General features: G+C 41.7%; 10 protein-coding genes, 1 long non-coding RNA gene and 1 pseudogene across 51 annotated transcripts; 7 read left to right on the top strand and 5 right to left on the bottom strand.

Annotated features, from left to right (window-relative positions):
- Window positions 1-11,033: 11,033 nt before the first annotated feature.
- Window positions 11,034-123,593, bottom strand: TAPT1 (transmembrane anterior posterior transformation 1). Of its 4 annotated transcripts, XM_005296156.5 has the most exons (16): window positions 123,311-123,575; window positions 100,815-100,945; window positions 80,127-80,245; window positions 75,046-75,113; window positions 74,147-74,170; window positions 62,758-62,920; window positions 56,959-57,094; window positions 54,826-54,923; window positions 54,462-54,531; window positions 46,817-46,897; window positions 45,490-45,599; window positions 36,226-36,285; window positions 34,592-34,660; window positions 25,387-25,463; window positions 16,765-16,925; window positions 11,034-13,663 (listed from the first exon to the last, which is right to left on the bottom strand). In XM_005296156.5, the coding sequence occupies exons 2-16, from the start codon at window positions 100,843-100,845 to the stop codon at window positions 13,434-13,436; spliced, it is 1,497 nt and encodes a 498-aa protein (XP_005296213.1). In that variant the 5' UTR covers window positions 100,846-100,945; window positions 123,311-123,575; the 3' UTR covers window positions 11,034-13,433. The 4 variants fall into 4 exon arrangements, with proteins under 4 accessions (XP_005296213.1, XP_005296214.3, XP_008172360.1 ...); XM_005296157.5 differs by lacking the exon at window positions 75,046-75,113 and having other exon boundaries at window positions 123,311-123,593; XM_008174138.4 differs by lacking the exon at window positions 74,147-74,170.
- On the top strand, window positions 105,615-110,611 carry LOC135983761 (uncharacterized). Its single transcript, XM_065597046.1, has 2 exons — window positions 105,615-106,225; window positions 110,042-110,611. The coding sequence occupies exons 1-2, from the start codon at window positions 105,751-105,753 to the stop codon at window positions 110,515-110,517; spliced, it is 951 nt and encodes a 316-aa protein (XP_065453118.1). The 5' UTR covers window positions 105,615-105,750; the 3' UTR covers window positions 110,518-110,611.
- Window positions 123,594-246,497: 122,904 nt separating the features above from the next.
- On the bottom strand, window positions 246,498-726,052 carry LDB2 (LIM domain binding 2). Of its 17 annotated transcripts, none has more exons than XM_065597033.1 (9): window positions 725,892-726,052; window positions 518,296-518,371; window positions 406,989-407,091; window positions 307,154-307,326; window positions 301,293-301,415; window positions 299,818-299,901; window positions 258,982-259,105; window positions 256,126-256,277; window positions 246,498-247,781 (listed from the first exon to the last, which is right to left on the bottom strand). In XM_065597033.1, the coding sequence occupies exons 1-9, from the start codon at window positions 725,909-725,911 to the stop codon at window positions 247,770-247,772; spliced, it is 867 nt and encodes a 288-aa protein (XP_065453105.1). In that variant the 5' UTR covers window positions 725,912-726,052; the 3' UTR covers window positions 246,498-247,769. The 17 variants fall into 17 exon arrangements, with proteins under 17 accessions (XP_065453105.1, XP_008172363.1, XP_008172364.1 ...); XM_008174141.4 differs by having other exon boundaries at window positions 246,498-247,746; window positions 725,892-726,010; XM_008174142.4 differs by lacking the exon at window positions 725,892-726,052 and adding an exon at window positions 518,608-518,700 and having other exon boundaries at window positions 246,498-247,746.
- LOC101940115 (uncharacterized) lies at window positions 539,891-602,014 on the top strand. 2 transcript variants are annotated; one of them, XR_006175686.2, is made up of 6 exons: window positions 540,055-540,186; window positions 548,270-548,329; window positions 557,872-557,993; window positions 598,119-598,200; window positions 599,294-599,427; window positions 600,135-602,014. It is a non-coding gene; the product is annotated as an uncharacterized LOC101940115 (long non-coding RNA). The 2 variants fall into 2 exon arrangements; XR_255918.5 differs by lacking the exon at window positions 548,270-548,329 and having other exon boundaries at window positions 539,891-540,186.
- Window positions 726,053-778,620: 52,568 nt separating the features above from the next.
- Window positions 778,621-793,701, bottom strand: QDPR (quinoid dihydropteridine reductase). Of its 2 annotated transcripts, XM_005296167.5 has the most exons (7): window positions 793,566-793,701; window positions 792,939-793,031; window positions 790,167-790,263; window positions 787,248-787,388; window positions 784,088-784,196; window positions 782,552-782,635; window positions 778,621-779,543 (listed from the first exon to the last, which is right to left on the bottom strand). In XM_005296167.5, exons 1-7 carry the CDS (start codon window positions 793,659-793,661, stop codon window positions 779,438-779,440), a joined length of 726 nt encoding a protein of 241 aa, XP_005296224.2. In that variant the 5' UTR covers window positions 793,662-793,701; the 3' UTR covers window positions 778,621-779,437. The 2 variants fall into 2 exon arrangements, with proteins under 2 accessions (XP_005296224.2, XP_023966458.2); XM_024110690.3 differs by lacking the exon at window positions 787,248-787,388.
- Window positions 793,400-800,873, top strand: CLRN2 (clarin 2). The gene is made up of 3 exons (XM_005296168.4): window positions 793,400-796,003; window positions 799,689-799,868; window positions 800,354-800,873. The coding sequence occupies exons 1-3, from the start codon at window positions 795,751-795,753 to the stop codon at window positions 800,617-800,619; spliced, it is 699 nt and encodes a 232-aa protein (XP_005296225.1). The 5' UTR covers window positions 793,400-795,750; the 3' UTR covers window positions 800,620-800,873.
- Window positions 800,874-812,436: 11,563 nt separating this feature from the next.
- On the top strand, window positions 812,437-838,679 carry LAP3 (leucine aminopeptidase 3). Its single transcript, XM_005296169.4, has 13 exons — window positions 812,437-812,652; window positions 813,712-813,827; window positions 814,182-814,236; window positions 815,781-815,886; window positions 820,057-820,216; window positions 822,040-822,204; window positions 822,988-823,146; window positions 825,958-826,082; window positions 828,677-828,765; window positions 830,940-831,042; window positions 834,665-834,744; window positions 835,471-835,583; window positions 837,575-838,679. Exons 1-13 carry the CDS (start codon window positions 812,521-812,523, stop codon window positions 837,768-837,770), a joined length of 1,599 nt encoding a protein of 532 aa, XP_005296226.2. The 5' UTR covers window positions 812,437-812,520; the 3' UTR covers window positions 837,771-838,679.
- Window positions 838,680-842,869: 4,190 nt separating this feature from the next.
- On the top strand, window positions 842,870-849,906 carry MED28 (mediator complex subunit 28). The gene is made up of 4 exons (XM_005296170.4): window positions 842,870-843,094; window positions 843,665-843,731; window positions 845,921-846,033; window positions 847,009-849,906. Exons 1-4 carry the CDS (start codon window positions 842,933-842,935, stop codon window positions 847,204-847,206), a joined length of 540 nt encoding a protein of 179 aa, XP_005296227.1. The 5' UTR covers window positions 842,870-842,932; the 3' UTR covers window positions 847,207-849,906.
- A 3,879-nt stretch (window positions 849,907-853,785) lies between these two features.
- On the bottom strand, window positions 853,786-935,488 carry FAM184B (family with sequence similarity 184 member B). Of its 4 annotated transcripts, none has more exons than XM_008174144.4 (18): window positions 935,006-935,488; window positions 897,369-898,139; window positions 894,688-894,823; window positions 894,432-894,580; window positions 893,163-893,369; window positions 887,293-887,403; window positions 885,748-885,885; window positions 876,431-876,537; window positions 875,619-875,751; window positions 874,399-874,611; window positions 872,596-872,749; window positions 866,780-866,892; window positions 864,472-864,647; window positions 858,958-859,104; window positions 857,170-857,287; window positions 856,546-856,650; window positions 855,030-855,232; window positions 853,786-854,629 (listed from the first exon to the last, which is right to left on the bottom strand). In XM_008174144.4, the coding sequence occupies exons 1-18, from the start codon at window positions 935,138-935,140 to the stop codon at window positions 854,539-854,541; spliced, it is 3,207 nt and encodes a 1,068-aa protein (XP_008172366.1). In that variant the 5' UTR covers window positions 935,141-935,488; the 3' UTR covers window positions 853,786-854,538. The 4 variants fall into 4 exon arrangements, with proteins under 4 accessions (XP_008172366.1, XP_042711370.1, XP_042711371.1 ...); XM_042855436.2 differs by having other exon boundaries at window positions 855,030-855,229; XM_042855437.2 differs by having other exon boundaries at window positions 885,754-885,885.
- An 8,436-nt stretch (window positions 935,489-943,924) lies between these two features.
- On the top strand, window positions 943,925-982,113 carry NCAPG (non-SMC condensin I complex subunit G). Its single transcript, XM_005296174.5, has 22 exons — window positions 943,925-944,195; window positions 945,251-945,363; window positions 946,194-946,400; window positions 947,425-947,653; window positions 948,484-948,629; window positions 950,102-950,186; window positions 952,104-952,296; window positions 958,195-958,344; window positions 962,442-962,582; window positions 963,574-963,697; window positions 964,342-964,431; window positions 964,606-964,785; window positions 965,339-965,449; window positions 966,029-966,148; window positions 967,784-968,023; window positions 969,642-969,823; window positions 974,326-974,500; window positions 974,911-975,072; window positions 978,428-978,572; window positions 980,233-980,325; window positions 980,777-980,855; window positions 981,747-982,113. The coding sequence occupies exons 2-22, from the start codon at window positions 945,253-945,255 to the stop codon at window positions 981,871-981,873; spliced, it is 3,090 nt and encodes a 1,029-aa protein (XP_005296231.1). The 5' UTR covers window positions 943,925-944,195; window positions 945,251-945,252; the 3' UTR covers window positions 981,874-982,113.
- Window positions 982,114-983,790: 1,677 nt separating this feature from the next.
- Window positions 983,791-1,152,999, bottom strand: LCORL (ligand dependent nuclear receptor corepressor like). Of its 17 annotated transcripts, none has more exons than XM_024110698.3 (9): window positions 1,152,679-1,152,846; window positions 1,113,165-1,113,289; window positions 1,096,540-1,096,605; window positions 1,070,411-1,070,490; window positions 1,070,042-1,070,171; window positions 1,050,972-1,051,226; window positions 1,021,735-1,021,825; window positions 1,006,973-1,011,858; window positions 991,687-991,947 (listed from the first exon to the last, which is right to left on the bottom strand). In XM_024110698.3, the coding sequence occupies exons 2-9, from the start codon at window positions 1,113,166-1,113,168 to the stop codon at window positions 991,838-991,840; spliced, it is 5,622 nt and encodes a 1,873-aa protein (XP_023966466.1). In that variant the 5' UTR covers window positions 1,113,169-1,113,289; window positions 1,152,679-1,152,846; the 3' UTR covers window positions 991,687-991,837. The 17 variants fall into 17 exon arrangements, 16 of the variants coding, with proteins under 16 accessions (XP_023966464.1, XP_005296238.1, XP_042711368.1 ...); XM_042855430.2 differs by having other exon boundaries at window positions 1,152,683-1,152,822; XR_010601536.1 differs by lacking the exons at window positions 991,687-991,947; window positions 1,006,973-1,011,858; window positions 1,113,165-1,113,289 and adding exons at window positions 983,791-984,691; window positions 1,049,028-1,049,218 and having other exon boundaries at window positions 1,152,679-1,152,928.
- LOC135983856 (DNA (cytosine-5)-methyltransferase 3B-like) lies at window positions 1,097,299-1,100,065 on the top strand (annotated as a pseudogene).
- Window positions 1,153,000-1,153,433: the final 434 nt, after the last annotated feature.

Below are 1,153,433 nucleotides of genomic sequence, written 5' to 3'. Positions count from 1 at the left end.
TCTGTGTCATACCAGCGCAGACCAGTCCTGTGTCTTTACAAGCTTCATTGTGGTGATCACAAAATGAGAGTGAACAATGACCCAAGATTTGACACTCTCTTTTGAAGATACTTACCCAAAGAGAACGGCTGCTGTTATCTACCAGACTGTTCTATCTAAATTCTTTGGAAGCTGGGGATGTTACTTATGCGCTGTATGTTCTATATATTCATTAGCCAGGTCGTCTAGAAAGCTCCAGTGGTGCAAGGGTTAAAGATTTGCTTACATGTAGGAAAATCTTGAAACCCCCCTAAGATGTTGGGTTTTACAATGGGATTTGGAGCAGAACAGTTCTTCAATAGCTCATATTTTTGTATACAAGTTTCCCACACTCCATGTCACAAATCTATCCCATTCAAGAAGAAATCAGTGGAATAGCTGAGACTAGCTTCTTTCTTTGTCATCAAACAGCATCATTATCACAGGAAACAAGCTGGGCTCTCAGTCATTGGCATGAGACATGATAGAACATTCTCTAAAATGAATCTCTGGATGTAACTGGACCGTTTATTTATTACAACACGAGGGCAAGTGAATAGGAAACTTCTGTGCTGGGATACAAAGGTTCATTATTTATAGTTACAAAAAGAATTTTGAGTGAGGCCATTTTCTGTTCGCCGCTCTATGCTCAAGCTACATTTAGAATTAGTCCCAGTTTATTTGGGGCCATGTCTCACCTTCATATCCATGAGCTAAGGGACACCAAACCTGGTTAAAATCAGCGAAGAGGCAGAACAGGGCCTGGGGGTGAGTGAGGATCCTTAGTTGCTCAGTATGCACCCAATCACAAGAAAGCCTACTCACAGGTACACACCATCTCAGGGGTCTGCATGGATCCATGGATGAGAGAAGCCACCTTGTTGCCACCTAGCTTCAGAGCGAGCAAGACTTGCTGGTGGGAACTAGGTGTTAGGTCTCCAATACAACAACCAGCCTCTCACTCAAGCATTATTCTCTGGGCTATACACACTGCCAGTTGACAATAGATGTACCTCACCCCCCCCCCCCCCCCGAGTCCATTCAAAGTGCCCCCATGGTATTCAGCCCCTGATTGGTGGATACCCACAGAAATCCCAGCTCCTCCATTTCCAAATGAAGAGTGAGTTTACCAGTTTTACCTTAGCCCACTGCTCCTGTATCACACATAGCACTGGGGGGTCAATTGTAGTAAAACAAAAGGACATTAAGAAAGACTAGAGATTCAAAGAGAAACAAGGGTGAGCAATGGAAACAAACGGTTACATCCAAAACAAAATAATCAAACACAAACTAGGGCCTACACTTGTTACCTTCCTATCCAGTAAAGATGAGTCTCACCCCAAAGTTGTCTTTTGCTGCATGTGCTGGCCCCCAAGGAGCTATGACTCTGTCTTTCAGGAGAAAGCAACAGAGGGTCCTGTGGCACCTTTAAGACTAACAGAAATATTGGGAGCATAAGCTTTCGTGGGTAAGAACCTCAGTTCTTCAGATGCAAGACGTGAGGTTCTTACCGACGAAAGCTTATGCTCCCAATACTTCTGTTAGTCTTAAAGGTACCACAGGACCCTCTGTTGCTTTTTACAGATTCAGACTAACACGGCTACCCCTCTGATACCTGTCTTTCAGGAAGCTCCCCCACACTCAATGTTCCTTAGTTAATAGATCTAGAGTGTCTTTCTCCACCCTGTGATATACTGAATCAGCCTTCATTTCCAGCCAGGGTGTTCCCCTTGCTGTCATAGCATTCCTTTTCCTTCCGAGGGGTTTTGCTGTTGATAGTTTATCCTTGCTGGTTTTCCATTGACTTTTCTGGGTTGGTGCAAAGGTAGACAATTGAGTAATACGTTATATAATCCCCTAGCCAGGAAAGGGTGAAAGTTCCCTCCCACTTGAATGGGCCATCACCGAGACCTATTTTCCCACAGTGACTTGCTTTCTCTCCAAGACCATAAGGGCATAATTTTCAATATAGTCACTTTGTTCCTTATATATTATCCATATACATGATTTTATGACTATCAATAAGTTACAAGCTGTCAGTAGAGACCTCACATGCTACTCATTATGGAATAAATACCATGAAAGCAGTGTATTAGGTGTTTTGAGTTTGTTAGGTCTCAGACAGAAGTTGTTTGTAAAGAAGAGTGAGCCCTCTGCCAGTTGGCGCTAACAGGCCTCAGAGTCACAGGAAATTGTTGCCGCCACCAGCAGCACTAACTTCCATTCGATCTGGTGTGTAGGTGCTGTTGTTCAACTGTGGGGGTGAGGAAGCCCATAGCATCATGGCTCCTGAAGGAGCAGCACTTCCAAAGTGGGGTGTGATGGGTCACCTGTGTAGAGGCAGTTGGCTGCCTGCAGAGCTTGGGATGTTCCCTAGCTAATGGGACCTAACCCCATCCTTTCCCTGGTGGAATGGGTGAGTAAAACCTACCTCCTCATTGAACAGTGATGAGAAAACTCCTTTACTAGAACTGCATGGAGTTTCCTAGACCCCACATGGGCTTTTCCTGTGTATTTTATGGCACTAATTTTAGATCTTCTTGTGGGGTGAGGGGAAAAAGGCAAACAAAAAGATGCTGACTAGTTCAAAGGGGATGACTATATTAGGACCAGTTTCTCCTTTCCAGATTATGTATTGCACACACTCCTGCTATACTCCGCTCTTCAAATGAGAATCAGGGGGTATCTTTCCTAAAGCAATGTTGGTAAAGAATCAGTGTCACGCACTGCAATACTGCTGTCCCATACTCTTATGAAGGCATTTAGTAACATATTGGGCTGAGTTTGTTGCTGGCATAACTCCATTGACTTCAGTGGCCAGACAATATAGCCCATTGTTTAAAAGGAGACAAGTGACACAATATCTAGTCCACATGTGTGCGCCCAGAATGAAAAAACAAAACTGGTTTCCTATTACATATTGCTTCCACCAGATTAAACAATACAGCCTCTCTCTGTCTTTCTCTCTTGAAATGCGTGTCTTTAGTCAGGCTACACGTATTGCTATGTTCAGTGTATGAAGTTGTACATTTGCATGGACTCATTTTCATATCAGTGATATTTTCTTTTCTGGAGCTATCAAGCTCAGTTTATTTTTGTCTATAAATCAAACTTTTTTGGGGAGATAATTATATTAGTATTACTGTCCTGAGCATAATTAAATCCTTATTGTCTCCTAAGAGCCAGATAAATGGCCCAGTTTTCTCAGGCTCCAGCCTGCTTAAGGAAGCACTCTATTCCCTGAAATTTACTTGTGGTTTTATACATGATGAAATTACCCTATACAATATTTGAGAGATTGGGGAAGACATTAAAATAATGTACTTAGAGCCTAAATACAAGATAACATTTTCCACATGCCTTTCAGGCCTCCTCTTAGCTGATCCAGGATTGAAACCGTACTGGTGACTATTCGACAGCCCAAAAATATTCATGGCGACAGGTTACCAGAAACAGAGTAAATGTCTTTATGGCAAAACCAAGCTAGAACAGTTAGGTTTTGAGGAGGAAAAACTCACTAAAACACACAAATCAGTATTAATAACTTAGCCAACAATTTTCTGGATTGCCTCAGAACAATTTTGTGCTCATTTCTTTTCCTCATGCAGTTTTGTTCCTGTGTGAAAATCCTCCTTTACAAACAAGATGTGTAAAGGAATGCTCATTTTGGTATCATCAGAAGACCCAGAGAATATAGCCTAGATGAGGAGGATATTAGTCATGGAAAAACTCACATATCAAATGACAGCAAGAAGGAGACGGACTTGAAATCTGGCTCCCTTTCTTAGAATATTTGAATGAGTCAACGCCAATACCTAGAGTTAAAAAGATGGCACAGTGGCTGCTTCTACAAAATAAGAACAACACAGAGCACATAATATTTAAAGTGACCCGTCAGTATTTCCCTCTATTGGAAGTGTGGCATTTTCTCTCCTTCATGCTGGGAGTTGTGGTTTGGTTGATTTGGTTTGACTACTAAAGGTTCAGTTCATCTGTTGTGTTTAAAAATATTGGAAGGAAGAAACAAAACGCTCATTGAATACAGTGAAAGGGCATTGTAATTGTAAAGGCGCTTATGACCATTAGACAGTTTGTCAGATCAATGAAACAAATGGAATAAATACAATAAAAAGGCACAGAGCAGAAGGTCAAACTCATGTTGCACACTTCACCATTTTCAACAGCAGACCCACAATCCCCCAAAGCAATCAGTTGCATGTAGTGGGAATAGGAACAGGACTACTCCTGGACTCAGTTATGCACATGCTTAAGTGCTTTGCTGGACCAGGGCCAGACATGGGCAGGTGCAGCTGGACATAGATACCTACTGTACGAAATTGACTACTAGAAATACTCCATGGTTTCAGCCTTTGCTTTAGGGAAAAGCCGGGCCAGTGAGAAAATCCAAGGCTTCATCTATTTAAGAATTTTCTGTCATCTCCCATGTGCAGCCCAGGCAGTAGATCCAAATGCAACCCTGGTGTAGGCAGGCACAACAGATTTGCGGTACCAGACACATGACAGACAAGCACAGAATGTCATGCTAGTTCTGCTGCTGCCATGTGGCTTAAGCTGTATTGCCAACACAAATTCTCCCTCATGAAACATTCTGCCGAATCTGGAGCCTAAGGACAGCTCAGAAGATGGTTGTTGGATCAGCCTAGTTGTAGTTGTCAGGTCCTTTGTTTTTACAATGTTTTCAGCATCAACTACTAATACAAGATTAAGTTCCAGTGCAAGACTCATTGTCTCATTACAGCTGCTGGTTTTGGATGTTCAGAAAGGTGGAAGATATTAACTAATCTGGAGGTCCCATTGCTTAGAGGTGAGAAAATCTGTTTTGTACTGGTCTGTGCCTGGCAACCAGCTATAACGAACTGCCTGGTCTGATTTTTGCATATGAGTTTACAGATGCAGTAGGCAGTTTGGGAAGAGCAGTATAAAGTGCCTAATATTTCCCTCTTCCCAATGAGCTGAAGGTCCCACTTCTGGGGATGAGCAAGCAGTTCAGTAACACGACCTAACTGCAGCTACGATGTTGTGCTGAGCCACCTCAACTCCTGTTGAAGGTCCATGGGCCTGGGGACACTCAGCATCTCACGGGATCCAGTCATTGCACTCTCAGCCTGCTTCAGTGGGGCCAAGCATAATCCGAGGGCAGGAAGTTCACCATCACCCTGACTGGATGGAATAAACTTTGAGCACTTGTAGGGAGGACACTTTTCAAACTGGTATTTTAGCTCCTACTGCAGGAGAGCCAATGGCTGTAGAAGAGCAGAATTGGGGCAGGATTAGGGCTTGAGTTGTATGAAGTTGCGTAGTGTCCGTCTTCCCTGAGCAACAAAATAGCTCCATTTTAAAAAGAAACTTTGTTAGTAACATCCTTTGATCCAAGATACACATTCCCATCGCAGGTCCTGTCATATGATCCCAGCACAGCTGGTCTGAGGTATTTGGACAAGAACTTGTTTGTTGTATAAAAATGTGCTGTTCATAGCATATGCAGATTTAAAGCTTGTGATTAATAAATATTGAATAAGCTACTACTACGAAGTATGTTTGCCTATACAAACATACGAGGATTAATTTTCTATTTCACAATGTTTGCTTGGTGCTTTACATCATCGTCCCTAACAGAATTCACCATCTAAGGAGTCAATCCTGCAGACTAAGTCTCTGTGTCTGCATGGAATCCTGCCTATGCAGGATAGCTTGCAGGACTGAGGCCTAAGATGCGTCTTCAACTTCCCTTGGTGCTCAGTATCTCATGGGCTTAGGTGAACAGACCACCACAGATAAAACTGCCCTTGGTGATCAGGTTAGCAGAGTACTGGGAATTATTTATCGGTGCTTTTCCTTGTATGGAAAGGAATACAACGAACTAGGGGTGGAATCCTGGCCTTATTAGGTATGTCTACACTGCATTTTAAAACCCCACAACAGCTGGTCTCAGAGCCCAAGTCTACAGACTCTGGTTCACACTACAGCACTAAAAACAGCTGCATTGACATTTGGTTCTGAAGGCAGGGGAGGGAGGTGGGCTTCAGAGCCCGAGCTCCAGCCCGAGCCACAACGCCTACACTGCTATTTTTAGGGCCTTAGTATGAGCCCTGAGAGCCTGAGTGTGTAGACTCGGGCTCTGAGACTTGTGGTGGCACGTTTTAAAATGCAGTGTAGACATACCTATCAAAGTCAGTAGCAACATTACCACCATCTAAAGTCATCTCTGAATGACAGAGATTATCTAGTGGACATCAGGTTGATGGATTGTTTGAAGTGTGAAATGAAAGACCAAATAACTTGGAAATTAATTTCTTTCACATTGTTACAAAAATGAAAATGGGCCCAATATTGCCCTCCCCCTACCCCCAGGCCCCAACCATTTTTAGATTTACCTATAGATCCATCACTAGATCTGGAACAAGTTTAACAATCTTCAGTTTCCGCTTACATATTCAAACAGCTCAATTTTAGATCCTCTCTGGTTGCAGGTTCTGTTGTTTGTGATGGGGAAAACACAACATGCTACCAAGGAACAAAGAATTAACAAGCTCAAATTTACAAGGTGGATAAATTTGTTGCTTTGCTAGAGATAAGAGACAAATGGAAAAGAATTCTTTAGCTTCATTAGGAAATCTCCACACCATTCACTTGTGATAAACTGCTTAACTTCACCCTCCCATGAATCATGTTCATGCAACTCCTCCTAATATGCAGAGGTACCTTTTAGGTTTCATAACTATGAGACATGGTCTAGCTGTGTAAGTTAATAAGTCAGTTAAGGCCCTTCTAGTGAAAATAAATTTCAGATAGCTGCTTAGAAGTCATAAGGTAATTTGTTTCTTGAAGTCAATAGAATGAACACAGTCAAGCCCTCTAATATGCAAACAGTAGCTATTTAAAAGGACATTATGAGAAGGAAAGATCCCTCCATTGAATATCTCGGAAGAAGTCAATTCCAACACAACCAGGATTTCATCAGCTGATTAAAAGTGTGCTTGAGACTAGTTTGCTCACTTAAATTAGAGTGTGTCCTGATTTGTAAGGCAGAAATATGTCCCTCTTTTGCACTCAATTTTAGTAACATTCATGTGGCAGAACAATTTCAGTTGTATAACTTTTACATAGGACATGAGCAGTTATGAATAAAGTCTATTTGTTTCACTTGTGTCCTCCCCTTCCACCAAAAATAAATAAATTCAAATTTCCTATTTATAAGACTGAACAGCTGTGAATTAGCATTTGAAGTTTGCCATAATAAAGTGAGTACTTACTTCATTAAGACGGGATTTACTGGCATGACAAAAAACAAGTTGCTTTATTAAAACTGCAATTGAAAAAATATATAGATATTTACAGTAAAGGAAACTTCTTAACAAAATCAAACCACTAAAGATGAGAAATTTACACAATACATAAACCCTAAATTATGATTGACAAATAAATTAACAGAAAACTCATGATTATAAAACCCACTTTGCCTTGAGGGGAAATTCTGCTTGGTCTGATGAATGTTTGAAAGACTGCATAACCTTTCATAGCTTAATAAAATATTCCCATGGAAAAAGTTTGGTAGTTAAAGACCAACAAAATGCATCTTGTGTGCACACTATCAGTTTTCTAAGTGTGCTTTTAAAATTCATTTGGCAATTCATTTTAGCTTAAAGACAGCGGGGGCAATCTGGTTTCAATTCTTTTTGGGATACATGGATTCCACATGCCCATTTATTCATTCATTCATTTCTCAATAATCTGAAATAAAACGAGACAGGATGACTGAAATTTGCAAGCAAAGAGAATGACATCCATATAAATGTAAATAAATGGGATGCACAATGCATAGCTGGGCCTGGCTGGTATTTGCAACTGTGCTTCCCCTGACTTCAGCAAATCACCTCTGGGGTTATACAGAGGAAGATGGTAGACTGTAACTGTACTAAGATTACAAAGGATGTAGTGCTCTTTCCTTCAAGGTGCAGACTAAATGTTCAAAGAATCAAAGCGTGCAGCCAGGGAACTAACAATTTAAGAGAGCCTGGTGCAATGGGAACCAATGTACCTTACATCCCAATTTGGTGCCTATAATACCAGATATTCAAACAGTCCAACAAAAAGTTTGTGTGCTTACAATTGCCCTCTGATCAACAACCCTTTCTCAAATACATCTTTGTATTACTCTGATGCAGCAAAGCACTTAAGCATGTTTGTAACTGAGAGAGTGAGTAGTCCCACTAGTCATTCACTTCTCACATGCTTAAATCATGCATGACTTACTGTTTTGCTGGACTGAAGCCCAGGTAAGCATCTTCTAATAGCTCCTTTCACTATCATTGGCTCCAGTTAACTTTGTCATTCACACTGTAGCCTTTTGTAACACCCCTACCCCCCAAAAGTCTGATTTTACTATTGCTGAAGCCAAACTATTACCTTTTCATTTCTCTCTCAAAATCCACAGGTATTAATTTGTAAAACATGAGCTAAAAAGTTAAACCTCTAACATTTTACTTATTTCTAATAAAATACATAAAAGGGGGCTACCTATTAAAACATCTTTCCTCTTTTTCCTAGGGCAGTTGAAAATGAGACCCATTTAGAGGTGCCAGCCTAATTAAAATTACAATTTGAAATCACATCTAAAGATATCATTTAGCTAAATAAAAACTTGCTACCGGATCAGTCCTGGGTAAGGTATATTTATAATTTGAGTATATTGTTTTACAAGTTCTTGCTCATTTTTTAATCTTTATTTTTGCTATATATTCTCTCAGTTACTATTTTTACATGGTTATCTACTTCTTCCTTCATTTCCCTTTGTAATAAAGCTTCACGGGAACTAAGGAGCACTTTTTAATACATCAGATTTGCACATACTGATCGATTATGTTAAGTATCTGACAAACGTGCTCCTGCATGAATAAAGAAATGGCCATAACATGACATGCATATTTGGTAGTCACATTTAGGCAATTAAGTTTTATACATCTGCTGAAACTGTTGAACTGTATGCAAGTTAGGAAGGAGATACAGGAACCTCATTTTATAAACTTACCCGTGGCTCTACATAATTTCCTGCCCATCTCTTGAGTTATATGAAGTTCCTTGAGTGGCAAGTAACTACATCTTAGAAATGCACAAACAGCATTTTGACCTCCCCCCTTACAAATCTAGGCGGGAGAGAGATTTAAATATAAGGCACCTATGAGTGCTTTGTAATCATTTTGTAAATATTTTATAAATATTATTCTATTTAAATAATGTCTTATTTATTCCTTCTCACAAGTCAAGCAATGGCAGATGCTGCATTGCGCCAGGTAATAAGCCTACCTCCAGTAAACCGCTTGGTACAGTACAAATTACAAGAACACAACTTGTGGCAAAATGGTGCAGTCACTGTCCATTTAAACAACTGATTGGCTGATCGTTCAGTAGTAACATAAGCCCATACGGTGCTGTGGTTCAGAACTCGATTAAAGACCATCCAGGGAAAATATTTGCTAGTTAGTTATAAAGACTCGTCACTTCTCCCTCCCCAACTGCATATCTACCCTGTAAAACAGGTTGGCCAAACTACAACCTTTAGCACATTTGACTTTCCCCTGCTTGTCTAAGTCCATCCATCAGAAACATGCTCTTCCTCACCAACTCTAGGAAAAGCACCAAGAGCAGACAGACTAGGAAGAGAAAGGATGAAGAGGGGACAATGCAGAAGGGGAAAAAAATAGCAAATAAACTGTAGGAGACGCCTACAGTGTCAGGTGGGCTTGCAAAGCCTAAGCCACACATCCATACTGCTATTTTTAACATGCAGCTCGAGTCCCGCTAGTGCAAGTTTGTCTACCAAGCTGGGAGGCAGGCTCCCAGCTGCAATGCAGACAGGTTTATCTACCTGGAGACACTCAGGAAAATTACTGTGAATTAATGAAAACTGTGAATTTAAATCAGATTAGTTAAACTGCATTAAACCCCAGTGTGGAGACACACATTCAGAATTGAAGTGACCTTAAAACCAAGTGGGGGCCACAGATCACACACTGCCCCCTTTTCATTCTTCTGTACATGCTACTTTACCACATTATATATTCCCCAACACTAATAAAGTTTGGTGCAGTAGTCTATCATGTTTGGAGAGGGTAATCTAATAAAGGATTCGGAGTAGAAGGGCAGTTAGAGAGGTGATGGAAGGCTGGCAGTTCTAGGGAGCTGTGAAATTTGCAGAACATGGTCTGTAGTGTATAGTAGTAGTGATATGTGCCTGCAGGTGGAGGAATAGAGAGTCTTGATAGGTAGGCATTAATATTTACTTCTCATTTCTTTGCTTTTGTGGGGAGATTTGTCAGGTATATTGTGCGTAGCAACCTTAAGTGCTTTGCAATGAAGTTTTCTGTTTATTAGTTTCCTAGGTTTTTTTAATGCTTGGAAGGGAGTGGGAAAGCCAAACCTGTGCGGTAGTAGAAATGCAGCAATCCTGTTGTAGGCTAAAATCTGACATAAATGGGTAGTTACTGAAAGCGAGTTGGCGGCCTACCACAGTCAGTCAGGTTTGGATTGTCTAGTTCTCATCAATCAGATTTGCATTTGCACCAGTTCTAGTTAGCATACCTCTCGAAAAAGTTTTATGTGGATAGACAGTGTTCAGTACAAACTAGGATGACAAGGAAAAATTTCAGCAAGCGCCCTATTTCAAAGACTTCCTATTAACATTCTGAAGAGAAATCAAGTATGTATGGTTTGTATGAAGTACATAAATAATCCAGATATCATACAAACTAACCCTGTGTGATATTTTAGAGGAAAAAAAGGAATGTATCCCATTTTAAGCCCCGTTAGAACACAACCCTATGTAGTTGCTACAAGTCACCTGCAAAGTGTGTTCACAGAATAAATGGAAATACAATATATTTAATAGGTTGCATTTTAAATGGTCACATATTTACAAATCACATTTCTACAGGAAGTTTTTTTTAAAAAAACCCTGCTATTACTGCAACTAACTTTTCTATCACGAAGAGTTGGGCTTTTTTTTTTTTTTTTTTTTTTACTTTTGCATTTGACAATACTTTGTACAGTCAGTTCCCCTTGTTTGTGTAGGTCTTTCTTACAGTAAGGGAGGAAAGACACTACGAATAGGAACATGGAATGTAAAACCACAAAAATTAACAGGATGATATAAGGGCAATTGAAATAAAAAAAGCCTACTTTAAAAAAAATGGACTGGATTTCAATTTGATTCTGTCTCTAAACAATTAGCATTCGATTAACAGTAGGCTGACATTAGTACTTCCTGTGGGTTTGACATAGTGATGAATACACAAGAACAAAACCAGTATTAAAACCAGGTCTAAAGTAGGCTGCTTGTCCTATGCTTGCAAAAAATAAGTTCTTCATTGTGAAACCAGAATATGCAGAAATCACATTGCAGTATTCAAAATTGATAACTGTTGCAAAGAAATCCAGTCCATTCTTTTCCTTTTTTTAAACAAAGATTACGAAATTGAAGTTTATTGAGTTTCACACAAGATGCACTTATAAAATTGGTACAGAAAGTCATTTAACAGATGAAAATCATTCCAAGCTTCCTTTAGCAACTGTTAAATAACTGAAAAATTCACAGATGATCTGAATTGAATTTGAATGTGTAAATTTCTCAAGGAGCATAAAATACACCCAAAATAAAAGCATTTTAGACTCTCCTCTCGCCCTCACCCCCAGCCATTTCAATTGATTCTGGACACTACTGCAGCTGCTGTTGGTGGGGGAGGAGAAGGGGCAGCAAGAGGCTCCCTTTAGAGCAGATGATGTTGACTTGTATGGTAAAGCCATTTTTCATGACAACTTCACATTCTGATCTGTTTCACAACATTATTTCTGTACATTTCTCTGTTCTGTCATATTAATACAATTCTGCAGATTTTAGGAATTAGCATGTGTTCTTCCACATTTCCTATTCATAAATCAAACATTAAACTTTGGCTTTTCAACTCCAATAGATTACAAATTAGTTAATAAAAGAAATCCTGTGGTTTGTTCATCACTGAAATATCTGTATCATATCAAAAAACCAAAATAAAATTCCAAGGGAAATAATTTAGCAGACATCAACTTAAATCTTTTGAAAGGTTTTGAGAGAGAAAATAGAGGTTAATGTTACATTTTAACAGCAAATGTAGGATTCATCACTGGATGAAAGATTGTCTTTTGATTCACTTCTCTAACCTAGTTATTGAGCTGAAATGCAGTTAATTCTTGAGGGATTCAACATGCCTTTCATCAATTCCCCCAACCTTGCCACACACACCAGAAATTAAGATGCATTATACTTCATAAAACCAAGCGTTTCATAACAAAGCTATTCATAGCTACTTAAGTTTGCTTAAAATCCATCAATTAAAATGAACACTTCTGATTTTCTGTATAACTATTCTATGGGCAATTTTTCCAGCTAAGTTAATATATGGATGCCATTTTTATCAACTTGTTTAAACCAAAATGTAATGAGGAATTATTTCTTCAATTGCATTGGAATTATCTGGAATTAATGCAACACTGGTGTTGCTGGCTGCAGTTCGCACTACCTTTTCTCAATATAAAGAAGTGTCACTTTGTAACAAAATGCTTCCCATTGCAAAAAACAAGCCTCGGCTTTTTTTTTAAAAAGCCTTTCATATAGCATTTATAAATGTATATAGTTTGCCTTGCAGAACACATTGTAATTGAACAGAATAATGATGAAGCTGAGTTTGCCCAGTTATGCGGAACCTTCACTGTATTTCTTTGTATTTGTGATCCATTTCCCTCGCTGGTTTAGATTTTAGATAAAATACTATGCAGTAGGTCTTTCATTTAAGATACTGTAGTATTTTATTCTGATTAGTTCTGATACATCTTCAAAGATTTTTCTGGTGACAAGAATAATTATCTTGACTTACTGTTTAATCTACCAGTGCTTTTTTATGTGTTCGCTGATAAGTACAAGTTTTGAAATCTGCAGCTGTTTATGAAAACAACATGAGACTGGAAAGATGAGCTTCCTATTAAAGTTGTCACATATTTCCAGGTATATCCTTATACTGGAGAGACCTTGATGAAAAATGATATGTTCTGGAAGCATGGTTTCAAAAAGCAAAACAGGATTTTGATTTTTTCAGTCTATTTCGAAGACAGCGATACTGTAGCTCTGCCAAATAGACAAGAGACTCTCACAATCCATTATATTTTCCAAAGAGACAAGTTAAAGATTTCTGTTACTTGATCTGACCAGCTACCAAGCCTAGTTACTTGTAAAAATTAATATCTGTTTGCCATTAATAATTTAAGTTTTTAAATAAATATTTAAGTGCCTTTTTTGGCAACTGTCCATTCTGGTAGCATTTGCTGTCCCAATAGCTCAGTATCCTAAGCACATCTATTCAGAAAACTTAGTCAATTCTGTTTCCACAAATAGTAAACCTGTCTATCTCCAACAAATCTTTCTTTGAAGATCTGTGTTTTAATTCTGAATTGTCTTGGCTTATATCTTTATCTTCTCCATCAGGAGTCGTCAGGAATTGATCAGAGTTGCTTGTCACAAGTAAAGACGTAGGATTTTCCTTCTGATGTACAGGCTGATTGGTAACTGATGCAGAGAAACTTTCGTCTGTGGGAATTCCTATTGGAAGAGCAGAAAATTAGAATTTAAAAAAAACGTGTTAATTGTATAAGCACATCAATGAATTTGAAATTGACAGATCTGTCCATCATCAAAGCTGCACTGAGGGCTGAGAAAGTTAGCCATGCGAACAATAAAAGTAGTACAAAATAAATGAACCAATTTTGGAAACCAGATACTTCTAAATATCCTGTCAAACCACTTCACTTTTTGTTACCACTGCCAGTAAGAACCTAGAATGCTTACTAATGCAATAAAATATTGTGTATGAATTTCCATTAATGTTGTGATACAAATCCAGCAAAATAAAGAAGTCCAGGAAAGCCAGGAATATACCATATGTCATCCAATATTAAAGAACAATGGGATGCAATAAAACAAGCAGATAAAGGTCATGGTCATTGTGGCATGTTACAGAAAGCCATATGGTATGTTTCTGGTTTACTTGCCTGTTTTTGATGGTTTGTGTAATAAGTTTGTTTTTTCCATCCATCCCATCTGAAGCCAGTTGAAATGATCCCAATCAACAGTAGTAACAGATCTGATTTCTGTGAAAGAATCTACCTATGTTACCAGTGACAGGATTGTATCCCTAACTATCTGCATAGGAAAGCTGGATGCCCTAAGTTTTATCCCACTGAGAAGGTTCAGATACGGTAAAATAATTAACGTGTGTATTTTTATAGCATTGGATCCCCAAATAACTATGAACCGCCTGATTTGTCAGGATTCCTTCTTTTTGTTTCCATAGAACTGAACATTGGGTTTATTAATACAATTTTAAAAAGGCAGTTATGTATGAACACTTAACACATTTCTATGCTGTATTAAAATATAATTTTTGAAACAGCTGAAAATTCATGATTTTCCCCATCCCAAAGGGCAACAAGTTATTTTTTTTCCTTCTCTTAGAAACAAGATAACCAACATATTTTAAGGGAGTTTTTGAAAAACATCTGGCTTGGTCTGAGAAGCTGTTGTAAGACCCAACTAAAAGAACATTATCTGACAAAAGTAATAAACATCAAAATAGGGGTTTACAACAGAAATATTGCAGCAATGTGTAAGACCATATCATTACTAGTTCCAGACAACTACTTTATAAAGCAGCTTCTCTATCATATCACCTCTTCCAGTCATTTGTATATTTTTTAGGAAAATAACCAATCTTTGGAGTAATTTAATAAGTCCTGTGTAAGTAAAACATACTGCACCCACCAGGGAAGAACAATCATAACAAGGTTCAATGTAGAGCTTCAATATGTAGGTAAGTATCTTTCCATTGAACAATTTCCAGAGGAAACCACTGTTCAATTTAAAAATGATTACCAGTCTAATTAGTGAGCTTATTCTTCAAGAGTAGTTTCAAACTTTACCCAGGGTAATTGCAACTGTGTACATTGCTATGAGAAAGGTGCAAACTCTCAGGAAAATAAACTACCCTTATACTATAGGCTGAAGGAAAGTAGGTTAGATGAATTCATTGACACCGGTGATTATATTGCTAGCAATAGATGCTGTGCTGTTCAAGCCTATAATTGGGACACAGGGATTAATCAATAATGCAGAATTCTACAATAATAATGAATAGACAGGAGTGAAGACAAGCTAGAAAAATTCTTACGTATGATCTGGCTTTACAGGGAAACAATTGTTGTTAAGAGTGACTGTATTTATAAAACGAAGTGATGGCATTGAAGAATTAAGCTTCTTCCACCTTTGAGGATTTTATAGAAGCCGAGAATATTTTTTAAGTGACATTCACAGAAATATATAGGTCTCTGCTTCTTATAAAATTGTGTCATTTGAGGCATAAGCTCTCTGCTGGACTGACCTGGTAAGCTTACTGCTGCTTCAGCTAAAAATAGTCTTCAGGGTGTATTTACTGGGAACTGTTGGTAAGTTTTAATGGTCAACCCTTAAAACACGAATTATTAAGTCCCACATCAAAATTAAGTATTAAAATATTTTATAATTTAAGAAAAAATTAGTACTGTAATACTGCAACATTTTCTAGTGAAAGCGTGGAAAAAGCATCCAGACCTACTGTACGTAAGTTTTTTCACCATATAACCAAAACCACCAATGTTATGGATTTAAGCCATTTTAAAATAAATGTATGCACTAAGTTCAGCTCAATGTGATTTGACACAGTTGAGATATGGGGTTTTATAACTGAAATGCTGACAGACTCTTAACTCTACTATTGCTGGCGAGACACTATGATGTCTGATAAACACCTTACATTTCATGCTGTTCAAGTCTTTGGCAAACAGAGTAGAACACAATAAAGCCTCACTGTTAAATTCTCAGGGGCTTCCACTGGATTCTTCCCAGAGATGATATACACTCCAACTTTGTTGATCAGAACAGTGAAGGTTTCTGTTTTCCACCATATTATGTCAAAGAGGGATATAAAAAAACTAATACACCATTACAATTATTTATTAGTAACAGAGGTTTTTTTTAACACTGATGTTAAAGGTGCTATAGAAAACCACCTTATATACTACAAAACAAAAAACAAGGAGGCAAATATCAGACCAGGAGAATTAACGTTAATCTCACTTAGAGAATGAAAAGCTGCCTGAAATCTTCCTATCTTCATTACAATTTTAAATAATTGTACCTGCTGCATGTCATATTTTGCCTGCATTTCTGTAAGAATTCAATGGAACATTCCTTATGAAATGACAATATTGTCAGAGCTCAAGCCAAATGTGAAATATCAGCATTTACAAGAAGGTGCTCCTCTAAATGCGCACAGACGTGCACACAAAGTCAGTACTAGTTCTCATTTTGCTTCCCTACCTCCTTTCCCATACCCTGGTGGAATTTTATTGTAGTGGAGAATATTTACGTCTGTGAAGGATGAAGCACTGAATAATGGAATATAATTATTTTGTTTACAGAACTGTGCTCCAGCTGCTAGGTGTAGGCTCACAGTCCTAACATGTGAACCAAAGCATAGTTATCATGTGGTACAGTTTGTGGTAAAGGTACTGTTGAACAGCAGAGAGGGGAACAGCTGACTGAATATTAAGTTTAATCTGGAAACAGTTTCCTTTTCACTGATCATCAGAACAAGCAGTTAAACTTACCGTGAGGAGATTTAAATTTGCTTTGGGGTTTGCTGAGTGGTTTGCCTGGGGTGCTAGTAGGGGGAGGATTGAACAACTTCTCTTCCATTTTTGCCTCCTTTACATATTGGCATGACTTGCCCAACAACACAATGCTGTTAAGGACTTTTAGTGAAATTAACCTGAAAGATAAAAGGGTACATTTACATATTTGCATTAGTGGATGTTCATATAAAAACAAGTATCAGAGGGGTAGCCGTGTTAGTCTGAATCTGTAAAAAGCAACAGAGGGTCCTGTGGCACCTTTAAGACTAACAGAAGTATTGGAGCATAAGCTTTTGTGGGTGAATGCCCACTTCATCAGACGCAAGACATATAAAAACAGTTTCATGTATGGTTTCTGATGTTTGGAAGGGATTTAATTTGTTAGCTAATCCTTCCAACTGTAAGGCTCTTTCTTATGGCCTATAGACATCCCCCCCCCCCCCCCCAAAAAACAAAGAAACAAACAAACAAACAAACCCAGCACACTAATTTGGTTTCAGGCTCAATGTTTTAACGTAAAGAGTTTCATAGGGTAAAAATTTCAAATGTTACTAGAAGTCATTTGGATCCTAATATTAGTATTTTAGTTACTTAATATCAGTGTTTACTTCATGGAGCACCTATGGGAATTTCAGTAAATTTTCAATACATTCGGTATATAAACATCTACTTTCAAGAGCGTATCAAAAATAACAGCAGGTCTGTGATAGCTTTGAAGCATCTCTAATAATAATAATGTGGAGCTCTCAAACTTTGAACAACCATGGGCCACATAAGGAGTTCAAAGACTACATCTAATTTCCATAAAATGGCCAAATTGCAGTAGCCCTCAGCTTTAATACTGAGGTGTGTGGTCCAGAGAGTCTACAAATCCCATCATGCAATATTCCACTTCTATCTGAGAAGGCTGGGAGTAACATGACCCAGTAGATAGTGGACACCTAAATTCTTTTCCTGCCTCTGCCACTGATTTACTGTGTGAACTTCGGCACGTCACTTTAGTTCTCTCTACCTCAGTTTTCCCATCTGTAAAATGGGAAAGAGGCTTTTCTACCTTTGTAAAGTGCTTTAAGATTTATAGATTAAAAGAACTTTATAAAAGCTAATTACTACTACTACTGACAGAACATCAAATGCTAGGATCTTAAATATTTTTAGACTACGTCTCCATATTGAAGATGAAGGCAGCTGTGATTTAGAGCTTTGATTTACAGGCTAGTTTGATGGTTCTATGCTATTCTGGGCTCAGAATTTGGGTCTCCTGAACTTGTTTCTCACTCAAGGAGCTGCAAGAGTACCTTTTATTTCTCTCATTAGATAGCCCTGCAGCAGTTGTGATAGAGTTTGGATGGAGCCCTATATCCCTGCTCAACATTAGGATAGTAAATAGGTAGAGAAGAATGTGGGAACCCACTGATTATGGAAATCTCAATAGACATTGTGATGATAATCTAAATTCAGAAAAAGTGAATGTTTTCAAATTAAAAGCCTTAGAGCAGGTTTGATTTGTGCATTATAAAAATACCAAAGTATACTTCAGTAGCAACTCAACTATCACACAATGCATTAACACAAATCATGTCAAAAAGAGAAAAATGTAGCATAAAAATACTTTTGAGAGAGAAATGTTGTATGTAATAAATTTTCCTATAAAAGTAAGTCTGTTAGAGGGATAGGAGGATATGCAGAGCAGACCATCTTCAGTATTTAAAAAGGAACCTCTCACTTTGGTACCCAAGCAACCACAAACTAGACAAAATTAGATTCCCCCGGGTCTGTAACTGTGGTTCTATAAGGTCCCTTCTATTAGGGTAAGAGAACAGGGTGATGTCGTGGTGTCTGCTATAGACCACCAGACCAGGAGGATGAGGTAGACTAGGCTTTTTTTTTGGACAACTAACAGAAGTTTGCGGATCACAGGCCCTCGTTCTCATAAGGGCCTTCAAACACCCTGACATCTGCTGGGAGAGCAATACAGAAGTGCACAGACAATCCAGGAAGTTTTTGGAGAGTGTTGGGGACAACTTCCTGGTGCAAGTGCTGGAGGAACCAGCTAGGGGCCGTGCTCCTCTTGACCTACTGCTCACAAACAGGGAAAAATTGGTAGGGGAAGTAGAAGTGGGTAGCAACCTGCACAGCAGTGACCATGAGATGGTAGAGTTCAGGATCCTGCCAAAAGGAAGGAAGGAAGGAGAGCTGCAGAATACAGACCCTGGACTTCAGACTGACTCCCTCAGGGCACTGATAACCTCCCAGGGGATCCTGCCTAATATGAGGGGGAAAGGAGTCCAGGAGAGCTGGCTGTATTTTAAAAAAGTCTTATTGAGGGCACAGGAACAAATCATCCCGATGTGAAGAAAGAATAGCAAATATGGCAGGCGATCAGCTTGGCTTAACAGAAAAATCTTTGGTGAGCTTAAACACAAAAAGAAAGCATACAAGACGTGGAAACTTGGACAGATGACTAGGGAGGAGTATAAAAATATTGCTCGAGCATGTAAGGGTGTAATCAGGAAGGCCAAAGCACAATTGGAGTTGCAGCTAGCAAGGGACGTGAAGGGTAACAAGGGTTTCTACAGGTATGTTAGCAACAAGGTGGTCAGGGAAAAGTGTGGGACCCTTATTGAATGGGGGAGGCAACCTAGTGACAGATTATGTGGGAAAAGCTGAAGTACTCAATTTTTTTTTGCCTAGGTCTTCACAGACAGGGTCAGCTCCCAGACTACTGCACTGGGCAGCAAAGTATGAGGAGGAGGTGAGCAGCCCTCAGTGGTGAAAGAACAGGTTAAGGAGTATTTAGAAAAGCTGGACATGCACAAGTCCATTGGTCTGGATCTAATGCATCCGAGTGTGCTGAGGGAGATGGCTGATGTGATTGCAGAGCCACTGGCCATTATCTTTGAAAACTCATGGTGATCGGGGGAGGTCCTCATCTCAGTCCCTGGAAAAATCACAGAGCAGATCCTCAAGGAATCCATTTGAAGCAGTTGGGAACAATCAATATGGATTCACCAAGGGCAAGTCATGCCTGACCAACCTGATTGCCTTCTATGGATGAGATAACTGGCTTTGTGGATATGGGGAAAGCGGTGGACGTAATATATCTTGACTTTAGCAAAGCTTTTGATACGGGCTCCCACAGTATTCTTGCCAGCAAGTATGGATTGGATGAATGGATTATAAGGTGGATAGAAAGCTGGCTAGATCGTCGGACTCAACAGGTAATGATCAATGGCTCGATGTCTAGTTGGCAGTTGGTATCAAGCGGAGTGCCCCAGGGGTTGGTCCTGAGGCCAGTTTTGTTCAACATCTTCTTTAATGATCTGGATGATGGAATGGATTGCACCCTCAGCAAGTTCGCGGATGACACTGAGCTGGGGGGAGAGGTAGGTACACTGGGGTGTAGGGATAGGGTCCAGAGTGACCTACCCAAATTGATGGATTGGGCCAAAAGAAATCTGATGAGGTTCAACAAGGACAAGTGTAGAGTCCTGCACTGAGGACGGAAGAATCCCATGTGCTGCTGCAGGCTGGGGACTGAATGGCTAAGCGGCAGTTCTGCAGAAAAGGACCTGGGGATTACAGTGGACGAGAAGCTGGATATGAGTTAACAGTGTGCCCTTGTTGCATATTGTGCTGCATTAGAAGGAGCATTGCCAGCAGATGGAGGGAAGTGATTATTCCCTTCTATTCGGCACTGGTGAGGCCACATCTGGAGTATTGCGTCCAGTTTTGGGCCCCTCACTACAGAAAGGATGTGGACAAATTGGAGAGAGTCCAGTGGAGGGCAAAAAAAATGATTAGGGGGCTGGGACACATGACTCATGAGGAGAGGCTGAGGGAACTGGGCTTATTTAGTCGGCAGAAGAGAGGAGTCGGGGGGATTTGATAGTAGCCTTCAACTACCTGAAAGGGGGCGGGGGAGTTCCAAAGAGGATGGAGCTAGGCCGTTCTCAATGGTAGCAGATGACAGAACAAGAAGCAATGGTCTCAAGTTGCAGTGGGGGAGGTCTAGGTTGGATATTAGAAAAAATTATTTCACTAGGAGGGTGGTGAAGCACTGGAATAGGTTACCCAGGGAGGTGGTGGAATCTCCATCCTTAGAGGTTTTTAAGGCCCGGCCTGACAAAGCCCTGGCTGGTATGATTTAGTTGGGGTTGGTCCTGCTTTGAACAGGGGGTTGGACTAGATGACCTCCTGAGGTCTCTCTGGCCCTAGTCTTCTATGATAATAGTTTTTCTTTCTACGAAGACATGTTTTCTTTCCCCACACCACCTTTCCAAAAAGGCCTTCAGGAGTTTTTTCCAAAACAAGATACTTTCACAGATATGTACTATTATTTCAAAAAATGAAGGTTTCATGGCCTAATCCAATTCAATGATTGTTGGATCAGGATGTTGGTGGGTTACAACTCACCCATCTGATGTATTAATACCAGATTTTCATCCTGGATTACATAAGAGCTCCCAAAAAATTTTCTGTCACAGGGCTTTGAGTTTCTAACTACTGGGAGGGCAGAAGTGGGTCAGATTAGTTTACTGTGAACAGCTCAACATCATATAAAATTAAATCAAAACGCAAATTACAAATCTTGGGCAAAACTTAATATTTTTTATTACATTTAATAATGTAACTTAATAAAGAATTATTGTTGCACCCCATCAAAACAATTTCCTCCTTATTTTAATCTAAATCCTTTGTGATAAAATCTTAAAGCTTTATCTAGGCAGTGTTTCTCACATCTGTATTATACCTAAATTCTCTCACATTGCAGATAATTCCACTTATGTAGATTATAATTACAGACACTGAAAGCAGTGTGCAGAACTTGGAATTACTCAGAGGATTTAGGAGATGTACTAATTCTAAACCTGAGATCACAGCAAAAGAATAAGGTCCATTCTCACTTTGAAATTCATATAGTATGACAAAATCTAATCTAAAACTAAATCCAAAGAAGAAACAGGTCACAGTTGTCTTTATTCATATATACTTAACACATCACTACAGACTCTGTCTCCTGCCATTTTGAAGGTCAATGTCCCATTTGGAGCAGAATTGGTGAGTTGGAGTCAGGTGTTTTATTGGTGTAATTTTTTTATTTACAAAATGTGCACAGGCCCCGTTTCTTTGAACTGGGGTGGTAACAAACAACACACAGACAACTCCCTTCCTGCAGAAACCTCAGACCAGGCACTTCTGCCCTGGACCCAGGATTCCTGCACTTTGTTTCTCTCTAAGGCCATACCCAAGTCTTATTGCTCAACACAGAGGGTATGTCTTTGAGTATGTCTACACAGCAAAGGAAAACCTGTGTCTGGCCTGTGCCAGCTGACTTGGGCTCTTGATCTGTGGGCCTGTTTCACTGCTGTGTAGACTTCCGGGCTTGGGCTGAAGCCTGAGCTCTGGGATCCTCCCACCTCGCAGGGTCCTAGAGTCCGGGCTCCAGCCCGAGCCCAGATGTCTACACAGCAGTGAAACGGCTCCGCAGCCTGATCCGTAATTGGCCAGCTGTGGTACAGGCCAGCTATGGGTTTCTCTTTGCTGTGTAGAAATGTCCTTTGTGATCCTGGGAGCCCTTCAACGCCAGCTGGCTGAGGGGTCTCACCCCATACTGTAACTCACATCAGGCCTGACACACACACTGCATCAACACACTGTTGTCATAATATATATCTAAAAAGTGTCACATAAATTGTATATAAACTGGTGAAACGCAGGTCCTGGAAATCATTGTATGATGCACGTATGGGTTGGGTACAAAGTTATAGATGTGTGTTGGAAATGTGTTCTTAAAATATGTGTTGGAAGACAGAGCATAAAACTTAGTCTGCCCTAGACAAAGGAATGTGTATTCACCAGTCTGATTGGCTTGGTTACCAGCAGAAGACAATGGAAGTACATTTACATATAAGGTAAACAAAGCCATCAAGCTAAATGAGCAGGGGAGAAGAGTGTTTAACAATGATACTGAGGGACAAAATCTGCACCCCAGGAAGACTTCCTGGCTCTTGAGACAGACAATGGAGTTTGAGTAATATAAGGGGAGAAAAAAGATTTTTTAGTTATCCATCACTGAGGGGACAACAGGGTACAGCACCTAGGAAAGCTGGATCCTCGTGGTCTGAAAGGCAAGAACTGCTGGAAACTTTATATAGTGAGAAACTGCTTAGGCAAAATTTGTAACTTGCTAAAGTTAAGTTTTAGTCACTAGAAAGCTTGTTTTGTTTTGTTTGTAACCAGACCAATATCTTTTATTCTTGCCTAGTATCACTTAAATCTCTGTACTCAAACTTCTTCTTATTTTGTTACAAAACTATCTCAGTTCTGGTATATTAAAGTGAAGTGGGAGTCTTCAGCTAAACCAATTGGCAGAGTCCTGAAGAGTTTGCTGGCCTGATACACAGCTGAGCAACAGCAAAACTCTCATTTGCTGAGGCTGAAGGATAACACAGTGGCTCACAATTCTGGGTGTCCTGAGCAGGATGTCAGTCTTCTCTGCAGTTAACTTGGTTTTGCCTAGCCTGGGTGTGAGCAGACACATTGAAAAGACACACTCAAGTTACAATATCCTCACTGGTGCTGCACTCACTAGTGAGAGTTGGTAGGATTTCAGTGGGCGTATCCCATAGTCTTGTGCTGCACTAAGCTGAGATGCTAACTGTTGGAGAATTTTTAGAAGGCACTGAAGGACTATCAGCATTCAAAGGGTTTATCTTGCATCCTCACAGCAAAGTGGGCTGGTAACCAGCCCATCTGAAAGCAGCACCCAGACTTTAGTCTATGCCACCGGACAGGCCAACTAGCTGGGGCTGAAAGCACCACTCAGCTTGGGACAGAGGATTTTATATGTGGATGTAAGAATCTGGGTTAATGTTATAGTGAAAACATGCCCAGATATTCTTCTCAACTTGCCCCAGCCCCTGAGTTTTATATCTGGCAAACCTCTAGCCCAAGCATAGACGCCGACTTTCCAAAGTTCAGGGGGGCGGGGGGGTGCGGCTCGGGGTTGACCCAAGCCCCACCCCACCCCTTCACCCAAGGCCCCAACCCTGCCCCGCCTTTTTCCACCCAGTTCTGCCCCCTCCCCTGAGCGCGCCACATGCTCGCTCTCTCCTCCCTCAGACCCTTCTGCCTGCATGCCGTGAAACAGCTGATAAAATGGCGGGTAGGAGGCGCTGATCCACGGGGCCCGCCAGTGGGCGGGAGGCACTGGGAGTGGGGTGGGGAGCTGATAGAGGGGCTGCTGGTGGGTGCTCATTACCTACCACTTTCCCCCAGGTGTGCTCCAGGCCCGGAGCACCCATGGAGTTGGCACCTATGAGCCCAAGGCTACTTACTGAGACCACATGGCCTAGAAAGGAGAGTCTGGGCATCTACCCTCCTTCTGTGCAGCAGCTTTGCAATAGGTAGGAACCTTAAGGCTTCACCCATACAATACCCTTAATGATTCTCTGGGTGTGGTTACTGCTTGACATCTTTAGCTCTTTCCAGAGGGAGTTTATCCAGGAAGGCATATGCTTCAATACCACCCAATGTGCAAGGCGGCACTGTCATATGATCTTTCAATTTAAAATCTTTTTTTCCAAGTTCTTCAGTTTACCAGTTGAGTGGTATAAGTATTCAGTCACTGAATACAATCGTGGTCATTAGCAGTTACATGAGTCTACTTTGCACACTATAAAAATCTATTTCAATTTTAGTTTTTAAATGCACTAGCATTTTGTATTTACTTGCAGTCTTATTTGTTAATTAGTTAAAAACTGTTTCAGGTGGGGAATGAGCCAAAATGTCCCCTTAAGCCCAAATGAGGCATGCAATTACCTTATTATGAATCATAAATACGGCACAGAAAAACTACAGATATCCACCTCCACTTGGATTTAGATTAAATGTATGTGAGGACCTATTTTTTCTAAGGGCAGCACTTGTGTGCTCCAGATCAGGGTGACTACCATCTGCTCCATTCTATCCAAATTTGATGTCGTCCTCGAGCTCCTGGCCAACTGCCAAAGTTAACTTTTCTCAGCTGGGGGTTTTATGCCTCTGGTTTAAGCAAACACAGCATTATTAATTATTGTACAAGATTCTGTGAGGTCGTATGATAAGCTAATCACTATATTAAATAGCTAGGATTACATACAACCTCAGGAAATGTAAAATAACACACGTTTAATTCAAATAAGAAATATATAAAACACTCCTTATACCCTATTTGACCCAGTCATATCTGGTCTCATTTTGTTGACCGTAATCATAACTTCTCACTAATTGAAAAGGAAGGCTCTGAAACTGATGCAAAAGTTTATCCGCAAATTGCTCAGGGGCTGTTATTTTTATTCTCCCATGCCTCAGCCAAAGCATGTACTTTTGTGAAGAGTGTGAGCTCCATACAGGTAATCTCAGCTTCTGCTGCTAGATCCAACTATGACTGTTCTGCAATGCATTTTATGTAAATTTCACACCTATTGGGCTCCATGGAGAAGAGACTGTATTATGACTGTACCTTGAAACATCAACAGAGCAAATTATTTCTTACAATCTTTTAGTTAAACAACAGTAAATACCGTTCAATAATTGCTTTTGTGTTCCGCTTACCCACAATAGAAGAGCACAACACAGGCATAAGCCAAGACTCCTTGTACTTTTATTGAGCTTGTTACGACTCTGATGAGCTGTTTAAAAATAAAAGTTCAACAGTTCAGGCACATAGATTAATAATTAATAGAATATTTAAAGAGGGCATTTACATTGAGTGAAGTTTGACAAAAATGAGAATATTTATACTAAGGACAATTAACTTTGTAATGTTCTGTATTCCTCTTGATATTGCTAATTATTCAAGAATTATCTGAATAAATATTACACGAGTATCTGCTATTACTTGACTTGCAATAGAGTTGTAATTCTAGTAGGGCTGTTGATTAATCGTAGTTAACTCAAGCAATTAACTCAAAAAATTAATTGTGATTAATCGCAGCTTTAATCGCACTGTTAAGCAAGAGAATACCAATTGAAATTTATTAAATATTGCTGGATGTCTTTCTACATTTTCATATGTATTGTATTCTATGTTGTAACTGAAATCAACGTGTATATTATTTTTGATTACAAATATTTGCAATGTAAAAATGAAACAAAAGAAATAGTATTTTTCAGTTCACCTCATACAAGTACTGTAGTGCAATCTTTGTCGTGAAAGCGCAACTTAGAAATGTAGATTTTTTTTGTTACATAACTGCACTCAAAAACAAAATAGTGTGATTAATCACGCGATTAATCACCTGACAGCTCTAAATTCTAGTAATAACTCTATACTCTGTTGCTATATAAATGATTGATATCAAGTTCAGCATTATGACTTCTTGACAGAATCAAGAAAGAAATGATGGGCTGGAAGAGGATTCCAGTTATTGATACAAATATCTGAGGCAACTACCCAATATATATGTGTGGAAATCACATTAAAGATATTGATGTAGTGAACCAGAAAAGACGGTTACTCACCGTTGTAACTGTTGTTCTTCGAGATGTGTTGCTCATATCCATTCCATTAGGTGTGCGCGCGCCGCGTGCACGATCGTCAGAAGATTTTTACCCTAGCAACACCGGCGGGTCGGCTGTGGAGCCCCCTAGAGTGGCGCCTTCATGGCGCTGAATATATACCCCAGCCGACCCGGCGCCCCCTCAGTTCCTTCTTGCCGGCTACTCCGACAGTGGGGACGGGGGGCGGGTTTGGAATGGATATGAGCAACACATCTCGAAGAACAACAGTTACAACGGTGAGTAACCGTCTTTTCTTCTTCGAGTGCTTGCTCATATCCATTCCATTAGGTGACTCCCAAGCCCAACTTAGGTGGTGGGGTCGGAGTGAGACATTGCTGTGTGCAAAACCGCTGATCCGAAGGCAGCATCGTCCCTGGACTGCTGTACTAGTGCATAGTGTTCTGTAAACGTGTGGACTGATGACCAAACCGCAGCTCTACAAATGTCCTGGATCGGAACTTGCGCCAGGAAAGCCGTCGAGGAAGCTTGGGCCCTCGTGGAGTGAGCGGTGAGGTGCGGTGCTGAGACACCTGCCAAGTCATAGCAAGTCCGGATGCAAGACGTAATCCAGGAGGATAGGCGTTGTGATGAGACCGGTGAGCCTTTCATTCGGTCGGCCACTGCAACGAAGAGTTGCGTCATCTTTCTAAAGTGCCTTGTGCGGTCAATATAGAAGGCCAAGGCCCTGCGTACGTCCAGAGAATGCAAACGTTGATCCTGGCGAGTAGCATGTGGTTTAGGATGAAAGACCGGGAGAAATATATCCTGGTTGATATGAAATGGAGAAACCACCTTAGGGAGAAAGGCAGGATGTGGGCGGAGCTGCACTTTATCCTTATGGAAAACTGTGTAAGGGGGCTCGGATGTAAGCGCCCTGAGTTCAGAAACGCGCCTTGCTGAGGTGATGGCTACGAGGAAGGCTGTCTTCCAGGATAGGTACAAAAGTGAACAGGTGGCCAGTGGCTCGAATGGAGGACCTGTGAGCTTGGAGAGAACCAGGTTGAGGTCCCACGTCGGAACGGGCTGACGTTGTTGTGGGTACATCCGGTCTAAGCCCTTGAGGAATCTAACGACCATCGGGTTAGAGAATACCGAGGACGCGAGTTCCCCTGGGTGAAAGGCCGATATAGCGGCCAGGTGAACTCTAATTGAAGATATCGCCAACCCTTGCTGTTTTAGGGAGAGGAGATATTCCAAAATGAGAGGGATAGGTGCCTGTAACGGGGACGTGGCTCGTTGTTCGCACCAACAGGAGAACCGCTTCCACTTGGCCAAGTATGTGGTCCGTGTTGAGGGCTTCCTACTGCTCAGCAGAATCTGTTGGACAGAGTGCGAGCACTGCTGCTCTGCCTGGGTGAACCATGGAGCAGCCACGCCGTGAGGTGGAGTGATTGCAGGTCGGGGTGACGCAGGCGACCGTGGTCCTGAGAGATGAGATCCGGGCATAATGGAAGCGGGATCGGTGTCCGAACCGAGAGTTCCAACAGCGTGGTGTACCAATGTTGTCTCGGCCACGCTGGGGCGATCAGAATCACCTGTGCCTGGTCTCTGCGCAATTTGAGCAGTACCTTGTGGACCAGAGGAAACGGAGGGAAGGCATAAAACAGGTGGTCCTTCCAGGGAAGGAGAAACGCATCCGAGAGGGAGCCCGGAGCTCGACCTTGCAGGGAGCAGAACACGTGGCACTTCCTGTTGTCTCGAGATGCAAACAGGTCTATCTGGGGAAACCCCCACTTCTGGAAGACAGAATGTATGATGTCCGGACGGATAGACCACTCGTGCGTTTGAAAGGACCTGCTGAGTCGGTCCGCTAAAGTGTTCTGGACTCCAGGGAGGAACGATGCCGTGAGATGTATTGAGTGGGCGATGCAGAAGTCCCACAGACGAATGGCCTCTTGGCATAGAATTGATGAACGTGCTCCTCCCTGCTTGTTGATGTAAAACATGGCCGTGGTGTTGTCGATGAGAACTAACACACAACGACCACGCAGGAGATTGAGAAATGCCTGGCACGCCAGGCGCACCGCCATCAGTTCCCGAACATTGATGTGCAGGGCTAGCTGGGGTGCAGTCCACAGGCCCTGGGTATGGTGCTCGTTGAGATGGGCGCCCCAACCCAGAGATGAAGCGTCTGTGACCAGGTGGAGAGAGGGTTGTGGGGCGTGAAATGGCATCCCCTCGCAAACCACATTGCGATCTAGCCACCAGGTGAGGGAGGTCAGGACCGAGTTCGGGACCGTGACCACCATGTTCAGGCTGTCCCGATGTGGGCGGTATATTGATGACACCCAGGTCTGGAGTGGGCGAAGCCGAAGTCTGGCATGCCTGGTTACGTACGTGCAGGAAGCCATGTGACCCAGCAGGGTAAGGCACGACCTCACCGTGGTAGTTGGGAAGGCCTTGAGCCCTTGAATGAGGCTCGTGATGGTGCAAAAGCGATTGTCTGGCAGGATGGCTTGTGCGCGTCTGGAGTCTAGAACCGCGCCGATGAATTCTATTCTCTGGGTAGGTTCTAGAGTGGATTTGTCCTTGTTGAGTAGGATACCCAACTTGTTGAATGTGTGCACTATTATGTGGACGTGAACTCGAACTTGTTCTTTGGTGCGACCGCGCACTAGCCAGTCGTCTAGGTACGGGAACACCTGTATCCCTTGCCGACGAAGGTACGCTGCCACGACAGCCATACATTTCGTGAACACCCGTGGGGCCGAGGATAGGCCGAAGGGAAGGACTGCAAATTGGTAGTGCACCCTGTTTACCACGAATCGCAGGAAGCGTCTGTGAGGTGGGTAAATTGAGATGTGAAAGTATGCGTCTTTCATGTCGAGGGCGGCGAACCAGTCTCCAGGATCGAGGGAAGGGATAATGGCCCCCAGAGAGACCATGCGGAACTTCAACTTTACCACGAATTTGTTGAGTCCGCGCAAGTCCAAGATGGGTCGCAGACCTCCTTTGGACTTGGGAATGAGGAAGTAACGGGAATAGAATCCCCTGCCCTTTAACTCCACTGGAACCTCCTCTATGGCCCCCATAGCAAGGAGCGTGGAAACTTCCTGTATAAGAAGTTGCTCGTGAGAAGGGTCCCTGAAGAGGGACGGGGAAGGGGGGGAGGAGGGGGGGATTGCAGAAAACTGGATAGCATATCCCCTGTCCACCGTGCGAAGGACCCAACGGTCCGAGGTTATAAGGGACCAGGCACGGTGGAAATGGGAAAGGCGATCCCGAAAGGAGGGGGCTGGATCCTGGGGGATGACTGGGGCGCCGTCCTCGACCGCACCTTCAAAAGTTCTGCCTGGGGCCTGAAGGTGGTCTAGGTGGCCCCTGGTTCTGGCCGGGTTGAGGGCCGGTCCACCTTCTTCTACCACCTCGCCCTCTCCTCCGGGCCGAGTCCTGTCTCTGACGAGGCGGGGGGGGGGGGGTAGAAGCGCTGAGGCTGCGGCCTAAATGGCCTGCGCTGAGGGCCCACGACATGCATCCCCAGGGAGCGCATGATTGTTCTCGAGTCCTTGAGGCTCTGCAGGCGAGAGTCCGTCTTATCTGAGAACAATCCATGACCCTCAAAGGGCAGATCTTGTAGGGTTTGCTGCAGCTCCGGAGGCAAACCCGAAACCTGAAGCCAGGAGATTCTGCGCATAGCGATACCCGAAGCCAGGGTCCTCGCAGCTGAGTCTGCAATGTCCAAGGAGGCCTGCAAGGAGGTCCGAGCCACCTTCTTGCCCTCCTCTACCATGGCTCCAAACTCTTCCCTGGACTCTTGGGGAATCAACTCCTTAAACTTCCCCATAGAGTTCCAGGAGTTGAAATTGTAGCGGCTCAGTAGCGCCTGTTGGTTCGCCGCTCTAAGTTGTAACCCTCCGGCTGAGTAAACCTTACGGCCAAACAGATCGAGCCGCTTAGCCTCTTTTGATTTAGGCGCTGCAGCCTGCTGGCCGTGGCGCTCTCGTGCATTCACGGATTCCACCACCAGTGAACACGGTTGGGGGTGGGTATATAAGTACCCATAGTCCTTAGACGGGACAAAGTATTTCCTTTCCACCCCTCTCGCTGTGGGTGGAATAGAGGCAGGAGTTTGCCATATCGTATCCGCATTCGTTTGGATCGTGCGGATCAGGGGTAACGCCACCCTCGATGGGGCATCCGCTCCAAGGATATTCACGATCGGGTCGTGCACCTCCACTATCTCCTCCGCCTGCAGGTCCATATTACGGGCCATCCTACGCAGGAGATCCTGGTGAGCCCGAAGATCTATCGGAGGGGGACCCGTACATGAAGTGCCCGCCACTGCCTCATCCGGAGAGGAGGAGGAGGATGCCTCTGGTGGTACTGGATCCAAGGGGGGGTCCTGATCCCCCTGCTCTTGGGCCGGAGCATCACCTGCACTTGGGTCCATGGTGTCGGGTGGCGTGGACACGGAAGCCTCCATGCCTCCTGGCGGAGGCCGAGAGATGGTGGATTCTGGGGCCCTTCTGACCGAGTGACCCGAGCGAGAGGTCGATGGTATTGGAGCCCCTTGCTCCTGGTGGTACGCCCACGGGGTCCAAAACGACCAGCGAGATGGTCCATGAGAGTGGTCCTCTGCCATCTCCTGCCAATGGCCCAAGTTTTGTTCCTCGGCTTGCCCTTGAGGGGGGTATGCCGATCTCGACAGGTCCTCCGAGGAGCGAGACACCGATCTTGACGGCCATGGCGGTGCCGAGAGAGATGAAACGATCCCCGTGGGCTGTGGTGCCGCACGGTGCCGGTCTGGAGATGACCTATCTCTGCGCGGTGCCGGCGATCGGTGCCGGGACCGCGACCGGTGCCGATGACCTCGTCGGTGCCGGGAGTCGGACCTGGACCTCGACGAGGACCTGGAGTATGCCCGGTGCCGGGAGCGGCCCCTCGACGTCGAGCGTCGACCGTAGCGGTGCCGAGAACTACGTCTCGACGTTGATCGGTGCCGACGATCATATCGGTGCCGAGACGTAGAGCGGTGCCGCGAAGAAGATCTTGGCCGCGAGTACGACCGGTGCCGAGACGATATTCGGTGCCGGGACTGCGAGCGGCGTGGGGACCTGCTTCGGGACCTGGATCGGTGCCGAGGTTCCAGCCCTTGTGATGGAGGGCGCATCAAGGCAGGTTTCCCCCTCGACTGGACTGGGCGAGTCAACGGTGCAGTCGGTGCCGGTGGTTGAGGCGGTGCCGGCTCCGTGAGAGCTATTAAGTCTCTCGCCGCCTCGAAGGTCTCCGGAGTCGACGGGAGACACTGTATCACCGCCGGCCTCGGTGGAGACGCTATTTGCACCGGACTCAACGGCCTGAGGCACCTGTTTCCGTTGCTCCACCGGCGGACGCGGCTCTACCCCCGGCACTGGGGGAGCCGGCGTCTTCGGCACGGATGTCCCCGTCTTATGGGCTTTTTTATGCCCCGGGGATAATGACCGGCGCCGAGGCACTTGCTGTGCTTGCGGTGCCGACGAGGTCCGGTGCCGGGGAGGCTTGTCTGACGCCACTCGCGTGGTCGTCATAGCCGGTGCCGCTGGGGCACTGCGCACCGAGGTGCTAGGCGCCGTGGCCTGGCCCGTAGAAGGAGTGTCCGGGCTAAGTGCCGCCTCCATCAGGAGTTGCCTGAGCCGAAAGTCCTGCTCCTTCTTGGTCCTTGGTTTGAAGGCCTTACAGATCTTGCACTTATCTGTTTGGTGGGACTCTCCCAGGCACTTCAGACAGGAGTCGTGCGGGTCGCTCGTGGGCATAGGCTTAGCGCAGGAGGCGCACTGCTTGAAGCCGGGAGCGTTGGGCATGAGCCCGGCCCCGCGGCCGGGGGAGAAAGGGGGAGACGACCCCCTTAATCCCCTGGACTACTTAGAACAACTTTAAAACTACTTAACTAATTTACTACAAACACTAGAACTATAACTATAACTATAACTGTGATACAACGAAATACGCTAGGGAGAGTGGAGGACAGCTATGCCGCGCTCCACAGTTCCAACGACCGTCAGGGGCGGTAAGAAGGAACTGAGGGGGCGCCGGGTCGGCTGGGGTATATATTCAGCGCCATGAAGGCGCCACTCTAGGGGGCTCCACAGCCGACCCGCCGGTGTTGCTAGGGTAAAAATCTTCCGACGATCGTGCACGCGGCGCGCGCACACCTAATGGAATGGATATGAGCAAGCACTCGAAGAAGAATTGTAATGTATCACTCTGCACTAAAGAAAACTTGAGACAGCTATTTTGTGGACTCAGCATGTTATGGAACCTATCTGCTTGCAAAGTTTGAACACCAAGAAATCACAAGTTCGTTTTCAGTGTATCAGTTAAGGCCCAAATTCAGGAAAACACTTAAGCTTGGGCTTAAGTCCCATCCTTGTTAAGGACAGCATTTCAGCACATGCTGAACTTCAGACATGTACTTAAGTCCCATCTTGAATAGGGATGCGTTCCATAATTGAAGTCTAAGTAGATAACTGTAATTTTGACCATAGTAGATGTTGGTCCCTGCTGAACTTAACTAGACAAAGTTATCAGTAACATTTTTGCTGGATCCCTGTGGGACAGTATTGCAACAAAAAAATGAAAAATGTTACATCACTAATCACTCTACCAGTAACATTATGGAACTCTGATGGCAGAGTTGGTGCTTCTGTCCAATGCCATTATGACTAAGGGCTCGTCTACACAGAGATATTGACCAGAACAATGATTGCAGAATATGGTATTCCAGAATAGCTCCCTTTGTAGTCACTAGTTCAGAATAAAAGTCACTTTATTTTGGAATAATTTATGTGCTCAGAAATCACAAAATGCACTAATTATTCCAAAATAAAGTGCCTTTAATTCTGGAATAGCATGCCGACATGGGCTGGGGGGTTGGAGGAAGGGAGGGGAGAGGAAACACAGGGAGCTAATCCAGAACAGTTTATACCACAATAGTTATTCTGGTCCCCTCCCCTGTGCAGACAAGCCCTAAGCCACTGAACATACCAGTGCAGGGAAGGTCATGATAAGAAAACACTGAAGGTGTTTTATAAAATTTTTCCTACCAAGAGCCTTCGAAACCTGCACAACTGTCAGCTTCCTGGCAGCCAGCTGCTTTTGCTATTCTGACTGAACAATCAGGATACTTGCCAAAAGGAATAAATGTTCAATCAGTATGGCGGTAGCCTGTTCCACTATAATGGTCCAAGTCATTATAAATTCCATAGTAGTAATCTGCATTTAATCCTCTATGCTGGGAGGATAAAAAACACTAACACATACATCAAGTCATGACTCTGTATCAAGTGGTATAGATTTCCTTATGTTGAGTGCTAAGTCAGACGTGTAGCATCATTTAGAGGTGTTAAAATATAAAGAAGTGCTCATTTCACATTCACATAATTTTTTCAACACAATGAGCTGTGCAGCCTACTAACAACTATACTTACATCAAACCTCTCCACAGAAGTAACAATCAAGCCCTCTAACCCTTAGCTCACTTCCCACATAACGGGGGGTAGGGTGGGAAAGAAGGGTGTTCCAGCATGTCCAAAAGAAAGAAACTAAGCCTTTTTTGGACCAAGGAGTGGACTGAATTCTGAAGTTGAGGGACCCTCATGTAGAACAATCTTGTGGTTAAGGCACTGAACCTGAGTTTAAGAGATGTAGGTTCAACTCCTGGCTCTGCCAGAGACTTCCTATGTGACTTTAGTCAAGTCACTTAATCTCTGTGCCTCATTCTTATATATAAAAAGAAGATAATGCTTCCCTACCTCACACAGGGTTGTGAGGATCAATTAATTGTTTGTGACCCACTCAGATATTAGGGTGATTGTGGCCATATAACCAAATAGACAGCCCCCTCTCCGTTATATGAAGAAAACTCCAACAAATATGTGTATGTTGACCTCAACTGTGGCAGCAATGGAAAGAGACAGAGAGCATTTCTTAGGCAATCAGGTTCCTAACTCATTTACAGGTTAAAACCCAACACCATGAACTCTACCAGGAAACTTAGCAGGAGCCTGTATAAATCCTGGGGCATTTATGCTCCTGGCGTGAAGTTACATCTAATAATCATTCACTTTATTCTGCTGCAGCTTCAGTTTCTATGTGGCCTTAAAATAGAGCACCATGTCTCCTGGTGGCAAAGACATGGGTCCTCATCTATTTCACACAGAGTTTCTTCAGAAAAATAAAGCATTTTTCTATGACCTTGAATTAATCTTTTATCCCTAAGCAGAATTCTTACTAACCACTGAGAGATTTTTGGTCTGAAAAATGAAAATACATGACTTACTAAAACAGCCAATGGGAGAGGAATAAAACCCATTCTCCTGGAAACAGAATCGCTGTAATCTGTGTATGCCTGCAAAAAAAGAATTGGAATTTGAGGCATCTCTCCCCTATTTTGGCTTGGCACACATTCTAGGAAGGTAGCAATCACTACTAGCATACATATTACATTGATAAAGAAGTAACTATTTAAATCTGGTAAACAACTGCTTTCACAGAAATCTACATGGATATGCAAATGTAAATATCTGTTTGTGTGAATACAATTAACACTAACATGACTGTTAAAATTAGCCACAGAGCTCTAAATCAAGAGCAATTAGGAAATTATACCTCAAACCATGCCAAAGCATTTCAAAAGTGCACTACTGCCACTTCACTTAGAGATATTTTTGTTATCAATTCAGTTTTGATCCCTAAATATAACATGCAAAAATCCACATTGCAAAAAAAGAAGAAGAAAAAAAGAAAAAGAAAAAAGAAAAAGAAAATGTGATTATCTAAAGCACCATAGTAGCAATTTAAATAGTCATTCCAAGTTCCTCTGTAATTAGGCTCAAGATAACACCTCTCCTTACCTCTTTTTAAAAAACCAATTAAAGGCTTTGTTCTCATTGGTACTATAAAAGTGGTCTACTTTGCCTGAGAATTCTCATGTGGTACTGAAAATTCTCTGATGCTGAAGAACAGTTATATCATATTAGCATTCATTTTCCTCAAGCCACCCTCACAAAAAGAAATATAAAATATACGACTTTTCAGAATCATCCAGTTTATTCCTAAAATTTGTAATATGAAGATTCCATTAGTATTCCAGGTAATTTAGCCCCTCTTGTCCATGGCAAGGTATGAAAGATTTTTACTTATGTTTCTTCATTCATAAGCTTGATAAAGGAAGATTGCTTACCAGTAATCTCAGTTCTCTGAATGTACTGCCTCTGCAGATCCACGATGTAGGAGTAACAAGCATGGCATGAGAGATTTACATAGGGAATTCATATGGTAGTAGGAAAATTACCAATGAATGTTGTACAAATAACTATAGTAGGTCACCAAACTATGCTAAGATTAAATGGGAAGGAAGAGTAGATCTATTTTATGAAAGGCTGCAGGTAGTTCAAAATTACTTCAGGAAAACCCTGTTAAACTTGTTTAGCCAGTTTACTTCCAACATATCACATACACCTCTACCTCGATATAACGCTGTCCTTGAGAGCCAAAAAATCTTACCACGTTATAGGTGAAACCGTGTTATATTGAACTTGCTTTGATCCACCGGACTGCGCAGCCCTGCCCTCCCCCGCCCCCGAGCACTGCTTTACCACGTTATATCCGAATTCGTGTTATATTGGGTCGCATTATACCGAGGTAGCAGTGTAATTAAACCTGTGCAAGCATAGTTTGCTCTTAAAAATCAAAGGCAATTTACTGCAAGAAATTTGAAGAACTGAACAGAAGTTATGTGACTAGATCATGGTTTAATATTAATTTCATTTTGCACGTGCACAATAGCAGGATATAATTTCAGTGTTATAGAAGAGAACATTTTCTGAATATCTGTTGGCATTGACATTTACTTTACTGAAAACAAGGACATCAGTTAATAAAAGAACATGGCCTTTTAATTTTCACGCTTACATTTTTCTGTCGACTGCTAACAAGGTCAAATGCCAGGCTGGCTCTGTACTCACTGTAGACCTGGAAAAAAAAATCCGGCACATTGGATGTGTGATTCATTTACATGAGATCACAATTTACAGCAGCAACAGGATTTCATTGATAAAATATTTATCAGAAAGAGATTTATAAGGCTTGTGCAGGAACTGATGCATTCACTCTTGCCCTTTCATGGAGGTACATACTGCTGTATAAGTAAGGACAACTATTGTATACGCAAGAGCAAACAGAAGCCAATTTTCTAAAATATACAACTGTGCATGATACAATTAGATTACAGTATATACATTTACTTTTGGATTTTAGATTCACCAATACAGTATTAACAACTGTGTTAAGCCAACTGGCCATGTATATTTTGCCAGGATGATTAACGTGGCCACTAAAACCCAAGTGGGATATCTGGAAGAGGATTTAGAAATGAGGAACCCCATGTTCTGGCCAAATTCCAAATAGGAAGTTATATTGGCCTGGATACAAAAAAAGGAGTTAGCTTCAGCAGGATAGAGGTCTGTTGCATTCTGGATAAATAATTAGTGTCTCTTTTGGGCCACAGAGAGACAGACAGGGAAAACAAGCATGAAAAGGATTCTATAGGTTGGCGATTAGAGCACTCACCCAGGATGTGGAAGATCCAGAATCTAGCCCCCTGCACCAATGAATTTTTAATATATAGACAGATAGATATTAATATAGATAGATAGATATTCATAGTGGAACAGCTTCAACAAGAGAGACTGAGGGAGCCCCCATATCAGAATATCCTATAATTCAATGGTAGAGTACTCACCTGAGAGGTAGCAGATCCCTGTTTAAATCCCTTCCCCCCCCTCAGTTGGAGGGGGGGTACTTAAACCAGGGACCCCCCACATCCCAGATGACTACCCTAATCACTGGGCCAAAAGTTATAATGGAGGTTTTCCCTCCTCCCCATCCTGGTCTATTTTGTGTTAACTCACCTGAGAGGCCAGTCCAGCAGGCAAGCTCAGAAGGCACCTACTAGATTGGGCCCCAAATGCCTATCTTCCCCTGGTTTGTGAATCGCTCTGGGGCTTAGGTGAGAGAAAGATGTCCAGACACCTAGAGTGGGGCTGTGTGCATGTTCAGAGGCAGAAACATAGGTATATAGGGAACTTTTACAGCAAAAATTTAGGTGCCAGTTAAGTTAAAACACCTACAGGGTATGGAGGGAGTGTTTTGTACATTGCAGAGGTCCTGAAACCGGGACTTATGCATCTAACTCCTTTTGTGCATCCAGCCATTCTACCTATCCAAAATGTCCTCAACAATGTCAATTTGATATAGTGCCCTTCATTTTCTTGCGTTAAGTGTTGTGATGCATTGCTGCATCCTGCTTAATGATTGTGCCTTGCACCTTGTGGTGACTGCATTTCAGTGATGGAATTATTTTTGTGTGTGTATATATATATATATATATATACACACATACATATACACACACACACACTGTTTTGGGGGTCCCTTTATGAAAGACCCTATGTAAATGTCAGATATTGGTTACCTAAATAATTCTTGTAAACGATTAGCAGCACCACAAAGTAATACAAGACAATCTCTATAGTCTTAATATTATTCATTTACATTGCAGATCTTTTTGAGTTAAGACCAATAGCACAAAGTAAAAAGGATGTAGTAGTTTGAAGGTACTATGATTTTTACATTTAGTTAGTTTAAATTAGAAGCTGCATGAAAGCATTAGACTCAAGTGAAACAAATAACTGAACTTGTAATCATATGCTGACCTAGTGATCCCATAAAATATTATATGAGGCAGCTGGGAAGGAAAACAGGAAAGCTACTTAGACAATACTTTCAGATACTAAGGAAAACATAGTTATTTTAAGGATAAGGGGGCTGATCCCCTGCTACTCCAGTAAACTTCAGTTAGCACTGCATGTGCTCAGCACCTCTGAAAATTAGGCGCAATGGCTACAAATCTTTAGAATCTACGTGTAATATGGTAAAGGAGTGTGTTAAATAATAAACCTTGCAGGACGGTCTATAACTGATTCAGCACATTGAAACATGTATTTCTGGCTATCATTTCATTATTCCTGTTTTCCCTACTCTTTACATGAAAGTAGGGCATGCATAAATGCCTCTGGCATAAGGGAGCTTACTAAGTGCATCTATTAAACTTGTTTCTACACCATATACTGTAGTTACTTTAGGAAGATGCTGAAAGTGATAGAACTTCCAAGTTTTGACCTCATTTCTTGAAAAGGGGATTTAGGTAGTGAGAAGAAAATGCTAATACATCTTCTCTCAAATTTACAAAGAGCACTTGAGTCCACACGTCAGTTTCTAAGGGCTTGTCTACAATTTAAATGATACAGCAACACAATTGCACTGCTGTAGTGCTTCAGTGTAGACACTACTGTGACAAAGTTCCTCCTCTATCTTGGTGGGTCCTGCGCTTATTGGCGGATTTTCTTGCCTCAGAGATTCACCATGTGGGTTGGGGAACAGCCCAGAAACCTTCCCCTCTGGAAGAACCCACAGTCCAGGTCAATTGGGAGGTTTGGGGGGAACCCAGGCCCGCCCTCTACTCCGAGTTCCAGCACAGGGCCCTGTGGACTGTAGCGGTCTATAGTGCCTCCTGTAACAGCTGCATGACAGATACAACTTCCTGGGCTACTTCCCCAGGGCCTCTTCCAAACACCTTCCTTAGTCTCACCACAGGACCTTCCTCCTGGTGTCTATTAACGCTTGTGCTCCTCAGTCCTCCAGCAGCACACCCTCTCACTCTCAGGTCCTTGCGCCTCTTGCTCCCAGCTCCTCACACTCACACCACAAACTGAAGTGAGCTCCTTTTTAAAGCCCAGGTGCTCTGATTAGCCTGCCTTAATTGATTCTAGCAGCTTCTTCTTAATTGACTCCAGGTGTCCTAATTAGCCTGCCTGCATTAACTGGTTCTAGTAGCAGGTTCCTGATTACTCTAGTGCAGTCCCTGCTCTGGTCACTCAGGGAACAGAAAACTACTCATCCAGTGACCAGTATATTTGCCCTCTACCAGACTCCTGTACCCCACTGATCTGGGTCTGTCAGACTACCTATACTGACGGGAAGGGTTCTCTCATCAGAATAGGTAATCCACCTCCTCAGTAGGCTGGTTGGACAGAAGAGAAGGTTACTCACCTTGTGGAGTAACTGAGATTCTTCGAGATGGTTGTCCCTGTGGGTTCTCCATTTTAGGTGTCTTGATGCCTTGCGCTTGCAATCAGAGATTTGTGGTAGCAGTGCCCAGTTGAGGCGCGCATGCGCTGTAGCCGACTCATGCTGGTCTGAGTGTGCAGCCAACCATTCTCCTGTTCCTTCTCTACCTCAGAGAATCCGCCTGAAACTCCGAAGTAGAGGGAAGGAGGGATAGTAGTGGAGCACCCACAGGAACAACCATCTTGAAAAACATCAGTTATTGCACAAGGTGAGTAATCTCCTCCTCTTCTTCGAGGAGTGTTCCTGTGGGTGCTCCACTTTAGGTGGCTGTTGAGCAGTGCCCTTCAGTGGAGGAGCGGAATTTCGGAGTTGGTCTATGATGGTGGATAACGCTTAAGTCCAAAGTGAGCACCTGATGCTCATTGTTGTTCTAAAGCATAGTGTTTAGTGAAAGTATGGAGTGATGCCCAGGTAGCTGCTCTGCAAATGTCAGTGACAGGCTACAGATGCTGCCAGTGCACACTAGTGGAGTGTATGCGAACTTCCGGTGGAGGTTGTAGACTGTTGTTCTGGTAGCACAAATGGATACATCCAGATAGCCATTTGGATAGTCTGATTTTGAAACAGTTTGACCCATTGAGTGTTCTGTTATGAAAACAAAGTGTCCAGGTCATTTTCTAAATGTTTTTGTTCTTTCAAACATCCAGCGTCTGGAGTGAGGCCTCCATCCCAACCGCATGTGGCTTCAGACAAAATATAGGTAAGTAAATGAGTTGATTTAAATGAAAGGGGGAGGTGACTTTGGGTATGAACTTAGGACGCGGTCCTAGAATTACTTTATATTTAAAGAATGTTGTACAAGGTGGGTGTGCCATTAAGGCACCTAATTCTCCCGCCCGTCTTGTGGACGTGATGGCAATGAGGAAAGCCACCTTCATGGATAAGTGCAACAAAGAGGAAGTTGGAAGGGGTTCAAACGGTTTTCCCATGAGTCTGCGTAGAACAAAGCTGAGTTCCCACATGAGGGGATAAGTGTTTTCAATGCCTTTAAGGAAGCATTTAATCATCAGGTGAGCAAATATAGTGACCCTGTCCATCTTGTCATGGAAAGAGGTAATAGCAGCCAAGTGTACTCTGATGGAGCTTGTGGATAGCCCTGAATTTTTAAGTCCTAGTATATAGTTGAGGATCCTCGGTAAGGGGGACAACTGTGGTAAGATCCATTTGTCTTGGCACCATGTTCAGAATCGTTTCCACTTACGGATATGTGTTTTTCTTGTATTTAAGTCTCCGACTGTTCAGTAATATATCTTTTACTTCCTCAGAACAGGCCTTCTCGACCCCAGTCTGCCATGTTGTAACCAGGACTTGACGTGGAGTACTGCAAGGTTGGGGTGACGGACGCATCCCACAACTTGTGATAGAAGGTGAGGTACTAAGGGAAGGGTTCAAGGTGGTTTCACTGTCATCTGATGCAGCTATGGGAACCACTTTTGCCTGGGCCATGTGGGCCCAATGAGAATGACCCTAGACTTGTCCTGCCCGATCTTGTGAATGACTCGGCTTAGAAGTACAGTTGGAGGAAATGCATACATCAGTGGCGCCTCCCATTTTATGAGGAGAGCGTCGCCTAGAGAGTAAAGTCCCAATCCCACTCTGGAACAATATTTTGGGCATTTGGCATTCTGAGCTGTGGCTAATAGATCTATGGTGGGGATCCCCCATAGTTTGAATATGAATTTGACAATTCCTTGATCCATCTCCCACTTGTGGGTTTGTGAAAAATCCCTGCTTAGTAGATCCACTGTTGTATTCTGACATCCTGGCAGATAGGATGCCGATATCTCCATATTGTTGGTGATGCACCAATTCCAAAGGTGTATTGCTTCTGTACATAGGGAGTATGATTGTGCTCCCCCTTGGCAGTTTACATAAAACATGCATGCTCTATTGTCCATGAGGATCTTGATAGCATTGTTCTTGATTAGAGGGAGAAAGTGGTCGCATGCATTTCGGACTGCCCTTAGCTCCAGTAAGTTTATGTGCAGGTTGGACTCTGCTGAGGACCAGTGGCCTTGGATCATATTGTTGAGTAGATGTGCCCCCCAACTTATTAGGAAAGCATCTGTCATGATTGTCATGGTTGAAGTTCTTTGTTGGAAAGGGACTCCCTGAGCACATGTTCTTTGGTTGTGTCCACCATGTTAATGAGTCTTTTACTCTGTGTGGCATTGTGAGGAGTCTACTGAGTGTGTGTCTGTGTGGTATATATACTGTTCGAAGCCAAGCCTGCAAACATCTCATGTGGAGTCTGGCATGTTTTACAACAAACGTTGTCGCTGACATATGCCCAAAGAGTTGCAAACATTTTCTGGCAGATGTTTGTAAGCTGTCCATCATCGTTGAATTTAGATTTACTAGAGTGAAGAAGCATAGTTGGGGTAACATTGCTGTTGCTGTGAGACAATCGAGGTAGGCTCCTATGAATTCTAACTTTTGGACAGGAACCAGTGTGGACTTTTGTACATTTATTTGCAACCATAGGTCCGTGAACAGGGTTATCATGCTCTGTGTGGCGTTTATTGTTTCTTGCTGCGTTGGTGCCCTTATAAGGCAATCATTTAAGTATGGAAATATCATCACTCCTCGTCTACAGAGCTGAACTGCAATGACAGCGAGAACCTTGGAAAAAAACCCTGGGGACAGTGTAAAGGCTGAAGGATAGTACTCTGTATTGGAAATGCTGTTTCCCTAGGGTGAATCTCAGGAATCTTCTGTGTGATGGGTGGATTGTAATATGAAAATAAGTGTCCTGAAGGTCGAGGGCCAAGAGCCAAGCTCCCTTCTCTAATGCCGGAATTACTGTGGTTAGAGTCACTATTTTGAAACGTTGCATTCTCACGAATTTGCTGAGTTTTCGTAAATCCAGGATGGGTCTCCACCCAACAGTCTTTTTATGAGTTAGTAAAAAAAATAATGTGTATAAAAACCTCTCCCCTTGTGTTGCACTGGTATGGGTTCCATGGTACCTAATTGGACAAGGTGGTTTACTTCCTGTTGTAACGGGTGCTCGTAAGAGTGGTCCCTGAAGGAGGACGGGAAGTGGGGTGGGTAGGTGAGATAGAAGTAAAGGGACTGGAGCAGCCCTTCTGGATAATCTCTAAAACCCATTTGTCTGTTGTGATGGTGTTCCAGACTGGGTAGTATGGTGAGAGGTGGCCTCCGAAAGGGTGGCGGACTGTTTCCGATTCCGGAGTCAGAGAGTGTGGAGGGTCTCAAGCCCATGACCACACCTTCAAAATGATTGTCTAGAGGTGGATGGTTGAGATGTCAAAGGTTGATCTTGGTTCTGCCAATGTCTATGCTGTCTTTGTTTACGCAGTTGGTTGTACGGTCTTTGGGGCTGAGAGTATGGGGTAGCCTGGAAACTCTGGTTGTAAAACCTGCCTTATTTTTGTTTGCAGGTACGTAGATGCCCAGGGTTTTTAAGGTTGCCCTGGAATACTTTAAGGTCTGTAAGGACACATCAGTTTTGTCAGCTAATAGTTTTTGACCCTAGAAGGGTAAGTCCTCAACCGTTGCCTGGACCTCCCTTGAGAATCCAGAAACATGGAGCCAGGATGCACAGCGCATGATCACGGATGTGGCAATGGATTATGCTGCCGTGTCTGCAGAGTCAAGGGAGTCCTGTAGGGCTGTCCTGGCAATGAGACACCCCTCAGAAATGTTTGCCTTATATTTTTCTTTTTTATCATCTGGCAAATTTTCAATAAATTCTGACATTTTGGAGAACAGATTGTGTGTATAGTTAGCCAGCAGGGCTATGTGGAACTAAAGTATAGATGAGGAATAGGCTTTCCACCCAAAAAGGTCTAGCCTTTTCCATTCCTTATCCTATGGGGTCGTTCGGGACTGGTGTTGTTTCCCCTCTTGATTGACTGCCTCCACCACTAAGGAGTTTGGAGTGAGGTGTGTAAATAAAAATTCAGCTCCTTTTGCGAGCACATAATAGGGAGTAGTCAGCTGGGTTAGTATTGATCTGGATGGGGTGCCCTTGGTGTCGAGTAGAGGAAATTCAGGCATTGAGGCCACTATTAGGTCTGCATGCCTCAGGAATTGCTGCGGTACCGTGAGGCTCGGTGCTGTAGATGGCATGGTGGACGGCCCAGGAGCATGATTGGAAACTGCCGGTGCCGAGGATTTATAGCTGTGCAGCATAGGTACAGCAGGTGGTGCCATTGTACTGCTTGGGCAGAGATCTCGGTGGATGCCGAGTTGGAAGGTTTCACTTTAGCGTGTGAACCTCCATAAGAGCTTGCCCACATAGTGTCTTTAGCTTGTCGGGAACGCTCGGTGCCAGACGTTCCCAGTGCCTTGCGGTCCGGCGCTCTTGGTGCTGTCAGTACTGGGGCAGATTTTTCAGTTGGAGATCACTTTCTTTTGGGCAACTCTTGGTGTGGGGATGTCTATGACCACTTTTTTGTAGCCTTTCTAGGAGCAGGCTCCTTAGCAACAGGCTCCTGTTGTTGGAGCAGAGCTCCTGTCAGAGGCTGCTGCTGGCAACTGTTGGCCAGGGAGTGACTTGGACTCAGGGTTGGGGGCTGGCCTGAGGAATTTCTCCATCACGAGGAGCTTCACTTGGAGATCCCTGGCTTTTCTTGTCTTAGTTGCCAGCTTTCTGCAGTGTGGTCACTTTTGAGTAATGTGTGTCTTGCAGAGGCAGCAGACACACCGAGCGTGGCTGTCAGAGACCAGTATTGAGAGTCTGCAAGTCAGGCAGCATTTAAAACCAGCTGAGCGTGGCATGCCTGAGAGAATTGGTTCTTAGAGAAAAACAGGGGTAAACCCTGTTTGAGGCTAAGGCTGTAGGCCTGCTGGAGAGATGGGTGGATAGGGAAGGTAGACTGGAAAAAAAACTTGTTTTTGATGAAATTAAAGAAATTAGAGTAGGGCAAGGGGATAGGGAAGCTAACTACAACTAAGCTAACATTACCACGATGAATTATCTACTATACATTTTTTCTGAACTAAGAGAGGGCGCTGCTGATCACTCTGACTCAAGCCAAAGACGGTAGAGAAGAAACTGGGGTAAGGTTGCCTGCGCACCACTATGTAACTGCTTGGAGCGGTGTGAGATGGCTACGGCGCATGCGTGGCCCAACCAGGCACTGTTACCACAAATCTCCAATTACAATCACGGGGCATCAAGACACCTAAAGTGGAGCACCCACAGGGTCACTTCTCGAAGAACAATTCTTTTGTTAACCTAGCAGCCTACACTACAGGTTAGATTGGCTTAAATACACCACTCAGAGGTGTGGATTTTTCACAATGCTGAGTGACGTATTTAAGCAGAAAATTTTCTAGTGCAGACCAGGCCTAAGACAAATATATCATGTGTAGTCATGCTAGCATACAACATAACACAATTTCATCTAGTACATTAAAGAAGGCCTACATACCATATATGCCCCAAGAAATTACAGGAATGGGAAACCAACATTAACCTACTTTATATTCTGTGCTGCAGGGACAGAAGAGAAAAAAAAAATTTCTGATCTTAGTTTCCATCTTTAAAAATACACTGAAACAGAAAGATTCAATAGTCCCACAGAGAAATAGATTTTTCTAAAACATGAATTGTATCTCACAATCCATTTTGTTTAGAAAAACGTACATGCTCTGGGTGACTAAAGTAAAATATAAACATTACCTTTATGTTTTCTTGACCTAGCAACTGCCCCAAAAATGATCTGCAAATTATGTGAATTGTGGCTGTTACACAACAGTCAAGTTTAATTTATGGATCTGGAACTATAAATTTAGAAGCAGAGGTGTTTCAGGCACATTAAATTCATCCTCAGAAGTGCACTGTTAACAAGAAAATAATTACTGGAGTTTTATTAAATGGCTTTTTAAACTCTAATAACAAAAAAAAATCCATATTTTCTGCATTAGACAATCTTTTTCTACATCTTATAGCTGTCTTAAAAACAGAGTAAATCACAACTAGAGCAAACATGTTTAGAAGTCCAATAGTATACCTACATCTGCTGTAATGTCATTGAATTTTGTTATAAATGCATGTTTCACAATATCCACTGCAATTTCTGATGCAATGACCATGCAAACATCTGGAAACAACACCCAGAGGTGATCTGAAGGTTAGGAAAAAATTAAAAATCAGTTATACTGTACAATTTGATCCCATAAGTAAAGAAAACTTGCAATTACTGCTTAGCACAGCAGTCAAACTTTCAAAGGTACAAAGCATTATATATATATCTATATTTATAATCTCAAATGAATGGGTGCCTTGCAGAGATGAATTCCCACCACAGTATCTACTCTGGAGAATTATTTGCATTAGGCCGTGGCTACACTCGAAACTTCAAAGCGCTGCCGCGAGAGCGCTCCCACGGCAGCGCTTTGAAATGCGAGTGTGGTCGCGTGCCAGCTCTGGGAGAGAGCTCTCCCAGTGCTGCAGGTACTCCACCTCCACAAGGTATTTACACTGGAGCTTTACAGCACTGTAACTTGCTGTGCTCAGGGGGATGTTGTTTCACACCCGAGTGAGGCAGTTGCAGCGCTGTAAAGCACCGGTGTAGCCATAGCCTTAGCCTTAGCATAGCATACAAAGACCCTAAGGAGGACCAGGCTCTGTTGTGCTAGACCCTGCACTGTAAGGCCTTATCTTCACTAGGACAAAAGGTATGTTTTTTAACATGTGCTAGCTATCATGGGTTAAAACTTAGTGTAGACAAAGCAGTTGCAGTTTAACATGTTATCAGGTTAATGTAAATCCATTGGCCAACATGCGTTAAAAAACACCTTTTGTCCTAGAGAAAAAGGCACAGAATCAGGCCCTACATCACTAAATACATTTCCAACCTGCTACAGTAGAACAAACACCAATGTTTATTTGAATTAAGCATTTAAAAAATAACAAAGTTTAATTAATATTAAAATCAAGATGGAAACATATTTTCAGTTTTATACTTGGTTCCTTTCTTGCCAGCATAAGAAAATAACTACACTTTTCTAACAGGATTTCTTACTGGTAGATACAAAAATATAAAAAAATGTAACTCAAAACTCTGCAAAACACATCAATGTTTATTTACAGTGCAAGGGGATAAGCTATCAATGGAATCACAATCCACAGAAAATGGAATAGTTTACAGATTATTCAGGTCTTGTGATCTGAGGTCATAGGAGTCTGATTTTAAGAGTACTGCTTGCTTTTTGACTTTCAGATTGCTGTGTTGAGCAAAGGGGTACGTATGATTGTCTTACATGTGTACCTGTAGTATTGTAATTACATACTAACAAGTGTATAATTTAAAAATTACATGTTTTTCAATAGCGTCATTACCTGGATTCCATGAGAACTGTTCCATATTTCTTAGACATACTATCAATAATAGCACATAGTTGGTGAATCTCTCCTTTATATCTGAAAAAAAAAAATCAACTGTCAACTCCAAATAAAATAGTTATTTATATGTATTATGGTAGTGCCATTGTACTAGGCACTGGACACACAGTAAGAGCCAATATTTGCCCGAAATTGCTCAATCAGATTCAGAAGGACAAAACACAGTTTGTCACTTCAAGTAATTTGCAGCTCAAACTCCTGCTTCCTCTAGAGTAGGCAGAGATCAGACACATCAAAGGGGTGATATGGACTCGGTGCTCCAGTGAAACTGAATGGCCTTAAGTGAATTGATTGCACCATATTTAGAAGATCTCTAGTAGTCTGTCCCGAAGCAGCATTAAAAGCAAGCTGGAAGAAGCTGTCAGTTCTCGTCTCATTAAGGTAAAATATGGTGCAAAAAGGCAATCAAAGCTTGATATTGAATCATTTGCCATGCCGGATCAGATCATGTGTCCTCCACTTTGATAACCTGCCTAAGGCAACAATTAATAGTAATAAGTTACATGATAAGGCCAAGTTTATGAGGTCTTCTACTCAGCTTGCTAGCACTTCTGTTTGGATGTAACACAATAACTTTGGAACACTGCATCCAATCAATTCCAACACTTCAGCGAAATTTTCTAAGCATCAGTGGGCAGAACCCTACTGATTTTGGTGAAAGAAAAAAAAATCGGAAAAACAGAAGGGGGAAATGGATGACACCTGGAGACCCTGGCACACATCTGGTTAGCAGAGATAGCAGCTTCAACTGCCTCAGTAATGATCCATAGATCGAAGAACTTGAAAGCAGCCATTATCACATTCCAGCTTAATACCCCTCATTTCAGCTCTTCCTAGCCTGCCAATAAAGTTTCAAAATACTCACGCCTTGAAGGAGAGAGAGAGAGATAAGCATGGTGAGGTAGAAGGAGAGGAAATGGAGAGGTATGGTGGAAGGGAATGCACACAGAACTCCTGGCATGGGGGACACTGACACACAGAGCCTCTGGTATGGGGGAAGAATTGAGGACAGAGGGAAGTGGGGCTACACACAGCCCCTGGCATGGGGATACTGGAGGACACAGAATCCCTTTCACAGGAGAGAGAGACAGAGAGTTGGAAGGGGTTGTAGCGAGTCCCTGAAGTAGAGATGGAAGGGATGACGCTTGTGGGGGAATGCATGAAGCCATTAGTGTGTACAATGATTTTGGCCCACAGAAGTAACGAAGGGTGCAAATGCCTAGTTTCTAAACTGCTTGAGTCAAGAGACCATTCCAATTAAGACCAGGTAAAAAGCATACTTTTTATGTACAGTTCAATATACCAGGTATTATAGCAGGACCAGCATCTAAATGATGTAAGTTTTTCCAAGGACAATTCTACAAGAAAGCTTAGGAATAACCAGGCACCATTAGTGTTCATGTGCATTCTGATGTACTTTGGCTTATATTTGATACATCAGCACCACAAAAATGATCCTGCAGTTTTCAAGCGACCATTAAATAAATACTCTCTCTTTTACTGAACAAAAGAATTATGAAATCCTTTGCTCTCTGTCTCGTATGTTGTGTAGGAACATTTGATCAATATGTAATGTTTCATTAAAATACAACATTGTAAAAAACGATACTCAAGACTCCACCATTGATATTACAAAAATATATGAAAACTGTGAAGGGAAAAATTCCAAAATTTGAGAAAGCATTCTAAAATATGGATCCTCAATGAAATCTGAAGTGGCCACAACAGGTCCCATGCACACCCTCCACCCCAAATTGTGTTCAATATGTGATGGCGCCCCATACCCTGTGTTAGGGGACACAGGAGAAGAGGTAGGCAGTGATCCTAAAGATCTGCTATTTTTGTTGTTCTTGTAGATGGACACTGTCCCACTTTCTGTCTCTCCCTGAGTTCTTCCTCTGCTCAAGGTGCCTTCTCTTCTTATCCTTTCCCTCTTAACTGCCACAACTGTTGAAGGGACAAGATGGGTAAGGTAATATCTTTTATTGGACCAACTTCTGTTGGTGAGAGACACACAAGCTTTCGAGCTTACACAGAGGTCTTCTTCAGGTCTGGGAAATGAAGGCCATGTCTACACTATAAAATTAAGCTGACTTAACTTATGTCGGCATACAGCTGCCACAGTAATCACATCGCTTGCATGTGTCTACACTTTACTCCTTGTGTCTTCAGTGTGCATACTCACCAGGAGTGCTTTTATTGATTGTACTGTTGGCGTGGGACATTGTGGAATGGCTCCTGAAAGCCAGTAACAAACATAAGCAATGAGGTGTCTACACTGACACTGCATCAACCTAGACACTACGCTGCTTATGGAGGTAGAGTTATTAAGTTGGCATAGCGGGGCAGTTACGTTGGTCAAGTGAAATTTTAATAGTAGATGCTTCCTTAGTTGAGTCAACATAAGCTGCCTTGCATCGACCTAACTCTGGAGTGTACAGCAGACCTCAAATAGGTCTACCTGGGAAGTTCCACAGAGCAGTAAGATGGACTTGGCAATATCCAGAAATAGAGACCACTCATGGTGATTGGAGAAAGTCCTGCTCAGTCAACCCACCAATGTGTTCTGCTTCCCTGGAAGGTAAACAACTCTGAGATGAACTGGTTATGCAAAAGATCCGGAGGCAGATTGCTGCCTGTCAGAGCTGTCTCGAGTGTGCCCCTTCTCTGTCTGTTTATGTAAAACATGGTTGCAAAGTTGTTTGTTAGAATCAGCAAACTCTTTCTTGGAGGACGGCTGAACAGATCTTAACTCTCTGATATTTCTGAGAGTCATTAGATCCTGAGGTGCCCAGAGACCATCAGTCTGCAGGGACCCTCCAACTCAGGTCTGATGCATCTGTAACTAAAATGGAGGGCTGGTAGGGAGGAGAGGGGTAAAGTTACCCGACACAGGACTTGAAGGGGTTAAGGTGGCTAGGTAGGCCAATTAAATGCCCAGGCTTCCCCTGGAGGAGGAGCCAGGGGGCAGCAATTAATCAGATGAGGCTCAGCTGGACAGGAACAGGAGGGGCCTATAGAAAGCTCAGGAGCCGAGAACAGCTGGGGGACTGCAGGGAAGGAGTCTGCAGTCACTCCCTGGGAAAAGGAAGGTGTGTTCGGGTCTATACAAGCAAGTACCCTACAGTTACTCTCTGGTAGGAGGGAGTTTGGGCTGGCAAATGCAGAAAAGTAGAAATTGCTCAGGGGAAAAGGAGCAAGGGACAGGATAGGGCAGACTTTGGCTGCTAATGAAAGGGCCCGAGTTGGAACCCAGAGCAGAGGGTGGGTCCAGGTTCACCTACCAGCCACTGGGGAAGTGGCACAGACCAATTAGTGGAAAGTGGACTCTTGGGACAGTTTGATACCTCGGAAGGGGGAAACATGCAGTGACCCGGCCTGAGGGCCAAGTCGTGAAGGAGCACCTAGAGTTGCAGAGATGGGTAGAAAGACCCCCATAGCTTCAGTGTATACGTAAACTGAAGCCAGGAAAAGTTGTCACTGTTTATGATCATGTTTGCTGGGAGGGTAGGGGAAAAGGAACTACCCTGACAGGGCACTTACTTTTTCAAGCTAATGATAGCTGTGTGTATGTTAAAGCCACCACATTGCAAGACATACATTTTAATCTCACTACAGCTGCAGGCAATCATATTATTTACTGGCCTGCAGAGAGAATTTTGCAAGTAGCCCTTAGGTTCCAGATACCCTTTAATTGGACCAGCTTAGTGCCTGATCGATTTTAAAATTTGCTTTCACTGTTACCAGAGGTTCAAAGAATCTCTGAAATACAAGGGCAAATTCACATGCTTCAAAATATATATCAAGTTGAAAAGTATGCCTTTCAGACAGCTTAGAGTGTGTCTACTTTATGTACTAAGTATGATGCATTGTGCTTTATGACTAAAACTGTACAACAATCCCATCATATTATTGCTATGGGAATGTTATTGCTTGTATTGTTATCAGTTAGCTTAGGATTATGTTATTGTTGTTGTAAAGGACGTACTAATAGTAATACCTTTCATGTCCATGCTAATCATGCATTGTCAATACATCCAATCAAAACCCCTAAGGCTGAAGCATCTGATGTAGCATCTGAATTCCAAGACTTAATGCAAATAGAGATTTGAGAATGTTTGTTGTACAGTAGTACAAAAGGGGCGGGGGGTGGAAGCAGAGGAAGAACTGACAGGAAGGGGATTGCAATGCATGATAGTTTGTTAGCAAGAGTCAGGCTAACTGTAACCCTAATAACGTGAGATTTGTAGAAGCGAGGATTGTGTGAGGCGAGTGGGAAAGAACTGTGTGAGAAGTTGTTGCAACCTTGTGTAGATAATGTGCAGACAATATGGAATGTAGACTAAGAGTCTACATAAGTGAGAAAAACAAGATATCAGAATGACCTATGTATAAACAAAATGCAGCTGTTGCTTTTCATTGTCTGTAACAAAAGGTATAAATGCTTGCTGTAATTGTTTACCTGTTGAGAGACCTGCCCAGGAGGGGGAGACCCTGTGTCCTGGTGCACTCTCTCCCTTTATGTAGCTGCTTAAGAGAATAAAGTATCTGACTTTGCTGTACCCAACAAAAGAGTGAGAACGCTCTCCCACCAACATAGCGCTATCTACACGTTCGGGTTCGGTCAGTATAACTATGTTGCTCAGGGGTGTGGATTTTTCACACCCCTGAGCGATTCAGTTATACCGATATAGGTATGTAGTATAGACCAGACTTGAGAGATATAGCTATACTGACCTAACCCCCAGAGTAGATAGCTACAGCCTCCTGGGGAGGTGGATTACTTATGTAGACAGGAGAACTCCTCCCATTGGCATAGGCAGTGTCTACACTGAAGCACTGCAGCTATGCTGCTGTAGCATTTTAAGTGCAGACATACCCGTTGATGTTTTAATACTTTGGTGATACAAGTCAGAATTTCCACAGTAAGCTAACACAAAATGTGCTACTGTTTCACTGCATGCAATTGAAGCTATCGAACCACAAGTGGAAAGGGGCTAATACCAAATATACAAACAATCTTACAAATTGATTTGCCAGACAGTAAGTGCAAATTGCAGTGCTTAATTTAGTGCTCTCTATACTGTTGGAAAAGTATTATGGTACATCTGAAACTCTAAACACACATGGAGAGCTTAGAAAACTTGCTTTTTTCTCTTTTTAGGCATACAATATGTGGTGATTCATTAAAGTTCTATGAATCATTTCAGGAAAAGTTAGCTATCAATTTGAAGAGAATAAACTCACTTGTTTTGTGCACTCTTGCATGCACTCATCTGTTTCTATACCCATCTGGCATAATGCATGGCCTCACTTCGCCCCATGGCTAGGAGCGAAACTTGACATTGCCATTACAGATCATTGCTAACAGTGCCCAACAATAAAACAGAATAAATGAGAAATGGTTGATAATCATAGCCTCTAATCTATTTTAAGTAGAACTCCACTAACTTAAGAACCATGATTGGGACCCTGAAAATCATAAGACCAAACAAAAACCGAGCTGGGTGAATATTACAAATAAACTTGAGTGAATACTCAGAAATTAAGAGAGAATTTGTTTTGGCCTTGCTCAGGCCCGTTTTTATGTTCACTTTGTGAACATTCCAGCAATCCAGTTTTACTTGCACAAAGACTCGCATTAAGCAGATTTTAATTACACGTCACATTTCATTCTTTAAAGTTGATATTTAAAATTGGCCACCAGAAATTATCACCACTAGCACTGGATAAGAGTTCCTTCCAACATGGCTGAAGAGTATCAATTTTTTAGCTTTCACAGACTTCTAATAAAAAAGACAAGTTTAATATAATACGAGAATTATTTAAATTTATTGTTTTATTATTCTACTATGTTTACTCATGTATCACCTCTTATCCAAGAATTTAAAGATACCATGAAAACAAACATTAACTGAAGTAGTATCACACCGATTTTCCAGAGGGATAAAGTCACTGAAGCAGACACAAATCATCTTGTTCAGAGTCAAAAAGCAAGTAATTGGCAGACCTAAGAACCCAGTCACCTGCACTAGACATATTCCCCTCCAGAAGTGAAGATTGTGACAGAGCTGTGATCTTAGTGTCTCACATACACAAGTCAGATATTCAAATGATAAAGCAGTTTGCTAAAATCTAACTCTTGGAACACTTCAAATGATCCATTTTACATTAAGTTTTACAGTTAATCATTGGTTTAGTTTCTTTACTAAAGCCTGATTTAAAGGAAAGTATCTTCTTCATTTAAAAGTTGAGAGAGTGTCAAAGAGAAAATTAAAGCTTTTTATTTAATGTGTGATTGTGTGCATCTGTGCACTCATATATAATTTTTAATTTTAACTCTTGCGTATCACATATGCATGAAATGAAGAACTGATAGACAAAAGATTCTTTTTTCTAAGGTTAATGCACTGCACCTGTATGAGGAGATACCAGGAATAAAGAGCCCCTTAACATCACTTCAACATCATACTATATCTCAAAGCATCAAAAAAATATTTTTCCTAACTAGGTACTGAAATTAATATGAAAATTTCTACTGTCCACCTGAAATATTATGACAAAAGTACTTAAGTCAAAGGATAGTTGAGACTTCTCTTCCCGGGACAATCTTTCTAATCTAGAGAGTTTCCAAATTTCAATACATTCAGCAACATAATCATGAACCCCAGATGCACAGTTTGTGTTCTTTAGCGGCTTGTCTATACAGTGTGTTAGTTTGCACTAGAGGGGTGTAAATTAGTGTACGCTAGCATGTCGTGTACTAACTGGCCTGAGTTGACCTTGCTGGCTTACACTAAAAATTCTAGTGAGCGTTTGAAACAGGACTACATTAACATCCAGTAGGAAACTTTTAGTGTGTGTTAGCAGGGTCCGCACAGGTCAATTGGTGAGCAACATACTAGTGTGCACTAGAATTTACATCCCTCTAGCACGGACTAACATACCATATAGACAAGACCTAAGCCTCCTGTGGTCTTAATTTTATCTAACGTGCAGATCTACGGTTCTTTCTGACATGCTCTAAAAACTACCATGATTTCATAATATACTCTCAAAATACATTTATTTCACTACATTGTTTGCTCATCAGAATAAAACATGATATTGTGCTATGCACATAAGCCCCAGTGATCGCTAACATAGCAGAGGTGTCAGGATACTTGCTAACAAGGGATATATTAAGTGGTATTTAATAATGTTGTGGTCTACCAGTGGTTTCTGAATTTGGCAATAATCTTAAATGGTGTTTGAGTAGGTTAAATGTGTGAATTTTGGAGTGTATTTAAGTAGACAGACAATGCATAGACAGATTCCTGGCATATTTAGGTACTAAAGTGCAAACACAGTTATTTGTGCAAATACAATGTTCCTAAAACTGAATTCTTGGTTTAGTCCTATTAAACAAAGCAGTAATGAAGTGATCTAGAATTCAGGTCTACATTAACAGAAATACAGAGTGCTCAACAGCTACTTCAAGATAATAGCTGTTGTATCAATACCATAAACATAATGGAAGACTATACTTGAAATAACAAATTTGAATTAGTAATATTTTTCTGACCTATGTAAATATACATACCACTGTTTGACATTTGAAAAAGATTGTTCTTCTCAAACTTCTTGAAAACACTTCCTTTTATTTCAACGAACTGTAATTTTAAACACAAACAGTTAGCTTCATTACAGATTATTCATGTGCTATGGAATGTTAATTTTTTTTAATTGAAAGCCAAAGATGATCCAACAATTAATTTATTCAGATGCTATGTTTAGGATAACTGAGGGTATATATACAATTATGAAGTTATACTACTCTCTAGGCATTAAAAATTTGTCCTGTGGAACAATGATGCTAAAATGCACTGTGTCGCTCATAAATGAACGAGATGAACAAGTATTTGCTTATTACTCTGAGGTAAAAATCAAATTTACTTCATACTTACATTATTAGACATCATGATGGTAAGCAGTGACTTGTTGTGGGAGTTGAAGGCTACGTTAAGTGTTGTTGCTTGGACCATTATAAGAATAGCATGCAAGACTGAAAATAGCAGTGTTAAAGAAAATGACATTTGAAAAGTACATTTCTGTACTGTGTTATATTAGCATCATCCAAAACTTTGAAAAAAAATTCAGACAAAGATATTATTTTGTCCTCAAAATTAATAGAAAATACAAAAATATTTCATGCATCACTGAAAAATTAATTCCTGGAGTAGATTAGTAGTTATATAGTACTTGTGGAGGTAAAATTCTCATGGACTTCAATGGGGCCAGGATTTCATCACTGTGTTGATATGCTTTTTACATGAGCACTGTAATAAGATTCTAAGTTATAGCAATTTCTTACACTCAAACCTGTGAGTTTCAGAACTGCTTATATTTCCACAGCATGCTTGTAATATACCACAGCGTTTTACAACGTTAATCACATAATATTAAGTTAAGGCACTGAAGTCCTCTACTAGGCAGTTCATTCTACTCTGATAGAAACAGCATTCTTTTGCAGGTCATGTTCCAGGCTGCATCAAGGTTTCCTGTTTTGAAAGAGCCTAATGTCATCACGTAAGAGAAATGTTAATATAGCCTGAAAGTACTTGAGATGATGGAGTCTGAGTGTGTAACAACTGCTTTGCACACTGTAACTGGCATGTAGTAATTCTGGATCTAGCATTACTGCTGCTGGTTTCTGTACCTCTTGTTGATCTAAGTTAGAGACACCACATCTTGTCAGTCACAGAGAAAAACTGTCACCAGAAGAGCTGCCACAAAAGCACGCCAGTGAAATAGCAGAAGCAGTAATAAATTTAAGTCTAATAAATAAAGCAATGAGGAAAAATAAGCAGGAGAGGGCTCTCCCCTTACTTTCCCTCCCCAAGAAACATTCCAGGAAAAACTCTCTAAGTATAAGGATAGTTAAGCACTTGAATAGGCTTCCAAGGTTGGTTGGGGAACCTCCATCACCAGAGGTTTTTAAGAACAGGTTAGACAAACACCTATCAGGGACAGTCTGATATATGTGGTCCTGCCTCTGTGCAGAGGAATGGATTAGAAGACTTCTTGAGGTTCCTTCCAGCCCTCCATTTCTATGGCTCTATGATTCTTTCCTCTCTGGTAGTTGAGCAAGAGACTGAAATGGGCCCATAGCCATGCATTTTTCCCTATTGAATTCTAAGTGGCAGACAACACTGCACTTAATTATTTTTGAAGAGACAAACATCTATTGGACTCCCAATTCATCATATATCAACAAACGAAAGTCTAGGAACCCATCTGCATGCAATAAGAAAATCTTCTGCCTTGATTTACTTAACATGGCAAAGAAATAAGAACCATTCCCATTGTTTATTGACATTAGAAGACACTACCATAAAGAAGATATGAATTTCCGCCTTATAAAGTTTCTTGCTTCTATAACCCAATTGGGAAGTCAAAGAAGATTGACAGACAAGCTTCTCTGACGGGCACCTCAAGCCAACCTCCACAGTTAAAGAACAACACTGTGTTGCGCGGCTGCATGGGGCAACATCAGGAGAAATACAATATATGAATGTATTTAATCTAGTGACAAACTAGAAAAAAAACCCTAGAGCTGGAGGAGGGAAGCAAAAATAATTGTTAAAGAGTTATCATATTTTTTCAAATATTTTCAAATTAGGAGGGCAATTATGCTGTACCGAAGATAGTAAAATTGATATTTTAAAACCTCTTGTGAGAAAATAATCAATGTAAGCACAACCAATATTCATTCATAGTCCATTTGTTTCCATTTGCTTCACTTTTGGTGTTAGCAAGATCATCAATTGCTGCAAGAGAAATACAACTCTTAACTCACATCTTGGCACGTTAAAAGCGTTTCAATTCACTTTTAAAAAATGAAATACTGTAAATCTTATTCTGAAAATGAATGTGAATATGTAATTTCAGGCAAGCTCAGAAACGTATTCAAATAATTTTACACAATTCTGTTTTAAAATTATTCTTATTTTAATTTATTGAGAAACTCTTTAACCTAATGTACAACAAGCTAAAGAAAATTGTTGCAATTAATTCTGACAAAAAGCAAGGAAGGATACAGACATACAGCACTGCCATGAAAAAGTGTGGAATCACACCTATATGAGCTCTTTTTCTCTCCTTAGGTTCAGTAGCTGTCCAATAAAGGGCATCCAAAATATCTTGCCCAAAAGAGGAAAACAGGCGATCGGCCACCTAAAGAGAGAGACCTTTTAATATTTTAAAACAGTGCTTCTCCTATTAAAATAAGTCATTTAAATACATTGCAATAGTTAAAGCTCAACCCACAAAAAGGGCCTTAGAGGCACAATTTTTTTCATATGATTTTCCTTTTTTGGACACATCATTCCACTGCAAAGCTTTCCCAATGCTATGTTACAGTTGCTTTGTTTATATTCCTAACTGGTCTACTCAACCCTACCATACCTCTCTTTGAGCAGGACTTAATCAGGCACTAGACACCTATTTGATAAGTGCAAAGTAATGCACATTGGAAAAAATAATCCCAACTATAAATACAAAATGATGGGGTCTAAATTAGCTGTTACCACTCAAGAAAGATCTTGGAGACATCATGGCAGTCAAAAAAGCTAACAGAACATTAGGAACCATTAGGAAAGGGAAACATAAAACAGAAAATATCATAATGCCACTATATAAATCCATGGTACACCCACACCTTGGATACTGCATGCAGTTCTGATTGCCTCATCTCTAAAAAGATAGATCCGAATTGGAAAAGTTACAGAGAAAGGCAACAAAAATTATTAGGGGGTATGGAACAACTGCCATACCAGGAGAGATTAAAAAGACTGGGAACATTCAGTTTAGAAAAGACATGACTAAGGGGGGATATGATAGGGGTCTGTAAAATCATGAATGTTGTGGAGAAAGAGAATAAGGAAGTGTTATTTACCCTTTCATATAACACAAGAATCAGTGGTTACCTAATTAAATTAATACACAGCATGTTTAAAACAAAAGGAAGTACTTCTCCACACAATGCACAGTCAACCTGTGGAACATGTTGCCATGGGATGTTGTGAAGGCCAAACATATAACTGGATCAAAAATAATTAGGTAAGTTCATAGAGGATAGGTCCATCAATGACTATTAGCCAAGGTGGTCAGAGATGCAACTCCATGCTCTGGATGTCCCTAAACCTCCAATTGCCAGAAGCTGAGACTGGACGACCAGGGATGGATGATCGACATTGCCCTGTTCTGTTCATCCCCTCTGAAGCATCTTGCTCTGGCCACTGTCAGAAGATAAGATACTGGGCTAGATGGACCTGACCCAGTATGGCTGTTCTTATGTACTTATGACATGAAATCCTGGGCCCTGGCAACAAACTTCAGCTATGGCAGCCTGTGGTTAGTTAATTCAAACTTCTTTCACAAAACAACCTGTTCACTATCATGCCACAAAGTCAGCCTGCATCTCATTTTTTCCAAATATTTTAAAAGAATGAAGGAAAAGGTACTGATAAACAGCAAAGTATCAAGTTGGGAGAAAGAGGGAGGAGATGTCTAGTGGGGTACTGCAAAGATTGTCATTTGGTCTGTTCGTATAACATCTTCACTAATGCCCTCGAGCACAGAATAAACGGCACAAATTCAGATAATATTTAAAGGAATTACAAATACCAAAGAGGACAGAAAAATGATACAAAGGGATCTAGAGGGATTAGAAAAATGGGCAGAATATAACATGAGAATTGATTTGGAAAACTGCAGACATCTTAGGAAATGCAATCCGAAATATATATGCAATGGGGGAGGGAGAACCCAGAAAGCAACAATTCTGAAAGGAATGCAGAAATAATCACGTATAGCAAATTACACAAATTTGCTATTCAATACAGCAGCAAGAAAGGTCAAGGTAATTAAATTTAGTTCTCAGCAACTGGAGATAATGCCAAATGGAAGGCACTTCAGAAGAGAAGTGATGGAACCTCTTCCTCCAGCACATACATACAAGTCTGGAATATTTAAAATTAAAATGAACAAAGCATTGGAAGATGTACTTTAGAGAACAATTCTATATTTATAGAGCATGTCTGGATGAATTAATAAGTATTTTCCATCTCTTACGAGTCTGACCCAAGTAAACAGATAAATACAACAACACTAATACATTACCATTCCTTATTAAACTGCAGTAATAAGATCATGATATAAAACACAAACATTGTCGTAAAATGTATTAAGATTAATGCTTCATTCAGCTGTTCTTTTGTAAACTAAAAATGACAACTTTAGACAAGTAAAGGCTATAAGCAGTAATATCAGAGTAGAACAGAAGAGATACAAGCAAGTCCTGCCACATTAACTAAAAGGTTTTTCATAGAACAAGGTAAAGTCAGCCAGGGCTCAATGCTTTTTTTTTTTTTTTTTTTTTTTTTAAGCTGTTACTCAAATTTTAAAAAGTTATTGAAGAACAACTTCTGACAGAAATTAGAAAAGTTCAACAAACTCTCAAGCTAACATTCATTATTTAGTACCACTAAAAAACTTAAAGGTGAAGATTTGACCAAAACAGCAAATGGTACAGTTAAATGCTGAATGTCCCAAAGAAGACACTTAAGAGTAGCATTTCGTATTAACTGGCTACCCTCACAGCATTATGATAACAGAATCGCCGACTCTGAGTTATTTCAAATTTAGCAGCTTGAAATTTTAAATTAGAAAAAGAATTAGGTTAATTCAAAAGGATATTTACAATGGCACTGTTTTCGGCTTTTTTACTTCTCAGTGAAGGTGGTCAACAACCCCTAGCTCCAGCTCCGTGTGATGCCCCATCATGTACTTTACTAAAGTGGCACCCAATATAGAATACTTAAGGAGTCAGGTAAGTTTGGTTTCGTGCACAATATTGCGGGGGGTTTAAAAGGTATTTTTTTTCTTTTAACATTTTAATATTTTATATCCCTTAGGGTATAAAACAAGGAAACACCACGCAATATTGTTGGGGTTTTTTTAAAGTGGACTTACCTAAACCCTATATGCCGGCTCCAGGCTCCAGTAGAGTTCCATGGTGAATGTTGTGACACCAGCATAACACACGCTGGGGCTTCATAAGGAGCAGGAGCCGGTGGGTCTGAATCTAAAAAAAGAAAAGCGTCATTTTAAGCCAACTGGGCTGAACGCATCCCTCAGCCTAGTTATTGGGGCGGCATTCAGCACATTATTTGGAAGTTTTTTATTTCTATCAAATTCATTTGCAGGACAATTTTCTCTGACCCAGAGACAGCCGAAAACATCATTGTAAACATCTTTGTCAGACTAATCATTTCTCCAAATTAAAATTTCAAAATGAGAAATCTGAGTTAAGTATATTTTGATACAAATGTAAGTCTGGTTATTGCTTTTTTAAAAAAAATTAAAAAGTGTCTATTCTTATACATGAAAGGTGTACTACTAGTGGCAGATCTGTGTTTGGGTAAAATGGAAACATGCTCCCAGCAAGTATGCTGAGTGGGACCTAGGACCCTCTGTTTTCTGCTGTGATGTAGGCTTGTAAAAAGCCTGCAGAAATCACTTTTCCTGCTCTGCCAGGCATGAAAGTTATTCATGGCAGATCAAAGAAATCCAATACACTTTCTAGTTGGATCCTTCTCCACTGAAATTAAAGGGAGTGTGCTTTGCTAACTACAGTAGTTATATGAGCAGTATCAGAACACAGAATTCAGATCAGGAGAAACTATTTCCTTGCTCTAGAGCAGGGAAGTGCACTATTGGTTCTGCTTGGATTCAGATAAAGCCACTCTCAAATTCTCTCCCTGTTAACTCAGTGAGGAGATGACACACGCCTTCTGCTTCGCTGAGCAAAATACTGTAATAAGTAGCCATCACTGTATTTGGTCAGTGTTTTGAAACAGTTAAACTGAAATGAAAAACTATTTTGAGCATTAATAAATTGTACCATACTTGGATTTACTTACTAAATCATGATCACTCATACCGTCAGAGATTAAGAAACTGTATGTGGATGAATGTCTCCTAGAATGTCTCAGTCCACATGATGTCAGAGTGCTGAATTTTGCATTTTGATTTCCAGATTATTTAAAAGTAGTAATAAAAAAAAATCACTTGCAAGGCAAGAAAGCCTTAACAACTAAACATCCAAGGTGACTCTCACACATCGCTTATTTCAGGAAGTGTATTAATATTGTGGTTCTGAAATGTGCTTCTTATTCATTATTTTCAAACAGCAGTAGGGAATAATTCATGTCTAGAACTAAAATCTCCAGATTTTGGATAAACCACAGCCCAATCTCAATAATCCTCAAAGGTTTGTTAGACATCTGTATCATACTAATTATTCAAGGACGATTAGGAACACTGTAGTATCCTGGCAGAACAACAGGGGCTGTAGTAGCCCCTTAAACACGTTATGCTATTTACATGCTACAGAAATGCAGATCGAAGGTCAGACTCAAGCCTTATCCAATTACATTTTCTTAAATGTTATTTACTATTGTTCATTACATTTTAGTGATAAGAAAATCACAGTTGTAAAAGCACAGTTGTCCAAAAGCTTTGAATAATAATAATGAATAATACAAAAACAGATTGTGATGGGGCGCCTGCCCCACACCGGGCTCTAAGGGGTTAATAGAGCCCTAAGGAGGCTATGCAGGAGTCAGCCAATCAGAGAAGGGCTGAAAGGAGCAGCCAATCAGGGCCAAGCAGACCCATATAAAAAGGGAGCTGCAGGGCAGAGGAGGGCAGTTCTCTGCTAGGAGCCCAGGGAGGAAGGACTGTGCCTCTGGAGTGCTGAGAGAACTGCCAGCACCCAGGACAGAGCAGTGCTGTGAGCAGGGACCGGGGGGAGCGAGAGACAGCTCCTGGCTGACTGCTGGGGTTTGCAGGAGGAGTCCCTGAGGCAAGGGCAAAGAGGATGCTGGGGCCATGAGGAGGTGGCCAGACAATATGCTGCAGTAGCCACTAATGGAAGTGGCTGAACAGCAGACTGCAGGTCCCCCGGAAGGGGGTAGCAAAGTATGTGGCACTGCCAGAGGGCTGTGTGACTGAAGAGGATGCCACGGTCCTTGAAGAGACGTGGATCCTAGAGCAGGAATGATGGTGGTGAGACACCACCTGAAGAGGGCACTGAGCTAATTCCCAAGACAGCCAGCAGCAGGTGCCAATGGTGCATGAACCCCGTTACACAAATACTTTGAGTTTTTACAGGACTTCCCTTTACCTCACAGACCTTCTCTCTCTCTGCTTCCCTCGCCTGTTTCTTTAACACTCCTCTAAACTCTATCCATGCACTCAGACTTTTCTCTGATGGTATGGATTGGGAGAGGTTGAAAGTACTGATTTTGGTTTTTGTAGGCAAGCCTAAGCATACTAAAAGGCACATTTTTTAAAAGAAAATGTAAACAGATAAATTTCATCTACCTTTTGCCTTTTCTTTGTTCTTCTATAGGATTTTGCCACTAGTGGGCAAAACCTTCTCAGTAGCTCTTCCTATTTCAAATATTAATTTTTTCAAACTATTATAATCTCTGACTCTTGCATTTCAAGTTTCAGTCTCTTCTCCGTTTTCTATTTCTCACTTTCTCATTTTTTTTATTAACATTTATTTTAATTAACTCTGACTGCATTACAGGAAACAGATTTATGAAAGAGGATGTATATCAAAGTTGTTGCACCCTTTTTTATGGAAGCATCTCAGAGATATTTTCATGTCCATGTCTATTTTACTATATGTTAAAGTCCACCTTGAGGTTTAACATCTTTCTACTTACTATATTGGAGAGATGTACAAAGTACAAAAGTCATAACAATATTAGATATTCTGAAAGAAAGCATACTTTGACATTTCCTTTTGATGCCAATGCCCTTACCTCCAGCATGTTGTAGATGATGTAGAGTTTTATGACAGACTGTCCTCTTATCAGATGGTACATCATAGAGTAGTCAACATAGTGCATCATGAAGTAGCAGATGACCAATATAACTCCTTTGAAAATGTCACATACCTGAGCAGGTTGTAGCAAACGTCTATCACTGAAATATAAAGCACAAAATAATTCTACTACACCTCTACCCAGATATGTGACCCGATATAACACGAATTCGGATATAACGCAGTAAAGCAGTGCTCCGGGGGGGAGGGGGGGGGCTGTGCACTCCGGCGGATCAAAGCAAGTTCAATACAACGCGGTTTCACCTATAACGTGGTAAGATTTTTTTGGCTCCCGAGGACAGAGTTATATCGGGGTAGAGGTGTATATGTTATACATCCACAAAATACAAATGCCACTAGTTGATATGCACTGACAGAGACTGTTGGTTACGAATACATAGTATTTGAAACAGAGTTTACTGCTGAGCTAAAAATCCAAGAAGCAGGGCACTAGCAAAAATTATACAAAATTACAGCTCAGTCTTGAATAGGATTGCTTCTCTGCTAGCTGTCAAGACTCCAGGCATTCAAATAAAATCTCATTTGTCCCAAGCTTGACAAGAGCCTTGTGCACATAGGTATACTTTCTTTTACTTAACCCTTTATTGTGGGCCATTTTACATATCAATTTAATCTTCTCCCTTACAGAAGTAGCCATGCTTGTTTCACTCTTTGAGAAGGAAATGAAGCAGCCTTCTCTGAGACTGCAGTACAAAGAATGAGATGCTGAGGGACGGAGCACAAACCCCTAATATACTATTCAATATCTCTTTTTAGTACTAAGATTCTGCAGCTTTCTCAAAAGCACACAGCCTGAAATGTGCAAGTCCTATGGTAGCTCCCAAACACATGTAGCCATGTAAAAATACACAGCGTAACACTTTCCAGGCATATTCTTCTGCCTTAGTAGTATGACTACCAACCATTCAATGTACTTTAACTAAAACCATACAAAGCATGCCAACTTGCCCCACTTGCATCTGAAGAAGTGAGGTTCTTACCCATGAAAGCTTATGCTCCCAATACTTCTGTTAGTCTTAAAGGTGCCACAGGACCCTCTGTTGCTTTTTACAGATTCAGACTAACACGGCTACCCCTCTGATACTTGACAACTTGCCCCAAGACACCCACACTTCATATTTAGCACGATGAAATTCCAAGGAAGACACTTACCTATGAATGCTTATAAACAACTACTTAGCACTAATCGGATGCTGAACACTTAAAATTCTTACAGATTGGGTCAAAGGATTAAAGCACCATAGTGCCAAATATCAAAAGCACATGGCAAACATTAGTGAAGTAAGCTTCATAACATTCTTGTGAGGTACTGTACATAAGCATGTCTACATTTGAATTAAAAATTGTTTTAACACGTGTTTACTAACAAATGAAAGCTTTAGTATATACAAGGACACTACAGTTAACTTTGACCAGTTAAAATGATTATTACTATGACTGTGTTCTTGTCTACACTAGAACTTTCTGATGCATTCACAAGTGTTAAAACATGATCATTAATTCCGGTGTAGATCAGCCCAGAATGATAATGCATCTTTGCTCCAGCTGGAGTAGACGTGAAACTTCCTGGAAGCTGGATACAGAGTATGTTCCTTTATCTTCAGGGTTGTCTACATTTGGACATTTTCGGGAATAGTTATTTTGGTCTAAGCCTCTGTGTGAATACTCGTTCTGGAATAAATGAATTAAAAAGGCACTCATAGATGAGAGTGTGTGTAAATGGGGGCTTATACCAAAATAACTACTCTGGAATAATTATTCCGGAACAGCTATTTCAGTACATTTGCAAGTGTGAACAAGCCCTCATTTTCTACCAGCCTAAGGAAATTAAAAAATGACTGGCAAGAGAGAAACTGCCTGGACAGATACATACACATAATGAAATCACTCTATGTAGAAATTATAAAATATGGCAGAGATGCTATGAGTGATACATTTAAAGGACGAGCCATAATCAGATTTAACTGGTACCTTATCAGAACATAAAATGTAGACAAACCCCTCTACATTTTAGTACATTCCCAAAGCTCATTTCTTGCAAAAAAACCCAAAAAACAAACAAAAAAACCCCACACACACATGGTTGCTGGTGTTTGAACCAACTGTTCATATGGATTCACACTCTTGAGGAGTGTGTCATATTTGTCCCAAGCAATTATATGTACCTATGTTGAGGTGTATAATTTCTGCTTCTGTCTTCACTAAAAAGGGAAATGGTTACCAGATACTCAACACAATTAATATTAAACACAAGGGGAAGGAGCATAAGCCAAAATAGGGAAAGTACAGGTTCAAGAATATTTAGATAAACTAGATGTATTCAAATTGGCAGGGGCCATCCTAAGGTACTTAATGAACTAGCTGAAGCAATCTTGAAACTATTAGTAATTATCTTCAAGAAGACAGGTGAGGTGCCAGAAGACTGAAGAATGGCAAATGGACTACCTATCTTTAAAAAGGATAACAAAGAGGACCCAGGGAATTACAGACCAGTCAGCCTAACATCGATACCTGGAAAGATACTGGAAAAAATTAAACAATTTGCAAGTACCTAGAGGATAATAGGGTTATAAGTAATAGCCAGAATAGACTTGTCAAGAACAAATCATGCCAAGCCAACCTAATTTCCTTCATTGACAGAGTTACTGGCCTAGTAGATGGGGGAGAAGGGAGAGCAGTAGATGATATATCTTGATTTTAGTAAGGACTCTGACATAGTCCCATAGTCCCACAGTCCCACATGACATTCTCATAAGCAAACTAGGGAAATGTGGTCTAGATGAAATTACTCTGAGGTGAGTGCACAACTGGTTGAAAGACAGTACTCAAAGTATAGTTATCAATGGTTTGCTGTTAAACTGGAAGGGCATATTTTGGGTCTGGTATGATTCGATATTTTCATTCATGTCTTGGATAATGGAGTTTATAAAATTTGTGGATAACAAGAAGCTGGGAGAGGTTGCAAGCACTTTGGAGGACAGAACTAGAATTTAAAATGACCTTGACAAATTGGAGCATTTGTCTAAATTCAACAAGATGAAATTCAATAAAGAAAAGTGCAAAGTATTTCACGTAACAAGGAAAATCTCAGATGCATAACTACAAAATACAGAGTAACTGGCTAGATGGTTGTACTGCTCAAAAGGCTCTGGGGGCTATCGTGCATCACAAATTGCATCAACAATGTGATGCAGTTGCAACAAAGGCTAATATTCTGGGGTATATTTAACAGGAGTGTCATATGTAAGACAAGGGAGGTAATTGTCCGACTCGACTCGGAACAGGTGAGGCCTCAGCTGGAGTACTCTGTCCAGTTCTAGGCGCCACACTTTCAGAAAGATGTGGGCAAATTGAAGACCGCTCAGAGAAGAGCAACAAAAATGATAAAAGGTTCAGAAAACCTGAACTATAAGGAAAAGTTATAACTATTGGGTATGTTTAGTCTTGAAAAAAGAAGACTGAGGTGGGACCTGATAGTCTTTATAACAGCCCTTAACATTTTGGAAGAGGATGGTAAACAAGTGTTCTCTATGTCCTCTAGAGGCAGGACAAGAAATGGATTTAATCTTCAGCAAGGGAGATTTATATTAAACATTGGGAAAAGCTTTCTAAAATAAGGATAGTTAAGCACTGGAATAGGCTTCCAAGGGAGGTTGTGGAAGCCCCATCATTGGGAATTTTTAAGAACAGGTTAGAGACAGCTGTCAGGGATGGTCTAGGTTTACTTTGTTCTCCCTCAGCACAGAGGGCTGGCCTTGATGACTTCCAGGTCCTTGCCAGCCCTACATTTCTATTGTTCTGCGATTCCTAGTTCAAAATGTCACAGCACAATTATCATCTAGCACATTTAATCACCAGGTAAGGAAGGTGAGTTTCAAGAGCTGTTGTGTATTTAATATGGGATAGGAGAAATGTATTATCCATGCAATTAACTGCTTCAGTGTAAGATCTTTCACAGGGCAACTTGGGGGACAAAGTGCTGTCTTAACCGACCCATCAATATACATTTCATATATCTCCTATGTTCACTTATTCAATATACTTGTCCCAAAAATAAAAGTAGCCATACAAGTAGACTACGGAGGTGAATTAAGTGGATATCACAGCTACTAGCTGAGTAAGAGGCGTAATAGGTTTTCTTTAGATTTTCCTGGGAAAAGATTAGGGGTTTAGCAGAGGAAAGCACATTTTGAAATTATCAGAAAGATTCCTGCCTACCCATTCCCAGTTCCCTGATCCCCTTGAGAGGGATGGGGTGGGATTTTTTTAATTGACAATTGAACGTTGATTGTATGTATGTAGTTTCATAGTTTCTGTAGTCACCAAAAAAGTCATGATAGGATGCCTATGAGAAAAAGGTGGCCAGAATTACTGCCATTCCAACTATACATATAAAACGATGGGGTCTAAATTAGCTGAAAGAGATCTTGGAGTCCATGAAAGAGATCTTGGAGTCACTGTGGATAGTTCTCTGAAAACATCCACTCAATGTGCAGCGGCAGTCAAAAAAGCGAACAGAATATTGGGAATCATTAAGAAAGGGATAGATAATTAGACAGAAAATATCATATTGTCTCTATATAACTCCGTGGTATGCCCACATCTTGAATACTGCATGCAGATGTGGTGACCCCATCTCAAAAAAGATACACTGGAATTGGAAAAGGTTCAGAAAAGGGAAACAAAAATGATTAGGGGTATGGAATGGCTGCCATAAGAGGAAAGGTTAAAAAGACTGGGACTTTTCAGCTTGGAAAAGAGACGACGGGGGGGGGGGGGGGAAGAAGGAGAGGAGATATTATAGAGATATATAAAATCATGACTGGTGTGGAGAAAGTAAATAAGGAAGTGTTATTTACTCCTTCTCAAACACAAGAACTAGGGGTCACCAAATGAAATTAATAGGCAGCAGGTTTAAAACAAACAAAAAAGAAAATATTCCTTCACACAGCACACAGAGCTCCTCGCCAGATGATGTTGTGAAGGCCAAGACTATAACAGGGTTAAAAACAGAACGATATAAATTCATGGAGGATAGGTCCATCGATGGCTCTTAGCCAGGTTAGCAGGGATGGTATCCCTAGCCTCGGTTTTGCCAGAAGCTGGGAATGGGCGACAGGATGGATCACTTGATTACCTTTTCTATTCATTCCCTCTGAAGCACCTAGCATTGGCCATTGTCGGAAGACAGGATACTGGTCGAGATGGTCAATTGGTCTGACCCAGTATGGCCATTCTTATGTTCTCACAAGTCAGTAATGCATGAACTGTGTGCTCGTGGCTGTCCTTCAAGTGATCTTTATTCCAGTGGAAAGACTATAAAATTCTTGCCTTTTCCTCTACTTGCTCTTTCTACTATTTAGTGTATTATATTACAACACTTCCATAACATGTCTTGCTCCTTAAAGCTGATCATTTCAAGGCTTCGTAACTGATCTGATTATGCTGCACTTGTACTACTTATACTTAACCTTAATTATAGACAGGACTAATTAGTAACAAAGTTTTAATTCAAATTGATTAAAAACTGTAACTAATTCCCTTCAGTGAAGAGAAGAGCAATTTGTTTTCTCCATAATCCACTGCACAGAAGTTTCAATTTACTTTATTATTGTTTATGAGCGATGGTATGTTAGTGTCCACGAACTGTAACTCTTTTTGCATTTGCAAAAGTCTTATGACTTTACGTTTCATTGAGTTTGTATCAAGCTCCCTGGCACAGCCCTACCTTCCCAAATAGCAACTATTCGGGGGAGAGGGGGTAATGAGAAAGAGCTTTTTAATTGTGGGCCACATGTCGCAAGCTGGACAACCGAAGAGATACACATCAGAAAGACCTGGAAACCTGCTGATTCCATTTGTCAGCAAAAAAGAGGATAATCTTGGGGCATTCACCAGCTCACTCTCCATTGAACATCCATAGATGTTTGAACAGACCAAAGAACTTAATCTCTCAAGGCTCTACCCAGGCAGCAAATCTGTAAGTGAGGCTACCCTCTTAAGAGCACACAAGAGGCCAACCTTCATTTGGGGTTTTTGTCCTACCAAACTATTTTGTTCATCACTTTGTTATGGTACTTAAAAGAATATTGTGGTGCCAGAGATGTATAGTGGCAATATATCAAAGTCTAGGAACGGTTACCATGATGTTAATGTCAGATCAATTAAATATATCTTTCCAGTTGTCAAGAATGTAAAGGTTATTTTAACCACAACTTTATTTTGCTTTAAATATGAGCTAATGGGAAAAAAATTATCAACTTTTAAACATTATTATATTTCTGACATAAGAAAAGCCACTTTTTAAGACCTACATGAGTACCTGCTTCCTGGCCCTCAGTTAAACATCCCTGACTATTGCAATATAATGCAAAACTATAGAAAACGAACAATGTTTGACCAATGAAAAGGAACAAATCAGGGGAAAATTTCTTTTCTTCAGAAGTTTTTTTTAAATTCCATTTTTGAAAAAATCATAAGTCAATGACTTGACCATGTGCAAGTTTTATACCCATGCTATTCTAAACAAATTTCTTACATGCATCTCATACAGTAGGAAGGAGTTCTGTCTCCATCTATTGTTTGGGAGAAACAAAGCCCAAGTGTCTAAACTTGTGCAAAAGATCAGAAACACAAATATCATTATGAAGAAAACAATTACAAATGCTCACACTTCAGGAGTATTTGTTTCGACAGTATCTGTACGTTATTCTAGGAGAAGAAAAATAGCTTCAGGCTCATACTGCATTGCCATCTGTCCTTGCCAAACCCTTCTTTGTTCTAACAGCTGTACCATTAAAGTTATTTAACAATTGGTAGAGCATGAGTAAAATGAACCACAATAAAACCCTGGTTTACTGGTATCCAGAATAACTAACCCACAAGTCAATTAAATGTATAAAGCTGATGAGATTCTGGCATCCAAAACCTGTAATCTGGGTAGTGCATTTTTAGCTATCTTTATCCCACATATAAAGGATCCATAATATAATGATATAATAAACTTATTCACAATTTTACTCAGTGCAGCCAATATTTTGAAGAGAAGCCAGGCTACTGATTTTTACCAAATTTATCCCACAGAGAATCAGTGACAGCATTTCTTCTATGGGCCCACCACAAAAAAACAAAAGCCAAACTAAAAACAAGGCGGCAACAAAGACACCTAAGAATAAACATGAGGGCTTTCTGTTGTTGTGTTTTAAGCATCAGCTCACAAGAGACAGCAGGTTTCTTATATACAGTTTTTTGTTTGTAAGTAAAGGGCCATCTGGATAAAATACCCTTGGCCTAGAGGCTCTTACACAGTAGAGGTGGCAACGAATTGCAAAACAAAAAGAACAGAAGCACAAAATTTATCCATCTTCCCTCCCTAATTCTAATATCATTGTACATTTACTTTGCATTGCATTAAATTGCAACATCTAGGTACTTTTCTAAATTTTTTAGATTATAAATTAAAGATGTATCATGACTATACAAAAAGATGACATAAAAACAGACAGCCATATTCGATCCAGTTAAACTGTCCATCTAGTCCAGCATCTTGTTGTCTCAAATACTGATTAATGCTTCAGAGGATAAATCCTCACGATGGAAAAATATTCAATAATATGCCCAGGAGGGAAGTTTCTTTCCAATATTAGTAAATGATTGGTTTTTATTCCAGGATTATATTAAAGTAATCCTTTTTGAATCTAAGTCTATCTTTTGGTTCAATATTCTTTGGCAGTGAGTTATGAATTATGCAATAACTGATTATCAATTTTAAAATTTGTTGCCTTTTAATGTCATTACTGTTTATAATTTTATCATGCTGTTGCATATGTGAAAGAGGGTAAAAAGAAGCACCCAATTTATTCTCTGTATAGCCTTGTTCTTGAAAAACAGTTAAACTGTCCCCAAAACATCATACCTGCTAATAATTATGCTTTGAGATCTACGAGGTTGTCTTTTTGATATATTGATTTGGTATAGGGCTTTTTTTTAAAAATCAGAATGTTATGCACTACCAAGTCTAATGCCTTACAAAAGTCTAAGTATACAGTATCAACACAATTACCTTTATTAACAAAAAAGTTATAATCACACCCAAGAATCAGACAAGTTAAATTATGCCAAATGGCACATTACTGTCCTTTGATTTTTTTAAAAGAAAGGTTGTTTTGGGATGCAATCATTTTCCAAGGATCAATGTAAAATCCATCAGCCCATAATTACTAGTTCATCCCTCTTGTCTTTTTTTAAGATGAGGATAACATAGCAGTCCTTCCCTATTTTTCAAGATTTACAAAAGATCATCAATTGTCTGGAGTGTCTCTCAGACAACTTTTAAAACTTTAAGTGCATGTAATCTAGACCTGCTGATTTAAAAATATTTAGCTTTAGCAGATTCTGCTTAACATACTCCTTAGTTGCTATGATGATAGCAAGTATATAATTATTCTACTACTAGCTTAAAGCCCATGCTGTGACACGGGTGTAATTTGTGAAGTCGTGTGGGTAAAAATGCCAAAAATGGCTGAAAACAAACTGAATGGTAACAGACCACAAATCTCAGTGGTGACTGAACCTGGTGATATTCTAAACAAAAACAGCTCTCAACCATGTTTGTAGCTGTTTTCATAATTTTACAATAACCTCAAACATCAGTCTGAAGCGTAGAATGTTGTTGAGTCATTGTGTGTACTGGTTGTGTTCATTTATGCCTGGGTGGCGTTGTGCGGATCTGTATGGATGGTGAATGAGGGGTGTGTGCTGCAGTGAAAGGTTTATGTTTCAGGTTACTGCGTATGCTGGCTGTGTTGTGTGAATGGTTGTGTGGATTTGTGTCTGGAGCATTGTGCTGGGAGATTTGTGATGATTTGTGCAGGTGGTCTGCTGCAGTGAGGAGCTCTGTGTGTCTGGGGTTATTGTGCAAACTGATAATGTTGTGTTGGGCTGGGAGAGTTGTTTTGATTTTTTGACTATTGATTTATATGGATGGTGAACAAGGGGTGTGTGCTGCAGTGAGGAGCTATGTGTATTTGGGGTGCAGATTTGTGCAACTGAGCCAAGAAATCCATCACCCTATGCAGTCTCCTTCATACAAACAATGAAATTGTTGCATGCAAATTAGCTGTAGAGTAAGGTGGTGATTGGCTGGGTTACCTCTGAAATCACAATGGTCTAGGACCCTTGCCATTGCTTAGATACATGCCTTCCGATAGCTGAACATGGAAGTAATTCATAACATCAAAATGGTTGAGAACTTAAAAACTGGATGGTGACAGACCATGAAACTCAGTAATGATTCAACCTAGTGATATTCTGAACAAAAAGAGTTCTAAACCACACTTGTAACTGCTTCCAGTACTTCACACTGACCCAACAGTCATTTTAGGGTTCAGAGCTACATTCCTGGAACCTTATTATATAGATAATACAAACCCAGGTTCCTCCAAATACAGACAAATATTACTGAATATTTTCTGCATCAGTAGAAAAGTGGGGCTAAAGTTGAGTTACTTGGATCCCAGACTGGTATACTATCCCCATAAGGACATTTTGATCAGTAGAAATATTTGTTTTGCCTATGTCCCCTCCAGAAGTTTCCTTGTGTGGCTGCTTCAAAAGACGAGAGGTTTGGGTACAGTCAGAATGTTCAAACACTTAAGGAGCAAGTTCCGAGTGTGTGCAAATTGCAGTTTTCAGTCAATGATAACTCAGTCAAATCTGGGTGGCTACTCCAGAGGGAAAGCAAAAGGCACCTCTCCGACTTCATGACTACCAACTGATCCCCTGCCAAATTTTGAATTACTGTTCCAGAGCTCTGAGGCACTAGAGCCATTCCAAAAGTCTCAAACTCTTTTTAATAAATTCTGGTAAAACTATTTATTTTTCACTAGTCTTGTTACTGAAAAACAGTTGAACTATTTTTGCTCAAACTTTCAAAAACAAAACAATCTGAGGCAGACACTAAGCATGGAATATTTCAACCAAAGCAGTTAAAAATTAACAAAGTTATAAGCAAATGAAGACAGGCTGTTATAAGGGAAGTGTTAGACAACCTTATTATTGGTATTCCTACTGTCCTCACGTCACAGCTGCTGTAGGCGAGGCTGCTAGTGTGCAGCAACCACAGTCTTTCATGATGATCAATAAATATCTTGTTGTTTACTTGTACTCCCTGTCTGTTGACATTCATCTGCTGTCTCTTGTTCTATACTTAGATGGTAAGCCCCTTGGAGCAGGGACTGACGTTTTGTTGTGTTTGTATAGCACCTAGCACAATAGGGCTTGTAGTGCTATTGTTATACAAATAAATACACAGTAATACACACTATAGATTACACAAAAATATAAGATAATTGTTACAATTGAAATCCTTTTAAAAATATCTAGTTATTAATGAACACATTACCTTATTAATACTATCGTAGATTAAGCCAGATTTTATTATAAAATCTAATTTACTTAATTATATAGAGTACTTATTGCATTTCCCTGAGCTTACATAATGCAACAGGCTAGTTAGTTGTACTGTCTGGTTCATGCATTAAAAACACTTCAAATTTCGGTCACAAAACTAAGTGAATTTTTCAGTCCAAACAAAAATCCTTTTTCATTTGAATTTTTACAAATATTCATTACAACTTTTCCATTAAATATTAAGCATTGTACATTTAAAAATAAATCATCACTAAGTTTTGGGCCTCAGTGTATTGATCACATCTCTCTTTAAAGTCAAAGAACATTCAATTTAAACAACTATTGCTAACAGATTAAAATCTGTTTTTGTTTCTCCTTTTTTATAACTACTAACGATATTTACATGAAAACCAGACTGTTAAATTTCTCTCTCCTTAATATATATTTTTCCTCAACTGAAGTCTTAATCCTTCACGTGTAGCATCATAATTATATCAAAATTACTGCACTAGAGGATTATGACTTTAAATGAGGCATCAATAGGAATGAGCAGGCTACTGCTTAAAAACAATGCTTTTATTTGTCATAAAAATATCTTTACTAATTAAAATGTCAGGGAAAACAAAACCAAAATGAGTTTGCTATAAGCATACCTGTGTATAGACTGAAATCAGTGTCAGTTTTTGTTTTGGAAAAGGTGTGTGTGCACGTGTGCAGTTCTCAACTGGTTTCTAATATTAGGGTACAGTATTGCTCATACACCTCCATTTGAAATATAGGACAAAACGGGGCTAAGTTTATCAATATTAAATGGCACTTCATTTTTCAAACACCACAAAAACTACATGCAAACAACACAGCACGAGACCATGCTAAGAATGTAACATAAAACCAACCTGATTCCTAGGCCCTGATGAGAGCTGTCTCAGAATAAATGTAAAATAAGATTTCATGTGAGATCAAAAAATTCACTTAATAAATTTACTTTTTAAATAACAAGCAGCAGTAATATTAAAAGTCAACAAATGAACATAGCACAATTTTAATAAATTTAATAAATCTATTTTATCTTGCAAATAAGTCTAAAAAGTTTTCACAATATCTATAACTTTCTTTCTGAAAAACAAAACAATTAGCTTAGTTTTTTACACCTGATGAAATGCAGATATATTTTCAAAAATCCAGAGACTAAAGTTGGTCTTGTGGTCACCCAGAGACAAAGTAATTTCACTCTGTTAAATGAGTTACAGTTTTTATAAATCTCCTGTAGTTTTAATTATAAAATTTGGTTAAAAAATAAAGTACAAGCAAAAATATAACTATGATGGTGCAGAGAAGCATTCGGAATACAATGTATTACAATACAAAGTAAAAACAGACCATGTGCGATGCTAGATAATTAATCAAAACAGAGCAAGGGCTATGATGTTAAGAATGTTTTATATGTTGGTTGAAGTGGTGGTGCACATACACTGTACCTACAACATTTTTAAAACCTAGTGATTTTTAATATCACACTATATTTCCATAGCCAAGAAAAGTCACATAAGATTATGTGAGTCTTATGTGACTTACACAAGTCTATTACTAACAGCAAGGGATAGCCTTTATGTTTTCCTATAAAGAGCCATACATCCGTGGGCAATGTATAATAAGTGCCAGACTTTTTATCCAGGAATGTTAATTAATAATCTACCTATGTTGTCCATTTATGTATTGTGATCAGTCAGTATACTGAATACAAGTAGATGTGAATTTGGCTGATAGCATAAAAGGAAAATCAGGATTTACTCACCATGGAGAAGTTCCCTGTGACACCACATTCCATCCTATAAAGGAAGTGAAAGTGCTCTTCCCTTCAGTCTGATTTACAAGAGAGAAAGAAAGAGAGAAGGTTGTAATGTCGCTACACTACGTAGTTATGGAAAGGAAAGATGGACGTCTGCGCTGACACTGATAAGCTTTTCTAACGTAGCATATACAGAATGCACATGGACAGGTTTTTGATTTTTTGTTTAGAAGGAATAACTTAGAATATATCCTGATGGAAGACGACACACATGTGCCTTCTCAGTGATTTCATCAGACAGTGAAGAATCTGTGAGTACAAGGGCTGGCACTAGTCCTTAGCACAAAAAACACCCTCCCAAAAAAATTAAAAAAAAAAAAAAAAAGGCTGGGGACTAAGTCTGTATGTAATGGAAACTCCAATTTATGTTTTTAAAAAAGTCTGACAATATAACAAAGAAACAAGATCCATAGAGGAAAAGTATGTTTGGTTTTTCTAGACGGTTCTCTCTGCTATAGTTCTTTCTTTGAAGTAAAGCAATAACATTTGTTTATTTCCTACTGAAAGGACGGAAGCCCAACAAGGGTAATGGGGAATTTTATAGTTATAGCCACTACAACTAGGCCTAGAAGGGAGCTAAATTTATTATACACGGACCTAGTTCTACTTATTCCTTTTAGGAAGAAATGAGCAGAGCAATAACATACCCTGTATGCCAAGTGTATTTAAAAGATAAATCTGTTGATTTCCACATAACAGAACAAGTTTGAACATGTTAGGGAAACACTCCAACGATTTAATACTTAGATACTGACATTTCTTCCCACATAAGAAAATTTATAATCTAGTTCAGTATTTTCTAGAATGCTGCTTTAAAAAAAAAAAGTCTGAGATCATAGAAAAACCTCACTTTCAGGAAAGAACAAAGATGTAATTTAATCTAGTTTTTATTCATTCTATGGCTTAATTATAGAATTAGTTTTACTGGATAGGATCCTCTTTAGTCCCAATATCTAAGAAACTGTCTTGGATAATGTGCAATTTTAAGACTTCATCCTATGACTCTTTGTACTACTAATATTATTATGAACAAAGATCTTGCTATCACTTCTTCATGGGCCTTTAGCTATGCTAGGCTGAAAATAAATGATCAATATCCTTATAAAATTCTACAAGCAAAAGATTAAGATGCTTAAGAAATCTGTTGTCTAAACTAATCATATCTGGCTCAGTTGTCAAGGAAACATCTAGTACTTTTCTCAGAAGTACAGTTTAAGAATCTACTCTTGAGAAGCATCTTAAGAGATTTATTCCAACAAATTTTCAGAACTGGTGTTTCAGCATAGCATGATTGAGTGGTTAAAGAATATCTTGGTTAGTATCCTGAATTTAGTTAATAGTAAGAATAGCAAAAAAAGATTTATTGAATTTAGGAGAATTTTTTCCTTCCTTGGAGGAAGACATACTGGAATTATTTGAGTTAAGAGTTCTGTAAGATTGTCTTACTAATTCTACTTAACTTCCTAAACTGTTTGTCAAATCTTTAGAGACACCCACTCTATGTTTGGAACACAGACTTAAGAAAATTAGGCCTGCCAAACTACCAAAATACACACTATCACTCACTCCCAAGGGAAACAGCACCAAAGTCCTGCCAGTTTTGCTGTGCAAGATTGACAGGCAGTTTACACTTAGTGACAGACTCTTTAATTGCTCCAGCTACGAATGTACTGTAGATAAGCTGTAGCCGCAGTAATTCTGAGCATCTGTGAAGATCTAGCTATCTACATTAACATTAATGTTGCTCTAACAAATATAATGAACTGGAATTTGCACAACAGATTTAAATCTAGACCAAAGAAAGTGACCTAGAATGACTTAGTGGTCAAATTGTTGAAGAGCTTATATTGTCTAACCTGTAAAGTAGGTATGTCAAAACCTGACAATACACAAGTAGAATAGCGACAGGAAATTTATCCTAGATCTGGGAATCTCCTTGTTCAAGGTTTCAGCTAATTTGTTTCATGGGGATATTAAAATATACACATAAGAAACTTATGTGCAGTTCCCTCTTTGCATTTAAGCACCATGCGTGTTACCATGAATACAGATTAGCCTAACATAAAAGAAAAAGCTTTAAGTCCTTCCAAGAAAGAGGAAGGGAAATACAATCCCTTTCTATTTTATAAAGAACAGTAAAGTTACAAGGAAATAGAATAAATGAAGAGCAAAAGGAGAAGGGACACAGAACGCTAATCAACTTCTCTAATGAGAGCTTGAGAAAAAAAGTCCAAGTGAAGGGAGGAGCACTTTTATTTACTATACAGAATGGAATACGATGTTACAGGTTATAGCTATAAGGAAGATTTAGTCAAATCTTTCCAACCAAAGGGGAGAATACCTACTTGAACTGTGTGAGGAAGAGAAAGTTAATCAGCCATTCGCTTTGTCAATAACTTCAGTAATTATAGATATGCTTTACCTACTGACATGGTATTTAGCTATACATAAGTGTATATTGATAATTTTGGGAATCAAAGCCCAAGTTTTATTTTTTGCTATACCAAATCAAATCAGTGGCTATTAAGTAACAAAAGTAAAATGAAGAACTCAGAATGCCTAAGAACAGCATCATCATGTCATGCTAAACAAAATTACAGTGTATTGTAAACATGAATTAAGTGTGAACATTATATAAAGTCATCACATTTAAAACATCCATGAATTCGACAATGTATGATAATCTACTCTAATGAAGAGTCTACCTACCTAAATATATTTGGAAAGGTGTGTTTCGAGTGAAGTTGTTTTGAAAAGTGATGAACAAAACTGAACTTACTCACTGAAAAGATCTGCTCCTTAGGTATAATGAAATCATAGCTGTTGATATTAGCAATGAAAATGGTTTTTACTACTACTTACTTCTTTTAGCCCTGTATAGCCAAAATAGTAGAATGAGTTGGATTCTGGCTCAAACATTAAAAAAGAAAGTTAAATTAGTGGACCAAATTGTTAAATTACTGGCTCTTGGCTACATCTGTAAAACCTGACTGAAGACAACGGGGTTGCCAATGTGCATCTAAAAACCCAATGTTTAGTCTATAGATACTTATTACAGATTACTATGCACAGCAGAAAAGGCTTGTTTTCCTGACCCCAGGCTAGCTCTGCAAGGCTGGCATCAAGGAAAACATTTTACTTGCAAACTGTGTAAAAAGAAAGGAAGTAACTGTAAGAATAAATCCCCACAATACCATTTTTAAATTACAGTTTTAGAGTTGAACCCCATTTTAATATTTTGGTAATTATATCTCCTCTTGTAAGAATCTGTATGGATGTTGTTTAATTGGTGATGAAGAAACAAGTTAAAATTGATAAACTGTAGTACTGTGCTACACTACAGATGTACATGGTAAGAAAATCTTTATTTTGCATTATGAAAAACTCCCAGATTAATCTCATGAAACAGCAAAATAAGATACACCAAAGGCTGCCACCTAGTGTCCATTTTTAATAGTTTTAAACATTTCCCAAATTTGTGCACACATTTCACAACACAAAACAGAAGACACTTCAAAAGCTATGGTGGTCTTTGTCATGTAATCACACTAGTTTTCCCTCTATTAAAAAATATGTTCTAAAACAAAACATTTCAAACCCACAAAACATTGTCTATATAATAGAAATGCAAGCTGCCTTTTTATTATTAGGTCAACACAGTGCTTATGAAAGTGCAGATCGCAGCCGCACAATATTCTATTAATTCAAATAAATAGTACAGCATAGACACCAGTACTGCAATCTCTCAAGTTTAATACACTCAAGGGTTTGCATAAAGTCTAAATGGAGATACCATCTTTTCAGGATTAAACTAAATTTAATCTATGCATCCATTCAGGGTTTGCAGGGGGGGAAGGGAATGGGGGACAATTGTACCAGGAGCCCGAGATCAGGGGGCACACCAAAAGGGCAATAACTTCTGTGTAAACAAAGTGAAAAAGGAGAGGGAGGGGCCCCAGTGAGCATGATGTACCAAGACTCCACATTTCTCTGGACAGGTCTGCATCCCTTCAATCTTTGTTCTCTCAACCAGAGAGGCAAAAAAAGAAAGAACACTATCAGCTGGTAATAACTTCTATGCATTAACAATCAGAACTATTGATCTAGGAGTGAAAGTCTCTATACTCATTACCAATCCCCCAAATCAGTCAGATTCCTTAAATAATTTTAGTAAGGCAGTGGCTCTCAACCTTTCCAGACTACTGTACCACTTTCAGGAGTCTGATTTGTCTTGCGTACCCCCAAGTTACACCTCACTTAAAAACTACTTGCTTACAAAAAATCTGACAAAAATACAAAAGTATCACAGCACAATATTACTGAAAAATTGTTTACTTTCTCATTTTTACCATAGAATCATAAAATGGAATATAAATACTGTACTTACATTTCAGTGTAAAGTATATAGAGCAGTATAAACAAGCGTCTGTTTGAAATTTTAGTTTGTAATGACTTGGCTAGTGCTTTTTATGTAGCCTGTTGAAAAACTAGACAATTCTCTAGATGAGTTGATGTACCCCCTGGAAGAGCTCTACATAGCTCCAGGTATATGCGTACCTCTGGTTGTTGAAGTAAGGTACCCACTCCACCCAGAATTTACTTCCTTATCGAAGTAAAATCATGCTTTTTACATAGGCAAATGGGTAACCTTTGATTTCACAGCAAAGTGTTTATTTCAACACAAAGCCACAATGTATAAAGGTGCCCATCAACGAGAATTGAATTAAAAGGGCTATTTAATTCAACCCTTTAAAAACATGTGTCTGCACGACGTTATGGGTAACATGTGGGCAACCAAAGGGGTGAGTTAGTGAGGAGTGTTAAGACTAATTTGACTTTTTTTTTCCTGTTTTGGTAGGTTTAAATGAGACCTTCTGTTCACAACACTGAAATCCATTATCAATATGAGTCTAAGCCAAAAGGGCCATAAAATTAAATAGGCCAATAACAAAAAGTTAACCATGTAGCTGAAATATTATTTAAAGATAGTAATATTTTATTTTTTTAAAAACAAAACAAAAACTTACCGTAAGCCATAGCAAGGCAGAGTGATGAACTGGAACAATGCCAGAAAAACTCGCAAAGGAAGCAGGGTGAACACGTAGAGAAAAGCATCCAGGCACAAAAAGATTCCAAAAAACATCAACTAGATTATAAAAACAAAACGACAAACATGTCATCCCTTTCACACAACTGTCTATATTGTAATAATTTCACATATAAGACGTCAGTCAACAAAAATATCAAATAGTAAAACCCAGTTATGCACAATACTTCCATTTATTTAGACAGCTGAACTGTAGGAAGCAACATGTGGTAAACTTGGAAATCTATTCAGCAAATATTCTGTTCCAGGAGGTCCAAATGGTAGAAGCTTTGCAGGCTTCCGCAGCTCACTAGTCTCAATGTTTATTCAATAGGTGAACTGCCCTTGGATGAAGCTGCAGATCACCAGCTCTCACTTCCACTCAGGTTACACAATTCAAGTTGAAGTTTGTAGGTTTTAAAATATAAAAGTAGCCATCCTTTGCAGACATTCCCCATCATTGTGAAATATATGGATACAAAGTCAGTTTTTAAAATATTGTTCTACTACCATATCAGGCCAGGGCCAAGGTTAATTTTATTTGAGGGGTATCACCCACTTTTTTTGTCAAATCTCATGGGAGAGAACTTATATAGGAAGTTAATCTTTTAAATTAAAGGTAACAAAACCTTTAAATTGGGTGTAAGTTAGCACACAAGATACTTAAGGCTAGAAGACAGCTTTTTTTTTTTTTTTCCCCAGCCAAGTTCACAGGTACTCTGTGGTAACTAAATGGATGAAGATTCTGTAAGTAAGGCAGCCTGGAAATACTGTGACGAACTCAGGTAAACTTTAAAAAAAAAATGGATCTTATTCAATTAAAGATGAAAATGAATAATCCAATTGGTAAAGTGTCTCATTGTTGGCTATTATATCCAAAATTTCAATTATGTGCAGGTTTTTGAACAGTCAATGAATATCTATTGTAGAAACTGTCAGGGAGAAAGCTAAATGTTTTGTCAGCTGGGTAGGAAATTGTTAAGCGTTTGGGGGTTGTGAAATAAGCATACTAGGTAACATTTTGCGAAAGGATGAAACCCCATCTCCATTTTTGGGGGTGCAATTAGTGCCTGAAAAATGTACACCCATATTTTATATCAGTTTAACATTAAATGGCTTCTGCCACTTGAGTTGAAAAAAATCAAATCGCATACACTTTCATTTCAAACTGTAACCATTTACTTGATTTAAAATATTTGATTTTGATTTACCAAAGTTACAACCATTTCAAAAGTATGTGCTAAGAATCCACAGTAGCAAGTGTCATCAAGTCTGTATGTATACAGAGATTCGCTGCTCATGACCATCTAGTTTAGTGCACTCTTTCCCAGACTTGCCCACTCTCAGTATTTCACAACTTCAAGGCTACTAAAGCTACACACACTGCTTGCTTTGCAGCTCTTCATAAGAATTAAATATTAAGCCAAGTTTGAAGAACTGTGCTGGGGAGAAATGTCTTTGTTTTTGGTGGATACACCTTAAAACAGACATGTTCTCCTGTCAGTAATCTACAGGGATCTTTTCAGCTGCTTTTATGTACTCCTTTCTGGTTACAAAATGTTCACTAAACTGCATCCTGAAAAAGGCTAAATGGACCTCATGGGCCTGCGATTATGTGGCAAGTCACAGTTTGAAAGGGAAAAGCTCATTCCTGCCTATTCTTTCTAAAAAGCGATTGTTCGAAGTGTAAAGTAAATTTAATTTATATGTTGTGCCTTTCTAACTGGAAACTGAATAAATGAACATTAAGGCAGGAAGACAACCAGTCAGGAATTCATTTTCTCCCTTCTCAGTAAGTTTCACCCCTTCTCAGTCCCGACGTGTAGCTTCCAAAGCTGAAATTCCCACTTCTTTAAACTGAACCTTCAATCATAAGCTCTGGAATCTGCACTAACACATGGGCTACGTCTACACTTGGAACTGGGGGATAGGGGGAGGGAGAGAGAGAGAATTCCCAGCTCGAGCCGACATACTGACACTAGAGGGTCCTGTGGCACCTTTGAGACTAACAGAAGTACTGGGAGCATAAGCTTTCGTGGGTAAGAACCTCACTTCTTCAGATGCAAGTAATGGAAATCTCCAGAGGCAGGTATATATCAGTGTGGAGATAACGAGGTTAGTTCAATCAGGGAGGGTGAGGTGCTCTGCTAGCAGTTGAGGTGTGAACACCAAGGGAGGAGAAACTGTTTCTGTAGTTGGATAGCCATTCACAGTCTCTGTTTAATCCTGATCTGATGGTGTCAAATTTGCAAATGAACTGGAGCTCAGCAGTTTCTCTTTGGAGTCTGGTCCTGAAGCTTTTTTGCTGTAAGATGGCTACCTTTACATCTGCTATTGTGTGGCCAGGGAGGTTGAAGTGTTCTCCTACAGGTTTTTGTATATTGCCATTCCTGATATCTGACTTGTGTCCATTTATCCTCTTGCGTAGTGACTGTCCAGTTTGGCCAATGTACATAGCAGAGGGGCATTGCTGGCATATGATGGCATATATAACATTGGTGGACGTGCAGGTGAATAAGCCGGTGATGTTGTAGCTGATCTGGTTAGGTCCAGTGATGGTGTTGCTGGTGTAGATATGTGGGCAAAGTTGGCATCGAGGTTTGTTGCATGGGTTGGTTCCTGAGTTAGAGTTGTTATGGTGCGGTGCGTGGTTGCTGGTGAGAATATGCTTGAGGTTGGCAGGTTGTCTGTGGGCGAGGACTGGCTGATCACTGATGATGCGTTGGAGAGGGCCTGTCTTGTAGCAGGAGGCTTCTGGGTACACGTCTGGCTCTGTTGATTTGTTTCTTTATTTGATCTACATCATTGTCCAGGATGGGTTGTAGATCAAATAAAGAAACAAATCAACAGAGCCAGACGTGTACCCAGAAGCCTCCTGCTACAAGACAGGCCCAGAAGAGAAACCAACAGAACTCCACTGGCCATCACCTACAGTCCTCAGCTTAAACCTCTCCAACGCATCATCAGTGATCTACACCCATCCTGGACAATGATCCCTCACTTTCACAGACCTTGGGAGGCAGGCCAGTCCTCGCCCACAGACAACCTGCCAACCTCAAGCATATTCTCACCAGCAACCACGCACCGCACCATAACAACTCTAACTCAGGAACCAACCCATGCAACAAACCTCGATGCCAACTCTGCCCACATATCTACACCAGCAACACCATCACTGGACCTAACCAGATCAGCTACAACATCACCGGCTCATTCACCTGCACGTCCACCAATGTTATATATGCCATCATATGCCAGCAATGCCCCTCTGCTATGTACATTGGCCAAACTGGACAGTCACTACGCAAGAGGATAAATGGACACAAGTCAGATATCAGGAATGGCAATATACAAAAACCTGTAGGAGAACACTTCAACCTCCCTGGCCACACAATAGCAGATGTAAAGGTAGCCATCTTACAGCAAAAAAACTTCAGGACCAGACTCCAAAGAGAAACTGCTGAGCTCCAGTTCATTTGCAAATTTGACACCATCAGATCAGGATTAAACAAAGACTGTGAATGGCTATCCAACTACAGAAACAGTTTCTCCTCCCTTGGTGTTCACACCTCAACTGCTAGCAGAGCACCTCACCCTCCCTGATTGAACTAACCTCGTTATCTCCACACTGATATATACCTGCCTCTGGAGATTTCCATTACTTGCATCTGAAGAAGTGAGGTTCTTACCCACGAAAGCTTATGCTCCCAGTACTTCTGTTAGTCTCAAAGGTGCCACAGGACCCTCTGTTGCTTTTTACAGATTCAGACTAACACGGCTACCCCTCTGATACTGACACTAGTTCTCATAAAGCCAGAGTGCTAAAAACCATAGCGTCGCCACAACAGCATGGCCCCGGGCACAGACTAGCCACTCATGGTATGTCTACATTGCAATTGTGGAAGCAGAGAAAGAACTGACAGGAAGGGGATGCAATGCATGACAGTTCGTTAGCAAGAGTTAGGCTAACTGTAACCCTAATAACGCGAGATTTGTAGAAGCGAGGAATGTGTGAGGCAAGTGGGAAAGAACTGTGTGAGAAGTTGCTGCGACCTTGTGTAGATAATATGGAATGTAGACTAAGAGTCTACATTAGTGAGCAAAACAAGATATCAGAATGACCTATGTATAAACAAAATGCAACTGTTGCTCATTATTGTCTGTAACAAAAGGTATAAATGCTTGCTGTAATTGTTTACCTGTTGAGAGACCTGCTTAGCTCTCTCCCTCTGCGCAATTGTGAGAGTTAATAAAGCATCTGACTTGTTGTACCTAAACAAATAGTGAGAACTCTGTTTTTCTCCGACAATTTGGGGGCTCGTCCGGGATGGCAACGCCCGCAGAGGCACCGGCAGCTGCTACGGATCGTTCCCCTTCGAACCCCATGGCGCCACAATAGAGGTAGGAGACCTTTTGAAATCTCTATTGGGGTGTCGGAGGAGGACTGTCCGTGGGGCCGTCTGTCCCTGTTGGGCTCACGCCATCCGAACTTATTGACTGTGCAGCAAGGTCAGATGCTGAGCGGCGTAATAGGGGAATTGTTTGCCGCCCCCTGTATGCATATGCTAGGTGTATAGGGTATGCACCGGTGTTGAGGGGTTGTTACCGCCTCAGGAGGGGTTTTTACCGCCTCGAGTGATGCATCGAGGTACTTGGGAATAGTACCTGGAATAAGGCCTTGGTGTGTGTGTGTGTGTGTGTGTGTGTGTGTGTGTGTGTGTGTGTATTCACACACCAGTGTGAATTGAGTGTTACCGGAAGACGCCCAGAGTACTCTGCGAAGTCTTTTGGCTCGTGACCAGAACTACTCTAACGCAAGCCCGGTAACTAGAGGATCTTTTAGGAGATCCGACCCACGGTGGGCTAACTCGGCCTGGCATCGTCCGGCGAGGAGGCTACCTGGGTCTAGGAGTGTGTGAACACATCTTCCCTCCCCTTTTCCTCTCCGTGTGAGCCACTGACAGTCTGATCATCTCACTGGATGCAACAGAGTAAGCGGCGCCGTCTCTCTGAGACTAGCCGACGCTCTTTGCTGAAAGGAGGTGTAGGAGGGTCGTGGCCATCCTCGTTAGTCTCTCCTGTGTGAATACCCTGTAGGGAGAGATCCTTAGTTTATGTGCCGCTAGCGCGGACAGGGCATCCTCCTCCCTGTGTGTGTGATTGGAAAATGGGTGTGGGACAGTCTAAGGATTCCCTCTCACCCACTAAGGGTACCCCAGCTTATTTCATGTACGTACATTATGGTACTAAAACCTGCAGGTATTTAGAGAATTGAAATCATTACACGCGTGAAAAATTCATCTAAACAATGCCCACTAGAAGGTACCTTCAATCTAGATAAGATCATACATCTCAGAGGAGCTTTTAATCACAAAAAAGCCTCTGACACACAATGGGAGCAATTTGTCTATTGAGGAAAGGAACGGGTTAATTTGAAATTCAGCTTGGTCCAGAGATAAAGAGAGAGTTAATCTGCGTTCAAGGTCAAGAATCAATGCAGACCAGGCTAAGTACAAAGAAAAACTGCTTTCGGCCTCAGCTGACTGTGAAAAAATATAGACATAGTCAAACCAAAGGCAATACAAGTTACAGTGCTGAGATTACATTTGCAAAGCTTAACTGTCCAGTGAGATCCAACAGTCTGCCTTTGCGACCCTGGAGCCGGCGTGGTTTGGGGACGCTGAAGAAGCCACAGGCAGCCGGCCTGGACTAGAATCACTGAAAAGACGCCCCAGGAGACCTCAGGGTGTAAAAGAACTGCCCTCCCAAGAGAGGAAGCAAGTTGGAGATTGCACAGCACCTTCTCTGAACGTTATACACAGACGTGGCCAGTCTGGACGTACGTGTGTGAGTATGAAAGTGTGCCTACTCTCAGCCGCAGTAAGTCTGAGAACCGGAGAGGGATTTAGCATTCCTCTTTCCACCCCGGCTGACCGGGAAGGGTGTCAGGTGGATCTACCCCAGTTGTAGCAGGACTGGGCAATAGAGAAGTTGGAGAAAAGGGAAGAGTTGTGTACTTGATAACTAGAATTGAGCAATTAAGAGCATAGATCATGAACCAGACAGCAACTCAAACCTACGCCCAGGGCAAGTTGCAAGCCTTGAGACAGGACTTCCAGGCAGAAAAGGAAGCACTGGCTAAGCAAGTACCGGTCCTTCAGGGATTTGTCAGAATTTAACCATTTGTGTTTGCATATGCTGTAAGAGCAGTGTGTTTGCCACAAGAGAAAATTGAATAGTTAAACGCCAATGGGCCATGCGTTTTGCCCAAGTGGCAAGCCTCACGAGGGAGGACTCTGGTAGCCTTGTGAGTAAGAATGTTTAAGAGAAGAGACCAGGAAGGGTGGGGGCTAGTTGAGAAGCCCACCCTCCTATCTAAATTGGTAGTGAAAAAGCCGGTGCCCATGGAAGGGACGGTTCAGCAAGAAAAGCAGATACTTGTTTTATTCAACTTGGAATACAAAAAGTGTTTGGATAAATCAGGAAAATGTGATATACTAAAGTCTAATACAGTTGCTTAAGTAAGAAAAAGAAACTTCATTGGCCAGATTTTTTTAATTGAAAAAATTGTTGTTAAAATTTGCATACCAACAGTCTTTGGAAGCAAGGACATGGAAGGTTAACCCACTCCCCATGGGATCCTTCTGGCTACTTCAGATTTCTAGCCAGAGGGCTGGGGAGGGAGGAAAGCTATTGGACACCTGAGGTTGTACCGAGTGGACTCCTCAAAAGTGGGTGTGCTTGTCCTGGTTTGTTGCTCCAAAGCTCTGTAATAAAGTTATTTTACTGGAAGGGTGTACATGGCATACATTGAATAATAAGACTAATGTACTGTATAATGGCAATGTGTATGTGTTCATTGTTGGGAAAAGGTGTATGAGTGAAAAGTGGAAGTTTCCTTTGTAGGTTAAAAGAAGCCAAGAAGGGGAGAAGGAAAAAGAACAGAACGAGTTAACTGAGGAAAAATAGCTAGCAAGCTCAGTCCAAAGATAAGATGCTGGCACTATCCAAGGACACTGCCCACAGCTAAGACTTGGCTGATAGCCAAGAAAAGGGGGGCCTGAATGTGCCCAAGCAACTATGAGATCTGCCAAACACGGTCAGGCATTAATGAAATGTGTTAGGTTTCTTTTCTCACAGATAAAAGAAGTGCTACCCAAAGACCCTAGCAGCCCTGCCATTCATTGAAACAAGGAGACTGAGTCTACGTAAAGTCCATCAACGAAAGACTGCTTTGGCTCCACACTGGAAAGGCCCTTTCCAAGTCCTGTCAACCACCACCACCACCACTGTGAAGTGCCAAGGACTACCTGCCTGGACCCATGCTTCTCACTGTAAAAAGACCCCTCCACCTCGGGAGGACTCTCCGACTGATGATAAGCCTATTTCTCCTTCTAGCTCTGCTGTGTCTTCTGGACAGCAGGAAAAAGAAAGAAAGAAAAAAAAAAGACAAGGTGAAGTGCTAGTAACCTCTCCCTTGTCCACTGACAGACCTACTGTGCCTTTGGATTTTTCTAGAAGAAGCAAAACCATTACAGGGTGATGTGCTAGTAACCTCTCCCCTGTATGATGCTAAACCACACTGTTTCAGGAAAAGAGAAGAAGGAACACTTACTTCACTGAAACCACAAAGTCCAGGGATTCCTGACTACAAGAGACATTAAGAACTGACCCTGGTGAAGAAACAAAGAATTATACACTGGCAGGAAGAAACTTGTGGGACCCATGCTTAGGAACGTGGTATTGATTGGATTTTGGGGTTTATTCTACAGGCTGCGCCCTGTGTTTTGGATAAGTCCTTCAGCATGTATTGCCCTCCCTAATTGGATTTTAAATGATAAGTACCAAAGGCACCTTGTTGCCATTGCCCCTGCCATCTCCTCCATTACACTATTACCCCTGTAACACATCCAAATACAGACAATGCCATATATTTGATAAAACCAGTGACTAAGGCCTTCACACTTTAGTGATTTATTTAAATATTGTTTGAAAAAATATATTTTTAAGGTTCAGGATATCCCATATAAGCGAACAATTGAATGGATCAGTGGAGATAAAAGTATATGATATCACTACCAGTGAACCCCAAGAATTTATAATTGCTCACAGGGGGCTGCCATTAGATTAGCACAACAGAGGGCTTGGGTTATTTCCTCTAGAAAGAAGAGAGACTTGACCGGATCCCTTTGGGATGGGGCCAATAATGCAGCAGCAGTTTGGAATATTTTTAAGAACCAAGAACATGATGAGAAATTGGGGCAACTAGAGAAAGCCATTGGCCTTGTTTCTGGAGCACAACTAACCCAGGTACAGGCTGGAGTTGGTGAGTTACATGTTATTTCTGCCCTTAGTTCAATGACCCAGAAGTTGCTGACAGAGATGGTATTGAATATCACTGAGGCTGGGAAGGCATTGCAGTGGGATCTAGCATGTTCAGAAATTCAGGATTTCCTGAATGACCAGCTAATGGCCATTCGGAATGATCTAGAGCATCAGGCTTGGCCCACTGCCCTTACAGACACATCAGGAGTACCATCTGATCTGTGGCCATGGAGACATACTTGGAAACTTTCTGGGTGGAAGTGTGGACGTTCTCAGTGCTCCTTCCAAGCATATGGACCGGTTCAGGGGGTGTGGGCTCCCACATACCCAATCCTGCCGGGTCCATGGGGAGGATGCATGTGGGATTGGGTAATTCACCGAGACATCTGGGAAATTAGACCTCCTGGTATGCCCAATCGATTTTTAGTCAGTGCTCCTGGGATTACATCTGACATTTGGATGGGGTTAGGGAGTCAATGGACATTTTGGCCGTTACAACCCCCACAGCTTCAGTGTATCCGTAAACTGAAGCCAGGAGAAGTTGTTACTCTTCATGACTACATTTGCTGGGAGGGTAGGGGACAAGGAACTACCCTGACAGGACACTTATTTTTTTAAGCTAATGATAGCTGTGTGTATGTTAAAGCCACCACATTGCAAGACATACATTTTAATCTCATTACCACTGCAGGCAATCATATTATTTACTGCCCTGCAGATAGAATTTTGCAAGTAGTCCTTAGGTTCCAGATACCCTTTCATTGGACTAGTTTAGTACCTGATCGATTTCAAAATTTGCTTTCACTGTTACCAGAGATTCAGAAAATCTCTGAAGTACAAGGGCAAATTCACATGCTTCAAAATATGTATCAAGTTAAAAAGTATGCCTTTCAGACAGCTTATAGAGTATCCACCTTATGTACTAAGTATGATGTATTGTGTTATATGACTAAGATTGTACAACAACCCCATCATATTATTGCTATGGGAATGTTATTGCTTGTGTTGTGCAGGAGTATGTTATTGTTGTTGTAAAGGACGTAATAATAGTAATACCTTTCATGTCTATGCTCATCATGCATTGTCATTACATCCAATCAAAACCCCTAAGGTTGAAGCATCTGATGTAGAATCTGAATTCCGAGATTTAATGCAAATAGAGATTTGAAAATGTTTGTTGTACTAGTAGTACAAAAGGGGGGGTTGTGGAAGCAGAGAAAGAACTGACAGGAAGGGGATGCAATGCATGACAGTTCGTTAGCAAGAGTTAGGCTAACTGTAACCCTAATAACGCGAGATTTGTAGAAGCGAGGAATGTGTGAGGCAAGTGGGAAAGAACTGTGTGAGAAGTTGCTGCGACCTTGTGTAGATAATATGGAATGTAGACTAAGTCTACATTAGTGAGCAAAACAAGATATCAGAATGACCTATGTATAAACAAAATGCAACTGTTGCTCATTATTGTCTGTAACAAAAGGTATAAATGCTTGCTGTAATTGTTTACCTGTTGAGAGACCTGCTTAGCTCTCTCCCTCTGCGCAATTGTGAGAGTTAATAAAGCATCTGACTTGTTGTACCTAAACAAATAGTGAGAACTCTGTTTTTCTCCGACACAATTAAAAACACGTAACTGGCCTGTGCCAGCTGACTTGGACTCATCGGACTTGGGCTAAAGAGCTGTTTAACTGCAGTGCAAACATTCGGGCTCAGGCTGGGACCCAGGCTCTAGGACCCTGCAACATGGCAGGGTTCCAGAGCTCGGGCTGCAACAATTAAACAGCCCTTTAGCCTGAGCCCTCCATCTGAGTCAGCTGGCATGGGCCAGCTGCAGATGTCTAATTCCAGCGTAGGCATACCCTATGAGTACAAATCCACCAATGTGTATGTTCTTGGGGTGGTTAGCCATACTCCGCACTTGCTATAACCATCACACTATTATTTTTAGTGCACTGTCTCAATGACAGCTAGTGCGAATAGGTCTAATCAAGTTGGGAATCATACCCCCAACTCCAAGCCTAGACATAGCCACTGTCATAGGTAACCTGCCAGTTAGTCAGCCTCTGCTATGCATGACCTGATCAACCCAGCTGGCACAAACCAAGAGGCGAAATAGACCTCTTCTGTCCTTCACAGGGTGAATAAAAATCAATTTTTATTTTTTTTTACATTATAGCTCAAAGATATCTCATCGTGGAATGGGGATTATAAATTATAATTCTATAGTATGAGACAATATATTCATATAATGTTTAAGAAAAGTTTTGTAAATGAGTTCCGATAGTTCATGGATTAGAGACCCAATCTTATGGGGTTCCACAGGCTTCTGTATAGATTATTTAGGTTAATCTTTCTATCTACCCAATGGGACTCAGTGCTCAGTCTAGAAGATACCATCAGAGATGCTTAGTTTTGCAGGTCTCAAACTGTGGATTTGTGTCTCCAGAGGTAACATGCTTGTTAACAGCAAAAATGTATTTAAATAAATAAATATATAGAAGTGAGAAGTAACCGACCTCAGCCCTATTGTCCCTCTGCAAATTTGTGTACACAGAGTCAATCCCTTACCTCTCTCTAAAAGTGCAACGTTTCAAAAAGTTCAATGAATAGAAGATTGTTGGGGGGGGAATAGATCTGGACAAGGCAAGAAGTCTGGAGATAAATGTGAAAAGGGAGAGACAGGCAGTAGAAACAAAAATGAAACTGTTTGAGCAGCATATTCCGGAAGTCTTGAGGTCTTTCTGAGTGTAGCCTTCACTGATTTGGAATCTACCATACCATTCTCTCACTAGAAGGGAAAACCTATAATGGCAGAAGGACGAAAGAGAGGCCCAGTGTGGGAATATTTTAATGAAGTTCCTCTACCTGTGGGTAAGACAGGCACGCGTGCAAAATGCAAACAGCACAACAAAGAAATGCAAGGCCTGGTTGCCCAAATGAAACAACATCATGAGACGTGTTTCTCAGTAAGAAGCTGCATTGAAGATGATGAAAGGAACATGTCTGAACATGCAGGATCTTCAGGTTGGTAAACTTTTTTATTTCATATTTCTTTCTTAAGGACCGCCTATCTTACTTCTTGACTATTCTTGAATTCTCATGTTTGAGCAAAAAATATAGCTGTTACTCTATGGTACTATCATTTTAGATGCAGTTGTGATAAAAAATAAATAGCTGAAATAGGCAGATTTTCTTTTTACAATTTCACCTTTAAAGTAGTACTGTCAGTGAATGCAATGAGTCATACTAAATGAGCAGTATGGTAATAATAATTAAATAACTGCATTGACTTATTTTGTTTAGGAGAATCCATCCTCAACATACAGGATTCTGAAGACTATCCACTTTCAAGATCACCCTCATTTTCTATAGTTTCAGAGTTGTCTGCCAATGATAGTGTTTCAATCACATCATGTATGTCACTAGGCCACATTATATCACCTGTAGCAAAAAGAAAAAGAAAAAAAATCTCCATCATCCAGAAACAACCATAGATAAGTTTGTGATAAGAATCAGCAGATTACAAGAAGAGGTAATTGATGAAAAAATTACCCGGTTTGCTTATGCAACAAACTCTCCTTTCCGTATGATTGAGAACCCACACTTCATTAACATGGTTCAGTCATTAAGACCAGGATAAAGTCCCCCCAATAGAGCAGATGTCGCAGGCAAATTGCTGGATAAAGTCTACGAAAGAGAAATTGAGCAGCGTGCAAAAGGTCTAGAGGGTGAAATTGTTAATCTGAGTCTTGATGGGTGGAGCAATGTCTTCCTTACAGAAACAATTGATACATCAGGAAATGCGCACACAGCAGAATACTTACAAGAAGTAGCAGTAAAAGCTATAACAAACTGTGAAAAAGAATTCAAATGTCTAGTATGCAGTTTGGTCACAGACAATGCTGCAAATGTATCCAAGATGAGAAGAAATTATTTAGAAGAGTCCCAAGCTAACAACATACGGTTACAGTGCTCATTTGATGCACCTCCTAGTAGACCTGTAGTGGACTGTTTTGAGCACTATATCAAGAACTTGCCTAATCTGATGACAGTTTGTGAACAAAATTCTGAAAAAATAGATGGCACTGTCCCAGCCAAAGTTCTCAACATTGGTCTTAAGAGAAATGTTGAACACATGCTGAGTACCCTGAAGCCTATTTCTGTAGCCTTGAACAAAATGCAGGGAAACAGCTGTTTTATTGCTGACACTGTTGAAATTTGGAAGGATCTGAGTGAGATCTTAAAAAGAGAAATATGCAATGACCAAGTTAAATTACAAGCATTAAAAAAATGAATGGGACAAGCACTATCTCCAGCTCATTTTCTTGAAAATATTCTCAATACTCGGTACCAGGGTCAAGCCTTGACTGCTAAAGAAGAGGAGTTGGCTACGACATGGACATCCGGCAATCATCCCTCCATAATGCCAACTATAAAAACTTCAGAGCTAAGGGTGAACCATTCAAGAAATATGTTTGCTGATGTTTTAAAGAAAGTCACACCAGTGAACTGGTGAAAGTCATTTAAGCACTTGGATTCAGAGACTGTTGAAGTGATAGTCTCACTTTTAACAGCAGTAGCTTCTTCTGCTGGTGTAGAAAGAATATTTTCTTCCTTTGGACTAATTCATTCCAAATTGAGAAATTGTTTGGGACCTGAAAAAGCAGGAAAGCTTCTTTTTCTTTTCCAGATTATGAACAAACAGGAAAATGAAGGTGAAGACGATTGAGTTAGCTGCAGAAGCCAATATTTCAAGTTTCTCGTGTTGACCTAGATGACAGTTGATTTAATTTCTGTTTTTTTTTTTAATATTTCATTTAACTATTTTAGTTAAAAACAATTAACAAAAACAAACCTGATTTTAAAAAACTTGAATGTTTAACTACATTAAAAAATTCATATTCTTGTTTTGTTAAAATATTATATGCTTGCTGTTGAAGAAAAAAATCCAGAATACATAACGTTGTTGTTTTAGTTAAATAAAACAATTTAAATGTCTGTCTGGTGATGTTCTCCTCCTAATACAGCATGGCAAGAAAATCGTCGAAATATTAATGATTAACCTATTGAACTGAGATAGTTCACCTCCCAATGACTTCATAAATATCTGCTTCAATTACCTTTGGTAAATTAAATAACCAAATAATCATTCATTTGCTAATATAGCTGTAAAACTAATCTGAAAAATTTTTTAAAAAACCACTTTAAAAATGTATAGTGTGTACCTTCTAAAAATGAAACCTACATCTATCTCTGAGTTGTGAAGAATATGTATTAAGGTTATAACAACCAACAAGAATGCACTTTTATGTAGAAATCCATGATTAAATCGAGTCTTCCTGACTAGTGATTTAAATCAAATCCACCCTGCTAAATTTTCACACACCCGCCCCCCTACATAAAGGTATATATTTTTAAAATTAGTTTTAGCTGTTAGTGCACGTTACGATGCTTTTTCAAGACTTTCAAAAGTTAACTGTTTGCTAAAATAAAATTTAAAAAGAAAATATAGGGGGAAATGGCAACTATGAATGGTTTACTGCAAATCCCGAATACATATTATTAGTCTGAGAGCATTCCGATATTTAGTTTCCCTCTCAATGATGAAAGAGAGGGGAAGAGAACTGTCCCTTCCACCTCACCTCTTTAAGGATAAGAGGGGACCTGGTCAGGTAATTCACAAAAATCCACTCTCCCTCTTCTCCTAAATTGAAGTTGGTCATGTCTGTCTCTAGATTTTTGTGTCATCTACTTCCTGTGTTGGTATTGTCTCCTTTCTATCGGTCTCTCCTTATTTTCTGTCTGAATTCTTTCTAATGCCCTCCCCCCCGCATATATATATTTTTTTTTGCACAAAGGCATCTTCTGGGATAGTCCTTCACTTCTCCTCATTTTCATAAATAGCAAGTAGCCCCATTTAGAAGGGACAATTCATTTTTTGCAAATTGTTTCCTATTTTCCTTGGTCAGTGGAATTTCAATAAAATTGAGAGATGAATCCATATTTCTCTCCAAATGTATCTATTTTTAGCTTTCAAATGTTGGCAAGTATTTGACAACTGCATTGCAGCTACTCCCTTTCCAACTAAGCGCTGGAGACTGCTCCCTTCAGAACCAGTCAGCCTTGTTTCTTCAGATGCTCAAAGTAAGATACTTCCTTTTCTCTGCAGACTTACTCATGGTCTACACTAGAAAATTAGGTCAACATAACTACATTGCTCCACATTCTTCTGTTGACCTAGCTACCACCTCTCGGGGAGGTGGATTATCTACATCACTGTAGTGTTCTAGGTGTAGACATACCCTTAGTGTGTTACTTCTATAGCCTCCCAAGCCCCACAGCCTGAGGAACAAAGGACAAAGTTTGGTCACAGCTGAGGTAACACTAATTTTTACCAATCCACCCAGTCTTTCCCCTCCCCCCTTCTCCAGTCCCCAACAGTTTGGGTCATCTTAAAATGCTCCCTGGACTAGCACATGTTCATTCCTTTGTTAATGAACAAGGTGTTCATGTAAAGATGCCAGTAGGAGCAGAACAAACTCATTGCTGACTACTTTAGCACCATTGTGAAAGAGCAGAAACAGCTGGTAAGAACACAAGGAGAAAGGGGATTTCTCACCCCTCCTTTGCGCATGGAACCAGGACTCTGAAGGCACATGACTGCACGGTCCACTCAAGGCATGACCCGTTAATGAGAGAAAGGCTTATCCCAATAGCTTCTAACTTCTTGTCCTGCATCCCTCTCATTCCCTCTCTCTTACCGACGGACAAGTTAGAATTGTAGTCACTGTTAAACAAGGAAAGTTCAGGAGACAAAAGTTCTAGGTAATGATGTGTCATAAAGGAATTTAGAAGAGCAGGCAGTTTCTCAAGGAGAATATAAAAGGCACAACTGCAAACTATTCTGATGCGAAGGAAAGATAAGAATAATAAGAGGCCACTATGGCTCCATAAGTAGCTCTTTAATGACCTGAAAATCAAAAAGGATTCCTACAAATAGCGGAAACATGGACAAATTGCTCAGGAGTACAAAAAATTAGCACAAGAACATGGGGACAAAATCAGAAAGGCTAAGGCACAAAATGAGTTACACCCATCAGTTGACATTAAAAGCAATGACAAAACTTTTTTAATACACTAAAAGCAAGAGAAAGATGAAGTAAAGTATGGGTCCTTTACTTATCAGGGAAGAAGAGCTAACAACTGATTACATCAAGAAGGCTGAGATGTTTAATGCCTGTTTTACTTCAGTCTCCACTAAAAAAGTTATGGTAACCAGGTACTCAACAAAATTAATATAAATAACAAGGGAGAAGGAACAAAAGCCAAAATAGGGAAAGAACGGGTTAAAGAATATTTAGATAAGTTAGATGTATTCACGTTGGCACGGCATGATGAAATTCATCCCAGAGTACTTAAGGAACTAGCTGAAGTGATCTCAAAACTGTTATCAATTATCTTCAAGAATTCCTGGAGGATGGGTGAAGTTCCAGAGGACTGGAGATGGGCAAACATAGTACCTATCTTTAAAAAGAGGAAAAGAAGAACAAGGGAATTATAGGCCAGTATGCCTAACATTGATACCTGGAAAGATACTGAAGCAAATTATTAAACAATACATTTGTAAGCACCTAGAGGATAATAGGGTTATACAGAATAGCCAGAATGGATTTGTCATGTCAAGAACAAATTGTGCCAAACCAAGCTTATTTCCTTCTTTGACAGAGTTAATGATCTAGTAGATGGGGGAGAGGAGGGGAGGAGTGGTAGACTTGATATATCTTGCTTTCAGTAAGGCTTTGGACACAGGCCCACATAACATTCTCATGAGCAAACTAGGGAAACGTGGTCTAGTTGAAATTACTATAAGGTGGATGCACATCTGGTTGAAAGACCATACTCAAAGAGTAGTTATCAATGGTTTGCTGTCAAACTGGGAAGGCATATCTAGTGGAGTCTCGCAAGGGTCAGTCTTGGGTCTGATACCAGTCAATATTTTCATTAATGACTTGAATAATGGAGTAGAGAGTATGCTTATAATATTTGCTGACGACACCAAGTTGGGAGGGATTGCAAGGACTTTGGAGGACAGCGTTACAATTCAAAATAACCTTCACAAATTAGAGAATTGGTCTGAATTCAATGAGATAAAATGTAATGGAGAACATTCTACACTTTTGAAGGAAAAAGCAAAAGCATAATTACAAGATGGGGAATAACTGGCTAGGTGGGAGTACTGCTGAAAAAGATCTGGGGGATAAAGTGGTTCACAAATTGAATAGGAATCAACAATGTGACGCAATTGCAAAAAAAGGTTAATATTCTGCGGTGTTGTGACCCAGGAACCTTTTGGCACCAACTGGTAGAGGGTGCAGGGGGCATATGGAATTTTACAGGGATACTGTGGGTTTTATATATGCATAATAATTTACTAAAGGGTGACATGTGAGATTTCTACCATAATAGCCCAACGTAGCTATGAATAGTATTTAAGAAGTTATATATCTATACCAAAAAGTATGTTCTTATGGCAGGAAACCAGGAGGTGACATGTCTTGGACAGATTCCTTTCTTCAGGGGTCTTCTCTTCCTGTTTGGTCATTGTGTATTATGTGTCCCAACATATGACTATTTGCATTCTGAATCAGATGCTTATTAAGGATAGAGCTACACTGTTTCTTTCAGCTGTGTGTAGAGCACGTAATACAGGTACCTCCTCACCCCCCCCCGCCCTCCCCAGCACGAGTATAAATAGCGGCATATAGGACAAGGCACAGCTTACGCGAGAAAAGACACTGAACTGAAGGGGGTGGGTATATACCCGAGTACATAACCTACATGGCTCTTTATTTGCCCAAGCCGTGCCTTCCTGCCTACCCTGCTATTTTTAGCAGCACAATGTTCTGCTGCCTCCCTGCTGCTGGAGCCTTTCCTGCCACAGGGAAAGACTTTGGCAGAGGCAAAAGGCTCCATGGCTACACTTATCCTACAGGCCATCGCCAGTGATAGTGTAGACACGGCCTAAGGGCTGGTCTACACTGGGGGAGGGTGCGGGGGGGGGGGGGAAATCGATCTAAGATACGCAACTTCAGCTACGCAAATAGCGTAGCTGAAGTCGAAGTATCTTAGATCGAATTACCTGGGGTCCACACGGCGTGGGATCGACGACTGCGGCTCCCCCATCGACTGCGCTACCGCCGCTCGCTCTGGTGGAGTTCCGGAGTCGACGGTGAGCGCGTTTGGGGATCGATATAGCGCGTCTTAACAAGACGCGATATATCGATCCTGGATAAATCGATTGCTACCCGCCGATACGGCGGGTAGTGAAGACGTACCCTAAGAGATTGCAAAATCTACACAAAAGGAGTACATGTGAAAAAACAACCAGCAGGGGGGTGTCCTACTTATCAATGATAATGGATTGTTTGGTTATATCTAGGTCTTTCACTAAGGAGGCAAACTGACAGCATGACTTCTCTCATGAATGGAAGATCACAGCCAAACCTGGCTGTAAAATACTGGATGGACTTTGGGTGAGCATTGCTCTGTAAGGCATGAAAATATCTAATTAAGTAAGTCTAGGTTCTAAAATGCATGTTATAATTTTATGTTATATGTAACCATTTGTTTTCAATACTTCTACTGGCTACCACTTGAATCTCTATATTTTGCTAAATAAGCTTTTACTTGTTTTTACTATAAATGTATCTAAGAAAAGTGTGTTAAATGGAACAGTGATCTGAGGCGTAACTGGTAAGTTGGGGTGAACTGTTCTTCGTCACTTTTGAGGGCTGAGGCTGGGGCCGTAGCTGGGTATGGAACTGCGGCCGGGCACCAGGGGGCAAAGCTGGAGCCATAGCTGGGGGCGGGAGCAGAGCTGTGGCTAGGAGCTAGGGCTGTGGCTGGACTGGAGCAGAGCGGGGCTGGATGGTGCTCCCTCCACAGTCCCCGAGGAGGCTAGCCCAGGCCCTGCCACACCCCCACAAACGTTCCTCCCACTGGCCTACTGCTGACAAGTAGAGGGGCAGCAGGGCCTATGTAGACCTAGTATTGAGTGCTCGTGTTGTCCATGGAGTTGGGGAGTTGACCACCGGTAGGCAACCCCCTCCCTAGGCTTCAAAGCCAAATCTACAACTTCAAAACACCACCTACAAAGCTATTTTCAGAGGGCTAGCACAAGCCCTACCAGAAGCAAGTCTGTCGTCACAGACTGTGTAGATATACGCAGTGCTTTCTCTTTTTTACTGGTCAAACTTTAAATCCTCCTCACCCCTCAGCTCTCTCTGGCTGTTGGAAGGGAGCAACAGTATTCTCTCCCCCAGTCACTTTCCTAATGTGAGTTGTTTACGTCTTCACTGTTCACTCTTGGCTGTATGAATAATATCTGAGAATGTCTCTAAATGTAATTATGCTCATGTGTAATTCAAGACTATGACCTAACTTAAAAATGAAATGGAACTACATACTGTTCCAGCATCACAAGAATCCCAGGAGAGAAAAGCCAGCTGCTAAGAGACATCACAGTTTAACCTAGACTTGGAGAGAAATATATAGCTTTCTTCTCCATATATAATATAGCTTTGCTTAAGGCAAATGAGTGATCACAGAAATATAGTGGGTAATGAGGAGATCAGTATTAAAAGGTGCTGATGTCATTATTCCAAAAACATCACCTTACTAAGTAGCTAAAAAAGGAAACAGTAAGGGAATAAGGGAGACTGGCATGGTTAAACAGGCAGTTTACACACTTATGCTCATACTTTTGCATGTTTGGGTTTCTTTTAAGTTTAACCTTAGCACAGTATTTCTTTGCTTTTTAAGATTGTTGCTAACCACTATTCTAAGAACTTTTACCCTTAAGTTACTGATATGTAAACTGAATTTTAGTTTCATCTTCTAGGTGATCTGCAAAGAACTTTAGAAAAACTGGAATTCTGCCCTTTTTTTGTTTATAATATATAAAAGATTTTTAAAAAATATGTCAAGTTTGGTATGCCCTGTTTTTTCTAGAGGACATCCAGGTAATCTCAGGAATATTTATTGTGAACTCCAACAAATTAGATGAAGAGATTTGAGTGCTGAATCTTTAACCAAATTTCATTTATTTAAATATTTGTCAGTCACTGGTAGTAAATAGGGGCCAACAGAAATATGAAAACAGAATTTTGTACAGTTGGACAAATAAAGATTTCCCTTCAACTGCTCAATTTTCATTCTTGGGATGTCATTAGTTCACTCTAGCAGATCTTGGGAGACGCACGAGAAGAAAAAGAATGGCCCTCAATCTCTTCTGCTACTCCTCTCTACCTATGATTGGTGCTCAGGAGCAAACACTCAAAAGGAAGTTGAGAAAGCGGGAACCCAGCAAAACTTCCTTTTTTCTACACTCTGTGCAGGAGATTTGGAGAGTAAACAACCTCTTCCCTTAGCTGTCACCTGCTTCCCAACTTGGTGCCTGGGGCTGCCTACAAGCCATAGTTACTGCAGCAGGTTCTGATCTTGCTATTTAAAAAATTATAAACTAAAATTTGATCGCATGCAGCAGATGCTAATTAGATGACTTCAGTGAATTAAATTTACCTTACTCTTTTTGGGGGGGGGGGGAAGAGGGGGAGCTACAGAGTGACAAAACAGTTTGAAGACTTTCTGAACATACCATTATGTCAGATCAGGAATCCTTTGCCCTAATTTATTTTAAATTTGGCCAAAAAAATTTTTTCCCTAGGCCCCAGACTATCAATTGTGAAGATTGGGGGGGGGGCAAATGGGGGTGGACCTCATGAAAATTCAACTACATTGTTATTAATGGCGTATCCAGCCACAGTGCCATACTTTTAAAGAGCTGGTATCATTTTCACCCCAATATGCTTTTAGATTAGGAAGGGCTTAAAAAAAAAAAAAAAAAGACACTGGTGTTTTACTGTAAAAGCAGAAGTGAATTTTGGGATCAAATGCATTTTCTCCAATACCTGCTTTCATTTTCTGATTGCAGGTAGCAGATGAATTTTGTTTCATTTGTTGATGCTCGGGACTTGCAATTAGGTTAGTTCAATTGCCTTCTAGCTTCTGCTAATGATATCATCAGCATGTGACCACCATCCACGGACTGCAAGTTGGAATCAGAGGGAGTAGGAGGAGCAGCAAGTTTGATCACAAAATAATAAATTAACTACCACCACAATTGGGGTTTATAAACAAAGCTCAATTTAAAAATTTGTTTTGAAGAATTAAATGACTCTAAATACCTTAACATGACAGCCATGGTTTGAATGTGTAAACCAAAATAAACATCTTAAGAATACTTCACCTTTTCCAATTCTCTTGGTATTCGCATACATGTGTATACTCTCTCTCGCCGTTCCGTGTATTTTGCTTCATTATGTTCAAGGAAGTAACCTCTTGTTAGTTCAGCACTGATGAACCTCAGCAATGAAAGGTCTGCACAGAGGAAAACATAAAAACAAGTAAAACCTGTACAGAAGACATATCAAACATTAACTCCTAGTGTGGATACAGCTGGAATAAGCCCCTGAGTAAAATAAGCTATATTTGCAAAGTGCAGTTTTGCTGGTATAACTGCATCTACACTAGGTACTTTTGGGAGCACAGCTAGGTCAGTGAGAGATCACACCTCATCACACCCTTGACAGGCACAGGTATGCTAGCAAAAGCTTGTAGTGTAGACCTGGCCTTAGTCTTTAAGAAATTTCTAAAACAAATGTAGTGTTACTGAAAGCTTTCAAATATTTAACATTTTCCTTCTCAGGGACACTGACAGTTTGTTCTTCATGCTTTATTAAAATCTTGGCTGATACCCATATTAAAATGTTCATAAATACATGACCAACTAATTCAATGCACAAAAATTATCACCACAAATCAGACATACTTGAGACCATTTGAAGAAACCTAGACCTCTCAATGGCACATAGATCTGATATGGCAATGATAAGAGCAGTTTTTGTTTTTTTTAAATGTGGTACAAACATTCACAGTAACTTCTGTTTTGATGGCATGTAGTAGTACTCAACACTTTTTTTTGGCCAAACTGGACAGTCACTACGCAAGAGGATAAATGGAGACAAGTCAGATATCAGGAATGGCAATATACAAAAACCTGTAGGAGAACACTTCAACCTCCCTGGCCACAGAATAGCAGATGTAAAGGTAGCCATCTTACAGCAAAAAAACTTCAGGACCAGACTTCCAAAGAGAAACTGCTGAGCTCCAGTTCATTTGCAAATTTGACACCATCAGATCAGGATTAAACGAAGACTGTGAATGGCTATCCAACTACAGAAGCAGTTTCTCCTCCCTTGGTGTTCACACCTCAACTGCTAGCAGAGCACCTCACCCTCCCTGATTGAACTAACCTCGTTATCTCCATACTGATTTATACCTGCCTCTGGAAATTTCCATTGCATCTGAAGAAGTGAGGTTCTTACCCACGAAAGCTTATGCTCCCAATACTTCTGTTAATCTTAAAGGTGCCACAGGACCCTCTGTTGCTTTTTTACAGGGCATAAAACTTCCCTATAGACTTAGACTGGTCTACATTACAAAGTTAGGCTGACCTAAGTTGCTTTGCATCGACCTATTTGTGCACGTCTATGCTTCAATTTGTCTTTGGCCAACGTAAGTGCCCTATTGCAGCAACACGCTACAATCACTTCCCTGAACAACACAGAGACAACTGAAATTGACGCAGTGCGAGTGTATACACTGCATGCCCTGTGTCACCTCAAACAGTCCTCCAGCAGTTGTCCCACTGCAGCAGTGACCAGTCTAGTCACAATTTTATACTCCACTGCCGGGGTTACAGAGACCGGAAGCCACCATCCCCTTTAAAATTCCCTGCATGTTTTTGAAGTGACTTCCTAATTGCCCACGTTGGCAAGCACACCTACCAGCTTGCCCTCGTTGTGTGCAACGGCCCAAACAACCATGCCAGCTCCATGTGCTAGAAGTGCTTCTGCCTGGACTAGACAGGAGGTGTTAGATCTCCTGGGCCTGCAGGGACAAGAGACTGTGCAACAACAGGCAAGGACCAGCCATACAAACACAGACATCTAAGATCATATTGCATGAGGGATGCAGCAAGGGGTATGACAGGGAACAGCAGCACTGCCATATTAAAGTGAAGGGATTTTGCCAGGAAGCGCAACAATAGATCTGGTGCTACACTGCAGACCAGCAGCTTCTACAAGGAACTGTATGTCATATTTGGCAGAGATCCTACCAGCATCCTAAAGACAGTTGTGGATACCTCAGAGGAGCTTGAGACTGAGACCATTGCCATGAACAATGAGGAGGAGGAAGATGCAGCAGAGAACTCGAGCCATGCCACAAGCCAGGCCCTGTTTGAGACTCTGCCACAGTATAGCCAGTCCCATCAGGTGAGCATGGATGAGCATGCATTTCTCTTTACAAAGTTTAAATTTAAAGATGTTGCTAGTTATCACGAGAAAGGTACAGACTTTTCATTGTTTTATTCATACAAGAAGAGGCAGAGATACCAAAGCAGAGGTAGAGTTAGCATCTGTTTTTCATTCCCGTTGGATTGCAGGGGGTGGGGGCTGGAGATGAGAAGGAAGCTGCGCAGGACTCCGACTATGTGTCTAGGTATGTCCATTTTAGTCTCCTGAGAGATCTTGGTGAAAGTTTCATGGAGGTACTCTGCAATTCTCTCCTGAAGTTTTCTAGGGACAGCTGCTTTATTTCCTCTACCACAGTAGGACGCTTTCCCATGCCGCTCTGTGATGAGTTAGGCTGTCACCAGCTTCAGGACACCAGTAGCAGCTGTGTTCTCTGTGCCATTGTGACCCTCAGGAGTGAGATATCAGCTAAAAATCACCACTACCTATGGAAAACAGTGCTAATATTCAGTGCCATTACCCCATGCTCGTATGCATGGAATAGGGACTGAAATTTTATAGCTTCATGCAACAGAAAATTCTCCCACGGTGGGCCATACCCACCATGGCTGAGGCTGGAGAGCGGTGCTGAACTGAGGTGGTCCAAAGCTGAAACGTCAATAAGCATTTCCTATCTGAAGTATTTATGGGACTATGGAAAGGGAGTTTTGAAACTAATCTTTCCCTTTTCTTTCTGACTCTAAATCCAATGGTACATCTATCTGTTTTTATCAGCAGCTTCTGGTATGGCAGCCTTAAGGGTGCCCTATCCATGCCTGCAGAACATCTGACCCTGATGAGGAGAGAGAATAGGACTAGAGAGGATACGGTCTGTGGGATCCTGCAAGTCAGTGCTGCATCAGACCATGAACAAAGGGCTTGGAGGCCCAATATGACTGACAGGATGGAGAAAGGCAGAGTGGACAGGTGAAAGGCTCAGAGTTCCAGAAGGAAAGGAGAAGGAAATGCAACAGGAAATAATGTGTCTACAGCATTGGGTTTGTTGCTTGAGTAGACCCTGGTTGACCTATATGTCCCAAAATCCCAGACTTTCCACCCACTGCAAATATTTGAGATCTCCATGGTTACTACTCCCTATACCCTGCAACATACTACGTACATCGTATCACAGGTCACACCCTTACCTTACCACTCCATGCCCGGGACACCAAGGAAAACCACAGCTCTACCTACCCTGACATGAAAAAAAACAGTTTTTGTACTTGTAGCCAATGACTAAATCCTAATTTTAAAGTTTCACTCTGTTAATTTAAATAAAATAAAATTATATTTTAAATAAATTGTATTATATTGCCCTTTTTTTTGCATACTGTTTTTCCAACTCAATAAAGTTCTGTTTTTGGAGAATGAAGTTGCCTTTATTAGTTCACACCTAATATTTCAGAATGCACAACAGTACCCAAAGCAAAGAGCACTTGTAAATGCACAACAAGCACCACATAATTCTTGGTTCAGGAAAATACCCAGTCACATTTATAAATGTAAAGCAAGCACTCACTACGCGATTTTTAGCAGCACTCAAATCTCCAGGCCCAGAAAACACTACTGTGGATGACCGTTAGAATGCTCTTTCAAAGTCTCCCTCACCTGTATAGCTCCACATTGAGCTCTTGTAATGGCCCTTGCATCTGACTGTTCAAATTCAACAGACAGCCGCTCTATCTCTGCCCTCAACTTGGCAACAGCTTTTCTCCCTTTGCCTCACAAATATTATGCAGGCAAGTGCACGGATATGAAAGATTTTGAGCTGCTCTATTCTGTTTCCTAAGCACAGCACTGAAAACATTGACTTGCCACCATTAACCGAAAAATAAGAGAAGAACTAAAATAAAATTAACTAGGTTGGTAAGAAATAGGGTGGCAACAGCAGGCCTTAGCATTAGGATGCATAAATTAACAATTGGATACAGATTAAAAGGGATGAGGTAATTGTTTACAGTTTAATAGTTTTGGTAAATTGGTGTGAGTAAAATGTTGGCACACAGCCAAGAAGAGTGAAATAGCAGTTTTGGGTTCCCCTATGGCTAGCATGTTGGCAGGCAGACAAATGAGACTTTGGCTAAGTAAAGGTCACTCCAACACTGCAGGGAGAGGTCAGTCAGGCATACTTCTCCAAAACTAGGTGAGGGTCACCAGACCATAAAAGTAAACAGACGATAATACTAAGACTTATTATGTAACAGCTTTGATTGACAGTTAGATTTAGCAGTTGTGATTGGACTAAGTACAGACCAATCAGAAAGGGTCTAAATTTCATTGGAGGATAAGGAAGGAGTGAAAGAATAACCAATCAGAGCAGGCCAAAATATGGCCTGGTCTACACTAGGCGTTTATGTCGAAGTTAGCGCCGTTACATCGAATTAACCCTGCACCCGTCCACACTGCAATGGTATTTAGTTCGACATAGAGGTCTCTTTAATTCGACTTCTGTACTCCTCCCCGACGAGGGGAGTAGCGCTAAATTCGACATGGCCATGTCGAATTAGGCTAGGTGTGGATGGAAATCGACGTTAATAGCTCCGGGAGCTATCCCACAGTGCACCACTCTGTTGACGCTCTGGACAGCAGTGCGAGCTCGGATGCTCTGACCAGCCACACAGGAAAAGCCCCGGGAAAATTTGAATTTGAATTCCTTTTCCTGTCTGGCCAGTTTGAATCTCATTTCCTGTCTGGACATCGTGGCGAGCACAGCAGCACTGGCAACGATGCAGAGCTCTCCAGCAGTGATGGCCGTGCAGTCTGGGAATAGAAAGAGAGCCCCAGCATGGACTGATCGTGAAGTCTTGGATCTCATCGCTGTGTGGGGCGATGAGTCCGTGCTTTCCGAGCTGCGATCCAAAAGAAGGAATGCAAAGATCTACGAGAAGATCTCTAAAGACATGGCAGAGAGAGGATACAGCCGGGATGCAACGCAGTGCCGGCGTGAAAATCAAGGAGCTGAGACAAGGCTACCAGAAGACCAAAGAGGCAAACGGACGCTCCGGATCCCATCCCCAGACATCCCGTTTCTACGAGGCACTGCATTCCATCCTCGGTGCGGCCGCCACCACTACCCCACCAGTGACCGTGGACTCTGAGGATGGGATACTGTCCACGGCCGGTTCCTCGGACATGTTAGGGGACGGGGAAGATGAGGAAGGAGATGAGGAGGACGAGGCAGTCGGCAGCGCTCACAACGCTGATTTCCCTGACAGCCAGGATCTCTTCATCACCCTTACAGAGATCCCCTACGAAGCGTCCCCAGCCGTTACCCCGGACACAGAATCTGGTGAAGGATCAGCCAGTAAGTGTTGTAAACATCTAAACATTTATTTTTAACAAAACAGGAATATTAACAATTAAAAGAATGGGTTGTTCATGATTAGTGTGCCCTAGGCGCTTAACGGTTTAGTAATGGGCAGTGCAAGTTTTGAAAAGAAATCTAGCAATGTCCGGTTTTCAGTGATTGTCCTGCACAAGCCGCTCTACTGTTTATTCCCTGCTACTGCAGCTACAGTAAAATGCGGTCTATGTGTCCGGGGATAGAGCAGTAATCCTCCTGGGACATCTCGATGAAGCTCTCCTGGAGGTAATTTGAAAGCCGTTGCATGAGGTTCTTGGGGAGAGCGGCCTTATTGGGTCCTCCGAAGTACGACACGTTGCCGCGCCACGAGATTATCAAGTACTCGGGGATCATTGCTCTGCACAGCAGGGCGGCATACGGCCCTGGTCTTTGGAGGCTTTCCCGGAGCACTCTCTCTTTGTCGCTCTCGGAGATCCTCATCAGGGTGATGTCGGCCATGGTGACCTGCTTTTAATTAGGTAGGGGAATGTTAGTGTTGGGACTGCTTTCCCGTTCCTTTACAGAACTGTAACCGCTGGTTTGCAGACACGCGGTGGAGGCGGGAGAGGGGCAGCCGAAAGGGATCGTTCCCGGGGACAGCCGCGAGGGGGTGGGACAGGGGCAGAGTTCCCGCTTGCCGGATTGCTGGCAGCAGGGACTGACATTGCTTTAAATGTGAAATGAGGCCAGTGGTAATATAAAAGTTTTAAGAAGAACAGGAGGACTTGTGGCACCTTAGAGACTAACAAATTTATTAGAGCATAAGCTTTCGTGGACTATAGCCCACTTCTTCGGATGCATATAGAATGGAACATATATTGAGGAGATATATATACACACATACAGAGAGCATAAACAGGTGGGAGTTGTCTTACCACCTCTGAGAGGCCAATTAATTAAGAGAAAAAAACTTTTGAAGTGATAATCAAGCTAGCCCAGCACAGACAGACAGTTAGATAACAAGTGTGAGAATACTTACAAGGGGAGATAGATTTCAATGTTTGTAATGGCCCAACCATTCCCAGTCCTTATTCAAACCGGAGTTGATTGTGTCTAGTTTGCATATCAATTCTAGCTCAGCAGTTTCTCGTTGGAGTCTGTTTTTGAAGTTTTTCTGTTGTAATATAGCCACCCGCAGGTCTGTCACTGAATGACCAGACAGGTTAAAGTGTTCTCCCACTGGTTTTTGAGTATTTTGATTCCTGATGTCAGATTTGTGTCCATTAATTCTTTTGCGTAGAGACTGTCCGGTTTGGCCAATGTACATGGCAGAGGGGCATTGCTGGCACATGATGGCATATATCACATTGGTAGATGTGCAGGTGAACGAGCCCCTGATGGTATGGCTGATGTGATTAGGTCCTATGATGATGTCACTGGAATAGATATGTGGACAGAGTTGACATCGGGGTTTGTTACAAGGATAGGTTCCTGGGTTAGTGGTTTTGTTCAGTGATGTGTGGTTGCTGGTGAGTATTTGCTTTAGGTTGGGGGGTTGTCTGTAAGCGAGGACAGGTCTGTCTCCCAAGATCTGTGAGAGTAAAGGATCATCTTTCAGGATAGGTTGTAGATCTCTGATGATGCGCTGGAGAGGTTTTAGTTGGGGGCTGAAGGTGACAGCTAGTGGTGTTCTGTTATTTTCTTTGTTGGGCCTGTCTTGTAGGAGGTGACTTCTGGGTACTCGTCTGGCTCTGTCAATCTGTTTTTTCACTTCAGCAGGTGGGTATTGTAGTTTTAAGAATGCTTGATAGAGATCTTGTAGGTGCTTGTCTCTATCCGAGGGATTGGAGCAAATGCGGTTATATCTTAGAGCTTGGCTGTAGACAATGGATCGTGTGGTGTGTCCTGGATGGAAGCTGGAGGCATGTAGGTAAGTGTAGCGGTCAGTAGGTTTCCGGTATAGGGTGGTATTTATGTGACCATCGCTTATTAGCACAGTAGTGTCCAGGAAATGGACCACTTGTGTGGATTGATCTAGGCTGAGGTTGATGGTGGGATGGAAATTATTGAAATCATGGTGAAATTCCTCAAGGGCTTCTTTTCCATGGGTCCAGATGATGAAGATGTCATCAATGTAGCGCAAGTAGAGTAGGGGCGTTAGGGGACGAGAGCTAAGGAAGCGTTGTTCTAAGTCAGCCATAAAAATGTTGGCATATTGTGGGGCCATGCGGGTACCCATAGCAGTGCCGCTGACTTGAAGGTATATATTGTCCCCAAATGTGAAATAGTTGTGGGTGAGGACAAAATCACAAAGTTCAGCCACCAGGTTAGCTGTGATATTATCAGGGATACTGTTCCTGATAGCTTGTAGTCCATCTTTGTGTGGAATATTGGTGTAGAGGGCTTCTACGTCCATAGTGGCCAGGATGGTGTTTTCTGGAAGATCACCGATGGATTGTAGTTTCCTCAGGAAGTCAGTGGTGTCTCGAAGATAGCTGGGAGTGCTGGTAGCGTAGGGTCTGAGGAGAGAGTCTACATAACCAGACAAGCCTGATGTTAGGGTGCCAATGCCTGAGATGATGGGGCGTCCAGGATATCCAGGTTTATGGATCTTGGGTAGCAAATAGAATACCCCTGGTCGGGGTTCTAGGCATGTGTCTGTACAGATTTGTTCCTGTGCTTTGTCAGGGAGTTTTTTTAGCAGATGGTGTAGTTTCTTTAGGTAATCCTCAGTGGGATCAGAGGATAATGGCCTGTAGAATGTGGTGTTAGAGAGCTGTCTAGCAGCCTCCTGGTCATATTCCAATTTATTAATGATGACGACAGCACCTCCTTTGTCAGCCTTTTTGATTATGATGTCAGGGTTGTTTCTGAGGCTGTAGATGGCGTTGTGTTCTGCATGGCTGAGGTTATGTGGCAAGTGATGTTGCTTTTCCACAATTTCAGCCTTTGCACGTCGACGGAAGCACTCTATGTAGAAATCCAGTCTGTTGTTTCGACCGTCCGGAGGAGTCCACGCAGAATCCTTTTTTTTGTAGTGCTGGTAGGGAGGATTCTGTGGGTTAGTATGCTGTTCAGAGGTATGTTGGAAATATTCTTTGAGTCGGAGACGTCGAAAGTAGGATTCTAGGTCACCGCAGAACTGTATCATATTCATGGGTCTGGAGGGACAAAAGGAGAGGCCCCGAGATAGGACAGACTCTTCTGCTGGGCTAAGAGTATAGCTGGAAAGATTAACAATATTGCTGGGTGGGTTAAGGGAACTACTGTTGTGGCTGCTTGTGGCATGTAGCAGTTTAGATAGTTTAGTGTCCTTTTTCCTTTGTAGAGAGGCAAAGTTTGTCTTGTAAATGGCTTGTCTAGTTTTTGTAAAGTCTATCCATATATATCTCCTCAATATATGTTCCATTCTATATATCTCCTCAATATATGTTCCATTCTATATGCATCCGAAGAAGTGGGCTATAGTCCACGAAAGCTTATGCTCTAATAAATTTGTTAGTCTCTAAGGTGCCACAAGTCCTCCTGTTCTTCTTTTTGCGGATACAGACTAACACGGCTGCTACTCTGAAACCTTTCATAAAAGTTTTAAACTGCCACAAGTGTACGGCTTATCATGTCTGCCTGCAACAGAAATTCCGTTGTGCTGCCTCGCTTCTCAAATGTGCTGTTCAAGACCCCAGGCACTGAACGCGAAGGCCGAGAATTCGACCTTGTGCTGAGTGCGCATGTGAAAGGTGCTGTGCATGGTCTTGTTCACAGAGAAAGACTATGTTCTTTGTTCACAACTACATTTATCTTTCTGAGGAATTCACTCCCTTTTTCCCATTTCCACAGCCCCGTCTGCGACTGTCTCACAACCTAGCCTGGAATCACACTCCCAGAGGCTAGCGCGGATTAGGCGTAGGAAGAAGAGGACACGGGAGGACATGTTCTCTGAGCTTATGGCCTGTTCCCAAGCCCAGGCAGCACAGCAGACCCAGTGGCGGGAGAACTTGACCCGAATGCACCAAGCCAACATGGATCGGGAGGAGAGGTGGCGGCAGGAAGACCAGCAGGCGACTCAAACGCTGCTTGGACTACTGAGGGAGCAAACGGACACGCTCCGGCGCCTTGTGGATGTTCTGCAGGAACGGAGGCAGGAGGACAGAGCCCCGCTGCAGTCCATCTCTAACCGCCCTCCCCCGCCACCAAGTCCCATACCCACCTCACCCAAAGTGCAAAGAAGGAGAGGCGGCAGAGTCCCTGCTAAGTCTCACTCCACCCCTGCAGAGAGCTCTAGTAGCAGAAGGCTCTCATTTCCCAAAATTTGAAAAGTTCTTTCCTTCCCGCCTGACACAAGCCCACGTCCAAGTTTCACCTCCCAATGCCATGTGTAGTTGATAATAAAAAATTCGTTTCTGTTAACTACTGTTTCAATCATGTTCTTTTGGAGGAGGAGGGGAAAGGGGGTTGGTAATTGGACAGGACAGTCTCCTTTGGCAGGGTACATAGTCGAGGGCAGGCACAGCAGCAGGGCACATACACAGTGCAGTGATGCAGTGACTAGTTACCCCGGTTAGTCTGGGAGGTTGTTTTGATGTAATGTGGGGGGGGGGGTGGGTTGCTCTGTGACTTTGTGGCGGGGGAGGGCAGTTACAGATCTTAAGCGCCGGTCCTTAGGCAGGATCACAGAGCCACACAGCATGGGATCTGTAACCGTCCTCCCCCTGCCACAAAGTCACATAGACCCCCCATACACACAGTCCCGATCAGAAAGGGTGACAGGCTCCGTTGAAACAAGCATCCCACCGCAGCGGAGCCTGTCAATCCTTGAGTTTAGAAGCTGCATTCGCGTCACAACACTACACCCGCTCCGCACCACAGTCTGCGTCCCAGTTTTAAAAAATTCCCGCGAAAACAGTATTAAAGAAAACGGTGTGCTTTAACAAAGTAGAACTATTTTTATTTCGACACGTGTGTTGGAGGGGGGGTGAAGGGGGTATGTAACTGGATAGGATAGTCAACATTAACTGGGTAAAGAAACGGGGGCAGGTTTAGCTTCTCAGTAACACAAACTTTAAAGTCACAGGTTACCCTGCTCACTCAGGAACTTTGCTTTCAAAGCCTCACGGACGCACAGCGCTTCCCGCTGGTCTCTTCTAATCGCCCGGCTGTCTGGCTGTGAGTAATCAGCAGCCAGGCTATTTTCCTCAACCTCCCACCCCGCCATAAAGGTCTTCCCCTTGCTCTCACAGAGATTGTGGAGCACACAGCAAGCTGCTATAACAATGGGGATATTGGTTTCGCTGAGATCACAGCGAGTCAGTAAGCTTCTCCATCTCCCCTTGAGACGGCCAAAAGCACACTCCACCACCATTCTGCACTTGCTCAGCCGGTAGTTGAAGAGTTCTTTTTCAGTGTCCAGGGCGCCAGTATAGGGCTTCATGAGCCAGGGCATTAGCGGGTAGGCTGGGTCCCCGAGGATGACTATAGGCATCTCCACATCCCCAACAGTTATTTTGTGGTCCGGGAAGTAAATACCTTGTTGCAGCCGTCTAAACAGACCAGAGTTCCTGAAAACACGAGCGTCATGAACCTTGCCCGGCCATCCGACGTAGATGTTGGTAAAACGTCCCCTGTGGTCCACCAGTGCTTGCAGCACCATGGAAAAGTAGCCCTTTCGGTTAATGTACTGGGTGGCCTGGTGGTCCGGTGCCAGGATAGGGATGTGAGTTCCATCTATGGCCCCACCGCAGTTTGGGAATCCCATCGCTGCGAAGCCATCTATGATCGCCTCCACGTTTCCCAGGGTCACTACCTTTGGCAGCAGTACATCAACGATTGCCTTCGCTACTTGCATCACAACAACCCCCACGGTAGATTTGCCCACCCCAAACTGGTTCGCGACTGACCGGTAGCTGTCTGGCGTTGCAAGCTTCCAGAGGGCTATGGCCACTCGCTTCTGTACACTCAGTGCAGCTCGCAATCGGGTGTCACTGCGCTTCAGGGCAGGGGACAGCAACTCACAAAGTTCCAGGAAAGTTCCCTTCCGCATGCGAAAGTTTCGCAGCCACTGGGATTCATCCCAGACCTGCAGCACTATGCGGTCCCACCACTCAGTGCTTGTTTCCCGTGCCCAGAATCGCCGTTCCACGGCATCAACATGACCCATTGCCACTGTGATGTCCTCGGCGCTGGGTCCCCTGCTTTCTGACAGGTCTGTGCTACTCTCAGACTTCAGGACATCACCGCGGTGCCGTAGCCTCCTCGCCTGACTTTTCTGCATCTGCCTCAGGGAAACCTTTAAGATAAGCTGCGAGGCGTTGAGAGCGGCCACAACTGCAGCGACGGTCGCAGCGGGCTCCATGCTCGGAGTACAGTGGCGTCCGCGCTGTCAATGACTGGAAAAGTGCGCGAACTGATTTCCCGCCGGCGCTTTCAGGGAGGGAGGGCGGGAGTGATGGACAGATGACGACAGTTTCCCAAAAGCACCCTGGACTCATTTTGTTACCCAGAAGGCATTGCCGGCTACACCCAGAATTCCAATGGGCAGAGGGGACTGCGGGAACTGTGGGATAGCTGACCACAGTGCACCGCTTCGAATGTCGACGCTTTCACCGTTAGTGTGGACGCACAAAGTCGAATTACTGTCCTTAGTGTGGACACACACGTTCGACTTTGCAATATCGATTACAAAAATTCGATGCAAGTAAAATCGAACTACTCTCGTAGTGTAGACAAGGCCTATGAACATAAGGCAGACAGTCAGCAGGCAAAAGTGTGTGGTTGTCAGTCAGTCGAATGGTCAGGAGCAGCGAGAAGCAGCAGCAGCACTGCTGGGACAGAGCAGAAGGACCTTGACAGAGCAGAAGAAGAGACATCTACAGAGAATAAGCATGCTAGCTATAGTGTAAATGTAGAATAAAAATAGGATTAATAAATATGTGTGTTTGTATGTTTGGGTTAATAAAGATGTGTGTTTGTGTTATGAACGTTACATTGTTCTATATGTATAAAGTTTAAGGGCTTGTCTACACTACCGCTTAAGTTGATATAACTTAGGCTGCTCAGGGGTGTGAAAAAACACAGTCCCCTGAGCAACGCAAGTTACATCGACTTAAAATGTTATCCAGACTGCGCTACGTCAGCAGGAGATGCTCCTGCCGACATAGCTTCTGCCTCTCATTGAGGTGGAGTAATTATGCCGACGAGAGAGTGCTCTCCCATCGGCACAGTGCATCTATACCAGGCACTACAGCAGTGAAGCTGATGTAGCACGGTAGTGTAGACTTGCCTTAGATACAAGATTGTTGTCAGTGACTGCAGGTGACTGATCACCACATGCATAATACAGTCACTTAGTATTGCTTTAACTATATGTTTATGGTTCAGGTATTTTTAACCTGACCCTAAGAGTGTGCTAATGGATTTATGTTTTGATTTATGTTTAGATGAATTGGATCAGGGAAAATTGGTAAAATAAAGAAAATACTTTGTTTTGGAAAGTGTACTGCCTGGATGTCAATTCTTTGAGTGGAGGGCTGTATCAGTGTCCTCCCACAGGTAAACAGATCTAGTCTGTTCTGAGGAGTTTCCTGAAGGGTATAGGGAGATTCTTGGTAAACCTTGGCAATTTCACTAGGGCAGCTCCCCTCCTTTCACCTTGCAGGAACAGATTAATAAATCAGCATCTGGGGAACCTGAAAATAACAAATAGAAGGGCTACTCTGGAATCCCTGAGTCTGTTCTTGGGGTAAATGTACAGCTTCATAAGCCAGCAGCAAGGGGTAGGCTAGGCGCCCCAGAATAGCTATTGACATTTCAATACCACCATTGGTAATCTGTTGGCCAGGAAAGAACATCCCTGCTTGCAGCTTTCTGAATAGTCCTATGTTCTTAAAGATGCAAGCGCCAGGCACCTTCCCTGACCAACCCACACTGATATCAGTGAAGTGTTCCCAGTGATCCACCAATGCTTGCATAACCATAGAAAAGTAGCCCTTTGTGTTGATGTACTTGGTGGAAAGGTGGGCTAGGGCCAAAATATGGATATGCATTCCATCTATCCCCCACTGCAGTTTGGGAACCCCACTGCTAAAAGTCCTCCACCAGAGTTAGTCCTGCATAGCAGGAGATGATTAATGGTGCTATACACTTGCAGGAGAACATGAACACGCGCACACACATGATTTTTCTACTCCAAAATGATTTCCAACTGACAGGTAGCAATCCAGCACTGCAAGCTTCCAGAGTGTGACCACCAGTCCCTTCTCCCCTATCAGTGCAGTTCTCATTCTGCACTACAGAACTGAGTTGAGCTTGGCACACAGAGCCAGGAATGTGGCTTTCATGTTCAAAAGTTCTGCAGCTACCACACATCATCCCAAGCTTGCATTACAATGCAATCCCACCAGTCAATGCTCATTTTTCAGGCTCCATCATCTGCAGTTCCTCTGTAAACACCAACAACCTTGAATTCTTTTTCATCTGTCCCTTAGAAAACTGTCTAAGAAATCATCATGACCCCCATTGCTGCAGTATTTCCCAAGGATCTGCAAATACAGAAGAATCGTGTCCTGAATTTGCAACATTTATGAGAATAGTGAATAGCCTTGCAGGCTTTATGCATCTGTCAGAGATGGCAGACATCAAAAAGTCCCATGCAGGTGCGTGGGACTTTTTAAAAAAAGGTGAGAAAATTATGGGACATGGACGGGGATAGTTGCATGCTGGGAACTTGACTTGTGGCTCCCAGAAAAACCTGGGTAAGTCATTTCTATTTCAGAACACATTGTAAACATTTCCCAAAAAGGGAGCAAGCCAGATTGTGGCACGTAGCACACTGGGATACCTTCCTGTGGTGTACCACACTTTGCATTAATACAAGCACTCTTGGTGAGTATGCACAGTGCTGGCCCATGCAGCCAAGTAGGCATGTGACTGTGAAATACACAAACTTCAGTGGCTGTGCGCCAATGTAACTTGCATTGACCAAAGTTTGTAGTGTAGACACAGGCAAGGCATTAAATGTAGCACTTCCTTTACAAGCATTATTCCAGTATTTCCCAAATTTTTCATGCTGAGCATCAGGAAAATGAAACCAATTACTGCCCCATACTTGTCTCTGCAACCCTGCCATGTGTGCATACAGCCTACACATCTTAATTTATACATCTTCCACCTTCTTGCTCTACTTTACTAAATGAAAGTGTAGATAATGATACTTCTCCTTTCTTATATGCTTTGAAGAGAGGCGAAAGAGTTAACAATGTTGACATTTAAGATATCACCACTGGCACCTGAATTAGTACCCACTGAAATGAAAGGGGCAATTCACACCACACAGCTATTGTTTCTGGCTCTCTACAAATTCAGGGCAGGTCTACACTTAAAACGCTGCACCAGTGCAGCTGTGCCACTGTAGCGCTTCAGTGAAGATGCTACTATCCGAGAGGAGAGTTTCTTCTGTCAGTGTAGTTAAATATCTCTCAGATAGAGGCAGTAGCTATGCTGATGGGAGAAGCCCTTCCATCTATGTAACGCTATCTACACTGGGGGGGTTAGGTCAGTATAACTGTGTCACTCAGGGATGTGGATTTTTCACCCCTAAGTGGCATAGTTATACAGATGTAAGTTTATAGTGTAAACGTGGCTTCAGGTATTGGTTATAAACTTCATATTCTGAAGGTTTTCTTTGCAACAATAACAGCTATACTTTATTATTATTATTATTATTATTAATGAAAGCTGACACTTTAGTGAAGCATAGAGAGGTCTGTCTATGCCCGCCACTGGCTTGTCCTTCACCTTGGCCAAGTGAGGCCTGGTATATGCTTAAAATATAGGTTGAGCCAGCTACAGTGTGAAAAATCCACACTCCTGAGAACTGTAGTTATGCCGACCTATTCCCTGGTGTAGACACAGCTAGGTCAATGGAAGGATATTTCCATTGACCCAGCTACTCTTGCTCTTGGAGACGGTGTTCCTACACCGACAGAAAAACCCCTTCCATTGGTGTAGGCTGTGTCCACATTATGCGACTATGCCAGCAGAGCTATGGCACCATAGCTATGCTGCTATAGTCATTATAGCATAGATATGGCCTGAGACATGCCCCACAAGTTGGGAAACACTGCATTAATCAATCCTCCTGTCTGATGCAGAAAATTACCACCACCACTTAAACAGCGAAACAGAGGTTAAATCCCCTGCCCAAGATCACAGAAGCAAATCAGGGGCAGAGTGTATAAGAACTCCAGGTCCTGGGCTCTGATAACTAGGTCACATTGCCATGGACATCAATCTATACTTGTTTCCACAGTTTGGGTAAGAGTTTTTAAAACAAGTGTTTGATAGGCATTAAAACAACACAATTCAACCCACCAAATTAAATCTTAGACTAATCAGATCGTTTTCTATCTCATTAAGACCAATACCCTATATTTCAATGGTGATAAAACAAATGTGCAAGATAGTGGTTAACAGGATAAGGAAACTGTATCTACAAATCATGGAAGTGGTAGCATCAATGTGGCAACTACTCTCAGAATGGAATGTTCCTTTTAGCTTAAACCTGTAATGGAATGGAACGCCATCTAAAAACAATGTCGGATTTCTTTCAGTTTAAGAACAACAAAAGCCGTTGTTTCAATTGAAAACTTTCAGTGGCTTGAATTTCATCTTTATTGCAGGATGGAGAAAGAGAGAAAATCTGCCCCCATTCTTTCAATGGAGAGATTCAAATATTTGAACAGGGAGGGTATTTTAAGGTTTCCTGTTCTTTTGGGTTGTTTATTTGGTGAGTTAACTGATCAGTGGAACACTAGACTTAAAAAAAAAAAAAAATCACGTGTGTCTGGAAATATTGTACCTACTATTGCTACAAACAACTCCTTGAATTCCTGTAGCTGAAAGATTAGAGAAAAATATTTATCGGGGGATTAAGGGGCAAGTGTAGCACATGAAATTAATCACATTTTTTCCTCCACTTGATTAACTTTCAAGCTGACATTCTCCCTTTAAGCAATTTGCTTTCAATTTTCTCTCTCCACAACTCTCACCATCCCTAAAATCTGTTTCTGGGTCCCCAAACCTGTGATTCCTTTGGGAACTGAGGGGGGATCCACATCTCCTGGTGCTCTCATCCCAACCTCATATACGTACAAAGTTTCTGAGCAGAACACTGAAGGAAGATGGGTTTTATAAGACCACATCTTCCTTTAGTGCTCCATTGTGGAGCCTAATAGGAATATAGGACTGGAGTGAAGTCTGGGCCCGTCATATAACCCCATTGATAAATTTATCAAGATCCATCTTAAAACTAGTTAGATTGTTTGTTCCCACTACTCCTGTTGGAAGGCTATTCCAGAGCCTGTGATGGTTAGAAAATTTGTAACTTTGAGCCTAAAAATGTCCCACTTCATGGCCACCCCAGTTCTGCCCCATCCATCTGCATCAATTGTAGTCTGGACTAGGACAGCAGTGCCTTCAGAGTTTGGCCTACTGAACTGGGGATTTAGTTCCATCCTCAATGAGTTCATCAATCAATAAGGTCCGTAACTGATGATTTGAGAGCAGGGAATAATTTGAGAAATAGTGCTCTCACCCAGGATTTATATTGCCACTGATTGGTCAAAGTACTGAGGACAGTCAGAGATGAAGTTCCAGCTCAGTAAATCCAATTGCACAGTGGGAATCTCATAACTGAAAAGAACATTTATGGAGGCATCATTAAAAATGTGCAATCCTGGCAAATAAGCAAATTTAAAGAGCTATTTTTAAATGTGACCGCCTAGATTTTCTGTGCTACCATCCAGAGAAGCTAATAAGCAAGGTCATTAGTAAAAAATATTTGATGCTACCAGTTGTTGACCTGGGTTGGAATGCTTGAACCTTGGCAAAGAAGACATTAGAAAAGCTGCAGAGTTGACTTCCTCAGTCTCTAAAAGATGAAGTCAGGGATTCTTCACACTAGGAGCATCTCCTCCCATCTGCAAGAATATGTTATGTGTAAACTCATCCAGCCCAAGAGAAGAAGAGACACACCCCTGTCAAGGTTGAGGCACTTTGGTAGGCCAGCAAGAAGAGACTTATCCTATTCTATACCAGTTACTGTCAACAGATACTACACTTGGACCACAGCTCAAAGAAGGCTAGAAGAGAACTCTGTAATAATGTAGTCTGACCTCCTGCATAACACAGGCCATAGACGACTTCCCTTTCTTCGTCGGGTAGATATTAAACAGATGCTTTAGACACCCTGATAAGATATATATTTTGATCCACCGAAACATCAGACTATGCTATTCCTGCCTGAACTCCTGTAACAATCTCACCATGATTGGTAAAAATTAATTTGAGAACATTAAGATTCAGAATAAAAGCAACAATATACAACTATTATGGTCTAACTGAAATTCCAATAATACTGGAATCACTGCATAGGGACTTAAATGAGTTGAACTGAAAACTTTCTAATGCAAAAAAGGAAAGTTACTTGCCATTTCATTTTGTTTATCTTAAGATACCATCACATAGGATTCTCACTCCTGGGTCTTAGCCTTTTTAAGATAAAAATACAGCTTTTATATTTAATCCATGGAGGGGTGCCGTAAATGGTGAGCTACATGTACTACTGGTTATCATTAAGGCAAAGATTTTTGTCACAGATATTTTTAGTAACAGTCACAGACAGGTCACAGGCAATACAGAAAAATTCACGGAAGCCTGTGACCTGAAAATATCTCTCTTTTTACTAAAAACATCACTGACAAAATGAGGAGCCGCTGGGCAGCTGGCTGAGAGTTCCGGGGACCCCTCCACCAGGTATTGGGCTCGGAGGTCCAGGGGCCCCCTCTGCCCGCTTAGAGCTGGGGTCCCCCTCCGCTCAAGGCAGCCAGGACCTGCGGGGTACTCCCTGTAGTGGCCAGGAGCTGTGGGGTACCCCATGCAACAGCTGGGATATTTGGGGTACCCCTTGTCGCCCATGGCGACTCAGTCACTGATTCCGTGACTTCCGCGACCTCCATGACAAAATCTTAGCTTTAGCTATCATGCATCACCCCGCCAACTACGAGTCTCCTCATAATATTCTAGTCTGTTCCTCCTTGCAGGAGGCAAATCTCCCAAAACAATGTAAATATAAGATAGAAATGTGCCTCAAAAATAAGTGCAAAGCATTTTGCAAGACAAAAAACCCCACTTCAACAAATACCCTCGAAACTGAGGGAAGGTGGGCAGGTGAGTGGGAATCCTGCAAGATGTTAGTTTGAGAGAAGCAAAAAATACAAGCAAGCAATTTTCCTTCTCCAAAGGTATCTATGCAGAATTCTCCCTCCCAGAAAGAAAGAAGCCTCAGGGATAGCTGAAAAGAAAATGAGAACAAATAAGCAATGAGGGCAAGGTTCACAGTTAACAAATAGGTTTATATATATTTTAAAATCTACATCACAAGGAGGACTAAGATTCTTCTCAAAACTCAGAATCAAGCACAACATACAAGACTGTAGAATGAGCAAATGGGGGAGAGGGGCATTTAGAAATTTAGTCAACTGAAAATAATGGACATCCTAAAGCAAAACAAAACCTCTTTTGGTAAATGGGGAGAAGAACTTTTAGCTGCTTTGCAGATGTCTATGATAATGGAAACATCACTAAAACAGGCTGGTGCAATAACCTTGGCTCAGGCAGAGTGACATAGCTGTCTAGTTCAGACCAAATACGTCAAAGCAATGTGAAATACAATCAGATAGTCATGTAGACATGGTCCTCTTGGTAACAGTATTCCCCAATGAACTAGTGTGAACTGAAAAAAGTACTTGGGTGGACTTTATAAGGGCTCTAGTCTGCTCCAAATAGGACCCCAAGGATCTTTAACATTGAGTATATAGAGAAGGGCCTCATCAAGATGGCCAGGCACGTGGATGCAGGGGGAAAATTTTGGCAGGATCATAGGCTTAAGGTGGAACTCTGACATCACCCTGGAAAGGAATCAAACTAGTCTACACTACCACTTTATCTTTGTAAAATCTGATATACCATGGATAAGAGACTGGGAGCCAAAGCTAATGTATTTTGAAAGCTAGAGGTATTGCCATCCAGAAAATGACCTTCTGTATAAAAAACCCAAAATCATAGGAATGGAGAGGAAGTTCAAAAGGAACTTTCATCAGTGTTGTCAGGACCATATCAATAATCCATTACAGAAGACCTCTTGACGCGGATTTTCAAGTTTATGAAGAGCTTGACAAAGGCACTGGTCTACTTTTGACTAGTTCGGGATATGCCAAAACACAAAATATCTCCAACAGGAGTTTGGTATCACACCACCATACCTTCTCACAAGAAACATTCTATTCCCAAGCCTTCCCCTAGGCCAAACCCTCTCCATGGGCTGGAAAAGTACCTCTTTCCTTCACAAATGCAGCCTTCTCATGATCTGAATGGTAACTACCAACTGTATGCCAGTTCTATCCTCATCCTGACTGTCTAAAATACATGCTGTGTCCCTACTGCCATTTCCCAACCTGAGGCAAGAATTGAAAACTGGCAGCAGTAGAAAGGAAAACAAGGACTCAGTGGACAAATACAGACTGAAGAACTTTGTGCTTTATTTGTTTTGAGTATAATCTCCCTCAAAATGTAAGAAGTTAAAACAGACTTTTTTAAAGGACAAAGATACTGATTTACCTAAGGTATACTGCAACATGTAGATACTCGCATGAAAAATATAATATAAAGCACTAAGTAGAAAAGGAGAAACCCATTTATAAGAATGTAAACACAACCTTATCTATGGCTCACTCTATGCTCCCATTACATATAAATTGCTCTGTCATTTCCAAAATGCCAAGCTACTACCTTCTCGTCACTTGAAATAAGTATATGTTTAAGCTGGATTCAAAAGTCCCAGAAGTGAATCAATATGACAATACAAGCTTCAGAAAAATCAGTTATTTCCTCTTGTGGCCTCCCCAGAACATCCTGTCTATGCTAACTTGCTTATATTATAACAGAAGGAACTATTTTTAATTTTGGGAACTTGTACAATTTGAGCATATTGCTAGAGCCAGATATAAGTGAAGTTCTTTTAGTTTTTATATCAAGGTAAGTAAACATTAAGCAAAGACAGTTTATTGTATTTTTTTTCTAAATAAAGGTTTTTTTATTCTTGAAATCCATTATGAACTATTGGCTCTTATATACCTGAATTTAAATATTATTTATTCAAAACTAATGTTAAAATATATGTTTTGTATTTTTTCTACATAGGAAGACATTTTAGAAAGATACCTAAACATATTATTTACTCAACAACTTTTTGGGTACATCAGTATAAATCCTAAATATAACATTCCATTTCCATTTTACTATAAAAAATTTGTAATATCGTAATCAAGCGAAATCAGTAGTTGTGGTGATTTAACGTTAATGCAGTTTCATTAATACCACAAAGGCAAAATGATCCTATAAATCTTATGACATAACACAGTTGTCAGGAATGCGGTAGAATTTGAGGCTGATATAACACTAGTAAAGCTTGAATGGAAATAATTCAGCTTTTAGTAAACAGTTCAATGAAAATCATACCTACTCTGTTTTCTATTCTAATGTAAACTTATGCTCAAATCCATAAAGCGGTAGATGAACAGTCTCAAAGTTTGATTTCTTCTTCAAACCTGTTTTCAAAAGCCATTTTTAGCAAGGTATTATGTTAACAGTTCTAATATCATATATAATAAATATCAATATTTAGAATCTTAAGAGTTAAATCAGAACCACCAACACAATAAACTACACTAATTTTATTTTTTTTAAACGATAAAAGATTTATCTGTTTCTTCTAAAGATGACAGAATACAGGACTTGGAAACAGCAGCAATTCAAGTGCAAGTCTGCATACAATTGTAGCTTGATGGCAAAAATTATTACATTTTCCTTACATTATTTTCCTCTTACAAATGGTCATTTAAACTAAATGTAGCTAAACTGAAGACCACATATAACAATGCATAATTACATTTTTGGAGGCTTATACAATATACAATACTTATATTTCGTTCTAGAGACTAAATAGATTTCTCAAATTACAATATTCTGTATTAAGCAAATTCATTTATCAAAAACTGTTTATTCAGTAAGTGTTTTCTGTGCCTCAGTGACAGAACACTGGACAAACACACCCAAATAGTTCAAAACAGTATAACAGACAAAACACAGTACCTATCTACATCTGAAACTCTGTAAAATTAGTTTGGAATACAGTACACTATTTTGTGGAATCGTTTTCTTAGCTGAAGTCATAGCAATAAATTACCCACTGACTTCTCCTAACATTGATTTATAATACTTATTGATTACAGTTGATCTTTTTATCATTGTACACATTACATGAAACTACATGGAAATGCCACTATTCTGGTCCCCTTTATTGAACACAACTGTAAATTTGATTTAAAGATATAAATCACTTAGACCTTTTTTAAAGGTACATCACTTACCAAATCTAAGCATAAGGAGAAAATAAGCAGATGTAATGACTAATAAGACATTGTTAACTAGTTCACAAAGACTTCTGACGTCACTTAAGCTACCACAGATGCTACATACCACCCATATTTGAACTATGTTGCACAGTTTTTAAAGTCTCTGGCCAAAATTTTCAACCATAGGTGCCTAAAATGCTCTTAAACGGATATGCAGAATTTAGGAGCTGTGGATTTACCAGGCCACGTTCACTTAGTAGCCTAAAACCAAATGTAAGAGGCTGACTTTAGGCCCCCACGTTGAACACTTTTGGTCGCAGACTTTAAACAGAGTGTTTGCTGAGTGCATCAGTGAGACACTTACTATCGCAGCACTCACATGACCACCGCTTTGACAGCCCGGAACCAAACTCCCTCTCTGAAAGGCCCTGCTTCAGCGCCCGCTGCTCTCGGGGTCCCGGGCTGTCCGGAAGGCTCCCCCAGTCCAGCCAGCTGGAAGGGACAGCTCCACTCCCGGCCTCCCTGGGGACCCCCCTCCCCAGCACGCTCCTCACCCCCAGCCAGCCTCTCTCCTCGCTAACTTCAACCCCACCCTTCCCGGCGCCTCACCCCGAGCCCCAGCCGGGCCCCTGCCCCTCACCTGAGACGCTTCTCTTCTTTTTCCGCTCCCGGTCGCTCTCGTAGAAGCCCAGGGTTTCGGTTCGCTGCGGCGGCTGCCCGGAGCCGCCGGCCGGCGGCCAGGACTCACCGCTCGAACAGCTGCTTTTCTGCTCCCCCCTTCCCGCGTCCTGCTGCTGCTGCTCCGGGGCGCCGCCTCGCCTCCCGTCCCCGCTGCTGCCGGGAGCGGCGGCATCAGCGACGCCCGCCATGTTCGCCTCCAGCAGCGCAACAAACTCCACTACCCCGCGCCCCCAATGTGCGTCACCGCCGTGCGACGCTCCCGCACGATCCTGACCGCCTCTCACGTCCCAGGGAGGGAGGAGAGAACTCCGGGCGCCATCTTGCGATAGGCAAAGCCATTGTTAACCATTTACTTTCCACGGGCCTCCTACTGAACTAGAGCTAACGTTTCAGCTCTCTCAGGCCTCACACAAACCTGCCCAGGGCCTGAGCGGGTCTGGCGCTCAATCTACTCTAGGTCCGGCTCTTTAGATGCTATTAAGTCTGGGGAGAGGATTTAATACAGAACGGACCTAATGGGTCATTCTAGCCTGATATCCTCTGGGAAGCGGCACGGGCAAGGGATGTGCCGGCCACGGCTTCCCGCCGCCCCCATTGGCCTGGGGCTAGGGTCACTAGATAACAAGTGTGAAAAATCTGGAACAGGGGGTGGCGGGGTAATAGGGGCCTATATAAGAAAAAGCCCCAAATATCGGGACTGTCCATATAAAATCCGGACATCTGGTCACCCTACCTGGGACGGTGAACGGCGGCCAGTGGGAGCCGTGATTGGCCGAACCTGCCAACGCGGCAGGTAAACACACTGGCCCGGCCCGCCAGGATGCTTACCAGAGGTTGCCGACCCCGGGCCTATACTATACAGATGTCATGGGGAAGACCAGCCTTTCTCAAATTTCAGGGGGATTGTGTTATTGCCACCATTACTTCTGCGCTTAGGGTGACCAGACAGCAAATGTGAAAAATCCAGCAGCCTCCATTCTCCAGCTGCCCAGCTCTGAAGGCAGTGCCACTGCCAACTACGCAGAAGTAAGAGTAGCAGTACCACAACCGCTCCCCTCTACAATAACTTTGTGACATCCCCCCCCAAAACTCCTTTGGGCTCAGAACCGCTACAATTACAACACCATGAAATTTCAGATTTAAATAGCTGAAATCATGAAATTTACTATTTTTAAAATCCTATGACTGTGAAATTGACCAAAATGGACCATTAATATGGTAGGGCCCTACCTATCTGGTATACATTTGTGAAAGTTGGTAACACTGTCAATGTTGCATGCATATATACTGGGGCATAGGGAGATCAAATCACAAGTCAGACCAAAGAACACGATTCAATTTTATTTAAAATCTCATAATTCTAAAATGTTGGGGTTGGCAATACTGTTATTTATTTGTATCAAGGGAGCATCTAAGGTCCCCCATCAGGGATCAGCACCTCATTGTGTGAGGCACTGTACACACACATAATGAAGAAATGGTCCAGGCCCCAATGTGCTTACAATTTAAGTATAAGACAAGAGACAACAGGTAACTGCAACAAACAGTTGTGGGGAGCACAATGTAACAGCAAAACAATTAGTGTGATAAACAACCTAACTGGTATAAAGGGATGACAGGACAATAACAAATAGGATCAAGAAGTAGCCAAAGAATCACTAATTAATGGAGATAACCTATCTCCTAGAACTGGAAGGGACCACTAAGCTCTTGCAGTTCAGAAATAGTAGTTATTGACAAGTGTCCAATAAATGAATGGGGATCCAGTTGTGTATCCTGATTTCCATTTTAAATTTCTCCTTTTGTATGTTTTATTAATTGACGATGTTGGTTCATGCTGATTGGTTTTGGTTGATATGTTTTATTTGGATTTGATTATAAAAAGTAAGATGGCCATTGCATTCAGTGCATAGTAATCTCTCTCCCTCCACACTTTATGACAAGGTACATAATCTTTTGTAACTCTGGCCTATATCAATGATTTTATAAGGCTGTCATTGAGCGATTTTTAGGTTTGAATTTAATTCAGTACACTGGATTTAGCACTTACAAACCATGCCATGGGATCTTTATTGACAATGACCTTGATCTTATATGAAAGAAGGCAACTGCAGCAGCAGAGTACTACCTGGCACTCTGTTTGTTTTCCAACTCAGTACTGGCTCCCATGCTATCTAGTGAATCACTAGCACCAATACCTGTGGCACATGAATTTCCTAAGGACTGACCCAGTCTAGCTGTGCCTAATTTATGAGATGAAACACTCTCACTGCTTGAAGTGGTATGGCTCCAGGCATGATAGCATTATAATACATACTAATATCTCATTCACATTTTTGACTGCTGGACACAGAGTGAGCAGATATCCTAATTTTGCCATCCATAATGACATATCTTTTTCCCTAGAGATTACAGCTAATGCAAAGCCCATCAGTTTATAATAGCTTAACTTGTCCATTCCACATGCAAAGATTTTTGTGTTTTAATTATTATATTTGAGATTTTGAAGACTAGTGGTCACTACCCTAGCAAACTAAATTGAAGCCAACATTAGGGTATTCAGAGCCCTGGCATGAAAAAGTTTAGATTTTAATACTTATCAAAGATGCCATAGGAAGAAGTTTTAGAATTGTAGTAATGCCTCATTACTATGGTCCCAATCAGGACTTAACTAAGAGTATCTCCTGTTTTCAGAACAGCAGCTCCTTCATGCTGCATCATGCAATTTATTTGGATTGAAATGTGCTGTTGAGTGCCACTGCCCAGAGAAAGAATCCAGTTTCAAGCAGTCATCCAGTGTCATATCCATGTTCAGATATTTTCGTTGCAGTTGTGGCATCAGGGCACGTCACTGCCATGAATGCATTCCAACAGTTGTGCTAAGAGCATGACAGCAGAACACCCTGTTGCATATGCTAACAGGGTACACGTGGACCGAATCACCTCCCCTCCCCCCCCCAGTGGTATTCACAGTAGCAAGCAGAGTGTTTTGAATGATGCCCCTTCAACAGAAGGATTGAATGTTGGAATCAGAAGGTTCTGTGGCAGTTGGGAGTGACAATTGCCTCCTCGGAGGTGGATGTGAAGAGCTGCTCTTCAGGGACCCTTCTGGAGGAACAGAAAATGTGCGGTTACATTATCGGAGGAAATGGTTGTTTCCAATGTTTTTAACTACTGGAGTTTCACTTTATTTCTTTTCTGTGAGACAGTTGGCAGCATGGGAAAGAGGGATGAGACAGGGATTATTTCAAAGTAGTCACTCTTCCAACCAAAGAAAGGTTTATTTGTATATTAGCGAGTGTAGTGTGAGCCCAAAACTGGGAATCTCCTGAATTTTAATATCTGCTCTCACACTGCAGCTCTATGGTTTAAGTACACAACTTATTTCACCTCTCTGCCAGTTTTCTCATCTGTATAATAGCAATGGTGATACCAATTTATCTACGGCAGAGAGGGTGCATTAGTTGATGTTTGTAAATAGGGGCGGCGGGTTTGTAGAAATTTTGGTGGTGCCCAGAATGCCCAGAGCCCGCCCCACCCCAAACTCCCCCCGCACCTGCCTAAGGCTCTGGGAGGGAGTTTGGGTGGGGGGAGGAGGTCTGGGGTGCAGACCCTAGGCTGGGGCAGGGGATTGGGGTGCAGGAGGGATGCAGACTATGGGAGGGAGTTTGGGTGCAGAAGGGGTGAGAGGTGGGCTTTGGGAGGGAGTTTGTGTGGGGGGAGGAGGCCTGGGGTGCAGGCTCTGGGATGGAGTTTGGGTGCTGGGTGCAGGCTTCATGCTGGGGCAGGGGGATGGGGTACAGGAGGGGGTGAGAGGTGCAGGCTTTGGGACAGAGTTTGGGTGCAGGCTCTGGGCTGGGGTGGGGGTGCAGGCTCTGGGAGGGAGTTTGGGGACAGGAGGAGGTGCAGAGGGAGGGGGTGCAGGCTCTGGGAGGGAGTTTGAGTACTGGGTGCAGACTCCAGGCAGGGGCAGGGGGTGGAGGTGTAGGAGGGGGTGAGGGGTGCAGGCTCTGGGCTGGGGTGAGGGTGCAGGCTCTGGGAGGGAGTTTGGGTGCTGGGTGCAGGCTCTGAGCTGCGGCAGGGGGTGGAGGTGCAGTAGGGGGGTGAGGGGTGCAGGCTCCAGGCTGGGGCAGGGGTGCAGGAGGGGGTGAAGGTGCAGGCTCCGGGGTGGGGCAGGGGTGCAGGAGGAGGGTTGAGGAGTGCAGGCTCTGGGACGGAGTTTGGGTGCAGGCTCTGGGCTGGGGTGGGGGTGCAGGCTCTGGGAGGGAGTTTGGGGGCAGGAGGGGGTATGTGGGAAGGGCGTGAGGGTGCAGACTCTGGGAGGGGTGGGGGGATGCAGCGCTTACCTGGGGCTCCTAGGCAGGATGAGCCAGGGGGCCTCCATGTGCTGCTACCCCCAGGCACTGCCCCAGCAGCTTCCTATTGGCCGCAGGGATGAGAGCAGCACGCATCACAGACCCGACCCACCCCACCCAGGGGCCATAGGGAGAGGCCGGTAGCCACGTGGAGCAAGCAGGCAGAAGCCACTCAGCTCCGCTGTGCTACCGGTGGTGGGTAGTGGCCCCGGGGCCGTTTTAATTCCCCGGGGGATGCGTGGTGGAGAGTGTCCGGGGTTGGAAGACAGGGCCGAGGGAGAGACCTGTCCTCAAAGAGTGCTGGAGCTGGGCCCCGGGCCAGGAATATTCCTGGTGCCCAGGCACCACGGGCCCATAGAACTTGCCGCCTATGTTTGTAAAGTGTTGTACAAATCATTACTGCCAGAAGGAATTCTGGTGATTGGATCCCAGGACAGTTTCCCTCATCACTTTAATTATTTAGACTTTTACCATGGTATCCAGATGTCCATCTCATTCGCATTCCAGTCACAAAATGTCCAGTGCTGCAATGACTCCGTCTCCTGACTAGGATGACTTGTTTGTAAACACCATCTCTAGCACCCAATGTTTTTTCCAATAGATACAAAGTGAAAGCATACAATGACACAAAATTTGTCTCTGAGCCCTCACAAAGCGCTACTAATTTCCTGTAAGAAAAGGAGCTAGAAAAAGGGCCATTACCCTTTGAAATCCATCTTGATGGCAGATCCTCATGGTCCTTTTTAGGCCTCTGTTTCTATCACTCACCTCTGTTAGATCAGCTACTTAGTCTGAAGATGAGACTCTCATTATCCAAAAACATTATTACAAAAAGCAAGGAAATACTTTGTCCCTCAAAGAAGCATCATAGATGGTCTATCAAGGAAAATGAGTTAACCATAAGTTAAGTAACAGATTCTGTTCAGAGATCCAGAAAAATAAATAGGAATGGGAAACTTATCAACAGAATGATAATTAAGCAATAAGAAAACAGTTATGGACACAGATGCTAAGACATGGACATGTCTATACTACAAACTTTTGCCGATTTGTTACGTTGACATAAAGCTGACACAGTCAGCTGAACAGCTCTGCACTATTGTCATGAGCATGGCAAGCACACAATGCACGATTCTCCAGTATTTGTAGAGCTGCAAGAAGAGCCACTGGGAACATGGTTTCCCGGAGAGCAGATCACTGTGGAACATAGCGAGAACCAATTCAAGGTTGTTGGGGGCATTTATGGAGCAGCTGCAAACAGTGAAGTGCCGATTCTGGGCCCGACAAATGAGCACAGACTGGTGGGATTGCATCGTAATGCAAGCTTGGGATGACGAGCAGTGGCTATGGCATTTTCCTGGATCTGTGTGCCTAACTCACCCCAGCCCTCCAGCAAAGGGACACCAAAATGAGAGCTACACTGATAGTGGAGAAGCAAGTGGTGATCACACTATGGTAACTTCCACCATGGGATTGCTACTCATAGAGTCATAGACTTTAAGGTCAGAAGGGACCATCATGATCGTCTAGTCTGACCTCTTGCACAACACAGGCCACAGAATCTCACCCACCCACTCCTGTAATAAACCCCTAATCTATGTCTGAGCTATTGAAGTCCTCAAATCATGGTTTAAAGACTTCAAGGTGCAGAGAATCCTCCAGCAAGTGACCTGTGCCCCACGCTGCAGAGGAAGGCGAAAAACCCTCAGGGCCTCTGCCAATCTGCCCTGGAGGAAAATTCCTTCCCGACCCCAAATATGGCCATCAGCTAAACCCTGAGCATGTGGGCAAGACTCACCAACCAGACACCCAGGAAAGAATTCTCTGTAGTAACTCAGATCCCACTCCATCTAACATCCCATCACAGGCCATTGGGCATATTTACCGCTAATAATCAAAGATCAATTAATTGCCAAAATTAGGCTATCCCATCATACCATCCCCTCCATAAACTTATCAAGCTTAGTCTCGAAGCCAGATATGTCTTTTGCCCCCACTTCTCCCCTTGGAAGGCTGTTTCAGAACTTCACTCCTCTGATGGTTAGAAACCTTCGTCTAATTTCAAGTCTAAACTTCCTGATGGCCAGTTTATAGCCATTTGTTCTTGTGTCCACATTGGTACTGAGCTTAAATAATTCCTCTCCCTCCCTGGTATTTATCTCTCTGATATATTTATAGAGCGCAATCATATCTCCCCTCAGCCTTCTTTTGGTTAGGCTAAACAAGCCTTTGAATCTCCTGTCATAAGACAGGTTTTCCGTTCCTCAGATCATCCTAGCAGCCCTTCTCTGTACCTGTTCCAGTTTGAATTCATCCTTCTTAAACATGGGAGACCAGAACTGCACACAGTATTCCAGATGAGGTCTCACCAGTGCCTTCTATAACAGTACTAACACTTCCCTATCTCTACTGGAAATACCTCGCCTGATGCATCCCAAGACCGCATTAGCTTTTTTCACGGCCCTATCACATTGGCGGCTAATAGTCATCCTGTGATCAACCAATAATCCGAGGTCCTTCTCCTCCTCTGTTACTTCCAACTGATGAGTTCCCAGTTTACAACAAAAATTCTTGTTATTAATCCCTAAATGCATGACCTTGCACTTTTCACTATTAAATTTCATCCTATTACTATTACTCCAATTTACAAGGTCATCCAGATCTTCCTGTATGATACCTGGTCCTTCTCTGTATTGGCAATACCTCCCAGCTTTGTGTCATCCGCAAACTTTATTAGCACACTCCCACTTTTTGTGCCAAGGTCAGTAATAAAAAGATTAAATAAGATTGGTCCCAAAACCGATCCCTGAGGAACTCCACTAGTAACCTCTCTCCAGCCTGACAGTTCATCTTTCAGTATGACCTGTTGTAGTCTCCCCTTTAACCAGTTCCTTATCCACCTTTCAATTTTCATATTGATTCCCACCTTTTCCAATTTAACTAATAATTCCCCATGTGGAACTGTATCAAATGCCTTACTGAAATTGAGGTAAATTAGATCCACTGTGTTTCCTTTTCTAAAAAAATCTGTTACCGTCTCAAAGAAGATCAGGTTGGTTTGGCATGATCTACCTTTTGTAAAACCATGTTGTATTTTGTCCCAATTACCATTGACCTCAATGTCCTTAACTACTTTCTCCTTCAATTTTTTTCCAAAGGCCTTGCATACTACAGATGTCAAACTAACAGGCTTGTAGTTACACGGATCACTTTTTTTTCCTTTCTTAAAAATAGGAACTATGTTAGCAATTCTCCAGTCATACGGTACAACCCCTGAGTTTACAGATTCATTAAAAATTCTTGCTAATGGGCTTGCAATTTCATGTGCCAGTTCCTTTAATATTCTTGGATGAAGATTATCTGGGTCCCCTGATTTAGTCCCATTAAGCTGGTCGAGTTTGGCTTCTACCTTGTATGTAGTAATATCTACCTCCATATCCTTATTCCCATTTGTCATCCTGCCATTATCCCTAAGCTCCTCATTAGCCTCATTAAAGACTGAGGTAAAGTATTTGTTTAGATATTGGGCCATGCCTAGATTATCCTTAACCTCCACTCCATCCTCAGTGTTTAGCAGTCCCACTTCTTTCTTTGTTTTCTTCTTATTTATATGGCTATAGAACCTTTTACTATTGGTTTTAATTCTCTTTGCAAGGTCCAACTCTCCATGGCTTTTGGCCTTTCTCACTTTATCCCTACATGTTCTGACCTCAATAAGTAGCTTTCCTTGCTGATCCCTCCCATCTTCCACTCCTTGTAGGCTTTCTGCTTTTTCTTAATCACCTCTCTGAAATGCTTGCTCATCCAGCTTGGTCTACAACTCCTGCCTATGAATTTTTTCCCCTTTCTTGGGATGCAGGCTTCTGATAGTTTCTGCAACTTTGACTTGAAGTAATTCCAGGCCTCCTCCGCCTTTAGATCCACAAGTTCTTCAGTCCAATCCACTTCCCTAACTAATTTCCTTAATTTTTTAAAGTTAGCCCTTTTGAAATAAAAAACCCTAGTCACAGATCTATTTTTGTTTATCCTTCCATTTAGTTTGAACTGAATTAACCCATGATCGCTTGAACCAAGGTTGTCCCCTACAACCATTTCTTCTATGAGGTCTTCACTACTCACCGAAACCAAATCTAAAATGGCATCCCCTCTTGTTGGTTAGACAACTACTTGGTGAAGGAATCCATCAGCTATCACATCCAGGAAACTCTGAGCCCTATTATTATTACTAGCACTTTTCCTTCATTCTATATCTGGGAAGTTAAAGTCTCCCGTGATCACACAATTCCCATTAGTATTTACTTCATTAAAAACATTAAAGAGGTCTCTATCCATATCCAAATCAGATCCCGGTGGTCTATAGCACACCCCAAGACCTATCCCAGGGGAGGCTCTGGTAGCTTTCTTCCCCGATGTGATTTTTGTCCAGACAGACTCTGTCTTATCCATTCCATCACTTCTTATTTCTTTACAGTTTACCTCATCATTGATATACAATGCTACTCTACCACCTTTACCTTTATTTATGTCTTTCCTAAACAGCACATACCCTTCAATACCTGTACTCCAGTCATGACTACTATTCCACCATGTTTCTGTTATCCCTATAATATCTGGTTTCACTTTCTGCACCAGTAACTCTAGTTCCTCCATTTTGTTACCTAGGCTCCTCGCATTGGTGTACAAACATCTTAATTTTTGCTGTTTGGCCTCGCTCACATTCTTTACCTGATTAGGCACTGACATTCTACCACCAGTATCCCATATTAGACTGGTATCTACACTACCCTTCCTCCTTATGTCCATTCTCCTACTGTATCCTTTCTTACTTCATTTTCTTCCCTCTCAATGTTAAAATCCAGAGTGGAGATTACCTGGACATCTCCCAACCATCTCCTACAAATTCCTAGTTTAAAGCTCTCTTTATCAGTTGTGCCAGCCTCCATCCTAGAAGTCTATTTCCCTCCCTACTCAGGTGAAGTCCATCCCGAGAGAACAGTCCTCTGTCCATGAGTGCCTCCCAGTGGCCATACATCCCAAAGCCCTCCTTATAGCGCTACTGCCTGAGCCATCTGTTGATCTTCATAATCTTGTCACACCTCTGTTGCCCTTCTCTAGGAACAGGTAGAATCCCACTGAAGATCACTTGAGCCTCGATTTCCTTAGGTGTCTTCCCCAGCCTGGCATAGTCTTCCTTGATACGTTCCAGCGAGAATCTAGCCGTATCATTTGTTCCCACATGAAGGACAATCAGTGGATTCTTTCCTGCTCCTGTTAGGATCCCCTTCAGCCTCAGGTCCACATCCCGTATCTTAGCACCCGGCAGACAGCACACCCTTCTGTTCTCTGGATCAGCTCTGGTTACAGGCCTGTCTATTCTTCTCAATAAGGAGTCCCCAATCATGTAGACCTGCCTTTTCCTGGTGATGGTGCAATTTTCTCCGGTCTATCCCCTGTTCCCTCTGGCTGCAAGTCCTCTCGATTCCTATTCTCCCTTGCAATCCTCTGCAACCCATCCCATATCCTCCTGGGGCTCATATTTGGTGTTGTTATCTCCATTGACTCTTTCCCTCTTCCTAAAGAACCAGCTGCTCTTCTCTTCTTCCTTGCCCTCCCACCTTCAGTGACCACCTACTGTGCCCCTTCTTCATTTTCCAACTCCGCAAACGTGTTCCTGAGCTCTGTTTCTCCTTCACTAGCCCGTCTTTTCCTCTGCCTGGTTCTCTTAGTCACATGCTTCCACTGTCCACTTTCCTCACCCAGCAGCCTCCCCTTGGAGTTCTTTGGTCCTGCTTCCATCCGCAAGTTTGAGCTTTTCCCTTCAGCCTACTCATGTCTTTGCTCCATCATCTGCTCGAACCCCCTTCTAATCCTTGGCTCTTTTCTTCCATCAGCTCTATCAGGCGGCACTTCATGCAGACAAAACTCTTTTCAGGTACCCCCTCGAGGATCATGTACATACCACAGCTTCCACATCCAGTCATCTTCATTGTGTCTTCCACTGCTTGGGTCACTACCACAGCTGCCTCTGCATCTGTCGTAGCCTTCCCACCTAAGTCCTGTTAGTCCGGGAAACACAAACCAAACCAAAACACCACCATCCACAGCAAAACAAACCCCCAACGAGCACCACAACACTGCCAGACCACCACACATTCCCTTCACTAGCCTGTCTGTTCCTCTGCCTGGTTCTTCTAGTCTTCCCCCAAACTCTTCCAACAGAACTTCCACTCAAACTCCTCTGTTTACAGCTCTGTTTGCTGGCTCCTGTGCCGCGGCAGCTGTCTGCTACTGGTGAGTAGAAAGTAATTTTGTAGCCAGAAAATCCACTGTGGGGACCATTGTCATGCAAGTGTGTAGGGTCAGTTATTCTCTCCTGCTACACAGGATTGTGACTCTCAACAATGTGCAGGACATAATGGATGAATTTGCAGCAATGGGGTTTCCAAACCATGGTGGAGTGATAGATTGCATGCAGCCCACTTTGCCACAGACTATATCAACAGAAAAGGCTATTTTTCTGTGGTTATGCAAGCACTGGTGGATCACTGGGGATGCTTCTTTCACATCAATATTGGCTGGTCAGGGAAGGTGCATGACGCTTGCATCTTTAAGAACACAGGGGTGTTCAGAAAGTTACAAGCAGGGACACTTTCTCGACCAACAGATTGCCGTTGGTGATGTTGAAATGCAAGTAGTGACCCTGGGGGACCCAGCCTACCCCTTACTCCTCTGGCTCATGAAGCCGTACTCAGGACACCTCAATAGCACTAAACAACAATTCAACTACAGTTCAGCAGGCGCAGAATGACGGTTGAATGTGCTTCTGGTAGACTGAAGAGGCGCTGGCATTCTTTACTCACAAGATTGGATCTCACTGAGGAAAATATCCCAATGGTGATAGCTGCCTATTGTGTCCTGCTATCTGTGCAACAAAAGGGGAAAAGTTGCCACAGTGTTGGATGGTAGAGGTGGAGTGGCTGACTGCTGAGTTTAAATAGACAAATACACGGCTATTAGAAGAGCTCAACCTGGAGCTATATGGCTCAAAGAGGCTGTGAAAGAGCACTTTGACAGCAAGCCCCAGTACGGTGTTGTGGTGTACTATGCTCTACCTGACCCTGCAGTTTGGGGATCTGTTAGGAACTGTGTGGTGCTTGGTGTACATGGAGGAATAGAACACTGACAATGCATATATTAATTTTGTGGTGTTTGCTGTACATTTATGGCTATTACACTGTGTTTATCACTGATTCTATAAGTTGTGTTACAGTATACAATAACAAGTAAAAAGAAGAACAGGAGTACTTGTGGCACCTTAATGACAGGTTTCAGAATAACAGCCGTGTTAGTCTGTATCCGCAAAAAGAAGAACCACGAAAGCTTATGCTCTAATAAATTTGTTAGTCTCTAAGGTGCCACAAGTACTCCTGTTCTTCTTTTTGTGGCACCTTAGAGACTAACAAATTTATTAGAGCATAAGCTTTCGTGGACTACAGCCCACTTCTTCGGATGCATAAGTGGGCTGTAGTCCACGAAAGCTTATGCTCTAATAAATTTGTTAGTCTCTAAGGTGCCACAAGTACTCCTGTTCTTCTTTTTGCGGATACAGACTAACACGGCTGCTACTCTGAAACCTGTCAAAATAACAAGTAAGTGGCAGCATATGTTGGGCACGAATAAAGATCAATTATTTTCCAAACAATACAGTTTTATTGACTAATGAAAACACTTCAAAAAATTCTGTGCAAGTTAAAAGCAAATATGTTAAAATCTTAATACATTTATGGAAAGAAAGAAAGGGAAGGAACATTCATGCCCATTTTAGCTACACATATATCAACTGTAACACTCACATGTCAGTGTATGTGAAGCTGTGGTTGTCCATGAGTGTGGAGTGATAAGGGTAGGGATGCAGTCCTGACATCATGTGGAATGTTGGGGGAGGCATGTAGGGAGGTGCTATACTGAAGTTCTCCATGGACTGCAAAAGGAGGCAAACCCATGATTTCTGTGTCCACAAGAATCTGCAGCATATGTGTTTGCTGCCAGAGAAGTCCCATTACATCTCCCTCTTCTTTTCCTGCTGGGATTCCTGAGCCTGCGTGCTGTTGGGTCTTTCTTTCTCCAAGCAATATTCATCCTCCAGGCCTCTGTTCATGGTATGATGCAGCATTGGTTTACAGGATTTCACTTAATGGATGACATGATCCATAGGCCCTGACTTCCCCTCTACCGGGTCGGTGCTCGACCTCCCCCACACCCCTATCCCGCCTCTTCCCGCCCCTGCACCACCCTCACCCTGCCCCCATTCCACCCCTTCCCCAAAGTCCCCACCCCCTTCCCGCCTCATTCCACCCCCTTCCTCCAAGTCCCCACCCCTTCTCCGCCTCCTCCCCTGAGCATGCCGCATCCCCACTCCTCCCCCTCCCTCCAGGAAAGTCCTAAGCGTCGCCAAACAGCTATTAGGTGGCAGGGGGAGGGGGCGGGAAGCGCTGGGAGGGAGGGGGAGGAGCAGGGACACCGTGCGCTTGGGAGGGGAGGAGGAGGTGAGGCAGGAGGAGCTTGGCTGCCGGTGGGTGCCGAGCACACACTAATTTTTCCCCGTGGGTGCTCCAGTCCCGGAGCACCCACAGAGTTGGCAACTATGATATCATCCCAAGTCCTCTTGTTTCTCCTCCTTATTTGACTCAGGCATTCTGGGGCAGCAGCTACAGATAAAACACACAAAGGTACCATTGTCAGTGTAGTCAGAACAGAAAGCAAAAGTTACGATTCCCCTCCCTTGCTCCCCTAAAGTTTTAAAGGCATGCTTATTGATGCTTCTGCTTTGGAGTGCTTGTGCCCTAGACAGCACCAGCCATGGTGAGTATGGCACACCAGGGTGAGGGAAATGAAGAGGGAATTGCTTGGTTGCACAAAACTATGAATATAGGGCAATGGCACTGAATAGTGGCTCCATTTTCCACAGACAATGATGATTTTAGTTGATATATCACTCTTAAGGGTAACAAAGGTAGAAAGAGGACAGCTGCTACTGGTGTCCCAAAGCTACCCGGGCCCATATACTGCTAGCCCATTTACTGCAATGCTAACTGGTGTGGGAAAGTGTCCTACCATGGAGGAAGAAATAAGACTGCCATCCCTTGAAACCTTTGGGAGAGCATTGCAGAATACCTCTGTGAAAGGTTCATCAAGATCTCTCAGGCTCCAATTTTTATGGTTACTTGCCTTTTCAAAAGCTTAGGCATATTAGAATATATGTAGTTAAATAGTTTAGTTTCTTGGCTCTTCTATAAGAATTTGTATCAAGTAGTAGAAGATAAAATTGGAGAGTATCATCCTTCATTTATTAAAAAAATTGCATTATAACCCATGCACTTCTGAAGGATCAAAGGCTGTAAAGTCAACAAACTCATGATAAGTGAATGCAGTAGTGCTGAATTTTTGCCACAGGTAAAATTGATTCAGGCTCTGTCCTAATACAAATAGTAAATTCTTTTACAGTGGTAATGTAAGTTTTAGCTCATCTATCCATTTAGTTCATGTAGGCTCATTCTCATTCTGCCATTGAAAAGTAATGCATCACTTTGCTTATTGCTAAGTGATATTAACAAATTTAGTTTGAAATCTTTCCCAATCATAGCTGTCATATATTTTGCAAAATCCAAAGGGCTAGTATGGAAGCAAAATCTAACTCAGTTTCAGTCAATGCTGTTCGTAGTTGGTTGTTAAAAATACTTCTTTACGCCCCTGGGACAAAATCATGGAAAGATTCTTTCCTTCATCTTATGTCTCTGACATTTGAGTGGTGTATTAATTTTTATATGCAATCTTTACATGTGAAGAACACTCTGTACAATAAATTACCTATGACAGAAACTAACTAGCACAGACAGTCTGCTAGTCGGCGGTTGCACATTGCCTAGAATGGTGAAGGCCCATTCTTGGTTAGCCATGAGGCACTACCATAATAAAAGTGATTAAAGCTGGATGACATTTTTGGATGAATAATTTCCTCAATGACAAGTCCAGCCAAACTAAAAGTTCTTGCTAATATGACAAAAATGCGCCAAATAGTTTTCAGCAACTTTTTGGGGCAGGGGGGTGATAGAGTCATCAGAGGATTTAGGTGTCATTCACACTCTTGCAGGAGCAGAAAGTGGTACCCTGCTTGTAACTTTAGCCCAGTGGTTAGGATGCTCATCTGGGATGTGGGAGACCTGATTCAGTTCCCCCCTCTGCCTCATATGGAGCAGAGATGTGAACTTAGGTCTCCCTTCTCACAGGAGAGTACCTTAACCACTGAGGTATAACTCTCTCAATCTTGCTTGTTGAAGCTGTTGTACTTCAATGTACTTCAGTAAATATTGCTTGGAGCAGGGATTTGGGGCTCTCAAATCCCAGGTGAATGCACCAGCCACTGGGCTATAGAGTCATTCTCACTCTCTATTTGGCCCAATAACTATTCAAGTAGTTTATGCAAAGTGGAACAGCTTCAACAGGAGAGATTTGATAAAGACCTGCCTCAGAATACCCCATAAGCTAGGGTATCCATTGTGAAATAGAAGAGACAACTTCAACTTCAAATCCCTGCTCTACATCAAGCAGAGAAGGAAACTGAACCTGGGTTTTCTACATCCTCACTAAGTACCCTAATAACTGGGCTAAGAGTTTGCTTTTGACAAACAAAATATATTGTTCAATCCCAAATGGATGTTTTCAATTCCCCATTTTTTTTTGAAATTTTCTGATTCAGTTCGACCCAAACCAAAATTTGGTTTTGATTTTTCGGACCCGTCAATGAACCTGAAATCAGTTATTCACCCAGCTTTAACATTAATCTAACACGATTAAGAAGAATAAAACCAATATGCATTATTAAATGTTCCTTTTACTATCTGTTCCAAAGAGGTAACATAAAATTTACAACAGGTTCAGTGGCAGATTAACACACAGGCCTACGTGGCCCACGCCTACGAGCCCTGACCAATTTGGGGGCCCCCGCAGGAGTGCCAGAACCTGTGTAGAAGTTGAGGGGGGACCACCAGTGCTGGAACTGTGGCCCCATCCCCTGCTGCTCCTCTTCCCCCCAGAGGCCCTGCCCCCTGGCCAGGCCAGAAGCCGGAGCCCAAGAGCAGCCCCCGGCCTGTGTCTCCGCTCCCAAGGCATGCTGCCCAGAGCAATTGGAGGGGCTGGGGCTCCCCACAGCAGCCCAGACTCCCTGGATGGCTTTTACCACAGCAGCAGTAGGAACATCACCATCTGCTGGATGAGTCCCTGTTGTTGCTCCTGTTGTTGCATCACCATTTCTTTAATCAGCTGCTGTTTCTGCTGCTAATGTTAGGCTGCCTAGTGCTGCTGTTGGGCAGCAAGCTGCTGGAGTAGTTGGTTCTGCTACTGCTGTTGCTGATTCTTCAGTACCCACTTCAGCAGCTTCTCAAAATCCATCTCTACTCCCTCCTCCCCCCAATTGCTCACTCTCTTTCCTCCTCCCCCCCCCATTCTCTGGCCTACCTTCAGGCCTGGGATACTATATCATCCACATTCTACACCACATGTGATAGCTTGCTCAGAGGGCCTAATAGTTAGCACAACTGACCTTCACCCTCTCTTTCTTGGGGGGTGATAGTGCTGCCTGGTTCCTGACCCCAGGCCAGGAGTGTTTGGGTCTCCCCTCAGTATCTGTGCCTTTGTCCTTAAGTGGGGCATGGTAGGGGGATCCAGGCCATGCATCCCCATCAGGTCCCAGCCCAGGGCCCTGTGGGAAGTAACAAAATCAAATTCCTCCCTGTAGAGAGTCTAAGTCTACCACCTGGGGTTACTTCCTACCTATGTGCTTCTTCAGTTTGGGGTGTGGACCCTATAGCCCACAGTCAATAGCTTCACATATATCTAAATGAGCAGGACCTGCTGATTCACAAAGTGCATGGTGGTTAGAGAAGGCACTGCCTTGGGGTCTTACCTGCTCTGTGACCTCTACTCAGGCTCCACTTTTGGTCTAGCTTCCGGAGAAAAGGATTCTTCTTTTCAGCTTCCTGTCCATCACACATTGGATGGCCTTCTGAGCTCCTTTTAACCTGCTCCTTCAGCTACAGCATGCTCAGCAGGTCAGAAGGTGGCTCTATCTGGACCCAGTATTGCCTTTTAACCCCTTCTGGCCCAATGTGGGGTTTATATACCCCATCACACGTCTGTTTTTGAAAATCTTTGCCTAATTGTGTAATTTTAAGAACATAAAAATGGCCATCCTGGGTCAGACCAATGGTCCATCTAGCCCAGTATCCTGTCTTCTGACCAATAGCCAATGCCAGATGCTTCAGAGCCGATGAACAGAACAGGGCAATCATTGAGTGATCCATCCCCTGTCACCCACTCCTAGCTTCTAGCAATCAGACGGTAGGGAAACCTGAAGCATGGGGTTGCATTCCTGACCATCTTGGCTAACAGCTATTGATGGACCTATATTGGTACATGAATTTATCTAATTCTTTTTTGAATCCCATTATAGTTTTGGCAACGAGTTACACAGGTTGAGTGTGCATTGTGTGAAGAAGTACTTTTGTTTTTTTCAAACCTGCTGCCTATTAATTTCATTAGGTGACTCCTGATTCTTGTGTTACGTGAAGGAGTAAATAACATTTCCCTGGTGTCAAGTATCAGAGCGGTAGCCGTGTTAGTTTGAATCTGTAAAAAGCAACAGAGGGTCCTGTGGCACCTTTAAGACTAACAGAAGTATTGGGAGCATAAGCTTTCGTGAGTAAGAACCTCACAGTCTTGCATCTGAAAAAGTGAGGTTCTTACCCACGAAAGCTTATGCTCCCAATACTTCTGTTAGTCTTAAAGGTGCCACAGGACCCTCTGTTGCTTTTAACATTTCTTTATTCACTTTCTCCACACAATTCATGATTTTATAGACCTCTATCATATCCCCTCTAGTTGGCTCTTTTCCAGGCTGAAAAGTCCCAGTGTTATTAATCTCTTCTCATACAGAAGCTGTTCCATATCCTTAATCATTTTAAATGCCCTTTTCTGTACCTTTTCCAATTCTAATATATCTTTTTTGAGATGGGATGACCAGAATTGCACACAGTATTCAAGGTGTGGGTGTACCATAGATTTATAGAGTGGCATTATATTTTCTGTTTTATCTGTCTCTTTCCGAATGGTTTCTAATGTTCTGTTAGCTTTTTTGACTGACATTGCACACTGAGTGGTTGTTTTCAGAGGCCTATCCCTAATGACTACAAGATCTTTTTCTTAAGTGGTAACAGCTAATTTACATCCCATCATTTGTATGTATAGTTGGGATTATGTTTTCCAATGTGCATTCCTTTGTATTTATCAACAGTGAATTTCATCTGCCATTTTGTTGCCCAGTCACCCAGTTTTGTGAGATCCCATTGTAAGTCTTCACAGTCTGCTTTGGACTTAACTATCCTGAGTAATTTTTCTATCATCTGCAAATTTTACTACTTCACTGTTTACCCTTTTTTCCAGATTGTTTATGAATATTTTGAACAGCACTGGTTCCAGTACAGATCCCTTGGGGACACCCCTATTTACCTCTTTCCATTCTGAAAACTGACCATTTATTCTTACCCTTTGTTTCCTAGCTCTTAACTAATTACTGATCCATGAAGGACTTTCCCTCTTGTCCCATGACTGCTTGCTTTGGTTAAAAGCCTTTGGTAAGCCTGTCAAAGGCTTTGTGAAAGTCCAGGTAAAATTATAATGACACACAAATTATATATACTAATACATACAGAAAACGTGGCAAAAATGATGTTGATATGTATCCAGGAACCCTACAATTAACAGATGTTGATTCAGGCCATTAGATGGTATAAATCAGTATAACTTTATTGACTGCAATAGACCTATGCCAATTTCCATCAGAGGAGGATCTGGCCCAATCGCTTCTCAGTCATTCAAAGCTTAGTACAACAGAAGCTGTATTATTTATTTGTACTTATATTCTGAATAATACTACAACACAAGCAGATTGTCTAATCCATTGTGCATGGTACTGAAAGCCTCAACCCACCCCTTGCACTACAGGATTAAAATCAGAAGAGAAAGTAAGGGGGGAAATTGTGTTTCAGAATCACATGTCCTATCTCTGCTCTGATATTCTGCTCCTCCTCCATGCATGGAGCTAGAGACTCCACATACATAAGGAGACAAGAATATTGGTGTTGGGATCAACTCCTAGCGCTGCGTATTGCTTTAAGACTGGCTGAGTTATAGTTAAGGCTATGATTTAGTCACGGGCCTTTTTAGCAAAAAAACAAAAAGTCACAGCACATGACCTGTACATGATTTGTACTATATAAATACCTGTAACTAAAACTTAGGTGCTCCTGCGGCTGCTGCTTGGGGAGGGGGGAAGGAGGTCCCGGCTGCTGTTGCTGCTGGGGTGGGGCGGCCTGGGGCCCTGCCGCCGCTGCTGCGGGAGGGGGAGTGCCGGGGTCCCGACGCCGCTGCTGGGGGAGCGGGAGGGGGCATCCTAGGGCCCCACCACCGCTGCTGCTGCTGGGGGAGGGGACGGCCCGGGGCCCCACTGCTGCTGCTCCCAGACTGCTGCTCTGGGGCAGCTGTTGGTACGGCTGACCCTGGGGCCGGCCTGAGAAACAACTAGTGTGGTTGACCCCCAGGATGCCTCAGCTGCTCAGGTGGCCTGATCAGTCACATCGGCCACTTCAGAAGCCCTGGAGGTCCCGGAAAGGCACAGAATCCATGACTTCGGTGACCTCCGTGAAGACTCACAGCCTTAGTTATAGTGAATTTCTATTTTTTTCTAGACAAGAATTCTCAGCTACTTTTGTGAACATGCATCTTTCCCACAGGTCAGTGTTTCCAGAGTTATTTCCTTTTGATGGGCATGTACAATCTAATTGTAAAATTCACGTTGCCCACAACAGGATTTGGGCCAAATTAAACCCTGATTTTAACCCCACTGAGGTCAAAGTAGTCTACCTTATGTTTTATATATTACTGTACAAACATAAAAAAGTGTTCCATGCTCAGTAGTTCCAATTGTTCTCAGCGCCAAGCATTTTTGAAAATCTGGCCTCTTTTTGTAGGTCCCTAAATGGAAATTGCTGGATGCTGAGCTCTATAAAAAAATCTGTCCCAAAGCATATCTGCTTACAAAAGCATAGCTACAGGAATCAGGGTAGTGATTTATGCTTTATTCTAACCCTCTGCAGTAGCGGGATGAGGTAAGGATGGAATATCAACTTTAACTCTCAAATTCTGGTCCTTTGTCTGTTCAAGTCAGACCCTTATCATTATTTTAATGCAGGCAATTTTACTTTGGCAGCCTCTGTATAATTCTAATTAGTATTTGGAATGCCATGCGGATTTTTGTAGGCTGATGAGACCCAAGATGCAGTGAAATGTATTTGTGATTGCCCTTTCAGCTGTGGCCGACTATAAAGGAAGGCACTTAGGCTGAAATGTTTGATATTCCTGAGAAGTAACCCTTCGTGCCCTACCTTTGTATCAACTAGGACAGCATTACCTACATGCTTTCCATTTTGAAATTGTTACTGTTGTTAATCTCTGTATCCTACAACAAATTACACAATACTAAAGTAACGTCATAGATTGACAAACCCATGGAGGTATGCAGTATTGTTGTAGCCATGTCGGTACCAGGATATTAGAGAGACAAGGTGGGTGAGATAATATCTTTTATTGGACCAACTTCTGTTGGTGAGACAGACAGGCTTTTGAGCTACACAGAGCTCTTCTTCAGGTCTGGGAAAGGTACTAAGAGTGTCACAGCTAAATACAAAAATCAAACAAATAGAATATGTACTAATTATTTATGCTAAGCTATCTGTTTGATTTTGTATTTAGTAGGGCTGTCAATTAACTGCAGTTAACTCAAGCGAGTAACGCAAAACAAATTAACTAGATTTAAAAAAATTAGTTGTGATTAATTACAGTTAAACAATAATAGAATATCAATTTAAATTTATTTAGCTGTGAGACCCTTAGTATCTTTCCCAGACCTGAAGAAGAGCTCTGTGTAGCTCAAAAGCTTATCTGTCTCACCAACAGAAGTTGGTCCAATAAAAGATATTACCTCACCCACCTTGTCTGTCTAATTCCATAGAGGCACATTCAGAGTGAAAGCTGAGACTCCCTTCTTTCTTAACTCATGTCCTTGAGCTTGGGTATCACAGCACATATGTTCTGAGGAACCACCAATTGTTTAAAGAGCTCTGTAATTTAGTAAAAAAAAAAAAAAATTAAGAATGATATCCCAGTCCGACTCATCTTATGACACCACACATTCAAACACTGGCAGCTGACTAAGGAAAAGCCTTATAAATGATGGCTGCTAATACTATTTTGCTTAAGGTTCTGTCAGCATTTCTATTATAGGGATTTATAGTAGAGAGCTGGATTAACCATTAACCCAGTCATAAAAATTGCTTCTGCCAAACCTAGTGGTGGACTTACTCTTGTAAAACATATACACATCCACACTGACATTCATGTGTATATTTAGAGTGATTGCATGTGCAAATGGTTATTTGCATGCACAACTACCTGTATGTGCCATAGAAATGCCTACAAAATAAATCTGCACAAGCAATTACCCTACTTGCATGGATAAACGTGCACTTTTTTGTGGGCACTAAGCTGCTGGGTTATGAAAATTTGTCCCCAAGTGTCATTCTGGAACTATTTTTATGACTGAGTTATACATTATTTTAGTTCTCCATTATAAATTCCTATAATAGAATTGCTGACAGAACCTTTAGCAAAATGGTTCTAGCAGGACCATTTATGATAAATGTCTGTTCATTCAACCCAGGATTAGATGCTAGATACATATTGTGACTATAAATTTCAAGGAGTTGCAGTCCTGAAGTCCTGCAGTCATGAAGACCCCTTTATTGATAGGGCTCATGAAGGTTATGAGAGTCACCTCTCTTGTACACTTGCCATTTATACACCCAGTCCCTTCTTAACTCTACATTTTTCATGGTCTTAAGTAAAGATAGTTGAATGGAAGTTAAACAAAAGCTACAAATTAACATAAAAGCAACGAAGTATCTAAATACTGCACCTTAGGATGAACACATTATAGACCCAGAATTGTCATCATAAATATATGCAGCATTGCTTACATAGCCCACCTCACTAAACCAAACTCCATATAACAAGTCAAACTTTTGCTGTCTTTCTGGGCCCTGGTCTACACTACAGAATTACTTCAGTACAACTATGCCGCTCAGGGGTGTGAATAATCCACACTCCGATAGACATGGTTAAATTGACCTAAGCACCGGTGTAGACAGTGCTATGTCAGTGAGAGAAAGCTTCAACTACTGACATAGCTACCACTGCTCACAGAGGTGGATTAACTATGACAATGAGAGAAGCTCTCTCCTGTCACTTTACAGCATCTTCATTAAAGCACTGCAGCTGTGCCAATGAAGCATTTTACATGAAGACCTGCCCTGGAATTGAGACACATTATTGCATTCCCTGGTTTAATTGCATCACATAAGAATACATTAAAAATCATGGACTTAATAAAGGCACTGGATTTATGGCTTATTACAACAATCTGTAACACACCAACCCACCTCTTTTGTCCTATGACTTCAGGAATGTTAATGGGTCACTTCACCTTGAATGGTCCCTTTGAATATGTGCTACCTACTTATGCTAAACAATCAGTTCCACTTTGTATTTAGCTGTGACAGGTTGAGTAGCTTTCCCAGACCTGAAAAAGAGCTCAAAAGCTTGTCTCTTTCACCAAAAAAAGTTGATCCAATAAAAGGTATTAACTCACCTACCTAGGCTCTCTAAGGGTATGTCTTCTCTGGCAACATTAAAGCGCTGCCATGGAAGCACTTTAACGTGGCTTGAGTAGTCATGGCATAGCGCTGGGAGAGACCCTCCTCCACCCTCCACCCAGCTCCCAGCACTGGTGCTCGGTCTACAATGGCACTTTACAGCGCTGAAACTTGCAGCGCTCAGGGGGGTGTTTTTTCACACCCCTGAGCGAGAAAGTTCCAGCACTGTAAAGTGCCAGTGTAGACAAGCCCTAATATCCTGGGACCAACATGTCTACAACATATAAGAATAGACTAATTTCAGTTTGAACCAATAATGTGGTCAAATTGTATTGCAATTAACAAGACTAATGAGTTTTTTATGTAATTTAAAAACACGCCTATGAATTAGAAATAAAGGCTTTGAGAATTTCAGGCTTTTGTTCTGACTCTCCCCTTTTGCCAGCATTTTTCTGGCTTCTGATGTTGCCACTTGTGACTGCTGGTTCTACCAGTTCACCTTTCCTGGCTCCAAGGTAGCTCTTGCACTTGTCTCCTTAGCCACATTTGACTCCTCTCCTCAGTTGGCAAGTTTCAACCAGAACCTGGCGGGAGATGTGAGGCCCTTAGCTCTTTCAAACAAACCCATACATGTTGCTCATATCACACTGCTGAAAAATGCAGTGAAAGCAGGTTGGTATCAGTGATGCAACATCCACATGTTGGACATTACACACCGGACAATAGAAAGTAACAGTCACATGTGTTTATAGTGGCAGTTCATATACTTGAACCCCAAAGACCAGCAGCTGTGGAAAGTTAAGAAGGGACTAGAACAAGGTTGACCCAAATCTTTCCATGCATCAAATCCTGACTTCAATGGAGTTGCAGGAATGTAATGGAGGATTTGGCACCAAGAAGTAATGAGTGCTTGCAAATCCCACTGAAATCAATGGCAGCTGCTGGCACAGGCGCCGGCTTCTTCCGGGCCCCTCAACACCCTGCTCCACCCCAGGCCCTGCCCCCACCTGCCAGGTTCCCCCAAACTCCCATCCTGCCCCGCCTCTTCCTGCCCTTGCTCTGCCCCAGACCACATCCCCACACCACTCCTTCTCCCAAGCCCACACACCTGCTTTGCCTCTTCCCACCCCCGTTCTCCTCTTCCCACCCAGTTCCGCCCCCTCCTGCAAGCGTGCCCCATCCCCACTCCTTCCCTCCCCCTAGCACATGCTGCAGAACAGCTGATCATGGCGGGTGGGAGGCGCTAGGACAGAGGGCGGGAGTTGGCTGCCAGTGGGTGCTAAGCACCCACTAATTTTTTTCCATGAGTGCTCCAGCTCTGGAGCACCCACAGAGACAGCACCTATGGCTGCAGGTAACCAGCACCTTGGTTTGAGCATTGGCCTGCTAAACCCAGGGTTGTGAGTTCAATCCTTGAGGGGGCTGCTTAGGGATCTGGGGCAAAATGGGTACTTGGTCCTGCCTAGTGAAGGCAGGGGGCTGGACTCAATGACCTTTCAGGGTCCCTTCCAGTTCTATGAGATAGGTGTATCTCCAAATGACGATACTTATTTTAGAGCCTAGTTTTAGGCATCTAGGTTTGAAAATTTTGGCTGTGGTTCTTTACTCAAGGTGGGGCATAAGCCCCAAAATTCAAGAATAGAGTAAGAGCTGAACTTCTTATGTTTGTGAGGAATTCAAACCTAGGTTTTCATTTCAGGCCCATCTCTAGCTCTTAAGCAGATTGACTTAGTATAGTCAATCATTTTAATTTGAAGATATGTGAGTATCCAATTACATTAAAAGCAACATATCGATTAATATAGTGAAGTAATTAGTTGGATGAGGAAATGACATTAAAATTAGTGCAAATGTTTTGAGCCAACAAGCAAAGTACTAAAATCTGGATGCTAAATGCCTGAGGGAGTTAAATGTACAGAGCAAAAAGAAAAGTAGATCTTCTTAATAAAAAGTTATCTCAGCACGTTTGAACAAATCAAAAGCACATCTGCTTCTCCACCAGAGTGGGGTCAAGGGGATTCTGTTTCTTAGAAGGGCCATACATGATCATGAAAAACATATGGGGAATAAATGATTTCATGACTAAAGCACGGGGAGTCAGCAAATCTGAGTTCTACTTCTGGTTCTGGTTCAATCTTCTTATGTGACTGGAGGTTAGCCTCTCTGTGCCTCAGTTTCCTTATAGGTAAAATGAGGATAATACTACTTACCTCCTTCATGGTGGAGTTGTGAAGCTTAATTAAATGATGTCTATAAATGGCTTTGATATTCTCAGATGGAAAGTGCTATAGAACTGCAATTATTATTATAACTATTACACATCTTGATATTCCTTTGCACTATTATGAGTATTATTTATAGAGCATGATAGACACACAGTTTTACATACAATAGAGAAGACAGAAACCTACTATGATGATTTTCAATCTAAATGAGACATACAGTAATAAATCAACATCTAACAATAAAAAGATGGGTGAGTGTGATACTTCTCAGGGACCCATGGCTGTGCATCATCTTATTGCCACCAGCCTCAAATGTGAGGGAGCCTTGCTTATGACAGCTGGGTGTTAGCTCTTGTGATGAGGTTTACTCACCACTCTGGTGCCTCCTGATGGCTGTCATGGGAATTAGCTCTACTCACCAAGGCGCCCTCCTCTGGTGGTGCCTTGCCACCGTCACTTTTGTTCCAGGACCCACACCACTCCCACGACTGTGGCATTCTCTTCAGTGACACTGCCATCCAGCTATGCCACACTCTCTGTTCCCTGCCTTCTCCTGAGGGGGCAGTGCCTTTTGATATGGCCCTCTTAATGGCACCAGAAGCAAACCTTTTTTCCCTCCTTGGCCATGGGACTCTCATTGTCCTTTCCTTGCTCAGCCCCTTCCCCTGGGCTAGCCTTAACCCTACAACTCATGTAAGGGCACTCCCTCTGCTGGTGTTCCTGTTGCCCGTAGGCCCGTCCCCTCCCTGTTCTCCTCACAGGGGGGACTCTCTTGGGTAGGGGGACCAGATGTCCCAATTTTATAGGGACAGTCCTGATTTTTGGGTCTTTTTCTTATATAGGCTCCTATTACCCTCCACCCCCTGTCCTGATTTTTCACACTTGCTGTCTGGTCACCCTACTCTTGGGCTCTTTCTTCTTTCTGTTTTCAGAGTGAGGCTTCTGTTTCCCATTCCGGTAGGGGCATGCTCCCTTCCAATGTCCCTGTCACCTGCAGGCATAACATTCATCCAACCCAGCCACCGGCCTCCTGGTCCTGGCTTCCCCTCTCTCTTTCTACGGACCCACTCCCGCAGCAGCTTAAGTATACAGAGCTGCTGCTCAGCTAGCAGAGACATGCATGTCTGCAAGCACTCCTGTGCCTCCCTCTGTCTCTGTTGGGGCCTGAGTACCTGCAGAAGCAGGACCTGGAGCTGCCCTTGCTGCTTGTCAGCCCCTTTTCGCAGCGGCACTGCCTTTGGAGTCTAGTCCAGGAGGGTATATAAGCCCTCAGCAAAACATGCTTTTCTGCATATTGCGGCTCCAATGTCTCTCCGGCTCCACCGTCTCTCAGATAGTCTCTGCAAGCTCTGTGACTGGCAATCGTCCCCACCATCCTCTATCTTCCCCTTATATCATTCTCCACCATATGTGATGGGGTTCACTCACCACTCTCTAAGGGTATGCCCACATTTTGAGCTGAGGGTGTGATTCCCAAATCACCAAGAGCTAGTGGTTAGAGGTAGGATTCATAAAGGTATTTAGCACCTAACTCCCAGGGATTTTGGTGATGAGTTACCTTTGTGTGAGTTAGGTGATGAATTACCTTTGTGAATGCCACCCTAGGTGTTGCTTGGAGGTCTTTCACTTAGCTACTCACCTGGTCCAAGCTTGTGAGATCTGATACTATCACAGAAGGTTTCAGAGTAGCAGCCCTGTTAGTCTGTATCCGCAAAAAGAACAGGAGTACTTGTGGCACCTTAGAGACTAATAAATTTATTTGAGCATAAGCTTTCATGGGCTACAGTCCACTTCATCAGATGCATAGAATAGAACATATAGTAAGAAGGTATATATACATACAGAGAACATGAAAAGGTGGAAGTAGCCTCTTACAGTTGGTATGGCTACATCCACTTTTTCATGTTCTCTGTATGTACACCTCTACCCCGATATAACACGACCCGATATAACACGAATTCGGATATAATGCGGTAAAGCAGTGCTCTGGGGGGCAGGGCTGTACACTCCAGCAGATCAAAGCAAGTTCGATATAATGCGGTTTCACCTATAATGCGGTAAGATTTTTTGGCTCCAAGGACAGCGTTATATTGGGGTAGAGGTGTATATATATCTTCTTACTATATGTTCCATTCTATGCCTCTGATGAAGTGGCTGTAGCCCACGAAAGTTTATGCTCAAATAAATTTGTTAGTCTCTAATGTGCCACAAGTACTCCTGTTCTTATCACAGAAGGAGCTGTCACATTTTTGAAGAAACAGGAGAAAAAATTAATAGAGGGAAAAATAAAGAAGATATTGTAAATGAGTACAAATATAAATTAGCTTATCTGTTACTGATTTTATAAGCATATATGTATTTAACAGATACATTTGAAACAAACCCTGTTGTGTATGAATTGACACACATCTGTAGCATTTATTGCAAACTGGTCATTTAGATTGATTTTAAAAGGATGGTTTCCAGTGTAGCCTCTTTTGAAATAATAAATTGTTGTGAACAATCTAACAGTCAAGCATTCTGAAAAGAAGTCTTCGGTATCCTGTAGCTAGATTGGTGCCAAGGGGATGCAAAGCAAAGACACCAGGAAGGGGGCAGGGAATACCTCCTGGTGCAGAGAGCATCCCTGGTAGACTAAACAGCCAGTATACCACCACCAGGGCCGGCTTTAGGCCAATTCCACCAATTCCCCCGAATTGGGCCCCGCGCCCAAGGGGGCCCCGCGCCCAGTGGCAGGGCCGCCCAGAGTGGCGGGCAAGTGGCAGAGTATCCCTTCTCTGGCAAGAGGTGCCTTTTTAATTTTTACTCACCTGGCAGCGCTCCGGGTCTTTGGCGGCGAATCCTTCACTCGCTCCGGGTCTTTGGCAGCACTTTGGCGGCAGGTCCTTCAGTACCACCGAAGACCCAAAGCGAGTGAAGGACCCACTGCCAAAGACTAAGAGCGTGGCCTGGTGAGTACAAGCCCCATGTGTTTTTTTTACGTGTTTTTTTTTTTAGTCATCTCTGTCAGGGCCCCGTCGAACCTGTTCGAATCGGGCCCCGCACTTCCTAAAGCCGGCCCTGACCACCACTCTGCAAAAGCCCTGGGGGATGGGGAGGAGCATTCTGAGACATGTCAGAGGGTGCTTTACAGCAGTGTTTTCCAAAGTTCGGGTCGCAACCCAGTACCGGGTTGCAGCATGTAAGCCATTGAGTTGCCTTGCTCAGGACCCAGGGACCCTGGTGGCTCTGGTCAGCACCACCGACCAGGACATTAAAAGTCCTGTCGGCGATGCTGCCCAGCTAAGGCAGGCTAGTGCCTACCTGTTCCGACACCGTGCTGCACCTCAGAAGCAGCCAGCAGCAGGTCCGGCTTCTAGGCGGGGGGGCCGAGGGGCTCTGCGCGCTGCCCCCACCCCGAGCACTGGCTCCACAATCCCAATGGGAGCTAGGGGGGAGGGTGCCTGCAGGCGAGAACTGCATTCTTCCGCCTAGGAGTCGGCCTGCTGCTGGCCACTTCAGGCATGCAGTGCGGTCCGCGGTGCCAGGACAGGCGGGAAGCCTACCTCTGCACCCTGGCTGCGCCAATGACCGGGAGCCGCTGGAGGTAAGTCCGCGCCACAACTCCGCATCCCAATCCCCTGCCCCAGCCCTGAGCCCCTCCGAACCTGGAACCCCTTCCTGCACTCCAATCCCTTCATCCCCAGCCCCACCCCAGAGCTTGCACCCTCAGCCCAGAGCCCTGACCCCCTCCTGCACCCCAACCCCCTGACCCAGCCTTGAGCCCCCCTAAACCTGGAGCCCCTCCTGCACCCCAAACTCCTCATACCTGGCCTCACCCCAGAGCCTGCACCCTCAGCCCAGAGCCCCCTCCCACACCCTGAACCCCTCATTCCCGTCCCCACCCTGCAGCTCTTCCCCGCGCACCCCAACCCTCAGCCCCAGCCCAGAGCCCCTCCCACACCCCAAATCCCTCATCTCCAGTTCCGTTGGGTCGCGGACATCAACAGTTTTCTTCAACTGGGTCCCCAGAAAAAAAGTTTGAAAACCACTGCTCTATAGAGGGATGTGAATATATGGGCAGGGCAGTCCTGCACCCTGCTTATTTCCTGGCTGCTGCAAAACCTATATGGACTTTCCATTCCGGAATGCCATGCGTAAGTCGAATTTTGCGTAAGTCGGGAAAGTATCTCTGACAATTACGCCTTTCCCCCCCCCCAAAAAAAGCTTACAGAACTTTTTCCGTACGTCCGGATTTCTGTAACTCTGGATTTCCGTAAGTCGGGTTTGCGTAACCTGGGGAGCGTTTGTATTGAGTTACATTGTTCATTTATGCCCAAGCATTTGGCTTTTTAAAATATTCACTCCATTGTAATTTGTATTAATTTTATATGCACAGTCTGCTTAGTGACTGGTCTATATAGCTGGCAATTACTAGAACTTCCCAGCAGCTGAATTGTTATACTGCACTATAGCTTTGATGTGATTGTTAATTGTCCACATTTAGTTGCCTCCAAAATAAACCCATCTGGAGTGGATGAAACCCCCCATCAATGATAGACTTGTTACAAAGGAAATCCAAGGATAACCAGCAAAAAATGCAAGAAAGGTCCAGAAATGTATAGGAAAATATGTAGCATGGAAAGGGAGTAGTGCTGATAAAAATATTTAAGTAATTTACATACCAGGAAGAATGAGGAAAAATTGTACTGTTTAACTTAACTTCTTCCATCAAGCTGGTGAATCAGAATGCAACATGCAATTTTAAAGCACTATTAACAATACAGTATAGTGCTATTATTTTCTATTCCATGCTGCCATCTTGTGTCTACAAATATATACTGCACTTATAATGGCTACAGTGCTAATCGGGTAATTTAATGCAGTTGCTATGCAATTGGCAGAGCCGGCTCCAGGCACCAGCAAAGGAAGCAGGTGCTTGGGGCGACCAATGGAAAACGGCGGCACGTCTAGGTCTTCGGCGGCAATTCAGTGGCGGGTCTCTCAGACCCTCTTGGTGGGAAGGACCCGCCGTCGAATTGCCGCTGAAGAATGAAGCGGCGCGGTAGAGCTGCCGCCAAAGTGCCGCCGATCGCGGCTTTATCTTTTTTTCTTTGCTTCGCCGCTTGGGGTGGCAAAAAAGCTGGAGCTGGCCCTGGCAATTGGAGTGGCCGTTATATTGAAATGATCTTCCCTTTGTGCACAGCCCATTATGTGTGACTGCTACGTACTAAATACATGACAGGAAAAGAATAGAAGCAAATGTTGCCGGGGCATATTGCTAATACCATCACCAATGAGGCTGACATAAGCATAGTCAATCAACTGGATGGAATATACTTGCTGAAAGAACAATGAGGAATACTGGTGGCACCTTAGAGACTACCAATGTGATATATGCCATCATGTGCCAGCAATGCCCCTCTGCCATGTACATTGGCCAAACCAGACAGTCTCTACACAAAAGAATAAATGGACACAAATCTGACATTAGGAATTATAACATTAAAAAACCAATAGGAGAACACTTCAATCTCCCTGGACACTCAATAACAGTCTTAAAAGTGGCAATTCTTCAACAAAAAAACTTGAATAACAGACTCCAACAAGAAACTGCAGAACTGGAATTAATTTGCAAACTGGACACCGTCAGATTAGGCCTGAATAAAGACTGGGAGTGGTTGGGTCATTACAAAACCTAAACCTAATTTCCCCATTTCCCCCTACTGTTACTCACACCTTCTTGTCAACTATCAGAAATGGGCCACTCTCATTACCACTACAAAAGTTATTTTTCCTCACTTGGTATCCTGCTGTTAATTGAATTGTCTCATTAGACTGACCTCACACTTGGTAAGGCAACTCCCATCCTTTCATGTATTTATGCCTGCTCCTGTATTTTCCACTCCATGCATCTGATGAAGTGGGTTCTAGCCCATGAAAGCTTATGCCCAAATAAATTTGTTAGTCTCTAAGGTGACACAAGTACTCCACATTGTTTTTACTGATACAGACTAACATGGCTACCACTCTGAAACTTGCTGAAAGCTTCATGAAATAATGCACACAGTAAGAAACCATTGCTCAGACAGTTTCTGAAAAGTAGGCTTCTGCAGTGGTTCATTAAATGAACTGGGAAAACACAGAACCACCAACAGCCATGACTGCCAATGAATTTTACTATGGCCCCTAGAATTCAGTGGCACATCAGAAGTTATACTCATGATTGACAGCTCACTCAAATGCTCAGTTCTAAATGACACAGTAGTAAGGTTACCTAGAAGAATGGCTAAAAATTGATATTTTTATTTAAATTAGATTTTTGTATTTAAAATAAAGCATTTTCTTTTTTAACATATACCTATTTCAAATTAAAATTGAAATTATGACAATCTATGTTCAGGCCAAAAGGTACTATATTTTATTAAAGACATTTAAATTAAAAAAATATTAAGCAGTACTTGTTTGCTGCCAAAGTTTTAAAGAAATTCAAACCACTGAACTGGTGGAAGTCACTGGCTAAGCACCTGGAACCAGAGTTTGTTAAAAGTGCTAAACTGCTTTTGACTGTAGTAGCTCTTCTGCACTTGTAGAGAGTATTTTCTTAATGTCAGTTTATTCAGTTACTTCAGTTTAGTGATGAGTTCACTCGAAGTTAAGAAACAGAATAGGAGCTGAAAAAGCAGGAAATCTTTTCCTCTTCCAGTCTATGAATAACAACTAGGTTTGAGAGGATAAGCTCTATTCATTCTAAAATCTTGAAAGACATGGTGACCAAAAACAATTACTTCAGTTTAGTAACTGTAGATAATACTTCCTTTACTTAATACATCAGTTTTACATGCAAAACATGTTTTGATAAACTCTTTTCCCCCTTACATATCCAGCACATTTAAAGCAGCTTTATTTAACTAATAACAAATTTAAAATGCTGATTCTGTGCATTTTTAATTGAATTCTGATTTCCATCCAAATAAAACTTGACACACATCACAAGTAAAAATTAATCTAGTAAATAAGAAATGTATCATTCCCCTATTTTCTAACATAATAAAAATGTAAAAGTTACTAATCAGAATAAATGTGTGTTATATAGCTTAACATACATTTATTCCAAAGGACAGGAAAAGGGCAAATATAGTACCTGTCAATAAAAAGGGGAATAAGGACAACTCAGAGCATTATAGATCAGTCAGCTTAACTTGGGTACCTGGAAGACAATTAGGTGATATGTAACACTCAACATGGATTTATCAAGAACAAATCATGTCAAATCAATGTAATATCCTTCTTTGACAGGGTAACAAGCCTTGCGGAGAGGGGGCACCAGTAGATGTGATATATCTCGACTTTAGTAAAGCTTTTGATGCAGTCTCCCATGACCTTCTCAAAAACAAACTAGAGAAATATAGCCTAGGTGAACCTACTATAAGGTGGGTGCACAACTAGTTGGAAAACCATACTGAAACAGTAGTTATCAATGGTTGACAGTCAAACTGGAAGGCCATATCAAGTGGGACCCGCAAGGATCTGTCCTGGGTTTGATTCTAGTCAATATCTTCATCAATGATTTGGATAATGGCATAGAAGTACACTTATCAAGTTTGCAGATGAAAGCAAGCTGGAAGGGGTAGCAAACATTTTGGACAGGATTAACATTCAGAATGAACTTGACAAACTGGATAAATGGGTCTGAAATAAATAGGATGAAATTCAATAAGCACAACCTCAAAGTACTACACTTAGGAAGGTACTTGTCAGGTGTTTGTTTACTGGTTCCAACAATTGTCTGTACAGGTGCCCCAGACAACTTACACAAAATTTGCTGACCCAAAGAGCCCCCCATTTCTATTGCTTACTAAGAGACAAAATCCTTTTCCCAAGCCAAAACCCCCACAAAACCACAAACCTAATGACACTGGAATTATATTATCATCCTTCTCACCATAGTGCCTAGGAGTCCTAGTCATGGACAGGAAGCTGCTGTGTTGGGTGCTATACAAGACACAGAATAAATATAAGAAGCCAAGAATGGCCAGACCGAGTCCATCTGACCAAGAATCCTGTCTGAGGACAGTGGACAGTGCCAGATGCCTCAGAGGGAATAAACAGAACAGAGCAATTATTGAGTGATCCATCCCCTATTGTCCAATCTTAGCAGTGGCAATGGGAGGTTTAGGGACACCTGGAGCATGGGCTTGTGTCCCTCACTGTCTTGGCTAATAACCATAGACCTATCTTCCATGAACTGATCTAATTTTTTAATCCAGTTATATTTCTGGCCTTCACAATATCCCCTGGCAAAGAGTTCCACAGTTGAGTGTGTTTTGTGTGTACAAATACTACTTTATGTTAGTTTTAAACCTGCTGCCTATTAATTTAATTCGGTGATCCCTGGTTCTTGGGTTATGTGAAAGGGTAAATAGCACTTTGCTATTCACTTTCTCCACACCATTCCTGATTTTATAAATCTCGGTCATATCCCCTCTTAGCTGTCTCTTTTCTAAGCTGAACAGTCTCAGTCTTTTTAATCTTTTCTCAGATGGAAGCTGTTCCAGACTACTAATGAATTTTTCACATCCATCTCTGTATCTTTTCCAGTTCTAATATTCCAATTCTTTTTGAGATGGCATAACAAGAACTGGAGGATAGGTGCATCAGTGGCTATTAGCCAAGATGGTCAAGAATGCAACCCCATGCTCCAGGTGTCCCTAAACCTCCTATTGCCAGAAGCTGGAATTGAACAACAGGAGATGGATCACTCACTAATTGCACTGTTCTGTTCATTCCCTCTGAAGAATCTGGCACTGTCCTCAGACAGGATAGTGGGTCAGATGGACCATTGGTCTGGTACAGTATGGCCATTCTTAGGTTCTTAACTGCATGCAATATTCAGCTGGAAGGAAGGAACTGGTTAAAGGGGAGACTACAAGAAGTCAGACTGAAAGGTGAACTGTCAGGCAGGAGACAGATTACTAGTGGAGTTTGTCAGGGATTGGTCTTGGGACCCATCTTATTTAACATTTTCATTAATGACCTTGGTACAAAAAAGTGGGAATGTGCTAATAAAATTTGCAGATGACAAAGTTGGGAGGTACTGCCAATATGGAGGAGGACCAGAATATCATACAAGAAGATACGGATGATCTTGAAAACTGGAGTAATAGAAATGGGATGAAATTTAATAATGCAGTCACACAGAGACTAAGAACAAAAATATTTGCTATCAGCTGGGGACTTATCTATTGGAAGCAACACAAAAGGAGAAAGACCTGGGTGTATTGGTTGATCTCCGATGACGATCGGCTACCAACATGATCTGGCCATGAAAAAGGCTCATGTAATCCTAAAATGCATCAGGCGAGGTATTGCCAGTAGAGACAGAGAAGTGTTAGTACCATTATACAAAGCACTGGTGAGACCTCATTTGGAATACTATGTGCAATTCTAGTCTCCCATGTTTAAGAAAGATGAATTCAAGCTGGAACAGGTGCAGAGAAGGCTACTAGGAAGATCTGTGGAATGGACAATCTACCTTATGAAAGAAGATTCCAAGAACTTGGGGGGAGGGATAGCTCAGTGGTTTGAGCATTAGCCTACTAAACCCAGGATTATGAGCTCAGTCCTTGAGGGGGACCACTTAGGGATCTGGGGCAAAATCAGTACTTGGTCCTAGTGAAGGCAGGGGGCTGGACTCAATGACTTTTCAAGGTCCCTTCCAGTTCTAGGAGATAGAACATCTCCATTAATTTATTTATAATTTGTTTAGCCTAACCAAAAGAAGGCTGAGGGGACATATGATTGTTCTCTATAAATACATCAAAGGAATAAATACCAGGGAGGGAGAGGAGTTATTTACATTAAGCAACAATGTTGACACAAGAGCAAATGTATATAAACTGGCCATCAACAAGTTTAAGCTTGAAAATAGACAAACGTTTCTAACTATCAGAAGAGTGAAGTTCTGGAACAGTCTTCCAAGGGGAGCAGTCGGGGCTTAAAACCCAACTGGTTTCAAGGTTGAGATTGGTAAATTTAGAGAGAGGATGGTATGATGAGACTGCCTACAGTAGCATGTAACTATTCATAGACTCTTAGAATATCAGGGTTGGAAGGGACCTCAGGAGGTCATCTAGTCCAACCCCCTGCTCAAAGCAGGACCAATTTCCAACTAAATTGTCCCAGCTAGGGCTTTGTCAAGCCTGACCTTAAAAACCTCTAAGGAAGGAGATTCCACCACCTCCCTAGGTAACCCATTCCAGTGCTTCCTAGTGAAAAAGTTTTTCCTAATATCCAACCTAAACCTCCCCCACTGCAACTTGAGACCATTACTCCTTGTTCTGTCATCTGGTACCACTGAGAACAGTCTAGATCCATCCTCTTTGGAACCCCCTTTCAGGTAGTTGAAAGCAGCTATCAAATCCACCCTCATTCTTCTCTTCTGCAGACTAAAGAATCCCTCCGCTGGACTCTTTCCAATTTTTCCACATCCTTCTTGTAGTGTGGGGCCCAAAACTGGACACAGTACTCCAGATGAGGCCTCACCAATGTCGAATAGAGGGGAATAATCATGTCCCTCGATCTGCTGGCAATGCCCCTACTTATACAGCCCAAAATGCTGTTAGCCTTCTTGGCAACAAGAGCACACTCTTGACTCATATCCAGCTTCTCGTCCACTGTGACCCCTAGGTCCTTTTCTGCAGAACTGCTTCCTAGTCATTCGGTCCCTAGCCTGTAACAGTGAATGGGATTCTTCCGTCCTAAGTGCAGGACTCTGCACTTATCCTTGTAGAACCTCATCAGGTTTCTTTTGGCCCAATCCTCTAATTTGTCTAGGTCCCTCTGTATCCTATCCCTACCCTCCAGAGTATCTACCACTCCTCCCAGTTTAGTGTCATCTGCAAACTTGCTGAGAGTGCAGTCCATGCCATCCTCCAGATCATTAATGAAGTTATTGAACAAAACCGGCCCCAGGACCGACCCTTGGGGCACTCTGCTTGATACCAGCTGCCAACTAGACATGGAGCCATTGATCACTACCCGACGATCTAGCCAGCTTTCTATCCACCTTATAGTCCATTCATCCAGCCAGCCCATACTTCTTTAACTTGCTGGCAAGAATACTGTGGGAGTCCATATCAAAAGCTTTGCTAAAGTCAAGGAATAAAACATCCACTGCTTTCCCCTCATCCACAGACCCAGTTATCTCCTCATAGAAGGCAATTAGGTTAGTCAGGCATGACTTGCCCTTGGTGAATCCATGCTGACTGTTCCTGATCACTTTCCTCTCCTCTAAGTGCTTCAGAATTGATTCCTTGAAGACCTGCTCCATGATTTTTCCAGGGACTGCAGCCTTAAGATCAACATATGCTACGTGCAGGGTTTCCTGAACTCACAATGTATCTCCGACAACAAGCGAAGGGCCAAAATGGCATCTAATGTGGACTTATTCCTCTTAAAGCCTGACTGTTGGGGACGACACTTCCGATGTAGCAAAGGCTCCAGGCATGCAAGGAAAACATGTGCTAAGACCTTCCCTGGAACAGAGAGCAAGGTGATTGGCCTGTAGCTCTTACATTCACTGTGCGGTCCCTTGTCGTTATAGAGTGAGATCACAATACTGTCCTTCCAGGCGGTTGGCAGGGTTCCAGTTCTCCACACCAGATGAAAGAGAGCCAGAAGTGATTCTGCTACAGGATCAATAGCACATTTTAGCCGGTCTGAAGGGATGCCATCAGCACCGTCTGCATGCTGTTTTTCAGTTTAGAGATAGCACACTTCACTTCATCCAGTGTTGGTTCATCAGTTCAAATGTCTGGATCCGGAACCGCAGTGACTGCCAGATCATCCATCTCTGAACAAGCGGCAGCTAGAGGATGGTTCAGGACACTGTAATAATGTTCCATCCAGTATGAGACAATGTCATCATCCGATTTACATGGATGGCCTTGGCTGTCGTTCAAGATGCCGTTTGTAATGACTACCTCTTGACCGCCGAGATTACGAATGGCACGGAATGTTGGCTTCATGTCGCCCCTGGCTAAGGCAAATTCGACATCATCCACCACTTGGTTATAATATGCCTCACGATTGCGGAGTGCCAGGGTGTTAAATTTTCACTTCAGCTGATTATGAGTGTGCTTATCACCACGCTGGCGGGTTACAGCCTTCAATTTAATTATCTGGAAGGCGTTCTCTGATAGCCCTGGTCGGCATGCTGGAAGCCTATAGCCAATCGTCTGCTCAGCAGATTGGTTGACGGTAGAAGTGAACAGGGACCAGGCAACCTCCACATCGTCTGGCAGATTAGCTAGAGCTGAGAATCTGTTGCTGATGTCAATACAAAACCTGTTGGCTAAACCTGGCACATAGATGTCAAACTTCTTCATCACCGCAGAAGGCTTAAATGCTCTTTGGAGCATCAAAACCATACGGGCGACCACTAGCTGTTGATCTGTGTTTGCCGTGCATTCCACACCACGATATACTCTACAGGAGGTGAAGAGACGCCTATCACTAGCAATGATGTGGTCTAACTCCTTCTGAGTGACGCCATCATGAGAGATCCATGACATCTGATGTATGCATCGCCACTTGAACCATGACCCAAGAATGGAAAGATTCTGGGAGGCACAGAATGGAAGCAAGCAGCGAGAGTTATCACTGGGTGTGCCTGAACCATAATGACCAATGACCTGTTCAAACCCAGTTCGTAGAGAGCCAGTAACTGCATTTAGGTCACCCAGGATCATGAGAGATTGTGCATACTAGATGTTCCAATTGATCGTAGAAATGATCTTTAACTGAGTCAACAGATTCCCCTGTCGGCGCATAGACTACTATGACAGTGAGATAACCGTGCCGATGTTTAAGACATGCAATAAGTAAATGAGGAGACACGGGCATCCAGGTTGTCAGGGAGAACTTGGCCTCACCTTGCAGTAGTAGTGCTACCCCATATAAATGGTTGGGAGCACTAGAATACAGAAGTAAAGAATCTTCCACCTTGTGATGTTAGCCATCATTTTCAGAGTTCACTTTGGATCTGTCCACCTCGCATAATGCCCAAGGCGATATTTCTGACAAGCCTTCATTGCTGATGGCATAGCTCCAATGAGCAATCCCCTACTTCAGATGTTACACCCCCTCGACCACGATAAGGTACAGGTCGGACGGGGCGGGGGGGGAGGGGGACTTGTAGCTATTGGTGATTGCTAATAGCAAATATACCCAACCACCAGTGATGGGACACTAGATGGGGAGGGCTCTGAGTTACTACAGAGAATTCTTTCCCAGGTATCTGTCCAATGGGTCTTGCCCACATGCTCAGAATCTAACTGATCGCCATATTTGGAGTTAGGAGGGAATTTTTCCCTGGGTCAGGCTGGCAGAGATCCTGGTTTTTTTTTGCCTTCCTCTGCAGCATAGGGCACAGATCACTGGCAGGTTTAAACTAGTGTAAATGGTGCATTCTCTGTAACTTGGAGTCTTTAAATCATGATTTGAGAACTTCAGTAACTCAGCCAGAGTTGATAGGTCTATTATAGGAGTGAGTGGATGAAGTTCTGTGGCCTGCAATGTGCGGGTGATCAGACTAGATGATCACAATGGTCCCTTGTGGCTTTAAAGTCTATGAGTCTCATTTCATATTTAATTTCCTTCAGCACTCTTGGGTGAATACCATCTGGTCCTTGTGAGTTATTGCTGTTGAATTGATTGATTTGTTCCAAAACCTCCTCCACTGACACCTCAGTCTAGCATGGTTCCTCAGATTTGTCACCTAAAAAGAATGACTCAGGTGTGTGAATCTCCCTCACATCCTTTGCAGTGAAGACCAATGCAAAGAATTCATTTAGCTTCTCTGCAACGGCTTTGTCTTCTTTGAGTGCTCCTTTAACACCTCAATGATGTTATGTTCTTATTTCATCAAGTTTTTTGTAGGCTTCACTGCAAATGAAATTTTTAAAGGAGAGATTTGAAGGACAATAATGAAATAGGTTTGTGGATGTTCATGGAAGCTCATCCCAAGTGTGAGGCGCAGCATGGGAGAAAGTATGAAAGTGCTTGTTTGAAAATTTAACAAGTGGGCAATGAAAGCTGGCATTACTGGCTAATCAGAGGGAGTCAACATTTAGCTGTGTGAATGGTTAGGAAAGGCCATAACTTAAAGACATTATGAAGAAACAATAGGCAAGATAAGCATAGCCTGGATGTGAGGACTAAGAGAGAAGTCTGAGTTGAAGATGATGCCTGAAGGCCTAGCTTGACATGAGTAATTAAATATGTGGGAAGCCTCATTTCTTGGAAGACAGGATTAGGGAGGTAACTAGGTTAGCAGGCTGAAAATGGAATGTTTGTGCTAAAATAAGTAAACGGGTCAGTAAGACAAAAGACAGAATGTTTGAGCTAGCTAAGATAAGAGGAGGAACACTGCGGGGACCATTTGCTAAGAAGATGATAACAATGGATAAGCGAAGTTGGCAGCATAAAGGTGAGGTAAAGAGTGAAGTTGAACATGGACAGTTTATGCTGTACAGAGATTGATTCTTGAAAAATCCCCAAACCAGTCCCAAAACATGTGATGCAATGTATAGCGAATGTAATGAGATATGTAAATGTATATAGAGGAAGGGGGTTTCTGAATAAGGGTACATCCACACTTCCCAATCGCTCTGCTGTCGACTCCTGTACTCCACCATGGCGAGAGGCAGAAGCAGAGTCGACGGGGGAGCGGCGGCAATGGACGGGGGGGCAGCGGCAGTTGACCCCATGCCGTGAGGATGCGAGGTAAGTTGACCTAAGATACGTCGACTTCAGCTACGCTATTCTCGTATCTGAAGTTGCGTATCTTAGGTCGATCCCCCCCGCAGTGTAGACCAGGCCTAACTTTGAATGTGTGGTATGCCCTGTACCCATCTGTGATGGGGTTGGGACTCACCACCCGGCGCCTCCTGTTGGTCGTCTCGGGAATTAGCTCTCCAGTCATTGGAGCGCCCTCTGCAGGCTGGTGTCCCGCTGCTGCTTGGCCCCCGTGTCCCTCTCGGACCCAGTGCCCCATTATCTGGGGTGCTGCCCCCTGGCAGGAACCCCTTACTCTCAGGGCCTCCCCTCTCTGGGGAACCCCAACCCTCTAATCCCCACCTTGCCTCAGTCATGGGCTACTACCAGTCACCATCTAGCCCCCGCTCACTGGGGCAGACTGCAGTGTAAAAGCCACTCATCATAGGCAAGGTTGGGTTTGGACCTGCTGCCTTTGCCTATCCCTGGGCTGCCCTCTGCAACCCCCAGTACCCGTTGGCTTTTGGCTAGGTCGCAGCCTGGGGCTTTCCAGGCTGGAGCTTCCCCAGCTCCTCCGCCTTTCACCAGCCCTGCTCCACTAAGGTACTCTGCTCAGGTCCTTGCAGCCAAGTCTGTCTCCCTCTACAGCTAGAGAGAGACTGCTGAGCTCCTGGCTCCCAGCCTCTTATATAGGGCCAGCTGAGGCCTGATTGGGGCATGGCCCAGCTGCAGCTACTTCCCCAATCAGCCTAGTAGCTTCTTTCTCTGCCACAGCCCTCTCCCCGGGCTGTTTTAAACCCATCAGGGCAGAAGCGGGGTAACCACCCCGCTACACCATCCCACTACTCTTGAGCCTGGTCAACTCAAGTGTAGCTTGATTCCATGCCAATAAAGAAACCTCAGTGACAAGTTCAGAGTTGAGCTGAGTTCTTGGGAACCGAGTGTAGAGGATACTTAGTGGATAAGGTCTTAGGGGCTACCCCAAAAACACCCCAGTTACAGACCTGGGCACCAGGCACCATGGTGGTGCTGTCCACAGTAATCAAGAAAGGAGGCTGGGGGAGGACTTGGAGGAAACATTAAGAGCTCTGTTTTAGCCATGTTGAGCTTGAGTTGATGGCTAGACACCCAAGAGCAGATGATAGAGATAGGTTGAGATTTTAGTTTGGATAGAAGGAGACCGGTCTGTAGTAGAGCAGTAGATCTCTGAGTCAACAGCACAGAAAGGGTAGTTGAATTGGTGTTTGCAGATGAAATTACCCAGAGAAAAGGTGTGGAGTGAGAAGACAAAGGGTGAAGAATAGAGCCATCTGAAACCCCCATAAGAATCTGGGGGGAATGAGGAGGATCCTCCAGAGGACAAGCTGAAGGAGTAGTTAGAGAGGTAGGAGAATGACCAGGAGAGGACAGAGTCATGGAAACCAAAGGAGAAGATTTCAAGAGGAAGAGCATTGTCTGGGATAGCTCCCGGTGTGGACACTTTATTCTGAAATAAAAGTGACTTTATTCCAGAATAATTATTCTGCTTGAAAAGTGGAGTAATTTGCAGATTAAGATAACTCCAAAGTCCCTCAAGGTTTGAGCTTTTTCCCTGCCCAACTATGTGTTAGCCTATTGGGGGTCTGGAAGGTTCAAAGGATGGCTCTAATTTTGTCTAAATTCAACTCTAACACTGATCAGATCTGGCTGATTCTCATTCTCTCAGGAAATTGCACCTGTAGCAAGAGGAAGGAAAGGACGGTTCAGTACAGTTGAATGTGTTTAACTGTATTTGAAGATTTGTGTAGCCAGGCTTGAAAAGCAAATTCCAGTTGCAACAACCCCATTATGTGATTAAGTAACCGTTTCTGTTCTAAAATATTGTGCACTCACAGTAATACGCAGCCAGTGATTGTATCTGTGAGTTAGGTAACACTACTTAGCAATTAGGTAGAGCTATTTGTTTCAGTGTTAACTCCTTTTCTGTATTTTTCTGAGGAAGAGCCTGGGCAGTAGGAAAGCTTGTGTTTGTGTGTTTCTATCCAAAAGAGAAGAGTTTTTCCTTTGAATTCTTTGTTCCATGCCCTAGATCATAGCTGCCAATGTTTGTGCAGATCCATGTGTGACACTTTATGCAAATTATTTGCAGATATGAAAACAACTGAATTAGATAATGTGCATACTTGTTAATTTGCATAAGACCATAAACTTTAGCTTAAGGTCAATATACTATTTCTCAATCAGTGGCAGGGGTAAGACATGGAGCTGCATAAAACACAGCAGTTATGGCAGGTGGAGGGTGTCTGGGGAGTAGTTTGTTGTTGAGTAGTGATTCTCTGAGAGGTGGGAGAAGCTGAGGGTATTGGGGTAGTCGGAGAAAGCTAGGTTTGTGGGGATGTTCAAGTGAAAGCTGGGAACTGGGGTCTGGAAGATAGCTAGGGAATCTAGGTTTATGGGGGTGGATGGGGAGATGGGGCTGCTCAGTGACTGGGGGATAGAAATGCGGCGAGAGAAGCTGGTATATCTGGTTTGTAGAATTAGCCAGGGAACAGGTGAGTGGCTGAGAGGTAGCTGGGGATAACTAGATTTGGGGATATTCAAGGGGGTAGCTACATGGATTTGGGGAGAAGCCAGGGACAGCTGGGTTTGTGGGGTGGAAGATGAGTACTGCTGGATTAGATGGTGGGGAGGGACTTTGCGGCAGTTGTGTGGAAGCTATTATATGAGATGTGTGATATTCACCAGGCCTGTTAATTATTTCTCCAGGCAGCACAGACAATAATGAAGCTGGATCAGCTGCTCCCTGCGACTTCTAGGAGAGGAAATTGAAGACCAACACAGGGCCAGATTAACCTTTTGTGGGCCTGGTGCCAAACATATTTATGTACCCCCTTGGGGGCAATGGAGCATGGCTGGCCAGGGGAAATGGGACATGGCATGGTGGGGGCGGCCCTGCTCCACCCAGCCCAGTGTGCGGGCACTGTTTACAAACCAGCAGATACTGGCTCAATGCTGCCAGCATGCCCCTTCCTCTTGGGGGCGGGCCCATTCTGCACCACACAGCCCCCCATGCCCAACACCCCCCGACGCCCTATGCCTAGTGTCCCCGGACCCGCTATGACTAGTGCCATCCCTCACAGACACCCCCACACACAAATACACTGCACCCTGCACACCACCACCCCTGCCCAGCGGCCGCCCACAACCCCACCATAACTGCCCAGCACCGCACACAGTACCCCCACTCCCTAGCACCCCACACACAGATCTCCTCACCCCACCCCACCCCTATTCACCACTGCCCAGCGTCCTTCCCCACCAACACAACTACACAGTGCCCCACACAGACCTCCCACTGCCCAGCACTCCACACACATAGACCTCCCCCACTGCCAAGCTCACCCGCCCCCTCATAGCCCAGCACACCCCCACAGCCATGGCCGAGGGACGGGGGGAGCCAGTGGGCGGGGACAGGGGGTGGAGAGAAGCCCTGGACAGGCTGGCCAGCCGAGAGGAGCGAGCGGTGGCGGGGAGGGGCTGAGGGGGGAGAGGAGCCAGCAGCTCGGGGCGCAGCTCAAGGGTAGCGGGCCAGGCCACTGGCACCATTGTAAACCTGGTACTGGACAAACACACAATGACTGGCTAACTGATAGGTCTCAAAATGTAATTGTAAAACAGGGAATCATCACCACGCAGGTGTGTTTCTAGTGAGTTCCCACAGGGATCGGTTCTTGGCCATATACTATTAACAGTTTTATCAATAACTTGGAAGAAAACAAAATCACTACTGATAAAGTTTGTAGATGACACAATGTTGGGGAAGTGTTAAATAAGAAAGAGGACTGATCACTGATACAAGGCAATCTGGATTGGTTGGTAAACTGAATGCAAGCAAACAATATATGTTTCAATGTGGCCAAATGTAAAGTAGTACATGCAGGAACAAAGAATGTAGGCAGGCTTGGAAGGATTAGATTTTTTAATCAATAAATGGCTATTTCACAGTACACACACAAAACCAACGAAAAAATATTTCAATTGAAAATGTCAAAATTTACCAATAGGAAAAGTAAGAAAAACGCTGCTTGAAAACTTAGATTTTGATTTAAAGATTATTTACTTTGTGTATTTTAACATGTGAGGTTGACAATGTGTATTTTAACTCTTTAAATCTCAACATCTACTGTCATTAAAAAAATATCTGCCCCCATAATTTCCCACAACTGTGAAAACGTAAATTGATAAAAGTAAAAAATGTTGAAACCCATAATTTTGCACAATTGTGAAAAATCAATAAAAGTTAAAAAATGTTTAAAAATAAACATTATGCATTGAAATTATATATATACAAAAATTGAATTCTGCCAAGCCTAAATGTAGGCCATACTTACAGGCTGGATGATTCTATCCTGGGAAACAATAGCTCTGAAAAAACACTCAGGATTCAGGGTGGAAAATCAGCTGAACATGGGCTCCCAGTGCAGTGCTGTAGTTAAAAGGGTCCAAGTGATCACTGGGACTACAGTGTGCAATTCTTCAAGGATGTGGATAAATTGGAGAGGGATTTGAGAAGAGCCACAAGAATGATTTAAGGACTAGAAAACATGCATTGTTGTGAAAGACTCAACAAGCTCAATATGTTTAGTTTAGCAGAGAGAAAGTTAAAGGGTAACTTGATCACAGTCTGTAAGTACCTAAGTGGAAACAGAAATTTGATAATAGAAGGCTCTTCAGACACTCTAACCCATGCCATGGATAGGGTTAAGGCAGAGAATCAGGGATCCAGTTACCTTTCCTGCTTTCCTAAGAAGCTGAGAGCAGCCAAGAATCTGGCCCTCTATGTGTCTTTTTCCATTGCCTTTTGTAGCCTTATCTATAGTTATGGGCTACTTTCACCAATTACCCACCCCAAGGTGAGGGTTTGCATCTACTTTAATTTGTGAGTGTTCAGCCCTAAGACTGACTATAATAGAGAGGTTATCAATAGAAGAGGGACCCCCTGGTACACAATAGGGACAACACTGAGCTCTTTTTATAATAATTACTTTAGCCAAAAAATACATGTACTGCAATCTGTTAAAGGAGAGCGCTCCCAATACAGAACACATAACATTTGCATTGCTCACACAAAGCCTTGCAGAAGTATTAGTCCTCATCATCCTCACCACCATCAGTGGTTGTTACCCTGGCGTGTTTCCTTCCACAATACCAATCGCACACATACATCAGGATACAGTTTTTATCAGATGTTATGCTGGTGCCCACTAGGGCTCATATATACTTATGAAGGTTTTAACCCTTTTACCTTGTTTGAGCTTCCACACCCCACTACTTTTGGGGTGCCCCATTTTCCATAGGTGAATTTGTTAGTTCCATTGGTATTTATTAATATTTACATCACTTTATAACCATAGTAACAGGAAGTTACCTTATGTTACCAATGATCAGCTTGTGAGGTGTCTACTGATCTCTCCCAGACATCATCCAAACTCAGCAGTTATTTTCAAAACATCAGTATATCATAAACATAGACACAAGTTTATTATTAACTTATTTATGCTAATTTAATATAGCTAACTTATCCTAACTCCTAAGGCCTAATATTGTTAAGCTAAATATTTTACAAGTCTGAGGCCTGTAAGCCTCGAATTACAACATGAATTCATACTTATATTTCACCTCTAAATATACTTGATATCTCATCCTTGATTACACTTTGAAAAAAAACACTCCTAGCTGAATTTTAACAGCAGTAGCTAGTTCAGCCACCAGATGGGGCTCCACTACCTGGTTAAACCAGCTGTTGTGTCAATCACCCAGGTGGTAGATACAAGAGTATGTATTTATTTATAAAAGCCTTCTAACATAAAGGTATATCAGTGCTATAAAAATAAACTACAGGTCTGTCGCATCTTACGTGCATTTAACATGTGTGATTTCAGCTTTACACGGTTGGCAAAAACAAAAACAAAAAAGAGAAAAAACGCAATTTTAATACTGTACCTTGAGTGTGGGCAATTCCGCTCGCCATTCAACTCAATGTAATTTTGACTATATGCGGTTTTCGCTTTACGCGCTAACCGCGGAACGGAACCCCTGCGTAAGATAAGACTCGCCTGTAGTCACAAAAGCAACATGACATCATCAAATAAATTACCCAACAATCAACATAAAAAAAATCTCAAACTTAGGGACTCGTTCTGATCGCACTGAATCCAAAGAAAGCAGGTTTGGACCAGTATACAACTAACATGCACCAATCCAGACCCCAGCCCAACCAAAAAGGAAACACAAACATTTCCAGGGTCACGTGGAAGCAGGGCCGGCTTTAGGCACTGCGGGGCCAGATTTGAAGGAGCTGCCACCGAAGTCCCGCCGCTGTCTTCGGCGGCAGCTCAATCGCTGCCACGGAGGAAGGACCCTCCACTAAAACGCCGCCGAAGACAGCGGCAATGATTGAGCTGCCAATGACGACAGTGCCAGGACTTCGGTGGCAGCTCAATTGGCTGCCGGTTCCTTCGGTGGCACTTCGGCGGAGGGACCTTCCTCCGCGGCAGCGACAGCGGCGAGACTTCGGCGGCAGCTCCTTCGGGATGTTGCAGGGCCCTCTTAGGGGCGCGGGGCTCAATTTTGGGGAATCAGCTGAATCGCCCTAAAGCCGGCCCTGCCTGGAAGTAGGACATAGACTGTGGTATGCAGGATAGAGAGCCTTCAGAAATCATAGATCCTTCATGCAGAGAACCCTGGTGTTTCATATATCATGTGCTGAATAATAAAATGAGAGGACTCCATAGTTCTGTAACTGGCTCTTTTAAAAAAGAATTATTTACAGAGATGGTGCAAAAGCAGCTAGCATTCCAGCCATGTGCACACAGACTGCCTTCCTAGTGCCTCCTCCAAACTCTTCCCTCCTGCAACTTGCATTTTCCCCTCCAAGTTCCATGAAGGTTGCTACATCCTATGTCCCAGCCTCTTGAAGTTACAAAAATAGGGCAGATCAGCAGATTCATCTTATCTGAGGTGGAAAGGGGAGGTAGAGCAGTTGCTGATTGCACAAATACTTTGGATCAATATTATTTAAGGCTTTATATATGAAAGTAAAACACAAACATACTGTAGGTGGTAGTGATCAGTAAAGTTCAGTAAGAGTCATCTCCTCTCTCTTTATGTCACCCAGATATAAAACCTAATTTTTCAGCAGGATATTATTTTATATCTGTTCATTTTAATTGTTCAGATTATAATAGATAATGACATTAGTACTGTACATTTCTACATGGTTAGGTGTATTTAGCTAAAGACGCTCACTAGTTATTAGCTAGATGAAACCTGATAAGCTTGACTTTGTTTAATTACTAATATTATTTATCCTGTGATAACTAACTAACCTCAATTAATATTATTAATTGTTTGTCCTGTAATGGCCAGATATTCCATTACATTATGTAAATTGTTTGCATAGTGATTATGATGTAATGTTATTGATAATTCTAATTATTTGACAGCTGGTAATGCTGTATAAATGATCTCTCATTAATCACAGATCATACCTTCCCAGGAGTCCTAATGAGGAAAGCAGTAATAGAATGTCATTAAATTATTGGTCACTGCTAGACTCTTGTTTTACATTGCAGGCAAATGTTTTCAATATTTGTTAAGCCACTTGCTGATCATTACAATAGGAGTGTGTTTTTGTAAATGTGGTTTTTTTTTATATTGGACTGTAATAAATCAGCCTAGAGTTTGGTAAAATGCTAATATGTAGCTGCCAAAATTTAAATCTGCTAGTCATTTTCCTACAATATATTTGAAACTTGAGGTCAAATGTTATCCTCTTGCAGAAGGGTAAAACACGTACTTCAAACTTCGTAAGTTAGCACTCACTCAGTTAGATGCACAACTTCCCTCACAGGGGAGAAGTGTGGAAAGCACAGAAAGGATAGCACACACAGCTGATAAAACCAGCATAGCTAGATCCTTAATTGAGGACAAGAAACTTCCCCTTTCCTCCTCACCAGGAGGATTCCAGCTGAGAGAAGGCAGCTCTCATTCTTTCTAGATTCTTCACTGGCCTGAACACTCCAGAAAGCACACTCCATTTCCTGTGCACTTTTTCTATGCCTTTTGCTTCCACACAGCAAGACCACCAATGTCCTCTGGCTTCTAATTGTTGAGAGATGTGACCTTTTGTGCATGCCAGTCTTGTCACTTCCAGACTTGATTTGGTGTCTGTTGTGTTTTGATAAACTGTGCTGTTTTTATTGTTTGAGCAGAAAATACTGAAATCCTTGGAAAGTTCTGAATGCCAAAATGAAAAGAATAAACTAATAGACATTGAAAACCTACTAGAAATCGATAAATATGTTGATATCCAGTTGATGGCTGGATATGCATGAGATGTCCAAAAGAAAATGCAGTTGTATAATTCTAATTGTAAGGAGTTGTGTTACGGCCAGGCTCTCTGCAATTGAACAGGCATCCCAGACTAAGAGAAAACCCATTCTGGTTTTTCAGGTTTATTTAGATTTTTTGAATACAAATAACAACAACAAAAATCACACTAGCAACACTTCTGGTGTCATCCTTCTCATGCACATGGAGAGTCTATAGAAACCAAAGCAGAACAGTATATTAAGGGAAATTCCTGCAGCTCTCCAGGACTCCTGTTCTTCTCTTGCTGTTAGGCTTCACTACCTCCTCTCTTTCTTCACTGAAGGGAGACCAGCACTCTAAAATGTATTATTTGTATTACATAGGGTTACCATACGTCCGGATTTTCCCGGACATGTCCGGCTTTTGGGGGTTCAAATCCCCGTCCGGGGGGAAATCCCCAAAAGCCGGGCATGTCCGGGAAAATCGGGAGGGAGGGATGGAGGGCTCGGCCGGGGCCTCTTTGGCCGGGGCCGGTGCGGTGCCGGGCCGGGGTCGCGGGGCCGGGGGCATGGTGCCGGGCCGGGTGCGGGGCCGGGCGGTGCGCCGGGCCGCGGTAGCGGGGGGGTGCGCCGGGCCGCGGGGCCTGGCGGGGAGCCGGGCCGGGGCCAGCGGGGGGGTGCGCCGGGCCGCGGGGCCGGGCGGGGAGCCGGGGGCGCGGGGCCGGGCCGCGGTAGCGGGGGGGTGCGCCGGGCCGCGGGCCGGGGTAGCGGGGGGGTGCGCCGGGCTGCGGGGCCAGGCGGGGAGCCGGTCCAGGGTAGCAGGGGGGTGCGCGGGGCCGCGGGCCGGTCCGGGGTAGCGGGGGGGGGGTGCGCGGGGCCGCGGAGCCGGTCGGGGATGGGGGGGGTGCGCCGGGCCGCCGGGGGCCGGCAGTGCTGGGCGGGCCGGGGGTGGTCGGCCGGGGCCGGCACCCCAGGGCCCGAGCCGACCCAGGCTGGAGCCGCGGGGGGCCAGCCTGGGCCGCGCCTCCTCCCCCCACACTCCCCCTTACCTGCTTCAGGCTTCCCGCGAATTAAATGTTCGCGGGAAGCAGGGGAGGGGGCGGAGACTTTGGGGAGGGGGCGGAGTTGGGGCGGGGCCGGGGGCGGGGCTGGGGGCAGGGCCGGGGCCCCGTGGAGTGTCCTCCATTTGGAGGCACAAAATATGGTAACCCTATATTACAGTAGCAACTAGAGGCAGGACCAAACCACACTGTACATAGACATACAAAAAGAAAGTCCTTGACTTGAAGATTTTATAATCTAAATAGACATGGCGGACAAAGGAAGTAGTATTATCCAGATTTTACAGATAGGAAACTGAAGCACAGATAGATTAAGGCCTGGATCCACAAGGGAATTTAAATGTTGCAATGTTCAGCATCCTGGCACCTAGAAAATCATAGGGACAACACTGTAATCCACAAAATCTGAGTTAGGTGCTTAGGCTCTTTATACAATGAATGGGAAGAGATGTGCCTTACACTGCAACCCACAAAAGCCAGCATGGGAAGCGGGGAGCTGCCTAATCTAGCCAATGGGGGATGCCGATGATAGGGGTATAACCTAAGCTTCACGCCTCTCATAGAAATTGGCATCTATGCGTGGGTAGTAGCAAGGCACTTACTCTGCTTAGTGCAGGGGTGCTGGAAGTAGGCGTGCAGCAGCACCCCCTGGTTTGAAATAGTTTCCATCATATACAGTTTTGTTCAATGACTTTCGGCACCTCCACCATAAAACTTGTTCCAACCCAGGGTCCAGTCCCCCTGCTCCAATCACTGTTTCATTATTTATCCACAGTGGAACAGCTTCAACAGGAGAGACTGAGGGAGTTGCACATCAGAACATCCCATAGTGCAGTGATAAGAGCACTGTCCTAAGAGGTGGGAGATCCCTGTTCAAATCCTTTCTCCCCGTTTGGCAGATGGGGGGAATTGAACCAGGGTTGCCTACATCCCAGAGGAGTGTTCTAATCATTGACTAGAAGTTTCCTCCTCCAGCCAGATTTTGAATGCGACCTGATCCTGCAGGTGGCCTCTGAGGATGCCTACCAGATTGGGTAACTCATGTGATTTAGGAGGAGAAATACCTATCTTCTCCTGCTTCATAAATCACTCTAGGTCTTAGGCAGGAGAGAGGAGTCAGGATGCCTAGAGTGAGGTAGCAGTGCATATGCACAGACTCAAGGGAACTTTTACCCTGAAAGCTTAGGTGCCAAGTGAGTTTAGGCACCTACATTGTTCAGCAGTTTTGTGGATCACAGGGGAGCCTAAATCTGGAACGTAAGCACCTAAACCTGAAACTGAGGGCAGGTCTAAACTACGGGGTTAAGTGGACCTAAATTACACAACTCCAGCTACCTGAATAATGTAGCTGGAGTCGATGTACCCTAGGTTGACTTATTGCGGTGTCTACACCATGCTGGGTCAACAGAAGAAACTCTTCCATTAACTTACCTTATGCTTCTTGCTCTGTTGGAATACTGGAGTTGATGGGAGAGCCATCGATAGTCGATTTAATAGGTGTTCACTAGACCTACTAAATCGACCCCGGTGGATTGATCGCCGCAGCGTCGATCCACAGTAAGTGGAGACAAGCCCTAAGAGTTTATCCACACACCCCTGAGTGTGGACTACAGGGACATGAACTGAAGCATTCCCTAGCATGCTGTGCTGTAACTCCCCTGGGTAGATGGTGCTGCTGTGAACTAAAAGGTACTTCATTTGCACTGACTGGTCCTGATTGAAAGAGCATCCAAACTGCAGGGCTGTGTAGACTAACCCATAGGAGCTTAAATACTTTTGTGGATTCCACTCTAAGTGACTTGGCAAAGATCACACAGGAAGTTTGTGGTAGAGCAGAGAACTGAATCCAGATCTCCTTAGGTTCTAATCCAGTGCCTAAACCCCAAGAACATCCCTCCTCTCCTTTAAGCCTCTGAACCAAATTAAGATCAGATGTACCTGATTACAAGGCAGATATCTAATGCTTCCCCCTGTTAATCTCAGCTGAGGGTGGCATTCTGAGATGAGAGTCACAAAACTTGGTTCAGAACTCTTGCTAGGATTTAATTGCTAATTTTTTTATTGTAGATGAACCTTGAGTCCTGACACATTATATTAGCCAGGACAAGAACCATGGTAACAACCTTATAAAGTTTCTACTTAATGCAGCCTTTATTTAGATGCTGCTATAATATTTAAGTTAGACCTATCAGTCATAGAATCATAGAATCATAGAATATCAGAGTTGGAAGGGACCTCAAGAGGTCATCTAGTCCAACCCCCTGCTCAAAGCAGGACCAATTCCCAGCTAAATCATCCCAGCCAGGGCTGTGTCAAGCCGGGCCTTAAAAACCTCCAAGGAAGGAGACTCCACCACCTCCCTAGGTAACGCATTCCAGTGTTTCACCACCCTCCTAGTGAAATAGTTTTTCCTGATATCCAACCTGGACTTCCCCCACTGCAACTTGAGACCATTGCTCCTTGTTCTGTCATCTGCCACCACTGAGAACAGCCGAGCTCCATCCTCTTTGGAACCCCCCTTCAGGTAGTTGAAGGCTGCTATCAAATCCCCCCTCATTCTTCTCTTCTGGAGACTAAACAATCCCAGTTCTCTCAGCCTCTCCTCATAAGTCATATGCTCCAGACCCCTAATCATTTTTGTTGCCCTCCGCTGGACTCTTTCCAATTTTTCCACATCCTTCTTGTAGTGTGGGGCCCAAAACTGGACACAGTATTCCAGATGAGGCCTCACCAATGTCGAATAAAGGGGAACGATCACGTTCCTCGATCTGCTGGCAATGCCCCTACTTATACAGCCCAAAATGCCGTTAGCCTTCTTGGCAACAAGAGCACACTGTTGACTCATATCCAGCTTCTCGTCCACTGTGACCCCTAGGTCCTTTTCAGCAGAACTGCTACCTAGCCATTCGGTCCCTAGTCTGTAGCAGTGCATGGGATTCTTCCGTCCTAAGTGCAGGACTCTGCACTTGTCCTTGTTGAACCTCATCTGGTTTTTTTCTGCCCAATCCTCTAATTTGTCTAGGTCCCTCTGTATCCGATCCCTACCCTCTAGTGTATCTACCACGCCTCCTAGTTTAGTGTCATCTGCAAACTTGCTGAGAGTGCAGTCCACACCATCCTCCAGATCATTAATAAAGATATTAAACAAAACCGGCCCCAGGACCGACCCTTGGGGCACTCCACTTGAAACCGGCTGCCAACTAGACATGGAGCCATTGATCACTACCCGTTGAGCCCGACGATCTAGCCAGCTTTCTATCCACCTTACAGTCCATTCATCCAGCCCATACTTCTTTAACTTGGTGGCAAGAATACTGTGGGAGACAGTATCAAAAGCTTTGCTAAAGTCAAGAAATAACACATCCACTGCTTTCCCCTCATCCACAGAGCCAGTTATCTCATCATAGAAGGCAATTAGGTTAGTCAGGCACGACTTCCCCTTCGTGAATCCATGCTGACTGTTCCTGATCACTTTCCTTTCCTCTAAATGTTTCATAATTGATTCCTTGAGGACCTGCTCCATAATTTTTCCAGGGACTGAGGTGAGGCTGACTGGCCTGTAGTTCCCCGGATCCTCCTTCTTCCCTTTTTAAAAGATGGGCACTACATTAGCCTTTTTCCAGTCATCTGGGACCTCCCCCGATCGCCATGAGTTTTCAAAAATAATGGCTAATGGCTCTGCAATCTCACCCGCCAACTCCTTTAGCACCCTCGGATGCAGCGCATCCGGCCCCACGGACTTGTGCACGTCCAGCTTTTCTAAATAGTCCCGAACCACTTCTTTCTCCACAGAGGGCTGGTCACCTTCTCCCCATGCTGTACTGCCCAGTGCAGCAATCTGGGAGCTGACCTTGTGCGTGAAGACAGAGGCAAAAAAATCATTGAGTACATTAGCTTTTTCCACATCCTCGGTCACTAGGTTGCCTCCCTCATTCAGTAAGGGGCCCACACTTTCCTTGATTTTCTTCTTGTTGCTAACATACCTGAAGAAACCCTTCTTGTTACTCTTAACATCTCTTGCTAACTGCAACTCCAAGTGTGATTTGGCCTTCCTGATTTCACTCCTGCACGCCTGAGCAATATTTTTATACTCCTCCCTGGTCAATTGTCCAATCTTCCACTTCTTATAAGCCTCTTTTTTGCGGGTCACCCTGACTTGACTCCTACTTCAAATACGCACAACATTAAACATCAACAGTACCCCCTTTTCCCTACACTGAGAGAAGCCCTATTTATTCCTAAACCCGGAAGAGATGCCATATTACATTCCAATTATAGGCCAATTTCACTTATTAATGGTGATGTCAAAATATTGGCAGGAGTTCTGGCAATGAGACTGGAGAAGGTTTTGGATTCTGTCATACGCCCAAATCAAGTCGGGTTTGTTACAGCTCTGATATCAATAAATTATCAAAGGTACAGAAGTTAAATATGATGACCCATATTTAACTTCACAAGCCTTAGATGCAAAAGCACCTAGTTGGTGTAACACATATTTGCAAACTGGGGGAAAAACCCTATAATTTGGAAGAACTGGCTGAGCAAAGGCATCACATGGATTGCCCAATTAGTCAAGAATGAGGGCTTTGTCTCCTTTCTAACACTAAAGCAACCACATGGCCTGCCACCCTCAGCAGACTGGCAGTACTTACATTAGCAAGTGTTTTTAGTTGTATCTGTCTGATCTGCATGCCCCAGGATTGCCAGGGGCCCCAGAGCTACTGGAAGACTTGGAAATGCTTCATAACCTCCCCATGCCCATGTCCACTATGTGTACCTTGCTGAGGAAGAGGAAATCCATTGGTCTTTGTGAACGAATGGAAAGATGAGCTGAAAGACTCCCAATGGCAGAGCATATTAACGAATGTTAAAAATGCTTCTGTGGATCTCTGGTGATGTCTAATACAGCAAAAGATTCTATTCCAAATATATTGGATGCCACAAATGTTGTGCAAGAAGAGGGTCTTGTCCTCTGATGTTTGTTGGCAGTGTAATAAAGAAAAAGGAACCCTGATGCATATGCTATGGGACTGTCCGACAGACAGGCAGCTGTGGAAAGAGTTGGATACAAGAGTGAAAATAATACTTGGCTTCAGCAACCAAACGTCAGCTAACTATACCTACTGCACTAGGTTTAACTCCACCACAAAGATTTTGTTTCTTGAGGGCTGCTCTGATTATCAAGTGCATAATTTTACAAAAATGGAGGAATAGGCTGGTGCTCATAATAGAGCAATGGCATTTGATCCTGTCTGAGTTAGCAGCAAAAGAAAGAACAGCTTATTGAGGTTGAGAGAATTTATATTAATTTGACAACATTTCTTGATACATTTGGATAAAAAATGAGATAGCTCAAATAACGCCAGACTTCCACTCAACCTGACTTCTCTCCTTTTCCCCTTCCCTCTTCCCGTCCCCTCTCTTTCCCTTTGACTATTTGTCTGTCTTTTTTTTTTAATTTTTTAATTTTCACTCCCACCCTAACATGTTATGTTTGTAACATTGTCTGATTTTGTATTAGCTGCTCTTGCATCTTTGACATGGTGTAAAGATGTGTAATTTCATAATTTTATTGAGTAGCCTATGAAATGTGCAGTATCTGGTAACATATACAAGCTGTAAGTCTTTAACCTTTTTGTATTTTTGTTTCTTTATGAAAATTAATAAAAAAGTTAGTAAAAACCAGGCCCAATAATTTAAAATGCAACAAGCAAATGAAATGATATAATTACATTGACTCAAATAACCAACAGTACTGAGAATGTCCCTAAAACAAAAATGCACATATACCTTTACCATTACTTGAAACTCAGAAAATGACAGAAACTGAATACAACAGCTGGAAATGAATCAGCTGGAAATGGAAACTAGGACAGATTACAAAGGATGAATATAGGCAAACAACACAGGAATGCAGGGGCAAGATTAGAAAGGCAAAGGCACAAAATGAGCTCAAACTAGCTACGGGAATAAAAGGAAACAAGAAGACTTTTTATCAATACATTAGAAGCAAGAGGAAGACCAAAGACAGGGTAGGCCCACTGCTTAGTGAAGAGGGAGAAACAGTAACAGGAAACTTGGAAATGGCAGAGATGCTTAATGACTTCTTTGTTTCGGTCTTCACCGAGAAGTCTGAAGGAATGCCTAACATAGTGAATACTAATGGGAAGGGGGTAGGTTTAGCGGATAAAATAAAAAAAGAACAAGTTAAAAATCACTTAGAAAAGTTAGATGCCTGCAAGTCACCCGGGCCTGATGAAATGCATCCTAGAATACTCAAGGAGCTAATAGAGGAGGTATCTGAGCCTCTAGCTATTATCTTTGGAAAGTCATGGGAGACGGGAGAGATTCCAGAAGACTGGAAAAGGGCAAATATAGTGCCCATCTATAAAAAGGGAAATAAAAACAACCCAGGAAACTACACACCAGTTAGTTTAACTTCTGTGCCAGGGAAGATAATGGAGCAAGTAATTAAGGAAATCATCTGCAAACACTTGGAAGGTGGTAAGGTGATAGGGAACAGCCAGCATGGATTTGTGAAGAACAAATCATGTCAAACCAATCTGATAGCTTTCTTTGATAGGATAATGAGCCTTGTGGATAAGGGTGAAGCGGTGGATGTGGTATACCTAGACTTTAGTAAGGCATTTGATACGGTCTCGCATGATATTCTTATCGATAAACTAGGCAAATACAATTTAGATGGGGCTACTATAAGGTGGGTGCATAACTGGCTGGATAACCGTACTCAGAGAGTTGTTATTAATGGTTCCCAATCCTGCTGGAAAGGCGTAATGAGTGGGGTACCGCAGGGGTCTGTTTTGGGACCAGCTCTGTTCAATATCTTCATCAACGACTTAGATATTGGCATAGAAAGTACGCTTATTAAGTTTGCGGATGATACCAAACTGGGAGGGATTGCAACTACTTTGGAGGACAGGGTCATAATTCAAAATGATCTGGACAAATTGGAGAAATGGTCTGAGTTAAACAGGATGAAGTTTAACAAAGACAAATGCAAAGTGCTCCACTTAGGAAGGAAAAATCAATTTCACACATACAGAATGGGAAAAGACTGTCTAGGTAGGAGTACGGCAGAAAGGGATCTAGGGGTTATAGTGGACCACAAGCTAAATATGAGTCAACAGTGTGATGCTGTTGCAAAAAAAGCAAACATGATTCTGGGATGTATTAACAGGTGTGTTGTGAGCAAGACACGAGAAGTCATTCTTCCGCTCTACTCTGCTCTGGTTAGGCCTCAGCTGGAGTATTGTGTCCAGTTCTGGGCGCCGCATTTTAAAAAAGATGTGGAGAAATTGGAAAGGGTCCAAAGAAGAGCAACAAGAATGATTAAAGGTCTTGAGAACATGACCTATGAAGGAAGGCTTAAAGAATTGGGTTTGTTTAGTTTGGAAAAGAGAAGACTGAGAGGGGACATGATAGCAGTTTACAGGTATCTAAAAGAGTGTCATAAGGAGGAGGGAGAGAACTTGTTCACCTTAGCCTCTAAGGACAGAACCAGAAACAATGGGTTTAAACTGCAGCAAGGGAGGTCTAGGTTGGACATTAGGAAAAAGTTCCTAACTGTCAGGGTGGTTAAACACTGGAACAAATTGCCTAGGGAGGTTGTGGAATCTCCGTCTCTGGAGATATTTAAGAGTAGGTTAGATAAATGTCTATCAGGGATGGTCTAGACAGTATTTGGTCCTGCCATGCGGGCAGGGGACTGGACTCGATGACCTCTCGAGGTCCCTTCCAGTCCTATAATCTATGAATCTATGAATCTATGTTCTGAAATTTTGTGGGGGTGAGGACTTGTTTTACATAGGTAACGATTCAGTTAAATTGTATTATCTATTTACCCAAACCAAATATTTTGATTAATCTCTTATGTACCAGTGGTAGTAAAAACTTTTACCTAAGAATCAAAAAGAAAATTGGCTGAAGCCTATTGAACCAGAAGATGTTTTCAAAGGAAGATCAAATGTGAATAAAAGATCTTTTAATATTTTACTAAAGAAAACATATTTTTTAATTTTGGATACCTGAAAGATATGAACAAGCTTGGTTTTCATCCCAGAAAATTAAACGAAGAGCAATCAGTTATATTAGGGAGAAATGGATAATAGTGGAACAGTTTAACATGAAGGATTTAATATATTTAAAAGGCTAATTGATCATTGATTAATGCCAATAAATATAGAACAATGAGTCTTTATCACACAGCTTGTGTGCTTCATAAAATCGGAACTATAAAAAGTCTAGTAAAAGATTAGAAGATGAACCTGCATGTATTATTAATGAAATTACGAGGAACAGAGAAGGAGGGAAATGAATTTCAATGTATCGGATGATGAATCTTTCACACAAACTGGTATACGTCATAAAATGTGAAGAATGATTAGTTAATCTGGCAAACGATAGGATTGTGCATATTGTGATACATTGGTAACTTGACAGCCTGCACTGGCTACGCAAAAAATAATAATCCTGTTGTATAGCCAGTTATACCCTAATGAGTGCTTGGTCCATCAACAACATCACTTCGTTTATACACACATGCAGTATAAGTTTTAAACAAACAATTTAATACTGGTACACAGCGATGATGATTGTGAAGCTGGGTTGAGGTGGTGAAGTCAGAGGGTGGGATATTTTGGGAGGAATGCCTTACTGCTAAATGATGAACTAGCATTTGGCTGAGCCCTCAAGGATTAACTGATTGTTAATGTAGCCTCACCTCTACAAGGCAGCAGGCATGGAGGGAGGGGAGAGAGCATAGCAGACAGAGACACACACCTTGTGTCTGAGAGCGATAGATGCACATTTCCCCTTTATTAGCTGACCCCAATCTTATGTACACTGCCTTGTTAATTAGATCAGCTTGCTGAGATGGCAGCTGCTGCCTGGAAGCTCCCTTTGTCCTGAACCCTGTGGTGTGTCCCCCCTGCTCTATGGAAATGGGGTAAGCGGGGTGCAGGAGCGGGGAGAGGGGGACACCCTGACATTAGCCCCCCAATTCCCCCCTCCCCCTGCACAGCAAGCAGGAATCTCTGGGAGCAGCTCCAAGGCAGAGGGCAGGAACAGGACATGGCAGTGGGGGAGGGACAGCTCAATGCCGGCAATTGCTAGCCTGCTGGGCAGCTGCAGCACAGGGAACTTAGGAGAGTGGGGAGCTAATAGGGGGGCTACCAGTCCACCCTGATTACAAGCCCCCACCAGCTAGCTCCAATGGGCTGCTCTTCCTGCAAGCAGTGGACAAAGCAGGCAGCTGCCAAACGACGTTAGAAGGGAGCATTGCACAACTTTAAACGAACATGTTTCCTAATTGATCAGCAACGTAACAACGAAACAACGTTAACTGGGACGACTTTAAGTGAAGAGTTACTGTACTAGCTTTATCCAAGTTTGGAGTGGTCAGATTTGGTCCATTATAGAGACTGACTGGAGCTGTGAATTTTTATTTCCGTGCATGGTTAGATATGGGATTTTGGTTTGGAGAAGAGTCCTGAATCGTCATTATACTCCTTAGTGAATGCCATCCCTGAAGCATGAGACTCCTAGATGCATTAAGGAGAAGTCAGACAGAATAACTGAAAATAAACTAATTGGAGTTGAGTGAAGAAATGCAACTCTCATGCTTGTACTGCAGCAATTGATTATATTTTTAAGTCTAAAGAGGGCAGACAAGCTGTGGGGAAGGAGACATGGATTTTTGTTGAATCTTCTGTGTCTTTACAAATATGCAGAGAACAGAACAGGACACTTAGTCAGCAGGTCTCAGAGGCATGTAGAGGAGGGCATGTGGTGTTTACTTGACATGATCTGTAGCTGCCTCTGCAGCTGTGTGGAGGGTTTCCATTAAGGGCAAGGAGCCTAGCAAGTTCCACATATTCACATTGCTGACTCACAATTTATCATGATTCTGTTAAAAATTTATCTGTTAAAAAAAAAAATCCCGTCTCATGAAGACATGATGAAAAGGCTGCCAGCTCATGAATTTTCCCTTAAAAGGCCACCATCGCTAATTACTGCCAGCAAGATGGCCACCATTTCCTTACTCTCTATCTGCATGTGGAAGTGAGACTGCCTTTAATAAAGTTATCTGCCACCTCCCACAGTTTTCAATGAGATTGACACCATGCCGACAGGGAAAATGGCTGTCCCTCTGTGGCTCGGGGCTAGACAGGAACAGGAACAGCAGAGACAGAGTGAAAAGTGAGGGGGAACAGAGGACTGAGGGGAGCAGGAGGCAGCTTTAGGAGTTGTAGAGGACTGAGGTACAAGGGATAGAATGCCCAGTGCCCCAGCCTGGGGGGATGGTGGCTAAGATGAGTCTCCTCCAAGCAGCCAGGGGAAGGACATATTGCCAGATCTCATGAACTGATCACAAATCATGGGATTTTGAAGCCTGCAGGAGGATCTTTTATGATGAGGCAAAAAGCTTCTCTGATGTCACAGTTTTTAAGACTGGGCACAGCTGTATACAAAAGCCCCAGGACTAAGGGACAGACCTGCCCAACCTTTGATGTATGGTCCTATAGCCGTGAAAGGATCTTGGGGCAGCCAGAAGCAATGAATGGGAGAGTTGGGAAAAAGCTGCAGCAGCAAAACTTGTCTGCCTCCTGCTGCCTTGGGACTTCTCTAATTTGGACCAACAGAGGAAAAACACGGGAGGGTGGGGAGAAGCAAGGCCAGGGAAGTGGGGGAGTCAAGACAATAGGAAATGGATAGCAGTTGCCTGATCTTAGGGGTAAGGATAAGGTAAGTGGAGTCTCCAACTGAGCAGCTAGGGAGAGGCATCCATTTGTGTGTTCTGTAAATAGGGAAAGAAGTTTTTGTTGTGAGGCCTACATCCAAAAGCCAGTATATTGGATCCAGATAACAGTCTCCCTGTCAGCTAAGGTGATGGCCAGTTACTGATTCTGGGACTGGAATTGTTGATAGCTGTGAGGATCAAACTGCTTTTGCTGAGGAGTTTGGAAAGGAACTGTCAGGCTACTATTCTCCATAGGTGCTGAGCAATCCCTCTGCTGCTGCCACCTCTACAGTAGGCTCACAGCTGCTGCTGTCTCTCTTCTGCCGCTGCTGCAGCACATCAAGTTCTGAGGTTCCACCACTTACCCCAGCTCTCAGTGATTTCAGCAGGTAGTGAGGAACCTCACCGCCAGCACAGTTTGTGTTGCCTTTTGCTGCAACACTGTCCCCATGCAAGGTCTAAGACTTAGCCCCTAAATCTGCTCAGCAGTGATATCAGCTCCAGGAATCGTCAACTGGAAACAAGGACTCTTAATTGAATTGAATCAGCTCTGTCATTAAACACTGGAGAGGGGCAGGACTCATTGGGCAGACTCCATGGGTGAGTCTACACTGCAATTAGACACCCATGGCCAGCCCGTGCCACCTGGCTCAGGCTAAGGGGCTGTTTAATTGCAGTGTAGGCTTTCCAGCGTGGTCTGCCCCATGCTCTGGGACCCTTCCCCCTCACAGGGTCCTAGAGCCCAGGCTCCAGCCCAAGCCCCAAAAGTCACCTGGCATGGGGCAGTCTTGGGTTTTTAATTGCACTGTAGACATATCGCACACCACCAGGCAAAAACCCCTGTCCCCACCCACTCTTCTCTTCACTGGGATTTGGCATCTGTACCCCCCACTTACCAAGTGAGATTCAGTTTAGGGTGACTCCCTCAATCAGGGCAGGCTAAGCACAGTTCTGCTGCCCTCCACTCGTACAATCATTATTCCCGCATTCAAATAGAGTGAATTGTAATCTAAAACCAGCCACAACTGATCTCTCTGGCAAAGCTGCTATACCTGCTGCGCAGGTAGGGAGAGTAGGCATGTCAGTGCAAACACGATGTGCTCCTGAAGTCTTTTCCCCCACTCATCACTAGATGTCAGGGGAGAGCAGTTTAACTCTGGTAATGCTTTTTTTAAATCCTGAAAAGACCGAACAGTGGTCTGTGCTTCAGCAGAGAAGCAGGCTGAGGTGCAGGAAAAAGAGGAGTGTATTAGAGTTATAAATAATATTACTCAGACTCCCCATCCTGTTACCAAAGCATATGTATTTACAGAACTGTGCCTTCATCACTGCAGCAAGGTAGCATATACTCTGTGGTTGACGTACTGTCCAAACAGAAGTTGATGTTCTTCATTAAAGTAACACAATCCACTAAATTGTATTTTGTATCTTTTTCCTGTTCAGGTGCAAGTTTATAGCACAGTAATTAACCCTTTCATTTCCTTCTCCCATTCCGGAATCTGTATTTCCTTTCATGCTGCCACTCTCTATGGAGATGCTGGAACAAATTTTAGTGGGGGTGCTATAACGGAAACCACTTCAAGTCAGGGGTGCAGCAGCATCCCCAGGATCCCTAGTTCCAGCACCTACGACCCCCTGATGCATTGAACACACTCTCAATTTCTGATCACCAAGCAACCACCTCTTGCAGATTCAAAGCTTGCTTAAAATCTCAATTCTGCCATGTTGTAGAAGAGTAGAGTTAATACATACACTACGTGCAAAACCATCACAATGAATCCTTGATCTTTTCATTGTACCCCCATCTTACTCCACTCCTTCCCTCATTTTATTATGCTCTCTTTTGCTGCACCTAAAATTTAGATTTTAAAGCTCTTTGATGTATGCACTTCTGGTCATGATCCTTGTGTCTGGCTATGCTCCATCTGCAACAGGACTTGAAGTGGAAAGGAGAAGGTGGGTATGATGTATACCCACCTTCTCCTTTCTCTGTCATCATCTCTGTCCTCCCCAAAATTCCTGAGTTAGCTGGGATGCAGGAAGAGGTGTGGCAGTTCAGACTTGCTGCTATAAGTTATATCAATGGCAAGCATGCTAAAAGGATTCTCAGCTACCCTTTTAGGGCAGCTTTACAATCTCTTTGCAACTCCAGTGGCAATAGGGGTGAATAGTGTTGGCCAAGATCTAGTGCCTGGTGTCTTACAAGTTATCTTTTGAGAGAAAATGGCTGTGTTCTTGTCACATCCCTGGTAACACAGCTGTTGTGGAAAAGCCATTTACTTGCTCATCCTAATGATTTCTCTTTTTCCTTTGAGGTCTGCTTTGTCACTTGGGATTCTGTTTTATACCTGAGATACCTCAATGTCCTCTCATTCTCAATATATTCTTCTTGTTCTTGAATCCCCTTTTTGTTCCAATCCACAATTTTTAAACAGACAACATAAGGGCCCTCATTTTTATTAATAGCCAGCCTTCTGACAATGTAGCAGCTTGTTCCTTTTGATATATTAGAGCAAAATATTGCTACATAATTTATACAGTACTTTTCATAATTGCCTGCAACAAAGCTTTTTTTGTTGGATAATGGTGTCTAGTAAGTAATGTTAGATTTAAAGAGTCTCATATTATGAGTGTGTGGAAGACAAGATGAGCACTAAGAAATCTTATTTACTTAATGCTTACATCATCTGTCTTGGTAAGAGAATGGAGGCTATATTGGAATGGTGATCATGCTCCAGAGGTAGTACTGCCTTACAGGAAGTGTTGAGGACTGGAAGAGAGGGACTATAATTAGGAATAATGGGATGAAACTAAGTAATAATACTAATCATGTATATGGGGCACAGTGGGGCTTACTCCCATCACCTTTTAGGGAAGGTGTTAAGAGCCAGGTAATTTATGTGTGATTGGTGGATTGATTGCCTCCTTGCCAGAGGGGGTGGAGCTAGGGAAGGATTATTAGGCTCCTGGACCTTATGAGGAAGTGGAGGAAATGGGATTGACTTGGGAGAGAAATTCACAGATAGCAGGTCAGACTCTTGTGGAGGGGAGCCCGGAGATAGGACTTAAACAGGCAAGAAGCCAGGCAGGAAAATCCATAGGGAACAGGTTATGTTCCTGTGCAGGAGCCCCTGAGGTAGGGCAAGTTAGGCACTTCAGTGGAGTCCAAGATGGTACAAAAGTGGTTAGTTCAGCAAAGAAAGGATCTAGGGGAAAGCCAGAGGCCTGAGAACCAAACAGAGGCTGTGTAAAGCACAGGCTGCAAGGAAACAATGCAAGAAGGTTTAGAGGTAGGGGTGTATGGGGGACTATGGAGGGGTAGTACCTCTGTTGGAGGAACACGTTGTGCTCTTTTGGGAGTAATTCATCTGCTCTGGTCCCCACCTACACCCGGCTCTCACCTATGGCTCCAAGTAGCTGTTTGCATGGGACAGCGGCCATGCCCTGGGAAACCGCTTCGATGAACGGGCCAAACTAGGTGCGGGTAGCCGATGGGTCTTTTGCCCTCGGCGAGATAGGGAAACTGCCTTTCTCTAGCATATGAAGACTGTTCTGGTGGACTGGGTGGAGGAAATCAATTTGTGATTCAATGTCCAGGAAGGTGGTTCAGCAATGTGTTGTGGGCCACGGGGAGCATGACAAGGTATGGAAGATGTCTTGGTCACTCACTGCAGCTAAGGAAATCCCCAGTCGTAATGATTCTTTGTGCCGCTGGAATCTGGCTTCCATAGCCAAGAGAGTGGGACTGCCCCTGTGCAATGGCTTTCTCACTCAAAAATTTCCTGAACAAGTTTTATATTTTATTATTATATATCATCATAATCGTCAGCAATGGACTACAAATAGTAACACAGGAAAACAGCAGAATGCCTGAAGAAGCCGACTTAGCTGCTTAATACAGGGTTCCTGGGCTGGAATCCAGAGTAGACAGTGGGGCTGGGTTCCACTACCAACCCCCTGAGGAAGGGGCATGGATGCTCAACAGAAGGAAATATTGAGCCCAGAGTAGGGCTGAAGACTGACCGAAGGATGTACTGAGGAATAGCCCAAAAGGGATGGGGGGAGTGAAGGTTCTTTTGTGCACTTTTATTGGGACCTTCTTGTTACCTCAGAAGGGGTCTGAACTTTGTGACTTGGCTGAAGGGCTGAACCACAGAAGACTCAGTCAGAGGCAGCTGGCCAGTAGGAAGTGCTGGAGACTGACAAAGGAACCTTTGCAGTGGTGTGCCCTGACACAAGGCTTACATATGGCTTTTTTATCCATAATGTCCTTTACAAATATTAATTAATGCAAAAGAAAATATAGTCTTGGGGGGAAAAGATTCTTATCAGCAAGATCTGTTCGTGGATGATTTCCTAAGTAGAGCTGAGTGAATAACTGATTTGTTTGTTTGCTATGAGCTAAAAAACCCCCTCATTTTTGGATTTTGGGTCAACCCCAAACTTAAATGGTTCAGAATTTTTGGTGAATCTGAAAGTTGGAAAAAGCTTAATTTTAGCTTAAGCAAAAACATTGTGTTATGTGGATTCATAAGAAGGAGGCACATTCTGGACTCTTAGAAAGCTTTATTAGAACTAAAACAGTTACAGAAAACAAAAGAAATGCATGAGCTCCTAACTGTGTATCTGGTGAAGGTGACACCAGACTGCTTCCAGCTAGCTTTTTCTAGCATATGTTCTGCTCTTAAAGAGAGTACGTACTCCTACCATCTCAACAATAACATATATGCCCAGAGCCATAACTAGGCATTTTAGCGCCCAGGGCAAGCAAGCATATTTGTGACCCCACTGGTTTTTATTATTGTATTTTCCACCTGGAGGCAACACATGGGGGGATCATGTGCCCACCTAGATGTTTTTGTTGCAGCTCCCCGCCCCCCAACCCAGACAGGCTGGGTGGCCCGCTGAGGCAAGTCGGGGTGGAGGTGGCGCAGGGCTGGCCTGACTGAGCCCTACCACGTGGGGCTTTGTGTCACCTCTATTTCTATTCCATTTTTCTGCCCTCACGGCTTTGCGCCTTGGGTGGCTGCCCTGCTCGCCCCACCCAATATATACCAACTGTTTTTTTTACAAATACCATAATATACTCAACTTTATTGAGCACTGCTAACGAGTCTTTCAGGTGCTCTGCTCAGTCTATTAGATCTATGAGGCAACACTGCAATGCTTGCACTAGCAGACTGCTCTATTTGCTGATCTGAAGGATCCTCAGTGGTTCCTTCAGTGCTTTGTCCTGTAGCTATCTGTAAAGTATCTGCCTCCTTATCTCCATTCTTCTTTAGAAAGATATTACAGATGTCTCCTGTTCCTCCAAAACAGATGTACTTCAGGAGCCTGTACTTCATTAGATCATGCAGCAACTTCATGAGTCACTCTTGTCCTCTGTGCCCAGCAAGTACCATTGTGAAGCTGTACAGCTTCTTTGGGCTTTAAAGGCTCCACAACATTGGACCCTCAGTCATAATACATCTTTTTTTTACAATTTGTTGCTTATATATGTAACCCTTCTGCCCTTGTGAGTTGGCAGCAACAAGGGCTGGGTTCAGTATCTAGGGGTTCCATTTCAATAATGCAATGCAAAACCGGCTCAAGCCCCCACCCAGTGACCTGGGACAATTACATACCACCCCCCGGGTGCCTCTAGGAGGCAATACTTCCCCTCTCGCATGCATGGAGTCTGAGTGTAGCAAAAGCTTTTTAATAAAGGAGGGAAACAATGCGGCATTATGTTGGGGAAACACCACAAACAGGATTCATAACACAAACCATGAGCAAAAGACCCACTTCCAAGTAAGTTTAGCAGTGTCCTTTTCCCTTCAGGGTCTTAAGTCCAATCACCCCAAAGTCCAACAACCCCAAAGTTGGTCAGTGCGGCCCCAGAGTTCAAAAGTTTATCTGCAAAGTTTTACCCCCCCCCAGCCTGGGCAGAAATGGGGGTGGGGGCACACGGGATGTTAAGGGCACCTTACGTGGTCCAAGGCCGACTGCCCCACCTCTCCGTGGAGTTCTGCTGCACCCTTGACCACAAATGGCTCCGCTCTACCAGCTGCGCCGCATTGCTCCGCTCCTCCAGCCGTCCCCGCAAACTGCTCAGCTCTGCCAGCCGCTCCACTCCACCAGCCGTCCCATGAACCGCTCCAGCTTCCCCGCAAAAATGGCTCAGCTCCACTCTACTCGCTGTTCCATGGGCTGCTCCAACCGTCCCACAAACTGCTCGGCTCTGCCAGCTGCTTAGCAATATATCTTCAGGCTCCCCCACTGGTGAGCACTCAGTGATCTCAGTGATCTCAGCTCAGCAATTTTAGCTCTTTTAGTGATTTCAGCTCTTAGTGATTTCAGCTTGTAGTAGGGGAGCCCCAGTGCTGGTGCACCATTGGCCCAAAGTGAATTCAGTTCAGTGATTTCTAGCTAGACTCCTAATAGAAGCAAACTTAGCTCTGCTATTCAACAGTGGAGAGAGGGGGTAATATAATTGGTGTCCCAGGCCCTCAAAAGGGGGCCCATATCATCAGGTACACATACCTGTCACCAACCTCTCTCCATTCACTGGGTTTTGTAACCCATGCCCCTAGTCGGGTGGGTGTGCCTATGCAAACAAGATCAGCCCCTGAAGTTCTTTTCCACCCTCACCATAATTCACCACCAGATGTCAGGGTAGAGCTTATCCTGACTCTGCTTACATATACATCTAGGTCACTATTGCCATTAGGGCTTACTATTAAATTATGAGTCTAGTTCTCAACTTCCTGCCAAACAGTCTCTCTGCGGGCTCCAGTCCATGATTCATTGGTGCTGCTCTTTGGTTCAGCATAGCCAAATTAGGGTTGCCAATTTTGGTTGGATGTATTCCTGGAGGTTTCATCACATGACATAAGTTTTAATTAAAGATTAATCTTTAATTCCTGGAGACTCCAGGACAATCCTGGATGGGTGGCAACCATAAGCCAAATATGGATCAGTTTATGAGTCAGTGGCCTTTTTCAAAAAAAGTCTTAATTTTTACACCATTTTCTACAGGACTGTTGGATTGAGGATACCTGGGACTCAGTCACATGCTTAAACCCATACTCTCTAGCAAATTTAAATTTACGTCCATCAAATGACAGACCATTATCAGACATACAACCTTCAGGGATTCCCTACCTGGGAAATATATATTTCATGAACATTACATGTTTTGATGCGATATTTTCTAATAATCTCTGGGTAATGAGACTACTCCTATAACATCAAAACAGTCTTTACTGGCATATGCAAATAAATACACCAACTTTAGATCATGTGCTAACTGTTCATTGTTTATCAACAGAGGTTGTTTTCTGTTTAGGTGGATTTTTGACATGTTTCATGCACAGTACTTACTAACAATTTTGTTGGACTTGAAATCAGTTGATTTTGAGCATTGAACCATTTTTTAAAATAAAAGCAAAGGGCTAGATTCACAAGGGGATTTAGACACCACCGGTATTCACACAACCAAGGAGGCAGTAATGGTGCCCCCACTGGTTAGGGTGCTCTTCTGGTATGTAGGAAATACAAATTTGAATCCCTGCTCTGGAATGTTGATTCAAGTCTCCCCCACTCCCAGGTGAATGCCCTGGCCACCATGCTATTAGGTATTCTGGAGTGGGTCACACTCAATCTCTCCTAACCCACTTTGTATAAATAAATAGAGCGTTGACAAATGTTCTATAAGGAACAATTTTGTACTGGCACCAGTACCTAAGTAAGAACAGAATTTGGCCCAGAGGTCTTAATGAAAGGCTTGGTCTAAAGCTCATTGAAGTCAATAGGAGTTTTTCCATTACTTCAATGGGCTTAGAGTCAGGCCCTAAGCCTAATAACTATATTCAAGACAATGAAGTTCTACATACTTAAACTGGTGTAACAGAGTAAAACATGAGATGTTGATGAGACTTGATTCATGAGATGCAGATTCAAAGTGGATCACTAGCTACAATACACAAGTTGTCTAGGTTACAACTATCACCGAGGAGAATGTACTGTACTGTTTCTAATGGGAGAAAGCTGAAAGGTATGCATGGTAGTAACAGTGTCGGTCTAGGCAGGTTGAGCAAGTCAGACAAGAAAGTTATATATTCTTGGTGGTTGTGCTCTGGTATTACTAGTTTCATTCTGAAGCTCTTCACTGAAGATGGCTTACACTCTGATACACGTTTTTTAAATAAATTGCAAAATCAAAACATCGTGGCAGACAGAAAAATGAAACCACATATATATAATCCTCCACAAGATGGAGCTCTGAGCTAGAGCCATAGAGGATGTTCTTTGTGGAATCAAAAAACATTTTTACTTTCACCCATCTCTAATTTTTATCCTTTGCTAATATAATGCAGCTTGGTTTTATACATTATTCACGGAGCAGAGGGCTGGTGCTCATTTTAATGATTTAGATGTTTTTTATTATTATTGTGCTGTGTAGACTTTGGAAGACGTTCATTTAGATTCTATTTAGAATACAGGAAGTTGCCCAAAACTTGGATGTGAACCCTAATTTACTGAAATCCTTGTAAGGCTGAAAATATTTATTGCTGGCATTTATTGCTCCTGAGAGAGTTGGAGAGAGAAAGAAAAAGAAGACAACCATAACTTGAGCCAAAAGAACAAGTAACATATGTTGTAGTCATGATCAGCTTGCTGTGAGAGTGCAACAGCAGGATAATCTGCCTATGATCAGTTCTGCCTGCATTAGAAGGTACCTCATTGTCTTGGAGATTTAGTAGAAAACAATTTACAAAGAAAGGGTTTGATTCTGTAAGGTGCTGAGCCCTTCCTATAAGAAGGATTTCAGTGGTAGTTGAGGTGACAGTACCATGAATAACATAGAAGATTATGCCCATCTTTTTGCAGCAAAATTAGAGCTGGATAAAAAAAGATTCAACAAATAGAAATATCACTGAAAAATGCATTTTTTTTTCAGGGCTCAAGCTATTCATGAACTTGGGTTGGGTTTGACATAGTTTTGGCTGGGGAAAAAACTGGAAAATATTTCAAGAGTTGAAATGTTTGATTCTGAAGTGGCATTTTGTTCTCACATGTGGCCAGTTAAAAACCACACACACAATAAGGTTGAAAAGACACCCTACCCCAAACCCAGCCAAACTGAAATGAAAAACTCAAACTCATTTTGCGTCAAACCAAAATGTTTTTGTTAATTGAAAAGGAAATGAGAATTTTGATAAAAATGAAATTTCAGAATAATTGGTTTTGGTTCAAATTGAACAGGATTTTTTAGTTTATCCCCTGGAAAAAAAATCCATTATTTGCTTAGTTCTAAACAAGACAGCTTCCCTTGAGGGCCTTCAGCTGTGCACTGCGAGCAAAGATCATATAAATATTAAAAACTCAGGTCTTGCCCCATCACCTAGAATTCCAGTTTTGTTAAAAGGCAGTGTACAGTAAGAAGTCAGTCATGTCTTGGTTTGTTTAACTCGTATAGCAGAAGTGGAGGAAATAGTCACAGAGGTTCAGCCTACAAGAGGGGGTGTTTTGTAAGAATTAGGTCTTCCAAAGAAACTCAAGTCTGTACTTTAGAAAGGATGAGTTACTCCTGGGGGAATTCTGTGCCAAAATATAAACAAAATCTGCAAAATTCTGCATATTTTATTTGTCAAAATAATAATATAATCATCCTGGTTTCAATTATTTTGGTAATTTATTTAAACTACAATACAATGGATGGAGAATGGGAGTGGGGAGCATTGGAGGAAATCCCCAAACCCTCTCTGACAAATAGTAATGTAGCTAGGTTTGACCCTTTATTTCTAGTTATTAGTCAACAAATATAGGCAGCCATATGCTCAGTGTTACATCATAGGCAACTGAAGAGCAAGTGCGGGCTGGGAAATCAAACTCGCGGTTTATATTGGCTATGATTATCTCCAGAAATGTCAGTAGCAAACAGTTCATGGAGCACATTTTGATAGGAAATATTTTCAGTCCAAAAATTCAGACCAGTTCTAATCACTAAAGCATCATAAGCAAGCACGCCGCATTCCTTCTCCTCACCCCTCCCTCCCAGGCTTGCGCTGATCAGCTGTATGGCAGCGCAAGCGCTGGAGGGACAGGGGAGAAGCAGGTCACGGCTTTTTTTTTTTTTTCCTGCTCCACCGGCCGCCCCGGATGTTGCGGGGCCCTCTTAGGCACAGGGCCCCATTCCGGGGAATTGGCCGAATCAGCTTAAAGCCGGCCCTGGAGGTAGGTGCTTATACCCAATCAGGATTCATAGCCATGAACCTTCCCCTGGAGTGAGGGCTGACCTGGTTTAGGCACCTTTCTCACAAAAAGCCAGAGACAGAGTCTGAGCCTCAGCCCACTATACCTAATAGCTCAGTGTGCTCACCTGGGATGTGGAAGACCCAAGTTCACATTGGCTCTGTACCTGATCTGGAGTAAGGACTTGAAGCCAGGTCTCCCACCTCCCAGATGAATGCTCTACCCATTGGGCATAATGACACCTGCCCCCAGCTGTCTTTTGTGTAGGTTGGGGCATAGGCACTGGGCTTGTAAAATTCTTGATGGGGCCCAGAGATCGGGGGTAAAGCCCCAGCAGTGTAAGTGGGGTCTGGAGTGAAGCACCCTCAGTAGGCATGTCATGATGGAGGATGACCGGGCCAAATTTGAATCACACATTGCAACATCACTCAAATTTGGCCTAGTTACCCCGCCGTCTGGTGTTCCTGTGCACCATGTCAAATATGGGGCAGCCGAGCAGGTAATCTGAGCACCCTCATTAGCAAAATTCTGGTTACGCCCTGGCTCAAATATTGGAAGGGATCGGCTGACTTTGTAGAATATTGGTGGGGCCTGGGGCCATATAGCCCAGCACCTATGGTTAGGGGTGCTCAGGGCACACCTATCGGATCAAGTGAAGTAGATGCAGGGGGAACTCCTAATTTGAGAATCCCTCCAGGGCATAGGCATGAGCTCAGGTGCTGAGCAGCCCAGTTGCAGCAGGACTTAAGTGGTTTTGTTTATACCCACCAGCAGTCACTTTGGTGCCTATGGAATTCGGACACTTACAGGGTTAGGCAGCAGATGAGTGGCGGGTTTGTGAATGTCAGTGGTGCCTAGAAGGCCTCTCAAGGTCCATTCCAGTCCTACATTTTTATTATTCCTCTACATTAGTGTAAATTATAACTATGGAAGTACATTTGATTACATTAATGTAAAATTGTTGTGGAGGAAGAATCAGGCTCATAATGTTTACATTTAAATATAACATTCTGTACAAGCTGTGTTGTTACAAAGCAGACATGTAATACAAGGGCCTTATTCTTGCCCTTTTTGTACGTATTTTGCTTCTGCCATACTATGTTCCACAAACTTTGATAAAATGAGCCGTATGATTGCAGACAGACCTTAAATATTTCAAAAGGGCATGAGATACAGTGATATCTATTGCCCTTAAGTGAAATGAGGGGGGCTAATTTCTAACCTGTCCATTTATGGAAATAAACCACCTTAGCTCTGCCCTGTAGTGTCACCATGCAGTGAACATGATTATGAGTAAGGCATTTTAGTGTATTAGTTTCAGATTAGATTAAACTGATTTTTAATTATACAGATTTTTTTCATAATTTTTTCTTTCATGGTGTCACTATAAGATAGAGTTAAAATTGTTTGGGTGCCTTCACTGTGAGTTTTCTTACCTTAACATGTTTGGATTTATTTTCAGTGTAATCTTAACTATGAATTTCCAGAATTTATAACACTCGGGTTGGGGATAATTACAACATCCATGTAATTTTTACCCACAAATCACTGATATTGCTCTCAACTGTCACCTCATTTTAATAGATTTTTGTCCAGGAATTTTCTTGGTGTTTGAGAGTAGTTAAAAATGTCATGCATAAACACTATACAAGAAACCCAAAGAGAATGCTACCATGAGGGATTTATGAAGAATTTGATATGTAGTATAATCCTTAAAGCATTTTTTAAAATGTTAGCTTGAGGGCAGATTTGCTGGTACCCAAGAATAGTGCAAACCAGCCAGAAAGCACTGACCAATTATGCTGGGTTTTCAGCTGATTTGCATTGCCAGAGCCGCACAAAGCAGCCTAAAAGTACTGGTGAATCTGTCCCTTAATTTGCAATTAATGTATTGGTTTAGAGGGCTGGCTTAATAGGACTGGTGCTATGTGAAGAGGGGCAGGTAGAATCCAGCCATTGAGTCTGAATGTCTGTGCTTTAAGGGATTCCCCTGTGCTCTTGCCTCAGTTGCCCTGGTAGTGCTTCCTAAATGTGCAGTGGAGTAGAGACAACAGCGCCATAGAGATAGGGTGACCAGATGTCCCTTTTTTAAAGGGACAGTCCTGTTTTGGGGGACTTTTTCCTTATAGTCACCTATTAGCCCCCACCCCCGTCCCGTTTTTTCACAGTTGCTATCTGGTAACCCTACATAGAGAACCTTTCACGCATTGATGCCCAAACTAGCATGCAGCCACAGAACCTTTTAAAGAGCAGTGACAACAACACCAAAGTGATCTACTAATGAGAACTCTTGACATGTGTCTAGTCTTCCTCACAGCACCGAATCGTTTCAACCAACAGAATTCTTACAAGCAAATTAACTATAGAGGCTAGACAGTGATTGGTTGAATTACTTCTGGTGTCACAATAGCACCACTTAAGAATGACCTGAGCTCTTCACCTGACTCTCTGTTGATCCAATATAATCATAACAATTAGATAAAATGATAATTAGTAACTTAGCTTAATTACAACCTAATTTCTTTAAGAATAGCTTGTGCCTAAGATTCCAGTTAATTTCAATATATGGAGAGTTTGAAGAATGTGTTATTTTGTTAGGATCATTCAATACAAAAGAGAGTGACATAGATGCCAAATTTTTTTTAAAGGACTAAGTTTAATTTTAACTCAAACAAATAAATGAACTTACTTGTTCATTTTACAGAAAACTCACTCTATTCAGGATAGCCTTAACAATGGAGTCGTGACCAGGGCCTCCGTAATAATAACCACATCAAGGATAATAAGCCTCAAAAAGAACAGGAGTACTTATGGCACCCTAGAGACTAACAAATTTATTTGAGCATAAGCTTTCGTGGGGTACAGCCCACTTCATCAGATGCATTGAATGGAACATATAGTGTGGAGATATATATACATACAGAGAACATGAAAAGATGGGAGTTACCCTGATGACAATCAGGAGACAGATTGCACTAGGTCCTGTATGAATGCTCAAGGAGGTTGAGGTTGGTAGCGCACAAGGAGGCTTCCTCAATTTATCCTCCTGCTCATGGCTGGGCATAATCATAGTCTCAGTATTGGCAGTTTTCATGATGATGTTGCAATTTTTGAGATATTATGGGGTTTTCCAAGGGTTCTCACAGTTTTTTTCTGATTTTTGGCCTTCCAATTTGAACAGTTTAGCCCTCATCCAAAACAGCCACCATCTCCTGTTACTGCCAATGGAACTGAAGTCATGAGCAGTTCTCAGCAAGATGGCCACAATTATCCTGGTAGCCTTTGTGGGTGAAAATGAGGCTGCCTCCAACAAAGATGGCCAACTTCTTCCATTACTGCCAATAGGACTGAAGCTACAGTTTGTTCTTAGCAAAATCACTGACATACCTCTTTAATCTTTGGAGATTAAAGTGAGTCTGTTCCTAGCAAAAGGGACATCTAATAGATTCATGGACTTTACGGTCAGACAGGACCCTCATGATCATCTAGTTTGACCTCCTGCACATTGCAGGCCACTGAACCTCAGCCACTCCTGAAATAGACCTCTAGCCTCTGGCTGAATTACTGAAGTCCTCAAGTCATGGTTAAAAGACTAAGTTACAGAGAATTCACCATTTACACTAGTTTAAACCTGCAAGTGACCCAAGTCCCATGCTTCAGAGGAAGGTGCAAAACTGCAGGGTCTCTGCCAATCTGACCTGGGGGAAAATTCCTTCCCGACCCCAAATATGGCAATCAGTTAGACCCTGAGCGTTTTTCAGAGTTTCCAATGGGATTGAAGCCAAGCTGCTTTCAGATAAGATGGTGGCCGTTAGTCACCATATAAAGGCCAAATGGGATAGGAGACTGTAGAGATGCAAGGAATGAAACTGCAGGGTCAGCAGGGAGGGAAAATGTGTTTGGAAACAGGACAGGAAATTGAGGATTTAGAGGAATGTTGGGGAGCAGGAGGAAGACAGAGGGTATTCCAGGGAGTAGGGTATGACAGAGAAGATGTGAGGGATAGGAGGTTGGGGGAAATATGGGCAAGAAAATGTAGAAGGAAAATGTGGGGCAGAGACTAGGAAGGAGAATGACCGGGACAGCGGTCTATATTGTCAAGGGCAGGAGGGAAATAGAATGGCAGACCTCCACATCCTAATGGATGGGAAAGGGTCAACAATGAGCAGTGAACTGGGAGGCTGCATTTTTGTGTGCATATTTAAGTTTGCATTTTGACCTTGAGATGAATTGACACAAACTGCGGGACAAGTGTCTTCCCCCAAAAGAGGGATGTGTGTGTGGTGGGGGGGAAAAATCAGTAGGCCGGCACACAGTTGTGAATCTCACAATTTTTGGAGTCTGACACAATCTTTGAATGCTTGGGGTTGGGAATGCTGACCTTGTGCTCAGGTCTGTAAGGGCGCTGTATAGCTTGTGCCAACAGTGGCAGTAGCCTCTCCCGAGGGAAGATCTAGCTATTAATGTTCTTATGTGACTGTGGCAAACCTCAGCCCACCAGAGGCCAACAGAATTGGCCTCCCAGGTGGGGTTGGGGACATGCTTCAGCCTTTTAAGGATGTCACTTCAGCAGGCATTGTGTTTGCCTGAGGCACAGTGACTCTAGGAACTCCAGCTGGGATGCTGGGGCAGGTGTGACTCCATTTAATGCTACAATGCATCTTTGTTTCCTTGTACAGCTTGTTCTGCCCTGATATTAGGTCTCCTTCAAGTACTCTGGCCACCACAAGCTGACTTTAACCTATGAAATTATATCACATTATATAATATTGCCGGCCCAAGCCTCGGCCCCCCCATTGCCCCTGTCTTCCCCTCCCCCCCCCGAGACATGGCCCTGCTCCTGGCCCCAGCTCTGGGTTGGGGGGCGCGGACAAGGGTAAGGGGGCTGGCTTTCAGGACCCACACTATTAAAAAGTGTTTCAGCACCACTGCTCCTGAATGTGCGTAAAATGTGAACATCAAATGTTCTGATTATATCAACACTTATCAGAAACACTGATCTTTGGTACTCAGTGGGCATACATTCATGAGATTTAATTGGCTGAGTGAAATTTGAGATTTATACTGGTGCTCTGCTAGAACCCATGCATAATTTGTGCCAAAGGTTTGCTTTAACCACTATAAAAGCCCCATGGGTTAGGCCTTTCAGAATAAGGAAAACCCACTTCTGAACCTTTTGCCACAGTTGGATACTCACTCATAGAATAGTCTTCATACTGCCACTACTGTCACAATGTAAACGTTTTCTTTTCAAGGTCAGCGTTTTAAAGCGCTAGGCTGCTATTGAAACTGTAGGGGCAGAGCTTGAACAATTCTACTGGCTTTCTAAAAATAAGAGCTTTAGATCTAAACTGCAGGATGTATTTTAAAAGAAAGAGTCTGAACATTTTTCTTTTTACTGCTACTCTTATCCCATCTCTACCAATTTTTTCCTGCTACCTTCAAAGGCACATCTATTGCCAAGAACTTTGTAAAATCAACACTCTTGATCTAGCAGTTAAGCCCAGTTTTGCTGTGTTTGTGAGATGCATTGTGTTCATGATAGTTGATTCTCAAATGCATTAGCACACAATCTGAAATATCAGAGGGAATAAAGCTCTAAAAAATAAACTTACTGTACTTGAGAATGTCAGCTTGGTTAAATTCAGACCTTATAGCTACAGCTATTGGTACTGTTTCAGATTTTAAAATTTAATATTCTAGTTTCAAAGACTCAGCCATGGTGCCACATTGCAGATTGTCATGAATAAAGATGCCTAAATCACCTGCCTAGTAACAGGAGATCCTGGGTTCAACTTCCAGTGGTACCTCAGTGAGCTGACCTTGTGTCCCTTTGTTGCTTTTTATGAGGCTAGGTAGGCTAGTGGTTAGAGCACTGGACTGTGGGAGACCAAGGTTCACTTCCTCTGCTAAAAAAACATCCTGTGTAACCCTGGGCAAGTCACTGATGCCTCTTTGTGCCTCAGTTCCCCATCTATAAAATGGGTATAACCTCACAGGGATGTTGGGAGAATAAGAACACTAAAAACTGTGAGGTGCTTAGATAATACAGTGATGGGGGGCAATAGAAGTAATGACAACCCAAAATACATTTACCATGAAGAGAACTAAATATTTCTCTTCTTTACAATAATCCCTGAAGAGAAAACTCAGTTAAAACCTATCCATTTTAAAGTCCCATCTGAGAGATACAATATGTAGGAAGGAATTAAGAAATTGCCTATATCACCTCTGAGAACTGGGTGAAGAAGTTAGATACCAGGCTCAGAAACTGACTTGCTTAGGTAATATGCTCTCATATGTGAGTGTAGAGTTGTACCTTGGTATTGATTTTTTTTTTAATTAAGGTAAAAGAGAAAATGCTGCTTGCTTTGGAACCAGAAATGCACACAGCAGAGTGTTTGGATACATGTCTAGACAGAAACGACCTTCCTATGTCCTTTTATGGGAAGGTGGGGAAAGGAGTATTTTATGTGTTTTAAGTTCTGCTGGCTCGTGAAGACATTCTACAGTGGAAATTATGTCAGCAACCTCTTTATGTTCAGCTGCACTGAGCTACGTGCATTGTTAGTGCGGTGCCTAAATAAGTAGCACTGAATGCCATTGCCATCTGGTAAATCCGAGCAGAATGGTAATAGCAGGAGGAGGACTAAAACCTTGACTTTTCCACGTGAGTCACTTAATTGATGTGTGTCACAGTGGCTCTTTTCTACTCTGACCTCATGGGTAAAAGGTGATTCTTCGCTAGTGGAGCAGTGGGATATTACTGTACATCTATTTGCATTCTGCTTTGTATGTGCATCTATGCACTAAACTGGTTACAGCCCAGTTCTTCATCCCATCTATCTTATATTCCAATAGGAGTGTGTGTGTGTGGGGGGGGACGACAATCTAACTAGTTTTAAGACAGAGTTTAGATCTTACAGTGCTTGAAAGTTTGTATTGACTGAGAGTGAGATTATTTGATTTCCTCTGACTGGAAGTTATACTATTTGCCACAAATAGTATCCTCTCCAAAAATGCTGAGGGCTAGATTCTGGCCAGCCTACAGGTAGGTGTGCAGTGGTGAAGTGGAAGTAAGGCGCTTCCCCCACTTGTCTAGCCTGCCTATAAGTTAGCCACAATGACAGCACATCTCAGTAGCAGCCCTGTGTTCCCTAGGGTGCACCTGGAGCTGAAGAGGTGGAGGGTGGAGTGAGATAAGGGTTTATCCCTTAAAGAGTGCCTTACCATTTGTCTTGGTATCTCTGGTGACTTGTTCTTTCAAGGTAGCCATTTTAATCACAATCTAGCTGTACACCTTACCTGCCACAGTTCCTGAAAGAGTTTGTGTTCTTTAAAGCCCCAAAACTACAGTATTGTGCTAGGGTACAAGAAGCAGAGCAAGGGAAATGCAGACAGTAAGGCAGCCTGATTAGTGAAAGGTAGATTAGGGTGAAATCCTGGCCTCAGTGAAATCAATGGCTAATCTCACATTGATTGGGGCCAGGATTTCATCCCTAGGTTTTTAGGGCCAGATCCTCTGAGGAGCTGAATACCTCAATTTTTATCAACTTCAGTTTTATACACATGACATGATCAAGTCCATTCCATTTTAACAGATGGTGGTGTTAGTAGTATAAGCAAGGACAGTTATATAGAAAAAAAAATCAGGCTCATGTATATTGTATATATATTTAAGATGGTCTGTTTTTATCCATCATTTTACCATTTGGATAAAGGAATGCTGAACTCATAAGCATTTGGAGAAAATCAGTTTAGACATCACAATCTAAGTACAAGTGAAAAGTGTTAACTTTAGCTTTAATTCTGCTTGAGCTTTGAAAAATTATTTGCTGGGGGTATATTATGGAGACACACACATAGACCATGGCTTTTTTTTTTAAACCACACACACACACACACACACACACACACACACACACACACACACACACACACACACACACACTGTTGATACTAAGTTTTACCTAGTAAGTATAACAAGATATGCCAATGAAACTGAGTGCTTTTTCTGTTCTCCAAGCTTACAGTTCTAAAAATAAAGCAGCTCTTTTTCACATATCCTAATCCTTTATCCAGAACTACAACTTTGATGGCACCACACAAAGCTTGGACATTCAGCAGCTTCATGAGATATACTCTAAGCAATTCCCAAGTGAATTTAGGTACTGGATCATAAAGCTTCATTGTTCTTTCATGAGGTATCTTCAATTGCATTTATAATTGACGTCCAACATACAAAGTAGCAGAAGAGCTCAAAGTATTTTAGTTTTGCAAAGAACACTTAATAAAATGATGCAAATGTAGCAATTCTTGCTGCAGCAGCAAAATTGTATTTGTGGAAATTTGGGGGGAATTTAGGACTAAAAGTACTAAATATTTCTAACAATTTTACACAATGAGGATAGTGGAGTCCTGTAGCTAATTATCAACAGTCAAGTGTTTATGATTTTAGGATATAAAATGCATTAGACAGCTACGCTCCATGTACTTTGACTTCTATCCTACCTGAGTCATGCTTACTAGGAAGACTAATTACGGTATTTGTCCTGATTAGATTGTAATCTTGTGACTGGGCTACCTTCCATTGGCCAAACTTCATTATCTACTTTGAGGATGCTGTCTACATAGACTCTCCAAGCTCTTCTATTACTGAGCACAACAGTGGATGAAGCTGATTGTATACTAACTTTTCCTCAGCCAGAATTTGGGAATATTGGACTAGGGTTAGGAAAGTGGTAGAATCTCCATCCTTAGAGGTTACAAAGCCCTGGCTGGAATGATTTAGTTGGGGGTTGGTCCTGCTTTGAGCAGGAGACTGGACTAGATGACCTCCTGAGGTCTCTTCCAACCCTAATCTTCTATGATTCTATTGTTTGATTAATTGTTGCTATTCTTAACTGAGAAGCTAGAGGCAACACTATGATTAAAACACAATGTGTGAATCCTGGTCCCACTGAAGTCAATAGCAAAATTCCCATTGACTTCTGTGTGGCCAAGATTTCACTCAGTATAGAATCATAGGTCTGGAAGGGACCTCGAGAGGTCATCTAGTCCCGTCCCCTGCACTTATGGCAGGACTAAGTATTATTTAGACCATTCCTGATAGGTATTTTGTCTAACCTGTTCTTAAAAATTCCCAGTGATGGAGATTCCACAACCTCCCTAAGCAATTTATTCCAGTGCTTAACCATCCTGACAGTCAGGAAGTTTTTCCTAATGTCCAACCTAAACCTTCCTTCCCGCAATTTAAGCCATTGCTTCTCATCCTATCCTCAGAGGTTAAGAAAAACAATTATTCTCCCTCCTCCTTGTAACCTTTTACGTACTTGAAAACTGATATGTCCCCTCTCAGTCTTCTCTTTTCCAGACTAAACAAACCCAATTTTTTTCAATCTTCCCTCATAGGTCGTGTTTTCTTGACCTTTAATCATTTTTGTTGCTCTTCTCTGGACTCTCTCCAATTTGTCCACATCCTTCCTGAAATGTGGTGCCCAGAACTGGACACAATACTCTAGTTGAGGCCTAATGAGCGCAGAGTAGAGCTGAAGAATTACTTCATGTCTTGCTTACAACACTCCTGCTAATACATCCCAGAAGAATGTTTGCTTTTTTTGCAACAGTTGTTACACTGTTGACTCATATTTAGCTTGTGGTCCACTATGACCCCCAGATCCCTTTCTGCAGTACTCCTTCCTAGGCAGTCATTTCCCATTTTGTATGTTTGCAACTGATTGTTCCTTCTCTTGTGGAATACTTTTAAGTTGTCCTTATTGACTTTCAACCTATTTACTTCAGACCACTTCTCCAGTTTGTCCAGATCATTTTGAATTTTAATCCTATCCTCCAAAGCTCTTGCAACCGCTCACAGCTCAGTATCATCTGCAAACTTTATAAGTGTATTCTCTATGCCATTATCTAAATCACTGATGAAGATATTGAACAGAACTGATCCCAGCAGGACCACACTCATTAAGCCTTTCCAGCATGACTATGAACCACTGATAACTACTCTATGGGAACAGTTTTCCAACCAGTTTTGCACCCACCTTATAGTAGCTCCATCTTGGTTGCATTTCCCTAGTTTGTTTATGAGAAGGTCATGTGAGACAGTATCAAAAGCTTTACCAAAGACAAGATATACCACATCTACTGCTTCCCCCTATCCACAAGGCTAGTTATCCTGTGAAAGAAAGCTATCAGGTTGGTTTGACATGATTTGTTGTTGACGAATCTATGCTGACTGTTACTTACCACCTTATTATCTTTTAGATGTTTACAAATATGCTCTTCAGTTGGAACAGTTTTGTGCTTGAGTTTAACATGATGATATATCTGAAATCATTTGGAAGCTCAGACTTAAATGTTTCCACCAAAAGCCCTGTCTATGTAAGCATATAAACCATGCTTATCACCATGGTAACTCAGCTTCTAATCAACAGGAGTTTGTGTAGGAAAGGAATATGGGCTTGTTTTGTGTTTTTGATGCCTGAAGATCTTACACAGCTATACAACACATATTGTACCAAAATATGGAATCTGTTGAATAGCATGGGGCAGAATGAACAAAAGAACAAGGTGTATCTCAAATTTTTAGCAAGTAAATAAGAGTTCTCTGTTCAAACCGGAAAACACACCCATCAATAATACTAGTGATAATGTATTGCATTTCAATAGCTGCAGAAAACTAGCACTTCATAACTACTGAATTTTGCTATTATAGTAACTGTATGTACCACTTTACTGTAAATATTCAAGTTTGTTAATTACCACTAAGGCTTATTTATTTGACACCTTTCTAATTTTAAGAAATGAAACTGCAATTGGCTGTTAGTGAGGGGAGGGATAGCTCAGTGGTTTGAGCATTGGCCTGCTAAATCCAGGGTTGTAAGCTCAATCCTTAAGGAGGCCACTTAGGGATCTGGGGCAAAATCAGTACTTGGTCCTGTAAGTGAAGACAGGGGGCTGGACTCGACTCAATGACCTTTCAGAGTCCCTTCCAGCTCTATGAGATAGGTATAGGTTTGTAAGATACCTAAACATTATCCCCTTGATGAACTTGACCCATAGCTGTCTTTATAAGTACACATCCCTGCAGAAGCTATCTGATGGAGACTAGGAAAGAGGAAGTGGTGAGGAGCAAAACACAGGATGTTTTGTTCTATGGGAAGTAGAACAAAAAAAGCTGTTAATAGCACAAATTTTCCTCTTGGGAAAGGGACTACTCTTGTGAGAAAGTACTGCCCAAGATGCCTAAAGGGGTCAGAATATGGCCAGTATGGCAACCGACTGCCTGAGAAAGACGGTGGAGAAGTATGTGCGCATAGGGTTGTCTTCAAGCAGGACATCTGCCCCCTCCCCCCCCACTTAGGCCACTGTCTCCCCATCCCACCCACAGGAGAGGGTACCAGCTCCAAGGGCTGCCTTAGGCACTGACCTTGCCAAGCAGGATGCGGTGCCAGCTCCTGTCCAGCTAATACCTGTGCAGTGGTGACTGGGTGCTGCCAGCCCCAAGCTCCCTGTTGTGCTTGCTGCTCATGAGCCATCCTGTCCCTGTGGCTCCCAGATGCAGAACTCCCATTGCACAGATACTTCTGCCCCATGGTTCCTCCCAGCCATTAAGGGCTGGGAGAGTCAGCAGGGCCTGACTGCCAAAAAACAGGATTTTTAATGTCCCAGGAAGATGTACAGATTTCCTGGGCCAGCTACCTTAAAAAGGACAATCCTGAAAAAACCAAGACAGGTAGCAACCTTAGGCTACACAGGGAACACATACACAGGGAGGAGCTCTGAGACCAAACCAGCTCCTCCTGCAGGATCTGCAGCTCAACACGAAGGCCTCAGCATAGTATCACATCAGCATCTGATGCCATCTATTTCTCCGTGGCCACTGGAAGAGTTCCAGTCACACCTAGAGGGGAAGAAACAGGCACCGCTCCCTCATTCCAGATCCATCTCATTCAAAGCATTCATGGGTTGAAGGCTGCTCTCAGCCATGTGATGTTGCCACCATCGCCATCTGCCTCCATGTCTGATATGAACTCACTAGCTGCCAGAAATTCAGAGGTGCCACCTCCTCCTGCCTCACCTATGGACCTGTCAGGTGCTTCTGAACATATCACTCTGTGAGAGGGTACTGAGGGCAGGGCAAGTAAAGGGGTGGGGGCAGGAACAATTTAAAAAGCATAGAGTAAAAATGGGGGGGAAGAGTGTTTTGTCACATGACACCCCATCTGACACATTAGTGTCTTTAGAGTTTTAACTAGGACACCTATTTTAAGGCTGTTTTCTCACTGTGTGAGCCAAATAGACAAGTTTTATAATTTGATTCATAGAGAAAATATCCTTAGAAGCAGATTTATAGTGAAAAATCATGATCTGTTAATTATGGCACAATGCACAACAAAGCCCAGATGTTCCACATTCTGATCATTTGTCCCACGTTACAGTTGCTGTGTTTGGAAGCTGAGGGGTCTGATTATTCTAGCCCAGTGGTTCTCAACCAGGGTACATGTACCTCTGGAGGTACACAGAGGTCTTCTGAGGGTACATCAACACATCTAGGCTACATAAAAAACTACTTGCTTACAAAATAAGATAAAAATACAGAAGTCTCACAGCACACTATTACTGAAATTACTTATATGGTAAAAATGTAGGGTTACCATACGTCCGGATTTTCCCGGACATGTCCGGCTTTTTGGGCTCCAAATCCCCGTCCGGGGGGAAATCCCAAAAAGCCGGACATGTCCGGGAAAATCGGACATGCGGTCGGCGGCTCGGGTGCCGGGCCGGGGGCTCGGGGGCTCCGCCGGCGGTGCTCGGGGGGGCCCGGTGCGGGGCCGGGGGCTCGGGGGGCCTGGCCGGCGGTGCTGGGCCGGGGGCTCGGCCGGCGGTGCTCGGGGGGACCCGGGGGCTCGGCCGGCGGCTCGGGTGCTGGGCCGGGTGCTGGGCCGGGGGCTCGGCCAGCGGTGCTCGGGGGGGCCGGGCCGGGGGGCTCGGCCGGCGGCTCGGGTGCCGGGTGCCGGCGGTGCTCGGGGGGGCCGGGTGCCGGGCCGGGTGCCGGCGGTGCTCGGGGGGGCCGGGCCGGGGGGCTCGGCCGGCGGCTCGGGTGCCGGGTGCCGGGCCGGGTGCCGGCGGTGCTCGGGGGGGCCGGGTGCTGGGCCGGGCCGGGGGCTCGGCCGGCGGTGCTCGGGGGGGCCCGGTGCCGGGCCGGGGGGTTCGGCCGGCGGCTCGGGTGCCGGGCCGGGTGCCGGCGGTGCTCGGGGGGGGCGGGTGCTGGGCTGGGCCGGGGGCTCGGCCGGCGGTGCTTGGGGGTCCCAGTGCCGGGCCAGGCCGGGGGGCTCGGCTGGCGGCTCGGGTGCCGGGTGCCGGGCCGGGTGCCGGCGGTGCTCGGGGGGGCCTGGTGCCGTGCCGTGCCGGGGACTCGGGGGACGGGCTGGGGAGCTGCGGTGCCGGGGGTGGGCCGCGCCTCCTCCCCCCACACCCCCCCTTACCTGCTTCAGGCTTCCCGCGACTCAAATGTTCGCGGGAAGCAGGGGAGGGGGCGGAGACTTTGGGGAGGGGGCGGGGTTGGGGCGGGGCAGGGGCGGGGCTGGGGGCGGGGTTGGGGCCCCTTTAAAGTGTCCTCCTTTCGGAGGCACTAAATATGGTAACCCTAAAAAATGAGAAGGTAAGCAATTTCCTGTGTGCTGTGAGATTTCTGTATTTTTGTCTTATTTTGTAAGCAAGTAGTTTTTAAGTGAGGTGAAACTTGGGGATACGCAAGACAGACTCCTGAAAGGGGTACAGTGGTCTGGAAAGGTTGAGAGCCACTGATTCTAGCTTACAGGCTGAGATAGTCATGGCTGCTCCATGCTTTCCTCTTTCCACTCCTGTGTAGACCTGCTCAATGGCTTCTATGGACAAAGGGACATGCCCGCTATGCTGGAGTTAGCAATAGTGAAACTAAGTTGTTTGACAATAGCTCTTTACAACTTCCTTTCCTATCAGAAAAACAGACTCCCCAGGAAAAACCCAACCCCTGATCTAAATCCTAATTAGATACAAATTGAAGCTCAATTTGCAAATGCAAATTAAATAACGCATCTCCTGATGTTATTGCATTCATTCCAGTGTTGTACAGCCTTCTCCTGTTAAACAGGGATTAATAATTCTATAGAATGCTTATGGAACTCCATAAAAATTGTGCAGGTTGGTTTGTTTACAGGTCTCCCCCCACCGCCCTGTTCAGCAACTATTTCCTTTCTCAGTTTTCTAATGATTTTGTGACCTACTAAGCATGAATATTGTGCAATGCATCTGGGAGGCGTAGTTCACTATGCATGCTTTTGCTCAAAGGCACTTTAATGAAAATATTTGGTTCACCTTATAAATGTCTGAAGTATTTTATTGGCATCAATGTTACTAAAATTATTTAAATCCAGGGGAACCAATAATGTATGTGGAAAATAAGGAACACTTGTGAAACTATTTGATACTGGGAAAGAATACATGAGCCCATTGGCTGATATATTGTACTTTCAGAGTGTGTTGTAACTGCAGTAAGTCTTTTAGATTCACTGGCAAGACTCCCAAAATAGAAGGTTTAATAACTTACACTGCTGAGAATTGTGTATTTACCTCCCACACGCTAAATGCCAATAAGAGGTGTGAGTGCTGAGCAACTCTGAAAATGTTTCTGTAATTAAGGCCCAATCCCCAACACACCTCACTCATGTAAAAATTCCCCATTGATATCAGTTTTTACCTCAGTAACAGGTATATGATTAGGCCCTTATAATAATGGGTGAGCTGTTACTTTTGCTGATGCTCAGTTAATTTTTTATGTTTTTAGGAACAAATACATTATTGCGTGTTTTACCAAGATATCCACTTTTATTTCACTGTGTAAATATATTTTTAAAAAACCCTCTGTGTGGCTTCACAGTTCACGCCAAAGGGCTATATAGGAGTGTGTGTGTATTATATATATTATAATATAATACACACACATAATATAATATATTATAATATATATAATACACACACACACACACACACACACACACACGTATGTACGTACAGAGTAAGTGATACCAAGCAATAAAAACTGGCATGGAAAAAATTACCTCATGTACAAGTTAAAATGATTATTAAGAAGTGCTTTGTACAGTACATACACCATGTTTATAATTGATAGAAAATGCTAGTGTGGACCAGTATTGATGCTTTTGACCATTTTATTTAGCTTGTTGTTTCATAGCATACATCAAAGAAGTTAGATAACATACAATACTCTTGCTGGAAGTTTGCAGTGTAAACACTATTTTTTCTTAGAATACAGAACACACAAGAACTCCAGACCAGAGAGACAGACAGATCAGGCTGCTCCCTAAAACAGGCACAACTCAACCCTTTCTTACTCTTAGGCTGTCTGTCTGAAAATTAAGTCAGGTACGCCCAGATTGTATGCTTCCCTACTGAGCCCCCTAGTCTGCAAGTAGGACCAGGAAAAACATCATAACATTTAAAAGTGATATCATTCGTTAATTTTCAATACACTGCAGTTTATACACCATGAGCTAGATCCTCCCTAAAGCAAATTGGCATAGATCTATACACTTCAATAGATTGGTTATACCTAGAGTTAGGCCAGAACCCAACTCCTGATCTAAATCCTAATTTAGATACAAATTGAAGCTCAAATCTTCTTTATCAATAGGCCAAATCAAAACACTGAAGCTGAACCTTGTGAACTTTGGGAAATTTGAATCAGAACTTTAGGGATGTTCAGATCTAGGATTTTAGGCTGCTACAAACAAACAGAACTCAGCAAATTCTGAGTCTAATGGCTTTGAGGTTCAAACCCCCAAGGTATGCCACTGCCATAAGTCTTAAACAGAGGTCTATTTAGTCTCCGATTTCTGTCTACAAAATGTGCCTCCTTCAAAGGCCTAAAACAGCATACACCCAATCTCATTCTCCATTCTGTTCCACACGGAACCTTGCAGTCTTAGTCTGGATCCAAGCAGTGTGTGTTCCTGCTTGGGTGCTATGGTCCACACCTCACCTTTTAAAGGCCTACTTCTCACCAACACACAGCTGTCACACCTTGCTTCCTTCCAGGACTGACAACTTGCAGTCTTTGGACTGGGGATGCTTCTCTTTTGGTGAAATGTAACTACTTCCACCCTTTTCTAGGGATGAGATATTAGTATTTTGTCACACTGTTACAGAGATATGAAGCTCAAAATCTAGAACTGAGTTTGGATTAGAGATTCTGGTTTGAGACCATTGAGATAAATAACATGCTAGTTATGTAGCTGGCAAAGAAGACATAGACAAAGAAGAGGAACAATTGCCTAGCACTATCCTCTAGTGAGTAAACCTACTAAAAAGGCACTCCATCCACTCCCACAAATAAGTCAATACTTCGTTGTCCATGGTATCAAAGCCAGACCTAGTAGAATCAGTGTAAACACCATATCCTCATTCACCTACCCCAACTGTACTTATTTAATCATTTAATAACAACAACAAAAAGACAATGCAATATGCATGATATACATTAATGGACTGTCATGCCATATACTATTCAGTGTTGTTGTAGCTGTGTTTGTCCCAGGATATTAGAGACACAAAATTTTATTGGACCAACTTCTGTTTGTGAGAGAGACAAGCTTTTGAGCTACACAGAGATCTGTTTTTCCAGACTGGAGGAAGAGCTGTGTGTAGCTTATTATATGGAGATATACCCATCTCATAGAACTGTAAGGGACCTTGAAAGGTTATTGAGTCCAGTGTAGTCCCCAACCTTCACAGCAGAACCAACTATTGTTCCTGACAGATTTTTTGCCCCAGATCTCTAAATGGCCCCCTCAGGATTGAACTCACAACCCGGGGTTTAGCAGGCCAATGTGCAAGCCACTGAGCTATACCTTCTCCCCTAAAAGAGCTTGGAGATGCTGGGGAATGAACCCAGGGACTCGTGCATGCTTTGCATGCACTTGACCACTGAACTACATCCCCAGATGAAAGCTTGTGTCTCAAACCAACAGAAGTTGATCCAATAAAGGATATTACCTCACTCACCTTGTTTCTCTCATGCCATATACTTTCATTTCCACTTTCACATAGATTTTGTAAAGTCATCTACTTCTCATACTTACATCTTCTATTTATGGGAAATATACTAATTTGTAACTATGGGTTTTAGGTGGACGTAGTTTTGTGCAAGCCCACTTTTTGCTTTGCAAAATTCATCACCTACTCACTGCCATTATATATACACAAACACACACATAGAAGCCATGTAGTTCTTGTAGGCCTGACTTGACATGAGTAATTGGACATGCGTGAGGTCTTATTTCTTGAGAGACAGGATTAGGGAAGTAAATGGATCAGCAGGCTGGAAACAGAATGTCTCTACTAATTAAGATAAGGGAAAAACTCAGGTAACCATTTACAATGGACAAGATAACAATGGAATGGTGGTTGAAGCATGAAGGGACATATGAATCTTTAGCACATCTGGCAGGTAAATATCTTGTGATGTCGACTACAACTGTGCCATGCCATATACTATTCAGTGTTGTTGTATCTGTGTTTGTCTGCTCTCACTTTCAGGTGACATTGTAAACAAAAAGCAGACAGCATTATCTCCTGCAAATGTAAACAAACTTGTTTGTCTGAGCAATTGGCTGAACAAGAAGTAGGACTGAGTGGACTTGCAGGCTCTAAAATTTTACATTGCTTTATTTTTGAATGAAGTTATTTTTTGTACGTAATTCTATGTACAACTTTCATGATAAAGAGATTGCACTACAGTACTTGTATTAGGTGAATTGAAAAATACTATTTCTTTTGTTTATCATTTTACAGTGCAATACTTGTAATCAAAAATATAAAGTGAACGCTGTTCTTTGTTATATTCTGTGTTGTCATTGAAATCACTACATTTGAAAATGTAGAAAACATCCAAAAATATTTAAATAAATTGTGTTCTATTGTTCAATCGCACAATTAATTGTGATTAATATTTTTAAGTGCTTGACAGCCTAGTTTCAATATATATTCTTAGTATAATTTTTGGATTTTTATCGTCTTAACTCCAAATATCAATTTTTTTTCTCTGGTGGATGTGTAGTTATCACAACCTAATTTCATATGGACTTTAAAAATTCATTTTTTTAAAGCTCCTTAGATTCCATTTTGCATGGTTGTTGGATTATAGCTTCTTAGTTTTAATGTCTATTTTTGAATGCTGTTTTGGGGTCAATAGTTAGAAACTCTGAGTATCATCTTTAGTGCTGAAATATACTTTTGATTTCTATGTCTGAAGCGACAAAACCTCTTATCATTTTTGAAAAATTGCCAAGCTATAACCAAATCTTTCACTGCCTGCTACAGAAAGCTAGTTCTTGCCTTTGTCTCATGTACTGTAGAATTCATTATTGTAATGCCTTGTTTACTTACATTTCTTTCTGGTTCTAATAGGCTTTTCAGCCTTCAAGGCCCTTGTCCACAGAGAGAAGGAAAAGAAAAATAAAGGCAAAATATCAGTCTCTTTCATCAAGCTTTTCACAACAGATGTAAAAGTTTGCTGTTAACCATTTGGGTGTCACATCATATGAAGAAAATCTATTGTTGTAATGTTTCCAGATTCAGCAACTGCACTAAAATTGGGAGTTTATGGAAATAACTTTTATTCATGGATTCATTTTCTGATAATTTGTGGAAGTAATGCCACACATCAAAACAAAACATGTCCCACATTTCATAGTTAGTAGTGTAATGCTGCAAGATAGTAATACTTCTGAAAACTTTTAGGCAAGCCAGAAAAACAACATGGTGGCATCAAAAAAATATTATGATATGGTAATTCATTTACCATAGTTCCAAATCTAACTACTGGTTCACCTATATCTATGTACAGAGTTTCTTATACCATGCCCATTACAGTGGTATCCAGTGTTTCAGGTGGCCCAGAATTCATAAAGGCTTGCTGAAATTTTTTGAATGTGCTTCTCAATATCAAAAGGGATTTTTTTAAAGATATGACAGTGTTTTCTTTTTGTGAAAACTTGTGAGAATATTTTAACTGAAAAATATTAAAAATTTCTGGAGAACCAAGTTTCAAACAATTTAATTTTTGTAAAACTAAGTCAATTTCAAATATCTGAAACTAAAACAACTTCAAAATTTCTTCACAAAAATGGGATTTGAATGCTCAACTAGTTCTAACTTACATATGTAATGGGCAGGGCTGATAGCCCCACCTATTAAGGTTGCCTGATACAAGACATAGTTTTTAGTTATTTTGCCAAACTTTAACCATTAGGCCTGAAATTGTCTATGTTGGGCATCTGCTTCAGACTGAATCTTTTTGAACTATTGCAGACAGAGTTGTTCAGCCTCTCTTTTTGCCTCTGTTAAATTCTAATGACTGTTTCTTTGACAAGCTCTAGTGAGGTCATGCTTTGCAGGAAGGACTTGAAAGTTGGCATATGCCTTTTGACCATTTTATGCCAAATGTCCTCCAACCTGTCCCAGTCCTGTCTCTTTGCTATCCCTGGTTTCAGAGTAGCAGCCGTGTTAGTCTGTATCCGCAAAAAGAAGAACAGGAGTACTTGTGGCACCTAAGGTGCCACAAGTACTCCTGTTCTTCTTTTTGCTATCCCTGGTTTCTCATAAAAGTCCCATTCTGGGATATGCATTGCCCTCCCAATTAAAATCCATTCAAATGTGGCCAAATTATAAACTTTAAAAAGTCATAATTAGCACATGCTCAGTAGAGACCTGCTAGAATTTTGCAACTAAATTTCTTGAAGATTCCCTCTCTGAGCATGTAGGTAGCCGAGCAGGACTTTCCCTGCAATTGTAGCTCCCAACTGCTCTGGGCTAGTCGAAGTCTGGGCACTAGGAATGAAAGTAGGGACCGTCTCCCCTGAGCTCTCAATGCCCTTCTATGCTGGGCCCAAACAGCCTGGAAGAGGAAGCCATGGGAACCAAATGCAGAGGGGACAAGAGCCAGACCTGGGAGGAGGAGTAGGGGAAAGATGGAAAGTCTGACTGGAAATTGGGGTCTGAGGAGATACTGGGACTGGCTAGGCAAAGGGAATGGGGTCAAGGAGCTGGGAGTGGGGAAACTGGAGTTGGCTAGGCAAGGAAACTGGGAGGAGGAGTGCAGAAAAGAGAATGAGCCTGAGCTGGGGAGCAGGGCCAGCTCCAGGCACCAGCTGACCAAGCATGTGCTTAGGGTGGCACCTTGTAAGGGGCAGCCAATCTTGGGGTGATGGGGGGCGCTCGGGTTTTTTGTTGTTGTTGTTTTTGTTTCAGCCAGGTGGCGCTTGGGGGGTGTGGGTTGTTTGTGTTTCGGTGGCGTGGCGCTGGGGTGGTGGTCTTTCAGCGGTGCAGTGCTCATTTTTTGTTTTGTTTTTCCCCAGTGGCGTGGCGCTTGGGGGTGGGTCTTTTGGCGGCACGGCGCTCGTGGGGGGGGGGTGTTTCGGTGGGGCAGGGCAGCGTGTTTCGGCAGGGCAGCGCATTTCGGTGGGGTGGGGCTCTTTTTTTTTTGCTTGGGGTGGCAAAAAAGTTAGAGCCAGCCCTGCTGAGGAGAGTGTGTATGTGGCGGGGGGAGGTGAGACTAGTACTGGCTGAGCAAGGAGACAGGGACTGGAATGAGAAGCCTGAAGAGTGAAGACCGATACTGGCTACTTGAAAAGGAAGGGACTGGGAGGAGGAGACAGGGTTGGGAAAGAGACAGGTTGGTGGGGACAAGGCAGAAGGGGTCAAGTTTGTGGGCAAATGGGCAGACAGTTTCTGCCCACTAGAGTACACTCCCTTCAAGAGCCTGGGATGGAATTTAAGAATCCTGAATCTCACCATTGCTCTGCTTTCAGCAAATACCTATGAAATCCTCTGGCATAGTGTCTTACCCCTTCTAGTGGTGGTCCCTAGAGAAGATAGGGCCATAGAACTTCCCCAAAATAATTCCTAGAGCACATCTTTTAGAAAAGCCACCCAATCTTGATTTAAAAATTGTCACTGAAAAATAATTCACCATGACTCTTGGTAAATTGTTCCAATGGTTAATTACCCTCACTGTCAAAAAAAAAAAAAAAAGTCTTATTGCCAGTCTAAATTTCTCTAGCTTCAACTTCAAGCCCCTGGATTGTGTTATACCCTTCTCTTCTAGACTGAAGAGAGACTATTAAATATTTGTTCCCCGTGTAGATACCTTATAGATTTTAATCAAGTCACCCATTAACCTTCTCTTTGTTAAGCTAATTAGATGGAGTTCTTTCAGTCTATCACTATGAGGCATGTTTTCCAAGTCATGAATCATTCTTGTGGCTATGTACAAAGCTTCTTCTATATGGGTATAGCCAAAGTCCATGAAGTAAATGGCGTTCCAGGCTCAATTGCTTCTTAATTGCTGGTCCACCGCTGGGCTGCTATTCCTTCTCCTGCACATGGGGGTGGGGAGTGGGTGGGCAGGGTTTTTCCTATGAATCACTTTCAAGTTATGTTTCAAGTTACTTTTCAACTGATTCCCTAAAGATACAGTATATGCTTTTTCCTCATGGAATAGCTCCACTTGTGCTGAGCACAAGTGGAAGACTTAATTATGAACATTCTGAAAGGCCCTTATAAGCAGGAGTGCTGCCAGCTTTTCTGCCGCCCTAGGTGGCGGAAGGTCCCGCCCTGAAATGCTGCCCCCCCCCCCCGAGGCGGTGGAAGATCCCGCCACCGAAATACTGCCGCGGTCGCCGCCCGCCAAATTGTAGTGCCCTAGGCAACCGCCTAGGATGCCTAATGGATTGCACCGGCCCGGCTTATAAGCAGCTCTCAGTCACACTCTCTCTATAAAAATTAATTCACTAGCAGGCCTAAGTGTGAGTGCAAGGGTAAACACGGTTAAAGAAAATATTTGACTATGCATGTTACATGGGTCCCTGATCCTGCAATGAGCTCCGAATAGGCAGACTAGAAGGGAATCACAGATACAAAGCATAGACAGCATAAGGTCCTGATTCTGCAAAATATCTCAGAAAGAATGACAGACAGCCATTGATCTATAAGTTTAAGCCAAAATTTTCAAATATGACTATTAATTATGAGTGGCTACTTTTGAAAAAACTTGATTTTATTCTTTCCATGTTTTATTTTGTACTGACAAGAGCCCCAGTTCAAAACACGTAAGTGAGGGTAACTCAGTGGGACTTAAAAGCAGGCTTAAGGGCTTTGTCGATTTGGGGCCAGTGTTACTGCCATGGAGGATATTAGTACATATCAACTAAATCAACTTATCGATAAACTAGGCAAATACAATTTAGATGGGGCTACTATAAGGTGGGTGCATAACTGGCTGGATAACCGTACTCAGAGAGTTGTTATTAATGGTTCCCAATCCTGCTGGAAAGGCATAACGAGTGGGGTACCGCAGGGGTCTGTTTTGGGACCGGCGCTGTTCAATATCTTCATCAACGACTTAGATATTGGCATAGAAAGTACGCTTATTAAGTTTGCGGATGATACCAAACTGGGAGGGATTGCAACTGCTTTGGAGGACAGGGTCATAATTCAAAATGATCTGGACAAATTGGAGAAATGGGCTGAGGTAAACAGGATGAAGTTTAACAAAGACAAATGCAAAGTGCTCCACTTAGGAAGGAAAAATCAGTTTCACACATACAGAATGGGAAGAGACTGTCTAGGAAGGAGTACGGCAGAAAGGGATCTAGGGGTTATAGTGGACCACAAGCTAAATATGAGTCAACAGTGTGATGCTATTGCAAAAAAAAGCAAACATGATTCTGAGATGTATTAACAGGTGTGTTGTGAGCAAGACACGAGAAGTCATTCTTCCGCTCTACTCTGCTCTGGTTAGGCCTCAGCTGGAGTATTGTGTCCAGTTCTGGGCACCGCATTTTAAAAAAGATGTGGAGAAATTGGAAAGGGTCCAGAGAAGAGCAACAAGAATGATTAAAGGTCTTGAGAACATGACCTATGAAGGAAGGCTGAAAGAATTGGGTTTGTTTAGTTTGGAAAAGAGAAGACTGAGAGGGGACATGATAGCAGTTTTCAGGTATTTAAAAGGGTGTCATAAGGAGGAGGGAGAAAACTTGTTCACCTTAGCCTCTAAGGATAGAACCAGAAGCAATGGGTTTAAACTGCAGCAAGGGTGGTCTAGGTTGGACATTAGGAAAAAGTTCCTAACTGTCAGGGTGGTTAAACACTGCCTAGGGAGGTTGTGGAATCTCCATCTCTGGAGATATTTAAGAGTAGGTTAGATAAATGTCTATCAGGGATGGTCTAGACGGTATTTGGTCCTGCCATGCGGGCAGGGGACTGGACTCGATGACCTCTCGAGGTCCCTTCCAGTCCTAGAATCTATGAATCTATGAAAATATTAAGGACAACTAGTAAATTATTATCACATATGATAAAATTAGATTAAGGTTTTATCTGGATATCAAAAGCCAGAGGAAGGCATATATGTGGGATTTTAAATGAGCACTGTCAAGTACTTTAATTGTTTTTAATTTTTCTTTCTGTGATATGCTGTCTCCTTGGTGCATGTTTGGTGTATCTGTGTGTTTGGGGTTGTTTTTTTTAAACTGTAGTGTGTTTAAATTATAACAACAATTTTAAAATCTCTTGCTTTGAGGCACTCAGGGTGCTGTTCAAGATAAAACTAACTTAAAATACAACCAAAACAATTAAAAATAACTTTTGATTGGAGAAGAAGACAATTAAACAATACATTAAAATAAAAACGTTATAGGATTCTGTTCTGCAAACACTTAGTCACGGGAAAAGCTTTCACATTTAAAGTCCCATTGACTCAAATAGGACTATTCTTAAGAGAAAGGACAATTTGCTTGCAGAGGAGTATAAGAGGTAATGTAGAATCAAGCTCTGGTTGTTTTTCCATAATCTCATGTTTGCCCATTTGACTTAAAATAAGCAACATGTTGAAAATATGTGAATTCCATTGTATTTGTGCAATTAATATCTCTGCATTAGACATGAATTAGCTCTGATAATTGCCATTGGTGCTAGGATTCATAAACTCAATGCCAGTCATGGTAATAAAAAAGGAATTATAATTTCTTGTTGTACAAAGTAATGATCAGCTCCAATCAGCAGCAATTTCAATCAAAACATACTGACAGTCAAACATAAGCTTGTAAAATAGAATAACTGTTCTTGTCTGACAAGTTATGAGTATTGCAAACAATTGTAAGTGGTGAGCATAAGGAAGTATAGGCACCATATGCTTACCTATACAAGAGTGTCAGGAACCAGTGCTTGAATATCATATGATTTATAAGAACTATTTTGTGTTTTATCGCTAACAAAATAATTTGGTATTAACTAGAATTGAGACAGGGAAATACGGCCATCATCAACAGTTTATTGCAGTTATTTTATTGTCATCTTTGGACAAAGGTGAGAATAGAATGTTCTCTTTACTGACCTACATGTCAATAAGGTATTATTAGGGGTTCAGTCCTGAGGCTTACTTGAAGGGTAACCTGAAATGGCTTTTATTAAAGAATTAAAAAGCTGTTTTTAGGATTCAATTCTGCTCCCAATTAATACAATAGCAGAACTCGCACTGACTTCAGGGGCAGGATCAGGCCTTGAAACAATCAGTAGACATGTTCACCTTGTAGACTTAAATTTATAATTTTAAAATAAATTCTTTACAGATGGGGCAGGGCCAAAACCAAAACCCTGGCTCTGAACCAGCCCAAACTCTACCAGTTTCAAACAAAGAAAGAAACAAAAACACACCACACATCAAAACCTTGCTTCTCCCTCCCCCCCACCCCCATTACACTAGTGTAGAATTGCATCAGTGTAAAACTAGCATACATTTCTCTCCTGACTTACTGTATCAGACTCAAAGCTGCTCCAGAGCTTTTGGTCCATTTTTTTTTTAAATCTAGAAACAGGAGCAAAGTGAATTTGAGGAGCCCACACACTTGCCCTCTCCCCCTATATTATTTGAAGGAGGAAAAGATGACTAGGCTCTCACAACTGACTTTTTCTGGTCCCATCTAGATGGCTGGTCCCAGACCTTCAAAGGGCTAGCTGATATGGATCATTCCTTCCCCCACATTGCCGTTTCTGCTACAACAAAAAGTCTGCTCATGTTGCAACTGCCTACTCCACTGTACTATGGGGCAGAGAGCCTAGTTACAGCGTCAGTGGCTCTTACAGCAGCTCTCCCATTGGGATTTGGAAAGTCTCATCCTAACCAAAGTTCAATCAAGTTTGATGTAACATTTTGGTTTGGGCCAGCTCTGTCATGCATTGCTGCTGTCTTTATGTGTTAGATGTCATCAACTCCTCTAGTGATAACACCTACTTCTCAACTCAGGTCTTGACCTTTAAGACATGTTTATTTGCTTTGTTTAAGTCTGCATTACACATGTTCTCTGTAATGACTTGGAATCTCAAGATCCCATTTTTTAAAGGGTACTTATTTCTTTTTAAGAGATAATTAAGAGATGCATTTTTGTTCATGTCTGTTCAGGGTTAGTCACATTGTTGTATGCCATATAGTTGGAGCCCTGTTGGTCCCAGAATATTAGAGATACAAGGTATGTGAGAGAACATCTTTTATTTGACCAACTTCTGTTGGTGAGAAAGACAAGCTTTCTAGCCACACAGAGCTCTTCTTCAGGTCTGGGAAAGGTACTCCAAGCATCACAGATAAATGCAAAGTGTAATAGATTGTTTAGCATAAGCAGTTAGCACATATTCAAGGGTCCCTTAGAATAGGTTCTCTCTCTTTGATCTTTCATTTAGCCATGACCTGGGATGGGGCTGTAGCGCCAAGGCTTCCTCCCTGGAGGCACTGCCTTCTTCAACAGCCCAACAGGGGCCCATCTCAGTACCCTCAGTTGGTGTCCTTTCAGCTGCCCTCACCTGGGCTCAGTCTTCAACCAGACCAGCAGGGCCCATCACAGTACCCTCGCCTGGTCTGGTTAGGTTCTGGGCTCACTCCCTCTGTCCTGCCTGCAGTGAGCTGTCCCCTTCTGTTACTAGCTGTATAAATATTCATATAAGTCTGTCAGATCTTCCTCCTGAAATTAGTCCATCTTTTTTTAGGACCCTGAGAAAAGTCTCTTTAAAAACATATTATGCACATTTTTCATTGTTAGATAGACTGGATATGGCCTTATAAATTACAGGCTTTCCTATACTCATGCAGTCATGGGGCCAAATCTCCAAGTTAACTTTAATGGGATTTTGGCTCGGCAAGGATGGAGGAAAAATTTAGCCTATGATTTATACTGCTTTCAAATCTCTCAGTGAGAAAAAAATACAGAAATAGTCCTTATGTAATACACTTGCGTGCAATTGATTTTCTGCATAACCCATATAAAATGTAATAGGGTATAATAAAGTCACATTTCACTGAAGTCTTACAAATTCTAGCCTTAGTGAAAATAACTGCTGGCTTCTCCAATCAGTTGACCAAGTCACGTTAAAAAAAAAAAAAAAAAAAAAAAAAGCTGTATTCATTGCGTTGTGTGGTTTGATTTCTTTTTACTTTGAAAAAGAATGAAATTGCTTTGAGAAAAGCACACCAACGTATGACAAAAATTAGGAAATGTGCTGTACAGTAACTCCTTGCTTAACATTGTAATTATGTTCCTGAAAAATGTGACTTTAACCGAAATGATGTTAAGCGAATCCAATTTCCCCATAAGAATTAATGTAAATGGGGGGGGGGGGGGTTGGTTCCAGGGAAATTTTTTTCACCAGACAAAAAACCTATATATTAAATAGATATACACACAGTATATGTTTTAAAAACAAACAGTTTAATACTGTTCACAGCTATGATGATTGTGAAGCTTAGTTGAGGTGGTGAAGTTAGAGGGTGGAAGAGTGTGGGATATTTCCCAGGGAATACCTTGCTGCTAAATGATGAACTAGCACTTGACTGAGCCCTCAAGGTTAACACATTGTTAACACGAAGGAGGGGAGACAGCATAGCGGACAGAGAGACACACCTTGTGTGTGGAAGTGAGAGAGAGAGAGAGAGATGCACACTGCCCCTTTAAGTAAGCTAACCCACTCTTAAATGCATTGTCTTTAAGTGGATCAGGAAGTTGAGACAGCAGCTGCTGCCCCAAGCTCTCTATGTCTCTCTCTTTCCGTGTCCCCTCCCTGTTCTATATGGAGAAGGGGTAAGCGGGGTGCAGGAGCAGGGGGGGAGGGGGACACCCTGACATTAGCCCCCCCCCTTCCCCTCCACCCCTGCATAGAAAGCAGGAGTCTCTGGGAGCAGCTCCAAGGCAGAGGGCAGGAGCAGCACATGGCAGTGGGGGACGGACAGCTGACATGCCCGGCAATTGATAGCCTGCTGGGCGGCTGCAGCACAGGGAATTTAGGGGAGCAGGGAGCTGATAGGCAGAGCTGATAGGGGGCTGTCTGTCCACCCTGGTTCCAAGCCCCCACCAGCTAGCTGCAACGGGCTGCTCTTCCTGCAATCAGTGGACAAAGCAGGCGGCTGCCAAACGACGTTATAAGGGAGCATCGCACAACTTTAAATGAGCATGTTCCCTAATTGATCAGCAACGTAACAATGAAACAACGTTAGCCGGGACGACTTTAAGTGAGGAGTTACTGTATCATGTTGTTCTCAGCAGGAATGAGAGATGAGAATGCATTGATGATTAGGAACAAAATTTTCAAATTTGTGGGCCTTGAACTGTATTAGACACTTAATTAAGTGGCCTGATTTTCCATGGAAGTCGGTGGTAGCTCCAGATGCTCAGAACCTCTGCAAATGTTTTATGGGTTTAAAAAGCTTAACTGTAGCCTGTTCATTTTGAAAATTTGGGGCCAGGCATTTTTTTAAATAAGACTAATAAAGGATGTCATGATGGGCAAGTCCTCAGCATTGAAGATATTTCCATAGAACTGTACAATACTTTTAGGTAAATAATCTACACATCAAGTTTGAAATGCCTAGATTTGCCAATTCAGATTCTGGCAGTTTTGATGAAGTCAATGCTTTCAGGATAGATAAACTGACTTCAGTACAGATTACTGTATTATTTAGCACTTGTATTACTGTAGTGCTATGTGGGTCTTTTGGATGAGATCTTTAAAACCCAGGTGCTATCTGCTCTGCATGTACATTAAAGACTCCATGTCAATTTTTGTGAGAGCAGAGGTTTGCTCTACTGTGATGGCTGGTTGCCCTTCTACCACCCAAGAGGTGCTGCATTCCAGCAGTGGTCTGGTGTGTGTAAGCTTTGCGAATAACTACCCCTCCTTTGGGATGAAAGGTGATATATATATATATATATATATATATATATATATATATATATATATATATATATATATGCATGCACATTTGGCACTGATTTTTAGTTAGGGTCTGATTGAATAGTAATTCTACTTGTGGAACACCTGCTGATGTCAATGGGACTTCTCTGGGAGTTCCATGGGTAGAATGACTGCAAGATCAGGCACTACTTTTACTAAAGATCTTGAATTGCCACTAATTTGTGAAAACTCATTCCTCACACTACCTGGGCTAATATCTACTTATTTAGACAAGTACATACTACTATTTTTGACAGAGGCATATTTAATATTTGTTCATTTTAAAAACAGCCAACTTACGCTTAAATTGAAAATTTATCCAAATGATTTACTCTTAATAGGGGTCTTAATTCTACTGATCAATTTTTTTTAAATGAACTATTTCCCCAAAAGCAAAATACATAATCACAAGGTACTGTTTGACTGAAAAGCAATTCCATAATCACACATAGCAGAGATTTATATAGAACATTTGGAGCTCCACTGACAGAGTAAAAAATGTTTCTTTCATCCTCTCTTTGAAGAAATGAGGTCAAGCATTACTCAGTCCCTGGCAACAAAATTTTGACTCATTATTCTACCATAAAGCATCCAGAATCCCCCTCGGGTCCCTGTCAAATTGTTCAGATCCTTTGGAAAAAGTCTTTGACATCATGAGAAAGGGAATATAGAAAAGATGTCCTCACTGCATGAAAGTATTTAGAGTTGGTCTGAGATTTGAATTAGAATGCCTGCACTTTCCAGGATATTATTATCTATTAATTCATCAAATGCATTTCATAAGCACTCAGGTACTTTATAGTAAAATTTTGTAAAGACACTTACAGTACAGGTATCCCTTCATTATACCATTACTGAAATGCAGCTATTTCTGCTGTGGGATCCAGCAACTATCATAAAGAATCCTCAACTCAGCAAAACAATTTTTGGACAGGAAGTAAAGAATAGTACCACATTCATTTGAAGCAACTGGGAAATTTAGCTAGGCAGAAGGCAATACTTGGCATCCCTGATGAACTGAAGAAAAATGCAGAGCCCAACAAAACAAAAACTAAGAAATATCCAATATATTTTCTACAGCTAAGAGAACAGGTCAGCTCCTCTGCCCTGTTAAGTACTAAAAAGCAGCCTTAAAGCCAATTTAACTGGTAAGTGGAAGATTCTTTCATAGTGGAATCTCCCAATGGTGTAGAGATGCCAAAACAGCCCCTTCATCAGTCTTCTCCCATCCTCCTGCATATCGAGTACATCTGGAGACAAGGGGCCAAGGCAAGGTGTTTCTAATTCTCTGGCTATTCCCAGCTTCCAGAACAGCACCTTGGGAATCTAAGCCCTGATCCCACAAGACATTTAAGTGTCTGTTTAACTTGATTCATGAGTAGACCTATTGAAATCAATGGAACTGCTCATGTTCTTAAAATTCAGCAGATGCTTAAGTGCCTTGCTGCATCACAGCCATAGGTAACAGGGTATAAAACAGAGAAATCCTGAAACTGCTCTACTTCCTGGAGGATGCCAGCTTTGTGGCCAGACAACCCCAGGATTAGAAGGCATGAAGGTGACTTAAAGCACCTTACAACTCTGTCCTGAGATGAGCATATAGATCTCTGCCAACCTAATTAATTTTATTATGTATATTATAGGCAACTTCTGATGTATGTTGGTTTAGATTATAAATATTAGGTAATGTGAATATATTTTCTGTCTGGTTTAAAATAGGAATCATTTAATATTTTTCTTGTGTTTACATAAGAATTCAATACGCTTACTCATTCTCTCACCCTTTCCTGAATATTGTCAACTCTGTCACACATTATGAAAATATTTATTTGGTGACTTTGATCCTATTTGTGCTAAGGTCTCATCTGCTGTTGACAAATCTGTTCTTGTAATCAGTGGTAATAGTGCAGATGTGTTGTACAATCAGTGACAGATATTTAAGGGCCAGATGCAGCCACTCTAAGTGTGCTGGGCTCCCACTGATTAAAATGGGAGTAAAATATATTTAAGGGCATCAGGATCTGAACAAGTCAAAATAACAACTTCTTCCTGAATTGACTTAGGAGGAAGTAAAAATTCTTGACTTTTTAAAACTGAGCTTGAATTATTACTGCATCCTAGACCATAGTTTTCATGACCATTTGTTTGTGCAACCAATGAACATTGTAATAAATGAAGTGCTTGGCTCTGTTTTCATTCATGAAGGCCCGGGAAAAAGTGAGAATGCAATTCTGAGTAGTGCTGAGTGCATCTTGGGCTGTTACTGGGAGCTGAGTACGTTCAGCAATATACAAGATCAAATTCTAAGTGTTCTCTTTGGTGGAATTTTGAGAAGAATAAAAAGATTGGCACTGTGCCTAGAAATAGGAGCTGTATATTTTATATCTTAGACCTAAACTGGATCTAGTTTTTATCTAGTTTTTTTTAACCCTGTCAGTCTTGGCCTTCACAACATCTTCTGGCAAGGAGTTCCACAGCTTGACTGTGTTGTGTGTGTGGGGGCGGGGGAGGAAAACTTGCTTTTGTTTGTTTTAAACCTGCTGCTTATTAGTTTCATTGGGTGTCCCCTGGTTTGTGTGTTACGAAAAGGAGTAACTAACACTTCCTTATTTACTTTCTCCACAACAGTCATGATTTTATAGACATCCATCATATCCCCCCTTAGTCATCTCTTTTCCAAGCTGAAAAGTCCCAATCTTATTAATCTCGCCTCATATGGCAGCCATTCCATACCCAGAGTCATTTTTGTTGCCCTTTTCTGAACCTTTTCCAATTCCTGTATTTTTATTTATTTATTTATTTATTTAGAGATGTGGTGACCACATCTGTACACAGTATTCAAGATGTGGGTATACCATGGATTTATAGAGAGGCAATATAATATTTTTGGTCTTATTATCTATCCCTTTCTTAATAAAGGGACAGAACATTGGGAATCGTGATTGCCACTGCACATTGAGTGGATGTTTTCAGAGAATTATCCACAATGACTCCAAGATCTTTCTTGAGTGGTAACAGCTAATTTAGACCCCATCATTTTATATGTATAGTTGCTCTAACTTACTCTGGTAAAATATGCCTTTCAGTATCTCAGATCTCAAAATAGCCTTATATTCCAGTCCATCTTGGGATCCCTGAAAAAAGCTTCTATTCCCAAGCCTTTGTTCATCTCCAGTCCACCTGTAGTATGGAAAGGTAATATACCATATTGAATTATTAATGGGTTGGTTGTGAAGCTTGAGACTCAAGCCCACAAGTGGAATTTTGTGCTTAGTTTCTTGTATTTATTTCAGTAAAAACTGGATCCTATTTAACACATCACTTATGATAAAGCAAAAGAATTCTGGGAGTGTGGGGGTCACAGTTGTTCTGTTTTTCCCACAGAGATGGTATTTCTGCAAACCACAGCTCTTGAAATTTTTTCAGCTGATAAAGGATGCCAGCCCAGAAAAGCATGGGTTCATTGTGCACACTATATCATATTGTTGCCATAATTCATTAATAGCCTGGGACATGACGTGTCCTGTGATGTTGCACCCTACAATCTCCGCTTTTAGCTTTCATAAATAAGTGTTGTATGAGCAGATTTAAAAGAAAAAATCTGAACAGTGTATGTACATAGAAAGAAAATCTGGGTTAGCTGTGGGTCACCAATGATTTATCAGGTATTATTAGCTATGCCAAAGGGATGTTTGCATAATCTGAGGTTATTAAGAGAGAACCATATAGTCAATAGTGATTTCTTTACTAATAATTAGAATAATAGACATGTGAAGCCTGGCTTCATCATACCTTTGTAAAGAAAATACAGTTGTGAAGATGGGCTCCCCCCCCACTATTTATAATCAAAAAGTTATTTAATAGTAAAATCACTCTAATTATAACAGAGGTTGTGGACTTTGGGAGTTGGTTGAGCTAGCTGCTCAGAGCCAGTCTTTTTGATCTTCATATTAAATGGTTTCCTTTGATCACCTAGACAATAGCTCATAAAAGAACAGAGCCTTTACCCATATCTCCCTAAATTTCCAGGTAAATAATGAGATGGTTTGAACTGAGGTAGGAGTGGATGATTGTTTATTAAAAAAATTCTCCTCTTTGAAGTAGAGAGTAAAATTAGCATACAAGGATACAAGGCTGAAGAAGAGGGATAATTGAACTTGCTAGTTCCTAAATGACCAGTAGTTAGGCTACAGGTGTATTCATTTGAAGACTTTGATACAATATTTTAACAGTGGAAGATGTTTAGATTGGGCAACACAAGCAGGTCTGAGGAGTTCTCTGTAGCCTATAAGGCCAGGACAAACTTGAATCTGAGAGAGAGAAAATGGAAAACACTGAATATGAAACATTCCACCCTAAGTTGTGCCTCTTATGAGAATAGAGATTCATTTAGGATAACTCAAGTCTGACCATGGTCCATGATGTCTGTAAATCTAATAGTCTTTAAACATATAATTTTATACAATATGGTCTATTAATTAACTCCTCTTTACCTGTAGCTATATGCAGAATGAGCCACATTAGTGACATTTATGAATTAAGGAACATAGTCTATAGGACAGTCAGATGTGAGGCCATAAACAGCTTCAGCAAGTGATTAAATAAAAAGGCAAAGTTAGGGCTTTTGAGAACTACAAAAATCTGTGTATTGCATGTTTATATCAATGTCATAAACATTTCCTTTCAGTGACAGTATAAGAGAAGATTCAATAAATCACAACATAGCTGGAATTACAATTTTTGTTTAGTCCAGGCGTGGGAGCTCTGCTGCTTTCTTGGTCTCTCTGATGTCTAGGGCTTAGTGAAAAAAAAGTGTTGGAGTGAAGGTTTTAAAGATAGGAATACGTGTTTGAAAGAGTGGTCTGTAGCACATGGCTACAGGAGAAGAAATGGTGGGAGTATACATATGTGGTGTCCAAGATTTCACTGTTGTGACAGACTGACAATATCCTGCAATATTCTAGACAAACCCTTATGGAATTAAGATCAACTTGACTGAATTACATTAAATCTTATAGAATTTGGTTTAATATCTTTGGGGTCCAATGTAGTAAAAATGCAAGTGTATGTGTTATTGTGGCCTTGTACGCAACTCCTCTAAGAGGGGGATGCTAATGTACTGCCTCTGGTATCAATCCTCTGAAGCCACCCTGGAGAGGCCTTGAAGTTAAAGGCAAGTCACCTAGAGGTGACATGCCTTAAGACAGGTTCCACCAGACAGGAGTTAGGAATCGCTGGCTGACAGTGTGTGTCTTACAATGGAAATCTATTTGCATTCCAAGTCAAATGCTTATGAAGAGATTGCAGGTACTGCAGGAGGAGAAATTCACCTCTTCCTGTTAGCCAGGGGTGAGGGTAAAGGAGAGAGAAGAAGAATCCTGTTTACAAGAAAAGAAAGAACCAGTCTAGTATATTTAAGGGTACTCCTTCTTCCAGGGAGGAAAGCTGCCAGGGGGCTTGATCTGAAAAAGGAGTGTCTCAGTCATCTTGGTTGAAAAAACAAAACACAAAAAACAGAGTTTGGGTAAGCAGTACCTGATTTGACAAGAGGGCATCTTGTTAGTTGTGTTTAGGCTCCAGAATGGGGGTTATGACTGTTTTATATGTAACCATTTGTTTCTTGCTATACCAGAATCTAGGCTTTGTTTAATAAAGTTATTCTGGTTTGTTATAAGCAAATCTAAGTGCATTGCATTAAGCAGACCTGTGATTGAGGGTATAACTGGTAAGCAGAAGTGTACTCTTCCTTTGTGAGCAGAAGATCTGGGAATCCTGTGAGTGTCTGGTGGATAAGAAACTGAGTACTCCAGGAGGATGACACAGGACTCAGGGGTTGGAGTGTATCTACTGCTAACCTGCAAAGGGACAGCAGCGTCTATGGAGGCTGAGAGGAGAGTGATTATGTTGCCTGTGGCTGGGGGAGTCAGGAAGTCAACCTCTGGCAGGCACAGACAAGGCTTCCTCATGTTAATTGGCTTACAACCCTAAATACCCCTGGAAAGAGTCTCAGTTGTTTGTTCTGAGCGGCCACTTGCTTTTTGCTTTGAATCTCAATCAGAAATTCTGTGATGATGGCACTGATGCACACTGAAGCTAACATGAAGAAAAAAAAAAAAAAAAGAGTACACCAGTGTACTTCACTGTTCAGTGCCTCTGATGTCTGCTTTGAAGTGGTGTCCTGTGTCAACGCAACATCGTGTTGAGCATTGCAAGATCTGTGGTCAATAAACCTTTAATGATGAGTCGCCGGTCTGATCTGTATCATGCAAACCAGCCTGGCTGGCTGTACGGGACTGCTATTAGTTCACCTTCTGCCCATCATACTATATTCACTAGAGACCTAGGCCCAGGGAGGTCAGATCTAGAGGCAGAGTGGCCATTCTATTCTTTGTTGGGCTCCAATGGAAGAGAGGTTCACACAAACCAAACTCCTTCAGTTCAAAGCCAAGAATAACATGAGTAGCCTGCTAATCTGTAAGCCATCAGACACCAAAGACTTTTCAGAGGAGTTGACAGACACTGCCTGGTCTAGTGATGAAATTCACAAGATTCCTTGTTTTGAGAGACTTCAGCATCCCATGCTGATGCTGCCTCTAATGAGATAGCCCCAAAACTCCTAACTGAAGCCTTCATTTTAGGTTCCTCACAAGTAATCTCCAGACCTACACATCCAGCCAGCCACACCCTGAACTGGATCATCAGGATGCATGTGAACATAAGAGGTGGAAGAACCAAGCAGTATCCTGGTCAGACCTCTCCAAACAAGAAATCATCATTACTAGCATCTGCCCCAAAAAACTCAGAGACCCTTTCAAATTATAAATCTTTCTTATAGAAACTAGCATCTAAGCATAAAAGTGAAGAATTCGAGGACTTGAGGTAATTGCTCTAGACATGGCCACTGCTCTGGACAATAACACCCAAACACACTCTCCCATCCCACTATTCATGATTCTCAAATGTGACAGAAAAAGCAGGAAGGAAAAAAAAAACCTTTCACATCAGAGGTGGAAAGTTCAATCTTCTGCAGACAATGTACCTACTTTTCCTCTGCCATAGGAGCAGTAAAGCCAAGTTCTGTGGGACTTTTCCAGATAGTTCACTGTTTTATTAAACCTGGGTTGCCTCTGCACAACTCCTGCTATGGAAGATTATCTTTCACAGAGATTGCCTGCATCTGAAATGGTTTCACAAGCTACCAAGAACTGCAAGCCAAGATCAGGACCAGAAATACAACATCCTGCATCCAAGAAATAACATACTTACACATTAATATAGGATGCTGTTGAAACATAGATGTCACCAGGGCCACTTTCTGTGACTGTGTCCCTCCACTTTGTAGATGGTAAGAGAAAGCAAAGAATCCCTGGAATACCCTGTTAATGGAAACTGTCAACAACTGCTTTGATGAGGGAAACCCACCATCCTCTACTCTAAAACCAGCACTAGTCTCCTTAGTGCTAGACATCATTGCTCCACATTAGTGACCACACAAACTGCTGCTCACTTCTAACCTCCCTTTTTTAAGCATTCTAAATGAAAAGCTACTGTGTACACACACACACAACCAACAGCACTTGCTAGGTAGTTTGACGAGGAACACTCACCTCTTGTAAGCATCTCCTGTTGGCTCCATGTGAACCTGCACTCCCTCTCTTTGCTTGCAGTGCCCCATCAGCTGTTGCCCTTATCAGGCAGGTCTTCAGTGGCTCAGCCTTCCAGCTAAGTCACACATCATCTAAAATGGATGAACCCCTTCCGGGGTAACAAAGGTCCAACAAGGACTATCACTGTGCCCTGGTTAGTATCTCTGACCCTGCCTCTGGGATTGAGTTCTCAGCTACTTCTAGGCTAGCTTTAAGTCTGTCATTGCCCTGACACAGAGCAGTGCCCGAAGGGCTTTCTCCAGGGAGACTCTGCCTTTGGCAGTTCTGTGGAGTCCCAGCTCTTCAGCGAGGTGACTTAACTTCAGTCCCCTTCCAGGAGGGTAACAAAGTTCAGGAAAGAGTTGGCCCTCTCCAGGGTCTTTAGCCCCATCCTTGGGCCTTTTAAAACTTCCAACCTCTTTCTTGGGCTTTTAATACATAGTCTTAGCCACTTTTCCAGTGGCAGGGACCCAGGCCTGCCTACCACTCCATGTCCCAACCTATCTCACTATAGATAGCAGCTACATACCGCTTTCTTTTACTTGGTTGCATGTGCTATTCCCTGGGCCACTTCCCACTCAGCCCCATCACCTTCACCCATTACCTTAGGTTCTCTGTCTCATTCCCTGTTTGCACAGGGCCACCCCCAAGCTTCCTTGCCCAGCGAGTTTCTCCATATTCCAGAACTTCCTCACCCTTTTGGTCCAAGCCAAGAACTAACTTATTCAGGCCCCGTAGCTCCTTTTAACTGAGCCTGCTGGGCTCTGATTGGCTGCTTCCCTGTAGCCTTTCTAGGCAAGCCTGGAGGACTCGCCTTCACTGCTCCTTTTCTAGGGCAGGGTCTGGGAGAACCCCATCCTTCAGCATGGGGCCTCAAAGGGCCCAGTACTCCCATATCACACTGCTAGTATCCTGGATCACTCTGGCAGGCTTCAGGCCAGGACATAGGGTTGCCAACTTTCTAATCGCACAAAACCGAACACCCTTGCCCCGCCCCCTGCCCCACCACTTCCCTGAGGCCCCTTCCCAGCTCACTATATCCCCTGTCCCTCTGTCACTCATCACCCACCCTCACTCACACGCTCATTTTCGCCGGGCTGGGGCAGGGTGTGGGAGCGGGGTGCAGGCTCCAGGGTGGGGCCAGAAATGAGGGGTTCAGGGTGCGGGAGCGGGTTCAGGGTGCGGGAGGGGGCTCTGGGCAAGGGGTTGGCATTTGGGGGAGGAAGGTGAGGGGTCCGGCTGTGGGTGTGGGCTCTGGGCAAAGGGGTTTGGAGTGCAGGAGGGGGCTCTGGAATGGGGCAGAGTGTTGGGATGCGGGAGGGGGTTCAGGCTCCAGGTGGTGCTTACCTCAGCTGGCTCCCGGGAAGCGACCTGCATATCCCTTGGCTCCTAGGGGGAAGCGCAGCCAGGCGGCTCTGTGCGCTGCCCCCGTATGCAGGTGCCGCCCCTGTAGCTCCTATTGGCTGCAGTTCCCAGTCAGTGGGAGCTGCATACCCAGTGCTCGGGGCAGGGACAGTGCACGGAGCCCTGCTGGCCATCCCTCCGCTGAGGGGCTGCAGGGACATGTTGCCGCTTCTGGGGAGCCATGCAGAGCCAGGAAGGGAACCTGCCTTAGCCCTATGCCAACCGGACATTTAATGGTTCGGTCAGCACCCTTTTTGACCAGGTAACCCTAACAGGACATGGTTCTGAGGCACCACTTGTAGTTCTGGGATTGATCTCCTGCTCCCCTTGCAGAGGGAAAATACATCTTCACTCATTGTGCTTCTTTGCAGCATTTACTATTGTTGATAAGCTACTCTTGTCCTGTCTCCAAGATGCTGTCAGGGTAAATGAAAATACTCTGAAAGGGATCAGGTCCTCTCTCTCACATCAAACCCAGGAGACTGCTATGGGTAACTGTTTCTCTTATTCAAAGATGGCTTAACTGGGTACTTGAGGATTTCCCCATCCTACAGAAAACCTCCAGTAATGGAGAGTCACCACCGTGGGCTCTATGGCTGTTGGAACACTTTCTTGGGGCCATATGCAGCCAGCATAAATTAAATCAAATCAAGCTAATAAGATATCTCTAATTAAACATTAGCTGAAGAATAACTCCCCAAAATTGGCTGATTACACTAATTGACATTAACTGAATGGGCAGAGAGAGCTATCACCATAGTGATTCCTCTTTTAAAATCTAATTCAGCCAAATTAAGACTACGTTGGACATGTAATGCTACAGCTTGATCTGGGGATGGCTGGGCATCAGAAAGGGTCCCCTGAAGTTTTCCAGATGACTCAGCCAAAAGTTTGCTGAGGGAGCTGGAAATAGGGCATCGGACAGTAGGAACCTACCATCTCTTGAAAGGGTGGTCATGTTCTCGTTCCACTTTTCATGCCATTGCATCTGATGATCTTGCTCTGTACCAGCAGTGACACAAGACTCGTAAGGTATTTTTACTATATATTGTGGGTTGTGGCTCACCACTGCACCAGAGGGACTGGGGAGGGTTTCTTGCACATTCTCCCCAAGCCTCACTCATTCATACAGAGCCAATTGCTGGCTGTACATTCTGGATGAAGGATAGTGATGCTAAGACTTTATGCCATACTTCCCTATGTGCCACATGGGGGATTTAGCTACAAAGTTCCCATTAAAATCAACGGAAGCGTGGGGGGCAGTGATCCCCTCAAGTCCCAGCTTCAGGTGCTTATACTATCTTTTTCTACCACCAGTGGGAGACACCAAAGGGGTCCTGGGTGCAAACAAACAAACAAAACAAAACATACAAACAAACAAAAGAAAAGTCCTCTCCCCTCTTCCTTCCCTTATGGGAGAGAGGAGTCTGTGAGAAAATAAAGAGAGGTAAGGGTGACCTGGTCTACCTCCAGCCCTTCATCATGGGGCATACCACTCTGAGGTCAGATATCACATTTTTGGGAGCAGTGAGGCTTGTTTCTGTCTGCCTCTCACCAAGCCTATCTTGGCTGTCTGAGTTGGGGCAGTCTTTTCCCTGTTCACCACCCCTTCCTGTGGCAGGTTTTCCCTTTTAAAATCTGTCCCTCTTCCCCCGCATTCTCCAGGCAGAACAAGCTTTGCAGGTACACCTCACTGATGTCGAACGGGCACACAGAAGCACGTTAGTCTCCTCTCTGCCGGTGTGAGGGCAAAGCCCTTTACAGGGAGTCACACAAATAAAATCTATGCACAACCCTTTGAAACTGTACCAATTTATGTCCATAAATGACCAAAACTAAAAAATAAATTGTAGGCAATGCCTTTCTTGTGGTATTTAGTATAATGAATGTACATTCTAAAATCAGATTCTCTTCATCATCGGGCCCTGGGAAGAAAATGAGTCAGAACTACAGATGTAGTGGCAGAGCATCAGTTCAGATCTCCAAATTAATTGCTCCTAGACTAGCACAATTACCATTTCTATTGTGTATTTTATATGGCAACAGATACTCCAACCATATTAATGTGCTACCTTGCAACTCTTAGACAGAAATTCCAGCTGATCAGTTAATTACCTCTACAAAACATGAAGTCAGTGGTCATCAAGAAACACTGACAAATCATGTGTTTTGTATGTCAAAAATAGCAGGTTTTTTATTGGGCAGTGGTGATAGGACTCATTTGATTTTCTGCCTCAAGAGATTTGCGCTGATCCATCTTTGAGTACAAAGCAGTTTCAAAACCTGCCTCCCTATGTCAGATGCCTGCCCCTTCCTATCTCCACCATTAGAACACCCACAGGTATAAATCACATCTATATTTAAAGACTGCATAGCTCAGCATTTTAAAAAATAGTTTTCAGTTCGTGTGAAATATTGTTTAGCTTGGTGCCTGTGAAAGGTGCTGCATTAAAAGTCCTCTCCCTTAGCCAAGCTTTCCTCAAGTTGTCCTGCCTGTGTGTCTCAGCCCTGACCTGGAGGCACTACCTATAGGGCAGATGTCAAGCTGTCTGGAGTGGCTCAGGAGCATGGGTACCAACCTCAGGGCAGACTGTTAAGAAGCAGGGCACACACCCAAATTAGTTGTGAGTTCTATAGTTGGATTTCACCAACCAAGTATCAGGTTCATGCTGTTTGTAACATTATCCCTTGAGGTTTTAATATGTTGACTATCCCACTTGGTACCATTCAGAGCCTCAGGTTTCCAGCACATACCAATTTCTTTTATTCCCAGCTTTAAGAATCAGGTGTGAACTCCTCAGGCACTAAACAGCCTCAACATGGAGCCACAGACAGTCCCCTTGGGTACGCTGATCCATCTTGCCACCCAGGTAAGCTTGCTTTTGTGATAGGTGGTCCCTTACACCAACCATTACAACAATATTAAGGTTACTCTCAGTCCCAAAGAACTGGTCACTTACCCCAGGTTAATTACACCTCAGATCTCACACCAAAGACACACTTGCAGCCAGTCTTACAATAAATTACCTAAAGATTTATTAACTAAGAAAAAGAAATGAGAATTATTTATAAGGTCAAAGTAGGTAAACATACACACACAAATGAATTACAGTCTTAGATTCCAAAGGCAATAGAGGCTGCTGTAATATGCAAGCTCTATATATCCTGTAGGGCTAACCCAGGCTAAGCAGCTGGGGAATCTCTTGCTTATGCTTAGAAATCTTGCCCTCCCAAAATCCAAGCAGTTTCTTCTGGTTGCGGATTTTTATTTCTTCCCCACCAGAGTTCAAGTTGATGGGACGAGTCCACAATCACACCTCCCCTTCATGGTTGTGTGAGGGGCGGGGAGCAATCAACAAAGTCTTTTGTCCTTTGATGTTCCACCAGGGCTTGGCTGGTGTCTGTGGGCCTTCTTTTGTTGGGCAGGAGATAACAACACCTCACATGGCAAACTAGTATTTCACACTTGGCAATGCTTCTCTCCTACTGTTAGTGAGTTACATAGTTACAGAGGTTTGCAATACAAAAACTTAATATAACCTTATAACATAGGGTACAAATGGTATAAGTGAGACTAGTTTCCAGCAGTGTGCAGCTGAGGCCTAGGGGCCTTGGCATGAGCTGGCAGCTGATCTGCCAGCGTCACAACAGATATTGCTCCATGAAGCTGTACACAATTTCTAGCAAGCTAACATCATACAGGCACTAGCTATAGCAGTGGAACTTGGAGTATTTCCCTCCATTGACAATTCTCAATTTGAAGGGTGGGGTAGAAGCCCTAAAAGCTGATAAATTGGAGCAGCTACTCAAATGAGTGCAGGGACTGAGTGTGACGCTCTAATAGGTAGCATTGCATCACAAGACCAGCAGCAGAGGTAAAGTTTGGGGTGGGTGCTCCTGAGTCTGAAGGACCTGAGCAGTTGGGGAACACATGGTGCAGAGTTTCCTTGGACAACTAAAAGAAGGAAAAATATTGGTGCTTCAGTGCAATCTATTTAAGATTGACAAATCATGCAACACCTGGTTAGAATGGATTTGGGGTTTCCCAAAGCCAGAAATCATATCCAGGAAAGTGAAGATACAGAGGGAAATGACTACAAGAGATTTTTTTTCCCCTGAGGAGGGATGCAGTCAGGGTGTTAAGAGGAAAGAGTTGATCATCGGACAATAGGATTAATTATGAAGGGAGGATTATAGAGGGAGTAGGAGTGGCTAGCTTCCAGAACTTTGGTCTCCCAACCCACTCCTCGCAGACTGGAGGAGGCTGTTGAGGGAAAGGAAAATCACTGGGGACTCTGAAAAATTACCTGAACAAAATTATATTCTCCATGGTGTAAGCAATTGCACAAAACACACAGAAAATCATCTTGATTTTAAAAATTATCATCGTGCCTGGGTTGCTCAAATAATCCCTGTCCATTTTATGCAGATGTTGTCTATTAATAACCAAATACATTATAACCCTGGACATGTCCTCTATATGGAATAATCCTGCTACCAAAATTGAGAATGAAAGAATGTGCTGAATGACTAGCACTTAAGCAATTGTTCAAAGGTGTGTCATTTGCATCCTATGCTCTACTTCCATAGAAGTTTGTTGGATTCCCAGCTGTGGGAATACCTGCACCTATGGAATTTAATATTTCTAATAAATAGATCCAAACTGCCAGACCTCCGCAGAAGACTCACTAGTCTTGAAATATACAGCTATCTTGGGTTGTGCAAAATGTTGAGTGGCTTCAATATATAATTATATATGTTAAAATATTACTGTGGACACATAATGAAGACTACCATGGGGCAAAGCATTAAAAAGGAATATCTACTCTATCTAGATATTAACTGCACACTCCTCATCAATGGCAGCTGAACACAACAGATGGGGGATGAACTATGTGCCATTAATCCAACAAAAATAATTTATGATTGGTATGGTCAAAAAGCACAGCTGGGAATAACAGGGCCACCCAGAGGATTCAGGGGGCCTGGGCCAAAGCAATTTCGGGGGCCCCTTCCATGAAAAAACTTGCAATACTATAGAATACTATATTCTCGTGGGGGCCCCTGCAGGGCCAGGGGCCTGGGGAAAATTGCCCCACTTGCCCCCCAGCTCTGGGCAGCCCTGGAGAATAAAAGAAATTGGTATGTGCTGGAAACCTGAGGCTCTGACTGGTACAAAAGTGGGATAGTCAACATATTAAAACCTCAAGGGATAATGTTACAAACAGAATGATCCTTAACACTGATAAACCCTGAGTCCCAGTGTTGTTAATTCTTGGTGTTCTAGTTATCAGAAAGTATAGTTCAACAGAAGTTTCTTTTAGGTGTTTCAGGTGTTTTGTTAGGATGAGCTATCTCCTAAAGAATAATAGAAAAGAAAAACACAATAGTAATTAATACTACTTACCAGATTGAAAGGGAGGAAAAGCAACAAGTCCAACCAACTGTAAATGGCCACTCTAAAACCACAGCTGTTTGTTCCTGCCAAACTTAAATGGCCAGTTACAAGAAAAGCATGCTGGCATAGGTTCCTGTAAAATGGTGACCCAGATCTGATAACCCTTATGAGTTTTATTATGTCTCACAATATTTGGTGTTTTTCTTAAAGACTCAGCTGCTGGAGCTGGGAGAATCTCGGTGTTCATTTAAAGAAAAAAAAAACACGAGTCTATAGCTCTCATGGTAGCAGAAAAAAAGCTGGAAAATGTGACCAAGGTATAACTGAAAACTCAAGAGGCAAATGAAAAAAATCTAGTATTTCTTATTTTCAAGCCAATCTCATGATTTTGAGGGGCCTGAACCATGATGTTTGAATGCTTGGCATTGTCTATACTGGTGACTCTACACTACTGAGTTTCAGTAGTAAGCATGCAATCAGACTGAAGGGGATGAACTCTCCCCTTTCTGAGTGTGAGGGATTTGGCTAAAAGACACACCAAGATTTTCAAAACTGGTTTGGAATAATAATTAGAACTTCTTAGAAAAAGTTTGGGGTTTTTTTGTTTTCCCATGGAAAATTTCAACCCCCCAAATATCTGATTCTGAAATGCTCCCACAATGCCTCTTGGGAGTTGTAGTTCAGATGCCTCATGCCCCCATCCTCCTTTATGGGCTGGACTCCCTGGTCAGATTAGCTCCGAAGATGCACTGTAATGCATAATGGCAGTTGCCTGGCCATGGTCCCTCAGGGAAGATGAAGTCCAGCTGGGGAGTCCGTCCCATAATGAAGATTAAACATATGAAGCACTGCAACTATAACTCCCAGGAGGCATTGTGATGGCATTTCAGAATCAAACTATTTTTGGTCCAAAAATGGAAGTTTTTCCATGGCAAGCAGACACTTATGAAAAATTTCCCATCAAAATATTTTGATGGGAAATTTTCAAAAAGCCCTAAAATTATGCCTATTTATCTTCTTTTGATATATTATTGCTGTAAACTGAAAGCCTTCTATGGTTGGTGTCTCAGCTCAGTGTGGGGATGTTGGTAAAGAAAGTATTGACAGGAAGCCTGCATTGACAAACAAATGAGGAGAAGACCCCTTCATATACATGTCTTACTGCAAAAAGACAATCTGCAAAAATAATCAGTCCCCACTACATATTTCACACTGAACTAATGGGCATTATTGCTGAATGGCCAGTATAGAGAAAAGAACTCAGGGCTTGTCTACAAGGGAATGTTATACCGGTATAAGCTAAGATGTGAATTTAAATCAGTACAGTTATGCTGGTATAACCCCATATGTAGACACTCTTATTTTGGTATAAGACTGCATCTTTTGGGTTTAGCTTATTAAGCGAAACTGAAAAAAAAGAAAAAAGAAAAAAACTCGTATAGTGGAATAGTGTCCACACAGGGTGGAGGGCAAGGGTGTTATACTGATATCACTATATTGGTATAACTGGTAAAACTTTCCAGTGTACACAAAGTCTCAGTGTTACAAAATGACTTCATTGACATCTGGTTAGGGATTTGAGTCAATTTTTTGACTTGGAGGGTTATGGCTAATTAATTCATTATTGCATTACAGCATTGGCTAATAGAGATGGTGTAATTGAGACTGCAAAACATATTATTATGCCCCCATTATCATAGAGCAAATTAAAAACAACAACAACATCTTTTTCCATTTCCTTCTTAAGTTCTGGCCCTGCAATGATTTGCACACATTCACAGGCTCTGCCTGCCTGGAGCTCGTTCCAGGAATGGAGGCTCAATTATTAGTTGTTTGGGCTTTTTCCTCTATGTAGGTTTTTCTTAGCAATTCCATTCTTGTAGTTAAAGAAAAAAAGAAGAAGAAGAAGTTAAAACTCTCTACCAACTTTAAAAGTGTTGGATTGTGCCAAGGTTTTATGAGTGATGTCTATTATGTGTCTTTGAACTTAAAACTGTTAAGTCGCTGTGGACTTTTAATGTTCACATCACAGCATCCGGACTTCTTATAAATTGGTGACTAGCTGTTCTTTTCTGCTGGAATACAACTGGCATCCACAATATTGCCAACCCCAAGTGCTCAACATTCCTGAGTCAGACCCACTAAGCATGATATGTCATTTTTAAAAAAAAAGTTTAATTTGAGTTTTTTCTTGCTTTTCTTCTGGTTTCGGAGTCCTTAAAGTGCACATTTTCAATCTCTACACTAGATCATGAGGGCTAAATAATTACTTTTTAAAAATAGTGAAACCTGAGATTCCTGTTCAGAGTTTATATAAAGAGCAGCCAAAGGAAGCTATTTGCAGTGCACGCCCAAGCAATTTTATTCATCCTACAAAACCCAGGAACTATGCTACATATTTTTGAGCACCATCTACTGGCACCTTTTTCTAATAACTGTTTACATATATAGAGGACTCCTGTAACAATTCCTAAGTAATCACATGTCAAAACAAAAGGTACAGAAATAAGAATTCATAGCTGTTTTTTTCCCCTTCCAAAGTTCTCTTGCTGAGAATTCATGTGCCAGATTACAGCTCAAAGGGTAAAATTCACCCATGTGCATTGGACCACTGCCAGGCCTGTGTAGAGGTATGAATTTCACCCAAAGTGAATTTAAGGGGTTGGGCTTGCAGTTCCTTCATAAAGAAGGTGTAAAATAGAAATGATAATTTAGCCACAATTTATACATGGTCAACAGAGGGAGAGGCTTAAAAAATAATAATATAATAATGATATATGGAGATATACCTATCTCATAGAGCTGGAAGGGACCCTGAAAGGTCATTGAGTCCAGCCCCCTGCCTTTACTAGCAGGACCAAGTACTGATTTTGCCCCAGATCCCTAAGTGGTCTCCTCAAGGATTGAACTCACAACCTAGGTTTAGCAGGCCAATGCTCAAACCACTGAGCTATCCCCCCGAAAAATGTTGGGCAAAACAGCAAATGAGTTTTTAAAAAGCCATCAGGAAGATTAGAGAGACAGTTTTAAAAATCAGCTGTAAAAATAAAGAACACAGTTCATAAAAGCATTTCCAGTACTCAGACCCCCCAGAGATCACTCAAGGAAGACGAAACTTTATGTGATGAAATGAGAGTGGGAGTTGAATACGATAAAAAGTAAGTGTTAAATGACTGTTTCGTATTTAATTTTTGTAAATGTCTCCTAAATGCACTTACAAAGGAGACACAAGCTATACATTATAACTGCCCAATATTGAAGTGTACACGCTATCTCAGATGAATTCAGAATTGTTGAGGCAGAGCTATTAATTAAACTAGGCAGATACAAAACTTGGGGATCTCCAGTCATTAGACAGAATTCATGTTAGCATGTTATAAAATACTTAAGAGAAAGTTGTAGTCTAATGGCATTTGTGCTTGCCAGTTCACAACTTATAAGCAGCTGAAAATAATTAAATATGATATAATTAAAAAACAAAACAAAAAAACCAAAGCACTTCCCCCCCAAACCAAACCAAGCCAAACCAAAAAACACCTCTGGCCCAGGATGCACCTCAGGTATAAATACGTATTTAAATGATGCCCAGGATGAACAAGTGCACTGTATATATGGCACTTTGAACATAAGCTGTGTTTTCTGACATACGATTTACAAGAAAGGACTTGCCTCCTTAAAAAGCATGGCTCTGATGTGTTTACAGTATCACCATAAGCTCTGAGAGCAGCCCTGAAGAAAAAGGCCCCAAGTTGTGATGATTTTCAGACCAGGAGATAGCCCTTAGTTTACAAGCTCAGTTCAGCAAGGCATTTTAGCAAATGCATAACTGACCAGGGATAAGATTACAGACATGCTTAAAGTTAAGCATATGCTTAAGTGCTTTGCTAAATTGAGGCTTATGGGCCTGATCCAGTTCCCATTGAATTCGATGGAAATGCACACACTGACTTCAGTAGGATTTACTTCAGGCCACCTAAGTCATATGTCTGGCATATTGGAATGGCACAATGTCTTTCTATGACTTTAGATTCTGTAAACATAGGTGCATTGCTTGCTAGCTTGTAAAGTCATCTGTTGTATTTGTGCCTGTGTGGAGACTGGCTTTGTATAAGTACTTTTACAAAAGCAGAGAGGATTAAACATTTACATGGATATGAGAACATCTACAGTTACATTAAGACCAAAATATATTTTTATAAGGGATATAAAACTTTATGTTTCAGAGCACAAGCCAACAGCTGACTGACAGGGTCAGGAACAAATGTTCCATAAATCCAGATTATTCCATAACTGTCCTCAATGGGGCATCTTCCTCTGAAGCATCTGGTACCGGCCACTGTCAGAGACATGATGCTGAATTACATGGCTCTGGTATAGTAAGTCCTATGTAAATCTGAGTACAATATTGAGTTCTTCAATGGAAACTACAATCCGTTGGTATGGCACAGCAGTATTGTGGATAAATTTAGAGAATTAACTAAAAAAATTCTTTCTGTCCAGGGGATACAATTAAAATTTCAACATTTCTCACTCTGCAATATTGTGGTACCACAGTATTTCCTAATCTTAGCACAGGAATATATCAATGTTACTTCAGCTATATGCAGTGCTGAATGTTAAATGACTGATGGGGCCTATTGTATACTGGAAACCTCAGTGTCTTAGGCATCTGGCAAGTAAACACAAAGCTATTTAAACCATAAGTGTCATTAGGCCCCACTCTTGCAAAGTTATGCTGGCAGTGGGAATATTTTAAAAGTTGAAAAATTAACTTCCAGGATTAGCTGTGCCCTAAGGCAGGTTTCTAATTCACCAGAGTTGCACTATCATGGCATATTTTCAGGAAGAGAATACAATTTCAATTAGCAATTTCTCTAGGATTGTTCAGGCACAAACAGGTTTTTCTTCAACATAATCAGGCATGTTTTCCCTTTCAACCTGTCTTTTCTAAAATAGGCATATCAGGTAAGGCCATTAAAATAGAAGTCAAGTGGCTCTGATGGCTGGGCTCCTCCTTTTCTGCTCTTTTACAGTGTCTTAGAGTGAGGATGGAGTAAAGGACCTTGCAGTACACTCAGATCATATAGCACCCTCTATGTTATTACACTTTTCCATCAGTTGTTTCATTCTTGTTTGCATGATCAAGACTGATTATCCACAGTTTGGCATCAGTGCTGCAAGTGAAGGCCATTGCCCAGTTCCCCAAGTATGGGAATTGATTAGGAGAAAAGGGTATGAAGGTATCAGCTTCTCCACTACAGGGTTTACAGATTAAGTTGTTCAAGATGTTCAGTGAGGCTCTTTGGTGCTACCAGAATACAAATATGTAATACATATTATATTGCCAAATCTTTTGTTGTTTGACAGGGTAGTCAGAACAGAGCATGCCTTCTTTCTAGAAGTGTTAGAAAGGAGCCAATAGTGCATCGTTCTGTACATTGTGAAGGATGGAAAGATGAGGCTTTGTGAATGACAAAAAGACTACTCAGTCCATATCATGCTCAAATTTCCACACTCAAACTTCTGATCAGCCCCCGTACAACTCATATTTGCACTATGTGCATAAAAGAAAGAAGGGGCCCTGGTGTGGATAGAGAGGGCCTCCTTGCACTTGATATTGGAAGCCATTTTGTTCAAAAATTGTCACACTTACTTAGTAACAGGTGTACAGTAACTGGAGATACTTACCTAGTCAATTTAATGGTTGGCACGAGGGGGATTTGGCCTGTACTCAGGTGCCATAACTTCACTCTCTGCATGGTCACAATTGCCCCTGTTTTGGGCCAGTGCAGGATTTAGCCCAAGAAGTATATACATCGCAGAGCTGATCAGATTCTCATTAAAGTTAATAGCAAAACTCTTACAAATTTCAGTGGGTGAATGATCATGCCCTGTGTGTTGACTTGAGCAGTTCCCTTGTATGTTCAAAAAGCATTTCTGTGTCCATATTTAAAATCTGTTGTGAAAAATGTTGCTGTGAAATCCAGGGCTGACTGACAGGAGGGTAACATAATTCCGATGCTATTTGAATAGGATACCATGAAGTAACCTGCAGAAATAAAGCAAAATGAAAAATACATACAAGTCAAAAGTCCCAGGATGGAGCCCATTGCCTATGATTCCTGCCTGACCACAGTCCTTTGGAACTGCAGCTAGCTCAGTTATCAGATCTCTTAGTTGGTCCACTAACTAATTATATGATTCTGCTTTTCTAAGCAAGCTCCTGGAATTTCCACCTCCTGATTTGGCAGAACGCTTCTTGCGGTTAGTGCTTCCCTCCAGTTAGGTAAAACAAACGTCTTTCTCTTTGTAAACTTTTTCAACACTTTGAGATAAGTTTCCTTCCTCCTTTAATAACTGCATGGCTCCATAGAAGAAAGCTTTGACAACAATTATTTCCTTCCAAATTCTAAAACAATTACGCAATGTTCTCCTCGGTGGCAAGATTAGATTACAGTAAAATTATTTCTTAATTTTAAACACTCATTTTTCAGACAGCTATATTAACTCCCATGATCTTGTTCCTTTAACTCTCCAGTGATTTTTCTTCCCCTCTCCCGCTTCTTTACATATTTGTTGGAAAAGCACAAGTAAATCGATGGCGCCACATTGTCAATGGCCCTCCTTAACTGCACCCGCAATATTTATATGAAAATCTGTTCGCGTGTGCAAAAGCCAGGATTTACTTGACTTATATATACAGGTTGTTGCACCTACAAGCTGATGTACCCAAGAATACAGCAGGAGCAATTAAGCAATGGCCAGGTTGTTGAAAGAGCATTTTCAGAAGCTTGATGCCAGCATTCCCAACACCAGAGTGGAGCACTTGTTTAGTACTGACTTAGAAGCATGCTACTGAGTAATCAGTGCCATTTCCTACACATACAGGTGTGTTTTGGATGTCTCCAGTCCGAATACTGATCCAGGTCAAACCTGCTTATCTGGGAGATTTGATGTGCTCACACCACAAAACAGTATGATTCGTAAGGCAAGTCAACTCAACTCAAGTTTGTCATGTTTTTCTGGTAGGCCTTGATGATAGTAAGGCAAATGGTGTATCATGTGGGTTGAACCTAGAAAGATAAATAAATTATTTACTTATTATTTAAGTTGTGATAACATTCATATACCCCAAGTAGATTAAAGCCTACTCTACAAACACACAGAAAGGCACAGAAGCTCTTTAACGACCTGAAAATGAAAAAGGAATCCTACAAAAAGTGGAAACATGGATGAATTACTCAGGAGCACAAAAGAACAGCACGAATATATAGGGATAAATCAGAAAGGCTAAGGCACAAAATGTGTTACACATAGCAAGGGACATAAAAACAATAGGAAGAGTGCTTTAAATACCTTAGGAGCAAAAGAAAGATGAAGGAAAGTAAGGCTGCTCAGTGGGTAAGGTGGGCTAATAACTGGTGACATCAAGAGGTGTTTAATGGCTATTTTGCTTAAGTTGTCACTAAAAAGGTTAATGGTCCACCCTGAGCACAGGGGGCTGGCCTTTGACTTGGTAGTGGCCTTTCCAGCCCTACATTTCTACGATGCTAGACCAGCTAATCGGAAACAAGATCCAAAGAGTGAATTTAACAAATTAGACGAGGGAAGTGGGGGTAATAAAAAGATCATATTTACATAACTAGGTATTGCATAATTTAATTGGTCCAAATCATCTGAAAGTTTTCTTTCATAGACAGCTAATTTTACCTATGCACCTATCTATCTCCATCTCCCATTCAACCTATCTTTGTTGGACTGTTACCTTGTTGGGAGGGTTTTGAGGTTGTTTGGGGCACTAGTCTAGTTCAAAAAGGACATTCCAAGGAGTGTGTTTTCCATTTTTCAAATGTTCTTATGTTTATTTACTGTAATGACAAGAGTGATATCACATTATACATTTTTTATGAATTAAAATGGTAGCACCAGCCTTAAAAGATTAATAATAAGGAACGCCTTTTAAGTGTGCTTATGGAAATATAACACAAATGATTAGGGTTTTAGAATTAGAATTACAGTGTGTAATTGTAATGTTTCTGTGGTTATATAGGAGCCAGTAATCCCTTAATGGAATACAGCGTGCATTTAATTATTTACAGGGAAAAAATAATTGCTGATAAAGTCATTGATTGATAGACCCACTGTCTCGACATGCTGAATGTGCTATAAAAGAGCAACTCCACTATTTCTGCAGCCATACTCAATCCAGGCTTTCTTACATTATACCACACTTAATACATCAGATATTGATACACTTTTGTAACGAGAGCTGGGATCTGAGTGCACAAGTACTCCCGTAGGATCGTGGAGATCACAGGGGGAACTATTCTTTACTCAGAGGCAGTTGTGTACTTTCCAAGAGGTGCACAGTGCATATAATTAAATGATCGTAGGAAGATGAGATTATTGACATTAGATTGTTTCTACCGTGCTAGTTACTGAAACATTGAGCCAATATATGAGTTCCCTTAGCTCAGGCTAGCAAAGGTTTTCTGGTGAGAGAAACTGTATTTTTAACACAAATAGTATTATGAAGTCAGCAGCTCCCGAGTTAAGGTTGCACTGGGTTTTGCATGTAAGGCCTGAGCCAAAGTCCATTAACGTAATGGGAAGTTTTCCATTAACTACAATAGATTTTGGATTAGGTCTTCATGTTCCTATTCAATAAGATACAAAAGGCCATGCTTAAATCCATCTGTGTTCAGCAAAGCGGTTAACCGTGGGCTTATGTGTTTTGCTGAATAGGATGCTTTCCTGAATTGGAACCTTAAAGTGGGGATTCAATCCCTTAATTATACCTGAAAATTCACACAAAGGGGTCAAACATAAACTTATTCAAATGAGGAAAAACTTTAGTGTTCTAGGTGCTTTTAACACTCATTTTATTGTATTTTCAGAATTCAAAAGGTTTCAAAATCACTCCTTTAAAAAAACGTTCCTATGCCAGAGACTCCAGCCACTAGTAGGAGCAGCTACAGATGCAGCCAAAGTAGTAGTGCCTTTACAGTGCACTTGGGCCATATTTTCAAACTCTTCTCTACAACAGGAGGGCTAGCAATATACTTTTTTTAAATGTAAATTGAAATTCTCACTTAATCACTTGCCTCCAGGAGCTCGGGCTTCAAGTACAACATCCACTATTAACAAGACTCACAATAAAATCATGAGAGTTGGCAACACTGCAATCTACAAATCTGTCACTGTCCTAGAAAGATTGTTTTCCAAACTTCTGACAGTCTAACTCCACAATAAAAACATATATGTCACCACAAGTTAGTAGAATCCCCAGGTTTGACCTTTTTTGTATTATATAATGTTTATTTCGATGGCTGACTCAGTAGCCTGTCTAAAATCTGTACCTCTCTGGGTTTAAAAAAAATAAGTGTTGTTAATGAAAAATTCTAAAATGAAAAGGTTACCAAGAAAGAAGGAAACACAATAATTAGACAGATAGATAGGGGCAAGCCCTAAACTTTTTAGACTGAGAAAATACTTGCAAATTAAAAAAGAGAAAAGTTTGCAATTTCATTATTGAATAACTGATTTACAGGTGCATTAAATCACATGAGCCATGAGTCTATATCTTAGGGAGGACCAGATCCTTGTCTGGTGTAAATTGGCATAGCCTCACTGACATTAATTTATATCTATTAATGATCTGGCTTATAGTGTAGAAATTACTTTCATTTTTTTCCTGTTTATCTCAATACTGCTGTGTTTCAGGATCTCTTGAGTACCAAAGATTCCAACAATCACACTTTACTCAACTTGCTGTGTTTAGCTAAGAGCTCAGCTTACTGTAGCTCAATTACAGTAACTTTCATGTTGGGCCAATTGTTTATAACATATTTCTTTTATCAGCTTTAACAGTTTGCAGTCTTTAATCAATCAGTGCAAATCAGGAATCAGGAACTGCTGCATTAACTTCACATATTGCTTAAGCTGTGGGATCTCTCAGTAAACTGGTGCAGTGTTAGTGATGTGGCTACTACAGTAGCAGACATTCAAAAGTGGTGTGCCCAGGAGATATTGTGTGATCCTCTATGCACTAAAAAAAGTATTATGAAGTACATTGACCTTGAGAATCTTGCGCAATACTCTCCCTGAAGGATTGCACATTTTAATGGTGTTCACAGTAGTCTTCTGACATTCTCAGCAATTCCTGTTCTGTCTGAAACAAATTTTGTTACAATTTCCCAGAATGCATTGCTCTGGTATCATGTGCATCAAGTTGTTCAGTGCTATTTAAAATGTTGTAGGTTCCTGTTAACGTTGCAAATCGGAATTTTTGAATACTGTATTTGATAGCAAAAGAAGAAGAAATGATAACTTCCAATCCTTTTGTCAAGAGTCTATGGAACCCTATCACACAGAATTCAGCAGAGTGGGCTGCCTCTGCTCAAGTGACTCCCCGGACCAGAAGATCAGAGGTATGTAGCTCAATACTGGGCTGCTTTGGCCTAGGTAGTTCAGTGCTATTCCTGCTATACTATACTTCTTTGGGCTTGGTGCTAGCCACTGCTATTGGCCCCTCAGTGACACAAACACTTAATGAGAGAAGATATAAACCAATTAAAATGTGAATGTTATATACCTTTAAATACAGCCTTCCCTTTGTGCTAGAAACAGTTGATGATGGTGATCGTAGGTGAAACACTGATTTCAAGAAATGAAATCGACAAAGGGATTCAGATCAACTGCACCTATCATTTCTGTTACATGATCCGTCCAAGTTGGTATGTTTCTTGTCTGTAAGGAACTATAAAAGTACTATGTAGGAGCACATTTGTTAACACAGTTTATTGGCACACTTATTGGCAAAGCATACATAAAATACAGTTGTATTATATAACACACTGACTCACTGTGTCTTTACATGATGAATTGAACATATTAATATGGAAATGAAAAAAATTAGTTTCTTTTATAAAGTTTCACATAAATACACCAGAATAATAATAAAAAAATTAACTGGTTTGAGGGCTCCAGGGCTTTACAAAAATATGATACAAGAAATATACTATGAAAAGAAATAACAACAAAGCCAACTCAGATACAATAATAAACACAAAAGTTTTAGATTTATTAAGCTGCCCACAAAATTAATGGATTACATGGCTTTAAAATATCTGGATCAACAGCAATTTTACAAAGCATAAACTCTCAGAGGACAGGGCATCTTTCTCCACATAAAAATATTTTTCATGTCTTTGATGAAAAAAAAGACATTTCTTGTTTCAGCACTTTTGATAAATGACAGAAGGACTATTGGCATCAGCTACAATATAAATTAAAAATGCTGGATCCTTTAAATGATTAACCAATGAAAAAAAGAGTTAAAGAAAGAACTAAGGTTACTTTAAATTACTTTTAAAAAGCTGATTTTTCTGAAACAAGAAATTGTAGGTGCAAGTTGAAAAGCAGAAAATATTTTACAATTTTAAAAAAGTTTTCCATAGTTATGTTAACGAGATCCTGAGCACTGAAGACTTGTTAAATATGGCCTTTGTTTGATGAGGAAAAAAGACCCCTCCAACAAAATGTTTTGTTTGAAATTTGCCATGAGGTGCTATTTAATTTTCAATTATTTTAATTGAGGTCAGTGCCAGTATCGTGTCATGTGTGAAAGCTTCCAAGAAAGGTACATGAAAGCTTATATATGATTTTCTCTAATTAAAAAAAATCAGATAGCTGTAGTTTAGAAATAGATACTGTATCTGGAAAGGATTTTTTTAAAGAATGGTGTAAAATAGTAATTATAATCCACTGACATACATAACAGTGGATAATGCTGCAGAATAACCTATTGGGAAGCTTGTGGCGTGGGATTTTCAGATTTGGTCTCCTGGTTAGCAGGAGGTTTGCTGTTCCATGGGCTGTTATTTCCCAATGCAGGTGAATTGTTGAAGTCTTCTTCATCATCCATGCCATTTGCTGCATCATACTGTGTGTTCTCTAGTCTAGTGATAAGCCTTTCATCTTCATCCCCAAATTCTCCTCCCATCAGCGTTGGTTCTCCTACCACCATCACATCCTGTGAACAGCACCCAACATTTGTTATATGGAAACCTTGAGAGAGAAAAAACCAACTTAAAATAGCCATATTAGAGGATTTGAATCTGTTAATTTTGTGACATTCACACAATGGAATCAGATGCTCCTATATGGTTAGAGCCATGATGCAAACTTACACTTGCATTTTAATTTATAAAATAAAACACTGTAAAACCCTCATCTATTTGTATATTCAAGGCACTGGGTCTCAAAACCCCAAAAATAGATAAAGCAAGAAGAATGAAATATACATTTAAAAAATAATCAGACTACAAAAGTGGAGACTGTTAGAAAGTTTTAAATGGTTGGTTTAACCTTCTCCTTGGTATTTTTACCCTCTATAAATTATTTTCATTTCCAGGCCATAAATTATTTTGTTTACAAAGACTGCTCAGGATGCAAATGAGTTGCAGTTTTGTAACATTCATGCAGTAAATCTAGTACATGACACAGTACTTCTCACACTCAGGCTGTTGAAAAAAAGAACATAGTGCAAAGACGGTAACTCTCTTATCCCTAGCCAGCCAAGCCCTTTTGCACATCCAATATACTTGACATTCTGCCACTTAATTATGGTAATTAATTTAGGTAAAGTTTTTGATAAAAACAATGTTCACGCTGATTTGACAATTTGCAGAGTTAATTAAGTCATTAGCAAAAACCTGCTGATTGCCAACAAGCCCTGAATTTACCATCTGTTATTTCATGGTGCCTGTCACCTATCTTTGCGTAGGCAACCCTGCCGCCAATCTGTGCAGTAAGAGGACCAATCTGTCCAGCTGGTACCATCAAAGGAAGATGAAGAGTGCTAATTATAATTATACTGATGAAGCTAGTAGTCATCAAAAACTGAAGCATTCAAGAAGGAAAGAATCCATCTAATCACTGCTTTAACTACAAATTGTCTTTCCACGAAAACAAGTAAACCACCTACTGTACTACAGTGCATCACAGATTTGTTGCTGAACGCTAACCAGCATGGAGTAGAAAGGTGCAAAGCCAGACTGGAAAACAGAGTGCTCTCTTGTTTTCTCTGTTTTAAGGAAAATCAGGTTGCTGTGCAAACCACTGCACTGGGGAAGGAAATATATGGAATGAATCTTTTGATGCAGCTGGACTGGCGGGGCTTCAGATAACATATTTGGTGAAAGTGCAATAATTCCAGATTTGTACCTGCTGATTTAACCAGGATGTATTTCTATTCATGAATATAAAGCATCTGTAAAGTGCAAACAGAAGACTATTGCATTTACTAAGATTTTTAGCACATAGGTACTTCACTCTCCATGAAATAAAACAAGCTATTGCCTATAAATATTTACACTGTTTAATCATATTCCTTAACAAAAGCTGACATGTTATAGAAGAAAGTGTATATGGTAATTTCAAACTGTACTCCGTGAGGAACTGTGGAATAGAGGAAATGTATTACATAATTTCTTCTTTATATTGTCTTATGTTACTCTCAATATTAATAAAATATTTCTTAAATCAACCATCACACAGCTTTGCAACATAAGAGTTTAAAGCAACAAAGGTGTTTATAATCAAAAGTTTGTTCTAATTTAGTCGTATGCCTTTAAAGCACAGACCACATTTATTTTGCAGTGCTGAACCAGGACTGACCCCATTGTGTAGGGAAAACAGTAAAGAGGACAGCAAATTAGATTTGAGCTTGCAATGTGATATGGCAGCCAAAAAAGACCAGCGTGACATTGAGCTGGATATTGAATCACAGACTAAGGCAGTGATAGTTCATCTCTATAAAACACTGGCGAAACTGTACCTTGACTTCTGCATCACATTCTGGGCACTTCAATATTAGAAAGATGTCAGCAATTTGGATGAAGTTCAGAAAAGTACATCAAAAATTACTAAGAGGCTAGAGGCCCAATTTAAGAGGACAATTAAAAGAACAAAATATGTACACATTTTACCAAATTACTGCTACAGGGACATATGCTAAATGGGTAGATGGATTAAAGGGAGAGGAATTGTGTAGGGTGGTCCAAGGAGGTATAACCAGGACTACCAAGATGAAACTAAGTAAAGGACAATATAACTCACATTGGAAGGACATTTTTCCTAATACTTAGACGAGCAAACTATGGAATTATATCTGAAAGGAATCAGTAATAGCCACATCACTCGAGTCACCTCAGTATGATGTAGGAAACATTCATGCACTGGCATGGGATAAACTAAGGGCTTGTCTTCACTACGGGGGAGACCAATGCTGCTGCAATCGATGCAGCAGGTGTCGCTAATCAGTGGCAGAGCACTTTCCAGTCAACTTGGGTGCTCCACCTCTCCGAGAAGAGTAAGGTAAGTCGACCGGAGAGTATCTCCCGTTGACGCAGTGCAGTGAAGACACTGGAGTAAGTTGACCTAAGCTATGTCGACTCCAGCTATGTTAGTCACGTAGCTGGAGTAGCGTAACTTAAGTCGACTTACCCCAGTAGTGAAGACGAGCCCAAGTGACCTAGTAAGTATGTCCCATCTCCAATCTCTATGATCCTTTGCAGATCATTTTTTATTCTTTCAGTATAACAACACCCACAAGACAGAACAGCTTGCTTATCTTTCTCCTCACCATATTCAGTATATAATTTCTGTCTGGGAGCTAAACTACAATTTTATTGAGTTTAGTGGGGTTTCCCTGATCTTACTTACAAGATACCACAGCATTAGCTAGAGGGCACATATTCTTTACATTCTTGCTCTTTGTAGTGTATTATATCAGGCAATAAATAATTTCTCAGGTAGCACACATGCTATCTTCCCCCCATAGTGGGTTCTCTGCTCCTCAGATGGAATGCTGAAGATCCCCACCAATTTAACCCCATTTAACCTCCACTCACTAGTTCCACCAACCTCTGAGGAGGACTGGAAGTGACTCCTTTTAGAGCCCCTCAACGCTTCTCCTTAAATTGGCCAGTGGGGGTCACTGTTCTTGAATGACACAAGGCTCCATCCCTCCCAGGGTTGAGGCTGCAGCTCTGGAGTACTCCTAGCTCCTGCTCATGGAGTGAGAAGCAGAATCCAAGAATTAAACCCTAGTGTGTTGCATGGCTGCACATACTGCTCTGGGCTAGTTACAGTAGCACATATTGGACTAGATTATTTAAATAAAGATTCAGGCTATAGTCACTCTTATTAATTTACTTTGTGATTAGAAACATTTTTAGTGATAGCAAAATATCTTTGCAGTGAAGCTCTGTAAATAAAGCAGTGGATGTTTTACACACTGTGATAGAAAATTATCATTTAATAATATAATTATAACAGCAGCTTACATATATTTAGTGCCTTTCACTGAAAAATCCCTAACTGACCCCAAATTTAAATATATATAAATAAATTAATTAATGGAGATATCCTGTCTCCTAAAACTGGAAGGGATCTTGAAAGGTCATTGAGTCCAGCCCCCTGCCTTCACTAGCAGGACCAAGTACTGATTTTGCCCCAGATCCCTAAGTGGCCCCCTCAAGGATTGAACTCACAACCCTGGGTTTAGGAGGCCAATTCTCAAACCACTGAGCTATCCCATCCTCCCTGTAAACAATAAGACCATTATTCCCTGTGTTACTTCCCGTGATATTAGATTCACTTAATTTAAGCCGTCCTCAAGTTTTGATTTGCTACAATTTCTGTATTTCTAATGCGTAAATGTAGGCGTTTTCATGCGCAAGCAGCTCCTGGTTTTGACAATTTGGCACTGGTTTTGACAACTTTTGGCACTCAGGAGTATCTACTGATACTGGGGTGAGGATGTAGCTCTCTTTCCTTCAGGGTGAATGGAGTTGGAGATGATTATATTGAGGGGCTTGAACTCTTGACTTCCCACCACAGCAACCATGAACAATCCCCTGCCCCAGTGCTTCCACCCCAATATCTGAGATTACATCCAGTGAAGAAGGATAGTCACATCAAGCTTGACAATTCTGCTAAAATGATGGGCAGCGATAGAGTTGTCATTTAAATTAGGTTTCAGGCTTATCAGACCCTTGAGATGCATAGGTAGTGTACACTTCTCAGTTTCAGCTGCCCATCAGGTTGACAATCTATTCTTGTTTGTTTAGCCATCATGGTTGAGAAAAAATTCTCAACTGACTTGCACACCTCCATTCCCTTAAAACTAAGGGAATTGTTGAGTCATCAAGAAGTCTCTGGGTGTCCTACAGGGTTCTGATGGCATGATACTATTCTGTCAGGTGTCACACGGGTGACATCCTGGCACATGCAGGAAGTTCTGATCTAGAACTAAAATGGTTAATGGATGTGCTGGAGTGGCTTGGCAAGCAATCCTGAAACTTAACCTTGTGAAGGGCAAGTTCTTCTAGAGGGGAATGGTGTTTCTGGGGCAGCTCTGCCAACTTAGGAAAGTGACTGCAATGTTAGGCTTTGGAATCTCAGCATTCTGCCAGCTACAGGAGTCCCTTTGTGCTAGAAGTTCATCACTGCCCACCGTACAGTTTGACATAGAAGGGATCACTATTCTGGAGGACCGCTAAGTGTAGTCAGGCTTTCCAGAAGCTGAAGGAGAGTTTGATCAGAACATCATTCAGGGTATATCTGGAATGAGATGCTCTTTTGCATTGGGCAAAGCTGCCAGTGAGAGAAAGGAGCATCTGACGAAGTGGGTATTCACCCATGAAAGCTTATGCTCCAATACATCTGTTAGTCTATAAGGTGCCACAGGACTCTTTGTTGCTTTTTACAGATCCAGATTAACATGGCTACCCCTTTGATACTTGAGAATGGACAGTGGTCTTCTATAGCCTGATCTTCAGAAAACTGGAATGAAACTACTGTATGACCCACAAGGAATTACTGGCAGAGATATTTCACCCATAATGTGGGCATCACTGCATAGCGTGCTCATAATTCCTACAAACTCTGTCAAACTTCAGGAAATGCAAAGAACCAAAAGCTTATAGGCCGGATAAGCTGGAGCAGTACAATTCTAGGGTGTAGCATCAAGCAGGGCCCCAGCATGGAAATACAGTCACCTTATCTCACTGTGTGTGCTTGTAACTGAATTGTCAATATTGTCACTGCCAGAAGAATCGGTCAGAATGGAAGCAGGTCGAGGAGACAGCATCCGTACTATTATTGTAGCAGGAGGGGGAGAAGGCTACTTAGGCAAATAGTGTTTCAAGTAGTGCACTGATAAAGTTTTTGTTGTCCCAGTGGGTTTGGATAGAATCCTGGATGAAGTTTATGAAGAAAGTGTCAGACCCAGTGTGGTTTCAATGTCTGTGCTAGCTGATGGTGCTGACTGCACTATGACCACCTGTGTTGAAGATGAAATATCATATGCCTATAGCAGAGTACTGTGGAATGTTGGAGACCTCATTCTGGGTTCTGAAAAGATTCTGCTGGCTCAGGTGACAAATGTGGACATTTAGTGCTAGGGGTGTGATATCTTGTACAGCATACAGAGCACAGGCAGTACCAATGTACGGGCAACATTGGAGTGGAGAAAGAAGAACAGGAGTACTTGTGGCACCTTAGAGACTAACAAATTTATTGGAGTGGAGAGTTACTGATACTCTGTAACAGGAATGATCTTATTGGAGAGAGGCCACAGAAACATTCTTTAACCTGGAAGACAGGATGAGTTTATTTACTAGAGAGAAACTGAGATAGAAGCACGGCATTCACTAGAAATGATTGCACCCCACAGGAGAGAGGTCTTTGCTGGGTGGAGTTGTATCACTGGAGAAAAAGGGAAACCTCATATTAACCCAATATGGGTCTGGATATGAGCTCACCATTGGGGTCCTGCAGAGAAATGATGTGGAGGAAAATGGGACAGGAGCTGGTGCTGCTTAGTTGAGTCACCTGGAGACAGAAGTTGGGATCATCTAATTTCTGTTAGCTAATGACAGCAGGAAGAAAGGAGAAGTTCCTCACTTGTCTGGTGCCTTCAACATTTGCAGAATTGTTTAGTTCCAAGTTGTTTATGTCCCATGAGCAGAGAAATGACAGGTCTAGTCACAGAGAGTGCCATGACAAACAGGGACTTCAGTTTAGTGGCAAACTGTAGCCTGAAACTTGTGAAGTGAGGGCATTGTATTGAGGATGAACACATGCAAGGGTGAAGAAATGTAGTGTGTTTCCCTCCCTCACTGCATATAGGCGAAGGCAAGTGTAATAAATTTCACCTTTGCTATTGATCAGTTTGCTTGTGGATGAAGTTAAAAAGGGCAAACTGAAAGCGAGATTGCTGCGACCTGTAGCCAGCTTTAGAGAATACAAGCTCTTCTGAAATGAAGATCCTGGCCTGTATTGTTTTAAAGAAATATGGTCTTGCCTCATTCACTCACATGCCCTAGACACTTCACAGTATGTTTAGGTGAAAGGTATATTTAATTTAAAGAAAAAATATTTGAATAGGTTTACACCGGAATGTCCTATAGCTGAAAACACATTAGATTCTGTCTGTCCTATATAATAGCATTTTTTTCTACAAAAGACAAACAATAATTAAAATATGTTCTCTATAAAGCACTATGAAATACACTGAAGACTGAAAGGCAACCTACATGACTTGGAAAAAGCATATGGAATATATTGTACTCTTGTGTGCATCAGAATAGTTGTACAACAATCATTACCATCAATGGAAGGTGCACTATAATAATTCTTTAATTAATGAGATATAAAGAAAACTCTCTCACCCTTGCGTATAACTGGGTGAAGCTTACTATTAGAGGGCTTGATTGTCCAATAAGATGTGAGTGCCAACTTCCACTGCAGTCAATGAGAGTTGCATGAACAGATCTCCTGGGATGGGGAGGCCTAAAGGATGTGTATGCAGGGGGACAGATTCTGGTTCAGCTGAATTGAGCTCACTAAAGGAGGAGGGAGAAATGAAGTGGCACTAGCCGCCTTTACTATCCCTTGATCCTGGAGACAGGTGGGGAGCAATCTGGATGCTCTACCTACAACTGAAGGTTGCTTTTTCTTAGACATGGTTTCTCACAGCTGCGAAGGCATCATTCTGGCAGCCAGGAATAGCCAGACATAACAGCATGTGGCACCTGGGGATGGAAGGAATATCCAGGGTAGCCAGTTATGCCAGCTTTCTGGCTGCTTTGTGCCACCAGAATAGTAGAAGAGCAGCCAGAGTTGGGGTGAAAATCTTCTCCTTGGATGAAGGATCCACATGAAAAGTTTGATTTGACAGAACGAAAATAGGAACTTAATATACTGAAGCCAAAAGCTGTAGTAATCTAGTAATCTTGGTCAATCAGTTGTTGAATCAGTCCATTTCATATCTTATGGTATTGCTTTTAGATAGTCCACTCCTCTTTTTTACCTAAAAAGTCAGGCTTTCTGGGAGCCACCTCCAGTTGGTTATCAATGGCCTACATCCTTTGTTACGATCCACAAAGGACCCACCATTTTGTATATGGTTATCAAAAATACAATAAAAGTCACTGCATGTTATTCTCTTAGTTCCCATATTGTCAAATTAATTTCTGTAGCTTTCAAATGCATGCACTACCCTCTCTGGATATAAAAGACAATTCACGCACAGTCTGGGGGCTGATTACTCATATATAGTGATTAAGACAATAAATTTAACACTGGAAGAGGAAATATTATTTTGTATGCTGCATAATTAACCCATGGAACTACTGCCACAAGATGCCACTGAGATCAAGATTTTAGTGTGGTTCAAAAAAGAATTAGCTGTTAATATGTACCATAAGATCATTAATAGTTACACATAACAGGATAAAAATTTGTAAGGGGCAGCAGTTCTCATGCTTCAGGGCATAAGTCAACTGCTAACTGATAGGGGTTATGAGGAAATAACGTCTACTCTCAGCTTATTCCATACTTGTTCAGTGTGGGGTTTCTTACAGCTTCCACTGAAGCATCTGACAAAGATCACTCACTTCTGGAGACAGGAGAGCAGCCTAGAGAGACCACTTGTCTGGTTTGGTCTGGCAATCCCCACGATCCTATTATGACTCAGGTTAATGTGTTCATCTGCCCTGTGATGGACTGAAGTCTGAAAGAATCTATCAGCATTGCTACTACTGATAACCAAAAGCCCAGCCCAACTTCAGCTGAAGGCAGTGGAAAGACTCCCATTGACCTGAATGGGATTTGGATCATGCCTCCCAAAATTACATCCCCTGCTTGAGGATCATTTATTAAAATTGCACAGTGGCACAGATTACTCACAATTCATCTCTATTTTCCCCGTATCCACACCATATTGTGTAAGGTCTCTTCATGCTTGTGATAATTTTGGCTCAAGAATACACCTTCGTTAAAATGTTAGGGACAGCTTAAAGTATTGTAAGTGATTCAGGCCTAAAAGGAAAATGAGACTTACAGGTACCTGACTTGACAAGCTCAGGTTTGCAGCTGCTGTTTTTTTCTTGCTATTGGTACTATTTGCATTGTTCCCAGCACTGCTGTTTGAAGTGCTGCTGGTTGAATTTTTCCTTTTTCTCCGTTTGGTTGTCGGTTGTCTTGTGGGCTCTGCTATAATACAAATGTAAGAGGCAAAGCAAATTACAGATATTTTAAAGCCCATAGAAGAATTAACTACAAAGAGAAGTGCTAAAAATCTGTTTCTTCTCAGCTATTTAAAAATTCATGGGTAATTATTAATTTATTAAATTATTATTAATTATTATTATTATTATTATCATTATTTGGGAGCAAACCCATGAGTTTGTGAATTCTGCATAGAACAAAAAGAAATGGAATCTTGTTTCAGTTTAAGTAGTAATTAATTTTACATCACTATCCATCCATGAATCTCAAAGTGCTTTACAAAGAAACAAGTATCATTAGAGAAAACTGAGGCACCAACAGGTGAAGTGGATTGCTGAAGGTCAGATAATAGGTCAGGCACAGAACTAACAACTGAACCCAACTCTCCTTTCTCCAAGCCCACTGCATCTAACCTTTGGACTATTTGCCTACGTCAAACATGTTTTATAGATAAGAGCAGCTTTCTAAAGTACTGTCAGTATCCAATGGCAATCAAGTGAAAGATTACATCATTTTCTGCTACTTCAGTTACAGACCTCACCTTTGGTAGATCCTCATATTAGAATATATCAACCTGTGCTAACATATGTTTCTCTACTAGTTTTCCAAATATATACCAAGTCAAGACTATTACATTCACTTGACTTAAGACCTTTGGCCACAAAAAACCAAAAGTGATAACTGTACAGCTCACTCAGATTGTGGTATGTGCATTTACTTTCTGTGACATTGTACCCCACAAGGCTTTATGGAAATATGCTTATAAATGTATATATGACATAACTGGAATGTGTTTTATGCTACATATGCCATGTAACATATCTCTGTAAAGGTTATGATCTACTGCATCTATTCCTCCTATTTGTATGCATGTATCATTTTTGTGTTCGAAGTTATGAATATTGGCTTTGTACTTGCTTGATTTCTAAGTAGCCTTAGTAAAGCATTTGGTCAGTTTCTTGAGAAAGGAATGTGCAAGTTAAGTGCCCAATCAAGAAACACTTAACAGACAATGGATCTTGGAAGGTTCCAATCCACATAAGAAGTCTACTTGAGGATGTTCAAGGTAGCATGTGAACCATGGCTGCTACCTGTAAGTTCTGAGATATGCATGGACATGTGACTTGCCCATGTGACTCCAAAACTCCATCTTGTAGCTGGGATTGTACACAGGGGGAGGGAGGGGTGTCCACCCACAAGAGAAAGTCTATTTAACCCTCTGGGAGATCCCTCCATTTTGTCTTCAGCTGGCTCAAGAGATAGCCTCTCCACCCCCAAGGATACCTGAAAGAAACTGGAACAAAGGACTGTAACTACAGAGGGTGTAAGTGATTGCTGGACCCAGACTAGAAGGAGGCTAGTCTGTAAAAGGAAGCTCACTGGAACATCTCTGAGGGTGAGGTTTCATCTGTAATCACTTTCTTATTGTATTAGGCATAGACTTGCGTGTTTTATTTTATTTTGCTTGGTAATTCACTTTGTTCTGTCTGTTACTACTTGGAACCACTTAAATGCTACTTTTTGTATTTAATAAAATCACTTTTTACTTAGCAATTAACCCAGAATATGCATTAATACCTTGGGGGGGGGGGGGCAGAGAAACAGATGTGCATATCCCTCTATCAATGTTATAGAGGGCAAACAATTTATGAATTTATCCTGTATAAGCTTTATACAGGGCAAAATGGATTTATTTTGGGATTTGGACCCCATTGGGAGCTGGGCATCTGGGTGTTAAAGACAGGAACACTGCTTTCGGTTAAGCCTGCAGTTTGTGGGACGTGGTTCAGACCTGGATCTATGTTTGTAGCCGGCAAGCGTGTCTGGCACAACCAGGCAGGGTTCCGGAGTCCCAAGCTGGCAGGGAAGACAGGGGAAGAAGGAATCTTGGCACATCAGTTGGTTTCTGTGATCCAACCGGTCACACTTTCAATTTTAATTTTTTTTTTTGGTATTTAAATTTAATTTGGTATTTTTGTGTTTCTGATCAATGAAGTAAAATTCAGGCCTAGAAGTAAAAATTTATTAGACTAGAAGACTATTAATTATGACTTGAAGTTGTAATTCCAGAGTCACAGCAGGAAGCTGTAATATATAAACTATGAATTCTAATGGAACCAGTGGGCATTTCATATATTATGTATAATCTTTTACTTATGCTGAATTATATCTCACACATTGTAAAACTATTTGAATGTGTATACATCTAAAACTTGTTTCATATTATGTAGCATCAGAGTCAGATTACATGCCATTAGATTATATCTAAGGCCTTGTCTATAAAGCCGGGGTAAATTGACCTAAGTTACGCTACTTCAGCTACGTGAATAATGTAGCTGGAGTTGACGTAGCTTAGGTTGACTTACTGCAGTGTCTACACCATGCTGCGCCAATGGGAGATGCTCTCCCGTTGACTTACCTTAATCTTCTCATTCCAGTGGAGTGAGAGAGCACTCTGTGGTCAATTTAGCAGGTCTTCACTATACCTGCTAAATTAACCCCTGCTGCATTGACTGTAGCAGCGTCGATCCCCGGTAAGTGTAGAGATGGCCTAAGGTTATGTTTAGAATAGTGCTTAACTTAGTTGTGTTATTTCCTTTACTAGGGGATTGTCAGCAAAGTTTTTCAGTGTTTCTATATTCATTCAATAATAACAACAAGTGCAATAAAAATATAGAGAAAAACATACCTGGTGGTGCCACCATTCTCTGCCATTTTTGAAACAAGCATGTCTTCAGGCAGTCCCGAGGACTTAGATTGTAAGTTTTATGTCTTGACATCAGTTCTTGCATTGGCTCCAATATTACACACAACTGAAAGAATCAGAAAGAATGATTGAATCTAAAAACAACTTAGCATTAAAGTGTTTGCAGAGTTTGAAACTCAGTCATTACTTTCCTGGTTTTTGTTTTGACTTTTCCTAGTTAGCTAATAGAGAGTGTCCAATACAGTATAGTTCTGTCTGTGTTGAGACCAGCCTAAATTTGGCCTCCAGGACCTCTCTCCTCCTTTCCCTATGACACTGGGACTTACACGTGCCATGACTACCTGCTCCTCCCTACCACTGCACATAAGTCTATCTAGATGTCTCGAAAGGTCCACAACCTTCGCACCCAGCAGGAATACACTATGCGGTTCTCCTAGTCATCACAAACCCCACTATCTATAGTTCTAGTAATCGAATCCCCCATTACTGTTATCTGTCTCTTCTTAATAACTGGAATCCCCTCCCCAGGAGGGGTATCCTCAGTGCGAGAGGATACCATGACATCATCTGGAAGGAGGGTCCCAGCTATGGAATCGTCTTCCTCTGTGCCAATTTGATGTTGTTCCCCAAGAGTTTCATCCTCCTCAACAGCACAGAGGCTGTCAGACTTGGGGTGGGTCCAGTCTACTGTGTCCTGGAATGTCTTGTCTATGTATCTCTCTGTCTCCTTTAGTTCCTCCAATTCAGCCACTCTGGTTTCAAGAGCCCATAGAGCCATGAATTGCTTGCACCGAATGTACACCTATGCCCCTGCCTACAAGGCAGATAATCACACATGCTGCATTCAGTGCAATAAACTGGATAGCACCCACTTACTGCTGGCCATGCACAAGTACAATTTCTCCTGTGTCATATGGGTTTATGCTGCCCGTATTGTAACTAGGGAAAACTACAGAGTCACTACTATCTATAGATCTCTTAAATGATAATTCTGTCTGTAATCTATTTAATTTCACACAGAAATTATAACTGGATAAGAAACACAGAAGAAGGTAGAGATGCCTGCAGGACTGGTCATAAGCACAAGCATTCAAAGTGGTTCCTTGTTGCCCTCATGTACTGATTGATTTAGCAACTCAGTCTAGCTTGAACAACCCCTCTGGTTCTGGAATCAGGACATTCTCAGCACATTTCTCTCTCCAGAGCCTTGGACCCTGCAAAGCATGAGGTCAGTTCTGGATGCCTCAGGAATAACAGGTACCGTGCTCTGCAGTGACAAGTTCATTTTAAATGCATCTAGCTTGCTGTGAATTGGACACATGTAAAAAGAACTGGATTAACAATGATTGATATTAAATCTTTCAGTCTTTCTTGGTGACCTTTGAGACCCTTTTGAAATCTGAAGTGACTCAAAGAACAAATCCCTGAAAGAGGAAGGGATCATGGTCCAATTATCCTAAGTCTGAAGAATCTGCCAGCAACAATCAGTATCTTGGTCCAAGCAAAGAGCTGGATTAAAAACGTAAGGATAAGATGCATTTAATACAGGGGCAGATGCAGACCTAAAGCACCTGTCACCCTGACTTACAAGTGAGTAGTCTAAATGGCAGTCCAGATTTAACCACACCATTTTATGAAGTGATTTTTCTCAAATAATTGTTTGATATTCTCCTGACTTTATCAGATAATCTCATTCTTTTAGTTATCTTTTTAAAAAAATTATTAACTTTCTACAAAGGTTTAGATCATGCTTAATGGCAACAATCCTTACTTAAGTATCATTATGCTAATCATTTATGATTAATTAATATTATTATTAATAATACAATAATAACAATAATACATAATTATCTTCTCTATAAGCATTTTCTAGATAGCCCAATACAAATTTTATTGATGGGGAAAGATACACACATTAAATATTCTACTGCAGTGATGTATGAGTCTGTAAGTAATATAGCAGTAGGGATCTATTACTGACCACCTGATCAGGTTGGGGATAGTGACTGTGAAATGCTCAGGGAGATTAGAGAGGCTATTAAAATAAACAACTCAATAATAATGGGAGATTTCAACTCTCCCCGTATTGACTAGGTACATATCACCTCAGGACGGGATGCAGAGATAAAATTTCTTGACATCTTAAATGACTGCTTCTTGGAGCAGCTACTCCTGGAACCCACAAGAGGAGAGGCAATTCTTGATTTAGTCCGAAGTGGAGCACAGGATCAGGTCCACGTAGTGAATATAGCTGGACTGCTTGGTAATAGTGACCATAATAAAATTAAATTTAACATCTCTGTGGTGGGGAAAACACCCAACACTGTAGCATTTAATTTCAGGAAGGGGAAGTACACAAAAATGAGGAAGTTAGTTAAACAGAAAAAAATCTCCCTGCATTACTAAAACACCCCCAAAAGTACCATACATTTCACTTACTATTCTAGTATTATTATAATTAGTCTCCACCTAGGTTTTTATAGTGCACCTCTGACCATGGGATTTGACTATTTCTACTACTACAATACTACTAGGAGTACCAATAGAATCTATGTGCCGTAAGTGAGCATGGCCCTTTAAAGCCACAGAAAAACCCACTGTGCTGATAAGCTTACATTCTAGGTGTTAATCATGCAACTGGATCCTCATGGTTTGACCCTCACACCTGTGTGGAGTCCTAATGACTTCAACGGCACTACAAGTGGGCCCTATGGTGCACCCACACTGATCCAATGATCAGATTAGAATGTAAGATCAAATATGAGAGAATATGCAGCAATATGCCTTTGGAGCTCGGAGAAGGGAAGGTATATTGCCTAGCACAACGGGGTCCTGGTCCATGACTATTGCTACTAGACACTATGGTGAAAGAAAAGAAAGAAAGAAAGGCAAGGATAAGAACGAGAAGATCACATTGAGTTAAACATGCACATATCTTGAAGGCTCTGCTTTTTTTTATTACATTTTTTTTACACAGAAGGCTATTGTTTATGGGCTTCAGAGAAAGAATACTGTTTTAAGGAGGGAGTTGGTGACATAGCAGACAGGGTCAAGAATGTTTCCAAGTGTTTGGGGCAGTATGGAAGCTCCTGTAGTCCTTCAATCATCGATAGATAGATAATAGATAATACAAGGCCAAAATCTGCTTTCACAGACAATGGTCCAAATCCAGCCCTGGAGGTTCACTGTCGTAACACCAAGGATGGATTTGGCCCCTCGATTTTTGTTCTAACACTGATTTTCTATACTCACTTGAGAACATCAGTGCATAGTGATAGCACCACAGTTTAGAGGAAATTCTCTTTCACACTACCGTGTAAGAAGTTTATGTCTCTTGTTTCTAACTTTGATTCCCAAACATTCTCTTCAGCCACTCTTCTTTTCTCCACCAGAGTTGCTACAGCTCATATAATCTAGGCTTATTTTTCCATGAATAAGATTGTTTCTTTTAAAAGCTATTGTAGCTCTGCCAGTTATGAGCTGCAGATGGCAGAACTAACTCAGCTAAGAAACTTTTCCCACTACTTAAATGCTATGGAGCACAAAAGAACTGCATTCATTTCTGTCAATCAATGCTTTTTGCATTTTAAAGAGAATGCAGTGGGACTTGGAATCATGCAGTACTTATGTGTGGTAAGAAGGATCACAATCAGCAAGCCAATATCTTTACAGCAAGAAACCCATTTAGTCAGTATGTGTCATAAAAACAACTCCAAAATTTCCACCCAAAGCAGTAGGTTTAGCGGGAGACTGCCTCTGTCTATGGCTCATTGCTTTCACCCCTCAAAAGGAAAAGCTACATTCATCACCATGGACTTTTTAAATATTTCATTGGAGATGACACCTAGACAATGATGTGGAATATGATGACGTAATATTATTTCGTCTGAGACAAGAGTGAGAAATTCACCAGCAGCTAGAGACTTCCTTGAAGTTTTATTATAATTCAGCTTTTACTCTCCAATATCTGGCATCTTTTTCCAACTGAGAGCCTGTATCAGCCACTTGGAAAATGGAGGAAACTGTGGAACAGTTGCAGCTCAGATTTACAACTCTTCATAAAAATGACAGCCTTCCCCCCCCCCCCCCCCCCCCCCCCCCCCCCCCGCCACATTTCAAGCTGAGTATTGTTCACCAGTTTAGATTCAGTGAAATTATACCTGGAATAGGCTGTTCAATCTTGATACGGTTCAATGCTTTGTTTTACAGCTCTTTCGTTCTCCTCAAAGGTTCTGACTTAATAACAAACAAAGCTGAACACACAAATTTTTGCTTTAATTTTTAGGTTGAACTGTCACATTCCAGCGTGTACTTTGCAATGGCACTGTGTGTATATTCTATACAGAATGCTTTAATTTCAATTAACACAGTGAATGAAATCCTGGCCCCATTAAATTCCATGGCAAAACTCCCACTGACTTCAGTGGAGCAAGATTTCACCAAAGAAATTGAAATTTGAACGTCAGGTCGGGTACAGCCAATCACTGTGTTTTTCAGAGGCCCACAGGTATTTTTACATATCGTTATGGATACCCCCGTGAACAGCTGATTGACACAATATGGATACTATTATATCACACTGGGAAGAACTAGCCTTGAAAGCTTGACCTCTGTTGTGCCCTCAAAGCACTGTATAATAGCATATGGCAGTAATGTATTGAAACAGTATCACCTCTCAGCAGCTCTGAATATGGTGTACCCTTAGGTGAGGTAGATAAAAGGAAGGAAGGGTTTGGGATCACTTTAAACCTCTCTGCTGATGACTTTTTCAAAATTAGTCTAATTATTCTTCTGTAGAACAGAATGGAAACGTCCCAGGAGCATGCAACATATTGCTGCGTCTTTCATTAGCCAGGCTGCAAAATGCATGACACAAAATAGTTTGTGCTTTGTGAGTATTCACATGTGAATATAGATTTTCACCTTAAAAACTGCCTTTAATGGGTTCCATTAAAAAGATTTAAGCATGCATGAAAAAAGTATTTAGATTTTTCAGGACCCCAAATAAATGTGCTTTTTTAGTACTAATTTTACCCACAGTGGTTTTACTGTTTGGTTGGTTTTTTTACTTTGCTCTAAGCACTTGCCTGGTTTTGTCACCTCTACTATGACTCGCTTGCATCACTGTGTTTTTAGTGGGTCATTCTTCCTACATATTGAACACTACACCAAAATTAGTATTTTGGTAGATTTCTGCTGCCACAAAACACAATTAAGCTCAACTCCTTGGTACCTAACTGCATCTTCTTCAGCACCCACAATACATTCTCTGTACCATGGTATATTTGTTCAGATTTTGGAAACTAACTAGACCTTTTCAAGATATAGTCAAGGCCCTGCATGCCCCACAGCCAGCTGAACCTAAATTCTAGATTTCTGGACTCTCTGGCACTTTGATGTGGCAGACAGGAAATTCTGCAGGAGTTTTATTTCAATTAAAAAGTAGTGAATACAATCTGAAAATTAATAATTCAATCAGTACAGTATTTATTCTTTGCATTGTAGTAGTGCGTAGGAGACCCAGTCCTAGACACGAATCCCATTGTGCTAGGGGCTGTACAAACACAAAACTAAAAAATGGTCACTGCCTAAAATCTAAGTAGTCCAGTAACCTGGTAGTCCCTGAGTCATTTATTTTTATATTCATTTCCATTTATTTGTTACTGTCCCTATATTTTCTGTTTTTTCCATGCAAAGACTGACAGTGTTGCTGTGCATAACTGCTCTGTAGCCTCTGTCAAAGGTTAAGGTGGCACTTTTGGCACCTGGTTAGGAAGCAGTTTGAACTTCTGGTACCTGGAGGTGGGCATGGGAGGCAGTTTAGGAATGTGGGATAAGCACAGCAGCTGGAGGTTTCCACTAAAAAGACTGAGCTATTGGTTTAGGTTTTCTGAAGACTCTGCAAGATGTATCTCTGCATCAGGTTACATTTGGCTCACATTTTCAAGTACTTCACGACCATATGAAAAATGGAAGCTGAGATTCCAGAGCACAATTCTGCAGCAAGAGGCAGATTCTGTGACAATTTTCAGAGCTGTGGAGTAGACTGCCATATACCCTGGATCCCTGGCCCTGGATATCGTTAATGACCCCCCCCCATTCCATACTGGGTATGGCTTTGATTCATGTGATGACCTGTCACAGTGAGCATCTATACTCGTGATTATCTAATAGGCTAAGAACTGGAGTTTTCAATGAACACTTACAATATTAATGATTATTATAATCTAGAGGTTATTATTTATTACTTGTATAGCATTACAGGTATGAATGGTGACTTACAAATCACGGAGCCCCTGCTCTGAAGAGATTACTATTTCAGTGAAGACAAGAAGGAAATGTCAGAGACAGGAGAGATTTGGGGATGGGGGGGATGAAGAGATGGGTGAAGACAATAATTCGATGAGGTCACCTGCATGCCTCTTGAGTGTTGCACAGATTTGTTTAGATGCTCCTGGAGTGTTGCCTCTGGCAGCTTTGAAGGAATATGGCTGTTTTGCCCATGCAGCTTGCCTGCTGCACATTAAACAAGTTGTTATTCTTTTCTTTCATTGTTTGGCTATATGAGAAACTCGATACAATTTACAGCAGAAAGCTCCTGAAATTTAGGGTCACCTTACCTTGAGTTTCCAACCCTGTAGTATTCCACTGGCCAATTTGGGACTACTGAATCTCCATCCTGGATTTACCAGTAAATACTCAGTGCTCGGTTATGTTTATTCATCCTATGCTCTGCCCTGAATGTCAGTCTAGGGCTCTCCAGTTTCTGCCTAACACCCAGGTAAGGAATGATTTCTCAATAATGCAGTATTCAGTTGCTAAATTGTTCCCAAGTTACAGAGCTCATCATGTTTTTACACCGCTCTGTATCAGCAGCCATTTCAACTCCCAGTAACTGTGAGAATGGAAAAGAAGATGCAACATTTCAGGGGGGGCAAAGCTTTTACAAATTAAATATTTTCTATACTTATATTATGGACATCTAGAAAATAAAATTAACTCCTAATATATCACTGACCAAGGCTGCTACTAATCCTTTTTAGTGTTTTGTATTGCAGTATTTCTAAATATCTGCCAGCTATTGGCATCCAGTTACTGCCCTTCCCTCCACTGTGCTCAAGACCAATGCAGGGGTATGTGACTACATTGCCAGACCTTCTTCTTCTTAATCCTGCCCTATCTGAGTAGTGGCAGGAGCAAAGACAACAGCAGCATGAGCCTAGGTGGGCAAGGATTTTACTGTCCTTGAAGACACAAGAACCTCCTCCCTCAAAAGTTAGGGCTCATGTTTATGGCAATTAGCCTGCTCATACTAACAAAAGGGCTTGGCATTTCAGTACTCCTGTGGTCAAGAGGGCACTGCTTGGATGGTTATATAACTGCTGTTGTAATGCTCTGTGAACATCCAAGCACACCAGCTCCCATTTAAAGTCTTCCTCAGGAGTCGTACTGCGTTTTTTGCTCCTCTTTGTATGCCTCTAACCGCATTGCACTGAGTTTAGCATTCGTTTTGCTGGACATATGCAATCCTATTTGAATCTTTGGTTTACACAGGCAGGGGTGTGTGAACCTTTTAAATGTATGCCACGCTAGCCAGCTATGCCCTCCTTTCTCCATTTCAGGTGAAGCATTCATGCTGGAGCTGTTTCTGGAGATGGGGTTGACATCTGCCTAATCTATCTGTTTTGCAGTATGCTCTTCATGATGTTATGACATGGGTAGGGAGGGATCCTGCTTTGCAAGAGCCTTTCTCTTGAGGTTTTATAAAAAGCTTTAGACCTACCAATTTTTCACTGCTAAGCCCATTTGAGACTTGTTTTCCCTTAGGCTTTTTGAAAATGTAGCTTTTTTTTCTTTCCTTGTTATTATGCTTAATCACTCTATTTTAATGCATAGTTTATATGTTTATAAAGGTACTTTTATTGCTTATGTTTAGTGTTTCTCCCTTTGAAGTTTTTATATTGTTTTTCTAATAGATTTATATTATTTTTAGACTTCTGTACAGTGGACAAATGATTCTTAAAGCCCTTCCTCGGGAGGCACCATCTTATTTGTCTGAGCTTTTCAAATAGTTTACTCCTGCCAGGCTCATACCTCGTTTTACTCCCTATACCAAAACTCAACGCTGTAGGTGACCTGGGCCTTTTCTTTATTCCCAGATGATGATCGTGGATGGATGCAGATCCAAATTTTATATCTAAAGCCCTGCAAATCTGTGGATATTCGCTTTATCTCTGCAGATCATTTTTGTGGATCGCGGATTGAATGCAGGACTCTACAGATGACAAACCAGGTGAACTGAGGGTGCTTGGTTCCCAGGGAATAAGATACAATTTTGGATTCCGAACTGCAAAGGCAAACTGCATCTTATAGGCATAGTTTAACAAACAAAGGCAAAAGCCCTTCTTTCAGCCAAAGGCTTATCTCATCTTTGGCTGGGTCTGATTCTCAGATCTGTGAAGACCCAGAGTGTGATTAATTCAACATCTAACTCTTCTTATGGTCCCTCCAGATGAACTCTATCCTCATCCCTCCCATGCTGGGTTTCCTGGTATTCTCTACAACCAACACTTTCAGCCTTCTCCTTTAGCAGAGAGGATAATCACAAAGTAGGGTTAATATAGCCATTTTAAGCCCTATCGTAAGGCATAGCCTCCTGCAGACCATCAGACACAGCACGTGTCTCATCTCAGACACACTTGCACTTAGGCAATGGCCAATACACAATGATCAGTATCTTGCACGTCTGAGATCCGCTCTTCATGATTTTAAGAGCGAGCATAAAAATGATCTTTGCAATTTAATTTAGCATTAGTTTTAGACTATATTGAGGTGCAACACATTGACTGGATGATAAGATCCCCTGCAAATTATATTATGCTGAGTATCAATTTGAAAGAACTTGTCATAAATCAAGTCACTGGAAAAAATTCAACCTTAACGTAAGGTACAACTCCATTGGACTTTGATGGAGATGCATCATTATGCCATGGATAAGGTTGGCCCACAATATTTAGGAGAGGACCTCTGCACCTTGACCCTAATATTTTTGATCCAAACCTCATCCTATGATCTGATCTCTCTCAATTCAATTATGCGATATGAATCAATGCAACTACCCCATATCTGTTGATCTATCTTATTATGACCTGATGAAAAGTGTGTGACATTTGAAAGCTTCTTTAATTCAATTTTTTCTAAATTGTCCAAAACCACTATTGCTTACAGCTTTATTATTGTATCCAGCACTAATACAATGCCCAATTTTATTTCTTGCATCGTACTGAATTAAAGTTAAAACACTCAATGATGTGCACTTCAAAAGATGTTCTATTATTCTTCGCAAAGTGCAGATTTTTACTAATCAGAATTTCTTAGTAAACTGCTGGCAAACTCAATCCAAACAGTATCTTTAGGAAACAGCATGAGAAAGGTCTATTTCCCTGCTTGCCATCTCCCATCACTATCATGTGTGATGTTGCTGCATGACATTTCCTTCCTCTCAATTTCTCCAAAAGGCAAACAAGCTACTATACGGCAGTTCTGAGTCAAATCCTACCACCTGATATTTCTGATATGCAAACTCTTAGCTTTTTCTATTTGTGCAACAATGAGACCTTATCAGTTTTTCTGCTTTTCATTTGGACTATAAAATGCATCCACTATCTCTCTTCACCTGTGTCCTTGGCAGCTCCCTTAGGTTCAGATGGATTCTAGGATGTTGTTTGTCTTGTTCAAACTATTGCTGATCCCAAACAAATCACAGGGTGTATAGATTGCATTTGAGTGCTGACAATTTTAAGTATGCAGGTATATTAAAACTTGCAAATAAGTTTAGGAATGTTTTCTTGGTGAAATGTTCTTCAGACAGCAAATGGAACTTTAGAAATACTTAAGACAGAAGAATGACTAGATCACACCTGACAAGAACATGGGTCTATAATTTAGCAGCACCCTAAAGATTTTAATATGGTATATAATTTACTGTTTAATTTTAGATGGCAGTTCAGAACATACAGCACATATGTAATCACTTTCTTTATACTGGAAATCAAAACATCATACTATGCTTTTTGTTTTAAAAGCACATTTTCTTATATCCAGGTTTCCTGTACCAGAAGTCATAACCCCCCTTTACTTATATACACGCACACATGCATGCCCGCACAATCATCCACACAAACTGAGTCAATATCAAAAATGAAGCACATCCATCTGCAGAAGGTTACATGTACATAGCAACTATAATCTTATTTACAACCATGTAAAAAGGAAGCTTTTTCCAGGGTGTAACCAGCTAACTGTTTCTCTGTCATGAATCTCTTCCCGTGTCCACATAAAATCATCTTGTTTCTATACTGCAGCTCAGGCACATATGCAGTATTTTTCACATAACCAGTTCTATTTTTAGACTGAATTGTAGGAAGTCTGCAGCACTAATAAATGGAAGAGAAATACAGAACTACACCACGTGGTAATGTGCCAATGCAAAAGCTACTTTGGCCTATAGCCAATGAACTGTGGTTAGATGTTAGAGAAATGAAAGTAGAAACACTACTTATAATGGAATGATTAATAAGCTGACAAACTTTCATGCATTTATTTCATACTTTTTGCATGCCAGCTGTATTAATACCAACATTTTCAATTTTGTTAGTCATATTTCTCAGCCTGATTCTATTATGTTTACGTTACTGAGGCCCTCTTAATTCTACTTGCAAACAGAATGGAACAATATGAATAGCAGATGATATTTTACCGTGCAAAGTCTGAAAAGCAGGAAAACATGAGAGCTTTGAAAAAATGTATAGTAAAACAACATGTCTGGCCACTAAATCCAGGGTTTGTGATTCTCTCATCTATTGATTCTGCAATTCACATGTTTATGAAAATTATGAAAGCAAAAATCCTCCAGAGCCTTTATACATAGGGGAAGAGTTCAGAGTTCTTTCAGGGACACAGATTCTTCCCTAATCTCCCCACTTCTCACCCAACCTACAGTACTTGTCCCAGCCACTGTTACCCTGTGGACAGATGGATGTTTATATAAAAGACCTTGTGCCTCAATAAAATTCCATTTTGGAGTTACATAAAAACAGCAATTACTGGAAAATGGAGCTTTTTAATTAAATGCATTTGAAGGAAGTAGGGATTAATGACTTTAAAGTAGGAGAGTATTTAATGCTTACAGTCATAGATCATCCCCTACTGAAGCTATATTATTGCTGTCTGCCAACGATGCTTTTAAGTATTGATATTGCCTGCATTAATAATGCTCTAAACTATGTTCATAACAATATAATTAGTAACACAATATTATATACTGTACCCAAAACTTTGCATTACCAATTATAGCACAGTAAATATAGTTTATAGCAACATGCTCTAATTTGAGTTATCAAATTAAAGGAATATAAACGTTGAGTAAGAGCTTTCCATAGATCCTGGGGTTTGTGTATCTGACACATTTCAAATCTCCCTGATAAATGCTGAAATAACAGGGCTTTGGTTTGTAACATTTGCATATCTATCTATCTAATTTGCAGGTACAGTCTGGTAAGTAGATATGTAACTGTTATTGTCTGCACCCACAGTTAACTGCAGTCATCAAATATTGGACAAAATTATTTGCAGACCCAAAATTGTGACTGCAAAAATCAGTGTCCAGGTTGCATCTCTTGTGAAATTCAGGCCCTGTGTCTGTACCCTACAATGGATGAAGAGCTATATGGCGAATGTGGAAAGCCATCCACAAAAGTCAGAAGGGAAACAACCATTAAGTTTGTGTTTCCATTAAGCATTCCAGTCAGGTACACCAAATCAATATTTTACCCCTGCCTGTACTCAAGCTGTTCTGTGAAGATCTATACAAAATCAGATATGGGATTTAGGGTGTGTGGGGGGGTCTAGCATCAAATATCAGTACAACGTGCTAGCATATGTGGGTCTAGACTCCCAGAATGGCAGGATGAGAGAGTGCTATCGGGCCATTACACTATGCTTGGGGGTTGGACTATGCCACACAGTTACTTGGTGCCTTTCTAACCATCTGTCACAGAGCTGTGGATAGACTCTGTTGGGACTTGCATCCAGCTTGTCTTGCAAGGAGGAAGACTGCCAGAATATGGGGCCTTTGAGAGAGAGAGAAAGGTCTCCCTTCCTCCCTCATGTAAAAATAGCAGAAATGCCAGATCAGGCTCAGAATCACTGGATATCTATGAATAATCAGATAGTACAATCTGCTTGGTACCTTAATAGGTTAAGTGTTGGTGCGTTTTGTAGCCACAAAATATCTGATATTGCATCAAACATTGGCCTCATCAGCATTCAGTACTAATGCCATAGAATGACTGAATGCGGTCCACTGCTTTCCCCTTTCCTAGAAGCATTAAGGAGTTGAGATTAAATGAAAATGAGTAGTAAGAAAAACATCTTCTCACCTGTTTTACTACTTCTCTTCCTTCCCTTCTCCTATCAACCTACTGAAAGGTTCTATAGCTAGATTAGCAGCACCATACATACTACTTAGCATACCTGGCACATAGTATTTTTTTGTTTTGTAGTTGTGGGTTAGTTGTTGCTAGTTATTGCTGATGGAATGGGGAGGGGAAAGACAATCCACAGTTGTCTTATGGAAAGAAAACATTTCACTCTTTAAATTACTTAATTCACATGACTATCAAGAAGAATAATTTGAGCTGCAAGTTGAAGGGCAGATGTGTTATCTGAGATGCTTTTCAAATTCATCCATTAATGTTAGGATCTCAACAGTGGCAATACTGAGAAAGGTCTTTCTGTATCAATGTCACCATCTGCATTGAAGCAGCACTCTTCATACTGCTAAATGTGGGCATGTCAGAGAGAAAGTTTTACCAGAATCATCTTTCAGTTGAGGACAGCTGCAGATCTGATGACAGGGAGTGCCACTTGTACTGCAATGAAAACAGCCTGAGTTTTCACTAGGGGGTGGAAAGAAAAGATCTACATTTTCCTTATGCCACACAGCTAAGTTACTACAGTAGACTGACAGTATGTCATGATGTACTCTGTTTAACAGAACAAATTTTTAGCAATTTGGATCTTCTGGGGGAAGGAGGGTAGTGTGAATTCTGCCTTTGGCATGTGGATCAAGCATTATCGCCAGTGCCAACATATTCTTCCTCTTCAGACAGTCCACTGATTCCAGAAATTGAGGGCAACTTTTAAGCTGTTTTCTGTTGTGATCACAGTTACGTATCCTTTATTTTCAAATGTGCTTTTAATTTGTTCCAGAAGCTTAGATAATATCACAAAGCAAAGCACAATTGTCGAATTCTCATTGTCACCACTGGGGTCAGAAGTAGCCAGCTAGTCACAGGGTTACAGTGATAAGAAGCAAGGACAGCATTTTCCTTTTCTTCTTGTACATGAATTCCTGATGGATCACACGTTCACACTACCTCAGCTAGAAAATATCTCCAATGGTGTGGTTCCACTCTCTTCCTGTCTTGAAGACCCTATCCCAATCTACCTACATGCACTCATGTTTCCCTGTACCCTGCCTCCTCTTTCCACAGTATTGGTTTTAGGGTCTTCCCAGTTCTCTACTCTATCATTTCCTCTCTCTACACCATCTCCAGTGCGCCAGCTATCTGGAACAGTTTGCCTGCCCCCTTACACCTCACTGAGTCCCCAATAAAGAGCTAAAGTAAGAAGCGGGGTATGGCAAGGAATGGCAGCTCACTAGATGCTGCTAAAAGTGGAAGGGAGCTCTCCTTCCTCTCACTGGCTTGGGGTAGCAGTGCTTGCTCTCAGCTCTCCCTGCTCTGGGGCAGTTGTGCTGAGAGTCCCACCTCCTTTTTCAATCTACGTTAACCTCTGCCCATCCCTATTTATAATATAACTCTAGCCCTCCAGTTCTTCTTCACTACCTACTGCCAACAAGGATGCTTACCATTTCCAGTCCACTGCAGGCCTCTTCTTGCCTACGTCTCCACCTACTCTCAAACGTTCTTACTGTATTACTATTGCTTTGCTATTACTATTATGGGTGTGCATTGAGGGATACTTGTATAAATGGCCTCAACCACAAATCATCCTTCCTCCCATAAGCTAAAGCCCTGGACTGGACTAAACTTGGGAAATTTGGGTTCAGTTCCCAGCTTTGCCAAAAACTTGCTATGTGACCTGGGGCAAGTCACTTTAGCCTCGATGTGCCTCCGTTCCCCATCTGTAAAATTGGAACAATAATATGTCCATACCTCAAATGGATACTCTGAGGTTAGATTATACTTTATCCAAACACAAGTCATTGCGCCTCAATACAAGGGTAACTGGGTGAATTTCAATAGCCTATGATATATACAGGAGATTAGACTAGATCAGTGATACTCCAACTGAGGCTCGTGAGCAGCAAGTGGCTCTTTAATGTGTCTCCTGTGGCTCTTTGCAGCACTTGATATTCAAACACTGTGTGATTTAATTATCAGCCAATCTAAATTATTCACCAATCCAGACGCTTTTACTATGTTATTAACCAATTGCAGTTGATAAAAGAATACTTAGCCAGTCATTCTGCTGTGAGAATGTTATATATATATTATATATGAAACAATTAATTCACACTATTGTGGCTTCTGAACCACTGAGGTCTGAGTATCACTGGACTAGATGATCTAATAGTCCCTTCTGGACTTTAAGTCTATGAATCTATGAATTTATGAATCTATGACTCTTTCATCAATTATTGTGAAGGGCTCAGATATTACACATATGGGGGCCATTTAAGTAGCTAAACAGTTATAAAATTACATTGTGTTGCACTTGTTGTTTTAGTAGCCTCTCCAATATATACAACATTGTGTTCCAAAACGTTATCATATTCAACTGCAGTGGATATTTTTTAAGCAAGCTCCTTTCTTGCTGCAGCTGAGTCAGAATTTTTCAAGGCTTCATGGTTGGGGCACAGTGTTTGCAGTTCTTGCATGTCATCTCACAAAGGAAGTCATTTATCAGCAAGTTAAACCAGTGTGCAAGACCTTTTTTGCTTGTATAGCCACCATCCTTTGTAGCATAGATTTAGTTTAATTATGATAAATTTAAATGCAATTCAATTACATTTCATATAACAAAAACAATGAATAAATTATACTTTCCAATATTCAGACTATCTGAATAATAGAGCTTCCCAATCACTGGATATAATTATACAGTCCAAATTAAGACCCTTATTTGATGCAATAATCTAGAAGGCCAGAATAAAGGACCCAAATTTAGGTCATTCAATATGACAAACAGAATGCACTCCTATTGGACCACTGGGTTAAACTTTCTGAAATACTCTGACCCATTGTATCCAATTTATATACACTCCCACCATGAAGTGCATTGAAGATTGAAAAATTTGGGTTTGTTTAGTCTGAAAAAGAGAAGACTGAGGGGGGACATGATAACAGTTTTCAAGTACATAAAAGGTTGTTACAAGGAGGAGGGAGAAAAATTGTTTTTCTTAACCTCTGAGGCTAGGACAAGAAGCAATAGGCTTAAATTGCAGCAAGGGAGGTTTAGGTTGGACATTAGGAAAAACTTCCTAACTGTCAAGGTGGTTAAGCACTGGAATAAATTGCCTAGCGAGGTTGTGGAATCTCCATCATTGCAAATATTTAAAAGCAGGCTAGACAAACACCTGTCAGGGATGGTCTAGATCAGTGGATCTCAAAGCCGGTCTGCCGCTTGTTCAGGGAAAGCCCCTGGCGGGCTAGGCCAGTTTGTTTACCTGCCACGTCCGCAAGTTCGGTCGATCGCGGATCCCACTGGCCGCGGTTCGCTGCTCCAGGCCAATGGGGGCTGTGGGAAGGGTGGCCAGCACATCCCTCGGCCCGCGCCGCTTCCCGCAGCCCCCATTGGCCTGGAGCAGCGAACCGTGGCCAGTGGGATCCGTGATCGACTGAACCTGCAGACGTGGCAGGTAAACAAACTGGCCTAGCCCACCAGGGGCTTTCCCTGAACAAGTGGCGGACCGGCTTTGAGAACCACTGGTCTAGATAATACTTAGTCCTGCCATGAGTGCATGGGACTGGACTCTCAAGGTCCCTTCTAGTCCTATGATTCTATGATTGACACACAGGCATATGTGTCCAAACCCCCAACCTGCACGAGTGCACTGGCACTGTCCATACATGTCTGAAAAATCTGTACATCTTATTATCGCCATTTCTTGGGCTAGTTTAATTCACATTATCACTCCTGCTATAATGCATTCATGCTGGAGATAATGTCTTTTCTCTTATGTTTCAAATTTTTTTTCCTACTCATATAGGTGGTATAGAAGAAAGTCAAGTAACTTTCTAAGACTCAGAAACGGTACCACTGGGGTTTGCTTTTACTTCTCTCAACAAGCATCAGCTTCTTAAACACACAGGATTTTAGTTTTCATGGCCTTGTGAACCAATTTTCTTTTTCCAAATGGCATTTCAACACATATTCCCAAGTGTCTGCCATCCTGTCCTCTACCGACACTTGGTCCAGCAGATAGTGCAAATGGACTGGCATACAAAGCATTTGTGGAATCAAGGTCAGAAACCTACTAATCTTTGTTTCTTTGCCCAGTGGCATCACATTCTACTTGGAGAGTGATGGTGTTTGCTTATTATTGTGATTTTGCATTTTGGGGTGTTTCTGAATTGTATTACAGGCTTATCTTTTTTGTTTGATTTTTGTTGTTGTTCCCCTTTCCCCCCATCCCCAAGAATATCTGCTGTCAGGGGGCTTGATTCTCCACTACCTTGCAGCTCCTATAGTTTTTATACCTATTCAAAGTGAGTGGGAAATGCTTTCACTTTGCATAAGGGTAAATGACTACATGAGGTGAAGAGCAGAGAAGAATCAGAACCAGAGACTTTTTTTTTATCATTAAATGTAGTTTAACAATTAAGAGAAAATCAGAGTGATAATATTTATTGTGGCATGAGTCAATTGATCAGGAAACACTGATGAGTCAGTGTGCTGATGTAACATAGGCTTTACCGATGTGGGGAAATTGACCAGCATAGCTTTTGTGGAGTAAACTATTCCACAACAGGTATTCTGGTATAGCTCCCCATATGGACACTTTATTCTGGAATAATTACTATTGCTTTGCCAATCAATTTCCCTGCATAGACGAGGCCCTACATCAAGAAGATAAAAGGAGAGAGTATAGCAGCAAAAAGAACTAACGTAAGTACATAAGTAGCTCCTCCTATTTTATTTTACACCCTTCTATTTTTCTAAGAGTACATGGGGTCTCAGATGGGCACTGCTCAGGGCAGCTAGCCCATCCCACAGCTCACGCAGCTCTGGCTACATTCTATTTTTAGTGTGCTAGCTCGTTGAGAGCTAGAGCAAGAACGTCTCCATTCAGGAGTTAGATTAGATGACCCTTGTGCTCCCTTCTAACCCTATGGTTCTGTGCTGGGATCAAAGTGTAGACATACACAAAAACTGTTGCTTTCTCCTGTTTGTTCTACCTCTCACTAGAACAGGTCACAGAACCATTTTTTCCCTGTTTCTCTACCTCCTTTTAAGGGTTATCAGATCTTCCACAGTTTGTAACACTACGGTATATGGGAGGCTATGCACCAGTATATGACAGTTTGGGGTGACAACAGATAGCACTGAGCACCTGCAAGTTCTTTAGTTCTTTTTATGTGGATATGCTTTTCCCATTTTGCTCTGTGGTCTAGTGTGATGGAAAAGAGAGAGTAGTTTCCTGATGGTATTTGAAAGTCTGATCATTTATCTTAGGTTGGCAGGCAAGGCTAAATCTGTATTTTTCTTCTCATTTTGATGGATGCTGGCCCATGACCCAGGGGACAATAGCAACATGGTTGGTCGTTGAACCAAACCAAACAAAAAACGGAGTTCTGGGTGTGGTGTAGCTCACTTTCTATTCTCTGATTTCCCTCTCTCATTATGTTTTTAATTGAGCCTTTGTTTCAAGGCACTTGATAACAGTAGGCTGAAGAAATAATTCATCACTGAAATACTGTATATAACACAAAGCGTTGAGAGGAAGATACAGGCATAATTAAATTAAGGATCAGATTTTTAATTTCATGAAAATATATTGTGGCCTGTTTACCCATTTCAGATTCAAAACCTTGGGTCAAATTATTCCTTGAGCCTTGATATTTTATGTCAGTGGTCCCCAATTGTGGGGCATGCCCCCCTAAGGAGGCGAGGAGGAACATTCGGGGGGGGGGGGTGCAGCCTGGGCCAGCCCCTACGGGGGGCGGAGAGGGAGTGCTACCTAGCTCTGCTTGGGCCCCCTTACTCCTGTCCATATCCCCACCTCCCGGAGCCATGGCCCTGCTCCCAGCCCCGGCTCTGGGGAAGGGCGCAGAGCTTAAGGAAGTTCTATTCTAGAGAAAACATGAGAAAAGGCTACATGTAGGCACAGGTAAGCTTAAATGTCTGTCTTAGCTTTCCATGCTGAGCAGTCACCTCAAGCCTGTCATACATCCGCTCCCTTATTGTCACAACTGCGAGTTAAAACAGGTGTGGGAGGAGAATGGGCTTGTCCGAGGAGGCAGAGGCTTTATGGTGACCACAGCACGCAGATGAGGAGATAACAGCACACTCCCCTCTCAGACTTTACTTCTGCTACAAGGCAGGAATAACTTGGCAGCTATGCAGCAGCGTCTCATTAACATGGGACTGGGTTGCCCTGTCCCGCTTATCACTTTTTACCTTGTGTCCCTATGTACAACACTCTGCAGGTGCACTGGACAGAATCAAATCCCTGATGTAACACCATGTGGCAGGGCTCACTCATCCTCAGAGTGCCCCCTAGTGTTGGTGTGGGATGTTGCCATTATATTTGTCCCCAGCACCTCCTGCCAGCTGCCAGCCTCTGGCCCCAAGTCTTCTGTGGTTCAGCCTCTGACCACGTCACCACAGTTTACACCTTCCGGGTAGTCATAAACAAGTCCAAATAAAACTATATAGTTCTCCTACCCTCTTGGGCTGCTGACATCTTTTCTTCTCTACTTACAACCTGTATCTTAGGGCTTCCCTTGCAGAATCCTATGTTGTCCATATGGTGCACTGCTGCTGTTGTCTCTGTCTTGTGTACCCTAACCTTGGGTTTTTCTCAGTCAGAGACACCTATCTCTCCGCTTCGGCTGGACTCTTCAGTCTACTTACTAGCCAGGAGCCAATTATCTACTCACCTCCCCCAGGTGCAAAGGCATGACTCCTTCGGTGCGTTGTAGCCTAGGGGTTAAGCCCCATCACACACCACTAAAGTCAAAGGAGTTACATCAGAGATTACCTGGCTTTTGAAAAGGTCTGCACAGTTCAGTTAGCTTGTGCAGAGGTAGTTGCCATCATTGGGCTCAATTTTACCATGTGAGCAATTCCGCTTGTTACCTCCCTCCATCCGCAAGGACAGCTCCATAAAGAATTTCTGGATCTCTCCCACCCCACCGCTTCAGCAGGTGCTGCATACTCCCCCTATGTGATTGCCACTCCGCTGACTAGTAGAGGCAGGGAGATATGGCCATAGCCCACATACTCCCTTACCCTTTTGGGAGGTCTTAAACTCCATGGGTGCAAAGATTCCTGAATGTGAAATTTGCACCTCCACTCCAGCCCTTGCCTCTGCATCTCTGAAGAAGCTGTCCTGTCCCGTTGTCATATAGTCAATCAAAAAATGTGCACAGGGAGTCTAGATAAAATTTTCAGGCAAGAATCAATATCAAACATATTCCCCCTCATCTTATCATCATTTGTGCAAATGGGGGATAACTCTTTACTCTCAGTGCAACTTGTGGTGAGAAAGCAAGATAATCTGTATTCCATGTACCTAGATAGAATACCTGGTGGTTGAAGTCCTATTATTAAAAAGGGGCTGGATTACTTTATTTTGACTTTCTTTTTAAGGACAATTTGTGAAATAGCCTAGTGTCATGAATGAGCAAAATAAAGGATCAAAACAACAACTATATGTTGTTTCCAAGCTTAAAACAAAAGTTTAAATTAGGGCTGTCAAGCAATTAAAAAAATTAATTGTGATTATTCACACTGATAAACATAATAGAATACCATGTATTTAAATATTTTTGGATGTTTTCTACATTTTCAAATATATTGATTTCAATTACAACACAGAATACAAAGTGTACAGTGCTCACTTTATATTTATTTTTTATTACAAATATTTGCACTGTAAAAAACTAAAGAAATAGTATTTTTCAATTAATCTAATACAAGTACTGTAGTACAAACTCTTTAACATGAAAGTTTAACTTACAAATGTAGAATCATGTACAAAAAATAATTTCATCCAAAAATAAAACAAAGTAAAATTTTCGAGCCTATAAGTCCACTCAGTCCTACTTCTTGTTCAGCCAATTGCTTAGACTAACAAGTTTGCTTACGTTTGCAGGAGATAATGCTACCCGCTTCTTGTTTACAATGTCACCTGAAAGTCAGAACAGCCATTCTCATGGCACTGTTGTAGCCGGCGTCACAAGATATTTATGTGCCAGATGCGCTAAAGATTCATGTCTCTTCATGCTTCAACCACCATTCCAGAGGATATACGTCCATGCTGATGATGGGTTCTGCTCGATAACGATCCAAAGCAGCACAGACCGATGCATGTTCATTTTCATCATTTGAGACAGATGCCACCAGCAGAAGGTTGATTTTCTTTTTTGGTGGTTCAGGTTCTGTAGTTTCCGCATCGGAGTGCTGCTCTTTTAAGACTTCTAAAGCATGCTCCACATCTCGTCCCTCTCAGATTTTGGAAGGCACTTCAGATTGTTTAACCTTGAGTGCTGTAGCTATCTTTATTAATCTCACATTGGTACCTACTTTGTGTTTTGTCAAATCTGCAGTGAAAGTGTTCTTAAAATGAACAACATGTGCTGGGTCATCATCCGAGACTGCTATAACATGAAATATATGGCAGAATGCGGGTAAAATAGAGCCAGAGACATACAATTCTCCCCCACGGGGTTGAGTCATAAATTTAATTAACACATTATTTTTTAACAAGCGTCATCAGCATGGAAGCATGTCTTCTGGAATGGTGGCCAAACATGAAGGGACATATGAATGTTTAGCATGTATGGCACTTAGATGCATAAGAACATAAGAACGGTTGTACCGGGTCAGACCAAAGGTCCATCTAGCCCAGTATCCTGTCTACCGACAGTGGCCAATGCCAGGTGCCCCAGAGGGAGTGAACCTAACAGGCAATGATCAAGTGATCTCTCTCCTGCCATCCATCTCCACCCTCTGACAAACAGGCTAGGGACACCATTCCTTACCCATCCTGGCTAATAGAAATTAATGGACTTATCCACCATGAATTTATGCAGTTCTCTTTTAAACGCTGTTATAGTCATAAGTTGAATAGGATTGGTCCAAGGACTGACCCTTGGGGAACACCACTAGTTACCCATCTCCATTCTGAGAATTTACCATTAATTCCTACCCTTTGTTCCCTGTCTTTTAACCGGTTCTCAATTCATGAAAGGATCTTCCCTCTTATCCCATGGCAACTTAATTTACTTAAGAGCCTTTGGTGAGGGACCTTGTCAAAGGCTTTCTGTAAATCTAAGTACACTATGTCCACTGGATCCCCCTTGTCCACATGTTTGTTGACCGCTTCAAAGAACTCTAATAGATTAGTAAGACACGATTTCCCTTTACAGAAACCATGTTGACTATTGCTCAACAGTTTATGTTTTTCTATGTGTCTGACAATTTTATTCTTAACTATTGTTTCGACTAATTTGCCCAGTACCGACGTTAGACTTACCGGTCTGTAATTGCCGGGATCACCTCTAGAGCCTTTTTTAAATATTGGCGTTACAGTAGCTAACTTCCAGTCACTGGGTACAGAAGACGATTTAAATGACAGGTTACAAACCTTAGTTAATAGTTCGCAACTTCACATTTGAGTTCTTTCAGAACTCTTGGGTGATGCCATCTGGTCCCGGTGATTTGTTAATGTTAAGTTTATCAATTAATTCCAAAACCTCCTCTAGTGACACCTCAATCTGTGACAGTTCCTCAGATTTGTCACCTACAAAAGCCGGCTCAGGTTTGGGAATCTCCCTAACATTCTCAGCCGTGAAGACTGAAGCAAAGAATCTATTTAGTTTCTCTGCAATGACTTTATCATCTTTAAGCACTCCTTTTGTATCTCGATCATCAAGGGGCCCCACTGGTTGTTTAGCAATTTAGAAATGCCTTGCAATTCCGGCTACAACAGTGCCATGAGAATGCCTATTTTCACTTTCTGGTGACGTTGTAAATAAGAAGTGGGCAGCATTATCTCCTGTAAATGTAAACAAACTTGTTTGGCTGAACAAGAATTAGGACTGAGTGGCTCTAAAGTTTTGCATTGTTTTGTTTTTGAGTGGTTGTTTTTTGTACATAATTCTACATTTTTAAGTTCAATTTTCATGATAAAGAGATTGCACTACAGTACTTGTATTAGGTGAACTGAAAAATACTATTTCTTTTGTTTATCATTTTTACAGTGCAAATATTTGTAATCCAAATAATATAAACTGAGCACTGAACACTTTGTGCTTTGTGTTGTAATTGAAATCAATATATCTGAAAATGTAGGAAAAACATCCAATTCTTTTAAATACATTTCAATTAGTAGTCTATTGTTTAACAGTACAATTAAAACTGCAATTAATCATGATTAATTTTTTAAAACACAATTAATTTTTTTTATTTATTCACAAGAATTAACTGCGATTAATTGACAGGCCTAATTAAAATCATACTCAAACACTGGTTTGGAATCATATCTGTCCTTACCAGGCTGCATATGACAAATATGAAAGAAACAGCATCCAGGAAAAAAAGTGCTCCTCTGCTAAGGGTAAAAACAACAACATTACAACCATTTCTTTGGAGGGAAATAATCTTTACTTCCTCCTTTAAAAAACAGACCATCGGACCTATTATTAGCATTTTGTACAAAGCTTCACACAAGAAGGTCCTTAAATTGTTAGGCTCATTAAGTCACTCCATAAAATAGCATGACGGAGCTCCAAGCTTATTATCTCAGGGTGACTTCCAGAAAAAAGTTTACATGTAAAAATATTTCCCCACTAAATTTCTGGAATCTGAGAGTCAAGCTGTGTTCTTTCTGACTCATATATCACCATCATAACAATTCTGCAACCAGAACTTAGCTAACAATATTGTTGCTGAAGTGCAAGTCAGAATGAAATCTAGCCCAGTCTCTCCTCGTTGCATTGGCTCTATAGTGTTGGCAAGAAGTAATAAAAAATAGCAAATCCTTATTTTACTCAGAAATACATACAAGGAGCAGATCCACTGAAAAAGGTCTCATTTTTCTGACAACAATCATATTTCAAGCAAATTGAGAAGACTCATATTTTAATGTATAACAACCCAGGATTCTCCATGGGGATTGGGGATTCTCCATGGGGATTGGGGATTCTCCCCAGATCACAGAGCAGCACAGTCCTGCCAAGTGTCATGCATCTCATATTGGACTCAGACATTTGGCAGCTCTGTCATGCCTGCCTGCAGCTCAGGTGGCTGGCCTCTTTCCGGTAGGCAAAGAGAAGCTGCTGCTCTTGCTGCCGGACATTCCGGTGAGTTGGGGATAAAAATGAGTTATTTCTACTGCAAGTTGGGGCAGCGAAGAGCTGCTTCCAGCCATGGTCCTATACTTCAGGGGAGTAGAAGTAGCTCTTACCTGCGATGATAAATAGCATCATGTGTGGAAAATAATGGCAGACAGGCGGTATGGTCCCATGATTAGTGCCCAAGCCTAGAATTTAGGAGACCTATGGTCAAAGTCCCTACTCTACCACAACCTTCCTGGGTGATCTTGGGCAAGTCATTTAGTCTCCCTGTGCCTCATCTCCTCCTGTGAGACTAGCACTTCCCCACCTCACAGGGCTGTTTACCAAAAAATAAATTAAAAATTGTGCAATGCTCAGATATCATAGTAATGGAGGCCACATAAATGCCATAGATAGTTCAAGATTTTCGGAGTCCAGAGTATATAGAAGCAGGCATAGCAAGATTTACATAATGAAATAGCTTTAGTACGCCAGACACAAATGGAACTTTCGGCCATGTTGTCCATGATGTCATAGGCATATGCTCTAGTAAAATGTATATGTATGAACTTTTCCCTCTTTATTATTATTTCCTTTTTATAATAGCAACAACAGCCCGCAGGCAATGCATTTTCTTGGGTGGTTGAAGTCACCTGGCCTTCCTGATGCCACACAATACATTCAAGGTGTTCAGTACTGATAACCAACCACTGATGCACTTCCTGGACTTTCCTGCATCAATAACACACTGCCGATACTTGCTAGCTAGTGTAACTTTTATGTGTATAAAAATATCTATGTGATCAGCACCAATAAGTCACCCTAAATATATCCAGTCTAGTTTCATATTTAATTTTTTTGAGCATTCCCAAATGGAAGGTTTAATTTTTTGTTACCAAAGGCATTTTCTACATGATCATGATGCCTATGATATCCCATAGATTCATGCAGCTTTATTTATTAATAGGCAGAGAGCTAAGTGTTAGTAAGTGCATGCTTCTGACAGTCCCTGCAGTTACGAATAAAGCAGCTAATGAGAAGAAAAACTGCCCATATTGCCCTAATTCCCAAGGCTCAAGCCATCTTTAAGATAGAATGCAATAACAAATGATACTTTTCACCTTTATATACATCATCTTTCCGAGATTATAGATTGAGATGGATAGTTTTTTAGAATAACACTACCACAAGCATTAGACACAGATCAAACGTTTGCCTCCAGCATGAATGCTATACAATGCAGCAAAAATGTTCCAGAATAAAATGAAATGCGCTAATTGTTAGACAGAAAGTATGTAGTTATATTCTTAAAGCAAATTAACATCCAGTAATTTAAAAAATCCAAGGAGTAAAGCTCATTGATAAATTTCTCTAAGTCTTCCTTGAAAAGAAACTCTGCTAACAATAAGTACAGGTATTTTCTTCTAAGATTTCTCACCTTTTGGTGTAAATAATTATACCTCCACTGAAGTCAACAGATCTATACCAATTTACACCAGTTGAGGATCTGGCCCAACTTGTCGTTGTTCAGGAGAAGCCCACATAATAAGCAACCTTTGGATAATTAAAGCAAAATATTCTAAGATAGAAATGTAGTCATCCTTGTAGCTGTGTTTGCACAATCCTGTAAGATGCTGAAAACTCTCTCTTGAGAGGCACTGAGCAGCCATAACTTCCACTGAAATTTAGTGAGCTCAGCATCTTGCAAAATTGGGCTCAAAATTACATTGTTAGCAAGTATTTAAAAAGTCCTACAATATCAGCTTGGTTTCTCCTTACATCACTTCATTTTAGGGAAGAGCAGACATTGAGAGAAAACAATCTCAAATAATTGCCAAAAACTAGAGAGACAAGGTGGGTGAGGTAATATCTTTTATCGCTTGTCTCTCTCACCAACAGAAGTTGGTCCAATAAAAGATATTACCTCACCTACCTTATCTCTCTAATATCCTGGGACCAACACGGCTACAACAACATATGCCAAAAACTAGGCAGCACAATATATTTTTCTTCTATATTTTAACCCTTTTTCTTACTTTCTTTCTTCTTTCAGGCAACAATTGTGAGCATAATTTTGGTGGCAGAAAGAAATACAGGAAGGAGTTAGCAGAAAAGTAAAAGTATCTGGAGGGAGGGCAACTTGTTTATGCATCTCTGGGTGGCATAATTCACTCCTGTGGCTAGGTTCTGCTTCTGTTTCTTTCCCCCTCCTGCTTCACATATTTCTAATCCCTACTGCAGTAAACAGTGAAAAATAATGAAAGCTCTCAAAGCTTCCGTGTTTCCCTATCCAACTATCTTCTCCTTCTCAGTTAAAATCAGAGAAAAGCTTTTCCTCTGTGAACCAGAGTTGTACTTTTGGGGCCAAATCCTCCATAGTTGCAAATGAGGATAGCACCATTGACCTCAACAGAGCCATGCTGATTTACACAGCTGAAGATAATGGACTTTGTATCCAATACTGTTGTAAATTAAATTATTACAATCTTCACATTTTTTTTGTTGCTTCTCTGAGGCTCCTCAAGTTGTTATTTTTATGATTAATTGTTACCGTTCATGCATTACATCTTGAAAGCAATGTGTCATACAAGGATGAAACTCTGCTTCCAATTATATCACAGTAAATCTGAAGTAATGCCATTGGTTTCTGAGGAGTTACTCCATTTTATATACTGATGTAACTGCAAGCAGAATTTGGGTTCTATATATTATTTAGCATGCTTATTGAATGACTTTCCAAGGGAGTTAAGCGGCAATATGAGCCAAAATGTTAAAAGACGACTAATTGAGCCAGTCTTCCCAGAAACAGAGCCAGAAAGAACTGATGGAGCTGGCACACAAGGAGTCCAGATGGCCTTCAAGGTACTGTAAACTACCCAGAAGATGCAAAAAATAAGGTGTCATGAACATTTGTTATTTTGCTGCTAAACGTTTGTAAAGCAAAAACTGGCACTTTCCTCCCAAGTGAAATCTTAATATGGAAAAAGTGAAATTTACCAGGAAGAGGGATTTCCAGTTACTGTTTCAATTTGGTGTGGGTCTAACAAGTTTACAGTTTTTTTCGCATCTGTATTTCAGACTCTCAACCACACTCTTCTGTGTTCTAAATTCTTCTTTATGTTTTACTCTTCACCAAGAAGAGAATTACAGGAATGTAGATTTTGGACTGTACCATTCTTCATTCTACTTACGATCTTCGTCATCAGAATGGATGAGTTTTGTTCCATGTTCTGTTTCTTACTGCAACTGTTCTCACAGAATTTATTGTGGAATTTCAAAACTACTATACCTCTACCTCGATATAACGCTGTCCTCGGGAGCCAAAAAATCTTACCGCGTTATAGGTGAAACCACATTATATTGAACTTGCTTTGATCCACTGGAGTGCACAGCCCCGCTCCCCCCGAGCATTGCTTTACCGCGTTATATCCGAATTTGTGTTATATCGGGTCGCGTTATATCGAGGTAGGGGTGTATATTTAAGGGAACATAATAATAGTATATACAATATTCTGTCCTTTACGTGGCTGGACATTTCACCTCCACATCACAGGTTAATTAATCTATCAGGGATGCAATGGAATATCAGTCATAATATAGCACATGGAAGAGTTATAAAATACAGAAGCATAATACTAAACACTAAAATAATATTTTAAAGTGGCATTAATGCTTTGATACCTCTTGCCAAAAACCAATACACTGAAGTGTCCAGTGGCATCTATTGAGGATGTTGAGCCTTTGTTTGAGCCTCACACTCAGCAGATTATTTGGTTTAATAATGTACTTCTTTAGAACGGGTTGTCTCTTCCAATAAGTTTGGATCATGTATTATGTACAAATAATAAATAATAACAATCCTCCTCCCACTGAAGTCAGTGGGAGTTCTGCACCTGAGCAACATGTTGGGACAATGATTGATCCAGAGGGAAGAACAACCTCTGCTTAATCATCAGCATCATTTTCTAGAGCACTTGTGTTTTTCTTGGAGGTCTTCCATTCAACTACTGATCAGAACAAATCTTGCTTAGTTTATGAGATCCAATGATATCACAGCCTTAGGATATAGCTGCAGGCCTCATGCATGTGCTTAATACTTACTCGATGTAACACAATTTTATCTTGAGCAGAAATGGTACACGGTCCTTTAATTAAGTCAGCCCTAAATTTTGCCAGGATCATTAATAAAATGAGACTATTCTCTGTTTTCCTATTAAAAACTATTATTTTGTATTTTTTTTACTTTTATAGTCTAAACTTTTTCTTCAAATCAGATCCCCAAGTTGATATTTGCTCCTTTGGGCTCATCTAAGAACTACAATCTGTGACTAAATCAAATTCATTTTCTCTTGGCACAAAAAGTATCCACAATAAAAATAACCATTTATTTTTTTGTTCATGAAGCATGGCATGTTCATGGCTAGGAATTGCCCAAGGGAATGGGAAAATTAATTTCAAGAAAGTGGATTTTATAGGTACAAAAGCCCTCTGAATAAATGCAAAAATATGCAACTACATTTGGATAAAAGGAAATATACACTTGGATTTCAGTGAAGGTTGAATTAAAATGCAACAAAGTACAGTATTAAGGATTCCATTTTGGGGGACATTTGCAGCGTTGCACAGAGTTTTAGCTGTGCAGCTCCCGGTACTAGAAGTGAAACAACTCAGCTGAAACTGTGCAACACTCTGAAAATGCACCCTTTTCCCAAAACTCAACCCACAAAAAGCCTCAGGTAGGCATTGCTGCACACATTATTCAAAATACCTACTCATAGCTATCACCTCCACACTAGCCAGGCTAGGGTGTAATCAGGAAGGCCTAAATGCAACTGGAGTTGCAGCTAGCAAGGGATGTGAAGGGTAACAAGAAGGGTTTCTACAGATATGTTAGAAACAAGAAAAAGGTCAGGGAAAGTGAGGGACGCTTAATGAATGGGGGAGGCAACCTAGTGACAGATGATGTGGAAAAAGCTGAAGTACTCAATGCTTTTTTTTGCCTCGGTCTTCACAGACAAGGTCAGCTCCCACACTGCTGTCCTGGGCAACACAGTATGGGGAGGAGGTGAGCAGCCCTCAGTGGTGAAAGAACAGGTTAAGGACTATTTAGAAAAGCTGGACATGCACAAGTCCATGGGTCCGGATCTAATGCATCCAAAGGTGCTGAGGGAGTTGGCTGATGTGATTGCAGAGCCATTGGCCATTATCTTTGAAAACTTGTTGCGATTGGGGGATAATTGGAAACAGGCAAATTATAGTGCCCATCTTTAAAAAAGGGAAGAAGGAGAACCCAGGGAACTACAGACCAGTCAGCCTCACCTCAATCCCTGGAAAAATCATGGAGCAGGTCCTCAAAGAAACAATTTTGAAGCACTTGGAGGAGAGGAAGGTGATCAGGAACAGTCAACATGGATTCACCAAAGGCAAGTTATGCATGACCAATCTGATTGCCTTCTATGATGAGATAACTGGCTCTGTGGATATGGGGAAAGCAGTGGATGTGATACATCTTGACTTTAGCAAAGCTTTTGATATGGTCTCCCACAGTATTCTCGCCAGGATGTTAAAAAAGTATGGATTGGATGCATGGACTATAAGGTGGATAGAAAGCTGGCTAGATCGTAGGGCTCAACGGGTAGTGATCAACGGCTCGATGTCTAGTTGGAAGCCGGTATCAAGCGGAGTGCCCCAGAGGTCTGTCCTGGGACCGGTTTTGTTCAACATCTTTATTGATGATCTGGATGATGGGATGGATTGCACACTCAGCAAGTTCGCAGATGACACTAAGCTGGGGGGAGAGAGATAGGGTCCAGAGTGACCTAGATAAATTGGAGGATTGGGCCAAAAGAAATCTGATGAGGTTCAACGAGGACAAGTGCAGAGTCCTGCACTTGGGACGGAAGAATCCCATGCACCGCTACAGGCCGGGGACTGACTGGCTAAACAGCAGTTCTGCAGAAAAGGACCTGGGGATTACAGTGGATGAGAAGCTGAATATGAGTCAGCAGTGTGCCCTTGTTGCCAAGAAGGCTAAATGGCATATTGGGCTGCATTAGTAGGAGCATTGCCAGCAGATCCAGGGAAGTGATTATTCCCCTCTGTTCGGCACTGGTGAGGCCACCCACCTGGAGTATTGCATCCAGTTTTGGTCTCTCCACTATAGAAAGGATGTGACAAATTGCAGAGAGTCCAGCGGAGGGCAACGAAAATGATCAGGGGTTGGGGCTCATTACTTATGAGGAGAGGCTGAGGGAACTGGGCTTGTTTAGTCTGCAGAAGAGAAGAGTGAGGGGGGTTTTGATAGCAGCCTTCAACTACCTGAAGGGGGCTCCAAAGAGGATGGAGCTAGGCTGTTCTCAGTGGTGGCAGATGACAGAATGAGGAGCTATGGTCTCAAATTGCAGTTGGGGAGGTCTAGGTTGGATATTAGGAAACACTATTTCACTGGGAGGGTGGTGAAGCCCTGGAATGGGTTACCTAGGGAGGCGGTGGAATCTCCATCCTTAAAGGTTTTTAAGGCCTGGCTTGAGAAAGTCCTGGCTGGGATGATTTAGTTGATGTTGGTCCTGCTTTGAGCAGGGGGTTGGACTAGATGACCACCTGAGGTCCCTTCCAACCTTAATCTTCTATGATTCTAAACAAGGTTTTCCAGCTATTATATAAGGTAAACACAAGCTTACAGCTATTTATTTACTGTCCTTGATCCATGTGCTGAAATTTCACTAACTTCAATAGAAGCTTTGCATGGAAACCAAAGGCAATTTACAAAAACACTTAGATATAAATAAAAGAGACAAGGGGGTGAGGTAATATCTTTTACTGGACCAACTTTTTTGGTAAGAGAGACAAACTTTTGAGCTACACAGAGCTCTTCTTCAGGTCTAGGAAAGGTATTGAGAGTGTCACAGCTAAATACAAGATCAAAGTGATAGTTCAGCATACGTAGTTTGCACATATTCTAAAGCAGTATTTCTCAACCTTTTTGATATCAGGGACAGGCTTGCTGCCTTCCTAAACTGTGTCAGGGAGATCTCAGGGACTGGTGCCAGTGTTGATCATTGTAGCAGTGGAGCTATGTCTGCATCCTGAAAGAAATCTTTCCTGAACTCTCTCTTCTGGCCTTCAAGCAACCCTCCAACTGCTCCAAGCTCATCATCAGAAGCCAGCTCCCCACAGACCAGGACATGCCTATCACAACATGTGCTGTACTTCATCCAATGCACTAAATGCCCCAATAACAACTATGGGGGTGAAACCTGACAATCACTACTCTCTTGAATGAATTTACACAGGAAAATGATAAAAATCAAAAACACCCTATCACCTGTGGGTGAGCACTTTTCACAAAGTGATCACTCTGTATCTGACCTCTCACTCCTCATCCTCAAAGTAAACCTGCACAACACTTTCAAAAGATGAGCCTGGGAGCATAAACTCATTACTCTGCTAGACACTAAAAATCATGGACTGAACAGAAATACTGGATTTACAGCTCATTATAACAATCTGCAACCCATTAACCCCCCATTTAGTCCTATGACTACAGGGGTCTTAGTGGGCCACTTCACCTTGAATGGTCCCTTAGAATATATACTAACTACTTATCTATGCATAACAGGTTAAATACGTTTGAAGAGAATATTTTATATTAGCCCAACAGGCTGTTAAAACCCTGACACCTAAGATACCCATCATGATTTTTAAACATGTTTGTGAATCATACATATTTATATGCAAGCTCAAATGAAATGGAGTCACAAAGCAACCCTGTGTTTACAAACTTATTTCAGCATTGGCTTGACATTCTCAGTTAAATACCATAAAATACGGTAAATTCTCAATGGGCCAGTTTCTGCTCTCACAACCATATAAATCAGCAGTAAATCCACTAAAGTCAACAGTTACAACAATGTACAGCTGGTGTATGAGAGATCAAAATCAGACCCAATTGCTGTAATTTTCTTAGATTCGTAGATAAAGACTGGAAAACTTACAGCCCAGAATAAGACTGGGTATTCAGCACTTTCTAACAATCAGGCCTCTTCAAGTTGTCTCAGGTTGGGTATCTCAGAGCTGAGAAACCCAAAATAGCTAGTCACTTTTGAAAATCTTGGCTTACATTTTTATTTAGGGCCCATTGCTATTTTTTCTAATAGAAAGTGGTGAGACTACTTTCCAGTTTTGGGAACATTTGGGTGTACAAGACAAAGCAAACTCAAAACAAGAGCTACAAAGCTACTCGAACCCAAAACAACGGTTAGTTTTGTAACTACAACTGTTATATGTGCTTTCTCACTTCAGTTAATAGTCACATCAAAGTACAATCGCCTTGTCTGTCTCCTTAGCTGTTCTTGAGTGGATTCACAGAGTTTAACCAAATCACCATAAAGAGAAAGTTAAACTACAAGAAATACAATAGTTACATTTGCGGCTAAGGATCCTTTTGGCTGCTCAGGCTTTGGTCCTTCGCGAAACAGGAAAAACATACTGATGCTGAGTTTTTTACATTAATTCATGCTATTTACACAGTCTGCCATTTAATATTAGTGAATGGTGGCTGTTCACTTATAGTGAAATTCACTCCTGCCTACATAAAGCTAGAGTAATCAGGCTTTGTGCAAGAATATAAACACAGGTGGAGGGGATGGAATTTGTCTTCCCAGCTTGCCAGCAGACCATGTAACTGCAATGCAGCTCTTTTGCAGCTAATGATTCAGACTATGGAATACCCTATGCAGACCTAGTGCAGTGATTTTAAGCCATTGGATTTGCATCAGTATCTATTTCTTGACCCCCTTCGAATATACATCCCTCTCTGCACATTCCTATTTGCATCAGGCACACCACTGGTATTTGATAAACAACAAATCATTCTGCCATTCTGACTGCCTAGAACAAAATGTTGGGATTGGCACTGCCAGGTCCTCATATAAATCCTACTTCCCTAATTCTCATGTATTAGTACTATTTATGATTGTATTGCATTCTAGTATAGGTTTTTCATCCTGTCCTCTAAAAACTGCCCTAAGGCTCTATTCTTGGCCCTCTTACTTGTTCTCCTTCTATCTTATCTCCCAAGATAACATTCCTAACATTCTCTCTTCCATCTTTCTGTCTTTTTCTAAACTGCCCACATCATGCTATACCCTGATTTCCCACTCCTGAATGCTTCAGAGACTGAAGACCTCTTTGTCTCAATCTCTCTGTCATCCTCTCATTCTCTTTAATCTAGACCTTAATTTTGCTCCCAAGGTAATGTGTTTGTATGTCCACAGTGCACCAATAGTCAGTTTGAATTCATGCACAATATATCTTGCCTTTCGGATTCTCTTAAACTAAGAGCCAAGAGCCCATCACAGTGTCCTGTATGTGAAAATTTGCCTTCACTACTTCTGCAATATTGCTAGAATTTGTCTTTGCCTCACTTGAAATTTTTAATGCTTTAATCACTTATTCCCTTGCTGCCACCTTTTTTCTCTTGTTTATTGTCTTCCTAAATTCCTATTATCTAGAGAAACAAATACTATGCCAAGAAACAGAATTGATCATCCATATCTATACTATTGGCATCTGCACTGGCTTCCTATACATCTCAAAATCCCATTAAAAATTGTCTTCCTAGTTTTCAAAATTCTTGAGACACTTGCTCCAGCCTACTTTTCCTCTATCTGCCTAAGCTTCCCCATCTACAAAATATGTATCCCTTTTTATAAAGTGCTTTGAGATTGATGGATGAAAAGTGTTACACAAGGGACAATTATTATTAACAACAACTTTATGACCTTGTATCCATCTCTTGACTCTGTTACCCCAGATTTGGTCTCCTCTTTACAATATTGCTTAGTTGGATCTTCATCTTTTACTTGAGCTGGCCCATTTTTCTGGAACTGATTTGCCCTCTGTCCCCCTATCCCTTTCATCTTGATCACTTCTTTTCTATAAACTGTTTCTTAAGAACTTATTTTCCCCTTTCTCTTCAGCTTATGATAGATGGATTCTTGCTGTAAAGCATTTTGTGATGTATATTAGAGGATGTTATATTTTTAAAAAACTACCTTGTATTTGATTGTCAAAGACGCACACTTCATCAAATTTTCCATTCAGAAAGTACCAGCCTATTTTATCCTACAAAGAGATAGACACACAAAAGGGAGGGATGCAAGCTACTGTGATTGCCACTAAAATAAACACTTCCTGCAATATAGTGTTTGCCTCACTAGAAATTCCATGGCAGGATCACCTGACTAAGAACATAAGAACGGCCATACTGGGTCAGACCAAAGGTCCATCAAGCCCAGTATCCTGTCTTCCGACAGTGGCCAATGCCAGGTGCTTCAGAGGGTATGAACAGAACAGGTAATTATCAAGTGATCCATCCCCTGTAGCCCATTCGCAGCTTCTGGCAGACAGATTATAGGCAGCACAGGTAGACTGTAGATTCCTCTGGCTAACTTGTCTGGCATTTTCAATTATAATATCCTCCTTTCAGTTGCTTATAACTTTGCCAAACTCAATCCATTTGGACCGAAATTTCTCATAGACAGTGCGTTTCTCTCAGGCTGAAGGTTTCTGGAAAGTTTCAGGTAAAATGATTTAGCCATTTCTGACAATGAGATTAAGGGGAAATAAATTTGTTTTGCACATGTTAAAAAATAAAACTATCATAACTGATTTGTTGAAAAGTTCTGGCACCTCCATGCTTTGGAGCAGTGACTAAACATTTGGCAGGAAGGTCACCTAGTGTCAGGGCTGTGCCTTTTGCTGTCCCCATGAAAAATCACCCAAATTTGGCCAAATTATAAATCTCAGTTTGTATGTGCTCTGCAGAGACTTGTTAGCTCATCAGCTAAATCAGTGGTTTCCAAACTTGTTCCGCTGCTTGTGCAGGGAAAGCCCCTGGCGGGCCGGGCCGGTTTGTTTACCTGCCGCGTCCGCAGGTTTGGCCGATCGCGGCTTCCAGTGGCCGCGGTTCGCTGCTCCAGGCCAATGGGAGCTGCTGGAAGTGGCGGCCAGTATCTCCTTCGGTACATGCCATTTCCAGCAGCTCCCATTGGCCTGGAGCAGTGAACCGCGGCCACTGGGAGCAACGATCGGCCAAACCTGTGGACGCGGCAGGTAAACAAACTGGCCCGGCCCGCCAGGGGGTTTCCCTACACAAGTGGTGGAACGAGTTTGGGAACCACTGAGCTAAATCTCTGGAGATTTCATCTGCATTGGGCATGCTCCATCCCCTCATTGCTCCTACCTGTAACTGAGCTGTGCATTCCCATCTCCACAGATCAACTGAGCATGCTCCATCCTGGGCCTGGAGGGGCTGAGCCAGACTTTCCTTGAAATTGCTCCTCCCAGCTGCATGGGGCTGTGGCAATGGAACTTCGAGCAGGCAGACTGTCTCTCCTGTGTTCCCAGTGCCCCCTGATGGTGCCCAGGCAGTGAGGAGGAGGAGGAAACAGCCTGACTGGGATTCAGAGGAGGGAGGGGAGGGAGGGAAGGTAGGAGTGGGAAAGGGAGGAGGCATGGGAAGGACTCAGGAGGAGCAGGGGCATGAACTGGGTGGAGAATATCAGCTGGAGCAGGACAGGAGCCAAGCAGCAGGCAGGTAGGAGGGAGTCAGAGGAGACAGACATGTATGGTAGGAGCAGAAGGGAACAGGAAGAGGTTGAGGTGGGGGGAAGAGGCAGAAGGATCTGTAACCATTAGAGCACAATCCCCTACAGAACATGGAGTTGAACCCAAGAGTCCTGAGTCTCAACACTCCTTCACTGTCTAGGAAATTGCTGTGACACCACTGGCGCTTTGTATCTCATCCCCTTCTAGTGGTGGGTCCACCTTCCACGGCTACCAGTTAAGTTACTCTCTTAGCTCATGTGGAGCTTCAGTAGTAGAGAACCGTGCTGTGAATCTAAAGATTCCAAACTACCTGATGACCCATGCTGTAAGCTGGCATGGTTCCACATTATTGAACTTTTGTTTTTTCAATTTCTACTTTTATTAAAAACACAGGAAATGACATCCAAAAATATTACAGTTGCAAAGTCAAGCTCTCAGAAGTTAGGAAATGCCAGAAATAAAGTTGGTGTGCTCCCTCTACTTCACCTGTGCGTATACATTCTGACAGTGTTTAATTACATGATCACATACTATTGTTTCTACAGGATCCCTCTTTCAGGGCACAGGATGGACTTGCTCTGGGAATATTAGGACCCCTCCCTCATTTATTGCAAAAGTTTGAACTCAGGTGGTGAATGAGGCAGGGAACTCCAGGAAAACAAAGAATGGCCTCAAGGCTAAGGCAACTGAATTCTCCAGACTTTCCGGAGAAAAATTCTATCCCTGCTTCTGCCACAGAGTGGGCCAGTCACTTAGGGGAGGGCTACACTGCGCAGTTGTCACCAAAACTTGTGTCTTTCGCGGGTACTTAAAGCTCCCTCCCCCCCGCCCCCGTGAAAGACAAAAGTTTTGCCGATGCAAGAGGCAGTGTGAACGCGGCAGGATTGCTCTCCTGCCGACAAAGCTTATGCCACTCGCAAAAGTGCCAACAAAATACTGCAAAAGAGCGTTCACACTTGCTGACTTTTAGGGACAAGGCTGTGTCGACAGCCTAAAAGTTCTGAAGTGTAGGCAAGCCCAGAAACTAAACTTTTTGCATGGGGAAACAGTGTGTTCCTCATTTTCTTTTGATTTGCAAAAGTGCTCAGCACTCCCAATTACAGAACCTCTGCTCTGAATATATGAAGTGTTATAACATTCTAAGTACTCTGAAAAATCAGGCCCTAAATCTCTGAAATTGGGCACCCAGAATTAGTTGACACTTTTGACAGTTTTGGCCTTAATCCTTGGCTTCCCCTCATAGGGGTGTTGTGAATATAAATTCATTAACATTTGTAAAGGACTAAGATCCTACGATGAAAGCACCATAGAAAAGCCCAGGAGGAAATTAATAATTCTGTGTTCAGTGTGGGGTTTAGATGGTGTGCAGTAAATAATACATGGGACCACACACTGAATTATGAGGATAAAAAGAAATATTGAATAGCTACCCATTCAATGAGGACCATCTACCATGCGCACTAAATGAGGCAGAAGTTCTGTGGGAAAAAGTAACATGTGAACATATAATTAAGGACTATATCATAATGCACAAGGGGGAACAATTAAGAGGGAAACCTTAATTCTGGCACCTAACTTTTGAGTGCTTGACTTTGCAACCTTAACATTCTTTTAATATATATATATTTGGGTTCAATATAACAGTGAAATACTGACCAGATAGTACCACAGATAATTGCAGAACTAGGGCCAAACTTCCTGAGCAGAACCCCTAAATGACACTCAAATATTTTGTCCTAATACCCATATTTATACATGCAAACTCCTTAATGGCACATTAAAAGGAATAATTGCATACATAAGTGTATATTTTGCATGTACAAATGAAAAATGTGCATGCATAACAGGTATGCATATAAACGGGGTGGATGCAATTTAAGTGTCCCCTTTCGAAATGTTATCCCATTATATAATTTATTATGTTAGCCTTCTAAGACTAGAAGACTGAAAATGTCTAGTGAGAAACTAATTAAGTAAAAAGTGGGCTCCAGAGGTTATTGACCCCCAAACTGACATTTGCAATGGTGACATTTTGTTACTGGGGTGCATAATAGAGAATTGGCTACTTTGTAATTAAGGCTCAGATCATGGCTGGGCTTAACACACTCATGCAGGGACATAAGGGGGAAAAAGACCTCTCCGTTCCCTCTCTGGCCTGCCTGGATCATTACCCAGACATTGGGTGGAGAGAGCTGACTTTACAGAGCTGGTTCTTCCTGTGCAGGGGTGGGTGGTGGCTGGGGAATGGGCAGAGCTCACCCTAACACACAAGTGAGTAGAGCTGAATTGGCTTGAGGGGAAGATGGAATATCTACACCTGGTAAAGGGCTGTAACAAACTACTCCATTCCCTTCCTTCCCCAGAGCAAGGGAGAAGCAGAGGAGGAATTCTGGGCTCCTGCTGGACAGCATAGGGCTGTGCCTAAAGGTTCCATCTAGCTGCAACTGCTTTACAATGCTGGAGTGACCTTTTTTTAAACTTCCTGTATGTGAGAAATGTAGCTTTGTTTTTTTGGAATATGAAATTCTATGGCACAGGGACAGAGAGGAATTTGAGCTCTAAAATATAAAGGAATGGTACTCCAAGTATATCCCTATTGTTCAGACTTGGTTCAAGTCCATTGTAAAGTAGGTGTATCTAAATTCACACCTAAGGGGAGTAGCTAAGTATCTAACAAAGCACACAGGTAACAATTTACCTATCTAAAATTCTTACAATCTGATAGGTTCTGTTCTACGGATTGTCATGTTCATCCTCTCTCTCTGTATAGGGCTCCTATTCATTACCTCGAGTGTTGTTTGAGCGCAAGATATAGTTCTTAGCCTTAATATCTGATTTTTTACAATATCCATCACTTGCTAAGAAACAAAATAAAAACAATGGTTAATATTAATTTAAAACCTATGAGATATCGTTCACTGTTTCTCAGAGGACCAACAGTAACTAACGAATCCTATGCAAGAGCTACAGCAAAGCATGCTGACCCCACTGATGAGCTAATCAATTATGCTAGTACAAAACAAGGTAATAACCAAAGCAAAAGAAAACCTATGTTCTTTACAGAACCAGGAAGGAGTGGGGAGAAAGCACATTTGCCAAATCCAACATGGCAAAACTGGTAGGGCAGTAAATTTTGTTTCACGTTTCCAAGAAAATATTTTTAAGATTTCTACCTCCCTCCAGCCTTTAACAAAATTAATGTTCCTCTAAGCACAGCAACTTTATTTCCACCAACTCAAAGTGAATGAAGAAAAAACAGAGTATACAGGTAGAAGGTTTGAATAGTAGAAATGGTAATTATCCCAAATAATAGGGATATGCCATACTATAGTGTTTTTTCAGAGTACAATATACATGCTACACCTTTATATCAGCAGTATCTTAAATCAAGGTTTAAATTCTGCTTTTAAAAAGACTGCAGCATAGCTCGCTGCTGTGTGTGCTTTGGAGAATAAAAATGATTAATTCTGCCCATCAATGAAGTTTTTTCTTATGATTATCACAAGCCTTTGCAGCATGCAGCAAAAGAAAAATGGAAATCATTTATAGGCTCATGTTTAAAGCCTTATTTAAAAACACATAACAATACTAATTATTAAACACCAGAAAGGTTTAAATAAAAATCAGGTAAAATGCTGACTTTAAAAAATTTAAACATAGCTGCATTACAGAGATTTTTTTTTCAATGAACGATTTTACAGCTCTGGGTTAAGAAGGAATTTTTATTTCAAAATTAAAAGAAGAAAACGATGGGAAAACAAGTAAATCAAACGGGAAGTGTATCATCTCATGTGAGCGCCAATGATGAGCTGCACATCTGAAAAGAGCAGAATGATCAATTCATCACTACAAAGCAGAAAGAAGCAGAGAGTGCCTTGAAAAAGATTTCCTTTTGGAATCACCATGGCCAAGAGTCAGCAAAAGCTTTGTACCCAGGGACCTAATGTTGTCTTTTAAACTAACAAAACTAGACTACTCTGGAAGAAAAAAAAAAAAAAGGTAAGACTTCATCATTTAATCCCTTTCCACTTTACTGTGTATCTTCTCAGTGCTTATCTTGATACCATTTTTCTTCCCCCCCCCCCCCCCGACAGTATGATACCAGCATGGATAGTTCATGCCAAATGTGCACTAATCTGTATCTCAGAGTTTCTGCCTATCTCATTAGTCTGTCTCACATTCAACAGTTAGAGAACATGTAGCAAAGGAATTGCAAGGTGTTGGCAGTTGCTAGAGTGACAGAGTGTTGCGAATTCAAAATGGCACTCCCTGAACCATCTAAGATTGCACACGGAACACCACAACACATACATCTGATTGTAATATTTCTACTGGCAACAATTCTAATATGCTGTTTTATTTCACCTCAGGTTTTGTGCCAAATTCTTCTCTCAGTTCCATTGGGGGTAAACCTGCCCTGTATAACTGAGAGTAGCATTTGAGCTACTGTTTTTAATCTGATGCTAAATAAGTAATTAGCAATGACCAACTAGTCAACTGGGGGAACAAGGGCATAGCCATAGAGACGTCTTGGTGAAATCTCACCTTAGTCCTGCAAGTTATCCCTGTGCTCACATAGAGCCCCACTAATTTCAGTGGGGTTCTGCTTGGTGCAGGTCTCTGTCTACCTGGAACATTTTGTAGAATCATGACCCCCTCTGAATTGCAGCTGATTTAACTGCTATTCTGTGCAGCTCTGCATTGGGCTGATAACATTTTCATCTTTCAGAATACTCTTGTTTTTCTAAAAGCCCAAACATTTTGAATAACTATTCACTTAATTAAAAGGAAAAATAAACAGTTACTGGTGTCCACCTTGGCTTGGTGCATTGTTAGGTACCTTGCCTCATTTTAAAACTAGAAACGATTTGCATTTTAACCATAAAAATATTAACTTTCCGGACTCTTATTTCAGTGTGTGCACTGTGAACCCACACAGGAGAATACTTTGAGAAAATAAAAATAAACGTACAAACTTTGAATGCACTTCAAGGTTCAGAAAGCAATGGGAACAAATGCATTATTTAATCATAAAAAAAAATACAGACAATGTAGTGCAAAGCTGAGGAAAGAACTCAGGCTCCCAGAGGCAAAGCAGGGTGGGAGCATGGAGGGTATGACTGCTTTCAGAGCTGGACCTGTGCCTTCTGCTAATACTGCTTCTTATTATGGAAGTGGAAAGGAAGCTGAGACCACTGGATGGTGGTAAGAACTAGCTGCAGTTTTCTCAGAAACAGTGATTTAGAGACAAGAGAAAACAAATAAGAAATCTTAGCAAAACAGGATGGAAAACTTTTAGTTTACAAACAATAAATCCTGTTAAATTATGAAAAGTTGAAAAGAAAGCCCAGGAAAAACACAAAGGACAGATCCAGCTTCCATTCAAGTCAATAGCAAATTTTCTATTCACTTCAATGGGGCAGGTTTGAGCCCCAACATTGCTATGTGCTGCTTTTGTTACCCTAATTCCAATCACAATATTACTCCCTCACCCTCATTAAGGGCTGGTTCCAACCTTACTTGACTGGCTCATACCCTGTTTTTGTTATGTTGGCTCAACAATGCTTGTAACCTTTTAAAATTACTCACAATAACTGCCAAGTGCAGTAGCGCTTACCCTGAGGTAGTTGAGGGTGAAGTTAGTCAGACCCATTCGGGTGATGTTTTTGGACAGCTGCTCCAGCACCTGAGGGTCTTGTGCCTAAGTAGGAAGGAAACAAGGAAATTGGCACTTTGCTTTTGGTTTGTTTTTTGAGGGGGGAAATCACTCTTGTGGAAAAATTACATTTCAAGGCTAGAATTAAAATTTAAATAAATAAAACCACTCCAGAGGTCTTTTACTGGATTTGTAATATTAAGCAATACTAATTTGTTGTTAGACAAAGTCCATTTCAGATGGTCTTTCTATAACTCCCTCCACTAGTCCAGCTCACCTTAAAAGCTAAATGCATTTATATAAAATTACTATTATATATATTATATTAGCACTTGGAGACCCTAACTGAGATTGGGACCCTAGTGTGGTAGACACTGTACAAAAGATATAGTATGAGATAGTGACCATCCCCAAGTCTGTAATCTTTTTGTATCACATTTTTCTAAATACACAACTCTTGCTTTAAGTGATTAAACCAGTTGTGCAAACTCTCATTTACTTTCATGAGGGTTCTATGTTGGAGGGCTTGTAGGATCAGGCCACAGACTAGAAGATCTTCTGGTAGGGACTGTGGGTTAGATTTTCAGGTGGGCTATGGGGGGGAGGGGGTTGTGGGAGTCTGACTCCATCCTGTGGGGAGGGAGGAAAACAGGAACTGGGTTGTCATTGGGGTTTCTTTAACTCTCTTCTCCTGGGGGGATTTTTGTGTGTGTCTGTATTGTTACAGACATACTTGCTGACAGGTATTTTGAAACAAATTACCAAAATAATTGAAACTGGTGTGATTAGGTAGTGTTATTTTGACAAATAAGATTTTCAAATTTTTGCAGAATTTTAAAATAATGTGCACAACATTTTTAATTTTTTGGTGCAGAATTTTTATTTTTTTGGTGCAGAATGCCCCCAGGAGTAACAATGTAAAAGTACTCTGGAATTCTGGTTCATGTCATTACAGAGAAGGGGCTTTCAATGTGAAAATAAGATCTGGAATCAGGTTCCAAAGTTTTGGTTTGTGTATGTATGTATTTGCTATCTCCTGTGAGTATAAAAATCAGCTTTCACATTTAAGGGCCAAATTCTTCTCTCAGCTACAGTGATGAAAGCCCACTGACTTCAGTGGAGTTGCATCAATATAAATGAAAGCGGATTTTGGCCCCAAATCTTTGTCATGCAACCCACAACGACAAAATGGGATTCAAGAAAAAATGTATTAGAGCGAAGTGAAAAATAACTGTGAAAATATAGTTACAATATAGCCTTACACGAAACACTGAGAACCAGGGGAGAGTGATGAAAGAAGGGCTTATAAATTAATGCGGTTGCAGTCAGAACAAAATATTTATAGTTAATTGCCTGGGCTGTGAAATTTGCTGGAGTTCTTTAAAAATATAATCTCATCTCTTTGCATTAGGTCAAATGAAAAAAGGATTACTTACATGCATCGCTAGAATGCTGCGTGGGACTAATTCTCTGTACTGTCTAATGGTAAAGTGCCATGTTTTTATTCTCATAAGATCATCAAAGGTAAACTCCAAGATAAGACGCCCTTCTGTGCATACCTAGGATTAATAAAACACATGAAATAAAATCTTCCAGGAAATCTGTGCAGAATTACAGTATTCTGACTCATTTAAACTAAACACCAAAATATCATTTGTATTTTAGTGTTCATTGTCATTGGGTTAATTGTTTCCCCTTCTCTAGAAAAAGAATTAGGGAAAGTAACTTCACGGTGGAGACAATAACTTATTATACTCTAGATTTTATAGCATTGTGTGTACTAAATCTTATTTATTGCACCATTTTTGTTTCCCTTTTTAATCACCACTGCTAATTAATGATACTAAACCTTTCAGCATAGGTGACTGTTGTGCATACTTGATGTCAAGCTGCTGAACCAGTCATTCCCAACCTTTTAAAGTTTGATCCTCCCTACTAATGGATTAATGTATAAATGCTCCATTTGCATCCACTAGCAGTGCATAATGCCCCAGCATGGTTGCTGTCAATACTAATTTTTCTGTTCTTTTTTTCTTATTGTCCTTTTCCAAGTGCTTCCTCCCCACATATACACCCCCTTTTTATTTTTAATCGGTTTTCTTCTCTCTTTTTCTTTCTCTTTTATCAGCTGCCTATCCCACACATTTGCCACTAAACAGAAAGCTACATGCAGGTGTCCCTGGGTCTGCACTGGGAGCTCCATGGGGCTGACTCTCATGCGATATTGAAGCTGAGTGTCGTGGGGGCAAAAAAGAGACACTTAGACCAGTATGCCAATGCCTGATCTTGTAGCTCTGTACATGTGAGTTACCCCCCACAGTCAAATAATTCATATCGTACTGTGAAGGATGCTGTATTAGAAAAGCAAGGGGGTGGGTGGGCAGGTAGAAGGATGGGTAAATGCAGTTGGGCACTGCAGGGGAAGGGAGAGGAAGTGGCTGGCTTTCGTAGAGCTGCCCACAGCTTTATCTGTGAGCAGTGAAGTATCTGAGTATCATGCGGCTGTCATGGATTCAGTCTTCTTGAGGGTGCCAAATGCACTCCTTGCATGGTGCCCTGGCTAGTGGATCCCTGAAACATTGTACACATTAGCAGCACTGGAAACTCTTTTTAAAAACCTGGTTATGAATTTAGTCTCAAAGCTCCTGTTAGGAGTTAGTATGACTGAGGGAACCTGCAGTGAAAGAAATAATGAAAGGAGAGAGAAGTAATTAGTGAAATGTTCTTACAGGACTGTGCACAGACAATTAGATAACAATCTTCCATTAAAAAAGAGACACTTATTGCAACTTTAATCAAATAATAGCAGAATGAAATAAAACAAATTGTAATGCTAGTTTACTAGTTAGTCTGTTTGCACGTTGGTGTGACCACCAAACCCAGATTTATTTAGTTTGTGGTTTTGCAGTGTGTATTTTTTCTGATTAACTACTTATTTGATGTTGGTGTCTCCTCACAGTTTGACCTGCTTTAGCATAGTGTTCAAAACCACTTAGACTAGGCTACCAGGCATATTGTGCAGGCAAAATATTGTAGGCCTAGAAAAGAGAGACTTGTTAATAAGTTTTGGGTTCTCTTATTCACTGTACCTCAGTCATGCATTCAGTTTTTCTATAGCTGATGGCCTATATGCAGGATTCATTCCCTCACTTGACTCTTTGATGTTCTCATTATTTTCATACTAAGATTAAAAATTTCACACACACGACTCTAATACTCCAATGTGAGGTAGCTGAGCCTATCAATATTACTGTACTGAAGTGAAGGATCCTGGTTATTGCCCAGTTTATAATAATTTCTTATAATAATATCTCATACGCTCCCAAATATGTCTTCTATGAAATGTTAAGAAATATAGCTCTCAATAGACTTTATTTTATGAACACATGTTAACAAATGGTCACAGAAAAGCTGGAACACATACCTCATATCATTGGCAAAATTTTACACATTTTATAAAGGAATTTAATTTTCCCCTGTCCAAGAGAATTTCAGGTATTGCTTCTAATCAATAAAATTAATGTAGTTCTTATTTGAAGTTGGCCTCTTTTTTTTAAGAAAAGGTGCCTTTCCCACAGAATCCAAAATCAAAAGGGTCTCCAATTAAGAAAACATTTTCTGTTGTGCTGAATTCATGTTACCTTACTGTGAGCTCTGACATTTTGTTTCTGTGGTAACCAAAATCAGCTGATTAGTTGGCATGGTAACAGAAAAGATGTAATCCCAGCAGACACACTCTAATCAATGCCCCCAGCACAGATGGTCTCCGGAGGATCAACAAGAAAGAGGCTGGCAGGCATTCAGTATATCACGTGGCAGCTCTAGACTAGGCCAGGAAAAAGAAAACTAAAAAAGAACATTTCTCAAACTAACCAATAGCTTTTTAACCCCTTCCTTGCATTGATTAATTGTAGGCTATTCAACGGGTTGCACCCATGAAAAATGACCTCAAAATTGCTTTCTATTGGATAAAATGTAGTTTTTCTAAAATAAAAAATCTTTTCTTCCCTTTTCAGCCCATATTAATAGATCATTTCTCAAACCTGTTCCTTTACTTGAAAAGCAGTCTAAAGCTTTTATGAATACATACAATTAGTAAGATTATTTACTCAGTAAGACTTAAAAAAGATAAAGTGAACTTTAGTGTTATACTTGTGAAGTATGGATGAGTGAGTCATTGTCAACTGCAGAGAAAAATGTATTTTTATTATAACGATACATGCATGTAGGCTATGACCATTTTTAGTAGCACTGATCTCTGTAAAGTTCATTTATGTGAGGCTATTGGGAAATATAAAAATCACTAGCACTAAAAAACAGCTCAACTACCATATAAAGTTTGAGTATAAGTAAATTAGAAGAGTTTGGGTTAATTCTGTGAGAGCATTGCTTCCACTGTGTGAAGGGGGAAAAAATCTAAAATCCAAACACCATGGTGAATTAACATGGTAGCTTGGATGTTTAGAACCTGATTTTACTATCACAGAAGTCAGTGGCAAAACTGTTAACTGGGACCTTTAATCCTGAACATGAATTTCCCTTCTTTTATTAGTTTTAATTCACACCCTGAACCTTATTAAATATTTCTATTAATTTATTTCTTTTGGATTTTATTAAAAATGTAGCGTTGACTTCTTAGTTCAGTAAGATATTTAAGTACTTGGGTAACTTTAAGCACGTGAATAACCCCATTGAAGTCAATTTTGACTACTTGCACTTAAAGTCAGGTATATGCTTAAGTACCTTGCTTAAAAAAGAAAAAAATATACTAATCTCATATTTACTCAGTACTATCTAATAAGTTGAGCTAAGCAGGAAAATATAAAAATGCATAGCATTGATGCAACAGATGATCAAACCTCTATCAGGACTGTTCCAGACTATTGTATTAAAACTACTTAGACAATTTTTAGCTTACAGACTGTTCATCAGACCAAAGTGGGTGCTAAACAACAGCAGTGTGCTTGATGTGTTTGAATACTAAAAATGTTTACAACAGAGTCACTAAAGGAAGGAAAAACCTGACTTGACCAAATTCTGACATAGTGTTAAGTGGGTGAATTAAATTTAATGTAGTTACACATGTTACATGAGGTTTGAATTTTGTCAATTCAAAATTGACCCAGGCTGCAAGGGCACAGTTCTGCCATTACATGTGCTGGGTCCTTATGGACGTCACTGGGAGTTGTGCATGCACCTTAGAGGGCAAAGTTTGGTTCTAACTCACTTTCGAACATGCCAAGCAATGTTACTCTTTTCTCCCTTATTCTACATTCTAAAGGAGTTTTAGTAAGAAAAATAATGTTTTAATTGTAAAAACATATAAAAACAATTTAATTTTTTTCCTGAAGCTAAATTGTATCCCTGAGTGAACTGTCTATTGAAGTATAGAGATTTACATTAGACTCCTCAACAGAACCTTCACTATGGAGGGATAGCTCAGTGGTTTGAGCATTGGCCTGCTTAAACCCAGGTTTGTGAGTTCAATCCTTGAGGGGGCCATTTAGGGATCGGGGGCAAAAATCTGTCTGAGGATTAGTCCTGCTTTGAGCAGGGGGTTGGACTAGATGACCTCTTGAGGTCCGTTCCAACCCTGATATTCTATGATCTATTGGAGTGTGTATGGTGTCACTAAGACTCCAATTTTGCGAATCTTTGCAAGACTGAGACCATTCACTGTTGTTTCAAAATTATTGAATACTAGAGATTCCAAAGAAAGGGTTCCAAAAAACTGCTTCTCTGTGTAATATTGCATTAAACCAACTGACCCATGTTCTGCCCTTTAGCCAAGTGCATCAAAAAGGGGAGAAAAATCATGGAAATGACACAAATGTTGTTCGAGTACCATGCAGAAGGGACAAGTAGCTACACTATAGCTTCCCTTCCACTGCACATAGCCAAACATCTAGCCGTGGCTGCAATATGCAAGCTCTTCATTGGCCAGGTGGTGAGGAGGGGTCATCTAGGAACAGCTGGTTTACTTGGCACACTTCCTTCTCTTTGGGGGGCAAATTTTTGATGCAATACATGCATCATAAACTCAGAGGAGCCCCAGTAACTTGAGTTGGTTGGAATGTTTCAGTAAAGCCTTTGAGTTGTTTTTTGTTTTGTTTTGTTTTCATTCCATGGAATAGACCCAAATGTTGAAACCTCAATTTTTTTCTCAAAACAAAATTCTTGTTTTCTGGCCAACCCTACCAGTAACTCAATCTCAATGTCCTTTAAATACTGTGAAAGAGGTATGTGAATATGGCAGGCAAAAAGTCAATGCAATCTGATGGAACAAGTTCTACATGATCAGACCATGCCAAGAATACCCTAGAAATGCTCAGTCATCACAAATGCCAGCGGCCTATATTCTCTGCCTACACTAGAACCTCATCAGTACCACATGCCAGTGAGGAACATAGAACAGGTTTGACTGTTCCCTAAAAGCTCGGATACATTTAATCAGTCCCCTCCCTCTTGTACTTTTCTCCATTCAAAGAGTGGGATTTAGCCATCTGAGGATGCATAAAAATGAGAATAAAGGAGGATGACCTCAGCTAAATAAGCAAAGCATGTATTTCCATTCTCACTAACCACAGTTTGTTGTAATTTTTCATTTCAAGTGTCATTTAAATCCATACAATTGTTATTTTATTTTAATTTGGTATATCTAATTGCTTTTCTGCCTGTTTGGTCTTGTTTATATAAGTATAATGCATCCTATCTAATGATGTGATTTAGCTGCAAGACTGGAAGGGGCCAAAGCATGAACAAAATTCAATCTTCAATCAGACGTGGTGGACACCTACTTAGAGCCTTAGCCAAAGACTGCTGAAATCACTGTGAATCATTCCTTTGATTTCAATGCATTTTGGATCAGGCTCTATTGTATTAAAGCACCAGCTGTACTGAGACTTCCCAGTCTCCAATGGGTAAAATATCTAAATAAAGTATGTTAACCAAAATGTATCAAGAATGTAATCATTCACTGTTGTTTCAAAATTAAGCTGAGATAAAGTACACAGGCAGCTGAAACTTAGTTCCTATAAGATTGGTGGCTGTGATGGCTTAGTTTTATGTGCCTTCTCTTGCAAAACTTCCTATGAAGACTGCAAAAGGTGCCCACAAAGCTTTCCAGTCATGTAACAAATAATAATAATACAAAATATAAAGGGATGAAAGTGGTTGAGGTATTAGAAATCAACAAAGCCTTTCAGAAAAACACAGTAATAATTATCCTTCAATACTCCCTGAAAAACACACACACATACACAAAACACAATATATTTTACGGAGTCTTTCCTGTTACCTTGGTAAACATGGGTTTTCCATGCTGGGTGACCATGGTGCATTGATCACAGTCCACTGTGATAGATGAGTTGTGGTATGACTCTTTTGAGTGCTTGAGAATGTAATACAGGTCTGTTACACCTCCTTCAAAGACAGTGCTAAAATAACGAGGAATTAGGGTCCTTCCAATGGCTGTGAAGAAAATACAAAGCAAAAATCAACAAATACTCTAGGTTATAACAAACACAACATCAATGTTTTTAAGTGAAACTTTCCTTTAAAGAATGTAATACATATTCTCAGAGAGCTACAGAACTAGAGTCTTCCTGCTCCCATTGAAATCAATGGAAAAAAGCCTATTCTCTTCAGTAGGTAAGGACCTCAGTTTGTATAGTTTTTTTATACAGTTGGTGAACTAGCTTCTTTCTTCCTGAAGGTTTGGAGATTCTTGTAGATGTTCAAAGGTTATTACTACACAGGAGCTATGCTGGGTAAATCTTGTCTGAAACTTGGATGCTATATCCCATTTCCATAAATAAATGTGTAAATAAAACCAGAGCATACCTGTGCTTATGCAAATACACGCATGCACAGAAACATATAACTCTTTATGCATAGAGTACATACACATATATATTAATACAGTATATACAATATATATGTATACCTAATACAGTCTGTTGAATGGAGTGAGAACTATAGGAGGAAAACAAAAACCCTGCCATTGAAAGAAGCCTGACAGTGGAATGCAATATATAAATCCACAGGCTAATAGCACAGAGATCTCTTTTTCAATTCAAATGGAAATAGTTGCCTATATACGGTAATCTAAAATGGCTGAAGATGCACATGGGGTAAGACTGCACTGTGTTCCACACCTGCGCTGCGGCTGGCTCAGGTCAGCTGACTTGGGCTTGTGGGGCTTGGGCTGCAGGGTTATAAAATTGCAGTGCAGATGCTCCAGCTCTGGCTGGAACCCAGGCTCTGAGACCCCAGCTGAGGTGACGCATGGTTCTGAGACTCGGTGACGCAGGGTTTTTACTGCAGTGTAGATATACCCTGACCAAGGATATGGGCTGTATACGAAGAAAGATTTGACCAATAGAGCAGCCTGCATTTGTTTTTTAAAACCCCAATTCATAGACTTCAAGGGACAAACCCTGCAATCCTTGGAAAAAATTCCCAGTGAATTCACATCACTGAAATCAATGGCAGTTTTCAAGAAGGACTGCAGGACTTAACTCACAATAAATAAATAAATAAATAAATAAATAAAATGAGTTCTGAATGTTTTTCAGTTGCACAGAGTAGTAGCAGTAATAGACATCAAAGGGAAATGTGTTATGTGCGATTGATGTTTTCCTGCTCCATTTTTGCAGACCGTTAGGCTGCCATCAACAACTTAAAACACCAAGACAACATTTTAGGAATAGGTACTTTATGAACAGATCAATATTGTATTTTTAGAATGACTTAATAATACTTGGAACTTACAATATATTATGTTTTTCACCTGAAAAATGTTTTGCAAATATTAATTAATCCTCAACATTCCTGTGTCTATACTCCTGTGTGGCAGTAGGTAAAGATTGACTCCATTATATAGAGGGAAAATCAAGGCAGATAGGTGAAGTGACTTAGTCTAAGCCAATAGAGGAGTCAGTATCAGAGCCCAGATTAGAACTCATTAATTCCTAGCTCAGACCACTGAGTTCATGTCTCTCTGTCTTGTTCTGTATGTTTTGAGGGTAATTTTAAAAAATTTACTTCCTTTGGAGTTCTGCCTGCATAAGAACTAAGGAATCTGTCCTATTTATATATTTGAGAGTGGGGCTTGGGAATTAAAAAGTATGACACTTTATAGATGAGCAGTTTTGTGGAAGTAGTTTAGGTCTTTCTACATTAGTTTCAAAAATATCATCTATAGCTGTCTCAGTCAATTGAATTGTGCCAGAAAATCCCAGGGTTTAATAAATCTCTCTTTTTTATTTTCTATATTATAATAATATAACAGTACAATAGATAGACAAATATAGAAAATATACAAGGGTTTGCTAAAAGATTTTGCTGAGATATGGAACTTTAACATGGCTATGAATGCCTTATATTACATTGAAGTTTTACGTGTAATTTATAAATCTATACTGAAGTCTCTGGATATAGCTGACAAGTCAATGTATAATTTGCACAATTATTCTACCATACAAGCCCCCATAAAAAACTCACCCACGCATCAAGTATGCATTAATTTACTATAGTCTTTTAATTTAATTAGAGAAACTAAAGTCCAGTGAATCCGCAGAAGACTTTTCTAAAGCTTTAAGTAACAATTTCCTATGTTGCTCAGTATGGTATATTGTAAAATGAGAAATTTATCCATCAAGTTAATTTCTCGCTCCCCTAAGGCTAATTAGGACAAATTAAGTTTCCTGCTAATCATCCTGAGCAGTTACTGCCTGATATGAAAATCCAGGATTTCTACTGATTGCAATAAATGTATATTCACGTTACTTGTGCAATGCATGAATATCATGAACATATTTTAAATGCAGTTTAAAATAGTTTGATAGGTGGTTCCCAAAATGGTCTGGTCACATGGTGCTGGCTTTCCTCCTTGTTTCTAGCTGCTGCAACACATTAAAGAAAGCTAAAAATGTATTGAATACTTTCCTGTAATTACTTTTACACATAAGCAATGGCTGTGATTGCCACAGAGATATTATGCAGCTGTGTATGGAAGAGTGGGGGTTTCCACAATCATGAATGGGAAGGGAGGTGTCTCCATGACTATCTCTCTATAAAGATGTGCCCCATGCTGTGAAGGAGCATGAAAACACTTTTGCAGTATGGTGTCTGTATTTAAACACATCACGCATGCACGCACACACACCCACACACACCCACACACACATTTCACATCTATAAAACCAAAACTAACCAACATGAATGCCCAAATTGAACAAAAATCCTAAATAGGTTTTCACCACTTGGGAAGGTGCACCTAGAATTGGGGTGCATCGAGATGGTCAATACAAACAATTAATTGAGCACCATCCATACTGTGCACTGAGTGAGGCAGGAGTTCTGTGGAAAAAATAGTATGTGATCATGTAATTAAAGACAAGGGGGATGAATAAAGGTTGCACAGGCAACCTTAATTCTGACATTTCCTAAGTTTCAAGTGCTTCATTTTGCACCTTGATTAATGTTCTTTTAATGTAGGTTTTTGTGCATAATTTCCTAGGTTTTTAATAAAGCAAACTGAAAAAACAGAAATTCCATTATGTGGCATCATACTGACAGCCAGATGGTTCACCCAAAGGTCCTAGTTTACTTGCTCAGCCAGTATCAGTTCCCCCACTCCTTCCCCCCCAGTCTCCTTATCCAGCCTGTCCCAGGTTCCCCTTTGTGGCTCCTTATCCCATCTGTCTCTCTCCCTGTCCCCCACTGGCTCCCAGTCTCCCTACCTGGGGTCATCCTCCAATCTCAGCCTCACTCCTCATCCCAACAGCTCCTTGTCCCAGTCTCTTTGCCCAGCCAAATTTCTCCCTCACTCTGTACACTAACTGTTTGTCAGATTTCTCTCCTGCCCTCTTCTCATGTCCCCACACCCCAATTAGTTCCTTGTTTAGGCAGTCCCAGTTTCCCAGTTCATCTTCCCCAGCTCTTCATCTGATCTCAGTGTTTTCCCCTACCCAGCGAACTGGCTCCCAGTCCTCTCCACATACACATATTCCCCATCATCTCCCAGTCCCAGTCTCCCCTCCACAGATCTCAGACACAGCCTCCTTGCCCAACTAGTCCCAGCTTTCCTTTCCACACAGCGACCAATCCCATCTTCCTTGCCTAACCAGTCACAGCCTGCCCTACTGGGTCCTAATCCCAATCTCCTTGCTGAGTCTGGCGGTGTACGGGGGGGCAGGGGGAAGGGTCCCACTGCCTGAGTCCCATTGTAGCTTCATGGCCCTCTCCATTAGGTTCTTCCTAAGGCGAAGTTCACACCATTCCCAGGTATGGCTGGGGAACGAATGGCAGATACTGCACTTTGCCGCAGCGTGGGCTTCCCTGAGGTAGTACAAGCAGCATTGGTGGTCGTTGCTGACTGAGAAGGATTGCAGGCAGGAAGCACAAATTTTGAAGGCTGGGGTCCTGGGCATAATCCAGTACCCAAACTGGGTATAATCCACTACTGGCAGGGGGAAGGGGCAGGAGCTCCCCAGGTCAGGGAGACTAATGATAAAACACTAAAACTATTAAATAAAAACTTTAATACTCAGAATATAAAAATTATTTACAGCTATTTAAACATATCCACAGATAAAGAAGAAAGCCGAAGCTTCAGACACAGGAGGTTCTGACCCTGACCATGTGGGGGTGACAAGGAACTGGGGAGAGGCAGTCTGCCAACCCTTTATCTCCTCGGACGGAGGCATAAGGTGAGCCAATGCAAATGTGCAGACCAACGGACACCGCTTTCAAAATTCTCCAGCTCTGGGCACATGGAGCGCATGCCTACCCACAGTGGAATACACTTGAAGAAGATCAAGATCTTTCTTAGAGTTAACCACCACTGCCTTCATCAGTGACTGCACATTCTGTAGCCAAGAAGATGACTCTTTTCCCTCTCTTTCACTACCATTTAAGCATGCATTGATCTCCAGAATTTTGTTTTAAGTTATGCATTTAGGAATGGATACCGGACTCCACACTTAACTGAGTAACTGTTCCCATCCTGTTATTTCCCATGAAGGGCAGGTCACTGTGGCTTAAATGTGATAGCAAAAGAGGTGTGAACTGACAAAAAGCAGCTGGATTTAGAATCAAGTAAACGCTATTTATATGACAATAGCTACAAAAAAGGTATAGCTGAAATCAGGTATTTTTAGCGTAATTTTATGCCAACATTAGCTAGAATAATGTACAATTTTTTTAGCCTATGCAGATGTGTAACCAATAGGGAGCTATCTAGCTATGTGCTATTTTGTATACTTTTCAGTGAATCAAATATCTAAATGCAAATTCTAGAACTCAAGAAAATCATGTGGATTTATGACAGTCCCAGAGTACTGGGATCCAGAAATCAATTAACTGATGTTTATACTCTTCCAGAAAAGTGAGTGACAAACACCATACTGTTAGTGATCTTCATATTACAGAACCTTTATAAAACAACATGCATGGAAAACTCAAAAGAATGGAAATTTTACATGCACTGTTTGAGAAGGGCTGAAGCATTTCATGGCATGTAGTCTGCTTCCCAGTGAAGTGAAAAGCATGTCACATACTAGCTTTTTGGCTTTGGCGTGCCATTGTCACTTAGCAGAGCTGTTTGTGCAGTACTATCATACCGATACTAGTTAAAATTATGTTCATATGTCTTTTCAGTTATTTCTCTCTTAAATAGAACAGAATACCCATAAATTCCCAGCAACTTTTCCCTTGTTTTCCCCGAAAATACTGTCATTTATCTATCTAGGTTTTTATGCTGTGCTTTCATATTGAAGTATCCAGGAGATACCCTTACTTTCCAAACTACCTTATAAAAAATTACAAATCAAATTCCTATGAATCCCTTATAAAATGAAGGGGGTGGGTTTTTTTTTTGTTTGTTTCTGTTTTTCTTTGGAGGCAGTTGATTCTGCAAGTTTTCCATGTACAATACTCCTATTTACTTGAGTGAGAGTTCTGCATGCTGTATAACCACAAAAATTAGACTTTCCATTACATTCTTCGTCGTTCATCACTATTGCAACAAACTATCTGCCATGTTGTTGGCTGGCTAAATGAAAATCTCTGTTTTAAAAATATCTCTTTGTAGTTGAAAGGAAGTATATGGGAATCCAATTCTTTGTTGATGGCCAACAATGTGGTTAGCACTATACAAGATACAAAGGAATAAAAAAGAGCCCGATTCTTACTGGCTTTGCGCTTTGTGTCGTCATTTACACCCTTTCAAGTGAGTTCAAAAGGGTGTAAATAGTGACCACTGAGGTGAATGAGTGAGGAATTCTGATTTGGTGGTATTTTACACCACATACGCACACATGTAAATGACAACAAAAGATGATGGCAGTGGAGCCTCTGCCCCAAGCTATACAGATAGATAAGAATAAGATTTAACAACCCTGCATTAGACAACCCAGATACGATTTTGTTTTGTTTATATGCAGCAGGTCAGTGACAGCTTTTTTATTGGTAAGCATTTAGTGTTTGTGAGCTTTGCAAAGAAGTGAGTTTTAAGAAGGGATTTGACTAAACAGAGGGTGGGGTGGTTGGCACCCTGGGATACAGAGGGAGCCGAACTTGTTGGGAAGTATAAAAGAAGGCACAGCAACAAAGCTAAAGGTTAATTCTAAATACAACCAAAGTGTCTGAAGTTCAGGATTTGAAGCTGACTGTAAGAATTTTATTTTTTAATTATTTTATTTGAAAGATGTACAGAAAAAAAATCCAATAGTACCAACAAGAGGGTGGCTGTATGAACAGGTCAGCCACATGAGAAGCATGGTCCATGTAATGTATAACAGTCTGTCTATTCTTCCCATGGGATAAAAACCCCTAGTAATGTGTGAAGCTTGTGGGGTTCAGGGTTTGCAAACCTTGGGAATTTTCAAAATTAGTTTGCATTTGTGACTCCATGATTTTTTTCAAGAGAGAGTCAAGTAAAAGAAAAAATAAACATGTTTTCTAGTTAATGGGAAGCCTCTATTTGTGATATTAGAGATAAAAGAACACATCTTCCCTTTATGTCCCAAAGGTAGGCTGGCAAAATATTCATGGTACGTGTATTATATATGTGGAGCTATCGTCTTTCCTCTCACCAAACCTGCTTGTTTGTCTGATGCATCTGTAGTGTCTTGTCTTTTAGCCGATAAGCCCTCTGAGACAGAGACTGTCATTTACTACATGTTTATATAGAATCACAAATGGCAACCTGGTTGAGACCTATAGGCACTAACACAATATAAATATTAAATAATAAAAAAAAGACTCATGCCTTTGTCACTTCTAGATTGGACAGCACTGCATGCTGTGTGGGGCTATGTCTTAGATTAGATCTATTTGGAAGCTGAAGTTAGTGCAAAATGCAGCAGCTCACTTAATAAGAGCATCTTGTGAGCACTTTACACCTGTGCTCCACTATCTGCACTGGTTGCCTATTGACCTCCAGGTGGAGTGTAAGGTGTTGGTTTCACCTATAAAACCCTAGACAGATTAGGACCTTCCTATTTTAAATACCACTTCTCTCCCCAACCTGAATGCCACAGTTGTGATCAGTGGAGGTGCTTTAGGTTGATTCTCCCTCAGTATGTGCCTGATTTAAGTCAACAGGAGTCTACTGTCCTTCCATTGATTTCAACTGGCTTTGGCTCAGGCACCATATCATAAAGATGGGACTGCTGGGAAGGCATTCTGTGAGGACCCTCTTGTTGGAAATCTGCTCTCATTCCCTTTGGTCCAGAATCTCTTGATTGTCCAGGCATGTGCAGAGCCCATCTCTTGAGGTGAGTATTCAGGCAGGGCTGAGGCTGGCCTTGGTGAAGTCTCTGCATGGGGTGGGACCTTCAATAACCCTGCTGAGTGGAGACTGTTATGTGATTGGGCAGAAGGGTAGGATCCTGCTAGCTTGGGTCTTCTTTATAATAACTTTTATATTGTAGGTTTAAATGAGGTCAATGTTGCCCAGAGCCTGGGATGGGTGTTCTTTTATGTTCTGTTTTTGTAACTGGAATAAATAAACTAACATATATAATACATGACATGATAAGCCAGTGTGATACATAAATTTTATTGGCACTCATCTGGGGTGAACTATGAACTTAAGAGTAGTGTGCCCATCCCAAATTCATGTCACTTAGACACACACACACACACACACACTCTGTTTCGGGTTTTAAAACAAAAAAATATGATTTTGCTTATCCCTAGAAGAAGCTACCATCAGATCAGGCAGGCATGCAGGGCAGTCAAAAGACAGAATCTCACAGACGTTCCATTGACCTTATAAATCCAAATTCTGCTATCAAATATATACCATTAATCAACCCACATGCTGCACCTGCAGGCAGAATTTTGCACACAGACCTTTCAAAGTCTTTAGTGTCCACACTTGTTTCCTCTAATGGATAAAAATTGGCCATGGTCATTTAGGCATTTTTTAAATGCATCATTTATTTAAAATATATTATTAGTTTTATAATTATTTTACGTTGTGTGTTTATCAGATTTTTTCATTAACTGGATAAATTTAAATGCAAGATTAAATCTATAATTCTATTACATAGACTATATTTACATGTCTTTGAAAAATCTATATAATGTACCAACATTACAGAAATGCTACTAAAGGAAAATATTAATTTAAAAATGTATATATCCTGTAGATTAGAATAGATTCTTACACAGTAAAATGCTTTGTTTCCCAAACTTTAGCATTTCCATTTGGGAGACCAGGTAGTTTACGGTCACACTAGCAACCCTATTATTACCAGGTATATAAGTTTCCTACTTCTGTTTAATGTTGATTCCACCTATCCTTGCTCATCTACATCACATCATTTCAGTTGAAATGCAAATAACTCGTTTGGAAACAACACATTCTTAGATTCAGTTTAGTACTTCAGGCTCAATATGGTTTGGATGAAAACTCAAGAGCACCGTAACAATTTATTAAGGGTGCTTGATTTATTAAGCAAAACAAAACTATTTCTCTTCCTAGAGAATTAATGATCCTTAAAGATTTTCATCTATGGAAATGAAGGAAGTCTGAGGATTAGAGACTCCATCCACTTTGCTCTTGTATTAAGTTTTGTTATGTGACTGCGCTGTGTCTTCCTTTCTGATTCCTTGAAATCTTTGATAGGGTTACTGGCGAAGTGGATGTGGGGAAACTGTATATGTGATATATCTTGCTTTTAGTAAGGCTTTCAACAGAGTCCCACATGACATTTTCATAAGCAAACTAGGGAAATGTGGTCTAGATGAAATTGCTATAAAGTAGGTGCATACTCAGATGAGAGACCGTACACAAATAGTAGTTATCAGTGGTTTACTGTCAAACAGGGAGAACATATCCAGTGGGGTCTCGCAGGGGTCTGTCCTTGGTCCAGTACTATTCAATATTTTCATTAATGACTTGGACATGGTCTCTCAGCTTGTTATGAACTCACTTTATAGTAATTTCGTCTAGACCACATTTCCCTAGTTTGCTTATGAAAATGTCATGTAGACTCTGTTGAAAGCCTTACTAAAAGCAAGATATATCACATATATAGTTTCACATATATCACATCTCCACTGAGTAGTGAGTATACTTATAAAATCTGCAGATGACACTAAGCTGGGAGGAATGGCTAGTACTTTGGAGGACAGGATTCAAATTCAAGATAACTTTGAGAAATTAGAGAATTGGACTGAAATCAATAAGATGAAATTCAATAAAGACAAGTTCCAAGTACTACACTTAAGAATGAAAAATCAAATACACAAATACAAAATGGGGAATAACTACTAGGTGGGAATGTTGAAAAAGATCAGGGGTTATAGTTGATCACAAACTGTTCAACAGTTGTGAAAAAGGCTGATATTCTGGGTTGTGTCCTATGTAAGATATGGGAGGTAATTGTCCCACTCTTCTTGGCATTGATCTGGCCTCAGCTGGAGTAGTGTGTCCAGTTCTGGGCATTACTCTTTAGGGAAGATGTGGATAAACTGGCAAGAGTCCAGAGGAGAGCTAAAACTATGATAAGAGGTTTAGAGCTCCTAACCTATGAGGAAAGATTAAAAAACTGGGCATGTTTAGTCTTGAGAAAAGATGACTGAGGAACCTGATAGTCTTCAAATACGTTAATCAATTGTTCTCTATATCCACTGAAGGTGGAATGTGATGAACAGTGCTCACTGGAGGTGTTGCCCAGTGGTTAGGGTACTAGGTCTCTCCTAGCCCCGCCTCGAATGTCTCTCACTGGCCACTGTCAGATCGATGGTGGTCTGCTTTTTGCTGGGTGTCGACCCAACCCTTCAGTCAGGTCACCTCTCTGGTGTGAAGCAGCCTTCTCTGGTGTAAAAGAGTCCCAAAGAAAACATCGGGTCCCATGCCCTCCCAAAGGTGGCAAGGGGAAGATCTTCAATCTGTTTTGTGACCCCTGACAGTGTTCAATGAGAGCCATGGAGTTTGCAAAGTCTTTTCCCTCTCCAGATTTCCCCAAGAGGGAGCCTGGAAGAGACTCTTGCACACCCTCTGTTACAAGGTGGTTGGTAGGCGAGCCCGGACTCTCCCACTCCACTGGGCTCTGGCCTAGAATCCTGTGAGAAGCAATCATGTCTGGCCTTAAGGCTGCCTCCCTGGGCCACTTTCTACCACTTAATACCCCAACAGTCTTACAAACTTTGACACAGTAGCAAAGAAAAGGAGTATAACTCCTGGGATCAGGAGGCAGGCTCATTCGCCAAGGGAAAGGTTTCTGTAGCATCCTTCTCAGGGTAGTCTCTCTCCTTGCTTTGTTAGGCTCCTTCTGAGGTGTCTGGCTCCCTTTTAAGCTCCACCTCCAGCTGGAGCATGCTCTGTCCAGAGTTGCTCCTTGACCCCTTCAGTTCCAGTGTGGGGTTATATCTCCCATCATATAGGACAAGAAGTAATCAGATTAATCTTCAGCAAAGAAGATTTAGGTCAGATATTAGGACAGCAAAGTATTGGAATAGGCTTCCAAGAAAGGTTGTGGAACCCCCGTCTGTGGAGGTTTTAAAAAATAGGTTAGACAAACATCTGTCAGAGATGATCTAGGTGTGCTTGGGTCCTGCCTCAGTGCAGGGGGCTGGACTGATGACCTCTCAAGGTCCCTGCCAGCCCTACATTTCTATGATTCTGTGAATACCATACAGCATAATGATTAATTTAATCTTTTCTGCCTATTTTCAAATATGGTCAGGTTGCTTGCAAGTGTCTTTTTTCTACAGTAATTAAGTATACTGCCAGGTTTGAGAGTTTGCTAAGCTACAGTTTACACTGGTTTCTCCAAAAGTTTTGCCCAAGCTGTTTTGATTCAGCAGGTAATATATTCCTTTCCCATCAAAAGTTTGTAACATCTTCACCAGCTTTGATGTCCTTTCTTTGCAAAACTCTTAAATAAGGAACAAATGATGGTTTACTCTTCATGAAAATGAGATCTCTCTTTAACTCTTTATGGCTGGCTCTAAACACTCGTTCTCATAAACACATTCTCTGAAGAAAACCTGGCAGCCCAATCTTAATTCCACCGTCTCTCAGAAAAAATCCAATATTTTATTCATTTGGATTTAAATAATAAAAAGAGGTCTATACAAAGCTCTTGGGACCTGGAGACATAATGAGTACTACAACAAAACCCCAGTAGCATTAAAATAAATATTCATTAATGAACTTTGCAAACCTGCCACCTACCAAAAATAAAAAGTCTCCTTTCCACCCTTTTATCATTCTGGGAAACATACCCTCAGCCCCTTCCAAAACAGGTGTCTTTTGCAACATACTTGGAAAGTCACCATATATGGGGTATTTCAGAACAAGGGTCCCAGAGCCCTGGCAGAAAAAGCCATACCAAATGCCTCTTCTCTTTTATACTGAGGGGATCAACTTGCCCAGTAGTTCTGACCGTGGCTGTGGCAGTGTGGCCGGAGTGAGAAGCAATCTCTCAGAGAGGCCAGTCCCAGGCCATTTACCAAAGCTTAGGTCATAACCAACACCTTGAACTCCATTTAGAGACCATACGCAGCCAGTACTGGCAATGTATGCTCCTAGTAACATCTCCGCTCAGTAAGTAACCGCTGCATTCTGCACCAGCTTCAAGTTTCTGACTGGTTTTAAGTGCCCCATGTAAAGTGTATTACAATAGACTAATATAAGGTTGCAGTGTTTTTTATTAGGCTTACCAATCATAAAAGGATGATAGAACAGCTCACATAGCCTGGCGTTCGAACAGCTGAACTAGGTTTCTGGAAGCTCACAATAGACCACTCTGTACTCCAAATACAGAATTCAAGACTTCTAATTGAAGATGGATGTAGGTTTATAGTCTGCAACTGTTCCAGGAAGAATTATGAACTAATCATTTGCCCACTTTCATTTTTTTAAAAAAATTACTGTCAATTATTAATTTTACATAAACAGAAAACCTATCTGTGATAAAGAATCTTTAGTTTTAACATATAAACATCCACATTTGGAAAACCAAAACCATCACTCCCCAGTGAAGACCTAATATCTCAAGTTTCAGCTTTGGGATCAGTAAAAGGCACAAATATATGTACTTTTAACAGTGTGCAAATATAACTAACAAATGTGTTGCCTTAGTATAATCACAGTTACAGTTTGGTCTGTGAGTATTGTCTGTATTAATTATTTTAGCTGACTTGGTCCAGCAACTGCACAGAAGTTTCAAAGGCAAGCCAAAGCAGTTATCCACAGCTTTATGACACTGTACTGTCAAAACATAACAAACCACAACCAAGCTCAAGCAAAAAAACAACAAAATGCAAGACCATAAAAATGATGGAGATTGTGCAGGACAGGCATTATAGAGGAGCAAATGCAATCCATGCCAGCACATAGTACCACAACAGCATAGAAAATGATACCCAGATAAATGGTCTGAAGAAATAAGGACAAACACATAAAATTCAAATGACAGCCCAACCAAAAGGGATAAACAAAAGACAGGCAAACAATCCACTTTTACTAGATCAAACAGACATCTAACCCTCTGACTTTAGTTGACTTTGGCAGTATATTGAAGATTGTATTACACAAAAATTATGTGCATGAACAAAGTGACATTAAGTCAAAGTGATAGCAGTCATACACTCTCTGGTGCCATGATCCTGTCATATATCACAAGCTAATTGGAGTTGGGCTGGGTCAGAACTTAGATGGCAGACCTCAGAATCAATACTTGGTTGCTGCAGGAAATGGTGTGCTGTACTTCTAGACACTACTAAAAGGCTACTGAATTTCGGTGATGGGTTAAGTGACCCATGTACACATTTCATTTTCATTATACTGGGCCAGATCATCATCTGGTGTAAACTGACACAGTTCCATTGAAAGCAATGGAGCTATGCCAATTTACACAAGCTAAAGATCTAGCCATTATGTTTGGGAGCCTTCCAGATGAAAAGCAATATAAACATTCAATTTATGACTATGAGAGCAGGCAATCAAGCAACAAGATCCCTTCTGCCAGATTCACTGGAGCAAACATGTTCTGGAACTCATTTACTATAGTCTGTCTCCAAACATAGTTCCCTCAGTTATTAATTCCCAGTGTCCACTCGAAGCCATGCTGATATGCTCTGGAAGCTGGAGGGCCATGGATAAAAGATCCTTAACTCTGCTCTAAATAAGTCCTCAACATTTATAGCCTTTGTGTGGGAAGATGTACTCCTGATACAGTATTACTCTGAATGGAAAGACAGAGATCTCTCTCTCACCAATGCATACCCTTAGAAATATCAAAAAACAAGTCGAGGGGTATTGAGCCAGAGGGTTGTGAACACCTCTGACACTTTCGTTTACAACATATCAAGTCAGTATCAACCCATCTTTATCAGCTGCTCATTGTTCAGGAGCCTTTGTGAACTGTGTTTCTGGTCACAGTCCATTCCATAGCAGACAGATGTGCATATCACAAAATCACCACCACTTGCACTAAACTTTCCAGTAGACCCAAGAGAGCTCAAAGACTGAACGGACACTCAGACTGGATGACCTCTTCAACCCTAAAAGACATCTTTTCAGGTCAGGACTGAGGTGTATTAGCAGGCAGTGTGGGAGGGGAAGCTTGCCTATTCTGTGAACAGATAACTTCATGTTCAGGATTGTCAATCCAGCATCTCAATCAGCTCCACATTCAGTTTACAAATACTAGCAGAAAAACATACGTCCATAGCTGCAACAAAGGCTACTTTATAGTGAGAACCATGTATGGAGAATTTGTGGGAGGTGAGGGGTTTAGAGCAATATGATAAAAGATCTGCAAGAAATTCTCAAATTCATAAGACTGCAGTGAGCATATGTGGATTGATAACCAGTGTGATTTTTCTGGTAATTTTATACTGTAGACATATGAACAATATCTCACCAGTGGATAACATCAGTTGTCAGTCACATATATGTTTTATAATAACCAGAACACTTTTTTTCCACCCACAAAACGGTTGGTGGTTAGCTTTGATTTCTTTTTCTACTGCAAAGCATTTTTTCTTTTTCTTTTATTCTTTTTCTTTTTAAAATGTTAATGGAAGTTAACTACAGAGAAAGTTAAAAACAGTATTCAAGAGCTTAGACCAAATAATTAGAAAAAATATTCCATAGTTTTAAAATGTTCTGTTTGTTTTAAATATGAAGATTGTTTATTACTTAGAGAACTAGTGCACTGCTTTCAGCAATACAAATCAGATTTCTGACAAAACTGTATGAAAACCATTTTCAACAAAGAGCAAGAAATGTAGCAAGCTTCCATGCTTCAGTCAGAACATATATTGTACACCGTTTCCAATAAAATCTTACTCAATTATACAGAAATAAATGTACGCCAATAATGAGCGTGTATTGTAGGTTCTGTAACAAATCTGTACGGATGAGGAAATGACCCCTTCCTATGATTTTCTTTCCCTTCAACTGTGGGATATTTTCCATGTTTCATATAATCATTGTGCTATCTTTTCTATATATATTTGCCACAACAATTGACTACAATTTTTAGAACTGATATATGTAAGGAACAGTGACTGACAGTTTTAAAAAAACAGTGGATAGACAACTTCAGGAACCTGTTATGCTCATGATTTCAAACGATCAGAAAGTTATTTTAATTAAAGAAATATTTTTACTAATATATTTTGGTCCGAGACTTGGAACATTTCATTACGAATTCCTATCAGAACACACTTCCTCGAAGAACTGGAGAAATTCAAGATGGTAGATTCCCAAATAGATGGGAACAAAAGCCGTCTATTTTTCAAGGGTGTGATATGGACATAGGACTTGATACAACTCCCAAAGCAACTAATGGGCAGCTTTGTTGACTTCAATTGGAATTGAATCACATCCAGAATTTGTAGAGCTCCGCGTGGATACAAAAAGGTGTATCTGCATCTGATCCACTATTCTCAAAAATTGTCTGTGGATATCCTCATTCACAGACTTGCAGGGCTCTAAACAGCTCCACAGGTCATTGTGGAGCAGTGACAAGAGGCCGTGTCAAGCCTCCAACAGCTCCCCCAGCCCCACTTCTCCCCAGAGACCTCCCGCCCTGCCACCACTCTGCCCCTGCAGTACCTCCTTCTCCACTCTGGGCAGGGAGGCTACAATGCTGGGTCCTTCTATGCAACACCGTCCTCCCCATCGGGGACTTGGACACCCCTACACAGTTGCAGCGGCTCTAATGCACGCGATCATTGATGCCTGCTCATTTAAAGAACAATCCCACCTTCAAAATGGTGCTTGGCTCACTCCCTTTTGAGCAAGCTGGGGACTACTAGTCCCAGAATGCTCAGCACGCGCCTGCGTGAATTCAGAGAACCGAGCTGGAGTCCGCAGCGTGGGTGACAGCCGCTCCATTCGGGTAAGTGTGTGCTGCAGAGACCTGTTCAGATACAAAATTTGCATCTGCATCCACACTGCGATCCGCAAAAATGGTCTGCAGATATCCACATCCCAGGATACAAAGCAGATACCTGCAGATTTGCAGGGTTCTAATAATTTGACCTGGAGGGGCCCCCATGTGGGATGAAATGAGAGAGACAAAAATATTATCATGCAGGAATTTTAAACTGCTGTGGGACTCATTCCTCGGGTGTAAATAACTCTTTCTATAACATCTGTTCCATAATTCTTTATTTCCGATGTAACTAACTTACAACCATAAAAGTGAGGGGACACCAAATTTGTGTGGAACATAAGTGACTTTGGGACAATAGTGAGAGATTACCTTGAAATTAGGTACACTTGAGAGGTATTCTCAGACCATAGTGAGGCCATTGACTCAGCCTGAGTGGGACAGTGGTGACAGAATGTGTTTACTGCATAATACCTACATGGTTTAAAACCATTCTGCAGATGCTCTCTGCTATTCAGACTGACACAGTAACTAGAATATGAGCATCTAAGGATTTGTCCACATGGTTGGGTAATGTGGAGTATGGGGGTGTGACTTCTAAAGTGCATTAATGTGGTGAAACATTAATTGGTCTTTATAGTATTGAGTCAAAGAATATTTTAGGGTCAAATCCTGAAGTCCCTACAGGGTCCTCCCTTAGGCAATGGGAGTTTCCTTGAATTAAGGGACTGCAAGATTTGGCTCTTAATATCATTGTCCTTTCCAATGATGAATAAGGAAGAGCATATTTATCTTGGGGATGATTTGCTTTTGTTAAAATTTACTGATAGCAGTCAAAGTCTCACTCTTTCTTCCCCCCTGTTCAGCACTGATCAGTCTGCTACACACATTGACTTCATCCCACAACAAAACTCATGCCATTCAACTGCAAAGAGGGCTTCTTTGTTACGTTTTGTTTGTTTGAGTAGTTGAGTCTCTCATGTTACTAAGGATGGAACAATAATTTCCCCAAGTCATGTGCAATGTGATTAAAGCTTCAGAAACACAAAAATGATGTTCTGCCATGGCTGTATTTGTGTGCATCTATTCAGGGCACAACTAAATATTTAACAGAAGTGACTGCTCATTTCTTCAGTACCCTCCTATGGACAAAACTTGAAGGAGGGGAAATGAGGATTTTCCCCACAGATCATTCTATATTGGGCCCTCAAAAAGCCTGAGGTCCAATTTGCATGAGGTAATATGTTAATTTGCATATATTTACAGATCGAGACTGTTGGCAAATTACCTTTATTTTTTAAAAAAAATTTTAAAGAAAAAATTCCTCTTCTTCAGGGACAGATGTTTCCCCATGAGGCAACTTCAGGGGCAGTTCCCCTCTGTCTGGTGGGGGTGAGCTGTTCCTTCTCTCGCTCTGTTATTTCCATCTGTCTCATGACTGAGTGCCTTAATTTCTGTCTCCACCTGCATTTTCCTCCCCTACAGTCCAGTCTCCAATCACCCTCCTTCAAATTCATGTTTCTCTTTTAAAATCACAAAACCCATTTCCTGAAGAATATGTGCTTGTGACAATTTGTTCAGTATTTAAATATGCTAAATAAATATGGCATAATTAGTTGTGCTCTGGAAACTCTTAATAATAATAGTATTTTGGTATGTGCAAAATAACAGATTCCTGGGAGAACTGCTGTTCAAGATCCAAGAAAAGGCGGCATTTCAAAACTTCAGTGACTGTGCTGAAGTGGTGAAGACAGCTGGCAGCAAATGATATCCCATAACAGTGGCATTGGAACAATTTTAAAATGGGGGGTGCTAAAAGCCATTGAACAAAACTGTAAACCCCTTTAAGCTTAGCACCCCCTACACACCTAGTTCCAGCACCCCGGTTCCATAACGAAACATTTTGTTAACTGCAACAAGAGCAATAGTCAAAGTATTAATTTGATGAACAGGTTTATTTTTTAAACATATAACACTCTGTGGGGAAATTAAATACAGGAAAAAGAAATGCTCTAAAAAAATTACACCGTGAATAAAGGGTAGACATGATCCATATCATTATGTCAGTGTTTCTCTATGATACGTTGAACCCTAAAATGGAATCACAAACCTTTGATGCTCCCCAAAGTATTACTCAATCTATCATCATCTTTCTCTGAAGAGCTTCAGCATGAATTGGAAAGTACCTACTATGTTTTCCATCCTGTCCTATGGTGCGTAGCAAAATGGGGGCAATCATTCATCAAGAAGCAGTTAATTGTTTTCACTGATGTTGCAAAGACAGGTTGCTTATGATGTTAAGAAAAATCCTGAAGGATTACTGAAGATACACTCTTTATTCTCACAGCCTAAGGCCTGGTGTACACACAGTTTTGAACCAGTATAAGTATGCTAATTAGTTTTACTTAGAACAACCCCTAGAGTGGATGTGGTTATACTAGGGTGACCAGATAGCAACTGTGAAAAAACAGGACAGGGGGTGGGGGGAAATAGGCACCTATATAAGAAAAAGTCCCAAAAAACGGGACTGTCCCTTTAAAAACAGGACATCTGGTCACCCTAGGTTATACCAATATAAACATGCTTTATACTAGTACAACTTATTCCCCTTCTTGCAAAGGAATAGCTACAGTATAACTGTATCCACACTAGAGGATATATGGTATAGTTAAAGCGATAACTTTTGTCTGTAGATAAGTCCTAACACTATAGTTTACAAAGGTTATTTATTGTTCTGATTTCAGCAGACTTTTCTGGCAACTAATAGGACTTGAAGGAATCAAAAATAAAATTTAAATTTTACAGCAGGATATATGGCTAAATAATTATACTCTGTTTGTACCTCTTCTCAACCTGGGATTCACCCCCATGGCTGATATAGTTGACTGTACAATTGATTTTTCATAAATTTAATCTCAACGTCCGATTACTATTCTGAGGCTGGAATATGCACATTAAAAGTAGGCATTTTATTAGCCCACATATAGTCTGTGCTGGGTCATCATCTGAGACTGCTATAACATGAAATATATGGCACAATGTGGGTAAAACAGAGCAAGAGACATACAATTCTTCCCCAAGTCACAAATTTAATTAATGCATTATTTTTTTAACGAGCGTTATCAGCACGGAAGCATGTCTTCTGGAATGGTGGCCGAAGCATGAAGGGACATACGAATGTTTAGCATATCTGGTATGTAAATATCTTGCAATGCCAACTACAAAAGTGCCATGCAAATGCCTGTTCTCACATTCAGGTGACATTGTAAATAAGAAGTGGGCGGTATTATCTCCCGTAAATGAAAACAAACTTGTTTGTCTTAAGTATCAGAGGGGTAGCCGTGTTAGTCTGGATCTGTAAAAAGCAACAAATGTGCGTCTGACGAAGTGGGTACTCACCCAAGAAAGCTTATGCTCCAATACATTTGTTAGTCTGTAAGGTGCCACAGGACTCTTTGTTGCTTGTTTGTCTTAGCAATTGGCTGAACAAGGAGTAGAACTGAGTGGACTTGTAGGCTCTGAAGTTTTAAATGGTTTTGTTTTTGAGTGCAGTTACATAACAAAAAAAATCTACATTTGTAAGTTGCACTTTCACGACAAAGAGATTGCACTACAGTACTTGTATGAAGCGAACTGAAAAATACTATTTTTTTATCATTTTTACAGTTCAAATATTTATGTACTTTGATTTCAATTACAACACAGAATACAATATATATAAAAATGTAGAAAACCATCTGAAATATTTAAGAAATTTCAACTGGTATTCTATTGTTTAACAGTGCAATTAAAACTGCGATTAATCACAATTAATTTTTTTGAGTTAATCAGTTAACTGCAATTAATTGACAGACCTACTAATAATAGAAGGGCTTTGACACAGGGAAAGGAGAAGGCAACTGCTTTAAACCTGGAGGCAGTAACAGTGCCAAATACTGTTCCCAAAAACTTTGGGAGAAAAAGTGTTTAGATGTTGCTTAATACTGCTACATTTTTCTATTTATCCAGTTAAAAGATACAGTTCTAGTACCTTCCCTCTTACATTTGGAAAATATTCTTTTTGCTACAATATGTATTGAGTACAATTATATTTTCATTTAGCAATATTTGCTAAATTTAAGCAATACATTTAGCAATAAGTGGCTTGCCATATTATCACAATAACCAAAGCCATTCAATAATAAATAAGAATAACTTCATCTTAATTTTTATGCTATCTTTCATCTTGAAAAATCACAAAGCACTTTATTACTTTATGACCAACTTTTAGCACCTTAAAAATCTATGAATTCAGTGGGACTACTCACATGAGTAAGTGTTTTCAAGATAGAGTCCATAACTTATACACAGGGACAGTTTTCGCTGCAAGAAATTAGACTGACAATATTGCTTCTCAGGAGGCAACCACTTCAAGGAATAAAAGATATTGCCAGACAAATAACCAGATAGCTAGTGTGGGCCATCCTGAAGTTCTAACATGGCAGTGTTTTCAGACAATCCCTTAACTTCCTTTAGCAGTGACCATTATGAATGTCTTCAGTGCCCCAGCAAACACAAAGCAGCAGATTATTATTGAGTGCCTCATGCTGTACAATGTCCTGAATTATTTTTGAAATAATATGCTGCTGTTTGATTAAATGAATAATTTCCAAGTAAAAAGATTTTATCTTCCTTTTTTATTGTTGATTTTTGGGGCATATGCAATACAAGGCCTATGTACCATGACCCCGAATCAGCAAAGTACTTGAGCACCAACTTTAAACATCTTAGTAGTCAATTGATGTAAACTCACATGTTTAAAAACAGGCACATGATTAAGTACTTTGCTGAATTGGGGCTCAGCCTGGTACTACCTCCAATACTTTAGCCCATTTAGGGCTTTACAGATCCACTCCACCATCTTAAGTTTCACCAAGAGCATATCACAAAGCACAGCTGAGTGCTCATGGTGAGTGTCGCGGAGCGTGGGGGAGTCAGGGCCCTGCACCCCTCTTCCTGAGATTCACTGTGACTCTCAACCGGCCAGTAAAGCAGAAGGTTTATTTAAGGACAGGAACACAGTCTCAAGCAGAGTGTGTAGGTACGACCAGACCCCCTCAATTAGGTCCCTCTGGGAGGTTCAGGGAGCTTAGACCCCAGCTTGGGGTTCCCTGCGTTGCACCACCCAGCCCAAACTGAAACCAAACCCAAACTCCTCCTGCAGCTCCTCTCTTCCCCCTCCCCCCAGCTCCTCCTCTCCTTTGTTCAGTCTCCCGGGCAGAAGGTGTTAATTCTCCCCACCCCCGTTCCTGGCTCAGGTTACAGCTCAGGTAGCTTCCTTCAAGGGAAGTCCCACATCCCCACTGCAACCCCCCTGCAACATTCCCAGGTCAAATCTGCCCCGCTCCCTGCTCCGTCACAGTGAGACACTCTGCTATGTAAGTGAACTATCACACCCTGTACCAGCTTCTATTTAGTCTGGTTTTAGGCCTAGCCCTTTGTACAGCACACTGAAGTAGTGTAACCGCAAGGCAACAAAAGCATGGATGACAGTTGCAAGATTTGCTCTTGGCTGTATGTAAAAGATAAAAAGGTAACCAGGCTGCTACTGCTACCTGCAACTGGGACTCCAACAGACACCTAGACTGTGAACCTGACAAACAAATGGCAGACACACACACTCAGTTTAAGGGGAAAAGAATTATTCTTACCATCCTCTATGGCTGCTCTCCTCCCAAGCCAAACAACATCACCTCAGTCTTGTCTTGATTCAGTCTTAGCCAGGTGGCTCTCATGCATGTGCCATTCTCACCCAGACACTGACTAAGGTCACTGAATGTTTTGCATGGGTCAAATGAAATGGAGACTAGACTAAAAAGAGTAAATTCGATGACCCGGGTCATTATAGGCCTATCAATCTGACACTGATCCCTAGCAAGATAATGGAACAGCTGATACGGGACTTGATTAATAAGGAATTAAAGGAGGGTAATAAAATTAATGCCAATCAAGATGGGTTTATGGAAAACAGATCCTGTCAAACTGGATTTTTTTATGAGATTACAAATTTGGTTGATAAAGGTGTGATGCTGGCAGACCCGGTCATGCAAGAGTTCTATTCAGGTCAATTCACTTGTGTATTAGTACAGATCAAAGTAATGGTTAGACGTATAAGAGTGTTTTGGGTGTTTAAATGTCATGAAAACTAATGGGATATTATTTGCATAGTTTTCAGTTATCTGTTCCTGTTGTAATGTAATAGCAAACATTTACATTACATTTCACTATCCCTGCCCATATCCCTGTAACTAAATAACTCATCAAATAAATATTGTGAAATACTAATTAAGGACTTAAGGACTTTAACTGAAAATATTAATTACAAAGTAAGTGGCCATTATGTATGAGTGCCTTTCTCACTCATTGTCGTCAAAGGAAAAACCCACATAGGTAGAGACATTGTCAGCTTGTCTTCTGTTCAAAGAAGCTATAAATATGGGATTTATGGAAATATCCTTTATCTCTAACTGTTTGGACTCTTACGGGGAAGTGTACCAGATGCAAAGCCAAGATCCCAGAGACAATCTGGATACCCTGAAAGGACTTTTGGGAAACTGGCAGTTTATTACATCACTGCCACCATTTGGAATTACAAACTGTAACTCATCTCTTATTACATTTTACCTGCTTTAGCCTCTCAATAACTCTCATTTCCTTTTTCTTAGCTAATAAACCTATAGTGAATTTACTATAGAATTGGCTGCCAGCATCGTCTTTGGTGTAAGATCTGGAGTACCAATTGATCTGGGGTAAGTAACCAGTCTTTTGGGACTGAGAGCAACCTGATGTGCTGTGATTTTTGGTTTAAATAACCTTTTATTGCAAAATTCAGTTTGTCTGGGTGGCAAGATAGACTGGAGAGTCTAAAGGGACTGTCTGTGGCTCCATGGTAAGACTGTTATAGTGATCCAGGAGTTCACATTTGTTACTGGCTTGGTGAAATCTAATTGCAGAACACACCATTAGCTTAGGGTATTTGCTCTGTTTTCTGACAGTCTGCCCTGAGGAAGGCACTCACAGTGGTGAGCTACTCCAGACATTGTGACAAAAGGTAATAGTGTTGATGTAACAGACTTAGATTTCTGCAATGCATTTGACTTGGCACTGCATGACATTTTGTTTAAACAACTAGAATATAAAATTAACATGGCACACATTAAATGGATTAAAACTGGCTAAGTGATAGTTCTCAAAATGCAACTGTAAATGGGGAATAGTCATTGATTGGTATGCTTCCAGTGGGGTCCCACAGGGATTGGTTCTTGGCCCTATTCTATTTAACATTTTCATCAATGAAGAAAACAAAAAATCATTGATAAAATTTGTAGATGACACAAAAATTAGGTTTCAGAGTAGCAGCCGTGTTAGTCTGTATCCGCAAAAAGAAGAACAGGAGTACTTGTGGCACCTTAGAGACTAACAAATTTATTAGAGCATAAGCTTTCGTGGACTACAGCATCCGAAGAAGTGGGCTGTAGTCCACGAAAGCTTATAGATATATAAGACTGTTATAGTGCTTATATATAGTACTCCTGTTCTTCTTTTTACAAAAATTAGGGGAGTGGTAAATAATAAAGAGGACAGGTCATTGATTCAGAGCAATATGGATCACTTGTTAAACTGGGAGCAGGCAAACAGTATCTGTTGTAGTATGGCTAAATGTAAATGTATACATCTAGGGACAAAGAACCTAGGCAAGGGTGGACTCTATCCTGGAAAGCAGTGACTCTGAAAAAGATTTGCTTGTGGTCGATAATCATGTCAACATGAGTTCCCACTGTGACGCTGTGGTCAAAAGAGTGAATGTGATCCTGGGATGCATAAACAGGGGAATTTTGAGTAGGAGTAGAGAGTCTATTTCACCACTGTATTTGGCGCTGGTGTGGCTGCTGCTTTAATACTGTTTCTAGTTCTGGTGCCCAAAATTCAAGAAGGATGTTGATTAATTGGAGAGGGTTCAGAAAAGAGCCAAGAGAATGATTAAAGGATTACAAACATGTTGCATAGTGATAGACTTTAAGAACTCAATCTATTTAGCTTAACAAAGAGAAGATTAAGGGGTGATTTGATTACAGTTTACAAGCATCTACATGGTAAACAAATACTTAATAATGGACTCTTCAATCTAGCAGAGAAAGGTATAACACAAACCCCAATGGCTTGAAGTTAAAGCTAGACAAAATCAGACTAGAAATAAGATGTACATTTTTAACAGTGAGAATAATTAACCTTTGGAATAATTTCCCCAAGGTTGTGGTGGATTCTCCATCACTGGCTATTTTTAAATCAAGCCTGGATGTTTTTCTAAAAGACATGGTCTGGGAATTTGGGGGGGGGGGAGGGGAGAGTTCTATGGTCCCTATTACATAGGTGGTCAGGCTATATGATCAGCATGATCCCTTCTGGCCTTGGAATCTATGACATTTCACTATCCTTGCCCATATGCACCTAAAAATAATCTGGGATAATATATTAGGCTGCAAGTGCTCATATAAAGTATGAACTAAAAGATATGAGAAATATTATACAGTGACCAGAAATGCAAAATTAAAATTGATGCAATTCAAGTGACATCATAGGCTATATTTTATCATTGCTCAGTAATATGAGCCTATTGTAGGGCTATGCAATGACATCCTTTTTTGGAAATTGTTGGACAAAATGGATAACTATGGACTTATCTTCTGGGAACGTGCTAAATTCAGGAAAATGTTGATTCCCTGTTTTCACCATAAATAGTATAAGTCTGCTTCATGCACGTTAGCAGACTATACACAAAAAGATGATGGGGATAAATGGATTAATGGTGGCAGAAGAAAAGTAAGCTAAAGGCACTTGAAAGATCTCTGAGAGTCAACAATTAAGGAAGGAGCCTGGGTAACAAAATTGAGGAACTAGATCTACTGGTGCAGAAAGTGAAGCTAGATATTATAGGGATAACAGAAACATGGTGGAATAGTGGTCATGACTGGAGTACAGGTATTGAAGATATTGAAGACAGAAATAAAGGCAAACGTGGCAGAGTAGCATTGTATATTAACAATGAGGTAGACTAAAGAAACTAGAAGTGATGGAATAGATAAAACAGCCTGTGAACAGTAATCAGGATGAAATACAACATGGTTTTACAAAAGGTAGATCATGTCAGACCAACCTCATCTCTTTCTTTGAGAAGAAAACAGATTTTTTAGACACTGCAGATCAAATCTACCAGGATTTCAGTAAGTTATTTGATACAGTTCCACCTGGGAAATTATTAAATTGGAGAAGATGGGGATTAATATGAGAATTGTAAGGTGGATAAGGAACTGGTTAAAGGAGAGACTACAATGGGTCATACTGAAAGAACTGTCAGGCTGGAGAGAGGTTACTAGTGGAGTCCCTCAGGGATCAGACTTGAGACCAATCTTATTTAACATTTTTATTAATAACCTTGGCACAAAAAGTGGGAGTGTGCTAATAAAATTTGCAGATGACACAAAGCTGGGAGGTATTTCCAATACGGAGGAGGACTGGAATATCATACAAGATGATCTGGGTGACCTTGTAAACTGGTGTAATAAAAATAGGATGAATTTTAATGATGCAAAGTGCAAGGTCATACATTTAGGGAATAGCAACAAAAATTTTTGCTATGAGTTGGGGACTTATCAGTTGGAAGTGACAGAGGCGGAGAAAGACCTCGGTGTATTGGCTGATCACAGGATGACTATGAGCCATCTATGTGATACAACTGTGAAAAAGGCTAATGCAGTCCTAGGATGCATCAAGCAAGGTATTTCCAGTAGAGATAAGGAGTTGATAGTATCATTATACAAGACACTGGTGAGACCTCATCTGGAATACTGTATGCAATTCTAGTCTCCCATGTTTAAGAAAGATGAATTCAAACTGGAATAGGTGCAAAGAAGGGCTACTGGAATGATCCGAGGAATGGAAAACCTACCTTATGAAAGGAGACTCAAAGAGCTTGGCTTGTTTAGCCTAACCAAAAGATATGATTGCTCTCTATAAGCACATCAGAGGGATAAATACCAGTGAGGGAGAGGAGTTATTTAAGTTAAGCGCCAATGTGGACACAAGAACAAATGGATATAAACTGGCCATCAATAAGTGTAGGCTTGAAATTAGTCTAAGGTATCTAACCATCAGAGGAGAGATGTTCTGGAACAGCCTTCCAAGGGAAGCAGTGGGGACAAAAAAACTAACTGGCTTCAAGACTGAGCTTGATAAATTTATGGAGGGGAGGGAATGATGAGACTGCCTACAATGGCATGTGGCCCATCAGCGACTGCTCAATGGCTGGACACAGGACACTAGATGGGAACGGCTCTGAGTTACTACAGAGAATTCTTTCCCAGGTATCTGTCTGGTGGGTCTTGCTCACATGCTCAGAGTCTAACTGAAAGTCATATTTGGGGTTGGGAAGGAATTTCCCCCCAGGTCAGATTGTCAGAGACCCTGAGGGTTTTTCACCTTTCTTTGCAGCATGAGGCCTGGGTCACTTGCAGGTTTAAACTAGTGTAAATGGTGAATTCTCTATAACTTGGAGTCTTTATACCATGATTTGAACAGTTCAGCAACTCAGGCAGAGGTTAGGGATCTATTTCTGGAGTTGCTGGGTGAGGTTCTGTGGCCTGCAATGTGCAAGAGGTTAGACTAGATCAGGGGTCTCAAACACACAGCCCACGGGGTGATTTTCTGCGGCCCGCGAGCCCCTCGCAGCCCCCCTCCCCCCAGCCCTCACCCAGTGTTTACCAGAGCGGCGGCCGGATGTGCACCGGGAACAGGGCAGACTCCCTGCCTGCCTGCTCTGCCCCCCACGCCGCTCCGGGAAGAGGCTGGAAAGTGGGGAAGGGGGCGGGGGGGAGGGGCTGTGTGTTTCTGTTGCTTGAGGCAGCGCCCCCAGCAGCTCCCATTAGCCGGGAACGGGGATCCACAGCCAATGGGAGCTGCTGGCGGCAGTGCCTCAAGCAACAGAAACACACAGCCCCTCCGACCCCCCTTCCCCACGTTCCAGCCTCTTGCGGGGACAGGGCAGACAGGCAGGCAGGCAGGGAGCCTGCCCTGCCCCCGATACGCGCTGGGCTAGATCCTGCCCTCCCGAACTCCTCCTGCAGCCGAACCCCCTGCCGCACCCTGCACCCCGACCCCCTGCCATACCCTGCACCCCTCCTGCACCCGACCCCCTGCCTCACCCCTCACTCTTCCTGCATCCCGACCCACTGCCCTGAGCCCCATGCCGCACCCCTCCTGCGCCCTGACCCCCTGCCGAATCCTGCACCCCTCCTGCACCCTGACCCCCTGCCACGAGCCCCCTGCCACACCCTGCACCCCTCCTGCGCCCTGACCCCCTGCCGAATCCTGCACCCCTCCTGCACCCTGACCTCCTGCCCAGAGCCCCCTGCCACACCCTGCACCCCGACCCCCTGCCCTGAGCCCCCTGCCGCACCCTGCACCCCGACCCCCTGCCCTGAACCCCTGCCACACCCCGCACTCCTCTTGCACCCCAACCCACTGCCCTGATCCCCCTGCTGCACCCCACACTCCTCTTGCACCCTGACCCCCTGCCCTGAACCCCCTGCTGCACCCTGCACCCTGACCCCTTGCTGTGCCCCTCACCCCTCCTGCACCCCAAACCCCAACTCCCTGCCCCCACCACACCCCACACCCCTCCTGCACTCCCTGGGGGCAGGGAAGGGGCAGAGTTGGGGTGGGGATTTCGGGGAAGGGGTTGGAATGGGGGCAGGGAAGGGGTGGGAAGAGGCGGGGCCTCATGGAAGGGGTGGAGTGGGGGCGGGGCCGAGGGCGGCGGTGGGGGTGGGGAGGTGTCAGTAATGCGGCCCTCGGGCCAATGTACTAGTCCTCATGTGGCCCTTATGGTCATTTGAGTTTGAGACCCCTGGAATAGATGATCACGATAGTCTCTTCTGACCTTAAAGTCTATGAGTCTATGAGAATGTATTGCAGATAACAGCCAGCAAACAAGCAAAACAAAAACAAAAACAAAACAAACTATGATCTGGGAAATGAACCAGACCACTTTAATGATAATATGGACAGAAATATGAGCTAGACTCTAAAAGGGAAATTTTACTTTCTCCTATAATTTGTATGTCTGAAATTAACATTTCAAGATCAAACCAGTAAATGCAATTGTTAAGAGACAGCTACAAGTATTTGGGGGAGATTAGCTGTTGCCTAAAATGTGTTAAAATCAGAGAATCATAGAAGATTAGGGTTGGAAGAGAGGTCATCTAGTCCAACCCCCTGTTCAAAGAAGGACCAACCCCCACTAAATCATCCCAGCCAGGGCCTTGTCAAGCCGGGCCTTAAAAACCTCTAAGTATGGAGATTCCACCACCTCCCTAGGTAACCCATTCCAGTGTTTCGCCATCCTCCTAGTGAAATAGGTTTTCCTAATATCCAACCTAGACCTTCCCCACCGTAACTTGAGACCATTGCTCCTTGTTCTGTCATCTGCCACCACTGAGAAAATGCCTAGCTCCATCCTCTTTGGAACCCCCCTTCAGGTAGTTGAAGGCTGCTATCAAATCACCCCTCACTCTTCTTTTCTACAGACTAAATAAGCCCAGTTCCCTCAGCCTCTACTCATAAATCATGTGCCCCAGCCCCCTAATCATTTTCATTACTCTGCACTGGATGCTCTCCAATTTGTCCACATCCTTTCTGTAGTGGGGGGCCCAAAACTGGATGCAATACTCCAGATGTGGCCTCACCAGTGCCGAATAGAGGGGAATAATCACGTCCCTCAATCTGCTGGCAATGCTCCTACTAATGCAGCCCAATATACCATTAGTCTTCTTGGCAACAAGGGCACACTGTTGACTCCTATCCAGTTTCTCATCCACTGTAATCCCCAGGTCCTTTTCTGCAGAACTGCTGCTTAGCCAGTCCGTCCCCAGCCTGTAGCAGTGCATGGGATTCTTCCGTCCTAAGTGCAGGATTCTGCACTTCTCTTTCTTGAACCTCATCAGATTTCTTTTGGCCCAATCCTCCAATTTCTCTAGGTCACTCTGGCCCCTATCTCTACCCTTCAGCATATCTACCTCTACCCCCAGTTTAGTGTTATCTGCGAACTTGCTGAGGGTGCAATCCATCCCTTCATCCAGATCTTTAATGAAGATGTTGAACAAAACTGGCCCCAGGATAGACCCTTGGGCCATTTCGCTTGATACCGGCTGCCAACTAGACATCGAGCCATTGATCACTACCCTTTGAGCTCAACGATCTAGCCAGCTTTCTATCCACTTTATAGTCCATTCATCCAATCTGTACTTCTTTAACTTGCTGGCAAGAATACTGTGGGAGACTGTATCGAAAGCTTTGCTAAAGTCAAGATATATCATGTCCACCGCTTTCCCGATATCCACAAAGCCAGTTATCTCATCATAGAAGGCAATCAGGTTGGTCAGGCATGACTTGCCTTTGGTGAATCCATGTTGACTGTTCCTGATCACTTTCCTCTCCTCCAAGTGCTTCAAAATGGATTCCTTGAGGACCTGCTTCATGATTTTTCCAGGGACTGAGATGAGACTGAACAGTCTGTAGTTCCCCGGATTCTCCTTCTTCCCTTTTTAAAAGATGGGCACTATATTTGCCTTTTTCCAGTTGTCCAGGACCTCCCCCGATCGTGACAAATTTTCAAAGATAACGGCCAATGGCTCTGCAATCACATCAGCCAACTCCCTCAGCACCCTTGGATGCATTAGATCCGGACCCATGAACTTGTACATGTCCAGCTTTTCTAAATAGTCCTTAACCTGTTCTTTCACCACTGAGGGCTGCTCACTTCCTCCCCATACTGTGCTGCCCAGTGCAGGAGTCTAGGAGCTGACCTTGTTTGTGAAGACTAAGGCAAAAAAAACATTGAGTACTTCAGCTTTTTCCACATCATCTGTCACTAGGTTGCCTCCCCCATTCAGTAAGTGTTCCACATATTTTCCCTGACCTTCTTCTTGTTGCTAACATACCTGTAGAAACCCTTCTGGTTACCCTTCACATCCCTTGCTAGCTGCAACTCCAAGTGTGCTTTGGCCTTCCTGCATGCTCGAGCAATATTTTTATACTCCTCCTTTAAGCTCACTGAAGATTTGTCTATTAAGCCAAACTGGTCACCTGCCATATTTGCTATTCTTTCTGAACTTCTGGACAGTTTGTTCCTGCGCCCCCAATAAGGCTTCTTTAAAATACACCTCTACCCCAATATAGCGCGACCCGATATAACATGAATTCGGATATAACGTGGTAAAGCAGCGTTCCGGGGGGGCGGGGCTGCGCACTCCGGCGGATCAAAGCAAGTTCGATATAACGCGGTTTCACCTATAACGTGGTAAGATTTTTTGGCTCCCGGGGACAGCGTTATATCGAGGTAGAGGTGTACAGCCAGCTCTCCTGGACTCCTTTCCCCCTCATATTATTTATAATAGCTTCTTTAATTTTGTATTAAAATATGCTACAAGTCAGTAACAATTTATACAGCACTTATTACTTAAATGCTTCATAAGACAAGCACATCATTTCCTCTGTTATAGTTTCCTTTATAACTATGGGACTAACCCTCCTCTTATTATTATTATTGTGAGTAGCTCTATTGATTTAAACTGCACTTCTCCTAGCAGTAAGGCAAGCAAGAGTTGGCTCTGCATGTTGTTCGTTATGGTTGCATAAGATATTGACAAAAATAAAGCAAAAAAAAAAAAAATCAAATGGAACCCATTCCTGAATACTATTGGAAGATCTATAGCAGGTGTACTTGAAAAGATCATTCTGTCTTTAGAAAATGTATGGATGCTACCATTATTTCCCATTTTAGTATAGGGAACATCTGGAACTTGTACTGTCTCTAACACCGCCATGAGCAATTTTAAATTGTGCCCAGTGAACACACAAATTTTGCAAATATGTCACAGTGAAGATAATGCAGAATGTCTTGTTTGTTTTTAAAGAAATGAGAAACAAAACCAGACCCAAACAGTCCCCTCTGTGAATAGACAGAAGCAGAAGCCTGTTTGTCATGTGAGCAAGGCACGGAAGAGGACAGGAGTCAGCTGTGTGATAGGCCCCCGTGATCTCATGGCAGTGTCTGCCCCAGGGGCTCCAGGGATCCCAAAGGACAGAAAAGACAAAGTCACTCCTCAACCTACAAGCCAACTTGGCAGAAGGTAATGTGAGCCAAGATCCTGATCCTGTAGCTTCAGTGAGGGTCTCTCTACAAAGAACTACTTGCTGGATGGGAGTATTAATTTGAAATGGCTCCCCCTTTGAGTTGTGCAGTCCGCAGTGGGGTTTCCTAGGGCAGCTAGTAGCAGGGAAATAACATTGGATCTTTTATTTGTAATTTAGTTTATTGGGCAAAATTTTACACTAGTCAATTACACTAGTTTAAATCCATGGTAATTCCACTGATCTCCATTGGAGTTACAATTCCACTGACCTAATGGAGTTACTTCAGATTCCTACCAGGATAACTGACAGCAGAATTTGTCTCACACAGTTTTACTTTTTTAAAATTATTATTTCTATTTTTATCGATCTCTTTGTTTTAAGCATGTATTATTTCTTCATTTGTTACAGAGGAGGGCAAATTCATATTTTTGATGTACTCTGATATTAAGGTGACAAAGAGCATAAAAACTTATAAATAAGAAATACAACATTACTAGCTCACTACAGCATGGCCTGTTATATCATGTTATTTTTGAAAACAATTGCAATAAAAAATAAATATTACCAACACCAGAGCCTACAAATCTCAATTATTGGGAGTTTTCCGATTACAAAACAAAGAAAAACCTTTAAAAATGAAGTAACTACCTCCACATAAATAATTCATATACACAGAGGACCAAAGTGTCAAATGGTTGGCTTAATGTTTTATGTTTAGTATTGATATTATGTGCACCTTGTGCTTGATAGCTCAGGACTTAGTTTATACCGACTGCTTTTCATATTTTTAAGCATTACATAGTGCAATGCACACTCTAAATTATAGCTCTTTCTCCAGGGGCATTTAACACCTTGGTGACACCCCCAAAATAAATAGCATAGATAAGTGGCTGATTTGCAGATTCACCATTTGCTGGGCTCTCTGGATACACCTTACTTACTCTCCTTAAATTCAGACACAATATATAGACACACATAGTAAGCAGGTCCAACAACATTTTTAAAGGGTTCTCATCTCTCAAAGAGGCTAAGGTTCAAGTAGCCCTCAGGACTCAAGCTTCATATTTTTTCAATGAAAATCTGATGTCTGCTCCCAATTATGCAGTCCCAATTTAAATGACCGAAATAAATTGTCTCTGGAAGTCATAGGCACTAAAGTAGCCATAAATAAATATGAATAATAAAAGTAGAAACCGAAGTAGAAACTGTGTGCATACTGTGTCCATACTGTGCGCACATTTTGTGCAGTCTTTCACTGTTAAATCTGCAGACTTTTCTGAGAGAGAAACAGTTCCTATTGGGATGTTATTAAATATGGTAGACAGATTCTATCAAGCTGTTCTGTTTACATCCAGGAAAGCAGAAAATACCTTGGAGATTTGTCACAGCCACTTTTGCAAATTCATATTTTGAAAGAGCTGCTTATAATACAGAAAACAGCCTAGCACTTCTTTAATGAATGGCATACATAGCATAATATTTCATCTTACAGTCAAGGTATATTTTCAGTAGAAAAGCAGTTATGTTACAACCAGACTAGAAAATTAAATATACTACTCAGAGAGAAGAAAACCTCCACACAGTCTACAAAGTTTAAACAACCAAGTGAATGATACAGCAGGTATCCTGTTCAAAAGTAGATTGTTTTCATTATTTGTAAATCATAATTAGACACTGTATTGTCATATGCATCAGTTTCATTTTAATTATATAGCATCTCTAAATTAAAACAGGCAAGGGCAAGTAAATTTAATTTAAGACAAAATAACTAAAAACATACACTGATCTGCAGCAAAAAGGTATGTGTTTTATAGCCAAAAGATTTAAATTATGAAGATTCAAGTGTGTTTGACTATCATAATTTTTTGAATGTTAAAGGCAATGTTAAGTATCATAAATATTATATTGTATGCCATGGGTCAAATTCTACTCCCAGCCACACCCTAAAATTTGACCCACGTGTTAATGAACATTAACATCACTATTGAAAATATCTGACTTATACGTATGTAACAACCCTATTTGGCTACACATCTTTGTAGTTTAACAAAATTCTTTACAAAATAGCAAAAGATACATGATTGACTATTGGCATGAACGGTGTAATACTTGAATTTAGCAAATGTATTTGAGTTTAGATTTTCAATGGGGAAAGGAAGAACCATTATTTTGATTTTATTAGGCAACCATATAAATACTAGCAGACACCTATGCTATTTCCTCTTTTAAAAAGGACCATCACTGAAGCAGGCTTGAGTAGTATAGATGAGCTAGAAAACAGGTTACCTTCATATTATAGCACAAGAAAACATACCCACAGTTTGTTGATTCTGATTACTTTGATCCTCTTACAAATCTTTAAATGAAATTAAAAGTTAGAAAATTCAAAAACAATAAAAGGAAATACTTTTTCTTACAATGTGTAATGAAGCTGTGGAACTCACTGCTACTGTATGTTGCTGAAGCCAAGAATTTAGCAAGATTCAAAAAGGGTTCAGACATTTATATGGTTAACAAGAATAGCAAGAATTAAAAGAGTTAGTGCTAACATAAATTTTATACGAGATATTATAAAATCAGAAGCCAATCTCTAATTGAAGTGATTAGGATGAGATTTAATTTGGGGGCAGATTATCCCACACCAATCTACTGCGAGGTTTCTTGCATCTTTCTCTGATGCTTTTGGTGCTGGCCATTCTGGGAGACTGGAGACTAATGGACCGTGGATTTGATCCAGTATGGCAGTTCCTCCTATGTTCACACTAGAGAATCAACTTTTTCAAAATATATCACTATGGATGTCACCCACCATAGATTTTCAAGGCAGGGAACAAGGAGCAACTTCTAAGTCCTTATAGTTCAAGAAAAGTAAAAGTTAAATAAAATAACTAGTGATGAAAATCTTAGGCTGGACTATCCTGATAAAATTCATGCACAGATCTGTCCCCTTCTGTGTAGACTGAGGATTTATCTGCCTTTGTGGCATTTTCCCCTCACACTGGATATCGCAAAGAGTGCTATGTGGGTCTGGGGTCTGTGGTGGGTGCCCAATAGCCCTTTGGTGATTTCCCTGATAAAGTAACACAGGAAGTATTACCCTTACTGAATGGGGGAGGTCAATCTAGTGACAGATGATGTGGAAAAAGCTGAAGTACTCAATACTTTTTTTGCCTCGGTCAAGTGAGGGGTGATTTGACAGCAGCCTTCAACTACCTGAAGGGGGGTACCAAAGAGGATGGAGCTAGGCTGTTCTCAGTGGTGGCAGATGACTGAACAGGGAGCAATGGTCTCAAGTTGCAGTCGGGGAGGTGTTGGATATTAAGAAAAACTATTTAACTACGAAGATGGTGAAGCACTGGAATGGGTTACCTAGGGAGGTGGTGGAATCTCCATCCTTAGAGGTTTTTAAGGCCCGGCTTGACAAAGCCCTGGCTGGGATGATTTAGTTGGGGTTGGTCCTGCTTTGAGCAGGGGGTTGGACTAGATGACCTCCTGAAGTCTCTTCCAACTCTAATCTTCTATGATTCTAAGTACAGCCTGGAGCATGGCAGTTGATAACCTTTAACCAAAATAAACAGATTTTTCTTTTAAAAAATTGGTGAGAAAAGTTACATGCATCCCTGTATGTTGATGGAAATCGGATTTGTACTTAAAACAACGGAGAAGTTCAATATATAAATAACAGTATTTAAAACTTAGGTTTTGATCTTGAATGTACTTCACAAACATTTACTAATTTAGTTTTGCTTTAGGATGTTACAATACCTCACAGTTCTGCCAAATCCCGGGTGGATCCGCTGAAGGGTTGGGCTAATATGGATGACTGACTTTTCAGAGAACTTTCTAACTTTTGCGAAAACAGATGAGTGTAGTCTGTTGGTCATTCATTCATGGCAACTGAACCTGCTGGTTTATCCTAATAAAAATCTAGCACATCTTGTCCAATTTTAGCTCACTGCTGATGAAAAAGCTTTATAAGGCCTTGTGGGGAGGTAGGGGATAGATTGTTTGGTCTATGAAGAGATGACGAGTGTCATGTGGCTCATAATGAGTGAGAGTCTAAGGCTCATGGGTGAAAATCACAAGCCTCCTCCCACCTTTGCTAAGGTCAAGTAAAGACTGCAGGCACACACTAGTGTTTTGAGTGTATTTTACCTTTTAAGGAAATTAGAAGTTAAAAAGTTAGTTTTTTTTTAAAAGGTAGAAACACAGGAAATTCAGAGATAAGGTTACACCTTCCACAACAAGCCACACAATCCTAGTCAAATGAACCATCTCCATAACCTTAACTCTGCCCGAGTAGAGACAACAAAAGACACAACTCATACCTGAGGAACAAAAATAATAGCATTCCATTGCATTAAAAAGTCAAAAGGAAGTGCAAGTAAAGTGCTTGTAGTGCTATAGCGGGGATGGGGCTGTAATAAAATTACTTCAAAATGTCCTCCACTGTGAATTTAAGTTCCATACACATCCAAAATTGTAGGTTTATACTGTGCACACCAGGAACATCAGTTTTAAATTTAAAAGAGTCATGTGCTCTCTCTCTTTCAAGAGTTAGAAGTTCAACTGTAGAAGCACTGCATATTGTTAACTACATATGTACTTACATTTCAAGCCATTTTCAAAATACAAGGTTTGAGTATGTAAATGCATGGCTAAGATGAACACTAAGACAAAAATGGATTATGGTTCCATTTCTTCATTAGTACATGTTAAAAATTACATCTGTCCATAGCCATAGCCTGTGGACTTCATTGTGCTAGTATTTGACAATAGAAAACAATTTAAAATAAACTTGCAGGCCAGACATCTATGAACTACAGCTGGATAGTAGGCGATATAAGTCACCTACGTTACCAACACACTCCTGACATCTCTCACTGCGTGGCTTGAAAGCTGGTCTCTCTCACCAACAGAAGTTGGTTCAATAAAAGATACTACTTCACCCACCTTTTGTCTGTAATCTCTCACTTGAAGATGTTTAAGTGAACAGACCAGGGATCGGCAACCTTTGGCATATGGCCCGCCAGGGTAAACCCCATGGCGGGCCAGGCTGGTTTGTTTACCTACCACGTCCGCAGGTTCAGCCAATTGCGGATCCCACTGGCCGCGGTTCGCCGCTCCAGGCCAATGGGGGCTGTGGGAAGCCGCAGCCCGCACATTCCTCAGCCCGCGCTGCTTCCCGCAGCCCCCATTGGCCTGGAGCGGTGAACCGCGGCCAGTGGGAGCCGTGATCGGCCAAACCTGTGGATGTGGAAGGTAAGCAAACCGGCCCGGCCCAGCCCACCAGGAGGCTTATCCTGGTGGGCCACGTGCCAAAGGTTGCCGATCCAAGGAACAGACAGACAAATTGCAACAACATTATGCAATCATTTCAAAATCCATAAGAGAATATAACATTGCTGCAACTCTACTGGGGCAGAGTTAAGGTTTTGGTTTTCATCTTACTGTGACTTTGACTTGTTGTACAATTGCAACTTTCACTCAGAGGTTTTGGGGTGTTGTCTACATTAGCATTCCTGAAGGGCAACATATGCTCAAAAGACTGATGTGCACTTGCAACTTGACCTTCACCTTCATTAGGTTGTGAAGTCTTGACTTTAGTGGCAGTTGGATCAGGCTGTATGGCCTGGCTGTACAAAAGGAGTTAGGAACCCCACTTAAGTCCCTCTTTTAGGTGCCTAAATCCTAGTTGGCTCTACTGAGGTGCACAAAACATCTGAACTCTGTAGGCACCTAAACTCTGCACCTAAGTTTTTGTGGTCCTAAGTTCCCTAGGTGTGTATGTTTCTGCCTCTGGCCAGAGACACTCAAGGCACCTGAGAGCCATTCTCCTGCCTAAACCCTGGAGTGAATGGAAGTCAAAGTTATAGCCCCAACTTGTTGTAGGTTTCCAAAATGCTGTAGGTTTAAATCAGACTCTTAAAGTCACATCAACAAGGGCTTTATAAGGCAGCAGCAATAATACTTCAAGCTGTGATCTCATGAGATCTCAAACCAAGCATGGCTGGGTTCACAGGCGCTAAGTTCTTGCGTTCCCGGGGGGGGTACTCGATCCCCGCTCCACACCAGGCCCCACCCCCGCTCTACCCCATCCCCGAACTCCCACCCCACCTTGCCTCTTCCCACCCCCACACTGCCCCTTCCCCTGAGCACGCGCTGCCCTTTTTCCTCTCCCAACCCCTCAGCGCCTCCTGCACACTGCTGAACAGCTGATCCATGGCAGGTGGGAGGCGCTGCGAGAGAGGGGGAGAAGCTGATCAGTGGGGCTGCCAGTAGGTGCTGAGCACCCACTATTTTTTTCCCATGGATGCTCCATCCCTGGAGCACCCCTGGAGTCAGTGCCTATGGCTGGGTTGGATCTGAGACTTCGAGTGAAGCACTGTAGAATATAGTGATGGTAGAAAATAAAGCTCACTTGCCTCTCCGTATTGGTACTGAATCAGTGCCGAGAATGGTGTTAGGACTTAGAAGCACCATACTGTTTGTTGGGGGTGCCATCTTCAGATGTAAAGCTGAAGTGCTCACCATTTATATTCCGTGAAGATCCCATGGCACTTTTCTTAAGTGTCAAGGTTTGTTAACCTTGGTACCTGAAAATTTCAGTTTTGGCAATTATATTCTGTCTGCTGGTTGCTAAATTTCCCCTCTAATTTCTTATTCACATTTAATTCTAAGCCGTTTTGGAAGCACTGTTGTGCACTATTGTTTTGCATTATTGAGGGTCACTTCATTGTGCATGACTGAGCAATAGCTTTGTTTCCTCCTTCACAGGCAGCTGCACTGCAGTGATAGGTACAAAGATTTCCGGACACCATATTTAGATTTCCACAATCAGTCTGTAAGGAACTTTAGTAGGCATCCGCCTGCAGGTGATATGTAAATGTAAGATCATTATTATTAGAGCTAGTTAGATATTTTCAAATTTTCAGTAATTTTGTGTAAAAATGTTTCAAATTATATTGCAAACAATTTTTGCTGTTTTTGACCAGCTTACAGATTTGAAATTTTTGAAAACTCAAAATCCTGACAAAATTTACTGATGTACATTGTCTTTGTAAGCTCTTTGCTAAGTTTCTTTTAAAAGGTGGGTTTCAAATAATGTTTGAAATGTTTGAAAATAACGTGCTCAGAGTATGCCATGTTCTTTACCGATGTAAGCATGTTCTTTCAGCACCAAATTCTGATCATGGTTACACATCCACTCAATATTCAGAATTAGGCTCTTTGTAAGTGGGCGTATTAAATAACAGTATACAGAGTGACAATCACACAAAATTGCACAAAATTGAACCTGAATGTACCATGCAATACATTCAAACAACATTCAGTGGTAACAAGTACCTGATCTACCCATCGGGACAAGTCTTGGACCAACCCAGCAGCTGCTAAAGAATCCTGATCATAGCTTCTCACCTTCACTTGACAAGCTCCCACTCTCTCACCGTAGGAAAAAGTAGTTTTCAAGGATAGAATAATTATTGTTAATTTAGTTACAGAGTTAAATAGTTCAGTTAGGACCCTAAGGTCAAAGCAGCAAAAAAGGTGAACAAGGAAATAGGAGTGAGACTCCTGGGGTTGTTAACTGAACATAAGTGGAGGGAATCATTGGGTTTTTCCTGTAACTGAACAAGAAATATGTTTTAGTAAATCAGACAGTTTGTTTCAAGAACGGAGGGCCAAATTTTCTTCTGGCATAACTCTCTTGACTTCAGTGGAGCTATTCCCAGAATTTGACCCAGAGTGTCTTCTTGCACCTCACCCATCTAACGAATCCACTGCAACAAACTTGGATTCAATATTGTACTCACTGATATAGGATTCATGCACCCAGTTGACCTTCCCTTGTCAGTCAAAAGGTTAAATGTTCACGTTTCCATGTGATAGTGGATCTTCATACAAACAGTTTTCAATTTTTAATTTTTTTGCTTGAATATAATGTCCCATTCCCCACTTTTTAGGAGAAAATGTGTCCATAAAGCCAAAAATTAATATATTTTTCTACAAAAAGATTGACATTTTTACAGGTTTTTCAATAAAACACATTTGATTGTACAAAATAACCAGAGTCTGAAAACCTAAAATTTGGAGATTTTTTTAAAATTTCATTGCAAATATCTATATAGCCCTACTTTAAAAAAGGCCTGACTTTCATGCATGTAAATCCATAATTTTAATGTTGCATTAATGGAATAGAACCCGATTCTGCAAAGAAGTAAATATACGTTCCCCTTTACCAATGCACAATCCCATTGAATTCAGGTCTGGCCTGATATATTTATACATATGTGTGTGTGTGTGTGTGTGTATAACGTAAACATATGCATATACACACAAATTTTCATTACAGGTAATGCTGGTAGCTACACCTCCAGTTACGCTGGCCTAATATTTTCCAGCATAAGATCATGTTTTCACTTGCTTATAACTTTGCCAAACTTTAACCATTTTGGCTGATATTTTCCATAATGGGCATCTGGCCTCAGACTAAGGGTTTTTATTGTTGTTTTTTAAGTTTCAGCAAATATAGTTCGGCTGCTTCTTAGAAAGCAGTTAGTGAAATATATGCTGTTTTGCACATGTTAAAAAATTCTTGAAACCATTTCACTGAGAAGCTTGAACACCTTCAAGTTTTGGTGCCAGGCCTGTAAATTTGGCAGCAGGAGGGGTAAGAGTTGAAAGATCCCACCCAGTATCAGGCTGTAATGATTGTTGTCCCTGTGAAAATCTACCCAAATCTGCCAAGTTACAAGCTTCTGACTGAAGCCAAAAACCAGACTGTAAAACCCAGATGGCTAGCAACCCTAAGGCAGGAGGAGAGGTGTATAGGATCAGAGGAGGGCAGGGAGTCCCTGACAGAGACATGGGGGAATAGAGGCAGAAGGGGCTATAACCAGTAGAACACACTCCCCTCTAGAACCTGGAATTGAATGAACTCATCATTCTGCGGTCACCAAACAGCCGTGAATCCCACTGGCAAAATGGGATCTTAACTTCCCCCTCTAACGGCTGGTCCACATAGAGAATAACAGCCTATTACTGCTACCAGTTACTCAGCTCAAGTAGCAGAGGTCAGTGCTGTGCATCTAAAGGTCCCAAACCCACTGATGACACAGGTGGGGGTCAATATGGTTCCATATCATGGAATTTCTACTTTTTCAATTTTTTAAAATTAGGATATTGCATAGAAAAAAAATGACTTGAAAGAACATTAAAGGTGTCAAACCAAACACTCAAAAATTAAGCAATGGCAGAATTAAGATTGCCCCTACAACTATAATTTGGCCCTCAAACATATAAGCACTGTAAAAGAAATTACTACCTACAAAAGCAGTTACTAAATGTTTCTGAAGGTAACTCACTACCTTAGTTGCTCATTTCATTATATGCTATAGTTCATGCATTCCCTTAGGACACTATTTTTATTTTTAGAGAAGCCTCTATTTGCTGAGTGTTGTGAAAGGAGCACTCAGGAGATGCGATTAGCAGTCACTTGTTTCAGTAAACACTGAGTATAACATATGCCTCTCAAGTAATGTGTATCCAAACATGCAATTTACAAATAATTAACATCATGTTAATTAGTCACATTAATTTATGCCACTTTGTGGAATTATTTCCTCAGAGTCTTTAGGAATGCTGCCAGCAGTGTGAGCCAAAGAGTGTGAAAATTTGCTTGAAGTAACTGTTGTGACTGGCTGTGACACACAGCTTGAACAACAGGCAACTAAGGGCCATAAAGACTGATTGAAGATCACGAAGTCTTAGAGGTGGGTTATTGCTGACACTGCACATACTGTGTAGCAGCTAGAGAATATTTCATATAAATAGCTCCCTGACACACACGCCCTCCACCCTCACTCTCCCTCAGTCTCTCATTGAAAAACATGTGCATACGGTAATCTACAATACCATGACAAATCCATGTAATTACCGTAGGTTATTTCATATGATGGATCTTACAAAAAAGCTGTTGAAAACAAACATAACGTCAAATCTGAGAAATGCCAAAAATTAAGCTTTAACTTCTCAAAAACAAAGGAGAAGCCATTTGCAATATTGGCTCAGTCTCAAAAAAAATCTATCCTTAAATGTGTGAGAATGGGACTTCTAAACACAGCTGTACCTTTCAGTAATACAATATGAACTGTGCCTGGGATAAAAGAAGGAAAGAATTGCCCTCTGTGATAGAAATAGTCAGGCCACATGCAATTAAGAAAAAAAGTGGAAAAAAAAGGCACAGCAAAGTAATGGATAGGACATGGACTATATCATCAATTTGTGTTAAGGTATCAGAATTTCAAATTGTGCGGATATTAAAAACACCTCAGCTTGAAAGAATTAGTCAGTTTCTTGCTAAAAGACGTGGTATGAAAAAAATAAGATGCAATGACAGAAAAAGAAAGAAAGAAAGAAAGAAAGAAAGAAAGAAAGAAAGAAAGAAAGAAAGAAAGATTATTGTAAAATCTTACAGCTTTTGAAAAATTTTTAAAACTATATTTTCATCCTTCCCCGATAGTGAGATATATAGAGACACACATCTCATGCCAACACAATTTCATATAAACATTCATTGAAAAAACTACACTTTTGGCCCAGCAACGTGGTTTTAATGCAGGAAAAACTTCCATTGGCATCAATGGATGTCTGGCAGCCTAAGGACTGCAGCATCAGGTCTTTACATAAACACACTAATACAAAGCATATGAGTTGCTTTAACTGTTTGTTAGGAATAACACGTTACTTTCAGCATTTGTAAACATTTTCACAAATGCCTGGCTGTTGTCTAAATACTAACGAATGATGAATGATATGGGCCTGACTCAATGCCCACTGAAGTAAATGGAAAAACTCCTACTGACTTCAGTGGGCATTGGATTAAGCCTTATAAATCAGCTACCCACCTCTGAAAACAAAGACAATTGAATGTGACACTTTTACTTATGAATATATTTGCAAATTAGTTATTTTAATATTCAACAAGCTCTACAAAGAATTACACAGTAAGTACTAAGTACATTTACACATATACAACACTGTATGTGACATATATATCATATAGAGTTCTCTATCTGTACACACATATATATAATAGAGATTTTCACATACACTATGGTGCATATTCTAAAACTTCCTTTCTACCCCCAGTTAGAAAAGAAAGCCCTTTTCTAACAGTGCCGGGATCATTTTAGGTTATCTAGCAAAGCCAATTAAGTTAATAACACTATATTCCAAGCACTACAACTTACATTTTATTTAGGATTATTTGACTCATTTTGGATTTTATTCTTTGTATCCTTTTAAAATATTTACCCAGTATGTGGCAGAACGCAGAGTGTCTGAATACATGAAAGGTAGTCACTAATGCCCAGCACACTATTGAGAATTTGAAAGCAGTGAATCCATCCTGGGGTTTAGGTACAGCCTGCACTTCAAAATGATTTGAAAGGAAACTGTAGCCATTTTTCTCAATCTGAAATTTCACATGGTACAAGCAGCACTTCTCACCATGTGTAACGTTTCAAATATACCATGTATTTGAAAGAAGAGCCCGGTCCTTCCTTCACAGAAATGAATGCTAAATCTCCCATGGGCCTCAGTGGGTGCAGGATCAGGGCCAGTGTTTTTAATTAAAAGCATCTATCTCTAGATGCTAGTTAGGCCCTCAGAGTGGAAATGCCTACCCTAGAGCTCTTGACTGTATTCCTATGAATTAAGTACTTTCAAGGTGAGCTGTCTGTAATGATCATGATGGACCTGCTCTCACACGTTCATGCACTCTGCATTCACTGGTGAAGTGTCTCATTTTTTTCTATGCTGATACCGTTTCTGTGCCAATTCAATAAAACCTTTCCTTTTTTGAAAGTGCCATTTCTGAGCCTTCTGCTGGAGCAGACTTGCTGAAAAATGTCTACAAAACACTCAACAATGGCTAGGCAGATGGTATGCTTGTTATATTCAACACACTCATCTCTCTGCTACCCTGTTCTACCTTCTTTCCTTCCATAGGTGCTGGAACTAGGGGTGCTGCCACACCCCCAGGCTTGAAGTAGCAATAACAACCCAAATACATGGTTTCCGCCTTCAGCACCACCCCCTATAAAAATTGTTCCAGCACCACTGTTTCTGTCCCCCTTCTGTTTGTTTGCTGTATTCACCTGCTGTCTCTCATCATACACTTAGGGTGCTACCTGTTTGGGGCAGGAACTGTCTTCATTACATGTGAATAGAGTACCTAGCATAATGGGAATGTGACTGCCAATTGGGACTTATATATGCAACCTTATTACAAATATATCAAATCAATAATAACAATGGCAGTTACAATGGGGACACCACAAGCCAGGCAGTAAAGTCTGATCCCAGAGATAGTAAACCGGTTTCTATCTTGCCTTAGTTGTACCGTGGTTTTCCAAAAATGTTAAGGTTTAATTCTTCCCTTGATGCCTGCACAGAACTCACAGTCTTAAGTGGAGTTATGTGAGGAAAATCCTGTCCCTGTAAATCCCTGTAGAAAGCGTAGAACCAGTGTGATTCCACTGAATGGATGGGATGGGATGGGATGGGATGGGATAAGAGGCAGAAGGGGATTGGTTGTGCTCCTCCTCCCTGTGATTCCACCTCCCCTGTGGATGCTAAGTGTACTGTTGAGCAATGCGGAGCCCAGTGTCCAGGCCAGTGATGGGAAGAGGACTGGGCCCATATTAAGAAGTAAGGGATGGATAACATTTAATAAATCATCCAGACTACTCCTCTGCCACTATAAGATCAGTCCCTGGAGTACATTTTCTAGTGCTTTGTCCAATCTAGTTTTAAAAAACCAAAGCAATGGTGCTTTCACTACTTCCTTGTGGAAAATATTTTACAGCCTAATACATCTCATTCTTGAGATTTCTTCCCTTGACATGCAGTCTGAACTTTCCCTTCCTTAATACCATGCCATTACTCCTATGGTAGTTATATTCCCATAGTTCACACTAAATAATTCCAGGTTTCGGAGTAGCAGCCGTGTTAGTCTGTATCTGCAAAAAGAACAGGAGTACTTGTGGCACCTTAGAGACTAACACATTTATTTGAGCATAAGCATTTGTGGGCTACAGCCGAAGAAGTGGTCTGTAGCCCACGAAAGCTTATGCTCAAATAAATTTGTTAGTCTCTAAGGTGCCATAAGTACTACTGTTCTTTTTACTAAATAATTCCTCTCCCTCTTTGGTTTTTACACCTTTTAGATATTTGCAGACAATTCAGACCCCTCTTATCCAATATTTAGTTCTTGAAATCTTTCCTTATAAATTAGTCCCTTCCTGGTCACAGATCCTTTAGGGCTCCTTTGTGGCAACCAGTGTCAGCAGCCCCATCTCAGGACCAGGCAGAGACACATTACCCCAGTGAAAACTCTGAGACACACTGGGGGCACAGTGGATGTAGTCACTGTGCCAGCCTTGGAGAGGAAACAGTGCCCATTTGCTGCTTTGTCTGGCCCATGCCACTACGCCTGGGTCCCTGAGGGCGTGTGTGGAAGCTGGGGGAGGGGTAGGGGGGTGGGAGCTTTTAACTCTCGCATGTAAACCTGTGCTGGAGATTGGCCCAATCTGGCCATTAATTTTAAAAGGTCAGATATGAGCTCTTTGCTCACATTGGCAAGCAACACCTCACCAATGTCAGGGGTTCACATTCTGGCCCCCAATCCAAGCAAAAGTTAAATATCTCCTAGGAAGTGGATGAGGGTTTAGATGACAGGATCGTAATATCTCCATCCATCATAGGGATACACAAGTGTGTGCAAAAACACAGTTATATAAATAAGTTTAATTTACCCAGCTGTTACGGTTGTATATAATTTGTGAAATGGGCATTATTTGATAAGGATATAAAACAAATATAATACTTAAAAGCTTCTTCTGTGCTCCAAAGCAGACATTTGGAATGGTGTTGCATTACTCTGTCAATCCACAGTATATACTGTTCAGCAACGTACAGAAAAAGTTAGTATTCAGAGGTAGAAGCTGATTTTCAAATGTTACTAATAAGTGGATGGTTTGATTTTATTTTTTGTTTGTTTGCTTAAGAAAATGGACCTCATTTTATATTAGCATTTTACTACCTGCAAGTTTGCATCTTAGGATGGGATAGAACTCATCAAAACTTGTCTGGAAGAAAAAAAAAAAAAGGTTGCCCTTTTCTTTGTGCATGTTTATAGTTTAAAATGTCCAAAACTGATGTTAGATCCTGGGCTCCTTATCAAGTTCTCTTTGTACATTCTCACAGCCAAGTTATAAATCCCTAAAATTAGATTATAATAGAAACAGACGTAACCTCTCAGTAAAATCAGCTGTGAGTGCGAGATCAGTAATGACCAAGACAAACAGAAATGTCTTGCATGCATAGGACCCAATTCTACCATGAACTGAAGTCACATGCACAGAAACCCAAGGGCAGAGTTTGAGCCTTGTTATTTAATAAATAAGTACAGGAGAGGAAATATACTTAAAACAAAAATGCATTTAAGATGTCATGTTTTCATTCTGTTTTGCTTGCATATGAAAGCTAAGCTTTAAATAGTGAAACTAGGGAGGCTAGCAAGGATTTGAGGGGAACTTGGCAGTTTTAGTTTTTCATCCTAGTTTTGAAAACACTTATCCCTTAAACATATGTTTTTGCTTAGAAATGCAGAGAGGTGAATAAATCAGTTGATCAGCATTCACCTAGAGCTGGCTGTATTAACTTCCTTGGAATGATCTCACCACTTAAGTCAATATGACTTAAAAGTCTCTCTAACAGTTTATTTGCCTTTAATTCCATATATTTCCTGAATCGGGGGGGAAAAAGAGAGTGTTTGCAGGATTCAGAGAGTCCAAAGTTTTAACATCTTAAGACGCAGACAGAGAGGAGGAGATCCTCACTGTCAGTACTGAATGAACAACCTGCTGCAGAAATCTAGCTATCTTGTTTTCTGACATAAAGGACCACCACATGGTCAGTGTTCTGGGCTGTGCTTTAGAAAGAGAAGACATTTTAAAAGAAAATAAATCTGTACATTATCATCATAGTCCTGTAGCTCTATTACTAAACTATGCATTTTCTCTCTCTTCTTTATAGACTTCTCGGCAATTCATTCTGCTTAAAGGCCAGTTGGCACTTGCAGCCATCAATTAAAAAAAAAGTAATAATGGTGGCCTAAGAGATGGCATCCCTGGTGAAGTTGGAGGCACTGAGCCCTATTGAACACATGTGAACATATTCTGCACATAATCAGATGTATGTATGCAAATAACCAATTTGCACGCATACATGGTTAGATATGGGCCTATTTTGCCATGGGAGTGCATAAATTGTGTCTAATACAAAGATACATCATGTTCTCATAGTAAGGAGATGTTTGGAGACTTGTGCATATAGAACAAGTTTTGGCAGTATCAATTATCTGCTATCCGTAGGGAAAGGCTAGATTGTGTATGGCTCTGCATGGGGTGCTCAAGGGACCGGGGGGCACAAGAATCTCCCTTTCAAAATTTGCATAGTGGATAGCTACCATCCCAATCCTTATCTCCCCAAGTGTGAGGAGTAGAAGAGTCAGCAGAAGTGCCATGGCTAGAAACTCCAGAGAAGCTGGGAAGGAACATGGCCAGCAGAACTAAGCCAGCACAGAAAGGAAGCCAGGCTGCACTGTCAGAAGGAAGAGATGATGATGCATTATGCAGAGTGTCAGGACTGCTGGAAGCACTGGGCTAGATGCTCAGCTGGGACATATTGGTGTAGCCAATGGAGCAAAACTAGCTGAGGATCTGGTCCATTGTGTTTTCCCAGACATACTGCCTTTGGGAGCTGCAGCCAGATGATGCAGAACCACACGCCGCCTACCATGGACTGTGACTGAAAAGCTATAGTTAGTCTGGATTACAAGACCGAACCAGCCATGGGGACTTATCACAAGAAGAGAATTTCTGCTTCAGTAAACAAGCTCCCTTTCTACAAAACCGCTCCTTGCAATGGTTGATTTTACCACCAGTGCTGTTTCAGTTTGTCTCTAACCAGCTGTGAGATAGGCAACATCATGCCAGCTGTGCAGTCTCCAAGGAACTGTGTCCTCGCAACAATAACAGGACATTTAAAAAAAATAAATAGTTTGTTTTAAAGCTGCACATATCATGCTATGAAGGCTGCTTAAATGAAATGCCTGTGCTGAAGCATTATGACAGAGCCAACACACTGTAATCCCCTCTGCCCAAGGTGACAGGAAGAAGTACATGGAAAAGGGATAATTTTCTTCCTATAAGCTCCAGCAAGCTGTCTCCTGTGGGAGAGGGATGGGACTAATACAATGTAAAAATATAAGAATCTCTAATCAAATATACATTTTAGCATTCACTCAAAGTGGCCAACTGCTTCCTTCTCTCATTGGGTTTTCATAGCAGGGCACAGCATTTTTCAGAACTACATAGAGATTTTGATTTCATTTGTTTCCCAAGCACATAGCCTTAGCCTATACTCATATAATCGAAGTCGTTACAGGTCATTTTTGTTGTTTGAGCTTTTTTCTCTCGTCTGTTAATTCATATTATTGCTGCTGGATATGCCATGTTTCTTATGGGAGGTCAATTTGAGGTCCTGATCATGTGTGGTCTCTAAAGATCCCACAGCACTTTGAGGTGTTGGCTTTGGTATCTTTACCGAAGCCTAATTTGGGTTGTTATATTGTGTTTCCCTACGTATCCCTTGCAGTTTTAACTGGTTCTGCCATTTATCTTCACTGTTCTAAAATGCTCTGAAGAGCTGCAACATGGCATTCTCAATGTGGCTGCATTCCAGTGGCAGGTAAAGCGAATCCACTACAGATAGAACTTCAGGACTTGACCTCTCTCAGTTTTTACTCAATTCTTACCCAGGCAAAAACCTTATTGCTTTCAAGGGTAGTTTTACCTCACCTATGAGTCTATAAAAACTGAATAGGAATGTCAGGATTTAGATCAGGAGGACTTGTGGCACCTTAGATCCTGAGTCAGAAAAGCACTTAAGCAGGTGCTTAACTTTAAGCATGTGCTTAATGGCTTTGAACAATTGGGGTATCGGTCCAGAGTTTGTAAAGAGCTTTGGGAGCCTTTGGGATGAAATGCCTTTTTATGCATTTAGGCTATTGTTATTATTACTACTACATTGTTAAAAGACTAAAGCTGAAGTAAAAATAACAAATGCTTAGCCTCATGGCATTACTTCTACCTATCTAATTCCAGCTCAAACTATATGCCATCTAGTTGTGGTAAAGAACAGAGAATTTGATCAGGACTCAGAGCTGGGAAGGAAAGTGAGAACAGCTTTGGCTCACGCACTGAGTCCGTTAAGGAAGATTAGTGACAGTGGATTATTCTAACTCTCTGTACAACTGTTTCAGATTCCCCACTTGCCCCCACCCAAGAGAAAGGGAAAAACACACATACACAATCTGGTGGATGTTTAGCAAATGCAGACTAAAACTATACAATATATATGGGTTTGCCACTGTTGATCCAGCCATGCCACATGCTAGTTTTAAGGTTCCAGTTCAGCAATAATAATAAAAAAATCCATCTGGCTTCTGCAGCAGGGATTCTGGAGGGAAGCAGACTTTTGAGCTTTCCTGGCTGCACACAGGGAACCGTGCCGCAGGAGTTGGATGGAGTTTTAACTGAAATGGGTCCTTAGAGAGGAATTGCACAAGACAATGTAAGTGAACACTAAGGAGAAGAGACAGTAGGTAGCATGTATTTCCACATCAGCCCATCGCTAATTGGTCTGTAGAAAGCCAACACAGAAAGCATATTTCTAAACTTAAATAAAATTGAAATAGCAAATTCTCTTACTTATTTATAAGTTGTAATTACAGGGTTTAAAGGATCATGTAATCAGCTGTTATGTTCTGCAACTGTCAAATGGAAGAGCACTACTTGTACTAATTAAAACCAATAGTTGAATATCAAGGTATAGCAAATCAAGATCACATAAATATATTTTTTTAAAATAGCAGCAGGGATTTCAGTTTAATAGAACCAAGACAGAGAATTACAGAATCAAATGAAATTAAAGATGACCAAGATCTATTTGACCATCTAGTCCATCCACTCACAAATGCAGAATTGTTTCCTAAAAGAGAGCTATGTGCAATATGATGTGTTGTGGTATCTGTGAGGATTTTCACAGTGTGGGGGAGGCTTTCATGAGCTCCCAACCAGACATGCCAAACCCGCGGAAAAAAACGCAGAAATTGGGATGTTTTTTGGCTTAATTAGCTTGTGAGTTGTTTGTTGGCTAGTTTTTGGTTGTAGCTTGTTGCTTTTTGGCTTGTAGCTTGTTGTAGCCTGTTGCTTCTTGGGGCAAGCAGGGGCAACGGACAAGCAGGGGCAAGGGGGAGAGAGTCAGTGGTGTACAGCGGCCCCACCACAGTCCCAGACTGCACGCCGGGGCATCTAGTCACATAGAGTGTCGGGGTTCTTAGGGATTGGCTTGTTTTGGTCTTGTTTTGAAATGGGATTAGCTTGATTTTTGTTTTATCGTGAAAGTCAGGGTGCTTATTTACCATGTGAAAGTTGGCAACTGTGCTCCTCACCCCAATAAACTGTAATCTACAAACTTGGCCCATTACTGTAGCTGTAGTTTGTACTATTGCAGTTTTGTTCAGAATTACATCTCTGGTGTCTGGACATGGGCTTGGAAAGGGCCCTATCATTTTCAAATTGTTCTACGGGATTTTTGTTTTGCATTATCCCCAGTAAATATCATGGGGGTTATGCAGCTAAAATACCACAGATGTTTTGGAAATGTACCCTTCAATGTCAGACTGATGTTGCACCTTTTAGTTTACATTTCTGACCTTTCTTTTTCCACATTTCAATTTATATGTACCAATGTATCCCTTAGAGACAGCAAAACATTTTCCTTTAGGTCTAAAAAACACCTAGGACACATTAAAGTCTGATCATCTGGTAACATTCCTTTTTGGTTCAGAATAAAATATATATAGCTGTTGTCTAGAGCAAAACAGGACAGCAAAAAGTAATTATAATACAAATAGGGGTACAAATATTCAAGCTATGGGGCCACATTTGAGGCTGCAACAAAGAGTGCACAACTCCTCCCTCTATCTCCTAAATGTTTCCAAACACAGTAAGAAATAGACTAGAGTGGACTTATGCATCCGAAGAAGTGGGCTGTAGCCCACGAAAGCTTATGCTCTAATAAATTTGTTAGTCTCTAAGGTGCCACAAAAGTACTCCTGTTCTTTTTGTGGATACAGACTAACATGGCTGCTACTCTGAAGACTAGAGTGGATATTTCTAAAAGTGCCTAAGAGACCACAGAGCACTTTGAAAGTAATGATGAAACTGCCCTCTATTTAGCAGGTATTCAGAAAAAAGATAACCACACGTACGCGCATGATGTGGAAACATATTTTGCATGTAGGTGTTTGCACTGCTGCTCGTGTAGATTAGTAGTTGTTCTTTGAAGCCTCTTTCCATTCACACCCACCTCTAGTTTGTATAAAACATAGGCCTCTAATCATCAGCTTTACTCTTGACATTGACTTCACTGTGCAAATAAAATCTCAGAAGTTTTCCAGGTTAATATTCATAGGCAGATGAGTCACTACACGTATCTGGAACCAGAAAGAGTTCTAGTTCGTCAGTGTAATAAGCCCACCTACAACAGTGCTGCACTCAGGCTAACATTTTATGCAAGGAAGGTCATACAAAAAACCTGCAGTTTCTACAAAACTTGGTTGTAGCTGCCTTCTAATTTAAATGAAAACTTCTTGCCAGCTAGATGAATGCAAGAGGAAGATGCATACAGGCCACTTCAGCACTCTGAGGGTTAAAGGCTCTTCCTTTGTAGTTACTGAACTATCTACCAAAAAGTATCCTTCAGCAAAAATAGGAAGTGGCTGATTCCATGCTGTTCAGATTCTCTCACATTCCTTGTTCTTGCAGTGCTGTCTCAGGTTGTGATCCCTTTAAATTCCATATGCTAAATGGGGTCAGGTAATATCAGCACATGGATAGGAGACCTTCAAGGAAAATTAAGGTGCTGCAGGAAGCTGGGTTAGTAATTTCACAGGTGGTGCTTCTTCCCCTTGAATCATTACTGAGCTCATACCCCACTATAGTGTTGTGGGTCACCAAGTTGCTGGACATGCCATTTTTCAGACAAGTTGCAACACCAAGGTTGTGACCATCTGGGATAATTACAGATCCCACATCACTCATTGGAAGAGAAGGAGTTTTACCCAGGTGTCCTGAATAAATTCCACCTTGTGCAATTACACTATTTTACCTGAAATGCTTGTGGATTTTCAGTGGGGGAAGATACTTTTCATTATTTCCTGAACTATGCTGCTGTGTTACTTTACTGGGCACTGTTAAACAGCTACTATGTTTCACTCCTATGCTGGCTACAGTGAACCTGTTTCTTCTCTTATCAAAATAACCCTTTAGTATTCGCCAATAATGTCCCAAATCACTTCAGTAACACCAATGTAAGCTGTAGTGTTCTGGACCATTACTCAGAACACTGCCGTTTTGTTCTGTTTTATAAGGGTAGTTTATATAATGGTTTACATTTGTAAATCATCTCTGGATCCTTTGTGATGAAAGACACTATAGAAACTCAAATTATTATTATTCCTACATACCAGTGCTCCATGAGTGAGAGAGATACAGAGGCAGCATGGGCCTGTGATACGTTTGTGATCATATCATCCTCTATGTCCAACATTTCATTTTTACTGGAATCTGTGATTAACATGAACGTTTCCCAGCCCTTTGTTAGATATGGATTTCATGCACGGCAACATAGCACTGCCTTTCTCTAAACCATTTCAGGGGAGCCAGAGAGGGGCAATTAAATTGGCTACTGGAGCCCAAAGTCAGCATAGCCTCCACCTGGCAAATCTATCTTGAGAACACAGCACTGTGAGCTCTGTTCCATTTTTCAAAAGGCTTAGAGAACACGGCAAAGTGTGGCAGAGCTTTCGCAAAGAGCTCCTTTACAAACAACGGGGTGATTTAAGTTATAATTACTTTACAGGGGCAAAAGTTCAGGAAATCTTTGCTGCTTTCTACATATGATGCAAAACAGGCTGCAACAGAGTCTTGTTTTCTTTTCTTTTATGCTTCAGAAAGTTCTCTTTCACCGGCGCAATGCTGAAGTGATCCCCCTTAGACACACTTTGCAGTTCGCCCTCCTCTTTGATACATTATAGTGATTTGAAGAAGCCAGTAGTAGAAGCAGATAACTTGCTGTAACAAATAAAAGGTGGCAAGATACCAAAATCACTTGGAGGCTGCCATTTGATGTTTGAGGGAGGAAGGGTGAGAAATGGAAGCACAACTGAAAATTATATTAGTAAATTAAATCAAGGAAAGGAGGCAAGAGCAATGAAAGAGTTAAAGGAATCTAATCTCTGCCCTAGTTTGCTCGTGTATTCTGGTTTCTTTCTTAAACTACACTACAGGGATGGACCACAAGACTTCCCTTCTCCTTATTAAAAAAAAAAAGCAAAAACTGCTTATGCAGCAAGGCACTGTTGTTAGCAGATTGTAAGGGCATATGGAGATGAGCATCAGCATCAGTACCAATGGAGACATTTACAGGGAAAGGAATCATTCTGTGAGAACCACAAATTCTGGTTGCAATTAAACATTAATCTCTCATTCTTCTGTGGGGGGAGGGAAGAAATTATTCTCCTGTTATTTGCATCAGGATATGCTGCTCTGTTCTGACAGCAATGAACCCGGAGGGTTACGCAGACTGAAGGCAATAATTACAGCCTTTTGAATGGACGCTGCATCTCCCCCACTGTCCCCAAAAAAGTGTAAATCCTGCAGTGTTTTAGTCACTAAACTACGTCTGTCACTACAGACGTGCTCCATTCGTATCTGGGCTTTCCAGTCCTTAAAACATGCTTGCAGATAGGCAGAGGAAGAATGAAGCAAAGAAACCAAAGTAGACAGCTGAGGTGTTTCCCATGTGCCCGCAGTTCTTTCATAGTGGAAGGCTTCATAATTTCCTACTTTCAGATGCGGCAGGTATCATGTATCCCAAAGTTTTCTAGGGCCAGAAATCATGGTATATCAAGAAAATTATGACTTAATTGGCATTACAGAGACTTGGTGGGACAACTCCCATGATTGGAGTATCAGCATGAGGGATATAGCTTGTTGCAGAAGGATAGGTCTGGGAAAAAAGGAGGTGGTGTTTCACTGTACATCAAAAATGCATACACTTGCTCCGAGGTCCAAGAGGAAGTGAGCAACAGAGCTACTGAGAGTCATAGCTAACACATATGAATTAGTATTGATGGAGGATTTTAACTTCCCTGATATCTGTTTGAAGACTATTACAAGAAAACATAATATGTCCTGCAAGTTCTTAGCATATGTAGGGGACAACTTTCTGAATCAGAAAGTTGAGGAAACAGCTAGATCTTCATTCATTTTGGATCTGCTGTTGACCAACAGGGATGAGTTAGTTGCAAATCTGAAGGTGGTCAGGAACTTGCGAGGAAGTGATCATGATCTGAAAGAATTCAGGATCCTAAGGAAAGGAGGACATGAGAACAGCAAAACAAGGACACTGGACTTCAGAAAGGCAGATTTCAAACAACTCAGAGAAATAGGAGGCAAGGAAAGACCAATTAGGAAGAAAAGGAGTTGAAGAGGCCTGGCAGTTCCTAAAATACATAATATTAGAGGCTCAACATCAAGCTATTCCGACACAGAGGAAAAATAAGAAGAGCCACAGGAGGCCAATGTGGCTGCACAAGGAGCTTTTTAGTTATCTAAAAACCAAAAGGGATACATGGAAGGAGGGGCATGTCACCAACAAAGTATACATGGGAATAATATGAGTGTGTAGGGACAAAATCAGGAAAACCAAGGCAAAGAGTAAGTTACAGCTGGCAAGAAATGCTAGAGACAACAAGAAGGGGTTCTTCAAATATGTCAGACAAGAAAGAAAGATCAGAGATGGTGTGAGTCCGCTGCTCAATGGAGAAGGTGAACTGGCAACAGAAGATGATAGGAAGGCAGAGCTACTCAATGCCTATTTTCCTTCAGTCTTCTTACACGCACAAAAAATAACGTGACCAGACAATTAGCAACATTACCACAGACAATAAAGGGGAAGGAATGCAGATCAGGATAAGTAAAGAACACGTCAGAGATCTTCTGACCATTTGAATGAATTCAAGTCAGCAGGACCTGATGCTATTCACCCGAGGGTACTGATGGAATTAGCTGAAGAAATCTCAAAGCCACTGGCAATAATATTTGCAAACTCGTGGATAACAGGAGAGGTTCCAGAAGACTGGAGAAGGGCTAATGTAGTGTCTATCTTTAAAAGGGGGGGAAAGGAGGAGCTGGGGAACTACAAACCAGTCAGCCAGACTTCAATAGCTGGGAAGCTACTAGAGCAATGTCTAAAACATTCAATTTGTGAATACCTGGAGGATGAAGGGGTAATCACTAGCAGCCAATATGGCTTTACTAAAAATAATCATGCCAAACCAGCTTGATTTCCTTCTTTGACAGGGTAACTGATTTGGTGGACAGGGGAATGCAGTGGACATAATATACCTGGACTTCAACAAGGCTTTGGATACAGTCCCATGTGACATTCTGACAAGTAAGCTGGAGAAATGTGGGCTTGGTGGAACCAGATTAAGTGGATTCGTAATTGGTTAAACAGCTGCAAACAAAGACTATTAAAGGAATGATGTCAGATTGGAGGAAGGTCTCAAGTGGGGTTCCACAGGGATCTGTTCTGGGTCTGGTGTTGTTTAACATCTTTATTAATGACCTGGATGTAGGAACAGAGAGCATACTGATCAAATTTGCAAATGACACAAAGCTAGGGGGGTTGCTTACACTTTGGAGGATATAGCTAAAATTCAGAGGGATCTTGATAAATTGGAGAACTGGGCTATAGACAACAAAATGTAATTCAACATAGACAAGGTAGGTGAGGAGAGTTGTGTGTAGCTTGAAAGCTTGTCTCTCTCACCAACAGAAATTGATCCAATAAAAGATATTACCTCACCCATGGTGTCTCTGTAATGATTTAAGATATAAGTTTAAATTGTTTAATTCAGTGCTCCTTGCAATTCTTTACCACAGTTTTTGGTTTGTGATCAGACTATTACTATCACTTCATTGTGGAACTTCAGTAGACAGCTTTAGACTACCTCACTTCTCAAAGATTTGTTGAAGAAATGTATATTCAAACTATGTGAATACATTTGTATTTATAGGTTTCTTTCAATTTAGTAGTGTAAGGCAGAATTTTTTCACCCACATGCTAAGAAAGACTATGGTTTTCTGCAAAATGTTACCAGAAAGACTTATCCTATCTACATCTTCTGATATAAGATAAAGGGGCACAATACTGCACCTTTGTTTTGCATTGGAATTATTTACTCCCTATCCTAAATGTTTGTGTCATTACTGGGCACTTAAGAGCCCCATCCTGCAACCCTTACTCCAGTGAATAACCCTTACTCCTAAGTATCAGAGGGGTAGCCGTGTTAGTCTGAATCTGTAAAAAGCAACAGAGGGTCCTGTGGCACCTTTGAGACTAACAGAAGTACTGGGAGCATAAGCTTTCGTGGGTAAGAACCTCACTTCTGAATCTGAAGAAGTGCATCTGAAGAAGTGAGGTTCTTACCCACGAAAGCTTATGCTCCCAGTACTTCTGTTAGTCTCAAAGGTGCCACAGGACCCTCTGTTCCTTACTCCTAAGAGTACCCACTCGGTTAGGCTTCATGGAAGGGCAACATGTGGTAAGCCAACAGCCCCCTAAATTCATCAAGGTCTTCAAAGACAGCAGGAAGCGCCTGTATCTCCCTTAAGGGAGCAAAAGTGAGAAAAGACTCTCCTTTCAGCATTGTTAAGTGGTAAGAGCAGACAGCACCCTTTAAGATTTACCATGGTAGAGAGGCAATCCGCTCCCTTCCATCAACCACAGTCTAACAGCCATTCAGTGTTGTTTTTATTATATTGGTGTAGGAGCGCCACTATAGTTAAGGTTGCTAATTGACATCTGTTTAAAGGTGGACTTTCTAAGTCCTCTAAAATTGATATGATCAGATTTCAAAGAAATAGAACTAATGTGCCTCAGAATAGTGACTGATTTATGGCCATTTTAAAAAAGTTTCTAGGTGGGTTTACCCCCCCCACCACCTCCCGAGCTATAGATCAAACTATTGATGCAATGTGGGTCAAAATGGTCTCAATCTGTTGAGTTTACTGAGAATGGTATTTAAGAAAATGTACATTTTTTACATTGTGCACACCCCAATACAGAAAAATGGCTAGAGGGTTTCCATTCCTGCCATGTTATATACTTTAAAGCTTGACTCATGTAAGTGCTCTAAAATCCAAATGGTTAATTGGACAGCTTTGAAATTTCCTGTGCCACATAGGGGCACAGGATAGCATCAGTGATCTAAATTTTCACCCTTTTGATCAAGGGGTTCCCAAATTACAGACTCCACTCAAAAAAAGTTCCATCTGCTGCCCTGTACTGTTAAACTGAGAGGTTTAATGACTGGATGAATCCAGCCCGAGTGTCTAAACTGCAGTTTTACAGCCTCGCAGCTCGAGCCCCATGAGCCCGAGTCAGCTGATCCCAGCCTGCTGCAGATATGCTATGGGACTTCTCTTGCACTGCAGACGTGCCCTAGGCTTGCAGTTTAATGCACATCTTTCTCTCTCTCTCACCATCCCTCCCCAAAAATTCTATGAAGGTTGTGACTTTTCATGTCATCTGAGGTCTGCCTGCCACAGTTACCCAAACTTATATCGCTCATGATGAATTCACAAGTTGACAAACCTTATAAGAGTGATTTCAAACATAAACTTTCTACTACCCTGGAAGACCCTAGTGGATAGTGAGGCAGTAACTAAACCCTAACCCACACCTGAAACAAAATGATAGAGAATCAGAGCTGAGAAATAGGCTCTGGTCTTCAGGTGTTTCCCTGAGAACAACAGATGTTAGAGAGAATAATTGCATCATAGCTCAAATTTCCATAAGCTTGAGGACCTTCAGTGGTTGTCCACAGTGGGATAGAATCTGCAAACAACCAGATTTTGAATTGGTGGAGTTTTATAGCTGATCAATTGCACAACCTCATAACACTTTAAATTGTATCATGTTTGTGTGATGTGAACATCAGAACCTTAGCTTCCATATAAATGAGCAGGAGTTGATTCATACTGTGACGTTGCATTTGGTCAGCTTCTTAAGAAAGGAATTTGCAAGTTAAGTGCCCAGTCAAGAAACACTTAACAGACAAGGGAACCTTGGAAGACTCCAATCCACATAAGAAGTCTACCTGGGGATGTTCAGGTAGCATGTAAGCAATGGCTGCCACTTGTAAGGAACTGAGTCATGCATGGACATGTGACTTGCCCATGTGACTCCAAAACTCCATCTTGGAGCTGGATTCTGCATAGGAGAGAGGAGAAGGTCTCCACTCAGAAGAGAAAGTCTATTTAAGCCCCTGGGAGACCTCTCCATTTTGTCTTCATCAGGCTCAAGAGATAGTCTCTCCACCTCCGAAGGATACATGGAAGAAACTGAAACAAAGGACAGTAACCACAGGGATGTGAGTGATTGCTGGACTCAGACTAGAAGGAGGCTAGTCTGTAAAAGAAGCTTACTGGAACATCTCTGAGGGTGAGATTTCATCTGTAATCACTTTCTTACTTGCTTGTTTTATTTTATTTTGCTTAGTAATTCACTTTGTTCTGCCTATTACTTGGAACCTCTTAAATCCTACTTTTTGTATTTAATAAAAAATCACTTTTTACTTATTAATTAACCAACCCACAGTATGAATTAATACCGGGGGGAGGGGGGCAAACAGCTGTGCATATCTCTCTATCAGTGTTATAGAGGGTGAATAATTTATGAGTTTACCCTATACAAGCTTTATACAGGGTAAAACGGATTTATTTGGGGTTTGGACCCCATTGGAAGCTGGGTACCTGAGTGTTGGAGACAGGAACACTTCTTAAGCCGTTTTCAGTTAAGCCTGCAGCTTCTAGGGGATGTGGTTCAGACCTGGGTCTGTGTTTGCAGCAGGCAAGCGTGTCTGGCTCAAACAAGGCAAGGTTCTGGAGAACCAAGCTGGCAGGGAAAATGGGCTCAGAGGTAGTCTCAGCACATCAGATGGCAGTCCCAAGGGGGTCTCTGTGATCCAACCCATCACACATACCATTGCCAGTCTTGCAAACATATCCTTCAGGGTCTGGTTTGTGTAACCTGCCTGAATTAAATGCTGCAGGGTTTGTTCCATTCTATCCAATTGTCATTTTCCATTCAACAAAGGTCCGGGTTTAGAATAGCATGGATGTTAATCATCAGCGGTGAAATCTTGACTCCACGGAAGTCAACAGCAAAACTCCCACTGACTTCACTAAGGCCAGGATTTCACCCTGGGAGAGTTGAGCTCTATTTACACAGCCTCTATTTACGAAGCTTGGTCACAGTATGTATTTCTAGCAGTAGTCCACATCTATGAAAACCAAATTCAAATTCAATTTAAAAACAAACAAACATAACAATAGTAGCTAAGTTTTGTGGTGTGCTTTAGATTTAAACTAAACTAAGTCACACCTGGCCATTCAAATACATGTACATGATTAGCTGGGTTAATATCTATTCCATATTGCATTTTTCCAAGTGACTCCAAACTCCCTTTGTCTCCTATTAAGTAACAGCCATTTGTCACATAAAAATACATTCACCATCAGCAATCATATCTAAAATGTGTTTGGTTAACAGTGCTATTGCAATACTTTTGCTTAACATTATAACATAATTTCTATTGTTCTGAACTCCTCTGAAAAATAACTGAGGGTTATCCATACTGAGAAGGATTCCTGTCCCTTTTAGGATATCAAAACTTTTACTGGAAGTCGGAAAATATGGTTATTATCAAGGATGTATTTAGCATGTGTGAGCTGCAGATGTGAAAAATAGCTTTGCAATGTGTGAATACTTTAAAGAATGGTCTACATACTAGGGAAACGTTTAAAAAATACCATATAGGTGGAAAAGTTTACTTTACACGTTTTCTCCTTGTTTGTGTCTGCTTACTAAATATTAAAGCTATTTGTGCTTATTCAAAATTGTGCTCCTCCTCATAGCTTATTGACTCCTACTTGACTCTGCAATAAAGACAGGATGGTGAATTTGTGTGACTCCATTAATTTCCATAAAAACGGATAACGATACCATAGGCACAATGGATCAATCCTGAAGCCCTAACACACACAACTTTTATTGAAGTTTTGGGTGCTTTACCTGAGTAAAGACTAGAAAATTTATTATTGTTACTGTTTTTATTTACTACTATTTATTTACACTAGCACTGACTAGCCCACAATTTACTAGAGACTTTACAAACACCAAAGGACAGTCTTTGCTCTAAGCAGCTTATGCTGTAAAAAATACAGATAGGCAGACCAAGGTTACAGTAGGCAATTTATGTAAAAGTCAATTTGCCATTCACCATAAGTAGCACATCCGAAGTGGGTCTTTAAGAGGGAGTTAACAGGGGCAGGGTAAAATTTGATCCAACGAGAGTAAAGTCACAGCAGAACCAAGCAAGTGGAGAAGCAGAAATGTAAAAGGAGAAATGGGTTTTTCAGAAACAAATTCTAAAATAACAGAAAAGGAAATGCAACAAAATACATTCCAACACCACAGAGTTTTCTATAAATATTCTGTTTTCAACTTTGGTTTAGCATGGAAGTCCTCTTTAAATTTATTATATATTACTTTATTGATTGTATGGGCTAAATTACAGATAGTCTTACATGTGTACATTTTTGGGGGTGGGGTGGGGATGGAATGAAGGTAATGAGAACCTCTGTCCCTACTCCAAGAGCCAGGCACAAAGCTGGTGTTGAGCATTCCCTGAGTGCTCAAGGAACCTGGTAGCATTCCATCACCTGAAGGGGTTGTACTCATCTAAGTTTGAGGGTATAGCCAGGTGCCTTCCATGCAACTGCTGCTGCCTGGAAGTTAGTTCTATAGGGAAGTGTACAACTCTTTTCTGAAGTAGAACAGGCTGGTTTTGAGCACACATCTCTCACACTTCTGAGACATTTTCCTTTTATTTGCCCTGCACAGTCAGAATGCGTCAGCCAGGGAACTTGGCTGCTACAGCTTCATTTCCCCTTTCCGCACTCCTCCCACAGCAACTATCAGAAGTTGTTCCTAAGTGTGACTAAGAAATAGGGCTGAAAACTGGTCTTAGTTGCTGAGAAATTCAATTAAAGTCTCAACATATTTGCTGAATTTTACTAGTGTTGAGAACAAAGGAGTCGTAATCTGGGACCAAATCCTGTACTCATGAACACAATCCACCACCCCATTTACTGCAGTAAGGTTGCAGGGAGTATACATCACCACACAATTTGAGTTCAAGAGATTAGGGTTCTGTTCTTGGCTCTGCCAATGACCTCCTAAGTACATTTGGCCAAATCATTATGCCTCATTGCCTCAGTTTCCACATCTGTAAAATAGGGATAATCATGCCCATGGAAGATGTCTATAAATGCAAACAACTATTATTACTCATATGAATGCATCTGTAAGATAGGACAAGCCATCCCAACACACCCAATGTAAGAACTGATGGTATGTGAATGTTTATATACTTTATCCCCCAAACCTGAGTCCTATTAAAGGGTTAATTCTAAAACACCCTCTGAAACCAGAGAACTACAGGTACTCTTGATACCCTGAACATGTAATATTTATAACAGTCATACAACTTTAATTTTTCTTCCTTGACTTAGAAAGAAAGAGTGCAATTTTTCTAAGCACAGCACTGCAGAAAAAAAAAATCGAAACGCTCGTTACTTTGGAATTTTCCATTCCTTTTTGCTTCTGCCTGAAAGGCAGAGGACTGTGGGGGTTTCATAGCAGAAAGAATTTAGATCTGTCTCCCTTTGACTTGCAAATTTTAGAAACAGTGTACTATCTATCTATATGACTGGCAAGGATTTAAGGTGACTTACTATCCCCATAGCTAGCCATGAAGAATTGTACAGCAGCATCACTTTTCCCCCCTCCTTCAAATTGAGTATAATAGCACAGCACATGTAGAATTTATACATATCACAGTGGTGGTCACTGGTGTTCTTATAAAGTGTAATGACAGCAGTTAAAGATCTGCCTATGTTACTATCATAAACTCCGTATTTTTTCAGGGGAGGTTATAACTTGGTTATTACATCTCACTTTGCACTGAAATTGGCATTAAATATTTTTAAAAATCATGTTTTCACAATACAGATTAGACAAGCCACGAGAATCTTTCCCATTTTAAATATTGTGTCAATATGTATTTAAGATAAGCAATCTCGATTTGCAAATTATACTGTTAGGTGTTCAGATAACTAAGAGAGACCCCAAAACTAATAAATGTAAACTACTAATGTATATTGAGGGCATTCCCTTATTCTTCTTTTATTAAACTCTTGATGACTAACCCCCTAAAGTTTTCCTCCTATGAAGATCACTTCCCACTCTATCTTTGCTCTGTTTTCTTTTCTTTTTTATTGTACTGATATGTACTTTTAAATTCTGAGCTCTGTGGGGTAGCAACTAATTTATTTGACACACTTACCCATTCCACAGTGCTGTGTACATCTGTGGTGCTATATAAACAGTCATCATAACAATGGGTGTTCTTGAAAATGCTCACATACCTGTTGTGCTCACAAAACCCTGCTTTCCCATCTGGAAATCCAAGCAATCATTTGCACACACAGCTCCCTGAACTAAACATGCCAATATTCCTTTTTATGTGCAAATGCTGTTTTTTGAGTATGCATGCATTATTTCCCTCATTTGCAAATTTAGGGCTATTTATCATACCATCAACCTCAAAGCCGAACTTACAACTGAAATCAAAGTTAACACCCCACTGAGATGAATAAAAGAGTTCACACGTTTCTTAGAGCTATTATTTTAGGCCGCCTGTAAACTCAGGGAGAGAAAAGTCCATCACTTTGCATTTGGAAGATTATCCTAACAACCAGAAGGACTAGAAACTTAAATTCTGCAGAAGATGATGGGGCCACCAGGGAAATACCAGTACAGTGTTTCACTGTAACTGAGCATGGGCTCAATCCAGCCCCTGGTTTTATCATAGACCGGTCTATCATAAAATACAAGTAAAATACTATCAAACAGCAGAATTCAGTGTGTAATCTGATTATAATCTAAATATAGACATCAGCAGTGGTAATAGCATTATCAGTACCTCAGAGTTCACATTATCTCTGCTTCTGAAGTACCCTAGCATCTTAGACACATCTAATTGTTCTAAAGTCGGTTAAGCTATTTAGTATAGTTCATAACTTAAGGAAAACAACATCTGAAACATGCAATACATTTCACTTATATGAAAGCACATGGTGACCTATGGAATACACATTACAATCGCTCTCACTGAACACTCCTCACAGATTTTTTCAAGTTGGAAGTGGATGAAATTAATAAAATCAAAGTAGATCCAAACTCAGTGTTCTGTTCCATTTTGCAATCATGTTATTAACAATGTACCGCAAATCAGCAATGGAACAAATCTAGTAAATGGCTTCCTCAATCCCAAATAAAACCCTTTTGAAGTGCTGTCTGCAATACGTGAAGAATTGCATGAGATCTTTATATCAACACATGAACTAGTCTCTAAGTCTGAGAAATAAAAGATGGTTTTTAATAAAGTGCCATATATACAATTACATTGCAAACAAGACTGAGTTACATGAGTGTGTAGGTGATAACCTGCCCTCTCTTGACAACCACAGCAAGTAAGGGAATGACAACAAAACCATACTGCCTTGGGGAAAACTCTTTCATTACTGAGGTACTATTTATTCCTCCATATGGATCAAAGTGGGAAGTCTTCTCTTCTATGTTTCATTACTAGAGAAGAATTATTCTTAAATTGCATCAACTACTTATTTATTTACTTACACTTTCTGTTTTTGTGTAACGCAATTTGGGCAATTAAAGAAAGTTTAATAATTAATGGAGATATTCCATCTCCTAGAACTGGAAGGGACCTTGAAAGGTCATCAAGTCCAGCCCCTGCCTTCACTAGCAGGACCATGTACTGATTTTGCTCCAGATCCCCAAGTGGCTCCCTCAAGGATTGAACTCATAACCCTGGGTTTAGGAGGCCAATGCTCAAACCACTGAGCTATCCCAAAGTTTGCTGCACTTTGCTATGGTCTGAAGGCTACTGGTTTCTGGGCGTTTCACAGATTTTTTTTTCTAGTAGTCTTTTCATTGTGGTATCTTCTCCCATTTCTAAAATTGTATTTATCAACTACAGTGATGCATTGCAGGCTTGGTTTTTCCAGATACTGTCATTGATTTCATTTGGCCTAACTGGGATATCTATTTAAGATGTACCACATTCCATACAAAAACTACACTAAGAGAATGTTAAGACTGCACAGTTAAGCACACGTGCCAAAATTAGGGTTGCAGCGATGCCAGCCATGCACAGGAAAGGGGTCTCAGGTGAGCGGCTTGGGCCAGCCCTGCATAGGGCAGTGGGGAGAGACCTTGGGCTAGCCCCACATGGTGTCCTGTTTTCCCTTTGGGAAATATGGTCACCCTAGCCCTGTGCCATCAGGGCAAAGGGACTGTTTGAACCTGGGGAGAGCTGTAAAGGACCGTAGCGCCCTGGAGGGAGGGCTGCAAGGTCGGTGAAGACTTGGGGAAGGGCTGGAACTATTGGATCCGGACAAGAGGGATGGAAGATTTGCTTTGAGTTAGACTGTTAATGAATCAGACCTCATAAGAGTTAATTTCAATGCCTTCCTTGTGAGGTATTTTTATTGACTGGAAAGAAAGTAAATTGAGGCGGTGAACATCCTTGCTGCTAGACTGGGTAAATTGCTGCTACAAGGCCCTTTATGTGTAGCATGACAGGTCTGCAGGATTTTCTGTAGTGCTATCACAATGGCATCTAAGCTCTGCACAAGTTCAAAGAGCAAAGACGCCTAGAACAAAAGGTTCTTTTCTCTCTATGTTCCTCTGGGGCAGAGAAGCGTGACTTTGTGTGTAGGTAGCACTGTTTGTTTGTGTTATGAGCATCAATTATGAGATCTGTAGGAGCTGAGGAAAGGGCTCCGAGGAAGCCCTTGGCTTAGTCCCTGTGCATCTTACAAACTTACAGCAGTTCTTTTCACATCCCCTACACACCAGACAAGGTCCCAGCCCCTTGTGAATTTACTGGTATTCAGAAATATATTCCATTAAACTTTTCACTTTTAGCTAAATTAACCAAGTGCACAGTGATTCCTTCTGCTGTGTAAGCTTGGTGGGGGAAAAAAAGGCCTTTTTGCTTGCTCAAAGGCTTATATAAGTCAAATCAATACCAATTTTCTCTAGAAAAAGCAAAAACACCTTAATGAGAACCATTTCTATTCCAAATTTCGACTTTCTGGCCTCGGTCAGTTTGGCTATAGAGCTATTCAAAAAAGGCCACAAGAATTCTCTTTATAATCGGAAAAGTATATACTTCGTCTCTCTCCTCTTACTAAAAAGTGGCTGAATCATTTTTACTTAAACTTCAAAAAAAATCACCTTTAGCAGATATAATGCATGAAATATTTCAGCTCAAAAGTGAACATTTCAGCAACTTATGAGTGATTGACAACCAGGAGTTAAAACAGAAACCACTATACACATTCAACTCGTCATGTAATCTTAAAAAGGGCACAGTCAACTTCAAAACTACAATTGTGCCTCTCAGTTTCGTAACCATTCTTACTACAAATAACACCTGCAATAGAAATGGGTTAGAGAAAAAAAAATTGTTTTCCCTTCCCCCAGTGGTTTACTCTGTGCAGAACTTTTATATGGTCAGTTTCGCTGTATGTTCTGTAGTCAGTTTGGTAGTCAGTTTTACCTGTTTATGATGGCCTTTCACATAACAACCAAAGAGAGGAAAAATTTTATGTTTAAAATCCTATGTTTAATATCTAATGCCCATCCAAAACTCTGTGAATTGATAACTCGGAAACCAAAGAACTTCAATTACAACTATACCCAAATCAACAGATACAGAAACAAGAGTTCATAAGGAGCCCTCAGACAGTTGTTTGTATATGATAATCATGTTATTTATTTCTGTTAGCGATATGCTCCATGGGGCCCCTCTGTGACCCAGAGCCCAAGACATAATTCTATCAGATGTGACCTGACAGAATCCATGAATCATCCTTTCCTGATCAAACAGCCAGAAAGATGGTTATAACCTTTCTTGTTTTGTCATCTTTTCTCTTTACTTCTGATGGTACTGAAAGCTGTACTAATATTGCGACCTACATTATGCACACTTATACCAAACCTGCTAACCTACAGAAATATCTGAATTAAATTTGCATGCCAGAAATAATCAAATGGTCTTTATAAAAAACAAAATAAAAATTGTACAATAAAAATTAAATTGCTCCTACATTAAGACTTGTTTTTATCATTAAAAATGTATATTTTATGTCTAGATGCTCACACCTAACAAAATGTATATCATATATGTGCATGCACATGAAAATATACATAAAATTTGTATTTACACACCTAAGAATTTAATCAACCCTTTAACCATCGACAGTTAACAGAATTTGGCGGACTGGTTATTTTCAATATCGAGTTCAAATCATTTTCACAATAATTTCTAGGGTTAATTGTTGTAGCGTATTCAATGCAATCTTCTTCACCAGCTTTATTTTATCTGCCAGAACACCAATACACCATGATTAGCATAAATTAAGCTAAATGAATTCTGTGGGTTACTAAATTATTTTATACTGATCCCTTTATTTATTTATTTATTTAAAACATTTAAAGGTTATGGATGGGTGAAGAGTTTGATGGTGAATTCTTGTTTGATTCAGAGCTGCATAAAAACTGGCTGATTGCTTTTCTGGAATGTTTGGGAGGAAAAATACAACTTGAGAAATGTCATCACATAAGCTGCTGTATCATTATATACTAATATTTTACAGGAGTACCCATGGCATGGTACTGTGAGGCAAGGATCTCAACATGTATATTTGAGTAACACAGGACAAGAGAATGAGAAGCACCTCGCAATTTGTTTGCATGTTTCAAATGAGAAGTAACTCTGGTGTTAAAAATGATATGGCCTGCCTGCTCCAGACAATGTTTTCTTCACCAATATTAGAAAGGAGTTTGCTCATCTCAAACACTTGGTTTATGCCTGTTTCCCATGCCAATAACCACAACGGCTTTCCCAGTAAATCTGCTAACTACACGTACATCAAATGAACAGATGTGGTTGGGGTACTGTTTAGGGTGGGGGACAGACACAACAACACATTGTTTCTAAACTGGCAAACATCACACAAGATCTCCAATATAAAAAAAGAGCTCCTCTTTTCCCAGAAGTGTTTTGACTTTATTTCTGAAGAACAAGAATAATGTGTATATTGCTGAATGAATCTCGCTCTGCAGGAAGAGATCAAAACCACAAACGCAGCCATCTCATGCTGGGTAGGTTTATAGTTGTTGAAGCTGTAGTATGTATTCTCCATTTTATCTGTCAGCACATCTGGTGCAAATCTACACATTCTGTATCACACCATGTAGAAATAAAACTAGAAGTGAGAGTCACAAAACGGCTTCGTTTGCTGTTTGCCACATGAGAGCACAGTAAAGCTGTACATTATTCTAGTTTGTTTCAATGATACAATGACACAAGAGGTGGCTGTTGCAGAAGTAGATCTTAAGGGGGATAGAAACCCAGTATCAAATTTTCATCTGGAGAATGTTGATGGCAGAAGTAAGGGAATTTAAACAGCTGTTGTGATGGGGAAAAGTGTTGATTATCAACTTTGCAATGACAATATTTTTTAATTCAGCAAATGTTGCTAAAGCTATGCTTGGTAATAAAAAGTCACTTTTACAAACATTTGTTGTTTGAGTGTAAATATGATATATTATCATTCATTACTTATTCCTGTGACAAAAGAAAGGAGCTGGGGAATGGTCATCTGTAATTACAGTACAAATGTAGATGAAGATGGTCCAGGCTCCCTGGGGAAGTGAACCAGGTGTCTGGTCAATTATTTAACCACAAAATACTGAAATGAAAAAAACCATAATGATGAAGAGGGATGCAACCACTGATGGAGAGATTCAGCTGACTGTTCCATACACACAATGGTAGCAGAAAGACACACTAGGAAGCAAAAAAAAAAAAACTAGAAGCAGTAGGCAGCAGTGTTCCCCACACAATAACTTTTATGAGGCTGAACTGTAGACCAAAGATGGGCCAAAACCACAAACTTTCATTTATTTTATGCCCTTTACCATAAGACTGGGACTTGTATTCAAATCGCAAATCCGTGAGGTTTTGCAAAGCCAAAACCAAATCCATATCCCACCTTATCCTGTCTTTAGCTAGAACCAGTTACCTACAGTATTCTGATCAACAAGGCTACAGTAAAAATGTTCTGCCAATTTGAGAGATGTCACTGTTTCTTTCACTGTTCTTCATCATATGTTCAGGAAATCTCTGTCAGTAACAACTTTGAAATGGTAGAAACATGTTAAGTCAGACAAGGACAAAGAGGAGACAAATGGCTGATAATTTCATACAAAAACATTTCAAGTCGCTGTCTTTGCTACCTTTCTGCTGGAAACAGAAGAGCCTTTGATACCTAGTCCCACGCCTGCCCAACTATGTGCCTCTCCTCTACAAGGACAGACCTACTAAGCAAAAGTGATGACCAAGCCATGGAAGTCGTGTTAGCATATCATGACTGTAAAGATCACAAGGGAAGGGGAGCTCATGTGCCTGATATATTGTATTCTCAGGATCAATGAAGACATTCCTCATTTTACATCAAAAGAGAGTAAGTACTTTTCCCAGACTTGGCACTCTGTGCCCAATTCTAGGGGTTCATCCACAACAAGATAAAAATACATATCAGTGGCTGGACAGCAGTTGTGACCCGCTGGGTACCAAACTTAAAAAAAAAAAAAAAAAGGTACTAGCACCAACAACTACATGGGCTCCTGTTCAGTTTGATTAACAATACGGCCTTACTTTTTTAATATTTGTTTTAAATCAACTGTGCTTTAGCGGTCAACATGGCTGTACGTCAGCTGCCTCACTACGAGTTGATGATGTTACTTCATCCCTGCATAATGGCAAGGAATTCACCAATAAACTTAGTGGAACCCCCTTTTGTTACCGCGAAAGGCCACATACCAAGTATAACTTATCACTGAAGGCCTCTAGTTTGTAAGTTGGAGTGGGTGATGACTGGGAACAGAGACTCCAAACAAGTTCCCAGCATTTTCCTGGGCTCAAATGAAATTTATGTCACGTCCCAGGGAGGTTTTGTATTTCAATAGCCTTTGAGTTAATTTTTGCTGATATCCAGCACTTGGGACTGTATCCTGCACTCTAGTCCTGTGCTCAATGAAATCAATGGGACTACTCATATGTGGTTAAAGTGAAGCCTGTGCTTCAGTGCTTTGTAAGATCAAGGCTAGAGTGCTCACCTCCTTGCAGGTCAAGCCCTTGGTGAATTATATCTTTGTAGGAAAAGTCTCATCAGTTGTCTACATAAGCCTATTTAAAAACACCTATGCACTTAAAACTCTCTCAAATAAGGACCATCTTTAAAAAGAAGACACAGAGCACATTCCAGTTGTATTTGGTCATACATACAACAGCAGCCTTGCTGCATAATGATTTTCAAGATGGTATCTTAAAGGCAATTGATCAAAAACAAGAAGAATTGAGGTGGGTTTTCAGATGCTGAAAGCCATCTCAATCCCTCTTTCATTCTGAAGAAATTATTGCATCCCATTTTCAAATGGTTAAAATGGACACTGGATAAAAAACTAAGCGAGCTGGAACCTCTCTTTTTCTCTGGATTCTCTGCATGTTTTCATAATGGCCTACTACAAGCATTCCAAATGGAAATCACATCAGTGTGTGGTTACGTTACAGGCAGCTTTGCTTCACAAATGCTGTAACTTAACTGTTTAACAGTAAATTAAATTTAGAGTTTGTAATATAAATAAATTGTTGTTTTTGATTGGAAATAATATATAATATGTGTATAATAGAAGTTTGATTTAGCAACAGACCGTTTTCACAACAGTTAAAATTTACTTTATTTATTGCTGAGCAATCCCACAATGACAGAGGTTGTTTTCAAGTATAAATGTTGTGTTAAAACATTTAACTTTAATAGTAAACTCTTGTCAAATTGATGTACAGTAACAGAATGTCATAAAAGCTTATTTCAAACTATAAACTTAAGCATTAAAAATTAACAGTGTCACCATTATAGACTTGGAAAGAAAGGTTTAAATTGTTGTTATACATTTAGAAAGTGCAGTTAAGAAAGAAGTACAGGTTAGAAAAGGATCACAATTAACAAACTGACAAACAGTGTTAATTCCAAAAATTCCTTGACATTAGCAAGTAGGGAGCAACTATCTACCATTTCTCTAGTTAATCAAAAATTATTTAGGCCTCAATTCTTCAAGCTGAGCAGCACCAGCAGATCTTTGTACTTCTGTGGTATATGAGGCATATGAGCTTGCAAGATTGGAACCTTAAATCACAATATCCATGGGAAGGGACAATATTTTGAAGAACGTTGAACATGTTGTTGGTACTCAACAAATCATACTGTAAATTAGCAGAGGTTACTTAGGCCACATCTACACTATGGCGACTACAGCAGCAAAAGTACATTGCTTTTAGCTATGCCGGCATAATTCCATCATGTAGATGCAGCCTTCAGCAATGGAAAGGATTTTTCCATTGCTGTAAGAACACCACTTCCCTGTGTGATGGTAGCTACATCCTCACCAGGAATTAGGTCAACATAGTTACAGTGCTCAGAAGTGTGGATTCTTCACATCATTGAGTATTCTGACCTAAGTTTTCAGTTTAGACCAGGCCTGAGAAGTAACTTGTACTTCAGGAGTTGTCTCTCTAACCTTGATTATCAATATTCAGTGTTATGAGTGGTTGTGTATGCATCCCTCAGCCAACATGGCTGTGAATAGGATTCAGCAGGTCTTTGTCCAACATCTGAGCTCTTCATGCCAACCCTTCTCTATTTTAATCCTAATTGGCTGGATGGCAAATGAGGTTGCTAGAGATTTTTGTGATTTTAGCACTCATGAAACTAAATAGAGTCAAATGTGGTTGGGGACAATCACTGTCCATGTCATGAACATATCACCTATCTTTGCCAATATCTAGCAAAACACCCTACAATTCCAGCCCTTGATCTCACTTCAGCAGAGACTGCCAACTGGGTCAGGCTGTAACAATGGTTTTGTTATGTAAACAAACATCCACAAGAGAAGCAAATGTGATTTGAACTTTACAGCTTGGTATAATCTCAAAAGAACATCTATAAGTATAGCATACTTTTAGACAATTTTGAAAATGCATTTATCCAATAGGCATTAATGGCTTTTTACAAAGAGCTAACCTTTTAATTGCATTTTCTTCACAGGTTCTTGTTTGTGTGTAGCAGGATCTTCGTAAAGCACAGATTATTCTGAAAGATTTAGTGTCAATTTATTTAGGGAGAGAGTCAGATAACCTTATTCAATCTTAATAAGACTTATTCCAAACACAGTCCTGCTGAAATCAATGTGGAATTAGACGCTACCTAGTATCAGTTTGGACATCAGAATCTGGCCCTTAGATTGTACTATTACAGTGAACAAGAGCACGTTAAACCCAAAAGGATCCCAAAGTACCTTATAAAAAGTGTATACAGAGATTGGTCACTCACCCCTAGTTTTCCTTGGAGGCCTCTCAGAGTACTAGTCAGGCCCAGCCCTGATTCACATCTGAGATATGATGAGATTACAGCAAAAAGTGGTATAAGGGCTGCAGATACAACATAAATTATGGCTTTGCAAACACACTCCAAAAAAGTCTGAGTGCCTCCCAAAAATTGGTGCAACCAAGCTATTTAGAACAAATTCAGCTCTTGTCTCTTCATGTCAAATAACCGAGAGTCAGAGGGCTTAATCTTATTAAACAGTTTTGGTTTATTTCAGTTTTAGAGGGTTCTGCCTTTGCCCATTTTCACTCTGCCTAGTTGTTGGAAAATGAGTGGTAGCTATATAAAAAAATTAAAGGGACAACAAAAGACAAACTGTTTTATTCAAACAGATGTTCCTGCCTGTGTTACTAAAAATGAAATAATTTAACCATATATTAACATTTTTCACTATTATTATTTATGTTACTGCAGTGGGGATGCTCCAACAGAGATTGGAGGCTAACGGCATTTTAGGATGTATAAGTAGGAGCATTGCCAGCAGATCAAGGGACGTGATCATTCCCCTCTATTCAGCATTGGTGAGGCCTCACTGGAGTACTATATCCAGTTTTGGGCCCCACACTACAAGAAGGATGTGGAAAAATTAGAAAGAGTCCAGCGGAGGGCAACAAAAATGATTAAGGGGCTGGAGCACATTACTTATGAGGAGAGGCTGAGGGAACTGGGATTATTTAGTCTGTAGAAGACAAGAATGAGAGGAGATTTGATAGCTGCTTTCAACTACCAGAAAGGGGGTTCCAAAGAGGATGGCTCTAGACTGTTCTCACTGGTAGCAAATGACAGAACAAGGAGTAGTGGTCTCAAGTTGCAGTGGGAGAGGTTTAGCTTGGATATTAGGAAAAACTTGTTCACTAGGAGGGTGGTGAAGCACTGGAACGTTACCTAGGGAGGTGGTGGAATCTCCTTCCTTAGAGATTTTTAAGGCTTGACACAGGTAAGGTTTTTAAGGTAAGGCTGGGATGATTTAGTTGGGGATTGCTCCTGCTTTGAGCAGGGGGTTGGACTAGATGACCTCCTGAGGTCCCTTCTAACCCTGATATTCTATGATTCTATGATTGGGGTAACATTGTCATAGGCACTGTACAAACACAGAAGAGTTTACAATCTAAACAGACAAGACAAGGAGTACCGCAGAGAAAGGAAATGATTTGCCCTAGGTCACACAGCAGGTCGGGGTAGAGCTGGGAACAGAACACAAGTCTCCTGAATCTCATTCTAGTGTCCTACCCACTAGAAGACACTGCCTTCAGTAATGTTGATTTCCGTTTTGCACTTTTCCCAGCTTGGACAGCAAAAACAGGGCAGCTCCAATTCACTGCAATTTCATTTTGTTTAGTCAAATTCTAGTCAACTTCATTTCCAGATTCTCCTGCATTAGGAAGATGGAGCAGTGTTTGGGTTGCAAATACTGAAGGTTTTTAAAAACCCTGTTTCCATCAGAATTTAAAAACAATTAAACTATCAATCTGAGATTTTGTAAAACCTAAATTTTAGACCGAGTTAGTAATGAATTAAAGAAAAAGCATAAGTCCTCTTCTAATACTCAATGAGAAACTTTATTAGAATAAGGAAAATTGTATTATCTCTGAAGCTACTCTATCTATGTGTCTTTCCTTCACTGTAGAGCTTCTGCCTTGACTCTTACATGGGCACTCTCTGCCCCCACCTAGCTTCCTGCTACACATTTAAAGAAACAATATCTATACCCCTCACATCTAGTACCTCAGTGATGTTTACTAAACTGGTCTGGCCCATTGCTCCTCTACCATGCACCCTTGCTCTGCACTGCCATGCAGGAGACCTCTGTTCAGTTGTGAAGGCCATTTGTTCAGCCCTTTAGGAAATAGAGCTGTGAACTATGTAGCCAGTGAACTATATAGTCGCACTGATGGGACTTTACCTCAACTCCCATTCAGCTAAGAGCACTGCCAGCTTTTTTGCCGCCCTATGTGGCAGAAGGTCCCACCCCTGAAATACCGCCCCCGACAGAGGCAGCGGATGGTCCCGCCCCCGAAATACCGATGACGACCGGGGCGGCCGAAGATCCGGCCGCCGCAGTTGCCGCCCCCCAAATGTTAGCGCCCTAGGCGACTGCCTAGGTCGCCTAATGGGTTGCGCCGGCCCTGCACTCAGCAATGCTTGGACAGAAAGCACCCTATGCCCTGAACCCCAGCTACAAAATAAACACCCCTGAACAGAAGTTCAAAGGGAAAAGAAAAAAAATACCATGTCTGCTTGGACTGAAAAGCTGTTAGAATCTCTCTATATCCCTGTCCTACACAGTAGATGATGTAGGTTGAGTTTCATCAGGTTTTTGAATTGTGGCATGGCGAAACTGTGAATGTGCCTCGGTTTTATTCACCTTTGCAGTTAACACTAATGCTCAGCCCACCTCCTGTTTGGCTACAAGAATTTAGAAGGAAATAAATAATATCTTTCACAGAAACATTTTTAAACCCTCTTGTTTAGCAGTGGAAATTGTGCCTTCTAATATTAGAGTCTAAGTTCAAATTCTGTTTATCATAAGTGCAGCAGTTCGTATGCATGACACATTCTTACATACAAAGAGTGCTGGCTACGGTCATAGAGCTGGGTTTGATGAAGTTCTGTCACAAATTCCTATTTAAAATTTCCCATTCTCAGGAAAACCATGCAGTATGGCAAAAAACTAACAATTTTTTGAAAAAATAAAGCTGCATAATCTGCTGTATTTCAGTTGGTCTTTATCCTCAAAATCCCAGATCTTTGTTTAAGCTACAAACGGACTATAAAAATCAGCTCACTGGCCTCTCCTTATTATCCACATCCCTGCACAAATAAAATGAAGCTTTTGCTGTAAAGCTGATAAAAAAATACCACACACATGAGCAAGCTGATGTATTTAAAAAGTGGTTATCATTTCTAATCCTTTCCTCTCTCTCCAGGGAATATCATCTTTCCAAGGAATACACAAAACTCCACCACTGAGCACACATCAGCACTTATACTTGTTTTGATTAGAGATTTTCTAAAATAACAATGAACAAAGTACTCTAGCATTATCATTGATTTTTAGCACCTAGGGAGGCAATATGACATTAGCGCGGCTGTTTAAAATCAGTGACTAGCCAAGACTAGGCCCTACAAATATTTGCACTCATATAAGCTATTTCAGAGACCTTGTGAAATGAACTGCTATACCTATTTTGATAGCTTTTGGATGCAATTGTCACTTCTTTGTAGGTAGCCCAGATCCCTGTGTATACTCCAGAGCAAGAGAAGCAGCAGTGGGTCCTGACAATAAATTCGTGTCTGAACTATCCTAATGGACACTGGAGAGATTCATTTCGGATTTTGTGTATGCACTTCGGTTCTACCCACTTTCAGTTCTATGTTAATTGTTCCAGGAAAACAAAACAATTTTATCATCAAATTTAGGCAGATCCAAATGAGTTTTCTTAACCCAGTCAGTTACCTTTCTACATAATCAGGTTTAGGATTTGGACACAAAGTGACTAATGGTAATTTCATGCTGGTGTAAATCAGGTGTAAATTCACTCAAACCAATAAAGTTATACCAAAGTAAAACTATTGTGAGACCAGGGTCAGGCACAAAATATTACAATTCACAGTAATTCTTTTTTAAAAAGGGAACCTGTCCCTATGGGAAGCAACTCCCTGTAAAAGATTAAACTATCCATATTGACTTGCCTGATTTCAACCTGACTTGTTATACAGTTGAACCAGATACTAAATAGTTTGTCTTGCTAGCTAAATGGTATATAGATAGAAACAGATTTATGCTTTACCTCCAGATCTGTACTGTGAGTCTTTGTCCTTTCAAGGACCTTTCTTTACAAGTGCAACTACAGTTATGAGCTATGCATTTAGGTATGCCCTAAAAAAATAAAGAACTAAATTACAGAATTCCCTTATAATAATAATACATGGATTTCTGCCCCCCTGCAGGGTTGCAAGTGTTGCTTAATTAATGTGGATTTTAGCACAATGCTTCTTGCATCCATAGTTGCTATTCCTATACCAGAAGAAGCTGTACATTTCACATAGCATATGATTATTAAACAACATCATGAATATCACACAGATTTCACTATAGGGTTTGACTTGTACTAATTTAGTCCCTCCTTAATAAGCTCAATTATTATGCAAAGGTAGCACACAATTTACGTAATATGAACAGCTTAAAATTACAATATAAAGGTCACTACCAATCAACAGCAATTGTTTTTAAACAGAGAAAGGATTGGAAATCTACATGAGTCTGCCAGTCGAAAATGTTTGGATTTTTTAAAATATAAAATATCAGGATTTTAGATTTTTAAGATCTTCAAGTGCAGATAAATTATTATTGTAACAAAATTTTAGAAGCAGCAGATCCAAATGGCTGAAAATTCGGATATATAAAAATAAAATCAGTTCAATTGATTTAAGCCATTTACATTTGTACTGATTTTTTTTTTTTAAATAAGGACTTGTAATTTCAGTTCTCCCTGACTCGGTCTTCTTTGGTGGAAGGATAGAATTAGCTAGCTGTTTGGGAAAATTAAACTTGATTGAGTATGGATACATGTTTTAAACTACTAAGATGTGTAACAAAAGCTACATTAAGGAAAATTAAATATAGCATGCCAGCAAATTCTGCTCCCTCCAGCTAAATTAGATTGTCAGTTATTTTATTTGGCTATTTCTATTAAATGAATAATCAGATAAAACTAAACTAACACCTGATTAGACTGAAGTGATCCCAGAAGTGAAACAGCCGCCCAAGAATGCTTCAAGAGTCATTGCGAGATAATGCATCCAGTGTTAGGCTAATTTTCAATGGACTTCAGTCTATTCAACGTTTGATAAAAGCCTTTTGGACCATCAAATACCAGACTGCAGAAGGTACAGAAAATAGTGAACACATATAAGCCAGATCAGTATAAATGATAGATCTACCTTCTATCTGCCTGGCTTTTTTGGTACTGTTTTTAACGGCTATGCACATTCCTTTTTCAACAGAGCTAAAAAGCATAAGCCCTATCTGTATGGCATTTTTGATTCACATCTGCCCAAATGTCATGGTATTTCTCTAGGGAAAAAAGATGTAGAATGGACTTTTTGTGTCAGTTAATAAAATTATTTTACAATTCATTCAATTACTTTTCCTGATCTATAGATAAGAGCATCTAACAGTTACAAGGCAGATGACAGACAAGGACAGAATGATGCAGCCGCCTCTGAAGTTGTCATACTAAGGTATGAATGAGAAATGATGTAAAGAACTCTCAATTTCTCATAGAGACCAAAGTGCTCCTCTCCACAACCCAAATTATGACAGCAGGTATGCCCAGGTAACACATACAATTTGGTCTTAGAAATTTGACATACAACTGCAATGTGCTGAACAAGTTTTGCTCTTTTTCTTTTCTGATCAGACGTTTAACAGGGGATATAGGTATTCAAGTTTATTTTCTTTTTGTAATATCTGTGCTTACCTACATGTTGTGGGCCATGGATTAACAAGCCTATGGTGTTTGGGATGTTAAAAGCATCCCAGCTTACCTGGTAGAAGCTGTGAGCTTCTAACCAAGTTTTGAAATCTAGAAGCCTCTGTTCATTGGCTGAGCTTTAGTCAGAGGGCGGGGCTATCAGGAAGCCCAGGGCTTTATAAAGCAGTGAGCAAGTGACTAGGGAGCTTTGCAACCAGGGGCTGCTAACAGGGAGGTACGAGAGGGAGTTTGGAACGGGAGTGGGAAGGGGGCAAGGTACACTTGCCATTCTTTAAAACCTTTAACCGAAACTATAATCAAATCTTCTTGATTTAAACAAAAACCCTACCATCAAGTACCTGTAGGAGAGAATGCAGGCAGAAGCCCAGCAGCAGAGAGGGGGCTATCCAATTTATTGCGCCGAGTGCAGCATGTATGATTACCTGCCCTGTGGGTGGGTGGCGTATGTATGCATTCGGTGCAGGGAGCTCCTGCCCTCAGAGACCGCGTACAGGCTTTGGACGCCAGGGTGGCAGAACTGGAAGAGCTAAGGGAGGCAGAGAGGCTTTCCAGGACACTGTAGATTTGTCCCACCTCCGGTCAGACAGCCCCTGTGCTGTTAAGGATGAAAGGCTCAGAGAAGGAGAGCAGTCAACAGGAGCAGAGGGAAACCTTCCCATAGTTGGGACCCTCCTTCCAAATGATGTTGGGATATCCTCTCGCACTGAGGTTACCTCTCCGGGGGAGGGAACTCCAGTCATTAGGAAAAGGCAGGTGTTAGTAATGGGAGGTTCGATCATTAGAAACATAGATAGCTGGGTTTGTGATGACCAGGAGAACCGTATGGTGACTTGCCTGCCTGGTGTGAAGGTTGCGGATCTCTCAAGGCATCTAGACTTATGTCTAGTGCTGGGGTGGAACTGGTGGTCGTGGTACATGTAGGTACCAATGACATAAGGAAGGGTAGGAGAGATGTCCTGGAGGCCAAATTTAGGCTTCTAGGAAAGAGACTGAAATCCAGGACCTCTATGGTAGCATTCTCAGAAATGCTTCCAGTTCCATGCGCAGGGCCAGGTAGACAGGCAGAGCTTCAGAGTCTCAATGCGTGGATGAGACAATGATGTAGAGAGGAGGGGTTTAGAATTATTAGGAACTGGGGAAACTTTTGGGATAGGGGGAGCCTATACAGGAGAGATGGGCTCCACCTAAAACAAAGTGGATCCAGAGCAGTTTTTAAACTAAGAGATGGGGAAAAGCGGATTGCTGCAGCGGAGCACATGGATCGGATGGAGACTTCTCTTAGAGGAGAGTCTATTGATAGAGATTCTCTAGGTTCTAGTCAGGAGGAGAGGATGGGAGAGGATAAAGTATGGGCCAGATCAGATGATAAACATTCACATAAAAAAGAATCCGACACATCAGAAAAGGGCAGACAAATAAACAGTGACAAGTTTTTAAAGTGCTTGTACACAAATGCTAGAAGTCTAAATAATAAGAGGGTGAACTAAAGTGCCTCGTGATAAAGGAGGATATTGATATAAGAGGTATGACAGAAACCTGGTGGAGTGGGGACAATCAATGGGACACAATCATTCTGGGGTACAAAATATATCGGAAGGACAGAACAGGTCGTGCAGGAGGTGGGGGGAATGGCACTATATGTGAAAGAAAATGTAGAATCAAATGAAGTAAAAATCTTAAATGAATCCACATGTTCCATAGAATCTCTATGGATAGTAATTTCATGCTCTAATAAGAATATAACAATAGGGATCTATTATCGATCACCTGACCAGGACAGTGATAGTGGGGGATTTCAATTATCCCCATATTGATTGGGTACATGTCACCTCAGGACGAAATGCAGAGACAAAATTTCTCGATACTTTAAATGACTGCTTCTTAGAGCAGCTGGTACAGGAACCCACAAGGGGAAAGGCAATTCTCGATTTAGTCCTGAGTGGAGCGCAAGATCTGGTCCAAGAGGTAACTATAACAGGACGGCTTGGAAATAGTGACCATAATATAACAACATTTAACATTCCTGTGGTGGGAAGAACACCTCAACAACCCAACACTGTGGCATTTAATTTCAGAAAGGAACTATGCAAAAATGAGGAGGTTAGTTAAACAGAAATTAAAAGGTACAGTGGCTAGAGTGAAATCCCTGCAAGCTGCATGGACACTTTTCAAAGAGGCCCAACTTACAGGTATACCCGAAATTAAAAAACACAGTAAAAGATCTAAAAAAGAGCCACCATGGCTTAGCAACCATGTAAAAAAAGCAGTAAGAATAAAAAGGCATCTTTTAAAAAGTGGAAGTCAAATCCTAGTGAGGTAAATAGAAAGGAGTATAAAGACTGCCAATTAAGTGTAAAAATGTAATAAGAAAAGCCAAAAAAGAGTTTGAAGAACAGCTAGCCAAAAACTCAAAAGGTAATAACAAAATGGTTTTTAAGTACATCAGAAGCAGGAAGCCTGCTAAACAACCAGTGGGGCCCCTGGATGATCGAGATACAAAGGGAGCGCTTAAAGACGATGAAGTAATTGCAGAGAAACTAAATGAATTCTTTGCTTCAGTCTTCACGGCTGAGGATGTAAGGGAGATTCCCAAACCTGAGCCATCCTTTGTAGATGAAAAATCTGAGGAATTGTCACAGATTGAAGTGTCACTAGAGGAGATTTTGGAATTAATTCATAAACTTAACATTAACAAGTCACCGGGACCAGATGGCATTCACCCAAGAGTTCTGAAAGAACTCAAATGTGAAATTGCGGAACTATTAACTATGGTTTGTAAGCTGTCCTTTAAATCAGCTTTTATACCCAATGACTGGAAGATAGCTAATGTAATGCCAATATTTAAAAAGGGCTCTAGAGGTTATCCCAGCAATTACAGACCGGTAAGTCTAACGTCAGTACCGGGCAAATTAGTTGAAACAATAGTAAAGAATAAAATTGTCAGACACATAAAAGAACATAACTTGTTGGGCAAAAGTCAACATGGTTTCTGTAAAGGGAAATCATGTCTTACTAATCTATTAGAGTTCTTTGAAGGGGTCAACAAACATGTGGACAAGGGGGATCCAGTGGACATAGTGTACTTAGATTTACAGAAAGCCTTTGACAAGGTCCCTCACCAAAGGCTCTTAAGTAAATTAAGTTGCCATGGGATAAGAGGGAAGATCCTTTCATGAATTGAGAACTGGTTAAAAGACAGGGAACAAAGGGTAGGAATAAATGGTACATTTTCAGAATGGAGAGGGGTAACTAGTGGTGTTCCCCAAGGGTCAGTCCTAGGACCAATTCTATTCAACTTATTCATAAATGATCTGGAGAAAGGGGTAAACAGTGAGGTGGCAAAGTTTGCAGATGATACTAAACTGCTCAAGATAGTTATGACCAAAGCAGACTGAAGAACTTCAAAAAGATCTCACAAAACTAAGTGATTGGGCAACAAAATGGCAAATGAAATTTAATGTGGATAAATGTAAAGTAATGCACATTGGAAAAAATAACCCCAACTATACATACAATATGATGGGGGCTAATTTAGCTACAACTAATCAGGAAAGAGATCTTGGCGTCATCGTGGATAGTTCTCTGAAGACGTCCACGCAGTGTGCAGCGGCAGTCAAAAAAGCAAACAGGATGTTAAGAATCATTAAAAAAGGGATAGAGAATAAGACTGAGAATATCTTATTGCCCTTATATAAATCCATGATACGCCCACATCTTGAATACTGCATACAGATGTGGTTTCCTCATCTCAAAAAAGATATACTGGCATTAGAAAAAGTTCAGAAAAGGGCTACTAAAATGATTAGGGGTTTGGAACGGGTCCCATATGAGGAGAGATTAAAGAGGCTAGGACTAAAAAGCTTGGAAAAGAGGAGACTAAGGGGGGATATGATGGAGGTTTATAAAATCATGAGTGGTGTGAAAAAAGTGAATAAGGAAAAGTTATTTACTTGTTCCCATAATATAAGAACTAGGGGCCACCAAATGAAATTAATGGGCAGCAGGTTTAAAACAAATAAAAGAAAGTTCTTCTTCACACAGCGCACAGTCAACCTGTGGAACTCCTTGCCTGAGGAGGTTGTGAAGATTAGGACTATAACGGGGTTTAAAAGAGAACTACATAAATTCATGGAGGTTAAGTCCATTAATGGCTATTAGGCAGGATGGGCAAGGAATGGTGTCCCAAGCCTCTGTATGTCAGAGGGTGGAGATGGATGGCAGGAGAGAGATCACTTGATCATAACCTGTTAGGTTCACTCCCTCTGGGGCACCTGGCATTGGCCACTGTCAGAAGACAAGATACTGGGCTGGATGGACCTTTGGTCTGACCCAGTATGACCGTTCTTATGTTAAAGGCCTCTTATAAGACAGGCTTCTTCTATTCCCAAAGGCTTTGAAAATCAGACAGTTATTTAGATGCCTAAACATACTGGTAGGAGCCTAATTTTAGAAACCCACTTCTTTAAAACCTTGGCCCAGCTCTCCTGGGTGTCTTTTCCCCTCATCTAACCACTAGACAGCACAGTCTCAATCTTAAAGAATGCAGATGAAAGAAAGAAAACATTACACAAATGTAAATAAGAATTGTGGCAAGTAAAAACACTCTATTGTGAACATAACAATCCAAGTTGTACTGCCAGAGTTAGTGTTCACACTCTGAAGAGATAAATAATGAGCTAATTTCTAGCTAGCAAAACCCTATAGACTCTTTCCAGTAGTTGAGATGTAGTTTCAGTCACAAACTTACCCAAAAGTCAGCAGTTTTATTTAGCACCTACAATAGGCTGTGAATACAGTATTACCTTCAGTAGATTTTGGTTATAAATTCAAGAGGAAAAACCTTGCTCAAGAAACAATATAAGAGCACAAATTCTTACAGCAGCCACTGGACAGGAATCATTGGATTATACAGATTTTTTTATCTGTGCTGCTTTTATAATTTTGCAGACGAAATAAATGAGAGCATGGTAATTTCCCCACAAAAACAGGTTATATGATAAAAATCTGAGAAAGTCTGTGTGCTGAAATGGAAACTATCCTTTCTGCAGCTCTAATGTGATGCAGTCAGACATGCTGTAGAAGATTAGAAGCAACCTGCAAGGTTTTATTACCTTTGATTTTTAGCTCTGCGGTACATAAAATTAATTTGTATTTTGCTGAACAAAATTCAGGATTAATGATGGCAGCATAGAAGAGATATTTTGCCTGTGCATGTTCTATCAACTCTTAGGAGTCAAGCAACATTTACAGCAGAAGAAAAATATCTGCTGTGTGTCTGTTGTGTGTGATGGACAAATCTCAAGAAATTCAGTTCATATAAGCCTTCAAACGTTTGAATATCTATCTGAGGCTTTTCTAAATCACTTTGATCTTAAAATCAGAGTAGATATCTCACATGAATACCCCATTTCAGAAGGTTTTTGATATCTTCTGTGGTCCTGGCTAGGTTACAAATGCTATGCGAATAGCCCGTCCTATTTCAGTACCTCCACTTCCAATATTAGGCAAAACCAGGAAGTGGTGAGAAGCACAAAAACAAAGAAAAGAGATTTAAAAAAAAAAAAACCTAGGTTAACTACAAAAATGGTTTTGTGCTTGGACTACATTTTGGCCAAAATTTCCAAAAATGTGGTTTGAGGAAGAAAGATGATCTTGTGGTTAAGGGACCAGGGATTGAGAGTCAGAAGACCTAGGTTCTAGTCTCAGCTTTTTCACAGATCAAGAGCAAGTCACTTCACTTTGGATTCACCCACCTCTGTTTTTTTCATATATGAAATCAGAATAATACAGATTGCTGCAGCATTACCAGTCATAAGAGATCAGTAATCATGGGCTGGTCTACACTGGGGCGGGGGGGGGAAATCGATCTAAGATACGCAACTTCAGCTACGTGAATAGCGTAGCTGAAGTCGAAGTATCTTAGATCGATTTACCTTGGGTTCTCACGGCGCAGGATCGATGGCCGCGGCTCCCCCGTCAACTCCGCTACTGCCGCTCGCTCCGGTGGAGTTCCGGAGACGACGGGGAGCGCGTTCGGGGATCTTAACGAGACGCAATATATCGATCCCCGATAAACCCGTATCGGCGGGTAGTCTGGACGTACCCCATGACTCAGAAACAAAAAAAAATCAGGAGATTGCCATTAAAATCACAATATTGTTTTTTTATTTTTTTAATGGATTGTGTTTTTTGGACACTAATGTTTTCTATTTTTTGAACTCTCTCTGCCCACCCCCAATATGTGTAACAGTTACAGGATGAAAATTCAAGTTTAAATGCAAATTAAATATGAGCACACTAAAGTGTATGCCATGGTCTCCCTGTTCCCCGACCCCTCTTCTCCTGTCCTTCCCTTTGTCCAGAGCCCTCCCAGCTTCTTGAGCCCTTCCCCCTACACTGGAAGGGTCCTGCATCCACTCCCCTCCAACCCCACTACTACCCAGAGGTTTGTCCAGCAGTGTCCCACAGTCCCCTACTCCCTGCCACATTCCTCCAAATCTCCTGGGCTCCCTCCCACATTCTTCCCAATCTCCTGGCAGGCTCCAGCAGGGAAAAGGCTGCCCCTAGGCTCTTGCCTCCATTAACGTCCACTTCCTGCACTGTAGTATGGGGCCAGAGCAGTTCTGCTCAGCTTAGGGTGACCAGACAGCAAGTGTGAAAAATAGGGACGAGGTTGGGGGGTAATAGGAGCCTAGATAAGAAAAAGACCCAAAAATCGGGACAGTCCCTATAAAATGGGGACATCTGGTCACCCTAGCTCAGCTTAGGGTGGGAGGTCAGCTCTGCTGCATGGTGTCTGCTGCAGAGACAGAGACACCCCAACTCTGCAGGAAGCAGTGCAGAAAATGTTAACATTTGTATTTTCTATAATTTAATCATATGAACCATGACATTTTCTAAATGAGGCTCCAGTATGTGGCTGCCCTACAATTCTGAGAGAGAGAGTTCTGCACAACAGAGCTGCTCCTAGCTGGCAGCTTGCCTGGAGATGCTTCTTTACGTACACAAAAATAATACTGATGGATGCCAGGGCCCTACCAGACTTAAAAGAAGTGGCAAGTGGCCTTCAGTGCAACTCTTCGCTTCAATAAGGTTGCCAACTGAAGGGGGAAGTACGTTTCACACAGTACAGAGATTCAGCCAATATAGGGGCAAACACACAATGTGGTATTCTCCAATTCATTCCAAGGACGCTTCTGACTCCAAGTGACAGAACCCATATAATATTTGCCCTGTTTGTGTTTGATGAGACAGAAAGGTCATAGCGGGAAAGAAAGGTCTAGGTAAAAGATAGGCAGGATATTTTTAGAGATAAATCCCTCTCATCCTTGCACAGATGTCCAAAGCCTGAGAATCAGCTGACCCACTACAAAAAGAAGAACAGGAGTACTTGTGGCACCTTAGAGACTAACAAATTTATTAGAGCATAAGCATCGGATGCATCCGAAGAAGTGGGCTGTAGTCCACGAAAGCTTATGCTCTAATAAATTTGTTAGTCTCTAAGGTGCCACAAGTACTCCTGTTGTTCTTTTTGCGGATACAGACTAATACGGTTGCTACTCTGAAACCTGACCCACTACAGTTCTATTGGGGCAGGAAGGGCAGGTTGTAAAGAAGCCTGCAAGGCTATATGCAGGGACTGCTGGGTGGCAGGTAAAGTCAGTGAGTTTATTACTATGCTGATCCACTGGCCATAGGCCCCTGTAGTAGATGGAGTGACAGGCTGTTGTGTTGGGTCATTCTCTCATTCCGATATTATTTAGCCTTTGCACAAGGGACAAGGATTAAAGTCCATGGGTGTGATTTTAAAAAGCACATAAGGAAGTTAGACACCCACCTTCCTCTCAAAGTCCTTGTAAGTTTAGCACCTAACTCCATGAGAGGCTTTTAAAAAAATCATACTCTTAGGCCTTGGCTACACTTACCCGCAAGTTCGACGGCTGGAAATCGAACTTCTGGGTTCGACTTATCGCGTCTAGTCTGGACGCGATAAGTCGAACCCGGAAGTGCTCGCCGTCGACTGCGGTACTCCAGCTCGCCGAGAGGAGTACCGCGGAGTCGACGGGGGAGCCTGCCTGCCGAGTGTGGACCAAGGTAAGTTTGAACTAATTCGAACTAAGGTACTTCGAACTTCAGCTACGTTATTCACGTAGCTGAAGTTGCGTACCTTAGTTCGAATTAGGGGGGGTAGTGTAGACCAAGCCTTAGGAAATGAGGATTTCTTACAGCAAATAAGGACATTGGTTCCAGAGACAAAGAACTAGGAGAATGAGAAAAGTTGAAACCTAATTTCTGGGAGCTTCCTATTCTTGGAAAGAACACATGGTAGAAGCTTCCACTGAGATTCACCTTTAGCAAATCATTTTGAGATAATTAAGTCAATCAGAAATCATTTTTGTTGCACTTTTGACACGGACTAAAATTCAGGGGTTAATTTTAAGTATGAGAAAGCTCTCATGAGGTCTGTGGGCAAAATGAATAAGGACTTAGCCAATCCTGACATATGTCCTGAGGAATCCAAGGTGCCACATTTAATAGCCTATATTAAATATGTTGTCTAAGATATCTTTTGGCAGCTTTGAAGAGTTTGAGAAAATGCTATGAACTGGAAACTTGAGGAAGATCATCTTTAGCGCTGCTGCTATCGTAAATAGTAATGGTGGTAGACAGATGAAAGCTTCTATGTTGTTTAGAAAGAGAAATAAATTTCAGAAGTCCTTATTGCATCTTCTGTGGCAACAAAAGAATCCATACAAAAGCACTGTAACATTAAATAAGATACTAACTGAGATTTATTATTTCTATCTTTGATGATATCTATTATCTAGGTTGGTTTTGAAACAGCACAAATTCCTTTTCTGCTGTTGCCTTCCCCCCCGAGCAGGAAACATGAAGGATCTGGATCTGGAACAGGGAGTTTGACTTCTTCTAGAGGAAGAGAAGAAAGAAGCTGGAACTTTTAAGGAAAGGTTTCTGTTGATCCAAATTCATCAATAGCTCACAGCAACCTTATGAAACAGATTTTGGCTACTTCTGAAATATCAAAGAAAAGAAGGGGTTCCCTTTGATGATTTATAGCTTCTCTCGCATCATATAGAAACACAGAATCATAGAAGTGTAGATCTGGAAGGCACCTTAATATGTCATCTAGTCCAGTCTGTTACACTCAAGACAGGACTAAGTAATAACTAGACTATTCCTGACAGGTGTTTGTCTAACCTGTTCTTAAAAATCCTCCAATGATGGAGACTCTACAACTTTCCTATGCAATTTGTTCCAAAACGTAATGACCCTGACAGGAAGTTTTCCCTAATCTCCAACCTAAATGTCCATTGCTGCAGTTTAAACCCATTGCTTCTTGTCCTATCCTATCATCCAAGGAAACTTTTACATGTTTTGTTAAGATGGTAGATTTACTGCCTGTCTCATTTGGCCTCTATGCAACACAGACCAAGTCTCTCCCCAGCCCGCAAAATATGTGAGAAAACAGAGAGAACAAGAGACAGAGGCAAAGATGATAAATAAAATTCTAAAGCTCTCTCTCCCCCTCTCTCAAAAAAAGAGGGAAATATCACACACTTTTTCTATTTTTACAGGGACAGGTAGCCTTCTCTTCCATTCCTGTGGGCACTGTATATAACTCAGATAGATATGGCCAATTAAACATACCATAGGTTGTTGTATAGGCCTGGAGCTAAGAATAAGAATGCATGATCAAACAGACCGTCAAAGGATCCAGTGGAGCTTTGAGAAGATGCTGGTTACTTCTCATCAGAAAATCTTAAACTGAGTTAATCTTCCAAACCAAAAATTTGAAGCACAATGCTGGAGTTCTGCCTGGATTTGGTGAGCTGACCATTTTCTCAAATGAGATATAGAGCTAGTTGGATATTACTTTAACAAGGTAATTCCAAGTGAAAAATAGCTGCTGCACTGCTATGAACCTGAATAATAACTAAATTAATGGAGATGTCCTATCTCCTAGAACTGGAAGGGATCTTGAAAGGTCATTGAGTCCAGCCCCCTGCCTTCACTAGCAGGACCAAGTACTGATTTTGCCCCAGATCCCTAAGTGTCCCCCTCAAGGATTGAACTCACAACTCTGGGTTGAGCAGACCAATACTCAAACCACTGAGCTATCCCTCCCCCTAACTCTTGTAATTACTGATATTTTGGCCTATCTTTATTTAAAAAGAATAATGCAGTTTTGCATATTAAAGTTTTTGTATAAAACATATTCAGGTACAATGTGTAAAATTGTAGGTTTACTCATATATAATCAAACATTATTTATCTTCCCTAGACTGTCTTTGAACAGGAAAGTAAACATGTAGGAAAATCTGCAAGCTCTATCATTGCCAGTCACCTTGAAAAAATTGGTTATTATATGAAAAAGTACTAAAGTTTAACTTTTGTGAATGCCTTGGTAGCAAACTGAAAAAATGCACTTAACTTTAACAAATGGTGGTAAGACTTCAAATACATGGCATAATAGATCTTTTCAAAGAGAATTTTGCATGGGCAAATACTTCTCTCAGGTAGCATTATGGAACACCAACTTTTAGGATGTTTTCAAAGAGAACTTTTCCTGAATACTTATGTAAAAACCTTTCACCTTAGGCATCCCTTGTTTGTGAAAATGATTACTCTTTTTCCCCTTTACGCAACCATGCATAGGCATAACATGTTGTGCGCTTGAGGTAAGACTTTCCCAAGCTTTGATTATCATTGGCTTTCTGGGAGGTTATATTCTCATTGTTCCTAATATAACTAACCTAACCTGACATATCAAATGGAGTGTTTTGTAAAGCAGAACAACGACAAACAATCAAAACAGAAATTTGATTTTACATAGGGGAAAACATAGAAAGACAAGCATTTTTGAAAGGCTTGTAAAGGAAATGTAATTTTCTTCTTCCTGAGTAATATTAAGATCAGATATTAATGTGTACATGAAAAGCAGCATCCCGTCTTAACAGGGATGCCTGTTTTCTGCCCCAGGCTCCCAACTCTTTTTGTCTAATATCAGAATTCATTATTTGAGAACTGCATGTAAAGGGTACTCATTGTTGTCCCTTTCAAATCCCACTGACTTGTGCTTGAAAATTCAAAGCCACACACACACATACAAAACCCATAGTTCACCTCCTATCAACAAGTCTGGGGAAATACGCCATGGTCTGGAGGGTAGTTGTATCAGTTTCACAAAAATAAACTACGAGTGCTGCAAAATTGTGATACCTTTTATTTTAGAATTAGGGTGATAAAAGTGGAACACACAGATAGACAGCCAGCTCAGAGCTTTTGAATTCAAACATACATTCATTATAATGTGGATTAAATAGTGGTTTGAGCCTGAACCCCATAAATAATAGTCTTGTACACTCTTTTTATTTACTATCACTTACAGTATGTACTAAAAGGCCTTTAAATTTAATCATTCACTTCGTCTAGCCTGTACTCATCAACTCATCACCTTACAATAAATAAATTAAATAAACAAGAAAAGTTTAAAAACTATTGACCTTTTATTCTTTCCCTCCTTTCTATGAGCACATAACATGAGGACCCTGTTTTCTTTACCTCCAGCATCACCTGTGTCGTAGGGTATGTGGATGGGGGGGAAGAGGTAGACATGGTATATCTTGACTTTAGTAAAGCTTTTGATACTGTCTCACATGACCTTTTCATAAACAAACTAGGGAAATGCAACCTAGAAGGAGCTTGGGTGCATAACTGATTGGAAAACCGTTCCCAGAGAGTAGTTATCAGTGGTTCACCGTCATGCTGGAAGGTCATAAAGAGTGGGGTCCCCCAGGGATCAGTTCTGGGTTCAGTTCTGTTTAATATCTTCATGAATGATTTAGATAATGGCATAGAGAGCACACTTATAAAGTTTGCCAATGATGCCAAGATGGGAGTGGTTGCAAGTGCTTTGGAGGATAGGATTAAAATTCAAAATCATCTGGACAAACTGGAGAAATGGTCTGAAGTAAATAGGATGAAATTCAATAAGGACAAATGCAAAGTACAAAAACAACAAGGAGTCTGGTGGCACCTTAAAGACTAACAGATTTATTTGGGCATAAGTTTTCGTGGGTAAAAACCTCACTTCTTCAGATGCATAGAGTGAAAGTTACAGATGCAGGCATTATATACTGACACATGGAGAGCAGGGAGTTACTTCGCAAGTGGAGAACCAGTGTTGACAGGGCCAATTCAATCAGGGTGGATGTAGTCCACTCCCAATAATAGATGAGGAGGTGTCAATTCTAGGAGAGGAAAAGCTGCTTCTGTAATGAGCCAGCCACTCCCAGGCTCTATTCAAGCCCACATTAATGGTGTTGAATTTGCAAATGAATTTTAGTTCTGCTGTTTCTCTTTGAAGTCTGTTTCTGAAGGTTTTTTGTTCAATGATAGTGACTATTAAATCTGTAATAGAATGACCAGGGAGATTGAAGTGTTCACTCACTGGCGTATGTATGTTACCATTCCTGATGTCTGATTTGTGTCCATTTATTCTTTTGCGGAGGGACTGTCCGGTTTGGCCAATGTACATGGCAGAGGGGCATTGCTGGCACATGATGGCATATATAACATTAGTGGATGTGCAAGTGAATGAGCCCTTGATGGTGTGGCTGATGTGGTTGGGTCCTCTGATGATGTCGCCAGAGTAGATATGGGGACAGAGTAGGCAACGAGGTTTGCTACAGGGATTGGTTCCTGGGTTGGTGTTTATGTGGTGAACAGCAACTGGTGAACTACACACCACACCACAGAAACACCAACCCAGGAATCAATCCCAACCACATCACCTCCTCATCTATTATTGGGAGTGGACTACATCCACCCTGATTGAATTGGCCCTGTCAACACTGGTTCTCCACTTGCGAAGTAACTCCCTGCTCTCCATGTGTCAGTATATAATGCCTGCATCTGTAACTTTCACTCTATGCATCTGAAGAAGTGAAAGTTTTACCCACAAAAGCTTATGCCCAATTAAATCGGTTAGTCTTTAAGGTGCCACCAGACTCCTTGTTGTTTTTGTAGATACATACTAACACGGTTACCCCCTGATAAATGCAAGTACACCACTTCGGAAGGAACGATCAGTTGCACACATACAAAATGAGAAATGATTGCCTAGGAAGGAGTACGTGAAAAGGGATCTGGGGGTCATAGTGGATCCCAGGCTAAATATGAGTGAACAGTGTAACACTGTTGCAAAAAAAGCTAACATCATTCTGGGATGTATTAGCAGGAGTGTGGTAAGCAAGACATGAGAAGTAATTCATCCGCTCTACTCTGCGCTGACTAGGCCTCAACTGGAGTATTATGTCCAGTTCTGGGTGCCACATTTCAGGTAGGATGTGGACAAATTGGAGAAAGTCCAGAGAAAAGCAGCAAAAATGATTAAAGGTCTAGAACACATGACCTATGAGGGAAGATTGAAAAAATTGGGTTTGTTTAGTTTGGAAAAGAGAAGACTGAGGGGGAACATGATAACAGTTTTCAAGTACATAAAAGGTTGTTACAAGGATGAGGGAGAAAAATTGTTCTTCTTAATCTCTGAGGACAGGACAAGAAGCAATGGGCATAAATTGCAGCAAGGGAGGTTTAGGTTGGACATTAGGAAAAACTTCCTGTCAGGATGGTTAAGCACTGAAATAAATTGCCTAGGAAGGGTGTGGAATCTCCATCATTGGAAATATTTAAGAGCAGGTTAGACAAACACATGTCAGGGATGGCCTATATCAATGGTGAGCAACCTGCGGCCCATCAGAATAATCTGCTGGCAGGCCGTGAGACAGTGTTTACATTGACTGTCCGCAGGCATGGCCACCCACAGCTCCCAGTGGCCGCAGTTCACCATTCCCAACCAATGGGAGCTGTGGGAAGCGGCAGCCCGCATGTCCCTAAGGCCCGCGCCGCTTCCCCCAACTTCCATTAGTCGGGAACGGCAAACCATAGCCACTGGGAGCTGAGGACAGCTGTGCTTGCGGATGGTCAATATAAACACTGTCTTATGGCCCACCAGCGGATTACCCTGATGGGCTGCGTGCAGCCCACAGGCTGCAGGTTGCCCACCACTGGTCTAGATAATAATTAGTCCTGTCATGAGTGCAGGGGACTGGACTAAATGACTTCTGGAGGTCCCTTCCAATCCTATGATCACTTATATTTTCTCAAATTACAACTATAAAATAGTATACCATTTTCTCTATTATGTGGATATACATTTACCTTCTACAATCTAGAGACACTCATAGCAGTTTAAAATATTTTATTGATGTTTATTTAAGCTGATATATCATAATGGTCCAATATATTTTTATTGGTGTTGGGATAAAATTTTCAAAAGTGCCTAAGTGATAGTCACTTCGGTGCTTTTGACAATGTTACCCCTAGGACCAATAAAAGATAAATTTCCTTTTGTTTGAGTTCTATAAAGTACAGTTTGACGGATTTGGTCACAGAGACTCCCCTCGAGACTGTCACTCGATGAGCTGGAATACCACTTAGAACAACCCTCCTGCCAGAATAGATGCCCGTCCACTCCCGTCCTGCTGAGTTAGACACTCCAGTCAGCTCCAGCACAGACCCAAAAGTTGGACCACGCCTCTCTGCAGTTCACTGAAACTGAGATTTGCTCAGCCCAGGGGCTTCTCAGTTAACAGGGACTTTCCCAGCACCAAGAGTTCAGCCTTTCTGGGATCCTGAACCCCAAGAAAATCTTTACTCCGTATAAAGCATTTCCCTGAGCACAAACTCCTCTTCTTGCACACTGCCTGGGGCCCTTATCTTAGTCACTGAACATTTCTCATGCTGCATGGAAGCCCACTCCACATCCCCTGCATACCTTACTAAATTGTTTGGAGCTCCTGCGCCTCAGCACCTCTACAAATACACAAGATCTCTTGCCTCATCTTCAACCCAAAGTTACTAGCCAGTCCATTATGAAGCCAATATAGCTCTTCATGCATGATTGTGAAATGCAGAAAATCATTATGGTCAGTCAGTGGAAAAAGTCAGAAGATTTTTATGCATTTGCCAGAGTTGCATTATGTGAGATTGTATATGATAATGTTTAGGAGGGAATGGAAGCAGTAATGGATTTTTAAAAGACATAACTAAATGGTCAACATATTCATGCAGCCACTAGGTGAACTGGTCAGGCCACATGGATTCAAGTGCCAGCAATATGCAGATGACAGAGAGCTCTACTTATCCTTCATCACACCACTGCCACCAAGATGGCCCCATGCTTGGATCAGCTCAGCTCATGGATGAAGAAGAGCTGTCTGAAGCTGAGCCCAATCAAGACAGAGGTGGAAAGAGGTTGCAGGTACAGTGCATTTCAAAGAGGTTGCAGGTACAGTGCAGTCTCCTTTGGCTGAAAACACACATCCACAATTGGTCAATTCAACCTATTGTTTCAGAGTGCTCCTGAACTCCTTACGGATGCTAAGCTCTCATGTAGCAGCATCTATGAGTAATACTTTCCACCATCCTGGTTGGCTAGGAGATTTCGTCCCATCCTAGTGAATGATGGCCTTGCCTCAGTTATTCATACCTTCTTCACCTCTGAGCTACAGCAAGGCAATATCCCTGGGCATGAAGCCTTTGATATGGAAACTCCAACTGATATAGAATTCTGCAGCCTGTCACCTTAGCAACACAGGTTACCACAAACACATCAAACCTGTCCGCCACTCCCTACACTGGATTTGCATAGAATGGAATCAGGTTCAAAGTCTTGATCCTTATCTTCATACTCCATGGCCTGCGCCCAGGATAGCTCCTAAAAATCCAGGGTGAAGATTGGGCTTGACAGCTTTAGTCGTCAGGCCCAGCAGAACTACAATAGGCTTGTCTGTGCAGGAGACAGAGCTTTCTCAGGGGCGGCCCAACACTGTCAATGAACTCCCCCAGAACAGAGGACCAATCCCACCAAAACCAAACCCTCCACTGCACATACAATTCTTCCCCTGATGTGAAAACAAACAACAAGTGACAGATATTAGTCGTGTTGCTTAATGCACTACTGGAAGGCACTAAGATACTCTGGTGATGAGAGCAATAAAATAGAATAGAATAGAATGCAGAAGCCGACCGTGGATAGCAATGGCACTGCCAGCATCAATTTAAAGGATGAATGGATATATATATATACACACACACACACACACACACACTCAAACATCCATCGTGCTATCTAAATTGTCATACCACAACAGATCACAAGTCCATCTAGCCTAGTATTCTGAGTCATCAGCACCTGATGTTTCAAAAAGGAAGGGGGGGAATATCATAATACACCTGTTCAGTTGTACAGTGCTTTATAATGGAGAGAGGAAGGAATTATTTTTTGAAGCCTGCAGGCGATCACAATTCCCTGAAACATTACTGTTTATACTACTGCTGGATAAAACTCAAAAACGTTCAGAGGTTTGGATTGGTGTCTATCTGAATCTCTTTGGTCCAGAAATCAGGATGAAAATCTCATAAGAATAGTCTCTCTAATGAGATTACCAGCCTCTTCTGGTTCTGCTTATGTCTCTTATAGAATTTGGTGTTTCTACTTCTAAAACCAGACAAAGCATAGGCAAATGAAGATGGAAAATAAAAAACAAACAAGCAGAGAAAAAAATATATTTTTGACCACTAGAAAGTATACAGTTCAGTTGTGGTTGACGATTCAAGCTGAATCTTATTTCTTATAGGGACTGATTAATCTGTCCTTTGTCATGTGTATTAGTACAAGTGTAAGCAATCTGAGGATATGTAAGATATAGATAAAAATTGATATTAATACACAGTGAAACCTGTATTAAGTGGCCACCCCAGGGACTGACAAAAAGTAGTTTGATCTTTTGATAAAGGTAACTGATAGCTTTATTTTAAAGGCTGAAGGTGATTCTATAAAATAATAGATCTTACTAACTTGAGACCAAAATTATTTAAAAATATTTAAGTACATTAATATTTATCTTTTAATCAGAACTAGAATACCTAATATAAACAGATATTTAATGCAGTAATGCCATTTGCAGCTAAAACATGGATCTCTCTGGCAGATACCCTAGACCTATACAAAATAAAAATGTGTGGCCCAGTTCCACTCTCAAGTATGCGAGTGCAACTCTTATTATGTAAATAAGGTGAGAATTTAGCCTATTACATTCATTATATTTAATACCTGTTTGGTGTTTCTGTATTAAAAAATATACTGAAACATAGGTACTGCCACTATTTTCTCTTTTTGTTAATTAAAAAAAGAAAGAAATGACTGAAAACCATCTAATTGGAGACATAAGGTCTGACCCAAATTCCAGTAAAGTCAGTGGTAGGCTTCCCACTGGGCTTTGGAGCAGGCCCATAAATAACTATGTGATCCTGTCATTGTTAAGCTTGTCTTCGCTCCCTATGTCTCTCTGATGGTGTGTGGCACTCACATGTTGTGTCCTATCTTAAATTAGACTGTAAATTCTTCTGGGTAGGGATTGTGTCTTACTATTATGTGTGTGTATAGCATCCAGTAGAATGGGTCCTGATCCCAAGTGGCAACTTTCTAGGTGTTAATGCAAGGCAAGTAATAAATAATAACTGTGCAATTGCAGCATCACCATTTTTGAAATAATTGCCTAGAAGTGTGGAAGTTGTTTTCAGAAGTACCATCTTCCAGGGATAGAATTGGTCCAGAAATCAGGATGGAAATCTCATAAGACGGATGCTAGATGTGTAATATATCAGAATGGCAAAGATATGTCTAAAATACTTTGCCTACTGGCATTTTCCTACCTTCACATGTGTACTAAAGTTTAAGTCAATGTGAGTTTTATAAAATATATGAAAGAGGAAAGAAGCATCTTACATTGGTTCACCCAAAATGCTTAAAATGGTCTTTTAAAAAATTTCTCAAAAAAACAGCTTCTTTTGATTTAAAAATAAATAATTATAAAAGAGCTAACAGATATGGGGTATCAGCAAAAGGAAGGGCATTCCTGGAACTGTATGCATGCCACCTACAAAGACAGGCCATCAGAAGAGCCACTGGTTGATCAACGTTACTGCAAAGGACAAGTGCAATGAAAGTAATGGAGAGATTCTCACTCTGCTCTACCTATGTGATGCCAAAGAAATACTCACAGCCTTAAGGGAATCTAGTCAAAACACTGTATCTAAAACATATTGCAGAATATTGAAGAAATTAGTAAATATCTCAGCCCACAAGCAAAGGAAGAGGGGGAAAGAAAATGGGTTAGTAAAAAGAAAAAGAAAATGGACTCAAGGGACAAGAGAGATGTTGTATTCCAATGTACTTGAATTATCAAATCATGTTTAATGACTGGGATTTCTCAGGAAAAAATAGGAATAAGAGAGAGTATACTTTGAAACATCAGCAAACTGTTTCGTTTGGTAAATATATTTTTTTCTCTATAAATTATGTGAGAGAAGTCAGATAACAGTTTTATGAAACAGGGTATAAAGACAGAGTGCCAGCATCTGATAACAATCTTTCTGACAACAGTTGAGCACATGAGTAAAATGTGACAGATGGTCACTGTGTATTCCTGGGGGCAGAGTCCCAAAATACACGTCTTTGTTTGAGGAAAACACCCAATACATCTCAACCTTCTGCTGTTAGATTGCCAGAAAGTATCCAACCAAAGTCTGAGAGATTAATAGACGATCACAGGGCGTAAACAAGGCAAATGATAGAGTGAATGTGGCTCAGAAATATAAGCAGCATTTGTAATATGCTTGTCTGATGTATTCACAAAGAGCATAATTTGAAATATGGTCTAAAATACACAGAAACAAACGATTCTTTGTAAAGGCATGGGCAGTACCTACTTAATCACTTTAAAACCAAAACCATGTGCTATTTAGTCCATTGTTGGCTGCATATTACATTACTGTAAAATCACTTCTACAACATGCCAAGATAAATCCAGAATGAAGAGAAAAATACAAAACATATTTCATGCACCAAACAATAAGTAAACGAATCACAGTGCATAATGCGCACAGTATATTTCACCCACAAAAAACAATAGCAGCTATAATATAGAATGTATATTCACATATCTAAAGATTTAGAACAGCAATGAAACTAATAAAACAGTATATTTTTCTAGGAAATCACGAAGCAATCTAGCGGAACTTGATCTTTCTGAAATTTCTACCTTTCTAAACTGTGTAAAGTTATACAAAGATATATACAGTACGATGATGTAAGCTCATAAAACAGTGCCTGAAATCCACAATATTTTCTATGTATAAGCTTTGGATTGTAAAGCTTAGATAAGCCCACTCTGAAGTGTCTATCTTTACCTAATATAAATGTAATTTAGGTAATTTGTTACAGCTATAAATGTAAGAACTAATCCCTATGTTCCTTATAGTACCTATTTCTCCCGTAAATACGAAGCTCTCAGCTAACTAGACAGTAACCTAGACATGTCCGATTCCGGTACAGTGGCAGATACATCTATTATGTGTTACAATGTCACTTGGCTCTGAAAGAGTTAACTTTCTAGCTCCTATTTTCTGCAGTGCTGCATAAACACTGCACATTATTCTTACTGAGCATGCTTCATCTTCCCTGTCTCCACAGTCTTGGGCTGTCAATCAACTGTCAGTTCCTACCACATCAGCACAGTGTGCATCATCAGGCTGTCAGCGCAGCAGCTGATGAGACTCTGCTAAGGGCTGTCAATCAAACTTGTTTCTCTTATCTGTTCTGGAAATATTTTGTCTCAGAGAAACAAAGAACCTGGGCAACAATGGATCAGAGTCTAGTATTTACTCTTTTACAAGGATACAAGGCTCTTAACAGGAAACGCACATGTTTTATCCACAACCAGGAAAAAAATCTGTTTTATTATGCTAAGTTGCAAATTTTCTTGTCTTGCATAAATCCTATTGTGGTCTTGACCCAGTAAACAGGGCGTAATAAATTAAACCAAATTCAATTTTGATTACATTGTAAAATGTATTTCACAGGTTTCCTTGTTCAATTACTTTGTTCAGTGAAATTCAGCAAACACTGTGCAGTGCTTTCAGTTTAAAATTAAGTAACATCTCTTTGACTGGTATAAGGGGGCTTTTCCTCTCCTTCAGGCACTGGAATGTGGGGTCTTACTGTGTCTATCTCCAGCCTAAAGGCCAGTCTACAGAATACACTTAGGAGTCCTACACACCTTTATTACATAACAATGTACATTAATTTTGTATGGCATTTGTCCTGAAACTGAATTGCAAGATGTTACACATAGTTCAACAACATATGGATAGAGTTCATAATAATTAATAGCAGAGGGATAGGGGCGTTAAGGGATATATGCAAGGGAGAAAATATACATTTCCAAATGAGGTTTGAAAGACTATGGTAATCTCCCTGGAATTCTGTACCAGGAGCTAAAGAGGCTAAGGGCTGGTCTACACTGGGGGGGGGGGGGGTGTCAATCTAAGATATGCAACTTCAGCTACATGAATAGCGTAGCTGAAGTTGAAGTATCTTAGATCGATTTACCTTGGGTCCTCACGGCGCGGGATCGATGGCCACGGCTCCCCCGTCGACTCCGCTACCGCCTCTCGCTCGGGTGGAGTTCCGGAGTCGACGGGGAGCGCATTCGGGGATCGATTTATCACGTCTAGACGAGACGCGATAAATCGATCCCCGATAGATCGATTACTACCCGCCGATCCGAAGGGTAGTGAAGATGTACCCTAAGGCTCTTGCTCCTACAATGATAAGAATATGAGAAGGGACAGCAGAAACCAGGTCTGACTGATAGGTTGTGTTACAGGTTGAGCTGGGCCTTTAAGAGGAGTTCAGCTCCCAGCTCTGAGCCAAGTCTGGTTTTCCTCACAGATCAAGGGAATTCTGGAACTTGTGGTCCAGACCATTAGAGTGATAGGCCTGGAGAGAGGCAGTGTTATCTTGGCAAGCAACTTTTCTCAGTGTAGAGAGGAATGTTGGAAACTGTAGTGATTTAATTGTGAGTCTCACCAAATTTGGTGTTTTTCTTAAAACCTCAGTCTCCTGGAGTCGTGTGATTAAATGAACAATTTCCATTTTTTTAAAAAGTGAGTTTACAACCCTCACCATTGCCAAGAAAATCTTTAAAACATTTGTGCGAAAAGTTTAAAAATCAGAAGGCAAAAAGAATAAAAAAAAGTATTTTTTTGAAAATCATAATTTTTCAGACAGTCTCATGATTTTGGGGCCTAAGTTATGATTTTTGAATACTTGGGATTGGCAGTACATGAGAGAGAGAGCTGAAGAAAGCTGGTGGAGCCCTCCATTGAGGAGGTGGATATATTGTCAAAGGAAAGCTCAGACAGAGGTAGGTGTCACATTTAGTTCTGAATGTTGTGAGGTCACTAGACATTTTTTATTTCATCTGCCAGCAAATTCCATACTCTTGGTCCAGCTGCTGTGATGGTCCTGTCCCCCATGATATGAGCCTCTTGCTATTAGTCAACAGTTCGTTGTTCCCAGGGAATAAAGCTATTGTAGTAGGTCATGGTCCCTGAGAGAAAGAGTGTCTCAGGTAACAAGGACTGATCCTACACATGGCTTTGACATTCAGGAAAGAGACCTTGAACGGAACTCTGTGTTCTGTGCGGAGTCCCTGCAAAGAGTGGTGAATTGTCCTGATGACTTGTATTGCTGGCAAAGTGGACTGCTCTGTTCTAAACTAGCTGGAGCCTTTTCAGGACACGAAGCTTCATTCCTAGATAGAGAGAACTGCAGTAAACTATGAGCCTAGAGAGCCTGTCCATCTCCTCCCATTCCTTCTCATACACTATCTGAGAAGGTCATAACTGGGACAACTCATGCTCCATCCACCCAGGAAGGTTGCTCTTGAATCCAGATAATATTTAGGGAACAGTCACTGGCCTAGCTGTTTGACAGGTCAGGAGACACTTAAAAGAGATTTTACAGAAATAATGAATATAAATAGGGCTAGTACTGAAAACATCAATATTACTTCATGACAGAATTATGCAAATATTTGCTAATGAAAGTAGAGAAATAAAAAAGTACTGAAAAAACCTCTATATGATCAACTTTAATCATATTGTTAAGGAGTATCATAACAAAAACTACAATAACAATAGTTTGTTCAGAGGTCACCAATTTTTTTTAAAATCATGCATACTGGACAAGTTTGAAGTGTACTCACAGTAATTTGATCTTTCAATCACATTTATCAACAGCAATGCTGAGAATTACAGCCCTGGCCCGCACTGAGCTACCCACACTTATAGATAGCACAACCATTATCAAGCGTTTGTGACAACCAGAATATTTTACCCTGCGACAAATTATTTCATATGTGGTACTGTTTTCCAGAAACACAACTCCCTCTGATCTAACTGGACATTAATTGCTTTTTGGCTGATGTATCTGTGTCTTCTCGACTGATAACACGACTAGGAAATCTGATATCTGACAAGTTGACTCAACCTAATCAGGACAGATCAGCTGTTACCAATGTTGCTACAGGCTGTAATTTCAGGACCTTTACAGAGTTATCACTCGCTTTGAAAGGCAAGAAACTGTAATTCTGTCAACACTAATCCCAAAATGTGCGTTCAACGTGACTGCTATATTTTTTCTTTAGAAAAGGTAACACTTGTCAAATAAATACCTGAGATAATTGATAAAATGAATTAGAAGTATGTGAGTGATACACTGACAATCAGTCAATCTCAAGAAAAATAAGAACCTTGCAAGATTCAGAACATTAAGCACAGAGCACAAGCTGTCACAGAGAAGCCGGGGTCACTCAGAATGGATTGAAACAATTTGCAATGCAGTTTTTCAATGTTTATGTATCTCTGTGTTGCCTGGTGCTAGAGTAGAGTGAATAATTCACTGGAAACAATTTGTTCGATTACTTTTAGCCCTTTCTCCTGCTCATGGAACATGGGCAAATGGATCATAGTATTGTCAGATGTGTTTGTTACTCAAATTTATTCATGGATTGATTGACCATATTCTAAATTTCAGCATCGTTGCTTAGTTGTGATTGGTCAGTTAACATCCAATGGCAGATCTTCAGCTGGTATAGATCAGAATAGCTCTGTGATGTTGATTGGGTGGTGCCAATTTACACTAGGCAAGGATCTGTTTCTTGGTATTTGTTCTGAGCTCTGAGTGAATGTGGAAGCTCTTCCATCAGGAATACTGCAATTTCCCACAAAATTCCCTTTCTGTGAATATTTTTGCCAACAAAACTGCATCATTTGAAAGTTAATGGAAAGTGAACATATAAAAAGTGCAAACACAGCCAAAGCCAAATTTAAAAATTCCAGTGAATATTAGCAGAATGTTTCGCATTATTTGCCCAGGTCAGCTTGCATCTCACATACTTATATTCCAAGTATAGAAGTACACAGAAATTTCAAAACTTAAATTTCTTTCTTTGAGAAAGCCAACCAGTGCATTTTGTTTATGGAACTTGATGGTAGCTTCACGTGTTGTAGCAAGCATTCCACTATCACCAGCTCTTAGTTCTGTATTGCTTTTATAGAATAAATGCACAGAAACTAAGGCATAAAATTATAACAATAAATTTGTCTCTTACTGTATCGCTTTGGTCCATCTTCCAAACAAAATGAAAGGGTTAAGGTTGCATCATCTTCAAAAAACTCAGTTGCAAAGGCATCCCACCAGAGGTTGTCACTATCCTAGGAAGAGAAAGATTATTCATTTAACATATGGCAAAAAGAAAAGAATCTCTTTTAAAAGAAGAAATTCAAAGGACCCCATTCTTGGTTTGGGATCTGTCTGTGTGGAAGGGTGGATGTCCAGGCGGTCATATTTCAAATTAATTTACTCATGTAAGGGTTTGGTTCTGATTTAAGGAAACAGATAACATATTATTAATAAATTATAATTTATTTTTTGTATTACAAGATCTTCCATTAAGCTAGGCACTGTTCAAACATATAAAATAACATAGTGTTGTCCATACAAATGAATATTTATACACGTTTTGTTAAATCTTAAAAAAATTTTAGAAATCATTTGGTACTTAATATACTGTAATATTTTTTTTTCTTTTAATGTGCTACCTATATGGTACGATTGGTCTTGAGGGTGAGAAGGAACCTTACTTTATTCTGTAATCCTATGTAATGTGATCATTATTAGCATGCACCTACATATAAGTTATTTTGAAACTAAATATAATAGCTATTGGACTTAGATGCATGTATTATAACTATGACAGTCCTGTAGGTTAATTAAATATCAGCTAGTTATTTAAATGCACTTGTTGAGAGAATTCTTTACTTTTCAATAGGACACAGAAGATGAAACCAGCATTTAAAGCCCCCCGCCTGCTTTCTGAAACATTCACTGCTCTACACTAATAGACTATAATAATTATTAACACAAGGTAAAATATACAGCATATTACAAATAAAATACTAATGCTGGATTGATGATCTTGGAAATTGAACCAAAATTTTTCAAATCTGGGTGCTTAAATTTGAGCATTAAAATCTATAGTTAGGCACCTAAATAATTATTCTGATTTTCAAAGGTACTCAGTACCCACAGTTCTTCATGAAGTCAATGGGAACTTGAAAATCAAGCGCTTTATTTAGGTGGCTGCTGTTCAGTTTAGTAAAGAGATGATTAAGGGGGAATGTAAAAGAGACCTATAAAATCATGAATGGTGTGGGAAAAGTCAATAGAGAAGTGTTATTTACCTTTTTCCACAATATAAAAACCAGGGGGTCACCCGATTAAATTGATAGGCAGCTGGTAATACTTTTTCACACAATGTACAATTACCCTAAGGAACTCATTGCTGTAGAATGGTGTGATGGCCAAAAGTATGAGTGGGTTTTGAAAAAGAACTAGATAAGTACACAGAGGACAGGTCTATCTATTGTTATTAGACAAGATGGTCAGGGATGCAACCCCATGCTGGGGGGGACCCTACATCTCTGATTGCCAGAAGCTGGGAGGGGAAGACAGCTTATATCTATGCACTCTCCTTGAAGCTCTGGTACCAGTCACTGTTGGAGACAGATACTGGGCTAGACAGACCATTGGTCTGACTCAGTATGGTAGTTCTTATGTTCAGTCTCCATTCATCTTGGCTTCTGTGCTGAAAATATACATCAAGGATTCCAATCAACATTTATTTTTTACAACATACCTGTATCCTTGCCTAAACCCATCCACACATTGACACACACCAGCATAAATGATGCACATGCTCTTAATGTTCTGAGGACAACAAGAGTAGGGAAAGAAAACTATTTGTGGTTTAACAAACACAAATGAAAGAAAATCTAGTTAGGCAGCTCGTTCCAAAATGTGGAGGGCATATCTGCAACATGGATGGATATACCAAGGCACTGAGATTTAAATGACCTGCTGAAGCTCACAACGTGACTCAGTGGCAAACCTGGGAATATAAATCAGGAATCCCATGTATTGTAACCACTCTACAACAATCATACCAGCAGTCTACCCAATGGGTGACTAGATGCAATTTGGTGAGCTATAGGCAGACACAGTGGTGCAAGCTTAATTAATTTCTTATTGGTACACTGCACCAGCTAAAGGGGAGGGACACATGACCTCCCCACGTGACCCCCCCATGTGACTCATCATGTGACTCCACCCCACCCTGCCCCCAGCCTGGGGCCCCGCACTCTCCCCTCTCCCTCCCCCATGATCTATTCCATGTTGCCTGGGGGGCGGGGGGACTCTGTCCTCCTCCCACTGCGCCGGAGACTTCTGAACTGCAGGGCTCTCCAGAACCGCAGTGGTGAAAGGAACAGGGAACCACAGCAGCAAAAGGAGCAAAACGAGGGGCCACTGGGTGGCCCCACGCCAGCAGTTCCTCTGGCGCAGCTGTACCGCCCACAACTCTGTCCTCCGGCGGGGCTGCTGTACAGATCCCAGACAGAATTCAGGAGACGCAGCTGCATGAAAGGGCTGGGAGCGGAGCTGGGGGCGGTACAGCTGCACTGGAGGAGCTGCCGGTGTGGGTTCGCCCAGCAGCTCCACATTCTGCTCCTCCTGTCTCTTTCCGGTACGGCATATCGGCTATAAATACCTCACTGGTACGGTGTACCATATCATACCGCCCTATATGCGCCACCGGGCAGACCTCATATATCCTCAAAAATATGTATCACAGGCAGCAAGCACTTATCACCTTGATCTAAGTAAACAAATAAAACTTGGGATAAAATGCTAATATAAGTAAAATATGCATATATCATATCAATTATATGTACACAAACTGATAAATAACTACATGGTCTTTTTAGACACTCCTCCTCCTGCCTTTCTTTTCTTAAGAACCATGTTATAGGCTTGCTCTCAATTGCGTTTCAACAGCTCCTTTTTGTTGACATTTAATAAAGTAATAAGAGCACTTCATAACATTCGAGTTGTTGTTATGATAATACAAGAGCTTTCTTGGCTGGCTGACAGCCTTTGTTATTCACTGTTCCTCATCAATGCTTATTCCTGCTTTTAGCAGCGTCACCAACAGGAGGCAGTGTGATCAGGAACAGAGCCGTTTGGGAGTGCCTGAGAAATAATTCAGTCATGCGCTCAAAAAAGATGAAACAAGATTTTAAAATAAATAAATACTGACCCCACTTTTCAAAAGTCTATTGTCAGTGAGAGATTCCTGCTCTCTCCTGCGTGGCTGTGTAACTTATGGGGGTGTGCACATGCACACACCGTTGTATTTATTAGCTGAGGCGCAACGGTGACAAGCACGGAATAGATAGACAGATATTCCAAAACAGCACAGCACATGGGCTTCCAACAGCTCCCCTCTGTATTCTGAGCACTAATGCTTCCCTCATGGCAATCTGGTGGGTTGCTATCATAAGTACATATAATAGTTTATTGCCCAGCCAATAATTATGGGCTACCACTTTCAATCGCTTGCCACCCCATTCTACCTAATTCTTTTGCACATGTTTCTTGTACCTGAGAAGGGGATGGAGGGTTAAGGAAAGTCACATATCACATTTACAGTTCTGCAGTGGAAAAGCTCCTGTTAGTTCTGTATTTTAGTATGATCACAGCTACTAATGAAAATCCAACAATGAGAGAGGCGAAAGGGAAGCATCACACAATTGTAATGCACACATAAAACAAAGCGAAGAGTATAGGAAAAAGAGCAGAGCTTCAGTTCAAACCGCACATACTTTCATTCCCTCTCATTTCCACTAATTCTAAAGGCTAGGAAAGTGTAGCAACTACATTATTGTAGATTGTCTCTAAGGATAAATAAAAACATCCAGCTTCTATTGCAGTTTGAACACTGTCCAAAGTCTTTTTCTGGTGTTTTTTGCATACTTAAATTCAGGAATAAAAAAAAACAACCACCCAGTGGAATGTACACATTGTGCATAAAGAATTAGATACACTTTCCTGATTAATCCTCTTGTCCAACCTCCTCACAAGGGGGTCCATCCGCACTCATAGTCAAATGGTGAACAAAACCAAGGGAGATATCCCCAGTCAAATTGCAGAAAATGGATATAATTATTATGAAAAAAATGGAAGAAAAATCCCTTTCCCCACAAAAAAAGAAGGATATTGAAGTCAAGGCTGCCCCCAGGCATCTTTAACTTATGCGCTGACAGGTTACGTGGGATTTTGCCAGAGTAATTATTTTTCTATTCAACAATAATGAGAAATTACCATGGCAACCTCCCTTTCACATAGTGCACTCACACACTGGAAAACTGAAATAATGGACCAAATGTAACAAAAAAATTAATATTTGGAAAACTATTTTCATTAAAATAAACTTAAAGAATAGGTCAAAGGGGATGAAAGGACAAACGGAAACCAATATTTAGGTCAGTGAAAGAAACAACTTCTCTAGAAGCAAAATGTTACCTAGAAGCAAAATGTGCCTCAGTCACGACTGTCACTGTTCCTTCTTATCACCTCCACCCTATTGTTAATTGCATTTTGAAGTGTGGTTCAATTCTGAACAGTGTTCATGAATTGTGGGGCTCCACTTTTATTTTCTCTCACTGATTTCCATGTCAAGTGGGCTCAGTTTTAAAGATATTTTTTTTTCCGACAGTCCTACAAATTCACTCTGAGATCTGGAAGTCAAGCAGGATTCTTTCCTCCTTACATACCTGCATCCATAGTAGTCTGCAGACCAAACAATGCCTTCCCTCTTGCCTGCAATGGGGACTGCTGGACAGGGGAGCTGACTCTGCAATTGGAACTTAAGGCCAAATTGCCCCTCTCCAGTGAGGTGAAATATCTACAATGTTATCCTGTGGTTTTCTCCTAGTTCTTCTATTGGATGGAAGTGGGGTTTGCTCCCTACTCCCACTCTGAAACAGGGAATCTAAAGCCCAAATGTCACAGGAGGTACATGGTCCTTTGCCTCCACACAGCTCCCTACCAAGCTGTTGCTCTTCCCTTCCTCCTGTAAGTGTGGCCCCAGTAGAGCTGTGCTGACATGTTTCTACTGTGGAGATTGTTGGGATTCCCTCCAGGCCTACAGGGTTCAGCACCTGCAATTCCCCACTTAAATAAGAGAGTTCCACAGCACAGAGGACAGGTCTGTGACAAAATCATTACAACCTCAGGCTGTATCACCTTTACTAATTATTCCTCTCTCCAAGTGTGAGTTTCAGGAGAAGGAATGACATGCACCCCCAGTCCTCCTTCCTACTCTCAGATTACCAGTCTGGCAGAGTACAATAGAGATATACACTTATCTCAGAACTGCTTTTACTAGCAGGACCACATATTGATTTTGCCCCAGAGCCCTAAGTGGCCCTCTCAAGGCTTGAACTCACAACCCTGGGCTTAACAGGCCAATACTTAAACCACTGAGCTATCCTTAGTCTGAGAATCTTCTGCAGGTCCAGGACATGGGTGTGGGGAAATAGTGGCCTAAAGATGGCTGCCTCCATTTGACCAAAAAGTGGGGAGACATGTATAGAGGATCCCCACTGCCTATGACTCTCTGGGGAACAAGCTGGCCTTAGTTAAAAAAAAATCTGTTGATGACGCAGCTGAATCCTGTTCATTTCTCAGTTGTCTGTGCATGTATCAGAGGTGTACAAGGTATTGTAAAACAGCGGTTACTGGAGCTAGTAAATGTGACTCTGAATGCTCACAGGAAGCACATCTCTTGTGAAAAGGGACCATTTTTACATAGTCATTTTCAGAGAAGAACTGCATTGTAAATACCAACCTATGTGCTCAGCACTGTATGAGCCCTGGGGAGCTTAAATTTTAGTTCTGCCCTGCAATAATTCTTTATTGACCCTTATTATTTTCAATACTATGTAAATCCTCACTCCTTTTGGCAACATGTACCCTTCTCACTTCCTTTCAAGTTAACTCTGCACAAGGAAACTATTGTCTCTTAAGGGAAAGAATTCCCCTCTCCCCCAAACACGCACACAAAAGCTATAGCTGAAGTTTCTAAGTGCAATACAACAGAAGATTTGACTTTAAATACATCTGTAAAAATTGACAAACTTTAAAAATTATGGAAGTCAGAAGATAAGATTTGCAAAAAACTCTGACACCAATTTTATACCCAATTTACACATGTAGACCATGAAACATAAAAATTCTCATTGACTAATAACCCAACTCTGCCCTTGGATTTGCCCCAACTTTAACTCTGCCTACAATATTTAAGGGCCTGCTACAACTTCCACCAAAGTCAGTAGCAGTCTCGCTTTTTACTTAATTGGAAATTAGATCAGACTCATATATGCTTTTTAATACTATAAATGTTGATAATTGATATATTTATCTATTTCTACCTATATCTACCTATATCTATATATTCTGTAATGGATAATATTTTTACAATGTGGTATAAATTGTGTTGTTGTCTGTCTTTGTTACTATTGGTACATCTGAGACAGAATATTGATATTTGAATTATTTGATTTTGTTTGTGTACAGTTGTAAGAAAAGCCAAACTTGTATGAATAAGAGTAAGAACATAAGAACTGCCAAACTGTGTCACACCAATGATCCATCTAGCCTAACATCCTGTCTCCAACAGTGGTAAGTACCAGATCTTCAGGGGTGTGTGTACAGAACAAGGTGATTTTAGAGAGAGCCACCCCTGTCTAGACACAGTATTGAAGGTATAGGTGCAACATGGATTTACATAGTGACATGATATTTTCTATCCCTTTCCTAATAGTTCCTCACATTTTGTCAGCCTTTTTGACCACTGCTGCCTACTGACCTGAAGTTTTCAGACAACTATCCACAATGACTCCAAGATCTTTCTTGAGTGGTAACAGCAAATTTAGAGCCCATTCATTATATGTGTAGTTGGGATTATTTTTTTCAATGTCCATTATTTTGTACTTATCAGTGTTGAATTTCATCTAACATTTTGTCATCCAGTCAACCAGTTTTATGAGATCCCCTGTAACTTAAATATCATGAATAATTTTGTATCATCTGCAAACTGTGTCACTGTTCATTCCCTTTTTCAGATAATTAATGAACATGTTAACAGCACAAGTCCTAGTACAGATCCAAGGGTGACCCCAATGTTTATCACTCTCCATTATGAAAACTGCCCATTTATTCCTACCCTATCTTTTTACCAGCTATTGATCCATGAAGACCTTCCCTATTATCCCATAACTACCTAGTTTCCTTAAGATCCTTAGATATTAGAATGTTTATGTAAAGTTCTGAGAGAAACCTAAATGATTAATGCATACAATTCAGTTAAACTTCGTATTTGCATTTTGATATAGGGCAGAGTTAAGGTCATTTGGCTGTTGTACATTGTGAATTTTTCCGTTTAAATGAAATCTCTGGGTGAATTGTATGTTAAGTAGTTGGCAAATATCCAATCTACTATGACAAAGACTGTTAGTAACCTTTTTATGCCCAAATCAAAGTTTTAATAAGCTATATTATGCAAAGAGTTTATACATATATACCTATATTTGAATTTTGGAGTTAATGGAGTATTCCATTTTAAAGTTTTAAGTGGTTAAAGAATCCTGAGAACATTCTGTTTTACATTGCAAAAAGTGCTCATCTTTCCACATTTGAAAAGTTTTTATCCTACATTTATAAAAATATTTCAAAAGTCTCCTTTATCACAATTATTTTCATAGCAATAGCACCTTTCTATGAAAAGTCAGGGTGGAGTTTGTCAAAATATGGCTTATAGTCTACATCTATGGAACAAGTATCGAAGGGGTAGCTGTGTTTGTTGCTTTTTACAGATCCAGACTAAGAGTCCCGTGGCACCTTATAGACTAACAGACGTATTGAAGCATAAGCTTTCATGGGTGAATACCCACTTCGTCAGACACAAGTGGGTATTCACCCACGAAAGCTTATGCTCTAATACGTCTGTTAATCTATAAGGTGCCACAGGACTCTTTGTTGCATCTATGGAACAGTCACCAGTGCCTCTATAAATACTATATTATTTGTTTGGTGCCAACAATTTGGTTGGTATTTCACAGCATGCAAAATAAGAGTCAGTCTGTGCCCAGAAGCGTTTCCAATGCATGATTCCTTCTTTTGCCCTGAACAAAGATATGTGTGAGAGCCATGATAACATTCCCTGCCTACCCTCCATTCCCTTCTTTCCCCATAATCCCCTTCTCTGCCCCACTCAGAGATGGGCACATAAGGCAAAAGTCACTTCAAAAGAAAATCTCATATGCTTCTCTTTGGCAAGAGTTCACATGTACGATGATGTGGGACCTTTTCTTCCTCTTAGGGCCCTTTTAGGTAAAGCACACACAAATTTAATCCTACTATCATTTCTCCAAGGTTTCTGCACCTCTTAAATGACCTTCTTTATCTGAAATAATGTAGCAATCAAAGGTATATCTGACGGTGAGATACAACCTCTTCTTCCATTCAGAACAATGGTCCTAACAATACCTGGTAACTTTGCCAGACTAATACTTGGGCCTTTATGTCGTACACCTTTCTCAGATGCAGCCAAATGGAATAATATAAAACATGGTCTGGTACAAGATGATTCTGCATCAGCTGTTGACCATGATGCATGATGAGACTTGGCAGGGAGAAGAAAATTTGATCATTCCTACATTCTCTCTTCTTCCTTGGATATGATTTGTTAGGTGTAGTACACCAGCCTTCATTTTTTAAACTGACCCTTAACACTCCTGTTGCTACTTTTGCTTTTCAGCCTCTTTTTTTTTTTTTTTTTTTTTTGGTGTCTTATAGACAGTGTTCAACAATAAGAATACAAAGCTTTATGACTGCCATTTGTTATTTCACACATATGATCAGTTTACTTTCATGGCATTGCTTATTTTAGTTCCCTTACTAGCATGGCTGGATGCCAACTCTGGAACAAGGTGATGTAAAACTGGCACAAAGATTTGAAGACTTGGCATTTGTCATATTCTCCAATTTCTTGCCAACAACCTATTTAGTAGCCAAAGCATATCAGTTTCTTCAGCTGAGTTAATAATTAATTAAATCACTGTTTACATTCCAATTTGGAACTCATCTTAGTTTCTGGAGTAAAGACGGTCCCAGGTTTTATCTGTATTGTAACTATAGTATATGATTACATCACCAATGCACACACAGATATAATTTCAAAGAGAAAATGCCTTCTAACTCATATGTAAAGAAAAAAAGAGCCTGATTCTTTCTACTCATGATTTGAATCAGAAGTAACGCCACTGAAATATATGGAATTACACCAGTGAGTGAGACCCCTCTCACAAATAATTTTTTCATGGGCTATGAAGCACCAAGAGTCATAGATTTATTGCTCTAACATCATGCCACATTGACATGCAATAAGGGACACCATCATATAATACAATGCATTTCTAAAATGGGCATGCTGTGAAATCAGATATTTATTCTTTGATCCAAAAAAAAATCCGGTAAACTGAAAAATAATCCATTAGGGAGGATTTGTAAGAGGCACAGATTGATTAATGTCAATTTCATGGTATGCCCCACTTATGTTTAGGTAGCTAAAGGCTTGTATACATGGGAGAAATTGATCGGCATAACTATAGAGATACCAACATCCCTATTCTTTATTCCAGAATAGAGTATCTACATGGGGAAGCTATACCGGCATAGCAATAACAGTATAATTACTCCGCTACCGGCTACAGCTACATTGGTCAATTTCTCCATGTAGACAAACTCTAAATATATTTCAAGTAGGACATCTCTTTAGAATGAAGGAGGAAAAACCCATGTATCCTGTAGGTTTGCTAACTTTAGTAGTCAGGAAAAGCAGAAAGAGACAAACTATCTGATTTAGTATAATAACAGAACTGAAAGGAAAAAAAAGCTCTTGTCCAAAACCTATTATTTGCCATTTGTTTACATTTCAATGCAGCTTGTGGGCAAAAGAGAAATGAATCCTTAAGTATCCACTCTCTGGGTAACCCATTAGCCACCTATGGTAATTATACCTGGATTGCAATGTTTAATATCATGCTGTAGCTCTTGCAGTAAATAAATAAATAAAACCCTGACAATTTATGAGGTATGTCACTTTACCCGTGGATTTAATCCAAACTCACCATTTATATTCCTCCGTGCGATTTTTCAGCTATGAAGAAGGGTCATGGGTACGAAAGGAAGGAAAAAGGGCAGAGGAAGCTGGGGTCAAAAGGAATCTCCCATTGCCACACGGTATTCTCTAGCAAAATTGCCCAGAATTATTATGGGATGTTTTTTGTCCTTTTTTTGAAGTATCTGGTATAGGTCACCTTTGGGGATAGCTCAACCATTAGACTCCATAGTAATTTCTGGATTCCCGGGGAGCGGACAGACAGACAGGTCAGTAAGGAGCTAAAATTATTATCATTTTGCAGCTGTTAATAGAGCTAGATCTTTCCATCTTTCATATAGCATCCATTTGGCCTTGCCACACTCTACTTGGTATATATGGCATTTGATAAATCTATATTCTTCAAAGTTGTTTGAAACTTTAAGGAAGTTGGCCCTCTTTATAGCAGACTAAAGGAGGCCTCTGCCTGCCTGACAGCAGTATAGAATTTCTTTAAGAGCACTCTTCACCCATGACTATTGCAGATAAATCATAGACTTGGGTTTGTGCTTAGCCCAAATGAATTGTGGTTACATTCCTGTGCTCTGCACTAGAATATGCAATGGCCTTAGCCTTTGAGAATGGTTTATAGAAACGGAATACAATATTAAGTGTATGTGCGTTACCTTGTCTATTATCCTCACTGGTATGGAGTTCTCTTATTTTATTCTGATATGTTGACCCAGTTACTTTTTTACCTTGTTTACTTGCATCTACCTTAGTAAATGGAAACTACCTACTCCATCTATCTCACTGAACAGACAGTACCTACTCTCACCATCGGTGAGTATAAGCTACCTAATATCATCTGTCACAGTAGAGCAGAAAAAAAACTATGCCCATCAACTTCAGTAAACAGAAACTACCTGGTCTATCAATGTCAGTGAACAGAGTGAATCAATATTCTCAAATTCAGTGATCACAAAAACCACTCATCTATAGCATTATAGCTGGGTTTACAGAAACTAAATTACTACTACTGACAACATTTAAATACTGCATGCTGGAGAACCAGCAGAGATAGTCTTTGTGAACCTCGCTTTGTGAACCTTACTGGATTCTCACCAGCAACATTATTTATTGATATAATCCCAACAGAGCAAGAGGTACTTTGCAGACATGCGTGAAGATAAGATCCCTGTCCCAGAGACCTTATCATGTAAACAGCATGTTTGTCAGAAAACGGCTACGTCTTGAAAAGTAAGAAACAGCTTTTTCATTTGAGGCCAAGAGTTTAGTGGAATTTAAAACAGGATTAGATTTCATGTAGATAATGAGAATATGCATAACTACATTAGACAGGATAAAAATTATGAGGAATATAAACCCTCCGTTTTCAGAGTATGAGCCAAGAGCTAACTTTAGAGTTAGGAAAAAACTGTCCTTATGTGCAGGTTATTCTATAATTGCCCACTACAGGATTTCTTGCGTCTCCCTCTAAAGCAACTGTATTAGCCAAAGTATAAAACAGGATACTGGACTGGACAAACTACTGGTCTGATCCTGTATGGCAAAACTGATGTTCCAGCTTACTGATAGTTATATAATTAGCAAACTACCAGAATTATAGTGAGCTGAGAAATTTGATAATGAAGAGTTGAGATAATTTTAGACTAAATTAAAGGGATTGAAAAGGCTTTCAGGTGAGGAAACATATAGCAATATGATATCTGAGTGTTCTTGAGCTGCCAACCTAAAAGGGCTTGGAGCAAACTTGCATAAGACTCTGATCCAGTAAAGCACTTAAGCACATGCTTAAAGTTAAACACAGGGTTAAGTGCTTTGCTGGACTGGGACCCAAGTGTATATCTGTAGCCTATAAACAATAAAATAATGACCTGTAAATCAAACCAATGAAAGATTATTATTTTACTTCTCATTAAGCGCTGAAATCCATCCCACCAGTCACAGCAAAATACGTATCAAAATCTTAGGCACTTCTTTCTTCCAAAAGGGATTTGTAGTCTTTCTTCCAAAAGAGTGTAGTTGTGCCGCCAGCACTGCGAGAGAGGTCTCGCAGCACTGTATGTACTCCACCTCTCCGAGGGGAGTAGCTTGCAGCGCTGCGAGCGAGCGAGCGTGCAGCGCTGCAGGCACTGATTACACTGGCGCTTTACAGCGCTGCACTCGGGAGGGTGTTTTTTCACACCCCTGAGTGCAGCAAGTTGCAGCGCTGTACAGCGCCAGTGTAGCCAAAGCAATAGACCCTAGAGATGGGAAAGACCCATTGCTATCTGTCCCACCCCCCTTACAGGATAGGATTGTTCCCTCTAGCCCAGTGGTTCCCAAACTGGGGTTCGTGAACCCCTGGGGGTTCACGAAATGTTACAGGGGGTTCTCAGGAAAAAAATCCCTAATGGCGGACAGAGCTGTCCCTAGGGACCAGGGGCAGCACAGGGCCAGCAGCCCGGAGCCCCTGGACTTCCAAGAGCTAAGCAGATCAAAGCAAGCCTATCTATCACACTGAGGAGATTTAAACTTCAAGACTCCTTATAAGAAATGGAAAGGGAGGTGGATATTTTTTTGCTGTTTTTTAAAATTAAATAGGCAGCTAGTGTTGTTTTTAAAATGATTATGAAGAACAAGTTTAAGCTTTGTTGTAACGTGCATTGTTTGCGTGGACTGCTCAAGACCCGAATGCTTGTATAGGAGGAACTCTTTGAGTTGGCTTCTTAAATACCTTCATGCTGTTTCACATTTGGTATTCCTTGATGAAACATAGGAGCCTTGTCTTACAACAGGCTTATTCAAAGTGATACAAGCTACGAAAGTGAGATCTTGGAAGAGTGTTGCCATTTTCATAATGTAATCAAAATACTGTAATGATAAATAATAATAAATAATAGTGTGTAATAAGCATGTCATAAAAACAAATTGTGTATTTCCAAGATCACTGCTTTTATAATTTATACTCAGGTAAAGGAGAAAATCCCTGGAAATATTAATTTTAAGAGGGGGTTCGTGAGACTTGACATTTTAGTGAAAGGGGTTCACAGGTTGTTAAAGTCTGGGAACCACTGCTCTACCCATATGCTAAAGAAGCTTGATCTGCAAAAAGGAAGACAGAGAAAGAGACAGCATTTGTGAGATTCGATTATAGCAGTATCTGCAGGGAGAGAGGAGTTCAAGAAATTATTTCTTTTTCTTACTGCCTGTTGACAAACATGTGTTCACTTTTAAATTATATATAGTTGCCTAATGATGTAATTGTAGCTCTGTTTGCTTGGTATCACCCAAACAATTTACAAGAGCATTATATAATTCCAGAAAGAGCAGGCAGACAAATATTAAGGTGGTGGTACCGCAGCTTCATTGTTACAGCTGTGCTGAGAGTTGCACTTAAAGCAGGAATTAAATCTCTTTGTTACAGATGAATAACATAGTGTATCTTCCCCCAAATAAACACCACTTGCTCTTTAAGCATAGAATGATTTTTCTGAGAATTGACATGTTTGTAAATGAGAGATAATCATTTTGAAATGGCCCCTTTAAAAATATTTTGGTCAGTTGCACCTTTTTCAGCCCACTCTGGTAGGCAAATTCTTGACTCACTTCTTGACTTTACCAAAATATAAAGTACAGGCTATATTTTATGTGTATTAATATGTTCATTTTTTATTTATTAACACTAGTAATTGTAGCCATTTCTGTCTACATTGCAATGATGTTTCATCAACAAACATTACCATTGCTGAACATATATTTCAGAATCTAAGCTTTCATTTTAAAAAAAATATGGTCAAGATTAAAAAAAAATAGTGCCTAAAGATAGGTTTCTAAATCTATATCTATCTCGGACATTAGGAAAAACTTCCTAACCGTCAGGGTGGTTAAGGACTGGAATAAATTGCCGAGGGAGGTTGTGGAATCTCCATCATCGGAGATTTTAAATATCCGGATAGACAAACACCTGCCAGGGATGGTCTAGGTAATACTTAGTCCTGCCATGAGTGCCAGGGACTGGACTAGATGACCTCTCGAGGTCCCTTCCATTCTTACAATTCTATGATATTTAGGAATCGGACTAAATAGTCTGACTTTCAAAAGTGCTGGGCACCTAGCAGTACCGATCTGAGTCAATATTTGGGCCATCAAAGTCAGTGGGTGCAGCTGGGTGCCCAACACTTGCAACAATAATATGTCTGTGTTTTTATAAGTGAAGTTTTGCAGTTTATATGTATAATTTTGCAGCTATAAAATGTTATAGGCTTTAAAATTTAGACACTTAGGCGGAGACTTAAAAACTGTTTATGGTACCCAGACACCTAATTTTAATTAAATTTAATGGGAATTGGGCATCCAAAGGCCCTAAGTGGCTCTGAAAATCTCAGCCATGAAATGGATGCTTTTATATTTTACAGGATGAAAACTGAAGGTGAAGCAGTAGGTGCTTACCCAGGACTTAAATTAGAGGAGGGAGATTGGCTGAGTGTTTTGGGAGCCCAGCAAGCCAAGAACAGGGTGAGAGTAACTGGGGAGCTGGTGAAAATCATATCTGCTCTTCTCAAACTTTACACTCTTGGCAGAGAAAGCTTTAAATGATGTTCAAATTTTCTCCTCCTGGTGCTCAAAGCTCTTCAGGCTGCCAGGTTCCTGCTGCTTCACATGAAAAGCTTTGAGTGGCAGATAGAAGAGTTTGGAGCATTGGTTAAATGTTTCACTGCCAGTGTGAAACATTTTAATGAAGGAGAGCTGACTGTTTGGCTCCTCAGCCCCATTCCCTAGCTAGTCCCTTTCACCAGTTCCAGGCCCCTACGCCTCCTACATACAGACTTTTTTTAAAAACTAGGGAATTCCCAAGAAAAAAAATCATAACTTGAAGAGATGGGGTTTTTCAAGTATAGTCCCTCACTAAACAGCAAGGAAATCATATGTCAAGCCAACATTCACAGCAAACAATATCATTCTTCAAGCATTAGTCCATTACCATCACTACATTCAGCCATAAAACACACTGACACATTCCCTTTCAATTCTACAATGCTATCATTACCCTCAATGCACACATCCAAAACGGAAAAGCATATTACAATCATGTCTGTGTTATAAAAAAGAATTGTTAGGAGTTAAGCTTACACAAGGGCAACTACTTTTTGGGGGAAGTGAGGGAGCAGGAAGGGAGAGATATGCATAAGAAAGTGGTACCCATTCGGCTTAGCACACTGTTCAGAAATTTTACATGGTGGAAAGCATTAATGAACAGTAGCTAACATCTGAGCAGTCACATGTATTTATAAAGTTTTGGTTAAAGCAGGCATGCCTGAACTTCCTGTTAAAGATCTTTAGAAAGGATGTTACCAACAGGAAAACCACTTACCACCAAAACATTTTTATTGCTGTTATTATTAATAATATTATTATTATTAGCTAATTGCCAAGGATGTGCTGGAAGCTGAACAAAAAAAGAGAGAAAAAACATGAGAGAGACCTTGATCTGAAAGACTTCACATCTAAAGCAGAGATCTAGAGAAGGCAGGACACATTGGGAAAGCCAGAGGTGTGATCACAAAGTTGTTTGTTTGAATTATTAACTTACTTTTTATTTTTTGTTAAATTTTAATTTTTATTTCAAAGAATAGTGAGATTTAGGCATAGTAAGAAATGCTTTATTTCAAAATTCTGTCTGCACTAAGCAAAGTGAGCAGTTTTCTTTTAAATTGGATATCTTATCTTGTCATCCTCATTGAAAGGAAAAAGGCACCAGTAGCAATAAAGAGAATGCCGTTTGGAGAACAATTCCTTCACAGAAGCCAGCTATTACATATTGTAACAAATTAAAAACTCTGAAAAAGTCTATGCAAGTCCTCCGAGAAATGTTATTTAATAAAGCAAACACCGATATTGAATGTGATAGAATTCCATTTGCTATAGAATCCCATCCAACTGAGTTTGGCTGCCACAGAAGCAATTAGAGAAAGCTGTGATTCAATGATTATGCTAAAACCCTAGACAAACAAAGCTCTCACCTACCAAGTGGCCACTTATCAGTAACACTACCACCAAAAGGTATAAAACTTCTTGTAAGATTTCATTTGTTGGCACTCAACTAGTAGCAACGTGAACAGTTATTTGCTAAAAACGTCTAGTTACTAATTGCCCTACTGCGAGAACATGAAAAAATGTTTAAATCTAAATTTTAACAAAGTAAGCAAGGCCAAGTGTGAACCATGTAATGTCAGGAAAAGCACCCAGTAAACTCATCATTGCTACTGAAACCTAATATGATCCACTGGAAGGATCACAGGAGGCGAGAGTTCAATCTATTTTAAAAAATAATTCTGTATGTTACATCTGATAATCCAATGGGGCCTCACCTATGGGCCCATGAACATCTAATGAAATTTTAAATATCACAGCAGTAGCCTCTTGTGAACTGCAAACCTATTACTTTAAATTGTGTGACTGTTAGATCAGCAGTAAAGCCCAATGGCTTCAGATTTCTTTACTTTTGATGCATTGTATTTGGCCACCCCAACTTTCTAATGCTTTTTAAATTCCTTTACATGTCCTTAGAGGATATTAAGCGCTCAGAGACACCACCACAATATACTATTATGAAATGTTACCATATTTCTGTGCACCATGTTTCATTAGTCATTTTTTTATTTGAATGTACTTGGACCTACCTCTACATTGTCACATCTTGGCTGTGTCTAAATCTTGCAGATTCTTTCTGCGTAACATCTCTAAAATATGACTTTTCCTATCAACTCATACCTCTAACACTTCCATCCAGGTTCCTACCATGTTGCATCTCAACTGCTGCAACATTTTTCTCTAGCCTTGACAAATATAATCTTGTGCTGCTCATATCCACTCAGACTGATGCTGCAAAGACCATTTTCCTAGCCCATCGCTTGGACCATGTCATTCCTCTCTTTGCATCCCTTCACTGGCTCTCCCATCTCCATCACAGCAAACATAAGCTACTTTCTTCACGTTCAAGGTGCTTTACAACCTATCCCCAACCTACCGATCATCTCTTATTTACTATTGAGATGCTGACTTGCAGCTCCAACCAGACAATAACACCAGGCTGCCACTGCCTACTTTCAGCCAAGCCCTTTGTGCTTTTTTTCCATGCTGCCCCTCGCACTTGGGAGCTCACCATAAACATCCACAAAACTAACTCATTGTCCAACTTCAAAACCCTCCTTTTACAAGGACACCTTCAAAAACTTGACAACAGCTGGGCTGCTGCTGTGCTGAGACCACTGCCTCTCATGATGACCAATACTGTCTCATTGTTTCCTTGTAATTCCCCATCAGGTCTGCCTGTATTCATCTGTTGTCTCTTGTTTATATGATAAGTTACTGCACAGCAAGCTGGGGTGAAAATCTACAGCGCACCAGCCTGCTGTGCACTAACAGACCATGCAGATCCTGCTGCTGCCCACTAAAAGTTTGGTAATGCACTTTGACCTACAGCTGTTTGAAACACTATGGAACTTCTAATGCATGGTAGTAGGGTCCACATAGCCAATTAGTGCCTGCACACTCCAGGCTGTAGATTCACACCCTTGCTTGCCACACACTAGCTCTCCAGGCACTTAGATTGCAAGCTCTCTGAGGCTAGGAATGTCTTTTTGTTCTGTATTTATACTGGCATAATGTGGTCCGGGTCCATGACTGGGATTCCTAGGCACTATGGTAATAAAAAGATTAAATAATAAGAGGATCAAAATGATTTAGTAGCAGTACGGTGCATTGCCATTCCGCAAAGAATGTGTGGGTGTGGCCTTCAAGACAAAATGACTGAAAAACCTCAAAAGGTTTGGAAGTTCCTTCAAAAGTTGGATGATGTTTCTTCAAAACTTTTGGGACACCATCTTCCTCAAAGCCAATTCCTCCCCAACCAACTTTCGACTTGATCCCCAATCTGATCCTCAAATAGTGAAATTAGTCTCCTAGAGGATCTTCTCCCTGACAAGGATCAAGTAACTCTTGATCTCAAAGAGCCTACACATACATACATACCCCCTCAGTCTTCTCTTTTCCAAACTAAACAAACCCAATTTTTTCAATCTTCCCTCATAAGTCATGTTTTCTTGATCTTTAACCATTTTTGTTGCTCTTCTCTGGACTTTCTCCAATTTGTCCACATCTTTTCTGAAATGTGGGACCCAGAACTGGACACAATACTCCAGTTGAGGCTTTATCAGTGTGAAGTAGAGCGGAAGAATTGCTTCTCCTCTCTTGCTTAGAACACTCCTGCTAATACATCCCAAAAGGATGTTTGCTTTTTTGCAACAGTATTACACTGTTGACTCATATTTAGCTTGTGGTCCACTATGACTCTCAGATCCTTTCTACAGTACTCCTTCCTAGGCGATCATTTTCAATTTTGCATGTGTGCAACTGATTGTTCCTTCCTAAGCGGAATACTTTTAATTTGTCCTTATTGAATTTCATCCTATTTACTTCAGACCATTTCTCCAGTTTGTCTAGATCATTTTGAATTTTAATTCTATCCTCCAAAGCATTTGCAACCCCTCCCAGATTGGTATCATCCACAAACTTTATAAGTGTACTCTCTATGCCATTATCTAAATAATTGACGAAGATATTGAACAAAACTGGACCTGTGGGACCCCACTCATTATGCCCTTCCAGCATGATTGTGAAACACTGATAACTACCCTCTGGGAACGGTTTTCCAATCAGTTACGCACCCAACTTATAGTAGCTCCATATAGGTTGGATTTCCCCAGTTTGTTTATGAGAAGATCATGTGAGACAGTATCAAAAGCTTTACTAAAGTCAAGATATATCATGTCTACCGCTTCCTCTCTATCCACAAGACTTGTTACCCTGTCAAAGAATGGTATCAGGTTGGTTTAACACAATTTGTACTTGACAAATCCATGCTGTTACTTATCACCTTATTATCTTCCAGATGTTTGCAAACTGATTGCTTAATTACCGGTATTTGCTCCATTATCTTTCCAAGTACAGAAGTTAAGCTGACTGGTCTGTAATTCCCCGGGTTGTACTTATTTCCCTTTTTATAGATGGGCACTATATTTGCCCTTTTCCATTCTTATGGAATGTCTCACATCTTCCATGACTTTTCAAAGATAATTGCTAATGACTCAGATATCTCCTCGGTCAACTCATTGAGTATTCTAGAATGCATTTCATCAAGCCCTGGTGATTTTAAGACATCTAACTTGTCTAAATAATTTTTAACTTGTTCTTTCCGTATTTTAGCCTCTGATCCTACCTCATTTTCACTGGTATTCACTATGTTAGATGTCCAATCACCACCACCCTTCTTAGTGAAAACTGAAACAAAGAAGTCATTAGGCACCTCTGCCATTTCCATATTTTCTGTTATTTCCCCCCTTCCTCTCCCCCCGAATGAGTAACGGAACTACCCTATCCTTGGTCTTCCTCTTGCTTCTAGTGTATTTGTAGAATGTTTTCTTGTTACCCTTTATGTCTCTAGCTAGTTTTATCTTGTTTTGTGCCTTGGCCTTTCGAATTTTGTCCCTACATACTTGTGTTATTTGTGTGTATCCAATGTACGGATGGATTAAGATTTGGGCTGACTGATGCTCCTTCTGAACTGATTACCCCTCTGCAAAAATTCTATAGTAGCACATTTTGACCCCCATCCTGCAGTCTCTATGTATCCACAAAACAAGTACAGAATCATGGCAAATTTCTCTGTATTGCCTTGACAATGTGCAGGCATTCTGATCTGGAGGGACCACCAGTAGGATTAAGCTATCAGTATAGTCTTCATGCTCATTCATCCCTTTGCCTCTGGCAAGTCTCCAAGGATACAGAATAATTAGTACCAGCCGAGAAGGTTATGTGCGACTGTCCACTGAGAAATGCATAGAAACCACAAAAAGATACTGATTATGTTCGAAGAGAGATACATTAGCATCCTGCCCCAGACGTACAGTTCTGTACACTCAAACACCAAAGCCGATCCCATTTGCTGTGATGAGACATGAGAAGAGAGTTGTTCTCTAAGTTACACAGGACCTAAATCACAATCAAGAATGTCATATGGAAAGATTTAAACCTATTGGACCATCAGAGGTAGGACAACTACAGTGTCTTTCAAAACTCAAAGGAAATATGATATTCCATAATGTTCCTGTGATAATAAACATAGGCATACTAAATGTCTCTCAAGAAATGTAAGGTGACAAGGTGGTACTCTATGAAGCAACCATCTCTCTAAGAATCTAAATTTCCTTCTTGAAACACTAAGCTTCTCTATTAACCCTAATGAATCCCCAACTACCACCTCTGCGTCCGAATTGACTATTTTTACAAATGCAAGGAGGTAAAAACTTGTGGCCTCAATCCTGTCAGGCTCTGAGAGAGCAAAACTTAGTGGGGTAACTTATCCTAAAGTGAAATAAGCTAAAGAGACAAAGAGAGATCTGACATTCATTTTGACTACCCTTTCCGCAATGGACAGGAAGCCTTTTCTACACAGCGACTGCTACACATATGGAAACACATTAAACCTTTTAAACAGTAAATATTGTGAGAACAATGAAAACCACAAAAATATCTACTTCTAGGAGCCTCTGAGAAGCTTACTATAAACAATGCTTCAATATAAGAAACATGTCTTTCCAGCCAGAGCTATGATTTAAAGAGTTTGGGACGTCCATTCTGATCTAAAATCTACATCACGGGTCAGATGCTCCAATATAATCTTCTGTTCCTGGAGTTGTTGCCCTGAAGGAGATAGGTTGCCACTTCTAGCTTCATGTTTGGAATGCTCAGTCTCCTAGAACCACAGGATCAGTTCACGTTCAAGGCAACTCGACCCTTTATCCATGTATGGTAAATTGTGCACTGTGTCATTTAGTTTCTTATTTGGTATTTCAGAAATGAATTTGAAAGCAAAGGTCCTGTCTTTTTCAGATGAGTATTAAAGATACCCTGGTACTCGAGTAAGTGCAGGAGTTTTACCTTCCTCGGGTTCTCCGATTTCAGAGAAAAGTTTGAAAAATGTGACCCAAGCGCATGTTAAAAATCAGCACATGGAATAAAATTAAAAAAAAATCATAATTTTAAGCCAATCTCATGATTTTTCAGAGCCTGACTCCTGGTTTTTGAACGCTTGGAGATGGTCATATTAAATAACTTTCCATTTTAAACTGTACACATTCACAAGCCCATTGAGAGAGTATTTGTGAAATACTGGAAGCTTTCTCACTGATGACACATTAAATAGAGTGAAAATCTTTCACTTAGAGTGGGTGAGATCATGGTTTTCTCATCCAAGTCAATTTCTATTTGAGTGTTGGTATTGACAGATAGTGGTCTAAATTCATTAAAGGAGATGCAAGTTCCACCCTTCCTCTTCTGTACATGATTTTAAAACATTAACAAATAGTTAATGTCCAAACAGGTTCACTTTGGGACACAGCTGTTCAGATGTGCAGACTAGATAGTGCCAGTGTCTGTAGGCACCACCAACCCGTTTATAAAAAAACTGGAAGACAGATGTGTTTAGCATACTACCTCCATTGTCTTGAGGTGGCAGAGCGGCACCTCCTATTCAGTAATGGAGCAAATATTTAGGAAACCTTTAAGCCTTTTTTCGATCCCATCTATGACCTGTCCCCTACACTTATTAACATTATATTGCTTTATATTCAAGGATGTGTAAAAAGCAACAAAGAGTCCTGGGGCACTTTATAGACTAAGAGACGTATTGGAGCATAAGCTTTCGTCTCGTCAGACGTAGCGTTGCGTCTGACGAAGTGGGTATTCACCCACGAAAGCTTATGCTCCAATATGTCTCTTAGTCTATGTCTTTGTTACTTTTTACTGGTCCAGACTAACACAGCTACCTCTGTGATATTCAAGGATGTGAGTAGGGGCTTTAGCTATTTACATCTGTATAGGAAAAGAGTGATGCCTGCAGTCGTACGCATATTATCCATGGTGCGTATCAGGGTGTGCTCCTCAAGTTCGTGTTGGTGCTATTCTGGGCCGAAGGAGGCCACAACACAGAGAGGGGCCTAGCCCGACCCCAGGCAGCTGCACCTGTCCCTTCAAGGAGAAGCAGCCCTCTACAATCTCATAGAAGGTAAGAGATTCTGTCCCCGATTAGGAGTGCCTCTCCCCAAGCCGAGGCAACATAAGGCAGCAACCCAGCTCAGCTGCCAGGAAAGTGCTCCTGCCCCGTTCCCAGTCACTTGCTGCTCCCTGCCCAATGTCCTCCTGCCCTTGCATGGCCATTGGCACCAACGCCTGGTTCGAGACAGATGGATAGCTTCAGCCACGAGCACAGCAACATGCCTGGCTACATGTCTACGCCCAGCCCGCTCCCAATGCTCCATGCCCGGCCCCTGCAGACCTAGCTGCCCGGGTAGCTGTTGGCCCCTGCCCTGACCACCATCACCACAGCCCTGGATTCACACTATGGCTTCCACTTCAACTACACCATGTCTGGGCTCTGGCAGTTCTGCCACCATGTAGGCTATGTGCCCAACAGCAAGGTCCTCATCCAGAAAGGTATGGGGGGGACAGGTGGGAGGGTTACAGGCTGGCATGGGATGGGGGTATCAGAGTGTAGGGCCAGACTGAAGGTGTAGGGGCCAAGGTGCACAGACCTCTCTCCTCCAATGTGCGTACCCTGTGAAAAATTTCTGGGGGCACCACAGTAAAAAAAGATCCACTTGTTTTATCTAATTAAATGACAGACTGCCCACCATTAAAGGAAGAAAGGTGGCAAGCTCCCTTTCCTTCATGCTTTGATAGAAAAGCTACAGACAAGTAATACAAACTAACAGGTTTTCATTACTGAACTCCCGATACCTACTGGTGCATAAACATGCAGTTGTTAAAAATTATCACTAGGGCCAGATTTATCCCCTTCTGACTCGGAGTCTGCCAAGCAATAAATAAATAAGCTAAGAATAGCATTCCAAAATAACATGCACTATTTAGTGGTTTCCACCACTAAAACGGCATGCAAGGGTGCTCCAGAAAATTTCCAAACTGGAAAGTTACGAGAGATTTCACAGTTTTGTGTCTCTCTTTTCCAGGTGTTCAGAAAGAATTGCATATGAAACTACATTAACGTGAAGATTGTCTTCCAGCCCCTCCATATATGTACAGTGTTTTTCTCCACTCCTAAGCAAAAGATGATTTCCCCTTTCCACAATAGACAGGAGGCCTTTTCTACACAGCGACTGTTACACATTATATGGAAATACATTAAACCTTTTAAACAGTAAATATTGTGAGAACAATGCTACAAAAGCAAGCCATACAGAATTCTATGCTAGACAGCACATTCCTCAGGTATTCCACTTCCTACACCACCACTGTACTAGGGATCCATCACCACTCAACGGCTGTTTCTGGAACAATGCCTTACAGCAGAGTTGGCTAAATAATATAAAAATCTGCCTGCAAATGGTCTGACAAATTACAAACCTAGTTTGGATTCAGCCTGTTTATGCAGATTTCTTCAATCAAAATTTTGCTCATGCAAATGTTCTGAACAGTGGATCTGAGGCCTGTATTTAAGTAGAAAGAGTCCCACAAAAGATATTATGGGACTAAATTCTGCTCCCAATTACACTGAAGTAAAATCCACCAATTTCAAAGGAGGCACTCCAGATTTTACTCTGGTGTAACAAAGTAGAATTTAGCCTCTTTAGAGGCAAATTAGAGCCTTACAGGGCTTAATGCTAGACACATGCTGTATATGCGATGGTCCTCACTTTGACTGTCAGAAGAACAGCAAAAAAGAAATTCTTACCGCCTGGCTTTAGAAATCTGTTTGCACAAGTACCTGTGTTGCTGGTTGTGGAGCAGCAGGCAGGGGGGAGGGGTTGATTCATCATAACCAACTTCATTATCACAAGTCCAGTTCAGTCTATTGGAATTAATGGGATAAACCCTACATTTTGTAGTTTAATATGTTGTCTGTTTTATATTTGCAGTGGACTGAAACTTGGCACACATTGTTAAATCAATTTTTTTTTATTCTTTTATTTTTACAAAGTATTATATAAACAGGAACAGCTGATGTTGATCTATAAACACCAGAGTTTTCGTGAGAGTTTAGATATTATTTTACCAACATCCAGGTCTAAGTATTTGAAGGCAATTATTCAGTGGACAGTGGTTTTTCTAGTGTTTTAAAAAGAAAGGAATTTCTTAAAATAATAATATTTTACATTTCTATAACACTTTTCATCGCAATACACAGAACTGTATTGCCTAAATATTAACTTTTAGATCTTTGGCAATTTCAAGATCATTAACTAAGCCATGTTTCACAGAAGTACTTAAGAATGTATACATCCTAAGTGCTTTCCTGATTTATGGATAGAAGTTGACTCTGTTTTTGTGTGTGTGTGCGCACGCGCGCGCATGCCCGCACACATGAGTATGCGCTAGGTAGGCCATACGTCTGGTTTTAAGACAGACAGTTCTAGTTTTGGAAAGGTTTGTCCCTGTTCAGTACTGGACATGGTTTTGTACAATATCATCCCGGAGGATGCCATTTTACAGAATGCGCTGCTCCTCCCCCACCGATATTACCTTGCATGTCATGCTGGCAGGGTCGGGGTCACACAGGCCATGATGGGCCCACACCGTTCTGGAATGTCTTATTTTCTGGGGATGCATCAGTGGCCACAGGGCCGGTTTTCCATTTAGGCACAGTAGGCACGTGCCTAGGGTCACCAGCATTCTAGGAGTGCGGCAGTGGCCAAGTGTGTGATTTTCTAGCCCAATTGAGCTATTTTTAGCTGTTAGTTGCCGGGTTTTTTAGAAGTTGTGAGTTGCAGTATTTTGGGCCATTTTGCTCCCCTGTGATGAGATGCCCCACACGCTGCTTTTCTCATGTCGTGCCCCCTCCCCTTAAGGTGACATTTGCAGCATGCGCAGAATTCTTGTCCGAGGGAGGCAGAATTTCTTTCCTGCAGAAAATGTGCTGCAGTTCTACCTTTCGCCCACCAGAGGCCGATGTGGCACAAAACAGCCTGATCTGTCTGAGGCTGACTGGTCTGGAGGGCGGAGGCAAACAACTGGCATGCAGGTGACGGATGCATTTTTTCCTCAAGTGAAAAGTCACAGTAGCCTTCTTGGACCTAGGTTAGGAGGCTGAGCAGGCCACACAGGGCTGCTGGGGGGAGGGGAGGCCACAGGGCCACATGGGGAGGGAGGAGGAGGAGGACTCCAAGCAGGGCCACATGAGTGAGAGGGAGGGGGTTGCTGAAGATGCTGTGCCAAGGTGTGCATAAGGTGTAAATCTGGCCCTGAGTGGCCACCCTAGTATGAAGGTACACACACAAAATACATACATGTATATCGAATGAGTGGACAGGAGAAGTATGGCTCCTGCGCTGAATGCATTTGGGCTGCAACTTTGAAAATATCTGAGCTCTAAAACTTAATTATAGGTAGTTAATAATATATCTAGTATTAAATGCAATCACGTGCACACACACACACACACACACACACACACACACACTTTCAAACCACATTATTAAATTTGCAAAATCAACTACTCAAAAATTAGGAAGTGCCAGAACTGAGGTACCCCTTGTACATATGCATTATGATACAGTCTTTAATTACATAATAACATAATATATTTCCACAGAACCCCTGCCTCATCCAGTGCACAACATGGATGATGCTCAGTTAATGAGTAGCCATTCAAAATTTTTGTTTTCTCCATGTGTGTCCCCATGCCTTTTCTAATGCACACTATTCCAAACCTGCTCTGAAGACAGAATGAATTTCGTCATGGACTATTCTATGGTGTTCATTATAGCATCTGATTGCTTCATAAACATTAATTATTTGATCTTCACATCACCCCTGTGAATTGAGGGGGTGCTATTATCCCCATTTTACAGATAGGAAACTGAGGCATAGAGAAATTAAGGTTAAATGTTTTAACTAATTTTGGTTGCCTAATTCTAGATACCTGATTTTTTAGACTATTTAACATTATATAGCACTCTATATGTTAAAAAGTCAGCTCCCATTTACTTCAGTTACAGCTGTGAGTGCTCAGCAATTCTGCAAATCAGACCCTCCAGGCTTCAAGTCTGGCAATCAGAAAATGAGGAACATGCAAATTAGTGGCCACCTGTGAAAATTTTCATTTAGATGACTGGCCCAGCATCACACAGGAACTCTGTGGCAGAAGAAAGGAGAGAAAACAGTTCTTCCTTAGCAATGAGATCATTCATTCTCTTCATGTAATACCCTGCCTCATTCACTACACACCTTCCAAATTCTGCAACAAATGAGTCAAGGGTCCTACAAACAGCCTCCTTCACTACATAACACTGATTCATCCCCAGAGCAGATCCAGGCTTTGCACTGAATGAGGCAGAAGTCCTGTGGAAAAATAGTATGTGATCATGTAATTCATAGATTCCAAGGCCAGACGGCACCGTTGAGATAATCTAGTCTGACCTCCTGTATAACACAGACCATAGAAATTTCTCCCAAAATAATTCCTAGAGCAGATCTTTTAGAAAAACATCCAATCTTGATTTTAAAATTGTCAGAGATGGAAAATCCATCACAACTCTTGGTAAATTGTTCCAATGGTGAATTACCCTTACTGTTAAAAATAGATGCCTTATTAAAGATTGCATCATAATGCACATGAGCAAGCAGGCCAAATTAAGGTTGCACAGGCAACCTTAACTCTGCCATTTCCTAACTTTAGAGTTCCTGACTTTGCAACCTTAGTAATATTCTTTTAACATCACTTTTTGTGTCTGATTTCATTGGTCTTAAAAAAAAAAAACACTGAAAAAACAGAAATTCCATGATGTGGCATCATATTCACATCCACATAGGTCATCAGCAGGGTTGGAACCTTTGGATCCACCACACAGACCTCTCCCACTTGAGCTAAAGAAACAACAGATAGCAGTAGTAGGCTGTCATTCTCTATGTGGATGTGCACCAGAGGGAGATGAGACACAAACTTTGCCAGTGGGTTTCACAGATATTTGCTGATTGCAAAGGAATATTGAGACTCAGATGCCATTCCAGACTCCAGAAGGGAGTGTCTCCAAAACTTTTTTGCCAGTTCCTCTCAAGCTTCTGCCCAAACCCTTCAATCTGCTTCTCTCTATCTCCTGTCTCCACCCCATCCTTGGCTCCTTGTTCCAATCTCATTCTCCTTGTGTTCCCAAGTCCCAGACCTAGGTCCCAGTCCCATTGCTCAACCAGTTAAATGCTTAAATCCCCTTAGCTTCCAGTCCTAGTGTTCTCTCCTCTCCCCGCAGTTCCAGACTTTTTGACCACCCATCCCAGTTGCTCTCCCTCCCCACCCCAGTTTCACCAGAGGTCTTGTCCCCATCTACTTCTCTCCCCTCTTCCATGGCGCAGCTTTTGTCCTCTCTGCATTCAACTCCAGGTGTCTTCCTCTTTGACACTGCCTCATTGCCAGCAGGAGGGTCACTGAGAGCAAGGAGAGACAGGCTCCCTGTTCTAGTTCCATTCCCTGGCTCCAGGCCAAAGCAGGAAGTACAGAGAAAGTCTGACTTCTCCCTGGTAGGCCTGGACTGGAGCAAACAGGATCTGTCACTCTGTAGGGATGGAGCAAACACATTCTGGTCAACATTAGGAGCTGAGAGAGGATGGTGCATACTCCATTGCTCTGTAGGGATGGCATGTGTGCATTCTGGTCAATGCTAGGAGCTGTGAGGGGATGGTGCATGCTCAGTCACTCTGTGGGGATAGCACATCAGCAGTCTGGTTCAAGAGGTGAATATGGCTGAACCACTCAGTAATAGCAACCATAATGTAATTAAATTTCACATTCTTGTAGGGGGGAAAACACAGAGAAACCCACCACAGTAGCTTTTAAGTTCAAAAAGGGGAACTACACAAAAAATGAGGAAGCTAGTTAAACTGAATGTAAGAGGAAGTCACAAGAGTGACATGCCTGCAAGCTGCATGGAAACCACTGAAAAACACCACAATAATGGCTTAAACTAAAGCTATACCTCCCCTCCCCCTCCGCCCCAAAGAAAACAGTAAGAGGACCAAAAATAAATAAATAAATAAAAAATGCCACAATGGCTAAACACCACAGTAAAAGAGGGAGTTAAAGACAAACAGATATCCTTTAACAACTGGAACTCAAATACTACTGAGGAAATAGAAAGGAGCATAAACTCTGGCAAGTCAAGTGTAAAGGTATAATTAGGCAGGCCAAATAAAAGAATGTGGAGAGCAACTAGAAAAAGACATAAAAACTAACAGCAAAAAATTGAAGTACATGGAAGCAGGCCAAACAATTAGTGGGGCCACTGGATGAGCAAGGTGCTAAAGGAACCCACAAGGAAAACAAGCCCATTGCAGAGAAGTAAATGAATTCTTTGCATCAGTCTACACTGCAGAGGATGTGATTCTTACACTTGCGATTCTCACACTTGAGCCATTATATATAGCTGACAGATCTAAGGAAATGGCCCAGATTCAGGTGTAAACAGAAGAGGTTTTGGAACAAAGTGAAACATTAAACAGTAATATGTCACCAGGACCAGATGGTATTCACCCAAGAGTTCTGAAGGAATTCAAATATGAAACCACAGAACTAATTGTGGTATGTAACCTATCACTTAAATCCACCTCTGTCCCAGATACCTGGAGGGTAGCTAATATAACACCTCTTTTTAAAAAAGGCTCTAACTTCAATACCAGGCAAATTGGTTGACACTGTAGTAAAGAATAGAATTATAAGACACATGGATCAACATGATCTGTTGAGGAAGGGTCAGCATGGCTTTTGCAAAGGGAAATCATGCCTCACCAATCTATTAGAATTCTTTGAGGAAGCCATACACGTGGACAAGGGGAATCCAGTGGATACAATGTATTTGGACTTTCAGAAAGCGTTTGAAAATGTCCCTCACCAAAGGCTCTTAAGCGAAGTAAGCTGTCATGGGATAAGAGGGAAGGTTCTCTCATGGATCATGTAACTGGTTAAAAAATAGGAAACAAAGAGTAGGAATAAATGATCAGATTTCAGAGTGGAGAGAGGTAAATAGCAGGGTCCCCCAAGGATCTGTACTGGGACCAGTACTGTTCAACATTTTCATAAATGATATGGAAAAAGGGGTAAATAGTGAGGTGGCATAGTTTGCAGACAATATAAAATTACTCAAGGTAGTTAAGTCCAAAGCAGACTGCGAACAGTTACAAAGGAATCTCATAAAATTGGGTGACTCGGGAACAAAATAGCAGATGAAATTCAATGCTGATAAATGTAAAGTAATGTACATTTGAAGACATAATCCCAACTATGCATAGAAAATGATGGGGTCTAAATCAGCAGTTACCATTCAAGAAAGAGATGTTGGTCTTTCTGGATAGTTCTCTGAAAACATCTGTTCAGTCTGCAGTGGCAGTCAAAAAAGCTAACAATGTTAGGAACCATTAGGAAAGGAAAGCTAATAAAACAGAAAATATCATAATGCCACTATATAAAACTATGTCCACACCTTGAATACTATGTGCCGCTGGGCTAGATGAACCATTGGTCTGACCCCCAGTATGGCCACTCTTACGTTCCTATGGTTAGTACTATGAGCTATGAGAGGCTTGAGCATGCTCAGTGAAGATGGAATCTTTGGGGGGGGTTAGCTGCTAAAATCAAAGAAGTGTCTACTGAGCATGTGCAAACTGTGATTTAACAAAGACTTATGACTTGGCCAAATTTTGATTGATTTTAACAGGCACAGGAAAAGACATATCCCTGACATAAAAGCCCCTTACACCTGATCAAGCTTAGCAAGTTTGCTCAATACTTTCTATTTTAGGATCCTGTTTTCAGTTTCTCGTAACTTAACCAAACTAACATTTAGACTGAAATTTTCCTTATTGAGTGTCTGTCTCAGGCTGATTCCTCACTCCCTCCCTCTGCAAAAAAAAAAAAAAAAAAATGCTCATCTATGTCTGAGAATGAGGCTAGGAAAAAATAGGTTGTTTCTTCATGTTAAAAAGTTCTAGGAACCTTTAATTTTCTAGCACCCTCATGCTTTGGAGAGGAACTTGAAATTTGGCCAGAGGTAACAGTGAAGTTTACAAAGCATAGTAATAATTAGGTGGCTATTGATGCCTCTGATATAATGAACGCATAGTTTTCTGTGCTGGATTGAGTCAGTAGTTTCAGTGCAGGTCATTTTAACTATATATTATTTTTATTTTATAATATCCCATTAATATTAAAAGGTCCCTTCCACAAAGGGCCAAAAGGAGTTTCAAAACTAGAGCCTAATGAGACCAGCTACCTAGCTAATGATTTTAAAAATAATACCCTGTAACATTCATTCCTTGCATGTACCTAGCCTTTACAAACCAAAACCCAACCATGGATATGGTAGCTGATGTTCAAAAATGGGGAAACAGATTTGTTTAAAATAGGTCTTAGTAGCAAGAGGCAGTTTTAAATGCACGAAAGCAAAGGAATTCTGAGCTAAGATTGATGATCAAAGCATTCTTAGGTTACCCCGTTGTGCCAAGATAATGTAAATCATAAGTTATGTCAGATCCCCTTCTTTTCCAAGACCCTCAGTAGATGACTATATAAAATGCAGTTTCTAATCATAACAGGAAGAATTAAAGATGGAATCAAAAACTTTATCTCTGAATATCCAGCTTTTGTGGGTTTAACTAAACACTCACTGGTCCTTTAATACTATTTTTTAAATTAATTATATTTAAGGACTTGTAGGTAGAATTCCATTCCAGCTAAGAATGATCAAGCTGCCAGCTCCCTGGGTAGCAGCTAAAGTGTCTCATTTTTTATTCCTTAGGTCACAGGAGCTTTCTTTTTACAAGTCAAGGAGATTTTGCTTTGTTTGCTTTCTTCGCACAGATGTATGAATACATAAACAGGAGTTTACCACAGATTAGAAAAGACTGAATGACGTTTTACAACATTTGGTAAGCAATTAAGAAACAGTTGTTGCACTTGGACCTCCACCTTTTCAATCCAGAACTCTCAAAGCTTTTGTTCTACATTAAACCCTCGTTTTTATTGTAGTACAGTAGTTGTTGCACTTTCCATAGAGCGTACATGCTCCTCTAAATTTGTTAGTCTCTAAGGTGCCACAAGTACTCCTGTTCTTTATGTTCCTCTACTGTTATTCTAAATGGAAAAAAACATCTGCTGATAGTTAGCCAGGTTTAGAGGTAAATATATTTTCATCAGAAATAGGTAATGATTAGAAAATAAAGTTTGTAATGAACTTCAGTAGGTTTTTAGGACACGTGCTATTTTGATCTCAAAGGCCTCGACTGTATAATGAGCTAAGCACAGGGTGGGGACCTGTAGGCACAGACACCCTGGAACGCTGCATGGGTCTGCCATCATGAGGATCATTTAAGGATCAGGGCAAATGCTATAAATGTGTGCAGAAGAGAGCTGAGGTTTGTAGATGAAAAACCACAGGTCATTCTGCAGGCTGAAAAAGTGACACTTGATACAGCTAAAGACATTATTGCTCAAAGGAAATCATTTTTTCAGCACAAGGGGTGCTAGTTTTCCCTTGAAACCAGTCTATACCCATCTGTTATTAATCCTTTAAAATATATTTTAACAGTGAATATGTTGCAGGATAGCTTCAATTTTGGCGAAAATACTTATTGTAAACTCACTCTCACAAGTGACATTCTCGGCTACTTTTTACTCCCTGACGAGTCAATATAGCTACAGGTGAACGAGCTAGATCCTATTCTGGCTCAGGTATCAAAGAGAAGCATTAACTAAGTGCCAGTTGTAGAATCAGGTTTCAGAGTAGCAGCCGTGTTAGTCTGTATCCGCAAAAAGAAGAACAGGAGGACTTGTGGCACCTTAGAGACTAACAAATTTATTAGAGCATAAGCTTTCGTGGACTACAGCCCACTTCTTCGTTATGCATCCGAAGAAGTGGGCTGTAGTCCACGAAAGCTTATGCTCTAATAAATTTGTTAGTCTCTAATGTGCCACAAGTACTCCTGTTCTTCTTTTAGTTGTAGAATCTTTATTAAAGATGATGTGTGAGCAAGAACAAACATAGTTGGGCTTGCAGCAACGAGAGGGAGTCTGTTGGACTGGCAATTAGGGTGGTTTTACTACTTGAAAACTGAACTTGTTTGATATAGAAATCCTGGGGAAACAGAAAGCATGGAACCCCAAGAGATCATTTTCACAGTAGAATCACACTTTAATGTTTTCCAGGCTTTTGTTTCCCACGGTATTGCTGGTAAACTTTAAAATCCAGAGACGAGTAAGAAAATGGATTCCAAGTCTTCAGTAAAGGGTCAATCTACAATTGGCCCTGCATGAGACTGCAAGGTGAGAGGGGAAGGAGACAAAGCAAAGAATCTTCCCCATATGCCCACATGTAACCCACACACCTTCTAGGTGTGGTGTTCTGTCCCATCTAGTGGCACTGAGATCACTTAGAGAGAGGTAAATGAGTCTGCTCTATAAACTGAGCTAAAAGTCAGTTGGCTTTTAGCTCATGCTGTAGAGGCTCATGCACTAAGCTCAACAGTCCCCGGTTCGATCCCGCACCTCGCCGACTGGGGTCTGTTGGTGTTACGCATGCACAGAGTCTAGCACAAAATACCAGGGTACCATAACCAGAACTTCATGCTAGGATTGGTTATGATGCTAGTTTCCCTAAAAGCGTCAGACAAGAGTGGGTAAGTGATTAGCCATGGTCTCTTCTACAACAGCCATCTGAGCTGTTCAGATGTAAAAAGGCACAAATATTGCACCTTTTCAAAGGGTGGCAATGCTGATATTCTAGAATATCCCCTGGGCGCCAGAATCTCTGCTAGGACTTCTATTGAAGTGCAGACCCTCCTGAATCCCACACATCTCCAACATAGGGCCATGTCTTAATCCTGAGTGTGGAATACGTTTCAATATCCCAAGTACGTTGAGACAGGTGTTGTACTGTGCCTTCCAGGAGTATGCATATATAATATGTAGATTAGTTATGGTAAGCCTAGGGTTTGTCAATTTCTTTATTTTATTGTCTTCAAAGTCCTAGAAGCATAACAAGTAGAAAAGATTACTATTTTAGTTTGACACTGTCAAACACTTGAAAAGCACAAAATATTCCATAATCCCCACTATGTATGCCACAAATTAAAAATCAGGGTGGTTTTGTCACACAACAATGGAAGTTTTGCCAAAGCCAAAACATGCCCAAACCCATCTCTAGCTAAAACGAAATCTCCAGTATATTTTATTACTCCCTTTAATAATGATTCACTAAGATGTCTATACAGCACTACCTTTGGTGCAAAAAGATCCCAAAGCACTTTACGTATGTCCACCTATGGATTTACAAACTCTTTATAAAAATAATTGAGCTCATCATGGAAATTCTATGACCATAGGGGTGAAATGTTGTAACTATTTCACATGTATGTTACATCACTGTTCAGTATGAGAAGTAAAGCAAGCCTGAAGAAAGGAGGTCAAATTGTAGGTCCGGAGAAAAATCAATCCTTCCAGCTCTCCAACAAATCCTTACCTCTGTAACCTTCTCCCCTCCTTTTCCTTGTTTGGTTATTTGTTTAAAGCCCTGCCGCCTCTCTAACCTGAATTTTTAACTCTACAGATAATTCCTTTCTGAAATTCCTTCATAGTTTCCTGCTTAAGTGTGTGCAGCCTGGTACTTTCAGGACTCAATATTCCCACGGAAATTTTCACAGATTGCTGCTGAACTTTCTTTGAAGCAGAACCTGGAGCAAGAAAGGAGAGACCAGCACAGACTGGCAGAATTTCTTAAGGTTGTCAACACAGCAACTGAACTCCAAGAAATATTTGAAACCCCCTGCAGGTTTTTTAGCAGTCTAATCTTATAACAATAGCTAATATTTCTAACGGATGAGAATATAGCCCAGTTTTCTTATGTGGCTAGTAACCCCATTCATTTTCAGCAGTATTAGATCAATTATATCAAAGTACAAATTAATGATATTTTTGCTACATGACATCCTTTCAAAAACAAATCTATCAGAAACAAGCCAATCTGTTCACGAATCAATATTTATATGACAAACCAAATTTGATGGTAAAAATGCTACTTTCCTGATCATTAATATACAAACTTGTAAGTAAATGATGGATTATCTGCAACTTGAAGCTTTAAATCAAAGATTTGAGGACTTCAATAACTCGAACAGAGGTTGTAAAACGACTCAAGGAGCGGGTGGGCAAGGTTTTGTGGCCTGTGATGTGCAGGAGGTCAAACTAGATAATCATGATTGTCCTTTCTGGTCTTAAAGTCCATGAATCTACTCACTCATTAAAATAACAATAATATTTCACCTTGTAAAAATCTCTCCAAATCATCAGCATACTCTAGAACTTCATTTGTTCCAATATAGAAACATATTGTATGTTCTGAGCCTTAATTCACAAATATTTGGCTTTTGCTGATGAATCCTCATTTGTAAAAGTTTTCTCCATGGAGCAGCACAGGTGCCTTGTGCATACAGTATTCTGCAAAAAAAAATCACCAAACAATGTCACTCTCTATGGGTATTTCACTAGGGTATACATATGCCAGCTACTGGTATTGGGGTATACATATGCCAGCTACTGGTATTGCATGATCACTTGTTCTGATCATTTAGAGGACTGGCACAAATCTTAATATGTATTGAGCCTTTTGACACATTAATCATCGACGAAGTGGATGCAGCCTCTGTAATGTAAGAGTAAGAAGCATCCAGGCATCTTTTGCAAATCAACAGTCAGACAACTGGCCTTGGTCAGACAGAACCCTTGTCAATTTTGAACCTACATCTGTAAATAAATACTCCTAGTCCTTCTTTCCCATAACACTGGCCTCTAGAGTGTTTTATGAGAGGATAGTTAGTAGATTGCATCAGCTTATAGTACACAAGGCTGAGAACTGGTTGCCTTTATGGAATAGGCTGCAAAAGCTGCCTCAACAAATCTGTTCATGCTTAAGGTCCCCTGTTGCTGCCCACTGACATGTTTGAAACTGCTGCTTCCCTATTCTCTGCTGTTGGTTTTACTGCAAATTCATAGGAGATGGGTGAAAGTTACACTCTAAATCCGTGCCAAAATGGAAAGCAAAACAGCTTTCATGTCCAAAATACAGACCCGCTGTTACAGAACAATACTAGTACCTATTTCCCTCTGGCTCAAGAGTTTTTGATGAGAATCAATCCTTTAAATGTGAAACAAGATCCCGAATTTCATCAATATTCTGGAGTACAAGAGAACTCAGACACAAACGGAGAGTGAGATTTTCCTTGCATTAGCCGTAACAAAGATATTTGTTTAAGAAAAAAAATAAAAAGGGGGTAAATATATGCATAGTTGATGTGGGGGAGAGGGGAAGTCTATGTGTGCCTAATACATTGGAGAAATTGTTCAAGTTCATCATTATGTAAAGTCCCTGCCAGGCTGCAAAGGTCAGCATGAGCTTGGGTTATCTGTTGCCTGGAGCTAGTGTAACTTATTTTTCCTTTAGGAATCATTGTTTTTCACTTGTTTATGTGGATTTAATTCCACCCTTTTTTCCCATTCTTTGCTCCCCTTTCAGTCTGCAGTCCCCCAAGCACACACCAGATAACTGTCCTCCTGTGTTCTGAGAAACCCGTGATATTGGAATTAGATGGGAATGCAGCATTCTACCATGTTTCATCCTCCTCCTCCTCTTTTAATGTTAGAAAAAGAAAACGCATTAAAGTGGATAAAGAAGTCTTTGGTGAAAAAATGAGAAATTCACTTAACAGGTTTGAAGGATAAGAAATGTCATGTACATAAACAGAACAAAAAATCTATCTAAATGTCTTTAGTGCAATAAACAAGGGCTACAGAGTTGTCCCTGTGCTTCATTGCCACTCAGTAATTTAGGTAAGTGGGTACTTAAGGATTAATCAGTAGGAGTAACATAAAGGAAGAAGAAATGAAGAAGAGGGCAGAAGAATGAAGTATGAGACTAGGAAAGAGAGAAAGGCAGATAGTAGGAAGAAAATAGAAAACTATATAATATGCAAAGGCAGACACACAGTAATCAGGGAGCAGAGGTTTCCAGTAAGGCTTTTGTGCTAAGATGTGGTATAATATTGTTTTTTGAAAGTGCAATATTTTCTATCGTAAGTGCCATAGCTATCTTTTGTATCCATTCACTTAAAACCTTTCCTGCTATGCCAAGATATTGTTGTAAGTTCCACTTAAAGGCTGTATCTCTATAGAATATTTTTCAGGAAATATTCTCATTGAGCCATAACTTGTTACACACACACACAGACCTTGCAGAAAAAATTGTACACAAGAGACCAAATTCAACCCTGACATAAGTAACTCGAGCTCCCATTGATTGCAGAGGGAGCTGGGCTTGTGTATGTTGAGGCCGACTTTGCTGCTAGTTCTCTAAAGCACCATGTAATAGGCTTTCTTCTCCTTCACTCTGTCTGGGATTTGAGATCCTTTTGAGGCTCGTGTGTGACTTGCATGCTCCTGGACATAAAATACATAACCAGTTAAATACTTTGCCTTCTTTTGAATTTGAACTCTTTTTTTGTTGTGTCAATAAGGAAATGAGTCTAGCCTACAAAGGCTAAAATGTAGATTTTACAATAAAAGATTATTTTCTATATATGCTTTGTTTAGGATATGTTTATATATTTGCAAGAAGGTTTCTTGTTTCAATAGGCTCAAAAGGTCTCTAGATGCTCTAGGACAACTGCAACTGACTGGTAAAGTAACTTAATTTGTGCAACTTGTGGCCAAAAGTATTGAATGAGGATGCGAGAAAAGTCTGTCATAGATGACATCACTGTAGGAAATAAAGTAGCTTACTTCAGCTAGACATTACAGGAGGTCTCTGGAAATCTAGTGAGCCTGACAACTTAGTTGGGTTTTCAAACTGGTTGCTTGGAGCTTGCACAAAGGACACGGGGAAGTTATGGTCTCAATCCTCTGGTATCAGTCAAAACAGTGTCCATCGATAGAACCTGCCAAAACAGGCTTATTATACCTAAATAATATAGGATTTTTACAATGTAAAGCAACAAGGTTCATATGGTTTAATAAGTAAACATCATTAGCCTTTTGCCATTTCTTTGACGTAATGGAAAATGGCTCAGTGACAAAGATGCACTTGGCAGTTTCCCAACAGCACAAGGAAACATTTTTGTAAAACTTAAACTTGTTCTCTAGGAATACTAAGAGTTCATTCACTTTTGGAAAATAATAGTCTTAATAAAAGCATTGAGTAGCACTTTCCAAACCATGAACTTCATAAGAACCATGTATAGTGGTTTTATTTCCCTTGTATGGGATTTACAAAGGCGTTAATCAAGGTCAGTACATGTGTGCACAGTTGATACAAGATCTGCTCCTAAGCCTTGTCACAGTTACACAGCTTTGGGAAATGGTCTTAAACCTTTGCAGGAAACACTACATGGGACTAGCTGATAAACTGGTATTGATTTTCACATATCACCCTTGTCAAAAGGATTTATTGATGAGTTAATGCATGTTGTAGTAAGGATCATAGCAGGATAGTTTTAAAGGATTTATGGGGAATCTACAGGCTTTAATACACTCTGTGGTAAATAACAAACAAGTACTGTGTATATTGATTCTTGTCATGTGGTCAATGGAATCTTTGGCCCACTAATTGTCAGTATTGACAAACAGTTCATGATCTAAATGAGCAGCTCAAAATCACTTCCAAATGGAATTGTTCCAAACAGTGTTTTCTCAGTGCTTCTCCTCAGGGCCTGTCCTATACTCATTAAGTAGATGGGAAAACGCTGATTTCAATGACTAGGCCCTTAATGTTCGTAACTGTGCCTGATAGCCAAGAGGGTTCTGCCCACATTCTTGGCAGTGAAAAGGCATGTTACTACGATTATTTTATTCTGTCTCACCCTAAAAATATTCATACAATAGTCAACTAAACAATAGGTGCATTTTGGCCTAAATCATCCAACATGGGAACCTGCATTTATGTGCCTAAATTGTGGATTTAGTTGCCTAACTAAGTAGCCTGACTTCCGGTGGTGCTGAGCAACTTCCGCTTCCACTGAAGTTAATGGCGTTACACATGAGTAAATAAAATCAGAATTGGAACCACTGTCAGTGCAGAGCTACAAGATGAAAGAGCTTTGAGGTAAAATGTTAGCCATTAGCATTATCGTGTTTGTTCTGGGGGGTTCCTGTTTACACCAGCTTGTAATCTGGCCCAGTATTTACAATTTTATACCTTTTTAGTTAGCAAAGGAAATAAAGGTTGTAAAAATATTTGTTCAAACTCTTTCCTGATTTAATTCTGTTACACCAGGAATGAATTTGGCTCATCATGTTGCTTATGTTTAGTAAATCACTATATTGTAGGATTAATAAATACATTTAACAGAGCGCCAAACATGCAAAGTGCCATATAAATACTAAGTATTAGTAACTCACTCCATTGTGCCTAGGCATTACAGACTGTATTTTATTTACAGGATACATAACGGCTGTCCAGAGCTCTAGGCATCATAGACAAATGTCAAATGTACAACCACCCTGGTACAAACAAGAAAATGGAAAAAAAAAAAAAAAAAAAACGAAAGTTCCCGAAAGTTTTCAGAGCACCCTTTCCTCCCCAGAAGCCTGAAAAAAGAGATGCCAGCCTGCATTACAACATAGCAAATTTGGGTTAATTTGGACCAATAGTGGAAGAGTGAATTCAAAGCTGTAGGCCTCTAACAACAAAGAGGCTGCCAACAGCTGCCTCAGTTTTGAATAGAAGGAAGCTCCAGCTTGATGTGTTGTTTTAGATAACTCACTGTTCAGAGGTCCCTGTAACACCGTGGCAGTGCAGGAAGAGTTTGGGATGGAATTTCAGCCTAATACGTGAATTTTTTGTGACGATAGTCGGGTGCTAGTGTGAATTTAAAATTACTTTACATTTTTATTTGGTGTTTAATTTCCTTGGAGGGTTTCTACTACTGTGTTTCAAAACCAAAATTTATCCAGGAAATGCTTCTGCATAGACTCAGTCAGCTAACAGTCCCTTCATAAGAAAACCACTGCAGGCTGTTCTGTAAAACGACTTTGAAAAAGCCTTTTATGCAGTTTAAAAAAAAAATCTCATCAGTTCATAGTATGAAGCCAGTCTGGTGTTCATATGCACATGAGCTGTACTGGTGTCACGTAAATACTTCCGAAGCACTGCAGAATACTTTGAAATATCAATAATTTATGGATTAGCCTAAAAAAATCATTAAAAAAAAAAAGATATTTAGGGTCAGTGGCTAAATGAAAACCATGGCAAGTTATGGAGCAACCTTACATCTTTGATTACTTACAGCTTTGTGGTAAAGTGGACCAACAGTAACGTACACCGGGCTCCAGGTTAGGAGGCCCCTCCTGGTCACAGGACAGGTGTGTAGCAGGGATGTACTGAAATCTTACTTGTCATAGACTTTAGGCTGAATTTTGCTCAAAATGCTGATAGTAAGCTTTAGCCTCATTTTTTTCATGCATACTTTTTGAAGCAAGGAAGTGGTGTCATTCCCTTCCTAGAAGTAGCTGTGTCAGAGCCATCTCAGTGGCTTTTTCTCCTCTCTTCCTCACAGACATTTCTTATGTTGTGCACATTTCAGCATGGCTTGCGGGAGCTTCTCTTCCTTCTGGTCCTTCTCCATGGCACAAACTGCTTCTTCTCCTTTCTTGCTCATGGCCAATTCCTTTTAGACTCTTCCACTATCTTCCCTTCCCCGCACCTCCCTGCCCCGCCCCCAGCTTTCACTCTCCTCCTCAGTGAAGGTGGACCACTGAAATCAATGGGAGTGTTGTCACTGACTACAAAAGGAGCAGAATCAGGCAGTAACAGAGGAATGAGCACTGGAAAACTGCAGATATAAGATATGCTTATGGAGCATGGTTTCACCACTGTATTGCTCTAGTTTCACATCAACTTAAGTACAAACAATTTCATTTGTAGTAGCACTGGCATAAAACAGGGGTGTGCAGTGATGACTTAGGTGTTTAATCCCCCAGTTCAGGAAAGCACTTAAGTACATGCCTAAGGTAACTGTTATTCAAGAGCGCACATGCGTTTAAGCATGTGCTTAAGTTCCATTGACTTTAATGGGACTTAGGCATGTGCTTAAAGTGTCTTTCTTGAATAGGGGTGATTTCCTAATTCAAGACCTTAGTTTCTAGGGAGGCTATTTGCCTCATTTCTCATCCTTACAATTTACATTTTAAAATGCTAATTTTGCCACTATCAGGTCATCTGTCTTAAAAGATATGGATATGAATATAATCATATAACCTTACTATCTTATACATCCGAATATAAGCATACGAGCATCCAGAGTAAACTCTTTAACCTTTCCAGAAGGTATCAATACATAATTACATTTTAGAAACAAAAACAAGTTATTTGTTTCATAAAAAGACAAAGTAATTCTTTCCTGAACAGACTGAACCGATAAAACATTTTTTTAGGAGTGAGTGGTAAAGTCTTTTTAATTGTAATTAAGGATGCACTGAGACTCCAGTGCAACTACTCCAGCCAAATGCAGTATTCTATTTATACAGACCATCATCAAGGTAGTAACTGCAGTTCTAATTTCAAAATGTGTGAGGAGGACCATAGGAACATATTAATAAAATACACTGTGAAGGCTAATATAGCTAATAGATTTTGTTTTGTGAGGTTAGGAGGTTGACTAATTATTGGTATTGTTTTTAGAATCATAGAGTCAAAGACTTTAATGTCAGAAGGGAACATTATGATCGTCTAGTCTGACCTCCTGCACAACGCAGGCTATAGAATCTCACCCACCCACTCCTGTAATAAACACCTAACTTATGTCTGAGCTATTGAAGTCCTCAAATAATGGTTTAAAGTCTTCAAAGTGCAGAGAATCCTCCAGCAAGTGACCCGTGCCCCACACTGCAGAGGAAGGCGAACCCTCTCCCCCAGGCCTCTGCCAATCTGCCCTGGAGGAAAATTCCTTCCTGACCCCAGATATGGCGATCAGCTAAACCCTGAGCATGTGGGCAAGACTCACCAGCCAGACACCCAGGAAAGAATTCTCTGTAGTAACTCAGATCCCACCCCATCTAACATCCCATCACAGGCCATTGGACAGATTTACCGCTAATGGTCAAAGATCAATTAATTGCCAAAATTAGACTATCCCATCATACCATCCCCTCCATAAACTTATCAAGCTTAGTCTTGAAGCCAGATATGTCTTTTGCCCCCACTGCTCCCTTTGGAAGGCTGTTCCAGAACTTCACTCCTCTGATGGTTAGAAACCTTCGTCTAATTTCAAGTCTAAACTTTCTGATGGCCAGTTTATATCCATTTGTTCTTGTGTCCACATCAGTACTGAGCTTAAATAATTCCTTTCCCTCCCTGGTATTTATCCCTCTGATATATTTATAGAGAGCAATCATATCTCCCCTCAGCCTTCTTTTGGTTAGGCTAAACAAGCCAAGTTCTTTGAGTCTCCTTTCATAAGACAGGTTTTTCATTCCTCAGATCATCCTAGTAGCCCTTCTCTGTACCGATTCCAGTTTGAATTCATCCTTCTTAAACATGGGAGAATAGAACTGCACATAGTATTCCAGATGAGGTTTCACCAGTGCCTTGTATAACGGTACTAACACCTCCTTATCTCTACAACCTTTTTACAACCTCCTGCTGCAATTAATGATAAACTATAATATGTATGACTTTATCATGTACTGCTCAAATCAATGTTTAGCTTCCAATTTAGCTTTCATTGAATACCATTTTCAGATGTACTGAATTCAGCCTAATACTACAATTAGGCCTTTTGTATACCCCTTGTCTGTATGCAGTGTTGTGTGTCCTATGAGAGGGATAGGGGAGAGATTGGGTCAAACAATGAAAAAGGTAGCACAGGCTGAACAGATGAATGAACCAACTAACTCTCCTCTTAGCAGTTCAGTGTCTAAACATTCTGAAGACAGTGCAAAACGGCACTTCTTGCAAGTTAAATGTGCTGCGGCAGTGTGGGTGGCAAAATCTGAAATCAAGAGAGAATATTGGCTTGTGGGTGTTCCAAGCCTCTGTTTGCTAGGTTACTATTATTCATACACGCCACAAATATGCATGGTACTTTACAAAAAATATAAGAGGATGGGTCTCAGCCCCAAGGACTGTACAGTATAAGCCTTTGTTTGGGGGGCCTTATTAGTTTCAAAGGGGTGGGGGTATTTTTAACAATTTTTGAGTTTTATGTAGAAGTCCAAAAATTGTGGGAGGAAGTGGTTAAGCTGGACCTTGCTCTTTGTATGTACAGTAATGAATAATGTATATTATGTAATTATTCATTACAGTTATATACACTGTAATGAGTAATCTCTTTGTAATGCTCCCTAGTGCCCTTTAGCATAGTACTGTTTCAAACAGCACTGTGTTAAAGTGCTAGGCAACCCTTGGTGTGCACCAGCAGGGTATACACAGACCAACCAGAGCACTTTATGAACCACACCTCTGCAGTTTACATTACTGCTCCATGTAGATAAGCCCTAAGATACAAGTATCCATTTCTGGTGTTCTTTCAGTGTTCATTGGATAAACACCAATTTCCTTCTTTCTTTCTATAAATCAGGAGTGTTTTATTGGTGTTTAACAGTTAAAACCAAAAATCAGAAGTCCCAAGTATGAATAATAAGAAAACAGACCATGGGATTAATAATGGCACAGGAGGAAGTGCGAGGGCTTTAATAAATAAAGATTGGTTTTTCAGGCTATTTAAATATCTTGTTAGTTCTGATTCCTCCCTTTTCCCCTATTTATAATATCACATCTACTACTCTTTATTCATCTTGTTCCAATCTGAAAGACTAATGTGGGACACAGTAGAGTAGAAAGGATGGCTAAGAAGTGGAGGTCAGTGGTGGACAGCTAACCAACAGAAGTAGTTAGGATTTTGAGAATGGCACTGAAGTGGGATGAGGGAATGCCTAGCATTTCGTGGATTCCTCACCAACAAATACAATTCAACACTGTAATTTTTGGGGAAGGAGGGAACTGGACTGAGGATATTTCAGTGCAGTTCATCACAGTAATTTTAAGTACAGTGTATACCATATTAGAATGGAGCACCACCCAGACTCTCCAGAGACGAGCCACTGATGCTCAGTTCTCAGATATGTTACTTTTTAAATAACGTCAGCACTGGCACAGCTGATCTCCAGTGTCTAATTATCACTGGCCATTTGAGTGAATGACAAGATATCAGGAAAAATCTCTGTCTTCCAGATTCCTTCTGGGTGTTTAAACATAACCTGGTTCCTTGTTACAAGCAAAAACATGGGTTTTAACTCTATAAAAGTAGTTTACAGAACTCAAGGTGAGATTGCTTTCGTTCCGTTCAAGAAGCCAAAAGCCTTTCATGGTTACAACATAGTATCTTTTTTTTAAAAGACTGTTTGATTCTTTCAGCACCACATAGGGTCAGAGAATAAAAGCAGGACCAAAGAGGAATCAGATGAACCTACAGTCACTGTCAAAGTGATTACAATTTGCAGGGTAGATGGGATCCTAACCACAACCAAGGCTTTAAGCCTAGTTACTAAATATGTTTCATTTACTCTACAAATTGGACCTGTGTTATGACCAGCCACCTGTATTTGTAGTGCTGATGGGTTCTCAAATTTCTCTGTATGATGAAAGGTGCTGCTAGCATCTTTGATGCCAGCGTCACCTCAGTTTCTTTAACCAGGCTCATAGAGAATTTTACTCTCACAGCTTTTGTGGAGAGTAAAAAGGAGACTCCTAAACATAATTTTGATCTGCACCACTACTATTTTCATTCCAAAATCCAGAGTCTTCACCTTATCCAGGCCTCTGTTCGACCAAAGGCATCTGTAGTTTATAAGCTTTGGATACTGGCTCTGCTGGGCAGAAGGGGCTATGCTTCCATCCATAATCCTCCACTCATAGATGGTGGAACTCTCTCTCCAATCATATTTTCATTTCGGAAAGGAGGAAATAAAAGAAAGAACTTTCACATTCTTACATAGTTCTCTATTGGGGATACATGTAAAGTTTTGGATTGAATTGTCCGCAGTTCTTGTGATTTTGTAAATAGTTTTTAACTGTGAAATAAGTAAATAAATTCATGCCTTTCTAACTTACATTGGTCTAGCACTTGTATGTGAAAGATTTTAGCTCAATTTTACTAATATACATCACTCCAATTTTTTGGACACTCTGGGTGAGTTTCACCCTCTCCTGCCATTATATGTCACCAAGAAAAGAGCAGGAGCAGTGTAAAAGAGTCCTAAAAGCCCCAGGCCTGGCTATGGGAGAATTTCCTCAGTATAGGCACGGCAATAGATGGCTGTAAAGCTGCTTTCGGAGGATGCCCTCATAAACCCTGGCATAGGGAGAACATCATGGTCAGGACCAGGTCCTGGCATTGGCAGAGTCTCCAGCCAGCACTGCAGCTTGTAGGGCAGCACAGGAAGGCTGCCATAACTTAGACAGATCCCCAGATTGTTTAACTTATGCTGGGGGCTACAGAGCAACCCAGGATCAGAAGGGTGCAAAGGTGCATAGCCTCTCCCTCCACCTGAGCCGTTAGCTGGACAGTTAATTTCAACTTATTTTTTTAAGGTACATTTCCAACCTTTTCTGCTTTGAAAAATAACCTTCAAAGTGTAAACCACTGACCTCAGTGGGACTATGCACTTGCTTAATGCTCTGCTGTACTGGAGGCAGAATGTTCAGCACCTTGCAAGATCAGCCTCAGCCGCTCTCTCTACCTCTTATCTGTAAAATAGGGATAATGCTTCCCTTTTCTCCACCTCTGTAGGTCTTGTCTGTTTAGATCATAACCTCTTTGGGGCAGGAAGTGTCTTTCACTGTGGGTTTGTACAGCACCTAGCACAATGAGACCCTGATCTCAGATGGGCTGCTAGGCATTACCAAACTAAGTAATAAAAGAAATATTAGTGATAAATTATTAGAGAAAACTGCAGGGAAAATAACCTAAAATTCACCTTGACATCAAACTAGCCAGCAGATGGGAGCCTGACACTCTCAGAGGGCCCAGTTTATTTGAAAGCCAGTCTCTTGTAAACATTTATAAATATTGGCAAATAGGTACAGACTTCAGCACAAGTAATTGCATTCCCTCATCGTGTATCAGAAGCAGCTGGTGAAAGCCCAAAGAAAACTCATCCCTACCCCAAACATGTGCTTTTTTTAAAAAAAAAATTAGTCTGTCAGTTGATGTGCTGGGGGCAAAAAGGTTTAAAGAGAACCACAGAGAATCATCTGGTTCACTCTTCCAAAAATCCTAATGCTGTCCCTGGCAGGAAGGGGGAACTGTGTCTTCCTCTGGGTTTGAAAAGCACTAGCTGAGTGTCAGAGCATGCAAAGTAATACACATTGGAAAACAATCCCCATTATCCATACAAAGTGATAGTGATAGAATCATCACATATAGTTCTTTGAAAACATCTGCTCAATGTGTAAGGCAGTCAAAAAAGCTAACAGAATATAGGAACAGGATAGATAATAAGGCAGAAAATGTCATAATGCCACCATTTAAATCCATAATATGTCCAGACCTTGAATATTGCATGCAGTTCTGGTCACCCCATCTCAAAAAAGATATATTAGAATTGGGAAATGGTTCAGAAAAGGGCAACAAAAATGATTAAGAGTACGGAACAGCTTCCATATGAGGAGAAATTAAAAAGACTGGGACTGTTCAGCTTGGAAAAGAGATGACTAAGGGGGGATATGACACAGGTCTATAAAATCATGAATGGTGTAGAGAACGTGAACAAGGAAGTGTTATTTACCCCTTCACATAACCCAAGAAGCAAGGGCCACCCAATGAAATTAATAGGCAGCAGGTTTAAAGAAAACAAAAGGAAGTACTTCTTCACACAATGCACAGTCAACCTGAGGAACTTGTTGCCAGGGGATGTTGTGAAGGCCAACAGTATAACTGGGTTCAAAAAAGAATAAGTTCATGGAGGATAGGTCCATCAATGGCTAATAAGGACGATGGTCAGGGATGTAACCCCATGCTCTGGATGTCCCTAAGCCTCAGACTACCAGATGCTGGGACTGGATGACAGGGAACGTATCACTCAATAATTGCTCTGTTCGGTACGTTCCCATTGTTGGAAGAGAGGGTACTGTGCTAGATGAACCATTGGTCTGAGCAGTAAGGCCATTCTTATGTTCTTTTGTTGACAAAGTAGTCAGGTGTTTGGCTTACTACCTGGTTTTCTGATTCACCATCTCTAATATCAACATCATCTCTACAAGATGCATAAACTACGCATTTCAGCTGGCTGATTCAAATTACCTTGGCTCGGGAGCATTAAAAAGACATCACACACTTATTTTGCGATCTGTGGCATTTTAGTTTAAATGCTGCCTGACAAAACAAGCAAACCTGGCCACCTCCAAAATGACACATTACCAAGTGGCATGTGGGTGTTTCAAGTCATAAGCCATTTACAAAGTGTAATGGCTGTTGTGTTTTATGATGCAAAATAAGTACATGAAAACGTAACAAAACTTAGAAATGAATGTTAATAGAGACTGGGAATAAAATCAAACAGCGATTTTAATTACGTCACACTGAAAAATTAAGACAGAATTGTAGAAAGAGGACATTGCCTGTATGTATTAATTATAAGCATTCCTATAAATTCTATTCAGTGACTACATGCAGCAAAAGGGCAACCATCCGGCCCTAGGGTTGGGATTTACAAAAGAGCCCAAGGAATTTAGGTACCTGAATCCCATTGAAATTCAAAGGGAGTTGGGCATTTAACTCTCATTTATTACTTTGAAAATCTCCCTCCTAGATCTCCAACACAAATGTGTAGCAATGAGATTTGCACTGGATAAAAGGGAAAAGGGTTTGGATAAGTAAATGGAATAATGTGGTAGTTCTGTAACTTGAATCTGGATGTTACAGGAAGAGTGACTGTATATTCTCTAGAGAGGCGACACTATGTAGGGAAGTCATCTTTTGTTCATGCATTGAGATGCTAATTTACAATAGAACCCTATGCAAAAGCCTCTGTATTTGTGTATACATGAATATTAATACACAATAAAAATAGCAATGGAGGGTCACTAAACATTCCCTGTCCGCTGTTTAGTGGGTGTCTGCCTGTAAGCTTTGAATCACTACTCTGAGGTCCCCCTGGAGAAGACTGTGTAGTTTTCAGGGTTGCACCCTTAAGCCCCTTGCAACTCAGCTCTTCTTTTCTGATAAAATATCACCCTCAAATCCAAAGATCTATATTGCCTGCACAAACACACAGGAGCTTCAACCCTTCCCTGCTTCCAGCGCCACTGAGATCTTAAGCCTTCCTGATCCCACCAGCTAGTCCTCATCTGTGTTAATGCACATTCACCAATACGTTACTTCTGTGGTTATGTCGTCAGTATCATTAATGTGATGACTTGCCAGAAGAGTAACAAAATGTTATTTACATATTTGTGTATGTAGCTCTTGCTGTGCACAGCGGTGTAATTTGACAAGGGCTTGCTAAGGCATTAACTATGATTTGGAAAGAAGCATGTTGATTACAGGTACTGTATCTGCTGTATAAGTCTACAGCATCTAACCTGCTGTAGTGTGATCCCTGATGTTTGTGTCCTGTTTTCCAACTGAGATGAAGAGGAAACTAACTTGTGCTTCTAAAGTACAGTCTTGCCTAATTATGCTGACTGATCACTTAAAAGTAATGTTTGCACAGACAGAGTAGAGCTAACTGTACAAGAACAAGCTGGTTGATAAAGGCCATGTGTGCAGGTTTGATTCCTTTTCAAAGAACACAAACTATTTACATCTGTTTGAAATGCAGTAATACAGCATGAGTAACTATGGTGTAATGTAACATAATACACGGCAACCCATGCTAAAACCTGCTTGCAATCCATGAATGTGATTTAACCTGCCAAGGTGGAGAGCTGCTGAAATGGAAAGGCAGAACAGCAGGAAAGAGGAAACAACTCAAGAGGGAGGCAACAGACCCTCCCACAGGGAAGATGAGACTGCTGGAGCAGGAGGTGAGAGCTGCTCTGGTAGAAAAGGCACAGCCACTGGAGTGGAAGGTGAGCGCTGCTCCAGTGCAAGACAATGAAGATTGCAGGACAGGGAAAGAAAATGCAGTAGCATCAGGGAAAGGGGTGAGAGTGGAGAGGAAGGTAGGTATAACAGGCAGCAAAGTCCAGGGTACAGTAAGCCGTACAGGGCATGCAGCCCGGTACCAGAATGATTGATTGATTTCATATGAAGTAACAAGTCAATAACTTTTCAATCGCAGGCTATAATCCCACTGAGAGATAGTCATTAGAACCCCTAAATGGAATTGTAGCCCATATCATTAATATTTATTCTCTGTGTAATGCTCATTCCCATACATTTACAGAATACATAAATATTATGAACAATTTCTTCTAATACTCTACTGAGGTCTACACTGCAGACCACAAGAGATCTGTGGCACCTTCCCAGTTGTTCACCCAAAAGGGACCCCCTCTCCCATTATAAGCCAGGCCAGTAAAGGTGATTTGGCATGAGCAACAAAATAAATAGGAGTCACCACAATTTTATATTTACAATTTCAGAGGGAGTTGTCCGAGCGGTGCAAGAGGAATCTTAGTTTGGCTAATCTTAGTTTGGCTATTTAGGAATGTTTAGAATAAAAAAGCAAATGACATATCTACCCTAATAAAACGCTAGAGGGCTTGAATGCCATCTCAACACTTCAATAGGACTGTAAATACAAAGAGCCCTACTATGGGAATATGAATATTCACTAGCAACAGAGGGAGGTGAATTGTTATGCAAGTGGCAATATCCATCACATACACTAAAATTCCTCTTGCTTCACTCTAGTGCACAAGGCTCGTGCTTGCAGACTTTCATACGTGGCTATACCATGTTTCTTCAGCATTTTTATGAAGCCTAACATAAACCTTGACTCTAATGGTTAGAAGATAAACCTTCATTCTATGCTATTTGTAATAAATTAAGTTAATCTCACTGTCAACAAATGGCTAAGAAAATGTGCTATTTTCTATAAGCTTAAACAGTTTTCTCTCAGAAAAGTTACCTGAGTTAAATACAAATGGAAAAAGCTTACGAGGTGTAAAGACTGACATTTGAACTACAAAACTCTGCTGTAATTCTAGATTGATTAAATACTGTACTAAGCTTGACTGATTTAAAGGCTCAATCATAACAGCTGTTTAGGTGTATCGTAGTATGGAAAGGTCAGTGTAAGGCTTTAGATATGCTCTGAAACATCTATTACAATAGCTGTGTAGAAAACACACATTTACTGTTTTGATTTTTAAAAACATTTATATGCTGCCTCATGGGAAGAATCTCATTAAAAATAAGGATAAGACCCCAGAAAACAGCTCTGTCTGGGAAGCAACCCTAGAAGATTCGCTGCTGTCCCACTGCTCAGACACAACAGGAGAGCTGAGTATGTGTTCAAAGCGACTGTCACCATAATGACACCGCAAGGCACAGAAACCAATGAAGGTCTAATGGGAGTGAATATCCTCACCAGAGGAAGTAACACAATATGAAAACTGACACAAACTGTTACTAAAATGCATCTTATTACTAACTAATACCATACAATGGGGCAAATAGGGAACCATTTATCTGGAGAAATCAGCCCTTTCTCCTGTTTGCAACTGTCTGCAAATAGGCTGCCATTCTTATGAATTTGCTATTCAAAGTTGTACAATGGTATATGTGAACAAATCTCAGCCTATAATACACACAAACTGTTCCTGGGGAATATTCCCTTAAGAATTCAATATACCCAGTTCAACATTTGAGCTGTACAAATTGGTCAGCTATGCCACATGACATTGTTTATGTTCCCTGATTGGTTCATGTAACCTTTATAAATAATTTCCACCCAAAACAAGTTTTGTTTAGTTGCAAATTGAATTTTGTTTAATGATTAACGTAATCTTGGCAGAGGGCCCAACAACAGATTTCTGCAAACTTTCATATCAACAGAACTTCAGCCATAGAAATGTCCATCAAAAAGAAAGAAAACCCAAGCATGGGAAGACTATGACACTAAGGATTACAGGGTTGGTGTTTAAGTTTGTGTAACGCCGACAGACACTGGTCGTTGGCAGGCAGGATTGAACCAGGGACGTCTGGAGCTTACTGCATGAGCCTCTACCGCATGAACTAAAAGCCAGGTAGCTGTTAGCTAAGGCTGTAGAGCAAACTCATTAATCTCTCTCTCTAGGGGTATGTCTACACTGCCAAGTTGTCAACAAAACTTTTGTCTTTCATGAGTACTTAAACCCCCCCCCAGTGAAAGACAAAAGTTTTGCCAACGCAAGTGGCAATGTGAACACTCTCCTGCCGACAAAGCTAACACCGCTCGCAGGGCTGGAAGTATTTTGTTGGCAAAAGTGCCGACAGAGTACGGACAAAGAGAGTTTACACACTCTGACTTTTAGCAACAAGGCTGTTGCTAAAAGCTGCGTGGTGTAGAGAAGCCCTAAGTGGTCTTGGTGCCAGTAGATGGGACAGAACACCACACCCAGGAGGTGTGTGGGTTACATTTGCATTAAAAGGAAAATCCCAAGTAGGGGGAAATTGGAACTATTTCCAGTGTCCTTTTGCTTTGTTAGGCCCACGGAGGGAACTATACTTGCATATATCCATTAAGCCCCCAATGCCACATACATGTTCTGCATACACTAGCAAAAAATTCAGAGGTAAGATGTTCTGCTGAGATGCATTAGAATGTTTCTAAGATTTCATTTCTCAAAACCTCTATTACAGTAATAGAGCTCACCTCAGTAATTTTACTCTTCTGAATATGATGAACATTAACTAAATCAGAACAAAGCCATTGCATGCAGCTTTTTTTTTAAAAAAAAAAAGCTATGTGAGAAGAAACTTGCAGTATCAAGTGTAACATTTCCCTTACTTTTTCCTAAAACAGTGAGTCTAAAATAAGAACAGTTAATTCAGGTAGATGTAAGAGTTTTTGACCTGCCACTTGACCATGGTTAATATTGGTGTTAATTTCAAGATATCTTAAAAGGGCACCAATAATTATTAGTAATCTATGGCATTGTGAATGTACAAATTCAACATAATCAGATTTGCATAAATGTTTACTCATTCACTTTATTCAGAAGCTCATAGTAATGGACTGATCAGTCTTTATGATAACTGCAAGTAGTATTTTTATCAAGCTAGTACAATATAAGTGTAAAACTTGGATGCAAGTTTTAAAAGTAAAAGTTATTAAATTCTAATAAGAAACTAAACAGGCGATACACTCATGACATTGTTATCACATATGACAAAAGAAAAGGAGCAAATGCTATTTTCTGGGTTTATTTTATGCTTTCTGCAGTCAAATGATGAGAAACACTGGCATTACTATTTTCTATTGGGCCTGTTGTAACAAAAAGAAATGCACCAATAGGAGCCAAAGGCACAGATTTTCAGAATTCACGTCACTCAGAGAAGTTTGGGAAGATCAAATACACACTGATTTAAAACCCTGATGCATACATTTTAAAGGAGCATTGCAAAAGCACAGCAAAGTGATACATAAGAACAAAGCACTATTCTGCAAAGCTAGAAAACATATTCTCCTCTTCCAAAACTACATTCTTTAGCATACAACTCTCCAGATGTCTTTTAATTGAAGTACTACCATGGACACATATAAGAAAAAGTACCCCTAAAGTTTATTACATAGAAATGTTAAATCTCCTCAAGTTTCCTGTATATGAAACATACGCTATGTACAAAAGTGGTACCCATTTGACCCTATGGCTGCACAGATTTTGAAATAGATTCAATAGATTTGCCATGAAGACAGCAAAAAAGAATGATCATGGCACACAATTCAAGACTTTCTACTAATTCTCTTTCTAATACACATATTTAGGGTGATTCCATAAAAAGTCAACCTTTACCTATAGTACCCACACAGTGACTGCAGAAACTGCAATTATTTAAGAAAATAACTGTACATGATCACATCTCCATTAGTTTTGGAGACTACACAAAGCATCTTTGACAAGGAAAGAATTAATCTTTTTTCCATATGTGCGAATACATGACTCAGTCCAATATGCAGTAACACAGATTTTGGCAGAGTTTACTCATAAGTGTGCAACAGTCATATTCCTATCAGTGAGTCAGTCCTGCTGTGTTTTTATTTTTTGCTGTTTATTTAACATTCTTCCCGGTGTTCAGCAGCAGAATCACTATTTTGCCCTAGGGGAGAGTCAAAGCCAGAAAGGGAACAGAGAGAGGGAGACAAGAAAATGTGTTCTCTGATCAAAACCGCAAACACACTGTCCAAAGCAGGGGAAAAAAATCCTAAGAATTTTCTAATAATGAGAATAAATAAATGCTTTTATGATCACTTATACACAATGTGTTACTGTGAGGAACTCTAGTATGCAAACATTCCCGAACAAGAGTCCTTTTAAAATATATCTAGGGTGACCAGATGTCCCAATTTTATAGGGACAGTCCCGATATTTGTGGCCTTTTTTAAATATATGGGCTCCTATTATCCCTCACCTGCTGTCCCGATTTTTCACACTTGCTATCTGGTCACCCTAAATATATTTAACTGTAGAAAGAAACCCCAATAGACAATCCTTACTGTTGGAATACCGTGTATTTCATTAGACCAATATATTTGATTTTAAAATACCCAGTTTTAAAACGTGTGTGTGTGTGTCTCTCTCTCTCTACACATCATCAGGTGACCCATATAATCATGCCCACACAATCTCTGGAATACTAACACAAGTTTATGTGGGGTCTATATACATATTAATTCAGAAAGACTGGGGATTAAAAAAAACCCCTAAAAGCAGTAGCATTTTTAATTGTGCTTTGCTCTTCACAGTGATCAGACATTCCCTTCCTAAATTCAGAGATCTAACACTTTTTTTTTTTGTAATTGGCAAATCCATTCTGCAGGATTTTAAGGGAAATAGTGTGACAAGCAATATAACTATTTTCCCAATTTTGGGGCCCTATTCTAACCTCTTGTAGGCTGCTATTCAGAGTGCATTTTCTTATTACTAAAATATATTTATCATTTTAGAAGGTTAAAAAGAAAATGAGCAAATGCTATTTACTGGGTTTATTTTATAAAGATGAGGGATTATAGAGGAGAACTAGTACATAAATTGGGCTAAATTCTGTTCACAATTTAAGTCAATGAACAATTATTGTCTGATGCTTTATTACTCGTCTGTGGTACCACCTGATTTTTGTTTCAGACTTCATCAGAATATATAGTCTAAAGTGCATCTGTGGACAGGAAATTGTACTATTAAGGGCACAATGGGTCCAATCCTGTAAGGCACTAAGGGTCTCCTGTGAGGTGCTAAACACCCTCAACCCCCATTGAAGTCACTGGATGTTGAGAGTGCTCAACACCTTGCAAATGGAATAGAAAACAACATTCCATTTTTGTACACTTCTTCATTCTTAAACCTAAAATCCATAAAATACACTCTGCTTTTTATACACCCTAAACCGATGAAATTCTCTTAGTTGGCACATCAAATACACTGGAACATTATGGAATATTTGCTTAACTTTCAGAGAAAAAGTACCCAGTCATTACATTGTTAAAATTCAACTCAGGCATAACTAGCTATTGCTTCAGCATTTGAGAACAGAAAAATGTTCAGGAAAACATCACTTAAAGAGAGCCAGGATACAGCCTTTGGTTTGGAACATTATAAATACGGTTGAATTCAGAACACACTGTTCTGATAAAATACTGTTTCTTTGTCATCCTGAAGTACAGAATTATATAGATTTGGATGAGAGGTGATGAGTTCAAGTTTTACTGTGCACTGTATCCACTTCTTTTATGTTGTTGTGGGTCACTTATACTCTTTGTTATATCTATACTTTTGTCTATTACCAATATTAATTTACCTTAAAATACACATTTATTGTAGACAGTCCTATAGACCCTGTATTAACTTCATGTCCACGTACAGCTAGCCTAAAGTCTAAAGCTAGCAAAGACCTAATCAGAATCTAGAGCGATAGTACTTTGGACTCATAGATACTAGGGTTGCCAGGCGTCCGGTTTTTGACCGGAACGTCTGGTCGAAAAGGGACCCTGGCAACTCCAATCAGCACTGCTGACTGTGGCGTTAAAAGACCGGTCAACGGCACAGAAGGGCAAAGGCAGGCTCCCTGCCTGCCCTGGCTCTGCGCAGCTCCCGGAAGCGGCTGGTATGTCTCTGCAGCCCCAAGGCACAGGGGCGATCAGGGAAGCTCCACGCGCTGCCCCTGCCCCCAACGGCGGCTCTGCAACTCCCATTGGTCAGGAACCATGGCCAATGGGAGCTGCGGGGGTGGCACCTGTGGCCACAGGCAGCGCACACTGTGCAGAGCTGCCTGGTCCCTCCGCCTAGGGGCCGGACATGCTGTCCGCTTCCAGGAGCAGCATGGAGCCAGGACAGGCAGGGAGCCTGCATTAGCCCTGCTGCACCGCCAACTGGGAGCCACCTGAGGTAAGCGCTGCACCTGAGGTAAGCCCACACCCCAAACCCCCTCCTACACCCCAACACCCTGCCCCAGGTTGGAACCCCTCCCACACCCAAACTCCTTCCTGGACCTCACCCCCCAAACCTCCTGCTGCACCCCACCCCCATGCCCCAGCCCAGAGCCCCCTTCCATACCCCAAACCCCTCATCCCCAGTCCCACCACAGAGCCCACACCCCCTCCTGCACCCCAGCCGGAGCCCGCACTCCCTCCTGCACCCCAACCCCCTGCCCCAGCCTGCTCCCGCACTCCAAACCCCTTGGCCCCAGCCCAGAGCTCCCTCCCACACCCTGAACCCCTCATTTCTGGCCCCACTTCAGAGCTTGCATCCCCAGGTGGAGCCCTCACCTCCTCCTGCACTCCAACTCCCTGCCCCAGCCCAGTGAAAGTGAGTGAGCGTGGGGTAGAGTGAGCGACTGAGGAAGAGGGGCTGGAGTGAGTGGGGACAGGGTAGGAGTGGGCCTCAGGGAAGGAGCGGGGCAGGGGCGGGGCAAGGGTGTTTGGTTTGGCGCCATTAGAAAGTTGGCAACCCTAGTAGATACTTGCAGCTGTACTGACTATAAATCCTTAATATATAATTTTTAATTGTTAATTAAAAGTCTAGTGCATGAACTCAGGGCAGATGCAAAGTTATTAAAAAAGCATAACAAATTTTTATTATTCATTGAAATTGGAAGAATAGTTTAGGTTTAGATGTAAATATGCATGATACCCTCTCACTGTCTTTTTAAATATTAAGAAAACTGAATTTTTAAGTGTAGTTTCTCAGAATATGCATAATCCTTTAGCTTTGAGTATTCAAGGTTTCTCAGCTTCCTGTACAATTTAAATAGATTTATCCCACTTGGGAATGTTTGGTTGGTGGGTAGGAATATGTAACAACTTCTCCAATCCATCACACTGAACATTTTATAAAAACTAGTAACTTTTGCTTCCTACTCAGTACAAGAATAAGGTTTTGCAATTTTTCACAATGCTGCAAATTGTGGTGATGTGAAATTTCCCAGTAGGACTAGGAAATTCCCAACAACTCCCAATACTTTCTAAAGTGAAAAAATGGCAAATCCCCACTCCCTGTGCAAGCTCAAAATTCTAAGCTGCCGTTTGCTACAGCATTGTTACAGTGAAAATGGAAGTAAAGCATTCGCTGTCATGGATAGACTCTGTGTGCAAAAAGAAATTCCTTATAAATGAAAAAACATGGCAAGTATGAGATGACAATACCAAGGGCTCCATTGCGGCTTTTCACTCCATACCCTGCTTGGAACATGGCAGTGCAGAGGAGTTCGGCTGTAGCAGCAGTAGGTCCTGGAGGCATGGTTTCTGCTCCAGGGCTAAGGCAACCAGAATGCTGGGAAAGGAATAAAATAGCTAGATGCTGAACTATTTCACAGGGTTCCCTGTGTGTTCTCCCAGCATCAAACCTGTGCTGCGAACTGGTGTAGAAAAGGAGGGGACTGTGGGGAGTCCAGCCTTACTGCTGCATGCTTTGGCTTTGGGGAGTTTAGCAGAGCTGCTTATGTTCTGTGGACCCAAGCTTCACATGCTATGAGTCACAAGGATTGAGACTGTGGATGCTCTTACACAAGGAGGGAGAGGAGAGCATAGGCTTTTTGTGCTTTCTCCAATCCCTATACCAAAGGGAACTTCTGTCTAGGGGTTATAGCAAAGGCCCTGAGTTTTAATCCAAGCTGGGCCAGTGACTGCCTTAGGTAAGTCACTTAAACTTTCTCATGCATCAGTCACACCCCAGGAAAAACCCGATGAATTTTAGTAATGTATAAACTACTAGCTTTTGCAACAATTTTTTTCTATACAAGCTAATAAACAAAGACCCCAAAACTCCTGGACAAGGTTTTGAATTAAAAAGCCTCTGAAGGAGCCTATGAAAGAATGCACAGAACTAAAATATGCATTCACAATGATCTCATCCACTTCTGAAACAACATACCCAGGCAATTCCACTGTCCAATATTGTCTCATTGTCCAGATATGCTGGAAGGAGGGCAGGAGACATTGGATGCTGTTTAGTTAGGTAGCAGCTTTATTCCTAAATGTCTGGGAGTACCTGGCAGATAAATGTGTACAGTGCAGGGAATTCCATAATCATTTCCAAATACCTGAGGGGCGGATGCTGTCAGCCCTCCTCCTTTACTCATCCTGGTCCCCAGCTAACCCATTGGCTGTGACCCTGCCACATCATGAAGGTTAAGGGGGGGCTATAAAGGAGGGAGGTTGGCTCCCTGCCATACCAGTCATAGGAGCCCCGAACCTCTTGTTTCTGCTGCTTTAAAGAATATCTCCTTTAACTTCTTTACCAATCCATTTTATCAGATCACCATATCCCTTCCGTACGGAGTACCCACACTGGACATCTGCCCCACGCGCACATGAATTATGACATCATAGCCTATCTCCCGTTCCATATTTGCCTCCAACCCGCTATGGGGAAGCCAGAAAAAAATCCACCTCCTCTTGGCCAATCTAGTAGTGCGGGAAGAAGTCCTTCCCAGCCCCCGAGAAAGGAGCAACTAGTGCTATGCCCACAACGGATCATGACAAAACCTGGTATTTAACAACTCCCATGGGTGGGAGGGCGGGTGCTGCCCCACCTGGTTCAGGTAAAAGAGGGCTTTTCCTGCACCCGTATGATCCTAAATAGCCTCCCTCCTCCCTTCTGGTCATCTGGGGAGAGATGGGTCAGCGTCCCCATGCTCATCGGCTCTGAAGCTGCCACAGTCAGTCACTCTAACTCTCTAGCCCAGGGGTAGGCAACCTATGGCACGCGTGCCAAAGGCGGCACGTGAACTGATTTTCAGTGGCACTCACACTGCCCGGGTCCTGACCACTAGTTCGAGGAGCTCTGCATTTTAATTTAATTTTAAATGAAGCTTCTTAAACATTTTAAAAACCTTATTTACTTTACATACAACAATAGTTTAGTTATATATTATAGACTTATAGAAAGAAACCTTCTAAAAATGTTAAAATGTATTACTAGCACACGAAACCTTAAATTAGAGTGAATAAATGAAGACTCGGCACACCACATCTGAAAGGTTGCCGACCCCTGCTCTAGTCCTTAAAGGGGTCACACACTTTTCCTACAAGCCACACTATGGCCCCCACTACTTAATGTGTTGTGAGGTCATTGTTCCTTGTGCCCCCATTTGTCTGTATCCATCTGGTGTCTCTTATCTTATACTTAATTGTAAGATGTTTGGGGCACGGAACAACTTTTCATTCTGTTTGTGCAATGCCTAGCACAATGGGGACCTGGTCCATGACTTAGCTGGGAATTGGTCCTGCTTTGAGCAGGGGGTTGGACTAGATGACCTCTTGAGGTCCCTTCCAACTCTGATATTCTATGATTCTATGATTCTATGACTGGGACTCTTCGGCTACAAATAATATTCATGTTTTATACTCCTTTCACTTCTTTTTGAAATTAAACCTTTATTATTCTAGTACACCCTTTTAAAACCCCATATTTGGCAAGACAGATACGTCAACACAAAGCATGAAGCAGCAGTCATTTTATTACAGTTCAGAGATTGAGAGTTTAAATCTTTGTGTTACCAACAAGGCCTAAGTGGAAACTATAATTGTTTCTTGGCCTGGCTCAGGTAAGTGGGAGGTTGCTGGATGGAAGAGTCATAATCACTGAAAGCATCAGAAAGGCTACCGACAGGGACAAAAGAGAGAGGAAGAAGGGCGGGAGGGAGACACCTAGTGTAAATATCACTATTTAATGACTTCGTTTATCAGGGCTTCTTTGTCAAAACAAAATGCCTGATGACAATTTCTTAGAAGAATGGAAACAAAATGACAATTCTTTTCATTCCAGTTGCAATAAAGAAAAGAAATGTACAGTATTTGTAAACCATGGATTTAAACATCACTTGTGACTCTCCAAATTGCCATCTTCAGTGAATCACATCTGATTTTTCCATATTTTTATATAAGAACACAAGAACATGCCGGTGTACCTGGCTGCAGGGCAGCGGAGTTCAAACTGGTGACCAGCGTGGTCATGATGAGCATTGTGGGACACCTCCTAGAGGCTACTTAGGGCAACATAAGCAATGCACCGACACTGCCACTCTAATTGGGTAAGACCAATAGTCCATCTAGGCCAGTATGCTGTATTCTGACAGTGGCCAATGCCAGATGCTTAAAAGGGAATGAACAGAACAGGGCAATCATCATGTGATCCATTCCTTTTCATCCAGTCCCAACATCTGGTAGTCAGAGGCCTAGGGACACCCAGAGCATGGGGTTGCATACCTAACCATGCTGGCTAATAGCCACTGATGGACCTATCATCCATGAATTTATCTAGTTCTTTTTAAAATCTGGTTATAGTTTTGGCCTTCACAACATCCCCTGGCAACAAGTTCCACAGGTTCACTATGTGTTGTGTGAAGTGGTACTTCCTTTCGTTTGTATTAAACCTGCTGCCTATTAATTTCATTGGGTGACCCCTGGTTCGTGTGTGTTATATGAAGGGGTAAATAACACTTCCTTATTCACTTTCTCTACACCATTCATGATTTTATAGACCTCCTTAGTTGTCTCTTTTCCAAGCTGAACAGTCCCAGTCTTTTTAATCTCTCCTCAGATGGAAGCTTTTATATATGCCTAATCATTTTTGTTGCCCTTTTCTGTACTTTTTCAATTTCTATTATATCTTTTTTCTGACCAGAACTGCATGCAGTATTCAAGGTGTGGGTATACCAAGTAGATTTATATAGGGACATTTTGATATTTTCTGTCTTATTATCTATCCTTTCCTAATAGTTCCCAACATTCTGTTAGCTTTTTTGACTGCCACTGAACACTGAGCAGATGTTTTCAGAGAACTATCCAGTGACTCCAAGATCTGTTTTGACTGGTAATAGCTAATTTAGACTCCATCATTTTGTATGTATAGGTGGGATTATGTTTTCCAACATGTATTACTTTGCATTTGTCAGCATTGAATTTCATCTGCCATTTTGTTGGCCAGTCACTCAATTTTGTGAGATCCTTTGTACCTCTTTGGACTTAACTATCTTGAGTAATTTGTATCATCTGCAAACTTTGCCAGCTCACTGTTTACCCCTTTTTCCAGATCATTTATGAATATATTGAACAGCACCGGTCCCGTACAGATCCCTGGGGTACATTGCTATTTACCTTTCTCAATTCTGAAAACTAACCATTTATTCCTACCCTTTGTTTCCTGTCTTTTAAGCAGTTACTAATCCATGAGAGAACCTTCCCTCTTACCCCACGACTGCTTACTTTGCTTAAGAGCTTTTGGTAAGGAACCTTGCCCAAGGGTTTCTGAAAGGCCAACTACACCATATCCACTAGATTACTCTTGTCCACATGTTTGTTGATCCCTCAAAGAATTTTAGTAGATTGGTGAGTTATGATTTTCCTTTATAAAAGACATGTTGACTCTTCCATAACAAATCATATTCATCTATGTGGTGTGACAAAGTTCCTCCTCTATCTTGGTGGGTCCTGCGCTTATTGGCGGATTTTCTTGCCTCAGAGATTCACCATGTGGGTTGGGGAACAGCCCAGAGACCTTCCCCTCTGGAAGAGCCCACAGTCCAGGTCAATTGGGAGGTTTGGGGGGAACCCGGGCTCGCCCTCTACTCCAGGTTCCAGCCCAGGGCCCTGTAGACTGCAGCCGTCTATAGTGCCTCCTGTAACAGCTTTATGACAGCTACAACTCCCTGGGCTACTTCCCCATAGCCTCCTCCAAACACCTTCCTTATTCTCACCACAGGACCTTCCTCCTGGTGTCTGATAACGCTTGTGCTCCTCCGTCCTCCAGCAGCACACCCTCTCACTCTCAGCTCCTTGCACCTCTTGCTCCCAGCTCCTCACACTCGCACCACAAACTGAAGTGAGCTCCTTTTAAAACCCAAGTGCCCTGATTAGTCTGCCTTAATTGATTCTAGCAGCTTCTTAATTGGCTCCAGGTGTCCTAATTAGCCTGCCTGCCTTAACTGGTTCTAGCAGGTTCCTGATTACTCTAGTGCAGCCCCTGCTCACTCAGGGAACAGAAAACTACTCATCCAGTGACCAGTATATTTGCCCTCTACCAGACTCCTGTACCCCACTGGTCTGGGTCTGTCACAGTGGCTAATAATTCTGTTCTTTAGTATAGTTTCATTCAATTTGCCTGGTACTGACGTTAGGTTTACCAGCCTGTAATTGCCAGTATCTTCTCTGGAGCCTTTTTTAAAAATTGGCATCACATTAGCTATCCTCCAGTCATCTGGTACAGAAGCTCATTTAAGCAATAGTTTACATATCACAGTTCATAGATCTGAAAAATCATATTTGGGTTCCTTCAGAACTCTTAAATGAACACAATCTCGTCCTGGTGACTTATTACTGTTTAATATATCAAATTGTTCCAAAACCTCCTTTACTGACATCTTGATTTGGGTCAGTTCCTCAGATTTGTCACCTAAAAAGAATGGCACAAGTATGGGAATCTCCCTCACATTCTGTGCAGTGAAGGCTTAAGCAAAGAATTCATTAAGGCCAGTTTACACTACACAGGTAAGTCGACATAAGGAACCTTACGTCGACCTAACTATGGAGGCGTACACACGGCAATGCTCCTACTGCCAACTAAACTCTCCTGCTACGCTGACTTAATCAAACCACCTCAATGAGATGCATAGCGCTTAGGGCAACGTAGTTGGAGCGATGCAGTGTCAGTGTAGACGCTGCGCTGCTTGTGTTGCCCTAAGTGGCTTCCATGAGATGTCTCACAATGCCCATCGTGACCGCTCTTGTCACCAGTTTGAACTTCACTGCCCTGCAGCCAGGTACACAGGCATGTGCCCCTCACCCTTTAAAGCCCCAGGAATTTTTGAAATTCCTCTTCCTGTTTGCTTGTTGTGGAGTGCTCACATAGCAACTGCACAAATGACCAGGCCAACTGTCTGCAGCAAACACACTCCTACCTGGAATACACTAGAGTTGCTGAATCTGTTGGGTCTGTGGGGAGAGAAGGCAGTGCAGTCACAGCTCTGCTCCAGCCACAGGAACTTTGATACCTATAGGCAGATTGCTCATGACACGGAGAAGGGGCATAATAGGGACATGCGGCAGCGCTGTGCAGAGATCCAGGAGCTGAAAAGTGTGTACCAGCAGGCAAGGGAGGCCAATCATCGGTCTGGTCACTTCTACAAGGAGCTGCACGCCATCCTTGGCAGTGACCCCACCTCCACCGCTGAGAGCCCCAGGGATACTTTGCCGGGGGCTGGAGACCACGGCCAGCGGAATGAACCCTAAGTACGATGTGGTGGATGAGGAAGTGGAGTTGGGAGGAAGACAAGCAGCAGGTACGCCTGGCGGCCTAGCGAACCAGGATTACTTTTTAACTCTGAGGGGTCTAACCAGTCCCAGCACTCCTGCTCTGGGATGCCTGAAGCAGGGGATGGAAGCTCCAGTAAGTGCTCATTGTACTTTGATGATCTAGGGAGACATGAGGTAATGCTCTGCTTATTTTACTCAGAGCAGAAGAGGGACTGAAATAACCAACACAGGTACAGTTTGTATCTGTTTCTCATTCCCCTGTGCAGCAAGGCAGAAGGGGCCCTGCAGAAAAGTTAGTTTATGCACACCGGGATGTCCCAGGAATCCTCCATAGAGATCTCTAGGAAACGTTTGTGGAGATACTCTGCAATCCTCTCCCGAAGGTTTCTTGAGCAGAGGTTTCTTAGCTTCTTCGCAATGGCCTTGTCTTTCTTGAGTGCCCCTTTAACACCTTAATTGCCTAGTGGATTGTTTGCGAGGTTCCCTGCTTCTGATGTACTTGAAAAAAAAATACTGTTAGTTTTGGAGTCTTTTTCTAGTTGCACTTCAAATTCTTCTTTGGCCTGCCTAATTATACTTTACACTTGACTTGCCAGAGTTTATGCTCCTTTCTATTTTCCTCCGTAGGATCTGACTTCCAATTTTTAAAGGATGCCTTTTTGCCTCTAACTGCTTCTTTAACTCTGTTGTTTAGCCATGATGACTTTTTTTGGTCCTCTTAGTCTTTTTAAGTTGGGGTATAAATCTAATTTGAGCCACTATTATGGTGTTTTTTAAAAGCTTCCATGAAGCTTGCAGGCATTTCATTCTTGTGAATGTTCCTTTTAAATTTCTGTTTGAACTAGCTTCCTCATTTTTGTGTAGTTCCCTTTTCTGAAGTTAAATGATACTGTGGTGGGCTTCTCTGGTATTTTCCCTGTGACAAGAATGTTAAATTTAATTACATTATAGTCACTGTTACAGAGTGGTTCAAGCTATACTCACCTCTTGGACCAAATCCCTGTGCTACACTTAGGAGTAGATAAAGAATTACCTCTCTCCTTGTGGGTTCCAGGACAAGCTGCTACAAGAAGCAGTCATTAATGGTATCTAGAAACTTTATTTTTGCATGCCATCATGAAGTGACATGTACCCGGTCAATATGGGGATAGTTGAAATCCCCTATCATTACTGAGCTTTCTATTTTTATAGCCTCTCTAATCTCCCTGAGCACTTCATAGAATCATAGAATCATAGAATATCAGAGTTGGAAGGGACCTCAAGAGGTCATCTAGTCCAACCCCCTGCTCAAAGCAGGACCAATTCCCAGCTAAATCATCCCAGCCAGGGCTTTGTCAAGCCGGGCCTTAAAAACCTCCAAGGAAGGAGACTCCACCACCTCCCTAGGTAACGCATTCCAGTGTTTCACCACCCTCCTAGTGAAATAGTTTTTCCTGATATCCAACCTGGACCTCCCCCACTGCAACTTGAGATCATTGCTCCTTGTTCTGTCATCTGCCACCACTGAGAACAGCCGAGCTCCATCCTCTTTGGAACCCCCCTTCAGGTAGTTGAAGGCTGCTATCAAATCCCCCCTCATTCTTCTCTTCTGGAGACTAAACAATCCCAGTTCTCTCAGCCTCTCCTCATAAGTCATATGCGCCAGACCCCTAATCATTTTTGTTGCCCTCCGCTGGACTCTTTCCAATTTTTCCACATCCTTCTTGTAGTGTGGGGCCCAAAACTGGACACAGTATTCCAGATGAGGCCTCACCAATGTCGAATAAAGGGGAACGATCACGTTCCTCGATCTGCTGGCAATGCCCCTACTTATACAGCCCAAAATGCCGTTAGCCTTCTTGGCAACAAGAGCACACTGTTGACTCATATCCAGCTTCTCGTCCACTGTGACCCCTAGGTCCTTTTCAGCAGAACTGCTACCTAGCCATTCGGTCCCTAGTCTGTAGCAGTGCATGGGATTCTTCCGTCCTAAGTGCAGGACTCTGCACTTGTCCTTGTTGAACCTCATCAGGTTTTTTTCTGCCCAATCCTCTAATTTGTCTAGGTCCCTCTGTATCCGATCCCTACCCTCTAGTGTATCTACCACGCCTCCTAGTTTAGTGTCATCTGCAAACTTGCTGAGAGTGCAGTCCACACCATCCTCCAGATCATTAATAAAGATATTAAACAAAACCGGCCCCAGGACCGACCCTTGGGGCACTCCACTTGAAACCGGCTGCCAACTAGATATGGAGCCATTGATCACTACCCGTTGAGCCCGACGATCTAGCCAGCTTTCTATCCACCTTACAGTCCATTCATCCAGCCCATACTTCTTTAACTTGGTGGCAAGAATACTGTGGGAGACAGTATCAAAAGCTTTGCTAAAGTCAAGAAATAACACATCCACTGCTTTCCCCTCATCCACAGAGCCAGTTATCTCATCATAGAAGGCAATTAGGTTAGTCAGGCACGACTTCCCCTTCGTGAATCCATGCTGACTGTTCCTGATCACTTTCCTTTCCTCTAAATGTTTCATAATTGATTCCTTGAGGACCTGCTCCATAATTTTTCCAGGGACTGAGGTGAGGCTGACTGGCCTGTAGTTCCCCGGATCCTCCTTCTTCCCTTTTTTAAAGATGGGCACTACATTAGCCTTTTTCCAGTCATCTGGGACCTCCCCCGATCGCCATGAGTTTTCAAAAATAATGGCTAATGGCTCTGCAATCTCACCCGCCAACTCCTTTAGCACCCTCGGATGCAGCGCATCCGGCCCCATGGACTTGTGCACGTCCAGTTTTTCTAAATAGTCCCGAACCACTTCTTTCTCCACAGAGGGCTGGTCACCTTCTCCCCATGCTGTACTGCCCAGTGCAGCAATCTGGGAGCTGACCTTGTGCGTGAAGACAGAGGCAAAAAAATCATTGAGTACATTAGCTTTTTCCACATCCTCGGTCACTAGGTTGCCTCCCTCATTCAGTAAGGGGCCCACACTTTCCTTGATTTTCTTCTTGTTGCTAACATACCTGAAGAAACCCTTCTTGTTACTCTTAACATCTCTTGCTAACTGCAACTCCAAGTGTGATTTGGCCTTCCTGATTTCACTCCTGCACGCCTGAGCAATATTTTTATACTCCTCCCTGGTCATTTGTCCAATCTTCCACTTCTTATAAGCCTCTTTTTTGCGTTTAAGATCAGCAAGGATTTCACTGTTTAGCCAGGCTGGTCGCCTGCCATATTTACTATTCTTTCTACACATCGGGATGGTTTGTTCCTGCAACCTCAATAAGGATTCACAATCACCATCCTGGTCAGGTGGTCGGTAGTATATTCATACTAATATATTCTCATTATTCAAGCATGGAATTTCTATCCATAGAGATTCTATAGTACAGTTTGTTTCATTTAAAATTTGTACTTGACTCTATGCTTTCTTTCACATATAGTGCCATTCCCCCACCAGAACAATCTATTCTGTCATTCCGATATATTTTGTACCCTGATATTACAGTGTCCCATTGGCTATCATCATTCCACCAAGTTTCTGTGATGCCTATTATAGCAATATCCTCATTTAATAGCAGGCACTCAAGTTCACCCATCTTAGTATTTAGACTTATAGCATTTATATACAAGCACTTATAAAATGTGCCTCTTTTTAGCTGTCTGCCTTCATGTGATATAATTGTATGGGACTCTTTCATTTGACCATTTCTCTTCAGTTCCTACCTGTAGTTTATCAACATCTATCCTTTCCTCTTTCCTAGGATATAGAGAATCCCTGTTTGTAGATCACTCCCCTATAGGATGTCTCTATCTGAACTGTGTGCTCCTCCGCACCTGTCGGCTTTCCCCCAGCCCTAATTTAAAAACTCCTCTACTTCCTGGTTAAAGTGCTGACAGCATGTCTACTCAGATGGAGGTCATTTCAGGTGTGTATTGGGGTACTGATTCCAACAAAGGACTAGCTGGGAAGAAGCAATGCCTAGCTGATAAGATATTAGGTGAGGAGCCCAGTTTCTGGGAAGGTGGTTTAATGACTAGCTGAGGAAGCTAGTTTTCTCCAGAGAACAGGAGGTTTAATGGTTGTCATTTAGTGGAAAGAAGAATACTAAACCAAATTCCAGCAAGGTGGTTGGAAGTCTCCCCAGAGAAGGGGAGCACATTGCCAGGAATAGGAAAGGTAAGCCAGGCTGTTTAAAGAGAGCTCAAACATTGACAGGCATGGGACCTGGATGAGACAAAAAGGGAACATTACCCAGAAGAAAATGCTAGGAAACAAGGTTTTTTGCTTAAATTTTTCCTGCAAATCTAAAAACTTTGTTGCCTACCCAGAGAGGTGTCAGGCAATCTTACACGGCGGTATGAAGTTTTGTAATTTACTTTTATTTCCATTGATTCTCTATTTTCTTTGTTAAATAAACCTTGTCTTAATTCAGGTAAATCTAAATTATTGACGATTAATTGGAGTATTTCTTCAAGCAACTCTGTGTAAGCATCATGCACACCTATGATGCTCTACAAATCTGAATGGCAATGGCTTGTCCCAAGGAGAAACACTTGATCCTTCAGCCTCTGATTCAAAGTCAAAGGCACAGAGCAAGGAATCCTGCACCACCATTGGCACTCTGGTTCAGATTGGCCCAAAGCAAGTTAAAACCCCTACAGACCACCAAGAGAAAGAGGATTTTGAAAGTTAAATAACCATGTTCTAATTCATTATGCCGTAAGCCTGTTGGTCTTTTACATAGGAACATACACACATACATAACATACATAACTTCAAATCCAAACAGATTAGCAATCCATCCAGTTCAGTATTCAACCTTTGGCCAATACTGGATGTGTCAAAATAAGCTAGTACATATAAATCCCAGAACAGTCATCCTTAAATAAGGGAAATATCCAGACCATGGAATTATCTGTATCATGAGCAATTGTTCTAAAATAGCACAGTGTTTTAGAAATGAATATTAACCATCCAGCGTGTAATGAGTGAACTGTAATCAGCGACTTTATTTTGAGATAAGGCTGACTGAACTTTTTGAAACTTTGCAGCAAACAAAACAAACCTGAAAATACTGTATTTCCTTGGCAGGGCTGTTTACTAAGTATTGATTGATTGATATTTGTTTAACAAAAATTGTATATGAAAGCGAAAGGAGACTAACATTTTCCTTAAGACTACAAAAAGCCTTCCTCCATTATCCATTTCTAGATCTACAGCCCCTGCAGGCACAATGTATCCCGCCCCCTCCAGTACCTTCCTGACTCCATACAGGATATCCACACCAAAGGAAGCCTAGATTTAGTAACACAATCTGTTACAAGATTCTTGTTTTCCATCTCCCAACAGAATGCATTCCTGCAAACAAATTATTCCCATACAGCGATGGGAATATATTGAAATACATCACTATCTTTCTGCAGCCCCTAATATAGGTTCAAGTGCAGAAATCAACAAAAATCTCATCTACTTATAGTATGTAAGTGGGATACAAGGAAAAAGGGTGTAGGCGTCACAATGTAGTTAGAAGGGATTGATGCAATGTCATGCTTTCACATTTAGAAATACATCCTCAAGGCAATGATACTTTGGAGAATAGGATTATAGCAGCAGTCAAGACTGAAGTGATTCCTGAAAGAGATGCCATTTCTGGGAGTAATCTAGAACTATGACCACCCTCTGGAAACTGATAGTATCTCTCTTTTCCTCCCTCCCCCACCCCCAAATACCTGAACTACCCAAGGACATCATCAGATTTGTGTTTTGGTGCTAATTCCTGAAAGCACCACTTGGAGGCAGTACTATCAAACACAATTCAAGAGAGTGACAGCCACTGCTAACTGGGGGTAGTCAGAATACCGTCTGTGTCCATGAGGCTCTAAGAATCCCTGTGTGAATGGTGTGAATTCCACCATTCAGAAACTGCATCTAATTAATGCATCCAATTGCAACTGGGATTTCTCCACATGGTTCTGTACCAATGATATGTTGTCATAACACCTTACTAAGAGCTGTTGGAAGTTTCAAGCAATAGTATTATGGTTCCTCACTCCCCCAGATGACAAACTTTTACACACTTCCAGAACCCTGTTACTCAGGTCTATGTGACATCCCGCTCCAACTCCTCTTATTTTCTGAGAGGGTGCTTGTCTGGAGCTGAGAGATAGGAACTCTTTGGTTCTGATGATAGCTCTGCTGGTATCTTGTTGTCTTGCCCTGTGTAAACTAAAAGACTAATTTCCTGGCAATTTGCAAATAATCCCGTATCTATGTCATCTCAGTGTTGTGAGAATTAAATAGTTAATGTTTCCACAACATTGTAAATATAAAGCAGTAGAGAGATTCCATTTTTCAAAGAGGAGCGTCATCACAAGGCATTATTCTCTCCTTTCCATTTTAATGGGTTCAGCTTCTCCAATCCCATCACAAGACAATGCCTTCTTTTCTAGATTAAAAAAAAAGTTAAGCTAAGAAAAAGCATGCTGCAATTTTGAATGGGCATAGTCATACACAGATGACTAGCTTTGTATACTTCAGTGACTAATTATCTCTTTCTGATTTAAGGTGAAGAATGCTCACTCTCTGGAGACTGCTGATGAAGGGATATTTGAAGAAAGATTTGGTTACATGTTTTAGCCTATTATATTTTTACCTGTTCCTAATAGATTTTAACATTTGAGGTATAGATTTCACTAGCCTCAATGCAAGATCACATCTTTTATAATATGGCATTACAGTTCTTCTCTCTGTGAGTTTGAAAGGACTTTTCAATAGATGACTTTGCCTGTGTAAATACATGGCAAATATAAAGCTAGTAAGTATTCATACATTAAAAAAACCTGGGAGATTACATGTATGAGTATTGATGAAAGCAGCTACACAGATTCTGCTTTTCCAGGTTGCTTAACTACCTGAAATGCCTCATTAGTAAGATCATATTATTTTGCATAAAAATGTGCAAAAAATATTTGCAAAATAGTCCTTTGTATTAAGATGCTAAAAACATATCAACCAGACAATACAAATCATGGCTAGGAAAGATTTCTCTGTCATAAAGAAGATCTGATTTATTCTGACAGTTTCTGAGGATCTTTGATATCAAAGTCTCTTTATAAGACACTGACAGTCATCAAGTGGATGTTTGTCAAAGTACATTTTCCAGATGTCTAAATAAAACAGGTTTACTTTGATGAGTTTTATACCGATAGCTGAAGGTAGAATACAGGCTTTGCTTCTATTTGCATCTCTTTACTTCAATGGCTCACAAATTTGCTTCAGCTTTCCAGCTATTTTTGTTGCACTTTTTGACGATTAATTATTAAAAACTTAATAAGACATTAAATCCCCCCTTTAAAAAAAAAGATAAATACAGTCAGTCAGTCCTTTTGGCTTGTAGGTTTATTATGATGGGAACCAGATGTTCGAGTCGAAAAGCATGCCACAGAGAGGTCACTCCAAAGGACATTCTCTGAGGCAGCATACATGGAGAAGAAGTTGGGTTGGGATAGATAGAGGGCCTAATCCTGTCCCAATGAAATCAGTGGGAGCTTTGGCATGGACTTCAATGGGAGTAGGACTAATTTCTAAGAGATGGACCATGACTAAACAGATCAACTATCCCATAGAAACAGACAAGGAACAGAAGTTACTTCTACAGCCCAACGGCAAAACAGCACTGATGCCTTTTGCCTCTGCATGTCTGGGTGTGTGAAGGACACCCCCTCACACACACACACACACCCTCCACAAGTTCTCTTTAATCAGGGTTTAGCCTATAGTTCATGCAATGAGTTACCATAGTAAAGCTTGTAACATGTTTAGGGATCCACCTAGATGGCAAAAAGAAGAACAGGAGGACTTGTGGCACCTTAGAGACTAACAAATTTATTAGAGCATAAGCTTTCGTGGACTACAGCCCACTTCTTCGGATGCATATAGAATGGAACATATATTGAGGAGATATATATACACACATACAGAGAGCATAAACAGGTGGGAGTTGTCTTACCACCTCTGAGAGGCCAATTAATTAAGAGAAAAAAAACTTTTGAAGTGATAATCAAGCTAGCCCAGTACAGACAGACAGTTAGATAACAAGTGTGAGAATACTTACAAGGGGAGATAGATTCAATGTTTGTAATGGCTCAGCCATTCCCAGTCCTTATTCAAACCGGAGTTGATTGTGTCTAGTTTGCATATCAATTCTAGCTCAGCAGTTTCTCGTTGGAGTCTGTTTTTGAAGTTTTTCTGTTGTAATATAGCCACCCGCAGGTCTGTCACTGAATGACCAGACAGGTTAAAGTGTTCTCCCACTGGTTTTTGAGTATTTTGATTCCTGATGTCAGATTTGTGTCCATTAATTCTTTTGCGTAGAGACTGTCCGGTTTGGCCAATGTACATGGCAGAGGGGCATTGGGAGAACACTTTAACCTGTCTGGTCATTCAGTGACAGACCTGCGGGTGGCTATATTACAACAGAAAAACTTCAAAAACAGACTCCAACGAGAAACTGCTGAGCTAGAATTGATATGCAAACTAGACACAATCAACTCCGGTTTGAATAAGGACTGGGAATGGCTGAGCCATTACAAACATTGAATCTATCTCCCCTTGTAAGTATTCTCACACTTGTTATCTAACTGTCTGTCTGTACTGGGCTAGCTTGATTATCACTTCAAAAGTTTTTTTTCTCTTAATTAATTGGCCTCTCAGAGGTGGTAAGACAACTCCCACCTGTTTATGCTCTCTGTATGTGTGTATATATATCTCCTCAATATATGTTCCATTCTATATGCATCCGAAGAAGTGGGCTGTAGTCCACGAAAGCTTATGCTCTAATAAATTTGTTAGTCTCTAAGGTGCCACAAGTCCTCCTGTTCTTCTTTTTGCGGATACAGACTAACACGGCTGCTACTCTGAAACCTAGATGGCAAGTGGCTAGATACCACAGTGATGGACACAGTATGAAAACAGATGAGATACTGTAACATTAAGGGTCGTCATCATTGGCCTGGCTTATTAAAAATGTTTTATAAGATGGTAATGAACCTGTTTTTAAAGTCACAATATATATATGAAATTAACATATTCTAAAGTCTCCTTACTGGACAGCCACTATTTTCAGGGCTTTCTGAGTTCTTTTTTCATGCAACTCCAAGTCAAATATAATGTTCGTTTTAAATCCATGCAAAAAATTAACTTTATTAATTTTCCTATGTGAACAGTGGAACGCTATGAACTGTTAGGCACAAAGGTGCCAAACTATGTCATTAATAGTTAAATCTCACAATCTCTTCCAATTATTGTAAAACACCACTAGTCACTGTGCCCAGGATATTTTATAAATATTTATCTAGGTTTTATGTAAACAAGTTGGGCAGGATTTGGGAAATGGAGAAAAGGAAGCAGTCTTCATTTAGTGAAACTTTGGGTTTTAGTCTGCATGTAAATAACTGTGGAGGATAAAACTTACAGGGCAAGTCTTCACTACGGGGGGGGGTCGATTTAAGGTACACGAATTCAGCTACGCGAATAGCGTAGCTGAATTAGACGTATCGGAGCCGACTTACCCTGCTGTGAGGACGGCGGCAAAATCGACCTCCGTGGCTCCCCATCGACGGCGCTTACTCCTACCTCCGCTGGTGGAGTAAGCGCGTCGATTCAGGGATCAATTGTCACGTCCCGACAAGACGTGATAATTCGATCCCCGAGAGATCGATTTCTACCCGTCGATTCAGGCGGGTAGTGTAGACCTAGCCTATGTCTTCATTAGCAGCTGGTTAGAAAAAATGTTTGATTGTTAAATAAAGGTGAAAAATTCCACAACTCTGGGAAATACCTGAGGAAATGGGCTCAGTGGTTCAGAATTAAGATGAGAGGTAAAACAGAATCCACCCCAACTGTAGGCAGAGTTTGAGACAGCTCTCCCCACCTGAGAGTGTATGGTTGCTGGAGCCACATAGTGGGGATCCACAAAATTTTTGACCATGATCCCAAATTCCTTTCCATTACTAACCCATTATATGAAGCCCTGCTCCGTCACCAGTGGGAGTTCACTTGCATGCCTACACAGTAACCCCCTCCAATCCCATGATGCAGTTGTGCCATAATGGAACACTATCAGGGCCCTTCAGGGACTGCAGGTATGGGGGATTTTCACCCAAATAGCATTCCTGGATGTATCCAACTGCCATCACTCTTAGAGAGACAAGGTGGGTTAGCTCATATCTTTTATTGAACCAACTTTTGTTGATGAGAGAGACAGGCACACACAGTGTGTTGCTCTCACCCACAGAAGTTGGTTCAATAAAAAGATTACCTCACCTGGGACCAACATGGCTACAGCTACACTGTAGCCACCATTCTTGGCTGACACATCAAGGCTTGAGCCAAGAACCAAGAGAGCTAAATGGATGATCTCCTACAGCTTGAACTGAAGAGCCAAGGCTCTCTGAGGGGTTTGTATGAAGCTCATTTCCTCTGTGAACTGTGTATGGAGGGGGGACCTGTAACAAACATTCACCAGTGGGTTACATATATACTAAAATCCTTGTATGAAATTAGACAGTTTACCTGCAGTATGCAGTCCTCTAGCCATTAACAGTTAAACCCATTTGTTTAAAAAAATACTTTGAGTCATTTAAAAGAACAAAAATAACTATACATGTTCTTTCTTGAATACAGCAGCAATAAAGGACCTTTTTATTCACTCTAAATTGTTAAAACATATATTTGCAAGAGTGAAATAATTTTTGGTGCCTGTCTCCAGATGCAACAACATTTTTAACAATCTGATGAATTGGAAAGAAAAGGTTTTATTTACTCTGCATAGAAGTGGTTTAAAGCTGCCTGGAAAGGGTGTTCCTCAGATCCATTACTTAATCAGATACAAATGTACCAAAAATTATTCTATTTTCAGTTGGCACAGAATTCAGTCCACAGCATGATCAGTTATCTGTGTCGCCTGGAAGGAACTCTGGGTAAGTCACAGGAAAAAGGTGGGAGCATTGTCAGTGTTTCCTGATGGCCAGAACATTAATGTATTGTTCTGACTTTTTTCTTTTTACATTATCGCATCGTGTCATATTTATTTCTGCAACATCCTCTTTCCAGGCAGGACTTGATACAATATTTATTGACTTGTGAAAACTGCGTCAATATACATACCCCACTTTGCATTCTTAAATTAAAAAGCATCTTTCATGAACCCTTATTGTGTAGATAGTACTATACAGTGTTGCCAACTCTGAGATAGTCCTGGAATTCTTATTTTAAATAATTTTATGTTTTGTAATAATGTTTTTAAACACCAAAAATCCCATTTAAGTTTTGGGTGCAGGGGTATCCTACCAGCTCAATTTCACTGAGGAACAAAACTGCACCATTTAACTAGAAACTGTCTGAAGTATTCATCACAGGGTGAAGTTCGTCCCTGTGCCAGAGAGCCAGGACAAAGCCTATGCACCACACAAGTCCTCCAAACAGGGCTTAAGTAAATTTAATTGGTATATTGTGGCCTTGTGCTAGCTCTCTGCATAAGGGAAGATTTCACCCTACAGAGAATATCTGAAAAGCAATAAGTAAGATATAGGAAAGTTGTTACAAATATCTAAAGACACAAAGGTCAAGTTATGTAACTGAACATATTAATTAGGTTAAAAAATTTTGAGGCATGCTCTTTCTAACCTCATAGATGAAATATCACTACAGACTCAAGAAGCTAATCAATCTTTGTTTATTTTATTTTGTATGACTGAAATATGGGAAAAATCAATGTGGAACCCTGAATAGTATTTCAGCTATATATTTCACCACTGATTTGCAATATACAACAAGGTCAGGTGCACTGAGTAGAGAGGATTTCCAGCACGCTTCAGCACCATAACAGATCCAGCATTAGACATCTTTCTTTAGTTTGTAAAAAAATTGCCTTGTTAGCAAGAACAGACTCAATATTTCAGTGCTGTTATGACTGTTTTCTCCAGTAGTTCTATGCAGTGTAGTTATAGCCATGTCGGTCCCAGGATATTAGAGAGAAAAAGTGGGTGAGGTAATATCTTTTATTGGACCAACTTCTGTGGGTGAGATAGACAAGCTTTCAAGCTACACAGACCTCTTCTTCAGGTCTGGGAAAGGTACTAAGAGTGTCACAGCTAAATACAAGATCAAACAGAGTTTAGCATAAGTAGTTAGCACATATTTTAAGGGACCACTCACAGTGAAGCCTCAAGAAAGTGTAGTGATTGTCTGGTTCCACCCACATAGTGCTTATTGGGGCATTTAATGCACTGGATGAGGAACCACAGCTTGTGATAGGCATGTGTAGGACCCATGGATCTTGAAAGGTGTGTTGTGGGGGGTGCTGATCACTGTAGCAGTGGAGGTGTGTCTACAGGTTTTGCATCTGTTGTTCTGGCAGGGTCTGGTGCCACTTTGAGTTGGTGTGCCCTGGTCTGTGGGGTGCTGGCTTCTGATGATGAGTTTGGGGGGTTGTTTGAAGGCCAGAAGAGGGGGTTCAGAAAAGATTTCCTTCCCGATGGGGTTGTGTAGTGGGGCTGGCATTGAATCAGTACCTGATGTTGCATCGTTTCATTAATATTATCACATTCTGAAATGAGGAGATGGTGACACAGAATTATGCCAACCTGCAAATCAGTAATTTCTAGAATTTTGATAGAAATAAAGTCTGTCATGTGCATCTCAGAATGGATCACCGACATCAACACCAGGGCCACAGAGAGCAACTTGCATCTCCTGAGCCAAGGGTGAGTATCAGAGATCATTTTGTTTTCAGCAATCCTGTGCATTGATTTTTATTTGAAGGCTCTCATAAGTTTTCACAAGGAAATTTTCTTAATGACTTATTCAAAAATATTCCCCCGCTCATCTTTGTGTTTATTCTTGTATTTTTGCTAGAGATCAGCAATTGTCGGAGTACATTAATTGTATACTTGAGGAACTCAGTTTTCAAATGAAGGTACCTAAACTAAGCCTCTCACTTCAGCATCTAGACTCCTAAAATTGGCATTTAGTCCTGAAGGTACCAGATTAATATTAAACATTCCTTATTAAGTCCATGCTCTCCATAAATGTACACTGTATTCTTATTCAACAGCATGAGAATGGCACCAGCATTGGTCCACTCTGTTGACACAGATTAAGATAAACTCATGTTACAGCTATCCTTCCACCTTTTCCCAGTCCTTTGTATATTATAGAGGCTAATTTTAAAACTAGCAAAACGTCACATACAGCAGTAGGCTAACAGTGTTCCGGCCTGTTAGCAGGTGGTGTTCCAGCTAGGAAATGCTATAGTGAGTTTTTCTGACTGACTACTTGTGCAGCTGGCTAGTTACTCCACCCAGGTACAAGGGAGGTTGGAATAGTCCTAAAAGTCCTGCAGGGAGGGAGCCTCAGAGCAGCCAACCCTGGGGGGAAGGGTTAAACTGGGTTAAAGTAACCATAGGGACAGTCATGCCTGACAAGAAAACTTAGGCTGGCGTTTCCATGTAGTAGTATTTTGGAACTGCTTTGCTGTTAAATTAGTGATTCTCAAACTTTTGTACTGGTGACCCTTTTCACATAGCAAGCCTCTGAGTGTGACCCCCCTTATAAATTAAAAACACTTTTTTATATATTTAACACCATTATAAATGCTAGAGGCAGAGCGGGGTTTAGAGTGGAGGCTGACAGCTCATGACCCCCCACATAATAACCTCACGACCCCCTGAGGGGTCCCGACCCCCAGTTTGAGAACCCCTGTGTTAAATAAACCAAACCCCAGGAAAGGTGCGTTTTTGTGTGTCTCTTTCTCTCTCTCGGTGTATCATTTCACATGAAATGAGCTACAACCTGCACCCCATTACTGATCTTAATGAAATTTTAACACAAAGTCACATATTTATCCGCATTTTGCTTAAATTATTAAAACTAAGCAGAACTATTTGCTTTGCTCCTCCCCCCCAGATATCAAAGGCAGATATTAGAGATTTTGCTAATAGTTTCTAGATTCTCTATCTGGTGTAACAGAGACACCAGTTGGCATCTTGCTACTTTCATTCTTGGCTTCCAAAGCCAAAAGGGACAGACCCCTTTCATGGGTCACACAGCAGTGTTCAGCACACCTGAGAGGATAGGAGAGGAGCCCAGGGCTTTCCTCCAATTGATTTTGGAGGTATACAGAGGCCAGTTTAGCCCCAGAGCAAGTTGGAGCAGCTTCCAATTTGTGCCAGCAGCAATATATTAAGAGCTGTTCACAAGTCGGTTCAGGATTGCCACACTTCTCTCACCCTCAACACATTCCCGTCTCCCCCCTATGCAAAGGGCAGCCAGAAGTAGGTGGCGTAGAGCAGTGGTTCTCAACCAGGGGAATATGTGCCCTTGGGGGTACTCAGAAGTCTTCCAGGGAATACATCAACTCATCTAGAGATTTGTCTAGTTTTACAACCCGCTACGTAAAAAGCACTAGCGAAGTCTGTACAAACAAAAATTTCATACAGACAATGACTTGTTTATCCTGCTCTACATACTATACACGGACATGTAAGTAAAATATTTATATTCCAATTGATTTATTTTATAATTATACGGTAAAAATGAGAAAGTAAGCGATTTTTCAGCAATAGTGTGTTGTGACACTTTTGTATTGTATGTCTGATTTTGTAAGCTAGTTGTTTAAGTGAGTTGAAACATGGGGTACGCAAGACAAATCAGACTCCTGCAAGGGGTACAGTAGATTGGAAAGGTTGAGAGCCACTGATGTAGAGTCATTTACGCTGGCTTTATGCAACACAGGGAAATCTGCCCCTAGCTGTTTAACCTGGCTTTCCATCCCCTTTGCACCACCGCTCAGCCAACATGGGAACAGAGCATGGTCAAAGGCCTAGCCCAAAGATGACTCCTCTCTATCTGCATGGTATCACCACAGTTTTCAGCTGATTTTCTGTCTGACAGATTTTATTAGTAGAAGTGTCAAGTTTTGTATCAAAACAATCAAGTAGCCCCCCACCCCACAAGAGCATAGAGAGCTGGGATAATTGGTTGAAAATTGGCACCAGATGCAATAACCAGCTCCAATGCAATTTATTTACTTATTTATTTTGTCTGACAGCTGCTAAGGGAGACTATGGCAGAGAGTGAAACAGAGAAGAAGATCTCTTTGTGCTGTACCTCAGTCGGGCATTTTTGGGAACTCTTTCCCTAACTTTATATGTTGTGCTTTGTTGACAGGGTGAATACATGGACCATAAGTAGAATAAAAAGAAAAACAGCATGGAGACTGGTGTCTCCTTGAGCTACGAAGAGCAGGCTTGAACGTTACAAAATGAGAAATTCTCCCCAAGGTGGGCTTTTCAGAGCACCCCATCAAGGCACAAAGCCCATCAGACAGCACCCAGAGAAGGAAAAAACCCTACAAAATAGACTGACTTGGGGCAGTGTGTATTACAGGGGTAGGCAACCTATGGCACACGTGCCAAAGGTAGCACGCAAGCTGATTTTCAGGGCACTCACACTGCCCGGGTCCTGGCCACCGGTCCCAGGGACTCCGCTGCTGCCTGGGGTATCGGCTTCCAGCCCCCTGCCAGCCGGGGTCCATCTGCTGACCCCGCTCAGCCTGCTGCCAGCCCCGGGTCCTGGCCACCGGTCTAGGGGGGGGGCTCTCTGCCGGCCTGGGGTCCCGGCTGCCAGCCTGGGGCTCTGCAGCCACCCCCAGCTGTGGCTCACTTACCCCGGCTGGGGCAGTGAAGGGTGCAGACAGGGGCAAGAGGGGGCGCAGCTCATCACCCCCATCTTAAAAATTGTTCCAGCGCCATTGTGCTGGGATATTTTTAAGTCCTGATTTGCTGCTTACATCACTATCATGCCACGTAGAACAGCACACTGCGTTTGACGTTGAGATTAGAATGTACATGCAAGAACAGGAATCAGAATTTTCTGACAGATTTCCAGTGATTTGGTCCAATGCTTTATTTTCTAATTAAACCTGAAAAGTTCAACAAACGCGACTTGGATTTGTCTGTATTTCAGTGGATGGGTGTTGAAGATTTTGAAATGCAGCTCATTCAGTTAAAAAGCTCAGAATTGTGGGCATCAAAGTTGGAGAGCTGCAGCGTGCACTTGAAGCTACCGAGAGAGATCATGGGGCCTCTATTCTGACCTGCTGGGCGTCCCTGACAGTGAATTTTAACTGTTTGAAGAAAATTGCATTTGCAATGTTTTCAGCATTTGGATCCACATACCTGTGTGAACAGGTATTTTCACACATGAAATCTGTCCTCTGTCCCTTTCAAAGCCGATTAACAACTGATCACTCAGAAGCCTGTGTGCAGCTTAAAGTATCCAAATACGTGCCAGACATTGGAAAACTCAGCAAGGAAAAGTAAGGGCAAGGATCACACTAAACTGATAAGATCTGCATTTTAATTTAATTTTAAATGAAGCTTCTTAAACATTTTAAAACCTTATTTACTTTACATTCAACAATAGTTTAGTTATATATTATAGACTTATAGAAAGAGACCTTCTAAAAACGTTAAAACGAGTTACTGGCACGCAAAACCTTAAATTAGAGTGAATAAATGAAAACTCGGCACACCACTTCTGAAAGGTTGCCAACCCCTCGTCTATTAGATAGCACCAGCAGCCACAGGGAGGCAGAATTTCACTATGCCGGGGTGGCAGGGTACAGACTGAGCTGGGGTATTTCATTCCCTTCGTTATTTTGACTATGGAATAAAAATTTCAGACCAGTCTGAATCAAAATAGCTGAATTATAAGACACTCAATGACAGGCATTATAATGGAAATGCTGACACTACTGCGCACACATTGTGGGTGCACACAATCCCCAGGCTGGGGAGTGAATTGCATATTGTGTGCAAGTTCCCAAAATAGTGCTCCCAGCCATAGCAAGGCTGACTGAGTCAGTTGCTAAAGTTTCTCTCTTTCCCACGGGAACTCCAGGAAATTAAAACTGCAGAAGAAAATAAGAGGAACAGAAAAGCCTGTAACTGCCCTTTCACACCACCGGACCCCCAAAATGGAGTAATTTTGAAGTATTTTTAAAGTCACAGCAATGCTAAAGAGACATAGTTTGGACAGCATTGTGCCATCCAGGGGAAAAGGAAAAGGAACAAGGAAAAGGAAGGGGATGTAGAAAGGCAATGCAAGTTTAGTGAAGGAGCTATCAATCTCCTGGCTACTACCAGGCATCCTGCTAGCTGACAGCGACTGAGGGCATCGGTTTCTGTGAACCAAGGCCGAGAGAAACCAAACAAGAACAAACAGAAGGGGGGGGTCAGAGGCCCAATCCATTCATTCCAAATCGCAAGTGACATAGGGCTGGCTGGAAAGTTTTTTTCAAACTTACTGAAGCAAACACACTTAGGTCAAGCAGCATTCTAAATACAAAGGGACAAATTGTGCCCTTGGATACACATGCAGGAGTCCCTCTTAAAGTGAGACAAGCCCCATGTATTTACCCAAGGGCAGATTTGGCACCTTAATATTTTTAGCCGTTTACCAGTTGCTGCTGTAAGGGCAATGTCCTGGCAGCTGTCTGTACAGTACGGCAAATAATCACTGCATTGGACTCCAATAGCATTACTCAATATAGATGAATGATCTGGAAATATTATGCCTAACATGGCTATGTTATGCTTAGTGATCCTACTATCCTTGTAGCTCAGGGTGGTGACAGATCACAGGGGAACATTATTCTGTCAAAGGCCAAATATAAAAACCTGCTATTCCATACACTGCAAAGAGATTTACAAAAGTAAACATACAGGGATATGGAGCATATCCTGATCTAACCACATACCTGCCGATTGTAACACATTTGATGTAACATTGTATTCAGCAGTTACAAGGTAAATCCATAAAAACGAGGAGTCCAGTGACACCTTGAAGACTAACAGATTTATTTGGGCATAAACTTTTGTGGGCAAAAACCCACTTCTTCAGATGCATGGAGTGAAAATTACAGATGCAGGCATAAATATACTGGCACATAAAGAGAAGGGAGTTACCTTACCAGTGGAGAACTAGTGTTGACCAGGCCAATTCAGTCAGGGTGGATGTGGTCCACTCCCAATAATTGATGAGCAGGTGTCAATACCAAGAGAGGGGAAATTGCTTTTGTAGTGAGGCAGCCACTTCCAGTCCCTAGTCAAGCCCAAATTAATGGTGTTAAATTTGCAAATGAATTGTAGCATGATTCCACTCTGTTCCCCACAATTCTCCAGTTCTGTAAACTGGGACTGAGCCTGTCAATGCCAACCTCTCTGTCCCCTGCTGCTCCTCTCTGTGCTGTCACAAGGTAATAGAAAAGAGGCAGAGATCCTCACAAAGCCCTAGTAGAAAGGACACTGTCACAGCCTAGTTGTGGGTAGCTAGACCTAGTAGTCATAGCTGGAGTCCACAGTCGTGAGACAGGAATCAAGAGGGGGCTGACTCAGGACAGCAGGAGGTCAGAAGCAGGAGACAAACTGGAGATCAGAACCAAGAATCTGACCCCCTCGTATCCTGACCCAGCTTGAAGCAGGAGACAAACTGGAGGTCAGGAACTACAAGTCAGATGAGGAGTCAAGCTAGGTCAGAATGTCAGGAGCACAATCTCTCTCATGATTTCCATGGGGCTTCACACCAGAAATGCAAGAGTTCTTGAAGCTGCAAAAAAATCCTTTCCCCTCAGTAGATCTGATTTCATGCTTTTAAGGCCCCTTTATCCATCTGTATCACAAAGCCACCTTGTTATCAGTCTGTTACATGGGACATTCCACCTCCTTCCAGCATCATTTCTGCAATCCACCACATCTAACCTTCCTCTACATTTTATAGTTCTGCAAATGACCATGAAGACAAGTTGGCATGCAAGTGCACAATCACCTCCAAGCAGGGTAAAAAAAAGTATGAAATCAACCCACCTTTTGGAATTATAATATAATATTGTAAACTTAGCTGGTCAACTCAGTTTAAGTTACCTTGCTAGGAAAGAACAAACCAACCATTTCCAACCCTCACAAGGAAGAAAAACAGAGATATCATTGTTGTTCTTATGCTTGGCAAGTGCTCAGATACAACGTGGATGGAGGCAAATAGAAGATCCTAGATAGGTAGATTAGGATGGTCTCAGGAAGATGATAGAGATCTGCCATCTCATAAATGAGAAATTTGAGGTGTTTGCTAGAGTATTCAAGAGCGCAAAGGGTGAAGCGTGTGCCCACATGTTTAAAACCCATCAGTTTCAGGAGAGTTTCTCTTTCTTCCAACCAGCAGACTTCATTCCTGCTATTGCTGATCTCATTTAAAACAGCAGAATATTGCATGCATGTGAGTGTGAGGTACAAAAAGGGGAAGTGTTCACAGAAGATTATTTGCAGATAAGAAAAAAAACAATGGAAACTCATTTTACTGGAACAACCACCTGTTTCTGACACTGAGGCGCCAGCCTTGCAATGGGTTCAGTCAGGTCAGACATTTAGAGGGATTCAGTAGGGTTCAGAGTTGGATCTCTATGTAGGATCAAGGCATTTGGAAGCGCACAAAAAGGCTAAAAACTAAACTTTAAAAGTATTCTTGCCAGTAGAGATGGTCCCAAATACAACTTTTGGATCTTGATTTAAGTGTTTGAATCCGGGAGGCGGGGCGCTCCACATAGCAGCAGTTTTCTGGCGCTGATTCTGTTCATTCACAAAATAATGCATTTTAGGACATCACAGTGGCTTCAATTGGCAGGACTTCACAGGCCCTAAAAATAATGATTTTTATAGGATAGGTTTTCAGTTGCTCCTCTTCGCCAGATTAGTGGGAGCATTCACCATTATTTCAGTAAACAATTTTTAAGAGCTGGAATTTAGTCTTCAGATTTATGTCCCTTCTCATCAGATGTTTATTCTTCCAGAATGTCTCTTTCACTCTTGCTGTTCTGGAGCTTCAGCATAGAAAGCATCGTTCTAGAAGATTGTAAGTAGCAATAATTTATCACTTGTCATGCAGCTGTCATTCATTGAAATCTTGCATATTTTCCTCAGGATCCTTGCATATCACAATCCTTGTATATCATCTATGTCATATGTCTTGTCCACATTCAACTCTAGACCATATTCTCTGCCATACTTACCTTCTTTCAAACATGTATTGTTATATTAGTCCTAAAGCATTAAATTTGTTTATAGAATGTCAGTTTATTTGTATTTTCTTCTAGTTATGCTCTATATTAAACTCCTTGAAGATAGTCACTGACAATTTTCATACAATGTGATGGTTTCTGCCCTCATGTCACAGGGTTCACTCATTGTTTGGCGCCTCCTGGTAACTCATCTGGGGATTAGCTCCACTCAGGTCTGATGCCCTCCTTCCTTGCGCCCTGCACCACCCACCCACCCCCGGATGCAAGGTGCTACCTCTTTTTGACTTGGCTCTCTGGCCAGGTCACTAGAGTCCCTCCCCTTCTGGGGTACCAAAGTCCCATGGCATCAGCTGTCCACATACCTTTTCAAACATTCTTCTGCTCCAGAAACCATGAGGTCTTGTGCCATTTTCCCAGTAGCTGATAGGGAAACCTGGATCCAACTGCTACTCCAGGTTCCAGCTCAGGGACCATATATCTAGCAACTATGGTCTACTTTCTCCCAGACCCTTTTGCCATTTTCCTGGACTCTTTCCTATTTCCCTTCTCTATCTTCTGGCCCCCTCCTCTGGGTTTACCAGTCCAAACTCCCTCCTCCCAAGGACTTACAATATACTACTCCTACCTTTGGCTTCTTCCCAGATTCTGTAGCCCCAAACATATCTCCCTTCTCCCAAGGAGTGATTGCAGACTACTTCCCCTGCAGCCCTCTGCTAGGGAGTGGACACCCCATCACACCTCAGATACACAAACATGATACCCATTGAAGACAGTGGGAGTTGCACACACACACATCTAAAATTCGGTCAAGTAAAACTAACTGTTCCCTGTCTAATCTTTACAGGTGACCTTTGTTAACACAACACTTCTGACCAATTCCAAAAAACTCTTCTAAACCCAAGGTTGTTACTTTGTCAAAAGGCTAACTGCTTTTCTGAATGCTGGCTGGCTTGCCAGCAACAGAAACAGGGTGTTGGGATTTGGGGAAGATTTTTTTCTGGTGCAGTCACAAGAATTGTGTGCATGTAAGACAAACACGCACATTTGTATTACCTCTGCACTGCCTGATGGATAGTTATTTGCAGGCAGGCAAATCAGTGCAGAGGAGATGGCACCACATATAAACACACATCAATGACAAAAGCTTTTGAGTTAAATTTTTATCCCTGTATGCTATTCTACTCTGGCTAGTTTAACACAAGGTACGTTGCTAGCACATACGCTTTGCCACAGTTATTTTAAAAACTTGTTCATTCATCGCATTCACAGAATGAGGGATTTTCAGTATTTGAAATTTCAGTTAGTTATTTACAGTAGTGTTTACTCTTTATTTATAGTTTGCAAATAAAAGTCTAGAATTGCTGCAGCTACACAGGTAAAGAGCTGTTAGCTAAAGGTTTTTGTCCCTACATATTGGGATGAGTACCTATCCTTCCTTTCCTCTTTGTACAGTATCACACCATTGATAAAATATAGCATCAGTCAGTAGTGTGCCCGTAGCTATTAGTGAAGCATTTAGCCTCAATGGCATTATCCTTTTTCAACAGTTAAGCAGCTTTATTCCTCTGAAGATCACTAGATAGCAATGCGCTCACAAAGAAAGTCAAAAGGTGCCCTAGATAAAAAGATTTGGGTTATGATTCACTAATCAATGTTCACAATAGACATTGGAGTATTCAGGGCACTTCGTTAATGCCAAATTCTTGATTTATATCATCCCAACTTTAATTTACATGATTTTCAAGGTAATTCAGAGAGAAAGAGAGAGAGAGAGAGAGAGAGAGAGAGATTCTACTTTGATATTGAAATGCAGACTCCATAAAAATGATCTGACACACAAAAATTGCATTAAAATTAACATGACATCAACAAAAGCTAGGAAATTCAAAGTTGTGAATGAATTGCTGCTATGGGTCCTTTTTCAGAAAGCCTAAGAACAATGGATGACCCAACAATAAATACCATCAGATATGGAAATCCACTGGGACCTGATATGAACTGCATGAGACTCAGCAAAGCAAGTTAAAGAATAGTTTTAATCCAAACTCCATAGACCCAAATTTTCAGAGGACTTAACTCAGCCTTGAGACTTGTCCATGCACAACCCCTTCTCCTTCCCCCCCCCCCCCCATTTGAACACAAAGGACATTTGCAAACACAAAAGTTAAGTAGACAGGTCCTCACTGTCCCATTTGCATGTATTTGTGCACATGCAAAAAACGTTTCCAGGGCAAACTCCTGGAAAGAAATTTAAAGCTGACTGTTTAAATTGGACCCTTAACTATTTCAGACAGACACTATGGATTATTGTCAATCTGACTCTGTGTGGGCACCATTTATTAAAATCCAGTTAAAATACATGAAATATAAAGTCTGTATTGGAGCTAGGTGAACACTAAGGAATTATTTGTGAAATTCATGGGCAAAAAGTTGTCCTTTGATAAACCTTGTAGACAATGGACTCCAATGTGTCAATAAAGCAGTGAGGGTATGGGAAATCTACACATTTTCTTTTTCATTTAAACAATTTTTTTTTCTCCTGGCCCATAACCAAGAAATAAGGCACCACCATTTTGATAATTTCTTGTCCACTCTAAAGGCATAAACATTTTCTCTTCAAAATAATTTTTTTGCACGTATATAAATCATTTCCAGAGATTCTAGAAGTTCATTTGCCAAGGAAAAACATGGAATTCGCATATTTACCAGAGAATTTTTAGTTTTTACATTTTGTGAAAAAAATTAAAAAAAAAATTAATTTTACTGGAAGTACCAGTGTCTTTTATTCAATGAGCACAAACACCCCCCCCCCCCATCTTGTGGTTGATTTTTGAATGTGCTTTAAATTTACATAACTAAACAAATTCCAATAAACTGCTTCCGGCGTACCGAGGTTACTTAACGGCATATAGAGGTTCGTGTTTTAATGCATCTCAAATTTCACTTCAGCCTCCAGGCATGAGTAATTAAAGATATGAAAAAAAAAATGTTGAAAAAACATTAAAAATCACCCATAAAGACCACATCACTGAGTTTGGCAAGGAAAAATTTCACATTGCTGGTAATGTGCTGTTCTGTATGCAGCAAGGCTGTAGATTAAGTTCGAAGGCAGACAATTGTGGAACACATGGAAAGCGCTAAACAAATTGAATGAAAAGAAATGAAAACAAGAGGCTGAGACAGCAGGTCCATCGACAATAGTAAAAAAAAAATGCACTCTGACTGGATCATTACAGCATTTTTGTGCATTTAATTTTTTTTCTGAAAATACAGAATACAGACGTAGAAATATCTGGTATAAGTAAAATATAAAAACTGCAATTCTATTAATTTTATTTTAATATAATGATTGATGGCACTGGTAGGCTTCGAACTTGCTTAAAAAGTGTAATTACATCAATAAAACATTGTGTTCAACTAACACCTATATATTTTGTGGCAAAAGAAACTAAAGTTCAGCATTCCATTTTAATTGCAGAAAAACACGTTTTTTAAATCTGAGAATTTGGAGGGTTTTTTAATCACAGAAAATTAGGATCCCTGGTCATCTCTAGGAGGGACGAGATTTAACACAGTGTTTCCCAAACTTGGGACGCTGCTTGTGTAGGGAAAGTCCCTGGCGGGCCGGGCCGGTTTGTTTACCTGCCGCGTCTGCAGGTCCGGCCGATCGTGGCTCCCACTGGCTGCGGTTCGCTGGTCCAGGCCAATGGGAGCTGCTGGAAGCGGCAGCCAGCATATCCCTCAGCCCGCGCCACTTCCAGCTGCTCCCATTAACCCGGAGCAGCGAACCGCGGCCAGTGGGAGCCACGATCGGCCGGACCTGCAGACGCGGCAGGTAAACAAACCGGCCCGGCCCGCCAGGGACTTTCCCTACACAAGCAGCGTCCCAAGTTTGGGAAACACTGATTTAGCAGTATCCAGAAGGAAAGTGAACTGCATCCAAGACCAGGAAATCACCTTAGCATTTCCCTCAGTTTGCTAGCAGAATTTTAACAAGGGGATACCAGGTGTCTGCAAGACCCTTCTAGATCAGTGAGTGCAGATTGTCAATGCAATATTTCACAATAACTTCTTTGGAGTCATCACAAAAATTGTCATGTTAATCCATTATGATGTAAATGTGGACCTGAATATTAAGGAATCTCAAATAAAATGTTCTTGTTCATGTGTGTCAACCCATTTTCACATTGTAATAACAGGGTTTTTTTTTGTTTTTTGTTTTTTTGTTTTAAATATCACATTCCAAACAGATGCCAGTGCATATTACGGACTAAAAGTCTGCAATTTTAACTTTAGAAAGTGTTTTTCAGCATAACCAACCAGAACTAATGAGCTTCTTCATTTCTTCTTCATACCACATCTGGAAAAAGCAGCTACTTGTAGGTCTCTTCTCTTTGTTTGGCAACACGATAGTACGGAGTTGTTAGTCATGGCCTCTGGAGAGGATATAAAGGAAAAGGCTTAACAGTGTCCAGGATCCTGCCAGAAAGCTCTGCTTCTGTGATTCTGTGGTCAGTGATTCAGCATTCTATCACCTGGATACGGTAAGAAGTCCCTGTCAAGGGTCTAATGGAGTAGTTTCTTTTGCGGTGGTTTAAAAAATGGGTAATAAAATGGTGCATCGCTAGAAATAGTCAAACAGGGACACGATACTCACCGATGACTCTCTTCAAAACTTCCTGGGGGACCTTATTGACCAGAGAATTGTCTGATCTTGCTAGTGAGATTTAATGTTAATTCCTAAAGAAGAATTAGCAATCAAAATTCTTGGTCTTGTGCTTTCTACTGTACAAATTCCTCTTCCTCATATTCATCCTTTTCTTCCCCACTTGTCCCACAAAGAAACACCAAAAGGTCCAAGAAATAAAGAGGAATTAAAAAATTCAAGACATAACATGTCCAGCTCAAACAGAAGTTCCTCTAAAGTTCAGAATCTGCCATTTCTAGGCACAGTAAATTGTTGCCTATGGAATTCTTGACATTACAGTTAAAAAGACAGTCAGCTCTCATGAAATTCCAGAGGAACAAAACTAAGGACACAGTCCAAAGCACAGGGAAAATACCTGCCTAGAAACAACCAACAGCATCTCTTTTCATTCCTTCTTTGAGGACACTGATGCTTTCCCAAAGAAATTAATGTGTCAAACCTAGACAACAACAATTAAACACTACATGACCAGGAAGTAGACACACATCAGTATATAGTAGTATCTTTTGTTTTAAAGTTTTTCAGCTTAGCACTTTTAAAATACTTAATACTAACAAGCCTAATGGAAGAAGTGTTTTTCATGGAGGGATCTAAGGAAGACAGAGTGGGGACATGCAACACCAAGTGGGTGGGCATTCCCAATGTCAGAGTATGTCTTTAAAAGTCCAGGCTAACTCAGCAGTACTCAGGTGTTGCCCCAATCCCCTCCCATCTTCACACCAAAACCTCTCACCTGAGTTAAATGGTGCTTTCAACCCAAGCTACCTATGTCTTAGAGCCTGGGTTCTGCTTTCACTCAGTCCAGTTATTCACCCACTTTTCAGAGAGAACTCAAGTGCTGATAGTCCTCCAGTGCCTTCCCACAATTCCCCCATGTGCCCAGAAGAACAGACAAGTTCTCCAACACCTGAATCAGAAAGAATCTTAGGGTATGTTCTACCCTGAAAAAAACACTCACAGCAGCGAGTCTAAGAGCCCGGGTCAACTGACTCAGGCTCATAAGACTCATGCTATGGAGCAAAAAACAGCAGTGTAGATGGTCACGCTCAGGATAAAATACAACATGGTTTTATAAAAGGTAGATTGTGCCAGACCAAACTGATCTCTTCCTTTGAGGAGATAACTGATTATTTGGACAAAGGAAATGCAGTAGATCTAACCTACCCGGATTTCAGCAAGGCATTTGATACAGTTCCACATGAGAAATTATTAGTTAAATTGGAGAAGATGGGGATTAATATGAAAATTGAAAGGTGGATAAGGAAGTGGTTAAAAGGGAGACTGCAACAGGTCATATTGAAAGGTTAACTGTCAGGCTGGAGATTCGTTACTAGTGGATTCCTCAGGGAATGGTTTTGGGACTAATCTTATTTAACATTTTTATTACTGACCTTTGTAAAACTAAACTGGGAGTGTGCTAATAAAATTTGCAAATGACACAAAGTCAGAAGGTATTGTCAATATGGAGGACTGGAATATTGTATCATACAAGAAGATCTGGATGACCTTGATAACTGCAGTAATAGAAACAGGATGAAATTTAACAGTGCAAAGTGCAACATTATGCACTTAGGGACTAACAACAAGAATTTTTGCTATAAACTGGGGACTTATCAGTTGAAAGCAACAGTGGAGGAGAAAGACCTGGGTGTATCACAGGACAACTATGAGCCACCAATGTGATACAGCCATGAAAAAAACTAATGCGATCTTAGGATACATCAGGCAAGGTATTTAGAGATAGGGAAGTATTAGTATCATTATATAAGGCATTGGTGAGACCTCATCTGTAATACTGTGTGCAATTCTGGTCTTTCATGTTTCAGAAAAATGAATTCAATTTGGAACAGGTGCAGAGAGGGGCTACTAGGATGATTAGAGGAATGGAAAACCTACCTTTATGAAAGGAGACTCAGAGTCAAATGACGGCTGAAGGGAGATATGATTGCTCTCTATAAATAGATCAGAGGGATAAATACTAGGCAGGAAGAGGAGTTATTTAAGTTAAGCATCAATGCTGACAAGAACAAATGGATATAAACTGTCCATCAACAAATGTAGGGTTGAAATTAGATGGTTTCTAACTATCAGAGAAATGAAGCCTTCCAAGGGGAGTAGTGGGGGCAAAAAACCTAACTGGCTTCAAGACTGAGCTTGAGAAGTTTATGGAGGGGAGGGTATGATGAGACTGCCTACAATGACATTTAGCTGACCAGCAACTGCTAGTAGCAAATATTCCCCATAGCCAGTAATGGGACACTAGATGGGGAGGGCTCTGAGTTCTGAATTCTACAGAACATTCTTTCATGGTGTTCTAGCTTTTGAGTCTTGCTGAAATGCTCAGGGTCCAACTTGCTGCCATATTTGGCGTCAGAAAGGAATTTCCCCCCAGGTCAGACTGGCAGAGACCCTGGGGTTGTTGGGTTTTTTTGTTTGTTTGTTTGATTTTTTTTGCCTTCTTCTGTAGCATGGTTTAAATTAGTGTAAATGGTGGATTCTCCGTAACTTGAAGTCTTTAAATCATGATTTGAGGACTTCAGTAACTCAGTGAGAGCTTAGGATTCTATTACAGGAGTGGATGGGTGAGGTTCTTTGGCCTTCAATATGCAGTTGGTCAGACTAGATGATCATGATGGTCCCCGTCTGGTCTTACAGTCTATGGGTGAGGCTGTTCACACCGAGGCCAGGCTAACCAAGGTGCTCAGGCCTGAGTGCCTATCACCCAGGCTAACTCTGCAGTGAAGACACACCCTAAGGGATAAGGTGAAGAGACAAGTTTTGGAGATGGGGGAGGATACCCAGGGAATGATGAAGCAGGAGGCACTGGCAGAAGCACAGACATGCATTTGAAGGCAATCTATAAGGTGATGTTTGCAGAGCCATCTGCCACATATTTCTTCACAGCTGGTCTTTCAAGGGGCTACCTCCTGCAAGACATGAACGTTTCTAGAGACAAGACTTTGAGATCCATCATTAACCAGATCATCCTAACCACTTCATTTATCACTAACACATCCCCAAGTCCATTCCATCTGCATTGAGATCTATGGCCTCCAGTGCTGTCACTCCATAAGGTACTTGTATCTCTATTCCTGGGAGATGGACGACAAATGGAAACACATTTGGTAGGGATGTTGTGACTGATCTTTAAGTCAATACTCGGCTAGTGCAGTTTCAGTGCAGTGCTCTCTAGCAATCTACTTTTATGGAGGTGGGGGTAGGTTTAATGTTTTTCCTATATAAATAATAGAGGACCAGATGTTCAGTTAGTATAATTTGGTGGAGCTCCATTGACTTCAGTGCCAATTTACACCAGTAGAAAATTTGACCTCTAATGTCTCTTTAGGGATAGGTTTACTGTTTTCAGTCATTAGTCTGGGCTGTGGAACTGAATTTTACTGCTATTAGGACACGAGATTAGGAATGCAGTATGGAGGAGAGGGTTAACCTGGTTTTGTTTATATATCTAAAAAGTGTTGGTGCTGGGACTTCACGTGTCTTTATATAGGTTTGTGGCCACATCTCAAGGGAAATATGCATGGACATTTGAGCTATTGTGGTCCAGGTGTACATTTGTTGATATTAGAATATAACAGTTTTCCACTGCCTTGTTAGTCTAATATAAGAAACTAGGTAAGTCCTAGGCAAATTTTTAGTGCAGTTCACCAGGATAACTAAGGTTTATTAAGTAAATCATCTTAATTAGATGATAGCATTGTCCAATCTTGAACTTGGCCCTCAAAACACCATTCTAAAGAGTTTGTCTTCTGTCCCAGAAACCTCTCTTTCACCGTATTTTGGTCAAACATTTTATGTACAAAAAAGGGTATTTAAGCCCATCATTCTGGCCAAGGAAGATCAACATTGTAATTTGATGACAAATGACTCCTGAAACATTTCTTTCCTTTACACCAAAAGCCAATTCTCGTTTTCACTAATCCCTGGCAAGTCTATTCTTCTATTTTCCTGAATCTAAGGTACTGTCTACACTATGAGCTGGGAGTGCAATTCCCAGCTTGAGGGGACATAGCATGCCAAAAATACAGGGTAGCCACGGTGGCGCAAGCAGCAGGAGGTGCTAGCCATCCTGAGAACATGCCTGGAGTCTCAGATGAGTATGGACTTGGGGTGGCTAGCCCTTCCTGCCTCTGGGGCCATGATGGCTACACTCTAGTTTTAGTGCGCTAGCTCAATCAGCCCCAGCTTAGGTGTCTCCTTGAGCTGAGAACTAGACTCCCAGCTCCAAGTGTCAACCTATCTTTAAAACACAAGGAAAAGGAACTTTGGAACAAACCTGCTGCTGAAAAGAACGTTGAAAATACACATCAAATGGACCAAAATGCTGCAGATGTACATCCCTTTTCCCCTTCACTTCACCCAAACTGCCAACGGTCAAAGGACTTACAATTAATAATTTCCAGATGTGATGTTAAGCTAAGTCTACATTAAAATCAGCAAGCCATTTCCAAATAGGGTTGCCAGCTTTCTGATCGCACAAAACCAAACACCCTTGCCCTACCCCCTGCCCTGCCCTTTCTCTGAGGCCCTGCCACCCACTCACTCCATCCCCCCTCCCTCTGCTGCTCACTATCTCCCACACTCACTCATATTCAGTGGGCTGGGGTAGGGAGTTGGGATACAGAAGGGAGTGTGGGGTGGGGCAGGAAATGAGGGGTTCAGGGTGTGGGAAGGGGCTCTGGGCTGGGACAGGGGGTTGGGGTGCAGAAGGGGGTGAGACCTCTGGCTGAGGGTACAGGCTCTGAGGTGGAGCCAGGGATGAGGGGCTCGGGGTGTGGGAGTGGGCTAAGGACTGGGGCAGGGGTTTGGGGTGGGAGAGGGGGTTTGGGCTGCAGGCTCCATTCAGGCAGTGCTTACCTCAGGTGGCTTCCAGTCGGTGGTGCAGCGGGGCTAAGGTCGGCTCCCTGCCTGCCCTAGCTCCGCGCAGCTCCCGGAAGAGTTGGCATGTCTGGCTCCCTAGATGGAGGCGTGGCCAGATGGCTCCACACGCTGTATCCATCTGCAGGTGCTGCCCCTGGGCGGGGGGCAGTGCACTGAGCTTCCCTGATCGCCCTGTGCCTAGGGGCTGCAGGGACATGCCGCCGCTTCCAAGAGCCAGGCAGAGGCAGGGCTGTCAGAAAGCCTGCCTTAGCCTCACTGTACTACCGACCAGACATAGCCCAGTCAGCAGTGCTGACCGGAGCCACCAGGGTCCCTTTTTGACCAGGCGCTCTGGTCGAAAACCAGATGCCTGGCAACCCTATTTCCAAAAATCAGGACACATTCTACAAGGGCCTTTTTGGGGGCTGGAAGGGACTTAACCTCAGCTGAAGAAATCTTTAGAACTGCTACCTTGTAATCGATTCCCCTCTCCACCAGTCATCATTTACTATCTTACTCTAATACATTTGTAATTCACTGGGTTAATGTGTGAAATCCTGCCCCCCTCTAGTGACTGGTCCCAGTGAGGATAAGAGTCTGTTACTCACTGACAGCTAACAGTTATTCCTTCAGCTTGTCCTTTTGATGCTGCAAATCCCAGTTGCAAAACATGCTGATGATTAAGATGTCTGCACATATGCAGTCGTGTTTTATTATACATGCTCAGGGAGAGGTCAGCAGTAGGTCCCTACAGCTGTGAATTGATATAGGGTCTTCTTTCGCCCAGATTAAAGGGTCTCCACAAGTTCTTGATTAATACAACGTTTAGCTATGCTCTGCACCATCCTTTTCCAGAAAGAATGAATTCTGTGTTCAAGCAGAACATTTCAGGCTGTAGCAAACTTAGGCTGGAAATTAAAAGGTTTCCATCCATCAGATGAATGAAGCTCTGGAACAGTCTTCTAATAGGAGTAGTGGGGGCAAAGAACCTAATTAGTTTTAAGGTGGAGTTTGATCAATTTACTAATGGGATTATATGACAGGGTGTCCTGAGATAGCAGGGACTGGACTTGATCACCCAGGAGGACTCTTCCAGTCCCATGTTCCTAAGGGACATTGCCTGCAAAAAGCAAAGTTTAGCCCCAAACATATTAATCATGTCTTTTTGGGGTGTTCTAGAAAGTTCCATGCTGTGGAGCAGAGTTATATAGTTCAATTAATTGATATAAGCAACACTTACTGCACCACAGTTAAGATCTTTCCTTTAACTAAGAAAAAGTCCAGTAACAGTGTTTCCTTTTGCAAAAAGTTTGCCCACATGAAGAATATTATGGGATTGCTGAAGGTGACTGGAGAAGTTTCCTTTTGCAAAGAACAATGGAGAGGATTCTCAGACACCACTGATTCATTTAAGAATGGATACTGAAAACAGGGTTTCTTCTTAGAGGTACAGTGTGTAAACAGCTGAAAAAATGCAACAGTGAGCTACAAGACACCATAAGGGAAAGTGAGAGTTTACAATCTTTATTAGAGCATAAGCTTTCGTGGACTACAGCCCACTTCTTCGGATGCATATCCGAATTTGTTAGTCTCTAAGGTGCCACAAGTACTCCTGTTCTTTTTGCGGATACAGACTAACACGGCTGCTACTCTGAAACCTTTACAATCTTTGGGAATTATCTGGTCATATCTCATGAGCTGAGAGGTAATGGAGATTGATGTCCAAAAGACAGAGTCCTCCATTTTCCTGTGACTACCTTAAAATTATGACTGTCTCCCGCAGAATTGCTAGCCCAAATTAGGTTACTAAACAGTAGTTTGTATTGTGGAAGATCTGAGCAGGATTTTTTAATGGAATCATATTCAGAGCATAGCAGGCAAGAAGGAATATTCATTTTCAATATTCACATGCAACCCATAAATAAAAGTCCCAGTTATTTTAGTCCCTACAGGTTTTGTTAATGAGAGAATTGGTGTTGATGAAGACTATTTTTTAAAAGATCAGGGATGAATTTTATGCCAAAAAGGATCAATTGTTTGGAAATTTCAAATGGAGTTGTAAGAAAATTCACAAAGTTGAAATATCAGAGTACCATTAGGATTAGATTTTTGGACATTTATTTTGTAGCCCGAGAAGCTTCCAAGGGTATTACATGCATCAAGATGGTTTGTGTGTGAGAAGGGTACAATAAAAAGACATCAGTGTTCATTGTAATTTTCTAGAGGAATTTATTTCATTCTTATTTTCCTAATGCTCCACTACTGGAGCTACAAAGGTGTACAATTATTGAACTAACAGAATCCATGTTTTAAGATAAATAAATGGGGTGAGATCTTGATTCGTCATTGATTCAGTGTGGCTGGAATTTCATCCATTGCATTTGCTAGTTGCACAAATGCACCACAAAACCCAATGAAGCCATTTTCTCTCATTGAGCCAGTGTGTTGTTGTTTATTATAGCAAACAAGTAAAACACTTTTCAGTAAACACAACTATGAGATAGCTGCTGAACCCAGCAGTTGAGGCCCTGCTTACAAGCAATACCAGTCTGTAATAGTAACCGTCAGCTTGATTATTTTCCTCTCCCTTTTTAGTACATAGCCTCCTAAATAAGAGCAAGCTGGGGGTTGTTGTTTTTTAAAGCTGATGTTTAGCTTGCACAAATCCACGACATGCACACTTGACATCGTATGGAGGCTGTAAGCTTGCCAATTCACCAGCCACAAACCACACATGCTGCCAGTCTCAGCCCAAACACACAGTAAAAGGCTATGAATTTCATTTAATCCTCTCCTTTTCCCTCACAGCCAAGTACCAGAGGCTAGCTGCTGTCTGAAAAATGTTAAAAAATATTAACTACAAGTGTCTAATTTCTGATGCAAACTGAGAATAAATCTAAGAGTGAATCTTGACAAAATTGTAATCTATGAACATAGCTAACAATGTAGCCTTCAATGTCCCATTTGATTAATTGCATGGACGAAGCTGGGTGGATGAGTTACTTCATCCTATTTCTTGTCGAAGACCAAGCAGCATTTTGCTAAATAATTTATGTGCCATACATTTCTCTATCTGGTTAAGCTTGTGAGTTAGTGAAACTTCATCCCCCTTACGTGGTATGCTTTGCTATCCAATATTCTCTGATAGTGAGGCTGGCTGTTGTTAACCAAGCTTTCTATATTTGTGATGTGTGTGAAACTGTATGTGGAAAATTCATGTACCTATAAAACCTGGTACATGTAATTTTGCACAGCTGTCAGACTAAGGACAACATTGTAATTTACGACTTCAGGTGCCTCAACTTTTGGTGCCCAATTTGAGACACTATAATGGGCTGTCAAGTATCAGGGGGTAGCCGTGTTAGTCTGTATCTACAAAAACAACAAGGAGTCTGGTGGCACCTTAAAGACTAACAGATTTATTTGGGCATAAGCTTTCGTGAGTAAAAACCTCACTTCTTCGGATGCATCCAAAGAAGTGAGGTTTTTACTCACGAAAGCTTATGCCCAAATAAATCTGTTAGTCTTTAAGGTGCCACCAGACTCCTTGTTGTTTTTAATGGGCTGTGTGAGGGTTTACACCCTTCATAGAAACACAGACTATCAGGGTTGGAAGGGACCTCAGGAGGTCATCTAGTCCAACCCCCTGCTCAAAGCAGGACCTAATCCCAACTCAATCATCCCAGCCAGGGCTTTGTCAAGCCTGACTTAAAAACCTCTAAGGAAGGAAATTCCACCACCTCCCTAGGTAAACCATTCCAGTGCTTCACCACCCTCCTAGTGAAAATTTTTTTCCTAATATCCAACCTAAACCTCCCCCACTGCAACTTGAGACCATTACTCCTTGTTCTGTCATCTGCTACCACTGAGAACAGTCTAGATCCATCCTCTTTGGAACCCCCTTTCAGGTAGTTGAAAGCAGCTATCAAATCCCCCCTCATTCTTCTCTTCTGCAGACTAAACAATCCCAGTTCTCTCAGCCGCTCCTCATAAGTCATGTGCTCCAGCCCCCTAATCATTTTTGTCACCCATTGCTTCATTACAGGGCAGCACGGCCTAGTGGCCAGACTTCATAGAAGTAGCCCTCGTTGCAGGGCAGTAGGACTTTACTACTGGCTCAGCAGGGTGGTCCTACCGAAACACGCTGAGGCTCACCGGGGCAGGGTACCAGTCTGTCACCCCTCCCGCCCCAGGTCACTTCCTACTGGCTTGGAAGTTGGGGTCTCCCACGAATCCCAAGGTTCTCTGCGGGTCTCTGGGTCCGTTGCCTCCCCTGGTTCCTCCTGCAGTAGGGGTCCTGTAGAAGCCTCCGTTCTCAGCAGCTTCCAGAGTGTTGGCTGGTCCTCCACAGGAGCTTCCCAGTTAGGTCCTTCCTCTGCGGCCACCAGCCCACACTGAGCTGAATTCCCTCCTTTTATACTCCCAGAGCACTTGGAGCATGCCCAGTACGAACAGGGCAGGACTTCCTCTGTCAGAGCTACTGGTCTGATGCCGCTGGGGCTAGTGTGGGGCGGGGCTGCCCCGTCACAGGCCTGCTTTTCAGAAAGGCTGAATATACCCCTTTTGAAAATTGAGGCCCAGATAGGTGGGGGGGTTCTTTTATTTTTTTCCTGAACAAACATAGAGCCCAATGCTGCAGCTACTTTACCACAGTTTCCCAGGGGCTTCAATGCAAGCACCACAGACAGAGCCAAATCCTGGTCCCATTGATGTAAGTGGCAAAATGTTCAGTGGAACCAGGATTTGCTCTGCAGAGGCAGTACAGACATCAGGCTCTCACTGAAATTCAGGCCACTATCAAGGGTGTTGGAACAATTTGTATAGTGGTGGGTGCTGACAGCCATTGAACTAAACTGTAAACCCGGTCTAGAATGGAAACCACTTCAAGCCAGGGGATGCAGCAGCATGCCCAGCACCCCTAGTTCCAGCACATATTGCCACTAGGTTTGTGGTAAAAAGCAAGTTAAAAATGATAGAAAAGCTGCTGAATTACCAGACACTATGTTATTTCTTTTCATGTGTACCTCTGGCTTCAGTTTCTCAGTAAAGAAATGGAGAATATTGAACTGAGCTTTCTCAATTTATATTTTTCTGTTGCCTCTCATAATCTTGCTCTGGGTTTGCAAGCTAATAGAAGTTATTTTATTAAGGAAAGTGTGCACAACAGGTAGGTTTATCCAAGTTCTCATGGACCTAGTATTTTCATACACTTCCTGATAAGTACCCTGAATATATAGGTAGGTAGGTAGGTAGGTAGGGGTGTGTGTGTGTGTGTGTGTGTGTGCAGGTGCGTGCATGTTTGTACACATGCACACACACTTAATTGTATTTGTAATAGGCCACCCTCGATGTTTCAGTAAGTTTAGTGAAGGCATTTTTTTCTCCAAACATAAACATTGTTTTTAAAAGGCATCTACCTTCTACCTACCTCAGACATGGAAGTGGTACTAGTTATCAGATCTCCCTCCACTATCCTTTAAAAAAAAAACAACAACAACAAAAAAAAACCACATTCTTAGATGCCGCTCTAGGCAAAGGTGGAAGAACTCTGGGTTGTAATAATCATAGCTGCCAAATTTTTCCACCACTAGAAGGGCATCGATGTAGAAAACACCTCTTCATCCCTGCCACACAGATATTCAAGAATGTGTGTTAATATTCATATTCTAATTTATTATTAGGAATAGAGCCACAGCTCCTTAGCTGTAATGGGCCTAGCCAATCAGCACTACAGTGAACTGCTCCTGTTCTTTATTGAAATTCATTCCATCTTATTTGTATTGCAGGAGGATGTAGCATAATGAAATGGAGCAGAGATCATTTGAGTAGTTTTAAACCTCTATGCTCCCTTACCTTCTTGACCAATGTATAACCCTCTGTCACTTCTGCCCCAGAGGGAAATGGTTCTTTGCAACTTATAGCAGCTTCTGTAACATTTAGTGTATAATGTGGCAACAGCTAAGATACAGCTACTGTACCTGCACTCAGAAAAGTATCACCATAATATTGCTACTATTTTTGCATGTGTACCACACCAGAGATGATTTATGTTTTGCTTAAGGTAGCCCAATTTATGTTCAAAATGACATTTAAAATAGCCCCTTTGCTCAAGACTAAAATATTTAGACCTATTCTATTAATTTGTCTATAAATACAGATGTCTATTAAAAAGCAAAACCGAACACACATCTGCTTGATACTGAGAGTTGTGTTTGATAAGCCAATAGGGTTTTTAAAATGTTTATACTGGGCACACAGTGGTTAATTAGATCAGTTGAATGCAGAGGTTAAAAAGCAATGTGTCTCCTCTGTCCCCTAGGTCCAGGAGGATCTCCAGCATTGATCTCTACCTCTGTATTTATGCATGTTGCAAGAGTTTACTGCATTTCCTCCCAACACCCTAGTGATATAAAACACAGACCACAACACTAGACACTGTCAAAAAGAAAATCCTTTTCATATGGAGCCGAAGGCAGGGGTGCTGGAACAATTTGTATGGTGCGGGTGCTGAAAGCCATTGAACCAAACTGTAAACTCTGTATATGATGGAAACCACTTCAAGCCAGGGGGTAGCACCCTTAGTTCCAGCACCTATGGTTGAAGGTTAAACTTTCTGCTACTATAAGAACAGAGACTTGGAAGGAATCCCTTTAACTGGCATGAGACTATGTTAGACTCACAGGGGGAGGGATAGCTCAGTGATTTGAGCATTAGCCTGCTAAACACAGGGTTGTGGGTTCAATCCTCAAGAAGGCCACTTAGGGATCTGGGGCAAAAATCTGTCTGGGGATTGGTCCCCCTTTGAGCAGTGGGTTGGACTAGATGACCTCCTAAGGTCCCTTCCAACCCTGATATTCTATGAAAATCATGGTGCATTTAACAACAGACATCAGATTACAATATAGTTGGATAAATACTGTCCTTTTCTATATTTGTGCAATCATAGCAAAGCCACTAGAATAGCCTGGGTGTAATGGAAAGTAAAAATATGGCCAGTATGTATTAGAACAACAGGTGTTAATGGCATCAAATCATTGTAATTTTCTTGGAAGATTACAATTATCTGATGCTATTAACAAATAATAATTTGTGGTATTTTCTAATCAAAGTCAAATTTATGATGGACAAACATGTAAAATATAAATTAAATCCTTTTGATTTGTGAGATTAAAACCAAAGTGAAATACCTAGAATCTGATTTAAACCAGCATATAAAATCCTACCTTCTAGTATTGTCTATGATCCTATTATTATTCATTATTTGTACTACTTCTTTGTGCCTCAGAACCCCAGACATGGATCAGGACCCCATCATGCTAGGCACTGTACAGGGCAAAGAGTCAGTCCCTGCCCCCAAACACTTTTTATGATCTAAGAGTGTGTCTACACAATAAATGCTGTGCATGGGCTCGTTTGCGCACAGGCTTGAATCCAGCGAGTGCAGGTAACAACAGTAGTGAAGACACCACAGGACGGGCTTCAGTGAGGGTTAGCAAGCAGAATATGTACCCAGGGTCTGTGCCAGGTTTGTACTATCATTGAGGACAGGTCCATCAATGCTATTAGCCAAGATGGGCAGGGACGGTGTCCCTAACCTCTGTTTGCCAGAAGCTGGGAATGGGTGACAGGAGATGGATCACTTGATGATTCCCTTTTCGGTTCACTCCCTCTGGGGCACCTGGCATTGGCCATTGTTGGAAGACAGGATACTGGGCTAGATGGACCGTTGGTCTGATCCAGTATGGCTGTTATTATGTTCTTATCAGTTTTGAAGCCCACGCTGCCCTGTCTTCACTGCTGTTGTTACCTGTGCTAGCTGAAGTCAATCTAGCTTGAGTAGTATAGCCCATGCACAACATTTGCTTTGAGAACATACCTAAGTATAAGACAAGAGACAACAGATGGATACAAGGACAGATAGAGGGACAAGAAAACCATGAGACAATATTTCTCAGCATGATATGCTGCGGTCTCAGCCACTTGTTTGCAAATTTAATAAGTAGGTGATGGAGGATGGCATCTTATACTGTAAGATCCTGATTCATTACGGACATAAAGCTCTGTCTGAGTATCTCAGCATGGTACATCATTGATCACCTACCCAATTTCAGTTCCAGAAAGAATTTTTCAGAAAAAAAATTACGAGAAAATTCACATTAAGAATAATAGGTAATGAATTATCCACAATCCAAGACCATGATCAATTTTCTACCCCAATTTTGGTGTAAAGGGGTTTTGTGTCTATTGCCTATTGTCTATTGCTTAGCACATTTTAGTCACTTTCATTTAACTCTGCTAGTTTGTAGCCATTTTCCACAGCCAACAAATATTCTCCTCATTTTTAGGGGGTTTTTGGGGTTAGCCTAAATCTTAGTTACAAAATTAGTTGGTCCTGCTCTGCAGCTACACAACATTTCAGTATTTAATCTGAATGATGAGGTGATACCAGGAGTATGAATATAAGATCAAAGGGTCAAGTTTAGTGAAATGGCAGGTATGCTGTGACACTTATAAAGTACATTACAATACTTTGACAAATTCATTCTAGGGACTTTAGCACAGTTAAAACCAAATCATCACCGTTTAATTTAGCTACTCCGGCATAATACACTAAACCAGTAAACGTATTTAAACCAATAGACAATTGTATCCCATAGTATTTGTCAATATCCAAAATAAGCTCTAAGTTTTAGCTGTTATTTTCAAAAAAATACGTATTTTACTTAATAAGCCACAAGGTGTCATGGTGGCTCAACTGGTAGGACTCTTGACAGTCTAGACACGCAGGTTGTGGCTTCAGGTTACATACCAGTGCTAACACAGCTCAGTACTAGGATGTCCGTGCTGTGCTGCATATTTAGAAGTGCACATTCTGCAGTCCTTTGGGTGAAAGTCAGTCCATCAAAGTCCAGCCTGGTTGTTTCAGGCTGGCTGTTTTTGTGGGTGTTAAATATCTTAGCTGTCTCACAAGCAATATGCTTAGTATGCTGGCTTCTTGACCAATCATTTTACTTTACATTATTAACCCAGTCAGTGTGCTAAGAGGTATTGAAAAGAGCTGAGCTAGTCATAGCAAAAAACAGACTTGATGAATTGAACCTCTTTCTGCTCCCAGCAATTCTGTGAACAGACAACTTCCTGGAATGTATTAATTATTCACATTTTAGACTAATTTTTGCTAGTTTTTTTTTCTTTTTAACTCACTGGATTTATCACCAGTTTGCTGTAAGTACACAATATTCTATATTCAAAATTCAACTTGTGATTGGTCATACAAGCCACATGTACTGTTTCTGTTCCCTGGCTGGATGACCATAACGCTTATAATTATGATGAAGGCTTAAAAAGTCACTGGAGCTTTGAAATGCTTCAGTCTAACTTTTTCTTGTTACAGCCATATGAAGTAATTGCATGTCAAGCAGTGTCCCATCCCACATAAAATACACAGGTACACGGCATTCACTAGTCTCTAATTTTCCACCATCACCAGTCATTGACACTAAATAGCTTCATATGTATGCATAGATCTAGTTATGGAGGTGGCAGGAAGATCCTTGCCTGGCTTGTTTAATTGCTCTGTGCCTGGGCTCTGGCAAGGGTTTTTTGGAAATTGTCCCCTTGATGGGTCAAGTAGGATCCTATCTCATATCAAACAGGTAACTTCCTGGCTGAATACTTGAGAAGGATAGATTAAAATTTACTGTCTCCAAGTATTCATGAGAGTGAAACTCAATTGTTCAATGTTAACAGAAAGCAAACTCAGAAAGGGCATGGATTCATTTTTAAATTCAAGTGAATACTCATGAACATTTTTACTGCAGTATTTGTTACACTCTAATACTGAGCTGTTATCTACTGTATTAGTTCTGCCTGCAACTCATGCCAGCACATTCTTCATAATGGGCCTACCCTTTGTAATAATAATCACGGATGTGCATAAGGCATGGCAATCAAAGGGTTATTACCATAGCTTGTTGGCACGCTGTTCATGATTACATGCAGGATTCCATTCAGTGCATAATGCCAAGTATCCCACAAAGCATTACCTACATGGTAATTATTGCTATGTAAAACAGATAGATGCACTATATAATAATTGCAGTGCATCATATCTGAACTCCTAATTGCTAAAAATGATACTTCAAATCACGTCAACAACATTATTAGCTAATTACCCTAAGGGTTAACTGATACTCTTGTGATGCAGAGTAGGGACAATTGACAGGGCTATTTATTACCTTCATTCAGTGAAGTAAGCAGGTAGGGTGACAAGTGCAGGTATAGGGCTGCATATCCCTGTGCGAGCCTCTTTGGTTTGGTGGTGAGGAATAGCGGCTGAGGAAGGATGGATGATTAAAAGTGTTTTCTTTATGAAGAGGGAAGTGGGTCCGTGACAATTCTGAACCATCTGACAAGCAGAATTCACATATGAACACATCCATTACAAAAGTAAATTACTTTATTCCAGTGCTTTTACTTACTAGTGATCTCAGTCACAATATTATTGTGATGCTAGCTGGAATATTATAAAACCACTTCTGATATTGAAGCCTTATATAAGTACTACGGAAGACTGAGTGACACTGGTCTAAAATGCACATGCCATTCAAATTATGTGGAACTGGACAAGTAAGATGCAGTGGGCCAGATTTTCCATTGCCTTACAATCCTGTGTAGTATTTTACACTTGCACAAACTGAGGCTATGTCTACACTACAGTCGGGATCGACACTCTGAGATTGATCCACCGGTGGTCGATTTAGTGGGTCTAGTGAAGACTCAGCAAATCAACAGCAGATCGCCCTCCAGTCAATACCCCCGATGAGACGAGTAAGGTAAGTCAACGGGAGAGTTTCTCCCGTCAACCCCATGGTAACTCGACCTAAGGTACGTTGACTCCAGCTACCTTATTCACGTAGCTGGAGTTGCGTAGCGTAGGTTGACTTACCGCGGTAGTGTAGACATAGCCTGAGTGTAGAATGCTACCATTCTGATTAGGTAGCATTTCACACTCACTTTGCTCAGCTGTAAAATAGCATATATGTTGCAAGGCAATGGAAAAATCAAGCTCACATATCTGTTCTGTCCAGTCTCAGATCACAACAAAGAAATCGGATGTGGAAATTTGGTGTTGTTCCCTAGCTTCTTAAGGAATAAAGTAAGAAGTGATGTAACCTGAATTTTGGCGGGGGATAAAAGGTTGCCCTCTTTTGCTTTTATGTTTTTTAAGACTTTTTTCCCATATATATATGGGTGTGTGGGTGCGCGCAGGCACATGTGCACATATTGAATTTTATATACCATAGTTAAGTAAACATTTCAAATGTTCATTTGCAATCAGAATATATGGAACTCTTGTTAAGAAGAACAAGAGTAGAAGCTCTTTCGCTGATAAAAAGGTGAAATATGCTAATGTGTGAACCGTAACACCTGTTACAAGCATCCCATAATGTACAATGAATATGGTAAACATACATACAGTAAAATTACAACTGTAACTCTGTCTTAACCCAGAGTTTTGGCAGAGAATTTTGTTATTACTGTAGAAAATAACTTTATTAGAAATGTAGTTAGAAAAACAAGTGTTTGAAAGCTAAAAATGTCTAACTGAAGACTGAAGTTTTAACCAAACAGGAATCCATCATTTATGTGATGCAGCATTGCAGCGCCAAGTATTGCAACTGCTTCTTGCATTTTTCAAAAAACAAATAATAAATGGGACCTACAAATAGAATTTCAGTCTTGGGTCTGTCCTAAATAAAGAATTCTAAATATACCCAGTTGCATATACATGATATTCACACATATTCTCTTTCTCCCCTAGGTACAATGGGTAAGGTCATAATTTACTAGCCAATGTAGTTCCTTTTGTAGTGGGAAGGATGCTGTAGTCTGCAGCTAGTATTTCTGTAACTGATGGGATCAGGACAGATACTGTATCTCGTGTGTGTGGTTGGATCTCAAAACTGTAACAAGAGATTACATTTTTTTCCTTAAAAAAAAGTTCAGACAGATTCGAATTAGTAATCCTACCTGATCCTCAGTCCTTTTTTGCTTCAGTCTTATACATAAGACTGTTAGGCAAAGGCTAAGTCTACACTGGAGCTGGAGGGGTCATTTCCAGCTCAGGTAGACATATGCGCTCTATCTTTGATCAAGCTAGCACGCAAAAGATAGAAGTGTAGCTGCGGTTTTATAGGCTGTGGGAGGTCCTAGCTCGCGTGAGTACGTACCAAGGCTCCCAGACAGGATTGTACTGCTAAGCCTGACCCTATGCCCATTCCACCGTAGCTACACGTGGAGTGCCTCAAGGGTCAGTCCTGGGGCCGGTTTTGTTCAATATCTTCATTAATGATCTGGAGGATGGCGTGGACTGCACCCTCCGCAAGTTTGCAGATGACATTAAACTGGGAGGAGTGGTAGATATGCTGGAGGGTAGGGATAGGATATAGACGGATCTAGACAAATTAGAGGATTGGGCCAAAAGAAATCTGATGAGGTTCAACAAGGAAAAGTGCAGAGTCCTGCACTTAGGACGAAAGAATCCCATGCACTGCTACAGACTAGGGACCGAATGGCTAGGCAGCAGTTCTGCAGAAGAGGCCCCAGTGAACAAAAAGCTGGATATGAGTCAACAGTGTGCCCTTGTTGCCAAGAAGGCTAACGGCATTTTGGGCGTATAAGTAGGGGCATTGCCAGCAGATCGAGGAACGTGATCATTCCCCTCTATTCGGCATTGGTGAAGCCTCATCTGGAGTACTGTGTCCAGATTTGGGCCCCATACTATACGAAGGATATGGAAAAATTGGAAAGAGTCCAGCAGAGGGCAACAAAAATGATTAGGGGGCTGGAGCACATGACTTATGAGGAGAGGCTGAGGGAACTGGGATTGTTTAGTCTGCAGAAGAGAAGAATGAGGGGGGATTTGATAACTGCTTTCAACTACCTGAAAGGGGGTTCCAAAGAGGATGGATCTAGACTGTTCTCAGTGGTAGCAGATGACAGAACAAGGAGTAATGGTCTCAAGTTGCAGCAGGGGAGGTTTAGGTTGGATATTAGGAAAAACTTTTTTAGTAGGAGGGTGGTGAAGCACTGGAATGGGTTACCTAGGGAGGTGGTGGAATCTCCATCCTTAAAGGTTTTTAAGGTCAGGCTTGACAAAGCCCTGGCTGGGATGATTTAGTTGGGGATTGGTCCTGCTTTGAGCAGGGGGTTGGACTATGACCTCCTGAGGTCTCTTCAAACCCTGATATTCTATGATTCTACACTTCTATTTTAGTGTGTTAGCTCAATGAAAGCTAGCAGTCGTCTACCTGAGCTGAAAGTTACACCCTTACGTACAGGCCAAATACATTTTCTTGATTTTTACTCACACATTGTAGCAGGCTTATCCAGGTGTGGCTCATTAGACAGCAGCCTGAATATAATGGTGGTCAGGTGGGGGGAACAGTGCTCTGGCACAAGGCAGACAAGTTTGAGGGAAGAAACCCTAGGAGCAACCAAACCCATAGTGAAGGCTTAGCTAGAGTGAAAAAATCCTAGGAGTAGTCAAGCCTAAGGACAAAGCTTAAACTGGGGTTTCATATACTAGTGCTTTGTAATTACCTTTTTGTTAATAAATCAGGCCTCTGGAGCTGTGACTGACTCGAAAAGAGGGAAACTGGGTGAGGCACCCACTACATGGGGTCCTGGTGGCCCTGGCCCTGCACTATGGCTCTGCCCTTCTTCGAGATGGCAGGAGCCATTTACAAAAGTCTTCTTTTGGGGTTGTGGGGGACTCAGGATTGCCCCTCCTTTGGCAGGCCTCCTCTTCCCAGATCACCACTCCCTGTCTTCAGGCGGGCTAGAATCTGTCCTGAAGAAGGGAGAACTCAGCCTTCACGCAAACAGGAGTACTCTGTGCAAACATACCCAGCATAGGTGTTGAGCTGGGAAAAATCAGCACAGTTGGAATGCTTGGTGCATGACACACATGCAATTTTTGGCAAAAGAACACAAAAAATATACCCTGCAAAGTAAAGTGTCTAGTAAATATGTTTTAATTTCTTCAGAAGGCCACCCTTAGACATTTTTAGTGATACACACAATGGAAGCTAATGCACTGCATGCATCTAAACCAAATGGGGTATTTTTTAGGTCTGATCTAGCAGTCCTACTGCACGCAAAACTCCCACTGAAATATGAGCACAGGATTGGGTCCGTCACATATGATCTCAGTTCTCCTCACAATAAAAAGAGCTTTTGCTTTTCAGATAAGATCTACACTGTAAATTGTGTCTACATCCAATCTGAAGATGTGAAGAAGACTGAGTTTTGAACTGTTTGTGTTGCTTTTTTTGCTCAAAACATTCTTTATGTTCTTTATAAACCATGAGCTGGTAAGGATCTTTGCGATTTAAGGAGGAGGTTTACAGAAGAGTGCTTCCCTTAAATTTCACATTGATTTTTTCCCCCCACCAAAATCAAATAAGACATTCTGTGTTTGTCAAGTATATAGTTTATGTTCTATATTATAGCTCAAGAAAAACAAACAAGCAGCAAGTCCTCACTGATTGTAAGCTAAGAATCAGTATGGAAAGGAAGTGAACTGATTTTTTTCTAGCCTCATAAATATTGTTAGTTTGTAGCAATTTTAATTGAAAACAGCCTTAACAGAATTGGTTTTTTTTTAAAAGAGAAAAAGAAATCAGTAACAAAAAAAAAATACAATCAGTACAAAAACCCTTGAATTAATTTTCAAAGTCCATGTCAGTCTAAAGGGGCTTGTGGGGTCTTCTTTTAAAAGTGACCTTTACTTTCAGACAAACATGCTTTCAGAATGGTCTTTTAAAGTACCTTGTTGGGTATTAGGATATTTGAGGGTAACATTCTCATAAATTCTTAAGAACAAGAGTCAGCGTCTCAAAGCATTTTGGGGTTCTCCCCACCACAAAACACAACCTCATCTGAAACAAACTCAGACTTATTAGATACATAGTACCAGAGATCTGTTTGTGATATCAAGTTGCTATGTGAACAAATGTGATGTCACAACACCGCATTTTATGATTAATATATTCAAAAATATGTCAGACAGGAGAAAAAAAGATGATTTCATAAAACCGTAATCTGAGGAAATAAGCTAGGAGGGAAAAAAGAGAGAGAGAGAGAGAGAGACTTCCATTTATGTATGGGGTGTAGGGAGACTGTTTTGTTTTGCTTTAAATATTTGGCTTAATATCTGTGTAAATAAGTTTCCAGTATGTTTAAGCAGCTGATTTTAAATCACTATTTATTTTCTTTTATTGATATTCTTCACTGTGAAATCTTCACTTCTGTGAAATTTCCTGTACAGATTAATAAAAGGTAATATGATTTGATTGCTTTGTTTTGGTTTTAAAGAAAGAATCATATTATTCTAAACTACTTCGCCAGTCACTTCTATAACACTGTTTTCTGAGTCAGGTAAGAAGTAATATGTTGCATATGGGACATAATAGTTAATGAAAAATATCACCACTTGAGATAGAGACAAACATATAGACTGCTGGACGATTTGAATACAAACAACTTCCAGAAATACAAGGGAACCTAGAAACAAGGGGAAAAGTTGACATATTTCATTGCATATTGACGATAAAGAAATTGATCGAACTCTAAACTGTCAGCAGCTATAAGTGATCTATCTGCAGCATGTTGTAGTATCAGTGGATATTTCAAACTTTTTCATTTGTGTTATCTCTTTATTTTAAAATATTTTTCAATGATAAAAACTTCTAATAAAATAGGAATTGCAGCATCAAAGAAGGTGAGAGGTTGTTTCTTTTATGTTGGAAGCGCCATGGAGAAGGGAGAAATCTAAGCTAATTTACCAATACTTTACACTACACACGAGAGACTTCTTACATGGCTACAACAGATTTATTTTCTAAGTATGTTAAACTAATACAGATATCCAAAACATTCAGATAAATGGAGTATGGATGTACAGGAAAGAAGTCCCATGGCCACACACACAGCAAGAAAATAGCTGCATTTTTATAAACCAAGAACTTCAGTTAACTGGGATAAAAATTAAATGGCGTTTATCCTTATTTCTGTCAGCCAACGTTACTTAAACATTTTAAAGAAAAAACTTATTTTTACTTATTAAAATCATGTATGCTGGAAGGACATTTGACTCCCCAAGTGGAATTAAGAATTGGTGTATTAATTTACATTTTTAAAGGAAAAGAACCACCGTATCAAACTTCTGTGTGATCTGACTTTTTCCTCGTAACCTTTAAAGAGCCTGAAGTATGGCTGAAGGCTGATTAACAACCTGGGCTCTAGCACAGTTAAAAATCACATAAGTAAGAATGAGTTTGGTAGTGACAACCTTTAGTCACCGGACAATTATCTCTATATCACAAAACCATCATGTGATTGGGCTTGACTTTGCTTAGGGCAGACCCAGGATTTAAAAGCCAATTGTAGGAGCACTGAAAGCACTGGGAGTGGGACGGGGACTTGAAGTGCAGAAGAGTGTGGCTATGCCTAGCGCGGTTTAGAGTTATCAGTTCTTCACCCATAGCTACCACTTATCCCTAAAGAAAACATACGTAAGAAAAACAGAAACCTGGAAGCTGTGTCTAAATTGCATTTTGCTTAGCTTCATTTGCTTAGCATGTTGAGCTACAGCTGCACATGCTTCATTAGAGGTTATTCTTTATCCCCACCCCATGCCAAACCAATCAGGCTTGATGCAAAAGGCTTTAAAAGGCCTGCCCTAAGGCCTCAGAACAGCTGTATCCCACTCTTGGACACATCTGCATCCCTAAGGAGATAGTAGGCCCTGCCTCCCAGGGGGAAGGAGAGGAGGATGCAGCAATGGCTGAACTAAGTAGTGGCAGATCCACTGATCCCACCCCACTCTTTCTTGGACCACCTGAACATACTCACAGTAATGTACAGGGGATCACTGCAAAGCTGGACTCTGCAGCATATGGGGGAGGAGAAGCATATAAGAGACTGTCCCATGACCCTCTATCTTGGACCTTCCTCAGCTGTAGAGGAAGGCTGTAGTTGGACTCTAAAGGATTTACTAAGAGAGTTATTGTTGTGCATCACGAGACAACCATGATAAATGTTTGTCGAAGGCTGTAAGTGTGAGGTTGTGGAGTTTTGTTCCGAGGTGTGGTTCCACCCTTCAGGCATCCTTGCTTTCCATTGGCCTTGTCCAAAGTAGGTCCAAAAGAAGTCCCAGAAATCTCCCCCACTCCCTCCCATTCCTCCCTTTTGGAGATTCTCTTTATAACGGCTTTCCCCTTAAGCTGCTTTACTTGTGCTACCTACCTTGTGGGGTTGAGTGTATGCAAGCAGCCACCATCAGAGGCCATCACCTACATTATTCCAAAGACTGCCTGAGGAAAAATGCTTATTTAGTGAGCCCATATCCCTCAAAGCCCAAGCACATTCCTTCCATAACCTACAAGGCTCCACTGATCAGGATGTAAGATATCCGAGGCTGGTCCTAATAAAACTCTAGAACTCCACAGCTACAAATCGCAGATGGGCTTATAAATGTGAAAATGAGTGTGAAACTTCCACTCTCCACCTGCAATTTGACAAATTTGGGAATGCTTCATCACAATCTTTCCACATCTAGCCACCGTAAACGTCAAAATGTCCAAGGAACTAAATTTTGTATTAAGGAAGCTGCTCTAACACAATTATGGGTGATGGCGCTGAAGATAGTTAGAGAATCATATCTGTCTCAACAAGGAGCAATGCCACGGTCCAGGCTTCAGGAACTCAGAAAGAAAAGAAAAGAAGAATTTTAACATTGAACAATCACAAGGCAAAAGTATTTTTACACTGAGAAAAGAAAAATTCACAAGGGTGCACTTTTCATTATCTGAACTCTGTCTGTTATAGCCCGCTGAAATCCATGAGGGTAACAGCAAAGAGGGGTAAATTACCCCTTCCTCCTCAAAGTGTATGTGGAGCAAAATTTTAATGAAATGCACTAGAGCCTACGTTTGGCTCAACTCACGTCAGCAAGGCAACAGGGGAAAGTCTTTCTACAAGTCCTCCAAAAAGTTTTGGCAGTGGAAAATTTGTAACTTAGGTCTAATCAGAAAAAAGGGCATATTTAAAATATTGAAAATAGCATTGACGCAAAAAGATTGAATTGCCAGTCACATATACAGCTTTTCAAAATAATTTCTACAAAATAATCCCAAAGTGATCATTTGATAGCACGTTCTCTTTCCTGCTCAGTTGTAAGACACTATAATTGTTACATTAATTTGTATAGGAATGCAAGTCACAGAGCTGCAAAGAACAAACAAAACACAACACCTTCCACACCCAAGTATCAGTCACTGCCAGCAGCTAACGACCTGAGGCAAAACTGAGAATACTTAACGTGACTATGGAAGCAATGAGCTTCTTTAAATTTTCAGCTACTATCAACTATATTTAACATATACAGACCAATAATATGTTTAGAAAATAGCAACGTTAGGAAATCAGTCACTCTCTAGCAGTTAACCAATCAGAAAGCAGGTCACATCTTGTTAGCTGTATCATATACATTAAACGTCATGAATTCTCTATGGGTTAGCTGACAATTCAGGCATGTGTGTTTTATTTTATGATAACCTCGTGTTCCCTTAAAGAATTATAGTACAACAAATAAATTCATCTTAAAATCCACCAAAATCCTTCACTGGGGCTCGACACAAATTCACCAGACACTTGCACTCGACAGAAGGCTATTCATTCTACAAGATTTATACTTCTTAAAGTGTTTTCAGTGCATCCACAGTAAACTACTTTGGAAAAACTGCAGCAGGAAGCATGTGTGCTGCACAGACACATGGGCAGAAATGCAGCCTGATCCAGTCCACACACTTTTCACTCCAATAGACCAAAAGTCTTGCTTCATTAAATATTTAAATTGCAAGTGGCAGCCCAGGATTTTTAAATCAAAAAGTATTTAAAGTATTTCTACTACTTCTTTTCATTTAGCATATTCTTTAAGGGAGCTGATCTCCATGTACAATTCAAGATGTACAAAGCAGTAGCAGACTACACAAAGCATTACAAACAGTACGTTTTTAGGTATTCTGACAAGTACATGATAAAGTCATGAACTGATCGTTTGTCTTGCTAAAGGCAACTATTTTCTAACCATGCACCTATTTCACTATCTGTTTGTTACGCACATGTGTTCTTTAAGTGCAGCTCTGGAATAAGTTTTTTAAAACTCTGCTTCTGTTTGCTGCTATCTTTCATATTTAATGTTAAGACTTTGAAAAACAAATACAGGTCAACTCCTCTGCAAAGGAGAAGCATTAGTTTAGTGCAATTGATCAAGGAATACTTTGCAATATTATAGCTGTAAATGCCAACAGGACAGATCCTGAGCAAACACACTGAGGAAAAGAAATTTTCCTCAGAATGGCATCAAACCTGAAGTGCTGTACTGTAATTTCAAGATTTCAGCCTAAACTGGTATCTACTCAAAGAGTTGCTTTGCATGAAAATATAATGAGGATTACCCAATTAAACTACTAAATCAATTAGGGTGTTCATTCCTGTATATATTGTGCTGTCTAATGGGACGCTTCAGACGGAATTCAGCCTGAAACCTATCACAGTCCATGCACAGTAAAACAAGGCTGAGGGACTTACCTCTGTACGAGACTGCAGCCTCTTGTTCATTTCATAGATTCGGTACTCTGGTTGCACCATGTATGGTGAGTGTCTCCTATAAAATGGGCCAAAAGGAGAAGAATAGAAAGGGTCATGTGGTGTGCTGGACATCTTGCCTGCTTGCAGAGAATCAAGCTACACAGAGTATCATCAACATCCATACAGAGCACATGGGCTGTGTGTTCTTCACAGTACAAAGTAGCAGCAGGCAGGCAGGCACACACAGAGACACACACACACACACACATACACACAGACAGACGCACACACACAGAGAGAGAGAGAACACACTGGCTGGAAACTGCTGTTGAAGCCCTTCTATAGCAGGAGACAGAGAGAGAGAAGGGGGGGAGAGCGAGAGAGAGAGAGCACAAGCTCCAGAGAGAGACTGGATAGCTTCAGGCACCACTGCTTGTTTTTAAAGAAGCAGTTTGTGAAGGGGTCATTTCCTGTCCACACTGTAGACTAGTTCAAAAATATAATTTTCTTCTCAGTCTGACAGAGGTCTAAGGTTTGGTTTTAATTTTTCCCAGCCAGGACCCCTTAGGAACCTGGTAGCAAAGGCTTGTTAGCATATAGGTGGTTTAACTGCTGCCTGAGCCAATCACCCTCTCAGAAGACCACTCTTGTATAATATCAGAAATTTGATGACTACAAAATACATAAACAAAGGCCACAACAACAACATGCATTTGGAGCCCGGTGATTCACTTCTAGGAGACCAGAGATCTGGCAGTTCCAAGTGTTTGTGTTTATCTACAGTGGTTTCAACAGCCTATTACTCTTCTGCACGTTTTTTGTTTTTACATTTCAAACCAACAGTTAAAGGATTGTAAGGGGGTTCGGCTCACTGTTTCATCAGAGGCTAAAAAATATTGTGGAGAGAGAATTTGCACAGAGAAATAATCTCAGTAATACACTTCACGCAACAGAGAACACTCAAATGCTAATAACATAAACCTCCCAGAAAGATACAAAAAGCAAAGAACTTGAGGGGCGGTGTTTAAAGGTAATGGGGGCTATATAAAATAACTGCTGAAAAAATCTGTTAAACAATAAATTATTATAGATAATCTAATGGATTATTTTAAAATAATAGATTCAGATATTTTCCAAGACTGTTTAAGTACATAAATCTTTGACCACTTGCAGTATATTATAAATGGAAGAAATCGAAAACTGCCCATGGGGGTGGGAGGAAGAATCACCTCTTTAAAAGTGAAGGGTGAAATCTGACTATTAAATTCATATGAAAGTTCTGGAACCTGTAGTGTGTGGATTAAAAAGCGTTTAATATATAGAAAACTGAAATGGGTTATAATCTACTACATGGGAGATTAAAAGTTTTTGGGAAGGAAGTTTTTAATACCCCTGTAAAACAATTGTTAAGGCAAGGACTGTGTCTTTTTATATTTCTGTAAAGCACCATGCAGATTTACAGCACAGAAAAATTGTAAACATTAAAATAAACAGGGCTGAATTAATCTCTGGTGTAATTTCATTCAAGTCAGTGGCATTACACCAGGGATGGATTTAGCTAATATGAACAAGTTAATGACAATATGAACATTTTCATACTGCTTTTCATGCATACATCGCTCAGTGCTTTGCAAAGACAGGTAAGTAGTATTATTCCCCATTTCACAGATGAGGAAACTGAGGCACAAGCAGTCACATTTTGGCTGGTTTCCTGTTTATAACTGCGGGAAATATTTTAGCTTCACCCAGTGCTATCAACTGGTCCTAGGTTCACTAGAACTTTGACATGGACTATACTTTGCCAACTTTTGTCAGTGAACCTCAGTTTCAGGATTAATTATAAAAGTTTCAGATTATCATCAGTCAAGGAGGGGTGAAATAGGAATCATCTTGGATGTATCAGTAATAATGATGTTTAGCAGAAAATTTTCCATACATTTTTTGAGATTCTATAACATGTTGCCTATTGAGTTGGTTTGTGGACTTCCCACAAACTTTCTGTCACTATGCATAAGGACTGGCAGACAATATATGGAGACAATGAGTATTTTACTCCCTCTTTTAATATTCACTAGAGATCTATATTGTATCTGTGATATAATTTCCAGAAAATGCTGATCAACTGGCAAGGACCACATTGATATTATACAAACAAAGTCTGATTCAATTGTGCTACAATGACAGTGACATTACCATATAACATTCAACTGGTACACAACTAAGGACTTGTCTACACAGTGTATTAGTCTGCACTAAAAGGGTGTAAATTCTAGTGTGCACTAGCATGTTGTGCACTAACTGGCCCATATGCATGCTGCTGGCGCACATGAAAACTTCCCTAGTGCACACTGATATAGTCCCATTTCAACAGCACTACATTAATGCGCACTAGGGAATTTTCAGTGCACACCAGCAGTGTCCACATAGACCAGTTAGCATGCAACAGGTTAGTGTGTACTAGAATGTACATCCCTTTACTGCAGAGTAGCACACCATGTAGACAAGCTTAAGTAAGTGTGGTAAATGTATAAAGTGGATGCAGCCATGATACAGGGTTTTTAACTACGGTAGAACCTCAGAGTTAGGAACACCTCGGGAATGGAGGTTGTTCGTATCTCTGAAATGTTCCATAACTCTGAATAAGACATTACGGACTTCAGACACTGGGTGGTTGGGGCTGCAGCCATGGGGAAGGGGGGGAAAGAGGGGAGGACAGGCAGGGCTCCAGGTAGGGGGGCTCAGGGCTTTAGACCTGGGGGAAGTGCTAGGGCTCAGGACTTCAGCCCCCCAGCTCTGTTTTCGGCTTCTGCCCTGCAGGGGGTGCCAGAGCTCAGGGCTCCCCACCGCTCCACTCCCAGTTTCAGGGGAGGGGAGAACACCAGAGTTCGAGGCTTTAGCAATGGGAGGAGCGCTGGGGCTGAAACTGGCGCTCCCCTCGTAGCTAAAGCTCCAAACCCCAGCGCCCCCTGCGGGGCTGAAGCCAGGAACAGAGTCGCGGGGCTGAAGCCTCGAGCCCCAGTGCTCCCCATGGTCTAAAGCCCTGAGCCCCAGTGCTTCCAAGGGTCAGAAGCCCCGAGCCCTCAATCCCCTGCCCAGAGCCCTGACCCATCCCGCCCCCCCCCCCACACACACACACCCTGTGGCTGCAGCCCCAAACCTCCGCCTCCCCCACTGAAGCCCTAAGCCCCAGGGCTAAAGTTCTGAGGCAGTACAATACTTGCATGTTAATTTTTTGGTTTTGGTTTGTTGTCTCCGCTGCTGCCTGATTGATTACTTCTGGTTCCACAGGGTGTCCGGTTGACCAGTAAGTCCGTAACTCTGGTGTTTGTAACTTTGAGGTTCTACTCTGTACTTCTCTAGCGATCCATATTGTATTGTAGCAAATCCCAACAACCTAACCCAGAGCCTAAAACCACGGTGACACAGATGTCCAGAAAAAATAACAGTTTTAGCTCTTCAACCATTTACATACACAACTGATTTTTCCCTTCTGTAGGAAAACCTGTTTAACAAACCCCATGTAATCAAAAACCTCAACTAATTGAAAGTCTGTCATGTTTCCCCACAATTTTCATATCAAATTGACCAACACATAGGATCTTCACCACATTCTGAGCTGGAGGGTTTTTAACCTGCCCTTCAGATGTTTCTCCTAAATAGAACTGCACTTTATTTGAAAATTAAATCCAGAGCCAAAAAAAAAAAAAAAAAAAAATTGCCAGCTCCACTGACAGTGTGCACTACGTTTCATGGTTAAAAGGTTGAACTTCACACATGGGGCAAAATTTATCAATTTTCAGGAATTTCTGCCCAGTCCAAAATTCACCATTTCACAAAATCGCATTTTGCAGCAAAATGACCATTTTAAATGTTGCTTGTTTCTGCAAAAAAATACGGAAGATGAATAGGTATCATGTTTTGCTTTTCTGAGAACCTTAATAGGGAGAGAGCTTATGCATAGAGCTCTAATGATGGGCACAAATGTGTAATTTTTAATTACACTGATTTATTGATAGATTAACCACCCACTGATTTATTGATAGATTATAAAACCCCATAACCAGCCTGGGATTTAATTGCTGCAGTTGGATTATCTGCCACTACAACCTCTCATTGCTTTTCCACTTGCATGTTCTCATCCTGACTAACATCATGCTTAAACCATTAAATTAAAACACAAAATGAAGAAAAAATAGAGTTACTGGGACTGTCAGTCAATTTGAGAGGTATCTGCTGGGATCTTGTCTCTTTAAAAGTTCTGCAGATCTGCGAATGACTGACAGTTAGGGGGCGTTCAGCTAGCACTTCCTCCTGGACTGATTACAAACTAAGTAATAACTCAGAAAAAGCAGTTAGTGAGAGAAGCTCCCTGGTCTGAACTAACCTTTGAACTGAGACTTCAGAAAACTAAGACACTCCTTAATCTGGAAAATGGGTTTTCTGCAGCAGAGAGAGGGCATAGGCAGACATGAGAAAGAAAGCAGCCAGTTTCCCCAATCCTGAAGATGAACATCTGCACGTGAATGTATGTGATTGAAAGAGAGCGAACGCACAGTACGGGGTGTGTGTGTGTGTGTGTGTGTGTGTGTGTGTGTGTGTGTGTGTGTGTGTGTGTGTGTGTGTGTGTGTGTGTGTGTGTGTGTGTGTGTGTGTCCATCCGTCCCCAGGGCAGAGCCCCATCTACTTTCAAAGTCTCTAGAATTGAGATTTCTTTGTCTCCATTACCACATACTAAAGAGTTTAAGTTACCTCAACCAGTTAGATGCTTAAAAAGCAGAAGTGCGAAAGTTAAATTAATGCAAGAAAGGAAATAATAGTGAAGTAAGGGAGGCCCCAGATTTACTGGGATATAGGCATGGCCTGAAAAAAAAAACTGAATTGTGTAGAAGATGAGAATTGTAAAAGATGACAAAGGCACCTATCTTGTTCGCTAGGGAAAGTGTACTGATAAACTAAAGAATGGATTTCAAATATTCAGAGGAGCCACAGTATAGCAATGAGCTGGCTAGTGTGTATGTATACTACTGCCCTCTGCTGGATGGAATCAGAACTGCTCCACTGTATGTCATAGCCCCTATCTTTTCCTTTAGTTCAAACAGTAGAAACCTGTTTTTTGAAGTTTGAGGGTCTCAGTTATATTCCTCACTACCGCCAAAAGTTCTGAGTAGTCTTTGTTGTGCAATGTGATGACAACTGCATAGTATCCAAGATTTATTACAATATTACAACTGATACATTGGCCAAGAAGCATCAAGGAAGAACTTTCTTCAGGACAAAAACCGGGAAAGAGAAGGGGTGAACGGGAACAGTTCATTCATCCATCCCTGATGTTTGTGCTCTCACACGTGGTCTTTTGCAGCCTTCTGGTTGTTGCTATTATTAGAAGCCTGGGGGAGTTATGTTTCTACCCTGCCAGTTGCTGATCGTGTTCCTGCATAGACTGCAGTGGAACAGGAGCTGTTCTGCACCACACACAGACACACCTTCCATACCACAACTAGACTTTTGAAATTATTAATAGTCATTATCTAGCACTGCACTGGTCTGTATACATTAGAGTAAGACGGTGTCCCTGCCTTCAGGAGCTGACAATCTAAGTAGCTCTAAAGGTTGCACTAATTTTTTTTTTTTTAAATAACTGGTTGGTAGTAACACCACAAAGTGACATCATTGTAAATAAGTCTGATGTATCTCTGCTTGGTATGCAGCAAACAAGTCAGTTTGTTAGTACACAAAAGTTTATTTAAGGTGGTTCGTAATTGAAGGAAGGAGGAACAAGAGCTGTTCTCCTTTAGCTAAAGATGTATGGCAAATGAAGATAGTGTAACTACGGGTACCTGAAAACAGAAGTCTTGTGAATATTAATTTACAGGAAGGACTGAACCAAAGTGACCCGTTACACTTTTATATAAACAAAAGAAAGGTGGAAGTCTTCCCCACAGGAAAAGAAATGGTGGCAAAGTTGTTTATTAGGGCTGTCAATTAATCGCAGTTAACTCATGCAATTAACTAAAAAAAAATTAATCACAATTTAAAAAATTGATTGTGATTAATCACAGTTCCAATTGTACTGTTAAACAATAGAATACCAATTGAAATTTATTAAATATTTTGGATGTTTTTCTACATTCTCAAATATATTTCACTTTCAATTACAACACAGAATATAAAGTGTACAGTGCTCACTTTATATAATATTTTTATTACAAATATTTGCTCTGTAAAAATGATAAAAGAAATAGCGTTTTTCAGTTCACCTCATAGTGCAATCTCTTTATCGTGAAAGCACAACTTACAAATGTAATTTTTTGTTACATAACTGCACTCTAAAACAATGTAAAACTTTAGAGCCTACAAGTCCACTCAGTCCTACTTCTTATGCAGCCAATTGCTAAGAGAAACAAGTTTGTTTACATTTACAGGAGATAATGCTTCCCTCTTCTTATTTACAATAACACCTGAAAGTGAGAACAGACGTTCGCATGGCACGTTTGTAGCCAGTATTGCAAGGTATTTACGTGCCAGATATGCTAAACATTCGTATGCCTCTTCATGCTTTGGCTACCATTCTAGAGGACATGCTTCCATGCTGATGACACTCATTAAAAAAATAATGCATTAATTAAATTTATGACTGAACTCCTTGGAGGAGAATTATGTGTCTCCTGCTCTGTGTTTTACCCGCATTCTGCCATATATTTCATGTTATAGCACTCTTGGATGATGACCCAGCATGTTGTTGGTTATAAGAACACTTTCACTGCAGATTTGACAAAACGCAAAGAAGGTACCAAAGTGAGATTTCTAAAGATAGCTACAGCACTCGTCCCAAGATTTAAGAATCTGAAGTGCCTTCCAAAATCTGAGAAGGACAGGGTGTAGAGCATGGTTTCAGAAGTCTTAAAAGAGCAACACTCTGATGCGGAAACTACAGAACCCAAACCACCAAAAACGAAAATCAACCTTCTGCTGGTGACATCTGACTGAGATGATGAAAATGAACATGCATCGGTCTATACTGCTTTGGATTGTTATCAAGCAGAACCCATCATCAGCATGGATGCATGTCATCTGGAATAGTGGTTGAAGCATGAAGGGACATATGAATCTTTAGCACATCTGGTATGTAAATATCTTACAATGTCAGCTACAACAGTGCCATGCAAATGCCTGTTCTCACTTTCAGGTGACATTGTAAACAAGAAGCAGGCAGCATTATCGCCTACAAATGTAAACAGACTTGTTTGTCTGAGTGATTGGCTGAACAAGCAGTAGGACTGAGTGGACTTGTAGGCGCTAAACTTTTAGATTGTTTTATTTTTGAATTCAGTTATTTTTTGTACATAACTTTACATTTTTAAGTTCAACTTTCATGATAAAGAGATTGCACTACAGTACTTGTATTAAATTAATTGAAAAATACTATTTCTTTTATTTTTACAGTGCAAATATTTATAATACAAAATAAATGTTAGCTCTGTACACTTTGTATTCTGTAAAAAGTAACAGAGGGTCCTGTGGCACCTTTGAGACTAACAGAAGTACTGGGAGCATAAGCTTTCGTGGGTAAGAACCTCACTTCTTCAGATGCTTGCCCACGAAAGCTTATGCTCCCAGTACTTCTGTTAGTCTCAAAGGTGCCACAGGACCCTCTGTTACTTTTTACAGATTCAGACTAACACGGCTACCCCTCTGATATTTGTATTCTGTGTTATAATTGAAATCAATATATTTGAAAATGTGGAAAACATCCAAAAATATTTATATAAATGATATTCTGTTATTGTTTAACAACACGATTAATCACAATTAATTTTTTTAATCACTTGACAGCCCTATTTTTTATTAAATGAATTTCGGCTACAGGTCCAAAATTAGTTTACTGAGAACATTCATACAATCACAAAATGAAGTGTGTTTCGTGGCTACAGGAAATTTGCTTATAACCTAAGAAGTCTGTAAACAGAAACAATGCCACATTACTTATAGTAGCTAGCCAGTCGCGCAGCTCAAATATTGAATTTTGACTGTTTCAATATTGAATACTGCCATCAGTTACTACAGTGACAGGGGTCCTATAAATAGATAGGTTACACAGGTGAGATTAGCTACTTGCAAACAGTTTATAAATAATCCAGAAGCTGAAAGTTGCATAAATTAAATCATTTTAAATAGTGAATATATTCAAAATAAATTGCACAAACAATAAAATTCACAAACCATTTGTGAACAGAAAAATAGCTAAATTGTTACAAAACGTTTGCCTGGCTCATCTAGCGTACACTTTAATTTCTATTGGTATGAATGAGATTTTTCTGTTATTAAGGATTATGTTCTCTCACCATTAGAACAGTGCAAGAAACTTTTGTAAAAGAGGAAAAAAATAAACAGGGGCCTGCATGAAGGAACGGGTTTCCGAGTTAACAATGCATTACAAAGAATGAGGTAGCTCACACCTCTCAAGTTATTGTTTCAGGCTTTCTGTAGACTCAGGCAGACTTAGCTATATCAGTTACATTCCGGTCACATTACAAGGGTTCTTTTCACATACATCATTGCTAGAAACACACAAACATATTCTTAGATGAGATTCTGATACCATTACATGACTTCAAGAGTTGGGGCCGTAGGTCCATTCCTATGCCTTAATCCAGCCCTGGTTGGGCATGTCTGCACTAGAAATGCCTGTGAACCAGTAATAGCACCAATGGGATTTATTTTTTAAATTCCCCTATGTAGACAAGGCCTTTGTTGATATGATAATAGAAAGGGAGTCGAAATTTTGCTATGCAAATTGATGAATGCTCAACTGAAGAAAGCTTTCAGCAAGCCTACAGATTTCTGAACCAGCAAACTGTCAGGTTTACATAGATTGTACATGTGCAGAAACCTACTGCAAGTAGGGTGGGGAGGAAAAATGGGACAGATGCAAAGTGGAACAAATGATAGTGAGGTGCTACTATGACGGGTCCTCTAAAAATACCGATAGATTAAGTTCTCCCCTCTCCAATGAAGCTGTTGTAACCCACTATTCAGTGTGCATTACGCGTCCCTCCCCTGTGCCACATGAACAGAAAACATGGGTCTATTACAGCTCTCAGCTACAGTATGGCTCCTTAGCTCAAGCTGTGGAGTTTTATGCTTTAAGCTCTGGAAGCCTCAGTTCTGTTCTCAGTGAGCTGACCAAGACCGCAGCCACCTTACTATATTGTTCCACTCTGGGAGGGCAGTATATTCAGGAAGGCCTGATTCCCCGTTGGGTTGCCCCTGGGTAATGTGAGAGTAAAGTGGATATAAAAAGCAGATGACTATGCAAGGTAAGTGGCTACACATTGAAATTAATGGGAGTTTTGCCATTGACTACAATGGGATCATCATTTTACCCAGAACATTTGCCCTTTTGCAGAGCCAACCTGCCTACATTGGACTGATAAAAAGCCTAATATTTAATGTATGTACTGTATGCATGCACAGACATTTGCTGTGTTGTGACTCTCAGGGTAGCCGTCAAGCCTGTTCTCCAAACTTCAGCATCTTCAGGGACTGGCTCTCTCTCTCTTGTTCTAAGGAGTACCTCTCCTACCCCATTCCCCACCTTACCCCCCATCTCTTCCAACTACTCCAATGTTCTCGCCTTCTCTTTGCACCTTCCTTCACAGCATCCTCACCTGTCTCTTCTCTCCTTCTCTCCCCAGCATTGGGCTCCATCCCTCCCTCAAGACAGACCTCTCTGCTTCCTTTCTCCCCACCCTCCACTAGGGTTACCATACGTCCGGATTTTCCCGGACATGTCCGGCTTTTTGGGCCTCAAATCCCCATCCGGGGGGAAATCCCAAAAAGCCGAACATGTCCAGGAAAATAGGGAGGTGCTGGGCCGGGGCCGGCGGTGCTGGGCCGGGGCTGCTCGGCCGGGGGCTGGCCCGGGGATGCGGGGCCAGCAGTGCTGGGCCGGGGGTGCTGGGCCGGGGGCTGGCCCGGGGGTGCGGGGCCGGTAGTGCTGGGCCGCGCCTCCTCCCCCACCCCCAAGCTTAACTGCTGCCTGCTTCAGGCTTCCCAAATCAAATGTTCGCGGGAAGCAGGGGAGAGGGCGGAGTTGGGGCGGGGACTTTGGGGAAGGGGCGGGGGCGGGGCTGGGGGCAGGGCCGGGGCCCTGTGGAGTGTCCTCTTTTTGGACACTCAAAATATGGTAACCCTACCCTCCACCTACTGAGAGCGTGACTGCACCAGGATCAAGAAGTTGGGTTCCGGGTTGATGTCACTGGTGTTGTTACTGAACCAGTTGAGACTCCTCCACCCTTTTCTCAGTGGCTGTTCAACTTGCTTAGTTCCACTGGCTTCTCCCCTGAGGCAAATCATGCAGAGAGTAGTGAATGCTGAGCAGTCAGGCAGGGAAGAGAGAGAGGAGGGAATTTCAGTCACTGGCTTCCTGCAACCTCACCCAGCAGCTGAGGAAGTGAACAGTGTGGAACAGCAGACAAAAAGGGAAGTTTTGCGGTTTTTAATATTGGCAGATTGGCAGAAAAGCCAGAGAGGGGTGGAGGAGGCGAAGGAAACAGGGAAGATGGAAGTCAGGTAAATCAGCACAGAACCAAAGACCAGGGAAATCCAAGTTTACTCTGGCACATAAATTTCCCTTACGGGGAACCTGAACACGTTAAAGCAAGCACAGAAGCAAAATGCAGGTGGCATAATCGCTCAACTTTAATGGGCAGCTTTCTAGAACGTGTGCCCCTTGCAATCTCTCAGCTCAGCCGCAAAGTTCTTGAGCTTCCCTCAGTCCTGAGCAGGAATTAACAAAATCTACTTCACTCCATACACTTATACCAAAGATATAACCTAACTCACAGGCACAGTTTAAGCAATCCTTTCACCTACCCATCCTTCCAAAATATGGGAAGGCACAGCCTGATTATAACAGAAATGTAACAGGAATTCAGGGGGAAGGGAGTTGAAGTGTGAGATAAGAAGAATTTTTTTATGTAGTATTACACCACCGTGGGTTCAGCTCTGGTGGCTACAGTTTCAAGGTTAACAAAGTGAAAATCACCTCTGCTACTTGCTTCAGAATTAGAGACTCTAGAAACACAAAGACCAAAGGTAGTGACCATACAGACATTCACAAGTGCAAGGTCAACAAAAATGATTAGGGGTCTGGAGCACATGACTTATGAGGAGAGGCTGAGGGAACTGGGATTGTTTAGTCTCCAGAAGAGAAGAATGAGGGGGGATTTGATAGCAGCCTTCAACTACCTGAAGGGGGGTTCCAAAGAGGATGGAGCTCGGCTGTTCTCAGTGGTGGCAGATGACAGAACAAGGAGCAATGGTCTCAAGTTGCAGTGGGGGAGGTCCAGGTTGGATATCAGGAAAAACTATTTCACTAGGAGGGTGGTGAAACACTGGAATGCGTTACCTAGGGAGGTGGTGGAGTCTCCTTCCTTGGAGGTTTTTAAGGCCCGGCTTGACAAAGCCCTGGCTGGGATGATTTAGCTGGGAATTGGTCCTGCTTTGAGCAGGGGGTTGGACTAGATGACCTCTTGAGGTCCCTTCCAACTCTGATATTCTATGATTCTAAGGTCTACTCTACACTGTTTTACAACTTTTATTAAAGTTACAGCTAAAGTTATGATTACCGAAGCATATAGAAATTCTACACAGACCTATGCACAAGTTACAAATATAGTTATATTCACATCCGTAACAACAGTGTTAAGGTCTGATGGGTCTCTCATGGCTTGATCATCAGTAGAGGGATGGTTCCTGCTGGAGTCTCCATAGGGAGCTCAATTTTCCCATTCTTGGCATCCCCTTTTTATAATGTGATTCTGTCTATACCTACATTCTGCACATGTCCACAAAAGTGTAAACCCTCTTTTCTCTTATTGGTCTTTGTCCTCTGGATACTTAAGGGACCCTAATTTTCTATAGACTGTATAAGTTCTCTTTATTCTCATTAGCATTGACGCACAACCTGTATCCTGTGGTTAAGATATACGTCGGAGACAGATGCTCCTTTACAGTATTTTTATGATCTAATATTAATCTTCTGGGTAATTTTTCACAATCTTACCAGTTGGAACCTCTAATTCCCATAATTTTAGGGCATCAGGTTGTTTTCCAGCCACTTATGTCATCATTTCTTGTCTCCAAGGCCTAAGACAGCTAAGCTAAAGTCTTGCAGACCTCAACCTACAAGTTCTTGCATTTCAGCTTGTCTTACTCGTGTCTAATACTTAGTTCCTCTAAATACTGATCAATCTTATACTTTAATAATCCTACAAATTAACTCTAATTAATATACAATGAATATATATAACATATTGATTAATCATAACATCACACAATAAATGAATAATTACTAAAACCATTGTCTACATTCTACCACCATGCCACCCCAGTGCCTATTTACCTGTTAAAGGCCTCATCCAGTGCTCAACTTTCAGCATATGACAGTAGGTGAAAGCTTACTGTATGAGCTAGATTGCATCGGTGCTGGCAAGATCTTGTACAGCTGCTGAGATAGGACTGAGATAACAAGGCTTTTCACTTTTGGAGTCTGATTATGTTGCAGGAGTGATATGTTCCATCTCATAAGGGCAGAAGGCTGCCTATGGATCTCTTCTTTTCTTGGATGATGTTTTACACAGCAAAAGAGACTCAAAGCAAAATATATAGCTAATAAAGCCTTATTTTCTCTATGCTGCATATTATATTTGGTATATATTTTGCTTACACTAGGAAATGACATTCCAATTACCTCTATCCAAACAATGCCGTGTCTCTGTTACATCCTCTCCGAAGTGATAGCATGCCCAGATAACTGGCACAGATGAGTGCCTCATTCAGGTCTTTTTAGAGCAAGGGTCCTGATAAGTATCGCCCAGATTTCAGTAGTGGATCATACTAAACCAGACCGGAGATGTGACTCTCATAAAAAGAGAAAGGCAGAGGGGACAACAACAATGAAAAGGCATTACATTAACAGTAAAGGCCTTTGTCTTAACTTACAAAAGCAAAAGTAGTCGTCAAAGCTGCCGCAGGACCCATAGCTCAACCTTTCTGTAGCTTAGCTAGAAACTACAGCACAACACTTCCCACTGTTCTGAGACCACCTGATATAGGAACATATGCGATGCAACACTTTAATTCTAGGGCTGAGTTACAGTTCTGCAATTTTAATCAAGAATGTAATTTATTCTGTAGTTTTAAATTTAAACCTTGAATGGTTTGGGAGGTAGGGGAAAGTTTTGGGGGAGAATCAAGGAACAGATCTTAAACCAGTTACAAAGTTTATTAATAATAATTAAAAAAACAGAATGCAATTTTACAAAACAGATAAGCAACAAATATTCTTCAGTACAACCTTCACTTTTTTCCTATAGTTTATGGTGTTTTTCTTTTATATAGATATATATTTAGACATCATTATATAAATATATGCTATACAGCAGCTAGAACAGAGGAGGTAATGGTATGTCCACAATTAAAGTTGTATTGAGACTTGCCCTTACAGCAGGACCAAAATCCTCCCATTTCACACTTTGATTAAGTGAATTTAGGATAGGATTTCTAAGTGCGTAAGTGACTCAGGAACACAAGTCCCGTTGAAAATCAAAGTGTTTTTGTTTAGGCTTTTTAATCCCACATTTAGTCTCCATATTTACTAACTTTTACAGAGGAAACATTTTTTAATGTTCCCTTATAAAAATCTTGCCTGAACCAATCTTTCATTTTTAATTTTATTTATTGGCTGCTCCCCCCAGCTAAACAATCCTGGTCCACAGAGACTCCAAACCTCCTACACACGCTGACAAAATCTCAAACAGTGGCTACTTTTGAAATATTAAAATTAAAGCTCACAGTAATTCCCTCATTCAGATGAATGGAGACAGCAGGAAAACTTATGGAACTGCTTTTCCAAGGCTACAGCAGACAGCTTGTATAGGTGTTTGTATCTCCCATAACAACTCTCCCTGCTCCTATGACCCTTATAGCCCCTAATAACAAAAAGTGTTCAAAGGGCAGGAAGGGGTGGGGGAGCCCAAGTTGTCAGGCACCCATAACTTAAAGCTCATACTTCTGCTCCTGAGGTATTTTCAGCTGGAAATCTCTACATCCCCATCCCCTCCCTCTCACCATCTCTATCACTAACAAGAGGCAAGAAGAATGGAGAGGAGTTGCTAGCTGTTGCAATTTTATCATGAGTCTTGCACTATTTGATGTTTTTCCTTAAAGCCCCAGCCCGCAGAATCATGTGATTATATTAGACTCTCAGCTTTTATTTAAAAAAAAAAAAAAAAAAAAACCATTTCTAACCCTCATAGAAAAGCTTGAAAAAAGTCACTTAAGTGCACCCTAAAGGCTCAAAAGTCAGAAGGAAAATATAAAGAATCCACTTCCTTTTTAAATCTCATGATTTTGGGGGGGCCTGACTCACTATCTTCAAATGTTTGTGGCTGGCAATACTGTTTGCAGTTCTGAGAGGCAGAGCTAAAGCCAGACTCCCTCTAGTGAGCTTCCTGTGGTCCCCTAGAGCAGTGGTTCTCAACCCAGGGTATGCGTACCCCTGGGGGTATGCAGAGATCTTTCAAGGGGTACATCAACTCATCTAGAGATCTGCCTAGTTTTACAACAGACTACATAAAAAGCACTGGCCAAGTCAGTATAAACTAAAATGTCATACCAACAATGATTGTTTATACTGCTCTATGTACTATACACTGAAATGTAAGTACAATATTTATATTCCAATTGATTTATTTTATAATTATATGGTAAAAATGAGAAAGTAAGCAATTTTTCAGTAATAGTGTGCTGTGACACTTTTGTATTTTTATGTCTGATTTTGGAAGGAAATATTTTTTAAGAGAGGTGAAACTTAGGGGTACACAAGACAAATCAGACTCCTGAATGGGGTACAGTCATCTGGAAAGGTTGAGAGCCACTGAACTAAAGGTAAAATCATGAGCAGGTCCATCAGACATGAACTTCTGCTGCAGAAGGCTAGGACCTCCCACTTAGCCTTGGACAGCTTGGAGGTGGATAACGAAGACTTTCTCCTCCACCATTCCACTTGCATTCTCTGTCCATTAGCCCCATCCCTCCCTCACAACCATTCTTCCCATGACTGTGTTCATTGAGATATCACTATAGGTAATTAAAGGAGGGGTTAATTGAGCCTGAGGATGGGACTAATGTATGGAACATAGAGAGGGTGCTGAGTGACTTAACTAGCTGATTCTTAGCTTTTTACAGTATGCAGTCTAGCAACCTTAAATCTAAATTAATGAATTATTTTTGTGTGGGATTGGGAATGTATGTCATACATATAATATAACATGACCCACTGTCAACATCACAGAGGAACAACCATAGAAATACTGTACTGAAATAATTTTCCCTTTTCATATCATAACATCATAGAAGCATAGTAATGGGCTCACTGAGACTTGTAGTACATTGCTTTTGCATCATAATCTCACATAGTAATGGCATTGTAATTAGGGGAGGACTGTTCCCGAAAGGTTTGAGGTACAGTCCAGTTCAGTTAAACCTCTACAAGAACAGATGCTTATTTCACTTTATCCTATGTAAAGTCTCCTCCTCACCATCAACCCTCTCTACAACCTCTCTCTACCCTGTCTTTCTCCCACTCCAACTATAGCCTTCTCCTCGCCCTCTGCTCTATCCATCCCTCACATTTCTTCCTCTCTCTCCAGCTATAATCTGTTCCTTACCTGATACATCACATCCCGAACCAAATCAATTGCATTCTTATCTCTTTCTATTTTAGATATTTTCCAATGCAATCACTAATCCCTCCCCTGCCACCCTGTGTATTTTCCCCCGTATACAATACTTTGTTCTTTCCCCCACCCAAGGTCTGTTTTGCTTCCAGCACTCTTCCCCAACCTACCACAAACCTTTGCTTATCTCTCCCCACCCCGAGCCCATGAGAGGGTCTCACAGCAAGTCTGGCAAAATGCTGGGTAAGCTGCAGTGCTCAAGCCTTGTTTGGTCATAACACTCCAATGACGCATTGTGCATCTGCAACCCCATGGAAACCCTGAAGTATATAAAATATGGCAATGGCAACCAGCCCAGAGGAAATGATCAGAGCTGCTGATGCTCTGCCAAGGATTTTGTGAGAGATCAGCAAAGGTAAGGGGGAGCCTGTTGGAAACCAGCAGGGTGGGAGAGACATGAGATCAGTGATGGGGGTATTATATTTAAATTAATCCAGACAGCCAAAAAGGCTTTATGCTTTGGGGCAGGGGGGAGAGATATTTATTTATTTTGGCAGAGGGAAAAGGGAAGACAAATTTTAGGATATATTATTGCTATTTTCTATTAAAGCATCACTATACAAACACTTTTGGACCAAATTTTGATATCGGATTCACATGTATAAGTCTAGAATAAGATTGTTGAAGTCAGAGAATTCCTAGGGAAGCCTGGATCAAAATCTGACCATTTAGATTTAAGTCATTTTTCATTCAAATACATATTTACTCTAGCAATTGTAACATCACATTTCAGTCAAATAGGATATGAAACTCCACTGCTACTGAATAATAGGGCTGGGTGAATTGATGGAGATAAAATTAGAGTCAGCCCATCCTTGAACCTTCCCCCATTTTTGGAACAGACCTTGAATCAAGCTCCACCTATGCCCAGGTTCTGAAATGTTGAAACTCAGATTTTAAACTTTAGTTCTGACCTCTGTCTTGGACCAGAATTGGAAGCTGCAGAAGTCACACAAAAAAACCTGTTTTCAAGAAATTCCCAGAACTAATATGCAGAATGAGATTCCAAAAAGTTCTAATGAGCTTCAAACAAGCATCCAAAGTTTTGAATGGTTCCCAGAATCCACAGTCCAGCCTTTTCAGGTTTCCTTCTCGTTGCTGAAAACCAGGGTTTACAATGAACACCAAACTCAAATGGTAATTTCAGCATCAAATCAATAAAAGCACATTATATTGGATAAATTTAAAAAGCTATAATAACTCAGGGGCCTAAAGCATTTTTCAGCTGACTGTTGCAAATCAACCCCAGTTTACATGCCAGTGGCTAAGGTCACAATGCCATTACATTTGTAAACTATGCAATCTGAGGATATGGACGCAAATTTAGCTCCCAATATCAATTTCTTCTGATTCCATATCCCTCTGTATCAATTCTCCAATCCACTGCAGGGCAAATGTCTGCAGAGGGTGGCTTCTATGGTCATGCTGAAGTGTTTGGATTTACTTAGGTTGCAGAGGTCAATATGTTATATGAAACCAAAAAGGAAAAATCGTACAGTGCAGTTTGTGTTTGCTAGGAGCTTCTCTAGCTAATAACTAGAAGAACAACTGCCATGCTGCGTGATGCAGACATACTGTATATACTGTTGCCATTTTACATGCATAGTATCTACCCTGTTTCCCCGAAAATAAGACATCCTCCGAAAATAAGGCCTACTTACAGTTTTGCCTCTCGTTGTAATATAAGGCATCCCCCCGATAATAAGACCTCCCCGATAATAAGGCATCCACCGATGTGTACCGTATTCTTCTTCATTGAAAAATAAGACATCCCCTGAAAATAAGACCTAGCGCATCTTTGGGAGCAAAAATTAATATAAGACACTGTCTTATTTTCGGGGAAACAGGGTAAAAGTCACACATTTTGTTCATTTTTACAATTTTGAAACTAAGTACTTTTATTTTCCCAACCGCTACAGCAAATCAGGCAGGGATCCTACAGACAACAGCCTGTATTTAACAGCCCGTTTTTTATTCAGCTCTGAGTGCTAAACACCTTTCAAAATCAGGCCTCTTATACACATGTCTAAATATAGATTTAGGAGCTTAACTTTAAGCACCCATTTTTAAAAAAATGTTGGTTCTATTACATTGTTGTTTCTTTTCAACCTGAGTGGCTAGTCAAGTTCGGGACCTTGGGATGTTCCAGTTGGAAGTAGAAATTGATGGAGCCAGGCATTTTCTGTGATGGAATCTTGTTTATGTACAATGAACATACAAAGTCCTGTCTCTCTGAATGCAGAAGGAATTGGGAACAAAAGGAGCATTTTCTTACCTTACAGCCTGCAAACCTCTTTATCCAACACCAGACCCAAAAGCGCTCTCTCTCTAGCTTTTTCCAGGGTCATGCTGTGCTTACAGGCTTCTGGTTGGCTATCTTGCCTCTCCCTCTCTCTCTGTTCTTTTCTGTCTTCAGGTTCTGAAGGTATTAGCGTAGGCCTTTAAAATCTAATTATAACCTATATTACATATAAAACCCCTACCTTCAAAAAATCAAAGTCAAAAAGTTAGGCAATTAAAGTTACTTATTCAATTTGCCTGTGAACTCTTCAGAATTAAATATTTTCATTCTGTTTTTATTTGTGTCGATACAGTGCAATGAAATATACTGAAGCATGCTGACAGTACTGAAATGTAATTATCAAAATCAAACTGTGGTATACAACATACCCACCCCAAAATATAGCTGTTAATGGGTTTCAGCTCTCCAATGGAATTAATTAATAGGAACAACAACAATATAGTTTTGAAAATACCATTTCTTTAAAGTAGAATTTAGAATTTCTGGACCAAACAGGACACTAAGTAGAAAATTTATGACAAGGATAATTTTTGCTGACCCAGGTCAGATTTTCACACAGTAGTTTTGACAGAATGATAGTTAATGTGATTTGTGGGAAATAGGTACGTTAAAGAAATCTACTTTAATTGGATATTTCTAGACTTTTAAGAGATTGCATTAGGAGGTTTTTCACCTAAGCAACCTTAATGGTTACCAAAGATTTGTTTGTTGGAATATATACACAATCAATACAACCATTATTTGATATTATATGTATATAATTACATACAAAAACTACATTAAAAAGATAGTTATTAGGGTCCTTCAGTTTTCCCTCTGCCTTCCACATAACATGCTCCCTGACCATAAAGACTCCACCTAGATCAGTGGTTCTCAAACTTTTGAACTGATGACCCCTTTTACATTGCAAGCCTCTGAGTGTGTCCCCTTTATAAATTAAAAACAGTTTTTATATTTAACGTTATTATAAATGCTGGAGGCAAAGCGGGGTTTGGGGGTGGAGTCTGACTGCTCAGGACCCCCCGAGGGGTCACAACCCCCATTTTGAGAACCCCTGACCTAAAGCATGGTCCCCAACCTGACAATGGACATAGAGATTTCACTCAAGTGACTGTATATATAGCACTGTTCTAGCCATAGCTTTGTGGCTGTGAGAGCTATATGCCCTAGGGCAGGACTTACATGGTTTGAGTTCTGAAAGACTCCTCGTGTTTCTGTGGTTTAGAATTTTAAAGCAATACCTAGCAGTCTCACTATGTATATGTGGCTAAGAGTGACTCTCCCACCCTCCCACTGATGACTGGAAGTAGAAGCAGGTGTTCAGGAGGGGACATGCATAATTGGGAATCTCTCGGCCAATTTTTGAGACATACTAGCCTTGTTATGCCTTATTCACTAAACATCAACCAAACCCCACACTTGATACAGAATTACCAATTTCCTCATAGATTGTTCTAGTGAACTCATCAACATAGCATCTAGACCCCACAAAAAAACCCTTACAAGTCCGTGCTGAGGTACCAAAGTATAATTATCCCCATTTTACTAATGGGGAACTGAGGCTCAGGGAGATTAAGGCTAAAATTTGCAAGTTTTCACCAACATGAGATACTTAGGGCCTGATTTTTCAGAGATGTTGAGTATCTGCAGCCCCCGTAGATTTCAGCTGCAGTGAGAATGTTCAACTCTTCTAAAAATCAGGCCCCAGGTGTCTGAAGTTGGGCACCCAGAAAATGAGGATACACGGTTAATAATCACCCTTTTGAGAAACATCACGTAGGACATGTGCAGCAGAGACAGGGAGAGAACCAAGTTCCAGGTCTCCTACGTCTCAATGTATTACCTTCACCACAATATCATCTTCTTTTCTCCTCCAACCCTCTCCCTCATTCATACACATCTTCCAACTTCTGCAACAAAAAAATTTGGGGCTGCCACAGAAAGCAGCTTCAAGCACTTAAAAAAAAGTGATTCTTTCTTTGAGCATTCAAGAAACTGAATAAGGGATCCTGTGGAAAAAATAGTTGGGAAGCCTTGGAAAGAAGGAACCTGACTCCCAGCCTTAAATGAGGTGGAATTAGGAGTGGGTAACCTGCTTGGGCACTTGGTCAGAGGGAAGTAAGTTGTGAATCCTCTTCCCCAGAGAGTTGTGTAAAGGGACTGGTGTGGGCCCCCAATAGAACTGAATGGCCTGAGGGCTGCCAGGCTGGGTTACATTGTCTGTTCTAGAAACAAATTGAATATAGTTTGAGAAACAAAATGATAAAACACCAATATGATGTTATTCCCATGTTCCCTAAGTAGGGCTGTAAAATCTACTGATTTCAGAGCTGATAAACAGATGTATCAAAATCTAACAAAATTACACGTTTTTTGTTCTGAGGGACTCCTATGAACACAGATTTCAATGTGGCACAAACAGGTAATTGACCAGTTCCAGCTTTTGACACAAAAATACGATGAGGATTTTTCCCTCTGGATTTTAAATGCAGAAAAAAAGAGGCTGTCACTTAAACTTTATCCTCTTTTCCCCTCCCACCTTCCCCACTCCCCATCCCTCCCAAATCACGTCTGGCTCTAAATGTAAATATACAGCAGTAAAACAACAGAGCTAAAATTAAAAGATGAGTCCAAGGAACAAAAACAGCCAACAAATGTACTGTAGCTTGTTAGACTGCTCTCAGAACAAGATTTTTATCAGGAATGTTGTTGTCAGCGGACACCAGAATAATTTTCTCCTAATAAATTTCTATCTTGTGCAGACAGGCTAAAATTCAGCCTGTAAGAGGCAAACTCTTGGGGTATGACTCAGTCACTTCTACTACCACTGGATTAGATGTGTGTCCACGTTTCAAAATACAGTGAGCTAATAGATCTCATAAAAGGGCTTTGGGGTATTTTTCAAAACACAGTAGTGTAAAAGCTTAACATTTACTTTAAAAAGATTTGGTGCTTTTGGTTATTGCAGACTTTTTCTTTTAATTCAGAGGACGGGAGTATGCATAATTTCACATTCCCTGCAAAGCTGAAAGAAAAATATTGGTCTAAATAGGGCTTTATCTTCTTGTTGTTGCTGCTTTGATTCATGGAAATTAAAATACATTATGTTTTTATATTGCATTACTTGCAATTCCTCTGAAATATTTATTCTCTCCCTTTAAAAATGTCTGCAAAAATAAGTGTGTGTTAGGATATTAGCAGATTAGTTCAGTCAAACAGTGCTAATTATAGGTTTAATTGCTTATATGTGAAAATCATTTATTTAAATTAGCTGCATCAAACATACAGTGTGCCCAAATACTGAAACATTGTGGTACTGGAAACTAGGTTTGTTTGTCCCTCTCTCCTTCCCCCTTCTCCCCCCCCCGAAAACAGGACATGCAAAAAATGAAGAACAATGTCCCTCTATGTACTGATCAGCAAATGCGTTTAAACCCCAAGCTCCCTCCTCCTCTCCCCCGGGGTCAGAGAGCAGCCTCATTTGAACAATGACTAATGGAATGCATTGAAGTGTGTGGGGGGTTGCAAGGAGAAATACTACTATTCAAGCCAACAAACTTATTTCATTTGTGATTTAGAGGGGCACTGTGCCTTTTTCCCCGAACTTCTCCAGGGAAAGAATGAATGGCCATCTCAAGGTTATATAAGAGTTGATATTTGGGATGGAAGGCATTGTACCACATTAGGTTTTAAATAAATAGGGTTTTTGTCATGTCACAGGAATTCTGCAAAGCAAAAATGTTGCTTTAACGGCACAAAATCCATTCAGAGACATTCAGGAGTAAGGTGAGTACAGCAGTGATTAAATTAATATGTTTATGAATGAACAAATACATTGTATTAATACACAGACTGATAATATTACTACAGTAGGTGGGATGGACTTGTATTCTGATCTGAGAAGGAAAAAAAAGAGGGAAAAGCCAAGGAAGCCTACTGATTTTTACCATCAGGAAAGCTTAGGTAATTAACATACTGAGGAGTGCCTGGCTGCCAATCCCTCTGTCTTGTGGTGACAAAAGAATGCATGAGAGACGTTTTTATAAAATGAACAAAGAGAAGCAGAAGAGCTGGTACTTCCTCAGGTGAGACATACCAAGTTTTCATGTTCCATATCTCTGCTCCTTCAGCAATCAAGTTGTATCTGAATGTTATTGGATTTTTCTAAACCTTCATGTTGATATTAAGTTCCAGTATTCTCAACAACATTATGGAAGTACAAACACAGCAGCAAAGCCTGGTGGCTGCAGAGAGCTCCTCTTAATTTAATAAGGGTTTTTAAACAGAATGCTATGCACCATTGACTGTGCAGGAAAGCTATTTTTGCTGCAGAAGTTCCCAGCTCATGAATATCCTTGTACACGTCTCTATGCATTACCTCCCTCCGCGCCCCCTTCCCCTTTTCCTGCTGAGAGGGTCACATGGCCATAGGAGAGCCTGACCCCCTATTTACATTTCAGTGTGCAGATTACACACTGAAGAATAGTACTACAGTTTACTGCTTCCCATTTTTTTTAACTTTAAAATTCTAGTTTGTATGAGTCTCTCTTTGCAAGCAGCTTGCAATTTTTTTTTAGTTTGGCATAAGAATTCATTCTGAGTTAGGATGCGCCTATATAAACAATAGTGTATTTCAGTTTGGGGCTGTATAGTGCCTTGCACTTGAGATCTCACAATGTGAAAATGTTTACAAACTTTACCAATTTTGTAGATGAGTAAACAGGCAGAGAGAGGTTATGATTTGCCTGAGGTCACACAATGAATCAGTGACAGACAGAGCTGGGAATATACACTAACTCTGGAGTCCCAGCTAACTGTTCCCTAGTCTGATTACTAGATGCTCCTGTCTCCCCTTAGACTAACACGGCTGCTACTCTGAAACCTGTTAAATACTCTAGCACACACATAAAAACAGACTCTGTGGTGTTTCAGCAGAAATACTATCAGAAAACCATAGTGTATGTAAAAAGGGGCCATAAGGAGATGATGTTTCAAATTTAGAAAGCGAGTATTGGTGAGACTTCCCTGAGATTCAATCTCAATTGAGTGGATTTCCATTGTGATCAGGGAACAGCATAGTAAGAATGAGACTTGGAGATGCACAGCCTCAGGGGATTTATGTGGTGATAGCTCTAGATGATCCTGTAACAGGTTGGAAATGAGATACAAAGGGCTCTATTCTGCCCTCGTTTACACAGCACTTAACTTCAGATTTTCATGCCACTTAAACAAGAATGTCACAAAGCATCTCACTCATTTAAAATGATATAAACTATTCTCCCATCAAGATTATCCCATGCAGCTCAGATCATGTTACATTTACATAAGCAGAGATGGGCTTTGGAAAACTGGGACAGAGATTAAAATAGAGGCTGTGAGAAAATTAAGCTGAATTCTCTTTAATGCTCAGAAGTATGCAGGCAAATGAGGCATAGCAATTAGAACTTCTCTAGTAGTTTGTTTACATGTGTATTTATCAGTACAAATAGGTGTGTTGTACTGTAGTTTATATAAATGTACAACATGCACTTTTTCACTAGGAATCTACTGGAATTTTCAAAATGTCATGCTCTAAAAAAAATCTGCTGTTGTGTATGTACATACAATATTGAGAATAAAGGAGATGGTTACATTGCAATGCCACATGTTATATTCATTATGTTATCAGAATTAAATGTTTCCTGTACTTAGGTATATAGCAATGCCATTAAGAAAAATATTTGCCAGTTACCAAGCAGAGGCATGAGTTATCCCTATTTCCCCACTATATTAAATGTAGAGAAATACCATGTCATCTTCATCTCCATTTCTACTGTGTGTGGTAATGTGGCAAATGTTGACTTTGAAGGAAAGCTATTATACAGTGTATGTAGCACACCACATTTTATGCTAAATCCCACTTGAATATATTAGTGTGTCTAATACACTAGCCTGCTGTACTACCCACCAAGGACTTTTACCGTCTAACAGTAAAACAAAAATACTCCAGTCAACAGAAGGAGAAAGATTATCTGGGTATAATATTTTTATGTATACCAATTAGTCCAGATACAATGGTTAAATTTCAGATGCTAACTATTCTGGCTACAATGCCTAAATTAAGACAGGATACCAGCTACAGGTATGATTTTATTCTCCAGTCGGATCAAGGATAATTCTACTCTTATGTAGGCACAAACTGTACAACTCTCAAAGTCAACAGTAGTTTCAAGTGCAATAGCCAAGGGCAGAATTTGGGCCTCTCTGTTACCTTTTATTGCTGTGCTCTTCATGATCAATCAAGAATTTATCTGGTATTTATCTTGACTCTTTTTAATTGATGGCTATTTTATAACATTGCTTTTATATCTGTTGGATAGTTTTAGGACATCCCTACTTCAGAATGTTCCATTTGGGAAATATATAGGTTACCAGAACATGAATATAGAGATATTTTGCATTGACATGGTTGTGAAGTGTAAAGTGTACTTCATTTTGTCTGTGAAAATCTCGAAAGATTCCGTTTGGGATCAGTATCATTGGCTGTTTATCCAAAGTAGAGCTAAGCAAATACTTGGGGGGTAAGGGGACATTTGTGAATATTCACGCAAACATTTTGAATTTTACTCAGCTGTTTTCATGCTCCATCGTTTTCACCATCCAAAATGTTATAGCAACATGTGCACTAGCGGAAGAATTCAAAGCTACAGCAAATTGCAAGATAATATTGGGTAATAGTCCCGGATAGCAATTTCAAATTTGAGTAAACTGATTCTAAGAGTTACAGTCCTGCAATCAGAAAATAGGAACAATACTACGTGATCTGTTTCTGGTCAAAACAAAAATCTTTTAAATTTCTAACACCCAGTGTTTGCATAGGACCAGCTTGAGCTCTATGGACCAAAATATTATTCACCAGATAATTTTGAACAATGAATTAATTTGTGATGTTTGCAAGCTGCTTGAAGATAATTCATGAACAGGAACAAATATATGTATAAAATTACCAATTAGTTCTCTCAGCTCTAATCCATGGGCTGGAAATCAGGACAGACCAACCATTCCTTTACTCACAAGATTACTCCTAGTTCACTTTCTGGTCCCAGATGGAATTAGGAAGCCCAGGGACATGTCAAAATTCAAAATAATGCCAAGGGATAAAGGATAGAGTGTTAACTACATTTTTTCCCAATCTCAAATAATTTTCAGTTTGTATTTGATCTGAGTTCCGGCTGAAAGATGAGGGGGCTTCCTATTTTATCCAAACCAGTTCACTTGTCCCCATCATGCGTCTATGTACCACCTGTTAGATAACCAAAGGGTGCAGTGAACTGAACAGCTATGGCAACGTTGGTCAAACTGCAGCTCATGATCTGCATGCAGCTCTTTTACAGCTGAAGTGTGGCTCATGGAACCTCCCACACCCCCACCCCACATTCTCTGTCTAACAGACTGGGGTAGGGGGGAGGAGGGAACTTGGGGCTTCTGCCCTGCAGTGGGGTGGTGGGGCTAGAGGCTTCTGCCAGAGACAACAGATGCCTGCTGAGAGTTGGGGGAAACAATGTAAGGGTTCGCCCCCCCCCCAACAGTTTGAGTCATGCCCCTGTAGGCGTGTCCCTGCTCTTACCCTCAGTGGCCCCATATTAAAGCTCCCAGGTGTTAGCTCTGTGGGGAGAGGCAGACACAAAAGGAGGGTTCTCCCTGCATCTTGCTGCAGCCTCTCCCCAGAGCTGCATCTCTCAGCTTGCCGGCTCCAGCAGCTGCTGTGCAGGGAGGGGGCCCTGCAACATCATGTGACTGAGTGGGGCCAGCAAACCCTGGCAAAAATCTGGGGGGCATGTCACCATATATGCACCCCCATGTGTCTCCTCTGGCTTCTGTCCACTGGCAAGGGGGGTTTTGGGGCTTCACCCCAGCGAGCCGTGCCTGACGGGGCTCAAGGCGTCAGCAGGTGTGGGGCTGAAGCCCCAGACCCCTCTACCCAGAGGGCTGAAGCCCCAAGCCCCAGCAGGTGTGCCCCACGGGGCTGAAGCCCCATCAGGCACACCCTGGCTCTCAAACTTCTGAAGATTGTCATATGCGGCTCAGAGGACCTATAAGTTTGGCCACCCTGAGCTATGGAATGGGTGAAGACTTCTTCATTCACGTGTGCTGTCTAACAACTTGTGCACACAAAGAGGATATGTTTGGTTATTTTTTCCAAACGGTTTTCTTCCACAGACCTCACAAGACTGCTTATTTAGGCTAGAAGAGCAGTCTGGCACTACTTGCTCAGACAAGGAACAGTGATCATTGACTTTATTTTTATATATCTAAAACATTATTAGCGCACTAATATCAAAGAAGTAGCATATCCTTCACACAACATAACAAAAGAAGGTATTTAGTTGCACTGGCCTCATATTTCATTGTACTACCACATCACAAGTTGCAGCAGTGATAGACGGAATCACATATCTTCTAAAACAACAAGGAAGAAAAAATGCAACTATAACATTCTTTGAAAGGTCTGTAAATGCATGTTAGGCATCAACTGCATTTCACCAAAACAATACAAGCTGCACTGACAGCAAAGTCATAACGTCATGTACCTTTACAAAAGACAATAGAGGAGATAGAATTTAAAGTTGCCATTGAGGAACATGACTATATAAAGCATATGCACGTGATATTTCTAAATGAGTCCTCCTTTGATCTTCACAAGGATGACTATGTAACCAGAACATAAAATGTGCCCTTTAGGCACACTGAATACAGGTACAATGATCATTCTTAAAATTTCCACTTGTCTCATGAGTATCTTAAACAACTACATTTTACCTCAAGTACCTGGTTCTTCCTGTGGAAAGGGCCAATATTTATATGAACTGTTGGCACTTAAAACAACGCCGCCACAATCTCATGCAGCAAAATGTAACAATAGAGAGGGTAAATAAAGATAATTGAAATTTTGGGCATCACTTTAGCCAGCATTCTGAAGTAAACCAGAATCCACAGAAACACCGCAGACCACTTCTACCTTCCCATCTCCCTGGCTGTCTAGTGGAGTTCTTCAAGGGGACAGAAGCAGGTTTCAGACAGTATGATGTTCCCCTACTTAATTTTTTTAGCTACCCACGCTGCACGTAGCATTTCCCACTGGGAGAGGGAGGAAATTCATGGATGGAAATAGGCCATTTTTGGCTTGCCAAACTGCCTTTTACTCAGATATTTTTGTGGGGAAGAGAGAATTGAAAATATGTTTTTATGTGTGTGTCATATTTATGACAAACATGGGACCATAGCAAGCCACATATTTTTGAGCAGAATTCCCCAGTGATTTCCATTCAGATTGTAAGCTCTTGTCTCATGTGTATATCCATGTAAGCCATGCCTGCTCAGCGTAGCACTCTGTCCCTCTCTAGTGGTGGCTAGGCAACTAAACATTGATGAGCCTGCTACAGCCTGGGCTAAGAGAACTGTCTCTTTTAGCTCAGGCAGTAGAGGCTTATGTATTAAGATGCAAAGATCCCAGATTTTCTCCCTAATGCAGACAACCCGACCAGGGTGGCAGCGTTACAAACAGTTCTTAACACAACGTAGCCTAAGCGCTGTTAGAGCCTCTAAATACTCCTGAAATACAAATAATAAAATGGATGCCAATATAAGGCACACATATAGAGAGAGGCAGTTCCAGGAACTGTATGAATTATATTGCCAGACCCTACCACTATCAAATACAAAAAACATGTAGGTGTTTACGTTTTCAGAGAAATGGGTGCACTGTTACTCATTTAATCTGACTATGACGTGCTTTATTGAAGTGAGATGAGACACATCTGAGCTGTTAAAGAATTTCCCTTTTACTACTTTAATTTTCCTTCTTATGCATGCTCCTTCACGCTGTAGCGTGGACACTGATGACTGAATGAAAACACCTTAGTGCACCTCTCAAGGGTAGTCATAATTTTTCAGCTTTTTGGAAGGAGAGGGGTTGGGGGAAGGAGATGGAAGAGAGATATTTTCCTAAATTCAAAGTACAAAACCTATGGGTAATTTGATTGGTATCTGGGAAATAGGAGGGGGAGGGAGGTGGGGGGAAGGAAACGGGGAGAGTGAAGATGTAGCAAGGGTTGTATTTCAAGACACAAATAAACATCTTTACTGTCAAACTCGTATCACCAAGACATTAATTCATCTCTATCTGTAACAGACAAAATATTGCTGATAAGAAGTTTTGCTGTAACTCATTAATTACTAACCATATTTAAACCAACCAACCATAGTGCTATTTCATGTGTCAGGCTTTCTGGAATGTAACTTGTATGAAGGATACTGTACTAAATAAAGTTGCATAACTTTCCACACCTACTTTCTGTATAGTAAACCAAAAGTAATTCTGTAGTTTGACAACATTTCTGCAACATGGAAAGACAGACAGTCGAGTACAATATGGGCAGAACAGCGCATTGCTGTTAGCAGGAGCCCTCTTTCTCTGACAACTTCAGAAATGCATTTTAATAGAATAGCAGCCACTAGAAAATTATGACTTTGGCTGGCCCATATACTATATCACTAATTAATTAGAGAGGAGATATTTACCAACAAGGTTTCAAATATGGTATACCAAATGATTCAATATATTAAATGTTAGTATTTTTGATATGATGCCCAAGAGGTTTACAGAACTATGATAGCTGGGAAAAGGCAGAAGTTTTTTTTTTGTTTGTTTTTTTGTTTTTGTTTGTTTGTTTGTTTTTTTACTTTTTCCACAAGTATCAGTTAAATACATACATGTGAGGCACTTTTGCAAATAATCAGACGATTCTTCCACACTAGAAGATAGAGACATAAAAAAGCAATGTTATTTTAGGAGAGGCTGCAGGAAAGTTTGGCCTAATTTAGAGAACTTTGTTTCTCATAGACACATGAATTGTTATGTAGATGAAACATGGAGATAAGGGGTTAAGTTAATTTTACATTCACATGCACATATGCCAACTGCTAAGCCAAGCATATTATATAGAAGCCCCACCTGACATTAGAACTTCATTGGGCTAGGCACAATACAAACACACAATGAAAGTGTGTCCTGGCACAGAAGAGCTTACAGTCTAAACAGACAAGATGCAAAGGGTGGGAGATAAGGACTATTAGTATCTTATTTTAGAGGATGGGGAACTGAGGCACAGAGAGAGTAAGATCCTAGCATCACACAGCGAGTCTAAGGTGGAGCTCACAGTTGAATTCAGATCTCATGTGTCTCAGTCCATTGTCTTCCTCTTTGGTATATGATACATGAATAAACTATAGTTGTGACCCTGCTGAAAATGTAATAGAAGCAAGTCGTCTGAGCAGCAGCACAACAACTGAAGTCAATGAGCAACAACTGAAGTTCTACGCAGGAATAACTGGTTCCAGGATTGGTTCCTAGGAGTCTCTTTATTTTGGCCATTATTGATACATTCTTGTGAGCAATAGATTTAAGAAAAGGTAATTTGCAATGAAAAATGCCTAGTGCTAAATATTCATTATCTATATTTCATAGTATGCATCTGTGATGGAGAGACTGGGACCTGTCTATTTTGTACAAACATTGTTCAGAGGGTTTTAACAAGAGGCCTTACCTAAAATTGATACAGATAGCCAAAGAAGTCTCTGAAAGAGGATATGTGGGCTAGGCCCTAAAGCCTTTGAAGGATTGCTATTAATCATCACTAAAGGATCTTGATATCCTCAATGGTCCATGTCCTAAAGAAAACAGTGAGTCCAAACCATACTGTGTGTGTAGATAACTGAAGGGGGGGGGGGGGAAGTATTTTGGAAAGTAAGGGGTAGTAGCCCTAGATCAGGGTGGACTTGATAAGAGAGCTTTCCTAATTGAAAAAAGGAGTTGTTGGTCTCTGGACAGGAAAGGATGCTGACAGCTGGACCAGAGTACTCAGAGAGAAGGAATTGGCTCACGAGGGATGTAAGTGATTCACTTTTCTCTCTCCCCCCCACCCCCCTATAACTAAACTGAAAATGCCTCATCTGGTTTAACTGATAAGTGTATATAGTCAATTGTTTCTTTTATTTTAATTCCATTTTCTCTCTGGTTTTGATAAATCTTGTTTTGATTAAGATTACTATTGTCTGTGGAATCTAAAATCCCCTATCAGTCTCATTTGGGTTACCATCAGGCTGTGGAACGCACACACCAGGGAAGAAGCCAAAACACGAAGAAGGAAGTGAGTACAGGTGATGGTGTTGATCACCGCATCTTCCCAAAGAAAGATACTCATCCTTCCTCCTTGGCCTCAGCAAGTAGCCACAAATGAGCATAATTCCTGGAATATCAAAGGAAAGGTTGACATACTGGCAGAGTCAAAACAGTAAAATGCAGTATATCTATTAAATACCAAACACGTTTCAGGACAATGAATGGCTTAATGCCCATCAACACTTAGGATTTTCAGAAACGAGAGGAAGCCTTCATGCCTAACTGGTCCTGTTGACACCTGGTATTATACCAGATGTGTAGATATTTATCAGTTTTCACTGATGCCTGTAAAATCCAGGCCAAAAAGGTATGCTAAGAATAAAAAGCATTGACTTTAAGTTTGAATTTTCTTGCTATAGTTCATTTAAGTTAGACTAGTGGTTCTCAAACTGTGGTGCATGGAGCACTGGTGGTCTGAGGAGCTGCTTCTGTCACAGTGTTGAAGTTAGAGAGACAAGGTAGGTGAAGTTAATATCTTTTACTGGACCAACCTATGTTGGTGAAAGAGAGGAGCTTCTGAGCTACGAAGAGCTCTTCAGGTCTTCTTCAGTGCTGAAGTGTCTGTCACCTTCAAGCAGTTACACCGGTCAGGATCCTTTTACCGTTTCCAGAGGTTTGGTTGGTGTGGAAAAAAAAGCAAGCATCATTCTGCACCCTTCAAGGACTCCCTTCACTGGGCCTTTGCTGTACAGTTAACCACATTTCAAATTTGTGGTTGACTCAATAATTGTACACAGACAACGTAGGACAGATCTAAAACTATAAAACAACAAGGTGGGGCTGCAGACAACAAGAGGAGATTCAGCACGAAAAAGTGTGAAGTCCTACACCCAGGTAAGTAAAAGACACAAAATGAGAGGATGCAAACAGACAGCTGCACCCCTAGGATTAAAGCGAGTTTATTTTCATTGAGTCTCTGTAACAGTGTCTTAATATGAGCTAAACCTTAGGTGCTAAAGGATGAGGGGTGGGAAGGTGTGCGTGTCCAAAACAGATTCTCTATCCTAAGAAATGGTCCATTATCTGAAAAACTTTAAGAGACACTGATTTAGCCCCTACATTTTGAACTGATATACCTGTCCTTTATACTGTATTTTAACGTGTTTTTTATTTAGTAATGAAGGTAGTTGTACACAGTTTTGATCTCAGAGGAAATCTATTGTATAAGAAACCCTCATACATTTTGGCTGAAGCCAATGGAATTTCATGAAGCACTTTCAATAACTTCATGTATAATTGCTAGAATTCCGTGTTTCCCAGAAGCTGGGAATGAGCGACACCGGATGGGTCACTTGATGATTCAGTGTTCTGTTCAATCCCTCTGAAGCACCTGGCATTGGCCACTATCAGAAGACAGGATACTGAGCTAGAAGGACCTTTGGTCTGACCCAGTATGGCTGCTCTTATGCTAGTAAGTCATGTGCATGCAACTGGGGGCAGAATTTGTCTACATCTTACACAGGTAAGAATTAGTGCTTTCAGCTTCCCCGCCAATACATTGGTGGAAAGGAAGCACTTGGCAGCAATGCAGAATTTGCCGCAGAAAGCACATTTACTGGAAGAAGGTTATGGGGGAGTCAGGCATGAACTATTCCGAATCCTCTGCCTTAAGAACAGTGCTGGGGGAGGATTATGAACAGTATACAACCTTTTCCAAAAAACAAAGCTTCCAGGAAATGGGGGAGGCAATGGGATGACCATGGACATGTCACACCTGTAACGATGCGGTTCTGGCGGGACCCAACTGAGAGTGCCAATTGAGGACAAATTGCTCCAACAGGGCAGTTACAACCCTAGGCTGGGGTTTTTCCACCTCTAAAGCAAACCAAACCAGCCAGACAAAGGACTTTGGTCTCACCCCACTGGCTAACCACAAGACACACAAGCAAGGTGATGCACTTGGGGATGACTAATAACAATTTTAGTTACAAGATGGGGACGCATTGGTTAGAAGTAACGGAAGAGGAGAAGGACCTAGGGGTCCTTGTAGACTGCAGGATGACTATGAATGTGATGTGGCGGTGAAAAAAGCCAATGCGGTCTTGGGATGCATTAGGCGAGGTATATCTAGTAGGGATAAGGAGGTCCTCCTTCCGTTGTATAAGGCGCTGGTGAGACCTCATTTGGAATACTGTGTGCAGTTCTGGTCTCCCATGTTTAAAAAAGATGAACTCAAACTGGAACGAGTGCAGAGAAGGGCGACTAGGATGATCAGAGGAATGGAAAACCTGTCGTATGAAAGGAGACTAGAGGAGCTTGGGTTGTTTAGTCTGACAAAGCGAAGGCTGAGGGGGGATATGATTGCTATCTTTAAATATATCAGAGGGATAAATACAAGGGAGGGAGAGGAATTATTCCAGCTTAGTACTAATGTGGACACGAGAACGAATGGATATAAACTGGCCGTGGGGAAGTTCAGGCTTGAAATTAGATGAAGGTTTCTGACCGTCAGAGGGGTGAAATATTGGAACGGCCTTCCGAGGGAAACGGTGGGGGCAAGGGACCTGTCTGGTTTTAAGATTAAGTTAGATAAGTTTATGGAGGGAATGGTTTAATGGTAAAACATAGTAGCCAAGGAAAACCAAGCAATGGTACGTAAATAGTATAATGGCCAACAGGGGTCAGGCTAGAGACTCTTGCCTACATGCTCGGGGTCTTACTGATCGCCATATTTGGGGTCGGGAAGGAATTTTCCTCCAGGGTAGATTGGCTGAGCCTCTGGAGGTTTTTCGCCTTCCTCCGCAGCATGGGGCAGGGATCACTAGCAGGAGGGTCTCTGCCGATTGAAGTCACTAAAACACAGGATTGGGGACTTCAACAGCAGAGTCCAGGGAAGGGTTTTGTGGCCTGCAGCATGCAGGGGGTCAGACCAGATGATCATAATGGTCCCTTCTGACCTTAAAGTCTATGAGTCTATAATTCCCTTAGACACTCCAGTTTCCCAATATCACCACCAGTACCACTCGTTATGGGGACAAATGGTTATGAAAACCAATACCGTATTAAAAAGAAAAAAGGTTCTCCTGATCCCAAAGGATCATGCCCCAGACCCAGGTCAATATACAAATCAGATTTTATTAACAAATCACGCTGTTGCCAATCCTTTAGAATCTAAAATCTAAAGGTTTATTCATAAAAGGAAAAAGATAGAGATGAGAGCTAGAATTCGTTAAATGGAATCAATTACATACAGTAATGGCAAAGTTCTTGGTTCAGGCTTGTAGCAGTTTATTTCATCACTGCAGGTTCAAAATCAAGTCTCTGGAATACATCCCCAGCTAGGGTGACCAGAAATCCCGATTTTATCGGGACTGTCCCGATATTTGTTTGTCCCACGTCATGACCCATGTCGGGACACTGGACAAACAAGCAATTTTGCCCTCCCAGAGGGACTCTTTTTTTTGTTCTCCCCCCCCCCCCCCCCCCCGCGTCCCTATATTTCATTTCTGTGATCTGGTCAGCCTATCCCCAGCTGTGATGGGTCATCAGTCCTTTGTTCAGAGCTTCAGTTTATAGCAAAGTTCCTCCAGAGGTATGAAGCAGGATTGAAGACCAGATGAAGGAGAGGCATCAGCCTTTTATAGTCCTTTCCAGGTGTAAGAACACCTCTTTGTCCTTACTGTGGAAAATTACAGCAAAATGGAGTCTGGAGTCACATGGGCCAGTCCCTGCATACTTTGCTGAATTGCAAGGCGTATTTGCCTTCTCTGAATGGGTCAATTGTATAGCTGATGGTCCTTAATGGGCCATCAAGCAGGCTAGGCAGAGCTAACACCAACTTGTCTGGGATGTTTCCCAGAAGCATAGCATAAGTTTGAAATACAGACAGTATAGAGCTAATATTCATAACTTCAACTACAAAATTGATACACACATATAGACAGCATAATCATAACCAGCAAACCATAACCTTGTTTTAGATACCTCATTTGACCCCCTTTATACAAGATTTGGTGCCACTACAGGACTTTGGTTGCAACCATGTTCTACATGGTCCCAGATTATATCAATAACGTCACAACACCCTAAGAAAAATGTCATTGGAGTGGAAGGTTCAGAACTTCCCCCTGAAAGAGTCCTGGAGTGGAGGATGATAACAAGGCCATGAAGACTTCTCCAGTAGTAAGCTGAGTGGCACTTCCACTGTGGAGAAGGTTGCTGCCAAGAGGAAGTTGGGCTGTAGAGCCTCCCTAATAATGATTCCTGCAGATGGGGGCAGAGGGCTGCACAAACCTGGCACCAGAGCAGAGGGAGAAGCTCTCAACAACAAAGATTCTTCTCACAAACATCCAGACCAGTCTATAGCTATCCAGGCTGACTCTGAGGTTCACCCATCAGCTATATAGTGTTTGTTTCCTTGATGAGGATTATTTTCCCCCAGGCAAGGAAAGCCTCTGACCTCCACCCAATAAAATAATAACACATGAAATGAGGCAGAAGGCTTTCTCCTGTTCCCCATCGTTTCCCCAGAAAAAGATCTGACAATAGGAAAGGGCTATAAGGAGAAATACCAGTCTAATCCAAGTTCATTGTTTAGCAGCAGCAAGTCATGTATTTAAGAAAGAAAGGGAGATTGAATCCTCTCCACTGCTCTCTCCAAGCAAACTCAGTTCCTTCCAAGACAGTTGCACACAATTCCTTCTTCTAATAGACATTTTTTTTTAAAATTCCTTATTGCTGTCAGCTTCTTTTTATTTAAAAATTGAGGCTGTGACAGCGTGTGGGTGTGTGAGCCATGTGAGAGCAAGGTTGTTCAGGCACAATGATTAGTAGAGACATGCCAAACTACCTGCAGGAGATTTTAGGACAGCGTCTCAGAATGCTGGTCACCCAATGACCTACAGATAGCAAGGAATTAATCCACCTGCCCTGCTACTGCTTACCAGCAAACACAGTTGAGTGACCAAATCACTGAAACCTTTCTCAAATATTGGCAAAGTACGTGCAATAAATATTTTAATGCAATTTTAGCAAGTTTTTTAAACTATGAGATTAAAAAAAAATAGATTGTAAATTACTACATAGATCAATATAACCTGCAGAATAAATCTTTCCAATAATCATATACCAAGAGATTGTGGCTTTATCTGTTGGTCTGAAAAGCCATAAAGCTGAGCATTTTACCAAACTAGATGTGGTTTTACCTTAAGGGAAAAGCCAGAATGAAGCAACACAATGCTATTTAGAAGAGGAAGCATGTGAGGTCAGGATTTTCTTTTTTCAGTTCTGCAACTGGAATTTCATTTATCTCAAAGTTTTTATGCATTTTAGTCTACTGAAAAAACACCATGGTTTACCTGAAGCTGTCCCTCTGGGTTCTTTAGGAATCCATAATGGCAGACAACTCTGCAGACTTGGAGGAAATGCAAGTGCATTCTAGTATATCAACGAATATAAAAAGAAATTCCACTATATTGAGGATGATGCTGTAAAGATAAGTGGGGAAGAAAGTAGTGACATTAGATAATCCCCATAGAAGACTAACTCTTTGATCTCCAGCATTTACATGCATTCCTTTACACTTTGTACATTGCTGGCGTTTGATTTCTTAACAACAAAATGCCACTACAACCCACATTTGAACATTCCAGAAATAAAATTCTACTTGATCCAGTTACATGCCTTCTAAATGCTGAGGGGGGAAATGTGAGGTCCTCAAATGTCCACGATGAATAAGTTATCAGCCCAATGCCAACTACTAATAATGTCTATTTAGTTTAGCTGCCTCTAAATATTAAGTCAAGTATGGCTTCTGCCTCCTCCACTAGAGTTGAGAGGTTACCATGATTTCAATGCTCCATTTCTGATCACATAGGCAAATCATGCTCAAGGGATTGTGTAGGTGTGAATGCACTAATGCGGACATTTTCTTCATCACGTTTCTGTTTGCATTCTGAACCAAGCCTAGTTTATAAGAGTTTTGCATCAAACTGCATGATTAAAACTCACTTTCACCTGTGTGCTTGCCTGCAGCTGCCCTGGCCAACTGACCCCACCAGGGGCTAGTTTTCTCTTTTGATTCAGCTCCATCTTTGAAATATTCACATATCTGAGCAAAGGGAAATAATGAGATATGATTTCTCGCGATATTGCCTGTCTGCTTAAATAAGTGGATATGTACCAAGGGAATTATATCAGTGGGAGTCAGTGTAAGGTAAATGACTCACTTACTACCTGTAACTACAGAGACTTAACAAAATCCTACATAAATACAAATAAATAATATAAAATAAATCATGATATAGGATTTCTACTAAAATCCAATCATTTATTATTAAAATTAAATGGAAGCAAATAGCCTGCAAGTATCTGAGCAACAATTCCTTTAAAAAAATGGGGGGGGGGTAGTATTTTTGATAAGGGTGAAGAAGCGAGAGAAGAGAGAAAGCCAAGGGAAGACATTTTCCTAGATAATAACATCAGAGTACAGTTGGCTGTTTAACTGGATATGCTCACTACAGTGGAGAGATTTAAATTGCAGAGAACTCAAGAGTCAGACAAAGCTGGGAATGGATGCTACTTGCAACACCTCTCAGGGTTTTAAATATGCGTTATTCATGCCTCAGAGTAGTAGCAATAAACCAAAGTAGTCAGAATCAGGGCAGCATAATGTGTGTTGCACATTACCTTAACTTGACTGTGAACAGCATACTTGAAAATGAATGTCAACTAATTAGCTTGTTAAATACAGTACACAAGGCATGAGCCTGTTTTAGTTACTCCTCAAAAGCTTTCAGGAGTCTTCTTGCTTCTAGTAAAAAGCCTTGCACACCATTCAGACCAGTTGGGATTCTGAGTATGACATGACACTGCATTCATGAGCAGAAAGTGGAAACCCTGGAAATCCTCATATATTAAAATTTTAGGGAGAGTATTTTGCTTCCTTTCTGCTTAATTAACCTCTATTGGGTAAGCTTCCTTACTGTAATTTCTGATTCCTGCCAACTGTGTCTATGCAGAAACAGTGTTACTGGGACAAATTCATTTCAACCACATTTGAAGTCCAGTTATTCCATTATTCCTTCTGATGGAATGAAATTTGGAGGTAAATTCAGAGATAACACAGTAAGCTCTTTGGGGCAGGACAGTCTTTTACTCTTGCTATACGTCAATACATCACCTAATCCAATGGATGCCTGACCTCGCTGGGGCTGCTAGGTACTACTATACTACAAATAATAATTACTAGTAAAATAAAAAAGCCAAGACCATCCTCCACTCTTCTCATTCATTACTTGCTTTCATAGCTCTTTCCTGATGACAGTCAACCAAAGAAAACTATGAACACTAGAAAGTGTAGAAGTTTTAGAAGATCACTTCCAAGATATAGCCTGATAAAAGTTCGAGGTACACATTTGGAATACAGATTCCAGTTGATGAAGCAGAAGTAATCCAAGCCTGGAAAGAGGCCATTTTCTATGTGTTTTCCTGTTGCAACTGTATAGACAAAATCAGAAGCAATTCATATCTGATGGACTAATCAACTATCTGGCCTGCCAAGCACAGCAGAAATTGTAATCGTTCCATAAGTGTTATCGATCCTGAAGAAGTTGACTGGTGACATTTAACTAATACTGAGATCCAAAAGGTAAAATGCTTGTTTCAAACTCTAAGATGAGAGATATGTATCAACCAGAAACCAACTTTACCATTAAGGTGGACTTCTCTCTCACTTTTGCATAATAAGCATTTGTAGGGTTGCAAACTTTCTAATTGCACAAAACCGAACACCCTTGTCTCATCCCTTCTCTGAGGCCTCATACCCCGCTCATTCCACCCCCCCTCCATCACTTGCTCTCCCCCACCCTCACTCTCTCACTTTCACGAGGCTGGGGCAGGGGGTTGCAGTGCAGGAGGGGGTGAGGGCTCCAGCTGGGGGTGAAGGCTCCAGGGTGGGGCCAGAAACGAGAGGCTTCAGGTGTAGTAGGGGGCTCTGGGCTGGGCAGGGGTGCAGGCTCCCGGAGGGAGTTTGGGTGCGGGAGGGGGCTCAGGGCTAGGGCAGGGGTGCAGAAGGGGGTGTGGAGCGTGGGCTCTGGGAGGGAGTTTGGGTGTGAGAGGGGGCTCAGGGCTGGAGCAAGGAGTTGGGGTGTGGGAGGGTAGTGGGTGAGGGCTCCAGGTGGCACTTCACTTCCGGGGGCTCCCCGGAAGTGGTGACATGTCCCTTGGCTCCTAGGCAGAAGTGCAGCCAGGCAGCTGTGCATTCTGCCTCCACCTGCAGGCACTGCCTCCACATCTCCCATTGTCCGCAGTTCCTGGCCAATGGGAGCTGAAGAGATGGCGCTCAGGTGGGGGTAATGCATGGAGCCCCCGGCTGTCCCTCCTCCTAGGAGCTGAGGGACATGTTGCCCCTTCCAGGGAGCTGCACAGAGTCGGGTAGGGAGCCTGCCAGCCCGCTAACTGGACTTTTAACGGCCCGGTCAGCAGTGCTGACCAGAGCTGCCAGGGTCCCTTTTCTTTTAAAAAAAAGTTTCATGTCTCTGCATCCCCAAAAACCAAGGAACAAAGTACACATTTTACAGAAGGTATCATTTGATTTGCTGCTTCTTGAGTTCCTCTCTTGATTTCATCTTCCTAAGAATACACACATTAAGCCTCCTAGAGTGAATCTCCTTAGCAATGAGATTCTTCATTACAGAACTGGCACGTTTTTTCATACAATAGATTGGCTATTTCTTACTGTTTACCTCTTGATCCTCCAAATTGTCTGCTAGTGGTTTCTCGGAAGGAATATTTTTATTGATTGCTGCTACCACTATGTAGCCCATTTCACATATTAACAGAAATGTTTGCATTTTGGCTTTTTAAGTTAAAAGCCTGAAATTCCACTAGCACAGCTTCCCCCCCCCGCACCTCCCAACTGACGCCAAAGGGGCGTGGGGGAAGGTGCGAGTTGGGATTTTTTTTTTTTTATTAAAGCCAGTGATGCTGTTTTGTACTTAATAAAAACAAAAACATTTTGCATAAGAAGATGGGAAGGAATTGAAAGTCAAAGGGTAAGTTCCATTTACATTTTCACTGACTGACATGTGATCAGCAATATTCAGACACAGCAATGAAGAGCTTGGAAAGAAAGAACTGAGGTGCATGACTCAAGAAAATAAGTTTTACTGCCAAAAGCTGCGATTTAGCAGCTATGGCAATGGGTATTCTATACATTTGGAAATAGCAATGGAGATCTTTTGGTGTTTGGTCTGGACTTGAAAAGAAAAAAAATATTGAGTACCTTTTTCTGTATTGTTTGTTTGGGACAGGACATCAAGGAAGGTCTTGAGCAGCAGTTTTCCCATAGGGTGAAGTCTCAGGGACCGTGGAGTTTTCTGCTTGGTTCTGAAGACCTGATCATTGAAGCTTAATCCATTCTTCATTCACTGAAGTAAGTTAATGGGTATTTTGCCTGAGTAAGGGCTGCAGGATTGAATTCATGATGTATTTTAAAAAATCCTATTACAGGAAAGACGTGTGCATTGGTCAGTCTTCATCTTTCTGTCTTCTATGTCCATGTAGAGTAAGATAGCCTTTCAATGGAACTACTCGTGTGTGTAATGTTAAGCACATGTATAATATCTGCAGAATCAGGGCCTACGCTCTCAGCCACCCAGGAGAAGACAGAGAAGTGAGAGGAGGGGCAAAAGAGAAGAGCAGTATCTTTGCAATGTGTTCTGTGCCAGCAACAAGGAAACCTATCATTGATTTTCAGAGCAAGCGCAAAAGCCAATCAGTTTCTGTTGTTGTTACAAGCTTGGCAAGAGAAGGCATATGTGGGGCATGGTGGAATGGATAGCAACATTAGCAGTAGTAGTAGGCAGTGCCTCTCACATTCTGTCACTAACCTCAGCCAGAAGAGATAGATGCTACTTCTCTTCTCAATAAAAAGAAGAATCCCTTTCCTATGAATAATTGGCAAGTTTCCTCTTTTCTCTTTAGTTTTCAACATCTACAATTGTATTGTATAGAGCATAGAAATCAACCTTTCTGGTCAGTCGTATTAAAGACTTCTGCCATTTCCACAGTTGTACCAACAATCCATTCAGAGGTGTTGAGTCATCTCCAGTCCTGTAAGATTAATAGGCTCGGGTATCATTGGTGGTGAGTGGAGAGTGGTTCGGGTTAGTATAAACCACTAGTCAATGAGGGGCAGTCAATTTCCACACAGGATGGAGCTGCCCTTGGGTCTCCTACAGGAGCCTCCCAATCCTGGGCAATCTCACAGTTCCAGGCAGAAGTCCAGCTCACTCCCAGGATCCTTTTTGATCCAATTACCTCTAGACCTTGGAGGCATTCCCACCACAAGTGGGAGCAGCCTTCCACGCCCTTTACCCATATCAAGCCTGCAGTGTCAGTGTGCAGCCAAACAAGGAGCAGAGAGAGAAGAAAGACCAGCTACTACCCAAGGCTGGGCTCCCCTTGCTACTGGAGCGCATTGGCAGCCTCTCTTCCTGGGCAAACTCCCCATCCCTGTAGGAAGCTTCAGCTTTTTAAAGCTCCCCATCTGCAGGTAGAGCATGTTGTGTAGATGCACCTTATTGGCACTGCCTATGCACAGGTATGCTCATTAACCTTTCTATCAGTGGGATAGAGGCATGTCCCATCACAATGCTTATAAGTGGTTGGATTTTGGGTTACTGCATTACCACTATGGGAGGATGGGGCCCAGTTTTTTGGTTATTTTAAACTGTACCTTCTCAGAATGTTTATTAGATTTTACATATCTAAAATAATCATTGTAGTCAATGACAAGCATGAATTATATATACCTAAAAACATTAGATATCATAATGTGTGTGCTACATTGTCAGGAGATATAGGGGCAGAAGGACCCATGGGAAATGGCTTGGGTTGGGAAGTTTTTGTTTTGGTTTGAGTATTTGTGCCTGACTGAGCACAAGCAGGCACAAAATACTTCTACTAAACTGGTGAAGAGATCAGTGGTGTTCTGTACTGAGGAGTGAGGGAGTGGAAGATTGGGGGAGGAGAGAAGTGCGCTTGTGGCATATCTTCCTGGCCTACTCAAGCTCAGAAAGAATAAGAAACACAAGAAGATAAGAGACAGGGAGAGGATTTTGCTTTGTGACCAGCTTTGAAACCTGTTTTTGTCACCACTGAAGGCACACCCATAGCATGCAGCCCTCCTACCTCTTACTCCGCTGGAGAAGGGTTATGTTTACCCCCTTCCCATTAATGATTGTCTTTATAATAATTTCAAAAGGGTGGGAGAGTGAAGGCTGCCTAGTGAGGGCTTTAAGGGCATGAAGACATTAGTAAAATCATTTTCAGCCACTTCATTGATTTTTAAAAGAAACCTAAACAATGCAATTATGTCAGCTAATTAAAATGGTTCTTTCCTGTTGCACTGAATTCCTTTTTGAGCATCATTACTTTCCTTGCAGCAAATTTCAGTACTTTGGTTTAACGTTTCAAGTTAAGGAAAAAGAGGTTGAGTAGAAATTTAAAGTTGTGCAGATGTCTTTGTGTGATATGAATAGGAGTATTTTTTATGTGGACAGTGAGAAGACGAGGGGGTTGCATGAGCCAAGGGCTTGAATGATTTCTAATGGATAGGATAGTTTTTAGATGGGGTAATAGGAACATTAAATATGGAAAGATTTTTTTTTTTGCAAGTGTTAGATACCAGTGATATATAGTCAGATTAAAAACAAACAGTTGCAAAGTGAAAAGTTGACAGGTCCAGTTAACACACCAATGAAAGCAGCCTATGACTGTGTCATTACATCTAATTTGTTATTATTACTATTATTTGTTGCTGATAGCCTTAGGGCACAAGAATGAGGGAAAAGACTTGGCAAAGGTCACTGTCCTAGCAGATGACACCTAATAATCAAAATAAACTTATTGTTACTAGAACAGACTCTCAGAGAGGAAGTGAATAGGATGCTAGCATCGGACTTGGGAGCTCTGGGTTCAAGCCCCTGCTCTGCCGCACACTTCCTGTGTGACCATGAGCAAATCAATTAGGACCACATTTACAGAGGTATTTAGGTACCTGTAGATGCAGACAAGCATGCCTAACTCCCACTGAAATCAATCAATTTAAATGGGAGTTGGGTCCCTAAACACACCTGAAAATCACACTAAGTGCCTATTTGCTTCTTTAGGCATCTAATACCTTTAAAAATTTGGCCTTTAGTATTTCTGTGCCTTGGTTCTCCATCTGTAGAATGGGAAGAATAGAACTCCCTACCTCTTGTGGGGATAAATACACTAAAGAATGATGTGCTCACATAATAGGGGCCAAGTCAGTATCTAAAGATGGATGACCTAACTTGAAGAGTGCATACCACAAACCTATTAAATCTAATACAGAGGGACACCCATATCATAAAGGCTATTACTATTACAATATTTTTAAAGATAAGAAGGAAATAGTCTTGAATGAGAGTGATGGAAATAATATTTTCTGTTACCAGGATTAGAAATCTAGATGTAGACGCCTATGGATTTTTAAGTAATGAATGATTAATAATCACTATTTTGTTTTCAGCTTTCATAATGGCAGAGTGTGTGTAGGTGTGGGGGGGAGGACAAGGCCAGGTTAAGAAGAGACAAAGGGAATGTTTTAGATTAAATCAGATGTGACCTGTTTGAAAGCAGAAGCATTTGAGTATCTTTAATTATGAGCCTAGGAACAAAAGTTAAACAAGCTTGAAGATACCTGCTCTTTCACTGAGCTGGGTGAACTGGTAGAGAACTTTTAGGAGTCTGCCAGCTTTACAGCACATAGGTTTTAAAGCCTCTCATTCCAGTAAAAGAAAGAAAGAAACTACATTTTTAGAAGTAATGAAAATCCAACCTGTCTACCTCTAAAGCATTTAAAGCTGAAACGTGTTCAGCCTTCCAATCCATGAATGGAAGTAAAGCAAAATGAATTAAAACACTATTGCTTTCCTGTAATCTGTGTTGTAGCATATGGTACATGTCTGAACCTCAAAAATTCATCCCATGCTTTCCTGATGAAGAACTTTGGCTTAACTTCATTACAACAGCAAACTATGTAAAACCCCAATGGGCTAATCTAGGAAAGTCACAGCAATTAGTCAGTTGTGTCAAATAAGCTAACATACCATAAATGGGGGGCCTTGGGATCTTCTGAAATCAATACAAAGATTTTAGGTAAACTGCAACACAAAAAGTGGAGATGACGTATAGCGGATGTTCACATGGAAAAAGTTATAGGGCTTCCCTAACTGCAAAGTTCACATCTCGATTAAAACTTTATGAAAGTTCAGGGGATCTTATATCCTGTGTCTTGGCCTGATCTTTCTCTAGGGAAAAAAGCCACCCTTCCCTATCCCAAAATCAACATCTATTTCCAGAACAGAACTCAATCTTTATAAGGTTCTGCAATGTTCAGGATCCTGTCCTCCACCCAATTGTGTAGGCCCAGCTGGAAATGTCACAAGAAAGCTTTTTCTTACTAGCTTTTCAGCCTAAGTTTGCAGATGCAAGAGGTCATCATGGTCATGAGAATATTTATCTAAATCAAACCCTAGCTCTGCACTTTGGGGTTCTTCCTTTGCCAGCAGAGAACAAGCTGCTGTCCTCTCACACAACCTCAAAGTGTACCACAACAGTGTACCTATGAGGCACCTAAGAATTAGTACAAGACGCAGATGATCACAAAAGTAGTTAAATGATAGTAATTGTTTATCAAAACCACCTAAGTGCAGAACTGGCTGAAGCTTTTACAGTGGAACACTTTTCTGTCAGGAAATGCTGATTTGACAGAATCAAAACACTCTATGGGAATGTGTCAATTTTGTCAAAACTTTTGACGGAAACCAGTCAGGCAGGTTGGCCAACCTGGGCTTGCCCAGCTTCCTGACTCTTTGGGAAGCTGATACCCTGGGCTGCCCAACTCCTTGGGCAGCTCCCTGTTCCCCGTGGATTCAGGCAGCAAGGGGAGGCAGCTGTTTGTTGAGCTGGTTCCCTGACTCCCCAGGCAGATGCCTCCTGGGTCTTCCTGACTCCCCAGATAGCCAGGTCCCTGTGAAGTCAAGTAGCCTCTGGGAGGCAGCTGCCCAGGGAGTTGGGCACCCAGGAGAACACCCAAAAATTCAGTTTCTATTCTCCCCAAATGGAATTTTCTCTTCTATGAAAAAAATCTGTTTTTTTCCTACATTTTATCCCAATTCAGAAAGATAGTTTGTTTATTTTTGCCAAATAAAAAAAATCAAAATTTTCCATGGATGAGAAATTCAGTTTTCCAGCCAGCTCTAATGAACTGGGAGAACAACAACATATAACCCATGGATGGCATGCAGCCTGGTCGGGTCATGAAATACAGACTTCCTCACCACTTTTTTAATGAAACTACATGGTGAATACAAAACTAATCTAAAATAAGTCTGATTTCTGGCATACTCAAAACACACCAATTCTATGTTCCTATACATCTTCCAAGGAAGTTCATATGTAAACAAATATTATGGGTGTGTGCATTTTTAAATTTTGTATGCAGTATGTGCATTTATACATGAATTAGTTACTGTACTGGCTTTGAGCTCCTGTTAAGTGGCCACTCCCGAGCAACCTATCTTAGAAGGACCCCCACCAACTCAAAGCAAATTTAACTCCTGACTAGACTAGAGCCGCGGGATTCTGTGTTGGTATCTAGTGCATTCTGCATACTTAGTGGCACTTGAGTTCCTAAGCCCCAAAGTCACTTTTGAAAATGGGACTTAGGCTCCTAGGTCATGCAGATGCCTTTGAAGATGTTGCCTCATGTCTCTTAATTGGCACTAAGTTTAGGTTGCAGAAACTTTTCATTCTAAGTCTGCTGCTCAGTATAGTTGCAGAGATTAAGCAATACTGTACAATATTAAACCGATATTCAAGCACTCACCCAAACTGCTATGGGAGTAACTGTGACAGAATCTTCAATAGTTCCCCCCTCCAAGGGTGGGAGAACCTGACCACACCCAGTTGTCCCCACTGGGTGGTTCCAACACAGGCCCCACTTCCTTACTATTTGCCAAGGGGATGCTCTGCCGTTTGTGGGCCTTCTTAAGCCTCTCTAGAGGGGGGGGGGGGGTCAAAATTAACGCCGATGCATTTGGGCATAATCCCTCCCTGTAGCCCCAGGGGGTTGCAAGTCTACAGTGCTGCCAGAGATCCAGCACCAACGTAGTGAGTTTTGTGGAAATTGCTCTAGCTGGGCCTTGGAGTCAGGCTCCGCTTTGTTACCCGCACAATTTAGGGCTGTCACCCCCCCACCCTCTCTTTTAACTACTGAGGTAGTAAGGGACCCAACTTTTCCCCTCTGTGGGCTCTGGGCTAACATCCATTCCCAGTGGACTCAGGGCTCTGCAGGTCTCTGGGCCCTTTTACCAGTGAAAGAGCCTTACACAGTTATCTCCTTAACCGCTATTCATTAACAGTTACCAAAATAGAATACGCATGCTAAGCATACAATGCTCACCACTCCTAATAAGGGAGATGAACTTTTCTTGAGGGCTAATCAAGATTAGATCATCCAGGGCTCCAGCTTCTGCACAGTATGGTCGGCAGGGTTTTGAGGTCTGACAGCTCTGATTTTGGGCTGTGTCCTGGAGTTAGGTTCCAAAGAACTTCCTTTTGGACCCCAATTTATATAGTTAAAACTTGGGTCCTATGTAGCTATACTTTAACCAACCATTTTAAACTAAAAGTACTATAAAACAGTATTTTTCTCCAATTCTAGCCCATTACAAAACAATTCTGTAATCATTCCTAGCACATTATGAATCAATTATTTAAACAATTATACCTGATTACCTTAGTTGATTTAAATCTTGCAAAATTAGTTATACAACACACAGAAATAAAGAACCAGACAGAGACCATACAGATAAACAGTAGAGAAGCAGAGACCATAAAGGCAAAACAATGGAAGTATAGATTTCACCGTCACAACTGTTCAGTGGTTTCTTGTCAGACAGAATGCTATCAAACAAAGAAACAGATCTTAAGATGGTTAAAGAAAACTTTATCTGGTGTTGGTGGCTACCATTAGGACAGGAGTGCCTTTTTAACAGCCCGATATTACATTGTTTTGATGCAATTTACATGGAACGTGAGGATGTGACTCTCTGCAACTTAGCTCATGGCTGCTGTTTTTACTGCAGAAGAAGACCTCAGACCTTACATGCCTGTCCATTTTCCCCTGGCAGCCCACTGTACTCTCCTCAGGGTCGCAGGGAAGGTGTCCTGGCTCCTCATTCTTCTTTTTAGGGCGCTCCTGCTCCTCCCCCACACACTGCAGTTTGCTCCCTTTTATAGGCCTCCTCCTTATCATGCAAGATTGACAGGGCTGGAGTGGTGGAGCTAGTCCTGCCACCAGGGCCTCTCTGACACCTTTCTCGTCCATGTAGAGTCTATGCACCCCACCATAGTAACTAGGATACTCTTTTCTGTGTTCTGCACCTTAAATTTAAGATCTGCCTACACATGTGTTGCGGTGGGGAGGGACAGGGCTATGAGGCAGTACAAGAGCTTACAAAGTGACATACTCTACTTCCTCACTCAGCTATTTTATACTTGCTCTCTCTCTTTGTTACTTTTCTTAATCTAAAGTTAGTCACCTAGACTGACAGTACATGATTTGCAGTGTGCATATCAGAACACACAAAAATATGGTATTAAATTGTGTCTGCTTTGTGCCTTTTTCCCCTTGCCCATTTTCAAAATATACCCTTTAACTGGTATGGAGTGAAAAAACAGTTCAGACCAACTAAGAACCACGTCCCCATCACACAAAACCTTTGCCCCAAACTGAATGCAGACACTTCAAAAAAATGTGGTTAAATTCCTCTCTTCCAGTTACCCCCATTATTTTACATCTTTACCCAATTTGGGGGTCTGGTCAGCACTGGAAGTGCTGATGTGTCACAAGAAAGGCTTTTGCTGACCAATCAGAATCGAGAGGAACTTGAAATTTTACAAGGAAGTCTATTCTCCCAAACTTCTATTCCAAATGATGCAAGTCCTAGAGCTTAGTTCAAACGTTCATAGACCGCAAAATTTTCAAGACAGAGCCTCTGCGCGTGCACCTGCAGGTGCACAGTGCATGCCACAAGGAGGCCAGGATCCTGACTGGTCATTCTGAACACTCCTGCAATATAGATATTATTAAATAATAATAATAAATAAGGGCCCGATTTACATAGGTATTTAGCCATCTAAAGATGCAGAGAGGTACCTAGTGGAATTTACATTAAGCAGGTTAGGGATCTAACGTCCATTGAAGTTAATGAGAATTAGATGCCTACCCTGATTAGGTACTTCTGAGGTGCTATCTTCCTAGGTTTTTACAATAGTGCTCATCACCAAAGTATCTGAGAGCACCATGGGGGAAAAAAAACTCTGAGGGTGTCAGTTTCAGATTTTGGGGTGCTTCTCTCTTTTGAGGTTCACCTGTCTCTACTAACTGGCAGAAGTCATTATTTTCAATACTGAAATCCCATTAAATCTACATTCTGCATTTCCTGAAAAGGTGCAATGAGGGGATAGAAAAGGATGCCCGAGTTGTCACATTAAAACTCTTTTAGGCAAATATCTAATTTGGGTAACTTTCAGAAAATAATTTGCATCTGAAGAATATGTCAGAGTTATTTAGCAGAAGATGGGAAGCTGAACTGAAATGTAAATGACTGAGGTCTCCTTACAAAAAGATAGCTCCAGTTTTTAGCACAGATATTTCTCTTAATAAGGTTTTCAAATGATAATGTTCTCCTTGAAGAATGTTAAATGTCTGAATGGTAAATTTCAAATTGCCACTGCAGGATGAATTCCAAGATGAGAAAAGGAAGGAAAGTAGTAATTGTTTTTGAATTCCAGCTGTATGTAAGCTACTGAAAATTCATGTTTCATTTGTTGGTTTTGCTTAACTTTAACAAAAGCTGGAGATGCTACTGTGGAAGTGATTAATGGGAGCAACACTGGATAGATTTCTGAGTTATGCCACTGGAGAAGACATCTGATAGGTAACAATAAGAGCTGGTCAGAACTGAGAATTTTTGTTCTGCAGGAAATTCTGAGATTTCAAAATTTATTTTCTTTCCAAATCAAAATGAAAACTTTTTTTGACATTTCCCATAAAATTAAATTTTGGTCAATCAAAACATTTCATTTTGATAGAAATCAGAATTACATTTGTAACTTTTTATATAATATATAATAAGTTTCAAAACAAAAAGTCATTTCAATATGAAAGAAACTGAAATGTTCCATTTGGATAAGGCCAAAGCAGATCTTGTTGCAATGCTTCATTTAAAATGTTTTTAAACAAAAATGTATCAAATCAACACATTACAGCATAGAGTTTTGATTTAGACAAAACAGCATTTTCTTATGAATAAACATTCCATCCAAAATTTTTTGACATGTTCTAGTAACAGTGTCATGCCCCCATGCTAATCAAGCATGGTGAGGTTCTAGCCAAAAGCCAAGTTCTATCCTCAGATAAGAATATGCAACCCCCGTTGCCATCAATAGGCTGAAGTTTTGTGCAGAGCAGACATCACTTCAAATCCTAGAACATAACGTGAGTTGTACTGAGGCAGCCTTGGCAATGAATTAACAACATCTGATAAAGATATGGGTGAGGGGTAGAGTTTCCATAAGGGTCACAGGGACACGTTTTGTAAAAGATGCTTATGCATCAAGACCTGGAGTACCGTGCCAGAATCAGGTTAACACCTCAAACAGCAGTGAGCCTATACGCTGCTCTGTCAGCTAGTCATTGTGTGAGGTTTGGCAGGCACAAACTCTCTATACTTCAGATTACCCACTTCCATCCTTCCTAGGGTTGTTGTAAGACTCCTTTAACTTTTGTCAAGGGCTCTGAGTCTCCAGAAAAGAGATGCAAAATATTTATTAGATGCTATCGATCCTGGCTTAAGAGCTGGGCATGTTACTGTGAGAGCCCCATTCTCCAAAAGAAAGAAGAACAGGAGTACTTGTGGCACCTTAGAGACTAACAAATTTATTAGAGCATAAGCTTTCGTGGACTACAGCCCACTTCTTCGGATGCATATAGAATGGAACATATATTGAGGAGATATATATACACACATACAGAGAGCATAAACAGGTGGGAGTTGTCTTACCAACTCTGAGAGGCCAATTAATTAAGAGAAAAAAAAACTTTTGAAGTGATAATCAAGCTAGCCCAGTACAGACAGTTTGATAAGAAGTGTGAGAATACTTACAAGGGGAGATAGATTCAATGTTTGTAATGGCTCAGCCATTCCCAGTCCTTATTCAAACCGGAGTTGATTGTGTCTAGTTTGCATTCTCCAGAAGAGATTCAGACAAAAGGTAGTAAAAATAGTATGGGGAGAAAAGCTAGTTTATTCTCCAGATTGTCTTGATGAGAGGATTTGTAATTACTCCACCAAGAGCAGGGACAGATTGGACAGAGGAAAATGGTTCCCATCAAAAAGTGGAATAAAATCCCAATTTACTACCCTTAAAGGACAGAAATGCATAAGGCACTAATGGATCAACCAACACCTCTCTTGTCTTCCCCTACTGATACAAATACATACACTGATGTGGACTTTTAAAAATAATTTTGTTATGAATCTTTTATGTATAGACATGTTGTATCCTCTAATCCAGAGAGAACTAATGAGAACGGGGAAGAAAAATAAAATCCCTCAGACAATTACATACCTTTTTGTGACTAGGATTCAGGCAAGCACAATATATAGTTTTATGTAAAATAGGCATGGAGTGACAGAATTGTTTTGCCTACAGATGCCTGTATGTTTGCCTGTATGTTCACATGTGGAATTTATCCAAGCACTCCATTAAAAGAAAAAAAAATCACAATAGCTTAATAGCCACCATTTGCTGCAGTCTCACAGCAGCACCACAATGTCTCAGAACAGAACACATTTCAGCTGCCTCTTGCATCTCAGGCAAAGGACGAGTGCAAGTGTAACAATGCACAGAGAACAAAACAGCTCTGATAACAAAAGGAGCATTAAATACTGGCATGGAAATAAGAAACAAGGTCTTCCCTTCAAACATGGGGAAGGCACACAAGTTCACATTTTATTCCTGTGTGTTTTCTTAGTAAGGATCCGAGTATCTCAGGGATTTAAAATGTAACACAGACTTGCTTCAGTTGCTATGGTAAATCTACTTTTTTTATATGGTTTAACTGAAGAGCAGTGTACATAGTTATATAACTGTCCAAAACACAGCTCTGCCCCAGGCAGCTTTTATTTACACACCCTTCTTTTGTAGCAAAACTTTATTATTGTTGTTTCTAATGAATTTGCACACACTATGCACCGAAACAAAACAGTAGTGAAGAGGCACCGGAAATTGAATTCCAGCTAATGAACAGCATGATATTTGAAACTGTTTCGGAACCCAAATGTGTCAGATGTTAGGATGGAAATACTTACCTGACGAATTCAGAAAGAGGCGGTGTGACAGTTCTCAGGGTACCCAGGACTCTGGGTCACCTTGTTATTGCCTGCCTCTAGCAAGAGGGAGCCTTTCTTGCGGTAGTTGGGTGTCATCTCTCTGGCACTGCCAGCCTTTCAGCCACTCAAGCACTCTCCTGAGGGCTTATGCCAGCCCTTCCTTCCCATTTCAAGTTAGTAACAGATGCACCGCAGTCCCCGAGTCCCTTTGAATCATACCCCTATGATATCCAGCCCGACCCTGGATACTTAGAGCAATTCCATATCCTCTGCACCTGTGTACCCCAGTTTACCAGTTTTATCTTAAACCATCAGTCCTGTAAGCCACACAGTACTTGTGAGCACTTACAATTACACGGAAGTAAAATAAGAGAGAATAAAGATTTAACTAGAAAAAGGAGAGAGTGATGGAAATAAATGGTTACAATACATACCAAAATCATAAACCGTGAATCTGGGTCTATACTTATCAATAGTTACTGTGACACCCTGGCACCCCAATATTCACCACTGTCATGTAATTAGGATATGTTTTGTATAAAGTATGCCTTGTGCGGTATCACTCCAAAAGTGATCTGCTAGACATTAATATCTCGTTGGATTGTATGTGCTACCATCGTATGTGAAGTTCTGAAGTTTGGCTATGTATGTGTTACTGAAACATGTGAGGTTGAAAACACCCACAAGCAGCCTTTCAGCTACAATAGTAAAAAAGCCAAACAATGTTAATGGCTTATTGAGGAAATGCACACAAGCACAAGGATTACCCCAGGAATTGTGTACAATAGAAACCTCTCAGGTATAGTACTGCACAATGGTAACTGTTTGACCCAGGTCACAGCAAAAGACAGGGCCGGCTCTAGGCACCAGCGCTCCAAGCACGTGCTTGGGGCAGCACTTTCCAAGGGGCGGCACTCCAGCTCCCGTTTTTTTTTTTTTTTTTTTTTTTGGTTGCTTGGGGCGCAAAAAGCCGGGAGCCAGCCCTGAGTGGAGGTGAGCTGCGGTGGTGGGGGGGCACGGGGAGGGCCACAGGAAGTAACCCTGGGGAGGCAGAGGAACCGCTCCCCCCCCCCAGCTCACCTCTGCCTCCTCCCCCAAGCCCGCCACTGCTCCGCTTCTCCCCCCTCCCTCCCAGACAAGCCTGGGGGAGGAGGCGGGGCCGGGGATTTGGGGAAGGAGTTGGAATGGGGCGGGGAAGGGGCGGCAAAAAACTTGGAGCCAGCCTTGGCAAAAGAGCTTTCCAGCAACTGGGAAGAAAATATATAAGGGGGACAATGACATCATGAGGAGATCTCACTCTCCCTACAACATACCTGGAAACTCCTGAAGGGCTCAGTGGTACCCCAGTTCCAAATGTCACCCCGGGGGGAAGCCGTCAGTTACATTTTCTGTCTAATCAAGTAGATTTCTCCCCCTGACCTGCCAAAGTTTAGTTTGTTGAGTGTTGGATGGTTTCTCAAGAACCAGGATCCAAACCTGCATCAAAAGCTACCCTTTCACCCCCCGCCACCAGCAGTTTTCACCAGTGAATGGATCTAGAGTGCCTTTCCCTACACTCTCATTATTTATTTATTTAGCGTTTGCATATTCACCAAGCCAAGCAATAGCGTTCTTAGTGGCTAAATGGAGCTCTCAGAGCCCACTCTGATTTGAGGCCACTCCTCAACAATGTGCATCATTGTTTGATCTGTGCCACAGCTGCAGTTTGGATTATCTCAAAGACCCCAATGGTGCTGGCTGACTGCACAAAGCCTTGCCCAGTCTGGAATTAGTTAAGGAGGGCCCACTGACGATATGGCAGGTCAAAGTCGGGCGGGCAAACTGTAGGGTCTGTGACAAGGAACTGATGTGTTGTTGATTTTAAGCACCAGTCTTCCTGCCACTGGGACTTCGCTGTCACATCTGGTGTGGCAGCCTTGACCATTGTGGATGTCATGATGAAAGATGTGTAGCTAGTGGGCTAAACAAGTAGGTGAACAAGGGCAAGCTTGGGATGGCACGTGCCTTCTCAAGCAACTTGCCAGCTGCAATCTTCCCCTCCCCCCCCCGATGAAAGGCAGAGAAGTGTGACTCAGAACTGGAAGCCATGGAAGATGAATCGGTTAGATAGTTCCTGTGATGATGTGCATTGTTGAGTTGAGTTGCACATTAACAAGTTTGGTGTGTGCCAACCCACGCTATACTGGCACACAGTACTCTGCTATTGAGTATGAGATAGCAAGGGATGTGGTCCTTAGGGTTGGAGCATCGACTCCCCATGAAGAACCTGCCAGTTTGCTAAGATGGCTGTTGCATGCTTTGACCTTTGCTGCTAACTGGCTTTTGTATGTCAGTGTTTGGTCAAGGGTCACACCTAAGTAAACTGGGTATGCTTCATGTTTCAGCCTCTGGCCATTCATTATGATGTTTAGTTCCCTTTTAGCATTGGCATGGTGGAGGTGGATTGTGCTAGAGATTGTCTTGTTGGTGCTAGGCTGAAGGTGCCATGTCTTGCAGTAGTCGGCCAGCTTTGCATCATCACCACTCAGGGTCTCCAGCTCAGAGAAAGTTACAGCCTGTAGCCCACAGTAGATGTCATCTGCAAAGATGATCTTCCGTGACCGGGTTGGTAGCAGGTCATTGATGTATAGATTGTACAAGGTTGGGACTAGAACAGACCATAGGGTAACCCGTTCATCTGTTTTTTCCAAGTACTTCTTTTCTCATGGTCATGCCACATATGTTCGGACTACCATTGCAGGCACAGTCCATCTGTCATCCACTGAATACTGTGATGTCATCTGTTATATTGAAAACAGTCTTTTGTTTCTATTCACAGGCAGGGTGAACCCCAGCCTTGTTGTAGAGGTTTCTTCTCTACCTTTGATTGTTTGTTGTGGTCTCTGATTGTTCTGGGATGTTGTGAAGGGTAGACACTAGAACCGTGCATTATTTTGTCAGTTGACTAGGGAAGGGTTACAGCTCCCTCTTGCTGAAATGGGTCATCGCTAAGATGCATCACCTCCTGGTGACTAATTTCTATTCCACGTCCATAAAGCATACTTTCAATATAAATACATTATTCCTTAAATATTGCCCGTACATATTACCCTTAAGTATATGCAGCAGTTTGTTTTTGAAAATAAATCATACATTTCAGACATCAATCTTTGTGGCTAAAAATGATACTCCAAGAAAGGAAACAAGGTCACAAACAGCATTTCCAAATACATAATTGTGGCCAAATTTTTGGAAGATTTGGAACATGGAGATGTGCATGCCCAGTTTTAATTATGTTTTTATTATTTGTTAAGTATTTACAGAGTGCTCAGCTCAGTAAAAAAGCACAAATGGACACATGCCCCATGTAGTACAGTCTGAAAGCTAAAGACTAGACAGAAACATATTGGGAGACCAAGGAAAAGGTGCTTACTTACGTCTTTACAAAAAGTTATACAAACCTGTGTGTATGCACGTGGATGTATAAGAGGGGTGGTCAGGGCATTTTATTGATGTTTACTGTTGGGTATCTCACAGGAGTAGTGGGTTCCAGGAGGGATTTGAATCTGTGTTGCTAGCAAGTATCCCGCCAATTACTAATGCCATTGATAATGCCAAGTTAACTCAACAGTGGCAATTATTTCTATGATCTTTCAAAAGGTTTATTGGGGATTGAGATAAAATTAACGGAATTTATTTTACTTCCTTTTTGATCTTTCCTACTCAGTACTGGCCAAATGCACAACTACACACACCCACTGAGTCTCATCAGTCATTGATTTAAACAATGAAATCTGATGCTCCCAACACTCCAGTGTTAGCTTTATTGTATATGTCTATATATTTTATGGGGTATTGGGAAGTTGTATTTTTTTCTGCAACTCATGGACAATATTTAACATAGGGGAGTCCAAATGCATTTTATGAAATTTAGAAATGTATTGGCTGAAGCTTCACAATGCACTATTAGCCTTTTCCCTTAATTCTCTTGGATTTTAGGCTATTTTTAAAATCAATCTATTCCCATATCCAAATATCACTTTCAAATTCAAACATAAAGGTCCTCATCACATCTTTTGCAAACCTCTTTGATTTGATTTCCTTTAAAAACATTTCATGCTCAGTCAGTCTGAAAGAAAACCGGAGAAATGGCCATATGTGTACATAAGGTAGAAAGTATTTTAGCAATCAATTAGTCTATCTATGATATTTACATAGGGTCAATCATATTCTAGGTGCTGACGATGCACATAATTCACAGGACAAAAATAATGTTTGGACATATTGCATGCAGCACATTAATTCTGACCCCCTAATATTAATGGTCTCATGACATTCATTTATTTTACATGCCATAAGGGTGGATGTGCATGTATCGTACATTATCTGTTTCTAGATATATACTGTCTATAAATATACCCACCAAGAAAAAGCATTGTTACTTAAGAAAAAAAAGGCATGCTGTGAATCAACATTAGTCATTAAAATGATAACATTTCCAGTACAATACCCATAGTTAATGTCTTATGCTTTCATGTTTCTTTTACATCTATGCTGTTCAAATGTCAGTGATTTTAGCACCGAGTTTAACCTTTACACATTTTTTCCTCTTGCTTCTGAGATATTTCTAGTCTCTTTCCTCTGTTGCCTTTCGAAAGTAGTGGGCTAGGATGCATCATACACATATATGCACTGGTATTTGAATCCCTCCAAGGCATTTCATGGCAAGTCTACTGAGTGACACAGTTCTTTCAATGCATACATATAGATCAGCTCTAAAAGCTTGTTAGATCAGTCAGAAGAATGGTACAAACAAGACAAAAGTCTACCTCCCAGTGCTTTATGTGCTAATCCTTGGAGGCCTTCTGTGTCTTACTACCATACACGGGTTTCTGAAAGTGAAATGGAGAATTTATAGAACTTTTCATACAGAAGTTTGATGTTCCACACAGTTAACAAAACTTGTTAAAAATGTGGCAGTGTAGTCAGGAGAATCCTTGATGGAAATCTCATTCCAACCACTCATTCACTAAGTAACCTCAAGCAAATCCATTAGCACTGCTTTAAAATTGGATATAAATCAGGCCCTCATTTAAAAAAGAAAAAGGCAGTTAAGTCCAGTTTTCCCAGTAAAAAGCCTTTCTACATAAAAGTTCTGGTTTGAAATGATCATATCTCCAACAAGACTGTCCCTCATTTCACGTATTCCAACTATGGACCAAACATTCTGAAAAAGTAAGGAATTTTATAACGTCAATAAAAGTCAAGTAGAAATAAGGTGAGTCCATTCAGCAAACATTTCAAGGAGAAATTGTTAACTCTATGACACAAACAACAATAATTCTCTCATAAAGGTATTTTCATCCAGAGATCTTAAAGCCCTTCACAAATGAATGTTAGTGCCACTATCACCTTATGGGGATATTAAAAATTGAGGCACAAAGAGCTAAAGTGACTTATCCAATGTAACAGTGTCCTAGCCATTAGACCATGCTGCCTCCCTTCAGGCACTAAAATGTTAAATACTGACCACATATGCCAGGATATGCGAATTGTTCGTGTTCTCTATGGCTAGGTCTACACTACCCGCCTGAATCGGCGGGTAGAAATCGACCTTTCGGGGATCGATTTATCGCATCCCGTTGGGACGCGACAATCGATCCCCGAATCGACGCTCTTACTCCACTAGCGGAGGTGGGAGTAAGCGCCGCCGACAGAAAGCCGCAGAAGTCGATTTTGCCGCCGTCCTCACAGCGGGGTAAGTCGGCTGCGATACGTCGAATTCAGCTATTCACGTAGCTGAATTTGCGTATCTTACATCGACTCCCCCCTGTAGTGTAGATGTACCCTTAGTCTCTATTGATATTTTTGCTTCTCTTGACTGCTTATGAGCATGTTGTCAACTTTGCTGCTCCCCTGTAACACAGAGCACACAGCTGGTTTCAGAATTATAGTAATCAGTCTGAATATCAGTTCATCAGCTAATGCTTACAACCAGCATTCAAATAGTGGTTGGCAAACTTTCTAATGTTTGGTTGTACAGAGGAGTTCAGGACAGAAGTTTATTTAAAAACTTATCCAAACATCTTTGGTCTGGAAACTGCAAATCTCATAAGATCAAACTTACAGAGATCATCTGTGCTAGAAGGATGATCAAAAAAGTTCAAAATGATACCCAAGAATAGACTCTGCTTTACCTAAAAGGTAGGAATAAACTATCGTCTCATGAGAAACCTAATTTTGAAGTATTTTAGGAGAAGCTGTTCCTACTATATTTTGGCTTTGCCAAAAACAACCTGAAAACAGCCCTTTCTGCATATTTTGATATTTCTGTTTCTGGTCTCTTTATATCCACTCCAACATACAATACAAAAACCCCAAAGCTAAAAAAAATACAGTTATCTTCCCAGACTTCAGATGACCAAAAGGAGTCTGACTGGAGGTTAAGCATCTGTTTTTTCCCAAACAGCAGCACAGCATCATATTCTCTCATTCTTTGTACCTTTCAGATGATTATGTACCTCATTCTGTCAGGATCATTAACCAACTGGCCTACAAAAGTGGTGTTCACTTCATGGACTATACATCACAGAAAAGTATTTACCTCATTCACTTTGGAGTAACTGCTCAGAGATTGCTGACCTGATAGAAAGACTTGAGTCTATCTAATCTGTGCACTTTAGTTCTTGGCAAAGTTAAAGATGCTGATCATTGCTATAATCAATATATTGGCAACAGCAGCCTTCTCCATTTTATTGCTATTTATTTATTGTATTATCTTGTAAATATTCTACAAATCTTTCTAAATTAGTTTACTGATCACTTTGTTCTTCTCTAATTCTGTCTTATCAGTTCAAGAAAAACTCTTAAGCGATAAAGTTTAACAGACAGGACAGTATCACCCATCACATATATGTGCACTTAGAGTTCAACCCAACTGCCACTGAAGTCAGTCAAAAGACTCCCACACATCAGGTCTCTGTTGCACAATTTCCCCATCTCTTGCTGCATTTTTGGTGCCTTCTCCTCTGGTAGGACCTGTTCCAAAGCTTCCTGAAGACAATAGGAGTCTTACTATTGACATCAATCGTCTATGGATCAGGCTTCTACTCAAAAGAAGACCTCTGGATCATCTACCAATAGATAAATATAACAGTAGGCAAGATCCATACAAAGATCAATTTTACATGCTGGAGCTCTCTACTCCTTTTGTATTATTTCATTAATTACTGCAATGGCTTCATTTCATTTTTAACTAATCATAGGCCTCTAAAGTTGCAAACATTTTAGCTTTACTTATCAGGATATTGAATACAAAATTAAGGATCCAATATATAATCATATAACTATGAACACTGCACTGATTGGCACACTGAGTGCTCCCTGAAATAAAATGTTAAATAATAAAATAGCGTCATAGAACTGTGAGGCTGGGTGTGACCTCAAGATAGTATCTAGACCATTCCCCTAAACTGAGACAGGAATAAGTATTCCTAGACCACAATCTCCCTCATCTCTAACCAGGTTTGTTACAAAAGCATATCTTTAAAATAAAGCCCTGAATAAAAGACCAAATCATGGAGGAAAACATTTAAAAGAATGTAAACTGCAGAATTTCTGGCTGAACTTTGTGCCCTTCTGTGCTTTTTCAGATTGTAAAGATGATCCTTTTCAGTGAGTACCTGTGATAAATTAACTAGTCAAAAATCTAATCATTTCCAAAATACTTTAAGATAATAGCTGGCCAAATTTGAAAAGATTGTTGTGTATTTATCCATTTTTCAGTTTCACATTAGTGGTCTCTATTCCGATGACAAGTCTTTAAAATTTAGATCTTTATGTCTGTGATGCTAAAGCTGAAGGATATTTTTTTGCTAGTTACTTGGTTCAAACATATTATGCAACTATCTTGCAACACCACATTCCAGGGCCCACTCTTTTACTACAAACTCCACTTTCAATTTAATTATTCATAAGATCTGCCCTGATTATGTGAAATATATTCCAAAAAACACTTTTTAAATACCACAATCTGCAAGTAAATTGGTAGCCCACAGTAACAACATATGCTTATAATTATGATTACCATCAGGGAATTCAACCTTACTGAAGGATAGAAGAGAGGCCCAAGCAGGGAAACCTCAAAAAATGTAAGAAAGGAGAAAGCTGAAATGGGAAACCATGCCTGGATAATGGGAAAAAAACTTGGTAGTAAAAATAAGCACTGGTTTCAGTCCAGGCTGCTGCACAAATTTCAACATTTTTGGTGAACAAAAAATATTGAGAAATGAATTCTTCCTTTCACTACTGAACTGATTCTGAGCAATGTTTGCAATATAACCCTTGAGTCTAAATTCTTCTAAAGTACAAATCCTAATTGAAGACCATGCACTAATAGCTCAGCTACTTGACAAAAAGATTAAAGTGCAGCAAACTATTGTTTTATGATACTAATATAATATGCATAAATTAGAGCTGCTATAGTTAATGCTGAATTGAGGTTTCCATTAGAAACCTCATTTTTGAGGGTTCAATAACTCAGCCATCTGAAATCACAATGAGCTGAAAGTTGGCAAGCTTCATCTGTGTGCATGGTATTCGGTGTATTCTAGTATATAAGTGCATACACAATGTTTGTAAATTACTAGCTTATGGGTGAATCTCAAAAGATTTCACAGAGTTTGGTTTGGCCAAGGATGCTGATCCAAAGTACCTGAGTCTTTTGTGTATCATGAAATGGACTGGAAATCTTTACAAACTGTCATTGTTTTGGTATGTTGGCACTTCCGGTTTGACCCAAAAAGTCCCAGAAATGCAAAGGCCTATAGAATGGGGGACCATATTTAACTAAATATTTCAAACCTTAGAAAATGTGTGTTCAGATTTAAAAAGTGAGTGAAAGCTATGTATATTTAACTAAACTGATCAGGGCCGGCTCTAGGCACCAGCAAAACAAGCTGGTGCTTGGGGCGGCACATTTTTAGGGGCGGCATGACCGGTGGCAGAATGCCGCCCCTAAAAATGTGCCCCGGATGCCCTAGCTCACCTCCGCTGCTGCCGCTCGCGCGCCGCTGCTCCCCCTCCCTCCCAGGCTTTCAAACCTGGGAGGGAGGGGGAGATCCCGAGCGGCCGTGGCGCGCGAAACAGCTGATTTGCGCGCCGCTGCTCCCCCTCCCTCCCAGGTTTGAGAGCCTGGGAGGGAGGGGGAGACTCCGAGCAGCTGTGGCGCACGTGCCGCTTCTCCCCCTCCCTCCCTCCTAGGCTTGAGAGCCTTGGGGGAGGAGGCAGGTCTGGGGATTTTGGTAAGGGGCGGAGTTGAGGCAGGGGTGGGGTAAGAAAAAAACGGGGAGGTGGTAGCGGCCAAAATTGATTTTGCTTAGGGGGGCAAAAATCCTAGAGCCGGCCCTGAAACTGATTCACCCATATACACTTTGAGTTCACTTTAGCAGACAAATATTTAAGATTGAGTTCCGGTTCTTTCAGAAAAATTCTATAGGGGCTGAGATTTTTCCCCCCTTGCTTTTATTTTGCACTGGGAAAAGATTCAACTAAGTCAGTTCTGCAATTCTTAACTTATATAGGATTAAAAAAAAAATTCTTATGTCCCAAATGAACTTTTTGTAGTTGATTAGCTCCAAAATGGCTTAAGCTAGACACACTTCGGACTTTTTTTTTTTGTATACTCATTGAAGGAAAAAATCCAAATGTGAAGAAAATCTCTTTAAAACTACTAAAGTGATTGAACTTAGAATATTTCTTCTTGAGCACATTTGTTCATTTTTTAGATTTATTTAGTTCCGCACTAAAGTTAAAGTGGGTTAGAACATGAAGCATCTGCTGAATTGTTTTAACTGGGTCATCCTTAATGGGGAAAGGATTTACCCTAAAGGTAGCTCAGCCTTTAAGATTCCCTTCACCTCTAGGAGTCTGATCAAAAGCCCACTGAAGTTAATTTAAAGACTCCTAGTGACTTTAACTGGATTGAGCCATAAACAATCTTAAACCATTTGCCTACGTCATTTAGGCCTGGTCTACACTAACCCCCCAATTCAAATTAAGGTACGCAACTTCAGCTACGTGAATAACGTAGCTAAAGTCGACGTACCTTAGTTCGAACTTACCACGGTCCAGACGCGGCAGGCAGGCTCCCCCGTCGACTCTGCGTACTCCTTGCGCCGAGCAGGATTACCGGAGTCGACGGGGAGCACATCTGGGTTCGATTTATCGCGTCCAGACAAGACGCGATAAATCGAACCCAGAAGTTCGATTGCCTGCCGCCGAACCAGCGCGTAAGTAAGACAAGCCCTAAGAGCCTGATTTTTAGAGTTGCTGAGCACCTGCAGTTTCCATTCCCTTCAGCTGGAGTTAAGTGCAAAAAAAAAAAAAGTTTTAATGCAACATTAAAGTTGTGAAATCAAGCAAAAAATAAATCGGGAAATTAAAAATGGAAATATTTGTAATGTAACATTAACATGCTCACATGCACACAATAATGGTGTCCTACATTGATTTGATCTATGGGGGAATAGCAAATGTAAATTTTGAATATATTACACTAAATAAACTTGATTTTGTACTGGGAACTACTCAGATAGAGCCCCTGTACCCACAGAATCCATGGACTTTAACTGGCCTCTGAGCAGGTTCAGGGATCTGCCCATGGAAAACTAGTTGCAAGATCTGGGCCCAAGTTAATACACTATACAGTGTGCCAACTCTTGTGATTTTATTGCGAGTCTTGTGATATTTGGTGCCCTAATTCAAGCCCCAGCTTCTGGATTCATGTGATTATAAAAGAAGCTCAGTTTTCATTTTAATAAAAAGTAAGTTTCTATAGCCTCATGACTTCAGAAGAGCGCTTGAAAACATGAAATGAGTGCACCCTAAAGACTCAGAAATCAGAAGGTAAATAAAACCCACCACATATTTATTATTGTTTTAAAAAAATCTCATGATTTTTTGGGTCTGACCAATGATTTTTGAACACTTGGGATTGGCAATACTACAGGATAATACAGGATGGGCTATATAACTGTGCATTAGAGATCCACAGGTTTTAATGTTTCTAACTTATTAGTGCTTATTCTCAATCTTTACAATAATATTTATACTATTTCCTTATATATATATACACACAGTCCACACATCTAAATAGTTATCCTTATATATTTCCTTATATATACACACACAGCCATCTAAATAGTTATCTTGAGATGAGAGTTTGCTATGACTGGTTAAGCAACAAATCATGCAAAACCAGATGGACACTAAGAATTAATGGTCCAGAAACTGGAAAGAATTCAAAAGAGGCAGGTTTTTCAATACCTAACATATCCTACATATCTTCAGGAGATTTAAGTAAAAGAAGCTTTGAATTAAATTTAACTTCTGGCTGAATTAGCAAGAACCTCTAATGTTGAATTAGAATATGCTAAAATAGTTTTGATTCTGGTAATAAAAATCTTTGAAACACATAGTAATGAAGAATATTTTTTGCTCATCTAAAACCATTATGGCTCAAGCCAGCAGAAAATATTAATTGCCTTTTGGGTCATCCAAGGTCCTGAAAGGCCTTGAAAGCTGGCTTCATAACAGGCAAAGTTATTCAGCAGAAAGGTCCATACAGAAAAGAATCACCTTGATCCCAAGTCTGTTGTTCAGATTGTAGTATAAGACTCAGCTTTTTTGACAGAGCCAGGAACAGCACCTGTAAATAATTTTCATAAAAAATATATATATCTTTGACCATATAAATTTAAGCACCCTGGAATAGAGGGAACAGGAAAAGAAAAGACTCCTTGAATTCATGCTTATAATTTTGTTTGGGGCTTAAATATCACGATGCTGGGTTTGATGGGGTATTTTTTTGGTGAGGATGAGGTTTGCTTTAGTTCTTACAGTCAAGCTTCCAGCTTTATGTCATATCTCAAATTAAATTTAATATCCCCCAATATACAATAATTATTACCCGAAATCTCATTCCCTACAATGTTGTCCTAACTGAACTTACTTTGTAGAGTCCCCACTTATGATTGAACTGGCTCTACCATAGCATTCATTCTGGGCAAAGTTTGTGAAGATCTTGCAAAGCCTGTGACAGCAGCATTTTAGGTCTAAACTAGCATTACTTGGCTACTACGAAGATGAAAGCAGTAGTCCTTTAGAAAAGGAAGAAGCCTCTAAGGTGGTCAAGAGGCAATGCTGTTCCAGTGGGTCAGCTATCCAGGTAGCTGCTTTCTTTGAGATGGGAATGTTTTCTACACATCTACTAGGTAGCATTAACTGTGTGGATTGATTTTCAGAGGTGCTGAGCACCCACAGCGTCAGATGACTTCAGTGGGATCAGCAAGTGCTCCATGCCTCTGAAAGGCAGGTCCTTTAAAGTTGACCTTCAGAGCTGAAGATACATTTTTAGACTAAGATTTATAACTCTTTCCTGTAAACCTTAACCACAAAGTTGTGATTTTTAAAATTATTATTTTAACCATCATATTTAGTTAAAACTTATTCTTAGGCCAGGAAACTGATTTATATGTATTTCAGGACTTTGTAAATCCTGCTCTGGATTTGTATCATACTCTGAGAACTGACTGGCCTGTGTCCAAAATATTTGATTGATCAGTCAATCAAAAAATGAATCTGAAAGATCATTTAAAAATAAAATTATAAGCTCTACAACAGAATTTGACAAATCATGCCAATAAATCCCAAACAATATATTTACATTAATAAATCCTTATATTTTCAGATTAGTCATTTCATTTCTACAAGCATTCAGGGTTTTGATGACTTTAAATTATAACCAGGGTCATAAATCCTGTTCTAGCATTATAATCGTTTTGATATTTAAAAATAACATTTTGCTAGTTCTTTTACATTGTTACATCATCTAGAAGAAGAGCCATCTTGGGAAAGGAGTATCACCAGGGCCGGCTCCAGGCACCAGCTTAACAAGCAGGTGCTTGGGGTGGCCAAGGGAGAGGGGTGGCATGTGCGGCAATTCGAGGGCAGCAGGTCCCTCACTCCCTCTAGGAGCGAAGGACCTGCCACCAAACTGCCGCCGCCGATCGCAGCTTTTTTTTTTCCGCTTGGGGTGGCAGAAATGCTGGAGCCGGCCCTGAGTATCACCATCTAACAAGTAGAGATTGTAGAAGAAAAATATGGCAGGTGTGAGCAGAAATCATTTTGCAGATTATATATGGTAAGGGAAGTGTTCTAAATTTCTCGTGACATCATGAATAGTTTGGGCAATCTCAGAACTGACTATCAAGACCCTTTCCAAATCAAAAATGCTAATGTGTGAAGCCCTACGTTTTCTTTTTTTCCATGACATCTTGAAAGAATCAGAAAAGGACTATATATATTGAACAAAAGAAAATTTCTGAATCCAGATACCTTCACTTCCTGGACAACAATTAATCTGAGTACCCAAATCTTCTTCTTTCATGTCTGTAGTTCATGCACCAAACATTTGTGTACTCCTAATTTATCTTTTACTTAATTGATGTGTATGTATAAACATTTAGCCAAAAAGGATATGCAAAGTGTGGAGCTCCCACTCCACATGCCAGCAGTATGAAAGGGTCAGCGCTACCAATCATGAGCCCTGATTGATTAGGGAGCAGGCAGAAGGAGGAATTAGACCCTTCCAGACCCCTGATTGGCTAGAGGTCTGGAAGAAAACTCCACCCCAAATTCCTGCTGCTAGCCTGCACCCAGTTGGAGGATGGAGATGCTGCCCCACAACAGGAGCTCAGCCTTGGGGCTGAGGGATGTGTTTGCAACTGGGTCAATCAGCCGGCACAGGGACAATGCTATGAAAAAGCTGCATAGCTCGAGCAGAGATGATGATGATGATGATGATGGAGAGAAAATTAAATCTAAATCCAGGGCTAGGAGACCAGCCCTATGAGCAGCCCAGGTGCACAGCCACAGTTAGGCTGGAAGATTGACCCAGACCCAGCAGAGGAAACCCTGACCAGCATTGTGACAGACAATCTGGCATTATAGGGTTGCCAGGCATTTGGTTTTCGACCAGAATGCCCGTTCAAAAAGGGACCCTGGCAGCTCTGGCCAGCACCGCTGACTGGGCCATTAAAAGTCTGGTTGGCGGCGCAGCAGGGCTAAGGGCAGGTGTGAGCCTACCCCCTGGCTCTGCGCAGCTCCCCGGAAGTGGCCAACATGTCTGGCCATGCAGGTGCAGGGTGTTCAGTTTTGTGCAATTAGAAAGTTGGCAACCCTATATGGCAATTCAGCACAGACTAGGACTCACTACTCTGAGTTTCCATGGTACTCAAGCATCAGCAATCACCAGAAGGGGCAAGAGATACCCCATTGTGGGAGTCAGGGCCTGAGTATGGGGGCAGTGTGGACTACTTGTCAGGTAAAATAAAATTACTCTGTTAGATAATAGGATACAGATGGTTGGAAGATTTTTCAAAACTGACAAAATAATAAAATAATAATTATTATTAATAATTCTGTTGAAAAATGTCATTTTGTCAATTCTAAAATGTTCCAGGGAATCTTATTGGTTCTGAAGAAAATTCAGTCAGGAAGCTTTCACAGGTCCAGGATGGAATTTCTGATCAAAAAAGAGAGAGAGAGAGAGCGAGCACTCCCCCCCCCACCCCATAACCTGGGTCTTCCACATTTCAGGTGAGTGCCCTAACCACTGGACTACACAGTCAGTTTCTCTCAGTCTCTCCTGTTGGAGCTGTTCCACTTTGTATAAATAATTAAACATTGATTGGGCCAAAAAGAGAAACTGGTTCTATAGCCGAGTGGTTAGGACACTCACCTGGGCTATGAGAGATTCAAGTCCTTGGTCCAAATTAGGTAGAGCGGGGACTTGAAGCGAGGTCTCTCACAATCCAGATGAGTGTCACAACAAAAATAAATTTCAAAACCTGAAAATGTGGGAGGAAATGGAATTATTGTTTTCTGGCTACCCTAGTCAAGAACTCAGTGTATTGTATTACTGCAGGGGTTATATGTGTGACTTCTTGTTGGGGCCCCTTAATGGTCCCTGTTACAATCCTCAATGACCTCCCCCTCCTCGACACTCACCAGGATGCTGTACTGGATCCAAACCTTGGGTCCTACATGCTCTTGTCTTGCTGGGGGTAGGCAGTGTAAGGCACTCTCTTTCTGGCTCTGGATGTTTAGGCACACAATCTAGGTGCAGTGCCTGTGTCTGACTCCTCTTTTAGCAATGGGGACCCCATAGGGGGTCCAACTGCATAGGCCCTGATACAAGTGCCACCTCTCCCAAGCCTCCCCAGTAGCTGTTGCATACTCTCAGAGTTACACCAAAACTGTGAACTCTCTGGTTTGCTATTTCCCTTTTCTGGAACTATATAATGCAGAAAGCGAAGGAATTTCTAAACACATATACACATTTACTTTACTCTTAGACAGCACAAAAGATATAAAGATCCATGGAAAAACAACCTAATATGCACACAAACTTCTGCCAGTTTCTTCACTACCATCAGTCTGTTCTCCTGTCTCTAAAATAGCCAGTGAGAAAGTCTTCCTTTTATAAGGTTCTTCTAGTCTCCCCCTGTCAGGTGACTCCCCTCAGTGACTTCAAGTCCCTAGTCAGGTGATCTGTTGCTTGGTTACAAGCTCACTGAGTTTCATGGTTAGAGCAGAAGGGAGCTTATTATCTTAGGGTGCTTGCTTTTGAATGAGAAATGCTACAGGTAAAGGAGCCTGGATTTCACTGTATTGTTAGCCTTCTCTCAGAGGTTTCAGCACAAGATAAAGGATAAAAGGCAAAAATATAGGTGCATTAGTCTTACAATCAAAATGGCACTCAGAACAAAAGTTTGAGATAGATACATACTGACTTACACTAATCTGTCACAGTCCCTTTTACTACTGTGGATTGTCCTTGCTCAGATAAAGTCACTGGTATTATATTGGAGTGTAGCATTTATTTCTTGGTCAATTCCAGACTCCTGAAAAGTTGTGAAAGGGAACAAAAGGCTTTTGCCTCATGGAGGCAAGTGGGGTTGCAATTTGGGGACAGCTTAGCAAGCAGGGGTGCTCCCACCACAAAGTGTCCTCTTTGTAATAAACCAACATTTTTTCCCTGAAACATATCCACCATTTGCTTTAAACATGCCAGTTTCTCTCTTTGATGCATTATTCTTAGCATTTTGCATTAGTGCCCAGAGACAACAAATCAGAATCAAACTCCCTTGTGCTAAGTTCTGTACAAACATATTGTAAGACAAAGTCCCTGCCCCTAGAAGCATACAGTCTAAGATTTACTAGTATCTACTATATAGAGAAGACAGCTTTAAATTAAAATTAGAACAGATCTTTCTTTACCATTTGGAAAGGAATTAGGATGATAGTTGAAATATGGTCAAATACATCAAATGCAAGAAAATTGCAAACAACTGTGTTATATCCTGCAAACCTTTCCTCTAACACAGAGTTCCTAAACATTTTCATGGTTTATTTTTCCTCATAGAAATGTATGGTTTGTGCATATAGAATTGGTGAAGGAATTTTCCTGTTTTTAGTTAAAAAACAGCATCTGTTCTCTCCACCCTCCTCCGTCTAAAGATAAAGCATTTTGATACAAAGACTATTTTATGATACCATACATGCATAGCTAGAAATTAAAATGCGCAATTTTGAAGCTTTTTTACAAATTAGGAATGGTGATTTTTCACATATTTCAAAGAGAAACTTAAATTACTATATTGAGCCTGATCCAAAGTACACTGAAGTGATGGAGAAAATTCCACTAAATTCTACTCACTGTTGACCTCACTTATATATACTTCACAATTAAAAGTAAGGTATATAGGGATATATTATCCACTAGTTCCTCATAGATATACCTCATGTATGAGCAGATCTCCTGTTGATATAAATGGGTGTTTTGTTTGTGGAATGAAGACTATCACCTGACTTTTATATATAAACATTTTTGATGCAAAGTATTTGCACAATTGTCATGACAGTTAACACAAGAGAGTTAATGTGATCTCTCAACACCATTTTGCTTCATCAAATATAATTTCCTGCTACCTCACAATAGATGTTTTATGAGAGCTCATCTGGTAACCACCATTATTTTATTGTCACCCTTGCGTACATGTGCAGACATATGCCAGAAAAATAGAAGTTCTTCAGTGCACCAAATCCCATTCTCTTTCAACATAATATATGAACTTTGAGTCTGATTCCTAGGCTGCTGAACTCAGTGAGAATTATAGGAGATCAGAACATTGCAAGATCAGCCCATAGATGTACTATATATTGAATATCTTGTGCTTAAAGGGAGTTACCTGGTGAAGTAATGTCAATGTTAAGAATTCCTTGCTTTTATAGTTGTGTAATTCTCATTTCTTTTGAATATTTTGACTTATCTCAAGCCTTCTTCTGTTTTTTTTTTTTTTCTCCTTTTTCCCTGCTGAATTATCCAGCTTGTTCAGGCTGAAGGACCCTCTATTTATACTTCTCACACTTAAGGTTTTAGTTCCAGAGGGATTTTTCAGTGGAAAAATCATAAATAGAGGGTCCTTCAGTTTGAACAAATGGATTGATAATTCAGTAAACAAGAGAGAGAGGAGAGAGAAAAAGAGAGAGAGCTTCAAAACATCCAGCAGAAACAACAGCTTAGCAATGAATGTGATAAGAATCATTCAGCAATATATGTAGTCACGATCTGAGTGGTTAGTGCACTTAGATCTTGGTAATTTCTTTTAGGAGAGAAAATGAGTAGACAGCAGACAGTGAATTACTAAATTATCCTATTACACTTTTATTTAGAAATGTACAATTCCTGCAGACTGACTTTGAACAAAATGGCTTTTAACAGCAAAAGCAGCACAACTCAAGCGCATATACTGGCGATCAGCAAAGGTTTTTTTCACCATCCGCTCTTGGAAAATCCTGTCTCTCCAGCCCAGCCCCCACACCTTTTCTGTTACAGTATTCAGTGTCCAGCCCAAAAAATTTCCATACAGGCAGTAATTCTGTCCCCCCGAAAACCCTCTAAGTGAAGTCTTGTCCCCAGTTACATCAATGGGTAAACTCCATGTACTTTAATTGACCCAGGATATCACTGGTCTGATGGTCTGAAATTAGTCTTTCAGGATGGATTCTCCTGAGCTATCCAGCAGAGCAGGCCCCCATTCCTGCTGGGACTGGAGTCATCAAGTCTAGGGTCACTTTGCCAACACAAAAGGGAAGCCACTTACCAACTAATGGCCCAGCTGGTATTCACTCATTGCCTTCAACTTCCCTATTGCTGGCTTGTTGACACTTACAGTACTAAAAAATTACACATACGCTCCTTAAAAAATTGGCACTTTTAATTCTTACAGACTAATATTGCTTTATTGCAAGAGTCCCTTTGTTTTCCAGTGGGGAATAGTTTTAGTCTTCTAAAAAAAAAAAATTCTTTGTGATTTCTTTACATCATTGCTATTTCTGTACGTAAACACTTGCATTATTTCTATCCATATACAACAGCAGGTGGGCTGCGAGTTGTTTGTGGTGTTAGCAAAGTGATCTTAGATGTGATGGCTTCAAAGCAGGCTGGGATGGGGGTCTTCTGCTCAGAAGAATCAATCCTGATGCACCAGTTTCAGGGCTTGTCTACACATGAAAGTTAATCTGGAATAAAGTGGGACCCTGTGGAAAAAAAACACCACAATTTCATGACTGTGTGGAAATCATGAAATTAGCCCAATACCACGAATTTTCCAACAGCAGGGAGGCAGAAACGGCCATCTGGGTGCACCAGTCTCATGCTCCGTGTGGACCATAGTGCACAGCAGTGTCATGTCGGAGCAGCGGTTCAGGGGTGGGGAAACTGGTTTTATGTGAGACGCGGTAACTAGCACTGCTGCCACTTGGAACACAAGTAGCTGTGGCCTCAGTCAGAAGCAGGCATCCGCACACCCTGGTCTTGTGCCGCTCAGAGCGTGTGTTCCAAGCAGGGGCAGTGCTGGCTACAGTGCCTTGCATAAAAGCAGCTGCCAAGTCCCCCTCAAACTGCTGCTCCAACATGATGTTGCTGCATGCCATGAGCCACACTGAGCACGAGATCAGTGCACGGAGATTACTGTTTCTGCCTCTCCATAGAGACCACTGCTGTTTGTGCTGCAAGCAGTGGCAACGCTGGCTAGTGTGCCCACATAAATTTGGCTGCCAAGCGTCCCCTGAAACTGAAGGCCCTACATGAATCTGCCACTGCCACACACTACAAGCCACACCCACACAAGGCCAGCATGCACAACGCCCACTTCCACCTCGCCACTGTTGGAAAAAATTGCAGCGGCTCAGAGGAGACTCGGCAGTTGTGCATATTCCATGAAATTTGATACTTAATGGCATTGCCGGGAATTCTCAAAAAAAAAATTGCAATTTTCACTAGGCTTTAGGAATAAGGGAGAATGAATTTAAAGTGAATTTAACTAGTCCTGATGAACAACATATGGAGATACTCTTATTTCAGAATAAGAGCATACGTGTGGAGCAAATTGATACATTAAATAGTAATAAGTCACCAGGAACTTATAGTATTCCTGCAAGAGTTCTGAAGGAACTCAAATATGAAATTGTAGAAATTGTGGTATGTAACCTATTGCTTATATCAGCATCTGCACCAGATGGCTGGAGGATAGCTAAAGTAATGCTGATTTTTTAAAAAGGCTCCAAAGGCATCCTTGGCAATTACAGGCTGGTAAGCCTAACTTCAGTACCAGGCAAATTGGATGAAACTATAATAAAGAACAGAATGATTAGACACACAGATGAATATGATTTTTTGGGGACGAGTCAACATGGCTTTATGTAAAGGGAAATCATGCCTTACCAATCTATTAGAATTATTCAAAGGGGTTAATAAACATGTGGACAAGGGTGACCAAGTGGATATAGTGTACTTCCAGAAAGCCTTTGACAAGATCCTTCCCCAAAGGCTCTTAAGCAAAGTGAGCAGTCATGGGATAAGAGGGAAAGTCCTCTCATGGATCAGTAACTAGTTAAAAAACGGGAAACAAAGGTGTGACGTTGTGCAGTCTATATGGTTTTATAAAAACATGATAAGTGAATATAATGTAACTGGGATAGTTTTAGAAAAACATGATAATAAGTGAATATAATGTAACTGGAATATGTTTCATGCAAAAGGTCTCTTGTAAGATATCATTACAAAGCTTATAATCTACTGAGTGTGATCATCCGATTTGTATAAATGTACCACTCTTGTATCTAAAACTAGAAATATAAAATATAACTCTGAGGGCTTATTGTAATTATGTAAAGTGTGGGCCATTAATGATGGTTTGGAATCTTGATGACTCCCATTAACCAGAACCATTGTCTGCAGATGGCTGTGTTTACCTGTGAGTCTTCCTATATGTGTGTGTGCTGGCAAGTGAGCAATGAAGTCTTGCAGTGACATGTGATCATGTCACCTGAACTGGAATCCATCTTTAACCTGGTGCTTTTCCAGTGAGGGGGGGTGGAAACCCAGAGGGACAAAGGGTTCCTGCCTTATGCAAAAGATATATAAAGGGGTGGAAGAGAACAAAGGAGAGAGAGGAGCCATCATGAAGAATCCCCTAGCTATCACCTGACCTGCAACAAGAGCTGTACCAGGGGAAAGAATTGTGCCCAGGCCTGGAAGGTGTCCAGTCTGAGAAAAACTTACTGAAGCATCTCTGAGGGTGAGATTATCTGTATTTAGTTTGATTAGACATAGATTTGCGCATTTTATTTTATTTTCCTTGGTGACTTATTTTGTTCTGTCTGTTACTACTTGGAACCACTTAAATCCTACTGTCTGTATTTAATAAAATCACTTTTTATTTAGTAATTTACTCAGAGTATGTATTAATACCTGGGGGAGCAAACAGCTGTGCATATCTCTCTATCAGTGTTATAGAGGGCGAACAATTTATGAGTTTGCCATGCAGGGTAAAACAGATTTATTTGGGTTTAGACCCCATTGGGAGTTGGGCATCTGAGTGCTAAAGACAAGCACACTTCTGGGAGCTGTTTTCAGGTAAACTTGCAGCTTTGGGGTCCGTGTTGGAGCAGATGGGAGAGTCTGGCTCAGCAAGACAGGGTTCTGGAGGCCTGAGCTGGCAGGGAAAACAGGAGCAGAGGTAGTCTTTGCACATCAGGTGGCAGCTCCCAAGGGGGTTTCTGTGATCCAACCCGTCACAAAAGGTAGGAATAAATGGCCAATTTTCATAATGGAGAGAGGTATATAGTGGTGTCCCCCAGGGGTCTGTACTGGGACCAGTGCTGTTCATAAATGATGTGGAAAAAGGGGTAAACAGTGAGATGGCAAAGTTATCAGTTACTCAAGATAGTTAAGTCCAAAGCAGATTGTGAAAAGTTGCAAAGGGATCTCATAAAATTGGGTGACTGGGTGAAAATCAATGTTGATAAATGCACAGTAATGCATATTGGAATAATATAATCCCAACGATCCATACAAAATGATGGGTCTAAATTAGCTGTTAACACTCAAGAAAGAGATTATTGAGTCATTGTGGATATTTCTCTGAAAACATCCACTCAGTATGCAGCAGCAGCTAACAAAGCTAACAATGTTAGGAACCATTAGGAAAGGGATAGATAATAAGACAGAAAATATCATAATGCCACTACATAAATCCATGGTATGCCCACACCTGGAATACTATGTGCAGTTCTGGTCACCCCATCTTAAAGAAGATATATTAGAATTGAAAAAGGTACAGAGAAGGGCAACTAAAATGATTAAGGGTATGGTGTGGGTTTAAGGGTAAGGGGCAGATTTAAAACAAACAAAGGGAAGTACTTCTTCACTCAGCACGCAGTCAACCTGTGGAACTTGCTGCAAGGGGGTGTTGTGAAGGCCAAAACTATCACTGGGTTTAAAAAAGAATTAGATAAATTCATGAAGGATAGGTCCATCAATGGCTATTAGCCAATCAGGGCTGGCTCCAGGGTTTTGGCCGCCCCAAGCAGCCTAAAACAAAAAACAAAACAAAACCAAAAAAGCCGCGATCACGATCTGCGGCGGCAATTCGGCGGGAGGTCCTTCACTCCTAGGCGGAGTGAGGGACCATCCGCCAAATTGCCGCTGAATACCTGGACCTGCTGCCCCAAGCACCTGCTTGAGAAGCTGGTGCCTGGAGCCGGCCCTGTAGCCAAGATGGTCAGGGATGCAGACCCATGCTCTGGGTGTCTCTAAACCTCTGACTGCCAGATGCTGGGACTGGATGACAGGCGATGGATCACTTGATAATTGCCCTGCTCTGTGAATTCCCCTTGAAGCATCTGGCATTGGCCACTGTCAGAAGACAGGATACTGGGCTCGATGCACAATTGGTCTGACCTAGTATGGTCATTCTTATGTTTTTATGAGTGCTTTATTCTGAATTAGCTTAATCCAGTAGAATCAATCCATCAGGAAGAGCTATTCAGAAATAACTCCCAGTGTAGGCAAGCTCTAACCTTGTACTCATGTGCAGAGGAAAATAAACATGGTAATTCTCCCCCAGACCTCCTCCTCCCCCAATTTTTATCCAATTTTAATTTTATAAATCTTAAATCAATCTCTTATTTCTGTTTGAGGGAATTTCACGATCAGGTTACTTAATACTTGTATAGAAAATTCATATACATTAATAGCAAAGTAAAAAGGGTTCCTTTAATGCTAAAATGAATGGGGACTGAAGTTCTCCATTTGCTTACAGAAAAGGCATTCCTATTGTCAATGCTGTGCAGTTTTTCTCACTTCACCCCATCAGCTGATTCAGCTCTGCACAGACTTCTGCTATACATCCTATGGAATTAACCAATGACAACTTCATGAAAACAGAATAAAATGTTTTGAGGTTCAAGAATACAGAAGGAAAGCAAAAGATGTACCAATATTCAAAATAAGAAAGAAGAGTTATTCTGCTAATTTACTGATGCATAAATTTAACTTCTGTCTCCAGAAAAATACTAGAACAGAGTTTACCAAATTTCTAAATTGGTAGAGGATAACAGTGCAGGTGGTTGAATAATGGGGAAATGATTTCAGAAAAAATAAATACTTTTAAAGTTGTTTCTGTTTTGCAGGGTTCAAAATAGGTGTATTTTCTCACTTTTGTTAAACTTTTCACATTTTTAGAATAAATATTTCTGCAAAGTTTTCTGTGTCACATTTTGATCAGAAATGGAAATTTTCAGTAATGTTGATTTTTTTGGTGAAAATTTTCATTTTTAAAAAGATACCAATTTAAGTGTCTCCCAGGCAGCCTCTGCGTTCACATGTACGGCCGGTCACACCTTTAACTGGCCCCACAGGCTGGATGTGGGCATAAGAAATAAAAGAACCAACCCTTCACCCTAGTTGTACCATTAGGGGGGAAAAAGTGTCCTACCAAAATTACAGCTGGCACAGACAATTTCAAGTTTGTTTTCATCTACACTTAGCCATAAGGTTTCAGTTGCTCTTCAGGCTTATCTACATGAGTTATTTCAGACTAGCTATTCCTTTTAACTTTTCTGATAATTCTTCCATTGCAAAACAAGAAATACCCATCATAATGGTCCATCTCTGAAAAATGTGAGTGACAAATAGGACTGGACAAATCACAGATTTTTTCAGTTCATTGGCAATTTCAACACATTTAAAAATTTTATTTCAGGTTGGACCAAAAATTAAAGTTTTCAAAAATTTTGGCAAGTTGAAAGGTCAAATAAAATTTTGTTTCAGGTCAAAGGAAATATTTTGTTTGGTCAAAATTGAAACATTTCATTTTTGACCATTTATAAACTTCTTTGAATGTTTTAAAAATAAAATTAAAGGAAATGTTGAAGCAAAAAGTAGTTTCAAACCCAAAACCCAGAATGTTTCATTTTAAATGTTTTTGCTTTTTTTGAAATCCCCTCCCCCCCCAAATGAACGCTTCGGTGAAAATCAACACAAGCTCACAAAGCATTTCATTGTCACTAAATCTGCCTATTTTGCTGAAGAAAAGTCTCGGCCAAAAAATTTCACCCAGCTCTACTGACAAATACTAAAAAACTTATTAGACTAGATTCTCTGGCGCTGTATCTAGCCATCTCCTATATCTTCCAGCTCACACGCAGCACCAACGGATATTGGGAGGAAGGTGTAGGAGGCAGCTCTTCCAAGGGAGCTTTACTCCTGCTGGGGACTTCCACATCCTCGGGTTATCCCAATTAATAGAACCACATCATCAGGGAGTATCAGAATTAACTAAACTCACAGATCAACAAGCTATTGAGATTAATCAAAGATAATATTTATTATTAATATTTGTATTAAGATTTACAGCAAATCATGTCATGCTATACAACTTTCAATAATTTTCCTGACAGTAATTCCTAAATATTAATATTGAGGAAGCACCAATAGTCTAACTAGGTGACTGGGTATCCCAAGAGACTGGTAATAAGATAAGGACTAAACCACTTTGCACATTCTGTACATTTTGCATGCCTTCAGAGCCCTTTAGAATGATGGAAAATTATTTTCCACATTTTATAGATAGGTAAACTGAAGCACAAATAAATGAAGTGACTTCCATAAGGTCACCCAGCTTGTCAAGAATAAAACTCGAAGTCTTCACAGCAAACTCCCTTCTCCAACCACTAAGCAATCAGGCTTCCTTCAGTGTTGCTGCCCCCATTTTGTATAACTGGTATAGTAACAAAGTAAAGCACAATTTTAGAATACCTACTGTTTTGCCTAGATCTCCCTTTTTGCTCCAGCATTTCACACACCCAGCCTCTACTCTTTCAAATCCTTTTGAAGCACTAACTTGTCTTGATAAAAGTTGTTATCATCCATTCACATTACTCAAAAGGAGATGAAAGGGAGGATAGAGAAGGAGAAAATAATGATACCACTGCGAGTCAGAACCTCTGAATTTTCCAGTGCATTTTAGGTCGTCTGTCTCGTAAACTCCTTAGGACAAGGACTGTATCTTATTCCATGTCTGACACAGCAGTGAGACACTATTGGCCCTTAATAAATTAATCATAATTTTCAACAGAGTAAAAGAAAAATCACATCTTGGGTATTCTGACAGTCGGGTAACATTCACTATAGGTTTCAAATATCATATTTACTGCAATTCTTCATTATAAGTGACTGAAAATTTACTACGCGCAGTAGTTTAATTTACATTTGCTCCAGAAGTAGTTATAAATCAATACATTGGACATAAACATCCCTTTCTTAGACAATTATATAACAATTTTATAGTTTTACACTTGTTAAATGAGTATTATTGGAGTATATGCATCAGAGGGTATCCATGATGAGACAATACATGCAAAATAAGGCCATCTCTGAGGGCTTCTCTTCCTTGCAGAATTAACTCAGGCTCTTACTGGAGTGTTGCCCCTAACCCTTCTCCTTCCCCTACACAAACCCTTCTGACCTGAGTGCGGCAGTGCTTTGCACCCAAGCTAGCTGGCCCATCCAGGGGGGTAGGCTAAAGCCTAGGTGCTGCTTATATCTACCCACTTCACAGTACGAATGCAGGCTAAACCACTCAAGTGCGCATAGTTCTCCAGGGCCTTCCCACAATTCCCCTGGTGTCTCCAGAAGGACAGATGAGTTCTCCTGCAATTCAGTGGGAAAGAATCAGAGTGGCTCAGCTTACTGCAGTTCTAAAAGCCATGGGTTATGACTCCAGAAGCCCTAGCCCCTCACATGAGCATGTGTACAGGGCCAGTGAGGATGCAGTTGATTGGCCACTCTTGACTCTGGCTTTGCAGTGTGGCCAGTCACATGCAAGTGCCGATCATCCACAGAAACGCTGTAGTGCAGACGCACCCGGATACAAAAAAGAGTAAAGTTAGCTCTAACCTTAGCCCTGATGAAAGCTAAGATGGCTCCAATGTAATAAATAAATCATCAGAATTAAGGAGTGTGGTAGTTTTAAAAAAAGCTTTCATAACTTTAATTAGATTTAAAGTATTTCTCTAAAATATTGGACAGCTGACCTGCTACCTGATCAGCTACGCGTGAGCTGGAAGGTGTAAGAGATGGCTAGATACAGCGCCAGAGAATCTAGTCTAGTAAGTTTTGAAAATCTTTCCTGTATTTTCAAAACAATTTTTAACAAAGATATACAGAAAGCAGAGATTTGTACATTTTCATAGAGGGGACTTTTTCTCAGAATCAGATGAGGCTCTCAAAACTGTAAAAAGTTAATGTTACATGCAAACCAAGAACAATATTATGCAGCCAAGGGAGGGCAATTCCATCTTAGCTGATTTTCCATAGTGAGATTCAACACAAAGAACACATTTCAGCCTCAGCTTGTTATCCTAGACCCTTGTCAGAGTGTGAGGGAAATTAAAAGAAAACTTTACAGACTCACAATATCTATTTGGTGTCAAGGGACAACAGACTAGCAAGAGTGCTATCTATACATTCTCTCTGTAAAAGCCAATGTTGTTGTCAAATACAACAATGATAAACCTCAAGACATTCTGCATTTTTCTCACTTGCAGGATACTAAAGAGCTACACTCTTAGTATGAATATTTCTATTATATTTCTAACATATTTAAAGAAGTGGCTGATAACTGCATTTTAAGTCTTTGCCACAACCTCTCCAAGCTGGCTCCAAAGAAGATTTTAAATAGATTCATAGATTCATAGATTCTAGGACTGGAAGGGACCTCGAGAGGTCATCGAGTCCAGTCCCCTGCCCACATGGCAGGACCAAATACTGTCTAGACCATCCCTGATAGACATTTATCTAACCTACTCTTAAATATCTCCAGAGATGGAGATTCCACAACCTCCCTAGGCAATTTATTCCAGTGTTTAACCACCCTGACAGTTAGGAACTTTTTCCTAATGTCCAACCTAGACCTCCCTTGCTGCAGTTTAAACCCATTGCTTCTGGTTCTATCCTTAGAGGCTAAGGTGAACAAGTTTTCTCCCTCCTCCTTATGACACCCTTTTAAATACCTGAAAACTGCTATCATGTCCCCTCTCAGTCTTCTCTTTTCCAAACTAAACAAACCCAATTCTTTCAGCCTTCCTTCATAGGTCATGTTCTCAAGACCTTTAATCATTCTTGTTGCTCTTCTCTGGACCCTTTCCAATTTTAAATAATTTAAACATCCGACCACCTGAAGAAGAAGATTCAAGGTCTATGCAGTGCAGTTATTTTGCTGTTTCCCCAAGTAGTCTAAGGCTTATTTCAAATACAGATGAAGAACAAATATTTTCCTCCTGAATAATAAAGCTGAATTAAATATGAAAAAGACATAAATTGTACATTTTTTTCATTATAAATCTTTATCACACTGTGTAAAAAAGTCACAGCTTTAGATACCCTCTTGGCCAGCTCTTAGAGGCTATGCTCCATCCTCGTCATCCTTAACTTCTCAGTAGCTCCTCACACCATCAACCACTCCCTAAATTCTTGAAACCCTTTCCTCCATTAATTTATAAGGCTCCATCCTCTCATGGTTCTGCTCCTACCCCTTGATTGCTTCTTCAGAGTCTTGTTTGGTGGACCCTCCCCTTTCCCACCCCGTTTCAGAGGGTGCCCCTGAGGACTTATCCTTGGACTCCTGCTCTTGTGTGTCTGCATATTATCCCTAGGTCCTTTTTATCCAGGTGACTTCTAATGCCATCTTTAAGCTGTCAATTCAAAAATGTAGCCCTGCAGGGAAGACCCATGTCCCTCAATCCAGTCCTGCATCTTGGCCTTCCCCTTTCCCATATTTGTTTGCTCCCTTCTGTTTATTTAAGGCCTTTCAACATTTCCCCCTAATCTCCCAGATCATCAAGCCATCAACCCGTACTTTCACTCTGCCACTGATGACAGCTTTGATCACTTTACTGCTCACTTCTCCCCTCAAACACTTCTATGTTTTCTCCCATGATGCCCTCTATGCATGAACAAAGTCACCCCACCAAAATTTGTAAAGCCCTTAACTGTTATTTCTGCCACGGTGCTTACAAATCACTACTTTCTGGTACTGATTAGAGAATTGGAAAGCTATGTCTTCTGCTATTCTGCTCTACTCAGTTCACTTTGTTACCTCATCCTCTCACCAGCCCCACACCATTTCTCAGTCTATTTACCTGTTTATGTCCTGCTGCAGACTGTCAGCATTCTGGGGCATGGATTGTCTTTTTTGCTACTTGTCTGTACAGTGCTCAGCACAATGGCACTCAGAGCCTCAATCAGGGTTCCTAGGCACTGCCATAATACGAATAATAAACAACACTAAACACGTGGGGATTATTTTTCTATGCATAAAAGAAATTAGCTCCATTTTAAATAAGCTTCTAGACTGAAAAAAGGAAGTTTATTCACTTCTTTGCAACTGGAGTTCTTCAAGATGTGTGGTCCCTATCTGTATTCCACTGTGGATATGTACATGCTCCATGCATCTAAGACTGAGAATTCTTGCAGGTATTGTCCATTGGTTTGCACCTGTGTCTCTGTCCTCCTCATCCTGTACACCAAGAATAAGAGGTGCGGCCAGGCAGACCAACCTCTCCAGTTCCTTCTCTACTGCAAATCCAGTCATGATCTGAGGCAGAGGGGAAGGAGGGTGGGTAGTGGAATATAGAGAGGAACCACACATCTCAAAGAACTCCAGTTACAGCAACAAGGTAAGTAACTTCTCTTTCTTCTTCGAGTGCTAGTTCCCAGGTGTATTCCACTGTGGGTGACTGACAAGCAGTACTCAGAGACATGGTCAGTGTGAGGATAAAGGTGATATAGCTTCTTGTAGAACCACTGTCCCAAAGGATGTATCAGCAGTGCACCCTGAACCAAGGCATAATGTCTCCTGAATAGGTCAATGGAGCTCCATGTAGCAAATATCAAGCAGGGGCATCTCTTGACGTGATGCTATTGAGGCTGCTTGTGCCCTTGTAGAGTGAGACCTTACTCCATGTGGGGGAAGAAGCTGTGCCAACTCACAGAGTAGGATACAGCCAGAGATCCACTTGGAGAATGTCAGCGAGAAAGCAGCTTGACCTTGGACTCGTTCTGCTATGGCAACAAATAGTCTAGGTGACTTCCTTATCTGTTTTGTTCTCTGCAGATGAAATGCCAATGCTCACTGCATGACGAGGGAATGAAGTCTTTGCTTTCACTAGAGGCAGGGGACTCTGAGAACAACATAGGTAAGTGAATTGACTGGCTTCTGTGAATTTCTGAAACTGTGCTGGGAACATAGATGTAATGAGACCTTATTGTTATGGAATATTGTGTACGGTGGATCAGCCATTAAGGCCTCAAGCTCACCTAGCCTTCTGGCTGAGGTGAGGGCAATGAGGAAGATGATCTTCATTGACAAGTGAAGCATGGAACACATAACTAATGAGTCAAAGGGTGGCTTAGTTAGCGCCAGAAATACTAAATTAAGATCGCAGTGAGAGGTTGGTTTCTTTACCAGCAGAAAGAGTCTGAGCATTCCTTTCAAGAACCTGACTGTTAATAGGTGGGTAAAAATTGAGGAACTGTCCATTGGCAGGTGACACATGTTAACTGCAGGCTGATAGATGCATTCACCAGGGCTTAGATTCAGCTGGAGCCATCTGGAGCAGAGCTCCGGTAAATATTTTCAAACCTGTGGGAGCCCCGGTGCCTCCCATGGGGCTGAAAGCCCAAGCCCCAGTGCACCCTGTGGTGCAGAAGCCCTGAGCCCCAGTGCCTCCCACAGGGCAGAAGCCCCAAGCCCTAGGGCATCCCATGGGGATGGAGCCTCGGCACCCCCACACCGCCATGAAGCCCCAAGACCTTCCACCCCACAGCTGAAGCCCGGAGCCTGAAATAGGGAGGACATGGGGTGGGGGGGTGCTTGGAAATAATCTCTGAGAATTTAAGCCCTGCATACACCTTTCCCTCTTCATAAGGTCAAGAAAGTTGGCCTCCTTATCTGTGGGGTTAGTGCTTGGGTGTTGTTGTCTGGAACTTTCCATGGCCACCTGGACTATCAAGGAGTTCAAGGCAGGATAAGTGAACAAAAAATCTGCTCCCTTAGCCAGGACAAAGTACTGCTTCTCTGCACTCTTGGGTTATAGACACAGGTAGCTGGCATGTGCCATACAGCCCTTGCCAGTTCTGATATGGCTTCATTTACTGGGACTGCAACCAGACCAGAGTCTGTAGGATATCCAGGAGCTTACATTGAGGGTCCTTGACCTCCTCTAAGGAGATCTGGAGCTATTCTGCCACTCTCAGTAACAGATCTTCAAATTTTCTATTATTGTCCAGGGGAGATGGAGAAGATGAAGCAATCGTCTCATTGGGTAACAGAGTCAATATCCGCATCAGGGCTCAAGGGGTTCACACTAGCCCCTTGGAGGAGAGAATTGGTAACAGTCCTTGTTGGAATAGACAGATTCCAGGTAATGTGCATAATGGTCCCAAATGCCCCAATAAGGTCAGTATGAGGGGTTGAAGGGGGTTAGGGTGATCCCCAAAGCACTAGGGCCCACCAGTCCCGAGGAGGAAGACCTTGTCTGTGTGGCTGAGGCTGGTTCCAGGAGATTCTTAATCCCCTGTCTGGGCTGAATTCCCTGGGTTGAGGGGGGAGCTGGTTAAATCCAACTGTCCTGGAGATCAAAAGGTCAGATCCTGATCCTTTGGCAGTGCCTAGTGGATGGGATGAGGGTTAGACTTTTTCCAGAGTCCTGGATTCCTGCAGGCATTTGTATCTTCCTGGTGAGGGTCGATCCTGATAACAAGGGAAATAGTGGGACCAAGAGGACGGAGATATCATCTGGAGTGGTATAAGTCATCACCACCTTTGGAGGTTGCATCTTGTCACTCAGCACCACACCTGCCACATTCTTCTGGGAAAATAGCAGCAAATTCTGTACTTAGCAGAGATATGAGCTTCTCCGAGGCAATAGAGGCAGCACTGGGGTCATCACTGACGAAAAAAGGAGCAGAGCCACTGTAGGAGACACAGTTTTTGAAGCCTAGTATCCTGGACATACCTAAATACCATACTGAGAGACCCAGAGGGTTCTCCAGAGTGGAATTTGTAACATTATCTAACTGAGTAACTATTATAGACTAACGAACAATAATATAACTTGAATATTTACAGGGGAAGAGAAGGATCAGCTCTGGACACTGGAGGATTCTGACTCAGGCCATGCAGCAATAAGAAGGAACTGGAGAAGCAGTCAGTTCACCCTGCCACTTACACTGTCGGTGCAGCACAGGAGAGCAAGGGCACAGATGCAGACAAATGGATCCCACTTGCAAGAACTCTCCAGTCTCAGGTGCATGGAGCACATGGTTACCCACAGGGGAATACACACAGAGACCCGCACTCAAAGAAGAAACAAAACATTTCTATAGATCTGTACTGTGAAATGAAGCTCTCATTGTTATTGACATACAAGATTCTGAGGCACATCAGCAACAGGAAATAGAGCGTCTCTGTAATGCAGATCAGACACAGAAGGCAATTTTGAGAACCAGGAATGGGAGCAAAAGCTCAAATGAGTGCTCAGAAAATAAGGGGATGAAGAGGTTGGAGGTGGCTGTATTTCAGCTGCTATCATGGAACATAAACCTAGAAAGGTACTTTTTGGTTACTACATTTTCAACCCATCCTTGATTCACATGGATTTAGAAGTTCAGCAAAACAATTTCCCCCCATTTTGACATCTTAATTTAGATGCAGATAGATAAGACATAGAGATGCTGATAAGATCAAAAAGGGAAATCACTTGGCAATTGTTCCTGACATGAGCAGTCAAATCCATGTTTGTGGTACAGTTAGATATGAATTTTTTTTAAGCAAAGTGGGAAAGAGTTCATGGTCTGCTCTCATTTTATACTGGGGCTTTCAGCATGCCCATCTTTAGAGGTACCAGTATCTATTCTAACTATTGACAAAGAAACACCTACATACAACATAAAATGAACTAGATTTAAAAAATAGCTATTTTTACATTTTATATCAGATCTGGAACCAAAAACCATAAGAGCCAGTTTAGATCTGAGGATCTGAATCTAATGAACACACCAATCCTGAAACTGAGGAGGGAATCAAGCCCACTAGCTTGATTATCACTTCAAAAGTTTTTTTTCTCTTAATTAATTGGCCTCTCAGAGTTGGTAAGACAACTCCCACCTGTTTATGCTCTCTGTATGTGTGTATATATATCTCCTCAATATATGTTCCATTCTATATGCATCCGAAGAAGTGGGCTGTAGTCCACGAAAGCTTATGCTCTGATAAATTTGTTAGTCTCTATGGTGCCACAAGTACTCCTGTTCTTCTTTTTGCAGATATATACTGTGATGCTGGCAGACCAGGCTATAGGCCTGAGCCGAGCACTTACAAATTCATTGCTGGAAACCAGTTTCTTTCACTTATGTGTTAGTATGGTTAAGATGGGTATTGGATTTATAACAATGTGTTTACACTTTATGAAATGGTTGTAAATTGCTGCCTGCATTAATCTCAAATTATATTTTTATCACCTGCTGTAAGGTAATATTTAAGTTTTTGCTTCCTAACTGTAAAAAAAGGTGTGCTCTGAAACTGTGAACCCAGTCAGGAGGGATTCTCCTGCCCATCAAGAAGGCCGATCAAAACTAAGTGGGCCATTGTGAGCCATTGCAATACAAAGACTTTGTTAATTACCCCTTATACTCATGAAGAGGCTATATGCAAAAGGATTCATCCCATCACCTTGAACTGTGGAAGAAGGAAATAAAAATAGCTGGCAATCTTTTGTTGTTTGGACTCTCACAGGAGCTATGAAACAGAACCAGAGAGCCCCAGGATCAGCCTTGGTTAGCCCTAAAAGACATTCAGCACTGACAAATTACTACAACTCTGTCACCTTTTGGAACCATAGACTTTTACTCATGTGTGTATATATGCTTGCTTGCTTGAACCTAATAATAACTCTCATTTCTTTTCTTAGTTAATAAATCTTATGCTCAAATAAATTTGTTAGTCTCTAAGGTGCTTCAGATACTCCTCGTTCTTTTTGCTGATACAGACTAACATGGCTACTGCTCTGAAATCTTAGATAATTTACTACAGGATTGGCTACAAGTGTTGTCTTTGGTATGAGAATGAAGGTACAAATTGACCTGGAGTATGTGACTGGTCTCTTGGGATTGGGAGCAACCTGAATATTTTGTCATCTTTGGTGTATAGCAACGATCACTAAATCCAGCTTGCCTGGGTGACAATATAGACTGGAATGTCCAAGGGGACTGTCTGTGACTCCATGGTTAGACTGTTATAGTGCTTTAGGAGTTCACACTTGTTACTGGGTTGGTGAAATCTAATTATAGAACATACAGCCAGTTTGGGATCTCTGCCCTGCTTCTTGGCAGTCTGTCCTGAGGTTGGCACTCATGGCTGTGAGCCACTCCAGACAGCATGACACATACGATCAATATTATGAATATTTTTCCACCTGGTGGCAACATTCTGCTTACGCATACTTCTCAAAACTCACAAGTAGGCTATTAAAGCAAAGGTTTGTGTGACTCAAACCTGTTTATTCTTTCAATGCGTTTAATGGTCAAAAAGTTGACAGCATGAAACGTTTAACTTCTCTTTCTGATGACACAGAAAGGCAGCAATGCAAATTACCCCAAAGTACCTCACTGAAATGTCTCGACTCTGACTTGCAGCAACCACCTGTAAGCGTGTCCATGCCGAGGTCCATCTACCAAGTCTGAAAAAGGATACCGGTTAGATAATATAATGTGGATGCATCTACTGTGAACTAGACTGAGAGCGGCAACTGATTGAAGATGGGATGCTGACAATGTCTGTAGGTCACTAGTGAGCTGGGCTGGCCAGCCTCAAAGCAGCAGCCTAAAGACACTATCTCCCATTATTAATCCTCTGAACAAGTCTCCCAATAATTTTCATTTGCTGATGTTAGTGATGGTGCCATTGACAAGTATAAATACAACACATATTTGGAAAAGACCGTTTTACATAAATATCAATATTGTTCCTTTTCCCCGCGACTTTTGGTACGATAAATTTGGAATGTTGGGGTGTGGGAGTGTATATGTGTGCGCGCGGGGGCGGGGGGGGGGGTTGGTGGAAAATAGAGATAAAGCACCTGATCACATAAGAAAAGTTACACGATGCTGCCTATTCTTGGTTAGACCCTTTCTGGCATGGTACTATGAATCAACAGACACTTTTACTTCCACACTTACATAGATCCACTATGAAAGAAATCCCAGGGCTCTGTTTCATCTCACTTGCCTTACAATATTTATATGCTGCCACTTGGACAGAGAATAGAGGTGATGGATTAACTACTAATAAATCAGATGGCAAAGAACACAAAATACCATCAATCTAAAGAGGAAGCATTAAGAATTCTGATACATAACAGCCTTTTCCTGTTTTTCAATAAAAGTGTTTCTCTTTCCCAATGGTGACTATCTTTCCCCTGTGCCCTGCACCTTAAGGACACCCTGGATGGCAATGGCTTAAGTTACATCATATTGAAAAATGCATTTATGGTTTGCTAGAAACAAAGATTAATAATATTCTTCAATTTGGAGAGAGGGCACAAGGTTCTACCAGTATCTTTTTACTAAGACTGTTGAAGTGGGAGTTCTTGCAGTCCTTAGTTTCTTGCTACAAGCCTAGAAATCCCAGAAATAAAACAGCAACAAAAATGTAGTACTTTTGGTCCAGTCACATCCTCCTTTGACAGCATTCCCACTTCCCTGACATCTATTTTCTGATGGCAGGATGCAGACATCTACAACTTCCACAAGGAATCTAGGCGTCAGTACATCCCTCATTATAATTTGCAAACCATCTGGCAACTATTACTGAATTAGCATACCATAATAATTATAACAATTTTTAGAATGTTATAATTCTGTTCTGATGAACCCCCCAAAATTAAGGAAGTTAAAAAATAAATAGGAAATATGGGCGATGATTTGATTCCTGATTCCAAAAAAGGATGAGACCATCACTCTGCGTTCGTGCCTTGTTGACTAACCTTGTGATCTTATTGTCATGACCACCCCTCCAAAAACCCAATGTACCTTTTGTGAATTTCAGCACAGGAAAAAAATAACATTGTGTTCTCTACTACAGTTTAGTAGCTGAATACAAAACATGACATTGAGCAGGCTGGCTCACTGGTCTGTACCTAAATCATGTGATCAGTTGTGCAATTGTTTAAAAAAGGCAGGGTGACGTTAGCATGGAAAGAAGTTCAGACAACGACTGGGAAATAAATAAATTACTAAAAAAAAATTCTAAAAACAATCAAAAGTTCCTGGCTTGTAATAACCTTGTATTTTGTATGATTACTTTAAAAAAATAGGAGTAGAGATCTATTTCCTTTGAGTTAGCAGCCCCTGCAATGAGTAATTTTAGTGCCACAAACGTGAATAAAGGAAGTAAGGCCATAGCCAAAAAGTATCTATAATACAATAACAGAAGCAGTACTCAAGGTAGATTTAGTGGCACTGCCATACAAAAACCAACCAACAACCCACCCCAAGGGGTTTTGCCAGGTGTGTGGCCTGTGACTAAAGAAAATGAAGCAAATCTCTCACACACTCTATACTGTAATTACTTATGCTCCTAGTCTCTGGGCACCTCACCCCGTTGGGAACTCAATACTGCCATTATCATGCCGCACACAATTACACTTTCAGCAAAGAATCATCATCAATTTGCCGTCTTGTCACACACTATGGCTCTCTCAGGGTACAAGTCGTGTATGATCACATTCTTTACTCTTCTAAAGCCATGTCTTCACTACAAAATTATGTCGACAACTTACATCATCATACAGCCACCACAGTTATTAAACCGCTTGTTTGTGTACACAGTTGGCTCCTTATGTCAGCACTGCGCATTCTCTCCAGGAGCACTTGTATCCATTGTATTGTCAGTGTGGGGCACTGTGGGATGGCTCCTGAAAGCCAGTAACAGTCAATGTCAATAACACAGTGTCTACATTGATACTGCATCAACCTAATTACATCGACCATGACTCTACTAAATCAGTGTAGAGAGGCACTTACATCGGCGGGAGCCAAATTTAAGTGAAGACACTTCCACAGCTGGATTGACACAAGGCAGCTTATGTTAACCTAACTATGTCGTGTAGCCCAGGCTTACATGTCTCAGCCCTAGTGCATTAATTAACTCTTCACTGGAGGCAGACAGGCTGCATCACCACATACCATTCTCAATACGAGTCCTGGCAGCAGCCTGCAGAACCCCACATACCAACCTCAACCATTTAAAGCTGGTTGAACTAGAGGCAGCTATGGGCTCGGACTTCTCTGCCACTGCATTTGCCCTGGCATAGTAGATTATGCAGCACCATTATCATGTTGAATCCAGAGACAAAGAATCCAGTGTCATGGCATGACTCCACCTCTTCCCGTCTCCTCACATCTATGAGAAGGAGCGCAGTTTCATTAGCCACGTGAGCTTACATTTATAATAGCACAGAAATTAGAAATGGAAGAGACCAAGTAGGTCAAGTTACCTGTTCTTCCTAAGAGAGCAGGATTGTTCCATTCAGGATACTAGAGAGGCATTACTTATGGCTCCATAGATAAGACCGAGTTGAGTTTTGCACTTAAAAGCAAGGATTCAGCCTCTTTGTCTCGTGCGACGAATAAACTGTATCCTCCCCTCAATTACATTACTGAGCCAGTTTTCTGAGCATTTAGAAGTGAATCAGTGAGTTTACACATTAAAATCAAATCCATTTTTAAAATTAATCCAGAAAACAAACACCTGCTTAAACTTTAAGCACACGAGTAGTAACACTAATGTTAAGCATATGCTTAAATGCCTTGCTGAATTGGGCCTAAATCTCCAACACACACACACACACACACACACACACACACACACACACACACACACACACACACAAGTGATAGAATCAGCATTTTCAGGATTCCAAGCTTGTCATCATATGCAGGATGACCTCCAGTAGTTCTAGTTTTATGTTTGAATACAGCACATCAGACTAAAGTATAGCCAGCCAAGAGTCTGCAACAGAAGCAGACTAGCCATGTTCAATTGACCAGCTGTCTCAAGCAAAAACATGTCTTTTGTGACAGAAGTCAAACACATAGTAAATGGCTTTTCATAACCAGTGTTAAAAACAAAAGAGAAAGGTCCCTTGCCACTACAGTCTTAAAATGCTCCTCTCTCAAGAAGAGCCTACTCCCCTTTGTGTTCAAATCCTAGGGCAAATGATTTCTGAACCCATTCCTTTCTTATTCCTTCTTCCTGATGGGGGGGGGGGGGTCACCAGCTGATCCCCAGTGTGATGTTGCACTCCATATGCTTTATAAAGGTGAATATGATGCAACTGGAATATGCTTTATGCAAAAGGTCTCTCGTAAGGTATCATTACAAAGCTTATAATCTACTGACTGTATTCATCCTATTTGTATGTATGTATCATTCTTGTATCTGAAGCTAGAAATATGAAGAATAACTCTGAGGTCCTATTGTAATTATGCAAAATGTGGGCTATTAATGGTGGTTTAGAATCTTGATGGCTCCCATTGACTAGAACAAGTGGTTGTAAATGGCTCTGTTTACTTGCAAACCTCCCTGTGTAGCTGTGAGCCAGGCCAGGAAGAATGGAGGCTGGGGTCTCACCTGGTACTCACATGTCACCTGGTACTAGAATCCATTTTAAACCTGGTGCTTTTCCACTTAGAAGGAGGGGTGGGGACCCAGAGAGACAAAAGATTCCCACCTTGTGCCAAAGCTATAAAAGGGGGTGGAACAGAACGAAGTGGGCTGCCAGTCATGAGAATACCCCTGCTTTCCACCTAAGATGTCTGCTGGAACTAACAAGGACTGTACCAGGGGAAATGATTGGATCCCAGACTAGGAAGGCGTCTAGTTTGTGAAAGAAGCTTATTGGAACATCTCTGAGGGTGAGATTTTACCTGTAAACAGTTTCTTAATGTATTCGGCTTAGACTTGCGTGTTTTTGCTTTATTTGGCTTGGTGACTTACTCTGTTCTGTCTGTTATTACTTGAAACCACTTAAATCCTACTTTTTATACTTAAGAAAATCACTTTTGTTTATTAATTAACCCAGAGTAAGTAATATCTGGGGGAGCAAAGAGTTGTGTCCGCCCTCTATCAGTGTTATAGAGGGCGGAAAATTTATGATTTTACCCAGTTTAAGCTTTATACAGAGTAAAACGGATTTATTTGGGAGCTGGGTGTCTGGGTGCTGGAGACAGGTGACCTGCTAAGCTATTTTCAGTTAAGTCTGCAGCTTTTGGGGTGTGGACCAGATATGGGTCTGTGTTGCAGCAGGCTAGTGTGTGTGGCTCAACAAGGCAGGGTTCCGGAGTCACAAGTTGGCAGGGAAAACAGGCTCAGAGGTAATCTCAGCATGTCAAGTGACAGTCCCAAGGGGGTCTCTGAGACTGAACCCATCACACCCAGCTCCACTCTCTTATAGGAAAGCTGAAATGCAACCCCTGGAGTTAGTGAAGACTTTGTTAATATCTTGCTTAGAGATAGGATTTTTACCCCTTCTGGTTTCAACCAGGAAGTGAGGTCTATATACTCCTTTCACACAGAGACAAAATTTACTTCTCCAGTCAAGAGACTACTCAGTTTGCATAATAACTCCTAAATCCCATTTAACACTTATCTTAGATAATCATGCCAGACTACACAAGAACTAAATTTAGCCCATTATATCCCTCCTTTAGATCCCATTTTTAGTTACCGATGAGTTAATGCAGTAATGCAGGAAAAGAAGATAATTTTGCCAACTATAACACAGTTGGATCAAGAGCCAGATTAGGACCAGAATCCCTGTGAAAAGCCTATGGCTGTCCGTAATCAGCTGTCATTTTTTTTTTAAAAAGATGTTAAATCCTGTCTATACTAGAATTTGAAACATGTTTAAAAATGTATTACACGTTTTTAAATACGATCTACATTTCTCATCTAGAGAGGCCCTAAGAGAGTTGTTTTTCTACCACCAGCGTGACAGTCACGAAAACAAAACATTTTACCTACAGACCAAAAAGATCTCTGATGCAGCCACAGGTCCAGAAGAAAGGGAAGCTGTAAATGTGGAACAAAGCAACGCTTATAATATTTTGCAGCCACACACAGCAATAGAAATGGAAATTATCAAAAGACCAGTGGCCCTAGGCATACTTTTTCTGTTTTTAGTGTTTATGTTTTTGGCTTAGTGAGCTGGTTCAAGGTCACTGCTTATTAACATCTTATAAAAAGTAACCATCACATCTGAATTTTCTCAATATTGTACTAATACAATTTTTTAAAAATTTGTCTTGAAACTCTATGGCCATTGGGTTTAGAAAGGAATTAGAAAAGTCACAATTACTCTTCCTGCCATATTTATCCCAAATGAAATGGAGACATTTTTACTGTAGGCAACGAAAGCCAAATCCTAATTTTACACTGTCTCCAAATATTTGTAAAGATGTTTTTAAGTTTAAACCATCTTCATGGACTAAGAAAGCCTATAAGGAACCCAGATCAATGTAGTGACATTTGTGTGTCATGTTATCATATCCTTGTAATATTAGTAGCCTAGCTTCCAATGAAATTGCTGCTTTCTTGGGGCCAAAAGCAAAGTATGCGATATTGAGCCTTCTTTAATCTATCAATATGTATATCATATACACTTCTACCCCGATGTAACATGGCCCGATATAACATGAATTCGGATATAACGCGGTAAAGCAGTGCTCCGGGGGGGGCAGGGCTGCGCACTCCGGTGGATCAAAGCAAGTTCGATATAACGCAGTTTCACCTATAACGCAGTAAGATTTTCTGGCTCCCGAGGACAGCATTATATCAGGGTAGAGGTGTAGTTAAAAAAAACTATTGGAGAGAGAATAACACACTGTTTATGTTTATTTATCTCATCAGTGATATGAGATTGGTGACTGGAACAGAAGAAAAACAAGCTGTGCTGTATCTTTCCCAAGCATCATAAAACACTTGCATGAGGCAAAACAAAGCCCATGTTATTTTATTTAGAATATTAATTTTACTCAGGTCTCAAGGAAACAGCTATACTTTCATTAATGAAATGCTCTTAAGCTAATTTCCATTTGTATGCAAGCACAGTCATCAGGTTTAGTACATGCACACAGTCACACATACTTATACTGATATCTGCATGGCAAGAAAGAGAACAGGGTGTTGATTTATTACACACAAATTGAATGAATAAGATAACATTTTATTAGTTAGATACCATTATAAAAATGACTATAAAAGGATGCAATACAAGTGGTATATGGCCTTATCAGTAAATCCTCTGTATGTTAGGACCTGGTACATGTTGTAATAAAAAGATAATTAAAAGTATTGAATCACAGAACCGTATCAAGAAATAGCCTTCTAACAATGAGCTCTATTAGTATTGTAGTATGTATCAAAAAAGAATACGAAGTTACGCCACTTTTTAGTGACTATTAAAAAAAACCCATATTAGTTTAAAGAGTCACAGTTTTATATATAATGCCAGGTGGCAAATACATTTCATTACAAAAAATGTGTTTTTTTTTGACAAAAATCTACTTCCTAGACATTGAGAGTTAAAATTAATTACAAAAGCAGACTAAGGGCCAGATTCTGATCTCAGTTAAACCAGTGTTATTCCCAAATAACTCCAGTGAAGTCAGTAAATTTATACCAGATTTACACTGATTTATCTGAGGTTAAAATCTGTCCTATATTTCCTGGTCCAAACAGTATAGGGGTGTGGAGGGGAGTATTTCTCTTAATTTTAATTTTAAAGGATTTTACAATTTCTTGACAGAAGGATTTCTTGTTTGAGGAGCTTTATCTCATTTTATTAACAAGCATATTTATGATAAGGTAATATTCACATATCGTAACAGCTTTAAGTAATAAATCATTGCTGAAAATCTATAGAAATATTTCAGATTTTTTAATTTTGTGAATAGCAATGTCTGGCTCCTGAAATCTAAGCGGTGCTCACCTCCCACCCCCTCCAGACACACTCCTCTTTCAGGTCAACTGCTCCCCTCCCCCATTCTGGTCAGTTTAATATGGAGATGCTGTCTAAGCTTTGTAGTATAGAATAAGCACACAACATTTTCTCCTGGGAGTTAGTTCATGCAAAACACTGCCCCGCTGAGAGAGTGGAAATTTACCCATAAGACATTCTTCCAGCAGCAAGACTCCAGAGGAAACCTGATCAGAATTTTTAAAGACATGTCTTGATTTTCTCCATAATTCCTTCAAAGTTTCTTAAGAAAAAATATAAACCAAATGTTTAAGATTTATTAGACCTGGTCAAAAGAGGCAGACAGTAAGGCACAGTCTAATTTGCAGAGAAAAACATAGAAGGAGTAGGTAATGGATTGTTTCCAATAGATTTTCTGCTGCTATATCTTCTACTACGATTTCTTTTTGTTGTTCTTTCCTCCTTCTAACTTTTAGATTATAGTCTCTGCAGCACTCCAGTTGATCAACGCATCAACATTTTCCCCCTATCACTGCCATAGTCTCACTGACTTTAAAACAAGTAGGTATTATTTTGCAACCATTTGTAAAGTTAAAGATATATTTTCACTAACTACCTCTCTGTCACTGATTTACATCTGAAGAAGAATATGCGCTTCCAAATTGCATCGTTCATAAGAAACATTATTTAATAATTTTTGCCATTATTTATTTATAAAACCCCTGGGCAGAGTGAGGGGGGATTAGGAATGCTATATAGTGGGCTTCAAATGCTTTTTAATCAAGAAAGAAGCCTCTAATTCAGAGCATGATCCAAAGCCCATTGAAATGCATGAAAAAAACCCCACTGATTTCAGTCAGCTCTTAATCAGGTTTTTAGTGTCTAATCCTTCTCTGATTGATATGAATTATTATAACAAATTTAACATTTATACTGCGGTATCACCTAGAGGCCACAACCAGGCTGGGCCCCATTATACCAGGCATTGTACATACGCCTAATAAGTGAAAGTCCCTTCCCCCAAAGAGATTTCAGTGGTTCAGGCCCCTCAGTGACAGACCCTTCAATTGCTTACCACAGAGTATTTTCAGGATCCGGCCCCAATAGCCCAAGTTTACAAACTGAAATCAGTTTGAGATTATTCGTGTGAATAAGGCTTTGCTGAACTCAACTCTTAGACTGCAACATCCTCAGGATAGAGACCACGTTTTCCATTTTAATCTTCAACAAACAAACAAACAAACAAAGCATGCCAAGGTCTGCCCTCATCCTAGGACTTTTACTTTCACTTTACAAGTAGTGAGTAAGCACAGAGAGATTATTTTACAGTAGAACCTCAGAGTTACTAACACCAGAGTTACGAACTGACCAATCAACCACACATCTCATTTGGAACCAGAAGTACACCATCAGGCAGCACCAGAGAGAGGAAAAAAAGCAGATACAGTACAGTACTGTGTTAAACAAACTATGGGAAAAAACGTAAAGCAGCATTTTTCTTCTGCATAGTAAAGTTTCAAAGATGTATTAAGTCAACGTTCAGTAGTTGTAAACTTTTGAAAGAACAACCCTAATGTTTTGTTCAGAGTTACGAACATTTCAGAGTTACGAACAACCTTCATTCCCGAGGTGTTCGTAACTCTGAGATTCTACTGTGCCTCTGTAAATTGCATTGGTGAGACAGATACTGAAATACTGCGTATGGTTCTGGTGTTCACATTTTTGACAGGATGTTTAAAAATTGGAGAGGGTGCAGAAAAGAGCCACAAAAATGATTTGAAGGCTGCAGAAAATATATTACAGTGCGAAATGCATAAACTCAATCTGTTTAGTTTCTCAAGAATGAGATTGGAAGATGACTTGATTATGGTATATAAGTAACTTCACAGGGAGAAAGTACCAGCCCTTTAATCTAGCACAGAAGGGCACAACAAGAAGCAATGCCTAGAAGTTAAAGCCAGAATTTTTTTATTTTTTTTTAAAACAGGGAAGGTGATTAGCCGTTGGAACAAGCTACCAAGAAAGCTGATGTCATCAGCTGAACACTGGATGCCTTTCTGAAAAATATGCTTTAGTCAAACAGAAATTATTGGGCTCAGTACTGGGCTAACTGGGTGAAATTCTACAGACTGTGCTGTACAGGAAGTCAGGCTAGATGATCTAATAGTCCCTTCTGTCCTTAAAAATCTATCACTCTCTTTAATCAATTAAAAAAAAACATTGATGGCAAATGATGTACATTTCAGCTGCAAGCTTGATTTCAGAAGGAAATTCAGATTGTAAGCTCTTACTTAGACTGGAAGCTGTTTGGGGTAGGGATGATCACTAGCATAATGGAGCCTTGGCTGCTACGCACTACTGTGATACAAATAAATTTACCACAAGGTCAATGTACTGGCTCAGAAGTTCCTCAGGAAAAGATCTAATTTAGTATCAGGGAGTCCGGGTTAAAATCCTATCTAGCCTCACTGTCTTTCAACAAAACTTACACAACTTTACTTGGGAATGAACTAAACAAAGTCTTTGTATGTGTTTGTACAACACAGGGTTCAAATTGCTTAAAATAATGTGGAAATTCTGTCTGAGCAAGAAATGCCAGATTAGTCCCTTTAAAAATTGCTGTTTACATTAAAATTCTACCCTGGGCTGCCTCTGTGTAATCTAATTGTATCAATTAACTACTCAGATACTACAGTGATCACCATATAAAATATGGATTAGATATAGATTAGATAGATAACATAGTATAACTGAAGGCAGAAATTTGGCCTAGAGTTGGCAAACTGAGGGAAAGAATAAATAATTTGTTTAATTTATTTTAACCAGTCAAAGCAAGAAAATCTAATACCATTGAAAGGAAACTGTTCTTAAAGCAGAGAGCAATTATGTTTCATTCTCAAAAGACCATGGATTCCACATAAAAATCACATAGCTATGTCAATCATTCAGAGTTCAAATTCTTAGTGTAGCAAATGAAACAATCTTTAAAAGTGCAAAAATTACAGAGTGCAAAAGCTGTTCTTCCAACTATTGGATGCATTCATTTTGCACATAAACGGTCTTCATGTATTTCAGAAGATGCTGTACTTGTTATTTTTAAATATAAAAATAACATCTATCATTTTAGTAACACCTTTGGGCATTTTTTAACTAGATATCTTAACAGAATTATAGACATGTTGGAGAAGATGACTTATATTCACCGAAAAAGCCACCTCAGTGCATTTTTCTTTAGATAAAGTAATGGGATCTTTTCCATTTATTAACAATCCTCCACTCCAAAGGATAGCTTAAAAACTTTTTAAATTGCTTTATGAAGACAATGTTATAGAGCACAAATGGCAAATTGTACCTGGAAAAGGGGTTGGCAATCTATACATTGTTTGCTTTAGAAAAAAAATGAATTTGCAAGGATCTTTCCTTTAAAATTAAGTATTTTAAAAAGTTAACATCAGAGTAACAAATGAGAGGATGGTTTTATGTTTGCAGGTCATTTCATTTGTTTCATGCCTTTCAAAGAGACTTTATCAGATGAATATTCTTCAAATTTAAATGCACCCCCCAAACACAATTTAAGTCAAACATATACATATGTGTGAGCAACAAGGGTGATGTCGTGGTTGGAGTCTGCTATAGACCACCAGACCAGGGGGATGAGGTGGACGAGGCTTTCTTCTAGCAACTAGCAGAAGTTGCTAGATCGCAGGCCCTGGTTCTCATGGGAGACTTTAATCACCCTGATATCTGCTGGGAGAGCAATACAGCAGTGCACAGACAATCCAGGAAGTTTTTGGAAAGTGTGGGGGACAATTTCCTGGTGCAAGTGCTGGAGGAACCAACTAGGGGCAGAGCTTTTCTTGACCTGCTGCTCACAAACAGGGAAGAATTAGTAGGGGAAGCAAAAGTGGATGGGAACCTGGGAGGCAGTGACCCTGAGATGGTCGAGTTCAGGATCCTGACACAAGGAAGAAAGGAGAGCAGCAGAATACAGACCCTGGACTTCAGTAAAGCAGACTTTGACTCCCTCAGGGAACAGATGGGCAGGATCCCCTGGGAGAATAACATGAAGGACAAAGGGGTCCAGGAGAGCTGGCTGTATTTTAAAGAATCCTTATTGCGGTTGCAGGAACAAACCATCCCGATGTGTAGAAAGAATAGTAAATATGGCAGGCGACCAGCTTGGCTAAACAGTGAAATCCTTGCTGATCTTAAACGCAAAAAAGAAGCTTACAAGAAGTGGAAGATTGGACAAATGACCAGGGAGGAGTATAAAAATATTGCTCAGGCATGCAGGAGTGAAATCAGGAAGGCCAAATCACACTTGGAGTTGCAGCTAGCAAGAGATGTTAAGAGTAACAAGAAGGGTTTCTTCAAGTATGTTAGCAACAAGAAGAAAGTCAAGGAAAGTGTGGGCCCCTTACTGAATGAGGGAGGCAACCTAGTGACCGAGGATGTGGAAAAAGCTAATGTACTCAATGCTTTTTTTGCTTCTGTCTTCACGAACAAGGTCAGCTCCCAAACTGCTGCACTGGGCAGCACAATATGGGGAGAAGGTGACCAGCCCTCTGTGGAGAAAGAAGTGGTTCGGGACTATTTAGAAAAACTGGACGTGCACAAGTCCATGGGGACGGATGCGCTGCATCCGAGGGTGCTAAAGGAGTTGGCGGATGAGATTGCAGAGCCATTAGCCATTATTTTTGAAAACTCATGGCGATCGGGAGAGGTCTCAGATGACTGGAAAAAGGCTAATGTAGTACCCATCTTTAAAAAAGGGAAGGAGGATCCGGGGAACTACAGGCCAATCAGCCTCACCTCAGTCCCTGGAAAAATCATGGAGCAGGTCCTCAAGGAATCAATTCTGAAACACTTAGAGGAGAGGAAAGTGATCAGGAACAGTCAGCATGGATTCACCAAGGGGAACTCGTGCCTGACTAACCTAATTGCCTTCTATGATGAGATAACTGGCTCTGTGGATGAGGGGAAAGCAGTGGATGTGTTATTCCTTGACTTTAGCAAAGCTTTTGATACGGTGTCCCACAGTATTCTTGCCACCAAGTTAAAGAAGTATGGGCTGGATGAATGGACAGTAAGGTGGATAGAAAGCTGGCTAGATCGTCGGGCTCAACGGGTAGTGATCAATGGCTCCATGTCTAGTTGGCAGCCGGTTTCAAGCGAAGTGCCCCAAGGGTCGGTCCTGGGGCCGGTTTTGTTTAATATCTTTATTAATGATCTGGAGGATGGTGTGGACTGCACTCTCAGCAAGTTTGCAGATGACACTAAACTAGGAGGAGTGGTAGATACACTAGAGGGTAGGAATCGGATACAGAGGGACCTAGACAAATTAGAGGATTAGACCAAAAAAAACCTGATGAGGTTCAACAAGGACAAGTGCAGAGTCCTGCACTTAGGACAGAAGAATCCCATGCACTGCTACAGACTAGGGACCGAAGGGCTAGGAAGCAGTTCTGCATAAAAGGACCTAGGGGTCACAGTGGACGAGAAGCTGGATATGAGTCAACAGTGTGCTCTTGTTGCCAAGAAGGCTAATGGCATTTTGGGCTGTATAAGTAGGGGCATTGCCAGCAGATCGAGGAACGTGATCGTTCCCCTTTATTCGACATTGGTGAGGCCTCATCTGGAGTACTGTGTCCAGTTTTGGGCCCCACACTATAAGAAGGATGTGGAAAAATTGGAAAGAGTCCAGCGGAGAGCAACAAAAATTATTAGGAGGCTGGAGCACATGACTTATGAGGAGAGGCTGAGGGAACTGGGATTGTTTAGTCTGCAGAAGAGAAGAATGAGGGGGGATTTGATAGCAGCCTTCAACTACCTGAAGGGGGGTTCCAAAGAGGATGGAGCTCAGCTGTTCTCAGTGGTGGCAGATGACAGAACAAGGAGCAATGGTCTCAAGTTGCAGTTGGGGAGGTCCAGGTTGGATATTAGGAAACACTATTTCACTAGGAGGGTGGTGAAGCACTGGAATGCGTTACCTAGGGAGGTGGTGGAGTCTCCTTCCTTGGAGGTTTTTAAGGCCCGGCTTGACAAAGCCCTGGCTGGGATGATTTAGTTGGGAATTGGTCCTGCTTTGAGCAGGGGGTTGGACTAGATGACCTCCTGAGGTCCCTTCCAACCCTGATATTCTATGATTCTATGATACTTGTTCCAGTATCACATTGAAACCTATGGAATTTCTTGCTAAACTTCACACTGTAGCAACCATTAAAAATAAGTGTTTATCTAAACATGCATGGCCATACATAACATCAATGGTAGCTCTACCTTCACATAGGAAGAAGGCTATAAATGGCTCCTAGTGTATGAATTTATGTAATATTCCACATGTGCATTTTATACAATGGCATCAAGAGCCAGATAGCCATCATACTACTTATTTAACCACTCCCAACTTGCATCAGCTTCTTATTCCTGCATCTGCCTCTCTGTCTTAATCAAGTGTGTCCAAAAGGACTAGTGCACCTATTCCTACAATTTTACCCATTTCTCTGGTTCAAATTTCAAAGCACTCAGGATCAGGAAATATAAAACCAGGCATCTGGCAAGGTACCCAAAAGTAATAGAAAAAAATATGTTGTGAGGAACAAATGATGAATCAATCTTTTATTCATTTTCCTGCAAGGTTTGTAGCAAATAAATGAGCCTTTCTTTTTGGTGCTACCACAGCATAAAAAGAGTCACTGGAACATGCTGGAATATCCATAAAAAGTGAATTAAAAAAATAGCAAAAATAGTTTTCAAATGCCTACATAAAGCTAAGTCAGGACTATAAAAACTGCTGCATCTAATTCCATAATTTCTTTCTGTGTTTTCATGCAGTCAGGCATTCCGGGTTGTCCTGGAGTTCACTGTCCAAGACTACTACCAAAAAAAAAAATCACAAACTCCACAACACAAATTATGATTTTCGTTATTATTTCCTGTGGATATCATTATTGCCCATAAAGGTTGTTAACTACAAGCAAAATGACTATTGGAATAGAACATTCACCCCTGTTTCTCCTTCTCCGCCCTAAGATTTTCTAGCTTTATAGGCACACATTTCATCCGCTTTTCTCCCCACCTCTTTAACAGTTTGTGAATTTTCATTCCTCTCTAAGTTATGAATATATTATGCTAAGAGATATTACATAAATGAGGCTATTATTCAAAATGAGAACCTTCTCTACTAACAGCATCACTATTTGTGGAGTATAAGACAAAATAAATGTCTCCCATGAGTGACTAAATGCAAAATAAAAAGTAACCACTCAACTTTAATAGTTTAAAAAATGCTATTAAACATAATGGCTCCTCGACATTCAAGCAGCACTATGTTTTAAGTGATCTTCATTTTTAAAGAACTATTTTATTTACATTTTAAATATTGATGGTGCATAAAGTTCTGCTCATGTAGTAATGATAGTCAAAAGTATTTAAAATAATTGCCACAAACCCAAAGTCATAAGTTTGCTCTCTCCCTGGGCTAGAGGAGACTGTGGTACTAAGAACACAAACAGCATCTCTGAAGAACCAATAAGAGATGTCTGCTTTATTCTGGATAGTTCTTGAAATTTTTTATAAGCTTTCACAGTCCCCAAAAGAAGAAATATCAAAGGGAAAAAAATGCGTCAACCAGGTTATTAAACAATAAAACGGCAACTCAATCCAATGTTGTTATTTTTAAATGGTTGAAGAGAATTTTGGCTCTAGATGTGTTTTGAAATTAACTCTTTAGGCAGAAGCCCTGGGATCAAAATGTACTCCGGTAAAGAAGAAGTTATTTCAAAATAGCATCAACTTCATTATTTTATATAAAGTGGTAACAGAGAGGGAAGTTTGTTTTTTTTCTTACAGCCCCTATAGGAAATTACTTACACACACACACACACTGCTTCCCATGCCGGGTGCAAGAGCAAAGAAGAGAATACTGCAATTGACTTCTCAAATCCCTCATTCTTTCAAATCACCATCCAGAAGCTTGAACACATCTGTGGAGCATCCATGACACACGCACTAATAAAATGTGCTCTGAGCAAAAGTGGAATTTGTGGGAAAGAAATACACATGCCGCTTTATCCAGGAAAAACAAACAGTATCACAGATTAGGGCTGCACCAGGAAGCTTTTACTTGATATGTACCAACCGGCCATACGCAATTCTGGATGGCCCCAGTAAAACCAATAATTCAAGCAGGTGGGTAGATCTACAGAGTCCAGCTGTTCATTGCAACATTGCACTCCTGATGGGAAAGCTGGGTCTGTTCACAAAAGCCACAACTAGCATAATCTATGTGTGTCCATCCAGCTATAGACTGGATAGTGTATTTTGTGGCCACAAGAGAAATATCTTGTTTGTGCTGAATTTCTGGACCATTTTTACATGGTTGTACATCTGAAGATCACTCCCACTGTCTTCATTTTAAAGGAATTTAAAACAACACTAAATACTAGGATGTCTTAGGTCACCCATGACAGTCCTACTGGTAATGAGCTGAGTAATGAGAAAGACCACAAAGCAACCAAGTAGTATACAGTGGATTTTCACACAGAAACTAAACGACTTCAGCTTTGTAGATGACATCAACGCTGTTCTTACCCACAAAGCTATGCAGTCTAGAACAAGTGATCTCCAGATCTATACACAGTTAGTAGGGCTGAAAATCAGCATAGAGAAAACTAAAAGCATGAGAAACAATACACAACCAGAAACATCAATAACAATGTCTGGGATTGACACTGAAGAGGTCCAACACTTCGCATATCTTTGCAGCACTGTTAGCAAACCAGTGGAACAGACAAAGACATTAAAGTGAGAATAGTGCAAGCCACACATGCCTTTGCAACCCTAAAGCCGATGTCGAGAAACAGAAACCTTGCCCTCTGAACTAAACTTTGAATATTTAACACAAAGTCTGTCTTATTATATGGAGCTGAAACTTGAGACTTATCAAGACCTTACTACCTAAACTTCAAATTTTTATAAACGGCTGCCTTAGACAAATCCTCAACATCAGATGGGCGGGGGGGGGGGGGGGGGGGGAGTGGGGAGGGAGAAATCACAAACGAAGAGCTTTGGAGGAGGACAAAAACAGAAACTGACAGAACAGGAAATTATGGAACAAAAGTGGAAATGGCTAGGACACATATGAGAGAAAGAACCGAACAACATAACGAGACCAGCATTGGACTGGAATCCTCAGGGCAAGAAGTGATGAGGTAGACCAAGGCCAACTTGGAAATGCACAGCAGAAGCAGAACTGAAAGCTATCAAAATGACATGGGAAGAAGCTAAGGGTATGTCTATACTTACCTCCGGGTTCGGCGGTAAGCAAATCGATCGATTTATCGCGTCTTGTCTAGACACGATAAATCGATCCCGGAAGTGCTCGCCGTCGACGCCGGTACTCCTGCTCCGCGAGAGGAGTATGCGAGTCGACGGGGGAGCCTGCCTGCTGCGTGTGGACCCGCGGTAAGTACCTTGTAGTTCAAACTAAGGTACTTCGACTTCAGCTACGTTATTCACGTAGCTGAAGTTGCATATTTTAGTTCGAACTGGGGGGTTAGTGTGGACCAGCCCTAAGACTGCAGCAAGAGACTGCCAGTGCCAGAGATGGAAGGCAATGGTGAAGCCCTATATTCCGCATAGAATAAACACAATGCAAGTCATAGACTAGTGGTCTTTCACAGGATAAATAATGTACAGTAATCCCAGTGTCTGATTAACTGTTTAGATAGGCCATCGCTATCTATGAGTTGGTTATACTGGTTTGCCAAAAGAAACACACAATAAAATACACTGGAATTGAAGCCACTGTGAATAGTATGAAAGATAGTCTGTTCACGTAAGGAGACAAATTCATTCCAAGTCTAATTCTATTGGCTACAATTGAGTTACACCAAGGATGAATTTGGTCCATTGAGTTTAAAGAGACCTTACCAAACACAAAATAAAGGAATGACAGGAGGGAGGAAGGAAAACAAAACATTCAATGACAGAAAAATTGGTCTGAACACTTGTTGAACCATAAAATGTCAGTGCTGTAGAAGAGAAAGGAGAAGCTCAATGAAAGAGTAGCGTATTAGTAACCATTCTGACGTTAGCTATGAACCGGTCTCTTCTGGAGAGGTCAGTACTGCCTCAGAGGTTCTAAGAATCCCCAAATCACTGTTCAGAAACCAATTTCCTCCAGGTTTGACAAGTCGTGTCATGCGTAAGCAATAACAATTGAGGCAGACGGCATTTTCTAGGGATTAATTACTGGCTGGGAGGAGTTTACAGTCCAGCCAAGGGGCAGCTTGGAACCATTTACCCCAGTTGGTCATTAATCTCTAAGAAATGCCCTGTGCCAAGGTAATTATTCCTTTTAATAAACTAAAAATGGGAAAAAAAAACACAGGTGGATGATTTTTTTTTTTAAATGGGTGATACAGTATCATTTGGTATTTCTAGAGAACTGATGCCCTGTCTAAAACATTAGCCAGCCAGATTATTTGAATCATCTCCATATTCCATTCATCTCAGTCTCTTTTAATGACCTACTCTAGATGTGAATCAAGTGAAGGATCTCCCAAGCAAACCTGTCCTGTACTAAGTGACCCTGGGTGCTGTGCACTGCTTAATTTGTAATGAAAGAGGTGCCAGAGCTCAAGCAATTAGGTCCTGGAGCTCAAGCAATATTTTTACTTTTGTAACTGATGCAGCAAGCCCAGAGGTGCTGGGACTATGAACTGCCAACCCTGGAGGTGCCGGGGCTCAGCTCTGGCAAACCCTGGCACAAATTAAGAACTGATGCTCTGCCTTATTTCTCTTGGGTTTTACAGGTGACATTTTTGCCACAGGACTATTCCACCAATAAACTTGAAAAAGGGTAGAGTGGGAAACAGGGAGTCACAAAAACAAACATGACAAGCTTGAATTTAATTTGAAATGTTCATTAAATTTTGGACCATTGCTATTCATACCATAGAGATACAGTACCAATAATCAGTGGCATTAAACAGCAACATTTACAATTCAAAGAAAGAAGTGGATATTGGTTTCTATCTAAGCTAATACGTCCCTGGTGTTCTTGAATATTCTCCACTTCATTGACTCTCATGCTCAAAATCACAGTTCCCAATTTGGAGCCTTTGAACCTTTCATGAAACCCTCCCAACCTGCGCCTTATTCCTGTTCACGCAAGATCTTGTCAGCTTTTTCAGAGAAAAGATCAATAAAATCAGCCCAATCTCCTGCCTCCTTTCTTGCTCCCAACATGCTCTCCTTCTCTACATACGTCTGACTGAGGTTTCTTTCCTGCTGTCTATTCTCTCCTCTTGCTCCAGTGATACTATTAGGCCCTGTCTCCTGATAACTCTTACTCCTACTCTCAATCCATCCTCTCCCCCTCAACTTCCCACTGTCCTCTAGCTGCTTCTCTTTACAATGAATGCATGATCTGGTCTTCCCATTCTCAAAAACTTGTCCAAACTAGGAACTTCTCCCTACCTGGCTCTCCAGCTACCACAACATATACATTTTTCCATTCATCAGTATGGTCTTCAAATACCCATTCCTTTTGTCAAACAGTGTCTTGAATCCCTTCCAATCTTGCTTCTGCCCATCTTCTTTCCTCTGAAACTGCTCTCCCCAAGGTCTCTAATGACCTGTTCCTGGCAAATCTCAGGGTCTTTAGACCATCCTCATTCTCCTCCACAATTTCTTTGCTGTATTTGACATTGTCACTCACATACACTGAAATCTTGTCATCAAAACCACAGTAGGATGCTCTCCACCTACCTCTCTGAAAATTCCTTCAGGCCCTCCTCCTTTGGCACCCTCATTTTCTGTTGCTTATTTGTAGTACAGTAGCACCTAAAGGTCTCAGCCAAGACAAGGGCCTCAGCACTCTGGTCAGCACCGTACATACATATTGTAAGAGACCAGCCCTTCCCCAATGAGCTTACAAACTAAATAGACAGGATGGGAGGGGAGACAGTGGCTTGCCCAGGGTCATACAGCACGTCAGTGGCAAAGCTGGGGATAGAACCCAGGATCCTGTCTAGTGCCCAACTTCTTTCTTTACTTTCTTTCACTTGCTTACATTTTTTCTTTGGGTGATCTCTCCACTCACATACTTTATCTACCATCATTTCGCAGACAACTCAGAATTCTGCATCTCCACTCAACTTGTTGCCATCCCTCCAATCCCACCTCTCTTTCTGTTACATTTCCAGCTGGATGTCTCACCAACATCAAAAGTAAACACGGTAAAAAGTTGTCTTCCCTCCAAATCTCTGCCCACTCCCTTCCTTCTGTCACCGTTGACAACATTTTGGTCCTTCCTATGATCATCTTTGACTTCTCCCTCTTGTGCCCTACACACCCTGGGCCCTTTCCTGTTGCTTCTTCCACCCATCTAAAAATTGTGCTTTTCTCTCGCTCCCTACAGCTAACACTCATAATTTCCCCTTTTAATTACTGTACCTCCGCCTCTCTGTCCTCCCTGACACATATGGTGCTCCTCTCCAGCCCATGCAAAATGCAGCTGCTAAGATATTCCATGCCTTGTCTAACCAAGTTACCTCTTCACACTTTGAATCCCTCCACTGGTGGCACCTTCACCTCTGCTACATCGCATTTAATTGTTTGTCCTGGAAGGTCCTGCCTAACTCTGCTCCTCCCTACTTACTGTACAACATCACTCCCATCCCATCTGCTCTGGCAATGACAGCCTTGTGTCCAGTGTGCCCACTTCTCCCACAAGCATTTCCATGCTTTCCCCCCTCCCTCCCCCCCATGATACTCTGCAATGGTCCTCACTCAGGGATTGATAGGGAAATGTGGCCTAATGGTCAAGGCCGCAACCCATGACCAGCAGGGGGGTTGTGGGGAAAGGAGCCCAGGCCCTCCCATTCCACCAGGCTCTGACCCAGGGCCCTTTGGGCAACCAGTGGTCTGGCAACAGAGGCTGCTTAAGACTACCATCCTTCAGCCACTTCCTCTCATCCCCCTCCAGGCCCCCTTAGTCCAGGGCTTTCCCCTGTTGGGGAAGTCCAAACTAAATAAGTAAGAGGGGATTACCAATATCTGGGGTCCACAGGCCAGGGAGAAGGGTGGGCCCTCCCTTCCCTTAGGGAGGGCCCCTTTGGGCAGCTGTGTCAGAGACTTTAAGCTTCCTTCTGCACTGCACTGCTGGAGCTGCAGGTCTGCTCACCTCCAGCTCTGCCAACCAAATGAGCTAATTCTCTGTCTTAATTCCTCCAGCAGATGGAGCATTTGCTGCAGGTGTGGTGGGCCGGGGCTGGCTGGGTCCAAAAATATTCCTTTAACCCCTCGTTGCCCAGTGTGGGGTTTGTACACCCTATCACATATTCCCATACGTGGATCACCCTTCCTAAGCTTGTCCATAAGACCACTACCTTCTCCACATTCAAATCTCTGAAGAAGATCCACTTCTACTGTGACAGCTACAAGGATGTATATGATTATGGGAAGTTTGAAGGGTATGTGAGGATAATCAATTAATTTTTATATATATTTAAAGTTGTACTATTAGGATGTGACTAATCATCAACCCATTACCTTTACTTGTATTTTATAACTCTTACTCATCATCATTGTATCTCTGATCGGTTTGTCTCACCTTTTGAGGCCTTAAGTGATTTGGAATAGACACCATGCCTTCTTTAGTGTCTGTATAGTGCCTAGCACATTGTGGATGTGCAAATAAGATACATGAAAAAACACAAACATACTAGTGTGCTAGGCCTCTCCCAGGAAGCCCTCAACACTTTTCAGGATCAGGCCCTCTAAGCAAGGCCCTTTGTTTTCAGTTTTTATTTTGTTGAATGTTTCCTAAGAATTTATCAGTGCCGATTTCAAAAATTTTAAAACGGGTGAAAAATCAGTGCAAAAAATTAACTTCACAGCTTTCTGGGTAAAGATCAGGGTTAATATTGGTGGAGTGGCAGGAGAGGAAAAAAAAGAAACAAAGAGCGAAATCAAGAGTATAGAAATCAAACGCAGTTTAATGTTGTAGTTTATTTAATGAACCGTACATTATGCATGGTACACATATGCATGGTTGTGTGTGCATTTTCCACTACACTGCCTTATTTTAACAGTGTCGTATTTGCACTCAAATTAATGCATTATTAACAAACACATCTAGTGTAATGTATTGGGTTTTCTTAACATAATCAGTATTTTCATGTACTTAAGTCATCCAAAATTTGGGTGAAAAATGAGTAAAAATGGAATAATAGTTTTTGTAAAACAGGCATTTTTTGGTGAAAATCAGTAAAAACTAAAAATGAAGGGCTGTATGTATAAGGTTTCTGGAATAATGTGACGGTGATCAGACATGCATTCCTCTAGGACTATTTTGAAATCAAAGTTTCATCATGTTATCAAAAAAAGTTGTTTTCCTCAGATTTGAAATAATGCCTCCGATTTGCCTTATGGCCCCAATATTATGAGATATTAATAATCTCTGTATGTGTAATATGTAGGCAAACAAATCATGATTTTTTGGTAGACTGCCTAGAATTTTATTTACAGGGATAAGCTCAATTTGTACAACTCATTGATTTTTGTGGCAGAAAGCTGAAATCATAATTTATGCTGAATATACCTGTTCCTCAGTTTGGTAATCCCACTGCCGTTCTTTAGTTCTTATTAGCATGGCATCAGCTATTGGCCTCAGCCTTTTAACTGTTTTCAGTGGAGGGAGCAACAAGAAAGGGACGTGCATCCATTGTCCTCTCACTAGGGTTTTTCAGCATTGTGACAGGTTCTCTCTCACAGGCTGACAGTCAGCACTGACAATAGGTGGGTTTTCACCTGGCGTTTTCTGGATGGAGAATAACCGAGTGACAATGGACAGAACACGAGTCACTGCAGAAAGGGTTACAGCCTGTCTCTGACTTAGGCGTGGTTGATAAACCAGAAGAACTTGCCTGTAGGAGTGTAGTTATGTCCAATAATTCTTTTGCTTCTAGCTTTTTATTATGTTCAACCTTAAAAAAAAAAAAAAAAAAAAGGCTAGGCCAGGAGTCGGCAGCCTTTCAGAAGTGGTGTGCCAAGTCTTCATTTATTCACTCTAATTTAAGGTTTCGCGTGCCAGTAATACATTTTAACGTTTTTAGAAGGTCTCTTTCTATAAGTCTATAATATATACATACAACAATAGTTTAGTTAAAGTAAATAAAGTTTTTAAAATGTTTAAGAAGCTTCATTTAAAATTAAATTAAAATGCAGAGCCCCCGGACCAGTGGTCAGGAGCCGGGCAGTGTGAGTGCCACTGAAAATCAGCTCGCGTGCCGCCTTTGCACGGGTGCCATAGGTTGCCTACCCCGGGCTAGGCTTTTCATTTACACACTAATAGCTCATAGGATGACAAAATAAGCCTTGTCATAGCTTATCTATCATACAAATATATGGGACACTTGCTCTACAGCTTCTTATTGGTTCCGTACACTAGCGTGTGAATGAAGTACAGATTGACATGAACTAAGACATTCCAGTCTTTGGGGAAGTTCAGATCCTGATCTTTCTGGCTTGGACCCATCTCTAGGCTATTGTGACAGTGATGTGAAATTACAGTGCTTCCAAAATAAACTTATGCTCTATAAAATGTTTAAATAAAGATATTTATCTTTCTTGCTTAGCTTTCTTATTTTCTAAGAAAGTTAACAAAATTTTCTGTCCCTCCAGTTCAATGAGTATGAGTGGTGGATAATGACCAAAACACTTACCCTTAGTGCTACACAATATACCAAAATTCCCATATTTGTGACTTTGAACTCTTTTCTCTCTCATTCACTGAAAACTAAATAAATTTTCTATGCTTATCTCTACAATGCAATAAAAGTGAAATGCATGTCAGACAATGCCCAGGTTGTCTTTTTGCCTTGGGTACTTTTAGATACTACAGAGCTTTTAGGAATCTCTATCTGTTTAGATTTCACTTCATAACATCCCTGCAGCAGCAGGCTGAGAATGAGGTAGCAAAAGAAGAATTTTGTCCACCCAATGTGCCAAGGGAAAAATACAGGGAGCACTGTGTAATGCTCTTTGCGGTAATATTTATCTTAAACATAGAAAAGAGATTGCAAACATCTTGGTTGCTATGTTCCCCATACACTCTTATGTCCCCTAGGTTTAGCCATCTTTAATGTGATAAAAGTTTTTTTGGGGGGAAAAAATATATCATTCAATTCCTGCCTCTTCTACTCATGCCTGATAACTCCAGTTCCACCGGTAGATCTGCTTCTTAAGGTCAACTCCAATTTCTCTTCCTTCTCCTGGATCAGAAACCACCAATGGAGGAAGGGAGGACGACTTCTCTTTTTACAGACCTCCAGGTCCTTTTCAAAGAAGAACCTGGGATAACGGGAGAAACAATTGGAAACAAGGAAGAGAGCTATATCATGTTATCAACCAGCTCTCTATGGATTACCAGTAGTCCATTGTCGAAGAAAGGCTGTGCTAAATAATGTAAACCCATCTCTAATGTTCACTGTACTTAGAATTCAACTACCCCTATCCTCAAGTCTTTCTAATTAATTAATTTTGAGTGAGCAATTTAAGTTTGATCAATACAAAAATGCGATTTTTCTAATTGCAATTCGTTACAGTCTCTCTAAATTCGCTGGTCTAAGAATAAAGACTGATCTTTCCAAACCTCTCAGCCAGAAATATTATGATAATGAGCAACGCCCAAGCTTCACAAAGAAAGCCTGCAATATTAATCTTTTCCAACAAACAGATCTTTTATAATAGCAAAGGTTGTTTCCAGAAATAACATCTTTGTGAAGATGTTAGTCCTCTCTACATTAAAAATGCAGGCTCATTTCTTGTTTTATGAGCTTACCAAATGACCACCTGAATATCTTTTCGAACTGGCAGCTTATGTGAAACTCTGACTTTAACATACAGAAATAGATGCTTATCACCACTCAAACGAATGTAATATTCTTAATAGAATAATCTTTTCAAAATGAAAGCTTTCCATAATGAAATTCCTCTTTTCTACTGAAATAAAGGGGCCGGGAGAGTGCAAACTAAAGCCTAATTAATCCGATGTAATTTATACGAATGATCTCATAGCCACAAAAAGAAATCTATGCTCAAGCAGTTAGCATTTAGGTATCCAACACATACTCCAAAGAGCACTTGCGCAATGCACACAAGTGTTGATGTTACAGACCAATAGACATTCTGTTTGAATTTTTTTGGAAAATGGAATTTACAAACATTTATTTTAGAAGGTCAACAGTACATTTTCTCTTTTGGCTAAACAGTCTGGTAAGATTATTATGCAGAATTGTTTGTATAGAGTTATACATATTGACTCTCTTTTTTAAGCAAACCATCAGTTTAAATTTCCCTCCAACACAAGAAATTTTACTTTTGTTATTTTCAAATACTGCTTTTCTAGCAAGCTAATATGCACTGTAGGTGCAGTTTCTCTTTACAGCACCAATGCTCTGCTCCAACAAGGCACTTAGATAGTCTCATTGACTCCAATGAGACAACTCACATGCTTAAAGTTAGGCACACGATTTACTGCATCGGGGCCTAACGCTTCCTTTCATTGTTTGTTGTCCTGCAAATGATTTTTGTTCAATGCTAGATGTGTGGTAGCAAGTTATGTTACAGTCCTTGGGTATCCAAATGCATGATATAAACACCACAAGCTTATGCCTCTTTTCTACTATAGTTTTGTCTCATACAATGCAGACTAGCTCAAGGTGCTGTTATACGCTCATATCACAGAGCGGCCACATCTCCCAATATCAACAAAAGTAATCTCCTGGCTATGCTAACAGTCATCTGAGAAATACCACATAATCTAATTGAGCTATTGATTCCCAACCCAGGCCTTCTATTTAAAATTCCAGAGAGGAGAGAGAGAGAGGAGACATTTGTGCAGTAAACATCATGCCCCACAGAGCTTCCTTAACTTTTGGATTCTGGGTGCATTTACTTGTATTTGTCACTAATCTTACAGAAAGAATTGTTGTTGTAAGGATACTGATGTTTTGTCTGAAATTGTTCATCCTCCTGTTTAACTGTTTCAGAACAGACCATGAATTTTACAGTAGGTGAAATACTACTTCTTTATATGCATCCGAAGAAGTGGGCTGTAGTCCACGAAAGCTTATGCTCTAATAAATTTGTTAGTCTCTAAGGTGCCACAAGTACTCCTGTTCTTTTTACTACTTCTTTAATTACTGAGGATAAACCTGCAAAGGGGAGGGAAGCCAGGGTGCCACATCTCCGCTTCACTACTCGTTATTTATCCATCTAGACACTTTGTAATACTATAGGTCTGACAGAATATTTTTGTCATTTGTTTTCTGGTTAGTTTTTAATTTAGAAAAAATGAAGCACAAAGTTTGCACAGGGAAAAAAAACCCAGCAGAAAACCTACTTTTATTTTTATCTTTTCATTCCGATTGCAAGAGCAACAAACTCCCCTGACACAATTATTTCCTATGAATATTAATTATGCCACTACTACAGTGTGTCTTCTAATCTCCCAGAAATAATGCAAAAATTATGGGGATGAGAGAGTAGCTGAATGGAATGATAAACATTTTATTCATTTCACCAAAAAACAGAGGTGTCATGCGGGTGATAATGTGTTTACATAAATACAAACTTCTACAGAGGGCAATTTATGTTAATAGCAATGCATGAGAGAGACAAGACAGGTTAGGTAATAACTTTTATTGGCCCACCTTCTGTTGGTGGAAGGGACAAGCTTTCCAGGTTCACAGACAGTGGCAGATTCCGTGAATGCTCTGGGGCTAGAGCATCTACGGAAAAAAAAAAAAATGAGTGGGTGCTCAGTATCCATGGACAGCGCAACGGGTCAGTGCCGCCTCCTCCTCCACAGAACCTCCTGCCCACTGGTGGCCCTGCCGATTGGCTCCTCCCCCCCCCCCCCCCCCCCGCAGCACATCCTGCCTGCCATGATCAGCTGTTCCGTGGCATGCAGGAGGCATTGGGGGGAGGGGGAGAAGCGGGGCAGGAGTGGGGGCTTGGAGAAAGGGGCAGAGCGGGGGTGGAGCCTGGGGCAGAGCGGGGGTGGGAAGAGGTGGGGCGGGGGCTTGGAGAAGGGTGGGATGGGGCCTGGGGAAGAGCGAGGGTCAAGCACACCCTGGGATCGGAGTAAGTCAGCGCCTATGCCCAGGGGCTCCAGCCAAATTGGAGGCCCGCACAGGAGCGCGGGAACCTGTGTATGTAGAAGTGGGAGGACCACCAATGCTGGAACTGTGGCCCTGCCCCCTGCTCCTGCTCTTCCCCCCCCCCCCCCCCAAGGTCCCGACCCCTGGCCAGGGCAGAAGCGGGAGTCCGGCCATGGTAAGAGCCATCCAGAGAGCCCTGGCCACTGTGGGGAGCCCCACACCCTCCACCTTCTCTGGGTGGGAAGCCGGGCTCCCCCTCCCCCCAAGAGCAGCCCCTGGCCTGTGGTCTTGCCCCCAAGGGCAAGAGGAGGCTCCAGGGTTCCCCACAGCGGCCCTTATGTGGTGTTTAGATGCTTCTTGTAATTATTAGAACTGGGAGCACTGGCTGTTGGGAGTCTGAAAGGACAGGAAACAGGAAGGAGGGGGGAGGAGTTGAGGAGACTGGAAGAGTTACAGAGTGTGCAGCTACAGCTTGGGGAAGAGATTTGCACTGTAAATAAAGTTCTGTTGAAGTTGTTAATACTTTGCCTGGTGGATACAACACCTTACCACAGCCCGGCCAGGAAGTGGGGCCTTGTGGGGGAAGAGAAGGAGCAGGAGGTGAGGCCCTGTGACGAGAGGGGATTAAGGCCAACCTCAGCCCCTACTGGGAAGAGGCTGGCACCGCTAGCAGGTAGGGTGGCCAAATGCCTGGTTTTTGACCGGAAAGTCTGGTCAAAAAGGGGACCTGACCGTGCCTAGTCAGATCTACTGACTGGACACTCAAAGTCCAGTTATTGTGGGTGGGGGAGGCGCCAGGTAAGAGGTGGCACCTACTCAGCCAGGGCCACCTCCTACCTGCATCATGCGGCTGCAGCTCTCAATCCTGTCTCAACAGGAGAGACCCTCCTGACCTGGGCTGGGGTGTGGGAGGAGAAAAGCAGCGAGCAACCGTGTGGGAGGGGGAAGAGGAGTGGATGAGGGCAGGGCCTTGGGGAAAGAGTTAGGGCAGGGGTGGGACTTCGGAGGGAAGAGGGTGGCAGGAGAGGTTCAGGCACTCCTGCTGGACTGTCCAGTTTTTAAATATTACTAAGTTGGCAATCCTACTAGCAGGGGCTGCGCTTCACAGTGAGGAAGCGGATCACCTTATCAGCTCCTCCGCCGCGAAGTGCAGCCCCTGCTGCTACCACTCCGTGCCTGCCTGAGGCTACTATGCCCAGGCTAAAAAGTGGGCAGGCATGGCCCTCCCACTTTTAAAATTTCTGGTGTCCCTGTGCCCCCAGAGAGTGTGAGGGGCCCAATACATCTTAATCCACCTCTGTTCACAGAGCTCTTCCTCACATCTGTAGCAGTATCAATAGCTGTACATGACTTTTCCTAATACTTTCTTAAAAGACTAGTCACTATTATTCACACTAGCATGCAGTGTATTTAAAAAGGTATATTGGGCTATTTTCCAAACCAAGCATATTTACTTCATATAACTAGAATACTTATCCAAGAAATGTGTCTCATATCAACAAATTACATTGTCTACGAGATTCAATCTGGGTGGCCAGGAGTGCTTTCCCCCCCCCCCCTTCTTTCTTTAGTCTGTTTATGCTTTCAATCAAATAAAGAAGTATTTCAAAATTGTTTGTCCGTTGGTTTTGTATCCATAGAGATGTACCAAAAGGCATACAGATCATTCAGGGGGCCTTCTGAACATGGGCATGACCATGCCAGGGAATGGATAGATAAATCCTGCCCAAGATCATTTTAAATTGTGCAGCGAGGAGTTCCTGTGTAGATATTTAAAATGCAATTACTGGTCAAAAAAGTGATAAAAAAATATCACTGACCAAATCAAATCTAGTTTACAAGTCAAAGGACACTTTGTTACTGCCTACACACCACAAGCCACCAAAAGTCCACCCACTGACCCCTGAATAGAGTCCAATAACTTGGATTAGCCCAAAGTATTACAGCCCTCAGGACACTAACCCATTTTGTGCCAGAGGCAGAGATTATGAGGGACTGAGGTGCACCAATGCCTGAGGCCCCTGCAAATGCAGAGCATTGATTTGGTGAGATATATCCACATGATCCTAGCAAGCAAACTCCACCTAAGACCTAAAAATCAAGCTGTGTTATTTCTGCCTCTTACGCTTTAGTAAAACAGGTTTCAGAGTAGCAGCCGTGTTAGTCTGTATCTGCAAAAAGAACAGGAGTACTTGTGGCACCTTAGAGACTAACAAATTTATTTGAGCATAAGCTTTCGTGGGCTACTGCCCACTTCATCGGATGCATAGAATGGAACACGCAGAAAAAATATATTTATACATACAGAGAACATGAAAAGGTGGAAGTAGCCATACCAACTGTAAGAGGCCAATCAACTGAGATGAGCTATCATCAGCAGGAGAAAAAAACCCTTTGAAGTGATAATCGAGATGACCTATAGAAGGTGTGAGGATACTTAACATGAGGAAATAGATTCAATTAGTGTAATGACCCAACCATTCCCAGTCTCTGTTTAGACCCAAGTTAGTTGTATCTAGTTTGCATATTAATTCAAGTTCAGCAGTCTCTCTTTGGAATCTGTTTTTGAAGTTTTTTTGTTGCAAAATTGCCACCTTCAAGTCTGTGTCTGAGTGGTTAGAGGGGTTGAAGTGTTCTCCCACTGGTTTTTGAATGTTATGATTCCCGATGTCAGATTTGTGTCCATTTATTCTTTTGCGTAGAGACTGTCTGGTTTGGCCAATGTATATGGCAGAGGGGCATTGCTGGCACATGATGGCAAACATGCCTCTAGCCACCCTATCACAGAGCTTGAGAGACAGACCAGTCCTCGCTTGCAAAGATAGGTTCCTGGGTTAGTGTTTATATTGTATGGTGTGCAGTTGCTGGTGAGTATTTGCTTCAGGTTGGGGGGCTGTCTGTAAGCAAAGATTGGTCTGTCTCACAAGATCTGTGAGAGGGTGGCTAGAGGCATGTTTGCCATCATGTGCCAGCATTGCCCCTCTGCCATATACATTGGCCAAACCAGACAGTCTCTACGTAAAAGAATAAATGGACACAAATCTGACATCGGGAATCATAACATTCAAAAACCAGTGGGAGAACACTTCAACCTCTCTAACCACTCAGTGACAGACTTGACAAGGTGTAGAGCTGTGGTCCATTGGGCAGCCTGTGGAAGCTACTGTAACTTACACAGTACTGGGAAGCCTAAATGACACCAGGGGCCACTCCAGTCTCCAGAGCAGCCTAGGTCAGAGATCAGGAGAGCACAGAAGTGGCTTAAAGCCAACTTAGCTCTCCTTTTCCCTGGACTGAAAATGCTATGCTGCATCTCTTAGAGGCACAGCTCAAAATCTTGCTCTATATCTCCTCACATCTTTCCTAATAAGGGTACTGGTTATTCTTCTGCTTGCCCCAGTGTGTCCTGCTGTTGCCAGACTTAATAGCATTTATCCATAATTCTATTAACCTAAGACTACTGTTGAGGATTCTGCTCTCATGTACTTTGCAAAAGGAGGTTACTCACTATGCCTGATCTATGGTCACTATTGCTAGCAACACGTCTCCTGCATTTCACCAGTTGCACTTGCTGGTATCAGTTCTCTCCCAACAAGGAAGTACTCCATTCCTGACGTCCAAATCTTTCTTGCCCAGTCAGAGACTGGGGCAAGACATTACTGGCATCATTACTGTTAAAAAGTGATTATGTTGTCAAGTAATTTTGTTCAAGGATTTTCTTGTATGTTGCCTTATTATTGATATTAAGTCTTTGAGGCCTTCAGTGATTTCTAGAACTGGTTGGAAAATTCAAATATTTCATGAACAGTCTATCATATATACTTTAATACCCTCTTGTACTGGTGAACTCCATTGAATTTATTGGTTTTATACCAACAATAAATGTTATTAGGATATCCTGTCCCTGGGAAAGTTATTCAAAAATACAGGAAGTGAAAAGAGCTCAGGATTTTGTGGCCCTTTAGTTACCTTTTGGTGCCTTTGCTATAAGTGATGCCTATATGCTGTAAAAACCCAGGAACTTGTCTAATTTCTTCCTTTTCTACACCATCTGTCTGAAGTCTGTGGGGGCTCACTCAATAACTAAGCTAGTGGGGAATTCCTGTGATGAATAAATAAATGCCATAGCAGCATATTATCTTAGATTTCATTTCTGTAATAATGGCATATATCAGAGACCTTAGTTCAGATCCTTTTCCCTATCCATGTGTGTATTTTTTTATTATTTGTTTTGATGCCTTAAGAAAAAACATACCAGTAGATGAGTTTAACTGCCAAATTAACTACACAACAAAATTGATGCCAAGAATTGAAGTTGTATTCCCCCTCCTCCACACTGATTCTTGGAGATATCACTGGTCAGCCTGTGACAATCAGCTGTTATTGCAATTGGCATACTAGAAGTTTATATATAAAAAAAATAAAATTCAATACAGTTCGAATTCAAGAGAGTCCTTCGCCATATTCAGTAGCAAGAACAAAAGTTTTGCTTCAAAAATGTAGGTTAAGTGATGTAGCCATATTTCCTATCCACAAAAGTTGGTACAACTGCCTGTACAGTTTCTTGCATGTTTCAGCAACACAGAAGTTTCCGTACGGACACCTAGAGCCCTGCATGGATAAACATTTTGTATCCGCATCAGATGCGCAATCTGCAAAGATGGTGCACGGATATCTGCGGATGTGGATATCTGCGGATATAAAGCGGATATCCACAGATTTGCAGGGCTTTATGGATACCTTCATTTTGCCTGAAACCTTTAATTATTCACAGGACTATTTGAACTCCTAACAAGACCTGTCCTAGTCACACTCCTCCAGCACTTAGTCCTCCCAACCTGTTCAAATGGCCTCAGACATGCAATACTTTTGCTCAGCTAACTCTCCTCTAAAACAGTGGTGGGCAACCTGCGGCCCACAGGCTGCACGCAGCCCATCAGGGTAATCCGCTGGCAGGCTGCAAGACAGTTTGTTTACATTGACCGTCCACAGGCACAGCTGCCCGCAGCTCCCAGAGACCACAATTCGCCATTCCCGGCCAATGGGAGCTGCGGGAAGCGGCATGGGCCTACCCTGATAGGTTGTGTGCGGCCCGTGAGTCACAGGTTGCCCACCACTGCTCTAGAAGGTTGAGCTTTATCTAATTACTACTTCAATAGGTTTGGAGGTGGGGCATGCTGAATCTCCCCTTCCCAAACCTTCAGGGCTTCAGTTGCAGAGCTGTGAAAATGAGAGCAGATATTCCATCTATATGCAATGATGTGCTACACTTCTTCCCTCTTTCTCAGGATATTATGCTTCACTGACAGCCCCAAAATGTAAAAAGATAAAAAATTCCTTGTTTTTTGTTTTACAATGCCACCATTTATTGTGGCACAACTGTGACAATTTTGCCCACTTACAATGTGCTGACATGGATCCACTAACAGAGAATGACATTTATGGTGTCCACTGTGTCAGAGGCAGTTAGGTCACCTTCTGGGATCCTAGCTTGTAAAACAAGCTTGTCCTCCGAAGGTGCTCTTGTTTCTCTTTATGATTTCTATGTTTGCAGGAATAGACATGACTGATGATTCAGAATTAAATGTAACCCTGTAGGTTGTCAGTGACAGATATGGTATGCATTACATGCACTAGTATTAGTTCAGATGTTGGCAACACAGTACAATGAATTACTCCCCCTTAAGCAGCTCATAATTGTGTTTCCACTTTACCTTTTCCCCACCAGAGTTTCATAAATTCTGCAAACCTGTGTGACTGCAGGTTGTTTTGGAAGGGATGGCGTATTTTGGGGGTTAGTATAGCAATAGTCTATGAAATCTTTTCAAAAACTGACACAAGTTGTAGGCAACATACTAACAATGCCTCTAATCAAACTGCTGAGTTCTTTTTAAGCAATCATTGAGTTGAGAGAAGAGAAATTCAAGGCTTTAAAAAAAGTCTAGTATGGTCATATTTATTTCTTCTGATAACTGTTTTCGTAAAGGTGGTGAGGTGAGCTGCCTAACACAATAATACAAATTAAGAAACAGAAGACTTTGACTATATCTCCTACTACAATAACTAGAGCTCAGTCCTTTCTGGCTTTTTTTGTTTGTTTGTTTCTCCTTCCAAAACGACTTTACAATACCTTGAGTGTTAAAACAGCTGTGAGAGACCAAGTTCTATTCTATTCTCTCCAGTCTTCTGCATCTCAATTCTCGAGGAATATGGATAGTAAATCTTCAAGAGGTTCATTAAACTATACTGATTTTTCTACAAATGTCTCTTTTGCTTGCCTCTCTTAATTTGGCTTTACAGTACATGGAGAGCTGCCTTTCAATGATAATCTTTCAACTGCAAAATTGTTGCACTCCCACTGATGTGATCTTTTTGGTCACTCACCCTGCAGCTACATGAGTCATTAGATTTTTAGTCAGAGAAACCAGGCTTTCAATTTGAGCCGTGCAACAGCAGCAGCAAAAACAAAAAAGTCTATCAAAAATCAAGAGGACTTCACTTGTTAGGGTTGCATGGAAAGGGCCAAATCCTACTTGAAAATAGCCCATGTAAGGCAAGCTGCATTTGGCTCTAGGTGTAGGACATCTGTAAGATAAATGCTACTGAAGGGCAGTAGCAACCCCTTTTTTGACAGTGATGTGCCTTCATCTCTGAACAAAGTACAAAAGTACATCCTCTAGCAGATCTATGAGGATGTCTTTTCTGATTCAATCAGAAGTATAGCCTGAGAAGGTAACAAAACAACAATTTGTATGTGAATACAGGAGAACTTTGTTACAAAACAACTGGACATTTTAATCCATTGATTAATTTGTGGTTCCAATTTCAAGGCACATGAAGAAACATCAAATAATGAGCAGAGAAAGTTGATCAGTTTCCAGAGCACTTCAATAAATATGATTGTTTAAAATATCAGTGGGAGCTTATTTTTCCTCACTGACAGTGATTTTAACTGGAGCTGTTAAATCAGAGTTTGAGCTCCCTTCTTTTCCTCTAGGTGACCAATTTCCATCGACAACAGGGCTTGAGTATGTAGCACTAAGGGACAGTTGAGAGACAACAGGTGTCTAAAATGAGTAGCTAGTAAGCTAGGACTGTCAGTTAAGGCAGTAAAACTGGCATGTGAAGTAATAGTGGTTAGGTAGCAGCAGCATTAGCAGGCAAAGGCCTGTCAGGAGAGACAGTGGAGCTGGCATGTGAGTCTCTCCTGGGACTTTCAGAGACAGTGGTAGGGAGAATCAGAATCTCTTTAAATATTATTTACATATGGACTTATTTTCCTCACCTCAAGCTGAAAGGAATCAGATGGGCAGCACTGCCACTGCATCACCTCAGCTTTTGTTCTCTCAAGGCATGTCCGCACTAAGAAAACAAGGCGGTTTTTTTTTTTTGCTTTTGTGTTTTTTTAAATACGATCACTAGAAATGGGTTAAAAGCTTAGTGTTGACAGGGCAAGTTGTATCCTTCCCTTGGGCTCACCTCAGCCAGCTAATACGTGTTAAAACTACAACACTGCCCCATCTACATTAGGATATTAAAACACAGTAGTAACATTTTGAAAACACTCTTTACCCCTCACACACAAGCCTTGAGGGAAACCCTCCCCTCGCATCCACCAAATGGACTTGGCACAGCATGACACTACAAGGACTGGAGTGAGCAATTCTTCTTTCCCCAATCCCTTTCAAAGCCAGGCTGCAGAGTAGCAGCAAAGTCATTCTGTGGCCACTACTGGAGCAGGAGTATTTGCTCCATTGTCCTATGTGGGGATACAGCATTAGTGGTTGCAGAACCCTAAGACCAGTCTCCTGCAGCCACATGCAGGAAGCTCCTGAGCAAACTGATTCACACTATACACAGGATGTGAGAATTTCCCATGCAAGCACCTTAAATTCTGCCTCTAGCCTAGCAAAGCAGAATCACAGAGGTTCCACTGCAGCCAGCATCCTCTATAAATAGGAGGTTTGCCCTGAAGGGAAAAAGCAGTGATAGTTAAAGGAAAGCAAATAGAAATTAGATACAAGAACTGGATATTCATAGATTCCAAGGCCTGAAAGGACCACTGTGGGCATCTAATCTGACCTCCTGTATGACACAGAACTTCCTCAAGAAAAAAAAATGGACCAGCAAGTATATAAATGTGACTAAGCAAAAATAAATATTCAGGAGATAGCTGCTTCATTATTCCCCCTGATGCTTTTCAGGCATCTTTGGTCTAAGACAGTGGTGGGCAGCCTGCAGCCTCTCAGGGTAATCCACTGGCAGGCTGTGAGACAGTTTGTTTACATTGACCATCGCAGACATGGCTGCCTACAGCTCCCATGTTTGCCGTTCCTGGCCAATGGTTACTAATGAAAATAAATGGTATTAAATCTAAAATAAAATGAAGGTAGTTAAGTACAAAACAAAGCTAATTTTATTAATGAATCACAACTAGTGAATTACGAAATGCTCCTCTAGTACGTTTTTTTAATTCAAAATAAAAACACCTCATGCTATAAAAACCAAGCCCCTACCAATCCAAAGATATTACAATGCAGTGTAATAAAACATGTTGTATCTCTCTTTTGTTACTAAGAAGCTAAATAAAGTAAGACACATGCTCCTACTGAACCACCCATCACTAGGAAATCTCTCTGAAGTAGACAAAAGCACATATTAAAAACCCAGTCCTGTGCTTACGTGTGCATTTTCTTTTCTGACCAAATCCAAACCAGAACTGTCTTTTCCTTATCCTAAGCACAAGTTTTTCTTTAGGAAAACTGTAGTGAGTCACTTAGCGGCACGCTGTAAAGGAGAAATGCTTCACTTTGATTCCTGTCAAGTCTGATAAGGGTCATATTTACTATGTGCTGTACTAATACTAGTTTAAAACTCAAATGTTTGCCACATCTGGCACCGCATTGAAAGAGATACAGGGATTATTTATAATCACAAATGCTTGCTTACTCTCTAGAATAATGGAAAGAGTTAGCGATTATGTATTAAAAGCCACCCTGAGGAGAGGATGTACACTTGAGAGCTGCTATTGTAATGGAGAAATATTATAGAAACAATAGCCACCCAGAGGAGATACAGTAGATACAAGATTGCTAGTGACTGTTCTAATAAAGAGAGGAAGATAGAGAATAGCATGAAAAAAATAACCACCACCCAGAGGAGAAGACATTTTAAATGGCAAAGTTTGCTTCCTGGGCAGAGCTTGTCCAGAAAGCAGTAAATACTTATGTACAGTACACGTGCTTCACTGTATTACCCTTCTTCCATTCATTTGGAATTTCTTGTTTCCATATCTTTTGTAAAAAGCCTATCAAAATGTCTACTGTGTTCAAGTCTGCCTTAAGAACCTCTGGTGGAGTGTTATTTGGACCAGGTTCCATTCTATTTTTTAACTGATTGAATGCCCTCTCTATTTCTATTCTGGTGATAGAGGAAGGAGAAGATCTGGAGGTAAAATTAGGTCCTCTCTCTGGGGGACTGGCCACTTACTTTCCATTCAGTAGTTGATTAAAAGGAGTACTGCCTCCATATATTTAACTGCTCCAATAGGTTAGTTATCAAGTTGCCCTCATTGACTTGAATTAGCTGGTTGGTATTTGTTTTTCTTCCTGACAACTATCTAATGACGGTGTCGTCCTGTTATTTTCTTCAGCAGTGGTCTGTACATTTGATGCCATTTGGTCTATAAAGTCTCATTTATCTTTCCTAGTGCTCTTTTTGGTCTTTACAGCATATTCCTACTGGAGTTACTGTGTCTGTGTTCTTGCTTGATTTAGAAGAAAAATATTAAATGAGTAGAAAAAGGGTCATATAATGAAGTTGCCAAAGAAAGGACATCTCAGGGAGTGTAAAAACTGCAGGGGCATTCAATTGCTCTCTTTTCCAAGTAAGGTATTTACATTGTTATTCTAGACATACTAAAGAATGTAATAATTCAATATTACAACAAGAACAGGCAGGGTTCAGACAACAGAAATTTTGTATAGAGCAAATAGTAACCCCACATATCATCATAGAACTGTCAATTGAATGGCAGTCACTGCTTTATAAGAATTGTATAGATTTCCAAAAAGCCTTTGATACAGTGGATTGAACATATTTATGGAAGTTGCTATGCCACTATGGAATCCCTCAGAAATTTGTGAACATCATTCAGAGCTTCTGTCAGCATGACATGCCAAATGATACATAACAGCAAATTGACTAAGCTCTTCCAGGCTACTACAGGCATCAGACAAGGATGTCTCATGTCGGCGGTTCTCAAACTGTAGGTCCAGACCCAAAAATGGGCTGCGATCCTGTTACAGATCCTCCAACTGGGGCTGAAGCCCTTGGGCTTTGGCTTTGTTCCCCCGTCCCAGCGCAGTGTGGCTTGAGTGGACTCAAGCCTCGGTCCCTCCTCCTGGGGTCATGTAGTAATCTTTGTTGTCAGAAGGGGGTTGTGGTGCAGTGAAGTTTGAGAACCCCTGTCTTATGTCACACATGAGCTTTTTACTGGTCTCATAATGAGAAAGACCACAGAACAACCAAGGGGCATACAATAGACTTTCACGCAGAAGTTGGAGGACTTTGACTTTGCAGATGACATCAACTTGCTATCCCATACCAACAGAGACATGCAATCTAAAACAAATGATCTCCAAGCTTATGCACAGTTAGTAGGGTTAAAAAAAATCAACACAGAGAAAACTAACACCATGAGAATCAACATACAACAAGAAATACAACAACACTTTCTGGGGCTGATATAGAAGAGGTCTGATATTTCACATATCTTGGCAGCACTGTAAAGTACAACAGATGGAAGAGACAAAGACATTAAAGCCAAAATAGCAAAAGCCATACATTACTTTGTAATTCTAAGCCTGTCTACAGAAACATAAATCTTGCCCTCCAAACTAAACTTCTAATATTGAACACCATTATAAAGTCTGTCTTACAATATGGAGCTGAAACTTGATGACTTAAGACCTTACTATCTAAATTTTAAGTTTTCCTAAACAGCTGCCTCAGACAAATCCTCAATATCAAATGGATTTAAAATATATATATCACAAAGAACTCTGGGGGAGGACAAAAGAGAAACCAATAGGACAGGAAATTATGGAACATAAATGGGAATAGCTAGAACATACATGGAGGAAAGAACCAAATAACATAAGACAGGCATTCGACTGGAACACTCAGGGCAAGAGGTAATGCAGTAAACCAAAGATAATGCTGAAATGCACCATAGAAGCAGAATTGAAAATATCAAGATGACATGGGAAGATGGGCAAAAGCAGGAGATGGGCAAAATTGGAAGGCAGTTGTGAAGTCCTTATTGCACAGAATAGAGATGCATACAAGACATATTGTACAATTACTTTATATCAGTGTATATGTCATGTCCTGATACCAAAAAGAAGGCATTCACAGGATAGAGCTGTGCGCTGCAAAAGTACTTCTAGGGCAGATCAGGCTAATCCAGAGTCTGACCTCCTACAGGAAACACTTCAGGACCTTCACCTCTTTGATAAAGATTTTCCACCATAACAAGAATGAGATATATGCAACCACCTACCATCCTCTTCTCTCTGCCTCTCCAAAAAAAAAAAAAAAAACACCAACCTCACAGTGAAGGGAGAACCAAAGACTCCATGAAGTTTCCAGTGGACATCCCTATGCCTATCTTATTTCTCTGGGAAGCATTCACATACTACAGTGATGGGAACTATACAAAACTGTAAGATAAATAGATACATTTATATGCCATAGTGGCTTATATTACCCCCCAGGTTAATACACTGAAACCTAATGCCTGAAGTCACTTCATATTATTTCCTGCTGAAGGTCACTTCTCCAATGCAAGAAGCAATAATTCTTTGGAAATGGCGAATTCCAGTTCATATGTAGAAGACAAATTGCCTTCTGTTCTCTATGCAAGGGATATTCCCATGCAAAACAACATTGTTAAATTAGAGCGAAGATTGCTCAAGAGCACTTTCTAACACAATCACTAAAAAGCAAGCAAATCATTGCTCATTACCAGACAGCTGAAATTCAATTCACACGCCTTACCACCCAGTCATCAAAAAATCCAGTCACAGACTCTTTGCCCCTAACACAAACTCTCTTAACTTCCAACATAGTCACCAACAATACAAAGCCCTCAAAGTTACTCAAACACACAACACAACTATAATAATCTTACCAAAAGGAACATTATTGCAGGAGACAGAATCCTTTCTCTCTCTTATGTTTGGAAAGTGCCTATTTTCATGTACTACTGAAAACACAATAAAAACAGTAGTTACAATAAATCTTATTCCTACCTAAGAAATCTGAGGTTATTGTTAAGAGTGTTTGTTTGATTAACTGAAAGTGTATACAAGGTAGCATTACCTAGTTGGTAGAGCACTGGATTGGGACTCAGGAGACCTGAATTCCATAGGTGTTGACTTTTGTTTTTGCCAGTAGATGTTCCTCTGCGCCCCCTCGCCACCATGCAAGCAGAGCAGGGCCTGGGAGGTGGGGGGCAAGAGAGGCTGAGCGGGGACAGAGCCTCAGGGTGGAGCGGGTGCAGAGCCATGATCCGGGAGCCAGGGCCCACAAAAGATTCATCCAGCCCTGTGGGTGTTGAGCCCCCCTATTTTTTTCGGTGGGTGCTTGAGCCCCAGAGCACCCACGGAGTCAGTGCCTAGGTTGGGTTCTATCCCAGGCTCGGCAACTGACCTGCTGGGTGACCGTGGGCATTTCACTTCACTGCTCTGTGCTCCAATTTCCGCATTTGTGAAATGGAAATAATGATACCAAACTCCTTTGTAAAGCACTTTGAGATCTACTGATGGAGAACTAGGTATTGCTATTGGAGGAAATTGTATGGTGGAAGTGAAAGGGACGTGATTTTGAGGTAAAGAATACCCCTGTGTTTGGTTAGGATTATGTTTGGTGATGAGGCATGTGAACTAATGTTGATCTATACCTGAATTGGGGATTTTCTTGATTTTTAGCACCTGTGTTGATAGGAAGTGCACAACAGGAGGATAGAGGTAAAATTCTGAGGGATCTTGATAAATTGGAGAACTGGGCTACAGACAGCAAAATGAAATTCAATGAAGACAAATGTAAGGTGATACACTTAGGGAAGAAAACTAAATAAACAAATACAGAATGGGGGATAACTGGCTTGGCAGCATCACTGAAGGAATTGGGAGTTGTGGTGGATCACAACCTTGACAGGAGTCAGCAATGCGATGCTGTTGCAAAAATAAATAAAATGCAATTTTAGATTGCATTAACAGAGGCATAGCATGCAAGTCACAGGAATGTTATAGTACCGCTCTACTTGGTGCTGGTTAGGTGTCAGCTGAAGTACTGTGTCCAATTTTGGTCACCAATATACAGGGCCTGCTTGTTAAGCTGGTGCCTGGAGCCGGCCCTGCCAATATACAGAAAGGATGTAGAGAAACTAGAAAGAATCCAGAGGTGAGCGACAAGGAAGATCAAAGGGATGGAATGCAAGCCATGTGAGCAAAGAATGAAGGAACTTGGTATGTTTAGTTTGGAAAAGAGGAGATTGAGGGGCGACATGATAGCAGTCTTCAAATAGTTGAAAGGTTGCCATAAAAAGGTGGAGAAAAGTTGTTCTTTCTTGCCACAGAAGGCAGAACAAGAGGCAATGGGTTCAAACTACAGCATAGCAGATTTAGAGGAAATCTCAGGAAAAAACTTCCTAACTGTAAGAACAGTAGAACAGTGGAATAGACTGCCTTGGGAGGTTGTGGAATCTCTTTTACTGAAGGTTTAAAACACCACCACCACCACCACCCCAACTGGATAGCCAACTATCTTGGATGGTTTAGATGTAACAAATCCTGCATCTTGGCAGGGGGTTAGACTAGATGACCCTTGTGGTCCCGTCTAACCCTATGATTCTATGAATAGGTGACTTTTGGTTCACTTCTGCATTCGGTAACACAAATAAGTACTCCCCACTTTTCCAAGTGCTATCTGCTCTTTGCTTTGGCCTAATTACCATGATTTTCCATGTTAATTCTTCTAGCTAGAGGTGCTAATCTGAGTTCATCTCAGTCAGTTTTTTAAAATACAAGTTTTATATATTTTTTAACTTAAATACTCTATATAAACTATGATCTGGCACATCAGAAAAAAGAAGTAGATAGCTCTGCAGTGTCCAATTCACCTGGGCATATTAGTTTAGCTACGCCACTTTAAAGGCACCGTTTATATTTTTGACATATTTTAATCACAGAATCATAGAACTGGAAGGGACCTCGAGAGGTCATCTAGTCCAGTCCCCGGCACTCAAGGCAGGACTAAGTATTATCTAGATCATCCAACAGGTGTTTGTCCACCCTTAAAAATCCCCAATGATGGAGATTCCACAACCTCCCTAGGCAATTTATTCCAACGCTTAACCACCCTGACAGTTAGGAAGTTTTTCCTAATGTCCAACCTAAACAACTCTTGCTGCAATTTAAGCCCGTTGCTTCTCGTCCTATCCTCAGAGGTCAAGAACAATAATTTTTCTCCCTCCTCCTTGTAACAACCTTTTATGTACTTGAAAACTGTTATCTCCCCTCTCAGTCTTCTCTTCTCCAGACTAAACAAACCCAATTTTTTCCATCTTCCTTCACAGGTCATGTTTTCTAGACCTTTAATCATTTTTGTTGCTCTACTCTGGATTTTCTCAAATTATGTTTCAATACTTATCTTATATCTATTCTGTAGTGAAGATGAGTTATTGTTAAAGATGGAGTGTTTGGGAGATGTAGATGGTATGTTCCAGGATTGCAGAGAATCAGTAGACATACAGCAAAAAAATTCAGAAAGAAGATTTCTGAACATCTTGATAGGTCACAGTGTTCCTTTTCATGAGTTGAAACTTACATATATTTAAAACCCAGTTATGAGGTTATTTGTGTATTACGTGTAGTCTGGAAATTAAATTCCAGAACAGCAGATGAAAATTCAGAAAGTAACATAAGAACTTCTTCCCTCCAGGACCTGACCCCATTGCCTCTCTACACCCCCAGTCTCCATCAGCATCAGATAATAGCCCAAGTCCCTGATCTCCCGTACATCAGATCACCATATCTGAAGCCTTTTCTAGGGTTGCCAACTCTCCAGGACTGTCCTGGAGTTTCCAGGAATTAAAAGATTAATCTTTAATTAGAGTTTCTGTCATGGGAAGAAACCTCCAGGAATACGTGCAACCAAAATTGGCAACCCTAGTTTTCCAGTAATACATTTTTTACCTCTAGAACACATTTTGGGGGAAGAAAAGTGCACACTATATATCTTCTGCCGTTTGATTTGAGATAAAGGCAAGTTTCATTTCAGAGAAATGTGCTCTCTCAAATTAGTACATAATATCTGCTGCAGTGATAGGAGATTCTACAGATATCAAACCAGATATGAATAGAGAGGGACGTTTCCTTCTGCTACACTCAGATTTGCCAAATTAAAGTATGTTTGTGACGTTTTAGAGAGTTAGAATCATCCATCATCTCTGCTGTCACAAGCTTTGAGTGTGCAAATGGAAACAAGATGTTGCTTTGGAATGCAGCTTTAAACAAGGTTTTTCAGCTTTATAGTTTACAAAATTCTCTCATTGCAAGACTGTTTGCCTCTGAAAGGATATGCACTATAACTACAGTTGTAACACCATCAGGAAAATGTGTCATATTAGTCACTGGATGGTCATTTAATAAATTTCAGTATCCTAATATTAAAAACACATGCTCTTATTAATATTCATATTATTTGCACAGAAAAGATTAGGTTATCAAAGTACATACCACACTGTAGCCCAGAAAATAGAGGGGGAAATCAAAATTCTGTTGTAGTAATAAAGGTTTCCTTCTCCAATGATAATCAACTCTGCATAATTAAAATAGCTCAGACTGCTGAACTAATTTTAAGACTGGAGGTTTCTTCCTGTAGCAACACTTACACATAAAGTTTCTACTGTGACTGAATTTAATCGTGAGTCTAATTACAATTTTAATGAATATCTTCAGCACTGCATGTAAACTTGCACTCCCCAGTCTTGCTATCAGAGCATTTTAAAGGCTTTTCTACATTTAATATTGTTCTGTGAGATGTTCATGTGAAGCAGGATTTTTTAAACTAAAAGTTTAAAATGTGTTTAGGTGAATTAAAGTAATTTGTACCATTTTGGCTTCTCTTCTTCAGAATAGGGTTTTTATTGTAATTTTAAGTTCTGACATCCATATCTCTTTGATATTTTTACTGTACATGTAGCTCTATGTATCCCTGGAAGGCTTAGTGGCAAAAGTCAACCTGAAAACTGTCCTGGGTAAAAACCAAATTCTTCTGATTGGCAATTTCAAACATATTGCAAACTGTAGCATCTTAGTGGGCACACTGCAAAAACATCATCAGTAATGGAGCACCCCATCAAAAACAACTTTCACAAACCAAACCCCTCAATGGCCCTACCCCCTTTGGAAGATAGAATAGACAAACAGATCTATGGAAAGAAGGGTGGTGGTTCTGTGACATATGCTCTCCCCTCCTTTTGCCTCCGAGCCAGTGAAATCCCCTGCGTGGCAAGTCTGCATTCTTGGGGCTCTGCAGTTTGGAGGAAATGAAGAAAGGGAGCAGCCACTCTACATGACATGCTCCTCCTGAACCTGACATCAGAAACAGTGGGTACGTCTATACTTACTTCCTGGTCCGGATGTAAGCGATCGATCTTCTGGGATTGATTTATTGCATCTTGTCTAGACACGATAAATCGATCCCGGAAGTGCTTGCCGTCGACGCGGGTACTCCAGCTCAGCGAGAGGAGTATGCAGCATCGACGGGGGAGCCTGCCTGCCGCGTCTGGACCCGCGGTAAGTTCAGACTAAGGTACTTCGAATTCAGCTACGTTATTAACGTAGCTGAATTTGCGTACCTTAGTCTGAAGTGGGGGGTTAGTGTGGACCAGGCCAGTATTAAAATACAAGCTGCTTCCCTTGAGACCAAATGGAGGGAGACTGGCAGAGGAAGGGAAGGGGACATCCGAGCACAGAAATCGAAAGGCACTCTAGTTTCCAAACTGTGTTGCTGAAATGGGCAATATAGGGAAGACACCAGATGGAAACATGAAGGGATTGCAATTGTGACGGGATCCCTGGGGTGCAGCCTGGGATCCCTGGGGTGCAACCTGGGACCGTGGGGCTGCTGTGCCCCCTTAACTCTCTCCAGCCTGGGCTGTCTCTCACAATGCCTTGCTAGTGACCAGCAGCAAACCCCTCCAGGTGCTGTTATCACTCAGCACAACCGCATGTGGAGCCCCACACCCAGCTAGATTGCATGAATGCTCCCTAAAAAAAATGTTTCACTCAAAATGGCCTTATTAAAAACAATTTTGATTTTAATTTTCACTTTTGGTTGATGGACACTTTTGATGAACAACTTAGACTGTTAGTAGTTTGTTTTGTTTTTTGCATTGCCAGGTTTGATTGCTCAGAGGATGAAGTTTTTTATAGATTAAAAAAATTGCTATTTTCAAGCTCAAAAAGTGGATAAATTCCATGGAAGTTTTTTTTAAATAAATAAATAAATTTAAAAAATCAGTTTGAAACAAATGGAACAAATATCGGAGGGGTAGCCATGTTAGTCTGGATCTGTAAAAAGCAACAAAGAGTCCTGTGGCACCTTATAGACTAGCAGACGTATTGGAGCATAAGCTTTCATGGGTGAAATGTTCACAAATGGAACAAAACCACTTTAAATGTTTGCAATTTTTTTTGGTTTTTAAACCAGCTTCAGTTTGAATGCCCATCCAGACACAGCAGAGTTTAGTTTTATCTTTTTCTTTTTCCCATTGACAGTCTCATTTTATCAACAGCATAATAAGGACTTGCTATTTAAAAACTTCAAAATGTGTTCAAAAGCAAATCTTACATCAGAATTCTCTTTCTCAGTTTGTACTTTTCCCTGATGTACAGCAAGATTTCAGCAGATTCCAAATTCCAGAGAAGAAGGGTTTGGCCTTTTATTTCAGTTTCTTTTACACCAAATAATGAAAGATCCCTTTAATGCTCTCAGACCTATGTCATTATTAATTAGCATCTCTCTTCACCTCTGCCCTTAGAATCAGGGAAAGAAGGCAAAACTGGATTTTATTTTTCTCAGTCTTTCACTTCACTTTCAATATGCCCTGTCAGACCAGTATTCCCTCTCTCAAGTTGGACATGGTTCTCCTTGGACACTGAGTAAATGACTTTCCCTCTATGCTCTAAACCCAGTTCACAAAACCTGTCTAGAGTCAAAGTTTACATCCCTCCTAAGGTTTTAGTGAACAAACAAACAAATTAACAACTGACAAAGTCCAATCCAAGCCTTCTCCCAAGGCTGGCTGCTCCTAAGGTACTGAAAGATAGGATTGCTCAATGTAGAGGAGACACTGCAGTATGAAGCACAGACACAAACAGCAGCCAGTCATGAACTAATTGTATTAAAAACAAAACATGAAGAAAAGCACAAGAACATCCTGCAACTTGCTATATTTAAACAATCAGCATTGGGGGAGTTGTACGACTTATTCCAATACCTTATACCTAAACCAAAAGGTAGATATCTGCTGCCTCATTCTTATTTAGGGTTGCAGGTGTCCGGTTTTTGACCGGAACACCCGGTTGAAAAGGGACTCTGGGGACTCCGCACAGCATCGCTGACTGGGCCGCTAGAAGTCTGGTTGGTGGCACTGTGGGGCTAAGGCAGGCTCCCTGCCTGCTGTGGCTCCGCACGGCTCCCAGAAGCAGCGGCATGTCCCCACTCTGGCTCCTACATGGAGGCGCGGCCAGGCGGCTCCAGACGCTGCCCCCACCCCAAGCGCTGGCTCCGTGGCTTCCATTGGCCAGGCAATCACAGCCAATGGAGCTGCAGGGGACAGCGCCTGCAGATGGGGCAGCGCACAGAGCTGCCTGGCCATGCCTCCATGTAGGAACCAGAGGCTTCCAGGAGCTCCCTGAGATAAGTGACGCCTGGAGCCTGCACCATTGACCCCCTCCCACACCCCAACCTCTTGCCCCAGCCCTGATCCCCCTCCCACCCTCCAAACCCCTTGATCCCAGCCCCCTCCTACACCCCAAATCTCTCATCCCTGGCCCCTCACGCTGCCCCTGCACCCAAACCCCCTTCCCTAGCCCAGAGCCCCTTCCCGCACCCTGAACCCCTCATTTCTGGCCCCAACCCAGAAACCACACCCCTAGCCCAGAGCCTGTACCTCCTCCCACACTCCAACCCTCTGCCTCAGCCCGGAGCCCCCTTCCATGCTCAAAACCCCTCAGCTTTGCCCCCCAGCCCAGAACTCCCTCCTGCACCCCAAACCGCTCATCCCCAGCCCCACCCAGGAGCCTCACCCCCTCCCGCACCTCAACCCCCTGAGCCAGCCCAGTCAAAATGAGCGAGTGAATGAGGGTGGGGAGAGCGAGCAACGGGGGGGAGGGGATGGAGTCAGCAGGGGCAGTGCCTCGGAGAAAGGGCAGGGCAAGGATGTTCAGTTTTGTGCAAGTAGAAAGTCGGCAACCCTATTCTTATTCCCTCAAGCTGTCCTAACTTGATTCTACTGGAAAGGATGCAGAGAAAAGCTGACTTCAGTCCATGTTTTCAGGCTAGATCATTAACACTTTCCTGATTTGGCTGACTGTGGGGTTTGCCTCCCCACCCCAATCACAGTCACTCATGAATCTTCCCAAGCATTCTCCAGAGTAAGTTATATCAATCACCACATTTTGTTTTGAAACTAATTTTAAATCAATTTTTCCAAAAATGATGTGTCTGCTGCTTCTTCCCCTTTACTATAGAAGAGACCACGTTTTGCATTCAGATATTATACTCTTAATCTAGTTCTCCAGAGTTTCACTCTGACTATTTGGTAACCTGGTCTCCTTCACCATGCTTTTGGACACCACCATCACTTAATGGGACAATGACCCCATGGAAGGGACCTCAGGTGAGTTTACCTTTTAAAATATAAAACTTGTTTTAAAAGCAAGCGTTTTTTAATGATTAATTTGCCCTGAGGACTTGGGATGCATTCGCGGCCAGTACAGCTACTGGAAAAAAGTCTGTTAACATGTCTGGGGATGGAGCGGAAATCCTCCAGGGACATCTCCATGAAGCTCTCCTGGAGGTACTCCAAAAGCCTTGCCACAAGGTTTCTGGGCAGTGCAGCCTTATTCCGTCCTCCATGGTAGGACACTTGACCACGCCATGCCAGTAGCAAGTAATCTGGTATCATTGCATGCCAAAGCCTGGCAGCGTATGGTCCTGGTGTTTGCTGGCATTCAAGCAACATCTGTTCTTTATCTCGCTGTGTAATCTTCAGGAGAGTTATATCGCTCATGGTAACCTGGTTGAAATACGGGAATTTAATTAAGGGGACAGAGGTGGCCATTCCTACTGGGCTGTTTGCCTGTGGCTGAAAAGAAATCCTTCCCTGCAGTTAGCCAAGCGCGGGGGGAGGGGGAGGGGAAATTGGCCCTGAGCTTTTCGCGTTTGGCTAGCAAGGATCTTCCCTGATGCCAGCCACGCGGTAGGGGGAGGGATAAAGCAATCATCCAGAGAATTGGATGGGGGAGGGGGGCTTAGTTTGTTTTCTGCTGATGAAGGTTAACAGGAAAAGCACAGCACTCAACAGGCTTTGCTTGGTTTGTGGGAAAGGAGGGCGTAGAAGCCGAAAGACAATGGCTTACCATGGCCGCATGCAAGCTGAATTCTGTTGCCCGGACCTACGTCTGTGATCTCTAGCAGCAAAGCCACAGGCACTCAATATTAAGAGGCAAAATGCGACCTTGCACAGAAATCACATGTGCTATGTAATGTGAATACTGTTGTTCATGAAAGAGTATAAGCATTGTTCTGTAAAATGTATCTTTTTAAAAAAATTCTCTTTTTTCCCTCCCTCCAGCAGCTGCAAATTTTTCAAGCCTCCCTTCTCCGTCCCGAAGGCTATCTCAGCTAAGGCGTTGGAAAAAGAGGACGCGAGACGAGATGTTCGCGGAAATCATGGAATCCACCTGCAGTGAAAGAGCTCATCTGAATGAGTGGAAGGACACGGTTTCAAAGTATAGGAAAGATGCCAGTGAACGTGAGGACAGGAGGGACCAACGTGAGGACAGGAGGGATGCTAGAGATGAGAGGTGGTGGCAGGAAGATCAGAGGAGGCAGGATGCAACGCTGGGGCTGCTGCGTGAGCAAACAGACATGCTCCGGCGTCTGGTGGAGCTTTAGGAATGGCAGCAGGATCACAGACTGGTGCTACAACCCCTGTATAGCCCCCCACACCATGTTCCATAGCCTCCTCATGCAGACGTGTAAGAACACACGTCAGCGTGGGGGAGGCTCTGTGCACCCTCCCATTCCACCCCAGTGGACAGCCCAAGCAAAAGGCTGTCATTTTTTTAAAACCTTTTTTTAAGTGACCTTTTCCTTCCCGCCGATCCTCCTCCCAAACCCCACCCAGGTTCTCTCCCTCTTTTTATAATCAATTAATAGAGAATAAATGATATTTAAATGATAGTGACTTTATTTCCTTTGAAAGCAAGCTCTGATCGAAGGGGGAGGGTGGGTTCCTTACAGAGAAGGAGTCAATAGAGGGGGCGGGTTTTCATCAAGGAGAAACAAACAGAAATTTCACACTGTAGCCTGGCCAGTCATGAAACTGTTTTCAAAGCATCTCTGATGCGCAATGCTTCCTGGTGTGCTCTTCTAATCGCCCTGGTGTCTGGCTGCATGTAATCAGCAGCCAGGCGATTTGCCTCAGCCTCCCACCCCGCCATAAAGGTCTCCCCCTTACTTTCACAGAGATTGTGGAGCACACAGCAAGCAGAAATAACAATGGGGATATTGGTTTGGCGGAGGTCTGACCGAGTCAGTAACAATCACCAGCGACCTTTTAAATGTCCAAATGCACATTCTACCACCATTCTGCACTTGCTCAGCCTGTAGTTGAATAGCTCCTGAATCCTGTCCAGGCTGCCTGTGTATGGCTTCATGAGCCATGGCATTAAGGGGTAGGCTGGGTCCCCAAGGATAACTATTGGCATTTCAACATCCCAACGGTTATTTTCTGGTCCGGGAAGTAAGTCCCTTGCTGCAGCCGTTTAAACAGAGCAGTGTTCCTGAAGACACGAGCATCATGAACTCTTCCTGGCCAGCCCACGTTGATGTTGGTGAAATGTCCCTTGTGATCCACCAGTGCTTGCAGCACCATTGAAAAGTACTCCTTGCGGTTTATGTACTGGGTACCCTGGTGCTCCGGTGCCAAGATAGGGATATGGGTTCCATCTATTGTCCCACCACAGTTAGGGAATCCCATTGCAGCAAAACCATCCACTATGACCTGCACATTTCCCAGAGTCACTACCTTTCATAGCAGCAGCTCAGTGATTGCTTTGGCTACTTGCATGACAGCAGCCCCCACAGTAGATTTGCCCACTCCAAATTGATTCCCGACTGACCGGTAGCTGTCTGGCGTTGCAAGCTTCCACAGGGCTATCGCCACTCGCTTCTCAACTGTGAGGGCTGCTCTCATCTTGGTATTCTGGCACTTCAGGGCAGGAGACAGCAAATCACAAAGTTCCATGAAAGTGCCCTTACGCATGCAAAAGTTTCGCAGCCACTGGGAATCGTCCCACATCTCAACACTATGCGGTCCCACCAGTCTGTGCTTGTTTCACGGGCCCAGAATCGGCGTTCCACGGATAGAACCTGCCCCATTAACAATATGATCTCCAAAGCACTGGGGCCCACGGTTTGAAAGAATTCTGTGTCCATTTCCATGTCCTCATCACTCTTGTTGCTGCGCTGCCGTCACTGCCTCCTCCTCACCTCATTTTTCTGGTCCTGGTTCAGCATAAACTGCACAAGAATGCGCAAGGTGTTTACAATGTTCATGACTGCTGTCTTGAGTTGAGTGGGCTCCATGCTTGCCGTGGTATGGAGTCTGCAGTGTTCACCCAGGAAAAAAGGCGTGAAACGGTTGTCTGCCATTGCTTTCATGGAGGGAGGGGTGAGGCTGTACCCAGAACCACCTCTGACAATGTTTTTTGCCCTATCAGGCACTGGGATATCAACCCAGAATTCCAATGGGCGGGGAAGACTGCGGGAACTATGGGATAGCTATGGGATAACTACCCACAGTGCAACGCTCCGGAAATCAACGCTAGCCCCGGTACATGGACGCACACCACCGAATTAATGTGCTTAGTGTGGCCGCATACATTCGACTTTATACAATCTGTTTCCAAAATTCAAATTCTGTAAATTCGGATTAATCCCGTAGTGTAGACATACCCTTGAAATACCTCCTCTTACAAGCACTTTTTATTCTATGTGTGTAACCACTAAGCTTTTTATCCACTTCCATCTTACTGTACTTCCTGGATCTTTACAGCTTTTACTGTAGACAGTCATATGCCTGTATTTGATACTTGCCGCTTTAGGTCCTGCACTTAACCTGAAGCACACCATATATATATGTCTTAATATTATGCTAGATGTGACAAACATCTCTTTGCGATGCCTGATGTTTTTTCCCTTGCATACTTCTACTTTGCTTATTGGAGTAAATGACCCTTTTTCCTGCAGTAATAGCCCCCCTCGGGTGCACATTAGGAATATAGCAACCAAAACTCATTACCATTTAACGGCTACTTGCTGTTCTCTGTGAAATGAGGGTGTGCTCAATCCAGTTCCTAGTGGACAAGTGTCCTCAGCACAAAATTGCAGCTCTCAGCCCTTCCTCGCCTCCACTTGCTACCAGCATAAGAACGGCCATACTGGGTGGGTCAGATCAAAAGTCCATCTAGCCCTGTATCCTGTCTTATGACAGTGGCCAATGCCAGGTGCTTCAGAAGGACTGAACAGAACAGGTAATCATGAAGTGATCCATCTCCTGTTGCCCATGCCCAGCTTCTAGCAACAGAGGCTAGGGACACCATCCCTGCCCATCCTGACGAATAGCCATTGATTGATCTATCCTCCATGATTTTATCTAGGTCTTTTTTGAACCCTATTATAGTCTTGACCTTCACATCATACTCTGGCAAAGAGTTCCAGAGGTTCATTGTGTGTTGTGTGAAGAAATACTTCCTTTTGCTTGTTTTAAACCTGCTGCCTATTAATTTCATTCTGTGACCACTAGTTCTTGTATCCTGAGTAAATAACACTTCCTTATTTACTTTCTCCACATCAGTCACGATTTTATAGACCTCTATCATATCCCCCCTTAGTCATCACTTTTCCAAGCTGAAAAGTCCCAGTTTTATTAATCTCTCCCCATAAGCATGTTTGTCTTCAGACTCCCACCTGGCCTCTGGCTCCACTTCTCTCTCCAGACAGGATCCCTGGAATTTCTTCATTGAGAACATTGACAAAATATGATGTGACCAGGGCCGGCTCCACTTCTCTCTCCAGACAGGATCCCTGGAATTTCTTCATTGAGAACATTGACAAAATATGATGTGACCAGGGCCGGCTCCAGGCACCAGCCGACCAAGCACGTGCTTGGGGCGGCACCTTGGGGAAGGGCGGGGCGCAATTTTTTATTTTTTTTAATTCGGCGGCATGGCGCTTGGAGGCGGGGTGGGGGCTTCGGGCGGCGCGGTGCTCGGAGGGGGGGGCGGAGGCTTGTGGGGATGGGGGCTGGTGCGGCGCTCGGAGGGGGGGCAGGGGCTTCGGGTGGCGTGGTGCTGGGGGGGGCGGGGATTTTGGCGGTGCTTGGGGGGGTATGGCACGACAGCGCTCTTCTTTTTTGCCTGGGGCAGCAAAAAAAGTTAGCGCCGGCCGTGGATGTGACCTTCCCCTTCTCCTCAGCTTGCCTTCCCTTCCCCGCCTATAACTCTCTCCTCATTGTCCTGTCAAAATACAGAAGTTTCTCATTTGCTTGCTCCTTTAACCTCTCCATTTGCCGCAATGGCCCCATCCTAGCTGATCTCCTGATTTCCCTCATGCCCACTCTCATCCTCTCCCTTACTCTTCTCCTTAACTTCACTCTCCTCCAGCTCTTCCCCCTCATGATACAAGCATGCTTAGGTCTCTCCCACCTTTAAAAGAAAAACCAACCAAACAAAACAAACCACAACACCTACCCTTGACTCCACTTGTCCCTCCAACTATCACACCGTTTCCTTTAATCTCAACGTTCACTGAATGTGCTGTTCATAACACTGGTCTACAATTTTTGAGAAGTCGCCTGCTTCAGAGATAAAATGTGCTATTTATTATGTATTTTGATGTGCTGAATTCAAATATGCTAATTAAAACAACTGATTGGCTACGGTTTCTAAGATATTTAAGTTTTTACATTTTAGGTCTATGTATATTGTGTAGATAGAGTTTTAATCATAAATTGTAAACCTAGGTCTTTTCATGTGTTTATGGTTGCTTTACATGATATGTCACCTGTCCTGTTTATGTAACACTTTAAAAATCAGCAAAAGGGTTATAATGAAACAAAAAGGCAAAAAACTATTCTGTACATAGTTTAGTCCTATTCAGTGTCTACTCAGCACTTCTTGGCTTGTCTCTTGTATTCATTAAACGGAGCATCTCTTGTCACTGTCCAGCAATAGTCTGCAAGCATTGATGGGCTCCATTTGCCCGGATAGCGTTTCTCCACTGTTGCAATGTCCTGGTGAAATCGCTCGCCGCTCACTGCTCTGCAGTTCAGTGGGAAAAAATCTAGATGAGAGTGCAAAAAAATGTATCTTTAGTGACATGTTGCAACCAAGGCTTTTGTATGCCTTGAGGAGGTTTTCCACCAATAAACCTGTAGTTGTCAGCCTTGTTGTTTCCGAGAAAATTTATTGCCACTAACTGGAAGGCTTTCCATGATGTCTTTTCCTTGCCACCAGTGCATGGTCAAATGCATCATCTCGAAGAAGTTCACGAATCTGAGGACCAACAAAGACACCTTCCTTTATCTTAGCTTCACTTAACCTTGGAAATTTTCCATGGAGGTACTTGAAAGCTGCTTGTGTTTTGTCAACGGCCTTGACAAAGTTCTTCAGACCCAGCTTGATGTGTAAGGGTGGTAACAAAATCTTCCTTGATTCAACAAGTGGTGGATGCTGAACACTTTTCCTCCCAGGCTCCAATGACTGTCGGAGTGGCCAATCTTTCTTGATGGAGTGGGAATCTCTTGCACGACTATCCCATTCGCAGAGCAAACAGCAGTACTTTTTGTATCCAGTCTGCAGACCAAGCAAGAGAGCAACAACCTTCAAATCGCAACAAAGCTGCCACTGATGTTGGTCATAGTTTATGCACCTCAAAAGTTGTTTCATGTTGTCATAGGTTTCCTTCATATGGACTGCATGACCAACTGGAATTGATGGCAAAACATTGCCATTATGCAGTAAAACAGCTTTAAGACTCATCTTCAATGAAGAGTCTCCACTCATCTGGATCGTGAATGATGTTGAGGGCTGCCATCACACCAGCGATGTTCTTGCAGGCTACAAGATCACCTTCCATGAAGAAGAATGGGTCTAGATCCTTTTGACGGTAACGGAACATGGAAACCCTAACATCACCTGCCAGGAGATTCCACTGCTGTAGTCTGGAGCCCAACAGCTCTGCCTTACTCTTGGGTAGTTCCAAATCCCTGACAAGGTCATTCAGTTCACCTTGTGTTAGGAGGTGCGGTTCAGAGGAGGAGGATGGGAGAAAATGTGGGTCCTGTGGCATTGATAGTTCAGGACCAGAAGTTTCATCCTCTTCCTCGTCTGACACAAGTGAGAATGATTCTGGTGCATCAGGAACCGGCAGTCCTTCTCCGTGGGGTACTGGGTGTATAGCTGATGGAATGTTTGGATAATGCACAGTCCACTTTTTCTTCTTTGACACACCTTTCCCAACTGGAGGCACCATGCAGAAGTAACAATTGCTGGTATGATCTGTTGGCTCTCTCCAAATCATTGGCACTGCAAAAGGCAAAGATTTCCTTTTCCTGTTCAACCACTGGCGAAGATTTGTTGCACAAGTGTCGCAACACATGCGTGGGGCCCACCTCTTGTCCTGATCTCCAATTTTGCAGCCAAAATAAAGGTGATAGGCCTTCTTAACCATAGTGGTTATACTGCACTTTTGTGATGCAAAAGTCACTTCACCACAAACATAGCAGAAGTTATCTGCACTGTTCACACAAGTACGAGGCATCTCTGCTCACTTTGGCTAAACAGAAATGTGTCCCTTTGCAAAAGCAAACACTGACAAATAAGAGCACGACACTGTATGATTTCTAGAGCTGATGTAGGGCAATTTGTTCAGCAGAGTGATGTAAGCTTGGTTATGATTGCATCATCCATGACATCTAGGAATAACATGATGCAATTCATATCATGTATGACACAATGCCAGCTTCAGATTGCATTATTCATTGTTTTGCCTAAAAACCAAGTACTATCCAAACCCAGTCATAGATTTATTCATAGATCCAGTCAAAGATGTATTTTAGTCATTTCTGGTTTAAATTGAGATCCCTTCCCTTTATAACTCACTTATCCTCCACCATTCCCAAGTCAAGGGTCGTATATACTGACCCAATAGCATATCTTGAAAACTAGAGCCAATCAACAATTTTAAACATCATTTTCATTCTCAGTGACCCAGAATTAGTAAAGTTTGACTACATTTATTTCAGAAGCATTTTGGCTGTAGAGCAGTGTAATCAATGTCTGGAATTTCTTACCTCCAATTTCAAACTAGACATTCTCCAATTCACACTCCACCCATTGCACTCCACTGCAACCACTCTCTCCAAAGTCTCCTGATCTCTGCCTAGCCAAAGTGCTGAACCAGTACTCCTTTCTCATCCTCTTTGACCCGTCAGCCACCTATAATACCACTGACCATGCTCCTCTTCTTGAAATCTTGTCCTCCCTTGGCTTCCGTGACTCACTCTTCTCCTAACCCCTCTAATCCCTCCTTCTTCATGTCCTTTGGAGGATCCACCCAATCCCTCCTCCAGCTTGGTGTGTGGGTTCCACAACACACTGTCCTTGGTCCCCTGCTCTTTTCCCTGTAGACCTTTCTGTGTAGCATCTCTAAAAGATGGTCTTTCCTATCCACCCACACAGGTAAAACTCTCATCCAGGCTTTCATCTCATATCTCAGTTACTGTAACATCCTTTTCTTTTACATTGACAAATTCAGTCTTTCCCCACTCACATCTATTCAGAAGGATGCTGCAAAGATCATTCTCCCAGCCCCTCATTTTGACCATATCATCCCTCTCTTTGTATCCCTCCATTGTCTCCCTGTTCTCGATTTCATTAAATAATTTGCTTGTCTTCACTTTCAAGGCTCTTCATGGCCTAGGCCCACCCTACATAGCATCTCTCATTCACTATCCAGTATTTGACTACCCCTTCAGTTGGCCAATAATGCCAGCCCCCATTATTGATGTATTCAAGGTTCAAACAACCACTTTTGTGCTTTCTTTAAAGAGGAAGGTGATCAATTGTTCTCCATGTCCACTGAAGACAGGGCTGGGGGTGAGCCCATGGCTGGGTTTGGGGGGGTGGGGCAGCACGTGTCTGTGGGGGGGAAGGGAGGGAGGCGCAACCCATGTCTATGCCTGAGGGGCCTATGGCTGGGCTCTGGGGAGGAGGGGAGCATGTGTCTGGGTTGGGGGGGGGGGCAAACAGCCTTCTTCAGCATCCTCCAAGTGGAACTGGGTTGTTTTAGGGGTTTCTTTAGCGCTCTACTCTTGGGATAATCTTTTTTGTTGTCTGTATTATTGACATACTTGCTGACAGGTATTTTGAAATAAAATTGCCAGAATAATTTAAACTGATGTGAATATATTGTGTTATTTTGACAAATAAAATACGCAGCATTTTAGAATATTGTGTGCAGAAATTTTAAATTTTTTGGCACAGAATTTAATTTTGGTGGGCAAAATTTCTTCAGGAGTATTTCTTGTAATCCCCCTTCTGTCTCTGTACCATAAGTTGTTTCTTGTTATATAATTGATTGTAAGCTCCTTAGGGCAAGGACTATCGTTTTTTTCTCTGTGCTTGTACAGCCTAGCACAATGAAGTCATGGTCCATGACTAGAGTGCCTAGATGCTATAGTAATATAAATAATAATGCTCAAAGAGAGAAAGCAGCACACATCTTATTACCCTATGTCAAAAACAAACCTACTATGTCAGTGGAATAAAATGAACTGGAAAAAAGTTAACTCCATGCAAAAAGCATGCAAAATGTTTAGGCTGTAAAATTCAGCCTTCAAGTCAAGAATGCCAAAGTCAAGGTTATATGTGCAGCCTTAACTCACCACTGGTGCTTATTCATTAAAATATAGAGTGGGGTTTTCGAAAGTGCCCAACATTGGCCTAACTTTGCTGTCATTGACATTCCCACAGACTTCAGTGGGAGCAGAGTTAGACCAAAGCTGAGCACTTTGGAAATTCCCACTCCTGTTCTGTACCTAGAAGATGATATATTTCCTCAGGACCCCTGGCTCACTGGTAGGAATGTTTTATGTTGTATAGAAAGTAAGGTAAAGTTACATAGTGACGGTAATGTTGATTTTTGGGTGGTAGCTGGACTCAACTGAAACTCATTTTCAACCTTGACCCTTTTATGGGGAAGGTATTGTAACTGTAAATGTCCCCTCCCCAACTGGACTCACCTGGTCTGTATGGAGACAAGCCTTCCTCACCCCCAAGCTGGGCTTTATATCTAATTAGTTCTGGTTTCAGAGTAGCAGCCGTGTTAGTCTGTATCCGCAAAAAGAAGAACAGGAGTACTTGTGGCACCTTAGAGACTAACAAATTTATTAGGGCATAAGCTTTCGTGGACTACAGCCCACTTCTTCGGATGCATATCCGAAGAAGTGGGCTGTAGTCCACGAAAGCTTATGCCCTAATAAATTTGTTAGTCTCTAAGGTGCCACAAGTACTCCTGTTCTTCTTTTTAATTAGTTCTGGCTCACCCTCCAGGTGCACCCTGGCTAGTTAATTGGCCTTGCTTGCCAGTATAACTCTTTTGAAAACTGTGTGGGGTAAACATCCCATCATGACTGGTTAGCCAGAGAGGAGTGACTTGCGCTATGCAGTCTCTTTATGGTTCTTCCTTGTTTGATATATCACCCAGGAAAGAAAACAGTCCGTTTAATCAGACATCAGGTGGATGAACTGACAGCCTAAGATGGACTGAGGTGGATGAAATTGGCTCCAGGTGTCCTAATTAGCCTGCCTTAACTGGTTCTAGCAGGTTCCTGATTACTCTAGTGCAGCCCCTGCTCTGGTCACTCAGGGAACAGAAAACTACTCATCTAGTGACCAGTATATTTGCCCTCTACCAGACTCCTGTACCCCACTGGTCTGTGTCTGTCACAATACACACACACACACACAGTTTGAGTGTGTGTGTGTGGACCATTTCCTACCTAAACTTAACTATACTTGAAACATTTCGATTTATAATATGATTTAAAATATACAGCAATTATTTGTATTACACAGTTTACAAACAAACTAGTTAAATCTTATTCTGTCTTATGTACAGAGGAAATGGGGAGGGGTAAGGATTATTCGAATAAAATAAACAGAAGCAAGCTTCTGGATGGGAGGGGGGAGAAAGGGAAGAGAAGTGGAGTGGAGTGGAGAAAAGGGCGAGGTGAGGGTGGGGCCAGTGCATTTAACAGTATCATTTCGATACTTCCAGGAAAGCCTCTCTCATACTTCTGAGAATGGAGGATATTCCTGTTACAGTATACAATTCTTTCCATTGTAGCTAAGCTTACACTATCTGGGCTCCAGTATTCAATTGTTGGATGTTTTTTGGATTTCCATTTTTGTAGCACTAGTCTTTTAACAATTATTAGTGCCCTGCTGAGCCAAAGTTTCATATTTATTCAGCTTCCAATTAATGTTCATTAGGTTTAAAATTTCATGTTTAGCTTATAACACAACTTTATTTGATAGGAAAAAGTTAACTCTCCAATTAAATTCTATCCAAAACATTGAGTATAGGAGCATTCCTAAAGCATATGGGTTAAATTAGCACCTGCTGAATCACAACCAACATTTGTCTGATTTAGCGGCACCCATTTTAAACAAACAGAGGAAGGCCAGAATATGTTGTTGGGTTTGGGCAAAATAAAAAGGTAGGAATATGAATAGAGAAGGAATTCAGACTAAAAAAGGATCTTGGGAAGAGCATTCATTTTAATTGTTTATTTCCCACCCATACTCCAAAAGAGAGGTAGTATCAGCCATCTATTTAAATCACTTGCTAACTCTTTACAGTAACTATTTTTAAACTGTGCTCATTCATTCATTCATTGTTAATTTCCATCTCTTCTGAGGGAAAGAGTTTAAACTGGTATATTCATTTGACCCTACCAGATTTCCATCTAGAGCATGACTACAGCAAAACAAATTCTACAAAATTTGGCACACCCTATTCACCTCACCCTACAAAGGGTATTTGCAGGGTCAGGCAGTTGGAAAGAAACTGCCTGACCCACACCAATCCCTATCTCAGTAATTAGCAATGATGCAATGGCTGTTGGAACACTATGTCCAGTTTTGGCATCAAAAATTCAAGAAGGATGTTATAAATTGGAGAGAAGAGTCACAATAATGATTAAAGGATTGGAAAACATGCTGTATAGTGATAAGAACATCCGGAGTGGCCATACTGGGTCAGACCAGTGGTCCCTCTAGCCCAGTAGCCTGTCTTCCAATAGTGGCCGGTGCCAGATGCTTTAGAGGGAATGAACAGAACAGGGCAATTATTGAATAAGCCATCCTATCATCTAGTCCCAGTTCTGGCAGTCAGATGCTTGGACACCCAGAGTCAGGGCCGGCTTTAGGCAGATTCCCCCGAATCGGGCCCCGCGCCTTAGGTGCCTTTTAAAATTTTTTTTTTTTTTTTTTAAACTCACCCAGTGGCAGGGGGTCCACTCTGGGTCTTCGGCAGTACTTCAACGGCGGGGGGTACTCACACCTTCTTGTCATCGGTTTGAAATGGGCCATCCTGATTATCACTACAAAAGTTTTTCTCCTCCTGCTGATAATAGCCCACCTTAATCAATTAGTCTCATTAGAGTTGGTGTGGCAACACCCATTTTTGCATGTTGTGTGTGTGCGTGCATGCATATATATCTTCCTACTGTATTTTCTACTGCATGCATCTGATGAAGTGGGCTTTAGCCCATGAAAGCTTATGCCCAAATAAATTTGTTAGTCTAAGGTGCCACAAGTACTCCTCATTCTTTTTGCTGATACAGACTAACATGACTACCACTCTGAAACCTTGCTAGTCAACGTTATCCCATACTGATAAAATAAGTATTTCAACTTTGTGATTCTGTGATAGCCAATACTGTAAATTGGAAGTAAACTTCTAGCTAGCAAACAGGGCCGGCTCTAGCTTTTTTGCTGCCCCAAGCAGCAAAAAAAAGCGCCGTTACCCCCCGAGTCCCCTCGCCGAGCGCCACCCCCCCCAGCCGAGAGCCGCGCCGCCCCCCCGCTGAGCACCGCGCGCCAGAGCCAGCCCCCCCAGCGCCGAGCGCTGCCGGACCCCCAGCACCGAGCCCCGCACCGCCGGAGCCCACCCCTGCCCCCTGCCGCCGGACCCCCCCCTCCAGCGCCGCCCCCCCCGCCACACGCCAGAGCCCGCCCCCCGTGCCGAGCGCCGCTGGAACCCCCCCCCCCCCCCGACCGCTGAGCCCCGCGCTGCCCCCCCCCCCGCCGAGCGCTGTGCCGCCGGAGCCCGCCCCGCCCCCCGCCGAGCGCCGCCGCGCCGCTGGAGTACCCCCGGCCGCCCCTTACCAGGTGCCGCCCCAAGCATGTGCTTGGGTGCTTGGTGCCTGGAGCCAGCCCTGCTAGCAAATAAAGGACCGACTCATTTGTGTCAGTTACTTTCCAGGACTGTGAATTTTTCCATCAGGTAGGAGAATCCATGCCCTAAACATAGCCTTATGTAACTTTGCATTTCTGGCAAAAAGTTGACTTTCAGTTCTTTGTACCAAGCTGATGAGGGCAGAGTCTGTACTTACCAGGACACACTTGAGTTTTTAAATAAATAGTCTTGCAGAGCTGGTTTCCCAGCCAATCCCTCCCTGCTGGACCTGATCCTCTTGTTTACCAGGAAGTAAACTAGGAGTTCTTGCTCTTCTAGATATTATTCAGGAGGGAAAGTGGCTGCTGCTACAGTATGTATCTACCTCCAGCCTCCACCAGCTCCCCATCCAACACTGGAGCAGCAATTACATCACTTCGTCTCCCAGTTGAGGAACTCCATTCTCCATCTCCACCAACACAGCAGCCCTTAACTCCCTCCTCTCCAATTTACCAACTTCTCTGTTTCCAACCCCCAGCAGTCCCCAGAGCCTTGGCATCTTCACAGAATTACTTCAGGAAGACATTCTGAAGTGATAGTGACCGAGTTTCGCTTTATATAGAGCAAAGCACCAGAGCATTATTTCAGTCTGATAGAAGGATGGCTTGGTTTTGACCTGTCATGGTGCAGAGTAAGATTATGTACAATGTTCAATAAGACTGAGCGTAACTGCCACATAAATGACTGCAGTGCCTGATACACATGCAGCCTCTGAAATACAGAACGCTTTCATGGCAGCCAATCCATCACACTGTAATGAAATCATCTTATTACTGCTTTAAAAAAAAAGCTGAGATTCATGGTGAAACTAGTTTTTTGGTGATTTCTAAGGCTTCTCCCCCCACATGAGAAAATAATATATTTGATTTAAAAAGCAGTGAAACCGGCTGTTTTTCTTGGTGTTGAACGCCTGGTAACTGGCAAGTTTTCCAAGGGTTTTCTTTGTCTGCTAAAGGAAATTGAGAGGGATATTCACCACTAGGGACTCTTTGGTGGAACATTAGGAGGGCTCTCACACCATTGTGACCTTTTGGGGGGAGCAAACCTTGCCATTTTATTCCCACTACCAGAAATCCTCTGTTCCCAGCCTGCATCCCAGTGTGCCCCCAATTCCAGTAGGTGCTGGTTCCCAATCTTTTTTCCCCTAGGACAAGGAATCAGCAGTGGTGGGTGATTGTGTTGGGAAGCTAAGATCAGGACTAGACAAATAGGCCTGGAACCAAAGGGGGGAGGGGCAGGAGTAGCATGAGAAATGTCATTGTTTTGGGAAGGACAGCAGTATTGCCAGCCTCAATTATTCAAATATCAGGAGTCATGCTCACTAAAGTCATGAGATTGGCTTTAAAAATCATGAGCATTAAAAAAAAAAAAAAAAAAAAAAAAAAAGCAATACACATGGGTTTTTTTACTTGCCTTCTGGTTTCTGAGCCTTTAGGATCATGTTTTTAAGCTTTTCTCTGCAACAATGAGGTCTAGAAAAAAAACTTAGGGTAATTATGTTATCACATGACTCCAGAAGCTGGGAATTAAAAAAAATACCCCCAATAATGTAAGACCTCTGATAATAAATCACTGAAATGTTCAGCATTGGGAAAGGAGATCAAATAGCTAGGAGGGAGCTCCAGTCAAGGGAGAAGATGTATTTACTCACCTTCAATGCTCTAAGAATGCGAGAATAACTATTGTACCTTCTTAGACTTCTCTGAATAAATGTGAATATGGGAACAGAGGAATAAGGATGCATTTACCACTTCAATTTTTTTTTTGTGTGTGCAGTGTGCGCTGGTCCAACTACTCCAAAATTGTGGTAACCTGGTAAAACCCAGAATATAAAATTAGGCTATAGATAAGTAATACATATTTGAGTAGCATCTATTTTTGGTGTAGTGTTAGCACTTCACATTTTAAACAATTTGTTGTATCCTTTTAAAATAGCTCCTGTTATACGTTTCAGTGAGGTTTGCATTGTGGCTTAAAATAAAAATGAAAAACTCAAGGTATCAAAACTAATTTTACTATAGAGCTAATGACTGCACCGTACAGATTTTCTATGGTTATTACATTAGGGAGAAAGAGTTATGAAACTTCATGCTTTTATACGTTTTGATGAGCTTGCAATCTTGGTTGAAAGAGAGTAAATTCTCAGCTGCTAAACATCAAATTGCTTATTGGAACAGCTGCTGTTCTGAGCTGAGTAAGCAGGACATCTAAGGATGGTGCTTTTACCAGGATAGCACTGGAGCTGGTCAAAGGCAAGATATTACAAATAAAATGTCTAGTGGATTGATATTATTGACATTTCTCTCCTTCTAACCACATACAGAGTATTCTTTTCTCATCGTTGGCTTTCTATATCTCTGACTGGTTAGGTTGCACAGTGTCTCAATTACACTATCCTACCCTCCAAGTTGCACATTCCCTCCTCATTGTAGTGACTGGCCAAATTTAGCTCAAGGTGCATTGTTCTACCTATTTCAGAAATGGTCACTGGAAAAAACACAGCCTATATTTTTCCTCTTAGATGGCCAGTGCAGAATTTCCAGGGCATACCCTATTTTGTGTGAATGGCTGAGAAATGCACACCAGTAAGTAAAATGTTAAGAGACTGCACATGAATTTGAACACTAAATTCCACTGTAATGCCATTCACCCAGGGCCTCATCCTAAATTCCATCAATGGATGTCTTCCAATTGACTTCAGTGGACTTTAGATCAGACCTCTGAAGTGCAAATTTCACTGTTTAAATATGTTAAAGAAAAATATATTCTTGGGGGAGGGTTTAAAATCATGAAATCCCAATCAAATGTTGAACATCCATTAGTCCTATTACGTAACAACTACTTCCAGACATGTTATTTTTTTCCTGTTGGGTGGAATTATTTTAGTGGGAACAGAAGTCTGAGCAATTATTAGACAGGGTTATGGAAACAGAATATTACAGCAAGTGACCAATTCTTCAGACTGAGAATATTAAAATTTGGAATTTGTACAGCAGCAGAGATCTAGATCAGCAAGCAGAGCAGATAGGGAGCAATGTCTGAAGTAGAGAGGCACACTGCAAAGCAGATTCCATCAGATCCTACATTAAATGCTTCCTCCTCCTCTCCTCCCTCCCCCGGTCTCTTTCAGGTTTTATTTCCTGAACTCTTGATTTTTCTCACTTGTTTGCATCATTGTTTTTCTTTCTTTGAGTGAAGTGGGGAGAATGGCTGGTGCCCAGCTCATGCTGGCGGGGGCGGGGGGGGGGAGGGGGAAGTTGAGATTGTATTTGGTTCAGGGAGAAAGGATGGAGTTCAGAACCTCATTTTGTTTTCCTGAACCAATTCACCAGTCACACCCGATAATACTGTAGACCAATGCTCAAGTAGCTCTTAGGCCATTTAACGAGTACTAGGAGCTTCTATAATAGGGCCTGATTAAAAAATGTTTTGACAAGACAGCTTTAAAAAAGTATATCACACTCAGCTCTTTCACTAAACTAAAGAGAAACCCAGCTTCTTTAACATCCAAAGCGATTCGCAGAGTTAAAATGGTTAATAGATCATATACATACAATCATTCCAAAGTTCTGATCTCAGGTCTGTAGCAGTGATGTTATACACTGCTGGCTTTTGTAAAGTCACTGATAACTTCCAAAAGATTGGAAGGTCCTCAGTCTATAGATCAGAATGCTGCTTTTAGTTGTAAGTTCATAGTCCAGAGAATCAGAGCAGGAAAGAAGCAACATGGAGATGATTCAAGGGTCTTTTATATCCTCTGCCATGTGGATGGAATTTTACGGTCCCAAAACAAAGCTCAAAGTGTGTGGAAAGTGACAGGCACAAGATGGAGTCCAGAGTCACAGGAACAAATCATATGTCCTTACATGGCTTGCTGACTCAGAGGCAGCCATTGGCCACTTGAAGTCTAAGGTGTCTGCAGGAAGAGCCATCTTGGGTGGAACGAATTTCTTCTACGGCCCATTGAGAGAGTTAACTATCTTTGATGGGCCATCAACCCAAAGCTGTCTGGCTTCAATGTAGATTTTATCTAGTGAGTGTTACCCCAGGAACAAACACATTTGAGATACAGAGCTATAGGTAGGCCCACCTGGGGGAGGAGGTGGGGTGGGAAGAGGCAGGGCAGGGGTGGGGTCTTGGGTGAAGGAAATCCGTAACTCCATCTTCCTCTCCTAGACCCTAACAGTCTTCAAATCCTCATTACTATGGTCATCTGATTTCCTACACTAGATAGCCCATCCCTGCCTCTAATGCAGAAAGATCCAGTATGTGAAAGTTGATTTCTACTTGAAAAAAATTATAGAACTTAAATGTACAATTCTAAAATCTGTTTGGAAACGGAGCAGCAGTTTCATTTCCCATGCTATCTACCCAACTTCTCTAACCAGGGCTTTCAACAAAGTCACTCACCAGCAGCTAATAGGAAACTTTCTCTGAAGAGTTGGGGGCAAAAACCCTCCATTTCTGAAGAATAAGGTTACATTTAAAAATGAAATGCAGCTTTCTACCCCTTAGTGTTGCAAAGATACCCTTCTAGGCAGGAATCAAAGCAGTGCTATCCTTCTGAGTCTGCCAACAAGCCACTCTGTTGCCTCTCCTGTTACTCTGCACGTTCCTCAAGGAGCAACAGAGTGAAATTGAAGACTGGGCAGGGTCACTGCTCACACTGGTCAGGTTTACAGCTGCTATTTAGAGCCTAGACTCTGGAGAAACTCACCCTGCTGCTGCTTGGGACAGCAACAGAATAGGCACTGTAGCTATTCATCAAAGAGAAGGCCCCCAAAAAAGGTTGGCAGGGAGAAGAGACCTACCCCCTCACAGCAGTCAGATGGTTTAGGAAGAACATTCTCCAATAGCTAAGAAATCCTTGGGAGTGGGGGACGATCTGTCCTATTAAATACAGGACAGTCCCTTATTTAAGCCCTCTTGCAAGTGTCTCACCTTTTTATTTATTTATTTATTTATTAAAAACCAGGCAAATTGTCCCACATTTTCTGCTCCCCCTACAGGTTAGTCAGCAGTCCGCACAACCCCAGCTGCCTCCAGTTTGTGGTTGGCTGGCGGGTGGATATGAGGTGAGCAGGGGCGGCTCTATGTATTTTGCCGCCCCAAGCACAGCAGTCAGGCAGCCTTCGGTGGCGCGCCTGCGGGAGGTCCGCTGGTCCCATGCCTTCGGCGTACCCGCCACCGAAACTGGCGGACCTCCCGCAGGCATGCTGCTGAAGGCAGTCTGACTGCCGCCCTCACCGTGACCGGCAGACCGCCCCCCCGCAGCTTGCTGCCCCAGGCACGCGCTTGGAACGCTGGTGCCTGGAGCCGCCCCTGGCGGTGAGCATGTGGTGTCTTGAGGCCAGGTGCAGAGGCAGGAAGACATGACGCCAGGTAGGAGGAGAGGCATCCCTGTGGGATATAGGGGTAAGGATGTGTGTGTGGGGGGGGGGCAGGAGGGGGGTGTCAGGGTGTGTATCACCCCATCCCCTTTGTCAGGCTGAAGCCCTGATCCCCGGTACCTGCCACAGAGCTGAAGCCCTGGTGCCCCCCCAGCTGAAGCCCCTTCCCAGGCACCACCCCCTGCTGAAGCCCTGACACGCGCACACAGGCTGAAGCCCTGACCCCCCCCACCGCGCAGACTGAAGCCCTAATCTCTGGCACCTGCCACTGGGCTGAAGCCCCAGCGCCCCACCCCCCAGCTGAAGCCCCTTCCCTGGTGCTGCCTCCCCACCCTGCTAAAACCCCCAAGCCAGGAGTGGTGGGACTGAAGCAGAGAGCCAGGGCTGAATCCTGGATCCCTGGTGCTCCCCCTGTAGGAGAAGCCTCCTGAGCCCATGGGTAGAGTGGGCTGGGTACCAGGGGTGTTGTCCCCCTAAACTGCAGTGCAAGTGCAGGGCAGTCCAGGGGGCAGCTCCATACTCCCCACAGCTCCTTCTCTTTCCCACGCCAAGTTGGAGGCAGGAAGCTGGATCCAGGCTGTGTGTGCAGGGCAGCTGCTCCTCTGGCTGGTGCCATGGAGCAGGCAGCCATGGTGTTTTCTCCTTGCCTCCTGCTGCGGGGCGAGGAAGCTGCTCCTCAGCTCCCAGCCCGCGTTGCTTACGCAGCTGGTAAGAGCTGCAGGGGTGGGGGACCCAGCTCCGCGGCTGACAGCCCCTAGTTACCGCCTCCCTGCACCCTGAGCAGTTTTCAAACTTTTTCAGCTGACCCCTCCACATTTGAGTTATAATTTTTGGTTGCGCCTCCCCCACAACCAAGACAGACTAGGTGGCCTGCTGAGGTGAATCAGGGGTGGAGGTGGCACTGCCTCCCTGGACCCTGCCATGTGGAGCTGGCTTGAGCCCTGCTAACCCCTACCCCCCAAAAATAAAAGTCAGAGCAGTAACCACTTAATTGTAAGTATATACTTATTTTTACCTATTAATGTTATAATAATGCAATATCTCTTTTTAATGGGTGCTCAGTCAACAATGTTATTTTGAATGTTTGTACTGCATAATTCTGACTGATTGCCATTGAACTCGCTTGAATACGAGCAATTTTATCAGGTGTCCCGTATTCAGCATAGGGAAATATGGTCACGCTACTTGGAAGGAGTGCAGGTGCTTCCTCTCCCTGCCAACCTTTGCCAAGTATATTAGACAGATACGTACATACTCTTAAGAGTCAGATTTGGAGTCTGCAGCAGTCAGTTGTGACAATACCCTTTACCTGCCTCTGTTTATTTCCAGTTTGTATGGAATAATTCATAGATATTAAGGCCAGAAGGGACCATTTTGATCTAGTCTGACCTCATACATTTATTTCCTTGTGCTCCGGAATTGCCTGGAATTTGAACCCAGGATCTCAGACATCCAAAATCAGGGCTAATCACCTAGGCCACCGAGCCATTTGTTTTTAAAAGGGAGGAAATAGCCTTCTGAAGAACCACTTCCATTATACTAACATGGTATAAAGTTTAGATTTGTTCAAGCATTATCAATTTTCTTAAACTACTTTATTGCTACATGTCATTTCATTTTTCATTATCAATGCCTGGGGCATAAATTTAAAAGGTCTGAAGAACTCTCCTCTCAATTTGTTTGCTGCTGCAGTTCAGGAATATTCAGCACCATTGTGTGTTGGCGCTTAAGCACTTTTCTTCACCTTTTAACATAATTTATCAAAGAAGGTAGCAAAGTACAAGTTGATCAGTCTCTCTGGTTTAATTTAGCAAGACAGATCACAATGGCTGTGTTTCTTGGCCACCCATGCCAAAGAGCTGTTTTCACATTAATGTGACATGACTTGGATAGTCCTAATTACTATGACAAGATAAAGGGAATTAGTTAAGTGAATTAAAACCACATGACTTACAACTGTGACACTCTACATATTTAGTAACTTTAATTCTTTGTTCCTGGTTTATCAAAAGGGGAAGGGGTCCATATGAATTTTCCTGGTATTACAAGTGCACCAATTAAGCAAGAAAATGAAAGACTGATCAGAAATAACCAAATAAGAGGCAAAGCTAAAAGAAGAAAACTTTGACTCATGGTTAACAACAAATTTCCACACCAATACCTGTGTTTAAAAAAAAAAAAAAAAAAAGTGCAAGGGACATGCAGAGGCAGCACTTCCAAGGGGACAAGAGATGCAAAAGGTAGGGAAAGAAGATAGAAATCTACAGTAACTGTTGAGTCACATCATACATAGCCTTTTCAAATGTGGAACTATGGGTCAGACATCATGGAGAAAAGGAATAAGGCTTTTCCTTCCATATTATAAATGAGGACAATCTAAATGAGACTTAAACATTCTCTAGTGTGTTACTACTTACTGTATATCTGAGCTGAGGACAGAGGCAATGAGTGAAGTAGTACTGTTTACAATTTAAAGATTGTAAGTGGTGCTGTAAGAAGCTAACACATTACGCAAATTTTGCTATGTATGGTGCTGACATTCTGTGCTGTCTCAGTGGATGATTTTTATGATGGGAATTGTGTTAGTTCCTTGTCAGTTGTATCAATCAGTGCTCCCAAAAAGAAGGTCTGGTTGTACCAGGCTACATTATTGTCTCCTCATCCTTCTAGGCAGGGGTGAGACTGGGAGAATAGAAAGGCAGTGGTACTCTTCTAAATATGACCATAAGTTACACTCTGCCCACAGTAAGATGCCACTTACAATAAATTCCATATTTTGGAAGTGGGCTTTGGGCCCCTTGGTCTCAGTTCCTCTTCACTGGGGACTGAATACATGGATGGGCTCCACTGACTTCCTTGGGCTTAGCTTGCCCTCAGTAAAGCTCATATGCCTCACTGGGCTTTTTGAGCTTAGCTCCACAGATTGGGGGGGCGAGGGGTTCAGCTGCTCTGTTAGGCTTCCTCTTGATTGGGTAGGGGGAGAGGCTGCAGCAGTATCTCCCAAGCCCACTCACTTGTGATGCCAAAGATACTCAGAGAAGAGTAGATTTTGTAGCTCTTCATAAGATGATCCTTCCTATTCTTTCTTACATGCTTTCAGCAGTGCAATAGTTAACAATGTGGCCATTTAAAACTACTTTGGGCATCTGTGCTAGCACCATTGACATGAATGGGGCAAATCTCACCTCTCAGAGTTATCATTGTAGGTCTCTACATCAGTTCTATTCAGTTCATGATTTCAAAGCAAACAGATAGGGACTTGCTAAACTTTCTTTTTTTTTAATTAAAAATGAAAAAAGTTTCTGTAGACCCAGGTGACAGCACAAAAGAGGCATCTGTAGGCTGAAGCACCACATCCAGCACAAGCAGAATTCTCCACCTAGATCCTGACTCTGGAAAGGTACGTTTCCAGGAATGGTGCCAACAAAGCATTTCTACTGCTGTACATGATGTAGAACTACAGAATGTTTAGAGGCAAAACTCTCTGGTATGAGGCTGCAGTGAATTTTTTGCACTTCTCATGAAGGTACATGTTGTAGAGACAGAGAGAGCCCCACTCAACTCTGAGGTTGCCAGTCACTACTTTTAACCCAGTTTTGAAGAACCATACATTTCCCCAGGATAGGAGGCTAGCTCTTCAATTGGTCTTACTGTGGCACTAAGAAGCTCCAGGAGCAACGCTACAGATTGAAGCAAAAGCTTCTTTCTACCCACTATTTTGAAATTTTCTCCAAGCTTTTTAAGCACATAATGGAATTTATAAACATCTGTTTAAAGACGTTGCTCCTACTGCTGGAAAAAATCAGAGCCCAATTCTGCAAATTTTACTCACACTGAGCAGCACTATTGAGTAAGCATGATTAAAAAGAGAGAAATAATCCATGCCCTCTCCAACCTGAGAGCACCGCACTATAGCAATTTCTGTAGAAACTTAATAGTCTTGGAACAGTCCTTAATGTAGTTATTCATCTCTGAAGGCTGCAATCAATATACTGCAAAAGACACAAAGTGATACACAAACATCTTAAACAAGTTCCAGCTATAGCTTTCAAGCTAGCTATCCTTTAACATCCAACAAAATCATTAACATCTCAAATCAAATGTGAATGTTAATAAAGCAAAACATACGCTATAGACAACCTCATGGCAATCATTTAGAAATGCACATTTGTCAGCTAGCTGAACTCCTTTGGCACCACATAATCTGAAGATGTGAAAGATCCAAAATTATCTTTTATCCTGAAGTCACAAATCAAGTATAGTACTCAAGGGTCTAGACATTTTATACATGAACAAAACTGTAATCTATTAATGTTTGAAAGGTGTAAACCACAAAGAAGAAGAGTTATTTAGAGTGATCCCAGGGCATAATGACTGAGTAATGGAATGAATTAATTAAAAATTTAAACAAACAATTTCACAAAAGAAATCTTCCTGATATTGGAATGTGTTATGCTGTGGAATTTATTTATTTATTTATTTATCCCCACCCAAAAACATGGTAACAGACTTTCACAAAAACCAAAGTCATATATGAGAAAATTCACAGAACGCAAGTGGAAATAAGGAGTAAAACAAAAAAGAATACCAGAAAATACCAAACACACCTTGGAAATAAAGATATCAGCTACAACAGGTGCATCAAAAACAAAGAAAACATGCATGAGTGTGACAGGTTGGACCCACCCACCCCATCTGGGATGCCACCTGATGTGCTGGGGCCTCACTGAGCCCACCCAGTTCACCAGCCTGGGCCTCCTCACGCTGTTTTTGCTGTGCCAGGCCCTCAAGCCTTTGCTAGCACACACACATGCAAGGCCACACCCAGCTGCAGACACAGACTAAAGTCAGCTCTGTGTGAAAGGGGTCAGCTCAGAGATTCACCCAACACTCATGTGCACACCCCTTTGGGGAGTAAACCCAAAGTAATATTGTCTTGCACTGTAGAGAAATCTATACAACGTAAGCTCATAAATTCGCCCCCCCTCCCTCAATGTGGAGGAAGATGTGCACAACTTCTTACCCCCCACCCCTCCGCCCCCATTATAAATTGGGCAAACTGGGTTTTATAGTAAACAAGATTAACTACAAAAGGCAGATTTTAAGTGATAAGGAATAACAAAGCAGATTACTAAGCAAATAAAACAAAACATGCATACTAATCTTAAGATCTTAAAGTGACTGGTTTCAAGAAGTAATTTCTCACCCTAAATGTTGCTTTTGGGGCAGGTTGCAGAAATTCTTGAAGGTTAGCTACGCTGCTTGTGGCTTAAGTCTTCAGACACCATATTCACAGACCTTTTCCAGCCTGGGCTCAATTCTTCCTCCCCTCCCCCATGTCTTTGGTTCTCAGATCTTTCCAGCTGTCATCCTGGGTGGGGATTCAGTGAAGAATGAACCATGATCAACATACTCCCCAGCCTTAAATAGAATTTACATAAGGCAGGAACCTTTTGTTTCCCAGTCATGACCTCCCCCTCCTTTAAGTGGGGGAAAAAAACCACTAGAAGTCCAAGATAGTGTTTAATACTAGGTCACCTGACCTTGTAGTGTCAAAGCAAGGTTCCCAGGACACGTCTCAGGAAGGAGAAAGATTAGTCTCTTCAAAGTCTTATTGTTTCTTCCTAATGGCCCATCAAGGCTGATCGCCTGTTGTCTGGTGAGTGTTTCCTTAGTACACACCCAGTTGTAAGTGTTACAGAAATGATACGTGCATACAAATTGGACAAACACATTCAGTAAATCATAACCTTGCCAATGATCTCACATGACCCATCTCGCATAAAACATATTAGCTATGTCATATCCATAGCATAACAATATTTCCATGAAGAATATGGAATGTAACATCACAATGATCATAGTAATGAAGGCAGAAATATTTTTGCTCTAATCACTAAATTTATCAAGTCCAAAAGGACCCATAAAAACCACAAAATCCTTAAACCGCTAATGTAGGTTCATACACATTCCTCAGCCATTGTGCAACTGAAATCACTCCACTGTTTTAGATTAAAGTTATCTGCATCAACTCCCTCTCCCTTTGCTTCACCAGATCTAGCCAGGGTGTGTACTAAAACCCGTAATCTGCCCCACACCACTCTACTCTCCATTTGGAAGGAGATCTACAACAACTGGGCCATGGACTCTGTGTTGCTCCCATATATAGAATGAGACCAGATCAAAACCTCAAAGACATAAGGAACTGTCTGTGTACATGCTCAATGGATGTCAGGGCTCTCCTACAATGGCAGCTATGGGTGCTTAATGGGTAAGGAAGGAGTGGCCGCGCCTCAAGCAATTTTTTTACTTTCATAACTGACACAGCAAGCCCAGAGGTGCCGGGGCTATGAACTTGCAAGCCTAGATGTGCTTCCATCTCCAGCTTGCTCAAATGAGTTTGTATTTACCTGTTTCTAGGGGGCCACCAAGTCCCACCAGTTCACAAGGAGCCAGATCCCATCCATCCCACTCTCTTACCTTCACATCACTATAGGGTGCTGCCTTAATTCCACTACTCCCATTAAAGCCAGACCTTTTAAAGAAGCACATCACTAATCCATAACTGAAAGTACCATACTCCTCACATCAACTTCACTTTGGGCATAATACCACACTAGTCCAAGGGATTCCACATTGAGATCAGACCACTACCAGATGGCCACAGAGCAACAGCGGGGATGTGTGTGATTTGTAATGGATCCTTGAACAAAACTCCCTTTCCTCCTGCACCAAAAACAAACCAAAGGAATTCAGCAAATGCCCAACTCCTGGACCTTCTGGTTGGGATAGATGAACCAAAAAGTTATTCACCTGTCCCTATCATCCATTATCTTGTTCAGAAGATGTTAGAACGTCTTCCTTGCCCTTACTCATATTTCAGCTAAATCATGAGACAATGTCATCGTAGGGGAGGAAAGATAAAGTTCACCACCTGCAAATACCTTGTGTGAGCAATGGCACCGTAGCAGCATTCTTCCATTCCCCCTGGATACTGATGTGCTCTCCAGAATTTCAGCAACAGGGCTGTCTGAAAGCTTTCATCTGCCTCCCTAGAGCCTGTGGGATATCACCTGGTCCAAAACCCAGGCCTTGGAAAACCTTAGTCCCAACTAGTATTTTCTGATCTGGCATCAGATCCAGGGATCCAAACTGCACAAATAACTGGTTCACCCCTATGCATGGGCTTGTCTTATTGCTTCTGCAAAAGTGCTGATGCCATGGCGTAGGGCACTCCATCCAGTAAGTGGCAGATTTAAGAATAAATAAACCTCACGAGATTAAGTCCAATGGAAGGAACATTTCAGAAGTCAAAACAATAAAAAAATAAAGTCAAAATTTATGGTATTGTCTTTAATATTGAGGTTGCTAGGAAACAAAAGACTGAAGTTTTCCATTGACTAAAACTTGCTCTAAAGTTTTCTTTCACCCAGTGTGAACTTTTAAACATATAAAAAAAGTGAACACTTCTCTTTTCACAGAAGGAGCAGTTGTTTGTTAGTTTTACTTAGTAAAACTAACAGTCTGAGAAATCATCTGACAATTTGTGACTTTGAGGCCTTAAACCAGTTACATAAAGAAAATGTAAGTATTTAACCAAATCCAATAAGTGGGTTTTCATCTAGCCAGCAATCTTCAACAAGTTCATCTGGGGCACAGTGAACCACATTAGGTGGGAATGAAACAAAGTTTTTTTGTTTGTTTGTTTGTTTTGTTTTTAAATGAGAAATTCAGTTCCTATGTAGGCCATGCCAGTTGAGAGGGGAAGGGTTTTTTGCTCACACTGCTTAAAATACTTTTTGTTTGTACTTAGCATCATCTACTTAACTTCAATGATGAATGAACTTTTTTGGAAAATGAAGTCATCTTTAAAGATTCAGCACTTCGTTTGAGGTGACAAGCCTCACAATAAAACATCCTTGAGACTTCCCCAAGGAAGACCATACCAGATGTTAGTAATATTTCTAAGGTAAGAAAAGCAAATATTTTATTCATCAAAGCAAGGGCAAACCCCCAATTTAAAAAAAAAAAAAAAAAAACACCTCTTTACAGATCATCTTTAAACAAACTGAGATAGATGGATGAGGAAACTATCTGAGCAGGGAATAAAAGGTGCCACTGACAGAGCCATGAAATAGCTATTGGCACCATTGGCTCTCTAAAGGTATCTCACTGTACAGTGAAATAACTATCCACTCCACTTGAGTTGCCTTTATTTGTGTTGCCAAGTAATTTCATTCTGAGGACTGCCATACAAGGACAGGATTGTACTTTTATTTATATTTTCTTTTAACAAAATGTTAATGGCAAAGCAGTTGTTCTTTCACCACCTATTTAGCTAATAGAGGCTAAATTAGTAAAGGTAAAGTAACAACTTGCCTTATGTTTATTTGGGTACGTCTACACTTACCGGAGGGTCCGGCGGCAGGCAATCGATGTTCTGGGATCGATTTATTGCATCTGGTTTAGACACGATAAATCGATCCCGGAAGTGCTCGCCGTCGACGCCGGTACTCCAGCTCGGCGAGAGGAGTACGTGGCATCGATGGGGGAGCCTCCCTGCCGCGTCTGGACCCGCGGTAAGTTCGGACTAAGGTACTTCGAATTCAGCTACGTTATTAACGTAGCTGAATTTGCGTACCTTAGTCCGAAGTGGGGCATTAGTGGGGACCAGGCCTTTGTTGTGGCTTTTTTCTTCCCGTTATTGTATTAGAGTTAAGTCCTGCTTTTACACAAAAATGGTTCTAAATTCACCAACTATGGCAGATTAATTAAACAAATATATATCCGTTTAATTATCTCCTATTCCAAGAGGGGAAAAAGAACAATACAATCTTATGAGAGGCATTTTGCTGCCTATTGCAACCTTCTATTGGAGTTTTTCTGTTAAAATAAATGTTGCTTTGAAACTGATCAATAGAAATAAAATGTGAGGTTTGCAAAAAGTTGCTGGGTTTTGTTTTAGACTTATACAGTACATTGCAATGCTCACTCACACTTGCTCACTGTTACCTAAATGATGCCACCAGGCATTCTCTGAAATTGCATTTGCTGGCACACCTGGGCAAAATCAATAGCTTGCCATCTCTGTATAACTGGATCAGGCAACTAAATGGGAGACCCACACTCTGATCTCAGTTCAATCTTCTACCCTAGGCATTGCAAAGGGATCTACCAAATCCTCAGGGTCAAGGCTTCCCAGCACCACCTGCCAAGTGACCTGTACAGCACGGGTGAAAGATTGCCCATTCTCAATTGCCAGTGTTTCAAAGGCCGCTCTGTCTACACTAGCCAGCTGAGACAACAGGCAGGATTTGGTAAGGCTAGTTTTGGGGAAGAAGAATTACAACATCATCCACCAGTGATACCATTTGTGCTCCAATGGCGGGCAGGTTATGCCTTCTGCTATAGTTCCCTTAAGGCTATTGGCAAGAGTCAGCTGATTCATACTACACCAGGGCCCTATCAGACTTCTGCTGCAAGAAGCTGCTAAAATTGCACATCCCCAGCAATGCCTTTCATGAAACACCACCCACTTTGGGGACTACAGTAGCCCCCTCTGAACAGTCCTTTGGCAGAAGGAAGGTTGCAGCAGCTTTATGCTGCTGTCACCTTCACCTCCTGGCAAAACTTTCTAGTTTCAGGGACTTGTGCCAGGATTTGTGCCAGTGGAAATTGACAGAAACACAAGGCGAACCAGGCCCACAGTTTTAAAGCATCTCAGCTTCCTGGCATATGGAGGCCTAAAGTCTAAGCATTTATCATGAGTATGCTAAAGAACTCCCATAAAGCTTTGCAAAAAGTAACGCTAAAAGAGAGGATATAGAATTATTAGCCAATAAGAGCTAAACTGCTTGTTAAGTGGAAATATGTTTATGAGCATGACCTTTTGTTCTAGCTGTATAAGGTTATTTTTAATAGCATATGTGCTTGCTAGGTAAAATATATTTGGCTAAGCGACGTGAATAACAAGTTACAAATTGTAACTGAAACCACAAGAAAGGGATAAGTAGATAAAACATTATAAAAAGGGAAAAAAAACAAGGAAAAGGTAAACATGACTGAATATTTAATGACGACTGAAGACTTGTTCTGAACCCATGTTAAAGTAGGTTTAAGTTGTTATGCTTCTTTATAGCTGGAATTTTGGGGCACACCGGAATTTGTAAGATGTTGACAATAAGATGGCATTCGTTAGTGATTGGATGGCACCAGCTATACTGCTAAAGCACAAAAATTGTAATATGGGATAAACAAAGGAGTCATCATCTATATAAACCCTGTGGGTTGTCAAGTTCCTTGGACCAGTGCAGGCAGATAGGCCTGGTACCCCAGAATCGGTAAGTTAGCCTTTTTTGTTTGTGCTGTTTGATCTCAGAGGTCCAGTCTGTGATTAATCAACCAAATGAGCTTGACCAATTGATGTCCCAGTCAATCAAGAGAACTCCTCATTTACAAACTCCAGGTAAGGAAGTTCACTTTAGATGCCATTGCTTTGTATGTGATTATAGCATTTACAGCCCAACTACGCTATCCAATTAACCCCTCCAAGATCAATAGGGAGGTAGCAGGCTGCTGCTATTGTTTGGCATCTGAAGTTTTTCCACATCTGAAATGTACATACCTGGATTCCAAAGTGCTGCACTGCTCTGCCCCATCCACATCTGTGTTCTCTTTTCCTCTGGCTGGCTTCCTACATGGTGCCTGTTCCTCTCATTAAGTCCTTCACCTCTTCCTCATACCACCCTCTACTTCTGGAATAGCCTCCTCTTCCTGTTTGCCAGCCAGTCTCCCTCTCCTCCAAACTCCTGTTCAAACTTCACTTCAGGGGCTGCTGTCAAGAATGTCAGCTCCAGTACTACCACTTTTTGCACCTACCCACATTAAATTGTAAGCTGCATAGGGCAGGGACCATGTCTTCATATACATTTGTATGGTGCCTGGCATTTTGGGAAAGGGGCTCCACTTGGAACTGCTGGATGCTACTGCAGCACAAAGACTGAACAATAAAACACATTTCTGTAACAGTGTGCCCAACATCATTGCTCTGTTGCTTACGAAGCCTGACAAAACCAAAGGCGTGGCAGCCTGATTATGCCAAAACTCTCGCCAATTTATCACAAGGCTCATATTGGAGATTTTCTTAAAGCCCCAACTCCTAAAGTCCTGTTATTTCAGGTCCACTCAACCCCGTAGGCTTGTCAGCCCAACTCCACCCCAAGCTGAAATGTCCACACTGCAATTGTTAGCCTTCTAGCTTGACCCAACTCCCATGAGTCTGTCTGCCTGCCTGGGCTGGGAGGCATGCTCTCAGCTGCAGTATAAACATACCTTAAGGGAGTTGGGCTGAACTCCCCCTATGTCAGGTAGGGTTGCCAACTTTCTAATTGCACAAAACCGAAACACCCTAACCCCAGGGATGAGGGGCTTGGGGTGCAGGAGGGGGGTATGAGGGATTCGGAGTGCAGGAGGGGGTACAGGCTCTGGGTGTGGGCTAAGGTGGGGCTGGGAATAAGGGGGTTGGGGTGCAGAAGGGGGTTCCAGGTTTGGGGGAAGGGGGTCTCAGGATTGGGGTTTGGGCTTACCTCAGGCAGCTCCTAGTCAGCGGGGCTAAGGCAGGCTCCCTGCCTGTCTGGGCTTCGCCCCAGAAGTGGCCAGCAGCAGGTCTGTCTCCTAGGCAAGGGGGCCAGGAGGCTCTGCGCGCTGCTCTCGCCTGCGGGCACCACCCCCCTAGGTCCCATTGCTTGTGGTTCCTGGCCAATGGGAGTGCAGAGCCAGTGCTCAGGGTGGGGACAGCATGCAGAGCCCATTGCCCCCTCCCCTGCCTAGGAGCCAGACCTGTTGGCCACTTCCGGGGCACAGCGCAGTGCCAGGAGAGGTAGGGACTAGCTTGCCTTAGCCCTGCAGCACCGCCAACCGGACTTTTAACAACCCAGTCATAAGTGCTGACTGGAGCTTCCAGGGTCCCTTTTCAACCAGGCATTCTAGTCAAAAACTGGACATCTGGCAACCCTAATGTCAGTTTTTACCCTGATTCAGGGGAGCCCCCAGGCAAACCCTCTGATCAGAGGTAGACATCCTTCCTCATCACATGACTAGGGAGACGTGATTGCAAGCTAGAAATGACACCTTCCTTCAGTCTAGGAGAGACCAGGGAAGATGCTCTCTGCAGACCCTGGCAGACAGACAGCTATCTGGGGAAGCACTCCGGAGTGGGACTGATGGAACTCCCTGTGTAGAGGGAGCTAGGGCAGGAGCAAGATTAAATGAGAGAATTTGCTAAGGTAATGCAGCAAAACCCAGACAAAGGGACTTTGATAGCTCTGATGCAAGGGCGGAAGCTGAGTACTTTGTAATAATGTTGAGTCTGAACTTTTGATGAGCTTAAACTTAACCCAGACTTGATGTCTCTGTCTGAACTTTTAATCAAAGCTCTGACCTGCGAACTACTCATGACATCCCCCTCCCCTTAAGTAGCCATCTCCCCTTTTCTCTTTCTGAATTTACATTTTAACCTGTTTTATCCTGTAGAATCTTGATTGATTATACATGACCATTATGATCTGTTAATCACTTTGTTTACTTCTGTGTATAAATATTGATGCTCACCCCTAATAAACTTGCCACACTTACTCTGAAGCCTCTCAAGCTAAGGATAGTGTGAGCCCGTTGATCAACGAATTGGTGTCTGGTCTCTGACAGATTGTGAGCCCCATACCAACTCCGCACGAACTCGGGTGCTGGAGAGGTGAGTGAGGACTTGCTTTTTACCTAACAATAATACCAATAATAGCACTGCCAACCCCTAAAGTTCAAAAATCATGTGATTTGTCTAAAAAAATTAAGTCATGTTCTGTGGACTGCCTTCTGATTTCTGCACTCCCCATCCCCACCCATAACGCATGTGCGACCATACAAGGTTATCAAATCAAATTTCCTAGCCAGAGAGGCAATTGTTGTCCCTGCTAGAGGAGCTGTCGCTGGAAGACCCAAGTGAGATCAGGGACCCATTGTGTAGGCATTGTACAAAGAACAAAAGACAGCCCTGACCTGAAGTGTTTACAAACTAAAGTAGTGCAGGGAGTTTGTGATGTGAAAACTGGGACTTGCCAATACCCATTTCACAGGGGCTATCCAACATCCACTGAACGGGAACAACATTTAAGTCCTACTGGGCATTATTCAAACTGGTGACATAAAGCAAAAGGGTCTATAGCTTATTAGCAGTGTCCTGTGACATTCAGCCCCATCAGGGATAGTATTATCACTTTGAGAATGAAGCTTATTTTCCAGAAAGATAGGTTTACTAGATCCATTTCTGACCTTTACAGTACTCATACTGGCAGGGTCATCCACTCCTAGCTGGACAGGCAAAAATCTCCAACCCATTGCTTTTAGTCTTTAAACATACTGAGTCTGCCACACCCAATTCTTAAAGAGCCAGTTCTCATTAATCAAAATACAAATAATAATAAAAAAGCAACAATAAAACAAATATTAGCACAACATCCAAATTCTCTTTCAACTACAGTATCCTGCCATATAAAATAATTGCAACAATTACTCCAGGGTCTTTTTATTAACTTCTAAACATATATGTATATTTTTTTCACCCCTTTATGGGTTCTCTCATCAACACAGGCTTGAGCCTACAATCCACAGCTTCACAGCACAGGCCATTTCAGCCATCGGAGTAGCAGGGAGTCTAACAGGAGACTGTTGTTCTTTCTGTGGAGCACCTCACCCACATTCCCAGTGGGTCACACAGATGCCTGTGACAGAGCAGTGGAATGTTGTACATCAGGATTCTCTCCCTGGGTCTGGGAGTAGCTTGTGGTCTAGCAGTTAGAGACAGCATAGCCAAACATAGCAATAACTGTTTTGGCATCTAAGGCAGTGGTTCTCAACCTTTCCAGACTACTGTACCCCTTTCAGGAGTGTGAATTGTCTTGCATATCCCCAAGTTCCTCCTCGCTTAAAACTACTTGCTTACAAAATCAGACATAAAAAATTGTTACCCTACAATTATAAAATAAATCAATTGGAATATAAATAGTGTACTTACATATCAGTATATAGAGCAGTATAAACAAGTCATTGTATAAAATTTTAGTTTGCACTGACTTCGCTAGTGCTTTTTATGTAGCCTGTTGTAAAACTAGGCAAGTATCTAGAGGAGTTGACATACCCCCTGGAAGACCTCTGAGTTCCACTGATTGAGAACCACTGATCTCAGGGGACTGAACTGGAGCCACCTGGATGTTAAAAAAGCATGAGCCTCTACTATTTGAACTAAAGAAGCACAGCTGAAATCTTACTCCATTGATTAAGCTCCCACTGATTTCAGTGGACCCAGAATTTTATCGCCATTTGCCTAACATGGAATTAATAGAACTAGAAACTGCTATATGTGGTCTGTCAGACTGTGAAAGAGCTACTGTGTAAAGATGGGTTACACAAGCACTTCATGTGGGATGTTCCTTCCAATAAACTGTGTGGGAAAGGGGATGAGAGTTAGTTCTGTTCTGTTAGACTGGGAGTCTATTCCCAGCTCTGTCTGAAGTGACCTGGTGTAAAGTCTCAGTTATCTCATCTGTGACAGTGGTGAATTATAATTACCCCCCAAGGTATGAAGCCTTGACTCATCACAGGGGTTGTGGAGGGCTCATAAATATTAATAGCACTCAGAGGTAGCACTGGGCCTGGCAGTTCTGGGCTTGCAGTTTTGTACACCTTCCACTAGACTACAGGGCAGTGGGTAGTGTAAGGTGGGGGTCTCTCTTAAATCATGTGAAGGCTACAGTCTTTCATATCATTGTGAGACTGCCTACAACAGGGGATCAAAATAGTGTTACTTGTGTGAGTTGGCAACAGTGGATCACACCCTAGAAGTGGTGACTTTAGTTGAAACAATAGTTTTATGGTGTGTGGCTATTCCAGGACCACAGGAGGGGAAACTGAGGCACAGCTACACATTTCAATGGGATAGTATGTTGACTGTGTTACACCTCTCCAGACAGTTGTTATTCAGGAATATAGGAAAATTATTCTGAAGGCTAAATTAATAGCAAAAGTGCAATGTGGAGGGGACTTCTAAGCAAAGGAAATAAAGCCTGGCCATTTAAACAGCAATCCATTGAAAAGGAGTCTTGTATTGCTTTGATAATGTTAGGATATAGATATTCAGGCCTGTCTACAAAGGCCTATACTTTAAGAATTTAGGTGTATTCTTATCACTTAGCTAGTTATAGAGGTATAAAAGAAAGAATCAAAATCACTTTCTGTCTGTGTAAGGGCCTTCTCTTACTGTGACAGTCTGAGGCCTGGTTCTTAGGCTAAGGCCTTTGGCTAAGAAGCAAAGGCCAGCCATAAACTCGGAAGTGTATGGTCACATCCTCACATACCAAACTAGTCACATTGAAATAAGGTGCTCTTGGGCTGTTAGGAATACAATCCTGTCCTGATATTCCTATCACCTCCAGAGAAAGGGAAGAGCCTAGAAGATGTAAAAGGAAACTTAGTTTGATAGCATCCTGTCTGGCAAGAACTCACTTATCAATACCTGGGATGTGAAATCCTCATTTCTGTATTGTTCTATCACTGTAGTCTCCACTTCCTTATTGTTTGTCTATATAATCTCTGTCTGGTTCTGTGATTGTTTCTGTCTGCTGTATAATTAATTTTGTTGGGTGTAAACCAATTAAGGTGGTGGGATATAATTGGTTAAATAACCATGTTACAGTATGTTAGGATAGGTTAGTTAAATTTCAGTAAAATGATTGGTTAACGTTTAGCTAAGCAGAACTCAAGTTTTACTATATAGTCTGCAGTCAATCAGGAAGTAAGGGGGGGAATGGGAACAGGGACGGGGGGTGGGGGAATTGGGATCGTGTTTTGCTAAGGGGGGGGAAATGGAACAGGGACACAGGCAAGGCTATGTGGTGTCAGAGCTGGGAAGGGGGACACTAAGGAAGGAAACTGGAATCATGCTTGCTGGAAGTTCATTCCAATAAACATCAAATTGTTTGCACCTTTGGACTTCGGGTATTGTTGCTCTCTGTTCATGCAAGAAGGACCAGGGAAGTGAGAGGGTGAAGGAATAAGCCCCCTAACAGATAACACTGTTCCCCAGCAACCCCTTTAAAAATCACATTTAATTATTTTCACAATGGTGGATATTTTTATTGAAAATATTTAAAATCATTACTTTTAAAATGCTGCAGTGAGCATTTCAATTACTATTATCCGCTTCCCCCTCCACGGTGCTCAGGGACTGATGACAATCAGAGAGCCCAGATGCCAGCCTGTATATTATATTCTCAGCCAGGGTATTTGGCTCCTTGGCAAGATCCATAGGCAATCATTCTGGCAGCTTTCACATTGTCCCTGCCTAGCAAATGATGAAGGCTGTTGACTGACTGCTAACGCTGCCTTGTTCTTCTGGACATGTGGGGCTGGAGGGGGTGGGGTTCATCACTTGCAGTAGATCTGATACACAAATGCAGTACGCACACAGTGTAAGTGTGCACGCTTTTATTTATTAACAAGGAGACAAGAAAATCATGTTTATATGGCTCTTTTTAAGTCACAAACCACACATGGTCATAAACTGCTAGTAAGATTTTTGCATAAACATGACAGAAAGCTTCCCAGCCAGTAGACACAATTACATACTGAAGGGTCCATTCGGACAAAGTGCTGTACGTGTGTGAAAGTCTGCAGAAGGTAGTTTACCATGGAGTCCGATGAACACTTATTTTAAGGTGCTGAAAAGGGGTTTGCCAAAGACACGGTGAGGCCTGACTTTCCCCTTAACTTCCTCCCCTCTTCACTTCCTATACAGCATTTCAACTGTTTAAAATGAGCCAGAAACATTCCATAGGTGGTCAAGGGCCAGACTTTTATCATTCATTACTGTTGTTATGTATACAGGATTCTCACAGAACATGTGTGTTTTAAGGAAAGATTTAAGGGGGGGTGGGACTCTTTGGCACGAAGACTGCTCCATGAATAAGTGGCAACAGGGAAGAAAGCATAAAGGTGGGAGAGTATAAAAGGTACAAAGGAACGGTTAGACAGGAGGCTTGATGATAGCAAATGGGCATGAAAAGAGTAGGAAGAAATGAATAGAGAAGCAGGCACAACTGGAACAGAAGCTGGAACTTAATGCTACATGTACAGGAGACCATTATAGGGATTCTGAGTGCTGGGAGAGAAAATGTATTTTTGCAGCAGCACTTTGAATTGGTTGGAGAGGAGCAAATTGAAAAGCCAGGAAAGAAGGAGAAGGGTGGGGGAATAATCAATGCAAAATTGATTTCTGAAAGATATCCCAGGCCAGAACTAGTTTACTGACAGCATATCCCCTCAGCTCAGGCCACCAGGACAAGATCCATTGGCGTCTGGATAGTCACATCAGGATATCCTCCCCCATCATGTCTACTACACTTAGAGTGTTTTGCCTTTTATGCTTCAAGATGTTTAAAATCCTTGTCTAAATTCCCACAAATGAGGAACAAATGTGACTATTGACTGCCTTCATATGCCCATCTGTTCAGATGGCAAGGTGCCCACTTACAAGTTAGCTGGACAGTTTCACTAAGGCGTAGGTGCCAACCCAGCATACGTTTTAGATAGATGCCTGTATGACATTACAAGTGTCATTGCCTTTGCACGAGTCCCTTGAGTGGGTCACGTTTGAAGAATAGACATCACATGTCTTCTGGTACAAAAAGTGCCAAAACCAAATACCTGAAAGGAAACACTGAAGAAACACAGTTTATAAACATTGCTGGCTGCAGCTCAAATAGTCCAGGTATGTACAGAGTGTACTGCCAGTCAACATTCAGCCATGACACAAATGGTACCAGGTCATACACTGAACTAAGAGGAAGTACAATGCCATCCATTTACATGTAGCAAGAGCAAACAGGAATATTTGTTGAGTCTCATAAGCCTTTCAATCATTTTCTAATAGAGTCTTGCACAACTTGGAAAACTTGTGAAAGCTCTCCCACAGATATCTGAATAACAGATTCATGCTGCACTTCCCCAAGAAGGAGACAACTCAGGGAGCAAGTCAGTAACGGATAATGCCCTTTCATACAGAACAAAAGAAAAGCGAAGAAAGCTTGCACTATTTGGCTCCTCCTGACTGGGCAAGGTGTAGTCCGGTGCAATTACCTCCAGTCATTTCATTGTCAGGACTCCTTACGAAATTGTCTGTCTATCCCAGTACAGTATTCTGTCTTCCTGGCCAGTGCCAGATACTTTTGAAGGAATGAACAGAACAGGGCAGTTATCAAGTGATCCACCCCCGTCGTCCAGTACCAGCTTCTGGCAGTCAGAGGTTTAGGGACACCCAGAGCATGGGGTGCATCCCTGACCGTCCTAGCTAATAACCATTCATGGACTTATCCACCATAAACTTATCTAATTCTTTTTTTACTCCAGTGATACTTTTGACCTTCACAACATCCCCCGGCAATGAGTTCCACAGGTTGACTGTGCATTGTGTGAAGAAGTACCTCCTTTTATTTGTTTTACACCTGCTGCCTATAAATTTCATTGGGCGACCCCCTGGTTCTTGTGTTATGTGAAAGGATAAATAGCACTTCCCTATTCACTTTCTCCCCACCATTCATGATCTTTTAGACCTCTGTCACATCCCCCCTTAGTAGTCTCTTTTCTAAGCTGAACAATCCCCATTTTTTAAATCTCTCCTCATATGGAAGTTGTCCCATACACACAATCACTTTTGTTTCCCTTCTCTGTACTTTTTCCCATTCTCATATATCATTTTTGAGATGAAGTGATCAGAACTGCATGCAGTATTCAAGGTGTGGGCATACCATGGATTTATATAGTGGAATTGATATATGCTTCTTATTAGCTATCCTTTCCTAATGGTTCCTAACATTCTATTAGCTTTTTTTGACTGCTGCTACACATTGAGCAGATGTTTTCACAGAATTATCTGCTGTGACTCCAAGATTTTATTCTTGAGTGTTAACAGCTAATTTAAAACCCCTCATTTTGTACATATAAATTTAGATTACGTTTTCCAATGTGCATTACTTTGCACTTATTAACATTGAATTTCATCTGGCATTTTCTTGCGCGGTCATCCAATTTTGTGAGATCCCTTTGAAACTCTTCACTGTCAGCTTTGGACTTAACTATCTTAAGTAATTTTTTATCATCTACAAACTTTGCCACCTCACTGTTTGCCCTCCCCACCCCCATACAGATAAATTATGAATATGTTAAACAGACAGGTCCTGGTACAAATCCTTATGAGACCCTACTGTTTACCACTTTCCATTGTAAAAACTGACCATTTATTCCTACCCTTTGTTTCCTACCTTTTAACCAGTTATTGACCTATGAGAGGACCTTCCCTCTTATCCCATAACAGCTTACTTTATTCATGAGCCTTTGGTGAGGGACCTTGTCAAAGGCTTTCTGAAAGTCCTTCAACTTCAAACTACATCAACTGGATCGCCTTTGTCCACATACTTGATGACACTCTCAAAGAACTCTAATTAATTTCCCTTTGGAAAAGTTGTATTGACTCTTCTCCAACATATCAAGTTCATCTATGTGTTTGATAATTCTGTTCTTTACTATAGTTTCAACTACTTTGCTTGGTATAGAAGTTAGGCTTGCAGCCTGTAATTGCAAAGATCACCTCTGGAGACTTTTTTGAAAATCAGCATTACTTTTGCTACCCTCCAGTCATCTGTCTGGTACAAATTCAAATGTAAGTGATAGGTTACATACCACAATTTCACATTTGAGTTCCTTTAGAACTCTTGGGTGAATACCATCCTGTTCTGGTGACTTATTACTGTTTAATTTATCAATTTGTTCCAAAACGTCCTCTACTCATACCTCAATCTGGGACAGTTCCTCAGATTTGTCACCTAAAAAGAATGGCTCAGGTGTGGGGATGTCCTAAGCTGTGAAGATTGATGCAAAGAATTCATTTAGTTTCTCCACAATGGCCCTATCTTCCTTGGATTCTCCTTTATCATCTCTATTGTCCAGTGGCCCTAACAGTTGTTTAACAGGCTTCCTGCTTCTGATGTACTTAAAAATAAAATTTCTGTTAGCTTTTGTGTCTTTTGCTAGTTGCTCTTCAAATTCTATTTTGGCCTGCTTAATTATGTTTTTACACTTGACTTGCCAGAATTTATGCTCCTTTCTATATACCTCATTGTTTGACTTCCAGTTTTCAAAGGATGCCTTTTAGCCTCTAACCACCTCTTTTATTCTGCTGTTTAGCCCTGGTGACATTTTTTTATCCTCTTACTTTTTTGGCAGCTTTTCCTCAGCCCTTAGTTTTAAAACTTCTCTATAACCTTTTTTGATTTTACATGCCAGCAGTCTGGTTCCATTTTGGTTTAGATGTAGCCCAGCCTTCCGTTATAGGTTCGTCCTTTCCCAAAAGGTTCCCCAATTCCTAATAAACCTATATCCCTCCTCCTAACACTATTGTCTCAACCATGCATTGAGACCCTGCATTTCTGCCTGTCTAACTGGCCTGCAAGTGGAACTGGAGAATGCTACCATGGAGATCCTGGACTTTAATCTCTTACCTAGCAGCCTAAATTTGGCCAATAGGGCTGCTTTCCTACCTTTCCCTATGTCACTGGTACCTGCTAGTACCATGACCACTGTCCTCTTCCCAGCACTGCACATAGGTCAGTATAGATGTCTCAAGAGGTGTGCATCCGTTGCACTCAGGAGGCAATTCTCCATGCAGTTCTCCTGGTCATCATAAACCCAACTATCTATATTTCTAAGAGTTAAATCTCTCATTACTGTTACCTGTCTCTTCCTAATAACTGGGTTCCCCTCCTCTGGAGGGATATCCTCAGTGTGAGAGAATACCAAAACTTCATCTTTAATGAGTGGGGACCCAGCTATGGGATTGTTATAGACTCATAGACTTTAAGGTCAGAAGGGACCATTATGATCATATAGTCTGACCTCCTGCACAACGCAGGCCACAGAATCTCACCCACCCACTCCTGCAACAAACCCCTAACCTATGCCTGAGTTATTGAAGTCTTCAAATCGTGGTTTAAAGCCCTCAAGGTGCAGAGAATCCTCCAGCAAGTGACCCGTGCCCCTCTGCTCCAGCTAAATGTTCTCAGCACAAAGGCGGTCAGACTGGTTTGGGACTGCTCTACTGTTTGCCTGAAAGTCTCCTTTGTGTACCTCTCTGTCTCCCTTAGATCCTCCAGTTTGGCCACTCTAGTCTCAAGAGCTGTACTCGGTCTCTGAAGGCCATGGGTTGTTTGCACCGAATACATACATTTGCCACCTGCCTACAAAGCCGGTAGTCATATATGCTACATTCATTGCAATCAACTGCATTGCCCCCACTTTTCAAAAAATGTAGGGCTGATGTATGTCACACAATGCGAAAGACCAGCATTCACCAGCAGCCTCAGAACTTTCACACTCAGCAAGTTGGGTCCTGAATGGAGGGTGTTGACAAATGCATAAGCGAAGCAATTCGTAGAGCGGCACTGGGTGTTGGCTATGGGGGATGCCACTTTCTGACCTTCCTAGCCCCACGATGATAAAAACAATGTCTTCCTCACCTAATCACGTAAATGAACAGATACAAGACCATCACGTTCCCATCTGACCTTGCTGTAGAGGGGGCCAAGCACAATAGGAGACTTGCCACATTCACGTTCTTGAACATGTAGTGGTCCTGCTACAACACAAAATCTGTCACTGCTGTCCCAGCCAAAGAAAGCTCATGGCAAGAACTAGATCAACAAAGCTGATTTAGATCCTTAGAATCCACAGCCTGTAAATTCCCATTAATGCCATCCTGGCAGCTGAAAAGAGGAAAGGAGGAACATACACATTTCCTTTTATAAGCCACGTGGCCCCAGGTGCTGCGACACCTCCTCTCACAGGAAGCCTGTGTTAGAGAAAAGAAATGAGTCTGGATTTCCCAAGGCCCACTGCACCGTTCTATCTAGCAGAGCGGGAGCTGTAAGCAGGCTCAGCTGACTTATCCTCACTTTAGCGCTGGACCTCTCCCAAATTGTGGTCTTCATCTGAGTGAAATCAGAGGTGGCCTCGTGATTCAGAATTAATATGTGGGCATCTGTTTTAGTATAATACATAGTCTAGGGGGTAGTTCTGAGTAGAATACAGTTTTCTATTACCCTGTCACAGTTCTTTCATATCTTTTACATTTAAAAAAAAAAAAGCATTTTATTTGACAGGTCTGACTTTAAGATTAGTTTTACTGTCGTTGACATTCCAGCCACAAGAGTGTTTGTTCCCATTATGAACTAGGGCTGTGAGGGCACATAACATAGCCATTTTAATTCACTTTTTGATTAAATTTGGCCTGTTTTGTGTTAATATATGGCTAATATCCTTTTGAATAGTTTTGTTTGACTTTTATGCCTATAAGAGAATCACTAGCAGCTGAAAAAAGACATATACCACAAATTTGTATTTAGATTTCTTTGATCATTAGTGATGTAGGGTTGCACAGAATAACATTCCTGGTGTTTTTGATACTCCTTTGCACTCTGTTATAGGAAAAATTGGCAGAAACTTGTGAAGAATTAAGTTTTACCAGCAATTATTCTTCAAAGTGAACCAATAGCTCTAACTGTGAAATTAATTTTTTTTAAACAACCAAATTATTTCACCCTGCGGGTATGTCTACACTGCAATTAGACACCCACAGCTGGCCTGTGCCAGCTGACTCATGCTTGTGGGGCTTGGGTTAAGGGGCTGTTTAATTGCGGTGTAGAAGTTCAGGCTTGGGCTGGAACCTAAACTCTGGGACCCTCCCCCCCTTGTAGAGTCCCAGAGCCCGGTCTCCAACCTGAGCCCGAACGTCTACATCACAGATAAACAGCCCTTCAGCCCCATGAGCCTGCATCAGCTGGCACGGGGCAGCTGTGGGTGTCTAATTGCAGTGTGGACATACCCTGAGTAGCTACTATGCTTTATGCACATGCACTGGCTGCATGTCATGTTTATTCTATATTATGAAGGAAAAGACAGAACTTAAACTGTGTAATTTTCCATGACACACAGGAATTTTCCTGCAGGCTGTTCCACTCGACAGCAAGCCAAAAATAAATAAATAAATAAATAAATAAAAAAGCAGTTCTATTCCTTTCCAACCTCAGATGCAAAAGAGGCAACACTCAACAAACCAAGTCACTGAGTGCACCCACATGATCTACAAGGCAAGGGACAGAAAGATCCTGGAACTAAACAGTGTTAACGACGAAGTCCTGCCCCCAAACCTCCAAGAAAAAAATATACTACAGTTCTCTCTAAGTAACCGAAAGAGAAACTGCCCAGCATAGTACTGGAGTCTTCCAGACTCACTGTTAGCAGGGCCTTGATGACTAGCAAATATCATTTCCAATACAGTAGCCAATCATGGCTTTCCTTCCATCCCATATAGGTAGTGAAATAGCTAGAAAGTTCACTCACTCTTAAACCCAATGAATTTTCAAAATTCCCCAGAAACATTAGCTATTCTATCAAATTATTGTCAGAACATCACCATCTGGTGGACACATGCACTGACAATTTGGTTCCAACCCTTGCTTCCTGCTGCTATCCTGCCTCACATTGCTGGAGAAGGGTGTAGCTCCACTGCAGAAGTCGAGTCCCAGTGGGAACGGGGGATAGGCTCTGGGCTAATTGGCTGGGTGGGACTGGAAAGAGGAGATATGCAGTTGAGACCAGAGGACACATAGCTGATTGTAGGAGTTGGCCTAGATTCAGCTTGAACCTGGGGCTAAGGGATTGGCCAGGCAGCAGGCCCCAGGCACAGCTGGAACTAGATTGTCCCAGCAGAGAAAACCCTGACCAGCACAGCAACAGGCATCTGATGACACAGTAGAGACCTGAATACACAGCTCTGAGCTTACACAGTACCAAGCACTAGGAACCCGCACAAAGTACAGAGGTGCCCTATTCTGGCCCTGGGCTCTTAATCAGGTTAGATAGTATTATTCTTTATATTTAAGTGTTGGGGCTCAGTATATTGTGCTCTTACTGGAGGGAAGGTATGTGACTTCCCATAGGGACCCTACCTTAGGTAGCCTAACTGGAGTAGGCAGCACAGCAATAGGATGATCTCAATTATTCCTCTTGATCAGGATCCAGAGTGTGGTGATGGCCAGCTGGCCTTATTCCCCAGGGCCAGCTCATGAGAGTCCCACGGGAATCAGTGCTGTGCCCCTTCTTTTCTGTGTCTTATGAGTCCTCATGGAGAAGTTGCGAGAAGCCCAGGGCTCCCCTACCAAGAAATATGCCAGCACTCCTCTCTAAGACCTCCTTTTCACTGGATACCATCAGCAGCATAATAAAGATGTCACTATGTCTGCATGCAATTAACACCTGCATGGAGAGCAGCTGGCTCATAATGAAAGAGGAGGGGATTTAAGTGGGAATGGTTGGAAAAGGGGAGTACTTTGAAGAGCTAGCTAGGGACCTGACCTCCTTCCTTCAAGGCATCTGTCCTCAATTTAAAAGTATTATCAAGTCTCAAGGGTCTATTAATCATCACTAAACCAGGTAGCAAAAGTGGTGAGAAATGCCTTATTTCACCTTCAGCTTGCCTGGATCCTCTTGGGTGAGGATCTGTCCAAAGCAAGCCATGCCTTCATCACCTCCAGACTGGACTGTTCTAATTCATGCCATCTGGGGCTGAAGACTGAGGCAACACAGACATGGATTTGCGCAAAATGTAGCAGCTAAACAAACCACAGAACATATTACCAAAACACATTGCACCTCCTATTGACTATCAGTTCACTTCCAGTTTAGTAGTTTCTGTGGAGCATCACTATGAGGTAGGTGTCTTCCAAACATATGAAGACACAGACCCTGCTCTAAAGAACATATTGATCTTTAAGGCCCTCAATGAGTTTAGGCACTGGCAGTGGATTCTTCAGACCTCACTGCTCCACCTATGACCCATTCAGAAACTTGTGCTCCCCTCAGAGCATGCAGCTGACCGCTTTCTAGCATAAAGCCTGTGAGGGGAGGACAGGGATAAAGCTTTTTTGGTCAAGGGCCCCCTCAGAGGAGATCAGACTGAGTGCATATGCAACCATTTTCAGAGCACATTGCAAAACCCATCTGCTTTTTTTAAACTGTGCATTACCTACAGCCAAGACTCCTTAGGAGTGTTTGTAACACACTCCCTTTCTCAATAAATCCCCAACTCCCTGGCCCTTAAACATTATATTACACTATTAACTGTAAATCTTTGGCATGGATAACACAATATCCATTGATTTCAATAGGACTTTGTGTCCCAAGATTTACATCATAATGTTTCACTAAGATTATAATGTAACATTATAAGACTAAAAGGTTGAGAGAGTAAAACAAAATTCTTTTGTTATGATTTTGCATAGTAAAACAAAACAAAAAAATCCAGCTGTTCAGGATTTCATTTGACAGAATCTTTTTTAAAAAGTCCCCTGCTGAAGGTTAACGGCATAATGAGTCCTAAAGAGCAGTTACACTGTAGAGTTGCCGCTCATTAGATGGCGTCCAAAACAACGTGGAACAATATCAAATGATGCATTAAAAACACTTTAGAATATCAAAAATACAATGGAAAATATTTGTTGTTGTTTTTAAGATAAAATAATGGTAAGGGATGGATACAAACCATCAAGAGCATGGAAATACAGGGGTTAAGACCCAAATGCCATCCTTTGTGCCTGGGAATTGCAGAGGTCCCAGTGTAGTGTATGATCTGACAGAAAAACCCATGTGTTAAGTGAGGAATGGGATCAGACCCCCTGAACTCTGGTCAGTTGACTCTCACTCTTATAAGGTTTAAAAAATTCTTATATGTTAACCTAAGGATTTTTGAAGACGGGATCTGGTATGTGGCAGAAAAACAGGCTCAATGGCAATTGAGAGGTAATGTGAACACTGGACACTGTCAAAACAAAAAAAAGCCAATTCTCGTCCACTGTTATGTCAGATGCCACTTTTTTAAAAATAACATGTTTAAAAGCAATTAAGCAATTTTTATAGTAGTCTGGGATTTTGTGCAGCAGGAGAGAGACTCCAGGCTTGCCTCAGCTCCTAGAAGCATCCCATATTCTTAGATGTGACGTTGCCATGGCAACCACAACTTGGTGACCTCGTTATTTCAACCTAATCCTGCTTTGAAATTATAGTTGCTCCACCCTTTTGCCTGGCTAGCCTGATAACATAATCATTGTAAATGAGGATGGAAAAACACAGCAGGACACCATTCCCCCAGTGACATGGGACTAGTTTCACCTTATCAGGAAAATATACCAACAATTAAACTGCATAAATCTAAAAGCCCTGAAAGTGGATTTTTTTTAAATTTGTTATTCTGCTTTGCAAAAATCCAATAGCTGTGTCAGTTAGGGATTGGGTTTTGAGGGAGGGGGTGAAATGGGGCTTGAGGTTTGGGGGAAGTTTTTTATTTAATTTTAATTTTTAGTAGTATTGCCAGGAAATGAAACCAAGCTAAAGGGTAGTGTCCTTAATTATGTATTTGTTTTGACTAACAGCTGGAGAAAGATTTAGGCTATACCGAGAAGTCAGGATAGAACTTGTTTAGCAAATCAGATTGGGGTTTCTTGGTTTATGCTTGCCCTGCTTTATTTAACCTGGTTAAAGCAGTAGGCATTACAATACCCCAGCGGTAGCCACTGTGAAAATACTGCCTATATTTATTTACATGCTACATGAATATCGTTGTAATTTTGCTCTTATTAAACATACATAACACTACTGCTGCTCTCATGGATTTAAGAGGAACATTTTCTTGGCTCCTTTGGGAGATAACTCATAGCAGTCCATGTGTCTTCTGCCATGTTATTCAGTTACAGTTTTGGAGACTGTAATTTGCACACTGTAATTTTGACTACTTACAGAGAGTTGCATCCCAAGAAGTTCAGTCTCACACCCAACCTGCTGGGTGGCCCAACTCCCTGTGTATCTCCTTTTTTGAATATTTGCATCATGTTCTAGGACTCTAGGACACATCTTACATTGGAGAGTGCAAGATTGCCTGAGACTTCATGGGAGGTGGGGATGAAGGGAAGGGTCCTTGGTGCTTGCTAGAAGCTGGGGTTGGAGTTTCATAAAAAATGCTGGCAGACAGAGGCACGGACTTTCAAATGGGCCAGGGGGGTGCCTGACCACTGCTCTGCCCCAAACCCCGCCCTCACTCCACCCCTTCTCCCAAGCCCCCACCTCCACCATGCCTCTTCCCGCCCCTGTCCTGCCCTGCCCCGCCTCTTCCGGCCCTGTTCCGCCCCTCTTCCGAGCGTATCCCACCCTCGCTTCCCCTCCTCCCCCCCAGAGCCTCTTGCACTCCACGGAACAGCTGATGGCAGCAGGTGGGAGTCACTAGGGGGAGGAGGAGGAGTTGATCAGGGGGACTGCTGGACTCAGCACCCACCATTTTTTTCCCATGGGTGCTCCAGCCCCGGAGCACCCACGGAGTCTGCACTTACGCTGGCAGATACTAGGGCAATAGTGGATCCCTGGAGGGAGCTGAAGGAGAGTTCATGGTGTCCTCTTTAACTTGGTAGCAACCTAACCAATCTCCGCCTAAAGCAGCCTGTCCAGTTTTACATTATTTTTCAACTGAATGCTGTAGGTCAAAGAAGACTAATTTTAAAGTATAATGATATTAAATAACATTGCTCTTACATAGTACTTTTCATCCTGTTGGATTCCAAATAAATTTACAGGCTATATCTGTGCAGAATATACTTCACCACTGACGTGCAGCTACTTCTGGAGCGAAAGTTGGTAGCCATGTGGAAAACAAATGGACAACATGGTACTCCATAGTGAGAGGAGGAGGAGTGAGAAGATGAGGAACAGGGAAGACTGTTTTGGCTGAGGACTATAAGGCAGCCCCTTACTCTTACAAGAAGTTTCAAGGGATCTTTAGTGTCCATGTGGAGCAGACAGAACTTCTTCTTTTAAGGCCCCTTTCAAAAGACCCGGACAATTAACTGCCTAATACCTAATTTATCTGCCTCGGATGGCTGAATGGCTGAGTCAGCTGACTGGGAACCTGTGATTCAAGAAAAAACAACTAGGAGTCTTGTGGCACTTTAAAGACTAACAAATTTATTAGAGCATAAGCTTTTGTGGGCTATGACCTCCTGTGAGTCAAGAGAGACTCTAGATATTTCACAATTTAAAAGCTTAGACCACCATCTTCTGTGTTTAGTTGAAAAATGTTTTCAGGTCATGATGAGAAATCCCCAGTATGGTAAGCTAGCAAGGATCTATCTATTGGAATCTATCAGGTTTTCTTAGTGTTTATCCAAGAAGCAATGCATCTAGAAAATGTTGTATAGAAAAGCCCTAAAAATGAGCCAGCACTGCCCAATCCTGGGATATTTGAGGTAAAGAAAGTGTCTGTATTGTATTGTTTCAGATGCATTTATGGTTCTAAATAAATGTTGCTTTGTTGGTGGATGGGAGTTATTTTCATGGACAGCAATAGAAAAGAAGATGACCTGCAGTGGATTGAAGGTACACTGGGCTAGGGGGGAGGGATAGCTCAGTGGTTTGAGCATTGGCTCCCTAAACCCAGGGTTGTGAGTTCAGTCCTTGAGGGGGCCACTTACAGATCTAGGGCAAAATCTGTACTTGGTCCTGCTAGTGAAGGCAGGGGGCTAGACTCAATGACCTTTCAAGGTCCCTTCCAGTTCTAGGAGATAGAATATCTCCATTAATTTATTTATTTATACAGAGTTTAAGGTGAGAAGGGACTTCCAGTCATCTAGTCTGACCTCCTGCATATCACAGGCCACCAACACCTCCTAGCACCCACACACTAAACCCAACAACCTGATTCCTCCCTGTGGGCCTGCAATATCCTGCAGAACCAAAGACTCACTTAAAAACTTGCCATTCCCAACTAGAGAAAGTGAAACCAGGACCATCTCATATGGTCCCCCTGAACTGTGGCCAGCACAAGAGGTCTTGGGCACACAAATGTTTGGTTTTTGTTGCAAGAAAGTGAGGGCTCACAGAACACTCAGCTGACCCTTCCTCAAAGCAGGGATCACTTACCCCCTCTCAAGTGCTGCATTTTGCTGTCAATTACAATTTATTAAACTATTAGAAAAAAGCATTAGAACATAAAAAAAGAACATAATCACTAGTCATTTCCATTCCCAAGGCCGATGTTAGAAAGCAGTCTCCATTAAGATATTTTTTGTAGGCTTTGTCTACTCTGGACTTTCATTGGTAAAATGTTTGTCATTCAGGGGTGTGAAAAAACACCCCCCGAACGACGAAAGTTTTACCAATTAAAAGCACCGGTGAGACCTTTCCCGCGGACAAAACTATCACCTCACACTGGGGGTGGAATTTTTTGATCGGTGGGAGAGCTCTCTCCTGCCGACAAAAAGCGCACCTTTTAGCGGCACGGCTGTAGCGGCACAGCTGTGTCACTAAAAGGTGCGTAGTGTAGACATAGCCTTAAACTCTGCTGAATTCCAAAAACAAAGGAATAGATGTAAGAAGATGTTTATATAGGATTGCAGCAAAGGAAGCAGGTTTTCCTCTAAAAAAAAGGGCAAATTTCATCTTAGAATAGCAGCATACATTCCTAGATGGCATCTTGCATTATACGTGAACAAGAAACTCAGGGTTTGCACTCTTGGTCCAAACAGCCATGGAGCTTGAACGGATTCAGCTGTAACTCTCTACATGGATCAGCATTCACATTGCACTCCCAGTGATTACCCAGCCTGGGCGGGAGACGCTAATGATCCAACCAGCGGACCAAATTCAGTGATGAATCCTGGTCACGTGCTGCCTGAGGCATGTTGCGCATACACTAAGAAGACTAGGGACAATTGTAAAATACAAGCATATTCTGTACTTGATTATGGTTTATTTTAAAAAATACTACATCTTGTAGACTGCTGATTTTTCTGCCCTCATTGGTCAGTGTGTATATATATATATATATATATATATATAATTAGTATATATATATATATAATTAGTATTCCTAATTACTGACAGATTCTTAAAGACAGAGGAATCTGGGAACAAAGTGAAATTTCAGTTAGGAGCCTTACTTTGACAGTAACAACAAGGAGTCTGGTGGCACCTTAAAGACTAACAGATCTGTTAGTCTTTAAGGTGCCACCAGACTCCTTGTTGTTTTTGTAGATACAGACTAACACGGCTACCCCCCTGATACTTTGACAGTATACTTCTGCATTAATAGTCAGACTTCTTATTTATACACTATCCTTTGTTGTACCCTGCAAAAAGGAAGATATTATCCCTTTTTCAGTTTTGGTCCTTGATTTAAATAACAGCTAATATAAATTTTATGCTAAGAAGAGTTAAGTTGTACAAAAACCCTTAAATCCCTTGTTACTTTCTGTAATTAAGGACATTTTCAGTACCAAAACTTTCACTGAAGCTGGGGAACAGGGCACCTCTTTGTGAATTATACAATAAAATTTTCAGGTAAAGATTTATAGCAAAATATGAAAAAAAAAGTTTTTATGAACATGATTCTGTTTTTGGTACAGTTTTATAATAAAGGTGGAAACAAAGCTTTGCTTTTCTTCTAGATCATTAATGACCCCTAGTGGCCAAATAAATAATGAAACAAGTGTTTGAAGAGGGATATTTTTGCTGAACACTACGGGATTATGTTATAGATAGAGCTGGCCATGGACAAAACCAGCAACTACCAAACCTCTAGGTCTGACAGGACAAGAATAAAAATAAATCAGTCAATAAATATTGAAATTATCTGTAGGGATCACTTAATCTGAAACTGAAATGCAGCAACTGTTTTAACAGCATTCTTGCAACAATTCAAGGTGAGGAATATTTTTTTATTTGAAAGGGAGGAAACAATTTAAATAGGCAGGATGTAATTACCCTTATTGGAATTTGACTAGGGCACTGAGTTTAACACCCCTACGCTTAAGAAGCATGGTAGGGGATCTTGAATAGTCCAAAATTGTCAGGATCTCAATTTTCCATTTGATGCAGGGAGGACTCCTACAGGAACAGAGCACAGTGGCCCCACTACTATGCTGGATCATTTATTCAGGACTAAGGCTTTGTCCATGAGGGGAAATTGACCAGCATAGCTATAGTGGAATAACCTATTCCACTATAGCTGTTTTGGAATATCTCCTTGTGCGGACATTCTATTCCAGAATAAAAGTGACTTTAATAATTACTTCGCTAAGGGCATGGCTACACTTGCAGATGTAGAGCGCTTGGAAAACAAGCACTGAGTGGTGGGATCACATCGTCATGCATGTCTGGGATGACGAGCAGTGGCTGCAGAACTTTCGGATGAGAAAAGCCACTTTCATGGGACTGTGTGATGAGCTCGCCCCCACCCTGCGGCTCAAGGACCCGAGATTGAGAGCTGCCCTGATGGTGGAGAAGCTGGTGACTATTGCAATCTGGAAGTTGGCAACTCCAGACAGCTACCGATTGGTCACTAACCAGTTTGGAGTGGGAAAGTCGACCGTTGGAATCGTGTTGATACAAATTTGCAGGGTCATTAATCCCATCCTGCTCAGAAGAACCATGACTCTGGGTAACGTGCATGACATTGTGTCTGGTTTTGCACAAATGGGTTTCCCTAACTGCGGAGGGGCGATAGATGGGACACATATTCCAATTCTGGCACCAGCCCACCTAGCCTCCAAGTACATTAATCGGAAGGGGTATTTCTCTATGGTTCTCCAGGCACTTGTGGATCACTGTGGGCATTTCACTGACATTAACGCAGGCTGGCCGGAAAGGTGCATAATGCACACATCTTTCGGAACACTGGCCTGTTCAGGAAGCTGCAAGCCGGGACTTTTTCCCCAGAGCGGAAGATCACCATAGGTGAAGTTGAAATGCCCATTGTGATCCTTGGAGATCCTGCTTACCCTTTAATGCCGTGACTCATGAAACCCTACACAGGGATCTTTGACAACAGCAAGGAGCGGTTCAACAACAGATTGAGCCGGTGCAGAATGATTGTGGAGTGTGCCTTTGGCTGTTTAAAGGGCCGCTAGTGCTCTCTGTATGGGAAGCTGGACCTGGCCGATGACAGCATCCCTGCGGTTATATCCGCGTGCTGTACCCTCCATAACATTTGTGAAGGGTGAAAGCTTCACTCAGGCACGGACCTCAGAGGTTCAACACCTGGAGGCTGAACTTGAACAGCCAGAGAGCAGGGCTATTAGAGGGGCCCAGCGCAGGGCTGCAAGGATTAGGGATGCCTGGAGGGAGCAATTTGAGGCTGAAAGCCACCAGTAATGTCTGGTGCCCTGCACAGGAGTGAAGTGCAGTGATTCCGATGTTAGTAGGAAACTGTGTTTGCTACACTGACTTGCAGTGCCTGTTGCTTTTCTGGGCTAAGGTATCTTTTACTTTATGCCATAATAAAGAATGTTTTCAAAGCCAAAATATCCATTTATAGAAAAGAAACACAACTGCTTGGGAAACAGAAAGGACAAGGCTGTGGGGTGGGGAATGGTACAATCACAGATTTGCGTATGTCCTGTTATCATACTCAGCCTTCCTGTCTGGAGTGCTGTGCAATGAGTGCTGCACTTCAGGATGGGTATACTGCATGGTGATGGGAGTTGAATGCAGTGGGTAAGGGTTGTAGTTTTCAGGGCTGGGTGGTGAAGTTACAGGTGTTGGAGGCAGCTGGTGGCAATAAGACCCCAGATGTTGGGGAAAGTGGGTTGAAAGTGACATGGGGGCACAAGCGAAAGAGTTTTGGGACAATGGCTGTGGGGGGGGGGAGTGCGGGCATGGTAGTGCTCCTCCTACATGGCTACGAGCGCCTGGATCGAGTCCGCTTGGTGCTATATGATACTTATCAGCCGATCCGTGCTTTGCTGCCGGAGCTCCGCACTTCTGTGCCAGCAATCCGCATTCTGCTGGCGGATCCTCCTTTCGCTCTCCCTCCACTCCGGCTCTTTTAGATTCTCTTTAAGTGACTGCTGCATTACTTCATGCAGCATGTCTTCCTTGCTTCTACGTGGCCTCTTCCTGAGTCTTTGCAGTCTCTCGGCCGGTGATAACACAGACAGCTGAGATCTCAAGGTTGCATTTGTAAAGGCAAAATGCAACACTTAACAAAGGCAGCATTATTCACACCAGACAGAGCACCCAAGCACCAGCTGCCGCGACTGGCTACCTTCCTCCTGGCTTGAGAACAGCTCCTGGCTGCACGTATCTAAGGATTCCGGGGTATCTTCCTCCGCCTCAGCACCCTCGCTCCCACTTTGCTTCTCCTCCTCCTCCTGCCTTGTTGAACTGGGCTCTGAAGTGTCCATGGTGGTACTCGGAGTGGAGGTGGGGTCACCCCCAAGTGTCGCGTCCAGCTCTTTGTAGACACAGCAGGTCATGGGGGCAGCACCGGAGCGGCGGTTTGCCTCGCGGGCTTTGCGGTAGGCATTCCACAGCTCCTTCACTTTAACCCTGCCCTGCAGTGCGTTCCGGTCATGGCCCCTTTCCATCATGTCCCTTGATATCTGCCCGAAGGTATTGTAATTCCTACAGCTCGAGCGCAGCTGGGACTGGAAAGCTTCCTCCCCACAAACACTGATGAGGTCCAGCACCTCGCCATTGCTCCATACTGGAGATCGCCTGGTGCGTGGAGGCATGGTCACCTGGAAAGATTCGCTGAGAACACTCCACGCCTGGCTGAGCAAACAGGAAGGGGATTTTCAAAATTCCCAGAGAATTAAAGGGCAGGTTTGGCATTTGGTCACCTGAGGGCAGGGCAGTAGAGTTCAAACTGATGACCAGAGTGGCTAGAACAGGCATTGTGGGACACTTCTGGAGGCCTATCAGACCGCATTAACAGACCAGGGCGTCCAAACTGGCTCCGTGGCACTCCAGCGGGGGAGCATCAAATGTTATTCCACTCACCGAGGTGGAGTACCAGGAGCACTCTAGCCACGGAGTCAGAGCACTCTACATGCCTTGCCAGTGTGGACGCGTTGTGAGTTAGAGTGCACTGGGCTGCTTTAATGCTCTCTAACTCGCAAATGTAGCCATGCCCTAAATCACTTTTATTCTGGAATAGAACATCCACAAAGGTAGATGGTCCAGAATATACCTTATTCCACTACTGGTATGTTGGTCAATTTTCCTGTGTATAAAAGCCCTGAGTCAGAGGGAAGAGTACCACTTACTGACTGGGCAATGCTCCTGCCCTCCACACTGAGGTGTTGCCTAGTGGATTTTTAAGCTTCGTAAAATGCCTTGAGCCTGAGAGATGCACTTGAAATGTAATAAAGTGATTTCCAGGATTAAAATTAGCAAAGAAATTTCCCAGAGGAAGAAAAGGTTTGAGGAGGAGAAAATCTTAGAGCACTCCACAGTGGAAGAGAAGAAGGAGAAAATTTATATTCTCTACTAGAAACAAAAAAGGAGCAGTTCATATATAGAGCCACACATTCCCTACAGCCTTGCACCTTGCATAGTTTTTTACACTCATTTAGTTCAGGTGTAAATAACTATCAGAGTAAGTAAAGGAAGAATTCTGACTCAGTAGTTCTTTACTTCCACTAAGGGACACTCAACATACTTGTCTTCACTACGGGGCATCAATTTAGCAGGTCTGGTTAAGACATGCTAAGTCGATGGGAGAGCGCTCTCCCCTCGATGTCTGTAATCCACTCTCAGTGAGAGGTGGAAGCTATGTCGACAGGAGAGCGTCTCCTGTTGACATAACACGGTGTAAATATTGCTGTAAGTTGACGTAGGTTACGTCGATTTCAGTTATATAGTTTACGTAACTGAAGCAGCATAACATACATCGACTCAATGGTGTAGTGAAGACAAGCCCTGAATCAGTGAATAATGTAGCTGGAGTCAATGTACCTTAGTTTCGAGTTACCGCAGGGTCTACACCATGGGGGGGTCGATGGGAGAAAATCTCCCGTCGACTTACCTTACTCTTCTTGTTGGGTGTCGAGTACAGGGGTCAACTGGAGAGTGATCTGTAGTTGATTTGGTGGGTCTTTACTAGACCCGCTAAATCGACCGCCGGTGGATCAATCTCAGAGCGTCGATCCCCGCTGTAGTGTAGATCTGTCCGAAGGAATCAGGTCCATAAAGTCAAAACCAGGAATTATAAAAAAGGCACTGACCACACTGGATCCTTGATCAAAATGCTTAGGGAAGGTAGATGGCGGAATCAGGGCCGGCTCCAGGCACCAGCTTGTCAAGCTGGTGCTTGGGGTGGCCGCTCCGGAGAGGGGCGACACGTCCAGGTATTCGGTGGCAATTTGGCAGACGGTCCCTCACTCCACCTGGGAGCGAAGGATCTCCTGCCGAATTGCCGCCGCAGATCGCGATTGCGGCTTTTTTGTTTTGTTTTGTTTTGGCTGCTTGGGGCGGCCAAAACCCTGGAGCCGGCCCTGGGCAGAATTAGATGAAGAAAAGCATGGAGGATGAAAACTAGAATGAAAGGAGAAAGGGTTCCTTGATTAGCACTGAGTAGGTCTGAGCACCAGACAGAAAAGCAGGCAATACCCAGGACACTTGAAAAGCCAGAGTGATAGCAGCTACCGAGAAAGCTGTGTTGGGAGTGGAGTTCAGACAGATGAAAGAGAACCATTTGCTTTTTAAATTCTCTGAGGTAAGGGACATTGGAGACAGATGGCAGTCAGCAGGTGAAAATTTCTTCCTATAATGGAGGATGATGGTTTCAGTTTTGATAGTAACAGGGAAAAATACAGCACATTTGAACTGAGGATGACAGCTGTGCTGGAAGACACACAGAGTGTCAGTGTGGTAGGTCTCAATACACCCAGAAATAGCGCCAACTGTGTCCCTTCTGCTTACTATTAATCATTCATCTATGCTTCAGCCACACAGGCCTCGCTGTGCTCCTTGCTCCTGCTTGCCCACAACGTCACCAGGATATCCCACCTTCAGAGAGGGGCCCATAAAGGAAATGACTCTACACCACAGGGAAGGGACTGGGAGGGTTTGTTTTCCTCAACCCTCAAGCACCTGAGCATCCCCCAAAATGGCTGTGTTGCACTGAGAGAGAGAAAGAGAGAAGGAGCTGCTAGATGTGAGAGGACAGGAAAAGCCCCAGCTTCACAGAAAAGAGAGAAGCAGGTGAGAAAAAATCCATTACTCAGAGATGAAGGGGTGCTCTTTTCTGCACCCTGAACCATTATGATTCATAGATTCATAGTTTCTAGGACTGGAGGGGACCTCGAGAGGTCATCGAGTCCAGTCCCCTGCCCGCATGGCAGGACCAAATACTGTCTAGACCATCCCTGATAGACATTTATCTAACCTACTCTTAAATATCTCCAGAGATGGAGATTCCACAACCTCCCTAGGCAATTTTTTCCAGTGTTTAACCAACCTGACAGTTAGGAACTTTTTCCTAATGTCCAACCTAGACCTCCCTTGGATGCAGAATACAAAGATGGGAAGACACAAGGCAACACCCCAGGAGTGAAAATACATTGCTGAGGACAACCTCTGGTTCACAAGGGAGATGATCATGTACTGCACAAGAGAGTATGCTTGAGAGAGGATACAGTTAATGATTTAAAAGGAGAATTTTTTAGCTACCTTATAGCGGCTGACAGATTATAACCCCTGATACTTTAACCAGCTAAAGGGAATTCTCCTTTAACTGAAATGGTAGGCCTTTGTTTTTGGAGCCAGAAGGTCCTGGGTTCTATCCCTGTGCTTTTCATGTATAGTTAACTACTTAAGGTAGCTAGTTATTCTGGTGCGTTTTATACATCACACAGATTTGATACCAGGTCAACGAATTCTACAAGGCAGCCAGAAAAAAGTGAAGTGGGTGGCTGGTTGTAAATAGACAAAGCAGAATAAGATGCCTGAACTCAAGAAATTTAATTCTATCTGTGACTAATGGTTAGAGCATGATTTTGGGGGTCAGGTCCTGGGTTCTATTCCCAGATCTACCACTGACTTTCTGTACCCTTGGACAAGTTCAGAAGCACATGTTCTACCTAGCATGAATCAGTTGCTCATTGGGATTTCCTTTATTTGTTTCTTAAATTGAAACAGAGTTTTCTGAACCTGAATAAAGATTTGTAGGTTTCTGTGTATGGTATCTTTCTTGATAATTAATGAAACAGGTCAATATCTACTCTCAGCATAATTTATGTATTTGCTAATTACTATAGATTACATCTGAAGTGAGGTGATCACATACTTGTTAGCTCTAATTGCAACAGGAATAAAACATTAATCATGGCTGAAAAAAATACTGCAAAAGTAGGATAGGCATAAAATAGTTATTTAACTTACGCTAAGAAAGCAACTCTTATGACACCAGTTCCAGTAATCTAGTTCCTTAACGATTATCAAAACCCTGGAATATTCCTGTTCTATACTATAGTGTTGTTATGATCTGAAGAGTTTAAAGTGGCAGAAATCCCTGGATGAGGCGGAGGCAGGGCCAGATTTCCAATTAGGCACAGTAAGCGTTCGAGGGGCACCTAAAAGTTAAAAGTGGGTTAAAAGTTTAATTTTTTCAGAAAACACGAAAATCAGCTGTTGGGGACAGACGCTGAAGATGCTGTGCCTAGGGACACGTAAAGTGTAAATCCAGCCCTGGGTGGAGGGGGGAAACAATGAAACTTTTATCAAATGAAACATACTATCATTTTGTTAGAATTCCTCCAAAAATGCACACATTTTCCACATTTTCCAAAATGAAATGCTTGCAACTCTGAGACTCAGGAACACAATAATCAAGCCCCCAGTCTATTAATTAGGTCTACCAGTCATTTACGTCTACCCTTAGATACTAATAAATTTCACCAAGTTATTTGGTTTTCTGGCATTCTTATTGCTACTTTTAACCCCCCAAAAATTGGAATGTGGTGGAAACATGTTGCCATGATGCTGGCTGAGCAGAAGTGAAGGTCTTTTAAAAATTGACAAAACCCTGACAAGTGTTCTATTTTCCATGATTTTTCCACCACAATTTTCCACCATTTTGGTGCAACACACTCCTTTGCAACTATAGATCTTTGATTTTAAGTGCTAGAAGAGAAGGAGCAAACTCAGGATTACATTTTTTGGAGCGCAGGTGGTATTCTCTTCAATTCTTCCTGTCAAAGGTAGGGGCCCGGGCAGAGACAGATGCATCATGGAGGTGAATGCCTGGCTGCGAAGATGGTGTCGCCAGGAGGGCTTTGGCTTCCTAGACCACGGGATGCTATTTGAGGAAGGACTGCTAGGCAGAGATGGCATTCACCTTTCGAGGAGAGGAAAGACCCTATTCGGCCACAGACTGGCTAACCTAGTGAGGAGGGCTTTAAACTAGGTTTGACGGGGACAGGTGAGCAAAGCCCACAGGTAAGTGGGGAATATGGAGACCGGGGAGATGGGTCGGAAACAAGAGGGAGTGTGGGCTATATTGGCAGAGAGAAAGGAGAGTCAGGACAAAACTGGGAGGAAAGATCAAACCAGTATCTTAGATGCCTATATACAAATGCGAGAAGTATGGGGAATAAGCAGGAAGAACTGGAAGTGCTAATAAATAAATACAACTATGACATTGTTGGCATCACTGAAACTTGGTGGGATAATACACATGATTGGAATGTTGGTGTGGATGGGTACAGCTTGCTCAGGAAGGATAGACAGGGGAAAAAGGGAGGAGGTGTTGCCTTATATATTAAAAATGTACACACTTGGACTGAGGTAGAGATGGACATAGGAGACGGAAGTGTTGAGAGTCTCTGGGTTAGGCTTAAAGGGGCAAAAAACAAGGGAGATGTCATGCTAGGAGTCTACTACAGGCCACCTAACCAGGGGGAAGAGGTGGATGAGGCTTTTTTCAAGCAACTAACAAAATCATCCAAAGCCCAAGATTTGGTGGTGATGGGGGACTTCAACTATCCGGATATATGTTGGGAAAATAACACAGCGGGGCACAGACTATCCAACAAATTCTTGGACTGCATTGGAGACAACTTTTTATTTCAGAAGGTTGAAAAAGCTACTAGGGGGGGAAGCTGTTCTAGACTTGATTTTAACAAATAGGGAGGAACTCGTTGAGAATGTGAAAGTAGAAGGCAGCCTGGGTGAAAGTGATCATGAAATCATAGAGTTTGCAATTCTAACGAAGGGTAGAAGGGAGAACAGCAAAATAGAGACAATGGATTTCAGGAAGGCAGATTTTGGGAAGCTCAGAGAGCTGATAGGTAAGGTCCCATGGGAATCAAGACTGAGGGGAAAAACAACTGAGGAGAGTTGGCAGTTTTTCAAAGGGACACTATTAAGGGCCCAAAAGCAAGCTATTCCGCTGGTTAGGAAAGATAGAAAATGTGGCAAAAGACCACCTTGGCTTAACCATGAGATCTTGCACGATCTGAAAAATAAAAAGGAGTCATATAAAAAATGGAAACTAGGACAGATTACAAAGGAGGAATATAGGCAAACAACACAGGAATGCAGGGGCAAGATTAGAAAGGCAAAGGCCCAAAATGAGCTCAAACTAGCTACGGGAATAAAAGGAAACAGGAAGACTTTTTATCAATACATTAGAAGCAAGAGGAAGACCAAAGACAGGGTAGGCCCACTGCTTAGTGAAAAGGGAGAAACAGTAACAGGAAACTTGGAAATGGCAGAGATGCTTAATGACTTCTTTGTTTCGGTCTTCACCGAGAAGTCTGAAGCAATGCCTAACATAGTGAATGCTAATGGGAAGGGGGTAGGTTTAGCGGATAAAATAAAAAAAGAACAAGTTAAAAATCACTTAGAAAAGTTAGATGCCTGCAAGTCACCCGGGCCTGATGAAATGCATCCTAGAATACTCAAGGAGCTAATAGAGGAGGTATCTGAGCCTCTAGCTATTATCTTTGGAAAGTCATGGGAGACGGGAGAGATTCCAGAAGACTGGAAAAGGGCAAATATAGTGCCCATCTATAAAAAGGGAAATAAAAACAACCCAGGTAACTACAGACCAGTTAGTTTAACTTCTGTGCCAGGGAAGATAATGGAGCAAGTAATTAAGGAAATCATCTGCAAACACTTGGAAGGTGGTAAGGTGATAGGGAACAGCCAGCATGGATTTGTGAAGAACAAATCATGTCAAACCAATCTGATAGCTTTCTTTGATAGAATAACGAGCCTTGTGGATAAGGGTGAAGCGGTGGATGTGGTATACCTAGACTTTAGTAAGGCATTTGATACGGTCTCGCATGATATTCTTATCGATAAACTAGGCAAATACAAATTAGATGGGGCTACTATAAGGTGGGTGCATAACTGGCTGGATAACCGTACTCAGAGAGTTGTTATTAATGGTTCCCAATCCTGCTGGAAAGGCGTAACGAGTGGGGTTCCGCAGGGGTCTGTTTTGGGACCGGCTCTGTTCAATATCTTCATCAACGACTTAGATATTGGCATAGAAAGTACGCTTATTAAGTTTGCGGATGATACCAAACTGGGAGGGATTGCAACTACTTTGGAGGACAGGGTCATAATTCAAAATGATCTGGACAAATTGGAGAAATGGTCTGAGTTAAACAGGATGAAGTTTAACAAAGACAAATGCAAAGTGCTCCACTTAGGAAGGAAAAATCAATTTCACACATACAGAATGGGAAAAGACTGTCTAGGAAGGAGTACGGCAGAAAGGGATCTAGGGGTTATAGTGGACCACAAGCTAAATATGAGTCAACAGTGTGATGCTGTTGCAAAAAAAGCAAACATGATTCTGGGATGCATTAACAGGTGTGTTGTGAGCAAGACACGAGAAGTCATTCTTCCGCTCTACTCTGCTCTGGTTAGGCCTCAGCTGGAGTATTGTGTCCAGTTCTGGGCGCCGCATTTTAAAAAAGATGTGGAGAAATTGGAAAGGGTCCAAAGAAGAGCAACAAGAATGATTAAAGGTCTTGAGAACATGACCTATGAAGGAAGGCTGAAAGAACTGGGTTTGTTTAGTTTGGAGAAGAGAAGACTGAGAGGGGACATGATAGCAGTTTACAGGTATCTAAAAGGGTGTCATGAGGAGGAGGGAGAGAACTTGTTCACCTTAGCCTCTAAGGATAGAACCAGAAACAATGGGTTTAAACTGCAGCAAGGGAGGTCTAGGTTGGACATTAGGAAAAAGTTCCTAACTGTCAGGGTGGTTAAACACTGGAATAAATTGCCTAGGGAGGTTGTGGAATCTCCGTCTCTGGAGATATTTAAGAGTAGGTTAGATAAATGTCTATCAGGGATGGTCTAGACAGTATTTGGTCCTGCCATGCGGGCAGGGGACTGGACTCGATGACCTCTCGAGGTCCCTTCCAGTCCTATAATCTATGATTCTATGATTCTATGATTCCATCAGCCATGTTTCAGCCTTTTTTCCTCTTCTGGGCTCAATGTACAATCTTTGCTTTGGGGTTGGTCAGTCTGGCTAAATTATTGAAATGGTCCATATCTTCCCTTAATAGTTTTTTGATTTTGTCCTTGTGTGGTTCTCAGTTCTTTGTAATTTAGATCAAGCCAGATTTCCACTTAGACTGTAACAGTAGTATGACCCTATAAACTGTTAAGTCCCTCCAAAACTTATTTAGTGTCTTTCTGCAGAGTCCCTTGATGAATAAAAGGCTTGCTGTGTTTTTAATAAAGTTCTCCTCTGGCTTGGTGCATATTCTAATCTGTTTATGGCAAAAACTGGATGCAAATGTAAAGACACAATCTTCCTGAGATGTCTAGGGAATACCACTGGAAAGCTGAGGCAGCAATCCTCCTTTTTCAATCAATCATGAGGCTGAAGGTGGTCATATCCAGGATGAAGGACTTCAATTATTTCTTTAAAATAGTTCATTTTGTGTTGCATCAAAGGCAGGTTGGTGGTATAAAAAAAGTTCAAGTCTTTGCCTTTTAGTTGTTTTTGTGGTCTACGCACTGATTAATCTTTACCATTTTTGGGTGTGCCACTTGTAGCATCCTCAAAGTCACCAATATTCTCTTCTTCACAAAGTTTCATTCAGTGAGGCGTGACAATATCATCCTCCATCCTACTTTCTATTTTGCTACTGAACTTCTGCTTCCATTTTACTTTAGAAGAATCATCTGTTTATGTCCATCGAGCCAATTGTTTCTTTCAATTCACTTCCTTCAGGTTTAGGCATGCTGAGTCAGAAAAAGTCACATACTAATGTCTGATGATCACTGACCACTCGTTTGCAGCTTTCACATATACCACACTCAGAATGAGAAACAGACACTTAGGGTATGTCTTGCAGAGTGAATTTGGGTGACTGGCACCCAGATCTCAGCACCCGGGTTAGTCTAGTCTGGGTGCGAACAGCCACGCTGCAAAGCCTTACCCAAGGTACTGAGCCTTCAGTGGTGCTGCACTCACCTGTGTGTGCCTCCAGGACTTCTTGGGGCATATCTAATAGTTCTTTGGGCTCCCGTATCTGAGCTGCTCTATTCTTCTTTCCCAGTGAACTGTAGAACTTGTTGTCCATCCTCCTGGATACATGGGAGGGATTATGGGAAGGCATTGGAGATCTATCACCAATGATGTGGTTTAGCCCATGCCCTCACTGCAAAGTGGGTGGGTTACCAGCCCAAGGGAAAAGCTCACTCAGGCTTTAGCTTACAGCCCAAATGGGTCAGCTAGCTTGGCTTGAAAGCACTACTAAACTCAGGCAAGAGAAACGATTTTCTTCATGGAAAGGAGAGTGGCTAGCGGCAACCCCCATGTAATAGCCCAAATTAACACTGCAATGAAGACATACCATTAGTGAATTCAACCCTGTCAATACTGAGCTTTATATATAACCATGTTATCAGATGCCCATCCCTCTTTCTAAACATTTCTAGATTATGGCAACCCAATACTTCTCTTTCTTTTAAATGTAATGTGTATATCCAAAATTACAGTTAGCTATATCACACACAAACCTACATTAAAAGAACATTAATATTGCAAAGTCAAGTACTCAAAAGTTAGGAAATACTAGAGTAAAGATTGCCTGTGCAACCTTAATTCAACACTCCTGTGTATATGAATTATGACAGTCTCTAATTACATGTTTTTCCACAGGACCCCGCCGCATTCAGTGCACAGCATGGACAGTGCTCAGTTAATGAGCAGCTGTTCAATATTTTGTTTTTCCTCATTTTTCAATGTGTGGCCCCATTCCTGCCTTACTGCATGCTATTCAAACCCTGATCTGAAGACAGAATTATTAATTTCCTCCTGGACTTTTCTATGCCGCACTTCACTATAGTAACTGAGGGCTTCACAAACTTTATTTTATCTTCATAAAACCCCTGTAAGTTGGGATGGGGGGGATAATTATCCCATTTTACAGATGGGGAACTAAGGCACAGACAGATGAAGGTCAAGAGTATTAGTATTAGTCAACACTAATTTTGGTGCCCAATTTGAGAAGCCTGGGTCTTGACTTTTCAGAGTACTTAGCATCACAGAGCACTTTATATTCAAAGAACAGCTCCCCTTGACTTCAGCTGTGAGTGCTTAGCACTTCTGCAAATCAGGCCCCAGAGTCTCAAGTCAAGCACCCAGAAAATGAAGGACACACAATTAGTGGCCACCTGTGAAAAGTCTGGTTTAAATGATTTGCCAAGCATCAGACAGGAATTCTGTGACAGAAGCCAGGATAGAATCCAGTTCTCCAGGCCCATCTTGCACCAGCAATGTGAATTCTGGCATTTCCTAACATTTGTATGCTTGACTTTGACTCCTTCATGATGTTCTTTTGATGTAGCTTGTACATGTGTGTATAATTTTCTAAGTTTTAAAAAAGCAAACTGAAAATGTCGACATTCCATCGTGTGGCTGTCATAGTTTCAGGGTAACTGCACCTGTACCCTCCTCCGTGGTCCCTGGGAGCATCCAGGTAAAGGTTTCTGACTCCCAGCCATCACCTATGTTGGACAGAGACCTGAATCTCATGCCCTTCTCACCAGGGGTTTTAAGGCTGCACAGCTCCCTGGATCACACTATGATATCCTCAGCAAGTATGATATCCTCAGCAAGCTAGACTACCTAAACTGTCCCGTCCTTGCACTTTGCTTTCAGTTCTTCAAAACACACAACTGGGTTTTCCCCTGGGTTACAAATTTATTCATCTTAGATCCAGAGCCAGAACCATGGCTGGGCAGATCAGCCTTTTGATGTTGGCCCTCTGGACCAGGTAATCAGCAGACAAAGACCCTCTCTTCAAGGCATAGCTTCAAAAGACTGGGTTTTTGCATAACCAGAGATGTGTAACACTAAGCTCTCCCTAGGGTATTCCCCAGGAAATCCACTTAACACTTCTTGTCCCAAAAGTCCATACTTGTCTGGCATATTTTCAGTATAGTCTCTTGAACTCCCATTGCAATGACATCCACGTGGGTCACCAGCAGGATTGGCACCTTTAGATCTATCACACAGGCCTGTGCCATTTTAACTAAAGGAGTCACTGACAGCAGTAGTAAGTTGTCCTCCGCAATGTGGAACAGCACAAGAGGGGAATAGGACACTGCCAGGAGATTTGACAGATATTTGCTGACAGCAGAGGAATGGTGAGACTTGTGAATCTTGAGTTGCATTCTAGGCTCTGGAGGAGTATGTCGCTAGTGGGTACAGACTCATAAGAACATAAGAACGGCCATACTGGTTCAGACCAATGGTCCATCTAGCCCAGTATCCTGTCTTCCAACAATGACCAATGCCAGGTACTTCAGAGGGAATGGCTAGAACAGGTAATCATCAAGAGATCCATCCCCGGTTGCCCATTCCCAGCTTCTGGAAAACAGAGACTAGGGCCACTTCAGAGCATAGTTTTGCATTCCTGCCCATCCTGCCTAATAGCCATTGATGGATCTATCCTCCATAAACTTATCTAGTTCTTCTTTGAATCCTGTTATAGTCTTGGCCTTCACAACATCCTTTGGCAAAGAGTTCCACAGATGGGCCATGTGTTAGGTGAAAAAATACTTCCTTTTGTTTGTTTGTTTAAAATAATTAATTTCATTTGGTGACCTCTAGTTCTTGTGTTACGAGAAGGAATAAATAACACTTCCTTATTTAGTTTCTCCACACCAGTCATGATTTTATAGACCTCTATCATATCCCACTTTAGTCGTCTCTTTTCCAAACTGAAAAGTCTGAGTCTTGTTAATCTCTCCTCATATAGAACCTGTTCCATATCCCTAATCTTTTATGTTGCCCTTTTCTGTACCTTTTCCAATTCCAATAGATCTTTTTTTCAGATGGGGGCAACCAGATTGGCACTCAGTATTCAAGATGTGGGCGTACCAGGGATTTATATAGAGGCAATATGATATTTTCTGTCTTATTATCTATCCCTTTCCTAATGATTCCCAACATTCTGTTCTCTTTTTTGACATTGAGTAGATGTTTTCAGAGAACTATCCACAATGACTCCAAGATCTCTTTCTTGAGTGGTAACAGCTAATTTAGACCCCATAGTTTCAACCAATTTGCCTTATACTGAAGTTAGGCTTACTGGCCTGTAATTGCCGGGATTGCCTCTGGAGCCTTTTTAAAAAATTGGCAATACATTAGCTATCCTCCAGTCATCTGGTAAAGAAGCTGATTTAAATGATATTTTACATACCACAGTTAGTAGTTCTGCAATTTCACATTTCAGTTCCTTGAAAACTCTTGGGTGAATACCATCTGGTCCTGGTTACTTAGTATTGTTTAATTTATCAATTTGTTACAAAACCTCCTCTACTGACACCTCAATCTGGGACAGCTCCTCAGATCTGTCACCTAAAAAGAATGGCTCAGGTGTGGGGATGTCCCTCACATCCTAACCCTGAAGATTAAAGCAAATAATTCATTTAGTTTCGCCACAATGGCCTTATCTTCCTTGGGTGCTCCTTTATCATCTCAATCGTTCAGTGGCCCTAATGGTTGTTTAGCAGGCTTCCTGCTTCTGATGTACTTAAAAAAAATTTTTTGCTGTTACTTTTTGAGTCATTGGCTAGCTGTTCTTCAAATTCTTATTTGACCTTCCTAATTCTGTTTTTACACTTCACTTGCCAGAGTTTATGCTCCTTTCTATTTTCCTCAGTAGCAGGGCCGGCTCTGGCTTTTTGGCCGCCCCAAGCAAAAAAAATAAAAAATAAATAAAAATAAAATGGGGCAGCCAGAACGGCAAAGCAAAAAAAAAATTAAAAAAATACCTGCGGCGCGGCCGGAGCGTGGGTGCAGGGGGACCAGCTACGGGGGGGAAGGGGGAGGGAGCTGGCAGGAGATAGAGAGAGAAGGGGGGCGACCAGGGCTACAGCGGGGTGCGGCCACATGGCCCCTACCGCTGTGCCGCGCCGCCTGCCGGCAGGGCTCCACTCCAGTCGGCAGGGAGGGAAGGACAAGGACTGCCCTGCCGGGTTTGCTGCAGGGCGCTCCTGTCCTCCGTGCCACCGCCCCCTACAGGGCAGCCGGAGCGAAACAAACAAACAAAAAAAACGGCCGTGCCACTCTAGGATTGGGCAGATGCCGCCTCATTCAATCTGCCGCCCCAAGCACTAGCTTGCTCGGCTGGTGCCTGGAGCCGGCCCTGCTCAGTAGGATTTAACTTCCACTTTTTAAAGGATGCCTTTTTGCCTCTAACTACTTCTTTTACTTTGTTGTTTAGCCACCGTGGCATTTTTTTGGTCGTCCTATTATATTTTTTAATTTGGGGTATACATTTAAATTCAACCTCTATTATGATGTCTTTAAAAAGTTTCCATGCGGCTTGCAGTGATTTCACTTTTGGCACTGTACCTTTTAATTTCTGTTTAACTAACTTCCTCATTTTTGTGTAGTTCCCCTTTCTGAAATTAAATATTACCATGGTGGGCTGCTTTGGTGTCTCCCCCCCAACACACACACACACACAGGGATGTTAAATTTTATTATGTTATGGTCACTATTTCCAAGTAGTTCAGCTATATTCACCTCTTGGACCAGATCCTGTGCTCCATTTAGGACTAAATCAAAAATTGCCTCTCCTTTTGTGGGTTCCAGGACTAGCTGCTCCAAGAAGCAGTCATTTAAGGTATCAAGAAACTTTATCTCTTCATCCCATCCTGAGGTGACATGTACCCCGTCAATATGAGGATAATTGAAATACCCCATTATTATTAAGTTTTTTATTTTTATAGCCTCTCTAATCTCACTGAACATTTCACAGTCACTATCACATCCTGGTCAAGTGGCTGGTAGTACATCCCTACTGCTATATTTCTTATTATTCAAGCATAGAATTACTATCCATAGAGATTCTATGGTACAGTTTGGTTCATTTAAGATTTTTACTTCATTTGACTCTGCGTTTTCTTTCACATATAGAGCCACTCCCCCACCAATATGACCTATTCTGTCCTTTTGATATATTTTGTACCCTGGTATTACTGTGTCCCATTGATTATCCTCATTCCACTCTTCTGCCAGTTCCCCCCAAAACTCTATCCCTTCTGCCCAACCTGTCCCAGTCCTGTTTCTTCTCCACTCCTGGCTCCTCATCCCAGTTCCATTCTCCTTACCTAGTCTCCATTCTTCAGGATTCTCATCCTTAGGGTGACCAGATGTCCCGATTTTATAGAGACAGTCACGATTTTTGGGTCTTTTTTTTATATAGGCTCCTATTACCCTCCACCCCCTGTCCCGATTTTTCACATTTGCTGTCTGGTCACCCTACTCATCCTTGTCCCAGTCTCCTTGTCCAGCAAGACCCAGTTTCACCCCTCCAAACTCCTTATCCCATTCGCACTTCCCCTCACCCATCCCAGCTTCTTCCCCCATCTCCTTGAATAACCAGTCCCCATTGTCCCTCCACTCCCAAGCTACTCAATCAGCTCTGTCCCCCTCCCCCTCAGCATATTCCACCCCATGCCAACTCACTGCCTAGTCAGTCCCAAGCACCACCCCCAGATTTCTCATCCAATTTCTGTCTCCTAGTCCCCGAACCCATCCCCAACTATTCCTTCCCAGCTCTCAGTCTCCTAATACAGCCAATCATAGTCCCCTTCCTCTGGATCCCAGTCTCCTTGTCCAGCCAGGCCCAGTGTCCCCAGCCCCAACTCCCAGTCCCAGTTTTCCTTCCCATGTAGTAAGTGAAGGCAATGTAGTAAGTGAAGGCCTAATGAAGGCCCAGTATGAGGCCTGAACTACGGTAATGGTCAAGATTTAGCTAACATAAAGCAAAGCTAAGCTGTGAGCAAGAGGCAGGCCCTGCTCACAGAAGTTGGCAAGAACAGGGCTGATGTTGCATAAATGTATATTCACCTAGCATAGTTACAGTATAAACATGGTACCAAGACACACTATACCGGAACATTCCACAGATAACATGGAACAGGCCGACCCATCCCAATGACAGGGGCAAAAGGGTAAAATGATGGATAGAGTTGTTTTGATCGAACCAACAGGTACAAGGTGCGAGGCGGCACCTTACTGCGTAGAGGGGTTGTACCTTGCTGCGTAGGGGGGTTGCACCTCAATACATCAGTAACTTGTTTGTACCTGTGTATAAAAATGTATCCCTGGGGTGGTGTCTTTTTCCGGCCGAGGGGGCAGTGGAAAGTCCTGCCACTGAGCTGAGTCCATTGCCGAGCGGCACTTTCTAGCAGTATGCCCGGTAGACTAAGTAATCTACGGGGAACTGAAATTGTGTCAGGGTCGCAATAAACCTGGCCGAGGTGCCTTTGTACCTTACTAGACTCTGTGGTTATTGGGGGTTCTCGTCCGGTTTGCTGTGTCAGCTATCTGCGCAGAGCTGGGGCAGCACACAGAGGGAACACACGCACACAGCCGAGTGATATCAACAGGAGAAAGCAGAAGCACCACCCTGGTAGCATCTCCACCCCCATCCCTCCTAATTCCTTGTCCCAATCTATTCCCTCCAACCCTCCCCCGCCCCTCAAATCCAGCTCTTGTCCCTTTTGCATTTGAATCAGGAAACTTCCTCTCCCATGCTGCCTGGACCCAGAGGGTGGGGACGAGGGTGTCAGTGAGAACACAGGGAGACAGGTCCCCTGCTTTCCTTTCAGGTGCCTGGACTCAGTCCTGGAACAGCCTGTAGCAGCCCACAGCTACAATTGCAGGGATAGTCCTGATCAGCCCAGAGCAGGCAGCTATCCATTGCAGACAGCATCTTCAGGGAATTTGGATGCTAAGTACTAAGAATTCTGTACTCAGCATCTGTTAACTGTGTTTTTTCAAAGGCAGATAATTTGGCCAAATTTGGACAGATTTCCATGGATATAATAAAAGGCACATCCCTAACACAAAAGCCACCTGCCAGCCAAACTTTAAGTCCCTGCTTCAAAGTATGGAGGCTGTAGAGCTTTTCAAAGAAAAGGTCACCAGAATTTCACATTAGGGAAAATAAGTTGTCAGTCTTATTTTTGGAAATATCTAAACCATTTTGACTAATTTTTTTTTTTTCAGAAAAGTTCAGTCTGGGGCAGACACCCAGTATAGAAAATTTCAACCCAAATGGTTTAAATTTAGCAAAGTTTTAAGCAACTAGAAACAGGATCTTAAGTGTTGGGTACCTTTAATAGGAGGAAGGGCTACTGTGCTGGCAAAATCAAAATTATCAACAATTTCCTACAGGAGGATCCTAGTATCAGGAGCTCTCGGATGAGTGATTGTTAGGCCCATGCTCAAGAAACCATCTCTAGCACTGACAATCTCAGTCCCTCACAATCTCTAACCTTTCTTCGGCAAAAATTATGACAAAGGGACTTTTGTGGCATTATCTAGTCTTAAACCTTTGATTGGTTCTGAAGGCAAGTTGATCATCTGACCCAAGGACTACATGGGGTCCATCAGGTTCTATAACTTTACCTCTTTTGTCACAATATGTATGCAAAGCCACTAGGAGAGAGAGTAAAGTTTTGGGATGCTGTGCCAGCAATATATCAATGTTTGTCCTTTTCATCAGATCCAAATGATAGTCCCTGTTCTTCCCTTTTTTCAATTGTCTAGCCATAATTACAGCTTGGATGAAAACTAACTGTCTGATGCTCAATCTAAATAAATCATAAGGGATGTACTGGACTGGGGGAAACATTGGGAAGAGATAACAGAGGTGATGTCTGCGCCTTTGGCAAGGAGGTTGTGACCTTTCCTTTCAAACCAGGGTCTCACTGCAGCAATCCATGCCTTTGTCCCTTCTAGAATGGCTTATCACAATGAGCTACTCTTGAAGTTCATTTGTAACTTCAGCTAGTACAACTGCCCTGCTTAGTATAACTTCTCACATGGGTCGTAGGGCATTTGTACTTCACAAGACTGTAGTGGCTTTGAATTTGTGGGTATAAGGTACTCGTTTTGATCCATAAAGCCCACATAGTATGGATCCTGGCCCTTTTAGAGATAGACAGATTCTTTGTGATCCATCCACACAGTTGAGATGAGGTGAGATGTTCATGCTTACAGTCCCTAGATTTAAATAATTGGTTTTGACCCTAAAATTTGCTTCACAAATTGGTCTGAGAGGGCTGAAGCTTGTTGTTCTTTAGAACATGGGCTTTTGCCTGATGGGGTTTTGTCTTTTTTTTTTCCAAGTCCTGGCAAATTTTGAGTTGACCTTGGTTTATTTGACATAGGCTTTAATTCATGTGCTTTTTATCACTTGTGTAAACTCACAGATTGCAACAGGTGCAATTTAAAAAAGTACAAATACAGAAAAAACATGAACATTTTATTTTAAAAACTTCTTGCTAAAAAGCCAAGGCAGCTGAAACAGTGAAATCAGCCTAATATGCTTCCAAATAGTGTCCTAATGTGCTTCCCTTTTAAATTATTATTTTGACCCTTCTATTTTTATTTCCATTTTAAGCAATAAGAGCATGATAAATCTTTGTCTACTTGTTCCAAATAACTTCCTCTCTGAGAACAGTAAGCTTCATTTTTAACCTCCTTGCTTTGAAAAACATTCACTTTATGAAAACAGAGAAAATTAACATTTTCTTGACTCTGTCAGTTGGTGCTTCTCTTAGTTCAAACCTGTGGGGAAGGTGGATCACACCTGGAAAGAAAGAGGGTGGGGCTTTTCCAGATCCATGTAATATTTACACAGTACAGTCACAGATAATCATTGAACTTAATTGCCTCCTTATCCACTACATAGTAGCACAGCATCACGTAGTTCAACACAACACACATGCAAACAGCTTAGATGAGGAAAAGTCAAATCTGAGTGAGGAGAAGTCCTGACTGCCCAGATTTGCCTATCAAGGTTTAAGAAAAGCACATTATGTACCTGAATAATGTGCCTGATGTTGCATACTGGCTTCCAAGTCCTAAATTTCATGCCTTTGATTCTTTGTGTAATGGATTTGATTTGTTATGTAAGATTCATTTACAGACACCTCTATATTTCTCTTTCCTCCCTCGCTTGTTGTTTTATTTCTGATAAGAGATGGAAGGAAAAAACATTTTCTTGAAAGTAAAAGTTTTAACAGACATTTTTGAAACAGCTCTAGTCCTGATTATTTTCATCTGCCTACAACATAATTTAGTGTGGAACCCTTTCTCAAAGACACAGAAACAATAAACAAAGGAAAATGGTAATAAAAGCCGTGATACTGAAGTCACAAAAATCAGCCCCTCTAACTTAAGCAGGAAAAAGCTTCCGATGAACTTCATCTCCTGTGGAAAGAGATTTAGAGAAAGCAGAAAATGTAGTAGAAAAATCAGAGATGAGGGAAGTACAGGAGACTTCACAAACATGGTGTTTGAGTATTCACAATGTGATGGCCATACCTAAGGGTCTTGAAAATTGGCTGGTTAATTGTTTAGTTTTCACAAGAACTAGGCAAGACTGATTTATTAGAATTCAAAGGTGTTAGCATCAATTTAGCTCTTGAGTTCATGATAACAAAACCAAGCCATACCAATTGGCAGAAAAAACAGAAATCTAAGCACAAAGAAAATCCCTGGAACCCGTATATTTGGGAGTCTCCAGAATCAATATTGAAATAAAAACTCTCTGCCAGTCTGCCACAGAACTTAGAACTGGAATTCCATGGAACCCATGGGGCATTGCACATAATTTAGATCCAGCTTGCCGCAGGGTACACAGGGCAGTGGTTAGGATTCGGTTTCCTGTTGAGGCAGTGCAACTACCATCTCTTACCACAGGCAGCTTTGCTGTAACATCATGTGTCAGAGGTAACAGAAGTAAGCGCAATCTATAACAAATGATGCCTTTGCAATACTGTTTCCTCTGGAAATGTCTTACAGATAAGTGGCCCAATGCAAGATCCCGTGAGAATTCCAAGCAGCATATGGCTAAAGTTTGTATTGTCCCAGGCCAAGCATGTTACTGATGCTCAATAGATAGTCATGTCTGGGGATTTTTTTAAATGTGTGTTCATAACAACTATCCCTATGGTATGATTAGGATGTTAATAGGAAGCTTTCCTAATCTCCCCTCCCCCAAAAAATACAGTTTGCAAACTCATATTGATAGCCAGGTTTCACTTTGCATTGATACAGTCTAACATATGAACTCTTTATAGTCCACATCCAGATATGTATTGAACTGAGCCATCTGTTCCATCTGAGACACAAAAGAGATCACATAAAATGAACTCAAACCCCAACTCTGGTTCTGAATAGGTGGGCAAATAATGAGGTCTACAATAAAACAGAAGTTATTTTGTATTGGTGTGGATGGCACTTTACAGACAACTGAGAAAACAAGGTCCCTGATCTGAAGAGCTTGTAGCCTAACTGAGAAAGAATCATGAGCAAATGATGACAGATGATTGGGGAGAGAGGCTAACAGCAGAAAGCAAGGCAAAAGGCAAAACTGCTCTAGAGGGATTGCTGTTTACAAAAGGATGTGCTGTGGGTTTGAGATTTTTCAATCTGACATGTATGTTCTAGATGTTTGTTTGGCCTTTTCTTTCCATGTGTAGTCACAGGTGAGAAGGGGATTATTATTATTTGTAAGGCTACGTTTTAGTCACGGGTATTTTTAGTAAAAGTCATGGACACGTCTCGGGCAATAAACAAAAATTCATGCCAGTGACCTGTCTGTGACTTGTACTATAAATACCTCTGACTAAATCTTGGAGGGGGGACGCTGCTCAGGGGGGCTTCAGGGAAGCCACTGCTGGGGGGAGGAGCCGGCGGGCCGCTGCTGGGGGGAGGAGCTGGGGCCAGCAGCACCAGCTGCCGGGGGCTGCTGACAGCAGCTGCTCCAGTCGCCCCTGGGACCGCTGGTCAGGCAGTCCCCGGACCAGCTGCACCAGCCACTGCTTGGGCGGTCCCCGGGCCCAGCTTCCCGGGGCTGCTGAGCAGTGGCCAATGTGGCTGGCCACAAGGCCGCTCCAGCAGCGGTCACTGTGGCTGTCCCCAGGGCTGCCCAAGCAGCTAGCCCCAGAGCCAGCTGCTTGGGCACTCTGGGGTCAGCCATACTGGCCACTGCAAAAGTCACGGAGGTTGCGGAAAGTCATGGAATCTGCTACTTCTGTGGCCTCCATGACAGACACGGATCCCTATTTATTTGTATTATCATAGCACCTAGAATTCCCAGTCATGGACCAAGAGCCCATTGTGCTTGGCACTGTATAGACAGTGCCCCAAAGAGCTATCAGGATTGTACCAGAGCAAAGATTAAGAAGGCGAGGCAAGTTGAAAGAAATTATTTTTTACTGGCAAATTGCAAGAAATATCATTGTAGGCAAAAGGGGTAGTATGGAAATAGGCATCAAATCATGTGTGAAAGCAGAAGACAAAGGAGTGTGGTCAGGTAAGAGGTATGGGTGGAACAGAGTATGAAATGGCGAATGAGAGAAGAGATGTAGATATGAGTCTGGAGCAGAGCAGAAAGGGATAAGGTGCCAGTGATGGGTTTCTTGGAGTGGAAACTGAGCTCGTCAGAGTGGCAGGAAAGGAAGAGGATTATAAGAGAGCGATAGTAAAGCCTGTGGTGCAATCTGACAACTGAGCAGTGAGTTCAGCTGCTCATTGCTGTTGGAGGAAGAGTGCAGAAGGGTATGACTGCAGGGAGTGCTGTCAGATGACTTGTCCCTAGTGGTATAGAAGGGTTTTGGCAGATTGGGGTAGTGTCTGCTCCACGGACATTTCCCCTGATCATCCACTTGCCTGACAGTTTTCCCCTCTTCCTACCTCCCTCAGATCTCTCTCTGGGGAGATTCAAATTTTGGTCTTGGATGATACAAGCTCTGGAATACCTAGAATCTAAAATAAAGGCAGATGACAGGTAACAATGTATCTAGGATGCTCTGCATCCCAGTACAAATGCAAGTGGATCCCAAGTTCATTGAAGACGGGCAAAGAGTCACAGCTGGACGAGAAGAGATCACTATGTGGTGGCAGGTCAGACATCTCCTAGAACCTATGTAAGTTGGCTCTTGCCCTCCCTCTCTGTTGGCCATCACTGCAATAGATAAATGTCGTCCTCAAGCCCTGGGTATGCAGGAAGCACATGCACATCATAGTACTTCACTCTGTGTTGATAACTTTCTAGTTTTCTCTAACATCAATTCACTGATATCGAGCTCAGTTACTGAGGCTCAAATTACTGAACCAATTAAACCCAAACTTACACCAGTACAATCCTGTCCCCATCAATGGAGTGGCACTGGTGTAGACAAGAAATGAAATGGTTTTGTCCCTCTGAGTAATGAGCTCTACTACCTACCTGGAATCTCCCTTACTATAACCTCCAAAGACTTTCTTTACCTGGAGGTTTTAATAGTGAGGCTCTACTAGAAGTTACTACATGAAAGTAACACTCTCTTACTCAAGGGATGTGGAATTGTACGTATTCAGAACAATATCTGATGAATGAGACTAACATACCCTTTTACTGCTTTGTATTTATTTGTATTGTTATTAAGCTAAAATGAAAAAGCACCCATTCAATTCCCTATAAAAATACACTAACAATCTATTTAAAATACACTAATAAAGACATGTCCATTACCCCAGATCATAATAAATAATCCAGCAACAACATAAATATAACAAAAATTAGCTGACTTCCTCAGATAGCCCCCAGAATCCTACACCACCACTACCCAATCTCCATCTCCTTGTGGGCCAGGGGAGAAAAAGTGAGTCTTTTTACTCTTATTAGCTAGGGTTACCATATTTCCACAAGCAAAAAAGAGGACACTGGGGGGGGGAGGAGCCCTGCTCTAGCCCTGCCCCTGCCCTGCCCCCATCCACTCCTTCCCACCCCCGACTGCCCCCCTCAGAACTCCCAAACCCCCCCCCCCCCCCATCCCCTGACCAGGGCCAGCTTTAAAGAGCCCAGGAATTGGGCTGCGCACCGGCCGGCGCTCCAGCCGGGGTCGTGGGGCTTGGGGCCGGGCCGGAGGTGCTCTGCAACGGTTGGGCTGGTGCGCTTGGCAGGAACCGGGGCCGCCGCCCTGGGGCCCGAGCCAGGCCGGGCCGGAGCGGCAGGGGCCAGGGGTGCTCGGCTGGCGATGCTCAGCCGGGGCTGGGGCCGCCGCCCTGGAGCCTGAGCCGGGCCGGAGCGACTGGGGCCGGTGCCCCGGGGCTCGAGCCAGGCCCGAGCCGCTGGGGCCAGGGCCAGAGCCATTGGGCACCACTCGGCCAGGGCCGTGCCTCCCAGGAGCTCTCCCCCCCCCCCCCAACTTACCTGTTGCTGCCGCCCGCCTGCCCCTGCTTCTTTTCAGACTTCCCGTGAAAATCTGATTCGTGGGAAGCGGGAGGGGGAGGAGCAGGGGCCCGGAGTGTTCAGGGGAGCGGAGGAGGGGGAAGACAGCTGCGGGGCCGGATGGCGTGGTAAGGCTGCAGGGGATGGGGGGAGCAGGGAAGGGGCTTTGACTGCCGAGCGGCGTTTGGCTGCCGCTTTTCGGTCTATAAATAGCCAATGGGGGGGAAATCCCGGATATTTTTAGAAATCCCCCCCGGACAGCTATTTATAGACCGAAAAGCCGGACATGTCTGGGGAAATCCGGACATATGTTAGCCCTATATTAGCCATGTTGCCTCTGAAGTACTATTGGAGAGGGAGCTGGATTCTATTCCATTCCTTTGAAAATAAAATATTAACTAAATTTCAACTGCAATGGCAAATTTTTCCCTCACTTAAAACTATGCACACCCATTGCCTTCATGGGGTAACACAGATGTGACCAAAGGCAAAACTTGGTTTTGCAAAATCTTTTTTACTGTGATATTGTTACTATGGTACATGGGAAAAACCCACGTGGCTTGACTGACATAGTCCAGGTAGAATTTGCATAGCTAGGAAAAGCATTTTTACTTGTAAATGGAGCAAGCTGGCTCTGGCATTCTCAGAGGCTCAGAAACACCCAACCATGAACACAGAACTCCACAGTATGTTTCATACAGTCACTTTTCAAAGTAGAACCACACTTTACTATTAAAAATCAGGTCTAAAAAATGCCATTTCTGTGCAACTTGAGCTCTCATTTTACATATTTAAAAGAAATTATCGCTGAAAAAATATGACTTACAAAAGGTATTTAACTGACAGAGTTCCATAATACACTGTTATACATACATTTTAAAATATTATGCCTATGATGGACATGTTCAAATATTAAAGAGTACATGGATGCAATTCATAACCAAATGCTACAAAATGGTGGTTATTTATTACCAAATGATCCTAAATCTCCAGGGACTTACCAGTCACACTCAGAGAAATGAAGAATTAATCTTTTATTGGCAAGCAGCTGCTAGACTATTGGTAGGTTCTCATTGGAAAAAGAAAAATAGCCCAGTATTAGTGGGGTAGTTCCAAAAAATATGGAAGTTTATTATTATGGAAATATTAAAGCATCAAGTATGTACCCAGCAAAATAGACAGAGGATAAGTAGACACTTTGCTACTTGGTTATCATTTATTTAATACTCAGAATACACCAAACAAGACTCACATCTGATGAATGTTTTTGAATATTAAGTTTGAGATACATGCCTGCATTAATAAACATGACTAAAGAAACGTCTGTTGCTTTGCCAGTGATGATTTGTAAACCTGTTAAAACTTCCTATATAAACAGTTAAATTTTAAAAGTTTATACAGCCTGTAGTTGCAAAATCTTACATGCAGATGTTCTGTGTAGTTACTTAGAAGGCCCCCAACACTGCAATATCTGAGTGACTATGAAGTACTAAAAATAGACGCTTACAGTGACCATCTCTCCTTCTTTCTTCCTTCCCTTCACGTAGCTTGATTCATGAGTAAGCGTTTGTTTATGTTCCTGTGTCAATGAGTGGGTGTGCTGTGGGTCTGAGTGTGTGAAGAAACTGGAGGAAAGCCAAGTCAAAGAAGTGAGCTTCTGAACACATTGAGATCAGTGGTCATCTCATTGCTTGTGGGAGCGAGTTTCCCAATCCAGATCCAGCACTTATGAAAGTTCTGTCTCAGGCACACACAAACCTCCCAGTGCTTCCTTCAGAACTATCATACACCACCCTACTGAACTGAGTTTTGCTGAGACTGGGTCAGTAGGACCCTCAATCTAGGATAAGTTAGATTCATTCTAGCCTTTATTAAGGGGAAATGGCAACATTTCTCTCTTATGGTCTTTTTATCAGGCCACATTAATGAGAGTTGGAGTATCTAAAAATTGGAACAATCAACAAGGTTCTTCCCCTTGTTGCTTTATATGTGAAATATCAACAGTGCTCCATGAATCCAAAAGAGATAACACTACCTCCCTTAAACAAAACATTTAAAACACTTCCAATGTCCCCATATGTCATCTTGCCTTGCACTGATCTTGGTGAAAATACAACAGCACACACTAGCTAATCTACTAGTCTAAAATCACGATCCATGAGGTTGTGTCTCATATGCTTGCTTGTCTGTCTCTCTCTCTGACAGACACACACTCTTTATACACTCCCATGTGTAAAGTCTCCCTGAGTAATGTCACAGACACACATCTTTATTTTAGAAACATGAATATATTAAATGCCATTTTGTTTCCAGTTAACCTCATTCAAGATAATGCCTCTCTCCTTTCTAACTTTGATTGGTTCGCTGTCATATATAGCCCATCTCAACTTCATTTATTTTGCTTTATTTGATGTATTCTATGCCATTCTCTCTCCACCTGTATATAAACACATGTATTAACGCTCATGTTATAGCCACTGCTATGACTGCATTATTATAACATTATTTTGTTCGCAGTAAACTCCCTGTTGTGTCTCTGGTGTTCTGTGATTAGGATCATTCAGACACACAGTTTGGTTATGGTTCATTTGATCAACTTATAACAGATTATTTTCAATGGCTGCATTTTTATTCCATGCTTTTGATGTTGAATAAAAAATGAAAATAATGGATGAGAAAACATTACTTACCCTGCATCTCGGTCTAACATATTCCCTGGATCATACAGGAGGGCAGCAGGGATATCAGAAAGATGTTGTTATGGAGAGAGGAACTTGAGAGACTTTATTGGACAATATCCTAGGAAGAAATGACAAGCTAGTACCCACGTTTACCGTTTCTAAATCTGAGCATTGATTCTGCTTTCACAAGTGGCTTTCATCAAATGCAAATCACAAGCTTGGCATCTGCTTGAGTAACCAGGCAGCCCTGTCCCCCTTGAAGGGGAACAAAAGCCATTGAATCAAAGGGTTTTAAAAGGACGGCAAACTTATTGTAAGCAAAGGAAGGTTAAAAGTCTGCCAGGCTAACGTATACCTCTCAGAAACCCCAGCGATGAAGCCATACTTATCTTTATGATTCTGTGCAGGAAAAACTTACATACATTTAAAGCATGACAAAAAGCACCTAAACAAAAAAGTGATAGATTAATTGGATTCCTCCTCACATACCTCCTCCTCAAGCCCCTGCCAAAAGCTCCACTATGCTAGCTTTACTCAAATAATAAAATCTTAATTCCATATTTCTTTTTTCAATACCCAAAAATTCTGACAATCCAGCTGTGACCCTCTCCACCCCACTATCCTGTTAGGACTCACTTTTGTTCCCATTGCAATCAACGACAATATTTCTCTTTGAGAGGAGGTGTAAAGGCTGCCACACCTGCCAAACAATGTTATTTTTATGATCTGACAGATTTTCTCTAAGGAGGAGTTTTTTAAACATATTAGGAACAAAAAGAATCCTGACAATGGTATTGGTCCATTACTAGATGGAAATGGGAAAAGACAGAAACGTTCAATAAATATTTCTGTTCTTTATTTGAGGAAAAAACAGATGATATAGTCTCATCATATGGTGACGATCACACTCTTTCCATTCCACTCCTATCTCTGGAGGATGTTAAACAGATCTACTAAAGTTAGACATTTTTAAATCTACAGGTCCAGATAACTTGCATCCAAGAGTTTGAAAAGAGTTGACTGAAGAGCTCACTGGACTGTTAAAGCTGATTTTCAGTAAGTCTTGGAGCACAGGGGAAGTTCCAGAAGACTGGAGAAAAGCTAATGTAGTACCAATATTTAAAAAGGGTAAATGGGATAACCCAGGTAATTATAGGCCTGTCAGCCTGATGTCGATCCTAGGCAAGATAATAGAGCAACTAATACAGGACTTGATTAATAAAGAATTAAAGGAGGGTAATGTAATAAATCCAAATCGATATAGCTTATGGAAAATAGATCCTGTCAGACTAACTTGATACTTTATGAGATTACAAATTTGGTTGATAAAGGTAATAATGTTGATGTAATATACTTAGACTTCTTTAAGGTGTTTAACTTGATACTGCACAACAGTTTGATTAAAAACTAGAATATAAAATTAACATGGCACACAGTAAAAACTGGCTAATTGATAGGTTTCAAATGTAATTGTAAATGGGGACTCATCATTCAGCAAGCATGTTTCCAGTGGGGTTCTGCAGGGATTGGTTCTTGACCCTACATACCATTTAACATTTTTATCAAATGACCTGGGAGAAAAAATAAAATCATCACTGATAAGTTTGCAGGTGACACAAAAATTGGGGGAGTGGTAAATAATGAAGGACAGGTCACTGATTAAGTACTGTTAAATGTAAATATATGCATCAAAGAACAAAGAATGTAGGCCATATTTACAGGATGGGGGACTCTATCATGGGAAGCAATGACTCTGAAAACGAATTGGAGGTCATGGTGGATAATCAGCACAACATGAGCTCCCAGTGAGATGCTGTAGCCAAAAGAACTAATGCAATCCTGGGATGCATAAACAGGGGAATCTCAAGTAGAAGTGGAGAGATTATTTTACCTCTATATGTGACACCTGCTGGAATACTGTATCCAGTTCTGGTGCCCACAATTCAAGAAGAATTTTGATAAATTGGAGAGGGTTCAGAGAAGAGCTACGAGAATGATTAAAGGATTAAAAAAACATGCCTTTATAATGATATACTCAAAGAGTTCATAAGTCTATTTAGCTTAACAAAGAGAAAGGTAAGGGGTGACTTGATTACAGTCTATAAGTAGCTACCTGGGAACAAATATTTAAAAATAGACTCTTCAATCTAGCAGAGAAAGGTATAGCATGGTCCAATGTCTAAAAGTTGAAGCTAGACAAATTCAGTCTGTAAATAAGGCATACATTTTTAACAGTGAGAGTAATTATTCACCGGAACAATTTATGAAGGGTCATGGTAGATTCTCCATCAATTTTTGTATCAAGACTGAATGATTTTCTAAAAAAAATGATCTAGGAATTATTCTGGAAAAATTCCATGGCCTGTGTTGTACAGGTGGTCAGACTAGATGATCACAATGGTCCCTTCTGGCCTTGGAATCTATGAAACTATAAGAGATCTTGAAAAATCACCTGAACCAAATTTGAACAGATTTTCAGGTATGCTGAGCACTTATGACTCCCATTGACTTCAGCTAGAATAGTGAGGTCTCAGAACCTCTGAAAGTCTGATTCAGGGTATTTCTATTGAAAACCTTATTGCTGACCTTTCAGAAAACTTCCTAATACAAATTCCTATTTACATTTATAGTGAAAACAATATACAGGCTTATTATCCCAGTATTGTGAAAGTAAAGCTTTTGTTATGTCAAGTAAAGGCTCAAGACAGAAAATTAAACAAGAGGAAATTAAAGGGAGGGGGGGAAAACTCAATGAACTCATCCCTCAGAGTCACTTCATAATGTTTTTACTCCCCGTTTACTTGAGAAACTTTGCAAAGATTTTAATTACTATGAAGTTAGAAACTAAAACCAGATAGCAGATCTGAGAAGGGTCTACGTGGGTTTATGGCTTATATTTCTAGTGGGTTTTTTTTGGGGGGGGGGGCGCTGTTTTAATTATTGATTCCAGATTCACAAATACAGAGAGGAACACCATTCCTCACACATGTTTTAGTTTCACAGGGAACCCAGTTGACTACATTTTATTATTTTCTAGCTAGTTAATAATGATCACAGAAAAGTTTGAAGGCTTTCACTGCTGAAAGGCCAACCATACTCTACCATTATAAATGAGATTTAATTTAAAACAGATCACAATTCCTTCTGTCTTGAACAAATTCAGTGTGTGACAGGGCTATTTAGGATTATCTCTGAAGAAACCATAAGTGTTCGTGGTACTTTACACAACTATAAAGCAAAGAGACAAAGTTTTTAAGTAAGATGATATGATCAGGAAAGAAAAAGAAAAAATACTGTTTTGCTGCCATTTCATACAATATTTTGAGTTTGAAGGTGATGTGGGGCCAAAGCATTCTTACTCAGTGGGATCTGGCTAGGGAACAAACTTCCAGAGGAGAGCAGGTGAATCCAGAGTCTAACCAACTTTAGGAAATGCTATAAAACCTTCCTTTTTGAAAAAGCCTTTGCACCATAAGAATGACACACAACATTGACATCCCCTCATCCCCAATAAACCCCTAACAACAGAAATCTTAAAAAGTTAAAACCAAAACCCCTACCCCAAGCAGGGTTTTTACTTTGATAAGACATAAGTGCCAGGGACTCCATGAAATCAATTAGGGACTGTGCAGTTGCTATTGACTTTACATGGAAGGTGCTGAGGTGTGGTGATGGGCAGCAGTATAAAACTAGAAGGTAGAACAGCACATAAATGTTAAAATGGAATTAAATTTTGAAGTGCACAGAATCCACCAACAAACTAGGCTATAAAGAGAGGGAACTTGCCATGCCACTCAAACAACGTGAGGGTACAGCTACATTGCCAAAAACAAAACAAAACAAAAATCAAAAAAACCCTGGCAGCGGAGTCTGGGTCAACCGACTCGGGCTTACACTATGAGGCTAAAAATAGCAATGTAAACTGTGACATTCTGGGGATCACTAAGACCAAGAAGGGTTCTTCACCACCTGCCTTGTAACATGGGGTGCCTTAATGCTGTACTGCTCTGTCTCAGAGTCCTGACACCAGTAGCCAGCCCACATAAAGGTCTCACTGTGGCTTCCTCCAGCCTAACTACTCCTTGCCAGGTGACCTCAATAGCTTCTGGTCCCAAGTGTCCCCAGATCTGTCTACCCTGAGTTCTTAACTATAAGACACACTTTTGCCATCAGGTTCTTCACCACCACAAGTATGAAAACAGCGCCCAGTTATCAGTTCACTTTGGTGCATGCATTCCACACAGTTTGCACAACAGGGACCTGCTTGTGGTAAAAACAAACAAAAAGTTTATTTAATAGAAAAATCATGGCTTCAAAGATGAAATAGTAAGGAAAGCAATCCTTACATCCACCTTATACAGAAAAGAAACATAAAGATGAAGCTTCAGGCTTTACACTTCCATATTAGCTAAATTCCCTTTTCTAATATGTTATCTATTGCCTTTGAACAGTTTTCCGTGAACCCCTCATCATAGAGGGGACCAAGAATTTCATGGACCACTTGCCACTTCCCCTCCATTTCTGAATGTCCTCCACTTCCCAACCCTTCCCTTTTAAGGGTTTGCAATTTATTCCCTTTCTCTCAGACTGTGGTGATTCATGGTCAGGGAAATTCCCTACTCTTAGTTTTCCAAGACTGTTTTTTTCTTTTCCGTTTCACGTTTTTTCAGTGTTTTCCCATCAACTCTAATGGTCCACCATTGTCTTTTCCTGGCTGGACAATGTTCTCCCCTTGGGGTGTCTGGACTCAGATTGTTACATAAACATTTCCATTTGGGCTGGAGCCCGGGCTCTGAGACCAATCCCCCTTGCTGGTGTTCAGAGCTTGAGCTCCAGCCTGAGCGGGAATGTCTACACTGCTATTTTTAGCCCCATAGCATGAGCCCTGAGACCCCAAGTCAGTTGACCTGGGCTCTGAGACTTGGTGCCGTGGGTTTCTTTTTACAGTATAGATATACCCTGACTCACTTGGGACCTATGAGCCACATCAGTGCAACTGCCGTGTCTTCTACGATCTGTGACATTCCAGAATATAAGAAACCCAGAACCACACAGCCTTCACTCAGTATCACTGAACCTTCACTCTGGGATCAGGAAAACTTCTCCTCTCATCCATAGACTATAGCAGCATTGCACAGCTGGGTCGCTACAAGGTTTTTGTAACTTCCTCTGAAGCATTCAGCTTACATGAATAATTGATCAGTTCCCTAAGGCAATTCCTAAAATTTCTCGCTTCTAAGAAGACAGATATGTTTTACATTTCCAGTTTTAATGTTCTCCATCTCAACACTCACACCTGCTAACCTCCCAAGTGACTCATGAGTACACTTTCATGTGTACACATCACTTCTGAACTATAGGTTTAGTGATCTGCTCCCTCGAAAGTGTGGGACTCTGGTGTGGTGTGCTTTTCAGAAATCTGCTTCAGACACATCCACAGACCAAATAACTGGGCAACTCTGTGCTGAATCATAACCAATATATATATATATATCACACTTTGCTCACTTCACTTTTCAGCTGTGGACACTGTTTGCTAGGTGTAGCCTTGAGCCCTTTGTGAAAATCCAAATAACTCAGTTTCCTCCTGGCCTCTCAGAGATGTCACTTCCACCAATCAACCCTTGCACTGAAAAAAATTAATTTAAAATAGTTGTCTCTCTGATACTTGGATCTTCCCTGAGACTCTTCCCCATGAGTCCAAAAAATGTAAGAACAGAGCACAGGAAACATCTGTGCTCTGTCCATTTGGATTTTGTCACCAATGCACAGATGAGGAGTTTAGGTGGTGTGAGACCTAGTAGCAAAGCATTTAAGACCAATAAGCACCTTGCTAATATTAATTTGCATTAGCCTGTTCTATACAAGGCAATTAAAAGCAAGGAATTGTTCAAGCTATTGAGTGGAAACCTCTCCATCTTGCATCTGAAGAAGTGAGGTTCTTACCCACGAAAGCTTATGCTCCCAATACTTCTGTTAGTCTCAAAGGTGCCACAGGACCCTCTGTTGCTTTTTACAGATTCAGACTAACACGGCTACCCCTCTGATACTCTCCATCTCAGTGAGCTATATATCTGATTTAGCTGCCTGCGTGATGTACCTTATGTTGGCAGTGTTGAAAGCTGGTAGTGCTAGACATTAGTGTTATGTTTGCTTAAGATAACTCTCCTGGTGTATCTATCTGTATTGATGCACAGTGCACAACAAGCATGCTATGTTTTACTAATGTTATCCAAAGTGCTGATAGCCTAATGTTAAGTACAGTATCCTTCTTCGTTGTGTTTACACGAGATAGTACTGTCTATAATATAAACATGACACATTGCGATACAATTTTAATATTAATACAGGCAGATAGTAAAACTTGTATATCAGTTGCATGATGCTCCCATTTTAGCTAGATCTCACTTGAATCACTGAATGAGGCGTATTAGCACACAATACATGTCAATTATCCAAAGTCACCAAAGTTTTACATACAATACCAGTGTATCTAGGCACTGTGCAAAACAGAGGAAGATTTGCTTTTGCCCAGAAGAGCATAGGGCAAGTTTTTTAAAGGTATATTTAGGCACCTAATTCCCCTGTCAATGATTAAAAAACAAAACAAAAATTTTTGTCTTAAATTCGGCTCTAATTTTACTCTTATTCAATCATTCTCGTAGCTATTTTATATGCTTAAAATTAACTTTATTTTGGAAAAGAGGCATTCCTCTTATTCCCCTCCCCCAAGAAAAAATAAAATGTTCACAAGATTAAAGATCTTTTTAAATCTAAAATGTTAAGCCATCCTCCTTTGGGTCTAAACATGCAACATGTAATTTGTATCTCTAATCAACATATCTAATTTTGCTAGTGCACCCTGACTGGGATGTCTGAGTGCTAATGAGTATCCCTGAATGCTAATGACTGTGAGACTAGATGCCCTCTGAACAACACATGGATTGTCTCAAATTTATTTACATGTCAGATCCCCGGCACCATTCAGATTCACCTCAGTTTGACCTTGACATTTCATAACCCAGAGGGAACAGTTGTGTGACAAAAGAAAAGCACAAACTAAATAGATCAAGAAAAAGGCAGGCAAGGAATACATCCACTCTAGACAGATTTAAAATAATATATTGAATGGAGCATTTTCGCAGTAGAATTTTCACACTGTTCAGTGTACTGTACAGGCGTTTAAGTAGCAATTCCCAGAGAGACAAGCAACCTAATTTTATAAAGATACACAATGCAGGTAGACAGGAAAAAAATTCAAATAGGATATCTTGACTCCTCAAAGTACTCAAGTAACTGACGAATGTTTATGGAATATACAATTCATATGTCAACAAGAAATAACCCACCCTAGTATATTGATGTATTTATTCATTGTTAGCGGTGCATTATAACTTTACAGACCAATAAAAAAAAAGTGTCCTGCCTACAGGTTTTACAGTGCTTGGCTTCCATAATAGTGATGAGTAGAGTTGCTTGGAAAATGGGTTTTCTGTCTCATGAAAATTTTTGAGATTTTGTTGTGTTGTTTTTTTTAAACAGCACAAAAAGGCAAAATTTCAAATTTTTTCACAAAATGAAAATTACAAAAAAAATATTGTTTCTGGTAAATTAAAACATTTCCTTTTAATTTTTACCCTTATTTTTTATTTTCTGAATATGAAATGAATTTCACTGGTCTACAATTTTTGAGAAGTCGTCTGCTTCAGAGATAAAATGCGCTATTTATTATGTATTTTGATGTGCTGAATTCAAATATGACAATTAAAACAACTGATTGGCTACTGTTTCTAAGATATTTAAGTTTTTACATTTTATGTCTATGTATATTGTGTAGACAGTAGAGTTTTAATCATAAATTGTAAACCTAGGTCTTTTCATGTGTTTATGGTTGCTTTACATGATAATATTTCACCTGCCCTGTTTATGTAACACTTTAAAAATCAGCAAAAGGGTTATATAAATAAAATTGATTATGAAACAAAAGGCAAAAAACTATTCTGTACATAGTTTAGTCCTATTCAGTGTCTACTCGGCGCTTCTTGGCTTGTCTCTTGTATTCATTAAATGGAGCGTCTCTTGTCACTGTCCAGCAATAGTCTGCAAGCATTGATGGGCTCCATTTGCCCTGATAGCATTTCTTCATTGTTGCAATGTCCTGGTGAAATCGCTCGCCGTGCTCGTCGCTCACTGCTCCGCAGTTCGGTGGAAAAAAAATCTAGATGAGAGTGCAAAAAATGTATCTTTAGTGACATGTTGCAACCAAGGCTTTTGTATGCTTTGAGGAGGTTTTCCACCAACAACCTGTAGTTGTCTGCCTTGTTGTTTCTGAGAAAATTTATTGCCACTAACTGGAAGGCTTTCCATGCCGTCTTTTCCTTGCCACGCAGTGCATGGTCAAATGCATCATCTCGAAGAAGTTCACAAATCTGAGGACCAACAAAGACACCTTCCTTTATCTTAGCTTCACTTAACCTTAGAAATTTTCCACGGAGGTACTTGAAAGCTGCTTGTGTTTTGTCAATGGCCTTGACAAAGTTCTTCATCAGACCCAGCTTGATGTGTAAGGGTGGTAACAAAATCTTCCTTGATTCAACAAGTGGTGGATGCTGAACACTTTTCCTCCCAGGCTCCAATGACTGTCGGAGTGGCCAATCTTTCTTGATGTAGTGGGAATCTCTTGCATGACTATCCCATTCGCAGAGAAAACAGCAGTACTTTGTGTATCCAGTCTGCAGACCAAGCAAGAGAGCAACAACCTTCAAATCGCCACAAAGCTGCCACTGATGTTGGTCATAGTTTATGCACCTCAAAAGTTGTTTCATGTTGTCATAGGTTTCCTTCATATGGACTGCATGACCAACTGGAATTAATGGCAAAACATTGCCATTATGCAGTAAAACAGCTTCGATGAATCAATGAAGAGTCTCCACTCATCTGGACCATGAACGATGTTGAGGGCTGCCATCACACCATCGATGTTGTTGCAGGCTACAAGATCACCTTCCATGAAGAAGAATGGGACAAGATCCTTTTGACGGTCACGGAACATGGAAACCCTAACATCACCTGCCAGGAGATTCCACTGCTGTAGTCTGGAGCCCAACAGCTCTGCCTTACTCTTGGGTAGTTCCAAATCCCTGACAAGGTCATTCAGTTCACCTTGTGTTATGAGGTGTGGTTCAGAGGAGGAGGATGGGAGAAAATGTGGGTCCTGTGACATTGATGGTTCAGGACCAGAAGTTTCATCCTCTTCCTCTTCCTCGTCTAACTCAAGTGAGAATGATTCTGGTGCATCAGGAACCGGCAGTCCTTCTCCATGGACTACTGGGTATATAGCTGATGAAATGTTTGGATAATGCACAGTCCACTTTTTCTTCTTTGACACACCTTTCCCAACTGGAGGCACCATGCAGAAGTAACAATTGTTGGTATGATCTGTTGGCTCTCTCCAAATCATTGGCACTGCAAAATCGCTCTTTTTGAACACTGTCACTCTTCCAGTCTTCTGGAATGCCCATGATATTCCCAGATACATTAAATATTAACATCACTGAGCCAGAGATCTCAGTCAGATCTCTTAAGACTCTTGGGTACAAGTTATCTGGACCTGGTATCATAAACATTTTTTATCCCCAATAGGTATTTTTTAACATCCTACTTAGTTATTAATGGATGGGAAAGTACTTTATCATCTTCTTATGATACAAATACATCATCCTGTTTCTTTCCAAAATACAGAACCAAAACATTTACTGAACACTTTTGTCTTTTCTGAATCATTAATAGTTTTACCATCTATATCTAGTAATTGGCCTATACCATTGAAAGACTTTCTTTTGTTCCTAATATACTTAATACCTTCTCATTTTCTTTAGCCCTGCCAGCCCTGGATTTTTTTATTTTTTTATTTGCTGGTATCTTAAGCTTCCCTGATCAATTGTCTATACTTTATAATTCTAATTTAAATTGACTGCTATCTATTTGCTGAAAGTATCACTCAGTAACTCATACTTATTGCATTCCCCTACATAAATACAGTCAATTTTAGAATATATCTGGGGACCCCCAAAACCCTTGTGAAAATCAGCATTTTGGCAGGGCTGAAGGTAAGCTCTACAGGAGTGGAGCAGCAACAGATCTTAGCTTCAGTCTGGCAAGACTTAGTCTGAGGCCTGAAGCTGAGTTACTGCAGGCCTGGAGCTTCATTATTATTTGCATTATGACAGCTTCTAGAAGGCCCAGTCAGGAATCAGGGCCCCATTGTGCTAGACACTGCATGCGCATAGATGCACAGTCCCTACACTAAAGATAGAAGTCAATATAAATTAGAGGTTAGGGCCTGTAGGGACTTGATGAGGGGAATTGGCTTAAATATTTGATGAGACAACAGAGGTAAATAAATTTGGAGGACAAAATAGTGGTGAAACAAATATAGTTGGTAAAGTAAGCAATAGTCACAGCTCATACACAGCATATGCCTAGCTTCAGTCAGTGCAGCCTCCGAGGACAGAACCAACCTTTGTGTAACTGGTATTTGTGCTTAATGGGTGATAAGAATTTGAGTTATTGGAAAACATGTAAACAGTTTTTAAGAGAGTATGGAAAAAAATCATCCAGATTTGTAATATTCCAATGCATATAAAACAGTGGTATTGTTCTACCATCAGTTTTGATGTGACATATTAAGAAAGTAAATTATTTGGAATGTGTGAAGTGTCAGGAAAATCCATATTTCTAAAGTAACTACATTCATCTTTTTCAATTCCTTAAACATTTTTGTTAGCTAAAATCACTAAGAAGCAAGGCATTTGGTTGACCTGAATCACAACGAATAGATAATCATGCTAGAATCAATGGCTAAATGGTATATTGTAACAGTCATATTGACAAAGTCTGTGATCATATACTATCCTCTCATTACTGGCTAAATAAATTTACTCAGGTAAACGCCCATTAGTGTTAATGGGAGTCTCCTGCATAAATCCTATATGTTTATTTTAATAATCTACAAATCCTTGTTATGCATGATATAGTAATCACCTTCTGCAGTGCAATGTACATGTGTTCATTTCTTTGATATTTAACATATTATGACATTTAAAAACATTAAGCAAAGTGATTAGACTTTATTGCTAAGTACTCTAATCAAGAAGTGACAACGTTAAGGTTGTACATACAACCCTTAATCCTGCTACCTATTATGTGGTCATTATATTAGTATTTAGTTACATTATGATTTTCCCCCATAACAACATTTGATACATATGTAGCATCTTGCAGTACACTTCAGGTATGTCAAAGAGGCCATCAAAGTCACTCACATGATAAGTAAACAATAATCTCTGTAGTATGTGTATAAGAATCATTTAAGCCTTAAAGAATAATAGTGAAAATTTGGTAACATATACAATCTTTTTAAGATTACAGTAATTCACACACAATAGTTATACACTGACCCAACTACATTAAAAACTATTCCAAGATACTACATGTATGTCTAAGGTAGCGGCGGTAGGGGAGAGTGTGTTGCACTTACAGCAGGCTGGAAAATTTTAACATTTTGTCCTCTCCCCCACTTCCCTCTGAAAATTTTCAGATTTAAAACTGATCTGCTGGCTCTAATTGGTGACAATTCAGCAAGGTACGTAAGCACATGCTTAACTTGAAGCATGTGAGTAGTCCTGCTGAATTCATTGAAAAAGTGAAAAATCCCAGAATTTAGACTAGGGTAGGTTTAGTTCCTTATGCATTTGTTTTATTATTTCTAATATGTTTATTACTGTGATATTTGTTTTCCCAATAAAGCTTTTTTATTTGTTTCTTACTCCTGAATATGTGCACAAGCACTTTACATGCTATCAGATTAACTAAGATCCCTGGCCCATGGAGCTCACTAGTTTTTAAATGTGATGCAGCAAGAGGGAACCAATGGTGAGGAAGGGAGAGGGCACAAAACAAGATCAAACTACCTAGAGACATAAAAGGTAACAAAAAAACATTCTACAAATACATTAGAAGCAAGAGGAAGACCAAGAACAGGGTAAGCCCATTACTCAATGAGGAGGGAAAAAAGAATAATAGAAAATGTGGAAATAGCAGAGATGCTTAATGACATCTTTGTTTCCGTTTTCACTAAGAAGGTTGGTGGCAACTGGATGTCTAAACATAGTAAATGTCAGTGAAAATGAAATAGGATCAGAGGCTAAAATAGGAAAAGAACAATTTAAAAATTACTTAGACAAGTTAGATGTTGTCAAGTCATCAGGGCCTGATGAAATGCATCCTAGAATACTCAAGGAGCTGATTGAGGAGATATCTGAGCCATTAGTGATTATCTTTGAAAAGTCATGGAAGATTGGAGAGATTCCAGAAGACTGGAAAAGGGCAAATATAGTGCCAATCTATAAAAAGGGAAATAGGTACAGCCTGGGGAATTACAGACTGGTGAACTTAATTTCTGTACCCAGAAAGATAATGGAGCAAATAATTAAGCAATCAGTTTGCAAACATCTAGAAGATAATAAGGTGATAAGTAACAGTCAGCGTGGATTTGTCAAGAACAAATTGTGTCAAAACAACCTGATAGCTTTCTTTAACAGGGTAACAAGCCTTGTGGATGGGGGGGGAGTGAGGAGTGGTAGACGTGGTATATCTTGACTTTAGTAAAGCTTTTGATACTGTCTCACATGACCTTCTCATAAACAAACTAGGGAAATCCAACCTACATGGAGCTACTATAAGGTGGGTGCAAAACTGGTTGGAAAACCATTCCCAGAGAATAGTTATCAGTGATTCACAGGTCCCACAGGGATCAGTTATGGGACTGTTTCTGTTCAATATCTTCATCAATGATTTAGATAATGGTATAGAGAGTACACTTATAAGGTTTGCAGACGATACCAAGTTGGGAGAGATTGAAAGTGCTTTGGAGGATAGGATTAAAATTCAAAATGATTGGGACAAATTGGAGAAATGGTCTGAAGTAAATAGGATGAAATTCAATTAAGACAAATGCAAAGTACTCCATTTAGGAAGGAACAATCAGTTGCACACATACAAAATAGGAAATTAGTGCCTAGGAAGGAGTACTGCAGAAAGGGATCTGGGGGTCATAGTGGATCATAAGCTAAATATGAGTCAACAGAGTAACACTGTTGCAAAAAAAGCGAACATCATTCTGGGATGTATTAGCAGGAGTGTTGTAAGTAAGACACAAGAAGTAATATTTCCACTCTACTCCGTGCTGATTAGGCTTCAATGGGTGCCACATTTCAGGAAAGATGTGGACAAATTGGAGAAAGTCCAGAGAAGAGCAACAAAAATGATTAAAGGTCTAGAAAACATGACCTGTGAGGGAAAATTGAAAAAAATTGGTTTGTTTAGGCCTGGTCTACACTAGGCGTTTATGTCGAAGTTAGCGCCGTTACATCGAATTAACCCTGCACCCGTCCACACTGCGATGCTATTTAGTTCGACATAGAGGTCTCTTTAATTCGACTTCTGTACTCCTCCCCGACGAGGGGAGTAGCGCTAAATTCGACATGTCCATGTCGAATTAGGCTAGGTGTGGATGGAAATCGACGCTAATAGCTCCGGGAGCTATCCCACAGTGCACCACTCTGTTGACGCTCTGGACAGCAGTACGAGCTCGGATGCTCTGACCAGCCACACAGGAAAAGCCCCGGGAAAATTTGAATTTGAATTCCTTTTCCTGTCTGGCCAGTTTGAATCTCATTTCCTGTCTGGACATCGTGGCGAGCTCAGCAGCACTGGCAAGGATGCAGAGCTCTCCAGCAGTGATGGCCGTGCAATCTCAGAATAGAAAGAGGGCCCCAGCATGGACTGATCGGGAAGTCTTGGATCTCATCGCTGTGTGGGGCGATGAGTCCGTGCTTTCCGAGCTGCGCTCCAAGAAGCGGAATGCAAAGATCTATGAGAAGATCTCTAAAGACATGTCAGAGAGAGGATACAGCCGGGATGCAACGCAGTGCCGCGTGAAAATCAAGGAGCTGAGACAAGGCTACCAGAAGACCAAAGAGGCAAACGGACGCTCCGGATCCCATCCCCAGACATCCCGTTTCTACGAGGCACTGCATTCCATCCTCGGTGCGGCCGCCACCACTACCCCACCACTGACCGTGGACTCTGAGGATGGGATATTGTCCACGCCCGGTTCCTCGGACATGTTAGGGGACGGGGAAGATGAGGAAGGAGATGAGGAGGACAAGGCAGTCGGCAGCGCTCACAACGCTGATTTCCCCGACAGCCAGGATCTCTTCATCACCCTTACAGAGATCCCCTACCAACCGTCCCCAGCCGTTACCCCGGACACAGAATCTGGGGAAGGATCAGCCAGTAAGTGTTGTAAACATCTAAACATTTATTTTTAACAGAACAGGAATATTAACAATTAAAAGAATGGGTTCTTCATGATTACTTTGCCCTAGGCGCTTAACGGTTCAGTCATGGGCAGTGCAAGTTTTGAAAAAAAATCTAGCAATGTCCGGTTTTCCATGATTGTCCTGCCCAAGCCGCTCTACTGTTTAGTCCCTGCTACTGCAGCTAGAGTAAAATGCGGTCTATATGTCCGGGGATAGAGCAGAAATCCTCCTGGGACATCTCGATGAAGCTCTCCTGGAGGTAATTGGAAAGCCGTTGCATGAGGTTCCTGGGGAGAGCGGCCTTATTGGGTCCTCCGTAGTACGACACGTTGCCGCGCCACGAGACAATCAAGTACTCGGGAATCATTGCTCTGCACAGCAGGGCGGCATACGGCCCTGGTCTTTGGAGGCTTTCCCGGAGCATTCTCTCTTTCTCGCTGTCAGAGATCCTCATCAGGGTGATGTCGCTCATGGTGACCTGCTTTGAATTAGGTAGGGGAATGTTAGTGTTGGGACTGCTTGCCCGTTCCTTTACAGAACTGTAACCGCTGGTTTGCAGCCACGCGGTGGAGGCGGGAGAGGGGCAGCCTACAGGGATCGTTCCCGGGGACAGCCGCGAGGGGGTGGGACAGGGGCAGAGTTCCTGCTTGCCGGATTGCTGGCAGCAGGGACTGACATTGCTTTCAATGTGAAATGAGGCCAGTGCTAATATTAAAGTTTTAAGCTGCCACAAGTCTACGGCTTACCATGTCTGCCTGCAACAGAAATTCCGTTGTGCTGCCCCGCTTCTCAAATGTGCTGTGCAAGACCCCAGGCACTGAATGCGAAGGTTGAGAATTCGACCTTGTGCTGAGTGCGCATGTGATAGGTGCTGTGCATGGTCTTGTTCACAGAGAAAGAGTATGTTCTTTGTTCACAACTACATTTATCTTTCTGAGGAATTCACTCCCTTTTTCCCATTCCCACAGCCACATCTGCGACTGTCTCACAACCTAGCCTGGCATCACACTCCCAGAGGCTAGCACAGATTAGGCGTAGGAAGAAGAGGACACGGGAGGACATGTTCTCGGAGCTTATGGCCTGCTCCCGAGCCCAGGCAGCACAGCAGACCCAGTGGCGGGAGAACTTGTCCCAAATGCACCAAGCAAACATGGATCGGGAGGAGAGGTGGCGGCAGGAAGACCAGCAGGCGACTCAAACGCTGCTTGGACTACTGAGGGAGCAAACGGACACGCTCCGGCGCCTTGTGGATGTTCTGCAGGAACGGAGGCAGGAGGACAGAGCCCCGCTGCAGTCTATCTCTAACCGCCCTCCCCCGCCACCAAGTCCCATACCCACCTCACCCAAAGTCCAAAGAAGGAGGGGCGGCAGAGTCCGTGCTAACTCTCACTCCACCCCTGCAGAGAGCACTAGTAGCAGAAGGCTCTCATTCCCCAAAATTTGAAAAGTTTTTTCCTTCCCGCCTGACACAAGCCCCCGTCCAAGTTTCACCTCCCAGTTCCATGTGTAGTTGATAATAAAAAATACGTTTTTGTTAACTACTGTTTCCATCATGTTCTTTTGGAGGAGGAGGGGAAAGGCGGTTGGTAATTGGACAGGACAGTCACCTTTGGCAGGGTACATAGGCGGGGGCAGGTACAGCAGCAGGGCACATACACAGTGCAGTTACTAGTTACCCTGGTCAGTCTGGGAGGTGGTTTTCGTGTTATGTGGTGTGGGGTGGGTTGCTCTGTGACTTTGTGGCGGGGGAGGGCAGTTACAGATCGTAAGCGGCGGACCTTATGCAGGATCACAGAGCCACGCAGCAGGAGATCTGTAACCGTCCTCCCCCTGCCACAAAGTCACATAGCCCCCCCATACACACAGTCCCGATCAGGAGGGGTGACAGGCTCCGTTGAAACAAGCAGCCCACCACAGCGGAGCCTGTCAATCCTTGAGTTTAGAAGCTTCATTTGCGTCACTACACTACACCTCCTCCCCAACACAGTCTGCGTCCCAGTTTTAAAACATTCCCGCGAAAACAGTAGTAAAGAAAACGGTGTTCATTAACAAAGTAGAACTGATTTTATTTCGAAACGTGTGTTGAAAGGGGGTGAAGGGGGTATGTAACTGGAGAGGATAGTCAACATTAACTGGGTAAAGACACGGGGGCAGGTTCAGCTTCTCTGTACACAAACTTAAAAGTCACAGGTTACCCTGCTCACTCAGGAACCTAGCTTTCAAAGCCTCCCGGATGCACAGCGCGTCCCGCTGGTCTCTTCTAATCGCCCGGCTGTCTGGCTGTGCGTAATCAGAAGCCAGGCTATTTGCCTCAACCTCCCACCCCGCCATAAAGGTCTCCCCCTTGCTCTCACAGAGATTGTGGAGCACACAGCAAGCTGCTATAACAATGGGGATATTGGTTTCGCTGAGATCACAGCGAGTCAGTAAGCTTCTCCATCTCCCCTTGAGACGGCCAAAAGCACACTCCACCACCATTCTGCACTTGCTCAGCCGGTAGTTGAAGAGTTCTTTTTCACTGTCCAGGGCGCCAGTATAGGGCTTCATGAGCCAGGGCATTAGCGGGTAGGCTGGGTCCCCGAGGATGACTATAGGCATCTCCACATCCCCAACAGTTATTTTGTGGTCCGGGAAGTAAATACCTTGCTGCAGCCATCTAAACAGACCAGAGTTCCTGAAAACACGAGCGTCATGAAGCTTGCCCGGCCATCCGACGTAGATGTTGGTAAAACGTCCCCTGTGGTCCACCAGTGCTTGCAGCACCATGGAAAAGTAGCCCTTTCTGTTAATGTACTGGTTGGCCTGGTGGTCCGGTGCCAGGATAGGGATGTGAGTTCCATCTATGGCCCCACCGCAGTTTGGGAATCCCATCGCTGCAAAGCCATCTATGATCGCCTCCACGTTTCCCAGGGTCACTGTCTTTGGCAGCAGTACATCAACGATTGCCTTGGCTACTTGCATCACAACAACCTCCACGGTAGATTTTCCCACCCCAAACTGGTTCGCGACTGACCGGTAGCTGTCTGGCCTTGCAAGCTTCCAGAGGGCTATCGCCACTCACTTCTGGACAGTCAGGGCTGCTTGCATCCGGGTGTCATTGCGCTTCAGGGCAGGGGACAGCAACTCACAAAGTTCCAGGAAAGTTCCCTTCCGCATGCGAAAGTTTCGCAGCCACTGGGATTCATCCCAAACCTGCAGCACTATGCGGTCCCACCACTCAGTGCTTGTTTCCCGTGCCCAGAATCGCCGTTCCACGGCATCAACATGACCCATTGCCACCGTGATGTCCTCGGCGCTGGGTCCCGTGCTTTCTGAGAGGTCTGTGCTACTCTCAGACTTCAGGCCCTCACCGCGGTGCCGTAGCCTCCTCGTCTGACTTATCTGCATCTGCCTCAGGGAAAGGTGGATGATAAGCTGCGAGGCGTTGAGAGCGGCCACAACTGCAGCGATGGTCGCAGCGTGCTCCATGCTCGCAGTGCTGTGGCGTCCGCGCTGTCACTGACTAGAAAAGTGCGCGAACTGATTTCCCGCCGGCGCTTTCAGGGAGGGAGGGCGGGAGTGATGGACGGATGACGACAGTTACCCAAAAGCACCCTGGACACATTTTTTTTACCCAGAAGGCTTTTGCGGCTACACCCAGAATTCCAATGGGCAGCGGGGACTGCGGGAACTGTGGGATAGCTGACCACAGTGCACCGCTTCGAATGTCAACGCTTTCCCCGTTAGTGTGGACTCACAAAGTCGAATTACTGTCCTTAGTGTGGACACACACGTTCGACTTTGCAATATCGATTCCAAAAATTCGATTTAAGTAAAATCGAACTACTCTTGTAGTGTAGACATGTCCTCAGTCTGGAAAAGAGAAGAATGAGAGGGGACATGATAACCGTTTTCAAGTACATAAAAGGTTGTACAAGGAGGAGGGAGAAAAATTGTTCTTGTTGATGTAAGCAGAGTCAGGATGAGCCCTACCCTGACATCTGGTGGTGAATTATGGCGAGTGTGGAAAAGAACTCCAGGGGCTGATCTGGTTTGCATAGGCACACCCACTCGCCTGGCATGAAACAACAGCAACTCAAAGTGGTTACTTTGGCTGGTGTGGGATCCCCAGTTTCTCTGTTATTGGGGCAGGAAGAATAAAGTTTTGTTACCCTGATTCTGTGAATCAAGGCCAGTGGAAATGTTGTATGACAGAAGGACTGAGTGAGTCCTTCACCATTACCTAAGTAGCACTTGCTTGACAAGGGGCATGGGTTACAAAACCCAGTGAACGGAGAGAGGATGTGAACAGGTATTTATATCTGATGGTATGGGCCCTCTTTGAGGGTTTGAAACACCAATTGCACTACTTCCTCTCTCCACTGTTGAATGTCAGAGCTAACTTTGATTTCATTAGGAGTCTATTTACAGGCTGCTGAGCTGAATTCACTTTGGGCCAATGGTGCACTAGCACTGGGGCTCCCCTACTATGAGCTGAAATTGCTAAGAGCTGAAATCACAAAAGAGCTAAGGTTATTAAGAGCTGAGATCACTGAGACTGTGTTAACTAGTGGGGGAGCCTGAAGCTATATTGCTAAGTGGCTGGCGGAGCCGCTAGCAGAGTGGAGCCTCACGGGACGGTTGGAGCTGAGCGACTCACAGGTCGGTGAGCAGGGTGGAGTGGCTGGAGAAGCAGCGAGCAGAGCGGAGCCTTGTGGGAGCGGCCCAAGGAACGGCTGAAGTGGAGCAGAGCTGAGCGGCTCACAGGTTGGTGAGCAGAGCGGAGCAGCTGCCAGAGCAGTTCGTGGACGGCGGGAGCGGCTCACAGGACAGCTGGTGGAGTGGAGTGGCTCGTGGAGAAGGCTGCGGCGGAACCCCACGGAGAGGCAGCCGGTCGGCCTCGGATCACGTAAGGTGCCCCTTAACACCCTGCGTGCCTCCCCCCACCCCCGGCTTGAACTCTGGGGCTGCACTGACCAGGGACAGAGACTTTGGGGGGTTGTTGGACTTTTGGGACTTTGGCGATCCTTGTGTTGCTGGACCCAAGAGACTTTGGGGTTGTTGGACTTTTGGGACTTTGGTGATTCTTGGGTTGCTGGTTTCAAGAACCAAAGGGAAAGGACAGAGCCCAATTTGCTGGGGTGGGTTTTTTTGCTCATGAAGCCTGTTTGTGGTGTTTTTCCAATTTAATGCTGATGTTGTTTACCTCATGTTATTAAACATTTTCTGTTACACTCAGACTCCGTGCTTGCGAGAGGGGAAGTATTGCCTCTTAGAGGCGCCCAGGGGGTGGTATGTAATTGTCCCAGGTCACTGGGTGGGGGCTCGAGCCGGTTTTGCATCGTGTTATTGAAACGGAACCCCTAGATACAGAACCCGGCCCTTGTTGCTGCCAACTTAGATGGGCAGAAGGGTTACATTAACCTCTGAGGATAGGACAAGAAGCAATGGGCTTAAATTGCAGCAAGGGAGGTTTAGGTTGGACATTAGGAAAAACTTCCTAACTGTCAAGATGGTTAAGCACTGGAATAAATTGCCTAGAGAGGTTGTGGAATCTCCATCATTGGAGATTTTTAAGATCAGGTTAGACAAACACCTGTCAGGAATGGTCTAGGTAATACTTAGTCCTGCCATGAGTGCAGGAGACTGCACTAGATGACCTCTCGAGGTCTCTTCCAGTCCTATGATTCTATGATTAATAACATATCCTAGTTTATAGCATAAACATTACTTACTTAAAAATGAAAGCAGTGCTCCTACTATAAAGGAAATGAAGGAGGTCTAATCATGCTCTTGTATGTCAAGAAACATGTATGCAAATCAATAGGAAAATCTGTCAATGAAACTTTTATTGTCAAATATTTTATTTTTTCTTGCTGTATTCCACAGGAGTGTTTTTTCCTACTGGCTCTCTCACCTATCAACAAGGCAGATCATTAATTCTATAGCCAGCAGCTAAAGAAAATTAGTGTGTCTCGTCTCAGATATTATAGATCTTTCACATCCCTTCCTGATCATTGATCTCTGTATTGCAAAAGAATAGAGCTTTCCCTTCCTCCTAGAAATTAACAAATCAGTAGCACCGGACTATCATTCCCAAATCTAACAAAAGCTATCAGTTACAAACACTATTTCCACTGGGGTATTTTTATTCCAAAGTTCATGTCCATATAAAAGTAGTATAAAGGAAAATATAGGTATAATGTATAATGACAACAATTAAAGTTATTTATACATTTAGGTTTAAGACTTTAACATACTTCCTTTAATGTATTTAGCTACTATTCTGTGGACTAAAACAGATTGCTTATAATAGCAACTCAGGATCACAAAGAAATACCAATCCCCACTTGTCCTTAACATGAAAGGACCATGAAAAAATTATACCTAGGTAGTGTCTATTTAAAATTAGAGTCAGTACCTGAATCTTCATGATGAAGGCCAGGACACAGTTCAGAAACTCCATCTCCCAAGGGGTTAAACACTGAACAACTATTAACCTATGGAGGTTACCCTGCACTCAGGGCAGGCTCTGGCTTTTTTGCCACCAAAGGCAAAAAAGCCTCCCGCCACCCCACCCTCCCCCCCAGCGCGGCAGGGGAGGGCGCCGAGCCCGACTGCGGGCCGCTCTCCCCGACCGGCCAGAGCGCCGGGGGGAGGGCGGAGAGCCCACCGTGGCTCCGCTGGCGGCTGGAGCCCTGGGAGGAGGGCGGAGAGCCCGGCTGGGGCTCCGCTCTCCCCAGCAGCTGGAGCGCCGCGCCGCCCCCCTCCAGGTGCCGCCCCAAGCACAAGCTTGGTGGGCTGGTGCCTGGAGCCGGACTTGCCTGCACTGACCATACCCACTCCCAGAATTTGACATAAGGACATGCAGGGTGAGGTAGCCATTCAAGCTGCAGGATCTGAGATCATATTGGAGTAGTAGTGACAAGAGAGGACAATAAACTGGGAGCGGAAAAGAGAGAAGAATAGGGATGGGGGGAAAAAAGAGGGAGAAAGAAGTTAACCTCCAGTAAATAATTCTCTGAGGGGATTGCCTAGCCAGCACAGTGCATTCATGAATCAAAACCATCTATCATGTGGTCACTTTGCAGATTTTTATAAAGCTGAGGTATTGCATCTTTCGACTTCCAGTTTATTTAAGCCTGTATGCTTGCCTGGATGTAAGCCTGACATTGATTTCTCAGCTGTCTATGTGATATGGAAAACCACTTCAGCTGCAATATTGCAAAATGAATCTTTGTCATGTGATATTTTTAAAAAAATCTCAGGCAAGAGTGTTTGAGTGCTTTAAACTATAAAATCCACCAGTGGTTAGTTTTGCAAAGAAAAAAAAAAGCATGTCACGTAACTGAACACATTCTGTAGTTATTCCCAGAAGCTAGAAAAAGTAGCTAGAGGCAAAAATCTGACAATAGTTATATTGCCTAGAAACTGACAGCATACATAAATCCACTACATTAAGCCTTTGTTCATTGATTCCCTTTCCAAAGCTCATTGCCACAATTTCCCAGAAGTAACTTTTGCCAGACATTTCTTTGGGTTTTAGAAATTTTAAGTAAATTTTGATTCTTCAGACTGCAATAATTAAAGTTTGTATATGCTTGTTCCCTCCCTTCTTTTTGCAACACCAACTGCCAAGATTTTTTACTGCAATTTTCCTATCTGGTGAATTGTCAGCCATATGTGAAATAGAAAGCAGACGTGGGCTTAAATAAGGGTAATTCTGCCTTCATTCAAATTGTTATAGATACAATATGGGCCCCCAGTGATGGCAAGACAACAATTCAGTCTTGAATTTCTGTTGATGTCAGATCACAAGAGCACAGTCCAAGCAGTTTACACACAGCAGGAATTCTTGGTTGAACTAGTTTTAATATTTCATTGAGAGATTTTGCATTAGTGTTTGTGTAAGAAAAAATTAAGATTTGTGGTACTGTAAAAAAAGAGCTTATAGGCATCTGAAGAGAAAAAGCACATTGTAAGAGGCCATCTGATCGAAGGAATTTTTAAAACCCTGGAGTCTTCAGGCAACACAGTGTTAGAGTAATTAATGTTTGGTGCACAGTATATAATATTACATTATGGAAATGCCATAGGTAAGCTTACCAGATTCTTTCAGGTTTCAGGATCTTTCAACCATTTTTGAAAGCCCAGGATCTAACATCACCAGTGCAGAAGATACTAAATACTAAGGAGTCTGAGTACTATGGTGGCAATGATCTGTTGGCTCAGAATCTTATGGTATCACTGGGATTATAGTGGTTTTAATTTCTGCTCCTACAGATAAGCACTCTTTGAATCATAACTTTAGAAGAGAGCTAGAGACAGAGGGTGAAATCCTGGCTCCATTGACTTTAAGTAGAATTTTGCCATGGACTTCTGCAAGACCGAGGATTTGATGTTAGGCTAATATTGTTCTTGTGGCCTGCCCTCGAAGGCTGGTGGAGCCAGAGGGATTCCAGGTTTGTTTTGGATGGACCATTCCTATTGATGGCTGGCTGGTACCTAGATGTCCCAGCATTTTCCACAGGTCACCATAGTTTAGAGATAGCCTTCAATGGCTAAGAGATAAAATTGGAAAACAACAAAAGTCTAGCATTGTCCCTTCTGTCCAGGTACTAGATCCAACCTGCATTGTCAGTGCTCAGTCACAGGTTTGGTGGGGTGTACTGGCTGTTGGCCACCAAGGATGGTCTAGTGGGTTGGGTGCTAGTTTAGGATGTAGGGTCCCTTGGTTCAAGTCTATGTTCTACCACAGACTTTCTGGGTGACCTTGGGCAAATCACTTAGTCTCCCAGTACTTTACTTTTCCCCTGTGACGTTATCTAATAAAATATGACCATATAGATCATTGTTGCTACCACGGTTACATAATTGCAACAAAACTGTACAAAGGTTGTCAAGTAAGATATCTATGGAAAGATTATGGTTTGCTGAACATAATTATGCTCTTTGTATGCAAATACATTTTTGTATTTGAAGTTACGAGCACTGGCTTTATACCTGTATTTCAGATGTGGGCGTTACCACAGGAACAAACATAAGGTATTTAGCCTGAACATCTTGAAGTGACTATTCAAATTAAGTGGCCCATCAAAAGAACACTTAACTCACAATGGAAGATGCCCATCTACACTGCATGGACTTTCCTGTGAACGTTCCATCTGAAGTATAGGTAATGGCCTCTGCTGTGACTAAGCAAAATCATGCATGGACATGTGACTTGCCCATGTGACGCCAAACTCCATCTTTTACCTGTAATTTTCCACTAGCTGTGCTGACGGCTTTGTTTGAAACAATGGATTTCCCTCCACAGGGCAGAAGCTATAGAAGGTGCTGGAAATATCTCCATTTTGCCTCTTTCCTGCTCAAGCCTCTGGACTATGGCCTTATACTAATGAGAGCATTCTAACCAAGGGACTGAGGTCCTTCCAATGATTTGGAAGCAGCCAGAGACTTGATTTAAGCCAGCAGTTTATTCCATCACTGCTACAAGCTTGAACCAAGAACTTTGCAATTACTGTATGTATTTGATTCCTTTAACCAACTTTAATTCTCACCTTTCTTTTTTTTTTATAAATAAACCTTTTGATTTTAGATACTAAAGGATTGGCAACAGCGTGATCATTGGGTAAGCTATAAGCTGTATATTGACCTGGGTGTGGCTGGTCCTTTGGGATCAGAAGAACCTTTTATTTGATGAAATTGTTTTTAAGTCTAGTGGTTTTGGTGGTGATACAAGGACAGGAATGCCTAATGAAACTGCTTTTCTGACTTCTTGTTAGCCAGTGTGGTGAAACAGAAGTTTATTTTTGTTGCTGGTTTGGTATATCTGTTTTAGAGAGTGTCTGCCCTATTTCTCAGCAGTTTGTCCTGAAATTGGTATTCTCAGTTGTTACCCACAGAGGCACGGTGACACTCCCCACCCCACCCCCATCTGTAAATTAGGGATAATACTTCCCTACCTCAAAGAGGTGTTGTGAAGGCAAACACATTAAAAATTATGAAGTACTTTGGAGATCTACTGATGAACAGTATGATATAAGAGAGAGGTATTATTATTACCACCTACGGGTGTCTGGCAACTTTTTATCCACTGAGTAAAGGTTACTCAGACAAACAGATCATCATTTGATTAAAAGTTTGGAGAAAAAAATCTATTACTTACATTACATATTTACTTATATTTATTATGATCATCTGTGTTCCTGCCCTTTGTGTGTCCTTCCATATTTCCTTTATTATTCATCAATATTGTTCAATATTACTTAATGGCTTCAAGGAAAACACTTTTTCAAATTAGAGACTTTCACCCTGGTGTTAAAATTTGTAGCATTCCAAGACACCAATTTTATGTATTGGATTTGTATGTAATTAAGTGCTGTGCAATATCCTTTGAGATGACAAGATAAATATGTATAAATTATTTTGATATAAATTGCAGTCCACTTGCAATGATGCTAAAAGGTCTGTGCATTGCCCATTATGCAGCTTTGTAAAAGCTGTTTGACTATAAGGCCAGACAGAGGAAAAATTTGTCATGCAAGATAGGTACTGCAGTTATGGTACAATAACTAGATATGTCCAAGATAACTAGAAAGTGTTATGTAACTAATAGCAACAGAGGGTCCTGTGGCACCTTTGAGACTAAGAGAAGTATTGGGAGCATAAGCTTTCGTGGGTAAGAACCTCACTTCTTCAGATGCCAGACTTGCATCTGAAGAAGTGAGGTTCTTACCCACGAAAGCTTATGCTCCCAATACTTCTCTTAGTCTCAAAGGTGCCACAGGACCCTCTGTTGCTTTTTACAGATTCAGACTAACACGGCTACCCCTCTGATACTTGATGTAAATAATAATATACCAGGAGGTGAATTGGAGGATCGCAGTGGCAGCGACGGTGACGTGTGGGAGGGAGCAGTAAGCTAACCCAGGTGGAATCACCAAAATAAGGCATTACTCACATGTTCAAATATGATCTTGCATGCTCTCTGGGATCCTCGCAATTGGCTTCTCACTGAGATCTGAGTATGCCCACAGGGTCTGCTGGACACTTGGGCTTGGTTTCCCCCTCAGTTGTTCTGTGCGCTTTGCTAGACTACTTGGGCTGGCTCCTTCTTGATTTGGGAGAGGAAAGGGTGAGAGTGGGAATATCTTTCCCAAATACAGCCCTCATGCCTGGTGCCAAAATGAGATAACACTATTATATTTTATTATAGGATGTGCAGGTAGCAATGCACCAGAGAAGAGCCCACGATGACGTTAATAATTCTGCAATCAATGCATGGTTTGGATGGTGTGCAGCAAATGATACACAAGGCCACTGTGACCCTAAGACCATCTCAATGCCAATCGGCAAAAAGTCCACTGTTCTGTAACAGCAACTCCTATTAGGCCTGAAAAACTCATTACACCCAACATGCTGCTTTCATAGTATTTATCCAAAAAGTATCTTGTAAGGTGTCAAGTGAAAGCTGGTGACACGCTGTTCATTAATGTCACTGTGAAGTGTATGTATTGACACTATATAAGGAGTTGTGTCGATATACACACTGAAATTATGTTTTAAAGTCTGTAAACTTTTGAGAACGGCGAACCGCAGGCCACTGGGAGCTGCAGGTGGCCGTGCAAATGTAAACAAACAGTCTGGCGGCCTGCCAGCGGATTACCCTGACGGGCCCTACAACTGGTCTAGTGGATGTTCACAGTGATGGATGGGAAACCAAGTTAAATGGACTCCAGTGAGTGTTACTGTGGAGTGAGGGGGGAGTGTTTCACTTGTTACTTAGATATATTGTTGCTGTTTTCACAGGTTCATGCTGTGTTCCCTTTTTCCCTAATAAAGTTTTCCTTGTTTCATACATAGACTCCATGTGGGGAAGTATTACCTGTTAAGGGTGTTGTAACACTCCCTCACTCACCCCAGAGGAGGGAGATCACTGAAGGGTTGGCAGTAGCCCGCCTCCAAGCTTGTCTCAGTTTAACTGGGGCCTGGGCTTGCCTGGGCTCAGGCAGCCGGCGAACAATAGTCTTAAGGGGCTGGCTATAGCCTGGGCAGGGCTCGGGCAGCCAGCAAACAACAGTCTTAAGGGGGCTGGGGCCACTTCTCTTCAGAGCGAGAGCCCCTTGCAGAGGAACGAAGGTTAGCCACCTGGGGTGGGAGGGCAAGGGGACGCAGGCCCTCCCTACTCTACCGCGTCCCAGCCCAGGACCCTGGCAGAGGTAGCATCAGCTGCCCCGGGGTCGGCAGGGATCCAGCTGCAACACGCCAACGCTGGGACTCTGGGCTTTGCAGCCGGCCCTACGGCGGCTGCTCCTGGGCCACTTCCTGCCTCCCCTGGGGTGGGTACCTCTGATGTCCAGTTGTCGTCCGGCTCCTCCGGGTAAGCAGCGGCGGGCAGTCCGGGCCAGTTGTCGTCTGCGTCCGGGGCGTGGGCCGAGCCAGGCGGGGGATCCGCTCTGTGCTGCTCCAGAACCGGCGGGACGTCCTTCCCCTCTGTAGGCTTCCCCTTGAATGGGCTGTGGGTCTGGTCTTTTATATTGCCGGCCACGCCCCTGTCCTTCCAGCAAGGGGGACGGGACGGCCTCAGCTCCACCCTCCAAGGGGCGTGTAACACTCCCTCACTCACCCCGGAGGAGAGAGGCCTGTTCGCCTCACTACAGGTGTCCACAAATTCTGGCTGCATGCTCAAGTCAGTGATATTTGTTAGTTGTGAGAGTGACTATCTCACTGAGCAAAGTCATTCCCTTGGGCCAGAATGAAACATTGCAGAGGATTTTCTGCTCTGGCACCTGTGGCATGTTTAGCAGTCTGCTTCTTCAGTGCCCTGCTCCCCAGTCCACGTCACCTGTCAGTGTAGTCCCCCTCCAGGAGGACAAAAAAGTACAAACAGAAAATCTGAAGTTCAGTGGTCTCTGTGCTAGGTCTTTGGTCCCCATCTGGGACTCATCTGTCTTTGTCTCTAAGGGTGTGTATACTCTTGGAACTGGGAATTACACTCCTAGCTCCAAGGAGACATACCCATGCTAGCTCTGATCATGATAGGATGCAAAAAATAGTGTAGTCTACTTCCTACCTTTTAAGAGATTTGAAAATGTCTATACAGTATGCTACAAAAATACCTGAGATAGAAGGACTTCTGACTGAGCTTGAATCATCCCAGTCAGAGACCAGTACAAGTACTAAATGATTTAAGTTAAACAAGACTCTTCTTACAGGTTGTCATGCTGTCTAAAGTGGCTCATGAACATGAGGGCAGACACCCAAATTGATGGCATGCTCTATAATTGGATTTCACCACCTCAGTAACAAATGCGAACTCCTGAAGGACTATAAGGGCATGGCTACACTTGCAGATGTAGAGCGCTTTGAGTTGAACCAGCCTTCGGAGAGCGCAGTAGGGAAAGCGCTGCAATCTGTCCACACTGACAGCTTCAAATGCACTGGCATGGCCACATTTGCGGCACTTCCAGCGGCATTGGGAGCGGTGCATTATGGGCAGCTATCCCAGCATGCAAGTGACTGCAACGTGCTTTTCAAATGGGGGTGGGGTGGGGTGGAGTGTGACAGGGAGTGTGTTGTGTGTATGTGGGGGGGGAGAGAGAGTGGGTTTTGGGGGGGCTGAGAGCATATCAGCATGCTGTCTTGTAAGTTCAGACAGCAGCAGACCCCCTTTCTCCCTCCCGCCTCTCTCTCTCTCACACAGAATTCCACAGTAATGGATGCTTTGTCTCGGAGCAGATAAGCATGCCGGCTGTCAGGAATGGAGCTTTGAAAGGGCATATCCGCATTCCTGCAGCGATTCAAAAACAATTACAAGAGTGGCCACTTGACTTAAGGGGATTATGGGACCTTTCCAGAGGCCGATCAGAGCACAGTAATGCAACATCTCATTCACACTGACGCCCGGGCATTGTAGCCAAGGCTCAGCAAACGTTATTCCACTCGCCGAGTATCAGAAGCGCTCTAGCTGAGGAGTCAGAACGCTCTACATGCCTTGCCAGTGTGGACAGGTCAGGAGTTAGGGCACCCGGGACTGCTTTAATGTGCTCTAACTTGCAATTATAGCCAAGCCCTAAGAGTCTTACCATGGAGTCAGAGGCCCCTTGGGCACCCCAGTCTGTCTTGCCACTCAGGCAAGCTGGACTTAGTGATAAATGGTCACTTACACCAAAAATCACAAAATACTTAAGTTGCTCCCAGTCCCAAGAGATCAGTCACTTACACCAGGTCAATTTGTACCTCAGATCTCACAAAGACAATGCTTGTAGCCAATCCTATAGTAAACTCAGGATTTATTAACTAGGAAAAAGGAATGAATTATTACACAGTGAAAACAGGCAACATATATACACAAATGAGTTTAGTCTATCGTTCCATTAAGTGACAGTTCTAGTAATCTGTCAGCACTGTATATATTCTAGGGCCAATCCAGAATGACGTTGGGGATCATTGCTTTTATTTCCTAGCGCCAGCCCTGTGAGTTCACACAGCAAGGAGATGAAAAATTTTCATGTGAGCTATCTTTATTTCCTTCTTCCAGGATTCAAGCTGAGTGAATGAGCTTTCTTGCACAGAGAAATTCAAGGGTGTGAGGAGGCCATTAACCCAGTCTTTGTATTTTGATGTTCCACAGTGGCCCATGTAGTCCTGACAGCCCTTCTTGATGGGCAGGGGAACTACTAAAAGTTCAGAGCAGGCTTTTTTTTTACAGTTCTAAAGCAACACTTACCTAGTACCTTTTAGCATCAGCTGCAGACATTACAAGTAAGATTAATGCATGCAGCAACTTACAAACATTTTATAGAGTCTAAACACTGAACACATCCTTACACATCTAACTCCTCTCTTGAACAATACTAGCATATAGATGAGCAGGTCTGGTTTCCAGCTATGAATCTGTCAGTGCTCGGCTGACACCTAAGGCCTTGGCAAGAGCTGGTATTCCAGCATCCCACAGGTTCACTCAGTTCAGCTCTCACACCCCTTTTCTTCCCTCTCTTTCAAATTGCTGATGCTGTAAATCCTTGGAAAGGAGAGGTTGGCCTGGTAGATGTTGTCAGTTACTTGCTTATAATTAACTAGGAGCTGTGTTCAAAGCAGACTTCTACTGCTGCTCCCTCATGCACCTGCACCTACAGGTTAAGTAGCCAAGTTCTCGAAGTAAAGCCTGAAATTACAGCACCAATGCATCTCTGAGGGGACAACTAGGGTATGCCTATGCTGCAGTAAAACACCCACAGCTGGCCCAGTGGCTATAAAACTGCAGTGTCGATGTTTGGGCTGGAGCCTCCAGCCCAAGCCCAAGCATCTACACTGCACTTTTATAGCCCCACAGCCCAAGCTTGTAGATACAGGGCAGCCACAGGTGTTTTACTGCACTATAGACATACCTCTACTGTTCAGAGTCTTCTGATATTCATGTTCTACCAAATTCACCATCCATTTTGGTCAATGGCACAGTCAGAGGATTTTAAAAATCATAAATTTCATGATTTTGGCTATTTAAATCTGAAATGTCATGGTGTTGTAATTGTAAAAATCCTGACCCAAAAATTAGTTGTGGGGGGGTCACAAGGTTATTGTTGGGGGAAGTTGTAGTACTGCTACCCTTACTTCTGCGCTGCTGCTGGCAGCAGCGCTGCCTTCAGAGCTGGGCAGCTGGAGAGTGGTGGCTGCTGGCCGGGAGCCCAGCTCTGAAGGCAGAGCTGCCGCCAGCAGCAGAGCAGAAGGATGGCATGGTATGGTATTGCCACCCTTGCTTCTGCACTGCTGCCTGCAGAGCTGAGCCCTCAGTCAGCAACCGCCACTCTCTGGCCACCCAGCTCTGAAGGCAGCAGCGCTGAAGTAAGGATGGCATGGTATGGTATTGCCACCCTTACTTCTGTGCTGCTGCTGGTGGTACACTGCCTTCAGAACTGGGTGCCTGGCCAACAGCCGCCGCTCTCTGGCCACTCAGCGCTGAAGGCAACATAGAAGTAAGGGTGGCATTACTGTGACCCCCCTAAAATAACCTTGTGACAGCCCCCTCCCCGCAATTCCCTTTTGGGTCAGGACCCCAAATTGAGAAATGTTGTTTTTCCCTGTGAAATCTGCATAGTATAGGGTAAAAGCACATAAAAGACCAGATTTCATTGGGGGAGACCAGAGATTTCATGGTCTGTGATGCGTTTTTCATGGCTGTGAATTTGGTAGGGCCCTATTCACGTGGCTCTGCAGTGGTAGCAACCAAGGATTTGTTATAAAACACATCCAAGCTGTTTCAAGCAGCAGTGTTCCAGCTGACAAACGCTTATCTTAAATAATGCCAGGTAGTTCTATCTTCATTGCTGCAGCACAGCTACACCACTGTTAAAGAATCCAGATAGCAGTAGTCAAAAACATTCTGGCATTGGGCTCTCAGGCTGGGACTTGGATAACACGCTGGGAGTTGGGCTGCTTGCCTTAGCTCAACCAAAGTATGAGTGTATAGACTGCTCAATGTACACTCCTTCATGGCTTATTGTTTAGACACACAATATTGTGTTCCCCTGAGGCTATAAAAGTTAAATTTCCACATATCCTCTAGTCTAACATGCATATGTCTCCCATCCCTGTATATTTTTAGTGCTACATGAGTGCATGACGGGTGCATTGACTTTCTCTTGTACAGCAATAATCATCATCATATTCAAAAGTCACCTCATAGTCAGGTACTTATTACTTGTTAGATGGACATGACCATTAATCTAAATCTTCTAACAGCTGAGCTTTTATATTTTGAAAATTCTTTACTAGTAGAGTACTAGCAGTGTCTTCACAATGCACACTTCAGGCCTGATTTGCTATTGCCAATGCTACCCAATCAGAATGGAAGTGTTTTATGCACGCTTGCACAGGTGGAATGATGACACAAGGTGAAGGGTTATGACAACTGAGTCTTCCACAAAGAGGTAGTCTCCGGAAGTGGGCAGTGAACAGGACTGTATTTAGTGTGACTCAAAGAAGTTAGGAGGATATACAATCAATGTAGTATACCCAAAATAGGTGCAAATACTATCACCACCCCACAGATGGAGAAGATTGCTTCCTATACTCTCCTAATACATGAGAGATGGGACAAGGGAGCCCTGGGGAATCTATGCAGGCAGTATACTAAGATGAAGGCTTAACCTTCTCTAGATCCCCACTCTCATCCCTTTGCCAATCCATCTTTCTGGAAAGAATCAAGCAACACCTCCCCCTCTGCAGACCCAAAACCCACCATCAGGAGTGTGCCACTTTACCCTGGGATATTGTAAGAGGGGGATGTAGGAACTCAAACCATGAAAGAAGAAGGATATTTTCCTTCCATTGTCCATCATAAATTTCATGAAGATAAGCTAGGTGGAAAGAGAACTTGCATCCCTGATGCTGCTTTATGCACAAGAGAAATTGTTTAAGATCAGTTTACCCATGTTAAAATACCAGAGAGAGTCCTATGTGGTAATCTGATGCATAAGAAATGGTCATAGATGTTAAAGTTGCCTTTAATGTGCAGCTTTATTACGTGCACCCAATTTTCCCAGTATTCTTCTTTTTGCCGCTCTCTTTAACAGCAAAATACAGACCACCACCTCCTCATTACCTTATCCTCTCCAAGTCTGCAAAATGTACTGGCATGTGCAACAAGCTTAAAGGAGGGAAATATAGATGTGGATGTGAAATCAAGTTAGCATCATCACATTTCTAGTCAAGTGATGCAAGTATGAAGGATGCACAAGGTAAATGAAAGCAGCACAGAGCTTTTCCACGCAAGAGGGACTGCTCACAGTTTGCCAAATTCCAGATGCCTGAGCAAATGGACCTTGCACAGAGGATCTTTCTGGGGCATAATGGAGATGGAGTCCTTCCCAAAGTCAGAGTACCAGTGCAGCAGCCAGCAAAGCTCATCCTTTACCTGTGTCTGTTTTCCCCATTTTCCAGGTGGCAATAATGATGCTTATCACCTTTGTAAAGAACTTGGAGATGTACAAATTAATAGCTCTGTGTAACAGCTGAGCATTAACTATCATTCTCTGCAGTATGGAGAGGTTTGGGCTTGTGGATACATGAAGTTGCAGAGTGCTGGTCACACCACCTCCACACTTCTTCTTTGCAACTTCTCCAAAGTCATCCTGCCCACCCCTCCCATTAGGCAGAGCCAGCCATTCTGTTGTATTTACCTGCAGTGAGGCGGGGCAGGATTGCAGACTGTGAAAGTAAATGCACAGAAAGGCTGCCATACCACTTGGAAAAGGTGGTTGTCTTCTGCCATTTAGTTATTTGACTACATTTTCCACTCGTATACTTTAGGAATCTCTATTGGGGGGAGTGAAGGCTGGAGGGCTGCGTGAGAAGAACATTTCCACCTTCTAGAACAACCTATAATTTCCATTTAGCTGTGGCTGACAAGGCTGTGTGTAGTAGGGCAGAGGAATGTTGCTGCTCTCTCTCTCAGGCTGTTGAAGAGATCAACAACAGAAGTGACTTGGTTATAGAACTACAAGAGAAGAAATGGTTAAACTGGGTTAAATCCTGCTCCTGGAGGCTCACTAGGGACAAAATCTGGCTCTTTATGGTACAAGGAAGGGTCTGATACTTGGCTGAGATTTCAATATCCGATGCTGATGTAAGCAGAGTCAGGATAAGCTCTACCCTGACATCTGGTGGTGAATTGTGGCGAGTTGTGGAAAAGAACTTCTTGTTTGCCTAGGCACACCCACCCCACCTAGCCTGAACCCACGGCAGCCCAAATGGTCACTTTGACTGCTGTGGGATCCCCAGTTTCTCTGTTATTGGGGCAGGAAGAATTAAGTGTTACCCTGATTACACTGGTCTACAATTTTTGAGAAGTCGTCTGCTTCAGAGATAAAATGTGCTATTTATTATGTATTTTGATGTGCTGAATTCAAATATGACAATTAAAACAACTGATTGGCTACTGTTTCTAAGATATTTAAGTTTTTACATTTTATGTCTATGTATATTGTGTAGATAGTAGGGTTTTAATCATAAATTGTAAACCTAGGTCTTTTCATGTGTTTATGGTTGCTTTACATGATAATATTTCACCTGTCCTGTTTATGTAACACTTTAAAAATCAGCAAAAGGGTTATATAAATAAAATTGATTATGAAACAAAAGGCAAAAAACTATTCTGTACATAGTTTAGTCCTATTCAGTGTCTACTCAGCGCTTCTTGGCTTGTCTCTTGTATTCATTAAATGGAGCATCTTTTGTCACTGTCCAGCAATAGTCTGCAAGCATTGGTGGGCTCCATTTGGCCTGATAGTGTTTCTCCACTGTTGCAATGTCCTGGTGAAATCGCTCGCCGTGCTCATCACTCACTGCTCCGCAGTTCGGTGGAAAAAAATCTAGATGAGAGTGCAAAAAATGTATCTTTAGTGACATGTTGCAACCAAGACTTTTGTATGCCCTGAGGAGGTTTTCCACCAACAACCTGTAGTTGTCTGCCTTGTTGTTTCCGAGAAAATTTATTGCCACTAACTGGAAGGCTTTCCATGACATCTTTTCCTTGCCACGCAGTGCATGGTCAAATGCATCATCTCGAAGAAGTTCACGAATCTGAGGACCAACAAAGACACCTTCCTTTATCTTAGCTTCACTTAACCTTGGAAATTTTCCACGGAGGTACTTGAAAGCTGCTTGTGTTTTGTCAATGGCCTTGACAAAGTTCTTCATCAGACCCAGCTTGATGTGTAAGGGTGGTAACAAAATCTTCCTTGATTCAACAAGTGGTGGATGCTGAACACTTTTCCTCCCAGGCTCCAATGACTGTCAGAGTGGCCAATCTTTCTTGATGGAGTGGGACTCTCTTGCATGACTATCCCATTTGCAGAGAAAACAGCAGTACTTTGTGTATCCATTCCGCAGACCAAGCAAGAGAGCAACAACCTTCAAATCACCACAAAGCTGCCACTGATGTTGGTCATAGATTATGCATCTCAAAAGTTGTTTCATGTTGTCATAGGTTTCCTTCATATGGACTGCATGACCAACTGGAATTGATGGCAAAACATTGCCATTATGCAGTAAAACAGCTTTAAGACTCATCTTCGATGAATCAATGTACAGTCTCCACTCATCTGGATCATGAACGATGTTGAGGGCTGCCATCACACCATGGATGTTCTAGCAGGCTACAAGATCACCTTCCATGAAGAAGAATGGGACAAGATCCTTTTGACGGTCACGGAACATGGAAACCCTAACATCACCTGCCAGGCGATTCCACTGCTGTAGTCTGGAGCCCAACAGCTCTGCCTTACTCTTGGGTACTTCCAAATCCCTGACAAGGTCATTCAGTTCACCTTGTGTTATGAGGTGCCGTTCAGAGGAGGAGGATGGGAGAAAATGTGGGTCCTGTGACATTGATGGTTCAGGACCAGAAGTTTCATCCTCTTCCTCTTCCTCGTCTAACTCAAGTGAGAATGATTCTGTGCATCAGGAACCGGCAGTCCTTCTCCGTGGGGTACTGGGCGTATAGCTGATGGAATGTTTGGATAATGCACAGTCCACTTTTTCTTCTTTGACACACCTTTCCCAACTGGAGGCACCATGCAGAAGTAACAATTGCTGGTATGATCTGCTGGCTCTCTCCAAATCATTGGCACTGCAAAAGGCAAAGATTTCCTTTTCCTGCTCAACCACTATCGAAGATTTGTTGCACAAGTGTTGCAGCATATGTGTGGGGCCCACCTATTGTCCTGATCTCCAATTTTGCAGCCAAAATAAAGGTGATAGGCCTTCTTAACCATAGTGGTTACACCGCGCTTTTGTGATGCAAAAGTCACTTCACCACAAACATAGCAGAAGTTATCTGCACTGTTCACACAAGTACGAGGCGTCTCTGCTCACTTTGGCTAAACAGAAATGTGTCCCTTTGCAAAATCAAACACTGACAAATAAGAGAGCACGACACTGTATGATTTCTAGAGCTGATATAGGGCAATTTGTTCAGCAGAGTGATGTAGGCTTCGTTATGATTACATCATCCATGACTTCTAGGAATAACATGATGCAATTCATATCATGTATGACACAATACCAGCTTCAGATTGCATCATTCATTGTTTTGCCTAAAAAGCAAGTACTGTCCAAACCCAGTCATAGATTTATTCATAGATCCAGTCAAAGATGTATTTTAGTCATTTCTGGTTTAAATTGAGATCCCTTCCCTTTATAACTCACTTATCCTCCGCCATTCCCAAGTCAAGGGTTGTATATACTGACCCAATAGCATATCTTGAAAACTAGAGCCAATCAACAATTTTAAGCATCATTTTCATTCTCAGTGACCCAGAATTAGTAAAGTTTGACTACATTTATTTCAGAAGCATTTTGGCTGTAGAGCAGTGTTATGTGATCAAGGGCAGTAGAACTGTACTTGGCATTTTATGATGGAGGGACTCGCCATCAACTAAGTAGCATTCGCTAGAAAAGGGACATGGTTTCCAAAACCCAGTAAATTGAGAGAGAGGTTGGGGACATATGTTTGTACGTGATGGCATGGGCCCCTTTTGAGGGCCTGAAACACCAATTGTACCTCCTTCTCTCTTTCTCTCTTCCCCTTCTTCTCCCCCCCCCCCCCCCCCCCTGGGCCCCGTGGAATATCAGAGCTAATCTTGATTCTATTAGGAGTCTAGTTACAAGCTGCTAAGCTAAATTCACCTTGGGCCAATGGTGCACTAGCACTGGGGCTCCCCCTACTACAAGCTGCATTCACTGAGTGCTGTGTTAAGTAGTGGGGGGGGGGCTGAGGATCTATAGCTGAGCAGCTGGCAGAGCGGCACAGTTGGCAGGACAGCTGGAGTGGCTCATAGGACGGCTGGTGGAGCAAAGCAGCTGGCGGAGTGGCGCAGTGGGACGGCTGGTGGAGCAGAGCAGCTGGCAGAGCAGCTCACGGTGAAGGCTGCAGCAGAACCCCACGGAGAGGCGGGGCAGTCGGCCTTGGACCATGTAAGGTGCCCCTTAACACCCCGGGGGCAGGGGGGCATTTCCACCCAGGCTAGGAGGTAAAACTCTGCAAATAAACTTTTGAACTCTGGGGCTGCACCGACTAGGAACAGAGACATTTGGGGTGTTGGACTTTTGGGACTTGGGGGGGTTTTTTGTTTTTTGTTTGGGTTGTTGGACTTAAGACCCTGAGGGGAAAAGGACACGGCCAAACTTACTTGGGGGTGGGTCTTTTGCTCATGGTCTGTGTTATAAATCCTGTTTGTGGTGTTTCCCCAACATAATGCCGCATTGTTTTCCTCCTTTATTTAAAGAATTTTGCTACACTCAAACTCCGTGCTTGCGAGAGGGGAAGTATTGCCTCTTAGAGGCGTCCAGAGGGGTGGTATGTAATTGTTCCTGGTCACTGGGTGTGGGCTCGAGCCGGTTTTGCATGGTGTTATTAAAACGGAACCCCTAAATACTGAACCCGGCCCTTGTTGCTGCCAACTCAGACGGGCAGAAGGGTTACACTAATATAGTCATTTTATGACTTTAAACTGTCAGCCATAGACTGACATGCTGTAGTTAATGTATTATGTGGAAAGGGGCATTCAGATGAAATCTGGTTAAACTAGGGTATTTAAATAGTTGCTGCAGCTTTTATCTGCAATTAAAAATCCTAATATATAATACAATCAAGAGTACAGAACTCAAGTCATGCTACATAAATATGATGTAACTGCTTACTCTGCAGCCTCACTCGGCACTGCAGTCTAATACTGCAGTGGCAGCAACTCATGCACATCTTTTGATACGGACACTGGCAAAATGAGGACAGACACATGGATGGATTTAAGCAACAGGCTGCAACTTCTATTAAATTTCAAAACAGGGGAGGGGCACCCCCCCCCCTTCACCTATGCTCTCCTATACCAGGCATTTAATTGGCTCCAGGGTAGGGGCACAGGGGTCCTACCATATAACCTTTAACTCAGGGTGGGCTCTCCTCAGCTTATCCCCCAGCACTCAGTTCTCTCTGAGTCTTAGCACACTCATCCCGTGAGGGGGACAAAAGGGTGGGGACCGACCCTATCCCAGGAGCCCAAGGCCTTTCACCAAAATCCCAGGTCTTTTGCCTCTGGGAACCATTCATTTTATCCTTTTAACCACTGTGGAACCTAGTCACAAAGGGGTGCCAGCAACTAGCTTGGTCGCACCCCACCCAGCCATGAGGCCTGGAATCAAACTCCTGGCCAGTCCCTTCCCTCACATTCCTTAGCCATGCCATCATCCCTGGGAAATTCAGGCCAAGACTAACAGATGTGCCTGTGCTGTATCACTGAACCCCCCTGGCTCCAGAAATATCCTGGTGACCTCCCTACTCACTTTCTTCCTAGCCTTGTCCATGTGGGCTGTGTGTGTGGCTCCTGGCCGAACCCGCCTTGCGAGCGTTTCTGACCATACTAACCTCATCTCCAGCCATAACTGCCTGATCATGCTAACATGCCTCTTGATTCTGTCCCTGAAGTTGATGCCTGTACAGCTCCTGAGAGTGCTCCCTCCAAGGTGAGCAGCCAGGACATGAGGTGAGTCAGCATTGCTTGTCAGTGAGTTCAGAAGCAGCATGAGTTGATCCCACTGCCTGCCTCTTCTGCCAAACCATTGGATGCAAACAGCTTCAGCCCTGAAGCCCAGCTTAGCTCTGCCTGTTGTCCTGGCTGCCCTCTTGTGAGCCCAATGCACTATAGAGTGCCTGCAAATCCAAATACCGAGTACGCTCTGGCTATCCTGTGATGCAAACAAGCTCACTGGGTTAGTTACACTTCCTATTCCCTGTCATCTTTTCCCTGGTGCGAATGTAAGTCCTGTAACACCTTGATTTCCAGAGCCTTATCACCTGCACTGGCTACAGGCCAAAACCTCCTGCAGCCACTGATGTCCTGAAAGAGCGAATACCAAGTTTAAGTGGGTCGAGACCACAGTAGAGCAAGGTTTTTTTCAGTACTGTGGCAAATTGGTACCTTGTGAGAAAGCTGCCATCACTGTGTATGAACAGTAGACTTGACTGCTGGCCCCAGATTTTTAGTAAAACTTTTACAGGGCACAAGAGTTCATCTGCACATTCCTTTGACACTACCTAAGCCCCACTTCCTGCCAAAAGAGGCTCCATGTGGCCTCTGTCCTTGATCCAAGTTAAATCCTGGGAGTTGGACATGCTGGCGAATCAACATCCCTTCTCCCAAGTTAGCCAGTGGGTGCCTCCTTCCCAAGGTGGGGAGGAGCTACCTGGTGTCTTTCAGCCAATGTCTCCCTCCCTCACTGCTGGGCTTGTCCTTTTTCACCCTCAGCCCCATCAAGTTCCCCCATCCGTTGAATCAAGTGGGTTGCTGTTATGCACAAATTGAGCCGTTCAGTGGTTCTAGAGATTTGAACACTTCCCTGGTGATCTGCAGCACCACAGCTTCTCTTGCTCCCATGGCTGAAGTAAGCCATTTCCCCAGTGAAATACAGCCACCCCTGTCTTCCCTCAGCTCCTTATTTGGAAAAGAAAGTCTGGGACTAAGACTCAGCCTGATCCCATGTCTCTTCCACTTCTTCCAGTGAGGACTAGGTGGGAGCAGAACAGTGGGCCAGACTTCCCTCCCCTCAACACAGGGAGCGAGATGCCATGATTACAAGCTTCTAAGTCTGCAGTGAGCTCAACCCTAAATCGCGACTCTTGTCCAGACAGATATAGAGCAGAACTAGGAAGACAAGGCCAGAGGAGAGGGCATTTGAAGAAGAGAATGGAGCAGAACTGGGGAGGGAGGCTGAGTTAACAGATATCACTGAAGGGATGCAGAAGTGCTTCAAATAGCACATCTAGCTTAATGCCCTAGTCTTGATCTTCAAAGCTCGAAGGAGATTAGGTCAAGTCTATTTCATAGACTGCCTCTCCCACTGCAGCCAAGAGACAGTGTCTGCTCCACCTAAAATTAGTCTACAGCCAAAGGATGTATTCTTATCCCTTACCAGTCACATGCATGTGTGTGCATTTTCTGGTGGTTTTGTTTTGTTTGGAGGAGGGAGGAGAAATGAGGGGATTTGTTTATCACAAAAATTGTACCAAGTTTTGGGAAGTTAGCCTGGTCTGTCCAAACCCCTGACTTTCAAGTGAATAACATTAATAAAGCCTCTTTTAATCCTGCCAAACTTCTATTGCTCTTCATAATATGCAATAAATTAGGCTCATTTTAACAGAAATATTAGCTTTTTAGTCGTCACTCCATCCAGCTACAAATCATGTGGCTGACAGTTAAATTGCCAATACGAAGATCCTGTCTGACATTGTTGTGGCTCTGGTTTGCCCCAGGATGTAGGTCACTGTTAATGCAGAGCTCTGCTTGTATCCTTCGCTCCTGCGCTGCATTTAGATGATGGTTTGTAAATGTGACATTGTTTTGGAAGGAAATTGGAAAGATGTAAATCCAGCTTTCTACATACATGAGTCTTAATCTGCAATTCACATGACTCTTGACATCTGCCATCAAATGAGTTTGGCTTGTTTATCCGAGGGTGAGTGGGCAGATTGCTGCCATCTCAACTGCCAGCCTTGGTTTGATCCTTGTTCGTAAGCTGTTGGGTCCTGATGTTCAGAGGTGCTGAGTGCCTGCCGCTCCCATGGATATAAACTCGATTTCTGCATGCTCAATAGCTCTAAAAATGAGCTCATTAGAGTTTCTGGCACTGAGTGGGCAGTTAGACATATGGACCAGAGGTACAATCGCTGTTGCCGGAGATTCAAGTCTCACCTCCTGCACCAGGAAGGGCTGCTGTAGCCTGGGGAAGGCAAGTGGTATTTCTCTCCCCATCCCCTTTTGAGCAGCCCCTGCTTAGCTGCAATAGATTTCATTGAGTCAGCACTCATACCCCAGCTTCCTTTGGCCACATTCCCTCCCTGGCCAGCTTTGGCTTCTGACCAACACCCTGGTGGAGGGGAGGTTGCAACTGCCTTGGGATGTTTGAACTCTCCTACTGTCTGTCACGGGGAGACCCAATGCCTGGCTTTAGGCCAGCAGCTAAGAAGCACCTCTCACTGAATAAACTGAAGTATGTTTTTTAAAAGGTTTTTATCTGAGCCTAGTGCTCATAGCTGAAGAGAGACAAAAAGATGTGACAGTGACACTACTGGAACCCATTGTCAGAGCCTGAAAAACAGTTTCCTCCATCCTTGGTTAGCTCATCTGACAATCGCGAGAACAGCTCTGGTTATTGTCCAAGAAAAGGATTTAATTTTTAAACACTGAAGTTCTTTTTATGGTTGAGAGAATTTCCTCATTACACTGTGACAGGTTTCAGAGGGGTAGCCGTGTTAGTCTGTATCAGCAAAAACAACAGGGAGTCCTTGTAAGTCCTTGTGGCACCTTAGAGACTAACAAATTTATTTGGGCATAAGCTTTTGTAGGCTAAAACCCCCTTCATCAGATGCATGGAGTGAAAAATACAGTAAGCAGTATATATATTACAGCACATGAAAAGATGGGAGTTGCCTTACCAAGTGCGGGGGTCAGTGCTAACAAGGCCAATTCAATTAAGGTGGAAGTGGCCTATTCTCACCAGTTGACAAGAGGCGGTGAATATCAAGGGAAGGAAAAGAGATGAAGTGTGTTTTAGATCATGAAAGCTTATGCCCAAATAAATTTGTTAGTCTCTAAGGTGCCACAAGGACTCCTCGTTGTCATTACATTGTGTTTCAAAACAGTCACATAACAGGGCTCCTAGTGTCACTAATTTCACTTGTAGCACAACGGTTGTCAGCAGCAGGCTTAGAAATTTCAAAGCTTCATTTTTAAATACACATCAAGGTCTGTTTGCAGTGGAATGTGCTTTTTATCTTCCAGTTTCCAAGTGCCGGGGTAAACACGAGAGGCATCAGTTTCACCACAGGTTAAAAATTGAAGCATTTTGGGCAGCTCCACAAGTGACACTTTACACTGTTGATGACAAGCTACTGAGTTCCCTTACAGGGTCTCTCCTGTTGGGAGCAGTGTGGGGAGAAGGAACTTTATTCCTTGTACCCCTTAAAAAGGAAGAGGGGCGCATTGTGGAGAACACACACACACCCCTTGCCCAGGGGCTAATGGTCAGAGCCAGAGGCGAAATGTGAAATAATAGCAGCTGTGAAACTGATAAGAATGTCAGTTTCACTGCTGGTAGGCTCCCTGCTTTGCAATTGAGCCCTGTGCCTGCCTGGCAGACAGCTCAGGTGTCAGCACTGGTGGGGGCCAGTTGTGAGCCCTATGCTCGCCCAGCTGACAACTCAGGCTGTCAGCACCCTGGCGGAGTGGGGTGTGGAGTCCGGCTGTCAGCCCCATGAGGGGCTGATAGCCAACAGGAAATGTAAGTAATGCAGTGTCTACATGGATACTGTGTTGCCTCTCATGGAGGTGGAGTTAAGTCGATGTAGTGGGCATCTTACACCAGCGGGACTGCCATTGTAGTGTAGACACTGATAGAGCTAGGTCAACGTAAGCTGCCTTTCATCATCCTAACTCTGTAGTGTAAATCAGGCCCTACGCTCAGGTCGATAAGAGATGAGCAGGGTTTATTTCACCCACTGCTGAAATGGATCAGGACAGCTCTTTAACAGCACACGGTAAGGGTTTAGAACAGGAAATAAACAGAGGCATCTCAAAGAGGAGTAGAGAGGTTACATTATATCTGTATTTGGCACAGATGCAAATGCTACTGGAATACTGGCATCCACAACTGAAGAGGAATGCTGATACATTGGAGGGGGTGCAGAAGAGACCCATGAGAAAACATGTCTTCTAGTGATAAACAGTCTCAAGGAGCTCAATCTGGCTTAACAGAAAGAAGGTTAATGGATGGGGTGGGGGGCACACTCACCGTTGGAGCACCCCTTTGTATCAGTGCAGGGTATTGCTGCTTCTTCGGCTTCCATGCTTCCTGTCTGCCTCTGATTCCAGGGTCATTCTCTCTTTTTCGGTCTGTCTCTGGCCGAATGGCTATTCCACTGTGGATAAATACTTAAATAGTCATTGGGCCAGAGAGAGCGAGAGCGAGAATGATTCTGAAATCCAGTGGTTAGGAAATCCCCTCTGGGTCCAGTCCCCTTGCTCCAATTACTCATCCACTGTGAATAAATGATGAAACAGCTTCAACAGGAGAGATTGAGGGTACCCTACATCAGAATATCCCATCGCTCAGTAGTGAAAACATTGTCCTGAGAAGCAGGCGACACCTGTTCAAATCCTTTTGGCGCCCTCTGAAAGAGAGGGGGGAACTGCACCTGAGTGACCCACATGACAGGCGAGCGTGCTAACCACTGGGATAAATGTTACAAGGTGACCATCACCACCTTCTCCTCCTTTGGCAGTAGCCAGATTTAGAATGGGACCTGATCCAGTCAGTGTGCTAAAGGGCTGCCATACACTCAACTGATTTGTCCACCTATCTTCCACTAGCATGTGGATTGCTCTGGGCCTGTGGTGGGAGATAACTGTGCAGACTCTTAGAGGGAGGCAGCAGTGCACATGCTCAGAGGCAGAAACTTAGGCAGCTAGGGAATTTTACTCTGAAAATGTTAGCGCCAAATAAGTTTAGATGCCTTCAGGGTTCAGCGGGAGTTTTGTGAGTTGCAGTGGAGGCTAAAACTGGTGCCTAGGTGTGAGACTGGATAAGGCCACTCCCCCTCCCGTCCTTGCAAACCTGATTAACCTGGGAGTGGGGAGTGCTATTCCAAAACAAGGACACACAATTAACTACAGACTACCTGGGAGGGTTTGAGCCAATGAGACAATGTGGGTGAAGGATGGGAAAAAATTGCAGGAAGATTTGGAGAGAGAACAAAGAAAGAGGACTGGAGAAGAAGAAGCAGGGTTGAGCTGGGGCAGAGAGACACAAAGAGTGCAGGGGTGAAGAGACTGAACTACAAGCTGCTTGGAGGAGAGCCAGCCACTGCACTAGTGTTTGCAAAAGGGTTCTCTTACGGATATACAGCCTGAAGCCGACAGGACAGATGAGACCACATAGCAACACCCACCAGTTTGAGCACACAACACATGCCAGCATCAGAGCACATGGACAGGTTGGACTGACCCAAGCAGAGGTTTGTGTTGGCATTGGGCAAAGAGTCTGTGTGTCTAGCCAGGCATGAGAGAGGAAGGGGTGGGAACTACAGGCTGTATGCTGTATCAGGGACAGGGGAGACTGTGTATGTAACTCCTGCCAGAGATCCTGACCTGGGGCTACTCCTGGCTTTGCTTGGGTTAAATAGGAGTGTGGTTCTCTTGTAGTGTGTGGTGCTTATTCCAGGAGTTAACTCTAGCCCCCTAGGAGGGAGGGCTGGTGTTTTTGCAATGATGTGTGGCTGGGACCTGGGAACCCCCCCTATCTAACACAAATGTGGGTTTAGTATATAAGTTCCTTTGGAGATCCCACTCTTAGTGATCAAAAGTATTTTAGCCCATGAGTTGTACACTTTATCCAAATGGCAGTATATGCAGCTACACAGTGCCCGCTAATACAGTGCTGTAGCATTCATTTTGTACAGACTCAGGGAATGGTGGCACCAAATGTATCATCAAAAACACGTCCTGAAGCAATGGGGTTTTGCAATTGGAGGCCTCCATCCAAAAACTGGCTCTGTCCTGCTCAGTATATGAGATTGCAGCCAGAGGTGAAGTTCTAGCTCTTACTTTATAATTTTGGGGTTGGGTTGCTAAGGCTGGAGGAATGTTATAGCCCTATTTGCTCAGAAGAGTTCAATTAGTGCTTTAAAATAAAGTGAAAACTAGTTCTCTAAGCAACATTCAATATTTTCAGCTTCAGATTTTCATGATAAATCCCTTTTAGTTATATCCCTAGATGCCCTTTCTACTTCACGCCATGCTTTACTCAGCTGCTTTCACAGTCTGATCAATGTTCTCTCAGCTTGTAGTGCCGCTCTCACACGCCCTAATACAATATACCAATATGTTCATTAGCCTCTAATGTGAGCTCCCATACACTAGAGGGCCTCTCTCCTCATTAACAATTGTACTCCAGTTTAAAAAAAATACAAAACAACAACCTGTAATAGTAATAGCTGCCTCAGAGAATACAATCAGGGCTCATTTAACCGCAAATAAATGTTTTAAATAGTTTCCATTGAACAAATGGGAAAAAACATTTTAATGGCAGAAAGGGGAATAATTAATACTGAGCAAATGGAACAGAACTATTTGAGATCAATACCCATTTTTGTCGGTTGTGCTTCAAACTATGAAATTACCCCATAACTACAGCCTTTCATAGCCTTTTTATTGAGAGAACCCGAAGCATTAAGTATTTTTCTAATCATGATACGTTTAGCTGCATTCAGAGCCTCCGCATGAAAGCTACAGAATGCATGAGGATCTACAGCAATTGTTCGGGTTTGGCCCCCTTCCTGAGGATTATTAAGTGAAATGGCTGCATCATACAATGGGAATGTACTACGCATTTGTTCCAGCTTTTAGAAATGTTTTACTTTAAGATGACCATTGGCCAGACCATTTTGTAGGTCTGCCAGCTGGAGAGCCTATATTTAGGGATGTATTTAGAATCCTGAGAAATGGCGCTGGCAGAAGCAATAAGCACAGTAGCCTTGACTGAAGAAGAGACAGCACTGACTGTAACCATTTTCCATCCCCTTACCTAGTAGACAGAAAAATAAGAGTAGGATCACTCAGTCTTCAGTGCTCCTTGTCTGAAATGCTACAGTAATGATGAGACAGTCAGGGTTAGGAATTAGGAGTTCATTTAAGAATCCAGTCCACACTAGACAGGATTACTAAGGAACCTGAAACAGTGGCTGTGTTACAATATTTTAAAAGGTATCAAAGGATGAAGGGGTCAGTTAGTGCCTTGTTTTACAATACAGCTCCTAGGTAAGGCATCCATCAGACCTCTTCCGCGTGCTGAAAGACTTCTATACAGGTGGGTTCCTTTTTAAATTGTTTAACTCTTGAGGCCAACTGCTACTTGAAGCATTTGCTCACGCTGTACTACGTGAACACATATGAGTGTGTAGGCAGACTCATGCCCCCAGCCCCCTCTTTATTTGGAAATGCAGACAGGGAGAGTGGCCATCAATACATGGTTCCAGGCAAAGAGCCTACAGCAGTGGTGCCCAAACTTTTCCTGTCATGCCCACCCCCTACCAGTAATGGAATCTGTCCCCCTGCCTCCTCCCCTCCCCCCACCATTACAGCACAGTTGGCTCAGCAGAGGAACTTGGGCTGGAGGCAGAACTGGGGATGGGGGAGGAGCTGGGACCCATTATTAAACAATTGTTCCTCATGTAGGTACTTAAAGACTGTAATCAAGTGATCCCTTAACCTTCTCTATCTATCTGAAAAGACTGAGCTCCTTGAGTCTATCACTCTAAGGCATGTTTTCTAATCCTTTAATCATTCTCATGGCTCTTCTCTGAACTCTCTCCAATGTATCCACATCCATCTTGAATAGTGGACACCAGAACTGGACACAATATTCCAGCAGCGGTTGCACCAGTGCCAAATAAAGAGGTAAAATAACCTCTCTACTCCTACTTGTTTGTGCATCCAGGGATTGCATTAGCTCTTATGGCTACAGCATTGCACTAGAAACACATATTCAACTGATTAACCAACCCCCATCCCCGCCCCAATCTTTTTCAGAGTCATAATGGCCTTTTCCATTGATTGTGGCTTTTTGGCCATTATCGTGTTTTGGGGTTCAACCGAGGCCAATGAGAGCTTGCATCACCACCTGCACTATAACCCTGGGTACCTTAAATGCTTTGCTACTGTGGCTCACAGCCCGGACCCCAACAACCAGCAGACAAACATGCAGTTCCCTGAGTGTCTGTGTACTGTGCAGCTCTGGGTCAGTACTCTCACCCCAGCAGTCTGCCTACAGCACAACTGCCCCACCCTGATCTCCAGCAGCCTTGGTAATTACTTGAAGGGTGACCCCAACACACCTCCAGTCCCAAATTCCCCCAAAACAGTCTGCCCTGCAGTGTCCAGCCATTTCCTGGAACACTCAGAAGTAATAACGTTCCTTGCTCCTTTAAAGAGACAAAAACACAGTTTATTATTTTATCGTTAACAATCACTTTGATTCAAACACAGCACTGAGTTGGTTTAGATTAAAAGTAAACAAAGTTATTAACAAAAAGAGGTTTTAAGTGAGTTCAAGTACAGAGTAGTCACTGGTAGACCAGGTACCAGCTCATGCCAAGGCTCAAGAACTCACTGAACACTGACAGGTACATAGGTGGAGACGAGTCTGGCTTATCTCTATGTTAGTATTGTTAAGATTAATATTAGATTTGTAAGACTGTTTGGTGTCTAGACCTTATGAGTAGTGCGGGAAGAATCATAGAATATCAGGGTTGGAAGGGACCTCAGGAGGTCATCTGGTCCAATCCCCTGCTCAAAGCAGGATCAATCCCCAACTAAATCATCCCAGCCAGGGCTTTGTCAAGCCTGATCTTAAAAACCTCTAAGGAAGGAGATTCCACCACCTCCCTAGGTAACCCATTCCAGTGTTTCACCATCCTCCTTGTGAAAAAGTTTTTTCCTAATATCCAACCTAAACCTCCCCAACTGCAACTTGAGACCATTACTCCTTGTTCTGTCATCTGGTACCAATGAGAACAGTCTAGATCCATCCTCTTTGGAACCCCCTTTCAGGTAGTTGAAAGCAGCTATCAAATCCCCCCTCATTCTTCTCTTCTGCAGACTAAACAATCCCAGTTCCCTCAGCCTCTCCTCATAAATCATGTGCTCCAGCCCCCTAATCATCTTTGTTGCCCTCCGCTGGACTCTCTCCAATATTTCCACATCCTTCTAATAGGGTGGGCCCCAAAACTGGACACAGTACTCCAGATCAGGCCTCACCAACGTTGAATAGAGGGGAATGCTCACGTCCCTTGATCTGCTAGCAATGCCCCTACTTATACAGCCCAAAATGCTGTTAGCCTTCTTGGCAACAAGGGCACACTGTTGACTCATATCCAGCTTCTCGTTTCCGCATTGGAAGCATATGCCACACCTCCTCTCTCTCAGATTTTGGAAGGCACTTCAGATTCTTAAACCTCGGGTTGAGTGCTGTAGCTATCTTTAGAAATCTTACATTGGTACCTTCTTTGCATTTTGTCAAATCTGCAGTGAAAGTGTTCTTAAAATGAACAATGTGCAGGGTCATCATCCACAACTGCTATAATATGAAATAAATGGCAGAATGCAGGTAAAACAGAGCAGGGGACATACATTCTCCCCCAAGGAGTTCAGTCACAAATTTAATTAATGCATTTTTTTTTAAATGAGTGTCAGCAGCATGGAAGCATGTCCTCTGGAATGGTGACAGCAAAATGAAGGGGCATATGAATGTTTAGCATATCTGGTATGTAAATACCGTGCAATGCTGGCTACAGAAGTGCTATGCGAACACCTGTCTCTTTCAGGTGACATTGTAAATAAGAAGCCGGCGGCATGATCTCCAGTAAATGTAAACAAACTTGTTTCTCTTACCAATTGGCTGAACAAGGAGTAGGACTGAGTGGACTTGTAGGCTCTAAAGTTTTACACTATTTTGTTTTTGAGTGCAGTTATGTAACAAACAAAAAAAATCTACATTTGTGAAGTTGCACTTTCACGATAAAGAGATTGCATTATGGTACTTGTATGTACTGAATTGAAAAATACTATTTCTTTTATCATTTTTACTGTGAAAATATTTATAATAAAAATAATATAAAGTGAGCACTGCGTACTTTGTATTCTGCATTGTAATTTAAATCAATATATTTGAAAATGTAGAAAATCATCCAAAAATAGTTGTTAAATTTCAGTTGGTATTCTATTAACAGTAGAATTAAAACTGTGATTAATCAAGATTAAATTTTTTGAGTTAATCGCATGAGTTAACTGCAATTAATCAACAGCCCTAGTTATAACCATGGATTTTAACATTATGGGAATCATCCCACCAAGTTTCAGTAATATCAACTAAATAAAAATCATAAATGGTCAATTTCAATTCTTCTTGTTTGTTCCCAGGCTCCCAGCATTACATAAGTAATCCTTACTCTGGTAGGTAGCCTCATTTGGTTAATGGCATTACTTACCTGAATATCAACTGCTTAGGTGACAAAAGATTTGCAGGAGTAAAGGTTAGTAGGATTTGGACCTAAATTTGCAAATCATTAGCATTTCTTTTATTGCTGTAAAAAAACAAAACTTGCTATTCACTTAAATTACTCACATTAAAGATATTTATCATCTATTATGGAAAAATGAGACATTGATAGTTTCTGGATTGAGGACTGTTCCCTTTGAATAGTTGCAACAGACATGTGCATAGAGTATCCAGTGATAGTATAAATGAGACATTTCTCTACCTGGCTACAAACTGGCACTTATTTTAATTGTACATAACTACTCCCTGCTGGCTAGGACAGCATTTATAATTTTGGACAGCTAAGTCCCTGGCATTTTAAGATTCTTGAAGTGACAGAAATTCAAGGACATTTGCATTCTGCATGGCTATCAAGTATCTTTAATATGTTCATAAGACTCATCCAGCCAAAGATATGTGGCTCTTAACTATGAGAGCATATTTTTCATATGTTGCAGGTGCATGGTCTCACATGAAAGAGGCAACTTTTGTATTAGCTCATCTGAATCACAGGGGTCTACTATGGACCACACATGCTGCTAATATAGCTTTGTCACTGCAAGGTGTGGGCATGGGACTCGCTTTCTGCAGTGGAGGCAGTAATGATTCCTTCCAAAACCACAAAGTGTTTAGATTTAAGCTTTAGTGGTAACAAGAAAAAAGGTTAACACTTACTATACAATACTGTCTGAGATACTACACTATGGGGCCATGTAGACAAGCCCAAAGATAACAGTAGTATCTCAAAAAGAAGAACAGGAGGACTTGTGGCACCTTAGAGACTAACAAATTTATTAGAGCATAAGCTTTCGTGGACTACAGCCCACTTCTTCGGATGCTGTAGAAGTGGGCTGTAGTCCACGAAAGCTTATGCTCTAATAAATTTGTTAGTCTCTAAGGTGCCACAAGTCCTCCTGTTCTTCTTTTTGCGGATACAGACTAACACGGCTGTTACTCTGAAACCAGTAGTATCTCAATTACCATTGTGTGGCAACTGTTGGTAAATCATTACCATCGATTTGCAACTACTGTACATACCTGTCAATGAAAAAATGATTGAAGTGATGTAAGTTGGGGCCACCAATTACACCTTTAATTTCCCTTCCCAGAAAGAAACTGGTTCACTAAAAAAGTTTGTGTGTACGTATACTGAATCTGTGGAAAAAAATACCTAGTTTGTATATAGTGCTTTCCAGCAGTAGATCTCAATGTGCTGTACAGAAGAGGAATCATTAACCCCATTTTATAGAGGGGAAAACTGAGGTATAGAGAGATGAAATTACTTGTCCACAGTCACTCAGCAGCTCACTGGCAGAATCAGCAATAGAATTTAGTTCTCCTGAGTCCTACGCCAGTGATCTATCCTCTAGGCCACATAGAAGTTATGGGCATAGGCTGCATAGATGTTATTAGATTCTGCTGCTGTTCTTGAACAATGAATAATGTAAACAAAATGGTAATGGTGTCAAAAAGGAAATATACAAAGAAAAGAACCACCATTGCCTAAGGTAGCTTATATTTTCAGAACAACAACTTTCAAATTATATCACTAGCAATTGTGTGGCTGGCTGCTTTGTGTTCCCACCCCGAAGTAACATCGTTGTGATATTATCTACTTCCTAGGGCCACTTGTTTAAGAATTAAACCAGATTTCAGCTCCTTCAAATGTAAATGATATCACTAAACCTGCCTTCTACCCAAATTCTGCATTCTTGTTAACTCTTGACTTCTGAAAATAAGCTGTTTCCCCTGACTTGGGCGCAGGCACGCTGCAACTTCTTGCCCTCCTTACAAGCAGCGTCAAAGTTAAATGCTCCTCTTCCCATCCCAGACATGTCTAGGCCCTTGAACGAAGCTGCATGACAGAACGTGTTTTGAAAATGCAACTGCTGATAACCTGTCAACAACTCATTGCTGTAATGGCACACGCCACTGCAGTGCCTCCTCCACAGCCATGGCACCCTGGGGCTGGGAGTAGCAGCAATCATTTTTTTAAATTTTGTTTTCAAGAGGAAGATGGAAGGGGTGAGAATAGTGGGAAACTCTTGAAGGGGGATGGGTCTGGGAGCCTCACAGGGAAGAGCAGCAGGAGCCTCATGGGGAGAATGGTAAGTAGTGGGAGCTTGGTCTTGCACAGTGTCCTGAAAGGCCAGAAAACTTGAACTAGGGACAACAAAGCGGGGGGGGAGGGGAGGGGAGGGGAGGGGGAAGAAAGAAGGGGAGAGCATGCCATAGTCTTTGCTGAAATAGCTGAGGGTTCCTCACTGCCCAAAAGAGCATTTCAAAGACTGTTAAATAACCATATATTCAGGGGAGTAAAAAGGAGGTCTTTCCCATGTACTGCAAGTTTCTGCCCTCTACTGGCATTTTTGAAGATTGCTCACAATTCTGCTGTAAGATTCTGTAATTCTCTCACAAAAAAACCATCAGTGTTCAAGGGCTGGCCATGTTGGATAACTGTTTGCAGAGCAAATCCTTAGGATAAGGTGTGTCAAACTCTAGGAATGAGTGTGTCTGACAGGCATCCAAGTCATGAGTGACATTTGCTATTGACTTCTGCAACAGTTTTCAGATATCAGTCAAACACCACAAGGATTAGAATGAAACACCTCCCTCCCACACAGACAGTGGCTAGCTGCATTCTGGATAGCTGATACAGGGAGGAAGAGAAAGAGGTGGGAGCAATAACGCATATTCCCTCCACCTGTTATTCTGCTATAAATTCTTGGGCCTATTAAACACACGTGGATTATTTCCACAAAAGATCTCACTGCATAATTTTGGCTTGGCTAAGAGTTGTAATTCACAAATGTTTCAGAAATTGATATAATCATATTTGTTAGTGGTGACTCCATTATATAAAATTCTCTGCAAATCAATCAAATTTACCATGACTAAGTGCATCAGTTTTCTATAGGTGCAAAATATCATACTTTTTAAAAAATGGATACTTTTCATTGGTTAATTCACCCAAATTTGTGGCAATGTTGCAGTGAATGCTGAAAGTTGCAATTTCCACAACAAAATCGCAGCCCATGATTTTCTTAGTCTTACTTATCCTTCCAATATTTAGAGCTCTTCATATTTTTTATCAGCCCTGATCTGTTGCTTCCTTTTCAATTTTCCTTTTTTTATGCACAATGCTTTCTACATGGTAGTCCAGGGAAATATTACAGGCTGTACAGTACATTACCGCATGAAGAGAATATAAACTGGGAGAGCTAACAATCCTTTGCAGTTAAGTTTGTTGCTACTTTGCTTTGTGATCTGTTCTCATATGACATTTTTGGGAAACTTTTTTTCTGGCCACATTTAATTGAATTAGTTTTTTTTTTTGTTTTTTTTTTTAAATATGAAGAATTAGGCCCAACCATGCACTTCAGATCCAAATCTGCATGTGGTAGAAGCAGAGAGATATTCTGATCTAGTTTTGGATTATCTCATTTTACAGGTAAAGCTAGTATGAAGTTCAGACCCTCATCTGAACTTCAAAAGTTCAGGGGTGTTCATATCCAGAGTTCAGTTTGGGCCCCCATCTTCTCTATCCTCATCATTTTACATTTGTTCCAATCCAGATTCTAAATAGCAGGAGGACCAGAAATACCATAAAACCACAACAGAAAGGTGTTTTCTCATAAGAACTCTAGCAAACTCATGAGGTTTGGTTCATGCCATGGAACAATGAGGAGGTCACAGTGCCACTACTAGGAGGAAGACGATAGGCAAAATACTGCTTTCGTTAATGTGTGTACTATGCCAAATGTCCCAAAGTATATCAGCTGATGTTGACCACACTTCCAGCCATCTTCTCACTCTAGAGAACCGCAGTCAGTATGTCTTAGCCCATACCTATGAATTTGAGTGGTGCGGTAAGTCCGGCCCCAGTCCTGTGACAGACAGGGGGTGCTGAACATGAACACAGAGACCTCTAATTGACTCAAGTCTCATTTCCAAATGAGTGTTTTTGGACAGTGGACAACAGATACAAAGGAGATAAAGCGAGTCCAAGCTAGAGAAATGCTAGGGGTTCTCCTTACTTCTCTATAGTAAGAAACTATTTATAACATTTCCATAACACACCATAAGAAAGAAAACAGGAGACCTTAAAGTATTCCTGTTGTCTGTACACAATCTCAAGTAGGGAGCTAAGAATTGTTCTGGAAGCACTGTACAAATCTGTGTAGATGTTACACCACAAATTTAGATTATAAAATAACCAACCCAATAAATAAAACAATATATATTTATTTAGCACAAAATCCTCTATAGTCTAACAATAGTCTGTGCATTCTACTTCTATTTCCTAGGGCACTTTTTCTCCTTCAGATAGTAAAGAGCCATCAGGAGTTACACAAGACACATTTATAATATTGTATACCAGTTATTTGGGACAGAAAACACACAACAATAATTGTTGGGCTGACAGCCCTTTTGAAAGCTTTAAGGCAATTTAAGGGCTCTAATCTTGCAACTCCATCTTGTGCAAGTAACCTTTATTCAGTCCCATTGGCTCCAATGGGACAACTTGAATTGGTATAGAATACTCATAGGAAAAGGGGTAGCAGGATTGGGCTTTCCATAGGGCTGCAGTGATTTTATTTTAGATCTATGTCCAACAAAAAAACCTAGAGTTAGGATATTAGAAAACGATATTGCTGAAATGGACAAAAAAAATTGCCCAAAAGACAACTGAGACAGAACTTGACAGTTATATATGTAGGTACATCACATCATTAAGCACAATTTCTGATACATAGCCACCACTGTTTGCCTTATTTTAAAGAACAGAGGTAACCCCATAGAGAATGCGCAAGATTAGGACATTTGCATATTTTAAAAATCTATAGCCTTGATATATGAGATAGAAGACAACGGATACTTTTTGGTAAAGGAATGTAGCTTGCATCTAAGAACAGAGAAACATTAGTCAACATCTAGTTTCACAAACCAGATAATAGAATCACTGGATACAGACGACCACTCAAACTTGACTAGAATGTTACAACCTTCTCATGTGCTGTGTTTTCACAATCACACTGATGAGTCTCAAAGATGTGCAGCAGCTAGTTCTGTCTTCCCTCCTGTGGTTACCACCTGGATTAGGCTTCCTGAGCTTGGTCTGTTCTTCCCTGTGATCCAGTCATAAAAGGTTCTGTTAAAAAATATGAGAATATAATAAGTGTAAATAGGCAAGGGGTGTTTAAAAAAAAAAAAAAAAAAAAGTCAGCCTGCAATATCCACTTTTTTCTCTGTATGCTGTCTTTTTATGTGTGGATCCTTTATAATTGTCTCCACGAGGAACCCCTTACATTCACACGGAGCCCTACGAAATCAATAATGTTCTGCACAGGCACAGGGATCCACCCACGGAGATCTGATGGCACGACTGGGGCCTAGAATGTAAGTTCTTCAGAGCAAAGAGCTGTCTCTCGTCTGTCTACAAAGCACCTATTGTCCTGTTGGGCTCTATCACCATGATTTTCAGAGAGTGTGCAGCACTGAAAATCCAGTCTTACATACATAATAAATATTAATCGTTAACTTTGGGTGGAAGGTAACTGTACTCTGATTCTGCTCCTAAAGTTTGCAAAATATTTCAATTTCTTAGGGGAAAAAAACATTTTAAATATAAAAAGTAAATCCTACAGAAATTTACTGAAACTGATGTCATCAAGGTGACTAGGCACATTGGGGTCCAAAACAAAAAATATTGTTGGCATCCCAGTAGAGAACTGGTTTTTTCCTTCAGAGTCACCCTTCCACTGAAGATTATGGCTAAAATAAAGTTAATATACTTCAAAGCTATGACTTTGCTTTTTCTTTCCCTTTCTCATATATTTGGTCTCCTCTCTCATTTTCCACTTATTCTTTTCTCACTCTTCTCCCATCTCTGACCATTATTTTTTCCCTATTATCATCCTCTGAGTCTCTCCCAATTCCCTCCTCTCTTTCCTTCACCTCCAATGTTCTCCCTTCCTATCCCATCCCTATCCTTCTTGGTCTCATGCTCTTTCCCTTGTCTGGTGCTCTTTTTTTCAGCTTTTTTCCTTCCCTAGGCATCCTACCCCTTTAAACACTCTCTCCCATCATCACTCCACTGAACTGCACAACTGTGGAAATGATTCTTCAGGGCTGTGAGGGGAGCAGTGGGACTTGGAAGTCTCACAGGGAGGAATTCACCCCTCAGCAGAGGGCCACCGCATTGCCTATGCTCAATTTAAACACTATTTTGAAGATCAGAAGAGGTGCAGAGGCCTTGTGTTAGCTACTTAAGGTGGAAGGGAGAAGTGCAAAGCATTCTTCAGGGTCCATACTCTATCCTCATGCTCTGCACTCCCCAGTAGCCATTTTGAATGGTCATGCAATCTGATGCAATGCATTCTGGGGCATACTAAACCCCAGAATGTGATTACCAGATGGTATGAGAATTCCTGTGAGGATTCTCGAGAGGAAGGCACTGTCACCAGTTCTCACAATATTTGGTGGTTTTCTTGAAGCCCCAGCTCCTTGAAGGCAAGTGATTATGTGAGAATCTCAGCTTTCATTAAGGAAGTAAATCTTTAACACCCTACAGGCTCAGCAACCAGGAGGCAAATTAAAGGAAGCACGATTTTCAAAATAATCTCATGATTTTGGGGGGCCTGGCTCCTAATTTTTGAATACGTGGGGATACCAATACAGGGAAATAGTCTTTGGTTCTACCAGGAAGTGTGACGGAGCTTCTTACAGAGTGTGATCATTACTGAATCATAAAACAATTTCAGAGATAAAGATTTTAGGTTGATGGTGCTGGTTTAACTCTTAAAGGGGGGTGGGGGGGGCGTGCAGAGGATTGTTTTGCCCACTGTGGCTAAAATTACTCTAGTGGAACAGATTATGGTTTAGTCCTCTTTTTTTCTTCCAGTTTATTTACTTTATGCAGCACTCCATGCAGTCAGTCTCACACGTAGAATCAGTCCCCAGGTTTGTGAGCATCTCTCACAAGTGAAAAACAGTTTAAAAACAACCCTTACAATTAGGAACGTGTTTGTAAAACCACAGCATCTGGCCAAACGGTCTCAGGAGTGCAGGTAAATAACTGAAAGTATTTACTTTTTTTTTTTTTTTTTAACTAACTAGATGTCAAGTTGGCAGTGGCCCTTTAAATAAGGCAACTCAAACAGCTGCCTAGGCCTCCCCTGCCTAAAACCATCCCTGAATGGAAGGTCCAACTAAAGCACTCCAAAAGGCAAGGAAATCCAGAGTCACAACAGACACGCTGTAAGAACAACGGTGGGAAGTACACAGCTTCAGCCTCGTTTCCAAGCGCCCTGGCTTCTGCAGGCTTAAAGGGAGAACTAGAAAACTAGAGAGATTTTTTCAATGCCCTTCATGATGTATGAAGTTGGATCTGTTTCCACTCTTCCCTCCCCTCCCCTACAAAAAATGTTGCTGTTTAAAAAGAACCAAAATCCTACATCATGCCTTCACTTCCCTCTCTATGCCATGCCATCTTTGTCAAGATAATGCCACAAAGCCAGCACCAATGAGCTGCAGGGCTCTCTACCCTCAGCCGAGCGAAGGAGGGGACGCTGAGCCTCTACCCCTCAGTATGGAGCAAAGAGATCTGCAGCTCATCTTGCAGCTTTTTGCTGCTTTATTCAGGTCCGACCCTCCACAGATCTAGCCAGTGAGGACTTGATTGAGTGATATTATTCAAGAAATAAGCAGACAATGGCACTTCTGTGGGAGGAAATGGGCACACAGAAGGAGGGGGAACTACATCTACCTTAACACAATATAAAAGAAGCATAAATGCTTTTCTCTTTACAGTTCACCTTTAAACCAGACTGCTTATGTCGGACACAGCTGATTGTGATTTAACTTAATTGTCCGCATGCTTTATCAGGGCTTGCTGACTTTAAAACACTTAGGGCTAGAGCCTCAGCTGGTGTAAATTAATGAAGGGCCACTGAAGTCAATGGAGTTATGCCAATTTTCCAACAACTGAGGATTCGGCCCTATAAGCTTAAGCTAACTTCAAAGCACAGAAAATAGGGTGTGCACAGAAACATCCAAATCTAAGTGACAAGACTGTCTATTTTTAGAAGAGAAGATGCAAAAAACCAGCTGTTTTAAAAGGAGAGCTAGGAATTGTTTAGTCATTGTGCATGTACTCACTCAGCAAGGAATTCTAGGGGTGTCCAGGAGCTGAAATCTGCGTCAGGCATTGATTTCCTGTTCATTGGTGTATCCAAGGTAACCCTGCAATTGAGAGAGATAAGCCTTTCATTTGTACATTATGCTTCTGATAAGAGCTGTCTGCTCTTCCGTTCTTTGCTCTAGTATATGCTGAATTTTTAGAACAGGGCACTGAAATCCAAACAATGTTAGATGGATTTCTCTTGAAAGCTGTATGTCTCTAACAGCATGTAATCATCAGTCTTAAGTTTTTAAATCTATATAATTAAATATTATATTTGTAAGGTAGGATCTTCAAAAATGCCCAAGTCACTAATACGTTGCTGAAAATCCCCCCCTTAACAGTTACTCTCTTCAAACTTTATACAATAACAAAACCTTTCAAGGCATCTATGCAAGTTTGGAATGGCCAGTAGCCAAGACACCAGTGTGAACTTAGTATCTGACTGTTGGTGGTACTCTGCAGGGGCAGGGGTTAATTATTCAAATATCCTGTATGTTGTCATTCCCTGTCCAAAAAGAAATGCAGGTGGAGAAGCTTGTAAAGAAGAGGGTGAGATGTAATTAAATGAGTTCAGACAGCATTTTTAAGCCCCTCCACAGTACTTCTGAGCACTGACAATCTTCAAAGACTGTGTTTCATATGGGCCTGGAAAGGAAATACTCAAATCCTTAACTAGGTTATCAAAGAGACTCACAGAAGTTAGATCTTTTCCATGTCTATTAGGCCAGCCAGTTCATCCACCCCTCTGTCAATGCAGGCAGCCAACTTATAATAAAGTGTTAATAGGCTTGTAGCAGGGAAAAGAGGAACTAAACCTTTTGTATTCACAAGTCTTCAAGGGACAATTACTTTAGCTGCCCAAGTCACTCTATCAAGAGGATATATAATATCGTGCACTACAGTAGAAGCTACATTTCTATGGAAAAAAATCTCAAAAAGGTAAAAAGTTTGGCAAGACATATTTTCCTCATCTAAAACACCACTTGGCATTCAGAAGTAAAGTTTGATAGACATCGGCTAACTTTGCCCAACCAAAATTAAGGAATAGTGAATGCAAACATTCAAAAGCACTTTCAGCTAAATAAAACATTCCAGTATTTTCTTTTTCCACATGAACTATAAAGCACATATTTTAAACAGTTTCATACGTCTAATTTGTCACTTTTAGACTCCTATTTACACTACAAAATAACCATATTTAAACATGGTTTAACCATCTGTCAAGGTTAAATCATGGTTTTCTAACATTGTAACAATGATTTCTTCTGTCTGCACAGGAAAGAAAAAATATGCTATTTATTGTTTATGGTAATGCCTATAACATGCTAGGTATGTTCTAGACTATTGACGAGGGATGGCCTCTGCTTTGAGAGACCACAACCATGTTTAAACTGTTATTTCTGTGGCGTAGATGAGGCCTTAGAAAAGAAGTACATCCATGTGTCACTCAGTTACAGTCACACTTTAAAATTAAACAATGCAATAGTACAGGTAGCTATGCAACCACTTACGGTAGAACAGCAAGAGCAGCAGACCCAGATGGCAAGCCACTGTTTGCACCAGCTAGACTCTGACAAAGCTGATGTACTGCTCCTTTTGCCATGCCATACCCAACCATCCCTAACAATTAGAAATAGAACAGATTAAAAAAAGAGTTCTCACTGACAAGAGTTGTATAAAAAAAAAAAAAAAAAAAAGAGTGAAAGTTTCTGTTATTTGATGAAAGGAAGGTTTATATTCACCTGCAGCAATCTAGGAACAGAATCAGTCTTATAGCACATTGCAAAAACGTATACACATTTTTAGAAGAACTTACCCATGACAAAGGAATTGTGTTGCTATCACAGAGCACAATTTATCTAGCAACACGGAATTTAAAAAGTATTTTTAAAAATTATGATTCGCTTAGTTGGTCTCACAAATTGTGTGCCATGAGATCTGAACACAGCGTTATGGCACTTGTCTTTATAAAGACACCCAGAGAAGATATATCTAGAGCTGAGAGAATAACAGATTTTTCAGTTCATTGGTGATTTAAAAAAGTTGAAAAAAAAATTGTTTCAGGTTCAATAAAACACTTTGTTTCAGTTTTGACCATTTTAAATTTTTTGAATATTTAAAACATAAAATTAAAGAGAATTTTGAAAAAAAAGCTGTTTTAACCCCCCCCCCACACACACACACACGCACACACACACTCCCCCCCAAAATCAATATTCTGTTTAGGAAATGTTGTAATGAAATGTTTCAATTTTTTCAGATTTTTGTTTTTTTGTTTTTCTAATTGAATACTTGAGTGAAATCTACATAAAATTTTAGAAATCATCATATCTGTCTTTTTCGCCAATTTTTTTTTTTTACCCCGCTCTAGATATATCTACTATCTATGGCCATAATCTTGCAAACACTTATGCATGTACTTAACTTTAAGGACAAGTAGTCCCACTGACTTTAATGAAACTATTCACATACTTAACAGTAAAAAAGTGCTTAACTGTTTGCAGAATCAGGGGTAAATACATACAGCCATATTAGATGAGTCCAGTGGTCCACCTAGTCTTGTGTCCTGGCATGTCTGACACAGACCTTTACCAGATGCTTTGGCAGAAGCTGCAAGAAACCCCACAGTGGAAAGTCTTTAAATAACTTCCCTTATGGGCAGGTTTCTTCCTAACCCTTATCAGTTACTAGTTGAATTAGGTTCTGTAGCATGAGAGTTTCTCTCTCCAAAAACAAATGTCTTATACTATCTAATGTAACTATGGATATGTTTTCACCATCCATATAAATTCCTGTTACTTTATTTGGAATTTTACTGAATTCTTGCACTCAATGATATCTTGTGACAATGAGTTCCACGAGCTAGTTATGCATTGTGCAAAGACGTATTTCTTTTGATCAGTTTTAAATGTGTTGCCCTACAGTGTCACTGAATGTTCCTTTTTTGGGTATTAAGAGAAAGCCTAAATAAAAGTGGACAATTTACCTTCTCTTTACTATTTGTTGCTTGTATCCCTTATATCCTCTCTTATTTGTCTCCTTTGTAAACCAAATGGTCCCAATCTTTCAATCTTTGCCATCCATCCCTGAGCCCCTTCTACTTCTGCTATATATTTTTTCCAGTTAGCTGTAGGCGATTTTCATTTAAAGTTACTATACTTAAATAGGAAAATTGTTTCCAGAGTCTACTGAAAAACAAGAAGACATACCATAAGAATGGGGGGAAAGAATAGCTAGACTTCCATAATTATGAATAATAACAAGCCTAAATGTCAGAAGATACATTTGCACTAGTTGAGCAACAATTCTTTCCCAATTCCTCCTCAGATTTAACAAGGTTCATGTGTTTTCCCACAGCACTGCTTGTCTTAAAAATCCACAATGATTGAAACCATCCTGCTCAAAACATGAAAGCAAATTAAGTTGATTCTCTACCCTAACAAAATGTCACGGAATTACTACAAAGGGTTCACCTATTTGTATTTTTGACAGTATATGGTCAGTCTGTTGCAAAAAAGGAAACAAACAACCTTTTCACTCAATAACAACAATTTTATCTTCAGACTACGTTAGATGCAGCTTTAAACATGGGAATATAGAGGCCAAATCATTAACTAAAAAATACAATATACTTTCCTAGAACATAATGGTAACACTTAATTCCTTTAGCTCTGTTTTCAGACATAGCTTTGAAGACGCACCCCTTATCTTTACAACCTATCCTATCATTTTAACGTTTAAAGTTTCTTATGTCACATCAGAATATTGTTGCAGATATCTAAGAGAGCAAAGTAACACTAATATAAGAGACATGGAAATGGAAGTTACTTCATTTGCATCTCAGATAAATCTTGCAGACTTTAAGGGATGTTAACCTCTCTGTCTTCACCCTTCACACTCACAGTCCCCTAGTGCCTGTGTTTTTTAAATTGTTTTCAGACTTTCTTCTCTACAAAGAGCAAGAAAAACTGGAATGAGATCAAAGATCACAAGGTATATTTCACAAAGTCTATACTAAACAACTAATGGAGACAGAGGCTGAAGGTCATCAAGCTTATCTGTGTCTGAAGCAAGGTGAACTGGATTCAGAACATAACCAGGATGGCCATGTTCAATAAAAACAACTGAGTCATCACTAACTTTAAAAAAAATTAGTTACCTAAGAACCCTGCCTTCCAGGAAAGCAAATATGGAGTTCAACCTTCTCCAAGGGTTTACAATGTTGTATCTAAAATTTTTAATGTGTTGTTATTCTATCCTTGAGGGGGCCACTTAGGGATCTGGGGCAAAATCAGTACTTGGTCCTGCTAGTGAAGGCAGGGGGCTGGACTCGATGACCTTTCAAGGTCCCTTCCAGTTCTAGGAGATAGGATATCTCCATTAATTAATTTATTTAATTTATTTAATTTAATTATTTCCCAAGCACTTCTGACTGCTTGCTATATTAAAAAAGATTTTACCAAAGCCAGACAACTAGTATTTAAGCAACAGATTTTCGCTCTTCTTTTTTTGCACTATACTTGCCAGGGGTTTTGGATTGCCAACTGCAAAGTTACAACTTTCCTCAAGGGATTCAAACAGCTGATTATCATATGTATATGGGAAGAAATGTAAGGGTAATTAAAACAATTATCGTTGGTGTCAAAGCAAACACCACATTTTGCTTGTTACCTGGAGTTCCAGCCAAAGCAGCTTTTGCTCCAGTCAGAGTCAACAAGCCTCCTTCTTTCAGATGTTTTGTGGCTAAGTGACTGGAAATAGTTGATGTCCAAACACTCTGTTTCCACATCAGGTCAGAATTTTTATATAAAGCTGAAAAACAAAATAGTTCATAGAATATTAGGGTTGGAAGGGACCTCAGGAGGTCATCTAGTCCAACCCCCTGCTCAAAGCAGGATCAATCCCCAACTAAATCATCCCAGCCAGGGCTTTGTCAAGCCTAACCTTAAAAACCTCTAAGGAAGGAGATTCCACCACCTCCCTAGGTAACCCATTCCAGTGCTTCACCACCCTTCTCGTGAAAAAGTTTTTCCTAATATCCAACCTAAACCTCCCCCACTGCAACTTGAGACCATTACTCCTTGTTCTATCATCTGGTACCAATGAGAACAGTCTAGATTCATCCTCTTTGGAACCCCCTTTCAGGTAGTTGAAAGCAGCTATCAAATCCCCCCTCATTCTTCTCTTCTGCAGACTAAACAATCCCAGTTCCCTCAGCCTCTACTCATAAATCATGTGCTCCAGCCCCCCCAATCATTTTTGTTGCCCTCCGCTGGACTCTTTCCAGTTTCTCCACATCTTTCCTGTAGTGTGCGGCCCAGAACTGGACACAGTACTCCAGATGAGTTGGGTCAATCATCTAGAATGCAAAAGTCTTCTAGTTCTAGCTTGTGCCCCACCATACAGACTGAAACAACAGTATGCAAATCTGCCTTATGCCACTTCGTATACCCCACTTCTGCTGAAATCCTCATCACTGCCTTCAGCGCCTCTCGCCTTGCCCACTGTATCTCCATCCTCTTTGGCTTCCTCAAGTTCCTGCTCAACAGCACGTGCACAATACTGTTACCTGCCCTCACTACAACAAGTGTGACCACATCCCCTATCCTCAGCCAGTTCCATTGGCTCACCTTTAATTTCTGTACCCTGTTCAAAACTCCCCTCATTTCTAAAACTCCCATGGACTTGCTTTCATCAGTGTCAAAGACCCTGTCACTTTCTTTACACCCTCCTCCTGTGCTCATCTTGCACCAGCTTCCTCTCTCTGTCCCTTTGCATAGTCTCAGCTGTGATATTGAGAGCCTTCTCTTCTACAGCTCTTACCTTCTAGAATGACCTTTTCATCTGTATGGAAAACAACTCTTCTCCTTGCCTATTGTTCTTAAGTTCTCACTCTTTATTCTTTTAACTTTGTAACTGTATTATTTAGCTTTATAGTCCAGTTAGAGTTTGTATGAGAGAAGCTGTATAAAATAAAGTTGCATTGTTTTGCATAAACTATAGGTTTAAGTCTGTTTAGTTCTTGGATGGGCGACCACCTGAGAAAACCAAATGCTCTATATGCTTTTTCTTTTCTGTGATCGTAAAGACTGCTCTGAAATATTTTATGTCTGCAGTGGTGATCTTTGGGTAGTGCTCTGTAGTATTACATAAAGCCTAGTTTTTTATTTCAACCGCTGCTTGCTTACTCCCTGGAATGTCATGAAAAACAACACTAATTGCTGGACCGCAACCATTTTTTCCCCAGGGGCTTTGGTCTTGTTAGGTCTCATAAGCTATGCAGGACTGGACCTAGTGGATGGAAAACCCCAAGGAATAAAGGAATTGGTGGGAAACATATCTTTTGTTCAGACTATTGTTCAAACAGGGGCTCCATCTGCCTACAGGTGGTCTGGACTCTATGACTGCTGCCTAGACATGCTCAGAATCTCAAGACTTCTTAAGGACTGGCCTGCATGTAGTTTCAATTTAAAAAAAAGAGTTGTAGTATTACAGCTAGTCAATTCAAATGAAAATAGAATTTTAAAATAATTCAGCAATCGTTAGTGTTAACAACATATTACTGGGGGACAGAGGGAGAAAAATTAAGATTAAACAAAGAATATTGAATACCTATACCTTTAGCATTTAAGATGTTTATTTCCATAAAAACCACTACCTTAAACTCAGACACACACACATATATTAATAGCATGAAGTAGACAGGATGACCACCCATCCCTAGACATTCCCATTTGCCATCCTGATTGTCAATAACTTAAACTGACAGTACTGTATTATCTGTTAGCTAATTTACAGTAGTTAAACTGTTTGACTGCATTGTGTTGGATTAGAACAGATACACACAAATATTTACTTTTTTATGAAACAATAGTGAATGTCATCTTCCTATGTTGTCTTTAAAAATAAGAAACACCTTTGCATTATATGTGGTGAGAAAGGGAGGGTCCACCAGCTGCTTTATATACTCCAGATAGGAAATTAGGCTAATAATTTTGGGTACCCTAACCTAGGTTAGGAAAATTCCATTCTGGCTATTATGAAATGTTAGGAGCTCAGTAACAAGCCATTTTAATGTTAAACTTGAGGACCTGCATCCATTTAAAAAAAGCTATTTTAGGCACTATATAAAAACCTGTCAGTATGCGACAGTATAGTGTCACAATACACCACCAGTGAAGACTCTGGAAGGTAGTGTGGCCTAGTGGATAGAGCATTAGACTGGGACTCAGGAGACTTGAGGTTTATTCCAGGCTCAGCCAGTGACCTTGGGCAAGTCACTTTAAATCTCTCTGTGACTCAGTTTCCCCATCTGTAAAACGGGGCTAATGATACTGACCTTGTCTATAAAGCACTTTGAGATGTACTGATGAAAAATGCTACATTCGAGCAAGGTAGTATTATTAATCACGTTACCATCAAATAGAAAAGGCTATGAAAAGCACTTAGAGGTGGTCCAGCTCCCATTGATTTGGATACTGTGTGATCACAGTAAAAGAGATTTTAGTCTGAGAGATCTACCTCTTATCATGACTTTTTCTTCCCATTGCATTAATGTGTTTGTCAGTATACTACTAACAAAGGGCTTACATTTAGCTTTTGCACTGCCACCTGCCCATCCTCCAGCTACACACAGGATAGCATCCACCTTCTGTTCACCCAGAAGTTTTCCAACATCTGCTGTCACCTTAAATATATATATAACAAAGAAGTTATAAAGTCATTCTGAAAATATTGCATTGAAGAAGTAAAGATATAAATACCCAACCTTTAAATTGTAATTTTTAAAATTATTTTGCACATATGGTGATGTAAGCAGCTATTTAAAATTAGAGTTTATGATTTTACCCACTGGAAGTAAAACAACAATGCTGAATCCTGAAAACAGATTAAACAACCACCATATGCTAGGTGATGTCAATGGAACTAATGTGTGAGTAAGGCTTGCAGGATCAGTTAGTTTCAGGGACCAGGCTCTCTATGAGCTGAGGGGTGAAAACATTATCTACTAGCACTTTGAGTTTTTCTTGGGACACTGCTTTACAGGTAACAGTCCTTCCTTTTGTATTGTACTGTTCAGAAACATGGAATGAAGGTGTAAGAAAGAAATCTCATAATGGAATAGCCTCGCTGTTGGTAAAGTTTCTGCCTAACCCTAAAGCTTATACCCTAAAGCTTGGGAGCATAGTTTATACCCTCGCTTATAAGCTTAAAGCTTGAGAGTTTATACTTTTAATCTACCCTATTTGTTTCCTCTCCCAAGTGTAGGACTTCATATATATATTAGCACTGAATTTTATCTCTGTGGAACTTATACCAAGAACCTTTTGTTGTTGTGCAAATTATTCAGCGACAGATCAGTTTCCAAGTGAAAAACCAGGGGTATAACCAAATCATTTCATGTTTTAAAGAAAAGACCAACATTAAAAAAGCAGAAATATGACAAGTTTGAGGTTTGAAATACTCCAATCTATTTAAAAGCCTTCTGAATTATACATGCATAAACGTAACATTATGCCTAATGATTCAGTTTATCAGTTAGAGGAACATGCTCATATGTGAAGAACAAGGCTTCACTTGTTGATAATAATGTAAAAATCACACGTAGGCCCCGATTCTGCAACTTCTGCATGGAGGTGGACTGTTGCATCTGCATGGAGCCCCATCAAGCTCTCGGAGGCTCTGCATAGGCACAGCAATCTGTCTGCACACAATACATTTCAGGATTGAGACCCAAGAAAGAAGTGGAAGGTTAGGAGACCAAGTTCTTAAATAAATTGTCACAGCTAAGTCTCCAAGAAACATTTTCATGCAGATAAGTTGTGTTCAATTAGCCTATCCAGCTCTAATGGCTTTTCCTGAAAAGTGTTGTGCCTGCTGCCGTGGCTCATAACGAAGGGTGTCTAAATAACCACATTAACAAAATGTGGTCATCTTGACTACAAATGTGGGTGACTGTCAAGAAAGGAAATCAGATTAGGAGAGACAGGTAATACAAAACTGTAGTACATTTACAATTTGAATTTTAAAATGACAATGTCTGGTAATTTAGGCTCCAGAATTAGGTAGGGTGTGTGTGTGTGTGTAGGGTTGTTTGGTTTTGTTTTTTTAAGTTTCATGGAAATGTTTTGGGGACCAATCCTGTGAAATGCTCTTCACAGTTCGACCCATGAGTCCGTGTTAGCCCCACTGACTTCAGTGGTACACTGCATGGGTGTACAGGCATGCCCATGTGAGGAGCTTGCTGCATTGATGACTGAGTGTTGATGAAGCTATTTTTTGTTTCTTTATTTCTTTTCATAATTTTGCAGAATTCTGACAGAGAAGGAGGAAAAAAGGAAATTGACTAGAAACTGGCAAGTCTAGTTTCACTGCACAAAGTGCAAAAAGTAAACCAATGTGACCAATGGAAAAAAAGAAAACACAGTTTTGTAAAATTCTTTCAGATTCTGTCTACAGCAGAGGTTCTCAAACTGGGGGTCGGGACCCCTCAGGAGGCTGCGAGGTTATTACCTGGGGGGGGGAGGGTCGCAAACTGTCAGCCTCCACCCAAACCCTGCTTTTCCTCCGGCATTTATAATGGTGTTCAATATTTTTTTAAAAAGTGTTTGAGTTTATAAGGGGGGGGGGGGCGCACACTCAGAGGCTTGTATGTGAAAGGGGTCACCAGTACAAAAAAGTTTGAGAACCACTGGTCTACAATTTGTTGTTACCCAGATACAGATTTTAAAGATAAATATGGTTTTAATAAAAGGAGGGTGTCCCTGCGCTCTCTGAATGTAATAATACATATACATAGGCTCCATATTATCCCAAAAAGAATGAACAATGGAGAGTGAATGAGAACTCGGTCTTTTTTTAATATGAATACACTGATGATAGCCTTAAGTGTGGGGAAGCCAGGTATCAGGCTGAAGAGGACCTAACTGCATGGCCACGGGGAAACAGCTTATAAGAAACAAAGCAAAGCATCAGGGGGTAGCCGTGTTAGTCTGTATCTACAAAAACAACAAGGAGTCTGGTGGCACCTTAAAGACTAACAGATTTATTTGGGCATAAGCTTTCGTGAGTTAAAACCTCACTTCTTCGGATGCATCCGAAGAAGTGAGGTTTTAACTCACGAAAGCTTATGCCCAAATAAATCTGTTAGTCTTTAAGGTGCCACCAGACTCCTTGTTGTTAAAGCAAAGCAGTCTATTCTATAATCTATTCTAGATAGGATTATATACTGCAGTCCTTAAGACATTTAGAAACCTAGTGCTTTTCTCAACACTTGAAAGAACTGCCCAGGCACCTTCCTAACACAAAGCAGTTGATGCCACAAGCTTTATTACAACATTTAAAGGAAAATGAATCAGTCACCTGATCTGCTTGCTCAGTGAAGGAGTCGGTCATTTTCACAACAACACTGGCATTAGCTTCTTCATTTTCTGCTAGGTCAATGCTGGCAACCCACTGATAACAACAAACAAGAACAAAGAGAGAGTTTTACTTTTTAAACGGATCATTTATCAGTAAATAACTGATATTTTAAAAACAAGTATTTAAGGAGCCATACAGTCTGTACTTTGCCCACTTCACAGCTGGGGTGAAAAACCAATGCACTTAATGATTTGCAAGGAAGGCAGCAATTGGCCAGCTGCAAACTAGCTGCCAAGCTTTACTCGTTCGCGGGGAAGAAGCCTCCCCCCTCTTTGGGGATTAGCTGCTGCAAGGAAGGGTTTAAAGTCTCTTCCTCTGGCAGGAGAAAGGAGTTCGTGGTGTGTCTCGGCGAGATTTACACTCTCGCTCGTCGGTTCTCAGAGCTCTGCAATTCACGGGTCACTGCACGGGGGAGAGCCCTGGCCGCTGGGCCGAAGCAACGCAGAGCGGTGCAGGGCTGCGATACACAGGAACGCGCGTCCTTCGCGGGCAGCTGGTCCCACACACCCCCGCCCCAAGCCATGCAGCGATGGCACTAAATGCCCAGCCCGCTCTGTCAGTGGTTACCCAGTGCTTGGCTCTGAAATACTGCACGCATTTGGCTCCCAGGGCCCCTCTGCCTCCATACACCAGCACCCTGTGCGCCTCTGTTGCCGCTGCCATGCTCCGTCCACTGTCTGCACGGCTCCCTCTCGCCTTCTGAGCCTGCCGCTGCCAGGGGCTTCGGAGCCCGCCCCGCCCAGCAGCTCCGCCTCCCCGCAGGGCCGCCCAGCGGCAGAGGGACCCTTTCGCTTCCCGCTTCAGCGCTCACCACCGCCATCTAGGCTGGCTGAGAAGCCGCGGGTGGCGCTGCACTAATTCCGCCCGGGCCAGGGATCAGTACAACATGCCCCTGCGGCGGGCCTTCTGTTTAAGTTCGAGGTATAAATAAGGACGCTTGGTTGCACACCATGGATGTATGTATCTATCTATCAAATGCCGGTGAGACAGCGCTGTGCAACAGAATCCTTTGATAACACAGGCTCTATGTGCATTTTCGATCATTTTCCGCCCCCGGTGGATTGCCTTTGCGCTCCTATACAGATTTCCCACGCGGCTAGGAGTCATTGTAGACTAGTGGCAGCAGAAACTTTCTGAAACTAATGCATTTTAGTTAAAAATAAAAAGGTCTAGCAAGCAACACGTTAATGCCCCAATACAAGGAAAAGCCAGGGTGCAAATGGTGCTGGAAATTCAGTAGGAGACACTCAGTACTAAGCCAGTGCCCAACCGGCATGTTTGCGAGCAATCCCTCATGGTCACTACGGGCCACACATTGCACTTCACATAAAAATAAAGGCATCTTGGTCAAACTCTAACTCAAAACATTACATCCTACTTAAATTTCTAGCGCATATGCAATGACCCTATATCCCTATATGTTAATTTACCAACAAAATGCAGCTACCTCTGACGACAGCAGCTATTAAGCAGAACACTACATAATAACTTAGGGCAGGAAATGTTTGTTCCTTTTAATACATTTGTTAGGTGATCTTATTCTCTGATGCTGGGCTCGGGGTAAGAATATGTACATATAGATTAGATAAAATAAGAGTAACCGACTGAATCTGCAGGTGAAATTTAGGTCCACTGTAATCAACAGAGCTGGAATGTATCCAGGACTCCAGGGTTACTCTCCTTACTTTTGCAAATAGTGCTATGTGGGACCTTCACTGACGATAAATGATCAAGCCTTTGGTTTTATATTTTACTCAAAAGACAGCAGCACCTTTTGACAGCACTAGTACCCCTCCACAACTTATTTAGGCACTAGTCAGAGGAGTATTATGTTACCTACTTTACAGGGATGCTGGGAGGATTAATTGATTAATTAATTTAATTGTAAAGAGCTTTGAGGTCCTTAAGTAAAAGTGCCTATAGACGTGCAAACTTTTTTTTTCTTTCAGTGTTATCTGGTAGTACTTCTGGCATGTACAGTTGTGACTGTTTCTGCACATGTTTACATTAGCAAGTCGCTGGTATATATTAAAGAAGGCTGGCATTGTGTTCTCTAAGCTACAACAAATTGCTTTGCATCCTATTTTATGTGGAAGATTAATCTAATAAATCTTGGCATCCTGAAACATCATTTATACACTTCAGTTAACAGGATTGGCGAATGGAGGGTCATCATTTTGTTGTTTACGAACAGTTCTGGTGGCTGTGACAGTAGTGACATTTAGAAAAAGGGGCACCGCAGCAAGCACCAAGGGAAAGACATTTGATACAGCTTCGGTGTCAGCAGAATTCTGTTGCCAATTTTTTTTTCCACATTACATCCCTTTCACACAATTTGTTTAACTTTTCTTTATAATCCATACAACTGAATTGTGCATCTAAATTTCTCCCATGTGGTCCTTGTCAAGAAATTGGTGTCATTTGAGTATTTAAAACAGGGTACAATTAAACCCTCTGATGAAACATTAGTCATGCAATAGATATAGGATTACTTTCTGCAGAAACAAGCACCACTGCGCTACAGTGTAATGAAGTTGTTCTTCGCAACCATTTCAGGATGTTGTTGTAGCAAATCTACACTTTGGGCTTGCTTTTTAACCGTGCCTCTGGTTTTAAAATACAATGAGATTTAAAGGGTGTGTGTGGAATAACTGGCATCTTACTACCTGTGGATTTCTGAGCAGCAGCAAAATGTAAAACTCATCTAATTACTGCCGAGAGGCCTTGGAGATGATTTCTTGAAACTACTAGGATGCCCAACTGCTTTAAAAAGACCTTGTTTGTCTTGGCTTCTGCATTGAGTTTTGTATCTTTTCTCTTGATTGTCATTGCTATGGGGACCCAAAAGTGGATGACTGGCAAAATCCTTTGTAAAACAGGAGCTGATTTGGTCAACGCCACAGACCCAGAGCTAGTTAAGTTCATTGGAGATATTTACTACGGACTCTTTCGGGGGGGCAAAATACGACAGTGTGGTTTGGGTGGGCGGCGTTCCAAATTCACAAGTAAGTAAAGTTTTGGTTGAATATATAAATAAATTCTAAGAGCATTGTAAGTCCTTTTGTTTGTAGTACCTGTAGAATTGGAATAGTTATTGAACTCATATCTATGGCTCATTTTCCTTGTGGCTTTTATGGTTCTGAAATATGAATGAGAATTTTAAAAAACAAACATTTCGTTATGTTCTTTGGTACAACCTTATATCACTGCATAAGCAGATAAGAAAAATATTCCTTAATTATTATGGGATAGACAGAGTTTCCTTTAAATTCTGTGCTAGGGCCTGTGTATCTCTGTACCACCCTAGGAGGAGTTCTAGGAAGGAACTGTGACTCAGAGCCTCCCCTCCGAGTCAGGATTCTCTTAGAGCTCCTGTTTTACATGGGGGAAGGGAAAGTATGTTGTGTTGGTCAACTATCCTTCCCTTGTGTCCAGCTGACTCCAAAGGCTGTAACATAGAGGGAGGAGCCATGGCTCTGCGTGCTCCTTGACTCTCTCTTCTTCCACCATGCCCAGCTGTTTGTGGGAGGGAATATTGGCATACGGCCCCTGCTCACCCACCTGCAAATGCCTGAGCTCAATATCTGGGTAGATCCAGTTCAGGGGAATGGAAGAAGGGGCAGCTTTATATCCCCTTAGTCTCCAGCTCAATCATGTAGGGCTAATTCAATCCTTAATAAATACAGACTTTCTCATCAGGTTGCTATGCAACCTGAAGGGGAGTGCTATAATTGCACAGTGACTACTGGAATGCATGGATATTATACCAAAAGGGTCTGATCCTATAGTGATTATGCAAACCAAACTCCCATTAAAATTGGTGTGACTCTTCCTTGCTAGGACTGCAACCAGATGGCAGAGTTCTGTAAATGAATACGGTATCAAGATTTCCTTTTTTAAAAAATTCTGAGATCTTTAGTTAGATGCTGTGGGCTAACACCTGGCCTCCCCTCGAGAGATTGCCTATGCTGGGTGTGACTGCCAGGCAGGCACTCCGGAGCCATTTTGCCAGTGTGCAGCATACATGGGTAGAATACCTCAGGAGGCCCTAGAGGACCACACTTAATAAGGACCCTTCTTTCCATTGCTTTAGAAACAAGGTACTGAGCAGACCCCGAAACCCAGTGGCCTCAGAGGACTGTGTGATGGGTTATCTGCCCCAGCCCATGATGAGGATGCACAGGAGCTCTCTTCATCCTCTTTCCCTCCTCCACCGTACAAATCTGCAGGCTTAGTCGAATTTTGCCCTGTATGTTTTGTCCTTATGCCCCCTCCCCTAATAAACTGCTTCATATTAGTGCTCCCAGTTTCACACTGACAGTGTGTGCCACAGAAGGCCCTGCCATGATAATTATTCTCTAATAACAAAGGATACTAGTTTCTGTCTCCACACTGCTCAGGTATCCTCCTACCTCCCCCACTCTCCTTCCCTCTATTGGTCCTGTTCTTCCTCAGGATCCAATTTAGAGCAAAGCCTGTCAGTGTGGTGATTAATTTTTAACCCAATTAACAACCCAAAAATTAAATAATGGAAGCATAAACTTTAAAAAATACACATGCATGAAGAGCACTGAATTTTTCAAAGTAATCCAATCGACTTGCGTCTATGGAGGCATGGACATCTCAGAGAAGTGGAAGACTTGCAAGGGATCCTGCATGTGTTACTTCACATAGAGCCACATCAAACCTAAGGCCAGCGCGGATTGGGATGCTCTGCAAACTTTATACAAAATGTAACTAAAACTTGGCCAGCAGCCCAGCAAAACTAGCTGTTACCTAAACTACAACTGAGCCAAACATAGAAAAGAAAAAGAAGGTGAAAGGGGGAGGCTAAAATGGTCAGTGATATACTGACCCAAATAAAAAGGCCTTAGACCATGCCTGAAAAACAGTCATAGAGGGATTCTGCTGAACAGCTTCTTGATTCTGTAGATGGGGTCCCTAAACAGAGAATGGGGGTTCCCTTGCCTCGTTCAGAGTCAACCTGAAAAAGGAGACTGAGAAAACTCATCTGACCGCAGATACATTGGAGGGAACACAAAGGAAACCTTGGGCCTAGATTATTGAGAGCTTTTTATAGGTTGGGCCTGCGGACATGAACTGGCAGGGCAAGGAGAATGGGACTAGGAGACAGAAAAGGAAAATGGAGGTTGTGGGAGGGACTGGGAGCAAGTGGATGTAGGGAAGACTGAGATTGGATGAGATGTCAAGGGAAACTGGGACTGGCTAGGCAAAGAGACTGAGAACCAGTGGGGCATGGGGAAGGGGAAAGATTTATCTGCTGAGCAACCAGGGAGCAGGGGAGAACTGGTACTGATTAGGGAAAGGAACTGGAACAAGGACACAGAGATTGGATGGAGAAAGATTTGGACTACAAACAAGTGGGGATAGGGTCTGTGGTGGGAGGGGGGCAGTGTCTACATGCCAGGTGGGGATGATAGATCGCATGAGGAGCTGGGAGTGGCTGGGAACTGGGATTAGCTGGGCAAGGAGTTGGGGGAGGGGAGCCTGAGAAGGGGAGTTTGGAGGGGTGGGATTAAGACTTGATGGGCAGGGAGACTGGGTGAGAAGCCTGAGAAATAGCGAATGGGACTGGCTAATTGAGGAGAATGAGACTGAGATGACGAGCCGGGTAGGGAAAAGAAGGGACCGGACTGGGACAGGTTGGAGGGAACAGGGTAGAAAGGGTTATGCTTGAGGAGAATGGGCAGAACAGTCTGGACCCATGGGAGCATGGAATGAGGCAGGGGTCCTATGGAAAAAATAGTATGTGACTCTGTAATTAAAAGCTGTATTATAATACATACACACATGGAGAACAGGCAACCTTAACTGTGACATTTCCTAACTTTTGCATACTGGGCTTTGCAACCTTAATAATGTTCTTTTAACTTTTTGTGTGTAGGTGGTGGTGGTATCAAGACAGAAGTAACTTGTTCATTAGCACTATCTATTGAGACTGCAGTATCATATCTAGCCTGTTTAAGGCAGCCTGGCCTGTAGTGAAGTCTCCTAGGCTTACAGCCTGATTCAGCAAGGCACCTAATCACATTTAGTTGCTGTATAAATTTAATACAGATACATAACTATTAGAAATGAGCTCATGGTACCGGGTTTGGATCTGAGATTGTGTCTACATTTGGAACTAGGTGTATGATTCCCAGCTCATATAGACATAGTTGCCCTAGCTCTAATCAAGCTAGCATGCTAAAAATAATAATGTAGCCAAAGTAGCATGGGGATCAGTGAGCAGTGGCATAGGCTAGCTGCCTTGTGGGCCACAAGGGTGCATAATCTGGGCGGCTAGCCCGTGCTGCTGCTCGCCATTGCCCATGCCACAGCAGCTACACTACTGTTTTTAGCACACTAGCTCAATGACCGCTAGTGTGAATATGTCTACTCGAATTGGGAGATCACACTCCCAGCTCATAGCATAGACATATTCTGTATCTGAATTTCCCCAAAGTTCAGGGGGGTACAGGGTCAAAATTCTGCTCCTCTGATGTAGTGAGCAGATAAATTCATCCCTCATGAACTAACACACCTGTATCTACCCAGATTGATTCCTCCCGTAAATAATGTCCTGTTAATTTGAGTGAAAAGCAGTTTATAGCATCAGTATAATGTGTATCCTGTAATTTTCACAGGAAGATTTATACACTGAATAACTGAATATTTGTTTCTTGCCAGTCTTCCCTCATCTGGTGAAAAAGCTGAATGCAGGCCTTCATGTGATGATTTTAATCTTCCTTTGTGCAGCCATTTCCTTTGCTCTGGTCAGTTTTGGATTCTGCATTCTCAATGCAATAAAAGTTCCATACCGAGCTATTAAAGGTCCAGCAGGTATTTGCCTATGGAATTTACTTGCAGGTAATATAATTTTAAAATAATTTTTACTACCAATCACATTTGAATAAAATGGTAAATGTGTACAAAATAAAAACATCTTCCCCTTGCCATATCTATATTTCTCCTTGGCTTATATACTTGTGTGCAAAAATAGAGTTAGCACTGAATTTCCCTATATTAGAATAAAACTATTAGAAGGCATTTCAGCCTTAAGCATATAGTAGATTGTTTTGTATGAACAGGGAATTCACATATATAGCCTCAATATCACATACAAGAGAACTTTAATAGAAACATAACATTGGTGCAATGCTTGGTCACCTAACTAATAAAGGCCCCAGTTCAGGAAAGCACTTAGGCACATCCTTAAATCCATCCTTAATCTGGATAGCACTTAATTATGTGTTTAACTTTAAGCATGTGCTTAAATCATATTTTTGTGAATCACAGCCAAAATGTCTGACTTGTTTTGAAAATGATTAATTATTTTTTTCATTCTGTTGCAGGAGGCTTTACAGCACTGGCAGTCACTAGCTTTATAGCTGCTGTTAAACTTCATCACCTCACAGAAAGAATTGCCAATTTCCAGGAAAATGTCTTTCAGTTTGTAATTTTGGAAGAACAGTATGAAAGCTCCATTTGGCTTTGTGTGGCTAGTGCTACATCTCATGTAGTAAATTTGTTGCTAATAGCCATAAGTGGGGTTCATTTCCCTGAATTCAAGACTAAAACCGAAGAAGCGACTGTTACAGCAGAAGATATCATGTACTGATAACCTTCACCTCCATAAAACTAGTTCTACAAAGTGAACTCTCATGATAAGAACAGCTCCTTGGTTCTGCAACTTTTGAACTGGATGGCGATTGTTGCTGTCATGGACAGTAAAACTGCCACTTGCAGAAATATACAGTATATTTGAGGCCAGTTGTCAGTACCAGCAATTAATATTCATGCAAGGAAGACAAACTATAGAAACCTCATAATTGAAAAACTAACCAATATGGACAACAATAAAGTTATTTTCTAGAATATTTTTCATCTTAAATATTTTACATATCAGAGTTAAAGTATGTTTTCACCAAAACCAAAAAGTGAACTATAGGTAAGGAAGAGAATACATAAATCGCAATACTTCGGCCTTTAATTTACTAGAACGCATTTTTATTTCAAAGCAGGAAGAACAGACACAGGATTTAAGGTTTTATCCAGAGTTGCAAGCTATTTCCTCAGAATTCTCTAGAAAATCTGAGAGGGCCAAGTACACCTTGTTTATTGATGTGCTACAGAACTGGAAAAAGCAACAGAGGGTCCTGTGGCACCTTTAAGACTAACAGAAGTATTGGGAGCATAAGCTTTCGTGGGTAAGAGCATCTGAAGAAGTGAAGTTCTTACCCACGAAAGTTTATGCTCCCAATACTTCTGTTAGTCTTAAAGGTGCCACAGGACCCTCTGTTGCTTTTTACAGATTCAGACTAACATGGCTACCCCTCTGATACTTGAGAACTGGAAAAGTAAACTCCATTACCTGGAAAACTGAAATGTAAGGGAAAGCACCAAGAACTTGTGGAAAGATTTAGAAACTTAGAAACAAATATCAAAAGCTAGACTCTAGAGAAGTGGAAAGAAGAAGAATATGGAATATTATAATAAGAATATTCTTAGGGAAGAATAATAGCATCTAAGAAAAGTGAAGAGCTGGAAAGTGAAGAGTTCTCTAGCCAATGATGGGCAAAATGTTTGTACACAGACGCTAAATAATATTAGGATTGTTATGATAACCTGAAGATTCATATTCTGATAGACTTATGGTCCTCGGGCCTCTGCCAATTCTTGTTTTTATCTGAAATTAAGTACAAAATGTTGTCTGATGAAACAGTATTAAAATGAAAAAGTGTTATACTAAAATGGTTAGATGTGTGGAAAAGTTTGTTTGTGTGAAATACCAGCACTACCACAAGCATTTAATCAACTGAGTCACAACTGATGCGTCATAAACTGAAAATCATCAAGCCTTAAAGTGAACATGAGACTTCTTGAGTTTAACTATCATAGTGAAACAAAATAGATTCCTAAACTATTTATAGATGACAGTTACAGAAAATTGGATGTAAAGAATTTATTTGAATTCATGAAAAACTCTTTTGGTAAAGCTACCATCCCAAATTGATTCTTAAAACACATTTTATTTGTAGTCATCTGATTAATGGAAAACTGCTATATTTTGTAAATTGCAAATACAAATCTTTATTTTAGTCAAAGCCCCTATCAAAAGAGGTATGAAAATCTTTTAGAAGAAAGATCTGAATAGTTCTTATACTGCTGCAGGATATTTTAAGAAAATGTTTCATTTTTATATGAAAATCCCTCTACACTGAAAAAATAATTTTAAAAGCCAAGGTCAACACTTTCAAACTTGGGTACTTGCATTTAGGTAAAATTCTGTATCTGATTCCAGACAGAGCAGCTGGAAACTCATTCCATAAGCATTCAAAAAATTCACCCATAAAGATTACAAAATAGCAGGATAAGGAAAGCAGCGGGAATTTTCAGTGCTTTTGGAGCGCTATTATCATCAGCTTTGCATGAGTGAGAAGCTAGAGTCAATAAAGGAGATGTTTCCTAACCCATAAGCTATAACAGCCAATTTTGTCCTGTATTTGTTTGACTTTTGTTGACTTTCCTTCCTTGAGTCCAGAGACCAGGGGTTGACAACCTTTCAGAAGTGGTGTGCCGAGTCTTCATTTATTCACTCTAATTTAAGGTTTCGCGTGCCAGTAATACATTTTAACGTTTTTAGAAGGTCTTTCTCTATAAGTCTATATTATATAACTAAACTATTGTTGTATGTAAAGTAATTAAGGTTTTTAAAATGTTTAAGAAGCTTCATTTAAAATTAAGTTAAAATGCAGAGCCCCCGGTACTGGTGGCCAGGACCTGGGCAATGTGAGTGCCACTGAAAATCAGCTCATGTGCCGTCTTTGACACCTGTGCCATAAGTTGCCTATCCCTGGTCCAGACTATGGTGAGGAGGCAATATAAGGAGCCGAACTGCAGAAATCCAACCCACAATGTGAATATGACTTATATCTTAACAGCCCACTCTTGTCTATCAGTGCCCTCTGGAAGAACTCCTCATTAGTGTTCCCACCTTACCCTCACCTCCCAAAACAATTCTGGCTGGTCCTGAATCTTGGGCATCTGGGCTCTGCTTTACTACATAATTGCAGACCCCCCTAGTGCTGCTGTAGTTAAGACTGAATTTAAGCACAAACTTAACTGCAAAACTTCTTTCCAGGTTGAAGCTTGGTACCCAGCACAAGGCCTTACAATGCAGCACTTATTTATTTTTAGTCAAAGAATTTAGTGTAAAATGAAATATTTGTCAAATTACAATGCTGTTCTGTGAACATGTAACTTAAAAGCGGCTTTGATACAGAAACAATAAAATCATGGCAAGTAATTTATCCATAACTACCTTTAACTGCCTTAAGGAACTGAAAAAGGAAAGGCACTTAGAGATATTTAATTTTGAGAAATAGCTATAAAAGTGTATGGGAGCTACTTTTCATGAGGATTTTTACCACTTATTCCAACACATTTTAAAAACTGCTGACATAGTGCATGGTCCTGAAAACCCTTACTCACGTGAGTAATCTACATGGGGACTACACACCTGAGTAAGGATTACTGATCAGAGTGAATGTTCGTTGGACTAGGCTCGCAAATTGATCAAAGTGGCTCTAAAGGTACCATTAGGAGCCATTGTGTAAATAAGACTAGAGAAGATGGCTCAGAAGATTGGTATAACAACCTTTTACTTCTCGGTCACCAGTTCAAATTCAGCCAACATCACACATACAAAAATTGATGCAACATTTTGCAATAATAGTCCAAAATGATATCACTTACAATAGGTTCATGGCTATCACTCTAGAAGACTGTAGTACTGTTTGCACAGTGTGTAGTGTGATCAACTATCATTATCATCTGATGACTGGGAAATGAGTTGGTAACCTGAGTTTTGTTCCTGATAGACAAGTGCTTGTATCACAAAAACTACCATGACAGCTGATACCCTTAGAGGAAGTCACCTGGACTGAACAGATTTGCAGGCTGAATTAGCCTTTCACCCCCAGAGGTCATCTCCCCAAAATACGGTTGAGACATGTTGACAGGAAAGGGTGGAGGACACTTGCATTTTAGCTGTCTGTACTGTAATGTTCTGTAAAATCCAAATTCTGATTACAGTTAATGGTGTGCAAATACAGAATAACTCCCCATTGATTTAAGTGGGTTATTTTGGATTTAAATTGGTATAAATGATAAGAGAATTTGACCATAACCTCAGTCAGTTCAGATGCTGAGGGTTCATTAGCATTTTGTGTTTTTAAATGTCCCTTATTACTAGTGTAACATCCTACACACATATCCTTGTGCTTTCAAATGATTTTTGTCATAAGGACTCATTCAGTTGTCAACAAATACTGCTATTACTTTAGTTCACAGATTTACATTTAGCTTTATACTCCCTAGTATGAATAATACTACTGTACTAGAATTACTCCACTCTTCTGGCTTAAAGCCCTTTTAGAGCCTTCACACATTACTAATATTTGCCAGTGATTCGTATTAGTGATTACAATTACTAGTGACTGAACCTATAACCTTAACTAAACAAGACTAGCAGTCTGCTACAATTATAGATGGGACTGGTAGCACTATCTATTTTAAGGTTGCCCAACACTTCCTAATTATAAGACCCTGTTTTCAGTTACCAAACTTTGTTTGGTCAGAAATATTCAATGTCAGGAATCTGCCTCAAGCTGGTTACTATTATCATTATTTGTAAATTTTAGCCAAAATGGTTTGTTGTTTCCAAGAATGAAGTTGTGGGAAAATATGTTGTTTTGCTCATGTTAAAAATTATTCTGGCAGCCTTTTCTTGAGAAGCTTTAGAGCAGTGGTGACAGCAAAATGACTGACCAAGTATTCTACAATTGGTTAATAACATAATAAATGCATCCTGATTGGTTAATAATTAAATCAGTGTTCTAATATCATGTGATGCAACGAGCCGCAGGAGACATATTAAAGAGCCATTTGTGGCTCCCGAGCTTCAGTCTGAGTATCACTGCTCTAGAGCTTTGGAGTATGAAATTTGGGTAGGGTGTTAGCTTTATTCCAGGAATGTGTCTTTTGCTGTCTCCATGACAATCTGTCCATATTTGGCCAAGTTATAACCCTTTGAAAAATTGCAGTTCACCCGTGCTCAGAGATTTCTTAGATTCTAGCAGTTACATTCAACTGAAGATTCTGTCTGCACTGGGCATGCTCTAGCTAGGGGCTGAGCACAAATTTCTTGCAATTGCAGCTCTGCACTGCTGCAGAGTGTACTGGGTTTGGGCACCTGAACAGAGAGCCAGTCTCTCCTCATCTATCAGTCATCCTGCTGCTGGGCTTAGGAGTGTGGCAGAGGAAACTGCCTTATTCAAATACAGAGGGGTGGTATCTGTGGGGGGAGAAGGGAACTGGGACTGGGAGTTGGCATAGGGGAGACTGGGAATGGCTGGGCAAGGCAATTCTGACCGGAAACTGGGGAGAGCAATGGAAGAGGGGGACTGGGAGCCATAAAGTGGGGAATGACTGAGACCAGATGAGGAGTGGGGGGAAACTGGGACTTACTGGGCAAGGAGACTGGGAGTGAGAACCAGTAGGGCAGAGGGAAGGGGGTGAAGGGAGACAAATCTGACAAGAAGTGGGTGTCCATGGGGAGAACTGGGACTGGAGGCACAAAGAGGCTTGGACAAGGAGCTGGGAGGGGGAGGCTGAGGGATACTGAGACTGGATGAGTAGCCCAGGGAAGGACTTTAGGACAGGGAGTCAATGGAGAATGTGGGTGGTGAGGGGAGCCTGGAAGCCAGGATAGGAGAGAGATAATTGGATTGAGACAGCAGGTAAGGAAACTGGGACTGGCTGGGCAATGTGACTGGAGCGAAGAAATGGTGAGGGGACGGACTGGGCCTGGGAGTCCAGAAGGGTGAGACTAGGACTTGTTGGGCAAGGAGAGTGGAATGAGAAGCCTGAGAAATAGAGACTGGGACTTGCTAAGTGAGGAGAATGGGACTAGGACAAGGAGCCAGGAGTGCGGAAGAGACAGGATGGGGATACAGACAGGTTGGAGGGAACAGCACAGAAGGGATCAAGCTTGGGGAGAATATGCAGAAGAGTCTGTGCCCATGAGGGCACACTTCCCTCCAGTGCCTGGTATGGTACCCAAGATCACTGAGCCTCACCATTTCTCTGCTATCAGCAAATATCTGTGAAACCCACTGACAAAGTGTCCCATCTCCCCTATGGACAAGGGGGCCCAATTAAGGTTGCATAGTCAACCATACTGATGGCATTTCCCAACTTTTGAATGCTTGACTTTGCACCCTGGATAGTGTTCTTTTAATGTAGTTTGTGTGTGTGTGTAAGTGTACAGCAGTTGTGACTTCCAAGCTTTTCATTTTACCAAACTTAAGCTAGATCCTTGGCCTTACTAAGGCCTTTGCACTACCTTTAAAAATCTCCCTCAAAGAGCCAAATTCCAGCCAGTGCAAGTGATGATTGTGCCCGTTGCCTGCTGTTTTCCATTCAACTGCAGTCAGATTGGGTTGCTCCAGATCCAAATGTCATGGTCACTGAAGATCCACTGCAGGTTAGAGTATCTACACAATGGAAGGTGGACAGCTGGGCATGATGAAGCCTAGCATAGAGGCTCATTAGTTGAGAGTCAGGAGTCTAGTGCGGCAATCACAAAAGCCTGAAGTACTTCTAGTTGTAGTACAGTACTTGTGCACAGGCCAGTGGCTGGGAGCTGTCATTTTGTGTAGATTTTTCTGCTCACTACTAATTTCTTTACAAAAAGAAGAAAAAGACGAAGTATCACTTACTATTCATTGATGGCCACTTTGCCCAGACCAAAGTTGGTCAGAGAATGAAAATATAAGCTTAAGTGTGGCATGTCAGTTTTAGAGGGCTGAACATCACTCTTGCGTTTTGAAGAAATGCAAAGATGTGGCAACTAAAAATGGCTGAAACAACGTTTCTATACAAAAGGCAGGTTTCTGAGTGATGCGGAACATTCGGTTTTATGTATGGTCAAATGTGCTATTAGGAAAAGGGAGAGCTTAACTTGCTCTTTTGCCCTTTTTAAATTAACATTATTGATTCTATTTTTGACAGAGGTGTACATATGAATTGAGAAAAGTGAATCCAATTACTCTACTGTGTTGCTAATATGGATGATGGAGTGACGCTTCTCCAGACAATGTATAACAAAGATAAAGTGATGCACCGTGGTGCACGGTTAGCAGAATATTTAAGCCATGACCGTGCAAGATTCTAAGTGTTGTATATGCTCGATCATAAGCCAGTTCGTTTATAAGCCGACCCCCACAAGATGGATAAGTAAAAATGGAATTTTTTTATGACCCATTCATAAGCCGACCCTATAATTCAGGGGTCAGCAAACTTTGGCTCCCGGGCCATCAGGATAAGCCGCTGGCGGGCCGAGATGGTTTGTTTACCTCGAGCGTCCGCAGGCACGGAGGTAAACCTAAGTAAACAAAGTGTCCAGGTGCACCAGTGGCTTACCCTGATGGGCCGGGACAGCAACTAGTGGGGAAATTTTTTTGGGGGGGGGAGGGGGGAAGAAAAGCTGGGGGTCAAGAGAGTAACCCCTGTGACCACCCCCCACATGACCCCACCCCCTAGCCCGGGACCCCCACACTCTCCCCATTCCATCCCTTCCTACCTTAGCTGGGGCAGGCCAGGTGAGGATGTCTCTGGCCTGGCCAGAGCTTCTCCGGCAGGCTGGGCAACGCGGCCACAGCCTGCTCCGGCGGGCCAGACCAGGTGGCGTGGTTGCAGCCTGCTCTGGCGGGTGGGGCCGGGCGGCGGGGCCGTAGCGTGCTCCGGCGGGTGGGGCCGGGCAGCGCAGCTGCAGCCTGCCAGCCCCGGAGCCGCAGCTGCTTTGGAGGCTGGGGGGGAGAGCAGCGTGGCCAGAAGCGGAGAGACTCTGGCCCTGCCTCTTCCCTTCTGGCTCTGCTGGGTGTGCTGTCTCTCCTTGCTCCCTCTGTTGCGGGGGGGGGGGGGAGAGAAGGGCTGTGTCTCCCTCTCCATACCCGTTCATAAGATGACCCCTTTCTCTGATGCTTCCCTTTTTTCTAAAAAAATTTGGCTTATGAACGAGTGTATATGGTATATCCAGCAAAGTAATGAGTGCCCTCAGCCCACATTGACAGTACTCAGTGCCTTCCAAGATCAGACAAACCTATTAAGAGTCTTTCTCCATACTACATAACAAACTTTTCTTGTGCATAGTAATGATGACATTTATTGCTTTTGGTAATAAAGTGTTGTTATCCCTTACTTTCCTAAACTACAGCATTACACTGGCATCTAAAGGACACTTATTTAGGTGTCTAATGAAGATATAGGAGCTTAACCTGAAGCAAATTTTCTTTGAAATCTTGGACTTGATGTAGAGAACTATCTGCTTTATTCAGACATCTATTTTAGTTAGACCTCTGTAGAGAAGATATTACAAACTCCAGCGTCGTGCCCTTCCATGTACTGGATATGGTCTAAAGACTAGGAAGGATTCTTTGAGGGCTCTCTCAACTTTGGAACAATAAAAATCCTAGTCAGGAACAGGGAGGGGAGCAGTGGGGAGGGGGATAATATTTCCAGAACATTACAGAGAGATACAAGTAACATGGTTCCTCTTTCAGCACACTCAATCATTTTCACACACTTGGAAAAATGAGCCACAGAGTTTGTATGTATGTAACCCACTGGTGACTGAATGTTACAGGCCCCTTGCTCTCTGCTGATCCACAGAGAATATGAATTATTACAGCCTCAGCTACAGAGCCTTAATTTTTTAGCTCAAGATATAACAGCTGATGGTTTTAGCTCTGGAGCTCCTCAATTAAATTCCTGGTGTGCTGGCCAGGAGGGTAGAACATAACATATAAGAACATAAGAACAGCCACACTGGATCAGACCAAACGTCCATCTAACCCAGTATCCTGTCTTCCAACAATGGCCAATGCCAGGTGCTTCAAAGGGAATGAACAGAACAGGTAATTATCAAGTGATCCATCCCATCGCCCATTCCCAGTTCTGGCCATCCCATATACAGGAACCAATAAAACCTATGTAGCTATACATACTATTCCTAAGGCTAAGATTTTGTCACGGTTATTTTTAGTATAGTCACGGACAGGTCACAGGTTCTGTGAATTTTTGTGTATTGCCTGTGACCTGTCCGTGACTTTACTAAAAATAACCGGGGGGCAGGGCTAGGTGAAGGGGTGGAATGGAGTCCCATGGAGGTGGCGGGAGAATGACAGGCTGAGCTCCTCACCATGGCGGGTGGCACAACCCCAGCTCCAGCAACCGCAGTGGGGTGGTGCAGCCCCAGGTGGCGCGCAGCCCCCTCCCCCACAATTGGCCGCAGCTGCGTGACGGTGGTGCACAGCCCTTGCTGCAGCCCCCACCAAGCCCCGGCTGCAGCCAGGGGAGGAGTGCATGGTCCTCAGAAGCTGTGAGGGGGGCGCTTGGCCCCTGCTGCAGCCACCAGGCAGTGGCACGCAGCCCCGGCTGCAGCCCCCACCAAGCCCGGGACACCGTGGGGCTGGAGTTGCAGGGTCCTGGTTCCAGCCCCAGTTGCAGGTCAGGAGCACACAGTCCTTCCTGAAGCCCTAGATGTCACAGAGGTTGGGTATAGTCATGGAATCCATGACTACCATGACCTCCGTGACTAAATCGTAACCTTAACTATGACTCCCTCCAATGGCCGGCTCATGCCCTTAAATGTTTGTTTTTAGCTATAGCCCTCCCAAAAATAAATAACTATTTCAAATGTTACCACCTTGTTGATTTTCAAATGATATATTGTGCTGCAACTGTCATAACTATAAAGGGAAGGGTAACAGCTGTCCTGTGTACAGTACTATAAAATCCCTCCTGGACAGAGACTCCAAAATCCTTTTCCCTGTAAAGGGTTAAGAAGCTTAGGTAACCTGGCTGGCATCTGACCCAAAGGACCAATAAGGGGACAAGATACTTTCAAATCTTGGGGGGGGGGGGGGGAGGCTTTTGTTTGTGCTCTTTGTTTGGGAGTTCATTCGCTCTTGGGACTGAGAGGGACCAGACATCAATCCAGGTTCTCCACATCTTTCTAAACAAGTCTCTCCTATTTCAAACTTGTAAGTAAATAGCCAGGCAAGGCATCTTAGTTTTACTTTGTTTTCTCAACTTGCAAATGTACCTTTTACTAGAGTGTTTATCTTTGTTTGCTGTACTTTGAACCTAAGACTAGAGGGGAGTCCTCTGAGCTTTTTAAGTTTGATTACCCTGTAAAGTTATTTTCCATACTGATTTTACAGAGATGATTTTTACCTTTTTCTTTAATTAAAAGCCTTCTTTTTAAGAACCTAATTGATTTTTCCTTGTTTTTAGATCCAAGGGGGTTGGATCTGTATTCACCAGGATTTCTCAAGGCTTCCCAGGGAAGGGAATTAGCTTTGAGATGGTGGCAGCGGACCAGAGCTAAGCTGGTAGTTAAGCTTAGAAGTCTTCATGTAGGCCCCCACATTGTACCCTAAAGTTCAAAGTGGGGATACAGCCTTGACAGCAACTGTTTAAAATATAATTTAAAAAGGTGATAAGGAAGATTGTTTGTAGACCCATTCTTGCTGAGTGACACCAGGTTAGATATCACACAACATGTCTGAATCTTGATACAATTCTATACCACTTAGTAATGCTGCATCATCTTATTTAAAATGCTTCCTAGCATTTAGTGGAAAAACTGCACAGTTAGGTGAGAGAAGAAATTATGGATACGCCAGCCATTTCAAAGTGTACTTTAAATATAGCAGTGTAAGTTCAGTTACAGGAATCTGGAAAAGGAAAATGATTTTTTGCTTCGCTCAGCAGCTCAAGGTCTCAGATTCTTGTGCTTAGCAGTCAACCATTCTTCATTTCTCAAAGATTTTCCAGATCATTTGGCATTAAAATGTAATTCATATGAAGTCCTACTGAAATGCTATGTTCTAGTGTACATGCTAACAATCCAATAAATGTCAACATACCCAATGTAGTTCCTTTATGACTAGTACTTTTGCTATAACAACATCACAAATCCACTTCTGTTCAGAATATATAGGGTACACTCATGAGTAGATTTTGCAAGAAATCTTACAACAGTCATTCTCACTAATCTTAAATTTTCAGTTATTACCTTTTTTTTCTGTTCATCTCTGAGATTTACATTTTCTTCACTCAGAACCTAACCTCTCTCTCTAAACATATATACTATGCTCTTAACTGTGGTATCTGAGCAGTTTATGGCCTGATCCTGCAAACATGCACATAACTTTATCTATGAGTGAGTAGTCCTATTGATGCAATTCATGTAAAATCACAGCCAGAAATGCCAAATAGAAATAATTCAAAAGACTAATTAACCAAATAAAACAAATCAAGAAAGCTTATCATATGCCACGAAAAACATAATCCTGTACTGAGAATTCTTTTCATCCCAATGAAATGCAATTTACAAAACAGGATGGCTTTTAATGTGACCGTAAAACATACATTACAACTATATGCTTTTAAAAAGCTTATAGTAAGCAAATGGAGAAAATATTTTAATAACGTTCATCTCGAACAGTACTTTTTACTACTATGAATGAATGCATCGAACCACTATCCACTAGAGGGCAACTATCCACTTTTTCTATGCAAGATGTACTGCATACTAATATGGCTACAGCAAATTTAACACTGTGATCTCTATGGTGCTGGATTGATTTAACTGTTTCTGAATGAGACATAAAACCATGATCTAGCAACTTGTCCTTAATGATCCCCTTATTTCAGGCATTTCCTAACTCTTGAGTGCTGACTTTGCAACCTTAACCATGTCCTTTTAATGACAGGTTTCAGAGTAGGAGCCGTGTTAGTCTGTATCCGCAAAAAGAAGAACAGGAGTACTTGTGGCACCTTAGAGACTAACAAATTTATTAGAGCATAAGCTTTCGTGGACTACAGATACAGACAGACATCATCTTTCCGAAGAAGTGGGCTGTAGTCCACAAAAGCTTATGCTCTAATAAATTTGTTAGTCTCTAAGGTGCCACAAGTACCCATGTCCTTTTAAGGTAGTCTTTGTGTGTGATTTTATATACAAATGACCCCGAGCCACATAGTCCAGCTCCAAATCCAGATGTTCCCAAAGTCTGGGGTGGTAGGGGGAAGGAAAACAGGGGGACAGCAGTTCAGACGAGATTGTCTCTGCACCCGCAGATATTGAACACCGCAGCACAACAAAACCAAGAGCCACTCATTAGCCACGAGGCTGCTCCTGCCTCCTTCTGCAGGAGTCAACCAGACCCTCGCGCCTGGCTACCCCGTGCGCCAGAAACACACCACTCCCGACTTCCCCAGTGAGCCAGGCCTGTCCCCACTGCTCCTGGGCTTTCCCGGGAGCCCCAGGCTAAGGCCCGGCCCCCGAAGCACGCGGCGTGCGCCGAGGTCAGAGGGGCGGGACACGCTCTCTCCTTCCTTCCCTGCCTGCCTGCTGCGGCCGGGGACGCGCGCTGCCGCCGGGCTGGTCATGCTGCTGCTGCCGCCGCTGAGGAGGCTCGTTCGCCGCAGCCTCGGCAGGGCTCCCCCTTTCTCCTGCTGCTGGTCCCGCCAGGGGCCTTCCCCCGCCCCGCGGGGCTACAGCAGCAGCGCGGGGTGCAAGGTAAAGGGTGCGAGGCTGAGGGCCGTGCATGGAGGGGAGCGGAGTGACTGGCTGCAGACAGGCGCTGTCCTGGCCACGCGTGTCTGTGTCCGAGGGTGGAAATGCCAGCGGCAGGGCGGACACCCGAGGGGCGGGGCTCGGACAGGGGTGGGTCGGGGAGACGGTAGCTGGGTTGTCCCCGACAGTCGCCCTTGTCTGTGAAGACTGGCCAGGCTGCCCATTAAGTGTCATCATCCCCCGGCTTTTCCCGGCCCTCTTCACTCGCTGGTTTAGCTGCTGCCCCGCACTCACACGCCCCCCCCGCACGTGCGCTGGGGTAGTTGCATGGAAGTCCTTGCGAGTGTCGTGCTTAGAGTTAAACCTCTGGCTTTGTGGGATTGGGGCCAGAGTCAGCACCTGGGACGTCCTGAAGTTCTAGAAAGATTTGTTAGGGTTCTGTAGGTTGGCAGCTGATCTTCGACCGGCTGCCAATGCAGAGCCCTCCTGCACGTGATTTCCTCTCGTTTGGTGGTTTTGTTTCCTTCTCAGTGCACCTGATAATGTCCTTGACCGTGACTCAGTCTCAAACAATGTAACTTTTTCATTTTTTCAAGATGTGCCTGTTCAGAGATAATGTTAATTAACAAACAAAATAGCCTGTATTTTAAATCTGTGTCTGGAAACTTCATTTTTATACATAATGAACCAGATTTTTAAAGGTATTGAGGGTGCCAAAATTCAGGTAGGTGCTTAGTAGGATTTTATAAAGCACCTGCCAATCTGTATCCCTACTTACCTAAATACCTTTAAAAAGCAGCACAATGATCTGAAGCATGGCATTATTCATATTATATCTCTTTCTTTCTCCTGTTTAAAGAATGTTACTTTTGGTCTGGGCTTGTATCCTGATTTATCTAATCATGACTTTATACTTTAGACTCTAGATTATTTAATAAAGTGAGTTCACTAAACCTATTTCATACAGTATTATGGTTATGTTCAGAAACATTTATCAAATCTCAATATATATTATTTAGAAAAATAGTATCTTGCATTAGTGTACTTTTTGTTTTTTTAAAGGGCCTTGTCTTAGGAGTCTATGCAAAAGAAAAAGAAGAGGCGGTTCCTCAGTTTACTAATGCCGGAGAGACTTTTGATAGACTTATATCTGGAAAGCTGACGGAGTTATTGTCTATGTAAGTGTTTAGATCAGTTTCTTATATTTTTTAAGATATTGTAAACACAGAAAATACATCTTTATTGATTGTTCTACTTTGCAGCCATACCACCTCATGCATTGACATTCATATCTACTGACTTAACCCAATTCTGTTTAGCCAGAATCAGATAAGGGGACCTCTAATGAAAAAACAGTGCAGCAGGCAGTGGAGATGGTGATTCTGTAGGTGGTATGTTTCCCTTTGAATCTATTCTTAGCCAGTGCCCCTGTGTTAAGTTAAGGGATATTGCATGATTGGAGAATAAAATTATTACCACAAAAATCAGGATCTCTGTTTTAAAAGAGCTCATGGCACTTTTTTGTGTTCTAGATCTGGGCCTCCTTTGAAGAAAGGCAAAACACGCCTATTTCATGGCTTGCATCAGGTATGAATCTTGAATTTTTGTAAGTATAACGACGACTGGGTGGCTTGAATTTGAGTCTTCGCATTATTCCTTATTATAAGCTTATTCTGGGTGCAGCATATTATTTCAGCAGAATGTTATACTCTCTCATTAAATACTGTGGTGTTTGAATTTAATGTGTTGCTATACTGTGGTTTTTCTAAGATTTCAAAAAAATACTTTTAGTGATTTTTGCCTTCTCTATCTAAGTTCCTTTACAAGGGCCCAATCCAGCCCACAGAGTCAATGGAAAGACTCCCATGGATTTCACTGAAGATTAGATCAGGTCCCAAAATCCCAATTCTGTAGCATGCGGCACTGCCATTAAAGTAAGTAGGGATTCCTTGCATGAAAAGGCTGCAGAATTGGACCCTACGCAATTCTCTCCCAAGAGCATGAAAAAGTGATAAAAAGAAGACCGTTCAAATCACTGTTGGCTGGAGCCGGGCTGGAAAGCTTGCACTAGCTGCAGTCTCTTGTGAGCTGGATGTTGCGCGGTGCAGCAGTTTGAAAACTGATTATTATAAACTGTAGCAGAGGGGTATCTGTGTTAGTCTGTATCCACAAAAACAACAAAGAGTCTGGTGACACCTGAAAGACGAAAAGATTTATTTGGACATAAGCTTTTGTGGATCTGAAGAAGTGTTTTTTTACCCACGAAAGCTTATGCCCAAATAAATCTGTTAGTCTTTAAGGTGCCACCGGACTCCTCATTGTTGTTATAAACTGAAAGAGCATAGTTTTTGTAATAGAGGTGTGAGGAGACCTCAAGTTGAATGTTCTCTTAACTTTATCCCACTCAGGAGGAGTGGGGATCCCTCCACCTCTATATCTTTATGGATGGAGACACATTTTAAATAATTTTTCAGTGCATAGCAGCACTAGAAAGAGCTCTCAGCAGTGGTAAGGTGCAGAAAGACAGTTTGCCCTTTTGAGACCTTTTTCTTCTTTCTCTCTGTAGTGCTCAAGAGGTAGGGGTATGTGTGCAGAATATCAGTTAGCCAGTGGCCTGCTGCCCTTGAGTTGTGGAACAGCCACAATGGTAAATACCCTTGCTCAGGATGGAGGCATCCTGCCATGCCGTGTAGACTAATAGGTGGGGACAGGCTGAAAAGTGCACAGACCTTGTCATGTTATACTGAACATAAAGCCCTAACCAATAAGAACAGTCCTATTACTTAGGTTGCTTTTTGAGGCAGACACCAACTTCTCAGTGTGTGTGTGTGTGTGTGTGTGTGTGTGTGTGTACAGGGCGTAGCACAATGGGACCCTGACTGGGTCCTCTAGGCACCACAATAATACACATAAATGTTAACAATTAGATAACAGTGAAGTTGTCCATCTGCTTATGCAAGATTACTGAGAGGTAGAGATGAGCATATCATAATATGCTAATGATAATGGATGTATTTTCATGTTATGTTTGCCTTCATTTAAAAAGAATGCTCTTTATCATTGATATTAACCTTCCATCATGGCAATCAGAGTGAAGAAATTAAATCTGCTTGTGTGTTGGTTTTGCACAGGATTTTCCAAGTGTTGTAGTTGTCGGCTTGGGTAAGAAGGCTGCTGGAGTAAATGATCAAGAAAACTGGAATGAGGACAAAGAAAATATTCGGACAGCTGTTGCAGGTTAACTTGTTTTCATTTAATATTTGTTCCTTTTGCAAGTATTTGATCTATTGAAGCCCTGCTGTAATGTGATACATTCCATTTTTGGTGAAACACATGAGCTTAAATCAAACAGGCCATAACACATTTTGTTTTAAAGCATAAGACCTAATGTATGGCTTGGAAAATTCACTCACTGCTGACAAGTGGGAAGGTTTCCCTGGTGAGAAAAGGGCCTAGGTCTTTAATTTTTTGCAGAATATATATTTTCCATGTTTTTAAACAAAATCCAACCCTCCCCTCCTCCCAACCCCCAAACTATAGCCTTATGGTTGTGGAGATAACCTTCCAAATATGAATCAATGCAGAGTAGAGTCTTCCTAAGACTAGAGTTGTTTGTCTGCAGAATCTGCTTCTCATAGCTTTCCCACCTAGCAAGAAATTGAAAAGACCCGTGTCACTTTCACTTCACCATGTGAGGATCAGTGAAATTGACAAGATTATAACCATGCTAAGTGTGCCCCTAATCTGTGCACATATGACAACCTTAAATATTTCCTGTTGTTGCTTAGGTGGTAATTAAGATTTTGATATCCTTGACAATATAACATGATATATTATGTGTTTCATCATCAGAGAATCGTAGGACTGGAAGGGACCTCAAGAGGTCATGTAGTCCAGTCCCCTGCATTCATGGCAGGACTAGGTATTAACTAGACCATTCCTGACAGGTGTTTGTCTAACCTGCTCTTAAATATCTCCTGTAACGGAGATTCCACAACCTCCCTAGGAAAATTTATTCCCACGCTTAACCACCCTGACAATTTTTCCAAATGTCTGACCTAAACTGCCCTTGATGCAATTTAAGCTTATTGCTCCTTGTCCTTTCCTCAGAGGTTAAGGAGAAAATTTTTTCTCCCTCCTCCTTGTAAATACCTTTTATGTACTTGTTATCATGGCCCCCTTCAGTCTTCTCTTGTCCAGACTAAGCAAACCCAATTTTTTCAATCTTTCCTCATAAGTCATGTTTTCTAGACCTTTAATCATTTTTGTTGCTCTTCTCTGGACTTTCTCCAATTTGTCCACATCTTTCCTGAGATGTGGCACCCAGAACTGGACACAATACTCCAGTTGAGGCCTAGTGAGCGCAGAGTAGAGTGGAAGAATTACTTTTTGTGTCTTGCTTACAACACTTTTGCTAACAAATCACAAAATATTTGCTTTTTTTGCAACAGCGTTACATGGTTGACTCATATTTAGCTTATGGTCCACTATAACCCCCAGATTCCTTTCTGCAGTACTCCTTCCTAGGCAGTCATTTCCCATTTTGTATGTGTGCAACTGATTGTTCCTTCCTAAGTGGAGTACTTTGCATTTGTCCTTATTGAATTTCATCCTATTTTCTTCAGACCATTTCTCCAGTTTGTCCAGATCATTTTGAATTTTAATCCTATTCTCCAAAGTACTTGCAATCCCTCCCAGCTTGGTATCATCCACAAACTTTGTAAGTGCACTCTCTATGCCATTCTTCAAATCGTTGATGAAGATATTGAAGAAGAACCAGATCCAGAACTGATTCCTGCAGGACTCCACTTGATATGTCCTTTCAGTTTGACTGTGAACCACTGATAACTACTCTTTGGGAATGGTTTTCCAACCAGTTATGCACCCACCTTATAGTAGCTCCATTTAGGTTGTATTTCCCTAATTTGTTTATGAGACGCTCATGTGAGATAGCCTTATTAAATTCAAGATAAACCACATCTACTGCTTCCCCCATCCACAAGGCTTGTTACCGTGTCAGAGAAGGATATTAGGTTGGTTTGACACAAATTGTTCTTTACAAATCCGTGCTGACTCTTACTTATCACCTTATTATCTTCTAGGTATTTGCAAATTGATTGCTTGATTATTTGCTCCATTATCTTTCGGGGTACTGAAGTTAAGTTGACTTAAGTTCCCTGTAAGCTGCGAGGCCGTGTGGCCGCGCAGCAGCCTATTTAGTGCCGCACAGGTGCTCAGGGAACCCACCTGGGGACCTACTGAGGGGAGGGGCGCCCTTCTCCTGGCCCCAACCTAGCTCGGCCCCCAACCATGGCTGGGGAGGGGCGGTGCAGCGCAGCCCAGAACCCGCCAGGGCGGTGTGGCCCAGACCTGTCACAGGGCGCCTCTCCCTGAACCCAGCCCTGGCCTAGACCTGCGGGGCTTAGGGGAGGGGCATCTATCCTGTGGCCCCAGTCTCGGAGCTGCTGCAGCGGGGAGAGGCTGCTGTGGAGAGAGAGAGAGATGGGGAGAGTCCTCTCTCCCCGCCATAGCCCCAAAGCACCCTCCTGCACCTCAAACCCCTCATCCCTGGCCTCACCCCAAAGCCCGCACTGCCAGCTGGAGCCCTCACACCTCTGCACCCCAACCCTCTGCCCCATCCCCGAGCCCCCTCCCACACTCCGAACCCCTTGGCCCTAGCCCTACCACCTGAATTTTGTTATGTGCACCAAAATGGAGGTGATGCATGACACATCACCTTCATATCAGTGCACATAACAAAATTCATTCCACACATGGGTGGGAAAAATTAGAGGGAACACTGAAGCTGACTGGTCTGTAATTCCCCGGGTTGTCCTTATTTCCCTTTTTATAGATTGCCACTGTATTTGCCATCAGTTGGGGGCTGAAGAAAGTTCCTTGTGAATTTGTGAAGTCTGTCTCTCGGAATCAATGAAATCATGCTGTGTGAGCATTGGGCATATTTATGTGGTGTCTCATAATTTGGTATAACCTTGCTTTCTAGCATTTTAATTGAGAGGGATATCGCATTTAACCTTAGTCCTTGTCACAGGGTGGCTGGCCCCAGTAAATGAAGTAGGTCCAGCACCCCTGTGCCAGAACAGGTGCTCCTAGTTGGTCAATTAAGTGGGTTGGACAGCACCTGGAGGCTGTAAAAGACCAGGGAGACCCAGACAGGAAGAGATCCAGTGAGTTGGAGAGACCTGGTGAATCAGAGCTGCCTATGTGGGAGTCGGGGGTAGCGGAGAGTTGCCAAAAATTGTATGTTTGGGACCTGGGAGAAAGCTGAAGGCAAAAGAAAAGAGTGACAGATTTGCTGACTGATATCCCCAAGCCAGAGAGTGAGGGCTGAAGGCAGGAGGAGCAGCAGGAAGGAGAGTTGTTTGCTGGCTGTAACCCAGAGCCAAGGGCCGAAGAGAGCTGAAGGCAGGCAAGCAATGGAGGAGCTTACCTGCTGACATCTGCAGGGCTGGAGAGCTGGTCCCAGAGGAATCATGGGAGGGCCAAGCAGAGTGAAAGATGCTCCCCTGGCAAGGATGTTCCCAAGCAGAGAGACTGGCAGGGGTTCCTGCTGGGAAGAGCAGGGTTGCACTCCACTTGAAAGGGCTGGGGTGGCTGTTCTGGTACAAGGCTGGCGTGGACTGACAGAGAGTCTGGACATGGATGAAGATGCCAGGGTGGTATGTAGGATGTCATGGGATAAGACAACAGGTGATCTTAATGACTACACTGGGGTGAGAAAGGAGCTTGGGTTTTGGGGCCTGTGTTTTGGACCATGTATGTTATGCTGCTGTAATAAACCAGCACCAAGAAGGGGTCGTAGACAAAGCCGGAGTGGAGTTACTGGGGATGCTGAAAGAGGGAAACTGAGGCAGATGTGTCTGTCATGCCCCAACCTGCAGCAGGAGGGTGCTTCCAGGCAGGGCTGCTATATGGGAGTCCCTCTTAAACAAGTGTTTTGTTTATGGAATACGTTCATATTTTCTGCTGTGCATAAATGAACCTTTTGAATCAAAAGGCTTTTGTGACTTTAAAAAACTAACTGCTATTTAAGTTATACTAGCAACACACTGTATTACAACTTCATTTTTGATGGCTACAGGCTTTGGTCAGCTGAAATACTCTAAAGTTGTGTAGTTTTAAGAACTTTAGTTTTGTCTTTCAACCCTTGCTGAATTGCTCATTTGATAAGTTATATTCAGAGTTGCATGATGAATACCAATATTCTGCTTTTTAAACATTGCTGCTATAGGCTTTGCTCTATTGAATATTTTTTTCAGCTGGTTTATGCCAGAATCTACCAGGTGTCAATAGAACTGGGTTCTTTCCTTGAAAAGTTATATTAATTACCTCAGGAATTTTGCTGCTGCAGTTGGTACTCACGTATTGATGTATTGTATTTGCCAGTTGGATGCAGACAGGTTCAGGACCTGGAGGTCCCTTGTGTTGAAGTAGATCCCTGTGGAGATGCTCAGTCTGCTGCAGAAGGAGCTGTTCTTGGGCTATATGAATACAATGAACTTAAGCAAAAAAAGAAACCGGTAGTTACTGCTCAGCTACATGGAAGGTGATGGCAAACTAAAGTTTTACTTGTGAAACATTTGGATACCTAGAGTATGTATCACTCCTTTTCCCCCCACCTCCCTTTTAGTTGGTATTGCATAAAATATTTTAGCAGCGGAGACATCTTTACAGCATTTTCTTTGCATGTCTAATTGCCATTGCTAGTGTGTCATGTTGTTTGTTTTTCCTCTCATAAGTGCTTCCCTGCAGCAGAGAAGGGTCTGGGGGCAAAGAAAGGGCAAAAACAACTGTCTGTTTTATGATGTGTACAGTGCTTTTAATGGTACTAGGCCCAAAAACTCAGAAATGCAGGAGTTCGTTTTCTTTCTCTCTCTCTCTCTCTAAATGAACAAATCCTTCTAAGACATGAGAAATGCTATAGCAGATCACACCAGAGGTCCACTTTATACCTTGTCTCTAGCAGTGGCCAGTACCAGGTATGTCAGAAGAAATTGCAAGAAACCCCCAGTGAACAATTATAATACTGGATCCACGGGGAAGACACTTCCTAACCTTTGTCACTTAGAGGTTGGTTTGTGCCCTGACGTGCATGGATTTATATCTCCTCTGTTTATTTTGTTGTTCAGAAATGCCTGATTCTTTTTTGAGTTCTGATAAACTCTTGAACCCCAGCATGTCTTACATACATTGCCTATGACAGTGTATCTAGTGATCTATTTTTTACGCAACAAGAAAAATGACACACGCTCCTTTTGGATTCTGAATGGCATTGGCCTCTCCTTGGGAGATGAGACAAATAACAGAACTTCTCTCAGTAATATAGCACTTTCTCAGAAAAGTTCAATGGCTTCTTTTATATCCCCTCCCCTACCAGCCTCCAACATCTTCCCTGCTGCTAGGGAGTGAATCCCGGATATGCATGGGACAGTTCCTTCCTTGAAAGAGGGAAGCTGCACCCTGCCAAGTAGTCGTCTAGGTAAATCTCTCAACCTAATCCTATACTAATAAGCCTCAGTGCCACACTCATCCCTTTCCCAGGGCAACAGATACCTTGAGAGTCACTCAGGATTACTGGTCTTTATGAAACAACTAACTTCTCAAGTATAATTGTGGCTTTGTGACTAAGGCACTGGAGTGGGATTAAGAAGAGTTGGGTTCAATTCCAGCTCTGTCATAGACTTCCCCTGTTCAACTCTGAGCCAATCACTTATGTTCTTGGTGTCTCAGGTCCCCATCTGTAAAATGGGGCAATAATACTTCCCTTCCTCATAGTAGTGTTGCGAGCTCCTTGATAGCACAGCATGCATAGGATTTAGGGATATCCCTCTATGAACACCTTTCTGTGATGGTTGACAATTCATTGACCAGAACTATGCTTTGAAACGGGGATCCCACTATCCAAGCTCCACCTTTATCAATTAATAATCATAATTTTAGCAAGATTCAAAAATGGATTGGACAGGTATGTGGAGAATAAGAATGTCCAGAGTTGTTGTTGTTACCGTAAACACATATTTTGGAAGGGATATTCAACCTCATGCTTCAGGGCTTAAGCCAGTCCCTAACTATTACGAGACCTAATATGGGTGCAGAGAGTATACCATATCTTCTACTGCAGGGTTCATGCACCTTCCTCTGAAACATCTAGTGCTAACCATTGCCATAGACAGGTACTGGACTAGGTTAGGTGGACTTCAAGTCTAACCCAGTATGGCAGTTCCCATGTTCCTATAATAGAGGTAATGTAACGTTCCTTCTCACCTCCCCTTAGTGGGGCAGCTTTCTTTTCAAAATATAGACAACAATTGAATACTGACAATCTTATTTTTGCAAGGGTTCAATTATAATTATGTGGTGTTTGTTTAGTGATGGCAAGGAAGCCTGGCAAAAAGGTGTCATGTTTGCTGAGGGTCAAAACCTGGCTCGCTATTTGATGGAGGCCCCGGCTAATTATATAACACCAATGAAATTTGCTGAAGTTATTGAACAGAAACTCAGAAGTGTTAATAGCAATGTGAAGGTCCATATAAGGTATGTTCAATTTAAATCATTCCTTCTCTGTAAGTTGTAATTGATTAAGATGCAGCATGTAAAATGTTCCTGGAGTTTGTAATGAACTTGCTTATTTTTACCCTTTTGCCGTTCACAATGACAAATGCAAGGAAAGTATTTGTGCAACAGTCTGTAAACTTTAAATAACTAAAAGCTTTGTTGGTGCCCAGAAATAGCAAGTTATTCTCAGTATCAAGAGCAGGACTTCCAGTCGCTACAGTAGGCAGAGATAGACTGCTGGGACAAAAATAAAGAAACAAGACGAATATGTTTATTACTTTTGTAATATGACAAGCCTTCTAAAAAACTACAGAAGAGGAAGCCTGACAGTCTTTGTATATTCACTGGGAAGTAATACGAAATCTGCAATCTGTCATTTAGGAAAAATAGAATTGCTTGCAGACATGTTTAAAACTCTTAAGAATTATGATCTTTTTTTAAACATAATTCTATATTTCTAAGTTCAACTTTCATGATAAAGAGATTGCACTACAGTACTTGTATGAGGTGAATTGAAAAATACAATTTTTTTGTTTTTTACAGTGCAAATATTTGTAATAAAAATAAATATAAAGAGAGCACTGTACACTTTGTATTCGGTGTTGTAACTGAAATTAATACATTTGAAAATTCAGTAAACATCCAAATATATTTAAAATAAATGGTATTTTATTGTTATTGAACAGCGCGATTAATCACACAATTAATTTTTTCTAGTCTCTTTTTGTAATGGATCTTATTAAAATCTTTTTTTTATTATAGGTCAAAAGCATGGATAGAAGAACAACAGATGGGAGCATACTTGAGTGTAGCTAAGGGCTCAGATGAGCCTCCAGTCTTCTTGGAGATTCACTATTCAGGCAGTGCTAATGCAAATGACTCTCCGTTAGTGTTTGTTGGAAAAGGAGTTACCTTTGATAGGTATGTTTGCTAATATTTTTATGACTGAAACAAAAACTATAATCCAATTGTGGAGGAATTGAGGTGCTTATAAAAAAAAGTGGGTATTGCAAAAATATTTGCCATTGTGTCACTCACTCTTTTTTTCTAAAAAACAGCCAGATTAGCTAACACTTTACCGATCTATTGTCTGTAAAATGGGCCGTTAAATTGCAGAGGAGAGGGAGAAATTGGGAGCAAGTATGCCAACAAATTTGAGATTATCAAAGAAAATTTACTAATAGGCATCTTGGTATTTCCATTGAAAAATCAACAATATTTGAAACAACCCCACTTACTATTTACGGTTAGATATTCTGTTGCGAATGACTAGAAGAAAACATTCTCCAGTCAGAACAGCTTGCTTTAACAAAATTTGGGAAAATACCAAGAAGAGTTTGTCAACTTCTTTTATTTTATTCACGGAGGAAATAATCCATTATTGCCCACTTCTGTTTAGTGATGCTGATAAATAGCATTTCAGAGGAAATTCATGAAACGAGAACTAGTAATTGGTATGTAAAATTATATGAAAAACACAGCACAATAAAATTGTACAAGTTGTGCAAAACTTTAATAATTCACTGAAGATCTCAAACCCCTAGCAGAATATATGGAGACCTAAATACAGTATTGCAGATAAATGCATTTAAAACAGGATCTTTGAAAACCTGTCCCTTTTTCACTTCCCTGCCAAGCTCAGAGATGGGGATCCTGTGTTTCCCTTGTACAAGTTGGCCACTACTATGCATGCTTGGCTTTATCAATTGTTTCAAGGGAAATGAAAAATCCTCAACTTATGGTTTGCCGGGTGAATGAGAAAGGAATGGATTTTAAATGCTGCTGTTCTAAAACGTATTTAATGGTAATTTCAAGGCTTTGTATGTGCCAATGTTGTTGTCTTGGTCTGAGATTTTAATGAGAAGTTTTTAAAAAATTTGTTTGCAAAAAGCTTTGCAGCTCACCTTTTAAAGTAACTTTGAGAAGCATATTCCAATCAAAAAATCCAAATGCTACTTCAGAAGGTCAGATACACTGGCTGTGCTGTGGATCAACCGGTCCAGAGGAAAGTTTAGCCTCGAGTGCAAGAGCAAAATGAAAACCAAACATGCCTGTGGCCTGGTGTGTGTGCAGCTGCTCAGGAGGAAAAAAGAATGCTCGCTTATATGTGCTGTGCAGCACAGTGCCCATCTTTTAACCATCTGTCTCCCCCTGGAGGCCAAGGAAGCTACTGCAACCCCCATGCGTGGGGCTGGGCAGGTGAAGAGAAACTGATGAGTCCCAATATCAATAGTAGTTTTGTTTTATATATGTTTACTATACATCAGAGTAAGTGGGTGAGTTAGGACTCTCCCATCCTGACTGCTGGTGTGGGGGCCTCCGCCACCCCCCATCATTCTGGAGAGACAAAGGGATCTCCTGATCCAAGTGAAGAGGCTCCCTGCTTTTTACCCTCCCCTTTCTCCTCAGTAACCTTGGTGGTGGTGGGCAGGAGGGAAGGTAGGGTTCTTTGGCTCAGATGGACTAGTTTTGGAACTCTGCCATGGAGATAAAGGGATTATAGTGTCAGAAATTAGTTAACATGTATTCTCTGGGCTGCTGATCTCAGCCAGGCACAGATGAATTCTTGCCAGTGTCCCTCTAATATTATCTATACAAAGAGATGCTTTTATCATTCCTGTGAATCTGTTATATGTGGTAGACTCTATCACTCTCCCTGGGAACACAGCAGGGTTGAGTGTATTGGCATTACAAACTCAGAGCAGCAGAGTTACGAACTGACTGGTCAACCACACACCTGATTTGGAACCAGAAGTATGCGATCAGGTAGCTGCAGAGACCAAAAAAAAAAAAAAAAAGCAAATACAGTACAGTACTGTGTTAAATGTAAACTACCTAAAAATAAAGGGAAAGTTTAAAAAAAAAATTGACAAGGTAAGGAAACTGTTTATGTGCTTGTTTCATTTAAATTAAGATGGTTAAAAGCAGCATTTTTTCTTCTCCATGGTAAAGTTTCAAAGCTGTATTAAGTCAATGTTTAACTGTAAACTTTGGGAAGAACAATCTTAACGTTTTGTTCAGAGTTACAAACATTTCAGAGTTACAAACAACCTCCATTCCTGAGGCATTCGTAACTCTGAGGTTCTACTGTACCTTGTTGCTTCCAAAGGGGAGATGGAGCCTTAGTGGGCCAAAAGCAGACGTAGAACAGACTTGTGGGTTTGTTTTTGTTTTTTGTTTTTTGGCCCGGTTACAGCTCTAAATGAGGTATATGCTTCTTAGAGTCTACAGTCACTGAAGCATCTGCTTTGTTTCTTCAGCGTGTTTTGGCAGAGTGAAAATAGTTGGGTTTTTTTAACTTCCTACAGAATTTCCTCTCAAAACTCTCACCTGGAAGACCTAACTACTGACTAATTTATTAATCTACTGCACTTTATTTAAACTGATTTACTAGGGCTATCACTTTCCCTTATTTTAAATCCCTTTGATTTATCTTGGTTTTCCTAAATGTAATTCAGTGTGTTTACCTTGTTACATTTTAGCATGTAGCAGATTATCTCAGAGATGTTTTATTGTGTCATATTAAATTGATATGAGGAGATTGGTTTTACTAAAACCAGATATACTGCTTTTTAGAATACTAGGAAATTAAAAAACAATAATAAACTATTGATATTATTGTCATAAACATACAGATGGACAAAATAGTTATTTTAAAGCATGTGGTGTGAGGTTTCTATGTGCTGAATGAGATTTTTCTAGAATGTCTATTCTTGATCTGTGCATCCCCAGTGGTGGCATTTCACTTAAGCCTTCTTCAGGTATGGATGCAATGAGAGCAGATATGGGAGGAGCAGCAACTGTGTGTTCAGCCATTGTGACAGCAGCAACACTAAATCTACCTCTTAATATAATTGGTAAGTTTGGGGGCAAAGGGGAGAACATCAGAAAATATGATTTAAAATGTTACATTAGGGCAAAACTATTTTAATTTCAGTAATGGAAATGGCTGCTCAGAATTTTCGTGGACACTTACCAGGCTAATCACATCACCTATTTGCTTTCATAACAATGTAAAAAAATCCCAATATTTTACTTACCATCAAAAATTGCCTACCCTGGGTGAGAAGAATTTTGCAAGACTGAATTAAAACTTTTTTATGAGGGGAATGCATGACTCATAGAAGTGGGTGGAGACTTGTCTCTGTCTCGTTGGAGCTGCATGTCTAAAATACCTGTGCATCAATCTGAGCACTACTTGTTTGGTGTTTGAGACCTACAGATTAAGGAAATTAACAGTTAGTCTCAATACATTGTTACAAAGAAACAGAATAGGGTATATCTAGTAATATAAACTATTGGAGAATCTCTTATGGTGGGTGGCGTCTCATAAATGGTCTGGATGAAAACCGATAGTTCTGATACCCACACTGGGGTTGATCCTGTGAGGTGCTTCTCCATTGATGTCTTAAAGGAGTTGGGAGCATTTGGGACCTGCAGGAGATGCCTGACTCCCATGGGATACTCCTGATGACTAGTGTTGATTTACAGATAATTACACTTTCTTTGTTGAAAAAAAGAGGACTCATCTACCATAATAGAGACCATTTAATGTAGAAATGTTCATCAAAGAAGGTCTCAAGATCATAGACTGGCATGTTGCATCCCCAAAAGGATGGAAAATCTAATTTAAAATATATGCTGTCAAAAAGAATGGCCTTTTTACAGTATATTAGGGTACGTCTATACTTACCCACTGGTTTGGCGGCAAGCAATCTATCTTCTGGGATCGATTTATCGCGTCTTGTCTAGACGCGATAAATCGATCCCGGAAGTGCTCGCTGTTGACGCTGGTAATCCTGCTCTGCCAGAGGAGTAGGCAGAGTCGACGGGGGAGCCTGCCTGCCGCATGTGGACCCGCGGTAAGTACCTTTAAGTTCGAACTAAGATACTTCGACTTCAGCTACGTTATTCACGTAGCTGAAGTTGCGTATCTTAGTTCGAACTGGGGGCTTAGTGTGGACCAGCCCTTAGTATATGAATAAACTGATGAAAAAAATGTTAGTGTCTCCAAGGTATATATTGTTGAAGTACTGGTGGCTGACTATGTAAATCACAAAAATGCCATTTTTGGGGCAGCAATATTGAGTTTATACATCTTTAATAAGGTAAACCCTAGTATGGAACAAAAGCACCCAGTGTTGAGGGGAGAGAGGATATGAATCTGATGTGCAAAGTACCAGTGTATAACTAAACATATGTTGTCTGCTAACTGCTCACAAATCCAGTATTGGGAATAGAACTTGCAGTCTTTGGTTCCAGAAAAACGAGCTCCTGGCTGTTGAGGTAAAGGAGCAATTCCATTAGTTCAGCTAGTATTCATAAATACTTGGTCCAGGGAGCACTTGCAGATGGTCTGTGGAGAGCTGTAAGGCCACGTGTTGCTAACTCTCCTTTTGTTTCCAACTGCTTTTACAAATGCCCTGGCCCTTCATTGCAAAGATACCTGCAAAAGCAGCTGGAAATGAGGAGGAGCCAGCCTACTTGCCTCCCTTAGGAGCCACTCTTAAGGATGGAGATGTGGATAGCTAAATCACTTTTTTAATATTTTCCCATGTAAGCAGTGGTTGTAGTTGCCACAGCATGTTGTGCAACTGTGAATAAATGAGTTGATTCACACAGTGGCAAAAGTGGATGTCCAGGAGGAGGTTGACACAACTAACAAGCTTGAGAAACCCCAACTTTATGGGAATTAAAGATGTTTGTTTTGAAAACAACTTCATGTCAGCCCAGCATTATCCTCTTTAGTATGCTCTGTCCAGAACACAAGATCATGGGCTTCTCCTTGTGTGTGGCTGGTGGACTGCCATGTTCCTTATCACTATAGCCACGGATGGAACCACAGCATTGACTTGGGCTCTTCACCATCTTCCCCAGCTGCCCTTATGTCAGTGCTGTATAATGGTTCCCCTGGATCTCTTTCTTTTGACATTGTAAAATGTTTGTTTGGAATGAGAAGCTCTTGAAATTCCCCAGAGAGCTTTAGAATTCCAGAAATAAACAGCCCTTTATAAGGATATGAAATATGCATATAGTGCCACATGTTGTAAGGTGCAACTTATTGAGGGGGAGCCTCACCATTGAGATGAGAAGCTCACAACTCTTTTTTTCAAGACCATGTGCCTGATTCTGACCTCACTTGATGTAAATCAGGTGTAACACATGGTGTAAAAATAGCATAGGTTAGGGAATGTAGCATGTTAAAGATAAATGTGCAGACTTAATTGTGTAATGCTGAAATGTCACTAATGGAGAAATTTGGATCATGTCATTCTTCAGACAGGAAATTTCAGATGCAAATCTAGAAATTGTATGTACATTCCAGACAAGAATGCTATCCTTCTGTTACAAATGATTTTAGTGTAAAGAGTTGTCTTTTAAGTAATTTTTCTGTAACTACTGAATTTAGAAACCCATGATACATTGCAGTAATTCTTTCTTTTCCCTTCAGGTTTGGCACCTCTCTGTGAAAATATGCCCAGCAGTAGGGCGAACAAGCCTGGAGATGTTGTTAGGGCCAAGAATGGGAAAACAATCCAGGTATGTTTGTGTTAAGTTGGTTTTAGACACATTCATTGCAAACCAAGTTGGTTTTAGACACATTCATTAATCAATCAAGTTTTACTGTTTCAACTTCTGTTATAAGTAGTGCACAAAGACTATTTTTAAAAACAAATGTATTTCTCATATTATGTAAATTCACTGATTTAACTAAAATTGCTAACAGAGCATTCTTTCAGTTTTGGGGGTTTTCTTGTATTTGCAAAAACATTATAAATTACTAGGGAAAAGTAAAAAGCCCAGTCACATACATTTTCCAGAATCTGCTGTATCCATAGAGAAGGCTGTTATAGTGCTTATAAAGCCAGAGTTAAAGAGAGTCTTCAAACAGTGTGCAAAGCAGTAGTTGCTTTTGGTACATTTTCAAGGCCCTCTTCCAGGCACCTCTTTTGTAAAACACGAGAGCATTACTCTTCTGCTGATATAACCAAGGCGTTGACCCTACAAACTGCTCCACATATGTGGAACTCGGATGTCGCAAGGTCCACTCACCGCACATGGTGTCTCCTCCTGGTGGCACTGGGGGTTAGCTCTTGTCGGGCACTGCCCTCCTCTGGCAGCGTCTCTCCCCATCGTCTCTTTCACCCTGCGGCCCTTCTCACTCCCAGAGCTGCTCCTTCCTGTTCATGGCTTGGCCATCTGGCCAGGTCACTAAGGCCCTCCCCTTCTGGGGAATTCAAAGTCCTTCCGGACCAGCTGTATGGCTGGCATCTCCAACTCCCTGTGTCACTTCCCAGTGGCTGGTAGGGGAACCCAGGCCTGCCTTCAATACTGGGTTCTAACCCAGAGACCCTATAACAAGTAGCCAAGGTCTGTACAGTCCTACCCATTGCTGCTGTTTTTCTGGACTTCTTCCTACTTTTCTGGCTTCTCCCTCTCTCTCTGGTTTGCCAGCCCAACCTTCTTCCTCCCAGGGAGTGACTGTAGACTGCTTCCTGTTCCTGTCCAGCTGAGCCCATTTCCAGTTATTGGCCTATTCCTTGTCTCCTCCTTCAGGTGTAGTCTGGGCAGTTAATTGGTCTGCCTAGCCATTTCAACCCCTCCAGGCCTTGTCTGGGGTGAGCATCACATAACACCAGGTCTCTCCATAGGCACAGGGTCTGCTGTGCAAAGCAGCTTGCAGAATCAGGGCCTAAAATACATATTTTGTGTTTAATCTGCAATACATAACCATTCCCCACTTGGTTAAATTCTTAACACATGCCCTAATGCTATAGACTGTTGTTTCCCTGTAGGAATTGATGGACAAATCAATATTTCTCCTTCCAGAATTTCTGTGTAATTCTGTTACCCCCCAGTCATTACTTTGACGTTAGGAACCTTTCTGTTCCTTGAGGTTTCACCAAGCTATATGCATGACTATCGAGTTCTAAACCACTGTGCTTCTCAGGGGCCTCATCACCCTCTGCTAGAGCCAGAGGCTCAGGAAAGCACCACAAGGGTTATCATGCTAAGTTCACTATAATGCACCCCCTCAAACAAGAGGGGCTGCAGGGGCCATATATTTTTGGAGGGAGGAGCCCTCGAGACCCAAAGGAAACAGATCTCTGAATCTACAGATGTCGGAGCCATTTACAGGGATATCTCCTGTCTCTGTGCTACTCTACAGTTCCTTTTCCCTCCTGGCAATATAGTTCCAGTAGGATCTTTATTTCCACTGACTAGGTCCCCTTGCAGCTGCTAGATAATAGCCATTGGATTTCCATGGGCTTTGCAGGGGACAGCAGCCAATCTTCTGCTGTACCCTCCTGCGCTGCTCTATGCTGCTGACACCTACGAGCCCTGGCATGGGAGGCCTGGCAGCAGTGCTGTGAGGTTCCCTGATTTATATTAAAAATAAGCTTTTTGTGAATGCTTGACAACTCCATCTTGGGTTGATTTTAGTGTCCTGTTCTAGTTCACTTACCTAAGATCACTTTGAAAAATAATTGATCATCAAAATAGTTTTTGTTTTGTATTTATATTAGAAAATAAATTTCAACTTCTTGCAGTTATTACACAAGCTGTAATGCACAGATCACTTTCAGCCTGATAGCTAAAACCCAGCTGATCTCTTTAAAAAGAATTTTTAAGAAGCAAATCAAGTAAAGGGGAACTTTTGAGTAGATGACTTTCTCCCCCCCCCCCTCCCCCTGCCCCCCTTGTATCTACAGGTTGATAACACAGATGCAGAGGGAAGGTTGCTATTAGCTGATGCTCTCTGTTATGCCCACAATTTTAATGCAAGGGCCATTGTGAATGCTGCGACACTAACAGGTAACTAATTTCCTTTTCCTGCTTCATGTTGCAAAACAGTTTCTCATAATGGAAAAACTTACTCCTTAAACACATTTCTTAGGAGTTCTATTAATAAATGAGAACTTTGTGTATTTTGTCCTCCTTGTTTATGCATGAGGGTTGTAGTTTTATTTTTAAAAATATTAAAAAATAAAATGTAACTTTTCTGTTCACATACATCACAGTAAAGCAGTGGTCATAATAAAATAGGAAATCTTTCGTTTACAAACAGTATTTCATTGGGTTAAAATGCATATGTGAAACCAAAGAATTCTTTATGTATATGTCTAATAATGCCTTAAATTACATTTGTTTAATCACTTATGCTAACATATATCGGCGGAGGGCAAACTACAGCCCGCAGGCCAGATCCGGCCTGTCGGGGCTTTAAATCCGGCCCGCCGGATTGCCAGTCCCGTGGCGCAGCAGAGCTAAGGCAGGGTCCCTGCCTGTCCTGGGCCCGCAACGCTCCTGGAAGTGGCTGGCACCATGTCCCTGCGGCCCTTGGGCTGTGGGGGGGTGTGTGATACACACCGGCAAGGGCAGCGCATGGCAGAGCCACCTGCCCCATCCCACCCCCAGGAGCCACTGCTGGACATGCCATTTCTGGGAGCGGTGCGGGGCCAGGGCAGAAGGGAGCTTGCCTTGGCCCCGCTGTGCGCTGCTGCCACTCCAGAGCCGCTCGAGGTAAGTGGTACGGGGCCGGACCCTGCACCCCGCACCCAAGCCCCCTGCCCTGAGCCCTCTAATCCCCTGCCTTGAGCCCCCTGCTGCACCCCAACCCCTTGCCCTGAGCCCCCTCCTGCACCCCAACCCCCTGCCGTGCCCCGCATCCCTCCTGCACCCCGCCCCCTGCCTTGAGCCCCCTGCCACACCCCCCCGTACCCCAACCTCCTGCCCTGAGTCTCCTCCCGTACTCCGCGCACCCCTCCTGCACCCCAACCTCCTGCCCTGAGCCCCTGCTGCACCCCGCACCCTTCCTGCACCTTGAGCCCCTCCTACACACTGCACTCCCTCCCACACCCCTGCCCTAGCCCTACATTCATGGCCCTGCATACAATTTCCCCATCCAGATGTGGCCCTCGGGTCAAAAAGTTTGCCCACCCCGATATATACTCATGTATATGCCAGATTCTGCAGCCAAAGAGGAAGCTGATTTCAGGATTACTGGCTTATACAAAAGTAACTTCCCCTTGAGCTACTTGACAGCCCAGAGGAGAAGAAGGTAGTTGCCACCACCATGATAGTGCTGCTTCTGCCTGGGGTATCTCGGTGTCAGGGAGATGGAGAGGAGCCAAAGCTCGGCATGCTTCTGGTTTGTGCAGGTCTCCTGCAGAGCATTCAGTTTTGGTATGCTCTGTTGTTAAAATGGGCCTCCTCATTATTGCCTGGGTACCCAGGGTATGTCTACACTGCAGTTAGAAACCCATGACTGCCCAGTGTCTGCTTGCTCAAGCTCACGGGGCTTGGGCTGTGGGGCTGTTTAATTGCGGTGTAGAAATTCAGGCTTGGGCTGCAGCCTGAGATAGCTCTGGGATCCTTCCACCTCGCAGGATCCTAGAGCCCTGGCCCAAATGTCTACACCACAATTAAACAGCCCCACAGTCCGAGCCCCATAAGCTGGCACAGGGCAGTCATGGGTATCTAACTGCAGTGTAGACAAACCCTACGTGTCCTAAGAAGGGTCAGCATCAAGAAGTAGCTCTGTGGCACCAGTTATACTAGTGTGTAAGCCCTTTGTCTTATACATGGGTCAATATTTTGGTAGGGTATTTTCCCTTTAATTGGATTGGCATGTTGACTTGTATTCACTCTGTTTTAGACAATGATGCAAGCTTCAGTTTTCGTGGGTTTTTAAGCTGAAAAGTTTAGATTACAAACACTGCAAGGGAATTTCAAACTCCTGTTTCACCTGAATACTTCTAAGAATTCTGTGACGGGGTGGACTAGGCCCAGAGCCCCCCTGCTGGAGGCCTCAAGGTCCTGCCACACTGATCCCAGGAAAGCACAGTAGAGAAATCCTCCAAGTAGCCTAGAGTTACTGCAGGGGAATCAACTAAGCAGAGAGGCTGCAGGAAGCAGCCAGTCAGGGTCCAGAGGGCCATATAAAAGAAGCTGCAGAGCCAGAGAGAGTCAGTTCCTTGCAGGAGCTATAGGAGTGCAGCTGGTGCTCCTGGCTGGCCAGAGGGAACTGCAGCACCATGGACAGCTCAGTGCTCACAGGGACTAGGGGAGTGAAGAGAGAGCTCCTGGCTGATTGCTGGGTCTGAATTTAGATGAGCCCTGAGGTAAGGCTGAAGCTTTGACAAAGGCTGGGGCCTAGGGAAGTGGTCCATGTAACTGAAAGCAGTATAGTTAAAGGGACACTGTAACACATGGCTGGTATTCTTAGGGTCTCTGGTCTGGAACACAGATTAGTGGGCAGGCCTTGGACCCTCTCTACCCCTCATAGGCCACTGGGAAACTGGTTTACAATTGGACTGTGAGAAACCCCCAGAAGGGGAACTGAACTACTTAGTGGCCCAGCTGAAGAGCTGGGGCCAGAGTAGACCAAGAAGGTGAAACCATTGCCTCCAGGGAGGAAGCTATTTAAAGATCGCAGACGTACCTGACTGGAAGGGGCACTCATGAGAGGTGGGTGCCACACCGTTACAAATTCTATAAGAAAATATTATTTTGGGCTTCAGTTACCTGACAGTGTGCCTTTAATGTGCCCCAACTGGTAACTACAGAGCTGAAGGACAAGGAACTTCTAAAACTGGCTGTATAAAAAGTCCATATTAAGGTTATTGGCCAGACCACCCCTTTCTGTGGTAAAATCCATGGCAGGCCAGTTATAAAGGGAAGTAAGTATGCAAGTTTCCTCCCAGATTGTTGTGTGAACTATGGAACAGGTGTTAGATGATTTCTTGTGCCTAGGGATCTATAGGAGATTAGGGCCATCTACCATTGTATTTTGGGCAGCTTGCCTGCTAAACCCAGGGTTGTGAGTTCAATCCTTGAGGGGGCCAGTTAGGGATCTGGGGCAAAAATCTGTCTGGGAATTGGTCCTGCCAGTTGGACTAGATGATCTGCTGAGGTCCCTTCCAACCCTGATATTCTATGATTCTATTGTCACTCATTCTATCTGTACTATTAGGGTTTAGCCAGCTGATGACTAGATCCTCCTGAAAGGGGAATTCCTGTTGCTAAAAAGACCTGGATTGTGCTTCCATTCTTGCCTGATGATCATGGTACAGGGGACATAGTATTTGTCAACCTGCCCTCTTCCATCCAGACAACCTTCCACAGGGTCCTGGGCAAGGGGGGATGCTGTTGGGAGGGGCAGGTATCTCCACTTTCCATGTGAGAGGGATGACATTTGTCTCCATCTGGGTAGACCAGAGGGCACAATTGGGCCCGTTACTGATTATATACTAATTAACAAAGGAGCAGGTTTTCAATAATACTTCTTCAAATAAACGCAAGAGTACCAAGACTCCACTGGGGATAAGGACAGGAAATCATCTTTAAAAATACAATTGGAAGGTAGAATGCAAAAGAAATGTTCTGCTCCATCTCCAAAAGCAAGAGGTATAATTTACAGGGTGGTATTTTACAGGTGCCATGGATGTAGCATTAGGATCTGCTGCAACTGGAGTTTTTACCAGTTCACCTTGGCTTTGGACTCACCTTTATGAGGTAGGCCATACAATGGATTTTTTTTTTTTTAAATGTTAGGTGTATATGTTCCTGAAGGTCTCTCTTATATAAGTGAGATGACAGATGATGTATTACATTTTAAAATACAGTGGTTTGGGGGGGGGGGTTATTTTTTTTAACATTGTATTTAATTGAGAAGCATAAGTTGTATGAGTGTGTGAATTGTTGGCTCATTGATAACTTCTTGGGTAGTTTACAGTGCACTGGTAGTATGCACCTGAGTCTCAAGGATACACACCCTCCTGTGGCTTATTGCTTAATTATAAGCTCTAGGTCTACTGGTTTCCAGTAACTTGTGTTAAAAGGTGAATTGGTCTTGATTAGGTGTCATTCATTAAATTCTTTAAAATGCCCAATATATAGTCAAACTATAATTCCTGAGGGAATTCTCCAGAGGAAGTGATTTATGAAAAATCTGCATTACCAGCAGAAAAATGAGTCTTGCAGAAAATTGGCTCTTTTTTTTCCTCATAAACAGAGAGCAAAATTTAAAGCATCCAAAATTGAGTTTCATCTTTTATTTTTCTAGCATTTTTTTTCCAGATGCCGGAAGTTACCTTGTGTTACTAATTTCGAAGTGGTTTCATAACTACCTAGTCCACCCAGAGCTACGATTACAATATACATTACAGTACTTGCACAGTCCATCTAAACAAAAAATACCACATCAATATGTCCCAAGTATAACAGTTGTTTCTTCTGCAGGCCAGTATTTTGACAGGAGACCGTGTTTGGAGAATGCCTCTCTTTGAACATTACACAAAACAAGTTACTGATTGTCCACTTGCAGACCTCAGTAATGTTGGAAAATATAGCAGGTACATTATTTAACTGAAATGCAGCAACCCTTGTCTTGACTGATATACCCGTTTATCATCATGTTATTGCTTTAGAAATAGCCAGCATTTCCATGGTTACTGGAATGCTTTGAACTTGCACTAACATGCACTAGTACAGTTAGATTTTAAAACAGGAGTTGGGATTTCAGTATTTTTACTTTTAAAAATTGCTAAAATATAGAGCCAAATCTTGATTTGTCGATTTAGGATCAGATGGTGACAACAGCTCTTGTTCAGGGGGAGAGCACACAATGAACCTCCCCAGCCCCACTCTGTGTCCTGCCCAAGAGTATGTAACAGTCCCGTCCTTGCACACTGTGAAACATGAAGAGTTCGCCCTTTGTGTACCTAGGGGCATGTTTCTCTGCAAAGCGGGTGAGAGTGGGCCAGCTTCACCAAAGAAAAGAAGCTCTACCATCCTAAAATGATGCAACCAGCATATCTGGAAGCTGGGGAACAGAACACCAGTACTATCACCGCACATGTCTGGGAGAGGGGTAATATTATGTTTAAACAACCGCAGGGCTCTGTAATTCTACCAAACATTGAGTATTACTGTGTTCTTCAAGTGCGTGTTAGTGTGGATCCCCTGTAGAGGTACATGTGCCTCATGTCACAAAATAAGTCTTTTGAATACTGGGGGCCATGCATGCATCTTGAGCTGCCTCATGCTCTTGTCTGAGTGCATAAAGGGCAGCCACAACTCTCCATCAGTTTTCTCAAGGACCTCCTGAATACTCACCCACCTGTCAGCCAGCTTCTGCATGGAATCTCAATACTATTCTCCAGAAGCTCATGGAGCATCCTCTTGAGCTGCTGTCTGATTGCTTGGTACATCATCTTATCCTCAGGTTGCTGTTACCTCAGAAGAGAATGCTAATGAGCTCCAAGCTCTCAGGGCTGGACCTCCTTACACCTTCTTTCACAGGGACAGTTATGCTGAGACTGCACCCTAAGTTAATCCCTGAAGTGGTCTCAGAATTTCACCTAAATCAATCAATCAATTTACCAGTCTTGTTCCTGAAACCACACTCAACACAGGGAGAAAAGTTACATATTCCAGAAGGAGCAAGTCTTTTAGATTGTCTCTCCACCTATTTGTGGGCCTATGTGACCCATCAAAATACCAGAACATTTTGTCACAAGAGAACCTCTAAGTGGACAAAAGCAATGTATTTCCACCTGCCATCAGATAACTGGCAAGCCTCTCCCTGCAAACACCAAGACACACACAGACAGTGTTGTCAGCTTGGTTCAGAAGCATGCTAGTATCTGAGATCTACAACGTAGCAACCCACTGACTTTTGTTAAACATTATGTCCTTAACATGGGTGCCAGATCTGATGCCAAGTTCAGCAGAGCAGTGCTTCTGTCATTTGAAACTGAGACTCTTCATTTCCACCATCCTGAGGCGATACTGCTTGCCACTCCACACTGATGCATACTTGAAGAAGGAAGAATGGTTTCTTACCCTGTGGTTCTTTTGAGATGTTGTAGTGCAGCATGGATCTGCCCTGCCCTCAGTCCCCACTTTTTGAAGTCCTCAGCTTTTAATTGAGAGAGAACTGAGGGAGAGTTCCAGCTGCTTCACCCTTTATGCCCTTGTATGGAAGCATTAGACAGCACAGGGTGCATCTACAGATATGCAGAAGCTTCCAATCTCATGCACGTGAGGTGCATGCACACCTTCAGTTAGGGTGACCAGATAGCAAGTGTGAAAAATTGGGACGGTTTGGGGAGTAATAGGAGCCCATATAAAAAAAAAAAAGTCCCAAATATCTGGACTGTCCCTATAAAATCAGGACATCTGGTCACTCTACCTTCAGTGGATCCACACTAATTAAAACATATTGAAGAACCCCAGTTGCTGGAGAGTAGCTAACTATTCAGTGTACATTTTGTTGTTGACTTAGAGTTGTTGAAGTTTTTAAAAATCAACTTTTTTTCTCTTCTCCCTCCACCCGCAACAGAGCTGGAGGCGCATGCACAGCTGCTGCCTTCCTGAAAGAATTTGTGACTACAGCTAACTGGGCTCATTTAGATATTGCTGGTGTGATGTCAAATAAAGATGAGGTTCCTTATCTTCGAAAAGGCATGGCAGGACGACCCACACGAACATTAGTAGAGTTTGCTACACGCTTGAGCCAAGACAAGGAAAGTGTCTAGTAAAATGCTAATTCTGTAATCTTCCACTCTGCCTTAAATCTGTCTACTTCAATTAATCTTAAAATTTATTTTAAAACAAGTTAATGGCCTACACTCTAATAAAATGCCAAATGTGGAAGTACATCTACAATCCAGGAATACTTCCCATAATCTATAAAAAGATATGATGAAAGACAAATGCATTTTATAAACAGTTCTTACTGAGTAAGAATATCCCATAGATGAGGTTCCCTCTTCCCATTTTATGCTGTTGAAGGTGAGAAGTTCTGTTTGAACTATTTTTAGACACTTAATACTGAAAAAAATGATAATTGTAAACATCTGGACTTGTGTTCAGATGTATAATAAGTAGTGATCTGTATAATGGTCACAAACAATAAATCTACCTTTTTAGTTGCTTTACCAAGTTCTTTTGTCTAAACAGTATAATGTAGCCTCCACTATAAAACCATTAATCTGGAATCATGGCCTTTCTTCTGTGTTTTGGATATACCATACATGGAAGAATAACTCTTGACAGGGTTTATTGACAGAAATTTTGTCGGAACAACATAAGGGAGAAGCTAGAGGGACTGTTACCATTTGTTTAATTGGCTAATCCGTGGTAGTGCTTTATTAGGTATTGGGAGACTCCATTGATAGAGGTATCTTAAACTAGACAAAGAACCTGAAAATAAGCTGTAAGGAACCTTCCTATGTTGGCAGGGAGATGGATTGTCTTGCCAATTGCTATATGAGATGCCAATTTATTGAGCATAATTAAAGGAAATTAAACAATTTCCTGCAGTTGTTTATAATGCCTCTCAAAAAGCTTGGCATAAAAATTTGTCTCCCTGGTTGTTTTGCTTTTTTCATTGTGCTTGCATTGATTTTTCTCTTGTGCTTTCAATAAAGCTGAAATTAACATGACTGTTTATTTGGGTAACTTCCTTGTTTGTGTAATAGCATAGTTAATGGTACTCTCAATCTGAGCACAGTTTAGGGGAAGGATTGTTAAAGAAAAACTTTTTCTTGGAGGGTGTGTCAGTAAGAGGGACAGCTTTTCTAAGGTGCAGTACGTCAGTGTATTTAAACAGAGGAGTTTACAGAGACTAAAACTACTCATTTTTTTTACTGATCAATCTGCACTATCATGTGACACCAGATGAAGGATTCTGTTTTAACTTCTGAAATCTGACCCCTCACCTGTAAATTTCCCAACTGCAGTTCAGTCAGGACATAGTTGTGGCTGGCTAATTGTTTAGAGCAGGCCTGCACAACTCGTAAAGCGGTGAGGGCCATATTACTCCAAAGAAAACAGCTGAGGGCCAAAACGTCCCCAAGCGCTGCCCAATCCCCCCTCCAACCCCCCCGAAACACAACCCCCCCCAGCACCGCCCGCCTGCCCCACGGAAACAACCCCCCCAGTGCCGCCCAACACAACCCTCCCCGCCAGCGCCACCCGCCCGCCCCATGGAAACAAACCGTCCTTCCCCAGCGCCGCCCCACCGAAACAGCAGTATTGAACCTCGGTAATTTGTTATAGCGGGCCCTTAAGGTAGTATAATTAAAGTAAAAGAAAAATGTCTTTTTGCTAGAAGTAGAATAATATATTCTTTGTAATCAGTTGCCCTCTTGAATGAATGAGGTGTGAATGAGGAAGGCGTGGAAGGCAGACACCTCCAAACAGCTGCAACCCTTGGAGAGGGCAGGGCCGGCTCTAGGATTTTTGCTGCCCCAAGCAAAAAAAATTTTGGTGCCCCCCCCTTTTCTTTGTGCCCTGCCCCCACCCCAACTCCACCCCTTCCCCAAATCCCCAGCCCCGCCTCCTCCCCCGGCATGCTGCATTCCCCACCCCCGTTGCTTCCTGAGGGCCCCCCATGACCTCCCACCCTAGCTCACCTCTGTTCTGTCTGCTCCCTCGGGCGTGCCACTGCTCAGCTTCTCCCCCCTCCCTCTCAGGCAAGGGAGGGTGGAGAAGCGGAGCAGCAGAGTATTCAGGGGAGCAGGCGGTGCAGAGGTGAGCTAGGGTGGCGGGGTGCAGGAAGTAACCAGGGGGTAGAGGAACCACTCCCCCCTTCAGCTCACCTCCGCTCCGCCTCCCCCAAGCGCCCCGCTACTCGGCTTCTCCTCTCTCCCAGCCTTGCTGCGCGAAACAGCGGTTTCACGCGAGGTAAGCCTGAGAGGAAGGGGGGAGAAGCGGAGCGGCGGCGGTGCGTTCAGGGGAGCACGTGGAGGCAGAGCAGAGGCGAGCTGGGGTGGCAAACTGGGCCGGCGGGGGCACTTTTTCCCCGTGCCCCCAAGTCGGCCCCTATGATGGCCAGCACCAGAATGCCGCCCCTAGAAATGTGCTGCCCCAAGCACCTGCTTGTTTTGCTGGTGCCTGGAGCTGGCCCTGGGAGAGGGGATGGGAGCCAGACCAGATCAGTAGAACAGGTCAGCCACCGATTCGCTGCTCGCCTCCTCACCCCCCACCACTGCCCACCTGCTCGCTCGCCTCCTCAGCCCCCCACCCCTCCAGCTCGCTGGCTCACCTGCCCCACTGCCTGCCTGTTCGCCTCCTCAGCCCCCCATCCCCCCTGGCTCACCAACTTACCCCCCACCACTGCCTGCCCGCTCACCTACTCAGCCCGCTCCCTCACCCACCGCTTGCGTATTCAGCCCCCCCTCCCCCTGTGGGCCACACAGTGAGCCCACCTACTCAACCCCCGCGGGCCGCATGTTGTGCAGGCCTGGTTTAGAGGACAGCACCTGTATTTTGCTTTTTATAACCATGGTTGGCCACAAGAATTCACAGCAGATGTGGCATCAGAGTGCCATAGGTGCACTCCTACAATTGTGCTGAGACTGTGGCAGAAAAATAAACTGTTAGCGTACATGTGAAAGGATAATCTTTCCCTCTGTCTTGCTATTATACTTTGCACTTGTAAAGCTCCTTCTGTCTGATCATTTCAAAGCAGTGTGGTGATAATTTTACAGATTTGTCCAAGGCCCAACACCTAACCAGGGGCAGAGCTGGAATTGCAACTTAATTGCTTTAACCACTAGATGATCCATATGCAGATAGCTGTCCTAAATTTAACATTTACCTGTACATAATACTGCAAAAGCACCAGTATCTCAGCACATATTGCTAATTCCATATGCAAATTAGATGCTTAACTATTAGCACTGATTTATTTTTTACCTGCTGTAAAAAACTCACTCTCCTTAGATTTTTTTTTTTTTATGATGATGGACAGTGAAAAGGCAGCCCAGATTTTTTAAAAAATGAAGCATCTTTTACCAAATTTAAACATCTCCAACTATCTGTAGCATAAGGAGAAAAAGGCTACTATGATCACAGGTACTAAGAAAGAGCAGAGGCATTTCAGGACAGAAGCTGTAGCTTCAATCTTCGGAGAACTAAGCTGCTGGGGGTTGTGTATGGGACTGCCAGGACAGAGTCCGTGAAGGAGAAGTGGGAAAACTTGTACCCCTGTTGGGTCAGGGCCGGCTTTAGGCCGATTCGGCCGATTCCCCTGAATGGGGCCCCGCGCCTAGAGGGTCCCGCGCAGCTGTCCATCCGGCCCACGGCCCACTTACCCCTCCTCCCCTGAACGCTCCACCCACCTTCTCCTCCCCGCGAATCAGATGCTCGCCGGGAAGCTTGAAACAAGCAGCAGGCAGGAGGTAAGCAGGGGGGTGGAGGAGAGTTCCAGGGGGGCTCAGTGCGGCCCAGGTCGAGCGCGCGGCTCCCTCCGGTCTGGCCCCGGCCGAACACCCCCAGCCCGGTCCCGGCCAAGTGGCTCTGGCCTGGCCTGGCTCGGGCCCCGCGGCGCCGGTCTCGGTCCCGGCCAAGTGGCGCCGGCCCGGCCCAAGAGGCTCCGGCCCGGCCCCGGCCCGGACGTGGACCTGGCCGAGTGGCTCTGGCCCGGCTCAGCTCGGGCCCTGCGGCGCCGGCGGCAGCGCGGACAGAGAGGCTCCGGCCCGGACGTGGACCTGGCCGAGTGGCTCTGGCCCGGCTCAGCTCGGGCCCTGCGGCGCCGGCGCCAGCGCGGACCGAGAGGATCCGGCCTGGCCCTGGCCCAGCGGCTCCGGCCCAGGCCCAGACCCGGCCCTGGACCCAGCCCGGACCGAGCGGACCCGGCCCAGACCCGGACCCGGCCGAGCGGCTCCAGGCAGCGCAGTTAGGGGGCAGGGAGCAGGTGTTGGAAGAGGACAGGGGAGTTCGGAGGGTTGTGGGGGGGCGGATAGGGGTTGGGGCGGTCAGAGGGCAGGGAACAAGGGGATTGAATGGGGGCAAGGGTCCTGGGGGGGCAGTCAGGAAGGAGCAGGGGTTGGGTTGGGCGGTGGGGGGCAGTCAGGGGCAGGGGTTCCAGGGGCAGTCAGGGACAGAGAGAAGGGGTGGTTGGATGGGGCAGGGGTCCCAGTGGGCCATCAGGAATGAGAAGAAGGGTTGGATGGGGTGGCAGGGGACAGTAGGGGACAGGGACGGGGGGGTGGATGGGGCAGGGGTCCCGGGGTGTGTGTCAATAACTTTAGGTAGGCTTAGCATGCATCCACATACATTACGCAATGTATGTAATATATAATTTTATTTATATAGTTATGGAAAGTAAATAATACATGGAAGAAATAAAAGGTGTTTTTTACGTGTTTTCTTTTTTTTAAAGTAATCCCTGTTGGGGCCCCGCCGAAAATGTTCGAATTGGGCCCCGCACTTCCTAAAGCCGGCCCTGTGTTGGGTGACGATGCAATAGGGTTGCCAGCTTTGGTTGGATTAATTCCTGGTGGTTTCATCACGTGACATCGTTAATTAAAGACTAATCGTTAATTCCTGGAGGATTGGCAACCCTATGCTATACTGAAGCTCTGAGGCAGCGCCTGCATTCGCAGGCTCAGGGCTTGTTCTTCGTTCCTGGCTGGGCTGGGGCCTGAGCCAGCAGCTGCCGCCGTCCGGCCCGGGGCGCGGAGCAGTAACGTGGGGAGCGGATGTAGCTACCCCCAGGCAGTGACACCGGCCTCGTCAGAGCGTAGCCCCGCGCGCCAGGGCCAGTTCCCGGCTACCGTGCAGGCCACGCCCACCTCCGCTGAGCCCCGGGCAGCGGCACCGCCTCCCCGCTGCAGCGCCCTCCCCCTCAGTCCTCTGGCGTGTGCCCCGCCCCCCGCGCAGGCGCAGTGCGATCTCGGGGCGGCGTGTCATGGCGGCGGCTCTGAGCGGGATGTTTACAAACCAGCCGCCGGGACCGCCTCCCCCTCCGCTTCCCCCTGGCGGCCCCGGACAGGCCGGTCTCCTTCCGGCCGCCGCGGGGCCGCGCAACCCCAACAGCACGCTGGTGGACGAGCTCGAAGCTTCCTTTGAGGTTGGGGGGAGACTCAAGGCCCGGAGGGAGGGTGGGAGCGCTCTGGGTTGGGGGGGTTCGGGGCCTGGAGGGGGTGGGGGGAGGCGATGGGGCTGGGGGAGGTTCGGGGTCTGGAGGGGGTGGGGGAGGCGATGGGGCTGGGGGAGGTTCGGGGCCTGGAGGGGGTGGGAGAGGCGATGGGGCTCGGGGAGGTGGGAGAGGCGATGGGGCTGGGGGCGGTTCGGGGCCTGGAGGGGGTGGGGGGAGGCGATGGGGCTGGGGGAGGTTCGGGGTCTGGAGGGGGTGGGAGAGGTGATGGGGCTCGGGGAGGTGATGGGGCTGGGGGAGGTTCGGGGCCTGGAGCGGGTGGGGGAGGCGATGGGGCTCGGGGAGGCATACAGGGCTGAGGAGTTTGGTGGGAATGAACCTGCATGAAGCAGTGTGCGCTGACTTTCTGCCTCCCTGGTCCACTCTTGCCATTCGCAAGGACTGTTGAGTGGCGGCTGTCTCTGTCTGTCCTTTGCATGACATGTGCATCAGGTGCCCGGTTTCTCCTTTAAAACAAGTATCTTTATCTTCCCAATCATCTAGGCTTGCTTTGCTTCACTTGTGAGTCAGGATTATGTGAATGGCACAGATCAGGAAGAAATTAGAACTGGTAAGAGCCTGCCTGTATTTTGATCTGGCTGTAACAGGGTTGACATATTGGGTTTGTTAAAAAGATACTGTTAAGTTATCTGTACTAATTTTTAAAGTACAAACCTTTTAATTTACTACACATAATCTCAGGAACCTGTGCATTTATAGGGCCTACCTACACTAGGGAATCTATAAAAAAATTTTTTGCCGCTCTTAATATCTTTTGAGCTTCACTGAACTATGCTAATTTGGAAGCAGTAGTGGAGAGAGCCCAGTGTCTGCCACCACTGTTCTAAATACTATGCCATCTAACCCTATTAACTTTAAGTCTTTTTAAAGGTATTTAGGCACTCATGTGCCCAGTAGGATTTTCAAAAACACGTAACTCTCAGAATGAGGCACCTAGGCACTTCTGAAAATCTGCCCAAGGTGCTTAACATGGTATCAGCAACCGAAGTGTTGTCTATAGTAGAGATCCAAATGTGGCTAACCCCAATGGAGCTGAACCAGTGTTAACAATTATAAGAATTTTTGAAAAATGTCCCTAATATAACCATGGCCTTGTGGAATTTTTCACGAGTATTAGAGGTAGCTAGAAATGGGAGAGAGAATCCCACTGAAGCATTTGGTTTGTAAAACGGAAAAGCAGCATGAATTACAGTGACTGAGCAAAAAGATAAAGGAGGAAAGGAGAACTTGGGTTCTGCCTACCTTGACAGTATCTCTTTTAAAAAAAAAAAAAAAACTTTCTTTTGCTCTCAAAGGTATGCGACTGGGAGAAATATTATGGATTGCTGTTCTGCTTGTGCAATGGCAACATTAGCAGCCAACATCTAATTCTGGAATCCCTGTTGTTTATAGTAGCTTATGAAGTAGAAAAAGGCCTGGGTCAAATTTTCAGAAGTCTTACTGAAAATCAAAGGGGTTTAAGAATTGAAGTCCCATTTTCTAAAGTGACTTACGAGCTTTTGAAAACTCTAGCTCCTTGTTCCCTTTTCAGATATCGGGTTATACTTATGGACTAAGTTCTCTCTAAGCTGCGCGGCTGCACAGCAGCCTATTAAGTGCCGTGTAGGTGCTCAGGGCTGCGGCAGGGAGAGATGCCTCCTCCAGCTCCGGACCTGCCACGGGGGAGAAGCACCTTCACCAGCCCCGCCCTGGACCTGCCGCGGCTGGGGAAGAGGCACCTATCTCGTGGCAGCAGGGAGAGATGCTCTCCCCCCCCCCCCCCCCCCCAGCACAGCTGCTGCTGTGGGGAGAGACAGCTGGGGGGGGAAGTCCTCTCTCCCCACTGTAGCCCTGGGGCAGTCTGCACCCCAAACCCATTATTCCCAGCCCCACCCCAGAGCCCTCACCCCTAGTTGGAGCCCTCACCCCCTCCCCCACCCCAACCCTCGGCCCTGGCACCACCCCAGGCCTGCACCCCCAGCCAGAGCCCTCTACCCCCTGCACACTCTGAACCCCTTGACCCCACCCCTGCCATATGAATTTTGTTATGTGCACCAATATGGAGGTGATGTGTCACATCTGTGCAACATGACACCCCCATATTGGTGCACATAACAAAATTCATTATGCCGGTGAGTGGGAAAAATTAGAGGGAACCCTGCTTTTGGACTATGAAGAAACTCTTGCACAGGATAACTAAATAAATTTTATCAGAGTAATAAATATGCACAGGAATACACTGAAATGTTACTTAATGTATTTGCATTCAAGACTCACAGAAGTGACTTTGTGTTTATTTGTATACTTGGTTTTTGAAGCCCTTTGCCATTAGAGAAATGTTAATTAACCTTTTGCGGTGAAACTGGAAGTGACCATATTCTTTTCCACATCTTACAGAATCTTGATTTGAACGTGGTTACTACTCTAAAAGAGGCATGCCATTTAGAACTTGCAGAAGTAACGGTCTGTGGGGGGATAGTCTATAGATATGTTTAGTCAATTTACTTTCCATTATTTAGGGACTTCAGATTTTATAAATACAGGCCACTAAAAATACAGACGTTTACAATCACGTTTTTGGATTTACTTTCTCAAATGTCTTTGGAAAAAGCTGTAGATTAGTTTTTAAATATTGAACACCCGGCTACGTAGACTAAAAGGCTAATGTACATTAACTGATTTCCTTCTATGGATGTTGTTAAACTAATCTGGTCTTTGACGTCTTTATCTTTCAAATCTTGTTATATTTCTGTATTTTAGGTGTTGATCAATGTATCCAGAAATTTCTGGATGTTGCGAGACAAACTGAATGTTTTTTCCTACAAAAAAGATTACATCTGTCTGTCCAGAAACCAGAGCTAGTTATTAAAGAGGTAGGAGATTATCATCTTTTTATCTACTTACTTTACCTGTGACAACTTTAATTTGTTTTTCTTTTAAGACTAAGGATGTATTTCTTTTGTTCCATGATAGTACAGAGAATCTGAAACAAGTAGCATATTTGATCAAGAAATGTAGTTTTTGTTCAGTGGAACATTTCTCTTTTCTCCATCTGTAAGCACAGTGGATTTTTAAAATTATTCCCATTTATGCTAGTTTTCCTAACTGTCCTACCATTATTATTTATATAACTACATAAATGTGTGTAGCGCTTTACTACAAGTGGGGGGGGGGGGGGAAGGATAGCTCAGTGGTTTGAGCATTGGCCTGCTAAACCCAGGGTTATGAGTTCAATCCTTGAGGGGGCCACTTAGGGAACTGGGGTAAAAATCTGTCTGAGGATTGGTCCTGCTTTGAGCAGGGGGTTGGACTAGATGACCTCCTGAGGTCCCTTCCAACCCTGAGATTCTATGATTCTAGGTGCAAACAAGCGGGTCTCTTTCCTGAAGATCCTAGAATCTAAAGGTACAAATAGGTGCAATGCGGTATAGAACAAACAATGGTTGAGTTTAATTAGCTTATTGCCCTGTCACTATAAGTTTGTAGAGCTCACCTGGATCACTCTCAGTAGCTCTTTACAGCACATAAGAAAATCTGGATATAGATATGCCCCTTTGAGGAAACAGACCAGTTAGTCAAAGTTGGATGTGCAGAGGGCAAACTTCTTTCTGAATTACATGAGGGGTATTGAAACAGAGACTTGGTACACTCAACTAGAATGTATATCATAGAAGGGAGTAGCCAAATTATTCTATCTCCAGTTCAGCCACTTCTCATAGTAAGATGTTTTCACTCTGACAATTGTCCATTGTTTCATAGGAACTGTAATAGTTAAAATTAGTTTACAATGTAGTCTTTTTACAGTGAAAATAAGTCATTTACTAATTCAAGATGTCTATCAACTGCAGGATGTTTCAGAATTGAAAAACGAATTGCAGAGGAAAGAAGCACTAATTCAGAAGCATTTGGGTAAACTGCGTCACTGGCAGCAGGTTCTAGAAGACATGAATGTACAACACAAAAAACCTGCAGAAATGCCTCAAGGACCATTAGCTTATCTAGAACAGGCTTCTGCAAATATTCCTGCACCCATGAAGCAAACATGATTAAGAAAGATGTTTGAATTTAGATCTTTGAGTAGTATTTTAACTTAAAGTGAAATGTAATATTGATCTTTCTACCTTGTATAATATGTGATGTAATTTGTAATATAAAAATAGTGTTTTATACTACGACAGTGAGACACAACTAAGCATAAAATAAATGAGGAAGAATCTGTAGTTTTTTAACTTTTATCAAAGTATGGATTGTTTTTACATTCAAACTGAACAAATGCTCATGTATGTCTTGTATTGTAGTCAGAATTCACTTGCATAGAATATGCTAAAAACCCCTCTTATTATTTGGGAAACTGACAGAGCAGTCCTAATGTAGCTAAAGTCCAGTTAAGGCACTATAGATATAGAAGTACTTGCAGAGTTTATTTGTTCATCTCAAGTGAAGCCTTATATACTGTTTTCATGGTGAGCGTTTCCTATGATTCTGGAGAAATAGTGCAGACTTCTTATTGCTGAGACTGATTGGTCAAATAAATCAAAGCAAGGATTTTCTGTTGAGCACTACTGCTATCTATGGCATAGGCACTTGCCTTCGCTTGGATGGGGAATGTATTTTAAATGTGTTTAAAAATACGTCTCTTTTCCTAGTGTAGACATGGCCAGAAGGAGCTGATGGGATGTTGGTGCTAATGGGAAAATGCTCTGGCATCTGATGCTTTTAAAAACTTGTAGAAGAGCTTCCTGTTGGAAAGGGATGGAGATATGGTTAATATTTCCCAGTCATCCTCATCTAAGCATAATGCCTGGCATTTTCTACCCTTCCCCTGGCCTGTTTCTACAAATATATGGTGCCTTCTTTTCCTCCTGAAACTCAGTTTATACCCACTCAGTTTAAAGGTTTGGCACCTTGGGAGAATGTTGTTGGCTTTCCTCATCAAAGCAGATTTAGCTGAAGTAGCTAGAAATTGAGTGTTCTCAGTTTCAGGCTGCTGCAGTTGACATGAAAAGCCAGTGGAGAAGTACTGCCTGATTATATACTATTGGCTAATTAGCTGAGACACTGTAAGTGAGGGAACCAGACAGCTTGTCTGCTCTGTGCTTGCCATTATGCTCTCAGAGCATTGTTGTAGGAGAGAATGTAAACTCAAACTCCCTTTAGAGAGTAGGTTTAAATTAACTTCACTCTGCCATAAGTGGGGAGAAGCTGCAACGCAGGAGAAACAACTCCAACTTCTGGAGCTAAATGTTCTCTCAAAGCCTCTCTTCGAACCACTGACTTAAGGAAGCCATCTGCTTTACTTGGACAGTACTTGAAGTTTCCCATTTTCCTGTAGAGACTGCTACCTATTTTCACACAAGGAATGGGCAGGCTGCCATAAAGTAAGTCAGTAACAAACTCCCATTGATTGCTGCAAGTACAGGACTGAGTTACAGGATGGTTGCTTTTTAAATTAACTCAATCTAGTCTGTCTAGGCATGTATTTCACACTTAACTACTATGTCCATTTTTGTCTGTCCCTGTGAAATGAGAGGGGGAACTCCCTGAGTGGAAAAAGGCTTTCATCTACCTGAAAATGACTGAATGATAAGAATCTAAGTAACTAATGTCTGTCCTTTGTGGGATGTTGGAGTGGTTTTACTGCTATTTGTCATAAGGCTTCTAGTTGTTCATTGGACTCGGATTTTGAAAATATTTTTTTCACCTTAAAAAGCTCATTTTGCTCTTACATCTCTCACTACATGCACTACTGCTCCATTTTATTAACTAGTAACTCTTTCATTGCTGATCATTTTAGCAGAATCATCCTAAAATATTGATTCTTCAGTCCCAAACCCTCCCCCCAGTTCCCACCTACTCAACTACCAGATATGTTGCTCTACTCATAATACTAGTAGCTGTATTGTAAGTACAAAAAAAAGTTGGCTTACTAAAACCCAAAAATATGGCCTTACAGGATTGGGCAGCAGCATATGCTTCCAAGACTATCGCTTTGGGAGAGACCTCTGCTGTCGGTTTTTAAATTAGCAAGCTTTTGCCACATGATCTGGTATTGCAATCATTTTTGTCACAGGTGGTCAATCTACTCCTGGATGTCGTACCAATTGTCTCCCTTACTAGACAGAAAAAGCTTTTTGCACTGTTTATAGATTTTCTAAAGGGTTTCTTGTGGAAAACTAAGCTGCCTAGATATTACATGGATGTTTGGGAGAGGGACTGGAGTTACAGACTTTCCATGTGGTAGCTGTCTAAAATTCACTCAATGTTTCTGGCAGATTTATTTGCTACTGTTGCTCTCCCACTCTGCCATGTTGACAGGCCTAGTCTACATTTTCCTTTAGAAAATCCTGAAGTTTGGCAGTTTCCCCCTCAGTAAAATTGGGATAATGCTGACCACCTTTGTAAAGCGCTTTGAGCTCTACTGAAGGAAAGCGCCATATGAGCTATATATTAACTTTAACAGAATGTCATCTTATGAAAAACGGTTGCTATGGCTTCTGAATATTGGATATCCAGAAATTTAAAATATTTGGTGATATTGGCACCACAAATTACACACTAAACTAGGAAGGGGAATATTTATAAAACTGGAGAGCAATAGTCACTCTTTAAATCAAGAATAGAGAGCACCTTGGGATTATCTATCTGCAAAGGCAATCTTGTAAAAATGGGACCACTGTACCAGGAGGAAAATAATTGTAGGACCTTGTATGTATACTGCTAATTTGATTAAACTAATTGAAGTACAACTTGGCCTGATTTATGATGTTATAAAGAAGGATTTTGAAGGTGAGAAGTTTCAAATACACTGATTAACAGACCTCAGCAAATCTTAAAGGAAGTTATGTATAAAGTGTACGATGTGAGGGTGCAAAAATCTCCTAGTTAATTAAGGCCAGATGGTACATGCTATGAGGTGAAAAAATGTAGAAATTTTAAAAATCTTTCCAGACTGAGCAGTAGACTGTTTCCAGCAAAAGTTGATGTAGAATCCTAATAAGTCATAGCTTTGAGTATACTAAAGCAGTCAGGTGATTGGTGGCTAGAGTGTGAGTAACTCAGTGGAGACTGCAGTAGGGTTAGAGCAGGGTGGGCAAACTTTTTGGCTTAAGGGCCACATCTGGGAATAGAAATTGTATGGTGGGGCATGAATGCTCATGAAATTGGTGTTGGGTTGCAGGAGGGGGTGAGGGCTCCAGGGTGGAGCCAGAAATGAGTTTGAGGGGTGGGATGGGGTGCAGGCTTCGACTGAGGATGCAGCCTCTGGGGAGGGGCAGGGGGTGAGGGATTTGGAGTGCAGGAGGGTGCTCCGGGCTGGGATTGAGGGGTTTGGAGGGCAGGAGGAGGATCAGGGCTGAGGTAAGGGTTTGGGGCTCAGGAGTGCAGGCTCTGGGCAGTGCTTACCTCAAGCAGCTCCCAGGATCAGCGGCATGTCCCTTCTCCGGCTCCTAGGCAGAAGCACAGTAAGGCAGCTTTGCATGCTGTCCCATCCACAGGCACAGTTCCTGCAGCTCCCATTAGCTGCGGTTCTTGAGGTGGGGGCAGCATGCAGAGCGGAGCCCCCAGCTGCCCCTATGTCGGAGCCATAGGGGGGCTATGCTGCTGCTTCTGGGAGCTGCGTGGAGCAGCCCCTGCCCCTGCTCCCCGGCTAGAGCGCCGGAGCAGGGCAAGCCCCAGACCCCGCTCCCCAGTGGGAGCTCGAGAGCCAGATTAAAATGGCTGATGGGCCTAAAATGGCCCATGGGCTGTAGTTTGCCCACCCCTGGGTTAGAGTATTAATGTAACCAGTTCAACAATTAACTTGCATGTTACAGAAATATAAATTGTTTTTCTCATGGCTTTTCAAAATTGGGTATTTCTGCTTTGCAATGGCTGGAATGAATATATGAGCATGGAGAGACAAGGTGGGTGAGGTAATGTCTTTTATTGGACCAACTGGTGAAAGAGAGAAGCTTTCAAGCTTACACAGTGGTTTTCTTTAGGTCCAGTAGAAAAAGATTACCTAACACACACACATGCCCCTCCCCAAGTCTGTCAAATATCCGGGGATTGCTTCTGTTGCCTGTGGCCAGTGGAGTTGGGGAGCTGACCCATGGCAGGCAGAGACAAGGCTTGCTCACACTAAGGGCAGTTGGTAGCAAGGTGCCTCACTGCCCTGGGTACCCAGCATAGCATGAATGTAGAATATTCACAATTATCTAGGGGTTATAGTTGATCACAAGCTAAATATGAGTCAACAGTGTAACGCTGTTGCAAAAAATCAAACATAATTCTGGGATGTATTAGCAGGAGTATTGTAAGCAAGACACGAGAAGTAATTCTTCCACTCTACTCTGGGCTGATTAGGCCTCAACTGGAGTATTGTGTCTAGTTTGGGGCACCATATTTCAGATGTAGACAAATTGGAGAAAGTCCAGAAAGTTCAGAGAAGAGCAACAAAAATGATTAAAGGTCTAGAAAACATGACCTATGAGGGAAGATTGAAAAAAACCAGGTTTGTTTAGTCTGGAGAAAAGAAGACTGAGAGGGGACATGATGACAGTTTTCAAGTACATAAAAGGTTGTTACAAGGAGGAAAAATTGTTCTCCTTAACCTCTGAGGATAGGACAAGAAACAATGGCCTTAAATTGCAGTAAGGGTGGTTTAGGTTGAACATGAGGAAAAACTTCCTAACTATCAGAGTGGTTAAGCACTGAAATAAATTGCCTAGGGAGGTTGTGGAATCTCCATCATTGGGGATTTTTAAGAGCAGGTTGGACAAACACCTGTCAGGAATGGTCTAGATAATTCTTAGTCCTGCCTTGAGTGCAGGGGATTGGACTAGATGACCTCTTGAGGTCCCTTCCAGTTCTATGATTAGTGCAGATTTGCATTCTGCACAGATTTACATTTCTACACTTCCATTTTAGTGAGTGGTTTGTGTTTTGTTTGTTTATTAAGTGCTCTTTGATGCTGATTTGGTAATGTTGGACACCTAAATTCTCCATATATTCAGAGTAAGTACTAGCTCTCTCACAAATCTTTCCAGCAATCTGCCATTCTTCTGTTTTGGAGGAATCCTCTCTAATCATGAGAGGAGAGTTCAGTCCCTGGCTTATTCAGTCCTTAAACTCTCTGCCAACACAGTTGTCAGTTAATGTCATTAGTGGTGGTGATTTTTGTGTGATGGACAACTTCACACTAGGACCTGGACATCAACTCATTTCACATAGGCCACCCAGTCTTCATCCTAAAGTAATAAATTTCCGTCACCATTAACCTGGGATTGATTCAAATTTACAACCTACAGATGAAAGTCCCTTTAATCCACATCCAATCCCATAAAACATGTAACGTCATTCACACTAATCTAGCCTACCTTTTACCTTTCCTAATGACCATGTTTAAACTACATCCCTTGAAAGGGTAAATTGCTCTGGTTTCTAATATACTTCACTTTTTTCATTATTATATCATTGTGGTTTCAGGCTACTGCATTTTGTATTGCCATCCTAAATCATATAATTTATGCCCCCTTCTAATATTCTCTCATTGTTCTCTCTTGCTATAGAGGCCAGGGCAGGAGGCAGTGGCTTCAAACTGCAGCATAGAAGTTTTAGATTAAATCTCAGGAAAAACTTCCTAACTGTAAGAACAGTAGGACAAAAAGAACAGACTGCCTAGGGGGGTTGTGGACGTTCATTCGCTGGAGCATTTCAAAAAGAGGCTGGATATTCAACTGTCCTGGATGGTTTAGACACAACAAATCCTGCATCCTGGCAGGGGGGTTAGAAATTAATAAATGGATAGCCGAGAACAACATCTTGCATATTTTCCATAAACAAGCAAAATTTATCTAATTGTTCATTATGAACAATTAATGTAGCTTTACTTAGATCAGAACCATACCTATTAAATCCTTCATAGTTCAGTCATAGGACAATAGAATCTATATGAAACATATCATCATGCAAAATGGTATAATTTGAGTTATCACTGTCAGAGACAGATACTTCTCAGTCTTGTTTCCTGCACACCATTTTCTTAACTTGATTCTTATTAGTGTTGTTATAGTCAAGCCTAGGAACCCTAGTTATGGACCCGGACCCTACGGTACTAGCTGCTGTACAAACACAGAACAGAGTAAATAGCTCTTCTGTAATTTCCTCCTTTTGTTACCAAATATTCTGTCCTGAAACTAAATTGTCTTGAGTCCCTTTTGGAACCAAACTACTTGTTTCCAAAGAACAATAGGCTAACAGAGCACAAATCCTGGAGGCTGGCTGGTGTTTCAGTAGTAGGCTCTCAGATGTGGAACTCCTTGCTGTCCAAGATCAGGGTGAGACACAGCTATGCCAGCTTCAGGGAGGTGATTTACTGTAAAATGCATGTTTCTTTATGCAGATCTTCCCTCAGAATGATGAGCAATTGGAATCAAGAATGACCCATTTAAGAAAGCAGTGTAAGATGTGGATGATTTGATCCTCCCAGTGAATTGATGTACCTGGTGCTTAGATAACAGAGGTAGACATATTGAAGATACACATGGATGGAATATACTGAATACCCATCTTTCATAAACTTGAAACTTCATGAATTGTACACAGTCTGGTTCAAAATTCTGCATAATGAATTAAAGTGTAAAACATTTGATCTGTAAGCAAATATTTTATTAATATTCATAATTGAATTTTATCCTGAATTTCCCAGACTGATCCTTAAATATGTTTAATGAGAATGACATGAATAGTATCTTGTAATGAGCTGTCTATACAACTTCAAAAAGGATACTTCTCAATTCTAATTATATTAATAATTCTAAAGCATCCTGCAGACATTGTCTGTCAGTACACTATACAACAAATTTAAAACAACTACCAGATTAAACAAATACCCTCTAAAAGTAATTCCCTTCAATTTATTTTATTTGAATATTAAACAGCAAAAAAAAAAAAAGGGAAAGAAAGCATGGGATGTAATAAATATGAAATCACATATGATTTATAGTAAAACATGCACAAAATAAAGTTAAGGTGTTTTCTTAAAAGAGAGCCAGACAGGAGTCACTGGGGAACAAATTCAGCACTCTGCCTGCATAAGTGTGAAACGGTTCCTATCTTGATATGAAGGACTCTTCCTGTGCAACATCTGGCTATTGATATGACAACATACCCATATTTTTTCACCTAACCTGCCTTTGTTTTTACAATAATAATCATACATATTTCTAAGGCACCCACCCTCTAATCCCATAGTACCTAGATGCCAAGAACACTTAGATTCCTAGTCAGCTGTGTGCAGCTCAACTTTTTTTTCCAGTCAGTACCTTGATTAAACATTTCACATGAGTGTGAGAAATTATCTGAGGCCATCTTTCTGGGTACTCTGGAAATAATTGGTTTTAGAATGAAAAATATTTAGTAAACCATTCCTGATGCCGAGGGTCTTGTTTCTGATCATCTTTGGTTATGGGTGCTTCATTGCCTTGTGTCCTGTGCAAAGAGACAAGTACTACCATTACTTGAGTGTTTATTAAAACTCAGAAATCTTTTTTGAGGGGAAGAACTACTTTGTTGCTCAAATTCTTCTGGAAATAACCAAAAATACTTGAACTACTAGACACCATGGAATGGATGGAGCTAGGCCCATGTGAGCTGGAAGAGGCCAGATGCAAGCCTCACCAGTATCACTTGTGCCATGTTGAATTTCAATTGCAAGCTCTTCCAGGCAGAGACAATGGTCCAGATCCTGCAGTGAGCTCTGTGTGCAGCATTTTGGAGCATCTGGACCTGTAGCTTTAAAAAAAAAAAGGTACCTAGCACTGTCTTGGTGCTTGAAAAATGCTAACTACTAATTAATTCATCATCAAGTTTCTACAAAGTGCACATTTACCTTGTGGCATGGTTACTGTCTGAGGACTGCGCTGACTGATAGCTGGCCCTGATGCAGCCAGCACTCTGGTCTAAGCTTGTCGATTTCGTTATTGGAGGGGCATTTCTCTTTGATCTCAAGTCACAGCTCAAAAAGTTCTTTGCGTAGGAGGCTAAATTCGGAACACTGACAACACGGCTTGGCACCTCGTTCAGTTTCTTCTGCTTTTATTGTGGGAACAGAAATGTATATTACGCACACATTCTTACACACGGATGGTACTATAAACACTACATATGCTCATTTCAAAACAGTATGGGCCAAATTCATCCCTGGGCCAATCCCATGGATTTCAGTGATTACTGCGGGTAATCTGGGTGTCTCATATTGGGCACCCAAAAATGGAGGCTCCCAAAATTATTAGCTACTTTTGAAAATTCTGGCTATAACATTTAAATTAAAACCTCTCCTGTAGGCTCAATTAGAACAGGCTGCAGAGGCCCAGGGATCAGTGGTGTCCACCCCAAGCAGTTGGGTCACTTGATTTAAAAATTGCTAGAGTGCTACAACCCTGCTAGCTTCACATAGATCCCCAGATCTGTTGACACTAGTTCGGGGGGGGGGGTGTCTAAGTGGCTTTGACAACAAGTACACTCACTGTTTGACATTGACATACACTTGTTTTCCACTACAGCCACTGGTGGCAATCCTTCCGTACGGTCTATACTACCGCACATGTGCAGTCACTCCTGCTCTAGAGCTACAATAGCTCCCATACAGACCCTTGGATTGAACAGCATGTTGAGTTAGTGTCCTTAGCCACTGGGCCTCCCTTTTTCCTCCACCAACATGCCTCCTTTTCCAGCATGCCAGTAGAGTGGGTACTGTATGGAAGAGTTGGTGAAGGTTGAGCAGGGAAGAGCAGATTCTGCACAGGTGGTGTAGCCATTGATTCAGTGGCTAACCTACTTGTTCACTCTAAGTGGGGTAGAGTGACCAGTTCTTAGGGATATGCAAGAAATAGCCCTTATCCTAGCACACAATCTGGCTCTTATCTCTAAGCAGACTGTCTCCATCTACATGAATACACTTATTTTGAATTTACATTATCTTCATCACCTGGTTCTAGGTTAGCTTACATTATGGCATATTACACTTCTATTGAAAAGCAGCAGTTTAGTGGCTGAAATATTAGGAATGAACTAGCTGAAGTACTGAAGAATAAAAATTAATCTCTATTCATCTACTTATTGTACGTTCCTCCCCAGGGAATCTGAGCACGTGTAAGTGGTCAAATACTAACAACACAACATGATTTGCTATTGTACACGTCTACCCCGATATAACGCTGTCCTCAGGAGCCAAAAAATTCTTACCGCTTTATAGGTGAAACCGCGTTATATCAAACTTGCTTTGATCCGCCGGAGTACGCAGCCCCACCACCCCGGAGCGCTGCTTTACCGCGTTATATCCAAATTCGTGTTATATTGGGTCGCGTTATATCGGGGTAGAGGTGTACTTGAACTGTTTGTTTTACCTTCATGGAAGGAGTTAAGCATCCAGGATTAGGGTTGAAGGAAAAGGATCTATTCCGATGAGATTCAGTGCTGGGTAAAAGCAAATGTTGAAATTTTCTTCCCTCCTGAAGGGAAATAGAACCATGTTCAGAATGGCCCAGAGCAGTAAGCGAGCAAGACCCTGACGAGTTGTGTGAAATGACTAGCAGATGGGGCCTTTCAGTATAATCTGAAATTGTTAATTATGAACTGGACCTAAGCCCTGGGCTTTGGCAATTGAAAAGACTATTAAAAGATGGAAAGGCTTTCTGCAATACTTTTAAGCAGATTCACTGTCACATGTTAACAGCATGGGGGTTTACATTTAGGAAGTGGAATGTTTTCCCATCTCATGTTACTTCTAATGAATGTCTCAGTCTGGTGAGTCAAATAAGTGGCCTCATTCTGCCGGAAAGCTGCTATGGAAAGAGGCAGGAGTGTACTTAGAATAATGTATGGGCCTGACACCCTAGGGTTTATCATTAATACTCAGTTGGATTAATTAAGAGCTTGATCCTGTACCATAGCAGTCAATGGAAGTTTTGCCATTGACTTCCGTGACAGCACACACATTATACAATATATGTCCACTAAGGAATGCTCACCGTCAGTTGTTTGATAATTTCTTCTCTCTCACTTAATTTATTTTGTAAGCAGCCTATAAGGTGCATATCTTCTGGCCTGGACTCTCGCTTTCTCGGTTTCTCTTCTAATTCTTTAAGTCTGTGTCAAGTAAAAAATGCAAAACACTTTCATCCAGATCAGGAAACAACCTCTTTCCAGGCCTAAGAGTTTAGACCAGGTTTCTCTCTCTTTGACCCATCATAAACCCTGTCCCTGAAATCCAGGAAAATATTCAGGGCTCCCCTGACAAAACTGTATTTTTTTAAAAGAGGGATGTGGTGAAGAAAGCACACATTAAACATGAATGTGCCCCCCCTCCGCTCCTGGGCAAAGTTCAGCTGAAGTCAACCGTGTACACTAGGTGTAGTATCCAGCTCATGTTGTCAATAGGACTCTGCACAGGAATGAACAGGGGACTGTGGTAGCAGGATTTGGGCCTAAATTCATATAAGCTACAAGTGGTGATAGTGAGCAATGCACTGTAGAGAATGTATTTTATTTATTCTTTTGTTTTAGCTGGAAATTGTCAAGAGAAAGGAAGCCTCTAGCCTCCCCAGCTGGAGGTGGGTACCTCAGCACTCAGATAAAACAATCAGTGGCTTGGACTGCCCCTCTCCCAGTGCCACACTACCACAGCTGTGATTGGTGGTAGGGTGATCAGATGTCCCGATTTTATAGAGAAGTCCCGATTTTTGGATCTTTTTCTTATATAGGCTCCTATTAACCTCCACCCCCGTCCTGATTTTTCACATTTGCTGTTTGATGATCCTAATTGGTGGAAGCACTTGATTTAAAAGGGAGAGGGCTGGGAGCAGAGGGTTCTTTGCGAGGGGCCCTGAGCTTTGGAACCAATTCTTTACATTGTCTGAAACAGCCCAGAGCTGCTGACCTTCAGGGCATGGTGAAAGGTGCCTTGCTTTATTCAGGCTTTAGCAGAGGGAGCGGTGTGATGGAATCAGTTTGTGTCTGGGGGTGGGGAGTTTTGTTGGGGATTGAGTTTCATTGGCTGTTGTGGATTTAAGTAATAGTTATTTTGTTTTTTTAACTGATGTCAGGAGTGTCTGTTGTTTCACATTTTTTAACATTTATAAATCAAAATTGGTAATAATAATAATGATCTAATAACCACTTTGCAGTTACAGAGCACCTTCCTCTAAAGAGCTCAAAGCACTTTACCAAGGGATATTTCCCAAATTTGTGAAATGGGAAAACTGAGGCACAGAATGTGAGCACCTTGACCCAGAGCCAGGAACAGAATCCAGGTCTCCTGACTCCTAGTCCCTGAATCTAACCTAGAATTAATCTAGCTTCAGCAACTACATGGTTTATCCTCTGTCATTCCCGCTTTGGTCCCTATCCTAAAAACACTTACACACATGCTTAACTTTACTCATGTATGTAGTTCCCTTGAAGTTAAGCATGTGTGTAAGTGTTTGCAGGATCAGGGCCTATGGGATCATCCCATGATGTAAATTATTTTAAGCTAGTAAGACTGATGAGATGCATAAGTGCAATAGTGCATGGTGTAATTTACTGGTACTGATATTATGTTTGTATTAGATTTGCACAGTCAGGCATATCTATGCTTCATTAGAGTATATTTGTGCCTTGTTTGAGTGCCTGGGAAATAGTTCTACAATACACTGTTATTCCAACACTTAAAATATTCCACCCATATGTAATGAAAATAATAATTAACAATAATTAATACTTATCACTGATATAGTGAAACATCCTTACTGCAGCTGTGTCTTATTGAAATCACTTACTCGGTTTCTAGGGCGACAATCTTTGCTTGGAGATGGGCCTGAGCACTGCTGAAATCAGCTATCATGTTCTGGATTTCCTTACGATGCTCTTGTTTCAAGATGTCCAGTTCTTTTTGGTACTTGACTTTGAGGTCTTCTTCCAGCAGCCTGTCAAAATGGTGTTAAAAATCATGTAAGTCTCAAGTGTTTTAACATTCATTAGTGAGTTACTGATGTGTAAAGCTCTGATTTTTTTAGGCTCGGGATGGGGTTAACACAGCACGGTTCATGCGCAGCACCCACTGATGGGGCTCCTGTGGAGTTCAGCCAAGGATAAAAGATATCAGAAATATTTAGGATATTGAGGTGAAATATATGAATTAATGTTATAACACAGGGCCTATGGGCCTCAGACTTCTAAAATATTAAGCTTAGTCAAATTAGGCCTTAGGATAAATTATGCTAAATTATCTTTATAAATATGCTGATGTTTTGAAAATAACTGCTGACTTTGGATCGTAACAGATCAGAAGACATCACAAGATGATTGTTGGCAGCTGGGATGAAATGTTAAGAGACTTCCTTAAGGTAATCACCTGTTACTATGGTGATAAAGTGACAAATGTTAATGAGTATAAAGTGAACTAATGAATTAGCCTATGAAAAACAGAACACTCCAATAGAGTGGAGTATGGAAGTTCAAATAAGGAAAAGGGGGAGAAACCTTCATAAATGTGTGAACCCCAATGGCCGTCAGTGTAACATTTTACAAAAATTGTATGCTGGCCTTCGTACCTGGGGGGAGACACCAGATTCACAACTACTGATGGTGAGGATGATGACTAACATTTCTTGTTTTTTGCAAGGCACGGTGTGGGTAATGCAAATACTATGTGTTCTGTATGGCCTCTCTCTCCTTTACCAGATTGCAGGGTGTGTGTTGCTGTTTACTTTTATTAACCAACTAGTTATTACAGAAAGAGCACTGTCTAGACAATGTGGTGCACCAGGGGGTCCCTCTTCTATTGAAATCCTCTCTACTATAGTCGATCTTGGGGCTGAACTCTCACAGATTACAGCAGGTGTAAACCCTCTCCTTGGCTTGGGTAATTAGTTAAAGGAACCCGTAACTATAGATAAGACTACAAGAGCTTCCACTGGAATTTAAAGCTGGACCCTACTGCGTGACTCTCTTGGGAATGAGGATGGCAAGCTGCTCTGAGAAGAGGCAAATGATGCTTTGGGTTACAGGATCTGAGCCTCGTCTAAGTTGCATTTGTGTTCAAAGGGGTCCTGGCCCACATGATGCTGTTGGCATTCTGGCTGTAATTGGCTTGAAGCACCAGAGAAACATCAAGGACAACGGTCAATCTTGAGGTTGAAAGTGACAGTAATATATTATGTGAATTCCCTGTTAACAATATTTATGTTTAGTTGTTTGAGGGATCTGGAAATTTAAGCTGAAGCTCTTTGATACTGCATTTAATTTGACCATGGTACTACATGAGAAATACTTTACACTTGGTTTGACATCAAGATTATGGGACTAATACTATAAATGTCACTAATGCTGTAAATGATCCCGTTGAGCACGACAGACTTTCATGTTTATCTGATCCTCTCACACACAGCCCCTCGCTTGGTGACAACTGTGAACTAAAAAATTCAGCCCATTTTTTACAAGTGTGGCCCATGACAACTTATGTACATATACATACACACACTAACATTTTTATAAAAAGCAACAGAGGGTCCTGTGGCACCTTTAAGACTAACAGAAGTATTGGGAGCATAAGCTTTCGTGGGTAAGAACCTCACTTCTTCAGATGCAAGCTTATGCTCCCAGTACTTCAGTTAGTCTTAAAGGTGCCACAGGACCCTCTGTTGCTTTTTACAGATTCAGACTAACATGGCTACCCCTCTGATACTTAACATTTTTATGATACCCTAGAAATCTTATTTCATTACCCCAGTTCTAGGAGAATTTGCTCTGCTGCTTAGCAATTAAAACTTTCAATAACAGCAGTTATAATAACCTGGTGTATAAAAATCTCTCTCCTCTTTGTGGTGGGCCTGTTCTGTGCTTCCACCCCCAACTTATGTGAGACATGACTGCAGGCTACAATAGTCATCAGTCAGAGCTTCCAACTGAAAAACAACTTAAAGAAAAAAAGAAGGGAGAGTCAATGCCCTGAAAGGAACAGTATCAAAATTACATGCACATATGGCACCTTACATTTTAAAATATTATTACTATCCTTCCCAAACAAGGGCTTCAGATCCCAGCTCCTCCAATGTGTGATCTGCAAAAAGAAAATCCAGGATGCCTGTGATTGCGGGCACATGCATTGTACCTCATGCCATGCTACCAATTGCTTGTCTGATCCATTCTATGAGTTAGCAAGAGGTTGAAATTAAATAACTGGTATTATGACCAGCAATGACCATTTTGGTCATCCACTTTTACTCCTTGCATTCTGCTACTGTAATGAGGCCATTTGAACTATTTCCCTTATCCTAATACCCAGATACTTTCTCTGTTGATAATTTTTACACCTCAAACATTTCCCCTAGTGTCTATCCTGCATTTCTCCTTTTTTAGCCTCAGGTCATTGTTCCTTTTTCCTATCATCGTATCAGATTGTGAAGAATTATTTCCTTCATGAATACAGGTTCCAAATACCTCCAAGGTAACTGGAAGCGCTGTTGAAATTAGACTCTGCGGTTTGCATTTCTTTCTGTTGATCTTGTTGCAAAGTCTCCAGTTCTTTTTAATTCTTGACTAAGTTTAAAGTCACCTTCAAGTAACTTCCAAAATGGTATAAGAAGAGGATTCATTTCCATTCATTAATTAGTTACTGACTGGTAAAAGCCAAGAGTTACTCAGGCACTCCTGAAGGTAATGAGTTTCTCAATATGTTCTCTGAGGTCTCTTTCTAGACTATCCTAGTCAGATTTTTAAAGGGCCTGTCAGGTGGCTGGTGCCCAACTGTCATACAAATTGAGTAATTATGGACAAGCATTCTATACCAGTGGAGAAGCTTTCTGAAAATGTGACTATAGATCCCTCAATCTCATTACAACACTAGCAATGCTGAGTGATGCTCAGGTAGTTCCCTTCCTTCAAAGATCCCAAAGCATTCAAAACACTTTACAAACTGTAGTAAGAAGAGGCCCTGAGATATAAACCTTGGTATTAGAGGCCCAGTATGAGGCCTAAGATCTGAACTAAAGTAATGGTCAAGACTTTGCTAACATAAAGCAAAGTTAAGCTGTGAGCCAGAGGCAGGCCCTGCTCACAGAAGCTGGCAAGGAAAAGGCTGATGCTGCAAAAAGAGACATACCTAAAAGGTACTGGACACCAGATATCAGAACATTCGCATACTTGTACACTCCACACAGATAACAAGGAACAAGCTGACCCATCCCAATGACAGCGCCAAAAGGGTAATATGATGGATAGAGTTATTTTGTTCGAACCAACATATACAAGGTGAGAGGCGGCACCTTGCTACGTAGTGGGGTTGTACCTTGCTACGTAGAGGGGTTGCACCTCAATACATCAGGAGTGATGTGTAACTTGTTTGTACCTGTGTATAAGAATGCACCCCTGAGTGGATGTCTTTGTCCAGCCTAGGGGGCAGTGGAGAGTCCCGCCACTGACTGAGCTAAGTCCATTGCCAGGGGGTACATATTCGTAGTATGTCCTGTAGAGTAAAGTCTAGAGCAGTGGTTCCCAAACTTTAACAACCTGTGAACCCCTTTCACTAAAATGTCAAGTCTCGCGAACCACCTCCTAAAAATGAACATTTCCAGGGATTTTCTCCTTTACCTGAGTATAAATTATAAAAGCAGTGATCGTGGAAATATAAAATTTGTTTTTATGACATGCTTATTACCCACTATTTATTATTAATTATTTATCATTACAGTATTTTTATTACATTATGAAAACGGCAACACTCTTCCAAGATCTCACTTTCATAGCTTGTATCACTTTGAATAAGCCTGTTATAAGACAAGGATCCTATGTTTCATCAAGGATTATCAGATGTGAAACAGCATGAAGGTATTTAAGAAGCCAACTCAAAGAGTTCCTCCTACACAAGCATTCAGGTCTTGAGCAGTCCAGGCAAACAACACATGTTACAATAAAGCTTAAATTTGTTCTTCATAATACTTTTAAAAACAACACTAGCTGCCTATTTAATTTTAGTAACAGCAAAAAATATCCACCTCCCTTTCCATTTCTTATAAGGAGTCTTTAAGTTTAAATCTCCTCAGTGTGATAGATATGCTTGCTTTGATCTGCTTAGCTCTTGGAAGTCTAGGGGCTCTGGGCTGCTGGGCCCATGCTGCCCGGGGTCCCTAGGGACAGCTCTGGCCACCATTAGGGAATTTTTTCTCAAGAACCCCCAGGGGTTCACAAACCCCAGTTTGGGAACCACTGGTCTAGAGGGAACTATTACTGTGCTTCATTTGACAATAAACCTGGCCCGGGTGCCTTCGTACCTTACTAGAGTCTGTGGTCATTGGGGGTTCTGTCAGGGTCTGCAGAGCCGGGGCAGCACACAGAGGGAACACACGCACGCAGCCGATTGATATCAACATTGACCAGAACAGAGCACCACACCGGGAGCGTCTGACAACACAAACTATGAGCCAAAACACGATGGCTGCACCAGCCCAGGGAAACCCTTATGCTCTAGAGCAGGAGATAGCCTGCAGCCCTTGCGTGCAAAGGGGGTGAGACTGCAAGCACTGCAGCAGCTATGATCCTGTGCCCTATTGCCCCTGCACACTAGCTTATGGCTATTATTTAGGGAGAACACACTACACATTTTCCAATCATGCAGCATTGCCATCTTCACCAGTGAGTGTGCTCCTCCCTCTGCCCAGGAGTCATATTGTCTGCTCCTAGCCTCTATAGACACAATGCCAATAGCTACTGCCACTTTCCCTCCCCAGTGCAGTCCTGGATCTCTCAGCCATAACTGAGCCCCATATATGCAGGGGTCACTTCAAGTATCATTCAAAAGCAGTCCCTGGGATGTCTAAACACTTGGCTGGTTACTAGCTGAGGAGCAGAGATTGTTTTTTAACCCTGTGGGAAGCCCTTATTTTGGAAGGCTGATACTAGTTCTCAGTCAGACATTTAAAATGAATTTAGTGTTTAGGGCATGGGGGAAGTTTTGGACTGGTCAACCTTTAGTTCCCTTCACTATAATATGAAAGTAAGTAGCGTTCCCTGGATCACTCCTGGGTGGCTACAAAGGACGCATTTCTATGTCATGTATTTAGATGGATGGAGCAGTAAACATCAATATTTTCAACGCAGCCGGGAAGGGGAATGCTGGCTGCACTGTTAGGAACTGCAAAAAGTGAAGACTGCTTTTGAAAAGCTCCAAGCCTAAAATATAATTCTCTTTAGGAAGGATAAATTCAGATCTCTTACAGCATTTGGAGGAATACTGATGTTAGAAATATGTTGACCCTCTATGAGGCACCTGTGAAGGGCAAGAATATGAGGTAGACCTGTGTTGCTTCTCCTTGTCCTGAAGCTGTGTAGACTTTTGCTTCTGTAAGTCTGGACTGAGTAGCTCCATTGTGTCCTTTAGAAGCGAATTCTCTTTCTTGAGCCCAGCAATCTCATTCTGACATTTCTCTAGTTCCTCATTAAGAAATGTAATCTGGTTTTGGTTACTTCCTTCCTAAGAAAAAGGCCAAAATTAGCTATTTGTTATCTGCTAATTAAATATTCAGAGGTTCTCATAGGATTGCAACTGGTTATCATGATCAAGAGATTCAGTTGTGAATAAAACAACTCAAACATAAAGTTTATGATGTACAGCATGGTTTATGTAGTACAGGTGTATGGCAGGGCAACGACTCATTGGCACAGCGCCTCCTGCTGGTTGTCTAGGGAATTAGCTCTTTTTCAGCTCTGGAACACCCTCTGCTGGCTGATGCCTCACCTGTGTCCCTCCCGGACCCCGGTGCCCTTGTATACTAGGGTTCTGCCCCCAGCAGTAACCCCTCTGTCTCTGGGTCTCCCTTCCGAGGGGAGCCCCCAACCCAGGGCCGGTGCATCCCATTAGGCGACCTAGGCGATCACCCAGGGTGCTACAATTTGGGGGGCGGCGACCGCGGCGGTATTTCGGCGGCGGGACCTTCCACCACCTCTGTTGGGGGTGGCATTTTGGGGCGAGACCTTCCGCCATCTAGGGCGGCAGAAAAGCTGGCGGCGCTCCTGCCCCAACCCCCTATCCCCACCTTGCCTCAGTGGCTACTGCCAGTCACCATCTAGCCCCCCACTCACTGGGGCAGACTGCAGTCTGTAAACCACTCTTCATCGGCAAGGGGGGTTGGACCAGCTGCCTCTGCCTATTCCTGGGCTGCCCCTCCGCAGCCCCAGTACCTATTTGGCCCTTTTGGCAAGGCCTGCAGTCTGGGTTTTTTCCTGGCTGGAGCTCCCTCTGCCCTTCCCCAGCACTGCTCTACCCCAGGTACCCTTCTCAGCTCCCAGGCAGCCAGGTCCATCTCTCTCAGGAAGTGAGAGAGAGAGTGTGTGTTTCTGTCTTTGGCCCTCAGCCCTCTTATAGGGCCAGCCATGGCCTGACTGGGGCGTGGCCTCACCTATGGCTGCTTCCCCCAGTCAGCCTTTCTTTTCCCCTCTGCAGCCCTCTCCATGGCTGTTTTAACCCCTCCGGGCAGGAGAGGGGTGGATTCCCCGCTACAAGGTGTTATCCTGTCACTTTCAAATTTGGTTATTCAGGTCTGTTTTCTCTGTTACTAGCAAACTGCCAGAAATAAACCACCACCACAACCACCACCACCATCAATGAAAGTTTAAGGATATGAGTCAAAACAACATTCAGAAGACCCTAAACAGATTTTAGGAATACTTTCAATGAACAAACTTCAGTGGTCAGGATCTTTTTAAAGGTGCCAGGAAGCTGCATGGCATGAAGAATCTATAAAGTAACTGAATATAATGACAAATTAACTGGCTAATATATAATCAAGGGATTGGGTTCTAAAATATATATGTATTCATCTTATGTAGTACAGACACACACATTCCCCCACTAAAATTTCGCACATGCACACACAAGTCAAAGTTTTCAAACCTAGATGCTTAAAGTTAGGTTCCTAAATCTACAGTTAGATACCTAACAATAAACATCAGTAATTGTCCTAAATTTTAGAGGTGCTGAGTACTTGCGGCAGTCATTAAAATCAATGGTACTCTTGCATGCGCTGCACCTCTAAAAATCAGGCCACTTATTTTAGGTGCCTATTGTTAGGCACAAAATGTTTGAAAATTTGGGGCACATTGTATTTAAGGAAGAACAAGGAGCATGTACTTTTAAACACATGAAATGCTGTACAATACCACACACTGGAATGAGGAAAGACTCCATTTATAAGTTTCCCATTGAATATGAGAGGAAAGCTACACAGACTCCTAGTCAGAATGCTGCACTTTTCATGGACTGGTAGCATTCGTATTCAATTAATCCCTGATAAGGGCTTGAGGATTTCCAATATGAAATGTGAGTGCAGTAAGATCCCCACTGCTACCGACATACACAATGAATGTTGAAATTACTGATCATTTGGCTGAATATTTATTTTTGTTGTAGATCATATTCTCAAAATGCTGCAAGAAATACAAATCTGCCCACCAAAATGCTGATAAATAGTGCTAATGCCTTTTGACTGTAACTCAAAGGAAGGAGACCCCATCTGGTTCTAAACAGGAATAGTGTCATTTAAAACCTAAAAAAGAGTTTTCACCACCTCACACTGTATGTCGATGACATAAAAATTGGAAGCTTGCCTGTTGCTTCTTCAGTGCTCTCACATTCTTCAGTTCCATCTGGAGTTCTTCCATTTGTTTTTTGTGACCGGTGCAGGATGCGTATTGCTCCGACAGCTCCATCCTCAGAGTTTCTAGCAACAATAACAAAAGACTTATCAGGGAGAGAAGGAGGTAAGAGGCCAGACATAGGGCAATGCACACATCTACTTTTGCAGTAGGAGGTGAAGAAGTTAAAGCATTAAGTTTTGCCTTGACACTCAATTGTGCCACCATTCCGTCCACTGAATAAGATTGGAAAGAGCAGGAACATAAGAACATAAGAACGGCCATACTGGGTCAGACCAAAGGTCCATCCAGCCCAGTATCCTGTCTACCAACAGTGGCCAATGCCAGGTGCCCCAGAGGGAGTGAACCTAACAGGTAATGATCAAGTGATCTCTCTCCTGCCATCCATCTCCACCCTCTGACATACGGAGGCTAGGGACACCATTCCTTACCCATCCTGGCTAATAGCCATTAATGGACAGGACTTAACCTCCATGAATTTATCTAGTTCTCTTTTAAACCCCGTTATAGTCCTAGCCTTCACAACCTCCTCAGGTAAGGCGTTCCACAGGTTGACTGAGCACTGTGTGAAGAAGAACTTCCTTTTATTTGTTTTAAATCTGCTGCCCATTAATTTCATTTGGTGGCCCCTAGTTCTTGTATTATGGGAACAAGTAAATAATTTTTCCTTATTCACTTTCTCCACACCACTCATGATTTTATATACCTCTATCATATCCCCCCTTAGTCTCCTCTTTTCCAAGCTGAAAAGTCCTAGCCTCTTTAATCTCTCCTCATATGGGACCCATTCCAAACTCCTAATCATCCCTCTTATCCCATGACAACTTAATTTACGTAAGAGCCTTTGGTGAGGGACCTTGTCAAAGGCTTTCTGGAAATCTAAGTACACTATGTCCACTAGATCCCCCTTGTCCACATGTTTGTTGACCCCCTTCAAAGAACTCTAATAGATTAGTAAGACATGATTTCCCTTTACAGAAACCATGTTGACTTTTGCCCAACAATTTATATTCTTCTATGTGTCTGACAATTTTATTCTTTACTATTGTTTCAACTAATTTGCCCGGTACTGACGTTAGACTTACCGGTCTGTAATTGCCGGGATAACCTCTAGAGCCCTTTTTAAATATTGGCGTTACATTAGCTATCTTCCAGTCATTGGGTATAAAAGCTGATTTAAAGGACAGCTTACAAACCATAGTTAATAGTTCCGCAATTTCACATTTGAGTTCTTTCAGAACTCTTGGCCATCTGGTCCCGGGTGACTTGTTACTGTTAAGTTTATCAATTAATTCCAAAATCTCCTCTAGTGACACTCCTCAGATTTGTCACCTACAAAGGACGGCTCAGGTTTGGTAATCTCCCTAACATCCTCAGCCGTGAAGACTGAAGCAAATAATTCATTTAGTTACTCCGCAATGACTTTATCATCGTTAAGTGCTCCTTTTGTATCTCAATCGTGCAGGGGCCCCACTGGTTCTTTAACAGGCTTCCTGCTTCTGATGAACTTAAAAAACATTTTGTTATTACCTTTTGAGTTTTTGGCTAGCTGTTCTTCAAACTCCTTTTTGGCTTTTCTTATTACATTTTTACACTTAATTCGGCAGTGTTTATGCTCCTTTCTATTTACCTCACTAGGCTTTGACTTCCACTTTTTAAAAGATGCCTTTTTATCTCTCACTGCTTTTTTTACATGGTTGTTAAGCCATGGTGGCTCTTGTTTAGTTCTTTTACTGTGTTTTTAATTTGGAGTATACATTTAAGTTGGGCCTCTATTATGGTGTCTTTGAAAAGTGTCCATGCAGCTTGCAGGCATTTCACTCTAGTCACTGTACCTTTTAATTTCTGTTTAACTAACCTCCTCATTTTTTGCATAGTTCCTTTTTGAAATTAAATGCCACAGTGTTGGGCTGCTGAGGTGTTCTTCCCACCACAGGAATGTTAAATGTTATTATATTATGGTCACTATTTCCAAGCCGTCCAGTTATAGTTACCTCTTGGACCAGATCCTGTGCTCCACTCAGGACTAAATCGAGAGTTGCCTCTCCCCTTGTGGGTTCCCATACCAGCTGCTCCAAGAAGTCATTTAAAGTATCGAGAAATTTTGTCTCTGCATTTCATCCTGAGGTGACATGTACCCAATCAATATGGAGATAATTGAAATCCCCCACTATTATTGAGTTCTTTATTTTGATAGCCTCTCTAATCTCCTTAGCATTTCATCATCACTATCACTGTCCTGGTCAGGTGGTCGATAATAGATCCCTATTGTTATATTCTTATTAGAGCATGGAATTACTATCCATAGAGAGTCTATGGAACATGTGGATTCATTTAAGATTTTTACTTAATTTGATTCTACATTTTCTTTCATATATAGTGCCACTCCCCTCACCTCCCACACGACCTGTTCTGTCCTTCCGATATATTTTATACCCCGGAATGATTGTGTCCCATTGATTGTCCCCACTCCACCAGGTTTCTGTGATGCCTATTATATCAATATCCTCCTTTAACACGAGGCACTTTAGTTCACCCATTTTATTATTTAGATTTCTAGCATTTGTGTACAAGCACTTTAAAAACTTGTCACTGTTTATTTGTCTGCCCTTTTCTGATGTGTCAGATTCTTTTTTATGTGACTGTTTCTCGTCTGATCTGGCCCATACTTTATCTTCTCCCATCCTCTCTTCCTGACTAAAACTTAGAGAATCTCTATCAATAGACTCTCCTCTAAGAGAAGTCTCCGTCCGATCCACGTGCTCCTCTGCAACAATCGGCTAAAGTACCCCCCATGCTCTGTACAAGAGGAGCCTGTTGGGCCTGGTGGCATAAGTCATCTTTTAAATAATAACCACAGGTTATTGTGCTTCCACAACAAGACCTTAATGCCAGAATCAGTGGGTAACGTTCTATAACAGGAGTGGGCGAACTTTTTGGCCGGAGGGCCACATCGGGGTTGCAAAACTATATGGAGGGCGGGATAGGGAAGGCTGTGCCTCCCCAAACAGCCTGGCCCCTTTCCCACCCACTTCTTGCCCCCTGACTGCCCCCCTCAAAATCCCTGACCCATCCAACCCCCCCTGCTCCTTGTCCCCTGACCACCCCCTCCCGGGACCCCCTGCCCCTAACTGCCCACCCCCCCGGGACATCACCGCCATCCAACCTCCCCTTTTCCCTGTCCCTGACTGTCCCGACCCCTTTCCACGCCCCCAACCCCTGACAGGCCCCCCAGGACTCCCACGCCTATCCAACCTCCCCCTGCTCCCTGTCCCCTGACTGCCCCCCCCAGAACCCCTGACCCATCCAACCCCCCCTGCTCCATGTCCCCTGACTTCCCCAACCACTATCCACACCCCGACCTCTGACAGGCCCCCCGTTACTCCCATGCCTATCCAGCCCCCCCCGTTCCCCATTCCCTGACACACACACCCAGAACCTCTGCCCCATCCAACCGCTCCCTGTCCCCTGACTGCTCCCCAATATCCCCCCACTCCCTGCCCCCTTACCATGCCGGAGCCAGCCACGCCGCCGTGCTGCCCAGCAGGAGCGGCAGGCCAGAGCCCTGGCAGCGCAGCGAGCTAAGGCTGTGGGGGGCAGCAGGGGAGGGGCCATGGTTTAGCCTCCCCAGCTGGGAGCTCAGGGGCCGGGCAGGATGGTCCCGCAGGCCGGATGTGGCCTGCAGGCCGTAGTTTGCCCACCTCTGTTCTATAACCTTTGTTATGCAGCAGTTCAGACTGATGATCATGGTGGTCTCTTCTGGCCTTAAAACTCTATGAATGCACCTGCCCAGTCCCCTTTATGTAATACCGGTGGTGCACAGAGGATTGTAAAGGAGCCCCACATGTAGTAGGAGCAGTATAGGGCTGACGTAAATGGCTCTATACCAACCATAGTCCCTGGCATAGGAGGCATAGTGGGACCAGACTGGGGAGGGGGGGGGGAAGGGGGAAGCAGATCAGAGCAGGAGCAGACATACTGTATCGCTGAGCTCTACAGGAATTCTGGTCTGCACCACAGCCAACTCAAATCACTCAAAATCCTTAAAATCAATGGTGTTGCATTAGTGGGTAGAATTTGGCCTATTCTTTATTTTACTTCATATTGGAGAGGTACATTAAGAGATATTTCTGTGTACAGTGCACTAAAATAAAGTCAACCAGCATGTAAATCTATGAACAGTTCTCTAAAATATGAGAGGTGTTTATACAGAATGTATTATTGTCATGATTAGTTTTTAGGGTACCCTGGAAAGTAAATGAAATATTAATCTTTTAACCTCAAATTGCCTAAAGCTTAAACTTACATTTGATTTTATTTTTCCAGCTGTGGTTGCAGGGGATGGTATCTTTAAGAATATTCATATAATTCTTTTTTTCAACAAGAAAGCCCCTTTAATAGTGAGCTGGAATAGTCTGGAATACTTCCTAGGGAATGGTAAAGATGGATCCTTTTTCTTTGAATTTAACACCTCCTTAGTAACCAAATTAGAATCTCACATAAGGTTCTTACACACATTTCTGACTTCCCACCTTCTCTTTTCTGTACAGCCAGCTACCAACATCAAGTGAAAAGCTGATTTTCTAACACCACTTTTTTTTTCATATTTCTGCAAATGAATAAGTAGTTTTTAACTTCACACAGGCTTGGTTCCTCTTTTTGGCCCTTGTTCAGCAAAGCCTGTGCTTAACTCCTAGCATGTGAGTACTCCTACAGGCTTCACTTTTTCTGCTCCTCTTCTTTCACCTCTGAGTGAGATTCGTCACTTTACAGAGGGCCAGCAGGAGACCTGTGCATCACTTTGTCCCACCTGTAGAGTGTCCATTTCTTAATGGCTTTAGGCTACTAGTTAGTTATTGTTAAATGGGTCTAAATAATTGTATTATACAATGAAATATATTGATTTTTTCTTATTATTTCACATGACAAACAACTTAATGGTAATTAAAATAGTGTGCTCCCCACAAGTATTGCTTTTCTAAAAGTAAAAATGATAACATTTGCATCATTCAGCTTCACTTTTCCCCCACTTTCTTGCCAGGTGAAAAAAACCTCCAAACACTTAACTTATGACCCAGTACCAGGTAAATCACACTGGCTAGAAACAATCAAGACTGAAGCAATCGCAAAAGAAAAGACTAAAGTGTAATCAGGAGTGTTCAGATTTTACTCAAGTGAGGGCTATGCTGGCAATTTGCCATGAACCTGGGGGCTGACCGGATGTCCCGATTTTATAGAGACAGTCTCGATTTTGGGGTTTTTTTCTTATATAGGCATCTATTATCCTTCACCCCGTCCCGATTTTTCACACTTGCCCTCTGGTCACCCTACGGGGAATGTGCTTAATTTGCAGAAAGGGGCTCAAATGAAGCCTCTTAGCTTTAAGGTGTTGTGCAAAGAGACCACAGGTCCCAGCACGCAATGCTGCATCTAGACCTGAGCATTTTAGGCTGAGATATTTGCAGATCACAGACAGTATGATGAAGGCTGCCATTGGCAGCATCATAGAACTCAGTGGGACACACTTGTCCCATGGCTGATCATTCCTGATGTAAAAGAAACAAAGGAAATCCCACAAATTTCCAGCTATCGTTACTGATTTACTAGGAGCTAAGTTAACAATAAGAATGTATGGTTAAAACTTTGGGAAATACAGCAGGAGCTGACAAAGAGCTGGGTTTGCAGGGCATGGAATCCATGGAATGACCAGAGCATTTCTCAAATTATAATAAAGTAGGAAGCTCTGTGTGACACGTGGCTCATTATACCTATCAATGCAGCTTGCTGTTTTTGTATCCGTTCAAGTTCACCCTGTAATTCTTTCTTTGCCTTCTCTTCCAAAGCCTGTACTTCCAATCTGTGAGACTGATGTTGGATTTTGATGCTGTCATCATATTTTTTCTTCAAATGTTCTTCTGCCTCCTGCAAGCAAGATAAATATATGTAGGGCCTAATTCACCACTTTGCTACTCCAGCTTTAATGCAAGGTGAATCAGACCCTTCATATGCACAGCATATTTAATTTGCAACGTCACCAAATGTTGATATTTCATCAACACAAGATTAGCAGAAGACTCAAGAAAAAATAAAACCAAGCAACAAAGGAACAGAAGAAGTTTTCCAGACTTCTTATAGTAGAATTTGAGAGGTTCTCAATGTTTGTATCAACTATGAAACACAAATGTTGAAGACTGTACTATTAGTCATTAGAAAGGTAATTTTTCTTCAGCTTCCAGTAAGGCCTCATCATTATTGATTATTAGTATATATTGGCCAAAACTTACAGTCCTTACTTGGTCCATACTTGGACAAAAAAAACATGCCCTTGTCAGTGAAATTTTGATTGAGTCTATCCTGCAGTATATGGCACTATGTGATTGGGACATTCTGAGGGCCTAATGCTCCCCTAAATTAGATCTGTACCACCTGACTGACTTCATTGTGGTTTTCCAAGTGTCCAAGGCAGAATCTGTAAACAAATGGTCTAAGTTAAATTCCTCCTGGGATGGTTATACCATGTATAGTAGAACCTCAGAGTTACGAACACCAGAGTTACGAACTGACTGGTCAGCCACACACCTCATTTAGAACTGGAAATACGCAATCAGGCAGTAGCAGAGACAAAAAAAAAAAGCAAATACCGAACAGTACTGTGTTAAACATAAACTACTAAAAATATAGAGGGAAAGTTTAAAAAAAAATTGACGAAGTTAGGAAACTGTTTCTGTGCTTGTTTCATTTAAATTAAGATGGTTAAAAGCAGCATTTTTCTTCTACATAGTAAGTTTCAAAGCTGTATTAAGTTCATGTTCAGTTGTAAACTTTTGAAAGAACTACCAATAATGTTTTGTTCAGAGTTATGAACATTTCAGAGTTACAAACAACCTCCATTCCCAAAGTGTTTGTAACTCTGAGGTTTTACTCTATAACTAGAAAAGCTAATTTACCACCGGTGTGCAATATGGATATGAAGTCAATGTCACAATTACATGGATATTTTAAAATTTACCTTTTTCTTGAATGGAAACCTCCCTTTAGGACAATACACAGTATGAACTTTGATTATTATTTTGTCAATGAAGTAAATCTACATAAACATTTAAAAGCAGTGGTTTTTACACTTGTATAATTGATTTTTTTACACTTTCTTTAATTTGTACACATTATTATAATAATCAGTTTATTATATTGTAAATTAGTATTCTATGTAGTTATGGATGAACCTGAAAAAGTCAGAGTCCTATTAACAATATGCTTAAAATATATATTTCTTAGGAATTTCCTCTTATTTTTGAGGCCAGGCTCAGATAATTTCTATAAAAACATTTCATTCACAGTGTGATCTATATTCAAGCACTGACATAAAGAAATAAAGCACAACAGCAGGGCCGTGAGCAATCAGAACAGCAGGGTAGCCTGTTACTTGAAATAATATTGACCCATCTTTAGGATAACTGGAAATACCTTAATTTAGAGAATCATCTCTCAGCTTATAGTTACCCTAAGATGATTTAAGTCTGAACCAAGTAAGAAAATAAAAATAAACAGCACCAATGTCAGTACAAAACTACCTTGAGTTCCTGATTTTTGCTTTTCTCTAGCATTTGTAGAGCTCTCTGATGTGATGCCTCCAGCTGTGCTTTAACAGTCTGGCTTTGTTGAATGGTGTCTTGAAGATCCTGCAAAAGCTTCTCTTTCTCTTTGCTGGACTGTAGCGTCTGCTCCTTCAGAGATTCTTTGAAGTTATTTGCTTGTTGGTCTAAAGTTTGCTTCAGCTGAACAACCTTCAACAATGGTACAATTACTAGGCTGTGGTTAGCTGTTAGCCTCATCAATTATTATTTGTATTACTACAGCACCTACAAACCCTAGTCAGGACCCCACTGTGCTATGTACTGTACAAACCACTGCATTCAGCTGCTTCACAGCATCAAACAGACTCATCTGAAGAAAGTGTGTTCAGTTTTACTATATTTTATGAACATGTGATGCTCTATGAAAACAACAGGACATTCATTTCCTGGTGGGAGAGAGCCCCTTATTTCTCTCAACGATGATCCTGCTGGTTTATCTAGCTCTGAAAATCATGGCCAGCTTGCAGAATGGTGGATGCCACAGAACACCTTGAGGATGGAGGTGTTAGACTGGTGGAAAATGGAGCAATTCTGCGGGCTCTGCAGGGATGCTAATACCTTCCCAGAAAGAATATAATGAAACACTACCATCCTTTTCCCATCAACCGTCTGGTTAGACTGCATCAAGTAATTTACTAAAAAAATAAAGCATCAGAGCTTTGATCTCTTATCTTCCCAAATCATCTCCCACTCATGTGGGTAGCCCATTGTCCAGGCTGCATAATAATGAAGGGCACAATTCAAAGAGCAGGTTCAAGAGCACAGTTAATTGAGTGGCATTTGAGTTGTGACATTGAAGGGTCCACTGACAAAATGGTAGATGAAGAGTTTAGTGTAAAACTCCCATTAGTGGTAATGGGAGTTCTGTGCATCACATCCTAGACTTATGTTGTGTGATTTCCCTCTCTCACCCTAACGAATAATACAGGAGAAATAATATTTACCATATGAGTAACTAGAATTACAGCTTTCTCTTTTGGGGGCAATGGGGCATTTATTGTATGCTCATTCCCCTTTTTTTTTATTGCTACATTTTCTAAATAACTAGCAACAGATTTTTCCGAAAAGCTACCATGACAAAATTCACTGCTGCAGATGTCTCACAAGCCAAGGAGCACATCTACTATGTAATGTCACTAAGAGTTTTGTCACTGTACCTGAGCTTGTAAATCCGTCTTTTGGTTGTGCCATTCCTCCTGCAAAACCTTTGCTTCTTTTGCCTTCTCTTTCTGTAAAGAAGTAAGAGACGGCTGCCTGTCTTCCCTTCTGGGGACACGTGCATTTTCCAGCCTTAAAGAAACAGAGCTCATGTTGTTAAAGGGAGAGCCTCGCAGGCCAACAAATCCGTATCCCTGTAATTTACTTAATGTGATAAACACATTTCCAGACTGGTCATATTATTGCCTTTCTCCATACTACTGAATGCTCATTTTACTCTTCTTCGTGTGGTCTGGGTTTTCTCTGTTTACATCAGCTAATTACAAGTACTTGTCAAGTGGAAAAGCTTTATTAGCTGCTTATAGTCTAAAGTTGCTTTGCACTCGTGGCACTCATTCATGTCTGCAATGGCCAGAGGGAGGTGCTAATGAGCAATGCAAGGCCACCCCCTCACTCCACACAACAGCTTCCATGCAGAGTTTCTCCCAGGGTCTCACTGTGCTCCCTCTCCCTAGGTGCTTAGTCCTTCCTGCCAGGGCTGAGCATGCCTGCTGCCCTTCTCCAGAGGCTGAGCTCTTTCCCACTGGATTTACTTGACCTCTCCCCATTCCCAGACACACACGGCCCATCCCTGAAGTACTCAGTGTGCCCTTATCCTTCCCAGGTTCAGCACACAACCGCCCCAAGCCTCTGAAGGGATGTAGCTCCCAGGGTCTCAGGACACTCCCCTCTACTGTCTCCATTAACATACTCCAAGTAAAACCTAAATTCCAAGTCACTTTATAACTGGAGCCCTCTGATTGCACTGTACCGTGGCTTGGCTTCATTTCTGGTCCCTGTCTGTGCTCTTAAGGGCTCTTGGCCTTTGCCCCTTTCTCTCTGCGGTTTAGACCTGTCTTTCTGCTGCAGAAACGGATCCTGGGATTAAAAGAAAAAGGCAAGTATGAAGCTTCCTGTTAGAGACACTTTCAGTTTAAACATAAGCTCTTTATTTCTATTGTAAAGTTACTTTAATTCGCTATTTGTAATTTTTTTTTTCAAATTTATTTTCTCTGCAAAACAATCAATGGAGGACAGGAAGGAACTTTGCATATAAATGGCAGGGCTGGTAGTGGCGGGGCTGGTATTGTTTACGGCTTTGAGTAAAATAAAAGCAGGGTAGTTTTTGTTCCTTTGTATGTGATGATCACATGAAGCATGTGGTAATGAATCTGCTATGGCTGTGAATTGGCAACACTGGGGACAAAACTCAGAACCTGCTGTTCCAGCAACACAGGTCTCTAGCACCTGAGGCATATCTCTCCCCTAGTTAAGTATCAGAGGGGTAGCCGTGTTAGTCTGAATCTGTAAAAAGCAACAGAGGGTCCTGTGGCACCTTTAAGACTAACAGAAGTATTGGGAGCATAAGCTTTCGTGGGTAAGAACCTCACTTCTTCAGATGCAAGTAATGGAAATTTCCAGAGGCAGGTATAAATCAGTATGGAGATAACGAGGTTAGTTCAATCAGGGAGGGTGAGGTGCTCTGCTAGCAGTTGAGGTGTGAACACCAAGGGAGGAGAAACTGCTTCTGTAGTTGGATAGCCATTCACAGTCTTTGTTTAATCCTGATCTGATGGTGTCAAATTTGCAAATGAACTGGAGCTCAGCAGTTTCTCTTTGGAGTCTGGTCGTGAAGTTTTTTTGCTGTAAGATGGCTACCTTTACATCTGCTATTGTGTGGCCAGGGAGGTTGAAGTGTTCTCCTACAGGTTTTTGTGTATTGCCATTTCTGATATCTGACTTGTGTCCATTTATCCTCTTGTGTAGTGACTGTCCAGTTTGGCCAATGTACATAGCAGAGGGGCATTGCTGGCACACGATGGCATATATAACATTGGTGGACGTGCAGGTGAATGAGCCGGTGATGTTGTAGCTGATCTGGTTAGGTCCTGTGATGGTGTTGCTGGTGTAGATATGTGGACAGAGTTGGCATCGAGGTTTGTTGCATGGGTTGGTTCCTGAGTTAGAGTTGTTATGGTGCGGTGCGTGGTTGCTGGTGAGAATATGCTTAAAGTTGGCGAGTTGTCTATGGGCAAGGACTGGCCTGCCTCCCAAGGTCTGTGAAAGTGAGGGATCATTGTCCAGGATGGGTTGTAGATCACTGATGATGCGTTGGAGAGGTTTAAGCTGAGGACTGTAGGTGATGGCCAGTGGAGTTCTGTTGGTTTCTTTTTTGGGCTTGTCTTGTAGCAGGAGGCTTCTGGGTACTAGAACTAGGTTCTCCCCTAGTTAGATATTTTATGTCCTATATAGGCCAGTCACAAGAGGGACTAAGTCTGGCATTCCATTCAGTTCATGGATACAGCATTGGTGCTCATAAGTGCAAACCAGAACACTGTATTCCCTCCACTTAGGTACTGTTGTCCTGGAGTGTATGAGGCTCACAGGAGCTCAAATCCACCATTCAGGCACCAGTTGCCTATAAATGTGTGGCTGCTTGGCACACAACTATTGCATCTGATTCTCCTTTGGGCTTTAACAGGGCAAGGGTGAGAGAAGAATATATAATATAGTGGCTTGTGTTAATTTGTCCCACTGTCCTTGCTGGATATATTATCAATTCTGATCATATATTTGCTCCCCTCCCCCCCCCCCCCCCCCCCGAGTTGCTGTCTCACAAAGGCCTGAAGTCCTAGCAGTACTACAGATGGTGGGGATACTCTTTTAGCTCAAGCAGTAGAAGTCCACGTTTTGGATTGCGATCACTGATGCTGCATGTGTAGTAGTTTAGCTGGGGAACATGGCCATTTGTGTCCATGGCTGCATTACAGTGTTTGTACTTAAGACACAATAGAAGGCTGCAAGGAGCAGTAAGCCTTACTAAAAAAAAAGCTCTCTAGCAGGGCTGCCAAGGACAGAAAGCTTATCTAACAGGGAAATTGAATCAACCCTGATGATTTTTATATATATCAGACTTCCCTACTCACCATTCATTACATGCATAGAGAAAGTTGGAAACAAATTCAAGTCTCTGATGTGTGGCCAGATCTCTACCATTGCCACATCTTTCAAATATTCATCGTGCGAGGCTGGGGGATGTGTGGATTAGATCAGGGGCTGGATGTGGATATTGGAGCTTTTCACATAGTTTGACAGGTCAAATCAAGCTGCGGTCAGTAGCGAAAGAAAGTTACAATCTGACAGTCTATATGAACCAGTGGGGTGGCCTATGCAAAGTCAGGTGGTAGACTGTCTAGTGTCTAACGGACAGGTGCACACATCACAAAAAAAAAATCACACAATAATAGTTATACCGAGACTTGTTACTTAATGTATATAGAAACTAAACTAGTTCCATCTAGTGTCCTTGTGCCATTATGGCAAGAAGCACAAGTTGTATGTGTGCAGTTAAAATCACTCTGGCAGAAATAATCACTGTGCATTTAGTTAATCTACGGTACATTTAGTGCCATCTACAGGCAAAATGATATAAAAGCTATTCTGAGCAGACTAAAAAAGACTGATAGGAATAAGCATTCAGGTTCATTTACCCCAGTAAAATATGTACTCATTAGGATCAAATGTAAATTTAATGCACCACATCAAAGGATACGTCTGTCTGTTCATTTGTAAGCAGAAGTAAAAACAGCATTCATAATGTGAGCAGATAAAGAGCGTAGTCCAAAAAAACACCTTTTGACATAAGAGATTCCACATCACAAAGTCTGACTAAAAATAGAATACTTGGGCCAAAAAGCTGCATTTCAGAACTCCAGCTCAGGACTGAGGGCCTGATCCTACAAGCCCTCTGTGTGTGTGGATGCCCCCATGAGTTACAAAATGAGTGGGAGGGCCCTGCACACTGGGCTCTGCAGAGAGTATGGGCCCAATCCTGCAAACTTTATTCATGTGAATAGTCTTCACCTACTCATATAGTCCAATTGAGTTTAAGGGAAATGCTTGCATGAATAAGGACTATTGCATGAGTAACTGTATCCAGGCTCACACCCTATTATTATTCATTAAAATGGGGTGATTTATTTATGTTTTAAACATTTTTATGTAATGTTCTAAGGAACTAATCACACTGGCTATAAATATACTTAGTGCAGGCAGATGCTGGGCGAGCTTCCTTCATCCACCTGCCAACTGTACCCACCTTCCAACGTTGCTACTATTTTAGCCCAAGGTCTCACTGAAAAAGAAATGGTGAATCAGCTCAGGTCTGTGATTAGGCCAACTGGCCACTTGGGCCTAAGATGAAACCAACACATTTATTGTGACTTGTGAACTATGAAGGTCATGACTGTTTTACCACATGTAATGGAAAGACAGCACTTACTGAAGGTTTTAGATACTGCTGTTGCTGATAAAATTGGCCTTCAAAATAACATGGGGATGTCTACACTTCTGGGTTTACGGTGTTGAGACACAGGTTTCTGCCCCTAGCATTCACACTGGAAGCCCTTAGACATGCATCTAGGCTAGGAGCTGTAGAATATGAGGAAGCATACCCGTTTGGGGGGTGTGTGTCACCATCTGACCCACCTAAGTACTCACCCACTTTGTGATGTGGGTGTACCAATTACAAGGTGAACCATGCTTGAGACAACATAGTCCTCCACCGTCATTTCCACAATTCCCTGTCTGTATGTTCCTGCCTTTTAGCTCCCTCAGTTCCCTCCCACTTGTTCTCTATGGGCCAAAAGTTACCCACTGTTTATGTTCCCTTGAACAGCATTTTGGCCTCTCCCCTTTTGTGCATGGGGATTGTGCTGACAACTCAGATTCCTGCATGGCCATCTCAAAATGGCTGAACCCCAGCATGATGCAAGCTGCCAGGAGAACCACACCAGGTGTTGCCTGGTGATCCAGAGCCATGACTTTAGTAGGAGCTTGCATAATATTCATCTCAATGAAAAGATTTCAGAGGCTAGCCGAGCAGGGCATCCACCGGACAGCGGTACCATGCTGGGAGCAGATTAAACACCTCAAGTCCGTATACTGCAAGGCAAAGTTCTCCAACTGCCAGACTGGTCACATGCCCCATAAAGTGTCTTGCCAAATGTCTACTCCACTGCATAAACCATTCAGAAGCAGGAGCAGCTGATCAATCAGATCCATGGCTTGTCCCCAGGCTGGAACAGACAGAATTTGAGCAGGTTGCACAGCCAGAACTGATTTACGGTATCACAACCTGAAAGCACTTCCGCACAGGCAATGGGGAAGGACAGACAGGTTCTAGCACTGGAGCAGCTCCATGTGGAGAGGATGCCAAGGACTATGGGATAAACACCTATGAAATCAGGCTTGGAATAACAAGTAGCTATAGTCATTGTGGACACAGCTCCATAGGGTATGGCACATGTGCATCTCTGCAGTGTGGACTGGCAGCAGGCTTGACTGACATGTGGACAAATGCATATGAGCCAAGACATGGGTAAACTCTCAATGTAGACATATCCATAGTCAATGGTATATTACAGAGGTGGGCAAACTACGGCCCGCCGGCCACATCTGGCCTGCAAGATCGTCCTGCCTGGCCCTTGAGCTCCTAGCCGGGGAGGCTAGCCCCTGGTCCCTCCCCTGCTGTCCCCTCTTCCCCACAGCCTCAGCTTGCCGTGCTGCCAGCACTCTGTGTGGCGGGCTGGCTCCGGCTGGGTGGCATGGCTGCCAATCCTGGTGTTCTGAGCGGCATGGTAAGGGGGCGGGGAGCAGGGGAGTTGGATAAAGGGCAGAGGGTCCCGGGGGGCAGTCAGGGGACAGGGAGCAGGGGGCAGTTGGCTAGGCGTGGGAATCCCATGGGGCCTGTCAGAGGGCGGGGGTGTGGATAGGGGTCAGGGGAGTCAGGGGACGGGGAGCAGTGTGGGGTGGATAGGGGGTGGGGTCCCGGGGGGCAGTTAGGGGCGGGGGTCCCAGGAGGAAGCAGTTGGGGGACAAGAAGCAGGGGGGCTTGGATGAGTCAGAGGTTCTGAGGGGGGCAGTCAGGAGGTGGGGAGTGGGAGGGGGCTGATAAGGGGTGGGAGCCAGGCTGTTTGGGGAGGCACAGCCTTCCCTACCCAGCCCTCTATACAGTTTCGGAACCCCGATGTGGCCCTCAGGCCAAAAAGTTTGTCCACCCCTGGTATATTAGCTCTCCTGTAGAGATAGGTATAACCCGTATTAACATTAATTTACTCCACAGCGTATTTCTTTTTCTGGGCCCAAATACCACTGAGAGGAAGCATCAAATTACAATTTTCAAATGAGGTGTTCGGATTCAGGCTTTGTATTTTCCAATTAAAAAACCCAGGGTGCTTTTTCCTTTTGTGAATCAAATAAGTATGAAGAAAAGAAGAGGGACAGCTGAACTCCAACTGGGCTTACCAGGTTAGAAAGCTACCAGACTCTAAGGGGGAACTAATGGTTCAAAACATTGGTAATATTAAGTTCACACTGACTAGGAACAGATTGAGCAGTAAATCTGCAGTGTCACAGAGAATAATGGATGGAGAGGAAATTGGATGGAAAAAGGATTTCCTATTTCAAATATTTTATTTTGTAGAAAGGGAGTTGGGAGGAGGAGCTATACAAATAGGACAGGCATACAAACCATAATATTTCTTCTTAGGAATACATTCTGCACCCCACTATTTCTAATATCTTAGACAGAAGTCCAGAAACAAAGGCTCCATCCCACTGAACTTCTTTTTCTTATCTTATCTTCTTTTTCTTATCCTTTTCTAATCATAACTAGGATCTCTTTGTTGGGAAGAATGGGTTTATTTCTTTCAATCCATATTCTGTTCTCTCTACACATGTGGCTATCCCTATCTACCAAGGTTTTGAAGGCATTAGAAATGCCTTGTATGGATAAATTAGACAGCTAGACACCAGTGAAAGATTTGTATCTTTCTAAGTGGCTTATATGGTTCCCATCACCTTATCATAACACCTCACAATCTTTAATGTACTTATCCTCACAACACTCCTGTGAAGGAGGAAAGTACTATTATCCCCATTTTACAGATGGTGAACTGAGACACAGAGAGATTAATCAATTTGCACAAGATCATACAGGAAGTCTGTGGTGGAGTAGGAAATTGAACTTGGGTCTCCTAAGTCCTAGCTAAAGCCCTAATTCCTGGACCTTCCTTCTCTCTGGTGCCTGTAAGAAGAGTGAAATATGGGGCCTGAGCTCTGCTCTTGGAATCAAAGAGGAGCATTTGGCTTATTGTTCTAGCTACCTGATTACAGAGAACATTTGATGTTCTTGTTGCTATCCGTATTGTAAGGGGCTGCATTCATTTGGAAGACTTAAAACTGCCTTCTGATGCATTCATATTAGAATTGCCACAATTGAGAATGTGTTCAGTGAGCAGAGGTGAAAGTGGGCCAGTATGGGCTGGTACGGTGTACAGGTAAGAAGTGGCTGCTGGTACGGGCCCGTACACAGCCGATGTTAAAGAGCTGCTGCGGCAACGCTTTGACGTCGCTAACCCTTTTGCCCCCCCGTCGGCGGCCCTGCTGGTAGGGTCCTTAAACCACTGCCACGGCAGCGCTTTAATGCCACTGTCCCCTTTGCCCCCCCCCCCCACGCCCCAGGGCCGCTGGGGCAGCTGCCCCGGGGCCTGGTGATTTAAAAGGGCCCGGGGCTCCCGGCTGCTGCTACCGCGGCAGCCGCTGGAGCCCCGGGCCCTTTAAATCACCACTGGAGCCCTGGGCAATGTGGGCCAGGCAACGCTGAAGGGCTAGCTGGGGGAGGCTGACCCCCACCCAGCCCCGCCCCTTCCGACCAAGGCCCCACCCCTTCCGGGGGCCAGGTAAGACTTTTAAGTTACTTTCATCTCTGTCAGTGAGACAAATTTGGGCACCATGATGTTGCAACGTTTCACTCACAATATGATGATATTGCTTCGAAATGGCACCATGTTAGACAAAACATCAGAACATAGTGACATAGTGTTACCATGTGATGTTATTTTGCTGGCTCCAAAGTTATTTCAGGCTCATTTAAGGTCACAGGTTCGCCCTATCGATACTCAGGGCAATTCCTAAAGGGGCAAACCAAGATGGGTTACCACATTGCCATTATTATTATGTGTACTTTGGCAGTACCTCAGATACTTCGAACAAGGATCAGGGAACCCCATTGTGCTAGATGTTGTCCATGCGTATAACATGAAAAGATGGTTCCTGCCTTTCCATTCTATGTATCTTGTAATATCAGCTCCTGCACTTTAGTACATATGGAGGAAGCTCCTAAAGCTTTAAGGAGATGACCAAATATGTCTAGGCTATAGAATTTTATTTTAGTCCATTTCCCAGTGCTTCCTTCTGAGAGCGAGAAGAGGAAAGAATTTGATTTATTTAGTTTACCTAGAAAATCTCAGTGGCATATAAATATTGTGTTTCCAGGAGCATCCAGAGTGAGATTTAATTATAATGCTTCCCTCCACTCTGCACAGCATTCTCACTACGTCAACCCAACCACAAATGTGCCTTATTTAGCTATTTTTAGGTCTGAAATTGTATCCAGGTTAGAACTGGATTAGTGACAGCACACTGCTTAACCTTCGAGGCAGAAGCTCAAGACTGAGCCATTTCAGTGTTTCCAGCTGGGAATCATGCCTTTAGCAAAACACAATACTGTTCATACAGTACATGGTGGTTTCCTGGCTGTGAATACTCAGTGCATATGAAAGGGTAGTATTATAAGTTGATTGGACCTCAATCCTTGGGCAATTGTGCCAAGAAATGATGGTTCTAGACAAGCAATTTACAGAATGACATCAAGAATCTGTGTGTCCTTCCATAGGAAATTCCTTTCTCTATGCCAGCACTTGCAGATGAATGGATGAATTTACAATGTTGTGAATGGAACTTCTTCACACAAGGTACAGTCAATCTGTGGAACTCATTCCCAGGGGATTTTGTGAAGGCCAAAACTATAATTGGATTAAAAAAAATTATTGACATTGATGGAGAATAGGTCCATCAATGGCTATTAATCAAGATGGTCAGGGATGCAACCCCACACTTTGGGTGTCCCTAGCCTCTGACTGCCAGAAGTTGGGAGTGGACGACAGGGAATGGATCACTCAATGATTGCCCTGTTCTGTTCATTCCCTTTGAGACATCAAGCATTGACTACTGTCAGAAGACAGGATATTGGGCTAGATGGACCATTGGTCTGACCCAGTATGGCCTTTCTTATGTGTCTCTTGAGATTACAATGATGTCATAGCTACACCACAGGACTGAAAGTCAGGAGACCTAGGTTACATTCCCTGTATTGCCAGTAAGACTTCCTCTGTGATCTTGAGAAAGTCACTTAATGGCTCTCTGCTTCAGTTTCCCCATCAGTAAAATGTGGACAATAATATTTATTTTCAGGTACATCTTAAATAATTATTGTTTATAAAGTGCGTTGAGATCTTTGCATGGAAGGTACTCTATGAATGCACAGAATTATTATGACAACTGATGATTTCCAAAAGCAATCAACACTTATCACTATAATATTCAAGCATTGTTTGAGAGTGACATTATTTCATTGTAAGGAAGAACCTCTCAACTTTGAATATACTAAGAATACGTGTATCTTTGCAGGATGACAGAAAGGCACAAAGAGTTCTGTGACTTCTGGCTTCCCAAAAGATGCACTGTATGGCATCAGGCATCCTGGAAGCCACAAAAAGACCATCTGAAATATGTCAAAATATATGCATCATCCACAGGTAGTCTTTTTACAGGGGTACTGTGGCCAAGAGGCAAACAGAGAGAAATTGAAGCAAAAAGGATTTAGATGGAGTTCAGATTACAGTTATATTCTCAGTTAATAACACTAGGAAATTAGTAGAAGGCCCACAAGATCACTGTTTGATGTTGGAATGTGCAATTCCCCTTCATTCAGGGCAATGGAACCCTATGTTTTCTGTGTCTTTGTACACTGAATTATAGTAAATCAAGAAAAGAGAGTTTATTATGACCACCTTGAGTCTGTAAATACCAGCTGAGACAGAATGTTTTGATTGGTAGCAAGTGGAGTCATTAATGCTCCCACTGGCCCACCCCCTCTGTTGGAAGTGAAATGGTTTAGAAGTGGTGAAATGGAGGATACAAGGTGATGGGAAACCTAAATTGCAACATAAAATCAACAGTGCCTACCTGTACCTCACTAGTTCCACAGTGTGGGCTATCTGATTCCTGTTGCCTCTCATGATTTTTTCTGGAGTGAGATTGAAGAAATTCTTTGTATCTGGGAATATCCTGATTTTGCCTGATAAAATCTTCAAGCCTTAAAACCTAGGTTGGCAGGTGAGAACAACAACAACAGATGAAAACTTCCCCATCCCCAAAACCCATCTGCTTATCTTTAATGTAATCCCAGAGAAGCAAGTTACAGGTCAGTTAATTTGTTATTCTGGGCAGGACATCAAATGTAATGAGACGGAAAAGCAAATATGGTGTTGAGCATCATCAGTGCATTTCACCATTGCACTGAATTCACTTGTAATATGATGAGAACAAGGAATTTCCTGACCTCTGATAGCTTGTTTCCCATGAGATAAAATGTTAAAACGCTCACAGGCAAAAATCTCTCAGCAGCATATGAAAAGGAAATATTATGTATGGAAAGTTTTAAAACAGGTAACATTTCCCTAAGAGACCTGGCTGTTGCAAGGGAAAAAGCTGTGAGAAGATAAAAATGCATTCCAGATTCATGTAGATCAAAATTCACAATTGTCAGCATTCTTACAGGTGTACTGTTTCCCCGGGTAAAGAAGTGCTTTCGTGAGGGTTCTGTTTTTATTTTGACAGGCAAATTATTTATTGAACCTTCAGTCATTATACTCCATAGGATAAACATTTTGACAAATGTATTTATTTGGAGAATGCATCTTATTTAGCCCATAGACTATACGCAACAAGTGCTACAAAGGAATAATCAGGATTTTAACATGTCTCAGACTTATTTTTCAGCTGGATTCTGTATTAGAATAGACACTTCTATGCTAAAAATGAATTAGGGATACACTGTGACTTAGCACAACCCTTAGCAAGGCCTGGTGTAAGCTACAGCACCCTGGGAGACACTACGACTCAGAGACACACCTCTGGGTCACAATTCCTCCCCTGCATCCTTTTCTTTCCTGGGAGTGGGGTGCGACTAATTGCTGCCCTGTACCAGCAGTAAATTACTATCTATCCCATGCTAGCTCTGCTACTCTGGCTAGGGAGCATGGAGGATAGAGCCAAAGTTCCATCCATTCCTTTCCCCGCTCCGCCATGTGCTCCATGGAACGAGTAAGCAGGCAAGTGGCCTCACTTCTAGGCACCTGGATCCAAGATCTGGTGGAGCCCATATAGGGGAGCTAGTAAGGTTCTTATTCCCTCTTGCATGGGCACATAGTCCAAGTCACTATCTTGCCCTCATTAAGTCAAATTTCTCATTAGAGAGTTATGGAACAAAAAACAAAAACAACAAAAAAAGGAGTAAGCCTATATGCTCAGTGAAAATTAATATCATTTTGTTAAAATCTTTGTTGACATTTAAAAATAATAATTTCTGATATTTCTACCGATAGTCTTTGCAAATTTCCTTGAAGGATATCGCAGACAGTAAGGATTATGAATCTCATTAAGAACCTTCCGAATGAGAACAAAAATTAAGAGTCCTTTTAATATCAGGTGGATTTATGCCCAGCATACCTCAAGTGAAGAGTCCTGAAGTTTCCTACTTAGGGCTTCTTTCTCCTTCTCTAGCTGCTTTATTTCATTCTCAGCATTCTTTCTTAATTCCTCTAACTGTATCTGAACCTCCTAAAAGTAAATAAAACAATTAAAAATGTGTAGGACCATGCCCAGAGTATACATCATAGAAGGAAGGAAAGAAAGTGTCTCAGTAGGGTGGAAGAGATATGGACAATATGTTTCAGGAATATGAACAGAGGCAGATCACAGCAGTCCATACAGTTCTATGAAAGCTAATAATAATACTTAAGCACTTGAATGGCACTTTTCATCCAAGGATCATCACAGCTTTTTGCAAAAAAAGTTAAATATCCTTGTCCCCAGTTTAGATCTATCTGCCTGTTTTAATTAGGGTTTTCTGTTGCACCCATCACTGTAGTGCTGTTGGATGATGAAACAGACACAGAGAAGGGAAGTGATCTGGCTGAGGTTACGGAATAAATCAGTAAGAGAGCTTAAAATAATGGTCTTGACTGGAAGCCAGTCCAGAGCTATGTCACATTGTCCCTTAGCAAAGGATTGCAAAAGCACTGGCAGAGAATGCATATTAATAGATACAATGGAGTTCAGTTACTCATTTCTGCATTTTAGAAAATACAGTTATGAATCAATATTATGAAATCATATCTCATTACTTTGAAAGCAACTTTTATGTGGAAAAACCATCCAATGCAAGTCTCCTACAAACAACCCATTAGAAACTGTTATCCTTGACCCCGATGATGCTTCCAGCATAACTGAATTGTGGTGAGGATTTCCAGGTGAGGGCGGGAGGGAATTTCAGCTGAAGAAATCAGATTCACTTTCTCACGGCTTATTTTCAGGATTCACACTCTGTCGTGTCTCTTCAGATTCAGCAAGGCTGCTTCCATGCATTCTGCACAGCCATAACAGTTTACTCAGTAATAGATACTGCTGTCCTGTAGTGTTTCTCCTTACATTAATTACAGAGTCATCTAAGTGTTTTGTTCTGTTTCCATGATCAGCATAGACTTACGCTGGCCGTGGTCTCAATCTTCCACCAAAAAGCAGCTTGGAGTATTAAAACTGCAGTGGGTAGACGACATTTGTCTGATATTGCATCTATGTTCAAGAAGGGTTAATCTAAAGTTGTATTAAGGTGCAAACCATCCACCACATTTTTAAAGATGTATTCACTATATAATCAAAGTCTGATGACTGGTAATCTCAGTAGCGTTTCTAGTGGAAAGGTGTGCACATCTCAGAAATCACCATTACAATTGCAACCTTAATGACAACCCCAGCGGAGAAATCAAGAATTAAATGAAGATTGAACTGCCACCTCTCACCCTTAGAAACTGTCCCTCCAGTTCAAGGTTGATGCCCATTGGCAAGAGAGTGATTGGAAGCTTGCAGTGATGCTGCTGTATCTGCTCAATGGAAGGAGGATTTCAGTGTCAAAGGTTGTCAATCCAGTGCTTTTATAGTTCATTAAATCTCCTTTCAGGGCATGCACAATTTTGTACACATCATTGTCAAAGCAGAAGGTGGGGATTTAGCCAGTTTAACTCATCTAACTCCCTGTGCTCTGAGCTAAATACGTATCCCTTAGTGTCTGAATATCGTCACAGTTAGAGTGCTCATTTGCTGTAGAAAGACTGAATATGCAACTCCTAAATATTTCCTTAAGCAATCTGGTATTTGAAGCTCATTTGCATACTTGCTCTTCTCATCTGTGTCAACTTGCTGACTGAAAACATTTCTCCAGCAGGTCTTGAGAGACCACTTCGGGGGAGAGGGGGAGGGAGGGAGGGCCAAGGGGAAGGGGGAGGGTGAAGATGCCAATTCTAAGAACTTCAGGCCCAATGGAAGTCTATAATGGTTAAAGCAGAATGACTTAAAAACATTCAACATATCAGAATGTGAATGTAAACTCCTGAAGAGACAAGTAATACACCTCTATCCCGATATAACGCTGTCCTCGGTAGCCAAAAAATCTTACTGCGTTATAGGTGAAACTAGGTTATATTGAACTTGCTTTGATCCGCCGGAGTGCACAGCCTGGCCCCGCCCTGCTCGGAGCGCTGCTTTACTGGGTTATATCCAAGTTCATGTTATATCGGGTCACGTTATATTGGGGTAGAGGTGTATAATTAAAAGGAAGGTACAATGTTAGCAAACACAAGCAAAGACCATGGAGTAATGAGGATTCCTCATAGCTAATAATTAAGCAAATGGAAATCTAGCACCAATTCACAGTGTGGAGGTGCTGTGAACTGGCTGGCAGAGACTGACAGAGAACTGAGAAGAGAGTTGGAAAAGACAAAATTAGTTTTCGAAGAAAAGGAGAAGAACAAATGGTCTTGTGGTTAAAGTACTGAAGATCAGAGGCCTACACAGGTTTCCTGTGTGACCTTTGGCAAGTCACTTAACCTCTCTTTACATCAGTTTTCCTAACTTGAAATGAGGGTATCATCATAATCTCTCTACCTCATGAAGCTGTTGAGGGACTTAACTCATTAGATCCTGGGATAGGAGTAACAGTAGCAATGAAAAATATTATTTGACAAAAACAAGTTTTATTTTACTGTTTATAGAAGATGCCCCCAAGCAGTACCTATTTCTGTGCATTTATTATTGACAAACAAACTAACTCACATTTGAACCTGGAAGTTTAAATTGTGCACACAGAAAACTTCCTGTGGCCTTTCCCAGCGCCATTTGGCATACACATTAGATTGCTCAACAAGATATGTGCTATTCAAAAAACAGGGTCGGATTTTCAGAAGGAGGCTTCCTTTTGTGTGTGTACAATTTTGCCTATTCAAACACCTGGACATGCCACATTCAAACACTTGCACTTTCATGGTCAGGCGATGGAATTTTCCTCACACGGTTCCCTTTTTGACAAATGGGGTTTTGTGCATTTAAACTCTATCGCTTCATGCACATGTATTAGTGCTTCAAAAAGTGTTTTCACAGCGCTTAGCACAATGGGGTCCAGCTCTTGGCTGGAGCCTTTGAATGCTATTGTAATATAGATATATATTATTATTATTAATGAGAGCATGTATGCAGATGTTTTGCACTTGCAAACATGTACACACATAAAAGGGGGCCAGGCTGTGACCCCTTAAAAAAACAGCGTAGAAAAACTATGATTTTTTTTTAAATAAAAAAATTGAAGGGTTTTTTAAATTTAAATTGTTTTTTTTAATTTAAATTAAATAAAGGTTAATTTAAAATTAAATTTGAAATTTACAACTTATGTTGAGGCCTAAACTTAATATAATCCATGAAATAATTTAAATAACTACAAAAAATATTAAACAGTACATGTTTGTGGCCAAGTTTTAAACAAAGTCAAACCACTGAATGGGTGGAAGTCACTGGCTAAGCACTAGAAGCCAAGTTTGCTGAAGTGCTAAACCAGCTTTTGACATCAGTAGCCTCTTCTGCAGGTTCAGAGACAATATTTTCTTCATTACAGTTTATTCAACTAGATCAGTTCAATGACAAGTTCATTCAAAGTTAAGAAACCAACTGGGAGTTGAAACAGCCTGAAAGCTTGTTTTCCTCCACCAATCTATGAATAAAAATTAGATGTGAGAGAATGAGATCTCCTAGCTCATGAAGGGCACAGTGATCAGAAATAATCAGTTCAATTCATTAACTACAGATAATACTTCCTTTGTTTAATAAAATCAGTTCGTTTTAAATGCAAAACATGTGTTGATAAACCTTTTTTTTTAACGTATCCAGCATTTAAGGTTGTTTTATTTAATTTTTAAAAAGCTGCTTTTTGTACTTTTAACTTGAAATTCCATCCAAATAGAAAGTGATACAAATTGCAAGGGGAAAAAAGCATCATCTTGTAAAAAGTTAAGCTAAATAATTACTTAAATAAATGTATATAGATATAGGGCAGGGGTCGGCAACCTTTCAGAAGTGGTGTCTTCATTTAATCACTCTGATTTAAGGTTTCGCATGCCAGTAATACATTTTAACGTTTTTAGAAGGTCTCTTTCTATAAATCTATAGTATATAACTAAACTATTGTTGTATGTAAAGTAAAGTTTTTAAAATGTTTAAGAAGCTTCATTTAAAATTAAATTAAAATGCTGAGCCCCCCGGACTGGTGGCCAGGACCCGGGCTGTGTGAGTGCCACTGAAAATCAGCTCGCGTGCCGCCTTTGGTACGCGTGCCATAGGTTGCCTACCCCTGATATAGGGTATCCTCCTGGTTAGCAAAAAGAAACACCAAATTTAGTGTTAAGGCTATACTTAGTTGCAAATCAATCTTTCTTTAGGAAAATAACTAAAAGGTACAGATGCAAAATTTGATTAAAATCGGTTATTTAAATCAAAGTTTCCTGCTTGCTGATTTAAATAATTTAAATCTCATTTAAATCAAAGTGATTTAAGTCAATCCATCCTGTTTAAAAATTAGGCTCATAGTACAAATGAAAACTCAAACAACTTTGCAATGTTACATGGAATAACCTGCGTTCAATCCCCAGACTTTTGCTCCCCAGGCTCGCTGGGGCTAAGAGTACTACAAAACAAGGTTCTCAGGAGCTGGCAAGCAGGGCAGAGTGCGTTACATGGCTTAGCAGCAACCTCCCTTATACTCTTTACAAGGAGGTGTGCTCAGTGATTCTTAACCAGAAGTGGAACTCCAAGGACAAAAGTGTAAAAGCAAAGAAAATAGGGTAGGGAAGCCCTTGCATCTCCAACAAGGATGTAAATGACACCCAGACCAGTTGGTCTGATTACCATGTCGTGTGCTCTAATAGTTTTGCTTATATATCTTTTAGGCAGAAATAAGCAAATCCCATAAGGAGACAGAGGGCCAAATTCTTTTCTGATTTAGGCTCTGATTCAACATGCCATTTAAGTATATGCTTAATGTTAAATCCCATTGGGATTTAAGCACCTGCTTCAAGTTAAACATGTGTTTAAGTGCTCTGCTAAATCAGGATGGATTTAACACTTTTATTTAGGTGATTTGCTGTATCGAGGCCCTTGCAATGTGCAAATTCACTGACCCCAAGAGAGTGCAACCCACAAATGCAAGGGCAGAATTTACCACAGAGGGTTATTTCTCAAGAAACTACATCTCTCTGATGAATCTCTTTAGCGACTGGGTGCCAATGCAATGCCAACAGTTTAAATTAAAGTGCAATATAGACTCCTACAGTATTTCCATGACTACTGGTGTTACCAAGGCAACCTGTTTGGATCTGAGGGAAGACAAGCATTACTCCTACTGATTGGAATTAAGTATGGAGATTAGTATCAGCTTATTTATTCTCTTTTGTACCTGGGTGGCCACTGGTTCCTGCAGTCAGCAGCAACATCTGACCTGCGCAACTGCACTCTGGAGCCAATGATGAGTGATGCTAAATCCTCTCAATTCTATTGTTTGACAGTAGGTTCTCAGCAGCTTGCAGGATTGGGCTCTATGTTTGGAAAATGTGTAAGTACTGAGTATGTTAATGCTATTCAAGTTTTGAATAGCAAGGATCCATATGAATTTAAATTTGAGATTGGAATATACAACCCCTGGTCATTATCCCTTGGGATGGACATTAAATTAATCACATTGCTGTCGCATTCAAGGCATTCAAGCATAGGCACTGCCAAGAACACAGGAGTCACATCAAGGATAAATTCACTTTGACTGTGAAGCTTTTCATAGAAAAACCACCAGTTCAGTTCATTTTTCAGACCAGAAACACAGCAACAAAATCCTTGCATTTTCTAGTAACTCAAAGTGCCTCCAGTTAGAATAATGAAAATGACTATGACCAATGAGATTAAAAACAGATGAATCAGAGTATCTATTAATAGAAGAACATCCCCACCTTCTGCAATGTTTTTCTTTCAGCTTCCATGGAGGTTTGAGCAGATTTGATTTCCATTGTGTGTTTCTTTACAAGATCTTCCAACCCCTTCACAAGCTGCTCCTTCAAACGCATTTTCTCCTCATCTGACTGTCGTTTAATTTTATGAAGTTCTTCTTTGTGCCTTTGCTTTATATCTTCTATTTCAGTAGCTGCAGCTTCCATGGGCTATAAAATACAGTGGCCTTATAATATAAGAAAATCAAGATAAAGTCCTGGAGCCTGAGCAGTCTACCTATTCTGTAGGGGATTTCCTGTCCTTCGAGGTGAATTCCATTGGACAACACTGGGTTCTTGTAAAAAAAAAAAAAGCACCCCCTTCCTGTGAAATTTTAATGCTCCAGGGCAGTACACATCTTTTATAATCAAGCTTCTCACACTTTTTTCATACTGTGAGCTACTTCTGAAATTAGAGATCTCCTTATGGACAACTGCACTTTCATGGAGTTACACCATGTATGAATTTGGTCCCCGCTATGTTTCTCACTCTAAGGGTATGTCTACACTATGAAATTAGGTCGAATTTATAGAAGCCGGTTTTATAGAAATCGGTTCTATACAGTCGATTGTGTGTGTCCCCACATAAAATGCTCTAAGTGCATTAAGTCGGCGGACCGCATCCACAGTATCGAGGCTAGCGTCGACTTCCAGAGTGTTGCACTGTGGGTAGCTATACCACAGTTCCCGCAGTCTCCGCCGCCCATTATTGCCCAGGTGCAATAATCCAGTAGGGGGAGCTAACAGATCACCGTAAAGATAGTTGGATTAGACAATTAATTAGCGGGAGGCTAATTAGGGTCTAGAAACTCCTTACTGGTGGGAGTTCATTATTTGAACTTTTTCTTGTTAAGCTTCTAAATGGAATCAAAATAATTTCCTTTTTTACATTAATCGGCATCTTAGGCTTAGGAAGCCTGCCTTGGTCCTCTCCCTTTTTAAGGGCTTGATCCTACAAGGTACTGAGCACTCTGCCCTGAACCAGCAAAGCACTTAAGTATAAGCCTCACTTTAAGCATGTGAGTAGTCCAAGTGAAACCATCCAAACTAGTCAAGTGTGTGTTTAAGTGCTTGGCTGGATTGGGCCAAGTACTCACTACCTGGCAGGACTGAGGCCTACACAAACAATCCAAAGTCCACGGAAGTCTAAAGAAAGATCCCTATTGATATCAATGCACTTTGGATCAGGCCTTATATGGGGTACCATGCCTTAAGAGGGCTGGGAGTAAATACCTGTATAAGCACCTGTGTGGCTTCACTGCCTTCCTTGGTTTGGCTCTGTTTGGTGTAGGTCATTTGCTGCAGCTGCATTATTTGATTCTTCAATTCATCTACTTCTTTCTCAGCTTTGCTTTGGGAATTCAGCACAGTTTCCATTTCTTCTGCGGTTGTAAGATTTACATTTCAAACAACATACATCACTTGGGAGTTTACAACGTGACTGACTAATAAGAGAAATATTTAACAATGACATTAATGAGCAGCGTACCTGCTTTACTCAGCATTTCATTCTCCTGCAGCATGAGCCTCTCTTTGGCTACAGTCAGTTCTTCTTCCAGTTTTTGCACTGTGCTTTTGGACTCCAGAGTCTCTTGTTGAGACTCCTTAAGCTGTATTTCCAAGTCCTAAAATATCATAGGATATCACTTATTTCTTTGGCATCTTGCATATAGTCCATTTTATTCTCAAGTGCAGAGGTCACCAATCACCATTACTATAGAGTGATGTCTCAGACACTTGGAAACTTAGAGGTAAGCTAGTTTGTTCTGCCTCTGTCAAGCACTGCAATACCTCCAACATCTATTAGAGAGATTAGAACTTTATTTAAACCAACTTCACTATTTGTCATCAGACATGCACTGGCTCTGAAATAATAATAATAATAAATTTGCTCTAATATGGGGCCTTTCATCCAAAGGTCTCCAAGCATTTGTCATGCACTTAGGAAAAAAACTGAAAATGCATCACACTTAAACATCCTTTTCCTTTTATGTTTAATGCATTTAATGGCTTTCCTTGCCTGGATTTGCTAATGACCAGAGATATTTGTGACTAAAGAAATTTCTTCTTCCCAGTCTGTCATATTGTAATGTGAAAAGTAGTCATAAGTATGTAACAGTACAAAAAGCCACCTTATGAAGGAAAGCTTTTTTGTGAAAACAAATATTAGCAAAATATTGGAAACTACATTCTGTGTAACTGTTCTCTTTTCCCCAAAAATTTATCCCACAGTGAGAGTTCTTCTTTAAATACTCAGGGCAAGAGTCTAAGCTTATGTGAATCAGCATAGCTCCATTGGCTTCACAGGAACACCACCAATTTACACAGGCTGAGGATCTGGCCCTCAGAACAGATCTTCCTAATGTAATTTCAACCTGAGCCCCATTCAGCTGATACCAAAATCAGAAACAAAAAGCAGAAAACCTGAAACTGTCTTGACACCTCCAGTTCCTTTTTTTATTGCATGCCAGAAACACTGCCTTTTCTTCCATTTAAATCAGTTTCTGCTAGCAATACATAAACTATTATGGTATGTGGAAAATTAATAGATATAAAACAGTTGCATGATATAATATGCATAAGTTATAGACAACACATACACATGCATCAGCAGCATGAAGTCTTTTATACTTGTCCTATTAAGTGTATAATTACAATCTAATCTTTATTTCTGGGATCAAGTTCTAGGAAGTGTTGTTTCTATCCTTCAGCTTCTGCTTCTTTCAGATTAGCTAGTTCAGCAAGGCCCAAATTTAGCAAAGCATTAAGCAAATGCTTAATTTTAACTTCAATGGGGCTAAGCAGGTGTTTAAGATTAAGCATGTACTCAGTTTAAGTGATTTGCCAAATGGGGGCCTACATCCTACAGGCCTTCTAGCAAGTGTAAATTAAGAATTAATTAACTGTAAAACTAAAATTTGAAATATTACATTCTTAAGAACAGAAACAGGACCCTGAACACAGCTCAAGTAAGTGGGTTAAATGTAGGAAAGGTCTGCAGGGGCCACTTCAGTGGGACTACTCACTTGCTTAAAGTTAGCTACATGCTTAAGTACCTTGCTGAACCAGGGTCTGTGACTGAATCCCCCTGCCCTGACTGATGGAAGGGCTTACCCGCCTCTGTGGCATCACCCTCTCCCTCTTCTCTGGTGTGTGTGGGAGAGGGAAGCAGTGAAGTCTGGACTCATTTCCCCGTCTGGCCTTGTGGAATTCACAAAGAACAGGTGATGTGGCCTGGGGTTGTCTCATTTTTTTCCTTGAAGCCCCCTCCTCAGCAGGGATCACCTTTAAGGAGGAGTCTGTGCCTGTGCAGCTGACTCAGAGCTGTACTGCCAGGCAGTGAGGTGGGGACGGAGGGCACCAGAGCTTCAATGGGGGGAAGGAGCTCCTTGTGTCTGGCCCTGGCCACCCATGAACCCTGGGAAGCTGTGAGGTTCTGGCCCTTGACGGGGAGGTAATCCCTGCACCCCCCCCATCCCCAATGGAACAGTGTGATTGAATTTCTGTGAGGGGATCCTAATGATTTCCATATATCCTCCTTCTGAGCCCCCTCTGACAGATTCTTCCACACTGAGGAAGTGATCCGGCCTATTATCATCATTGTATTAGAATCTTCCAAGATGCACACTTTATTAAATGCTACCTAAATTGAGTGTCATGATTAGGAGCATACAACATAAAGTAGCTGATGTCCAACTTGCTGTCTTGCTGGCTAGACTCTCTTCCCAAGAATGCACCTCATATTAAAGTGGATGGGCTGCTGATGGCCAGAGGGTGGGAGGATACACAGCTGCCATCCCCCATTCCTTGCATACCCCCTGCCACACTTTGGCACATTACTGCCCCCTTTACCTAGCAGCTGAGGGGAAGATAAGTTTTCAGTCAAGACACAAGATTCACCTCTCTCCCCCTGTGCATCATCTACAGCTTTGAGAGAGGGTGCTGTTCAGGAAGGCTCCCCAATGGATTCTTAATTGTCTCTGAAACTCTGTCACTTAATTACATTTCTCCCCCGTGCTTTCTGAGCTCTGTTAAACTTCTCTAGTGCTTACAAAGCACTTAACTCAAAGGACTATTTATAGAAAGAAAAAACACTTTTATAGAACAGAATTTTAAAGACTTAGTAATTTGCTACTTTATAGGCAGATGGATCAGCATCTCCCATTCTACCTGCATTCTCTCCTTCAGCTTCTGGGAATGCTTCTTCAACTCATTTATCTTCTGGCCTTTCACCTCCAGCTCAGCCTCCAGCTTCTTCGCCTGCTGCCGCAAAGCAGCTTCCTGGGCCTCAGAGCTTTTCTTTTGCTCTGTTGCTCTTTGCTGGCACTGTTTCTGTGTATCGGCCACTGACTGCTGCATGGCCTTTTTCAAAGTCTCTTTTTCTTTCTTGTAAGAGGCTTGTAGTTTGCTGGCTTTCTGAGCATATTCTTCAGTTATTTTCTGGTTCTCCCTCTTGAGGTTTTCCATTTCATTAATTAGAGCCTGCAACTCTATGCTGCGTTTTTCATCTATTGTCTCCTTTTTATCCAATTTCTCTTGCCTAAATGGCTTACATTCATTTACCAGGCTCTCGGACTCCTGGTTGAAATGTTCAGGCTTGTTTTCAAAGTCTGTCTTCGTATCTAGCATCTCCTTAGAAAGGGTAATGATCCTTTCAGTATGGTTTGCCTCTGTTCTGAATGCCTTCTCTTCCACCTGCTTCTTGCACATGGTAAATTCTGCTAAGGCTTCCTCCTTTAGCCTCGTGTGTTGCTCCAGTGTATCTTCAAGGGTCTGAATATGCTTTCGTAGCTCCTGCTCTTCTCCTACTTTGCATTTATATTGGAGAATGGTTTCCCTTGTCTCAGCAAGGATGCGCTGAATTTCCTCTTGATGGGCTTCTTTAAGAGCCTGTATACTGGCCTCATGCTCGTCATTTTTAGTGTTCAAAGCATATATCACCTATAGACCGGGAACAGAATATTACAATATCTTTTAATTGATGGTATTAAAGATTCAGCAATTGTATTCATCAATGTATTGAATTAATTTCTAAGATGATGATCACAACAGTTAAATGTAAACTGTTCCTTACTAGCAAGGAGAAAAAAGTGAAAATAACAGGCAGACACACCTCAAGCACAAATTAGAAAGCAACATCGTGAAGGGAGGAAAGATGACCCTGAGATTAAAATATGAGACTGAGAGCTGGGAAATAGAGCTGGATCTATTCTGGACTCTAGCAAAGATTTCCTCAGACCACTTTGGCAAGTCACTTAGGCCAAAATTTTCAGGAGTGTCCACTGTACCTAACTCAAAGCACAGGCCTGATTTCCAGAGATGCTGAGTTCACACAAATCCATTTGAGGTCAATGGAAGCGCTGGTTGCTCAGCACTGCAGAAATCAGGTTCTGGCTCAAGTTGAGCCTTCAACAGCTGAGAAAGAAGTGGCCACTTTTAAAATTGTTGGTCTTAAACTTTCTGTCATTTACTTTGCTCAGTCTATAAAATGTGGAGTAATAATTCTCTTCTCTCGGGGCTATGATTATGCTTCACTCCGTATTTGTAAAGCTCATCCAGATCCTCATGTGGAAGGTGCTATATAAATACAAAATAGTATTATTTTGAAATATCTATTAAAAATCTACAATGTATTGGAACGAAGGGTAGATTCATAGAATTTTGGCCTAAGCTGGTAAATTTCCATGATGAGCTTGCAAGGCTGTTATATGGGACTGCAAAATATTCAGTATTCTCTTTGAAGAAATACTTGGAGCCTAATCCCATCTCAGCAAAGTCAATGGGAGTTTTGCCATTGATCTTCAGGGACCGGGTTCAGGCCCATGGGACATAACTGTTATATTTTCTTTATTTTGTTATAGAGGTTTTATTTTTTATTTTCTGCTTCAAGCTTTGATGTATCCCCAGACTGTTAATAACAGTCACCCCCGTAAATGTCAAACAGACTGATTTAATACATTCAAAATCCCTTGTGATGCTCTAAGTCATTCTGTAGTATGTAAAATTTATGCATCAGCATACTCATGTTATTTACTGTTAGTGGCTTTCTGAATGGATTGAGCTAGAGGAATTTGTTAGGACTAACGCATAGGTAATTGTGTTTCAAATGTATAAAGATCAGTATTGAACTGTGCTGCTACCAACATATACTGCAGAAATATAGATGTGGTCATTTAGTACCCGTATGTCCCCCCACTAAAAGCCCTACAGGTGACATCTATGTTAGTCAGATACATGTGTCTGGTTATAATTTTTTCCATGGTTTTTTGCTTTCCTTCTGTTTATTAGCGGCTTCCTTTTCCGTATTTATTGGCAAACATGTATAGTTTCTGGCACTATAAAGACAGGATCCTGGCGTAAATGGACTGATCTACTTTACCTGGCTGTTTCTGGATCCCTTTGTGAAATAGGATGTCTTTTCTCATTAAGCATGTTCATACAAAGTGATGGCATAAAAATATAGACTGGTGTCAAAACTCAAGTTGGATATTGATTAATATATTGACATGTGCCTGGAGTTTCCTGCTTTTATTTTTCATATAAAAAATTCAAAGCTCATAGCTCTACATAAATATCTGGGAACTACATACATGATATGATAGAGATTATGGGCCTGACCGGAGCCCTCTGACGTCAATGGCAAGACGCCCAAGGGGCTTTTGACCAGTCATTTATAGCCAACAATAGCCTCAAATGCATTCATCTAGAGTCAGAATGACATCCAACTCTTTGGTCATAGTATGATCCCAGTCCTGCAATCCTTGGTCATTCCTCAGGCAAAACATCAACTGAGAGATCATGAGGAGCTTTGTGTAAGTAAGAACGGCAGGTCTGGGGCCTATATTTTGTACACCTTAAGAATACCTTCAGATTTCTTCCAGACAGTTTGTTGGTAACGTGAGTCTGTCTGGTCACGTGTACAAGTTTTCTGTGCTATCCATAGTACTATTTTATATATTCCATAGTGTGACAGTCACACAGTGGACTTCAGACTTCAGCTATCCATTGAAAAATAAAAATAAAAGCAGACATGCAAGTACCGCCTGCAGAATGTAAACTCATGCCCTGCTAATATTAAAGTCCATAGAGGGGCCTTAATAAAAATAACACAAGTACAGCAGTATCTGGGTATATTTCTGGATAAATATATGACAACAGACAGTGAAAGAATCATATTCCCAGAGCCAATCAAACCAACAGCCAAAAGTCTTTTGGTCATTATCTCCATTTAGACCTATATTTTAGCTTTGTATTACATCTTGTTAATTCTCCCCTGTTATTTTTAACTGTTTTTCAATGAAACAGAAATGCTTGGAAGTACTGAGCAGATTCTTTCTCCTCTGAAAGTGCTAACCTAAGTCAGTTTTGGAACGTACTTAATTATTCAATAGTCTGCTCCAAAAATAGGTGGAAGGGATTCACTCCATCCATGTACTTTGCAAATGACCAAAGTAACTTGTTTGGGTAACCCTTCAATTAACAGGGTCAAGTCATCCACTCACGTCTTAATGCTGAGTTCCTGTGTTGAACTCTAGTGTGCCACCACTACTTGCCTCCTATTCAGTTTTGTTGTTGCTCACAGTTGAGCTTGGGCTACTCCTTACCCCCACTGGCTATTGTGAAATTGGGCTTTAGAGGAACCCAGATTCCACTGAAGGTTAGAGCAGGTACAAAGGAATGGGAGTCAACCTGCACTAGTGGGAATAGCCAAAGTCGTAGTTGGTTTAGTTGCCCAAAAAGGCTGGGAGACAATGGCTTATCTACCCATTGTGGCCATTTAGAAATTATTGGTATCCTGTCTTTTATTGGTGACTAGAACCACTATGCAAGTATAACTTTGATTTATATATTGTTAGGTTTAAGGGCATCACATTTTCAAAAGTGACTAGTGGTTATGGGTACCTCAGTTTTTGGGTACTCAAATTGAAATGACTTAAAGGATATTGATCTTCAGAGGGCAGGTGCTCAGCACTTTCTGAAAACGAGTCTCAGATTAGATGCCCCAAATCATTAGTCCTTTTAGAAAATTTAAAATATTAAGCTTATAAACAGTTAATCTTGCCTAAATAAGAAAACAAAAATCAATTTTTATTAAATGCTAATGCCCAAAGACATCCAAGCCCCTTAACAAAAATGTAATTGACAACCATGTCCCAATTCTAAAAATAACATAAAATAAAATAATAATAATAAATTTAGAACTCCCCAAAAATATAAAACTCATCCCAGCAAAAGAAACCCACATAGATAAACCGAAAAAGAAAATAAAAAAAAAACATTTTAGCCTTGCCACAGAAAAATCATTCCAAAGTCACAGGCTTTTGATGGAGAAGCCTCTGTGTGCACTGTGAGATGCTCTAACCCAATCAATCAAAAATGCTCTCATATTGGGTATGGGAAGCAGTCAGGTGGACTGGTCCTGTTATTTATAGCTCAATATACCCGAAGGAAGACACTAAAGCATAATTGCTGAACTATTGCAGTTAATGGAGCAAAGGTATCATCAGCTAACCTGGTGTAAGCCTCTGTGAAACTGCGCTGCTGCATCCTAGTTGCAGTTTAAGTGGTTTTCAAAGGCAACCCTAAATAGCTAATCAGTGTGACAGCAAAGACTGAACCACCTTGACCTGGAGAGATGATTATATTGTTCTCTGAATCACCAGCATAATACTTAGGCTACTGCTGCCATAGCAATTCTCCAAAGCTATGTGTGCACTAAGAAATTTCTTACCTATTTTTCTGCAATTGAGCAGAGTTAGGTGACATGCTGATAAAAACACTGGCACACAATATACACCAACGCATTACCAGTGCAATGGATAATAAACCTTAATACTCCCACTTTATTATTTGATTTCTCTAAATCATTTGTTGTTATTAAATCTGGTCATTAAAAATGGTAATTAAAAGAAACATCAAATTTCACCTCAGCAGTGGAGATGGGGTTAACTAGCTCATCGGGGAAAAAAGCCGGATTTGTATATACAGAGAAGTGTCAGGCACATTATTCTTGTAGGAACCTGAATGCCAGCACTGAAGGAGCTGCTCCAGCAGGTTGCTTCATTAGCTGGATAAAAGGTGTCAGAGCGAGGTGTTAGGAAGGAGATGAGAATCAAAGGAGAACAAAATCATAAGTGATTGTGATACTAGAGGCAATCAGGATTCAAAAATATGTTTTTAGGCTTGGAAGGACTAGATTTTTGTTGGTAAAATTGATTTCACTGTACACACACAAATCGATGGGAAAAAATCCATTAATTAATAATAAAAATATACAGCTAGACAAAGTAAGAAAAATGCTGCTTGAGACCCCATTAGAGTTTGATTTAAGGTGTTTTACTTTGTCATATAATGTTGACAATTTGTATTTTAACAGTTAAGCTTTAACATTTTGAATCCCAACATCTACTGTCATTCAATAATTATTGTCTGATCCCCAAGTTGTCCAACCCCCATAATTTCCTGCAACTGAGAAAACTTAAATCGATGAAAATAGAAAAAAATGCTTAAAGAGAAACATTATATTATATATATTGAATTCTGAGAAGCCTAAATATGTTAATTAACACCTGCCTAGCACCTGTCAAGAAAATATACCACTTTAAACTAGAGTTGTTGATTAACTCAAGTAATTAACTAAAAAAAATTAATCGCGATTAATCGCAGTTTTAATCGCACTGTTAAACAATAAAATACCAATTGAAATTTATTAAATATTTTGGATGTTTTTCTACATTTTCATATATATTGTATTGTGTGTTGTAATTGAAATCAAAGTGTATGTTATTTTTATTACAAATATTTGCACTGTAAAAATGATAAATAAAAGAAATAGTATTTTTCATTTCACATCATACAAGTACTGTAATGCAATCTCTTTATTGTGAAAGTGTAACTTACAATTTTTTTTGTTACATAACTGCATTCAAAAACAAACAATGTAAAACTTCAGAGCCTACCACTCCACTCAGTCCTACTTCTTGTTCAGCCAATCGCTAAGACAAACAAATTTGTTTACATTTACAGGAGATAATGCTGCCTCTTCTTATTTACAATGTCACCTGAACATGAGAACAGGTATTTGCATAGCACTTTTGTAGCCTGCATTGCAAGGTATTTACGTGCCAGATATGCTAAACATTCATATGCCCCTTCATGCTTTGGCCACCATTCCAGAGGACATGCTTCCATGCTGATGACGCTCGTCAAAAAAATAATGCATTAATTAAATTTGTGACTGAACTCCTTGGGGGAGAATTGTATGTCTTCTGCTCTTTTTTTACCTGCATTCTGCCATCTATTTCATGTTATAGCAGTCTTGGATGATGACCCAGCACATGTTGTTCATTTTAAGAACACTTTCACTGCAGATTTGACAAAACACAATGTGAGATTTCTAAAGATAGCTACAGCACTCAACCCAAGGTTTAAGAATCTGAAGTGCCTTCCAAAATCTGAGAGGAATGAGGTGTGGCACATGCTTTCAGAACTCTTAAAAGAGCAACACTCTGATGCGGAAACTACAGAACCCAAACCACGAAAAAAGAGAATCAACCTTCTGCTTGTGGCATCTGACTCGGATGATGAAAATGAACATGTGTTGATCTGAACTGCTTTGGATTGTTATCGAGCAGAATCTGTCATCAGCATGGATGCATGTCCCCTGGAATGGTGGTTGAAGCATGAAAGGACATATGAATCTTTAGCACATCTGGCACGTAAATATCTTACGAAGCCGGCTACAACAGTGCCATGAGAATGCCTGTTCTCACTTTCAGGTGACATTGTAAACAAGAAGCAGGTAGCATGCATTATCTCCTGCAAAGGTAAACAAACTTGTTTCTCTGAGCGATTGGCTGAACAAGAAGTAGGACTGGACTTCCAGGCTCTAAAATTTTACATTGTTTTATTTTTGAATGCCGGATTTTTTGCACATAATTCTACATTTGTAAATTTAATGAAGTTTAATAAAAGTTTAATCTCTTTTATGATACAGAGATTACACTATAGTACTTGTATTAGGTGAATTGAAAAATACTATTTCTTTTGTTTTTTTTATAGTACAAATATTTGCAATAAAAATAAATATAAAGTGAGCACTGTACACTTTGTATTCTGTGTTGTAACTGAAATCAATATATTTGAAAATGTAACAAACATCCAAAAATATTTAACTAAATGGTATTCTATTATTGTTTAACAGTGCGATTAATCGTGATGAATTTTTTTAATCACTTGACAGCCCTAGCTTAAACCAGGCATATATTTACAGAGTTATGCAAACTCTTCACAGCATGGGGAGAGGACAAACTTCAAATTCTAACTAGTTAGATATTTGTTCACTGAGGCCAGGTGATTGCATCACCCGTTTCCACTAGCAGAGGCAGCATCTCTTATCTCCACCAATAGCAGCTAAGTTTGTCACCATTAACTCTACATTGTCTACTGTCCAAGCAGATTACAGTAGAGCATATTTCATTATGTCAGCCTGAAAGGAGCTACTTTCCAATAATAATACAATGAGTTTTGTAGCAAAGTCTCCCTTAGTAAAAGGACAGGCTCCGTCTTCCTCTGCCTGTGTTCTAGCTATAACTATATAAACGGTACAAAACTAAACCAACGAATTCATTTCACAAATACCCCAAATAAATATTTTAATGTCCATACAGACATCCTTTCCCCATATTTTTTATTCATATTCAAGCAGAAGGAAGATATTCCTATGATGAAGGCACAGGCCTGAGATCCAGAAGTTCTGGGATCTGATTTTCCACTGCAGTACTTTTATGCCAGTGGACCTTCACTGATTTCAGTGGAGTTCCACTCATATGAACTTGGAATAGTGCAGTGGTGAAACAGACCCCAGAGGTCTATTCCTGGCTCTTCCACAACTTCAGAGTATAATCTTAGGCAAATCATCTAGGCCCTGATCCTCAAGAGTTATTTAGGCACCTAAATACTTTTGAGGCTGTGGGTCTTAGTCACTCTTTGCTTCAGTTTCTTGATCTGTAGAACAGGAATAAGATTTCCCTTCTTCACATGGGGTGTGGGGAGGATACATTCAAGTGCTATAAAGAGCTTTGACATCATTAGGAGGAATTTTTAACTTCCTGCCTTGGTATGTTGGGTGCTGCTGCTGCGTACTGTTAAACCTTCTCTGAATTTCAATCTGGAGGGTCACCTCAGTCCACATCATTGCAGTTCAATGGTGGGTGAAATTAGTTTTATACACATATAGGAGCAGATTCAGACCTGATGTATCCAAATGCCACGTCTCTGGCCTATAGTCTGTAATTCAATACAATTCCTCTGCTAGTGTGCTAAAAATAGAAGTTTGTCCAGGGGTAGCATGGCAGGAGGCTTGGGCTAGCTGCCCCATTCTGTACACAGAGGTCCAGGTGGGTTTGTACTTGGTTGACGAGTCCAAACTGCTGCCTGTGCTACTCCAGCTACACTGCAAGCAGAGCTAGCATGTCTGTGTCTGCTCAAGCTGGGAGTGGGAAGCATGATCCCAGCTGCAGTGTACACATACCCATAGGTAACATTATGCTCATCAATAGTCCTACTGAATAATGGTAAAGTGACTCACATTTGTATTCGCAGTATTGAGGCCTTTGACGTACTGTCAATCTCAAGCATTCAGAAACCATGAGTCAGTCCCCCAAATCATGAGACTGACTTAAAAGTCATGAGGTTTTTTTAAAAAATATAATAAATTTGGGGTGCTTTTTACTTGCCTTCTGGTTTCTGAACCTTTAGGATGAACTCGGGTCATGTTTTCAGGTTTGTCTTTGCAACCACGAAGGCTAGAAACTTATTTTTTAATTCTCCTGAAATCTCTTGATTCCAAAAGCTACAGAAAAAAAATTACCTAATGTCACAAGAGTTGGCAACACTGCTTTGAGCATGCAGGTTGACAGGTTACATAAATTCAAGTCGCTATTACCATATCCACGAGAGAGATTTTGCAAAGTACAATTCCACTTGTATATAAGAAACAAACACAGCTCACTCTCTGACCGTAGCTCACTTACTTGCCTATAGTAGATGAAACTGTTCCATCACAGTCCATTAACGTTATCGTGAATCACCACTGATCTTAGTGGTGTTGACTTCTGTTTACCAGCACATAATGAAGCAATCTTATATTAAGCCTTTATCCATCAACCAACACATTATTAAAACTATTCTAGCAAAATTTCACCATCCAATTATGTGATTTTATATCCTGGAAATTCCAATGTATGCCCTTTTCTCCTGCATGAGCTCTATATTGCTATCAATAATACATATCAGCAGAGGTGCATTAAGAGATTCTAAGCATAGAGTACTTTGCGTCAGATTACTAGTCACTCTCTTTTGCTGTGTCTGTTGCCTAGGTTGTGCCTCCTCCTTGTTCTTGTTAAGATTTTGGAAAGGTGGGGGAGGAGGAAGAGGGTTTTTTTTTTTTGCATTCAATTGAAATTTTATAAATTAAATTAAAATGTTTTTGCTCACCTAAAGTGCCCCAGAAACCAGACAAGCACATACATTCGTCTCCCTCCTGTGCTCTTTTTGCTTATCTGAGCTGAAATGTTCCTGCACTCCTAAGATTAATATTGGACACATAGTATCCAAGTTGCTTATGTCCTCAGCAGTCTATCATTCTGCTAATCACATTAAGGTCTATGAATAAAAGTGAGGCCAGCTGGATGTCTCTTTTGTGAAATATAGACGTGTGCTAAATTTGCCCTGTATTCGAAATAGCAGCTCAGCCAGTTTAAGAATTTGCAAAGTAAAAATGTACTGCAGTAGTGGTACTTTTAAGTTTCCAGGGAAGGGGAGGTGGTGAAAAAGACATCAGCAGTAGAGTATCCAAATAATTTCAGGAAAGAAAAAATAAATCATAGAATCTGAAGGTCTAATCTAGGACACAGAGTCTTCTGTGCCCTTCACAGCCTGCCTAAATGCATATTGTGCAGTTGGGATTAGCCTTTGTGATAGTGTTTATGTAGCCTCAAGTTCCTCCCCATGTCCAGAGGTAGAGTCACAAATTCTATCCACCATAACTTTGGGCACATGCAGTGCCAGGAGTGGGCCTTTCATGGATGACTGACAGTTACCTAGGAAATCTTAAAGAAGAAAGAATTCCTTGCTCACAGTTCTGAAATGGAACTATCAGCAAGGTAAATTAGATAAGACCCCCTAGAACTCACAGTGAGGAAAGACAGAAAGGGAAACTCCAGCAAGTCCCTCTTCTCTCCAAAACAGCTCTCCTTGCACAATAAGCACTTATTTTTGAACAACAAAGGCTCTGGTCCTTCTCTGTTCCCACAGAGCAGGAGGAAAGCCCTACAGAGAGGGAAGATTAGGATGGATGGATGACATCTCAGAGGCAGGAAGCTCAAGTTCTCCACTCATGTGGAAGCTGGTCAATCTCGAATCAGTTTGGAGTTGGAAAGTCCACTGTAGGGTTTGCAATGTGTGGAGGACCATTAATCGCCTCCTGGTATGAAGGACTGTGATTCTGGGCAACGTGCAGAAAATAGTGGATGGCTTTGCGGCAATGGGATTTGTTAACTGCAGTGGGGCAATAGATGGCACGTATATCCCAATTTTGGCCCCATATCATCTTGCAATTCAGTACATCAACAGAAAGGGCTACTTCTCTGTGGTATTGTATGTGCTGGTGGGTCACTGAGGTCATTTCATTGAAGGTGCATGATGCACGCATCTTAAAGAACACTGGCCTATATAAAAAGCGGCATGCAGGGACTTTCTTTGCAGACCAGAAGATTCCAATAGGGGATATGGAAATGCCCATAGTGATCCTGGATGTCCCAGCTTACCCCTTACTCCCATGGTTCATGAAGCCATACCCCAGCTCCCTAGGTGGCCCCCTCTAGGATTGAACTCACAACAACCCTGGGTTTAGCAGGCTAATGCTCAAACCACTGAGCTATCCCTCCCCATATTGACTGGGAACATGTCACCTCAGGATGAAATGCAGAGACAAAATTTCTCGATACTTTAAATGACTGCTTCTTGGAGCAGCTGGTATGGGAACCCACAAGGGGAGAGGCAACTCTCGATTTAGTCCTGAGTGGAACGCAGGAGCTGGTCCAAGAGGTAACTATAACAGCACCGCTTGGAAATAGTTACCATAATATAATAACATTTAACATCCCTGTGGTGGGAAGAACATCTCAACAGCCCAACACTGTGGTATTTAATTTCAAAAAGGGCAACTATGCAAAAATGAGGGGGTTAGTTAAACAGAAGTTAAAAGGTACAGTGACTAAAGTGAAATCCCTGCAAGCTGCAAGGACGCTTTTTAAAGATACCATAATAGAGGCCCATCTTAAATGTATACCCCAAATTAAGAAACACAGTAAAAGAACTAAAAAAGAACCACCGTGGCTTAACAACCATGTAAAAGAAGCAGTGAGAGATAAAAAGGCATCTTTTAAAAAGTGGAAGTTAGATCCTAGTGAGGTAAATAGAAAGGAGCATAAACACTGCCAAATTAAGTGTAAAAATGTAATAAGAAAAGCCAAAGAGGAGTTTGAAGAACGGCTAGCCAAAAACTCAAAAGGTAACAACAAGATGTTTTTTAAGTACATCAGAAGCAGGAAGCCTGCTAAACAACCAGTGGGGCCCCTGGATGATCGAGATACAAAAGGAGCGCTTAAAGACGATAAAGTCATTGCGGAGAAACTAAACGAATTCTTTGCTTCAGTCTTCACGGCTGAGAATGTTAGGGAGATTCCCAAACCTGAGCCAGCTTTTGTACGTGACAAATCTGAGGAATTGTCACAGATTGAAGTGTCACTAGAGGACATTTTGGAATTAATTGATAAACTTAACAGTAACAAGTCACGGGACCAGATGGCATTCACCCAAGAGTTCTGAAAGAACTCAAATGTGAAGTTGCGGAACTATTAACTAGGGTTTGTAACCTGTCCTTTAAATCGGCTTCTGTACCAATGACTGGAAGATAGCTAATGTAACACCAATATTTAAAAAGGGTCTAGAGGTGATCCCGGCAATTACAGACCAGTAAGTCTAACGTCAGTACCGGGCAAGTTAGTTGAAACAATAGTAAAGAATAAAATTGTTAGACACCTAGAAGAACATAAATTGTTGGGCAAAAGTCAACATGGTTTCTGTAAAGGGAAATCATGTCTTACTAATCTATTAGAGTTCTTTGAAGGAGTCAACAAACATGTGGACAAGGGGGATCCAGTGGAAATAGTGTACTTAGATTTCCAGAAAGCCTTTCACAAAGTCCCTCACCAAAGGCTCTTACATAAATTAAGTTGTCATGGGATAAAAGGGAAGGTCCTTTCATGGATTGAGAACTGGTTAAAAGACAGGGAACAAAGGGTAGGAATAAATGGTAAATTCTCAGAATGGAGATGGGTAACTAGTGGTGTTCCCCAAAGGTCTGTCCTATGACCACTCCTATTCAATTTATTCATAAATTATCTGGAGAAAGGGGTAAAAAGTGAGGTGGCAAAGTTTGCAGATGATACTAAACTGTTCAAGATAGTTAGGACCAAAGCAGACTGTGAAGAGCTTCAAAAAGATCTCACAAAACTAAGTGATTGGGCAACAAAATGGCAAATGAAATGTAATGTGGATAAATGTAAAGTAATGCCCATTGGAAAAAATAACCCCAACTATACATACAATATGATGGGGGCTAATTTAGCTACAACAAATCAGGAAAAAGATCTTGGAGTCATCGTGGATAGTTCTCTGAAGACGTCCATGCAGGGTGCAGAGGCGGTCAAAAAAGCAAAGAGAATGTTAGGAATCATTAAAAAGGGGATAGAGAATAAGATGGAGAATATATTATTGCCCTTATATAAATCGATGGTACGCCCACATCTTGAATACTGCGTACAGATGTGGTCTCCTCATTTCAAAAAAGATATACCGGCACTAGAAAAGGTTCAGAGAAGGGCAACTAAAATGATTAGGGGTTTGGAATGGGTCCCATATGAGGAGAGATTAAAGAGGCTAGGACTTTTCAGCTTGGAAAAGAGGAGACTAAGGGGGGATATGATAGAGGTATATAAAATCATGAATGATGTGGAGAAAGTAGATAAGGAAAAGTTATTTACTTATTCCCATAATACAAGAACTAGGGGCCACCAAATGAAATTAACGGGCAGCAGGTTTAAAACAAATAAAAGGAAGTTCTTCTTCACACAGCACACAGTCAACTTGTGTAACTCTTTGCCTGAGGAGGTTGTGAAGGCTAGGACTATAACAGCGTTTAAAAGAGAACTGAATAAATTCATGGAAGTTAAGTCCATTAATGGCTATTAGCCAGGATGGGTAAGGAATGGTGTCCCTAGCCTCTGTTTGTCAGAGGGTGGAGATGGATGGCAGGAGAGAGATCACTTGATCATTACCTGTTAGGTTCACTCCCTCAGGGGCACATGGCATTGGCCACTGTCGCTGGACAGGATACTGGGCTAGATGGACATTTGGTCTGACCCAGTACGGCTGTTCTTATGTTCCAACAACAGGTTCGGCAGGTGCAGAATGACCATAAAATGTGCGTTTGACAGATTAAAAGCTTCCTGGCCCTGCCTTTTTGGCAGGTTAGACTCAATGAAGAAAATATTCCCATGGTCATAGCAGTCTTCTGTGCTCTGCATAACATTTGTGAAGCCACGGGGGAAAAGTATCCTGGGATGGAGCATTGAGGTGGATCACCTGGCGGCTGATTTTGACACCAGGGCTATTAGAGGGGCTCAACAAGGGGCTATTCAAATCAGGGAGGCTTTGAAGCAGCATTTTGACAATGAGCCCCAGTAATGTGTCTTTCTGTAATGAATTGAGCCAGACCTTGTTTATGTGCCACCTTGAATGACCCCTGTAATGATTCCTGGCTGAGCATTAATTATAGTCTGCAAATGTGGCAATTGCCATTGTGTATGAATTTCTGTTGCAACCATCCTCAAATAAAGATTCTCTGTCTTTGTAAGACTCAATTTTTATTTAACACAATACACAAATTAACATTTCCTACAAGGGACATGACAGTGAACAGCACTCTCTGAAGTAAGGATCTCACAGCAGTGTGTAAGTTCAGCTGTCATTACGGAAAATGTCCCTAGGGGTGGAGTGCAAGGGGTACTGCGAAGGGCCGGGCATGTGAGAGGAATGTGTGTGGGGGGGAGTTTGTGGAGGGCAAGAAAGGCAGTTCTGTATGGGCTGCAGGAGGAGTCGAGCACTCATATGTTCCACCTGCAGCGCAATCAGGGACCTCAGCATCTCCATGAGCTTTATTATCCACTCCTGACCCTGTATTATCTGCTGCTGGTCCTGTCTCCATTCCTGTCTATCCAGTTCTAGTTTTTTGTTTATTGTCTCTCTCCACACTCTGTGCTCACTATCGTCCTGATCTAATGATGGCAGCGCTTCACGAAACATGTCCTCCTTACTCCTCCTCGTTCACCTCCTTATCTGACAGAAGTGCTCCGCTGGTGTGTAGTGGCCGGTGTGTAGTGCCCTCAAGGGCACATCTGCAGAAGCAAAAGAAACAATACACAGAGTCAGTGCTGTGTGTGCACTCGCAGTCTGGAATCATAAAAGCTACATACTTTCTCACTTTCCCTTGGCAAGCATGCAACACGGCCACAGCACTAAACATGGTGAGTTCAGTCCGGAGGGAGGAGTGCATGACTGGACAAAGGGTCTGGGTGGTTTCAGCAAAAGGGGATCAGTACATGCACCTGGGGACACTATTCTGAATACTGGCACCGTTTTCCACAGGCGTGGGCGATCGAAGCTGAAATCACACGACTGAGGGTAACTGAAGATGCCGGATGCATCTCCTGCATATGTGCGGCTTCAGATCTGGTCTATATGCTGCTCGCCTGTGTGCTGCTTTGGTTCCTCTGGAAGTAATTGCCGATTGGCACGGCAAAGTTTCCTACAACGGGGGAAGAAACAAAGCAGCTCTGTCAAGGAGCCTTCGGCAGAGGATTGCAGAGTATCTGCAGGAAAGTTTCCTAGAGATCTCTATGCAGGATTCCTTGGAGATCTCGATGTGCATAAACAAACTTTTCCGCAGGGTCCCTTCTGCCTTGCTGCAAAGGGGAATGCAAAGCAGATACAAACAGTACCTAATGTTGTTATTTTCAATCCCTTCTCCCACGTGCACCATGTAACAAAATAAAGGACACCTCAACCTCATATAACCGTGCACTATCAAAGAAAAATGAGTACTTACTAGAGCTCCCCTTTCCTGCTTCAGGCATGCCAGAGCCAGAGTACTAGGACTGGCTAGACCCCTCCGGAGTCAAAAAGAGGTGCCGGCTCACCACACCACCAAACGAGCCTGTCACTTGTCCCACATCCTCCTTCAGCTCAACTTCCTCATCCACCACTTCGTCCTCAGGGTTGACTCATCTGGCCACTGCCTCCAGTCCCACCGAAATATCCACGGGGCTTATGGCAGTGGAGGTGGGGTCGCTGCCGAGGATGTCGTGAAGCTCCTTGTAGAAGCGGAATGTTTTCAGCACCACACCAGAGCAATGGTTGGTCTCCCTTGCCTTCTGGTATGCCTGGCTCAGCTCTTGGATCTTAGCACAGCACTGCTGCATGTCTCTTTCGAGCCCCTTCTCATCCACGACATGAGTAATTTGGTTGAAGGTGTCAAAGTTCCTATGGCTGGATTGGAGCTGCGACTGCACAGCCTCCCCTCCCAGCAACTTTGGTGTACTCCAGGCACGAGTGCATTTGCTGCGGAAAGCTGAGAGTGTGTTTCCTGCATGGTCAGCTGGGAAGATGCAATGTGAGCTGTCCATGCCGAGCAAACAGGAAGTGGAATTTCAAAAATTCCCAGGGCTTTAAAGGGGGATGCCTGTGTACCTGGGCAGCAGAGTAGAAACTGTTTACCAGAGGGGTCATGATGGGCATTGTGGGACACCTCCTGGAGGCCACATAGAGCAACTTAAGCAAGCGCATTGTCTACACTGACACTGTGTTGCTCTAACTTGGTCACGAAAATCGTTGACGTGGTTTTATTGTGTCAGCACAGCAGGAGAGTTAAATTGGCGGGAGGAGCATTGTTGTGTGTACACCTCCACTATTTTGTTAACGAAACCTGACTTTTGTCAACAAAACTGTGTAGTGTAGACAAGGCCTAAGCCTACAGTTAAAGCAGCACAATGTTTGTGTTCAAACAAACCCCAAGTCTATTAATATTTGTAAGGCACTTTGATGGAACATGGCAAAGTCGCTGGCTGACTGATATAACATGGGTATTTCTTTTGAAGAAAAATAGGAATTCACAACTCAATATGTATTTTTATACAAACATAGGCTTTGTGATTTAATAACTGTTTAGGGTTCATTTTAAAAAGAAAAAACTTACTATACAGTGAATTAATTTTGTGTTTCCACCACATAATATTATAGTTCACTCTAGTTTCACTTAACCTGCAATGAAGGGCCCCTTCCACTACTCACCCTTTTTCTGAGCTTCTGTAATTAAGTTTCACAGGGAATCACCACAGGTTATGTAGGAGTTTCCTCAGCAAGCTGCTATCCTTCCAGCTATTCCCACCAACTTCCTTTTGTCATATGGACCATTGCTAGACTTCCTCTCAGCACACAGCTTTTCCTACTAGCTCTGCTCCCCCCACCACAGGCTACCCTCATAGCTCCCAGCAGGCCTGGGTTTCATGCTCTGAGAGGTAGATCAGGCACCAGTGAGACTGAGCCCAAACTCCCTTAAAGGGACCAGCCCACCCTGTGACATAAATTAACAGGGGGGTTCCTTGAGTATTATATGGATGTGGATGGTCATTCCTCAGTGAGAATTTTGTTACATTATATTTATTTTAAAAACTATCCCCCCTTTCTCTTCTTCCCATTTTCCTCCTCGCTTTGCATCTCCCACCATTCCTTCTCCCTTCACCAAAACTCTTCAAGAAGGGTTTTTGTCTCATTTCAAATTCCCCGCCTCCATATCATTTTTGAGTAACTATGAATGAGACAGTACAACTATCGATTTACTCTCAGCTCACACTTTATGGCTTTCTTGATATGGGCTTCATTCACATTCCTCCCTTGTCTCCACACACACTTCTATCTCCATTTTCCACCATGTGAGCTCAGTATAAAAAGCTATACAGACAGATTAAATAGATTGACAGATCCCCTTAGGAGGCTGCAAAGGCCCCCCAATCCTTTATGCGAGTATTACAAGGCTAGTGCCCGACTGCTTAGTCCCCATCCTGGCCTGCTGTGAACTTTGCAGTATTCTTCAGGGACCAACAAATCCCACCCAAGGCAGTCTCTGCCCTACGGGCTTACGATCTAAGCTTACGTGATCCTGCAAATGCTTATCTGTGTGAGTGGACTTTTCACACATGAGCAATCCTACTGAATTCAATTCAAGTGCATTGCACACAAAAAGTTAATCATATCTTCATATGTAGCTGTCTGGATGATTGAGGCCTAAACAAGTGAACAGAGGCGAGGGAAAAAGTGGAGATAAGCCAGTGTTTCCTTCCCCTAGATACAATATATAAATAATCCCAAACCACCCATCAACCTTGCCATCAACTCTTGGTTAGTTTCTTGTTGGAATCACAGCACAAGCGAATCTCCAGGAGGGATTTGAATGCCAAAAGAATAACGGGCCCTGGGCTATTATCATTTAAATAAGAAGATACTCTCCTCCTTATCCATCCCCATTTTTATGCAGGTGTGGCAAATCTGAAGGTATTTCTCATAGGAATTTTGTTTTTAAGATGAAATATTGGGAAAGTAACAGAACATTTTAGATGAAGTCAACTTTCATTAATGTGGAATGTTGGGCGTCATGTCTATTTTTATTGCTTTCTGAAAAGTTTTTGAAGTTTCCTGGTAGGGGCATTTTACTCTGTAGGGACTTTGATTTTCTGTAATATTATGGACTGCCTTTAATTAACTGTACTTCCAGCATTCACAAGTGATTTACACAGCATGTCTAATGTAAAACCAGCTCATTTAAATGTCACAGATAAAAATCTATGAAACATTTGTAGTGTAAACTGCCTGAAAAGAAATGGGAATTGTTTTCAAAGGGACGCTGTTTAGATTAAAGCTTTAATCTAAATTCTGATTTTCTAAATGGCTCCTGCTGTGTAATCAAAGGAAACAATAGGACAGATTTTTTTTCTTTTAATATTGCGTTGCTGGGATGGCTTTATTCATCAAAATTAAAGATGCACTTCATCTAATTTATGAATTCCCTGTATAACTAGTGATGATCTCAATACAAATATTCAGGAACCTTAAGTGAAGCACTTCCAATTTCTGTATAAATGCACTGTAAACTCTGAGGGAAGGAAAAGAAAAACAACTCCCCTGCTATATATAAGAGAATGAGAGAGAGAACAAGACAGGGTCAGCTCCTCTGGTGGTGTTCTGATCTACATCAGCAGAGTGTTGCCTAGCTACTGCCTTGGAGGAAGTGTGATTAGGGAAATATATGCTTGCCCAGAAATTTCCTTTCTTCAATAGCAAGGTCTACAGATCTCTAAGGGATTTCCCTGAGTTTTAAAAATTCCTCCACCAAAAGTCTACTCTTACGTTATGAGAGTGTCAGGGTCTGACTACACCAAGCACAATGCTTTCACATTAATTAAGATGGAACATTCCTCCCTGGGACCTATAGTCTCAACAGGCCACATCTCTGTATTAAAGATGAGGACAGCTGCAACCTACTTATTTTATGTTAAAGATGAGGACAGCTGCAACCTACTTATTTTATGTTATGTTCACAGCATATATAGATGTTAGATAAAAACATCAACATTCTTGCTGGAAGACTGCAACATAACACCACTTTATTTCTTAGAATTCAGATGGATAACACACATGAACCCAAAAAACAGAGAGAGAGGAAACAGGCTGCTCCCTAAGGCAGTGAGGTACAACTCACTTCACCTTGCTTTTTTCACTCTTTTCAGACTGCCTGACTGTTAGCTGATGCAGATGACATAGATCATATAGCTTCCCTCAGAGCCTCCTAACCTGCAAGCAGGACCAGAAAATCCTTCACATTTAAAGTAGGGATGCTAATTTTGGTTGGATGTATTCCTGGAGGTTTCATCACATGACATAATCTTTAATTAAAGATTAATCTTTCATTCCTGGAGGCTACCGGACAATCCTAGAGGGCTGACAACCCTAATTTAAAGTGATTGCTTGTCATTTTACACCACTTTCCAATACACCATATTTTATTAATGGCATTTGTCTCCCAAGATGTGGTCAATTTGGCTGGGCAAAGTTTTGGCTAAACAAGGACTAAATGTTCATAATTAACTGTTCATTTAAAGCTGTTAACTATAGAAGAATTCCAGGCTGTTTATCAAATTCCCCAAATCCTACTCTAACAGTATTTAAAATTAGGAAATATTTTTTAAAAAGGAGGATGAGAAGAATATGGTCCTTTGAGGGTTTTGATGATTTATTGAGTTTTCTGGAATACTGTACCGTATTCTGTGATAATTATTTGGAGCCAGATTTTTAATAGGCATTTAGGTATCTTAAGTGGAAGATAGGCACCTAGTGGAATTTTCAAAGTGCCTAGGTGCCTTCCTTTTAAAAATCTGGCCCTTTGTAGCTAAATATTAACACATGGCAATGATTACCCAGTATTGATACTGTGGCAAATCAGTTCTCGCTCTCGCTCTATACTTAGAACTGCTTACTAAGATGCACGAGCTCATATATTTGAAGTATAACAATGGCCTTGCCTCTGGGATGTACGCTGCTCAGTAATTGTTAGATAGCTATGGAAAAGGGCTTACATGTCTGTGCAGAGCATGAGAATAATGCCTTGCATTACTCTCCGTTACTACTGAAGAATGGGTAACTACATCTCTACGCTAAAAATTCACCTTCAATACAACTACCTTAAAACCGAACTTGAACTGGGATGTCAGAAAAGGAAGTGGAAATAAATATGTTCTAAATCCAAGAAAATTTCAATTTCCTGTATGTTAACTACCCAAAAGAGCTTTGTAAGATTGTGCTGAACTTATTGGATACTGTAACTGCCAGAGGATTTATGGGGCTATTGGAGATTTTAAGTACTTCTGCAGGAATTTCCCCCAAGATCAATAGCTTATGTGAGATGGTTAAAAAGCATTTTAAAAAGATCCCAAGAGAGCAACTGGCAGAGCATTAAGTCTCTGCTCTGCTAGTCCATTTAGTGTAAGAAGAGGACACTGGGGCGAACCTCAAATTTTTACTTTTTCCTCCACTCATTATCAGCAACACATATATTGTCCTGGCAATAGGCGCCGACTCCATGGGTGCTCCAGGGCTGGAGCAGCCACGGGGAAAAATTAGCGGCAGCCAAGATCCCCCCCCCCACCTCCTTCTCCCCACCCTGCCACCAAGCGTGCCGCGTCCCAGCTCCTCTCCATCCCTCCCCGCCCCCTAACAGCTGTTTGGTGGGACTTTCCGGGAGGGAGAGAGAGGAGCGTGGACACGGTGGGCTCAGGGGAGGAGGCAGAGAAGAGGCAGGGCAGGGGTGGGGATTTGGGGAAAGGGGGTGGAATGGGGGCGGGAAGGGGTGGGGCTGGGGTGAGAAAAGTGGGGTGGGACAGGGACTTTGGGGAAGGAGTAGAATGAGCGTGGGGTGAGGGCGGGGCAGGGGCTGGGGGGAAGTTGGCACCTATGGCCCTGGCTGGTTCAAATCTAATGGCCTACACCTCAAAGGAAGCAACATAAATGGAGTATTTCATATTTGGGGGATGGAAGAAATTAACTCAAAGGGGACACTTGTGAGAAGTAATCATTGACTCAATGGGAAAGGCATGGCTTTGTTCCTAAGATGCTATACAAACCAGGCTCCAGTCTGCCCTTCAGCAGGCTCTCCTGCACCGGCGTGGAAACTCACGGAGGTCAATGGCCAATGTGGAGCTAGCTGCAGCTGTTGGGCTTTAAAAGGCAGTTCTATGATGTGCTGCAAAAGCAGACACTGCCAACTAACCTGCAAGGTGGGTCCCTTTTCACAGTTACTCATGGATATAAATGCTGCTTCTTGCATTTGTTCAGGGACTATTAGCTGACAATTATGTTTAAAAGAACTGAATAGTGAGCTATAGGCATTGATACACTTCATGGGTTACCTAGGGAGGTGGTGGAATCTCCATCCTTAGACATTTTTAAGGCCCGGCTTGACAAAGCCCTGGCTGGGATGATTTAGTTGGGGTTGGTCCTGCTTTGAGCAGGGGGTTGGACTAGATGACCTCCTGAGGTCTCTTCCAACCCTAATCTTTTATGATTCTGTGATTTCATATAAGTGATAAATTTCCCAGGCAGGGCATGTGAAATGTGACATGCAACTTTCTCTAACAATAATGGGAGTGAGAGAGACAAGAGGGGTGAGGTAATATCCTTTATTGGACCAACTTCTGTTGCTGAGAGAGACAAGCTTTTGAGCCACACAACTCTTCTTCAAGTCCTGGGACCTGACATGGCTACAACTACACTCCATACAGTAATGAGAGTTGTCCAATCTTATTCTCCATGCCTGCGAGAGGGACAGAGGGTGCAGCAGGGTAGTGACCTCAGCCCGTGAGGGCCACAAGTTCTGACCCTATCACATGAGCCCAAGGCCCATCACCAAAATCCAAAATAATTTACATCTAGGAAATGTCCATTTTATTCTCTTAACCGCACTGGAAACTAGCCGCGAGTTGTGATGAGTAAGCAACACCACGCCAGTACCTCAGTTAGGTCCCTGTGCATTCCTCCTTAACCCGCTGTGGCCTGCAGGTGCTGAGAGGAAGGCAAAAAATTCCCTGGTCCTCTGCCAATTTGCCCCTGGGAGAAAAAATTCCTTCCTGACCTTCTAAACAGGTGATTGGCTAGACTCACAGCATCTGTCAGGCCTATTTCGGATGGATAGGGTAGGATGCTGGAACGGAGCCGAAAGAGGTTCCACATGGCCCTGTGCTGGGTTAAATCCTGAGAGCTGGGGAATGCTGGCCAATCAGCCCACTCTCCCCTAGCTGGCCAAGGGGTGCCAGAGACTCCCATGGAAGGAGCTACCTATTTTCACCTGGCAAGTGCCTCCTTCCCTTGCTACTGGGACTGCCCCCCTTTCACCACTGGCCCCATCAATTTCCACCATGTTGATATGGGTGGATGGCATTTCACATGGAAGTCTAAGCCACTAGAGCAGTTTAGAAATCCAATTTAAACAAAAATATTAAGAAACAGCCACAATTCTATCAAGTCTCCTTATCAGTTTAACTGGTAACTCTCACTTCATGACTGTAGATAAATGCAAAACACTTTCTAGATATAAAACTCAAATGTATGTTTATAGGTTTCTTTCATATGTCACTGGAATCAACCAGCTAAGTAACTCACTCACTGTCCAATTGTAGCCACAACCAAGCAAGAGTCTTAAGTTCCAAAGAAAATTTAAAGGGAAGGTTTCTCTAGTCTACGCTTTTGTAATTGTTTCTGGGATGTTTAGGAGAAATTTAGAAGAGGCAGAGGGAAGAGATAACTTTGAACTGCACTATGTCCATAAGAGCAAAAACATCCAAGGAGTGGGGATATAAAATTTTGATCCCATAAATGAAGACTGGGTATCAAATAGCTTTCTGACTGCTGTTTTCCTACAATTACTGGCTTATTCAATTTATCTTGTTTTGAGAACAAATGTGAGTAGATTTAGCTGTGTCTGGTCTGAAAATAACCAGGAGCAAACACAGGATGCCAATTAAAGGAAAGATTGCTCTGCCTAGAAATGCATCAGCAAACAGATGAGCTAGCTTCTCTTCCACATACTGAGTTATGGTAAAGAGTGTATCCTCAGAGAGTTAACAGGCTGCTCTGTGTTCTGTCTTTTTGGAGACAGCAGACTTAATCATTTCTAGGTGTCCCCTTTTGTTATAGGCATTATCGCATACGTGCTCCTCTGTTGGGCCTTAGGTCTGCAAAGCACTTTAACAAATTCTTAGATTTAAGCATGTGAATAGTCCCGTTGACTTAACAGAACTACTCATGTGCTTAAAGTTAACCAGGAGTTTAAATGGTCTTTGGGCCCAATCATACAAAGTACTGACCTTCTCAGGCCGTGTCTTCATTAGGAAAAAAGGTGTGTTCTTAACTTGAATTTGCCAAGTTGAGTTAACTAACGTAGGATACAATCCTAGATAAGACAACACGAAGGTCCCCTGTAGCCTTTAACTTGACCTTCTAACTTGTCTGAAGCCACCAACTACCTTGTCTTCACCATGGTTTTACTTCAAGGCAAGAACACAGCTTTTTTCCTAGTGACGAAACAGCCTGAGAGCTGCTGTGTAGCCTCAACTTCCACCGTAGTCAGAAGGCATTCAGTACCACATATGACCAATCTCTTAGACTATGTGCACATCCAGAAAAATAGGCGTGTTCTTACAGTGAGGTAGCTCACATGTTGTAAGATCCTAGTGTAGACAGGCCGAGTTGTAGTTTTACCTTGATATGCTAACTATCTATTGTAAAAATCCATACGTTCTTCCTGCTGTATAAACAGCCTTAGAGAATGGCAACGTAAGGTCATTATCTAAACCACTATTAAGATACTTATAGTATTTCACTGTCCACCAATCTATACCAGCTATATGGATGCTGTGATGCTCTCCTGGGCACGCAGAGCTAAAAGCCATTGTTACACCTCTCTGCCTCAGCAAGAGAGAGCTTTGCTGGAGCTTAAACTGTGTGACAGTTCCCTGACACACCAGTCTGTCTGCCTTGCCAGCAAACGCCTTGAGACTCTGCCAGTCTAAACCTGCCATTGCAGGTGAGATTCAGTTAACCTCAGTTCCCGAGTTCCCCGAGACATCTCCTGCAGTGTCCAGTCCCTCTCACTGGACACCTAGAAATTATTAAGTCTGCTGTCTCCAAAGAGACAGAACACACAGCAGCCTATTAACTCACTGAGGAGATGCTCTTTGCCTAAATACACAACACTAAGATGGTTTATAGTGAAACAAAGAATAAGCTTATTAATAAAAAACAGATTAAAGTGATACTAAGGAGAGAGAAACAGAAAATGGTTACAACCCACCCCCAAATAAAACACATTGCTAGTATCTAAGACTTAACTTTAGCAAGCTACAGTCTTTGCCTATACAGCTTTCTCATTTATATCGAACAGCAACTCCAGCCCTTCCAGTAGGATGATTCACACACACAGAATCAGATTGTGCTGCCCCCTCTGCAGGGGTTCTCTCTCCTTTTTAACCGTCCATAAACCTCTGGCAAGTGTTCTTTTGAAGTGTATCCCCAGATAAATGTAGTCTCCCCATCTGTTTGTCTCGTCCTGTTGTATTATCATCCCCCTATGGACTTGTGTGTAAATGTAACTTCTATCTCTCACATCACCTTGCTCAATTACATTGGAGATACAGGTAAACCAACATCCCTTTGTCTAAGACAAGCTTTCTTATCAAGTCTGCCTCCAAAACATATTTTAGGAACATATGCCCAGCACCCATACATAACTCTTTATGCACCATCCATCCATAACTCACACAATCATATTCATGACCATATTCGTCACCTGTTGTGACACTTACTCAATACACTTTTATAGTACAATAATATTGTATGCAATCTATCAATTCAATTGCTTATTTTGGAAGGGGTTTAGGCCTCCTGTCCTCCCCTTGGGTTATGTAGACTGTCACTATCACAGATAGATAGAAATATTTTGTGCCTTATTTATACCACAGTGTAAAGGAATGCTCAGGACACATAATATAATCCACTGCTGCGCAACCTCTGTTAAAGGATTGCATGAGAATGCAATACCTTAAGAAAGCTAGGCTAAAGGGTGCTGTAGCAACTCCTAACTCAGATACTATTTTTTTTCTGATTGTAATGTCTCAACCCTAGCAGATATAATACTGCTTAAATAAATGGGTGTTGGAGATGTACAATTTAGAAAGTCACTGAAAAATGGTACTTATGTATAGTATCCAAAACTAAAAGCTAGAATGAGAAAAGAGTTACTGAGACTAGAGCCCGTACTTGCCATTTCTTTTCTACATTTAATGGCTCATTTACTTTTAAGCTTTACTACTTTTTATCAATTCTTACAGGCAAAATGTAAGACATTTCAGATAAAAATATTAAATAAGGGGACTTGAAATAGTAGCTTGAATTTGGTCCAAATTTATATTGTAAATCAGCATTTATTTGCCTATTATTAAAAGTTGTCTGCAAACTTAATGCAGTTGGCTAGGACCAATAAAATGCCATGATGGATAAACAGCAGAGTAAAAGAGAGGTTAAAGGCAAAAAAGGCATCATTTTAAAAATTGGAAGTCAAATACTGCTGAGGGAAATAAAAAGGAACATAAACTCTGGCAAGTCAAATGTAAAAGTATAAGAAGACTGGCCAAGAAAAAATGTGAAGACCAGCTAACTAAGGACACAAACACTAACTGCAAAAAATTATTATTGTTATTATTATTTTTAAGTACATTAGAAGCGGGAAGCTTGCCAAACAGTCAGAGGGGCAACTGGATAATCAAGATGCTAAAGGAACACTCAAGGAAGACAAGGCCATTGTGGAGAAGCTAAATGAATTCTTTGCATCGGTCTTCACAGCAGAGGATATGGGGGAGATCCCCACATCAGAGACATTCTTTTTAAGTGACAAACCTGAGGAACTGTCCTAGATTGAGGGAGGAGGAGGTTTGGGAACAAACTGATAAATTAAACAGTAATAAGTCACCATGACTTGAGGGTATTCATCCAAGAGTTCTGAAGGAGCCCAAACATGAAATTGCAGAATTACTAACTATTCCAGGGGGAATTCTGCACCACTGCACACGTGCAGAATTTATGTTTCCTACAGATTTTTTTCTCTTCGCAAAATAATACATTCTGCTGGAGAGATGCTGCAATTACACCCTTCAACGACCAGATGCTGCTGTGATGCCAGAAGAGAGGATGGCCAGCTCACGAGCCCAAGCAGCCAGCCATAGAGAGGGAGAGAACAGAGATTGCTTTTCTCACAGTGCCAGGAGAGAGGGGACAGTATATAGGGGGAAAGACAGAGTGGGGCACACGGGGCTGCTGGGGGGGTTACGTACACTGGGGTTCAGAAGGGCTAGTGGGGGACAGACTGGGGCACGGGCACAGGAGCTAGTGGCATAACAGCATTGAACCAAGGACTGAATGGGAGTGAGATGCAGGGACACAAGGGCAACAGGGTGGGGAGGTGCAGGGAAAGATGGGGGTGGGACAGATGTGCCTGACTGAATGGGAGAGTCCAGGGGTCAGCCAGGAACTCCCTAACAATCCGTTCTCCTCCCCCCGCCAAAAATCTATTCCATACTTCTCCTCCCAATGCCTAACAACCCTCCAGGTTCACTCCCAGCAATTACTTCCCTCTCCCTCAGCTCCTCCTATACCCCTGACTCCGCCAAGCCTTTGCACTGTTTCTGAGGGGTGAGGGAAATAGATTTCTGTATTGCAATTTAAACAAATTATTACTCAGAGTTATGTATTAATATGCCTAGTACAGAATCTATTTGTCAAAACACTAGGGCTGTTAAGCGATTAAAAAAATTAATCGCAATTAATTGCGCGATTAATCGCACTATTAAACAATAATAGAATATCATTTATTTAAATATTTTTGGATGTTTTCTACATTTTCAAATATATTGATTTCAATTACAACACAGAATACAAAGTGTACAGTGCTCACTTTATATTTATTTTTTATTACAAGTATTTACACTGTAAAAAAACCCCAAAAGAAATAGTATTTTTCAATTCACCTAATACAAGTACTGTAGTGCAATCTCTTTATCATGAAAGTTGAACTTACAAATGTAGAATTATGTGCAAAAAAACCTGCATTCAAAAATAAAACAATGTAAAATTTTAGAGCCTGCCATCCCTTCATGCTTCAACCACCATTCCAGAAGATAGGCATCCATCCTGATACGGGTTCTGCTCGATAACAATCCAAAGCAGTGCGGACCAATGCATGTTCATTTTCATTATCTGAGTCACATGCCACCATCAGAAGGTTGATTTTCTTTTTTGGTGGTTTGGGTTCTGTAGTTTCCATCAGAGTGTTGCTCTTTTAAGACTTCTGAAAGCAGCTCCACACCTTGTCCCTCTCAGATTTTTGAAGGCACTTCAGATTCTTAAACCTTGGATCGAGTGCTGTGGTTATCTTTAGGAATCTCACATTGGTACCTTCTTTGTGTTTTGTCAAATCTGCAGTGAAAGTGTTCTTAAAATGAAAAACATGTGCTGGGTCATCATCCGAGACTGCTTTAACAGGAAATATATGGCAGAATGCGAGTAAAACAGAGCAGGGAACATACAATTCTGTCCCAAGGAATTCAGTCACAAATTTAATTAATGCTTATTTTTTTAATGAGCATTATCAGCATGGAAGCATGTCCTCTGGAATGGTGGCCGAAGCATGAAGGGGCATACGAATGTTTAGCATATCTGGCACGTAAATACCTTGCTATGTCGGCTACAAAAGTGCCATGCAAATGCCTGTTCTCACTTTCTGTTGACATTATAAACAAGAAGCAGGCAGCATTATCTCCCTTAAATGTAAACAAACTTGTTTGTCTTAGCGATTGGCTGAACAAGAAGTAGGACTGAGTGGACTTTTAGGCTCTGAAGTTTTGCATTGTTGTTTGTTTTCAGGGCAGTCATGTAATAAAAAAAAATCTACATTTGTAAGTTGCACTCTAATGACAAAGGGATTGCACTAAAGTACTTGTATGAGGTTAATTGAAAAATACTATTTCTTTTGTTTATCATTTGTACAGTTCAAATATTTGTAAGCAAAAATAATATACACTTTGATTTCAATTACAACAAGAATACAATATATATGAAAATGCAGAAAAACACCCAAAATATTTAATAAATTTCAATTGGTATTCTATTATTTAACAGTGCAATTAAGAATGGGGCAGCTATCTCCTATGTAAATCCTGCATGGTAGTATCAAAACAATGAAAACCTCATTTACAAATGCGGGGATGAGAAGCCCACAGGAAGAGAAGAACCGTATGAGGTCAGCTTCCTGGTGGACTCAGAAAGCTGAGGGCTTCCTGCCTTCTGAAGTAAGGTCATTGAACTTTGGGAGATATAAGCGAGGATAGAAGCCATCTTTGGCATCCATCATGGACAGACAAGAGACCAGTACTCTTGCCCTCTGAGAAAAATGGGTCCTTCAACCAAGGGCGGGGGAAGATGTCGAAGTCTCTGGCAACTGAATATAGGTGAGGAACCTGCTTAGGGAAGACCTTTCACCTAGAAAAACAAGGGAAGCCAGCACTTTGTACTATTCTGGAAGATCCTGACTGAGGGAAAACCAGCCGTGGCTAGGAAGAAAAATGACTGAGAGAAACCATCTTGAACAACGTGTGTGTCTTGCTAGATTAAGTTTTAGACTTTTAGATGCACTTTCACTTTTATTTGCTTGTAACCCTTTCTAATTTTATTGCTCTTACTTAGCATCACTTAATCTATGTCCTAATGTTAATACATTTGTTTTATTTTATTATAAACCAAATCAGTGTGATGTTTATAGGGAGGAGTGTATTCACACTAGTTAAGTTAATAAGCTGTGATATGTCTGTGTGTCTTTAAAGGAACGAACAAAACATATTATTTCTCTGAACTGTCCAGGAGAGGGATGGACAATGCAGAGCACGTGTTTTTGGAAACATTTGGGACTGGGAATGTGTTGGAGTCACCCTGCAAGTAGTAACCAAAGCAGATGGAAGCCAGAGTGAGCTGTTGGGGTCAGAGCTGCTGAACCAGGGCTGTCTAGCACACAGATGCTCAGGGTATGACCTGCATGCTGGTATGGAGCAGTCCATGTTGGGAGCTACAGCAGCAGAGCACTGTGAGGCACCCAGGGTTACAGGGCAAGTGGTGACACAACGCCTCACTGGTCTGAACTGCACCCCAGAATACGACACTTACATATTTAGGAACCTAAGTGGCTGATTTTTAGTGGGACCAAGGATTCCTAGCTCCCTTGCCTCTTACATTAATGGAGATATCCTAGAACTGGAAGGGACCTTGAAAGGTCATCAAGTCCAGCCCCCTGCCTTCACTAGCAGGACCAAGTACTGATTTTGCCCCAGATCCCTAAGTGGCCCCCTCAAGGATTGAATTCACAACCCTGGGTTTAGGAGGCCAGTGCTCAAACCACTGAGCTATCCCTCCCTACATTCTTGGTTCCCATTGAGATGGGAGGGTGCCTTAGGCATCTAAGTTTGGAAAGTCTAGCCTGAATCTTTAATGCTCGCAAAAGGCTTTGAGATCCTTTAAGATGCCTTGAAAGGGATTAACTTTCCCTGTCTACATGGTGATCAGTGTCAATACTGTATGCCCATGAGAAAAAAAAATCATAGCTCTAAAAATATAATCCTTGTTTAGATGTAGTCTCACGCTGCCTCATTTCTGTAGAATATTGAACCCTTCTATGGAGTGCTGAGATCAATAATTATACCTGCCTTACATTTTACCAGGAAGCTAGAACTTAGATGGCTAACACATAGGCTACACCTAAAACTTAGGTCGACCTAGCTACATTGCTCAGAGCCATGAAAAACTTCATAACCTGTGTGTGTGTGATGTAGTTAAGTCGACCTAACCCCCACTGTAGATGCATCTAGGTCAACAGAAGAATTCATCTGTTGGCCTACCTACCACCTCTCGAGGGGTGAATTTACAGCAGGATACAGCAGGGGTGCTCAAACTGGGGGTCGTGACCCTTCAGGTGGTCGCAAGGTGGTTACAAGGGGGTCGCGAGCTGTCTATTCGGCGGGGCTGACATTCACAAGCCCCTATTAAATTAACCCCCCCATTTTTAATTTATAGAGGTGGCACAGTCAGAGGCTTGCTGTGTGAAAGGGGTCACCAATACAAAAAGTTTGAAAACCACTGTACTACAGTGATAGGAAAAAACTAGGGCTGTTAATTCATTGCAGGTAACTCATATGATTAACTCAAAAATTAATTGCAATTAAAAAAATTAATTGCAGTTTTACTCACACTATTAAACAATAGAATACCAAATGACATTTATTAAATATTTCTGGATGTATTTCTACATTTTCAAATATTTTGATTTCAAGTACAACACAGAATACAAAGTGTACAGTGATCACTTTATATTGTTATTTTTATTACAAATATTTGCACTGTAAAAATGATAAACAAAATAAATAGTATTTCTCAATTCACCTCATACAAGTACTATAGTGCGATATCTTTATCGTGAAAGGTGCAATTTACAGATTTTTTTTAGTTACATAACTGCACTCAAAAACAAAACAATGTAAAACTTTAGAGCCTACAAGTCCACTCAGTCCTACTTCTTGTTCAGCCAATCGCTAAGAGAAACAAGTTTGTTTACATTTGCAGGAGATAATGCTGCCCGCTTCTTATTTACAATGTCACCAGAAAGTGAGAACAAGTGTTCGCATGGCACTTTTGTAGCTGACATTGCAAGGTATTTATGTGCCAGATATGCTAAACATTCATATGCCTCTTCATGCTTCAGCCACCATTCCAGAGAACATGCTTCAATGCTGATGATGCTCGTTAAAAAAATATGTGTTAATTAAATTTGTGACTAAACTCCTTGGGGGAGAATTGTATATCTCCTGCTCTGTTTTACCCACATTCTGCCATATATTTCATGTTATAGCAGTCTCGTATGATGACCCAGCACAAGTTCATTTTAAGAACACTTTCACTGCAGATTTGACAAAATGCAAAGAAGGTACCAATGTGAGATTTCCAAAGATAGCTACAGCACTCGATCCAAGGTATAAGAATCTGAAGTGCCTTCCAAAATCTGAAAGGGAGAAGCTGTGGAGCACGCTGTCAGTAGTCTTAAAAGAGCAACACTCTGATGCAGAAACTACAGAACCCAAACCACCAAAAATGAAAATCAACTTTCTGCTGGTGGCATCTGACTCAGATAATGAAAATGAACATGCGTCAGTCTGCCCTGCTCTGGATCGTTATCAAGCAGAACCCATCATCAGTATGGACGCATGCCCTCTGGAAAGATGGTTGAAGCATGAAGGGACATATGAATCTTTAGCGCACTTGGCACATAAATATCTTGCGACACCGGCTACAACAGTGCCATGCGAATGTCTGTTCTTACTTTCAGGTGACATTATAAACACGAAGCAGGCAGCGTTATCTCTTGCAAATGTAAACAAACTTGTTTGTGTGAGTGATTAGCTAAATAAGAAATAGGACTGAGTGGACTTGTAGGCTCTAACATTTTACATTGTTTTATTTTTGAATGCAGTTTTTTTGTACATAATTCTACATTTGTAAGTTCAACTTTCATGATAAAGAGATTACACTACAGTACATGTATTAGGTGAATTGAAAGATACAATTTCTTTTGTTTTTTTACAGTGCAAGTATTTGTAATAGAAATAAATATAAAGTGAGCACTGTACACTTTGTATTTTGTGTTGTAGTTGAAATCAATATATTTGAAAATGTAGAAAACATCCAAAATATTTAAATAAATGGTATTCTATTATTGTTTAACAGTGCGATTAATTGCGATTAATTTTTTTAATCACGTGATTAATTGCTATTAATATTTTGAATTGCTTGACAGCCCTAAAAGACCCCTTCCAATTGCTGTAGGTGTCTACAGTACAGAGCGACAGCAGCATAGCTTCATCGCTGCTATAGGTGGCTGGTATAATAGACCAGGGGAGGCTAAACTTCTCCTGGCGCAGCCATTGCCTCCAGACGCTGGGTTGCGGGTTTTTGCGGTTTGCACGGGCTAGGAGTGGGCTTCTGCCGGAGGAAATTTTTGCTTATTATTATGCACCATGCAGGTTCCAGGGTGGCTGAGAAGGCAGTATCTTCTCCTCAGCTTCCTGGGTTTCCTGTTGGGTAGCTCAGGGTCTCGGGTGGGGAGACATGGCGCAATGTATTTCCCATTCGGCAGCTGGGGCTGGCCCGGAGCTCCTCCGGCTGTGGGCAGGAGGTGTGGGTGGGAGCTCGGGACTCCAGCTGCTGGGCTGGGTGGCATTCGGGGCTCCGGCAGGCAGAGGGATGGGGCCTCAGATGGAAGGGGCGGAGCCAGAGGGCTAGCCTCCCCTAAGGAGGAGTCCAACTGCTGCCCATGGATTCACTGCAGCTGTGTCACTAATGCTTGTAGTACAGACACACCCTAAGACTCCTTTTTTAACTGATGTAGGATGCCAATGAAGTGAGTGCTTAAGCAAAGTAAGGCCCCCATTCAGAAAGGCACTTAAGCATGTCCTTACATTTAAGCATGTGACTAGTAGTCCCACTGATTTCAACACACATAACATTCCCCTAAGCCAATTTTCTCTACTGACTAACACAGTCCATGTAACTGAACAGCCAAACAAAAAACAATGTACATGTTGCACAGGTGGCTAACAATCACTAGACACACAGGGTCAGATGGATCCCTGGGGGAAATGAGTTCCAGAGGGGCAAACAACCCCAACTGAGAATATTCTGCCATCAGCCTCCAGGAGTTCAACCCTGGGAAAATTCAGCAGAAGGATGAAAAGACCGTGTTGTGGTTAAAGCACTGGGCTGGCACTCACCTCACTAATGGCTTTTTGCTTACCTGATAATATCATTACATATTTTAGTAGGATATCTTATGTATGCCAGGCTCTGCTCAAGAGACTAAAGTCTGGAATAGACTGAGACCCACTGGTATGGCTGCAAGGAGAAGTTTGCATATAATGAATATCTGTAGAATGTCTAGTTCTTGCCAGCCATGTCAGAATCTCCTTTTAAATGAAAGTTGATCCATTTTCCTCATTGCTGTTCTCTGAAAGCTCATTTGTATTTCTCAAGTGTCTTAAATAAAAGGGACAATCCTGAGAAGTGCTGAGCACCTGCAACACCTCTTGTAGTCAATTGCAGTTAATTACAGAGCTGTGAGTACTCTGTACTTCTCAGGATTGGGCCCAAAGTTTTTAATGCAAATTGCCATTTCATTCTAAGTTGAATGTTATTGTGATACAGAGCAGAAATACAAAGAGTTGGCAAGCACAATACAGACAGTAAGTCAGGGCTGTAGTATTATTCTCACTAGGTTGGGTCCAATACAGAAAGCTAAGTTTAATTACTAATACATAGTTGACCAAATTCCGCACTCAACTACAGACATGAAAGTCCACTGATTTTAAATCCCTATTGATTTGAATCCATTGGGGTTGCATAGGTATGTATCTGAGAGCAGAAGTGGTCTTTGTATCAGTCAAGCACAACTACAACTGTGTGAAAGTTGGCAGTTTCCATTTTACAACATGGACTTTGTGAGTTCACATGCCCAGTGTTTTGTTTTCAGAACTCAAACTCAAAGAAAAAATCAGCTGAAACTGCTAATTTTCATAGATCTCCCCAGGTCCCAAGGTCCACTTGAAACTTGGATGTAGTTTGCCGCAAGGTTTGTGATTTTGGCAAACTGGGCTCAAATTTCAGGTTTGCATGGATTTCATTATGAAAGTTTTATACAGACTTAATAAAAATCCATTGAGCAAGTGTTTGTTTTTCTACCTTCCCTTTCTAGGACACAAATCTGAGGCATCCAAACACCCACTAGGAATACTTTACACAAATATCGGTGTACATACATAGTCTTGCCAACACCAAGGATTCCTAGGTCCCGAGTCAAACTCTCCAAAAATATTGAGTTTTATCAAAAACAATCTCATGATTTTAAAAACAACCAACCAAAATTTTTGAAACTTTAGGGTTCATGTTTTTAAGCTTCGCTCTGGAACCAATACAACTAGAAACTTCATTTTAATTAAAAAAAAAATAGAGATTCTCACATGATCCAGGAGCTGGAACAACATCAGATATGCCAAAACAATTATGAGAATTGGTATCAATGTGAGGTTTGCCACCCTTTCAGTGTTGTATTGACAAAGAGACTTCTTCACATCATAGGCATATATCAAGCATAGGAAGCTGGAGGTCCAACTAAACTCTCAAGTAGTGAGAAAGTACCTGTGGTTACTGGTTGTTTAAAATTTGAGGGGACTGATGTATTGAAAACAATGATTTTTTTTTTGTGAGAAGCAAATCAATCTACAGCTTTCTGTACCAAGATATGAATATATTTTCTACAGTGAAGCTCTATTTAGTCACTTGCTCCGTTCATGCCATAAGCAGGGCTGGCTTATGAACTCTTTGGATTCTGGTACTTCAGACTCATACAACTCTATTATGCAGTATTTAAAATGAAATTAGTCATCTTCCCACAGCCAAACTGATGTTCTCTTACATTACTTACAGATAGTTATTAATAACCACTGCTAATACTATCTGACATTTATATTGCACCTTTCATCCCAAAGGCTTTTCTATGCTTCACAAGCTACGTACATACTGGCAACCTCAGCCCCTTCCATGCAAAAATGCACTTGGCTGAAAGTAGAAAAGCTATGCCATAATCTCCCTCCTTGTGAGCAGAATTAGCAGTGATACTATTTGTAAGTATGGGACAGGCAGGTCTAGGGCCTCCCCACAAGATTAAAGGCCCATCCCCTCAACTAAGGGGGAGATGAACCACTAGGCCCAGTCCACAAGTTAATACCGGTATGTGGGACAATGAAAGAAAAAACAGAAACTGGAGTGAGGTACAAGGTTAAAAATGAGGGAGCCTGAAGGGGACACTGAGCAGAGAACCCTAGACCATGTCCACTGCTCCTCAAAGAAGTCTCAGGCATCAGTGGACACTGCCTAGAGGAAATCTGCCTGGAGACATGATTGGATGAGGGACTGGAAATAATCCCTATAGTCAGAGAAACCCCCTCTCTAGCTTCCTCCTCCTCATGTGATAGATGGCCATTTTTGCCAGTGCCAGGAAGATGTTGGCGAAGAGGTCCTGAGACTTTGTGGGGCCATGGATGGGGTGCACATGAATCAGGAGATGTGAGAAAATGTTCAGCCAGAACCTCTTAGGTTATGGAAGAGCTGGAAGTGGGGCTGCAACCCCAATACACCCCTTCCCCATCACTGAAATACTGACACCCCTGGGGTGGAAGGTGGCAGCTCTTTAACCACATATAGCAACATTATATATTAGTTTCAGGTTAGAGGTGGAGATGAATACTATATCCAGTTGAAATTGAAAGGGGGAATTTACCGTAATGTAATTTTCCACACTGGAATTTGGCCAGGAGAAGAGGACCAGTCAAAGGGGCATCTTTTTACTTGCTAGGCCAAAATCTGACCTACTTAGACAGATTTTCCAAACAGAAGCCAACATTTTCAGCTGGCCTCACTCTGGGCTCTGAATTGCATATGAGATGTTGCCTGCTGAAATTCTGAGGCCACTTTTTGAAAAATTGGACCTTTTATGAAGCCTTCTAGGGTTTTGTTGTGTTTATTTAATTTAACATTGCTGTGTCAAGAATTTAAAAAACAAAATGGCAAGAGACTTCAGCCCAAACCCTGCCATAATCTCTGCATAGGTATAGCCTTAATAAGTATCTCATTGCAATAAAAAAAAGTGCATAAGGGCCACATCCTATAATTGTATGAATTTACTCTTCAGACGTATTTTTATGAGCTTTAGGGATAAATCATCTCAGTTTTAGATGATGTAGCAGTATCCAGAGGATGAATCCCATCAAAGGCAAAGAAATCATCCCAACCTTCTCATGAATGCAGTGGTGGAATTCTAACAAAGAGCTCTGAAAAGCCTCACATATCACTGGCTAAGAACTTCAGTGGCAGGAAGGAATTTGCACTCAGGTGAATTTTTACCCACAATGAATCAGAAGAGAACCAGATTTATTTTTCCTAGTCCAGAGAGAAACTTTACAAAATACTGTTGCTGTATTTTGGGACAGAATAAAAGATTTTCTCTCAACATTTATTTGGAATTAAAGATGCTTTAAAGCAAAATTTTGATATGACTTAAATGCTTGTGGAAGGCATTGTGCTGAAAGCCTTAGAGAATGAAAACCTCTATTTATCCACAGAGAGTTTCAACAGTATGTTTCGCCACTCTGCTGCACAAATATGCCTCAGGTCTGATCTGGCAGGATCATCTGAAAGGTTGAGTTGGTGATCCTATGAACTCCTGGTGCTGTAAACAATCAAGTCTCACTTTTTAAAAATAAAACTATGTAATAACCTTACTATCGTTTTTCAAACTGAAAAAATGAAAAGAACTTGAAAATTAGCTTCTGAATGTGATCCTTATGGATCAACTACTTCAGTACACCCTGTGGGGTGTGCCATGGAACAGAAACTAGAGTAAGTGTAAGAGGTTGCTGCTATTCTGAGTCTTCAGCCAAAGATAAAGTGGACCAATGATGGTGGCTGAACTAGTAGGTAGAAAATGAGGAGCCATTTAAATTAATCTTCCAGTCACCTTTTGTGCATGCGTAGTTGTGGGGCAAAGGAGCAGCAATGTCAGGGATAAATAAAAAATGAACATGATTAAACAAGTCATAACCTTACACGCTGATTATTTCTAGGTACTTATATGGGCCTCATCCCTGTTGTGTCTGAGTACCTCCTAAGTAATGAAATGCTACAGATACGTGGACAAGTAGTTTAAGTTTACTATAGGATCAAAATGTGCATTCATGTGCAAAAATGTGCATTCATGTGTGTATATAAAATAAGTAGAAATAACCATTACTATACACATGCACAAACACAAAACACTTGTGTATATCTGTGTGGACAGCATACATACAACACACACTCCATATTTGTCATTATTTAGGGATGACTGAAGAAGTCACCAGTAGCAAAATACGGTATCCCTGCCCAGTGAACATTTATATTTTAATGATTTCCTACTGTTTTATGTTCATACCGTATTTGTACACATGGCAATTTAAACTGAAGTTAGTACTTTTTAATTAATAATGAAGGGAGTGGAGGTTATTAGATAGATTAATGGACTATATGCAGTCATGTTTCCATGGATTGTGTTGAGTTTGCATAATATGTAGAAATAGAGCACATAAACCTGGGCTGGAAGTAGTTTTTTTTCCTCTTTCATTGACACAATGCAGAGTACAAATAGCTTGAAGGACAGTTACTACTGCTACAGGGTTTGGGGCTTTTAAAAAACTTTTACATGCTGTAGGAAGTAGCCAGGCTAAACCACTGTGTAACTCAGGATTAACTGACAGGCTCTACCTAAGCGCCCAGTGAGGTAGTTTAGTGACTTTAGTCCACTCTGACTCCCAGTACTATCCTTTGCTAAGGTAATTGAATCTATTTTTATTGTCGCAAACATACCTGATACATGTAGCTATGCAGCATATGCTATAAGCAGTATTGCATTCCACATCGCAAAGTTATTAGACTTGTAGGCAGTATTACTTCAGAACCAGTAAAAGGCAAACAAACTCTGATCTTTAAAGACTTAAGATAAAAGCCGGATAATATCCTCCGGTCTACCCGACGTAACTTCAGAGAGTTACAGCTCTCTCCTCGTTGTTATAATTAGGGCATGCTGTGCGCCGCGACTTGAGCGTTAGCCGCAGAGGCAACAAGCAATCTAGTGAGGTTGATTTCTAGCACCCCGAGGGAAAGCGTTTTGAAATGAAGTTTCTGCACATAGATCCCCCAGGTATTTCCTTATGAGATACGCTAAACATCCTTCCTCTCCTCTTTTTTTTTGGGGGGGGGGGAGAGGGGGGTCATCACGAGAGGAAATTTCCAAGCAGCCACCCCCGACCCCCTCGCCCGAAAGGCGCTGAATGAACAGCAAGATTTACCTTGGTGAGCTGGGCAATCTTCTTGCACATTTTTAGGTGGAGTTCCCGGTTGCATTCCTCTGTCGAGATGCAGTGAGCGGCTTTAGCTTCATTGCAAGTCCCGGGCTGATGAATCTTGTTTATGCCAGAGGCCATCAGACATGAAATATTTTAATCTCTCTGTAAAACCAGATGTAGGGGTGTGTGTGTGTTTGCTCTAAGTACTATACTGCAATTCTGGCACCACCAATCATTCCCCCCCCCCCCCCCCCCGTGTGTTGCGCACACACAGTCCAGTAGCACTAGAGGAACTTCAGCCCCTAAACAGGGCAGCCAGAGCAGCTGCCCCCCTCCTGTCTATGCAGATGTCCCGGTGCTTCAGCAGAACACCCAAGCGAGGAGCAGGCAGACAACATGTGCTCCTCCTGCTCAGGGTTTTTTTTTTTTTTTTACGATTCTTTCTCTCCAAATGGTTGAGCTTCCGCCACGAGAAGATGCCAATGGCTGGATGCTACAAATTCCCCAGAGGAGACGCTGAGCCAGCCTTACAGCCAGCAGCACAGGCATTGCTGGAGCTAGATTATAGAGGCGGTCTGCAGACTTGCTTGGGGATGGCAGAGGGCACGGGCGAGTGCCTTTGGCACCTTGTTGAAGGCTCTGTTGTTTTACGGCTCATCTCCAGGGTGCATCAGCAAAGCGAAGTACTTCGCGAATCTTGTCAGTTTCCCTTTGCACCTCCACTCCCACGTGGACTGGAGCAGCCCCTTCCAGCCAGGGAGCATGTAGGGGGAAAGTTGAGCAAGTTTGGGTGGCAAGGACCCTGGCAATCGCTCTGCTTATTACGCAGAATTGATCAGTTTTCCTTTGGTGCATCAAGTGCAGAAACTCTCTACACACTGGAGACTGCGGGGAGGCATAGTGCCTAGGTTCCAGGTCCTTTTCTCTCCATCTGCAGCCCTGGCTCCCGTGCAGGGTGTTTAGGCTTCAGAGTCTGAAGGAGACTGCAGAAGAGGCATGGGAAAGAGGGGTGTGAAAGAAAGACAAAGTGGCACAAAAGGTTAACTATGCTAGGAAGGGGAAATGATTGAGAAGGGGGAGAGGAGGAAAGGGCTGGTAAGGAGTGAAGATAAGGTAAGGGGATAATGCTACAAAAGCAACGGGAAGTATTTAAAAAAAGGAGGTGGGGAGAGGGAAGGAAGAAGAAAAATCGGGAGAAGTCAGAAGAAACGCAAGGAGAAGGAAAGAGAGAAGGATGAAAAGGCAAACAGGGAAAGACACTCCAGACCCCAGGCTTTAGAGAGAGCATCCTCTGAACTTCAGCCAGTGCAAAAGATTCCAAAGTCCCTGGTAGTCAGGGACTCCTGCATCTCCCAGGTGGCTGTGCCTGCCTTCAGGGGATGCTGTGCTGCTCCTTCTCCCTGCAAGAGTCTCAACCGCTTCACTCCCCCGGACACTAGGGGGGGGGGGGGAGACACCAGGAGCCGCAGTTAGTGGGTGGTGGTGAAGGGGAGACCTCGCCCAGGGGGATTAGAAGTTAGTGGGTGGAGTGTGAGTGAAGAGTAGAAGAAAAGGCAGCCCCCGGTAAGTGAAAAAGCAGGGAGAAGACAGAGATCCCTGGGAGCATAGGTGGTGAGTTATATGGGCAAGTGCTCTACCAATATTTAAGAACGTTAAATATGCATATGACTTTTTTTCCCCACACATTTATTTTATAAATAAATTTCAACTAAACAAAGTTCAACATTTATTCTGTTACACTTCAAAATAACAATAGTATTGTTTCTTAATATTAGGCATACTGATGTTGGTTGTTGCAAGAAGCCTAATCTTCAGTGTATTAGAAAAATGTATGATAGCCTAGAAAATCATTGCTCAAGTTTCTAATTGGAAAAGTGTTAGCCCATCCTTTTTGTTAGAGGTGATCTTCCTTTTGCTTCAATAGTGTAGGACTGAGCCCATATTGTGTAATCAGGCATTCAGCTCAAATAAAAACCAGTCATTCTTGTTAAACTTGTATATATAGTACATCTGTAACAGTACTAGGGTTGCCAACCCTCTAGGATTGTCCTGTAGTCTCCAGAAATTAAAGATTAATCTTTAATTAAAGATAATGTCATGTGATGAAACCTTCAGGAATTCATCCAACCAAAGTTGGCAACCCTAACGAGTACATATTTTGTTTTCTCCATATAGGTTCTGATCCAAATTTCACTGAAGTCAACAGGAGTCTTTCCATTGACTTAGGTGGACTTTGGATTGGGCCTCATCCCTGTTGTGTCTGAGTACCTCCTGGCTACTTCTAGGGGAGGGAGAGCATCAAAATATGGCCTCCCCTTCCAAAACATTTTTGAAATGTTTTTTCCTCCCTCTACCAAAAGGTGAAGGGTTCAGAACAAAACCTGCATGCAGAATAAGTAAACCTATCTAGTTCTCATCTGGAATTCTTGTACAACAGTAACACAGCAGAGACAAGCTGTTCTGCTAACATAACAGCACTTGGTCATATTGCCCATTTATTCTATATGAGTGACTCAGAGGTCAGAAACACTCCTCCATAACTGGTGAGTCAATAGCAATAAATCTTTCAAAGACACTCTAAATCAATACTATCAGGATTGGCAAACACGGGTAAAATTATTATAAAATACTTGCCATCTTAAACTAGCCAAGTTTTGTGGTTCTGGCTAAGAGTTTCATGAGGATTGAAACGGTATTTATTCAGGCTTTTATAACATGTATATCACATATCTATGCCTTCATAGTATTCAAACAAATATCAATATAATTAAACTAATTGTTTGATCCATAAGCATCAAGCCCTCCTGCCTGATCTTTCCCATTAGCTCAACGGAGACCTAAATCCAGCAACCCACCTCTGTTCTAAAAACTCACATACAAAGAGCTTCTTCTTTTAGATGTTCTAGGAATAACTGCTAATGAAAGACATGAATGCTTTACACACCTAATTCAACAATTAGGAAAAAGGATATTCACTCCACAACACTTACATTAATGTGTGTGTGTTTATGGTCTTGTATAATTTATGTACTGTGAAGTGTTTTGAGAGCCTTTTAGACAGGACTATAAATACAAAGCCCAATTCTTTCATCAATTTACATGGGTGCCAATCCCATTAAAGTTAGTGGGATTGGTGCTTGTGTAGCTGAGGGCAAAATTGGATTGAAACGCTAGACCAGATTGTTTTACAGTTTTTTTAGTCCAATGCTATTGAAAACCTGAAGAGCAGATAGGCTAGTCACTTTTGTTCTTGAAACATTTTGTTTCATCTTAATTAAATTATCAGTAAAATGGACTGCAAACTCCTCAAATCAGGGACTGTATCTTCCTCTTCTATCCCTGCTGGGATCTTTGGGTGCTACTGCAATCCAAGTAATCATTGTCATATCTGATCTTTATTTAAATTTACTTTGTCACCAAAATACCTTTTTGGAACATAAAAAATTCAGAGGCTAATATTCCCATCCTACAGAAAAGCCCTCTGGAGGGAAAAAGTAATCTGAAAACTCTGTGAAACTAAGTGAAGTCACCAAGTTTGAGGAACATTTCTCTGGGTAGGGGAAATCTGGACTTGTCAGTAGGGGGCAGGTGATGCAGTCTTCAAATACTGCAGACCCAGCAGAGCTGAGGGGATCAAAGGATCTGAACAGATGGATTCCAGAGTATCAGAAGGGAGGACTGGCCTTGCTGCATATCTCCCTGACCTGCTCCTCTTGGCAGCATGACTTCCTCAGAAACTGTGCTGCCATTCGCTTCACCTGTGCCCTAACCTCTGCTTTCCCCTAAGGATATAGCTACCAAGCTTTGCGCAGCTCCATGAGTGACATTTCATGCAAGTTATCTAATTAGCTAATTTACATATGGGCATATAACCATAAACTTCCATTATAACTGTGTGTGATTCAGTTTCAGTGAAAGTGATCAGTTTAAGAGCTCTAGTAAATGAAGTTTGCGGGTTATCTACAGGGTAGTGCTATGGCAAGCTTGCCATACACTGTTCTGCCTGCCAGCATAGTTCTACCCAAACCACGAGGGGTAACAAAGATAGTTCAGTGTCTCCACAGTCTGTACAATTCTTGGCCTCTCTGCCGAGTCTTCCACTTAGTGCAAACTGTGGTGGTAAATTTGTCATGTGGGAGCTAGAAGTGAGGCCTACCAAACTAATCTCATATAGAGGCCACTGAACATCTATTAGATCGAATAGGAACAACTTCAATCTTTACAGTATTATGCTGGATTCAGACTGGTGACCTACAGATAAGAGGCACCATAGTCCACTAGATAGACCCTGACCAGTGATGCAAGTACAGCAGTACAGTATGGTACGCCAAACCAGTAAGATATTTATAGCTGGTACTCTGTACCGGAAAGAGACAGGAGGAGCAGAACATGGGGCCGCTGGGTGGCCCAATTCCAGCAGCTCCTCCAGCGCAGCTATACCAGCTCCACCCCCAGCCCTTCTACGCAGCTGCGTCTCCTGTCTGGGCTCTGTACAGCAGCCCCACCGGAAGACAGGGCTGGGGGTGGGGGTGGTGTGGTACAGTCACGCCGGAGGAGCTGCCAGCATGGGACCACCCAGTGGCCCCACATTCTGCACCTTTCCCTGCTGTGGTTCTGCAGAGCCCTGCAGTTCAGAAGTCTCCGGCGCAGCAGGAGGAGGACAGAGCCCCCTCCCCCCCAGGTAACATGGGATGGATCATGGGGAGGGGATGGGAAGAGAGTGGGGGTCCCGGGCTGGGGGTGGGGAGGAGTCACGCGGGGGGTCACATGGCCCACCACTGACCTGACACATCCAGATCTCCAATAAATGCTAACAGAAGAGGGTTCGTTATAGGTACAGTTGGCAATGAGGTCTGTTACTATAGTTTCCTGACACTTCCCATTGCAACTGTTTTCAGTTTTCATAACTGTCGAACTTTAACCATTTGGGCCAATGGGAGCTGCGGGGGCGGTGCCTGCGGACGGGCTGATGCCTGTGGATGGGGAGGCGTGCAGAGCTCCTCTGCATACTACGTAGGAGCCAGAGGGGGGTCGAGCTGGAGGGGGGGAGTCATGCCAGCTGCTTGCTGGGAGCCATGTGGAGCGGTGCAAGCCCCCGACCCTGCTTCCCGGTGGGAGCTCAGGGCCGGATTAAATGGTCTGATGGGCCGCATGTGGCCTGGAGGCTGGAGTTTGCCCACCCCGGTCTATGTGCTAGATCTAAAGGTTCCAACTCTTCTTAAAGTACTCAAAAGTCAGGAAATACAAGAGCTAAGGTTGCCTAATTCAGCCCCCTTGTGAACATGCATTATGATACCGTCTTTAATTACATGATGGCTTCTCAAAGCCCCATCCAGCACTACATCCATGCTTCTATGATCGTATACTGTTTTTTCCAATATAGTTATCAGCATGATTTATTAGCACCTTCATATACACAGCAGAAAGCTCTACTTGAGCTAAAGAACTAACTTGTAGCAGAAGTAGGCTGTTAGCCTCTATGTGGACCAAGGCTTAGATTGACAGCACCTGGGACCCTGTGCCAATGGGTTACAGTACAAATCTGTTAATGAAATATCAGGATTCCTGGGGCATATTTATTCTGAAAGATGTAGTGGCTAAGGAGATGAGGCTTCTGGTTGTCCTATTAGAGATCTGAGTTATCTTTCCTAGTAGGAATATCAGGCCTAGCAGAAATATTACCATCACTCTGTGGAAGAGGTGAACCTACAACTCAATAGTTCTTCTTCACACAGCACACAGTCCACCTGTGAAACTCCTTGCCTGAGGAGATTGTGAAGGCTAGGACTATAACAGGGTTTAAAAGAGAACTAGATACATTCATGGAGGTTAAGTCCATTAATGGCTATTAGCCAGGATGGGTAAGGAATGGTGTCCTTAGCCTCTGTTTGTCAGAGGGTGGAGATGGATGGCAGAAGAGAGATCACTTGATCATTACCTGTTAGGTTCACTCCCTCTGGGATACCTGGCATTGGTCACTGTCGGTAGACAGGATACTGGGCTGGATGGACCTTTGGTCTAACCAAGTATGGACGTTCTTATGTTCTTAATATCCTGGCTCAAAATCCAGTGTGATTTCCCCTAGGCTAGAGAATATTATGTGTAGAAAGGCCTCAAACTCACATGTACACTTTTCTTGAGATGCAAGCTAGCATAACAGCGTTGCCAACATGTGACTATCAAAAATAATTTAGTCCACACTCTAGCTTTGAAAGACCTCTATAGTTTAATTAAAAAACAATCATATCTCTTTTGTGTTACTAGAGCACCAAAAAGCACTGAAAACTGGCAATTTTTTTTGCACACTCCTTTAATGGAAAAAGAAGGACAATTTAATTTTTCAGGGTAAATATCTAATGGGATAATATTTACACCACTTCATTCCTGAAAGTTCAGGGTACTCTATTGTGAAGTATATATTCCTAATGCTTTTTAAAGGATCATTATTTTAGTGGTTCCAGTCAATTCCTTAGAAAATGAAGACCCAACAAGTACTAATCTTGTGGAGGATTTGTGTGTAATGATAGATATTTTTGTAAAGTGACTGCTTCCCTAGCACAGTATTGGTTTCATCCGGTATTTTGTTTTTAAAAGTGTCGCTTAAGGTATGAGAAGTAATTATTGCACAGCCACCGTGTATTACTCTAGGATTGCTATTGTCTTCTCCCTAGATTAGCAATGTAGTATCAGGCCAAAACATTAGGCCTGAAAATTTGATAAGAATTTTTGGCTACTCTACTTAAAGAATCAGGTATCTGTTTTTAATACATCATCCAACAACCCATTATGTTGTAGTACAGTGTGTAAGGAAAAAAAACGCATATGCCTGTTTTTCTGCCAATATACTAAAGGTCCTTGTGACCCTGGGGCTGTTTCCCTTAGTTCCCAACATGTAGATCACACTCACCATAATCCTTGAACACAGCTGAAAAGATAAAATTGTTTTATTATTTTTGCAGATAAAAAACTGGTATCTTGCCTCAAAAACATTACTTTGACCCAATACTGAAACAAGACTGACCCCTGGTGGTCATGTTTTATATGTTTGTCTGAATGATTTTCTTATTCTCTTGGAAAGACAGAAGTAAGTGTTACTCTTCTGGGAAGATATTTTGGATATATATTCTATCCTTTTTCTATATACACTGCATCATTGCTAGAGGGGATAAAAAGAGCATTATTTGGGGAAGATTAAGTTTGCAAACCACAACATATTTTGGGTTTCAGTACAATTTTTTTGGGAGTAAGTTAAAAAATACTATTCATTTCCTGATTGAAGTTGACCAATTTGAATGCGATTGTATGATGAAGAGGAGAACATTTGAAACTCAGGCCAGAGTAATTACACAAAATACTAAAATTTCTCCTATATGATGGCCTAGAATTTCTCCTTCCTAAATGTGCAACTCTATACATAGCGGTAAGTAGATATTAAAACATCCCCCAAAACTCTGCATGAATGTACAGTAAATTTAAGTTCCTAGTGTTCTCGGTCTCCATGATTACATATCCTTTTCTACAATTTTTGTGACTCTGACTCTTTGCGAACCTTCTCAGATTCTCCACTGTTCTGATATTGTATAGTCATTTATACCTGTGCAAAGTGGGAGGAAAAGATAGATGTTCACCTGCCTGTCTGTCTTCCCTGGAGGGCTCAATCTGGTAGATGTGCTCAGAACCCACATAGCTCCACATAAAACAGGTGATGGCTGGGGGAAGTCTTACAGCCTTTAGCCCAGCACCTACAGTACTCAGTTAGGTCACAGACACTACCAGTTCATGTCTCCCCTCTGTTAGATGAAGGGAAGATATTTGAATAGGGAACTGCCACCTCTCAGGTGAGTGCTCTAATCACTGCCCTATAAGATAGTCTGATGTAGGTTTTCCTTAGTTTCTCCTATTGAAGTTGTTCCACTTTAATTAAATGATTAACTAATCAAATATTAATTGGGCCAGAAAAAGAATGATGCTGTAGTCCAGTGGGTAGAACATTCACTTGTAAGATGGCTGAGCCATGTTCAAATACCTTTACTTCATCAGGCAAGGGGGAACCCTGTAGCCTGCTACATCCTGAGCGAGTACCCTAACCACTGGGGCACAGGTTATAAGGGAGCATTTCTTCCTTTCTCTATTCCCCCAGGCATTTTGTAAGAGGTTAGGAAGCCTCCGAGCACACCTACTGGATCAGGCCCACAGGGAAGAAAGGCAAGCTAATTAATATATATCTTCCCATGGTTCAATCGTTCTGTGGCTTATGTGGGAGATAGGCATCTGGGTGTCTATCATGAGGCTGCAATGTGCATGCCCAGAAGCAGAACCTTAGGTGTGTAGGGAACTCTTATTACAAAAACTTTGGTGCTGAGTGAGTTTAGGTGTCTACGGGGTTAGGTGACAGACAAGCAGAGGTTTTGTGGATTACACTGGTGCCTAATGCATATGCATCCGAAGAAGTGGGCTGTAGTCCACGAAAGCTTATGCTCTAATAAATTTGTTAGTCTCTAAGGTGCCACAAGTACTCCTGTTCTTCGTTTTTATAATGGGAGTGCTGAGATCCATTGAACCAAACTTTGCTGGAAAAAACACTTCAAGCCCGGGGGTGAGGCAGCACCCCCCACACCCTTCGTTCCAGCCGCGCCTATGCCGCCAGAGGGGCACGTCGGCTCCTCGTTCACTAGAAACCAGCGCACCGCCTGCCGTGCCCATAGGCTGTGTCAAACCTAGCTGCATCCCCACCCGTCCGCTGTCCACACTGCTCCCCGCCCAGGCGGCTGTTCCTACGACTGTACCTCCCCCTACCGCCAGACTCGACATCTGGCTGTTCCTACTACTGAACTCCCTCCCCCAGCTGTTCCGAATTCCTGGGCAGCTCACCCGCTCCCGGCTGTTCCTACGACTGCACAATCCCCCTCGGCTGTTCCCATTACTACACGGCCCGCTAGTCCGAACTCTCCCGGCTGTTCCTACGACTACTCGGTCGCCCGCCCTCCCCCGGCTGTTTTTGCTAGTGCCTCCTCCCCCTTCCTGCTTTTCGCTCTCCGACCGGAATCCTCGCGAGACTGCTCAGGGCGCTCGGGACCGATTTGAATTAGGTAACGGCAGCAGCGCGGGAGCTGTGGCCGGTAAGCGAGGCCCGGAGCGGGGCTGACACGGACCGACGCGATAGATCAGCGCTTCCCAGCTCGGGGCCCGGCAGGTGAGAGGCGCCCGCTCCCCGGGGTGTGTGTGTGTTACCGCCTGAAAAACTCCCTTGTGTCCCCTACTCCCGCGTCCTGGTCCGGGCACGCGAGTCCTCGGGGTCTCGCAGCTGCTGCCGCCGCCCCTTCCTTCCGCACCGGCAGAGCGGCGCTGGGCTGGGGGCAGGCTCCTGCATCCGGCACAGCGCCCCCCCCCGCCGCCCGCGGGTATGTGTGGGGCGGATCAGCCGAAACTACTTGGCGAACTCGACACAAATTTGCAAAGACTTTGGTGGAACTTTTTTTTTTTTTTTTGCTCGTGAACTCTGTGCTGCAAACATAGGGTTACCATATCTCATAAATAAAAAAAGAGGACCCGCCAGGGGCCCTGGCCCCGCCCATTTCTGCACCCCAGCCCCGCCCCAACTCCGCCCCTTCCCCACCCTAACTCCGCCCCCTCCTCCCTTCCACTCCCAGCCAGGGGGAAAGGGCTGCCCCAGTACTACCGGCTTCAGGGTTTGCCGGGCAGCCCCCAGACCCTGCGCCCCCAGCCGGCGCTTCCCCAGCGCAGCTGGAGCCCGGGAGGGGAAGCGCCCAGCTGGGGGCGCAGGGTCTGGAGGCTGCCCAGCAAACCGTGAAGCCGGTAGTGCTCGGGCTTTGGGCCACCCCTGTGCCTCCAGACCCTGCGCCCCCAGCTGGGCACTTCCCCTCCCGGGCTCTGGTGGCGCAGGGTCCGGAGGCACGGGGGCTGCCCGAAGCCGGTAGCGCTCGGGCATCCCGGCTCTTAAACAGAGCCGAAGAGGAGCAGAGCCGCCATTTTCCCGGACATGTTCGGCCCTTTGGCAATTCCCCCCAGACGGGGGTTTGACTGCCGAAAAGCCGGACATGTCCGGGAAAAAGAGGACATATAGTAACCCTACAAACAGCCCCACCCACCCCGCTCTGCTGGCAGCTCGAGCCGCTTGGCCCGAGTGGTCCGTGGACCTGAGCAGGGCTGCGCAGGTCTTCTGCGCCCTGCAGCGATCCCGTAATGTTCCCAGCGCCGCTGGTAAATGATGCGCTCGTTTCTCCCCAGCAATGGGAGCAGAGAAGAAGCTGCTGCAAATCAAAGATGCGTTCGAGATGGCTCAGAAACCTCATCAGAACCATGCAAAGCTAGTGGCAGCTTTGAAGCGTACCTACAATCAGGTGAATATCCTCCTAGGGATTGTCCACAGGAGGAACAGAGGTGGGGGGAACAAATTTTAAAATGTTAATTGAACTAAGGGCCATCACCAACCTCCACACTTTCCATTCTACCCGCAACTTGTGTGGCCTAGTGGATAGAGCACTGGACTCAGGAGAACTGGGGTCTAATCCCAGCTCTGCCACTGGCCTGCTGGGTGACCATGGGCAAGTCACTTCCCTGACCCATGCCTCGGTTTCCGCATCTGTAAAATGGGGATAATACTGACTCCTTTTATAAAACATTCTGAGCTATGTGGATGAAAAACAAACTAGGTATTATTATTATTATTTGACTTTTGCTTTCTCTAACATGCATAGCAGCATGTACATTTAAAAAACATAAAAGCAAAGCTCTATCAAAAAACAGTACACTGCACTGCACACACAATTCTCCCCCAGGGAAGAAGATTAGAGAGAGCATGAACCACATATGACCGATATCACTCACATTGTCTAATGCACTATTGGAAAGTACTCAGGCACTACAGAGATGAAGTGGTATAAGAACCTCTATAGACTGGTGTAGACACACCAAGTTGTAGTTTTAACGTTTTAGCTTCTTGAGCTGAACTTACAGGGGAGCCTAGAGTTCAAACTATGGCATAAATTGTGACAGCTCAATTACTAAGCAGGACATTTTGCTGAAAGCACATTATGCAGTGGATCTGTGCTTACTGTTTTAGACCTATAAAGACTTATGTGGGAGCTGCCTATCTGAGACACCACCTCTTTTCTTTTCTGTGATAATGTCATGGAAAGATTGTTAACGTTCTGTGTTTGATATATTTCAGCTGAAGGATAAGATGGTTTTTCATGAGGAGTTTGTTCATTACCTTAAGTATCCTATGATAATCTACAAGCGGGAACCAGCAGTGGAACAAGTGATAAATTTTGCAGCTAAGTTTGTTACTTCATTTGATCAGCTGGAGAAAGAAGATGGTAATGAGGAAGAAGAAGAAAACTCACTTCTGAGTTATTTGTTTAATTTTCTGCTTGAGGTACCATGACAACATTTATCAAATTATTAATGTGATGGTGAAATCTCCATCTAAGGGAAAATCTTGGCATTGTAATGTCCTTACCAAGTGAACACTATATAAATCTAAGGCCTGGTCTAAACTTAAGTTTTACCGGCATAGGTAAGTTAGGGGAGTAATTTTTTATTATTATTATTATTTTTGCCTGATGTAGCTATGCCAGTAAAAGCCCCAGTGCAAATGCACTCAGATCTGTATAAAAGTTCTTATACCAGTATCGTTTATGCCAATTCCCCAAATAGGCATAAACTATATTGATATAAGCACTGCCATACAGATATATTATGTCTGCACTAGGAGAGTTTTGCTGGCTTAAATATACCAGTGTAGTTAAACCAGCAAAACTTTCTAATGTAGATCTTGCCTAAATAGGGCATTCATTATTGTACTATTTTATTATTATTTTAATTAAATTTAAGTTCCAATAACAAGAAATCACAAATTGGTAGCTTCAGAAAACTAAAAAACTTTTGTTTTTTTGGGAGGGGACTGTCCATGTGACTATGTTGGCCAATCAAAATTGGTAATACTAAAACAAAATGATTTCCCCCCCCCCACATTTTCAAAGAACAATCAGGTTCTTTGTATTCAATTTTGATTCATTGGGGGCTGTGAGGAAGCCCATTATAGTTAGTGTTATATTACACTTTTAGGAAATACTTGTTCTTCTGTAGTTTAAGGCCCAAATCCTGCAAAGACTTCGCTTAATTTTACTACCATGATTTCCGTGGGAATGCTCACAATAGTAACGTTAAGCATATGTATAAGTTTTTGTAGATATACAGTCTAAATTGTGATTTGTTGGCTCTAGAGTAAAAATGTGTATTTGTTGTGTACCCACAGTATTAAGTAGCTATACATCAGTATCTATATGTGATGTAAAAATGAGGGAAAGTTATACATGATGTATAACTTGTTTATTATGTCGTAATTGTGGTCAAAATCATAACCCTTTGGCCACTGTCTTGACAACTTTTGTTTTTAGTCTCACAGTGCGAACAGCCATGCTGTTAGACTTCGAGTGTGCCAGCTTGTTAATAAGCTTTTGGGAAGTATGCCAGAAAATGCCCAGATTGATGATGATCTCTTTGATAAAATTAATGAAGCCATGCTAATTAGACTGAGGGATAAGATTCCAAATGTGAGACTCCAAGCTGTACTGGCATTGGCTAGACTTCAGGATCCCAATGATGAGAACTGTCCTGTGGTTAATGGTGTGTTTGTATACTTTTTATAATCTTTTTTTCTTTTAGTAAGCTCAGTTGACTTAATCTCTTCTAAAATTTTCTTTGTAAGGATTGACTAAACCTGAAATAGTATACAAAAATGTAGCTGATTTGTTTATTAATTCTTTCAATACAATAGTGTGTATGTATTTTATATATATATAAATAGGATAGAAAATCTTTGAATAAGTAAATTTTAAATGTTACAGAACATATTAAACTAGTTAACCTAGTTAGTTAACTAGTTTTAATTTATTTTTTTTATTTTAACCTAGTAGCATAAAGCACCATATAGTAAAACACAAATCAAAATAAAGATGTTTGCCAACCAAAAGGTCAAACCAAGTAGCCCTCAGTAATATTGCACTGTCAAATAACAGGCATTTTAAATGCCCCCAAAAGGATGAGAGAAATGAGATTAACAGATAAAGTAATGCAAAGTAAAAAATCAGGATAAACCTGCCAAAACAAGTGTGCTTTTTGTTGTGCCTGAAGTCAGCTGGTGAAGATTGCAATCCTTGTATAAGGGAGAGTTCCACAATCAAAGACCCTAAACTGAAAGTTCTGCTTGAGGCTTGGTCTTGAGGGAAGCTGAGGGCTGGGACCCTTAACTGACACAAAAGGTCATTGCTTGGTATAGTTAGGGCTTAGAATGTTCTACAAAATGCCTACAGCATAAGGGTTATACAGAGAATTTTTAATTGATTTGAACTATTTCTCACGTTGTGTTTGTAGGCATCTCGTAAATGGGTTTATTTTATTATGATATGAATATTTTTTAAGAAACACAGTGCTAATGACTGATATTTTCTTTTCAGTTTACAATGCTTTGCTTGAAAATGATTCAAGTTCAGAAGTGAGGCGTGCAGTGTTGTCATGTATTGCCCCATCAGCTAAGACTTTGCCAAAAATTGTAGGCCGCACTATGGATATAAAAGAGGCTGTCAGGAAACTGGCATATGAGGTAAACAGGTCTCTTAATTTCAGTTTCAAGACTTTAAGAGACGTAGTATATGTTTTTATAAAGCTTACAAGATATTTCCAGTAAGAAAAGTAGCTAAAATGGTTAGTATGTTCAGTTACCAGAAAAGTCACTGCATAAGAGAGTGATACATTGAAGGAATCTTTCAAGTAGCATCTCCTGAACCTTTAGAAAAAGTAGTCCGTTTTTTCCTTCATGATATAACCTTCATGGAGCTCTGTTGTAAAAAGTAGCATATGGTAGAGTACGTGGGCTCTAGAGCCCAGCTCTTCAGGAACAGAAAGCATATAGTCCATCTCCTTACTACTTATTAGTCTCTCTCTACCCATCAGCAGGTGTGGCTGTGAATGAAATTTTATATCTGTATATGTAGATATTGTTTCCTAAAACCTGGCTATTGGTGTTGGTGTGGCACTTATTTGGAGTGCTTTTTGTACTATTGTAATATGAATGACTAGTAATATTATTGTGGTGGCACCCACGTGCTAGGTTCTGTAAAACACAAAAGAGAAAACGCTTCCTGTCTCAAAGAGCTTACAGTCTGAAGGAAAAGAAACTATGACATACAAGCAAAATATTTGGGATGATGACTAACAAATGTTAATTATATCTTAAATAGTTTCTGTCTTATAGAGTCCCTCAATAATCTAAACTGGTTTTGGACTGAATCCTCATATTGGTGGACTTGGAAGAAAAAAAATTGGGTTTAAGTAATGTAGCAGTCTTGTTTCTATCATTACAGACAGGTTTGGCTTCTCTGTTTAGTGATTTAAATGGAAAGTCACTCTTAATCAGAGTGTTACTTGTGAATCTTTTCCCTTAAGCCAGGAAGGAAAGAAGACTTAAGCTCCAATTCTGCACTGGGAGCTAAGCAGAGCTGTGTTGAAGAAAAATGGTGTGTGTGTGTGTGTGTGTGAGAGGAGGAGGAGGACGGGGGAGCGCAAATGAGGGGTGAAGGGGCGGTCTGGCTGCTCAGTTATGTTAAGGATCATAGATATCAGTGCCTTATTAGTGTGCCTAGGATTATGGTAAGAGGGCTGACTTAGAGTTGCTGTGAAACAATACATCACTGGTTCTCAAACTTTTGTACTGGTGACCCTTTTCACATAGCAAGCCTCTGAGTGCGACCCCCTGTTATAAATTAAAAACACATTTTTATATATTTAACATTATAAATGCTAGAGGCAAAACAGGGTTTGGGGTGGAAGCGGACAGCTTGCACCCCCTGTAATAACTTTGTGACCCCCTGAAGGGTCCCGACCCACAGTTTGAGAACCCCTGCAATAAATTAATTTTCTAACTTTGTGTGTTTAAATTCTTAAATATCCTGTTAGGGTTCTTAGCATTCAGAACCATAATGAGAGCTTGAGGTGTTGAATTTCAAGTTGCTGGATGTAATTTGTAGACATGCATTTGATAGTCAAATACCAACATCTGCTTACTTTTTTTTTAAGGTTTTGGCAGAAAAAGTTCACATGAGAGCTTTGTCCATAGCTCAGAGAGTAAAACTGTTGCAGCAAGGACTTAATGACAGATCTGGTGAGAGAACTATTTGAATTTCAGAGTGTGTTTTGGCTTATAGGATGTCCATTCCTTTCTTAAATGTTTATTTTTCAGATATTTAAAAAAATACTCTAAAAGAAAATGTGGAAGATATAGTATAAAAGTAATATGAAGGCAGAGCACTACGGGCTGTAGGTACAGAATAGAGTTCAGTTAGGTAATAGAGGATTTCAGGGAGTCATACAGCATCACAATTGTTTTTATATGTGTAAAATGTGAACAGTTTTGTATTGTGATTTTTGCTAGGTTTGTTTAGGGTTGCCAGGTGTCCAGTTTTGACCGGAACGCCTGGTTGAAAAAGGACCCTGGCAGCTCCGGTCAGCACTGCCGACTGGGCTGTTAAGTCTGGTTGCATGCAGGCAGGCTCCCTACCCAGCTCCATGCAGTTCCTGGAAGCGGTGACATGGCCCTCTGGCTCCTAGGTGCAGGGGCAGCCAGGGAAGCACCACTTTCTGTCCCCGCCTGGAGTGCCGGCTCCGTAGCTCCCATGGACCGGGAACATGGCCAATGGGAGCTGTGGGAGTGGCACCTGTGGCCAGGGCAGTGCATGGAGCCACCTGGCTGCCCCTATGCCTAGGAGCCAGGGGGACATGTCGCCGTTTCCGGGAGCCGCCTGAGGTGAGCGTCACCCGAAGCCCACATCCCCTCCCAAGCCCCAAAACCCTGCCTAGCCTGGAGCCCTCTCCCACTCCCAAACTCCCTCTTGAAGTCTGCAACCCAACTCCCTGCCCCAGCCCAGAGCCCCCTCTCACACTCCAAACCCCTTGTCCCCAGCCTGGAGCCACTTCCTTCACCCTAAACCCCGTATCCCCAGCCTCACCCCCTCCCGAACCCCTGGTTCAGCCCAGAGCCCCCTCCTGATCCCCAAACTCCTCATTCCCGGTCCCACCCAGAGCTCGCACTCCAAACTCCTCCCCCGGCCCGGAGAAAATGAGTGAATGAGTTGAGGGTGGGGGAGAGCGAGTGATGGAGGGAGGGGGGATGGAGTGAGCGGGGGCGGGGCATCTGAGAAGAGGTGTGGCAAGGTAAGGGTGTTTGGTTTTCTGCAAAGAGAAAGTCGGAAACCCTAGTTTTTCTAGATGTATTGAGCAGAGTAAACTCAGTCCATAACTTTACCAAACGTTACCATGCTAAATTCAGAAGAGCAGTTCTGCAATCCTTGTTTATCTAGCTGTAGCTAGGACTTCTCAGCATTTCTCAAATTAATAGGAACGTCTAGGTATGTACCACAAGTAGGTCTGTATGGACACAGATTTAAAAAAGAAGTTACTTTATGGTAATTGTGGTTCTTCAAGCTGTTTTTTTCCTTGTCTCATGAGTATCTCTCTATCCCCACTACTTTTGGAGTTCATTTCTTTTGGTATTTGGAATGTATGAGGGAAGCAAGATGTTGGGGCTGTTCTGCTGTATGTCATCTCATGTGTGGGAGAAGAAGCACAGAAACATGCAAAACACAAGCATGGCCAGCAGAACATGCTGGTCAAGAGAAGGACTACAGTTCTCATAATAACATAAGAATTGCCATACTGGATCAGACCCAGGGTCCATTTTGCCCAGTATCCTGTCTTCTGACAATGGCCGGCCCAGATGCTTCACAGGGAATGAACAGAACAGGGCAGTCAGAGGTTTAGGGACACCCAGACCATGGGGTAACATGACCATCTTGACTAATAGCGATTGGTGGATCTGTCCACTGTTCCTTACAGTAATAATGTAAGTAGCTGCTCTTTTCTACAGTAGTACCATATCAATTTTTGTTTCCTTATGGTCTTCATAAGAATAATAATATTTATTTTTCATGTATGCATTCGTTTTTAAGAACCCCGGAGTACCAAAAGTACATGGGAAATATACTTAATCCTGTGAATATAGATTCAATTCTTCTATGAATAGATGCTGTTAAGGAGGTGGTGCAGAAGAAACTTCTTCAAGCCTGGTTACGGTTGACTGAGGGGGATGTCCTAGAATTGCTTCACCGGTTGGATGTAGAAAACTGCCCCAAAGTGGCTGTCTCAGTGCTTAATGCCATGTTTTCGTTATCTCCACTTAGTGACTTAGTTCAGAACTGCAAAAACCTTGATAACAGGTATGTAAATCAGCCCTGTGTATCTAAAAGATTAACATTTTTTCGTTCAACTTTCAGCATGGGATTTCAGTTTATTGGGGCCTTTTTAATGGGAAAGGAGAAACTGTTCTATGTGCTGGGAAGTGAAGTCAGTGAACATCATGGTGATTATTATACTTTTGACCATCTGTAATGTCTGTCTTCTCGCTTTTTTTTTTTTTTAATTGTTATTTAAAAGGGCCAGTTTCACAAAGTTTAAAACATTTGAGCCAAATCAGCTGGGAGAATTTAAATAGAAAAATTTCAGTGATAATTAGAAAGTGTTTAAGAACGTGTAACTACATGCCAGAAAAGCCACAATCCCACTATTGAGAAAGAAGGCTACACTGGTTAACAAAACAGCCTGACTTAGAGGGGAAGTTGAAGCAGCAATACAAAATAATGTACCGCAAAAGGAAAAAAGGGGAAGTTGATAGGAATGAATGTATAGTAGAAACTAGAAATTGTAGAAAATTCATAAGGGAAGCAAAAGGTCACAAGGATAACGCTATAGCCAGCAGAGCTAAGGACCATAAGGAGGAAGAGGAGGTTTTTTTTTGTTTGTTTTTGTTTTTTTAAAATATTGTGAACAAAACTAACCTTAACAATGGTAATTGTTCTTACTCAATGGAAGTGGCAGAATTGTCAATAGTGCAGAAGAGTTGGGAGTGTTTAATAAATTGTTCTGTTTTTCTCCCCAAATGCAAATCATGTCATATTCAATGAGGATGAAATACTTTAATTCCAATAGTAGCTTAGAAGGATATTAAACAGCAGCAACTAAAGTTAGATGTTTTTAAATCAGCAGCTCTGGATAACTTGCATCCAAGAGTTTTAAAAGAGCTGACTGAGGAGATATCTGGATTGCTAATGCGGGGGGTTACCTGTATATATCGGGGTTGCATTATTGAAAAGGGCAATGGATACCAAAACAACATTTACAGGGGAATTTTTCCCCATAAGAAATAATGGAATGGGGGGAGGGGGGATGCATTCACAACGTCACCACACTCGCCTATGACAATGCTCTTTTCGCCTAAACTGTACCTTTTTACAATGACCGGTTATACAGTACACATTTTACACATAAAACATTGTATAAAATAATATAGAACCCTACTAACACTGTTCAAACACATAGAATATTTTAATACAGTAATAAGTTTAATGTAATTGTCACTTTTATACTTTAAGTAGGAGTGGCGGCTAAGTTTTCATGTGCTGGCTTTTCTGTGGCTGGCTTTTTGGTTGCAGAGGTCTTAAAAAAGGATTTTATCGATGTCTGCTCTCCTGAGTGAATCTTTGAACGATAGATCTCCCTGTAGCAAGCCACTGCATCATTGAGAGCCCTGGAGACTTTGGCAGACTGTTCACCTGGTCCATAGGCTGCAGCAATGATGTGGTGTTGGGTGGCAAAAATAGGACATTCAGGCAGGGAGCTTCATAGTCTAATTCGTGGGTACTTGCATTATCCAGCAGAAGGAGAATCTTAAAGGACAAATTTTCCTTCTGACAGTAAGCCTTACATTCAGGGACAGTATGGTCTACAAACCGCTCACGGAAAATATTGTGTGTCATCCAGGCCCTTCTGTTCGACTTCCTAATCACAGGGAGATGAGACTTGACGTAGCCCCTCAATGCTTTTGGATTTTCACTGTGGTAGACAAGCAAGGGCTTCAACTTGTAATTGCCTTCTGCATTTCCCTCAGGCAGAAGGGTTAAGCGGTCTTTTGAGGCTTTGAATCCAGGAACAGTCTTCTTGTCATGAGAAATATAAGTCCTCATTGGCATCTTCTTTCAGTAAAGGCCCGTCTTGTCGATGTTTTGGAGAGTAGCCACATTCTGAAACAATTGTGTTTAGCTGCATTGGAAACATTTCAGCTGCAGCTTTATCTGCACTAGCCGCTTTTCCTGTGAGTTTTACATTATGTAGATTGGCATGCTTCTGAAATCTGTGGAACCACCCACAACTAGTATTGAAGGTCTCCTTTTCTGCTGTTGAGCTCTCCCTCTCTCTTTCCTTTAAATCGTTATACAGGTCTGTTGCATCTTACGCGATTTCAACACGGTCGGCAAAAACAAAAACAGAGAAAAACAACAATTTTAATACTATACCTGTAGTGCGGGCGATTTCGCCCACCATTGAACTCAATGGGGTTTTGGCTATACGCGGTTTTCGCTTTACACGGTAACCGCGGAACGGAACCCCCGTGTAAGATGAGACAGACCTGTACAGGCTTTTGGCCTTCTCCTGAAACAAGCTTAAACTCACAGGCTTTTTCTTTTCATGGAGGTTATCAATCCAATCAACCAGCAAACATTCAATTGTCTCCATTGTACTGATTCTCTGTTTCATTATCTTCACTGATGACAATTTCATAGCACTTCTAGCGCTTTTATGAATTCGATCAGCACTCTTAAAAATTGTCGAAGCAGGCAAACCAAGAATACGAGCAATGTTGGCTGCACGCTCACCTCTTTCAATACGCTTTATAACATCTAATTTCACTTCTAATGTTACACTCTGATGTTCTCTTAGACACAGACCCACTCTTAACACTTTGAATGCGTTTTGCACTCATGATGGGTACTGTACCACCACTTAATCTTAGCATTTATGAAGCACTGTTCAAAGAGCTATACGGAATGTTATCAGATTAATTTTCACAGCAGCCCTGTGGAGTAGGCAAGTATGTACCACTATCCCCATATGACAGTGGAAGGAGCACTACTTGGGAGGAATACAGGACAGTACTGTATAGGGCTGCCCCGCCTCTTCCTGCCCCCCTCCACTCCCACCCTGCCTCATCCCACCCAGTTCCACCCTCTCCTCCGAGCACCCCATCCCCGCTCCTCCCCCTTCCCCCTGCGCCTCCTGAACACGCCTAACATCTGATCGGCAGCAGGCAGGAGGCACTGGGAGGGAGGGGGAGGAGTGCCCCGTCCCCCTCTTCCCACCCACCCCCGCCTCCCCCATGCCTCCTGAATGTGCTGAACAGCTGATCGGTGGCAGGCAGGAGGCACTGGGAGGGAGGGGGATGGACCAAGTACAGTACTGTACTGTACCATAAGGGGAACGTGGTCCAATTCATGTCGGTCCCGATCCGTGCAAACGACAGATATGTGGATCAGGACCAATGTGAATCGGAACATGTTTTCCTGTTGATGAGTGATGGATATCCGAAACAGCGGATAAAGGGGAGACTTACACCGGGGACCCCCTGTGTGGATTTTTAAAAAATTAATATTTTTAATAAGTCTTGGAACATTGGGGAAGTCCCAGAGGACTGGAAAAAAGTGAATGTGACAATATTTAAAAGGGTAAACGGGATGACTAATAATTTACTCTGAGCTTCGGCGAAATAATGTTGTGACTGATAAGGGATTCAATTTAATAAAGAATTAAAAGAGGGTAATATTAATGCCAATCAACATGGGTTTATGGAAAATAGATTTTGCCAAACTAATTTGATATCATTTTTTGATGAGATTACAAGATTGGTTGATAAAGGTGGTAATGTTGATGCACTATACGTAGACTTCTATAAGGCATTTGGCTTGGTACTGCCAGGCATTTTGATTAAGAAACTGCAACAGTACAAAAAAATTGGCTAACTGATAAGTTTCAAAATTAGACAAGGTGGGTTAGGTTAGGGTCACTATATTTCAGGTTCCCAAAAAGAAGACACTGTCAGAGCAGGGGGAGAACTGGGAGAGGGTACAATTGGAGGTGCTTGTAGGGGTACTCACTGGAGGTGAGTAGGCAGTGTTGCTCCCTGTCACACTGGTGGGTGGGTGGCACAAGCCCAGGATGCAGTAACAGCTTCCAGACAGTGCTTTCTTGTGGGACCCGCTCCCAAAGACTGAAAGCTGGAGCTTGGGGGGGTGGGATCCAGCAGCTGTGGCTTGCAGGGGAATGGACCAATCAGCTGCAGGTGCTGGGGAGGGACCAATCAGGGCTCTTTCTGACCTGCAGTTTCTCTAGTCTTTAAAAACTCGTACACGACCTGTTGTTTGAAAACAGAGAAAAAAGATTAAAAAAAGGGTATGTCCGGAAAACCCAGATGTATGTTAACTTAGATAAGATAATATCTTTTATTGGACCAACTTCTGTTGATGAGAAAGACGAGCTTTCAAGCTTATACAGAATTCTTCTTCAAGTCTGGGAAATGTAGTGAGATGGTCACAGCTAAATACAATGTGGAACCTCAAAATGTAATTGTAAACAGAATCATCACTGAGCTGGTATCTATAATGGGCTACTGCAGGGATCAGTTCTTGTCCCGATGCTATTTAATATTTCTGTCAATAACCTGGAAGAAAACAAAATAATCACTGATTATATAAAAAGGGGGAGTGGTAAATAATGAAGAGGACAAGTCACTGATACTGTGTGATCTGGATTGCTTGGTTTGGTGGCTTCAAGCAGATGATCTAGGAATAAAGGATGTAGGCCATACAGTACTTATAAGATGGGGGGGGACTCTATCCTGGATAGCAGTGAAACTGAAAAGGACTTGGAGACTAACACATTTATTTGGGCATAAGCTTTCGTGGGCTAAAACCCACTTCATCAGTACTGTTATATACATCTTCTGACTGTATTTTCCACTTCATGCATCTGATGAAGTGGGTTTTAGCCCACGAAAGCTTTAGCCCAAATAAATTTGTTAGTCTCTAAGGTGCCACAAGTACTTTTCGTTGTTTTTGCTGATACAGACTAACACGGCTACCACTCTGAAACCTGAAAAAGGCTTGGCAGTTATGTTGTATAATCAGCTAAATGTGAAGTCCCGGTGCAGTGCCGTGGCTAAAAGGACTATTGTGGTCCTTGACCCTATAAACTGGACTATAGAGTTTGAGTGGGGAAGTTATATGTGTAGGACTCATGTATCTTGAAAGATGCATTATGGTGGGTGAGGAATGTTGATCATTGTAGCAGTGGAGCAGCTTTTGCATCTGTTGTTCTGACAGGGTCTGGTGTTGCTTTGATTTGATATGCCCTGATCTGTATGTCCTGGTCTATGGGGAGCTTGCTTCTGATGATGAGCTTGGAGAGGTTGGGGGGTTGTTTGAAGGCCAGAAAGTGGGGTTCAGGAAAGATGTCTGCATCCTAAAAGAAATATCTCCACTGCAACAATGATCAAGACCCTTCACAACACACTTTCAAGAGCCATGGGTCCTACACATGCCTATACAACATGTGGTGTATCTCATCCAGTGCACTAAATGTCCGAATAACAACTATGTGGGTGAAACCAGACAATCACTACGCTCTTGAATGAACTCAGACAGGAAAATGATAAAAGACAAAAACACCCTATCACCTGTGGGTGAGCATTTTTCACAAAGTGATCATTCTGTATCTGACCTCTCAGTCCTCATTCTCAAAGGAAACCTACACAACACTTTAAAAAGACGAGCGTGGGATCTTAAATCCATAATTTAGCTAGACACGAAAAATCCTGGACTGAACAGAGACACTGAATTTATGGCTTATTACAACAATTTTTAACCCACTAACACCCCCGCCTTTTGTGCACCCCTGTGACTGGTGTCTTCACCTTGAATGGTCCCTTGAAATATGTGTTAATTACTTAAACTAAACCATCTTTCATCTTGTATTTAGGTGTGACACTGAGTACCTTTTCCAGACCTAAGCAACAGAGGGTCCTGTGGCACCTTTGAGACTAACAGAAGACTTCTGTTGCTTTTTACAGATTCAGACTAACACGGCTACCCCTCTGATACTTTTCCAGACCTGAAGAAGTTGGTCCAATAAAAGATATTATCTCACCCACCTTCTCTGTCTTTTAGGTTTCTAATATTTTAACTGATCTGAACAGATATGTGTGTGTATTTATTTCTCTTTATTTTTAGGAAATTGATTCCAGTGGAAGATCTAACTGCTGAGAGTGCTTTATATTGGAGATCCCTTTGTGAGTATCTAAAATCAAAAGGGGAAGAAGGTGAAGCTTTGATGGAGCAGATTTTGTCAGAACCTGCCACATATTCAGATTATCTGTTGAGGTAATTATATTTAAAAATGCTTAATTACCACTAATATAGGAAAAACTGCTGAGAATATTTGTAAGGGGTGGTCTGCACTACAGATTTAGGTCAGTTTACATCAACCTAACTCTGTAAGTGTAAGTGTCTATCCTAAAACGTATAGTACAGATTACGTCAATTTAACTCTGTAAGTGTCTATACTAAAATGTAGCTCCCTCTGATGTAAATCACCCACTACATTGACTTAATTCCACCGCCGCAACAGGTGTAATGTCTAGGTCAATATTATAGATATACTTAAGGCGGCCCAATGTCTACTCCTGGGGGGAATTCTGTGCCACTGCGTGTGTGCATAATTAATGAGCCGCACGTATTTTTCATTTTTTGCGCCATATAATCACACCAGTTTCAATTATTTTTGGTAATTTATTTCAAAATACCTGTCAGCAAGTATGCCCATAACAATATGGGCAACAAAAAAAGATTCAGGAAATGTTTTTTGACAAATAGATTCCTTACTAGGCATATGAATACAGACCTTTGAGTAATAATTCATTTAAACTACAATACAGAGATGTTTTCCTACACCCCTTCCTTAGCAACAGTGCAAAGGCTTGGAGGGAGTAAGAGGTAATGGAGGAGCTGAGGGAGAAGGAAGTAATTGCTAGGAGTCTGGGAGTGAATCTGGAGGGGGGTTTTGTGTGTGCGGGGGGAGGGAAGTATAGAGCAGGCTTTTATTGTGGGGAGGAAAGGATTGTTAGGGAGTTGGGAAGCCTCCCCTAGGCAGACTCTAACCACAGGCACATCTGTCTCATCCCCATCTCTCTCTGCACCTTCTTCCCCCAGGGCCCATGTGTCCCTGCACCCCACTCCCATTCAGCCCTGGCTCAATGCTGTCACCCCACTAGCTCCTGTACTCTCACTCCAGTCTGTCCCTCCCACTAGCCCTTCTGAACCCGTCTAGGTGACCATCCAGCAGCCCTGTTTGCCCTTCTCTGTCTGTGTGCCCCCCCGTAACAAGGCCTTCGCTTGCCCTCGGAACAAATCAGCCAGAGACCCCTTCTGAGTGCATTCACCAGTGCTTTTTATTTTCATTGTCAGCTCCCACCACCTTCTTTTTACAGTCTGCTCCAAACCAGCAACCTGGGGGACAGCTAGCTTCTCCAGCCAGCAGGGATGCACAGCCTTTGGCTCCTCCCTTTCCCTTCCCTCCCTTCCTGCCAGCCTTATATAGCTCCCTGGATAATGAGGCCCGCAGGTGCTTCTCTTCTAGCAATTTGGCGTGGCCTACGCAGGCAGCCCCAATTAATACTTCTTAATTGGAGCTGGGCTAACAGGGCCTGGCTCAGGATCTCCTGGCCAGCACCCTGTTACACCCCCATATACTCCCTCACCTGGCCCTGCATGCATGTTGCTGTGAGAAAAGCAGCCTTTGCTCTCTTCCTCTCCATGGCTGACTGCTCCAGCTTGTGAGCTGTCTGTCCTCTTTTCTGGTGCCACAGCAGCCCCTGGTAGGCGAAAGGAGTAATTGCAGCGGCTCTCCATCAGCATGAAGTATTCTGTGGAGAAAAAAAATCTATGGGAGACATGAATTCTGTGCATGCGCAGAGGCACAGAATTTCCCCAGGAGTAAATTAAACATCTTTAAACATTCCAGAAAAACCTTATTAAAAGGTTTCATAGTCAAAGACTCAGAAATTAAGAAATGCCAGATTTAGGGTTTCTATGCAACCTCAGTTTTGTCCCTCTCTGCGTATGCATTATGACACAGTCTTTACATACTTGATCACATACTAATTTTTCCACAAGACCCCTGCTTCTTTCAGTGCACAAGATGGAATGTGATCTGGGATGTGTGGTCAATTAGGCTGTTGTCTGTAGGACCCCTGCCTCATTTGTTGCAGAAATTGACAACTGTGTGGTAATGAGGCAGGGAACTTCAGAAAGAGAAAGGATGCTGCTAACATGCTTTATGAACTTTATAGATGTCAGTCTATTAAATGTATTCATATTTATAAAAGCACTAATCCAGTATGTTGGGTGTAAAATAATGACATGTACATCTTAATTTAAGAGGCCATAAAGGACTTTTTCCTTCCTTCCTGACAATGTTCTTCAAACCCTTTCTCTCTTCTCCCCACCAGGAAAAGACTGGAATAAGATAATCTAGGCTTTGAGACACAGGACGGGGAGTGAGTTCCACAGTTACAGATCCTTCACAGAGAGACCCCTTTAATTTAAATGATTTAGGTCCCAAAGGGGTCACTTTAAATTTCGCCAAGAAATTAGTAGTAGCCAGTACAGATCATGGAGCATAGGTGCTTTCAGCATGAAATTGCTTAATAAGCAGGGAGCTGCATTTTGCAATGGTTTCAGGTTTGGAATGGTCCCCATGGAACGCAATCAGAAAAATAGTTGCACCCTCTTCTTTTACATCTTGTGTTATAATTTGTGCAGCTGTTGGTTTAAAGTGTCCTCCCACCCTTTCACTACTCCCTGATCTTATTAGTATGGGTTTTGGAAAACCTAAACTACAGCACATGGGTGACACATGAGCCCCTCCTTCAGGGAGGCTAGCTGTGTGGCCCAGACCCTTGCACCCAAGATCCTACTTCTTGTCCACTGGAGCCCCAGGTGGCCACCCGCCCCCCCCCCCCCAGCCAAAGGAGCCCTGGCCGAACTGTCCCAGGCCCCTGGCCGGCACCAGCACTGGGCCGCTGGGCCACCTCAGTGCCGGGCTGCCGGCCCCCAGCACCATTCCACCCCTAGCGCCAGGCCTCCAGATGACAGCAGAGCTGAGTTCCTTCTTGGGCACTGGCATGGGGGAGAGGGCAGAGCAGGGGTTGGCTTAGTGGGGAGTTAGCCTTCCCTGGCCTATTATACCGGCCACCTATGCTACAACATGTTAAATCTGTTGTGAATTGTTTTAAAATATAACTTTAGTGTGGACTATGCTGCCCTTATCCATGCTCTAAGCTCTCACTTGTGAAGGTCTGTAACTGAATGACCCCAAATGCGTCCCCAAATGAGTACAAAGCTGCAAACAATTTTAAAAATGTTTGTCTTCCTCTTTTTGTAATGTCTGTAAGAGATGGAAAATCTTTTAACTGAATCACAATTTCTTCAGAAGTGTTTTCTTTGTAATGGTTGTTCTTCAGGCTAAAAATATTTTATCCTTGATTTTTTTTCACAATTTTTTAAAGTTTTTAGGGGAAAAAAATGATTCAGACATTTGAGTATGAGGAAAGTGTGTATTGCAGGATGGGGAGACACCCCCTTATAAAGAAATTTTTAAAATTATTTTCTTTAGTAGAGCTAGCACTGAAATGATTAGATGTAGGAAGTTTAAGACTTAGTATTTGGCATAAAAATATCCTTTACTGAAAAATGCCTGAGTAGTCTGGAAAAAATGTTGTTGAAAATCACACTTTGTGACCTATACTGTCATCAAGTTTTCTTTTGACGCTAAGGAATGCTCTGCAGAACATGTGTGCATAGCCAAGGAATAAAAATGTAGAGAAACACAGGTAGAGAAGAAAGTCAGGAAATGACCGAGGATACGTTTCTCCTTGTGAATATGGACTACCCATCTTTGCCAGCAAATTTTCAGTGTTACTCTGGTGTTTGTTAGAATGGCCTACTGGGTACTTCTCATATAAATTACTTTCTTAGACTCGGTATATCTGGTATGCAGTATTCAATGCTATAGTTATACTAAATCTTTTTTTTTTTTTAAATTGCTCATTTATTTGAGAAATGGTGCATGTGTATTTAAAGATGGTTATGCCTACACATAAGGCAGAATTAAGCTTGCATATGCAAAATAAACTTTTGTCATTTTCTGACTCTAATGTTTATAGAGATCTCAATGTAGTTTTTTGTGGATTTCATACATTTAAGCTACTTTATTTGCATGTCTTATAAATGTTCATCCAGAATTGTATAAATCTTCAAAAAAAAAAACATGAATAATGAACTTCAAATGTTTTATCATTAATGTATTGTGATAGTAAAAGATGTAACCTTTTGTTACACAGAAGTAGGAAGGAACACTTTTGTATTTTGACTTTGCAACAGAGATCCTGCATTTAGTGATGACTGTCCTTTGTGTTCAGTTACCTTCAGAACATGCCAGTTCTGAGTGAAGAACAAAGGGAAGATTTTTCCTGTATTGAAAACTTGCTGACAAAAGAATTTATAGGACAGCAGTTGATTCTTATTATAGGCTGCATGGATACCACTGAAGAGGGAGGAAGGTAAGCTTTATAAAATTTTATGCATGTACAGGTTTGTTTTACTGACTTCTTAGCCTTTACTATGGAAACCTGCTTGCTTACATCTAGAATGTACTTCTAAAGAAAAAAATGTCAGCCAGTCAAAATATTACAGTTCTATGCTGGTTGCAAAAATGGCCTCACCTTGCTTAACAGGATTGCTTCTGAGTATATTCAGAGTCCTAGCTGCTTACTTCAGTGGAACAATACATTTAAAATACTTCTGTTATTAATGCAGACCTAGTACCACCATGGGAGAGTGAATTCATTTATTTTCCATTCTGACTTGCTCATAATCACCAGAATTGTTGACTAAGTTCTAAGTAAATTGTGATGTCAGAAAGAAAAAGGCATAGATTCCATTTTAGATTTCAAGCAGATTTTATTATTTTAATTGATACATTAAAACCATCTTTTTACCTGCAACTTGAACAACCTTGACATGGAAGTTATTGGGAGAGAATAAGCTTGAAAACCCACAATGCCACATTTTTCCTTTTTCCAGATACAACTACACATTAATTAATATTGCAGGTGTGCCCGTCTTGTTTTGGTTTACTGCATTGTGCAGGCATTGAAGGAATAAAGTTATTTTGTACTATTAGACTAGTTAAGACATTTTGCACTTGGAAAGATGTGAGTTTTTAATTAAAGAACTTAAATGGAAGTGTTCTTCACTAATTATAAACAATGAGTGTTCCTACCCCCTCACTTTTATTTAGATAATAGGTCACACTTCATAGAAAATTTTGTGGCATCTGATAAAAGCAGAAGAAAATAATATCGAGTAAAAAAAATTGAATAATTCATTACTGTTCAGCTAAGAACAACCTAGTACTTTACTAGCAAATGTATTTCAAAATAAATAAAGTAGATTAAATCTTAGCTATTGAGTGTTTTCCCAGTGTTTTAAGAAAGGAGGGTGTAATTTGATAAACAGTAAAACTTTACTTTTAAAAAAACAACAACACAGGAAGCGTCTACTGGCCGTCTTGCAGGAGATTCTTATTCTACCTACTACTTCAACATCCCTTATATCTTCACTTGTTGAGAGATTGCTCAGCATTATCAAAGATGATGACAGGAGAATTCATACTGTAAGTAGTTTTATTTGTTTCTAGGCCATGTGACAGACAGCCTTGACAGATTTGTAATGGAAGTGGCAGCAACCACTATAGTTTCCTTTGCAAAAACATGCCATTCTGGTCCTCTCTTCCAGTCTTGTCTCATTTTCACCATCCACCTTAAGAGATGTGAACTCTGAAGTTAAATAAGCCATGTGCACACCCACAATCTAGAATGTGTGCTTTCTGAATGTTGATGGATTGTTTTTGAAAATACCACTAAATTTAAAAAGTGGTGCCCTTTCACAAACTGCAGTATTTAATGTCTCCTAACTTGGCAGATCTCAACCAATTTTGACCAGAACATTCACAGGTCCTTACTCTTTATGAAGGCATCAGTCCTTTCTATCACATTTCCAGACTCAGCTAGCTACCAGGAGATTCTAGACCTCTTGCATGGTAGGGCAATATATTGGCAAAAAGGGTCACTAATCTTTTGGGGATTTATTATAGTAGTTTTATCTACTAAAGAAATCTGAATGAAAGCTCAGGATTTATGCAGAGGGATGACACCTTTTTAATGTTGAAAGTCCAGGCATATATGTCTATAGGATCTGAGAGGCAGACCAATGACAACAAGCGGTGTTAATAGCAATAACTTTTGCCTCCAATGTTAGGTTGCAGAAATTATCTCAGAGGTTCGTGAGCCCATTGTTACAGTTGACACTCCTATAGATGCAGCTGAAATAAGAAAGCAACAACTTAAGGTAAATGAATTGTAGGCAACTTACAGGAAATGGATACAGTGGCTATTTAATTCTATATACTTTTACAGACAGCACACTTCCTATACTGACTAACTGATTTAGATAGTCTAGCATTATTGTACAGCTAATAAAAATTAGTTACAATGTTGTGACTTTCATTTTCTGTGTATTTAGCTGGCTGAAATAAAAGTGAAACTTTTGGAAACAAAAGAAGCTTTGGAGGAATGTATTACTCTGCAGGATTTTAATCGTGCATTGGTGTTAAAAGAGAAAATAACAGAGCTGGAATGCATCAAGAGTGACATGATAAAAGAAGCCGAACAGCCTGAAATTAAAGAAATGCGCGTGGAGAAGGTTCTACTTCCTTTTTTTCCTCTCCTCCCTGCCCTCCCCCCACCAAAAAAAGTGCTGGTTTTATGTTTTTATATCAGTGATATTTTTGTTCACTTTGCTTTTCAACTAACTGGTGAACAGGCCTGTGTCTTTTATTTAATTTTCTTTTGAAGCTGTTAATAGGCATTTCATTGTTTTTTATCCAGTTGTCAGTGTTTTGCATTTAAATTTCAAATGTAAATTATAATGTACTCTATCAAAAATGCTCTACAATATAACTGCTGTTTTGTGCAGTTTATGTACTTTGAGGATATAATTAAAACTATTTTAAAAAAGGGTTTTTATCCTACCTAAGTGCTCCTAGCCTTAAGTGAAAATTAATGACAAATGAACCACAAATTCAACTAACTGTAGTTCTATTTCATTTTCAGTCCTGTAGGTAGATATAACATTCTTCGATAGTGAGAATGTAGTGTAAAGAGAACATTTTACTTGCATAGAAAGACATGATTGTCTGTGTTTGTTTTTTCTTTCTCCCATTCCTGATAAAGAAAATCTTTTTCTCTTCTTAAAGAATGATCCTGAAACGCTACTGAAGTGTTTACTGATGTGTTATGAACTCCTCAAGCAGATGTCCCTTTCTAAAGAAATAGGCCCAACAATGAATGGGATCATTGAATCCTTGGTATGTGGCAATAAGTAGTACAACTTTACAAGTATAAAAGATAGAAAATAGAAAAAATAAAATGAAAATAGAAACATTCTTAAGTATCATGGAAAATGGTGTAGTTCTTGTAATGCAACTTCACACTACATTTCTTGTAGTTGTCAATTTCTTTGTGCATATATGGGTGTCTCATCTTCTCTGTCAACATCTCAATCTCTGCTTTTGTGTTTTGCATGTGTGATGTATTTTCGTATTCCTTTTATAAGCTACTGTATATACTTGTTCATTAACCTGTTCGTTTATTAAGCCGACCACCCAAAATGGATAGGTTAAAAATAGCAAAAACTGTATGACCCTTTCATAAGCCGACCCTATATTTCATGGTTTGGAAAATTTTGGCTTCCGGCCGTCAGGGTAAGCCGCTGGCGGGTTGGGAGTTGGCTTACTCACTAGGTACAAAAGCACATGTAAATATGTTGCACTCTAGGTCTCTTAACATTTACTTTCTAATAATTTCTTTTCAAACATGTCGTAGCAAGTATTTTGTTGTTCCAATATGTACATTTTAATCACAAAGAATCAAATTATTACTTTTAGATACTTCCTGGAATAACTAATGTCCATCCAGCTGTAAGAAATATGGCAGTTTTATGTTTGGGTTGCTGTGCCCTGCAGAACAAAGACTTTGCCAGTCAACACCTTGCATTGCTGCTACAGGTAAAAATTTTCTTAGTGATAAGAACTGGGTTGTTTGGTGTGACTTTGTGAATAAAATTGGTCTTGTACCTGTGTCACATAATTCTAAATAAAATAGTACCTACTGTATATAGGACTTCAGCTGTGTTGGTTGAAGATTTAAAAACTAGTGACATATATATGTGGCTTACATCCCAGCTCTGCCACATACACTTGACTTATGCTGATTGATCTAACTTCTCTCTGCCTCAGTTTTCCTCACCTGTAAAATGGGGTTCTTCAGTGTTGCTTACAAGACGCTGAGAAGCTTAATTCATAATATTTGTGACTTTCTTCTTTTTGTCCTATCTTGGGTATTATGTGAAAAAGAAAGGGGTCCTGGCTGCTCTAGGTGGTCTTCTCGACACTTTTTTTCCCAAATGCAAGTTGCATATGTCCATAGTGTGGAAAATGCTTCATGGTTGGGGCTCTCCTTTTTTTCCCCCCGAGTTCAGGGCAGAACAAAAGGAGCTTAAATTAAACCTAAGGCCTCTAGGGTCACATGGACAATAGCAGATGAGTTTCTTGAACCGCTATTTATTTATAACATTCTTATATATTTATTTGTACTGTAGTAGCATCCAAAGGCCCTCATCAAAATAAGTGACCCATTGTATTAGGTGTTGACAAACATATAGGACAATATAGTCATTGACCAAGAGAATTTAGGGTAGAATTTTCAAAAGTGACGTAGGTACTTAGGAGCCTAAATCCATTTGACTTTCAGTGAGACTTAGACTCCTAAATCACTATAGAAAATGGAGCTTAAGAAGAAGTCACTGTTGAGAATGTTATCCTTAGCTATGTGTGTCTTCTTTCAGATTAGACTAATTTATGCAACTACACCTCTACCCCGATATAATGCTGTCCTCGGGAGCCAAAATATCTTTCCGCATTATAGGTGAAACTGTGTTATATCGAACTTCCTTTGATTCACCGGAGTGCGCAGCCCCGCTCCCCCGGAGCACTGCTTTACCGCGTTATATCCGAATTCGTGTTATATCGGGTTGCGTTATGTCGGGGTAGAGGTGTATTTGAATTTATTACCATTCCATTACTTGTTGCGTCTTCTTTCAAATTAGACTGTAAACTGTTTGGGACAGGGATTATTGTTTTACATGAATAGTACTCAGCAGAGTGGGGTCCAGATTATGATTTGGGCCTTTGGGAGTTAGCAAAGTCCAAATAAGTTTGTTTTATTATTACTGCTTCCAAAATAGACACAATAGGACAGTAAGAATACATGGGATAAGGCCTCCCATTTGGATCAGGATGACCTCCCCAATTGAAACCGCTATAAATAGGGCTGCACAGTTTTGAGCTGAACAAAGTAGGCTGATTGCATAGCTGGAGCTGAATGAATAATCTTATATAGTTCAACCTAAGATTTTATTCCAAACTTGGTTTCATATTTGAGCGCTCAGGTTGCTTTTTCATACTGTTCTAAAGTTTGGGGAGATTCCACTTAGTATAGGTGAATTGTTGTGTGATCTTTGGGTAATCTCAGTCACTGATTTAGGAGTTAAATATTGTCAGCTCTTTGTTTTTAACAAAACTTTTCATTGAGTGATGTACCATAGAAATATAGATCTTTTTCCCCCTGTTTACAAAACCTAGGTTTTACAAATTGATGATATTAAGGTAAAGCGAAGTGCTTTAAAGGCAGTCTTTGACCAGCTGATGTTATTTGGGATAGAAACATTCAAAGCAAAAAAAGACAATGATTCTCACAGTGAAGAAACAGAGATTAGAAAAAGAGATTGTGAAGAGGAGGAGACTAAAATAAAAGAATTGGAAGAAGAGACTGCCACTGTTCACAACCTCCTACAGCTTCTTTCCAGTTTCTTAGACAGCGAGGTAAGTTATCTATGAAATGCCGTCAGTCTGCTCTTCTACATCTTTTTTGTTACAAAAGTAAAAATTTTTATATAATTGTACATGAGTAACCTTACTTTCTTCCCAAACACTTCTGCATGTTTATATTCTTGGATCAGATGCCCAGTGTATTGAGATATTTCAGGAACTGCTTATAGATTTAAATTTGAATGAAAATTGCATGTGCACTGTTGAGTACTGCACAGAAGTCTATAAATAGGGCTGCTGTTCTGCCATGGTTTCTTTAGAAAACTCCATAGTACTCCTGATGAAAATATGAGAGACATTCCTTTATGACCCAGATAACTTTATTTTCCCATAAAAGGTCATTAGGCTAGATTCTCGGTGATGTAAATTGGCATAGCTCCATTTAAATCATTAATAATAACTAGAACAGCTTGTGATAACAAGGATATCCATGTGAATACAGTAGTATCTATACCGAAGCAGACTTATTTAAACACTACTCCAGTCCATTTTTATAAACTGTTTTCTGTACTTTGCAAGAGGAGGAAATGACTTCATCACTCTTGGAGGAGTTAAAGCTGCCATTGTGAGTTCACTGGGTCTGGTTTTTGAGTCGTAGTATTCTGTTCCTGTTCTCTGCTACCCTCCCACATAACTCATGGCACTAACTAGGCATCTCCCCCAGGTTTTCAGTGGTTTTGTTTCAGTTACAGTTATATACCCAGTTCTTTCTGAAAACATCAAATTATGACCTTTTGTAAGGAAAAAAAGAAAAGGTGTACGTGCCTTCTGATGGATTGTATTCCTCATTATTATTTTTTGTTTTATATCAAATTTTCATTAAGCTACTTTTAGATCTTGGTCACCTTGTGTGATTGGCTTTTTCACCATGTAGCCTTCTTGTAAGTAGTCTTAGGATAACTATATTGGGACTTGACTTCAAAACTGGCTCCTACTTTGGACCTACTGGTCTCCTTCCTTCCTTTGGAAAACCACTCACAAACTTTTTGAAACTCTGCAAGTAGATGGATAAGAGCAAATATGAAGCCTCATCAGTGAGTTTGAACTAAATAAGGAGAAATGGATGCAAACTACTAGTGTTCGAGTATTTGACAACTTCCAAAGAAGTGTGATTAACTGCATCCCTGGCATTACTAAAACTGTCAATCCTCCTCCATGCCTTTCATAGCTGTACAAGAGCAATGAAATGGCAGGATTGCTGTAGCAAAGTTTTGTGTGTTCTGAAATCCATTTTTTCACTAGTGAGTGAAAAGCCTTTTTCACTTTTAACTGGGTTGGAAATGGATTGGAAACTAAGAAGTTGTTTTATTTTTCCAGTATGTTAGCTGTAGGTTTCAGGAGAGAGATTTGAGGCTCCTGAATTCTATTAGTGTGGATTTGGATATCATTCATTTTACATTTACCGTAACTTACAAGTGTCTGGGGGATGCTATTTTAAGAGTTTCACTGACACTAAGGATGCAACTCTGAGCCTGCATTGAGGTTGTCGGTGGTGTAGGCATGTAGCCACATGAACCTCAGTGTAAGATTGGGGCTTTACTTTTCAATTAACTAATGTGTATCAGTCAAAGGACTGTACTTCTGTCTCTGATCCAGTCTTTCTTTACTTAAGTTTTCAGAACTCAGGACAGAAGCTGCAGAAGGCCTGGCCAAGTTGATGTTCTCTGGAAGGTTAATTAGTGCCAAACTTCTTTCTCGTCTCATTTTGTTGTGGTATAATCCAGTGACAGAAGAGGATACTCAACTTAGACACTGTCTGGGAGTTTTCTTCCCTTTATTTGCTTATGCAAATAGGTATGAGCTTTTTAAAATCTGATGTTGAAATCCAACATTGTTTTTTCTTTCTTTTCTAGGTTGTAGTTTTACCTGATTTTGTTCTTGTGATTCCCATACGTTTTGTATGTGGGATGTACTACGTAATTATGATACAGTAGCCTAAGAAAATAAGGACAGCATTGTTGAACCTGAGTACTTAAAATTAGACACCTAAATAAATGGCCTAATTTTTCAATAGGTCTGAGCACCTGCAGTTCGCATTTATTTCATTGGGAGTTGTCGCATCTCAATGACTCTGAAATCGGGGCATGTTTAAGTGCCTAACTATGTGTTTAAAGGTTTAATTTACAGCCTCCTAAGAAGGTAAGGTGATCATTTTCATGCTCCCTCTTGAGACAGTTAAAATAGTAATAGTGTGTATCTATTTGCACACAAAGATTAATTTATTCCTTTGCACTGCATTAGTATATGGCAATCAACACTGATCACTCCACTGTTTTGGTGACATCTGGGACATACCTAGAAATAAAATCCACACCTTCATATTTTTTTTAATGGAGGGTTCTTCGATGCTTAGCTAGACAGTCGGCCGTAGGATCGTTCGCCATTTGGCCCATTCCTGCACAACCGCAAAGGCTTGACGCCCAGAGTATGCAACATCAGAACGGACTTGATGAACCCATGTATTAGGGGGTCTGCTTCTGGGCTGCCTCCACCCCTCACTTGGTGGAATTTTATCCCGGATTTTACAAGCTACCCAGAGAACAGCGTTTGCTGGAATGTCTTGTGGCATACTTGCGACATGTCCGAAAAGCATGAGGTGCTGCCTGCGAACAATGGCCCTAGTAGTCTGTAGACCCGAACAACCATAAACATCTGCATTACAAATGAAGTCATTCCACTGTATGCCCAGTATTCAACATTGACATTCTGTGTGGAAAGTCTCCAGCTTTGTCCAATCTGCGCTGTGTAGTGTCCATGTTTCGCAGCCCTACAACAGCTTGAATAAATCCTGAACTTGGTTGTCATACTAAGATGATGTTGATTCCATATCCATTGTAAACGGCCCATGGCAGATGCTGTGATGCCAATCCAATGGAGAACCTCTGTGTGAGAATTGGAGGAGCTGGTAAGTATAGAACCCAAATAGCAAAAGATGGAAACTGTTTTGTTGTTCAAAGAGATTGGAGTTGCTGGTGGACCTGGGCCTAAATTTTGCAGTATTGTCTTTGACCATGAAACATGGAGACCAATCTTATCTGACTCCTCCTCCACATGCTGGAGTGCCTCACGAAACCTGTTGGGACTCTGTATTAAAAGAACAACATCATCAGCATCGTCAAGGTCTGTGAGTGAGAAATCATCTATTTCAATGCCTATGGATCGGACGGAATGCTGCATTATGAAATCCATTGTCTGACAAAGAGTACAGGGGCCAGAATGCAACTCTGCCTAACACCACATACTGATTTAAAAGGCGCTGACATCCGGTTCCCCAGGCTAACACGGGCAGTGGTTCCATTATGCAGCTCTCTAATCAAGTCCAGCAGAGTGGTAGGGACACCTATGCCCTTTAAGGCCTTCGTTAAGGCAACACGGTCTACTGAATCAAATACAGCCTTAAGATCAACATACGCTATATGCAGGGGCTTCCTGAACTCACGATGTATCTCCGACAACAAGCGAAGGGCCAAAATGATATCCAATGTGAACCTGTTCCTTGTAAAACCTGACTGTTGGGGATGATGCTTCCAATGTAGGAAAGACTCCAGGCATGCCAGCAAAACATGCAAAAATACCTTCCCTGGAACGGAGAGCATGGTGATCGGCCTGTAGCTCTTACATTCACTGTGCGGTCCCTTGCCCTTATAGAGTGAGATCACAATACCGTCCTTCCAGGCGGTTGGCAGGGTTCCAGTTCTCCACACCAGATGAAAGATGTCCAGAAGTGATTCTGCTCCAGGATCAACAGCACAGTGTAGCTGCTCTGAGGGGATGCCACAAGCACTGGCTGCACGTCTGTTTTTCAGTTTAGAGATGGCACACGTCACTTCATCCAATGTAGGTGCATCAGTACAAATGTCTGGATCCGGAACCGCAGTGACTGCCAGATCATCCAGCTCTGAACAAGCGGCAGCTGGAGGATGGTTCAGGACACTGCGATAATGTTCCATCCAGCGTGAGAGAATGTCATCATGCGATGACATATCATTCAGAATGCCGTTTGTAATGACTACCTCTTGATCGCTGAGGTTACGAATGGCACGGAATGCTGACTCGACGACATCCACCACTTGGTTGTAATATGCCTCGCGATGACGGAGTTCCAGGGTGTTAAATTTTCACTTCAGCTGATTACAAGTGCACTTATCACGCTGGTGGGCTGCAGACTTCAATTTCATTATCTGGAAGGCCTTCTCTGATAGCCATGGTCGGCGTGCTGGATGCCTATAGCCAGTCGTCTACTTAGCAGATTGGTTGAGGGTAGAAGTGAACAGGGACCAGGGAACCTCCACATCATCTGGCAGATTAGCAAGAGTCGAGAATCTGTTGCTGATGTCAATACAAAACCTGTTGGCTAAACCTGGCACACGGAGTGTGTCAATATCAAATTTAATCATCATCGCAGAGGATTTACCTGCTCATTGGAGCATCTACACCGTGCGGGTGACCGCTAGAAGGTGATCTGTGTTTGCTGTGCATTCCGCACCATGATATACTCTACAGGAGGCGAAGAGACATCTATCGCATGTAATGATGTGGTCCAACTCTGTCTGAGTGACGCCATTGTGAGAGATCCATGACATCTGTTGTATGCGTCGCCACTTGAACCATGACCCAAGAATGGAAAGATTCTGGGAGGCACAGAATGTAAGCAAGCGGCGAGAATTATCATTGGGTGTGCCTGAACCATAATGACCAATGACCTGTTCAGATCCGGTTTGCAGGGAGCCGTAACTGCATTTAGGTCACCCAGGATCACGAGATCATCATGTGGCAAGACTGTGCATACTAGATGTTCCAATTGCTCATAGAAATGTTCTTTAACTGAGTCAGCAGATTCCTCTATCTGCGCATAGATTACTATGACAGTGAGATAACCGTGCCGATGTTTAAGACGTGCAGTGAGGGTTGGAGTGGAATAAATCTCTTCTAGTCTTTTGAAATTCCCTTTTATCTCCTTTTGTCTTTTTTTTTTTTTTTTTTTTTTTTTTTTTTTTTTTTTACTGGTGCCTGTGAAACTGCTTTGGGAGCTCTGATCCAACTCTTTATTGAATTTCTTAAGGAAGAGATAATATAAACAGAATTATTTTTACTTGTTTATGCTGCTGAGCACTGCAGCCAGGCATTGAAGTGTCACTGAAGGAACACTAGCCGTGGAACTTCAAAAGGAAACAGACAAACTGACCTTAGTGCTCAGCAGCTGTGTAGAGGAAACAGTTGGGCTCCTGTTTTAAATAATTAAATTACCCTGTATTGAAAATCCTGAATCTGCTCTTTGTTTTTGTGGGGCAGAGGGAGGTTGGTCGGGGAGAGGGAAAGGTGAGTTTTAAATAAACACAACAAAAATGTGGCAGACTTAAACTCCCCTCCTTTCCTTCTCTGCCACTGAAAAAATATGACTGGCTACTCTTTGAGTGGCAGTTTGTGGCTAGCTAGTATAAAAGCTAAATTGGGAATATTAAATAGTTACTAATCTATTTTTTACAATAAAAAGTGAATTTAAAGTTTCTGTTGGACTACTAAAAGGACAGTTGAATTAATTGGGGGTGGGGAGAGGGAAATTGTGGTGGGGAAAATCCCTTAATTTCCTATCACTACTCTGTCAAGAGCAAGAATAAGTCACTTTATTGAGAGGATAATTTTTCACGTAACTTCTGTTGAGTCCAGTATCAAAGTGAAACTAGGATATATGTCTTCAGTGTCCTGCAATCTGGAATAATGGGCTCTGACCTCTGTGATTAGTTCTTCTACATGTGAGCAGGTTATCTGGTCTTATTGAGACACATTCTCTGGTTGCAGTTATATTGGCAAGAGGAGTCTGAAATCTTTATCTTTGAACATTAGTCTTACGGTATATCCCACCAAGTCAAGGTCATTCTTTGTTTCAGAGTCACCACTATTAAAAATGCAATTGTGTATGTGCTATTGTGGCATTGAATGTACCTTCTCTAATAGGGGGATGCTAATGTACTTCCTTGGTTATCATCCCTGTGAAGCCACCCCTCTCTGCCCCCAAACTCTGGAGAGTTGCGAACTGGATTCTTCAGGGACCAACAGACAGAGAAAGGATTGTTGGATAAATAATCTGGATTTAAACTGGCTCAGGTCCTTCTTCCTGATCCAGCAAACAGACAGGACCCCTGGTCCACGGTGGGCCCCAATCCTTAGGATGGGATTGGAAGGTTTGGGTCTACTGAGGCCCCACAAAACACTGTGCTAGTTCTGAGCTGAGGCTTTGATGAACTTCTGATCACATTTTCGTTTTGTGTTACTAGCATTTGCCTCTTTTAAAACAGGACTAATCAGGAATGTTTTGAGGAAGCCTTTCTTCCAACTCTGCGAACACTGTTTAATGCTCCTGCATCTTCACCCTTGGCTGAAGTAGATATTGCTAATGTTTCTGAACTGTTAGTGGACCTGACAAGACCAAGTGGACTGAATCCTCAGGCCAAAAAGTCCCAGGATTACCAAGTATGTAGATTATGGCTGATGGGGTGCTACTTTGATGTTTGTGGCTAGAGATTGCATCCCAACAACCCAGCTACTGCTATCACTCTGTGAAGATTTCTCCCTTTGAGGCTCCTGCATAAGAGGGAAGGAGAGAGATCATCCCAAGTGACCTGTCTCTAGCTTGTTGTTTTCTCATGTGGCTAAAGCAACACCACCGTACTTAATTTACCAGCGGTTATTGTTTGCTCCCGTGTGTGTGTGCGCGTGCACGTACATAAATTGGCACACATACTTAAAATGCTGCTTTTTGAGAAACTTTACTTTTTGCCATTTAATATAGCTGATTGGATACTTACGTTAGGTACATTACACGGTCTTCTCATGTAAATAACTTTCAACCAACTTTCAGAATATTCTTACAATTTTTCCAGGATTTAACAGTGCATGATAGCTTAGCCGTGAAAATCTGCAATGAGATCTTGATAGACCCAACTGCACCAGATGTTCGTATTTATGCGAAAGCCTTGAGTTCATTAGAACTCAGCAAATATTTCACAAAAGATCTTCTGGTTCTACTTGATGAGATCCTTGAGGTAGGTAGTATACAAATAAATTGTGTTACATTGCTCTTGGTACTTTTTTAATAGCTAAAAGTTTAGTATCCCAGTAGTATTCCATAGTTCGTTTTTTAGTTATTTAACAAAGAATCTGTGTAAACTATAATACTAATCAGGATGGAATTATTTTTGTTTTAATCAGGATAGTTATATTTTAAACAAATCTAATTAAAAATGAGTAAATCTGTGGGCTGAGATCACTATGAACTATGTTGTTAAAATACAATGAACCATTTCAACCAGTGCAATAAGTTAAAGCAACGTGCCATGTTTTTCATGTCATCACAGTAAGGTTTACGATAGATGTGCTGCAGCTTATTTTATCACATGTAAATAAAATTGAAGATAGTCCTTTACAACTTGGACTATAGAATAGAATCATAGAAGATTAGGGTTGGAATTGACCTCAGGAGGTCATCTAGTCCAACCCCTGCTCAAAACAGGGCCAATCCCAACTAAATCATCCCAGGCAGGGCTTTGTCAAGCCAGGCCTTAAAAACTTCTAAGGATGGAGAGTCCACCACCTCCTTAGGTAACCCATTCCAGTGCATCACCACCCTCCAAGTGAAATAGGTTTTTCCTAATATCCAACCTAGACCTCCCTCACTGCTACTTGAGACCATTGCTCCTTGTTCTGTTATCTGCCACCACTGAGAACAGCCTAGCTCCATCCTCTCTGGAACTGCCCCTTCAGGTGGTTGAAGGCTGTTATCAAATCCCCCCTCATTCTTCTCTTGTGCAGACTAAATAAGCCCAGTTCCCTCAGCCTCTCCTCATAAACCATGTGCCGCAGCCCCCTAATCATTTTTTGTTGCCCTCTGCTGGGCTTTCTCCAATTTTCCACATCATTTCTGTAGTGGGGGGCCCAAAACTGGACGCAATACTCCAGATGTGGCCTCACCAGTGCCGAATAGAGAGGAATAATCACTTCCCTCGATCTGCTAGCAATGCTCCTACTAATGCAGCCCAATATGCCGTTAGCCTTCTTGGCAACAAGGGCTCATGGCTCTGCAATCACATCTCCACCAACTCCTTTAGCACCCTTGGATGCAGCGCATCCGGCCCCATGGATTTGTATCACCTCCACCGCTTTCCCCATATCCACAGAGCCAGTTATCTCCTCATAGAAGGCAATCAGGTTAGTCAGGCATGACTTGCCCTTGGTGAATCCATGTTGACTGTTCCTGATCACCTTCCTCTCCTCCAAGTGCTTCAAAATGGATTCCTTGAGGATCTGCTCCATGTTTTTTCCAGGGACTCAAGTGAGGCTGACCGGTCTGTAGTTCCCCAGATTCTTCTTCCCTTTTTTAAAGATGGGCACTATATTTGCCTTTTTCCAATCGTCCGGGACCTCCCCCAATCGCCACGAGTTTTCAAAGATAATGGCCAATGGCTCTGCAATCACGTCAGCCAACTCCCTCAGCATCCTCAGATGCATTAGATCTGGCCCCATGGACTTGTGCATGTCCAGCTTTTCTAAATAGTCCTTAACCTGTTCTTTCATCACTGAGGGCTGCTCACCTCCTCCCCATACTGTGCTGCCCAGTGCAGCAGTCTGGCAGCTGACCTTGTCTGTGAAGACCGAGGCAAAAAAAGCATTGAGTATTTCAGCTTTTTCCAGATCATCTGTCACTAGGTAGCCTCCCCCATTCAGTAAGGTTCCCACACTTTCCCTGACCACCTTCTTGTTGCTCTCATACCTGTAGAAACCCTTCTTGTTACCCTTCATATCCCTTGCTAGCTGCAACTCCAATTGTGCTTTGGCCTTCCTGATTACACCCCTGCATGCATGAACAATATTTTTATACTCCTCCCTATCATCTGTCCAAGTTTCCACTTTTTGTAAGCTTCCTTTTTGTGTTTAAGCTCACCGAAGGTTTCTCTGTGAAGCCAAGCTGGTTGCCTGCCATATTTACTATTTCTGCACATTGGGATGGTTTCTTCCTGCGCCCTCAATAAGGCTTCTTTAAAATACAGCCAGCTCTCCTGGACTCCTTTCCCCCTCAGATTATCCTTCCAGTAATGAGAACTAATTTGCCTTCTTTGAGTGGCCTTAGGACTATTGTGGTATTACACTATTACCTGTGTGTCATGGGGTGGGATGGCCCTTTTAAGGGATGTGGGCTTAGCCCCACCTGGTACTAGTTGCCTTCCAGGTAGGGGGTTTGAGGCCAGGGCTTAGGCGATGGCCAGTAGGTCACCTTGTCCTCAGATAAAAGGCCAGCAAGCAGGAAGTCTTTTCCAGAAGACCATGATCAGGGAATGGTGGGGGAAGGGTTCTCTGCACCAACTAGGTGGAAGATCTGGCTGGAGATATCTGCTGTGGGCTGTGGCAGAAGCCTTTTGAGGAAGAGGCTTCAGGAAGGGCCAGGCATCAGAACCTGGTTTATCTGTTTTGCTTTGAGTTGTACTGTTTGGATTTTGAAAAATAAACTCATGCTGGAAGAAAGGGACTGCCATTCTATTGCTGTTGGCAGCTTTATTTGACACACTGGTTGGTGAGTTGGCCCCCTGCTTACACCACAGTACAGCAAATTGATGGAACCTTCTGGAAGCCCTGCCCATTGTGATGCCTGCACTTCTTCCTACCCCTACAGCTCTTAATGTACCAAAGGTGAGGGTATAAAAGGGCTAGGGTGCCCAACTGCCTCATTTCCTTCCAACAGAGATTATATGCAGACCTGGAAGCTTTCCTAGGTCTTAATAGCAGAAAACATTTATACTCTTAGTACCTTGTACATTGTAGTTTTTACCAAATAAATTGGGGATTTTAGGTTGGAGCTCTCGTATGATCACAGAGCTATGATGGGATTCAAGAAGGTCCAGGCCCTTACATGGTCTCTGAAATGTTCAGAGCCACACAGGTGCCCCAACAGGCATTGCTTTCAAAGGTTCCAATAGCTTGTTGCACTGCAGATACACCTCCCATTAGTGTGAATGTGCAGGGACTCATCTTGAAGAATTCAGATTATTGATCAATAGCCTTCCTTTTATTTCGGCCACTAATTCTAAAATGAACAAAGGATTAATGCTGGTGACCTAAATAGTTTTTTTATTCTTGATCTAAATTGCTATGTAACCACTATGGTTTTTAAACTGATCCACTCTGTTGTTTCTTAAATAATTTACCTTGTGTGTTAGTATCCATAATTTAGAGAGTGTTTTATCTCCATACAAAATATGGTACTAGTCAAATTTGCTATAATGAAGGGTGCATGATTCTCAGATACAGAAAGCCAGGATTTCGTGGATAATCCTATATTAGAAGATATGTAGAAACTGAGCTGTTTCAGAATTAAGCAATATTAATATGAAACATTTCTACCCACAGAAGGTCAAAGATAAGTTGTGTCAAAGAGTGATTGAGAAATTCAAGATAAATTTAAGCAAAGGAAATGATATAGACAAAGACCGCTCTGAAGTAGAACAGGAAACTGGCACCACAACATCTGAGCATGTTAATCCAAATGAGGAAGGTAATGTAGTGAAAGTATGGCTAACAGGAGAATAAATGAGTCCCTGAATGTGGGTGGGGTGGGGTGTGTATATATTTTTTCATTACTATGAAAAGTTTTAAAGTAACAAAAATATAAGTTGTAAAGTGTACATTCTTACCCTTTTGAAAATGGACTATTTTAACCTATTGGTTTTTTTCTAGCTTTTTACCTGTTTCTCTGCTGTTTTCCCTTTCATTTTCCATATTCCTCTTGTGTGAGAATTGCTACACACTTCTCCATTAGCGATTCTCTTCACAGTCTCTTAATACCCAAATAAATGTTACACTAACCAGGTGGGCTTTCTTCAGCAGATTTGAATAATCACTTATCTGTTGAATACTAGTGTCTACTAACTAGCCTGAAAACCTACTGAGTTTAAAAGCTTTCACTAGTTTTCAAGTTCTTCGTTCCTTTTCTTGCTTGTTGGACTTGAGTTCTTTTCATATCTGCAGTTTTTCTCAAAAGAGATTTCTTATGTTTTTCAGACTAATTGTTATTGTAGTGATATGTTCGCAGTGATGTGTCTTCTCAGTGTTCGCTTATGCATCTGGAGTTAGACTTTGCACTTGTAGTTGTGCAGCAGGAAGCTACCCACCCTCTGTACCGTTTAGGCAGCAGGTGGACCACTTGCAGTTCCTATGCTATCAGTAACCCAGATCTGTTAGCACCCCTTCAGACAAGGAGTCTGGAAATCCTTCTAGGAACTGGTCTTGATCCGTTTCCTATCTAAATAGCTAAGCAACTGTCTTAAGATGACTTGAAGACCACTCAGTTGGCTTTTCCTTTCTGCTGCTTTATTAGTGGCTTACTTCAGGGCCTGAACTTCATCATTTCAGAGTACTAAGCTCCAGCAGTCAGCTCAGTGGGGCTGATAGACTATAATAAATTTAATTCAGAGCTGTGTCACAAAATATGTATAACAATTTCAGCTGTTTTCATCTTTGCATATTCATTGTAGGGGGAGCTGGTAGTGACTCCTTTGTTTAGGTTGTGTACCCTCCCTCTCTCTCCCCCCTCCCTCCCCCCCCCCCCCCCCCCGGCTCCCTCCTCCAGCTGTGGGATAACAGCCTTTGCCTACTGCTGGCTAACAGTTCGTTCTTTCCAGTGTGAAGTTCCCACAAAGAGGAAGGGAGATGCTGCATTTCAGTACATATTTTCTTGCAGAGAGCGCTCTTGCATCCTGTAAAGCAGTGGTTCTCAAATTGTGGGGTGTGCCCCCCCCAGGGGGATGCAGAGGAATATTTAGGAGGCTGTGGTGAGCCCCCACGGGGGGTGGGGGGAGGGGGCAGGAAGGGAGTGCTATGCCCCCCAACCCAGCTCCTTCTCAATCCCCAACTCCGCCTTCAGCCCAAGCTCTGCTGCTAAGAAAGCCTTGACTGTGCAGTAATTGGAGGGAGGAGAGGGGGCAGGCAGATTCCGTTACTGGTAAGGAGGGACACAACTGGAAAAGTTTGAGCACACTGCTGTAAAGAAAACCACACTTTGCAATGGTTGCTAGTGTTTGTTCCTATTTTTTCTAAATTAAAAATGACTGAAATTTTAAAAAATGACGGCAGAGGTTTGTTTAGTTTATTTTCAGCATTAGTATATAAAGATCACATCTGTTATGATTGGCCTGATACGCTATTCTGTTACACAGAAAAGAATAAAGAAGCTGATCAAAGTCCTGTTAATGAACATAAAGATAATGCACCTACAAAGCAGAAATCTACAAGAAGCAAAGCTACTAGAGGTATGAGATGACATAAGTTTTGTAGCTTAACATTAACCGCTACAAATATTTTTTTTAAAATTTAAAGTAAGCCCTATAGGAATTGCAGCAAAAATATCTTTGTTGTAGCATAATTTGCTTTAAAGCCTTTTAGATTAAAAAAAAAAAAAATCATCTCTGACAGAGTTTATGAAACAGTTCTTATCACTATAACATCCTTGACTTAAGTCATTTTCAAATGGTCTTTTGGACTACCACACAATAGTGCTGGTGTCATGAAAGGGGTACGGTAGTCTGAAAAGGTTGAGAGTCACTAGTGTAATGAACTATCCATGTATGGTGAGGGAAATTTGTTTAGGAAAAGTAGTATTGAAGAAGTGAAAAGTCTAGGAGTTCTAAGATGTGAAGGTTGTTTGAACAAAAGGCACATTGTCATTGTTCTGGTGATGGGTAACTTTCATTTGTGTTTTAGGGCAGAGAAAAGTAAACACAGAGGCTAGGTCTGTGAACACAAGAAGAAATCGTAAAATGGTAGTGTCTGACAGTGAAAGGTAAACAGTCTTGTGTAATGAATGCACAACGTCCCTCCTGCCACTCTAACTTCCTTCCTTCTTTCTCGCAAGCAAACTTAATTCAAACCCTTTCATCCCTATGACCTTCCTTTTTAAGATTAGATGTTCCAAGCACAGAAGATAAACTACATGTTGACTATATATTCTACAGAATTAATTCCAGACTTCTCAACAAGGGTAATAAAAAATAAGTAAAAGCTGTCCATAAATGTTCAGTCTCCTTCAGAAGTACTAGTTAAGAAAAAAATAAGGAAATAAAACAATTTCTGTAATAGCTAAGACTCAAAGCTAAGAAATCCAACCTGCATTAATTTTTTTCCAGTATATCTTCCAGTTTTGTTCTTGTGTAAGAGCTATGTAGGGAAGGGTTTGTAATGTTACCTCTGCTACACTAATTGCTACTATCTTGTTGCTATTTAGTTTTTTAATTTGTAAACTGAAACTTTAGAAACCAACATTTGGCAATAAATAATTGAACGCCATTCACTTCACCCCATTACGCAATGCTGTTATCCGTGGTATCTTAACTCTAACCGTGGACCCACATCTGCCTCTGGTCAAGCACGTGACCCATTAACTTCAATATGATCAGGCCCTTTAATTTATCTAAACAATTTGTTTTATGTTGATAGCCCCTAAAAGCTAATCTTGCTGTTTTCCACACACTTTAATTACTAACCTTTAGTTATCCCTTTGTGGTGGTCACGTATTCTAATTGATACATAACTATTTAAAAATAAACTTACAACCTATATCCAGTGCAGTGTCTACAATAAAGAATGTAGTTTATTATTCAGTGGTTTCAAGGCAATGCATTTACATTTAAATTTGCTTACAACTTTTTTGTGACCATTTTGAAACTTTATTTAGTGGTGATGAAGTTCCAGAACCAGTTATATTGCCAAGTTCAAGACCTTCAAGACGAGCAAAAACAGCAGCACTCGAGAAAACTCGAATGAATCTCTCAAAGCTTCTGAATGTAGAAGCAGACGATTGAAGATGAGAGCGAGCGAGAGAGAGGTGTCCTTCACGAAAGCCAGCTCTTCACAACAGACTTACAAAAATGTTTTGTTTTACTGTCAATCCAGTTTTTTTTAAATCTTTCTATAGTTGTTTTAAAAACATGAAGTTCCCAGGAACTTTACAGTATTTTAAATTAGTGTTAATATTGACAATCACTCCTTAGTTAGATGCATATTTTCTGTTTGTGTAATAAAACTATAAAGTCTTACTAAAACTTGATTTGTGGCTTTTATCTATTCCAAATCACATTTCCCCTGCTTCTCAGAAAATGCATAGGGGAAGAAAAGAGGAAGCAACTTGTTATAGACCTTCCCTGCGTCTTCAGGCACTAACTATAGGATTTTAGGATTTGCTTACAGAACACAAACAAAGTAAAATTGATGCCATTGCAGCTTTGCATGTCTTTCAGCTGTTGCCAGACATCTTTCTGCCTGTAAGTGGCTCTGGAACTTGGGGTTAGTTATTCTTGCTGGTACTGTTTGAAAGCTTGTAAACCTTTCTTTGATGCAATATTTTATCCATTTCTATAGAATTTTGAAACCTGTGATTTGGATAGAAATTGATAAATGGATGGATTTCCTCATAGATTTTGTGTGCCGAAGGTTCACTTTGTGAACATCCACTTTTGTGCCATAATTTTTTTGCAAGGACTTGTTTGTTCTTTCTGGAAGATGTTGGCAGGCTTCCCCATGCAGTATAGGACTTAGGTTGGTAAGGACGTACATGGGTGATTTGTAAAACTACTGTTTTAGCAAAGGACAAAATAGGGCTGTTAGGAGAGGGATGTGATTCAACACTTTCTCCCTTCCCACCACCCCAGGTGATTACTGTTAAGAAAACAAGCTTTGGCAGTCAGGTTAAAAATGTACACTGTTGAAGTTCTGAAAGTCCTATTTAGAAAAAATAGGGCAGATGCTGGGTGTGGCTCTTTTATCTGCTTTGAAGTATCTTAATACCTGCTAGAGAGTATCTTGATGTAGTACACTGGTGATATCTGAAACAGCATTGCTAGTTTCAGGCTGAGTAGATATTTGTTTAGAGGAGAAAAATCCTGTATACCTGATTTCCTGCAACTCGTATCTAGGAATGAAATCACAACCCAATAAGCTGCAATTGGTACAAAAGGCCACACAGGTTGCTATAAGCACATCACCCCGGGGTCTGCTCTCTGCCTTGGCAGAATCCATTTTTACAGGGTCTCTCCTTGTAGTTAGATGTTTAATAGATGTTCCTTAACCCCTGCTGTGGGGAAGGCAAAAAACAAAACAAAAAAAACCACTCCACTGACACCAATATGGTGGTGAGGGGAAAAAATTATTTCCCAAGCCCCCTAAAAAAGAAGCGACTAGTACAATGCCCACAGCAGGTTCAAACCCCACCTGATAGTCACACATCAAAGGGAGAGATGGTTGGTGCTGCCTTGCCTGCTGTGTGGAGAAAGGGGTTTCCAATGCCAGGGCTTGCACCTTTAAAGCCTTCCCCCTTACATTCCAAGAGGGTGAGTCAGTGCTGCAAACAACCAGGACACTTTTGTTGTCTAAAATTTATAAATAGATACGGTCATTGAAGGACACTTCTTCCAGGCTATTGACTCTCACTGAGTTCTCCATCCTTGATAATATAGAACCAAGAAAGAATCTTTGCTCTGTCCATAAAATAAGTGCATCTAGAAAAGGGAAATGTGCAGTATAGGTTTCTTCTAAGTAACTAATGTAACAGCACACTACTATCACTACAATTTTTATTAGACATGTCAAATAACCATAGCTGAGGCTATGATTTAGGCTTGATAAAAATGTCTACTAGGTAATAAAATGGAAACATTTACATCGGCTTAAGAGGTTGAAGTGTGAAATTAATTCTAAAATGCAATAAAGCAATTAACTGGAAATGTGTTTACATCCATTTTAATTGGTGACAGGAAAATTCATAGAAACAAAACAAAATAGACCACTTATCAGAAACATCAATAAAAAAAAGTGCAGATACAGGGTTGAATGACAATCTTTCAAGAGATTTCTCCTGCCTTTCTTTTAGACTAATTTTTAAATATTGACACGTTCTCAGGATAAGTGAAAATAAACCCCACCCTCAACCCCCTAGAGAAGGAAAACATACTGTGCAATCTGATTGTTCTGTAAATTTTGAACATTTATGAATGAGATTTTATACATCTTTGCCTTATCTTTTTACTGCTTTGCTTCGAGGTAGTCAGTCTCCACCTGTTACAGAATTGTTTCTGAATCATTGACATAAATCTTTACAGTTAGTGACCCATGTCACAAAATATATTAACTTTCATGCACAAAAATAAAACTGGGATACTTATATAATTAAACTTAAAAGAACATAACCTCCCGCCCCCCCCCCATGGAATACTATTAAAAGGGAAACATCTGATATGAGATTTGTACTGCAAAATTCCATAATGGTCAAATGCAAACCTTCATGTAAAAAACATACAAAGAGTACATCAAAATGAATAATGCTAATGATTTTAATATAAAGCCAAATCACAAGAGATCATTTCAAGATCAATTTAATAAATGCTTATGATTCAGCAGAAGAAAAACAATGTACAAAATAATAGTGCAAGAATAGCTGCAATCTATTTGTTCTCATCAGTTTTGAGATTTTGGTTAAAAACTTTACAATTGGCAAGAGATACCGTTGCAAAATTCAGATTCCACTCAGTGGGCTGATTAAGGCACTTCTTTACGGACTTCAAAGGTTGAGTTGCTGTGTTCATGTCAAATAAATTCTGCTTCTCAGAGGCTTTCACTTGTATCAAGCTGGGGGAGGGGGAAAAGGAGATAAAGAACTTTAGTGTATTATTTTTCATCCAAACCAGGCACATCACCATGGGTGAGAGGTGGGGAGGCACTTTTTTTTTGGGCTACCTCAAGCCCACCTAGAGGCACCAAGTGGGAGTGGAGCACTGCCAGGCCTCTACACAACATCTAGGAACACTCAGGGCTTTCCTCACTATAAGATTAATTCAAATTATAACTCAAGCATTGTCCCCAACTCAAGTCCTGTCCACACAAATCCTTAATGCAAGTGTGGTGGTGCTTAAAATTTGAATTGGCTGGTCCATCAGGGGCTATTAAGCTACAGCTCAAATTAGCACAACTCACAGTCAATCTAGAGCCCCAGTCCCTGCCCCAAAGTTTAACATAGTAATAATCAGACTATTACACAGTAATCTAGGTTGTATTTACAGTAGAGACACTAAGGATGGAAATACTAATATTTCCCTGGGTGGTGCTTTTGGGATCCTTACAAAAAAGACTTCCTCCTGGGCACTGAAATCAGGCTGCAGCCTACGATTTGTTCAACACAAAAATCTCATTAGTGCATTCAAGGTAGGGTGCATTCAAAAGTCAACAGGAAACAGTCTCTAGAAAGCAGGAGAAAATTCCAAGCTAATTGCAAAGCTCCTCTACACATTTTCTTTGTCAAAGGAGAATGCATTGGATCCAGGTGCCCCAGCAACTGTAGAGTAGAATTTTCAAATGTGCTCAGCCCTGGTGTTCACATGGCACAATTTGTCATTGTTTTTTAAAGGATTCAAATGAGAACTACAAAAATTATTCAATTTCTGGAAAGCCGGACAGTGAGAATCCAGGAAAACTCAAATCCATTTACCTGAATAAAGGTTAAGAGCGATGCTCAGCCTGAGGCTTGTGAGCTGCAAGTGTCTATTTAATGTGGCTCCTGCAGCTCTTTGCAGCACGTGCTATTAAAAGACTGAGATTTTAATTATTAACCAATCAGACTGCTTTTACTATGTTATTTAACTATTTAATGAAATAATACTGGATCAGTCATTTTGCTGTGAGAAAATATATATTAAAAAAAGTTAATTAGATCATGAATTCACACTACTGTGGCTCTTTTGGGTAACACTGATCACTCACTGGCATAGGCTAGTAGAACCTACATCTGATTTGATAGACAAAGGCACAGCACTCCCGTGGCTAGATGCTGAAGCTAAACCAATTGACTGGAAATAAGCTGCAGATTTAACCCTCATTACTGAAACTTATGTAGGTAGGTGGAGATTTTGCCATCAACTGAAGTCTTCACTATCCAGGCTGGATATAAAAAATGTGCTCTAGTTCAATTAAAGTCATGGGCTTGATGCAGGAATCAGTTGGGGAAATGCTATGCTTGGTTGAGGTCAGATTAGCTCACAGAGGCTGCTTCTAAGCCTTAAAATGAATTAGTCTATTTTGAAATGGAGCTATACCTCCATATCAGCAAGAGTTTCTGTAGCTGAGCTGAGAGTCAGAGAGAGGGGCTTGGAACAACGGGCTGCTTGCCTGAGCTCGCAGCCTCTGCATGGTGCTGCATTGGGGGAAAGCTGACCACACCCTCTGTCCATATTAACAGGGATAAATTTGCAGAATGTGTGGGAAGAGAGGATTGGGGCAGACATGGAAGTCGTGCAGCATTGCCTGCCCTCACAAGTGGGGTTCACTTGTGGTTTGGACACACTAGTTTGAAACATAACTACCTCATCTGTCTAGACCAGTCGTTTTCAAATTGTGGGTCGTGGAATGTAAGGCACTGGGTCGCGGCGGCTCTGGTCAGCACAACTGACCAGGCCGTTAAAAGTCCCGTCGGCAGTGCTGCCCAGCTAAGGCAGGCTCGTTCCTACCTGGTCCAACGCCACGCTGTGCCCCGGAAGTGGCCAGCAGCAGGTCCGGCTCCTAGACAGGGGGCCACGGAGCTCCAAGCGCTGCCCCCACCCCAAGCACCAGCTCCACACTCCCATTGGCCAGTTTCTGGCCAATGGGAGCTGGGTGGGGGGGGCAGTGCCTCAGGCAAGAGCAGCGCAGAGCTACTTGCGCACCTTTGCTTAGGAGCCAGACCTGCTGCTGGATGCTTCCAGGGCGCAGCACATCCACGGTGCCAAGACAGCTGGGAAATCCGCCTCACCACACCAGCTGACCGGGAGCTGCCAGAGGTAAGGCAGTACCCCAATCCCCTGCCCTGAACCCCCCCTCAAATGCAGAGCCCCTTCCTGAACCCCAAACCCCTCAGCCCAAAGCCCTGACCCTCTCTAGCCCAATCCCCTGCCCCAGCCCTGAGCCCCTCCCCACACCCCTCATCCCCAGCTCTGTTGGGTTGCGGGCATCAACAATTTTCAACTGGGTCGCCAGAAAAAAAAAAGTTTGAAAAACACTGCTCTAGACCACAACAGGTCAAGCGGATATGAAGTATTATATAAAATTAGACAAAGCAACATTAGTGGCAGAAAGGATATCTTTTCACTGGCCTTAACCTATTGCCTTTGGAGGTTAAGGTGCATGTGTCTGTTTTTTTTTAATTAGTGCTTGGCAGGTGCCACAGAAAAAAGTTGCAGGTTTTTGCTATAGGAAATGGGTTTTAAATAAAAGTATGTTCTCTTTACACAGCATGTGATCTAAGAAAGGATGGCATTAAGTAGACATACACATTCCATTCTCTAGCTAGAAATGGTAGCGAGAACATTCTGTACACTCGAATCTGATGCATCTTTCTAAAGATAAGGACTAGATACGGTGCTTGAGTCAGATTTTCAAAAAGCTATAAAGTTCCAAAACCAAATTTCTTCAACCAATATTTAGCTTGTCAAGCCCTTTCCAGTTTCAAGGAATTGTACTACCATTTATCGAGTAATCTTCAGAACGTTCCCAGCTGTGACTTACCAGTACTCCACCCCATTAGGAAGTGAAAGAAGGAAGGCCCAAAACATGACTGGGATGTGCGGTCGAAATCAAAAGTTTCTATGACTACATTCTGGTCTTAAATCACTAGCTCACGCCACTCCCTTGTTCAAAGCAAAGCCCACATCCCTCATGCAGGACTATGTACTGTACCTGCCAAATTTTAAAGCAAAGTCATTCTGAGTCAGCTGAGCATTTCACAAAAATGAAAAAAGTATTTGAAAAGTATTTTTGCATTCTGGCCATTAGAAAGTGACCCAATTTGATTATTGCCTGGTAGTGTCCAGATGAGCCAATTTTATTTATCTAATGGGGAGGCATTGCCTGTATTTTTATATTGCTGGGTCACCCAGGAAGCTTTTGGATGAAACTGATGACAAACAAAATCTGCTTTTAATGAATAAATATTAATGAAATAATATGAAAGTTTAATATGGAAACTAGCCAAGCATATGCTAACTAGCATTTGTCACTTGGGTGGCCAGAAGACAATATTTCCTTTTTGCAAGAAGTTTTGAGGTAAGAAATTTTCATTCTGAAACAGATCTTTTAAAAGTTTTTTTGAAAAAAAAAATCATATAAATAGTGAGCCAGCACAAGCCCAGAATAGCCTGGTTATTAGGGCACCCAGCAGCAATGTGGGTGACCCACGTTCAAGCTCGTGTTTTGCCTGATTCAGAGCAGGGACTTGAACCTGGGTGCGTCTGTCTAGCTATTCCATCCTGTACCAGAGAAACACTCCTGGGGAAAACAACGTTTCCATGAAACACTGCAGGTCTGACTAAAAAAAGAGTGGTGCCTAGTCACATAACCTTTGCATCTTGTGCGGGTTTCTGGCTTAGGAGAGACAAGAATTAGTTTTCTAAAAATCAAGGAGCTAAGAAGCAGCTGAAGCTTGCTATATAATACAGCTCTAGGAAAATAACAAGGAGTCTGGTGGCACCTTAAAGACTAACAGATTTATTTGGGCATAAGCTTTCCCCCGATACTTGAGCTCTAGGAAAGTAATTTTCTTTATCTGGACCCATTCATGGTAGCCATCACTGCTTTTTAACAGGTATTTAAAAGTAGAAATAGCAAGAGTGTGTGTATGTATATATATGTGTAGTAGGGCTGTCAATCCATCGCAATTAACTCACGTGATTAACTCCAAAAATTAACTGCAATTAAAAAATTAATTGCACTGTTAATAGAATACCAACTGAAAATTATTAAATATTTTTGATGTTTTTCTACATTTTCAAATATATTGATTTCTATTACAACACAGAATACAAAGGGTACAGTGCTCACTATATTTATTACAAATATTTGCACTGTAAAAATGATAAATAAAGGAAATAGTATTTTTCAATTCATGTAACACAAGTACTGTAGTGCAATCTCTATCATGAAGTGCAACTTTCAAATCTAGATTTTTTTGTTGTTACATAACTACACTCAAAAACAAAACAATGTAAAACTTTAGCCTACAAGTCCATTCAGACCTACTTCTTGGTTCAGACACTTGCTAAGATGAACACGTTTGTTTACATTTACGGGAGATACTGCTGACTGCTTTTTATTTACAATGTCACCTGAAAGTGAGAACAGGCGTTCACATGACACTCTAGTAGCCAGCGTTGCAAAGTATTTACGTGCCAGATATGCTAAACATTCATATGCCCCTTCATGCTTCGGGCACCATTCCAGAGGATATGCTTTCATGCTGAGGATGCTTGTTAAAAAAATAATGGATTAATTAATTTCGTGACTGAACTCCTTCGGGGAGAATTATATGTCTCCTGTTCTCTTTTACCCACATTCTGCCATATATTTCATGTTATAGCAGTCTCGGATCATGACCCAGAACTTGTTCGTTTTAGGAACACTTTCACAGCAGATTTGACAAAATGCAAAGAAGGTATCAATGTGAGATTTCTAAGGATAGATATAGCACTCACCCCAAGGTTTAAGAATCTAAAGTGCCTTCCAAAATCTGAGAGGGACAAGGTGTAGAAAATGCTTTCAGATGTCTTAAAAGAGAAACACTCCGATGCAGAAACTACAGAACCTGAACCACCAAAAAAGAAAATCAACCTTCTGCTCGTGGCATCTTACTCAGATGATGAAAATGAACATGCGTCGGTCCACTCTGCTTTGGATTGTTATCGAGCAGAACCCGTCATCAGCATGGACACATCTTCTGGAATGGTGGTTGAAGCATGAAGGGACATATGAATCTTTAGCACATCTGGCACGTAAATAACTTGCGACACTGGCTACAACAGGGCCATGCGAACGCCTGTTCTCACTTTCAGGTGACACTGTAAACAAGAACTAGGCAGCATTATCTCCTGCAAATGTAAACAAACTTGTTTGTCTGAGTGATTGGCTTAACAAGAAGTAGGACTGAGTGGACTTGCAGGGTCTACCATTTTACATTGCTTTATTTTTGAATGCAGTTTTTTTGTACATAATTCTACATTTGTAAGTTCAACTTTCATGATAAAGAGATTGCACTACAGTACTTGTATGAGGTGAATTGAAATATACTATTTCTTTTGTTTTTTTACCGTGCAAATATTTGTAATAAAAAATAAATATAAAGTGAGCGCTGTACACTTTGCAGTCTGTGTTGAAATTCAAATCAATATATTTGAAAATGTAGAAAACATCCAAAAATATTTAAATAAATGGTATTCTATTATTAACAGTGCGATTAATCGCCATTATTTTTTTAATCGTTTGACATCCCTAATGTGTGTGTGTGTGTGTATATACATACATATATATATATATATATATATATATATATATATATATATATATATAAATAAATGCTGTTTCTTTTTTCAAAGGGCACAACTAAACAGATCTTTACTAGTTTTTTTACTTTATAAACAGACACTAGAAGTCCCTAACCCACTTCTTTCTACTGTATGATTGTTGTGCTGGCCAGAACAAGTTCATCATCTACCTTTAGCTCTGCCGCTCACACGGATTGATTTATCTTATAGCTACCTGTGCATCACCAGAGAACTTCTGCACCTATTACACAGTACACATTTTAAAAAACAAAACTACCTGATTATATTGGTACATTTATTTGAAATATATTTTGAATTATGAGATTTACAATGAACACAAATATAGTAGAATTCTTTCCTAAATACTACTGTGATTATGCAGTACATTTTACAACTAACTTTTAAAAATGTTTTGTTCTTCAAGCAAAAGCTTAGTATGTACAATGCTGCACTCAGGTATTAAATGTGTTCCAAGCAATAGAAATGGCTGCATAAATGTCTCACATTTACAACTGTTCTGTTTGGTCTTTCCACACGGACACCTTTTGCTGGGAAGAGCAGAGCTGCAGATTACACCATGACCCTAACAGCGGGCCTACTTCTTTTCTCCACTTCCAGTGGAGTCAATTACTGGTCTGTTTATCCGAGTGGGGATTCCAGTCTCCGTGGCTTCATCTCCACCTTTCCCTGACCCCAGGAAACCCCTCCACAGGTGCTCCACAAATATAAAGCTTGGCATGTGTATGTGGTTGGGCCAAGGTAACCCCACCAACTCAATGGGAAATCAGGAATCATTTGCTTGCTGAACCCAGACAGCTTTAATTTACTTGCTCTTCCGCTCGATAGTCTGACCATCCCAATGTTCTCCAAGGAGTGATAAGCAGCAGTCTCCTCAGGAAAATCCCTTAGCAGCAGCTTCTGGAACCTTACTGGTGCATGCTTTGGTGGGGAAGGGGGCGAGGAACCAGTGCTCAATTACAGGACATCTATATAGAGATGGCTCTATCATCAACTGAATCCCCCAGATCTGCAAGTTCTATGTTCCAAGCAGCCTGTCAGATCCAGGGCTGGCCAAGTTCTGCCCCCAAAAAGGGATGAGTTGAAGGAAGCTCTGCAAGTGAAAACTATTAGTTTCCTATTCACAATGCAAGAAAGCCCCACATAAGGAAAGATACTTCAGCAATCTCAGGCAAACAGCATGAAATTGCAATTTCAGGAGTCTTCCTTACACACAATAGAACGTTTTGCCTTACAGCAAAACCAGTAGCAATTTGCTGAATTTAAACTATAGCCTATAGAAAGACCGTTTCTAGTTCTGATGCAGAATGTTTAGTATTACTGCAATGAGGTCTATTTCAGGTGCATTAACAGTAGTACATATTATGAGGGACTAGGTGATAGATGCATTCATCTTGAAAATACGTGGTTTTTGAAGTTAGACTTGGGTGCTTCCATGAAGTGGTATTTGAATTGGGGTCATGGAGTACTCAGCAGTTCTGCTTGCAAATCCTCCCAGCAAAGACAGTCCAACAGGATTAAGAGGCCCTATGAAAAAGAAGCGAGCAATTAAAAACTGAACTTTACAAATACCTACATTTTTTTAGATTTCAGTGCTTAATGGACAAAATTTGGCAACAAAAACCCACACTAAAATGACTTAAAAATGAAAAAGCTGCTTATCCTCCTTTAAAACTGTGCTGTCCCAAACCAGTCCTTGCCCTCCAGCTGTGGTGGCACTAATATTGTTGATCTCTTTATTATAAGAGACACAATTTTCTGAGAAATACAATATTTCCAAGTCAATGATTTAAAAGATTTCAAATATTCTTGGAGTGCAAAGTAACCATATCATGCTCACTCTTGCCTCTGCTTGTAGTCTGTAATTAAAAGCCTGTTATGGCAATCAGACTATTCCTACAGCCTTTCATGACCTCAAGCAAAAGAAACAAGCATTTATAGAATTCAAAGGGTTAAATCATGGCTTTACCATAAGCCTCAAGAGAGTACTGTGTGGTTGCACTGCCCAAGGAATTAGACTGGGAGGCAGAGGCACCAGAAAATAATGATCTCAAAGGTTCTTATTTTTTTAGTGGTTGTGAATTGTATTCCTCAGGGGAAGCAGATGAAGTGGCACCTACAGTATGGAGACTACAGGATTTATTATAAAAAAAAATCTGGCTAGTTATATGCACAGAATTGCTTGGTGAATTGCAGTGTAGCAGTTTAACCCCTTAGACTAGGTCAGTCCTAGGCATGTACTGTGAAAAGATTATCAGTTAAATTATAGGGCAGTTGTACTATGCAAGTGACTCTAAAAATGACATCGTGGAGTTACCTGTTTTTTTGTCTTCCAATGACTTCCAAATCTGATCAGTTTACAAATAAAAATGTCTCTCTCACTGCCAGCCATGCAAACTCATTCTAAGGCTTTGTCTATACTAGCACTGTTTTCGGCAAAACGTTTTTCAGTCAGGGGTGCGAAAAGACACCCCCTAACCAACATAAGTTTCACTGACAAAAGTGCTAGACAGCACTGTCAGTGGAAGAGCATCTCCTGCCAACATAGCTACCACCACTTGTTGGGGTGGTTTAATTATGCCAGCGGGAGACCTCTCTCCCATCAGCATAGAGCAGCTACACAGGAGACCTTACAGCTGCGCCACTGTAAGGTCTGTAGTGTAGACATAGCCGTAGTCAACCTTTGTTCTTCCTGTCTGACACATCAATCAACAATAAAGAATCTGCAATTGGAAATCTGTAAACAATTCCACTGATTATGGGCAAGCTGGGATAGAATTCGGCTTCCTCTCCCAGTGTCAACAGGAATAATAATAAAAAAAAAAAATAGGACAAATGTAGTGAGTCAGCATAAGCGGAATAAAAATTGTGTTCTACTTCAGCCAGAAGTTATGGGCTTCATGGAGAAATTACTGGATGAAATAATATGGCCCATGTTATGCAAGAAGTCAGTCTAGATGAACATAAGGGTCCTTTCTGGACCTAAAAAATATTACTCTGAATACACACAGAGTACTAGATCAGCTGAATAAAAAGGTGCAATTTTTTCCAGCCATTTTCCAGAGAAGAGCTGCTTTTTAAACTATTATGTTATGGAGGGTGTTTTTGTGGTGCTGGCTCGGTTCACTGAATTGTGACCACAATTTATTTCAGTTATCACCACCTTTACTTCAACTATATTTGAATCCATTAAAACTCTTGTCAAATCAAAAGTCCCCAGTACAGTAATTCCATGTAGACATCAGTTCATTTCCTTCCCAAACCCCTTCCCTCAGGATTGCTAGTGATATGATTTGATAGATGGTCTGCATGTTTCATGGGGCAACACATCCTTTACTGTAACCTCTTTCCCAATAATACAGGGGCATGCAGCATTGATTTAAAGATTTTAAGGAGGATTTAAAAAATACTGGATGGGGTCTTGTGGAACCCTAGATCATATAACAAAATATTAACTTGGACAAAAATCTTACTTTTTACTATAAAATATAGAGGACAAAATATAAATCTTTTAAATCTACAGCTGCACCAGACTGAACATCTCTTCAAATATGGACAGATTACATAATGCCTGTATGTTGGAGTTAGGGCAGTCTCGGCAGAAATGTGACACGTTTAGCTGTACCTAAAATTGAAAATCTTTTTGTCGGAGCTTCTAAACGCAACAAAAAAATTATAAAAAATTAGATATGTTTCAATTATATTTGTCAAATGATTTCTTAATATAATATGGAGCAACTTTTTTGGTAAAATGGAGAGGTCAGGAGTTAGACTGTAGGAGATTCCCAAGAATTAGAAGCAAGTAAAGGGCCCTGGAAATAGATGACATGCATAAGGAGATGAGAGAGTAGTTGGAGAAGCAATGCAAGGTCCAGGGAGGCTTTTTAAAAATAGGGGATACAAAATCAGGCTTGAAAATAGCTAAACGAGATAAAGACACAGAAGTTAGGAGGTGAGAATGGATGGAGCTGATGAGACAGACTGAAGGGTTAGAGATTGACACCAAGAGAGCCATCTTACAAGACTGAAATTAAGGCTATTGGGTGGGAGGAAATGGTGGAAAGAGTGGGCAGAGGAGAAAAACTAGCTTGGAAATGTTTTTTAATCTTGAAAAAATTGGTGCGATCTTGGATAGATGGGAAAGCTGGGAATATGGATTAAGGACATAAAGAGAGAAGAGGGGAGTTGCGGGGCATAGGAGGCACAGGGATGTGCCAGGAAGAGAGAATTACTTACCATTAACTGTTTTCTGAAAGTATATGTTGTAACAGATCAACGCTCTGTGTCCATGCTTTGAGTCTGTGACTGGCAGAATTCCTATAGGTATAAAATTCTAGGGAAGAAGGTGGCATGTTGTTCCATAATGCTGGCTAACCATCAGTTCCATCTTCAAGCAAAAGGTGTCAGCATAAGAGAATACAAGCATGAATTTGCAACTTTACTGGGAAAGTGCATGAGTGAAGGTGGGTCTATTACAATGTATCATTTCAGAGAACATCATCACAATTTACAGGAACTTTTTTCTCTCCATATAGGTACCAATTGCAATAGGTTCCCAGCTCTTAAAAACTTAAAAGCTTCAAGGATGTTCTATAAAAGATCAAGCAATTAGCTGGAGCTTTTTGCCAAGAGGAAACGATCACATGCAGCCTTTAAGCAGTCATTGCTGTTTAAATTGAAACTTCTAAGCAAAGAACCTAGCGCAAAAGAGCTATTTAAGAGACGTCCAGTAATCAATAAAATTTGTGGGGGCACAAGATTGGGCACTCAGCCAGATTGTGTCCCCAAACCAGACTTTCTGAGAGTGAGTCTAGACAGTAATGATTTGTAAGTGAATGCAGAAATCCTATTTCAAGCAGACTGACCTAGAGAATCACCTCAGAACTGTGAAGTTGGAGTTTATCAAGAATTACGATGAACAAAGCTCAGACCCCATCTTTACATTGTTCTTGTGGAAATTTGTTAATTGAAGCTGTGTCAGAAAGACCAAAGCTGAATGGACACGCCAACAGTTTTAGTATGCTTTAGTTTTTTATAAATCTTTATAAACCATTGGTGAAATTGGTATGAATAAGAAAGGAAATCTTATTGGAATAATTGTCCAATCTGTAGTCCCCCTTGATGGTACAAAAATTATAATTGTGGTCTCAAGTTTCTCATTCCAATGGTTGAGCTCACTGTCATCAGAAATAAGAGATTCTGGAAACTGAAGTCTACAAGTCACCTCGCCGTTGAAGGGAAATCATTAGTTTAGTAATGAACATAATGAATCCCTTATTTTGGGATTTCAGTGGAATGAGTTTTATGAAACAGATGACCACAGTCTGACAGAGACTCACTAACTCCTATGTATTAGTGGAAACCTAAATAGCATGTAAATTACTAAGAAATGTCATCTGTAGTTCAGATAGGAATATAGGAGAGTTTCCCATGGAAATATGAGTCCTGTAAGAGAATCAAGACCTTACACCTATTATAGAATCAGAATATTAGGGTTGGAAGAGACCTCAGGGAGTCGTCTAGTCCAATCCCCTGCTCAAAGCAGGACCAACCCCAATTAAATCATCTCAGCCAGGGCTTTGTCAAGCTGGGCCTTAAAAACCTCTAAAGATGGAGATTCCACCACCTCCCTAGGTAACCCATTCCAGTGCTTCACCACCACCTTATTCTACTTAATTGCACTAATAAATTGGTTTAACTAAGGTAAAAAGGACAAAACATGATTAGGAGATTTAGACATTGGAATCTTGGTCAGGACGCTTGTTTTCACAAGAGGCCAATGCTGTGCATTGTTTGTCAAACAAGATGATCCATCCAAAAGGGCCTGACTGTCCTGCTGGGTTCTCCAGCTGTGATGGATGCAACCTTGTATATTATAGCTTGAATTGGATTAATCTAAACTCATAACTTACTCTGTAATGTCAAGAAACCAGTATGTCCTGGATGGAGATTAATTCAGAGACATGATGCAACAGTCCACGTGTGGTTTGTGAATTTACTGAGACTTCTGAATAGTGAGGTGGAGTAATTAAGGTTGAAAATCAACCATTCTATTGGCTGAAACTTCTGTGTCCATAAGTACACTTTTTACACAAATAGAAGTGAGAAAAGACAGAGATGCAGAGTCAGAAGCAGGCCTCAGGGACAGGGGAAGACTACCCTGGGTCAGGAATTCTCTAGAGAAAAGTGATAACAAATCACTGACACATTCCTGGAATTTTCCACAGATAAACAGCAAAACAAATACTGCCAGGATTTTAACACACATATATCTGAAGGTAAGTCTCCTAAAGCTTTATTAGTATCCTAAATAAGTGATTTGATTTTCAAAAGTGAGGTCAATGGGCACTGAGCACTTATGAAATTTAAAAGCCTAAATACAGACTGTGCTGGTAAGAAGTCAACTATATTCTCTGGGTATATGTGAAAACAGCACTCTGTCTAACGGTCTGTAGGTGACAGAGTCTATGGAAGGAACAATCGCATATGACAACATATGCATTGTATCAATACACATTTAAATGTGAAATATAGAGATCACATCACATAGGGAATGCTAAGGCCTTGGCTACACTTACCCGGTAGTTCGGCGGTGAGCGATCGAACTTCTGGGTTCGACTTATCGCGTCTAGTCTGGACGCGATAAGTCGAACCCGGAAGTGCTCGCCGTCGACTGCGGTACTCCAGCTTGGCGAGAGGAGTACCGCGGAGTCGACGGGGGAGCCTGCCTGCCGAGTGTGGACCAAGGTAAGTTCGAACTAAGGTACTTCGAACTTCAGCTACGTTATTCACGTAGCTGAAGTTGCGTACCTTAGTTCGAATTAGGGGGGTAGTGTAGACCTGGCCTAAATAACTTTATGCATGGAGCTGCAAAGTGACAGTGGTTGTCAACTTCCCCCACCTCCATATTTTCTGCACAGAATTGAATGGAAAAATGTGTAAGATTTGATTACACTATTCAGTAATAGGCCCATGAGTACGAAGGGCTCTTTACATGCAAAGTTGTACCAGTTTAACTAAAAGTGTGATTCAAAAAATGATTTAGGGCTTGTCTGCACAGGGAGTTACTGTGTGGCAAGCCCGGGTGCCATCTCAGAGCACCAGCTTTGAAACAGATGATGTGCTAAGCTGCACTCTAAGACTTCCACTATGCTGGAGCAGTGTCCATATGGGACATTACTGCACAGCAAGCTGGTTCACTGTAGACTCGCACCCTGGCTGGCTGCATAGTAACTTGCCATGTAGATAAGCCCTTAGTTAAACTAATACGGACACAGTAAAATCAATATTAACTTGCCTTTATATATAGATTAAGTTGATTAGAACAGGTTTAAGCAAGCAAACAAACCCCTCAAACTGAAATAAGGGCATCTATGCAGGGTTTTGAACTGGTTTAATTTAGTTTAAAAACCCTTTTAAATTAAACGGGTGGAATTTTCATGTGAACAAAAGACTTAAGTCTCTTGCCACTGAAGAGATTTCTAGAGTCACCTCAAGGCATCTCTGCCTCTCATATCAGACAAACTATGGCAAGGCACTGAATCTCAAGATAGTGTGTAGAACTAAGATGGGTTTTGTGGTAAGGCAGAGATGTAGCTGAATTCAGCTGGGTAAGTCAGATAAGTTTCAACTGCTGGACCTGAAAGAAAAACGGGGAAAAATATTTGACACACAAAACCTAAAAAAAACAAGATAGGGAAGTAACTTTAAAGCTTAATGAGGCACCAGTTGCCTCACAGCACAGTCATATTCTCTTAAACTTGATAGACTGGGCCAGACAGATATCGTTAGGTTACATGAACATAAATCCCAAGAAATACTTCAAAGCAATCTAAGTAGTTTTAGCTAAATTTGTGACAATGCAATAGTAATCAGAAGGCGTTCTTCTTCCATCAGCTGTGAAAACAAATTGAGAGAGGAAATGGGAGTTGCTACACCTTCTGAGCAGGCACAGAATGCATCACCTGTTGACAATCTTGGGAAGGTGAGCGGATGGAAAGTAGCTCCTCTAGAATTCTAAAGTTTTCAGACTACCTGACCTAGAAGCATAGAAACAAAGTTTGGAATCTACTACACATGGTGCCTTTGCATAATTAGTATTTACAATATTTAGTGCTTTACAAACAAATTGTAAGGTACATAGTGACCTGCAATGAGCTGGAAGTGGCTAAAAAGCTCACAGTGGCTATTTATAAAGGGCTTTCTGAGTGTTTTGAGGAAAGACTGGAAATATGTTGATTGTGGGAAGAAGGAAACAGTTCTCATGCCTAAGGAGTGGAATGAAGAAGCAGAGTTTAACAAGGAAGAGTGCAAAGTTGAAGAATGAATTGAGAGTGCAGGAAATGCACTTTGTCCCTGGATTTTCTCCATAGACACTCAGTGGCAGAAGACAGAGTATAGGAAACTGATATAAAGGTTCAGAAGAAGCTGGGGTTTGATGAGATAAACAGAGCAGTGGGAGAGAAAATTAAAGAAATTAAGTTGGGGGGAGAAGGTGCAGTTGGAGGTGGAGACTATCATACAGAATGGAGATTAGAAAGGGAATAAGAGGACTGAAAGCTGCAGAGGTCAGAGTCTGATAGTCCTGAAAGGAGTATTGGATCTGACAGGTTGTAGTGCAGGGAGTGAGCAGCAGTAGAAGAGATGAGATAGTAATCAAGTATTCAGAGTGAAGTCAGGAAGTGACCAGTGCTTTGTGAACACCAGTATGAAGAAAATGACCAAGCCAGTCAGCCAAGAGCTGATGATCTAATGAAGAAAAACAGCAAAAGAAACAACAGATGAAGGAATTATGGAAATTGAAGTAATCCAGGATAACTGGTGGACTGAGATGAGAGGAATATGAACAGGAGGTGCTGAAGAGCACATACAATGTAGCAAGGTACTGTACTTTGGCCAATTAAGAGAAATAATTTTATTTAAATTCTAATTGTTAGCTGAGCAATGAAGCTTGTGTGTAACACACCACAATGCCTATTTTTCTTGCAGAGTAAGGATTTGCCTGGATATTTTTAAAAGTTGTCCACTGACCGTCACTGAAATGGTATTTGCTTCCTTTTATCACACATCAATATTGCACTGCTAAAAACTATTTGCATGTATCATGACAACAGAATAGGCCATAAGGGACCCTTGTGATCATCTAGTCTCACTTCCTGTATAACACAAACTATAGAACTTCCCCAAAATAATTCCTAGAGCTGATATTTTAAAAATACATCAGTCTTGATTTTAAATGGTCAATGATGGAGAATCTACCACAACTCTTTGTAAATTGTTCCAATGGTTAACAACCCTTGCTGTCAAAAATGTATGCCTTATTTCCAGTTTGAATTTGTGTAGCCTCAACTTTCAGCCACTGGATCATGTTATAACAATATTAATTGTCTTGTTGATTTGTTTCCTTAATCTGATCTCCATCTGCAGTATTCCAAGAAAAGGGATCTGCCTTTTTAAAATAGTCCATTGGGAATTCCCTAAGTAGGTCGAGACTTCCTTCTTGGATTTATTTTAGTCTGTTCAAATGTTTAACTTTGGTTCTAGATGTAATCTTACGCCACTGCCACCTGTTCTTGTTTAAAACTCCTAAAAACATTTTCATAGCCAGATAATAAACCTTACATGCCACTGATGACAAATATGAGATTTCATTGCCAGATTTCATATATAAGCACACCATTATTTCAATACAGGCAGTCATTCCAAATCACAACGGGCCCAATACTGTAAGATGCTACAGTGTGTTGAAGGTGCTCAGTTCCCACTGAAGGCAAACATGTAGGCCCTGATCCTACAATGCATAGCACACATGCAGTCTGCTGGCTCCTGGGTGAAGCCCCACTGAAGTCTAAGGGGCTTCATGTGAATGCAGCAGTTCATATGTGAGTGCTACTCATGGCAGGAGAAGGGCCTTGATTACAATTTCAGGGCACTCAGCTTCTTTATATTCCATATTAGCCAAGAAAAAAGGCTTACCAAATGAAACTGCAGTACTTCAAAATGTTGCCACTATCTTAATTGCATGAAATCACTGCCCAGTTATACAGTTTAAGTCACATAAAAATCAAATACAATGTAAGAAAACAATCAAATCTTTACCTGTGATACAAACACCACCTTGGATAGGTTCATATGCATTAGCTGCAATGTTGCCATGTGAATGTTGCAAACATTGCAGAGCAATTTTGTTAAAAAGTTTCCATTAGAATGTTTACCAAAAAAAAATATTTGTACTGGTCTTAAATTTTGTTTAAGCTTAGTCTAGATCAGAGGCTCTCAACCGTTTTCAAACAACATTCCACCTTTGTTTGTTTTTTTTCTTGAATTTTTTCAGGAGATACTGGGCAAATTGCTTAAATCAAAATGTAAGTCACATGGCACTAAAAAACCCCAACTCTTATCTTTCCATTTGAGTGGCACTGTGACTCCATGCATCAGGTCACAAGTCTGTTCACTCACATTTTGTCAGGCCACCTCTCCATCATGCCAGCAGGGAAGGGGCTTCATTGTTACAACTCCCAGTTCTGGAAAGGGGCCTGGGGAGGGGGGGAGAGGCTGGTCCCTCCCCTCACTGTGCCCTTGTCGAGTTCAGGTTCTCAAAAGTGAGAGTTAATAACCCTCCTCCCCCCAATTTAAAAGTTGGGGCAATGGCCCTTTGGCGCCCCATCTTCGGTGGCCATGCCCCCCTAGAAAGTTTGATACACCCCCGCACCCCCAAGGGGGGCATGTCACCTGATTGAAAATACATCATCAAGATGTTACCTTTAAGGCACAGTTGTTGGAGTTGGAGGGTCTTGAGGGGCAATATTGCAGGCAATGGTGCTAGGATTTCACCCAATATTTTGTGATAGGTATTTTAAAGAATAGACAATGCAACAGATTTCTTGGTGGTAGTTAAGGAAATACTGTCTTCTGTGGTCTGTCTCATTTAATTTGTACCTAATATATGTACATTCATTATGTAGCCAAGTTAGTCATGTTTGTATGTGACCCACAGCTTAACTTCTCTCCAAATATTGGCTTAAAAATGTTTAGAAGTCATAATGTTCTTGGCTTTATAGACAATACTTACCTGGGAGGCACAATCAGCCTACTGGGTTAAGATCTTAAACCTCTATCTCTTAGTTACTCTGTCCAAAAAATTTGGAGCCTCACTATTTGCTCATCTCACAATCTCAAAGCAAATCTCACTTTACAAACTTTACCTTCTTTATACTGTTGACCTAACTACAGAGAGTTGAGCCGACATGTATAAAACAGGGGCTGTTATCTAAATAAATGAAATATGGGTTGACAACCATAGATCAAAGTTCTATTCCCATTCCTGCTGCAGCTTCCTATTAACTTTTAGGAAGTCACTTTAACACTTTGCTCCTTAGCTACACCATCTAGAAAATGAACCCAACATCTAGGGCATGAATTAGTTTTGATAGTGAATGAAGATAATGAGTAAATTTTATCAGCTCTTTCCTTTCAATTTTGCTATGTAGCCCTGGTCAATTTCTCTGTCATCCTTAAGTTCTTCTTGATCAGCTTACCTGACAGAATCATGTCAAGTTTTCTAACAAAGCAATTTATTTATACAGTAGAACCTCAGAGTTATGAACACCAGAGTTAAAAACTGACCAGTCAACCATACAGCTCATTTGGAACTGCAAGTACACAATCAAGCAGCAGCAGCAGAGACCCCCTTCTCCCCTCAAAAAACAAATATAGTACTGTACTGTGTTAAATATAAAATAAAGAATTAAAGGGAAAGCAGCATTTTTTCCCTGCATAGTAAAGGTTCAAAGCTGTATTAAGTCAATGTTCAGTTATAAACTTTCAAAGGAATAACCATGTTTTGTTCAGTTACCACCAGCCTCCATTCCCGAGGTGTTCATAACTCTGAGGTTCTACTGTACGTTTATTTTTACTAGCCCTGCCCTTGAAAAACACCTCTTAGATCTGCCAGGTTAGATCTTTTTACCTTCCTGAATTTCTATTTGATGATTACTTATCAATCATTTTTCAAATTAGTCATGTATCTGGATCAAGAGCCAACAAAACTCTGGCTGAGTTTGAAAGATGTAGAATGAGACAAAATACAAGAAAACCATGGCTGGTTAAAAAAATACAGTACTTACTTGCATTTCATTTCTTATAAAATAATATTTTACACAGATCTACACTCATAGTTTAATGATTCTCCAATTAATGGATTTGGGAGCATTCTCAAAAGCCCAATTGAGCAAATCACTTAAGCCCATGAATAGTCCTGTTGACTTCAATTGAATTACTCAAATATTTATAGTTTAAACACATGCTTAAATGCTTTGGTGAATTGGGGCTCAGGTGATTTTAAATAAATTTCTTCTCTAGAGCACCATCTACAAAGCATTATCAGTTCATTAAAGGAGCATGAAAAACCTAACAGTAATTCTCTCAAAATTTTAGCTGAAGGAGAAGATGAGTGTGAATCTGTTTGTAGTACCATATTTGGAAATCAAATGTTAGTATACCAGTTAAAGAAAAGGTATTAAGACAATCCTAAAAGAAAAATAGAAATAAAAATAAGATTTAAAATGATCAATGAATGTTGTGAGTGTAAATTATATACAAAGGATGAAAAAACAAGACACCAAGATATAAAGAGATCCTAGCAGACAAAATAAGTGGAAGTATTCAGAGTTTAGCCTCTTTGTTTAAAAGAACTATTGTAGTACAGATAAGCCAAATTTAACATGGTGCCTTGCCAGTGACACTCAGCCCCTGGGTCTCTGCAGTGAGAGGATAAGCAACAGCCTAACTGTTGCTAATGATGCAATAATTGTCCAAGAAAAAACCTGCAATTTAACGCACAGGCGTGCACACGCGCACACACAACACACAGGATTTATTACATATATATTTGTAATGCTAGCAAAATTTTGCCCTTGACATTTTCACTTTAAGAAACACGCATTTAATTGAAAGTAGTTATTAATTTTAATAACTGTTATATACAATTTTATTTTAACTTGTTACATTCTTTTATGTCTCTCTGTGATTCTGTTCAATGATAAAATGGCTCCTGGACTGATAACAGTTGGGTGCCAATGGCTTAGGTAATTATAGTTTATGAAATGAGCTACACAAGTTTGCTCTGAATATCTACAGGTGGAAATATCCTGAGGCCATCTACTTCATTAGTAGTCCTCTGATGAGCTTCCAGAGGGAATTCTTACAAGAGAAAGATGTAATTACCATTTCAGCAGATTATTTTGCACTTAATGTGACCTTATATACACTAGACGCATATGCCTCACTTGTTCCACACCTAGAGCATAGAATAAGCCTCTCCATGTGTTAAAAAGCTGAACGCACTCTCTAAGATTTTATTTTATTTATTTGTCATTAGCTCTTTGGAGCAGGGATTATGTCTTCCAATGTGCTTGTAAAATGCCTAGCACAATGGAGTCCAGATGTTAACTGGACTATAGTACCAAAGTAGAAATAGACAGATTTCAATATAACTTTTAAAATCCAAGAATCTTTCTGGAATGAGAAGGGACGTTTGAGAAAAATCTTGGCTGTTATCCTGATATGTTAATGCAGACATTGTTTTAAATTGCACAAAGCGAGAGATGGAAACCAATTAGACTCTTGGAACAATACAGTCCAATTTTCAAACGTGGGGGCCTTAAGCAGGATGTCCAAATCAGTATTTAGAACTGTAAATTCCCATTTTGTCGAAGTGCTGAGCTGAGTGTACCCCATTAAGATATAGACATTTGAAAACAGGGCTTTCAAATCTGAAAATAAATAAATAAAACTACTGGTATTTTTACACATTGCTAGTAAAACCTTTTCAAATACGTATGATGGGAGTTGTTCTAAAATCTCCAAGCCCCTGTTGACTCTCTTAGTTGCCAAAATGTAAGGCAGAAATGAAAAAGTTCACAATGGGATGAAGAAAAATGCCCTATGTTGCAAATAATTAGAATTCATCTTTAAAAAAAAAAAGTTTAACAGAGATTCACAGTACATTGGAACCAAGCCCTCAACATATCCAAATGTGTCATTGAAGCAGACACTTCACAAGCTAATCAAAGTGCCAGAAGCATCATGAAGTTCAAAGTATCTCCCATTTGCCATTTTTTGAACAAAATGTGATATGAGAGTATGATCAGTCCTCTTCTGCAGCCAGATTGAGAATTGATCATAGGGACACTTTCTTTTGAAAAAAAGTGTCTTGACCTGTAAGAATGCAATAGCATCCACCTGTGTATGGTTATACAACTCTCAGATTGCAACAAAAATTGAAACCACAATTCTTCAATACCAACATCTTGCCCTTCCTCATAGAGGACATCAGAAAGTTCCTTCAGGAACACACAAGGTACTTTCCCCTCTCTTCCTCAGTCTGATAGAGAGGTTAATAAAAATTGAAGAAAAACGTGAAAATGTTGACAAAAATATCCACTTATCTATATAAAAGTATTTATTATACAGAAAACCTTAGCAAGCGATGTAGGTCTTGATACCACTGTAACACCCACATGCAATCCAAAGAATATACACATACATAATGATGCTTCCATATACATGAAGCTTTCAGATGCAGGAAATGTGCCAGTAAACAGTTATGCATGCAAAATTAGAACCTGACCTTGCAGCTGCATTCATTTGGGGGGGGGGGGGGGGGGAGAGGAAGAGAGGAGGGACATGTGGGGGGAAGAGGAGGAGAGGGGAGAGAGGACAGGTTCTGCACCAGTTCAAAAATCCACCAGAATGGATGCAGTTGTAGAATCAGAGTCTTAAACACCAGGTTGAGGCTGACTAAAATTTGCCTCTTTGAGATCAGTGCTTCTTTTGAAGCTGTAAGTGAGCTTTTTTTTTTTGACATCTTTCTATGGATGCCAACAGCCATGGGACAGACACTATGAATAACAGAAAAAAAAAAGAACGTAACAAAAGTCTAAAATGAAATAATGTAACAATATTAAAATAGTGATCAGATTTTCTAAAGATGTCAAACTAAAAAGGAGGAAAGTTATCAGTAGAAATTAGTCTTAAACAGAACTAACATGAGAGTATGTTGCAGATTTTTTTGTAGATTGTTGCAATTAGAAAAAAGTAAACTCAGAAATAAATATAATTTGAATACAAACTTTCTGAATTACAGCAAGAGAGGGTTTAGATATTTTTTCTTTTGAGTGCACTCCAAAATTAATGCACTTGAAGCACACACAGAGAAAAAAAGATAGTATAAATTTAGGTAGAAAATTTACCTTTGCAGAACTAGGAGTACATGAAATGAGCATGACATAAGAAAAACTTTACACAGTTCATATTTTCCTTCTTTATCTTATTTATAATGCAAGAAAGCACAGTTGCTTTCTGTGCTGCATTTTCTAAACAATGTACAACTTCATTCAATGTGTCAGTTTACATCTAAAATTAGATTTTGCCTTTACCCAGGGACAGTTTTCTTAGATATAAAAGACAAGGGAAGAAATATTAGATTTTGCTTCATTGTTTAGAATAATTTAAATTAGTTCTCTTTTCTGGGCTACCTGGACAGATAATCTAATATAATTGTAGGTTAGTAAATGTATCATTTTATTGTAATTATGGACCCTATTGTGGAACCCTTACTATTCTGTTGAGCACTTATTCACCTGAGTAGTCCTATTGAAATCAATAGGACTACTCATGTTAGTAAGGGTTCACAGACATGAATAAGAGTTTGACAATTGACCCCGCATTTTTAACTATATTATGGCCATGATGATGTGAAACCTGCACAATTTTGCCGTATAAAATTCTTACCGTTCGTTCTTATGTACAGATTGCATTTCACAATAGCAATAGAACATTCTAGGGCAAATGCATTTCAGTGTGATTAATCTATGTCTCATTACAAAATCTATCAACATCAACAAAAATCTTTTCATTGATTTCAACTGGCACCAAATCAGGAGCTACCACAGACATTCTAGTAAATAATTTCCCAGAAATACACAATACTACCGGTCATATCTTACTGTTTAATTATGAGTCCTATTATAGATTTGTATTTAAATCAATGTCAAATGAGAAAAAATGAATTTTTTGTTTAACTGAGCTGTAACTATGTATCTCTGTGTAAATGTGTTTTGTAGTTAACGCCTCCCTGACATACCAAGGACTATGCCGTATGGGTGAAATTAATGACAAAACTCCAATTGACTGACTTTAATGGTGTCAGAATTTCACCCAACGTCTTTCTCAGACTATGCTACTAAAAGTAGCTCATTGCTATTTTGACTTGTCATTAAGTGTATCATCAGCCTGTATCATCAGTGTAATATACCTATTGTAAAAGCAGATGGTAAACTTTAATAAAATGATAAAATATTTTAAAAATTTTAACTGCACTTTCAACACTATACTTTTGGTATTATAAATTGTTGCATTTTATTACTTTTTGAAGACTAAATATTTTTGACCCACACCGTATACATTTTAATGTTTCCAGCTATTCTACTTCTCTTTCAGTTATACTTTAATTTAAAATTAGTATTTTAAAATTAAGGGGGCGGGGACTTACCTAGTTGGTATTTTGAGTAATAATTCGCCATTTGTCCAGTATTGCATGATTGGCTCTTATGCCTTTTTCTTACATTCATATCAGTGGTCTCCCATTGTGGTCTTTTTCTTATGTTTATTTTGTTAAGAACTTCAGAACTAGCAGCAGGGCTCTCATTGTTTACGCATTTGCTTGATTTTTTGCTGTCTAATTGGTCATCCAGCATTGCAGTCACTTTGGAAGGATTAGTTCCCTTACATGTCTCCACATCCTTTTCTTTTCCCTTTAATGCATCTTGCCTAGCAGAATAGGACTTTAAAGTACAATGCCTTTTTTCTTCAGTGTAGGTCTCATTGCTTCTACTTTCAACAGCTTCTGGAGCATAAATGATAGTATTTAACTTGAACGATTTATGCTGTTCTATATGATTCAGTTTTCTCAGAAATATTCTACAATCTTTAAAGGTTTTGGCTCTCCGTGTACTTTGACTCATTTTAAGTTGGTTCTGTGATTTTCCAACATTTTTTTGATTATAACTTGTTCCATTTATCTCTGAATGTGATTTAAAAATATTTGTTAAACCAGGATGTGTGCTGAAGTCAGACAATTCTATTGTCTGTGGAAGAAATGCGTCTTTGACTTCAGTTCCAGTTGACAAGATTCTATTGCGAGATTCTAAGATTTCAGTGGGCTGGGTTTTTACTGTACTTTTTCCTTGGTGCGTGGGTACTACATCACTGATTTTCCCACTTGCATTTTTAAAAAACTGGCTTTGGCAGAAAAATCTTAAGTTTCGCCTTTTAGATTTCCAGTCACCTGTTCCATGGTTATACATTTTTTTCACTTGTCTCCACTTGTCATGTTGTAACTTCTTAAATTCAGTTCTTCTTAATCTGGCTAGTGTGAAATTACTTTTCATATTTAAGACTGGAGCCTGGACCATTTTATGCAATATTTGTAATTTCCCAGCTGGTTCTGAAGGAGAGGATAGTGCAAACTTTTTAAAGTGCTTTCTGAAAGGACTAGTATTAAGATCAGATTGTTTACTTCCCATCTTAATCTCTCTAGTACTAATTACTTCCAAAGGATTGCGAGCATTTGCCTTTCTCACTAGAGAGAGGGACTGCGTTTCTGTTGTTTGCATAAACCAAGTACTAAGTTCATTTATATTACACTTCTTCTGAAAAAGCATTTTTATAGGTGATGCTTCAAGTTCTACAAGGCAGGTGTCTAAAGGTCTTGACACTTTAATGCTACAATCTTGTTCAACATGATTGATTTTTTCATATAAACACTTTTCAAATTCATTTCCACCTACTTGCAACCAGGTATTAGTTATCTGTTCAAATCTATTATTTAGTTCTTCCAACAAGGAGTCATGTGAAGTGGAAGTAGCCCACCACCTGAGAGAAGGATTTGATGAAAAAATGGGATCCAGTGATATTTCATTAACAGACCTAAATTCATTTACCTCAGAACCCTTTTCTTCACTCCCTGAATTTTTAGTTTCTGAGGTATCCTTGGATGCTAGCCTCAGATTTGATTGCATATGTTTTTCCTTTCGATCCTTAGCTTTTTTCAAATGGAGCTTATACGATTTACGTAGCAAGGCACTTCTACAAGTAAATGTGCTAGAAGATGCTAATGAATGTAAGAAATGCAGTGATGGTCTTCTGTCTCTAACAGAATGCCTCAAAGGAATTTCATGTTTTCTTGATTCTGTAGTAGTAATCACAGATGCATCCTTGGTAGTGTCATTCTGAATGCTCTTTATTTCATTCATCTTATTGCACGGTTGATTATTCTTCTCCTGTGATATTTTTTTCCCTAACATATGCTGTTGTTGCAATGGAGGCAGGCAGCCGCTAATACTTACTTTTCTTTCCTGAGGTGAAACTCTATTAATAGTCACTGATATGCCAGAGATTTTTACTTTTGCTGGTCTACCAGGCTTTCTAGTGATAGTTAAAGGCTTCTGATTTGGTCGTATGATATTGCTGTAAAGGTGTGGTAACAGTGGATTATTCTTGATAGGTCTAATATACTCATAACCAGACCCAGAGACTTCATTTTCAGTAGCAGAATTCTGTAAGACTTTTACTATTTCTGCAAAACCACTTTCAGTTTCTGTATTTTGCCTCAGTTCACTAGAATCATTTGTAAAATTGGAATCACGTTGTGTAGGCATAGCATTAATTATATTTATATTACCTTCAGAAACATGCCTTTTAGTTCTTCTTGACCTTCCAAAAACAACTGTCACAGTAATATTCTTGTTACTGATAACTTCTTTCATTACCGTTACATCAGATTTGGTGGTTTTCCCAATACTGGTTGGTTCACATCTATGGTCACTATTTTCAGCTGTGTCTATTTTAGGCTTTGGAGGTCGTCCAATAGGTCGCTTAACCTGTTTTACAACCTGAGGCCCTATTTTTTTAGGCCTACCAGGTTTTCTTTTTAAAACAGATTCATTGCCACTACTTGATTTTTCCACAGTTTCTTCACTTTGCTTAAAATAATTTAAGTCAGTTTCATCTGCTGCACAAGTATCTGCAATTGTCTCAGTATTAACAAAATTTGATTCCTCTGTAGTGTCACTTTCATTACAATTATATCCAGAGTCTCCAATGCAGATTTCATGAACAAGATCACTTGTTTTAGATTTTTTTCCTGATATTGTGTCTGGATACTTCTGAAATAAACAAAGATCGGTGTTTGCTGTAGAAGATGCACTGGCAGCAGTTAAAGTATATTTCACTCCTTCACTACTATTAACCTCTGAGACAAACATAAGTTTTATTGGGCTAGAGTAACCTAGGAGAGATGCACTCTCCCCAACTTCAGATCTTGTCTGTACATCCCCATTACTGGAAGTCAATCTGTCTGAATCAGAGGATGAAGATTTCAAAAGGTTGTTACCAAGTCCTTGATCTAGAACTTCTTTGTATTCTCTTGTTGGCACACAATCTGGTTTGCATGCATGGCTGCATGACAAGTGAGACTGGGGGAGGAAACTCTGTCCTGCACCTCCTTTTTCACCCATGTTAAAATGTAGGCCTCTCCTACCAGTTTGGTTCATATCACACTCATATGTACTGGATATTTTATAACTATCCAACAGTGGACTTTTAGTCTTTTTGGCTAAGTTTATTGTATCTTCCAAGCGTTCCACAACAACTTGTAGATTTGTGTTCCTTACAATCTTATTTACATCAATAGATCTTTCAGCTTGAAGATTTTTAACTATATTATCTCTTTCCACATTTTCAGGAGATTTTTTTGCTTTGGAGGATTTTCTACATAAAAAGTCATTTGTTACATATACAGAGTACCATCCAGGAGGCACAATGTTACGTTTGGTTCTGCCCAAGATTCCATTATATTTCCCCTTCAAAGGACTCTGATCAATCTCTTTTTCAATTGCATAATCTCCTTGTGTTTTTGCAAAGTTAGTCTGATCTGCTAAGGTAACATTGTTTTCTGAAAATGCTACAAAGCTAGAGTTAGTTTCAAAATTATTCAGAGGTAGTCCCATTGATTCTGCTTGACACACTGGCAAAGACATGGATTTAGTTTGACATCTCATACCTAGATTACTGTCAGAATTTTGTAAAGCTTTGTCTTCTAACATGTTATAACTGTCTCCTTTGTTTGCGGACATTTTACCATAATTTTTTGTAGACTTCTTTGCATTTCTCTCTAAAGTTGACTTTTTCCTTATAAAAGTTTCATCAAGACTTGCAAGTTCCCTCTTGATTTGCAAAGACTGTCGTCTAATCAGTGGTGAATCAGGAGAATTATACATTGCGAATAAAGTTTCCTGACGTTTGCGAAATCTGGTTTGGATAATTTTATTTTCCACTTGTTTATCATGTTGGCTCAGTAACTCCATAAAAGTGTAATCACTTGCCTTAGCATCGTGCAAGAGAGATGTTATGAAGTCCCCCAATTTTACATTATCATTTTCTGGTGCCCTGTCACTGTCAGACAATTTTACAAGATTGGTTGTTATATCTGTAGTTTCTATTGATTTTAATTTTTCATTAATACGATCCATTAAATCTTGAAAAATGGCAGAACTTTCACCTTTTTCAAACTTTTCAGAATTTATAACACATTTGCTGCTTTCTTGATCTGTTGACAGCCAAATTTCATTTGAGTAACCAAACCCTTTTCCTTTGCATAGTTTACCTTCATCTTCATACTCTCTATTGCTTCCTTCTGCTGGCAAGAGAGATGGAGGTTGATTAATGGTTATTTCAAATTTGTTGTTGTCTAAAGCTGGAAAATCCATAGGTGATCCTTCCAATGTTTCAATTTCATTATTTTGTGCAGGTGACAATGGAGGAGGTGATGGGCTGCGAGATCTACTAGAACTTTTAATGCTGTTTGACAAATCATTGTCTTCAGTTGAAGAAAAAGATGGATAAGTTGCTGCTGTCACAGAGTACTTGCTGTTGCAGTTTTGTAGTTGTCCTGTATAGCACCTATGACGATTACAACTGTTAGCAATCCTTTTATTCACCACTGTCTTAATACATCCAGTAGCTACAGTCTGACATGGCAAACAGTGCAAATCTTTAATACAAACACACAGAGATGGTAAATAAGTGTTTGGATTTTGATTTTGTAAACAGCACCTTTTTGTCAGCATATGTCCATCACAACTACAAAATGGAACATGGTTTTCATCTTCAGTGAGGGAGTTCTGAGTTTCTGAATGGATAATATGAGGTTGCAGGCAACTGCAAAGTGAAGGAACATTTTTGTCTTGGATTAAAAATTTCAAAATAGCCAAAATCTGCTGCCAGTGGTAAGAGCACAAAGATTCCAAAACCTTGTTTAGTGCTGATTTTCCTTTTTCCAATTTAGTTGCTTCCTCTGATTTTGCACCAACTGTTGAACTGAAAACAAAAACAAATCAAAACAAAAAATAAATTACAGTAAAATATGATGTAGGTTACAGTTTTAACTGTTAAATAGAAGACTGAAATCCTGAAAAGGCATGGAAAAAATTATTTCCATTTCCTTTACATAGTTCATTTATCGTATTTGCAAATTTCTTATAGAACTATTTCACTTCAGCTGATGTGTATGTTATATATAGTAGAATATTTCTAGCATGTTAAGTAGGAAAATATCCAGTGAAAAAACATTTTACTTGACAAAGGAAAAACTGTTTGAAATCCAGCATTTCTCAAATACAATAATTATAATACTATTTATTTCATGGCACCTTTCATCCCAGTATTTCAAATTTCCTTGCACACATTAATGAATTAACCCTCACAACAAACATGTGAGGTAAGTATTATCCCTATTTTACACATGGAAAAATTGAGACATGGAAAGGGGTAAAATGATTTGTCCAAAGTCACAGTGGACGCTTGTGGCAGAGCCAGGGACAGAACCCCTCTCTTCTGACTCCAGATTTTGTGCTTTAACCACAAGACTATCCCTCCCTTACTGTGTGTGTTATGCAGCACAGCTCATAAGATGTTCAATATGAACTGAAAAAAATTGTTTAAAAGAACATTCAACCTTAGTAGGCCACAGAAATAACTTTAGAAGCCATCACTGCTGTTAATGTTCTTTTAAGATATAGATTCCCTTTCCAGTTTTTACCACATTAGCATAAATCTGCCACAGGCTTCCATTGCATCTCTCTCTCTCTCTCTCTCAACACACACACACACACACACACACACACACACACACACACTTTGTACCTACAAGACAACAAAAAGGAACCCTTGAAATAACTAACTAACAAAGCAAAGAGATTGAATCCCTTTAAATATCAGATTAATTTAAGTGTCTATATCTAAATAAGACTTCAAAACAGCTGTTCTCAGATACTCAACCAAAACAAAATCGGTTATGAAATTCTATCTTCTTAACTACTTGATTTCTCAACACAAATTTATTAAAACTAAAATTACTACTTACCTAATCAATCATTTAAAATGAAAAGCTGAAAATGTTCCATTGTTGAAATTAATACAGACCTTTCTTCAACTAAACACAAAAACCACTGTTGAATAGCAACTACAATAAAATAGTTATCCTCTATAATTCAGAACTTTTACTGGTACCAAGCAAGAGCAGCAAATAATATTAAAATAATTCTGTTTTAGAAAAGTATATATTTTTAAACATATCACCAAACTCTGAACATGACACTAACCATTCACCCTATTTCTCTCACCAATCATTTTCAATATTTAAATCTCCATTTTGGCAAAATTTCATTTTGATTGGTTTTACATTTTACATTTTAATATACCGTGTATATAAATTATTAATTCATTATTCAACAAATGTAAACAAACTAGTATCAAGTCTGAATTATAAAAATCCATAAATTATTTCATCTTTCTTACTAAGATTTGTACATGCATAGTTTTGTATGTATAAATTATTGGCCTAGGTAAGCTTTAATTTGTATGCTATAAAAGCAATCAACTATGCTTCATAATTCCTGGTGATTTTCTTCCTCTCCTGAAACATTTTTATAAAGTTTGAAAGTGTTCAAAGTGAACCATCTAGATGACTTAGAGAATTTTTCACTTTACCAGAGCTCAAAGAGCCGGGAAGTATCTCTTAACATTCTAACTGAATCCTGATGTTATTAGCTGAACTTGTAATTCAAATTCAATTAAATGACATAGAAAGGCAAAATTATTTGCATCTGTCATCTAAAATGAAACTCTACTGTATTGTGGAGCCTGTAATGATATTACCACCACGAGTGAGTTTAGGACCCAATCAGCTAAGCTTATTTTATGTGGAACTCCAATTATGGCAATTATAAAATGTAGAACAACTTATCAGATTTATTGAAATACCAAAAACAAACCAACCAACCAAAAAACAAAAAAACAAACAAAAATACAAAAGTCAAGATTGAAAGCGGAATAGAAAAATTAGATTAAAAATTGACTTCTGTAATCACACTGGATAAATAAATAAAGGTATTTTCTATGTTTTTTTAAATGTAAGAACACATTTTGCAACTTAAAAATAGAAATAAAAATTCTTGAACATAGTAATGACCTTTAACATGTTATTTAATAGTTTGTTCAGTAATATTATATGCTGTAATTTAAATAAACTACTAGCAAATTACAACTTTGATAAGCACTTAATTCACCATGATTGGTGTGGTTAAAAAATACCTACATAAATTGAAGCCTCCAGAGAGGAATCTGTCTTTATATGCTCTCCACGCATATATATACTTTATAAATTATGGACTATTAGTGTTCTTTATAAGATTACTTTTTTAAACATTTGACTAATCTAAAGAAAATATATGCTCACTAGTGTAAGAAACTTCAGTGTTCCTAAAGGTCTCTCAAAGTTATAGGCCAGGTCTTCCAGGGGCCTCAAAGCTGCCTTGAGCTTGCCACTGAAGGTTTTCCCACTGTGTACAGTAATTTTCAGGTGTGCACTGTCACTACTATTGCTCCTACACCACCCCTTTCCTGGCCATCAGTAGAGTGGGTCTGACATCCCTATACTCCAGTGATCTTTAGCTGCTGGAACAGCCATATAAAATCATATGCAGCTCATGCTGCTCTAACTTACGCCATGTACTACATGACCCCAGGTTCAGGGGAATGCAAAATGTTAAAAGTTACCTTTGCACCACCCTGCACTAAAGTATGCTGAGCACCGCTTGGCTGCTGCTCAGGACATAGGCCTAAAAATCTGTTTAAAACAAAGCATTTACTTTAAAGAGATGCATATAATCCCTCTGTAGAAATGTTTGTATTGGTAAACAAATTCATTCAACTTCCATGTTTTTAATAGCTTCCCAACTACTTTTGTTAAGTATTAAAGAGTTGTGCTTCAGCAAATGATTTCCTCTTTTTTTCTCTTTCATCCTGTTGTGTCGTCATTATACAGAATCTATAGTATCACAGTAATTCCCATGGCAAAAAGTGGCAGTGTCAAACACAGAGGTCCAGGTTACTAGCCCTGTAGAGCCATACATGAATCTTCCCCTTTCCTGTGCGCAACGGTAGCTACAATTGCTGTCTTCACAGAACTCTTCATCTTTCTATGAATTCTGTGGTAGAGGTTCTGTGGGTACAGGGTTCATGCAGAGGGAGGGGATAGAAATGGGGTGGGTTAGGCGCAAGAGGATTAACACATCTTGTCCCCTAAAGTCAAGCCATTCATAATAGAACCTTGAACTGCATTATCCTTTCTATTGAAATCCCCTGCTCAGTGCCAGGGGCAGCAATTGCCAAAACTGGCGATTGTCTGTGGGGGTCAAAGTTGGCACAAAGGCATAGGGTCATCACATGGTGACCCACCAAGTTTGAGGACGGGTGTAGTGGCCTATTTTGTATAGAATTAACATATAAAATATCAAGATTGGTTTTCTCTTCCAACCCATGGGAACTATCAAAGAGGAACTATCTAACAAAGATTTTCTCCCTCAGAGTTCCATCCTTAGCTTTTTCTGCCAGAGATGCTTTATAGCATGATTACAGCTTCAATGAAGAAATGAGCAGAAAGGAAACTGGACTTGGGAGGAACAAAAATGTTTTCAAGTAGTCAAAGGGAGAACAAAAAAATTACTGGCCATATAAATTATTTGTATAAATGTTCTCCCTTTTCCTATGCCCCAATGCATATATTTAATAACTAAATATATTGGGTGAAGAAAGTTTAACAAATTAAATGAATAAAGCTTTCTGAACAGATTATTAGTAAAATAAGCACTCAATTTATACAGATCGGTTTGCAGTTGAAAACTGATAAAACAATTTTATGTTTCTCCTATACTTTAGGGCAGTGTTTCCCAAACTCGGGATGCCGCTTGTGTAGGGAAAGCCCCTGGCAGGCCAGGCCAGTTTGTTTACCTGCCGCATCCGCAGGTTCGGCCGATCGCGGCTCTGACTGGCCACAGTTCGCTGCTCCAGGCCAATGGGAGCTGCAGGCCGGGCCGAGGGGTGTGCCTAATTTATTAGCAAATCATCATATTTTGAGAACCAGTCTTCCTTGTGACAATTATTTTTGCTTTATAAATACGTTCATTGTAGCAATAACTGTCAAAAGCAAGTTCTATCATGAACTTATTAGACTAATAGTAAATTTGTGCCTAAGGAGTAAGTCAAATGAGCCAGTATATGGTCTTTTTTTGTTTTGTTTTACTGAATGAGCAAAATCAATCACACATCAGTGTTGTTGTAAATTTATGTGCAAAAGCATTGAAGTGCTTTACTACAAATTACAACGTAGAAACACGTTAACTAAACAATTAAATTCATACAATCAGATTTAGGTATATAACAACACAAAGAGGAAACAGAATTACAGTACATTTACAACACAAGACAAATACATGGAATTCATTAGAAAATATTGTAATAAATAATTCATGAATTATAGTGCAATTGATTTATGCATAAATATAACTAATTGCCTAAAAATCAGTTATTAACAAAATCTGTCAAAAATCAAGGCAGCCACAGAGTTTTACTAAATTACTGCGACAATGGAAATACTGCAATTAAAAAACAAATACAAGTATTTGTACTGTAAACAACTAAAAAAAAAATCAGTCTCACTAAAGTTAATATACAATTTAATATAAAATTGTCATTAGCTACCAGAAATGGTTTAAACAACTTTACTGAGCAGTAGTTCTAAAAACAGGAGGCACTGTTTTTTAATATAAAATACTTGAGAAACATTCAAATAAGTAGAAAGCACGTAGGGCATGCTTTCGCCTTCATTTAAAAGTCTGCTGAAACATGAATTTTCAGAAATTGTCAATTCCGAAGTAGTGACTGGTAACTGAATTTATAAAACAGTTCAAAGGTACAACTTAAATCACATTTAAATGGAATACACTAGAGTTAGGGAAGGGGAACCTACACATTTCCCTGCCTTTCCTTAGTTGTGTAATCAAAAGTTAGCCTAATAATTAGAAACAAATAATTCTGTTTCTTTTTAAACACTTACAGGTTGAGCATCATCTATAAACTATCAAAAAATATTTTAATATACTATTTCTGACCAAAAAAATAAATAAATACAAGTACTAAAATGCTGAAAATTATAATATTATACAAAACTACTGATCACTGTTAAGTCAATAGTAAAATGATCCCTGATTTTATGAATCCTGTCAATTTTTGGTCAGGTCATCTTTTAAATGATATAAAAAGTGTACTGTAACTTGCCTTCAATATAAACTTCTGACTCAATTTATAATATTGTCTGAGGAATAAAAAATTTTAGTGTGGTACAAATAGTAGGCAATGTATTGAAGTCCCAAAAACTTTTGCAAGTAAAATTCTGTATAAAGAGAGATTTTGAAACCTTTAGGTACTATCAATTTTGTTTTCCACTGGGGAGGATACATTAACAAATTCATCTTTCTGGCCCTCACAAAAATATGGCTTAATTCTTTAAAATCAACGATGACCCTGACACCTGCTTATATGTATCCTACTTGTTATTAGATACAATTATTTTTACAGAAGGATTCCTTTTCTAATATGCAAGTAAACCTTAATAGTTGAAGAGGGTACATTATAGATCTAAGAGACCAAAAGATTGATATGTTGGTGGTTGTGCAGTTTCACTTAACTTCTTATGGATTAATTTATTTTAAAACGTAAGGAATTACCTGTAATAAGATTAATAGCCAAGAGCTAGATTTTGCCATAAATTTTAAAGAGAAACTCCGCACTGAGTTAAAGTTTCTTTTAAAAGTCAATTACATGATGTGGCCCTACACGTGTAATGTAGTCTTACATTCACATAGGATAATTAGCCTATACAAAGGCAAATTTAAGCAAAAAAACATGTCTGACACTGTATGTGTGAGAGAAAATTTACAAAAAGTAGAAAAACAGGTAAGTGTTTCTGGATATGTTTGATCTGGTTTAGAAAAAATAATCTAAACCTAAATTAACAGATGTTGAATTTTGAATGTATAAAGCAAGTACTCATTCTTATGTAGACATATGCTTTATGACATTACACCACCAAAATTACATATTATTTAAAATCCAATGTAAATACTTGAAAATTAATTTAAAAACTGCAATCTGAAGACAGCTGGTCTCTCTTAGATTCTATTAAGTCACATATTTAAAATAACTGCCTAGCTTCTAACAAATTTATAATGAATTTATACTACTGAAAGTTCAAAACAGCTTCACTGTTCAATATTTGTGAATCTGTCAAGACCCTGAACTGCAAATTTGGTTATTAGCAAAACGATAGTGTATCGGCCCACCAAAATGAAAACTTGATATTCATTTTGATAAACTGAAAAGGTTTGAAATGTCACAGCAGCAAATATGTTACAGTTACAGTGAGTTTTTTGTTTTTCAATATAAGGAGTGTGACAATCCTTAAATGAATTTTAAGTAGTCATAACATTAATTAACGAGCACATTTAATATCCATTCTCAAGCTCATTCTGTGCACATTATGAACATGCTGTAAGTTGCATTCCAACTTTCTTCTTAAACCTTAGAAGTTATCTTATTTTCCAAACTAAAAAGGAAAATTATGTTAATAATTAAGTTTAAATTATTTTATACTTAGTATTCCATCTTATTTCATATTTAATAATTCTATACCTACAGTAATTTGTCAGTTTTCATAAATGTATATTCTGTAAACACCAATTTCTTGCTAAACAAACAAAATTATTCTTAAAATGATAAAAATGCAGTTTTATGTCTGCTAACACACATTTTTATGAATGAAATGTTTTGGTTTTTTCTAGTTGTATTGGAGATCTAGTTATGATGTATTTTTTTCCTTCTTCCACAGAATGTACTACTTCCTACTAATACTTCACATATCCATTTCCTTGGTAAGGAACTAACTTTGTAAAAGAAAAATAATCCCTTGATTTGTGTATTCTGAACTACTTACAAACTATTGCAAGTAATTTGTGAAGTATAAAAGTTTGCAAACCATAGGTCATGTATTTCCATAATAAGATGTTTTATTCAATGGCTAATGTGGTTCTTTACGAACTAAAAATAATGCTTCACATGACAAATACTTGTTTTCCCAAAACATTTTATGCTATTGACTACTAAAGAAAACCTGAATCTTTTTCACCTATTTATACAAGGATTTTATTAAATACACACTATCAGAATTAAGGGAGAACTCTATAATTCTGTCCACAGTGAAAACCCTGAATAAAACTACTTTTCAAAAGGCATGTATGTGGTTTTTGAACTGTATCATTTCATGTCTTCTGTCAGTGTGAGCATATGTATTTCTCGTGTGTGTGTGTATACAGACAGACATACACACCCACACACACACCCACACACACAATTTGCTAACAATTAATCTACACAGGCTTGCTGCTGTTTTTGCAGCTGCCAGTCCCTGAATCTGTCATATTAAATAACCCAGTGTCTGGTAATCGAAGTTTCTTCTTCGGCGGAGTCTTCAGTGTTCCAGATCTTTCTTTAACTTTGTATTCTAAAGTGCTGTGAGGTACCCCATAAATTCCTTGTGCTTTGGAAACACTCATTTTCCCACTCATTACCATAGCAATAGCTTCTTCCATTATTTCATGATCGTATTGCCTATAACGGCCACGTTTTTTCCTTGGTTGTTTATTGTCTTTGCGATCCAAACCATCTTCTGTATTTTCAGATGTTCCGTCAACTGTTCCATTCTTAACATTAAGACATAAAGGAGAGAGGTCCCCATGCAGAAAGTAGGAGTCAACACTTGAGTGAGTTACAGGTCCAGAACATTCAATTTTGTTCTGTTTAGGGAGTATATTTTTCAATTTTTGAAGAGCTGATCCGTCTAAGACTGAGGAGGTTTTGGAAACATGGTACATGACATCCAGAAGACCAGCATTATCAGATTGTGGTTTGGACGCAGAACTTATTCTTAGCTGAGGAATTTTTAACTGTACAGTAGGATTTGAAGTTTCATATTGTAGACTTTCACTTTTTTCTTTAAACTGAGTGACCATTCTCTGTAGAGTTAACTGGTGGAGGTAACTGGAAGCTGTTGGGAATTTTAATTCTGAGGTTTCAAGTAGACTGAGTTTACTTTTTTCTGTGCGCTCTGCTTGAGCTTTTGCCCACAAGGCTACTTTTTGCAGCACTGCACAAGTTTCTTTTCGGTCTTTAAATGAATAACTATCATTGAAATCTCGAGTTTTGTTTTTAAAAAGTGCAGGCTTTCCTGCTGGTAAGGCTTCTAAGTGGAGAAGTAAAGTTTTTTGAGGTATGCCATAAAGTATGCCTGCTTTATTTATGTCCAGTGCTCCAGACTGAATGTCTTTCAAAGCTTTTGAGAGCAAACCATCTGCAAACTCAGCACTTCTTTCCACATAGTCCTCTCTGTGTCTGTGTAGTCTCCTGGATGGATGGAATGAAACGATGGTAAACTGATGTATGAGAGACTCTCACACAGCTATGGAAGGGAAGGGTCCACTCCTTTATTATACTCCTTGCTTAGGTAACATCACTGCTTCTGATACTTTTAAGTCTTTGAGATGTAGTAGTTACTGATTATCATAGTAAAATGCTACAGTTCTGGTAGGACAATGTGTCAAAATCATACGGTGGCTTCTACAGCAGCCCTTCCAAGAACTTTAAATCCTAGTTCAGTATTTGATAATATTCTCATGTGATTGCTATATTCCCTTTGATACATGCTTGCAGAGCAACATTTATAATTTTAGTTATGCAATTAACATTCCATTAAGTACCCAAATCCTAAATGAGATTTTGTTAGTAGAAACGTGACGTTACCGCTAAACAAGTAATAAAAGAGTCAACCCCCTTATAGAAAATTTGCAGTGATAGGTACATTACCAAACACAAAACCCCCAGATTTCCACAAGACTAATTTTTCTACATTCATAAGATAAGTGCTGCAATTAACAATTAAGTCCCATTTTGTCAATATACAAGTCAGTTTTTAAAATTCTAATCACTATTTATATTTTTCTAATTATAAATCAAATAATTTTAAAACTTGTTCATATCAATAAATTAACAGAACACAATTTTACACAATTCAACAAATAAAGCTAAATGTATTATTTGGAATAAATTATTTTGTAAGATGTATAGGTGACAAAAAGGGTCCTGCTATGGCTAGTGGATGGGAGGATGCCAAAACTATAACAAAATCCAACAGAACAATGTATTTCACTATTTTTGTTTCAGTTAATGTAATGGTAGCTTTCAGCACATGAAACAACATTTTTATTTTTTAATGCTGAATGGACATATTTAGCAGTTTGCCACCACACACCATAGGCAAAACCATGATGTAAGTATAACAATTAGGAACTCTCTCTCACATTAAGAAATATTGAAGATAATAGATGTTTAACTTGTTCATGTTAGCTGAAGGATATTTTTAAAATATAATCTGGATGTTATGTTTTTGTGCAAAATGGAAGTTTCCTAAATAAAACCTTGAAGAATAAATTTACGTTTTCTTCTACTGTCCTACTCTTTTGTATTATGTAATTAAGTTTTCAGTTCATTTTTAGTAACATGAACTAAAGTTTGGTGATTGTTCTGATAACTTTTCTTTAACAGAAAGAAAAGAAAAAGACAATGAAACAAATGATATATACATAGACACACACTTATGAGTGAAACTCTTGAGGAAAGCAAAATATAAACTGAATTTGTGTGTCAATATATACTGTACAAGTATGTTATAAAAAAATAATCTGCCTTCATAGAGTTTTTTTAGTGTTTCCTTTTACATATTAAACATATTTAAATTATGCTTACCCAGACACTGAATTTTCAGATGATAATGGATCATATGTTGACTCTTCCAGCCTTGCATTTTTCTTTGTAGAGAGATCTAGCACTCCATCCCCTGTAATAAAATAATCATAATAATTTAAGAATTTAAGGATTTTTTGGAATTCTGTTACTGAATTTTTATACACATGGCACAACTTTTTAATATATGACCTATGTTGTAATATTTCTGACATCTTGGTTCCATTAACAGTGTGAAATGTTGAGTAGTTAACTTTTTGCAAAATTCATTTGTAAAAGTTAAACAAGATTTTTAAAAAAAAAAGATGAGTCAAAATAAAAAAGTGGGCCTATGGTCATATTTAGGAATCAGGGGGCTTAAAAATAGATATTTATTAGGCCATAAAATAGAATTCTCATCCCTTGTTTCTTCCACAGATTATACTTGCCATTCCAAACAGACCAATAAGCCATTAGTAATAATGGTTTGATATGTGGGTCATAAATCTGAACATACGTAGTTCAAGATCAAGTTAATATTAATAAATAGCAGATCCATGATACACTAGTAATACAAGGATCCAAAATGATGACGATCATCAGAAAGCTATATGTCAGAGAGGGCATCTGTGTGTTTGGGGGATGAGGTCAATGAAAGAACAGTTACTTATCCTACAGGAACTGTGGTTTTTCAAGATGTAATCAGTGTGGATTCCACTGTAGGTGTGCACGAGCCCTATGCATACAAACCCCAAATCTTTTAGCTAGCAGTGTTTATCAGAACTGCACGTATTCCCACATGAAGGCGCACAGGATGGGGTGACTGCAACCCTCCCTCAGTTCCCTTGCATTTCAAAGCCTGTGTTCACCAAGAACTCCTGAAGTGGGGATGGAGGATGGGTTGTAGCAGCCACATTGACTACAACATCTTGAAAAGCCAGTTACAGTAGCGTAAGTAATAGTTTGTTATTCTTCGAGTAAGTGTCAGTATGGGCCCCACTGTAGGTGACTAGTAAGCAATATTCTCCTGAGATAGTGGGATTGAGGAGTCCCAGCTAATGAAACAGACAGATTGCAGTATCACTCTTCCGAACTTGGTATCTGCCCTGGCTGCCATGTCAAATGCATACTGTTTAACAAAGGTCAGTGGGTTACTCCAGGAGGTTGCCTTGCAAATCTCTGAGACTGGTGCATTTCTTAAGCAGGCCAATTATGAGGTCTCCTGTACTACAGTGGAGTTGTGTCCAAATGTTTGGTGGGAAGGAGGAGGGAATCTGGTAACAAATGGAAATGCACTGTCTAATTCATTTGGAAAGTTTCTGTGAAGAGATCACCAGGTCTTACTATACACCCGAAACAGCCACAAAGAGCCAGTGAGAGCCAGAAGGATTTAGTCTTGTGTAGGTAGTAAAGTAGAAGTTCTGGAGACATCCAAGGTGTGATGTTTCTTTTCTCCTGCAGAAGAGAGAGGTTTTGGAAAGACTACCAGTAAGGTAACTGACTGATTCAGTTGGTATTTTGAGATTACCTTGGGAATTAACTTAGGCTGTTGTCTCATTACAATATTGTCCCTGTAAAGTAGAGATCGTCCGGTCACTGAGTTTGTGCCAATGTGACAGCAACAAAGTAGTATGTTTTGACAGATAGAGGCTTGAAGGGAATCACCAAGAGAACCACACTGAGATCCCAGGAAGCAGTCTGGTCTCTAAATGGAGGGTAGGCATGAAGAATGTCCGTGGTGAATCTTGACACTGCAGGGTGTAAGAAAACTGAATTCAACTGAACTGGTGTATGATATGTTGATATTGCTAAGTGGACTCAGAGAACTTAATGCCAATCCTGATTGTTTCAAGAGCAGTATGTAGTCTAGGATCCTGGAATCAGGGCTTCAACCAATTCAGGTTGTTTTGGGCTGCCCATATGGAAACCTCTTGCATTTGCAGAGCAGATACTTCTAGTGGAAACTTTCCTGCTATGCATAAGAACTGCCTGGAGCATTCTCTATCAGTAGTGCTCATCTGGCCAGCATCCAAGCACAGTTAGGTGTAGTGACTGCAGGTCTGGATGTTCAGGGATATTGTGTTCATACAAACAGGAAAAATGAATGGGAGATTGACTGGACATATGGAGTAGGTCTGGCAGCCAAAATTGTCTTGGCCAGTATGAGGAGATCATGATAGTGGTGGCCTTGTCCCATCTGATCTTTGATATTATTATGGTAATCAGGGGGGTTAGTGATAAGGTGCAAAGGAGAGCTTGACACCAGCAGAGTAGAAAGACATCTGGTAGAGATCCTAGGCTCACGCCGCCTCTATAATAGAAGGTGTTTCATTTGACATTCTCTGTGGTGGCAAACTGGTCTTTGGTCAGAGTCCCCCATCACTGCTGAATATCATGTCTAGGATGAATTTCCAGTGACTACTGATGGTTGGTTATCACGTTTCTGCTTAAGAAGTCGTCAAGGTAACTGCTGACCGCTGGAAAGTGCAGGGCCAGTGGGGGCCAGGGTTTACTCTGTGTTGGTGACATCATTCCCAGAACTCGATGGTTTCCAGGTAAAGTGGGATCTATCAAGCGCCTGCTTGTTTGTTGATATTGTGCATCACAGATGTACTGTCCATCAGGATTTGCTCTACAGAATTCCGTCGAACTGACAGGGATGCTATACAGGCCAATCTGATGGCCCTCAGCCCTAGAACGTTCATGTGCAATTTCTTGAAATTGACGCGATTCAGGTGGGCCCCCAACCTCCCACTTATGCATCCATATTAAGTATAGTTTGCACAGGAAGGAGTTGAGAAACATACCATTTTCTCACATTCAAGGGGGTCATCAGGCAAGTTCTCGCAGGATTTGGAGTGTTACAGTGGCCTATCTGTTCATATTGTTTTTGGCTGGGGAGTACACTGTTCTTTGATGGTGTTGTAATGGTCTCAAGCAAAGTCTGGCAAGCAGTATCATGTATGTACACAACATATGACCTGGTAATCCCATGCAAGCATGATGGTCTTGACCTTATTTCATGTATGATTGATCAAAGGGAACAGAATCTGTCCTCTGGCAGATATGATCATGCTGACAGAGTCAAGTAGGGTCTCCATCTGGGATGGAGTGAGAGATGACTTTTTGTAGTTCACCATTAGCCCTGAGACAACAGGGTGAGGATTCAAGCTAGGGCTATCTTGGTCATGTCATGGAGCTTGTCCTTGGATCAGCCAATTGTCCAGGTACATGTAGATGTTTCCTTAGATGTGCCGCTATCACGGTCAGGCACTCAGTGAATACTCTTGGAGCAGTGGAGAGTATGAAGGGTAGCACCTTGTATTGGTAATGATTGAATCCTAATGTTAATCTGAGGTACTTCCTGTGGGCAATATGCAAATTCATGTCCTGCAAGTTAAAAGCCATGAACCAGTCTTGATCTTGGTGCGATAGAATGATGGAAGCAAGTGTTACCATCCTGAATCTGAGGTATCAAGGTTACCATCCTGAATCTGAGGTATTTATTGAGCCTCCTCAGGTCTAGAACAAGATGAAGGCCACCTTTCTTCTCTCGAATGAGGAAATACCAGGAGTAGAAGCCTCTTTCCCAGTACTCCTAAGGCTCCTCTCCTATGGCATCTAGACAGAGCAACGAGGCCATTTCTGTTTGTAAAATGCTCTCATGAGAAAGGTCCCTGAAGATGGATGGGGAATGGGGATTGTGGTGGAAAGGGAAAGAAACTGGATGGTATGGCCACACATGACAATATCCAGCACCTACCTAGAGGTTCCAGGGCAGTAGATCAAGGTAAAATTGAACAGGGATCAGAACTGTGGGATATGCATGCTCACTGGCCCACTGGAGCTGTTGTTGATGCAGGGCTTTGGCCTTGCGTAGGTACTACAGGTTCTTGTGGTCCGTAAACATTTGGACTAGATGACAGGTCCCTTCCAAGTACTGTTGCCACTCTTTGAAGGCAGCCTTAACTGCTTGGAGCACCTTGTCCAAGATCTCAGTTTCACTCCGCAGACGTAAGCTTCCTTGAGTAATAAGTGATGGGATGCAGTGTTTGTTTGAGTTTATGCCTTTGAAAGAGGAGTTACCTGATCGCTGTTCTACAGGTGTCAGCTTTCACAATGAAAGCTTGTGCCATGCTGGAGTTGGCCAATACTGGAGTAGTGATGAAGGCAAGCTTCAGTTGCACAAATGTGTGCTGGGCTTCTGGTGACCAACAGAACTTGGCATTTTTTCGGAGTAGAGTGAAGTTTATTTTGAAAAATCTGAAATGAACCTCCAGTAGAAGTTCACAAAGCCTAAAAGACCTTGCTGGTCATGAACATTACAGGGGCCTGACTAGTTGTGGACAGCCTGGACCTTACACAAATCCAGCGATTCCTTCCAGGGACCAGATGAAACCCACAAACTCAGTTGAGGTCTGATCAAATGTGCATGTCTCTATAGAGACCATGTGTTGTTGTCTCTCCAGGACAGTGGGGACATGAGTTGTGTGTTTGTCCAGCTCATCTGAGAAGATTAATATATCATCTAAGTACACTGCCACAAACTGTTCCAGTAGGCCTCATAGCACATCTTTAATGAAGTGCTGGATAGCTGCTGGGGCATTAGTCAGTCTGAATGGCATAACTAAATATTCAAAGTGGCCGTAGCAGATCCAAAAGGCAGTCCCCATCTCTGATACGGATGAGATTGTAAGCTCCCCAGAGATCCAGTTTTGTGAATATGCAGGTAGCCCCTACGCGGTCCAACAAATCGGCTATCAGGAGTAGCAGGTAACGGTTCCAAATTAGCTGATTTATGGCTTGGTAATCAACAGAGGTGGAGGCTGTCATTCTTTTTTACAAAAAGGACCAGGGCGCTGGCTGGTGAATTTGATTTGCAGATGAACCCCCAGGCCAGGTTCTCTTGGAGATTCACACAATGCTGCCAGTTTAGGCTATGACACCGCATATATCCACCCAAACAGCAGCTTTGCCCGTTGGGCAGTCACAGTCTGCCTCATGTAGGGGGAAGTTTTCTGCTTTCTTCTTCTCAAAAGACAAAAGTATTCACGGTACTTGGGGGGAAGTTCCATAGTTCCTTTAGTGGGTGTTTCAATGTGGACAACTACACCTATTTGAGCCTTCTTGGGTGTGGGTGCAAAGTCTGCTAGTCCATGGCCATGCTGTCAGCAGAATTCCAATGGGAAGATAACTTTCAGTTCTTATCAGTGAATGAGAGGGTCATGAAAGGTCATGCCAAGGATCGGGGGGAAAATGCAGGGAATAAATCACACCAAATGGTATTATTTCTCTGGCATCCAGGGGGACAGTCTCCTCCAAAACTCTATCTGAAGATAGTGGAGAGCTGTCAACAATTTCAATTGGTCGGGTATGGCCTTGCATAGCAGGGGAATCTATAGGGCCTGAGCTGCAGCCATGAAATTGTCCGCGGCTCCTGAATCAATGAGGGTCTGTTGGAGCGGAATCTGTCAGGGATCCCATAGGATGTGAAGCTGAATACACACCTGCAAATGAGAAGCCCATGAATGGGGCTCAGGGTGCATATCAGTGAGGACTAGGGTATGGGGATATTCTCTTCTCTCAAGAAGGGCCAGTTCCCTCCAACAGGCCTGGGTCAGCTTGTTTCTCTGAGCTCTTCGGCGTTCATACTGGGCAGAATGAGATGGTATGGTCAGGATAACCACAGCAGAAGCACAAGTTGCACTGATGGTGCCGTTTCTTTTCTTCCTTTCTTATCCCTTTGTTTTTGCAGCTGATTATCTATGCGGATAGTGAGGTCCATACAAAGGGCTCTTGGTGTCTCTACGTGGGGCCAGTGCGTTTTTGATTTATTCCCATAAGCCCTACTGGAACTGATACAGCTGCGCTACTTTGTTCCACTCTGATGCAACAGTGATAAGTTTATGGAGGGGATGGTATGATAGGATAGCCTAATTTTGGCAATTAATTGATCTTTGACTATTAGCGGTAAATATGCCCAATGGCCTGTGATGGGATGTTAGACGGGGTGGGATCTGAGTTACTACAGAGAATTCTTTCCTGGGTGTCTGACTGGTGAGTCTTGTCCACATGCTCAGGGTTTAGCTGATCGCCATATTTGGAGTCGGGAAGGAATTTTCCTCCAGGGCAGATTGGCAGAGGCCCTGGGAAGTTTTCCCCTTCCTCTGCAGCCTGGGCACGGATCACTTGCTAGAGGATTCTCTCCACCTTGAAGTCTTTAAACTAGGATTTGAGGACTTCAATAGCTCAGACATAGGTTAGTGGTTTGATACAGGAGTGGGTGGGATTCTATGGCCTGTGTTGTGCAGGAGGTCAGATTAGATGATCATAATGGTCCCTTCTGACCTTAAGGTGTATGATTCTATGATTAAGTGTGCTGCACAGGAGGTCACTGGGTCTTGCCCCCACTGGAGTCCCCTCAGGGTGACCTGCACTAGGTGCAGGTCATCAAAGATGGCGGACACTGCTTGGAGAAAAGCATACCAGTCTGACAGCACAGGGCTATAGCCTTCCAGAAAGAGGGATGGCCAGTCTAAAACATCTCTTGTCAGCAGGTATAGATGGCCTGGTCAGAGGTATAGATTTGGGGATGCATCAGAAACAGAAGGCAGCACTGGTTCATGAAGTGCTGGAACTGCTGGTGGTTCCCATCAAGCCACTGGAGCAACGGTAGCGGAGCCCCCTGTTTAGGGCAAGGCACTGCATGCTGCATTCACAGCACAGTATTCTCAGTGCTGACCTGCCTCACTTGCAGCCTCTGGTTATCCAAGGGCAGTGTGCAACTTGGGCCTGTAGTGCTTGATTATCCGTAAGACTACATTTTAGTTACGGTTTCAGAGTAGCAGCCGTGTTAGTCTGTATCCGCAAAAAGAAGAACAGGAGTACTTGTGGCACCTTAGAGACTAACAAATTTATTAGAGCATAAGCTTTCGTGGGCTACAGCTCACTTCTTCGGATGCAAGCTTATGCTCTAATAAATTTGTTAGTCTCTAAGGTGCCACAAGTACTCCTGTTCTTCATTTTAGTTACGGGTATTTTTAGTAAAAGTCATGGACACTTCACAGGCAGTAAACAAAAATTCACGGCCCATGATCTGTCCATGAATTTTACTATATACCCCTAACTAAAACTTGAGACGGGGGACCACGGGTGCTCAGGAGGGCAGGCTGGGGGCGCTGCAGGATGATGGCCCGGGACCTCCGCTGGTGCTGGGGGTGGGAGGGAAGGCAGGTGGCAGCATGTGGCCTGGGACCCCCACTGGTGCTGGGAGGGAGGGGGGCCGGGACCCCTGCTGGTCCAGGAGAGGGAGGGTTTGCAGGGCTGCCAGGCTCCCTACCCGGCATGTCCCTGTAGCTCCTAGGGGGAGGAGCGGCCAGGGAGGCTCCGTGCGCTGCTCACGCCACAAGCACTGGCTATGCAGCTCCCAATCGCTGGGAACCGCAGCCAATAGGAGCTGCAGGAGCAGCACACGCAGGCACAGGCAGCGCACAGAGCCCCCCTGGCCACCCCTCCCACTAGAAACTGCAGGGACATGCCAGTGGGAGCCGGGGAGCCCTCCTCCCCAGGTAAGCGCCGCCACACACCCCGACCCCCTGCCCCAGCCCTGAGCCCCCTCCCCCCACACACAAACTGCTGCTGCTGGCCCTGTGATCTGAACAAGCTGTTATGGCTGGGTCATGGGCAGCCAGAGTCCACAGTCACAAGACAGGAGTCAGTTGGGCCAGGATACTAGGAGGTCCGAAGCAGGAGACAACTGGAGGCCAGAACCACAAGTCAGGAACCAAAGTCAGGCCAGGTCAGGATACCAGGGGGACTGAGGCAGGAGACAAACTGGAGATCAAAAACACAAATCAGATGCCAGGAGTTATGCTGGGTTAGGATGCCAGGAAAATCAAGCCGAGGGAGCAGGAAGCACAAAGCACACGATCCAGAACAAGGTAGAGCCCAGTTTGTTCGGATAACTTCCTGTTCCTGCTGCTGGCTTAAGTAGGGCCTGCAGGCCAATCAGCTGCTCTGGCACTCCACCAGTAAGACCGCAGGTGCAGAGCTCAAACTGGGGCTAGGCTTCATAAGTCCCAAATAAGCGAGCATCAGCAGACTGCTAGGTGGAGGGTTGGAGTGTAGCTGTTCCTCTAAATCCTGTGGATCCAGGCTTGAGACATGTGGGTCATGACACACACACTGATTGCTGCCAGTGGACTTGTACAGAAGTAAGGGAAAGGTCAGCCTTTTTGAGAGAAACTAGTCCAAAATGGAAGGAATAACCACTGACTGACATCCCCAAATGGAGACACCTTTCCACTTGGCTGAATAGGACTCCTAGTGGAGTTTTTTTGTATTGTTATTAAGGATGGTTTGTACAGCTTCTGAGCAGGAAAGTATTAGTGTTGATGCCCATCCAAAAACCAAGCTGTGGGATGAAGCTCTCGGGATTGGAATGCTTGATCCTGCCTTTCACCTGGGTCAAGAGATTTGAAAACTATTACATTCTGATCAGAGGATGGGATGACAACTGTCTGGTCCAACGGGGGGCAATGAAAATGACATGTGCCCTATCTTGACAAATTTTCTTCAAGACTCCAGGAAGGAGTTGTAAAGGAGGAAAGGCATAGTTCAGATAATTTTGTTAGAGAAGATGGAGGACATCACCTTGAGAATGTAGCTCTTGAGCACCTCAGAAGCAATGCATGTTGCATTTCTTGTTTGACAGATGAACAGATCCCAGGTGGGAATCCCCCACTGAGCAAAAATGTTTACTACTAACTCAATTCCCACTCATGTGGACCTGGAAGGTAAGCTGCCAAAAATGTGATTTCATTCTTGATACATCAACTCCATAGGCTGAGTGCTTCTATACAGATGGGAATTGATCTCACACCTATGTGTTTGTTGATGTAAAGGATGGTTGTCATATTGTCTGAGAACATGGTTGTACCACATGAATTGCAGAAAAACTTTGCAAGTTTCTCAAACTACCTGGAACTCCAGAAGGCTGATGTGCAGATGGCTTCTCAAGGTGTCCAAGTGCCCTGAGTCACATGGCTGTCCATGTGTGCTCCCCCCAGCCTAAATGAGACACATCTATAAGAGGGACTCCACTTCCTGTCTGAGAATCTGCTCATGAGAACGGTCCCTGAAGAGGGATAGGAATGGAGATTTTGGAGGAGATACAGAAGTAAATTCGATCTTATAGCTATATTAGATGACATCTAAAACCCACTTGTCCATTGTAGTGGCACTTCAGTTGTAGAAACAAAGTGCTAAAGGACTTCCGAATGGTATACAAGGATAGGGTAGTGGTGGTATTGTTAATGGTCTACATCTCTCAAACTCCTGTCAAAAGTATATTTTCACCAGGGAATGGGATTGAGATGATACAGCAGGGAAATGATACAGAGTGTACTCTGCCTTTTGCAAGGAGGGTCATAAGACAGCTGGAGATAAAACTGTTGAGATCCTGGTCTAAGTCTGTAAGATTGCCTGTAATATTTCCTTTTCAGGGCAGGTGTATATATTCCCAGGGAGCAGAGGATGGCTCTAGAGTTCTTTAAAGCGTGCAAGGACTCAATTGTAATTTCATTGATAAGTGGGCTTCATTGAAGAACAGGTTTTACATCCCGAGGTGTGTAACCATGACTCACAGCACATTACGATGGCTATTGCCATCAACCAGGATGATGTGTCTGCTGCATCAACTGCTGATTCAAGTGCAGTTCTGGCCACTAGCTTTCCTTCATCAGTAAGAGCCTGGAAATGAGCTCTGTCTTGTTGTGCTAGCTTGTCTACAAAATCCATAAAATTTCAGTAGTTGAGATAGTGGGTTAAAAGGAATTGTACTTTCTTGGCTGGGATAAAATACAGTTACAGATTAAGCTTTGTTGTCTGGAAGTGCTATACGGGATCCCATATTTTCCAGCATGTTGCATCTGGAGAAGTTGTAGAGGTACTCAAGGCAAGGGGAGTACCAGCTGGTGTAAAGTGAGTGTCAAAGGGGAAGCTGGTACTAGGAGGCTCTGATCTCCTGCATGGAATAACAGATTTCAGAGGAGGAGATGGTGGCTGTTGTGGTGGCTCAGATTCTCTCAAAGAAAAGAAAGGGTCTCTGCTGAAGTCTTGGAGTGCAACTGCCTACTTGATGGAGCACTGAGGATGCAGGTTTGACTGGTATGGTGGTTTTCGAGCCCAGATCTATTGGTTTCAATACTGCTCTCATAGATTGTTCTAAGAGATGGAGCCTGAGTCTTGCATTCCATGATTTTCAGGTTCAGGTGCAGAATGAAAGGCAAACTGAGCACCTGCTTCAGACATGGGATTTGCCCAGACAGAAAAGGCATCTGCTGTGCCCATCTTAAAGCAGAATTAGTCCATCCCAGGATGAGCAAGGTTTAAAGCCTTTGGGTTTTGATTCCAGGATTTTGGGGTCCTTGTACAAGGGTGCCTTGCTGTGGGTGGGGAGTGGTCAAAGAATTTTGAACCAATTGAGGATTAGTCAGTCCAAAATGCTGTAAGAAGGTTGTTCTAAAGTTTTCCAGAAATTTAGGTGAAGATTGCTGACAACTCTCATGTGAGTTGAAAGGATACCGATAGGTTCCATTTCTCTGCCAATGGCAGTAAAAGGGAACTGAGGGAGGGTCATAACTGTCACACCCTTTATGCTTTAATGTGGGAGCAAAAGGCAGCACAAGACACATGCACTACCCCAAATACACACTGCTAGCTAAAAGAATCTAGTCCTTATACACATGCACACCTACAATGGGATCCACACCGACACACAAGGACAACAGATTTATTTATTTATTGGTCCTTCTCCAAATCTTCTCCATGAAAAGTTTAACTGTATTGGCTGGATGGGTAAGGAGAAATTTGAATGTGATTGCATGACTATTCTAGTAAAATGGATATCAAATATATACTGTATGTATCACAACTTGACTTTTAAAGTTCCCTGGGCTATACACTTTGCATCTCTATACAAAAGATAAATGTCTAAAAATAAAACAATGTACCGTATATACTCATTCATTAGCCAGTTCGTTTATAAACCAACCCCCGAGATGGTTAGGTAAAAATAGCAAAAACCGTATGGCCCTTTCATAAGCCAACCCTATATTTCAGAGGTTGGCAAACTCTGGCTCCTGGTCGTCAGGGTAAGCTGCTGGTGGGTCAGGACGTTTTGTTTACTTGGAGCGTCTGCAGGCATGGAGCCCCTCAGCTCCCTGTGGCTGCGCTGAGGGGCTCCATGCACTTCCTGCAGCTCCCATTGTCTGGGAACGGCAAACGGTGGTCACAGGGAACTGAGGGGCTCCATGCCTGCAGATGCTCCAGGTAAACAAAACGACAATGTGTCAAAATATTCAATTCAATGATTCCATAGAGTTTAAAATCATCAAATTTTGGTGTAGACCCATTTATAAGCTACTTGTGTAGACCCCGCTCTTTGATGCGTCACTTTTTTACCAAAAATATTCGGCTTATGAACGAGTATATATGGTACTAAGTAAACTACTTATAAATAAAACCACTCATAATAATTAAAATTAAATATGTTAGAGGGGACACAACACTAAAGGAAAAAGTAAAACACTGACAGGGATTGGGGTGGGTAAGAATGTATTCAGGACCTACACCAACTAAGGGCTTTAAAAAACAACTGTCAGGTAAATCTGTCAATTTGAAGGCAGCTAATGTAAAGAGCACAGGGCAGACATAATGGGTAAAATCTGGGCTCCATTAAAGTCAATGGCTAAACTCCCATCCTCAGGGTTATACTTTCCTGTTGAAAATCTAAGTGTAAAACTAGAAAGAAAAAACTTGTATAGATTAGGAAAATCCTGAATTTTGGAATATGGAGGTTAAAAGTTGATAATTTCCATAACATTTCTTCCTCTTTTTAAACTTTTGCTCAGTCTTTTTCTCCAGCTTATAATGAACTACTTTAATGTATTTAATTTCATTTCTATCATAACTATTACCTTCCTTCACCTCCTTTCATTTAACCTTTGCTATCATTTTTTGTCTGAGCTATTTCTGCTCAGCTATATCAATGCAGTGTTAAGTTTGTATAGTTAAACATTAAAAATATCTAGATATACCAAAATTATGGTTGTACAAACAACCTTAACTTTGTCCTTTTTGCTTTATGACAGTCAATCACATACCATTTGTAGTCTTTTATATTTAAACTTAATTTAGTGATTTTGTATTCAAACTACAATAGGTTCAGCTCCTGTTGCTAGTTCAAACTTGACAAAATGATGCTTTTCTCAAATTTGGAGACTCCAGGAACATACAAAGAACAAAGGTAGTGATCACAGACACAATCACAAATATAAAGTCTTATCTGTACTACAAGTTTTATTACAGCAATACGTAAAGTTACAATTACCGTTGCATATATAAATCCTACAAAAACCCATGCAATGACGAATACTGAAGTCATACTCACATCCCCAAAAATATTCTAAGTTCTCATGTATCTCTCATCAAATGATCAGAAGAACATAAGAAAGGCCCAAAGGTCCATCTAGGCCAGTATCCTGTCTTCAGACAGTAGCCAATGCCAGGTGCCCCAGAGGGAATGAACAGAACAGGTAATCATCAAGTGATCCATCCACTGTCGCCCATTCCCAGCTTCTGGCAAACAGAGGTTAAGGACACCATCTCTGCCCATCCTGGCTAATAGCCATTTGTGGACCTATCCTCCATGAACTTATCTAGTTATTTTTAAAACCCTGTTATAGTCTTGGCGTTCACAACATCCTCAAGCAAGGAGTTCCACAGGTTTACTGTGTGTTGGGTGAAAAAATACTTCCTTTTGTTTGTTTTAAACCTGCTGCCTATTAATTTCATTTGGTGACCCCTAGTTCTTGTGTTGTGAGAAGAAGTAAATAACACTTCCTTATTTAATTTCTCCACAAGAGTCATGATTTTATAGACTTCTATCCTATCCCCCGTTAGTCGTCTCTTTTCCAAAATGAACAGTCCCAGTCTTATTAATCTCTCCTCATATGGCAGCCGTTCCATACCCCTAATAATTTTTGTTGCCCTTTTCTGAACCTTTTCAAATACCAATATATCTTTATCTATATCTATCACGCAGTATTCAAGATGTGGGCGTACCATGAATTTATATAGAGGCAATATGATGTTTTCTGTCTTATCTATTCCTTTCTTAATGATTCCCAACATTCTGTTTGCTTTTTTGACTGCCGCTGCACATTTAGTGGATGTTTTCAGAGAACTGTCCACAGTGACTCCAAGATCTCTTTCTTGAGTGGTAACAGCTAATTTGGACCCCATTATTTAATATGTATAGTTGGGATTATGTTTTACAATGTGCATTACTTTGCATTTATAAACACTGAATTTCATCTGCCATTTTGTTGCCCAGTCACCCAGTTTTGTGAGATCCTTTTGTAGCTCTTCGCAGTCTGCTTAGGACTAAACTATCTTGAGTGGATTTGTATCATCTGCAAATTTTCACACCTCACTGTTTACCCCCTTTTCCAGATCATTTCTGAATAGGCTGAATAGAACTGGTCCCAGTACAGACCCCTGGGGGACACCACTATTTACCTCTCTCCACTCTGAAAACTGACCATTTATTCCTACCTTTGTTTCTTATCCTTAACCAGTTACCAATCCATGAAAGGACCTTCCCTCTTATCCCACGACAGCTTACTTTGCTTAAGAGCCTTTGATGAGGGACCTTGCCAAAGGCTTTTTGAAAATCTAAGTACACAATATCCACTGGATCTCCCTTGTCCACATGCTTGTTGACCTCCTCAAAGAATTCTAGTAGATTGGTGGGACATGATTTCCCTTTACAAAAACCATGTTGACTCTTCCCCCAAAAATTATGTTCATCTATGTGTCTGAAATTTTGTTCTTTACCATAGTTTCAACCAATTTGCCTGATACTGAATTTAGGCTTACCGGGCTGTAATTGCCAGGATCACATTTCACATTTGAGTTCCTTCAGGACTCTTGGGTGAATACATTCTGGTCCTGGTGACTTATTACTTTTTAGTTTATCAATTTGTTCCAAAACCTCCTCTACTGACACCTCAATCTGGGACAGTTCCTCGATCTGACACCTAAAAAGAATGGCTCAGGTTTGGGATTCTCCCTCACATCCTCAGCTGTGAAGATCGATGCAAAGAATTCATTTAGTTTCTCCATAATGGCCGTATCCTTGAGTGCTCCTTTAGCATCTCGATCGTCCAGTGGCCCCACTGGTTGTTTAGCAGGCTTCCTACTTTTGATGTACTTAAAATGTTTTTTGCTATTACTTTTTGAGTCTTTTGCTAGCTGTTCTTCAAATTCAAATTCTTTTTTGGCCTTCACTTGCCAGAGTTTGTGCTCCTTTCTATTTTCCTCGCAAGGATTTAACTTCCACTTTTTAAAGGATGCCTCTTTGCGTCTCACTGTTTCTTTTACTTTGTTGTTTAGCCAGGGTGGCTCTTTGTTGGTTTTCTATGTTTTTTAATTTGAGGTATACATTTAAGTTGGGCCTCTATTATGGTGTCTATAAAAAGTTTCCATGCAGCTTGCAGGGATTTTACTTTTTGCACTGTACCTTTTAATTTCTGTTTAACTAACTTCCTCATTTTTGTGTAGTCCCCCTTTCTAAAATTAAATGCTACAGTGTTGGGCTGCTGTGGTGTTTTCCCTGCCACTGGGATGTTAAATTTAATTATATTATGGTCAATATTACCAAGCGGTCCAGCTATATTCACCTCTTGGACCAGATCCTGTGCTCCACTTAGGAATAAATCAAGAATTGCCTCTCCTCTTCTGGGTTCCAGGGCTAGCTACTCCAAGAAGCAGTCATTTAAGGTGTCAAGAAACTTTCTCTCTGCAACCCGTCTTGAGGTGACATGTATCTAGTTCAAATCTCCCATTATTACTGAGTTTTTTTATTTTAATAGCCTCTCTAATCTCCCTGAGCATTTCACAGTCACCATCCTGGTCAGGTGGTTGGTAATATATCCCTATTGCTATATTCTTATTATTAGAGCATGGAATTACTATCCATAGTACTATCCATAGAGATTCTATGGTACAGTTTGGTTCATTTAAGATTTTTACTTCATTTGCTTCTACACTTTCTTGTACCCTGGTATTACTGTGTCCCATTGATTATCGCCATTCCACCAAGTTTCTGTGATGCCTATTATATCTATATCCTCATTTAATACGAGGCATTCTAGTTCATCCATCTTATTATTTAGACTTCTAGTATATAAGCATTTTAAAAACTTATCACTTTTTAGCTGTCTGCCATTACATGATGTAATTGAATGGGACTTTTTTTCATTTGACTGTTTCTCCTCAGATCCTAGAATCAAATAAAAAAAAAAAGTCCCATTTAATTACATCATCTATGAGGGTGGTTCCTTCTGGGGTTTCTTGTACATCTTCCCCCTTTTATGCAGCCAGTGAACCTCTTTCATATTGTTCTGACCATGCCTAAAACCTTATACGTATGCATGACATTTTCAACCCTCTTTTCCTTATCTGTACTTTGAATACTGGGGTACTCTATGTTGTTGTTGTCTTAGTTCCCCATATATGCAATAGGATCTATATACAACATGTATCCATGGTAACCTGTGATCAGAACAGAACTTTCCGTGATGTTACAATCAGGAGTTTTGGTGTCTATTACAGTCTATTTTTCTGTAAGATGACCTTTCCAGTAATCTTGTAACCTAGGATTATACCTAGGTCACCTATTCATGTCAAATGTTCTAAAGTCTACAGTATAGTATGGCTAAGCTAAAATCCTACAGGCCTCAGCCTATAGGCCTTGCATTACAGCCATGCTTTACTTATATACCTAATACACACTCATCATTCCTAAATATTTGTCCATCTTATACTTCTATAATCCTACAATTTAAATCTATTTAGGATACATTGATTGTGTATGAAATATAGGGCTGTCGAATCGCCGTTATCTCACGTGATTAACTAAAAAAATTTAATCACAATTAATCACAGTTTTAATCGCATTGTTAAACAATAGAATACCAACTGAAATTTATTAAATATTTTGGATGTTTTTCTACATTTTCATATATATTGTACTCTGTGTTGTAATTGAAATCAAAATGTATATTATTTTTTATTATAAATAAATGCACTGTAAAAATTATAAACAAAAGAAATAGTATTTTTCAGTTCACCTCACACAAGTACTGTAGTGCAATCTCTTGGTCATGACAGTGCAACTTACAAAGGTAATTTTTTTCTGTTTTGTTACATAACTGCGCTCAAAAACAAAACAATGTACAGCTTCAGAGCCTACAAGTCCACTCGGTCCTACTTCCTGTTCAGCCAATTGCTAAGAGAAACAAGTTTGTTTACATTTACAGGAGATAATGCTGTCCTCTTATTTACAATGTCACCAGAAAGTGAGAACAGGCATTTAGCAGGGCACTTTTGTAGCCCGCTAAGCAAGGTATTTACGTGCCAGATATGCTAAACATTCGTATACCCCTTCATGCTTCGGCCACCATTCCAGAGGACATGCTTCCATGTTGATGATATTCGTTAAAAAAATAATGCATTCATTAAATTTGTGACTGAACTCGGGGGGGGGGGGGGGGGGAGGAAGGGGCCTACAGCCTTAGATACACATGCAAAACATTCTGCCTGAATTTTGAAGTATACAACTTCTCTGAAAGTGAGAGGTTAAAAATTTGTGGCAGGAGTAATCTGCTTTGTCTGAACAGCTAGACCACGTATATGATGAACCAGAGTTTAATACAGTATCCACCAGGATGGTGTTTGCCCTTTTGGGAAAGAAAGAGCCAGGGTGGAATAAGGAAAAACGAAGGAGTGAAAAAGGAAAGCACTGTTGCGTTTTCTCTCATGCCAGCCCCAATACATGGCAAATACTCTATTGATATTTGTAAAGATAACACCTTATCCTTTTAAATCTCTCCTTAAGTGATTTATTTGAAGAGCTGGTCAGAAATTTTCTGAAGGAATGCTTTTCTGTCAGAAAATGCTGTTGAAATTGAAATGTGCCACAGGAACATGGTAGTTTTAATGACATGATGACAGAAACCAAACAGGGTTCTGTTGGATACCTTCCTGATTTCTGGCCAGCTTGCCTGCCCAGGCTCCTAGCTCCTTGGCAACATGTCAGATGGGCTGCCTTTGGACGAGGGCTCCCAAGCTCTCCAGCAGCACGCCAAGCAGACTTTCCTTGGAGCTGACAAGGTCCCTGTCTCCTCAGCAGCTCAAAAGCCCTAGCTCCTCTGCCCACATGGCAGATTGTTGGGGCTTTGAGTAGCTTTAGAAACATTTATAAAAAGTCAAAACAAAAATATAACGTTCAGTTGGAAGTTCTGAAACTTCATGTTTTGTTCTATTTATCAATGAATTTTTTTTTTAATTTTCCACAGAATGGAAATTCTAGTTTTCAGCCAGTTCTATTCACTTGCTATTGTACCTACAAATCTCTTCTAGCATCTCTTGTGAGCTCTCCTGAGCAGGGACTGTTTGTTACATGTCTGTATGGTAACTAGCACAATGGAGTCATGCTCCTTAATTGGGGCTCCTAGGCAACACCACAATACAAATAAATAATAATAAAAATGACTAATAAGAGAGCATTGGGCCAAGTCACTAAATAGTATCTACCTAGTAAGCCAAAGGATTCTGGCATCTGGAGCAAGCCTTAAGATGCTAAGTATGCACTGGAGATGTGCAGAGGTTCATGATTACCAAGTACAGCAGAAGAGACAGAAATAGAAAGTGGACCAGGGAACTACTGTGAGACCGGCTATAAGAGGGCAAGTAGCCCATTTTCTGGAGGAAGAAAGCTCTGCTGAAGAGCTTGAAATACCTAGCCAGATACATTGTCTTTTTAGACAACGCAGCAAGACCACCTCTGTTCCATGTGGAAAAGAACTCCCAAGTGGATGATATTCTGAATGGAAAAAGGGAGATTCTGACAGGGTTCAGAAGACCTAAGGTTTGGAAAAAGACAAGAGTATGGGAAACACTTAATTACATCTTCAAAGAGAACTACCCTGAATTAGACAGTCATCAAGATGGAATCACTGGAATTTCCATGCTTCTGGAGATGGGCTTGGATTAACATGTGGCCAATGACAGGCTAAGGTAGGAAAGAGCCTAGGACTGGAAACACAGGCTTCTGAAGCACAACTGCTATGTACAGTTGCTAGCTGAGTGGCTGTCAAAGCACAGATAAATATCCTATAAGTTTGTGAATAAGAAAGAGTTCCCTGGGATGATGGGGATATATGATTAAATGGGTCAACTCAGTCTTGAGCCTCGGTGGTGGCAACAGAACAATTTAAGACAAAGGCTAAGATCAGTTGGCTCTGTCCTTCCTCTAGCAAGTTTATTCATTGCTAAATAAACAAACAGGTCACCAAGAATAGCTATGAGAACTGAAGTCATTGTCGTATGGCAAGATGATAAAATGTCTTTTACACACTCTTTTTAATGGGATATTGAAGAGAGATGAAAAAAAATTTGAATAAGAAAAAAGTGCAGAAAAAGCAGTAGCCCTAATATAGAATGGTCCGGTAAGTCAGAAATAGTCAAAAGGATTTCTTGTGCACTGTGGTCCCTGCTTCTGGAAGATGACCCTCTGGCTTTGTAGAAGTAACATTAATTGTTTTGGTGAAGGAAGGAAGGAGTACATGAAAGTAGGACCAGGGCAGATAATGAAGACTCGAAAGTTGAAATTAGAAGCCTTATTTTTTTCTCGTTCCTAAAGTATGGACATCTTAATTTTAAGCTATTTCATTAAGTGTCTGACCAAGAAGCTCCCAAAGATGCCCCCTTCAGAGTAAGGAAGAACTGCTGTTTGGAATAAAGTTCTTCAAACAAGGATTTGAGAAAGAATTAATGGTAATTTAGGTACGAGTGATCACAACTTGATTACATTTCTAATGTGAAAACAGAATAAAGTCTAAACCAGTGATATATATATATATATTTGGTGCTTTAAAAGGGTCAATTTCACAAAGTTGAAAACAATTATGAGCCAAATTAGATGCAAGGAAGAATTTAATCAGAAAAATGTGAATGATAATTGGGAATTGTTTAAGAACGCTTTACTAGTTGCCCAAAAAAGTCACAATCAGAAGGCCATATTCACTAAAAAACCAACTTGGTTTGGAGGGGAAGTGAAGGCAGTTCTTAAAAAAAAAATTAAAAATGAAATATTACAAATAGATGAAAAGGGAAGTTAACAGTAATAAATACAAATCAGAAGCCAGGAATTGTATACAAATGGTAAGGGAAGAAAAGGGACACAAGGAGAAATCTATGGCTAGCTGGATTAAGTACAATAAGGAGATTTTTTAAGTCAATTAGGAACAAATGGAATCCTAACAATGGTATTAAGAACATAAGAACAGCCATACTGGGTCAGATTGAAGGTCCATCTAGCCCAGTATACTTTCTTATGACAGTGGCCAATGCCAGGTGCTTTAGAGGGACTGAACAGGTAATCATCAAGTGATCTATCCCATGTCACCCATTCCCAACTTCTGGCAAACAGAGGCTAAGGACACCATCCCTGCTCATCCTGGCTAATAGCCATTGAGGGACCTATCCTCCATGAATTTATGTATTTCTTTTTTTAACCCAGTTATAGTCTTGGCCTTCCCAACATCCTTTGGCAAAGAGTTCCACAGGTTGACTGTGAGTTGTGTGAAGAAATACTTCCTTTTGTTTTAAACCTGCTGCCTATTAATTTCATTTGGTGACCACTCTTATCCCATGACAGCTTACTTTGCTTAAGAGCCTATGGTGAGGGACCTCATAGAGGCTTTCTGAAAATTTAAGTACAGTATATGTACTGGATCCCCCTTGTCCACATGCTTGTTGACCCCTCAAAAAAATTCTAGCAGATTGTTTTTGTAAAAGGAAATCATGCCTTGTCAATGTTGACTCTTCCCCAACAAATTGTGTTCATCTACATGGCTGATAATTTTGTTCTTTACCATAGTTTCAACCAATTTGCCGGATCCTGGCAATTACAGGCAGGTAAGCCTAAATTCAGTATCACCTCTGAGGCCCTTTTTAAAAATAGACATCACATTAGCTATCCTCTAGTCATCTGGTACAGAAGGTGATTTAAATGATAGGTTACAGACTGCAGTTAATACTTCTGCAATTTCACATTTGAGTTCCTTCAGGACTCTTGGGTGAATACATTCTGGTCCTGGTGACTTATTACTTTTTAGTTTATCAATTTGTTCCAAAACCTCCTCTACTGACACCTCAAACTGGGACAGTTCTTCAGATCTGTCACCTAAAAAGAACGGCTCAGGTTTGGGAATCTCCCTCACATCCTCAGCTGTGAAGACTGATGCAAAGAATTCATTTAGTTTCTCCATAATGGCTGTATCCTTGAGTGCTCCTTTAGCATCTTGATCGTCCAGTGGCCCCACTGGTTGTTTAGCAGGCTTCCTACTTTTGATGTACTTAAAATGTTTTTTGCTATTACTTTGAGTCTTTTGCTAGCTGTTCTTCAAATTCAAATTCTTTTTTGGCCTTCACTTGCCAGAGTTTATGCTCTATTCTATTTTCCTCAATAGGATTTAACTTCTACTTTTTAAAGGATGCCTTTTTGCCTCTAACTACTTCTTTTACATTGCTGTTTAGCTATGGTGGCACTTTTTTGGTCATCTATAGTTTTTAATTTGGGGTATACATTTAAGTTGAGTCTCTATTACAGTGTCTTTAAAATTTTTCCATGCAACTTGCAGGGATTTCACTTTTGGCACTGTACCTTTTGATTTCTGTTTAACTAACTTACTCATTTTTATGTAGTTCCCCTTTCTGAAATGAAATGCTACCATGGTGGCCAGCTATATTCACCTCTTGGACCAGATGCTGTGCTCCACTGAGGACTAACTCAAGAATTGTCTCTCCTTTTCTGGGTTCCAGGACTAGCTGCTCCAAGAAGTAGTCATTTAAGGTTTCAAGAAACTTCATCTGTGCATCCCATCCTGAGGAGACATGTACCCGGTCAATATGGGGACAGTTGAAATACCTCATTATTATTATTATTATTTCTTAATTGTATAGCCTTTCTAATCTCCCTGAGCATTTCTCAGTCACTATCAGCATCCTTGGTCAGGTGATCAGTAGTATATCCCTACTGCTATATTCTTATTATTCAAGCATGGAATTACTATCCATAGAAATTGTATGGTACAGTTTGGTTCATTTTAAGATTTTTATTTCATTTGACTCTATGCTTTCTCACATATAGCACCACTCCCCCACCAGCACTACCTCTTCTGTCGTTATGATATATTTTGTGTATATTTCGATATATTGGTCCACTACTAGATGGAAATGGTAGAATTATCGATAATAATGCAGAAAAAGCAGAAGTGTTTAGTAAACATTTCTCTTTTGTATTGGGGAAAAAACAGATGATTTAGCCATATCACATGATAACACTCTTTCCATTCCACTAGTATCTCAGGAGAATGTTCAACAGCAGCTACTAAAGTTAGACATTTTTAAATCAGCAAGTCTGGATAATTTGCAACAAAGTTTCAAAAGGGCTGGCTAAGGAGCTTGCTGAACCAGTAATGCTGATTTTCAATAAGTCTTGGAAAACCAGGGAAGTTTCAGAAAACTGGAAGAAAGCTAATGTTGTGCCACATATTTTAAAAGGGTAAAGAGGATGACTCGGGTAATTATGGGCCTGCCTATCTGATAATCATCATGGTCAAGATGGAGCAACTGATACAGGACTTGATTAATAAAGAATTAAAGGAGGTAATATAATTAATTCCAATCAAAATGGGTTTATGGAAAATAGATCCTGTCAAACTAACCTGTTATTTTCTTCATGAGATTATGAGTTTGGTTGATAAAGTTAATAGTGTCAATGTAACAAACTTACACTTCTGTAAGGTGGTTAACTTGGTACAGCATGACATTTTGATTAAAAACTAGAAAGATATAAAATTAACCCAATACACTATAAATGGATTAAAAGCTGTTTAACTGATAGGTCTGAAAATGTAACTGTAAATGGGGAATCATCATTGAGTTGATGTGTTTCCAGCAGGGTCCCTCAGGGATTAGTTCTTAGCCCTACACTATTTAACATTTTTAACAACCTGGAAAAAATATAAAATCATCACTGATAAAGTTTGCAGATGACAGAAAAAATTGGGGGGGAGAGGGTGGGGGAAGAAGGGAATGGTGAATAACAGAGTATAGGTCACTGGTACAGAGCAATATAGACCACTTGGTAAAGTGGGTGCAAGCAAATAGTACATGTTTTAATGTGGCTGAATGTAAACATATACATTAGAGAAAAGAATGTAAGCCATATTTACAGGATGGGGGACTCTATCCTGGGAAGAAGCGACTCAAAAAAATTTGGGTGTGATGGCAGATGATCAGTTGCACATGAGCTCCCAGTGCAATGCTGTGGCCAAAGAGGGATAATGCAATCCTGGGGTGCATAAACAGGGGAATCTCAAGTAAGAGTAGAGAAGTTATTTCACCTAAGTATTTGGCACTAGTGCGACTGCCGCTGGAGCACTGTGTCCAGTTCTGGTGTCCACCATTCAAGATGGAAGTTGATAAACTGAAGAGGATTCAGAGAAGAGCCATGAGAATGATTAAAGGATTAGAAAACATGCCTTATAGTGATAGACACACGGAGATCAATCTATTTAGCTTAACAAAAAGAGACAGTTAAGGGATGACCTGATTACAGTATCTATATGAGGAACAAATATGTAATAATGGGCTCTTCAATTTCACAGAGAAAGGTATAAAATGATCCCATGGCTGGAATTTGAAGCTAGACAAAGCTAGAAATAAGGCTCACATTTTTAAATGAGGGTAATTAAACCACTGGAAAAACTTACCAAAGGTTGTGGTGGATTCTCCATCAGTGTCAATTTTAAATCAAGAGTGGATGTTTTCCTAAAAGATATGCTCTATGAATTATTTTGGGGGAGTTGCATAGCCTGTTATTATACAGGAGGTCAGACTAGATTACCACAGTGATTCCTTCCAGCTTTAGAATCTATGAATTTAAGAACTCTGCAGGCTACAGTTAGCACAGCCAGGGATTTAACCAAAAGGAGGTCTTCATTCAAATACTTTGAAAATATATCAAAGTAGATGGTCTTCATAGGCAGGTGGTATAAAGAACGGGATGCCAAAGGTTCAAAGGGCAGCTCCATTAACACAGATGAGCTCCCCAGCCGACAGTGGATGAGTCCATTACCAGCATCTTGGCAGATAGACTTATATTCTCTAACCTTAACTGACTTCCTTTACAGACTGTATTCTTGGTCTAACTATATACTTTACTTGTTCAGTACACACAGTAAATAGAGATAACGAGCAATATAAAAAGTAAAAAAAATGGAGACTGCATCTCTATGCCTTATACTGTGGACATGCACAGAGAGGAGCAAATTCTGGAGGAAAGTTAGACTATTTACAAGTGGTCCTGAAGGCTACCAGAATTCCCAATTCACAGGCTTTTTCTTCTCATTGATTTTGTCATCAGTGAACATTTTTTGCCATTGAGCTAAGATATGCTTGATGCAGTAGGACAATCTCTGCAATCTCAAAAGGATGGATTAATGTCCTGGATGCATGGATATTTCTGGAAAATCTAATTAATAATTTAAGGGGGAAACTCAGGATCTTTTATAAGTCAATAAGAGTAATAATTCTATATATAGTTTAAATCATGGCTTAATTTAGCTATAGCTAGCACTTCAAGCAGACCAAGACTATTATGAAACTGACTTCTAGAAGTAATGGATTTGGCAAAATGATAGCAGACCAGTGTTTTGGAAATAGTAAATCTCAATGTTGACTTTTGGGAAGAAATTGGATAGAACACAGAGTACTATCTTCTGTTATTTTATAACAGTTCTCCAAGCTTGGGCATTACCCTGGCAGAAACAAAAGGCATGAAAAAGGCCACTCTGAAGAACAGGAATTAGAATACCAACTCTTGGAATGGTTCAAATGTTTTTTTGGTTAAAGACTAGAGTACCAGCTTGAGCATCTATATGAGAAATATCTTAATTTCTGGAGGTTTCAATAACATTCATGTCTTTTAAAAATCACTTGACATGTGAGCAAACTGCAAAGTTTAGAGTTATTTTAATTCAGCATAATACACAAGGGTGAAATTACTGAATTAGTGGATACCCAAACACCAGACCATATTGTAAAAGTAAAATCTGCAAAATGCTTAGGATGCTGTAGACTTCATGCATTAGGTTATGATGTTTACCTGAGTGTCTTACATACATTAATGGTGTTAGCCTTTGTCATTGTGAGGTTTAATGCTGCTGGATTTGGAGGAAGCATTAAGTCCGGAGAAAAGGTCATAGCTGAATAAAAATAGCAAGCAGTGTCTTCTTACCATATCTAGGAAACAAAGCCTGGGTCACCAATTTGGTGCCACAAGTATCATCCTGGCCCTTTCCTGTCAGACCAGTATTTTTCAACAGTCCAGTCCCATTTAACAGTCAAGAAGCTGAAGGGCATTGTGATAAATGAAGTGTGGGGGGGTGTAGCGCCCTTTGATGGACACCCAGCCAGCCAGTTAGCTGTAAAATCCCTCTTGGTAGCTGTTCTCTACTTGCTTTACCTGTAAAGGGTTAAAAAGTCCCCCAGGTTTAAAAAAAAAAAAAAAGTGGGCTGTGCACCAGCTTCACGCCAATGTTTTCAGCCATCCCAGGACTGACAGAACGAGTGTACCACTCCATTGACACAGGTGATGCTCGCCCAATTAGAGCCCAACCCTACCAGATGGCTCCTCAAACCGAAACCGCAATAGAAAGGGAGTGCAAGGACAGGTTACAGATGGGTGTAATCCACCCCTCTGAAGTGCATGGGCCTCTCTAGTGGTTCTGGTTCCCAAATCAGATGGGGAAATCCGCTTGTGAACGGACTACTGTAAACTACATGCTGTAACATGCCCAGAAAACTATCCAATGCCATGTACAGATGAGCTATTGAAGAAACTGGGACGTGCCCAGTTCATCTCCACCTTAGACTTAACTAAGGGGTACTGGCAAGTGCCGCTAGATGATCCAGCCAAGGAAAGGTCAGCCTTCATCACTCATGTAGGGCTGTATGAATTTAATGTGCTCCCTTTCGGACTGTGAAATTGACTTGCCCCTTCCAGAGACTGGTACGTAACCTTCCGGCTGGATTTGGGGAATTTGCAGTCGCCTACTTCGACAATGTGACTATAGTCTCACATTCATGGGCAGAACACTTGGAACATCTCCAAGCTGTCTTCTAGCGCATAAGGAAGACAGGATTAACCATTAAGGCCAAAAAGTGTCAAATAGGCCTAAACAGTGTAATGTACCTTGGACAGGTGGGTCAAGGTACTATCAACCCCCTACATGCAAAGGTAAATGCTATCCAAAATTGGCCTGTCCCTAAGTCAGAGAAGCAGGTCCAATCCTTCTTGGGCTGGGTATTACCGACGATTTGTACCAAACTACAGCCAAATTACCACCCCAGTGACAGACCTGACCAGGAAAACACAACCAAATGCAGTTCAGTGGCCTGAGAAGTGTCAAGTATCAAAGGGGTAGCCGTGTTAGTCTGGGGGAGGGGGTGATAAATGAAGTGTGTGTGTGGGGGGGGGGGGGAAGGAAGAGGACGACACACACGCGTAAGCTCCCTTTCATGGACACCAAGCCAGCCAGTTAGCTGTAAAAATCCCCCTTGGTAGCTGTTCTCTACTTGCTTTACCTGTAAAGGGTTAAAAAGTCCCCCAGGTAAAGAAAAAAAAAAGTGGCCACCCGACCAAAAGAGCCAATGGGAAGGCTAGAACTTTTTAAAATTGGGAAAGAAATTTTCCCTTGGTCTGTTGCTCTCTCTGGGCTGAAGAGACAGGCAGCAGGAATGCTGTGTAAAGTTTGAAACAGACATGAAAACCATCAGATCATATCTAGAACTTTTAACAACCCAAATATGTAAGTAAATTAGGAATGTTTAGAAAGACGCGATTAGGTTTATTTCTGTTTATTTTTTAAGGCTTGTAAACTCCTCTGTGCTAATCTCAGATGCTTTTGTTTCCTTGTAACCTTTAAGCTAACCCCCAAGAAAGCTATTTTGGGTGCTTAATTTTTGGAATTGCTCTTTTAAAATCTAGCAAAAGCCTAAATTCCAGATGTATTTTCTTCCTTTTTGTTTTTAATAGAATTCACCTTTTTTAAGAACAGTATTGGACTGTTGGTGTCCTAAGAGGTTTGTTCATGTTGTTTGATTAGCTGGTAGCAACAACTAATTTCCTTTGTTTTCTCTCTCAGCTCTTCCCCAGAGGGGGAGTGGGAAAAGGGCTTGAGGGTACCCCACAGGGAGGAATTCCCAAGTGCTCCTTCCTGGGTCCAGAGGTTTTTTTTGCATTTGGGTGATGGCAGCATTTACCAAGCCAAGGTCAGAGAAAAGCTGTAACCTTGGGAGTTTAAAGAAGCCTGGAGTGGCAAGTATTAATTTTTAAAATCCTTGCGGGCCCCCACCTTCTGTACTCAAAGTGACAGAGTGGAGATTCAGGGTCGACAGGCATATTCTTCCAGTACTGTGACTCCCCAGAGTCTACTCCTGCATCTCTTCCTTTGATAAAGCAACTGGGGGAGGACCTTGCGATTCTCCTCTGTGACAAACATGGCAATTCCCAGCTCTCCTAGTTGTCCGCTATGGCTGTATTTATACTAAAAAATTCCACCTGAAGCTACAGTACAATCTATCCTTATTAATCACCCTGCTTCAGGTGTACACCGTGTGCCCATCCTCATATAACAGTGCCCGCACGTGTTGCAGGGCCTATAGATTGGTGCATCTATCCCACAATTCCTGGCACAGTTCCCTGGAGCAAGTGCATAACATATTACAGGCAGAACTGGTAGCAATGCCAAGCACTTTCTATTAGTTACTTTCATTTAACTTTGCTGAACTTCAACCATTTGGGCTGAATTTTCCATGCTGGATGGCTGAATGTTTTTAGAATATTTCACAAAAAAAGTTAAGTTGTTTCTTAGAACAAGGCTGGAAAGAATTATGTTGTTTTGTCCATCTTGAAAAATTCTTACAAACATTTCACTAAAACACTAGCATCTCCATGCTTTAGAGCAGGGATGTGAAACTGGAGGGTATGGGGTAAGGTGGTGCTGCCCTGGTATCAGGAATATGCCTTCTGCTGCTGCATGAAAAAACTGCCCAAATCTGGCCAAATTATAAGCCTCAAAAAAAAAAAAAAAAAAAAAATGCAGTTCACACGTACTCACTTGAGACTTGAAGTTTGGTAGAAACAATCAATGAAGAGTCTGTCTGCACTGGGCTTGCACCAGGGCTGCAGGTGGTGAGAAGGATTTTCCCTGCAATTGCTCTGCCCTGCAATCAGGGGCCACCGTGGTGTTTGGCATAGGAAATGAGAGGAGGGAGTCTGTCTCTCCTGTGCTCTCAATGCTTCTGGTTGCTGATGCCCAGGAGAAATGAACAATGAATTTTGAATGGAACACAGGGTGAGGAGCAGAGCATAGGTAGTGAGGGGAGGTGCATCCATGTGGAAAAAATAGTATGATGATGATTCTATAATTAAAGACTGTATCTTAATGCATATGCACAAGGGGATCCTAATCTCAGAGTTGCAAATGCCATGGCAGAATCATCAACCTTTCCCGCAAAACTGTTGCTGGACCAAATTCAGGCCTGGAGACCCAAGGGAACTATTCTGACTAGTGCCACCATCTTTGGGCAGTGGTATTATATTCACCCTATTCATATCTCCATCCCCCCATCTCTCAACAAAATACTGAGTTTTTACTGAGGGCTTCAGCCTAAAACAGCCACTCTTACTATACTGTACTAGAAGGAAAGCAGTACCTAGAGTCAGTCAGAGGCAAAAAAGGATATCCCAGATCTCTTCCTCCACTGTTTCTATAAAGGTAACCTAACAAGTCTACAAAAACAAACTGAAACTGTGATGCTGAGAGAAAAGGTTAACTTATTAAATTGTAAAGTTATATCAGCATTCCCCCCCTTAAAATATAAATACCAACAGAGAAAGATTGTGAGGACAGAAGCAGGTAAACATGGAAGAAGAGATATGGTAAATTAGGCAGGAAAAAATGAAAAAAGCCAGAAGAAGGGCTGGGATTGATACAAAAGTTAATTGTACATCTATATCACCATCATGAAACTTCAGTTGTCTTTGATATTTCCTTAATGTTCCACAGCCAGCTCGAACATAATGAGCCAAATATCCAAAAAGAACTTATTACCTTGTCTACCTCCTTCAATCTATTCAAAATCCCACCGCCTCCTGTCACTATGCCATCACTCCACCCGATTCCCTTTATTAGCATCCTAAAGAACAAAAACATAAAAAAAACCATACAACACTCCACACACACACACACACACACACACTCAAGTTCCTTGTCCTTACTTTCAAGGTTCTTCAATATCTCATCCCTACATATACAGAATCTCCATTTAAAACTTCCTCATACACATCTACTAAATTTCTATCCTTACTTTTCCCTTCATCTTTTCCTGTTCGGACTTTGTGCCTCCTTTCATACTGCCCTCTATGCTTGGAACACCATCCACTTATCCACCAGTATCTTCTCTCCCTCCCTTTCAGGCTTCTTAAATCCCATTTCTTCAATAAAGTCATCATAAACTGGTTTCCTCACTTTCTTAGCAACCAAATAGGTATAATATGTACTTCCATCCTGTTAATGATGCAAAAAGTAAATGAGGGAAGCAAGCAGTAGATCATTCAACAGGTTTATGCTGCACATTGGTGAGGTGGTTTAAGAGCTTTAGTGTTCCAAAGGTTGCTGAATTGCCACCAGTCATTGAGTGCATGGATCCAGGAGTGGGAATATTTAGCTTTTAGGGACATATGGCACACAAACAAAAAAGTTTTTTGAAATAATTTTTTCAAAGTTTTCCCATGAGATTTCTGCAGCTGTTTAGAGAACCATTTGTTAATATGGAAAAAATACAGAAAAATCAATCATGCAGTAACTGATTTTTTTTATACATGGATTTTAATAATCTACAATAGAATTTATTTTAATGTACTGAATGCTACTTTGCATAGAGAAACATTTTAAAATAGTGATTATTTTCGATTGTTCAGATTTGGACAATAAGACAATTCTACATGAAAACAATTTCAAAACAGCAGCATATTAAAGAAACAGACACAAAAGATTTACCTTGCTGAGTTTTCTGTTCTTGAGTTCTATTCACAGTGAGGTCTAGAGGGCTATCCTGTTCTTCCTGAAGGGAGTTTTCCGTTTGGTTCATTTGGATATTTTTACATATCAGACTTGGTTCAAATGATGAACCATTTTTATTCTCTTGAATTTTGCTACTTTTTGAAATGTATTCAATTGCAAACTGACGGATCATCTTTTTCATTAATTCCTGAGCAACTAGGGGAATGTTAGGATCACAGTTCTGAGGAAGATCTAGGGGGGGAAAAACACATGGAACACATGCATTAATATAAATGAACAATTTTCTTTGATTATCTTTCTTTTAATAATGGTAAAATACTTACTCAAGAAATTTAATCATTTTGGCCCAGATTTTGAATCCCTTTCTACTTTACTCCATGTATAATTCCATGGAATCAATGAGATTACCTGGAAAGTAAGGTACTACTTAATGTAAGTAAGGGTACCAGAATCTAGCCCTTTGACTTTTAAAATATAAATATACTGAGCTGAAATTTGTCTTGTAGACTTCTAGGTCTGTGGTTTCATATGTGAAAGGTGTTTAAACAAAAATAGTGCAAGAGAATTAAATAAAGCTATAAGTCAGTGTAATGTTACTTTCAGAATGAACTTTTACTATAGCAAACAAAACATTATTTTAAGACTGTAGTTTTACCAGACAATTAATCCTTAGTACTGATTGTTTTTCTGAGAATGTCAGAATGTTCCAAAGATTAAGTTTGTCAAAGAGCTGTTTCACTTACACATTAAGTTAACTTTCATTGTCCACATTGTCAATTCAGGATTGCCAAGCCAAGTTGGTAAGAGGTCATTAGGAATGTCCCATACCAATTGTAGTTCTGTAATAAACTAACATTTGAATTCTCAAACTTTTTCATGGTGTGTACCATGTTCTAATAGAGAAACTATTGTCTTAGAGAACAATTTCTTTTCCCATTTTCAATTATGAGGCCATATCTCCTTTAATTTGTGTTCACACAATACCCCTATGGCAAAACCAGCAATTGCTTAATTTTTTCCAACACAGAAAAGTAGTATTAGGAAAGGTGTGTAACATATTTTAGCCATCTTTTAATGCATTTACCAGCTGGAAAAAGGAATAGAGATAGCATCACGTGATCAGCTGGGTCTCGTCAGATCACTAGCAACTTTGTCATAGACCAGTTTGAGAAACACCAAAGTAAAGTAAAATCCCACCTTCTGCGGCAATATAAAAGGTCTGCCAAATCAACAAAGCAAAAAAAATTTAGCACTGAATAAGAATAGTTAGAAAAATTATCGAAATAGATCATTACTCCCTTATAGTTTTTACTCTTGCTGACTTAAGATGAGTTTTCAATGCAATACATGGGATTTACTCTCACAGATACAAAAATCATCCAATGGAGTTGAATGGCTAAATCTCCATATCCCATTCAACAATGAACCCTTACATGTCTGAATCACATTTTATTTTGACAAAAAAAGATGTTTCTATAGTTAATAACCTCAGTTTCATTATATATTTTAATTGTGCTTTAAATATTCTGGCAATATTGTTTTACAACAGCCCAAGTGTTGTGGCAAAGAGTGTGGGGAACCTTATAAGGCAGGATTACTTATATTGTAATTCTGCTTCTCTGAAGATACAATTTTGGCAGAATTCTCACGTGTGCATTTTAGCACAAGACAGACACCACTCCCCAAGCTCTAAGACTTTTGGTCCCTACGGGCAGCCGTATTTGGCTAGGGGAGTTATCCTCCTCTCTTCCATCCTCCTCCCCCTCCAGCAACACAAGTGGCACACGAGACCCAGGAATCTAACCACTGCCCTTTTTTGAGCTCACAGGTAACGAGTGTGTCGGAGAACTTTCATTGGCTTCGTCAAGACCATATCACTATCCTATTACACCATGAACTTTTTGATGGGGATTTTTGATGGGGAGTGTCAAGCCTCTCAAAAACTTACAATAAGGGATGCAGAGAAACTGGTTTACCCTTCAACTAGGATCTTGAGAAGCTGAATAGTCTGCCAAATGAAGCTGGATGCAGTTACTGTGGGTATTTAAATTATTCTCAGGTAATATGCAACCACCAGTGGAGACGGGCAGGTGGGGTAGCTTGCTCTCTCTCTGTCTTTAGGAACCACAAAAACTACAGAACTTGGGGAGTTCACCCTACGTTATTATGCTAGGGAGCACAAAACCCAGGAATGAGAAATCTGACCATCTGGCATCTTTAGTGAAATACAATTACTATCAAAGTTGCTGAGTTAACATAATAGTGGAAGAGTAAGCTATATAGCAATATTCTCTCCGTAGCCACAAAATTACTGTTTCTTTCCAATTTCAGAATCTTTACTGCTGATCATATGTAAATCACACACACACACACACACACACACACACTGACTGTTAGAACCCAGGTTGAACCTGCAAAGTTAGTAATTGGAGAAGTCATCTTTTCACTCAGTCTGAACACTGAGGATTCAAATTTCCTATCAAAACACTCTCTCAAATATTAGGCTTTTTTTTTAAAAAATCCCTTCTGAGCATTTTCCAATTTTAGATGCCCTATGGGAAAACTCCATTAAAATCATCCCAGATCTTCAACTGCCAGTTACTGTAAATTTACAGATTTAAACTTATTTACCATAAAAAGCTAATATAGGGAGAATGTGTGTGTGGGTGGAAGAGGCAGAGCATGACTCAAGATTGCACATGACTTAAACATGAATAGTACTTTCAATTTCATATTTTATTGTTCTCTTTATATCTAAACATAGGACTACTTTATATTTGTTTTTCTACAATTATTTAAAGAACTCTTGGGACTCAATGCCAAACAAGCACATACAACTTATGTGTATGGGTATATATATTTAACTGAAAGACCAACACAGAATCTAAAAATAAGCCCTAAGGTGCTACTCACTTTGCTCACCAGTAGATGCTACTTTGGTTTCACATCATCAGGGCCCGTTTTTTCTTATAAATAACATAACTTATGTAAGAGCTCTGCAGCTAAAAGGTTAAGTGAGATTCAGGCCACAAAGTTCTTGAAAATAACTTTGAAAGACTGTGTTCAAGATCAGAGCTGTGTGAAATTCTGTATTTACACACCTGAAAACATCACCCCTCTCAAATCCTGGTGAAAAATCTTTAAGAAACATGAATTTCATTAGTCTGGACCAGATTAAAAAAATATCAGCAACTTCCTTGGGGACGATGTGCATCTCATACTCCGTATGTGTTCCTCCTTTGTTCATTTATGTACCCAACTCAACCCTGACCTAGTGAGATACCACATCTGAATCTGGTGGTAATCTGGCCACATCAGTGTTACTGAAATATACAGAGAGAGTGTGCACTACTATGCTTTCCAAGACAGATCATATTTCTTTAACTTTTCATATGGTGGAGGAATCACATTGAGTAGAAAAAATTGTTTGGGGGAAAAGAATGAGAAACATAGCATTTCTTTTCAAATATGATACCGCAGGGAACTGATTAGAAGTATTTTGGAGAAGATATAATGCCCCACAGATCTTCAAGATAGGTTGAAGTAAAGTGTTGGGGGTCTTGAATGTGCTACCAGTCACTGAGAAACATTCTAACGAAAAGAGTAAGTGATCTTGGATTTATACAGGATTTTCAATCACATACTGTATACTTCTGTCAAGTAAAAATTTACTTATGAAAAATACACTTAAGTACTGAAATGTAATTTTAAATGCATGTTGATGAATACTGAAAAATATTTTAAAAAGATAAATTCAATAAAGGACTTGCTAGGTTGAAGTAATCAAATTATAATACACCTCTATCCCGATATAACGCAATCCGATATAACATATATCCGAATTCAACGCGGTAAAGCAAAAATGGTTTTCTGTCTTGTCTACAACATACTTTTATTCTGTTTAATCCCAGTTTATACATTTAATGATTACCGCATATATATTCAGTATGCATGTTTTTACAAGCCTGCCTTGGATCGAAAGTCAAAACACAAAGCCGAGCACCTTTCCAGCATTTTTAAACTTTCACTCCGATCTTCATTGCATAAAAAACAGTCTTGTCTGCAAGTCTTAATTTAAAAAGTTACAACGTTGACAGTTTAAATCCGTTGATAGTTTAAAACCATTGAAAGTTTAAATTAGTTTTGCGGACAACAAAACCATATGCGAGGTGGTAGCTAATTTTCAACGGCCGTTATAATAAAAACGGCCTTTGTATTTGTAAGTATGACTAATTTATCAAAAAGGAGAGTTCAGTCTAACTTCGTCATTGACTAACCTGCTGCCGCTTTGCCAGTTTAAAGTTGTTACAAAACCATCCGTGGTCGGCGCCTTGGCTCTTAAAATGTGGCTTGTATTAATACATACATACATACATACATACATACAATACAAATGTGCATGTATCAAAGTGGTGGAACGAATGTGCAACAATGAGAAGGCAGGGGTAAACGTATGTTGCCTGCCCATGGTCCCATTAGGCGTTCTGATCTCTCCCGCCTATTTTAATCTCGTTTCTAAATTGTGTGCAGTATAGACTAAGCTTAAGTTGTCTCACTAGTTGTATTTTTGAAACACTAACGCTGCGCTGACATTTTCTAAACGATTATAAAAATTGTTAGCATTAATATTAAAATGCCATTGACATGATGGCAATTAGTTCACAGCCACAGAAATGAAAAGCATGGACAGTCAAAGAAAAATTGGAAGCTTTGGACAGACTGAAATCAGGAATGAGCCAAACAAAGGTCTCAAAAGAACTAGGAGTGGGGGGAATCAACATTAAGAGGGTGGATCAAAGATGAGGAAAAATTACGATCAATGCTAGTTGAACTGGATGAAAGTGAAGGCCTGGAATGGAAACGTCTAAAACTGCCCAACTAGATAGAGCAGTATTTACATGGTTTACCCAAGAACGCTCCGACGGCACACCAATTTCCAGTGACGTTATAAGGAAACAAGCGGAGAAATTGAAGAAGGATCTCAATTTTAGACGCTCGGGTGAGGACACTTCTGCACATCAAGGTAACGAAATTAAAGCTAGCAGTGAATGGCTTAAACAATTTTAAAAAAACGTCATAGCATTCGGCAAGTCACAATTTCAGGAGAGACGTGCTCTGCAGATATAAAAGCTTGCAACAAATACCCGCTAAAGTTACAAGAGATCCTCATTGAGAGTGACTATGCTCCGGAGCAAACCTACAATGCTGATGAAACTGGCTTATGTTACCGTATGCTGCCGGATAGAACATTTGCTTCTAGGACCTAAGAACAAAAGGCTGAAGGTTTTAAGGTGATAAAAGAGAGAGATAGACAATACTTTTCTGTGTGAATAAAACCGGTTCACATAAACTTAAACCTCTGCGCATAGGCAAATCCAGGTCATCTAGGGCTTTCCACCATAAGAACATGGATTCGCTTTCATTCATTTATCACCATTCAAAAAATGCCTGGATGATATCAGATATTTTCAAGGAATGATTTAATTAATATTTTGTACCAGCTGTCCGGAGCCACCTACACAGACAAAACCTGGAGCCAAAGGCATTGCTCCTACTTGACAACTGTCCCGCCCACCCCCCAGTTGAGACCTTAACCAGCAAAGTTGAACAGTCTCTACATAAAAGAATAAATGGACACAAATCAGACATCAGGAATAGTAACATACAAAAGCCAGTAGGAGAACACTTCAATCCCCCTGGATATTCTATAACAGATTTAAAAGTAACCATACTTCAACAAAAAAAACCTTCAAAAACAGACTTCAAAGAGAAACTGCAGAGCTACAATTCATTTGCAAATTTAACACCATTAATTTGGGCTTGAATAGGGACTGGGAGTGGCTGGCTCACTACAAAAGCAATTTTCCCTCTCTTGGTATTGACAACTCCTCATCAATTATTGGGAGTAGACCACATCCACCCTGATTGAATTGGCCCTGTCAACACTGGTTCTCCACTTGTAAGGTAACTTCCTTCTCTTCATGTGTCAGTATATTTATACCTGCATCTGTAATTTTTCACTCCATGTATCTGAATTAGACTGTTTTTTTACCCACGCAAGCTTATGCCCAAATAAATTGGTTAGTCTTTAAGGTGCCACTGGACTCCTCGTTGTTTTTGTTGATATAGATGAACACGGCTACCCCTCTGATACTTGATTAATCTTGCCATGGTGGGGTGAGCAAACACAGAGAATCGTGAAAAGACTTTTCTTTTTTAAATTCCATCAGGCAACTGAGAATAGTGAAGAGGAAAGAAAGAGCAGACAAAAACTGTTAGTGAACACATCAGTGGTGAAATCTCTTCCCACTTTTTGAGGTGAGTGTTTCTAGTAGACATGTTTCTTTGTTTAAACAGAGCCTGTTGTACCTCTCTCAAACAGGAAGTTACTATCACCGAGAACCATTGAGGAGTCAAGCTTTGAGTTAAAAAAATCTGACTGGAGACAGCACATGGGGAATGGATGGAGGAGAGGTGAATCAGGTAAAGATACCAGACTTCTCTCGGCCAAGTCAGAGCAGTGAACATGACTTCGTTTTTGTCTTGCCCGATCTTGTTCGCCACTCTCAGGATCAACAGTGTCAGCAGAAATGCACAGCAAAGGCCCTTTATCCAAGAGGACAGGAAGGCATCCTCATGGACTGAGGATCCATCCCTCCCCTCGAACATAGTTTCCTGCACTTCTGTTGGCAGTGGTGGGGCAAAGAGGTCCATTTCTGGAACCCCTCCCAGTCAGAAGAATACGTTTGAGAATCTGAAAGTTTAGCTCCCATTCTTAATTTTGGGAGAAGTGCCTGCTCAGATTGTTGATCATGGTGTTTTGTATCCCTGGAAAGTAAAAGATTGAGATGAGGATGTGGGTTGACTATAAACAGTTCCATACTTTTAGTGCTTCAGCACAAGAGGAGGGGGCTCTTGCTACCTCCACTTATCCCCAATAATTTATATAGAGCACATGGGCTATGTTGTCTGACATGACTGATGGATTGACCTCTGTTTATGGATACAGGTATTCCTGACAGTCTTTAATTCCACAAAGTTGATGTGCAGAAGACTCTTGGGCAGATGATTTGCCCTGAGTGGTGCATGTCCTTAGATGACCGCTCATATAATGGATGCTTCTAAAGTTATAATGATGGTGGGGGGTAGCGTTGGGTAAAAGGAACTCCTAAACAGACTTTGGTGGGTCCTTCCACAAACTGAACGAGTCTGGCACATGATGATGAATAGACAGACAGCAACTGCCCTGGAGGTAGACTGTTCTGAGCCACCCCTGCAGACAGCAAAGATGTAAGCTGGCGTGTTGCATTACAAAAATACAAGCTATCACATGTCCTAGTAGTTGGAGGCCACTTTTGGCCAACGTCTGGAAGCTTATTTTAACTTGGGAAATTAGGCTTCTTAGAGTTGTAAACCTGCCCACAGGGAGGTACGGTCTGGCTGTTATCGCATCTACAGAAGCCCCTACTAAGTTTATGTGTTGTACTGATGTCAAAATGGATTTTTTGATGTTAACTTGAAGTCCTAACTTGTGGAAAAAGGGACACAGCTCTCTGTACTGCAAAGAGACTGTCACTATATGATTGGCCCGTGCGCAGCCAATCTTGATGATAGGGGAAGATGATGATTCCCAGCTGATGTAGATAAGCTGCTACCACTGCCACGACTTTTGAGAACAACCCTGGGACATACAAGAGAGACCGAAGGGAAGCACTTACTACTGGAAGTGATCCTGGTTGTGTGAAACAGACAAACCTCTTATGGGGGCTGATTTGCACAGCGAAAGTACATATGTTCTTACATTTTTGGGTGATAAGAATGGCCATACTAGAGATAGATGTAGGTTTCATTTTTAGAAGGTACCCACTATACATTTTTTAAGTGATAAAAAAAAAATACAACTTTTCAGATTAGTTTTACACCTATATCAGAAAATGAATGATTATTTGGTTATTTCATTTACCAAAGGTAATTGAAGCAGATATTTATGAAGTCACTGGGAGGTGAACTATCTCCAATTCAACAGTTTAATCATTAATATTTGGAGGATTTTCTTGCCATGCTGTATTAGGAAGAGACCATCGCCAGAGAGACATTTAAATTGTTTTATTTAACTAAATGTTTTTATGTATTCTGGATTTTTTTCTTCAACAGCAAATATATAATATTTTTACAAAACAAGCATATGAATTTTTAATTTAGTTGAACATTCAAGTTTTTAAAATCAGGTTTGTTTTTGTTAAAATAGTTTTTAACTAAAATAGTTAACGAAATAGTTCTAAAAAAATTTAAAACGACTGTTAGCCAGGTCAACATGAGAAACTTAAAATATTGGCTTCTGTAGCTAACTCAGTCGTCTTCACCTTAATTTCCTGTTTGTTCATAATCTGGAAAAGAAAAACAAGCTTTCCTGCCTTTTCAGGTCCCAAACGATTTCTCAATTTGGAATGAATTAGTCCAAAGGAAGAAAATATTCTTTCTGTACCGACAGAAGAAGGTACTGCTGTTAAAAGTGAGATTATCACTTCAACAGTCTCTGAATCCAACAGTCTCTGAATCCAAGTGCTTAAGTAACTTCCACCAGTTCACTGGTGTGACCTTCTTTAAAACATCAGCAGCAAACATATTTCTTGAATGGTTCACCCTTAGCTATGAAGATTATTATACTTGGCATTATGGAGGGATGATTGCTGGGATGATCCATGTCATAGCCAACTCCTCTTCTTCAGCAGTTAAGGTTTGACCCCCGATACCAACTATTGAGAATATTTGCAAGAAAATGAGCTGGAGATAGTGCTTTTCCCATTTGTTTTCTTAATGCTTGTAGTTTAACTCTGTTGTTGAATATTTCTCTTTTTAAGATCTCACTCAGTTCCTTTCAAATTTCAACAGCATCAGCAATAAAACAGCTATTTCCCTGCATTTTGTTCAAGGCTACCGAAACAGGCTTCAGGGTACACCGCATGCATTTAACATTTCTCTTAAGCCTAATGTTGAGAACTTTGGCTGTGACAGTGCCATCTATTTTTTCACAATTTTGTTCACAAACTGTCATCAGATTAGGCCATTTCTTGATATAGTGCTCAAAACAGTCGACTACTGAGTTCCATCGCACATCTTGGGTGGGAGAATTAGCTTGGTTCCTCCCACTTTCTTCAGAGCAGCTGCTGCAAAGTGGTTGTTACGGAAGTATTTTGCAATTTCAACAATAGCCTTTATTTCTGCAACACTGAAGTCTTTGGCTAGGAGGTGCATCAAATGAGCACTGCAACTGTATGTTATTAGCTTGAGACTCTCTTCTAAATTTCTTCTCATCTTGGATACATTTGCAGCATTGTCTGTGACCAAGCTGCGTACTAGACATCAGAATTTTTTTCCCACAGTTTGTTATAGCTTTTATTGCTACTTCTTGTAAGTATTCTGCTGTATGTGCATTTCCTGATGTATCAATTATTTCTGTAAGGAAGGTATTCCCTTCTTCTGTTATCACACAAGCACATAAAACAGGATCATTGTGGACATTGCTCCACCAATCAAGACTCAGGTTAACAATTTCACCCTCTAGACCTTTTGCATGCTGCTCAATTTCTCTTTCATACACTTTATCCAGCAATTTGCCTGCAAGATCTGCTCTGTTGGGTGGACTGTATCTTGGTCTTAATGACTGAACCATGTTAATGAAGTGTGGGTTCTCAATCATACGGAAAGGAGAGTTGGTTGCATAAACAAACCGGACAATTTTTTCCTCAATCACCTCTTTTTGTAATCTGCTGGTTCTTATCACAAATTTATCTATGGTTGTTTCTGGATGATGGAGATTTTTTTTTTGTTTTTGCTAAAGGTGATATACTGTGGCTATGTGACATACATGATGCGACTGAAACACTATCATTGGCAGATAACTCTGAAACTATAGAAAATGATGGTGATCTTGAAGGTGGATAGTCTTCAGAATCCTGTACGTTGAGGATGGATTCTCCTAAACAAAATAAGTCAATGCAGTTATTTAATTTTATTACCATACTGCTCATTTAGTATTACTCATTGCATTCACTGACACTCAGTACTACTTTAAAGGTGAAATTGTAAAAGGAAGATCTGCCTATTTCAGCTATTTTTTTTAATCTCAGCTGCATCTGAAATGATAGTACCTTTGAGTAATAATTATATTTTTTGCTCAAACACAAGAATTCAAGAATAGTCCAAAACGAAGACAGGCAGCCCTTAAAAAAAGTAGTATGAAATAAAAAAGTTTACCAACCTGAAGATCCTGCATGTTCAAACATGTTCCTTTCATCATCTTCAACGCAGCTTCCTCCTGAGAAGTGAAACTTCTCATGATGTTGTTTCATTCGGGCAACCAGGCCTTGCATTTCTTTGTTGCGCTGTTTGCATTTTGCACGCGTGCCTGTCTTACCCACAGGTAGAGGAACTTCATAAAAATATTTCCAAACTGGGTCTCTTTTACGGCCTGCTGCCATTATAGGTTTCCCCTTCTAGTGAGAGAATGATATGGTGGATCTCAAATCAATGAAGGCTACACACAGAAAGACCTCAAGACTTCTGGATTATGCTCTCAAACAATTTCATTTTTGTTTCTACTGCCTATCCCTCCCTTCTCATATTTATCTCCAGACTTTTTCTCCTTGTCCAGATCTATTCCACCCCCAACAATCTTCTATTCATTGAACTCTCTGAAACTTTGCACTTTTAGAGAGAAGTAAGGGATTGATTCTGTGTACATAAAAATTTGCAGAGGGACAACAGAGTTGAGATCTGGTATTTCTCAGCTCTATATATTATTTCTTTATTTAAAAACATTTTTGCTATTAATAAGCATGTTATCTCTAGATACACAAATCCACAGTTTGAGAACTGCAAAACTAAGCCTCTCTGGTGGTATATTCTAAACTGAGCACTGAGTCCCATTGGGTAGATAGAAAGATTAACTTAAATAATCTATACAGAAGCCCCTGGAACCCCGTAAAATTGGGTCCCTAATCCATGAACTATTGGAACTCATTTACAAAACTTTTCTTAAACATTACATGAATATATGGTCTCATACTATAGAATTAGAATTTATAATCCCTATTCCATGAGATCTTAATTAAAAAAAACTATCTTTAGATAGGTTTTTCCCCTCAAAAGGCATTTTATCAAAAAAATCTAATTTAAATAAAATCCAATTTTTTTTTAAATCATTGTTTTTTATCCAGCCTGCCTGTCCACCCACTCCCAGTTTCTGGCAAACAGAGGTTAGGGACACCATCCTGGCCCATCTTGGCTAATAGTCATTGATCCTCCATTAATTTATCCAGTTTGTTTGTTTGTTTTTAACCCTTTTATAGTCATGGCCTTCACCACAACATCCTCTGGCAAAGAGTTCCACAGGTTGACTGTGTGTTGCGTGAAAAAAAATACTTCCTTTTGTTTGTTTTAAACCTGATGCCTATTTAATTTCATTTGGTGACCCCTAGTTCTTGTCCTGAAGTTCAAGGGCTGCAAACCAATTCCTGGAATCTAATGATGGAATTACAGCTGTGAGGGTCACCATCCTGAATTTCTATGATTTCCGAAAGGTGTTTAGGAGTCTGAGATCCAGTATCAGCCTCTGTTCTTTTTGGGAACAGAAAATACTTGGAATAAAATCCCTTCCCCTTGTGCCAGACTGTAACTAGTTCTGTAGCCCCTCCTGTCTCAGCAAGTGTTCGTGAGAGGAGTCCCTGAAAAGGGACAGTGAAGGGGGGTGGCATGGAAGTGAACTGGATTGGGTAACCTGATGTTATAACCTTCAAAGCCCATTTGTAGGATGTAATTAGCTCCCATGCAGGTTGGAAAAGGGACAGACGGTCTCCAAAGATAGGGAGGTAGGAAGAATGGTACAGCTGAAGGTTCCTGAGGTAGCGTTGTTCTAGACCCTCAACCAAACCCTCAAAATTGCCATTTGAACAATGAGGACAGCTGGATGGTTATGGTAGCAGGTCTCTTTTTTTGATATCTTGGCCTCTTTTTGGCTGGTTCAGTAGATATATGATAGCTGGAAAACTGGGCTGTGTGGAATCTCTGTACCATTTGTGAGCTACTAAATATCCTTTTGTTTGCAGATGTATAAATATTAAGAGACCTGAGTGTTTATCTCAAATCCTGTGTAAGTGTTCATCCATAGATTCAGAGAAGAACTTAAGTCCATCAAAAGGGAGATCTTCTACGCATTTTGGACTTCCACAGGAAAACCTGACAGCTTCAACCAAGATACTGGACACATGACAACAGCAGTAGAGATAGAACGAGCTGCAGTGTTGGCTGTACCTAGAGAGGCCTGCATCTGTTATGATGTCCCATAAGGTGTTCAATAGAGGTGTTGGAATTTACTGTGCTTAGTGTGGTTATATTTTGCCACTAGAGCTTGATATGAGACACTAAACTGCAGGGGCACAGAAGAATAGCTCTTATGATCAAAGAGAACAATGAACTAGTGGTCCTTATTATATGGTGTAGATTTTGTATAGTGTTGGCTGACATGCTCACTGATAGCTTCTACTACTAAGGAATTTGGTGGTGGGTGGGAAAATAAATATTCAGAATTTCTGTCTAGAACGTAATACTTTTTGTCAGTTCATTTATGCATCAGTGGTACCATAGGTGGCATCTGCCAGATTGTCTTGGCACGTTCCAGTAAGGCCTCATTCACTAGGAGAGCCACTTCAACAGAGGTGGTTGTGTGTAAAATGTCAAGACCTTTTACTGCGACTATTGGACCTCCTCTAAGAGGATCTACAGTATGGCAGCAATATGTTTCATCAGTTCTTGAGAAACTGCTTGAAGTAGTCAGTGAGAGTATAGCCTCACATCCAGTGAAGATGATAAAATATTAGTTCGAGGTGTTATCTCCTTATCTGCTCTAGCCTCTTGCCCCTCAAGAGACTCCTCTTGCAGCTGGGGCTGTTCAGGAAGAAGTGATGGAGCAGGGAAGTGTTGTCCTCAATGATCCCCACAGGAGTAGCTAGAAGCCCTTGAGAACTGCTGACAATAGGCAGCTCTCGGATCCCAGTATGGCCACTGAGGGGGGATCATAAGGTAGAGAATGAGGCATCCCGTGCTGGTCAAACTAATGAAAAGGAATACAAGATTTGTCCCTTGGTATTTTTCTGAGTGAAGGTTTATTTTTTTATTATTATTAATGGAGATATCCCATCTCCTAGAACTGGAAGGGACCTTGAAAGGTCATCGAGTCCAGCCCCCTGCCTTCACTAGCAGGACAAAGTACTGATTTTTGCCCCAGATCCCCAAGTGGCCCCCTCAAGGATTGAACTCACAACCCTGGGTTTAGCAGGCCAATGCTCAAACCACTGAGCAATCCCTACCCCCTGAGAGGGGAGATATCCCTTTGTAAGTGGGTGACTCCTTCACAGATATTTAAGAATCCAAGGAGTCATCCTCAACATATTCCAAAGGAGGGGCAGATAAAAAAGGGTGAAGCTCGTTGTCTGCCCTGTGGTAATAGGTACCAGAGAACTAGGAGGTACCGATGGAAGATAAGGCCCTGGTGACTCAGAAGATCTGACAAACGTTCTGTACCCATTAACAAAAGGAGATTCCAACTCATCCAAATCGAGTCTCTGGAGCACCTAAATTCCTGTGAAACTTAGGGTATCTGCACTGAGAGTGAATGAGGCTCTGAACTGGCTGGTGTCAGTACCAAGGATGTTGTTTGTTGCAACACTACCTGTTGAGTGGATTATGTCGGTACCGATGTTGATGACTTCAAAGGCACTGTGTAGTGGTCTGAGACACCTGTTTGGGTACCAAGGGGTCTGAAGACAGTATAAGCTTCCTACATAAAAATTGCCATACTGGGTCAGACCAAAGTGTCCATTTAGCCCAGTATCCTGTCTTCCGACAGTGGCCAATGCCAGGTGCTTCAGAGGGAATGAACAGAACAGGTAATCATCAAGTGATCCATCCCCTGTTGCCCATTCCCAGCTTCTGGCAAGAGAGACTCTAAGCACTCTCCTTGGTGCAACATGCTTAAGAGTCCCTACTGCAACGGTCATGCTTCAGTGCAAAGAACAATTTCCATGGCTCTTGGATGAACCAGAAGACTTTAACAAGCTGCCGGTACCAGAGCAAGTTGAAGTCTTGGATGTATCCCATCTGGGACCAGATTTTCTAGAATGGTCAGACTTTGGTAGTGACCAAATCTTTTTCTCACAGACAGCCTCTGTCAAAGAGCTAAAAGTCCTCTTTTTGGGTGCCTTTATCGATACCCTTTGTACTCTTATCCCACAAAACTCAGTGAATGGGGTATCGATGGGGCATGGTATTCATTCAGAGGATGATGTACAGAGGTGTTACCTAGACCTGGATACAGGGATTGCTACTTCATAAGAAGTCTAAATTTAGTTTCCCTGTTTTTTTGAGACCTGCTTTTAATAGATAAGCAGATTTTACCCTTTGATGGTACATGGGTGTCTCCTAGACAGTGGAGACACCGGGAATATCCGTCACTAACTGGAAATCAGTTTCTGGCGGGTGAAGCAGCATTTGAATCCCAGCATAATTCTGCAAAGACTATTCCTGAAGATCGGCCTTCCAGGGAAGGCCGGAGGAGAGGGAAAAAAGGTGATAAAGGAAGAAAACACATTAAGATAATATCAAACTATAAAACTATGTTACAACAATAAAAATAAGTAAACTAAACTAAATTATCAGAAAAGGCTGAGTTATGAACTTAGTTTGAAAGAGTCATACTAGGCACTCCATCTCAGGCCAAAGGGAAGTTGAGAAGTAACTTAAGGTGTTTTGCCCATGCAGCTCTATATATCCACCATAACGGGGAAGAGGATGGCAGGAGTGCATAGGCAGGTCAAATGAGCACTGCTACTGAACATCTCCGATCAAAGGTGCACACGAACCTGAAGTGAAAGCACCTGTAGGAACCCTACTCGTAGAACAACAGAATTTTACCACACCAATGAGACAATTCATGTGTGTTCCTTTCTTTTTGTGCTCACTGGCAACCCAAGAAGGGGTGGACTGTCCTCCAGGGCTCGGCTGGAGGGCTGAGCATCTTCTAACTGGACTAGCACATGTCTATACTTGGACTAGTGTGGTGGAATGCCCAGATGTTGCAGAACAGAGGCTGGGTGAATGCAAAGGCCTGGCTCAGGCGGTAAGGGGTGCTCTGAACATGGAACATTATGACAAAGGATAACAGAAATTGACAGGGATTTTTACAAACATTTGTTGAGCATTCTCCCCAGACTTTTGGAGTTTCAGCTGGGATTTTAACCAAAACTTGTGGATTTCTCACTTAGTTTTCAGCTCTACTTTGGCCCAATTCATCAATTTTAATACTAGATTTTGAAAGATATAAGGAGAATTGTTCAAAAATGATTAATATAAGAAAGTGAACAGTTGCTACTGGATCAAATGTAATAGAAACCTCCAAAAATCCTGCAAGTAACACAAGTAAACACCAGGGAGGCAGAAGAGCTATTTAGCTAAAGGATATGTTGGCAACAAGGACAAATGGGTATAAATTGGTCTTTGAATAAATTTAGTTTGGAAGTAGAAGACTGTAGTTAACATAATACAAATCACTTTCACTCTAATTAAGAGTATTTTAAAGTGTCTTAATTATTTGAATAATCACAGGGCTATCTAATAGCCAACCTTGTTGTTTTGTGATTAGTGCACTAACTTTTGCAAGATCAGAATCCACTCCCACAGGCCATCAGGAGATGAAAGTACTTTAGAGGCAGCACAATTAGATTTTGCTAAGACAGGAATACCTCTGAGTCTGAACTAACCTCTATAGGCAAACGAAGAGTAGGGATGAGGAACGTAGGACTGAAAGGCACCTCCTGGTTCATCAAATCCAGTCCCCTGCTATCCCCATCACATAATCCCATTCTTAAACTTATCAAGCTCCACCTGAAACCTAGTTAGGTTGTTTGCCCCCACTATTCCCACTGGAACACTGTTCTAGACCCTCGCTCCTCTGACGGTTAGAAACCTTGTAATGTTCAGCCTACATGTATTAATGGCCAATTTATACCCATTTGTTCTTGTGCCAATGGTTGTCCTTCAGCTAAAATAGCTCTTCTCCCTCCCTGGTTTTCATTCCCAATGTATTTAGAGAGAGCACTCATATCTCCTCTCTCAGCCTTCAGTTTCTCAGGCTAAACATGCTGAGCACTTTTAATCTTATCTCGTAAGATAGGCGTCTCCATTCCCTGATCATCCTCATAGCCCTTCTCTACACCTATTCCAGTTTGAATTAATCTTTCTTGGGATGACCATAACTACACACAGTATTGGAGGGGGTCCAAACACAACAAAATTCACCATGGAAATCAAGTTGGGGGAGGTCAGGATATGAAGAGTTTTGGCAGCTAGGGAATAAGGGTTTGGAAGCACAGAAAGACTTGAATAGCTTGCAGGAAAGATCATTTTGTTGTAAAAGAGAACGGCAATGGATGGTCCCTGTCTTAGCTTATGGCTGCTTGGAAGGACTCAAATCACCCTGACTGTACTGGTCCCTGCTCTGCTTGCGACTCCACTTCTTAACCACTACTGCAACTGTCTCCAGCTTTCCATCTTCCCTTGCAGAGAGATCTGATTCTGTAAGGTGCTGAGCAGGACCTCTTCAAGTCCTATGGATTTCAATGGGAGCTACTGGGGCTCTGTACCTCTGAAAATCAGGCCATTCTTATTTAGAAAATTAAATAGGAATTTAGAGGTTATATATTTGTACTTAGTTTGAAAATTTGGGCCTAAGCATTTTGTGTATTTCCAGACAAAAAATGCATTAAGATGGAGTTATATTTGAGAGTACATCTCAGTATTTTAATAAAACGAACATACTTGGATGTTTGTAATTATTCCAAAACTAATCAAAACCTAGGAAATTCAGAGTTAAGGTTAAACTTAAAAATATCCAAAGTTATTAACTCTGCCCTGTAGTAATATCATGCAATAATTATGCTAGTCTGATACATGCATTTTACTATTTGTGGGCCAAGATGAGAGGAAAAGGATTTTTAAAAGACATTAGATTTTTTTCATATTTCTTTCTCCTTCCCATGTCACCACTTCCCCATAGCAGCTTCTCTAAGACTGGGGAAGGGAATGGGTGGCTTTTGGAATGTTATCTAACTGAAGAAAGCACCTTTGTTCCATAGCCTTTGGGACCCACCACTGGGATAATGAAAACCAAGCTTATAAAAATTAGTTCAAAGAGACCCCAAGAGAGAGAGAGAAGGAAGAATTGGGCAGAATCTGGCTAACTTTCAGATCTGTTGCTTAGTAGAAAACAGATACTACATCATCTCTGGCTTTTCTGAAATGTCCTACTAAATTTCCTTAACTACCTAAATCAATATTTGACTGAGCTTCTACACACAAAACAGAATTTTTCAGCCATGAATACCTGTAGAAAAACCAATGCCATAAGCACATATCTAGCAGATGGATTTATGACATTGTAGGATGCCTCGAGATCTACTGAAGTTCCTTCATGATGTCTTTAAAAATTCTATCTTTGTTCTCAATGTAAGAGACCACATGGAATGAGCCTCCCCAAGGTATAGAGTAACTCTATGGGGAGAAACTTTTCCAGATACCACCACCAAGAAGAAGCAGAACAAATGGAAACTGAAGGCAGAGACCAAATCCCAATCTTAACTCAGAAGCAGCAGGAGGAACCCCACCAAGGACAGGCCATGGAGCAGAGCCCTGATTAATCTGCAACAGATGATTCTCAGGTGCACTGAGGTGACACCACAGCTGAGCTTTCTATTCACTCAAAAGTGAGATAAGACTGACCTGGACTCAAATGAAGCCAAGAAAAAAAAGCAGGATTGAAATCCCCTAGTTTCTCAGATGTCAGAGTCTTTAAAGCAGGCCTATGCTGAATACACAGATCAAAAAGTCCCATTAATGCAGACAAAGGATCCAGCATCCCTGATTTCAAGGAGATACTCCATATTTTCTCCATCCTGCAGCCTGGTAAAGGAAGAAAAGACAACCACTCTTCCTTTTTTATTTTCCTTGGGAAAGAGTGAAACACCATTCTCTTCCATCTCTTTTAGTTGCTTAGAAGAGAGTGAAGTGCCACCCCTACTTCCACCCACACACATGGAGAAACAGAAAGGTGAAGGAAGCAGTTCTTTTTGAAGCACCTGGGTTAGTCGCTGCTCTGTTTGAAACACAATAGGCTGAACAGATACAAAGAATGTAGCTTGGACACATATGCGTGTCATAGAGAGCAGAGCACGCTTATGACTGGTGCTCTGTTGTCCAATTAGTCTAGTAGGTTCAAGAAGAGTATTAAGTCAAAACTACCAGGCAGGAACTGAACTCTTGCAAATATTTATCATCAAATTCAAAGGAGAAAATGAGTTGTGTAGCCCTTCTAGCAGGTGACTAGTTTATTCTCAAATTAGCATCAAGATCCAAACTGACTTGTCATCCACACTACATACACCATGAAATTACCAGGGTCAAATCAGTGATAGCAGTCATGAAAGTGAAAATGTGGAGTTATTGAATGCTATCAAATAACAGGTTTCAATCACTATCTTGGATGGATTTAGAGTAGCAACTATGAGATAAGAAGAACTATATCCCGTTACTCATCCCTTGAGATACCCAATCCCCCCCTTTAAAAAAGCATTTTCTTGTAAAAATAGAAAAAATAGCTTAGGAACAGAAAATGTTTAAATGCTTCAAGAATCCAGGGAGCGAAGGGAGAAGAATGCATCATAGGGGAAGGCAGAATTCAGGAACAGAATGCAATTGGAGGGATAGCAACAGCAGGAGAGGAGAGGTAAGCAGCACTGCACCAGCGGGTCCTAAAACAAGGAAGGAAGGGGAGAGAGAGGAAAAGAAGGAAGAAAAGACAAATAAAAGAAAAAAAACACTCAGAACTCAAAACTGGAGTAATAAAAGCCATCTGGGATTGAAAAATTATCCCTAAATTATGTGATTATTCAAAACTTTTACTGCATAATTTAATGTGAAAGACATGCTTCTATTACCTTTCTTTCGAAAGAGTGCATTTAGGTAATTTTCTGCTTGGCATTCAATCTTATCAGTGTTGGAATGGCCCTGAGATGACAGTTCCTCTGTTGGTGTTGACTGTGAAGAACCAATAATTGGGGTACGATCCTAGAAAATGTAAGATGGCAACAGATCTCAATAACAATTATAGCTTGTTTCTAGAACCCAGGACATGAATGAATAGCATAAATAAAAAAGGATTTCTGCCAACTTAACATTCCTCCCTACGCCCCAGCCAAAACAAACAGTGTGAATCCATATGGGAAATTTTATTATCCAAGCTCTATTTTTAGACCCAATGTTTGAAAAAAATCAGTTTCAACAATTTATATCACATTCATACTTACACTGACTGTTTCTTTGTGTAAGTTACAAAAGGAACATTTTTCATCCATTGACCAATCAGTCAGCTCTTCTGGCTCACAGTCTTAAAAGAAAAACAATTAAAATGTTTATTTAAAGATGAGCAAATAGAGATTGTTTAAAAAGGAACAAAGTGTGATCAATTACAAAGTTAAAATATCTAATCTAACTTGTATTTATTAGTATGATTTAGTTGGTAGTATTCTACCCGCCAGATCAGAAGGCTTTGAGTTCAATTTCCCACATCAGGATAGTTGGCTCGCAATCAGAGCTGACAATGGAGTTTGGGGGTGTTATTCTTGAAAAGAAAGGTAAAACCCAGTGGCCACTTTGGCTGACTCTTGTGGTTATCCAAGTCATATTTAAAGATCCTAGGACTCTTTTCAAAAGCAGCATATTAACTTGAGAGCCCTGGTTAATATTCTTCCTTTCAATAACAAAAGATTTGAATGTTAAAGCAACTTGTAAGCTACTAATAAGGGCAGAGTGACTTTGCCATTTAGCCATGCAGTTGAACTACTACTGTGCAGTAACTAAAGTTGTACTGATAAGGTATATAAATCTACATTCTACTGTAGCACTGGATTAATACATAAAACTTCCTAAATACAATATACAGAATATCAATACAGTAATTGAACAATCTCATCTTTATTGTATATATAACCATTCTCTTCCTTCTTTGGTCAAAAACCAAAATAGAGCTGCCACATGCCAAAGTCTTGATTTTGCTCTGCTAAATAATTCAGGAAGATTAAGAAAAACAAAACAACAAACAGTTGTATTAGTTTTTTTCCATGTAAACATAATACTTGTGAAAAGCTGCCTGACTGACAAATCCAGAGACTATCAACAGACCAGATACAGCACTGTCAGCACTTGTGTAAACTTGAATGAAGCTCAGTAGCAGAAAACAGTAGTACCAAGAAGCTGAAAATGAAGCTATATGTGAAACAAACATTCTTGCTGAATGGCAATGTGAGAAATAAAATATATATATAAAGGGGCAAAAATCAAATGATTTGATTGGCTGGTAAAAATTCGGAACCTTAATGAATATATCAAAGTGGAACATTTAATAATAAACATAACAGTTTGCTGTGGGAATTGTGTTATATTAATTCATGCCGAGCTGAATTTAGAGCATGATGTTGACACATTCTGTATGAATTAATATCACACAATTCAATGTCTTATCACATAATTAGATTCATATATCCATTCTTATTGCTCCACTCCAGATTCAATCTCAGGTGTTAAGGCCTTGTCTACTCTAGGAAAAAGAATTGTTATTGCCAATGACTGTGCTTAACTACCCTTACCGTTAGAAAGTTTTTCCTAATGTCTAATCTAAATCTCCATTGCAGCAATTTAAGACCATTACTTCTTGTCCTGTTCTAAGTGGCTAAGGAGAACAATTTATCACCCTTTCCTTTATAACAACCTTTTACATACATTAAGACTTATGTCCCTTCTCAGTTTTCTCTTCTCCAGACTAAACAAATCCATTTTTTCTATCTTTCCTCATACATCACGTTATCTAGACCTTTAATAATTATTGTTGCTCTCCTCTGGACTTTCTCTACAGCTTTCCTGAAGTGTAGTGCCCAGAATTGGACACTAACTCGAGTTGAGGCCTTATCAGTGCTGAGTGGAAAAAACAGTTGCTAACGTTTCTGTAACTACTGTTCTTCGAGATGTGTTGCTCACGTCCATTCCACGTTAGGAGTGCAAGTGCTGCGTGCACTGTTGCTGGAGATTTTTCCCCTCAGTGGTATCCGTCAAGCTGGCTCTAGCACCCTCTGGTGCTCCGCACTTATGCACTGTTATAAGGGGCACTGCCAGCTCTGCAACCGCCTCAGTTCCTTCTTGCCAGCTAACTCTGACAGCAGGGCAGGAGGGTGGGTCATGGAATGGACAAGAGCAACACATCATCTCGAAGAACAATAGTTACAGAAAGGTCAGTAACCGTTTTTTTAGTGCTTGCATATCCATTTCATGTTAGGTGACTCACAAGAGGTACCAAAGGAGGTGGGCTTGGCGTTTATAGACATGCAGATTGCAACACTGCTCTCCCGAACCTGGCATGATCATGTGCCTGCTAGGCGATGGTGTAGTGGGAGGAGAAGGTATGCATTGACAACCAGATTGCAGCCCTGAAGATGTCTTGGGTCAGGACCTGGGCCAGAAGCGTCGCTGACGAAGCCTGAATTGTCACCGAATGAGCCGTCATGATAGCAGAAGTGGGGATGCCCGCCTGCTTGTAGTATGTCTGCATACGGGAGGTTTCCAGGATGAGATTCTCTGGGCTGAGACTGGCAGGCCTTTTATCCTGTTATCGCCATGAAGAGTTGTGTAGATCTACAAAACACCTTGATTCTCTCGATATAGAAGGTTAGGGCACATCTAACATTCAACGAGTGAAGGCGCTGCTCTTCTGAATTCTTGTGCTGTTTCAGGAAGAAAACTGGTAGGAAAAGGGCCCGGTTACCATGGAAGTGCGAGATCACCTTTGGAATGAAGGCTGGATGGGGAGCAGTTGAAACGTGTCCTTAAAAAACACTGTGTGTGGTGGTTCTGATTTCCGAGACCCTTGTGGCCAAGGTAATCACAACCAGGAAGGCGACCTTCCAGAAAAAAAAACAGCAGAGGGAATGATGCCAGTGACTCAAAGGGAGGGCCCACAAGTTTCGACAGGTTTAAGTCCCATGGTGGAATCAGCTTGTAAATTTGAGGGTAAAGCCTTTTCAGCCCTTTCAGGAAGCGGATTGACGTCTTGTGCGAGAAGACTGACCTGTTGCTCACTGGAGGGTGGAAGGCTGAGATCGCTGCTAGGTGTACCTTGATAGATGTGAGGGCCAGGCCTAGTTATTTCAGATGGAGCAGGTATTCCAGAACAGATTAGAGGGAAGACTAAACTTAGAAACATTTCCACTTAGCCAGATAAGTAGCCATAGTAGACGGCTTCCTACTATCTAGCAAGACCTGGAGTACTTGCTCTGAACAGACTTGCTTCTCTGAGTTCAACCATGCTGCTTCCATGTGATCAGTTGAAGGGCCCCAAGGTTTGTGTGGAGTAAACAGCTGTGATCTTGTGAGATCAGGTCTGGGCAGAGGGAGGGGGGCAGCGGGGCGCTTCTGACAAGCCTAGTAACATGCCAAACCAGTGTTGGCATGGTCATGCTGGACCTACAAAAATTAATACTCCCCTTGTCCCACTTGACTTTCAGAAGGACCTTGTGCATCAGAGGAAATGCACAGAATAGGAGCTCTATCCATGGAAGCAGGAAGGCATCTGAAAGGGAGCCCAGGCTGTGACAGAGCAGTGAGCAAAACTGTTCGCATTTCCTGTTCTGCCTGGCTGCGAACAAGTATACCAGGGGAGATCCCCACCTCTGGAAGATGAATCTGGTGACCTCTGGGTGAAGGGACCACTCATGGTGAGAGGAGAAAGATGTGCTGAGGCGATCTGCTGTAGAATCCAGGGCTCCCGGAAATTGGGTAGCCTCGAGGTGAATGGAGTGCTTCACACAAAACTCCCACAGATGGATATCCTCCTGGCACAGGGTGGAGGAGTGCGCTCCTCCCTGTTTGTTGATGTAGAACATGGCTAAAATGTTGTCTCTAAGAACTCATACTACTTTTCCTGTGATCTGGGGAAGGAACACTTGGCAAACTAAGCAGACTTCTCTGAGTGAGTGAGTGAGTGAGTGAGTGAGTGAGTGAGTGAGTGGAACTCTTCCTGGCCCCAGGCCCTGTGTCCTGAGGTGTTCAAGGTGAGCTCCCCAACCTAGATTGGAAACTAGGGATACTGACGGCTGGGGGAGGATGTGATAAAGGGAATGCCTGCACTAATTGACTATGGGTCCTTCTACCTGTTGAGAGAGGTGAGGACCAGAGAGGGAACTGCAAGCACCAAATCTAAGTGGTGTCTCTTCGGTGAGTACACAGAGGCCAAACACATCTGCAGGGGTCTGAGGTACAGGCTTGCATGTCATATCAAGTAAGTGCATGCGGCCATGTGCCCCAAAAGATGAGGCAAAACCATGATAGGGTGGGCCTTAACCCTGGATATCAGATGTGACATTGTCTGGCATCGAGCCTCTGAAATATAGGCTCTGGCCTGGGTTAAGTCTAGGATTGCCCAGATAAATTCTATTATCTGTTTTGGAACAAGAGTAGACTTTTGATCATTTATCAACAGGCCCAGTGTTCGATAGGTCGTTTGGAGCAGGTTGATTCTGTTCTTTACTTGAGCCTCTCAGCGGCACTCGATCAGCCAGTTGTTGAGGTATGGGTAGACTTGGACATCTCGCCTTCTGAGGAAGGCCGCTAGCACCGCCATGCATTTCGTAAACACTGAAGGGGCTGCAGACAGACTAAAAGGGAGGACAGTGAATTGCTAATGGGTCTGGCTTCTAATAAACCTGAGGAACCTTCTGTGGCCTCGGAAGATGAAAATGTGGAAACAGGCATCCTTCAGGTCGAGGGCGGCATACCAGTTCCCTGGATCTAGGGAGGGAATGATGGAGACCAGGAAGACCATGCAGAACCTCAGTTTCTTGAGATAACTGTTGAGGCAGCTCAGGTCCAGGCTTGGTCAAACACCCTCCTTGCCCTTCAGGATTAGGAAATATTGGGAGTACAACCCCTTCCCTCTCAAGTTTTGAGGCAACTCCTCCAGAGCTCCCACCTATTGGAGAGCTTGTACTTCATGAGAAGGGGCCCTGAAATGGGATGGGAGGAAGGAGTGGAAGAAAACTGAAGGGTTTAACCATCTACCACCGTACTCAGCACCCAGGGGTCCGAGCTGACAAAGGACCAACTGGGGTGAAGTGGGAGAGTCGGTCAAAAAACAAAAAGGAGGCACTATCTGATGCAGAAACTGATACAGTGCCGTTGGGCACACCTTCAAAAGTTCTGTTTGGGGCCTCCCGAGTATCTGAGACACCCCAGACGTGAGGCTGAGGTGAACAGGGATGGTTGCCAACGTTTATAACCCCAGCTCCTTTTCTTGAGCTGGTCCTGTCTCTGTGGTGGTGCCAAGAAGTGGGCCAGTTGCTGGAGCCTGAAATGCTTCCTCAAAGGAACTGGAGAATAGAAGCCCAGTGATTTGAGGGTAGACCTGGAGTCCTTCAGACCATGGAACTTTGCGTGTCCGTTTCCTCTGAGAAAAGAGAGGTATCTTCTAATGGGAGGTCTTGGATAGACTGTTAAACCTCCAGTGGGGGTCCCAAAGACTGAAGCCATTAGCTTCGCCTCATGACAACTGAGGAAGCCATTGTTCTGTCTGCCATGTCCAGGGCTGCCTGGAGTGAAGCTCTGGCTATGGTGTTTCCTTCCTCTAATAGGGCAGAAAAAACTTGCCTGGAGTCCTGAGGCAGCAAGTCTTTAAATTTCTCCAGAGATTCCCAAATGTTGTAATCGTACCGCCCAAGCAGGATTTGTTGGTTAGAAATACAAAGCTGGAACCCTCCAGTCAAATACATTTTTCTGCCAAACAGGTCTAGCCTCTTTAAGTCCTTCTAATTGGGATAGTGCTTGACTGGTCTTGTCTGTCCCTATCATTGGCCACAGTCATCACTAGGGAACCTGAAGGCGGGTGAGAACGTAAGTATTCGTATCTCATGGCCAGCACATAGTATTTTTTCTCTGTCCTCTGAAGCGGGAGGGAGAAAAGATAGGGTGTGCCAAAGGGATTTGACTGGATCCATAACAGCCTTGTTGATGGGTAGGCCACTTTAGATGGGGCTGCTGCAGTCAAAATATCAATGAGGCTATTATCCTCCTTAGAAGTTCCTCATGGGCTCTAAACTTATCTTGTGACAGTGAACCATTCAGCCCCGAGATTGCTTCACCTGGGGGGGGGGGAGAGGAGAAAGAGGCCTGGGCCAGGTGGGGGGCTTCCTCCTGTTCTTCTGCTCTTATGTCCCCTGGCCCCACATCTTCTGTGTTAGTACTGGTCTTGGTACCACAGTCTGGGTTGGGTGCTGAATGGTCGTCAGTTCTCCCCTGCTACCCCACCCAAGATGACTGCTGGAATCGCTGTCCATTATAGGTGAAACCGCGTTATATCGAACTTGCTTTGATCTGCCGGAGTGTTCAGCCCTGCCCCCCCAGCCACTGCTTTACCGCGTTATATCCGAATTTGTTTTATACTGGGTCACATTATATCGGGGTAGAGGTGTACATTTATTTCTGTTTTATAATATAACCCAGTTTATGTGATTTCAAACTGGGGTAGCGAGAAGTTGTGCATACCCTCCCCCACATTGAGGGAAGAGGCACATTTAATGGGTTTGTTCTCCAAGGGGGTGGTGGACATCTGCGTGCTGTATCAAGCCCCGTCAGCTGAGCCTTCTCAGAGCAGATCTCTGTCTCTCTGTGCAGCTGGCTGTGGCCTTGCCTGTGTGCTTGGCTTGAAAAGGTGGGGGAGCCTGGCTCAGCAAGACAGGTTAAAAGTGACCCATGCTGGCAGAACAAGTAGACTCAGTGGTATCTCTGCACATCAGGTGGCTTCCTAAGGGGTCCAACCTGTTACAGGGCGACCACATCTGCATGCAATATTTAAGACATAGGAGTACCATGGATTTATATAGAGGCAATATAATATTTTCTGTCTTATCCCTTTCTTAACAATTCCTTAATGTTAGCTTTTTTGACTGCTGCTGCACATTGAGCAGGTGTTTTCAGAGAACTATCCACAATGACTCCAAGATCTCTTTCTTGAGTAGTAACAGCTAATTTGGACCCTCATCATTTTATATGTATAGTTGGGATTAAGTTTTCCAATGTGCATTACTTTGCATTTGTCAACATTGATTATTTTTTTCATCTGCCATTTTGTTGCCCAGTCACCTAGTTTTGTGAGAGTCCTTTGGAACTCTTTGCAGTCTGCTTTGGACTTAAGTATCTTGAGTAGTTTTGTATCATCTGCAAATTTTGCAACCTCACTGTTTACTCATTTTTCCAGATCATTTATGAATATGTTGAATAGTACCGGTCCCAGTATCAATCCCTGTGGGACACCACTATTTACCTCTCTCTATTCTGAAAACTGACCATTTATTTCTACCCTTCGTTTCCTATCTTTTAACCAGTTACTGATCCATGAGAGGACCTTCCCTCTTATCTCATTCCCTCGTAGATGACAGAAAGACCAATTTGACTCTGGCAGATAGCGAGGGTCTCAGTGCTGGATAAGAACTTGGAGCCCGATGTCCCCTTCTGTTCGTTGTGCTCATTAGAGGTTGTCCCATTGGGGTCAGCAGTACCAGGAGTGATTAGTAAGTCCCTGAATCCTGCAAAGGCCTCTACAAAAAAAAAAGCACTACAATCACTTCCTGGTGTTGGCGGGAGGTCCGGTACCAAACTCAATAGCCCCTGCAAAAGGGGCACAGTTGATGGTGTCTAGGGAACCGGGGGATGGAGGAGTGGCTCAGCACAGGTAGCAATCTGCTGCCCTCCCAAGTTGTCCTTTCTCAGCACCAAGGAGCGTCATCTCTCAGACTGCTGCTTCTTATGTTTCTTCCTCAGCACTGGAGACGGAGAAAGGTTCTGAGAAATGTGTGGTGCCAGACGGGTGCTTCATACCAAAGCCAAGGTGCTTGGTGCTGAATCCAATCAGCTTGGCTCCGACGCCAGTCTAAGTGCAGCTTCTATTAGGATAGCCCTCAGTCTAGCTTCCCTGTCTTTCTTCATACAAGGCTTAAGGTCTCGACAGATTTGACTTTGCTGTCGTGCGGGAGCCTCTCCTAAACACGTCAGATAACTGAAGCGTGAGGTCACTGACCTGAATAGACTTGCCATAGGAGGCACAAGGTTTGAAGCCTGGGAACTGGGGCAGGCCCCACTCAGGATTGAAGGGAGCCCCTCTAATGCTAAGAGAGGGGAACTAACTATCAACGCTAATAATATTTACTCTACTACTAAACTAAGACTCAAACTAAGCTAAAGAGAAAACCACTGAATAATGTCTTGCCAAAGCAAGAGTTGTTCCAGCAACTGTCACAGGTGGTAAGAAGGAACTGAGAGGGTGCAGAGCCGGCAGTGCCCCTTATAGCACGGCACCAAAGGGTGCTAGAGCTGGCCCGATGGATACCACTAAGGGAAAAATCTCTGGCAACAGGGCACATGGTGTGTGCACACCTAACGTGAAATGGACATGAGCAAGTACTCGAACTACTTCTCGTGTCTTGCTTACAACACTCCTGCAAATACATCGCAGAATGATGTTTGCTTTTGGGGGGGGGGGGGGGGAACAGTATTACATTGATAACTCATATTTAGTTTGTGATTCATTATAAAACCAGATCCTCTTCTGCAGTAAGAACACAAGAACAGCCATACTGGGTCAGACCAAAAGTCCATCTAGCCCAGTATCCTGGTTCCGACAGTGGCCAATGCCAGGTGCTCCACAGGGAATGAACAGAACAGGTAATCATCAAGTGATCCATCCCGTTGTCCATTCCCAGCTTCTGGCAAACAGAGGCTAGGGCCACCATCCCTGCACATCCTGGCTAATAGCTATTGATGGACCTATCCTCCATGAACGGGAAATGGGAAATAATTGCCTAGTACTCCCACCTAGGTAGCCATTTCCCATTTTGTATTTGTGCAATCTATTATTCCTTCCTAAGTGTAGTACTTGGCATTTGTCCTTATTGAATTTAGTCGTATTTCATTCAGATCATTCCTCCAATTGATCAAAATCATTTTGAATTCTAATACGGTCCTCCAAAGCGCCTACCACCTCTCCCAGCTTGGTGTTGTCTGCAAATTTTATAAGTGTACTCTCTATGCCATTATCCAAATCATTTATGAAGATATTGGATAGAACCAGAACAAATCCTTGGAGGATCCCGCTCCATATGCTCTTTCAATTGTGAACCATTGATAACTACTCTAAGTATGGATTTCCAGGCAGCTGTGCACCCTTCTTATAGTAGGGTCATCTAGGCTATATTTCTCTAGTTTGTTTATAAGAAGCTCATGTGAAACCATATCAAAAGCCTTACTAAAGTCGAGATATATCACATCACTGCTTCCCTCCAATCCACAAGGCTCGTTACCCTGCCAAAGAGGATATTAGAATACCAAATGTTTTGACATGATTACACCAAAAAAAGGCAAGCTAGGAGGTAGTTTGTCAGCTGGATGTGATGACAGGTCTTTATGTGGCTTGTGACTGCCAACAAAATCAAAATTCAAACAGGGTACACCATGTAGAAACATGCCGAAGTGTTAAGAATACCTTTGGGGCCAAACAAAGTCACAGTCAGAATAAAGTGTTTATCATCACACTCCGGTGACAGATCACTTCTGATCTTCCCTGATAAGGTGAGCATTCTTTCTTTTTAAAAAAATCTGAATATTTCTGATTGTGAGGTGAGCGCTTAAAACCTTTTGTATTTTGTTAAAAATGTAATCCAAGTGCCCTGCCAGGGAGCTTTTTCCCTCCCCCCCCCCCTTTATGAATATAGGATGACTGGATCACAGATCCAAGAGAAAGGATTAGAGAGACAAGGTGGGTGAGGTAATATCTTTTATGGGATCAACTTCCAATAAGCCATATTATCCACTTTGTCTCTTTAATATCCTGAGACCAACACAGCTACAACTACACTGCATACACCAAGAGAAAGGATGATTTTTGTCTCCTTTGCCTTAGTGAGACTACACCAAACAGGCTCTTCTCAGCTGCAAAGAAGATCGTTGTGATTCTTCTAAAACTCTGTATGAAAGCATGAAGAATACAACCAAGATACCTGTGGGCACCAATGCCAGAGATAACTATCTTCTATTCTGTATCACCAACATGAAAGGAGGTCTGGCCCCTCAAGTTTCGTTACCCAGGTTTACGCATTTACTGTCTATGTTTTGGAAGAGAGCCCATTAAAGGCCTTTTTTCCCCAGCTCAAAATGGCATTTTCCCATGAAAGACAGGCAATTTCCCTGTGCTAACTGCCAGCTCAATGAATTGGTATACACAGGACTCCTGGGGAAATTCTGCATCACTGCATGTGTGCAGAATTTATACGCCCCCCCCCAGATTTCTTTGCTTCATTGCAGAAAAATGACTTCTGATGGAGAAGCAAAGGGAAGCCACAAGAGTGGTCACATCCCCCTCCCTGGTAGCGCAGGCAGGTCTGTCCCTCTTGCTCACTGTTGTGGCACTCTGTATGTGTAGGGGCAGGGCTTTGGGATATTTCTGAGGAGGTAGTAGTGGGGCAGGCTCTGTCCTCTCAGGCAGAGCAGTATACTCCTGGGGGAATTCTGCACCACTGCGCAATGCAGAATTTTGCTGAAATTAACATGCACGCAGAATTTCCTTTCCCCCAAAGTAATGGGCTGCAGTGCTGCTAGCTGCCACTAGATTCGGCAGAGCCCAGCTCACACATAGAAGACACTGCTGGGAAATGGGAGAGGGAGGGAGAAGATTCCTGGCAGCTGCAGTTCCCAGCATGCCCTGAGGGAAGGAGAGGGCGGCGCATGCCTGGTACCAAGCATCAGGGGGCCGCTGCTGGGGGTCCTGTGGCTGGGCTCTGGGATGGAGGGGGTTTGGGTGTATTGGATGGGTGGGGGGGGGTCCATGGCTGAGCTCTGGGGGGGGGGGGAAGAAAGAGTGTCTGGCAGGAGGGAAGGGGGCAGAGAAACAGGAACTGGGTTGTCATAGGGGTTTCTTTAACTCTCTACTCCTGGGGGAATTTGTGTGTCTGTATTGTTACAGACATACTTGCTGACAGGTATTTTGAAATACATTACCAAAATGATTGAAACTGGCATGATTATGTAGTGTTATTTTGAGAAATAAAATTTACAGAATTTTAAGATATTCTCTGCAGAATTTTAATTTTTTTTTGGCACAGAATTCCCCCAGGAGTAACACGGCATCTAAATACATCCCAGTGTCTCAAGTCATTGTCCCAGAAAACTGTACTATAACTTTGATCAGCCTACCTTACTACAGAAAGGCAATTCTATCCAGACTATGAGGATCAGAAAAACAGCTGGTGAGTTCCCCAAACAACGTATTTTCTGTTAACCATCTTTGAGATAGAAAGGGCAGTATGAGGATGATGACAGCTCTTTCACCCAAGGAAGGTGGAATATTCACGGTCATGCTATCTAAGAGAGGAGTTTATTATAGGTGATGCTGGTAGCGTCTTAATGCCCAATTTCATCTCAACTCTGAATAATACATTGTCTTCCAGGCTAACAGGGTTTTAACTTGAGTGCAATACTCTCTGGATTTTTTTTTCCCCCCCAGGCATAGATTTTAAGTAGAAATGCATTTTTCCTCTTTGGATTTTCTCAGATTTGACAAACTATTCTGCATTAATATCAACGTGAATTCTTTAATTCTTCCTTGAAAGTCCCTATTTACTTGCAGCATCTGGCAGTTGACTTGTAAGTTTAAATCTGCCTAGAAGAACATATCCAAAATGAAGTGTTCCAATTATTTCTTTATTCGTTTTATGGTACACTAAAGTAAATGATATCAAGTATCAGGGGGTAGTCGTGTTAAGTCTGTATCCATAAAGATACGGTGTGGTGTGTAGTTGCTGGTGAGAATTTACTTCAGGTTGGGGGGCTGTCTGTAAGCTGCGTCCCAAGGGTCTGTAAGAATGAGAGATCGTTTTCCAGGATAGGTTGTAGATCGTTGATAACACTAACCCAGGGACCAATCCCTGTAGAAAACCTCATTGCCTACTCTGTTCCCATATCCACTCTACCGACACCATCAGAGGACCCAACCACATCAGCAAAAAGAAGAACAGGAGGACTTGTGGCACCTTAGAGACTAACAAATTTATTAGAGCATAAGCTTTCGTGGCATCCGAAGAAGTGGGCTGTAGTCCACGAAAGCTTATGCTCTAATAAATTTGTTAGTCTCTAAGGTGCCACAAGTCCTCCTGTTCTTCTTTTTGCGGATACAGACTAACACGGCTGCTACTCTGAAACCACATCAGCTACACCATCAAGGGCTCATTCACCTGCATGTCTACTAATGTTATATATGCCATCATGTGCCAGCAATGCCCCTCTGCCACGTACACTGGCCAAACCGGACAGTCCCTATGTAAAAGAATAAATGGACACAAATCGGACATCAGGAATGGTAACATAAAAAGTCAGTAGGAGAACACTTCAATGTCCCTGGACATTCTATAACAGATTTAAAAGTAGCTATACAGTACTTGAACAAAAAAACTTCAGAAACAGACTTCAAAGAGAAACAGCAGAACTTTAAAATTCATTTGCAAATTTAACACAACTAATTTGGGTTTGAATAAGGACTGGGAGTGGCTCGCTCATTACAAAAGCAGCTTTGCCTCTCCTGGAATTGACACCTCATCTATTATTGGGAGTGGACTACATCCACCTTGATCGAATTGGTCCTGTCAACACTGGTTCTCCACTTGTGAGGCACCTCCCTTCTCTTTATGTGTCATTATATAATGCCTGCATCTAGAATTTTCACTCCATTCATCTGAAGAAGTGAGGTTTTTTACCCACGAAAGCTTATGCCCAAATAAATCTGTTAGTCTTTAAGGTGCCACCAGACTCCTTGTTGTTAAAGTCAATGATGATAGCATAAAAGGTTTCCAACCTTATCAAAATAAACTGTTTGAATTGCTTTTATGGGACAATCACCATTGACCATTGGGTGTTGAAATATGAACAGAACATGATCGTGAAGACTTGCAGGAAAGCCTGGAATAGGAAATATAAATCTTTATCCTCACAGCTATGTTTTGATGAACGTAATGGCATCAAACCTATCTCACTCCCAGTTCAAAAGGCAGTGCCATTAATTGCAAATGTGATCTTCATGAATCCAAAGACAGTGATTTTCTGTACTTTTTGAGATAAGCATGAAGATTTTCTCTCTTGCTACTAAACAGTTCTTAATGTTTGCCTGTTACATTATGAAATGTATCGTTTTTCATTACATAGCCCATTCAACCGCTTGTTTTTTAACACTTCTTTCAACTTTAGGAATGCCGAGTCAAATAAATGCATAAACATGCTTGCAGTATCAATCAGCAAATTCCACATTTACAACAGTTAGAATGAGAAATAAGCTTGAAAATTTAATACTAAGATGACTAAAAAAAAAATAAGATGGACTAGCCAGCTTTCTATAGGACAACTAGTGGTTTCGCTGCTCACGTTTACGATTTTATGTAAACTAGGAGTATGGGTGGACAACTGTGTGTGTTGTGCTACTGGATTTAGTGTTCATCTGTGCAGGTGGCCAATGAGGGGTGTGTGCTGAGATGAGGGGCTCTGTGTGTTTGGGATTACTGTGTGTGTTGTTTGGATTGTTGTATGGATTATTGTACTTGGGGATATTGCATTGAGCTGTACAGGTGGCAAATCAACATTTGAAGAAGCGGAGGTTCCTTACCTGTAATTGGAGGTTCTTCAAGATGAGTGGTCCCAATCTGCATTTCATTGAGGATTATATGCATGTGCTATGCACCTGGAGCTGGAGCTTTTGAAAGTAGTATCGTTTGGCAGTCTGCGAATATGCCCTTGTATGATGAGAATGTGGTGATAGCGGCTAGCTGGTAAGAACACGTGGCATACTTTGTTTATGTGCATCCTGGCCTCTCGTGTGGTCCAGGTGCCTTGTGATCTTCTATGTGAGTACCCCAGAATGCAAGTGACGCGTATCATTATTGTCACTTGGCAAAAATGGAAGCATACTTGTAGCAGGTCTGGCCACCACCAAAGTGAGGAGCTGACTTTCACTGAGACATCCATGGATTGGTGTATAACAGAATAGGTCCTTTGTAGCCATTGCTGTAGACAGCAAAAGTATAAGCGGGCAAAAGGCACGATGTACGTGCACACTGCCATGTGCCCAAGGAGGGAAAAGCAGGTCTTGGCCAAAACCAAAAAAGATTTAAGGTGTCTACGAATATTTGGTCCAGTAGGCTCTGAAATCGATCCGATAGTAGATAAGCTCATGTGGAGGCCACGTCGATGCAAGCATCTATGAATTCCAGGGACCAAGTAGGGTGAAAAAGTTGATTTTTTGACACTGATGCTCACTCCTAAAGGAGAGCAGTAGAAGAAGCTGGAATGTCAATGCTTGATCTTCCTCTTTGGACCGCGCTGCTAGCAGTCAGTCATCCAGGTAAGGGAAGACAAGGATTCCCTAACATCGGAGGTGAGCTGTTACCATGGAGAAAACCTTTGTGAAGACTCATGGAGTGGTTTTAAGTCCAAATAGGAGAACCCTGTATTGGAATTCAAGGTCCCACCTTGAACCTCAGGAATCTTCAGTGGGCCAGGGATGTACGTCGATATGGAAGTAGGAGTCTTGCATATCTAAGCCGTAAACCATATGCCTTTTTCTAGCAAGGGAATGATGGCTGCAAGCATGACCATATGGAATTCTGGCTTGCAAATCCAGAGGTTGAGGAGTTGGAAATCCAAAATTGGTCTCCATCCCCCTTCTTCTTGGGTACCAGGAAGTAGTTGGAATAGAACCCCCGTGTCCTGAAAGGCTGAAGAGACTGGTTCCATTGCTCCTCTCTGTAGGAGGGAGTCCACCTCTAGGGCAAGAATACTGTCATGAGAGTGATCTCTGGGGGATGGTTGGGGAAGAGCTGTGAAGGAGGCATTGTCATAAACACAGCCTCTCCAAGGCAAACGATGTCCAAGACCCACTTGACTGTTGTTATAGCTCTCCATGCTGGCTGAAAGAGTTTGAGATAACTCACAAAAAGAGGTGGATGGTAGGAACGTTGGTATATGGAATGGTTGACGGCTCTCTAGTCGCACTCAGAAATACCATTTTCATGACAATTGAGTGTGTTGTGCATAGGTCTGTGTTGCCAGAACAGGTGGACTGGTTCTGCGTACCGGAGGGCACTCTGAAGAGGCTCGTAGTCAGTAGAAATGTGGTGATCTATAGCTTTGGCGTGATAGTAGGTGATAAATTTTCGTTGGTGCCAGTGTATAAATACCCAAGAGTAAGGTGGCTCTAGAGTTTTTAGTGAGTGTAACGGATCATCAGTTTTCTTGTTCAAGAGATGTGACTCGACAGGAAGGTCTTAGATTGTGTTCTGCACCCTCTAGGGAAACCTGTGGAATGTAACCAGGATTCCCTCCTCATGACAATTCCCATTGCTAATACACATGAGGATATGTCTGCTGAATCAACTGCAGCCTGAAGTATGGACCTGGCGACCAACTTGCCTTCCTATAAAATTGCCTGGAAGCAATTACATCCTGCTGGGGCAACCTGTCTGCAAATTCTTTCATCCAGCCATAGGGAGAGGGATAGCTCAGTGGTTTGAGCATTGGCCTGCTAAACCCACGATTGTGAGCTCAATCCTTGAGGGGGCCATTTAGGGATCTGGGGAAAAAAATCTGTCTGGGGATTGGTCCTGCTTTGAGCAGGGGGTTGGACTAGATGACCTCCTGAGGTCCCTTCCAACCCTGATATTCTATGATTCTATTATTCTAAGTCATAATTGACCATCAGTGCCAAGTAATTAGAGATCCGGAACTGTAGTCCAGCCAAGAAGACCTTTTGACCCATAAGGTCTAGTCTCTTACCTACCCTGTCTGCCGGGGTGGAGCATAGGTGGTGTTGTTTGGTCCACTCCAATGCAGCCTGTATCACCAAGAAGTTAGGTGGATGATGTGAAAATAGAAATTCTGACCTCTTGGGGGGGGGAGGGGGAACACGACGGACATAGTATCTTTTCTTGGCCCCTTCAGAGTCAGTATGTATATGGCTAGGGTATGCCACATGGTGCATGCCAGTTGAAGAATGGCTTCATTGATCTGTAGAGCCACCCTTGTTGGTACCGATGCGTGCAGAATGTCTAATAGCTGATGCTGACTGTCCTGCACCTCTTCTAGTGGGATCCCAAGAGCAGTGGCTATCCTCCATAGCAGCTCTTGAAACGGTCGGTAGTCATCTGGTGGGGAGGAAGATGTCAATGACATGGCAGGGTCTGGAGACAATGACAGGAGTCTCTCCAGATCCACTGGTACCATCAGAGCTGGGCTAATCGGTGCATTGTCTAACCCCCTTTCTGAATGTCTATCGGACAAAGGTTGTGTGGGTGAAGTCGGGGAGTTCTCCCAAGACGAACAGGACTATTCTGAAGGCGAATACTGAAGCTATGAGCTCCAATGTGGCCAACCTGGTTGATCCTGCTGTTGTGGAGCCTGCGCCCAAGGAGCCGGGTACCACTTTTGCCTTACCTACAAAGTGGGGAACTGCAGGGTGCCGTCAGAACCCTTCAGTAGTCATGCTTCCAGAATGGGAGTGGCAGGCAGGTGAATGTTCGTATCCTCAGAATTGGAGGAATCTGAGACCTCCACAAATGGCAGTGCTGATAGAGCCATCAGAACAGGATGTGTCAGAGTGTGGGTAGCAGATAAGCACAGCGAAGCACACAGAGACCTCAGTCCCTCTAAGGAAAATAGCTTGTGGGGGCCAGGAACAGTTCCGAGTCTCCCCAGAGTCGGTGGTATCTGGTTTGTTGATGGGAACAGAACAAGTAAAGGCATCAGTCTCTGAACAGACATTTCTTGGGATGCCAGCAGAGCTGAAGTAGGCGGAGCATAAGGGTCTAAGATCAGTATCAATGGATCTGGTGAGCGATTCAGCCTTTTGTTGCTCTTGTGAGCCCTGGAACGAGTCGTTCCTCCGGGGCTGGATTTTGTGGACAGTGCAATGTCTTTCTTGGACTTGGAGGAAGACTTACTGCCATGCTTCTGAGACTCATGGGTAGGCCATGGTACGGACTCCATAGCACTGGTATCAGCAGAGCCAGACGGATGTTGTACAGTAGGGGGAGCAATCTCAGGTTGCTCAGACCAATGTATGGTGGGGGTTACCCGGCTAGGATCTGATTTCAGTCCCTTGTCCCATTAAGTGCTTTTTGAGGCAAAGAACTCCGCTTTCCCACATACGGGCAGGGAAGGAGAGGCAGATACCGCACCTGAACGTGACGTGGGGTTCCTCCAAACAGTACAAACAGCACTGGTGCTAGTCGCTGATGGAAAACAAGCAAAGGCAGGAAGCACAGATTTTGAATCCTAGTGTCTTCGGCATAATTCACTACCCAGGCCCAGGTAACGGGGGAGGGGAAAGACTGGTTGGCAGGAAAACAACCAAAGCGGCATCCCATGTCCTTAGCCCTATCAACTACTATGAAACTAGAAATTACCTATAAAGAACAATAAAATCCTAACTATGAATAAGGATTGAATCAATTTTTCTAAAATTTGTTGAAAATGCACACTAAGGACGAGATGGCAACAGAAGCTCCGAATCAGACCATGAGGTGGTGAGAAGGAACTGAGGACATTGGTGGTCCACCCCACCTTTATCGCCTCGGGTGAAACAAGGCAATACAAGGGTACACATGTGGCCTACTTTCAAAAGCTCCGGCTCTGGGCGCATGCACATAACCCTCAGTGGAATACAACAGAGACTATCTCTCGAAGAAGAATGATGGATTACTTGGCCCAACTGCCACAATCTGTGCACTCTCCCTCACATCTCTGACTCGTTACAACCAATGAAACTGTTGCATGCAAAGTAGCTGAGACTAAGGGCGGCGATTAATTGAGTTGCACCTGATGTTGCAATGGTCTAGGATGGTTGGCAGAGATACATAACTTACTGTTTTATTACATATAGATGTCAGACAATGCCTACCTTGCAGAACTTTCTAGGTTATCACAAATCAAGTCCCATGAAGTTTTCCACTCACAAAACATGTGCCCTCCTCCCGCAATTAATCAATTACTCCATCCCAATCCACTTCCGATAGCATTGTTACTGTTTTCTAATAGGCACAGCAAGAAGCTTAATGTTCTCATCACTTCCCTTTTAACTTTTTAGAACAGTTGAAGTTTCCATTTGGTGGATGAAAGTAAAGCATAATATTTCTAGTATCACAAAGCTTTCAAGTGTTATGTTCTTGTAAATACTCCAGAATGACACAAAATAACACCCCCCCCCCCCACACAAACACACACCCATTGCTGCCTTCCTCAGAAAAATCCAAGATTTTTTTTGTTTGTTTTTAAATACCTGAAGGAGGAAAAAGTGTTTTCCCTACCACCGTTTCTCTTCTATCTGCAAAAGAAGATAGCAAAGCAAAAAAAGACAAATACCTGATACAGCATCAAGTGAACCAACTGATTTGTTTAGCAAAAGTTATGCTGCTGGAGTTTGGGGCCAAGAGGTTCTCTAATGAATTGGGGAAAAAAAGGCAAGAAAAGCTTGTTAATTAAAATAATTAAAGCTCCAGCAGGACCATGTAAAGAGTAATGAAGCTTTGGGTCCACTGATATAGCTAGAAACTGACATATTCAATAGTTGGTGAGTGAAGGAACGTGAAAGTCTGAGGGATTCATTGATTCAAGAAGCCTCAAACTCCTTCAAGCGTCAGTGCCTTGATGTTACTCAAAAGAATGAATTTACTGAGTCTAAACAGAAAACTGACAATAGAAGAAAAGTGTTGTTGAAGCCATGTTGGTCCCAAAATATCAGAGACAAGGTGGCTGAGGTAATATATTTTATTGGACCAACTACTGTTGGTGAGAAAGACAAGCTTTCGAGCTTACACAGACCTCTTCTTCAGGCCTGCGAAACTTACTCAGGCTATCATAGCAAAATACAAGATGGAAAGAGACTGTTTAAGTTGGTCCAATAAAAAGATCTCACCCATCTTGTCCCTCTAATAATACAAAGAACTAAAGCCTGGTCTACACTACGAGTTTAGGTCGACTTTAGCAGCGTTAAATCAAATTAAGCCTGGACACGTTCACACGACGAAGCCCTTTCTTTCGACTTAAAGGGCCCTTTAAACCGGTTTCTTTACACCACCTCCGATGAGGGGATTAGCGATAAAATCGGCCTTTGTGGGTCGGAATTGGGGTAGTGTGGATGGAATTCGACGTTATTGGCCTCCGGGAGGTATCCCACAGTGCTTCATTGTGACCGCTCTGGACAGCACTCTCAACTCAGATGCACTGACCAGGTAGACAGGAAAAGCCCCGCGAACGTTTGAATTTCATTTCCCATTTGCCCAGCATGGAGAGCACAGGTGACCATGCAGAGCTCATCAGCACAGGTAACCGTGATGGAGTCCCAGGATCGCTAGACAGCATGGACCGAACGGGAGGTACCGGATCTGCTCGCCATATGGGGAGATGAATCAGTGCTAGCTGATCTCCGTAGCAGTAAAAGAAATGGCAAAGTATTAGAAAAGGTCTCCAAGGCCATGAAGGACAGAGGCCATAACAGGGACGCACAGCAGTGCCGCGTGAAAATTAAGGAGCTACGGCAAGCCTACCACAAAGCCAGAGAAGCAAACGGAAGGTCCGGGGCAGAGCCGCAAACTTGCCGCTTCTACGCGGAGCTGCATGCCGTTCTAGGGGGTGCAGCCACCACTACCCCAACCGTGTGCTATGACTTCCTCACTGGAGAAACACACAGGGAAGAGGGTTCGGGGAACAAGGAACATGAGGATGGAGGTAATGTAGGTAGCTCACAGCAGCAAGGAAGCGGGGAAACCGGTTTCCCCAACAGCCAGGATATGTTTGTCACCCTGGACCTGGAACCAGTAACCCCCGAACTCACCCAAGACCCTGAGGGCACACAGGGGACCTCTGGTGAGTGTTCCTTTGTAAATATTACACATGGTTTAAAAGCAAGCGTGTTTAATGATTAATGATTAATTTGCCCTGGCAATCGCGGACAGTACAGCTACTGGAAAAGTCTGTTAACGTGTATGGGGATGGAGCGGAAATCCTCCAGGGACATCTCCAGAAAGCTCTCCTTCATGTACTCCCAAAGCCTTTGCAAAAGGTTTCTGGGGAGGGCTGCCTTACCCCATCCGCCATGGTAGGACACTTTACCACGCCAGGCCAGTAGCACGTAGTCTGGAATCATTGCATAACAAAGCATTATAGCGTATGGTCCTGGTGTTTGCTGGCATGCAGACAACATCCATTCCTTATCGCTCTTTGTTATCCTCAGGAGAGTGATATCATTCACGGTCACCTGGTTGAAATGGGGTGATTTTATTAAGGGCACATTCAGAGGTGCCTTTTCCTGCTCTGCTGAACAGAAATGTTCCCCGCTGTTAGCCACACAGTGGGGGGAGGGGTGAAGTGATCATCCCAGAGAATTGGGTGTGTGTGTGTGTGGGGGGGGGGGGGGGTTTAGTTGGGTTTGTGCTGCATGTTAACCCGGAAACCGCAGCCCGCCTTTTACATTGCAAACCCATTTTAAATGGCCAACCCAATTCATCCTTGATATGGGAAACGAGGGCGCTGCTGTTTGAAACCATTCCCACATGTTAAGAAGGTTAAAAAACCAAAAGACTGTGGCTTACCATGGCTGCCTGCAAGCCAAAATCTGTTGCCTGGCACTGCGTGAGTGATCTCTCACACGAAACCGGCAGGCCCTCACTATAAGAGGAAAAATGCGACCTTGTAACGAAAGAGTGTACCCATTGTTCTCTAAAATGTGTCTTTTTTAACCACCTCTCCCTTCTCCTCCACCAGCTGCAAATGTTTCTCCTTCACAGAGGCTAGTGAACATTAGAAAGAGAAAACGGAGGACGCGGGACGATATGTTCACGGAGCTCCAAATGTCCTCCCACGCTGATAGAGCACAGCAGAATGCGTGGAGGCAGTCAATGTCAGACATCAGAAAGCACAATATGAACGAGAGGAGAGGTGGTGGGCTGAATCGCGGGATGAACAGAGCAAGTTGCGGGCTGAAGATGATAGGTGGCGTCAGCTTGCAGACAGAAGGCAAGAGTCGATGCTCCGGCTGCTGGAGCATCAAACTGATATGCTCCAGCGTATGGTTGAGCTGCAGGAAAGGCAGCAGGAGCAGAGACCGCCGCTACAGCCCCTGTGTAACCAACAGCCCTCCTCCGCAAGTTCCATAGCCTCCTCACCCAGATGCCCAAGAACACGGTGGGGGGGCCTCCGGCCACCCAGTCACTCCACCCCAGATGATTGCCCGAGCATCAGAAGGCTGGCCTTCAATAAAAGTTAAAGTTTTAAAATGCAGTGTGTCCTTTTCCTTCCCTCCTCCCCCACCCATCCCGGGCTACCTTGGCAATTATCCCCATTAGTTGTGTGATGAATTAATAAAGAATGCATGAATGTGAAATAACAATGACTTTATTGCCTCTGCAAGCGGTGCTCGAAGTGGGGAGGGGAGGGTGGGGTGGTTGGTTTACAGGGAAGGAGAGTGAACCGGGGGGGGAGGGGCGGGGAGGGTTCATCAAGGAGAAACAAACAGAAGTTTCACACCGTAGCCTGACCAGTCTCAAAACTCGTTTTCAAAGCTTCTCTGATGCGCACCGCGCCCTGCTGTGCTCCTCTAACCGCCCTGGTGTCTGGCTGCGCGTAATCAGCGGCCAGGCGATTTGCCTCAACCTCCCACCCTGCCATAAATGTCTCCCCCTTACTCTCACAGATATTGTGGAGCGCACAGCAAGCAGCAATAACAATGGGGATATTCTTTTCGCTGAGGTCTGAGCGAGTCAGTAAGCTGCGCCAGCGCGCTTTTAAACGTCCAAATGCACATTCCACCACCATTCAGCTCCACCACCATTCGGCACTTGCTCAGCCTGTAGTTGAACAGGTCCTGACTCCTGTCCAGGCTGCCTGCGTACAGCTTCATGAGCCATGGCATTAAGGGGTAGGCTGGGTCCCCAAGGATCATGATAGGCATTTCAACATCCCCAACGGTTACTTTCTGGTCCGGGAAGAAAGTCCCTTCCTCCAGCTTTCGAAACAGACCAGAGTGCCTGAAGACGCGAGCATCATGTACCTTTCCCGGCCATCCCACGTTGATGTTGGTGAAACGTCCCTTGTGATCCACCAGGGCTTGCAGCAGCATTGCAATGTACCCCTTGAGGTTTATGTACTCGGTGGCTTGGTGCTCCGGTGCTAAGATAGGGATATGGGTTCCATCTATGGCCCCACCACAGTTTGGGAATCCCATTTCAGCAAAACCATCCACTATGGCCTGCACGTTGTCCAGAGTCACTACCCTGGATATCACCAGGTCTTTCATTGCCCTGGCAACTTGGATCACAGCAGCCTCCACAGTAGATTTGCCCACTCCAAATTGATTCCCGACTGACCGGTAGCTGTCTGGTGTTGCAAGCTTCCACAGGGCTATCGCCACTCGCTTCTCAACTGTGAGGGCTGCTCTCATCTTGGTATTCTGGCGCTTCAGGGCAGGGGAAAGCAAGTCACAAAGTTCAATGAAAGTGCCCTTACGCATGCGAAAGTTTCGCAGCCACTGGGAATCGTCCCACACCTGCAGCACGATGTGGTCCCACCAGTCTGTGCTTGTTTCCCGTGCCCAGAATCGGCGTTCCACGGCATGAACCTGCCCCAGTAACACCATGGTTTCCACATTGCTGGGGCCTGTGCCTTGTGAGAGGTCTATGTCCATGTCAATTTCCTCATCACTCTCGTCGCCGCGCTGCAATTGCCTCCTCGGCTGGTCCGGGTTTCGCTTTGGCATGTCCTGGCTCTGCATATACTCCAGGACAATGCGCGTGGTGTTCATAGTGCTCATAATTGCCGCGGTGATCTGAGCGGGCTCCATGATCGCAGTGCTAGCTATGGCGCCTGGTCTGAAAAAAGGCGCGAAACTAGTATCTGATGGATCAGGGGAAGGAGGGAGGGAGGGAGGGTCGAGTGACGACATGGTGTACAGGTACAGGGAATTAAAATCAAGAAAGGTGGCTGTGCATCAGGGAGAAACACAAACAACTGTCACACAGAATGGTCCCCCCCAAAGATTAAACTGAAAACCCTGGGTTTAGCAGGCCGTTGATTTCACGGAGGGAGGGGAAGCAAATGAATACAGAACAAATCTATTTTTTACGTCTTAAGCTGGCAGCCGATGGTGCAGCATGACTGATAGCCACTGCAGTACGACAACGACAGATATCAATCGTAATATGCCATCTTCTACCAAAAGGCAAGGGGCTGCTGCTGTGTAGCAATGCAGCCCCACATCTGCCAGCTCCACGTCTGCCAGCACCCAGATTGCCCTCGGCCTCTTCTGGGTGCTTAGCAGACAATACTGGGCGATTGGCAGAAAATAGCATACTACGACTGATAGCCATCATCATCGAGACAGTTGCATGTCTACCCACGTGCCCATGATTGACAGCCACTGCAGTACGACGAGGATGGTTACCAGTCGTAATATACCATCTTCTACCAAAAGGCATGGGGCTGGGGCAATGCAGCCCTATGGCTGCCAGCCCCACGGCTACCAGTCATGCTGCACCGTCTACCGCCAAAAGGCAGTTAGCTGCTGCTGCTGTGTAGCAATGCAGTACCACGTCTGCCGGCACCCAGATGACATATGGTGACGGTGAGCTGATCTGAGCAAGCTCCATGCTTGCCGTGGTATGTTGTCTGCACAGGTAATCCAGGTAAAAAGGCGCGAATCTATTGTCTGCCGGTGATCTGACGGAGGGGGAGGGGCCTGACGATATGTACCCAGAACCCCCCGCGACACTGTTTTGCATCATTCAGGCATTGGGATCTCAACCCAGAATTCCAATGGGCAGCGGAGACTGCGGGAACTGTGGGATAGCTACCCATAGTGCAATGCTCTGGAAGTCGATGCTAGCCTCGGTCCTGTGGACGCGGTCCGCTGACTAGAGCACTTAGAGCATTTTATGTGGGGACACACACAATCGGCTGTATCCAACCGATTTCTATAAAACCGGCTTCTATAAATTCGACCTAATTTCGTAGTGTAGACATACCCTAAGACACCAATTCAGCAAGGTATTTAAGCATGAGTTTAAGTACCTTGCTGAATTGAGCCCCAGGTGAAGAGGCAAGTATGATAAAATGCTGTCATTCAAAGCTATGATGTGGAACTAGTCAGTTGTAACCAGGAGTTCCATTGCTAAAGGACAATCAGAAAGACTCTGACCAGTGAAGCAATGGATGTGAACTGAGTACCTCAAGCAAGCATAAGATGACCGATAATGTGTTCATCTATTTAGAACTCAGAGTTAAAGGGAGCTCTTACCAAACCTCTTGGATGCCACTGTAATACCAATAAACAAATTTTAAAACAATATAGTCGGAGGGCATCCCAGTTTGATTCCTTCCCTTTCCCTTACTACAGTTGATCTGGCAGTTCCTTGGTTTAGTGTGCACTGCTGTAGCAGCTGTGGCATGAACCCAGCAGGGGTGTCAAACATATAGCCCAGGGTTCAGAACACTGATTCAGGCATCCTGCCAAAATAATGACAGAAAATGGCAATTTAACAATATATATCTCAGCCAAATCTGAGTAGAATTTCATGGGACACAGAAAAGGCACTTCTACAGTCCAAGGGAATTCTCAATGTCAAATATCAAAGGTCTATTGCAAACAAGGGAGATACAAGACCTTTTCAAAGAAAAGATTACACAAATTCTTTATAATGGAAAGTGTTAGACCTGCTAAATAGAGGGGTCACTACCAGCTTCCCCATTAATATATCCTATATACATAAATGCACCAATTATATAGTAGTGAGATCTGTCATGTAGATCATCCTGTTCCTTTACCTGTATTATCTGTATTCTACCCATTATCCCAATACTACTAGCATTCCATGCTTCTGAACTGCTTTCAATCCACTTACAAAACAAACCATAAAAAGGTTTTTCTTCCTTCTATGCCCCAAATTTAAAAATTCCAGTGCCCAAGGAATATTCAAATCTTGGATCACTAATAGGTTTAAAATCTAGTCTCTTGTGCCCACTAGTAATTCTGCCTAGAAGAGGAGTGCTTTATACCATTAGAAAGCCAGGAATGCTCTCTTCCCTTTCCAAATGATGAAGTGTATTTGTTTCCACCACAGTACACAGTAATCAGTTAGTACTGTATCAGACCTAAAACTGTGACATTATTCTGGAAAAGTTATTTTTAGGAACATGTAAAAATTACATAAACATTTTATCATCTCTTTGACTGATGGCATACCTGGCTTTACAGATGGAGGGAACAAAAAAAAACAAAAAACAAAAAAACAGTATCAACAAAAATTGTAACAATTAAAAAAAAAAATTCCCTGAAAAAAATGTGAGAAACAAACGCAAAAGATATAAAACGATGGAACACTGTAAAAGATTTTACTAACAAAATGATTTACATAACTTAATCATGGATTTGCCACCTTCAAGTAATGCAGTTATTCAAATTCATTTCAATGAAGCTTTTATACAATGCTACACACTACATCTATCTCACACATTGCCAATAACGTAACACTTATGACACCGTCAGTAACAAATTGTGAGGCAATGAAAAGTAAGGCAAGGGAAAAGATTTTGAGTGGCTAAGTGGTTATAAAAAGAGTTTTTTTCAATAAATTATGAAAATGGATTTGACAATGTCCTTTCTTTTTAAAAATTCAGGCAAGTTCATGTAGGCTTCCCCTGTGCTGTTTTAGTGAGAAGCCATTAATATGGCACCATCATTTACTAACATCACACCACAAAGTACATTTTCCTATCACTTGAATTTAAATTTTTTTAACTGTTTACAGTTATTCCAGCATAACTCTGCAAACTTGGAAAAAGATGAGGTTACTTGGATGCTAGAAGACGACTATTATAAAAATTTGCTTAGCCTCTTAAGAGTAGGTGATTATGCAAAATGAATGGCTGTTGAGAACCACCTAATTCCTAATTAATTCTGAAGCAACAGTGTCAGAGAACTAAGCTGTTTTCCTTCCTTTCTGAAAGTTGCTCACAAAAAGAAAGTTAATAAGGGATACAGTATTCCAGAAAAGAAAATCTTCCCTGTGCCAGATACTTAGGGATGCCTAGTTAATCCAGGCACTTCATTACTAACAAGTTCCAGCTACTAATTCTGTATATGTACAGAAAGTATGAGGATGGGAAGGAAGCTAAGATGAAAAAATGCATTAGAGAAAACACAATAAAGTTTCACAGCTTCAGATTTCCTTCTCAGACTTCTATAAATGCTTAAAAATATATTTTCTAGCTAAAAGAAAAGCTAGTAAATAAAACCCAGTGCACTAAATACAGGGTCATTTACCTTCAAATAAACTGAGGTCTCTTCGTAGCCTTGGTCCATAAAGCCCTTCTAAAATACTTTCAAAACCTGAAAACAAAAGAAACATTTAAAATGGTGAACAAAACCCTTTACCTCAAAATAAATCAACCAACACAAAAGCCACAACTAGGCAAATACTTTTTAAACATATATAGCAACTAAAAATTGTTACAATTTACCATGTAGAAATATTTTTTCCTTTATCTATAGTGCCGTTCAACAGAATTAGAAGATCAACCTAAGACAAGGCAATTGCCATCTGTACCGAATCAGCCTATTAAGCCATGCCCCAACAACCTTATCAGATTTAAAAATAACTACAAGGAATCTTAAAGGTGAGACGATTAACCTCATAGCTTTTCCACAAATGAAGTAGTATCTTCATTTCATTGAGAGGTAGGCTCCTCTATGACAAAAATGTGAGCTTCAAAATAGAAGGTTCTCAGCTTTGATCTTCAGAATTATATAACTAGAATATGCATTCTAATATGAATTTCTACAAATGTATCAATTATGAACTTTTCTAGACTAACACAAAGCTTGTTTCCTCTTTTTGAATTATATCTAAAATTATATAATAGTGCACTTTTGGGGGTGGGGAGGGAAGAGAAGGCTCTCCCAAGAATTCTCCCTAGTCTCACACAAAAATGTTTTAAAATTAAGGATGAGACAAATCAAAATATTTTCAAGATTTACCAGTTTACTTTAGGCATCTGGAAATATCAATTACATAGGACTACAATGGAAGAAAAGATGATGTGTCAGGAGGCAACTGACAAGAGGAAACAGAAGAGGTTGTTCAAGTCTACTGCTGGAAAGGGGGGAGGAGTTTCCAACACTGTTGGAGTGGCAAGAGGGAGTCTTTGGCCTGGTCTACACCATGGGGTTAGGTCGAATTTAGCCGCGTTAGGTCGATTTAAAAATGACTGCATCCACACAAACAGCCTCATTCCGTCGACCAAAAGGGCTCTTAAAATTGATTTCTGTACTCCTCCCCGACGAGGGGAGTAGCGCTAAAATCGACCTTGCAGGGTCAAATTTGGGGTAGTGCAGATGCAAATTGACGGTATTGGCCTCCAGGAGCTATCCCAGAGTGCTCTATTGTGACCGCTCTGGACAGCACTTTGAACTCCCATTCACTAGCCGGATACACAGGAAAAGCCCCGGGAACTTTTCAATTTCATTTCCTGTTTGGTCAGCGTGGCAAACTCAGCAGCACAGGTGACCATGCAGTCCCCCCAGAATCAGAGAGCGTAGAATGTTTCTACGCTCCCTCTATCATCTCCGCCCTGAGGTTATCACAAATTAGAAGGCGAAAAAAAACGCACTCGCGATTACATGTTTTCCGAGCTGATGCAGTCCTCCCGCACTGATAGGGCACAGCTTAATGCATGGAGGCATTCAATGGCAAAGGCCAGGAAATAATTAAGTGAGCACGAAGAGCAGAGGAAGGACACGATGCTGAGGCTAATGGGGGAGCAAACGGACATGATGAAGCGTCTGTTGGAGCTGCAGGAAAGCCAACAAGAGCACAGACCTCCACTGCATCCACTGTATAACTGCCTACCCTCCTCCCCATGTTCCATAGCCTCCTCACCCAAACGCCCAAGAACGTGGGGGGGCAGGGGAGGCTCTGGACACCCAGCCACTCCACTGAAGAGGATGGCCCAAGCAACAGAAGGCTGTCATTCAAACAGTTTGATTTTGTAATGTGGCTACAATAAGCAATATGGCCTTGTCCTTCCCTCCTCCCCCACCCCACCCGGGCTACCTTGTCCGCTATCATTTTTTTTTAAATTAAAGAAAGAATGCATGGTTTCAAAACAATAGTTACTTTATTTTGAAGGGGGGAGGGTGGTTGGCTTACAGGGAATTAAAATCAACAAAGGGGGCGGGTTTGCATCAAGAAGAAACGCACACAAAACTGTCACATCGAAGCCTGGCCAGTCATGAAACTGGTTTTCAAAGCTTCTCTGATGCGCAGCACGCCTTGCGGTGCTCTTCTAATCGCTCTGATGTCTGGCTGTTCAAAATCAGATCCCAGGAGATTTGCCTCAACCTCCCACCCCGCCATAAACGTCTCCCCCGTACTCTCACAGATATTATGGAGCACACAGCAAGCAGCAATAACAATGGGAATGTGGGTTGCGCTGAGATCTGATCTAGTCAGCAAACAGCGCCAGCGAGCTTTTAAACATCCAAAGGCACATTCTACCACCATTCTGCACTTGCTCAGCCTATAGTTGAACTGCTCCTTACTACTGTCCAGGCTTCATGAGCCATGGGAGCAAGGGGTAAGCTGGAGTAGGTGTGACAGCGTGGTACTGCCGGCCAGGAGAGAAGCCTGAGGCAGAAGCCTCCAGCTCGCATGATATTCCAGGCAGAACTGAATCTCAGTGAGACGAAACTTAAAGAAGAGAATGACCTGGAGTCTCTGGCTCCCATTTGGTGCTCCAAGAGGAGGATGGCCATGTCTGTCCAGGCGCCGCAGATCGACCTCGCTGAGTACCACATCTGCCAGCAGCACCCAGGAGCACCAGAACGGATCCCCCGAGCTCGTCGCTGGGGAGCAGGAGAGCAGAGTTGCAGGGGAAGTGGTGGAATACCAGAATGGGTAAGATTTTGGAATTGGGGAGCTCATGTGGGGGAAGAGCAAGAGCTTCTCCTGGTGGCCTGCAATCATCGTCTCCTACAGAGTCACGTCCAAACATCAGGCAATCTCCGGAATGCGCTGGGTGCAATGGTTTGGGGACGGGAAGTTCTCTGAGGTTTCAGCAGACAAGCTGGTGGGTCTGATGGCTTTTAGGCAGCATTTCAGCCACTCCATGTTTAATAAGCTGGTCGCCTATCAACGATCCATTCACCATGCCCTGGAGGTTGCTAGGAGCCGGGCAGGGAAGACCTTCCCAGAACCCCCGGCCAAGCATCTAAAGACTAACTTCTGCAACAACAGCAAGGAGCGGGTGGAGGAGGACCAGAGAAGACAGCAAATGGTTTCCAAAGTCACAAACAACAAGAGGAGCCTTGAAGACAGTTTATCATGTGGGAGAAAAAACCCAGACACATTCCACCCGCTGTTTGAGGGGGGCCTTTCCCAGACTTGCAGGGATCGATTCCTGGAGCTCTTCTACATGTACGACTAGGAGGGGTACCAGTCCCACTGCACCGTCTGCTGCGAAGGCAAGATGCTGCTGCTGCGTAGCAATGCCAGCTGCTGCAGGGGCTTCTGTGTCGAATGCTTGGAGGTCATGGTAGGGCAAGGTACCTCGGCCAAGGCAAAAGAGCAAGAGCCCTGGAGCGGTTACATGTGTCAACCACAGAACTGCTATGGGGTGTTACAGCACTGACTGGACTGGAATGTACGGCTGCAAGACTTCTTCACCGGTGACAAAGGACAGGAATATGATGCACCTAAAATCTAAAAAGGCCCGCACATTTCCCAGAGTCACTACCCTTGATAACAGAACGTCAATGATTGCATTGGCTACTTGGATCACAGCAGCCCCCACAGTAGATCTGCCCACAACAGCAGCGGTGACGGTGAGCTGAGCGGGCTCCATGCTTGCCGTGGTATGGCGTCTGCATGTCCAGGAAAAAAGGCGCGAAACAATTGTCTGCCGTTGCTTTCACGGAGGGAGGGGAGACTGACGACATGTACCCAAAACCACCCGCGACAACATTTTTGCCCCATCAGGATTTGGGAGCTTAACCCAGAATTCCAATGGGCAGCGGAGACTGCGGGAACTGTACCGCTCCATAAGTCTATGCTAGCCATGGTAGTGAGGACGCACTCCGACAACTTAATGCGCTTAGTGGGGACCTATGCAATCGACTGTATAAAATCGATTTCTAAAAATCGACTTCTATAAAATCGACCTATTTCATAGTGTAGACATACCCTTAGGCTGTGTACACACTACAGCTTAAGTAGGTATAAGTTATGTTGCTCAGGGGTGTGAATAAGCCACCTCCGAGCGACACAAGTTAGCACTGTCCACACAGTTGCTTTAGTCAGGGTATGTCGGTGGGAGAGGTTCTCCCACCAACGTAGCTAACATCGCTCACAGGGGCTGCAGTAATTAAGTCAAGGAGAGCTCTCACCCGTCTGCTTAAATTATGCTACTGAATTACATCATACACGCTTATCACTTCATGAAATCATTACTCAAAACCATAGGGACTTTATTCTTCTGATACTGAGAGTTATGAAGAGACGTCTTGTGCTCAGCTGTCTCTTTAAGGTACTCATGCATGCTGTGTACTCATTATAATTACTTTTTGGCCAATTAATTCTGCAAATTGCAAGTTAACCCCGTTCAAACATCTCTGAAGATTGTTGAACAATGATGTTAGTTTTTCCATTTCTAACCAACAATCATAATTCTTGGGTTTGCATAGTTAGAGCAGCTTTGTGAATGGGAGGTCCATGACAGCCTTTGCTTTAATTACTAAATAAGAAACGCATGGTTAGTGTAAACGTCATCTTCTACAGACCTGTGTCTCAGTATTCTTCACCTCACACCTGGAGAAACCGACAAAAAAACTAACAGAACTGGTCAAAAAATATTAAAGGATTTTTTCCCCCAAGAAAAATAGCGTTAACATTTTCAACTGAAAATTTCTGCAAATGAACTCAGGGGAGAGGGAGGAGTGTCTTTTTGTTTTTTCTTTCTTGCTCAACTTTTCAGCGGCAATATGAGAAAGGGGCAAGGTAGGAAGAAAAAAGATTTTAAAATTCAAAAATGATTTTTTTGCAAAAATGTTCAACATTTTAAATAACTGAAAAGTCATTCTTTTTCTACACCCGCAAAATTAAAATGACTGGCTTTTCTGCAATAGCACCCCCCCCCCCATTTTTTTTTTTTTAAATCAGCTCTATGGCTAATTGTAATATAAATTCCTGTTCACATGCAACTGAACTAGGACCAATTTCATATCTCAGTCTGCTCTGATAGTCAACCTGGGGCAACTTCCCTCCTTGGTTTACCCGGGGCTGCTTCTTTCTATGTTGGATACGATCTCCAGGCCCAGACAAATGTTACTGTGTTGGTTACCCTTGGTTCATATTTTCAAACTTTTCTTTGCAAACATCAAAGCTACAAAGAAGTGTTTTCAAAATGAAAGCTTAGATTCTGACATCGGATGACTCTGTGAGCCAGTGACCTAGGCATATGTCTGTTATAGCTATACTCTAACTCCAGCCCTACCAAGGTGGTGTCAACTTTCCATTAAGGGGGGAGCAAGCCCGAGCACACATCATATTGAACATATGCAGTCTATGCCTGGGGTGTCTCAAATAACTTGCAATACAATGTCATTATGTTCATTTTTGGTACTTTTCTTCCCCCTAGAACTTTAAATTTAATTATATTGTAGTCATCATTACTTTGTTTCAGCTAGTTACTTCTTGAATTAACTCCTGCATGTTACTTAAGAGTATATATATAACATATGGAGATATACCTACCTCATAGAACTGGAAGGGACCCTGAAAGGTCATTGAGTCCAGCCCCCTGCCTTCACTAGCAGGACAAAATACTGATTTTGCCCCAGATCCGTAAGTGGCCCCCTCAAGATTAACTCACAACCCTGGGTTTAGCAGGCCAATGCTCAAACAACTGAGCTATTCTCCCCCCCCCATACTAAGTCTTTGCTCGTGTGTACTCTAGAACTAACTGTTTCAAGAAGCAGTCATTGAAAGTGTTGAAAAATTGCTTCTCATAACTTTGTCCTACTGTGTCATTTGACCAGTTTACACGCAGGTAACTGAAAAGCTCCATTATTACATTGGCGTGGTAGTTCCACAACAGTGAAGGTTACATGAGATTTCCATTTTAACAAGGGTGAAGAGTCTATAAAAAGAATCTGTGTTTTGCATGAGAAGAATTCCAAATGCTTATTGGAGTTTATGAACTGCTTGAATTTCTATGGCAGTTTGCAGTGATAAAATAAAAAGGTTAGTTTTTGTTTTTTTAAGAGTAGAGTGACAATTTTTTTTTAAGCATCTGACATTGTTTCCAAGAATGATCTTAAGATATATTAAAGTAGTCTGATGTATGAAATTAAATGTGTATTCTTTGCTATGAGTAGGCTGAAAGAATGTTAAAAGAAATAACTATACAAAATATATGGCAAAAGATTTTAAAAGTTACTGTATTTAACATCAACATTTTGTTGTTGCTGGTCAAAGCTGACATAATTACTGATGACAAAGTATAATGGTAAATTATAAATTATGTTGACACCATGATCCTACATATTGAGGTTTAAAGAGCCAGACTGTATTACAGTTGAATCTTCCAAAGTCGTGTACTGTGGTAGGAAACAGATGGCTGTTACATTATATCATCCTAAACCCTGTCGTTAGGCTAAATACAGGAGTAACTGTATGAATGAAACTCTATCAGAGGGATAAATACCAGGATAAATAACTCCTCCCCCTTTCTGGTATTTAAGTTACATGCCAATCTTGACACAAGAACAAATGGATACAAACAGGCCATCAAACAAGTTTAGGTTTGAAACTAGAGGAAGGTTTCTAACCACCAGAGGAGTGACATTCTAGAACAGCCTTCTAAGGGGAAAAAAATCCTAACTGGCTTCAGACTGAGATTGATAAATTTATGGAGGGAATGGTATGATGAGACTGCCTACTATGGCACATAGCCAATCTGCAACTGCTAGTTGCAAACATCTCTAGTGGCCAGTCATGGGACACTAGATGGGGAGGGCTCTGAGTTACTACAGAGAATTCTTTCCAAGGTGTCTGGCTGCTGGGTCTTGCCCACATGCTCAGGGTCTAACTCATTGCCATATTTGGGGTTGGAAAGGAATTTTCCCCCAAGTCAGATTGGCAGATTCACCTTCCTGTGCAGCATGGAGCAGGGGTCGCTTCCAGGTTTTAACTAATGTAAATGGTGGATTATCTGTAACTTGAAGTCTTTACATCATGATTTGATTTGAGGACTTTAGTAACTCATCCAGAGGTTATGGGTTTACTACAGAAGGAGGTGAGCGAGGTTCTGAGGCCTGCAACGTGCAGGTCAGACTAGATGATCATGATGGGCCTGTCTTGTAATCTATTAATAGAAAAAGTTACATGTAAAGCATTTGTCATACTTTTGACTGCGGGTGTTACTCACTGACAGGTGGAGAGCTATGCTTCACACTGAGAAACATGGAATGCAAGTACGGATAATGCTGCTGCAGCTGCTGTTAGCCAAACTCATTTTTTGGAAATACGGGATTGACTAGGGCATGTATCAGGAAACAAGCAACCATGCAAACTACTACTTCTCTTCAGCTGACAGGTTCTGTTATCATTGCTAAACATAATGGTCTACCCATAGCGTATTTACTTCACTGATTTTTCATTGGTGATTAAATGTTAGAGAGAGAGACCCTCTCAAGGTATGTTGAGACCTCTCACATCACACAGAACAGTCAACACAGCAAACAAGCCTCAGCAATGCTGTTTCTCACTCTCCAGCTCTCTGCTCTGTCCCTGGAGAGATACACCCTGTAGTACACCAATCTTCCTCACAAAGAAGAAAACTACCAACATATTTTCGGTTAAGGCTGAAATCAGGACAACCCTCTCCTCCAAATCTATCCAGACATTTGAAAGTGTGGAAACAAGTTCAGGAAAGAATTTCCAGTATTCCTTGTCATTTTCACTTCATCTTCAATGCTGCTGATCATAAACTCCAAAAGGCATTTACTTCACCAAACTCAGTCACAAAATGTTAATTTCAGCAGGGCTGAAGCAAAATAACGAAACAAATGAACTATGAAACAGATGCATCAATAAACTACAAGAAGTAGGAGGTCAACATCAAGATTTTGTGTTAAAGAATTGGATAAAGTGGGATACTTGTTTCAGTATACATTGGATATAGAAGTGAATACCTATGCACTATGCTATCAGTATTGAAGAGGATATGAAAACAGCCACAACTACTGGAGACTTTTCCCTTGTTTCTTCCACATTTCCAAGGGGATGGCTGGATGGGATGGATTTTGGTAAAACCTTAACGTCACTAAACTAAGTTTATTAGACTTTGCTCTCTTTCAACTTTGAGTACTTGGTGTCTTTTTCTTAAGCCAAAGGCTAGTAATAAAGCCCTACTAGTATATTTGTATTTGGTTTTTTTTTGTTTGTTTGTTTGTTTTTGTTTTTGTTTTTTTTTTTACACAATTCAGGATTCGTATTCACAAAGATTAAACTGTGTGCTCCTCTCCACTCTTTTTTCCCCCCCATTTGATTTTATGAAATCTTTTAGATATACCACACCACTTCAGTGTAAAGGTCTATTTTGACCTCACCCTCTTTCCCCACAATACCCTTCCCTCTGGTGTATTACTTCCAGGGCAGAGAGCTTGACAACACCTTTCTAGAGGACCCGGAAGCCCTGGACAATGTTGCATCAGAGAGTGAAGATGAATCAAGCACAATTTGGTTTTGCTCAGCACCAAGACAAATTGTTCAAGAGGACAATGGCTATATGGATTAAAGAGAGCACTTGACATAGAGCTAGCTGAGCCTGTACCACGTGAGCATAAAAGAGTCATATGTGTTTATGTTGTCCTTAATCATTGCCTTAGGAAGAAGCTTTCTGAAGACTGTGGAAGTTGTGTTATAGACACACCAGGCCAGTAATATTATAACTGCATGATTTAGATTTCAGAGGATATAGCTTTCTCTCTCAAATCATGTTCTTGATAACAATACAGTTGACAAAACATCCATCAATATGCCCTGGAATTCCTGGCTTAATCAATCTGTTCTTTGAAATTGCTCGGGTGGATCTACAGCCTTCAGCAATTGTGTAAACAGACACCAGGTCCTTAATGTTACAGCAGAGTAAGATGTTACGATTTGCAAAAGGATCCATAAACAGTTTTAATGAATATCCAGGTTTGGGCAATCAAGGTGGGACCAACTGACAGGGGTTTAATAAACCTTTGGCATTTTTACAAAAACCTTAGATCAAACTCTCTGGCAACTAAAACAAAGTAATGACAAGTTAAAAAAAATTATAGTTTATTTTCAAAAGCAATCCCTAGGCCTACTCCATAACTGAAATGGTAGAGGGAGACACAAACTTCCACCATATTTATAAAATAAGAGTATGCTGCAAGAACAAACTCCTCCCTATCACATAACTAAAAGCTGCAGGTATTTAGGCTCTCTTTACTATTTAATGCTGTAAGAATATGGGTGCTAGTTCCACTTTTATGTAAAAACAAAACCATAACTTAAAGCACAAAAGAAATGTTTAAAACTAAAATTCATGGGCAGCTGCAAGATAAATAGTTAAGAATAGGGGATTCAGTAACAGTAAGAATTGCTGTGTATGTTTATTTACAGTTTAAAAAGTATTTACAGTGCTCTGTTTTTAATTGAAATATATTTTTCTATTTTAACTAAAACTTAACTAAAAAGACAGTTTTTATCCAGAGACCACCAAAAGGGAATGTTCCGGGAGGCATACATATATTACACATCTATCAGTTAAGAGTGATAGTGATCAAAACAATGTATTAACAGACATTGAAGTTTTGATTGAAAAGAAGTAGTATGATGATATAAAATGAGGTTTTTGGAGAGACCATCAGATAGTCTTTTTACAACAGAAAGCACCTTTAGACAGGGTTGATGCTGCTGGACTGCAAGATAGTGTTGTCAAACTGTCTGCAGTGGCTCACAAACGTGGATGCCAACCTCAGGGCAGCTTGGGGATCCCTTGCTTATGCTTACAAATACGGTCCTCTTCAAATTCCAAGTAGCACGGTGATACAGGGATTTTTATTCTTTCCCCCAGAGTTCAAACTTATGGAACAAGTATCGGTGCCTGTCTCCTCTTCAAAGGTGTGTGTGGCAGGGGTGCAATCAAAGTCTTTGCCCTTTCATGTTTCACAATGGCTCATTTGGTTTCAATGGGCCTATTTCTGTGTAGGACCAGCACTTTGCATAACTCACGAAACACGTTTACAACATCAACAACACTTAATATAACTTTATACGCTGGGCTACAGATGTTATAAGAGAGCTCAATGTATGCAGCACCCCTACAAGCATTTCATCGAGGACTGTCAAGCTATCAAAAAAAATTAAATCAAGATTAATCACACTGTTAAACAATAGAATACCATTTATATAAATATTTTTGGATGTTTTCCACATTTTCAAAAATTTATTGATTTCAATTATAGCAGAATACAAAGTGTACAGTGCTCACTATTATTAAATAACGGCACTATAAAAATATTTTTTTTTCAATTCACGTAATACAAGTACTGTAGTGTAATCTCCATCATGAAAGTTGAACTTACAAATGTAGAATTAGGTACAAAAACTGCATTCAAAAATAAAACAATGTAAAACTTTAGAGCCTACAAATCCACTCAGTCCTACTTCTTGTTCAGCCAATTGCTTAGACAAACAAGTTGGTTTATATTTGCAGAAGATAATGCTGCCCGCTTCTAGTTCACAATGTCACCTGAAAGTGAGAACAGACATTCTCATGGCACTGTTGTAGCCAGCACCGCAAGATATTTACATGCCAAATGCGCTAAAGATTCATGTCACTTCATGCTTCAACCACCATTCCAGAGGACATGCGTCCACGCTGATGACTGGTTCAGATCGATAACGATCCAAAGCAGTGTAGATCGACGCATGTTCATTTTCATCATCTGAGTCAGATGCCAACGGTTAATTTTCTTTTTTGGTGGTTCGGGTTCTGTAGTTTCCGCATCAAAGTGTTTCTCTTTTAAGAAATCTGAAAGCATGCTGCAGACCCCATCCTTCTCAGATTTTGGAAGGCGCTTCAGATTCTTAAACCTTGGGGCGAGTGCTGTAGCTATCTTTAGAAATCTCACATTGGTATCCTCTTTGTGTTTTGTCAAACATGCTGTGAAAGTGTTCTTAAAATAAACATATGCTGGGTCATCATCCAAGACTGTCATAACACAAAATATATGGCAGAACGCAAGTAAAACACAGACCAGGAGACATACAATTCTCCCCCAAGGAGTTCAGTCACAAATTTAATTCACGCTTTTTTTTTTTTTTTTTTTTTTTTTTTAATATAAACGAGCATCATCAGCATGGAAGCATGTCCTCTGGAAGGGGCATATGAATGTTTAGCTTATCTGGCACATAAACACCTTGCAATGTGGGCTACAAAAGTGCCATGTGAATGTCTATTCTCACTTTCAGGTGATATTGTAAATAAGAAGAGAGCAGCATTATCTCCCATAAATGTAAACAAACTTGTTTCTCTTAGCGATTGGCAGAATAAGAAGCAGGACTGAGTGAACTTGTAGGTTATAAAGTTGTACCCTTTTTTGTTTTTTGAGCAGTTATGTAACAATAAAAATCTCTAAGTTGTGCTTTCATGATAAAGAGATTGCACTACGGTGCTCGTATTAGGTAAATTGAAAAATACTTTATCTTTTATTTATCATTTGTACAATAAAATTAGCACAGTACACTTTTATTCTGTGTTGTAATTGAAATCAATATATTTGAAAACGTAGAAAAACCATCCTAAATATTTAATAAATGTTAATTGGTATTCTATTGTTTAACAGTGCAATTAAAACTGCGATTAATTGGGAATTTTTTTAATCGCGATTAATTTTTTGAGTTAATTGCATAAGTTAACTGCGATTAATCAACAGTCCTAAACTCAACTCTAAACATTAATCACATTCTTATCAACTCAACGTTTATTTTAACAATGTTAACACACAGGTGAGCCAGGCTGGTTACAGCTATCCATTTGTCAATGTTCATTAAGGCTTAGGGACACGAGCTGGTACCTAGTCTGCAAGCTTACAATGGTGTGGTTACTTTATAACTTTGTATATCTACCTACTTTTCCCCTCTGTCTATACCTTTCTTACTAATCATGATACATCTTTATTGCAGAGGGAGCTATTTACTATAGAACCAAGAACTTTAAGCCGTAATGTGGAAGGGCCAGATAAAATTCCATTTTTACTATGCCTGTGTTTAACACAGTTTTAAAAAAAACTGGTATTTAAAACAGGTTGTATAGGGATTTGCGCATCTGGGGAATAATACAAACTAAAACTCTGCTTGCTCTTTAACCAAAGGCTAAAGTACTTGTGTCAGAAAACAGAAGAACCATATGCCAGCACAACTTTACTCTGAGTTGGAAGATGTGTGTTTAAAAGCAAAGTTTTAGAAATTTGTTTTTTAAAAAGGTGTGTTTTTAAAGTTAGTTTTAATACTTACATTGTTATTTGTGGTTTAGGTGCATATGCAATGTGTCATTTTTTTCTATGGCAAAACATGTGTTTGCCCCCAGAAAAGGGTATACATAGGTTTGTGGTTTTTAAAAGTATTTTGTTACAAATGGTTTGTTTTTGGGTGTTAACATACTGGGTTTTTTTTACTCTATCCAAGATTTTTAATATTATATGTATGTGCCTGTTTTGAGATGGGTTAAAAAGTTGGTATATGTATTGTAGCTATACATGTAATACCTTAATCCTGTAGAAAAAAAGGTTTGTATGCATGTCCCAGGAAATTAGTACTTCCCAGAAAAGGAGATCAATGTGGAAAATAAGGAAGTTTCTCCTCCATCTGAAGGGAGGGAAGAACACGTAGAATGGTGTTAGCACATTTCCCCATTATAAAAAACATGCAAATATTAAAAAATGTTTGTCTGTGGCTGGAGAAACACAGGGAGAAAAGAGGGAGAAAAAGAGCACAGGCTTGTCTAAAATGGCATTTGTAAAGCATTGTTTTTAATATAGTTTTAAATAGTAGAAAAACAGCCTAATTGATATTTTATTTTATAAGACAGTTTTACAGGTTTTGTAATAAAAATGGTCATCCACAGGACGGTCAAATCAAGAGAGGCCCTTAGACCATGACATAAACAAGCTCAAAAGAAAAAGGACAGACAGACAGCAGTAAAGGAAAATTCTCCAGCGTCAACAGCTGATAAAGTTGAACCTTAGTAAATATATTCTGATCATTTGTTTGGTTGTTTAACTGGTTTTGTTTTCAAGCAAATACATAGACATGTGGTGGATTTTTTGGTGAGAGATTATAGAGTTAAGTTTTTTGTAAATACTGTAAACAAATTTGTTAAAGCTCTCTGCGAATACTAGGATTCTTTGAAGAGAAAGGGATAGGTGGTTTTGTCTTGGGGGTTGCAACACCGGATTTCCAGACGGTAAAGGCCTTTAAAATGTGCATTTTTTTAGGGGTTAACCTGTAGCTCAAAACAAAAGGTGACTAGGTGTGAATATAAAGTTGTGCAAACAAAGAGGTGTAAAAGGGGTTTGAATACAAAAGGGACTGCATAGGGTTTGAGAGGGGGTGGTGTTGGGATAAGAAGAGGCTTGTACAATTGCTGGAGAAACAAAAGAGGGCTCAGTATTTGGGGGATAAACAGACAGCACCCGAAAAGTTATAGGCCATAGATTCTAAAGCCAGAAGTGACAATTGTGATAATCTAGTATGACCTCTTCCTTTGGTCTCTGCTATATAACTTTCCCAAAATAATTCCTAGATCATCTCTTTTAGAAAAAAACATCCAATCTTGATTTAAAAATATCAGTGATGGAGAATCCACCATGATTCATGGTAAATTGTTCCAGTGGTTAATTACTCTCACTGTTAAAAATATACCCCTTATTTCCAGTCTGAATTTGTCTAGCTTCAACTTCCAGCCATTGGATCATGCTATACCTTTCTCTGCTAGAATGAAGAACCCATTGTTAAACATTTGTTTCCCCACATAGATATTTTAGACTAATCAAGTCACCCCATAATCTTCTCTTTGCTAAACTAAATAGATCGAAGGAGCTCAGTTTATAACTATAAGTATAATTTCTAATCATTTAATCATTCTCATGATTCTTCTCTGAACCCTCTCCAATTTATCAACATCCTTCTTGAATTGCAGGCACCTGGACTGGACACAGTATTTCAGCAATGGTTACACCACCACCAAATAGAGATAAAAGAATAATCTCATTACTTCTACATTAGAGTTTCCGATTTATACATCCCAGGACTAAATTAGCTCTTCTGGCCAAAGCATTGCAGTAGGAACTCATGTTCAGATGATTATCCACAATTACATCAAAATCTTTTTCAGTCGTTGCTTCCCAGGATAGAGTCCCCCATTCTATAAGTATGGCTTACATTCCTTGTTCCTAGATGTATACAATTATATTTAGCCATATTAAAACAGATATTTTTTGCCTGCATACAGTTTATCAAGCGATCTAGAGAGCTTTGAATCAGTGACCTGCCTCCTTTGTTATTTACCACTTCCCCAATTTTTAGGTCATTTGCAAACTTTCAGTGATGATTTTATGTTTTCATCCAGGTCATTGATAGAGATGTTAAACAGCACAAGGCCAAGTACCAAATCCTGTGGGACTTCACTGGAACAGATTATTCAGAAATGATTTCTCACTTAGTTACATTTTGAGACCCATCAGTAAGCCAGTTTTTAATCCATTTAATGTGTGCCGTGTTAATTTTATATCGTTTTCCTTTTTTCAATCAAAATGTCCTGCAGCACCAAGTCAAAAGCCTTACAGAAGTCTAGGTATATTACATCCAACACTATCACCTTTATAAATCGAACTTGTAATCTCCTCAAAAAGAGAGGCAGATCAAGTTAGTTTGACAACATCTATTTTCCATAAAACCATGTTGATTTCCATTGATTACTAGTGAACTAAAGGAGAGTAATGTAATTAAGTCCCATATCAGCTTCTCCATTTTCTTGCCTGGGTGACAGGCCTATAATTACCCAGGTCATCATCCTGTTAAAAATTCACACAAACATTAGCTTTCTTGCAGTTTTCTGGAACTTCCTCAGAGCTCCAAGACTTACTGAAAATCAACATCAACAGTCCAGCCGCTCCTAAGCCACCTTTTCTAAAATTCTTGGATACAAGTTATCTGGATCTACTGACTTAGAAGCTACTAAAGTTAGACGTCTGTTTGACATCCTCCAGCGATATAAACGGAATGGTAAAAGTGTGTTATCACCATACGCTGAGACTGTATCATCTGCTTTTTCACTCAAATACAGACTAAATATTTATCGAAAACTCAAGCCTTTTCAGCATTATTATTGATGATCCTACCATTTCCACCTCACAATGGACCATTGTCAGGATTCTTTTTGTTCCCAATATATTTAAAAACTCCTTACTATCCCTAACTCTGCTGGGGCCATAGATTTTTCCTTGTGTTCCTTGGCTTCCCTTATCAATTTTCTGTACTTCCCAACTTCTGATGTATATGCACGACTATCAACTTTCCCTTTCTTCCATTCATATGTAAATATTCATTTTACAGCTGCCTTCACTTCCCTCTAAACCAGGTTGGTTTTTTATTCAGCATAATCTTCTTCCTCAGTTAGTGGGCCTATGACTTTTGGGGCATCTAGTAACTGAGAATCATTTAAGAACTTATTGACATTTTTCTGATTAAATTCTTCCTCCCAGCTGATTTGGCTCAATTGTTTTCAGCTTTGTGAAATTGGCCGTATAAAAGCACCAAGTAAATAGGATACTGGGTTGGACTCTATTTTGTTTGCATATTTATAAATGTAAAAAAGTCATGACCACTTGTACTAAGCCACCACCATTAGTTTTTAGCTCTGTGATAAGTTTCTCTCTAGCTGTTAGGACAAGGTCTAAGACAGAATTCCTCTGTATTGGTTACAACACTTTGAGTTACTCAATGCCAGCATTGTTAGAGATCACGATGAACTCTTTCAGAATCTATTGTGCCCCAACTTACGAGGTTTCATCCTATAAGTTTATAAATGATGAAACAACCTATCTTGGAAGTATGCGAAAGAATGCCACACAGTCTTCGGCAATATATACATCGTTTATAGCCTGTTTCATCGTGGCTTATGCATGCTTAGAATTATAACACCAACAAGGGAAGTTGCAAGAGTGTTGTCCATATCATGACACTGACTCAGTGATATTTGTGAGACAGGAGGAAGATTGGCATCCCCCTCTGGAGAATTATTTAGGAGACCTCACAAGTGACATCCCACCAGAGCAACACATCATGAAGTCTGTGTCAGCACACCCAAAAACGTGCGAATACAAACTGTCAGGAGGAAAGCCCCGTATGAAAGTCAAAGAGATCACCTTGAATGTAAAATTGTGAAAAGATAAAACTGACAGTTTGAAAGATCTAGTTCTGGACTATAGCATACACCTAGGGAAGAACATCCCTAAAGAGACAGAGGCATAGCAGCCCTCTAAAGGAACACCTGATGTCGCCATGGATCAACTAGGAAGCCTATATAAAACTGCCCCTACACTAGTCTGCTGCAGCTTAAATTTGGGGGGGGGGGGGGTGAGGAAGAGGGAGAGAAGATGGTAGAGACTAAAAAATAAGGGTTTGCATTCCAAAGATTTGTATTCAACGTTATACTTTTTTAAAGTCTGATATTCTTATGGACTCTTCTGAAGCTTGTGTTTTTATTCTTATCTGATCCAGAGTAGAGATTATAGCTCACTAAAAACAGTACATGTATAATCACGCTAAGCTTACAAATAGACAAAATACATACTCATCACTGCTCATTTATCAGTTTCTGGTGCATCCCATTTCGTATCACTCTTCTATTCCAATATCTTCATTGACTGAGAGCCTTCTGGGGCAGGGATGATGTCCACATCCAATACCTATTTTTTACTACAATGAAGAAAAGGATTTTTAGAAAAAGTTATGGCCTCTCTATCCCAACAGGGGAAGAGGACCTTGAGGCTCTATGAATAATTCTTTGGGACCTGAGCTTCCATTCCTTGTGCACTCACTATGTCAACAGGAGTTTTGTAGGGATGGCATAGAATTTAACAGAGAAAAACTAGTTTGTCCCAGTTTAAGGCATTTTCTATTTTACAAACGAGTTCATTAGTGCACAGCACGTTACACTTATTTTTAGTTACATATAAAACTTGTGGTTACATAAGTCAGTAGATTTGGATATTAATTTAGGATTGTACAAATAAAACAAAACCTCTACCCCGATATAACACGAATTCAGATACAACACGGTAAAGCAGTGCTCGGGGGGGGCGGGGGGGGGAGGGCTGCGCGTTCCAGCGGATCAAAGCAAGTTCAATATAACGCGGTTTCACGTATAACGCGGTAAGGAACAGCATTATATCGGGGTAGAGATGTATAATTAAAATACTAATCATCAGAATGTCTGTATACATTTTGGTTCAATATTTTCTCAAGTTATACATCAACTCTTTTCAATTTTCATTTTAATACAAACAAAAGTCAAAAACATTTGATTATATGAAAGTAATAATAAATAATAAAATAAATAATAAATAATAATAATAGGAGTTGCAGGCTTGAAGCATCAAGCAGTCAGAAGCATGCAGAGTTGCAGACAACTGGTCCAGATCCATTTGGCCATCCAGCATTCTGTAGCAGAAGACCAACTTTGATGTAGCGGATAGACTGAGCCTATTCCTAAATTCTGAATGGCTGTATCCAAAGCTCCAAAAGATTCAGTCTATGCTTGCTTAATTTGCTGGATACAGCAACTGCACCACCAGTTCTATTGAATCTGATAGAGTATCTGCATTCTTCCACAGTGTCAAAGTAGAAACTTTCCTTGATAGCAGATGAAAATATTGATTTAAAATATTAATTTAATGCAAGAGGGCTTTGCTGAGCAAACACTGCCTTGCAATTTTTTCTTGTTCAGCTGACAATTTCTTTCCTGCGTATCTTGGATGAAGGAGGTCGGCCAACATGTGTACAGGAGTAATTGCCCCATTAAATCTCTTTTTGTACTTTAGCTTTGTGTGGTGCAAGACCTTCATTTTTCATTAGATACAACCAAACTTCACATGCAACAGCAATTGTTGATGTGTCCCTTTGGAGTGTCAAGTGGCACAGCAACTGGTTTCAAAAAACTGATCAATTTTTTTGCTTCTCAGAAAAATCCCTTGATTATTAATTATACAGAACACCATCTTCAAGTTCTGTCTCAAGATCACTCACAATCCTAAAATAATGCAGCCGATTTTTAACATTGTTTCGGGGCATATTATTTAACTGTTGCATTGTGTGTCACCAAGGATTTGGGGGTTTACAGATCATTGGCATTCTTTTAACCAGGCTCCAGGCTGATGGGGATTACAAAAACACTTTTGTAAATCTACGTTTTATCAAACCACTTGGGATAAGGTCTTGTCCAACTAGATTTAGCCAATGTGATACACATCCATATGTAACCAAAGTGTTGTCATCTTGTTCCAAATCACTTCTCATACTTTGCACCTTTTTCTCATCTTGTATTAACACTTTTCCATGTGATCTGTTGCATGCTTCCACCCTCAAGCCACCAGTAACTGTATCTAACAGTTCATCTGACTGGGTGCTTTGTAGCTTGGTTTTAGGTAGCTGATCATTGCCTGAAAAGTTGTAATTGCAATAACCTAAAAGACACTATTACAGCCATAAAATTTTTTTTGCAATTTTTGTTTGAAAATTGTGTTTCAGTGCTGGAGTTTTTGTTACGAACCTATCCATTTGTGGCTGAAAAAACATACTTCCCCCTTGTTGTCTCTGGCCAACCTGAGCCTGCTTTCATTTGATGTATTTGGCAAAGGCAATGCAGTTTTAACAGTACCTTCATCCTCAGAGTCTGATTCTAATACTCCTGTATATTTAGCCAACAGCAGCAGTTGTGTGTGTGTCTTTTTACAAATTGCAGCGGCAAAAAAACAATGTTTCCTCATATGGTCTGCCTTCCCACTGTTTCTTTGCAGTTTTTGCATCAAAGACTCTGTCATCTTCATGAACTTTCTCAAAATAACCATGAATTGGGTCAAGTGGCCTTCCACCTTTGCTCATGTTGAAATATTTTAACTTGGGTCACTACACTTGGAGTTCAGTTACAGCAACTACACTCCAGCCAGCCAGATCAAGAAAGTACTGACCTAGACAGTTTGTTTTTTGAGGTCAATTGCTGAACTAACTTCTGATTTTGGGAATTCCCCTTCTTTTTCCAAACACATATGCAATTCTTCCTGCTAAATAAAGAAGGGGAAATCCCAAATTCAGAAGTTTCTATTTGAAATAGCCAAGGTCATAGCATGCAGCTTTAGATTGAGGTTTTTTTGCATTTTATTTCAATCATTTAAAAATCAAAACCAAGTATATTACTACAAAATTATCATCAGTCTGCTAAATATTTTTAGGTAATATTCATTCATATCGTCTAATAAATAATTTAAACTAGAAAAATAAAATTATCAATGCCCTGTCCTAAGATTGATAACCCTGATAAAACAATTACCTGGGAAAACCTTTCATGCCAAGTAAGGAATTCTTATCTGCCCAAGTTCTGAGAGTCTGAAACTTGCTTTTCCCATTTAATAGGTAAGCTCTATATTCCCTCCTCCCCCTTTTTTGGCCTGTTTTATGACTCTGTTTTTATATTACTCTTGTAGGAGAAATGATACTGAAATTTAGGACATTTCATTTTATAAATGCATTTGTTTTCCCCCCCCACTATGTTTGAAAACAGGTAGATCCAGCAGAACATTTAAAGCAAAGGTCCCCAAAGTGTGGAGCACGCCCCCTTAGGGGGGCGCAGAGGAACATTCAGGGAGGCACAGCATGGCCTGGGCCAGCCCACACACATCATTTTGGTATGAATTATAATGTTATAGTACACAGGGTGTACTATGCCCATATTTTCATACTGGGGAAGACAACTTGTGAGAAATTTGTAAATATATGAGGTGCATTTATTATGCACATCACATCTATCCAATCATTTAAGCACTTATTAAAAAGAGATTACTCACCTCGTGCAGTAACTGGAATTTTGAGATGTATGTCCTTGTGGGTGCTCCAATTCAGGTACGCATGTAGCCTGAGACTTTGATTGGAGATTTTTGGTAGCAATGCCCATTTGGCCCCCACACACACTCTGCACAGTCTCATATCCCATATCAAATCTATATAGGGCTGTGCAGACAAATCACCCTCGGTTCCTTCTCTACCACAAAGTCCCAAAGGAAACTCTGAAGCAGACAGGAAGGAGGATGGGTAATGGAGCATGCACAGAGACGCACATCTCAAAGAACTCCAGTTATTTTGCAAGTTAAGTGGCCTCTACTTCTTAGAGTAGTGTCCTTGTGAGTGCTCCACTTCAGGTGACTCCCTAGCAGTAACCCCCTTTAAGATGGCAGGAGGCTCAGAACATACTCAAGCATCCAATCTAGCAATCAGCAACTGGCATGTCCTTTAGTATGGCTACAGACAGACAGTCATCTAGTAGAATGTGCAGTCACTTGCAGGGGAAACTGAATATCAAACCATAACAGGTAATAATACATCCAGAGATCCATTTTAAAAGTCTCTGAATGGAGATAGTAGATCCCCTAGACCTAGCCACAATAGAAACAAAACAGTCTAGAAGACTTCCTGAATAGTCTGGTTCTATTCAAGTCAAAGGCCAATGCCCTCTTATCCGAGTGTATGGAAGGTATCTTCTTGAGTAGACTGATGCAGCTCACAAAAGAAAACTGGAAGGTGCATAGTCTGGCTAATATGAAATTCAGAAAAAGTCTTCAGTAAGTTTTGGATGGGTCATAATCACTTACTTTGTTCTCCAAGGAGAAGGTAAGGGACCACTATTAGAGCCCCCATCTCTCCAACCCTTTGCATAGAAGTCATGGCCACCAAAAAGGCCATCTTCATGGACAAATGTAACAGAGCACACAGCTAGTGGCTCAAAAGGGCTGTTTTATGAGACAGTTAAGAACAAGGGTGAGATCCCAAAATGTAGCAGAATCTCTAAATTTGAAGAAAAAGATTTGTAAGACCATTCAGAAATCTCGCTCTGGTCAGATATGTGAAAACTGAGAAACCTATTGGTGAGTGCCTCTAAGTGAACCTTCATGGAACTGAGACAGAGACAGAGAAACAGAGACACATATCCAACCATGTTTTCAATTCCAACAGCTAATCCAAGACTGTGGAAAGAGATGACTGGACAGGTGAAAAAGGACTGCAGTTACAAAGATGATATAGTCTCCATTTGTGGAGGTAAGCATGTCTTGTGGATTCCTTCCTGTTATTGAACAACATAAGTTGTACTCCCCATGACAAGATGCCTCTAGTCCTGAAAACCATTGAGGCGACATAATTGAAGCTGCATTCTGAGACAGTCAAGAATTGATCAGGAGCCACCAGAGAAAGCAAGAGGTCAGTCTGATGAGGTAAGGAAGCCAAACTTGTCTTGATTAAGTTGCTACAATCAAAATGACCCTGGCTTGATCCAGCTTGACCTTGTTGAGAACATTTAAAAGCAATGGAGTACGTGGATACATGTAAAAAAAAAATACCCTTGTAATGAGAAAAGCGTCTCCAAAAGATTGGGAATAGAGTCCTCCTCTGGAACAGAATTTTCTGCACTTTGTGTTGGCTGCAGTGGTGAAAAGGTCAACCTCTGGAAGCCTCCCCCCCAAGCTAGGAATATTTTGCTGAGGACTCAAGAGTCCAACTCATTTGTAATTTAAGGGAAAAATTCTGCTGAGATCATCTGCAAGGATATACAGCATACCCAAGAAGAAGCCAAGATGATTATCTGGTTAACTATGTGTCAATTCCTGAGGTTTATCACTTCGGTGCAGAGCAAGGGGGAAAATGTACTCCTCCCTGACAACTGTTACCTGTCATGTATTTTAACAGTTTGTATGATCTTGATTGACTTGTTTTTGATTAGTGGAAGAAAGTGGAGGCAGACATTTCTGACCAACACCCTGAAATCCAGCAGGCTGACATATAAGAGCCGTTCTTGTTGCAACCTTTTGCCTTGGACTGTGAGAGACCCTAAATGTGCTCCTTGTCCCCAGATGGAAGCTTCTGATGTTATGACCATAGGAGAATTTTGGATAAAGAGGATTCCTGAACAAACCTTGGAAGGATCCTTCCACACCGTGAGTGACTGTAGGACCCAACTGAGTACACCTATTTGTTGAGACTGTGCTAGTTGGATACATAAACTCTCCAGAGCAATCTCTGGAGTCAGAGATGTAAAATGGCATTTTAACAGATTTAAAAATTTTATTAAGATGATATTAAAAAATAATGAACAGAGTTTGAGCATATGTTAAACATGAAAGCTGCCACATTGCTCAGAAATTGCAGACATGTCCTTGCTGGAGCTTGACGACTGAGCTGTATTCTTTGAATAAGGTTCTTTAGAGTGAGGAACCTGTTGGGAGGGAGATAAGTGTTGTCTGTCACTGAATCCAGAAATACTCCTTTAAAAAGTATTTGCTGAAGTCAATGCCAATTTCTCAATATTTATTTGTAGGCCTAAACTGCGGAATAGTGAAATTCTCATTTGAACTGCCAACAGCACCTCCTGATAAGGCCATCCATTGAGAAGCCGGTCATCAACATATGGAAAGACTGTTGTTCCTAGATGATAGTTATAGCTGCCCACCTCTCACATGATTTTTGAGAAAACCCTTGAGGTAGAAGAAAGGCTAAAGGGTAGGGCCTGGTACTGGTAGTGGTTGTGATAGAATGTGAGAGAAAAATCTTCTGCGAGAGGGATGAATTGCTATATGGACGTAGGCATCTTTGAGATTGAGAGCTTAAAACCAATCCTGGACTCCAGGGAGAGAATTCTCTGCTAGAGAAATCATCCAGAATTTCAGGTGGCCAACATTTTTGTTCAACTGTCTGAGAGACCTAGTATTGAACTCCAATCCCCATTTTACTTGGGTATCAGAAAATACCTTGAATAAAACCCTTTTCCTTTCGGTTGAAGTGGAACTGGTTCTATGGCCCCTAGACTTAGGGGCAATGTGATCTCCTGTCTCAGCAATTGACGGTGAGAGGGTCACTGAAGAGGGACGGGGAATGGGGTGGCAGGGTGGGATGGAGGTAAATTGGATTGTTTAACCAGATGTAAGGGACTCCAATACCTATTTGTTTGATGTTATAGCCTCCCATGCCTGTCGGAATAGAAAGAGGCGGTGTCCAAACTGAGGAAGAGGGGTGGTATAGCGTAGACAAGAAACAGACTATTGGGTGGTTTAGAGACTTGACCAAAACTGGTGTTTGGAAGATGTTTATAGCTAGGATGAAGTTTTCTAAAATGAAGCTTCTAACCCAGCAGTTCAGATCGCTTACAGAAAGTGGAAAATTGAGCAGGATGGGATCTTTTTGCCAATTGACACATGCTAAACTTTTAATTTTATTTTCAGGCACTTATATCCCCAAAAATGCAAGTGTAGCCCTACAGTCCTTCAGGGTATGAAGAGAGTCATCTGTGGAGTCCTGGAAGAGCTTGTGGCCATTAAATAGTAAGTCCTCAATGTTTGATTGTACCTCCCATGAGAAACCAGACAACTGAAGCCAGGATGCTCATCTTATCACTACTGCAGTGGAAACAGACCTGGCTGCAATGCTGACCGCATCAAGTGAAGCCTGCAAAGAAGTCTTTGCCAACAGCTGATCCTATGTTATTATGGCACTAAACCAATCTTGATGCTCCCGTGGTAAATGATCACTAAAAATCATGAAACTTCTCTAGTTCAGGCAGCCACACTTCGACATCTGTGCTTGGTGACTTGGTATCCTGAACTCCAATGTTGAGGAGTAGCTTTTACAAACAAAAAAGGTCCAGATGTTTCTGGTCCTTGTTATATAGGATAGCTTTTTTTGAATGCTATCTCCCCCTTTCATTAACTGTGTTCACAACCAGAGAATTTGGAACTGGTAGGGCTTTTTTGGTTTGGGTTGGTGTTTTTTTTTTAAGTCAGCATGCTTGCATGTAGGGTTGCTGTTCTAGTTTGCCAGGTGGTCTTAGTTGGCTCAAGATGATCATTAAATCAGGAGGGCCACCCAGGCTAAAGTAGTATGCAATATGCCAAGGAGCTTACCACTTAGGTATAGGACTTAATTTAAGTGCTACAGTGCTTCATCATACGAGAAGTACTCAGAGCCTCAACAGCTCTCCTCCCAGGCCCGGCCTGAGGTCTCTGGAGACTGAACCTTCTTTGAAGAGGAACGCTCCGCTCTGCTGCTCTTGTCCCTCTCCTTAGTCTCAATAGGAAGATCTCAATACTCCTGGCACAGTTATAGGTCTTACTCTTAGAGAGAGTGTTGGAGACCAGGGTCTTGATGCCGCTTTCACCTTGGAAGCACTCAGTGACCATGATCTTTATGCAGACTGGGCACTAACAGAAGTCGAGTGTCCCTGTACAAGAGGGTTCTGTATACCTGGGTCCGAACCCGGTCTTAAGGCTTGCTACATAATTAATAAACTATCCTTGATTTCCTTGTATATGGGAAAGGGCTAGGCAGGCATCTGCTAGTACTGGAGAGTGGCCTTAAAGGTGATCTAAGAGCCTCTCTTTCTTATGAATGGAGAGTGGCCTAGGATCCAGACATGTTGCCAGAGTGAGTTTCAGTATGTGAAGAAGAGCTGCAGTGGTGTCACTTCACCATGAACCAAGCAAGCTAGGTCTCATCTTGAGGTAGCAGGGCTGTGCCTGCACCCACAGGCCATGTTGAGTGAGCTGCCTCACCACAGGACCACTGTTGCTATGCTAGAGCAAAAGAGACTCAGGTGTGGATCCCAGGTAGGACTTGAGCATCCACACCAGACTGTAAACCAAAATTTACAATAGCTAGACCTAGGTCCCACCGCCATGCTAATGGGTCCATACTGCACTACACAGTCCTTCTGATTCAAGTCTGCAGCTTGACCTGCATCAACATTTCAAAGTGACCAGGCGTGGACCCGAGTCACAGAGGGACTTGGGCTCTGACCAACTCCCCGACAGGGTCTCTGGGACCCAGGTCCTGAGTCAGACTGATTTCCATGTGGATAGAAGAAGAAGGGCTTGCAGGGTAGACATACCCTTACTGGTCCTGGAACTTTTGCAGGACTCCTGTGGAGCTGGCTAGTTGTACATGGGACTGAGAGCCCATGGAATAATAGTGCCTCAAATGATGCTGCAGAAGCAGCTGCAAATCAGCATGAAGCTAGAATGGAGCCTACTCCATTCTCTCACATTTGTTCAAAACTCTGATGTCCCAGAAGTCTGCAATGAATTGGAGTCCCCAGACAGTTTTGGACTGGAAGAAGATGCTATCATTTGGTGGAAGCTTGACTGGGAAGAGAAACTAGAAACTCTTGCACAGAAGCAAGGAGAACTATACATCTAGGAAACCTCAAAAATCTTCTCCAGGCTAGGAGGGAAAGAAGCCTATTAGCTTAGTTGGTGCAATAAGAAAGCATTCTTATGCTCAAGACTACAGCCTACCTATCTACTTACTTCTTATGTGAAAAGATAAATAGCTTGTTTCTTTTCCAAAGTGTTTCTGCTGGAAACAGTGTGCTATTTTCCCCCCTTCAAAGAGATACTGCAGTTGCAACATTTTCTTGGCTTTTCCCTTATCCAGGCACATTTTAGGATCTGGAAAAAGACTAGACAGTATCACTAAGCCCTGGTCTACACTACGAGTTTAGGTCGAATTTAGCAGCGTTAGGATGATTTAACCCTAACGCACCCGTCCACACGACCAAGCCTGTTTTGTCAACTTAAAGGGCTCTTAAAATCTATTTTTGTACTCCTCCCCGGCAAGGGGTTTAGCGCTAAAATCGACCTCGCTGGGTTGAATTTGGGGTAGCTTGGATGCAATTCGACGGTATTGGCCTCCAGGAACTATCCCAGAGTGTTCCATTGTGACCGCTCTGGACAGCGCTCTCAACTCAGATGCACTGGCCAAGTAGACAGGAAAAGCCAGGGGAACTTATGAATTTCATTTCCTGTTTGGCCAGCGTGGCAAGCTGATCAGCAGTGCTCATCAGCATAGGTGACCATGGAGTCCCAGAATCGCACAAGAGCTCCAGCATGGACCCAACGGGAGGTACTGGATCTGATCACTGTATGGGAAGGAGAATCCGTGCAGGCAGAAATCTGTTCCAAAAAGACGAATTGTCAATATATTTGCCAAAATCTCCACGCGCATGATAGACAGGGACACACAGCAGTGCCGCGTGAAAGTTTAGGAGCTGAGGCAAGCCTACCAAAAAAAAAGGATGCAAATGGTCGCTCTGGGTCAGAGCCCCATACATGCTGGTTCTATGATGAGCTGCATGCAATTCTAGGGGTGGCCCCTACCACTACCCCACCACTGTCCAGTACTAGCGGAGACTCCGGGGGGAGCGGAGTCTCACGCAACAGGGATGAGGATTTTGTGGAGGAGGAGGAGTATAGCGCAGGAGGCAAGCAGAGAATCCCTTCTCCCCGGCAGCCAGGAACCGTTAGTCACCATGGAGTCAATACCCTCCCAAGGAGGGCTCCCGGACCATGAAGCCGGAGTAGGCACCTCTGGTGCTTGGTATGGGAAAGGAAGGCACTGCTGTTTGAAACCGTTCCCACATGTTATGAAGGTTAAAGAAGCCGAAACCCTTTGCCTTACTGTGGCTGCCCGCAAACCGAATTCTGTTGCCCAGCCGAGCGCGTGTGATGTTTCACACCAAACCGGCAGGCACTCAATATAAGAAGCAAAATGCAACCTTGTACCAAAAGCACATGTGCTATGTAATGTGAATCGCTTGATTCAGTCTTCCCTTTGTTCTCTAAAATGTACTTCCGTTCCAGAAGCTAGCGCAGATTAAAAGGCGGGGGGGGGGGGGGAACACGCACTCGCGACGAGATGTTCTCAGAGCTCATGCAGTCCTCCCGCACTGAAAGAGCTCAGTAGAATGCGTGTAGGCAAACAATGGCAGAGTCCAGGAAAGCATTAAATGAACGTGATGAGAAGAGGGAGGAGCACGCTGAGAGGAGGCAGAATGCAATGCTGACGCTAATGGGGGTGCAAACTGACATGCTCAGGCGTCTGGTGGAGCTGCAGGAAAGGCAGCAGTACCACAGACCACCACTGCAGCCCCTTATAACCACCTGCCCTCCTCCCAAAGTTCCATATCCTCCTCACCCAGACACTCAAGAACGTGGGGGGGGGGGGGGGGAGAGGAGAGGGGTGAGCTGAGCGGGCTCCATGCTTGCCGTGGTGTGGCGTCTGAAGGAGAGCAGGAAGGCAGAGTTGCAGTGGAATTGGTGGATGACGACGGATGCCACGAGAATAGATATTTATACAGAACGACGAGAGGACCTGCGAGGTGGATCAATGGCACCAGGAGAGCAGAGTTGCAGCAGAAGCAGTGGAGGATGACGGTTAGTACCACACACATTTCCCAAGGAAGAACACACGTACCCAGGAGCTCATGACAGACAACATGGAGAAATTCACTATCGAGGCAAGAGCAGCAGAGCAGAGTTGCATTGGAAGCAGTGTATGACGACGGTTAGCAGTCCTACTGCACCATCTGCTGACAGCAGCACCCAAGACACAACAGCTGCAGTGTCGGTGAGCTGAGCGGGCTGCACACTTGCTGTGGTATGCGTCTGCACGGAAAAAAGGTGCAAAATGATTGTCTGCTGTTGCTTTCACAGAGGGAGGGGAGACTGACGACATGTACCCAAAACCACCCGTTACAATGTTTTTGCCCCATCAGGCATTGGAAGCTTAATCCGGAATTCCAATGGACGGCGGAGACTGCGGGAACTGTGGGATAGCTACCCACAGTGCACTGCTCTGTAAGTTGATGCTAGCCACAGTAGTGAGGATGCACTCCACCCACTAAATGCACTTAGTGTGGACATTCGCAATCGATTTCTAAAAATCAACTTCTATAAAAATCGAAGTAATTTCATAGGGTAGACATACCCTAAGTTTGTCCAAATTACCTAGAAAATTTAGCACTGCCAATTGAAAGAGTTGGGTTTTTTCCCTGACTAACTTCTATGGAAAAATGAGTATTTAAAGTCTTCAGAAGAACTGTAATGGCAGAGATCACAAACATCCTAATACTGCTTTGAGGGGTAGAACAGTTCTAGCAGCTGTTCCCATTCATGATTCTAAGGCCAGAAAGGACGACCGAGATCATCTAGTCTGACCTGTATAATACAGGCCACAGAACTACCCTGAAGTAGTTCCCAGAGCATCTCTCTTTTAGGAAAACACGTAATCTGAATTTTAAAATGGTCAGTGATTGAGAATCCTCCAGGACCCTTGGTAAATTGAGCCAATGGTTAATTATCTCAAACTGAAAATTTTTCATCTGAATTCAGCTTTGCCACTGGATCATGACAGACTTTTCTCTGCTAGATTGAAAAGCTAATTGTTAAATATTTGTTTCCCCATCTTGGTACTGTAATCAAGTCACACTTTAACCTTCTTTGTTGGGCTAAATAGTGAAACTCAAAAGAGCTCCGACGACAAGGCATGTTTTCTTCTCTTTTAATCAGTCACGCTCAGGACTCTGAACCCTCTCCAATTTATCAACATCCTTCATTTGTTGACACCAGAACTGGACACAGTATTTAGGCAGTAGTTGCACCTGTGACTAATACACACACACACACCCTCTACTCCTATTCAAGATTTCCCCCGCTGTTGATGCATTGATCCAAGGACTGCATTAACTCACTTAATCTAGGGGGCAAGGCCTGGCACCAAACTAATAAAAAGGTAGGCCTGATTAGAAGGAATTATTAGAAGGAAAGAACATGGAGTCAGCTTGTAAACAGGAGAAGGATTTTCAGAAACATTGCTTTGCCTCTAATATAGCGTTTTTTTTTTTTAAATATATATTCATTTAAGCCTCAGTCCTGCAATTGTACTGTACCCATATGGAGGCCCATTTAAGTCAATGGTGCTTCACACAGTTGCAGGGGTCTGCCCACTTTGATCCCTCTGCAAGATCAGAGCCTTACAGGTTAGAGGCATCTTGTTTGATTGATGTGCATTTAAGAATTCTTAATCCCACAAAGGCACTGACATGAATATAATTACACTTGAAAGAATTAAATTTATTGATAAAGGTCAGTAAACATCAATTAAAAGGACACATGATATTTCCACTGATAATAAAAGATTACAGATAGGCAAAGAAAGAAAAATGCTGCTTGAGAACTTGAATTTGATTTAAGGATTTTTTAAAAATATTTTGACTAGGGCTGTCAAGCAATTAAAAAAAGTTAAACACGATTAATTGCACTGTTAAACAATAACAGAGTACCATTTATTTAAATACTTTGGATGTTGTCTAGATTTTCAAATACCGGTATATTGATTTAAATTACACAGAATACAAGGCGTACAGTGCTCACTATTTTTTATACATGCCAGTTGCTCTAAAGATTTGTAAGTCCCTTCATGCTTCAAACAACCATTCAGGGGACATGTGTCCATGCTGATGGGTTCTGCTAGATAATGATCCAACGCAGTGCGGCTCGACATGTTCATCTTCATCATCTGAGTCAGATGCCACCAACAGAAGATTGATTTTTTTTTTTGGTGGTTCTGTTCTGTAATTTCCACATCAGAGTGTTGCTCTTTTTTTCTGAAAGCATGTTCCACACATCATCGCGCTCAGATTTTAGAAGGCACTTCCCATTCTTAAACCTTGGGTTGAGGTCTGTAGCTATCTCACATTGGTACCTTCTTTGCATTTTGTCAAATCTACAGTGAAAGTACTCTCAAAATAAACAACAACATGTGCTGGGTCATCATCTGAGACTGATATAACATGAAATATATGGCAGAATGAGAGTAAAAACGGAATGGTAGAGATACAATTCTCCCCCCGGGAGTTCAGTCACAAATTGAATTAACGCATTTTTTTTTAAACGAGTGTCACCAGAAGGAAGTACATCCTTTGGGTGTGGGGGAGGTCGAAGCATGAAGGGGCATACAAATGTTTAGCATATCTGGCACGTAATTACATTTCAATTGGTATTCTATTGTTTAACACTGCAATTAAAACTGATTAATCACAATTAATTTTTTAAACCACGATTAATTTGAGTTAATTGTGTGAGTTAACTGCGATTAATTGACAGCCCTACAATCTGCAAAATTCATACAAAATAAACAAGTTCACTCTAATTTGCAAACTGCTTTGGAAAAAGAGGAAGTTGATCTTAATAAAATAAAAAACCCAAACTACTACAGGTTATTTATGTCACAGGATTCTGACTCTTTGGTTTTGGGCCCCTATGACAGACTGCCTTTCTTGTAGGGGAGTTTTTCATCAACCTTGACTTTTCAATAGCCAATCCCAGGTACAACTGCAATGGATACTGCCTCATGCACTCCTATGTTCCAAGGTCAGCTCTTTTGGACAGAGGTGAAAAGAAGAGATTATTCACCCTGTGCAGTAACTCTGGTTCTTTGAGGTGTGTGCTACTATAGGTGCTTCACTCTAGGCGCACTTGCACTCCTTGCGCCTTTGACCAGAAATTTCATAGTGTCTGTTCGACCTGTGCATACATACTATACAGTGCAGTGCACTGCACCATTGTTATGTAGCGCTGCACAGGCGAACCACCCTCAATTCCTTCTGTACCGTGAAGTTCCATAGCAGAGAACTTCTAAGAAAATGCGAGGGAGGTGGATACTGGAGCACCCAGAGGAACATACATCTTAAAGAACCACACAGTTATTGCACAGGGTGAGTAACTTCTTTGAGCAGTGTCCCCATGTGTGCTCTGCTCTAGGCGACTACTAAGTAGTTCCCACTAAGGGGGCAGGGGAGGGCTTCCAAATATAATTCGGAACTGAAGAAAGCACAGCAGAGCCAAACATAGCATCAGAAGCAGATTCTTGGGTTACTGCTTAAGGTTCAGAAAAGGCATGTATAGCAGTCCAAGTAGTTGCCCTACGTATTTCAGTGATAGGAACATTTTTCAGAAAGGACACTGGAGTAGAAATAGATCTTGTTGAATAGATTTGGACACCCAAAGGAAGCTGAAGACCAAGATTAATAGCAACAATTAATTCAGTCCAATATCTGTCTAGAGAGTCTTTGTTGACTGCTGGCCCTTTAGATCTCTCCACAATAGTGACAAACAACTTCGAAGACTTCCTAAAAGATTTAGTCCTGCCAAGGTAAAAGGCCAGAGCACTCCTGACATCAAGTGTTAGTGCAACAGCGCCTCTTCCTTACTAAAAGACTGGGAGATTAATGGGCTGGTTAATATGGAACTCTGAAGACAATTTTTAATCAAAAATTGGGGTGTGTGACTTTGTCTTTGAAAAATATTGTAAAAGCCTTTATTTCCCCAACTTGTTGAGCAGATGTGATAGCTACCAGGAATGGTTTTTTTTGTTTGTTTTATTTTTTTAAATTGATAAATGGAGGAGTGAGTAGGTAGTCACTGACTCAAAAGTTGTTTTGTAAGGCATTTAAAAATAAAGCTGAAGTCCCAAGTCGGGGTAGAACATTTGACTTGTGGAAAGATTTCTGAGCCCCTTGAGGAACCGCACTATAACTGGGTGAGGAAATACAGAAAAGCCCTCTATCAGGGAGTGGAAGGCTGTGGCAGCTGTTAGATGGACCATAATGGGAGCTCAGTGACAACCCTGATTTTTTCCAATTCCAGGATATAGTCCAATACACATGAGTGTGAAGAGGATATTGGTGGAATGTGTTTTAGGTCACCAGCAGCTGAATCTTGTCCATTGTTGCAAGTGAGTGTAAGCCCACAGAGACTGTTTTCTGCTGTGTAATAGTACTCTTTTTACCTCCTCTGAACAGGTTGTTTCTAATCCTGCAAACCATTGACTAGCCATGCTTTGATGCAAAGAACTCAGATTTGCCTGCCTTCTTGACACACAAGATTAGGGACAGTATTGGCAAGTCACCAGCTGGATGAGGTAAGGGAATGTCTGTCTGGGCCACATCAAGATTACAAAAACCCTGGCTGTCTTTCTTTATCTCGATCAGAACTTTGGGTCTGCTGTACACATTCCTTCCAACTCCTCTAATATCCAATGACCACTGAAAAAGAAAGGCATTCCCCTAAGGCAGAGGTAGGCAACCTATGGCACGTGTGCCGAAGGCGGCACGCGAGCTGATTTTCAGTGGCACTCACACTGCCCGGGTCCTGGCCACCGGTCTGGGGGGCTCTGCATTTTAATTTAATTTTAAATGAAGCTTCTTATACATTTTTAAAACCTTATTTACTTTACATACAACAATAGTTTGGTTATATATTATAAACTTATAGAAAGACCTTCTAAAAACGTTAAAATGTATTACTAGCACACGAAACTTTAAATTAGAGTGAATAAATTAAGACTTGGCACACCACTTCTGAAAGGTTGCTGACCCCTGCCCTAAGGGCTGGTAACCCAGCCTGCCTCTCAAGCAGAACTGTGCACATTTATTGTTCCTGGCTGTGGCAAAGAAGTCCGGGGGGGGGGCGGAATTATGAACCAATGTCAAAATATTCAGTGAAGTATGATGAAATTTAATTTCCCACTTGTGATCTTAAGGAAAAAAAAAAAAAAAAAAGTGTCCACTGAGTGTAACCACAGACACATTCTGAACACTGGGAGGGTAAGCTACTGTGATGTTAATACAATTGTGTATAAAACAATTCCAAAGCCTGACTGCTTCAGCGCAGAGGGAGGGTGATCTCGCTCCTCCTTGACAGCAGATATAAAGACAAACTAGACTTCATATTTGCCCCAATCAATGGTAGAAAATTGGAGAGAGGCATATCTGACTGCCTTGAATAACATCAAGTTGACATTGTTCAGAGGTGTGCACCTGCCTTGACCCATGTGACTGTCTAGAAGTGCTCTCCAACCTAAGATACATCTATCTGTTATAACTATCATTGGGGGAAGGCTAGACAAAAGGATATCCACCAATCGTTCTTACCCATGAAAGCTTATGCTCCCAATACTTCTGTTAGTCTCAAAGGTGCCACAGGACCCTCTGTTGCTTTGTTCAGACTGTGCCTGCTCAGGGAATAAAATGTCCTGACCCACCCTTGAAGGCAATGCATCCACAATCTTTCATGGTCCAAGATGAAAGTACCTGCTGCCACATGTCCCAGCAGCTGTAGACTGTTTTTGACCTACGGCTGTTGATCTGGACTGTATTGACTATATTGGATAGAGCCACAAAATTGTGCAGAGGGAGGTAGGGTCTCGCTGCTCTCAAGTCAAGGTAAGCTCCTATGAATTTTACAGGGGTCAAGGTGGATTTTTTTTATTGTTCAGCTGTAGGCCCAATTTAAAGAAGAGGTCTATGGCCTTGTGAGTAGCCACTGTAGCTTTTGCATAAGAACAACCTTTCTGAAGCCAATCCCTAAATTCCTTTTCTGCAGAGGTGAGCTGCTGTTGACAACTTTCTAAAAGGCTCTTGGGGCAAAGGAGAGACTGAAAGGGAACACCTTGCATTGAAACTGCTCTTGACTGTGAAACATAGAAACGCTCCATGAAAAGGGTGGATTGCTATATGGAAATGTGTGCGCTGAAGGGCTGAGAAGCAAACCCTTTGGACCAGTGACTAAATTATTTGTCCCTTGTGACTTTTTCCTCTTAGATGCCCTCAGGGAGAGTGGTGTTCAAGCAGTCGCAGATTTGTACAGAGACCGTTGAAGGGTGCGGAGGGGTCCTGGCATGGATCAGAGGCTGGGCAAAGAGAGTTCTCCACCATGAGATGTAGTTTGATCTTCCTGTTCTTTTCTGGCTGCAAGTGTTACCATTCTGAATTTGTGTGCCTTCATGAAGGTGTTGAGTAGCCTTAAGCTTAAGACAGGCCTGCAACTGCTGTTCTTTTTTGAAACCAGGAAGTATGTGAAATAACCCCCCTTCCCTCTGTGTTGCACAGGAACAGGTTCTATAGCAACCAAGAGTAGGAGAAAGCATATTTCTTGTTTTAGAAGGTGCTTGTGAGAGGGCGCACTGAAGAGGGATGGGAAAGGAGTATTAGAAGTTGGGAAGGAAGTAAAGTGGATAGAGTACCCTGTGGAGATAATCTCCAAAACCCACTTGTCCATAGTGCTAAATTCCCAAGCCCACTGGAAATGGTAAAGGCAGTTGCTAAAGATAAGAGAATTGTTGCAGCTGATATAAAGAGGGGGTGGGGGTTGGGAGGATGGGGATTCAGAACCTTGACTGCCTTGTCAAAATTGGTGCTCAGAGACTAAAGGTTGCGAGGTCAGAGACTGAGTGGTAGACTGTTGCTTCCTCTGAAATCTCTCTTGTGAGCTGGGGTTCATATAGCCTCCGGGAGCCAGAGAACTGAGCAAGGTGAGATCTCTGTGCTGTCTGAGGCTTACTAAATTTTCCTTTTTGAGTAGGCATCATGATGTCTGGGGTGGCTCATGACAGAGTGCCAACCTCAGAGCAGATTACCCTGCTTTTTGACAGAACCCCAAACTGGTGGTATATTCTACAATTAGATTTAAGCAACAAATGTCAATTCCCAAAGTACTACAACAGTCTTATAATGGAGTCACAGGCAGTCTCCTTAGACCAGTGCTACTCAGATCTCAGTGGTGCAGGAGCCAAATTAGCAATCAGCTTTACTCAACAGAACCACAGTAGTGTGAATCCATTGTCTCATTTACTATTTGTTTATATACATATATAATTATCACAGCAAAATGACTAAGTATTTTATCAACTACAATTGGTTAACATAGTGAAAGCATCCTAACTGGTTAATTAAATCAGTGTTTTAATATCATGTGCTACAAAGAGCCACAGAAGACACATTCAGGAGCCACTTGTGGCTCACAAGCTTTAGTTTGTGTATCACTGCCTTTGACACTCCAGTTTATCTTGCCACCCAGGCAAGCTAGACTATGTGATAAAATGGTCATGTACACAAAATAAAATCACAACATATTCAGGTTGCTTCCAGTCCCAAAAGACCAGTCACTTATCCCAGATCGATTTGTAACTTAGATCTCACAAAGACAACACTGGTAACTAATCCTGTAATAAACTAACTAAAGATCTATTAAATTAGGAAAAAGAAGTGAGTTATTTACAGGTTAAAGCAGGCAAACTGAACTCACTTGTGGGTATGTGTTATTGTTACCACATCTGTCACCTTTTGAAATCCGTCAGCATTAAATGTCTTTTCAGGGCTAACCCAGGCCAAGCAGCATGGGGATATCTATGCTTATGTTTAGGAATCCTTGCCCCTCAGAGTCCAGACAATATAAAAGGAGATTCAGTTTCTTCATGACAGGGATTTTTATCCACTCCTCTCCGGAGTCCAAAACTGATGGGATGAGTTCATGCTTGAGGGAAATAAGAATGCAATCAAAGTCTCAGTCCTCTGATGCTACAAAACACGTCAATTGCCTTCAAGGGGCCATTCTGGTATACAAGGCAAGCACTTTATCTTAAATCAATGCTTCTTCTCCTGTTTGTTGAGTTACACAATTAGAGAGGTTTACAATGCACACACTCAATATAAGTTTATACCATTGGCTATAGAGACAATAAGTGAAATCAATATATGCAGCATCCTACAAGCACTTTATGCAGTCTAAACAATAACACACACTCTTATCAACTTAACATCCAATATCTATTTTGACAATGCTAACACACAGGTAAACAAGACAAAATGCACAGCTGGAAATTGGTAAGTGTTCAGTGAGGCTTGATGCACCTGGTCTGCCAGAACCGCAGGTGAATAATTCCCCCAAAAGAGTGCAGAGTGGCTTTGGAGTCTTAATGTGTGGAAGGACTGGTCCATGCTCTCCACAAACAGTTTGGAGCTGTTGAAAGGAAGGTCCTCAATAGTTTTTTGGACCTCTCTCTGAAATCCTGAAAGCTGGAGATAGGAGGCTCTCCTCATGAAGACTACTGCCATACATATAGAGGGGAAAAAAAAAAAAAAAAGCACTCTCAGCAGCATCCAGCAGCTGGCCTGCTGCAGTGATCACCTGAAAATTATTCTCTGTGCTTTAATGGTAGGTGCTCAATAAAGGAATTAAACTTGGCATAGTTGTATTTCACCATTAAACACCTGATAGCTGGCAATTCTAAACTGTAGAATGGCCAATAAGTACGACTTTTGACCAAACGGATAGAGGCATTTATGATATTTATCATGGGGCATAGATTTAGTGTGATGCTGCCTTTTGTGTTCATTAACTGCCTCGATCAGAGAACTGGAAGAAGGTGAGAAAATAAACATTCCAAGTCCTTAGCGGTGACCTAGTATTTCTTATCCATGCTCTTGCAGGTGATCACAATCACAGATGGGGTATGCCAGATTACTTTCACTAGATTTGGTAGGGCCTTGCTAACAGGGAAGGCGATCCAGGCAAATGATGCTGTATGGAAGATGTCAAGCAGCTTATAATGTGACTCTTTAACCTTGTGTGGGACTTGTAAGGAGTCTGCTATCCTCTTAGTGAGTTCCTGGAACTGCTGGAAGTCATCAGCCAGAGATGATGGAGGTGGTATAACAGTTTCAGATGGGGGATGAGATGTAGACTGGTGGGGAGACCCATTCATCAGCCCTCACTTCCTATTTATTTAAGGTTTTCTCCTGAGGTTCTGGTTTCCTGGAGAAATATGATGATGGAAACTATCTGCCTCTATGGTGGGTGGTACTCAAGGCCCACAAAAATTGCTGACAGTAAGCCACCCAGAAGTCCCAGGACGGCCATGTGTGTGGAAGAACCTATAGATGTTCATACCAGCAAGATGGTGGCTGTAAATGTTTGATGGGTATTATCAGCTTCCTCAGATGCCTCTGGAAAAGTACCCCTTTGGAGATGAGGTGGGAGATCCTTGAACTGATATTTGAGAAACCAAAGCAAAATCTTAGTCAGAATCCTCCTCTTCCACATCACTTTGAAGCAGTTGAGCACTGAAAGAAACGGAAGGTCAGTTTGTCGGTACTGGATGAATGTCTGGAGACTTAGGTCCTTGGTACTGAGAATGTGTTGGTACCAACAATAGAGTCAAGTGTTGTGGTCACAGCAAAGTGCAAAGGAAACTAAAATTCCTGCAGTACTGAGCGCATTGTTGGTACCATGGTGATGGCCTGGGTGGAGCAATCGTGGTTGAGGTCAGTGGTATCGTGGACCTTGTACACTCTGTGGAGAGTCGAGAGATTGTCTGACCAGTCTTTTTCAGTACCCAGTGAGAAGAAGTAGATTTTTTTTTTTTACTGCTTAGCTCTTCCGATGGTACTGACGGCCTAACAGAGCACAACATTTTGGAGTCCTTGGCTTAGTGATTCTTTTGCTTCCAAAGGAACCAGCAACTTTGTGGGTTGGAGACCAATGGGTGCCAAAGCAGATGGTGTCATTGGTGACTGCGGCTTCTTTGAGGAAGGCTCCCTACCTGGAGGGCTTTAGAGACCTTATGAGAGGAATTCTGATTTTCCTCTTAGGTGCCCTCAGGGAGTGTGGTGCTCATACAGTCGCAGTGGCAGACTTTTACGGAGACTGGTGAAGGGGAGGTGGGGTGATGTCATGGCCTGGATCAAAAGGTGGGCAAAGAGTTCTCCATCATGAGTAGATGTAGTTTGATCTCCCTGTTCTTTTCTGGTCCCAAGAATTTTAATGCAAGACAATAGCTGCACTTTTGGGGTATGTGAGATTCCCTGAGGCAACAGGATTGCTCATCACTCATCAGGATTAGTGGCTGGCACGATAAGCAGCGTTTAGAACGAGGGAAATTGGGCATTCTCTCAGTAATTTAAAGTTCCCAGAAGGGGAGAAACATTTAAACAACACTAACTAGGATGAATGAGACCTCTAAGGAAAAAATAATTCTTAGATGTGGGGAACTGAAATATTAAAATGCCCTCTATCCTCAGTCTTCCTGTTTCCCCCCCCCCCCCCCCCCCGCCTCTGAGACAACAGGATCTTCACAGGACCGCCTTTCAATCTCATGACATTTCCCCTTATTCAAAACGGCTACCATTTCCAACAGATCTGAAGGCCAGCAAGATGGCCACCATTTCCCTTCAATATCGCCATATGGAAGTGAGGCTCCCCCAATAAGATGGCCACTTACAACCACTGTTTCAATTGAGACTGAAGCCCGACAGTCCTCAAAAGAGTTGGAACGCCACTTTATAGTTAAGAGCATAGGCGTGCACACGGGATGTGCTCAGGCCCACCCTAATGCAGGGGTGGGCAAATGGCCCCCCCTTTCCCGGCGCGGCAAGCCGTGGGGTCTGCGCTCCTAGGCCGGAGTGCCTGGCAAAGCGCAGCAAGCTGCCGGCCCCTCCCCCACCTTCCCTGGAACCATGCCGCCTCACATGCAGCACTCCAGGAGCCGGGGCTGCATGCTCCCGCGGGGCAGTGTTTGGCTCCGCGGGGAGGCTAGGAGCCTCATCTCATGATAAGGGGTCTGGGGCCAGGGGGGTTGGCTAAGGGGTGGGGGCAGTCAGGGGACAGGGTGGGTTGGATAGGGGGTGGGATCCCAGGGGGGTGGTGGTGGTTAGGGGTACGGGAGTCTCTGGAGGGGGGCAGTCAGGGAGCGGAGGGGGTTGGATGGGGCATGGAGTCCCAGGATCTGTCAGGGGGCAGGGGGTGGATAGGGGACAGGGAGCAAGGAGGGTCCTGGGGGGGGTGGGGGGGGTCATCTCTGGAGGGGTGGTCAGGGGACAAGGAGCTGGGGGGGGTGGATGAGTCAGGAGTTTGGGGGGGGGGCCCTGTCAGGAGGCAAGGGTGTGGAGAGGGGTTGGGGCAGGCAGGGAGCATGGGGGAATTGGATGGCTCAGGAGTTCTGGGGATCCTGTCAGGGGGCAGGGAGCGGTTGGATTGGTGTGGGAGTCCCAGGGGAGTGTCTGGGGGTGGGGGCAGTCAGGGGACAGGTAGGAGGGTAAGGCCTGGGGAGTAGTCAGGGGACAAGGAGCAGGGAGGCTGGGAAGTCAGGGGGCCAGAAGTAGGAAGGGGGGAGAGAGAGAGAGAGAGGATGAGGGCGGAGCTCCCTGGGTGCACACCTTAATGAAATGGGCTGCGCATGCCTAGACAGGATACTGAGGCAATAGGGGATTGTGAACAGAAGAGAAGAAGATCGAAAGGTGCAGGAGAAGACTGAAGGGTGGAGCAAGGGAAGAAGGAGGCTAACTAAGGTAGGTTACAGAGGAATAAGGAAAGGCCAAGATGGAGAATGTGAGAGGAAAGAAAAACAGGAAGGCAAGCACAGTAAATGCAGGGGACAAGTGGAGGAACACAGAGGGAGGATGCATGTGTGACAGCTGCCTGTCCTGTCTAGTTAAGGAGAGAAGCAGAATGGGAGATCCCCACATCCTAGGGATAGGAGAGGTAAGCAGAGTTCCCTCTGAGTAGCAAACAGGGAAAGACTTACATTTGTTTTAGAATATTTCAGATTGAATTTTGAACCAGAGATCACTTCATACACATTTGGAGGCAGCCCTCTGCACCAAAGGGGGAAAATTAATCTGAAGGTAAGTGAAAATGTGATAAACAACTTTTTTGGGAGGGAAAGTCTGACTCAGTTTTTGAATGTTTGAAATTCACATTACTGAAGCCAGGTGGACATAGCTCAGATGACACTTTTTGGAGTGAGGGGGTGAATGGGAGGGAGCAGAATTACCAAGAAGCAGTTTTAATTAGGGTAGCAGCATCAGGAGGCAGCATGTGGATAGATGCATAGGATGAAAGTGAGGAGAGAAAAGAAGGAAGAGTGGAATAAGTGGGCAAATAAATAAGGATAGCAGAGGAGTGAGTGAATGAGTAGTTAGGATTAATTTAGCACAAGTGTATGAGGAGAAATGGAAGAAAAATAAAGACAGCATATGATTTGGGAGGAGGATGAAGGATGCTCATTACTACTAAACTTACACTCAGCAAAAAATGACATTGGAGGGAACGCTGGAGAAAAGATTAAATTTAAATCCAAACCACAAGATAACAGAAGTGTAGATAACTGCGTAAGTTCTGAGACTCCATTTTGTTTTGTATTTATTGAAATACAATAAAAATAGAAGTAGCTACATACCAAATGCATACAAAACTGTGTCTGCTTTTCTGCCAGGCCACAGATGTCACTTTGGTAAGGAGTCTCTGTATGCCGGGGCGGGCAAACTTTTTGGCCTGAGGGCCGCATCAGGTTTCATCACTTGTATGGCGGGCCAGTTAGGGGAGGGGGTCATGGCCCAGCCCCCAACTCCTATCTGCCCCGCCCAGGACTCCTGCCCCATCCAACCCCCCCTGTTCCCTGATGCCCTGTCCCCTGACTGCCCCCAGACCCCTGCCACCCCATCCAACCCCTCCTCTCATTCCTGATGCCTGCACCCCCCCTGGGACCCCTGCCCCATCCAACCACTCCTTCTCCCTGTCCCCTGACTGCCCCCGGAACCCCTGCCCCTAACCCCTCCCCCTTCCTGACTGCCCCCCAGGACTCCTGCCCCCATTAAATCCCGTTTCCCCCCTGACCACCATCCACACCCCCTGACCACCTTCCCAAACTCCCCTGCCCTCTATCCAAACCCCCCGCCCCCTGCCCCCTTACTGCGCCGCCCGGTTGGAGCCGGGCCACACTGCTGCCGCCGCCACCACACAGCACAGAGACCAGGTCAGGCTGGGCTCTGCGGCTGTGCTGCCCCAGAAGTTCACAGCCCTGCCGCCCAGAGCATTGCACCGGCGGTGGAGCGAGCGAGCTGAGGCTGCAGAGGAGGGGGGACAACAGGGGAAGGGTTGGGGGCTAGCCTCCCATGCCAGGAGTTCAGGGGCCGGGCAGGATAGTCTAGTGGACTGGATGTGGCCTGTAGTTTGCCCACCCTTGCTGTACGCACTTCATCTTATGCCTAAAATACCAGGTACATTCAGATGCACATTTCCTATGCAACAGGGCAAACCTTGCATGCCCTGATATTTCACTGCAGTGATTCTCAGTCTTTTCCATTCCAGAACCACCTCATGGCCCCCTCCAATTTAACTAGGACACTAGTTGGGAACCTCCACTTCCATTTAGCAATGTGAGGTGGACAGGCTGACTATATTCCCATCCTGTCTATACCCACCCTGTTATCATTCCCCCACCTCTGATCCTATCTTCCCTCCATCTCAGCCCCTCCCATCACCTCTCTACTGCATTTTAGTCAGACTAGATCCAGTATCTTTTTGTCCATGCTACCTGGACAATAATGGAGGGACACAGGACAAGAGAGACAAAATCCTTGCTTTCACCTTCAATGCCCAGCTGCTCACAGCAACTGGGAAGAGCAATTGCAGAGAAAGTCCTGCTCAGTCCCTGCTGCCCCAGGATGGTGCATGCATAGCTGATTTGTCATGTAGGAGCCCTTTGGGGATGAAGCATGATCAATGCACATGGAATCAGAATTTAGATGTAAAACTTCTACTGAGCTCATGTGAACTGTAATTTCAGAGGCTTACAAACTGGCCAAATTTAGGTTAATTTTCATGAGACTGGCACAAGGGCAACTCACCTGCCAAAGGTCAAGCCGCTGCTCCAAAACATGGAGGCACTAGAATTTAACAGAAGCGGCAAGAACAAACAAACAAACCTGACAAAAACGCCACACGCTATCAAGGGCAAAACAAAACTCCTTAATCTCTTATTTTAGCTCAAACTTCCAGAAAATTGAGCCTGAGACAGACACCCAGCATGAAAATTTCAATCTCAATGGCTATTTGGCAAACTTGTAAGCAACTAAAAGCAGAGTCTTATAATGGAAAGTGTCAACCTTAACTTCAATGAAACCTAAAGTATGGTCCTAAAAGTCATTCACACTACTATTTTAAGAACTACTTAACCGCATGTTAGAAATCCACCCTTAAAAATTCATACTAAAGTTACCCACATTTGCTCTTCTGGGAAATAATCCCAAGAGGTAACAAAGACCTGCAATTCTAAGTAAAATGTTTGACAACTGTGGGTGCCTGTTCCCCATCAAAACTGTGCCCCTAACAATTTCATATAATTGGATTTAATGTATTGATAAGTAAAAGTGACCATTAACACTGTACCATGGAGACTCCAAAAAGAGTTGCCTCTCAGGCTAAAAGGAGCCATACTTCCCTTGACTAAGTTAGTACTGCTAGAATTAGACCTATTTAAAAAAATGAGAGGGAAAAAAAAAAAAAAGGGCGGGGGGGGGGGAGAATATAGTGCGTGAAACCTCAGTTTTATAGCTCCATGCTCATAAAGCTATGAAATTATCAAGCTCTCTCAACTCAATGGAATGCAATTAGGAAATGAATGAATGTTTCACTGCCCTCTACTGACCACTAGCTCAGCAGATTCCTTACATACTTATTTGTACACTAGCATTCATCTCATTGCTACTATGGTGGTTAGAACTGTTATTTTCTACAGTTTTGATCAGTCCTCTGAAGGAACACAGGCAGGAGAAGGAGAAGACCAGTTCTTTTTAAAAGTTACATTTTGGATAATAATTATCCTTAGCACCTTTATAACAATTCTATGATGCTTCCAACATAATAGTATGCTGCAAATGTAGTAACTTACAATATCCTTCATTATGAACTTTGTTCATTAGATGAAAATAAATGAAGTCATCTAAATTAATCTCTTGTTTAATTCCACTGCCTTCCAGTGTGCTTACGGACCTTAATGGCCTTGCACTAGAAATCTGACAGAAAATCATAGAGGACAATTGCTAGACTCCACAAATGCAACGGTTTCTCTATTGCAGCGGTTCTCCAACTCTGGGTCAGGACCCCACAGTGGGTCTGTAGCGAGGTGCTGGGGTACCCCACAGCCCCGCTGAGGCCGAACCTCCCCTAACACCAACGTGGGCGGAGCCACCGAGTCCGGCGCCCACCCCTCAGAGGTCACAGCGCCGACCCAGAAGTATAAAAGCCCGCCTGCAGAGCTCAGTGGAGAACAAGCCGGCGGAGAGAGCAGATGTCTGTGAACGAACTCCTGCTTGGGAGACAGCAGCAGACCGCAACCAGCCTGCTGACTCACCAGGCCAGCTGAGCCTACCCCTTGCCCGTTACCCTGAGGAGGGCTGGCGAAGCCTGCCCCTTTCCAGCTACCCCGAGGAGGAGCCGAGCCTGCCCCTTCCCAGCTATTCCGAGGAGGAGCCAAACCTACCCTTCGCTACCTACCCGGAAGAACCGATGCTGGTGGAGAGCACCGAGGACACTAGTAAGGCCCAGGTACCCTACGAGGGGGAGTGTGGAAGTAGCCCGGGGGCAGATGACCCTAGTCTGGCTGCAGCACTGCCAGAGCCTATGTCAGTGTGTTGTGGCCAGGATCCCCACTGACAGCAGCGAGTTTCTGCCACTGCTAGGGCCCCGGGCTGGGATGCAGTGGAGTGGGAGGGCCTGTGTCCCCCCGTCACCCACTCCTTGGGTGGCAGACTCCTCCTTTTCCCTGGCCTAGAGAGGCTGGGACCTCTTGCTCATTGACTCAGCCCCTGCTTGAGGGCCTGAGCTCCAGACTGTGTGGTTGCTGCCCCGCCCTGATTGAGGGCCCGGAGCTTTTTCTGACCTATTGGCTCGGCCCCTGCTTAAGGGCCTGAGCCCCTAACAGTGTGTTTGCTATCCACACTACCGCTGGACCAGGACTGATGGCGGACCAGAGCAAGGCGGTGGGATACTCCACAGTCCCGCTGAGGGCCGAACCTTGGCCGAGACTTCTACAGGGTCATGACCCTATTTTAATGGGGTCGCCAGGGCTGATGTTAGACTGGCTGGGGCCCAGGGCCAAAGCTGAAGCCTGAGCCACCCTCAGCTCAGGCTTTGGCTTCAGCCCTGGGTGATAGGGCTCAGGTTACACGCCCCCCTGTCCAGGGGGTAGGGAATCAGGTTCCCCCCACACACACACCCACCCACCCCCTGGAGCAGTGGGGCTTGGGCAGGCTCAGGCTTCAGCCCCCTCCTTGGGGTTGTGTAGTAATGTTTGTTGTCAGAAGGGGGGGCGCAGTGCAATGAAGTTTGAGAACTCCTGCTTTAATGGACATGTTACTTTTGAGGATTTTAAGTGACATGGAAGCTATCAGCTCATGAGCTTATGATCTTTTAAAGACTGCACATCTGATATTTTACAATTAAAAAAATTTTCATTTACCAAAGCTCTACCCCTCCCCCAAGAAGTACCTGCTTCCTCCTGATGTAAAGCCTGACCTTTCTATTTTTTTAGATCTCCACAGTTTGTGTTATAGGAAAGGTTGCTGCCACACTGCAGTCAAGGTTCAGCCAAGCTTTCTGTTTAAAATCTACATACATAATTGGATTACCTTAGATGTTTGTGCATCATCGGGGCCCAGGGGATGGCTAATGATGCATGCAGATTTGGGGTCATTTGCTCAAAGGGATTTTAATATTCAAATTGTTCTAAAAATCCATGTGCATGGACAGACTATCTTGGAGAGAAGAAGTAGTGGGGGGGGGGAAATAAAAATCGATAGAGCAACAGTAGCTGGGAAAGTTTGTGGTGCAAGTTTAGGAGATGCAGCTGAAACAACTTGCTTTTAAATTGTTCAGATGCTTGTTTTTGGTGGGGCAGAGCTAGTGGAAAAAACTAGGACTCTGACCCTCATTAAATGCATATTATTGGACTGCCCCTGAGCTCAGCTATTCAGAGATTTTTCCAAAATCTCTATCACCTCTGCTAATAGTATGAGTGATGTGTTCCTCTTGGGGAAGTTCAGTAACGCACAGACAAATGCCTGAAAAAGCAGGGTGGATACAAATCAAGGATTTAAAAAATATATATATAGATATATAGGATTTATTAAATTTAAAATCATTTTTTTGATAATGGTTTTTTTCCTCAAAGCTATATAAAGATAGTTTTAAGACATTATAGCTCAAAGAGATCTCATCATGGAATAGGGATAATTCTATAGTATGAGACCATATATTCATGTAATGTTTAAGAAAAGTTTTGTAAATGAGTTCCAATAGTTCATGGATTAGGGACCCAATTTTACAGGGTTCCAGGGGCTTCTGTAGAGATTATTTAAGTTAATCTTTCTATCTACCCAATGGGACTCTGTGCTCGGTCTAGAAGATTCCATCAGAGAGGTTTAGTTTTGCAGTTCTCAAACTGTGGATTTCTATATCCAGAGATAACATGCTTGTTAAAGTTTTTAAATAAATACATAGAGGTGTGAAATAACAGACCTCAAACCTATTGTCCCTCTGCAAATTTGTGTACACAGTCAATCCCTTACCTCGCTCTAAAAGTGCAGTTTCAGAATGAATGAATTCTGAATAGAATGATTGTTGGGGGTGGAATAGATCTGGACAAGGAGAAGAAGTCTGGAGATAAATATGAGAAAGGAGGGACAGGCAGCAGAAACAAAAGTGAAATTGTTTGAGCAGCATATTCCAGAAGTCTAAGTGTAGCCTTCATTGATTTGGTATCTACAATACAATTCTCATTAGAAGGGAAAACCTATAATGGCAGCAGGCCATAAAAGAGACCCAGTTTGGGAATTTTTTAATGAAGTTCCTCTACCTGTGGGTAAGACAGGCACACGTGCAAAATGCAAACAGCGCAACAAAAAATGCAAGGCCTGGTTGCCCGAATGAAACAACATCATGAGAAGTTTTACTTCTCAGGAGGAAGCTGTGTTGAAGATGATGAAAGGGACATGTTTGAACATGCAGGATCTTCAGGTTGGTAAACTTATTTCATACTTCTTTTTTGAGGGCTGCCTGTCTTCGTTCTGGACTATTCTTGAATTCTCATGTTTGAGCAAAAAATAATTGTTACTCTATGGTACTACCATTTTAGATGCAGTTGTGATTAAAAAAATAGCTGAAATAGGCAGATCTTCCTTTTACAATTTCACCTTTTAAAATAGTACTGAGTGTCAGTAAATGCAATGAGCAATACTAAATGAGCAGTATGGTAACAATAATTAAATAACTGCATTGACTTATTTTGTTTAGGAGAATCCATCCTCAATGTACAGGATTCTGAAGACTATCCACCTTCAAGATCACCATTATTTTCTATAGTTTCAGAGTTATCTGCCAATTATAGTGTTTCAGTCACAACATGTATGTCACATTAGCCACAGTATATCACCTGTAGCAAAAAGGAGAGAAAAAAAAAAAAAAAAAAAAAAAATCGAGAAACAGCCATAGATAAGTTTGTGAGAAGAACCAGCTGATTACAAAAAGAGGTAATGATGAAAAGATTGTCCGGTTTGTTTATGCAACCAACTATTTTTTCTGTATGATTGAGAACCCACACTTCATTAACAGGGTTCAATAATTAAGACCAAGATACAGTCCACCCAAAAGAGTAGAGGTCACAGGCAAATTGCTGGATAAAGTGTATGAAAGAAATTGAGCAGCATTCAAAAGGTCTAGAGGGTGAAATTGTTAACCTGAGTCTTGATGGGTGGAGCAATGTCCACAATGAGCCTGTTTTATGTGCTTGTGTGACAACAGAAGAAGGGAATGTCTTCTTTACAGAAAGAATTGATACATCAGGACATATTGGCACATACAGCAGAATACTTACAAGTAGTAACACTAAAAGCTATAACAAACTGGAAAAAAATTCAAATGTCTAGTATGCAGCTTGGTCACAGACAATGCTGCAAACGTATCCAAGATGAGAAGAAATTTAGAAGAGAGTCCCAAGCTAACAACATACGGTTGCAGTGCTCATTTGATGCACCTCCTAGCTAAAGACTTCAGTGTTCCAGAAATAAAGGCTAAGGTTGTTGAAATTGCAAAATACTTCCGTAACAACCACTTTGCAGCAGCTGCTAAAAAGAAAGTGGGAGGAACCAAGCTAACTCTCCTACAAGACACGCGATGGAACTCAGTAGTGGACTGTTTTGAGCACTATATCAAGAACTGGCCTAATCTGATGACCGTTTGTGAACAAAATTGTGAAAAAATAGATGGCACTGTCACAGCCAAAGTTCTCAACATTAGGCTTAAGAGAAATGTTAAACGCATGCGGAGTACCCTGAAGCCTACTTCGGTAGCCTTGAACAAAATGCAGGGAAATAGCTGTTTTATTGCTGTTGAAATTTGGAAGGAACTGAGTGAGATCTTAAAAAGAGAAATATGCAAGGACAGTGCTTGTCCTGTTCATTTCTTTTAATGCTTGTAGTTTAACTCTATCTCCAGTTCATTTTCTTGCAAATATTCTCAATACTTGGTATCAGGGTCAAACTGCTGAAGAGGAGTTGGCTATGACATGGACATCCAGCAATCATCCCTCCATAATGCCAACTATAATAAACTTCAGAGCTAAGGGTGAACCATTCAAGAAATAGGTTTACTGATGATGTTTTAAAGGAAGTCACACTAGTGAACTGGTGGAAGTCACCTAAGCACGTGAATTCAGAGACTGTTGAAGTGATCATCTCACTTTTAGCTGCAGTAGTTTATTCTGCCGGCATAGAAAGAATAATTTTCTTCCTTTGGAAGAATTCATTCCATGTTGAGAAATTGTTTGGGACCTGAAAACGCAGGAAAGCTTGTTTTGTTTTTCTTTTCCAGGTTACGAGCAAACAAAAATGAAGGTGAAGACTGAGTTAGCTGCAGAAGCCAATATTTTAAGTTTCTCATGTTGACCTGGATGACAATCAATTTAATTTGTTTTGTTTTTAAAAAAAAAAAAAAATTCATTTAAGTATTTTAGTTAAAAAAATTAAAACAAACCTGATTTTAAAAACTTGAATGTTTAACCAAATTCAAAAATCCATGCTTGTTTTGTTAAAATATTATGTTTGCTGTTGAAGAAAAACAAAAATCCAGAATACATAACATTGTTGTTTTAGTTAAATAAAACAATTTAAATGTCTGTCTGGTGATGTTCTCCTCCTAATACAGCATGGCAAGAAAATCCTCCAAATATTAATGATTAACTGTTTGAATTGGATATAGTTCTCCTCCCAATGATTTCATAAATATCTGCTTCAATTATCTTTGGTAAATGAAATAACCCAACAATCATTCATTTTCTGATATAGCTGTAAAACTAATCTGAAAAGTTTAAAAAAAAATCACTTTAAAAATGTATAGTGTGTACCGTCTAAAAATGAAACCTATATCTGAGTTGTGAAGAAATATATTAAGGTTTAACAACCAACAAGAATGCAATTTTGTATGTAGAAATCCATGATTAAATTGAGTCTTCCTGACTAGTGATTTAAATAATTATTTAAATCAAATCCACCCTGCCCTAAAGGTCAAATTTAGGTGTGGATTAGTAAAGACAGGATAACTACTTCACACAAACACTCAAGACTTCCCAGATAACACCTGTTCAGTAGTCTGGGACATCACCTTTTGTTACCTGACTGGTGCATTGTGTGCCAATAAGCGGCTAAAATTCCCCACAGCAATAGTGCAGCAAAGAGGGCATGGCAGTGTATGAACACCAATGCAGATGAGGCGTTCTTGTTGTCTCAGAGTCTGCGAAAGGGTATTTGACTATGATGAAGTGACTACATTCTCCTTTCTTCTTGACATACCTAGTGAAAGGTCAGCCTCTGAAGGTGACAGTGAGTTTTTCTAGAGGCCTTGAAACTTTAATCATTCTTAGAACTCTTTCACATATTCCTAGATTTCAGAGGCAAGGGGGCCATTGTGATCATCTATTCAGACCTCCCATGTTACACAGCCCAGAAAATAGGGATTTCTGATTCCTCTAGCTGCAGCTGCACCTCTTCTCAGAAACCAGTGCAAGCTCTGGCCACTTGCTGCAATAGATCCCTGAATCAATACAGTTCCACCTAAAAGAGAGGTGGAGTTAGAGTGTACAAAGAGGAATGATAGTTCAATAAAATTCTGAACATAACAGTACAACACAGAAAATAGCAGATTTTGTTAGGAATCGGACAGGTTTGGTTTAGACCGAGCACATATTGCCAATTCCAGAGAGGCAGAGTTAAGATTTTGTGGGGGTGTGATGGGAGACATTACCTTAACTCCTTACTTGCTGGTTTTCAGAGGATTCCATTTAGTTGCCCTTCAACGTCTGGAAAAGCATCAGATAGCACCAGGCAACCTTAACGCCGCATTAAAGTTTATTTGCTAGTGAATTAAGCTACACCACAAAAATACCAATAGTTATACTGGCCTAACAAGATAGCAGCAAGGAAGTTAAAAAAATATATATGTTAGCCCAGATTTTTACCACTAGTTTCCTGGAATATGCAAGTATGAACTGTTCAAATGTTACAAAACCACAGGCTTCTAGGCACAGAATACTTACAAGATGATCTCTAACCCTCTCTACACTACATAATTTAACTACTATAATTTGCACCAGTGAGAGTTTACTGGCAGCGTACATCCACACAAGTCATACTGTTTTGAGTGCAAAGGGTCCACACACAGCATTCCCTGCAGTTATGGCATGGTCTATTAATTGTTCCGTGGAGCAGGTGCATAATGTTTATTTACACTTGTTCACACCATTGCTCTGTTTGATTGCCTGCTTCAAACAGTTCTGTCCTGCATAAGGATCATAACCAACTTTCATCGTGAACAGCAGGAGATATGTCTCCTATACCCCCACACTGGCAGTTTCCATGCAGGAAGGCCACTAAGCTCCTAGTGTAGCCGCAGCCAATTAGACATTGGATACGAGTGGAGACTCAATGTATTTTGATGAGCACAGCCACGTGTGAGGTGGTAGCATTCAAAATGGCAAGGAACCTGATTTTATTCTCTTCCATTTATTCAATAGTAAAAGAAACCTAGAAATTTAAAATTATATTGTTTTCTAATTGAAGCAAGGATTTCTTTCTAGAAGCAGACAAGAAAAGTGCAAAGGTAGGACATCCTTCCAACCATATCAGTGTGGGCACCAGGTAACATACCACTTCTTGAGAGAGAGAGAGAGAGAGAGATGGGAGGGGGACAAGCAGACCCTGGAGCACCACGGAGAGGCAGAAGAATTATTTGAGGATATGAGGGGGGTATAGCGATACCCCTGCCTGTGCATATTTCAATTAATGATCCTTTCTGTTCTTCCTCTTTCAAATCTCAGGAGTGGCAGATCATGCTGAGGCAACACTGGCCTGTTGTAGCAATCCCCAACAGAGTATGAGTAATGCTTGTCTAACCAGCCGTTTCTTTTTCTTGAGTTTCTCAAATGAATTTGGGGAGACAAGAAAGTGAATATATTTTAAAATGCAGGAGTTTTATTTCATTTTATTATCTCTATCCTCCTTTGCTGCTCTGAAGGCTGGAGTGGAAAGGGAAGAAAATTGTTCAGAGCAGCCACATACTACATTGAGTGCTTTCCTGCATACAGGCTGTTGGTGAGTGGCTGGACAGATAGCTTTGGTAGCTCAGTGCTGTCACTAATGGGTGAGCAAGAGCATTAGGGAATTACACTGGGAGGACTAATTACACTGCTGCAGCTGCAAGGTTTGCAGTGCCAGTGCAGTGTCAGTATGGACAAGAGCTGAGTGACTAGGGGCAGGATGCAATGGTAGTCTACACATGCTCTGAGTAAATCACAATAATGGTTTAAAATAACTCTGCACTGTTGAAAGGAACTGTGTATGAAAAAAATTTACAGGAGTGCTAAGGAATTAGAAAGTTGGCGACACCACAAAAATGCTGTACTTCAGAAAAGTCTTTTGATTGAGATAAAGAACAACCATGACAAACGCACTGAAGAGACACACATTGTCAAGGACAACATGGAAGCAAGAGACAAAGCGCTTCCAACAGCCAGCCCACAGTCATGGAATAATCTTCCCCAGAACCATCATGGATCCTCATTAAGACAAAATTCAAAACCCATCTTTTCACCAAAACTTTTCAAGAATATAAAAAAAGAAAGAACCCAAATCCTTGAATCTGATGTTTGAACATCCTACACATAAATGCTTACAAACCAATCACAACATTGTGCATGACAATTATCAGAAAATAAAATTGACAAGAAAAAATGAAAGTGAATATTCTGTATTTATCATTTAAATTGAGGTAAGTGGGAAAGTTAATAAATTGGGATATTAAAGTTTAGATTTAAAAAAATTAAAGTTTTATTAACAAAGGTAATATTTTTAGAGAAACATACAGATGCTGTTTAAACAGATCATCTCCCTTTCAAATTTTAGAAGTCTAGTTACATTTTCACCATTTATGCTTTATTTTCTTGATTTCCAAACTGAAAATGTTGAGTACATACTAACCAGGGTTGCCAAACTGAGGACCACGAACCAGTGATGGTCCACAGAAGGCTGGCTAGTCAAATGGTGCTGACTACTCCCTTTATTCCAACAGAGGGAAATAGAACTCATAGGAGAGGAGGATGGTGTGAAGAATAAAAAGACAGTATGCTTCCTCTTTCACCAAAAAAATGAAGAAGATAAAAAGATTGTTCCTCTGAGGACAGTTAAACACACGAGCATATTTTCCTAATATTACTTTTCCAAATAAGTAATTTCTATCATTGTCTCAGGGATGTTGTGGGATAGCAACTGGGAGGAGAGGTGGTCTAGCTAGCTCATCGCAAATGAGGAGAGAAGTAGGCCACACTTTGAAAATGTTGGAGACCCTCTGATTTAAGAAGTTTCATTCTGATTCTAACACTAACAGATTAGGTGGATTCACTAAGCTACAGCGACAGTTCAAATATAAAAATACTTTGCCACTGTAATAAGGAAATATGCAGATACTTCTGTTTATATGAGGTTTTATTTAACCTATATTAAATTACATACAAGAACTACATATTAAAAAAAAAGTTAAGACTCTGAAGTCAAGCACTCAAAAGTGAGGAAGTTTCAAAATTAAAACTATTCATGTAACATTCTTTTAACATCTTTTGTATGTAATTTCCTAGGTTTTTTGTTGTTGTTGTTTTTTAAAAAGCAAACTGAAGAAACAGAAATTCCATCATGTGGAACCATATTGACCTCCGCATGGGTCATCAGCAAGGTTGGGGCCTTTAGCTCCACAGTGCAGACCTCTACCACTAGTAACTCCATTAGCTCAAGTAAATGTAAAATGTTGTTATCCTCGAAGTGGACATGCCCCTAGGGAGGGCTGACATATGCACTTCATTGGTTTTAGCATCTATACCTGCTAAACAGCAAAGGAATGTTGAGATTCTAGAAATCTGGCTAAAATTCAAGGTTCTGAAGGAGAGTGCACTCTAATGAGACTGGCACAAGGGCAACTCACCTGCCAAATGTCAAGCCCCTGCTCCAAAACATGGAAGCACTAGAACTTAACAGAAATGGCGAGAACAAACCAACCAACCTAACAAAAAAGGACACAAACCCCACACACTATCAAGGGCAAAACAAAACTCCTTAATCGCTCTTATTTTAGCTGAAACTTCCAGAAAATTGAGCCTGAGACAGATACCCAGCATGAAAATTTCAATCTCAATGGCTATTTGGCAAACTTGTAAGCAACTAAAAGCAGAGTCTTCTAATGGAAAGTGTCAACCTTAACTTCAATGAAACCTAAAGTATGGTCCTAAAAGTCATTCAAACTGCTATTTTAAGAACTACTTAACCGCATGTTAGAAATCCACTCTTAAAAATTCATACTAAATTACCCACATTTGCTCTTCTGGGAAATAATCCCAAGAGGTAACAAAGACCTGCAATTCTAAGTAAAATGTTTGACAACTGTGGGTGCCTGTTCCCCATCAAAACTGTGCCCCTAATAATTTCATATAATTGGATTTAATGTATTGATAAGTAAAAGTGACCGTTAACACTGTACCATGGAGACTCCAAAAAGGGATGCCTCCCAGGCTAAAAGGAGCCATACTTCCCTTGACTAAGTTAGTACTGCTAGCATTAGATCCATTTAAAGAAAGAAAAAGGGGGGGGGGGGGAGAGAATATAGTGTATGAAACCTCAGTTTTATAGCTCCATGCTCATAAAGCTATAAAATTATCAAACCCCCTCAACTTAATGGAATGCTACTGGGAAATCAATGAACGTTAAAGTTTTTAATTCAAAAAGATAACAGACCTTTTCTGCAAGCATTCTGACATATGCCTATGCAGAATGTCTTTCGCAGTTGAAAAGACATTTCTTCTGAGTCTACATCTTTCAAGAACTGCTACCAAACCAATTTAGATTTTCAATCACTCCAGTTTTTTAAGGTGAGAAATGTTAGTCAAGACTCTAAATGTTCTGGTATTTTCATTTAGAATTGCATCACATCTTCAGTTTCTCAAACTCTTAAATATCTATACCAAAAAAATCAAACATATAAAATGTTCAACTTTTCACTAATGAAAGAAACAAAAGAGTTTGATTCTGTCCCCTAACTTCGCACTGAACAGTGCCTTGTTCTGCAAGCAGTCATTTGTTGAAATTAATGACAGTACTCAATATAACCTAGGATGGCAGCACTGAGTCTTTGGTCTGTTAGATAAAATCCCTTTAGTATAGGATTATCCATCTTAGAAAGATAATGTAACACGGAAATAACTTGTGCAAAGCACTTTGAGATCCTCAAATAAAAAACCCTACAAAGAGATGCTAGTGACCAAGTTTGTAATCAATAAATTGTGATATATCAGAAACAAAGTGGTTCCATCTCAGAGTTAGAAATGAACTGCTAGCTTTGTTTAAGAACCCAGATTTCCCTCCTCCTCCATATGACCAACCAATAACTTGACATATATGAAAGAGTTAACCTAGCTGTTTTGTTCTACCTTTCATATTTTGTTACTATTTCCCATTCTTACCAGCATTTAAGCCTTTCAATCTCTGAAGAAGTCTTCCTTGCCTGAAGAAAACTCCAACTATCAAATTGATGGTTTCACCTACTAGGCAAGATAGTTTATTGAACCAAAGTCCACGAGGTTTCAAAAAGTAGCAAAAGCCTGAATGTACACTATTTCCATTCTCCTGCCCATCCACTTTCCTGCCATTTTGTTAACGCTTTCTCTTAGCTAAGAACTGCTCAAAAAGCCCATATAAGAGTACATAACTGAGATAGGGATTGTGACTAAACATTAACCCTATAGCAATGTACTTCCTCCTTAGCAGTTATAAAGGGATACGTACAATTACTATTCGTTCAATATCAGTGTGTTCCGTATGTTCCGCACCGTAGAGAACAAAGAATCTCTACCCTAAATCTATAATCTGAGACAAACGTAAAAGCAAACACAGAGCACTAAGTGACAACATGGTGGAGTCTATTTAGGAATTCAGTAGTTATGTTTTAGATTTAGATTTAGTGAACCACAGCACGCTGACAGCATTAAAATAAAGGGCCTGGCAAAAGTGCCTTTTAAATACAACACAATTGGGATTTGCTGCACCAGCATAAGGAGGACAAACCATGAATGAATGCCATACTGAAAAAAAAAAAAAAAAAATTATGATAAGACTAGGGAAAAATTACAAAAGGAGTGATAAAAGTAAGGTATTGGCAAAGTAAAGGAGTTTTGGTTGTTCTGTATCCGTGTAATCAAATTGAACTAAAATTAAAAAAAAAAAAAAAAAAAAATCCTGTTGCTAGAAATTTTTTTTTTTTATTAAAGTGAACCAACAAGCTCTAAAAATCACACAAACAACTTTGCATGAAGTTGGGTGAACATTAGAGCAAACTTGACAAACAGATTAAAAAAAAAAGAAAGAAAAACCATAAGTTTCTATCTTCATTTTGCTAGGACAGGAGTGTACTATCATGTGAGGTTTTCCTATCACCAGCCTTCACCTTCTATCGGATCCTGTCATGAAGATATAATTTTGCATTTAGGCCATCTGATATAATTAAAGATGATATGTATTAAGTCTGAGCAGGTGGGTGACACATACCCAAGTTTCCCCCCATTACCGTATCTAAGTAGCCCACTGAACTACAACTCACCTTATAATCCTAATGACACTGGGTTTTAGCTTCCTACCACAAAAAAAAATACCAAGAAAAGTTTGGTTTTTTTTAAACACTTGGTGTTTTCTATAACCAAAGCTATAACTTCCCCCCCCCCCGGGGGGGGGGAAGCAAACAGCCCCACACACACCCTTCAAAAGAAAATCTTTCACTTGAAAGAATATTTTTCACCTAACACCAACAGATCAGTCTGATTTGCAATTTACTTTTAAAGCAACCTAAATCAGGGGGCTACAAGGTTATGGAGACAATTCTTTGCAATGCAGAAGACAGTCTTCCTATAAAGTATATATCAGATATTTAATTCAGACTTCAATCTTTGTCTCAGACACACAAAAATGCTCAGTGAATTCAAGCCTATCATCTCAGTCATCGAGGTGTGTTTTCATGGCTCACCCATTGGGGAGATCAATGCAAAGAGAGTAAAGAATCTGCTATGCCATTTAAAGACTATTTGTTTTACCTGTCTCCCTGACAAGCAAGATCTCAGTATGGACAATAAAAATGAACACCTTCCACCGATCCCTAAATATTCACCAACAAGCAGGCGACTACCAAAAAAAAATATTTACAGAGATCGATCAATATGATAGCTCATATAATAAATAAGGAAGGGGACAGAAGGGAGACAGAGTCATTCCCTATTATCTCATACATTCACCAAGCGACTGAACAAATCCCCTTCCCGCACCTAGGAGCGGTCTCCAGTCACAGGTATCCATCTAGCAGCAGCCCAGCGTGGCTGAGCATCGACAGGCTCCCCCACAGGCCGAGATAGGGTGTTAAAGCGGGGGCGGCTCTCTGGTGCTCTCCCCCCGTGTGGGGATGTCAGCGCGAAGAAGTTTGAAAGGCACCCAGACTTGCCTCCCCCGGGCCCTCGGGGAGTCACATGACACAGGGGAACTGCACGAGAGCCTCAGGACAGGCTGGGGGGGGGGGGAAGTGAGGGGAGAACTGCCGTCGCCATGACAACTTACAAGGGGGGAGGGAAAACTTCAAATCCCAACCGTCAGTGCAGGAGCTGCTCCTTCTTAAAGGCGCAAACACACCCGGATCCCATTCTCCCCCCCCCCCTCCCGGTGGGGGCAGCCGGCGCTCCTCGCACAAGCGAGGAGACGCGCCTAGACAAAAGGACCCGAACCGAGAAAGGGCCAGCCTGTCTTTCCCATCCCGCCGAGCTCGGCCCCAACGGGACTCACTACCGCTCTCCTCCCGCGCCGCGCGGAGAAACCCGGGGCTGCAAACCTTTCCCCATCTCCTGGGCAGAGACCCTGGGGCGCCGCTTCCGCCCGCCGGGAAAGACTCCTGAGCCGCTCCTCCACCAGCGTTACCCTCCCCCCGGCAGAGACCCGACCCCGCTCTCCCGCGGCAGAGGAGTCTCCCCTCTCTTACCCACACAGTGCATGAGGCGGTGCCGCCAGGAGTCGAGTTCTCGGCGGACTCCCCTGCGCTCCGCCGTGCAGCGAGGGCTCCGGCACTGAGGGGAGGAGGCAGCGGCAGGAGGAGCGGGAGCCGCGGCGGCCATTCTGTCTGTTTCCTTTTCCATCTGCCTCTGACCTCACGCCCGCTCATTTACATACGAGCGCGCGCGCCACCAGAAGAGCGCGTGCCCGCGCCTCCCCCTCAGCGGCATCCGGGAGGGGGAGCGCGCACCGCCTGGCGGGTTTGGGATGGTGATTGACACGTGTCCCCTCCTCTGTCCAGACGAAGTGGGGAGGCGGATCGAAGCCTCCTCACACCAAGTAGCAGTCAAGGCTCCTCCCACCCTTCTCGGTGGGGCCGGGCGGGGCCGAAGAAGCGTCTGGACCAGTTGTGGATGTGTCAAAACTTTGTCCAAATTGTTGGGCTGCTTTGGCAACTGGATGTAAAATGGGCCCCCTGGCTGCCCATGGACTACGAATCCCAGAAGGCACCACGCCACCTGCCCGAGCCCAACGCAGAGAGCCAGCAGCATTGCCCCCCGGGAGCGGTAGTCCGTATCTCAGCCCTTCCCCCTCTCCACCTGTAGAGGGTTGGGTCGGACTCGCGTAGGGTTGCCACCTGGCCCTGGAGCCACCATCTGAGGTTGGCTGCTACAAAGGTAACAGTGAGGGTTAATAATGGGGTCTGATACCATGATAATGGGCATCTGACAAGTGCCTCACACA

This window comes from Chrysemys picta, chromosome 5 (genome assembly GCF_011386835.1).
Source record: "Chrysemys picta bellii isolate R12L10 chromosome 5, ASM1138683v2, whole genome shotgun sequence".
In the NCBI taxonomy this organism is placed as follows: Eukaryota; Metazoa; Chordata; order Testudines; family Emydidae; genus Chrysemys; species Chrysemys picta.
The sequence above is the reverse complement of the archived record's forward strand: the minus strand, read 5'-3'. Positions and strand labels throughout refer to the sequence as shown.

Bases quoted from the DNA above. Each gene is read 5' to 3' on its own strand.
- LOC135983761 (XM_065597046.1), top strand. From the start codon at position 105,751: ATGAGTCCGTGCTTTCCGAGCTGCGATCCAAAAGAAGGAATGCAAAGA. The intron at 106,226-110,041 runs GTAAGTGTTGTA...CCATTTCCACAG, and splicing joins ATCTGGTGAAGGATCAGCCA to CCCCGTCTGCGACTGTCTCA.
- TAPT1 (XM_005296157.5), bottom strand. From the start codon at position 123,539: ATGGCGGGCGTCGCTGATGCCGCCGCTCCCGGCAGCAGCGGGGACGGG. The intron at 62,921-74,146 runs GTTGGTTTTATG...TTTATATTTCAG, and splicing joins CATCAGGGCCTAGGAATCAG to TGATAGACGTTTGCTACAAC. The intron at 36,286-45,489 runs GTAGGTATACTA...TTTTTTTTCCAG, and splicing joins TCAATGACATTACAGCAGAT to GTCTACAGTGAGTACAGAGC.
- LDB2 (XM_005296160.4), bottom strand. From the start codon at position 518,427: ATGTCCAGCACACCACATGACCCTTTCTATTCTTCTCCTTTTGGCCCA. The intron at 307,327-406,988 runs GTAAGAGACAAA...TTTTCTTCACAG, and splicing joins AGATGGACCAAAGCGATACA to CCATTGGAAGGACCCTAATT. The intron at 256,278-258,981 runs GTATGTTTTTCT...TTTGTATTATAG, and splicing joins GAGAATGGTGGCACCACCAG to CAGAGCCCACAAGACAACCG.
- QDPR (XM_005296167.5), bottom strand. From the start codon at position 793,661: ATGGCAGCGGCAACAGAGGCGCACAGGGTGCTGGTGTATGGAGGCAGA. The intron at 790,264-792,938 runs GTGACTGATTCA...TATATATTTAAG, and splicing joins TCACTGAGCAAGCAGATCAG to GTGACAGCAGATGTTGGAAA. The intron at 787,389-790,166 runs GTAAGCCCTTTG...TTTGTTTTTCAG, and splicing joins TGGCAGTGCAAAAGCTAAAT to CTTTATATAAAAATTCTGAC.
- CLRN2 (XM_005296168.4), top strand. From the start codon at position 795,751: ATGCCCAACTGCTTTAAAAAGACCTTGTTTGTCTTGGCTTCTGCATTG. The intron at 796,004-799,688 runs GTAAGTAAAGTT...GTTTCTTGCCAG, and splicing joins GCGGCGTTCCAAATTCACAA to TCTTCCCTCATCTGGTGAAA. The intron at 799,869-800,353 runs GTAATATAATTT...ATTCTGTTGCAG, and splicing joins CCTATGGAATTTACTTGCAG to GAGGCTTTACAGCACTGGCA.
- LAP3 (XM_005296169.4), top strand. From the start codon at position 812,521: ATGCTGCTGCTGCCGCCGCTGAGGAGGCTCGTTCGCCGCAGCCTCGGC. The intron at 812,653-813,711 runs GTAAAGGGTGCG...GTTTTTTTAAAG, and splicing joins GCAGCAGCGCGGGGTGCAAG to GGCCTTGTCTTAGGAGTCTA. The intron at 813,828-814,181 runs GTAAGTGTTTAG...TTTGTGTTCTAG, and splicing joins CTGACGGAGTTATTGTCTAT to ATCTGGGCCTCCTTTGAAGA.
- MED28 (XM_005296170.4), top strand. From the start codon at position 842,933: ATGGCGGCGGCTCTGAGCGGGATGTTTACAAACCAGCCGCCGGGACCG. The intron at 843,095-843,664 runs GTTGGGGGGAGA...CCAATCATCTAG, and splicing joins AGCTCGAAGCTTCCTTTGAG to GCTTGCTTTGCTTCACTTGT. The intron at 846,034-847,008 runs GTAGGAGATTAT...TATCAACTGCAG, and splicing joins CAGAGCTAGTTATTAAAGAG to GATGTTTCAGAATTGAAAAA.
- FAM184B (XM_008174144.4), bottom strand. From the start codon at position 935,140: ATGGCCTCTGGCATAAACAAGATTCATCAGCCCGGGACTTGCAATGAA. The intron at 894,824-897,368 runs GTAGAATGGGAG...ATGATATTTTAG, and splicing joins AGCTGAAGGAGAGAATGCAG to GACTTGGAAATACAGCTTAA. The intron at 876,538-885,747 runs GTAGGCACTGTT...TTTTAATCCCAG, and splicing joins GTGGAACTAGTGAGGTACAG to GATCCGTTTCTGCAGCAGAA.
- NCAPG (XM_005296174.5), top strand. From the start codon at position 945,253: ATGGGAGCAGAGAAGAAGCTGCTGCAAATCAAAGATGCGTTCGAGATG. The intron at 947,654-948,483 runs GTGTGTTTGTAT...TTTTCTTTTCAG, and splicing joins GAACTGTCCTGTGGTTAATG to TTTACAATGCTTTGCTTGAA. The intron at 969,824-974,325 runs GTATGAGCTTTT...CTTTTAAAACAG, and splicing joins TTATTTGCTTATGCAAATAG to GACTAATCAGGAATGTTTTG.
- LCORL (XM_024110695.3), bottom strand. From the start codon at position 1,152,832: ATGGAAAAGGAAACAGACAGAATGGCCGCCGCGGCTCCCGCTCCTCCT. The intron at 1,070,491-1,096,539 runs GTAAATGACCCT...TTTTCTTTTAAG, and splicing joins AGACCTCAGTTTATTTGAAG to ACTGTGAGCCAGAAGAGCTG. The intron at 991,948-1,006,972 runs GTAAGTCCCCGC...TCTTTTTCATAG, and splicing joins TTACTCAAAATACCAACTAG to GGCCTCTTAATCCTGTTGGA.